The sequence below is a fragment of the Lasioglossum baleicum genome, chromosome 11, assembly GCF_051020765.1.
Source record: "Lasioglossum baleicum chromosome 11, iyLasBale1, whole genome shotgun sequence".
NCBI lineage: Eukaryota > Metazoa > Arthropoda > Insecta > Hymenoptera > Halictidae > Lasioglossum > Lasioglossum baleicum.
In genome coordinates, this window is record NC_134939.1 from 2,220,591 (window position 1) to 3,161,828 (window position 941,238).

General features: G+C 40.3%; 11 protein-coding genes across 28 annotated transcripts; 7 read left to right on the forward strand and 4 right to left on the reverse strand.

Annotated features, from left to right (window-relative positions):
* Positions 1–12,203: 12,203 nt before the first annotated feature.
* On the reverse strand, positions 12,204–22,000 carry LOC143213577 (catenin alpha-like). Of its 2 annotated transcripts, XM_076433572.1 has the most exons (8): positions 21,691–22,000; positions 20,821–21,163; positions 20,005–20,737; positions 19,623–19,649; positions 18,669–18,902; positions 16,858–17,460; positions 15,960–16,637; positions 12,204–15,668 (listed from the first exon to the last, which is right to left on the reverse strand). In XM_076433572.1, exons 2-8 carry the CDS (start codon positions 21,135–21,137, stop codon positions 15,504–15,506), a joined length of 2,757 nt encoding a protein of 918 aa, XP_076289687.1. In that variant the 5' UTR covers positions 21,138–21,163; positions 21,691–22,000; the 3' UTR covers positions 12,204–15,503. The 2 variants fall into 2 exon arrangements, with proteins under 2 accessions (XP_076289687.1, XP_076289688.1); XM_076433573.1 differs by lacking the exon at positions 19,623–19,649 and having other exon boundaries at positions 12,206–15,668; positions 21,691–21,995.
* Positions 22,001–22,555: 555 nt separating this feature from the next.
* Positions 22,556–23,992, forward strand: LOC143213582 (WD repeat domain-containing protein 83). 2 transcript variants are annotated; one of them, XM_076433581.1, is made up of 4 exons: positions 22,556–22,842; positions 22,909–23,163; positions 23,237–23,463; positions 23,541–23,992. In XM_076433581.1, the coding sequence occupies exons 2-4, from the start codon at positions 23,027–23,029 to the stop codon at positions 23,909–23,911; spliced, it is 735 nt and encodes a 244-aa protein (XP_076289696.1). In that variant the 5' UTR covers positions 22,556–22,842; positions 22,909–23,026; the 3' UTR covers positions 23,912–23,992. The 2 variants fall into 2 exon arrangements, with proteins under 2 accessions (XP_076289696.1, XP_076289695.1); XM_076433580.1 differs by having other exon boundaries at positions 22,920–23,163.
* A 698-nt stretch (positions 23,993–24,690) lies between these two features.
* On the forward strand, positions 24,691–156,700 carry LOC143213576 (low-density lipoprotein receptor). 10 transcript variants are annotated; one of them, XM_076433561.1, is made up of 14 exons: positions 24,692–25,502; positions 40,486–40,608; positions 100,521–100,643; positions 127,955–128,068; positions 131,774–131,896; positions 146,132–146,367; positions 148,949–149,153; positions 149,299–149,610; positions 149,690–149,990; positions 152,427–152,718; positions 152,805–153,285; positions 153,593–153,682; positions 154,225–154,493; positions 154,562–156,700. In XM_076433561.1, exons 1-14 carry the CDS (start codon positions 25,409–25,411, stop codon positions 154,604–154,606), a joined length of 2,808 nt encoding a protein of 935 aa, XP_076289676.1. In that variant the 5' UTR covers positions 24,692–25,408; the 3' UTR covers positions 154,607–156,700. The 10 variants fall into 10 exon arrangements, with proteins under 10 accessions (XP_076289678.1, XP_076289676.1, XP_076289680.1 ...); XM_076433563.1 differs by lacking the exon at positions 153,593–153,682 and having other exon boundaries at positions 24,691–25,502; XM_076433565.1 differs by lacking the exon at positions 131,774–131,896 and having other exon boundaries at positions 24,693–25,502.
* A 151-nt stretch (positions 156,701–156,851) lies between these two features.
* On the forward strand, positions 156,852–158,709 carry LOC143213583 (uncharacterized). The gene is made up of 6 exons (XM_076433582.1): positions 156,852–157,087; positions 157,181–157,331; positions 157,427–157,575; positions 157,653–157,875; positions 157,953–158,159; positions 158,218–158,709. The coding sequence occupies exons 1-6, from the start codon at positions 157,049–157,051 to the stop codon at positions 158,352–158,354; spliced, it is 906 nt and encodes a 301-aa protein (XP_076289697.1). The 5' UTR covers positions 156,852–157,048; the 3' UTR covers positions 158,355–158,709.
* LOC143213580 (uncharacterized) lies at positions 158,649–160,124 on the forward strand. Its single transcript, XM_076433577.1, has 4 exons — positions 158,649–158,787; positions 158,857–158,971; positions 159,057–159,423; positions 159,502–160,124. The coding sequence occupies exons 1-4, from the start codon at positions 158,698–158,700 to the stop codon at positions 160,007–160,009; spliced, it is 1,080 nt and encodes a 359-aa protein (XP_076289692.1). The 5' UTR covers positions 158,649–158,697; the 3' UTR covers positions 160,010–160,124.
* Positions 160,125–160,514: 390 nt separating this feature from the next.
* On the forward strand, positions 160,515–163,809 carry Non3 (Ribosome production factor 2-like protein Non3). Of its 2 annotated transcripts, none has more exons than XM_076433579.1 (5): positions 160,515–160,682; positions 160,855–160,987; positions 161,086–161,525; positions 161,602–161,991; positions 163,214–163,809. In XM_076433579.1, exons 1-4 carry the CDS (start codon positions 160,660–160,662, stop codon positions 161,966–161,968), a joined length of 963 nt encoding a protein of 320 aa, XP_076289694.1. In that variant the 5' UTR covers positions 160,515–160,659; the 3' UTR covers positions 161,969–161,991; positions 163,214–163,809. The 2 variants fall into 2 exon arrangements, with proteins under 2 accessions (XP_076289694.1, XP_076289693.1); XM_076433578.1 differs by lacking the exon at positions 163,214–163,809 and adding an exon at positions 162,064–162,369.
* Positions 161,991–164,366, reverse strand: Cysrs-m (cysteine--tRNA ligase-like protein, mitochondrial). 2 transcript variants are annotated; one of them, XM_076433574.1, is made up of 8 exons: positions 164,125–164,366; positions 163,729–164,024; positions 163,457–163,655; positions 163,096–163,358; positions 162,890–163,026; positions 162,601–162,723; positions 162,283–162,537; positions 161,991–162,098 (listed from the first exon to the last, which is right to left on the reverse strand). In XM_076433574.1, exons 1-8 carry the CDS (start codon positions 164,364–164,366, stop codon positions 162,057–162,059), a joined length of 1,557 nt encoding a protein of 518 aa, XP_076289689.1. In that variant the 3' UTR covers positions 161,991–162,056. The 2 variants fall into 2 exon arrangements, with proteins under 2 accessions (XP_076289689.1, XP_076289690.1); XM_076433575.1 differs by lacking the exon at positions 161,991–162,098 and having other exon boundaries at positions 162,379–162,520.
* Positions 164,367–194,437: 30,071 nt separating this feature from the next.
* LOC143213466 (uncharacterized) lies at positions 194,438–196,367 on the forward strand. The gene is made up of 2 exons (XM_076433360.1): positions 194,438–194,609; positions 194,783–196,367. The coding sequence occupies exon 2, from the start codon at positions 195,041–195,043 to the stop codon at positions 195,983–195,985; it is 945 nt and encodes a 314-aa protein (XP_076289475.1). The 5' UTR covers positions 194,438–194,609; positions 194,783–195,040; the 3' UTR covers positions 195,986–196,367.
* A 384-nt stretch (positions 196,368–196,751) lies between these two features.
* On the forward strand, positions 196,752–216,194 carry LOC143213465 (activity-regulated cytoskeleton associated protein 2-like). Of its 2 annotated transcripts, none has more exons than XM_076433358.1 (2): positions 196,752–197,008; positions 214,323–216,136. In XM_076433358.1, the coding sequence occupies exon 2, from the start codon at positions 215,050–215,052 to the stop codon at positions 216,127–216,129; it is 1,080 nt and encodes a 359-aa protein (XP_076289473.1). In that variant the 5' UTR covers positions 196,752–197,008; positions 214,323–215,049; the 3' UTR covers positions 216,130–216,136. The 2 variants fall into 2 exon arrangements, with proteins under 2 accessions (XP_076289473.1, XP_076289474.1); XM_076433359.1 differs by lacking the exon at positions 196,752–197,008 and having other exon boundaries at positions 213,755–215,983; positions 216,054–216,194.
* LOC143213467 (uncharacterized) lies at positions 207,972–209,609 on the reverse strand. The gene is made up of 2 exons (XM_076433362.1): positions 209,370–209,609; positions 207,972–209,286 (listed from the first exon to the last, which is right to left on the reverse strand). The coding sequence occupies exons 1-2, from the start codon at positions 209,492–209,494 to the stop codon at positions 208,935–208,937; spliced, it is 477 nt and encodes a 158-aa protein (XP_076289477.1). The 5' UTR covers positions 209,495–209,609; the 3' UTR covers positions 207,972–208,934.
* Positions 216,195–229,116: 12,922 nt separating the features above from the next.
* On the reverse strand, positions 229,117–791,014 carry LOC143213463 (nephrin). Of its 4 annotated transcripts, none has more exons than XM_076433355.1 (17): positions 789,784–791,014; positions 779,806–780,487; positions 367,799–367,931; positions 351,346–351,554; positions 344,337–344,453; positions 327,765–327,968; positions 327,290–327,441; positions 322,764–322,908; positions 315,113–315,243; positions 310,369–310,528; positions 279,406–279,699; positions 273,787–274,113; positions 260,861–261,202; positions 246,306–246,593; positions 239,430–239,524; positions 238,328–238,600; positions 229,117–234,788 (listed from the first exon to the last, which is right to left on the reverse strand). In XM_076433355.1, the coding sequence occupies exons 2-17, from the start codon at positions 779,906–779,908 to the stop codon at positions 234,711–234,713; spliced, it is 3,051 nt and encodes a 1,016-aa protein (XP_076289470.1). In that variant the 5' UTR covers positions 779,909–780,487; positions 789,784–791,014; the 3' UTR covers positions 229,117–234,710. The 4 variants fall into 4 exon arrangements, with proteins under 4 accessions (XP_076289470.1, XP_076289469.1, XP_076289471.1 ...); XM_076433354.1 differs by having other exon boundaries at positions 260,861–261,205; XM_076433356.1 differs by having other exon boundaries at positions 260,891–261,205; positions 789,784–791,013.
* Between the last annotated feature and the right edge of the window lie 150,224 nt (positions 791,015–941,238).

Sequence of the window (941,238 nt, forward strand, 5' to 3'; positions counted from 1 at the left end):
GACCAATCAGAGCGCAATCTAGACGCGAGTTGGCACAGTTGGCGCGCCGCACCAGGCCGTTCAGTATACACTCCGGAACGAAAAGAAATTTTGAAATTAATGTAATTTCTGTTTGTTGAACATAAAATTCTCTTACACAAAGTCTGCCCTTCTTTTTCCTCGGAAACTAGCTTCGCAAGAAAAAGGTTGTGCCTAGTTGTTTAGTTTTCTTTGTTTAGAATAAAATGAACGCCTTTTCGAAAATACCAGCAGTAACAAGACACCCTATGTATGTATGTATGCAGTGGATCATATTGTTGGGCGTTTCAATTTGATCCGCTATTAATCAAAAATTTGTCATGGTTCTTTGCTGTACGCATTCATTAATCTCTGATACACGCAAAAACTACATCGTATTATAGTGCCACACTCTGCTAAAAAAAAATCTCGCCTATCTAGTGCACAGTATACCGTGGAAATTAGTATTCAAAAGGACGATAATATCATGTTAACGGACTCTTTTCGTCTCAAGGAACTTACAGAGTATTGATTTTACTAAACCTTTAGGTAAACTGTACTGAGCACACAAGTCTCGTCTGATCGACGAATTAACGCCGATCAACTTTTCTGAACGACTCCCACCCCCACGTTTAGTATCATCAAACTCTATCCACTTCCTTCGCAGTTCAAACTAAAAGTATATGCGACCCTTTGAGCTAATGGAACGAAATACAAATAACTTCACCAAACTGTACAAGTTCTATTTCATCGTAATAACTGAACCGGCTATTTTAAACGCGTTTAAGCATTACAAAATGTATTCGCAGAAAAACTGATAAAACGACAAGACGGTTTCCGATGTTATAATTAGACTGCGGATCTTTATGCGTTTATGAAGATATTAGTCGGGTGAGATGTAAAACAGTGAAGGATTAGAAAAATTTAAGAATATTGTGATGTTGTTTTTAGCGTAACAAAGACAGTAACGGATAAAATCAATTTTTATTTTACTCCTGCTAAGAGCTCACAATCAATGCAGTACATTTTTATGTTGCATAAAGATCCGCAGTTTAGTTATAATAATGAGATCCTTAGGCATTTATGAAGAAATTGGTCGGGTGAGATGTAAAACAGGAAAGGATTAGAAAAATTTAAGAATATTGTGATGTTGTTTTTAGCGTAACAAAGATATGAAGGGAAAAAATCAAGTTTGATTTTACTCCTGCTATGCTCACAATCAATGCAGAACATTTTTATGTTGCATACAGATCCGCAGTTTAGTTATAATAATTAGATCCTTAGGCATCTATGAACAAATTGGTTGGGTGAGATATAAAATAGTAAAGGATTAGAAAAATTTAAGAATATTTTGATGTTTTCAGCGTAACAAAGACATTAAGGGATAAAATCTCCTTAATTAATGATTTTTCGATATTAATAGGTTAATACTTTTTTGTCGAGAATATGAAATTCATCTATTGGTGCAGGAATAACATATATACGATCCGTTAAAAAATACTGATTACCTTCATATCTCTTCTACGCGTCCGCCTACAAAAAAAACTCGCAACACCAAAGTATGCATCTTTCGAAACCATTCAACCTTACATAAACATTCTTCACTACGAATAATAATAGTGACGAAAATCGAGGTGGTAATATCTACCAATATCTGGTGAACCACTCTGTATATTACAAATGTATTGTACTAGTACTCAGCATTTGTTTGTAGGAAATAGATACTTGAATGCTTCGCATTAGTCGAAATATTTATCAAAGTGGATTCTCCACATTTTTGTAAAATATCTATAGTTTAGGCAGACGTAAACAAGAGGTAGAAATATGAAGAATAATATTTCGTTGATGCACATTGTCAAGTAAGAACACACACACACACACAGTAATTCATTATTTAGACTGTAACTAACTGGGTAACTAACCTGTGGGCGAAAAGCATTAGCGTATGAAGCTTGTAACACAAACGCGGGACAGAGAATGAAGGGACTAAGAGAGATGAAACGAAGCACGTTGTTGTAACTTTGCTTTCTAGCTCTCAGAAGCAATTCGCGTCCACCAGGTGGTTCATCAGACGACTCTGTGGCAAATGCGAGGTTACTTCTATCCTCTTCATCCCTTCGTTCATCTGTACTTTCTCTAGAGGTCATCAACTCTGTGTTTCCCTTCCTCAAATATAGAGGAACCCGCACTTTCTCTCTTCCTTCGCTCCCACTTCACTGGACAAGGCTGACCTTTACTCGTTTGACCAGAGAGGCCAGATCCGCTTACGTTGGTACGATTTGAGATTCCGTAAATCCACCAAAAGTTTGACCTACGTCACTGGCTTTCCACTTATCTGGCAAATATACAAGGTTCGTGGGAACTATTGCGTCTATACAGTGCCCGGTACGGTGAACTGCAATGGGAGTCGGGACGATGTACCGATGGTGTATGCACATGTATTCAATAATGTGGCGAAAGCACATAGCCATTGTGAGATGTAGAATAAAATTCAGACAATTTACATTTTATACAGACAAACTAACTAGGGTTAACTAGGGTAAACTGTACAATCATTGATGATATGATAAAAATCTAAAAACCTTTTTACTATCTTTTTTTGAAATGTTTAAACGAGCTTAACTTGATATTATTATAAGCTAATAGAGATTTTTCAGCAAAATCAAACAGTTTTACGAGTCATAAATCTTTTATTATAAAATATATTCAGTGAATAACAATCGCAAGACAAATAGTACAGACATTGGCACAGTAAGAAGTAAACGTTAAACAGGCTATTTGTTTTATAATTAAACATATACGCACTTATTACATCTATAGTATAGTCTGAAATTAAGTTAAAAAGCGATAAAGTATACTTACTCGTAACGAAAATTTTAATAAAACACTATTTACACTGCACTGTGGTCATTCTGTTATGAAAACTTACAACGTTGCTTTGAAATATAAATAAGAAGCAATATAAAATGATTTTCAACACCAGGAATTCTTAATATATGCCGTTTAAATCAAAAGTGCCAATAACTACTTTTCTCAATTTTCTTCTTTCTTCTCCGTCTCGAGATTAACAACAGTATTTTCAGTATTGTTGTTGGCATCTATCCTTTTTATATTTTTATTGCCTTTTTTAAACTTTTAAACCGCGTCCAGTGTCTTTAATGTATTCAATTTTTTTTTAACATGCTATCATTTCCCGTAGATTTTTTCACGCTGATTTCAAATCTGGTTTGGCAAAAATAACAATAAAGTAGTTTTGTTCACAAAAATCAATTTCTTGCAAAATCCTGAGGTCGTAGACAAATTTTGAATTCAAGGGGTACTCATTCGATCATTCGATCATTGAGTTCATGAGGTACTCAATCGAATCGGCAGAATCTCTGCTTCAATCTGACGTTCGGATCATGGCATTACGATCATTTCTCGCCGAGATATAGCGAGTTAAAAGAAAAATGGAAATTGTGCATTTTTTAAGCATATTTTCAGAAACACCTGGTATATCGAAATGTTAATGAAATTGAAAAAAGAAAAGGAGTGCCTTGAAGAGAAAGAAACGCTCTTTCTACTGCTTTTTTGCACAAGATTCTACGATAATTTTTTCGCTTTCTGGAGCCAGTTAAAGTTAAAAAGCCTATATTTACTTCAATGTTGAATAACACGAATAAAAAAAATCGCACAATATTGAACAACCACACAATTTACACAGGAAAGATAGCCCTTCCAAATTATATTAACGCGATTTATCAAAAAAATTTGTTGCTCCCCGTGTGATGTTCCAAAGTTGCACAAAATCTTTGTTAACCGTCAATGTTGTCTTCATCTCGCTATAACTTTGTAAAAAACCAACATAGCAACAATTTGAAGCAGAGCATCTGAAACTAGAAATTTCGGGCCTCCAAACCATTGTTTAACGATATCGGTACAACAATTTTTGACGGAGATATGATCACGTAAAGTGGTACCAATTTTTCGGGTTCGCACAAGTGATCCCTTAATTCTTTTGAGAAGTGTAGTTTTTTATTCAAATTTTCGTTACGAGTAAATATACTTTATCGCTTTTTAACTTAATTTCAGACTGTACTACAGATGTAATAATTATGATTATAATAACTAATAATAATTATTTATAATAACAGATGTTTAATTATAAAACAAATAGCCTGTTTAACGTTTACTTCTTACTGTGCCAATGACTGTACTATTTGTCTTACGATTGTTATTCACTGAATATATTTTATAATAAAAGATTTATGACTTGTAAAACTGTTTGATTTTGCTGAAAAATCTCTATTAGCTTATAATAATATCAAGTTAAGCTCGTTCAAACATTTCAAATAAAGATAAAAAGATTTTTACTACGATTTTGACTCAGGGTGCCAATCATTGTACAGTTTACCCCAATTGACACAGATCTACACACTGTATTGTTTAAATTTTCAATGCAGGCCTACATAAAAAAGTTGTAAAATTCAACGTTTATACAATTCCGACCAATTGCAATTATTGAAAAATTTTCTTTTCACAACATGTAGTAAACTAATTGCACTTACTTCACAAGAAAGTTCAAATCGTATAGACCAATATTTAAAAACGTATCGTTTTTTTTAGAACGTCCGAATACACTGTCCAACAGCCAAAAAGTATTTCGATTCCCACTATGCGATTCTTGTAGAGTTTTCCGCGCTGATTCCGAATCTGGTTTTAATTTTTTTCCTATACGTCCAGTTTTTGAGAAAATGGAGTTTAAAAAAAAGACATATTTTTCAACTTTAAACAAATATTGCGATGTTATTATAAAAGATATTGAATTGTTCTTTACAGCAAAAGATTCTGTAGACTTTCCCGAATACAGTGATATCCAATATTAATACATTACGATTGTTTAAACATGTTTAAACAATGATTAAAGACGGAGATGCACCACTTTTGCACCAATTTTTGCGGATATTTTTGAATTTATCTCAAAAAATAAGGGTCCAGCGAAAAATTGAACTATACCACGCGAAAGAGCAGACTTTTATCTTGAGAAACCCCCTGTGAAGTTTGCATGGTCAGCGTTTTTTTCGAACCAGAAAGCAAAATATCTTCGCGCGACATGAGTTTCCGCCAGTGGCGCTCGGGACGGGATACGGCGCAGCGACGGGATACGGAGCGGCGAACGACCGTTCTGGTGGTGAGCGCCACTGGTGACAACTCATGTCGGGCGAAGATATTTTGCTTTCTGGTTCGAAGAAAACGTCGACCATGCAAACTTCACAGGGGGGTATCTCAACATAAAAGTCTGCTCTTTCGCGTGGTATAGTTCAATTTTTCGCTGGATCCTTATTTTTTGAGATAAATTCGAAAATATCCGCAAAATTTGGTGCAAAAGTGGTGCATCTCCGTCTTTAATCATTGTTTAAACATGTTTAAACAATCATAATGTATTAATATTGGATATCACTGTATTCGGGAAAGTCTACAGAATCTTTTGCTGTAAAGAACAATTCAATATCTTTTACAATAACATCGCAATATTTGTTTAAAGTTGAAAAATATGTCTTTTTTTTAAACTACATTTTCTCAAAAACTGGACGTATAGGAAAAAAATTAAAACCAGATTCGGAATCAGCGCGGAAAACTGTATAAGAATTGCATAGTGGGAATCGAAATACTTTTAAAAAGTTGAAATTTGTTGGACAGTGATATTAATGCGAGTCACTGAATGTACCTGAAACCATTAAGTAATATCTCGTACAAAAATAAATCGGGAAAAGAGAAAGTGGTTTCATTAATACAGAGCATTGTTTTCAAGAAAGAAGTTTAAAATGCCTCGTATCTCCATTTTAGTATTTACGTTTATGATTGTCTGAACATACATATAGAAACGCATATGTACATTATTCAAAGAACACTTAAATTCATGTCCGGTTTTTGAGTATGAAGGAAACTTTAAAAAATATAAAAACGTATGGTAATAATATAAGTAGTGTCAGTGTAATATACAACTTTGACAAATCTAACGTTACAAAACTTTTGCAAACTGTTTTCACAAATTCAAGAAATTTTATTATTACCGTCAATTTTAAAGCTATTTTTACAATGAATAATATCAACAAAATTTGCAACTTTATAAAATAATTCTCTGTTGTTATCTCCTCGTTTCAATAAAAAGTTGTTTCATTTCAAGAAATAATGTTTCAAGATGAGAAAAGCTTCACCTAAATCGTGTCCGCAACTTCTTTTAATTTTAGAAACCCAGACAATATTAGGACTGTAATGATACTGCTAGATTATAATACCACGAACAGACTGACAACCAGACGTTTTATCGGGAATCTAATTATTGTCGAAAATAATGAAGTAGGAGCGGGTAACAGGATATAAAAGAAGGGAAAATGCACTATCTCATTGGCTTCTGTGCGCGATATAACAGTCGGTATACACTTGATTCAACAAAGCAAATCAGACTTCGACACGCGAAGTCGGTATGAAGCATCACGCGAGGTCGACCTCCCTCGGTCAATCTTTTCCCTGACTTTCTTAGCCTTGCCCATGCTTCCTCCTAAAATTAGTGTCAAGCTAATTCCGAAGCAAAATTTAGAAAAGTTTTCTTTGATCGTGTGTGTCTCAATGCTACCTACCCAACTCTCTACAATCAGTCCTCTACCCTCTCACTCCGCGTCCCCTTTTTCTTCTTGTACACTATTTCCATGAAACGACAATTGCTTTGTATTGTAAGGTGCATTACGAGTGTTCTTACCGAGCAATTTTTCGGCTACCTAACTTTTATGAGACTAAATATGCACGCAATTAAATGCTTTCGGTTTATATCGAAGATTATTAGAAACTTCGTATTTTCCTCCTTATTATCATCGTACACTAGTTATTCGAATTATAATTATTAATTAAGAAAACTTATGTTAAAATGCCATACGTATCGATAAAAAGTACTTTCCATGAATGGAAACGTACATGACTTATTAAAAGAATGCAATTATTCAAAAAATTCACACCTATGTTTTTATCCATTTTTATTTTATCGTACATATGTATGTATACATATTGGGCATATTGGGTATGGGAATAAGTTTCCGCCCTTTTGTTGTTCGTTGTACTTAAGTACCGATCACGTATTTGATGGAACGTAGTACATGTTTTTGAAAGGTATGTGTCTAAGCTTCGAAACGCAGTTAGTGGAGCGTGAACAGCAGTCAATTTTTAAGCAGCATTTGCGGGAAGTCATGTTGCATTATTTTGTTTTAAAGAAAGGTGCCGCGGAAACGTATCGTTTGCTCGTGGATATTTACGGGGACGATGCTCCATCAGACACAAGTTGTAAAAAATGGTTTCGGCGGTTTAAAAACCATGATTTCGACGTAAGAGACAAAGATTGCGATGGTGTGCCAAAATATTCGAACATACAGATTTGCCACCATTACTTGATGGAAATCCACGTCAAATACTTGCAGAACTGTCAATTGAATTAAACGTCGCGTTTTCACGCTATGGGAATTGTTTATACGCTTCTTTTCAACAAAAAAGGGCGGAAACTTAATCCCATACCCAATATTATTTAATGGTTTAGAAAATAAAACCCAATTTGTTAGATTGAAAGGACGGAATATACACCCACTGCATTCTGTGTATCTTAAACTACATTTCTACAACTTTTTCGTCATAATTAGACAGCGTATTTTATGCATTTATAACAGAAATGAGTAAAATACTAAAACGATGTTAAAAATACTGTTATACTATCTTCTACCTATCAAACATATTAAGTAAGAAAACAATTTTCTATTTCATTTCATTCCAGTTTGTTACAAATCAGGTAGAACATTATTACTTTGCACTTTGCATAGAGATCCGCTGTTTAATCATGATTAACCTTATACGTAAAGACCGAGTCTCGAGCCACTTGCAACATCACTGAAAAAAGATGAAAAAAATATATTTACAATTCCCGACTCTTTTATACCAATCGTGAAGTTAAAAGGGACAATAAATAATGTTTTAAAAATTTTATATTTTTTCGAGGTCATCGAGGTACGACTGACAGTTTTTTTATCTTTTAAACAAAGTGATTAAATAAAAGAAACCGTTAAAATCTGAGGGGAGGATCCTACTCAACAAGTTCGAAATCTGTTTTCTATAACAATACAAGAGTAACAGTAATTTTCAATAATGAAAAAACGGAAAATATTAACAATTGTTTAAATGCATTGAAGACAAAATTGGATAGTTTGGTTGAATTCGGTGAGCTTGAATACAATCAAATATTTGATCATATATTGTAAAGCATCGACAAAAATTGCATATATTACATATATTATATTACAGGCTTATTTATATGCTGAAAATTGTGAAAGAAATATGTACAAAACATGTGCAACACGTACCGATACTTCAGATTCAAAATTAACAAATTGCAATATGCCAGAAGCAACATTGGTAAATATCAGAAGCAGAGAAAAATTAAAAGATGCAAACATTTTATGTATAGTTTATTTCATAAAATTGAGAAATATTTTGAACAAGCAGTAGAATCAAAATTCTGTAATATCTATGGAAGAATAATTGAAAAGTTACTAGCGATTAAAAATAGTAATGGTTTTTAACAAAACATGGAAAAAAGATATTGGCAAAATTAGTATACACAGTGTATTTCACCTAACTTGACCACCTTGAATATCTTTGTTGTTTTTAAAGATACGTCAAATGTCTGAAGGACAAAGTTGAATGATAAAATGGGGCTCGTACGATACCAAAAAAATTTGGTTTTTATATAATTTTACTCGATATTATGTAATTTAGAGTTATTTAAATTGAAATATCTCCTGAACTACTAGCTTTTCGACATGCATAGGTTAGTAATTTTTTAGAACGAATGTCCAGCTGCATCGATTGATGTATTAAACAATACCTCATTCCATTTAAAAAAAATGAAGGTGATCTTCATATCTATATTTAGATATCTATATTCATATTACGTAAAAACAACCATTTTTTTGGTATCGTATGAGCCCCATTTTACCATTCAACTTTGTCCTTCAGACATATGACGTATCTTTAAAAACAACAAAGATATTCAAGGTGGTCAAGTTAGGTGAAATACCCTGTATACTTAATTTGTTTTTTGTAGTTTTTATAAATTTGATTCTTCACGTTCATTCATATATTTTATAAAACAAAATAAGAATCATCTTTTTATTTTATTTATCCGTCATTTAATTAAGCTTCACAGCAATAAATATGAGAAGCTAATTCTGTATGTACACATTTATTGTGTATGTATACGCAACTACGGGCAGACTTATATTGAAATGTAAATTTTTTCGTTGTACCTGCATAATGTTTATATAAACGAAATACCGATATGACGTCATACTACTCAAATTTTTTTGACATTTCGGTAGAAGTCTCTGGCTTTGTGGTAATAAACTTTACATTAAGTAATCATAGGAGTTATAAACAACAAACAGAACAAAACTTTCTTGTTGGTACTCGCACAGCGTGTTAGAAGCATATGTACATACATACCAACATGAACAATTATATTTCGAAATGGAAAAGAATGATTTTTTTGTTTTAATCATTTAAAATTTAAATGGTGGAGATTATAAAAAAATTCGGGAGATCGTAAAACTTTTGAAACTTCAGGTTGTTTCTTTTAACATGATAGAATAACAAACATTTTCATAATAATGCGGGACTTAATATGGTGTCCCAGCTAATTTGTTCACCCCGAGTAACTATCGAACGATAAATTTTATGAAAATTGTAAAACATGGAATTTAAATGTGTGAACTTTTTTGTGTGTGGAGGCTTTCAAAGATTTCAAGGTCGCCTTTATTTTTCTTAATGAAATGACCTAATTTTTGTCTGTTCATGACCAACTCATTCTACTTCTTAAAAACGCTAGGCACGCGCACTTGTCGGATTATTATTGAATTTTCTCGAAAACGACGCGTGAATTGAAAAAATTTATTGTATATTTTCGACTTATTTTCCTGTGTAAAATCATCCCCTCCACGTTTGTACCATTTTAAGACACCCTGTAGACATATAGAATAAAATTGTTGGCGAATCTTTAAAGTCGTTTTTCTAAAAAGCGGTTCAATTGAGACCTATAGTTCCTGTGAGACTTTTGTTCGTCGCGATGAGTACTATAGGATACAATAAAAAACATCTTTGACCTTGGGATTTAATGTTGAGGTCAATTTTGCGGTCCATTTTTCTAACAAATCTCCACCTATCTAGACTAATCTAGAGGTACAGAGGTCGCCACATATATAATTTTGGAATACCCTGTACAGTGACGCCCATTAATATTCGGACGCTCTAAAAAAAAACGATACGTTTTTAAATATTGGACTAAACGATTTGAACTTTCTTGAGAAGTTAGAGCAATTAGTTCACTACAGGATATGAAACGTGTTACGAGCCAGGGCCGCGAGCAGCCCGACTGGCCGTTTACCCTAGGAGTTCTTACCCTAGGAATATGGTATTTCTTACGAATCCAATGCGAAATTAGGGAGCCGCTAGGATTATAGACAGCGAGGACGAACATGACGCGAAGTCAGGGAGCTGCTAGGAGGGTGAAATTTCGTGAACGAACCCAATGCGAAATTGGGGAGCCGCTAGGCGGTTGGATACGAGCACAGATGAATCTGATGCGAACTCAGAGCGCTGCACAGTGGGCTGTATGCCCGATTTCAGCATCCACAGCTAGTTCAAAATTCGCTCAATATTGAAACTGCTGTAACTTTGCTAAAATTTATCCAAATTTGATGAAAAAACAACCATTTTAAAGCTTTGAGATTTCTACTTTTTGTACTGCATGCCGTTTTTGCTGAAACGAATGTTTTGAGTGCAAAATTTGTCCATAAAGAGGAGCGTATTAGGGTAATTATACAGAAAAGTACTTCCCACTCCGATTTTGATAAAATTTAAATTTGTTATAGATATTGACATTTTGAACAACTTTTTCCTTTTCCAATATAGGGGGGTCGCTTTTAGTTTTCGAGATATTTTCAAAAAACTATCGCTAATACTGTATTGAATTTTTCGTATTCTTGCACGCTCCGCGGTAACGTAAGCTTGTCCCGACGCGGCGTTTGTTTACATATTGCTTGTAAACACGCTGCGGAGAGAAAAAACAGGGTCTCACTCTGACCATATATACATATATAGGATGAGCTTTCAGTTTTGAAAAAGACTACTCCTACATTTTCGTATGCATGGTCGGGCCTGCCTAACGGCCGGCCCTCTCCGCCCCCCACTACCTAACCCTAACTAATTCTGATCGCATAATCTTTTCATTCTACATATGTATATAGCCGTCATACAGAATTAGAAACCAGTAATGGAAAAATCATGAGATCAGAATTAGTTAGGCGGAGAGCCCCCACGCACATACGGAAATCCAGAAGTATTCTTTTAAAATTGAAAGCTCACCCTATATACATATACATGACCAGAGTGAGACCTTGTTTTCTCTCTCACCTCCACGGCGTCAAAATGTAAACAAACGCCGCGCTGGGACAGGCTTACGTTGGCGCGAAGCGTGCAAGAATACGAAAAATTTAATACAGTATTCGCGATAGTTTTTTTCAAATATCTCGAAAACTAAAAGCGACCCCCCTATATTGGAAAAGGAAAAAGCTGTTCAGAATGTGTTGCTGCATAACATATTTAAATTTCATCAAGATCGGAGTGGGCAGTACTTTTCTGTATAATTACCCGTCTATTTTATGTACACTATCGAAAAGTGTAATCATTTACATTTAAAATATCTTTTTAAAATAGTTATTACAAAGAATAATCTCCGTTATTTATAATAGTATCGAAAAATGTTATGAACAAAATTTGCACCGTTCAGAGGGGGACATGTTGTGGCACAAACATTTTCTGCGTGGGTGGAGGCATAGAGGAGATTTCAAGGTCACCTTGATTTTTTTAAACAGAATGTCCTTTTTTATACCATAGATCAATAGAGTATCAAATTCTGAGTATAAAAGCGTTGACCTTCCTATGTCCTAAACCTAATAGTTAACGAGATATTATCAAAAGAAGAAAGAAAATTGTTTCGATAATATCTCGTTGACTATTAGATTTAAGACATATGGAGGTCAATACATTTTTACTCAGAATTCGATAGTCTATCGATTTATGATACAAAAAGTAGGTCTTTCGATTTAAAAAATCAAGGTGACCTTGAAATCTCCTCTATGCCTACACCCACGCAGAAAATGTTTGTGTCACAATATGCCCCTCTCTATACCGTGTAAGTTTTGTAGATAAGATTTTTTCATATTATTACAAATAACGGCAATATTCTAATGTGTTTAATATATAATAATGTGTTTTTATTTTCAATCAATTATTTACATGGTTGTGCAGTATATTCATAGTTTCAATTTTTACGTTGGAAGGTAAAAAATAAGTACGAAATTTAAAATACACAAAAAAAATTGAAGAATTTATCCAAACATATCATATCTCTTTGACGTCTCCACCTATAAAAAAATTAATTGCAACAGATTACGAGCGCCTCGATATCAAGTAAGTTTGGTCTGATGCATTTTTTTCTTTCTTCAAAAGCGAGCGAGTTATTCAGGTGACCTGTTTTAGGTGCTCCACCCTGTATATTGTACCATTGCCATTAAATACTTGCATTTGCGATTCTCATCTCGTATCATTACTTCTGTATCATTTAGTATGTAAATGAAGCATATGAAATACAGATCTGTGTATTATATATTTTTTTCAAAATTTCTCACATTATCCTCTCCCGTCTCTCTCCTGTCTTCTCTTTTATTATTTTATTGTTTATACGCGATCACGGCACTCAGTTGCAGCGATGACGATTAAACGAATGATAATAACGAGTGATATACAAAGGAAATATATTTGTTAAAAGCATCACCTTATATTTGGCAGCATATCAGTAACTACAATTTAATTTTATAATTATTTCTATATAAATTAGTGTTCGTCTTGCAAAAGTAAAAAATTGATACCAATATGTCGTGGTAAAACAACCTGCAAAATTTCACACTTTCTGCAAACGCTTTGACGTACTCCGATAGGCAAGACCTACTATAACAGCTACATTAATATAAATAAAATGATACACGTCATAATGTTGAGTTTAATTATATGTTACTGTTAAATACTCGTTGCATGTACAACATATATGTATATATTTTCATAGAGATGCAAATTTTACTGCAAAACACGTTGGTGCTATTAGTTTCGGTCGACATAACGTAAGAACGTTCAACGTAAAGCTAACAGCTAAAAAGAAAAGAAAGAAAAACAAAATCGTTAGTAAATGAATGATTATGCACGATTACACAGTGATTATTGAAAGTATGAAATTGGTATCAGTTTTTTTACAATAATTCTTCTTATCGGCTATGTGTGTTACAAAATCATTGTAAACAAGATTTTTCTCGAAAATGTGTGCTCATATTTACTTATATACAATTGTTAAATACTTTGTTCTGCAGTCTCTTTATTCCAATGCAATACTGTTTTACTTCTTATTGCTTTTCTGTAAGTCTTCTTGATAGAAACTATTTTTCCCTTGCAATTGAAATAATGTATTATTCCTTTCACAAAAGCACAACAATATTCGATAACGTCATAATTTTGCATTTAAATAATTTCTCGTATTTGTCGACACAAGAGAATATGTCGAACAAAGTGTATGCAAAATAAGTTGATATAGCTAGAGCTGTATAGTTTAGAACATGTTAAAAAAATAACGTTCTTTTTGCGTACAAGTAGATCCAATTAGACTTGCAAACGAATCGGTAGGAATTGTTAATATAATTTTAGTCTGGAAGATGTTAAGGCCTGTACCTTAGCTGACTTTTGTATAAAAGCATAACAAAGTATGCAGCAATATTATTGTCAAAGAATACATTACGATAAGAAACCGACATTAATGTAACATATTAGTAAACGTTCAAGGCCTATAATTATTCTTAAAATTACTTGAAGCAGCAACCTTTATATTCACAAAGGTTTAAAGACATTTAAATACTCCAAAAGATAGTCACTCTGTCGCTAAGAGGTGTTCGCCTCTCAAATATGTTTAATAAAGTGTATTAATGGTTAAATAGTCGAAAAAGACAACGCGAAAAAATCAAACTTGTTTTCAACATTTCCGTTCGCGTATGCATAAGTCTTCTTCAATATTGCAACATAAAAAAATACGAGGCCTTTGACAAGCTGTCGTGCACATATGCTTAAATATACATACACCACTCATCTCGCTCAATATTATTTAGTAAAAATCCAATCAAAATTGATGTACATAATAAAAAATTTATATTTGTATATCAATTGTAAACATGATAATGAAAAAATTGGCATCCCTTCGATACTTAATTGCTATTGTCGATTATTAATTAATATATTAGTCACATTTTGCATTGAAGTCTTCACTTGCAAAAAAATATATTCGTAATCATTATCGATTTACGACTAGTAAAACATTGTAAATGTCTTATTTAAGTAAGGTATAATTTACTTAAATACCCATACATACTTCATAGTGATTAAAACGCGTTCTAATCAATATGAATATTATCAAACGATGTATCATCAAATCATAAAACACTCTTACATCCTATGAAATATAGTTGACACTTATTAGTTTGTATGTATAGTAATTCAAATCTAAATTTCATACATGTATATTCTACAAAAAGAGATTAATTTTGTTGAGATCTAATTAAGTTCCATCTGAAAATTGACATGGTCATTATAGTGTTCTTGCTTTTCCAAACGTTCATCGATCAATAATTACAAAGAATATTAACATTTACTTTACGCAAGATATTTTATTTTCAAATAGTTCCATTATATTTCTGTTCGGAATATTTTTTCCATTTCTATCACAATTTCAAACGCGCGAAATCAATTCTTCTTTATATCTTATCATTTAAAATCTCTCTCAATCGCTCCTTTACTACCAGGTATTACAACTATATCAATACGCTATAATATGATTGTACACTGATGATATTTAAAATATGTTAGTAACACTTAATTCCGTCTTTTAACTTTCTACGAGATATCGTTTTGCAGAAAGAGTGTCTATATTTCATGATACACAAGAAATCGTTGATAAATGCTTCGAACGTAGTATTCAGTAGAAAATAAAACATCTTGCTCGAATCGCTCTCCAAAGGTGATGCTGTCTATAGATTGTATTTTCATTAAATTACTTACAGTCCTCGACAAAATCATAAGACACCTATCATATTTTTAAATTTCTTATATTTAAAGGTAGAAAATGTACACTCCGTTATACAGGGTGTTCAGCTACAGGTGGGAGAAAATTTAAGGGGTGGTTCTCGACAATAATATAAGACGAGAATGAAGAATAAAAAAATTGTTTATTCTTTATTTAAAATTTTTTTATTCTTCATTAACGTCTTATATTATTGTCGAGACCCACCCCTTAAATTTTCTCCCACCTGTAGCTAAGCACCCTGTATACACATGAGCGTTTAAACGCTTTCCGTAGGACTCTGAAATTCTGAGAGTGCATGTATCGGATTTTGCACTTTTTTCTGCGAACCCTTACGTACTTTGGCTCTAACTTCTTCTGGTCTCTCGGGTCGTACCAGCGGTTTCTTCTCCGGTGCTTTCATTTTCCACACAACGATCGGTGACTAAGCGAACAGAAAATCAATCAACGATTAGTGAAAAATGCAAACGATCGATGCTCAGCATATCTACAGAAATACTCACATACTGTGCAATCCAATTGTTAGTTAGTAAACAAGTTTGAGTATTAATGTTAGTTTTATGCGAAAATCTACCGTGTATATATTATTACAATGAAATTGATTACAATATCTGCAGTGAACGAGCCAAAGAGTATTTAACATTGACATTTTTATTATCAAAATTTGCCTTAGACTCTTTTGCCCACCCACTACAGATATATCAACGATACTCACAGTTACTGTAGATTGTCGAGGATACTTTGTTGACGCAACATACGAAGCCTTAACAGTAAGAACCACCGCGTTCATCAAGTTCTTTGCTGCCTGGATGAGAGAAGTAGCGCTATCCAATCCGGACACGATCAATTCCCCGCTAATGTTTTGTACATCCGCTTTAACTTTACTAGTTATATTCATTTGATGACAATACAATGCTATACGCTGCAAATACGCCAGGAGGTCCTTCTTGGTAGAACTCTCCGGGCATTGATCCGCAATTTGCCTAGTTAATTTATCTAATTTCGTTCCGGCTTCGGAAATCTTTTTGGCCGCGTTGATCACGTCCATAGTAGTTTTCAGTGGTCCACGACCTCTGGTGAAGTCAGTCATCTCCATCATGATCATGCACATGTGCTTCGCCAGAACGATGATATCATTTCCAGCATCGTCCCATTTAGCAACCTCTTTATCGAACTTCAACTTCTCGCTCTTAAAGAACTCCACCTGTTGCAAGATCTTCTGCTTATCTTCCTCCGGCATCTTGCGCATGGCTTCGCGCGCCGTTGTTATGCCACTGATTTCTGGATACTCGTCGACGCCGTGCTCGCCGGTTTGAGCACTCGATTTGCTACGGGTTTCTAATGTATAGTGTTCGTCGAGCTCGACATCCTCGGGATCTAAATCTTCGTCCGCCTAAAAGAAAAATTATGTCAGACCGACGCGACGAACGAGTCTCTGTTTAAAACTTAAGGCTAGGATTACACGGACAAGTGAAACTGCTGAACAGCTACCTATATATAAAAAGTTGTCTGTATAAGACTGTTCGAATATTATCGCGAGTGTAGCTGTTCTGCGATTTCACCCACAGGCGTGTTAGTTCCGAGCCTTGGTCTGAAACTTGAGGTGTTCTTACTCTATTCATCAATACAGCGCGTCTAATTTCACGGACTCCGTCGTAAACTAATCTTGAAGCGTCTATAAAGTCATTCTCATCCACCTCTTTAGCAGGATTACTACCCAAAGCATCTACCGCGACTTCTACTCGCTGTGCGAATTTCGGCATTACTTGTTCCCTCAGAACTTTCACAGCCTCTAAAACCCGTTTGGTATAGATACAGGGCTCGTAGTTGTCCATCTCGGCTTGGACAACGTTACAGACCCTAGCCGATCGGCCGCGGATCGCGCCCGCCGTTCTATCTAAGGTGTCTGCATCGCCTTCTTGCAATGCCAGCACGCATTTGTTCACGTCCTCTAGGATATGATTCTCGGATACGGCCAAGAAATCATCGATGGTGGTAATATCATCGACCGCTTCCGTTAATACTCTCACTTGATTTTCCCACGCCTGTCGGAACACTTCCATGTTGTCCAGAGCCACTTTGGATCTGTTACGAGCCGCCAATACCCTGGCCGCATTAATTACTTGAGGGCACAAGTTACCAATTTGTGCTGCGGCATAGCGAACCATCTTTACGCCGTCCTCGTTGCCGGACATACTGCACACCAGATTGGCGACCTGGTTGCACGAATGAAAAATTAATCGACTACATCAGAAGTTGATTATGCAGGTTCACTTAACCGTACCATCCAGATTTAGTCATAAATACAGGGTGACTGAAAAGTTCCCTGAATTTTTTAAAGCATTTCAGCAGCATAAAAATACTGCACAAACGAATGAATCCACACACTTGACCGAATAATAAGTTTTATTAATTCATTAACAATGAAATGAACCAAAAACATTTGCAACAAATGTTCGAAATTGCCTCCTTTTGATTCGATACATTTACGGACCCGCTTTCTAAAATTTCCGACGGTGGTCGCGCATTCTTCCACCGTAATCTCGTCCCAGGCACGCGTCAACGCCGCTTTCAGCTGCTCCACCGTGGCGTATCGTTTTCCTGAAATTTTTTGCTCCATGATGGACCATACTGAGTAATCCATCGGGTTAAGATCCGGCGAGTTCGGCGGCCAAACACCCTTTCCCCAAAAGCCGGGAAACAGCTCTTTGCAGACGACGATGAAGCGTGAATCCGCCCTGGCCGAAATGTCGCGTTGCCCCACGGCTTTAATTCCCTCCGGAGGACACATTACTGGTACTCGGCGGCGTTGATTTTTACGTTTCTTGGGATGAACACCAGTGGCGTCTTCCCGGTGGTGCAGATACCGGTCCAAGTCATGACCGAGGCTGGAAAATGGCTGCGGCCGATGGTTTTCGCGACCGAAGTCTTCTGCTGGCCCTTCTTGAGCACCTGGCGGTGATTTTGGCGGTTGTGTAGGGTTCGACCGTAAAAATTTTCTCATCCGTGAGAAGAACCTTCTTCAGGCGATCACCAACGACCATCGTCGGGAATTTTAGAAAGCGGGTCCGTAAATGTATCGAATCAAAAGGTGGCAATTTCGAACATTTGTTGTAAATGTTTTTGGTTCATTTCATTGTTGATGAATTAATAAAACTTATTATTCGGTCAAGTGTGTGGATTCATTCGTTTGTGCGGTATTTTTATGCTGCTGAAATGCTTTAAAAAATTCAGGGAACTTTTCAGCCGCCCTGTAGACTGTGGATTTGAAACAGTAAAACGATTAAAAGAATTGGAGAGTATCGGCACATTAATTTTGACCATCTAGAATTATTTAGAAAACAAAGAAATTCCTGAATGGCTCCAGTTTCTTGCAACAACTTTGGCCATACGCAAGAATATTGATAGCTGAGTAAACATTTACCTCTACTAATTTATTCGCATGTTCTGTGAAGACAAGCGCGTATTCCTCGACTTCTTTGTCACGACCGTTCCTCGCAGCTTCGATCAGAACCAGCAAGGGCACGCTTGTTTCCAAAAAGCTGTCCGATACGTGGTCTACCACGGCCTTTCTTAATTGTCTACGAAGATCCCGTGTTTTCCTGCACATGTGATCAATTGCCCTCTCCAAACCTTCGGATTGTTCTTTGACGCCCATCTGTTAAATTATATTTGAATTATAATTAACGATGCATAGAGATTAACGCAATGCGGGCATCCAAATAAAGTCTATGCTATTGTTTTACTAGTTGATTATTAGAGTGCAACATATGGAAATATTTTAATTAATATGATTATCAGAGATTACGTTGTTTAGTATGTTTAATCGAAAGTAGTTCTCAAGTAATTTGATATCAAATCATTAAGAAAAAAGCTATGTACACAAGCAAGTCTAAAAGAGGATGGGCGAAATCATAGAGTTGATGCAAACTCCCACATAATAAAATAATATCGTTATGTTAAAAAATAAGTAAATATGTGTTGGAATTTATGATCGACTTGAAATCAGTTCAAACTACATGTTTACTTCGATTGGAATGGCTAGCTACAGTCTGTCTAAGTTCAATAAGTCTCAAGTTACGTCTGCAATATGCACTATGCATCTACTCTATTATGTATACTTTCTCATTTCTATCAACTGGAAACTATATTATGTATCGTGGAAGTATGTCATATTTACAGTTGTGCAAATAAGAGTAAATTTGATAGACACTCCACTGTTAAGTACGATCAAATTAGTGCTTGTAGTAAGACATTGCAGGAGAGTAGGAGCATTATTATATGTGAGAGCTAGTACAGTGTTCAGCAATTAATATTTGCTTGATTTATAGATTGTATGCAAAGAGAGTGCCAGAACACAAGGCTTTTTCATATTTACCCGTTTCCCACCCCGAGCGAGCTGTAACTGCAGTCATCAAAATAAAGAATAAATGAGTAGAATAATAGAAACATATTAAAATACAGATAAATCATTTTAAGCAAGTTCGTAAATACAACTGCGAAATGTAGAGTATACAAGAATGTATCTGACGAATGACAAATCAAGACAAATCAAGACAAATCATAGAGAAATTAAAATAAACAACCAGTCTGTTTTCTATGTGTGGATAGCTTGTACACTTATGGTCAGCAGAGCTGTGCCAGAACCCGAAAACGTCGGATCTGATAATGAAGAAATTATATATTTTCGGGTTCTTACACACCCCTAACAATCATTTCATTTTTGTATGAATTATTAAAAGAATTCTCGGGATACTTACATTGTTCATATATTCACTGAGCAAATCTTGCAAGGCTTGCCTGACCGCGTTGCATTCGGCAACGATGCGTTCTCTACGTTCGTCTCTGGTACACGAGGAGTCTGCCATCAGTGCAGCGCCGCTGATAATGCTCTCTAGTCTTTCCTCGAGGCTGGGTCTTGTGCGCACTTCGTTGTACGCTAGCGGAGACATGACCATTCTCTCGTCAAAGTCATCTAACGCGGCAGCGAGTTCGCCGGGTCCTTCGTAAGGATGTTGACTATCGAGAGGAGTCTTTCCTTGTGCGACATCGTTGATGGTATTCACAGCTTCGCATACTTGCTTCAGAACGTAATCGCGATTCGCTTTTGCCGCGGCTAGCTCGGGATGTCGAACGTAAACTTTCGAAGCGGTGAGAAGCATAGTGGAGTGCTTTTTAAGCACGGCTCTGGCTGCAGCCAAGTCATCTCTCAACTGAGGATCTTTCAGCTCTTGCTGACGCTTCGCTGCTTGGTTCATTAGCTCCGATGCGTTTCTTCCGAATTGTTTGATGTTCTCTAACAGTTCTCCTTGCGAGGATGCATTCTTAAGCTTCTGTAAATCGTCTTCCACCACGTGCAACGACTTCAGCAACAAATGCACATCCACCATATCCGCTAGAATAAGTAAACGGGTCACTGCGGATAGAAGATTTCTCGCAGCACGGACCATGTTGCCTCTCTTCAACGAGGAGCAAGGATCTTCGGAGAATTCCCTGTTTGGATTTGCAACAATACGAATATATATTTAAAAACGTGTGCATGCTACACGAATGAGAAAAGAGAATGAAAACGATACCTAGCAGCAATGCTCATTGCTGCACCAGTCTTCTTGACTTCTTCAACAGCGCTTAACATCTCAGCAGTGATATCTGGATTCTCGTAAGCAATTTGTTCACCTTTCTCGATAAAATTATTAGTCGCCTTCTCTACAGTTCCTACGAGAGCACTAGCTCTCTTTGACTTTCCTTTCTTCTTCTTGCTGGGGCCCTTTGTGTTCACAAGCGTGGTAACTTGTAGAACCAAGGGCTCTAACGTTTTCTCCACAGACATTGTACGAATTTCCAAATTCTTGGGATCCCATTTTAAAGTGATTGGACCAAAATGATCTGACATCTTTGTTTGCTTTATACAAGTCAATTCTGAAAACGGAGCGAATCTATAGAATACGTACATGCTTTCAACAGTTGTAAAATTACCTGTGCCTTCGAATGTAGTACAGATAATTAAATTGAATTTTTCAATGCCTTTTTTATGTACGTCATTTCGTTAAAACCTATTTTTTACCGAGACATAGAATACGGATCAGAATTTCGTAATTTGAGGGCGGATTTATTCGTTTATAATGGACGTTCCGATATAATAAAAAATGCAATGGGGCTGGACAAGGCTGTTATCCAGTTCCAACTCTGATAAAAACCTCGGAGCGGCGAGCCCGTTTCTGTTCGATTGGTTTCCGCGCTTGCATAAATAGCCGCAGTCCGCTAATAACATTACGATGATTTATCCTTTATGGAATTAACAAAAAGGTGTGATCCCGATATCGTCCGTGGTGCATGCGTTCAGGGAACATAAAGTTTCGGGGAATGCTCCGTTGGGTTTCTCGAGTTTTGAACACTTGTATAAGTACGAGGAAACCTATCGGCAGGAGGAAACAACAAATTCTTACCTTCATAAGACCACGGCTTCGAACCTATAGATTCCCGATGAAAACCCACGCGCAGCTATCTCTATAATGCTTTTCCACGGAATCAGTCACATTGAAAAGCAAACACTTTAGCGTGTACACAATTCCGTATCATTTCGATGTATCATCCGTTTGTCATCGACACTTCATTCATGACGTCATGATTTCCGCCACAGTTGAAAAGGATAGTCAAGCGAAACCGGTCTACGCCCGAAACTCGGAACACGAATGCACGAATGTGAGGAGAGTTAGAGCGATGCTCGCGCTCGCGGAACGATTCCAGCGCCGTGTACCCGGGTCTATAAGTATATAAGGTCGATACAAGAATAACAGGATCAGGAGACACGATGACAGCGCTGCGACGAAAGGCGGAAAGCGCGATAGCGAAGCAGCCATGTTGACATACAAATTGTTCAATTTTATAACGATGTACCTACTCCCAATTCCTGAAGCGAAGAAGCAATATTTTTTGATGCTCTTTGTGTTGAAATATTCTCTGTATTATTGTGGGGTAGCGTACAAAGCCCTTTTATGGAAAAAGTGTACAGAAAAAAATTTCTTCTATAAAAATGTACACTATTATTGTTTATAAAGTTTCAAGAGCCAAATTGCAAAAAAGGGCTCTGTACGCTACCCCACAATAATACAGAGAATATTTCAACACAAAGAGAATAAAAAAATATTGCTTCTTTGCTTTAGGAATTGAGAGTAGGCTCATCGAAAAATCAAGGTGCTTCATAATCTCTGTCTTTGTCTCTCCTGCGAGTGACATATCTCCCTCTCTGTCTCAGCCCTGCAGGGGAGAGTGACAAGGATCTCTCTAATCTCTATCCTTGTCCAAGAGCTTTTTAATTTTGCCGCACGTGTCGCTGTAATCACTCAAAATGTTTACTGTCGCTTGTCGCTCCTGCAAAAATCCTTTATCTTATTGAATGATGTTTTGAATTTGTGTTCAGAAAAATGTGTGCTGCAACAATATTTTAGGAAAATTGCATTATTGGATGGGTTAGAGTTTCCACCATCCATGAAGCATTTGATTGGCGAATGACATTGCACTCGAGATGGATGTTCAATACAAATTCAACAGAGAAATCGATTGTAAACAAGGAGCTGTTCGAGCTGTTCGATTTAGCGGTACGTGCAGTTTATAGTAAATTTGTCATTTGTATTTAATAGATAATATGAATTTGAAAGGAATAGGTATATTTTAGTTGATGGCAGTTATTGTATAACATGCGGATCGGACAGAAAATTGAAGTTATGGAATCCGCACAGAGGGGTTGTTTTGAAAACATACGGTGGACACGGAGACGAAGTAATGGATGCTTGCGCATCTTGCGATAGTAGTCAAATTGTTTCTTGCGGATTGGATAAATCTGTTATCCTCTGGGATGTAGCTACCGGTACTCTGGTTCGTCGTTTGAGAGGACACGTGGGTCCTGTTAATACAGTAAAGTAAGTATAGATTTTACACATATATAGATATTTATCCCAACTGTAATAAAATAAAGCCTCATCCGTGTGTCAGATTCAACGAAGAGTCTACAATGGCTATTTCTGGATCGAGAGACAACTCTGTAATGTGTTGGGACGTGCGTTCCAAAGCTGTAGATCCTGTGCAATGTCTAGGCGAAGCTAAGGACTCTATTTCTAGTGTCAGAGTATCCGATCATGAAATTCTATCGGCTTCGTTTGATGGCAAGATACGTAGATACGATATTCGTGTTGGTGAAATGTACGCGGATTACGTGGGAGGTACTAAATAATATAACATTCTTATAAAGCCAAGATAGAAATATGAACTGCGGTTAAATATAAAAAATATATTGTAGATGCGGTAACATGCGCAAGCTTCACAAGAGATGGCCAGTGCATAGTAGTCAGTTGCGCGGATGCCGCGATCAGATTAATGGACAAAGACTCGGGAGAACTGCTCGGAGAGTTTACAGGGCACCTGGCAGACAATTTATGCTTAGAGTCGAGCGTCGACGTTCAAGACACACGAATCCTTTCTGGCTCAGCAGATGGAAAATTATGGATATGGGACTTGGTTTCCCAGAAAGTCGTCGCGAAGCTTTCTGGCTTTAAACCAACGAAACATCCTGTAGTGTCCTTGAGTGTTCATCCAAAAGTTAATTGCTTCTTGGCTAGTAACGGACCAAACATTTTGATGTGGAGCACTGCATCTTCGGAACAGGAATAGTAGTACTTGACGAAAAAACCTTGAATGTTATTTAGTTATAAAGTCAATCTTGTAATAAAGTTCATATTTCTTTACTTCGAACGGAGTGTGCTAATGGAGAAGAATGTGCTGGCTGGAAATTCGCTTTTCCTAAGGAGTAAGCGTTCTGTCAATATTTCATTTTTCTACCTGAAGTTCCTACTCGTCTTTTCTTTATTTATTGCGATCTATGATCTACGGAAGCTTTATCTTGGACCTAAATTGAAAAGATATGTAGTTGGAAATGTTCGGGCTTGGAATGGAAAAGCCTGATATTTGAAAGCTGTGTATTTTAGATCAGAGATTTCATAAGCTTACATCTGGGTAAAGAAAGGTTACCCGGCCACCTGGATTCTTGATTTGGAAACAGACATAGACCTTTGATATTCGATGAGGTACCTGGGTACTCGAGTACTTATCTCGGCGCAATGAGACAAATTCGTTTAGACAATTCCGGCATACATAGTATTTGTCTAGTAGCAGTGGCCTACCCTCGACGAGTACCGAGACTGGACACGTTGACGAGCCCCGTCTGCCGCGTATCAAAGAAAAATAGAATATGGGTTAGCCTAAGCTGGGTCGCGGCATACAGTTAAGAAGCAGGCTAGGAGTACGCGCGTAGCGTAACTTTAGCTGACTTTAGCGCACGAATGGGATCGCGAGTGGGTGACGGGAGAAGCGAGAGGGAGTGAGATTGGGTTTCTCGCCGTGGTCGGAGTCGGAGGGAGAGAGAGGGTATAGGTGCGTGCGCAGGTGGCGCGATATCGGTGCGTCAGAATCAGTGGTCGCCACCGTCTCGCCCGGGTGAGGGAAAGAAAAAGAGAGAAAGACGGAACGGTTCCCGTGCAGCGAAGAGAAATAGAATGGGCCGCGCGCAGGAGTAAGAAAGGACGACGGACTCCGACACGTCGAACGAAAAAGACGGACGGTATCAAAGAGGGAGCAAGACAGAGAAACAGCAGAGAGCGAGGCGAGAGACACACCGGAGGTGCTCGCACACGGGGCGGGCCTGCCAGTCTGAACCACTTCGTGGAGTACACTTTTTATTCTCTCTGTTATATTCGAGCACGCAGCCACTTCTGAATATTGTCGGCTGCTGGTTCGCACCTCTACACGCAACAACAATCGAGAGGAGCCCGTGCGACTCGCCCGATGCGGAAAGCCCCGTATGCCGTTCGACCGCGTGGTCTCTCTCACCAGACTCTGCTGGCAGCCAGTCTCGCCGTACCGTGAGCGAGGATTGTTGATGTTGTTGTTGTTGACGATCGATTCCTCCCGGCTCGCCGGCTGTCAAAGTCACCGGAAACATTGAGACGTTGCTCGCGGATCGAAGAAAACGAACGCGAGTTTTCTCCGAAATCTCTCGCCTCTCGCCTCTCGCCTCTCGGGTGTCAGTGACAAGTGGTGAAGAACAGAGAGTGCTGCTGGAGGAAGATACAAAGGAGACGACGGGTATAGTGCGACTGAAAGAGGGTTGTTATGGGGCGAAGCTGTCGGCTGCTGGTACTATCGCCGCTGTATTTGCTGACTATACTCGGCTTCCTAGCGGCGGCCGAGGCTTTCTCCGTCGACGGTAAGCAGCATTTATCTTTTCTTGTTCCCCTGTTCTACCCGTGCGTTGCGTACCGGACGGAGAAAGAAAGCGTGAACATTCGGGGGGAAAGACGGTGTTGCCGTTTCAGAGTCTATACGGATTGCGGATAGACGCACGGCCACCGTACAGCGTAAAGCGTAGAGGAACGTGTTGTCATCGAGCTACGGAATACGTGTACATTACGGGATGCGCCGCGCCGGTTTCTCGCTTACATAACCGACCTTTCGCGTGCATTTTCGACGAGGTGGTACGTCCCTTACGAATCCGTCGACGCGGCAAAGGACAGCCGACGATAGGGAAAGAATATCCAACCTACGGGCTCGATATCAACGCGATAAATGTGAGGGGGATGCTGCTGGCGGTGCGTTGGTCCTCTGTAAATGGGGGAACACCGCGGTAGATGGAAGCACGTGAACATCTTGCTACACTGGGCCATACAGCCTCATCTGCTGGTTCAGGGTGCTCTTGAAAACTTGGGGGAGATGTGGCTCGATTTTCTCTACGATTTATTCGCAGGAAATTATCGACGATACCGAACGAGCATATTATTTCCATATGCAAATTCCATATGCAGTGTCTAGTTCATGGCTCTATTCCACTTGTTCCAGTTGTACAAACAGTTCTACAAATACGTTTTCATCCACTTTACCACGGATTTTCATTCATCGATTTCTATGTTTTCCACAAATATGCTAAATATTCCTGCACTATTTCTTTACATATAATATTGTCGAAGAAATTGGGACTTTTATCCTCAAGCTTCTTATACATGTATGTACATACATACTGCTATTATGTTTTACTACATACATGTATACGTTTCAATGGGAATACATGGAGCAATAACAGTTCGATAAAGTCAGGAAATATTGATGCAAATTTCTCGAAATACGATGATTGAAACCACATTGTTATATACATAGATTGCCGATGTATGTATATCGTTCCATTTAAAAAATCACTGGAGAAAATCGTCTTACCACTACGCACATGCGTCTTTTGAAATGGTATAACTTTGTTCTGAATATTCAATAAATAACGAAGGTATTTAAGTCTTTCCATTTGAGTCGTCCAGTCGGTATAACAAACAATTGAAACTTGAGATCTCTAGCAATATCATCGCAATTCCCTCCATTTTTCATCAATCGATTTTCTATATTCCACGAACGTTGGAAATGTCTCTGTACGATTTGTTTGTACACTTTCAAAGACAATAACTCTCTAATTTTATACTTCTCGTACGCGCGCACTACAGCGCCATACCATTACGTTTCATAAGATCGTGCACGTTTCATTTTACAGTCTAATCACGTTTTTTCCATTGACCTTTAGTGTCACGTGCGAAGTAAAGCGCCTCGGTCGAGATCGATACTAGAGTGTATATTTAATATTCTTGACAATCGGGTAATATTGAGGCGGGAAAAAATTATTCTATAAACGGATAAAGCTGTATAAAGCAATTCGCGTTTCATTTATTCGCGGCGAAACGGAAATTCGAAATAAATTCCGCGTCACCCGGTGGCACTCGCACACGTTCGCGGTGTATACGTGCATTCTGTGCGTCACAGTCGCATAACTTTTGTAGTTGTCATTAAAATTTCAATTATAATCTGAAATGTCCCAGCCAAAGGATGTGTAAACTGTAACTCGAAGCCGAAATGTGTGTTGTTGCGCGTCGGATAAATTAATATTTTTGACGCATGACTGCCGCATGCCGGCGAGGCGGCCGTGTTGTGACAATCAGCCAATGGAAAAATCTGGATAAATTATGATAACGGTGCGATGTTACGTTCGAACGTAACGATCTACAATTTCCGCGATATTTATCATATTTGCCGCGGTATCGATATGGTATGCAAGCAGTAGAGGTTCACCGAATGCACCTTATCGCCGGCGAATTATTTTCGATCAAGTACCGAGACAAGCGGAACAAATTAATATATCAGCGTGTGCACTGTTACGCACGATCATCGAATCATAATAATTCCTAAAGCGGGATTAAATTGTCGTTCCTAGTTTCGTGGTGGCTCAAAGCTCCGAAATCACTTTAATTTCTCATTTATTACGTTCCCTTTGTATAAAGTTTGGTTCGAACGCGAGAACAGTGCTCGGCCCGATCTAACCAACGGATCGGCAATTTCATTATTTCCTTTGCCAGATTATGTTTGCCACTTGTTCGCTATAGCTATATGGTCGCTGTACGTATTTACTTTCACCGCTCTTCTTTACACGATTACCCGGAGAGTATCGTTCGTTTCGGGTCCGGAGTCCGGAGGGCATTAATCGAATCAAATATTCAATTTCACCGATTGATTTATAAGTGCCGAAGAACAGGATAATTGACCATCAATCCGGTCCGGCGATTAAATAATTAATTATCGACTCCGATCGATGATTGAATACTTACTTAATTAACCGCGGCTATATGTACATCAGGCGAACGAAAACTTTAACCGTTAATTGCGTCTGGTAATCAAGTGTTTCGATTGTAATCGCGGCTCGTTAATTGCACTCGATGTTTCGGGGGCGGTGATTTTCGAACGGTTACGAGCTCGAGTGCACTTCTATTTAAATATGATAAACGCCGTATATTTTACCTGTCCCGCGTGCACATCGGTATGCCAATATTGATCCTCTTATCTAGCATCTCTATTTTTGTCAGAGCAACGTCGAAACTGACGCGGAAAGCCACTCTACGATTCTCTTCTTTGCCATTTGACAAGTTGCTGGTTAAAGGGATGTGGAGTCAATAATGTCTTCGAACCGAATGGAACCAAATGGGTCGGAGTCGAGCAGCTTTCAATAGCTTATCTAGAAAATACGTTTTTGCGTGTAATTTCAACCCTTTAGCTTAATCAAGGAAGTAGTCAGATGTATTATGTACATAGTTGGTCCATTTTATTTCATTGATTCTGATATTGACAGGGAAAAAACAGAATTAAACGTGTCTGAATTGAACAGCAATTTGTACAGACATATTTTTAAATCGTTTCAACCAAAGAGAAACACAGACGAAAAATATTTTTCGAACATATAACGTGAACAGTTATCTGTCATTTAAAAAAAAACTCTCCAGCTTTGTTTCGTCTAACAGGATTTCCCGTTGAATTTTTATTTAAAGAAATGTTGCATCCCTTAGGAACTTGTGTGAAAAAACCTTTCACGGAACAGATATTTTAGCATCTGTATAATAAAAGTTCCATGGCAGAAGCAAGTTGTTTTCAAGCGTTTATTAAAAAAGCCCTTGGCTTCTGGTCATTTCAAAGAGAAACGCAAACAAGCGTTGAACTGCGAATTAAGTACTGTAGGTAAATATTGCAAATAAACAACGTAGGGTAAACTATACTATACATATGTATATTGCTGGCACGGCAGTAGTTATTGGCACTTTTGATTTAAACGGCAAATATTAAGAATTCCTGGTATAGAAAATCGTTTTTTACTGCTTCTTATTTATATATCAAAGCAACGTTGTAAATTTTCAAAACAGAGTTCCACATATGACTGTTAGCAACGCTGGTACATCCAGTAAGACCGACGGATGACCACAGTGCAGAGTAAATAGTGTTTTATTAAAATTTTCGTTACGAGTAAGTATATTCCATCGCTCTTTAACTTAATTTCGGACTATACTACAGATGTAATAAGTGCGTATATGTTTAGTTATAAAACAAATACATAGTCTGTTTAACGTTTACTTCTTACTGTGCCAATGACTGTACTATTTGTCTTGCGATTGTTATTCACTGAATATATTTTATAATAAAAGATTTATGACTCGTGAAACTGTTTGATTTTGCAGAAAAATCTCTATTAGCTTATAATAATAGAAAGTTAAGCCCGTTTAAACATTTCAAAAAAAGATAAAAAGATTTTTACTACGATTTTAGCTTAGGGTGCCAACCATTGTACAGTTTACCCTACTTGGGATTTTAATCTAACTGTGGAAAGTACTTAATATGTACACACTACTACAGTCCTCAAAAGAATTAAGTGGTTACTTGTGCGAACCCGAAAAATTGGTACCACTTTACGTGATCATAACTCCGTCAAAAATTGTTGTACCGATATCGTTAAACAATGGTTTGAAGGCCTGAAATTTCTAGTTTCAGATGCTCTGCTTCAAATTGTTGCTATGTTGGTTTTTTACAAAGTTATAGCGAGATGAAGACAACATTGACGGTTAACAAAGATTTTGTGCAACTTTGGAACATCACACGGGGAGCAACAAATTTTTTTGATAAATCGCGTTAATATAATTTGGAAGGGCTATCTTTCCTGTGTAAATTGTGTGGTTGTTCAATATTTTACGATTTTTTTTATTCGACATTGAAGTAAATATGGGCAAGAAATCGATTTTGCAAAATCCTGAGGTCGTAGACAAATTTTGAGACCAGATTTGAAATCAGCGTGAAAAAATCTACGGGAAATGATATATAGCATGTTAAAAAAACATTTTTCCCGCGCGTGGTACTGGAGAAACCACATTTTCTTGAAATTCTACATGTTTAACGAATTTTCTCAACATTAAAAAACGTTCGTACCATAATCTCCCTATTTTTCCCATATTCTGCAAAGTTTCAGCTTTAATTTAAAAAACATTTCATCGCTCTACCTCATTTCTATCGAAAGTTCTTTGATTTTGAATCGAGTTTGGTCCTTTTCCACTGCGGTACCGTACTCAGAGATGTCAGGCATCCGCTGTACGTGCGCGCTAATTTCTGCGAAGCATTAACTTCAAACACAGCTGCCATAGGTAAAAAATTGTCGCAGCGAGTTCATGGGGTACTGAATCAAATCGGCAGAATCTGTGCTTCCATCTGACGTTCGGATCATGGTATTACGATCATTTCTCGTCGAGATACAGCAAGTTAAAAAAATGGAAATTGTGCATTTTTTAAGCGTATTTTCAGAAACACCTGGTGTATCGAAATGTTAATGAAATTGAAAAAAGAAAAGGAGTCCCTTGAAGAGACAGAAACGCTCTTTCTATTGCTTTTTTGCACAAAATTCTACGATAATTTTTTCGCTTTCTGGAGCCAGTTAAACTTAAATAGCCCATATTTACTTCAATGTTGAATAACTCGAATAAAAAATATCGCACAATATTCAACAACCACACAATTTACACAGGAAAGATAGCCCTTCCAAATGATATTAACGTGATTTATCAAAAACATTTTTTGCTCCCCGTGTGATGTTCCAAAGTGGCACAAAATTTTTGTTAACCGTCAATGTTGTCCTCATCTCGCTATGACTTTGTAAAAAACCAACATAGCAACAATTTTGAAACAGAGCATCTGAAACTAGAGGTTTCAGGCTTTCAAACCATTGTTTAACTATATCGATACGGCATTTTTTGACGGAGTTATGATCACGTAAAGTGGGACCAATTTTTCGGGTTCGCACAAGTGATTCCTTAATTCTTTTGAGGAGTGTATTTATCGAACAGTATTCAGTATTTTTATTTTATTTCTTCTCATCTCGCGTAGCTTTACGAGAAATTTCCATAATTCTTTCGATTCCCTTTCGAAGTATTTTTAAACAGTAATAGAAGTAAAAATTGTTCACCGTGTAAATTATCCAATCGTTGTCATAATTCGTTTCAAGGACACTTTTGCTCTCCATTGAAATATTCGCAGAAGCCGGCACTTTATTCGAAAATTATTCGGCGCTAACGGTGTGATTAGATCACAGAATTCGCTTGATTAATGTATTCATTCTCTAAAAAGCTATGCTCGCGAGCTTCGCGGATGCTGAAGTATCGCCTCCTCTTCTGCATAATTTCAAAAGGCAAAAGAAAACGTGGAAATTAGCATATGCGGGGATATCTCTTTGAATGGTATTGCGAATTGCGACACAATTCGCGAGCACGAGAACGCATTAACGGTGCTAATTAAGATGCTCACGCAGATGGCACTACTGACGCGCGAACGTTGCACTCTTTTAGACTTAGGCGAAACAACTACTGAATTCTACAGTTTCCTAAAAATAGTACAAGTTTAGCGTCTGAAAAATTATGGTCCTACACGATTTATTTATCATGTACATCTCGTTCGTCTCTCTTGACACAACATTTTACAGAGAAGCACAATTTAAGTTTGATTCATTGCGCCGCATGTTACCCATTGTTCAAATAACGATTACACCGAGCGTAATGTGCACGGGGTTTAAGGCGGATTTCATGAGAGTACGTGCATCAAATTCGTAACGTGCGATTGATGTGCGGAATGTGATCGAATTTTTCAAAATCATCTGAAATTTCGTGTCTAGTTAGAAAAATCAGAGAGCTGGCCTACTTTTATTCAGTGGTGTCAGTGCACTGTGAATTTCATCGATATCTGCAATATAAAAGCTACAAATCTACAGGGTGACAAGAAATAACGGAGTTAATCATTTCTTATTATAATTCTGTCAAATTGACGAATTTTGAAAAACCAAATAATAACAACCATAACATGGTCCATCGGGTTGAGATTCGGTGAGTACGGCGGCCATTCCACAGATGTGATGAAACTTGGAAAATGGGCTTTGCACCACTCCGGAGTCGTTTTTGCTCTGTGGGCCGGCGCGGAATCCTGCTGTAACGTCCATTCCGGATCGCCGAGGTGCTGTTGGGCCCACAAAAGTACGACGGCTTCGAGAATGTCCCGTCGATACACTTCTTGGTTGATTTTGACCCCTTGATCCACGAAAACCGTAGCAAATCCCATTTTCCAGGTTTCATCACATCTGCGGAATGGCCGCCGTACTCACCGGATCTCAACTCTATGAACTCCAGCGTTTGGTCGATTTTGAAGGACAGGGCCTGTGCTCAGCCCCATAAAAGTTTCGAGTCGCTGAAAAAATCTCTGCGCCGGGTGTGGGACCGAATGACGCCAGAAGAGCTGCGGCCCATAGCCGAAAATTTCAAAACACGTTTAAGCCTCTGAATCGGCTCAAAGGGTGGCTACTTCGAAACTTCTTAAATATGTGAATACTATAGGTCTATGTTATAGTTGTTATCATTTGGTTTTTCAAAATTCGTCGATTTGACAGAATTATAATAAGAAATGTTTAACTCCGTTATTTCTTGTCATCCTGTAAATAAAAAACAATCGTGGATCCTATCAGAAAAAGATTTCATTCTACCGAAATTCATCAATTATGTTTTAGACTTGTGCAAACTTTAACGTTCTGTTGCTTTTAAAGATTCTCGTAACTCGAGGTTGTCTTCTTCAATATTTTTTCTATTTGCAATGTTCCAAGTGACGTCAACTCTGTCAATACGTATACCAAAGACAATGAAATAACCGGTTTCGATTTTGTATTTCACCGCAGCCGTATTTGTAAAGTTACGTTCATGCAAATTTGGTTCGAATCTTCGGTAGAGCATACAGTGAGCCACGAAAGTATTCGAACGCCCTCTAAAACAGAATAACTTTTTTATTATTTTACGAATAAACGACCTGATTTTTTATAATCAATTAGAAACATTGGTTTACGAAATGATATGAAAAAAAGATTTTCCAAAAATTATAATTTACAAGGTCACATGCAAAAATAAAAAAGGCATTTCTTAAAATTTTTTTGTTTGGACCCTTAATGAAAATTTGAAATATATGTTTTGTAGATCTACAGTAGTTACACACATGCTGAAAATTTCATCGAAATCGATTTTCATACCCAAGAGCTACAAGCAGTTAAAAATGGTGAAAATCGTAGTTTTACACGACTTTTGATCAGTGATCTTTCGATGCGTGTCATTTCGATGATTTCGATGAAATTTTCAGCATGTGTATACAGTCAGCGGCAATATTAAGTGGACACCCTTAAAGATCGCACAACTTGTTAAAAATTGGTCAAAAGGACTTGAATTTTTTAAAGATGTTAGACCGGCTAGTTCGCTAGAGAATAAGTAAACAAAAATGTATTAAGATTGCAATTGGTAGGAATCGTACAAAATTTAAAAAATGATGTTTTGTCAACTTTTTTATCTGAGCCTGTAACGATAATTTAAAAAATGCGTTTTATAGATTTCGGTAACTTATATACACATTGAAAATTTCATCGAAATCGGTTAACATTGCAATGAGCTACAAACGATTAAAGATGATCACGTAAGGGCGAAATTCCCTGGCAAGGCTGAAAATCTGCGTCCTTCACCCTTAAGCTTTCATCTTTAAACGTATGTAGCTCATTGCAATGTTGATCGATTTCGATGAAATTTGTATGCATATAAGTCACCGAAATCTATAAAACGCATTTTTTAAATTATCGTTACTGGCTCAGATAAAAAAGTTGACAAAACATAATTTTTAAAATTTTGTATGATTCCTACCAATAGCAATCTTAATAAATTTTTGTTTACTTATTCTCTACCGAACTAGCCGGTCTAACATCTTAAAAAAATTCAGGTCCATTGGACCAATTTTTAAGAAGTTATGCGATCTTTAAGGGTGTCCACTTATATTGCCGCTGACTGTAACTAACATAGATCTACAAAACATATATTAAAAATTTTCATTAAGAGCCGAAATAAAAAAGTTTTGGAAAATGCCTTTTTTATTTTCGCATGTCACCTTGCAAATTATAATTTTTGGAAAGTCTTTTTTGCATATCGTTTCATAAACCAATGCTTCTAATTGATTACAAAAAATCATCGTCGTTTGGTACAATTACAAAAAGCTTATTCTGTTTTAAAGGGCGCTCGAATACTTTCGTGACTCACTGTATATTATATATATACGAGGAATTTTAAATACCTACACGAACCAGATGTCCCCAATATGCCGAAATTTCTTCTGAAAGGGTTAACAGTGGTATGAATCGTCTGGAAAAGGCGATGTTCACCGAGGGGAGGTGTTCCGAATCCTCGACATCTTTCGAAGCGAAGTAACAGCGGGTCTTTCGCAAAAGTTCGAGACGGTGGGTAGTCGGTAGCGATGTCGGGAATCGCACGATGGAACAGTTAGTTATTCTATGCTCGTTTGTCACTCGGTAAAGATTGCCGGAGTAAGGAAGACGGATAAGTGGTTTTTCGCATGAGCTGAGGAGGCAACGCGCGACGCCTCGGAACTTTAAACGAATCGAGACAGAGTCGCTTCGTTACTTTCGACGAACAAACAAAATCCATTTTCAAGATAGAATAAAAGTTTATTCGGAGCGAGTTGTCCTTATTTCCTGTGTATTCCGGTTATTCTGGAAAATCAGGGGAGGAGACACCCCGCCCGCCCGGTCGCATCCGGTTAAACTTTTAGAACTGCGAATGAGAGAGAAGAGTTACGATAACTGTAGATAGCGTCGCAAACAGCCATATTCCTGAACGCGGTGGGGAGGGGAGGGTGTGGGTGTGTGAATCTATGGGGCCATTCATTTTTCTATTGAATTATGGCGCTCGCGGATTATCTTCGGAAGTGTATTCAGCGTGGGATTACCGTACACAATTATGTGCCGCGGAGGTTAGCATACCAGAGCATTACACGGCCGACTATCTCTTGCCGAACCATGTAGGGATATTGTGCTCGAAATGCGCAATAATTCTTGTCGTTTCACCATATGCTGCCCGGCTAATGCGGTAGAAATCATTGCAACCGCAATTGAATTTGTCAAGCCCCTATTATTAACACTTTACCTGCCTGTAATTACACGAATCACTTGCAATTTGCTGCGAAATGTCATATATGTATACAATACATATACAGGGTGTTAGAAAAGTCTGGAAACGGTCGAATATCTCAAAAATAAAGCATTTTAGAGAAAAATGGTTCAGACATGTATTTTATGGTTTCGCAAGGGCTATAAGATGGTGCCATTGGTTTGACCTTGAAGAGTCATTTGTAGGTCACGTGGAGGTTACCTCAATTTTTTTTAAATGGCACCCCCTATTTTTTTATTACATATTCTTGTAGCTGATCTCGAGAGCTTTCCAAAACACTATAATCAAATGTTTTTTCATGAATTAATTTTCGAGTTATAAGGCTTCAAAGGTACAATACCGCCGCGCCGGCATTAGCGTTAACCGAGATGTACCACGTGGAGGTTGCACGGTCGGATTTACATCTCTTGTGTGTGTGCGTGTGTAAACGGGTTTTTACTGAATTAAATGTTCGAATTGTCTTCCGTCTGCTGCGTGACAATGACCTAATCGTAGATAAAATTCATTTAAAACGTTTCGTCTCATTTCTGGTGAGATAAGATTTACTCGGTGCAGTATGCGTTCCCTAAGGTCTGCCAAATTAGCAGGTTTCGTTACGTATACATTGTTTTTAACATACCCCCGTAAAAAGTAGTCCAATGGAGAAAGATCTGGTGATCTAGAGGGCCACTCTATTTCTCCACGTCTTCCTATCCATCGGTTTAAGAAAGTATTAGTTAAATATTGACGCACTATTACTGCATAGTGTGGCGGTGCACCATCTAATTTTAATATTTTTATCTGGTGAATCCGATGTGCTAAAGATTTCGTTAAATAAATAAAAAAATCAAATTAAAAAACGCATACTGCACCAAGTAAATCTTATCTCACCAGAAATGAGACGAAATATTTTAAATGAATTTTATCTACGATTAGGTCATTGTCACGCAGCAGACGGAAGACAATTCGAACATTTAATTCAGTAAAAACCCGTTTACACACGCACACACACAAGAGATGTAAATCCGACCGTGCAACCTCCACGTGGTACATCTCGGTTAACGCTAATGCCGGCGCGGCGGTATTGTACCTTTGAAGCCTTATAACTCGAAAATTAATTCATGAAAAAACATTTGATTATAGTGTTTTGGAAAGCTCTCGAGATCAGCTACAAGAATATGTAATAAAAAAATAGGGGGTGCCATTTAAAAAAAATTGAGGTAACCTCCACGTGACCTACAAATGACTCTTCAAGGTCAAACCAATGGCACCATCTTATAGCCCTTGCGAAACCATAAAATACATGTCTGAACCATTTTTCTCTAAAATGCTTTATTTTTGAGATATTCGACCGTTTCCAGACTTTTCTAACACCCTGTATGTATATTGTTAAAATATACAAATATTAAATCGATCGTTCCTTGAATGAAACAATAGAATCATTTTGACATATTTCAACATGCCCCCTCAAAATTAAATCTATTATTTAATAAAGAAATGCCTTCTTTGTGCTCTGTTTGGGGCTATCTACATATGGTCCAACATTTGCTGCTTAGGATTAGGAAAACCTAGAAAAAACTAATCAGACCACTCAAACATTATAACACATCAAAATAATCAAACGAACAAGACCATATAAATAGATCATATAAATCATAAATCATTCTTCATTCTACACCCATTTCAATTCTCATCTTCATGAATTTCTGCCCTGTAAGTGGTTTAGTTAGCACATCCGCCACTTGTTCGCCTGTAGGAATATATTTCAATATTAACACTTTATTCCCGTTAGTTATTCGTTCGATGTATCGTTCAATGCTTTCTAGCCTGAATGATTCTCAATTGACGTGTGATATTTAAATCCAATAGACGTGTTTTCTGTGTGCTAATAGTTGTATTAATAAAACTCCATTAAGTTAATTTTGTTTGATTAAATACATAATCTAATATATATGTCGGAGATAGCCGAGACACTCCCGTAGGAATCCCAGAAGTTACGTCGCCCCCTGACGTATCCATCGGGACGGGGAACCCAGGCAATCAGTCACAAACACTTGAAGACAAAAGTCGCGAAAAACACGGCTCGTCGCCGCACAGTGGTCCGGATCGAAGAAGTTGATGTCATTTTGTTATAACTTTTGAACTATTAGAGATATCCCAATCAAATTTTCACCAAAAATATTTAGAAAACAGTAATTCTTACCTAGAGATAATTAAATATTTTTTGCATTTGTTAAACAATAATTTTTACTAACAGTTCATTGATATTTTTTATTAAAAAATGAATTGTTCAAATATAGTTTTTCAACCTTTTTTTACTTGTTGTGAACAATAATTTTTAGTGTTGGTCTTAATCTTTAACACATAAAAGAATGCTTTCCTGTGTAAAAAAAAAGAAATATTTTAAATACATATTGCGACTAAAATAGTACTAACATTATATTCAGTCAATATTACCATAAATAAAAAAGTACGCTAATAAAATAAACATATCATAATTTGTCTTTCGTGATGATCTATGATGATCGATTGCATTAGTTAATTAATAACTCTACTGTCTCAGGATTCACTATTTTAGGATTTCTTTTACATGTTCATCTTACAGTCAGCAGCAATATTAAGTGGACACTCTTAAAAATCGCATAAATTTTTAAAAATTGGTCAAAAGGACTTGAATTTTTTAAAGATGATAGACCGACTAGTTCGCTAGAGAATAAGTAAACAAAAATTTATTAAGATTGCAATTGGTAAGAATCATAAAAAATTTTAAAAATGATGTTTTGTCAACTTTTTTAGCTGGGCCTGTAACGTTAATTTAAAACATGCGTTTTATAGATTTCGGTAACTTATATGGTCAACATTGCAATGAGCTACATACGTTTAAAGATGATAGCTGAAGGGTGAAAGTCGCAGATTTTCAGGAATGCCAGGGCATTTCGCTATTACGTGATCATCTTTAAACGTTTGTAGCTCATTGCAATGTTGACCGATTTCGATGAAATTTTCAATATGCATATAAGTTACCGAAATCTATAAAACGCATTTTTTAAGTTATCGTTACAGGCTCACATAAAAAAGTTGACAAATCATCATTTTTTAAATTTTGTATGATTTCTACCAATTGCAATCTTAATACATTTTTGTTTCCTTATTCCCTAGAGAACTAGCCGGTCTAACATCTTTAAAAAATTCAAGTCCTTTTGACCAATTTTTAAAAAGGTATGCAATTTTTAAGAGTGTCCACTTAATATTGCCGCTGACTGTAAGATTAACATGTAAAAGAAATCCTAAAATACTGAATCCTGAGACAGTAGAGTTATTAATTAACTAATGCAATCGATCATCATAGATCATCACGAAAGACAAATTATGGTATGTTTATTTTATTAGCTTACTTTTTTATTTGTGGTAATATTTACTGAATATAATGGTAGTACTATTTTAGTCGCAATATGTATTTAAAATATTAATTTTTTTTACACAGTTTTTTTAATATTGCATTGTCATAGAGTTCTGAGCTATGTTTAAAGTTTCAAGTCTCCAGTTCATCGGGAAGTGGTTTAAAATTTGATTACAAGATTTGACGCATACAACAACAACTCGGCAAGCTAATGTAAGCGTGGTAAAAAGGGAAAGTAACTTATTTGCACACCTAATATACATATTGCATATGTATAAATGGTGTAGAAATGTGGCACCTACCTCGATTTTCTCCACAGAAAAATCGAACTACACTTTTATAAAATAATTTAAACTACGAGTTTAAGGAAGGTCGCGATCCTCATCGTTTTCGGATTCAACATTTTCTGGATTATGTAAATATCAGCACGTTTAAATTAAACTGAAAGACTCGATTGAATTTTAATCAGAAACTTCGGGCCACATTCTCCTCTACCCCTCGGGATCATTAATCTGCCTACCCCGAAGCTTTTCTCATAATTCTTTCAATCAAATTTCCTGCGGAACTATAAGAATTCTTAAAAAGTTCCTCCATTCAGGAATTTTTCCGACCCTGAAATTATTCCGATCCCCCGTCAAGAATCGGTTAACAAAGCCCACTTAATTATTCCGTCGGATCTTATAAATAGCACAGAAATGATGTCACTTGAACAGGGTCGTGGTCGAAATTAAATCGAACGTAATACGGTTCCGCGGAGGTCGTTGATCTAATTGTTTTTTTCCTCGACGAATTGTTCGCCGCCGGTGACCCGACAGGGACCGAATTAAAATGGCCGACGGATTATTGGTCATACTTGGTCATATTTTTTTCCGGGCGACACCGCGACCATGCTAAATTGATACGAGTTATCACGGCCGGGTCCGTGTCCGTGTCTGCGGATTTTCCGCGAAAAAGATTAACGTTTCCCCCGCGGACTAAACGAAATCGCGTTTAAATCATTGTTACTAAATAACGAAACGTGAATTACCGCGCGAGAAATTCTTTTTCAACGCTGGGAACACGGACATGTCGAGAACGTAAGTCAGCATTTGTTGGAAATGATTCTGTGCCAATATTATGTTACGAACAACAATCGATACAAAATGAAAGTTCTCGCGTGCAATGGCGAGAGTTGACCAGCGAACTTTGTTTCTGCAATTCGACTATGAGAGAGAGATGCGGTTGCATGGATGCAGTGGTAATATATGTATGTGACGCGATATTGCTGATCGTGTTTGTCCTGTCGCGCGCGGTTTTCTGAGTTAGGTGTTGCCGTACATCCGGCAGCTGGAAAAGTACGACCCTATTTTAGAATTTGTTCCATGTATATAATTACACGGTACGGCTCACGGATTAAATGGCCTCGCGTACAGCATATTTTTTGAGAAATGAATTTCTTCGATCCACAAGGATGAACGCAAATCCTCGGGAGGTAATTCTATTCTCCAGCTTCAGTTCCTTTTTGCTCAAGCAATCATCCCATGTCCGATTTCACCAGCAGTCTTCCCTCAGCCCGCGTACACAGCATTCGCAGCGAAAAAAGGCAGATATGTACCTCGGTTATTACTTTCGCGTCCATACAATGCGTACGTAACGAAGCAACGTTGAATGGCGTCCTCCCCGCGCAATCGGCGTTCAAATGTCTTTCTTTCTCTCCGGTTAATTTTCCATTTTCACCCTCTCTTTTTTTCTTCTCCGTCCCATCGCATCTCGTTTCGCTAATCATTCTGATTTTGCACGATTATGTTTTGTTACCACAGCACAGCATATACTGAAATCTGGTTAACCCTTTGCTTTTGCGACATTGATTTGCTTGAACCTGCTCGAACCTGCAACTGATTGTCCTACAGCGAAAGGGTTAACCCGAACACATGTCATTTCATTTCTGTTTTGTTATTTGGTTTTAGGCGAGCTTCGTATTTCGAAGCAATTCCAATGCGCGAATAATAAAAAAATACCGATCTCGTGGGTCTGCGACAAAGAAAACGACTGCGGAGACCATTCCGATGAAGCCGAGGAGGTATGCAAAGGTGAGCGATGAGACGGTTATTCAAATGTATCGTGTGCACTTTGTACGGGTTCGGAACGATGCCGAACCCCCGCTATAAAAGATCGAATAAAATACGCGAGCGTTCGTGTATCTCTCTTCCTGTTTTACCCCAATCAAAAGGGAGCAAAAACCGCGCGGTATGATCGATATTCGAGTTCCGAGGGAAAAGAAAAGCAAGAGAAAATCCCGGGGGAAAAACAGAAACCTCGGTGGGGCAATTATTGTGTAGAAAAATTAATTCGTAGCCTTACCTTCGAGAATTTCTTGATTATTTCCAAACAAAATACGTTCTACTCTCTCCATCGCTATACACTATACATATAATCTCCATCGCTTTTTATTATGCAGCTAGGTAACTAATTAATCAAATTAATGGGTGAATATTAAATTAATTTATAATTGATTCATTCTGACAGCTACGACTCTATACATGCAGGGTAAACTGTACACAATGATTGGCACCTTAAGCCAAAATCTTAGTAAAAATCTTTTTATCTTTTTTTGAAATATTTAAACGAGCTTAACTTGCTATTATTATAGCCAGGCCTGGTCAACAAGCGGCCCGCCACGTTAAATTGTGCGGCCCGCCAGGCGATTTCACATTTCTATTATATCTTTTGTTTCTCGTTGTATGTGTACAAAAAATATTAAATAAATGAAAATTTGCATGTGTCATTATTATAATGCGCAAGTGCGACTACGAACTCCAGTTCTATATTTGATATCTTTGATATAATTGAGTTACAGTGCAACAATGAAATGAAACAAATTTTTGTTTATATAATAGAATAATTATATGACCTTCTTTAAATAAAAATAACGATGACCTTGAAATTTCGAAATATGATTTCCATAAATTTTTATTTGGCCATTGTATTCATCTTATTGAACAGTGCAAATTTCTCCTCTGACATTGTTTCGTATAATCACAAGTAACAGAGATATGTAAATACCTACATTGAAATGTAGCATATTTTGGCTGATGCTAGGACATACAGTAAGGAGTATAACTGATTCCACACACTTTAAATCAGAACAACTTATTTATGAATGAACCAAACGACTTCAATTTCTCTGTAAGGCTAGAAGAATTAGTTTAGTAAATGATGTGTAATAAATAAGTTGAGAAAATGCATTTGGACGGAATTGTGAAAAACAATAGTAAAAATTGATTTTTAGAACTTTTTTAGCTGGGCCAATAACGAAAATTCAGAAGATGTGTCTGGTCAACTGATATAAATTATATACGCTCCCAAAATTTTATTGAAATTAGTTAATTCGTTTATAATTCGTAAACCAGTTAACCAATTTTAATGAAATTTCAGAGCGTGTATAATTCATACCAGTTGACAAAAGACATTTTTTAAATTTTCGTTATTGGGCCAGCTAAGAAAGTTGTAAAAATCAATTTTTAGTATTGTTTTTCACAATTCCGACCAAATGCATTTTCTCAACTTATTTATTACACGTCGTTTACTAAACTAATTCTTCTAGCCTTATAGAGAAATTGAAGTCGTTTGGTCCATTCATATAAAAGTTATTCTGATTTGTTGTTGTATGCATTTGTTCATTTCCGAAAATATGTTATAAAATAAATGAGATTCATAAGAATTTTCCTAGATTTAAATTTCTCGAGAAGCAACACTAATTGCCAGCAATAGTACAGTTTACCCTATTTGTACGTCCAATATTTTCCAACATTTTCGTGTATAATAAACGTTCGCGTCTCGCGAGAGGGAGGGCAGCAAGAGGAAATCCGGAAAAAAGAGGACCCGGAGCAATTATTTTCGTTTTATTGACCTAAATCATTTCATACGAAAGAAGCGACTACTATAGCGATGCGGGGAGAAGATCTTGGGCTCGGTCTTCATAAATATGGATCCCTGAATGCCTGCGGGTTCTACTCCCCCTTTTTTAAAGTGGCTATTGCTCCGGGAAAAATTCTGAAGCTCCTCAGGAACCGCGTTTGTATCCTCCGAGGATGCAAATACCTTTCAGAATCGAAGTAACGAACGTAATTGTACAGAATAAAATAAATAGAAACGGTTTTGTAATGTCGGAGGAGTCCGATTGAAAATTCTGTACAGCCTGTGACGCGAAAAAGTTGCTGCTAATTATAAAGCTAGCAAATAAAGCGACTCGTCTACGCAAATATCTCGATTCATAAAAGAGATCGCGAAGCTCCGCGGTCATCATACGAAGGTCAGCCTATAAATTACTATCATCCTGGTTTACAATGCTGCGCAGTTGCGCGAATCAAACGCTGATTTAGAAATTTACTATGATTCGTGCGATTGAGCGATCCGAGCGATGATAATCCCAGTGACCTCGGCGGGTCACCGATAAGATAATAACAAATTATGAATTGTTTTTTAACTGACTTCTGACTTTTAATTAAAAATAATAAAGGCGTTTTAGTGTCGGAGGATTAAACTTGGAGTTACGAAGCGCAGTCATTTAATATTAGTAGCTCGTATACAGTGGTCCTCGAAAGTCCTCGTGCACAGAGATATAACTCGTGCGATGCATTTTTATCGACTTTTCTGATAGTCGTGCTGCATTCAAGCAAAGTTCCCAGACAATCAAATTCGATAAATAACGCTCTGGAACTGTCGGAGATTTTGCGAGGATTAAAGACGTAAAAGTGTAGATTGATCCATGCGCGTGCACTCTGCAATCGAAGGCTCCATAAATGCACGTAATTTCTACGATCAACCCTTCGTGGACCAGAATTTCTTCCAAATATGAAAAATATTTTCCTCCGAAAACTAGATTCTCTATCGAAGTAATAACACCCTGTGAAATAGAAAAATATATATGCATCTTATGTTATTTTAATGATTAAATGCTCTGCGTAGAACTTTGGGAATTGAGCGCACGAGCCTGATGTCGTCGCTACATATTCCGCCTTCGTCTTCAATGGGTTAAATTAGCCCCTTTCCGAGGTAATTAACTTCTTTACGTCCTGCTCTTGATGAAGATCTCAAACAGAATCTACTAGACACGATTCCTTTCCTTTAGGATCAAGCAAAATGCTATTCTTTTATAATAAATCCAGTCCATCAGGCAGGCGGGGGGTTATTCTAATTTCGGTTAATGCTTTCAGCGTGAAGACTCCCACTTGAATAATTTTTTGCAAATTGTATGAACTTGATTCTATAGTTGGAGAGGATTTTTCTGGGTCAATGTGTACCGCGATCGAGCACCGGATAAACTTTTCTTCTCGATTGGCCGTCGATTCGGTTTAATTCGTGAAATATTAACAGTGGAGCCGCTCGAGAGGGGTGGATTCGCGAGATCGACGAAAGTTTCGCGCGAGGAGTGTTATTCCGTGGAAAATCGCGGAGAGTAGATATCGTATATATGTATATCGCGAAAAAAATTCGGGTGAATCCGTCCCGAGGAGTGGTAGGCGGAAGTATAGTCGAGAAGGTGCACTTAAACAGATTGTTCGAGCGCAACTTAGCCGGGCGTTTCTGGACTTGGAAGTTTTGAATATTTGAATCGTTGAATTGTTTAATGTTCCCGGGGAAACTATTCTCGGAATCCGGAGTGTCGGCCGCGCGGAGGCGTTCGCGTGTGTTGGGCAATATTATTCCGTCTGTTATTTATTATTAAAGTTATCCTCGAGACGATCACGTTGCCCCCGTGCCGCCCGTATACGTATATGTGTTTGTATATGTACGTATTGATCTTACGAAGCTCATAATCGCCTTCCGATTGGCGGCCAGCGCGTGGTGGAGATTCGATGCAACGCAATTATAGAACTTTCTCTCGGGCAGCGGCAACTTTATCACGGTAGTTACTCAATCTCCCAGATTCGTTTAACCGATCCCTGTGCATTTCGATCAATTTGTTCGAGCAGCTGCGAGAGAGATCCACAGTCCCTCTGAACGTTCGTGTCGTTAGCTGGCGTTTTCCTCGTCGATGGTAAACGCGCCGCGCCGACCAAATCGAGGAGGAAAACGCTCGACTCGCTTTTATCAGCTGTGCAACTGCCTGCGCAAATTCTTTGCGGTTGAAAATCCGGGACACGTCGCACACAGTCTTCCAAAACGCTCATAGCACCATTTTTCGAAGTAAAGAATTTTGATCGTGCGAGTGGTGATATGGGTAGTTAGTAGTTCAAACCAGGGCCGCACAGTGAGAACTTTTGACCAAACTCGATTCAAAATCAAAGAACTTTCGATAGAAATGAGGTAGAGCGATGAAATGTTTTTTAAATTAAAGCTGAAACTTTGCAGAATATGGGAAAAATAGGGAGATTATGGTACGAACGTTTTTTAATGTTGAGAAAATTCGTTAAACATGTAGAATTTCAAGAAAATGTGGTTTCTCCGTTACCACGCGCGGAAATTTTTTTTTAACATGCTATATATCATTTCCCGCAGATTTTTTCACGCTGATTTCGAATTTGGTCTCAAAATTTGTCTACGACCTCAGGATTTTGCAAGAAATCGATTTTTGTGAACAGAGCTAATGTAATCATGCTTTTGTTGAAATGATTTGATAACCCACTAGTTTGAAGGTATATTGTATTCTCATATATTAAACACAATAAAATTAAACATAATGAAGTATTTGAAGGTTTAAAAAAAAAGCGGAAAAGATCTTTCGCCGCTACAATTTGTAGTGGCAATACTTTAAAAATGCACAGTGCTGTGGCCACGTTAGGAATAAAATGTAGACTCAATTTCCGAGTCAATCATTGTCCTTAAATTAAGTTCCGCAGTAGATATATTTTCTTTATTTTCCAATAAATATATATATACGTGTTTAAAATGAAGGCATTCTCCAATAAAATTATTTTCTAGATCGTCCATATACGTTTGGCACAACTTCGCAGGATTCTTTCTAATTGTGTCTTCATTTAAATTTTTTAAATTGACCAGAAACCCAAATTTTTTCCAGTAAATGTCATCATAGGCACACTTTCTCTTTTGTACTTCTGCTAGAAGTTTATCTAATTACTAAACTAATAACAAGAAAATATAACACCAATAAAAATTGCCGCCCCCAAGAGGCTTGCGCCCCACAGTGGTCCGGATCGAAGAATTTAGGGACATATGTGTATAACTTTTGTACCGTTTGAGATATTGACATGAGGTTTGAACTACAAAATATTATAAACTAATCTCTTTCGAATAATACATGTTAGAGTATATTTTTTGTTCAATTTGTTAGTTAGTTATTTTTATAAATTTGTATGTAGTTGTTGAATCAGTTGCTTTCCTTATTAAAACCATTGTATAATAATTGGAAATTAAAATCTTATAGTTTTCTTATATATCACGTAACTATGTAATTAGAATTTTTGATAAAATGTACAGGTATCTAACGTTACAAATATATATTGCGAACAAAAGTAATATTAATATTTTATTTAATTGATAAAATAAGAAGTATACTAATTAATCTTACCATTTTGTTGTTGAAGAAGTAGGTACAAGCGGCTTTTGTTTTCTTTATTTTTTTAATAATTCTGCTGCCTCTGGACTTAATTGTTGAATTTTTTTCTTGTAAGATCTTATTCTCGTGGATGAAATATGTGGGTCCGATGTTAATAACAATTTGTGAAATGTATCTTCATTTGTCGCGATTCTACAAATTTTCCGAGTATTGTTGGTCCTAATTTTTTAAAAATCTTTGTATTGTTTCTTGAACCTCATCAGATAATTGGCCAATCGGAAGTAGTGCGTGCCTTATTATCTCCTTTCCATGAATTAATAATTTATGAATGGAGGCTGGTATATAGTACCACCCGTAGTGGTCAATATAATACATATTTTGCTGTGCTTTGTGCGTATTGTTCAAATTTATCCGTGTCTATTTCATAAGGCGAGGAAATTGTTTGAAAAGTATTACATGAAATTTTAGAATCTTTAAGAGTTTTCGACGAACGCGTGGCGTCCATACTCGCCGAAACATAGTCATCTTTAAACAACTATAAATTGTAAACTGACACGAAGTAGGAAATGATTCTTGTACGGTTATTTAAAGGAAGTTGTACCGAAAGTATTCCTCTTTGTTAGAGCCTGGGAAGTTTTGGGAAAAAAAAGATATCCTTTGACAAATATACAACATTTTTTAATCTGTCATGTATCATTCAGCATTATTTTCTAAATATATTCTTATCAGTTATTACTAAAAAAATATATGATTTCTTATTGGGAAGGGATGCTCTATATCATACAAAAAATAAGAGAAAATATGGGACGAAACGATGAGGACATCGCTAAGAACTTGAGCAATTTTGCCTGGTGAAATATGCTACTTTCTATACGTTCAAATTTAAATGATCATAGTAACTGAAATATTTATTCAATTTCAGTAATTTCGTCATTTTCAAAATGACTAATAGTCTAATAGTCTGATTGTTTGTTAGCCAAAACTTAAAAAAAGTCAGTTAAAACTTTTTGATTAGTTAGTCAAAAGTGTCATAACTATACATGGCACTTTTGCACCAATTTTTGAGGATACTTTTCAATTTATCTCAAAAAATTAGGGTCCAGCGGAAAATCGAACTATACCACGCGATAGAGCAGACTTTTATCTTGAGAAACCACCCTTTCAAGTTTGTAACGTCGACGTTTTTTTCGAACCAGAAAACAAAATATCTTCGCCCGACATGAGTTTCCGCCAGTGGCGCTCGGGACGGGATACAGAGCAGCGACGGGATACGGAGCGACGAACGACCGTTCTGGTGGTGAGCGCCACTGGTTCGATTTTCCGCTGGACCCTAATTTTTTGAGATAAATTGAAAAGTATCCTCAAAAATTGGTGCAAAAGTGGCGTCTCTCCGTCTTTAATCATTGTTTAAACATGTTTAAACAATCATAATGTATTAATATTGGATATCATTGTATTCGGGAAAGTCTACAGAATCTTTTGCTGTAAAGAACAATTCAATATCTTTTATAATAACATCACAATATTTTTTTAAAGTTGAAAAATATGTTTTTTTTCAAAGCCATGTTTTTCAAAAATTGTTGCGTATAGGAGAAAAATTAAGGACAGATTCGGAATCAGCGCAAAAAACTCTATAAGAAGGACCCAACAGTATATTGAAATCATTAAAAAAGTTGAAATTTGTTGGACAGTGTAATCGTTAGTTATTGCTTATTAGTTATGATTAATCATTAGTTAGTTTAAATGATCAGTCACCAATCTTTAGTCATCAGTCACTATTGTGCGATTAACATAGATTAATATGTATACTCAAATTATATCGGAATTAGCAGTGACTGAACGTGTCATATTCTGTATTTTATATGTTTATAAACTAATAGGCTATTTTTTTGTTATTATTATGTCTTATTTTAACTTATAACCATTTTTAGTCACTAGTCATAGTGAAATTCTGATTGCGTATTTAGTCATTAGTTATGCCATTATAGATGATTATAGATGCCATTATTCAATATTCATCCTTAATAAAAATTTAGTCATTATTCATTAGTCATTACTTATAGTCACGCTCAAGTATTTACTTAGTCATTAATTATTAGTCACTTCTATAGAGGTTATGAAGTTATTAGTCAATAATCGTAATTGTGACTAGCGTTTGCCCAGCTCTGCTCTGTGGTTAGGGTGGCCCTGGTACAAACTGCAAGGAACTATAAAAATTAGCTTGAGAAATTCATTTGAATTCAAAATTAAAACACTGTGAACTGTGTTATGGTCATTTCTTCATATTGCGTTAAATCTGTACATTTCAGAGAATAAAAACAAAAAACCGTTTTCATTTTGTAGTTTGCGAATAAATTCAAAAAAGAAGAAAAAGAAAAAAATAAGTATTGAATATAGCCGAGTTTATTATGATCTAATATTCTAATATTTCGAGCGCGTGGCGCAGCGTTTGAGCACAGACCATTTCGAGTGGGACATGTTATAGCAGACGTTGCACGCGGCGACCTCGCGTTATCAAGGGAAAAATTGCACTCGGTATCGCGACTGACCCATTATTGGCAGCGTGTATCTATTCGATTCGCTGGGATTGATCCCGGCTCATTAATTTGCGCGCGAGCGATCGTCTGCCGCGCCGAGCGCGTCGCCATTCATCGATTTTACAGAATCAACAGTAATTGGTCGGGTTTAAAGATCAAGAAACCATGCGCCGCGATAACGGCGCCTGCTTTCAACATTCACGTTCGTTTTCTTCGAAACCACCGGATCCGATCGATGAAAGAAATCGAGAGATAGTAATTACACAAGATAGTATGTAATTGTGATAATTACATAGGCGACCGATTATGGGTCTTGTCGACGGAATTCCGCGTGCGTGTATAACACGAACATACTCATGGTACCAGGAAAAACGTCTTTGTTGCTCGTGCGAATTTACCCGTTATGGAATATACGAGTCGGATACACGTAAGTAGGTTCTCTGCGATCTTGCGTCAGGCAGGTTCAATGATTTCCGATCAACTTTTTGCCCACTGTAGTCTAGTCAATGAATGCTCATAAGGGGGGGGGGGGAGGGCGTAGAGGGAAATGGAAGGAACACAATTTTTAACTCTGGGACTTTGTTTGGACTAGTTAGGAGGTAAACATACTAAAAAGTCCCTACTCCTAGGAGGTGAGGTCACCTTTTTCGGTTTTCAGCTTATATCTCGGAAACTATGTGTCCTAGCGATAATACCATTACATACAAAATTAAAGCTGACAGAATGTGCTATAAGATTGATTCCATTCAGTTTTACGCTATCTCGCATAGTTTCCGAGATATCCGAGCTCAAAGTTCACTAATTGCGAAAAAGAAATTTTTGCATTATTTGACTAGCTAACTCTTCAGCACAATTAGTGAACTTTGAGCGCGGATATCTCGGAAACAATGCGAGATAGCGAAAAACTGAATCGAATCAATCTTGTGGCACATTTCGTCAGCTTTAATTTTGTATAGAATGGTCTTATCGCTAGGACGCATAGTTTCCGAGATATAAACGGAAAACCGAAAAAGGGGATCTTCTACGTACCCCTGTAGCCCGCTCACCTCCTAGGAGTAGGGACTTTTAGTATGTTTACCTCCTAACTAGTCCAAACAAAGTCCCAAAGATAAAAATTGTGTTCCTTCCATTTCCTTCTACAACGTTTCGTTGACTGGACTATCGGTGATGGATACTCTATGATCGATCGCGTTGTTACAGATTTTTTAATTGTACCCTTATCGTAGCTACAGGTTAAACATCATCTTTATCGCGTATTTGGAGATTTATTGTCATTCAAATCAATGAATTGAACAAATTTGAGAAAATCGGTGAAGAGTTTACTCTACATCTACCGCCTAATTTTCGAATTATGAGATTGCAAATCACTGTTTCGTGCAAAGACGACTGGAACAAGAATTTTTTCAGCGGGTATCTTCGTTGAATCTAATAGCCGCGATTCCAACGTCTCTCGTCGCGGAACGTCGCGTCGTTGCGAGATCAGAAATAGGGTAATACGAAAACGTGCTTATATTTATCAAGTAACGCACTCGAGCGTCAGGATGCTGCCGCGACGCCGAGCGAGCGTCGCCCGAGGGCGAAGTCTGCGAAGACTATGCGAGTAAAAAGAGCAGCAAAGAGTAACGACGTTTAAGGAACCGGACGACAGCCGTGGAAGCGAAACACACTCTGTTCACTCTGTTCATTCTCTGTTCCGTTTCTTCTACGCCGCGCCGTCGATCATTTACACGGGCGGAAAACTCTCTGACCATACCGTTTCCACGGATTATTTCTCCGGCGCTCGTTTCGTCACACTGCGTCGTGTAATAGAATTTACATCTGTTACGTATTCATCAGCGTCTATGCTAGTTTTTATCCCGACGCGGCGCGCGACGATTTTTCTACCTCCCGAACTGCAAATTTTTATCGAGATTCATACCTTTAAAGGAGATTCTCGTCTTGGCACGAAGAATTATCGGATTATTGTTGATCGAGCATTTTACAATTTTGTATACATGTTTGAAGAAAAAAAGAGAAGACACTGCAGTTCTTGTGTAATTATTTGACTGCCGGTCTTTACGCAAAATCGAAATTGTCTGCGTTAATTGAAAGATATTTATTCTCGCTTTCTACTTTTCATTCGGTCATTTGTGTGTTTTACAACGACAATTTTTGTCTTAGCTAATGAGGCACAACGAAATTCGCGACACCGTAATCCGCAGAATAGGTTTCCCGGGCGAAATCCACCGGGCTTCCATCAGCGAAATGAGCTGCGAATATTCCTTCGGTTCCCTTTGATTCACTGCTGCAAATAAAGCCGCGACGCTACGTTTGACTCAAAATTAACCAATCCTACTTTATAAGCTGTCAGAGCCGCTTCTTGATCTCTTTACCACGTCAGACTCCTCTTTGTGGCTTCTCCTTCTCTGTTTCGTTCTTTTCGGTCTTCTCTCTTTCTTTTTTATCCTGTAATTCTTCAGCTCCCTTTCCCAACGTTTCGCGAGCACGGCAAAGTCGACTTGAACCATACACTTCGAAAAGCACCTCGATCGAGGCGAATTAAATGGGTATCGATTACACACAGCCGGGACTGCCTAAGATACATACTTTCCCTTCAATTTCTTCGTTGCCAAAGATTAACCGAACTTTTTACCCAAAGCGAGAGAAAGTTCTGCCCTGGTATTTATTAAATCGAGAGAGAGAAAAACTTCGGTTGTAAAACTTTGCTGACTGTTTTTTCAAGGAAGCTGGGAATATTTTCCTACTTAAAACGTAAAGTTCGTTCACGTGGTTTTTGTACAGCGTAAGAGGGCCATTACACTTTCATTGGAACAATTTTATACGTTGCCGAATAGAAAAGTTCTGCTCGAAAGCGGCTTTCGAAAAGGAAGCTGAAAATTCGTGGTATCTCCAAATTTTTGCTTGGGGTTCTGTATTATTCCAGCAAGCTTTTCTGTAAGGAAACTTTTGTATATATGTCTATAAAATACTGAACAAATTCATTTCATCAGATTTCTCAAATCGCTCAATTAACTATCAAAGATACACTCCTGAAAAGAATTAAGGGGATCACTTGTGCGAACCCGTAAAAATGGTCCCACTTTACGTGATCATAACTCCGTCAAAAATTGTTGTACCGATATCGTTAAACAATGGTTTGAAAGCCTGAAACCTCTAGTTTCAGATGCTCTGCTTCAAATTCTTGCTATGTTGGTTTTTTACAAAGTTATAGCGAGATGAAGACAACATTGACGGTTAACAAACATTTTGTGCAACTTTGGATCATCACACGGGGAGCAACAAATTCTTTTGATAAATCGTGTTAATGTCATTTGGAAGGGCTATCTTTCCTGTGTAAATTGCGTTGTTGTTGAACATTGTGCGATTTTTTTTATTCGAGTTATTCAACATTGAAGTAAATAGGGCAAGAAATCGATTTTGCAAAATCCTGAGGTCATAGACAAATTTTGAGAACAGATTTGAAATTAGCGTGAAAAAATCTACGGGAAATGATACATATAGCATATTAACACATTACCGACCGGTGATTATTGGATAATTTTGAAAAATCTACATATGGTACATGGCTAAACACTTTTTAATAGAACCTTCAATAGCAACAGCAATTTTCATTGTGAACTAACAAGTCGCAATGAAATAAAATTTCTATACTTTCTTTTAGTACAGCACAATTATTGGAAACCCTATTAATAGGATTCCGGTAGGTAAACTGTTAAAAAACAATTTTTTCCGCCCGTGGTACTGGAGAAACCACATTTTCTTGAAATTCTACATGTTTAACGAATTTTCTCAACGCTAAAAAACGTTCGTACCAAAACTCCCCTATTTTTCCCACATTCTGCCAAGTTTCAGCTTTAATTTAAAAAAAATTTCATCGCTCTACCTCATTTCTATCGAAAATTCTTTGATTTTGAATCTAGTTTGGTCCAAATTTTCCACTGTGGGCCATCGCGGCGGTAGCGTATTCAGAGATTTAATATAATTTCTGCGAAGCACTAACTTCAAACACAGCTGCCATACGTACAAAATTGTCGCAGCGAGTTCATGGGGTACTCAATCGAATCGGCAGAACCGCTGCTTCAATCTGACGTTCGGATCATGGTATTACGGTCATTTCTCGTCGAGATACAGCGAGTTAAATGAAAAATGGAAATTGTGCATTTTTTAAGCATATTTTCAGAAACCCCTGGTATATCGAAATGTTAATGAAATTGAAATAAGAAAATGAGTGCCTTGAAGAGAAAGAAACGCTCTTTCTATTGCTTTTTTGCACAAGATTCTACGATAATTTTCTCGCTTTCTGGAGCCAGTTAAACTTATCTCCATCTGCCTCCAGTGCCGAGTTATAAGCCTCTAAAAAACGGCTAAATTGTTTCGTGTAAAAGGAGGTAGTGCAAGAACTTGGCTGGTGCACTACCGTGCACCTAGATAGCCCATATTTACTTCAATGTTGAATAACTCGAATAAAAAATATCGCACAATATTCAACAACCACACAGTTTACACAGGAAAGATAGCCCTTCCAAAGGATATTAACGCGATTTATCAAAAAAATTTGTTGCTCCCCGTGTGATGTTCCAAAGTTGCACAAAATCTTTGTTAACCGTCAATGTTGTCTTCATCTCGCTATAACTTTGTAAAAAGACCAACATAGCAACAATTCGAAACAGTGCAACTGAAGCTAGATGTTTCAGACTTTCAAACCATTGTTTAACGATATCGATACGGCAATTTTTGACAGAGTTATGATCACGTAAAGTGGGACCATTTTTACGGGTTCGCACAAGTGATCCCTTAATTCCTTTCAGGAGTGTAGTAACAGGTATTTTGATTACACACAGAAAAAGCTTCACCGCTATTTTCGAAACTTTCCCGCAGAAACCCAGTACAGATAACTACAGGCGGTTCCATGTCAAAAAATATACGAATATAAAACGTATCCACTTTTTCGTGAAATCTGCGCGAACCAGTTCGCTATGGTTCAAGACTTGGAGGAAATTTCATCAGTTCCATAAAAATGGAGCTGTTTGGGTCGCAGTAAGGCTTCAAACGAGGAAGAGCCTGGTTGGCAGGGTTTAGGGGTCCCAAACTTGGTCGTCTACCCTGTCAGCCAGTTTTTCTTGCTCTTTTTTCTTCTCTTTTCTTTTCGCCTAGGGCGATTGCGATTTGTAGCGCAAGGCCTGCGCCAGTTGCATCAGAATCCGAGATCTGGAATCGATTCTGTGGTCTAAAGAGCTTATAAGAAGGGGAACCTGGTCTGCGCACCATATAATTATGGCAAAAGCCAGTCTCGCGGTCCGCGGTACGCGCGTGGCGATGGCTATGGGCTTTCAGAGTGGCGAAAATCGTCGAATCCAGACCAAAATTAGAGCTGTTAAAATAAATTATTATGTAATTTCGTTGTATGAATTTTGAATAGGTGATGTCGAACTCTAGGGACGCATAAAATAAAATGCCCATTCCGGATCAGGCTCTGGGAGAATTTCAGTTCTCTTTTTTTATCTTGACTTGTCATTAATGCTTTTGCCAATTTCCGCCAGCGTAGCCCGGTTCGATCGCGGCCGGCCATAGCCGCATTCGGAAGTGCAGCGACGTAAAAGTAAAAATGCAACTGGGAATATCGGCGGAGCTTCATTTTCGGCGGGGCCGCTACTTTAATTGCGGTCGGGCACGTGCGATATTGATTAGCACCTGACCAAAGTGTCGCCGCTGGACTGCGGAGCTTTACGCGTTCCCAGTTCAGTGCGAGAGAGGTGCACCACTCGCAAAAATTCATATAGCGCGAACTTTAATAAAATCCCTTCGCGGCTTTATTTACCCGGAGCCCATTCATAAAGGAAATTAAATTTTATTTAGCGACGCGTCGGTTTCTTTTAGCCGCTCTGTTAAAATTCGTATTTGCATAAACGGCGCTGCCGGTGTGGTTATTACACGTTGCTTTCGCTTGTACACTCCGTGCGAATGCACGCGCGTCGCACGAGTTCTCAAAGTCGATTGTTCGGGACCGGGGGAACGTTGTCTAACGTTTTGCAAATTATTTAACACGCTCGCGCGGGCTTTAATGCCCGAGACTTTTCGAACTGGGGCTCCGTTTTGCATCGACTGAATTTTTAATGCGGAATTCACGCTGTTCCGTGAATAAGGGATGCTGCGGATGAATTCTGCGGTTCGAATAGATCGTGCAATCTGTCGCTGGTTCGAAGGAGTTGCTGGCTTGCGAAATGATACGATTTCGCGGCTATTATCCTGAAGCTGCGCGGAGAAATGCTCGAGGACGGAGCTTAAAATAGTGGGTCGAAAGAATCGATAGCATAATCCCGCGGAAATATTCTCCGGAAGAAGTTTAATGAAAGTCGACAAGTTAACGCGGATTCGGCGACATTGTTCTTTAAAATGCAGAATCATTTTTTCAACGTTTCATTTCTCAAGTTTAAAGTATGTTGACGCTGTTGGCATACTCATAAATAGACTGCGGATCTTTATGCAGAAAAAAAATGTTTGCATTTATTGCCAGACACAGGAGCCATATAAAAATATCAGTCTTCTTTTAATTATCTTGTTAAGGTGAAACTAATACACTGGTGGCCTTAAATCTTTTGAATACCTCCACTGTTTTAAATGATACGTGTTCCTTTTTGTCATAAATGCATAAAATCCGCAGTCTACACATAAACTAAATATGAAGTTCGCCAATCTTCTGCAGTTTGCCCCTTCGGTTCGTTCCACCCCGTTTTCAATGTTCCGGCCGTAGAATAAAGCTCGACTGGATGCTCGCAGGAGCGAGGATGTTATCTCGCATTCGCGAATACAAAATAGAGGAGCCGCCGCCGCGTAATCACCAGCTCCGAATGACCCAGTTACCGATTTCCGCATAGCAGTGCACGTGGCGTCCGACGAGCGCCATCGAACCCCCGACCCACCCATAAACCTTCCCCTAAACGAAAGAAACAGAATATATCCGTCCGCGTTCGGCTAAAGTCTGCTTCCCCCGGATATACATATATACAGGTCATCGGCTTCTAAAAAGTCTCTAACCGAATGGAGTATAATCCCCATCCATTTGCTACTTCTGCGTCCGTGAGGATTTTAAGGAGCACACCAAGACACGCTCTCGCTGCTGCTGCGAAACGTCTGGGTCAACACCTACCTCATTCGGCGGATGAAATACAGCGACCTCGTTTAATTAGCCGAGGACTGGCAACGTTGATAAGACTCTCCATTTTCGTTCTAACTGATTTATTACCACTCTCCGAGCATAACGAATCTATAGCTGCTTAATAGAGCGTTCATGGTTTGGCCTACACCTTTGGATGAGGGATGATGGATCAGCTTTCGAGCGTGCTAGAGTGACTAGCGTCTGGAAAAAGAAGGCTTAAGGGGTTGGAGGGTAAGGATACTGCTTCCTTCAGGCTGAAGGATTCCACTCTCGAGCTGTTTGTTTTCCGATACGGATTACCGAATCCGTGAGATTAGGCGAGGTTTTGATATCTTTGGATTGGCCAGGGCGCGCGGCGAGCCATTTCGGCGGTTAAACGGAGATTCATCTTCGGAGGATAATGGCTTTTGGAACTATTTTTTTGTTTTTTACGCACTTGGCGCATATATTGCAACTAGTTTCCACTATCTAGCAATTTGGTTAGAACAATTCTTACTTAAATCTACTTAAGTCTACTTTAGTTTTGACTATTATAGTCCGTACTTGATAAATTTATGTAATAAGAACAAAAAGAGGTTTCACGTATGTTACTATGCAGTGTGTAGTTAACATAAACATAAGAGATATTTATTTACGATAAGTGATTAAATAAATAATAAAAGAAAAATGGTAAGTACGCTCATTTTCATGTCACGAAAATATTCGGACACTATCAAAACTAAGTTTATAACACTATTATATAAATCTTGTTTTTATAAATTAATATTTTGTTGGATATCCCATATATATGTTGGCGTATTACAAATTATTCTTTTTAAATAATCTTGTTGACAGAGGATTCGGGATAATAAATACTATACTTTATTATCACACAACTTGATTAAATATATTTAAGATATAATAAAATGTAGTATACATGCGTTTCACATGGCGGCGTAAAGGAGACTGCAAATCATCTCGACAAAAGAAACAAGCAACAAGCGCGCCACACACACACGCCAACAAATTACGCATAGATAGGTACATGTCGATAAAATAGAACACGTGCATAGCACGTATTGTCTAACATTTTCTTACACTTGTCCAATACGTAGCCATTCTTCTTGCAGACGTCTTTTTAGTTTTTCCTTTGTGTTTATGGGAGTTGTTCGAATTCGGCGATCTAATTCAACCCATAAATTTTCAATGGGATTCAAATCTGGCGATTGCGGTGGTGGGTGGAGGACATTCTTGCAAGTGTATAATATGAATATAATAAGAACAATATACGCGATTTGTGCTTTGGGTCGTTGTCCAGATAAAATTGTATCCCACTTTGAAGTCCCATATTATTAGCACTTTTTAAAAAATTGTTTTTCAAAATGTGCAGATACCTATTTTTATCGAGGATGTCGTCGATAAAAACTAATTCGCCTACTCCATGGGCCGAAATACAGCCCCTCACCATCACAGACCCACCACCGTGTTCCACAGTCGGCTGCAAATGTCTCGGATTTAATTCTTCTTTCGATTTCCGCCATACCCTAATTCTTCCATCGCTTCTATGTGTAAATATTAAATTTGGACTCGTCCGCGACAATTACGTCTTCCCACCACTGACTTTCCTCTGAAATATAGTTTTTTGCAAAATTCAGTCTCTTCACCCTGTTCTTCGCGTTTAATATACGACTTTTGACGAACTCTTCTTCCATTAAAGCCTTCTGATCGTAACACTCTTCTTATGTTTCCCGGATACACTAATATTCCACGGTAATTATTTAATTCAGCTGCTAACTTTGGAGCACTTACCCGAGGATCACATTTGACTCTCCTAATTATGGAGCGTTTATCACGAGTATTGAGGATCTGTTTGCGTCCGCTTTGAGGGATAGATTCAATTCTATTGGGTATGGGAATAAGTTTCCGCCCTCTTGAAAGAAGTGTCGCTAGTGATTACTATTTTTGTATTCGCTCAAGTACTATAATTGTGATTTGAAGGTGTATGTGTGAGGTCTCGATTGCAGTAGTTGACGTTTCAAGCGTAAACATAAGTTTTTATCTGGCGTCAACAATGTCAACATTCGTCCAGAAAAAGCAGCATTTACGGGAAGTTATGCTTCATTATTTCATTTCGAAGAAAAGTGCCGTTAAAACGTATCGTATATTAAGCAATATTTACGGTGATCACGCTCCGTCTAATACAACTTGTAAAGAGTGGTTTCGACGATTCCAAAATGGCGATTTTAACGTCAGTGATAAAGAACGCGAAGGGGCACCAAAAAAATTCGAAGTTGCACAACTGCAAAAAAAACCGTCCTTAAACCGTCCGAAACAATCACTGGCGATCGTCACCGACTGCAGCTAATACGTTTGAATCGAGCTTTGGAAGAAAAACGGCCGGAATGGGACAGTAGACATGATGAACTCATTTTGCTGCATGACAACGCTAGGCCACACGTTGCTCAACCTGTCAAAAAATATTTGGAAGGAGTGAATTGGGAAATCTTGCCCCACCCGCCGTATTCCACAGACATTGTACCTTCGGATTACCATCTATTCCGATTTATGCAGTCAGCCCTTACTGGAGAGCGTTTCACTTCTTACGAAAGTATTGAAAAATGGCTCAATGAATGGATCGAGTCAAAAGAACCTGATTTTTTTCTCCGAGGAATCCGTATTCTGCCCGAAAGATGGGGAAAAGTTGTCGCTTTCAATGGTGCATACTTCGCATAATATCATGTAATATTTCATTGTTTAAATAAATATTAACTTTGTTTGAAAAAGGGCGGAAACTTATTCCCATACCCAATATCTTCGTTCTTGTAACGTCGCACAATATCCCATACCGTGCTCCTACTAATATTTAATAAATCTGCAATTTTGCGAATCGATTTCTCCTTTTCCTGATGAAAAATTACTAATTGTCGCATATCAAACGACGCGTTCTTACTTTTCAGAACCATTTCGCACAAATTTTGAGCAAGACTGACAAATATTCGATCTCTGACATACTCTGTACATATAGTAGTATGAATGATACGTTTACAGACATTGTTTCAGTCAGTTCCTGGAACCTGGAAACTTGAGAAGTATAGCAAGTGTCTGAATATTTTCGTGACATGAAAATGAGCGTACTTTCCATTTTTCTTTTAATATTTACATATGTAATCATTTATCGTAAATAAATATCTCTTATGTTTATGTTAACTACACACTGCATAGTAATATACGCGAAACCTCTTTTTGTTCTTATTGCATAAATTTATGAAGTACGGACTATGTATAATAATAAAAACTATAGTGGTGTCCGAATATTTTCGTAACCGACTGTAAGTCTTCGCGGTTAATGGATGTACTCCCAATGGCGTGCTCCACATATGTTTTAAACACTTCTTAAACATGTTTTAAATGCCCTAAATTCACTTAGCTTAAGTTACACTAGTTCAAAAGGTTTTATCCTTTTTAATCTACGAATAAGTCCACTGTTGTCGAGTAACTGTAGCACTTCGACATTCTCGTGTTCATATAGTCTAGTTTCGTGTTTTTTCGCGACCCGTTTAATTGCCTCACTAGCCGTAGGCACTTTCAAGTCCTTGTGGATGTCGTCATTTCTGATGTACCATGGAGCGTTGACAATGCTTCGAAATACTTTGTTCTGGAAGGTTTGTATTTTGACATTGGATTTCTTTGTGTATCTCCACAGTTGCACCCCAGAGGTCCAAACTGGTTTTAGAATTTGTTTATACAACGATAGCTTGTTGTGCAGCGACAGCTCGGAACGACGCCCAAGCAACCACCACATTTTCCTGAATCTAATGCAAAGCTCATTTGCGTTTTTTCTTGACATGTTCTTTCCACTTGAGCTTGGCATCTAATGTCACGTCCAGGTATTTCGCTGTGTTAACATGAGGGATTATTTGGTGATTAACACATTACCGACCGGTGATTATTGCATAATTTTGAAAAATCTATGGTACATGGCTAAACACTTTTTATGGAACCTTCAATAGCAACAGCAATTTTCATTGTGAACTAACAAGTCACCCTCAATAACGTCATCAGATACTTTCATTGAAGATTGCAATATAAAAGAACATTTCTATGCTTTCTTTTGGTACAGCACAATTATTGAAAATCCTGTTAATAGGCTTCCGGCAGGTAAAGTGTTAATTATCACTGGCAAATAATCTATTCTTTTGTCAGTGAAGTTTATATGTGTAGACTTAGCTTCATTTAATTTAATTCGCCGTTTGCTAGTCCAATTGGCGACGTTGTTGACCGCTGCTTGTAGTTTGTTAGTGGCGGTTTCGATTTCCTTACTTGTTGCTAGCAATGCAGTGTCATCAGCAAATGTAGCTGTTATTACTCCATCACATTTAGGGATGTCGCTAGTCTATACTAGCCAGGTATAATATTGGTCCAAGGACGCTCCCTTGTGGTACACCTTATATTCTTCGCAGTATCTCACTCTGAATTGACGGGCGGAGATATATGATATAAGAATTTGACTAATCTTCCTAGGCAGATTCTTAGCTAGTTTGTATTCGAGGCCCTCGTGCCATACTTTATCAAAAGTTTGGGCCACGTCCAAAAATATGGCCGCACATATTTTTTTTTCTTCCAAAGTTCTTTCAATTACATCGGTGATGCGATGTACTTGATCGATGGTCGAGTGCTTATTTCGAAATCCAAATTGGTGAGTCGGGATAAGTTGCTTTTCCTCAATAATTGGTTTGAGGCGTTTTGAGAGCAGCTTTTCAAACAGTTTGGATATGATTGGTAGTAATAAGATTGGTCGATACGATGTTTTCTCGGTGGGCGCTTTACCCGGTTTGGGGATCGTAATAACTTCTGCAATCTTCCATTGCATCGGCACGTATTGTAATCGCAGCGCTGCATTGAATAGGTGTGTCAGTGTCATTATGCCTTTTTTGGCAGTTCTTTGAGCATTAGGCCACTTATTAGGTCATAGCCTGGTGCCTTTTTGGTACTGAGGTTCTTTTGAATCTCTTTGGCAATTTCACTCGGAGTCGTAGGATCTATAACCCTATCTTTCTTTGGAGCTGTTGGAAAACTTAATTTTATTAAATAAGATGACTTTATTTATTCAATGCAAATAAAGTTACAAAGTGGATTAAACAGTGATCGCAATGTGAATGGAAAAAGAGATAAACTGTATTGAGAGAGAGAGAGAGAAAATAAGGTAAAGCTAATGCTGTAGCGTAAATGATGCTGTGATGTGTTCTGTACTGTATTGGAACGACGACTAAGCTGGTTCGTCCCTGGAAAAATCTTTGGTCCCTTTTCTTAAGTGGGGGTGTCATAAACCACTTGGGCCAGGCAACGAAATCTCTGCTCCTTCGGTCGGAGTCGCACCATAGCCTGTCTCTGTATAATATTATCGTTGGATTCCAACAGGAACTATGTACAGTAAATAGTCGATCGAGGAAAACGGTGGAACTGTACGATCTAAGAAAAACTAATATCCCTTCGAAGGACCTGCCTCCAAGTAGTCGACGTACTGACGGTCGCATCGATTGCTGGCTCCTTCCCCGGCCAAGTCTCCTCTCGAGGGTGTTCTCTCCTCCTTTGTCAGCTACTTTCAGGCCGGCAGGCGGCGTATATCGCCGCTGTTTCAGCACGCTCCGCGAGCAAGAGGGTAACCCGGCCTTCGATTGATCCCAATTGAGTTAGAAATCGTTAACGGAGTCTGATTGGTCTGCATTTGACACAAAAGAACGGCCGAGCCTGTTTTGTCGTTAACTTTCCCACGACGCCGCGCCGCGCCGTACCGGAGGCTTCTCCACGAGCAGCGTCTTCTGATTTCGTCTAAGCCAGATGAGGGTCACGGGTGCCGGATATAGACGGTGGAAGAGAACGGAATGGCTCTTTTCGCGGGAAAGTTTGATATGGACGCTCTTCAGTGCCTCTAATTGTGTGCGCTACGGCTGGCAATTACCGAGACAACTTCTGCGCAGAGAGGAGCTAAGGAAATTCCTTATAAAATACTCCGGCTCACATATTCGTTCGTAGCGCTAAAACTTTTAATTACAGAATAAGACGGAAACTTGTAGGAAAATTAATTATGTAAATCGTACACAGTGCGACAATAATTTGCATATGACATACATTGTTAAAAAGGAGGGAAGATAGAGAAGTCTCGGTTAGGTCTCCTGTAATTCGTAACCTGGGGTTCACAGGAAAGCTGATATGAATTGCATAATGTGCTCCTCGGAACGAAAATATTTTTCCGCAAACAGTTTTCCGTTGTATCACTCACGGTCAACAATCTTTATCGGAGGAAGCGTTTTATCGTAGAAGCCAGCGAAAGTGATGCGACGACCCGGAAGGTTTGATTATTTCTATTATCGTATATATGTAAATGTTAAATGCTTTTGGCGCAACGGTTTGATCGTTTACTACTAATTATGAAGCAATTTTGCTAATTATCAAACAAAATCAACGTGTCGATCCTAGTTTGGATCCTTTTCAAGATTTATTTGAATCGCGTCTGTAAAGTAAATATGTTATAATAATTTCAAAAACTATTAAATGATTGAATATAAGGAATATTGTTCATAAAAACTCACTCGCTTGCTTTGGGGAAATTAAATTTATAATAATTGTGTGGCACGTGTGTTACGTGCGTCGGACATGCTTGTTGTCAAGACACTGATGTAAGAACGTATTGAAAACGATCTAGGTTATATCTGTCGATATAAGGCGGTAAATTTGAAAGGTCATAGTATGTTCTTAAATTCACTCTTCCGAATATACCTTGATGGTAAATCGTTGTTAACATTCAACTTTTATTGGGATCAGTTTCATACAGTTTATTGTATGGGACAATCAGCTAGTTCAAAATTTTTAGATAATGACAAGAGTAAGGTTAATTGGAAAAATTCATCATAAAACATTACTGGTTTAGTAATGTTGCGTAATATTCATGTATCTTAGGTGTCTCATACCTAAGATTTACGCTGCGATGTTTAATCATATGAATAGTTTCCAATAGTAGCCTTTGATGTTTTTCTTCTTTGTCAATAATTTTGGTGTTCTCAAAATCAAATCTATGATCCGTTTGAATGGTGTATGTTGTAGTGGAGGTAAGAAAATATTATGCTTATGTTCTGTGATACGGGTTTCCAAGTTTCTAGACGTTTGTCCAATATACATATACTTGACTACATTACATCCCAAGCAAGGTACTGAGTATACAACATAGCAACTTTCTAAACGTGGTAGTTTGTCTTTAACAGGTGGAAACAAGGTTTTAAGATAATGTGGTATCCTGAAAATTGTATGAGTTCCTCTCTTCGAAAGATCCTTTTTATGTCATTTGAGATGTTCTCAACATAAGGTATAACAACGGTATTTTTCCAATTGATTGGACCAGTTCTTTTAAATCTATCTTCCTTTCGTTTTTCACAACCAAAAGAGGATGATATAATTCAAAAATATGTTCCTTGACGATGTTCGACGTAAAATTTTCTGAGTAACCGTTGTGTTTGAATACATTTTTTATTAACAGCAAATTGTTGGGTCAAAATTCAGGATCAGAGAGTAAGATAGCTCTATCTATCAAACCTTTGATTAAGCCCACTTTATGTTGCAAAGGGTGAAACGAGTAGAAGTTTACATATCTACCCGACCAGCTATTTTTATGAAACCAATTCGTTTTTAACCTATTTTCTGTTCTAATGACACTCATGTCGAGAAAGCTTATTGTTAGACTTGAATTGCTTTCCATTTCATATGTGAATTGTAATCTTTCATGAAAGCTGTTAAATGTATCCAACAAAATTTTCAATCAGGTTTTACACATGTGATTATGTCATCAACATACCTTTTATACAGAACCAATTCAAAGAGCAGTTTTAAAATAGAATTCTCTTCTAATCTTTCTATTACAAGATTTGCAACAACTGGGGAAATTGGAGATCCCATGGCTGTTCCAAATACTTATTTGTAGTAAACACTATTAAAAATGAACACATTGGCTTCCAATACAAACTTAACAGCATGACGAAATTCGTCATGTATGTTAGCACATATGTTGTTTTATTTCGTCCCAACGACAGTCTAGTACCTGTAAAGCTAAATCAACTGGTACGTTTGTACTATAAAGATGTTACATCAAGGGATACTAACATTGATGAATCATCTGAAATTTCAATTGTTCTAATTTCTTTGACGAATTGCCAGCTATCTACTGTATGATAAGGGGATTTCCCTATTATTTTGGACAAAATGTTAGCGAGAAATTTGGACAGTTTATAAATGGGACCGCCGATGGAAGAGACAACAATTCTTCATGAAAAATTTTCTTTATGTGTCTTAGGTAGTGCATAAGCTCTGGGTATTACCCCATTGTATGTTTTTAATCTTTTACCTAGTGGTTCTTCTATTTGTTTTTTTCTTACCCAATTGGAAATGATAGAATTGGCCTCCTTTTCAAACGTGGCTGTGTATTGATATTTGCTGATTTTATAAGTATTTGTATCATTCAACATTTTTACCACTTCTGAGTTATATACTTCTTTATCAACTATAACTGTTGTATTACCTTTATCAGATTCAAGCAACAATAGATTACTGTTTTGTTTTAGAAATAGTTTCATTTCTTCCATTTCAGATTTAGATAAGAATGTTTTATTTGACTTCGTTGTATGTGTAATGTAATTCATAATTTTGTTAATCATTTTCATTCTGGTTGAAGTTTGTATATTATCGCAGTCAGTAACCTTGGTTAAACCAACCTCTATTGATGCAATGAATTTAGGGTGGAGTAATATATTTCTTATTGGGAACGTCAAGTGAATGCTTGGGTCCTAATTTCAAAACTTTTTCAATACACTTTGGAATCTCTATGTTTGTAAGGTTTTTTAGCCAGTAATTATTGTTCACATCCAAAAGATTGTCATTATCGTTGTTAACTGTGATGTCGCTTGTTTCTACTAATCTATTGAATTTATTTATGCCTTTTCTTTTTATATTCTTTGAACAGTTTGTTCAAAGTTTGTTCTATTATCGTATATCTGGAAATAGGAGCATCCAGTTTGATGGTCAATCAGTGGATGACATTCTCTGTTGCACGCGCAACCATACTGTAATAAAGACGTATTTTCGTTCGACTAGATTATTCCGCGCGTAGCTACTTACGTCTGCCATTGGAAAAGCAGCTTAGAAAAATAATAAAATCGCAATTCAGCACGCGGCGGTATTATTCCATGTCTGGAAAATCATCTGCGCCGTTCTGTTAATACGTAAACCGAGTTGAATCTTGTGATTTATTCGAAGTGCGACATTAAGAGAGCAAACAGTATGAAAAGGATATTCCTGTAGGGCAGAGATACATATTTCGAACGTCTCCGAGGTCGTCAAACATGCTAATCCACTTAACAAAGGGCTCTCGTCTGACCTGTATTAGGAGAACGTGCGGGAATGTTTTCGAAAACAATTTCTGTACATTTCGTTTGCATATTTGCACAGTTTTTTGTTGACCGATCGAAATAGAATACGAACAGATATTTTCCGCGGCGAAAGATATTCATTGTGCGATATAACAATAATATTTGTTCCGCTCTTCCGCGTTAAGGCTGTCCATCGGCATGCAACGCAGCCCGTATCCCCCTGAAAATGACAATTCGAAATGATGTTGGTTTTTTACGGGCGAGATCGAACGAACGGCCGGCTCTACTGTAAATACCATGGAATTGGAAAAAGTTGCGTCTGCGAAAAATGAAGCTTGTAATTGTTACCGAAAAATCCCGTATTGTACGGTGAAAACAATTGCACTGAAACATATAAAGCTTCCACGCAGCGTATACGTCCGCCGGGTCCCAAGTAAATCGAACAATTCCGAGCAATTTCAAGGAAACACTTTCGCGAACAACGCTTCAAGTTCAAAGCTTGAAACGCTGCCGTCAGCACGTTTGAAGTAGTATTTACTCTTGACCATAACTTTGTTAATTTTGCAAATATTTAAACGAAATTTCTGGGGAGCGTAGTTCGAGCGTATCTGCAGGTCATCTTCGAATCGATTTCTTTGCACGGGGCTCCGAAGGGCTTGACCTCTTACCATATAATCAGAAGTCCGATGAATATTTTAAACAGAATCTACTAAATATGAATGCGCCTTTATCTCAGGACGAAATAAAATCCCATTCTTCAGCGACCAATATTTTACTGTCGAAGTAACGATGACCTAAATCTAGGTACGCGTAAATATCAATTTTTTCTTTCCTCTTCTGTGAAATCGAGGGTAAAGAAAATCGTGTACGGGTTGATATTCCATCGCGACTAAATCGCGACGCGTTTCCGGTTCCGCGACTGTGCGATTGATTAATCGTGGAAGGAGGAGGAGGAGGAGGACGACGACGAGTTGCCACCGTTGTCGTCAACGTGTTTAACGACTCGGACGGACGTAACCCTTGTTACACGGGTTTTCGCGTATCTCGGATCGGTAAATTTCAAGCGGCAATCGTGCAGCGCCGGAAGGGGTCGGATATTACGCGGCCCGTTTTATAGCGAGTGTTTTACAAGTGCCTAGTGCCTACACGCGAACGCTATGAAAAAGTAGTTCGAGATCCTCGCGCGCCTTTCGTACGGTAGTAGCTTTAAAGGCGAGAGTCTCTTCGGGAGTCAAAGGAATCTTTAGAGGATTTCGTTCGTCGGTGTGAACAGGAGACGGAAGGTGAAAAAGAGAGAGAGAGAAGACTATGATTTTTGCGAAATTATGTAATTCGACGGTATCGCATTATCTATATCGACGCTGTTGCTGCTCGAATTGTCTGCCGTTCGAGAAACACGCGACGCAATTCTCTGTTTCCGACGATTCCGTACGACGAAGCTCGTCGAGGCTATATTGTGCAAAAGTCTCGGGATACACGCCGGCAAGATAATACCTCGTTAGCTCGTGAATGAAATAAGACCGTCGGATATTATCTTCCCTCGGTTATTAATCTCTGGAAATAGTAATAATGATATGGCCGGTTCGTCGGGAAATAAAAAGTCGCTCTGTTATTTCGTATTAACCTTCGCAAAGTAATGTGGGAGTCTCAGAGACCCCAGCTTCAGATTTTTGAAAAGCATTTTTATATGAATAAAGTTAAATCTGTTTGTTTACTTTTTATCCTGTATTATTCTTTATCTCAAATTGATTAAAAACGAGGCTATTTATGAAATTTATTTGTCGGGGTAAAAGAGACCCTACCTTATTATGTATTTATGTGTTATTAGTAGACTGCGGATCTTTATCTTCTATATAAATAAAAATGTAAATGTCCGTTTGTCCGTTTGTTTGTAATCGAACGTCTCCGTAACGGCTGAACGTAGAAAGCTGGGGTTTGAGCTATTAGACGCAGCGTTTCTTCGGGAAGGTTTTAGGACAATCAGTCCATTTGTTCAAGAGTTTTGACGACTTTTTCCACCGGTTACGACGCTAACTGCTTACTTCAAGTTATGTGAATGTGGCGCGTTTCGTTGCGAAAGACGACAACGAGAAACAGCAAATCAGCGTCAAAAACGACTCCGTGATCAGCAATCACGTGATTAAAATGTCACATCTCTCTGTGACAGGCAAAAACATGCTTTTAAAAAATACTGAGCCACAGTAACGCGTGGCGGGGGAAAGCTAGTGCAAAATAAAAATTGTCTGCATCGATTGCAAGGAATAGAAATGAAATCGAATGTTATTTCTTCCCTTAATGATTTGAATAGATGAGAAAGCATATATTGACATTTTCAATTAAAAAAATTTTTTAACAATTCCGAATTTCATCTACTCAATTTCGCTATAAACGCATAAAGATCCGCAGTCTAGTTATTAGACCTTACCTTGCGAGGGTTAACCTGCCGGCGATAAAACTGTTTCTTGAGCTACATAAGTGGCTTTAGAGAAATAATCGTTACCGCAGTCTCTACACACCTCGTCAATTTATCTGTCAATTATTTAAACAAATAGAATTGAATTGTCGCTTTTGTGCAGCCAAATGACCGCAATGCTACATTACAATTCGAAGTTGAGAAATAGCGTCTGCTGCTCGATAAGGTCTCGCAGCGCGCTCCCTTAACAAGGGAGAACTGTCAATAAAACTCGCAGCCTCTTTGTTGCAGCATCCGAGCAACCCAGTTACCGTATTTGTCACGTTAAAATTCGAAGTCCGTCTGAGCCAGAAAATTTACTGGCTTTTTATCTTCCATCCTCGACCCTGCCAAGAGTATTGAACGATCGATCGCGATTGCGAAGATAGGACGCGGCAAAGTATAGTCGTGCGTTGGCCTACAGTCCACACAGGAAACATATGAAGTCTCTCGACACACGGATCGCGAAGTCCTTTGTGCCGGTAGCCAAAGAAAGGAAACCGTCTTCGATTTGGAAGTTCGTCTAACAAAAGGCCGGCCCGTTATTTCGAGAAATCCTAGTGTATAATGATACTGGTAGAGATGCAGCGAGAAAAAACGCGCGCGTTTATAGCGGCCGGGGAACGCGTAACGAGAGTAAATTGCATCAGATCGTGGAACATCTTTGAAAGAGGACTCGCTAGCGAACTTGTTCCTTGGCCCCTGATCGCGGTTGCCACGGCATGGAAATAATAAGCAATAATAATACAGGGTGAGTCCGAAGAAACAGAACACTTAAATATCTCCGTTACCTTTCGTTGTACAAAAAAACTTCTTAGGACAAAATTACACTGTTTGAAGGGCCATATGTAACGGTGTAAGGGAAAAAATTTTCGAGGTCATTTTTATATGAGATTTCAAGGTCATCGATATTTTTTTTAATGGAATGAGGTATTTTTTAACACATCAATCGATACAACTGCACATTCGTTATAAAAAAGGACTAACCTAACTGTATGTCGAAAAGTTAGTAGTTCACGAGATATTTCAATTTAAATAACTTTAAAACACCATTACTATCGTGTACTAACAATAAGACGTTACACAAGTAAGTAAACGCTAACATCAATTTCAATTTCAACTACAATTTCAATATCAACACCTCAACTTCATTTTCAACTTGAACTTTTCAATTTCATTTCGTTAATATCAACTTCAATTTCAATATCAGCCCTTCAACTTCAATTGCAATATCAACTCTTCAATTTCAATATCAACCCTTCAACTTCAACTCTTCAATTTCAATTTTTCAATTTCAACGTCAATTTTTCAATTTCAACTTCAATTTTTCAATTTCAATTCGTTAATTTCAAATCTTCAATTTCATTTTCAACGTCAATTTTTCAATTTCAATTTCAACTCTTCAATTTACACTAGCAAGTAAACGCTAACGTCTTAGTACGACAGTAATGGTGTTTTAGAGTTATTTAAATTGAATATACACTTATATGCTTATATACTTTTCGATATACATGGGAAAGTACTTTTTTATAACGAATGTCCAACTGCATCGATTGATGTATTAAAAAATACCTCATTCCATTTTAAAAAAACATCGATGACCTTGAAATCTCATATAAAAATGACCTCGAAAATTTTTCCCTTACACCGTTATATGTGGCCCTTCAAACAGTGTAACTTTATCCTAAGAAGTTTTTTTGAACAACGAAAAGTAACGGAAATATTTAGGTGTTCTGTTTCTTCGGACTCATCCTGTACATATAAATAAAAATGTAAATGTCCGTTTGTCCGTTTGTTTGTAATCGAACATCTCCGTAACGGCTGAACGTAGAAAGCTGGGGTTTGAGCCATTAGACGCAGTGTTTCTTCGGGAAGGTTTTAGGACAATCAGTCCATTCGTTCAAGAGTTCTGACGACTTTTTCCACCGGTTACAACGCTAACTGCTTACTTCAAGTTATGTGAATGTGGCGCGTTTGCGAAAACATTGATGTAGAATAATCGATATGGTTTCGTGTTGATTCGCATTACCACCAATGCGTCACGACGAGAATCTTCTCAGTGGTATTCTGCTTCAAATTATATCGTGAAATATATGTATATAAATAGAAAGATTGACCTATTCGGAGTGATTTGTTCCGTAAGTTTCTCGTTGCATTGGAATTCAGCTGAGTAGATTGATCTGCGTTTGGATTGAAATGTTTGGTTAGCATTTTTAAATTATTAAGTTTTTTCTTTGTTTTTTAGTTTTCGTGTTTTTTCCTCATTTAATGTTTAGCCATTTTAGATGTTATCGATATAACTTTCTTTCTACTTTAGTACATAAAACGAATGACTCGCAGAAAAGCAAACTGACTCGCGGACTCGTCGTACTCGCGGAACGAAAGTAGTGTGGCGATTAAGATCAAATCAAATTGAGGAAGAACGGGCATCACAAAGAATGGTTCAAATACGTGCCAGACTTGAGGATGCATGGTTGCGAGCAGACTCCGTGATCAGCAATCACGTGATTAAAATGTTATATCTGTGACAGGTAAAAACATGCTTTTAAAAGATACTGAGCCACAGCAACGCGTGGCGGGGAAAGCTAGTACTATTATAAAGTTCGTAAGACAATAGCACGTTGAGAAGCGATAATTGACGATTTGAACGACGCGGCAGCCAACGAGGAATCAAAAGGACAAATAATTCATCGGTATTATCGGACGAAGGGATTCGCGCATTGTCCAACCAGATTTCACGGATTCGTTTAATCGGGAATTTCTGCTGCAGCCTTTTTCTTAGGCGTTTCCCTTTCAACGCGGTTTATCTTCCACCTGCCTGCCCCCGTTGCGCAATATTCCGCGAGGTGGCAATTTTCCGGGAAGATTTTCGCGGAACACAGATTCATCGCTGCGCGAAAATCATTAAATCTGATATTAAATCCGGGCGTCCCTTGCCGCGCGTTCGATCCGCGGACCGCCGCGCCGCGTGTGCCCGGGAACGGAATGCGTGTTGTTGCATAAAACGCAATAACGACTAATCTCCATTTAAAATGGAAATAAAAAAGGGGCAGCGCGAGAGGAATTGGACGTTTGTTACGGATACCTTTTTCCCGGGGACTGCGCGCATTGTGCTCCCCGATGTTGGCCATCGGTATTTAATTTCTCGCGTGCTTTCGCGCGACAGCACGCATCACGATAAGAGATTTCAGAAATATTTTTTTTATTAAAAACTGTCCCCGTCCGCCATTCAGCGGTCGTGTTCGTACGAACGTTAATTCCGTTTCGATTCGGTCGCGCTTCTAATTTTCAGCCCGAATGAAACCCGGGACTCTCGCTCGTTCTCTCTCTCTCTCTCTCTCTCTCTCTCTCTCTCTCTATCTCTCTCTCTCATTTCTCTCGAAATGTTATAACAATTAAATTCGGGTTATACGGCGCACAATGGATTTCCCGGTCGTGTTGCGTTGTCTCTGTCCCCTCCCTCAAGACGGATCTCTACGGGTCCACAAAAAATTCACTTCACTCTCCGGGGCGAATAGAAAAAAGAGGGAGAGAGAGAAAACGAATCACATTGTCCCCGTCATTTTTTATGTACCGGTTAACGAATGGATCTTTTTGCCTCGCTCGTTCCACCTCTTCCGGCGCCGCTTTCTATTTTCCGTACTTTAACAGAGCCTGGATTTTAAATAACGAAGCCGTGGATTATTATTTCTGCTTTTAATCAGTCCGCGGTAATAGTGTCGCGAATAACGAATGCATTAGTCGAGCCGCGACCAGATTAATGACACGACTGCCGCGAAAGCTGCACTCGAGCGATAATCTTTTCCTTTTCTGGTCGGTTTAGTCGATAAAAATATGAAGTAAGACGTTCTCGTGATTTATTTTTAGTCATTCTTCGTTAGCACATTTTTCTACAAAAAGTTCTTCAAAAAATTCTCCGACTTTCACCGGAAGGACAAAAATTATTTATATTTCTCGCGATAGGTGTAATTATTTGAATAAAAGAAAATTTTTAATGTACCGCGTTTTTAAAAGGGACTAAAAAGTATAAAATAATTGAATTGAAGAATAATCCTCTTACGTTAAGAGGGGGCACCTCGGATGACCTTGATCTTGAGATATGTTGTTGAGGACAACATTCTGAGAATTTTAGCCGGCGCTCGTTGTTTATTAAAAGGTTATAAACATGTTACGGATGACGAACTGGTGTTCAATATCATCTCTGGCAGGAACCGTCCTAGATAAACGAACAGAGCCACCCTCTACATAGCTGTTTAGTTTAGTGTAGGGCCCAAACATACGCACGACCAACTGATCGTTGACAAAATACGAATGTTCACTTGAAGGGTACTGACAAGTACCACCCGTCATTGCAGGGCTATATAAGCCCATGCATTTCTATACTCGGGGGCTAGTACTGTCGTAATCACGAATCGTGTCACGTCGTGCTGCATCTCGGAAGTCAACTACCAGTGAGATCGGGCTAAAGTTCCCCTCCGAATCAAAGTTAACCGTATAGATTCCGCGAGTTCGGAGTAAAATCTATTAGACAGTGATAAGGTTGCTCCGAAACCCCCGCATTGCCAGTGCGTCAACACCGTGCATCTTACAATTAGTTTAGGTAATATCTTCTTTCAACTCTTTCTATTCTAAATTCAATCCATTCACGACAATTACACAATTGTAATACGAATTCCTATAGTCAGAATATATTTGTGTTCTTTGATAATTAACGCAAATTCATTAAACCCATAATTATTGTCCAATATTGTACGGGATTGGACTCGATTAATGGTTCAATCGTAACCCCGCTGCGCTCGACGAAAAATTAATCTCGTGAGGGCTGGTTGAATGTTGTGGTTGATGATGATGTTGATAGTGAAATACAACACTTTGTAACGCGACGATGAACGAGACAACCCCAGGGGCGCCAATTCGCCTCGGCACTACCCTGAGATTAAGAAAAGAATCGCGCCGCGACCGAATGTTCTAGAAGGCCGCATGTTCGAAAAACTTCTAAAATCCCTAACAACGCCCAAACAAGGGTTAGCAACGACTAGTATAAATACCGGTAGACGATCGCGGAGAAATCACTTTTGCTGCGCCTGTGGGAGAGGACGAGGTAAGACCACGGCCGCCCATAGGTTAGGGAGAGTACGAAGCAATGCTATCGGACGCCCGGCAGCTCAGGAGAGGGCAGGGGTTGCACCTGGACGCCTCTCTGGATAAATGGGAGAGGACGGCCATGAAGGCCGGCCGCCCGCCGAGAGGAAAGAACAGGGCAGCTTCCTGGCCGCCTGAAAGTAGGTTCACCAGGTTACTCTGTACGTCTTGGAGAGGACGGCCATGAAGGCCGGCCGCCGAGCTTATAGAGGACACCGGGTGAATCCGAGTCGTCGTCGTTTTCCCAATAGGAGAGTACGGTTGAAATAAACCGAACGCCTGTTTGGGAAAACCTTTTATTAGTAAAATTATTTTAATCTTTCGTTGCTAACCTTCTTCAAAGATTTATTGTACATTTTACGAAAACTTTCGATGTATGAAACTAATTGGAAAATATATTCTTTGTTCAGAGAGAAATCCCAATTCCTATTCCTTGCGATACGAGAGAGAGAACCTGTTCCTACCATTATGTCGGATCCTACAACTTTAAATTACAGTTCACTTATCTAAGTAAAACTCTCCTTTAATAATCAACTACTATGTACAAGTTTGGTGTGACAACGTAAGATGATGTTCGTTCGGTGGTTGAGAAGAAGCTGATCTTTGAAACACGCTTTGCTGTTGACTAGATGTCTTTTTGGGGGTACAAGAAATGAGCGGTGGGAGACAGTGTTTAAGGAAAGGGAAAACTACAGAAGAGAGGGAAGGCTGGAAATTACAATAAAGAAAGAAAATGCAGGGACAAGGATGACCTGAGGATTGGTGAGTTGGAGAAAAACCAGATGTGCAGGATGTGAAGGACTAGGGCATTCGCTCGGAGTTATTTATGATGGAGAAAGTCCTTAAACTATGGGATGCGTGACAAATTGTAAAACTTGGGTTTAAGCACGGTTTAGAAGTTAAAGTGAAACGGAATTAAGAACTACTCGTGACGATGACGGTTGGTCGGGTGTGCTAGCAAACCGGACAAATATTTTAATCAAGTAATTGAACGTCCCCACACGATACAATCTTACCGCTCGATTGTATCAATTAAATTATACTAGTTACGAGGCTTACTAATTATCCTAGCGACTCCCTGATTTCGCATCAGGTTCATTCGCGACATTCCAATTGTCCAAACAGAGATTTATCCAACCCAATTTCGCATTGTGTTCGTCCGCATCCTAACAGCTCCCTGATTTCGCATCAGGGTCGTCTGTGCTCTTGTCCAACATCCCAGCGGCTCCCCAATTTCGCATTGGGTTCGTCCGCGTCGTTCTACAACCTCCTAGCAGCTCCCCCCTTTCGCACCGGTTTCTTCTGTGCGTCGGTCCATTCATAGAGGCTCCCTGACTTCGCGTCAGGTTCGTCCTCGCTGTCTATAATCCTAACGGCTCCCCAATTTCGCATTGGGTTCGTCCGCATACCCTAACTAACAAATTATACCATATTCCTAGGGTACCATATTCCTTCGCCGGCCACTCGTGCTGCTCGCGGCCGTGGCTCGTAACTAACAAAAGAAATTGTCAAAATATAGCAGTTATTTTAACACATTACCGACCGGTGATTATTGCTTAATTTTGAAAAATCTATGGTTCATGGCTAAACACATTTAATGGAACCATCAATAGTAACAGCAATTTTCATTATCAACTAACAAAACACCCTCAATAGCGTCATCTAATAGTTTCATGTAAGGCTGCAATGTAAAAGAAAATTTTTATGCTTTCTTTTGGCACAGTAAAATTATTGAAAATCCTATTAATTGGCTTCCGGTAGGTAAAGTGTTAAGTAACGAAGGCTAACTAAGGTTATCAAGGCCACCTTTCTAAGTAACCTCAAAGAGGTTTTAGCCGTCGCTCGTTTTTTATTAAAAAGTTCTAAACAAAAGAAGTTTTTGTAATTATTTAGAAAGAGGTACTTCTCTCCGATTTTAATGAAATTTAAATATGTTATAGATTTCGACATTTTGAACAAGTTTTTCCGTTTCACATATCGGGGGGTCGCTTTTAGTTTTCGAGATATTTGCAAAAAACTACTGCTGATACTGTATTGAATTTTTTGTATTCTTGCACGATCCATGCAAGGCAGTGATGCCATATGCGGGGAGTCACGGTGAAATGATGTACCCCTTCTTTGATGACGGGGAATGAATGGGACGAATGGGAGACACGTTGCACGTGCGCGATGGGGATCGTGGAGTGTGCGCCTGCGCACGGTGCTGGAATGGAATAGTGGAAGGGGTATGTAGGAGAGTACGGGAGCTCCGTTTGGAGCTCATTATGGCATCACTGGTGCAAGGCAACGTAAGGTCGTTCCGGAGCGGCGTATGTTTACTTTTATTTTGTAAACATGCTGTGGAGATGAGAGAGAAAACAGGATCTCACTCTGGTCATACATATATAAGGTGAGCTTTCCATTTTTTGAGACTACTCCTGGTTTTTCGTCCACATGGGCTCTCCGCCCCCTCCCACCACCTAACCACAACTCACTCTGTTCGCATAATCATTGTAGCTATCATTCAGAATTTGGACTAGTAATGGAAAAATCATGCGAACAGAGTGAGTTATGGTTAGGTGGTGGGAGGGTGCGACCACGCAGACGAAAATCCAGGAGTAGTCTCTCAAAATTGAAAGCTCATCTCATACAGGGTGAGTCCAAAGAAACAGAACACCTAAATATCTCCGTTACTTCTCGTTATGCAAAAAAACTTCTTAGAACAAAGTTACACTGTTTGGAGGGCCACATGTAACGGTGTAATTGAAAAAATTTCAAGCTCATTTTTCAATGAGATTTCAAGGTCATCGATGTTTTTTACATGGAATGATATATCTGCGTTAACGTAATGTAACTGACAAAATAACAAATTCATCCATGTAACACAATATGACCTACAAATGACCTTCAACCCAGACAAATGGAATAAATAAAATTCAACGTTCAGCAAAATGTTCAAAAATATCCCTTTGAGCTGCTATACATTCAAATGTATCGCAATACACAACATACTAACAGATTCGGTGTTGACAGGAAGACATTTATGATATACCTTCACCTATGCGTTTGTACAGAATCGTGTTTTGTCAACTACTAATTACTCTGAAGACCTTCTTGCTATCAGATTTCCACTGTTTCTAAAATTTCTAATCTATCAGTTTATCGATGAACGTTTCACAATGCGTTACTCGAAGGAAGATAAGATTGATATGATTTTCATTTATGGAGAAACTCAACAGTGTTTAAGAGAAGCAGTGCGGTTGTACAAGGACCGATTTCCTAATCGTAATTGTCCATCAGTTTCCGTTTACTCCAATTTGATAAATAAATTCCGTGAAACTGGTAATGTTGAAAATAAAAAATGTACGTAGGTGAGGACTGTAAGGAATGAAGCAAACACAATTAATGTTCTGGCAGCAGTGGATACAAACCCTCATGCTAGTACGAGGCAAATCTCACGAGAAAGTGGCATTAGTCAAAAATGTGTAGTGCAAATACTCCAAGAACAAATATTTCACCCCTTTCACCTATCAATTCACCAAGAACTTCATGGTAGAGTCCTTGTAAATCGTGTAAACTTTTGCCAGTGGGGATTGAGACAATTGATAAACGATAGAGCATTTTTTAATCAAGTATTATTTACCGATAAAGCTTCGTTTACGAATCACGGGCAGATAAATTAAAAAAACATGCATTATTGATCATCTGAAAATCCTCGGTGGTTACGGACAGTTGACAAACAAAGACCATGGTCCGTCAATGTTTGGTGCGGAATTTTAAACAACCAAATGATTGGACCTTACTTTATCACCGGAACATTAAATGCAGAAAAGTACATTGCATTTTTACGAGAATCGTTAACAATTCTCTTGGAAAATACAACCTTGGACATTCGTGAAGATATGTGGTATCAACATGATGGATGTCCAGCTCATTCTTCCCGTGTCGTAACACAATTCTTGAATAACAGGTTTCCAAATCGTAGGATTGTACGTAACGGACCCGTATTATATGGCCAGCTCGCTCACCAGATCTTACACCCCTTGATTTCTATCTATGGGGAAAACTGAAAGACGATGCTTACCATGAACTACCAACCACTGTAGACGATATGAAAGAAAGAATCGTCAGGGCTTGTGCGTCGATTCCCTCAGAAATGAATTACACAGCAGTATGTTCTGTAACTTCACGGCTAAATGAATGTATAGCAGCTCAAGGGAATATTTTTGAACATTTTGCGTAACAGAAATAAAGCAAATGGATCTTACACGTTGAATTTTATTCATTCAATTATATATAATTATTGCAATTATCTATTGCATGCGCCCCACGTTTTTCGTTTTAAATCTTACAAGTATTTTCATAGCTATTCAAAATTCACAATTACAAATTTTCAGTACTATCTGTATGGGGTTAGAAATCTGTACGTGCGCGCGCGGGGCTAGGTAAAATTATTATACTTTTTAGTTCGTTTTAAAAACGTGGTTTTACATTAAAAATCTTGTTTATTTAAATAATTATTTTCTGCTTTTTAGACTTGTGTGTATCAAATTTTTCAATCGATTTTAAGCATTTTGATGAGGTTATAACAGAGACATGTAGTAAATTTCAGGTTTATTTCAGTTTGGCATATCGAAAGCAAACGCGAGCGCTTGTGAGAACGAACTGCGGGCATTCAGACCGTTTACCTCAACGTACGAAAATTCAAACGAACTAAATAGATCTAGAACCAATCGAGGAAACGATAAATATTGTATTGTCATCCAATTCTGAGCTATGTTTAAAGTTTCGAGTCTCGAACTGATCGGGAAGTTAGTTTAAAATCAATTTCAAAATTTGTACCGAACAGACAAACAAACAAACAAACAGACATACAAGAAAGCGAGTTAATAAAAAAACGTGGTACATAAAATGCCAATATTAATTATTGGATATGGGAATAAGTTTCCGCCCTTTTGACAGATGTGTCGTTGTACTTAAGTACCGATCGCGTATTTGATGGAACGTAGTATTTTTTTGAAAGGTCTATGTCTAAGCTTCAAAACGCAGTTAGTGGCAATTGTTTCGAGCGTGAACAGCAGTCAATTTTTCGCATGAAAAATGTCGTCGTTTGTTCCAAGTAAGCAGCATTTGCGGAAGTCATATTGCATTATTTTGTTTTAAAGAAAGGTGTTATTTACTATATTATATTTATTATATATTTACGGGGACGATGCTCCATCAAATACAAGATTTCGACGTAGGGACAAAGATTGCGATGGCGTGCCAAACAATTCGAAGATACAGATTTGCCAGCATTACTTGATGGAAATCCACGTCAAACACTTGCAGAACTGTCAATTGAATTAAACGTCGATCGATCTACTGTTGGAAAACGTTTTCACGCTATGAGAATTGTTTATACGCTTCTTTTCAACAAAAAGAGGCGGAAACTTATTCCTAGACCCAATAATATTTTAAATTGTTCAAATGTTCGCAGTCTACCGACGACATCGTAAAATGAACGAACTGCAGCAGATTGATATAAGCTGGCAAAATGATGATTTACTGAGAAATTACAGTGTATTCTAGTTTCTGGGAAGCTGGTCGATGCAAGAACCAAGCTCCGGAGCGACAGCGCAAAATGCTGGTGCTCGCCGGAGCAGCTATGTATAGCAATCTTGCTCGACTCAGGCACCGTCGCGTCGAGGTGTGAACCGTGTCTGCCGGAAACATTACACCAACGTTTCGCAAACGTTGCAAAGCGACTCGGTTCGCCAGGGGGTTGAACGACTGGTCAGCTGACCAATTAAAACCTCCGGACCGGTTGCCATTGATCCGGAACGTGAACGGGTTACGGTTTAACAGCTAACCATCCCCCACGACACACAACAGGGATATCTCGACCTCACCGGCGCGGAAGCTAGCCAATTTTTGTGAAAGGACACTCGAAAACCCTCGACCGCTGGCAACATCGTGAGATCGAGTCAAAGATGAGGCCGCGAGTGAGCGCTTCGTAGTATACATAATACATACATATGTATACATCTCTACATCTTTGTCCAGCTCTTCCAGCTCCGTGTTATACCGGGCTCGAAAAAATCCAGAAATTACAAATTAACCCAGGGAAGATGAATTACAGCCGTCTGTGCAACTCTGTTGGCAAATAAAGTCGGCAAATTGTGTGCTTTAACATACGTGCAAACGAGATCGCGGCCGGAACGAGACCGCGTGCAACTTCTCAGAACGTTTCGTACAATTTGGATTTTCGCGTAAATATAAGCTTTACAAGTCTTGCAAATATTGCGTATGAATAAAAAATTCAGAGGGTCGCAGTTGTAAAGCCTGTTTAATGGAACTGCCTAAAGAAAATTCGTTGCAGCCGCTAAAGCGTGAAGCCAGTTGGCCGAAGCAAACGCTGCTGGCAAACCTGTAAACTAAAAACTAAATCAACCGAGTTGTTACGGTTTTAACGTTCGCTCGTGGGCGAACTTCACTATTTCGTCGTACAACAGAAAAATAGTCTGATTTCTTCTTCCAACAATTCTAATAGGTTAGAAATCATGTGCGAGTTAACCCTTTGCACTCAGACACGCCGCTAATAATTCTTATACCATTATTTAAAATATTTGTTGCATTATTAAATTTGTATTCAATAAATTAATAAACGTATTGAATATTTTAAGAAACTGCTGAAAGTATAGTACGAGGTATTATATCAGTTTCATATCGATCATATTAAGAAAATCATATACCTAAAATGAAAATATTTCAGGGCGGAAGAAAAATTCGGTTTTCGAGTGCAAAGGGTTAAATTCATTTAAAGTTCCTTCTACCGTGCCATAAACGCGTGCAATCCTCTAATGCGAATCAACGAAAAATTCCGAGTTTTATTACAGACGAAATTTTTCCGCGTCTCGGAAACAGTTAGTACACATTTCGATTAATTTCCGTGCAAGCAAACGCTCGGAGCTTCCGGGCCGCACCCTGTGTGCATTTCCCATAATGCCGCTTGGTGCAGCGGATTCTCCGGTGGAAAGATCGTGTGTTTCTTGAGAAACGGTGCTGCGCTTCCACTCGGAGTCCCATTCGGGCTAATATCGAGGCGACAGCAGGAACAACAATCCTCGACGCCACGGATCCCCGATTCGCGTAACACCTACCGTGAGCATGTGCAGTTGTCGTCGCATTCCTGCAGTTCGCGACACACATGCGCTCGCTTGTGTACCGGGGGAAGCTGAGGAGGCGACCTGTTAAAGGCGGGACACGCCGAGGCGAGTTTCTGTCCGCAGGAATCTCGTCCCGTCTACGATCGGGAACCGATAGAACCGTGTTACCTATCGTCACTGCCTTCCACTCGGTTGTCCGCATTCCCATTTCGCCGTTCCACCATTTTCCGCGAATCTCTCCGCCGCGCCACGCCGCACAGTGGGACGAATGTACGAAAACCCGCGACATTGACTAAAATTTGAAGTTTATTATAAGACTTTGGTGGCATATATAGTTGCTTTAGTGCATCTTGACGAGCGTCATCCACATATCAAGAGCAAATCTAAAAAAAATTTTTTTTATATGCTTTATAGTCTAAGAAAAAAAATTCTATATTTTTCTTACGTTTATATTACAATAACCGTGAATGGAAAGAAAAAAAAACTTTGACGAATTTTTTTGTTCTACATCTATGAAGCAATAAAAATTTTTTTTCGTTTTTTTCTTTGCAAATTTTTTTTATTTTTTGAAAATGGTCTTTTTTTTCATTTTTAAAGAGTCCGCCAGGATTTGCCAAAAAACGGGCTTCATGGTCTTTTTCCTTTGGTATTATGTGAGAGAAATTCGTTGAGATTACACCCGACCACACCCGACCGCGATCGGCATTTGGGTTTAAAAAGTGGCGGGAACCTCCAAATAAGCAATACTGCTTTTAATACTGGCTTAACTGACTCCGATCGGGTTTAAATTTGATACAGGTACTTATTGATAGACACTTAACACTTTACCGACCGGTAGCCTATTTATCAGCTTTTTATACCCCGACCACAGTGGGACGAATGTATCGAAATGCTGGACATCGCGTTTAGCATCCCTTTCAGTTTTTGTATCGCCTTGAGATTTTAAATAATCCATGTTTTCAGTAGCATAGAATACGAATCTGAAGTCAAAAAATTTTTTTTTCAAATTGTTTGAAATAAGGAAAAATGACTCATTTATTTAGAAAATTCGCTAAAAACAGGATGTATTTTTATATCCTATAATTTTTCGGACATGTTCTGTTGACAATTCATACTATTGAACCTCAGAAAATAATTTTTAGGTTAATATCATCAGATATCATTGATTCATTACATTTATAGAATTTAATTTTTGTCAGATAGGTTGTTGGTTTTAAAAAAATCATGATTTACTATAAGTACTTGGTACACCGCCCATTTTTCTTATTTCGTCAGAATCTTCAGGGTTGTTAAGAATTTTTTCTATTATTTTCGCCTTAAGTTTAGCCGCAAAAAGGAGTTCTTCGCTCGAAAAATTTCTTAATTCGTCCACTCGACGCATTTTGTGTCTCATTGAGCACTCGCCAAATGACTTGGGTGCTGTTTTACCTTCCGAACCACCAAAAAACTTATCAGGGTACGGAAACATTTGCGACAGCCATTTGTCATTCTTCTTCAAAAAGCGCTTTTTATTATTAAAGCTATTTGTCCATCTAAATTTTAAATGCCTGCAGAAAGTTGATAGTAGCTTATTTGTCGGGTTTTTGTTACCTAGTTTTTGTAGCCTAGAAATCGGCTTCGACAATCTAACAATATACCTTGCGGCATGGTACCCTAGGCAACGTTAACGCAATGACCGTTTCAGATGTTTTCGGAAATGAAAGCGGGTCTTGAAGACCACATATCAGTTGTCGCACGAATACGAGCAAATAAACATCGTTTGACATTTTACGCGTAATTTCTCTTACAACAATAATTTTCAACAAATTACAACAAGTAGTGTGCACTTGTTCAAACGCTGTAAGTGTGGGATGACCGTTAAATAAATTATATTATAAAAGAATTCGTATAATAATTTAATTTTACTTTTTTTGTAGTAACCTTTGTCCTCAACACATTAAAATGTTGAGAACAAACAGAGATTTTTTTGACGTTTTGATAAAACCTTTGGACCCAAACAATATCAAAATCCTAAAAGAGGTTATTTTGGAAAAAACGTCCGCTACCGAAACGCAACTCGAAATTCTGGATGAGAAATTATCAACTTTCTGCAGTCATTTAAAATTTAGATGGACAAATAGCTTTAATAATAAAAAGCTCTTTTTGAAGAAGAATGACAAATGGCTGACGCAAATGTTTCCGTACCCTGATAAGTTTTGTGGCGGTTCGGAAGGTAAAACAGCACCCAAGTCATTTGTGCGAGTGCTCAATGAGACACAAAATGCGTCGAGTGGACGAATTAAGAAATTTTTCGAGCGAAGAACTCCTTTTTGCGGCTAAACTCAATTTAAGGAACGAAGGCCAAACGCTTAAGGCGAAAATAATAGAAAAAATTCTTAACAACCCTGAAGATTCTGACGAAATAAGAAAAATGGGCGGTGTACAGCACCCAAGTGAGGTGGTGACATTTTCTAACGAGAAAACCCTTTCCTTAATTACAGCATTAAATTTCTCAAGATCGCAATATGTGACCTTGAGAGATGTTGTTATGAAGGAAGGGTTAAAGATTTTTCCATCTTACTACAATGTGAGCATTGCCAAGAAAGAATGCTATCCAGTAGATGTGGAAGTGACTGAAGAAGGAGCCATGGTTTCTCTTCAGGCTCTCCTAGACCAATAGTGGCCAGGATATTTCTAAATCTGCCTTCAGGAACCTTCAGGAATCAAAATCTTACATTAATTTCCAAATGGGGCTGTGATGGGTCATCAAGCCAAAGCGTCTATAAACAACCGCTTCCTTCGACTACGGACCAAAACTTTGAAGACTCTTCCATATATATGACTGCATTAGTCCCAATTAAATTGATCAACGCAAACGATTCTTCGGTTATTTGGGAAAACCCGAGACCTTCGTCCACCCATTTTTTCAGGCCTGTAAGGTTTAAATTTTGCAAAGAAACGAAAGATATAATAAAAGAAGAAAATAAACGTATGGAGTATGCAATTGCTTCACTCGTCCCAACACATATTGATGAGGTGCAAATAATGCACGAACTCCATATGACCATGATCGACGGAAAAACGATTAACATGGTGACTGATACTGTCTCTAGTATGCGCTGCTATATTTGCGGTGCAACGCCCACGATAATGAACAATTTAGAAGAAGTTGAAAAACGTTTGGTAAACGAAAATAATTATAAGTATGGAGTTTCACCGTTACATGCAAAAATTCACTTTTTTGAATTCGTGCTACATGTCGCCTACAATTTGAACTTCAAAAAATGGTCGGCATCCACTGAAGTATACAAAGAGCAACAGAGGAAGAGAAAGAACGAAATACAAAACAGATTCCGGGCAGAATTAGGTATTCACGTTGACCGTATAAGACAAGGAGCTGGTACATATGTATAATGATGGGAACACAGCAAGAAATTTTTTTAAAGATCCAGAATTAACTGCGAGAATTACAGGACTTCAGGAACAGGTCGTCAGGAAATTTGCTGTAATTTTACCAGCAATATCCTCAAGCCAGGAAGTATGCCCAAAAAAGTTTGGAATTTTTGCAAGAGAAACAGCTGAAACTTATTTGAAGTACTACTCATGGTACAGTCGGCAACCGTGCATAAAGTCCTGCTTCATGGAGAAAAAATCATGGAGAACTTCGGACACCCCATTGACAAATTTTCCGAAGAAGCTCAAGAAGCTCTTAACAAAGTGTTTCGGCAGGTCAGGGAATATAGATCAAGGAAAATGAGTAGAAAGGCGACAAATGAAAATATCGTCCACAACCTATTAATCAACTCCGATCCAAGAATATCAACATTGAGACCACGTCAAACTCAGAAATCTAGTATCCCTTAATTTCCGGAAACATTAAAAATCATTAAACATAATGTATCAGAAGCAACAGAAAAAGAATTTCATGGAGAAGGTGAAACAGGCGATGAAATGGAGATCGACGATCATTATTGAGTTGTTAGCGTCTTTCACTTAATTACTTAATTACCTAATTAATTTTATTTCATAACGAACATAATTTATTTAAATTTAATTATTAATATTATATTATATATTATATTTACATATTTATTTATTATTATTATATTCATTTATATATATACATATATATTTCTCTTTATTAATAAAATATTTATATATACAGGGTGAGTCACCAAACGTTACCACCTCAAATATCTTTGTTGTTTCTAAAGATACGTAAAATATGGTAAGGACAAAGTTGAATGGTACAATGGGGCTGACACGATGCAAAAAAAAAAATTTTGTTTTTATGTCATTTTTTCAGAGATATGAAGGTGACCTTCATTTTTTTAAATGGAATGAGGTATTTTTTAATACATCAATCGATGCAGCTGGACATTCGTTATAATAAAGTACTAACCTATGTATGTCGAAAAGTTATTAGTTCAGGAGATATTTCAATTTAAATAACTCTAAAATACCATTACTGTCGTACTACGACGTCAGTGTTTACTTACTTATGTAACGTCTTATCACGACAGTAATGGTGTTTTAGAGTTATTTAAATTGAAATATCTCCTGAACTAATAACTTTTCGACATACATAGGTTAGTACTTTATTATAACGAATGTCCAGCTGCATCGATTGATGTATTAAAAAATACCTCATTCCATTTAAAAAAATGAAGGTCACCTTCATATCTCTAGAAAAAATTACATAAAAACAAAATTTTTTTTTGCATCGTGTCAGCACCATTGTACCATTCAACTTTGTCCTTACCATATTTTACGTATCTTTAGAAACAACAAAGATATTTGAGGTGGTAACGTTTGGTGACTCACCCTGTATACATAATTAGTATTTATTAATGTATTTATTTATTTAAACTGTATAATATGTTATCATTACAATTATATTATCATGTTATTTATTATTATTATTATTATTATTAATAGAGTTATTAATGAATTCAAAAAACCAAGTACTTATAGTAAATCATGATTTTTTTAAAACCAACAACCTATCTGACAAAGATTAAATTCTATAAATGTAATGAATCAGTGATATCTGATGATATTAACTTAAAAATTATTTTCCGAGGTTCAATAGTATGAATTGTCAACAGAACATGTCCGAAAAATTATAGGATATAAAAATATATCCTGTTTTTAGCGAATTTTCTAAATAAATGAGTCATTTTTCCTTATTTCCAACAATTTCCAAAAAAAATTTTTTGGTTGGTCAAAAAATTTTTTGACTTCAGATTCGTATTCTATGCTACTGAAAACATGGATATTTAAAATCTCAAGGCGATACAAAAACTGAAAGGGATGCAAAACGCGATGTCCAGCATTTCGATACATTCGTCCCACTGTGCGCCGCGCCGAAACGAAACGAATCGAAATGATTTTTTCCGCATTTGCAACGCCAAGGAATTCGCGGGTCTCGCGATTTCACTTAGGGGGCATTGCACTCCACGCGAGGGTGCATCCAAATCGGCGATCGAGGCTCAGCTGTTCATCTTCTAATCTTCATTTGAATTTCATCGAACACATCTGCTAGAAATAAACTAGTAGGGCCTACAGTTATTAATGTTTTTGATTTGGTGTGTGACTCTCCAAGAGCCACACAAAGAACTTCCCGATTCGTTAGTTGCAGTATATTATTATCATTATTAAGTGTACGTTTTAAGAAGATTATACGTTTTCAGGGAAATTCAATAGTTTTCTACTTATCAAAATGTTTGCTACATGGCGTCACATTAAACCAACATCGTATGCTCGTTGGTCGCTTGGTTCCTTGTTATAGCAGAGTAATGTTGCAAAATAAATTGCAAATGCTCCACAATCAAACGCATTGTTTTGATATTGAACTCTGTGAAATATATATTTCTTATTATATTTATAAAGGACATTCAAATAATCTATTACATCATGGTTCAAGTGATAAGCATTAAAACTATCATAAATGTGTACATTGCCGTGACCATCAGATCTTGTGCAAATCCAATGTCCTACTACCTTTTCTTCAATTTCGCCAGTGTACAAGGTTTGTCCGGAAAGTAACGCGACCGAATTAAAAAAAAAATTTATTGAACATACGAGTGCAACCCATTAAAATTCTTCAAAATAGGACCCTTGGGCGTCGATACATTTTTTCCAGCGCGACTTCCATGCTTTGTATGCTTCTTGGAAGGCGTTTTCCGGAATCTCCCTTAGTACTCTCGTCACAGCTTCTTTGACGCGTTCCACGCTTTCAAAATGGCATCCGTTTAGCACAGTTTTTATTTTTGGGAACAAGAAGAAGTCGACGGTAGCCAAGTCGGGACTGTACGGGGGTTGAGGAAGTGTTGTTATATTATTTTTTGTTAAATATGCGCGGACTCGTAGGCAGGTGTGGCGGGTTACCCTGGGTTGGTCGATAATTCATTTGGCTGACACTGTTTTCATTGACGATTTGACCGTGTTAGTGTCGGCCAATCCGTGTCAATGAAGACATTTGTCGATGATTTGACCGTGTAGATGAAAACATAGTGTCGACGAAAGTTACTGTCGGTCCAATCGTCAATGAAAACAGTGTCGGCCAAATGAGTTGTCGACCAACCCAGGGTAACTCGGTGTGGCTGGGTGCGTTGTCGTGGCGAAGCACCTAGTTAGCGGCGATCTCTTTTCTGACGCGTTGGACCCTTCGTTTCAATCTTTTGAGCACTTCCAAGTAAAAAGCTATCATCCGAACACTTAATCGACGGTCCGAATTAAAAATTTTCCGCGCACACGGTCCACATTGCTCTCGGATCTGCTTGTTGACGGGCGCCCAGAGCGATGTTCATCTACCACCTCCTCCCGACCCTCCTTAAACATTTTGTGCCAACGCAAAACCTGAAATTTTGAGAGGCACTGATCCCCAAAGGCCTGTTGCAACATAGAAAATGCCTCAGTCCCAGATTTGCCAAGTCGCAGACAAAAAATTTGATCGCGTAACGTTGCTCAATAGAACTCTCCGTGTCAAGCTTGTACCGCGTACTGAAAACATGTCTCCGTTTGTTTATGATCCTGACCGAACGAGAGTTCGGAGACGCACGAGTTTTTTGATATTTACACTTGAGACCCTACCCACCGATTCCCCGAAGCGTGCGCGCCCAGCGGTCAATAGGAGAGCCAAAAAAATTTGGTCGCATTACTTTCCGGACAGACCCTGTATATTATCTGAATATTCGTCTCATGTTCTGGGCTCTCTTGTAAATTACTCAAAAAAGCTCGAACATAACCAGTATCTTGAGCAAAGTTGTATATTCCATGCTCGTTTAGATCTCTGTTCATAATTTTGTGAAATAAATTAATATGTTTATCTTGTAAACAACAATCAGGTTTTATGACCTCTTTACATTCGGCTGTTATTAAAGCACAGTTATAATCTATACATAACCATCATTGAGGAAACATTCTGCAGGCACTGCATATTCATGATCATTTTGTTCGATATGCTGGTCCGAAATCATTATACATTCATCAAAATTTGTGAAATTTTCAGGATTCATTTCTTGATTTGTGATTGTTACATCTGTTTTCTCATTCTCACATTCTCTTCCTTTTTATCTTTGACAACCCTCTTATCGAGGATTGCATAAATTAGCTTATGATAGCTGAAATATGTTTCATAAATCTATATCATCATCTATTTGCGTATTCAAATTGGTCGTTATACTTTTGGATGGTAATTTAGTTTTTAAATTGTGTGTACTTGTTCAAAAGGTTAATCAAATAATTATTACCATTATCCTTGCAATTTAATATATTGTAATTGAAATCACCTATCAAAATCTTTTCACTTTCAATTATAAATTTTATCCACCATATATTGCATACAGAGTGGGACAATAACTATGTCTACTTTAAATGTTGCCGTTATTTGTAAGAATATGAAAAAATGTTATATACGAAACTTATACGGTATAGAGGGGGGCATATCGTGACACAAACATTTTCTGCGTGGGTGGAGGCATAGAGGAGATTTCAAGGTTACCTTGATTTTTTTAAACCGAAAGACCTACTTTTTGTATCATGAATCGATAGACTATATCGAATTCTGAGTAAAAATGTATTGACCTCCATATGTCTTAAATCTAACAGTTAACGAGATATTATCGAAACAATTTTCTTTCTTCTTTTGATAATATCTCGTTAACTATTAGGTGTAGAACATACGAAGGTCAACACTTTTATACTCAGAATTTGATACTCTATCGAACTATGGTGTAAAAAATAGGACATTCCGTTTGAAAAAATTAAGTTGACCGTGCAATGACCTTGAAAACATGATGAATATTTAAAACGGATATGACTGTTGCATCAGCCCCTCTTTGATTTAAACTTTTTATTTGAAACATTTTTTTCTCCAAGATTTAGTTTTTGAGATATTCCAGATGGCCAGGATAAATGCCTTACCCTGTATACATATTTAGATATACAGGGTGTTCAGGCTATTACTAGGCAGCATTTTTTTTTGTAAATAGTAAATATCAGAAAAAAATGATAGAGGAAAAAGTAGTACTGTTTTTTATACGCAACAAATTGACATATGCATTTTTGTGGTATTTACATTATTTTGATAGAAACGAAGGTGACCTCCAATTTTTTAAATGGAATGTTATATATTTTTTTATGTCGTATAAAAGCGTGTGTCAAGACGAATTCATCCATCTACTACACAATGACCTCAAGGTCTTGCAAGGTCAGAAATGGAAGAAACAATTTGAATATTGCGTACTCTATCATTTTTTTTCTAATATTTACTATTTACAAAAAATGCTGGCTAGTAATAGCCTGAACACCCTGTATATGTATATACATTCTGTCAAGAAAGTACCGGAAATCGATCATTTAAAAAGCCCACTTAAAGGGATTGTTGAAATTCTTTTTGTCGCTAAGTTGGCACAACTGTCCTCTATACTCACGCGGAGTTTCAGCATCACTTGTCATTTAGTTTGTTTACAGTGCGCCATTTTGTCAGTTCATCTCAAGTGTGTTTTGCAATTTTTGCGAATTTTCTGCGAAAACTCAATCGCGTTAAGGTCGCTGAAGACATGTTAGAACGAGTCAATTCCGACCCCACATTCATAAAACGCATTGTAACTGGTGATGAGACATGGGTTTACGTGTTTCACATGCAAACCAGTCAACAAGCTTCGGAATAGCGCCTTCCAATTGAGCCGAAACCGAAATAAGCATGTCAAATTCGATCAAAAGTGAAGGTGATGTTGACAGTTTTTTTCGAATACCGCGGTGTTGTGCACTCGGAATTCTTGCCACAAGGTGAGACAGTAAATAAAGAATATTATCTGAGCGTTATGCGGCGTTTGAGAGAGCAAATTTGTCGAAAAAGACCAGATTTGTGGAAAGAAAACTCATGGATTTTTCACCACTATAACGCACCATCTCACAAGGCTATCATTGTGAACGAATTTCTGGCCAAAAACTGAACAAAACTTATCGAGCAGCCATCGTATTCGCCTGATATGCCTCCGACCGACTTTTTTCTTTTTCCAAAACTCAAATTATCACTTCGAGGCACCCGTTTTCAGTCGATAGATGATGTAAAAGAGAATTCGCGGCGAGTACTGAAGTTGATTCCAAAAAATGCGTTTAAAAAAGGTTTTGGTGATTGGGTTATTCGTTGGCATAAGTGTATTATTTCGAAAGGGGCCTACTTTGAAGGCGATATGTACAATCAATTTGGATGAATAATACATATTTTGTGTTTCATTGACTAATTCCCGGTACTTTTTTGACAGAATGTATATAATTTTTTATTAAAAATATATCTATATAATTACGTCTGTTTCTTCGGTGGAAAATTTCCGTACTCTCGTATAAATTGCATTGTTGAATCAACTTCTTTCGAAAAAACTAAAAAACTAGTGAACCAAATTGGACCATCTGGAAACCGATGGACTTGGATCTGGGACCAATTGGAAAATCTAATCAGGTCTAAGTTACAACGGGGCACATCGATTGCATCATTCATCATTCTGATCGCGTTGTTACTTTTTCAGGAAACGTTAACGAAACATTTGATATACTTACTTTCGAATTCAAATTCGATACGCACACACATACAAACATTTTGCTGAAAATAGTCCAAAATGACCCCAATGACCTTGAAATGTGAAGATCTGCTAAAAAATTCGATTTTCGGGATCATTGCAATATCTTCCCTATAAATCGGGAGGTTAATAGATAAAATCTGGAAAAGAGGAAGAATGTTTTTGTCGATTTCGGTGATTCGATAAGACGCCCGGTCGGTGAACCGGCACTGCGACACTATCCGGCCGGGTGTTTCGATTTTTCGATTTTTCTTCCTGGTTTTTTCCCCGCCCGTAGCGGAGTTGATTTAATTGGGAGAGCGAACGGCGCGGCGCGGCGAGGAAAGTTATTCGGCGCACGTTCACTCGCCGCGACGTGATTCCGGTGGAAGAAGATGATGATTCGTGTCCAGGATACGTCGAAGAGGAAGAATGAAGCTGCACCTGGATAGTAGATTCGTTGCTGTTCATCTTGATTTCCCGGGGAACATTGCGTCGCGGCCGTGGAACGAATTTGACAGGGTTTCCCCGTCCAGTCGGATTTGATAGATTCGCTTTTGACCCGTCGCGTCGCGGCGGAATGAACATGAACGGTGAAACGCGTTCATTTCTCTTCGTTCGCGGTGGTCTAGTAAAGTGTTCCGGCTCGTTTTTAATTAGGAAAAACCCAACAACCCATTGTTTCCACCGTTCTGTCTTCGCCAGGAAAGCCGGGGGCCTTCCGTTTTAAATGTCCGTCGTTTCGAAAATGAATGTTACGCCCCGTCCGTTGGCTCTTCAGCGCGAGTCTTGATTAGGGGAGATTTAAATACTAGCCGGAGATACAGCTTTTTTCCGAAAGTAATTAAATTAATTAATCGATGACCCAGCTTTCGTAGTCGCCGGACTCGGCTCGGCTTGAAAAACTACTCGGCTCCAGCTCGCCTTTCCACCTTCCGCTACTTTATTACTCTTTCGAGAGCAGTTTATTGAATCGACAGTTTTTCGAGCCGCTTTTTCAGTAATGGAAATTAGGCGGCAGCTTATACTCTCCGTCGAGCGTTTCATCTGATTACGAATCGGACGGAAAATTCATTCGGCGCCCCATTCAAGCCTGATTACGGTGTTTGCACGACGGAAACGCGAAAAATCGAACGATTGGTTACAGGTGTTCGTGCGAAAATCGAATCCTCCAGAAAAGTACAGCATTTGCGAATGGAAATTTATAACGTACTAAAAACTGTTAGCTTAAAAATCTACGGAATATTGCAAAACGAAAAAGCATTGGAGATAAACGCGTAGTCGCCGCGCAACAATTGCTCCACTTGATTATTGTTGGAAAACTGTGCGATCAAAGAGAAGAGTCAACACATTAGCACATTCACTGCCTACTTGGAGTTATCTTCCCGTAAGTAATCTCGCCAATGGCGCCAGCTACGAGTTAATTCCTAGACAACGGTTCTGCGTGTAAAGCCAGATACGAAAGCACTTGTAGGAAATAGATGCAATTTATGGTCCGCGTGCATCGTCCTCTCTTCGGAAACAGTTGCTAAAAGAACCGTATCTGCGATAATATTATAGTTCACTCGTGTTTGTTCACGCATTATGATTCCGCACTGCGTGGAATTAAAAATTGCAGTGAAAACGATTGAATTTTTACCCTGGGATTCAAACGATCTAAGCGCAATTTTTACTCGGACGGCGAACGGAAGAATGGAAAAAATTGTATGAATAATGCGGTATATGTAGTTAGGAACAAAGAAACAGCTAACAGTATTTCTCTCCGTGGACGATTAAAAAAGAGCGTGATCGTTCTCGATTGGTTTGGGATTCCCAGAGGCGTTTGCTTCGCGATTGCCACCCCCGATTCTCCTGGCGCGGTGTGAGACTCGATTAACGAAAATTTTCGTTCGAGAATCTTCAGCCGTCAGCCTGTTTCCGCTATCGGGTGAACTGCGAGGGTCACGTGGACCCCGATGCCAACACGATGCAACGCGATTTCCCGCGTGGTCAATTACGCCGTTACTTTTGCTCGAGCTCCTGGATTCCGGTTCGATCTGGACCAGCGCACCGATGCTGCTCGATTGTGCAACTCGATCGAGATCGTCTTCGCGCAAAACCGACGTCGTTATCCGGCCAGCTTAACACTTTACCCACCGGAAGCCTATTAATAGGATTTTCAATAATTGTGCTGTACCAAAAGAAAGCACAGGAAACTTTCTTTTACATTGCAATCTTAAATGAATCTATTAGATGACGTTAATGAGGGTGACTTGTTAGCTCACAATGAAAATTGCTGTTGTTATTGAAGACTCCATTAAAAAGTGTTTAGCCATGTACCATAGATTTTTCAAAACTATGCAATAATCACCGGTGGGTAATGTGTTAACTACACTCCTCAAAAGAATTAAGGGATCACTTGTGCGAACCCGAAAAATGGTCCCACTTTACGTGATCATAACTCCGTCAAAAATTGCCGTATCGATATCGTTAAACAATGGTTTGAAAGCCTGAAACCTCTAGTTTCAGATGCTCTGCTTCAAATTGTTGCTATGTTGGTTTTTTACAAATTATAGCGAGATGAAGACAACATTGACGGTTAACAAAGATTTTGTGCACCTTTGGAACATCACACGGGGAGCAACAAATTTTTTTGATAAATCGCGTTAATATCCTTTGGAAGGGCTATCTTTCCTGTGTAAATTGTGTGGTTGTTGAATGTTGTGCGATTTTTTTATTCGAGTTATTCAACATTGAAGTTAATGTGGGCAAGAAATCGATTTTGCAAAATCCTGAGCTCAAAATTTTGAGACCAGATTTGAAATCAACGTGAAAAAATCTACGGGAAATGATATATAGCATGTTAAAAAAAACATTTTTCCCGCGCGTGGTACTGGAGAAATCACATTTTCTTGAAATTCTACATGTTTAACGAATTTTCTCAACGTTAAAAAAACGTTCGTACCATAATCTCCCTATTTTTCCCATATTCTGCAAGTTGCAGCTTTAATTTTAAAAAAATTTCATCGCTCTACCTCATTTCTATCGAAAGTTCTTTGATTTTGAATCGTGTTTGGTTCAAATTTTCCACTGTGGGCCGGCGCGGCGCGGTGGTAGCGTATTCAGAGATGTCAGGCAGCCACTGTACGTGGCGCGCTAATTTCTGCAAAGCACTAACTTCAAACACAGCTGCCATACGTAAAATTTCAAAATTCCAATTTTTCTAGATACGAAGAAGCGATTTAATTTTCGAGTTAAAGTAGCTCCGACTGCAAAGGGTTAATATTAAAACGTGCGAAGATGCTCTCTGACCTCCTTCCAATCAACCTAGTACCACACTGATAAGCAGACTGCGGATTCTATGCATTTATAGCAAAAATAGATAGATCGATAGACTGCGGATTGTATCTATTTATAACGAAAATGAGCACGTACAATTTAAGTGGACATATTAACAAAAATGTTAGATAAATTGAATGACGATTGTATTATTAAAAAAGGAAGTGTATTTTCGCTTAACAGAGAAGTCGATTTAATTTTGACGAATTGCCCGATGCCATAGACACGTTATTCGGTGTTATGGAGATTTCGCGTTTTCGGTTGTCGGCAGAGATCGGATCACGGATTAATTCGAACGGGGTATTGCGCGTTTAAAATTCAATGAGTCGAAACGGGACGGAAGCAGGACGAAAGACGATTCTCCGAATGACTTCGTCCGCCCCCGTTTTCTCCAGGTTTCACGGAGGAAGTTTGCGCGAAACTCACCCGCACACGCTCGCTTCTCTCTTTCTCGTCCTCCTGGCCCCCGAGAGTTTAATATCGGCATTTCAATATTGGAATTTTGTCTTCCTCCCCTTTTTTCCACGGCTCTGCTTTGCTTGGCTCTCCTTTTTGTTTGGCCCGGTTACGTTCTCGCAGGAGAGAAACCCTGTTCGGTTCGAGGTCGCGTGCGCGCCGCTGCGCTGTGTGTTTGCCTTGCATCGTTGCATCCGGCTGCAACGGCGTGTCGGGTTAACCGAGAAGTTGGCTTAGGGTATCCGGGCTCGGTCTAAATAGGCAATTCAACCTCCCTACCGGCTCGAGTGTCGTGAGACTCGATGCCAAAGTTGTGTACGCGACACGGCGCATCCTAGGGAAATCGGTGGGACCAGATCAGATGGTTTTTCAAAAATTCCTATTCCTTCGGATCTTGGGAACAGTGGCTAAGGTGCATAGGGTGCATCGAAGAGAAATTCTACCGTCTTTCGATCTGAAAATTGTTGCTGCTCGACAACGGGGCGAATCTTTAGAAAATTGAGGATATACATACTTGGAAATGTGATTTACTTCGGAATATAATGAAATTCCTAGTAAATACGAACACATTCTATCGATAGATACTGTCAAAATCACAAAAGTCTATATTTTTGTGAAAACGCACCTCAATTCGTGGAAGGAGCTTTGGAGAACAAAATATTTTGTGCTTTCCATATTTTTGTACGTTCTTTTCGCGGTACGCACACTCTCTCTCTCTCTCTCAATCGTTTGGCTTGTTTAAGCTCTTTGTTTGTACAACATTTTCAACGGTGTATGCGATTTTGGGATTGTGGATTTTCCGCGCGGTTGCGCTATGCAAATCCGTGCAACGTAATGAAACGTAATTTTCCTGTAGAAAGCAATCGGTCGCGTTTTTGTTCAGGTTTATCTACAAATAAGTATTTGTACAGATTGATCGATGAAAACAAAGCCTGAAGCCTCGTTGAACGTTTTCGTTGGTTCCAGAAAAATATCATGGATTTCGTGTAATTCTTGCGCGCAGTTGCACAGCCGCATTCACCGGTATTCACTATAATAAATACGCATAGAAAAATCGCTCGGCCCGCGGGTAATCTCGCAGATATATTAACCGGAACGAGGAAGCATGTATATTAGCGGGAGGGAAAAGATTAGAACGGTATCAGGCTCCTGTCTCTAACTCTTTCTTTTTCGCTATTAATGCTTTTTATGCTTTGTAAAACGAATCGGAGAAGCACCGAGCAGAGTTTAATCTGGAATATCGAGCAGAGCCCGAGGAAAAATCCGGGAAAACTTTTGGCGCGACTTAATACAACAGCCGCGCCGCGCCGCCGCGAAAAAACGCGAAAATATTGGAAATGTTATTTAAAACAGAGATTGTCTGTCTTGCGTGTGTGTCGGTTATCGTAAATTCCCATTTTCGGTGCAGTTGCTTCGGCATCTGCGATCGATTCCACATGCGACCACCGCCGAGGCCAATAAATCTCTTCGTACCGGGGAAATGTCATACAAATTATTAATTACTAATTCAACCGGCGATCACGGAACGATCTTTACGAGCATGCACTGCCAAAATTAATGGCTTATCGAACCTTTTAAGTAGAGCGTAAACGTGTTACAAATTGGATAAAAGCAATTCCATTTTTGCGGGAATGATGAATGTGAATAGTTAATCGATTCCGCACGAACAATTCAATTCACATTGTTAGAATGCTTCCCCTCGCCGAAATTAAAGCTGGTTCGGATTTTTCAGTCTTTTCAACTCGGAGCTATTTTAATCGAACGCGTTTGCTTATATTACACATCAATTTTTAGCAAATTTACCAATATCATGATTTAGAGTCACTGGGAAATTCGACTGTGAACTGTGAACAGTTCAATATTGACTGGGCCGAAAAGGCCGCATTTCTCTTTTTACTAACGCAGAAAATAAATACAGCGGCCGAAATAGTTATAGGTTCACTTCAATTTGTTGACACAATGTTGCGTTTAATGCAGTATTTTTTATTTTAATTATTATTATTTATTCATTCTAGTAAAATTAACGAAATACACTGCTTGATTGAATAACACAATGTTAATGAATGTCAATTACAAATTTCCTATTACAACACTTGATTTTTAGTTGCGAAATAAGCATAGGTTCATTATGTATTTTTACATGAAAAATTTAAAAAAATAAAAATAATTCTGTACTTAGTTGAACCTCCTTTGTGTTTTATAACTTCGAATATTCTGCGTGGAATTAATTAAATTAATTTTTGTAATGTTTCTAATATAATTTCAGACCACGCCTCTCTAATACCATTTTTCATTTCTGAAACAGTGCTATACCGTTTTCCATTGTCATGTAGCTTTCGTGCTAATATTCCCCAAAGATTTTCAATCGGATTTAAGTCCGGACTGGACTTCTTGATGGCCAGGGTAAAACTTCAATTTTTACACTCTCAAAGTAGTTTTTAATTGTTTTTGCACAATGTATTGCTGCATTATCGTGTTGGAATATTAAATTAGGTCCACTAATCTTGTCGCCATATTCATCCATTACGTATTCCAATAGTTCCTGATATTTTTGACACATCCTCTTCCATGTACTCTTGTCATTTTTACACTTTTTCATCATGCAGATCGTGCCAGTAATATTAATATCCATCTGGGCCGTCCAAATTAAATTTTTTTTCATCAGACAAAATCACCGTCTTCCACTTTTCGGTCCATGACATATGATATTCTGCAAACTTTAATCTCTCCTCCTTGTGGAATTTAGATAGCGGAGGTTTTTACGCTTTTTTACAATATTTAAGTGTCCCACTCGATCTCACAACTTGCTGTACACGTCGAACACCAACTAGCAAGTCTAATTTCATTTTTATTTTAGAGGCGTTAAGCATACTTTGCTGTGCTTCTTGAAAACTTTTAATATATCTTTGTCCCTGTGTGTTAATTTTTTTGGACGACCTGTAGATTTTTTAGTGCCGTCTTTTTCTTTCAATTTTAAAAAATTGTTTATGACATTTAATGACCTCTTCAATCTTCTCGAAATTTCTCTGTTAGAGAGACTCATATTGTGGAAAGCAATAATTTGGCCATTTTCGTTATCATTTAACGATTTTCCCGTGTCATTGTGCTTTAATAATATTAAACGAACATAAATTATTCTTTATAATTCTTAAACTTCCTAAATCTGTGTACTTACCATACAAAACCGTTCAAAAAATTGCACTGTCAATATATTTCTTCGTGAACCGAAGATTATTTCGTAACTTGTACTCGATAATTTTCAAAGTATTTTTGAAACAAGTAGAGCTTTATAATAATTCTGTTGATAGTCGACTGTTTGCTTACACAATGTATAGAGCACATTCTTGCGAAGTAAAAACAAATGCCACAGTACACTTCCGAAAACGAAAATAAAAGTAGAAGCAGTAAACTAGCCGATGCGGCTAGTGAACCTATCATTATTTCGGGTTACCCTGGGTTGGTCGACAACTCATTTCAGCAACACTGTTTTCAATATTTTTAAAATGTATATCTGTTTACATGAATCTATCTTAAAAATACCATTTATTCATGAACATTCGCCAGAAAAAAAAACTGAACATCGATTGAAACAGGACATGTTCCATCCGTCATAATCCAACACGTCAATTTTTGTTGTATTATAACCTCAAGTACGCACATAAAGGGAAAACATTATACAACGTATGTATTGTAAAGCGAAAAATTGAATAATTTGCGATGGATCATTTAGTTCAAGGTGTGTACTAGTTATTTTGGCTCCCTAGCGGTTTTACAATTATTATTTATCGTATTTTATTGATTCAAAGTGATCCGTTTGTTAAAACGCGAAATCGAAAATTCTTATAACTTTAACTAAGCTTTTCGTATGGTCGTCGTGTCGTGTAATTTTTGTTAGAAAATATTCGTAGGACCGAATTTACCGAATTTACCTTTACCGAATTCTATAAAAATTTTCTGCCCGAGCTTGCCCCATTAATTTAAAAAAATATGTATTTAGGAAGACACCCAGAAACCACGTACGCACAGATTTTCGAGAAATGATTATTATTATCATCATTATTTATTATAAAATCGTACGAAAATAGACACGTTACTAAACAGTCGATTTTGACTTTTGACATTTGTTTCACTTGTAGTAATACATATAATCAATACCACTATAGACGGTACGCCAACTTTGGATGCTTATATCTTGACAACAGTTTATGCAACAATAATGTTTTTGTAGTCTTTTGGAAATGTCTTAGCCTCACTTATCTATATATATAAAAGCGAAGTCCTGACTCACCTATCAACGCCCAGGCTAAACCCTCGGACTTAGAAAGCTGAAATTTTGCACAGAGGTTTCCCTTATGATCTATACAAGGGATAAGAAAGGATATTTCGAAATTCAATCCCCAAGGGGGTGAAAAAGGGTTGCAACGTTTGTATGAGGAATATTTTGTTCGTGGTCGGATTTACTTCGTACTTGGTCTTAATGCTCTTTGATATAATTAATCAAACATCCATTCGGCATTTTAAAAAATTTAACCCCCGAGGGGGTGAAAAGTGGTTGCAACGTTTGTATCAGGAATATTTTGTTGTCGTGGTCGGATTTACTTCATACTTTGTCTTAATGCTCTTTGATATAATTAATCAAACACCTGTTTCGGCATTTAAAAAAATTGATCCCCTAAGGGGTAAAAAGGGGGTTTGAAATCTAAGATTTCGGCATAACATAAAATTAAAACTCTATAGGGGTGAATGGGGGGTTAAAAGGTTTTATGGAGAAACAATATCAATTTCCGAGGGCATTAAACGGTTTCCTATGCGAGCGAAGCCGCGGGCAAAAGCTAGTTAGAATATATAATCAAAAATGTACACATTACCGTATGAAATTTTAAAACTGACCTTCATAGAGCTTCTCAAGGCTACAACAATACCAAACAAATACAATCATCATATACTCTTCCTTATACCCTACAACTTTTATTTGAAACATTTTTTTATATGACTTATAGTTTTTAAGATATGGAATTTTGTCCAAAAAACGGGCATTCCGCCGCACTGTGCGACAGTAACTTTCGTCGACGCTATGTTTTCATCTACACGGTCAAATCGTCGACAAATGTCTTCAGCGACACGGTTTGGCCGACACTAACACGGTCGAATCGTCAATGAAAACGGTGTCGGTGAAATGAGTTGTCGACCAACCCAGGGTAACCCATTATTTCGGCCACTGTATTCAAATCACACAGACAGACTGGGTAATCATATCATGAAACGCGATTCTCAAAACAAAAATAGTGAATGTTATTCAAATCTATGAGCGATGGGGCTCGCGTGGGCACGGAACCTTTTCATTGCCAGTTATCATGGGACCTTGATCGTAACAAGCGGCGCTCGTATTTCCTGGATGAAAACGACGCACTATGGTCTGAATCATGCTTTCAACGGGAACGAAAATTATTCTCCATTCTCCGGCTGTTCTAATGCTCGAGTCGCGAAACGTATTTACACCGGACACTTCAATTCACCATTTGGTCCAATCGTCCTAGTTAAGCAGCAATTGGTTATGTTGAACCTTTGGAGAGCCGCCGGGATGGCTACCATAGTGGCCAGGGATAAACCTGGTTTTCCTGACAAAATTTTTCTGAATTATTTCAGTCTACATTATGCTACGTGACAATGTTCGAATCGCCGCTGCGCAGAAGCGCATAAAGCGATAAAGAAAAACAGTTTTCTCGTGGGCAAACGGGTTGGTGCGCCGCCGCCGCGCCGGCAGCTTTGATCGTGCAGCGATCGGAAACGCATGTGGCAGGGAGATTCTCGTTGCAATCTTGTCTGGGTTCCCTTTCCCCTCAGTTTGCACGCGTGGGACCCTTATAAAGGGGCCCCGGTGTCAGCTGGATCGGTCTGACAGCATCTTGCAGCGGGCGCGAGTGCATCGAAGATCGGTCGGTGTAACAGCGGGGCGAATCTCCTCCGGCAACGGAACCGTATTCGGTTTTCGCGTTCAGTATCGCTCGGCTCTCCGTTCGAAGCGGTGTCCTCCCCGGAGAAAGAAGGGTCTCCATATCTGGGGGAAAGCTGGTCCGCGACTCTCCAGTTTCGATCTCGAATCAATGATTTCACCTAGTCTAGACTCGGGGAGAGCCTGAGAGAGAGAAAGAGAAAGAGAGGAGGAGTGTCCCTGGCGTTTATCGGGGAATCTTTTGTTTGGCCGGGAGAGTGTTCCCGGTAATCTCGAGAAGGGAGCAATTGTGATCTGAAAGAGGTTGGAGAAGCAGGGAGAAAGAGAGGACAGAAGCGGGGTCGGTTTAGAGTGGATCGAGGATTTTATTCGGCGCGATACGAGACCCGATGAACCTCGAAGGATGCTCTGAATAGACACGCTATACTTCGGTGTTGTTTTCGGTGCTATCTGGTTCTCTCGAAGCCGTTGCAGTTCCGCGGTGCACGCTCGTTGCAGTTCCCGTAGCAACGACGAACCGATACCTTTGGAAGCTGCGGAACACGGTTCAAAGCCTGCCCGCTGCATAAGAAGCGCCCGGAGCGCAATTGGTGCACGACCAGGCAGCCCCTTGTGCAGCGCCTTGTGCACCGCCTTGTGCACCGCCTTGTGCAGCATCTGTGCACTGTCTTGTGCTATACGGCTTGCGAACCTGGTGCATCGTCCGGTGCATCGTTTATCGGTGTAAAGTAACACGAGTAGGCGGTGGGCGGTAGGGACACCTGACACACACTCGCCATGAGGCCACCGAATCCGGCCCGACACGTGTGCGCGCTGATGATGCAGCTCGCCTGTATCGCTTGCATCGCGTGCATCCCCGCGGTCGCGCAAATCTTCTTTGATCAACACTACGATGATCCGCTTGCAGATATACACACGTGCACCGAGACCGAGTTCAAGTGCACCAACGGCAGGTGCATACCCAAGACGTGGCAGTGCGACGGGGACAAGGACTGCACCGATGGCGCCGACGAGGATGAAGCGACTTGCAGTAAGCGCATCTTCCTTTTTATTACTGGTTTATTTATGTATATTTGCTGTTTGGTTCGTGACCTCGTGATTGGACGCGATTGGGGTCAGCGTGAAATCAAGTATCTTACTCCTCGCAAGGTTAAGGTCTAATAACCACAGGGACCAGAGATATATAACAGTTATTCTAAAATTTTCTACGATGAAAATCATTAATAAAAGGTTGATTATTATTGAAATTTAAGATTATCTACACAAAATATAAAGAAAATAATTCGGAGAACAAAATGATTAAAAAATGTCGATTTTTATACTTTTTGGTTACAAGTAATATTTATTAGTGTCCAAAAAATTGGATCCTCCTCGATAACTGTTATCGATGAAGAAAAACTGTTTCGATTGCTCAAAGCAGTTATCGATGAGAGAAATTTATTTCTATCGCTCTTAACAGTTACCGATGATCGAATTTCTTGTCACTTGTTCATAATAATTATTGATGAGAAAATTCATTTCGGTTGCTTATTTAATTATTGAGTTGTCTACTCTTTTTTGGATGGAGCAAGCCTCTGAAATTCATTGAGAAGGTTTTGTACAACAAAATGAATCAACAGACCATAAGAACAACACAAAACCTGTTTGTTGACTGTGTTTGTTCACGGACGACTCTGTTCCACTCGGGAAAAATCAGAAATATAGACTGCCGTATTTATCAAAACTAGCGTGCATAATCCACGCTGTTCCGGCAACTCAGGTTAGTGTTAAACGAGCTTTTTCTGCTCTAAAATTAACGCTAGATGATTTGCGATGTAATTTGTCAGGAAAAAATTAGGAAAAACTCATGTTTGTCACATTAAATTTTGATTGATTATGAAATATGAATTATGAAATAATTGATTGTTTACCATTTGAAAGTTGTACTATTTAATAATAACTATTACAAATTTTCTTCAGCAATGACTGTTATGAGCGATGGAAATGAACTTCTCTCATTGATAACTGTTATAAGCGATCAAAGAAATGTGTCTCATCGATAAGTGTTATAAGTGATCGAAATGAATTTCTCATTTGGTTACTTATAATCCTTATTTGTAACCAATACGATTTTAGTGGATGAAATACTTGTTATTCAATGGTTTTTTTCTTTTTGGTTATAACCCAGTTAGGGTCTCTGCTAATAACACATAAATAGTAAGGTGGGGTCTCTTAGACACCGACAAATGAATTTCATAAATAGCCTCGGTTTTAACAAATTTGGGATAAAGAATAACACAGGATAAAAAGTAAACAAACAGATTTAATTTTATTCATATAAAAATTCTTTTCAAACATCTGAAGCTGGGATCTTTGAGACTCCACAGTAATGTATGTAATACAGTAATTGTATTTAAATACAAATTTCGAATAACGAATAAAAGATACAAAATTTGTATTCGTTATACGAAGGTTCGAATACAAAAGTATCTTTTATTCGACTTTTATTTAAATAATCTTGTATTCATCGAATACATTCTCGGCGAATACAAAATTACTTAAATAAAAGTCGAATAACAAATAAAAGTTATGCATCTTTTATTCCAATCGGTATTTAAATAATTGTAATGGTTGGTTAATGGTTTATTCGTTACTCCCTATCGTAGTACAACAGTGATGGCGTTGTAGAGCCGAGGCGAAAAGTATTTAAATACTGCCCAACTCTGATTAATGTTAATATTTACCTATTCCGCCCGAAATTTTCTATTTCAAGTCACGCTGACCTCGCGCGCCTCATCAAGAATCAACGATTAGTCCTTTCAATGCTACGAATCGAGCGTTTTTCTAAATAACACAAAAATGTCCAACACAGCAAATCGACGCTTTCGAAGGGAGCTACGGAAATTCTTTTTCACCTGTCTCTTCTCGATTTCCTTTCGTGCATTAGAGATTCTTTTTTCGTTCCATTCTAAAATGAATTCTTACAAACGCTCGGCGTTGGCGATTGGAGTTGGTAAACACAACCCGCATCGACCTTAGTTGGTAAACGCAGCTTATGTAAACGGATTAGACAAATATTGCGAATTTGTTCTCTCCTCCATGCTCCACCGTTGTTATCTCTGTTTTCTTCGTAGCTGTTTAGTGAAGCGTTTATCGTTCTATTGATTTTATAGATTTTTATTCCAACTAACGCCGTTCGTAGCAAGAAATGGTTGGGACATCCTGCACACAAGTAGCTACAGAACTTTATTTTGTTATTGATATGATATGCCAGTTCTGGAAAAGTCGAACGTACGTCATTGCGAACATCAAGTCGCAATTCCAGGAAGATCTCGGACTTGTTTAAATTTCATTCTGTCCGCCGGACGCTCTGCCACGATTAGTTAGCAATGAAAGGATTAATGAAACTAAACTGCAAATTTGAGAGGGTTGAGAATGGAGTTCCAGCAAAAATCCTGAAGGCTAACGAGCATAGACTAGCGAGTCCGCAACGGAGTACGCGAATTTGTTTCGCTAATGGTCGCGCACGCGGAAACATTTTTGCGTATTTCGTATTTCCGATGCGCGTAGTTTACACGCGAGCTAGAATCAGAATGATTTCGGGAACCGAGGGCACTCGAACGGGACAGTTGACAGAGAAGAGCCCCGAATTTCCATATTTTCGTGCACGGGCGTCCGTGCAGATTTAATTTTCGATATCCCGGCGAAATAAAGGATACAAACGTGCGACCGTTCGAAGAGAGAGCCGCGCGGAACAATACGCTCGATTTTATTCTCTATAAAGCAGCCGTGAAAGTTATTCTCTCGCTCGCAGCGGGCCGGATAGAGAAAGAAAAACAGCCCGTAAACGGTTCGTTTGTTACGTTTAACAGCTAAATTATTTGCACGGGGACAAATCGAACCGGCAAACAAACCGAGTCCGTCCGGAAACGTGCGCGCGCACGCACCTACCGTCCGTTGAGCAATTCGCCGAAAAATTCGCCGATGAAAATTAAATTCCCGTTAGAATGCAAGAGCGTGAATTATATGTATATAAAACGACAGGAACGAGCACCGATTGATGTTTTATTTGAATCTATTTGATCCCTGACCAGGTTTTTATTTATTTTTTTATTAAGCAGTTTATACTGAAAAGTGTTCGCCGATGAAAATAAATTGGTGTTAGATTGCTGGAGTGTAAACTATACGATATTAAACAATATCAATTAATGTTAGGAGGCTGTGGAAGTGTGTTTGAAATTTTTGAAAGTGGAATTCGAACATTGTCCGTCTGCGGCTGACTGAATCTACTGACGCGTTCAAGTAGGCTTCACTAAATGCGCAGCCTTGTAAAAATAACCAAATTGAATTTATTTAAAAATTGTCCAACAAATTTCAACTTTTTTTTGGGATTTCGATTCTCACTATTCAATTCTCATAGAGTTTTTTGCGCTGATTCCGAATCTATCCTTAATTATTCTCCTAGACGCACAGTTATTGAGAAATTTGAGTTTGAAAAAATGACATTTTTCAACTTTGAACAAATATTGTGATGTTATTAAAAAAAATATTGAATTTATCTTCACAGCAAAAATTTCCTTCGACCTTCCCGAATACAGTGATATCCAATATTAATACTAGAACAGGCGTTCCACGGGATACGGCGCTCAATGGGTTGAAACGCGAAAAACGCGGACAAAAATCATTTCTGAAGCTATTTCTAAGTTTAAATTAATAAAAATGGTACAGTTTTACAGATTTTGAGGTGCTGAATTCAAATTAACAATCAGATTTTGTTTAATTCCAAACCCATAAAAGTTATATAAGGTTTTTTAGAAACGGTTTCCTCGAATTGGGACGTAAATATTATTAATTGTTTTATTATTAATAACGGTATATTTTTAAGTTATTATATACTAAATTCTGTATAATATTTACTTGATGTTAATCGCCGAACCATATCCCATAGTCATCCTCTTCACTGTCGTCTTCTTCACCGATGTGTAAATCATCTTCTGCTTTCAATAACTGTAGCACGTTTTCTGGCAATTCTGACACTGATTTCCGTGGTATTTGTTGGTGTGAAATTACTGGACCGGATGTTGTCAACAGTCTGTAGAATAAATCACGGTTGATATGGTACCTGGAAACGTTTCTGAGTATGTTCTCTTCTGAACTGTTTCACGTATATATTTCCAGCTTCCATAGATTCTTCGGAAAGTTGCCCCATTGGAATAATCATAGCTTTCACTATTTCTGCCCCGTGAACCAGCACTTTATGGACAGAAGATGGCATGTAGTACCAACTATAGTTTTCTATATATAACTTGGCCGTTTCCTGACAATATGTAACGAAAGCAATATCATTAATTTCGCGACTACTATTTAAAGCAGTTAATATGATGTGGAAGCGGATGACGCCAGTTATTTCCGAAAATAATTTTAAGTTTCCAAATGCGCGTCGTATTGGAAAAACCACAATTTTCTTGAAATTGTGCAAGTTTAACGAATTTTCTCAAGGTTAAAAAACGTTCGTACCACAAACTCTATAATTATCCCATATTCTGCAAAATTTCAGCTTTCATTTTAAAAAATTTCATAGTTCTATCTCATTTCTATCAAAAGTTCTTAGATTTTAAAACAGAATTCATCGGTTTGTCTCACTGTGCGGCGCGACCGCGCATTCTCTCGCGCGTCATCGTTTTTGTGAGACAGTATGCACGTCTGTAGCTATCTGCAGCTGAAACCTTTTTAGTTTTATTGTACACATGTCTACCGATAACGTGTATAAATTTTAATGCACCAATTGACACTGTTCGGTTTATAACTCTATGGGTGCGTTCCGTTTCACGCATAATGCGCATACACTGTATAGCGTAGTATAAGAGTCTCTATGCATACACTATACAGTGTATGCGCTTGAAGCGTGAAACGGAACGCACCCTATTTGAGTAGAAAAAAAGCTTGAAAATTACTCTTTGTTTCATTAATGTTTATAGGTGCTATATACAACAAAAGCAAATCAAATCCATGCTTATTATTTTCGTCCTGAAACACGCTTTCAGTTAGGTATATGCAAATATCCTTACTCATACGTGTATTAAGTTATAACGATATTCTAATATAAAATTCAGGAAAAGCTAAGCTTATGAATTTTTATTGAACTTCAGAAGTTCAGAAATGCAGAAAATGATGCCTCATTTATCCACTAACAAGTTAATAATATTATACAATTTTATATTTTTCGTTTAGTCAGAAAAATGACTTTTGTCCGCGTTTTTCGCGTTTCAACCCACTGTGCGGCGCGCCGCGCCGCAACTCATGCCTGGCGAAGATATTTTTCTTTCTGGTTCGAAAAAAACGTCGACCATGCAAACTTGAAATGGTGGTTTCTGAAGATAAAAATCTGCTCTATCGCGTGGTATAGTTCGATTTCCCGCTGGACCCTTATTTCTTGAGATAAATTGAAAAATATTCTTAAAAATTGGTGCAAAACTGGTGTCTCTCCGCCTTTAGCGATTGTTTAAACATGTTTGAACAATCATAATGTATTAATATTGGTTATTACTGTATTCGGGAAAGTCTAAGGAATGTTTTGCTATAAAGATCAATTCAATATCTTTTATAATAACATCACAATATTTGTTTAAAGTTGAAAAATATGTTTTTTTTTTTCAAAGCCATGTTCCTCAAAAACTGTGCGTCTAGGAGAACAATTAACGACAGATTCGGGATCAGCGCAAAAAACTCTATAAGAAGGACCCAACAGTAATTAGAGAACAAAAAAGTTGAAATTTGTTGGACAGTGTAGTTAAAAATGACTAATAGTCTGATTGATTGTTAGCCAAAACTTAAATAAAGTTAGAGTTAAAACTTTTTGATTAGTTAGTTAAACATGTTTGAACAATCATAACGTATTAATATTGGATATCACTGTATTCGGGAAAGTCTACAGAATCTTTTGCTGGAAAGATCGATTCAATATCTTTTATAATAACATCACAATATTTGTTCAAAGTTGAAAAATATGTCATCTTTTCAAACTCAAATTTCTCAGAAACTGAGAATCGAAATCCTTTTTGGCTGTTGGACAGTGTTATTATTTTATTCCAGAAATGCACCTTCGCAATTCACATAATAATATTGTACAATTACATCAGAGATTCAATATTAAAAGAAGCTTAATGATTTGTACTCAATATTGTATAATTGTAATAATTTATTTGTTATTTTTCCACTCTACTCGGAGTTATACCACGATTACGAAAACTGCCTCAATAAATGATCCGCTAAGCAGCCTCCAGCAGATTAAGCTCGATCCACTCGAAATGCGAAACGCACTTCGCTGCGAAATCGATAAGTTTTATGAAGCCCGGTTGCTCGAGGTCAGGATTGATCGAAATCTGCCAATTCGTATAATCCGATGGCCGAAAAGCGAATCGAGAGGGCTCGGTTTCCGAAACACGGGATAAACGATGCGCGATCGCCGGTGATTAGTGGCCGCGATATTATTCTTATCGCTCCTATCTATATTGTTATATTACCGTTGGTAAATTGTAAATGCGCGCGATACCCAGTTGTTATTAATAATATCATCCCGGGCTTGTCCCGAATTCGACAGAGCCTGGGTCCACGGATTAATATTCATGCGCGCGTATTTTCCACAGCACGCGCGCACACAACCACGATCGCCTCTCTCCCGTTCTCTCGTCTCTCGTAATTAATATTCAATCATAATGGGGGCTCGTTCGTATGTAGAAATACGCGGGACAGATCAGAACAGGCTGCGGCACACGCTGATTACTTTCGCGTTGTGCTAATTGTCCCGGCACCCGATCGTCGCTCTCTCGGCTAACGATTATTTACCGCGGATTACACGGCCGACAACTCGTTTTCGACGATACCTACCCGCTCGCTGACGGAAAGTTGGGAAATGGATCGTTCTTTCATGAACGCTGCAAATTATTTACCCTGCCGCGCCGGACGACGAGACTGCTACCATTATTCGACCCCGTTTTACTAAAGCGTGCGCGAGCACGCGCATCGCAAACACCAAGTAAAACATCCCGGCGAACTGTAATATCAACTGACAGAGCCTCGTTATTTAATTAATTAATCGGCCGACGCACCGACCGCGTTTTCTGCGAATTTCGGTCGCGCTCCAGTCCACCCCGGAAGCGTCTCGCGATCTATGGGCTGGAAATCATGAGATTCTCGGTCTGCTTTAATTTGTTCATTTCCGTAGAGATTTTGGCGAATTTTTCCATGTTTTCAGCCGATGGAAAAATTCTCTATTACTTGTTAACCTGTGACCGATGAGTCTCCCAGTTGGAATTTTTTAAATGAGTAATGGTTTCGTTGTTTTTATAGTAAAACAGACATTAATTAGTTTGTTTCGTTGTTGATGTGGTAGGATGCTCTCTTTTAAGAAAAATATATAAAGGCGTTTCTGGGTCTTGCTGAAATTTTTATACGAATTATTTTTATGTGTAGTTTCATTATTATTCCAGTGTACCAATTTCGATGCTTCATTTTCAAGTAAATATAAAAATGTTAGAATCCGGAAGATGTGCTCACCAGTTGGGGGTTGATTCGTTGATTAGCATTCATTGATTATTAATCGTTCCGAGCACAGAATCAGAAGTTTCTCTGAAAGAGTCGATTCTACGAGAAAAATAAATCGAAAATGTAAAACGAGACTCTTCCAGTTGGATCTTCGGACCGGAGAAAATTGAATTTCAAAATTCGTCGAGCACGTGCGCTCCTAAATGAGACTGGCTAGAACGTCTGACCATCGCTGACTGCTTCTACTTAGGCGAAAGGATCGCTGGCACGTCTTATTATCTGCTACCCATCGATCTTATTAATTTTCATCTCTCCGCTCCTGTGGAATTCACTGGGAAGACGAATAACAATTCGAAATCGTACTAAACAATCATCTGCGATTTTTAAACAAATTATGTTCGTACTTACGATGCGGTGTCATACATTGAACAGTAATCAGAATTTGTTACAGAGATTCAAGACTTCTTTTAATATTTTTGGTTCTACTCGAACCAACTTGTAACAACTTTTACTTTCGATAACGTTTCTTTGTCTCTTCTCACCGGAACGTGTAATATGTATCCGGGCATTTTTTAAAAACACTCCACACAGTTCGCGTTTCCAAAATACACCCTATTAATAATTCATATATAATTCTTTGATCCCCTGATAATAATGTATCACGGTCGATATTTGCACAAAATGGCGCAAGTAGAGGTAACCGTTAATGGTCAGACACTCGAAGCGAAGAGTACTCGGTTCTCCAAATATTATTTTTCCACAGAATGACTCGCAATAGAATAATTTTATCGTTAGGTTTCCCATTATCTTTTACACGCATCATTCATACATTCTGTCAAAAAAGTACCGGGAATTGGTCAATGAAACACAAAATATGTATTATTCATCCAAATTTATTGTATCGCCTTCAAAGTAGGCCCCTTTCGAAATACATAATACACTTATGCCAACGAATAACCCAATCATCAAAACATTTTTAAACGTATTTTTTGGAATCAACTTCAGTACTCGCCGCGAATTCTCTTTTATGTCATCTATCGACTGAAAACGGGTGCCTCGACGTGGTAATTTGAGTTTTCGAAAAAGAAAAAAGTCGGCCGGAGCCATATCAGGGGAATACGGTGGCTGCTCGATAAGATTTGTTGAGTTTTTGGCCAGAAATTCGTTCACAATGATAACCTTGTGAGATGGTGCGTTATAATGGTGCAAAATCCATGAGTTTTCTTTCCACAAATCTGGTCTTTTTCGACGAATTTGCTCTCTCAAACGCCGCATAACGCTCAGATAATATTCTTTATTTACTGTCTCACCTTGTGGAAAGAATTCCGAGTGCACAATACCGCGGTATTCGAAAAAAACTGTCAACATCACCTTCACTTTTGATCGAATTTGACATGCTTATTTCGGTTTCGGCTCAATTGGAAGGCGCCATTCCGAAGCTTGTTGACTGGTTTGCATGTGAAACACGTAAACCCATGTCTCATCACCAGTTACAATGCGTTTTATGAATGTGGGGTCGGAATTGACTCGTTCTAACGTGTCTTCAGCGACCTTAACGCAATTGAGTGTTTGCAAAAAATTCGCAAAAATTGCAAAACACACTTGAGATGAACTAACAAAATGGCGCACTGTAAACAAACTAAATGACAAGTGACGCTCAAACTCCGTGTGAGTATAGGGGACAGTTGTATCAACTTAGCGACAAAAAGAATTTCAATAATCCCTTTAAGGGGGCCGTCTCCTAGCAGATGACGGTCGCGCGTGAACACTCACACACCGCTAGAGTACACTCACACACCGCTAGACCACGTATACGTACGCGAGAATTGCTAGGATCAGGGAAATGCGTTCTGATTTCTCGATAATGCAAAGACGGGGGTTTTTATTAGTCAAAATCGCTAGATAAAAGATCAATCTAGTGCGCTGTTTGCTTCAAAAGTCGTTCTTTTACGTTTCCGAGCAATGATTTTGCAATATTCGGCTGCATGTTGCCCGTCGCATGTTGCCCGTTAGATGGCGCTGCAGTCACGCCGGCGTACTAGCCTCTCCGACGGGCAACATGCAGCCGAATATTGCAAAATCATTGCTCGGAAACGTAAAAGAACGACTTTTGAAGCAAACAGCGCACTAGATTGATCTTTTATCTAGCGATTTTGACTAATAAAAACCCCCGTCTTTGCATTATCGAGAGATCAGAACGCATTTCCCTGATCCTAGCAATTCTCGCGTACGTATACGTGGTCTAGCGGTGTGTGAGTGTACTCTAGCGGTGTGTGAGTGTTCACGCGCGACCGTCATCTGCTAGGAGACGGCCCCCTTAAGCAGGCTTTTTAAATGATCGATCCCCAGTACTTTCTTGACAGAAAATGTATATATTATATATTTACATTATTTATTCACGTACACGTTCGATATTGTTTCAAAGAATTACCCAGAATTCAATTTACAGTGCCCAATATTTATCGTTCTTTGTTTGCAGCAATTTTTTTATCAAATCTCCTTTGAATAACCAGAAAATAATTTTGTTTAAACCCAGGTCCGTTGACTTAATCTTCAACGAAGTCTGTATTTCTTTAAAAAATGAACAAACGAAGCCATATATTTGATTTGGTATCGCAACCGTATCATTGTCGAACGTCGAACGAGTTCGCGATCCCGCGGAAATTCTCCGTTTCCCAAGTTTTCCGACAAAACCGACGGAAAATTTCTTTTTTCGCGTTCCGGGAGGCAGGCGGGGAAGTCTGTAAACGATTTTCGGGGAAACGAGAGGATCGAGCAGAGCCATATATCCTCGATCGCTTTTGCTCCGAGCGATTCTCTCCGGTGCAGATGCTGGCTTGTGAAAGTGCAACTTTTCGGACCGGTTTCCGCGCAGGTGAGACGGATTGATGCATGCACGAAAGCTATCGATGCTAGGTATACCTATATAGTATATTATATATATACCATTGCCTTGAGCAACGTGTTCAGATCCGACCGAATTCAGATCCTCTGGTGGATTCGATGACCCTATTAAAAAATTTCACCGGCGATCCCCGGCGGGCGGCGTCTCCGTGAGAGCGAAATTAATCAAATGAATCAAATGAATGAAACGAATCGGACGAATTAAAAAGGCCACTCTCAAGTTGGATGCTAGACTCCATTACTATCCGGCCGGAAATAACTCCCGTCGCGGACGATGAGCATTCTATGAATCACTAATTATCAGCCTCGCGGAATTTACCTCGTTTACAGACGGACATAAATATTAAATCTTTCTTCAATTAATAACTTGTCGCCCGGAGCCGAGAGACTCCCTCTGTCTCTCTCTCAGAAGTAGACGGCGTAGACTTTATGCATTTATGCATTAAAGCTGGGGCTGAAGTTGCGAGATTTTTCTTTCGTTTGGACCTCGACGGAATTCTTGATAGAGGAAGCAATTTTTGATTTAATTAGAATCCCCGTCAGTTCATCTTTCATTGCTGCTATTAATCTTGTGTAACTCTTAATTGGTGGGGCGGTTTATGATGCGTTTGGAGAAGTTAAACGCTGCGCTCGGGCTCCGAGGACATTAAACTTTCTGTATCTAAGTTGGAACGGGACACGACGCACAGTGGGCCGGATTGGGGTAAAGTGTGACATTGCCTCGTAACTTTTGATTCGTAAAAGGTATGGATGCGAAACTTGGACTGGACAATGTAGTAATGAAACATTAATGATTAGTTAAGAAAAAATACATCAATGTTATTATTATTATTATTATTATTGCCATTAGTGTTACAATATTATAACATATAATATAATATATATATATATATATAAATATAATAATAATATATATATAAACACTTTTTTGTAACCATAAGTTAGGGAATAAAGGCCGAGTCCCTCCGTAAACCCTCTATTTATAATAATTCGTTACTATCCGCGAACATGAAATAAACAACGGTCGTTAAGCGCGATTCGTCTCTTCGCGCGCTCCTCTTACGTCGCTACCTCACGTCGCCGTCTACAAACTATGCTTCGCTCCGCTCCGACTCTGCTCGCTATTCGAACATTGATAGCTTTAAACAGTAATAATTCAAGAATAGGTTCGACTAGGGAATTAATTCTTTCACGGTTATTTAGAGGAAGGTCTACTAAAAATATTCCAATTTGTTAGACCCTGGGACATCCTGGGACTTTAAAGATCTCCCTTACCGAATATAAGGAATTTTTATAATTTTCTACTTTTACTTCAGCATTGACTTGTAATATATTATGCCGACTAATTAATAATGTAAGATACGATTTCTTATCGCAAAAATCTGCTCTTCAATTTAAAAAAAAAAAGCGAGAGAAAATATTAAATAGCAACGTCAGGGCATCGCATCAAAGAGAAGCAATTTTTCTCATGAAAAATACGCCTCTTAAAACGTCCAACTTTCAATGCTTATTACAACTATAATATTTATTAAATCGTACTATGTTCTTCATTTCCGAGGTCTATGGACATTTAGGATGCAATGTTCATATATTAGATATCGATACGAGAAAGTTCGTTTTAGGGGTAAATGTCACACTTTACCCGAATCCGGCCCACTGTCTGACGGACCGTATCAAGTTTGAATTATTTTTTGTTTTGTAATTTCTGTAATATCGGCGAATGTTTGATTCAGTTGAAACATTCTACACGCGGAAATTAGGTTTAGCTCTTCGTTTGCATTCTGTCAAGAAAGTACCGGGAATCGATCATTTAAAAAGCCCGCTTAAAGGAATTGTTGAAATTCTTTTTGTCGCTAAGTTGGCACAACTGTCCTCTATACTCACGCGGAGTTTGAGCGTCACTTGTCATTTAGTTTGTTTACAGTGCGCCATTTTGTCAGTTCATCTCAAGTGTGTTTTGCAATTTTTGCGAATTTTCTGCAAAAACTCAATCGCGTTAAGGTCGCTGAAGACATGTTAGAACGAGTCAATTCCGACCCCACATTCATAAAACGCATTGTAACTGGTGATGAGACATGGGTTTACGTGTTTCACATGCAAACCAGTCAACAAGCTTCGGAATAGCGCCTTCCAATTGAGCCGAAACCGAAATAAGCATGTCAAATTCGATCAAAAGTGAAGGTGATGTTGACAGTTTTTTTCGAATACCGCGGTGTTGTGCACTCGGAATTCTTGCCACAAGGTGAGACAGTAAATAAAGAATATTATCTGAGCGTTATGCGGCGTTTGAGATAGCAAATTCATCGAAAAAGACCAGATTTGTGGAAAGAAAACTCATGGATTTTTCACCACTATAACGCACCATCTCACAAGGTTATCATTGTGAACGAATTTCTGGCCAAAAACTCAACAAATCTTATCGAGCAGCCACCGTATTCCCCTGATATGGCACCGGCCGACTTTTTTCTTTTTCCAAAACTCAAATTACCACTTCGAGGCACCTGTTTACAGTCGATAGATGACATAAAAGAGAATTCGCGGCGAGTACTGAAGTTGATTCCAAAAAATGCGTTAAAAAAATGTTTTGATGATTGGGTTATCCGTTTGCATAAGTGTATTATTTCGAAAGGGTCCTACTTTGAAGGCGATACAATAAATTTCGATGAATAATACATATTTTGTGTTTCATTGACCAATTCCCGGTACTTTTTTGACAGAATGTACTAGCGGACGCGTCTCCTGTGTTTAGCTGGAAATTTTCAGGCTAACACCTGGTTGTGCAGTCGATATGTCTTTTGAAATAATGTGACAGCGGACGGTCGCGAATAATCCTAAAATTACACTGCTTAATTTGGATATATCTGTCTGTCCTTTAATCATCAAAAACTGCGGTGTTAAATATTCTCGAGCACGACAGTGATCGTCGAATCGAATAATAATCAGGGCGATCCAGCAGACAGACATGAAGTGTCAATCATCGCAGAGACAGGAGATTCATCCTGCGAGACAATTTTGGAGTATCTCGGGCTAAATAGACGTTCGCAAATCGAATGAATCCTGTTTTAACCGACAACGATTTCTCAAATTCTTTTATTTCTGCTTAATCGAGAGACTATGATTTTGCGAATGCATTTAACCAAAAAGAAATCAAAATTGGATATGACCTGACAGATTGGTGGAAAATCGGATTCGAGCGATTTCGGGGAAATCTCTCTAACCGTTAGAGGGCCAACAATAAGACCAGAATTAATTTGAAGGAACAAGGGTTTTCCATTAGATTTATTGGCTGGCGGCAAGATTAAAAGCATGAAAATGTAACCGGGGGTCGAAATGAAGTTGATCGACTCGCGGATCGTATCGTATCGTGCGCGAATGCAAGTTAAGCTGGCCGGGTAGACAACAATTCACGAACTGAAATTAAACGCCATTCCTTGTGTTTTCTGAAACGAAAAGGAACGAAACGTTCCGGTTCCGAACGTGTCGGGCCGTTGTCGTGCATTCGCGAATTCGAAAAATAATTACGCGACGATTTCGACACGGAACACAGCACTCTCAACTCTCGACGACCGTCTCTCTGTAATCAGGGATACTCGACACAGGAAATTCTAATCGCCGCAACACGCCTGACCCGCGCTTAAGCCGCTTTTATCAGTATAATTAAATAGCCCCGTTATTGACGTTGTCTCTCGTTATCGATATGTTCAGCAACGTGACCGAAACGCGCGAGTGTGCAAACCAATTTTCCGGATTCCTATTCGACGATCACCGGTGGACGCGTGTTACCGTTAATCGAGTAGATAGTTTCATAATAATGTTTCATTCTGGCCTGATCGTTTCTGATCGCTCTCATGGACGGTTTTCGGTTTTAACATAGTTCAATGGTAGCAGAGGTCGAGATTTGTTGATGATTCGGATGCAGGTGATAGTGGGACGTCTGCTGGAGGGTCTCTTCAAATTTGAAGTCTATCGGACAACTAGATCTCGAGATATCATGTCAGCCATATCAGAAAATGAGATTTCGAGAAACGCGCGTTTAAAGTTTCTCCTATCAGTTATATTCAGATATGCGCACTTACACTTCAAACATGCGTAACTTCGTTATTTTAATGAATTGACGTAACTTCTTTTGCATATACATAAGGTGGAGTGGGCTAAGTACGTCGACGGGGCAAGTGCGTTAATTGGTTATTTTTATTATAATAAGCCGTTCTCCCGTGATGTCGTTACCAACGAACAGCATTTGATTTTTATTATATAGATTAACGAAATTTCTCTCGCTTATATTTATTAATGTACAGTCCTGAAAAGAATTAAGGGATCACTTGTGCGAACCCGAAAAATGGTCCCACTTTACGTGATCATAACTCCGTCAAAAATTGCCGTATCGATATCGTTAAACAATGGTTTGAAAGCATGAAACCTCTAGTTTCAGATGCTCTGTTTCAAATTGTTGCAAAATCCTAAGGTCGTAGACAAATTTTCAGACCAGATTTGAAATCAGCGTGAAAAAATCAACGGGAAATGATATATAACATTTTTTCCGCGCATGGTATTGGAGAAACCACATTTTCTTGAAATTCTACATGTTTAACGATTTTTCTCAACGTTAAAAAACGTTCGTACTATAATCTCCCTATTTTTCCCATATTCTGCAAAGTTTCAGCTTTAATTTTAAAAAAATTTCATCGCTCTACCTCATTTCTATCGAAAGTTCTTTGATTTTGAATCGAGTTTGGTCCAAATAGCCGCTGTACGTGGCGCGCTAATTGCTGCGAAGCACTAACTTCAAACACAGCTGCCATAGGTAAAAAATTATTGCAGCGAGTTCATGGGGCACTCAATCGAATCGGCAGAATCTGTGCTTCAATCCGACGTTCGGATCATGGTATTACGATCATTTCTCGCCGAGATATAGCGAGTTAAAGGAAAAATGGAAATTATGCATTTTTTAAGCATATTTTCAGAAACACCTGGTATATCGAAATGTTAATGAAATTGAAAAAATAAAAGGAGTGCCTTGAAGAGAAAGAAACGGTCTTTCTATTGCTTTTTTGCACAAGATTCTACGATCATTTTTTCGCTTTCTAGAGCCAGTTAAAGCTAAAAAGCCCATGTTTACTTCAATGTTGAATAACTCGAATAAAAAAAGTCGCACAATATTCAACAACCGCATAATTTACACAGGAAAGATAGCCCTTCCAAAGGATATTAACGCGATTTATCAAAAAAATTTGTTACTCCCCGTGTGATGGTCCAAAGTTGCACGAAATTTTTGTTAACCGTCAATGTTGTCTTCATCTCGCTATAACTCTGTAAAAAACCAACATAGCAACAATTTGAAACAGAGCATCTGAAACTAGAGGTTTCATGCTTTCGAACCATTGTTTAACGATATCGATACGGCAATTTTTGACGGAGTTATGATCACGTAAAAGTGGGACCAAGTTTTCGGGTTCGCAAAAGTGATCCCTTAATTCTTTTGAGCAGTGTAGTATAAGTCAGTATGAACTATTCGACATAGATGCCGCCCAAGAATAAAGGTATTTCCCTCGCTTAAATCAACCAATGCTAAACAGTTACGTGCGAGGTACTTACACGTACAACTTTGAGGTTGTTATTTTAGGTAATTACAACGAATATTGATGTAGGTTTACATTAAATAAACCGTTTTTATTGTGTTTTTAAAATTTATTGAGAAAAACGCTAAGATGTCCTTGCCCCGTAATTAGTACTACACGGGGTAAGTGCGTACTATCACGATGGGGTAAGTGCATACTATATGGGTAACTATAAAACTAAACAATATATTTAATGCAATAAAAAGCATTTTGTAGCAGGCTTGTTAATCATTCTTTACATGCCCAGTAGCACTTGAAACAAGGTTCCAACGCATTTTTAACTCTCAGAGACGCTCTTGCTCCATTTTCGGAGCAAGTGCGTAGTAGTTGACACTTATAAAAGTAAAAGTATATGCATAAAAGTACATGTTTGTTTAAAAATGGATAACTATAAAACTAAACAGTATAATTTAATGCAATAAGAAGCATTTTATAGCAGACTTGTTAATTATTCTTTTCTTGGCCCGTAGCACTTGAAACAAGGTTTGAAAGCATTTTTAACTCTCAGAGACGCTCTCGCCCCATTTTCGGGGCAAGTGCGTAGTAGTTGACACTTTGTAGAATGTCCTATCAAAATTATAATTTTCAAGCAAAATTAGAATCCCGCATATTATACTAACTCATCAGTAATAACTGTGGCAAGAGTTTGATATCAAGAGCGTTAAGTTTTTACATACCAGACTGAAAAACATCAATTTACCCCACTCCACATTATATATATTAGGTGTAGAAATTAATTCGGTGCCTTTTTAAAACAAATTTAGTATTTATTTATAATGTAATCTTACATCTGTTATTTTTCAAAATGGCCTCCATTATTTTCGATGACTTTGGTCTATCTTTCAGGCAACTGTCGAATTCCTTAACGGAGAAAAGATGGCGGTTTTGATGTAATGAATTCGTCAATACTTTTTTGCGCCTCTTCCAATATTTGGAAATTTGTATCTGCTAAATGATGCTGGAGTGATCGGAATAAATAAAAATCCAATGGAGCCAGATCTCAGGAGAGTAATTCTAACTTATTCAGTCGATGGGGGGGGGGGGGAATTGCTTCTTGTGACAGCCCAAGTTGCACTGTTAGCTCATGTTGTGTTTGTGCGGAATTTTCAGAGAGCAGCTGCTCAAGTCCTACGTCTTCAAATTTTCTTGGCTGTCCGATACGTCCTCGACCAGAAAGATCAAAGTCGCCGCTTCGAAATCTTTGATTCCACTTTTTACAGGTTTTATGAGTTACTGCACCTTCACCCGAAGCAGAACAAATCGTTTCGGCGGCTTCGGAATCGTTTCTCTTTAATTGAAAGGCAAACGGTATACAGTGCTATATGTGAGTCTTGTCAGACGCCGCCATCTTGCTAACTACATAATAGTTTTTGTTTTGACTAGATCTCAGATGTTTCATAACTGAGTGTTGGTACTTAAACGTTACAAAATGGCGGGCGATTATTTGCGATCAAACCACAGTTATAAATAATTTGATACCAAGGCACCGAATTAGTTTCTGCACCTAATAATAAAATCGTGTCTGTCTGTCTGTGACGACATCAACTGAGAACGGCTGAACGTAGAAAGCTGGGGTTTGAACCATTAGACGCAGCGTTTCTTCGGGAAGGTTTAGGAGAAATCCGCATTCGAAAAAGTCCATTCGTTCATAAGTTGTGACGTACCGTAGTCCCGTTGAAAGCACCGGTTCTCGTTAGATCACCGAAGTTAAACAACGTGGAACGTGAACGGCACTAGGATGGGTGACCGTCTGGTCAAAAATCGGAAAGTGACCCACCCGGCGTGTTTTTCACGTGTTGTTGGCAAAAGGTGGTTCGGAACCCACCATAAACAGTAGGTCCCGCTGAAAAGGCGATGGTGAGAGTGGAAAGAGAAAGAGGATTGGTAAATGAATTTGAAACCCTGAGGGGACCAAATATCATAAGCCACTAAGCCATAAGTTGTGACGTCATTAGCGACCAAAGAAGACTTGTTTGCCCTCTTTTGGGTACGTTTCTGTTTATAACTTTTGGATTTGTTGTTGCACGTGGACAAAGTCGCGGGTACAGCTAGTTATTTTAAGAAATCCCGAATTTTATCGATCGATAGGCAAACAGATTTACGAGTGGTATTTAGAGAGAAATTCACTACATCATAGCGATGGAATTAATTGCACTGTTCAACGAACGCATCAAATTAAGATTAGATTCGGCCATTTAATATAGCCGGTCACAGTTGTACAGTTTACCATAGTTCTGTTGATGTATTTATGAATTATACGCTAGAAATTGTCCCAAGTTGAACGTGCTGGGACACCCTGTATATTTTTGTCGTAATGCGATGGATGATAAATAGACCGCAGGAATTATAGTAATGAAATTAATTCTGCTGTTCAATGAGCACACCGTTCGATTCTCTCATTTAACGGGGTCGGTCAACACTGGCTCGTTTACCATAGTTCCATCGATTCGCTTATTAATTAATAAACTGCCTCTATTCTGTATCCATTCGTCAGGAAATTGAACCTGCTAAATATAAAACTTGAACTATTTTAAAACGTTTTCATTATTGAAATGTTTACTTTCATTCGAATTTTCACTTCGACGTGGAACGACAAAGTTGCAATTTCGGCGAGGGGGACGAGAAAAGAAGAACCCGGGGAACTTTAAGGATTCGTTCCACCCCTTCAGCACGGAGTTTTATTGGATTCAAAATGTCGGGGCCGGGAGAGTGTTTCCTTGTTAGTATGCGAGTGTAGTTTTGAAATGAAAGGAAGACAATCCCCGGTTCCGATGAATCTGCTTCCGATTCCGTCATTTGCATTCAGCGCATTGTTAAGAGACTGCTTTACATCGCCAAACATTTCGAGCAAGAAATTACGCTCTCCGCGAGCGGAATTCGTTTCGACGAACGGCAATTTCTTTCGGGGCACTCTCGGCAAAGCATGTTCAAGACTCGAAGAGTCGCGTTGTAATCTCTTCATCGATCTATCGGTCGATCGACATTGGCCCGGAGCCGTTTACCCGCTGCGCAGCGCGCGCTTGATCATGCTATTCACTCATCCTTTTCGTTAGCCTCTGACACAGCGCGATTCATGGATCGGAGGCTATTGTTTTCGATTTTATACTGATTTGTCGTTTGGTTATATTTTCAGAGTACCGAACGGAAATTTATTTTTTAATGAAACGTTACAGTTACTTATTTAGATTTCCTGCAATCTTCCTTTACGGTAGGAGCTTGTTAGATATTAAAACAAAAGTGGCGCTCCATCAGTCTATTTTCTTCAGGAATATTTTATTTTACCTCCTGGATGAATATTTTTTATTAATCCCCTGTGACCCAATTTTGATCGTGTTTCGAAAAATATTGCGCGTCGCGAAATTAGAAAATATGAACTTTCCGGTTATAAACGAACAGTTAATTTACACTTTTTTATGGGTTTTATTATTATAAAAAGATAAGGGGATTACAACTTTCGAATTACAAACTGAACAACAGAATTTGTATACGGAAATTCGTGAAACAATTTACATTTCGAGTTGTCTTGAAATGTTGACAAATCAGAAATAAAAACCATAAATCTTACAAATGACAAATACATCGATGGATCGATAAGAATAAATGATAAAAGAATTTGGCAACTTTCCTCGGTATTGTTTCAAAGTCACGTGGCGCTATACTTGCGGGATACGTTCTAATGTTACGGATGACGGACAGGTGTTCAATATCATCAATGTTAGGAACCCTCCTGAAAAAACGAACAGAGCCACCCTAGATCAATCTACATAGCTGTTTAGTTTAGTTTAGGGCCCAAACATACGCACGACAAACTGGTCGTTAACAAAATACGAATGTTCAATTGAAGGGTACTGACAAGTGCCATCCGTCATTGCACGCTTATATGTATAAGCATTTCTACTCTCGTGGGCTAGTACTGTCGTAATCACGAATCGTGTCGCGTCGTGCTGCATCTCGGAAGTTAAGTACCAGTGAGATCGGGCTAAAGTTCCCTTCGAATCAAAGTTTAACCGTATAGATTCCGCGAGTTCGGTGTAAAATCTATTAGGCACTGATACGGTTGCTCCGAGACCCCTGCATTGCCAGTGCGTCAACACCGTGCATCTTAGTTTAGGTAATATCTTCTTTCAACTCTTTCTATTCTAAATTCAATCCATTCGCGACAATTACACAACTGTAATACGAATTCTTATAGTCAGAATATATTTGTGTTCTTTGATAATTAACGCAAATTCATTAAACCCATAATTATTGTCCAATGTCCTAATCAAGTAATTGAACGTCCTCACACGATACAATCTTACCGCTCGTATTGTATCAATTAAATTATACTAGTTACGAGGCTTACTAATTATCCTAGCGACTCCGTGATTTCGTATCAGGTTCGTTCGCGACATTCCAATTGTCCAAACAGAGATTTATCCAACCTTGTGGCTCCCCAATTTCGCATTGGGTTCGTCCGCATCCTAACAGCTCCCTGATTTCGCATCAGTTTCGTCTGTGCTCTTATCTAACCTCCCAGCGGCTCCCCAATTTCGCATTGGGTTCGTCCGCGTCGTTATACAACCTCCTAGCAGCTCCCCGGTTTCGCATCGGGTTCGTCTGTGCGTCGCTCCATTCCTAGAGGTTCCCTGACTTCGTGTCAGGTTCGTCCTCGCTGTCTATAATCCTAGCGGCTCCCCAATTTTGCATTGGGTTCGTCCGCATACCCTAACTAACAAATTATACCATATTCCTTCGCCGGCCACTCGTGCTGCTCGCGGCCGTGGCTCGTAACAAACAAAAGAAGTTTTCAAAATATAGCAGTTATTTTAACACATTACCGACCGGTGATTATTGCTTAATTTTGAAAAAGCTATGGTTCATGGCTAAACACATTTAATGGAACCATCAATAGTAACAGCAATTTTCATTATGAACTAACAAGACACCCTCAATAGCGTCATCTAATAGTTTCATGTAAGGCTGCTATGTAAAAGAAAATTTCTATGCTTTCTTTTGGCACAGTAAAATTATTGAAAATCCTATTAATAGGCTTCCGGTAGGTAAAGTGTTAAGTAACGAAGGCTAACTAAGGTTATCAAGGCCACCTTTCTAAGTAACCTCAAAGAGGTTTTAGCCGTCGCTCGTTTTTTATTAAAAAGTTCTAAACAAAAGAAGTTTTTGTAATTATTTAGAAAGAGGTACTTCTCTCCGATTTTAATGAAATTTAAATATGTTGTATATTTCGACATTTTGAACAAGTTTTTCCGTTTCACATATCGGGGGGTCGCTTTTAGTTTTCGAGATATTTGCAAAAAACTACTGCTGATACTGTATTGAATTTTCTGTATTCTTGCACGATCCGTGCAAGGCAACGTAAGGTCGCCGTTCCTAGTGACACCCCAATTTCGCATTGGGTTCGGTCACGAAGTTTCACCTTCCTAACAGCTCCCTGATTTCGCATCAGGTACGTCTGCGCTTGACTCCATTCCTAGAGGCTCCTTGACTTCGCGTCAGGTTCGTCCTCTCTGTTTATAATCTTAGCGACTCCCCAATTTCGCATTGGGTTCGTCCGCGTACCTTAACTAACAAATTGATACCATATTCCTAGGGTAACAACCCTTCGCCGGCCACTCGTGCTGCTCGCGACCCTGGCTCGTAACACTAAAAAGAAGCGGCGATCCTGGCGCATTCGCCGCCAGGAATAATATATTTTTTTACGTCCCAGTGAAATATTCGCGATTAAACAGCGAGCGAAACTGGACCAATCCATGTTCCAGATTTGTATTTATATTTTTGCATAACTGCGGCGTCGCGCCACCGATTCCGTCTTTTATTAAGCGCCCCCGCTTAGTCACGATATCGAATACCTTCGAGCTTTTCATTTTTTCTTATTTTTCCCATTTTTCTTTTTTCTTAAATCGGTCGAAAACATTCCGTGGAGGGACAAGGGATAGAGTAATTAATATTCAAAGCATGCTCGCGTACGTAATGGCCCGAGCTTGATCCTGCGTACTCGGATCGATCACCGTTCAAACAGAGCGAGGATCTATGCCGACGATCTATACGAGCGATGGTGGATCGGCGGAGACACCGCGCGACGAGGAGTTATGTAAATTGAACGGGGTCTTCGATATCGCTAAGGTAAATGCAATCGCGTTGACGGTACTGTTTGCAAATGCGATCGGTGAAGAGGTCGGGTAACAAGCTATGAAATATTACCGTCGTCGTCGTCCTTGTCCTCGTCCTCGTCGTTTCTCGAACGTCGCATCGTCGAACTCCACCGTGGCTCTCGATTAATGAAAAGAATCCTTTCGCCGGTACATTCTACTTAAGATCTCACGGAATTGGAAATTACTGTAGTTTTCTTTTTCCCTTTTGAAAGTGTAGCCCCGGACTCGCCCCGTTTCGAAATCGATTGCGCGCTACCGGTAGACGAATTCGAGTGGATTTTTTTTTATCGTGGAAAGAGATTGCTGCCACATTGTTGATCAGATTGTGTTTCTTTAGAAATTGCTCCCCTCTGTTTAGGTTTCTATTAAAAATACGGCGAATATACTGGCCCGTCGCGCCGGGATCGATAAAATTCGGGATTTCTTAAAATAACTAGCTGTACCCGCGACTTTGTCCACGTGCAATAACAAATCCAAAAGTTATAAGCAGAAACGTACCCAAAAGAGGGCAAACAAGTCGTCTTTGGTCATTAATGATACCACAACTTTTGAACGAATGGACTTTTTCGAATGCGGATTTCTCCTAAACCTTCCCGAAGAAACGTTGCGTCTAATGGTTCAAACCCTAGCTTTCTACGTTCAGCCGTTCTCAGTTGATGTCGTCACAAACAGACAGACAGACACGATTTTATTATTAGGTGCAGAAATTAATTCGGTGCCTTGGTATTAAATTATTTATAAATAACTGTGGTTTGATTATAAATAATCGCCCGTCACTTTGTGACGTTTAAGTACCAACACTCAGTTATGAAAAATCTGAGATCTAGTCAAAACAAAAACTATTATGTAGTTAGCAAGATGGCGGCGTCTGACAAGACTCACATACAGCACTGTATACTGTTTGCCTTTCAATTAAAGAGAAATGATTCCGAAGCCGCTGAAATGATTTGTTCTGCTTCGGGTGAAGTTGCAGTAACGCATAAAACCTGTAAAAAGTGGAATCAAAGATTTCGAAGCGGCGACTTTGATCTTTCTGGTCGAGGACGTATCGAACAGCCAAGAAAATTTGAAGACGAAGAACTTGAGCAGCTGCTCTCTGAAAATTCCGCACAAACACAACATGAGCTAACAGTGCAACTTGGGCTGTCACAAGAAGCAATCCCCCCCCCCCATCGACTGAATAAGTTAGAATTACTCTCCTGAGATCTGGCTCCATTGGATTTTTATTTATTCCGATCACTCCAGCATCATTTAGCAGATACAAATTTCCAAATATTGGAAGAGGCGCAAAAAAGTATTGACGAATTCATTACATCAAAACCGCCATCTTTTCTCCGTTAAGGAATTCGACAGTTGCCTGAAAGATAGACCAAAGTCATCGAAAATAATGGAGGCTATTTTGAAAAATAACAGATGTATGATTACATTATAAATTAATACTAAATTTGTTTTAAAAAGGCACCGAATTAATTTCTACACCTAATATTTATATAAGGTGGAGTGGGGTAAAGTGCGCCCTAGTTTTTGCAAAGTTGGAATTTAAACTGATGTATTTTTAGTCTGGTATGTAAAAACTTAACGCTCTTGGTATCAAACTCTTGCCACAGTTATTACTGATGAGTTAGTATATTATGCGGGATTCTAATTTTGCTTAAAAATTATCATTTTAATAGGATATTGTACAAAGTGTCAACTACTACGCACTTGCCCCGAAAATGGGGCAAGAGCGTCTCTGAGAGTTAAAAATGCTTTCGAACCTTCTTTCAAATGCTACAGGGCAAGAAAAGAATGATTAACAAGCCTGCTATAAAATGCTTCTTATTGCATTAAATTATATTGTTTAGTTTTATAGTTATCCATTTTTAATCAAACATGTATTTTTATGCTGAAATATGGAAGGGGATATTAAACAGTGATATGAAAGTTTAAAAATGCTTTCGAACCTTGTTTCATGTACTAACAAAAATGCTTTTTATTGCATTAAATATATTGTTTAGTTTTATAGTTACAGTCCATACAGTACACACATGCCCCACCGTGATAGTACGCACTTGCCCCGTGTAGTAATATTTGCGGGGCAAGTGCTTCTTAGTGTTTTTCTCAATAAATTTTAAAAAATACAATGAAAACGGTTTATTTAATGTAAACCTACATCAATATTCGTTGTTCTTACCTAAAATAACAACACAGAATATATTAATAACTTGTAAACTATTGCACCTCCAGGGTAACCTCAAAATTGTACGTGTACCTCGCACGTGACTGTTTGGCACTGGTTGATTTAATTAAGCGAGGAAAACACCTTTATTCTTGGACGATATCTATGGCGAATAGTTCATACTAACTTATACTACATTAATAAATACAACCTAGAGAAATTTCGTTCATATTATAATAAATATAACCAATTAACGCATTTGCACCGTTGACGCACTTACCCCACTCCACCTTATAGAGATTATCGTGCTTGTTCAGGTTCATTTTGTCTCTGTAAATGCAAAAAAAGTGAGGATGCTCAAACATACACGTGTGCTCGCTAAATCGAGGACTGAGAGCTACAGCGCCGAAAAATGTCAGTGCAAAAAGCTTCGCTAAAATATTCACTCTAAAGTTCCTTAGGGGATGACACCCGAAGTCGTGGAAACCTTGAAAAAGAAATACTCGGCCTGTTGAAATGAAATAATTCCGAAAATATTTTACATCTTGCTACGTGTTCGTAAATTCGAATTTCCAGCCGTGTTAAATAATTATCCGAAAATTTTCGATACAAAGAAACATTTGAAACTTTCTAGGAAAACATTCCGATCTGCTAACTAACAGGTTTGAATTTTGCACCCCAAAAGAAAATTGTACTTTTAACCTGACGGACTGTAAAACCAGGTAACCGGAAGTCCTCGAAGTTTAGTACGTCACGCATCCCAAAATACAGTCGAATCGACCGGCGAATTTGAATTTCAACCCTTAAATAACCATCGTGAAAAAGAAATTCGACAGCGAACGAAAGGTTGCACTTTCGACCTAGAAAAATCGGCGAGAATGAAAATCACGAGCTCGCTGGGTTAATCGAGGTATCGTTCGCAGCTTGTTACCGAAAAACCAAAAAATCCGCTGGCGGAGAGAACGGTCGGATCGCGTGCGTCTCAATTAATCCGCGGGTAACGAATCGCGCACGCTGTTAAATCGTTCATAACGTTCGCGGGCTCGCATTAGCGACGCATTAGCGCCGACAGGATTGCTGGCTCGATGGCCGCTGTGTTGGACATTATACAAATACGAATAATGAATAAGTAATTAGTCGTCATTCGGTTATTTATTGTCCGAGTTGTTCGTTATTCGTTTGGAAAACTTTTAAGCCATGTTCATTATTCGTTATCGATACAGATGAAGATGCTCGATATGATTACTCGGTATCGGTGGACTGCGGATTTTATGCATTTAAACAAATTCATGTAGATGTATTATTTCTAATATATCGAAGTGATTTGAGGGAGAATGTTATTTCACTTGGTTTCTATTTCTTGCAATTTGTGCAGAGAATTTTCATTTTGCATAAACATCCGCTGTCTACTAACGATAGTGTCCACGGATTCTTGCAAGACAAAAGACGATATCGGTGAAATATTGGCTAAATTAAAATTGAAGCTAAAATTGAGATATTTATTCATAGAGATTTATTCAATAACATATTTTCCATTCTCTTCTATTACTTCTGGCCATTTTCGAGGTAACTTCTCGTGTTATTAACCCTCATCCGTCCCTCGCATCAATTTGACACAGTTTTCCCGAAATAAGTTGTACTGTTTTGTTATTTGTAGGTAAAGTCCGTAACTTTGTGACTTTTATTTTTTTAATGCGAAACATATAACCGAGACATCTAAAATGTAAATGTTAACTAATCGATTTCAATAAAAAACCATCACAAAGTAACTATTTACCTTGTTATTTTATCAATTTTTTATCACTGTGTCAATTTGACACCGAGGGACAGATTCAGTTCGTGAAAATGAGATACGGATGAGGGTTAAATAAACACATGAATAAATACCTTAATTTTATCTTCGATTCTTAATTTGGAAACACTACGAACTTTCTTTCCAACCCAATAGTTATCAGTTCATTCCATGCCAAATCGATCACTTTTTGCAGGCACCATCGTCGATTTTGTTCTAAATGAAATATGTTGTAGTCCATGTGAAATTAGGGGGGCTTTAAGTCATCATTCTGCCGGTTTCAAATTTTTTTTAGAAATGGCAGACCTTCAAAGTTTTCAATTTTCGCCCATTTTGGCGGAAGCGAGCCTCGCTTACGAATTTTTATCTCGGGAACTTTTTGTCCGATTGAACTACATTTTTTTTTGTTTTATTCGGAAAGGATTGGGCTATTACAAAATAATGTTTTCAACCTCAAAAATCAACTTTATCATGTCGAAAAATTTAATCTCGTCTCTACCTGAAAGGGGGGTACACGGCGTCCTTTACCAGCTCATTGGGACGCTAATTTTTGTGGCTGCATCTTTTTCAAGGGCTCATTTTAAAGGGGAAACTTCAAGGAATATAACCATATTTTTTCAATATTTAAATCACTCTGGCCGCTCATCGAAAAAAAACGTAAAAAAAGAATTTGTTTAAATTTTTCGACATTATAAAGTTGATTTCCGAGGTCGGAAAAATTATTTTGTAATAGCCCAATCCTTTCCGAATAAAACAAAAAAAAATTATCTCAATCGGACAAACAGTTCTCGAGATAAAAATTCGTAAGCGAGGCCCGTTTCCGCCGAAATGGGCAAAAATTGAAAACTGAAGGTTTGCCATTTCTAAAAAAATTCGAAACCAGTAGAATGATAACTTAAACCCCGCCTAATTTCACATGGACTACAACATATTTCATTTAGAACAAAGTTGACGATGGTGCCTGCAAAAAGTGATCGATTTGGCATGGAATGACCCTATCGATGAAATGATTGTCGTTGATTTAATGGTAACCCGTTAGGGAAACGCAAAATCGTTGTTGGACAGTATCGTTGGATAGGGTTTCGCATGGGCGTGGGTGGCGTTGGTCGTTTTCGCGCGGCATTTTCGACCTAAGAGGTGGGGGGGGTCGGAAAAGAAAGAAGGGAATGATGACGGAACGATTGCGATGAAAAGGTCCGTGCAGCAGAATGCATTTCGAGTGCAGCCCGGGGAAGTGCATACCGAGGAGCTGGCTCTGCGACCATCAGCCCGACTGCGCGAATGGGCTGGACGAGATAAATTGCGGCAGTAAGTTATCGATAAGTCTGTAGGTCGATCGTTGGATGCACGGCTTCATGGGCCAGGAAGGGCCAAGGGCGAGGCGAGGCGAGGCGAGGCAAGACTGAGGCAGGACTGTGAGACGAAGGCACGGCGTGGCAAAGCCCTGAAAACTACGGAAACAGCCGACACAGACGGCGGATTATTAGGGGGGCGCTCGCCTCTTCGAATCGCAAATTGCATCCCCCTACCGGTGAACTCGTTTCCCATCGGTGCGGAATTGCGAGTCGGCCACCGGAAGAAAATAAATTACCGGAAAAGTAAATATCAGCCCTCGAAACCCCGCGACCGGCCTCCAAAACGTAGGAGGTTTGTCGTTCGAAACATTTCTTTTTCTCCTTCTCGTTTTCCAAGGAAAATTATCGAGTAATGTACACGCCTCGCGAACCGACGATTTCAAAACTGTTTGTTAGATCGATCACCGCGACCAGAACGTTTCGAGTTACTCGCCGATATTAATGTTCGCGGGATTTATGACTCTCCTTTCGAACTCTGCTGCAACCGTGGCGATGTGTACTGCTTCGCGACAACGAAATTGGAAGTCTTTTTAAGTGGAACTGCTCGTGGACTTCTCAATTTGTTCGGGGTTCGGCCAGTTCTCTTTTTAAATCCATAGTGCTCTTATTTAGTTGGAATTGACGGTTTTCTGGAGTCTACTCGATTTTTCAGTATTTCGACATACTTAATTCGTAAAATAATGTTCTCCGAGCTTTCAGGCCACGAGCTCCCAAAGCAGCAGTGCAATTTGCAACTAAAGTACGCAGGCTGTAAAGCAAACAGTCATAAAAAAGAAACGAGCCAATGAATAGAGGAAAGCAACCTAATTTGGACCGCTGCCTGGATTGGAGTTGATTTATAATTCACAATTAATTAATGCCAGCGACCACTCTACTGCTCTTTTTCAAGATAGCGATTCAATCTAGCTAATTGCTCTAACGGATTCGTATAACATTTCAAAATGCCGCTGGTTTCAAATATGATTTTCTACTTTGTCGAATGAGCTTTTATTACTGTTTAAAAAACGTGCGAGTGTTAAATTGCTTTGTTCCATCTTTTAATCTTTAATCACAGAGACGCGCGGTTTCAGACACCGCTGCGCGTTAGTGTTTTAACCAACACTGGTGTGAAATCTTCTTTCGCTCTGTTTGTAATCTTGCTGGGATGTGGAATTATCCGAATTATACTTTTGTAGAGGTTAAAACCAATGTACGTATGGGAGAAATCTACATTAATTAGTCTAATTACCATTCCCGCCGACGCACTGTGGTCTGAAAGTCAGTTCTAGCGCGAATAAATTAAAACTATCAACTAACACGTAAATCTATTAAAATTTATACTTGTATGATAGTTTGATATACATATACATATACTACAATAACAAAAGCAAAATTAGTAAATCACATCACCGTATTATTGTTGGAAAGACTTTCAACATTCCAGTAACCACATTTTGTTTTTCTGCGTTAGTCAATTGCTACAAATTATAACCTGAAAATAACGAGTTCTTTCTTGAAGTGTGCATAACTTGTGTTAGTATCTTGTTATACAGGGTGAGGCGCCAGAAACAGGCCACCTGAATAACTCGGCTGATATTGGTGTTAGGAAGAAATGCATCAGATGGAACTTGCTTGGTTTCGAGGAGGCATTAATCAGATGTTAGTTAGTTAGTCAACTTCATTTTTTTAAATGGAATGAGGTATTTTTTAATACATCAATCGATGCAGCTGGACATTCGTTAGAAAAAAGTACTAACCTATGTATACCGAAAAGTTAGTAATTCAGGAGATATTTCCATTTAAATAACTATAAAATACCATTACTGTCGTGTGCTAAGATGTTACACAAGTAAGTAAACACTAACGTCTTATTGTTAGCACGACAGTAATGGTATTTTAGAGTTATTTAAATTGAAATATCTCCTGAACTATACTAACTTTTCGGCATACATAGGTTAGTACTTTTTTCTAACGAATATCCAGCTGCATCGATTGATGTATTAAAAAATACCTCATTCCATTTAAAAAATGAAGTTGACCTTCATATGTCCTTTACGCGTCCATCTACAAAAAAGGTACTAACATCTGATTAATGCCCCCTCGAAACCAAGCAAGTTCCATGTGATGCATTTCTTCCTAACACCAATAGCAGCCGAGTTATTCAGGTGGCCTGTTTCTGGCGCCTCACCCTGTGTATGATATTATCAGTATGGATGTAACTGGAAATCAGAGTTGGGCAGTATTTAAATACAAAAGTATCTAAATCCGGATTCAACTAAAAGATACGTAACTATGATATTATTCGTGATCTTAAGGTTCGGATCCAAAAGTATCTTGTATTCGAAGTTTAATTAGATACTTTTGTATCCGAAGCAGAAGGATCCGAAGCTACGGATACATTTGTAACTAGTATCTGTATCTACTTCAAAGATCCTTTCGAATCCTTCAAGATCCTTTTGACCAACTCGAGGCTTGAATGAACACGTACCGAGGCCAGAGGGTCGGGCCCCGAGGCCTGAGCCCAGAACACGATAGTAGTACAATAAACACGGACGGGCAGCCAGGTATCTCGGCATGAAACCGCTAACAAATGAATTGCTAAACTCGTTTATTTTTCATAATTTCCTTACGGAAGTGACACGAGTCGAAAGTGACGATGGGCCTAGACCAGGCATGGGCAGACATAGCACGCGTGCTAGTGATTTCCAAGGAATACCCCCACTTCTCCCGGCCGCGCCGTCTCAATCCCCTTGGCGGCCGTAGTTGCTCCGAGCACTAGGGCCGCCACGGGGAGCGAGACACGCGGCCGGGAGAAGTGGGGGTATTCCACGGGTATTCCTTGAGATTCCCTAGCACGCGTGCTATTTCTGCCCATGCCTGGCCTAGACCACTGTGCGACGGTATCGTCAAAATTTTTACAGGTTTTAATGTATGATAACTTGACCGCAGACCCGTATGAATTTGTGGCATGCGAATGTTCCTGAGATACGAGAGCAACCGTTTACATTAACCGAAATCATCGGTGTGTAATTTTCTCACTGTATCGAGCCTTGGAAGTCGGTCGAAATTCGGCAACGGCATCGAAAATGAAACATCGTAAACTGGAAGAACACTAAAACAATTTCAGTAAGAATCGCATGAGAGGAAACGGTCACGCGAGAGGAAACGAGGGTTGAAAAGGTCCAGCTTCCTCGTTGCATCGAGTCCTGAAAGTCGGTCGAATTTCGACACCGTGTCCACGCCGCGCCCTAAGCTTCGCCGCGGCAGCTGCATTAAACGGCGCGGCGCGGCGTTTTATTCTAAAACGCGAAAAGTGTAACAGCACGTCGTCCGAGATTTTACGTTACACGATAATTATTCCCGGGGCGAGATGGGTAAGGTCGCGAGGTCGCGTTGAAAGCCGTCGGCGGCGGAATAAAAAATGCCTCGGAGTGCAATTGACCCTGGGGGATGCAATTCGCGGGTCTCGAGACGGCTCTCGACGGAAATAGACCGCGAACAATGTCGTCGGTACTGCACGGACGCGGGACGGAACATAGGCGCGCAGAGAATTCGCGAAACACGGGCCATGCACCCGGTTGTACTTGCTCTCTCGGTGTCATCGAGAGGAGGGATCCAGCCCTGCGCTGCGCGTGGATCAATTGTCATCTACCAGATTCGATTGTCATCTATCTTATAGGGGTGAAGAATTGCACGGCGGAAGAGTTCACCTGTCACTCGGGGAACGGCGAGTGCGTGACACTGTCATGGATGTGCGATGGCAGCCTGGACTGTTCGGATGGCTCAGACGAGGCTGAATGCAGTAAGCTTCCGCATGGGGCTCTTCGTACAACTCCATCGAGCTTCTCTTCTCTCCTCTCTTGCCTTGCCTTGCCTTGTGTTGTCTTGTCTTGTCTTGTCTTGCTTTATCTTGTCTTGTCTTGTCTTGTATTGCTTTGTCTTGCTTTGTATCCTCGAAGATGCTCAACGAGTCGACTCGACGCAGATAAATGAAATGTCACCGTGCGTTTCGCTTGAACGCATTGCGGATCATGCTTACCAGTGAAACTGTAAGTTTTCTGGAACATAACTGATACTTTCATTATTACCACAGTTAACACTTCACCTACCGGAAGCCTATTAATAGGATTTTCAATAATTGTGCTGTACCAAAAGAAAGCATAGAAATGTTCTTTTACATTGCAATCTTAAATGAAACTATTAGATGACGTTATTGAGGGTGACTTGTTAGTTCACAATGAAAATTGCTGTTGCTATTGAAGGTTCCATTAAAAAGTGTTTATAATCACCGGTCGGTAATGTATTAATCTGGAGTTGGACTGTCATGCGCCGAATCGCTACCGAGCACTTTAATCTCCAGCGAAAAGATACACAGTCTACTCGCACATTGGGCTTGTTTAATTAATTTTCAATTTTGTAACGTACACTTTTGAAAAAACGAAATAGAAAATTGTTTAGTTTGTTCAGAATTTTAATACGTTTAATAAAATCATTATATATTCATTATATAGAATTATTTTCTTTATAAAGAATTTTTCATGTCCATAATATAATGTAATAACAATTTTAATTAATTTCCTGATGAGATGCTGTTAATGCACGAACCTTCGCAGTCTAATAATTAATTACTGTACAGAAACATTGTTGCATTCGTTTTCGAAGCAAAATCAGAACGAAGGAACATTCGTAGTATCAAAAGTGAAATGTTAACTTCTGCGGAACGTTCTCCTGTACTTCAGTAATTTGCGCGACTATACATACCCCAACCATAATAACTACCCACACAACTAGGATGGCCTTAATATTATCAGTAGATTGCGGACGTTTATGAAAATTTTCACTTTTATAGGGAAGTTTCAAGAAATAGAGAGAGAAAATTTAGAAAGAGTAAAATTTTATTTCTCACAGTAATAAAAACTAAAATTGTATTATATGAAACGTTATTAAGCTTATTAAGACTATAAATCCATGAAGAGCTTTAGACTCGTTCGAGTGCATTTAATTCCGAACAGAAAGATTTTTCAATTCGAAACACATCAAATCCAGATTAGTTACGAATTAGTACGGATTAAAACGACGTTCGCGAAACTCACGACATCTCGTTATCCGTAATGCGTTCGCAGTCTGAAGAACGTGAATCGAACTCTGTCCCATTTAACTGGTCGTCACGTGCATTTGTTTTCAGCTACCGACTCGACTCGTTGAACGAACTATAGTTATAGCAGTTTCGCTTTCTGTCGCCATAATGCGTTGATTGCCAAGTAATCAGCTGATGCGAAGCTTGCTTTCAAAAGTTTCAGCAGCAACAAGAATGTAGCAGCTGGAATTTTTCCAGCACACACAAACAGAACTTGCAAAACCAACAATTACCCATCCCCATTGAAACTTCAATAGCTAACCTACGATTTATCTTCGTTTATCGTCTAGATTATCTACAGTGAGTGTGGAAAGTATTCGTACACTGATAAATTTCAAACAAAACTGTGAAATTGTTGTTTATTAACTATTTTTTCTGTAAACAATGAATATGTACATATTCTGAAAAGTCTATAGAATAGATACAATGCAAAAAAAATTAATCTCTTGATTAACTTGCGAATGTAATAAGGAAAAACAAAAAATCGACTGAAATACCCCAGCAAATAGTATATTCGTACACTCCTTAATTCGAACTGCGTAGGGAACAGTTCTTAACATGAACATACCATGTAAACATAACCAAATTGGGGTGTAAGTATGATTGATCTCCTCAGTATATTTAGAAACGTTGTTGGCATCAATAACATTTCAAAATTCCGAAATATTCAAAGTTATCGTTGAAAAATGGGACGGAAACGTACGGAAACAACGATAGAAAAAAGAAAAATTATTATTAACGTGCACAATCAGTGTAAAAGTTTGGCAGAAATTTCGCGTATTGTAAGTAGACGTCGATCTACTATACAAAGTTTAATTGACAGGTATGGGCTATGAAAAATACTACAAAATAAATCAGGAAGTGGACGTCCACGAAAAATCAATCAATACACTGGTAGAGTTATTATTAGAATGGTAAAGACAAATCCAAAAATAAGTGCAATAAAAATGGTTGAACACATTAAAAATAATTTAAACATTGACGCATCTGCTAGTACTATGCGCAGTTTTATACGAGATTCGGGATATCACGAACGGGTGGCCCGTAAAAAATTGTTCGTAAGTAAAACGAATAGAAAGAAAAGACTGGAATTCGCAAATAATGTAACTACACCAGTGGAGTACTGGAATAAAGTGATTTTCACAGACGAAAGTAAGTTCAACATTTTTGGGTTTGATGGACACTGTACCGTTTGGAGAAAAACAAAATACAGCATTGAAATCACAAAACTTAAAACCTACAGTCAAACACGGTGGAGGTTCAGTACTTGTTTGGGGCTGCATGAGTGCAGCTGGTGTGGCTCATTAGAATTTATTGATGGAATAATGAACCACAGGGTTTATATTGACATTTTGAAACGAAATCTTGATCCTAGTGCAGAGAAAATGAATATTAAAGATGATTTCGTTTTCATGCACGATAATGATCCGAAGCATACTGCGTATAATACCAGAATGTGGATACTACATAACACACCGGCGTATCTGAAAACTCCGCCACAATCTCCCGATATCAATGTTATAGAACACCTGTGGGATTATTTAGAACGACAGATCAGAAAACATGAAATATTTTCAAAAGAGAGCTGAAAAAATGCACTGAAGGCAGAGTGGAACCAGATCCCACAACACGTGACCTCAAATTTAGTAAATTCAATGCCGAGAAGAATTGCAGCGGTTATAAAGGCCAAAGGCTATCCAACCAAATATTAATTAATAATTTTTTAATGTCACTTTAATTTATATACATTACGTTTGTTTTCTCAAATTGTAAAAAGTTAGAAACTGTACGAATACTTTTTGTTGGTGTATTTCAGTCGATTTTTTGTTTTTCCTTTACATTCGCAAGTTAATCAAGAAATTAATTTTTTTTGCATTGTATCTATTCTATAGATTTTTCGGAATATGTACATATTCATTGTTTACAGAAAAAATAGTTAATAAACAACAATTCCACAGTTTTATTTGAAATTTATACGAATACTTTCTACACCCACTGTAGAACGAAAATTGGTAGAGCAGAGTTTTTAGTATTTTTACAATCGTCTTAAACAGCAAATATTTATTTCGGAACATCATTGTGACTCGACGATAAACATTTTTGAATTTCCCCGATCCTCGGAATATATTTTCGCGATCTCCGAATTTTTGAGTGGTTTTATTGTCGCCGACTCTGCCGCGTCACGTTCCAGAAGTGCTCATTAAAACTTGCTGTAATTTACGAAAACATTTGACTCGGCTTGAACTTTCAACTATTCGTTTTATGCGTTCGCGGGAGAGCGCGCGAGCTCGAAAGTTTGCGACGCCTTTTTCTGCTCGGAAATCGCGTACAATCGCATCGACGTTATCAATTATGCTCCGCCATCGATGGCGGCAGTGTATCAACTTTCTCTCTCTCCCTCTCCTAGCTCGGCTCGCGAAAACACCGTTAAACGATAAAAGGAACGGTCAAAATAAAGAGTTTGACGGTTCCAGAGCGTCGAGTTTTATGAATTATTTTAATACCGCAACCGAAACTCCGTCCAATCTATTCTCGGTATCGTTAAAACTCGGTGCCAGGCCCGTAAAAGAGTTGGATAGCTAGTAACAAGTGAAATTCTCCATTTATCGGCGCTTTATTCCACTTTGTTAATTATGTAACAAGGCCTTCGGGCTCCGTTAGTTAAGAGTTAATACACGATTGGTTTAATAATGGACACGCCAGTCGTTGATCAAAAAGCTTCGAGCACCTCTTCGTACCTTTCCGAAACATTTCGACCCGAAACGTGATTACAACTATTTAAAAAGCATGCATGCAACCTCGTTACTGTTTTAATTATAAAGTTCGACGTTATTATCGATCGCGCGGCGGTAAATTGTTCGCGAAACAACGCTTTTGTCGCCGAAAACGCGGAAAGGATGGCAATGCTTCTCGTCGAGGCTACGTTGACACCGAAACATGAAAAGAAAAACAAATTGAAATTTCGTTGAGTTTTTACGGCGTGAAAATATGAATTGTTCGACGACGGAACTTTGTGAAATTAATTAGATAATTAATTGGTTAAAGATGCAAGTTTCATGCAAATTTTCTGTTGGAGAAATAGAAGTCAGAATTTTTCGAACAAAAATATACGTGTATTAGAATGTCAGAAGGGAATAGTGTAAATTACAAATTACAAAGAAAACGTACAAACTGGAAAGTCGAAAGAAAGTAAATGTAAAGTAGAAAGTCGTGAAAACTAAAGTTAGTTAGGATGCTGAGAGAGGAAAATACAATTTTGTACTTTCAGAGGAAGAACAATTCTAATTAGAACGTTGAAAGAGAGAATGTACAAAATGGAACGTTAAAAGAAGAGAGGTGCAAATTAGAACGTTGAAAAAGGATATATAAAATTAGAAAATCCAAAAAATATACGAATGTCGGAAAGCTTAGGGAAACAAAGCACAAATTAGGACGACAAGAAGGGTTGGTCAAAATTAGAGGGGCCGAAAAAGAAGAATATAAATTAGAAACTAAAGAGTGTACGTACCGAAATTCTAAAAACGCTGAAAGAAGAAGAAATCAAACTGGAACGTTCAAAAAGAGGAATAAAGATCGCAAAGCCAAGAGAAACAGTACATAAATTAGAAATTAGTGTGCATAAAAAACGGAAACTGCACGTTAGAGAGCGAAAGAGGAAAAACGCAAACTACAAAGTTTTCAACGTAGAATAAAAGTCACAAGGCCAAGAGGAAGAGAACGTAAATTAGAAACTCAAAAGCGTACAAATCAAAACTTCGAAAAACGTGTGAACGTGAAACGTGAAAGAGCTATACATTAAACAGCGAGAGAAGAAATGTGCAAACTGGGGCGTCGAAAAGGAGCTAAAAGTCACAGGACTAAAAGAAAGAGAATATATAATAAATTAAAAGTGAACAAATCGAAAGTTTGGAAAACCGTGTGAATTAGAAGCGTCGAAAGAAAAAGAGCTAGAAATTCGAGCGAGAGCAGAAGAGCGCGAACTATTAGGTTGGCAAGAAAGTAATTTCGGTATTTTTAGGTAAAATAAAATCCAATTTTTTATCAAAGCAATGAACTTTGATCAATAAAATATTTTCCATTTTGTTCTATGATCTTTTGCCATCTTTCTGGTAGCTTCATAATTCCGCGCTCATAAAACTTCTGATCCTTGTCGGTGAAAAACTGATCCAAGTGCGATTTCAGATCATCATCATTAGTGAATGTTTTACCATTCAAAGAGTTTTATATATGGTGGATGTGACATGACTTCCCAACCAAGCTCCAATAACTTTTCACGTGTTACCAAATATGTGTGCGGCCTAACGTTATCATAGTGGAACACGATTCCTTTGCGATTTTCCAATTCTGGCCGTTTTTCTATGATTGCTATGTCCAGTTTTGTTAGTTGTCGACAATAAACATCTGAATTGATGGTTTGGTTCCTTGGGAGCAGCTCAAAATACGCAATACCTTTGTAATCCCAGCAAATTGACAACATGATCTTCTTTTGGTGCAATTCAGCTTTCGGTGTGGTTTGGGCTGATTCATCACGCTTGGACCATGATCGTTTTCGAGTTGTGTTATTGTAAACAACCCATTTCTCATCACCAGTGATGATTCGCTGCAGAGAAGGGTCGACTTCATTTCGTTTGAGATGCATATCCCATATGTTGATGCGTTGAGTTAAGTAAATTGCTTTCAATTCGTTTGGAACCCAAATATCGAGCTTCTTAACGATTCCGAGACTTTTTAAACGATATTCTATAGTTGTATGCGAGACATTTAACCTGTCTGCAATCTCTCGGACAGTTATATGACGATCCGATTCGATAATGGCTTTCATTTGGTCATCATCAACTTCAGATAGTCGACCAGAACGTTGGTCGTCTTCAAGTGAGAAATTTTCAGAACGGAATTTTTTAAACCAATTCTGGCACATACGTTCTGTTAAACAATCCACACCATAAACTTCACATATATCTTTGTGAGCCTCGGCAGCTTTTTTACCTTTACGGAAATAAAAAAGCAATATGTGCCTATAATGTTCGTTTTTGCACTCCATGTTCAAATTGACACAGAACTAACAATTTTAATCAAAATTACGTGTAATTTGCTTCAAAAGTAACCTAAAAGATGCAGTTATGAAATGTCAGAAAGAAAACAAACGCAACGTTAACAGAAGTCAATCAAACAAAACATGACGCCATCTATTAGCGAAAACCGAAATTACTTTGTTGCCAATCCAATAGAACGTCGAAAGGGAGTTAAAAATTGCCGGACCCTTGAGAATATGTATAACTAGCAAGGTGAAAGTCTCGGAGAATCAGAAATTCAAAAAATATATGGGACTATAACAAAATTCCGAAAAAGTCGGAAGCGGAAGAGTGTCCCCTGGACGGGGACTTGAAAAAGAAACGAAATTTCGTTGGATTCGAAACTCTGGGATTAATGAAAAGGTTGAATTTCCGAAGTAAAAGGAACAGGTTTCCGAATGTCGAGATTATTTGCTCCGCAAAGAATTGTTGAGGAGGAAAAGTTGGCATGATAAATTGGCGGTCGGCGAGTGTGGATCTCGCGACGGTCGAAAAGTTGCGATTTATTGGATTGCCGCGCGCGCCGCCGAGAGAATTATTAAACAAAAGGGGAGCTGATGGACTGTTAATATCGCGATGGGGGCTGGTGTCGGCGTCGGCTGCTTATTACGGTGGATATTAAAAGTTCGGCGTCGTCGTGGAGAGCCCGCGACGTAATATACAAGCAGAACCAGCTGAAAACGGCCGGTCCGCTTCGTATTTCAGGGATTAATCGGGAACACCGTGTGCTCTCCTGGCTGCAATCGTTGCACGCTGCACCGCCCGGCACGCTTCTAATTAATAATTGTTGCGCGTACGCCGCGCCGGTCCCGGGCGTCGCGCTGCGCGGACCCCCGTTGTCCTTTTTATTACGCTCCAGATGTAATTATTACGATTATCGTTGCCATCCCCCGTTCCTTAATTAGTCTCATCGCCGGAGACCGCGGCAGCCATAAGTAACATTCGCTTCTTCGCGATAATATCCACTCGACCTCCGTTTCCACGCACCCGACACCCTTTGTCGCCCGGTGCATCCTATTCAGTTGCATCTCCGCCACGCTTTTTAATGCCGATTTTAACATCGTCCCTAATCCCCAGAAACGCACTGTGCTTTCAAACGGACGCCTGAACGCGGAAAATTCTACGTTTCCGGTGCATATAGTTCACTCGAGTTTTTAAATCCCCAAAGGCCCTTCACCCTTCATCCTACAACCTTATTCTTACCGACATCGTCTGCATACTGGGTCGCCTAAGTTACTGCAAAATCTTTTTGCAAGTGCTTGCGGTTCAAAACGTACCATAACATTTTTCTATGCTCTTCCACGTTTGCGGAATAGCGTCCAATTATATATTCGTTGCCTCGTATTACTTCATATAATTTCCTTTAAACAAAATCAAATTTCAAGCGAAGTATGCAAAGAATGAAAGTTAATTTAAAAATTCTTACCTCCATGCAGCATATACACGAAGTAACGGAGTTGCGTTCGCGTGACTTCTTTTCGAGCGCAACTGTCTCCCTTTTCGAGATTATCTCGGGATGATTTTTGAACCGGAAGCATCGGGGCTTCTTAATACAACCCCGGGCAGAATGTTTCCGATCGGAGGCATTGATACGGATTTTAGAGAAAACATTCACAATTTAGAAGTATAAAATATTACTTTATGCAGTTGAAACTGATGGGAAATGAAAAGGGGCTTATTGAAGAATGAAAAACAACGAAATAACATAAGCTTCCATTTCTTATAACAAAGAAACGAGAAAATAAACAAAATGTTACTCGGAAAAAAGTTCCCGATTAATAGACCAGCTGGGAGAAAGTTTCCGATTCGATTTACACTGTCCAACATCGTTAAACAATTACTGTTGGATGATTCTTATAGAGTTTTTTGCGCTGATTCCGAATCTGAAAGGTAATACTAAAAGGTATCGGATTGTTCTTTACAGCAAAAGATTCTGTAGACTTTCCCGAATACAGTGATATCCAATATTAATACATTATAAATATTTAAACATATTTAAAGAATCGTTAAAGATGGAGAGACACCACTTTTGCACCAATTGTTGAGGATATTTTTCAGTTTATCTTAAAAAATAATGGTCCAGCGTAAAATCTAACTATATCACGCGATAGAGCAGACTTTTATCTTGAGAAACTACCCTTTAAAGTTTACAACGTCGACGTTTTTTCGAACCAAACAGCAAAATATCTTCGCCCGACATGATTTTCCGCCAGTGGCGCTCGCCATTAGTACGGCCGTTCGCCGCTCCGCATTCCGTCACTGGCGGCAACTCATGTCGGGAGAAGATATTTTGCTTTTTGGTTCGAAAAAACGTCGACGTTGCAAACTTTAAAGAGTGATTTCTCAAGATAAAAGTCTGCTCTATCGCGTAATACAGTTCTATTTTACGCTGGACCCTTATTTTTTAATATAAACTGAAAAATATCCTCAACAATTGAGGCGAAAGTGGTGTCTCTCTATCTTTAACGATTCTTTAAACATGTTTAAACATTCATAATGTATTAATATCGGATATCGCTGTATTCGGGAAAGTCTACAGAATCTTTTGCTGCACAGAACAATCCAATATTAGGAAAAAATTAATGGCAGATTCGGAATCAGTGCGAAAAACTCTATAATAATCATCTAACACTAATTGTCGAACAAATTTGGTGTTGAACAGTATAAATCGAATCGGAAATTTTCTTCCAGCTGTTCTATTACATAATCGGGAACTTTTTTCCGTGTAACATTTTGTTTATTTTCTCGTTTCTTTGTTATAAGAAATGGAAGCTTATGTTATTTTGTCGTTTTCCATCGTTTTTCAAAATTGTGAATGTTTTCTTTAAAATCCGTATCAATGCCTCCGATCGGAAACATTCTGCCAGGGGTTGTAGATGGGCTTCTTAATACTCGCGGTGTGCTCGCGTAATTGATATGTGCGTTGGAATTAAAAACGACCGGAGAAACAGTTTAAGCTGTAATTGCTTCGCACTGCGTAAAACACGTCGGTGTTCAACAATAGCTTCGGTGACGCATACTTGCTACGCGCTTCTTTTTAACATGTCTCTGGTGGAGGTAAAGTGTTAATAAATTCCGCGCATGAGCTTCTTGTTTCCGCAAACTGCCCCCCTCCTCCCCCATATATTGTTCCATTGTAAAGTTTAAGGCAATTCGCACCACGTCGATTTCTCGTTATTAAGTGACCAATGATTTGTTCGCCGCCGTGGCAATAAACGTGTTTTATGTCGATGCTGTTCCTGTAGTATTTCTCTGTTATTTTCGAAACTTCCTTATCCAGCTTGCAGCGACCCTTCGCCCTATGTTTATTACAGTCGATATGTTATACCTTTTAACTGGAAAACCTCGAACATACAATGTGTGTCTGCTGTTAATTAATACTTCTCCGAAAGGAAAATGATGTTTGAGAACATTTAAATGTTTCAGCTTGCAGTAAGGTTCGGATTAGCACGCTTCGTAATTCTGATTTCGAGTTCACCGGCCACGGTATAATTATTTCCTCGTAATTGTGGTTATATTGTATAATGAATTGTTCGATAATGGGATTAATCAGGAACAACACTCGTTATCGATACAATTCCATGAAAGTAGCTTAGTTTAATCAACTTCTGGATCATATTCGATTTCGCTTCCAGTTACCAGCAGATTTGAACCTTTTGAAAGTCTCCATTGGGGCGTGCTAATCCAAAGCTTGCAATTCTACGTTTCTATCGAATTCTAGTGTTCAATGTTACTCGAGTATTGCAAGGTAGCGGTTAGTTTGTGTTCGCTTGATCGTGATCGAAAACGGTGCACTGTACTTGGCTGTGGTTGGACCGCTTTTAAAATGTCAGTAAATCGACTGCTGTACGTTCTGCGAAATACAAATCGCCCGCGTCAATTGCAAGCGGCTGGAGTCACGCGTACGGAACGCACTCTTAACTCTTCATTTCCGTCTATCTATCTTTTTTCTTTAAATGGTCAAATCTTCGGAAATTGAGAATAACATTATCCTTAAAATCTTGTAATATATTCGCTGGGTCTAGCAGCTAATGGAAGACCGCTTTGTCACGCAGAAACGTACTCTGGTGCTCGTTGAAATTTTTAGTTCGCTTCTTACTAAACCTTTCGCCTCTTTAGCCTCTTTGTTTAATTGGACTTGAGCACGTTTTGCAAAACGGAGATGCAACCTGGTCCTCTTCCAAATTTTTAGTTAATTTCTTAAGCATATTCGAACTTTCTCAATTTTAGTCTAGCAGACTAAGATTGGTCCAGCGATCCCACCTACAATTTTTATTGATATTGTGTAGAAAACAATGGTTTTAGGTTGAAAGATAACTCCCTAAAATTTAAGTCGCTAATCCTTCGTATAAGGATGATATGAGGGTAAATACTCTTAACTGCATCATTTTTTTTCTCGGTTGTTAATTAAGATATTCAGATGAAGAAAAACGAAAATACTCAAACTTACCTTCTTCATATCATACATTTTTTTCACCATTGTGAGCAAATTATTAAGGGTAGAAAAAAATCATTTACTTTTTTAGGGGTGGGAATTGCAAGCAGCCCTTCGAGTGATGCTTCCAAAAAATTCAAGAACAATGTTCTCTTGCTTATCTAACATATAAAAAAGTTTCAAGGTGGTCGGATTGGTGGAACATAGTTAAATATTGAAAAACAAATGAGAGAAATTACGTCATTATAATGGTATAATGTACAGTACAGTGTTTCTCTTACGCATAGACATATAGAGATAGACTGCGCGGCCTGAACGAAGCGCTGAAGCCCACAATGGCGGCGTGCGAGAGAGAGAGAGCATTAGCCGGGGTCCATAGCGCTCTCTTTCTAATTGATGTGTCGACACATCATATAGAAAGAGAGCGCTATGGACCCCGGCTAATGCTCTCTCTCTCACTCTTTGTACCGCGCGCCGCCATTGTGGGCTTCAACTCGCCCATAAGACGGCGCAGTCTATCTCTATATGTCTATGCTCTTACGACATATTCAATGTATTATTGATAACATTTGCGATTAATATGCCTCGAGTGAACTTTCACCCTTATAATATTGTCAGATTCCTTTACATATTCAATATTTAAAATGTTATTATTCCTCATTAATTCCACGAGATAGCATACTGCCTGGGTTAATTGATAGGTACATGTAAATAATATTACATAAGTAGTATATAGTTTTATATGTGGTTATATTATACATGTACAGGGTGTCTCAGACCACCCTACCACCCATTTATAATCTAGAAAATATGTTATTTTCAAAAATTCAAAGTGTTTCTTTTATAAATCAGATGCGTTGTATCAAATGGTGATATTTTTCATTTCCGGTTTCGGCCGGAAATAGGTGATTGAGACCGGAAGTTACATTTTTCAAATGGAACATGGTATTTTTTACTACGGATTCGAATTTTATGCGAAAAAAAACAAGAAACTTTTGTCTGAAACATTTTTTCAAGAAATGTCATTTTATATCCTTTAAGGAACCTTCAAAATGGGTCTTGGCGAAATAATGTTTTCACTATCTGTGTAATAATTGATCAAGAAGGGACTTAATATCCTGATAAGAATTGTTAAATCTTTAAAGATTTCTTGAAAATGATCTAAAAGAAGATCGAAACGTTGAAATAGAGATTTTGTGAAAATTTGCAAATAGTGTTTATTTTATAATACTTGATCGAACCAGTGCGCCGAAATCACTAAAAGTATCGTTTTTAATTGTTAATTAGAGTCGTAAGAAACACTGCACTCTATACATTATAACTATATATTATAACCATTATAATGACGTAATTCCATTGTTTTTCAATATTTAACTATGTTTCACCAATCCGACCACCTTGAAACTTTTTTATATGTTAGATAAGCAAGAGAACATTGTTCTTGAATTATTTGGAAGCATCACTCGAAGGGCTGCTTGCAATTCCCACCCCTAAAAAAGTAAATGATTTTTTTCTACCCTTAATAATTTGCTCACAATGGTGAAAAAAATGTATGATATGAAGGAGGTAAGTTTGAGTATTTTCGTTTTTCTTCATCTGAATATCTTAATTAACAACCGAAAAAAAATGATGCAGTTAAGAGTATTTACCCTCATATCATCCTTATACAAAGGATCAGCGACTTAAAATTTTAGGGGTTATCTCTCAACCTAAAACCATTGTTTTCCACACAATACAGTAAAAATTGTGGGTGGGGCTGCTGGACCAATCTTAGTCTGCTAGACTAAAATTGAGAAAGTTCGAATATGCGTAAGAAAGTAAATAAAAATTTGGAAGAGGACCAGGTTGCATCTCCGTTTTGCAAAACGTGCTCAAGTCCAATTAAACAAAGAAGCAAAGAGGCGAAAGGTTGAGTAAGAAGCGAACTAAATATTTCAACGAGGAAGAGAGTACGTCTCTGTGTGACAAAGCGGTCTTTCATTAGCAAGAGAATGCGCAGAACGCGTAAAACGCGTGGTCTAATGGCAATATAACAAAATTAGAACGGAGTAAAGAGAATTTTCGGATCTCCTTGCGAACAGCCAGTACAGTGAACGCGTTTCCCGTGAGAACGATCCAGCCTGTTGTAGTTCCGTAGACGAGCAAGTAGCTTTTTACTGTGTATGGCAGAGTTAATGTCACGCCGCACCGTGTCGTCGTAACAGCGCACCAGACCGCGCTTGTCGTTGATCGAGCACCGGTTAATTGCCTCGCTTAATTACAGGACCGTGCTAAGGAACTTATTTCTTCCGGAGCGCGATATGGTCTCGCGAGGCCGCCAAACTATTCTTCCTATCGTTTAAACGCAGCTCTCGCGGAGATAGCGAACGAGCCTCTCGTTTAGATTCAATTCCGAGCAATTTCATATTTCTCCCTCAAAGTGGAAACTTCGATGAAGAATATCTGCTCGGATGATTCCATCGACGCATACGTTTCCATGCGCTTTAACGAGCTCGGCGTTTCACGCGAACGTCGCGTCGATCCGTATTTCCAAATGATTCTACACGGAAGAAATGAGTTGTCTTTAGGGTCGTACGGAAGAGGCACGATTGCTACACCTTTGCAACATACAGAAATTCAATTGTCAAGTTTAGGAAGTCTATGAAAAACAAAAATTGTATTCGTGTAGAAATCCGCAGTGATAATTGTTCGGAACCGATTCGTTGCAGAGCAGAATTCATTTATCAGTTACAGAAACAATATTTACGCGGTAACGGTGTTGTTGATTTATAAAAACACGCGATATTGGTTATTCGCTATTCGCGCACTATTCACTCCGGTTAATCCTACATCGTTCATGTGAAGCGCGTTGAACCCCAATGGATTTATTTCATCGAGTCGCTGATAAACGACGCCGATCGGTTGTGTGGCTTTAGCAAACTCTTCTTTTTTAGTAAGTAGTACAATCATTTCAACACAACAGACTTAGACGAATTTCCCCTATAAAATCAGGGTGAAACTGAACTAGCTTGGAATCGTGCTTCTTCCCAACGAATTCCTGTCGCTCGTGAAAGATTTCACGAGCGATAAGAATCGGATAGCGCATCTTCGTGTTTTAATTAGCAAATTACGCCTTTGAGTGCCGCATCGAATTATACGTGGTGTTCCTAATTAAATTCCTCGAACGTCGACCATTTCGTCCAAGTTGACGAAGCGAGGAAAGGTCGCGGAGATACGAGGGCAATGACGAACAGGTTGACGACAGGTTTCCCCGGTTCATCGATGCGTCGGGATGCAATTAGAGATCGTACACGGTTGATCGGGCACTCAAAGGGTTAATTAAAGCGTGATCGTGGGTATCGTTTCTAATGCCGTTTGATTCTTCTGTTCCTGAAACGCGCGTTTCTCTATTAGACGACACCTGTCGATCCGACGAGTTCACGTGCACCAACAAACAATGCATACCGCAACCCTGGGTCTGCGATAGCGACGACGACTGCGAGGATGGCAGCGACGAGGCCGACTGCAAGCTGGCCACCTGTAATCCGAAGACCGAATTCGCCTGCTCCGATCATCGTTGCATCACTTCCAAGTGGAGGTGCGACGGGGACGCTGATTGCCCGAATCGGGCCGACGAAATTGGATGCTTGGTTCGTAAACGATCATTACACTAGGGCTGACACACGGGGCAAGTTGATAGATTTTACAGTTTTCCATTTCTATGATTTTCCTTGAAAACTGATCACATGCTCTTTAAATCGGAATAACTTCTTTATGAATGGACCAAACGACTTCACTTTTTTCTGTAAGGCTAGAAGAATTACACTCCTCAAAAGAATTAAGGGATCACTTTTGCGAACCCGAAAAATTGGTCCCACTTTACGTGATCATAACTCCGTCAAATATTGCCGTATCGATATCGTTAAACAATGGTTAGGAAGCCTGAAACCACTCGCTCCAGATGCTCTGCTTCAAATTATTGCTATGTTGGTTTTTCACAGAGTTATAGCGAGATGAAGACAACATTGATGGTTATCAAAGATTTTGTGCAACTTTGGAACATCACACGGGGAGCAACAAATTTTTTTTATAAATCGCGTTAATATCATTTGGAAGGGCTATCTTTCCTGTGTAAATTGTGCGGTTATTGCATATTGTGCGACTTTTTTTATTCGAGTTATTCAACATTGAAGTAAACATGGGCTTTTTAACTTTAACTGGCTCTAGAAAGCGAAAAATGATTGTAGAATCTTGTGCAAAAAAGCAATAGAAAGAGCGTTTCTTTCTCTTCAAGGCACTCCTTTTGTTTTTTTTCAATTTCATTAACATTTCGATATACCAGGTGTTTCTGAAAATATGCTTAAAAAATGCACAATTTCCATTTTTCCTTTGACTCGCTGTATCTCGACGAGAAATGATCGTAATACCATGATCCGAACGTCAGATTGAAGCAGAGATTCTGCCGATTCGATTGAGTACCCCATGAACTCGCTGCAATAATTTTTTACCTATGGCAGCTGTGTTTGAAGTTAGTGCTTCGCAGCAATTAGCGCGCCACGTACAGCGGCTATTTGGACCAAACTCGATTCAAAATCAAAGAACTTTCGATAGAAATGAGATAGAGCGATGAAATTTTATTAATTAAAGCTGAAACTTTGCAGAATATGGGAAAAATAGGGAGATTATAGTACGAACGTTTTTTAACGTTGAGAAAAATCGTTAAACATGTAGAATTTCAAGAAAATGTGGTTTCTCTAGTACCACGCGTGGAAAAAATTTCTTTTTAACATGCTATGTATCATTTCCCATAGATTTTTTCACGCTGATTTCAAATCTGGTTTCAAAATTTGTCTACAACGTCAGGATTTTGCAAGAAATCGATTTTTGTTAACAAAACTACCTTATTGTTATTTTTTCCAAACCAGATTTCAAATCAGCGTGAAAAAATCTAATAATAAATAAGATAAAGAATGAGAATTAAAAAAATCGCACAATATTCAACAACCACACAATTTACACAGGAAAGATATCCTTTCCAAATGATATTAACGCGATTTATCAAAAAAATTTGTTACTCCCCGTGTAAGGTTCCAAAATTGCACAAAATTTTTGTTAACGGTCATGTTGTCTTCATCTCGCTATAACTTTGTAAAAAACCAACATAGCAACAATTTTAAACAGAGCTTCTGAGAAACTAGAGGTTTCGGGCTTTCAAACTATTGTTTAACGATATCGATATAGCAATTTTTGACGGAGTTATGATCACGTAAAGTGGGACCAATTTTTCGGGTTGTCACAAGTGATCTCTTAATTCTTTTGAGGAGTGTATAAATCTCTACCAGGAAAAATGATTTCTGTGTAATAAAAAATAAGGAGTATATTCTCTTTGTATATTCCATTTTTTAAAGACATGTGCTATCATTTTGTCCCACGATGTATACTATCTCCGGTATGCTTACGGTTATTATCGATATGTAGAATGTAGCTGACGTACTAAAATGTATGTTTTCTTCAGCTATTATATCAAAACATAAAGAAGCATATGGTTTTCTATCTTTTTGTCCCTGACTGTACATACATACACACATACTTTTCTATCTTTTTGTCCCTGACTGTACATACATACACACATACTTTTCTATTTTATATTGTATAACAGGGTGAGTCACCTAACGTTGCCACCTCAAATATCTTTGTTGTTTTTAAAGATAATGTTTAAAGATAATAAAGGACAAAGTTGAATGGGGGGGGGGTTCAGTGGGGTTCACATGATACCAAAAATATTTTTGTTTATTTAAATGGATGCACCCTTTTTTAAACACCTACAATGATAGTTCCTTCCATTAGGAATTCAGTGACTATAATTACCCATGCACGTATAAACTTTCTAAGTAGCTCCTAGTCCATATAACAGACACAGAATATTATTATTTTGCATTAACCATTAAAAATTTGCAGTCTACTCGTTAACCACTCATTTTCGAAGCCCCTTATTTTGTAGACTTCATACTTAGGCTTCGAAAACAACAAAGATATTTGTAGTGGCAACGTTAGGTGACTCACCCTGTATATATGTATACATAGATAGATATGTAGAAAGTTTCATCGCTGAGAATTGTTGCGTCGAATTCAAATTAAATCACGCAACATTAGTTGCGACTGGAAGGTTGACGATTCCATTTGAAAATTGAGTTTCTCTTGCTGATTCGAATATAATTTCGTGTCTTTCAGGACAACCCGAAAAGCCGCCGTGCCAGCCCCTGTGATGCAAACTTCATAGACTGCGGTGACGATTTCACATGCATACATCCAGAATGGTTATGCGACGGGGGAAAAGATTGTCCAAACGGTGCAGACGAATCACCGGAACGATGCCACAATAGCACTTGCAGGCCCGATCAGTTCCAATGCGAGGATCATCACACCTGTATCTCAGGTACCTGAACAACCTATTTACGGAGCAAATAAGTATGTGTGTGCCCCCCAATCGCTTAGTTACTATAGTCCACGGCGCAATAGAATTTTCTGCGTAGCATGATGAATTGCGATGTCTTCAAATCTAAATTATTGAAATATTGTAGGCCATCTGTACTGCAACGGGAACGTGGAGTGTCCGGACGGAAGCGACGAAAAGAATTGCACAAGCAAAACAGCCTCCTGCGATCCTCTGACCCAGTTTGAATGTAGCGAGGGTTCCTGTATACCTCTTCACAAGGTGTGCAATAAGAATCGGGATTGCATCGGCTGGGAAGACGAGAGCCACGAGCTTTGCGGTGTAAACGAATGTCAGACCAACAACGGCGGATGTTCTCAACTTTGCGTCGATCTGCCTATCGGTTTCCGATGTGCCTGCAACCCTGGCTACAGATTAATCGATAACCGAACATGCGACGGTAAGACATACACGATTGTTCTAACTTCTGCAAAAGAAAAAGCCAAGTTGCAACACTGCGTTTCATTTCTATTCTCTAGACATAAACGAGTGCCTAGAGCCAGGCAGCTGTTCCCAATTCTGCTTAAACCAGAAGGGCAGCTTCAAGTGCTACTGCTCTACCGGTTACCTCAGAGACCCGAGGAACCATAATCGTTGCAAAGCAGCAGAAGGCCACGCGAGCCTTCTCTTCACCAGGCGACACGACATCAGAAAGGTAGCATTGGATCGACAAGAGATGACCGAGATAGTAAACAACACAAAGATGGCAGCAGCCTTGGACTTTGTATTCCGCACGGGTATGATCTTCTGGAGCGACATGAGCGAGAAGAAGATCTACAAGTAAGCATCGATTCCTCTTCCAACCATCGATTCTGTCAATAAATGTTAAAAGCTTTCGGTGCAACGCACAGTGGTCCCAAATCCCGAAAACACGGCCAAAACCTCAAAAATGAACTTCCTCCTAGGAGTTTGTAATTCTAGGGTTGGGTAAAGTGATGTTATGACCACTGAATGTGCCACCAAGGAAAAAGGTGAAAAGTTTATGGTACGGATCTGCAGTCAGTTCAAAGTTAGCCTTCGTTTGATGAGCATTTGTCGCGCGCATTAGTAGGAAATTGACTCCCCCTTCTAAAGCGCATAACTTTCAAAATAGTGCATCAATTTCAATTCTGCAAAATCGATGCTGTTCCTTGAAATAAGTAGAATGTTTACCTGTTTTTGTATCTCAACAATTGTTGTTAGTCATTACGTTACACGATGGCAACATTCTTTGGAGAACGTAGAAGGTAAAACTTGATGCGCGTATTGTAGAAACGTAGACATAAGTTAAAAGTCCCACGTTTTCCCACCAAAATTCCTTCTCTGACATGTTGCTAATACATTTATCTTTCAAAATTTATAAAAACCAACCTCCAATAGTCTCCTGTTTGCTCATACGAGGGTAAACTTTGTTTCATTTCTATGGATTTTAAAATGCAATTTCACAACTTTTAGTAATGAAAAACGATTCGGATGATTAAATCTTATGTACATAATTTACAATTATACTAATTCTTGATATACAAAGTACAATTTTGTTTGTCATTTATACATTTTTACCTATCAACCTCTCAAAACACATTTAATGCGAATTATTGTCTAAATTTTAATCGGCCATTTTGTTTTTCAAATTTTCGAGTTCATATTTGTAATCAGTGACCCCAAATACCCTAAAGAGATCATTTCCCAAGCAGACCTAACCATTTTTTAATATATGTATATGTCCGCCATATTGGATCCGCCATTTTGTTTTTTGGAATTTAAACTTCATATTAGTAATCAACGACCCCGAAAACTCCAGAGTACGAATTTTTCGGTGCATTCAAATACATTTAGAGATTTTGGCTGGTTTTTTCGCGATTTGGGACCACTGTGCAACGGTTCGATCTTTAATACTGATTATGAAGCAATTTTGCTAATTATCAACAAAATCAACGTTTCGATCCTAGTCTGGATCCTTTTCAAGATTTATTTGAATCGCGTCTGTAAAGTAAATACAGTAGCGAACAAAAGTTTAAGACCGCTCTAAAGAAGACGATAACTTTTTTAATATTGTACTATACGATTTGAACTTTTTTGGGAAGCTAGAGCTAGAGCTAGAGCTAGTTTACTAAAGTATGTGAAAAGAAATTTTATCAAAAATTGAAATTGATCGGAATTGTCGAAAAAATACTAAAAGTTGAATTTTTCACTTTTTTATGTGGGCCTATATTGCAAATTTAAAAAATACGTTTCGTAGATCTGTGTCAACTAAATATATTCTGAAAATTTCGTCACAATCGGTCGACGTTGCAGAGATGATTATTGCCGAAAATCGTGAAAATCTGCAACTTTTGCCATCTTTAAACTTGTAGCTCATTGCAACGTCGACCGATTTTGACGAAATTTTCAGAATATGTTTAATTGACACGGATCTACAAAACGTATTTTTTAAATTTTCAATGTAGGCCCACATAAAAAAGATGAAAATTCAACTTTTAGTATTTTTTCGACAATTCCGATCAATTGCAATTTTTGAAAAATTTCTTTTCACATTCTTAAGTAAACTAATTGCTCTAGCTTCCCAAAAAAGTTCAAATCGTATAGTACAATATTAAAAAAGTTATCGTCTTCTTCAGAGCGGTCTTAAACTTTTGTTCGCCACTGTACGTCCTCCATTAATCCCTGCAACTTTTATTCCAAACATTTTTACCGAATATGCTTATCTAGGAAATTAACACCCCTGGACGGGTGGTCTTGGACACCCTGTATATTCCTCATATTCAATCATTCAACAGTTTTCGAAATTATTATAACATATTTACTTTACAGACGTGATTCAAAGAAATCTTGAAAAGGATCCAAACTAGGATCGAAACGTTGATTTTGTTTGATAATTAGCAAAATTGCCTCATAATTAGTAATAAATAGATTGCGGATCTTTCTGCAAAATAAAAAATGTTTGCATTGATTGCAGGACACAGGAGCCAAGTAAAAATTGTATTCTTCTTTTAATTATCTTATTAAGCTGAAATTAACACATTGATGTCCTTAAATATTTTTTACATGTCCCTTGTTTTAAATTGTACGTACCCATTTTTGTCATAAATGCATAAAATCCGCAGTCTAGTAATAAACGATCGAACCGTTGCGCCGAAAGCATTTAACATTTATTAATAGCAAATACGATCGACAGAAGAAACATATTTATCGATTCTGTCTTTGGAAAAATTCTTATGGATTCTTGCGACGTTACAGGGCTCCGATAGACGAAGGAAACGAGCGCACGGTCGTCATCGACGATGGCTTGACGACGTCCGACGGGCTGGCCGTCGACTGGATTTACAGTCACATTTATTGGACCGATTCCGAGAAGAATACCATAGAACTGGCCAACTTCGAGGGTAACATGAGGAAGACGCTTATACAGGATCGCATACAGGAGCCGAGGGCGATTGCTCTAAACCCCTTGGAAGGGTGGATGTTCTGGACCGACTGGAGCGACGAGGCTCGCATCGAGAAAGCTGGCATGGACGGCTCCCATCGAACGGTAACTTCATCGATCTCTCTTTTCACCCGAATGTTCGATCGAAAAATATTCGAAACGTTACCCACGCTGCGTGTATACTGTTGCAGGTGATAGTGGACAACGACGTGACCTGGCCGAACGGTCTGACCCTGGACCTGGTCGGCAAGAAGGTGTACTGGGTGGATGCGAAATTGTACATAATTGGATCGTGTAATTACGATGGTTCCGGTAAACGGACGGTCCTGTTTTCCCCTGATTCGTTGAGGCACCCGTTCAGCATCACCACGTTCGAAGACTACGTCTATTGGACCGACTGGGACAAGGAAACGATATTCAAAGCGAACAAGTTCACCGGCAAGGAAGTGGAAGCGGTGACGTCCCACCGAACCCTGCAGCACCCGATGGTGGTCCATGTGTACCATCCGTACAGGCAACCGGACGGGGTAAACCAGTGTCAAGCTGTGAATGGGCACTGCAGTCATTTGTGTCTGCCTGCCCCGAAGATCAACGCGAAATCGCCTCTTCTCAGCTGCGCCTGTCCAGACGGCCTAAAATTGCTGCCCGATGGTTTGATGTGCGTGGAGAAAGGTGAGTCGATCGCGGAACAGTAGCGTATCGTTTCTTCTAACCGAGCTGCGTGCATTCGTTTATAATATAATACATAGTATTATACATAGCACCGAATGAATAACGTAGAATGGTACGTCTTGCATGTCGTTAGAATACCTTAACGCTTATGGTATATACTTCGCGAGACTCTTTTCGAAAACGGCATGCATAAGATTACTCTACGAATCCATAGCAAACAGAAATTTATCGTTTACTCGATTATTATTTATTACTTTGTTACTTATGTTTTTTTGCATCGGTGTTGCATGAATATGGGATATTCCAGTAACCACAACCGTAGAGCCCACCACGCAGGAAAGTAGTAAGCCGTTCAAGAGGCTCGAACCGTTCAACGTTACCACCACCACCACCGTTCGTAAGTATAACTGCACGCCTACCGGTGTAGCTAAATATACGCGCGTTGTTTACGATCGTAGATGCTCGGCTTTAGCTTATTCTGTTCAGCATATAATTACCACGGTCGCGTTAGCGATGATAATAACTGACCTCTGCGGATCATTTAAGCAGACTCCCATTTTCATAGATCATTTTACTTTACTGTTTGATACAAACGTTGACCTGTCGTTTCGCGATTTGCAAACGCCACGAGTGCATGAAGATCTGCATAATTAGAACGTGGGATCTGTATTATATGCGTAGTTGATGCTTAACGACACTTTCAACTTTTTCATTGATTCCTGAAAGTAACCGATGAGAAGCTTTTCAATGGTACTATGCAATGCAAAATAAACATTTCTTCTTCGGATAATTTTAATCAACTGAAAACAATACAATATACAATTTTTAATTTTAAATGTTTTCAGAGTTTTCTATCTCGTCTAGTGATTCTCGTGGTAAATGCAAAAAATCTGCAGTCTAGTATTAAAGATACTGTAATAAATTGATGTTTGATTTTAGATCCGCCACAGACAACCGATGTAGATGGCAAGGGTAGCCTTGCAACTGAATCGACGGATGCTGGTTTGGTTGCTGGTATAGCGATAGGGGTTGCGTCGTTTGTGCTGTTGCTCCTCGCGTTGGTCGCAGTATTATGTTACAGGCATTATCTTCACCGTAACGTGACGAGTATGAATTTTGACAATCCTGTGTACAGGAAAACCACCGAAGATCAATTCAGTCTTGAGAAGAATAGGTTTCCACTCCCCACTGCTACTGTTGGAGAAGAGGTAATTAATTAGCGCGTCGTACACCGTTTCGTACAAGATGTCCTACTAATATTTTTCTTTCCACACAGGCTCAGGAGCCTTTAACGAGTCCTGGAACTAACGATTACGTTTAAGACTCACTCTGGCGATGAAACGGGCTTAGCAGGCTGTTGAAAACAATGTCGACCAAGTAACAGAAGTCGAGCGAGCCTGTCCAATAGTACGCCTGCGTTTGCCCGCCTGCCTGCCAACTCAGCTGTGATTATGTTTACTTTTTTGTTTTTGTACTGTGCCTATTTGTTTACAAATTTAAGCATCTCGTCATTCGAACTATATGGTATATGTGCGTGCGTGCGCAACATTGAGATTTGCTCCGAGGCATAAAGGGAGAAATGTCTAGGTGAAACTGTAATTGCTGCCAAATAGGCGTGTCGTACGAGCGCCCGTTTCCAAGTAGTTCAATAAGGATCAGGAATTCCTACTTTGTAAACGTTCTCTCCTCGGTTTTACAATGCGTAACGTGTAATATATAGCGCTATTTGTCACACACACGTGCACACATGAATGTGTGGGTCACACGTCGCATCTACGTTTAAATTTATATAAATATATATATAAAAATATATATATATACATTATAAATACATAGAATATTTTTATCTACGTCGTAAGATCTTTAACTTGTTATTGTTTCGTTATTTATTCTCTGTAAGAGTATATACGTTCTGAAGCATAAACCTTTCAGTTGGAATACATAGATAATACTGTTGCATTATGGAGAATCACATGTATATAACACACAAATTCGAAGTGTATCATAGAGATAATTTTAAAGATCATTAGTAACAATATTGAATTATATTGAGAACCTTTACCGTATAGTTCTTTGCGAGTTTGTTGAATTATTTATAATACGTTTTAACGTGTATATCGTAAAGTACTTCGTCGTGCCAAAAGAAGAAGAAAAGGAAAACGTCCCAAGAAATTCTCGAGTCTAAACGGTTATCGATACATAAATAGCGATCGGACATCTTTTCGTGAAATCAGTGTGTAAACTTCTTTCCGGTATCGTATAATAGGTCTTAAGGATAGCAATACTTGTATTCGAAAACCCAGTAATGTAGTTGAAGAGGATGGCGTTTTAGCATGCATAATCTGTATCTGATTTTTGTACATGAAGAAAAGAAAAAAAAGCAGATTTCTCCTTTTATGTCACTAAAACGAGACAAGAAAGAAAACCGGTGCTTCGAGCACGTTCGCGGAAACATTTTTTAACAACGACCTGTGTTTTACGTGGGTGGCTCATATCACGGTGACATCGGTTCTCTCACGAATATTCTGTTAACGTTTATGATTCTAACGGAATAGTTTCGACACAAATTAGATGTAATAAGATCAGCTCAATGACACTAAGTGGACTGTGTGTTAAAGTAAAACTGTTGTTTAGGTATTTCAACCCACTAAAAAGAAAAATCAGTGTATATGTATAGAATTATCGCCTCCGGCTTAAGAGTTTTACTTATTATATACTTTATGATTACTGTATTAAAACAATTAAATGTGAGACAGACGTTCTCCTAGATAAGATTACTAAAAAGTATAATAATATTAGGGCGAAACCAGGAGCTGTGTCCGTTAATCAGTAGCAAAATTATATTTTCCGATCGCCATAATAATATTCGCAAAACGATAGCCCCCGGTACAGTCCGTTTCAAGAAATTATACCTCGAAGACTGCGTCTCGAACATTTTCAACGAATTTTACAAAGATAATTTACTCGATCTAACTAAATTACTCGATCTAACCAACCGACGAAGTTGAAAACTAATGTTTGCTACTTTTTAATCGAGCATACGTTCTTGTCTGCGAGTGCAAGAAAGCAAAGTCCAAAATTAAAATAATAGAGGCTCGGTGGTGATTTTAATCAAAAGATAGCAAGAGTGTGGTGAGTATCGGTTGCAATTAATTGTGTGAGTCACAAGGCATAACTTAGCCGATCTATTCGCCAAAATCGTGTCAAACATTATTTCTATGCAATATATATTATCACTACACACGCATAATATAAATATATATTATATATATATATAATTTATTATAATGATTATTGTATAAATAAATATACAAAATAAATCACACTACCCTTATCATTATCATACCTATTAAGAAGTGTAAAATGTATAATTTGTAAAAATGTACTTTGAAAATATAGAATAGTAATTAATTTCTTTCCTGCGTTATGCATCGAATGTAGCGCATAAATTTAAACATTGCCGCTCAAAGGTATAGGATCACTTTTTAACCAAAGATAGTCGTTAGTCAATTTGCTAAATTCCAGGGATTCTATTCTTCGCAATGATTCCTTTAAAAAAGTAATCGCATCTCTATCATCCGAAACAATTTATAAAAGAAACCTTTCGGAGCATATAATTTGGAATGAACCTATCGATACATCGAAAATACACTCTCGTTAGAACGATATCTCGCATAATGGCGTTCATTTTGAAACCGGCTGATACAACGCAATACAACGGTTTTATCAGTGTTTACCAACAAAACTATTGAAAACTGATACTATGAGTAATGCGACTAATTATCCCTCTTGTATCAAAATTGTAAGTACTTGGCAAAAAGTAATTATTATTGTTCTACAAGAATCGTTGAACACGAATAATATTACAAATCCTGACGTAAATTAATGCTTCTAGCCGGCCACTAATTCAAAACAGAATAATACAATGGTTCCTCAGAAATCAGATTTAAACGAAACATTAGCACTTAACAGAGAATTAATAACTTTAGCTAATCGAGTGTTCGGAGAAGGAAAATGGAACCACAGCGTGACAAATCAAACTGTTGGTGCGTAACTTATTTTTATTAATTGTTACAAACTATTTGGAGTACATTGAAAACGTATTATTATTATTATTATTATTACTGTGCTACTGTTTTAGATTTTGTAGAGTCTTTCATGGGCAAATACATTTGCGGCTGTGTAACATTTGTTAAGATTCAATTGCACGATGGAACATTCCACGAGGATATGGCTTATTTTCATGCGGAAGGAGCTACGAAAGGTTTAGCAGTGCATTCTGCAAGAATTGTATGATATTATATTTGTACTTCGATGTTTCACATTTTTGCATGCGAGGAAAATTAACTTTTGGTTTTTGTATTCAGGTTTCTCTTACAGAGGCTTTCAAGAAGGTATTATCTTGTTTTAGTTATTTTATAGAGCACGATATAGAGAAGCTACTAACAAAACCTAATTCGCACAATAATAATAGTCAGAAAGAGAGTTTACAATGCTCCATACCTAGTTTTCATAGCGATATGGCCGAGGCTGATATACAATCGAGTCCATTTAAAAACCAAAAAACCAACAAGGAAGGGGACAGGCCAGGTTCGCACAAGATTTGTTATTGCCGAAGCTTTGGGAGAATAGTAGAATAGTTCTTATTGTTTGGTATTTTTTAAAAGCAATACCGTGCTCGAAAAGCCCATCGAGTCAGGAGGCACAGATATCTGTACCAAGAATAGACACAAAATCAAAAAGTCCAACAGAAAGTACAAGTAAACTTAATGGTGCAAAGAGTACAAACAATGTAAAATGTCAGTTGCAGTCCGATGATGTAAGTTCTATAAAGGAGCAAGGAATTAATCGAAAGGAACAGGAACAGAAAAAAGGTAGATTAATTAATGATTGATGTAAAATTGATATGAAATTACATGCAAATGATTGCAGAACTGAACGAGGAAGAACTTTTACGAATGGAGCGAAAACGAAAGCAAATGGAGAAGCAAGCCGAGTTTAAAAGATTAATGAAAGAAAAGGAACAGCAAAAGAGTATAGATAGCAAAAAACCTAATCCTAAATATTAATGGAAATATTTCTGTATATTACAAAGCGAAAAATATTCGAATGTAAATTTAGCTTAGATCGATTTGTAAGAGCGTGAATCATGTACATTCTTGTCAAATTTATTTTATTTATGCATCGAGAATGTAATCATGTGTAAAACTGCCATATGCATTATGTCGACCACGTGCTAATGCTATATAATGTATATCTGTTTATCGCATGTTAAGGTTAGGAATTCTAGGAAGAGTGTATTTACTGATAGATATTGTGCTGAGTGTTATTGAATATGTAATTTATCCAAAAAGAAAATATTTAATTTTTATAACTGTACGATTACTTTTTGTAAAATAATAAAATATATGTATGCACATACAATTTAGTAGATATATTTCCCAGTATATCATGGAAAGTGAAAGCATGGATCAGTATTTTAAGAGTTACGAAGAGCTTGATGTGTGTATACAAACATATATTATGCATTTCTGATTTCAAATGTGTTATCCTGTTTAATTCCATTTCCAGGTGCATCAATTAATGTTAAACGACAAGTCAAGGACTCTTACGTACAAGAATGCGATTACTAATTCTAAACAATTATTTGAGAATAAAATTGTTATGGATGTTGGTGCAGGAACAGGTACTATTTTATAATTTGTTTCGAAGAGCGGTATCAATTTTTTAAATGTAAAGAGCAGTATCAATGCATATTGATTTATTTCTAGGAATACTGTCAGCTTTTTGCGCGCAAGCGGGTGCACAGAAAGTTTATGCAGTTGAAGCGAGCGACTTAGCAAAACTTACCACAGAAGTTGTAAAGGAGAATAAACTGGACGATAAGATTACTGTGATCCATAGCAAAGCGGAGGACATCGATGTAAATTCAATTGAAAAAGTTGATATAATCGTATCAGAGTGGATGGGCTTTTATTTAGTACACGAAGGAATGTTGGACTCTGTTCTCTTCGCAAGAGACAATTTTCTGAAAGAAGATGGTATCCTCTTTCCGTCTGTTGCTAAACTATATGCATCGCCGTGTCAATTGCCATCCATGTACAATTTTTGGGATGACATTTATGGAGTCAGTATGAAGTAATAACAAATAGTTCGTTAACATAAGCGAATAGTTTTATTGTGTTATAGTATTTAATATTTTCATGCTTTTTGTAGATGCATTGGACAGAAGTACAGGGAAATGAAATCAATGAAACCAGAGGTATTATTTGTAGATGACAAAGACCTTTTGGCTGAAGGGAAGTTATTGGCATGGTTGGATCTACGGTGCATCGATATTAAAGAATTAGATCTGCTCGGAGGAGAGGATTATGTTTCTATTTGTAAGAAAGATGGGAAGTATCAGGGAATTTGCATTTGGTTCGATGCAGAGTTCCCAGGTGGTTTGGAATTATCCACGAGTCCTTCCAGCGAAGCTACTCACTGGAAACAAACTGCTATCGTTTTGCCTACGGACGTGGAAGTAACGAAAGGCGAGCCTATTGCGTTTAAATTAGAGCTGAGAAGAAACTCTATTAAACCTAGGCAGTATAACATGGAGTTAGAGTTGTTGGATGCAGCAGAGGTGGATCATGATGTTCCTTGTAATTGTTACATGACGAAATGTATAGTGATGAAAACTTATATAGAAGAGCAAGCAAATGATGGCGAAACGAATAAGTGATTCTACTATCCTTTCATCATGTACAATGTACAAGAAAGGTTTACATGAAATATTTTAATATTGTATGTAAAAGCAAGTTTTTATACAATATATGAACACTTGTTTCTATTAGAAATAAAAGAATTTTTATATACATGTCTCTAAATATTTATTTTATTTCCTTGAATCAACAATTTTAATTATCATCCATGAGAAATTATTTCACTTTCTTTCTTTGGGTAGGTTCTGTTCCATGCTAAATTTAGGTATACTCTGTCTATGTATACTGTATACTGAGCACTCTCGCATCTTCTCTCTCTCTCTGATGGTACAATGTGGTACAATGACTAAAGTCTGTCTCATATTAGAATAGACCTAGCAAATGACCAGTTTGCGTCGTTCGCTGCGCAGGTTCGCCCTGATTGGTAGAACTCCCAATGCACAACGAGCATGAGCCAATCAGTGGAGTTGGGAGGCTCGCAGCAAGGCGCTGCGATCAGTCGAGCTGCGCAAAACAAGTCTATTCTAATATGAGACAGACTATAAATATCTGTCATGCGAGGTTATTTCTTCGATACACGTGCGCTAAAGACGCTTTAGACATTGGATACCCACGGAATAAAATATTTCAAATAATTTAAGGATAAGGTAGACGCAATATTTAAGACAGAATGCCGGTAATAAGCAGAGTAGTGTGAGTATTTTCAGTTTACGTTTTTGGTTACGTTTTCACCTGTGTATGAGAGTTTGAAAAATTTCCTAAGAGGTAACAATTCTCGAAACGTGTAAATTCGTACAGAATTGTTTAAAAACGGAAGGTATCTGTTTATTTCGAGCCCTGATCAATATTCGAATTGTTATTGCAGAAAACCAACCACTCACAGGGGCAAAAGAGCTATCTTGAAAAAGGAGCCGAAATTGATAGAGGATGTCAAAGAGACTCTCTGCTTTAAAGGAAAAAACACTTCTCAGGTTGTTGTTGATTTTATGAAAGATCTGGTAAGTGGAACTCCAAAATTTCTAGTTAGGAAAGGCAGCAGATTTATCAATTTAGTAGTATAATTATTATAAAATTTTTCATTGTTTATTTCTTACAGTATGATCTTAAAAAGCCCAATGCACAGATGATGCAAAAGAAAAATGATGTCTTGCCGTTTGAAAATGTCACACCTATCGAAAAGTTTGTTACCAAGTATAATGCACCTCTTTTTATGTTTGCATCGCACAATAAAAAACGACCCCATAATATTGTGATGGGTAGAATGTACGAAAATACGTTGTTAGACATGGCAGAGTTCGGCGTAGAAAATTACAGGAGCTTGAAAGATTTTAAAGTACCAAAAATATCAGAGGGGTTGAAACCGATGTTGGTATTCAACGGAGAGCTTTTTGAAAACAATTACGAGCTTGATAGGATAAAGAATTTGTTTGTAGACATGTTCCACAGAGAAGTTGTTGAGAATATTAGACTACAGGGTATCGAACATGTTTTAAGTTTCACTGCTGTAGAAAATAAAATTCTCCTAAGGAGTTACAGGTAAATTTATTGTTTAATAACTTTGTTAAACAGTATTGCGTTATATACTTACCTTTTCAACGAACTCTTGTTCCAGAGTACTTCTGAAGAAGTCTAACGGCAGAACACCGAGGATAGAATTAGAAGAAATTGGCCCGAGAGCAGATTTAATATGCAGACGAACAAAACTTGCTTCCGCTGATCTCTTTAAGCAAGCATGCAAGAAACCGAAAGAATTAAAGGTCAAAAAGAAGAAGAATATTTCGAAAGACAATCTTGGAACAACCTTTGGCCGCGTACACGTTGGAGCACAGAATCTTAATAGTATTCAGACAAGAAAAATGAAGGGTTTGAAGAAAACGATAGCGGAGAAGAAGGCTGGTATGAAACGGAAAAGTCCAGATGCTGCTGCTGCCGATGATAGTCCAAAGAAATCGAAAAATCTCACAGATTCAGCCGATTGAAATAATTAAATACAACTCTCAATGTAAGTGTACAGTAACTTTTTTTATGAAGGCGCTATTTACAATAAGAAATTCTGGTATTTTCAATTCAATAGGACTTTATACTCCAAGTGGTGTCAGTCTTAGAATCCTGGAAGCAAGAAAGCAAAATTATGATTTTGAACACAGAATTACGTTGAGCTGCGATTGAGTATTGGTGAACACACGCGCCGAGCGCGTCTGATAATATAACCACGTTTCTCTTAATAAATTGTACTCTCCGCTGTGGAGCTAATGAAACACTATACAAAGTATGCAATCGTTAAAATAAGTACCTTCACGAGCACTCCACACTTCAAAAGATCTGCTCGTGCTTCGTCGCATGCAGTCAGCAAAACTTTATCCAGCATATCCTGTTCTTTGGTCCTGTTTCGGACAATTTTTCGAAACTTTACAAAGTACTCTATAAGATTATTCAGTTTGTATTCATCCGCCACTTCTGAACGACCGATTCCCAGTTTGGAGAACGTTGTAGATACATAATTCGAGACTGCGCTTACTGCAGGTATACTCCTGTTTACGGAAGGTTCCTTTCATAAAATAAAATAAAATTGTTTAAATGACATTAACATTAAATACAATTTTATACTTACAGAGGAATCGTTCAACATTTTATTTCCCATATTAACCAGGTTCAGTATCGTATGCGTTGCTTGTGCGGTGTTAAAATTATTTGCGAATGCTGCGTCAACATTATTCTTCGTTTCTTCCAAGCACTAAAATAAATTTGCATATTCGTTATTTTTGCAAATCAAGGGGGTAGACTCGTTTTAGGGTACTGTCGCACTCAAAAGTTATATTTTTACGTTTACGAGGTGTAATTTACAAAAACGAGGCTATGCCCTTAAAGACACGCGGTTCATCGGGAAAATAACAACTCACACGAAGCAGCGCAACTTCGTCCACATTGCCAGTGGTCCATTTTCCAACGACGTAATTGTCGCAAGTAGCAATGAAATGTTCGACTTTATTCATTATGCTTACTGCGTTATTCATTACCTCGCCGCAGAATTCGATATCTGAAAAATGATTTGGTAATTTAATCATCCGTATTTAACTTGAATATTTTGTATACGAATGAAATGTACCACTGTCGTAATTAGAAAGTAAGCAAAGCATTCTGAATTGATTTGCAGTGTATTTTTCAAGGAGTTTTCTTATGCTGATAGTGTTTTGAAGGCTTTTTGACATTTTAACATCTTTCAGGAGCAGATGTCCACAGTGCAACCAATAATTTACCCATTGGTCTACTTCGTGGTAAGAACACGATTGCGCCTCCTCATTTTCATGATGCGGAAAAACAAGGTCTATCGCGCCGCTGTGGATGTCTATGGAATTCCCGAAAACTGTGCTATTTCAAGTAGAAATATCAATTTATATAAAATAGACAAATTCTCTATACCTTCATAAAACTATTTACAACAATTCTATTTGCTGGGAAACAATTACCTAGCGATGGTGCTACACTCTATGTGCCACCCTGGCCTACCGTTACCCCATGGGGATTCCCAAAAGGGTTCTCCTTCTTTAGACGCCTTCCACAGAGTAAAATCTAATGCTGACTTTTTATTGGGATGACTACTGTCTTGAAACGGAGTCGACAACTTGCCATAAATGTTATGTTTGTTTACGTCAAAGTATACCGATCCTATAAATGGTAATCATTCATAAAAAATGATTAAAACTATTAAACATACAAATACAGTAATAAATGATTTTACCATCTTTTCCAACGTATGCTTCTTCCTTGTTAACAATGTTATTAATAAAATCAATAATTTGCGGGATGGAATCGGTAACTCTGCAATATAAATTAGGTTTCGATACATTTAACATTTGCATGTCTTCCATGAATTCTGTCTCGTAATGTTGCGATAGTTCCTCGAAGTTTCGATTAGTCGCCTTCGCGCGATTTATTATTTTGTCATCTATGTTTGTGACAGACATTGCCATTATAACGTTTATGTTAAAATGATCTGTCAATATTCTTCTGATGATATCTGTCCTGACGTAAGTGCTGTATAATATAAAGTGCGTTATATTTCATAAAAGTTTCTTTAATTGTTTTTTTTTTTAATGAATACTGGAACGAATGAATGAATCGAAATGTGTCTTACGCTGCGTGTCCGATGTGTGCGGAATCATAAACAGTTGGACCACAGACGTACCAGGTTAGATAATTTTTATTTTTTAAAATTAGCGGTACTGTACACTTTGTTGCAGTGTTATATACTTTAATGTTTGTTTCATAGCCGACCGGTTTCATCCACTGCGGCTTTTGTTTCTGTTTTGTGTCGTGCATAGAACGACGGCACATTGTAAGTAACTTCTGTTTCATATTTCGGCTGATTAAATGCATGCTGGTTATGTTGGACGTCTAATGTCAATGAATATTTATTTATTTCATGATTCTATATTTTAGATTCAATCAATTTTAGCGGCGCTAACTGACAGACGTAAAATAACCTCAAAAGACTGTTCTAAATATCTTCACGTTGTGTATCATTTAAGTTTAGGTTAGGTTGGGTTAGGTTTAAGTTTAGGAATGCATGCGCACTCGACGCGCGGGGTTTTGGGAGTGGAATTCGAATTTTTGAAAACCATTAAATGAAATGATGTTATAACTGTTACGAGAATATCGGTTCTGGCTTATATCGGTTACGGTTACGGTTACGGTTACAGTTACGGTTCTGGAGAACCGATATTATTTCGGTTCTGTAAGTGTTATTTTTCGGTTCTGGATTTCGGTTCTGGATTTCGGTTCCGGATTTCCGTTCTGTCATTCTGTATTCTGTATTGTGTTCGGTCAGTTCGGTCTTATATGTATATTTATTATGTAAGTAGTTATTTTTCGTTGTTTATAATTTAAACAATCTTTAAATAAACAAATTTTTATAGTTTTTTTCTATATTCGTTATTTGAATTGTTATTTCAATAATTTATTGCTAAAATAATTGTTTAAACAAATAAATTTTTATGATTTGTTTCTATATTCGTTATTTGAATTATTATTTCAATAATAATTTATTGTTAAAATAATTGTTTAAACAAATAAATTTTTATAATTTGTTTCTATAATCAATATGTGAATTATTATTTCAATAATAATTTATTGTTAAAATAATTGTAAGGAATATTGAAATTGCGAATGTCGAGAGCGGACAGCGAGCGGCTCGACAGCGCGACGCGTACCCTTCAGGTAAAAACCCAGTGCACATTTGGGGGTGCAGGTAGAAAACACGCTGGCAACAAGGTGTCCTTAAGACTAGAGTTTATCTGAGCGGTCACTCTTCCAGTGACGCTCGGAGTGTCAAGGACTGAGAATCGCTTAATAAATCGCACCTTTGCGGACGGCTTCACCGTCGATCAGCGTATCATTTACCGCCCACACTTTTTAAAATAGCGTATAGTCTAGTTAGTAGGCAATTATCTTACATAATTGTTTAAATCAGTGGTGAGCAACCCACGGCGTATTGTGGGCCAAAAGTGGAAACATAAGACTACGCGCGGGCCGCAACCGGCAACGAACGCAATATTAAATACTTTGTTGCGTCGTGCCTCGCCGGATTCCGGCGGGCCGCAGGCAGTTTGGCTTTGTTACGGTGAAATAGGAGACTTCGTGAAGATCGACGTATTTCACTTTCGCAAATTACTACTCAGACGTTTCAGGAACACAAAATGACTTTATTTAAAGATTGAATCGGCTTGACGTGCCGTAGCAGAGGTACAGTCGACTAAAGGTGAGCGCATACTAGATGGTCGCGGGAAGGCCGCGGGAAGGCCAAAGCCGCCGATGGACGCCCAAAGCCGCCGATGGACGTCCATGCGGCAAGGGAGCAGGGCTACCTGCTGTGCGTGGCAGAAAAAAAGGTCTCCGTGGGCTCCCCACCTCTTTTAGGGAAAGGGACCTTTCTTTCAGGGAGCCCTGCTCCCTGCTGTGGAGCCGTCGGCCCGCTAGAGATTTCTTCCCGCGTGGACGTCCATCGGCGGCTTTGGCCTTCCCGCGGCCTTCCCGCGACCATCTAGTATGCGCTCACCTTAACTCGATACAAGAATTTAGAGTGTCTTATATACTAATGTATAATCTTATGGATATAATGGATTGTCAGATACTGCATGCCTTTGCTAACTTATACCTGCTCTAGCAGTCTTCCTTACAATAAGGGCCACATGTACGACAGTAGTTTTCCAAACGCAGGTTTGTCCCCGATCATAAATCTCAACCATCCTCTCCAGTTCTTTCTCTCTCTTTCCGTCCTCCTATTACATACAACCGTATTCCTTGAGCCGTCCTTGACGTAGACGAAAACCAGACGTCCTGACCAGCGACCATCCCTTACTTGAACTCTCTACTTTCACTTTTCCTTTCCTACAACTCCCCTACAATTCCCCTACTCCAAAGACATCCTTCTTCCCTTTTTTCCAGCATCCTTACTTCAGAAGTTATCTGAGCTTGAAACCGTTGACATCGTAAAGAGTAAAATAAAGACCAGTAACATTCTTCCAAACCTGTTCTTATTCATTTCGGGATCACGACAGGATAATCTTTGAGGGTGCAAGATTTTGGGATTATTCTATGGTACAAAGTATTAGGCCGCTGAGTCACTGATGAACTAGGGCCGGGTGACGTGTTGCGAGGGTCGGCATCTTGGTCTTATCGGCCGTGACACGGTCCGCGGGTCTGCGGGTTGCTCATCACTGGTTTAAATCAGGGACTTAATACCGGTAAAATTTGTATACCGGTATTGCGACAGGGACTTAATACCGGTAAAAAGTTTTATACCGGTATTACGAATACCGGTAAAATTTTCATACCGGTATTACGCCGTGTGACGTAATACCGGTATAATCTTGGTAACGGTATTGAGCCAACAGAATATACCGATAACCGATATGAAATACCGGTATTTTTCGGTTTTTTGGGGAAGGGGAAATGGGGCAAGTGGGATATTCCGCACGCTTCGCCCGATCCCCACTTTTCGACTCGCGCGTAGCTCCTGCCGTTCATAGGAGTAGGAACAGATGTCGCTATGTACTACAATGTATTTCTACCAGTGTGCCCAGATTCCACGTTTTTTTTCGCGCATGCGCGACTTTTCAGCCTCAGTAAAGTACGCTTCGCGAGGAAATGTGGCACCTTGAGCGCCATGCCGAATGGAACTGATTATGAAAAACGAATGAATGACAAGTGTATTTGTATATATATTCGTATATACATATGAAATATTGAAATATAATATATATATATTCAGATAATAATATAATTCCGACTTATTCTATTGTATTTAGAGGATGGGGAAGAGGAAAGGAGTGCTAAAATAATTAAGCAAGATAAATAATAAACAACAAAATATTTTATTTGGCAAATTCAATACACGACTTCTTCAGCGGCAATATTAAGTGGACACGCTTAAAAATCGCATAACTTTTTAGAAATTGGTCCAAAGGACTTGAATTTTTTTAAGATGTTAGACCGACTAGTTCGCTAGAGAATAAGTAAACTAAAATTTATTACGATTGCAATTGGTAGGAATTATACAAAATTTTAAAATATGATGTTTTGCCAACTTTTTTATCTGAGCCTGTAACGATAATTTAAAAAATGTGTTTTATAGATTTCGGTAACTTATATGCATACTGAAAATTTCATCGAAATCGGTCAACATTGCAATGAGCTACATATGTTTAAAGATGAGAGCTTAAGAGTGAAAGTCGTAGATTTTCAGCCTTGCCAGGGCATTTCGCCCTAACGTGATCATCTTTAAACGTTTGTAGCTTATTGCAATGTTGACCGATTTCGATGAAATTTTCAGTATGCATATAAGTTACCGAAATCTATAAAACACATTTTTTAAATTATCGTTACAGGCCCAGATAAAAAAGTTGGTAAAACATTATATTTTAAAATTTTGTATAATTCCTACCAATTGCAATCGTAATAAATTTTAGTTTACTTATTCTCTAGCGAACTAGTCGGTCTAACATCTTAAAAAAATTCAAGTCCTTTGGACCAATTTCTAAAAAGTTATGCGATTTTTAAGCGTGTCCACTTATTATCGCCGCTGACTGTAGCTGCCTCAGGGCTTTGCTACATCATCGCATCGGCCGCAACATAGCTACGTTACTGGTTTGACGCGCATGCGCGAAAAAAAACGTGGAATCTGGGCACACTGATTTCTACGGCGACTACGCCAATGGATTCCCGTTCACCGTATCGCTCGCTCTGTCTCGCTTGGTTTTATATAATAATAAAATATATTTATCAAATGTAAGTTTTTTTACATGAATTTTATAATATGAATTTGGTAAAATTTGAGATAATGTTAACGAGATTTCCCGCTTACAGTCACGAAACAATTAAGAATTATATAGCTGACACTAGAAAACTACACATAAACCAATAAACTAGTAATATATTAATTATACATTTACCGGTAATTTTTTCGGTTCCGTATTTCATTATTTACAACTTTTTAGTATCTAATTTATACATTTCCAATTGTAAGATATTCTTATTTGCATTATCCAGTGCCGTAACGAGGGCGTGGCGAAAGAGGCGCCCGCCACGGGCGCAACTGGGTTTGAGGCGCAAAACAAAGAATACCGACCCGGTTGAGGGTCGCTTGGATGCTTTTCAAATCTTGCAAAACAATTACGAACTCTCATTACGAAACACGTATCCAAATCTAGACGTAGAATTAAGGATTTTCATAACAATGCCTGTAACAACAGTTTCCTGCAAACGTTCGTTTGGCAAATTAAAATTGTAAAATCGTACCTACGTTATCGTATATAGTTATATATAATTGATCGAACCTGGCGCCGAAATCATAAATTCTTCTACGTTATTCTATTGGACAAGAGCGATTAACAAACATGTCTATAATATCAATTGAAAAAGATGTTGCCAAAACATTAAATTTTGACGATATAATAGATGCGTTTGCAAATGAAAAAAACGAGAACAATTACTTTATACAATATGCTGAAGTGTTTTATGTTTTTATTATATTATTTTAACATATACCTACGTTTTGTATTTCCTTTATTTTGTCGTCATTGAATATCAATAAAAATTTGTTCTTATTCAGGTTATAGATTATTTATTCATACAAATACCTTGACAAATACATTATTGTATATACAGACAACTCATTTTGATGAGGTTAATAGTATTTAAAATATTGCATTTAGTAAAATTGAACTTGTTACATTAAAATTTTTTATTTTTTTGTCATTATTGGGTTACGGAGGGCGCAAGTTAGACACTTGCCACAGGCGCTTCATACCCTCGTTACGGCACTGGATAATGCAAATAAGAATATCTTACAATTGGAAATATAAATTATATACTAAAAAGTTGTAAATAATGAAATACGGAACCGAAAAAATTACCGGTAAATGTATAATTAATATATTACTAGTTTATTGGTTTATGTGTAGTTTTCCAGTGTCAGCTATATAATTCTTAATTGTTTCTTGACTGTAAGCGGGAAATCTCGTTAACATTATCTAAAATTTTACCAAATTCATATTATAAAATTCACATAAAAACTTACATTTGATAAATATATTTTATTATTATATAAAAACAAGCGAGACAGAGCGAACGATGCAGTGAACGGGAATCCATTGGCGTAGTCGCCGTAGAAATACATTGTAGTACATAGCGACATCTGTTCCTACTTCTATGAACGGCAGGAGCTACGCGCGAGTCGAAAAGTGGGGATCGGGCGAAGCGTGCGGAATATCCCACTTGCCCCATTTCCCCTTCCCCAACAAACCGAAAAATACCGGTATTTCATATCGGTTATCGGTATTTTACGTACTGGTATTGTATGTACCGGTACGAATCCCTGAATGCAACCATACCGGTATACGTCATACCGGTATTCTGATATTTCGGTTCTATAACGGTTAGGAAGAAATAACCGAAATATACCGGTATCATACCGGTATTTTACGTACCGGTATAAGTCCCTGGTTTAAATCAGGGATTCATACCGGTATAATACCGGTATAATACCGGTATTACCCCAATAACCTTTATAGAAACCGAAATACCGGTATGACACCATACCGGTAAATGGAAATACCGGTATATTTCAAGAACTTATACCGGTATTATACCGGTATTTTCGGTTGTACGTTGTACCGAAATACCGGTATGATACTATTTGAAAGTACCGATATATTTTCTCATATTTGCCGCCAATTTTTTTAATTTTCTTATTTTATTTAACAACAACAGACGTCTTGCGACAACGAACAAGCGATACCGTGACGACGCACGTAGACCGCCGCGCTGCGGAGCGCGGAAGGCGGAAATAATTGAATACGCGGCAAGGCCAAGGCACGTAAGTAGAGTATATAAGCCGGTTCTACGACATCAATCGTAGAACCGGCCTGCTATTAAGCGCCGTTTCTACGATCATAATTTTGAACCGGCAGCCGGTTCTACGTTCTTTGGGCAAGGGGGTATGTGGGAGGGGGGAAATTTGTGAGTCGGTTCTACATTAGATATTAGAATCGGCATAACATTAAGCGCCGTTTCCACCATAATTGGGAGGTGCGGGGCGGGGGAAATATGGACGCCGGTTCTACGATCAAAGGGGCTTTCCACCATTTATTTATTGTATAATGCGTTCAATCGACACACACACCTAACTTTCCAGCAATTTCAAAAATGTTCCCCAATCAATCAACCAATCAATCAACCAATCAACCAACCAACCAACCATCAATAGCACCCGAGAAGATAACTTCACAATCCTCTTACTTTGTAGCTATTCTACACAATTATAAAAATGTACTTTTATTCTAATAAGGATTGAGGTGAACAACAGCAACAACAACAACAACAACAACAACTCTGTACTGCAGTATTCAATTGTTTATTCAATTGTTTATGGGAACCTCAAATCTCATTCAATCGATACATTACCACAACTAATTCCATTAACAAATTTACATGTAATCGAATGTTTGACATGTTCGATCCATGGATCATCATCTTGTTTCCAATTATTTATTTGTACATTACACGTGAAACACTCCACCCAATCATCCAAGTCCATGCAGAAGAATCCTGCTGCTGCAAGTTTAGTAGGACAGACAATATGATGGTATTGCCAGTTGTTAAAACTCTCAAGTCTTTCATATTCAAATCGATAATCAGGTAGTGGTTGTTCTTGTAACAATCGCATATTGGGAATAAAGGCAAATGCCATTATGTAAAAGTTCCGTTTGTACTGCTGCAATATAGAAAAATAATATTATTATACTCACACTACACTAAGTAATGAACTGTTGAAATAGTATATTCTAAAATATTATACTCACTACTAACAATAAGTAATTAACTGTTGTTTTAAAAAAAGTGTAGGATGTACCTTTAATGTGTAACTCGTTTGCGTTATAACTTCATATGAACTCGCGGAGATCGGTTTTTATACCGACGAAGTGTTATCTTCTGTTTTCTTATCATTTCTTATTAATTGATCAATGCATCACCCTTTTGCAACAAAGTATTTTACCTCTTTGACTCTTGTATTACGCATTAATTCATACAGTCATGCTTGAGAGGTATTATCTTTTGTAGACAGCAGACTATTTGCTTTGCATACTAATTGGCTATCGATATGGTATGCACCGATCTCGACTGTCTGCAGAGTTCATTGAAACGAATATTTGTTAAAATTCCAAAGCTATCTACCGACTACAACCAATTACAAAGAGACATGAATGACGTGTAGCCAAGTGTCTGATTGGTTGGGTTGTAGGAGCATGCATTCTATTGGTCGAAGCGGTTACACACACACCTACTACTGCTACGCAGAACGATAGACTTTTCCTACTGTATTGGCTGAAGCGATCACATACACTACTACTACTACTGCTACGCAGAATGATAGACTCCTTCTGCTTCTATACCACCCTCTCTCCCCGGAGACTTTCCTGACCAAGAAGCATTATCTTTTATTGAATGCGTTGCATAGCTTAATACACAGCTATAAAGTATACCTGTGTGTGTCACTGATTTTTATGTATACAGTTGGACAAATATTGCGCATATGTCAAGCTATACAATATAGTCTGCCGACTGTACAAGTCAGTTACAGTTTAAGAAGTTTTCAGACAGCGGGAGACAAGGGTTTAATACACGGCTATAAAGTATTCCATCTTTTTGTCTGTTATCTGATGTTTATGTACACAGTTGGATAAATATTGCCCATATGTCGATACAGTGGGATAAAATATTGTGCGCATATCTGTTTAGCCATATACATATAGTCTATCGATTGTAGAAGTCAATTACAGTTTAAGAAGTTTGCAGACAGCTGTGACAAAGTACATATTTAAATCAGCTAAAAGAGAAAAAAGTGTGTTCTGGCAGAGTGTATCGAATCAACAATTTCAAACGTTTTTTTTGTCTACTGTTTTGGATATCAATTGCAATATTTTAGCAACTTTGAATCTTATTACATAAAATGAGAAAAACAATACAAAAATTGAAAAAGATTTTAAAATGTTTGATAGATATGTCAAATATGATTCGAAATATCGATGAGTATCAAGATTGGAAAACACCTCTAAAATATGGTAATTTTTTACATGCAATCATTAGATCAACGTCCGTCATAGGGTTTTTTTTTCTTTTTTCTTCTTTTCTTTTTTTTCCTTTTTTTCCCCTTTTCCGATAAACCTTTTCCACTCGTATACGGTCGTAAATATACTCCACGACCTTCCATAGCACCATTGTGTCGCTGCGCTTCCTCTAATTGTTTCTTCGCAGCTTTAGCATCGTTTATGGTTTTAATCACCCCTGCAGCACCACCAGTCAATGCTCCTATAGCCGACAAAGCAGGTAACTATAGTGGTAGAAAGCCACCACGCATCGGGAGAATTCGTTTAGTGTTTTTCCTACTCCTCTTCGTATTTTTCCTTTTTGCACCCATATTGTCTCTCTCTTAAGCAGATTTTTTCCATGCACGAATATGACTGACAACACTGATATGAATGATGTTAAAGCCTCCCCCCTATATAAATACCATTTCATTCTTAACTGGAAAACATAAAAGAGAAGAGCATGCGTTTCATAAAACAATCTAAGAATATTCATATTCCAACGCGTCGCGTGTTTGATGATCACTACAACTATACGATGCGAAAACATGGTGTGTTGTTACCAGACAATGTTCGATGCGTAATAAGCGGTCCTTCTGGATGTGGTAAAACGAATGTTATGATTAGTCTGTTGGAAAGCGTGAATGGACTACGATTTGCAAATGTTTACGTATATTCAAAATCATTGCATCAGCCTAAATATAAATACTTAAGCAAACTTTTCTCATCTGTGGGTGAGGATGTGGGTTACTTTGCTTTCACAGACAACACTGATGTAATTCCCCCCGCGGAGGCGCGCCCTGATTCAATATTTATCTTCGATGATGTTGCGTGCGATGATCAGGATGTAATGAGAGAGTATTTTTCAATGGGTAGACATTCGCACGTTGATTGTTTCTACCTGTGTCAATCGTATGCTAGAATACCTAAACATTTGATCCGTGACAATGCCAATCTGTTGATTCTATTCAAGCAAGATGCAACCAATCTGCGACACATTCATCATGATCATGTAAATACCGATATGTCGTTCGAAACGTTTAGCACACTTTGCGCTAATTGTTGGCGTAAGAAATATGGATTTCTTGTAATCGATAAAGACAGCTCTATGAATCGAGGGCGCTATATAGGCGTGGATTTAATGAGTTTGTCGTTATGTAAAGATCACAGTAGCTCTATAAGAGCCTTTGAATATACATCGTGTTGTCAGTTTTTTTATACGCTATGAAGAATAAAGTGTCATCTACAGCAGATACAAAGAAGCGACGATCTGCAATTGTGAATGAGATAGCAAAAACTAGTGACGCTATACGTAAAAAGTATTTATCTTTAAAAATGGGGAAAATGGCAACTGAAACACAGTTACAAGAAAATTTGCGACCTATCGTTGAACCGCTGAAACAGCTAGTTCAACATACTACTACTACTGCTGTGAACGAGAATAACAATACATTATCAAAGGAAATAGCAGCATCACCGCAATCTGTGAAAAAAAGAAGAATACAGAAGCGCAAAAATGATCAATTTGCATTGACACCGCTGCCTGAGAAACGTGTGAAAAAAACAGGTAACAACAACGAAGATGAGATTCAATTATCAATACCGCGGCGAGATATCTTTGAATCGCCTGCAACACCAACTTTGGAATCTTCTATGCGTGAAATTTATGAAAATCCTGAAACGCATGAAGAGGAAACTCAACAGCTATCCGAGAATCTAGGACCTCTGGCGCGTCAATATTTACAAAAGTTTTTTACCGGACCACCTAAACATTCTGACACAGTATATGGTGTATATGTTTCCGACAACGGTACATTGATGCTTGGGAACGCAACGTTCGATGTAACCGGCAACGATGATATCATTTTTAACGGTGAAAAGTATACGGGGACTCCAGGTCTTTACGAATTGATATTTAGTAAAATACCTGATGACAAGTTATTCACCGAGGCAGATAAGCAAACTTATAGAAACATTCTAATTGCTACACAAGCACATCGACGTGGAAATCAGATAATGGGGAACAAAGGTTACAAATATAAACATATTATAGGACCACTGTTTTTAATGCGGAGTGGGAAGGGACTTCCAACTTCTATGAAAGTCACCAACAATCCAATCGATTATATGCATTGGGATGATCCAAACGAACTAGTCGATCGTTTGAAATTATTAGTGTTTTCGAAGAATGGAGGTCACACTGGTCATAACAACCAAATACTATCCATAATCGAAGAACTTCGTGAGGCTAATTTAATAGTATAAAGAAATAGTACACACATTAATCTAATTAGTTGCTAATCGCTCTACTATCGAAGAATAACAACTATAAAAACAATGTTTATCAACAAATTCGGCACATTATTGAAAGCTAACGAACAAAAGTTGGAAACTCGTCAGACTTTCTATCCATCATTTAAAAATTATGTGCATGATACTGCAGTGTGTTTGAACGGTGATAATTTGTACGATGCGAAAGGGATTCGTATATGCTGCATAGGTGTACCTCTTGAGAATATTGATGCAGTTAACAAACTATATGTGGATACAGTTGAATCACAGTCCAAGGTTGAGAGTTTGGAAAAAGTGGATAGAGAATTGACTGCTAATATAGAAACGCTTAAGTCTGAGGTCACGGAGACGACGATCAGAAATATAAAAACAACAGTGGCCAAAGTTAATACTGAACTAGGTAAATATGTTGATGCAATGATGGTTGACGCGAAAACTGAGATCGAGGAGAAATTAGGCAAAGACCTGGATACGGTAGTTGCCGGTATGAAGATTGAGATCGAGGAAAAATTAGTTAAAGATCTGGATACGGTAGTAGCCTATGAAAAGGATCAGATCGAGGAGAAATTGAATAGAGATCTGAAAACTGTTAAAGAGACATTAAAATCGGAGCTCAGAGAAACACTCTCTGAAGAATTCAGCAAGAATATTTGAAACAATCTTTATTTATTTTGTATTACTTATTGTTATAAAATTACACAATAAAATGTATATAATATATTTGTTTATAGTGTTTTTTTCTCAATACAATGTCAACCATTCCAAGTTCGTTGTCTTCCGAACCATAATTTTACGATAATCGTGATAATGTTGATGCATACATACATCGTGGTATTTTTCACACGTAGGTATAGTTACAGTTTCATTGGATTTAATGTCATTATTTGAATCGATACTTCGTCGTCCTCTAGATGATGATGATGATGAGGAAGTGCGACACAATGGATTCATAATAAGAAAATATGGTCTCTCTTCTTCAGGTATATTATCCGGCATGTAGTCTAGCATCACATTGTTTAATTCCATATCTATCACGCACGATAGATTATGACGTATTTCCAACATCTTGTCGAGTATCTGACAATGAGTGTATGCTTCTTTCCTATCAAGCCATGGTAAATTCTGATTCATAACGTTGATTGGTTCAGAATCCATCGGAATCATATATGTTGTAAGACCGATAACTACAATTAGAGACTCTATTATCTGTAACACAATACATTTTTTAATATTAATCTAATATAACTCTCATATAATATTGTATTGAATGACATACCTTAATAAGCATCTTTCTGGATCAGTAACACACTCAATATGGCATAAACGACTTCGCGATGGTTGGTATAGCTAACAATGACGACTAGAGTGAACTGAAGCAGTGTACTTATGTATATACTTGTTATGACATGCATGGAAAATTCCATGTAAAATACCGTTGGTCCTCGGGACAATTCTACAAGGGTCTCGAGGAGGCCAGCACTTTCTTATTTTTTATGAGGGTTCGAGGCTCAAATTGCACACCCTTGGACTATCGTCTTCGGGACCATCATTAAGGGGCTAGTCTACCCTCGATTTGTAACTAGAAAATTACTAGAATCTTACTAGATTTTGGGTCGAAAATATGGGTTTGCGGCCAGACGTTGATTGACCTTATTAGAACAAATTGTGGGCTGTGTGAGGGCTCATTCGAAAGAGGAAGGTTAGACGCAGCGCGCTTTTCTCACGAGGTTAACGAGATTATGTTTATATCTAATAATATGATGGCCCAAAGTCGAGAAAAAATCTAGGAAAAAATCCCGCAGATTTCAATGCATTTTCTGTCTCTAATAGACTTTTTTGGCTTATGAGATGAGAAAGGCGCGCTGCGTTGAACCTTCCTCTTTCGAATGAGCCCTCACACAGCCCACAATTTGTTCTAATAGGGTCAATCAACGTCTGGGCGCAGATCCATGTTTCGACCCATTTTTCTAGTAAGATTCTAGTAAATAGCAAATATCTAGCAAATAACTAGAATCCTACTAGAAAAATGGGTCGAAACATGGATCTGCGCCCAGACGTTGATTGACCCTATTAGAACAAATTGTGGGCTGTGTGAGGGCTCATTCGAAAGAGAAAGGTTCAACGCAGCGCGCCTTTCTCATCTCATAAGCCAAAAAAGTCTATTAGAGACAGAAAATGCATTGAAATCTGCGGGATTTTTTCCTAGATTTTTTCTCGACTTTGGGCCATCATATTATTAGATATAAACATAATCTCGTTAACCTCGTGAGAAAAGCGCGCTGCGTCTAACCTTCCTCTTTCGAATGAACCCTCACACAGCCCACAATTTGTTCTAATAAGGTCAATCAACGTCTGGCCGCAAACCCATATTTTCGACCCAAAATCTAGTAAGATTCTAGTAATTTTCTAGTTACAAATCGAGGGTAGACTACCCCCTTAAGGGGCTAGTCTACCCTCGATTTGTAACTAGAAAATACCTAGAATCTTACTAGATTTTGGGTCGAAAATATGGGTTTGCTGGTTTTCAGTTAGTGTCCTTATTTGAGCAAATTTTGGGCTGGGTGAGGGCTCATTCGAAAGAGGAAGGTTCACCGCAGGGGGCTCTGGTCATGAGGTTAACGAGAATATGTTTATATCTAATAATATTAGTGTCCAAAGTAGAGTAAACATCTAGGAAAAAAAACCAGCAGATTTCAATGCATTTTTCTGTCTCCAAAAGTCTTTTTGGCTGATGGGATGACCAGAGCCCCCTGCGGTGAACCTTCCTCTTTCGAATGAGCCCTCACCCAGCCCAAAATTTGCTCAAATGAGGACACTAACTGAAAACCAGGAAACCCATGTTTTCGACCCAAAATCTAGTAAGATTCTAGTTATTTGCTAGATATTTGCTATTTACTAGGATCTTACTAGATTTTGGGTCGAAAACATGTGTTTCCTGGTTTTCAGTTAGTGTCCTCATTTGAGCAAATTTTGGGCTGGGTGAGGGCTCATTCGAAAGAGGAAGGTTCACCGCAGGGGGCTCTGGTCATCCCATCAGCCAAAAAGACTTTTGGAGACAGAAAAATGCATTGAAATCTGCTGGTTTTTTTTCCTAGATGTTTACTCTACTTTGGACACTAATATTATTAGATATAAACATATTCTCGTTAACCTCATGACCAGAGCCCCCTGCGGTGAACCTTCCTCTTTCGAATGAGCCCTCACCCAGCCCAAAATTTGCTCAAATGAGGACACTAACTGAAAACCAGCAAACCCATGTTTCGAGCCATTTTTCTAGTAAGATTCTAGTTCCTTTCTAGTTACAAATCGAGGGTATACTACCCCCTTAAGTGCAACTCCTTGAGAGTTTCGGATAAATAACTCTGTCTGCCGAGTCCTTGGAAAATACGTTTTTCAAAGAAGCATTGTTCCCGAAGTCGATGGTCGTCGTCCGCGTGAGACCAGGGGTCATAAATTAAACGCACGTGTTGGCCACTTGGGCCTTTCGTTGTTACGCGACTCTGGGTCCGTTGCTAGTACCGTCTTTGTTTGTACATATGCTTTCCGCGATTGGCTTGAGGTGGGGATGTCCTCCCCCGCCGATAGGGATGCATAGGAATGGCTCCTCCCTCGGGTCAGTCAACGTATGGGATGTTCTTTCCCCCAAAAAATGTACCATTTTCCCCACTTTTCAATCTCACCACCGAGGTGAGGAACGAGCTGACCCAGGGACAGCGACTCAGATACAATTTCTCTCTGAAGATATACAGTCTTCTGCAAAAGATTAACTCGATTCGAGACAGAACTTCCAGTTCAAACAATTGTAAGATATTGTAAATATAGTGAATAAATCCAGAGGTTCGTTAAGGCAAAATAGGTGTCGAGCTGTCGTTCATTGAAATTTACAACGCAGAACCTCTCAAATATGTATATTAAGGGAAGCTGCGAACATAACAATACTAATGTGTGTTTTATGAAATCTATTCTTAGCACAGTTCCCCTTACAACATATTTTACACGCAACAGCATTAGTCTGTTACAACATACTATACACAATTCTATGCATTCTTCACAATCTACATCATGTCTAATTTTACAACATGATTCAACTCAGCTGTGTCATTTCTATTTTTAGAAATGATTCACATTCCCCCTCCCTACCTACCTACCTACCAGTATTTTTAATAAAATTTGCAATAAGAGCCTAATTAGAAACAATCGTAAAAATATCGTCGTGCCAGACGCATCTCATATCAACAAGAAAAAAAAAAACGATGATGAAGAACTCCGATGAACAATTATCCGCCGAACTTATTCGAGACATTATGGCAAATCTTAATGCGGCTACTATGAAGGAGGATCATAAGAAAGATGCAACGGAATTGGCTGATGTTAGCAGCAGTGGCAACAACAACAACAACAACAAAGCAATTGCTTTCAATAAAATGTTATTAGAATTTATTATAAGTTCGTTAGACAAAACAGATGTAGAGTCTCGAACTATGGAAAATGTGAAAGCTCCTGTTGCATCGAAAGGTTACGTGAACGATAATCTTGGTAAGAAAGCAATAACTATCGATGGTGTGAAATACATACGTATGGAAAATATTGGAATAGATAATGATAATTCAACAATAAAACAGTATGTAGATTCATGCATCGATATTATAAAAACCACGCTCGCTGATGAACTCCGTAAGAACGTTGATAACAAGATTGAGAATCTACGTAGAAATGTGGCCAACAATGAGTTATTGTGTGAAGCTAAGCTGAATGATATTGATAAACATGTGAAACAACATCAACAAAAGTTGAATGAGTTTGAGAAAACGGAAATACCTGTAGATTATAGGGAATTTTTTCGTGATAAATTTTTCAAGCTAGAGGATGATTTGATGGAAGTAATGAAACGTGAACGGAAAACAGATCGTGAAAAATTAACCGCTTTTGCTAAAAATATTGATAAATTTAACGATAGACTTTTAACCGTTGAATTTGAAATCACTAAAACCATGGATAGAAAATTGGCGAACTTGAAGAATATGTTGATCGATAAAATCAATGATGCAAAGGAAACAGCGAATGCAAACAAATTGAATCAAGGAAAGTTGTTGCTTCTGGAACAAGCTGTGCAGGATATGCATCAAAAATTTGAAACTGGTGGCTATGAAACTGATGAGGAATTAAATGAACGATTCATCGCGTACAATGATAGCTTGCACAAAAAAATGATTGCATTGATTGAAGAACGGAATAAAGCTCATGAAGATTTTACGAAAACTTTGAATGAGAAATTTGATGAGATTTATACGCAAATACGACATAACAAAGAAGAGAAATTTGTGGACAAGAAATAAAAAACAAAAAAACATGAATGGAAGAGAATGTTACAACAACGCTACATAACAAGGAAGAGGAATTTTTTTTTAGACAAACAATAAACGTGAAAGAAAGAGGATGTCAAACATGAGTAAAGAAAAGGTGCAATTAGTTGATGAACTGCATGCTCCAGCAAGACGTTATTTCCCACGTAGACGAGTGATAGTGCGAGGATTCGATGATCTCTGGCAAGCTGATATCGTAGAAGTTCAACCATATGCGCGAGATAATCGAGGTCATCGATATATTCTTACGATAATTGATGTGTTCAGTAAATATGCATGGGCGGTTCCGTTGAAGAGTAAAAACGCTAACGATGTGTGTAAAGCTTCCGCTTTCGTGTTGAAGAAGGATGGCAGATCACCTAACAACTTGCACACTGATATGGGTAAAGAATTCTACAATGCGATGTTTCAAGAATATCTTAGAAAACACAACATTCATCATTATTCGACGTTTAGCACAATGAAGGCTTCAGTAGTTGAACGATTCAATCGTACGCTGAAGAACAGCATGTGGAAATTTTTCTCATTGAGTGGAAAATATCGTTGGATCGATGCGCTTCCATCGCTGATTGAAAACTATAATAATCAAAAACACAGTACCATTCGTATGCGACCTGATGTGAATCGTAAAAATGCAAAAACTCTTCTATCAACAGTTTACAGCAACGTGAAGATAATGGGTCCCGCTAATTAAGTTCAAAGTGAATGATCACGTGCGTGTTAGCAAATTTAAAACTCTATTCGACAAAGGATACACACAGAACTGGTCAACAGAAATATTTAAGATTATAGCGGTTAAACAAACGAATCCTGTTACATATATCCTGTCTGATTCAAAGGGTATACCTATTGCTGGTGGATTTTACGAACATGAGATATATGCGACTAAACATCCTGACGTATATTTAGTGGACAAAGTATCACGTAAAAAAGGAAATAAAATATATGTAAAATGGTTGGGATTGGACACATCGCATAATTCATGGATATCAAAAACTGCTATTCTTTAATTTTGTTTATTATTAATAACACATTATGTTATACATTGTACATACATGTTGTACATTGGTGTAATATAGTCCATATGTAAAGACTATTAACAAAACCCAATAAATGTTATATAATCCAATAAATGTATGTTAATTTTACATTGTGTTAATATGTAACGAATATACATGATTATTTTGTTGTTGCTACCTCTGATAACATGGTGGTGCAGCATAATGCTAATATTTCACAATCAAGTATTGAAGATGAATCGAAACAATCACTCTCTACGATTGCTTTCCAATAGTTTTTTGATCTATTCTTACGTATAACGTTCATAAAATTCTCATATGATGTGGTAATCGCTGGAATTAGTGATTGTAATCCATTATACATGCAATCAATGCATAATTCTAGTTTCAACATTTTGCTGAAAGTTCATTCAATGATGTATAAAGATGTAAAAGCATCAGATATTTTGAACATGTCAATATTATCATAATTAGCTAATTCAAGTGTTAAATCCCCGACACGTTTTTTATATGGTTCATGAGCAAGTTTACCTTTTACTATGTATGAAAGAAATTCTCTCATATTCAACAACTCTTGCCATGTGTTGATGTAAAATCGGATTTCTTTACCACATGTATCACCGATAGCCATTTCTACATTAATAGTTGATACGTCTACAATACGTATGCCTATTTCCAAATACTTAAAACTATTACCCGCTATAGAATATCTTCTAGCCATTATGCGAGCGACAGGTACACCTTGAGGTGTGTATATTAGACGTGATATGATGTGTGGTACAGCAGTTTCATGTTCTTGAGGTTGTTGCAACATCGTCTGCAGAGGTTGTATAGGCTGTTGCAATAGCTGCTGAAGCAGTGGTTGCTGTTGAGACTGCTGAGTAGGGTGGTCCTTAGCTATAGGAGCCAAAAATTTTTTTAAAGATTTTATTGGCCTTACTTCCCTAAAATATGACACTTGGTGAAAAAATGATATGTGCAAAATTTCAACTCGATCGGACAATGGGAACCCATGCCGCAGCGCGCTTGAAAATTGTTTATTTTTGAAACTTGATTTTCTCCATTATAGTACATCGTAAATATACATTTCTATATATCGTTGAATTTGTCTTTCCATGCTCTATAACCATGTGCAAATAACGTACAAGGTCATCGTAGAAAAAAGTTCCGCAACATTGAAATTTCGAAAATTGGATTTCAAAAAAAATTTTTTTTTTCAGCATTATATTTACTTTGTCTAACAATACAACTTTTGTTTCACACATTTTTTCATATATTTATTAATAACAAAAATGTTCAAATAACGTGTAATCACTACACGCAGTTAGGGTTGGCATAATCTATAATACCTTTTATTTACAATTATATACATTTATATTGTGACGCTCGAAATATTATTAAAACTTAACCTATACACGATATACCAAATTATTTGAAAAAACACTTAATGTAAATTAAAATAATATATAAAATTTGTTAATATACGTCGTCTGAAAAACTGGATTTATTTATATCCGGATACCGTTGTCGGTTAGCTGTCCACCATGCTAGATGGATAGCTAAAGCCATATATATACTAAAAATATATTTATTCCGCGACGAAGTATCAATAAGCAGCGAAAATATTGTAGGAATTAGAGACATATGTATATTTTTGGCGAATTTATACATAGAAGCATGGTTTAATGCTCCGATTCCAGCTATAGCACCACGTCAAGATTTAGAATTTTTAAAACAGCTTGACGACTACAAAAAAATTGATGTAAACGTAAGCCGAATAGGATTACATAAATTTGGGGGGCATTTGTGGTACTTAACACCAGAATGTGCAACATTATGTTTTTTTGACGCTGGTGTGTCATGTGACAAAAGGAAGCTTATGGTAGAAAATTTGGAGAACGATGAAGTAACATTTTCTTCGAAAAAAGTTTCTCTAAAAAATATACATAATCTTGCCAATATCGGCATAGAAAGTTTCATTTGTGCAGAAAGCCGAAAATTTTTTAATAGATTCAATATATCTACAGATTTTTTGCAGAAAGACCCGTCAGTCTGGGAAAACGAGGAAACGTATAAAACAGGTCTAAAAATAGTTAAAAATTTGAAAAGCGGTAACGATACTGCAGAGCGGGGTTAATATCGTAAAGTTAATATCGGAATATAATGCTTTATTAACAAGAGACGAAGAAAATAAACAAAATATTTTACAAATTTTAGAAGAGTACCGACAACGGGGTATCCGGATATAAATAAATCCAGCTTTTCAGACGACGTATACTAACAAATTTTATATATTATTTTAATTTACATTAAGTGTTTTTTCGAATAATTTGGTATATCGTGTATAAGTTAAGTTTTAATAATATTTCGAGCGTCACAATATAAATGTATATAATTGTAAATAAAAGGTATTATATGTAGATTATGGCAACCCTAACTGCGTGTAGTGACTACGTTATTTCAATATTTTTGTTATTAATGAATATATATAAAAATGTGTCAAACAAAAGTTGTATTGTTAGACGAAGTAAATATAATGCTGAAAAAAAAAATTCTTTTTGAAATCCAATTTTCGAAATTTCAAAGTTGCGGAACTTTTTTCTACGATGACCTTGTACGTTATTTGCACATGGTTATAGAGCATGGAAAGACAAATTTAACGATATATGGAAATGTATATTTACGATTTACTATAATGGAGAAAATCAAGTTTCAAAAATAAACAATTTTCAAGCGCGCTGCGGCATGGGTTCCCATTGTCCGATCGAGTTGAAATTTTGCACATATCATTTTTTCACCAAGTGTCATATTTTAGGGAAGTAAGGCCAAAAAAATTCGAAAGTTGAAAAATAAGGACCACCCTACTGCTGAGCCTGTTGCAATGCCTGCTGAGAATGTTGAGGTTGTTGAGACTGGTGAGGTTGCGGCGTATGTTGAAGCTGTAGCGCTGATGGAATATTTAAACATCTATTAATTCAAACAATAACTAATAAAATCTCTTAATGATTCTTCAAATCTTTTTTTACTTACAACTGAAATTTTCGTTTTTTGCAAGTGTTTGCCATACGTTGGTCATTCTCACGTTCCTCAACATCATTCTCGTCTGTGTCAATTAATTGATGTTTTTTCGAAATCTTCTCCTTGTTACGCAACATATTGCTTACAGTATTGAAATGTAGAGTACAAAATTGTATGTTCACAACTAAAGTGTTACAGAACTGCACTAAATTGCTCTTGTACTACAGTCTAGATATTCCGATCGATTCTGTCTTAATGCTGATCAGTTGACGAAGAGCGCATTTTATAGTATACACATTGCTACCCCTTCCATAATAACAAGCTAATCTTAATAGTGACTTCATTATTACAGGTAAATAACCTCTGAGTTCATCACCGCCAATAAATCATGTTTTTGTTTTAAACATAACGAAGAGTTGAGGATTGCTATCCCTACCACCATTCAGATTGCAACAAAAGAATCTTCACAATGACAGACAAATAATCCTTGGCCTGATCAAACATGTACATCGAGTGTAATAAGTCTTTTAGAATAAATTTTTTACCCAACCAGCATGTAAACAATCTTTAAAAACTATAATAATAATTTGTAGTAAGTTCAATTTATGCTGTAATGTCCCCAAGGAAAAGTATTAATTAAATCTGCACAAATATATCGCTTATCATCGTAAGGACTTAATGCCAATTTCATTTCCGATACTGAATACACCTGATGCTGTACTGATATTATATGTTTATGATTAATACTTTTTTCGATACATTTTTTAAGACAATTCATGTAATCTGTGAAACTTATACTCTTAACAGTAACATTAGTTCGGATACCTTTTATTTTTTTCGTTTCACAACATGTATCATTATCATCACGCACGCGAATAGCATACATATTTGAGCGAAAACCTACAAACTCTGTCATAATTTTACCACCGTTCTCATCCTTCATCAGTCCTAGTACTTTTTTGTTTGCTATAGGAACATCATACACATTGTTTACATTATAATTACTAGTGTTATATTTATGAATATCATGTTTCAACATCTTATACCCATCATCGCAAGTAATCTCATAAATTAAACTGTCCGTGTCTGTGTACAAAATCTTACAATTTTGTTGTAAATTGGGCAACATATAATCGTAATGAAAGCTGTACAAGTGTGTTTTTGATATATCAAGCACAGACATGCCTATATACATAGGCTTGTAAAATTTAACAACCATTTTTTTCATCTGAACAGCTACAAAATCCTCAGAAAAAACTGTGCAACTGTGGAAATTTCGTCTGGATATTAATCGTTCGACGCCGTATCGTCCGTTCCATCGAGACATTAATTGCACATTAACATGATTTCGAACATTTTCCATTGTTTTTCCAAATACCGCATTATTCATTAATTTAAATAAATTCTTTGAAAACTCATTGGTTGCGTTTGTGCGTAATGTAGTGTTCAAATCAATATAGCTGCGCAACCATGGTGACTGTTTAAACTCTAGAATTCTATGAATTTTTCGTAATTTCAGGTTATGCTTCAAACATTGTTGCAGATATCGATAGTGAACAACGTATCGCTCCTTATCGTGAAGCGTTGCCATCAATTTTTTCTGATTCGAACCAACCGTCGATGTATAGTGATTTGGGCAAAACGGAAGATCGGAATGAAGATCATGAATTTCGCGCGGATACTCTATATCCACTTCCACAATGTATCCTACGGGGCTGTCAATTGGAATTGATTGAATATCAAAATTATTTAACTGTTCATCATCATTGATCCATCGAAACTCTCTGTGCGGTAGAGGTTGTGACATAGCCCAACCATACAAATTGTTAACATCAAAATACATTAGATATGTGGATGGCTTATTAGGATCATATACATATAGGTAAATACTTATTATTCGCGATCGCATATCTGTGAAAACATTGACTCAATCCACCGCGTATTCCTCGTTCCACGAACAAAAGCATGTCTACATCAGTGAATAATTCCAATTCGACACCAGTCGTTTTTAACATTACGTCCCATGCGAAACCGGGGAGCGTGTAATAATGCGCCGGATCAAGTTTATTATTCTTGAGACATTCCTTGCGAAAATTTTCAAAAACATCAGCCGACAACAAAATATCCACTTTTAAGTACAAATCACTATACTGTCCTAAGGTTTTTATACTATACTGTGACCAAACTGTATTCGCATGATTATAATCAATGTCTGTAATCTCGCTGTCATTCAACTGATTGTAAAATGAATCGCGAGATGGTAAACATGTATCATTTAATTTATCATATGTTGATACATAATCATATGGAAACACACCTTTTCTGGTTAACAGGTTAAAATCAGTATCGGATAGATGTGTAAATTGACTTCGTAAAACATTTAATTTATTTTTATCTAAGTATGATGACAGCTTCTCAAGACTAGAATTCAAGAATTTGAGTGAATCGATAAAACGAAATTTTATAAACCGTACATTGATTGTCTTACCACCAATACTATTATCCGGTATTTCACAGTTTTTTGTAAACGAGATATACTTCTCTTTTGTCAACGGTAAAACATCTATCTTCCCTGGAAACAGATATAACAATAGCTGTTAATGTTTTTGCAAAATTTGATTGTGTGGAATTATATGTATAGACAAAAGCCTACTACTACAGTCCACACGTCTGTGTCGATGAGACAGAACATGATCGTGTGCGTGCCTTGAGTAAACGAAAGGGACATTCGTTGCTAGGCCCGACCAAGCAAAAAATGGAGGTGGTGAGGGATCTGAGAAAACGTATGTCGTTCGTGATGGCTAATGACAAAATGAAAGATTGCTTTATTAAAACAAAAATCCTACGTGCCTTAGGCCTTGCCGCGTATTCAATTATTTCCGCCTTCCGCGCTCCGCAGCGCGGCGGTCTCCGTGCGTCGTCACGGTATCGCTTGTTCGTTGTCGCAAGACGTCTGTTGTTGTTAAATAAAATAAGAAAATTAAAAAAATTAGCGGCAAATATGAGAAAATATATCGGTACTTTCAAATAGTATCATACCGGTATTTCGGTACAACGTACAACCGAAAATACCGGTATAAGTTCTTGAAATATACCGGTATTTCCATTTACCGGTATGGTGTCGTACCGGTATTTCGGTTTCTATAAAGGTTATTGGGGTAATACCGGTATAATACCGTTATTTTGTATACCGGTATTATACCGGTATTATACCGGTATGAATCCCTGATTTAAATATATGTACAAATTTTTACAATCTATGGAAATCTGTTTCGATATTTATTATTTAAATACGTGTACATTGTTGAAACAATTATTTAAATGAATACTGGCTGACATATAAGAAATACAAAAATTGTTTCAACAATGTACACGTATTTAAATAATAAATATCGAAACACATTTCCATAGAATGTAAAAATTTATTTATTTAAAAAATTATTTTATTATTACACGTGTGACCGAATACATAGACGCTAATGTAAATAAGGTTCGCGCGGTTCAATTCAAATCGCGCGGTCGAAAACGCGCGGATTCCGCCGTGTCAGTCTGGATGGACTTAATTTATCATTTGTTATGTGAAAAGCTGGCTATGTATATTCATTAATATTCAATAAGTGAAACACACGTTTCTGTTATGTACAAGTATTTTATGCAGTAAAAATAATTCGAATATTAATTATTGGCGGGAGTTGCCTTATTCGAGTATTATTTTGTAATTCATATTTGTATATTTCTAGGGAAAACACGGCACTAATTTGTTGTCGCATTTATTGTCTAGATCATCCCGTGGAATGTACATCAGTTATGATGCGGAATCACAAACGGAAAAATGAAGAAGCAGAGGAATCAAATACGCATAGAAATAAACGCATTAAACAGGATCTATTAAATGAATGCGTCAATTTAGTAACAGTTCATGGACGGCCATTTAGCCTTATAAACGATACTGCTTTCCAAAATATTCTGAAAATGATTCCGTCATGTCCTAATGTAAATATTTCTTCTCAAGAAGTCTGTAATGCGGTTATAAGGAAAGCGAATTTGTTCCGCAAAATGATTGGAGATAAATTCAGAGGCAAATTTTTGTCACTGAAGATTGATGCTGCAACATGTTTAGATCGATCTTTCATAGGTATTATTATTATTTATTTAATACTTTAAACCAAGTATGGTTTATGTAGCATAAACAATAATGAACATATTGACATATTACATATTAGTTCTCTTAACAATATATAACAGCACTTTTTAACTTCACTTAACTTACAACTAGTTTATATAGCTTCTACTTGGTTAATTTAATGAGATTAGATTTTAACTATGCGATTCTTATAGAGTTTTCCGCGCTGATTCCGAATCTGCCCTTAATTTTTAAAGAAAATTGAGTTTAGAAAGAAGACATTTTTCAACTTTGAACAAATATTTTGTTGTTATTATAAAAGATATTGAATTGTTCTTTACAGCAAAAGATTCTATAGACTCTTCCCGCATACAGTAATACCAAATATTAATACATTATGATCGTTTAAACAATGATTATGTATTAATATTGGATATCACTATATTCGGGAAAGTCTACAGAATCTTTTGCTGTAAAGAACAATTCAATATCTTTTATAATAACATCACAATACTTGTTCAAAGTTGAAAAATATGTCTTTTATTAAAACTCAATTTTCTCAAAACCTGTACGTCTAGGAAAAAAATGAAGGACAGATTCGGAATCAGTGCGAAAAACTCTATAAGAATCGCATAGTGGGAATCGAAATAATTTTTGGCTATTGGACAGTGTAATTGACAGGCCTTTAATATCTGGGCATCTTTCATAGGTATCAATGTTCAACATGTGGAAGAAGGAAAATTAGTTCTGTATACGCTAGCAGTGAAAGAAGTGTATGGTAGACACACTGCTGTACATATTAAGGAACTGTTAAAAGACATCCTTTTAACATACGGAATATCTGTGAGAAACATTTATTCGATCACGACCGATAACGGATCGAACATGGTTTGTTGATCTTGTAGGAAAAGATCAGCTAGAGCTAGAATATACACAACATCCGACTAACAACGAAGACGATAGTGATACAGACGATGAATGTACAACAAATAGTAACGACTGTAACGAAGAAATTGAATTTTCGTTATTAGGTAGCGAAGTCGCTGTAAACGATGCAAATGGGAACGCTGACAAACAGTACCAAATTCGATCTGTGCGTTGCGCAGCTCATATACTGCAGTTAGCTGTATCGGATGTTTTGAGGGATGATGCAACTACGAACATAATAAATAAAGCTAGGGGAGTTTGTAAGAAGTTAAGATCTCCAGGGGTAAAAAGTATTCTTAAAGCAATGCGAAAAAGAAAACCCATCATCGATTGCACAATAAGATGGCACTCAACCCTGAATGTGCTAGAACGGCTTGTAGACTTAAAAGACTGCTGTGATAACAGCAATAAAGATTTATATTTACCACCGCAGACGTGGATAGAAATAACAAATTTAGTGCGTTGCCTAACGCCAGCACCCATTGCCACAAAGCAATTACAAAATGAGCAACTGGTAATTGGGGATTTCTATCGTGTATGGACAAAATGTAAATTGGACACGGCTAAAATGAAAATACCATTGGCATCAAAGATTGTAGAAGCAATGACAGCTCGCGAGAAGAGTTTATTTAACAACGACGTGTTCTTGGCAGCGATGTTTCTCGACGTACGGTTTAAAATTATATTAACAGATGAGCAACTTTTAAAAGCCAACAATCATTTATTACGCACTTGGCGATACATGCAAGAATTGCAGGAGGATGTACAGAAGTCGCGTAACAGTAATACAATTGATTGTGCTCCAAGCACATCAAATAGCTCATTGTCAGGTACATCGTGTGAAAGTCAAAACAAATATGAAAATGAAACAGACGACATCGAAAAGATGTTAAGGCAATTAGAAAATAACAAAGATAATCGTAATACCTCTAGAGGTAGTTTCGTCGACATGGTCACATTATTAAGGAAATGTCTAAATTACCCTCGATTAGAGTCCAAAGAAAACATTTTACAATTTTGGACTAAAAAAAATCATACATCCGAGCTCTATTCCTTGGTGGAAGTAGCGCTTGCTGTGCCTCCCACGCAAGTAAACGTTGAGAGATTATTCTCCTCTTTAAAATATGTATTATCGCCGTTACGATATAATTTGTTAGATAGTATAATTGACGATATTTTAGTTTTAAGAGCAAATGGCGAGGATATGTAAGGCAATAAAGAACACAATCATTACCACCTGCTGTGTATTTTCATTTTCATGTGTCTTATATTTATACTTTTTCTAAACTCCTGTAGGAATTCCTGGATAATGCCAGTGCCGTAACGAGGATATGAAGCGCCTGTGGGAAGTATCTAACTTGAGGCCCCCTAAACCAATAATGACAAAAAAATTAAAAATTTTAATGTAACAAGTTCAATTTCACTAAATGCAATATATTAAATACTATCAATCTCATCAAAATGAGTTGCCTGTATATACAATAATGTATTTGTCAAGGTATTTGTATGAATAAATAATCTATAACCTGAATATAAGAACAAATTTTTATTCATATTCAACGATGACAAAATAAAGAAAATACAAAACGTAGGTATATGTTAAAATAATATAATAAAAACATAAAACAATTCAGCATATTTTATAAAGTAATTGTTCTTTTTTTTCATTTGCAAACGCATCTATTATATCGTCAAAATTTAATGTTTTGGCAATATTTTTTTCAATTGATATTATAGACATGTTTGTTAATCGCTCTTGTCCAATAGAATAACGTAGGTACGATTTTGCAATTTTTAATTTGCTAAACGAACGTTTGCAGGAAGCTGTTGTTACAGGTATTGTTATGAAGATCCTTAATTCTACGTCTAGATTTGGATACGTGTTTCGTAATTGTTTTGCAAGATTTGAAAAGCATCCAAGCGACCCTCAACCGGGTCGGTATTCTTTATTTTGCGCCCCAAATCCAGTTGCGTCCGTGGCGGGCGCCTCTTTCGCCACGCCCTCGTTACGGCACTGGATAATGCAAATAAGAATACCTTACAATTGGAAATATAAATTAGATACTAAAAAGTTGTAAATAATGAAATACGGAACCGAAAAAATTACCGGTAAATGTATAATTAGTATATTACTAGTTTATTGGTTTATGTGTAGTTTTCCAGTGTCAGCTATATAATTCTTAATTGTTTCTTGACTGTAAGCGGGAAATCTCGTTAACATTATCTAAAATTTTACCAAATTCATATTATAAAATTGACATAAAAACTTACATTTGATAAATATATTTTATTATTATATAAAAACAAGCGAGACAGAGCGAACGATGCAGTGAACGGGAATCCATTGGCGTAGTCACCGTAGAAATACATTGTAGTAGCGACATCTGCTCCTACTCCTATGAATCGGGCGAAGCGTGCGGAATATCCCTCTTGTCCCGTTTCCCCTTCCCAAAAAACCGAAAAATACCGGTATTTTATATCGGTTACCGGTATATTCTGTTGGCCCAATACCGTTACCAAGATTATACCGGTATTACGTCACACGGCGTAATACCGGTATGAAAATTTTACCGGTATTCGTAATACCGGTATACAAATTTTACCGGTATTAAGTTCCTGTCGTAATACTTGTATACAAATTTTACCTGTATTAAGTATTAAGTCCCTGATTTGAAGTACATGTGTGCTATTGCTCCCCAGACGTTGAAGCAAATAATTATGGACACGTGCGAGGCTATAATTGAGGCCTTGAAAAATAATATTCAGGTAAGCATTTGGCAAAGTTAAATAAAAAACAATGGGAAAAAATTTTAATGATAAAAAAAAATAATAGATAAAATTTAAAAAAGAAAAATGGTAAATATTTTTCCGAGTCGCCAAAAATCCTATTCCCGAACCTATTTGTTCGCGATTTTGTAATGTCGATTGTGTCGCCGTGATGGAAAACGATAATCTCGCCATGTATACATATGTATACGCGAGTCTAGCAAGCGATTCACGGTGGTCGCGATTGACAAGGGAGAGTTGTTGTGGAGACGGTTGCCAAAGAGTTTTTTTGAATAACAAGGATAGCTTGACAGATTCAGAGAATGTGCGAGTCGACTCGGGTTTTTTCTGCGATAATTCGTAATTGAAAATAGAGATTACTTTTTTGGTTTGAATGCTCACGCGAGTGATCCCGGGTAATAGGAGATTTGGTTTTGCACTCGGTGCGGCAATACTTGAATCCTCCCAGGCCGGCTCACAGATCCAAGGGTATTGGCAGCTTTGAAGCTCCTTTGCAGTGAATCCCGAAGCTGGGACGGATTGCAAGGCTAGCCGTAGTGCTGCCGGCAGAGGAGTGCCCTATGGGCCAGCCGGCAATTGTGCAGAGTTCCAGTGGAACTCTGCTGTGGATCACTGCTCGCAGAGACTTGATTATTAACGGTAAGAGAGCTCTCTTAGTTTTAGAGTAAAATGTCATGTAGCATATAAATTGCTTGAAACGTCGATTTTATAACCCCGTTAGCTATTTTTAAACACTATCAGATACTGGGCTTTCGTACGGCGAAATTCTTTAGTTACTTGATTGAATAAATTTATTGTATCTTGCTTCGGCTTTTCCTCGTAATCCGTCGAGGTTTTTATGCCGAAGCAAGAATTTGTTTAACCGGGAAATTGTGTATTTTATTGTAGTATAAGTTCGTACATTGTTTAATCTGAACTTCTATGAATCCTGTCTTTTTAAATGATTGAAAAACACTATTTCCAAAATTTCATCCAATTCTGAGCATGGACGTAATCGGAAACACAGCCAAGCATTTTGTAGTATTATTAAATTGTTATTATTAGTACAAAAGTAGGTATACACTCAAAACTCAAAATGAAGAAAATGTTGTTAAGTATTCTGCTGCAGTTGTCCCGTATTGTGGGTCAAGAATGATGGTCTTCACTTGAAATACGTGCTTTTGAGGTACTGGTACTAAAGTATCTCAGAGCAGTACTAGGTAGATGAGGTTGCAGTTGTACTGCATTAGGGCTGATCGTAGGCGAAATGGAAGGTGAAGGTGAGAACACAGGTCGTATGGGAGACGAAGATAGGAAATGCACTCCGTGTCTTGTTAAATTTCCCAGTTCTGCTTCAAACAAGGTGTCGTTTATTATTTTTTTCTGCAAATCTTCTTTGTTCTTGAGACAATCTGTTCAACTTTAAAGCCCATCCTGCAGCTATTACGTCTGATTCAGTTTCGGGCTTTTTGAAATAAGCTGTCGCTAAATCGACAAGTTATTCTGTCGAGTCCTTGCAAGAGTTGAGAGTAGATTTTTTTGTCTTTTTTTGGGGGAACAGTCTCGCTCGTCTGTAGACGATGCCTACGATGGTTCACTTGAATGACTCTGAAATAATAATTGGAAAAATTAATAAAAAAAATGGATAGTCTTCGCGAGGACGCAAGATATGAGAAGATTGAAAAACATTGTAGATACGTTCGGGTATCGTCAAATTACGGAACGCAAATAATTATTTATTATTTGAGCAAGTCTAAATGAATTATTATTTAATATAATAAAGTAATTTCTATTGACAAATAATAAATTAAATTGTATTTTTTTATAGACAGCTGGGCCCTCCGGACGGGCCCGACCACTGGCGTATACCTAAAAAGATTGCTATAAGGTGAAGTGCCCTAAGTCTGGACAGTCCAAAAGTGATACCTAAATCTGGACAATTAAATTTTCATAGTAAAATCAGTAATTAAGAGATTAAATAATTATATTATATATTCTGAGGCCTCTTAGCTACAAGTAGGTGTGAATATTATTTCATTATGACATCAATTGACATTTAAAAATAAATTCAAAGTTCATCTGAAAACAGTATACAAAATAGTCTATTTACATGCGAATCATGTGCATTTATAGTTCGAACTTTTGTTAGAAAAAAAGATATAATTTAAGCCCTCGGACAAAAAGTAATTATCACGCATAATAATATTGATATTTTAAAATAAATTGGCAATCAAACTTAACGTAAATAATAATTATTAATCCGAATATTAGATGTCCAAGATTAGAACTGTTTTCAAATATAAGTACTCCATTCTGGGACGCGATGACAGTAGCTGTCCCACTTTAAGGTTATACGCAGTTTGCTTACGCTTGAAGCCGGACACGCGTTTGTAAATAAAATCAACGCATTGTTTGCAAAATATTTAACTAAATATACGTATAACTAGTCTTCCATTAGCTTGAATAACGTATGTAGAAAATGTATTCCGGTTGTGATGTTAATAATACTTTATGTTTACATCATAAATCTATCCGTATTACTACCTAACCTTAAAAGTTGTATTATGACAAGTTTTCTTAAAACAGTAAATGAAAATTAATTATTCATGTCGGTATAATTCTTTAAAAAATGTTTTTTCAGATTGTAAACTTGCTTTAAAAATTAAAATGTCAGGATGACCATCACTAGAAGTAAAACTCTTGAACCTAGTCGAAACAGAATTAATAAGTATGATAGAGTACAAATTAAAAGTAACAGCAAGCCAAAAGTCTTCATAAGATCTAAGGATATTATTAAAAATGACGGATTAAAGGACAGTAGAAGATTTAATAAAAATAAAAATTTAAGAGAATTGAAGAATCTCATTCCGTTGAGTCCATCATACAAGCTCTCAATGCAATGGATGGTGGGTTATCGTTCAGGGAAGCTGCTAACCTGTATGAGATTCCAAAAAGAACATTGCATTCAAAAATGAAAAATTTAAGTTCTGTGGATGCTAAGAAAGGATCACCAACTGTACTGTCTAAGACAGAAGAAGATGACATAGAAAAATGGATTATTTACTGTGCCGAGCAGGGATTTCCAGTAACAAAAGATATTGTGTGTGATCAAGTTCAAAAATTTATCACTTCAGAGAACAGAAAAACACCTTTTAGAAATAACAGACCAGGCCACCGCTGGTTTAATGGATTTATGAAGAGACATACAAACCTAAGCAAGCAAATCGCACAAAATCTTACTGTAAAAAGAGCGTCAGTTTCTGAAAGTGATTTGAGGCTTTGGTTTCATGATATTGAAAGCAAAATGAAAGATAAAGGAATACCCTTAACAGATCCTAAAAGAATATTCAACTTGGACGAATCCTCTTTCATGCTTGTACCCAAAGAAAGTAGTGTTTTGGCAGAGAAAGGTGCACCAGTAAAAAGAATTGTTTCAAACAATGAGAAGGGCTGCTTAACAGTATTGTTTACAGCATCTGCTGAAGGGGTAATTCTACCTCCAATGATCATGTTTGATCTAAAAAATGTACCCAAAAAAGAAATCTTAGAAAAGATTCCAGAAAGCTGGGGAGTAGCCTATAGTGATAATGGCTGGATGACAGCAGAAACTTTTTTCCAGTTTATAGCAAATATTTTTGTACCTTGGCTGAAGAAAAATAATTATCAATTCCCTGTAATTTTGTTTGTAGATAACCATGCGTCACACGTTAACTTGCCTTTATGCAAGTTTTGTGTAGAAAACCAAGTGGAATTGGTCGCACTATATCCCAATTCTACTCACATAATAGCTGGTCTAAAGCAACTAATGATACAAAAAGAGATGAAATTAAAGAAGAAAAAGTAAAATTATGCACTCAATTAGACAATATGGAAAAAGAAGTATTGTCTCTTGAAGCGATTGCTTTACAACAAAAAATAAAAATTAGAGAATAGAATTTAATAGAATAATATTTTTGTATGTAATTTGTTAAAAATTTAATAAAGTTCGATGTTATAGACATAATTATATGTTGTGGGTTCGTAAATAACGAGAAGCACCTTCAATGGTTAACGATATAAACATATATTTGGTTAAATAATACAATACGCAAAGCATCTTTTATTCGTCATGCGCAACCAACCAACGTTTTAGGTTATGTTCGTTCGATCAACTCGTAAATTGAATTTGTCCCGGTATAGGATTTACTTCTGTCCAGGTACTAGCTTAGATTGGATTTAATATGTCCCACTATAGGTTTGAATTATTCTTGTTAATACAATTAAGATATTAACCTAAACAATGATTTTTTTATTTTAAATTACTTTACAAACTCTGAACTGTATGTTAAAAATCTAAAAAAATTATTTTTGTTTATTTAAAGTGATAAAATTTAAAATAGAAAAATATGCTGTCCAGACATAGGGCACTTCACCTTACTTCGTCGCGAACATCATGTGAACAGAAGCGACCCAAGCGACCGCTCGCACCTATATTTATAGATGTTCTCGACACAAGCGCGCGCCAATCACCGCCGAGACCAAGCGCGCGCCAATCGGAGAGCGCCGCGGCCGCTCGACCGAGAGCGGCACTCTCCATGGTCCGCGTTTCCGCGCGCTATATAAGTCGCGCCGGAATACCAAGCGAGCGGAGTCTGCCTGGAACCACTCTCGTGCAGATCGGATCGTACGAGCTCTTTTCAGAGCTAAACATCCGTCCAGAACGCAGGCTCGAAACACGAGTTCCAGGAGACGACTCTCCATCGTGTCCCCGGCTCCCGGAGATTGCCGTGCCATCGCCTTGGCTGGACCGGACCCGTCGTGTCGGTGTGGTGGGCACGAATACCCTTAGGAGCCTCTAAGGCGCGTGCATCTGTAACCCGTCAGTCAGGTGAGTAGAGTATATAAGCCTGATATTAAGGGGGCCGTCTCCTAGCAGATGACGGTCGCGCGTGAACACTCACACACCGCTAGAGTACACTCACACACCGCTAGACCACGTATACGTACGCGAGAATTGCTAGGATCAGGGAAATGCGTTCTGATTTCTCGATAATGCAAAGACGGGGGTTTTTATTAGTCAAAATCGCTAGATAAAAGATCAATCTAGCGCGCTGTTTGCTTCAAAAGTTGTTCTTTTACGTTTCCGAGCAATGATTTTGCAATATTCGGCTGCATGTTGCCCGTCGGAGAGGCTAGTACGCCGGCGTGATTGCAGCGCCATCTAACGGTCAACATGCGACGGGCAACATGCAGCCGAATATTGCAAAATCATTGCTCGGAAACGTAAAAGAACGACTTTTGAAGCAAACAGCGCGCTAGATTGATCTTTTATCTAGCGATTTTGACTAATAAAAACCCCCGTCTTTGCATTATCGAGAAATCAGAACGCATTTCCCTGATCCTAGCAATTCTCGCGTACGTATACGTGGTCTAGCGGTGTGTGAGTGTACTCTAGCGGTGTGTGAGTGTTCACGCGCGACCGTCATCTGCTAGGAGACGGCCCCCTTAAGCATGATATTAAGCGCCGTTTCTACGATCAACATTAGAACCGGCTGCCGGTTCTACGTTCTTTGGGCAAGGGGGGATGGGGGAGGGGGGAAACTTGGGTGCCGGTTCTACAATAGATATTAGAATCGGCATAACATTAAGCGCCGGTTCTACTATAATTGGGAGGTGGGGGGCGGGGGAAATATGGTATGCCGGTTCAACAATCAAAGGGTTTACCGACCCCTTACCGATCAACAACTCATCTTAATATCTTACCACTTATTTAGTTATTTATTGTATAATGCGTTCAATCGACACACACACACACACGCACGCACACACACAGCTACTCTACTTTACCGATTCCTAACTCTCCAGCAATTTCAAAAATGTTACCCTCCCCACCATCAATAGCTATGTACCCGAGAAGATTGTACGCATTACCGCAACTTTACAATCCCTACTTTACCGATAACGTAGCTATTCTACAATTATAAAAATGTACTTTTATTCTAATAAGGATTGAGGTGAGAAGAGTTAGTAGTATGTAGACGTTACAAAAAAAAAGTTGTTTTTATTTTTAACATGTAAAAATACATTAGAATCAACAACAACAACTCTTTACTGCATGATTCAATTGTTTATGGGAACCTCAAATCTCATTAAATCGATACATTACCACAACTAATTCCATTAACAAATTTACATGTAATCGAATGTCTCCGATGTTCGATCATTGGATCATCCTCCTGTTTCTAATTATTTATTTGTACATTACATAATCCTGCTGCTGCAAGATCAGTAGGATAGACAATATGATGGTATTGCCAGTTGTTAAAACTCTCAAGTCTTTCATATTCAAATCGATAATCAGGCAGCGGTTGTTCTTGTAACAACATATTGGGAATAAAGGCAAATGCCATTATGTAAAAGTTACGTTTGTACTGCAATATAGAAAAATAATAATATTATTATACTTAGTACAGTAATTAACTGTTGAAAAAGTATTAGATGTATATTCCAAAATATTATACTCACTACTAAGTAATTAACTGTTGTAAAAAAAGTGTAGGATGTACCTTCAATGTGTAACTCGTTTGCGTTATAACTTCATATGAACTCGCGGAGATCGGTTTTTATACCGACGAAGTGTTATCGTCTGTAGACTTATCATTTCTTATTAATTGATCAATGCATCACCGTTACAACAAATTATGTAACCTCTTTGACTCTTGTATTACGCATTAATTGATACAATCATGTTTGAGAGGTATGATCTGTTGTAGACGGCAGACTATTTGCTTTGCTTACTAATTGATAATATACTTACTTTGAAACGAATATTTGTAAATATTCCAAAGCTATATCTACCGACTACAACCAATTACCGCTGACAAAAGAGACATGAATGACGTAGCCAAGTGTCTGATTGGTTGGGTTGTAGGAGCATGCATTCTATTGGTCGAAGCGGTTACACACACTACTACTGCTACGCAGAACGATAGACTCCTCCTGCTTCTGTACCACCCCCTCTCCCCCCGGAGACTTTCCTGACCAAGAAGCATTATCTTAATGAATGCGTTGCGTAGCTTAATACACAGCTATAAAGTATACCTGTTTTTGTCAGTTATCTGATTTTTATGTATACAGTTGGACAAATATTGCGCATATGTCGAGCATTATCTTAATGAATGCATTGCATAGCTTAATACACAGCTATAAAGTATACCTGTTTTTGTCAGTTATCTGATTTGTATGTATACAGTTGGACAAATATTGCGCATATGTCGAGCTATATATATAGTCTATCGACGGTACAAGTCGATTACAGTTTAAGAAGTTTTCAGACAGCGGTGAGACAAAGTACGTATTGGTTTAATACACAGCTATAAATTATACCTGTTTTTGTCAATCTGTAAACATGACTATAAAGTATGCAATCTATTGAACTGCAGAATTCATTGAAACGAATATTTGTAAATATTCCAAAGCTATCTATCGACTACAACCAATTACCGCTGACAAAAGAGACATGAATGACGTAGCCAAGTGCCTGATTGGTTGGGTTGTAGGAGCATGCATTCTATTGGTCGAAGCGGTTACATACACACACTACTACTGCTACGCAGAACGATAAACTCCTCCTGCTTCTGTACCACCCCCTCTCCCCCCTCCCCCCGGAGACTTTCCTGACCAAGAAGCATTGTCTGTAGACTATTTTTTAGTCATCTTCAACGGTTCTTTAGACATTTTTTCATTAAAAAGTTGTTTTATTTAACCATGTATAAGATAGACACAACACATTATAATTTTAGTCATCTTCAACGGTTTTTTAGACATTTTTTCATTAAAAAGTTGTTTTATTTAACCATGTATAAGATAGACACAACACATTATAATCCACATTCATCTGTACCACGTGGTACGGTTGAATCGTATCAGGGTCCACTCCAATCGGTACATTGCCACAGCTTTTTCCATGAATAAATTGACATTTTCTCGACCATTTTTGATGTTCTATCACCGGATCATCCTCTTTTTCCCATTCATGCAGTTGTAAACCATACTCGAAACACTCCACCCAATCCTTCAAATCTATGTAGAAAAATCCTGCTGTGGCAAGATCTTTAGGATTCACAATATCATTATATTGCCAGTTATCAAAACTCTGAAGTCTCACATGTTCAATACGATAATCATGTGGTTGGTCTGGTAGGGATATTTTGCGAGCAAAGGGCATCATATAATAAATTCAGTCTGTAAGTCATATAATATTTTTATTGAGCCATTCACGAAATGTGAAAACCTCGTTCAAACAGCAATGATTACTCTTCGAGGAGTAACGATGAAGCTGACATATGTAATTTTTGTATACATGATATACCGGATCAGTTATTAATACATCGTATTTTGGACAACCAAATGTCCGATGTCGGGCGTTGGAAGGATTTAGGAACGATTGAACTTCGCGCTTTCGATTTCTCGCTCGCGACTCGCGGTGACGTGGGAGTGTACCACGCAGATCCCGGTCCGAGTGAAATTTCTTGGTATTTTGATATTCGATCTCGAGAGAGGTTTTGATTCGGGATTTAGGAGGGTGCCCGAACGGCTGGACCAAGTCCGCCTAATTCGGGTTGGATCGTTGGCTCGAACGGCTGGACCAAGTCCGTCTAATTCGAGGGAGAAAAGGATAGCGGGTTCTTGTAGGTACGCGATTTTCACTTCACTCGCACTTCGTTCCAGTCGCACGCGCACACGTCACTTTGATGAGTAGATCGTTGTAAAACCGTACGTGAATCGTAAGGAGAATTTGGTGAACGGAGGCGTTCTCTCAGATCGCGGGTGTTAACTATAAATACTTTATAGCGTCCCGATTTGTTCATCAATGAGAACTGGTTTATGGAATTCGGATCGTTGTAAACGTAGATTAGAAAAGCTACGTGAATATTGAATAGATATTCAGTGTTATGTTTGTGACTCTAGATTAAACAGTCTCGACCGACTGACTGACGATTTTGAAGTGCTCGAAATGATTTAATGAATTTGTGAATTTGTATCTGACACTCTAAGTAACAGAAAAGACGTAAGAGCGTAAGAGACTAAGACGTAAGAGCGTAAAACAGTAAGAGAGCGTCTGAACACTTTTATTAATGTCGAAATTCTAAGGTTCGTGATGAATCTAATAATCGTAACTGACACTGCCGAAATACTAGTGAGAGCTGTACTAGTTAAATAATTAATGAATTTGTGAATTTGTATCTCACACTCTGTAAGTGACGCTCTGCTCTCCGGTCCTGGCTTTTATAGGCCTGTTGCCAGGTGGGTTTGTGGTGGGGAGACAATAGAAAGAATTTCATGGTTGAGAGAGCAGGCAGTGGATCAGTGGGGGAAACAATAAGATCTTATGCCTGAGTGAGCAGGCCTTGAAATTGTTATTCCCAAAATCATTGAGGCTTGACGAGATCGCATTCCAAAGTGATGACGTCAGATGAAATCTTGTCAGACTTTAATATTAATTAATTATGCGTTTGTTTGTGACGCAAATATAAGGAGGGAGTCCGGTGACGGACGTTAGGACGTTACACTGACATATGTAATTTTTGTATACATGATATCCCGGATCAGTTATTAATACATCGTATTTTGGACAACCAAATGATTCTAAATTGATTGACGGTATTACCGCATGTGTTAGTATTTTTTGCTCAAAAGACCCCCCTTGTATGCAACTAAAGGCGATTCATAGTTACACACATAATTACGTAGTATATCATATATGTCAGCTTGATCGTATGTTTCATGACCAAAATCTTTGAATGGTATTCCGTGGATATTATGTGTACAATAACTAATGGTTCTCCGAGCAGCATATGGCAAATCATAAAAACGCATTCCAAGCTTAAAGTCGACTTTCTTGAACAACTCATCATTTGTGGTTACAATTGCTAAGTCGACTTGCTTGAATACTTTATCATCTGTAGCGACAATTGCTAACTCTTTGCAGAGAAATGTCTTCTCGACCATAAACCCATCCATATCCATAATATGAGTAATTTGATTCATCTACATAAAAAAAAAAATAAATAAAAATGTTTTTTTTAAAAATCTAAACAATGTGGAAAGTTTAGTATACTTACGGTGACAAGTAACTGATTGTAGTTGCTGCAACTTGCAATGTGCGTCTTAATGCGACAAATACGTGATGTACACTGTGACAATATTAACGGTAGACGCGTATAATGTTACAAGTAACTACTTCCGATGTAACGTGTAGTTATTGCGTTGAAGTTATAACTTCGTATGGACTTGCAAGATCATTTTATACCAACATTCCCTACCCCTATCTCTCTCTCAGTATTATTCAATAATTTTTTTACTGAAAGATTGCGAAATGTTAACAAAGTAAAAATGTTGCCAAAATGCAAATTACGCATCGGTCGTCACAGTTTTTTAATGTTTTTTAATGGTTGTTTGCAACAAGGGATATTCATACAATTCCCATGATCGAAAGCTCATACTGATCGGTGTATCATTACTCAAAATACGTAACATAGATAGCTTATGTATTTCGTCCAATGCGACGTGTGGCATTCGCCACTGAATTTTATATAGATCTAAAATAGGTTTTGTTTTGTCCGAAGAACTGTACAACGCGTTTGCATTAGTGTGAGAACGAATCAGAATTAATTCATGTCGCGCGTTTATTACAATGCGTTTATAGTCTTCGCAGAAGCCTAACAACATGCTCATGGGTATGCAGAAATTGAAATTTATCGGCGCCGTGGCTGTAGCGGTTTTTTGTCTAATCATCGACTCTTCATGAGTCCATCCAGCATTGGACAATGCATTGCTTCTCATCGTAGACAGACTAACATAATTCTTCATAGTTGTAGTGGTACCTGGATTTCTGTTCCGATCGATTTCAACCCCATTCAATTCATAGCGTATTTCATCAAACATGAATGGTATCGCATTGTTGTCTAAAGATGTTGTTTCGATAGATGAATCCCCCGTTGTTAATTCAAGTTTTCCCTCGATATATAGGAAGTTTCTGCACGGTAGCGTGTACAAGTCTTGTTGTTGAACGGGTATTCGTATCTCATCATTGTTTCCGAATGTTGTGTTGGCATATGGATTGTATGTATGTAATTCAATTTTCGTTATCCTATTGTCAAAGATTGGCACCTCTGAGATGCTCAAAATGTCATCGAACATGTTGAACTTTCACTTTTTAACAATAAGCCCCAACGATTGCAGATATTTCACGTTGTTCGTGGTCAATGATTTACTAATTGATGTATTGTTGGTTATCACATTGATTGTTGTATTATTATTATGAATTAGCATTGTGTGCTTCGTCGCGCGTGTAGTCGCACAGTGATTTCCTCACCTCGAAAATCAATTAAACGTCCCGTTTGATCCACGATATGAATCGTTAAATTGTCTATTGCTCGCGTGACGATTGGAAGATAAATGACTTGCGTAGGTGTTTCGGATATTTTATATCCTGGTGGCACCTTGGGGGCGAATTCGTGTAAAGTATGAACTAGTGCACCATTGTAGTATGATCCTGTTGTTACATTACATTCTACTCTAATTATATTCACATTGATGATATTAATAGGAGTGTTTGATGTGTGCCACATGTTTGGCTGTAAAACACGATCTGTTGAAAATCCTAAGATTGATCCAACATTGTGAGGTTTCGTAAAGTTTATACGATATTTGCTTTTAATTTCACTTTTCATTGTATTATTGTTTGCTCGTATGATTAATGGATATTCATTATCCATCGACTCTTGTGGATATCTATCGTTCAGTTCACGTGTTAAATACGCGTTTATTGCATCCAATTCATATGAACCATCAGGTATGATGATCTCATTGTCATCAAAGTAGAAACGATTGTTTCCAAGACTGGCACTGATGTTTGGTATCATATAATAAGTTTGCAAATCAACCAATCCAAGTTCGTACCCTCCATTGCTAAGATCTATAGGTGGAAAATACTTGGATGACAATGTACTGTTTCTACCAGACAGGGTGAATGTAAATGACATTATTATAAAAATTCTACAACAAAGTTTCACTGAGAAATTTCACACACAATTGCCCACACACGCTTTGAGTATATTTCTGAAAACGTTTGTGATTGTATATGATTGATGTAGTTGGTCCGAAATAGCGAATCAGCTCGACCGGCGGACGAAGATTTCCAAAACTATCAAAATATTTCACGTGTGAACCACGTTTTACATACGCGACCCAATGCGTCCCTGGCCCGTGACTGTCATCTAAATTCACTATTCCCCGCTCGTTTACCCATGCACGCCCTCGCAATTCATTACGCATAAAAACACCTCTAAAATATGGTAATTTTTTACATGCAATCATTAGATCAACGTCCGTCATAGGGTCTTTTTTTCTTTTTTCTTCTTTTCTTTTTTTTCCTTTTTTCCCCCTTTTCCGATAAACCTTTTCCACTCGTATACGGTTGTAAATATACTCCACGACCTTCCATAGCACGATTGTGTCGCTGCGCTTCCTCTAATTGTTTCTTCGCAGCTTTAGCATCGTTTATGGTTTTAATCACCCCTGCAGCACCACCAGTCAATGCTCCTATAGCGGACAAAGCAGGTAACAATAGTGGTAGAAAGCCGCCACGCTTGTCGATCGGGGGAATTCGTTTAGTGTTTTTCCTACTCCTGTTCGTATTTTTCTTTTTTGCACCCATATTGTCTCTCTCTTAAGCAGATTTTTTTCATGCACGAACATGATTGACAACACCGATATGAATGATGTTAAAGCCTCACCCCTATAAATACCATTTCATTCTCAACTGGAAAACATAAAAGAGAAGAGCATCCGTTTCATAAAACAATCTACGAATATTCATATTCCAACGCGTCGCGTGTTTGATGATCACTACAACTATACGATGCGAAAACATGGTGTGTTGTTACCAGACAATATTCGATGCGTAATAAGCGGTCCTTCTGGATGTGGTAAAACGAATGTTATGATTAATCCATAATTTTACGATAATCGTGATAATGTTGATGCATACATACATCGTGGTATTTTTCACACGTAGGTATAGTTACAGTTTCATTGGATTTAATGTCATTATTTGAATCGATACTTCGTCGTCCTCTAGATGATGATGATGATGAGGAAGTGCGACACAATGGATTCATAATAAGAAAATATGGTCTCTCTTCTTCAGGTATATTATCCGGCATGTAGTCTAGCATCACATTGTTTAATTCCATATCTATCACGCACGATAGATTATGACGTATTTCCAACATCTTGTCGAGTATCTGAGTGTATGCTTCTTTCTTATCAAGCCATGGTAAATTCTGATTCATAAGTTTGATTGGTTCAGAATCCATCGGAATCATATATGTTGTAAGACCGATAACTACAATTACAGACTCTATTATCTGTAACAATACATTTTAATATTAATTTAATATAACTCTTATATAATAAATATTGAATGACATACCTTAATAAGCATCTTTACGATCAGTAACACTCAATATGGCATAAACGACTTTGTGATGGTGGTATAGCTAACAATGACTAGAGTGAACGACTCGATGAAGCAGTACTTATATACTAATGTGTGTTTTATGAAATCTAGTTTTAGCACAGTTCCCCTTACAACATATTTTACGCGACAGCATTAGTCTGTTACAACATACTATACACAATTCTATGCATTCTTCACAATCTACATCGTGTCTAATTTTACAACATGATTCACCTCAGCTGTGTCATTTCTATTTTTAGAAATGATTCACATTCCCCCTCCCTACCTACCTACCTACCTACCAGTATTTTTAATAAAACTTGCAATAAGAGTCTAATTGGAAGCAATCGTAAAAATATCGTCGTGCCAGACGCATCTCATATCAACAAGAAACAAAAAAAACGATGATGAAGAACTCCGATGAACAATTATCCGCCCAACTTATTCGAGACATTATGGCAAATCTTAACGCGGCTACTATGAAGGAGGATCATAAGAAAGATGCAACAGGATTGGTCGATGTTAGCAGCGGTGGCAACAGCAACAACAACAACAACAAAGCAATTCCTTTCAATAAAATGTTATTAGAATTTATTATAAGTTCGTTAGACAAAACAGATGTAGAGACTCGAACTATAGAAAATGTAAAAGCTCCTGTTGCATCGAAAGGTTACGTGAATGATCATCTTGGTAAGAAAGCAATAACTATCGATGGTGTGAAATACATACGTATAGAAAATATTGGAATAGATAATGATAATTCAACAATAAAACAGTATGTAGATTCATGCATCGATATTATGAAAATCACGCTCGCTGATGAACTCCGTAAGAACGTTGATGACAAGATTGAGAATCTACGTAGAAATGTGGCCAACAATGAGTTATTGTGTGAAGCTAAGCTGAATGATATTGATAAACATGTGAAACAACATCAAGAAAAGTTGAATGAGTTTGAGAAAACGGAAATACCTGTAGATTATAGGGGATTTTTTCGTGATAAATTTTTCAAGCTAGAGGATGTCTTGATGGAAGTAATGAAGCCTGAACGGAAAACAGATCGTGAAAAATTAACCGCTTTTGCTAAAAATATTGATAAATTTAACGATAGACTTTTAACCGTTGAATTTGAAATCACTAAAACCATGGATAGAAAATTGGCGAACTTGAAGAATATGTTGATCGATAAAATCAATGATGCAAAGGAAACAGCGAATGCAAACAAATTGAATCAAGGAAAGTTGTTGCTTCTGGAACAAGCTGTGCAGGATATGCATCAAAAATTTGAAACTGGTGGCTATGAAACTGATGAGGAATTAAATGAACGATTCATCGCGTACAATGATAGCTTGCACAAAAAAGTGATTGCATTGATTGAAGAACGGAATAAAGCTCATGAAGATTTTACGAAAAATTTGAATGAGAAATTTGATGAGATTTATACGCAAATACGGCATAACAAGGAAGAGAAATTTGTGGACAAGAAATAAAAAAACAAAAAAAAAAACGTGAATGGAAGAGGATGTTACAACGCTACATAACAAGGAAGAGGAATTCTTTTTTTAGACAAAAAATAAACGTGAAAGAAAGAGGATGTCAAACATGAGTAAAGAAAAGGTGCAATTAGTTGAAGAACTGCATGCTCCAGCAAGACGTTATTTCCCATGTAGACGAGTGATAGTGCGAGGATTCGATGATCTCTGGCAAAGCTGATATCGTAGAAGTTCAACCATATGTGCGAGATAATGGAGGTCATCGATGTATTCTTACGATAATTGATGTGTTCAGTAAATATGCATGGGCGATTCCGTTGAAGAGTAAAAATGCTAACGATGTGCGTAAAGCTTTCGCTTTCGTGTTGAAGAAGGATGGTAGATCACCTAACAACTTGCACACTGATATGGGCAAAGAATTCTACAATGCGATTTTTCAAGAATATCTTAGAAAACACAACATTCATCATTATTCGACGTTTAGCATAATGAAGGCTTCAGTAGTTGAACGATTCAATCGTACGCTGAAGAACAGCATGTGGAAATTTTTCTCATTGAGTGGAAAATATCGTTGGATCGATGCGCTTCCATCGCTGATTGAAAACTATAATAATAAAAAACACAGTACCATTCGTATGCGACCTGTAGATGTGAATCGTAAAAATGCAAGAACTCTTCTATCAACAGTTTACAGCAACGTGAAGATAATGGGCCCCGCTAAGTTCAAAGTGAATGATTACGTGCGTGTTAGCAAATTCAAAATTCTATTTGACAAAGGATACACACCGAACTGGTCAACAGAAATATTTAAGATTATAGCGGTGAAACAAACGAATCCTGTTACATATATCCTGTCTGATTCAAAGGGCATACCTATTGCTGGTGGATTTTACGAACATGAGATACATGCGACTAAACATCCTGACGTATATTTAGTTGAAAAAATATTACGTAAAAAAGGAAATAAAATATATGTAAAATGGTTGGGATTGGGGGGACACATCGCATAATTCATGGATATCAAAAACTGCTATTCTTTAATATATTTTGTTTATTAATAACACATTATGTTATACATTTTACATACATGTTGTACATTGGTGTAATATATATATATATATGTATATATATATATATATATATATAATAGTTCATATGTAAAGACTATTAATAAACCCAATAAATGTGATATAATATGTATTACTAATCCAATAAATGTATGTTAAACACATTTTACATTGTGTTAATATATATAATAACATGTAACGAATATCCATAGTACAATGATTATTTTGTTGTTGCTACCTCTGGTATCATGGTGGTGCAGCATAATGCTAATATTTCACAATCAATTATTGAAGTTGAATCGAAAAACTCACTCTCTACGATTGCTTTCCAGTAGTTTTTTGATCTATTGTTACGTATAACGTTCATAAAATTCTTATATGATGTGGTAATCGCTGGAATTAGTGATTTTAATCCATTATACATACTATCAATGCATAATTCTAGTTTCAACATTCTGTTGAAAGTTCGTTCAATGATGTATAAAGATGTAAAAGCATCATATATTTTGAACATGTCAATATTATCATAATTAGCTAATTCAAGTGTTAAATCCCCAACACGTTTTTTATATGGTTCATGAGCAAGTTTACCTTTTACTATGTATGAAAGAAATTCTCTCATACTCAACAACTCTTGCCATGTGTTCATGCCAAATCTGATTTCTTTACCACATGTATCACCGATAGCCATTTCTACAATAATATTTGATACGTCTACAATACGTATGCCTATATTTCCAAAAATTTAAAACTATTACTCGCTATAGAATATCTTCTAGCCATTACGCGAGCGGCAGGTACTCCTTGAGGTGTGTATATTGGACGTGATATGATGTGGGGTGAAGCAGTTTCCTGATCTTGAGGTTGTTGCACAACATGCTGAAACAGCGCCGTCTGCTGAGGTTGTATAGGCTGTTGCAATAGCTGCTGAAGCAGTGGTTGCTGTTGAGACTGCTGAGCCTGTTGCAATGTCTGCTGAGAATGTTGAGGTTGTTGAGGTTGTTGAGACTGTTGAGGTTGCGACGACTGCCGCGGTTGCGGCGTATGTTGAAGCTGTAGCGCTGATGGAATATCTAAACATCTATTAATTCAAAAAATAAAAACATTTATTACATCAAAATTAATAAAATCTTTTAATGATTCTTCAATTCTTTTTTTACTTACAACTGAAATTTTCGTTTTTTCCAAGTGTTTGCCATACGTCGGTCAGTCTCGCGTTCCTCAACATCATTCTCGTCTGTGTCAATTGGTTGCTGTTTTTTCGGATTCTTCTGCTTGTTACGCAACATATTGCTTATATAAACTTCGTACAGTATTGAAATGTAGAGTACAAAATTGTATGTTCACAACTAAAGTGTTACAGAACTGCACTAAAATGCTTGTACTACAGTCTAGATATTCCGACTGATTCTGACTTAATGCTGGTCAGTTGACGAAGAGCGCATTTTATAGTATACACATTGCTACCCCTTCCATAATAACAAGCTAATCCCCATAGTGACTTCATTGTTACAGGTAGATAACCTCTGAGTTCATCACCACCCATAAATCATGTTTTTTTTCCCTTATTAGCGAAACACAAATACCAAGTGCCGATAACATAATGAAGAGTTGAGTATTGCTACCCCTACCATTCAGATTGCAACAAGAGAATCTTCACAATGACAGACAAATAATCCTTGGGCTCATCAGATGTACATCGAGTTTAATAAGTCTTTTAGAATAAATTTTTTTACCAATCAGCATGTAAACAATCTTTAAAAACTATAATAATTTATAGTAAGTTCAATTTATGCTGTAATGCCCCCAAGGAAAAGTATTAATTAAATTTGTACAAATATATCGCTTATCATCGTATGGACTTAATGCCAATTTCATTTCCGATACTGAATGTACACCTGATGCTGTACTGATATTATATGTTTATGATTAATACTTTTTTCGATACATTTTTTAAGACAATTCATGTAATCTGTGAAACTTATACTCTTAACAGTAACATTAGTTCGGACACCTTTTATTTTTTTCGTTTCACAATATGTATCATTATCATCACGCACGCGAATAGCATACATTTTTGAGCGAAGACCTACAAACTCTGTCATAATTTTACCACCGTTCTCATCCTTCATCAATCCTAGTACTTTTTTGTTTGCTATAGGAACATCGTACACATTGTTTACATTATAATTACTAGTGTCATATTTATGAATATCATGTTTCAACATCTCATACGCATCATCGCAAGTAATCTCATATATTAAACTGTCCGTGTCTGTGTATAAAATTTTGTTACAATTTTGTTGTAAATTGGGCAACATATAATCGTAATGAAAGCTGTACAAGTGTGTTTTTGATATATCAAGCACAGACATGCCTATATACATAGGCTTGTAAAATTTAATAATCATTTTTTTCATCTGAACAGCTACAAAATCCTCAGAAAAAACTGTTCAACTGTGGAAATTTGGTCTGGATATTAATCGTTCGACACCGTATCGTCCGTTCCATCGAGACATTAATTGCACATTAACATGATTTCGAACATTTTCCATTGTTTTTTCAAATACTGCATTATTCATTAATTTAAATAAATTCTTTAAAAACTTATTGGTTGCGTTTGTGCGTAATGTAGTGTTCAAATCAATATAGCTGCGCAACCATGGTGACTGTTTAAACTCTAGAATTCTATGAATTTTTCGTAATTTCAGGTTATGCTTCAAACATTGTTGTAGATATCGATAGTGAACAACGTATCGCTCCTTATCGTGAAGCGTTGCCATCAATTTTTTCTGATTCGAACCAACCACCGATGTATAGTGATTTGGACAAAATGGAAGATCGGAATGAAGATCATGAATTTCGCGCGGATACTCTATATCCACTTCCACAATGTATCCTACGGGGCTGTCAATTGGAATTGATTGAATATCATAATTATTTAACTGATCATCATCATTAATCCATCGAAACTCTCTGTGCGGTAGAGGCTGTGACATAGCCCAACCATACAAATTGTTAACATCAAAATACATTAGATATGTAGATGGCTTGTTAGAATCATATGTAGGTAAATACTTATTATTCGCGATCGCATATCTGTGAGAACATTGACTCAATCCACCGCGTATTCCTCGTTCCACGAACAAAAGCATGTCTACATCAGTGAATAATTCCAATTCGATACCAGTCGTTTTTAACATTACGTCCCATGCGAAACCGGGGAGCGTGTAATAATGCGCCGGATCATGTTTATAATTCTTGAGACATTCGTTGCGAAAATTTTCGAAAACATCAGCCAACAACAAAATATCCACTTTTAAGTACAAATCACTATACTGTCCTAATGTTTTTATACTAAACCGTGACCAAACCGTATTCACATGATGATAATCGATGTCTGTAATCTCGCTGTCGTTCAGCTGATTGTAAAATGAATCGCGAGATGGTAAACATGTATCATTTAATTTATCATATGTTGGTACATAGTCATATGGAAACACACCTTTTCTGGTTAACAGGTCAAAATCATTATCGGATAGATGTGTAAATTGACTTCGTACAACATTTAATTTATTTTTATCTAAGTATGATGACAGCTGCTCAAGACTAGAATTCAAGAATTTGAGTGAATCGATAAAACGGAATTTTATAAACCGTACATTGATTGTCTTACCATCAATAATATTATCCGATATTTCACAGTTTTTTGTAAACGAGATATACTTCTCTTTTGTCAACGGTAAAACATATATCTTCCCTGGAAACGCGTTTGCCAGTTCTTTGATTATAAAATGTGCATCACGATGCTTTATAGCCTAAATTACAAACTCTGTGCTGGACCACGATACATACCGGTAAAATGGCAATGATCACGTATTTTAGTCTCAGATCTAACAAATGGTTTCTCACATATGTGACAATGTGTAGCTGTCTTAAACATTAGATTTTGCATTTTTGTTAGATTGCTCATTGGTACTATATTATTAAATATTGGCAATAATTCGTTACTTATTTTATGTAACTCTGTAGCAAACCATGTGGAACAACCTTCTTTATCACGATAAGCGTCATATTTGCACAAAGAAGCATCGTAACTATGGTGTCTGTTCTTTATTCGTATAATTCTTAAATCGTAACCACTTGTCTTCTTCTGTAGAAGGAAGCTCCAAAGCGTCTAATCTCTGTTGCGTATTGAAATATTGTAAGCACCTGGAAGAATACTGATTTAGTTATTTACTAAAACATTAAAAAATTTGTTTTTTCTTCCGATGTTCCCGCTTACTGAGTTGTGCTGAAACCAATCGTGACAAATGTTTAATGCAAGCATAATGTGTATGCTTCAATTCACGATTTTGTAAAAGCAGTAAATTGACGTGCCTTTGTAGCTTCTTCTTGGTCATATGAAACGTTGTAACTTTATTGTTTTCACTCCATTCAAACACATTCACTGAAATACGATTTTTTCTTTCAAATTTTCTAATGTCTTTGAACGACATAGGTGTTTGAAAATCATCAATGTTTGAAAGCACATTTTTGTAGTGTGGATATGATGATGTGCGTGATGCATTATTTTGGTTTGGATATAGACCTGCTACTATAGCCCAAAAAAAAAACAGGCATTATCATTACTGATTACATTGGTAACAGCTCTTTTTGCCATTATTGTTCGAGGTATAACCGCATCGATGCAACCAGCTTGTAATGGTTGATATTTATTACAATTAACTATTAAATGTAGTATCGTAGTTAATGCCCATCCGTTGTCTCGTTCTTGAAACTCCTCCATCGATGCTAATATAATTGGTACAACATCTTTTATATACCACTTGCGTAGATTACATGTTTGAAACAGTGCAAAATTTCGAGTACCAAAACTTTTCACTGACACCTGGTTACGTAGCACAAATTCCGCCTCCAACATAATGTTTACTTTCGGCGATAAGTGAACGTTTAATAATTCACTAATCCGATTAATGACCATTTGTCTAGCATGTTGTAGAACTATGGAGGTTCAGAATCTGTATGGACTAATGTAGCAGAATAGCTATGATATCGGTAAAGTAGGGATTGTGGAGTTGCGGTAATGCGTACAATCTTCTCGGGTACATAGCTATTGATGGTGGGGAGGGTAACATTTTTGATATTGCTGGAGAGTTAGGAATCGGTAAAGAAGAGTAGCTCTGTGCGTGTGTGTGTGTATGTGTGTTTGATCGGTGGTAACACACAATTGTGGAATAGCCGCGCTATTGGCGGTCCGATTGAATGCATTATACAATAAATAAATACATAGGTGGTAAGATATTAAGATGAGTTGTTGATCGGTAAGGGGTCGGTAAAGTGGGGTTACTACATAGTAGAGTAATGGTCGGTAAAGTAGAACACAATTTACCGTCATTACCCCTCACCCCTCACTCAACCCCTCTTGCCTATGATTGGTAAACCTCCCACCCCCCATCACCCCTTGCCCTTTGATTGTTGAACCGGCACCCTCTTTCGCCCGCCCCTCACACCCCCTTGCCCATTGATTGTTGAACCGGCACCATCTTTTCCTCCCGCCCCCACTCCCCTTGCCCAAAAATCGTAGAACCGGCAGCCGGTTCTAATGTTGATCGTAGAAACGGCGCTTAATATCATGCCGGTTCTACGATCATTGATCGGCTTATATACTCTACTCAGGTGCTTCTGTGTGAGAGTTACGGCACCACTCGGCTCTCCGACCGTCCAGCACGGAGCGATTGGCCTCCGGCCCTGTCCGTGGGTTGAACCTTCTCGGTTCAAAGTCGCGATTTGGTGTGGCGACGGCGGGTACGAAACTCTCAGGTGCCTCTGAGATACGTACGAACCGTGGTTTGTCCTTCAGGTGCTTCTGAGGGAAAACCGCGGCGCCTACGCTGCGTCGGGCCGTGACCTCCGACCGTATCCTGTCACCTCCGACCTACCAGCGCAAATCCGAGGAGACTCCACGAAGTCTCCGATACCGCGTTCCGCACCGCCGAACTTCGGGAACCGTTTCCGCGAAAGCGCGCGCCGCGTACCGGTTAGTTGTTAGTTGTTCCCGACCGCCTGAACGCTTTTATAATTACCGTCGGATTATTTTTTTCTGTTCATTACTAGACCAGGGACGTCGAACCAGCTAGCGAGCAGTCGTAGGCTCCGTCCGCCGACATCGCGGTCATCATACTACATTTTGTTACGCGGCCGGATTCGCCGGCCTGTACGAAGGATCATTTATTTGTTTTATACGTTCTTTCTCTAATACTCGCAGTGCGAGAATAAAGTTCAGTTTTACCCGATTTCGCCTTCACTTCATTAATTTACCCGTCAGAACCCTGGTCGACTCCTGAGCTACGGGGCATCACGAAATCGGAACGTTACATGGCGCCCGAACAGGGACCTGTTTAAAGCGATCAGACGGTACGGTTCTAGGAATAGGTTTCGTCGGCAATCGCGTGCGAAGCCCGCGAAAGTCACAGGGGATAACCCCGGTTAGTGTTTGTTAGAATCCGTTCTTAATTATGTACGCGTGGTTATTTATTTATCTGTTTCGTTACTGTTTAGCGCATACGCGCCCGTAGTGCACGGACCAATTTGTTTAGTTACGTTCATATTTATGTAGGCGTAGTTATTTATTCACGCGCATACGCGTCTACAGTGCGCATCGATCACCAAAACATCCGTCGTTTCGGCGTAAGGGACTACTGCGAGTTCCCAGAAATTTTTTTTTATTTATTATTGAGCGCGATTGATTATTGATTGTCCGCGCACCGGCCTGGAATAACGCTCCCGATCAGACCAAACGTTCGATTAGTCCGCGTTCTCGCGTCCGCGTCAAGGAAGCACCATGGGTGTCTCATGGGTGTATCGTCTGAGGAAGGAACAGCTCATCCAAGAGCTGCACGCACATGGAATCGGCACCGAAGGGACTGTGGTTCAAATGCGCCAAAGATTGGTGGCTTATGTACGCCGCAACCTGGAAATCTTTTCGGAGAAACCGGAAGATGATCCTGACTACAAGGAGGAAGCCGACGTTACCAAAGATCTGCTCGACTTCCACGATGAACTAGCAGCCGGCCTATTCAATTCGAGCACCTCCACCCCGCTGCGCAATAATCAAACGGCGAGAAACGTGCCCGAACTGGCTGCGGCACCCCCAGCCGTAAACACTGTCATCGACCAGATGAGAAAATGGAACTGCCACTTCGATGGCCGTGATCCACACGGGATTCTCGAACGTGTGAACGAACTTCAACGGGCCTACCACCTGTCGGACCGGCACATACTGGAGGGTTTCCCCGAACTACTAAGGGGAGACGCCCAACTCTGGTATAGGTGTGTGGCCCCGTCCGTCACCTCGTGGATCGGGCTGCAGGAGCAACTACGAGAATACTACCTGCCGCCGGGAGAGCGACGCCACCTCGACCGACAGATCGCCGATCGACGACAGGGACCGAACGAAAAGATTCTGCCCTACGTCACGGCCATGACAACGCTTATCCGCCGGCGTGGGGGATACTCGCTGGAACAGGAACTAGACGCCGTCTACTACAATATGAGAGGCGAGTCCCAGCTCCGAATCCGCCGAGACGAGATAAAAGGGGTCGCCCAACTCATCCAACGAGTGGGAGAGATCGAAGAGATCCTCATGACCATGAAGAAAGAGGCCAACAGTTGGAGAACGGAAGGGGCACGATCATCGTACGCCAAACAAGAGGCAACCCACAGAACAGCCACGGCCGTTACAACACCATACTCCCGGACCACACACTGCTGGAAATGTAAGCAACCAGGTCACGACCGTTTTGAGTGTACAAACCGACAATTAAAATTCTGCTCTTTTTGCGGCAGCGACGGGGTCCTAACGCGCGATTGTGAGTGCCACCGCGGAATCCAGGGAAACGAATCACTGGCCGGGCCAAAATAACTTACAACCCGGCCATTGATCCTCCCGAGAACAGGATCTTCATAGGCTTTACCGTCAGCGACCACTACACCGAGGCGGTCCTCGACTCCGGCTCCGTCTGTTCCTACGTCAACAACGCCATGGCCAGAAAATGCGTTACCGCAGGATAGCAGATAGCCAAGGAAAACACACTGGCTGCCATGGCAGACGGAACGGAGACAGAATTAAAATGGAGCATACGAGGCCTCGGAACCATTAACGGGGTCCCGCTGAACATCGATACTTCGTGATGGGGCCAATGGAACACGAAGTGCTACTGGGTATGGACGCCCTGTCAAAACTAGGCCTGCAGATACGGATCGACAATCAGGATATATTCCCGGCCAAAAGACCGAGCCGAACGAACGCCTGCACCGCCACCACACAGAAAGGGTTGATCAATCTAACGGCAACAGAGAACCAACGCCTTCAGGAACTAATCCAGGAGGAACAGCAAAAATTCGAGAGAATACACGGGGCGACATCCCTAATAGAACACGAAATTCGATTGGAAGACCCAACCCCGATCAAACAGAGATACCGCCCGCGCAATCCAGCAATGCAGGCCATAATTAATACAGAGGTCGAGAAGATGCTGGACGAAGGGGTGATTCAACCATCGCATAGCCCCTGGAGCTCACCCATCGTGTTCGCCCGGAAGAAAGATGGAAAACACCGCTTCTGCGTCGACTTTCGACGACTGAACAAAGTGACGAAGAAGGACGCTTACCTGTTGCCTCACATTAACGCCACGCTGGACAAACTGCGCGGGGCACGGTACCTGTCAACGATCGATCTGAAAAACGGCTACTGGCAGGTACCACTGACACCGGCTAGCAGACCGCTCACCGCGTTCACCGTACCAGGGAAGGGATTGCTGGAGTTTAAGGTGATGCCGTTCGGGCTCCATTCGGCCCCGTCCACGTTCCAGCGATTACTCGACAGGGTAATATCACCAGACATGGCCCCTCATGCTTTTTCATACCTAGACGACATTGTCATCGCCAGCAAGATATTTAAGGAACATGAACGAATTCTACGAGAGGTCTTCCAGCGGCTCCGAGCAGCGAACCTGCGGCCGAACTGGGAGAAATGCCATTTCGCGCGCGAAAAATTAAAGTATCTGGGGCACGTCGTAGACCAGGAAGGACTACACACCGATCCAGAAAAAGTGGCGGCGGTGACACAACTGTCACTACCCACCGGAGTGAAGGAGCTACGACGGTTCTTGGGTCTCTTGCCGAACTGGGAACGACCATTCACGCTACAAACGGACGCCAGTCAAGAAGGACTGGGCGCCGTGCTCACGCAGGAAGGCGAGGGCGGAGAACGAGTGATCGCATACGCAAGCCGAACATTAAACCAGGCTGAGCGTAATTATTCAACAATGGAACTCGAGTGCCTCGCGGTGCGGTGGGGCATCTGGAAAATGCGCCATTACCGGGAAGGATACCACTTCGTGGTACTGACCGACCATGAGTCACTAAAATGGCTGGAAAAAATAGACAACCCGTCCGGGAGACTCGCACGCTGGGCAATGGAATTAAGCCAGTGGGACTTCGAGATACGATACCGACGAGGGCCGGAGAACACCGTGGCCGATGCACTATCCAGACAACCAGTACAAGTATGCGGTACGAAAGAAAGGAAAAAGTGTCCATGGTACCACCGCCAACTGAAATCAGTCCGAGAAAGACCGCTAGATCACCCGGAATACTGCATCAGGCAAGGGCGCCTGTACCGTCACATTTTACATACGCTCGACTTCGACGAACACCCAGCGACAGACAAGTGGAAATTGTGCGTAGCCACTCACGATCGACAACGAGTGCTCCGCGAGTGTCACGATGATCTGACAGCAGGCCACTTGAGCATCGCGAAAACGCTAACTCGCCTCTGTCGTCTGTACTACTGGCCCGCAATGCTACGTGAGGGTGCGCGCCACGTACGAACCTGCGACAGCTGCCAGAAATACAAAGCATCGCAGCAAGCACCAGCGGGCCGAATGCACGCAACACCGGTTGACCGACCATGGGAAATGGTATCCGCCGACCTAGTCGGACCGGCAGGCAGCACGCCGAGTCAGTACGGCGGCAACAGCCATGGCAGCAAGACAGGCAGTCTCCGAGCAAGAGCTCGATGAGTTCTTACAGCAGTTGGAAGAGGATTATAGGAGGCATGGGATTTAGGAACCCGAACCGGCAGGGCCACGGCGACCGACACAGCCGAGGCTAATAACGCCACCTGCAAGACCACCGCAGGGGCAAGGAGACGGACCACCAGCGATGAGACAGCCACGTGTCGGTCCGAGCTGCGTGGCGCCGAAAGGACCCAGGCTGCAAACCCCAAAACGCATACCGACCTTCAAGGTACCAATAGTATCTCCCCACCGAGAAGCGCCACGGCAAACACGGGCCCCCCGAGCCCCCAAGAAGGAAGACCAGCGACTCCTAGCCAAAAAAGCGGCAGACGAAGCAGCCGCCAGGGCGAGAAGGGAAGAGAAGCGATACCGAGCTTGGAACGGTGGAGATACGACCGGGGCCACAGCAAAAGCTAGGCCAAAAGGACGGACAAAGGCCCGCAGACGGCCCTTGCCGACGATTGTGGAGGAAAGGGAGGAGCTACCACCCCCACCACAGGAGGTCGCGCTGCAATACGTGCCCGCCAGAGAGCCATCGCCAATCCCTCTCCCTCGAGAGCTCAACCACAAGCCGCGAAGGAGAGAAACGTTACCGGACGGGACAGCGTTTTGGTCCCCGATCGGGGTAAAGCGGTACCGGCTGGTCATCGGGGACGTCCGTTGGCCGCTACGGTTGGACCCGGACACGGGAGCCGTCCGCCACGTGGGGGAACCGCGGCGTATTGTAAGCAAATTCAAATTTCCTTTCTTACAGAATTTCATTCTAGCTAATCTCGCCACGGTTCCCCGTGACGTCCGTACGTCCCGTTTCCGAAAAAAGGGGGGGATGCGACGAGGCGATACCTCGTCGCGAACATCATGTGAACAGAAGCGACCGCTCGCACCTATATTTATAGATGTTCTCGACACAAGCGCGCGCCAATCACCGCCGAGACCAAGCGCGCGCCAATCACCGCCGAGACCAAGCGCGCGCCAATCGGAGAGCGCCGCGGCCGCTCGACCGAGAGCGGCACTCTCCATGGTCCGCGCTTCCGCGCGCTATATAAGTCGCGCCGGAATACCAAGCGAGCGGAGTCCGCCTGGAACCACTCTCGTGCAGATCGGATCGTACGAGCTCTTTTCAGAGCTAAACATCCGTCCAGAACGCAGGCTGGAAACACGAGTTCCAGGAGGCGACTCTCCACCGTGTCCCCGGCTCCCGGAGATTGCCGTGCCATCGCCTTGGCTGGACCGGACCCGTCGTGTCGGTGTGGTGGGCACGAATACCCTTAGGAGCCTCTAAGGCGCGTGCATCTGTAACCCGTCACTCAGGTGCTTCTGCGTGAGAGTTACGGCACCACTCGGCTCTCCGACCGTCCAGCACGGAGCGATTGGCCTCCGGCCCTGTCCGTGGGTCGAACCTTCTCGGTTCAAAGTCGCGATTTGGTGTGGCGACGGCGGGTACGAAACTCTCAGGTGCCTCTGAGATACGTACGAACCGTGGTTTGCCCTTCAGGTGCTTCTGAGGGAAAACCGCGGCGCCTACGCTGCGTCGGGCCGTGACCTCCGACCGTATCCTGTCACCTCCCACCTTCCAGCGCAAATCCGAGGAGACTCCACGAAGTCTCCGATACCGCGTTCCGCACCGCCGAACATCGGGAACCGTTTCCGCGAAAGCGCGCGCCGCGTACCGGTTAGTTGTTAGTTGTTCCCGACCGCCTGATCGCTTTTATAATTACCGTCGGATTATTTTTTTCTGTTCATTACTAGACCAGGGACGCCGAACCAGCTAGCGAGCAGTCGTAGGCTCCGTCCGCCGACATCGCGGTCATCATACTACATTTTGTTACGCGGCCGGATTCGCCGGCCTGCACGAAGGATCATTTATTTGTTTTATACGTTCTTTCTCTAATACTCGCAGTGCGAGAATAAAGTTCAGTTTTACCCGATTTCGCCTTCACTGTATTAATTTACCCGTCAGAACCCTGGTCGACTCCTGAGCTACGGGGCATCGCGAAATCGGAACGTTACAATTGTGTATACAAAATACAAGTGTAAATAGGGACCGTGGAGGACCGTGTACCGAACCGAACCGAACGTAGCCGACCGAGGCCGAACCACGCCGTCACGCGTCGCCGACTCGCGCCCCGCACCGCGTCACGACACTCGTACCGATGGGAACCAGTTGCCGAATTTTCCGACACGCGTGAGAAACTCGTGAGTAGTAGTCGAGAAGTACCGCACCGCACCACCACCCGTCGCCGCCAGTCGAGGGACTATAAAGCTGCCACGCGAGCGACACGCAGCTTTTCTGATCTAAGACGTTACTCGGAGAACATCGAACCTGGAACTATCCTTTGTCAGTATTCCCGCCGGTGACGAACTACGTTCCGCCGAAGCAGAGCACGGCGTACCGCCCCTCTGAGAGTCAAGGTGTACCACCGACTACCTCGTGAAGACGTACCGTCCACGGGAACGATCGGCGAACACGATGTACCATCATTCGCCGACGTAGAACCGCCCGGGAGGATTTAGACGCACGGTGTATCACCACGTCGAACGTCCGGCCAACCCGACCCGGGCAGGGCGATCAAAGCGCAAGCCGAGAACGATTTCCTTCCTCCGCCAAAGTCCGTTTCTCCGTCCGCACACAACGCCGCGCCGCGTCCGACAATATTACGCAAACGTACCCGGGAACACCGTCACTGTGAATCCGCGACTGCCGAAACACCGTTCCGCGCAAATCCGGAATACCGTACCCGCGAGCCCGCCGGCAGCGAGCATCCAGTGAGAATATCTGTGTCGTTATTTTCGAACCCGCGCACCACGTCCAGATCCCGCATCGACAATTTCCCTTGTCAACATCGAACCCTGAATCGGCGAGCTAATCGACATCAAGGGGGACCGCCAGGACCAGGAGCAACGCAGGGAAAACGGACTATTACACAAGAAGTAAGAGAAGACCAAAAGCTATTTATTTGATTTCCATCTTAATCTAAATAATAAATAATCTTTTATTTGCAAATAAGAAATAAGAGTGTATTTAAATAAAAAGTTTAGGTATTATTTGCAATTAAAATCACACGTTTATTTATTATTTTAAAAAATCAGGGATCGTTCGGGCATCGTCGAATTACGGAACGCAAAAATTATAAACGCTATTTATCAATATTCATCCATTACACCGCTCAATGACACTCGCCGTCACGCTCCTCGTCGAACGAGCACCTAAGAACTGCCCCCACCTCACTACCCCAAGGTACAACTACCGTTACACATTTGTGTGACATTCTACGTCACGCTTTTAGCCGAACGAAACCTACAAGATTTTCAATCTTAAAAAAGAATTTGATGACTCTGAAAGAATAATTGAAAGAATGATTTTAAAAAATTGATATCTTTTGGTTTAGGTACCCAAAACTGAAGAGGGATGGAAAAAGCTAGCCGAGGAATTTTCAAGAACAATGGAATTTCCCCAACTGTGTGGGTAGTGTTGATGGCAAAAACCCATTAACTCTGGTTCTTACTACTACAACTATAAAGGAACTTTCAGTATTGTACTCATGGCTATTGTCAACGCGAGTATCAGACGGTGGAGTTATGAAGAACACGATATTTTGGCAAAAGTTGTCTGAGAACCAACTAAACCTTCCTAATCCAAGTGAATTACCAGCCACTGAAAAAAGTTCCCGTACGTGTTCATAGGAGATGAAGCTTTTCAACTACATGTTAATTTTATGAAGCCCTATAACCGAGCTAATCTCACGAATGAAAAACGAATTTTGAACTATAGACTGTCCCGAGCACAAAGAATTGTCGAAAACGCTTTTGGGATTTTGACATCTAGATTCAAAATATTCCAAAAATACATTAACTTTAGACCTCAAAATGCTCGAAAAATAGTGATGTGTTGCTGTCATTTCCACAATTACTTGTCAACAAGGAATAATGGATACTATGCAACGCGATGATGTTGACTACGAAAATACTACTACTAGCACTATCGAAAAAGGTTCGTGGAGACAGGGAACACAATCTAGTTTGCTACTTCAAAGGGGCAACTCAAGTGTGGAAGCAAAAAAAACAAGGGATGATTTCACAGAGTATTTCAACTCCTCTGCTGGGTCAGATTCGTGGCAAAATAGATGCTTAAAGTGGTCGAAATTTCCATAGTTCCATACTTATTTGTTGTCAATTTTGGTTCATTTATAAAAAAATAAATAGGCTCTAAGTATTGTCACGTCGCTTCTCTAATTTTTCGAAACGATATTGTCACAAATTTTAGCGACACCGAGATTTTATATGCGTGGTCCTCTCGGGACAAAACACGTTCACAGACTCGCGATTTTTTGATCGAATGTTACAGAATTTCGGGCGCCAGACACCCAAGGGTGTCACGCGAAATAATCTCGATCTACGACAAATTAACACGATCTAATTCGCGAGCCTGTGACGCAGCAAACCAAGCTTGGATAGCTAACACGAAAGGTACAGGGTTCTACGTCGGGAGGACACGAGACGTTTCCCACGGCGGGAAGTCTTTCACACAAGAAAAGTACAACGTTTCGGCTATTAATTCGTTTATTGAACGAAGGTGTTAGGCCGTCGCACAGTGTGACGAATGGCCTTTTTAGCTGGACAAAATTCTAAAAAAATCGCCTATTTTTCTATATTTATCAATTGATATGTTTACAGTTGTATAAAATATGAATAATTATTAACTTTTTACAACATTTAGTTGGTTTTTGTTAATTAAACAATATATTTTAAGTGATTTATAATTAAATATAACATACAACGAAGTTTGTATTCCCCGTAGCAGTATCACGTAGCATTCACCGTAATCATTAATCGCGCGCTTCTCATAACATCCATAGCGTTATGTCTAACGAGACATCCGGTAGAAAATAAGACACCTATGTATTCGACCTCACGATCCTAAAAAGAGTTCAGTCACTTCAGTTCAATTCGGACAGCCAGTCTGTCACGTTCGTTCAAGACTCCAGCGAGGCTCGCCGCCTCCTGGATGTCCCGGTCCGGACTCCGACGAGTCCTCGCTCTCATCCGCCTTTGGGCGGTCCTGCTATAACACGCGCTTCTAGTTCATTATAATTTCATTTCATACGTTACAAATATATTCCCAGTTATTAATTTAATAAGTGAGTCTCGCTTAGTTCTTCTCCCTACATCCTCGCGCTTGCAATACTCTCCTATTCAATTCCCGTTCGTCGCTATCAATTACGAAAGCTCGTGCGCGTCAACGAACGCGAGACGGAGGACAACAGCGGGGTATCTCCCGCCAACCGAGGATCACCGACGACGTGATCTTCCCAGGGCGAGTGAGGATCATCGTCCTTCCTACGACGATCCAGCCTGATTCGACTGCAGCCGTCAGCGAGCAACGGAAGCAGTTCGCATAAAGGAAGCCTGCCTGTCTTCACCGATCGCTATACTCAACTGTCCGATAAGTTGCTAGATATTTCCCTGCGAAGATTCGCGCCGTCTCAGTTATCTCTGTTCTCGTCCGCCGCTTTGGGGCGAATCTACTGTAAGCGTTAAGTAGAATACGCATGTTCGCGAAAGTCGTGGTTCCCAGTCAGACGTCGTACGTAACGTGCCGCGTGGACAAAAGGTTGTATCGCATTTGAGAGCGTCCAGTAAGGGGAATGGGTCGCGGAACGATAGTTTCGCGAAAGTCAGACTCCGGGACGTAACAATATAATTTACTAATTTACTTTTTGGAGATTCAGACATACGGGAAAGAATTATTCTTTGGTTTAGTATATACGGTTTCAATCTATAAATAATCTGCTGCATATTATTGTTTATTATGTTAATATAATAAAAAATTAAAAATATAATAACATAAAAATATAAATAAAACAACAGAAATAACACAGATCAAAATGAAAGTATTCAATAGGAGCGTTCGGTTGCTAGAAACTAATAACTTATAAACTAATAACTTATAAACAAATGTAAATTAATCTAAAAATTTGAAAAAAGGTATCACGTTTGATGTGATAACGTAACAAATAAAACACTAACAACAAACGCAGTAATAATAACAATATCAATAAAAAACAACAACAACAATAAAAATAACGAAACTGAAAGATATATGAAAAACGCAAGGGAGATGTAGACTGCACGCTGATCGCTCGAAACTGAAGAAACCAATTTTCATAAGAAGAAAGTTCGGAGGAAAACCTGACGATTGTATATTCATTACATTGTATATTCCTTAAATATACAATGAACGAAACCAATCCATAAGTTTCAACGAGTAGACTAAACAAACCGCTAAGTGACGACAGCATCGGCTGCGTTCGGGCCCGTCCCGGGCTGTGATTGTCACGAGCGTGAACGTAAAACGACGTAACTTCATTGTAAAAATTAGTATGCTATAGCAACGTATAGCAATTTTATTTTGGTACTACAATAAACTAGAGAATCTCTACTTTATAATAATGTAAAAATCATCGCGTGGGGCGACGTGGGGCATATACTAATTCATTGACGAAGAGGAGTAACATGGGCGTTTCTGTGGAAAAATAAGTACCCTCTTTAACACTTAATTTACAAAAATAGAGGAATGTTATCGATAATTTGGAATTACTAAAGTGAAAATACATGTTTCGCGATGCTATATCCATCATACATAGGAAATTTAAATACTCCTTCGTACATTTTAACATATTTCTAGCGCGTATGACAATGTGCCCATTCATTTATAGGTTAGGCGTCCGCCTTTTAGGTGAAGTTTACACGCTCTGTAAACATATAACAAAAGAATTTTAAGTTTTAATATTCAAGGGTTTTAATACATGGTTATTTTAGATAATATTGGCACAATTAGTTTTTGTTTATTTGAAAGTTAATTTTGTCCAGCTAAAAAGGCCATTCGTCACACTGTGCGTCGATGCGATCGGCAGCGATTACAAGAATAGCCGGCGCGTTACCGTAAATATCGCGACAGATGTAAATCGCACGCGCCGAGATTTCGGTTCTAATCGAATTTCTTCGCTTTGGATCCGGCAGCGATAAGATGATCGCGACGCCGAAGACCTTGAAGGTCACTTTCCGACCGACTCAGATGTAGGATGCGAATTTACTAGGACTGACGTTATTCGAACTGAATTTACGAATGCGAATCGAGCACGCGACGCCGTTTGATGCTTATAGATTATAGATTATAGATGATAGGCTCGCTGCGCCTCCACCATCTAGATCAGCTCAGAAGGCTGCGCAGAACGAGTCCGTTCTCTCGTGGGATAGAGTATCGGTCGTTGTTTACCACCATTGGATTATTTCCACTTTGTTCTTTGCTGCATTTTTAGCATATTATGCGATTGTGTCCACACACTTGTGTGGTGAAAGTTTCAAACAAACAAATATGAATAAGATGTACTTGAAATTTACTTACCTCTGAACAAAGAGGATTAGATAAATACGCTGCTCAAGTGTTCAGCGAGTCGATGTATACAGCCATGCTGTGCTACAAAGCAATCTATCCGGAGAAATTCTCAAATGAGTCTATCACTGCCGAGTTTATACTTGACATTGATAAATTATTTGATTCTGTCAATAGCAGTTTATTAAAAAGGGCTAGGTTGCCCAAATTGAATTACGCAATCAGCAAGGACAGTGACCATGTAGATTTTTTAAAAAATATGAAAGAAACTTTCAATTCAATTAAGTTTATAAACAAGAAAAATCCACCATGCATTAATGGGTGGATTTTATCTATCGAAAGCATCCTAAATTTATTCGACGACCTACACAAGAACTATAATATAGAAAAAATACAAACAAGAAGGTTAAACCAGGATTCTCTTGAGAATTTATTCGCGGTTGTTAGGCAACAGCATGGCTGCAACCCGAATCCGTCAGTGTGCAGTTTTGAAACAGGATTGAAACACATCTCAATCACACAATTATCAAAGTTATCTAATATAACTAATTGCGAACCGGATTTTAATTCCATTCTCGTCAAGTTAAGTGCAATTTCCGAAAAGTCGTACGGAAATATTAATGAAAACGAAAAAAATTCCGACCAAGACATAGATGTAGACATAGATGTTGATATGTTGATGTAACTCATGATGAGATTGAAGAAGTTCTGTCGATAGATAATTTCGGCGAAAAAAATGCCATATATTACATTGCAGGTTATATCTGTAACAAATTTCTAAAAAAAACAAATTGCGATAGTTGCAGAAATATATTTTTCGATGATAATATCCAAAATTTAGTTTGGAATGTTTGTACACAACATTAAGGAATAAAACAGAGACGAAGGGTTTATCCTTTGTCAAAACAGAAATTTTTTATACGATTTGTGTCTGGGAAAAAGCGTTTCATAATTGTATTGAGAAGTTGTTAGCTGCTGCTAACGTTTCGAAACATTTGCATGCTATTTTGAACACCTCTAAAGAATTAAATTTATGCAGTTCTTTGCATAGTAAAATGTTTTTACAAATGTTTATCACCATAAGGTGCTATTGGGAAGCACGCTTCCTAAGACAAAATGTACAAAAAGAAGAAAAATCCGACAAGTACAAAAAATTTTTGTAAACATGTATAAGTTTATATGTATATGTATGTCTTTTTAAAATAAATATGTAACTGTACTTTTCAATTGTATTTTATATAACTCCTTCCTGGCTATATAACATGTATGTATATTAATTAATGTTTTAACATTTTTAAAATTGTATAGTCAGAAAAAAATTTAGTCTTCGAGTATAGTTTAGAGCGAACCGTAAAATGAGGTATTATATGAGGGGACTGTTTTCGGGGTGCGGAGCAAGGGGTAGACGAATAGTTGGGTTTGCTGCGAAACGAGGTACACATTTTAACATAGGGCTCTTATGGGAGTGTCACCTCTATCTAATCCTCTTTGCCTCTGAACTTTCAGTTTCTGCTATTTCTAGTTGGTCTTTTAGAAAGAGCATATCGTCGAAATACCAGGTCTTCGATTTTGGGGTCTCGTCGGTTGATGCACCTGACCGTTTCGCGTTTTCAATTAACTTGAAATCTTTTTTGAAATTGGTGCGTAAAGTATTAATTTTTTTCTTCAATTTTTCGACGGTGTAATCCGGTTTGAATTGCATCAACGCGAGAACTGTTTTCTGCTGGGAAATTTCTTGCTGTGGTTAAAGTAATCTTTCGATTTAACTTTCCATAGCTCTGGGCAATCACGGTATAACGTAATAAGCATACATAGTAGTAAATTCTCGTTCCGCGTCGGAATCGTCTATAATCTGTGCGCTAGCCATTTTGCCTGTACCTGATGCGATATGATGCAAGCTTTCTCGCGTATGCGCGGCGTTTTTTTTTGCTTTATATATATTTAGTAGAGTAGATAAAATGGGGTACCTTGAGCACCCCGCAGAATTTTAAAAAATTGGTATGATTTGATTCCGGAAAATGAATGTATAACATGTGTCTTTCTGTGTATTTTGTAACTCGTAGGACATGTCCTCAAGTCTTTTTGTCCGGAACAGATTGTTTCGATACATTCCTGCGAATTTAATTGCCTCAGGGCTCTGCTACCTCATCATCGTAATTAGTCCAGTCAATGAATGCTCATAAGGGGGGTGTAGAGGGAAATGGAAGGAACACAATTTTTAACTTTGGGTCTTTGTTTGGACTAGTTAGGAGGTAAACATACTAAAAGTCACTACTCCTAGGAGGTGAGCGTGCTACAGGGGGGCACGTAGAAGTCACCTTTTTCGGTTTCCCGCTTATATCTCGGAAACTATGTGTCCTAGCGATAATACCATTCCATACAAACTTACTGCTGATAAAATGTGCTATAAGATTGATTCCATTCAGTTTTTCGCTATCTCGCATAGTTTCCGAGATATCCGCGCTCAAAGTTCACTAATTGTGAAAAAGAAATTTTTGCTTCACGTTTTTTGCCTTACTTGACCAGCGGAAACTATGCGAAGAATGAACTATGCGAACTATGCAAGAACTATGCGAAACAGCGAAAAACTGAATCGCATCAATTCTGTGGCACATTTTGTCAGCTTTAATTTTGTATGGAATGGTCTTATCGCTCGGACGCATAGTTTCCGAGATATAAGCGGAAAACTGAAAAAGGGGACCTTCTACGTGTCCCCCTGCACCCCGCTCACCTTCTAGGAGCGCAGACTTTTAAGATGGGCGCACACTAGACCGCACCGCGACTGCACGCCGACCACCCGCTTCCGCTGTTTTGACTTTCGTATATGTAGTTCATAGTTCTATCTTTTACATCACGCATGGGCAAATTTTTGCTCGATCGAAGGCATTTTCAAGGGATACAGCACTACGGCCGCCACGGGGAGCGTGGCGCTACGCCGGCGCATGCGCGAGAAATCTTGCACCATATCGCATCATTGTCTAGTGAGATTGACGAAATATTGACAATAAACCTCCTAAACGTCAATGCGCGAATCAATATGGCTCCCGTCACTGCGCTTCAATAAAAATTTCTATCAATATGCTTCAATATATCTATTGACCAATACGTTTGAACCCCTTCTGAACGATCAATATGCCCTTTCAATGCGCCTCGTCAATATTATTGAACGTCTAGGGGCCTCTTTAGAGTAATGGTAAGCGGTCACACATACTATGATGCACATTATCGTATTATCGCATGCAGTAGAAACAATACATAGAGCGCTATGCGAGCAAGAGATTACGTCTTGGGACATTATAGACACGTAACGTGCAATGTTAAATACTTTTATTACACATAATGCTTCGATTACTATATCATTATTTATAATGTATTTATAATAATCAGATAATATCATCTTACGTCTCTATACAAAAATAATTACAATAATTAATCGTTATTGGCATAGGCAAAATCGTTATTTATTGAAATTTATTGAGCACAATTATTTTTTTGTCTTATTTTACACAAGTAAACCTATATTAAAAGTCATTTAAAATTATAAGATCTTAATTATATCTCTTATTAACACACACGCACGTTTACAGATGCGCGTGCCTCTTCGTATATTGTGTATATTTATATTTAAATTCATTCTGTAATACCTACAACGCATACTAACAATATATCAAAGTCTTTTTTTTTATTTTATTACACTGGTAATACGAATTCTTGACAAAATACTGAATATTTCTTCTTCTTCTCTCCTCCTCCACCTTCCGTTCGTTCATCCCCGTTGTCATTTCCGTGTTCGCCATTGCTTTTTATACGGCAGTGTGTGTGTATGTGAATGTTTACAGCAGTCCTCATCTCGCGAAACCTCGCGAAACGAATTCGTCAAACTGCACCTTCTTCGAAAGTGTAAATTTTCGCATTTTATTTTAGTGTCACGCGTGCTTAGTCGAGAACCCTGATCAATTCGTGATTACTAGAGGAGAGTGTTCGGCATGGTAAACGGATCGTTTGCCATCTGTCAAAGGGTTGTATCTCCTCTCGGTGTCGATTTTTTCGTTGTCAACCCTCGACGTGACAAATCGTTCACTTTAAAATGACACTGTGATCGAGACAGAACATTCTGACCGTTCAAGATCGTTTCATTCATCGAACGGGCCCGGCTGAATAGACGCGTCTACCCGGGTGCCTATAGAAGGGTATCTTGCACCCTGACACTCGAAAATGTCGAAGAAATCTACAAAACGATAAATAGCGAATGTCATCTCACATAGTTAAACTCGAGAACGCCTCGAACGGTCAAATTCTCCTGTCTCTTATTCGAGAATGAAGACGGAGCCCCGCGGTTCTTCATAATGGCGGACGTCCATTAAACGCTGTTCCTCAACCGCGCTAATTATCGTCGCAGCTGTGGTTGTCGATTATAAAAACGGTATAAAATTCGTACTGTGTTAATCGAGCTTACGAGAAAAGTTCAGAATCGATTCGAACGCGAAGAAACGTTTAGTTTTGCTTTTTTTCGTAGGGGGAACGTGAGGGACGCGAAGCGTTAAGTTGCATGGCCAGTGGATGTGGTTAAGGGGTTAAAAGGGAGTGTGTTGGCAGCGGTGTCGTCGTAATCTAAAGTAATGGAAAATTGTACGTAGAACTACAATATTATCGTTAGCCGTTCGCGGGCGAACGCGAGCTTAAAAATATTCGAATTCGGCATGCATCCCCGTGGGACGTGGGTCGAACGACCGTGTCCCTCTTTCTCTTTCTTTCTAGCATCGTCGTTTCGGATCGCTGAGCTCGGGGGATGGAAAATACTTGTTCGCGATTCAGACGCGCAAACAATGGAATTCCATCGGTTTCCGTAGAATTCCGCGTTGCGAATCCTCTCGTGGGGAACGCGTCTGCGTCGACGAGTCGAAGTTTAACGACCTGTTAACGTTTCGCGGCTCGTTTAGCCTGATGCGTTCTCCGCGTTTCTCTTCGTCGAAACGACGACGCGAGAAAACGACTACGCTCCTCCCTTCCCTTCCCTTTCCTTTCCATTCCTTTCTTTCGACGAAAGAAACGCGCCGCAGCGATAGGTGAAACGAGCCGGAATAACGTCCGCGAAAGGTACCCTCTTGCGTTACACCCTCAAGGTGCGACAGACCCGATATTCGCCTCGGGCCGCACCGCTCTGCAGCGTTGCAATTTTATATGGCACGTGTTACGTACACCCGCCCGAAAAAAACAGCAGCGATGTTGCGAATTTCTTCGCCGCAAGCTGCAATCGAAACTTCATGGAAAATATTTACGCGAACAGCTACGAATCCTTGCCTTGGGATAGCTTTCGGGCCGATTGGGACGAGGGCGCTTATACTTTTGATAGACCATCTTAGGTGTCTTTTAGTCACCCTGGCAAATGTATCGGTATTTTTATTAGCGACTCTAATAGAGTTTCGTTGGTCGTCAAATAATCGATTTTAATTGAATTTATGAAGAATCTGTTAAGCGTAGCGCTTCGTTGGTCGTCAAACAATCGATTTTAATTGAATTTATAAAGAATCTGTTAAGCGTTTACCTCCTGCTAATTCGGATTCAGTATCCGAATGCTGATTATCAATTTCGGAACATCGCTGAATCTTTTCGGACCGGTACAACAGAAGTTTCTTACACCCTTCGCCCTACCCTTTTCCATTCCCTTCGCCCTCTCGCACTCTTCGAAACGCGACGAAGCGAGCCAAGACCTATGTCGCAAGCTTTGCGAAAGCTTTGTCGAAGCTTCGTCTCTCGACACGCTTCGTGGCTCCTTGCTCCGTGGATCTGCAATCTTGGTAACTCGTTAATAACGTAGGGTGATCATATCTCGCGCGCCTAACAAGTACTATAAATCATGTTGCTTAGTTTATGATACAACAAACGCACACGGCTCGCTCCAAGAGTCCTCGAATTTACATTAAAATAGCTAATTCTCTGTAGCTTATCGGCCATTTTATCTCGTTTTTTATTTAACGACGAACTCTGCGGAAACTTCTCCAATCTCGAAGAAGCATCGAAAATGTCTCGCGAGTATAATTGTAAACAATGTAAAAAAACGACAAGCTTGTGGATTATTGACGATGAAAAGCGCGCACGGAGGTTTTAATGTAAATTTTTTAGCTATTGGATAAACCTTGCATATTTGCGATAATAAATATAGGGTACAAACGAAATCTTATAAAATAGCTCGTCGAGAATCTTCATACAAAATCAAGTGTTAAATCGCAACTTAAAGTACGCGTTGATACAAAATTAATGTACAATGAGTTAGGAAAGATATCTCGGTCGTCGATTAAACTTACACACTCCGATAGAAACATTTTCTATAATCGGTTAAATAATTTCTCCCGTGAATGTACATATTTTAAAATTTCTAACAATATACTTCGCGTACAACCAACTATCAGAATTGCTTCGAGAATCTTTCCCAGCCCGACAAACGCTCTTTACAAAACTGCACTAAGGCTATCAATTATAATTAGCATAAAAACTGTAGATAATAGAAAAGATCACGCTTACAACGTCCTCGTCCACGACATAAACTCGTAAGCGGACGAAAAATGATACTTTGGCTGCGGGTGGAGCTTTCATAGAAGAAATCCTAACAATCGTACGGCTTTCGAGAAGGAGTCTATTGCTCCTCGTGACCTAATTCAACGATCATGCTCGCCGATATCGTCAATACGATCACCTTACAAATAACATTCTAACTTAAACGACCTAAGGGCTAAATAAAGATTTATTTTTCACGCAAACAGCGGGTAACTAGACGATTCAAGAATGAAAATAAACGAACCGTGTCTTCCCTCGGGGCGGTTAAAGCTTCGAAATGAGCAACATACATACAGAATGAGTCTAAGATAACCAACAGACGCGTATATGTGTGTATATTTATATATATATATATATATTTATATATTTATATCACTTCGAAAATCGTTAAAAAATCTTCTTCATTTTTTCCTCTTCTTATTCCTCTTCTTTAAAACTCTATCCACGGTTACGTAACATCGTTATAATAACACCGCATTTATCTAGACCCGTACTGTACACGGAAATTTTTTTTTCGCGTCGCCTACGTCCAACAATAAATAATCCAGCTGCAGAGAAACAACACGAGAAGTGTGCCTGTGTCTGTCCAGTTTTTCGACGCGCGCTTATTTATACAATAGAATATATACCTATCGTGATCACCGTCGTAGAACTATCGTCGCCCTCCCCCCCGTAACTATGATTACACACTGCGATACCCCGATACCGAACGAAACGATCGCGGACTCGTCGGCTTGATTGCGTCTCTGTTATTCATTCTGATTCGAGTAGAGGAAACAAAATATTATACCTGCGGATTAAAAGATTCGAGCCGCGAACAAACGAATAAAATCATAGTTAGAACGTATTCTGTCGGGGAGACCGAAAAATTCGCGTCGCGAACAAACGAATAAAGTCATAGTTAGAACGTATTCTGTCGGGGAGACCGAAAAACTCGCGTCGCAAATCAAAGGACCACTGGACCGCGGATTTCATTCGTTTATGACGAAAGTAAGAATTTAGAAAGACTCGTATGAATATGAAAAAGAGGATTGGGGATGTCTACGTAGTTTTTGCGACAAATTCGCTTGCTCGATAAGAGTTCGTGCTTGATATTTCGTGAAATAAATATCGCAGGATAATTTATTCCGTAGAATTCCTCTGGACCGTAGTTATCAGAATTGTTCTGGAAGTTCCTCTTCCCCAGTTAATAACAGCTTCCGGTTAAAAACTATAGAGATCCCGGGCGAATAAAAGCGAGAATCTCTGATAACGCTCCAGCCCACACGGCAAACTTAATAAAAATTCTTGAAGATCTTAGATGGGAGGTTCTCCGGCTGCCTCCTTGCTCGCACTGGACTATGCTTCGACGGATTACCACCTTTTTTCCTTCTTCTCGAAACGCCTCAAGCGGAATTTCCATGGCGGCGCGAAATTGATATCACCGAATATTGCCGATCAAAATTACATTTTTCTATACATATACAGGAAACCACAGAAACTTAGAAAACAGCCTTCATATTAAAGCGAAATTAATTTTGTTGTTAGCTCAGAGGTCGTGTTTTAGCGGCCTCGGAGTTGCTGCGAAAGAACGAGCCACGATTCTGAACGAATACATGGCTATAGCTGAATTTCCGACGAGCAATCAAGCCGGATTCGCGATCCATAATTTTCAATCCGCCGAATCGATGTGGAAAGGAAATTCTAGTCTCTCGAGACCTCTCGTATATCATCTTCGTTCTCCATCATTGTTTACGGACGGCTGAATAGGGCCCGCTATAATTTGACGTTGTTCGTTTTCATAGTGTTTAGAGCCATTACCGCCGATCGCCATCGGTCGCTTCACCTGCGACACCGCTCGGATTTACTTACTCGCGACAGGCGAGTTTCGAAGGCTACGCCCCCTCGCCCCGGTCGCGCGTCTCACTCCCCGTGGCGGCCCTAGTTCTCCTAGGCTCCACGAATAGCGAGCATGGAACGCAGTCGAGGGGGCGTAGCCTTCGAAACTCGGCAGTCGCGAGTAAGTAAATCCGAGCGCTGACCTGCGAGAACAGAAATACTCTACTCGGAAATCGTGATCCTCTGAAGGAGGCTGAAATCATTTCCTTCGCCACGATAACAACTCTATCACGAATCGTTCGGAAAGCATATATTATATATTTCATACTATAATTCGCGCAAGAAACATTTTCATCTGTTTTCTTTTTTTTTCTTCATGTTTTAAATTACTTTCATCGTTCGCCGTCCTCGTGAACCACCTCCGCAACGTTCCGTTACCGAGAATCCTAACGATACCGGGCGACGTTCCCCGTCGATAATAATTTAACGGGGAACGTCGTTCGCGTATATTATATGTATTTCTCTATGTTGTTCGGTTTAGCGTTAGTTCCCTCTTCCCTCCAGTATCCAGGAGCTTATTAATTTCTTAATAACCGGTGCGTCGAGAAACGTTTAAGAGCGAAGTGTTGCGTCGATCGAGATCGAGCTTGCTTAGAATCATGTGGTCGGCGTGTTCGAAGATGGCGGCGTGTCGGTGCGCCACAACGAGCTGCCCGATTGGCTGATCGTGGTGATCTGCGAACAAAAAGCGTTTGTATATCCCCTGTAAGATCATGGAAAGAAAATGGGTTTGCGATTTTTCACTTAATGTCCTTATACGAGCAAATTTTGGGCTGGCTGAGGGCTCATTCGAAAGAAGAAGGTTTACCGCAGGGGGCTCTGGTCATCTCATTAATAAAAAAAGGCTTTTAGAGAAAGAAAAATACATTGAAATCTGCGGGATTTTTTCTCGATTTTTTCCCTACTTTGGACACTCTTAGTATAATTATTAGATATAAACATAATCTCGTTAACCTTATGACCATGCGGTGAACCTTCCTCTTTCGAATGAGCCCTCACCCAAAATTTGCTCGTATAAGGATATTAAACGAAAAATCGCAAACCTATTTTTTCTAGTAAGATTCCAGTTCCTTTCTAGTTAAATTCTTTCTAGTTACTTTCTATCACTATTTCCGCTCGCCAATCGACGACAGAGAAGCAGATATGTTTCTCGCAGGAAAGACACTGACAGAGAATATGAAACAGCTTGATTTTTCGATCACGCGGGCGGGCTGCATTTAGCGAAGAAGCAATATTTTTTCATGCTCTTTGTGTTGAAATATTCTCTGCATTATTATTGCGGGGTCCTATACAGAGCCCTTCTTTGCAATTTGGCTCTTGGAACTTTATAAACAACAAAAGTGTACGTTTTTATAGAAGAAATTTTCTTCTGTACACTTTTTCCAAAAAAGGTCCCTGTACGCTAACCCGCAATAATACAGAGAGTGTTTCAACACAAAGAGCATTTGGAAAAAGTGTACAGAAAAAAATTTCTTTTATAAAAGCGTACACTTTTGTTGTTTATAAAGTTCCAAGAGCCAAATTGAAAAAAAGGCTCTGTACGGGACCCCGCAATAATGCAAGAACATTTCAACGCAACGAGCATAAAAAATATTGCTTCTTCGCTAAATGCAGCTGAACCGGGTGATCGAGAAATCAAGGTGTTTTCATATTCTTTGCAGTGTCTCTCCTGCGAGAAACATATCTACTTCTCTGTCTTCGTAGTTCACCTCGATTGGCGCTGTTAATGTCACTATTTCCGCTCCGGCGCACAGTGGTCCGGATCGAAGAAGTTGGTGTCATTTTGTTATAACTTTTGAGCTATTAAAATATTTAAAAAATAGTAATTCTTACCCAGACATAATTAAATATTTTTTGCATTTTGCGTTAAACAATAATTTTTACTAACTTTTCATTGATATTTTCTATTAAAAAATGAATTGTTCAAATATAGTTTTTCAACCTTTTTTACTTGTTGTGAACAATAATTTTCAGTGTTGGTCTTTAACACAATCTTTAACACATAAAAGAATGCTTTCCTGTGTAAAAAAAAGAAATATTTTAAATACATATTGTGACTAAAATAGTACTAAAATTATATTCAGTCAATATTACCACAAATAAAAAAGTAAGCTAATAAAATAAACATACCATAATTTGTCTTTCGTGATGATCTATGATGATCGATTGCATTAGTTAATTAATAACTCTACTGCCTCCGGATACAGTATTTTAGGATTTCTTTTACATGTTAATCTTACAGTCAGCGTCAATATTAAGTGGATACTCTTAAAAATCGCATAAATTTTTAAAAATTGGTCGAAAGGACTTGAATTTTTTAAAGATGTTAGACTGACTAGTTCGCTAGAGATTAAGATTGCAATTGGTAAGAATCATACAAAATTAAAAAAATGATGTTTTGTCAACTTTTTTATCTGGGCCTGTAACGATAATTTAAAAAATGCGTTTTATAGATTTCGGTAACTTGTATGGTCAACATTGCAATGAGCTACATACGTTTTGTCAAGGTAAAAGTTAGGCGTTTTAACGCACTTTGTAGAAAACCCCACATCCTTAGAATATTGGGAAATACCAAGTTCCCTTTCGTTTATAGCTTGCCGTCCTTTCTTCAGGTACGAAGGTACGTACCGCTGCCCTTGCGTTTGGGCAGGCGCCCGTCTTGTAGACACCTCCGACAACATCTTCCAATACTTTAATATATTTCTTCCACCGTTCACGTTTATAATTATTTACACAAAACCTCTCATCACGTTTAAAGATGAGAGCTTAAGGGTGAAAGTCGCAGATTTTCAGCCTTGCCAGGGCATTTCGCCCTTACGTGATCATCTTTAAACGTTTGTAGCTCATTGCAATATTGACCGATTTCGATGAAATTTTCAATATGTACATATAGAAGTTACCGAAATCTATAAAACACATTTTTTAAATTATCGACACAGGCTCGGATAAAACAGTTGACAAAACATCATTTTTTTAATTTTGTATGATTTCTACGAATTGCAATCTTAATAAATTTTTGTTTACTTATTCTCTAGCGAACTAGCCGGTCTAACATCTTAGAAAAATTCAAGTCCTTTGGACCAACTTTTTAAAAGTTATGCGATTTTTAAGGGTGTCCACTTAATATTGCCGCTGACTGTAATTGTGACATGTACGAGTCAGATGTTAACAATAATCTCAAGTAGTTTCCGAACGCTGCACAAGGTTCCAAAGATAGAAATAACTGCAGCGAGAACGCTAAGAAACTCTCATCATTCGTTTCGTTATATTTTTTTGAAAATAAAAGTGACTATCGAAGTTAATTTACATATATATCTTTACTCTATTTATCTCTTATAATGTTATTGCAAAAACGTTCGCATTTGTAAGACATTTGATCAGTCATACGAGCCTGTTTTACGCAAGCAAAACTCGTCGCGAAGTAACATTGGCAGCTTTGAACAATGATAAGTTGCAAAGTAGGACGAGGTATGACAATATTCTTGCATAATTATATACTTACGGGAAAGAATGCTGAAAATGATCCAGTTTGTTATAAAACAAGACTTTTCATGACCCTCTAGATATTCCTTGTCAAATGTAAAAAATTTGGCCAATTTTTTTATTTCTTTGAATATTAATTTTTAACATATTATGAACAATAACTTTTAGTGTCGATATTAATTTTGTAACACAAAAGAGTGCACTTCATCGTAAACAAAAAAAAAATAACTAATATTAAGTGGTGTGATTAGGGCACCTCGAAGAAGAGAAGCAATTTTCTTGGTGGAAAGTACTATCTCTAAATGTCTACCTTTAAGTATTCGTCCTAATTACAATTCTTGGTAAACTGCATTAATTTTTTCATTTTCAAGGTTGATTGACATTTAGGAAGCAATACAAATTTGTTAGAAATCGATATGAGAAAGTTGACTGTTCAGCTAAACGACACCAACTTCTTCTATCCGGACCACAGTGCGGCGCACCCTCACGTATTTTTTCTGCTATTTCAAAGAATGTAGGTAGAAAGGAATGGGTAAACGTTTGCGCGAAGTAATTTTCAGATATCAGAACTTGCAGAATGCTCGGCAAACGCGAACATGGTATTCGTGTTCTGCGGGAACCGAACAATTCGGATTCGAACGAGACTCTAAATCGCGAGAGTTACGGAACCAACGCGGATCGCGCGGAACGCTCGCTTGTTCGCGCCGCTACGGTCGTCAATTAATTGTCACCTTATTGTCGTGTCCGATTAATGGAGTTTCTGCCGTGGTTTCGTCGCTGGCGCGACTCATGTACGGATGCGGGGGTGGCACATAAATCGGCTTGGAATGACTGGCGACTTGCGCGTAAATCGTCGGTTCCTGGATTGGCTGCCTGCGCGTCAGGGTCGACATGGGTAGCAGTTGAGGTCGCTGAATATTGGACACCTGTACCGGCTGATAACAATTAGGCGGTATTCGTCGGTTGCCCCGGAGCGACAGCTCGGCGTACGTTAGCTCTGATCCCTGGAAAATCGGAGAATGTGCGATTTGTTACCGATTACGCGGCCGGACTAGCAACACCCGGAAATCTAATGCTCTGCCTGTGCTTGTGCCGGTGCTTGTCCCTGTCCCTGTGACTCTGTGTGCTTCCCTTTCCCTATAATTGCATCGGCCCCGCGTACCGGTAAGGTGATTATAGAGAACAGTGCACACGATTCCCGCGATCGGTTCATTTGCCATCGGATCACCTTTGTCCCGTCTGATATCGATTTTTCTGCACTAATTCGCGGAAACTGGAGATCAACGACGTGACGCTTCTCTGGCTCTGGCTACCACCGTCGATTCAAAAATCTCGCGAAACTCTACTCGATTCTCGATACTCGATTACGATCGAGCAAAGGGGTCGGCGAGAGCGACAGAGGTTACCGTTCTCCTTCGTTACTAAATTTACCGAGACTATAATAAATCGAACTCTCTGTGCAGAATGTCCTGCTTCGACGCTACCCCGCTACCGTAAAAATGACGCCGCGCATAAGCCGCCCGGAAATTTCCGTTTTTACAACTGTTAACTTCGGACGGAATTTCGCGGAAGTTCGGACAATCGTTCGATGTTAATATCGGGGAAACGGATACGCGAACTGGCAATTTCCGAGCGGCCAAGCATGCTTGACGGGGAAAGTCTTTAACGAGAAATGAAAAGGTGGGTCGGCGCGCGCTATTTTAAAAGTTACGAGAGCGACCACTCAAAGTTTTCGTGCTTTATCGGAGCCGTTTCCCTTTATTTTCGGCACGTGACACGTATGAAACGGCGACGGTGCCCCCCGGGAGTTCAATTAATGCAATTTCTACTCACGTTATTGACATTGGCGAAAGTGCTCGCGTCTGTTCGTGGCTGGTGCAGAACGTACCGGGGAGAAGTGCCCTTGCACAGCTCCGCGTAAGAATTTTCTGTGGAAAAACAGTTCAAGATGATTGTTAACTGTTTCACGGCTACCGGCGAGAACTTTTCGCCACTTTTCTCGTTCGAGCCCGACCAACTTCAAAAGAAAACTGCTTTTTCTTTTTAACCGTTCTCCGGCCGAGGCTCTTCCCCGAGTATAATTATGGGCGTCGTTTCTGTTTTTATTGCCGAAGCCTCGTTTCTAACGAATAACAAGTGGACTGCGCGGTTCGATGCTCGGCAACTTTCTGGCGTCGCGTCAGTCCTTTACAAAACCTTTCTAATTCTGTGTTTAAACAATAAATAATTTCTTTGTAAAGGCGAAGGTGGTTCCTGCAAAGTTTGGTCGAGCTATAAGTGTCACAGGATGAAGGAACTTTGAATCGAACTTCGTGAGCACGAATGTTGATTTACCGACGACAGCAGGATCGTTCGATTGGCTCCTAAAATTGCACAGAAAAATCATTGAATTGTCCGAATAGCATAATTTTCCTATTACAGTAATTCTACAATCGAAGTCCCAACAGTCCCAACACCCGTGTTTTGAACGGACGTCAGTGGTGTAGTAGACGCTATTTTTTTATGACTGCGTCTACCGCGCTGATCGCTCCGAGACTTCAATTGACAAGCCGAACATAGAGAAGGACAGAATGAAATAGGATCGCGTGGCCAAAGCGTGTCGCCGTCGCCGGCATAGTTTAAAGGCCCGTGCGTCATCACCAAAGTTGTATCTTCTTTATTTTCTATTATTTCTTAATGGAACTTTCACCAACATATTCGTGGCATTTTTCTAATGCAAAATGATACCAAACACGATATAATTTCAACTGTATTTAGTGGTTTAATCGACGATGAAAGTTGCGAACGCAACGAAGAAGAGCGTATAGGAAAGAAAGAGACGCGGACAGTAGACGTCGCCGGCACAGTTCAAAGGCCCGCGTTGTTGCTGTCCTTCCTTGCTCCCGAAACTTTCACCGCCGATTAAACCACTAAATACAGTTGAAATTATATCGTGTTTGGTGTCATTTTAATCAGAGAAATGCTAGGAATGAGCTAGTAAAAGTCCCATAAAAAAATAATAAAAATTAAGAAGTTTGAGAATTCGATTCACTCGAGTCAATGTTGCGGTGTTCACACCGATATACCCGAACCGAGATCAATCATCGCCGCCCTACGGCGCACAGTGAGCGAGAAACCGATCTTTTTGGACAAAAATCTGCCGACAACTCAGTTTTTCATCGATTCAATTGGAATTTTATTAAAAATGTTCGTGAAGGACTATATTTTGATGACGTGCTGCGCGAAAATCGTTAACTGTCACAAAAAATCAAGAATCCTTATCTACAAAACCCAATACATAACTCCTTTACTTCATCCGCCCATACTATAAAATTGCATGTCCTAGCTGAGTTGCCGACACTTCTTAACCCTAAACCCTAAACCGCAAAATTTTAAACTGTAAATCTGGTCCTGAGAATTACCAACCAAATAGAATTACATTCGGCACTTACGAGACTTACCATTAATTTATTGATCCAACAGCAGCGTTTTCGCTTTAAGAGGAAGAACTTCCTTGTGCTTGCCATCCTTTATTCTTACAATTAGAGAGCTTATAAGTGGATCGGATGATAATAACATATTCCGTATAATATCTATATTTGTCTTTTTGCGGCAACACATTCGGGAGTTTTCAGCTCGTGATTTCCTAAAGACTTTATTATTTGCCTCTTGTGGCTCTTCTGAATACAAACCAATTAGCAGTTCAAATGTAGCAAGTACTTCACTTCCATATTCTTCGAATTTTACAGAATCAGATTTCTTGTCGCATGTAATTACCTGAACAATGTGATAATAACCGCGTTTAATCCAGTCACTGCAGCAACTGATTCGGCTTTTCTAAAGAAAGTTCAGGCCACGTTCCCAGTATTTGGTGTACCAGCTCCCTGTTTGACAATATCAACTGTGATCGATAGCTCTTTTCAAAGAATTATGCACTTTTTTCTTCCTTGCCCCCTTTAATTCTTTTTCCTCTATGGCAGTGCTCCCCAACCTTTTTATCGCCGCGGACCGGTCAACGTTTGATAATTTTACCGCGGCCCGGTACTATTTGATCCACGGACCGGTACCGGTCCGCGGACCGGGGGTTGGGGACCCCACTGCTCTATGGTCCTCGCAGATCCTCTTTCGAAATCTAAGTTGTATTTCGAGCAGCACGTCATCAAAGTATAGTCCTTCAAGAACATTTAAAAAAAATTCCAATTGAATCGATGAAAAACTGAGTTGTCGGCAGATTTTTGTCCAAAAAGATCGGTTTCTGGCCCACTGTGCGGCGCAAAAAACTGACGAATTCTGTGTCAAAATCAAAGAACTTTCGATAGAAATGAGATAGAGCGATAAAATTTTTGTTAAATGAAAGCTGAAACTTTGTAGAATATGAAATAATTATGGAGAGTGTGTGGTATGAACGTTTGTTAACCTTGAGAAAATTCGTTAAACTTGCACAATTTCAAGAAAATGGTGGTTTTTCGAATACCACGCGCGGAAGAAATTTTTGTTTAACATGCGACACATCCCTTCCCGTAGATTTTTTCACGCTGATTTAAAATCTAGTCTCAAAATTTGTCTACGACCTCAGGATTTTGCAAGAAATCGATTTTTGTGAACACAACTTACGAAATCATTTTTTCGTTGAAATGACTTGGTAACCTACTAGTTTGAAGGAATATTGTACATTCTCATATATAAAACACAATAAAATTAAAGTATTTGAACGTTCATTTTTCCTTGTAGGCTATGTGTGACTGTAATGTAATTTAAATTAGATATCTATTTTCCATGATTATATTTTCATTTACACAGGAAGTAAGGTAAGTATTTCATCATTTTAACTTATTTCTCATCAACAAATTTTTTAACTACTGGTGATACCTTATTTTCTTATTTTTAGCAAAATCCTAAAGTCGTAGACAAATTTTGAGACCAGATTTAAAAAACAGCATGAAAAAATCTACGGGAAATAATGTGTCGCATGTTAAAAGAAAATTTCTTCCGGGCGTGGTATCGGAAAAACCACAATTTTCTTGAAATTGTGCAAGTTTAACGAATTTTCTCAAGGTTAAAAAACGTTCGTACCACAAAAAATCTCCATAATTATTTCATATTCTTCAAAGTTTCAGCTGTCATTTAAAAAAATTTCATCGCTCTATCTCATTTCTATCGAAAGTACTTTGTTTTTGACACAGAATTCATTGGTTTTACCGACTTTACCGACTTCGATTGAAGAATTACTGTATTTCAGAGACTTCTAATCATAAAATGTACTTCCAAACAGTGTTAAACAATTTCTATTCGCAAAGGTTTTAAGGAAACCGAACACAATTATACTTGGGAGATTCAGAGATTATTTTCCCACGATATAAAGATTGAAGCAGAAAGATTCTGGTAATACTGTTTTCTAGCCGTCTAATTGGGATTCGTAGAGCAGAGAGAACAAAGGAAACAACGATCGGAAACGTTTCATTATTTCCAGACGATTCCTCCTCCGCTCCCGGCTAGCTTCCAATAACCGTGGCACTGAATAAACTATTGACTTTGATAATAAAATTGATCGATAATTCACCGGTATCCCGCTCCAAAGTCGCCAGTAGAAGTTCCCGAAGCATCGGGGCAAGAAACCCAAAGGTGGAACGGAATTTTTTAGCAAGAACGTTATTCCCCGTAACGAGCTAATTGCTGCCATTTCTTTTTACCCGGGCTTCTGCCACGGTTCGTTGAGTTATCAGCTACCGTGGAAACGCGTTACGTTAATTCTTTCACTGCAGAATGTTCGAGGTGTCCCATTACTGGTGAACTTGTACGAGTTACTTTACTCTTCGTCGAGCACGTACGATGTTCAACAATCGTGCTTGCATCGCGCGCAAATAACGCCGAGAACGTTTGCACGACTCGCGAACAAAGAAATAATTAACAGCGCACATAATTGCTGCGCGAATACCTCTCGGCAATGAGATCTCCATGCGCACATTTCTCAAGAAAAATACTGACGGAACCTGATACTCCATTGCTTTTAAAAGACTTCTTTTCGCGTTGGACGCGGTATGAAGTAACTCGTCAGTTGTTAAACGTATTTAATACAGCTGTTTCTTTCATGTTTCTTCACCGGATAGCTTCACCGGAGATTACACTGTCCAACACCAAATTTGTTCCCTAATTACTGTTGGGTCCTTCTTCTAGAGTTTTTTGCGCTGATTCCGAATGTGTCCTTAATTTTTCTCCTATACGCACAGTTTTTAAGGAACATGGCTTTGAAAAAAAACATATTTTTCATCTTTAAACAAATATTGTGATGTCATTATAAAAGATATTGAATAGTTCTTTGCAGCAAAAGATTCTGTAGACTTTCCCGAATACAGTGATATCCAATGTTAATACATTATGATTGTTTAAACATGTTTAAAGATGGAGAGATACAACTTTTGCCTCAATTGTTGAAGATATTTTTCAGTTTACCTTAAAAAATAAGGGTCCGGCGTAAAATCTAACTGTATCACACGATAGAGCAGACATTTATCTTGAGAAACCACTCTTTAAAGTTTGCAACATTAACCTTTTTTCGAATCAAAAAGCAAAATATCTTCGCCCGACATGAGTTGCGGCGCAGCGCACAGTGGTCTAAAGTCTAAACGGGCCATTTAGCTGGACAAAATTATTCTAGCATTATTTTAAGACTTAAAGCCGTAGTTAAGTAGGTCATTGGATTCGTCTTGACATCAGCTACAACAATATGTAATAAAAAATACTTAGTGGCGTTTAAAAAATTAACATAATTATATTTTTTTATTAAAAAAAAATTTTTTTTAATGTTTTTATTGGGATTTATAGATGACTGAGTATCGATTAACTTTTGTTTGAAACATTTTCTTGCTAGATTATCCGAAATGTTCAAAACATCATGGTGAGAATTGGGCATTTCCACCGTATAACCAAGAACATGAGTGGTTGTTCTCGGATAGATGGTTGGCGAGTGCATGAAAGAAACGGTCCTCGCCAGCATCTCGAGAAGAGTAAGTTGGAAGTAGAGGGGCGGTTCATGAACCGTCCCGGGTGAGGTTAGGTTTTTAGTGGGTATGGGTACACCGAACATCCGCGGCCCGAGTCCCGCACTACCCCCTTCTGGGGTGTGCGTAAGGCATTTTCTCCCTCACTCTTTAAAAAAAAAAAAGGGCATTTCCACCGAAAAACTTCCGAACCGACCGTTTTATGTAAGTGCTTATGAATCACAAACGACAAAAGATAGCAAAAACTGATTCAAATAAAAGTTACATCGTATTTTTAGGCCGACAGATTTGTACAAAAATTTTCTAAAAAAAATCATTTTCAAAATTAAAAAAAATTTATAAATCTTCAAAATTGTTTGCATAAGTTTTAGGGGCCCAAAAATACGATATCACTTTTACTCCAACCACGTTTTGATATCTTTTTGTCGTTTGTGGCTTACGTAGAAGAGAATCATAGAGATGATTCGTATATCGACATTGCGCTAATAAAATTGATTTTTTTCGGACACTCTAGACTTCTATAAAGATGTTCCAACATGTTCCGTCGTAAAGCTTTTTAAAGCTTTTTTTGCGAGACTGTCAAAGTTTAAATGCTATATACGTTTGAAGTATGCTTTCATTTTTAAGCAAATAAACAATATATTTAAGTTTTATTTGAGTTTTGTCCTTTTGGTTCATGCTGGTATCCATCATAGAATGAAAAATTCCACAAATATTTCCACTGTTAGATGTTCACAACGAGATATACATACCAGGTATCGAACGACGATGAAGAAATACGAAGTTGAAAAATGAGTTGTTCGTGGGGGTATATTTTATTATGGGGTGATAAAAAGGGAAAAACCAACAGTGATTCTTCTGACCTGGTACCTTACCTCTCATTTACCGAAGCGAGAAATTTTCTGCGAGATTTCCATTTTTGGGTTTTGTCCAGCTGAATGGCCCGTGCGGCACGGCGAACGGTCGTACTAATGGCGAGCGCCACTGGCAGAAAATCATGTCGGGCGAAGAAATTTTGCTTTTTGGTTCGGAAAAACGTCGACGTTGCAAACTTTAAAGGGTGGTTTCTCAAGATAAAAGTCTGCTCTATTGCGTGATACAATTAGATTTTACGACGGGTCCTTATTTTTTAAGATAAACTGAAAAATATCCTCAACAATTGAGGCAAAAGTGGTGTCTCTCCATCTTTAACGATTGTTTAAACATGTTTAAACATTCATAATGTATTAATATTGGATATCACTGTATTCGGGAAAGTCTACAGAATCTTTTGCTGTAAAGAACAATTCAATATCTTTTATAATAACATCACAATATTTGTTTAAAGTTGAAAAATATGTTTTTTTTTCAAAGCCATGTTCCTTAAAAACTGTGCGTATAGGAGAAAAATTAAGGACAGATTCGGAATCAGCGCAAAATACTCTATAAGAAGGACCCAACAGTAAATAGGGAACATAAAAAAAGTTGAAATTTGTTGGACAATGTTATTTTGCTGGACAAGCAAGGATGACCCACAGCTCAGGACGCCATCAACATCTCCAGCACGCTATCGAATATTGGTTAGATAACCGGCGGCAAAGTGTCGCAAAACTAAAAGGTGGTATGTGTATGTGTGCGCTCGTGTGTGTGTGTGTGTGTGAGAGAGAGGGAGAGGAAGCTTGAAGGGGTTAGGTGGCCGATCGGCGTTGAACGATGGTCGCAACACCCGCCAGATGGTCGTTAAATTACCCACCATTAGCGTGAGGAATTATATCGGGGTCCTTCTCGAAGCTCTCGATGCTGTCGGAGTTGAGAGGCAAGGTGGACGATTTATCACGTGGAGAGGTGCTGCCGGTGCCGGACGCGGCCAGGTTCGCCATGCCCCCGTCGTCGTGAGAGTCCTTGTCCTCCTGCGGCCTTGGTCGATAGCGCAGCCTCACCGCCAGCACTATCACAAAGATCACCAACAGAAGGCCCGCCGTCGCGCCGACGACAGCGCCTAACAGCGGCCCGGACAACGACAGCATCACCGGCGTCAGCGCTGAAAATCGCAGGAAATACCACTTCTCAGTAACCAGGCGTTCATCCACCTACAACATACTTGCTCAGGAGAACCCTCCACCTCCATTGCAACGGCAACCCTCCCGACGCGAGATTGGGATTCGATCGTCGCAAAGGACCTCGCGCTGATCTCGCGAGGATTTCCTCTGGGAGGCTTGCACACTCGGCGAGGAGGGATCACCCGGGATAAAGGGGTCGCGAGGCTTGATTTCTTGTCTTTGCATTGTGTTTCGCCCGGGACTACAGGCTCTGGATTTCTAATTGCGGTTCTCAGTCGCAATTCGATGTCCGATACGCTATTGCGAGATTTGAATCGTAAGGCAAACTCCGTTTTGCCTAGCTCTTCGTTCGGGACATCCGATGGTTTCTCAGGGGCGAACTCGAGGTATTCTGGCGACTCTAATCGGTGTTTTAACGTTTATTATACGAGCCCAGACTATTAGAGAAAGGACCAATATTTACTGTGCGCCTAAAGTGATTTTCACTTCAAAAATATGGCGAATGATGCTATGGTATTGGGTATTGGAATAAGTTTCCGCCCCTTTTTGTTGAAAAGAAGCGTATAAACAATTCCCATAGCGTGAAAACGTTTTCCAACAGTAGATCCATCGACGTTTAATTCAATTGACAGTTCTGCAAGTGTTTGACGTGGATTTCCATCAAGTAATGCTGGAAAATCTGTATCTTCGAATTTTTTGGCACACCATCGCAATCTTTGCCCTTACGTCGAAATCTTGTATTTGATGGAGCATCGTCCCCGTAAATATATAATAAATACAATATAGTAAATATATAACACCTTTCTTTAAAACAAAATAATGCAACACGACTTCCCGCAAATGCTGCTTACTTGGAACAAAAGTCGACATTTTTCACGCGAAAAATTGACTGCTGTTCACGCTCGAAACAATTGCCACTAACTGCGTTTTGAAGCTTAGACACATAGACCTTTCAAAAACATGTACTACGTTCCATCAAATACGCGAAAAAGGGCGGAAACTTATTCGCATACCCAATATTATAAAGGATGTCTCCAAATTCACGCAAGATTTGAATTTTGCGCCATTTGTGCGGTAAAGTGTTGCCAACGGAAAAAACGACAGCGTGACAGTTGACAATTCAGGGTTATTAAAAATGGAGTGCTACACGAAAGAACAACGCGTTTTCATTGTTGAGCAATATTTTAAACATTATGAAATAATAAAATTAATTAATAATAAAATCGTGTAATTTCCCGCTTTGGTGAACAGAATTGGCCGCCCAGATCAGAGTTGGGCAAAATGTAATTTCAATTACAATTATAATTACTTACCAATTACTGTAATTAGAAATTGGTAGTTGCAATTACAACATTAATTAGATACCTACTCAATAGAAATGTCTAAAAAGAACAAATAAAAAGCATATGTAAGGAAATATTTATTATTCAGTATTTGATATTTGATACTTCACAGAAACGATTACCATTACTTTTCAAAATGACCCTCATTTCAAAGTTGGAGTTGGATAATCAGATTTGAAATCAACGTGAAAAAATCTACGGGAAATGATATATAGCATGTAGAAAAAAATTTTTCCGCGCGTGGTACTGGAGAAACATTTTCTTACAATTCTACATGTTTAACGAATTTTCTCAATATTAAAAAACGTTGGTACCATAATCTCCCTGTTTCCCATATTTTGAAAAGTTTCAGCTTTAATTTAACAAAAATTTCATCGCTCTACCTCATTTCTATCGAAAGTTCTTTGATTTTGAATCGAGTTTGATCCAAATTTTCCACTGTGCTCCGACGCGGCGCGGCGCGGCAGTAGCGTATTCAGAGGTTGGTGCACGCTAATTTCTGCGAAGCACCAATTTCAAACACAGCTGCCATAGGTAAAAAATTGTCGCAGCGAGTTCATGGGGTACACAATCGAATCGGCGGAATCTCTGCTTCAATCTGACGTTCGGATCATGGTATTACGATCATTTCTCGCCGAGATACAGCGAGTTAAAGGAAAAATGGAAATTGTGCATTTTTTAAGCATATTTTCAGAAACACCTGGTATATCGAAATGTTAATGAAATTGAAAAAACAAACGGAGTGCCTTGAAGAGAAAGAAACGCTCTTTCTATTGCTTTTTGGCACAAGATTCTACGATAACTGTTTCGCTTTCTGGAGCCAGTTAAACTTAAAAAGCCCATATTTACGTCAATGTTTAATAACTCGAATAAAAAAAATCGCACAATATTCAACATCCATACAATTTACACAGAAAAGATAGCCCATCCAAATGATATTAACGCGGTTTATCAAAAAAATTTGTTGCTCCCCGTGTGAATTTCCAAAGTTGCACAAATTTTTTGTTAACCGTCAATGTTCTCTTCATCTCGCTATAACTTTGTAAAAAACCAACATAGCAACAATTTGGAATAGAGCATCTGCAACTGGAGGTTTCAGGCTTTTAAACCATTGTTCAACGATATCGATATGGCAATTTTTGACGGAGTTATGATCACGTAAAGTGGGACCAATTTTTCGGGTTCGAACAAATCATCCCTTAATTCTTTTGAGGAGTGTATAACATATGCTTTTTGTTTGTTAGACATTTCCATTGAGTAGGTATCTTATTACTTTTTTTTAGTGCGATTTTGGCGTTAAGTAATTGCAACTGCCAATTACAATTACTTGTAATTGCATAAAAATTACTTGAAATTGCAGAAATAAAATTGCAATTATATGTAATTGTAATTGGTAATTGCAATTACTTTGGCTCAAACAGTAATTGTAATTGCGGACCAGAATTACAATTACAGTAATTGTGAAAGTAGTAATTGCAATTACTTAACACGATTACAGTAATTGTAATTGAGTCTAACAATTACTTCAGTGTAATTGTTCTTTTATGTTTTGGACCATTTAACCGTTTTCTTATTGTAATTATAGTCGACATTTGCACATGTAATTGAAGATGTAATTAAATTAGGTGTAATGAACATGTAATTAATTACTGCCCAACTCTGGCCCAGATCATGCGATTTAACGCCGTTGGACCTTTTTCTTTGGTGTTTTTTGAAGTCCAAGATTAATGCCAACAAGCCCACGACCACCCACGCCTTGAAGGAGGAAATTGAGCGCTGTATCAACGAAATTCAGCCACATTAATGCAAACGGTCACGGACAATTTCGACAAAAGAGTGCTTATTTGCCAGCAAAGCCATGGAGGCCATTTACCCCCATATGCTATTCCATACATAATCCTGTATACTTTATGAATCAATAAAAGATTCACAATTTTTAATTAAAAACCTGTCTTGTCTATCAAAATGACTTCCTGCGTGAATTTTGGGACACCCTTTACAACATTTATCCTAGGGAAACAAATCTGAAGGGTTAAGTTTTGTTCGAACAAGAAACGATACAGGTTGAAAATTAATTCGCAAAGGACATCGCGATCGCAGCCCGCTGACATGACGTAAGGAATTCAAACAACGTTCCGCGCGAGCATGATTTATTCGCGCGCGCGTAATTTCGACTGGCAACTTGATTTACGCTCACGGGCGCATTGTTGGTAATAATGGATTAATATCTCGATAATAAACGAGCGCTGGTTGATTAACTACAGTCCAGTGAGTTTCGTATTTAGCCGACGACAATTATGTAAATGAAATCACTGGTGATCGTCGTGTTCCCGCGACAGCGGGATTCATAGCGATTCCTCGCGAAGAAAATGAGAAGGGTGGGGGGGATAGCTACACGGGGGTGGAAAAGTTGAACTTTATCGCGTGTTATCGTATAAATAACGACGTAAGGACGTTTAACGGCCTGTTTAGGATGTATCGAGCGGCTTCCACGTGGGACATAAATTTTTCAATCGTGCACGTGGCTTCTGGTTTATATCTTGCGGCCCGGCACGAGCATAAAATTCCCGTTAACATTAAGTGATCTTTTAAACTTCCAGTACCTTGGTTTCCGTGTCGCGCCATTTAATTCCGCGGTAGTAAATCAATGTCGCGAACTTCTCGTCACGAAATCGATAAAAATCCTCGGCAAACATATTTCAAAACTTCACTGTAATATATCTTTCCCTTGTCTTTGAATTCTATCGGCCGAAACGGAATTTATACATTTTTCCTGCGAGAAATAACAAAGATTTTTGTTGTATTTTACACTAATTGAATCCTTCGGAAATTTATTATGAACGAGACTGAAGAGAGAGAGAGGCTCAAACGTTCTTTCAATGAATATTTCCGATGTTAAAAAATTGATGAATTGATGAATTGGTGTTAAAAAAGTACCGGTTTGTTGGTTGATAAATTTTGTTAGGGACTTTGGTACCTCGAGCAACGCTGGCCATCACGGCCGCGACAAAATGTCGTCAACGGTGACAGTGAAAAGAAGCTGTGCGTCATCTAGGCATATTCCACACTACGTTCGAGAATTACCGAAGCAAGACCATCATTCGCATGCAATGACAAGGTCTACAGAGAAACAGGTGAAACATTAAATCTACCATCAGAAGCGAGAAAGCGCGTCGTTGCAAGCAAAAGTATATATCGTGTCCAGTCACGCTTCCGGTTCGATCTGACACGCTCTACGCGGGCGAGTCACCGTGTACGCAGAATTACTCAATTATGGGACACGTCTGTTGAATAATGTGCACCTTTCCGCCCCAATATTTCACCAGTTAATCGCTACGAACATTTTCCGATTTTGTATCTTCATACGAAAATTCTATACTTGAAAAATTCAACTCCGCGTCTCTTTCCACATAAAATCAAAATATGTAAGATCCTTGCTGAGCTGTTTCCCCATTCAATCCCGAATCAGCACAAAATTCCGACGTTTAATTATAATAAAGGTGCGATCCGGGGGTGTAAAAGGTAAATTCGCGGATCAGATGGGCAGACAGACAGAAGCCGGAAAAAATGCAACAGAACACAATGTGTCGCCGTGAAAACGCTCTAGCCGTCGGCGGGCAAACAGTTTTCGTAGACAATGGGAATGGAGAGAACGAGAGTGAGAGAGAGAGAGAAAAAGATGAAAATGGACCGCCGTGTGCGGTGTACGCGGCCTCCGCCAAATGAGTGAATGAACGCGTCAAATAAATGATGACATTCTAAAAGCGTGCGGAGATTTCTACGTGGTTCTCTCTGTAGGGGCACGTCTCTTGAGGGGGGCAACGGGGGTTGAGTCGCTCGTAAAAAGCAGCTCGTAAAAATGTACGTTTCCGGGGACGCGATCGTAAAGGCAGTTCCGCTTCAATCCTTTCCTCGGCTGCCACTTTCTTCCTCCCCTTTGCGACTCCCTTTCTTTTATTATTCTTGTTTTCGAAACATAATATTTTGAACACGACGGGATAAAGCAGCCGGGATTATTTTGAAAATTGTGATCTAATCAAATTCTACGACTCTTAAAAATTCCAAAAACTATTCTGTCTGTGCCGAAAAATGTAGGGGAGATGAGACGGGTTTTTTTTTGGGCTGTAACTTTTTGCTGGATGAAGATATCAAAGAGTTTTATATACCGTTGGAAAGGTGAAGGAAATACGCAACTTTTATACGAAAAATATTTAGTGATTTGATCAACAAGTAAAATTTTATGGCCAATTTTCCGAGGACATGTTTTTTGACTTCGTAAAAAAAGTGGTTGGGTTGTGAGACACTCGAAAACATCAACTAAAAGTGGTAAAATATAAAGTAAAACCCATGCAACTTTAAGAAAAAATGAATGTTTATTTATTTTAAAGACGTTAAGTGGCCAAAGAAGTTAAAAAGAATGGCAAAAAATTGAAAAAAAGCAAAGAATGGCGAAGAAAACTAAAAAAAAAATATAATGAATGGAAGAATTCAGTCTTCCTCTTCGTCATCCAAGTCGCTGTCACAATGTTTGCATGCGAAAAACGAGATATGCGCAAAAATTCCATCAATTCTTCTCGCAAACTGTGGAAATATCGTCAAAATGGCTGTCAACTTTCTTCGCATAACGCTGTAACGTGCTCTTATAGACGCCATATTCTTTGGCAGCCTTTTTTCTCCAGCAAATGATCTTTAACGGCACTAAGCACGACATTAAAATTAATTTCTTTGTTTGCGGGCGATTTTCTTGGAGTTGACATGACTATAAATTCAAAAAGTAAACCAAAACAAACGTTAAATGACAAATAAACACTTAATTCTAACACAAACAACGATATTTGACAGTTCTAGTTCGTTTCTAGTACAAAAAACTAGTGTCTCACAACTCACAACCGAACCACTATGGTGTCTCATAACCTAACCATGATGCCATTCCGAATGTGACAGAAAAAAACTGTGTTTATCGTATATGCGCAAAACTCAATATTTCATCGTAAAATTTAAGGAAAACACTAAATGAAAATGCATCACACTCACCTTTTTCAATTGATTTACTTAACAAAATAATGTTTTTAAACAAATGTGTAAAAGTTTTGGAAATTGATTTTTACACACGATGTCCGTATATAATATAAGCAACACGTCTATACATATATGTACCTCGGTGCTAGCACAAAAACTAGCAGACGTCAAAACAAAAATTTGACAGCTGACAGATTGGAATTATCGCGATTGCGCGATGGATAAAAACAACTGTCTCACAACCCAACCCGTGTCACAACCCAACCACCTCCCTTATAATTAAGGGAAATATGAGTTTTATCTAGCTTTTCAGGATTTTGGCGAACCGTGCGACGCGCGACGCACAGTGGGCCAGATCGACGCGCTAGCTGTTCACGCCCATTTCACCATTATTTCAAAACATAAAGACCACGTTAAATAGGTCGTTGGATTCATCTTGGCGTCAGCTACAACATTATTGAATAAAAAATAATAGTTATAAATAAATAATCAAGGTGACCACAATTATTTATTAAAAAAAAAGAATTCTTGACATTTTTTGTATTGAGAGTTGTAGAAGACTGTGTACTGATTGCTTTTTGTAGGAAACATTGTTTTGTCACACCACCGGAAATGTCTGAAAAATCGTGTGAACAATGAAGAATAATTGAAAACTGGCTATTCAGGCATTCAAACAAGAGTAATCCATAATTATTGAATGAATGAAGTGTGTGAATGAATGGATGAATTAATGTGTTATTACTGTCTTATTTAAAGAATTACAAAAATTCAAACAAGATTGAGTATTATATTTTACAAAGTTACTGACTATATACAATCAATTGATCATACGGATTTTTTCCTTATGACTGTATTTATCTATTAATAAACAAAAATGTATACTACAATTCCTCTTAGCAAAGGTAAAATACAGGTCTTCAATATGGAAAAACTGCTGCAACTAAGCTAGCAAGAAGTTCGAATGTTCATCAATGGTCGTATAATCTAAAAAATTCATAAGATAGGTCTGGGTTAGGTCTTTACACTCTTAAGAGCTGCTGAGTGGTCGTCAATGCGTCTCGTGCAACGCGACTCGCCGCGGAATTGTGTGTCACGCGACGCTTCAAACCATCATAATTTCCAAGCTGGGGTGAGTTTGGGTGTGAAATTTGCAGGAACTTTTAGAGCAGACGTTGCTGAAAATGTTCCACTTTGTTAGAGCACGACACTACATGACCCTTTTAACTTATCTCTTGTCAAAGGTGAAAAACTGACGGTATTCCTTAGTTGACTAACTATTTTCTTTTATAACAAATTATGAACATTAATGTTTAAAAGGAATTTTATCGGTGATAAGTCGTATCTGAAGAAGTCTGATCTTTGAACGCTTATTGTAACGAGAGTAAATCGATATGAGGACTTTGATTTTTTAGCTGATCAACAGCTAGCGCGTCGATCTGGCCCGCTGTGCGACGTTCCGACCTATTTCAACCCTCCGAACCCATTCCCTAATTTCGTCTGTTTTCGACAGAGAGGGTTGACGGTGTCCGATCATGTTCCGACGCTGACTGTCTCGCGGATTAACCGAACCGGCTAATTTCGGATTAATCGATTCCATATCCTCGCGACTCGCCTGTAACGGCGCGTTTGCGCGCAAGGATTGATCCGTGTTAGCGGCAACTGACCGCCAATTAGCTGCACAGTTTGTTCGGGACGATCGCCGACAGAGAACACCTGGAACACTGGCCAGGTGGACTCTGTCGCTCGGAAACGGAAGCCAGCGAATTCCCCGGTGATTTGCGTACGCTACTTTCGCGGCTTTCCCCAACTAAATGATCCCAACATGATTTTCTTGTGATTTCGCCTAACACCTGATTGTTCCCGGAGCAACGCGGATCGTCGTTAGGCCGGCAATAAATCTGGGATTCAGATGCACCGTCGCGTCGCGTCGTCCAGAACTGTGTCGGCACTCGAGTTCGAGATTAATCAAAATCCACTTAAATTCGCGAACTCCTCTAAACGAGTAGACCTCTTATTCTGCTCCCGTGATTCTAAGTTGATATTAAACGCGGAAGGACGTCGTCGGATACAGGGACGCTCCACTCTTCCCGACAATTCCCCGGACGGCAGCGAGTTAATTCGAAAGCAATTTTATAATCCTCTCCTGACGTTCGTCTCCGCTCCGATGACGTTTCAGTTGTTTCATCATGGTAGAACAGTGTCTGACCAAAGTAAAAATTAAATGCCGTACTCGTTTGTCCCTTAGTCTCCCGATTTTATTAAATTTCATTCAATTCTTATCAAACAATATACAGGGCGAGTCACCTAAAAAAAGGCAGCCGAATATGTAACTTCTTCTAGCTAAGAATATAAGAACAGGAGCAAAGTGCAGCGGGTCTAAGCCATTAAATCGTCCGATATTCAAGAATGCATATTCAGCAAGGTCCGGCCGCCTAAATCAGAACATCATGAGCACGAACAATATCGATGACGTCGTCCGTCCGGTGACGGGGAATGCGCTAGCTACGGGGGTAGTTAGTTAACGGAGGACGTCTCGCGTCGAATCTGTTCTGCGCGGAGTGGGGACAGCCGTTTAATCGGATTCCAATCAGCGTATTCATTTATTTATAAGACTAATCAAGTCCAGGATTTACGGGGACCTCGTCGGGAAGGCTTGCAGACAATTCGAGCATCCGGTTCTGGGTGCGGGTGGAAGCCACGTTTATCGAACTTCTGTCCTCTCTCAGTTGACTACGAAGGAAGATCGGGTTCAGCCGCAGACCAATTTCGGCTGAACGTCCTCGAGCAGGTTTGCACGTGCAAGCGGTTGTCTTGGTGGTGTCCCTTGGAACCAGGACTTCTCTCTGTCGCCCTCTCTCTCTCTCGCTCTCTCTCTCTGTCTTCCTATCTTTATCTGTCTGCGCGTCTCCTGCTCAGTGTACCTAGTGTACCTAGCTACCGTTTATACGATGTATACGGGGGGACCTTTCACCACGAATTCACGGAGGGGCCGTCCATTTACATATTCGCGGCGGTTAGCTGAAAGACGTTTTGTAATCAGGTTCTGCGGCCCGTTTATGGTTCACTTTAACCGTTAACGCGGCAACGGACGTTTAATAACCGCCGACACGTTACACGAGCCGGGGTAATGTCCCTCTACAAATTTAATCAGCACGGGGGTCGTTCCGATGCCGAACCGAGCTGATCGTTTAATCCACGGGGATTACGTTCGACCGACTCGAAACGAGTCCGTTAGATGGACTGGGCTAAGTGTTTTCGGGGACGCGAGCCTGGGGCTAGAAGAATTCTTCCTGGCTAACGATGCCCGATCACTTCCCTCTGCTGATCGTGCTGGCACCGAGTCCACCGTTCTTCGTTCTTCGGGTTGGTTCGCGGATAACCAGGTGCAATTGGAAATTCGGATACGCGACGATGAAAGAAAGAATTGAACCCCACGGTTGAACTTCCACTCGGGGGACCAAAAATTATCGACATTTCTGTATGGGTTACACTGTCCAACAGCCAAAAATTTAAACATGTTTAACGTTAAACATGTTTAAACAATCATTAAAGACGGAGAGACACCACTTTTGCACCAATTTTTGCGGAAATTTTTCAATTTGTATAAAAAAATAAGGGTCCAGCGGTAAATCGAACTATACCACGCGATAGAGCAGACTTTTATCTTGAGGAACCACCCTTTCAAGTTTGCAACGTCGACGCTTTTTCGTACCAGAAAGCAAAATATCTTCGCCCGACATGAGTTACCGCCAGTGGCGCTTACCACTAGAACAGACGTTCTACGGGATACGGCGCACTATGGGCCAAACCGACGAAATCTGTGTCAAAATCAAAGAACTTTCGATAGAAATGAGATAGAGCGATGAAATTTTTTTTTAATGAAAGCTGAAACAATGCAGAATATGGGATAATTATGGAGATTGTGGCACGAACGTTTTTTAACCTTGAAAGAATTCGTTAAACTTGCACAATTTCAAGAAAATTGTGGTTTTTCCAAAACCACGCGCGGAAAAAATTATTTTTGAACATGCGACAAATCATTTCCCGTAGATTTTTTCACGCTGATTTTAAGTAAACGTTTAAATACTTCATTATGATTATTTTTAATGTGTTTTATATATGAGAACACAATATTCCTTCAAACTAGTGGGTTACCAAATCATTTCAACGAAAAAATGATTTCATAAGTTGTGTTCACAAAAATCGATTTCTTGCAAAATCCTGAAGTCGTAGACAAATTTTGAGACTAGATTTGAAATCAGCGTAAAAAAATCTACGGGAAGGATGTGTTGCATGTTAAAAAAAATTTTTTATTTTTAATTGTAAAAAACCACAATTTTCTTGAAATTCTGCAAGTTTAACGAATTTTCTCAAGGTTAAAAAATGTTTGTACCATAATCTCCCTATTTTTCCCACATTCTGCCAAGTTTCAGCTTTAATTTAAAAAAAATTTCGTCGCTATATCTCATTTCTATCGAAAGTTTTTTGATTTTGAATCGAATTTGGTCGAAAGTTCCCACTGTGCGGCGCGGCGAACGCCCGTACTAATGGCGAGCGCCACTGGCGGCAACTCATGTCGAGCGAAGTTATTTTGCTTTTTGATTCGAAAAACCGTTGATGTTGTAACCTTTAAAGAGTGGTTTCTCAACATAAAAGTCTGCTCTATCGCGTGATACAGTTGGATTTTATGCCGGACCTTTATTTTTTTAGATAAATTGAAAAATATCCGCAAAAATTGAGGCAAAAGTGGTGTCTCTCCGTCTTTAATGATTTTTTAAACACGTTTAAACACGTTTAAACAATCATAATGTTTTAATATTGGATATCACTGTATTCGGGAAAGCCTACAGAATCTTTCGCTGTAAAGAACAATTCAATATCTTTTATAATAGCATCACAATATTTGTTCATAGTTGAAAAATATGTCTTTTTAAAAATTCAATTATCTCAGAAACTGTACGTCTAAGAGAAAAATTAAAGACAGTTTCGGAATCAGCGCCAAAAACACTATAAGAATCGCATAGAGGGAATCGAAATACAAAAGAAAAGTTGAACTTTGTTGGACCGTGTTATTATACAACTCGTATTATATAGATTAGAATGTCTTTGTCGTTCGATCATCGAATTAAGAACCCCCAAAATATGTTCCCAGAAGCCTCGCGATCAAGGGGAGCCGCGTTCAATTCACAAAATACTCGGATCATGGTTCGCTAAAAACTTGGTACGTATATTGAATGGCAATTAAACCGATAATGAACAGTCACGGGCGTTGGAGCCAAAATCCAGGTTTCGGCCTCAAGGCAGAATAATCCAGCATCGATCAAGACACCGACGATCGCCCCGGTAGATTAAACGAGGATTGTGTCCCCGGATATGCTGATAGATAGATCCGATAAGGTGATCCGACGGTTTAGCGGGAAAATTGAATTCTATTCAGGCCGCTACTTGCTTTCGGATTAGTTTTAGATGCTGGTACACCGTGCGAGCTTCGGTAGAGACAGACAGAGAGAGACAAGGAGAGAGAGAGCGAGAGAGAGAGGGCTTTGACGAGCCTGACGAACCCCGATCATGCTGGCAGCGGCCCGTGATCATACGTCCAGTCCCGTGTTTACGCGGCTCCGAATTGGCCGCTGGTTAATTTCCGGCGCCGGGTGAACGTTAATTTTCGATCAGGTTTTCAGTCGGATTCACCGAGATGATCCAATGATTTAATGATTAAACCGTCGAGCCAATTGATCTCTACACGATCCTGGATTAAGTCTAGATTATGCCCGGCGATCGTGAATTCTGGATTCAGGTATCGCCGGCACGTTTGACAGTGTAATTTGACATCCCGATAGCGCACTGGCTAATTCAAGATCGGATCCCGATTTGCATAATGCCGCGGCGCGGCAGATTTCAACCGTGTCCACGGCAAAATTCCGAAGATTAAACCTTTTGCGGTGGAACGGGATCAAGCGGATCGATGGGTGGCATATATTGTACTTGACAGTATTCGTACCTGTCATTGATAAACTATTTTTTGGGAAACACGGAATAATCAATTTTTAAGAGAACGACTATCGAAATTAGAACATTGGAGTGGCTTATTTTTCTGTGCAAAGCAATCTGTTTGGTTGAATTGTGGTTTGTTAGTTGATTGTCGGTTTCGGACTGTGAAACGAGGATCGGGGCTCTAAATATCAGCTAATTGAAAAATGTCAGGCGATAGGGTAACCGAGCTCAAACCGGACGGCTAACTAGTTCGAACGCAATTCCGATCGGACTTCAATTTGCGATTAGTTCGGCCAGACTCGCCGGCTCGAAATCGAATAGTTAATTCCGTTGCGCAGTTTTGAACCAGATTTAATATCCCGTGAGCAAGCTGTGTCCATCGGGAATCTATCGCTTTAGAATTCCAGAGCCAGAATAACTCGAATACTCTATGACCGGTTCACTGGTGCACAAGATGGCGTTCGTACACGCAAATGGCTACCTTTCACAATATTCTGGGGACTGGTTTCTGTTGTTCGTTCGTATTCAAGATTGCTCCATTATTCGAATTTAAGGAAAGGGTCACGCGTCGATAAAATCGAACTCGGATCAAATTTTGTGGGTCTATCTTTGAGACGATTGCACGGAGCTTGTTTGCTCGCTACTCGATTGTGAAAAGTATAAAAAATTTTTCAGTCTCGTTGTTCTTCGATTTTATTGTTAAAAGTGTGTCAACTGTTTTATTAGAGATTTGAGGCTTTCACAGGCCACTACTTTGACTCTGCCAGCTACGAGCCGCGTCCTTTTGAGATAATTATCCGACGAGTATCGCTTTACACTGCAGAAATCTTTATCAAAGGGTCGATTGATACTAATACCCTTGTAGAGGTTCACTTTTAACCCTTTCGCGTTACTAAAGACGACTTCATTCATCCACTTCTGGCCGCTTCTTGACTGCCAAAGGGCGATTGCAATAATTAGATGAGATTTCATCTTACTTAAATACACTAATTCTGAAATGCGACGTCGTTACTATTCAAAATTATAATACCTGATGCGAAATTCAAGGAATCTACTTGTCCTGCTAAATTATTCTGATATTTCACAAAGGGATCGTATTTAATGAAATATTCCGGCCACGGAGACTGTTATCCAAATACAAGTGGCGCTGGTCGACGTGTTAATTTGAGATATCTCGAATAAAAAGCCCATAATTTGCATAATACGAAGCAGTGGCAGATGTTGCGCTCGGTTCGCTGCGAAGTGCAATCTCGCGTTCCAACTCTCCCTTAGAATTGCACAGTTTCTTGAAGCACCGAAGACGGTTCTTTCCAAAGGATATTACGATCGAAAGGCTCGATAATGAAGATTCTAATTTTAAAGATTAGCTACCTTTAATCCTTTGAATGTTCTCTCGCTCAACTACATAATCTATCTTTTAATGATTAACACATTACCGACCGGTGATTATTGCATAATTTTGAAAAATCTATGGTACATGGATACTTTTTAATGGAACCTTCAATAGCAACAGCAATTTTCATTGTGAACTAACAAATCACCCTCAATAACGTCATCTAATACTTTCATTTAAAATTGTAATGTAAAAGAGAATTTCTATGCTTTCTGTTCGCACAGCACAATTATTAAAAATCCTATTAATGGGCTTTTGGTGGGTAAAGTGTTAACTTACGGAGTCCCGAACATCTCGAACGCTTAGAATCCGAATGATCTGGAGGGCTAGCACGAGTAGCGAGCAAAGAGGGTCCACGATAATGAAACGAACAATAGAGAATATTATTTTTGGAGGCAGGTGATTCTGTGGGAGGTGCGGAGTGGGAGGGGTGTTGTTGTTAGTGGACGGTCCGCGATGGCGCACGATGACTCGAAATCGAACACTAGCTGGCCCCTACCTGGGTATCGTTGACGCTCCGGTGTCTTACCCTCCTGAACAAAGTGCGGGCTGTGTAGAACGGTGGCGTCGCTCATCGCGTGCTCCGTCATGATCCTCAGGGATAGCACCAGGCCCGAGTAACTCCTCTCCGCGGGCAGGTCGGTGATCTCGAGCATGCTAGGCGTCATGCTGGTCGTGGAGGCCAGCAGACGCCTGGTGTCCGCGTCGAAGACCTGCAGCACATAGGTGGCAGTGCGCGAGTCGATGTACTCGCTCTCGGCGCAGCTCACCCTGACCGTTGTCCGACTCTCTTCCCTGATCGTACAATTCTCCGGGGGCGGAGGTTGCGCCAGCCTCTCACCTGCTACCACATCGGCACAACACACCAGCCTCAGCCTTCTTCTACTGCTACTTTTCGGAGGGTACTTTTTTTTATGGGACGCGCGCGCTTTCGGTTTTCAAAGGGGTTGTTCGGTCTCTTTGGTTCTGGTTGGGGATCATAGTTCTCGGTTTGCGGAGCGGTGGACGTTTTCGCTGTTCCGTGGACGTTGGACAAGCTACAGAAGCTTAGGCTTCTCTCCTTACGTTTTTCTGTTTTGTCTGTCTTAGGCAGACTTGCGTTTTAGGGGGTTGGTGTCTTTTAGGTTCTGGTTGGTCAAATGACAGACTCGACTCGGTGTCGATGCGTCGGGGCGATTAGTAGGAGTAAATACGCAGAGTAGGACCCTACAGTCGCCTTACACCGAGCTGTAAGGTTGACAGGGTTTAAAGCAGAGTTGTGCTAATTCAATTATATTGTAATTCAATTACTAAGTATTTTAATCAGATGTGTAATTGAAATACAATATAATTGAAATACAATATAATTGAAATACAATGTATAATTGAAATACGATATAATTAAAATACAACTTTCCAAATTATAGCCCAGAACTTTGAAGAAGTGCGATATATTTTATGTTTTTCTTTCATATACCTGTTTAGTGTCTGTGCGGCATAGTTTCTATTCCTCGTCCTCGTTCATAATACGTAACACTATTTTATGTATTTTAATTATGAAGTATTTTATAATTGTACTCCATTGCAATTACGAATTACATTGTAATTTAATTGAATGAAGATCTGAATTACATTCCTCAAAAGAATTAAGGGATCACTTGTGCGAACTCGAAAAATTGGCCCCACTTTACGTGATCATAACTCCGTCAAAAATTGCCATATCGATATCGTTAAACAATGGTTTGAAAGCCTGAAACCTCCAGTTTCAGATGCTCTGTTTCAAATATATAGTTGCTATGTTGGTTTTTTACAAAGTTATAGCGAGATGAAGACAACATTGACGGTTAACAAAAAATTTGTGCAACTTTGGAAATTCACACGGGGAGCAACAAATTTTTTTGATAAATCGCGTTAATATCATTTGGAAGGGCTATCTTTTCTGTGTAAATTGTATGGATGTTGAATATTGTGCGATATTTTTTATTCGAGTTATTAAACATTGACGTAAATATGGGCTTTTTAAGTTTAACTGGCTCCAGAAAGCGAAACAATTATCGTAGAATCTTGTGCCAAAAAGCAATAGAAAGAGCGTTTCTTTCTCTTCAAGGCACTCCGTTTGTTTTTTCAATTTCATTAACATTTCGATATACCAGGTGTTTCTGAAAATATGCTTAAAAAATGCACAATTTCCATTTTTCCTTTAACTCGCTGTATCTCGACGAGAAATGATCGTAATACCATGATCCGAACGTCAGATTGAAGCAGAGATTCTGCCGATTCGATTGTGTGCCCCATGAACACGCTGCGATAATTTTTTACCTATGGCAGCTGTGTTTGAAGTTAGTGCTCCGCAGAAATTAGCGCGCCACGTACAGCGGCTGCCTGACATCTCTGAATACGCTACCGCAGTGGAAAATCTGGACCAAACTCGATTCGAAATCAAAGAACTGTCGATAGAAATGAGATAGAGCGATGAAATTTTTTAAAAATTAAAGCTGAAACTTTGCAGAATATGAGAAAAATAGGGAGATTGTGGTACGAACGTTTCTTAACGTTGACAAAATTCGTTAAACATGTAGAATTTCAAGAAAATGTGGTTTCTCCAGTACCACGCGGTGAAATTTTTTTTTAACATGCTATATATCATTTCCCGTAGATTTTTTCACGTTGATTCCAAGTCTGGTCTCAAAATTTGTCTACGACCTCAGGATTTTCAAAATCGATTTCTTGCTAGTGTATTCAGAGATGTCAGGCAGCCGCTGTGCCTGGCGCGCTAATTTCTGCGAAGCACCAATTTCAAACACAGCTGCCATAGGTAAAAAATTATCGCAGCGTGTTCATGGGGTACTCAATCGAATCGGCAGAATCTCTGCTTCAATCTGAAGTTCGGATCATGGTATTACGATCATTTCTCGCCGAGATACAGCGAGTTAAAGGAAAAATGGAAATTGTGCATTTTTTAAGCATATTTTCAGAAACACCTGGTATATCGAAATGTTAATGAAATTGAAAAAACAAACGGAGTGCCTTGAAGAGAAAGAAACGCTCTTTCTATTGCTTTTTGGCACAAGATTCTACGATAATTGTTTCGCTTTCTGGAGCCAGTTAAACTTAAATAGCCCATATTTACTTCAATGTTGAATAACTCGAATAAAAAATATCGCACAATATTCAACATCCATACAATTTACACAGAAAAGATAGCCCTTCCAAATGATATTAACGCGATTTATTAAAAAAATTTGTTGCTCCCCGTGTGAATTTCCAAAGTTGCACAAATTTTTTGTTAACCGTCAATGTTGTCTTCATCTCGCTATAACTTTGTAAAAAACCAACATATCAACAATTTGAAACAGAGCATCTGAAACTGGAGGTTTCGGGCTTTTAAACCATTGTTTAACGATATCGATATGGCAATTTTTGGCGGAGTTATGATCACGTAAAGTGGGGCCAATTTTTCGAGTTCGCACAAGTGATCCCTTAATTCTTTTGAGGAGTGTATAAATTACAATATAACTGAATTACAATGTAATTCAATTACTTTGTAATTATAATTCTGGAGTAATTCAATTGTAATTCTGCACAACTCTGGTTTAAAGCCCCATTGAGAGGTAGGTTTTTTTAGTGGATAGCAAGCGACATTACGTCATCTGAGTAAATGCGTTTTTTCCCATCTCTCACCCGAAAAAGACTTTCTGGGTGGTCAAGATCGAAGGAATTATAGTTCTGTATTTGCGGATCGATGGACGTACTTCTCCCTGGACCTTAAAAACGTCACAGGTTTTAATTTTGTTGTCTGATTGGTTTAAACGGCCTATGTTTATTTGCTGTCTTTTTCAGATACATACATACAGTGTGGCCAGTCCTGCTCTGGCCCAATTTTAGCAACGTAAAGTGTAGAGGATTGTGTGGTTCGAAGGATCGCTTTTGTGTTATGCTTTCGTTTGGGTGGAAAGAGAATTTCGTGTTTTGAAGTGATCGAGTTTTCCGTTTGAGTCGAATTAGTCGACAATTTTTGCGTCAGAGTCGCTCGCAATGGGGAACGTCGCGTCGCGCTGGGATTTTATGATCGGAAGTTTTACGAGCGAAAGTTTCTGTGTTCGCTAGAGTTTGTCCCGGGCTCGTGCGGGAATGCGGAATAAAAATAAATAGTGGACGATGCTTGAAGCTGTTTCGCTATCGGATAGTTTAAACTCGACAATTGTGAAAATGATTCTTTCGATGGAGGACAGAAATTCATAGATGCCAAATTAGAAATTTGTTTCCGGAGCGTTCGCGAACCCTGTGAATAGTTAGCGAGGAACATTAGAGCGAAAACAAATTGATCTGACCGGCATTGGAACCGCATGATGAATCGGTTGGTTCATCTCCCGGTGGTTTCGCTATGTGTCTCCGGTTGTTTGAGTCAGTATGCTCACGTTAATCCCTCGTCGGTGTCGAGCGACCAGTTCAATTTGCAATCGCTGAAAGGTTATGTCGAAGGTATCCAGTCGTATCGATGTGATTCCGAAAGGGCCGGCTTAAGGTATATCACCGCCCTCATGCACATATCGCCGTTTCTCATTATGTATGCACAGATGTTAAGCACCCTCATTCAATGGTTAGCAGTTTTGCTACCTCCAGCGGCTTATCGGATCATCGATTGGCAGCGACATTTATTCAAAATGTCAGAGAAACAATCTCCGAAAAAAAATTGAACACTTTACCATCCACCATCGAAAGGGTCGGAGACGAAGATTTTGCGAAAAGTCCGAGAGTGGACAGAGAATATATTTTAAAAAAGGGAGTGCCGTAAATTTCTTTCTCCCGACCCGTAAACCAGTTCGCGAGTGACAATAGATTTCTGCCGAAGCCCGGCAGTGCCTCGTTTCTCATCGAGCAGAGTCGCTCGAACATGTTTTAATATAAACGTCATGGCGCAATCGATATCTGCCATTGGCTGGACACGCTGTTGCCCGATAGGAGCAGACTGGTCGCCGATCGAGCAGCTCGATTTCGTCATTTGTACGTCGCATAACAAGCGTATCTGACTTTCGTTCGAAAACTAAGTCCGTGCCGGAAGTTCGCCGGAACGACCGCTTTATCGGCCGAAATATTCGGGAGCCTGACAGAAGAAGAATCACACGAGCGACTGAACACCAGTCAGGACAGCCGTCTTTTTTTCCGCGCTGATTCTTTTGCCGAGGTGGACTTGGACGGCTCGGACAGCGGCGCGAGTCAATAAACTCGCGGACAAGCGGATCAAGTGGCGGTGCTCAGTGATATCCACCGTTGCGAGCTATTTTCTTTCGCGGAGTATTGTTTCCGAACAGATTCTCAATCTCGAATAGTCTTCTCGGATTTTCGCAAGAATTTATTCCGCGCGAAATCGCCGAGAAGGAAGTTCAGTGGAGGCATTAAGTAGTATAGCTCAATGATAACCGTGTATAATGAATTATGCTTTACGGCAAAGCAAACTCGAGAGGTATAGTCCAGTCAACGAAAAGTTGCAGAGGTAAATGGAAGGAACACAATTTTTAACTTTGGAACTTTATTTGGACTAGTTAGGAGGTAAACATACTAAAGTCCCCACTCGTAGGAGGTGAGCGGGGTGCAGGGGGCACGTAGAAGGTCCCCTTTTTCAGTTTTCCGGTTATATCTCGGAAACTATGCGTCCTACCGATAAGACCATTCTATACAAAATTAAAGCTGACAAAATGTGCCACAAGATTCATTCGATTCAGTTTTCCGCTATCTCGCATAGTTTCCGAGATATCCGCGCTCAAACATGAATTGTGAAAAATAAAGTTTTGCCTTATTTGACTAGCTAACTCTATAGCACAATTAGTGAACTTTGAGCGCGGATATCTTGGGAACTATGCGAGATAGCGAAAAACTGAATCCAATCAATCTTGTGGCACATTTTGTCAGCTTTAATTTTGTATAGAATAGTCTTATCGCTAGGACGCATAGTTTTCGAGATATAACCGGAAAACCGAAAAAGGGGACCTTCTATGTGCCCCCCTCACCTCCTAAGAGTAGGGACTTTCAGTATGTTTACCTCCTAACTAGTCCAACCAAAGTCTCAAAGTTAAAAATTGTGTTCCTTCCCTTTCCCTCTACATCCCCCTTATGAGCATTCATTGACTGGACTAGTGTATACGTGTTCTAAACATTTGTATTGATTTTTCGATGCTCTTTACTTTGGAATTTACGGTGAATTTTTTCAGGGAGATTGTCGTACAGTAAGCTTTACAAACGCGAAATAAAGCGATGCTGGTCAAAGATACTGGCCAGCGATAATGTCAAAATGAATTTGTTATTTGGAACGCGTTGTTTTCCTTTCGGAAATGTCGCTTTAATGAAAGCGTTTAACGAATTACCGACGCAGCGAGCTGATCGCGAGAGGGTAGTATTACCAAACCAAGAGAAAATCTGGGGTTATTTACCCGAAAAAATATAGGATTGCACGTTTTATCGACCAGAGGGTAAATATCATTGATTCGTACTACTTGATACTCTGCCAGCCGGTTTATTGACACATACCACTGCGCGCGGGACCCACCCCTAGTCAGTATTCCGAAAACAAACAGAATTATCGGGTTTACAATCTCGCGTTACCTTTATCGAGCATTTCCACGTCATTTAAACGACATTTAATCCCATTTTTCTTCGATCCGTCGGAATATGTACAAACCGCTCTGACGGGGAACATTCGAATACCTGATTGGTGTTTCAAATTGTTAAGGACGCATCTTGAAAACCATTAAAATCATCGGAAACTCGTATAACGTGATTCTATAGACGAGATTGATAATAAACGCAATTTAATGCAAAGAGAAGCTCTAAAAATCATTTGAAAAAAATCGTTAACTATCGATAGGGTATTAGAACTCGCTCGCAGGAGAATAAGATCGAAGCGTAGCTAGCCTAATCGTCACCGCAGAACCTATCCCAGCCATTGGCGAGGAGCGATATCGAGTTCGGATCTAGAAATTGGTCCCCCTGCCCGCAGGAAATTCCGTTTTGCGACAGAGTTCCCGGCGTTGGCTGGTAATAAAAGACAGCCGGACAATTAGAGCGCGAGCCAACAGTCGCATGAAGCACACCGATCCCAGTTAGCCAACGGGCAGAATAGGCAGAGTCAACGATGAGGAGAACGGCCGCGAGAACCCACCCCCTCGCATCCCAATTAGCCACGCATTATTAACGCGTACTGTACACAGGCCGTTTACGGGGAAACCCGGTCCCCCCCGACGCGGCCCTGGCGTTCCAGAGTTAATTGTTAGCAATTAGCAGGAAGAATGAGCTCGCAATCTGGCAGAGTCGCTGGGACAAAATTATTTTGGCAGCCTGGAAGTGGAATCCCTTTCGAGGGAACCTCCGTACCGTTATCTCTCCGAGGGAAAAAAGGGGACGCGTCCGACTTTGCAACCCGTTTATTTCTATCCGATGGAATTCGTTCCGTCTTCGCACACGGGTCGCCAATTTAATCTTCAATTAACTGGTTGTATTGGGAGGTTGAATAATAAGTTCTCGTTGTTTTCCAACAGACAGCGTTACCAGAACTGCGCGCATGTAGTTTAAGATGGTAACGCATCTATAAAGAAGTACTACAATAAGCAAGTTTGAAATTCACTGTATGCCCATTCCGCCGAAGTCTAAACAACTATAATAAATTTTTTAATGCTTTCGGCGCAACGGTTCGATCGTTTATTACGAATTATAAAGAATTATAAATTTATTTTCCCCAAATCAAGTGAGTGTGTCTTTATGAACAACATTTCTTACATTTAATCATTCAATAGTTTTTTGAAAATATTATAACATATTTACTTTACAGACGCGATTCAAATAAATCTTGAAAAAGATCCAAACTAGGATCGAAACGTTGATTTTGGTTGACAATTAGCAAAATTGCTTTATAATTCGTCATACACGATCGAACCGTTGCGCCGAAAGCATTTAAAAATGTATTAACAGCAAATACGATCGATAGAAGAAACATATCTGAACAACTATCTTTTTCATAGTGTTCAACACGGCGAATTTCGTACCAAAAAAAAGAGTATTTGCGGGGAATTTTACTGTACTACTTTAATAAAAAAAAACTGCAGCTGAAGCACACAGAATTCTAGTGGACACTTACGGCGACCATGCGCTGTCGGAAACGACATGCAGAGATTGGATTAGGCCTTTAGGCGTTTCAAAAATGAGAATTATGATCTTGAAGATAAAGAACGCCCTGGCGCACAGTGGTCCGGATCGAAGAAGTTGGTGTCATTTAGCTAAAAAGTCAACTTTCTCATATCGATTTCTAACAAATTTGTATTGCTTCCTAAATGTCAATCACCCTCGAAAATTAAAAAAGTTAATGCTGTTTACCAAGAATTGTAATTAGGACGAATACTTAAAGGTAGACATTTAGAGATAGTACTTTCCACCAAGAAAATTGCTTCTCTTCTTCGAGGTGCCCTAATCACACCACTTAATATTAGTTATCTTTTTTTTGTTTACGATGAAGTGCACTCTTTTGTGTTGCAAAATTAATATCGACACTAAAAGTTATTGTTGACAATATGTTAAAAATTAATATTCAATGAAATAAAAAAATTGGCCAAATTTTTTACATTTGACAAGGAATATTTAGAGAACTATGAAAAGTCTTGTTTTGTAACAAACTGGATAATTTTCAGCATTCTTTCCCGTAAGTATATAATTATGCAAGAATATTGTCCTACCTCGTCCTACTTTGCAACTTATCATTGTTCAAAGCTGTCAATGTTACTTCGCGACGAGTTTCGCTTGCGTAAAACAGGCTCGTATGACTGATCAAATGTCTTCCAAATACGGACGTTTTTGCAATAATATTATAAGAGATAAATAGAGTAAAGATATATATGTAAATTAACTTCGATAGTCACTTTTATTTTCAAAAAAATATAACGAAACGAATGATGAGAGTTTCTTAGCGTTCTTACTGCATTTATTTCTATCTTTGGAACCTTGTGCAGCGTTCGAAAACTATTTGAGATTATTGTTAACATCTGACCCGTACATGTCACAATTACACTCAGCGGCAATATTAAGTGGACACCCTTAAAAATCGCATAACTTTTAAAAAATTGGTCCAAAGGACTTGAATTTTTCTAAGATGTTAGACCGGCCAGTACGCTAGAGAATAAGTAAACAAAAATTTATTAAGATTGCAAGTGGTAGAAATCATAGAAATTTAAAAAATGATGTTTTATCAACTTTTTTATCTGAGCCTGTAACGATATTTTAAAAAATGCGTTTTATAGATTTTGGTAACTTATATACATATTGAAAATTTAATTGAAAAACACGTTTAAAATGAAAATCTGCGACTTTCACCCTTAAGCTCTCATCTTTAAACGTATGTAGCTCATTGCAATGTTGACCATATAAGTTACCGAAATCTATAAAACGCATGTTTTAAATTAACGTTACAGGCCCAGATAAAAAAGTTGACAAAACATTATTTTTTAAATTTTGTATGATTCTTACCAATTGCAATCTTAATCTCTAGCGAACTAGTCAGTCTAACATCTTTAAAAAATTCAAGTCCTTTCGACCAATTTTTAAAAATTTATGCGATTTTTAAGAGTGTCCACTTAATATTGACGCTGACTGTAAGATTAACATGTAAAAGAAATCCTAAAATACTGAATCCGGAGGCAGTAGAGTTATTAATTAACTAATGCAATCGATCATCATAGATCATCACGAAAGACAAATTATGGTATGTTTATTTTATTAGCTTACTTTTTTATTTGTGGTAATATTGACTGAATATAATTTTAGTACTATTTCAGTCGCAATATGTATTTAAAATATTTCTTTTTTTTACACAGGAAAGCATTCTTTTATGTGTTAAAGATTAAGGCCAACACTAAAAATTATTGTTCACAACAAGTAAAAACAGGTTGAAAAACTATATTTGAATAATTCATTTTTTAATAGAAAATATCAATGAAAAGTTAGTAAAAATTATTGTTTAACAAATGCAAAAAATATTTAATTATGTCTAGGTAAGAATTACTATTTTTTAAATATTTTTGTGAAAATTTCATTGCGGTATCTCTAATAGTTCAAAAGTTATAACAAAATGATAGCAACTGCTTCGATCCGGACCACTGTGTGGCGCATCCCAGAAGTTGCAAGACGAAAAATTAGAGGCATTACTCGTCGAAAACTCGTGTCAGACGCTTGCTGAACTGGCAAAAACATTAGAAGTTGATGACACAACTGTTTCGAAACGTTTGAAAGCGTTAGGAATGATTAAAAAACAAGGACATTGGGTGCCCGTACGAGTTGAAACCGAGAGACGTCGAACGGCGTCTTTGCACGTGTGAGCAACTGCTTCAAGGGCAGAAAAGAAAAGGTTTTTTGCATCGCATCGTAACTGGCGATGAAAAATGGATACATCATGATAACCCTAAATGTAAAACATCATGGGGTAAGCCCGGTCATCCATCAACATCGTCGGCAAAGCCGAATATCCATTGTTCCAAAGTTCTGCTCTGCATTTGGTGGGATCAGCTGAGTGTAGTGTATTATGAGCTTCTCAAACCGGACGAAACCATCACGGGAGATCGCTATCGACTCCAATTGATGCGTTTGAGCTGAGAATTGAAGCAGAAACGGCCGCGATATGAGCAGAGACACGATAAAGTGATTTTGCAGCATGACAATGCTCGGCCACATGTTGCAAAACCGGTGAAAACATACTTGGAAACACTTAAATGGGAAGTCCTACCCCACCCGCCGTATACACCAGACATTGCCCCTTCCGACTATCATTTGTTCGGATCAATGACACATGGCCTGGCTGAGCAGCACTTTCATTCTTACGAAGATGCTAAAAAATGGGTCCACTCTTGGACAGCCTCAAAAGACGTGTCGTTTTTCTCAAGTGGAATTCGTATGCTACCAAAAATATGGGAAAAAGTAGTGGCTAGCGATGGACAATACTTTCAATGACATGTTTTCTACTAATTTCTTTAAAATAAAGAATTAAGTTGATGACAAAAACAGCGAGAACTTCTTCAACCTACTAATAGCACTAGTTCCTCTTAGATGTTACTAGATCCTCGCCGACCGACACCGAGCGAGAGTCGGTTCTACTTTATGTTAATCAACTTGACTGTAACTTGATAAGTAGTGCAAGTCAATGACAGGGGCTACAGGAGCGAATTTCCATTAGACAAAATGTATCCAAGGATAAAAAGTCTCGAAGCTTTGTATACTCGGAGTGAAACGTTCGATTTATATAGAAACTGTTCGACAACCGATGAAAGCGAGAAAGTTCACCGAGAAAAAGCCAGGTTCAAGTTGTTCGAACAAACAAAGGTTAAGAGGAACAGCCGCCTTCGAGGCTGAACATTTGTCCAGCGTTTCGCCGGGACTAATCCGAGCGAGAGCACCCCGGGACAGGACTCGCGGGAGAATTCATCGGAATCGGTTCTTAACGTGCCTTTTTTCCTCGGATGCGGACCCTCGTCCCCGGGATTTTCTAAGAACTTTCGAATAATACGACCCGCCGGCGATCCAATTTTCCTTCGGCTGAAAGGCGCAGTCATTTGGCCAAGATTTATTAAGGGTAATACCGCTCCCTAAATCTTCAATCACCGTCAACCGGAAGATGTACCATAGGTATGTACATATGTATATATAGACATAGTATATAGAAAATCCTTCTTCTTTTTCGAACCTACCTACCCGGTAATTCCATCAGAACCAATGACGATCGCGTTACGGTTCCCTTCGTTAATTTCGGAGCAAACGGCTCGAAAAACATTCGATTTATCCGCGGGTAGATCCCCAAATACCGTCGAAGAATCTCGATTTTCGGGGATGATGGTTCGCGGACCCGCGTTTCGATTAAATCTGATCCCGGGGAAGTCACGAAATTAATTGCCACAATCGGCGCTCGTTAATTAAACCCGACGTCATCGATCACCGGAATAAATCACGCGGCTAATTATGCCGATTAATTTTGACTTCGGTCGCTGGCATCGATTTCAACAGGAAAGAAACTCCATTGGCAACGAATCAGATTGTTGCGCCTGTTTTTCGGTGTCGAATTTTTCCACTTAAAATTGGAAAGTTCGGAGACGATCGTGGTCCCGCATGTACAGGCAAGTATTTCGCTTGCGCGCGGTGTGTCGGATGCTCGCGTGGATGCAGTTTTCGGCGCAGCTAACGATGCAGCACGGGTCGCGGAGCACGGAAACCGGTAATCGAGTTCGACGGGGACCTGGAACTCGTCGGGACACCTGCCGAGCTACCAGTATCAAGCGCCTAATCGCTGGTCTACGATACGAGCACGAGTAAACGCTGCAACATGACGTTCATGTCGCTCGGAGAGCTATCGGGGCGGCTGCTTCTGAAGCTTAAGGACCTGCGCGTCGCTACTTGCAAATATCACTTCAGATATTCCAATTTTCCAACGTCGGTTCTAGAATCTACGTTTCCAGGTTCGGGACTGGGTTCGAGGTTGATCGATCGAGTCCTAGAATGCTGAGCTCTAATTTTTCACCGGTGTAATTGGCTGCTGAAGGCTGGGAAATGGATTGGTTTGCTTCTGGATGATTAGTTTGACCGTGGAGTGGCGAAATGTATGTTTATCTTGTTGTAATTGGATTTTGGAGACTAGAGATTGGAGGATCGGTTGGATTCTAGAATGATGAAATGTAGAGCCGGTTCGCTTTAATTGTGAAGAAGAAATTGCGGAGCACTGGGTGATCAGTCGAGTCCGAACGATCCAGAAATTGCAGTACAAATGTCCAAGGATGGTTCTAAAAAGTCCACGTACCCGTCGCGAAGTCAAGCTAAGAAGACAAACGCCAGAAAAACCAGTTCTAAACGTAAGGCGAACACTTTCCCGTGCAATCGATCCGCTAACTGCACCGGCGACGTTCGTTTCAAATGATCGTTGATCCAGCAGTGTGGTTCTCAAGAAAAACTGCTGGATCCTTTTGCCGAAGTCCGTCCACGGAAGGCTGATCGATACGCGTATCGCAGCGTTCGCTCGTTCTCAACCCCCGTCGGATCGTAAATAAAGGGATAGGGTGGTTGTCTAAGAAGGACAAGGTTATCGCGCGCGCGCACTGAAGAGAGAGATAGAGAGAGAGAGAGTGAGAGAGAGAGAGAGGAAGGGGAGCCCTTCGAAGATCGAAGAGAGAAGGAATAGAGGGAGACAGAGGATCGAGGAGCAGTACTAAGAAGAAATATAGATAATCACGTGAGCTCTACGATGCAAGGCCGTGCAGCGTAGCAGACAGTGCTCAAAGGAAATCGCAAGAGAGTGTTGTGCATCGTCGGATTCGGAGCCATCGACGGATTCACCGACGGAGATCGTCATCGTCCGATCGATCGATCTCTGGCGTCCGATCTACACGGGTGTCCTGCGGCCTCGCTCTCTCAAAGGAGGGACTAACTCACCTATTCGTCTTTCGGGCAGGTTCAGGGTGGTGGCACGGAACCGGACCGTCTCGCTGCGACCCTTGCTGTTGCTCGCGTATATGTAGACGTCGTAGCTGGTCCCGGGCTCCAGGTTGCTCATCGAGAACGACGGAACTTTGCTCGTCTGGTTGTACACCGTCCTGCTGGGCTTCGCCGGGCCGTTGCTACCACCGCTACTCGCCTCCCGGTCCACCTGGATCGTGAAATTCTGCGGCAGGCCGCCGTCGAACCCCTCCGTGCACTCCACGTACAGAGAATCCGTTGTCTGGTTCTGAAGAGAGCAATTGTGCGGCGTGTCCGGGTGACCTGGAAAAGTAAATCATTTGTACGATCTCTGGGACCGGTGTGACTTTGCTTCCTTTCGTGGTCTCTCGTTGACTGGCCTTTTATGGGCGTGGGTTCGAGACTGGCGGTAACCATCGTTCGCTTTCCCTAGAAAAATTTTCCATGATATGGCAGCTGAAAAATTGAGACAATTGTTTCCTCTTTTAAAAAATTGCTGTGAATTTCCAGGTTCGAAATCTACTTGTTTAAATCAACAATTTCTGGAAGAGTACACTCTGCTTTATTTAGCTTTCTCGAAGGAATAATTAAGCCAATTGTTCTCGGGTGGTATTGTATTTGAAAATTAGATTAGCTACAGACGTTAGTACCCTTTTACCGAGGATCAAGCCACTGTGTTGGTATAACGGGCGTGGCTTCGAGACTGGCAATAACCATCGTTCGCTTTCCCTAAAAATTTTCCGTGATACAACAGCTGAAAAATTGAGACTCTCTTTTTAACTCGGAGAGACAATTATTTCCTCTTTTAAGACATTACCGACCGGTGGTTATTGCATAATTTTGAAATATCTATGGTATATGTGTGTGGCTAAACACTTTTTAATGGAACCTTCAATAGCAACAGAAATTTTAATTATGAACTAACAAGTCACCGTCAGTAACGTCATCTAATAGTTTCATTTGAGATTGCAATGTAAAAGAAAATTTCTATGCTTTCGTTTGGTACATCACAATGATTGAATAGCCTATTAATAGGCTACCGGCAGATAAAGTGTTAAACAATTGCTGTGAATTTCCAGGTTCGAAATCTACCTGTTTAAATCACGAATTTTTCGAAGAGTACACTCTGCATTATTTAGCTTTTTCGATGGAATAATTAAGCCAATTGTTCTCGAGTGGTATTGTATTTAAGAGTTAGATTAGCTACAGACGTTAGTACCCTTTTACCGAGGATCAAGCCCCAGTGATGGTATAACGGATCAAGGATTTGTGGGAAGATCGCACACTCTGCATTGTCTAGCCTTAAGCTAGTATTTGATTGGAAAGGGTGCAATCCCGCTAATGGGTTTCTCACAACCACACAGCCAAAATCTGCCCAAGAGACAACATCCCAGCGGTCAGAAGAGTCAAGCTACCTTCACCCTAGCTTTGCCGCATAAACCCCTTATGGCAACGATGCAATTCGCCGTCATCCTCTCAAAGACACGTATATACGCGATACATTTTACTACCTAAAACACGTACCTCCACAAAGCAGACTCAAATAATGTGTCGAAAAAACATGAATTTTTATTATTCCCTAAATCAAATAGCTGTAACTTTTTAAATAATTCAATTTTTCAAAATACGCTTCGATGAGGTTTTGCTTGGTTCGTGTAGTTTAACATTCCGAACAGATCCAAGTCTAAATAAGATAAGAAAACGTTTCAGTGGCGAGATGAACGTTCCCTTAGCGTCAGATTCGGGGTCGAAACCTCCCCTATTCAGGGGTTTTAGGACCGAGAACAGTCCGAGACGACGTTGGCCGTCCGCTATTTTGTTTTCGTCATCCGACGGCGGAGAGGGTTGGGTTTAACAATCAGCAGTTAAAGTCTCCGTAAAGATCCCCTGGTTTCCTCGGATAAACGAAACCGATTCGTATCCTCTCTTCGCGAAGAGATAGGTCAGCGTGATTGGCTAGCGTTGAAGGCGTCGAGGATGGTAGTAGCTTCGAGAAAACTGTCGCGACAAACGTTTAACAACTACGGGAACGGAATACAAAGATGACGGGATCGTCGGCGACGCACGTTCCCCGGCCAAAATGCTGCTCGCTATCTAAGAAACGGCAGCGTTTCGTCGTCTTTAATCAACCGGCACGAGCTAACGAGGTTTAGGTTTTGCGCTGGCGTTCCCCGGACCAGGGCTCCGCCCCCGTATCGAATCCAACTGAACTCAACTGGGTTTTATGCAACGCTCTCCTTAATGGCGGTTTTTATTGGCCCGTCCCGACGGTTTAGAGTCCTCGCCCGGCACTGAACCGCATTTCTGACGTATTGACGCGCCTTTATACGAGCTGACTCCCTTTTGTCGGCCGTTACGCGCTTCCTACTTGCAGCTCGTTCGCTCGTGTTTTTAGACCCTCTTAGGATTAAACCTGCCCGAAGTCAGCTGCAAACCAGAAATCACGAGGACATCCTGAGAACAGTGGAAGGATCTTCTGTTGCAACGCTTGCCCCGGTTTCTAGCAGCGTTTCCTGAGGCTGCAGCGATTCGATAAAGACTCCTGTTTGCTCTAGATAGATCCCTACAACGTTGCAACACTAAACCTACCACGACCGGTCAAACGACTGGTTCTAGATTTTTTATTTTGCCATTATTCAATGTAACAACAACCGCGCACAAGTCTAAATAAATTAAATCTTGTCATGTTTGTAAGGCAACATGTTGCTTTCATAGCTTGGTACGTTTAAGGGGGTAGTACAGGCTCGATTTGTAACTAGAAAATTACTAGAATCTTACTAGAAAAATGGCTCGAAACATGGGTTAGCGCGCTGTCGCTTTTTGTCCTTATTTTAGCAAATTTTGGGCTGAGTGAGGGCTCATTCTAAAGAGGAAGGTTAGACGCACCGCGCTCTGGTCACGAGGTTAACGAGATTATGTTTATAACTAATAATATGAGGGCTCAAAGTAGAGAAAAAATCTAGGAAAAAAACCCGCAGATTTCAATGCATTTTTCTGTCTCCAAAAGACTTTTTGACTGCTATGATGACCAGAGCGCAGTGCGTTGAACCTTCCTCTTTAGAATGAGCCCTCACCCAGCCCAAACTTTGCTCAAATAAGGACAAAAACCGACAGCGCGCAGACCCACTTTTTCGATCGAAAATCTAGTAAGATTCTATACTGAGAAAAAAATCCCGTCGAAACAAAAAAAATATATGTTGATTCAATAAGATGTACTATTGAATAGTGCCAATATCATATGAACTTATTTTAATATTCAATACTATTGAATTTCAATAGCAAAACTCATTTCCGGCAATCATATAAACGAATAGCTTGACATCAATGTTTTCAAAAAAATAAGATAACCAATTCCAGTATAAATCAATACATTTCTCAAATTTTTTTAACAAGATATCTGATTGAAGGAAAAAAAGAAATATTACGAATAATAATGTACGGTATTGAATCGAATAATATTTTCAATCATTCCATGATAGACAATTCAAATACATCACGATTTGCTTCTAAATTTCATACTATTGTAAACAATACATTGATATTCATCGAAGTAAAAAAATTACAATAACACGCGTGTTATTGAAGTAACTACTTTTTTTTCTCAGTGTAGTTATTTGCTAGATATTTGCTATTTACTAGTTCCTTTCTATAATAGTTACAAATCGAGCCTATACTAGCCCCTTAAGGTCGTCGCTCACTAGAATTCACCACACCAGCACCGCACCATCGTTTTCATTTTCGCGCAGCACGTCATCAAAGAATAGTCCTTCACGAACATTGAAAAAAAAATTCCAGTTGAATCGATGAAAAACTGAGTTGACGGCAGATTTTTGTCCAAAAAGATCGGTTTCTGGCCCACTGTGCGCCGTAACCTGTCGAACGACCTAACCCAGACCGTTCTAGTGGTGAGCGCACACTGTAAAAGCTGGTGCGGTGCTGGTGTGGTGCGTTCTAGTGAGCGACGACCTTTAGATTTAGAAATATATCATCTGGATAGAAAAGAGCGTGCACCTTGTATCCATGTTTTCTCATGAACACAGGAGGTGTTCAAATACTACCTATCAGAAATACGACAATTGTTACATGGCATGAAATTGCAGCCTTATCGATGAACGTACAACCGTAAGTGGCACAGAGTCGCCGTTCGAATGGCAAGAGTTAAAAGTCAGCAGCATTTCAGCAGCTGACCGAACGCAGGAAGTAAAGTTCTCGGATTTCCTCGGAATCCATTTTAGAGTCGAAGGCGAGGCGAGCGTATTTCCTATCATCAGGAATCGTCCGATGATCACAGATAACACCATAGAAGAACGGGTACCCGGTGGAAGCGCACGTGCGCCGCAAAGCGGGGAACGGCTAGTCCGAAGACTAAGGGTCGGAGGAAAAGCTCTATATCAGCGCATGACGCGCGCGTATAGGGGGATCTTATTTACTGGTGATCGTTCGACCGGGAGAAATGCTGCCTGTAATTCAGCCGTTTCGAATGGAACGAGCTCTTCCTCTTTCTCTCTCTCTCCCTCGCTCTATCTCTCTCTCTGCCATCGTCTCTTCGTCTGTCGGGTAACGTCTCGTTAAGGGGTCACAGAAGCGGGACGGCACCAAAAAGGAACAGCGTCGACGACGTCCAGCTGCCGAGGCAGCAACGGACGTCGTTGTTTCTAATCTGCATAATGAGGAAACTTTTTAAATCTAATTTACGTCTATCAAGCCTCCTTCTCCACTTCTCCCTCTCTCGAGAGAGAACTAGAAAGAGGAAGAGGAAAGAGAGAGAGAGACACTTCTACGCGGATTACTTTGCGCGCATCTTTCCGCCATAAATCCCGGCGATTTATATTTACTAAAATCTTAATTTCCACCGTTGCGCACGGACTGTTACATAATTAAAAAGCAAGTTTTTCCATAAAGTACCGGGGCCGCGGTAGATCTCCCGCGGACACAATTTCAACGCCGCATTATTTCTGCACCGCGAGAGAGAGATGTTTTCTCTCTCTATCTCTCTTCTGTAGTTTTTCTTCGGCTACATCGCCTGAAAGCCGAATGGACAACAGGATGCGTCGAGACAGAGAGAGGGAGAGAGAGGGGGGGGGGGGAAAGGAGAGAATCGGCGAAGAGCGAATTTTCCGGTGTCGAATTAACGTCGAAATAGTTTCCGCGTCTTTCTCCGGTAGAAAAGCATTCGAAATCGACGGGGATTCGCGCCGTTTCGCGTCGCATTTGAGAATGCTCGATGACGTTGCGTTGAACCGGAGAGCATAAAGCGTAGACGGGCCTGTGTAGATTTCCTCCGAGTCTACCAGCTTTATTTCATTTCTCTTTTATCGTAAAGTTCGTCTGTCGGGAGGAAGTGGTCTGTTCTCGTTCAGATTTCGACACGTTGATTCTGTGATCACTGAACCGGGAACGAGATTGAAAGGGTTAATAGTTAAATTATTAACCCTTTGCAGTCGGAGCTGTTTTAACGGGAAAATTAAACATCTCTCCCGATCTAGAATAATTCCATTCCGTATGATGTTTTCCCGCAGCCCAATGTTAAGAAAAAGAACGTGAATGAATTGTTGTAGACGAAGATAAAATAATGTTTAATTGATTGGCACTCACCGGCCGGAACGATGTGGTAAACGCAAGGCTCGAGTTGAGTTCCCTGATCATTCGTACCCCAACAAAGTAGAGTTCCGTAATCTAACTCCGTCATAGGTGTGTAAGACGCTGTTGAACGGGTCCGTTCGCTGGTAACATGTGCCTGGGGTATGTCCACAGCCTCCATTGTGTTATTAAACCTCCAGGTAAACGACACTTCCGGTGGATTCGCCACAAGCTCGCATGGTATCCGTGCGGTCTCCTGTCGGGCCACTCCGAAGACCTTCATCTGTCCATGGTGACAGACTGGGCTGACTGGAAAAGAAACGTAAGTGTCTCTGTCAGTGACTATCCTCCAATTATATATAACCCACACTTTTAACACTTTCCACTCGAACGTACCTAGCAATGTAAAAATTGTCTTAATACTAGATCTACCAAGGGGGTCAAAATGGCTTGCCCCTGATTTCTTCTTTAAAAAATATTAAAATTATTAATATGTTTCTCTGAAAAATTGTTTCAGCGAACTTTTCTATCGAAGTAAATACAACCCCTGGCAGAATGTTTCCGATCGGAGCCATTGATACGGATTTTAGAGAAAACATTCACAATTTAGAAGTATAGAATATTACTTTATGGAGTTAAATCGGATGGGAAATGAAAAGGGGCTAATTGAAGAATGAAAAACAACAAAATAACATAAGCTTCCATTTATAAAGAAACGAGAAAATAAACAAAATGTTACACAGAAAAAAGTTCCCGATTAATACCCTTATAGAGTTTCTTGCGCTGATTCCGAATCTGCCCTTAATTTTTCCCCTAGACGCACAGTTTTTGAGAAACTTGATTTTGAAAAGAAAACATATTTTTCAACTTTTAAACAAATATTGTGATGTTATTATAAAAGATATGGGATTGTTATTTGCAGCAAAAGATTCTGTAGACTTTCCCGAATACGGTGATATCCAATATTAATACATTATGAATGTTCAAACATGTTTAAACAATCGTTGAAGATGGAGAGACACCACTTATGCTTCAATTATTGAGGATATTTTTCAGTTTATCTTAAAAAATAAAGGTCCGGCGTAAAATCTAACTGTATCACGCGATAGAGCAGACTTTTATCTTGAGAAACAACCCTTTAAAGTTTGCAACGTCGACGTTTTTTCGTACCAAAAAGCAAAATACGTTGATGTTGCAAATTTTAAGGAGTGGTTTCTCAAGACAAAAGTCTGCTCTATCGCGTGATACAGTTAGATTTTACGCCGCGCCGGACTCTTATTTTTTAAGATAAACTGAAAAATATCCTCAACAATTGAGGCAAAAGTGGTGTCTCTCCATCTTTAACGATTGTTTAAATATGTTTAAACATTCGTAATGTATTAATATTAAATATCACTGTATTCGGGAAAGTCTACAGAATCTTGTTAATAAATTGTTGAACAAATTTGGTTATGTGCAGTGGTAATCGAATCGGAAACTTTCTTCCAGCTGATCTATCAATCGAGAACTTTTTTCCGTGTAACATTTTGTTTATTTTCTCGTTTCTTTGTTATAATAAATGGAAGCTTATGTTATTTTGTTGTTTTTCTCATTCTTCAATTAGCCCCTTTTCATTTCCCATCAGTTTTAACTCCATAAAGTAATATTTTATACTTCTAAATTGTGAATATTTTCTCTAAAATCCGCATCAATGCCTCCGATCGGAAACATTTTGCCAGGGGTTGTATTTGAACAATTTTGTCATTATCAGACGTTCTAGTGTTAATTAACAGGCAATTTTTAGTGGCGACTTAGTTTATCATCTGAATAATTAAAAATATGAGAACCCGTCATGTTGATGAATCCCGCAAATAAACCAGCAAGAGTTGAATCGATCTTTCAAAAAATTCTCATCGATCCGGTATCGTGTATAGAAATTTTCAGGAAAGATGAATCAGTGTGCTAGAGCGTTCCGAACATTCTGCACACTGTCGCTGCACTTTGTCTAGCCGACCTCATTAAGGTCCCAGCATGATCACAGATGCCAGCAAGCTTGTCTCATAATTCAATCATCCTTCCTAACAAAGTTTCCAAGCGATTCCTCGCGACAACATAAAGAATGCTCGCACACTAATCTCTGATATGTAATAATTTCTTAAATCCCGAATCATTCTTATTAATTATTCTGTGATTTCCCTGAGACTAGCCTAACCGAGGAAAGTTTGTCACCGGAATGCATCACCTCAGCTTCCCCATAAGTTCGAGCTTTTCGGGGCCGACTTTGACGATGAGTGATCGTCCGGGGTATCTAATATTCGTCCAGGACAAAGGTAACACGATTACGGTGCACTATCCGTGATTAAGCATTAATGATACAATCGATGTGCCTGCGTCATTCCCAAGTCCTTGTCAACCGCAGCATAGGCAGCGTCGGATTTCACGACGATATATAATACATGATAATATATGTGTGCACGCGAGCGAGCGCACACGCGTGTATGTATGTAGAATATACATAGAGTGAGGAGAGAGAGCATGTGCAGGAAGCTATCGCGCTATCATAGCTGTGCACCACCGAGAGGCTGCATCTTTATTACCGGTATGAACGGGGAATATTCGTGAAATTAACTTCGGAGGAGTTCTTCGTTACTGCCTTGGTGCCCGTGAAAAAGGATATCTTCTCGCGGAGCATGGAAAATTAACAGAAACCAAGAAACATTTTATGCGAGCGGCTATTAATCAGCAAAGAAATAAAACAAGCGAAATATCTGCGTTTCGTTCCCGGCCCTCAGAAATCGCAAGAGAACCCACAATTTCGCACTTGTTGGTTTCTCTCTCATGTTCAATAAACAATATAAGGAGCTTCCGCTCAGAAAATGTAAAAGTTACTCTGTATTAGAGATTACGCGTTTGAACGTGTAGTGAAAAAACACGTGTACACGTGAAACGAATACATATACATATACGTGTTTGTGTTCATGTAATGTTTAAAACACGTAAATTTTAGCGATCTCGATTTCACGTGTACCTAAAATATACGTGTACACGTGTAGTTAATGTATCCGTATACTTCTCAATACACGGGTACATGAATCATAATGTATATGTACTGAAGTTCACGGATACACGTATCGAAATGTATAGTTTCACGTGTATTAACCCTCTGTATTAACCTATACCCCATATTTTATTTCGTCTTTAAATATCAGAATATTTAGATAAGGTGGAGTGGGGTAAAAGTGCGTAAACGGGGCAAGTGCATTAACTGGTTCTTTTTATTATAATATGAACGAAGTTTCTCTAGCTTGTATTTATTAATGTAGTATAGGTTAGTATGAACTATTCGACATAGATGTCGCCCAAGAATAAAGGTGTTTTACTCGCTTAAATCAACCAATGCCAAACAATCACGTGCGAGGTACACGGACAATTTTGAGGTTACCCTGAATGTGCAATAGTTTACAAGTTATTAATATATTCTGTGTTGTTATTTTAGGTAAGTACAACGAATATTGATGTAGGTTTACATTAAATAAACCGTTTTCATTGTATTTTTTAAAATCTATTGAGAAAAACACTAAGATGCTCTTGCCCCGTAAATATTACTACACGGGGCAAGTGCGTACTCTGTATGGGTAACTATAAAACTAAACAATATATTTAATGCAATAAAAATCATTTTGTAACAGGCTTGATAATAATTCTTTTCTTGCCCCGTAGCACTTGAAACAAGGTTCGAAAGCATTTTTAAACTTTGTTTTAACGTTGTATCCCCTTTCATATTTCAGCATAAAAGTACGTTTGTTTAAAATTGGATAACTATAAAACTAAACAATATATTATAATTTAATGCAATAAAAAGCATTTTATAGCAGGCTTGTTAATTATTCTTTTCTTGCCCCGTAGCACTTGAAACAAGGTTTGAAAACATTTTTAACTCTCAGAGACGCTCTTGCCCCATTTTCGGGGCAAGTGCATAGTAGTTGACAGTTTGTACAATATCCTATCAAAATGATAATTTTCAAGCAAAATTAGAATCCTACATAATACTAATTCATCAGTAATAACTGTGACAAGAGTTTGATACCAAGACCGCTAAGTTTTTACATTACAGACTGAAAATACATCAGTTTAAAGTCCACCTTTGCAAGAACTAGGGCGCACTCACCTCACTCCACCTTATAACAGAATTAATCGATAAAAATTAATGTTCAATATTTTGTAGAACCTCCTTTACAGTTAACGACTTTAAACATTCGGTTTGGTAAATATTTATACAATTTTTTAATACTGTTTTGGCTAATATTTTCCCATTCGTCCAAAATGCTCTACTTTAAATCTGTCATTGCACCGTTTAAGAATTATAGCAAACTTAAATATTGCACATTTTAACACGTCTTCTTATGGAGAATTCATAAAATTCCACTTCAAACCCTATTTAAACCATGAAAAAAACGCAACTAGAAACTCCATTTTTTTTATATGTAGCAAAAATTATGTAATTAATTATGTTCAAAATTTATTAGGATTCACTAAACAGTTACAGAGCAAAAAATTATAAACGTCAAATTTATCGTGTTGTCCTTCTCACTAGCATCGAAACGCGATAACTGTGTAGACCACTGAATATAGCTACAGAGGGTACAAGTATTCGCAAAAGTTTAATGCAAAATATAGTCATGAATGGCTTTCATTGCCAATATATGTATTGATGGACCTCGAATTTCTTGTACTTTTGTCTCCCATTGTATCTCCAGAGCATCCTCAAACTTTGTGGACGCTCAGAACTCTTCTTTTTCCCGTAATTTTCAGGATTTTTTAACAAGCTCATAATAACTTTTCAGCATCTATTTACAATTTTATATATTTGTGTAATTCAATCTTGTTCTTCCTTTAACTTCAATATCGTATGTACTTCACATACACTTAATTTTCTTCCACGACCCATTCTTAACGCTTTAATATGTTGTTTTAGTGAATAGGCTCGAAAGAAGCTAGTACCCACTTTATCAATTACGTTTTGCAATGAATGTTTGCTCTTCAGTAACTTCTGCACAGCTGACAAATGTAAAACTGCTATTTATGCTATCATTTTGTCCCGCTTGTGGGCCCCAATATTTACATTTCCATTTCGAAAATTCTATTGAAGTAAATATGGCGGATGATATTCAGTACATTGTACGTACAGGCATGTCAGAATATGTTGACATATTAAGATATTCATTTTCTTCAGTTTAATGTACCAAATGATGAAAAATAGATAATGTGCTATCTTTTTGTCCCGGAGTGTACATGCATTAACAATAACTTCTATTTCATTAATAAAATCGAATAGTTTCTGCATCGATTAAAGTTTTAGTTGCTGTTGTATCGTAACGTTGCAAACTATGTACACAGAACACCTTGTTGTTCGTCCAGTGTATTAGTGCCTCCATGCATACAATTTCTGAAATAAGAACTGCAGATGCAGATACACGAACATGTTACTAATAATACATCATGTCCTATTATGACTGAAGCATGTAACGATAAACTAGTTTTGAGAAACTAGAACATGTTTAGATGATATTTGGGAGGGTTTGGCAAATTTCAAAAATTGCGAACGCCAGCGAACGGATCGATGGAACCGAACGATTAAAATTTCCGTCGGTCAGGATTCAATTTTACATCGCGAAATTCGAAGGAAATGTCGCGGGGTCCACGTGCCTTGGACGCGAGCAATTTGCGGTATGCGCCGCGCGTGTGATTTTGCGGGCACGACACGCGTCAGCGTTTTGCGAATTCCATTCACTGAGCCGGTGGTTTCCGTCCAGGATTACGAGAGCGGCGTCGTTCGAATAATTATGGACGGTTCACGGAGGTCTTGTTCTAAGTGACCGAGATCAAAATTCTGTTATCGCGACCAGAGTAATAATCATCGATAATAGGCTCTCTTCGATTTGCATTTTCCATGGGGCCTGAATAATTTTCGTGTGCACAAAGGCCGCGCTGGATTGTCCCTGGTACACCAATATGGAGATCGTAACTTTATTATGATCACTATATGAAACGAGCCGTGCCGGCGCTGTTATTATTGTCACAGAATTGCAACTTATTAATGAAATGTTGCCTGGCAATTAACCGTTGACGCTGCTGTAATCGCTGGGTCGCGGGTCGCATAATTCCCTGCCTGGTTCGACCCAAATTTACTAGCCATTTTATCAAAAGAATTATCATTTTTTATATTTTTCAAAATCAACATTGTTTGCATATATTGCAAGGCACAAGAAACTTCTTGCTGTTTTAAATTATCTTATTGAGCTGAAACTTAAATCTTTTAAATGAAATCCGCAGTCTAACAACTATAGCTTGACGTTATTTAAAAACATTTGGCACATGTCGCGATGGTAGAAGTATGTCCGAGTCTCTCGGAAAAGGAAAAGTTTCTGACGTCCCCGTAGCCCCAAGTGCCGGATATCGCATAGAATTTCCTGAGTGATCTAATCAATGAAAGGTTAGCCCCTGTTCTCCTCTGTTCCGCCTTCGTCTTCCTCGGTCTACTCTCTATGTACGTACACGTTCTCTTACTTTCCGCCACTATGTACAAAGTATTATTGAATTTCAAGGAAGAACCGTCCCGATAGAGACTTCCGTCCCGAGCGCAGGGTCGCATGGGATCTTCTGTCAGAATACACCTTATCCTACTTTCCCGTCCGCTGTCTTAGTTGAATAACAATCGTCGGAAACTGCTCGAAATAATGGGCAACTTCAACTCGCGAATCGCGACTCTATCGCTGGCCGATACTTTGCGAAAACTGAACTCCGTTGGGAATGTCGTTCTTTGTTTGATACTCCCATTAGTTTAGGATTTCCGTTGCGAATTGTTATTTAATGCGGACCTTGCGCAGTCTTAGTCTCGCGAAAAGTATTTTTTAATGATTTTACAAACGTTTGAATTTGCAGCATTATCGAGAGGAAACGTGCAACGAAAAATTATAAGTCTATCATATTAAGCAGTATTATTTAAACAGGACTAAAAATAGCTATAGTTGGCCGACAACGCCCTATCCATGAAACGGTGTGCACTTTCAAATCCTCTCTTGACGATCAACGTTAAAACGCCTCGGACAAGGAACACCTAAATTCTGTTTTTTTCAGGGAGCAAAAATAACAGTTATTCTAAAATTTTCTATGATAAAAATCATTAATATAAAGTTGATTATTATTTAAATTTAAGATGATCTACACAAAATATACAGAACAAAATTCGAAGAACAAAATTATTAAAAATATCGATTTTTATACTTTTTGGTTACGAGTAACAGTTATTACTAATAACTTTTGGCCGGTTGAGTACGTTTCCCAGTAACATCGAAAAACTGTTTCTAACATAACAAAATACAGTAGACTCCCATATATAAATATACATATGTATACAAGACAGTGGATTTTCCGAAAAATTTTTAAAGATTTTTCCGAAAACTTGGAAAATGCGCTCGGTAGGTTATATCCGATTTCGCCGAGCAAAGGAGATATAAATCGAGCTCGGATCGCAACGTGATGTTACAGGCGACAGACACAGGCTTCGACTCCTGCGTGGGTGTCGTTCAATATTTAAAAAACCGCTTCGAACCGAGAATCTGCCCCCGGGGGCTGTCAATAAGCGTCGCATCGGCGAGAATTGGCGAAAACGCTCGCAGCACGCATCTCAGGGGCGCGCGTCAAAATTAAATAGAACGGAACGATGGGCGAGAGACGCGATATTCGCGTCAATCGACCGTTCACGATGGCAAATAAAGGCGCAATAATCCCGAAGGCATCCTCGCCGGTTTACGAGAGAGTCGGTCCATAGCCGTTCGGGAAAAGGCTGCCCGCTGCCGGGGAACAAGCGTGACAAGGAGGATTTGCGTAGCGAGAGTAGAAATGGGCTGGTAAATGGTCAATTTTTATTGCAAATATCCCCGGAGGACGTGACGATTCCCCGATTTATCGTTCTCATAATACGGCGAATATATTCCTACCCAGCAGCGTGTGTAACGAGCTCAACTGCTAACGAAAAAACCCTAACTGTTATAACCAAAAAGAAAAAAGTCATGGAATAACAAGTATTTCATCGATTAAAATCGTATTGGTTATAATTAAATAAGGATTATCCCAACAAAAGCATCCTGTAAATAGGAGCCAAGTTCTTACGGCCGTAAAAAGTTGTGAGATCAAACAAAATACGGCCAAGTTCGTTAGCTTAGAAATACCTCTTACAATACTGAAAAAGGCGTTTGTAAACATTACTTTAAAAGAACGCTATTTAATTTTTAAAGAGTTACATGCAGGGCTAAATTATTCAAACTTGGCCGTTACTTTTTAAACCAACATAAACCAACACAAAAGGTGATAGGTAGCGGCCAAGTTTGAATAATTTGGCCCTCCATGTAACTCTTTAAAAATTAAATAGCGTTCCTTTAAACTCATTTTTACAAACGTTTTCTTCAGTATTGCAAGAGGTATTTCTAAGCTAACGAACTTGGCCGTATTTTGTTTGATCTCACAACTTTTCACGGCCATAGGAACTTGGCTCCTGTTTGCAGGATGTTTTTGTTGGGATTTCATCAATTTTTGTTGAAATTTCATCAATTATCAAGTAGGTATTACTCTTATCCCTGAGTCATTAAATCCTAAACAGTCCAAATGGCAAAGTAGGGGACAGGGAAAAAAATCTAAACACAACGCAGCGACGATCAAAGCAAAAAAATTCTTTTCTAATCTGCAAGACAAAATCCATATTCATTGTATCGAAGTTTAACACTCAGCCGGCGACGCTCGGATCCGTTTGCCTCCCTCCGCTATAGACGATGCTCGGTGCAGTTTCATTTGTTTACGTTAGAGCGTTCTTTTCATCAGTATTTGTTGCGACTTCGAGGCTAATAAAACGTATACTGACGTATATGTTACGCTGTTATGTTCTATCCTACGTTACCTATTTCGTAATGTTTTTTTTTCAATACAACCCCTTTAAAGTGTAAAATTTCAAACTTTTATAATTATTCCTTTGAGTGTTTGTTATGGTGGACCTATGTACCAAATCTCAAGCTTGTAGGTCAATGGGAAGTACCCAAAAGGTTTTGATGATCTGTTAGTCAGTCAGTGACAAATTTAGCGATTTTTGAGGTCCTAAATCTCGGAAGCTACTAATGTTGGAATATTAATGTTTTGTCAATATTGAGACATGATAGCATTTAACAAGTGTACGAAATTACATCTCTCTATCTGCCTCCAGTGCCGAGTTATAAGCCTCTAAAAAACGGCTAAGTTGTTTCGTGTAAAAGGAGGTAGTGCGAGAACTTGGCTGGTGCACCACCGTGCACCTAGATAAGTAACCGAAAATTTTTTCTCTTGTTGGTAAATGTTATCGTTGAGAGAAATTCATTTCGATCACCTATAACAATTATCAATGAGGGAAATTTATTTCGATAGCTCATAATAGTTAATGATACGAGAAATTTATTTCGATCGCTCATAAAATAAGAATTTCAGTGGTGCTTCGGGAAGACACTTTCTACGTACCATAAACGCGTAAACGCAGTCAGATAAAGATTATCGACAGTACAAGTTTTTCGAGCAGCAGAATTATATCTGTCTTTATTTTTCGGTGGTCTCCACTGGGAAAGTAGTTCCCCAGAGGTGTATCGAGATGATCGTTGAACATTCGATGTGATCGCACCAACTATGTATCTGTTTTTCTCCGAACGTCCTGCCTCGTCCGGACGTATCGCGTCGTTTCGAACGTCCGCGCGGGTGGCCTCGGAAGTTACTATCGATTGCTCCCTCCACTGACAATAACGAATTAATGTCTGTCCATTAAGCATTAATGACGCATCGCCTATGGCCCCGCTACGTGCCAAGTGTCTCTGCTAACTATCGGGAGCGATTTATGTTACCCGAATGCATAATTCAGTCGTCACTGGCACAATATTATTACAAAGGGAAGCTGTGCACGAAATGGCCGGCGGAATGCGTCCCGTCACCCTAAACAGTTTCTTCATGGGCGAATCTCGAGCGAACAACAACCATTGTGTACGTTGGAGTCGCCTAATTCAACGGTGAAATCAATTGCTGTACTCGTTTAATTATTATGTAGATTTTTCAAAGTAATTTTCGAAGGGATGTGGCTTGTTTAATTCGTTAAGTAAATCGTTAAGATTTTCTTGAAGATTTAAGTAATTGTATTTATACGCGTGAATTAATTTTGTTAGATTAAATACGTGCGGCGATTCAATGGTATAATTAAATGATGACATGAAAACTGGACAGTAAACGTTTGTTTCAATTAGGTATTTTAAACGATCAACCAAATCTTGACACCGGCGAAATCAAAATAAAATTGTAAAGTCGTGTTTGTTAAATAGTAGAAAAAAAATTTATGAAGAGCTCAAGATGAATATTTTTGTAAAATGCGTTAGCAACGTTTGCATTCCTGTGCAGCTCGTTCGAACGGCAAGTTTGAAACCTTCCGACTTTATCGAGGATGTCCCGTTAAATTATGTACTCGGTGGTCGGTAAAATAATCGTCGGGAAAGAAACGAGACGGGACGGGACAATTAACTTGCTCTGTATCCAAGAACAGGCCGGGGGAAACTTTTCCGATTCCGAAAGTTCTTCTCCGCGTTCGAATCGAGCCGCATGAATACCACGGCCGTTCAAGTAAGGCTAGCTTTATAATTCCCGTAGGAAAATGTGCGGCAAGAATATAGAGCAGCACATTACTATCAAACTTCTAACCACATCTGACAAAATGGTTCTGTGTATTGTGGATTAACTGAAATGAGAGACGCTATTCCAAAGTTTTATTGGCCCGGAGGATTATGTTTGATCATGCAACGGTTCCGCGAACGACGATTAAGCCGGATCTTTATGGTGTGCACGAATGTGCAGATCGCGGAATGTGCTACGGACCACTATAATCAAACTATTAATGGAAACGATGTCGTTTAATCAGCGCGCGATATCTACACTGCGGACTTTTATGCAACAATATTCATTCTACCGAATGTCATGAACTAATCTGTGAGAGTTGTCTAAAATGTTACTTGTAGCGTTGTTGCTACTGTATAAAAAAACCACGCGCGGCAGAAGTGAAACTTCTTGCAATCTAGTAATGTTTAGAAGTAAATTAAGATTGGAAATGGTAAATAATCCTAATCAAGCGACAACAAGATCAGGAACAACTCTCGATGCAGTATTTGCAAAACATTTAGACAAAATTGAATCACGAATATTTATATCGTATTTTAGCTATCACAAGCCAATTGTTTCAATGATAGAATCATAGAAAATCATAGAAAAAATAATGAACGATCAAAATTTGCGACACAAAGAAGGAGAGCGTATGGGAAATGCTATGAACTATGTCTCTTTCAGTCTCGTTCATTATTTTTTCTATGATTTTCTATGATTCTATCATTGAAACAATTGGCTTGTGATAGCTAAAATATGATATAAATATTCTTGATTCAATTTTGTCTAAATGTCTTGCAAATACTGCATCGAGAGTTGTTCCTGATCTTGTTGTCGCTTCATTAGGATTATTTACCATTTCCAATCTTAATTTACTTCTAAACATTACTAGACTGCAAGAAGTTTCACTTCTGCCGCGCGTGGTTTTTCACGCGTATGTTTTTTTACTTACCCGACACCTGTCAAAATTTTTCAGGTTAGTTTAGAACAAGGGTTTGGATAATTGTTTATAAATCTTTCAGTCGGAACAAAATCCGATGAGAAACTGCATGTGAAAGTAGCTGAAGGTTGATTCTATGCTATCCAATTGCAAATGTTCACAAATTAACTCTGGTTAGTTAGTTATTAACAATTGTTGCGCGGGCTGATTGTTTCGGAAGTTCCCATAATGCGCAAGACAAGGAGAATCGAACTGTGCGACAAGGACAGACATACATAACATACCACTTCTCCAAAATGTGTTAATAACTAACAATTTAAGTATCAAACCTGCATAAAACTGAAATGGCAATGTAGCCAAGGCTTCATGTTACATTCTACAATCTTAAAAGTTCACCGATGAAGTCTTTAAAGTTAGTAAATTAATTATGAAAATGTTACTTGTCAAACTATTCGAGGTTATTCGCAAAATTTCGTCACTTCCGTAACGCTCGACCGCGTCACTTCCGTAACGCTAGAAAATTGTAGCCCCCTCAGCAAAGAAGTTACACTTCAGTAAAGTGTTCTGGTCTGAGCAAGATAACAGTTGTCGATCAACCGTTTACTGAAAGTTTGCCAGGTCGGGTTGATTTATCGCTGGGACACAATAATTTACCAGTAAATTATGCATACGCAGATATCGAACGCATTACGGCTGTTTCTGACTTGAGATGATGCATGAACATTGATACACCGGCAGCTGCTAATCAGTTACATTAATTAATTATTAATGGCTGCCGCTCGACAAGCGTTTCGTCTGAGCTAAGATAACTTATTGATCGATTATTCTAACGAGCATCGGCTGCTCGCTTTCTTTGTTGATGTGGATGGAAACTCAAGATATTGGTTAACTTTCACAGAGAAATTAATCGAATGCATAAATCGGTAAAATACAAAATTGTGGACTCCGTCTGGATTAATTTTTTACCAAAATTGTGGAAAGGGTGTGGCACGGTGGAATAACTTTCCCGGCGCTATCCTAACGGAAATCTTTACTACTTACGCGATGACTAACGCAAGACTCAAGTAATACGATAGGATCAAACTGCCAGGGCACGGCGGGCAATTCCCAGCAATTAGCCCGAAGAAGAGCAAAGGTTCTATCGCGGAAGACATCTAGACTACCTGGAGATACAGCGAGAACCTAAGTGTAATTGTCGCGCAAAAGTATAAATGACGAATGCGCGAGTCACTTCATACAGCGAATAAGTTTGCGAGCTACACTCCGGGACAAAAGGATAGCACATTGTCTATTTTTCCTCATTTGGTACATTAAACTGAAGAAAATTAATATTTTAATATGTAAACATATTCTGACATGTCTGTACCTACAATGTACTTGATATCATCCACCATATTTACTTCAATAGAATTTTCGAAATGGAACTTAAATATTGGGGCACACAAGCGGGACAAAATGATAGCATAAATAGCAGTTTTACATTTGTCAGTTGTGCAGAAGTTACTGAAGAGCAAACATTCATTGCAAAACGTAATTGATAAAGTGGGCTTCTTTGGAGCCTATACAATAAAACAACATATTGAAGCGTTAAGAATGGGTCGTGGAAGAAAACTAAGTGTATGTGAAGTACATACGATATTGAAGTTAAAGGAAGAACAAGATTGAATTACACAAATATATAAAATTGTAAATAGATGCTGAAAAGTTATTATGAGCTTGTTAAAAAATCCTGAAAATTACGGGAAAAAGAAGAGTTCTGAGCGTCCACAAAGTTTGAGGATGCTCTGGAGATACAATGGGAGATAAAAGTACAAGAAATTCGAGATCCATCAATACATATATTGGCAATAAAAGCAATTCATGAGTATATTTTACATTAAACTTTTGCGAATACTTGTACCCTCTGTAGCTATATTCAGTGGTCTACGCTTGTCGCGTTTCCATGCTAGTGAGATGACAACACGATTTTGACGTTTTGTAACAGTTTATAATTTTTTGCTCTGTAACTGTTCAGTGAATCCTAATAAATTTTGAACATAATTAATTACATAATTTTTGGTACACATAAAAATAAACTGGAGTTTCCAGTTGCGTTTTTTTCAAGGTTTAAATAGGGTTTGAAGTGGAATTTTATGAATTCTCCATAAGAAGACGTGTTCAAATGTACAATATTTAAGCTTGCTATAATTCTTAAACGGTGCAGTGAATCGAACCCAAACAAATTTTGGTAATTGCATTAATTTAGTAAGAATTATATCTTGTCATATTTTCAAAAATTTTGTTGCGTTTTTATATACCTCCAGAACATCCTTAACTGCCCGTGAAAAACGTGCAACATTGAGAACAGCATCAAATTCGAGGACGACTGCGAGAAAAATCGCTGTAAATGTTGGCGTAAACACTAACGCAAAGAATGCACGTTGTGTTTTACAAAAATGCAAGCACTTAGTGCGAAGAGAATTGCAGAAAAAACCTTGGTCAAAGAAGGAGCATAAAGCGTTCCACTTACAATTTGCCGAAAAGCATATAAATATGAGGACAATGTGGCGAAGAGTCCTATTTACTGACGAAAATAGATTTAATTTGGATGGTCCAGACGACGTAGGCTATTACTATCATGATTTGAATGAAGAACATCAATTTTTAAGCCGTCGCCAAATGGGAGACAGCTGTGTGATAACTTGGGCCGATATTGGATATTGGGGTAAAACAGAAATCAAATTTATACGTATATAGAAGAATGAATAGTGAACGGTATATTGAAATGATAAATGAACAACTAAATACTTATGCTGTAAGAAATGCTGCAGATAAACACATTTTACAACAAGATAATGTCGCAACCCACGCGGCGAAAGCGGTCAAGAAATACTTCTCTTCAAAAATTATTCGAGTTTGGAGTGGCCAGCAAGTTCTCCAACCTCAACATTATTGAAAATTGTTGGGGACATATTGCCAGGGCTGTGTACCAAAATGGCAGACAATTCCAAAATATTAACGATTTAAAATAGTGCATTTTGGACGATGGGAGAATATTAGCCAAAACAGTATTATAAAATTGTATAAATATTTATCAAACCGAATGATTAAACTCGTTAGCTGTAAAGGAGGTCCTAAAAAATATTGAACATTGATTTTGATCAATTAATTCTGTTATATGTCAAGTTTTTCGTTAAGTGTGCTATCATTTTTTACCTTTATATTTCGTTAATAATTCTACTTCATTCAATAAAAATAGATAAGTTAATGAAGCTTCGTTTCATTTTATTCGTGTATGTTAAGAAAGACACACTAAAAGTATGTGTATGTATAAAGAAAATTGAATTTCTAATGTTTAATAAACAGAAATTACATTCAGAACACATGTTCAACGTTTCACGGTATGTTACAATCTGTATCCAAATGTTTAGACTGCGGATTTTATGCATTTATGACAAAAATAGATACGTACAATTTAAAACAGTAGAGGTATTAAAAAGATTTAAGGCCACCAGTGTATTAGTTTCACCGTAATAAGATAATTGAAAGAAAAATGACATTTTTATTTGACTCCTGTGTTTTGCAATCAATGCAAACATTTGTTATTTTGCATGAAGATCCGCAGTTTAATTAACATTTGAATGACAAACGAACGTCGGTCGTTAACAACAAATCGATCGTCGGCACGTAACGACGATCAATGAGACGTTCGCCAGATCGTCCCAGCTGATCGCCGACGATCGATTGGCACCAACACCAACTTATCTAAAATCTAATATCTACAAATGTTTAATAAAGGGAAATTACATTCATTTCAAAGTGTGCTATCTTTTCGTCCCGGAGTGTATACCTATTCCGAACATTCTGGACAAGGAATCAAGAAACTCAAAACACAAATTTTTCTGATAGGTAAGTTGTTTCCGAAAAATGTTAAGAAGCAGTACAACTCGGAAATCGAATACAGCCTCGCATCTCTGTGAAAGGTTCGGCAATTAGTTGAAAGAAGAGGAAAGGGTCTATTAGCGAGGACATCTAACCGTAACAGTCTGCAGATAGGAGGGGCTCTAAGTTTAATCGACGCACAAAAGGTACAAACTTCGCGGCAAGTACATACGTGCACGGAATTCGACAAAGAGAGAGAGAGAGAGAGAGAGAGAGAGAGAGAGAGAGAGAGAGAGAGAGAGAGAGAGAGAGAGAGAGAGAGAGAGAGAGAGAGAGAGAGAGAGAGAGAGAGAAAGAGAGAGAGAGAACGTTCTGAAAGAAAGAAAGACAACGGCACAGTTAAAGCGAGAAAGTCCGATGGTGCATAGGCAAACACGCGCACAAGAGAACGCGCGTGCAATGTGTGCATGTGTGCAACGCGAGAGCAACCGAGCCGAGGCCGAGGATCATTGAATTCAGCCGCGGCCGTATTTTCAGAGTGCCGACGATTACCATAATACATCCCATTTTCTCAGCGGAAATTCTTTTACCGGTCCCTCGGATCCCTGATTGCGCGAGAGAAATTTCAGACCGCGCATGCAATAGCAATCGGGCTGGTTAATGAGGCAGCCGCGATCATCGTCCGTGAAGAATCGAACCAATCGGCACACGCGTCGCTTCTCCGAGAATTCGTAAAGAACACCAATCGAGAATCACCTTCGACGAAAGAGGACAACATCTTCGAATAATGGTCGTCACGACGGGGAACTCTCAGAAAATTCCGCAGGGCTGAATGGTTCGCGAATTAGGTCGAAGCCACTTCGCGGCGAATCGATGCAAGCTTTTCTTTTTCGTGTCGCTCGCACAATTTGACAGCAGCCGTCTTTTAGGGTGGTTCGTCGCGATCTTGGGGAATTAAGTTTGCGTGTGTTTCGTGGTACACGATTCCTCGAATTTCCGCGTGTTTCCTACAATTCACGTTTCATGGAGAAATAATAATCGATACGACAGATGAAAAGCGTCAAAATTATATCGAGTTTTCATATAGCAGTTTTGTTTTTGAATATTTCCTCTTTTTTTGTGCATAGTGCCATTTTTCTAGCATCGATGCACCACGGTCGTTTAATCGTTTACTATTCCATTTTCGCATCGTTTAAAACACGTTCTTTATGATCGAACACGCTCTACCGATTCCGCCAAAAAACATTCACAATTTCGGTTCTGACATTATTATTTCTATAGTGAGTTCTCGTTGAAATTGAAAAATAGAATAAAAAAGAGAAGTGTTGGTTTTTACTGTATCGTTTAACACTAAACCTACCGGGCCTTAAAAGTAATTAGTACGTGTTCCCTTATAAAAATGACAAAATTGATTTTATTTAGACTTTGTGCAGCACCTATTGTAATATGTGCTCCACTAAAGATATCTATACAATCATTTCCTATGAAATTACTTTATTATATCATAATCGTAAAATAAAAAATCTGGAACCGGTCATATTGACCGGTGATGGTAGGTTTAGTGTTGAAAAAATATATTAAAAAAAAACTTTTTAAAAACCACGCTTATATTAAAATGCACTAAAAAGGAGAAAATAATTTTTTTAGACATTAGTGACTATAAATAAAAGCGTGGAGCGCTAAACTATATTGACGTAATCTTCGCGGGCGCTCCACGCTTTTATTTATAGTCACTAATGTCTAAAAAAATTATTTTCTCCTTTTTCAGTGCATTTTAATACATACAAGCGTGGTTTTTAAAAAGGTTTTTCTATACATATAATTTTTTATTTCCTACTTTTTAGTATTTCTTAAATGGAACGCAAGATATAGTAATACTGGTATGAAATAGTAAGATATACAGGGTGGTCTTTTTATCTGAAGACATTGAAACATCTCGAGAACTATGTATCGGATCAAAACAAGTGGGCAATGAAAGTTGTTCGTCGCGAAGGAGGACATCCAATGATACCAAACTGGACCCCCCACCGCCACCCCCTGGGGGTGGGGGTGGGAGAAGACAAAAAACTTAAATGGGAACCCCCATTTTTCATTGCAGATTTGGATTCTCGAGAAAAAAATACACAAATTTTACCTAGGAGTTTTTGCATTTTGGTTCGCAGATGGCGCTGTAATGGACAAAAATCAAAATGGAAAAAGTCGTTGAAAATTGAGCATATCTCGAGAAATACACATCAGATCAGAAAAATAAAAGTAGACGTATTTGATATTTTTAAGAATGCTATTCAATAACACCATAATTGACCCACTACCCCCACCTCCTGAGGATTGATAAACAAACCAATCAATTTTTCCAACTGCTTTCGTTTGCAGCGACATCTGTGAAAGAAATTACACCAATAATATCAAATCAATGGAGAATCAAGATCTGCTATAAAAAAGGGTTTCCCATTGAAGATTTTGAAATAGTTCCCTCTCCCTCCCTCAGGAAGTGGGGGTGGTGGGTCAATTATGGTGTTATTGAATAGCATTCTTAAAAATATCAAATACGTCTACTTTTATTTTTCTGATCTGATGTGTATTTCTCGAGATATGCCCAATTTTCAACGACTTTTCCATTTTGATTTTTGTCCATTACAGCGCCATCTGTGAACCAAAATGCAAAAACTCCTAGGTAAAATTTGTGTATTTTTTTCTCGAGATTCCAAATCTGCAATGAAAAATGGGGGTTCCCATTTAAGTTTTTTATCTTCTCCCACCGCCACCCTCAGGGGGTGGCGGTGGGGGGTCCAGTTTGGTATCATTGGATGTCCCCCTTCGCGACGAACAACTTTCATTGCCCACTTGTTTTGATCCGATACATAGTTCTCGAGATATTTCAATGTCTTCAGATAAAAAGACCACCCTGTATACATACACAAGAAACGCAAGATATGGAAATACGCGGGATAGAATGAGGGGATGACTACGAGAGACGACGTCTCTTAATGGAGTCCGAAATTGTCCGAAATGGAACTGAATGAATGGAACACCACACTGACTGAGCTCCTTCGGTGCGAAATGGGTCAGTGGAGTGGGGATGAGTCGGAGTGGGAACGCGTAGTACTACCGAGTGTCCTGCGACGATTTTCAAATTTGTTTTTTAATGTTGTATTGTTATTCAGTTCTGAGCTATGTTTAAAGTTTCAAGTCTCTCATCATCTAGCTCATCGGGAATTGGTTTAAAATTCGATTACAATATTTCACGCATACAACAACAACAACGACAACTCGGCAAGCTAATATAAGCGTGGTGAAATAGGCAGAGGAAATTTTCGGCGAGAAAGTAGGTTCGCTCGTAAATACGTCATCGCCGGCGGAATTTTTTGCCGACCTCAGGGTGGGGGTGGAGGAACGCGATTACAGGGAAATCGAACGACGGTTGAGTACACGATCTCTCTCGGCCCTTTCCCGATCCGCGGGCACAGACATCGATCCGGGGTCCTGGTGTCTAAAGGCGTTAGGGGACGTGATCGTGTTAGACATCGCGGCGCAATGCGGCTCCGTGAATTTTTAAGGGCCGTCACATTCCGCAGCTTGCGTGGCTCGACTCGGTTATTGACAGACCGCCATTGGTACGCGGGAAACCTTTCCCGATGATCGCAACACTGATTCCCTTTTCCCCTTTCTCCCTTTAGAACCCGTCGCCCCCGAGACTGACTTCGTTTCGCTTCGAAAGGGGATTGTGGTTTTGATGAGCGAACGCGAAAGGAGAGAGAATGCGAGCAGGCCGAGAAATTTTTATTGACTTTGCTGGGAGGTCTGATCGGGCGACGACCTATTCTACTTCCGACGGTAAGCACTTCGCTCTTCGGGAACCGTCTGAGACCTGTAGATAATAAAGCGGAACGCGTCGAGGGATTTCTGCAGAGGTGTTTTTAAGTCCGCGGAAGAGGCGAGATTTTGATTAGTTGCCTGGCTGGTTTTAATTTTGCTCTTCGGGCTTCGATTCAGATCTTTTTCAATCGAGATTTTATTCAATCAATATCGGAAATAATGTAAATGCTGATGAGAATAAACATTTCCCAGTCGTTTATCCTCGTACGAATTTTCCCAGAGGCCCGGCCATTTTTCAACTGGTTCTACTTCAAGGTTTAAGATCGAGGGCCTAATAGATTAAGTTTCGAGGATAATAAAGAAAAATGATCGTAGGGGTTGCTGGAGCGAGTGAAAATGCGAAAAATTTCGCAACAGGAAGTTCTCGATGGGCAAACATAGCGACGGTGCGAGGCAGTCTCACTATTCTTTGACCTCCTTCACTTGAATAGGCGAAGTTCCGCTCTTAGGGCTGCGAGAGGTCAAGTTTCGAAGCTGCGATCGAGTGGTGGGAAGTTTGCTTGATTAATGATTGCCAGGGAAACGTCGGAATTTAAACGATTTATATTTACGTTCAACTCGGATCGCTCGTCGAGCCGCTTCCCTTATCTTATCGGAGATCGTGTCCGACCGGTGACTGGCTTGTTCTACTTAATCGAAGAGGTAATTGGAAGGCTGTATTTTGTGTCTGGCTAGTTCTTCGCGCATCCTAACGGCGGAGATTCACGGGATCTATAGGTCCATTGAAAAATACGGGATCCGCGGAGTAATTTACTGGATTTTTAGCGAGGAAACGCAGACGTGTTCGACGCGGTTCTCGTTTTGGGTGCGCGCGAGAGAGCGTTTCAACCCTCCGACCGCAGGAATCGTGTTCCATTTAGTTTGTAAACTTCTGCGGGAACGCTGTTATTGCGGTCTACCTGTATAGTGCGCGAAGAACTTATTGCTTCGAGGTTTTTCGTTCGTTTTGCGGAGGTGTGCGATAGCGTGCCGTCTCGGCCAGCGCTCGCGAAATACTAATACTATTTTTCCACTTTTCTTAAACGTCCACTTCCATCTTGAATCGGCTAGCAGCAGAAAATTTTTGAAAATAGGCCCGCGGGAGACGGTGGGTTTTTCGAGCAGGTGAACAATCGGCATTATTCCAGCGCAACAAGCTGTTGACCGGGGTCTTTCTCGCCCGCGGGCCAAGACTGCGGCATTTAGCAGCGACGGAGGAACTTTTTCGTGGCCGGGGGTGGTGGCTGCTCGCGTAAATTAACGGCGCATTAACGCTCGTGGACTGGGCCGGGCCGCGCGAAATACTCCTGCCGGTCATCCGGCAATTATTTTCGTTTTAATAACCCGTTTTCGGGGCGCGGTAAACGGCCCCGGCGGCGGCTCCGGCTCCGGCTCCGCATTTAATCCGCGCGCGCGTTCTTTGTCCCGTCTGGCTCTCGTGGAAGGGGCGGTATTTCACAGTCTCGCTATTTTACAGGCAACTAAGCGGCTTAAGATCGCCGGCCCGAAGGAAACCGAGGCTCCTTGCCTACCCCACCTCCTCCTCCCACCGCCACCCCGGTGCATAATTACGTGTCCCGAAACTGAATTGAAATCTTAAGCCTCGTTACCGCTATAAATGGACCTCGAAAACTCCGCCCTCTTGCGTCCTCGTGTTCTTCCTCTTACCCCTTGCCTTCTTTCTACTCGTCGAGCTATAGACGGTATGCTCGCTTCATCCACCGACAATTCGCGTGTAAATTATTATCTGAAAAGTGTTAATTAAGAGCCGAAACTGAATTGAACTGTTCCGTCGTCCTGTTCTTCTTCTTACCCCCTGCTTTTCTCGTGGAACTATACTCGGTATACTCGCTTCAGCCGCCGAAAATTCGTATGTAAATTATTATCCGACGAAATACAGAGCGACGCGAGTGACCCCGCTCGGAAAGGGAACGCGAGCGAATCGCGGGGCTGCGCTAATTCCGCGAGCGAGCTCGTAGAATGACTTTGTTCCGAGGATTATGCCCGGCGTTGTTGCCGGCCCTGCGAAAATGATAGCTCGAGAGGTTTCGGTACTTTCACCGGCTAACTGCATAACTTCACAAATTTGAATGCTCGCGTGAGTACAATTAAGCGCGAACGGAAACGCAATTCCACCTGCTTTGCCGCGCAAGAAACGCGAGTACCGTGTAACTTGATAATTGTACGCCGCTGCGCGTAAACTCGCGACAACGGGAATATCTAAATTGAATTTGCTACCTTTTTGCCGGGCGGAACGAGGGCGGTGTCGAGGGAAGCAATAACTGCGGCGACAAAGGATTTTTGAGACAATGGTTAGTTTTCAGTTTGCGGGCCGCGGGCCACGCAACCGTTAATCGTTAATCTTTGTGAAATGTTTCCTTGACGGCACGGTTCTCGCGATTATACGCTGTCCGATATTGTTTCGAAAATATTAGCATTTAATATTGATAGAGCAAATATTTGATTCGCGTGACGTGATTAATGGCGCATATATTATTCGATGCTCCGATTCGCTTCGAACAATAATTGGACATAAACTATTCCAGAATTCCATTAATTTTTCAACCGGGTTTCGTGTTATTAAAAGCTCCGTCGCGTGATTTTTGACTACAAAAAATGGAACGGCTCATAAAAATTCGCAATCCACCGACGAATAAATAACAAATTTTATTCTCTCTCTCCCTCTCTCTCTCTCTCTCTCTCTGCCTGTGTCGGTGCCCGTGATTGCCGACTACGGAAATTGAATTTCAAAAATTGTAATTGTTATTCAGGAATATGGAATTAGTTTTTTCCCAACAGCTGATTGCGACAAGCTAATCCCCCCGTTATCCCGGAATCGGATGAGGGACACGGTTTAGCTCGATCCGTGCGAGCGTGAATTGTCGAAATCGCGAATGCCAGGCGAACACGCGGAAGGGTCGGTTTTTATTGGTTGATCCGTGGAATCGTCCGGGAGGTAATTGAATTGAGGGTTAATTGAGGAAACTTGGTTTGAATGATCGAGAGACTTTGTTGGATTTCTGGGATGGAACGATCGGACAGGATTCCCCGGTAGCCGCCGCGTGTCGGCGAAACGTCGGCCATGTGGAGACGACGCTCGGTTTCGTTTAATTAAACAAATTGGAGCCGTTGATTAAAGTAGACTAATTGCACGGAGCGGGAGGGTGCAATTTTTCCCGTGGCTGCTTCCGGGGACCGAACACTTCGGCAACTTTTCCCGAATCTCCCACCGAAATGTCTTGGATCAAGTCGGAGAAACAGCGGAACGCTGTTCGGGGAGCCGAGTTTCGCTTCGAAATTCGCTGTTTTTTTAAAGTTCATTTATAACAGGACACAGTGGCCGAGGAGTTAATGGATTTTCGGTGGACAAAGCGATAATTGAGAGCGAATTCCCTAATCAGGGGAACAATCGTTGGCGGTAAGACACGCGTGGGCGTCGCGTGGCTCGTCAGTTTCCTTCGGCGACATTAAGGGCCTCTCTAAATCATTACGGTCGGTTTTGGCGCTGCCGAATTTGCATAGGCGCCATATGCGCGGACGCGTGTGCACACGTATGTGCAGCGTGCACCGAATCGACCGGTTCTCTCGAGCGCGGCGTGCGTCCTCTATCTCTCTCGACAGAGAATCCGCACACGGAATTCCGAGCGGAATGATTTGTTTTTCGACGGTGCCACGGCCTGGATCTGGGCCATCCGGCAGAGAACTATGCACCCTTTCCCGCCGGCACGGTCCACCGTATCAATTTTGTTCGGTAATTGTTACATTGAATTACGACACGGTAACGAACCGCCGCGCCTCGCCGGTAACCGGCCGAGCACGGTCCTCGTTAATTGTTTCGAGAAGACGAGCGATCGGCCGGTCGTCCCCGCTAAATGATAGATTCCATTCACCGAGTCGCCCGTGGGACCAGCTCGAAACTTTATTAAGCCCCGTGTTTGCCGAGACGCTGGATAACTCCGTTTGTTGGAAATATTAAGCGAAAGCGGATTCGACGACGAATGCACGCTTGCTTTTGTTTTGCTAGACATTCGATAAACAATTCCAAAAGGACGACATCTCGAAGAATCGTGATGCCAGACCGCGAAATCTCCAATTATGAACAACGTGCAGATCGCAATGCTCGAAGCAGCCGAGCGATCAAACGAGCGCCTTGGACCGCGGTTCAGACGGCTATTTAACCCGACAAACATGGCCGATGGGTCGGGTACAAGGCACGGGTCGTTGCCTGTCGGCATTGAATTCCGGCATGTGTCAGAGGGTACCTACTGTACAGCGTGCCAGGCGCGCAAGGTCCAGCGGATTAGCCGCGGCAGTTTACGGCCGTTAAGACCATTACACACCGATCTACCGTGGCCGAGCATATGGACGCGCGAGGCGAGACCGACTGTCGGACCGATCGTAAGTTACACCGGGACTTGAGACACCGGATTACGCCTGTAACGCCTACAAACGCGATCCGCCGGCTCTAGGATCGGCGGTCCTCGTCGTTCGTTCATCGATCATGCTCCTTCGAGGGACCTCGCACCTCGGATGGCTCCCGAAGGCAGCCTGGTGCCTATGACAGGTTGTTTCTGCTACTTGTTTCTTTGTGGATACTAGCTGAAATCTAGCTATTAATAGACAAATCATTTTTAACAGTCGAACGGAGATTGAATTTTCTAGAAAACGTTTTATCACTCACTCACAGGAACTGTCGTCGCACATAAACTCAAATACTTCAATTACGACGACAAAAATAGAAATAAAAATATTCTGTAAACTAGTGACAAATTCCATTATAACATACTCCAAGAAACAGCCCACAATGCAGCGTGAGAATTTGTTTTGTTAACGCAACACACAGTAGTTGGTGCGCCTGTGCAAAGTGAAGTTATCTTTCCCCAGATAGCACAAAGACGTCTTTAAGACGTCTGATTGGGAGGACATTCGGGAGGACTTTAAGATGTCCCTAAGAAGACTTAAAGGTCCATAAATGTTATATAAATTAAAAGAGGGGAAGAGTAAAAATAGATTTCGACAAAAACGAGTTTAAAGTTAAACCTAGATTTATCAGAAGAACGCATGTGGAATTGACATAAAAAGTGTAATAAAATTAACGCTTGTAATTAAAATCACAATAAAATAATAGAAAATAAAATTACAATTACAATTAAAATCACAATCTCAATTGAAATTGGAATTGAAATTAGAATTGAAATTAGAATTGAAATTGGAATTGAGATTGGAATTGGAATTGAAATTGAAATTGGAATTGAAATTGGAATTGAAATTAAAATTGAGATTGGAATTGGAATTGAAATTGAAGCAAGAATAATACCAATGCTAATAGTTACTGCTAGATTATATAATATATAAAAACCATCCTGTTTATGGTCTTGAAGACGGTTTAAAAACGTCTTTTTAGGACGTAAGACATTCAGACTTAAAATAGACGTAAAATGGCCGTCTTTAAGACGTCGTTTGCTATCTGGATCGGACGGCCAATATGAGTTAGTTGCGCCAGTATTGTTGACGACGTACTTTCTGTCATTCTATTTTCTTCGATTTCATCTGCAATTATTGTTAATACACAACGGCAAGTTGTACATTCTGTTAATATACTATGTTCTATGGTATACTATTTTTGTTTAAAAAATATTGATATGCTTACTTTAACTAGAGTTATACAAAAAGCTCCGGATAGTACACCGATTTCTTTTTACTAGTTCGAAAAAATGTCCTATAACGAATACAAAAAATTAAAAAACAAGTCCCTATCTTTCCCCCCTCGATCAATAGAGCGGATTGTTTACAGGTAGTCGCGTCGACCGCGCTGTAAGGAAAATGAAGATTTTGAGAAAAGAACTATTTGATGCGTTAAGAAGTGAACAGTTTCTCAAGGTTTTGTCATTTAAGTGTAATGAACTATTGTTAAAGTATATATTCAACAAGTTTGGTGTTGGTGAACATCCTGAACATCATACAGGGTGTTTCGTTTATCTGATAACGGAAATATCTTGCACTGAAATATCTTGCGCTGAAGTTACGAAAAAAATTAGTTTACAAAAATTGTTCGGTACAATCATATAGTCTAATTTTTTTGAGGACTAGAATGGTGGGGAGGGGGACTTGAAAGTCAAATTAAGTTTTTTAAAGTAATGTCCTATTTTGTATACCATAGATGGATAGAGTATCAAATTTTGAGTATAATAGTGTCGACCTTCATATGTCCTAAACCTAATAGTTAACGAGATATTATCCAGAAAAGAAAGAAAATTGTTTCAATAATATCTCGGTAACTATTAGATTTAGGATGTATGAAGGTCAACACTTTTATACTCAGAATTTTATATTCTATCGATCTATGGTATAAAAAATAGGACATTCCATTCAAAAAACTTAAGTTGACTTTGAAATCCCCCCTCCTTACCATTGTAATCCTCAAAAGAATTAGACTATATGATTGCACCCTTCATACCGAACAATTTCTGTAAACAAATTTTTTTCGTAACTCCAATGCGTCACGAAATATTTCCATTATCAGATAAACGGAACACCCTGTATAATGCAAATAAAACGTGTGGTTAGTGTTTGTTTCGAAAATTTAGATGAAATGGCCTGGTTGTAAATACATGTACAACCGTTTTAACAGCAACCACATGAAATGGCGTCACGAAGACTTGAATCTTCCACAAATACAGCCAACTTCAAAGCAAAAGATGCGAGGCAGAAATGATAACGAAAGCAACGATGATCAGGATGATGATGCTGATGATGATGATAACAATGAGGATGTAGAATAGTATTCTTATTGCATATTACATCTCACTGGTCAAAGTACAGAAATAATTTAGTGTGAAATTGCTTTTTCTTAATTAGAATACTATGGACTCTTGACCCCAATTAACCCTAAGTAGCTACTTTTCCGAAGATAATTATTAAGCAATCTTCTCATAAGCATTTATAACCAAAATATCAAATAAAATCGTATTTTATTTTTTTGTCGTCGTAAATTGTTAATTTGGCCTTATGTGCGTCGATAAGAACCTAACAAAATGGAAATGCAAAAGAAGTGGAAATCCTCGGAGGTACGGAGGTCGATGTAACACGACACGCAAAATGAATACGGAGATCTTTACACTCCGCGAACACGTCGTCCCGGCAAGTGGTTAATTCGAAGTTCCCGAGATTCCCGAACGTAGACGCCATAAAATCAGAGGCAACGCGAGGAAAATTTCGGCGAGCGTCTTGGAATTCGTTCTTGTACGGACTGGTCCACGGAATCCGAGACGCGTTCTCGCGGGCTCGGAGAAATTCGGGATTGGAGTGCTGTAAATTGAAAGCGAAATCGACGGTGGACCGAAGAACGCGCTACTATTTGGTCTTCGAGTGGATTTGATAAAATCTGAGTCAGCACGGATAACGTTCCCGGGAACGTTACTCGCGACCTCGCCGATCGAAGTTTCGTAGACGCGCTGATTTCTCAGCTATTCGTTATCGATCGACTGCGAAATGCGGTGACACGAATCTTTCCGCGCGTTTTAACAATCTTCGCGCTTTGTTGTAAACGTGCGGAAAATGAACGTCTGCATAAAGATAGACTTGTAGCCGTTGGTACATTTGTTGAACTGCTAAAAATATGAATGAAAATACCTTTGGAAAATAAAACAATGGACATTCATCAGCCGATTAATTCATCATTCGAAAGTTGACTAATAAAACTCCATCTGAGTAAAATTTCAGCCCTCTATAGCTTGTCCGTGAGGGTAGTTATAGGGTAAATTACATTTCGCGCTTTTCCGCTCATTTTCCGCTCTCGGATGTTTTCTAAAATTCTGAAAAAAATGTGGCATGTGTCGGATCTTAAGACACATTTTATAGAATTTTTTCAAATTTTGTGGTTGCAGACTATGGTCGTACTCAGGTACCCCCACGGTAAAACCTGCAAGTCCAGCTTTCGTTCTAGCAGCAAGAACGTCGAAGCAGTTTGGTTTTTATTCTTTTTGACAATGATCTCCCACAACAAAAAATCTGAAAAAAATCGAGGACACTGCTTTTGATGGTAGCTTATTAGGGCACTAAACAGTAAAATAGCATGTTTTCATATTTTTGAGAAATCTTCATTTTTCCGACGTTTTGAGTGTTTTTCATTTTTCACGACCGTAGTTCGCAACCAAAAAATCTGAAAAAATTCTATAAAATGTGTCTTAAGACCCGACACGTGCCACATCTTTTCAGAATTTTAGAAAACATCCGAGAGCGGAAAATGAGCGGAAAAGCGCGAAAGCTAATTTTCCCTATAACTACCCTCACGGGCAAGCTAGAGGGGTGAAAATTTACTCAGATGGGTTTTTATTGGTCAGCTTTTGAATGGTTCAAGAGCCATTGAAAAACCTCTAAGGGCAGTTTTGACCATCTTAATCGGCTAGGACTTGCATTGTTGTTTTTATTGCACTAATGGTTTCTTTCGAGGAGTATATCGGAATTTGTCAATGAGCAAATTACGTGTGAACGCCAGTCATCGGTAAATCGAATATTCTCGCGAAATCCTGGGCCCGAATTCCGGAAAATGATTCGAATCATCGCAGTTTGCGAAATCACGACGACCGGAGGCCTCTAATTTAATTTTTCGCGGAATCGTTGGCCATGCTCGTCCGTGGAAAGTCAAACGAATCGACGTCAGTTTATTTTCACACACCGGGACTGAAATTACTGTACTGGACAAAATTTTTCCGGCGTGAAAGCGATATTATCACGGTGCTGACAGTACAGCATGGCCTTTCCATGCCCTGAAAAATGAAAGTAATCGGGGCTCGAGGGGTTTCGGGAAAATCACATTTTTCGAACGACATCGCGTTGCAGAACCGATGACAGACTTCAGGGTTCGTGTTTCATTAGTAAGTCGAGTCTGTTTGCTAGAGGGTAGTGGTTAGGAATACACCTTCTGGTTGTCTCTGTCCTGCCTTTCTACCCCACCTGGACAGTTACGGGTGCCTCGAACCTCTGAAGATTGTAACAATATCTCTTGCTGACAGAATTTCATTTCTTGAACAGAACCGAGTGGAACTGACAGCTCTACAACTATTTCGATGCAAAATGCGGTCCCTAAATTCCATGCAATTGTATTCTGTTCGCTCGTAAAGGTCGTCGTACAGGAAAGAAACGACAAAGAAAGTTGCGAAAGTCAGCGCTGAAAAGCAGGGACCCTAACTGTTACAACCAAAAAGAAAAAAATATGTTTCTTCTATCGATCGTATTTGCTGTTAATAAATTTTTAAATGCTTTCGGCGCAACGGTTCGATCGTTTATTACGAATTATAAAGCAATTTTGGATCTTCAAAAAGATCCAAACTAGGATCGAAACGTTGATTTTGTTTGACAATCAGCAAAATTGCTTCATAATTCGTAATAAACGATCGAACCGTTGCGCCGAAAGCATTTAAAAATTTAAAAAGAAAAAAGTCATGGAATAGAAGTATTTCAACGACTAAAATCGTATTGCTTACAAATGAGGATTATCAGTAACCGAAAATGTTTTCTCTTGTTGGTAAATGTTATCGTCGAGAGAAATTCATTTCGATCACTTATAACTAGACTGCGGATCTCTACGCAAAATAAAAATTTCTTACCAGAATTGCAACAAACTGGAGTGAAATAGAAATTTATTTTCTTCCCGACTATATTTAGTAGATTGAAAATAGTATAACAGCATATTTAAATTTCTCAAATATTTCTGCTATTTTAAATTACACCAACTCATTATTGTCATAAATGCGTAAAATCCGCAGTCTAGTTATAACAGTTATCAATGAGAGAAGTTCATTTCGATCGCTCATAACAGTTATTGATGAAGGAAATTTGTAATGTTATTATTAAATAGAACAACTTTTAAATGGTAGACAATCAATTATTTCATAAATTTTTTATTCACAGAATTAATTGCTACAATCAAAATTTAATGTGACAAACATGAGATTTTCCAAATACTGTCCTCACAAATTACACCTAGTCCAGTCAATGAATGCTCATAAGGGGGGTGTAGAGGGAAATGGAAAGAACACAATTTTTAACTTTGGGACTTTGTTTGGACTAGTTAGGTGGTAAATATACTAAAACCCTGCGGGGTGCAGGGGGGCACCTTCTACGAAGGTCTCCTTTTTCGGTTTTCCGCTTATATCTCAGAAACTATGTGTCCTAGGGATAAGATCATTCTATACAAAATTAAAGCTGACAAAATGTGCCACAAGATTGATTTGATTCAGTTTTTCGCTATCTCGCATAGTTTCCGAGATATCCGCGCTCAAAGTTCACTAATTGTGATAAAGAAATTTTTGCCTTATTTTACTAGCTAACTTTTCAGCACAATTAGTGAACTTTGAGCGCGGATATCTCGGAAACTATGCGAAATAGCGATAAACTGAATCCAATCAATCTCGTGGCACATTTTGTCAGCTTTAATTTCGTATTGAATGGTCTTATCGCTAGGATGCATAGTTTCCGAGATATAAGCGGAAAACCGAAAAAGGGGACCTTCGTAGAAGGTGCCTCCCTGCATCCCGCTCACCTCCTAGCAGTGGGGACTTTTAGTATGTTTACCTCCTAACTAGTCCAAACAAAGACCCGAAGTTAAAAATTGTGTTCCTTCCATTTCCCTCTACAACTTTTCGTTGACTGGACCAACCGCAAATCTCTAGCCTTAATTTTAGAGCAGTAAAGGTTCGTTCAGTAATCTACATATAATATTTTCGTCTATATCGATACGTTTTTCCAGAATGGAACAGAGTCGTTCGTGAACAAAGACAGTCAACAAACTGATTTTGTGTTGTTCTTATGGTCTGTTGATTTGTCTTGTTGTACGAAACCATCTCAATGAATTTCACAGGCTTGCTCCATCCGAAAAAGAGTAGACAACTCAATAATTACATAAGCAACCGAAATGAATTTTCTCATCAATAATTATTATGAACAAGTGAAGAGAAATTCGATTATCGATAAATGTTATGGCGGATCGAAATAAATTTCTCTCATCGATAACTGCTTTGAGCAATCGAAACAGTTTTTCTTCATCGATAACAGTTATCCAGGAAAATCCAATTTTTTGGACACTATCCGACATTTCTTGATCATTTTGTTCTCCGAATTTTTTTCTTTATATTTTGTGTAGATTATCTTAGATTTCAATAATAATCAACTTTTTATTCATGATTTTTTTTATCGTAGAAAATTTTAGGATAACTGTTATTTTTGGTCCCTGCAGTAAACAGTAAACAGTAACAGTAAACAGAAACCAGGTCACATAAAGGGAAACAATCAAAATAGTAAGTCATTGGTTACCGAATTAAGGTAAAAAAAATAGTGAAAACGATTTCGAACCTGTGACAACAGTTTAAAAATCGTTGATAGGTTCGTCGAAACGAGATGGCGTTTTTATAACCGGATCGTCGCTCGTGCAAATATCATCTCGTTGGAAAACGTACAACGTCGGGACTTAAACCGAGTAAATAAATATAATCCTTGTATCCGTATTTCGCAACGGTGAATACGAATCGATTTCGAAACAAACATATACACACAGAGAGAGCGAGAGAGAGAGAGAGAGAGAGAGAGAGAGAGAGAGAGAGAGAGAGAGAGAGGCGAAACACCGGGGTACTCACATTTGATGTCCAGAATCAGAGGATTGCTCTCTCCGTCGCCTTCCTGATTGCTGCCAATGCAGGTGTAGATACCGGCTCTGCTGCGAGTCACGCTTTGCAACACCAGGCTTTGGTTGCTGATTATCGTGCCGGTCGCTGGATTATGATACAATGGATTTCCCTGTGAAACGGAACGTCAAAATATATCTCTTCGTTCGCTAACAAACATCATAAGCTCCGCCCAGACGACGCCGGATGGGAACGTTCTTCTTTTTATACGAAACAAAACGTTCCCTTTTTTCGACGGAACAAAACGCTTTTACTGTGCGCGTTGTTCGAGCCGTGTATCCGCCCGTCGAAGTTTTAAATGCTATCGTCTTTTTGTTCATTATAGCACTGTGGACTTTTATGAAAAATAAAAATTCTCGGAATTAATTGCAAGGCAGAAGAGCTACATACACATTTGTGTTTCTTTTATTAATAATTCTAACAAAGTTGCAAGCAAAACACAAGGCTATTTCTAAATTCTTGAAATGTTATCGCTGCACTGCAGATCTCTATGCATTTATGGTTTATAAAAATTTTCAAAAAATGCTTTAGTATCAAACCCGACAGAATTGCGCAAAAAATTAATATTATTGTGCCGCTTGCATTTTCAAAATAAATATAAAAGCAAAACTGTCAAGAAAGATACTCTGTAGAGACTCGGGAATTTTTGCAAGGTCCAAGACATTCGACTCGGTGTGCGTCTTCCGACGAATGCAAAATATTCGCAAAATTGCAAACTTTTGCTAGCAAGGGCGAAATTTACGAGACAGGCGGACGCAGGCGTGCGTTGCAAATGGCAGCGAACAACGTGTTGATATTGCAGATTTGCGACATCCGAGAAGACACTCGCACGCGCGCGGGCGCGCGAATGTTTCCTCGCGAAACAAACGGAAGGCGTGGGAAAAAACGCGCGGAAGAAAAGAGAGACAGAAAAAAAGGGGGATGAAAGGTCGCCGACAGTTTTTCAATTTCTCAACGGTGCGCCGTGGCGCGACAATGTCCTCCGTTTTCTTCTTTTTCGAGTGTCGGAAAGCTCCTTTGAATTTCCGCGAAATACACTGGGACTAGGAATGGGACGGGAAATCCTCAGCCCCGCCCTTCTCCCTTCGCTTCGACCCGCTAAAACTCACCACCGGCCGTGTCCCTTCCGAATCACACGAAGAATCGACAAAGACTCGTGTCTCGGACGTTTCCCCGAGTACAATGACATTATGATCCGTGGCGCGGGGAGGTAAATATTTATGGAACTCGAGTAATATACCGGCACAAAGGGCCCCGGCGCGGCACGGCGTCTGCATTCGTTTAAAATAAATCCCCCCTCCCTGCGAACTATGACAGGGGGGATCGTAATCGTTCCGCGTGAAATTATATTCCTTTGAAATCCTGGATAAGAAATAACTTTGGAATCGTTGGAATTTTATATTTCAATATTCTGTTCAGTGAATGAAGGACAATTCTATTTACTTTCAACTAAAAAGAGATCAACTAAAAAATATTGTACATTCTGTCAAAAAAGTACCGGGAATTGGTCAATGAAACACAAAATTTGTATTATTCATCCAAATTTATTGTATCGCCTTTAAAGTAGGCCCCTTTCGAAATAATACACTTATGCCAACGAATAACCCAATCATCAAAACATTTTTTGAACGCATTTTTTGGAATCAACTTTAGTACTCGCCGCGAATTCTCTTTTATGTCATCTATCGACAGAAAACGGGTGCCTCGAAGTGATAATTTGAGTTTTGGAGAAAGAAAAAAGTCGGCCGGAGCCATATGAGGGGAATACAGTGGCTGCTCGATAAGATTTGTTGAGTTTTTGGCCAGAGAAATTCGTTCGCAATGATAGCCTTGCGAGATGGTGCGTTATTGTGGTGCAAAATCCATGAGTTTTCTTTCCACAAATCTGGTCTTTTTCGACAAATTTGCTCTCTCAAACGCCGCATAACACTCAGATAATATTCTTTATTTACTGTCTCACCTTGTGGCAAGAATTCCGAGTGCGCAACACCGCGGTAATCGAAAAAAACTGTCAACATCACCTTCACTTTTGATCGAATTTGACGTGCTTATTTCGGTTTCGGCTCAATTGGAAGGCGCCATTCCGAAGCTTGTTGACTGGTTTGCATGTGAAACACGTAAACCCATGTCTCATCACCAGTTACAATGCGTTTTATGAATGTGGGGTCGGAATTGACTCGTTCTAACATGTCTTCAGCGACCTTAACGCGATTGAGTTTTCGCAGAAAATTCGCAAAAATTGCAAAACACACTTGAGATGAACTGACGTAATGGCGCACTGTAAACAAACTAAATGACAAGTGACGCTCAAACTCTGCGTGAGTATAGAGGACAGTTGTTCCAACTTAGCGACAAAAAGAATTTCAACAATCCCTATAAGCGGGCTTTTTAAATGATCGATTCCCGGTACTTTCTTGACAGAATGTATATTTGATCTAGCGGCAATTAGTGCAGACAATTTTTGTAAAATTAGCAGTTTACCGATTCAAGGGTCGATAGCAGAAAATTGTGTCTAATTTGGGATCGTAAAATCCGAGGAGAGGGAGTAATTTGTATAAACAAACTCTGGACAGAGGACAAACGGGTTAGTGGCGTCAATATTTGTCGCGGATCGACTCGCGTCGGCTCATAAACATCAAACAGATTAATATTGAACGGCGCGGCCCCTGATCGATGCAACTAATCATTAAACAAATCCGGTGGCGGCGAGCTTGTGTCAGAGCTGGTAACCGAGTCGATTGGTGGATCTCATTAACCGCGGATACACATTTCCCCGTGGCTCTAATCGTGCTTTGCCAGCTTCCTTATAATCGTATTACCACCCCCGCGTCTTGAGGCTCAGCCAGACAACAACGCCTCGAAGCCAGCCTGGTTGACGATCAATCGGTTGTCGAATTTCCTCTCTAGAATCGCGCCGTATGCCGCTACGCTATAGCGGGGAACGTCTGTAATTAACTTCTTGTGTAGATAGAGTTCTCGTTACGACTGGCACACTTCTTCAATTGCTTTTGTCGAGAAATTAGAATTGTGTTTGGCAAAATCTAGAGATCCGAGTCGTGTCTAATCAATTACGTCAAATGATCGATTTCGAATCTGTTGATTCGAAAATTGTTCCAGACACGAAAATGTTTCTTTGCTCGAGCGGGTCGACTTTGATACCGCAGATAATCAGGTGCTCGGTCCGCCTCCCGTGTAAGTTTAAACGCGCGCTAGGGCCGCGCTTAGGGATACGTCAACAGTTTCGAAATTCGCCGATAAATTTCTTATCGACGGTAACCGGCAGCTATTAGTTCAAAGAACGCTTACGCGCCAGTTCCCGGTCGGCCGGTATCAGCATGTAAATTTTAAACGGAAAGTTCGCGTCACAGGTGCGCAGCCCGTCTCCCCTTATCTCGTCTCCCGATTAAGCTTCAAGCCCGGCCCGGCCCGAACTCGATCCGGGTCGGCTCTAATTTATCGATTCCGGAACTGCGTCGCAGATTCGTTAGCCCGGCCCGTGGCGAACGTTTCCATCCTCTACCGTGTTCTCCCTTTTCTCGATACACTCTCTCACCCCCTTTCCCGACAACCCTACCGAAGGGGGTGGCGACGTAAAACGACGCGAGTCACGTTTTCAAAAAGTTTGCCGTTTTGCCAAAGGACTCCCGGAAATCTTCGAGTTCATGCGCCGAGAGGATACCGTGTTATTTTCGCTGTCAATTTTCTGCGCGTTTTTCCAGCTCGGAAGAGAATTTTTAAGGTAGGGCTGAACGAGGATTGTAGATTTTGTACCGTGGTGTGGGGCCGTGTGTTCTTTGAGTCTTTTTTTAGCCATCTTTGGGTGATTTTGATCTTTTTTAAGCGGATACAATTTTATATCTTTTTCTATCGGCGATATTCAAATATCTCTTTTCAACAGAGTTTACATTCTGTCAAGAAAGTGCCGGGAATCGATCATTTAAAAAGCCCGCTTAAAGGGATTGTTGAAATTCTTTTTGTCGCTAAGTTGGCACAACTGTCCTCTATACTCACGCGGAGTTTGAGCGTCACTTGTCATTTAGTTTGTTTACAGTGCGCCATTATGTCAGTTCATCTCAAGTGTGTTCTGCGATTTTTACAATGGATAAAAATATCGAACAAAGAATCTGCCTTAAATTTTGCATTGCAAATGGAGTTTCGTGTGCCGAAGCGCTGAAAATGTTACATAAGGTTTGCGGCAAATCGACTTTATCAAAAACACGTGCGTATGAGTGGTACAGTGCATTTAAAAGCGGTCGAGATGTGGTGGAAGATTTGCCTCGCTCTGGTGGGCCATCAACGTCTTCAACTATGATTGTGAACGAATTTCTGGCCAAACACTCAACAAATCTTATCGAGCAGCCACCGTATTCCCCTGATACGGCTCCGGCCGACTTTTTTCTTTTTCCATAACTCAAATTACCACTTCGAGGCACCTGTTTTCTGTCGATAGATGACATAAAAGAGAATTCGCGGCGAGTACTGAAGTTGATTCCAAAAAAATGCGTTTAAAAAATGTTTTGATGATTGGGTTATTCGTCGGCATAAGTGTATTATTTCGAAAGGGGCCTACTTTGAAGGCGATACAATAAATTTGGATGAATAGTATTATACATATTTTGTGTTTCATTGACCAATTCCCGGTACTTTTTTGACAGAATGTACATGCTACCGTATATACAAGCGTGTTTGGACTCACGTTATGTCGCCAGGAGACCTTGTAAACCCACGGATTGGATTTGATGTTGCACTCGAAGTAGACGTCGATACCCTCGCGGATTGCGCTCAGGTTCAAATTGCTGCCAAGCTCCAGCGTAACCACTGGTTGGTCTGAAAGTTCAACGGTTAGGTTCATGTAAGAAATGGTTTCGATGTTTTGCTGGCTAGCCAGTGAAGCAAGTACAGGAGGCGACGGCGACGACGACGACGACGACGTTCCGCGTTTTCGACGTGGCGCGCCAACGAGCCGCAAGAAAGCGGAGAGTTATCGCGCGTAGGATGCCGGGCAACCGGTCGTATGGAAATGATTTGTGTGCCAGGCGGAATTTCGGTGGGGTTTATAGGATACGTGTTTAGGGCGATTTTGCGCATTTCGGAAGCTGCTCGCGCGAATTTGGGACTGCAGCGGGGTGGCCAACCCTGAAACTACCCCTTCCTGAATACTAGCTTAGCCTATGCTCGCATTGAGAACCTGTTTTGGCTCCAATTCCAGTTTTATTTTATACGATCTAGTATATTTTCGTTGCGTAAGACCTTTACCTTTACATGTGTGATGATATCGGCGCACAGGTTCGATCAATAATAAAACACAAGCAATTTCGCAAATTAATTAAACACTCAACGTTTCGATCCTGATGTGGATCGAATCCTGATGTGGCAAAATTCTACTCTTGAAAATGATGCACATCAGGATCGAAACGTTGAGTGTTTAATTAATTTGCAAAATTGCTCGTCTTTTATTATCGATCGAACATGTGCGCCGATATCATCACACTTTCTTTACCTTTACGTTTGCGTAATCACCGAAATCTCCCAGCAGACACCGAGAACAACACAGATTTTCTTACCGAGGTGTAAATAATGTTCGGCAATCGCCCATCTAGTGCCCCGTTTCGCGAACGTAGCAATAAGGGCCCGGTCAGCGGTGTGCACAGGATGAATCCCGGCGATTATGTGTCTATAGAATAAGCATCGTTGATGCAGCAAACAATCCGTGTTCCTATCCAGCGTTTTCAGCACAAACAAATTAAATTCCCACTTCCGCCCGATACAATACTGCGCCGGCCACCGCGCCGGCCCGGCAACAACAAAATCAATTTTCCCCGGTTAATCCTCCTTGGTCGGTGCCCTGGGGCAGCCTGCCGGAGATCAGAAAGCCAAACCAAAACCGGACCAACGTTTCCTGCTTAATCGCACGGGCGCATCCTCCGCCGACAACGGTCGGAGGAGTGTTCCCGTTTTGGTGCAAGAATCGAATGCCTCGATGCCACGGAGCCGATGGGACATGAATAATTTTGTTATCAACTACTCCACCTACTCCGTTCTATTCGGGAAACTTTGCTTTCCCTGCCTTGCTTTGAGACCTGCCAAGCCGTATCGGATCATCCGCGTATCGCAGACAAACAAGTTATAATCAGTAGTCGAGAGGAAATATTGTTTGGCCGATGTTTCAGGGCTCGGAACGTTTACTGTCGTATCAGTTCATTTTTTCGAGACAGTTTCTATCGACTCAGAACTCGAAATTAAGCGATCGAGAATGAGTTCCCTCGCGAAAACAGCATCGTACGCGGCAAGTAGAATGGAAAATTAATATTGGTACATTAAAGATCATTCGTGGAGCTGGAAAACTGTATTTCAAAGGCAGAGAGAAAATATCCGTACGTCCGATAGACCATTTTTCTTACGTCCACGCGCGGAATATACCCATAAATCCCGTGACACCCAGCCCATACAGAAGCCGTATAACGAACCCGGTGTTATGCAGACCGCCCATTCCCGCCACGCTCGCTGGAGATTAACGCCGTGATTTCACTGTCCAATATAAAAGTTTTTCCCCGGGCCAGAGCACACAGGCTAAAGGGACGTAGAACGAAAGGAAGAAAGCCACGCCACGCGGAGAACGAACGCGATCGACAAAGAGAGAAACAGAGAGAGAGAGAGAGAGAGAGAGAGAGAGAGAGAGAGAGAGAGAGAGAGAGAGAGAGAGAGAGAGAGAGAGAGGCAGAAGCGACCAGCAGAGGAGATCAGCTCGGCTCCACTGAAATTAATGGTACATGCCGATCCGCGGCTAAAGATTCCCTCGTTTTCTCGATTTTCTTCTTTCCATTCGTCCGAACCTGCCCTCTCACCCTCCACCTTTGCCTCTGTTGACCCTTCCATGGACGTTCTGCTCCCTCACCCTCTCGTTCTGCTTTCGGTTCTTTCTCTCTACATCCGCTTTTCGATCTCGCGTTTGATCGCTCCGCTCTGCTTCCTTCTATCTCTCGGGATTCTATATATGTATACTTTATTCTCTCTCTTTCTTTAGACCCTCTGGTTGGACATACTCTTTCTCTATTTCTCTCTTTTGCTCTCTTGATTTCCTCCTTCCTCCGCATACTTTTTCGATCGCTCACTTTTTACCACTTCTCTCTGTATCGTTCTATTTCCAGGGATTCTTTTCCCCTACATTTCACTCGCTCCCTCTCTTTCTCAATTTCTCTCTTTCTCGAAATTCCCTCATTCTTTCCTTCTCTAGAACAGACGACCGCATTGTTTGCACGTGCTCGTATTAAACAATACTAAACTTTTGAGACAACCTAATACATCAATTTTCCCCTATTCTCACTTATCTTCTCTCACCACATCTCACACACTTCGTTCTCCACGATCCTAATCGTTCTCCCCCTCCCTCTTCCCAGTGACTTTACAAGCTCGATTCTCTCCCTGCTCTTTGTCTCCCATTCAGTCTCTCTCAAACCCAGTGCACCGCGGTGCTCCTCGTTTTTTTTCCATTAGCCACGTCGAGCGGTAATTTCAGATAGAAAGGGACGAAAGAAGAAAGGAGAGGCTGCGGTTACGAGTCTAGCTCGTCCCAGAGAGAAAGAGAAAGAGAATGGGGAGACGGAGAGAAAGAAGGCGACGGTGGGAAATAGGGAAAAATTTACTCGTTATTGCAGGCACGAATCTTGCGGCGGAATTATCGGATTTGTTCGGCGGACTCGTATTACCAGGAGCGTTCCGAGGGCGAGAGAAATCATAAGCAAGACCCGGCCGGTGAACGTCGTGAATCGATATTGCGGCTGCTCTTTCGCGGCTCCTCTCTCTCCTCTCTCTCTCTTTCCCTCTTTTTTCCCCGCTTCTTTCCCTTTCTTTTTCTCCTCTCTTCCGTCGTTTTTCTTCTGTGTCCCGCTGCTGCTCACCCCTCGGCCTCGTCTAGCCGTTCGGTTTTCAGCGGGCGAAGCGATATCGAACGGCCATCCCGGGGAGAGAGAGGATTTCTTGCTAATAGCGAGACCGGAGATCGAGCTTGAAGCCGATACGAGCGGTCCTGGCCTGACGGAATACGACCGGAAAAAATTCCCAACCCCCATCGCACCCCGCAACGATCCGCACCCCGGAAACTTCAGGAAGCTAAAGATCCGCGGCGATTTTTCGGTTGAACTAGACCTTTGCCCTTTGTAGTCCTTAAGGTTCCCTCTATTTTGTTTCAGAACTCTCTCTCTCTCTCTCTCTCTCTCTCTTTCTCTCTCTTGCTACAATATCATAACTACAGTGGGTGTAGAAAGTATCCGTACACTGATAAATTTCAAACAAATTCTTAGAATTCTAGAAGTCTATAGAATAGATACAAAATGCAAAGAAAATTAATTTCTTGATTAACTTGCGAATGTAATAAGGAAAAACAAAAAATCGACTAAAATACACCAACAAAAAGTATTCGTACAGTTTTTAACTTTTTACAATTTGAGAAAAAAAACGGAATATAAATTAATGTGACATTAAAAAATTATTAATTAATATTTGGTTGGATAACCTTTGGCCTTTATAACCGCTGCAATGCTTCTCGGTATTGAATTTACTAAATTTGAGGTCACGTGTTGTGGGATCTTGTTCCACTCTTCCTTCAGTGCATTTTTTAAGCTCTCTTTTGAAGAAATTTCATGTTTTCTGATCTGTCGTTATAAATAATCTCACAGGTGTTCTATAACATTGATATCGGGAGATTGTGGCGGAGTTTTCAGATACGCCGGTGTGTTATGTAGTATCCACATTCTGGTATTATACGCAGTATGCTTCGGATCATTATCGTGCATGAAAACGACATCATCTTTAATATTCATTTTCTCTGCACTAGGATCAGATTTCGTTTCAAAATGTCAATATAAACCCTGTGGTTCATTATTCCATCAATAAATTCTAATGAGCCACACCAGCTGCACTCATGCAGCCCCAAACAAGTACTGAACCTCCACCGTGTTTGACTGTAGGTTTTAAGTTTTGTGATTTCAATTCTGCATTTTTTTTTTCTCCAAACGGTACAGTGTCCATCAGACCCAAAACTGTTGAACTTACTTTCATCTGTAAAGGTCACTTTATTCCAGTACTCCACTGGTGTAGTTACATTATTATTTGCGAATTCCAGTCTCTTCTTTCTATTCCTTTCACTTACGAACAATTTTTTACGGGCCACCCGTCCGTGATATCCTGAATTTCGTATAAAACTGCGCACGGTACTAGCAGATACGTCAATGTTTAAATTATTTTTAATATGTTCAACTATTTTTATTGCACTTATTCTTGGATTTGTCTTTACCATTCTAATAATAACTCTACCAGTGTATTGATTGATTTTTCGTGGACGTCCACTTCTTGATTTATTTTGCAGTCTGTTTCGTAGCCCATACGTGTCAATTAAACTTTGTATAGTAGATCGAGGTCTACTTACAATACGTGAAATTTCTGCTAAACTTTTACACTCATTGTGCAAGTTAATAATAATTTTTCTTTTTTCTATCGTTGTTTCCGTACGTTTCCGTCCCATTTTTCAACGATAACTTTGAATATCTCGGAATTTTGAAATGTTATTGATGCCAACAAGGTTTCTAAATATACTGAGGAAATCAATCATACTTACACCGTAATTTGTTTATGCTTACATGGTATGTTTTCGTTAAGAACTGTTCCCTACGCAGTTCGAATTAAGGAGTGTGCGAATACTATTTGCTGGTGTATTTTAGTCGATTTTTTGTTTTTCCTTATTACATTCGCAAGTTAATCAAGAAACTAATTTGTTTTTGCAATGTATCTATTCTATAGACTTCTCAGTATATGTACATATTCATTGTTTACAGAAAAAATAGTTAATAAACAACAATTTCACAGTTTCCCAAGTCCCACATTCTTGCAATCCTATCCGCAAATCATGTTCCGATCTACACCGCGGTAGATCTCTCAATCAAAATCGCGGCGAATTAATTGGTCGCACGAACACGCTAAGGACAAATTTCCGGCGGATTTCGTGGGTCGTTTATTAAGTAAGCGAACAAATTAATTGACTTAATAACCGGTCGGCCACAAAAGCACGTTCGCCGCGGCGCGACGCGGCGTAGCGTCCAGTAATCGTAAACCAAGGCATCTGATATCCGTCATTATAACGAGTTTGATAGTTCTAGTGTGAAGTTCAAATTCCAAACTAATTTCAAAGTTCCGGTCAGCGGGGGTGTGTGTACGTGGATAGGTACGAGAAGATTACGGGATCCGGTCGATTTTGCAAAAGCCCGTTCGGGGAATCGGGGTCGATCGGTTTCCGGGAACGTGGAAGCGGAATTTTCGGGAACCGCGTTGTCCGGCCCCAGGTTTTTGCGAGCGGATCCGTCCGCCCGAAAAACCCGCCCGCCTTCCCGCCGCTGTCCAATAAAAATGAAATATGGCTGATGACCGATTTATTACACCGCGGCACGGCACGTAATTTAATTCGCGTAATCGATAGGAACGCGCCCTATCTCGCTCTCTCGCGGGCCGATTAGTTTCGCAATAGTATATTTGTGCTGATAATTATGAAAGTGGTCTAAGTGAAAATTCAAAAATAATAGAGTTTATCAGTTATTTCTCATCGGTAGACTGCGAATGTTTATGTGAATACATGTTTCGATATGCAAATATTATTTTGCATATTGCATATGTTTTCTACTAGGTGCATATGCACATACATATACAAGGTATTTCACCTAACTTGACCGCCTTGAATATCTTTGTTGTTTTTAAAGATACGTCAAATGTCTGAAGAATAAAGTTGAATAGTAAAATGGGGCTCACACGATACCAAAAAAATTACATAAAAACAAAAATTTTTTTGGTGTCGTATGAGCCCCATTTTACTATGCAACTTTGTCGTTTAGACATTTGACGCATCTTTAAAAACAACAAAGATATTTAAGGTGGTCAAGGTAGGTTAAATACCCGGTATAACATATTTCTTTTATATAATTTTACTATATGTTGCTGCGATTTGTTTGATATAGTTGCAATTCCAACAGCTCAGAATGTGTTGCAACAGACACAAGTTGCACAAAATTTTACACGTTTACAACAGTATTATACATTTACAAACTCTTCCAGCCACACTAAAGAGACTGGAAACTGTCGGTTTACCTTTAACAAATTCGATGAAAATATTCATGGATTGTATCGAACATTTAAGAGGTGTAAATCTTCCTTACTGTCGATCGTATATTTGTTGATACAAAATGTATTGATGCTCTCGGCGCACTGGTTCGATGAATTTTTACTTAAAACCAATTTTGCAATTTATCAAATTCAAATGTCGACGTTTAGATCTATGTTTAGATCATTTTCGAGAAATTAATAATTGCGTCTGTAAATTATTAAACAAAAGAATATCGTATTGAATACTGACATCAGTTAATTAAACATTGAATATCTAATTATGAAATCTATTACTCGCTTGCTTTATGAAAATATTTTAAATACTTTGGAACGACAAAACACGTGCTGTTATCATGCCGCTACACAAACTACTGATGTGAGACAACGTGAAACTCTTGAAACGGACGAATCAGATCATCGATCGACATGTGAGCCAGTCAATATTTGGCGGTTCTTTCAAACCGTGAAAAGTCATAACCAACATTTTTAACTGCTTGTATACCAAGTTATCATGGTAATGTTAAATTAACATTCAAATTTCTTTTGACCAAATTGCAAACATTTCTGTTTGTGAATGACTACATTTAAGTGTTAATTCACGTGATGAAACCACAACAATATTAAAACTGTTTGGAAAATTGAAGAAGTGTTCTGGCGAATGTGGTGATCAAATTCGTGTTAAAATAGATGCAGTGGTAAAAAAGAAACCTGGAGCAAATATAAATATGTGCCCATTACATCCTGTGACGTAGAACGTACTTTTTCAGCATATGAACAAAGTATTACAAACATGGAAAAATGACTAGCAACTTATTGTAACGCATATTATGGTGTTTTCGTATAAATAAATTGTTAATTAAAACACAACTGATAAATATTTCTTTGTATTAGTTCTGATCATATTTTTAGTGAATATTTGCATATTTTTTGTGCATAAAGATCCGCAGTCTACTCATCAGTGAGTCACCACTCGACGAAAATTGATCGAGTATTCAGGATTCGGTAGTTTCCGTGGACCAAGCAGATTTCAGTTTGCCGAAGAAGCCGATTACGATCTCGCGAAATCGCGCTTCCAGGGAAGTATGGCCACGTGTGTTCATTTTATTTAGTTCCCCGGAGGATCTCGGCCACGTGTCATGCGGCGACATGCCCGTGTCGCAGCTTTCCATTTATATGAAACTTCCTGTGGGAAGAACACTTACGGTGTATGTCGAGCTTCCATCCGTCCTCCATCTCGGAATCCGGGATATCCGGCACGCTGCCGTGGCAGGAGAGGAACTTCCCGGCGTCCTCGATACTCGGCACGAAGGTGAGAATACTGGTGGTGACGTTGTTGTCGGGGCTCATCTACGATATAGCTTTCATGAATTTCAAACAGTTTACCGAACGGTTCGGTAATCTGACCGGGGGAAACCACAGAAAAAACAATGCCGGTCTCCCGTGGACCTCTGCTAGCCCTCTACTAGCCTTTGCTACTTTGCTAGCCGCTCTACAGGAGGAGATCGATTTCCGAGATTCAGCTCGATCTCGCACAGATATTCGAAAATGAAAACGTGGCGAATAACCACGGCCTTCCGGAAGCTCTTGCTAGATTTCGAATTAACACTAAACCACCGATCAAAACGACACACAGTGGGCTGTATGCTCGATTTCAGCGGCCACAGCTAGTCCAAAATTCGCTCAATACTCAAACTGCTGTAACTTTGCTAAAATTTATCCAAATTTGATGAAAAAACAACCATTTTAAAGCTTGAGATTTCTACTTTTTGTAGGGGAGGTGGTTGGGTTGTGAGACGGGTTGGGTTGTGAGACAGTCGTTTTTATCCATCGCGCAATCGCGATAATTCCAATCTGTCAGCTGTCAAATTTTTGTTTTGACGTCTGTTAGTTTCTGTGCTAGCACCGAGGTGTATAGACGTGTTGCTTATATTAGATACGGTGTGTAAAAATCAATTTCCAAAACTTTTACTCATTTGGCGGCGGTTTAGTATAGTGACAACGCCTGCGGTGGTGGGTGTTAGGCGCGTATGGTGAGGGGGGAGGAGGGTAATACGAAATCGAAAGAATTATTTTGCGGAAATGAATGGTTACCGAGATATTCGCAAAAAACTATAATTATTTAAAGAGGTAATCCTTTCCGATTTTTATGAAATTTAAATATGTTACATGGTTACACATTTTAAACAACTTTTTCCTTTGCAAAAATGTCGCCCGCGGCTTTGTTTAGGAGTTGTTAACGAAAAATACGGATCAATCAGTGACGCCAAGCTAAGCGGGACTTGTCACTCGATTCCGTTCGCTGTAGCCGCGCTGATTAGACCGTGTTTCTTCGTTAGTAACTTCTTAACCTAACCCTAACCCTAACCTAACGCCATTTTTGCAAAGGAAAATGTCGCTTCAAATGATCTCAGGAACCTCCCATTTTCGGATTTTGAAGGAACTTTAAGACACTTTTTTCTGTGAGACTATTCCTGGATTTTCGTATGCGTGGTCGGGCTGGCCTGACGGCCCCCCCCCCCACCTAACCCTAACTAATTCTGATCGCATAATCTTCCCATTGCAGATGTCATCCAGAATTTTCAAATAACCTAACCCCTAACCTATTTTTATTTTTATTTTTATTTTCCGACCCATGCGCTGCCAGGAACGTGCAGGCATACGTTAGATCCCGATGCAGTAACAGTAGCAGTTTTTTGAAAATATCACGCAAACCGTTCATTTCCGCAAAATAATTCTTTTGGTTTCGTATTACCCTCCTCCCCCCTCACCATATACGCTTAACACTACCGCAGGCGTTGTCACTATACTAAACTTCTGCCGTGTTTTCCTTACATTTTACGATGAAATATTGAGTTTTGCGCATATACGACAAACACAGTTTTTTCTGTCACATTCGGAATGGCATCATGGTTAGGTTATGAGACACCATAGTGGTTCGGTTGTGAGTTGTGAGACACTAGTTTTTTGTACTAGAAACGAACTAGAACTGTTAAATATCGTTGTTTGTGTTAGAATTAAGTGTTTATTTGTCATTTAACGTTTGTTTTGGTTTACTTTTTGAATTTATAGTCATGTCAACTCCAAGAAAATCGCCCGCAAACAAAGAAATTAATTTTAATGCCGTGCTTAGTGCCGTTAAAGATCATTTGCTGGAAAAGAAAGGCACAAGAAAGGCTGCCAAAGAATATGGCGATGATAAGAGCACGTTACAGCGTTATGCGAAGAAAGTTGACAGCCATTTTGACGATATTTCCACAGTTTGCGATGAAGAATTGATGGAATTTTTGCGCATATCTCGTTTTTCGCATGCAAACATAGTGACAGCGACTTGGATGACGAAGAGGAAGATCATTATTGAATCCTTCCATTCATTATATTTTTTTTTACTTTTCTTCGCCATTCTTTGCTTTTTTCAATTTTTTGCCATTCTTTTTAACTTCTTTGGGGCCACTTAATGTCTTTAAAATAAATAAAAATTCATTTTTGCTTAAAGTTACATGGGTTTTACTTTATATTTTACCACTTTTAGTTGATTTTTTTCGAGTGTCTCACAACCCAACCACTTTTTTCAGGAAGCCAAAAAACATGTCCTCGGAAAAATGGCCATAAAATTTTACTTGTTATTCGTCTATTTTATGTACACTATCGAAAAGTGTAATCATTTACAATTAAAATATCTTTTCAAAATAGTTATTACAAAGAATAATCTCCGTTATTTATAATAGTATGGAAAAATGTTATGAACAAAATTTGCACAGTTCAGAGGGGGGGCATGTTGTGGCACAAACATTTTCTGCGTGGGTGGAGGCATAGAGGAGATTTTAAGGTCACCTTGATTTTTTTAAAATGAATGTCCTTTTTTTATACCATTTTATACCTTCGTATGTCCTAAACCTAATAGTTAACGAGATATTATCGAAAGAAGAAAGAACATTATTTCGATAATATATCGTTAACTATTAGATTTAAGACATATGGACGTCAATACATTTTTACTCGGAATTCGATAGTCTATCGATTCATGATATAAAAAGTAGGTCTTTCGATTTAAAAAAATCAAGGTGACCTTGAAATCTCCTCTATGCCTCCACCCATGCAGAAAATGTTCATGTCACAATATGTCCCCCTCTATACCGTGAAAATTTTGTCGATAACATTTCTTCATATTATCTATATATATAAAAATGTAGTGCTGACTCACTCACTCACCTATCAACGCCCAGGCTAAACCCTTGGACTTAGAAAGCTGAAATTTTGCACAGAGGTTTCCTTCATGTGATCTGTACAAGAGATAAGAAAGGATATTTCGAAATTCAACCCCTAAGGGGGTGAAAAGGGGTTGAAACGTTTGTATGAGGAATATATTGTTCGTGGTCGGATTTGCTTGATACTTGATCTGAATGCTCTTTGATACAAATAATCAAACACCTATTTCGACATTTTGAAAAATTCAACCCCTAAGGGGGTGAAAAGGGGGTTTGAAACTTTATAGGGGTGAATGGGAGGTTAAAAGGTTTTATGGAGAAACAATATCAATTTCCGAGGGCATTAAACACTTTCCTATGCGAGCGAAGCCGCGGGCAAAAGCTAGTTACAAATAAAGGCAATAATCATAGCTGACATAGTTATTGCCTCACCCTGTATATTATTTAGATTTCATGTGTATACTGTTTTCTTATTTTAGTGTATATTGTGTGTTTATTATTATTATTTAGTATTTATTTAAATTAATACAAAGATATAGCGAGTGCGAACATGTAGGATGTGAGAAATGCTGCGATTTTCGCGCGCGCGCGATGGCCATTTTTTCGTAGATCAACTATAAAACACGGAGTAGCGCGTAGTAGCAGCCGTTTTTCTTGCATACTAATCAGAAAACTTCAAAGAACACAATGGCACAGAAATGAACACCCGGTCGCACCCGGAGGTATAACAAAGTCATTACCAAAGTCTTAGAATCATAAATAAAGTGACTGAATCGTTGGCTATCTTTAAATATTAATAACTAAAAAAATGTATATAGTACAAGAGTGAATTTCTCTTAAAAGCATACCTTATACTCGGCTAAAAAAACTTCCATAAAACAAAAATCTGTTAGTGTATGTAAATAAGGTAACAAGAATTTCAAACTTTCGACAAATTTCGATGCTTTATGGATACATGAATGGGAAAACGAATGATGGGGGATTGTTCCTCAGATGTTCAACTAACTCAAGCCACAAAAATTTTACAATTTATGTAAAGTTTTAAAAATTGAATTCTGACCGCTGAAATCGGGCATACAGCCCACTGTGCGACATGTCGTTTTTCTCACGTGGAATTCGTATGCTGCCAAAAAGATGGGAAAAAGTAGTGGTTAGCGATGGACAATACTTTCAATGACATGTTTTCTACTAATTTTATAAAATAAAAAATTAAGTTAATGAAAAAAACAGCGAGAACTTCTTCAACCTCCTAATAGCACTAGTTCCTCCTAGTTTTTACTAGTTCCACGCCGACCGACACCGAGCGAGAGTCGCTTCTACTTTATGTTAATCAATTTGACTGCAACTTGATAAGTAGTGCAAGTCAATGACACGGGTGACAGGAGCGAATTTCCATTAGAAAAAATATATCCAAGGATAAAATGTCTCGAAACTCTGACGAAATTTTAACCGCTGAAATCGGCCATACAGCCCACTGTGCGAAGGTCTCCCCGGTATGTAATGACAATTTAACAAAGATTCACCGTCTGCCGTGCGTTCTTCAGCGTCGTACTCCCCTTCGACCAGATAATTTTTGGCGTTGGTCTGGCCCCCACAACTTCGCAACCTATTTCGTACGTGGTGCCAGCGCTAAGTGGACGGTTCTCTCCTTGCATGCGGACCCACAATGGCTTCACTAAAACACGCGTACCATCCATTAGTCTCTCTCTCTTCCTCGTTGCTATAGCCGCCGCTGTTAGCTACGCGAGAAGAAGCACGATGCGGCGGAGAAGATTCTCCGCCGGGAATAACTGTTTGCATAATTATTCCTACATTGTATTCTGCATGAAGGTTCTATATTCCTCACTGTGGATCTTAAAATTTACAAAAAACTATGATCGATAATTGTCTCTGCATCGATAGCAAGAGTTAGTTGGAAAAGTTAGATTAAGTTGGGAATAATGCATTGATATTATTTAATTCATGGATTACATAAGAATATTTGATGGTGATACTCACGGTTCATGTTGAGACTGACAGAGCTGGAAATAGGTGTCACCATATTGTTGTTGGAGGCCTGACAGGTGAGAATCGCGTTCAGGTGTTCGCGGCCAAGTTTGTCCAGGCGCAGGACATTGCGCACGCTTTTTGGGCTGACGGTTTCGTAGGTGTCGTCCAGAAGTGCATTCTCCTGCCACCATGTGACCCTTGGTTGCGGCCGACCTGCGGAAACCGATCAAAAAGACGGAAGTCAGTTAGAGCGATCCTCTCGTTTCCGGCTGCGATTCTTACGGTCGACCCCTTTTCAACGTTAAAAGAAATTCAATAAAAGACCGACCTGTCCTCCTATCTTTATTTCCTCTGCTTCTCTCGATACATGCGCATCCACGTCTTATACCCAGACTTTCTCCTACAGCCATTTCTCGTTGGTCTGTACCATCCGATTTGTATCGATCGTTGTTACGAACGTTTTTAATTGTTATTAAAAACGTCCTCGAACTCTTTGGCTATTTCAATCAGAGTTGTGCAGGATTACAATTGCAATACTCCAAGAATTATAATCACAAAGAAATTGAATTACATTGTAATTCGGTCATATTGTAATTTATAATTCACATCTTCATTTAATTATATTACAACGTAATTCGTAATTGCAATTGGAGTACAATTATAAAATACATTGTAATCAAGTTACAATGTAATTCGTAATTGCAATTGGAGTACAATTATAAAATACTTTGCAATTAAATTACATTAATTACGAGTTACGATGTAATTAAATTAAAAATAAAAATTAAAGAATAATAAAGTAATAGGTAAGAAGAGGTTGAAAAATCCATGTGAAGGTTGCAAACGGAAGGAATTTATTATTTATAAATTTATAATATCCGAACAGAAATAACTTCTGCGTTACACATTTTTCAAATTTCAAACATAAACATGAAATAGTGTTACGTATTATGAACGAGGACGAAGAATAGAAATTACGCCGCACAGACAGCAAACAAGTATATGAAAGAAAAATATACATATAGCACTTCTTCAAAGTTCTGGGTTATAATTTGGAGAGCTGTATTTTAATTATATTGTATTTCAATTACATTGTATTTCAATTACACATCTGATTAAAATACTTAGTAATTGAATTAATGGAAATGATTGAATTATGTAATTCAGTTACGACGTACACTCAGTAAAATAAGTGTCCGTACACGGCCTGTTGACGACCTGTCTGAGCAGTACTTCACATCATATAAAGATACCAAAAATTGGGTCGATTCATGAATAGCGTCAAAAGATTCTTCAAAACGTTCTTCCGATGCGGTATCCGGATGCTGCCAGAAAGATGGGAAAAAGTAATGGCCAGCGATGGACAATACTTTGAATAAAACATAAGGTACTGTCTTTTGCAATAAATTCCCAATTTAAGATGAAAAACGGCGGAGACTTATTTGCACTCCCAATAATTGAAATACAATGTAATTCAATTGCGTAATTGAATTAGCACAACTCTGATTTCAATACATTGTCCGGAGTGAAAAATTAATTTTCATGGAACTGTATCCATTGAGTGAAATTTGTTCACTTTCTCAAAGCTGCAGAAATTTAGAAAATTAATTCACAGTTTCCGATTTGCTTCAGCGTCGGATGTTAACTATTTTAATAAGCCAGGGCAATTCTGAAGATTGGATGGTCGAAATGGGAAGAAGTAATAAGAGCGGGGTTCTTCTGACGAGTGGGAAGAATTCCAGCGGTTATCAGGAACCGAGTAAGGTCCAGTAAGTACCGAAACTCCAATATCCGTTGCCCAGGTGATCGATTGCAATACTGCTCAGGTGGAAACACGCATTTGCCCTACTGCAACTTCCTTCGCAAGACGCGCTCTGGTTATCGCCCAGCGAAACGTGTTGTAATTCAGAACACAGAGATTGGAAGGAAACATAACTCGCGAGGAAATCACCTAAATTTCGAACTCATGAATTTTCTACATACATATTCAGCTGTTTCAAACCTCGAAATACTGAGAAGAATTTAGTCAGCAGACAAACAAACTTGCATGTTGTCTATCGAATGAAAAGTTCGATGGAGGGGTTGGCCTTTCGGCGGATCCCCATGAAATCATTCTGAAACGTCAGAGTAGTCGGCGAATCACAGTGAAAAACCGTCGACACGTCGCTCGCTCTCATAAAATAGGTGTCCATCGCCGCCGATACCACACCATAAAAACATTTTTAAACGTTCCAGCTCGCGCGAAACGATCCTCGCAGGATCAACGGTATCGCCATTATTTCCCGTTGCGAATCGCTGCCGGCGCAAACCAACGTCGATCGCGGTTTCGCTCGTGACTGCACGGTTTTTTTGGGTTGATGAACATCGCGAAAGAGGGGGCGTGCACGGTCATACAAATATTTAAATAGGGGAATGAGCGTCGCACGGAAATACGAATTTTAAATGTCCATTTCGATATTTTTGCGCTCTCCCCTCGCCGCGTCTGATTTGTCTCTATTTTCTTTTATTTTTTCGCCTACTAGGCGAGCTGCCCGATCAACGGATAGTTATGGTGCCCCAGAATGATAATAATTTTAAATATTTTTAACCGATGTGTTTGCGAGACATTCTGTTCATTTTGTATGAACGGTCAAAGAATTGTTTCGGCACTCGCGTTCGTGCCATTTTCTGCCAGAGGTAGCATTAATCGACGGATTATGCGTTCTCCCGTGTTTCAGAAAGAAAATTGGTCAGCGGGGGGTGAGACAGGACGCGAATAAAATGGTGAATAATTCATTGATACATCTAATTGGATTCCCGTATTTCCGGGGAACCGCGCGGCTTTATGCCGGATCCAATTCCTCGGCGAAACGGGAAAATATTTTGCCAGGGGCGAGAGAACCCGCGAGCGCAATAACGTCTTCTGCCGCGGAAAGAGCACGAGACATTTCAGATTATGGCACGTAAGCCGTCCGCCTGCAATTCCCTATAAATAAATACACCCTCGCAAATAATAAACGGTGGAAATTCTCCGTGAGCCGCGGTGCGGTTTGCGGCACGCTTTAACGCCGCCGAGGTGTGAACGCGCCAGCCAGTATACGGGGTCGAGTGATGAACGTTTCTGCATACCTGGTGTGCCGTTAAAATGCATCGTGAAATACCTAATTTTTCTCCGAAAAAACTTCGCAAAATCGAGTCAATTTTCTGCGAGTTTACGGTTGGGTTTCATCGATTTTTCGATACGGTACCAAATTTTGTTTTCAAACCTAATTACACCTATCGGAAAGTACATTCCTCCACCTTGAATTTAAGCCATCAAACGTACAGAAATTCCTCCGTGAAAGCATTTTAATGTTGCCCCAAAGGTGCCCCTTAAAATCCATTCATTCTTCTCCGAGGTCCCAGTCGAGATTTATCGATTTCTCCAGATAATTTTGAATTTTCCCGCAATCGTGAGTGGATCTTTTTTTGCAATATCGAGATGTTGGATAAATGCAACGGCATGCCTACTAAAATCGTTAATTACTGTAATAAAGTGCGCGGCGAGACTAACAAGAAAATTTAAAATTGTCTTTCGAGAGAGAAGTAAAATATGAAATCTCTGTCGTTCTAATAATTATGGGTGGCACACTGTACACAGGTTGCTCCGTGCAGCTGGCGACCCGTAAAAATGTATGTGCAGGGGAGAATTGCGGAGTGAGATAGTACATTAATGTCTAGAGTAAGGCGGTACATTAAGCGAAATGGCCTTGAGGCGGATAAGGTTTATAGGCTATCCTCTGTACTGTAATAGAACTGAATAGCGTTAAAATGCAGTATATCCTGCATCGGTCCGTACATTGGCTGCATTTTCCCAATGGATGCGTTATTCGATCCCAATAGAAGTGCAAACATAATTCGCCATCAATTTCTACATTGAACAAATTTTTAACTTTGAACTCTACAAAATCAGCAGAAATTAATACAGCGTGAATTCTTTCTGACAATAGTTTAGAACTGCATAATCAAATAATTTGTTTATAAATTGATAAAATAATGTGTGCACAGAACATTGAATTCAGGTCATGGAATTAAAAAATAGGACGAATTCATTGTTCTGTCTCGAACAAGTACGTTAAGACATTTTCTATTTACTCTAGGCTATGAAAACAGTAATGAGTACAGAGTTGAGCTAATTCAATTACATAATTGAATTACATTGTATTTCAATTATATAGTAATTTAACTAGGTTATAACGGAGTTACATAATTCAAACCTTTTAATTAATTCAATTACTAAGTATTTTAATCAGATGTGTAATTGAAATACAATATAATTGAAATACAGCTCTTCAAATCATAGCCCAGTACTTTGAGGAAGTGCAATATATTTTTTTGTTTTTCATTCATATATGCACTTGTTCGCTGTCTTCGCGGCGTAGTTTCTATTCCTTGTCCTCGTTCATAATACGTAACCAGAGCAGGGGAAAATAGTATTTTAAATAGTAAATAATAAATAATCCTATTTATTTTAAAGTATGCGTACAACTTTGAAAGTGAAATATTTTATTCGATGTAGTAATTTTTGAAAATCAAATAGTTTATTTGAGAGAGGCAGTCATTTTTGAAAATAGTCTTTTATTTGAAGAATATATTGCAAATTGTATTTTGTCTTTATTTTTAATTTTAATTTTAAATATTTTTGCAGAAAATAATATTTAAAGTTCGGATTCAGTATATTTATGAGTGTAAATCGTTTCTTAACCATAAGATAGACATAAACCGCATATGTTTATGCGGTTTTCAGAGTATTATAACAATGCAAAAAGTAAAATATTTTAATTTGTGTTTCAGATTGTTCAAATAGAAATATTTTATTTTCTGGATCACAGTGTTGAAATAGAAATATTTTATTTTTTGTTTCAGATTGTTAAAATAGCAATATTTCATTTTAGAAATTGTATTTCTTATTTAAAATACTATTTTCTTTAAGCAAAATAAAATCTAAAATATTAAATAGTATTTGAAATATTTGTTGCGATTACGAATTACATTGTAATTTAATTGAATGAAGATCTGAATTATAAATTACAATATAACTGAATTCAATTACTTTGTAATTATAATTCCTGGAGTAATTCAATTGTAATTCCGCACAACTCTGAATGAGTATAATGTAAAACCATCTTCCTTTAGTGCGCGACTCCATAAAACCGAAATGACGAAAGTTCGCGAGTTTTGTGCTTTATTCTGCTAAAAAATTTGCCTCCCGGCTCGTAAATATTTTTACGGTGTACAATAAGATCGTAGCAGACACGAAACGCATTCGGGCAAAGTAGAGTGGAAATGGCCGACTGTGATCAGACATTACTGCAACACCTCCTCGCATAGCACTTGAAACTTGAAACCCTCAATATTATTACTCAAACGATTTTTCCCGACTATATGTAATTCGCAAAATATTTTCTATATTATTGTAGCAACCGCAGGATTTAGAATCGAAGACTTTTAGCGACAAACATCGTGTTTTAGCTGTTTCCTTTATCTCGATCGACAATTTGTTAATAAAGTGTATTGATGTTTTCAGCGCACTGGTTCGATCTGATCAACTGTCGACAGTTGGCAATTTGTGAAAGAAATTAGAAATATTGGGATTCCAGACGAGTCATTTATGTTGGTTTCTCTGGACGTAATTGCTTTATTTACCAATGTTCCAATTGATTTGGCTTTGCAAGTTCTTGACAAACGTTGGAATGAAATAAGTGAACATATTCAACGTAATAAGTTTCTTTTGTCAGTCAAAATACTTGAGGCCAATATTTTCAGTTTCAATGGCACTTTTTACAAACAGGTGTTTGGAATAGCTATGGGGTCTCCTATTTCCCCTGTGATTGCAAATTTGGTGATGGAAGAATTAGAGAAGGTTTCTATTTCTAAATTACCCTTTGAGTTAATTTTCTACAAAAGGTACGTTGATGATATTATCACTTGTATAAAACCTGAACACTTGCAAATTGTATTGCACAGCTTTAATAGCTTTCACGAAAGACTTCAGTTTACTCATGAAATTGAAGTCGATTCAAAGTTGAATTTTCTTGACATTAGTGTAATTAAAGCAGGAAATAAATTTAAAACCAATTGGTTCCATAAATCTAGCTGGTCAGGTAGATACGTTAACTTCAGAATTTAAACTGAAATCATCTTTAACAATTTCTTAAGGGTTTCCGATTCAAGATTTTGAAATAATTCCCTCCCCCAACCTCAGGAGGTGGTGATGGGGGCAAATTATGGTGTTATTGAATAGCATTTTAAAAAATATCAAATACGTCTACTTTCATTTTTCTGATCTGATGTGTATTTCTCGAGATATCCCCAATTTTCAACGATTTTTTACTCATTTTGATTTTTGTCCATTACAGCGCCATCTGTGAACCAAAATGCAAAAACTCCTAGGTGAAATTTGTGTATTTTTTTCTGGAGAATACAAATCTGCAATGAAAAATTGGGGTTCCCATGTAAGTTTTTTATCTTCCCACACCCCCGCCCCCAGGGGGTGGCGGTGGGGGGTCGAGTTTGGTATCATTGAATGTCCCCCTTCGTGACGAACAACTTTCATTACCCACTTGTTTTGATCCGATGCATAGTTCTCGAGATATTTCAATGTCTTCAGATAAAATGACCACCCTGTATAAAAATTTTTCTTGAAAATGGTCTAAAAATTGACCGAAACGTTGAAAATTTTGTGGTAATTTGCAAAATTGCTTAATTAGTAACATCAGATCGAACCAGTGCGCTGAAAACATCGATATACTTTATTGTGTTTCAGCGTTAATTATTAGAATGCGTTATTCGCAATGAATAACGTATACGGATAGACTCGATCGCGTTTCATTCGAAAAGTTTGCACGCGGTATAACGCGAGCTCAACGGCAAAAGATAGTTTTCGAGAACAATGGAATTACTTGGGTGCTCGGAGACCCAGTGTTTCCACTGGTGTAGGACCCCTTTAAGTAGTACGTCTCGGTACGTAGTCAGACAACTCACGGTAATCAGACTAGCTACCAATCTACCTCGATATTTCCTTCGCTATTTTCCACAGCTTTAGAGCCAGCTACCAATTAACAGAGCTTGTTACTTACGAAACGAAACGAGAACATTTATTTCCACCCTCTTGGAATCATTCGTCAAGTCGGCCTCCAGAGTACCGACATCCTTTTCTCTATTTAATTTATAATTGAAAAATGTAGTCTGGCAGACTTTGCTGTTTCTAAGCTCCAGTTCCGATTCATTGAATTTCTACCGAGAACAGCGGTAGTTGTTGAAGCTCACACTTTCGATGTTGACGAACCAAGAGCGCAAGATTTCGCTAAACTGCACAGTTACCTGCTGCGTGTTTTAGAAGTGCACTACGCTTTTCGGCGAACCGGATTGTTTCGAAACAGTTGCGTCCAATGGCTCGGCTAAACAAATATTTGCGTCGAAATCCCCGTCGATGTCCCATTTTTCCCGTTTATGGCAGCGAATTGAATGGTAAATATTCTAGCATGAAAAATCGATAGCTCCGCTAAAATGCTATTTAATCCTCGCAAAATTTAGGGAAAGAGAAACAAAAAACGCGCGAAATGTACGCGTTGCGCGAGGAAAAATAAAACCGGCTCATCTTAATTCCGTATTACAAAAATGTATTCTCGGCGTGCAGTGGGGATCCGTAATCAAGAACGCAATTTGCAAGCAGATTCGCTGAACCGCCATCCGGCTAGAAGTATCTTTTGTGAAATTTATCGCGGACTTTCGTTTTAATTTAGTAGAACAAAAAAAGAATCGGCCGGATTCTTTTGTGTTCGACGGCTGGGATTAACACAAGGTCGTGTAATTACGCCGAGCGCGGAACGTTAACAAGTATCACTCTCATCCGGACGTTACATAAAAACGAATTACAAACTTCCTTTAATTAGCGTGCGCGTAAAAACGGAATTATCAACCGGAGAGACATGTTTGGATTTTATCCAGCAGCTGGAAAAATTAGAATAAAGGCGAGTCGCGTTGCGCAATAGCCGAACAAGAGGATGGACTTCTTCGTCGATGCGTAAATTCAAATAAGAATAGCGGAGTGTTTGAACAATAGCAATTTGGTGCAATAGATTAATCACGACGATGGTCGTGCAAATATTTTTATTCGCGATCGTGCATCTTTCTCTCGCAGAAATTTGTTAGCGACTTTTTTCCGCGAACAAACGATTTTCGCACGGACAAATGAAGATCGCTCGCGGTCGCGAACTGCGAAATATACGAGGTCTCGCGAGTTCTCTTTTTTTTATTAGATTAATCAATTTAGAGGCTCCCGCCCGTGAATTCTACTTTGAGAGAGATACTGGCGCTCGTAATCTCGCGGCAGCTCCTTAAAAAAGAGGGAAGCGGACGCGGGAAGCTTTTTCGCATGCAAATCCGAAGAGATATAAGGTTACCGCCTTAAAACGCGCGGCTAATAAACTCGCCGACATGGCGGCCTCGAAGCTGAAGGAGAAGAAGAAGGAGGAGAAGAGGATGATGATGCCGAAGAAACGAAAATTCGAGGCGCCTCGCGACAGAACAAGAGAGAGGGAGAGGAGAACGCTGCGAGCGAATGCACCGGGGACCTTTGTGCACTGAATCTTTACTTCGGAAGAGCAAACTGCCAATCTCGTCTCGCCGGGTGTCGCGTGTCAAAGAGCCTAACTTCATGAGAACGGGGACGATCGCGACGCCGGAGATACGGGGCAGAAATTCGACGTAGAAGCACCGGATTTGAAATATCTCAATTGTTCTTTAACAAAGGGAGCTTTTGTTTTGCAGTCTAGTCGTACATACATGAAATTCGCAATCTATATAAATAAAAATGTAAATGTCTGTTTGTTTGTAATCGAACATCTCCGTAACGGCTGAACGTAGAAAGCTGGGGTATGAGCCATTAGACGCAGCGATTCTTCGGGAAGGTTTTAGGACAATCCGCATTCCAAAAAGTCCATTCATTCAAGAGTTTTGACGACTTTTTCCACCGGCTACAACGCTAACTGCTTACTTCAGGTTATGTGAATGCGGCGCGTTTGCGAAAACATTGATGTAGAATAATCGATATGGTTTCGTGTTGATTCGCGTTATAACCAACGCGTCACGACGAGAATCTTCTCAGCATAATACAAAAACAAACATTGAAAAAAAACATGCTACCAGGTGGAAGAACTGCTCATTCCGCTTTGAAATTGCCATTGAACATGCAAATAATTGAAAATCCAACGTGCAACATTTCCAAGGCATCCGGCATGAGAAAAGTTTTGAAGAAATGCAAACTTATTGTTTGGGATGAATACACAATGACGCACAAAAAATCGCTCGAGGCACTTGATCGATCATTGCAAGATTTGCGTGGAAACATTAAACCATTTGGGAACGCATTAATATTGCTTACAGGAGATTTCAGACAAATATTACCTGTAATTCCTCGATCAACACCAGCGGATGAAATTAATGCTTGCCTGAAATACTCTATTTTGTGAAGACACGTAAAGACGTTGAAATTAACTACAAATATGCGTGTCCAGCTGCAAAACGATCGATCAATTGCTGGAAATTGGGAACGGAAAGGTGCCGGTTGATCTGACCTCAGGACGAATTTCATTGCCTGATAACATCTGCAATTTAGTGACGTCAAAAGAAGATTTGGTTGAAAAAGTATTATACTTCCCAATATTCAAACCAATTATAAGAATCACGATTGGCCCAGTGAACGAGCTATTCTTGCGGCCAAGAACGAAGACGTAAACGAACTTGACAATATTATTCAGTATAACATTCAAATAGAGTCAAATATAACATTCAAATACAAGTCCATGGACACTGTTGTGGAAGCAGAAGAAGCAGTTAATTATCCAACAGAAGTTTTGAATTCACTCGATCTTCCAGGGATGCCGCTGCACGTACTGCAATTGAAAATCGGCGTGCTAATTATCATGTTGCGAAATATCAACCAGCCAAAGCTTTGCAACGGCACGCGGCTTGCAGTAAAAAAATTAATGAGCAACGTCGTAGAAGCAACAATTGCCAGGACGCTTCAAATGTGAAGATGTTCTCATTCCTCGCATTCCTATGATTCCAACGGATATGCCATTTCAATTTAAGAGAATGCAATTCCCAATTCGATTGGCGTTTGCAATAACAATTAACAAAGCTCAAGGGCAATCTTTAGAATTGTGCGGATTAGATTTACAAACGAATTGCTTCTCACACGGACAATTATATATTGCATGTTCTAGAGTCGGCAAACCAGACAATCTATATGTATATGTATACATATGTAAGCTTTGTGTATAGGCCGGTATCCCATAAGATGATAGGTCTATCCTTATATCTCGTCGGTGATAAAAGTAAACAGAGATTCAGATAGAGAGTGAGATATAGAGAGATTCAATCGATTCATTTAATAATTAATTACCGCGATAATTCGTGAGGAACGAGTTGATGAAATATCAGAAATCTACAAGTGCAGGTTTCTATAAAGAACATTGTATGTGGAGAGAATATAGGGAAGCACAAACATTTAATTGTTGATTCTCTATATTTTTAGGTTAGTGTGACACGTGGGAAGTATGTACATACTATTTATTGTGTAATTAATAATAAATCTCTATATTTTTAGATGAATCAACCTTGTGTTTTTGCTTAAGGAGGAATCCGAATAATATTATACATATGTACACAGAGAATGGAACAACAAAAAATATTGTATACCCACAAGCATTATTGTAAAATAAAACATATAAATGTCACATTTGTGACAGGTAAAAACATGCTTTTAAAAAATACTGAGTAGTCCAGTCAACGAAAACTTGTACAGGGAAATGGAAGGAACACAATTTTTAACTTTGGGTCTGTGCTTGGACTAGTTAGGAGGTAAACGTACTAAAAGTCCCCACTCCTAGGAGGTGAGCGGGGTGCAGAGGGGCACGTAGAAGGACCCTTTTTCGGTTTTCCGCTTATATCTCGGAAACTATGCGTCCTAGCGATAAGACCATTCTATACAAAATTAAAGCTGATAAAATGTGCCACAAGATTGAATGGATTCAGTTTTTCGCTATCTCGCATAGTTTCCGAGATATCCGCGCTCAAAGTCATTAATTATGAAAAAGAAAATAGGCGGGTGAAATTCGCTCCCGGCGGGATTTTAATCGAGCTTGAATCATTCGATAGCCTACCCAAAAAGACCCCTCTCTGACAAGTTTCAGCCCCATATCTCATCTGTAAGGGTACCTATTGAGAAAAATCGAAATGCCAGGTTTTGGCCCATTTTCCCTATTTATTGACAATTAAAACTTCGGAGAAAAATCTGCCACATTTCGGATACCAAGCCACATATTATGTATCATTTCCAGATTTTTCCGCTGCAAACTATGGTTGTAAAAAATGAAAAACACGAAAAAAATCGAGAAAATGCAGATTTCATATAAAAGTAGGTCTTGTACCACTTCGGAATTAATTAAGCAATGAAATATTATCAAATGTTGAAAAAAATAAAAACCACTTTTTTCGGCGTTTTTCCTAAGTTACACTTATTATTTTCTTTTTTATAATTAGTGAACTTTGAGCGCGGATATCTCGGAAACTATGCGAGATAGCGAAAAACTGAAACCAATAAATCTTGTGGCACATTTTATCAGCTTTAATTTTGTATAGAATGGTCTTATCGCTAGGACGCATAGTTTCCGAGATATAAGCGGAAAACTCCCTGCACCCCGCTCACCTCCTAGGAGTGGGGACTTTTAGTATTGTAGGGAGATGTCATCTCTGAGCGGCGAGAATTCCGTCGAATGTCACGACGTTAGTAACTGTAACGACGCGACGATTCGATATCTGTTATTATGCTTATCGATTTCGTTATTCATATTTGTAATATGCGATTTCTTTGTCATTGTGGTTCGACGTACGAAAACGAAAGGACGTGTTTGATCTCAGGCGGAGATTTAGACGGGATAATTTAATTAATTGTATTTGTTATATTTCAAATTACGTATTAAAATATTTCGTGTTTACGATCGTATTATTCAATTGACGACTTAAATCCTATAGTATGTTTACCTCATAACTAGTCCAAACACAGACCCAAAGTTAAAAATTGTGTTCCTTCCATTTCCCTCTACATCACCCTTATGAACATTCACTGACTGGACTAGAACCACAGCAATGCGTGGCGGGGGAAAGCTAGTCAATTCATAACAATTTCGAAATTGAGAGAAAGAAAACGAAGGACGACAAAAAGCTAATCTTGATAGAATTTCCATTCGAGCGCGCGTCGAATCCGCACGCTCCGCAAAATCCGCGGGGAAAAAGTGGGGATCCCAGCGTCAGCGAAGATATTCAAGAAAAATTGAAATTTCCACGGGTGCTTTCGCGGCGTCTGGTTATTTATATTCAACTGATAAATTTTCGAGGAACGGACGACATGTAGCGCGGGCTGCCGACGAAGATCGCGATCACTCGCGCGCGGGTATACGCGTGCCCGCCAGGAATTTCCCATCAGCGAAACAACCCCGGAAGTTGGTATCGCTTCGGGTGCGCGAAGTATGATTAAAATGAAAATTTAATAGTGCCGGATACGGTAAAGAAGATGAAGCACGAGGCGCCCCGTGTATCGCCGCCGCCCGCATTCCCAGCCGCTGCGAGCTCGCGTTTATCTTGCGACGTCTCCTGCGTTCGCATCTTTTGCCCCCACTTTTGATGCAACAGCCCCATACTGATTTATAAACAAACGCGAGATCATAACTGACACGGCTAAATAAATCTGCATTCAGAGTCGAACGCGAAAATGCTTCGCGTTGTTCCTCGAGAAGCAGTGTTCGCCGAGGATGTTCGCGAGTAAATATTTTTTAAAGAAGAAATTATCCTGTAACTTCCATACACCGAACAAGCAAAAACTAGAAACATTTCTATTTGATTTCATCTTCGGGAAAACGTTTCTAAAAATTCTCGACAATATTTTGACCGAGCACTTTTTCGAGCGATTTCATTTTCGTTTGACGGTGTTTTTATTTGCTATCTCCGTGATTGGATTTTTTTTATGCCATCGATAACGTTGAAACGTTTCCAAACGTTTGTACACCGGTTTTCCAAAGTGTTTAAATAGTCAAGAAAATAGTATCCAACTCGCGACCGCACTTTCTCGAAGCTCGTAATTTCCAAGTTTCGCGCACTTCGGTCTCGGAAACATTTTTGCTTGAGATCCCTCGGAGCCAATTTTTGTAGTTTATCGTACACGCAAGAGTCTCGGCAGGCCGATTACCTCTCGAGAAAGCGTGAACCCATAAGAACACTTCCGTTATGGAGGTCGCCCTTAAGGGTGCATAAATAGAAAGCGTTATTGAAAGAAAGAAAGATGTGGGTTCGATCTCTCGAGGTTGTTTCAAGAATTATTCCGAGACGATGGAAATAAATGTTCTCGATCTTTCATATTAGAATTCGTAGCATTCGAAAGCTATTGAAAGAGGGAGGTCGAGATTGATTCTGAAATCCCTTTTTTAACTAGGCCATTGAGGACGGAAGTTGTTTCATTTACATTTTTGACTTCCAACAATTCTAAACTTACAGATGACTACTTTACCAGAAATTTCTCTCACGCATAGTAAAAATTGGAAGAGTTGCTACTGGAGGATAAAAGGAACAAGATCTCCCAGCGAAAATACACTTTTTAATCCTTATAGTCCAGTCAATGAATGCTCATAAGAGGGGCGTAGAGGGAAATGTATGGAACACAATTTTTAACTTTGGGACTTTGTTTGGACTAGTTAGGAGGTAAACATACTAAAAGTCCCTACTCGTAGGAGGTGAGCGGCCTACAGGGGGGGGGGGGCACGCGTAGAAGTCACCTTTTTCGGTTTTCCGCTTATATCTCGGAATTCCATACAAAATTAAAGCTGACAAAATGTGCCACAAGATTGATTCGATTCAGTTTTTCGCTATCTCGCATAGTTTCCGAGATATCCGAGCTCAAAGTTCACTAATTGTGCTGAAGAGTTAGCTAGTCAAATAAGGCAAAAATTTCTTTTTCACAATTAGTGAACTTTGAGCGCGAATATCTCGGTAACTATGCGAGATACCGAAAAACTGAATCCAATCTATCTGGTGGCACATTTTGTCAGCTTTAATTTTGTATGGAATGGTCTTATCGATAGGACGCATAGTTTCCGAGATATACGCGAAAAACCGAAAAAGGGGACCTTCTACGTGCCCCCCTGCTCACCTTCTAGGAGTGGGGACTTTTAGTATGTTTACCTCCTCACTAGTCCAAACAAAGACCCAAAGTTAAAAATTCTGTTCCTTCCATTTTCCTCTACAACTTTTCGTTGACTGGATTATTACTTTCTCCCTTAATTTGTAAATTGTAAAATACATTTTTTAATCTCCATTTCCCCTTACTTTTACAATGGGTTACAGTGCCAGACATGAACGAATCACAACTGAAAGGTAAATACAATGAAATCTCTCAGCGAAAAATATATTTTCGAATCTCCAATTTCCCTCTTTACTTGATTAATTGAAAAATTTATGTTTTAATATTCGTTCCCCTATATTTTCTTAATTAAACGTACTCTTTGTCAAAAATCTATAACTTGCAACAAGATTGACAGAGTATTAAAATGATACTATCAACATAATTAGAAAATCATGTTCTTTGTGTCACATACAGGAAATTTTAAATTAGAGTACAAATTAGTTTTATTATAGAATTTAAAAGAAGGATTTAAAATTGTGTATAGTGGACTAAAATGATTCTGGTTGCACTTTAAAATATTTCGTTTCTCGAGAATATAATAATATATCGTATTATTTGTGACATAACCTGATGCAATTAGGGTCAATGGATGTATAATGGATTTAATCAGCTTGTTCCGAGTTATGCTGTTCTCGGGCATTGTTTGCAGAGCGTTGATAGGGGATGTAAAATTGTTGCGGAACATATTCCGGCGATCGATATTACGCGAGATGTAACAAGATAAAATTTTCGACTACAATTTGAATGTAAATTACTGTTTACGCTTAAATTGCTCCGAACACGGCGCGCCGCTGCATAAACATCCGCAGTATATTTATAATTTAATGAACTGAAGCTTTGCAGCGCGTAATATTTTCTGCATAATGGCGCAGTGTCTTCGAGAGCAGAAATAAAGTTTCGTTCAAGTACTGTTTGCGAATTTTTCCTGAGAAATTTAATTTTCCAACGGGAACGAAAATTTTAATACGAAAATTTCACCACTCCGTGTTCAGAAATTTCAGCGGGTAAAATAATCATTGTGTGTTCTAAACAATTCAAAAACTGTACGAACTGATGATAGATGTATTTCTACAGGGTGTCCCAAAATTCCTTCAACAGCCGGAAATGAGAGGTTCCTGAGATCATTTGAAGCAATATTTTCCGTTGCAAAAATGTTATCCGCGGCTTTGTTTAGGAGTTATTAACGAAAAACACGGACCAATCAGAGCGCGACCTACACGCGAGTTGGCATTGTAGTCATGGCGCGCCAACTGTCTATTGGCCGACTGTGCCAACTCGCGTCTAGGTCGCGCTCTGATTGGTCCGTGTTTTTCGTTAATAACTCCTAAACAAAGCCGCGGATAATATTTTTGCAAAGGAAAATATCGCTTCAAATGATCTCAGGAACCTCCCATTGCCGGCTGTTGAAGGAATTTTGGGACACCCTGTATTGTTAACAGAGAATTGTAGAGAAAACAATTCATGACTAAAGTGTTTCGGTTAGGTTAGAGAAAAATACGTGAGAAATTGAGTTGAATTCGTTTCATCGATTGCCAAACTTTCCGAGGTGCAACAAAAGGAGCCCGAAAGAAAAGCATCGGAGAACAATAGAGCGGAGAGTGTGAAAAATCCAGTGGTTCGAAACGATGGGACTCAAAAGGATTATGATGAAAGGAGAAAGAATATACGAAAATACAGGGAGGAATGGAAATCGTGGCTAAATATTGGGTCGTCCAAAGAATTCGTGCCGTTTCCTGCGCAGTGTCTTTATTATCCTTTCATCCTAAGAAATAAAATCTCCTTCGGGAGCTTGCAATCTTTCGAAAACGTTCCACGTGCTATACTCCGCTTAGCTATCATTTTTATAATCTTTCGATGGACGGAAATGAAAGTGCACGGGAAATCCAATTTCCAAAATCGTTACTTAGTCGACAAACAAAATTACGTACCTGCTGAAATTATTTATAAATCAACCTAACCCTTAAGTGCATCGTGTTGCCGTTTGGCAACAATGCATTTTCTGGCTCTACATTCACTGCAAGAACGTTTGGATGCTTTTTATACGCATTGTAGCCACAAGGCAACAAACCGCTCACATGTATTTGTATACGGTGCGCGCCATTCATGCGTCGTAGATTTTCTAACCTCAAATATGGCAACATATTATATGATAATTTTGTGATAAAAAATATTTTCACAAAGATGTGATTTTTTCCCTTATTTTTCCCTTAATATACACTCTTTTTTTTAGTAATGTTTGATAAATAGAAACTGTAAACAAAAAATCGTGCACTTAAGGGCTAACGTAAGAGACAAAGATGAACAAGATAAAGGATAGTGCTCACCTCCAGCAGCGACACAGGTAATATTAAGCGAAGCCCCCTCACTGTACGGGCCCAGGACGTAGTAAGGAATATTCGACTTCTCGTCCTCGTCCAATATGCTGAGCCGGTCCGGCGGTACTGAAATCAATTCACAACAATAAGACAGTCTTCTTTTTCAAGCGAAAACTACTTTAGGAGCACCGCGTGCACGCTGCGTCATTCGCCAGACACTTTGGCTGGTATTCTTATCTAGCTGGCCGTTACCGCCATCCCCCTAACTCCCTTTTCTCACCCCTTGCGAGCCATCCCCGCAGCACACTTAAGAACCCACCGCTGCTTATGATATGCAAATTGTTTTCGAGCTAGACAAGCGGAATTGAAATGGACGACGGTGTTCTCCTCCTCGGCCTTCCGGGCCGATTAAATCCTTCGTGAGTGGAATTGATTGCGTCGACAGGGGACACGGTGATCCTTCCAACGATCCAACCGCGATTTCGAGAGGATCTCCGATCTCTACGTTTTTTTTTTGCTGAGGGGAATTCGGGGATCCTGCACCGGGGCATTTTAAGCAATTGACCTTTCACCTGTGGCTGTCCCTCTTGGGTCGCAGCCACGTGTCTCTTGGCTTTCGTGAAATCGAGGAGGTGTAGACATAAAATCCCAAAAAACATCCTGTAAACAGGAGCCAATAAGTTCCTATGGCCGTAAAGAGTTGCGAGATCAAACAAAATACGGCCAAGTTCGTTAGTTTAGAAATACCTCTTGCAATACTGAAAAGAGCGTTTGTAAAAATTAGTTTAAAAGAACGCTATTGAATTTTTAATGAATTACATGGAGTGCTAAATTATTTACACTTGGTCCTTACTTGTTAAACGAATGGCCACAAAAGGTGTTATGTAGCGGCCAAGTTTGAATAATTTAGCCCACCATGTAATTCATTAAAAATTAAATAGCGTTCTTTTAAACTAATTTTTACAAACGCTTTTTTCAGTACTGCAAGAGGTATTTCTAAACTAACGAACTTGGTCGTATTTTGTTTGATCTCACAACCTTTTACGGCCATAGGAACTTGGCTCCTGTTTACAGGATGTTTTTGTTGGGATTTCATCAATTTTTGTTGAAATTTCATCAATTATCAAATAGGTATCAAAGATTAACACTCGGCCGGGGAATTAGAACCCAACTTTAACTAGATTTTTTTGTTATAATTTTAGTGTTATTTTTTACCTTATCGTAATCTAACAGTTTGAGCTTTTTGCCACTACCTCGAATGGCGCTGTACGGACGTTTGAAGAGAGCAGATGATTCTTTCCGGAATTTACACGGTTCCTCATGGGATAAGCGGCATATTTCATTTTCCCAATACATAACCTATTTCGTAATGTTTTTTTTTTAATACAACCTCTTTAAGGTGTAAAATTTCAAACTTTGATAATTATTCCTTTGAGTGTTTGTTATGGTGAACCTATGTACCAAATTTCAAGATTGTAGGTCAATGGGAAGTACCCAAAAGGTTTTGATGATCTGTCAGTCAGTCAGTCAGTCAGTCAGTGACAAATTTAACGATTTTTGAGGTCCTATATCTCGGAACCTACTAATGTTGGAAGATTAATGTTTTGTCAATATTGAGACATGATAGCATTTAACAAGTGTACGAAATTACATCTTAGTCCAGTTAACGAAAAGTTGTAGAGGGAAATGGAAGGAACACAATTTTTAACTTTGGGTCTGTGTTTGGACTAGTTATGAGGTAAACATACTATAGGATTTAAGTCGTCAATTGAATAATACGATCGTAAACACGAAATATTTGAATACGTAATTTGAAATATAACAAATACAATTAATTAAATTATCCCGTCTAAATCTCCGCCTGAGATCAAACACGTCTTTTCGTTTCCGTACGTCGAACCCCAGAATGACAAAGAAATCGCATATTACAAATATAAATAACGAAATCGATAAGCATAATAACAGATATCGAATCGTCGCGTCGTTTCAGTTACTAATGTCGTGACATTCGACGGAATTCTCGCCGCTCAGAGATGGCATCTCCCTACAATACTAAAAGTCCCCACTCCTAGGAGGTGAGCGGGGTGCAAGGAGGCACGCAGAAGGTCCCCTTTTTCGGTTTTCCGCTTATATCTCGGAAACTATGTGTCCTAGCGATAAGACCATTCTATACAAAATTAAAGCTGACAAAATGTGCCACAAGATTGATTGGATTCAGTTTTTCGCTATCTCGCATAGTTTCCAAGATATCCGCGCTCAAAGTTCACTAATTATGAAAAAGAAAATAATAAGTGTAACTTCGGAAAAACGCCGAAAAAAGTGGTTTTTATTTTTTTCAACATTGTTGCACCACTCACAAAAATCTGGAAAAAATTGAGCATAATACTTTTGATAATAGCTCATTGCTAAATTAATTCTGAAGTAGTACGAGACCTTTTTATATGAAATCTGCATTTTTACGATTTTTTTCGTGTTTTTCATTTTTTACAACCATAGTTAGCAACGGAAAAATCTGGAGATGACACCTAATAGGTGTGCTTGGTATCCGAAATGTGTCAGATTTTTCTCAGAATTTTTAATTGTCAATAAATAGGGAAAATGGGCCAAAAACTGGCATTTCGAATTTTCTCAGATGAGATATGGGGCTGAAACTTGTCAGAGAGGGGTCTTTTTGGGTAGGCTATTGAATGATTCAAGGTCGATTAAAATCCCGCCGGGAGCGAATTTCACCCGGCTATTTTCTTTTTCATTTTTAATGAACTTTGAGCGCGGATATCTCGGAAACTATGCGAGATAGCGAAAAACTGAATCGAATCAATCCTGTGGCACATTTTGTCAGCTTTAATTTTGTATGGAATGGTCTTATCGCTAGGACGCATAGTTTTCGAGATATAAGCGGAAAACCGAAAAAGGGGACCTTCTACGTGCCCCTCTGCACCCCGCTCACCTCCTAGGAGTAGGGACTTTTAGTATGTTTACCTCCTAACTAGTCCAAACATAATCCCAAAGTTAAAAATTGTGTTCCTTCCATTTCCCTCTACATCCCTCTTATGAGCATTCATTGACTGGACTAATCTCTCCATCTGCCTCCAGTGCCGAGTGATAAGCCTCTAAAAAACGACTACGTTGTTTCGTGTAAAAGGAGGTCGTGCGAGGAACGTGGCTGATGCACTACCGTGCACCTAATAAATCGTGAGAAATACAGTGACTTTAGCAGGAATCGACTATGTGATTAACCGCTATGAATTTATTCGGTATTTCCCCGTGAAAGCCTCCGCGATTTCGTCGGTGATGGACCCAAAGGTCCAACACTACGGTGACTCTAACTTCAGAAGTTCCGGTAACTGGGAAAATCAAATTCGGTTCGTTCCATTTCGACAGTTCCAGTTTTATATTCGTTCGGATCCAGCCGGAACAGAAGGTACCGAAATGATCGGGGACGATGCCGCGACCGGATCCCGCAGACCAGAATTTCCTTATCGATATCGCTTGTGGATTGGCGACGTCGATCGCGTCGAGATTGCCATGCCGTATGCCGGTCGGAGTTTCGTGTTTCCCGTGATCCTCCGACGACTTTCCAGATAAAACTGCCTTAATCGTCGCTCGGCGAACCGTGGATCCGGGTCAAGAAGGCTAGAGATCCCCGTTTGTTCAGGCTAATCGCGGAAAGCCTCGATCAACTCTGAGAAAATCAAAGGGTGCCGGATATCGAGAGGTAGACGAGGAAAAACCAACAAGGAAGCGAGAGAGAGAAGTGGAAAATGGCGAATAGAGCAGAGACGTCGAAGGAATTAGAAGGGGAAAAAATTAGCGAGAGGAAAGTGTCGGGAACAAGAGGGGACAAAATGGAGCGAGTGCCCGGAGGAAACACGAAAAAGAATCGCGGAGGCATACAGTCGGGGACAAAAGTTCCAGACGAAAACGAGCAAAGCGATAAATTCCTCAACAACGAGAAGAAGAACACCGACTGCCGACCGAGTTATTTTTTGTTCTTCTAATTAGAACGATGTTTGCCCCGCGAAATATTTGCGGACGTAGTCGCGACGGCTAATCCGCGCGCAAAACTCCGCTCGGCCACGAGTTTATAGGTATTACTGTATCTCCCGGCGACGAATAAATGGGAGAATGTAGTCCGAATTTAAAAGCGTAATTTGCAGAGGATTTTTTCCTTCGGACAGCTGGGAAAATGTGTAATCGCCGAAAGCCGAAAGAGAGGACACGGGAGAAATGGAAAACGCGAGAGGAAGCGCGACGGTTCCATCGGCGCGATGGCGTAGAACAGGATGGACAAGAATAAGAATCGGTGGTTTCCGCGTTTCTGTTTTCTCGAATGTGTAGAACCTTTCGGAGGTTCTCTTGTGTTTGCATAAAGAAACGGAGGAATAACGGAGAACGCGATCCGAGAGAAACGAGAACACGAGCTGGGGTTCGATGGTTCGATGGTGGAAGAGGGATAAAGACGAGGCAGCTTCACATTCGATATGCGTTTCGTCTATTATTGTTAGATGATTCTGCGAACTGTATTTCTTATGCTCCTTGCTTTATTTTTGGAGAGCCACACGAATTCTGCAATTTTTAGAGATATTTCCTATATCTGATGTATCCTTTTTTCGAAAACATCCATTTAGAGTTATGCTACTTATTCATTCTATATTTCCAGCATCAGATAGAATTTTATAAAAGCGCCAAAGGTCCTGCAGCATCTTGCGACATTTTTCTTAAGCGCGAAAAGATACATTAGTACGATACTATCCATTTATTCCATATCTCCAGCATCAGATATGATTTCTTTGTAAAAGTGTCAAAGACCGTGCAGCATTCATTTTTTAGAGTATCAGGAGGGAAAAAAGATTTATTTGTTTGGACTCGGACTATCTGATCGGGAAACCAGCGGATCCTCCGGTGCCATTAATAAGATAAATAAGAAATAAGCATATTTATCTTCGGGGAAAGATAAGAAACGGGGAACGCGGCTAGACTCGATGAAATGGAACGACGGTAGAACTCGGCAGGGAAGGAGGCTAGAGTAGTGGAGAAAGGAGCAGTAAATTACTAAGTAAAGGCAAATTTAAAAATATTGCATTATCACGTCAAGGGAAAGTAATGGACGCAGAAGGTTCAAAGGATAGGAAACGGGAGGACGAAAAGATTAATGGAGAATGAAACAGACGGACACAAGGGACGAATGGAGTGGCACATTGAGTCGAGGATACAAGAAAAAAAGGAAAGGATCAAAGGCAGTCCTGGTAAGAGGTCGAAAGAACTGTCTGGGAGGAACACGGCCTGCTTCTCCTCGGTGAATAATTACTGCAGTCTTCGTGATAATAACGTATACAAATTCATGAGTGTGCTTTAAACGTATGTAAATAAGTCCGCAAACTTTCATTCGGACACGTCGCAAAGTTTGCTTGGAAAAAATTGCTGAATTGCTCCAAGATGCACTGCAAATTATACGTTATGCCCTCTTATCAACATTTCGAAACGAAGAAAATTTTTGGATTGGATGAAATTTTGAGACTAAGTTCCTTTTTGACTAAAATGATGATTATCAGAAGGATTTTTGGCAACTCGAAAAAATCTTTTACCATTTTAATGTCACTCTCTACCTTACCGACAAATTTTTTTGTAGGGTTAGGCTACGTTAGGTCTGGGTTAGGTATACATATATTGACAAGAACAGGAGTGGATTCAGATACGAAGCAGTGAGCAGAGTTAGGCAAAATGTAACTTCAATTACAATTACAATTACTTGCCAATTACTGCAATTTCCAAGTAATTTTAATGCAATTACAAGTAATTGTAATGGGTAGTTGTAATTACTTAACGCTTGAATGGCACTAAAAAAAAGGTAATTAGATACCTACTTAATGGAAATGTCTAAAAAGAACAAACAAAAAGCATATGTTAGGAAATATTTATTATTTATTCAATTACAACTCTTAAGAAATATATAGCTTCACTAGGAAATATTTATTATTTATTATGCTTTTTAGATGGCGGAGATAACGCACCAGTGCAATATTTGAATCTTTTTGAATTCGCGGATTACGGAGGCAGAGCCAATGCTGAATGTGAAAAAGAAACGAAAGCTCAGTTACAAATTAGTAATTATTTTTCGCATAAATCGATTTCTTATTCCATGCTTGAAGTCTACCTCGCTATAAAGCAAAAGATTTTTTCGAACTAATACTGCTCTACAATCCTCAGCTCCAGTTGTAAGACTTTTATCGTTTGCTTCCATGACAAACACTCCGAAAGCAAATCGATTATCCGACTCCATCTTTGAAATGAGGGTCATTTTGAAAAGTAATGGTAATCGTTTTTGTGAAATATCAAATATAATTAGCTACAATAAAAAAATATTTAATAAATATTTCCCAATATATAATGTATTTAATAAATAATAAATATTTGTTAGTGAAAACTACGTTGTCAATGTAAGTGACAAGTGAAGCTATTTCTTAAGAGTTGTAATTTAATAAATAATAAATAACTCTTTCCTAACATATGCTTTTTGTTTGTTCTTTTTAGACATTTCCATTGAGTAGGTATCTAATTACCTTTTTTTAGTGCCATTTTAGCGTTAAGTAATTGCAACTACCCATTACAATTACTTGTAATTGCAACTACCAATTACAATCACTTGTAACTGCATTAAAATTACAATTACATGTAATGAATTGAATTAGTTATAGAGGTATGAAACCATGTGGGCCGCCTACGACTTTGTCGGTAAGGTAGAAGTGACATTAAAATGGTAAAAAAATTTTTCGAATTCATTTTCGTCAAAAAGGCACATTTTCTCAAAATTTTATTCTATTCTGAGCATGGACGTCTTCGGAAGTGTAGCCAAAATTTGTTTGAACGTATAAAGTGTATAGTATAAAGATCCACCGTCTAATTAGGGATTGATTTAATCGAACGCGATCTGCGGGAATGGCTTTCGAGCAGAATGGAAAATCGCGAGGGGGAAAAGAGGGCCAATGAGAGATCGATGGAAAATCAGATGGATGCTTACCGATCACTGTGAGATTGACTTTGCTGTTCCTGGTCGGCGACTGCTTGAAATCGACTCTGCATCTGTAAACGGCGGCGTCGCTCTCAGAGACGTTCTCGAGGGTGAGTTTCGCCGGTTGGTCGGTGTATCTGAAGAAGGCACGTTTGCCGAGGCTGATATTCTGCCAGTGTTTTCCTTGTTCCACGTTGGTTTGTCCTCTCGAGTCGAAACTGCAAACATTTGGGCGGTCGTGTATAGGCAGCGGCGACACAGAGTTCGAGGAACAAGATGCAAACGCTTTTCGTTAGCCACGCCGGAATAACTAATGCCGGCCCGGTTTGCTCGCGAGCAAATTGTTTCCCCGCTTTTCACTAGGACCCCGTACAACCTCATAAACCAGCACAAGAAACGCAACACGAATTCGTCACCGATTTATACCGATCTCGAACCCATCGTTACTAAATTTATCATCGTCTGAACTTCACAATTACTTGCGTTATGTGGACATTATTATATAATAATACCGACGTGAATATAAATGATCTTTACAGTGTTACAATTAATTTTTCCCAACGTTAATAAGTAACGTCTGTCAAGGTTTATTCGAGGCAGTTTCGAAAGATTTTAAACAGTGCACGGCAACATTGTGCCGCCGAATAAAGGAGAAAAGGAAAGAAATTCGTTCCGTCGTACATTTCACCGAGCCAAACCAGTTGCAGGGCTTTCTCCCGGTATTCTTCTGTAACACGAAGTACGAAGGTTTCATATTTAAGAATACCTCGACCGAGACCCGGCGGATTCACTCTATGTAACATTGCAAGAGCAAAGAAAGATTTCAGCGTAATTATACGACGTTCGTCACCGCCGTATTATCTTTAGAAACGCGAAGAAAGCTCTTCAGCAAATAATTTCGTGAGCCTGAATCGTTTTAATTGCGACTTTTCAGTTTTGTGTGCTTTGCCTTTCGGATGTTCAGCGTATTCAAAACATGCTCGACGACGGTCCAACGCTATTATCATTTCACTAACTTGTAGCTTTGTTCCCATAGAGTTGCGTTTATTTCGATAATGGCGGGATAAAAACAGAAAGAAGTTTTAATAATGCAGGACAATTTGCGTTAAATTCACTGGAAACCGCTGTTCAGCTTTCTTTCGTTTATTAGTATTTTATAATTTGTCTACTAAATGTGCATCGTATAGGATGAGAACGTTTAAGAATAAAAAGGATGGTATTTATAGGGTAATAAAATGGTAAATATTGTGTTGGCAAGAAAGTAATTTCGGTATTTTAAGGTGAAATAAAACCGGATTTCTTTATTCAAACGATGAATTTTAATTTTCTTATTTATTCTTTTTGGCAAAAGATCATCGAACAAAAGGGAAAACATCTTATTTATTAAAGTTCATTACTTGAATACAAAAATTGGGCTCTATTTCACCTTAAAATACCGAAATTACTTTCTCGCCAACCCAATACGATTAATCTTGGACACGGTGTTTCAGATTGTACAGGCCTCGGGGGTGAACGTAATATTTAATTAGAGTTTCTCGAAATCGATCTATAAATCTGCATGTTTTCACGAATGCCGGTCGTTTACTCGTAATTCCTCTGGTAAGTGCATGTTGCTCTGATTTATTCGTGACCAGGCACACTTAGTCATCGACGGCAGCTAAGCTGGCGATCGTGATACATCATAAATCATTGCGAGATTAATAGACCGATTAACTGGTCGTAACGTCAAAGTAAATGACTAATAAAAGAGCGGATAAGGAAACTCGGTATGTACCTTGTTCGAATTAATACTGCATTAAACACGTTTGATCGTACACGGTGTAATTTATGCAGCCCCGTGGGAGCAACAAAATTCGTTCGCTTTCTTGTGCCGATATCGATGACGAGAAACAGGTGAAATTACACCGCTTTTATTTACCATTAAAACGATAGTCGATCTGTACCGACACACGAGAAACGCTTTGACAGATTTCATATGCTTATATACACATTATAAAATAGAAATTTGGTTTTTGTTCGAAATTATTTCCAAATTCGTCTAATCTTTATTCTATTTTGAATTATTCACCCACTCATTTTTCTCATAATTGCATAAATTCCGCAGTCTATCGATTACCTATTTTACTAGGTCTCGAAGGCTATAAGGTAAAATAGGTCATAACTTTCTTGATGTCAGTATTATTAGAGTGGGTAAAGAACTAAAAACAAATTGGTTTCACAAAACTAGCTGGTCTGGCAGATACGTAAATTTTTATTCTTTCCATCCGTTACAACATAAGATAGGTCTTGTCAAAGGTCTTATTGATCGTGCCATCCTTTTAGCAAATCCTGAATTCAGATCAAACAATCTGTCACTCATTATGAATGTACTTAAACATAATGAATACCCTGAAAATTTCGTTTGGAAAGAAGAAAAGTTTATTGCAAAATTGCTAGATTTACTAAGTGATCGAAACGGTAGCGCCGAAAGCATCATTAAATTAAATACATAGCTATAAGGTAAAATTCGAAAAATATAAATCGAGTTCTAGCACTTGTGGAATTTATTTGAGAAGCTCGCTGGAGGGCGAATAAAATGTCTAGTGCTTTAGATCTCAATTATTATCCAATTAGACGGCGCGATTTCGTAGGAAAGACATAACGCGCTGACAATTCCGTTAAGAAGATTACCAATCTCGAAGCGAGGGTTTCGGAATTTCGAGGAAATCATGCAGAAAGGCTGGCATATTCGCGCAGATACGCGGAAGTGCACGTCGAAGTGTCTTTTCGGAATCAGAACGAGGCGTGGGCGGAGGAAATACAAGCGAAACTTTCATATTGCCTCCGCTAAACTCATGCGGAACGATCAATCGGGGAAAACACGTCCGGTTATCAAGGAAAAGCGGAGAGACCGAGCAAGAAAACGAGGGAGTGAGAGAGAGAGAGAGAGAGAGAGAGAGAGAGAGAGAGAGAGAGAGAGGGAGAGGGAGAGATAAAGAGACATAGAGGGATGAAGAGAAAGAGAGTCACGCGAGATTCCCGAGCCACTTTACCGTCTAATATCTGGCTTTTACGCGACGGTACTTTTATTACCGGGGCCCGTTGGTTATGCCGGCAACAGGATCTAACTAAATTTATGGCGTATCGATGGCGCGAGAGCTTTCTTAAAGGGATCAAAGCGCCATCTACCTCTGAAGAAATTTTCTCCCAACGAGTTATTTACATTTTCTTGCTCTATCCTGCCTCCAGCCCTTCGCCTTCCTACCAGAGACGCTATAAATACAGCGATCGAATCTTCCACGGGACGATGGCTCCCTTTTACGAGCGATTATCGATCACGCTACCGCCAATGTTTATGCGAATTCACTGTTCACCGTAATGCATGCGGTGTTTATCTCTAGCTCTGGGCAAGCTCTACCGTTTATTCCCAGCTTTCGCGGAAGAATAACAAACTTTTTGCTCTTTAACTCTGATATTCGATCTTCGTGCTAATTCCCGTCGTATTCAATCTCGTATTTAATCTTGCGGAACCTGCAACAAATTCTTCTTGACGGGAAGATTGTTTGTTGTTCAAGCTGAAGTCAAACGATCGCAATATCCGCTGTAAGTTCGCGTGTTGGCTGTTATTGACGACGACGTAACCCGGCGAGAGAGAAATTCTGCAACTCCTAATAATTAACCGCAACCGTTTTTCTTATCTCTCGCATACGGTTGTCTCGCGAGGCGCGACATTTCCCGCGAGCATTCCGAGCGCCGAGCTGCGCAATCAACGTGCTACCACATTCTGTCAGCGTTATTATGCCCGGCTATTTGTTACCGGGCCGGTTATCACGGGATTTTTTTCAAAATGTTTACGAGCGCTAACGCGTCTCCGTGTGTTACGCGCTCGTTCCGTGGAATGCGCTGCCATTTTCCCTTTATTCGCCTCATTGCGAATCCCTTTCATGCCATTCAGTTTTTGTAAACGGGGCCAAACGATGCCACGCTAACCACCTGCCATTTCTAAAATGAAAATATTCCTCTAACGTCGCTGATGTGCCCGTCGACTGAGATTAAACGCTCGTTCTCGAGTACTCGAGCAATAAATCTGGCTAGTTTTGCGTTCACGTGAATGTGCGATGTGCGAACAAAAATATCTAGTAATAATTCGTGGCTCGTCTAATCGATTGCAATTGCATTGAGAGTGTGCGGCGAGAGGATTGAAAGACTTCGCGGAAGGCATTTTCGAGGAACTGCCCCGAAGTGGTTTAATCAACAAACAGCGGGTCTCTGCGATTAAACTCGACTCAGGATAAACATTCGCGCCCGTTAATCCCATCGAATCGCCGTTCATAATGAAGTTACACCGTTTGCCTGGGAAACCCGCAGGATTATCAATCCGGTAAAATGAACCGTGGGGTCGGGGCCGGGGCTCGAACTCGATTTTTTCGGGGGTTGGCCGCGCGGCCACATCGTTTCGCCCCGAGAGTTCGATCCACGGCCTGATTTCGTCGTGCAAACCAATTATTCCGCTGTTACGCGTTAAAGTTCACGGTTAATTAGATTTCGGCCAGCAAACGGCCGCTTTGAACAGCCAAAATCACGCGCACGGCAAAGGGGTGTCCCGGCCGGAAGTCGACTGCGCAACCGTTCAACGTTCGCCATTTCTTTGTCGTTCCTGTTGAACGGAATTCAACTAACAAAAATACAAGGCATGCTAGGTATTTCCTCAAATTAGCTTCTCGATTTTTATCTCGTTAAATATTAGGTGTAAAAATGAATTTGTGGCCCTCGCGATCGATCAGTAATTTTATTTCAGATCCATAATTTTCAAATCGATGATTCAGTAGTCATTTATAAGATGGGGTAAATATGGTAAAATGGGGTGAATATATGGAAACTTGTACATCTAATTTTGATTTCAAGGGGTGAAGATTAATTTATGGAGATTCGAAAGCAACAATTTTTGTTCCCGGTACTTTTCACAGCGATGAGGAATCGAGAGTCGTAAATTCGCGAATGTAATACTGCAGCCAAGTTACTTATGCGCCCGCGAGAAATACTACCGTGTCCATAATTTCACCGTGGGATACCTTTAAGCTCGGCGCAATTCATATATCAGCTTGCGGGACAGAGAAACTGCCTGTGGCGGCGGTACAAGGGAAGAAAACGGCCCAATTGGAGCTATACAATTAGACCAAGGAGTGCGCGTTCATTTTTCTTAAGTAGCATTCCAGCATGCGCATCAGGAAGTAGTTTGTCCCCCTCGGTGTGCTTAATATATTTTCCCCAGAAGCAGATAAAAATTCGTGTTACACACATTTCTACGATGTAAATGGTACAGAAGGCAATATTCTTTTCTCTGGCCACCGGCTGTTAGTAATGTACTTAACAAATTGATCAACGCTTCCAGTATACAGGGTGTCCCGAATTTAAATGGCAAAACTTCAGGAGCGTGTAGGGGACCGAAAAACTAAGACAAAAAGTCTTTTAGAGATTTGCTCGTTTTTGCTTCGTTTTGGAGAAAATCGCAAAACAAGAAACAAAACAAGTTTTCATTTTTGTACTTATTTTTTTATCAACATTTTGAACAATATCTACATTAAATAGATGATAACGTAAATAAAATGTAAATAAATAAGTACAAAAATGAAAACTTGTTTTGTTTCTTTTTTGCGATTTTCTTCAAAACGCAGCAAAAACGAGCAAATCTCTAAAAGACTTTTTGTCTTAGCTTTTCGGTCCCCTACACGCTCCTGAAGTTATGCCACTTAAATTCGGGACACCCTGTACAAGGTGTTTCGTTTAAAACAGGACACCTAAATATCTCCTCTATCTCTGAAAATACAAAAAATCTTTCTAACGTAATCTAAATGGTTTCAAAAGACGAATCAGATGGAAGAATCGTTTTTTATAAATTGTAATTTTTTAATCGTTTTTTCAAGGTCATTCGTGTTTCTTTACATATATACATACATTTTGTTGTTATTGTATGTTATTGCAAACATTATTGTGCATTTATCCATGTTTAATAGCACAACCTTCAAATGACCGTGAACTCTAAAATTTGCTAATTAATGTAGAACTTACTTTCAGCGGCATTTCAGATTTCAACGGTAACAGAAATTCGACCATGGACTTGAACTTGTAAATAATCACATTTATTACTGCAATAAATGTTCGAAATGATGTCCTTCCGTTGTGATACATTTCGTGAGGCGAAACACGACAGATTGTACAGCTCTTTCGATGATTTCAGGTTTCATATCAGCACATGCAGTAATTATGTTCCTTCATATTTTCTGGCGTCGTGGGCTGCTCTTGATAAACCGTACCCTTCAATATCGCCCATAAGAAATAATCAAGTGGGGTGAGATCGGGTGATCGAGCCGGCCATGATGCAGGTCTATTGCGTCCAATCCAACGATTTGGGAATTTTTCGTTTAGGACACGTGTTGCAATATGGGAAAAGTGTGCTGGACACCCATCGTGTTGATACCATAATACTAGACGGTCCCTAAATGGTACATCTTCTAATAAACCTGGTAGAATATGTTCTAAAAATTCAGCATACTTCTGCCCAGTTTGCGTACCGTTGATAAAATACGGCCCAATTATCCCATTATTTAGAATACCACAAGACACATTTATGGTCCATGGTCTCTCCTTATCGAGTTGTCTAAACCATCGTGGATTTTCAACCGACCAATAATGCATGTTCTCGAGGTTCACTAGACCATGATTTGTAAAGGATGCTTCATCCGTAAACAATACTGTTTGGAAAAACATTTCATCACTTTCATATTTCCGTATACCCCACTGAGAAAAGTGTACGCGGTTTTCAAAGTCTGTTCCATGGAGCTCTTGGTGAAGAGATAAATGGAAAGGATGAAATTTTTGTGAATGAAGAATCCGGAATATGCTTGTCACACTAATACCGGTTTCACGTCCAAGTTGCCTTATGCTAACAGGCGAGTTTTGATTAACTTTAGCAATGATATTGTTCACATTTGCTTCATGAGTAACAGTCTTACGTCTCACACGAATGTTTCTGTTGACACTACCAGTCTCACAAAATGTTTTAACAATACTTGAGTATGCAGAACGTGATGGACAAGAACGTTCTGGAAATCTGTCTTTGTAAATTCGTATTGCTTCTCTTAGACACTCTCGAACTTCACCGTAAATTAAAACCATTTGAATTTTCTCCTGTTCTGAATAACGCATTATGGATCGCTTGTCGATACACTGAGTAATCTAGCAGTGAGCAAACTCTTAAATACATATCTCTCTTACTCTCTATGTACACAGAGGAATGATACAATGTGTTTATTTACAAGTTCAAGTTCATGGTCGAATTTCTGTTACCGTTGAAATCTGAAATGTCGCTGAAAGTAAGTTCTGCATTAATTAGCAAATTTTAGAGTTCACGGTCATTTGAAGGTCGTGCTATTAAACATGGATAAATGCACAATAATGTTTGCAATAACATACAATAACAACAAAATGTATGTATATATGTAAAGAAACACGAGTGACCTTGAAAAAACGATTAAAAAATTACAATTTATAAAAAACGATTCTTCCATCTCATTTTTTGTATTTTCAGAGATAGAGGAGATATTTAGGTGTCCTGTTTTAGACGAAACACCCTGTATACTAAAACTGAAAAGCACAATTGAGGGACACCGATGAAGCTGTTCGATGCTCGATAAAAAGAATGCGCTTTAAAAGAGCACTCTGTTCCTCACCGATGGCACAAGATCGCGATCTCACCGCTCGAAACAGTATCACAGGCCCCTAACCACCGAAAGGCAGCTGTAAACCACGAAGAGGCGTATGAAGAGATCAGTAAAATGCTTAAGACACCCCGTGCCCCGTTCTAAACAACTCCGAAACGATCTGGGATTGTAACTGGCATCCCTTTGCGCATCGGCCTAGCTTTCATCCCCATGGTTTCTCCGCGGAGAAAGAGGAATAAAAACGCGGGGAGAAGATATAACACGTCTCTTTATTCTTTTCGTACACAAGCAGGGGTGAGGTGCTGCAGGGGGTGGCATAAGAACACCGTCTGCGGGCTCGAAGGAAAATAAACTCGATCCCGGAAACCTCGAGTTCGCGGTTTTAATAAAACACCGGATTGTAAGTCCTGCCGCGTCGTGACAGACGTATTACTTACATGAACGCGCGGCGATACCGCCACCATAATTTCATGGCTCTCGCGATTCGATGTTGAAGGGGTTGGAACGGGGGAGAGAAGATCCATTCTATGGATTATTACTCGGGAATTTTTCAAGATATCGTTACGAAAAAATGACTACATGCTGTTCGATGTATGCACTTTTATAGAGACTGGGTTCCGAGCATAATACATTCGAAATGAAAAGCTCGCGAAAGCAACTCCAGCGAAAGCGGCTCCAGAACTCGAAATCCGGCAGGATTCACGGTCGTTCAGCTCCGCGCCGTCGAATTTACACGATCCAGACCCCCGGCTCACTTATAAATCTTCCCCGAGACCCGATGCCCCGTAATTCCCGTTCTAATTTATATTTCTATATATCTCAATACAAAAAGAACCGGCCGCATTACTCTCACTTTGCCATTTCAACGCGGAACAAACTGACTGCGCCGCGTCCTCTGTATTACACATTGTCCGCGGCGACACTGAATCATATTGTCCCGTAGATTGTACAACGTCACGTGTATCCGCGAGTTGGTTTACTGTTACTAATAAATCCATTCATTTGACAACTGCGTTGCCGTTGTCCTGCTCCCTTTATGCGATACGATTCGCATACGTCCCGATCGTTCTTAAATGAACGTTGCATTCATTTCGGCCTTGGTTCGATTCTCATGACAAAACTGCGGATTTTATGCATTTATGGCGAAACCGAGTAGCCGCGATTTAACGCAGCGAGAAGATTAAACACAAACTTTAAGAATATCGATATATTGTAATTATTAGACTGCGGATTTCATGCATTAATGACAGAAAGTGGTACGTACAACTTAAAACAGTGGCCTTATTAAAAAGATTGAAGGCCACTAGTGTATTAGTTTCACCTTAATAAGATAATTAAAAGAAGAATGAAATTTTGATTTGACTCCTACTCCAGTCAATGAATGCTCATAAGGGGGGCGTAGACTTTGTGTGGACTAGTTAGGAGGTAAACATACTAAAAGTCCCTATTACTAGGTGAGCGGGCTACAGGGGGGCACGTAGAAGTCACCTTTTTCGGGTTTCCGCTTATATCTCGGAAACTATGTGTCCTAGCGATAATACCATTCCATATAAAATTAAAGCTGACAAAATGTGCTATAAGATTGATTCCATTCAGTTTTTCGCTATCTCGCATAGTTTCTGAGATATCCGAGCTCTAAGTTCACTAATTGTGAAAAACAAATTTTTGCCTCACGTTTTTTGCCTTACTTGACTAGCTAACTTTTCACCACAATTAGTGAACTTTGAGCGCGGATATCTCAGAAACTATGCGAGATAGCGAAAAAGTGAATCGAATTGATCCTGTGGCACGTTTTGTCAGCTTTAATTTTGTATAGAATGATCTTATCACTAGGACGCATAGTTTCTGAAATATTCGCGCTCAAAGTTCACGAATTGTGAAAAATAAATTTTTGCCTTATTTGACTAGCTAACTCTTCAGCAGAATTCGTGAACTTTGAACGCGAATATCTCGGAAACTATGCGTCCTAGCGATAAGACCATTCTATACAAAATTAAAGCTGACAAAATGTGCCACCAGATAGATTGGATTCAGTTTTTCGGTATCTCGCATAGTTACCGAGATATTCGCGCTCAAAGTTCACTAATTGTGAAAAAGAAATTTTTGCCTTATTTGACTAGCTAACTCTTCAGCACAATTAGTGAACTTTGAGCGCGGATATCTCGGTAACTATGCGAGATAGCGAAAAACTTAACCGTATCAATCCTGTGGCACATTCTGTCAGCTTTAATTTTGTATGGAATGGTCTTATCTCTAGGACGCACAGTTTCCGAGATATACGCGGAAAAAACGAAGAAGGGGACCTCCTACGTGCCTCCTGCACCCCGCTCACCTTCTAGGAGTGGGGACTTTTAGTATGTTCACCTCCTCACTAGTCGAAACAAAGACCCAAAGTTAAAAATTGTGTTCCTTCTATTTCCCTCTACAACTTTTCGTTGACTGGACTATCCTGTGTCTTGCAATCAATGCAAACATTTCTTATTTTGCATAAAGATCCGCAGTCTAGTAATTATTAATGAGGAAAGAAATGTTTATTTATCTCGACACGTCTATACAAGATTGAAATCAGATGTAACGCTTCCTGTCCACGCTGCAATTGTTTCGTACGCTAGCCACGCGTCTGTTCTGTACGTTCCCAAATGAAGGTTTTATTTTTTTTAGGCTCCGCTCGACCCCGTATAACCAAAATCTCGTATTTACTTGGTGGTATTATTACAACGAAATCGATCGGGTGCTCTCTATCCGCAGGGCTCAAAGCGGTTAATATCAATCCGGGTGAACCGACGCGGCGGCCGCCGCGCGCCGCGATAAAACTCTCCGCGCAAATATTTACCGATCCCGAGTGATCGAAAAACTAGCTCGCCCCGAAATCCCCGGTCAAACTTTGGGGAAATCTCGGCTACAGCGAGGTGGAGAGAGGGCATGGATCGAAGCGATCTATGGGCGATTGGATCGCGCGATTCACGATTATACGCCGCGTCTGGGCAGGTGTTCCACGCCTTTTTCTCTTTGCACGGTAGCGGAGGACGCCGCGGGCGCCAAGAGGCTTGCGGCGAACCGAGAACCGGTCTTCGAGGACATCCCTGTGCTTATGCGTCGTGTCGACTTGACGATTTCACTCCTGACAATTTCAATGATTAGCTATTATGTCCAGTTTCCATGCTGGCGACTGGCTATTATCGTACAGTAGGACTGTACTGACAATAGTCTCGGTAAAATCGAACTAGCGAGGACACGAGACGATGTTGTCTAAAATTGTTTCTCACGTGTAGAAGCGGTATAATTTTCAAGAGCTACGTCGTGTGGACACGTAGCATAACGCCGTGGATCGTTCGAGATCGTCAGAGGTTCTGACACCGTGTGAACGGGTTTCCTTCGTTCTACTTTCTTTGGAATTTTCCCGACTGAGTGGATTTGCGACGCGAATCGACCACGTTTTAACGCGTTACCAGCGAAAACGTGCTGCAATGGTTTTCTTTTCTATACGACCACCTTCCAGACTACAAATTTCACGTAAAACTTTGCATAAAAAATAAGTGATAATCATTCGAATATTCTGAATGTCTTAGATTTAGTTTTAATAAAATACGGATCCACGTTTCTTACTTAAAATCATGGAAATTCTTTGCGGAAACGGGTAAAACCGAAGATTAGCCATGTTTTCATAAAATATTCCCAAAGAAGTAAATTTTGTTGAATAATTCCTCTTGATAATATACAAGGTTTATAAACAGTAATGGTCATCCATTCTAGGGATGAATCTATACTTCTGGATCGGTGGACATTTGTAAGAGAAACTTGCCGCAAAATTGTTTATAACAAAGAAAATTGTTGGTAAAGTTGTTTTTTTACATTAACACGTTCCACTCATCGAGAAAAGAAAAAGTTTGAAAGAAGTCGCATGTCGCAAACAAATAGTTATTGACATATAAGCTGTTAATGTTTTTGCAAAATTTGATTGTGTGGAGTTATACGTACAGACAAAATCCTACTACTACAGTCCACCCGACCGTGTCGATGAGACAGAACATAATCGTGTGCGTGCCTCGACAAACGAAATTTAAAGGGTCAATCGTCGGTAGGCCCGTAGACATCATCGTCTCCCTGCCCATTCGGATCATAAATTGGAAGTTGCAATATTTGAAAGAATACCTTATATCCACTGTGATAAGAATATTAACACTAATCCTACCGACCATAAAAAGTGACTGATGTGTACAGTATTATAAAAATAACAAGATTAAATTTAGTTATGTTTTGTGCGATTTTTACTATAAAAGATATATATTCAATAAATTCCATCAAAACACCTTCACAATTTCAATAATTGTTAAATAAAAAATCTAAATAGGTCATTTGACCCCTCGTGGTAGGTTTAACGGGCTTAATCACGATCAAGCATTTTGCGCAACAATGCCTATTGCGCAACATGATTGATCCTGAATGATAGTGATTGACTAATTGCGCAACCTGTTGCGTAAAATCAGAATTTCCTCATATTTTGTGCACAACAAACGGGTTGCGTTTGTACTGTGTTGTACTGTGAATTGCAGTCAGGGCCGTCCTAAGATATTCGGCGCCCGTGGGCTACTAAAAATAATGCGCTCCTCTTCATAAGAAAATACACGGGATGGCTAGCGGTAGCGGGGTGACCGGCAAAGTTATACAAAAGTGTCAGAACTAGAAAAAGTCAATTTATTACCATTACACTAAACAAAAACATAAAAATCCTGTATGAACAAAAACAAACTTTATAGTATACAAGAAACGAAAGTAACTTACATATTTATTTTCCTAGGTTGTTCTTTTGCAAATTGATTAATAATATCACACGTGTTTAAGTTATTCAATAAGTCACTCTCTATGGCTAAAATACTCAAATAATTTAATTTGCTCTGTCCCAAAGAAGACCTTAAATAATTTTTTATCCTTTTCAGTGCTGAGAAAAAGATCATTCGCCGCTGCAATTTGTAGTGGCAATACTTAAAAAAATGCGCAGTGCTGTGGCCACGTCAGGAAACGTAGACTCAATTTTCAAGTCAATTATTGTTCTCAAACTAAGTTCCGCAGTAGATATATTTTCTTTATTCTTTCTAATAAATGTGTGTGTTTAAATAAGTGTTTAAAATGAAGGCATTCTTCAATAAAATTATTTTCTGAATTGTCCATATACGTTTCGCACAACTTTGCAGCATTCTTTCTCTCTAATTGTGTCTATATTTAAATTATTTAAATTGACCAGAAACCCAAATTTTGAGTAAATGTCATCATAGGCACACTTTTTCTTTTGTACTTCTGCTAGAAGTTTATCAATAATAGCACAATAAATACAATGTATTTATGCGGAATTCACCATGGCTATATATTTAAAGAAATAGCGTTCTTTGTAATAATTATTTTAAAATGATATTTTAAATGTAAATGATTATACTTTTCGATAGTGTACATAAAATAGACGAATAACGTTCAAACATGTATTATAATCCACAGTACTTGATTGAAAAATAACTACGAACTTTACAATCTGATACGCTCCTCTTTATGGACAAATTTTGCACTCAGAACATCTATTTCAGTAAAAACGGTACACAGTACGAAAAATAGAAATGTGTGTCAAGCTTTAAAATGGATGTTTTTTCATCAAATTTGGATAAAGTTTAGTAAAGTTACAGCATTTTCAATATTGAGCGAATTTTGAACTAGCTATGGCCGCTGAAATCAGGCAAATATCCCACTGTGCGACGCTGCTGACCCTGCAGTAGTATGACTAGCACTTGATAGAAAACTGGCGTGAACCTAACCAAAACCGAACGTATTTCATTGATACACTATACTATGTAGTATAAGTGACCGGTCAAATTCTAACAACGCACATATTTATTACCAAACTCCAAAACAAAGATATGCGTACATATATTATTTTCTATTGCACTTAGAACAGGTTATTTCGTTATTTTTGTCGTAAAAAGATCTCGAATAAAAATAACTAATAACTAAATACATAAGTACTAATAACAAAAAAAATATAACACCAATAAAAATTGCCGCCCCCAAAGGCTTGCGCTCCGGGACTTAGCCAATTTAGCCCTGTGGTTAGGGTGGCCCTGATGTCAGTGTTGCACAAATATTGTCAGACGAGACTCATCACTACGGAGTGAAAAACTGAACGATTGCTCAAATTATGTGTCAACGTGAATACAATTTGGATTTGCGTAACATCATGCTGCACAATAATTGTTGCACAACATGCTTGATCGTGAATAGGCCCCTTTAGTGTTAATCCTGTATTATAAAATATTACTGTACCTCACCGTTCCTCCAGCGGATTAGGCGATATACCTGTAAAGGACGTTATAGCAAGCAAAAAACGCTTGCGAATCTTCAACCCCGACAGATGGACAACACGTGCGGCGCACCCATCGAAGCGACGAGCCTTATACCCGTATAAATCGCGTTATTGACAACCGAAGACAATTCCAAGAGGAATTGGACACAGCCCCGTCCAATTAACAAACCAGGTTACTGGTATTCCAGTAGATTTGTATCCGTGGAGGCTGCAGATCGAAGTTTCGATCCTATAGGATCAATGGTTCAGGAGTTATGCTTGCTTAAAGTTGTGCACTTTTCAGTGTTTTTGACAGGTGAAGGCGCCGCCATATTGATTTGTAGTGACGATCGTGCGCCGCTTACCGAGCACAACCGCTAGATGGCAGCACGGGCACGCGTTAATGCTGATAATTAGACTGCGGATTTTATGCATTTATTGCAAAAATAAGTGGGTGCCGTTTAAAACAGTGAAAAAGTTAGAATGATCTAATAAATCCAATCTAATAATTTCAGCTTGTTAAGATTATTAAAATAAGAATTAAACGTCTATCTGACTCTAGTCTTTTGCAAATAATGCAGACAATTTTTATTTTGCATAAAAATCCGCAGTCTACTAATAATATAGAGCGGGTATTGGGATTGTTGATTGAATTTTGGATGACATGGCCACGAGTTGCGTTTCAACTGATCTAGGTTAGGTCTGGGTTAGGTTTTTGTTTATATTTGCCACGATATTTCTTCTCCAACATTTTCTGAGATATTTTCGTCTATGTTAGCGATATTACTGTGCCCGTGCTGCCATCTAGCGGTTCTGCTCCGTAAGCGGCTCGCGATCGTCATTACAAACCAATATGGCGGCGCCCTTATCTGTCAAAAACACTGCAGATTGCTCAACTTTAAGCAAGCATAACTCCTAAACCATTGATCCTACAGGATCGAAACTTTGATCTGCAGCCGCCCCAGGTACAAATCTACTGCATTACATACCAAATACATCATAATTTATAGAAGAATGGCACAAATTTTGAGTCCGGTAAAGTAAAGTTTACCCATTTTCTTTGTTATAAACATTTTTGCGGCAAGTTTCTGTTACAAATGTGCAGAGGTGTAGATTCACCCCTAAAACGGATGGTCATTACTTTTTATACATCCTGTACACTGCTATATATATCCTCAAATATTTTATAATCTTCGTCTACTAATTTTCGCCACGAATGCATAAAATGCGCAGCCTGCTCATTAACAAGCACGCGTACGGTAGTCCGGACGTTTTGATTCTTTTTCCATCGAATTCAACAGCGTTTCTGAAAGAAGGAAAAGACCGAATCCGCCAATTAGTTATTGAAAACGCTGGTGAACGGAGCACTGTGAAGCGTGGTAGAACTCGAGCAGGCTCGAACGTTAACTTTTATTCCGTTGTTAAGCCGATCGCAGGGAGCATCGGCGGGAGAAAACACGTTTCCGTTTAATCTTCGTTCAGCCCGCGAGAAACGTGCGGGTTTCCATTAAAATTCGTAGTCTACTTACAACACACGTTCGACAGTGTAATTAGCGAAATATAGTAAGACCGTAGAGCGTGGATAATGAAATACAAACAGAGAGAACGGAGCAACACCAGAACAGAGAAATAGAGGAGGAGAGGGGAGAACGAACTGGCAACATTTCAGACGTAAAATTCGCTCGGCGGAAATGAATTTATGGGAAGAATGCCGCGAGAAAGTGGATTGCCCGCAATGCAGCATTTATCCGGGGAATTTCAAAGTGGCTCCCTTAACGCGATGAAAGGCCGAAAACTATTCCAATTGCTCCCGGAACCGATGAAAGATCGCGGGATTCACCGTTGTAGTCCAGGGTCGCCGAGCTGTCTTTTATTTTTGAGGCACACCGGGCTTCTCCCGGTTTCACTTTCTCAAAATGTTTGCCCACGGTAAATATCATTCGCCACGCCTTAGGTATATCCCGGAAAACTGGAGCATCACGGTTACCATGTACCCCTCAAACTTTCAAAGTATTCCACCGGATACATCTCTCTGCGGTCGCGCCCCAAAACAACGCGGTTCTCCTTCTTTGTTCCAGATGCCGGTCTGGATTGTGGTCTGCATTTTTTCAATGCCTCGTTTCAATCCTTGTAGCATTCGGAACATTCTTGTCGAACGATTGAACAATTTTTGAACAATTTTTGAATAGTTTTTCTACAAATACATGCATAAATATAGCCTACGAACGTTAACGCAAATTCCCATTTATTAAATGTAATCGTTGCAACCATTGTTCTTAAGTTTTGTTCAGCATCTTATCCGGCTAAACCGTTTTGCTTCGGATGTAAGAAAACAAATGGAAATTCGGTGGGAGTTTTTCGCAGCGCTCGGCCAGCGAGATGCGAATTTGCGTAAACGTTCGTAGTCTGGATGGAAGTGGCGCAAGTATAAATTTACCTGTATATCGGTGTGTCTGCGTCCCCCTTGTACCAAATAACTAGATGTAGCTTGTCTCCGGAGACCGGCGGTTCCACGTCGCACGGTAACTGAGCAATTTCACCTGCCACTGCCTCCGCATCTATCATTGTCACTGTAATGACAAAGACAAGCCGTGAGTCAAGGTATATCATATAATAAGAAAACGACGGTGGCTGGAATTTGTATCAGGCATTCCGGCTTAAACGGTTTCGCGGAATGCTATTCGCACGTTTTCATGCGACAGGATGCATCTACCCCGCTTTCCTAGGACGTTGTCGATGTTGCCGTGAAATTATCTAGTTCTCAGTTACACGGTGCACTGTAATCATTTCGCTCCGTCAAAGTTTGCAACTGCTTCTTGCACGATAATCATTTCCTTCGGCCAGCGAAACGAGCGTTGAAACTGCAAACTGTACCGATTTTGCATAATTCGAACCGTCAAGCTACTATATTCGATCGTTTCATCTCCTTTCTTTATGAAAATGCAGCTCTACTGTTCGTAAACACATAAGATGGAGTGGGGCAAGTTCGTTAATTGGTTATTTTTATTATAATATGAACGACATTTCTCTAGCTTGTATTTATTAATGTAGTATAAGTTAGAATGAACTATTCGATATAGATGTCGTCCAAGAATAAAGACGTTTTCCTCGTTTAAATCAACCAATGCCAAATAGTCACGTGCGAGGTACTCGTACAACTTTGAGGTTACCCTGAACGTGCAATAGTTTACAAGTTATTAATACACTCCTCAAACGAATAAGGGATCACTTGTGCGAACCCGACAAATTGCTCCCACTTTACGTGATCATAACTCGGTCAAAAATTGCCGTATTGATATCGTTAAACAATGGTTTGAAAGCCTGAAACATCTAGTTTCAGATGCTCTGTTTCAGATCGTTGCTATGTTGGTTACTTACAAAGTTATAGCGACATGAAGACAACATTGACGGTTAACAAAAATTTTGTGCAACTTTGAAACATCACACGGGGAGCAACAAATTTTTTTGATAAATCGCGTTAATATCATTTGGAAGGGCTATCTTTCCTCTGTAAATTGTGTGGTTGTTGAATATTGTGCGATTTTTTTTATTCGAGTAATTCAACATTGAAGTAAATATGGGCTTTTTAACTTTAACTAGCTCCGGAAAGCGAAAAAATGATCGTAGAATCTTGTGCAAAAATGCAATAGAAAGAGCGTTTCTTTCTCTTCAAGGCATTCCTTTTGTTTTTCCAATTTCATTAACATTTCGATATGCCAGATGTTTCATAAAATATGCTTAAAAAATGCACAATTTCCCCTTTCATATTTCAGCATAAAAGTACGTGTTTGTTTAAAAATGTATAACTATAAAATTAAACAATATATTTTAATGCAACAAAAAGGATTTTATAGCAGACTTGTTAATCAGTCTTTTCTTTCCCCGTAGCACTTGAAACAAGGTTCGAAAGCATTGTTAACTCTCAGAGACGGACTTGTCCCATTTTCGGGGCAAGTGCGTCCTAGTTGACACTTTGTACAATATCCTATCAAAATGATAATTTTCAAGCAAAATTAGAATCTTACATAATACAAATTCATCAGTAATAACTGTGGCAAGAGTTTGATACCAAGAACGTTAAGTCTTTACATACCAGACTGAAAATACAACAGTTTAAAGTCGAACTTTGCAAAAACTAGGGCGGACTTACCCCATTCCACCTTAAGTACATTGTGTAGCGTAAAGAATTTCGATTTAGCCTTAACACTAAACCTACCGAGCCTTAAAAGTAACTGTGTACACACATGGTCGCTTATAAAAATGACAAGATTGATTTTATTTAGACTTTGTGCAGCACCTATTATAATACGTGCTCTACTAAAGATATTTATACAATCAATTCTTATAAAAGCATTGTTTATTATTTGAATAATTGTAAAATAATAAATCTGGAACCAGTCAATTTGACCGATGGTGGTAGGTTTAGTGTTAATTGCATTGTTAATAAACTTCAAATTGTATAGAGTTTGCAGCTGCTCAATCAGAATCGTGACACTGGAATTTCATGTTTCTCCTCGTTTTCTTGAATCAATGATACTGCAGGTAAGTACGTGTTTCAATTAATTAACTTCGGCTGAGCCGGTTTTCACCGGAAAATTGCATTAGTTACGAGTAGCATTTTGCGTACACTGCTAATTAAGTCGGAATGTATTACGCAAACGCGTGAAACTTCGTTAATTAAGTGTGGTAATTTCGGCTTTTACTTTCGCCATTTAAATTGAGATTGGCTGTAAGTAATAGCGCGGAGCGTTATTAATTGCTAGTGACGACTGCTTGTCTTGATAAAGCGATCGAAATAAGCGGATAATTTTAAACGTTGAGATACAGTGTGCTGTCTAAACACCCGTGTATATTTCAATTATTATCTAATAATTACGTTAGAATGCACCAATGTGTGTCTTCCCGAGTGCTGCTCTCATAGGGTATATTGCGAAAACAATGTCGCGCGATTCGAGCGATTCGCTCTCTTGTCTCCGGGATCTCATCATCGATCGCGTATCACCTCGCATCGAATATTCAAGTCGTGTTAAATAAATACATTCTGTCAAGAAAGTACCGGGAATCGATCATTTAAAAAGCCCGCTTAAAAGGATTGTTGAAATTCTTTTTGTCGCTAAGTTGGCACAACTGTCCTCTATACTCACGCGGAGTTTGAGCATCACTTGTCATTTAGTTTGTTTACAGTGCGCCATTTTGTCAGTTCATCTCAAGTGTGTTTTGCGACTTTTGCGAATTTTCTCCAAAGACTCAATCGCGTTAAGGTCGCTGAAGACATGTTAGAACGAGTCAATTCTGACCGCACATTTATAAAACGCATTGTAACTGGTGATGAGACATGGGCTTACGGGTTTCACATGCAAACCAGTCAACAAGCTTCGGAATGGCGCCTTCCAATTGAGCCGAAACCGAAAAAAGCACGTCAAACTCGATGTTGACAGTCTTTTCGATTACCGCGGTGTTGTGCACTCGGAATTCTTGGCACAAGGTGAGACAGTAAATAAAGAATATTATCTGAGCGTTATGCGGCGTTTGAGAGAGCAAATTCGTCGAAAAAGACCAGATTTGTGGAAAGAAAACTCATGGAGTTTGCACCACGATAACGCACCATCTCACAAGGCTATCGTTGTGAACGAATTTCTCTGGCCAAAAACTCAACAAATCTTATCGAGCAGCCATCGTATTCCCCTGATATGGCTCCGGCCGACTTTTTTCTTTTTCCAAAACTCAAATTATCGCTTCGAGGCACCCGTTTTCTGTCGATAGATGACATAAAAGAGAATTCGCGGCGAGTACTGAAGTTGATTCCAAAAAATGCGTTTAAAAAATGTTTTGATGATTGGGTTATTCGTTGGCACAAGTGTATTATTTCGAAAGGGGCCTACTTTGAAGGCAATACAATAAATTTGGATGAATAATACATATTTTGTGTTTCATTGACCAATTTCATTGACCTGGTACTTTTTTGACAGAATGTATATATTTCTGTATATTAACCTACATACGGTTGTGTTTCGCTAAACCTGCTGGCGAGAATAATCCCTGACAAATTAAAACACTTTTGTGGAGCATCTGTGTCGCACCGCACTATGTGTTAAGTAGCGAGACAATTAATTTCGGACTGTGCCAGTGTATTTTATTGATTAATATCGAGTGCAGTAATCAAATTCGCTCGTAATCGAATAGCAATTACTTTGGTGTCCCGTTCAGGGTGCACTGTGTGCAACATTCTAATTATGACGTCATTAAATATTTAAATGACTCGATAACAGTCAACTAGTGAAAATAAATTGCATAGTTTAATGAAGCTGCGGCAGGAAGTCTGCGTCAAAAAACAGAAAAAAATTAAAAACATATGGAAATTGTAAATTCGCACGGCGAAAGTTTCTCGTTAAGCTGGGACCGCGTTAAATAAATTCCGTTGATTGCTCGGTTATGTCAAATATTAATTTTCATTGCATATATCAGTCGTAACCACGGTGATTCACTGGCAGCGATACCCAGGGCTCGTTACGCGATGAAAAAAGAAAGTGTAATTAGAGGCATTAATCAAATCTAATTGTGGCAATTAACCGGACCGGCCTGGAGTAACTCACTCTCTTCTCCCCCTCCCTCTCTAGGTTACTCCCTTGGCCGCTCGGTGAATACATAATTTTCGTTAATAATTAAACTACGGACAAATAGACGCTAAGCGTAACGTTACACCGACGAAGATGCTCCGTTAATGACAATTAGACGGTTCATATATTCGCCGTAGTAGTTGGTTCCGTCTGCAAACGGTTGCCAAGAATGTCTAGTTAGCAAAGAAAGTGCGCCTACTATGCTGTCTCATTGCTCGTTTTAATTAGTCGCGATAGTAACTGTCTCGCGAAAACGCCTCATTTGCACGTTCATCGCAAGACACCGGTTATAATCAAGTTAATCCGGAAGTTGATTTTTTATTTTATTTACTGTTTACCCTGATCGATTGATCTTAGATACATAGTCATTAAAATAGTCTCCGAGACGTTGAAAGCCTTATAGCAGAGTCGTAGAATCAAGGTTCCGAAGGTTCCTGTTTATCTAGTATTTGGGTTTAGTCCAGTCAATGAATGCTCATAAGGGGGGTGTAGAGGGACATGAAAGGAACACAATTTTTAACTTTGGGACTTTGTTTGGACTAGTTAGGAGGTAAACATACTAAAAGTCCCTACTTCTAGGAGGTGAGCGGAGTGCAGGGAGGCACGTAGAGAGTCCCCTTTTGCGGTTTTCCGCTTATATCTCGGAAACTATGCGTCCTAGCGATAAGACTATTTTATACAAAATTAAAGCAGACACATTGTGCCATAAGATTGATTCCATTCAGTTTTTCGCAACCACGCATAGTTTCCGAGATATCCGCGCTCAAAGTTCACTAATTGACTAGCTGTTCGGCACAAACTCATGTTGCGCGAAGATATTTTGCTTTCTGGTTCGAAAAAAACGTCGACCATGCAAACTTCACAGGGGGGTTTCTCAAGATAAAAGTCTGCTCTTTCGCGTGGTATAGTTCAATTTTTCGCTGGACCCTTATTTTTTGAGATAAATTCGAAAATATCCGCAAAAATTGGTGCAAAAGTGGTGCATCTCCGTCTTTAATCATTGTTTAAACATGTTTAAACAATCGTAATGTATTAATATTGGATATCACTGTATTCGGGAAAGTCTACAGAATCTTTTACTGTAAAGAACAATTCAATATCTTTTATAATAACATCGCAATATTTGTTTAAAGTTGAAAAATATGTCTTTTTTTTAAACTCCATTTTCTCAAAAACTGGACGTATAGGAAAAAAATTAAAACCAGATTCGGAATCAGCGCGGAAAACTCTACAAGAATCGCATAGTGGGAATCGAAATACTTTTTGGCTGTTGGACAGTGTTATTGCTTATTAGTTATGATTAATCATTAGTTAGTTTAAATGATCAGTCATCAGTCACTATTGTGCGATTAACATACATTAATATGTATACTTAAACCATATCGGAATTTGCAGTCACCAAACATGTCATAATCTGTATTTTATATGTTCATAAATTAATAGGATATTTTTTTGTTATTGTTATGTCTTACTTTAACTTATAACCATTTTTAGTCATTAGTCATAGAGAAATTTTGATTGCGTATTTAGTCATTAGTTATGCCATTATAGTCAATATTCAATATTCATCCTTAATAAAAATTTAGTCATTATTCATTAGTCATTACGCTCAAATACTTATGTAGTCATTACTCATTGTCACGCTCAAGTATTTACTTGTTGTTAGTCATTAATTATTATTAGTCACTTTTGTAGTGTATGAAGTTATTAGTCAATAATCATAATTGTGACTAGCGTTTGCCCAACTCTGGTATCTACATACATAGAGCTATTTTATTGTGTTTTTTATCTAATAAAAACATATACGTATTATTGTAATTTATGTATTTGCAAGCTTTTACTTGTGGTGTGACACGGAATTGTCGAAAAAACTTTGGTGTGCCGTGGAAGATAAAAGGTTGCGGAGCACTGAATTAAACTTCAATGGATGACAGTATACTGTAGTAATGCCAACTTCCCTCAACAACGTCGCCTGTCTTCAAGCACGGATACTTATTGATCCACCCTCGTATATCTCTCGAACTTCTGAAGAATGAAAGATAGAAACGAAGCGGTAAAATCGTGAGGATCACTGGAGAGTTCGTCAATCTGATGGCAGGTTTCGCATCTGTAAATCCGAGATTATTCAATCACGCCGCGATTAGCATCTCTCCGCGTGTCACGCTAACAGGGACTCGATCTCCAGATGATTGCTTAATAAAAGGACACGCCGGTGATCAAGTTATTAATCCATTAACTAAATCCCGCGTCCCGTGGGACCCGATGTGTTTCCCGTACTATCGCGAGCCACGCGGACAAATAACCCACGCATTAAAACCCGTTTGCATATTCATAAGAGAAGGAACGCATTTAAGCGAGTTAACGACTCAACGAGCGCTGAATATTCTTGACAGCCACGCGAGCCGGCATCGTTTTACGTTTTAATCGGTGATGCAAATCATTGTTGACGTCGCGGCGGTCTACTGGTCGAGTAATTGGTCCGTAGCATCATCGAAAAATTGTTTCCGTTTAATTAACAGGCTGTCGCGCCGGTTGAGGCGACTCCAGCCTTGGAAATCGAGTTAGCGAGCGTGTTGCTGCAGGTTGACAGTGATTCCAGTTATCTGGCTGTCGTTTGACTAACAGTGCAACATTTCGCGATGAATAAAAATTCATTATCATCCCTGAAAATTTTCCACGGCCAAAATAACGTTCATACGGAGGTACAGATAATAAGTCGTCGAGAATGGCCTCAATTATCGCATCCATAATAATCATCGACTTTCCCGCCGCGTGTCCAGCACAAAATCTGCGGCGGCGATTAATTAAAAATCGCGAGCAGCTTGTTTCGCGCACCGCGTGAGAAAGAAAACAAACACAAAAAGAAAAACGTGTGCGACGCTGAGAGAGGGAACACGGAGCGAGAAATTATCGAATAAAGGCCGTGGAACCGCGATTTCGAAATTAATCTCGCTCGCCGCGCCGCGCGCCGGTTGGAAACCGGTTAAAAAAGGTCTGAGTTGAGAGTGAAAAAGGGAGCGCGAAACACGTCGAATCGTTGCGACGAAATCATGTACGGTATTTTTTTGTTGTCCCGCCGTCGAAAACGATCGAAACGCGAAAGAGAGAGAGGAAGAGAGAGAGAGAGGGAGGGAGAACGATGGAGCGACGCTGTTTTAGAATGATTCGAGGGCGAATTTGTCGTTGACGGGGCGAAACGGAGGAGCAATTAATTGACGGTGCGTTAATTATCGCGTGCCACACGGCCGAATATTCGGAATATTGTAAATGGCAGCGGGACGACTTACGACCCATTTAACATTTCGATGAAAACGCCGGACGTTCTAGCGCCATGCCAGCACCGCGCAATCAAAGGGGACAAATGTTTTCGGGCGCCATCGTTTCCGCCCACACCCAGAGAAATCGAAGAACAACGGTTGACGAGGGGGTGAAGAGGGGGGTTTGGTGAGTTGGCGAAGGGGTGGGGGGAGGGGTACCGAGGGGGCAGGTTTTATGCGGCACTGATTTTAATTTACCCGTCCCGGGGTGTGAAAAATCGTTTCGGGGGCAGCATTACGTTCCGCAGACGGAACAAAGGGAACAATGAGCGTTTGTTACGGACCAGTGTCATCAATGGCCGCTCGGAACAATCCTGTTCTGCACCGACGCTCTCTCTCGCTGATAACCTAATATCGTTAGGGTTTGCCTCTCTAGTACAATGCGCGTTTAACACTTTGACGGTCCCGCTTTCCGCGGGAAAACATTCTTCCGCTGTCGAACAGCGCGTGCCGCACCCGCGCGCTCTCTTTTCTGCGAGTTTCGATTGTAAGGCGGGATACAATTTATTTTATGCATTTTTATCGCGGATTTATTTCACTGCAATTAAATAAGGTGAAGTGGGGTAAGTGCGCACTTGTTTTTGTAAAGTTGGACTTAAAACCGATGTATTTTCAGTCTGGTATGTAAAAACTTAACGCTCTTGGTATCAAACTCTTGTCACAGTTATTACTTATGAATTCGTATTATGTAGGACTCTAATTTTGCTTGAAAATTACCATTTTGATCGGATATTCTACAAAGTGTCAACTACTATGCACTTGCCCCGAAAATGGGGCAAGAGCGTTTCTAAGAGTTAAAAATGCTTTCAAACCTTGTTCCAAGTGCTACGGGTCGAAAAAAGAATGATTAACAAGCCTGCTATAAAATGCTTCTTATTGCATTAAATTATATTGTTTAGTTTTATAGTTATCCATTTTTAAACAAACAAGTACTTTTATGCTGAAACATGAAAGGGGACACATGTGTCGATGAAAACATAGTGTCGGTCAAATCATGTCAATAAAGACATTTGTAGATGATTTAACCATGTCGATGGAAACATAGTGTCGACTAAAGTTAATTAATTAAAGGGTATCCTCAAAGCAGAGCTGGGAAAAATGGCATTTTAAATAGTAAATATAAATAAAAAATCCTATTTATTTTAAAGAATGTGTACAACTTTGAAAATAAAATATTTTATTTGATGCAGTAATTTTTGAAAATAGTATTTTATTTGAAGTATATTGAAAATATTTATATTTTGTCTTTATTTTCAATTTCAATTTTAAATATTTTCGCTGAAAATAATGGTTCGAATTCGATACATTTATAAGTGTAAATTGTTTCTTAACGATAAGATAGACTGTATGTTTATGCGAGTTGTCAGAGTATTATAACAATGCAAAAAGTAAAATATTTTATTTCGTGTTTCTGTTTGTTAAAACAAAAATATATTTTTTTGAGGTTCAGATTGTTAAAATAGAAATATTTTATTTTCGAAATTGTATATCTTCTTTAAAAAACTTCTTTAAGCAAAATAAAATCTAAAATATTAAATGGTATTTGAAATATTTGTTTCGCCAAATGATGCCTACCCTCTGCCTCAAAGTTGTACGTGTACCTCGCACGTGACTGTTCGGCATTGGTTGATTTAAACGAGGAAAACACCTTTATTATTGAGCGACATCTACGTAGAATAGTTCATACTAACTTATACTACATTAATAAATACAAGCTGGAGAAGTTTCGTTCATATTATAATAAAAATAACCAGTTAATGCACTTGTGCAAATCGTGCATTCCGATGAATTCCGGTCAATGTGTTTCTCCGATCACGAGCAAATCAATCGAAAGCAAGTTTTCACCACGATCGTGATCGCAAGCAAAGTTATACTCTCTCGACGCGTCGCACAGTGCGGACAAACGTGGCATATCTCACTACACGTGTATATCACGATGTACGATAAATTCCTTTGGCAAAACGTTTTATTAGGTGGTAATTGATATTATTAATCATATAACAATAATTTTTATGCATAAATATTGTTAATTTTTTTTTTTAATTTATTAATTTTATTGTTACATTTTTTTTTTGTGAATAATTACTATTGCATTGACATTAGTAACCAAATTTAGATTTTTATAAAAAATTTTACCATGTGTCGCACTCTCTAGAGTCCAAAAAATCAAATAATATTACATTAATTGTAAATCAGTGTTGCAATAATAATTCTGTACAATGGAAAATGCTCACCAAGGTATATGCATTCTTTTTACATTTAATAAAGTAGATTTATTTTTTGTATAAATTTTCAACGGTGGTTTTATTTATTACTTGCATATAAAACTTCAAATTAACATATCTCGAGAAAGGCAAAAAATATCCTGAGATTTTGACATATTCGGATATATCACTTGTTGTAGTTTAAGAATTTCATAGTTTAGCCTGCAACTAACTGCTACTCTTAATTTTATAAACTTTTTAATAAGTGCCCGTACCTTGCCTTTATGTTGTATTGTGGAAAATTCGTTAATTTCTTTTTAAATTTATTAGTTATATCGTTAAATTTCATTTTCTGCGAATAATTACCACAATACATATACATTCGTAAACAAATTTGGATTTTTGTACAAAATTTTGCCATTTGTCCGCCACAGAAAAATTGAATATTCGTGTATATCACGATATGAAATACATTTCTTTAGCAAAAAATGCGTATTAGGGTGGAAATTGTTATTAATAATCATATAATAATCATTTTTATGCATAATACAATTTTGCAATAATTATACAGGGTGGACGATTTATCTGAAGAGATTGAAATATCTCGAGAAACGACAACAAAAAGCAAATCTTGCGATTTTACTGAAATTCATCAATATTTAATCAGAAATGTGCAAGATTACGGGATTGAATGATTCATTTTGGATCACATTCAAAGTACCGAGGATGACTCGGATAGCGAATAGCGTTTTGTTAAGTTTGTTAGTTTTGTTTATACTATTATAATTTGTCTAAGTTTATTATTATTAATATTAAATATGGTTCATTTATTATTAATTTCGTTTTAAATATGTTAGTTTTTAAAAATATATTTTTGTTTAAATAAAAATTGTTAATTTCTTAATAAATTTATTAATTATATTGGTAAATATCATTTTCTGTAAAAAAATTACCTATATATACATTAATAACCAAATTTAGAGAAGTGCCGAATATTAGGCCATTTGTCCGCACTGTGCGTCGCTCGGTAACCACAGTTCCCACAAAGTCACGGCTCCGGTCTTCGACACAGTGCCACGAAATAAACTGAAAATATATTCGCGCGATCTCGTAAAGTTCCCGAAAATTCGCCGCGTTTCACCAAAGTTATCATTGACGCGAGCATTACGCTCGAAGTCCGCGGTCTAATGATAAATCGAACGAAACTTTTTGACCGACAGCATACGCGCGAAAACAATTCTCGAACGCGAAGTGTCCGTTCAACCGTGGAATTCTGTCCGTGCGGAAAAAGAGTATAAAACGAGCAAAGCAAAAGGCTGAAATTTCTCTCGCGGCCTCTCTGTTCGCTTTTAAAAAAGTTGAATCCGAATTTTCGAGCAGGGTAGACGTGCTGCTGAATAAAAAATGGCTAACGTGCCGTTTCACGACGCACCCGTTTTCTATTTGCTATGAGCACGCGCGTGTGTGCGCGCGTACGTGTGTATATGCGTTGGACGGGTCTTCAGAGTCGATTTTCTTCAAGACGGAGAACTGCGGGGCGAAATTTCATTCGAAACTTTTCACTTACGGAATTTCGCCGCGAAACTGAAAATTCCGTGGATATCCCGTCACCGTATAGGTCACAATCTTGCCGTTTATTTCAAATTTCTTATTAGCGGGAGACAATCTTCTATTTTCTTAAAATACTTTTCGGATCCACTGTGCATTATGGTGTCCATCGCGTTAATGAAACGCCTGTTTCGATTGATAATTTATTATTTACGCGACGATCGAGCGAACGGGGCTTTCGTCGGTGGGAAAATACAGCGGACTATTGTGCGAAACAGGCGAAAGCTTTTGTTCCCGGTCTATCGTTCGGAATCGCGTGGAACTTTCGCGGGTCGCAAGAATAACAGATTGCCTGATTTCAATAACCCGCGTGTCGGATTTCGGACAAGGGTTTTTCCCGGGTGAAGTTGGTTTCCCGGGGGGGGGGGGGGTGTCGAGAATGGTCTCTCGCGATCGAGGGTAGAAACAAAAAGCGTTGGTCCTCGGGAAATCGCGGCACCGTGATACCTTTATCTAGCCACCTGCCCCGTCTCCTCTGACCCCCGGACGAAAGCCTGTTTTAAATGCTCCCTAGCATTGTTTGCGGCAACTTTCAGGCGCTTTTACTACCGCAAACAGCCATTTTCATTTAGTTTTCTTTTCATCCGCTCGATGCGCTAAGTGAATTTCACTGGCCACTTCCATTCCGTTCCCCGTTTCATTCCGCACGCATACCCGAGCCTGTTTGGTAAATCTAATCCTTGCTTTTCATAAAAATCTCCTAGCCCCGCTCGCTTGTTCTCATGTTCTGTTGTTCGTTTTTCGTTTCTCGTCCCCTCCATTTTATCCGCATCGATTTTCCTTCAACGCATTTCATCTTTCCGATCCTCTTTCCTTAACGGCCTATTATTTTTGCTCTTTCCTTTCCATCGCTTTTCTCGGCTGCTTCCGGGTCCCTTTTATCGTCTCGTTTCTCCTTGTCTTGTATTTTGTAGCGAGTCACGCGTGTTTTCTGCTGGTCAACTGCCAGCTTATAATATTCTGTTCTTCTCTTTGAATACAAGATATTCGATCGTAAAGGGAGATCGTGCTCGGATAACCTTGTTACATTACTGGGTAATATATGTAGAAATGGCAACGAATCTAGGTATGGACACTCTGAGCGCATTTTTGGATGTACAGGCCGCGTTTGATAATGTTGATTGCAAGCTGCTACTTCAGAAATTAGCAGATGCAGGATGTTCCCTTAACGTTATAAAGTTTACTAGCTTTCGCCCGCGGCTTCGCTCGCACAGGAAACCGTTTAATGCCCTCGGAAATTGATATTGTTTCTCCATATAAAACCTTTTAACCCCCCATTCACCCCTATAGAGTTTTAATTTTATGTCATGTCGCTATCTTAGATTTCAAAACCCCTTTTCACCCCCTTGGGGGATCAATTTTTTAAAATGCCGAAATAGGTGTTTGATTAATTATATCAAAGAGCATTAAGACCAAGTTTCAAGCAAATCCGATCACAAATAAAATATTTCTCATACAAACGGTGTAACCACTTTTCACCCCCTCGGGGGTTGAATTTTTTAAAATGCCGAAATAGGTGGTTGATTAATTATATCAAAGAGCATTAAGACCAAGTTTCAAGCAAATCCGACCACAAATAAAATATTCTTCATGCGAACGTTGCATCCCCTTTTCAACCCCTTAGGGGTTCAATTTTTTAAAATGCCGAAATAGGTGTTTGATTAATTATATCAAAGAGCATTAAGACCAAGTTTCAAGCAAATCCGATCACAAATAAAATATTTCTCATACAAACGTTGCAACCCCTTTTCACCCCCTTAGACAAAAGTTTAACACCATTGAAGAATATCTCTCAAAAAATACTAAAAGTGACAGCCTGCGTTCGTAACTGCTCCTGTCTTTCAAATCAGAAAAAAACCCGAACGAACGTTCGCTTCGTGTTTCGATCAAAAATATTTTTCCGAGGAAGAGGCAGGTTTTGAAAATTTCCGAAGATTAACCAAGGGTGAAAAATCCTCTTTTTTTTTGTCGCCGGCTCAATGTCACACGAGGGACGTCCGAATTAATAAAATCGATGTCGCTCGTGCGGGACGGGTTACACGTCACGGATATTGTTGGCGGAAAACGTTCTAAATGGAATTTCTATTTTTTTTTGTGCCAGCCGTGTCCGTCGATCCGTCGATACCGCGAGACTCGGACTCTGCATTTGAATATATGATTGGCAAATTTTTTTCCCCCCCGGTTCGTTCGTTACCCTCGCTATCGAGCCCCTCTATCCACCGTTCCATATTTTGTATCTCGTCCCGGTGCTTCCGTTGCGCGCGTAGCTCTATTAACTTCTTTAAAAATAAACCGAAAAGTAACCATTTTTTTTTATTGCTGACGCGGGAGAGTCGATACTGGAATACCGGGGAATTTCTTGCAATCCTTCCGGCTTCCTGGCAAAATAGCAGGCTTTGAAAACGCGATATAAAGCGAAGCTTGTATTAAAATTTTTGGTCATTTTTATTCCGCTCTTAGACTGCTCCATGAAATTTTCGACAATTCTTTCGGTCCACCCGGTGGATCCCGGGCACTGGTAACTTCATCTCGTCGAATTCCTGAGCATCGGTGGTCAGGCGTCGCTGCGGTTCCCGCTAAATTTCAAACCGAGCAGCTGCGCGCGATGCAAATATTTGCGCTGTCGTAAGCCGCATCTTAATTCACTCGGATGTTGCTCGACGTAGACTAATTACGAGTATGTTTGTTTCCGAAAGGGGACAGAGCAGAACCAGAGAACGATCCAGAGAGAGAGAGAGAGAGACAGAGAGGGAGGAAGGGGAAAATGATCCAGGGTCGGCGTCCGCGTCCATTAACGGTCTAAAATTGAAATCACGCGCGGCCGTGTGTATTTATGGCGGCATAACTAATACTTGAGCGACGCGCCGGTGCCCCGTGCGATCGTTCATCCACTTTGCATTAATCGATGTCGATCGATCGATCTATCGCGGGCCGCACGGTGTAACCGTTCTAAGTGCCGCCGCGGAAATTTTATGCAAACGCCCGGGCTCCGAGAGCTTAATGCCTTCATTTGCCGCCGGCGAGGTCGTAAAGTGCCGCTTCTTACTAATTTGCAGAGTCAATAAGCGTTCCCACTGCGTCGTGGATAGGCGAGGGGGTGCAAGGAACATCCGGGGATAGGTGCATTTGTGATCGGTTACCGATTTCTTCAAGATTTACGGGGACACGAGCGGAAAAATAACGAGGCTCTCTCTCGCGGAATTTGCCCGGATTGTTCTCCCCGATCTCGTTTCCCGTGACCTATGGGGGTCTACCGCTACCCGTTGATCGAGCACCTCCTTTATAAATCGGGAATTTTATTTCGAATGTTTTATAATGGATTTTATTCGCTTTATACGGGGACGGAGATTTGTGGAGGCGAGGCCAGTGGAAGAGGAGCTCTCCCTTCATTTATTTTCAGCTTATGCGTTCTTGGCGGGCACTTGTTGTTACATCGACAGTGTTATTCTTAACGTATCTTTGTTCCGAGTAACTAGACTTATAAGATCTTATAATAAGCGTAAATACTGTCCATTAACAAAAGCAGCGCACTTATTTCTTCCGCTCCCCAGAGCGAATAGCGGGACAGAGCCCGGCAAGTGGCCTCATTCCGCGGAATTAATCTCCGCGCTTTTAATTGTCACGGGCTCATCGCAGCGTAATGTTTCATTTTGAAAAAATCCATGTTTCCATTTAAATATTCCGCTTTTCACCGGCGGGAAGAAGAGACTCCTGGAAACGACACTAAACATCCAGCCACGCATTTAAACAGCCATGGATTTTTCCCGCTTCCGTCCAGAGGCCGAGTTCTTCGGGAACGTGTTTCAAAGGGAGGGGTAGAAAAGAGTAGTAGCGGAAGGTTCGAGGGAAAGAGAGTGAGAGAGAGAGAGAAAGGAGAAAAGCGACGAGAAGCTGCTTTTCATCCGTCTGTACCGCCCGGGAACCGCAGCAGTAACCAAACACCGCGAGTAAAAACCGCGGCATAATTATATCAAGCAGCGAAAGAAAGATGGCGGCGCCCCCGACGATGGCGAGAAGGGGGAGCGGGACGGCGCGACGAGCGGAACGGGAGAAAACAGGATCGACAAAGTGGAGCGTGGACTGAGAAAAGTAGCAACAAGTTCGCCACTATTTCAACCGCTCGCCACTTGAAACGAAACAGTGGCGAGGGGTTTTTCAGCGACTTGTCTGTTTTGATGAACTTAGTTCGCTGTTATACCGCGAGTTGCTGCGAGCATGGCCCCGTTACTATGACCCGAATAATTATTCCGGCGCTGTAAAACACGTTTAAGAGGAACACGGCCTCCGCCGAGAATCCCGAAATTTTTCTTTTCGGATGACAGGCTTGGTTGCACGAGAAAGTCTCGAAATTTTTCGCGCGTTCTCATTGATCTGATCGTTTGCGCGAGATTAGGTTCTCGAGGAATTGGAACGCGCGCGACACGGCGCCGTTGGTCCAGAAACGAGTACATAAATACATGTTCGAACGGTGCTCAGACATAGCCCGCGAGAGGATCGAGGCTCGCAGCGGCAAGTCGTAAGCAAATCGCAGCGAATTTCGCGGCTCTGGGACCGGGGACGTCGTTTTTCAACCCCTGGCTGCTAGGAACGTCGTGCTCACCCCTCGGGACTCGTCTCGCCGAGCGCGAATACAGTTCCCCGGAATCGAAGACCACCCCTTTCTACGGTGCTCGGAGTCTGTCTGCTCGTCTGGCCGGTTAGGAACAGGGCGCAGGGAAATTTTTCGCGTTTCTAAATGGGGCGAGACAACGGCTCCGCTTCCTCTCCGACTGATTCCGCTCCTCCCCGCCTCGACCCGCTTGAAATCTCGATGCCAGACTGTCGCCGGGCCTCCCCGGGGAATATTCTCTTGGCACAACCAGCACGCAACTTACTTACAAGTGCTCATACATATGTATCCCATCAACATGCATATAACATCCGAGTAATTAATGTATGGCTGTCTCATTCCCCTACCCTCGACCACCCCTCGACTCTACCGCCCTCTCGTCTCATCCTTGTCCTCGTCCTGTTGTCTCCTGTTCTCTCTCCCCCCTCTCTCTCTCTCTCTCTCTCTCTCTATGTGCTCGGCTCGAGGCTCTTTCCCTCGCTACAGGCTTTCGAGGCATCCCCGTGGAAGCACTTCTCCAGCCCCTGTTTCTCACCCTCGTTTTTCAACGGTTTCGCGGCCGCTCCTTCTTTTAGGAGCCACCCTTTTTGCTCTCTGCACGCCACCCCCGCGATTCCCTGTCGCGAGCAAATTTTTCACGATGGGTTTGCTGCATTTTCGGCCGATTGGAACGCGTTGTAGGCTGTTGGAAGACAGGGAGCTCAGAAAATGCGAGTTCGATCGAATAGATCGGTCTCCATTTTATCGATAAGATTTAACATTGTTGTAAAGGGTTCTGAAGTTCGCAAAGAAATGGTTAGAATAAAATTGTCAAGATTCTGCGCACGAAACGACATCGTACGCTTGCGCCCCGTCACCGTGCAAGTATTAAAATACCATAAGCTGTGAAAAATACCTCCTCGACATCCCCTAAAGCGATCCTTTTCAAATATCCTCTAAGCCTCCACGCGTATTCACCATATGGCCGAAGACACGTGTATTGTTAGAAACCTCGTCTCTCCGTTTATGACTACCGAGTGAATAGATTCATGACTTTATCGTAAACTGCTGGAACGTGTTCCGCGAAGCATTCTCACGTCATCGAAAAAATATTATGCTCGAGCAGCCCCTTGAACATGAATCTACATACATGTAGAACATAGATGTAGAAATGTTGCCGCTGGAAATCTCCATTCTCCCTTTTATGCTTTCTTGTCGACATAAATTTCAATCGTTTCATGGGAGATCTTAAACCTTCGGGGAGTTCTAGAAACCTACTTTCAGAAAAAAAATTGAACCAAATATAAATTTCCAAACGATCTTCCAGAAGTACAGAACAAAACGTTACAATTTTATTCAAAAATTTAAACGTTGCGATACACTATCAAAAGTGATACACAGAAAATTTATACACACGCTCGTACAAGACCTCAGAGTGCCGCACAATGGGCCAAACCGACGAAATCTGTGTCAAAATCAAAGAACTTTCAATAGAAATGAGATAGAGCGATGAAATTTTTTTAAATTAAAGCTGAAACTTTGCAGAATATGGGATAATTTTGGAGATTGTGGTACGAACGTCTTTTAACCTCGAAAGAATTTGTTAAACTTGCACAACTTCAAGAACATTGTGGTTTTTCCAAAACCACGCGCGGAAGAAATTTTTTTTAAACATACGACACATCATTTCCCGTAGATTTTTTCACGCTGATTTCAAATCTGGTCTCAAAATTTGTCTACGACCTCAGGATGCACCACCCTGTATATATTTTATAGCGCTTCTTCGCATGTAAAAACGAAATACGAAGCAGATTAAAGGCCACACGCTATAAATTCGTGGTAACGAATTAATTCTTCTGTGCACACCCTGTAGAGGCGCGTCCTCGCACCCCTCCTCGACCCCCAGTTTCGGTTCATAAACCCCGGAGTCGTTAACAGGAGGAACACAAAACAGAAACACAGAAACTTATGATCCGCGATCCACGAAACCGGTCCGATATCAAATTTAATAAGCAGGCGCGCGTGTGGTCGGATTCAAGGTGAGGGTCGAATGGGTCGAATGGGTGGGGATGACGGGTGAAAACAAAAGAAGAAGCGCACCAAACCGGAGAAAAACGAGGGTGAGAAATAGGGGTTGGTGAAGCACTTCCGCGGAGATGACTCGAAAGCGAAGCTTGGGAGACGCGAACTCGAAGAGAAGGGGTCAGACAGGCATACATTAATTACTCAGACCTTCAACATCCATATGAAAATTCTAAAAATTCAAAATTCGCGATTTATTGGTTTGGCGACAAAGTTTCTTCGTATTTTAATGCAGAAATTAATCAAATTTTTTCCATATTTTCAATGAAGTTTATTAAATCAAGTATGTGCCGTTTTGACCGACCACCTTCTGCCATTTTTGAGGTGAAACCATAATCCCGTCACTGTAGAACTTCTGTGATTTCTGGCCGGAAAACTGCGACACGTGATTTTTACAGATCTCTTTTGGTGCAATATCAGAATTATACGGCGAATGCATCAAAACTTCCCAGCCAAGCTCTCTTAATTTTTGACGGATCGCCAAAGATGTCGATCCATTAAACTTTTCAATGTTAACTCATGAAGCACCCTAACATTGGGGTGGTTTTTTGTATCCAACCTTCTTTAAACGGTTTAGACCTGTTTCGTGGTCGATGTTTAGTTCCTTACCGATGTCAGGACTGCTAATGTGCCGGTCTTGCTCAACTGTTTGCATGATTTCATCGACTTTTTCAATGACAGGTCGACCAGAACGAGGTGTATCTTTGACATAAAAATTTCCAGATTCAAAACGCTTGAACCAACTTGGTCCCATACGTACTGATACTGTATCACGTCCATAAACATCACAAATTTTTTAAGCAGCTTGAGTCGCATTCTTTCCTTTTTTGTAATAAAATTTCAAAATGTATCGAATTTCTTCTTCATTTTCACTAATTTTCAAGACGTAATAACTTTTGATTAAATAAACAAATATCACAATTTCTTGTTTGTAATTACTAGACTGCGGATCTTTATGCATTTATAGCAAAATTGAGTAGATGAAATTCAAACCTGTTGAACAATTTTTGAAATTCATGATGTCAATATATGATTTCTCCTCTATTAAAGTCATTAAGGGAAGAAATAACATTCAATTTGGCTTCTATTCCTTGCAATCGATGCAGACAATTTTTATTTTGCATAAAGATCCGAAAAATTATTCTATGATATATCACCTTTCGTGGTAAGACCATCTATCGCACAGTGGTCTAGAAGTCAGTTCTAGTGCAAATTAATTATTGTGCGAGGAAAAAATTGACATTTTGTGTAAAAAGTACTTTTAAATATTTGAGTAAAGTAAATAAAACATAATTTACAATACTGACTACTTGTTTATTAATATAATAATTATTAATCTAATACTGCATTCATTAAAATTTTTTAATGACCTTCCAACTCTTGCGGGTTCAAGTTCGTGAATGTTAATCTCATTAGAGGGGAATACTATGGTCGATTCTAACAAAGTCTTATTTTTTGACAGAAATCTATCTTTATAATTATTGCCTATTTCCAACGCGTTTCTCAATATTTTTGATAAAGTTCTCTAAAATTCCTTCGATATTGTGTCCGCTTACATTCCTTCCGGTAAAAATAGCCTCTAGTAATCCACTAACGCAATCCTTTCGTTTCAAATTCTTCAATTTGAACCATTCTTCGAACCACTCTAAGCAGGTGATCGTAGATACGTTTACTAAAATATTAAAATAAAATGATAATGGGATTGCGGGGGACCGCGTTTTCTCTTTGCCGTTTATCGAGTTGAAGTAAGCTTTCAAATTAAATACTTCGCAACGCGTGCAAATGCGTGCAAATTTTGTAAAACTTACGACATTCTAATAATTTTTCTTAAAAAGTATCAGTTCATAAAATATATCATAAAGTGTGTGAAGGAAACGTAAACCTACTATTTCCAGTTACAGCCATACTGATAATATCATATACAAACAATATACTAATACAATTTGTGCACACTTCAAGAAAGAACTCGATATTTTGAGGTTATAATTTGTAGCAATTGACTAACGCAGAAAAACAAAATGTGGTGACTGGAATGTTGACAGTCTTGCCAACAATAATACGGTGATGTGATTTACTAATTTTGCTTTTGTTTATGTAGTATACATATCAAACTATCATACAAGTATAAATTTCAACAGATTTACGTTAGTTGGTATTTTTAATTTATTCGCGCAAGAACTGACTTTTAGAAGAAACTTTTTCCCCAACCCAGTATTACACTGGCAGAATGTTAATGTTACTACGCTTATGGACGGTCACGGGCACATTCGTTGCTCCTTTCAGAATCGGAATAACCAAATCGAAACTCGTTGTTCCCTTCGCCATCGATTCTCCGCCGGTCGGACGCAACCTGTAATCGCATATGCGACATTTTAGTTAATCGGCCTGTTCGGTTAATATCGTGTAAAAGCGATCCCGTGTTTTGCGTATACCAGTTGATTTATGGGATCGCGTTGAGGTGATCGTGCGAGAACAACGAGTTCCCGGGGCGGCGGCCATCGCGGGAATAAAAATCATTATAGCGCTGCTTCCTCAATGAACGTGGTGCCGCGCCGCCCAAGACTCATCTGGACAACAGCAAAAACTCGTTGATCAGGATGCCGGCCGCTGTTCATTCAAATTCCACCGGTACCCTCGGCGTGGTTATTATTTTATTATTTTTAACCAGATAGCCGCGCAATTATCGCGGCGTGGCGCTTAGAAAAACTGGTCGTACAATTCCACCTCGTCATTACGAGGCTGTGCTACGAAGTTAATGACTCTAATCTCTGCCTCTATTAGACGGGGAAAAGAAAATTTTAAGCGGAGGACTGCTTATTCTCTGGAGCAATCTGCCAGCGATCAATCTGTTGATAATTGCTTTTAGATTCGTTTTCTCGTCCGTGGATGAAGCTATCTAGTTTATACATTTTTATCCGGAACTTCTCAATGGCGTTTTAATTTGAAATTCTTCAAAATCTTCTGTCGAAACTACACGCACTCAACATCTAAAAACATCGATTAAATACATTTATGCTGTACGATCATTCGGTTAAAAAACTAGTAATGTTTAGAAGTAAATTAAGATTGGAAATGGTAAATAATCCTAATGAAGCGACAACAAGATCATCAGGAACAACTCTCGATGCAGTATTTGCAAGATATTTAGACAAAATTGAATCAAGAATATTTATATCATATTTTAGCTATCATAAGCCAATTGTTTCAATGATAGAATCATAGAACATAGAAAAAAGTAATGAACGATTAAAATTTGCGACGCAAAGAAGGTCAGCATATGGGAAAGAAAGAGCATTTGAAGTGAAACTTCTTTGCTGAGGGGGCTACAATCTTCTAGCTTTACGGAAGTGACGAAATTTCGCGAATAACCTCGAATAGTTTTCGCCAATGAAGTATTAATTATGAAACTTGTTACTTGTCAAACTATTCGAGGTTATTCGCGAAATTTCGTCACTTCCGTAACACTAGAAAATTGTAGTCCCCTCAGCAAAGAAGTTTCACTTCAAAAAATAAATTAAGGTTTGTTGCTTCTCGTCAACGATTCTGCGTCGTCGACAGGATTCGAATTCGCGACGCGACTTTAAAATATTCCGCGACCCACTAAAACCGAATGATGACGGGAATGATCGTCGGATTCTCGCGGCGGAGTTCACGAGGCAGGATCTAGCTCGCGGCGAATTTCTAATACGGCGTACGAACGTTGAGAGGAGACCGAGAAATGTTCCAGCACGCAACTACTTATCCGCGAAACGATACGCGAAACAGGAAGACCACTGACGTCCCGCTGAAATATTATCGTCGTAAAAGTGACGGGGAGAGCTGCGCTGTCATTCCCGGTAATCCACGAATGTCTTATGCGTCGTCGCCAACTACAGCCACCGTGGAACGATACACAAAGGACGGGCCCGAGTGTCGGTTTCATTTTTCCTCGTCGTCGCCGCCGCGCCGTCATAGTCGTCGCTTTTTTTTCCTTCGCTCTGGATACACAGTGGTTGATTTCATAAATACTGGCTGGGGGGAGGATGCGTCCGACCAAACCCAACTCATTTTATATTCCGACGGTGTGATGACTGAGAGCAACTTTTATCGTCCGTGTAAACGGTAATGAATAACGTTCTGTTTCATCGCGCTGTTTTCTGCTTCTGGATCTTTATTGTCTCCGATTCGAATGCACGACTTACGGTCGCTGTACGTCGCGGCATTAATTCGTTCGATTTATGAGTTCGGTAATCGGCATTCTAACACTACCACCAATGCGGGATCGCTTCAAACACTCCATACGCTCAACATAAAAATTCATCTTCGACCGAAACCAACACCACCTATACGTCCCGAATTTAAATGGCAAAACTTCAGGAGCATGTAGGGGACCGAAAATCTAAGACAAAAAGTCTTTTAGAGATTTGCTCGTTTTTGCTTCGTTTTGGAGAAAATCGCAAAAAAGGAAACAAAACAAGTTTTCAATTTTGTACTTATTTATTTACATTTTATTTACGTTATCATCTATTTAATGTAGATATTGCTCAAAATGTTGCCCTCTTGCAGCAATGCAAGCATTACATCTAGCACTGACTTGATAAATTGCAGCTAAACGTTGTTCTGGTGAAATTTGGTGCATTGCATCTATGATTCGGTCTCTTAATTGCTGTCTTGAATTGATTGGCACCGAATAAACTTTCATACATAGATGCAGTGCACCAAATATCACCAGAACAATGTTCAGCTGCAATTTATCAAGTCAGTGCTAGATGTAATGCTTGCATTGCTGCAAGAGGTCAACATTTTGAACACTAAACTAATAAAAAATGCACAATTTCCATTTTTCCTTCAACTCGCTGTATCTCGGCGAGAAATGATGGTAATACCATGATCCGAACGTCAGATCGAAGCAGAGATTCTGCCGATTCGATTGAGTACCCCATGAACTCGCTGCGACAATTTTTTACCTATGGCAGCTGTGTTTGAAGTTAGTGCTTCGCAGAAATTAGTGCGCCACGTACAGCAGCTGCCTGACATCTCTGAAAAGGACCAATCTTGATTCAAAATCAAAGAACTTTCGATAGAAATGAGGTAGGGCGATGAAATTTTTTTAAAATTAAAGCTGAAACTCTGCAGAATTTGGGAAAATAGGGAGATTATGGTACGAACGTTTTTTAACGTTGAGAAAATTCTTTAAACATGTAGAATTTCAAGAAAATGTGGTTGGTCCAGTACCACGCGCGGAAAAAATCTACGGGAAATGATATAGAGCATGTTAAAAAAAAATCTTTCACAGCGAAGCTGTTTGGCTTTGTTCTATAGGTGGTGATGCTAAAACTCGCAAAAATTTCGTTCCTCCGTTGAGACAGCCTGTGCCGGCACGCGTCGTCAAAGTCGCGCCGGATGACAATTCGCTAGGAATCGCAAAGGCGACGAAACTCGACAGAAGAAGTAAAACGCACTCTTTTCCACGAGTGCGTCATTGACGTAATGCGATCGCACAGTGCCAAGAGCCTCGATCTCACGCCGGATTAATCTGCGGATGATGTGTCTCCGGCTTGTTCTCGTTGCGCACTTTGTTCCGATGGATGAAAACCCGTCCTTAGTCACCGCGGAAAGGGTGGAAAGGTAGTCACCTCGTTCCCATTAGTCGCGCCTAACCCTTCCTCCACCCCCGCCCAGGGGGGAAGCGACAGAGAGGAGGATTGGAACAGTGAATTTGTTGGAAGTTCAGCCGAGATAGCTTATCGTCGGTTGCTTTCAACCGCTGCAGGAGTGTAATGATTAGAAAATAAAATGATCCTAGGTCTGATTAACGAGTGTGTTTGACCAATCAATCGCAAGGAGTTTCGGAAACAGCGCGTGCATCGCGAGCCAGGTGAATCACCGCGGCGGAAAACGTTGATAGTTTGTTTTAATCAGTTTAAGTACTCTTCCGCGGCGGTACATGTAATCCTCTTGTCGGCGCTCTTGAATGCGCCGCTCAACTTATCCGTGCCTAACCGTATCGTGAGATGTAGCGTTTCATTAAACGAGTTTAGGGAACGCGGCGATAGTTTCGCCGAATGGGACTCCGTGATGAATGTAACGATCCACCAATTTGTTGTTTCCGTGTCGCGTTGTCATGCACGAGTGCTCCGTTACCTGCGTTAACCGCTTGCTTTATCATTCAGCTCTTGACTGGATTCCCAGACTTACCTCCTCGCGGGGCAAAAACTGCACAGACTCGTTTTTCCAATTAGACCTTACATCTATATCGTATAATACGCTTTTCCTTTTTTAAATAAAACAAGAATCGATACAATCGGGTACAAAATAGTTCTCGACAATGATGAAAACAAAACGAACAATTTGAATGAAAACAAACTGGAGGCACTCCCCTTCAAGAAGAATATGTTCCTACGCGAAATTCGTGACGAGAGACAATGGCGATTCCGCGATTCAGGCTCGCGGAATTCAGGGAACAGAAGATCGGCGCGCTTTCGCAGATTCGCGTTGCAGCGCGTTGTGTGCACCGGGAACAATTCGCTATTGCATCGGCGCGCGCGACACACCTGGGGTGATGCCGATGAATGGATCAAATTAATGGCATATGGCATGCAATATCGCGTAGAAAAATGTCTCGCAGAATAAACAGGCCGTGCGCGCTTGCCGCGTCACCGGTGTTGGGGCCCAGACACCATATGCGTGTTCGGGCATGGGAGGATGCGTTGTCGCGTGCCCCGGCACGGTGTTTCACCGGACGCGAGAAAACAAGGGGAGAAAACTGGAAAGGGAAGAAGAAAGGAGAGAAGGGCGGAGAAACGAAACAGAGAGAAAGAGAGAGAATCGGGAGTGCAGGCCGCGAACAATCGGACGTACCAGACAATGAGACTACTTTGCCCCGACTTTGTCGCAGCGAGGGTGACTATCGGCAGTTAACGCTACGCCTTTCACCGTGCACGCGAGGGCGGCATTTTACTCGACGGTTATGATTGCCAGGCTGCGGATGTTTGCGCTTTCATTGCATATTTCGAAATATCTTCGTTCCAACTATCCAGTCTTATTGAAAGACCAACATTTGTCTGGGAAATTGAAAGTCTGCTTCTTCGGATGTTTTTGCGACAACACGCAGGGTCGCAAGATGCGCCGTCGCGTCCGCAGCATTTCCGGATTTAATGAGCGCATTCTGCGTGTAAGTAAGGAGACGGTAAATTGATTTCGGCCGGCGAGTTGAAAGCAAACATTTAATAGTATCAAGAGACTTAAGAGAGACGATGATGGCGCGTGGGGATCAAGACCGAAGTTAAGTCTTGGCGTGCCTCTTGTACGCGATTCGTGCGCTTTCCCAGGATTCCGGGCGACTGCAGAGGATCGTCAGTAGGAATTCCGGCAAGTTTAAGTACGTTAATATGGAGTTCTGGGAACTTCTACTTCATCTCGATCTTAATACTGTGCTCTTGACTTTTCGAGTAAACTAATTTACCCCCTACCATAATGTTCTTAAACTGTTGCGAACACGAACTCGCCGCGTCGACGCTTGGAATCGCGATGGCTAGCTCGCTACGAAATCACTGGCTACGAAATCACCGACTACGTGGCCATTCGCCTTGTCGGTATTCATTGCTAGATACAGAGGTTACCTAGATGCTCGTTTCTTTTCTTAAAACCAAGATGATGTAGGAGGGTTTGTCAGGATTTATTTAACGAGTATTCTCCTCTGCTGCTCGAAGCTAAATGCCGAACGCGGTGCTCTGCCGCGCCGGTTTCCTCAAATCGCGGTAACAACGGAGCCACGATCAGGTCGCTCGGCATTTGTTGTTTGCTCGGCAGTCGCGGTGATGCTCAACGGTCACTCTGCGACTACATTGTAGCCAGGGGCGGTCGCTCGTCGCCTACAATGAAAATTAATAAACATCGTGTTCAAGACGTATCCTCACAGAAGACGCGAACACTATTTGTTGCTGCATGCACTCAGACTGAAGTTCTAGGTTTCCACGCATCTCCTTGGGAAATTCTGCCGTTGTTTCGCGCGCATCAGCGTGGAATCCGTATCTCTGGGCAACTGCTGGCCCGTCGCGTTAGGGCTAGCCTTATTCCTCGGCCTAATTTGCGCCGTAAAACGAGAGAGCCCTGTGAAATTGGTCCAACACAGCATCAGGGTGTCCCGGCTCCGGTTACCTACGGAGTAACGCCGCTCTCGAATATGGCGTCAGGCTGTAACCTCGCGATATCTCGTGTCGCAAACTCGCCTTAAAGCTCCGCATATGCATGCAGCTTCCGTAAATATGAATTCATTTCGCCCTCCACATCCGGCGACCTTACCGTATCGTTGCATATCTCTCTGCCAGCTCCACCTACACCGAGGCTCTCCTGTCCCCGGCTCCTTTGGTATTTCAGTCGCCCCCTTTTGTCTCAGTTTTCGCGCCACCCTCCGTCAGCTATCCGGCTATTCTTCGTTTCTCCCTCTTTCTCTCTCTCTCTATCTCTCTATCTCCCTCTCTCTCTCTCTACAGTTTTCGGTGCATAGAGTCCGTGCTAACGTCACAGAATCTGCCAGGCTTCCTCCGCGTTTCAGGTTAACATTCCCGAACTGATGACGGGCCGCTGGCTCCTTTCAGGATCACGCTCGGATGGTGCCACTGTCTAACTCCGCGGACGGGGACAGAACGTGTTTGATCGTAGAATTGTTGGAAAGTAGGAGGCGAAGGCGGCGCTGTGTAGAAGTCAGTTTTCGTTTCGAGTTTCATTTCCGAGGTCTGCGATTAGATATATTAGGTCAATCGGGAAGTTCCGTCCGTTTAGCGTCGAGTAGTTGTAGCTCGAACTGTCGTTAACTATAACGTCTAAAGTAAGGTTAACTCTTTAGTTTGGACATCTTTCAATAAAATTCAATACATAACAATATACGCTTGCATCAATAACATCGTTTTTTTCTGCATTGAAAATGTCGGAATTTGAGCCGAATAAGCATCATTTGCGCGAAGTGTTAATCTTCTGCTTCAATTGGAAGAAAACTGCAGCTGAAGCTCATCGAATGATTGTAGACGTTTATGGCGATAATGCTGTTTCCGATAAAACATGTAGAGAATGGTTTCGACGCTTTAGAAATGGTGATTTTACTGTGGAGGACAGAGAGCGTTCTGGACAGCCACGAGTATTCGAAGACGAAGAATTGCAGGCATTGGTGGATAAAGATCCATGTCAAATGCAAAAACAAATTACAGAAGCGTTAAATTCTGCTCAATATGTCATCTCCGATCGTTTAAAAACCTTGAGGAAAGTCTACGAGGAAGGAAAGTAGGTTCCATATGAACTCAAGCCAAGAGACATTGAAAAGGGAAAAACCATCTGCGAAATTCTGCTTGTGAAACGTCACAAAAGTTGTCAAAGAAACTTTAAAAGCACTTCGCTGGGAAGTGCTACCCCATGCGGCTTATTAGCCAGACTGTGCCCCTTCTGGCTATCACTTGTTTCGGTCGATGGCACACGCACTTGCTGAGGAACGATTTAATTCTTACGAAGATGTCGAACAATGGATCTCTGACTAGATAACCTCCAAAGATGACTCATTCTTTCATCGCGGAATTCGCTTGCTGCTCGAAAGATGGGGAGAAGTCATCGCTAACGATGGACAATATTTTGATTAATGTACTCTTTTATTTTGTTTCTTAAATAAAGCTCTACCTTTTGTAAAAAAACGGACGGATTACGTGGCTACGAGAAATCGACACACACGAATATTTCAAGATTATACATATAGATCCAGGAGCGTAGTGATATACACGGAGAATTTCGCGGTCTCCCAAAATCTTTGTAGTACACGGCACAAGTGCGAATCTGATGTAGTTAGCCGATCCGAAGACCGAGAAAACCGCACAACTCGGGAATATTGAATCCCCGATGCGAAAAGTCGTCGCAGAAACCGCGACGGAAGCCTAAATGCGTGGCAGACATAAATCACAATTACCCGGATAACGTGTACCCGGGGCCAGGAATCACGGGAGCGTGCCGCAAACGGTGACGGAGAACCGCTGATCCCGAGATCTACAATTCTGAACGTGACAAACCCCGGCTCCCGGTATTCGTGTGCACTCCTTCGTACATCCGTTATTCACGGGGCCTGCGTGTTGATTATTGTACCACCTATGTACTCGCTCTCGCTCTCTACCCCTGGTCCATGCATGCGTGCTCCTCCCACTCTTCCTCCTCCAACCCTCGCTGTTTCATCCCCCTTGGTTACGCGAGAAAATCAAGACGAACCAAGAGAGAGAGAGAGAGAGAGAAAGAGAGAGAGACGGGGATGAGGACCAGAGAGACGAGAACTGAACTGTGAAAGTAGAGAGGAGACCGGAGAGAGAATCGGTCCTGGAATATCTCAACGAAAACAGATGGAAACAAGGGTAAACGGAACGAAAAGCTGTGGAGTGTAACGAAATGCAGTAGAGCAGCCCGTATCCAAATACCCTAATATCGGAATAGTGTGCGTCTCCTAGCAACAGATGCCTTAATTAACGCGACAGGTACCTTCGTCTGCTGCGACTACACTGCGCCCATGTTACTCGGATTATTTATGTCGTTGTTGCCGTTTTTAATGGTACGCGCACGCGTTTGGGGTTTGACAGCCGTTTTAATCCTGCGACATCATTATTCTTTGTGTATTTATTATTTCCGGTCGTCCTATGATCAACAAGATGGAACTGATCGAAATCCAACAGCCGCACAGTGGGCGAAAACTGGACAAAAATCGATTTTTAACTTTTGTTTAAATGACCGTAATCAATTATTTCACGTCTTTAACACTTTACCTACCGGAAGCCTATTAATAGGATTTTCAATAATTGTGCTGTACCAAAAGAAAGCATAGAAATTTTCTTTTACATTGCAATCTTAAATGAAACTATTAGGTGATGTTATTGAGGGTGACTTGTTAGTTCACATTGAAAATTGCTGTTGCCATTGAAGGTTCCATTAAAAAGTGTTCAGCCTTGTACCATAGATTTTTCAAAATTATGCAATAATCAACGGTCGGTAATGTGTTAACAAATAAATATATTTAAAAATAAATATACCGGTTGATGAGCGAAATATATTGTTGGACTATCTCGCACCAGCATTTCACGCCATTAACGAGCACATTATAATTTGGATCGAAACGTTGATGATTTTTGAATAAATTAGCAAAAGTGCTTTGATTGTTATAAAGGATCGAACCGTAGCGCCGAAAACATTTAAAGATTTACCAATAAATACGATCGATAGACAAAAACATATTTACATTATAATGTGCTCGTTTTTACATTCGAACTTTAGATTGTGTCCACTAGATGGAATAAAGGATAACCTTAAAATTCGCAAATGAATCTTTAGATATTGAAAAAAGATTACTTTGAATATATTGAAGAACATATACATATAATATTCCTATTTAGATAGAAGCAGAATAAAATTGTGTTCACTACATAAAACATAAAATTAAATATTCCCGCATTAATATAAATAAAAAGAAAAGATAAAAATTTAAAACAAAAAAATTAAAAAACCAAAAACCTTTTCTTAGACTGGTACCTTGTCGCGGTGAAAGGCTTATAATTGCATACATTTTCAAATATAAATAAAATAGCAATTAAACCAAATCCAGTCACTATTTAATCTGAAGATAATGTTCAACATACATATATATATATTTGAATTAATATATAATTTAGTGTTTTTAATGCACAAACCAAGTTATTATTATTATTTTGAGAGATAATTTTTACCTATGTATATTGTCTTCATGAAATGTCTTCCATACTAGATTCACCATTGTTAATTTTACAATTTTAATTTGATATTCGAAATAAGCAACCCCAAAAACACACATTGGACTAGCAATATTCAAATAATTTCATTCAGTATTCAATGAATTATCGATTTTTGTACACATTTTCCGGATTCCGCCAGGTTGCATCAGCGATTTTGAATTTCATAATTTCGAATACAAATTCAAAATCAGCATCCCCAATAACAATTTTCAAAAAAATCCATTCAGTTTTGATTTTTCGGTCCGCCATATGGAATAGACCATTTTGAATTTGATCATTTTAATTAAAACTTTGAAATCTACGTCCAAAACAACCTAGAGATACCAATTTTCGAAAAATTTACAGCAGAATTCACTGAGTTATCGAATTGAGTCTATTTCATCCGGTTTTCGCCCACTGTGAGCCGATAGGAACGATCGAATAAAAAAAATCGGCACGGCTTCGATCAAACGCGAAATTAATAATGCAGTCCGATTGTAATTTCATAATACGTCAATAACGTTAATACGCCTTCCGCCGTAATTACAGTCGCTTTCATAAATTTCAACGATATTTTACATCGGAAGCGACGCCACTACAAATATTGTAGAGCCGCGTGTAGCATCGCATTAATAATAAAATTCAGCCCGATCTCGCGCCGAACGTTCAACATAATTCATACACCCTTCGGCTCGGCACGGCACGGCACAGCGCGCAACGAATAACCGTGGATTAGTTTAATTTTATTTCACTCGGATCCGTGTTCGTCCCTCGAAATTCACTGATTAAAATATCTTTGCCTTTCTGCTATTATATTTCCCGTGCCCGGGAATCCCGTATATTCATTACTTAAAAATTTCATCCGCGTTTTGCTTGTAAATAATATATTCCGCTTTGTTATTTTTATTATCGCAGCGCCGTTTATTCCGAGTCGGATTCTTGAATGAAAGATAAAATGAATGGGAAACAATCCAGTTATTAAATTTCTTTATAACATTGCTGATAAATATCAATGTTTAAATGAACATTTCCAAATAATGTACACACACATTTAAGAACTTCCAAGGGTTTTATTACAGCGTTATTTTATTTATATGAAAAAGTAACTAAACTTCAACGTTTTATCAGCAAAGACCATCTCTGGTATGATGTCTGCGTTTACCCAATAATAATTATTGATTTTCTATGGGTTTCGGCTTCGATGCAGTGTAACAAAGGATACCGGTAACTAGTGTAACTAAACTGTTGGAAACTTGTGCGGATATCTTCGCGAAAATCGAGCCAGCAGTCGCGCGGAGCGTCCGACAACTGCAACCGTCGTACGGGGCATCAAAGTATCCTTAACCAGGGACGCTGCTTTATAGATTATCGAATTTAATCAGTACCGGTTAGCTAGCAGACACGAACTGTACAGATAATACGCACCGGTGCGCATTAATCCTTCGAAGCGTGATTTCTAATCATGGCTGTCGGCGTGCGATCTTGTTAAGCTAATCCGATTAGAGGATAATGAGCACCGGGAGCCAGACACGGAACATGGTCTGACCAATGGGAGGAACAATACATTAATATTCTTACGTTGTAAAATCATCCTCCAAAGTATCCACAAACAAGAGACAAGGTTAGGATCGTCGTGCAAGCATGATGACTCTCTCCGACTATGTTATAAACAAATTCCAATCTTCAGCAATTGTTTCCTAATTTAATATATTTTCCGATGGCTCTGTGGACGGAGCCTGATCGAAAATGGCAGCCTCGAAATTAACACAGCGGCTGTAAGAAGGCCAGATACGAGCTCCATTGTATCGATTCGCTCGCTCGAAACAATTCTCCTTAAGAACCCATTCGCTCGTGCATCGAGCCTCTTCGGGCTCTCTTTTGTGCGACACCGCAAATTGATTTCTCGCGGGACCTTATAGAACACCAGAAATGGCAAATTGTCGGTCACCCGTCGCCGGTACAATGAAAATCTCGATTCGTTTCCGGTCCCGCTGCGAGTATCCCCTTCCCTCTTCTTCGGGGTCCGTTAATAAAGACCATAGAAGCCGACTTCGCCGTGAAAGGGGTTCATCAGGGTGCGTGTCGCGACACTTACGCACTATAAAACTTGTTGAAGCGTCGACTTTTATTCCCGTCACTTTTTACTGCGCGAAAATCACGTTGGAAATCCTCGTATAAATCCGACGTCTCCGCCGCGGCGACTTTTATGAAGAAAATGAGCATTTACGTTGATGAAACATCTTTTTATTGGTTTGCGGGAGTGTTATTTACTGGCTGATGGCCTGGGGTTGCTGAAATGTTCTCTACTGGTTTGTGCGGGAATTATTTACGAGTCTCAGTCTGGTTAAATGGAAAAGAAAGAAAGGAGAAAGCGCAACACAGACATACTTTTGTACTTTATATTATATTAGATTCACCTATCTCTCTCCCTCCCTCTCTTTCCCTCTCTCTCTCCCCCTCTCTCTCTCCCCCTCTCTCTTCCTCTCTCTCCCTTTCTCTTCCTCTCCCAATGAGTACCTCAAATTGAATATAGGTGCTACCAGTCAAAAGTTATAAGCAGAAACGTGCCCAAAAGAGGGCGAAAAAGTCGTCTTTAGTCACTAATGACGTCGCAACTTTTGAACTTTGGACTTTTTCGAATGCGGTTTGCTCTAAAACCTTCCCGATGAAGCGCTGCGTCTGATGGCTCAAACCCCAGCTTTCTACGTTCAGCCGTTTCGGAGATCTACGATTTTGAACCAACGAACATTTACATTTTTATTTATATAGATTGGCAGTCATAGATCTTCTTTTAATAGCTGCGCAGTGTGCCTGGATCGTGCGTGTTATTAATATCCAGCTGAAACCGGCATTAAATATAGAGCAGGGGTTAATATACACTCCGATAAAGATCCTAATCTAGTCATTACTCGTACTAATTGGAGCCTGCTGCATAGACTAGAGTCTAGTACAGCGTATTAGTCTATATTATAGATTCGAGTCCAGCAGTGTGCTATCATATATAAGCTAGGATTGCATTACAATGGCTAATTAGGAACTTCTTTATCACTGTTGCCAGCGTCGCTAACTTTATCTCTAACCCCTTAATAAATTCTCATCCCCTTAATTCTATGCATCTCTCGATTTCAACAATTTCTCCATGCTCTGAATCGTGACAATTCCTATTACTATTTATTCCACGCTATAAAAAGTTCTTTACAATTAACACTTTACCTACCGGAAGCCTATTAATAGGATTTTCAATAATTGTGCTGTACCAAAAGAAAGGAGAGAAATTTTCTTTTACATTGAAATCTTAACTGAAACTACTAGATGACGTTATTGAGGGTGACTTGTTAGTTCACAATGAAAATTGCTGTTGCTATTGAAGGTTCCATTAAAAACTGTTTAGCCATGTATCATAGATTTTTCAAAATTATACAATAATCACCGGTCGGTAATGAGTTAATTAGAATCTGAATTTTGCATTGTTTTGTGATACCGTTGAATTCGGAGGGTGCATCGCGCATCCACGTCTTCAGTTAGTCAATCGACTCACGTCGTGTCCCGGAATCCCTCCTCCTTCCTCTGTTACCCATCCCGATCGGTATCGGTCCGCATGGTTATTAATCGATCTATTGGTTCATCTACTCGAGATCAGTCAACCGATGCGACGTTGATACCGTGACTGGTGATCCGGCCGTCTGTATGTTCGTCGCGTTTGATTTGAATCATCTCTTGATGAAGTTTCGACGCAACCGAATGGCCACGGGAATGATTGAACGTCCGTCGCTGTTCCGCCAATAACCATCGGTAAGGCCAACATCTTCCTCCTTGCACAATCTTGATCACGTTACTGCCTCCAAAAACTATTATATTAACTTCTATTCGTCTCGTTTTTAGCAAGTAAAATTCAAACCTATGTAGTAGTTTATAGTTGATGGTTGTTACCAAGGTAATTGGGGTAACACATTTAGACATAAAACAGCATTACTTCTCTGAATGTCAATTGATCAACATCTGTAAATCGAATAGAAAATAATAAATTGCTTTTATAAAAGCCCTACACCTATACATAAACAATACACAATAATCTGTCCATCTCCAAGTGCTCGAACTCACTCGAGACCTCCACCAAGCAAGAATATTCCAAGCTTTCCTTTTCTTTCGTCTCCTTTCAGACCAAGGATAATCCAAAGGTATTCAACGACTCGAAATCAGCGTCACAACATCTCGGCGAGCGTTCAAGGCGACTATCTAACGCGACGATCGCTTAGATCCGTAGTTCCTTCGTAAAGCCTCGACCTCGAGGAACCGCCCCCTTTTCGAACAGTCGTCTCATCCACGTCGGGGCATATCTACTTGCTTTAATTGGGATCAACTTGCCAGCTACTCGGCACGAGACAAATGAAAGAGAGCGGGCGAGAGGGTTGGGAGACCGGGCGCGGCGCGGCGGCTGACAGGGTTCTGAGTGCTCGCAGAGGAAACGCGACTCGTTCCGGATCCTCGTCGACGCTTTATTTCGTCGCACCGTTTGCATTCTCTAACCCCTGGCGACGATCGCCCTGTAAAATCCCTCTCTTTCGACGACACCCCGCGACCCGTCACCCTCGACGAGTCTCCTTTTTCAAAACGCATCTTCGTTAACGCTGCGACACGGAGCCGACTGCACTTCACGCGTACAACTCGGTTCCTGTTCGTGGGGTGTCGTCGCGTAACGCGCGATTCGTGCTTCTCTCTCGGTTGGTTCGCGATTTTTTGGCGATGTGTCGGGCTGTCGCGCTTATACAGGGTGTACCGGTTTAATTTTCACGCAGGAGTCCTTGCTGATTCAGTAGAATCTCGTGCAATGAATCTCGCGAATTTTATTATTAGGTCAATCGGAAAGTTCCGCCCGTTTAGCGTCGAGTAGCTGTAGCTCGAACTGTCGTTAACTATAACGTCTAAAGTAAGGTTAACTCTTTAGTTTGGACATCTTTCAATAAAATTCAATACATAACAATATACGCTTGCATCAATAACATCGTTTTTTTCTGCATTGAAAATGTCGGAATTTGAGCCGAATAAGCGTCATTTGCGCGAAGTGTTAATCTTCTGCTTCAATTGGCAGAAAACTGCAGCTGAAGCTCATCGAATGATTGTAGACGTTTATGGAGATAGTGCTGGTCCGATGAAACATGTAGAGAATGGTTTCGACGCTTGAAAAATGGTGATTTTACTGTGGAGGACAAAGTGCGTTCTGGACAGCCACGAGTATTCGAAGACGAAGAATTGCAGGCATTGGTGGATGAAGATCCATGTCGAATGCAAAAACAAATTCCAGAAGCGTTAAATTCTGCTCAATATGTCATTTCCGATCGTTTAAAAACCTTAGGGAAGGTCTACGAGGAAGGAAAGTAGGTTCCATATGAACTCAAGCCAAGAGACATTGAAAAGCGAAAAACCATCTGCGAAATTCTGCTTGCGAAACGTCACGAAACTTGTCAAAGAAACTTTAGAAGCACTTCGCTGGGAAATGCTACCCTATGCGGCTTATTAGCCAGACTGTGCCCCTTCTGACTATCACTTGTTTTGGTCGATGGTACGCGCATTCGCTGAGGAACGATTTAATTCTTACGAAGATGTCGAACAATGGATCTCTGACTAGATAACCTCCAAAGATGACTCATTCTTTCATCGAGAAATTCGTTTGTTGCCCGAAAGATGGGGAGAAGTCGTCGCTAACGATGGACAATATTTTGATTAATGTACTTTTTCATTTTGTTTCTTAAATAAAGCTCTACTTTTTGTAAAAAAACGGGCGGAACTTTCCGATTGACCTACTATAATAAATTTCATAATGGTTTTAACACTTTTAACTGGTCAAAGATTTACAAGATAGAACGACCAACCAGCGGATGGCGGGTCCGATAAAATTCGCACAGAAGATAGCGTGCTCGGGGAAAATATTTGACAAGTGTATTTTTTTACCGGACATCGTGACGTCGAGGGGATGCAGGACACAGCCCTCAAAGTTCGAGGATTGAGATATATTTTTTTAACTATCTCCGGGAACTACGAAAAATATATATGTATTTATACCATACATACAGAATATCTAGGGAAACTTCAAACAAAATATATTTTGACCCCCTACCTTTGAGAGCTGTTTTCACCCTGTCAACATGAACGATGGCCGACAGAAAAAAACATGTGTCAAATGTATTTTCCCCCGAGAACTATCTCCCATGTAAATTTCACCAATATCAACCCCTCGTGGGTCAGGTGCGATCTCTTTTTGTTGTACCCAGGGCGACGAAGTCGTGTTAGCGACATTTTATTAAACCAATATATTTTCTGATTTAATAGTAAAAATCTCGTAAAAATTGTAATGTTAATTCTGACATTACCTTGAGAAATAGAAAGTTCAGGGGAGCGAATCTCGTGCTACAGGATTCTGTCTTTTGCAGGAGAATGTGAACGATAACATCTCTGCGGAAACATTTCTTCAAGTATATTTTTAATTAATTTCTCTGCCAAGAACGATGGAAGCGTATTTAACGATCTAAAGAAGTGTCTTTTATTAACATAGTTTTAACGAACAAGACTCGAAATACCTCTCTGGAAGAGAGTTATGTACATCTAGAGGCCATTTTCTGCTAACTCCGGTTTTAATTAATAATCTGTCTACAAAAAAATGTTTCTCTTGAGAATTTCTTAAACCAGAATCATATTTTTATTAATTTTGTGGTGCGGGAAGAGGACGACGATTTGGGTTTTTAGCTAATAGGCGGCGGCCCCCGAAAGCGAGACAAAAATCAGCAGCACAGTGCTTAATGAAGTACCGCTGACTCTGTCTCAGTCGGTCGTCCTTCCTTCGCCATATTTGCATAGCTCGTGATTCAGGGAGGAGTGGTGGCGTGGTGGTTCAACTATAACGCGGATCTCTGGACGCAGCTGTCTCGTAAACTTTGTTTATTACGCGAAGAAATTAGAGCCGGCCAAAATCTTTCGTTGGTCGTCGAGAGATAAACGTCCGGGGCCCGAGTGGATTAACGCTAGAATCTCCGTCTCGCCTCGAATCTCTCTTCCATTGACTTAACAACGCCGCGAGATCCCGGCAATTCTTTTTTCCAACGAAATCCCTTCCCCCCGGTTCCATTCGGAGCTTCGTTTTCAAACTTCGGCAAAAGCGAACTTCAATTAAAATGGAAACATCAGTTTCCCGAGGCTGTGTTTCGCTTCGTTTACCCGAAGTCTCGCGAGCCCTCATCCCCGTTTCCTCCACAGGAAATAATGTATAATCTCGGAAGAAACCGCGCAACAAATTCTTTAGAAGAAAACGTCGTCTGGCTGTCCTACCGGTGAACTTTTTTAAAAAGACAAAGAATCCTTCTCCTCCGGCCTGAATTTTTCATTCAACGCGCCACGCCGCGCCGGGTCACAGCAGATCGGTCTGGTCGAGCATCTTTCTTTCGGAAGACGCATATTGTTCCTTTGCCTCGCGTAAACGTTGGATTTCTCGCGGCATTTGTTCCTCGGAGCACGATGAACGCAATATTTGAACTTCCGTCTTGTTCATTTTGATTCTGGCAATTTTTTCGACTGATTTTTGGGCTCGAAGAAGCTGTAACAGTCCGGACCGCACATATTTTCCGGCCAAATGGAGCCCGTGACATTTCGGTTTAAACGTGGCATAGGTTTCTGAATAATTGTGCAAAGTTCGGTCATTAGGTCTCGCAATTAGTTCGCTCGGCTCAAGAACGGATTAATTCGAATCGTTATACGGGCCATCTCTGTTACAGGACCCCCGTCTCGCCTGGATGTCGACTTTCAAAATTCGAATGTGCGGCGGATCGCAAAAAATGGTTTAGCTAGGTATACAGGGGAATATGGGAGAAACGCGAATTTGGTGAAACATTTATTAAGCTTTCGCAATTGTTCCAAGTTTTTCCGAGATGCGGCGTCGGAGACGGAGGAAGCGGAAGCTCGCTGAAGAAAACAAAATGGCGGAATGGCCGGACTCCTACAACTTTTATGAAAGACCGAGAAACTTCGGGAAAGTAAAATTCTCTGTTCTCTGTTCCCTGAAAGTAATTCTTTGTACAGAATTGTGATAAATGCTTTTGACACGAAAATCTACGAATGAGATGCGGAAAAGATTGAGCAATCGGTCGACAACATTTTTTATAATTTTTTAGAACTGGAATGTTAAATAGAATTGTTGGAGAATTAATTAGCTGAAGGATTTGGTACGTCTTCCTTCGGAAGGAAAAACGAATGGTTCAGAACAAAATGGTGGAGGACTTGACCCATTTTAATAAGCAAGTTTCTTAAGACGACCGTGGGCGAGGTGAAAAACGGGGAAATGTCAAAGAAAACCCTGTCTATCCGCAATTCCAAGAATTTCCCTTCCGTTTCTGTAGGTGGTAGCTTCATTTGTTCAGAAGCAATATCTCCGTTCTCAGACACAAATATTTCATAACGGATTACTTGCAAAGAAGAACGTTCATGAACACAATTTCTTTTTCTCAAGATAAGGACACCGAAGAAGACAGATAAATGATTTCATAACGCTCGCTCGACGTTTTACCGCAGCGCAGATTACAAATGCACTTTCCGGTATTCAATAAGACTGTGTCCTGTATACACACAATCGTTATGACGCAAGAAAATCAAATTCTAGCCAGATGTGAGAACATTTCTACGAAAGCCTCCATATTTCGATAAAGACAAAAGTAATACTAAGACAATTTGGAAGCTTCCACCCTCGTTCGTAGATAGAAAAATCTCGAGATGCCGAAGTTCTTGAAGAAATTAACTCGCTCGTTGATATCGAAGATCCTGGCGGAGCACAAAGGTACAGGGTAGCTTCCGTTTCTTTTATACCGTTGATTTCCGTCCCCGCTTTGTCTGTAGCTGTTCGTTCGAGGAAACGTGGCGACTCGGTGAACCCGGGGCAACTCTCTCTCGGATCGTTGAATAAGAACCGTGCAAAGTTTCCTCGCGGGGGTTTAACAATCACTCAACGCAGCCCCCGTGAGGGGTGACGAATCAGTACGGAGTTCCGCGTTGTAATTAAGACTTCATGATTCACGAGACGTCCGCCCTTGTAATAAGGAAATCTTCAGTCGGATCCTAAGTCTTCGCTCGAGTGAAACTTAACAACTATCTCGGCACTCGCAATCTCTCTTCGAAGAAAATCCCACACTTTCTCTGCTTGCGCGACAAACGATTCCATATACTTTCACTTCGACAAGGCAAAAATTCATTTTGGACATTTTAAATAACGCTTTGCGATCGAGCCTTATATTATTCTCGATTCTCGGATAATATTCGACAGGCTTCTCTACAATTCTACATTGATTCGAAACTGCAGAGATTTCTAAAATAATTCGGACACAATGACCCGGGACGAGCAGCAGTGGCGGCGTTGGTTTAAGGTCGTTGCCCACTAAACGCCTCCTCTGCCTACCTGCACCATCGCTGCGTCCGAAAATTGACGCTGCGCTGGTAGTTTTTCCGCCTACTAGACGACTCCAGCACCGCGCCAGCACCGCGCCAGAACAGTGGCGCTCACCACTAGCGCGGTCGTTCGCCGCGCCGTAACCCGTCGAACGAGCTAATCCAGACCGTTCTAGTGGTGAACACCACTGCGCTGGCGGCAACTCGTGTCGAGCGAAGATATTTTGCCAAGACACCTCTGTAGGTTCGACGGTAGGGCACCAGTTCACTATACGCAGGTAGACGGTCCGGGTCCGAGTCCGACAATAGTAATAATGTTGGGGCGTACGGTCGAGTTTTTATTGCTTTATGACTCGGTGACATCGTGGACTTTTTCGGAGTTTTCTGGCGATAGTTAATGTATTCTAAAGACACGCTGAAGTGATTTGGTTATTGCGGATTACCGGGGTTTGGGCGCAGTTACTTTCGAGTGGCGAACATTAGCACTTAGCACTGCCTACACAATCGCTTCTTATTTTACTGTAACGACTACGATTTCATTAGAGGGACGAAAAGAAAATTTTCGAAGCTCGCGCGAGTCCTTTCTTTTGTTTTCCACATCAACGTGCTATTTCGGATATATCCACAAACATGATTTTGACTTGGATCTATTCTGACTCTCGCATAATTAGTAGCCCAATAAAATTTCTGTCCTCGACAATGGTTACTACTACTAATAGCCAAAAATTATTTCCATCATCGATAACGGTTCCTTATGACCAAAAAGAATTGTTGTCATTTATAATGGTCGTTTACCAGTCAAAGATAATGTCTATCATCGATAATGATTATTCGTAACTATTGGGTTGTGTAATAAATTCCCGCGTTTTTCGTATCTTATTTTGTTCCCGCAATTTTCCATCAACAGAAGGGACATTCTCGGGGAGAATGTTTTGCCGGTTGCTGGATGTGCTGTTCGTACGGTATGCGAGAGACGATCTTAACGATTCGTAAAAACGACTAAAATGAAGATCGCAAACACTAGAATTGGTTCGTCGATTTCGTATATTTGTCAGTCAATGACGATTTTAGTTATACTAATTTTCAAATTTTAAATACTTATAAAAGAAATTGTATTCACATAACTTAAAATATACTGCCAATTTTGCGATAATTGTTATCCAGACACCATAAACAATAGTTATTTTTAATTTAATAAAAAAAAATCATTTGTAAAAAGTTCATATTATTATATCGCAAGGAAGGCAGTAATCGTTGATTTTCACAGAAATTATTCGGAAAATCCAGTTGTTTTAAAATATTAATTTGCATATGTTCTACTTACAAATAATTATTATCGATGATAGACTATCTTTGACTGATAAATATCCATTATAAACGACAACAATTCTTTGTGGTCATAAGGAACCGTTATCGATGATGGAAATAATTTTTGGCTATTAGTATTAGTAATCGCATTGTCGAGGACAGAAATTTATTTGTGCTACTAATCATGCGAGAGTCAGATTAGGTCTAAGTCAAATTATCATCGACAAGGTCCAAGTCAGATTATCATCGATAATGATTATTTGTAACAAGAACATATGCAAATTAATATTTTTAATGAACTAGATTTCCCGAATAATTTCTATGAAAGTCAACGATTACTGCATTCCTTGTGATAAAATATAAACTTTTTACAAATGATATTCTTTATTAAATTAAAAAGAGACTATTGTTTATGGTGTCTGCAAAAATGTTTCCAACAAAAGTTGATCAGTATTCACTTTTGTACAAATCTCGATATCAAAAATTAATAGTAAATTTTTTTTTATAAAAAACTGAAGGTTACCTCAATTTTTTAAATATTAACATATATTTTTTATTTCATAGTATTCTAACTGGTATCGAGACGAATCCAACAACCTATAACAATATAACATTATAAACCTTGAAATAACGGTGCTGGCGAGCAAAACATTCTCGCCGAGAATGTTCCTTCTGTCGAGGCGCGCTATTGCTGCGCTATTGCTGCGCCATTGCAGGTACAGTAGGCGCAGTCCCACTGAAATACACAGAAGAAACCCAAAACGGCGAGGTGCGGCAGAGCGGTCAATCCGCGCTGCAGTCTGGTGGGTGCACTTTTTCCGGGGCGACGGGTAGGCCCGCTGGGGCTGCGCTATTGCTGCGCCATGGCAGGTATAGTAGGAACAGTCCCAATGAAATAGACAGAAGAAACCCGAAACGGGGACGGAGCGATGGTGCAGGTAGGCAGAGGAGGCGTCTAGTGGGCAACGACCTTTATTCGCCGAAAAACATTCAACAGCACTACAGCACCGACGGAAAAAATTAGCGACCGGTTTATAAAACAAACCGGACGAGATTTCTCGCATTTCTCGCGCACATAGAATTCGCGGGTAAAAAATTCCGATATCCTGTAAACACCGCCCGAACGGAGCAATCGAGTTAAAAAATTAGAGCTCCTCAGCTGCACTTCAGAAACCATGCATTTCCGGAACTCGATTTCCGCTACTTATCCGGCGGAATCTCTGATTTCTTTTTTTCTTTGCGGCGAACGGACGCGTTAACCCAATTACTACACTTCTGCCGTTGCCGGTACTATACGATATACGTACATTCGGGAGAATTCGAATGCTGGACTCTCGCGTTGCGAAGGATCGAAAGCGAACCGGTAATCAGCGGGACGTATTTCATCCCGGACGTCTCCGAACGAGTGAAAGATTTACTTCCGGCCGGCTAAGTAAAAAGAAATGTTTAATTCATGGTGACGGTAATTTAGCGACTGTTGGACCAGCTCGTCCGGCATTTCCATAGTTATTTTCTGCGAGACTATAAATCGATTACGGCCGATAGAATGTAAATCTCCCGGGACTGCGGATATTTCGAACCTTTTACGTTGCTAACCAGTCGATAGTTTTCCTCTCTCTCTCGCCACGTTTCCATCGCGTTGTCTACCATTCCTAGATTATGGCAAACTGTTCCTAAAATGATGAATCAGTTATTCATGCGCAACACCACATTCTCAACGCAAAATAGTCGAGCCAGAAATCTGGATAGAAAAATTCTTTCTTTCGTCATTTTGATAAGTTGGGGATAATATGATTTTCTATATTTTTGGGTGTAAGGGAAAGCAAAAAATTTCAGTTTGTGCATTGATTGAGCTTTAGCGATATAGTCAAGTCAATGAATGCTCATGAGGGGGGTGTAGAGGGAAATGGAAGGAACACAATTTTTAACTTTGGGACTTTGTTTGGACTAGTTACGAGGTAAACATATTAAAAGTCCCTACTCCTAGGAGGTGAGCGGAGTGTAGGGGGGCACGTAGAAGGTCCCCTTTTTCGGTTTTCCGCTTATATCTCGGAAACTATGTGTCCTAGCGATAAGACCATTCCATACAAAATTAAAGCTGACAAAATGTACCACGGGATTGATTTCATTCAGTTTTTCGCTATCTCGCATAGTTTCCGAGATATCCGCGCTCAAAGTTCACTAACTCTTCAGCACAATTAGTGAACTTTGAGCGCCGATATCTCGGAAATTATGCGAGACAGCAAAAAACTGAATTGAATCAATCTTATGGCACATTTTGTCAGCTTTAATTTTGTATGGAATGGTCTTATCGCTAGGACGCATAGTTTCCGAGATATAAGCGGAAAACCGAAAGAGGGGAACTTCTACATGCACCCCTGCACCCCGCTTACCTCCTAGGAGTAGGGACTTTTAGTATACATATGTATTTACCTCCTAACTAGTCCAAACAAAGACCCAAATTTAAAAATTGTGTTCCTTCCATTTCCCTCTATAACTTTTCGTTGACTGGACTAATATCTCGAAAGTGAAAGGATCGTGCGCGGATTACTATTTTTGTGCCAATAACAATTACTTATCGCCATGGTACCGTGATCAACTCCGCGTTGATCGGCGTGCGGAAACGCGACTTGGACGATCGTTTTCGGTGAAAATCGGAAGATCGGCAGGTTCGATTCGGCCGTAAATAATGTCGTCGGGGTCCCGATGACGGACAGGCGACGTGACGGGCCATCAACGCCCGTTTAGGGGGAAGAATTCGCAAATCGCGCGGCACCGTCGGAACCACTGCGCGTCGCGTGTCGTGTCGATGAAAAATTCGGATCCCGTTACCTTCGATGCGACAATAAATTGCGTCCCTTTCGGCCCGGCCAATTTCGCCGGTTTCGAAACAACAACGGGAGCAAGAGAGCGAGATCCAGTGGAAAAAAGGCTGCGGGTGTTGTCGAGAGGATTAAAAAAAAGCGGAACACGCAAGAAAAACGCGTGGAACGAAATTGGAGCGGGGGCGGCGGCGGCGGTCGACGCTACGCTAATAAATCCCACGCTGTTTATCTTTCTGATGGAGCAATAAATTCTGATCGCCGGATATAATTCGGATATTAAAATTCATTAAGCCCCGCGGAACCCACGAGAGCAATCTCTCGACGCGGAATCGATCCAGAGAAGACGACCAAGAGATGTATCATCTCACGAGCCAGTGTTTTTACTTTTTTTCACCGACCACGTTAATTTCGCGACGCGTTTAAACCCGCCCCGCCGTTAATGGAAGAACAACAAACGCCGACGATAATCGCCCCGTCGCGTCGTCCTAACCGATCCCCGTGCCTCGCTTACAAATTTTCAGAGCCGGGAATTAAATAACCAAGATCGGCCGTGTGTTAATGGGGAAATTTTAAGCCGGTCCGAACGCGATTATCTCCGTCCGCGCGAGAACCAGCGCCTGTTTCAGCCGCTGCGCTGCGCTGAGGCGATGCTGCTATTCTAAAACGGCTGACAGTCGTTGCTAGGACTTCAGCTGCGCATACCGTGTCGAGTATTTAGGCATTCGCCTCCTGACGATTGTTTAATAATGCTCGGAGCATCGATTTTATCTTGCTGGCCGGCCGATTTTTTCATTCCATGCGCGGGCTTTTCATCGTCGTCGAGCCAGACGAGATTGCATCGTTTAATTTCTTAACCGTCTTCGAATCATCTCCAGAGCGCCGATAAATTCCCGATAAAGGGACTCGAACATTTCGAGTACGTCGGAAACTCTATTGTCTGAAAGTCATGGCGGCCAGCCGTATTTCCCCTCGAAGAAATCCGAAGGACGAGAAGAATTACTTCTATCCTCGAGAGAGAGAGGAGCTCGAGGACTCCGCGGCATCATCGAAAGGACAGCGTTGTTAACATCTATCTCGTGGAAATCTCGGGGCAACGAACAAAGAAACACCTTAAGGAAGTCCTCGAAATCCTTCTTAGAAACTTTCCCTCCGTTGTTTCCCGATTAGGCGCCTAAGAATCTACAAAGACGTGGTCGGTAGCCTGAATTTTTTATCGACCACGCGACGCTCGGGACGTTCATTGTCCTACAAACCGGTTTTAATGAATTGATCGGTCTCGCTTGGCTATTATCCAATCATCGACAGGTCCGAGGCTCCCTTCTCGAAATATATCGGCCGCCGCGCCGCGCCGGTGTATCGAGTTATGGACGCTCCGATTCGGTAATTACCAATTAACGCGGATACATTTTCGCGAAATTCCCGTCTCGCGTTATCGTAGATCTTGATCGACTTGAAAGCCGTGCCGATATTTTATACACTGGATTACGCAGCCCATAGCGTTCACCACTAGTCAATTAGTCTCCACGAATTTCTCCAGAATTTTTCGATTGAGAATCCGCTATTGCAAAGCAAAATGTTGCTTGTTTCGATGTTCATTTTCATTTCTCTCTCGATCGTGCAATTTTCGAGGATATTTTTAATATGCTTCCTTCTCTTGTTTGTGCTTTAGTTCGCTTTGACAGAGTTTGACAGAACGTCCAGAATTTTTTAATAATTCATAATTTCGAGATCATGTTGGTAATGAACATATTAATGTCAATTTAATACTTCTTCTGAAATTTTGCAATCATTTACTATATTTTCAATATGTATGTTCTTTTGATTGTGTTTGTATGAGAATGTATAAAAGTCTGCATGCTGGAAACAATTTTTTAATATAGAACTAATTTTCAATGAAGAAATTCTCCAATATCAATTTCATTTCTTCGAAATTAATTTATCATACTACTACATATTTTCGGGTACCTGGAAATGGAAAAATATCTGCTGAATTTCCGAGCAGTATCGAACATGAAAATAATTTCGATAGGCAAATTTTCAACTTTAATATAATTTTGGCTGTGCCGTACGATTTTTGATACGTACGATGCGTATCTGTCCGACGCGAAATGTAGCTTTCCAAAATCAATAGCGTGCGATGTTTGCTTTAGTGTTCGCCGGATCGTTTAATTGGAAATTATTTTGCAATTCGAGCCGAAATAACATATGTATGTACAGTGGCGTGCAAAAGTTCCCGGCCAGATGGTTTTTGCGACTTTTCTTCCATAAGAAAAGCGTTAAGAAATTTTTTATTAGTATCATTTATTAGGGCATATTACGTGAACTGATACTACAAAAAACATCAACGCTATTTCTTTTTCTCGTGTGTGTATTTGCAGAATATGTAAATTAACGTGTTCAAATGTTCACGGCCAATTTCGATTATTGCGACAAATTCCGCTTGCTGATAATACACTCGGAAGAAGAATCAATGATATATCTGAAGATATTTACGATCAATTAGTTTCTCGGCTGCGTACTTCGAAATTCTCCATTCAAGTAGATGAGGCAACTGATATATATATAAAGATGCCCATTTAATTGCATACGTTCGATATGTTGCGGAAAATAATATATTAGAAGATATATTATTTTGCAAACCCATTCCTGGAAAGACCACATTCATTGAGATGTTTAATATAATAGACAGTTTTTTTTACGAAAACGACATATGTAACGTGGAATAATTGCATTGGGCTGTGCACCGACGCGACGGAGCTCACTCAATGTCCGGACACAAAGTAGGTCTTCAAGCATTGGTCAAAAAAAAAGCACCACATGCTATCTAGACGCACTGTATGCTTCACAGAGCAGCTATAGTGTCAAAACATATGAGCGAGGAACTGAACAACATTTTTACGGAAGCTATAAAAATGATAAATTACATTAAGAATAGTCCTTTGAGAGCTAGGCTGTTTGCAAAGCTGTGTGTTGATATGGGAGCTAATTATACCTCACTTCTGTATTATTGCGAAATTCGCTGGCTATCTCGTGCAAAAGTGTGTGTGATTCAAAGGGTGTTTCAGCCCAAAGAAGAAATAGCAACCTTTCTCGAAGAAAACCACCATGAAGAGGCACATTTGTGGACGAACGATAATTTTATTGTTAAACTTGCCTATTCGGTTGAAATTTTTGAAAAATTGAGCGATTTAAATAAATCAATGCAGGGATCACAAATGCATCCCCTTGTTCAAAAAGACAAAGTAAAAGCTTTCATTAAAAAGCTGGAGTTATGGAAATCAAATTTACAATAGAATGAGTTGGATATGTTTTCACTTTCAAAAGATTTCTGGGACACAGCCAATATTGAAGCGAGCAAAAATCTTTTTATCGAACACTTGGATGGTTCAGTGCTGCATTTTTCAAATTACTTCAAAGACCTTGATTTCTCAAAGGTTTTGTGGATACAGAATCCATTTATCGACAATCAAGAAGACGAATTTGAGCTGACAACCATCGAAAAGGAAAAATTGATAGAATTATCATGCGACAGCTCACTGAAACAAAAGTTTCAAAATGAAACCATAATTTAATTTTGGGTGCATCTTAGTGGAGAATATGAATCTTTGTATTGCAAAGCAATGCATGTGCTTCTACCGTTTGTATCGTCTTATTTATGTCAAACGAGCTTGTCGGCACTGGCTGCAATGAAAACCAAATATCGAACCAGGTTAATAGTCGAAAAAGAGTTACGAGTGGCACTCTTCACATTGCCCCCAAGATTTGATAAACTTTGTGCCAATAAACAACAACACTCGCATTAAATTTTGATGCATTAGATGTAGTTTAATTAGTAATTTAATATAAAAATAAATATGCATGTTCGTATTGTTATAGCAAAACCGTATTTTTCTGTAATAAAGTTATTATTATACAAAACGTGTCTGGAAAAAAAATTTTTTTTAGGGAGGCATAGTAGCATAAAGGTTGGATACCGCTGCATTAAGGGGAATGTAGTCTCGTGAAATTTCTTCAACATTGTCTATCGGGAAAAACACAATCAACGTGTGAAAGATCGCCCGCGAAGTGGAAGGCTCCGAAAGACCACTAAAAGAATTGATAGAATTATGAAAGCACAACTACAACAGGAAAACGTTGCTAACGTTAGTCGATGTACGATATCAAGAAGATTACACGATGTAGGACTATTTGGCAGAGTTAGTGTTAAAAAAAACGATAATCAATAAGAAAAATAAAGTAGTCCGATTAAAATTTGCCAAAAAATATTGTGATTCGACTGTTGAAAATTGGAAAGCTGTTCGTTTTTTCGTACGAATCTAAATTTAATCTGTTCGGCAGCGATGTAAGACAATATGTACGACGTCCAGTTGGCACAACAAATGATGTCAGGTACCAAACAGCAACTGTTAAGGGTGTGGGTCCGGCTTGAGCGAGAGTGTGGTGGCACCCTAACACACCGCTAGACACTGTATATGTACACGAGGATTGCAAGGGTTTCGTACTTTACAAAGTACGTCTCGCTAATGCACATTTGGAGCCTCTACGTAGTCACAATCGATAGATAAAAGACCCACCAATTGCCGTTGCTGTCTAAAATGGCCTACTTTTGCGTTTTCGAGGCGTAATTTTCATTATTCGGCAGCATGTAGCGGAGTTCGACAAAAATTGGGCGGCGCGACAGTGCTGCCACTGTCGAGACACATACATTTTCTTAAATATCGAGAAATTTAGGGTTCTTATAGAAAAATCAAACAGCAACAGAAGTTTTGAGGTCACATACAATGCCAATGCAACGTTTATTATGTTAAACCATACGTGTTTAAACACACACTTTGTAAAGTACGGAAACATACCCCTAAACGGAGGTTTAGGATCCAAGTATAGGTCCGGCATTTTTCGCTACGGGGCGCTAACATCTGATTCTGCTGTATCGGTAAAACAGTGGACGAGAAAAAGCATGTTCCTGGTAAGTTGGGCTTCATACGTAAACGTGACGTCACTATACGGCTCACGATGATGCAGCGTCAGTGTGTAACTGACAAACCATTTCTCTATTATACACATTTGGAACCACTACGTAGTCTCAATCGCTAGATAAAAGATCAATCTAATGCGTATGGTGTCTAAGATGGCCAACTTTTGCGTTTCCGAGGCATAATTTTAATTATTCGGCATCAAGATGTCTGTACCGCGCGGCGCACTCACACACTCGTCACTCGGGCAGCGTGTACGTGTGCCTAGGCGGATCGCAAGGGTCCGGTTCTAGTAAAAGTACGTCTCGCTAATGCACATTTGGAGCCCCTACGTAGTCTCAATCGCTAGATAAAAGATCAATCTATTGCACATGGTGTCTAAGTTGGACTAATTTTGCGTTTTCGAAGCGTAATTTTCAATCTTCGGCAGCAAGATGTCTGTACCGCGCGGCGCACTTACACACTCGCCGCTCGGGCAGCGTGTACGTGTGCCTAGCCGGATCGCAAGGGTTCGGTAACTGACAAACCATTTCTCTATTATACACATTTGGAACCACTACGTAGTCTCAATCGCTAGATAAAAGATCAATCTATTGCGCACGGTGTCTAAGATGGTCTACTTTTGCGTTTTCGAGGCATAATTTTAATTATTCGGCAGCAAGATGTCTGTTCGGGAGGCTCTGCAAGCAGGCTTGACTTTGACCAGCCATACCGCGCGGCGCACTCACACAGTAACCGCTCGGGCAGCGTGTACGTGTGTCTAGGCGGATCGCCAGGTTTCGGGAAGCTTCAAATCATTTTTCGTTCTTCGCCGCCTCCTGCACTAGGTATACTATATCTATATCTATGCCATGTAATACCTTCCTATACCTGGTATATCATAGAGCACTATAAGGGTCGTTACGGGGAGCGAGACGCGCGGGAAGCACGAACACTGGTTGAACAATGCTGGCGTTGCCGACAACTGCTGCAAACCATTTCTCGTCCTCCGCTGCATCCTCCGCCGTATCTTCCGCCGCATTATAAATTGTTATTATTATTCTATACATTATAAAAATTCAAGCAATTATTTTAACAATTAATTATTAGATTGGAACGAAAGTTCGTAGCGTTTTTAAATAAAAATTCAAAGATGAAATTAAGATATTTATGTATTCATAAGATCATTGAATAACAAATACATTATAAAAATTGATTTATTTATTAATAGTATATTTAAATATATATATATGGTTTGTACGCGCGCCGGTGAATCTCCGGGGAATGCAAAGTGCACATTTTATAATTTATAATTTATTATAATTTATTGTAAAAGTAAAAATTATACGGGCCGCCTCTTCGGCCTCCGTCGCGCCGCGCGCTGCCCCGCGTCCTATCAACCCTTTGAAGACTTCCTTCAGTGCCTGTCTCCTTAGTATTTTCTGCAACATATAATAAAAATTAATGATAATGAAAATAACATAGGATACCTAGTTGGGACCTGGGATTGAACACTGTTATGATATCGGTTCCGGTTCTCGAAACAGTTATGAAGAATCTAAATGGTGTTGTAACTGTTACGAGTATATCGGTTCTGGCTTACATATGTAAATATCGATTACGGTAATGGTTTTGGAGAACCGATATTATTTCGGTTTTATAATTGTTAAATTTCGGTTCTGGATGTCGGTTCCTGGTTTCCGGTCTGTATTATGTATTGTGTTCGGCCTTATATATTCATTATTCAAGTAGTTCTTTATTGTTATTCATAATTTAAACAATTTTTAAATGAATAAATTTTTATAATTTGTCTCTACATGCATTAATTGAATTATTATTCCAATAATAATTTGTTGTTAAAACAATTGTTTAAATAAACATTATTATGTAAATGGTAATTTAAACAATGAATATAGAAACAAACTATACATTATGAAAATTGATTTCTTTAAACTATTGTTTCAACAATAAATTGTTATTCAGATGATAATTCAAATAATGCATGTAGAGACAAATTATAAAAATTTACTAATTTAAAAATTATTAAATTATGAATAACAATAAAGAACTACTTGAATAATGAATATACATATGTATAAGGCCGAACACAATACAGAATACAGAACCGAAATCGGGAATCGACATCCAGAACCGAAAATTAACAATTATAAAACCGAAATAATATCGGTTCTCCAAAACCGTTACCTTATCCGATTTTTACATATGTAAGCCAGAACCGATATTCTCGTGGTGTAACAGTTACAACACCATTTCGATTCTTCATAACTGTTTCGAGAATCGGAACCGATATCATAACAGTTTTCAATCCCTGGTCCCAACTAGGCCTCTTATGTTATTTTTAGTATCATTAATTTTCTTTTAAATGTTGCAGTAAATACTAAGGGTGCGCCTACAGTGCATCCTACGACCGACAGACATGGTGACGTCAGAGCCGTCTGGCAGACATTTCAAATGTGTGGGTAGGCCCAGGTAGGCCCGTCTGTGAGAGGCCCTTCTAGTTTCGTCCTGCATCAACCGACAGGACGGCCCTTGCACCATACAATATTTCGGTGCAGCGTTCACTTCAAATAATTTTCATGTCGCCAATTTTGAAGTATCCGTATTTTTAAAAACGGGGCCGTAAAGAGGACACTTGGGGCTATATTATCATTATTTTTATTTTTTTTATTTTCTGGTGCTTTCATAGCAATGCACCTGTTTAAAACAATTGCAAAATAAACTATGAAAACAAATATTTTCTGAACTGAAATAATTTTTATTAAATACTCTGATGGTTTCACTATGAGTAACCAAAACTAAGTTTCATCAATTTGCTAGTTTAGCCGTTATAATTTAATGAAAAACTTGTGACACACAACTCATATTACATGTCCGTAAAACCAACAGTTTTCAAGATTTCAAAGAATTCTTCGAGATACGTCTATATTTTGCTAAAGACTGCAACATATTCAAATTTGAACAAAATTCGAAACAGTAGTCTTATCTCGCATGGAAAGATTCATGTGCACTAATTGTATATGTATATGTAGATTAACTCTCATGGAAGTATGGATACTCGAAAATAATTAAAAATTAAAACAATTAGAAGAAACTGCGATTTACATAGATCAATCGTAAACAAAAAAATTCAAATTGCAATTTTTGAGAGAAAACCTCTCTTAAATCCATTTACTTCGTTATTACTTTATTGTCGGAGCCACGAAGAAAAACTCGGACATCTCCCTATACCTCAATAGCAATTATGTGCTATAAACCTTGCAGACCTCCACGGTCAGTTATGGGCTGCAGCTAATCATCTTGGGGTTTCCCGTCAAACCCGCACACCATGTGCAGTGACTCTTTTATCTGTCTTCCACTTGGAAGACACTTTTGGCCAAGTAGAGATGGGACACCTTTCATGTAGTGAAAAAACATTTTCAATTTGTTTATGTCCAACAAGTAGTCCAATACAATGCCCAAATTACTATATAATTGAAATACAATGTAATTCAATTCTGTAATTGAATTAGCAAAACTCTGAGTGGGTTAAGATATTACACCGTTACCGCCCACTACTACGCGATTGTCGGGGTGGCAAGGCGCCATCTCGTATGGGTCCGAACTGGTGACATTGTATTGATGCGAGCGTGAGAAGAAGCGTCCCAGGCAGGACTACGGTGACGTGTCTCTAGGAACGAATGAGCGGCCGATTGGATCAGAGCGGAGGAGGCAGACCTCGTTTCACACGCATTTTCGGCTGTCGACGAAATATTGGCTACAGCGGCCACACATACCATGTAGCGTGCAGCGTCGAAGTCAAAACATTGGGACTACGGGCGCGGCTGTGGTGGCAGATAGGCAGACCTAGCAATGATAGGCTCGATTTGTTTATGTGCCGTTCCCGAGGCTGTTCTCTATGGAGAGGTTTATGACAGGTCATTACTATTGAGCTGGAAGTCGACACTTTATCGGACATGACGTGTTGACTTGTTTTAAATTAAAAAGTACTTTACAGTAAAACATTATGAGTAGGACGCGTTAAAAACAGCTTTCTGGAAAATAGCTTCGCTGTCGATCGCCCAATAATGACCCGACCATTTGCATGCCCAATGTTTTACAGCCGCTACGCTATCGTACGTCGTACAGTGGTGCAAAATCCCCAAAACATGGCAATAATTCGTTTATTATGTCATTTTTAAAAATCTATGTGTATTGAAATACATTACAGTATTAATGCATCGATCATAGATTGTAATAGAACCTAACCCAAACACTGACATTGGAAAGAACTGTGACATACATTTGAAGGAAAAAATTTTGTCTCATTTCTTTGTTGTTTTTGCGTATATGCACTCCTTGATTTTCGAAAGTTTCATAGTGTAGATATTACTCAGTGCGGTGAGTACATTACTTTAAATTATAAAAAATGCAAAGCTAATCATTAATTTTTTTTGTATACATATTATTAAGACCCTATGGTGCCACCGATTTTTATTTGGTTATAATCCAAAAATTTGCGACTTTATGTTACTTTTCCACAAATAAGGTCACAATGGTTTTAGAAAGTGCGAGATAAACGATTATTTCGAATCCACATTTATTAATATTAAGATTTTTAAAACTAAGAAAATATGAAAAAACTATCCGAATACCCAAAGTCACAAGTTTTTCATTAAATTATATCATAGTGTAACCATAAGAGTATTTAATAAAAATGATTTCAGTTGAAAAAATATTTGTTTTCATAGTTTATTTTGCAATTGTTTTTTAAACAGGCGCATTGCTATCATACCGCCAGAAAATTGAAAAAAAAAATTATGATAATATAGCCCCAAGTGTCCTCTTTACGGCCCCGTTTTTAAAAATACGGATACTTCAAAATTGGCGACATGACAATTATTTGAAGTGAACGCTGTTTCGTCCTACGCCGGACGAAAATTGAAATTATTTGATTTTCCTCCTACGTCGTCAGACGGCGAGGCCCCATGATACCCCAAGATACGGCGGAGGATGCAGCGGAGGACGAGAAATGGTTTGCAGTAGTTGTCGGCAATGCCAGCATTGTTCCCCATAGCTCCCCGTAACGACCCTAGTGCTCTATGCTATACCAGGTATAGGAAGGTATTGCATGGTATAGATATAGATATAGTATAGGTACCTAGTGCAGGAGGCGGCGAAGGACGAAAAATGATTTGAAGCTTCCCGAAACCTTGCGATCCGCCTAGACACACGTACACGCTGCCCGAGCGGTTACTGTGTGAGTGCGCCGCGCGGTACGGCTGGTCAAAGTCAAGCCTGCTTGCAGAGCCTCCCGAATAGACATATTGCTGCCGAATAATGAAAACTACGCTTCGAAAACGCAAAAGTAGACCATCTTAGACACCGTGCGCAATAGATTGATCTTTTATCTAGCGATTGAGACTACGTAGTGGTTCCAAATGTGTATAAAGGAGAAATGGTTTGTCAGTTACCGAACCCTTGCGATCCGGCTAGGCACACGTACACGCTGCCCGAGCGGCGAGTGTGTAAGTGCGCCGCGCGGTACAGACATCTTGCTGCCGAAGATTGAAAATTACGCTTCGAAAACGCAAAATTAGGCCAACTTAGACACCATGTGCAATAGATTGATCTTTTATCTAGCGATTGAGACTACGTAGGGGCTCCAAATGTGCATTAGCGAGACGTACTTTTACTAGAACCGGACCCTTGCGATCCGCCTAGGCACACGTACACGCTGCCCGAGCGGTGAGTGTGTAAGTGCGCCGCGCGGTACAGACATCTTGCTGCCGAATAATTAAAATTATGCCTCGAAAACGCAAAAGTTGGCCATCTTAGACACCATACGCATTAGATTGATCTTTTATCTAGCGATTGAGACTACGTAGTGGTTCCAAATATATACAGGGTGTCCCAAAATTCGTGAAAATCCCGAAAGGGGGTGGTTCCTGAGACCATTCTAAGAGACATTTTCCTTTGCACCAATGTCAACTGCGGCTTTGTTTAGGAGTTATTAACGAAAAACACGGACCAATCAGAGCGCGCCCTGGCCCGGCGCGGCACGCCGCGCCGGCAAGCGAGTGTCGGTGGTACGCCGCGACATCGCAACGAACAAGAGTTTCTCGATAATGTGAACCCTCTCCGATTTCGATGCGCTTTGGATACGTTGTCAAGACCATGATTCTGAACAACATTTCTCTTTAGACTTTTTGGCAATCGGCTTTAGTTTACGAGATAATCGTAAAAAAAGAGAAGAAGCAGAAACTGATTGAATTAAAAACTCACGTATTCAGCCGTAAATCCATTTGCTGCTTCGAAATGTGTGTCACTGGGTCACTCGGTGACGAACTGCACAGATGTCTTCAGGTACACGGCAGTACCGAAAGCCAAGGGACGTACGGCCAGGTCGATGAGCTCAACAGCCGGTGGTAGAAGGCCCAAGGGATGCGCGGTCAAGTCGACGATCCAGAATTTAACTTTCACTTTCGAATCGATAAATAATTCGTATGTTTATTTTACACAGATGCCTTGAAATTTTTCCACACTCACATTCACTGTTCACATTTGTCAACACATAGTTATGCACTAATAATAATTGCCATATCCCTTGTACTGCTGCACAAATCACAACAATCAGGTAATGCAATCACTAGACTGCGGATTTCATGCATTTGTAGCAAACATGAGTAGGTGCATTTTAATACAGTAGAGAGATTGAAATAATTTCAAAACACCAATGTATTATTTTCAAATTCTTAAAATGATCACAGTAAGAATCAAATATCTGTCTGGCTCCTGTCCCTTGTAATAGCGGCAGCCAACATTCATTTTGCATAAAGATTCGCAGTCTAGTGATTAGTTTAAATATCACAGTCAAAAAAACAGCTAATACATAGCAACCGTTAGCTTTGAATTTACAAGTCTTTGGAGATGTTCTCTCTACCGCGGCTCGAACGACACTGATTTTCCGCAAGATTTTTCTAAAGAATTTAGGAAGGGCATTTAGAGTGTCGAAATTCGAAATGCACGCTGTAGCACGAGAACGACGGGACGGTTGGACGAAAAACAGGATACGAGAAGGACCGCTTTAAGACTTATGGCAATCACATGTTTAGGTTTTCCTGTAGATTGGTACGCAGAGTCGATGGGTAACCGTTCGAAAACGTCGTCTGTCCTTCTTTTAGAAAGTTTCTTAAGGAAGGTATAGGACAATAGGGATGCTACGCTGACCTGACATTTTTACCCCTTGCTGGGTAAAAGGACGGATGACGTTTTCGAACAGTTACCCATCGACTCTACGTACCAACCTGCAGGAAAAACTAAACATGTGTTTGCCACAAAGCTTACAGCGGTCCTTCTCGCATTCTGTTTTTCGTCTAACCGTCCCGTCGTTCTCGTGCTACAGCGTGCATTTCGAATTTCGACACTCTAAATGCCCTTCCTAAATTCTTTAGAAAAATCTTGCGGAAAATCAGTGTCGTTCGAGCCGCGGTAGAGAGAACATCTCCAAAGACTTGTAAATTCAAAGCTAACGGTTGCTATGTATTAGCTGTTTTTTTGACTGTGATATTTAAACTAATCACTAGACTGCGAATCTTTATGCAAAATGAATGTTGGCTGCCGCTATTACAAGGGACAGGAGCCAGACAGATATTTGATTCTTACTGTGATCATTTTAAGAATTTGAAAATAATACATTGGTGTTTTGAAATTATTTCAATCTCTCTACTGTATTAAAATGCACCTACTCATGTTTGCTACAAATGCATGAAATCCGCAGTCTAGTGATTGCATTACCTGATTGTTGTGATTTGTGCAGCAGTACAAGGGATATGGCAATTATTATTAGTGCATAACTATGTGTTGACAAATGTGAACAGTGAATGTGAGTGTGGAAAAATTTCAAGGCATCTGTGTAAAATAAACATACGAATTATTTATCGATTCGAAAGTGAAAGTTAAATTCTGGATCGTCGACTTGACCGCGCATCCCTTGGGCCTTCTACCACCGGCTGTTGAGCTCATCGACCTGGCCGTACGTCCCTTGGCTTTCGGTACTGCCGTGTACCTGAAGACATCTGTGCAGTTCGTCACCGAGTGACCCAGTGACACACATTTCGAAGCAGCAAATGGATTTACGGCTGAATACGTGAGTTTTTAATTCAATCAGTTTCTGCTCCTTCTCTTTTTTTACGATTATCTCGTAAACTAAAGCCGATCGCCAAAAAGTCTAAAGAGAAATGTTGTTCAGAATCATGGTCTGGACAACGTATCCAAAGCTCATCGAAATCGGAGAGGATTCACATTATCGAGAAACTCTTGTTCGTTGCGATGTCACGGCGTACCACCGACACTCGCTTGCCGGCGCGGCGCGGCGCGGCGGGCCAGGACGCGCTCTGATTGGTCCGTGTTTTTCGTTAATAACTCCTAAACAAAGCCGCAGTTGACATTGGTGCAAAGGAAAATGTCTCTTAGAATGGTCTCAGGGACCACCTCCTTTCGGGATTTTCACGAATTTTGGGACACCCTGTATAATAGAGAAATGGTTTGTCAGCTACCGAACCCTTGCGATCCGTACTACTCTTATACTACACTATACAGTGTATGCGCTTGAAGCGTGAAACGGAACGCACCCTCACTGATGCAGTGACGGCAGACAATGTACCCAGCTCCCCTACTGGACGAAAATGTTATTACTTAGGTTCTACTAGCGGCCGCTCTTTCGTTTTTGGCGTGACCATCGAAAAGTCGTCAAGGTCAACTGGGGATCCACACCCTTAAACATGGTGGAGGAAGCATTATGGTATGGGGAGCTTTCCCCGTTCAAATAGTTGGTCCTCTTATAAAAATTGAGAGTATCATGAATGGTGTCATGTATAGAGAAATTTTAGATACTCGTATGCTACCATACGCTGAATGAAAAATGCCAGAAAATTGGTTCTTTCAACATGATAACGACCCCAAATATGCATCGAAAATAGTAAAAGCGTGGTTGTCTACAAATAAAGTACAGGTTTTAGACTGGCCTTCTCAATCTGCGGACTTAAACCCTATCGAGCATCTGTGGGGAGAGATGAAACGTCGAATGAAAAATCATAGCAGTTCTAATACGACAGAATTTTATCAGAATTTAATAGAAGAATGTAATAAAATAGCACACGATTACATTACTCGGTTAATTGAATCCATGCCTCGTCGCTGTGCTGCTGTTATTGCTGCAAAGGGCATGGCTACAAAATATTAATTAGAATATGTTAAATAATGTACCGCAAAATTGTTATACAACCAGAAACAAACATAATTGTTTTGTTAAACATACTGGCCGGGAACTTTGGGGAACACATTAATTTACTTATTCTGCAAATAGATACGCAAGAAAAATAAATAGCATTGATTCTTTTTGTAGTATCCTTTCACGTAATATGCCCTCATATATGATACTAATCAAAATTTCTTGAAGCTTTTCTTTTGGAAGAGAAATCGCAAAAACCATCTGGCCGGGAACTTTTGCACGCCACTGTATGTATATCGGCGAGCGGACGGAATTATATCGTAAAAAGAGCGATTCGAAAGCGCGGTGAAGCTCATCTGACGTTCAATTTAAACAAATTAAAGAGCCGGATCGGATGAAGTGGAATACGAGGTATATGCGCGATTCAGCCCGGTTAAGATTGAAACTGAGCGGCGCGAAATAAAAGGGCGGTGACGCGTGAAATGAAGTAAATGAGACACGCGATGTATGGACGGAGGAGCATTCTGAAAAGCCAAGGAGACACGGTAAACAGGACAAATGGAAGTTTCATTTTATTCTGAATGCCCCACGTTATTCTTTCTAACGAATCGGAGTTCGCGAGCTCTATTTACCGGGAAATTCGAGCTATAATCGAAATTCTGCTCTGCTACCAGCACTACGAAATTGCAACCTCGTACAATCATACAATTACATTGTCAATTAAATATTTACAACACCATTGTGAATCCAGTTTAAATTTTATTCGGGCCTGTTCGGTGAAAATGCTCGATGTTGAACAATGCTTGCAAATATTGTTAAAGCACTTCTTGCTTCATAATGTATTTGGCAATTGTAGTTTTGGTGTATTTAGACAGCGGATGTTTATGCAAATGCATATTTTTATAGAAAGTTATGGGATCTGGACAGAAATTTGCGTTGCTGTAGAGGATTTTGAAAATATAGTAATATTTTGCTCATTTTGCATATTGCGTATTTTTCCCATATATTACTTATTTTTTACATATTTTGCAGTTAATTGTACATACATACATGAGTACGTGTGTATACAGGGTGTCTCAGCTGAATGAGAGTACCTAAATATCTCCTTTATTTTTAATGGCACACAAAATATTTAGGGCATAATTTAAACGGTATCGAAGGAAGAGTATCACAGAAGAACAATTTCTTTTGTCCGGTTATTTTTTCATAGTTTCTTCAAGGTCATCCTTATTTTTTTATCGGGAAAACTTTTTTTTTATTCCATCTTATAGCGGCTGGAAAAATACACCTGAATATGCTTAAGTCATTAACAAGATGGAATAAAAAAAATAAGTTTTCCCGATAAAAAATAACGATGGCCTTGAAAAACTATGAAAAAATAACCGGAAAAAAAAAATTGTTCTTCTACGACATTCCTCCTTCAATACCATTTAAATTATGCCAAAAATATTTATTTTGTGCCATTAAAAATAAAGGAGATACACTCCTGAAAAGAATTAAGGGATCACTTGTGCGAACCCGAAAAATTGGCCCCACTTTACGTGATCATAACTCCGTCAAAAATTGCCGTATAGATTTCGTTAAACAATGGTTTGAAAGCCTGAAACCTCTAGTTTCAGATTCTCTGTTTCAATATTGGTTTTTTACAAAGTTATAGCAAGATGAAGACAAGATTGACGGTTAACAAAAATTTGGTGCAACTTTGGAACATCACACGGGCAGAAACAAATTTTTTTGATAAATCGCGTTAATATCATTTGGAAGGGCTATCTTTCCTGTGTAAAATGTGTGGTTGTTGATTATTGTGCGATTTTTTTAATTCGAGTTATTCAACATTGAAGTAAATGTTGGCTTTTTAACTTCAACTGGGTTCAGAAAGCGAAAAAATTATCGTAGAATCTTGTGCAAAAAAGCAATAGAAAGAGCGTTTCTTTCTCTTCAAGGCACTCCTTTTGTTTTTCCAATTTCATTAACAATTTCCATTTTTCCTTTAACTCGCTGTATCTCGGCGAGAAATGATCGTAATACCATGATCCGAATGTCAGATTGAAGCAGAGATTCTGCCGATTCGATTGAGTACCCCATGAATTCGCTGCGACAATTTTTTAGCTATGGCAGCTGTGTTGGGATTAGTGCTTCGCTGAAATTACCGCGCCACGTATAGCGGCTGCCTGACATCTCTGGAAGGACCAATCTCGATTCAAAATCAAAGAACTTTCGATAGAAATGAGGTAGAGCGATGAAATTTTTTAAAATTAAAGCTGAAACTTTGCGGAATATGGAAAAAATAGGTATATTATGGTACGAACGTTTTTTAACGTTGAGAAAATTCGTTAAACGTGTAGAATCTCTGGAAAATGTGGTTCCTCCAGTACCACGCGCGAAAAAATTTTGTTTTAACATGCTATGTATGCATTGTACATTCACGCTGATTTCAAATCTGGTCGCAAAATGAGTCTACGACCTTAGGAGTTTGCAAAATCGATTTCTCTACGAGACAGCAGTAATTGGCCTTGGCCTTAAGATGTGGAAAGACCGTCTCATACATATTGCAGGAATCAGTAAAATTAGTTACTGATATTACTGAAGAGCTGGAACGGGTAACTGTTGCTTGTGGAGATAATTCGAAATAAATGGAACAAAATCTCGAAAAGAAAATCCAGGATTTAATCTTTTGTTAAAACTTAACAAAACTCTATATGCATCCACTACTGAAGGACCAGACGAAATTGATGAAAGATATTGGAGAAAATACACATATGCACCAAGTACGTCCTGTGATGTTGAAAGGACATTTTCAGTGTACGAATTAATCTTCAGGAAGAAAAGACATCAACTTACCGTTGACAATATGGAAAAAATCATTGTTACATATTGTAATGCAAATTACAGCGAACAATAAATTAAAAATATTGTTTTGTTTTATCGGCGTTATCAAGCTTCTAATGTTCATTTTTATCAAATTGTTGAATTTTTTTATGCCTTGTTTCTTGTATTCATTAAATAATTTTGTATGTTTTCTGTTTTCAAGTTTATAGAATCGTTCAAAAATGTGTTGAGGAATCAAGAATTTAATTTCTTCATTTCATTCAGATATTCTGATGAGTAAACTTCTATGTAAATTATGTGTATCCTTAATGGCTATATTCAATCATTTTCTCATATTAACATAGAAGTGGTGATCAATTTGCAATTTTTGTTATTCGTTTTTGTTATTTGTTATTATTTTGTTATTAAATTATGTTATTCGTTCTGCATTTTAAAAGAAATAATTGTCTGTTACTTATCTTAGCAATTGAATTTTTTGTGTTAGACCAGTTTTTGAGAATCCGCATTGTATCAATCCCAAACATTCTTGACATTGACGCAAAGAAACTTTCATTATGTGTGTAATTTTCGCCATCCATGATAAATATTCCGTTTTGTCGATCCTAACGAATTAATAGAAATTATGTATGCATTGTATAACAGGTTTCACTATTTTGTATATATTTTGCATATGTTTTTGCAGATGTCGTGCATATATTTCGCATATTTTTGCATATTTGGCATATTAATTGTGCATAAAGATCCGCTATCTTGATGTATTCATAAGAAAAATGAGTAAGTGCAATTAAAACAATGAAGTAAGTGTGATTAAAACATTCGATAAATATCGACGAAAGGGGACCCACACACACACACAGCTCAGCTAGAGTGTACATTTGGTTCTACAATTAGTGGAGGCAATTTATACTTTGTGATAAAAGAATCATTAACAACTTTGTGAATATTGCAAGAATAGAATACACGATTGAATCGACAGTCACTTTGAAATCGATGATGCGCAGGTATATGTGCATTCACGAATGCGTTAACGAGTCTTCGAATAAGGATAATATCGTATAGACCAGGGGATCCTGGGATCAGATTTCTGGTCGCTCAGGGAAAGCTGGAAATGATCGGTTTGATCGGTTTTGATCTGTGAAGGAGAAGGAAATATTTACTCGAGACTCGTAACCCTATTATGCTAGCTTATGGTGCTTTGTCAGTTATCGGTCTTTGTCCGTGGGTTCTGATCGCATCCACAAAGGATCAAGGTAGGGAAGGGAAGTTGCCTCTATGGCTTGGAAATATTTCAAGAACCTATTGATAAAGGCTCGGCTTCTCTAACTATAGCTGATATTCGCTCGGAAAATTCGTGGCGGCGATATATAAACTCCAATTAATCGATTATTGTACACCAAACCAAAACCAACGCATATTTACAAATTAATACAGCATCAGAACATTTTCACGTTTCAAAGAAGAGGCACGATCGATAAATGTAGGGGAGACCGGGGCTAGTTGACTAACTTTTAACATATTTAAGTTTTACCAATGAACCATTAGTATTTTGCTGACTTGTACACCAAAAGTTTGCACATTGATTTGAGTATACAGATTTAATTTTAAAAATTGCTTTGATTGAATCTGGTGTGGCAGTTTTAATCAAAAGTTGACAAATTTGTGGGGTTAGTTCACGTGACAGTTACTTTTAAGTGTTTATGAAAAAATAATAGTATATATTAACAACACTTAAATTTTTATTTGTTCGTACATGTCTACTGGAGCGAATCAGATGATGATGTGTAGGCAAAATTAAGCCAAACGAGGCTTACAAATCATCATCCGAGTCAAACACACATCTGATGCATATTTCGTGATCCCATTTTACTTTTCTTCGCCATTCTTTGCTTTTCTTCAATTTTTTGCCATTCTTTTTAACTTCTTTGGCCACTTAATGTCTTTAAAATAAATAAAAATTCAATTTTGCTTAAAGTTACATGGGTTTTACTTTATATTTTACCACTTTTAGTTGATTTTTTCGAGTGTCTCACAACCCAACCACTTTTTTCAGGAAGCCAAAAAACATGTCCTCGGAAAATTGGCCATAAAATTTTACTTGCTGATCAAATCACTAATCATTTTTCGTATAAAAGATGCGTATTTCCTTCACCTTTCCAACGGTATATAAAACTCTGATATCTTCATCAAGCAAAAAGTTACAGCCCAAAAACAAAACCCGTCTCACACAACCCAACCATCTCCCTTATTACAGTTAGAATAGATTAGTCGACTACGCTCATCAGTTAACTAGCCCCGATCCTCCCCTATCGTTAACTAAATATCGGTGAGTATTATGTCATCAACTGGAAGTTCCACGATGATCGATAATAATAATCATCAATTTAATCGCGGGGGTTCACGATACTTTTCCAGCGGTCTCGTATTTTTGCCGTCTTTCGATCTTTTGCACGAAGTTTCCCCGGGGAACTTCGTTACGAAGTCTCGCAAGAAACTTTTCCCTGTCGCTGAGAACGTGTTAGTCTTGGGGAGAGGAGGCCCGAGTGCTTCCCATCCGGGGACGCGTTCGCGGCAGATCGCAAATCTTTTAATTAGTGAGTCTCCCGAGGGGGGAGAGGGGGAACGCTGTTTGATGCGTCGTAATAAGATGTCGCGGCGAACAGGACCGGAAGACGTCTGCTCGCCGGAAAACGGCAACGGAATTTTGTTAAGCGCCTTTCGATATTCTTGGCCCCGGACGGAAGAGGGAAATTAACGAGCGTTCGGGGAAAGACGCGAGCTGCCGCTAATTAGGCGTGCAGCCGCTTATAAAATGTATCGGTGCAACGAACGAGGCGCTCCGCTGGGACGCGCGAAAACGATCCCATGCCCCGTGCCTTGCAATACCGATTTTATGCTCTCGTGAATTTTCATAGACTATCGTCCGTTATGTATTGGAAACCTGTGCGTATTTTTATTTTCTGCGTCTTTGAGAATGTTCAAAATTGATAACGTTAAGGTACTAGTATTTGACCAGTTAAGAGAAGTTTTCCACGCGAACAATAGTAACCACTTGCTCTGTCACCAAATAGCGAGAGTCGATGCCTGAAGACACTCTTTAAGTCTTCTATATTATGTACCAATGTTTTTAAAAAAGTTTACTTATACAAATTTAAGAAACATATTTAAAAATTCAGTAATTGTTTCAGAAGTTGACCACTCTTGAAATGAAAAATTTAGTAATTGACCTTCTGTTTGTTAGAAGTTGACCACTTATACTAGAAAGAGGGTTAAAGCAATAATGTTGGGAATCATTTTACTATCATTTAGTTTCAACACTTACCAGCACAAATTACAATTAAAGAATAAAATAAGAAATAAAACAAATCAATTCCATGAAACGTTCAATTCAGGAACAGAGTAGAGTTGCGAGTTCTGCTCGATTTCGTAGGCTCATTGACATGAGAAAGTACAGGTTTATACATCAGGCTTCTCTGGTCACTTCCATAATCGCCCATACATTTCCATGGATGAAATAGTCGCTTTAGTTTTAGTTCACGAAGAATTTTTCCAGGAAAATGTTTTCCTTCATATAAAAATATTACGTGTTCGTTCACAACGTTTTCAACAGGCAACCAGGGAGGCAGGCCATTTATTGTTATTCAACAGTTCCTTTTCTTCGTTTTCCTCTTGAAGCCGATGGCTGTCAGCCGGTAAAGTGTTAAAAAAGTGGACACTGGTCAATACTTGACCGTGAATGCAATCAATAGTTGACCATGTGGTCATCCTCTAAAACACAGCATGCTACAAAATTTAGAATTATATTTTGTACTCCTAACAATCGTAGATGTAAAATGGATACATTATAAATCGTAAACAAATTTAAATGAGTCACGTCAGTAATTGACCACGCCTGTCAACTTCTGAAAATTGTTCAAAAACAATATTCAGTATTTGACCACCTAATATACTATTGTTTTTCAAGTTAGGATAACAAAAACAATGCATTTATCACTTACAAAACTCTGTGAGAATTTAAAAAGCAAATAATTCAGTCGCGAAAAGTTCAAAACGTATGGATTTTTTACCTGAACCGTACAGCTGTTCTTAACAGAAACGTTAAGGAAATAGAAATACATGAATTCAGACGTCCGTTGTTACTACGCATACTTCACTTCGCATGTAATTGTTTTGAAATTTAACCAACAGATGGTATGGCATCCGAGGTTCACTTTCATCAAAAGTGTACAGCTTATAACAATTTTATTTTTTATGTTTTTCTATAAAATGGTCAACTACTGGTACCTTTACCTTACTTGGTTAACAAGATAAAAATCAAACTCAACGATGATTGTCGCAGTTTATGCATCGAGGGTTATGTTCTTTAGAAATTAATGGACGCATATTAGCGTGCAAGTGACTTACAAACTGCAAAGGGAACCAGTTAAACACGATACGGTCGAGGAGAGTGTGATTTTTGCTCCCCAGAATTTCTGTACAAAGCGAGATTCATGTTGCACGTGGTCGGTACGAATGAAAGAGGGGCCCACATGATCATTGTACCCCGTGGCGTACCTTGTGGGGCCCATTCAGAACACACCACCTTGGAGATGCGTTCTCTAGTATACTTATGTGGGTCCACTAATTTCTTTAGCCTTTGTCAGCCTGACGTAAGATGTTCAACATCCTCGCAAATACCTCTGAGAAACTCCGTCGGTTCGAGTTCTTGGTAAAATGCTTCTTAACGCTCGCATTACCACTGGAAAAATCCTATAATCGTTTCAACCCGGGAACCAAAATATTTAAAAGCCCCACGAGTAAATTTTCATTCTTTATAAATTGTCACGTCCGATGGTTCAGCCATCGCTAATAACACTGTCCAACACCAAATTTGTTCCCTAATTACTGTTGGGTCCTTCTTATAGAGTTTTTTGCGCTGATTCCGAAACTGTCCTTAATTTTTCTGCTATACGCACAGGTTTTGAGGAACATGGCTTTGAAAAAAAACATATTTTTCATCTATAAACAAATATTGTGATGTTATTATAAAAGACATTGAATTGTTCTTTGCAGCAAAAGATTCTATAGACTTTCCCGAATACAGTGATATCCAATATTAATACATTATGATTGTTTAAACATGTTTAAATAATGATTAAAGACGGAGAGACACCACTTTTGCACCAATTTTTGAGGATATTTTTCAATTCATCTAAAAAAATAAGGGTCCAGCAAAAATCGAACTATACCGCGTGATAGAGCAGACTTTTTATCATCTAAATTAATATTGCTATTAATATTTGAACATTACCAATCATTCTGTAAGTTTTTTTTCGATTTCAAAACGACAGTCGCGACTTTCGACGCTCATTTCTACTTAAATTAGTTATAACTCTCCAATTCAGAACGATCCGGAACCAATTCTGTTTGGACTATGATCGTAACCTTTATCGAATGTAATGGTACAAGAAAGAGTGCGGAATACAGCGGAATGGTTTACCGAAATCGTCAATAAAGTTTTGAAATCGAAGAAAAACTTACAGAATGATTGGTAATGTTGGAATATTAATAACAATACTAGTTTAGATGATAACAGAATGAAATCTGTGAAGAGTTTGTACACCTATCTCAACTCAGTACATCGTAATCGAAGCATCCAATGATCACTACTTGATATATCAAGTTGAACAGTATTTAGACATGTACAAAATTGTATATTTAAAATTTCGACAAAAAATAAGAATTATTTTGATTTTTTAAATGTTAAAGTACAATTTTTATTTCATAATCTTATAGCTGGAGTCAAGACGAATACAACGAACTACTTATTTATGATCCTGAGCCCATAAATACCGCTACAACATTTTATTCCCGTTTTACAGCGAAATACCCCACTGTGGGACGTAACAAAATAATTTCTATTCGTCAACCCTTATCAGCTACAGATTAAAAAACAAAAGTTCACCGTTAATACTGTGCTCCAGCTGCAACATAGACTGCATAATATTTTTCAGAACATTCGCCCAGAAATATTTTAGCGGTTCACAGCGAGAGAAACATATTTTCCTGTTTTGCCAATGTTCCAGCGTTTCCCATATACCACAGAGAGATTTACCGTGTCGTATATCATCTGTTCTTTGCCTGCACACGATATAGGATCTTCAAGCCAACTGCCACGCTATTTTAAACGTTTCTGCAACATCAAGTCACAGTCACTGTAACCACCAAATAAATTGTAGGGGTTAATTTTCATTTAATCAAATCAAATCCCTTCCTCGGTTTTCGCCTGACATAATCGCTCGGGGTACATTGATTTTCAACGCGGCGGATAAGTGCCGGAATGCTCGGGAATATTAATGAATTCCAAAGACTTTGCGGAGTTCGAAAGTGCCAGGACAGCCGATAGATTGATCCTAGGGCTAATAGATTCGATAGAAAGTCCGAAATTAGAAGCCTCTCGTCTCTCGGAGGCTTAAAAACCGATCGAAATATCGAGATTGTATTAAAATTACTTTGCCGCGTGAATTAAAACTTTCGTCGGCTGTACAAGAATTAACGTGGCCTCTGTCGCCGCTGAAGACTCTAACTTCCTTAATGAGTTCCGGGGCTCCTAAGATTCTCTCGTACGACGCCGAAGCTACTGAACATTTTTCGAGCAGTTTTAAACGTGTTCCGAAACTTTCGCCGCCCCGCTTTTCAGATCTAACGTTGTTATCTAAACTGGGCCGTTTTTAATCTGCGAGAATTTTTAGATATAACAACCGGGCTTCTAGACGGCTCGAACTTGCGCTACAGTTTTTTCGTTACATTCAAACAGCATATTTTATATTTTTTAAATTTCGGAACAACCAAATATTGTATAATTGATTGTAATTGATTATAATTGATTTTTCTTTCTCCAGCACAACACACTGCCTTAACTAAGCATTCAATGGAATTTGACCACAGGTTTGATTTTGATAACGTGAAGATTATTGACAGGGAATCTAACTTACAACGTAGATTATTATTGCAAACTATTCATATGATTAAACAACAAAGCGTTAATCTTAGGTACGAACACCTAAGATTCATGACTATTACGCGACATTACTAAACCAGTGATGTTTATTTATGATGATAATTCCAATATAATTTAGATTCTACCTAAGGTTTTCTTTTTCTTTTTTATCCTTCACTTGCTGTATATTAATCTTGATTTTTGCTTATAAAAATGTGGTACAAACACCATGAATGCAAATGTTGTTTCTTTTGCTTTCAAAATTCGGTTGGTCTTTTCACAATTCTTTACAGTGTGATTGCATTTATGTCTTTTAACAAAGGCTGTTCCTTTGCAAGCAATATGATTACGAATCACCATCGATCAATATCGATCAACCAATCATTGAACTGGTCGTCCTATAGGACATATTCTTTCTTGCGTTTGTCCAACACATGGTTCAGTTACACATCTGCCACCATGGAACAAAGTCCGGTTAATTGTAACTTGTTAATACTCGTTTAAATTATGTCACAGCAAGTATGTGTTTTTATATTTTTCTTTTTTCCGTTGGATTTACACGGCTGTGTTACAATATTTGTTCAAAATATATTATATATATATTATTTTTCAGACGCAAAAACTGTCTCTTTGAGAATGATCCATATAAGGATCGAAACGTCGAGAAGCATGTTTAATTAATTGCACATTTCCTGGTTATCTATAAATGATCGAACCCTGCGCCGAAATCATAAAATTTATTATATAATTGATTGTGCCTTTATCGTAAATTTATAATCGGTATCAAGTGTTTTCAGAAAATGTCTTGTTCTCGTTCAATGTGCTAAGAAATCATTTTTTCCTTCATCAATGACCATTTCCTTAAAGAACATCTTATTCCAATTGATAGAAGAGACTACAGTTAATTGCTATTTAGTAATCCGCCGCGTCTTAATTAAGAAAGTATAATTGTCCGAAGTTGTCCCGAATCAGAATTCCAATCGCATTTGTCGTGTACAATCCTTCGGTAGCGGAATCGACGAAGAATTGATCTCTTTATTCCTTTATTCGGAAAGTTTCCGAGGGGTTAATAATTCTCGTTCGAATTGAATCTCAATGTTCCTCGATTTAATTGCGAGTGATTACGAAATAAAAAAGACGAGAGAAACTGGGCACGGAACTTCGGAGATTGTCGTATTTGCATCGAATTTCGATCGCCGCCGGCTCCGGAACAATATTAATCCACTCGATTATTGAAAGCTAAATGGATATTACGATCGTCGAGGATGTTCGAATGATTCTTCTCTCTCGCGAGTGTTAATTAATTAATTCAGCCTTTTCGATTGTATATGGGCAACGGTATAGAAATAACAGGCGGATCATTTCGAACAATCGTTTAATCGTACGAAATGGCCGACAGCGGGGCGAATCAACTGCGTTGGTAAATATTTCAATAATCGTATCCATTAATGTAATTAGGACCAGTCTAATTATCACAAATAATTTCAGACTCGAATTCCTGGAAGAAAAAGTGTCAGCGGAGTGTTACGAATTGATTCAGCGACTCGCACAAATTTCTCCAGGCTACTAAACCCACATAAATTCGCAAACCAGCTACGAAAGCCTCAAGAATGATCCTCGGAGCAAGTGGGTAGCAGTTTTATCTCTCGAGGGCTAGCGTAATCCGCGAATTCTGATCGCGACGATTCCACGGTGTGCGAAAAGGTAGGAAAAGCTTGACACTCGACCAGAGGGGAATTAATTATGCATTCTATTGAACGAAGCGAGAAGGCCGGCGAGAAGTCGGGCGAACGTCTAAAAAGAGAGCCCGGCGGGAAAGGGACCTGGCTGCGGTGCCAAGACTTCCGGTTGCGAAAAGAATGGCGTCGCTCGAGGCGGTGCGGTGGTGTGTCGCTTGAATCGCCGGGATGGACCGTGTCTTAATTACTTCAATTAAATTAGGCGGTTGTTACGGCTGGTTGCTACGGAGGCCGCGAGTGTTTATGTTGCTGTTTCAACTTTCCTGCCGGGACATGCGTTTACGGAATAATCCCGGCTCGCGTTTTGGAACGACCCCAGGTTACTCCACGAGGAAAACCGACTTCCTGTTAATAGACGAGAGTGCCGCATTATATCCTGATGGAAAACGACGCTGCTGTTTTGCTTCCATTCGGGACGATCAAACAGAGCCGGATCATTCGAAATTAATTCCCTCACCGAACTCGCCGAGGACTGTTTGCGCTTTGAACGGGACAACAAGGTCCACAAACGAGAAATTCTTAACTTCTGAGAGTTTCAATTTTTAGGACAATTGGATTAACGGCACCCCAACCCAAACTTCGCAATCTATATAAATAAAAATGTAAATGTCCGTTTGTCCGTTTGTTTGTATTAGAAATAAATTCTATATTTCAAATTCACCGCGTCCACTAAACAGTCTGCGCGCCCTCTTTCTATTCTTTTGAACACTCTATTGCTTTTCTTACTATTCACTTACTTCTTCTCCTCTATCTTGAACGACCGGACCATACGTGTATATAATAAAGTGTGCAATATTATTTAACAAGTCTGTATTTATTTAAAGTAAGACTAACAGTTTGTAATCGAACATCTCCGTAACGGCTGAACGTAGAACGCTGGGGTTTGAGCCATTAGACGCAGCGTTTCTTCGGAAAGGTTTTAGGACAATCCGCATTCGAAAAAGTCCATTCGTTCAAGAGTATTGCGACTTTTTCCACCAGCTACAACGCGAACTGCAAGTTATGTGAATGTGTCGATGTTGATTGTGTTGATCTTGATTTCGTGTTGATTCGCATTATCACCAATGCGTCACGACGAGAATCTTCTCAGTGATATTCTGCTTCAAATTATATCGTGAAATATATACAATAAATAGAAAGATTGACCTATTCGGAGTGATTTGTTCTGTAAGTTTCTCATTGCATTAGAACTCAGCTGAGTACATTGATCTGCGTTTGAATTGAAATGTTTGGTTAGCATTTTTAAATTATTAAGTTTTTTCTTTGTTTTTTAGTTCGTGTTTTTTCCTTATTTAATGTTTAACAATTTTAGATGTTATCGATATAACTTTCTTTGTACTTTAGTACATAAAAAGAATGACTCGCAGAAAAGCAAATTTAGGTCGTCGTACTCGCGGAACGGAAGCAGTGTGACGATTAAGATCAAATCAAATTGAGGAAGAACGGGCATCACAAAGAATCGTTCAAATACGTGTCAGACTTGAGCTGCAGCTTCAGATCTGCGTCAAACTCAACAGCACGAACGCGACAGTTTGAAAGTGGCTGAAAGACGACAACGAGAAACGGCAGATCAGCGTCAAACACGACTCCGTGATCAGCAATCACTTGATTAAAATGTCATATCTCTCTGTGACAGGTAAAAACATGCTTTTAAAAAATACTGAGCCACAGCAACGCGTGGCGGGGGAAAGCTAGTATAAAATAAAAATTGATCTCTTTTAATAAATCTCGTAGAAACACACGACGACAATGCGACGTTGAAGAAGAAACGAGGAAGAAGTAAAGAGGTTCGGTATAATCGACGCAAACGATCGATTCACCCTCAACAGACAGATTCTAGGGGTTTTGCAGGGAGTCAGGGAGTGGCAGGAAGAACGTTCAAGGAATTAATTATGCATTCGATGTAGAACACACGCAGGAGAAAAGTAAGATTCGGCGAGAAGAATCGACAGGGTGAAGAATGCCAGACGATGGGGGGGAGGGTGCGAGAGTAAGGAGGTGGGGAAGAAAAAAGAATGGAGAAATCGAGGTCGGGCAACGAAGGAGAGCCAGAAGGATCCTCGAGTAGTCTGTTGATCCGCGGATCCAAGGAGCAGGGTGGCGTTTGCTCTTCCCCCATCCCCCGCGTTCTTTGTGTGCGCAACGGTGTGCACGGCCACGTCGATTCAATGAAGAGATGTCGGAGGAACCGGAAGCGCCGGTGAATGAAGTTCGTGAACGTAAACAAGAGCTCATCAATCATCCGAGTGCAAGAAACGGGATGAGAGGCCATTGTGGTCGACGGTACAGAGGGCGGCTGAGTTTTGGATCCACGGCTGAGTTCCGCGCGCGATCGCCGCCTAGATCTAGACATTTTCTGTGTAACCCGTGTGGTTTTCTGTCTCGACACCCCTTATGCTCGACCCGAGGGTCAGATCCCTGTCCGCTCGTGCATAAATCTCTTGTTCGAGACACTCGATCCTCGGCAAATATACCAGCCCCTCGGCTATAAGATGCACGAGTCCTGTGATACATCGCGCTCAGATTGAATGGGGACACTTAAACCCCGGGAGGAGATATTGGACGTTCAAGGTCGATGCTTGTGGCCGTGAATCATGAGAAATCTGCTCCACGATTTTCTGGATTAGATGGATCGCCTGATTCTCGGCGGGAGGATTACCATATTTTTTTAGCAGATGTTTATTTTTGGAAGAAGGCACACTCATTCTCCGAGAAGAAAGTTCGCGGATAAAAATCGCGCGCCGGAAGTCGCAAGCAGGACAATGGAGCAAACGCTAATGGCTTGTTGGTCCCCGGGAGCCGGGGCCGAATAAGCGCCGAGTAAGTCGAATTATCGGGCTACACGCGTGCATAATCAGTTTCGCGAAACCGATAATTGGCCTAGCGGGGGCAAAAGCGAATTATCGCAGTGGCCCCGGCCCCGCTTGATAACGCCAGGCGAAACGGGAACTGCAGACGTTTCGTTTATTATCATCGATACCGTAGGGTAAGGGCAGATTCGGGAGGTGGCAGTTGTGAGTTTTCCCCTGGTTCGGTGGTGGATTGCTAGAGTGAGAGATTGTGTGAGAGAGAGGGGGAAGGGAGGGGTGGCAGGAAGCCCGGGGGACGCAACGATTTAATTTCTTCCCCTTTGTGACGTGTCAGGTTTAATTGGATCGCGTATCCCGCCTCTATCTTTGTGCCAATTACCCACTCCAAACGAGCGCATCGAGGATAGATTTTAATCGCCTTTCGCGCGGTAACGCGCGTTCAACGTGATCACGCCCGCGTAATTAGCCGGCCGACTGGTGACTCCCGAGCAAAACATACCCGCGGATTTTCCAGCTGCGGATCTATTCGCAGTTTTATAACCCGGCCGCGAAAATAAAGAGCGCGATTGATAAATTGTTCGGCCGCCGCTGCGCGAATTTTAATGATGTGCGTTCAAACACGCGGTTCTTTTTGCGTGTATTCGGTTTGCGTTTGTTCCGCTGAAAAGTTTCAATGCTGAAATTTTTACTTCACCGTTTTATCATTATGTCGAAGCACTCCGTTAAATTGTTCTTGGTTGGTAATTAACGCTGGATGAATTTAGTAACTCCTTTTGGAATTATTGTGTAAATATTAAAGTCGTTCGGACCAGTTTTAAGAAATCGATACATTTTGATTATATATAGATAATTACGGCAAGTTCGTTCGATCGAACACATTTTACCATTAGTGAAAAGGGTCGCATGGAAATCGCCGACACAGATTTCTCCGACACGGTTTCCGCCGACAACATTTCACCGACTCCAGATTTGACCGACAATAGCTTTGGCCGACAACGCCTTTAACCGACAACGCTTTTGACCGACATCGAATTTGACCGACAACGTATTTGACCGACAACAACTTGACACGACCACACTAATAACCAACAGTAACATTGTTTGACAACAACGTTTGCCAACTGCGTATTTCTCCTACAAACATTACCTCAGTTAGCGTATTGTTAATTTCCGAGTCGCATCGAACGTATTCGTTGGAACTACAATTTTTATTGTGAAATAATTACATTTTTACATAAAAGTGTTATTGCATTGAATAGTTAAAGAAGAAAATGTCAGCATCATCTGTAGAAGGTACAATTTCTGCAAAAAGTAATAACTCTGTTATTGCAGAAATTATATTATCAAGTAAACGAAAGGTAAAGATTTGTATAGACGGTTTTATATTCAACAAAAGTAGGAACAGAAATGATTTATACTATTGGACGTGTGAAAGAAGAGGAAGAAATGGCAATGGTTGTGATTAGCTACAGCCAATACAGTATATTCTAAATAATAATGAACACAATGTGTTCATAATGAACAAGTATAAATCATTTCTGTTCCTACTTTTGTTGAATATAAACCCGTCTATACAAATCTTTACCTTTCGTTTACTTGATAATATAATTTCTGCAATAACAGAGTTATTACTTCTTGCAGAATTTGTACCTTCTACAGATGATGCTGACATTTTCTTCTTTAACTATTCAGTGCACTAACACTTTTACCTTTATGTAAAAATATACAGTAAGGAGCATAACTGATTCAACACACTTTAAATCAGAATAAGTTTTTTATGGATGGACCAAACTACTTCAATTTCTCTGTGAGGCTAGAAGAATTAGTTTACTAAATTATGTCTAAAAATATGTTGGAAAAGTGCATTTGGTCGGAATTGTGAGGAACAATAGTAAAAATTGATTTTTACTACTTTTTTAGCTGAGCCAATAACGAGAATTGAAAAGATGTGTTTTGTCAACTAGAAAATTTCATTGAAATTGGTTAATTGGTTCACGAGCTATGAACGATCAAAAGTGGTAAAAATTGCAATTTTTCTAAATTTCCCGCTTTTTACCACTTTTGATCGTTCATAACTCATAAATCAATTAACCAATTTCAATGAAATTTGCAGAGCGTGTATCATTTATACGAGTTGACCAAACACATCTTTTAAATTTATATTATTGGCCCAGCTAAACAAGTAGTAAAAATCAATTTTTACTACTTTTTTCGCAATTCCGACCAAATGCAATTTCTCAAAATATTTCTTAGACGTCATTTACTAAACTAATTCTTCTAACCTTACAGAGAAATTGAAGTCGTTTGGTCCATTCATAAAAAAGTTATTCTGATTTAAAGTGTGTTGAATCAGTTATGCTCCTTACTGTAATTATTTCACAATAAGAATTGTAGTTCTAACGAATACGTACGATGCGACTCGGATCTCAACAATACACTAACTGAGGTAATGTTTGTAGGAGAAATACGCAGTCGGCTAACGTTGTTGTCAAACAATGTTACTGTTGGTTATTACTGTGGTCGTCTCAAGTTGTTGTCGGTCAAATACGTTGTCGGTAAAATTCGATGTATTGTCGGTCAAATCTGGAGTCGATGAAATGTAGTCGGCGAAAACCGTGTCGGAGAAATCTGTGTCGGTGATTTCCATGGGACCCTTCTGAAAACTGGTACCCAGAGGGATTCGATTGTGAACGACGAGGCAGCGTGGAGCGGTTCGATCGCGGGCAGCCGGCAATCAATAAAAATCGGCGAAACTAATAATCTACGGTAAAATCGCAATCTACTGATCAAAGCGGACGTCGCAGGAATGCGAGGTCCCGTTACTCCGTTTCAATCGAAGATCTCCGGCGCGCGGGTCCAAAGGAACGACGGAACCAATTCTTCCAGAATAAATTCGTCCGCCTTTGGCGAACCCGATCACCGTCCCCGTTACAGGAAAAGAAGAAGAAGAAGGGGGTAGTTTCGGGGGGTTGGGAAATCCGTGGAAAAGTCGTAAACGATTCCCCGTCGAACGCCGGCGGTCAGTGACACCAGGGGGTGGAGGACGTCCGGGGGACCGGCATTCGAAACGTTTACTCGGATATTGTAGTTCGAGAAGCTACGAAGAAGCCGCCCCCGTCTTCGGGGGGACCTGGACAAAGCAACCATGTCTTTGGCGAGTTCAGTGCCGGGCACTAAATAAAATTCCTTCGCGCAGTCCTAACAATCCAGCCCCACGGGGCGATGCGATCCGCGAGAGATGAGGATCTTGCGTTCCTGCTGGGAAATAGGCAAATTTCATTCTTCGGACACGTAACCGATTCGCGCAACACGCATTTTCGCTATTCCATAGTTGGCCAAGAATTTAGCGACCGAGCCAATCCTCTCGGATAACGACAAGTGTCCCAAGCAGAATCTTAATTTTACAGGGATAGATTCTCTTGCGCATGGCTACCTAACTTAATGATATCTGTCGACCGGGGAATTTCGATCTCGATAGCCTCCCTCCCGCGGATCCATAGCATAATGATATCCATCGACTCGAGAATTTTTGCTCTGCCCATGCGGGGACTCGCTGCATAATGATTTCCATCGACTCGAGAATTTTCCTCGTCGCAGGTACCATCCCGTGTGACTTGTGGACCTAGAAGTTGATAGAAATCCTAGGACTCTGGTTCCCGGAACTAGCTGTACTTGTTTAATTGCTAATTAAACGAATACGAACATTCCTAGAATTATTGTTTCGAAAATGCCTTCGGGAATCCTCGAATACAAACACCACATAATGATTCACAGACTCACAAATAGGTTTGGATGTAGGACTATTTCCTCGGAAGCTAGTCGGCGACATAGAGAAGCCATACTCGGCTAATTGTCGGCTAAATGAGTACGAACGTCGGCCCAATCATCCTATCTAATCCACGAGCAGCGCCAGTCTCTGCTCTGTAATCCCAGTCTTCATTGTACTTCATCATCGACTGTGAGCTTCTCCTATGCAAATCCCTGGTAGCACTCTGCGCGACTTATCGACCTGTCCCGGAGCCGGAGCATTCAGTGAAAAAGAGAACTTATTTATTTCGAACTCGAAATCGACTTTCCAGGTACCGCGTACCGCAGGGAGAACGAAGAACTTTGAATATTTCCCGAAGATACCTTGCCAGTCGCACGACTATCTGCAACGTGGGACGTGCCAAGCGAAAACGATAGACACTTGGGGCTGTCATAAATTAGATCTCTCCCGGATAGATATGGAATTCGTTTATTCGTTGCTTGATGAATTTTACTAGCTTCATTTTGATCTCAATCTTTAGCAGAGGGGGCGTTCTTGTGCGATTAATCTGTGATCCGATGCGATGACGATAGATTTTCATTTATCTGTAAATTAGCGAAGCCATTAGACTTGTGGGAGCAAAGAAAGCTCTGTCGAGTCTACTTCCACCTAATCCCAAGATCGAAGAACCCTATTAAGCCGTAATTTGATTGATCGATGCAAACTCGAATCTTTATTGAAACGTTCAACAACAGCTGATAAGAAAATTGATTATCCCTTGTGGTTTTTTAAAAAATCGATCAATCGTCGCGTAACAAGCTCGTTCATCACTCTTGTTACCAGCCGGGGGTTTATCTGTTCGCAGTTTGGACAGCAACCGCCGCAAGTTGATTCAACACGGGGCTCTCCGTACAGCACCGAAATTCGAAAAATTATCACGCAACTTTTTCGCAGGGGAGGGAGAGGAACTTTTGATCAGAAGTTTCCCCGAGTCAGAAGCTAACAAGATTCCCCGTCCTGTAAACATCGGGCAGACAGTTTGAAAGAAAGCCAGGCGGGAAAGATAGTCCGCAGCTAAACTCGCTATGTTTTCTGCTTCACGGTAAACATCTCCCGACAGCCGTTAAACGAATTCAGACACCGTGGGGGCTGAAATCCGCACCCTCCGACTGACTAGTTTAATTGCTCTTCCCGGTGCCGGCGTGTTCTCTTAACTCGCTTGAACGGAGTTATCAGAAAACAGCGGGACGCCGCGCCGCCGACCGGTCACGAACCAGTCCGAGGAGATACGGACTTTGCTCGAGCGCTGTTTTTAACGCGAGATCCTTCTTCATCCTCGAACGCGGTGGATTTCGTTCTACGAGCTTCTTCGGTGTATAAATAAATATTAGGTGCGCAAATAAATTCCTTCCCCCTCTTTTTTTACGATCATAACTTCCGACTGAATTCGAATTACTTCCCTAGTGTGGCGCCATCTGAAAGAGCGTTCTTTTAGACTTAAGGCGGTAGGATACCCTCAGATTATAACTAGCAAATAACTAGAATCTTACTAGATTTTGGGTCGAAACATGGGTTTGCGATTTTTCACTTAATGTCCTTATACGAGCAAACTTTGGGCTCGGTGAGAGCTCATTCGAAAGAGAAAGGTTCACCGCAGGAGGCTCTGGTCATAACGTAACGAGATTATGTTTGTATCTAATAATATGAGTGTCCAAAGTAGGGAAAAAATCGAGAAAAAATCCCGCAAATTTCAATGTACACTCCTCAAAAGCATTAAGTGATCACTTGTGCGAACCCGAAAAATTGGTCCCACTTTACGTGATCATAACTCCGTCAAAAATTGCCGTATCGACAGTGTTAACAATGGTTTGAAAGCCTGAAACCTCTAGTTTCAGATTCTCCGTTTCCAATTATCTGTTTCAATATTGGTTTTTTACAAAGTTATAGCAAGATGAAGACAACATTGACGGTTAACAAAAACTTTGTGCAATTTTGGAACATCACACGGGGAGCAACAAATTTTTTTGATAAATCGCGTTAATATCATTTGGAAGGGCTATCTTTCCTGTGTAAATTGTGTGGTTGTTGAATATTGTGCGATTTTTTTTAATCGAGTTATTCAATATTGAAGTAAATATGCGCTTTTTAACTTTAACTGGCTCCAGAAAGCGAAAAAATTATCGTAGGATCTTGTGCAAAAAAGCAATAGAAAGAGCGTTTCTTTCTCTTCAAGGCACTCCTTTTGTTTTTCCAATTTCATTAACATTTCGATATGCCACGTGTTTCTGAAAATATGTTTAAAAAATGCACAATTTCCATTTTTCCTTCAATTCGCTGTATCTCGGCGAGAAATGATCGTAATACCATGATCCGAACGTCAGATCGAAGCAGAGATTCTGCCGATTCGATTGAGTACCCCATGAATTCGCTGCGACAATTTTTTAGCTATGGCAGCTGTGTTGGAATTAGTGCTTCGCTGAAATTACCGCGCCACGTATAGCGGTTGCCTGACATCTCTGGAAGGACCAATCTTGATTCAAAATTAAAGAACTTTCAATAGAAATGAGGTAGAGCGATGAAATTTTTTTAAATTAAAGTTGAAACTGTGCAGAATATGGGAAAAATAGAGAGATTATGGTACGAACGTTTTTTAACATTGAGAAAATTCGTTAAACATGTAGACTTTCAAGAAAATGTGGTTTCTCCAGTACCACGCGCGGAAAATTTTTTTTTTAACATGCTATATATTATTTCCAGTAGATTTTTCCACGCTGATTTCAAATCTGGTCTCAAAATTTGTCTACGACCTCAGGATTTTACAAAATCGATTTATACTTGTTCCTGTAACTACTTCATCGTTCTAAAAGTACCGCCTTCCGAAACACGATGAGAATGCTTTGGAACGAACGAACCGACGAACCACGAAAAAATGGTTCCACTGCGGTGTTAATGGGTCGTCAGTTCCTGGGTCGTGTTCCGCGGGAAACTGCGGGCGAACAACGTACGAGTCTTGCGCCGGGTTAATTTGTTATTGTGAGATGCGCGGCAAAAGTATCAGAAGCGGGACTTTGGAAGCAAAGTTAACGGAGTTAGGTGAATTTCCGGGTCCCCGAGAGAAGTTGATATTCAGAGCCGCCACCCCCCGTGCAACCCCCCACCCTGTTTCTTGGTAATTCTGTTAACCGTAGTTGAAGGCGCAGCCGAGCGCTTTAATTAAAAATTGCGCACTTGCAAAGACGTAACGCTTCGGAGAGCTTATTCCCGTGAACGTTCCAAACCAAAACCCCTCCGCACGATTATAGTTAACTAAGGACTAGAAATATTTTTCTCTTCGATATCCAATATTCTATCAAATTCGTCGTTGGTTGAGAAAATGACGCATTTTAGAAATTCTTCAAACACAAATTTTCAAAAGACCACGTTGTATTAGGTGTACAAATAAGTTCTTTCCCTTTTCTTCCATATTTAAGATTTTATTAAATAAATCAGGTACAAGATTATGTCTCAAAGTAATCACCGTCGTTCTCTATAACCTTTTTCCACCTGGTGGGTAAATTATAAATTCCATCCTTGAAGAATGACGGCTGCTTGCTACTTTTGAAATCTTCGATACATTTTCGGATATCTTCTCCTGAGCTGAAGTGTTTCCTCAACAAGTGGTGTTGCAGATTCCGAAAAAGATGATAGTCTGTCGGGGCCAGGTCGAGAGAGTATGCCGCATGTGACAGGACTTCCCATTCCAATGCATGAATTGTGTTCCACGTTAGAAAGCCCATATTTACTTCAATGTTGAATAACTCGAATAAAAAAAATCGCACAATATTCAACAACCACACAATTTACACAGGAAAGATAGCCCTTCCAAATGATATTAACGCAATTTATCAAAAAAATTTGTTGCTCCCCGTGTGATGTTCCAAAGTTGCACAAAATTTTTGTTAACCGTCAACGTTGTCTTCATCTCGCTATAACTTTGTAAAAAACCAACATAGCAACAATTTGAAACAGAGCATCTGAAAGTAGAGGTTGAGGCTTTCAAACCATTGTATAACGATATCGATACGGCAATTTTTCGAGTTCGCACAAATGATCCCTTAATTCTTTTGAGCAGTGTATAATGTCGCTACTAGTGGAATAAAAGGTAGAAACGTGTCGTGGCGTACACGAATGATGAATTCGTCGATAAAACATCGGAGTTATCAGCAATTCAGTGTTATACTGATCGAGATACCAGCTCTCGCTTTAATAACCAGGATAATGGCAACAGCGGCGACGAAACCGACGCGACGGGGGGAAAAAAACTGCCGGACTGCACAGCTTAATATCTTTCAAGATTAAATCCGGTCCATCCTGGTGCTTTTTAATAACACGTTTCAAACTGCATGACAGACGTTACAATAACTGACGCGGCCATATACACGCGGCCGTTATGAATATATAGTGGCGCGATGTAGGATTCCGCGACAAAATAAAAAGCTGGGGGAAACAGAAAACGGGGGAAAAAAGGAAGAACGTGGAAGAAAAATAAATCCAGGCAAAAAGCGGTCGTCTCTCTCTCTCTCTGTTTGCCTCTCCCGGTGACCATACCGTGGGCTGACAAGTGACAAGATCTCGCGGCAGAGGAGAATTGAAAGATCGTGATTTATTTAAAGCCTCTCTTTGCGCGTGAGCATTTCGAGAGGAATCTCCCAGCGAAAGTCGCCGGATTCCCACCGATAAATTCTTGTCTGTTGACAATGCTGGGACAAACGGGTCGATTCTACGTTCGTCGGTCCCGTCTCGATGACTCGACTGATTTTATGCATTCGTAAGAAAAATAGATCCGCAGTCTAAACATCAGCGAAATCGGAGAATATAGTTGTTTTTATTTGCTGCTTCGCGCAATCGATGCGCAGGCTATCGGTGACGTTTCGCGAACGAGCCCCACCATTAATGCGCACCGTGCCCCCGTGTTAATTATTTAGCCTCCAACGACGCGTGCCTGCAATAAGCTTTAATTTAATGATCGCCGGCCCCGCGTCGCCCATTAGCCGTTGACCTGGACAATCGCGATGCACTTACAAGTCTTTCGATATTCAATTCCTTTTTCTCTTTTTGCAGTTCAATTACGCCGAGCTGGTGCGCGTACCGTTGCAACGGGATGTTGCAATTGACCCTTAGCCAATTGTTCTTTCCACGGATTCTTTGGCCTTGATGATTTCCCGATGGTAAAACAGGATTTATATTTATTATTGGCATGTCGATATTTGCTTTAATGGAATTGTATGATTCGTGACGCGTTGAGATTGTAAAGATGCGTCCATGCGAAATTATTCGAGCAATTTTGTTTCTATGTGGACGATTAAGGTTGACGCTAAATTGTACAGAGTGGCAGGAACTGTCTACAAAATAGTCCGTGTGAAATAGATAGATTTTGGGGCCGGTGGACTATGACGAGAGCTATACAGTCACAGACGATCGACTGTAACACGGTACGCGAGCGCTCGGCTCACCCCCTCGCTAGGAGTTGATAGAACCGTGGCTCTTGCGGTTCGTTGACTTTTGGAGTTCGGAGAATTAATTGGGTTTGTGAATGAAATTATGGGGTTTTGTGGTAGTTAAATGATTTTTTCAAAGCTGCACGCCCACCGATAAACCGCGAATGGTTACGGTCCGAAAAATTCAGTGAAACAATACTCTATTTGCAATTTAATACAATTTTACACCGAACTGTTGTTTCCATACAGCGAACAGAATATGCATACAATACATTTGCTAATATTTCTTCATAGTCATTCTTTCCCGATTGAAAATACTTCTGTCGACGGTCAAATGAAAAAGTAACAATATTTCAAGTAGAACCGATGGGAAGTAATACATTTCTGCATCTTATTGATTGCTATAGGCTACAAGGGTGTCGTTTCGTCGTAAATGCAGAACGTAAAATGTTAAAATGAACCTGAACGGCTTTAAAGAACTCCCTCTCCGATCTACACGTAGAATTTATCGCGCATTCTTTATGCGACTCTCGAGTAGTTTGAATGCACGCCGAACCATTGCATTTTATATTGCGAGTGGAGATCATATTGCATTTATCGCCGGAACGGTTACTCTTCCCATTTTACCTTCGGAAAAATGCAACGACAGTGCAGGTAACGTCCCCTATCTGTATTATAATATTTCACCGACTGTTATATTTTTCTTCGCTTACCGAAGATTTTCCTCCGGCACTTTCCAACTTTAAAACTTCAAATTAAATTACGATATCTCAATTAAAAAATGCAACTTTCACATAAATTCTGCGTTTAGCCCAGCTTCTGCGCAACTACTTCAAAATGCAAGACCTCAATTTATGCTGAAATCGTCTTCATCTATCTACCTATATCTATCTATACAATACATATATCTATCTACCTATATTTATCTAGCTATACATATGTATATGTATACAGTTACTCGAATTAATATTCGGACGATCTAGAAAAGACGATAACTTTTTAAATATTGTACTACACGATTTGAACCATTTAGGGAAGCTAGAGCAATTAGTTTATTACAGGGTGTGAAAAGAAACTGTTCCAAAAATTGCAATTGGTCGGAATTGTAGAAAAAATACTAAAAGTTGAATTATACAACTTTTTTATGTGGGCCTATATAGAAAATTTAAAAAGTATGTTTTGTAGGTCTGTGTTAATTATATGCACTGAGAAAGTTTAATCAAAATCGGTTAATGCAGGAAAAAACGACAGGCCTTGAAAGATGTAAGAATTCTTAGATATAGGCCGAAAATCGTGAAAATCTGTGATTTTTACCATCTTTAAACGTTTGTAGCTCAATGCAACGTCGACCGATTTTGACGAAATTTTCAGAATATGTTTAATTAACACAGACCTCCAAAACGTATTCTTTAAATTTTCAATATAGGCCTACATAAAAAAGTTGTCAAAAGCAACTTTTAGTATTTTTTTTACAATTCCGATCAATTGTAATTTTTGAAAAAATTTCTTTTCACATCATGTAGTAAACTAGGTAATTGTTCTAGCTTCCCGAAAAAGTTCAAATCGTATAGTACAATATTAAACAAACATACGCGTGGAAAACCACGCGCGGCAGAAGTGAAACTTCTTGCAGTCTAGTAATGTTTAGAAGTAAATTAAGATTGGAAATGGTAATTAATCCTAATGAAGCGACAACAAGATCGGAAACAACTCTCGATGCAGTATTTGCAAGACATTTAGACAAAATTGAATCAAGAATATTTATATCACATTTTAGCTATCACAAGCCAATTGTTTCAATGATAGAATCATAGAAAATCATAGAAAATCATAGAAAAAAGAATGCACGATCAATTTGCGATGCAAAGAAAGAGAGCGTATGGGAAATGCTATGAACTATGTCAGTTTCTTTGCCATACGCTCTCCTTCTTTGCGTCGCAAATTTTGATAGATCATTATTTTTTCTATGATTTTCTATGATTCTATCATTGAAACAATTGGCTTGTGATAGCTAAAATATGATATAAATATTCTTGATTCAATTTTGTCTAAATGTCTTGCAAATACTGCATCGAGAGTTGTTCCTGATCTTGTTGTGCTTCATTAGGAGTATTTACCATTTTCAATCTTAATTTACTTCTAAACATTACTAGACTGCAAGAAGTTTCACTTCTGCCGCGCGTGGTTTTCCACGCGTATGTTTTTTTACTTACCTGACACATGTCAAAATTTTTCAGGTTAGTTTAGAACAAGGGTTTGGATAATTGTTTATAAATCTTTTAGTCGGAACAAAATCCGATGAGAAACTGCATGTGAAAGTAGCTAGAGGTTGATTCTATGTTAACCAATTGCGAATGTTCACAAATTAACTCTGGTTAATTAGTTATTAACCATTGTTGCGCGGGCTGATTGTTTCGGAAGTTCCCATAATGCGTAAGACAAGGAGGGTCGAACTGTGCGACAAGGACAGACATACATAACATACCACTTCTTCAAAATTTGTTAATAACTAACAATTTAAGCATGAAACCTGCATAAAACTGAAATGGGAATGTAGCCAAGGCTTCATTTTACATTCTACAATCTTAAAAGTTCACCAATGAAGTCTTTAAAGTCAGTAAATTAATTATGAAAATGTTACTCGTCAAACTATTCTAGGCTATTCGCGAAATTTCGTCACTTCCGTAACGCTAGAAAATTGTAGCTCCCTCAACAAAGAAGTTTCACTTCAAAAAATATAGTGACCTTGAAAAACTGTTAAAATGACCTTCAAAAGATTTTTTTTATTACCATCTGATGCGCGTCTTAAAACTACATGTACATCCTATTTAGTTATTTTTTCTTACTTTTAATAGTAGCGGAAATAATTTAGTTGTTCAAGATAAAATAAACACCCAATATAAAATAGAAAAGTATGTATGTATGTATGTATGATCCCATCGATCCGATTCGGTGGGTTTGTCGCACGCGTTATCCATCTGTCGGGTTTAAAGCTATCGGAGCGCGGTGGTTGTTAATAATCGGCCGGTTCGGAGCTGATCCGTGCGCGTTTTTTGTTTGGTATTAACAACCTTTCCAGGTATATCGCCAGCGGGCGAAACCCGGCCGACCACTACGCGAGCAGCTAGCAGTAGAATAAAAGTGCAGAAGCTCTCCGAGGAATGTCGCGCAGAGATCCGGCAAATAAAACTCGTCCTCAAACAATTCGTTTCGGTAGCGTCTCAGGTGAAACGGGGCCGGTGAAAATTTTCTGGATGCCTTGGGTGGATGCTCGCCGTTATTAGGAATTTCCTTGTCTCATTACGGACGCGTGCTTAAACGCCTCTCGGTTTCCTCGGCACAATTTCGGCGAAATCAAGGCGTATCTTGTCCTCCCCTTGCGAGGAGGAGGCTGGGTGTGGGGTAGGATGCGGGTGTCGTCTGCGCCACCCCTCTAGCAGAGGCAGAACCCACCCCTCGATGTCTCATGGCCTCGTAACTTACCTTGTACCTGCACTTAGAATCTCAACACCGCCTGCAATTCCCGGAATTAGGAAACTCTTGGCCCGTAACTCGATTGGAGTGCATTCGAATTCGCGCATTCCGCACCCTCTAACCGACGCCCCTTCCGGCCCGGTGCGCGGTTCATCCCTCCCTCCCTTCCTTCCTTCCTTGCGCTAGCACTCCTCGTTGCACGCGTGCATGCACGCCGATGGGATGCGATGCGTTGCACCGATGAGACGCGACACTGTGCAGCAACGCTTGTTGCACCGACACAACCGGAAAGATTAGCACGCGCGTCGAGAACAGTCACACTTTCCAGCTAATTCCCGTCTACCAGGCTCTCCCCAAAGTTTGCGTCTTCCGGCTCGTCCCGCTCGCTTGTTAGACGCTGATCGCTTCGAGGAACGGCGCTAACGACGAGTTCATCGAGCACGAACGCTCCCTCTCGCTCGGGATCCACCTGAATTCGCGAGAACGATTCAGAAATTTTGCTAAATTCGCTCGAGAACACCGCTAGTCGTACCATTTCGTCTGTGGACAGCTCCGTGAAATATCGCTAAATTATCGCTAACTTTCGTAGGTTCAAAGAATTTTTCTTAACCCTTTGGTTACCCTGGACGAGATAAACGCTTGGTTTATAACCAGTGGTTTGACATTATAGACGAAATATTTTTTGTTTTGTTCGATCATTTTACCCGAGATAAAGATTTCATTCATTTCTTCCTTTTACAAATCAGAATATAGTTACATATAAAATATATTTGTCTGTAATGTCAAAATATTGGTGCTAGGTGGCGAGATATCTCGTCAAAAGCGTTTATCGGGGCGCGAGATATCTCGTCCGGGGTAACCAAAGGGTTAAGTAATCCTTTATTTCCTGTAGATAGTAATAGTTTCGATAAATAAGAAGCGTACCTGGTCGAATGTTACCGACCCCTATGTTTTACTGTGTTTTCAACAGTTTTACGAGCTATAAATGCTCGACGATCCGCAGAGTGCGCTAGTCCCTGTAACGACGTGTTTATTAAACCTTATATCTCGTGAAAAGTGCGTCTCTTGGCAATGCAATATCCCCCGAGTTATACCCGGCGGACTATAAATCATGATACGAGAGAACAACGAAGATATTGTGGTGAGAAGTGTTTCGAAAAATAACGCAGCATCTTCTCGACGTACCAAACTTCATTTTCTACAGCATGCATGTAGAATGGTAACCGTTTGCAGTCGGAGTTTGTTTTAACTCGAATGTTAAACATTTCTTTCGACCTAGAATAATTCAGAACCCGACCTAGAATTAATTGAAGAATAAATGAATGTACCACCTGATACGTCAAGGGTTGAATTTCCCCATAAATATAAAATTCGCAGAACCGCTTGCAGCTCAATTAGCCCAGCCGTCAAAGTCGAGGAATCCGGCGTCCGGATGACCGGCCACGTGGCGAAGGGGTGCGTTAGGGTAGCATTGACGTTTATGTCAACAATCCGTGGACCACACGTCGAAAGGGTCTCGGTGCGGGGGGTGTCGTGGGGCGCGAGAAAGAGAGGGCAAACCTCCTAGGGGATGAATGGGGTTCCGCGTGTTTCGATTTTACAATTGTCGAGCGGCATTGTCGGTCCTCCGAGCAACACCTGGCTGGTTCCGGAAAGCCGAGGGCTTTTCAATTTCCGCGATAGTTGGCGCGACCAGGTTAGAGCCCGTGAGTTAGGCCACCCCGCGTCGTTTGATAAAGAAAGAAACGAGTGAATGTGTCGCGGAGGGGGTGTAAAGGCTCGATGAATGGATGAAAACGAGGGAGCGAGAGAGAGAGAGAGAGAGAGTGAGAGAGAAAGGGTGAAAGAGGGAGACGAAACAAGCGGAAAGAGAAAGAGCCGGCAAATGTATGTAGCGCGGCGGCCATATACTTGACGGATCTGGTGGTGCTCGCTCATTTCGCCTTTATGCACGTGCAAAAGGGGTGGCCCTCCCGCCACACACAGGAAGGGCTGAAGTGTTCGCCAAAAGTGCCAATTTCGTGCCGTGCCGGCGACAACCCGCGTCTTATTACACCGCTCGACGGTCAGCCATCAACCGGAAGCGGCTGCGAAAACCGGGACACGAGGCATTAGCGTGTTTCTATGCCCGAGGTCTCCCGATACGGACTCGAATAGTAATTGATAATTAATTCAGCTGAATATTTCGAAAGATGCGTGTTGCACGTATAAAATCATTTCCGAGTAAACAGTATAAGTTGGCGTATTTTAAAACGACGCTAAAACCGTCACAGAAGATTTTCCTTTTAATAGCGACGCCATAATTATAGAGAACAGTGGACACATTCCTGGAATAATTTAATTAGCTAATGACTCGCCTTTGTCACGTCCCTTGTCATTCGTGCGCCATTAAACTGCGTGTGTTTGCGCAAATTTACATTGTCGGAGTGGATTTTACAAAAAGCAAAATTACAGGACGTATAATACATCTGTCAACGGAGGTCTTCAATTAAAAATAAAACGCGACAGCGCGCCCTCCTTTCTGGCGAAATCTGCGACCTGTTTATTCCTACGTCTTTCCATTTCAGTTTATTCTTCTCCCTCTACTTTCTTTAGCGAGACAACAAATTTCTCTCTCGCTCTCGTATTCTTTACTTTATTTTGTCCATCGTTTTCTTCATCCTCCCTCATCATACAAAATAACACAAAAGCAAAATGATGCAATATTGACAAGATTACAAGAAGGCTGCAGGGATAACCTTATGGAGAGGCAACAAATTTGTCCTCTGCTTTCTCTCTATTTTTCTTTGCCTATCATTTCCTTCATCCTCCTCCCTCGTCGTTCAAAATTGTACAAAAGCGAAACGACGCCGTACTAAGGCGATTACGGCAGGGTCCCGCAGGCAAGCTGATTTAGAGGCAAATGAGAACTGCGCGTAAATCGTGTAAGCATCTCAATCGTGGGGTTAATCGGCCAGGAAACGACGACGACGACTGCGAGAAGCCAGCGCTGCTCAAAAACATCGAAACTATTCCGGCCCTGTAGCACGTTGGTCCTGCTGATTGAACGAACGAGCGAACGAGCGAGCGAACGAGCGAACGAACGAACGAGCCAACGAACGGGGGATCGTTGTTCGTTGATTTATTGGCCGCTTTGCGGGAGAACGTGGAAGCGATTACGTGGGCTATTCCAGGTGGTAGAAGGGAGGAAAAGAAAGGCGGAGGTGAGAACCGATTGAAAAAGATGGAGAAAGGATGGCGATAGAGTCGGGACGAGCGAAGAGGGTGGTTAGGGGATTGCTGGACGATCGATGGAATCGTTTGAGAGGCGAATTATTTGCCCAGTGCATCGCGCTCCCGAGGCTGACGGTCCTTTGACCGGAGCAAAGTGAGCTCCGGAGACTATCGACGTCGCGGTATAAAGTGGCCTTATCTCGATATTTGGATAGTAGTTAGACCTGAAAATTTCATCACCCACAAGAATCCTCCCCGGCTGCCAGGCGACCCCTCGATCCACCCACAAATCCGCGGATGTCCAAATTAGTAGTTCCGCAGGATTCCAATACATTCGACTTTTCATCATTTTCCTGTTCGAGGAAAAAATCTAAACTGTAGACATCGTTCTACAAAAAAAATATATAAAAAAGACTTTTTAAAAATATTAAAATGCACTATAAATAAAAAAGTGGAGTGCTAAACTATATTGACGTAATCTTCGTGGGCGCTCCACGCTTTTATTTATAGCCACTGACGCCTAAAAAGATTATTTTCTCCTTTTTAGTGCATTTTAATATAAGCGTGGTTTTTAAAAAGTTTTCTTATATATTTTTGTATTTTCTACTTTTTAGTCTTTTTTAACACATTACCGGCCGGTGATTATTGCAGAATTTTGAAAAATCTATGGTTCGTGGCTAAACACTTTTTAATGGAACCTTCAACAGTGACGGCAGTTTTCATTGTGAACTAACTTGTCACCCCCAATAACGTCATCTAATACTTTCATTTAAGAGTGTAGTGTAAAAGAAAATTTCTATGCTTTCTTTTGGTACAGCACAATTATTGATAATCCTGTTAATAGGCTTTCGGTAGGTAAAGTGTTAAATGGAACGCAAGAGATAGTACTACTGGTATGAAATAATAAGATACAGAAATAACGCAAGATAGAATGAGGGGATGACTCCCAGGGACGACGCGTCTCTTGATGGAGTTCGAAATTGTCCGAAATGGAACTGAATGAACGGATCACCACACTGACTGAGCTCCTTCGGTGCGAAATGGGTCAGTGGAGTGGAGATGAGTCGGAGTGGGAACGCGTAGTGGAGTAGGGAGCGCTGGCGCGCGGAGTGGGGATCGCTGAACGTGATGACGTACTATTCTATTTTTTTTTTCTCCTAGACGCACAGTTTTTTTAAAATTTGTTTTTTATATTGCATTGTCATCCAGTTCTGAGCTATTTTTAATGTTTCAAGTTTCTAGCTCTTCGGGAAGTGACTTAAAATTCGATTACAAGATTTGACGCATACAACGACAACATCGACAACTCGCAAGCTAATATAAGCGTGGTAAAAATTGAAGCAAGTTTGTATTCGAAGTTTACGAGGAGAGTAGGTGTTTTTAGGGTAATTAGGATGAACCATAAGCGGTAGACCATCAGGGCAGGGTGTCAACAGTCTGTTTTATCGTCGGTCGGCGTTACGGTCGGTGAAACGGCCGCGATTATGCGTAATTACACAGATAAGGGGGTCATCGGAGACGACGCGGGCCATAAACTTCGATCTTACATGATTAATTAAGCGTCGGTCGAGCGTGATCGAACAAGTGCTCGAGGTCACGGGAGAAGGAGCATTATGGAGCCCGCTACAGCTCCCGGCGTGGCCAACAATGGGTCCGCTTGAGCAGGGGGCGAGATGAAATTATTTGGTCGATGCGCAATTATTGAGAGCTGCTTTGTAACGCATGCTTGTAACCCGCAGGCGTTGCGCCGAAGTGCGACGAACATCGGACAGGAGTATTGTACCGGGTAAATTGCTCCGCGTTCCGTCGAAATTTCACTGACGCAACACCGAGTGGATCAGCCTCTCTATCGCCCTTCGTTATTTTCGTATCGCTTGCCATCGGTCCTCATATTTTTCTCAGCAGACAAAAATCGGCAGCTTCGAATAATCAATCCCCCTCGATTGAAGTTCTCGTTTCGAAACTTCAGATCCGATTTTTCTATTGAAAATATTCCTGGAAAATAGCGGTTCGAATTCTTATTTTCAAGTCTTTGACACGTGCCTGACTCGATGGAGCAAAGGGAAGAATGCGCAGAGCAGCATCCATTGTTGAATGATTCACAGAAGAATTAAGAGATCGAGAGATGGCAGAGAGAGAGAGAGAGAGAGAGAGAGCAGTGTTTCCGGTGTTAGCCAGCCACGCATCGGGATTTCCTATTCATCGGATTATTTGGTGACGGGAAGGAGATGGAACGACGATAGGTCGAAACGCGTTTATAATTTAATAATAGTCGAAGGGGAATCGGAGGGTGTCCGCGCGGCGGGTAGTTTCCGACGAATTCTTCTCAGCGGTGCCGTGAATGCGTGTCACCTTTATGCGTAATAACGTATGATGACAGGGGACCCGGGGACCATTGTCACGCCTGTTTAGAGGCTGACGTGAACCGGCCGAGGCTCGTTCATCATTTGTACTCACTTTCGAGCACCACAATCGAGGCCGGGGCTACGGAACACGCGCGAAAAACGGAACCCCGATCGAGCAGCCCATCGACCACCGCTTCTGCCAATGATCTTTCATCGGATCTCTGATTTTCGCTCTTGAAATATTTTATACTTTATATTTATAGCTTATTACTGCCACAACTAGATACCAGCAAAAAAATTAACCTACATAGACAAGCGTCCGCCCCCCTAATCTTCCCATTGTAGATATTCAATTAATTGGTTTAACAAATGGAATTTTGGAAACATTTTATATTAATTTCCAGAATATATAATACATATTTAATATCTTCAATTAATTGCAAAAATGGATCATCACCAGCTTTGTTGACCTCATAGCGCCATAAAAATTCACACATGTGATCTATGATTGAATCATCCCTAATGCCACCTCTACTTAGTCTATAGATTGACATTAAGATAGTAAAAAAATTTGTCACTAGCGACTGACATTGAAATGGTAAAAAATTCTTTTTTGAGTCGCCAAAAATCCTTCTGACAATCATCATTTTAGTCAAAAAAAACCTGTTTGAAAAATTTCATCAAATTCTGACGATGGACGTAAACGGAAACACAGCCGCCTACCGTTTATAGTTTATACTAAGTCCACTTTACAACAATACATATTACGTTATAGACTTCCCTATTTTTTTGTAAAGTGTTATAGTAATGTATGCTATATAAACCAAACTAGGATTATAATAGGATTAGGATATTTATATCTAGGATTATTATATTTATAATCATTTCTGATTCCTAAAATTCGTCCACTGTACAACAGGATCGCAGTAGCGATTCGCATGAAATTGTACAAATAAAAAGCCCACGAATTCCAGAAGATCCACAGCCCGTTGAAGAACGCTGAAAAGAGTTCCGAACGTGAGCCTCCGCTGACATTATCGCGAAAACCAGCCTGCCCGATCGCGAAACAATGCGAACCGGAGTTCATAGAATTTATAGAACTCGGGCTTACGCCGCGAAAATTGAACAGTAATTTCCATGCGGCCGTGGAGAACCTGGCAGAACGAAAATTACAAAAAACTAACAAAACTAGCTAATTACTCCGCTTTGCATAAACATCGCCGATCCGCGAACAACGCGTCCAATTACAAACGATGGAAAAAGAACAGCCCCGGTGCACGGCGGCGCAATCCGGCACAAATACAGAGTTTTCCTTTGAAACGTTTAAAACGAAAAGTCTCTGTCTCTCTCGTTCGAAAAGCGAGGATCGCGCGGCTTTGTTGGCTGCATCTTCCGTAGCCGAATGCAAGATGCATGCTTGCATTATCCGCCGATTCCATTATCCGGCAGACGGAACATCATCCGGGTCTCTTGGAATAACGAATCTCAGGCCCGATTACCGGCATCTGTGCGGCATAAAACACAGAAAATAGCATCGCCGGAGGGGTATCGCAATTGATACCGGTAGCGGAGGGTTCAACAACCGATGCGCGCCAGGTTCGAGACGCATTCATAATTCAAACGCAACCGAGCGACCGAGTCCACGGGAAAACGGGGAAAATTCGTTGGGAAAGACAAAACTCGCGCGAGACAATGCGATACCATCCGACACGACGACGCGTTCCCCGGGACCGTTCTTAAATCGGACGTTTAACGATAATATCGCGGTTTCGTTTCGATCCGATAGGGACGCAACATTGTGCTCAGATTTTCAATGTCTGACAAATTTTACTCAAGTACTATAAAATACGTAAATCGTAGGACAGATAAAAGCATATCTTTTTAACCGGCATAGAAAATCCAGTGTATCATGACGCAACGGCGGCGGTAGTATGCTTGGAAATTCGCGAATCCTATTGCCACCCTCTCGGCGCGACGGCCATCGTCGTATCTGGCTAAATACAAGGGGCGGAGGGGTGTGGGGGCGCACGTTCCATTGTGTCTCGACAATGGCTGGGGGGAGTGTTTCGTGGTTTCTTTTCTGTTTCTGTGCGGCGAATAGTAAACGTTGGAATTCATTTTGCTTCGATACAGATACATATAGTCTTATCGTCGAGAAGCGGTAGGGGGTGAGTTCGCGAACTGGCGTAGATAATGCGCGCACGCTCCAACACACGGGAAAGTTCGGGAACCACTTATTCGGGAGCCGAGCGAAGTTCATTGTTCCATTCACCTATTTGTTTGTTTACTGTAAACTGTAAACCGCGCGCGTGCACCGCGCCCACGATTCCCCTAATTTAGAAGTCGTAGAAAATTGTATATCACAAAAGTGAATTATAATGAGAGTGTACAAGCGATACCTACTCGATCTCGTGTATAATTTTGCCCTCGACGTTTGTTAACTCTTCGTAGGATCGGAGAACCGGTGCTTTCAGCGAATTGCGGTGAACTTTATCCAGCGGGAAAAAAATCAAGCAGGGTTTAAAGTTGTAATTGGTCCCGTTGATTTTATGCCATCGGCGAGATGCAAATCAACGGGTGAGAAAGAGCGAGTAAATTCCAGCGAATTCGAAACTCGATTTTGATCGATCGATGATGAATAAAATATCCAGCCGAATGAAATCGAGTCGATAGCCGCTTAACTCCCATTTCTGCAAATTGATCCCAGAACCGATGAAAATGTATGAACATCTGTAATCGGCCCGTAATACCCCGATGATGCGGAAATGCTGACTGATTGGCACCGGCGACCAATTTTTTCCTGTCATTACGCGCTAAGCAGTGCTAATTATGTGTGCACACTCCGCTAATGACTATTGACGTTCTACTTTATCGGTGCATCAACGCAAAATTCCGTAAACCCGCGCCGCTATAGAAGTTATGGCCGTTAGCGAATTTATTAGCTTAATTTCATTAAATCTAAAATTTGTAGAACACAAGAAAAATGTTTTAGCGTCACCAAACGGCCCGGTATACCGATTCCGTTGATTTTCCGCGAACGTTTCGCGCGTCTCGAACGAATTTCCGCAGATACAGACGTTGGATAATTGAATTGAAAAGGGAATGTGTTTACTTCATCTTCGCGCAGGCTATTTTCTCCGAGAAAACTTCGTTTCCCGTCTTTATGCGTCCGACATACTGCGTCTGTGTTATTACCAGCGCGGGTGCCAAGACTCCTTTCCAATTTATAGAAAAAGACCGAACGTTGCATGCATTCATGGAATCCCGGAAAAGTTCCCGGGTGCGCGTTCGACAAATCTAGCGCAGGAAGTTTCAGAAATTCATTGGAGTTCTTGCTGGTCATTTGAACGCGCAGTTTGCGAAGTATCACGGAAGAATACACCCGGACAATTTTCCGGGAGGAGGGGGGGAGGAAAAAAAAATACACGGGACACTAACCCGGTGAAATAGTGTTCTGTTTCGTCTGTCAATGGACCGAGTCTTCCGAAATAGCTTTAATCCGGTCTGGTGCAGTTCGTAAAAATTTTATTTCAATTTTTACGATTATTCGGAAAGATGGTCGAGGAGATATTCGCATTTGCTTTCGCGAATTGAGAGATCCTTCGAATTTTTGCGAGCCCTTCGGATAGGTGTCCTTTAATTCTACATTATCCGTTCGAAGCGATCGGATTATAGGGTGCTACGTTCAAACGCGAATTTAACCGGAATGGCGCCATCACGCGACTTTTACGCGTTGATCGTTATAAGCTTCTATTATGTATAATTATACCGAGCGTGCCACAATATTTTCGCGTCGTTAGTCCTAATGTTCTTTTAAGCGCTAAAATATTTAGCGTTCGAGGAGATCAGCAAATATTTTTAGCTGTTCAGATTTTCGTAGATAAAATGTGGAATAACGGAGGCTGATGATTTTACTACATAATGTTATTGCTCGGTAATAGCAGCTATTATCTACATACAGTCCAATCAATGAATGCTCATAAGGGGGGCGTAGAGGGAAATGGAAGGAACACAATTTTTAACTTTGGGACTTTGATTGGACTAGTTAGGAGGTAAACATACTAAAAGTCCCCACTCCTAGGAGGTGAGCGGAGTGCAGGGTGGCACGTAGAAGTTCCCTTCTTTGGTTTTCCGCTTATATCTCGGAACTATGCGCCCTAGCGATAAGACGATTCTATACAAAATTAAAGCTGACAAAATGTGCCACAAGAATGATTCGATTCAGTTTTTCGCTATCTCGCATAGTTTCCGAGATATCCCCGCTCAAAGTTCACTAATTGTGAAAAAGAAATTTTTGCCTCACGTTTTTGCCTTATTTGACTATCTAACTCTTCAGCACAATTAGTGAACTTTGACCGTGGACATTTCGGAAACTATGCGAGATAGCGAAGAACTCTATGCAGTCTATCTTATGGCACATTTTGTCACCTTTAATTTTGTATAGAATGGTTTTATCGCTAGGACGCATAATTTCTGAGATATAAGCGGAAAACTTGAAATTGAAAAATTGATGTTGAAATTGAGAAACTGACGTTGAAACTCAAAAATTGGAGATGAAATTGAAAAATTGATATTGACAATGAAAAATTGGAGTAGAAAGTGAAGTTGAAATTGAAAAATTAAAGTTGAAATTGAAATTGAAGATAAAATCGAAAAATTGATGTTGAAATTGAAAAATTGAAGTTAAAATTGAGAAATTGATGTTGAAACTCAAAAATTGAAGTGGAAATTGAAAACTTAAAGTTGAAATTGAAAAATTGATATTGACAATGAAAAATTGGAGTTGAAAGTGAAGTTGAAATTGAAAAATTAAAGTTGAAATTGAAATTGAAGATAAAATCGAAAAATTGATGTTGAAATTGAAAAATTGATGTTGAAATTGAAAAATTGAAGTTGAAATTGAGAAATTGAAGTTGAAAGTGAAGTGGAATTTGAAAAATTGATGTTGATACTGAAAAATGGGAGTAGAAACTGAAAAAGTGAAGTTGAAATTGAAGTTGAAGTTGAAATTGGAGTGTTGAAATTGAAGTGTTGAAATTGAAATTGAAGCAAAAACACTAACTCGAACAAATAATGCCATTTGGTCAGCTTTAATTTTGTATACAGGGTGTCCCAAAATTCCTTCAACAGCCGGAAATGGGAGGTTCCTGAGATCATTTGAAGCAACATTTTCCTTTGCAAAACTGTTATCCGCGGCTTTGTTTAGGAGTTATTAACGAAAAACACGGACCAATCAGAGCGCAACTTAGACGCGAGTTGGCACAGTCGGCCCGGCGCGCCAACTGTCTATTGGCCGACTGTGCCAACTCGCGTCTAAGTTGCACTCTGATTGGTCCGTGTTTTTCGTTAATAACTCCTAAACAAAGCCGCGGATAACATTTTTGCAAAGGAAAATGTTGCTTCAAATGATCTCAGGAACCTCCCATTTCCGGCTGTTGAAGGAATTTAATATTTAATTTGAATATTTAAACGGTCGATTCAGGGACTGCAAAAGTTGCAGAAAATTCATTCAACGAGGCAAGCACTAAAACGTAAGGTGTAACGAATGGCTCCATGTTCCAGAGTTGTGAGTGGCGTAATCGAATTCGGTGTTCCGAGGTACGTCACCAGGAAAATTAATTTCGAAATCCGGACAAACGTTGCGCGAGTGAACGGCGTTAATGGAGGCCATGTGAATAAGTAAGAACCCGGCGGTTAGGTCTCGGGGTTAGATAGACGCGAATCTAAACCAAACGCAATTAACGCATTAACTCCTATGAGAGGGCAACGGCGGAATCGCGTTTGTTTGTGTTCGCCGGTCTTTGAAGCGGACGACGGTAAAGCACCGCTGGGTGTCCACTTCAAGAGGAACGTCTATTTAACCGACCGGCCCCAGACACTAAATGCATTTTCAACGCGTATGATTAACTGTACACATTTATTCGCAAGAAGTAATTGAGCTTTTGACGGAGGGAAAATTGTGTCAATTAAGATACTGGCACCCCCACCGACCGGATGCGTGAATCGGCGCAGCGGCGCGCGGCGGATAAAAAGAACGCTCTCGACTTTTACGGCTCGGAAACTCCGGCTCTGTGTTCATTCAGACTTTCATGCTCTTTTGTGCCCGCGGCTAAGTAAATATTTATTTTTATGTCCGCGGGAAAAGATTTAATTAACTGACGTTCGTTTATTGTCCTGTCTCTGGAACGACTGTCTATGAAAACATCTACAAGGAAAAATAGATTAGATTCTGAAGAGGTAATAATAAAATACTGCTGGATCATGCTTATGAAGGTTTATTAAAATGTTTTCAAATGATTAAAATGAATATCTGAACCGACGAACCTGCTCAAAAATCCACAGTAATAAAGTACCAAATAAAAGCGTTAAATCGATAGAATATTAATGCGTCAGTGTTGATATATGACGTCATTTATACTGATCCGAGAACTATTGTTACATATACATTCGAGGAACCATATCTGCGGGTGTCGATATATGACGTCATGATACAGAAATGAATACTGTTCCGAGAACTATTCTTTTAAACATTCCAGGGACCATATCTGCCCCGGTCCTGTTATATTAAACATCTCGATATCTTAGGTTTATAAACAAAGATGGAGCGGCGGCCCTTTGAGTCCGCATGCCGACATGACTCACGTTTTTGGTATAAAATGTACCGGCGAGCTCTGGACCATTGTCAGTCTAGGCCTAGCTTGTAAAGAGAGAGCATCCACATAAATATCGTTCAAAAGATATCTGCCTGTTTCTTTATTACAAAATTACCTTGCTTCCCAAAAAACCAACAGTCAGGAAATTAGTAGAGTCGCATACAGAGCATTCTGGAAGAGTGCGAGCAAAAGAAGACAGCGGCACGAAGTTCTTTGTTGCGGATAATCGGCGAAACGGGGCGATTACCCTTGCCCTTGTCCGCAAACACTGATTCAACTTTGTCCGATTGTATTCCCAGCTGATTGTGCCTCGTCTTCGCTAACCAGTATGTGGCCGGCCTAATGCGAAAGCACACACAGAGATACAGAGAGACATGCACGTCCACACTTACGCAGAAATACGTTGAACAGGGGGGGTTGAAAGCGCCTCAACTTCCGGCAAGCGCATGCGTCCGGCTTCTGCACTGCAGGCACGTGCGGTTTTAACAAGGGATGAAGCTCGCGCGACGTGCCACTGGAACTCTGTGTTCTGTCCCCCTTCTCGCCCCCTTTACACCCTGCCCCCTTCAGCCTCCGTGGCAATCGAGAACGCAAAGCGGCGAGACAATTTTTCGGCGTCGAGGAAAGTGAATTTTCCACCGATCTGTCTCCTCGTAGCAGACGAGGAAATTCTTTGAGCAGTTTCCCTGATGAACGGACTGAAGTCCTAAGCACCGAGATCCGAAGTCGAGACACGTATCCATTAAAATTTGATAAATTTCGGTCATTTCGAAATTGGCTAACGCGAAGACAGTCTCTCGCAGTTTATAATAATCGACAGTCACACAGAACGAGATACGCTGACTCAATTTAACGTAGACTCACAACAGGCAAGGAAAATTTGACGATCACGGGGATTATCAAGGGATATTGGTTAAACGAAGTCGGCAGACATTTCTCCAAAGGCATCGTAGATCGCAGACAATCAAATTTTCGCCAGGTCGGGTTAGTAATTTCCTCCGACCGGAATTGGGTAGACCCGTGCAATTCTACGCGTTTATTAACATCCCACCTCTCTCTCTCTCTCCCCCTTGGTTATTCGGCCCCTCTCCGACCCGCAAGATAGCAATAATTCTTGGGCAGATACGGCTTTCAAATGAACCCGTTGGCGGCTCCCGAAAGATACGAAGATCGTTAACGGCGTCGAGCGAACACGGCTATGTTTCGAGTAACGACGCGATTTCGTGGAACGTGAGTGGAATTGCTTTGAGTAGCAGTCGGTTATCTTTCCGATGGAATTATGTATGAATTTTCGACGCTTTCAGAGCACCGGACTGAAGGGGAAGCAGTAAGTGTACTAATTAATTCGGAGCCCTCGCTATTACCGCGCAATCGTTGCTCTTGATTTCCCACTTACGTCTAAACTGGTTCGCGGAATCATCCCTTAACATACATTTGACCTGGTAATGTTTTTTGCTTGCCGATTGAAAATATTTGACGCTCGCAGTCGAACGCTTTCTAGAAATCGACAGAGATCATTCTCGGCGCTGGAACGCATTTCGATGGCGCGTAAATAAACAATAAAATGAAGAGAGGGCCCCAGAACGCGCCGTCACATCGATTAAACGAGCGAAAGCGAAGGACAGAGAGACAGAGGTAGACGTAACGGCGTAGATTGGCTGTATTTTACGTAGACGTGGAACTCCATACGAGGCCGATTCGACGTCAAAGCGCGTAGTAACTTACGAAATACGACTTCGCGCGTGTGTACATATTTTTTTCGTCGTTTTACCGACCCTCGTAAATTCACCGGGTGCCCGTCCGCCGTCGGGAAAAATTCGAATTTCGAGAAAAAAAAAGGCAAAACGTCAACGTGACGGGGCCGACAGTGTACACACGCATTGCGTCGTTTTTCAAAGGGTCGGTAATTCAACTGGGAATCGAACCGGACGTCGTCCGGTCCGGGAAATAATTAACTAATTGAGCTGAAATGTTATCCTGGCCTCGGTCCAATTGTATCGAGTTTTTCGCGAGCCGAAGGGTGAACGATAATATTTTTCTTGTTTTTTCTCTATTCGCGCGATTTTCCTCTGCACCCTTCCCCTACCTCCCCCCCTCTCTATCTCTCTCATTCTAGCAGAAAAGCGAACGCGAATTACACGATAAATTCCCCCACTCCCGGAGGCTCCGGGAAACATCAACGCGAAGAATTTATATTCCCGCGGAAATCATAAAAACTCGTGTAATTAAAACCAGGATGGTATTTCCGGGCGACGGAGAAATTTAAATTACAAAAATCGTTAGCGCCGTCCCGCAGTGTCGCCTAAGTTTTGGATTTCCCCCCCGGATATGCATTTTCGAGGAAATTGTGCTTCGTTTGTTTCGATTTGGAGACAGGTTTTCGAAGAAATCGTTGTGTAAATAAGTAAAGTCATACGATGTAGTATTTCAAAATACACAATTTATTCTACTGTATTTCATAACGTTTTTACCGTGTTTCGTTCCCGATATTTTCCGCTGTTTGTTTGTCGCTGTTCGGAACAGATGACAGAAAGCAGATTCGAACAATTTCACTGAATTTCGCCGAGAATGCGACATTAAACAATGAAAACGGGTCGATTCAGTTCAAGTCACAAATTTTGGTGTCACAATCGAGATAGGCGTTTGAAAAACCGTTCTGCACGATCAAGCGGGCCGAAACGTTGTTCTACGTTCCAGCCAAGGGATTTTGGGTGACCATTTAGATACCGGTCGATTATCTACCCTTTGTTTGCGACGCCAATGACACGCACTCTCGAAATTCTACGTGTAGAGGGGTGTGGCGCGCACGCGATATATCATCGGCGTCGTTATCAAAACGCCAGTCGAACGGACTATCGATATTTTTCTCTCTCTCCGCCTTTCCCCAACGGATGGAATCCGAAATGATGAATCACGGATAATTAGCCCGCAGCCGTTTATCGATAATTGGCCGAGATTAATACGAAGTGGCCCGCTTCCTCACGCTCTCCGAGATCCGATTCCCGGCTCGTGCCTTCAATATTGCAGGCCCAATCAATCAACCGGTCCAGAACAGAGAGGAATAGATCGTCGCCATCGCTGATATTCACCACCCATCCCATGGATCCATGTCGTTTCTCCTATTTTCTTTTTTTCTACCGTCTCCTCTGTTTTTCCCCAGTGTTTTTCATACGCGCCACCCCCTCGTCATGGCATTCTCGTTCCATTGACTTGTCTGCCGAGGAAATTCATGCTGCATATTCCTATGCGTTTATTATGTTTTCTCTTCTTTATTATTTTTCATATTTACCCCTTTCTGCATTTTTCCACTCGTTTCCCAGTTTGTTTCTCCACCCAGAGATTTATTTCGCAGATTCGTGTATTTATTTTCATACTCCGTCCCTCTGCATTCTACTTTTCACAGACCCTTTGTACTGAATCATTTTAATATTTTTTTCTGAATTTTTTTTTCTAGATGTTACTGCTTCTGTGCAGTGTTGATTGTATCACTCCGATTTGACCCGTTGAATTATTTTCAACGCGCGCGCTCATTTTTTGAATAGTATTTTCCTGCACGTTGGTTGGTTGTTTTCGGGGGTGGATGCGCGTTAGGTTTTCTGGCTTTTTGTGTTCCTGGCCCGTCCACAGGAGCCGTAAACGACACCAGCATAAATCCAGGACGACAGAATTCATCGGTAGCCTCGGGCAGCGCCCTTCGGTAATTTGTTAAGGGCTGCTCGCCGCCCTAGAACGCTGGGCATCCATTCGCACGGCCTGTCCTACGGGCCAGCGAATATTTTCTCGCGTATAAATACGTCTCTCGGTGTGTGCCTGTCCCCCATAAATTCTATTCCCTTCATTTTCCACCGACATTCCCTTTCTCGACAACAAATTCTTCAAACCCAGAAAAACAGCGAACTTTCACACATTCCAACCGAATTTTACACACGTGCATTTTAGATTCTTCAAACTTTTGTAGAGAATACGGGGTGAGTCACCTAACGTTGCCAACTCAAATATCTTTTGTTTTTAAAGATACGTCAAATGTCTGAAAAACAAAGTTTAATGGTAAAATGAGGCTCATACGATAGCAAAAAATTTTTGTTTTTATGTAATTTTTTTTAGAGATATGAAGGTCACTTTCATTTTTTTAAATGGAACGAGGTATTTTTTAATACGTCAAACGATGCTGCTTGACATTCGTTATAAAAAAGTACTAACCTATGTATGTCGAAAAGTTAGAGAAAAATTACGAGATATTTCAATTTAAATAACTCTAAAACACCATTACTGTCGTACTAAGACGTTACACAAGTAAGTAAACGCTAACATCAATGTCAATTTTTCAATTTCAATATCAACTCTTCAACTTCATTTTCAACTTCAATTTTTCAATTTCAACTTTAATTTTAACTTCAATTTAAACTCTTCCATTTCAACTACAATTTCTATTCTTCCATTTCAATTTCAATTTCTACTCTTCCATTTCAACTTCAATTTTTCAATTTCATTTCGTTAATATCAACTTCAATTTCAATATCAACCCTTCAACTTGAATTTCAATTTTTCAATTTCAATTCGTTAATTTCAACTCTTCAATTTCAATTTCAACATCAATGTTTCCATTTCAACTTCAATTTCAATATCAACTCTTCAAATACATTTTCAATTTCAACTGTAATTTCAACTCTTCCATTTTAACTTCAATTTCTACTCTTCCATTTCAACTTCAATTTTTCAATTTCATTTCGTTAATATCAACTTCAATTTCAATATCAACCCTTCAACTTCAATTTCAATTTCAATTTCAATATGAACCCTACAACTTCAATTTCAACTCTTCAATTTCAATTTTTCAATTTCAACGTCAATTTTTCCATTTCAACTTCAATTTTTCAATTTCAATTCGTTAATTTCAACTCTTCAATTTCAAGTTTTGATTTTGGCTGATTTTTGATTTTGTCTAGTTGTTTCGGAAGTTTCCATAATGCGTAAGACAAGGAGGGTCGAGCTGTGCGACAGGGACAGACATACATAACATACTACTTCTCCAAAATTTGTTAATAACTAACAATTTAAGCATCAAACCTGCATAAAACTGAAATGGGAATGTAGCCAAGGCTTCATTTGACATTCAACAATCTTAAAAGTTCACCAATCAAGTCTTTAAAGTTCGTAAATTAATTATGAAAATGTTACTTGTCAAATTATTCGAGGTTACTCGCGAAATTTCGTCACTTCCGTAACGCTAGAAAATTGTAGCCCCCTCAGCAAAGAAGTTTCACTTCAAAAAATGAAAGTGACCTTCATATCTTTAAAAAAATTACATATAAACAAAAATTTTTTTGGTATCGTATGAGCCCCATTTTATCATTCAACTTTGTCCTTCAAACATTTGACGTATCTTTAAAAACAACAAAGATATTTCAGGTGGCAACGTTAGGTGACACCCTGTATACGTATGGATTGAATATTATAAATTGTCTTGAGAATCCGTTAATCTACAGTCTAGCTAGATTCTAACCGATCCACAAATTTTCATTAAACCAAAACGCATTCTGCACGAAATATTTTCAATTTAAAGAAGATTGATTCGAACCCCGCGATTGATTTCCGGGTTAATTTACAAAACCGGGCATGTTTTGCGCCGACATTTGATGACAAATCATTAAGCAGTAAACTACGCTTCTGCAATAATTCTGTGTGCCCATCAAACTTGATGGTATTTATTCTGTGTGCTCTTTCGAATGAGTGCTGGTATAAACACAGTGCTAATGATGGTAATAATACTGCTTTTAGGTGTTGGTTCACGAAATTCGAGCAAGGATTGAATTACACATCCAGAGTGAGTGAAAGATGGAGAGCGTAAAACATCGTTTAAAGAGGATCATTTAAAAATGAAATTGCGTAGACTCTCTTTTGATAACGTGTATGATTTAAACCGGGCCCGGAGCATCGTTCCACCCGAGCTACCAAAATCGTCGAATGAAAATAAATTATAGAACGAGCATAATTACGCCTGGCCGGAGAAGTCGCGGCGGAGTTAAATTGAATCCCTTAACCTCGCCGAAGCTAATTAAGAATTCAACCTCATCTGTCGAAAGCTCCACATCGTGTCGCATCTCATCTCGAGTTCCGTACGCATCGCGTTCCACGATCGCACACACGGATCGAAAGAGAGAGAGAGAGAGAGAGAGAGAGAGAGAGAGAGACAGAGAGAGATAGAAAAATAGAAAGAGAGAGAGGGAGAATAACGTGAATCGCGATCGTTTAACAAACCCTAAAATACCCGAACGACGGCGGAACGCCGAAACGAACCTGTTCAATCCAGCCGATCGAATAGAGGGGCAGAAAAAAAGAAAGTTCGTCGAAAAAATCGAGTTTAATTATCGGTACCGGGACCGAACGAACAATATCGAGAGCATTCAATTTACCTGGGTAAAGGGAGGCGGGCCGGGGAAGAGGGGCTGTGGGGATTTTCACAATTTCCCGAAACTTTAGATTATGTGGACCATCGGATACAGGCTTCCCGTAGGGTAGCGGAATCACGCGAAAGGGTAACTATGAAAATTCAAACTACGTCAGCGTAATAGACGACAGAGAGTTTGCACCGGCGGATTACATTCGCTGCGCTGCTGGTAGGAGGCCATGGGAGAGAACTAGATAGATAGATAGAGATAGAGAGATAGATAGCGATGATTAGCGGAGATTGGTGAATAGTGAATACGGTGGAATAAATAGATAAATACAGATGAGCGAGCTCACGTTGATGTAGATTGCCGCACTGATTAAAGTTCGATAGGTGTGAAGGAAGGGTTCCATGGAGATCACCAACAAAAATTTCCCCGACACGGTTTTAACCGACAACATTTCAGCGACTACAAATTTGACCGACAACGCCTTTAACCGACAACGAATTTGATCCACAACGACTTGAGACACAGTATGATAATAGTGTATGATAATACATACTGTGGTCGTCTTAAGTTGTTGTGGATCAAATTCATTGTCGGTCAAAATCGTTGTCGGTCAAATTCGTTGTCGGCCAAAGCTATTGTCGGTCAAATCTGGAGTCGGTGAAATGTCGTCGGGGAAGTTTGTGTCAGTGATTTCCATGGGACCCGTGAAGAAGTGGGTAGATTAAAGTAGACGGTTGAATGGGTGTTTACGAGATATGTAGATGGGCGTGAACAAATAGATTTATAGATAGAGAGAGATATAGAGGGGGAAACAGATAGAAAAAGATGCACGGCGACAGATAAATGGTCAGATTAGCAGAGACCAAAGCGAAACAGCGCATCTATCGAGCATCCAGCGAAAGGGAAGGGGATCGCGCAAACAGGAACATAGACGGACGATGGTAACGGCGCGGCGCGGCGACCTTCTAACCCCCTTCGTCTTTTTCAGTCAGCGGGAATCCTCGATACTGGTGTTCGCGTGTATGACAATGGCCGTATGCTAGCCGGGCGACATAAAGATACACAGAGCACTTGCGGTTTAATACCGAGCGTTTTCGCGTTTCGCCCGCGCGACGAAACAGAAGACCGGTGAGTGGCGTGCCGCTTTTTCCGCCGCTGAATTGTTCCAGGCCCGCCGGCAAACAATACGGTTCGCAGCTCGATCGCGTGCTTCGGCTCCACGATATTTCCCCCGCTTTTCCACCACCCATTTTCCCTCTGCCCCACCTGTGTTATTTTCCATCCTCTTTTTTCGCAACGCGTGTTTGCTACCCTTTTTTACTCTGTCTCTCTCTCTTTTCGAGCACGAGGAATTCTTTTCGCCCCGGCGCGGCGCGGCGTATCTCTTTTGCTACGGAATGTTTGTTTATTCGTAATTTCGACAGCATCCGCGGATACCCCGAGAACATTCCACGGAACCACCCCCGCCTTTGTGGCGTCTGTGAACTGTATTATTCTTTGGACGGCGGTGCAGAGAAATTGCTCGAAGTGCTCGGTTAATTACGCGGTTTCGGTGAATTTCTGTCGAAAAATACTCGGGAGCTGGTATCGACCAACGGATTCAATTTCTGATGATCGTTGCTGTGATGTGGCCGCTTTTAACTCTCGCGCGCCACTCGCAGAAATTCGAGGCGTGTGCTCTTATTTGTAATTTCTCGAAAAATATACGAAATTGTTTCTAGACATCGTTTGCTATTTGAAACATTTCCCAGACAACATTTGCTCGCTTGGGATCCGATGATCCCGAATCGGGCGCATCAGAACGACTTCATCGTGACACCATCGAACGGCTGACCGGAGGCCAGACTCCGAGGCGATTTTTCTCCGCATCCCTTCAATTACTTTTAGCGGGGGCTGCGCCACCGACGCAACATCCCATAAATCGTTCGAAGCGCAACACGCGAGGAAGAAGCAGCAACCTCCGCAGTATCCGGCGACCTAATTCCTCCTCGAGTCCCTTCGGTTTATTACATCTCGCGACGAGCGTCCCCGCAGCGAGAAACAGCGGATACGTGCGCAGAAACGAAGCGTGCGCGGGCAATAACGACATCGCCGAGGCCCTCGTAAAAGGAAACTAATTACTCGCTGCTCTCGCTGCAACCCCCGCTCGTTCCCACCAACCCCCTCGTCGCCCAGCATCGGTACGTCGCGTCGGCTCGACGGAGGAAAGAGGAAAGGAAAGACGCTGATATTTCGGTCCGATCGTCGCGCGTCGTAAACGACGGCCGACTTTTACGAGGCTGTTCACGCAGTTTCAGAATCGCGTTCAGATAAACGCGCTGCTTCCGGTTTTCCGAGGATCCGTAAAAGATCCGCTGACGGTTTTCCGAGGAGCTGCAAAATATCCACTTCCGGTTTGCCGAGCACCTTCGATGGCCGAGGACGATCCCGGTGGGACCGTGAAGGTTACTTATTCTTCGTCAATTAAATCGGCTTAATGTTTTTGTGGATGAACACAATCATTTAACGTGTCGTTTGAGAAGGACAATATATTTGAGAAGATAAAATATGTAATTGAAATGATAGCACAATATAAATGTATAATTGAACTCGTATCTCACACGTGCTCTCACTTCTCGCAAATTTCACTGTGTCTCTATCTCTCTCACTCACCATTTTTTAGGCATTTCCGGTAGTGTAATTAAAGAATGTTTTATACAAAAGTTTCTCAGTACTTGGTGAGCTACATGTTCGCATATTCTTAAATTTGAAAAAATGCTTTTTACGTAAAAAAGAAAAGGTCACCTTGACTTTTTTAAATGGCACCACATGTTTTGGACATCATGGGATTGTTTCTGACGTCGCGTCGAGACGAATTTAACAGTGTATTACACAATGACCTTAAAATGACCTGAAACTCGGAAATTTTGTGCAAACGTAATTTTAATGAAAAATTATTTCTTACGATATAAATCAAGTTACGTTAGATGTTCGAACTGCGATCCATCATCTACGATAGAGCTCCGCTCTTTTTGTTGTCGCCATAATTAGGGCGTCTCGGTTTATGTTATTACATGCAGTTATTATGCGATTTCGAAGTTCTTGAACATTATTGATTGCTGTATCGTATACAACGGATTGCAGATATCCTCAAAGATAAAAATCCAACGGACACAGATCTGGAGAACGCGGTGGCCAACGAATTTTTGCGCCTAAAACCACATCCACAGTTTTCTCTGTTTTAAACTACATCCACCCATTTTTCTGATAAATACATAAAATACGCGGTCTAGTAACGGATACACCGTCGCAGAAATTGACTTTGAAATCGATCGAAATAATTTCGTGTCGCATTTCTATGGAGCGCGGCACTCAAAGGGTTAGAGGACTAACAGAAATGTTTATTGGTGCCGGTTTCAATGGTGGCCATTCTTATGGTACTCGTTCTACAGCTATAACGTATTATTCACCGTTGAAATTCCATCTGGTGGTGCCGGCGTCGGCATCGAAAATCCGGTTTGCCGGCCTTTAAATTCATTATCCGGTATTGAATGGAAATCGCATGGCGCGGAATCGACGGGACGGGACAAGGTGTAATCGGCCGTTACAACGTCGCTGGAACGTAACGCGAGATAATGATGGGATTTAGCGGCGCGACCGAGCTTCCGGTTGTACCCGGTCTCTCTCTCTCTCTCTCTCTCTCACCTCCCTTTCTCTCTCTCTTTCACTCTTGCTGCCTCTCGGAAAATTGACCGTAAGTTTGAGGAGACCCGTGCCACCTATCGATCCCCCTTTTTCTCTTTCCCGTAGATTTAATCGGAGATTGAGCCGGGACCGATCAACCCACGGATCACTGTCCAATCAATTTTCCAATGAAAACCCTCGCCGAATTGATTCCTCCCTAATGATAATTGACGGGAAAATAGGCGAGGATGCGACCCAGGAGGAATTAACGGAACGAGACTCCCCTGAGCCTTTGGCGATCTGTTTCTTTGCGTGGTCGTTCGGAGCTACGATCCGAAAGACTGTAATTTTTCAGAATTTTTCGGACAAAATCAGCGGATGTATTTTTGAAATCTTGAAAAACGACTCTTTCTATCTGAGAACTTGGTTTTCTCGCGCTTCTTGTGAATTAAAAATGATTGAGCTGCTAATCGAAAGAAAGTTCGTTGTTCCATGATAATTGCTTATTGAAGAGAGGAATTATAGTAACTTCGAGGAAGCATTTAATTATTCGCGCGTTACCGCCCTTCCGGCGAAGATTGTTCTCGTTCGACGAAAGCGGATTTCGAATTGATTAAAACCGTGGCTTTAACGAAAGTAGACTTAAACTTACATCGGTTGCAGGTTCCCTCCTAATAAAATCTCCTCACAGAAAAATTATATTTCAATCTCCACAAAATTCGGAACAGCTAATATACTTAAAGACAAACTCAAACGTTAGCGTTATTTCCGATAATATTAAATCAATATTGCTTGTAATCGATCGAGATGAATTTTTCTCGAAGGTCACCGAATCTCGCAGCGAGTCTCGCCTAGGAATCTCGTTCCCAGGGAAATCAGGGCGAAAAAAATCGCCGGTAAATTTAACCCGGTTTCCCGGGAAAATATGACTTGAATCCTTCCACCTTGACCTCCCGCGGTTTATCTAACCCCTCCGGTTCTCTATCTCACCTCGGCCTCGTCAGTATTCAACGCAGAAGGAGCATAAATTACGAATTTTTTCCGGGACCACTTGTGGTGCACAAGTTTAATGTGCAAATTCAGCTGGCTGCCGTTTGGAAAAAGATGATTTCACGGAACAATCGGTTATTCCTCGATCCAATGCTACATCGAGGGGTGAACAAATTTAATAAAATATATACTTGTTTGTGAACGGTAAGAATTTCGAGAAACTAGCAAGGACAATAGATATGTACTTTGGAAAATGGTCGATCGCCGGTGTATTAGCATTCTCGGCGACGCGTCCCTAAATTGGTCCATTAAAAATGTTCTCCCTCGAATTCTCGGCGTGCAACAAAGGACGCCGGCACGGGGGTGAGTCGGCCGGGGGTTGTGCAAAAGTTACGAGCGCCGAGTTAACTTTACACACAGCTTCCGCGGCCGGTACGCGATTCTCCTAATAAAATGAGAAATCGTCGGCTGGCGGACCGTACGTCCGCATAAGAAATTCGGAATTTATGCCGGCGTCGTGTTGAACGCCGGACGGGAATAAGAAACGGGACAAGGAAGAGAGAGACAAGCGGCGAAGAAAGCCAACGAGCCCCCGGTGAAAAAGTGGTTTACACGAGGCCGAGCGAGAAACTCGCGCGAGCTGCGACGATCGAGACGTTTATTCGACGCATAATTGATCGGCGAGGGCTCTTAAAAAACTCCTGCCTCTGGCAATATAAAAAAGATCGATCTTTCCAGGTTGTATAGTTTTTTAGTACAGTCCTTCTGGAATACTCTTGCGAAAATTGAAATTGTGTATTTTCAAGAGGATTTTTCATTCGTACATTTTCTCGACCACTCCGAGATACGTCTCGACCAAACACTGGCTCGCCATTACAGTGGTTTCTCCGGAGTAGAATGTTTATGCAAATCCACGCCTTTACGACGTAAAGCAAGAATTAAATGCTAATTTATTTCGTCCGGTTTCCACGGTTTAAATATCTACTAAAAATATTTCGCAAACTGTGTCGAACGTTAACGAAGCATTTTTATTACATCCTGCCCCGGCGACGCATGCTGTAAACGCATAAAATTCACGGGCACGCTCGTAATTCGATTACGAGAACTTTATTATGATTTCCATGCAGCGAGACCCATTTTAAAATTTCTGAGAATCATTTTCGCGCGGAGGGACGAAAGTTTCTTTTTTCATAGGGCACAGGGCTGCAAAATTTTTGTACGGTTAATCAGTTATTCCTGTGGATCCGTTTTCACTGTCCTCTCGGCAGAGAGGCGCTGTCTATTTAGCATGCGAGCTGACAATTAAAAATGAAAAAGAGTATTATAACTTTATCTCGTGCGAGATTCACTACTGGAACGACGAAAAAATAACCCCGACATTCATTTTTAATCCGCCATTTTTAACCGCGTCCAGCAATGGGAATGTCATTCGACCACTCTTCTTGCTCCTTTTACATTTCGTGCGGTTTTTTATTCCATGGTACTTGCTTGAATAATTAATGAAAGTGGTACTGCAATTTATGATAATAAACGTTTCTTTGTGTAAATAAATTAATGTGTAAGTCGGAAGGCAAACATTTTTTAATGGAAATGAAGGTTTATCATTCCTGGAAGCTGAAGAAATGTTCACAGGCTTCGCCAAACTCGAAAACCATCCAACTTTATTTTCTACAGAATGTTTGCCACCTCGAGTAAAACTAAGTAACCAGAACAGTGTAAATAAATAAAAACTGTAAGATTCCAGTTGAAATAATGATTTCTATTATTAAGGCGCCGCGCCGCGCCGGAGGGTAGCAGAAAACTCACTCGGGAATGGCTGGAACGAAACAAAAGCAGAGGAATTCCTGGCAGTCGCACGGAATTTCAGGGGGTTGGGGTAGAGATGAGGTTGGATGGTTCGTCGATCGTTTTCTTTCCGGCGGGTGGTGTTTCGGTGTTCCGTCGAGCTCGACGTGCTCATTTGCATGTTCCGCGGCCGGGGGAGGATCGATGAATTGACCGATCGAATCGAATCAGTCAATTTGCATGTCTACGACTTAATTTTGGGACTGTTTTGAGGGGCGATAGGGGCGACGGTTAAGGCAGAACACGGACGACGGGGAATGGAGAACCACCGATGGATGAAAATCGTGGCGGATACCGGGGGCGGAAGAGGGAGACAAAGAGAAAGAGGGGGGACAGCGGAAGGAAGAGAAGCGCACGAAAACAGGGCAATGAAAAAGAAATAAAACGGAGGACGGACGAATAAGTGGCTGGAAGAATGAGATGTTTTATGGAACAAGGGAATGATGGATTCGATGGTGATCGATGTTCGGTAGGTGAACGTATAAAATCATGATGGTGGAGACTCGTCGAAAGGGGAAGAGGAAAATAGCAGAAATAAGTGTTATGTTAGGAATGCAAATGACGTAGCTACGGGTACGATTAGGAAGTAATGCAACATTGAGGAACAGACAGTCGCATTGTTTGTACATGCTGTTGTTTCATTGTTATAAGGGAACAAGTACAGTTACTTTTAAGGCTCTGTAGATTTGGCGTTAAGAAGTACTGTACACATAATATTAACCCTTTGCGGTCTGCGCGGCATTCGCAATTTCGTACCAGCCGGTCCGCACAGATTTCGCCCCAGTCGCTTATTCACTTGGTACCGTTTACTTTGAAAAGCATTTATAATTATAATATAAGACGAAAATGAAGAATAAAAAAAAAAAAATTTTCCGTGTCGAGTGACACTCGACATAGGACGCGCCAGAACGAAAACCGATGTCGAGTCACACTCGACATAGGACGTGCCAGAACGAAATGCGATGTCGAGTCACACTCGATATAGGACCGCAAAGGGTTAAATAGATTCTCCAGGGTATCAATAAGAAAAGAGGTAATTTTTTCGGTGGCAAATAGGATTCATAAAATGTTGATTTTTAAATGCTTGTTCTAATTAGAATTTTTAATAAATCTCATCAACTTCATCGTTTTCGAATGTCATGGACATTTAGGAAGCAATAAACATCGATTTAGGCAAGTTGTTTTTTTACCAAATGAACAGCTAGATCGAACGCGTGGACCAAATGTGTCGTATAAATACAAATGAAAATAGAACGTGGTATCCGGGAGACTGTAAAGGGTGATAAAAAGACGCAGGAGGGGAACAATAACGATAGGAAAATACTAGAGAAGGATAAGACAGTCGAAACAGGTGCTCGTATACGGATTTCAGAGTCTACGTTGATCCGGGGATTGAGTTCCAGGGGTTCCAGCGTTCGAAGTAGAAGGTAGACTGTCTAGAAAATAACTTTAATCTGATCCTAATGTTCCATTCGCTTTTGTGTCTGTTTTATAGCGTTTTATTCCCCCTTTTACTCTCTTGCGATTTGAATAAACATTCGCCGGGCTAAATCACGGCGGAGAAAAAGAAATCGGGCAGAGAGCATAAGGAGCACGAACTTCGTTAACGATTTTAGCGATCGCGGAGAGAAAATCCTTTTCTTGAGAAAAATCCTACTCACGGTCCGTCGGCGGTCTCGTTATTCAACCCTGCGGACTGCGATAAATTATTGGACGTACCTGCGAACAGAGATAAGAATTGTGTAAAAATCACGGAACCCAGTTTTCTCGCCTTGTCGGACAAATTATGGGCGAATTAATTATTTCCTGGGTGAACTCGTTTATTCGACCGCTCTGGCCCAAGGGGATTTATTTTGTTGCAACTTATACGTATCTACAGAAAAATGCAGGATGAACTTTGAACGAACTTTGAAAAATAAAAGGATATTTCGGGGATACTTGAAGAATAAGACAAGATAGCCGCGACCGTTCGTTAGTCGGGAATACAACAAACGTTTTACCTCGATGTCCAGGTTGCATCGTCCCTGCACTTTTCTTCGTATTACCTAACTCCCGGGTAGAGAACGCAGTAGTCGAGGATCCTCGGTCGGTACTTGCAGCTTAGTTACGATATCGCGAGCATCATTTCGTAACGCGAGTTACTTCAGAGGCAGCCTCGCGAAGAAGTCTTAGAGAGAGATTCCGCCTCTCGTGCCCTCGGGCTTTCTCTTCGCTTCTCTTTCCACGGCAGGAGAGAAGCGTTAAGCATGCACCGTGATGTAAAGCGGGGGCTGTTCATAATCTAGGTGAAAGCCGTAACGCGAAAAAATGGACGTCGCACTCGAATGAAACAGGTGGCCACCCGTTTATCGTTGTCCCGCGACCCCGTCTCCTGCAGTGTACACTGCATTCGCGAGTGCATTCGTCGACTGCAATCTTACACACGCGCGACCCATTCTCTTTCCCGAGACTGTAATTAATAGACTGCGGATTTTCTACGTTTACGCAAAACTGACCGGGTGAAAAGAACGGCGAGGATACTAAAAGAATTCAACAATACTACCAATCTTTTTCTTATTGTGTATAACCAACAAAAGATGAATTATATTTCATTCACCTCGTTCTCGAGATTAAAGATGTAGTCCCCCTTTCGCCCCCAGGATTAACAGTGCCTTTAGAGTGAAAACAAAAAACCCCGGTCGCTCGCTGCATTTTCATTGCATACGGCCATCGTTCCTCATTCTTTTTCGCTGTTCGCTAGGAGCAACACGTCATTAGAGTGAGCTTTAAATAATAGTAATTAAGGGAAAAATAACAAAAAGGAAAGTCGAGGGTATCAAAGAACTGATAGAGCAATTTAAGAAGCTTAAAGCAACATTAGAATTAATAATATTATAAATACGAATAACGGGTTACAAATCAAAATTCCAGACAGGATAAAAACGTCTGGTCCGGGACGTTATCAATTACTGTTCATACCTAGAAACGCACAAGATGCCAGTCGACAGGCTGTTTCGTTTCTCTGATAACGGAAATATCTTTTGACGCACTGAAGTTACGAAAAAAAATTTGTTTACGAAGATTGTTCGGTCTATCGATTCATGATACAGAAAGTAGGTGTTTCCATTTATAAAAATCAAGGTGACCTTGAAATCTCCTCTATGCCTTCACCCACCAGTGATGCCAGAATGAGCTCCAAACGGAGCTTATGTACTTTCCTCCTTACCCCTTCCACTATTCCATTTCAGCACCGTGCGCAGGCGCACACTCCACGGTCCCCATCGCGCACGTGCAACGTGTCTCCCATTCGCTTCACTCATTCCCGTCATTAGAGAGGGGGTACATCATTTCACCGTGACTCCCCTCATCTGGCATCACTGCCACCCACGCGGAAAATATTTATGTCACAATATGCCCTCTTCTATACCGTGTAAGTTTTGTATACAGGGTGCAGCAATAACTATGTCCACCTTGAATATATCCGTTATTTGTGCTTCATCCGAGTTCAATCAAAAATATTAGGCATTTTATTTAATAAACTGAAGGTGACCTCTATATCTTGATAAAAAATCGAAGTAACAAAAATCTGATTGCAGCACTGTATATCCCCCTAGGTACCATGCAACATTTGTTTGAACATTTTTTTGTACAACAAATAACTTACAAGATATTTGAGATCGTCACGTTACGAGACTCACCCTGTATATACAATATAAAACAATATACACAACTACAAATATACACAACTATACTCTAAGAAATATATGCCGTATGCAATGAAAATGCAGCGAGCGGCCGGGGTTTTTCGTTTTCACTCTAAAGGCGCTGTTAATCCTGGGGGAGGAAGAGGGACTACATCCATAATCTCTTCGAACGAGGCTATTCACATAATTACGATCGAACTTCACGTACAGGTAAGCAAGTTTGATCGTTTAATTTGTATGTGATTCTTGTCTGATTTGTAAGAACATTGAGGGAAATAGGACGAGAATGGAAAGGAGCGTTTACAGAGGAAAATGAAGCGATGTAGCAAACAATTAGGGGAGGTCTGATATTTTTTGGTGTTTGGTAGCAGGCTAATGAACGTCCAAAAATTTTTCAAGCTTTGTTCCAGCGGGCCAAACACGCCGGATAAGTACGAAGTACTGCTCGTTTGCAGTTTTACATTCCGGTCCCCGGTCCGTTTGCATAAAATCTCAGCCTCGCTAAATATTTATTCTGCTTAAAATTCGCGCGGCAATTTATTCGCGTAGTGTTTACGCTTTAGTGACGAGTTATGAAAAATTGAATCGTCCGTTCGCATTACCATGAATCCTACCATCGAATTGCAAATTTTCAAGTCTGCGCGCGCGGATCCTGAAAATTTTCCACTGTGCGAAAACTCGGAGGCTTTTACGTTCCACACGATAATCGAAACGAAATTAACGCGGCGCTTGATTTTTACGCGTCGATTACATTCCGCTTTAATTATTTATCGTGCCATAATTGTTCGGATTTTCTAACTTTTTTCGGAACTGTGGAGCAATTGCAATTGATTAATTCTTTTACGATGTTTTACAAATCTTTGTTTCGCGTGTGTAGGATTGTACAAACAAATGTTCAAGTCTAACAGAATGTCCCAGATGAAACTTTCCATTTCAAAGGAGTCATCCTTTATTGGACGTATAAACTTCGTGCTCTGGACGAAACTAAAACTGTAAGTCAAACTCCAAATTAAACTTTCGGAAAGTTCATTTCAGCTTCTGCTAAATGCTACACTTTCAGAAAGAATCGTTCAGCAGGGCTGCTGGAATTGTCACTGAAACGTTAGTTCCAAGTGTTTAGAACAACGATACAATCGTACGTACATTAATGTTTTCAGCGCACTGGTTCGATCTGATGCTACTACTTAAGCAACTTTGCAAATTACCAGAAAATTTTCAACGTTTCGGTCAACTATTTAGACCATTTTCAAGAAAAATTTTCATATAATTGCGTCTGTACAAATTATTAAATTGATATAAAGTGTAATTTATGTTGCGATCCGCACAAAAAACCAAATGTTCTAAGAAAAAACAAATCTACTTGCTAAGTGAGCGAATTATTAAAAACTCTTTACAACTTTATAACACATGCTGATTCCATGCCTGTGATATACGAACTGAGAACAAACGTTAGAATTTGAAGAGGCAAAAGGAAAAATCCAAGGAACAAGTTTCCACTATTTGTATACCATACGAAGTTGTGGTAATTTATCAATTCTCTGGACGTAACAGCTTTATTTACCAACGTTCCAATTGATTTGGCTTTGCAGGTTCTTGAAAATCGTTGGAATGAAATAAGTGAACATACTATTAATACACTATTCAACGTAATGGGTTTCTTTTGGCAGTAAAATTTATACTTGAAGCCAATGTTTTCAGTTTTAATAGCACTTTTTATAAACAGGTGTTTGGAACAGCTATGGGGTTTCCTATTTCCCCTGTGATTGCAAATTTGGTGATGGAAGAGTTAGAGAAAGTTTCGATTTCTAAATTACCTTTTGAGTTAATTTTCTACAAAAGGTACGTTGATGATATTATCACATGTATAAAACCTGAACAATTGCAAATTGTATTGGACAGCTTTAATAGCTTTCTTGAAAGACTTCAATTTACTCATGAAATTGAAGTTAACTCAAAGTTGAATTTTTTTGACATTAGTGTAATTAAAGCAGGAAACAAATTTAAAACCAATTGGTTCCATAAATATAGTTGGTCAGGTAGATACGTTAACTTCTACTCCTTCTACCCTATACAACACAAAGTGGGTTTAATCAAAGGTCTGATTGATCGTGCAATCCTACCTATCTAATCCAGAATTTAGATCTGATAATTTGTTATTGATTAGAGATGTTTTGAAACGTAATGGTTATCCTGACTTGCTTACATCCGAGATTATCAAGGAACGGGTTTTTGAGATTTACCACCCTTGGTTTATCGAAAAACAAAAAGAAAAAAGATGTTTGAGGACAGGACCAATAAATTGGAAAAATATCGTCGTTATTCCTCTTACGTTCAAATTCAAAATATTCATAACGATATTAAGAGAGTATTCAGAAAGAGGTAGGAATTCACACAATTTTCACAATACCACATTATTTAAGGGAATTTTTCCCCGCGATCAAAGATAAAGTACCATTGGTAAAAAACTGCAATTTAGTTTATTGAATACCTTGTAAGGGCTGTAACCAACTATACATAGGACAAACGTCGAGACTTTTGGAAACTCGGATCAGAGAACACAGGCATAACATATTTTTACTTCCAGCACAACACGCTGCATTGACGAGACATTCAATAGAGTTTGACCATGCTTTTGATTTCGAAAATGTCAAAATAGTAGAAAAAGAAGCCAATTTACACCAAAGGATTTTATTAGAAACAATTCACATGATTAAACATCAGAGAGTAAATCTTAGGTATGTAGTAAATGATTTAATAAAAATGTTAGTAAATGTTTTATGATGAATCTTTCTAACAAATAAAATCTGTTAAATGTTTAAAATACATCAAAAGTAGATTGAATGTCAATTAATAAATTACCACAACTTCGTATGGTATGCAAACATTGGAAACTTGTTGCTTGGATTTTTCACGGTTCATATTTACCGCCAAATGTTGATTGGTCAATGGGTCGATCGATGTTTTCTGATTTATTGCCTCTTCAAATTCTAACGTTTGTCCTCGGTTCGTATATCACAGGCATGGAATCAACATGTGTTATAAAGTTGTAAAGAATTTAAAATAATTCGTTCACATAGCAAGTAGGTTTGTTTTTTCTTAGAACATTTGGTTTTTTGTGCGGAACGCAACATAAATTACACTTGATATTAATTTACTCATTTTTACAGACGCAATTATATGAAAATTTTTCTTGAAAATGGTCTAAATAGTTGACCGAAACGTTGAAAATTTTGTGGTAATTTGCAAAATTGCTTAAGTAGTAGCATCAGATCGAACCAGTGCGCTGAAAACATTAATGGAATTAATGGAAAACATATCAAGGAAACAGATACAATCGTACGTTTAGTTTTCAAAAAACAATCGTCTCGAAATAATTTATTCTCCTTAAAAAAAATTCGAACAAAATTCTATTCTCACTGTACAGAGACAGATAACCAAGAAAATTCAATCCCACAAAATTCCTGCGATAGTAAACTTGAAAAATAAAATTTCTATTTTCCTCGACGAAATAATGTTCGAAACAGATCATTGACATCGCAGGAATAATACTTAGAACAAAATCGTCTTTTTAGAGCGCTGTTTGTCTGGAAGTAAAACCGGGCGAGCATGATCTTCGGGAACGGTACTTAGGATCGGGGGGGTGTGTGCACGTCACTGTGTCGTATTCACGGCGACAGGGTGTATCTAAAAGCTCCGCGGGAGCTGTTCAAACGACCGTGTCGCGGGTTGGGGAATCGAGGATTCGAAGTGGCGAACGAGGCCGTAAATCAGGGGTCGATTCCGGGTCGCGGGGTTGGACAATGCGTCGCCGGCCAACCCGCCGGGGTGGCGCGGGGGTGTCTGGACTTTCTCGTCCAGGGGGCCATCTCCGAGAAAGAGTCTCGCCCTGGCGAAATCTGAAATTTATGTTTCCGTCACGTTGGCCTCGCTTTCTGAAGAGGACCGTGGACGAGGGGCTGTGCTTCTCACCTCGGCGAACAAGGGCTGGAAGACTCCAAAAAACGTTTACCTCTTATCCTCGGGTCTTTTCTCTCTCCCACTGACACTCGAGTTGAAGGGCCTGGCCAAAGGGGAAGGGCAAGGGCGCGGAACGACGCCGGTTCGTTTTATCGGAACACCCCCTTTCGCCACCGGTGGTGAAATTGTGTCACGATCTTTCCAACGACCGCCTCCAATTTGGAGGGGACGAAATTCGAATCATTCAATATGTGTTTTTTCTTTTTTATTGAAGCTCTTTAGACACTTAAAAGGGTCCATATCACCTTACAATGTGGTACTACAATTTTACAGGTGGTATTACAATGTTACAAGATGTAATTATGATTTCAATAGATACTTTACAGTCTTTGAAATACGACTGAATATAACTGCAAGCCTTAATGTTAGGTTCCGCTATGAACATGTCAATATTTAGGGGTAATCGGTAGCCCATTTTACCTAAACATTCTAAAAGTTTGTGCCTTGGACGTCATATTTTTCGCACTGCCATATGACGTGGTTTAAAGTTTCGTCACTTTGATCACAACTACACATACCGTTAGAAATTATGCTTACGCGCGCCAACGAAGCAGCTAAGTGATAATCATCCGGCCGCATCCTATTGACCGTACTAGTAAAACACCACTTAAGTTTTTTGTGGGAGTACCAGGGTAGGGAACTGACGCGGGGAAAAAGTTTCAGAAATAATTTTTGCCCTTGAATAGCCCTTGCCTCTTGATTATTTCAGTAGATTTCTCTTTGGCCTGTTTCTTATATGTTTCATATAAATCTGTGAACGGAACTTTCGGAAAATTGAGGGAGGTCGAGGAAGTAGCCAACTTGTCTGCCTTGTCCGCGTCCTCATTACCCTGAATACCAGAGTGCGATGGGGCCCAGAATAATTTGACGTGGCTGCTATGTCATTTCTAATAAAAAGGTTATACATATTTCCTTTTTATTTCAAAAATGTGTGAACTGGTCTTAATGCCAACTATGGGGGATTGCAAAGCCATCGGACAACTAAGAGAACCCGAAAAGATATGGAGATTGTGATTTTCGTGTTCTACTACAATATCGATGGCGTCACTTAGAGCTAAACATTCGGCAGTGTAGATAGATGCGTGAGGATTTATAGAACGCGTTATTGTCAAGTCAAGCTCCGGACATATGCAGGCTGAACCAACACAAGTGGCTGCAGTCATTTTACTGCCATCGGTATATATTGTGTAGCAGTTTGTGTTTTCGCATACCTCGTTGAAAATGACCAACGAGTTATTCGTATCTTTAGCTATAAGACCCAGTGAACTATCAAAGGGTATGGAAGTTGTACAGGTCGTAAAGTCATAGCTGTAAATATTCAGGCTATCCTGTGAATCTATCACATCGGTTTTTACAACAGAAATAAGGCAATTGCAAATGATCCTATGATTATTGGAGACTTTTTTCCTTTTGAATAGGTAGTAATAATCTCTAATGCACTTAAAGGTGAGAGAGTTGCGGTGAACTAGAGTCTTAGACAGAAAACAACATCCTAGATAAACAGCGCGTTCCTTAATCAACGTAAATTTGGACTCCCCGATTAGGATGTTGGTCGGAGTGGTCACCCGATAGCCTAGTGCAAGTCTTATTGCACTGTATTGTAATCTCTCCAGTTTTTCGGAATGGGAGCTACTCGAGGGGAAGAAGATAAATGATCCATAATCAATAACAGAGCGAATGAAACTCTTGTAAAGCGTGATCCGGGTTTCTGGGTCCGACCCCGCCAAGTGCCGCGAAGATATTTAACCCTTTGACCTATTTTAACTGGAAAATTAAACATTTCTTTCGACCTAGACTAATTCCATTCTGTATTAATTCTTTTCTTTGTATGAACATGCAATGATATAATACCTCACATAGTACTTGAGTGTTTAGTAATTGATTAGATACTAACATATTTAGTAATGTAAGCAATATTTTGAATAATGGTGCAGCAATTTTTAATGGCGCCTCAGAGTCGCCGCTCGAGTGCTAAGGGTTAATAATGTTCAGAGCTCTGGAACATTTATTTATGACAAAGTCAGTATATTCAATATGTTAACGCGACTGAAAATAAAACAGGAATTGCTACTGACGCCTCGAATCATCCCTGTAGAGTCAGTGTTTCGAGACAGGGGTCAGAGGGTGGTTCGTCATCAATCTTTTTACCGGGACGGACAAGGATCGCATTGTCGGAGGAAAATCGTGTCACAAAGACGTGGAAAAAGTTCATAATGTATGTAAACGACTAGGCGGTCGGGATTGTCCGAGTTTCGTTCGTTGAATCGCCCGCTAAATCTCAATCGACGCTCCGGCGGCGCCGCTGAAAGAGCGCAATTAACTCTCGTTGTTTGTCCAAAGGGAAAAAAAGAACTGTGGAAGGATTTTTGTGGGAGACCGGGAGTGTCTCTTTGGGATTCGCGGCGCGACGACGATGATGTTTGTCGTAATTCATTATGAACGGAGCCCGTGTGGCGTCCGCACGGGAAACGCGTGGCCAAGGATGCGGGATGTATGCAAACGAGCCGGCGGAGTTCGTTCAGCGAGAAGAATAGGCGAATCCGTGGAAACGGAAACAATGGAGTCGATGGATACGTACGGACATGAATGAAACCTAGAGATTGGGTGATCTTCGTCGACCTCGTCCAGTGTCGAGGCGAATGTGTTTCTAATCGTCTTCCAGGCGTTGATACAATAATATAATAAAACCAGTTAACCTGTTAACTCCAAGAAGCTAGTAATAAAGCTCACGGAGAAAAGTAATGGAAACCTTAACAAACTTTGCCTAGCACTCTCTCCACATAAAACTAAGTTGATACGATTTAACAACGAAATCATATTTCAAGATTGTTGTATAGAATCTTGTGAATCCGCTCGTTTTTTGAGAATCATTTAACTCGTTTAAAGGACATACTGACTTTGTCATAAATAAATGTTCCAGAGCACTGAACATTATTAAATCTTCGCGGCACTTGGTGGGAATCGGACCCAGAAACGTTGAAACGAAAAGTATCATTCGCTCTGTTATTGATTATGGATCGTTTATCTTCTTCCCCTCGAGTAGCTCCCATTCCGAAAAACTGGAGAGATTACAATACAGTGCAATAAGACTTGCACTAGGCTATCGGGTGACCACTCCGACCAACATCCTAATCGGGGAGTCCAAATTTACGTTGATTAAGGAACGCGCTGTTTATCTAGGATGTTGTTTTCTGTCTAAGACTCTAGTTCACCGCAACTCTCTCACCTTTAAGTGCATTAGAGATTATTACTACCTATTCAAAAGGAAAAAAGTCTCCAATAATCATAGGATCATTTGCAATTGCCTTATTTCTGTTCTAAAAACCGATGTGATAGATTCACAGGATAGCCTGAATATTTACAGCTATGACTTTACGACCTGTACAACTTCCATACCCTTTGATAGTTCACTGGGTCTTATAGCTAAAGATACGAATAACTCGTTGGTCATTTTCAACGAGGTATGCGAAAACACAAACTGCTACACAATATATACCGATGGCAGTAAAATTACTGCAGCCAATTGTGTTGGTTCAGCCTGCATATGTCCGGAGCTTGACTTGACAATAACGCGTTCTATAAATCCTCTCGCATCTATCTACACTGCCGAATGTTTAGCTCTAAGTGACGCCATCGATATTGTAGTAGAACACGAAAATCACAATCTCCATATCTTTTCGGGTTTTCTTAGTTGTCCGATGGCTTTGCAATCCCCCATAGTTAACATTAAGACCAGTTCACACATTTTTGAAATAAAAAGGAAATATGTATAACCTTTTTATTAGAAATGACATAGCAGCCACGTCAAATTATTCTGGGCCCCATCGCACTCTGGTATTCAGGGTAATGAGGACGCGGACAAGGCAGACAAGTTGGCTACTTCCTCGACCTCCCTCAATTTTCCGAAAGTTCCGTTCACAGATTTATATGAAACATATAAGAAACAGGCCAAAGAGAAATCTACTGAAATAATCAAGAGGCAAGGACTATTCAAGGGCAAAAATTATTTCTGAAACTTTTTCCCCGCGTCAGTTCCCTACCCTGGTACTCCCACAAAAAACTTAAGTGGTGTTTTACTAGTACGGTCAATAGGATGCGGACGGATAATTATCACTTAGCCGCTTCGTTGGCGCGCGTAAGCATAATTTCTAACGGTATGTGTAGTTGTGATCAAAGTGACGAAACTTTAAACCACGTCATATGGCAGTGCGAAAAATATGACGTCCAAAGGCACAAACTTTTAGAATGTTTAGGTAAAATGGGCTACCGATTACCCCTAAAGATTGACATGTTCATAGCGGAACCTAATATTAAGGCTTGCAGTTATATATTCAGTCGTATTTCAAAGATTGTAAATTATCTATTTAAATCATAATTACATCTTGTAACATTGTAATACCAACCTGTAAAATTATAATACCACATTGTAAAGTGAAATGGACCCATTTAAGGGTCTAAAGAGCTTCAATAAAAAAAAAATGATTAAAAGTGGCCTGACTGTCCTCTGATCAGAGAAAGAACTTCCCCCTAAAAAGACTCGGTAACGGGGGAAAAAATGCGCGTCTCATTCCCTCGACTAATCATTCCAGCCTCGAACTCGATCATCCGCAGACGGATGTCCTCTCTCTCTCTGTCTCGTGATGCTGCCTCGAAATCGTATCGCGTTTCCATTCCGCGTGCCCGTAGGAGGTTCTCGTGGTTACAGCCACGCGGAATTAATTCCGACGAATGGAGGATACGCGTAGCCAACGGAGGCGCATACAATTTCCGCGACACGCGCGCGTTCTCCCGCCGATATTACGGCTTCTAACGATCGTCGGCCAGCCAAGGAGCCCCATAAATAAAGTTCCATGGCCGGTCGGGGTCGGTCGGGTTGGTCGGTCTCTCTCTCTCTCTCTCTCTCTCTCTCTCTCTCGGTCGTCGGCGGGAAACGAACCGGTTCAGACGTTAATTACGAGTCACGGACTAATTTCCACGTAGATTGTACAGCGGCGAAACACCCGGCGGCGATTTGATCGATCCGCGCGTCGCGCCGCTCTCGGGATCCTCTCCCGAGAGCCGATTCGCTCCGAAGAAGCGACCCGCTGCGAAACCATGAAATTCCGCGTTGCGATTAATTCTCGACGATCGCGTGTCGGCCACCGGAATGATGCACGAGGCCCTCGAAATTATGACGCACACCACCACGGACATTAGCACTTCGCGAGTGTGCTACAGTTTGATCAAGCGATCGCTTATTCCACTTCTGCACGGTTTCAATTAAGCCACCGCTACGCTCTACACGGTCATTTTCTACATGCTACCCTTCGCGATGTTTTTTCGAGGGCTCCGGGCATTATTATCGCGTATTGATATTTCGCACATATATTCGCCGATACTTCGAGCACATGTCACGGTTTTTTCCAGGCCAAAATACTCGAAATTGCGCGAGCTGCAGTTACTTGAACAAAAATGTCTCGTTCCACGACACGATCCTGGACGTTCTGATAATTTGAAACTGAAAAATGTCGTACATCGATTTTTCAAAGTTCCAAGGCAGAACGTTGGCGTGAAACGATGGAGACTGCTCGGAGCGTTGGTCAAAGTTGACTTTCGGTACGTGTGTGTATCCATGCCTCGAATTGTGTCCACTTCGCAGGAGCATACCGCCATTGTTACTTTTCGGGGTAAAAGCAACAACCGCTCGAGAGCAGTCCGAGAGAGCAGCTCTCTCCTGGTCCGTGTCCATTATAGTAGTAATTCCAGCGAGAGAAACTTTGAAGTGACGCCCTTAATAAGCCGTTGTTCGAGCCAAGCTGATTAGGAACGTTTTCGCCGCTGTCCGTCGTTGGTCTCAGGTAATTAATAACTTGTAGCTCTGTTCAAACGGCCTGGCCGGCCAAAGTTTTGGCTGGAATTTTGTTTTACGGCTAAACGGTTGATACGCTCCGCCGTTTGATGTTCTTTTAAAATATTCATTGTTGACACTTCGGACGGGGGTTAAATGATTCATGCCGGCGCGGCGGGGCGGTGTGGCCGACATTCCGAATGCACGCGATACTAACAGCTGCTGCGGTAACTTGAGGTAATTTCCACGTTGTTTCTTCATTAACCTTTGCAAGGTAAGGTCTAATAACACATCAATTTTTTAAAAATACCACGTTTCTTAAACGGACTAAAAAGTATAAAATAATTTTTCCTAGCCCCATACAGGTTCCTAATTCCACATACAGATTCCTAACCCCATACAGATAGTCCTGAAAATTTGTGGTTGTGAATTTTTAATAGCTATGAAAATACTTGTAAGGTTTAAAACGAAAAACGTGGGGCGCAAGATAATAGTAAGGAGTGTACACAGTAGCTGCCGTTGAGAAAACTCACACAATAGTTCAAATCATTTGCAGTGCAATTGTTAGTGACTTAGTCACGTACTACCGAGCGTCGCACGGGGAGCTGTAACGGTTAAATTTAATAGTTTATATCTCCTAAACGTATATGCTTTTTAAACAAATTTTTGAAATATTGCATTGTCATCCAGTTCTGAGCTATGTTTAAAATTTCAAATCTCTAGCTCATCGAGAAGTTAGTTTAAAATCAATTTCAAAATTTGTACCGAACAGACAAAGAGACAGACAAGAAAGCGAACTAATAAAACGTGGTAATAAATAGCCACGTTTTTAATAAATTTGGGATAAAGAATAACGTAGGATAAAAAGTAAACAAACAGATTTAATTTTATTCATATCAAAAATCTGAAGCTGGGCTCTCTGCGACCCCACATTAGCTAGCGAAGGTTACCTATTCGACTGGAGTACGCGTTGATACTCCCCCGATATTTACGAGCTCGGGGCATTTTTTCTGTAATTATAAATAGAATCGTCACAGATTCTGCGAAGTAATTGATTGAGTCTTGTATAGAAGGCGAAAACAATTAAATAAATGGATAGTTGATTTGCAAGTTAATCTTATTTCCGTCTCTATCCAATGGAACAGTTCAAAGATGACAAGATCTCCATCGAATGACAGCTTTATAGAACTATTCCACGAAGCTGTAAATTTCAACAGACACTTCAGGTCTAGATTACAAATGTTAGTGGAGTTTAGTGGAGGAATTTCATGGCGCAGAGATAATCTAATCGAGCTCATTGTGTGTTTTGTTCGATTTTAGTACGCGTTGTAAACTAACTATTTTACGACTCGAATTTATTGGTTCTAACAGTAAAATATACAGTAGTACTCACTTCGGAGGAAGTTAAGGCCGTTTCGGCTTTACTTTCTCCCATTAAAATATAGTAGAGTACAGAAAGTATATAGACCACGGAGAAAAGAAACTTGGCAGACGAAGGGAACGAATGATCCTGCTCATTGTTTTTTGAGAGAACCATCCGCAGCCATTCAAACAAATAATAAGTATACCTGTTTCGCATAAGGGAGCAGTCGCGGTAGTTGTTCGACGAAGCTAAACGAATCTCCCGGCAGAATAAACCGTCTGGATACACAGCCTTGAGATACGGTTTTCCGAATCCGCCCCGCGTGTCCCCCCAGGGTATTTTATAATAATGTTTGTATTGAATCGTAAGTATCTCGGGGTAAGCATGATTTAAACACAGCTTTGAATATTCAAGCCGTGGCTTGGCGGTTGGCTACTTTCAGCTCGCCATCTCCTAGGAAAAGTTCGCCACCCTTCGGGACGGGGGTTGCTTGCATTATTTATCGCAAGCGTCGCGTCGGGACACCAGCACGAGGTAATTTACGTCCCGCGGAATTTTTGTTTCTGGCCCACTTAATTACTTCTTCCCGGACAATCTCGCGGAATTTATTTGACTTGGCGAATCCTTCTCACGCCGTTCTAGTCCGACTTTTACTCGACTTTGTCCCTTGTTCTATTACTCTGCAATATTTAACACGGCTAATCGCACTGCGAATATTTCTTCCGTGCAATTTACATACTCGTGTAAGTAGTAATATTGGCTGTTAACGTTTCATCGTTCTTCAAGCTTCCGTTTATTTGATCGCACCATTCGACTACTTATGCAATAAATAATCTATAATCTCGTTGTTAATAAATGTTAAATGCTTTCGGCGCAACGCACAGTGGTCCCAAATCCCGAAAAACACGGCCGAAACCTTAAAAATGAACTTCCTCCTAGGAGTTTGTAATTCTAGGGTTGGGTAAAGTGATGTTATGACCGCTGAATGCCACCAAGGAAAAAGGTAAAAAGTTTATGGTACGATTCTGGAGTCAGTTCAAAGTTAGCCTTCGTTTGATGAGCATTTGTCGCGCGCATTAGTAGGAAATTGAACGCCCCCTTCTAAAGTGCATAACTTTCAAAATAGTGCATTAATTTCAATTCTGCAAAATGGATACTGTTCCTGGAAGTACATAAGTAGAATATTTATCTGTTTTTGTATATATATCTCAAAAATTGTAGAAGGTAAAACTTGATGCGCGCATTGTAGAAACGTAGACAAAAAAAAGTCCCACGTTGTCCCACCAAAATTCCTTTTCTGACGTGTGGCTAGTACATTTATCTTTCAAAATGTTTAAAAACCAACCTCCAATAGTCTCCTGTTTGCTCATACGAGGGTAAACTTTGTTTCATTTCTATGGATTTTTAAATGCGATTTTATAACTTTTAGTAATGAAAAACGATTCGGATGATTAAATCTTATGTACATAATTTACAATTATACTAATTCATGATGTACAAAGTGCAATTTTGTTTGTTATTTCTACATTTTTACCTGTCAACCTGTCAAAACACATTTAATGCGAATTGTTGTCTAAATTTTAATCGGCCATTTTATTTTTCAAATATTCGAGTTCATATTCGTAATCAGTGACCCCAAAGACCCCAAAAAGATGATTTTCCAAGCAGACCTAACCATTTTATAATGTATATGTCCGCCATTTTGTTTTTTGGAATTTAAACTTCATATTCATAATCAGCGACCCCGAACACCCCCGAGTACGAATTTTTGGGTGCATTCAAGTACGTTTAGAGGTTTTGGCCGGTTTTTCGCGATTTGGGACCACTGTGCGTTGCGCCGAAAGCATTTAACATTTATTAACAGCAAATACGATCGATAGAAGAAACATATTTAATAATCTCGTTGGTCGAAAACGAAACAAACTTTCGGAACAATAAATGCCTTCAAATTAATTCGCGAATTCCGCTGTGCAGAAAACGAAATTGCGAGTGAAGCACGGTCGAATGGCAGATTGAAATGGGTGAAATATCGCCGGGGGAATTTTTGGTGTCGCAATTTTTCGGTTTAACGAGCGCGCCCAGTGTTTGCCGCGCAAAACAGGGGATCCCTAAAAATTCGCGTTCATTAAAATTATATTAAACGAGCGGGGCCCGGGGATTATGGTCTTACTAAACGGCCGAAAGCCCCGGCCGTAAGCTTGTAACCCCATTCCTCGGGGGACTTTTGAATAGCATTAGCCAGCCAGAGCGGAAGTTCCATTTTTCGGAGTAATTTGGTCGACTGGCGATTTTGGTCAGCGATTTTGCGAAATATTCAATCCTGTCCCCGCTTTTTCCATACTGTTTTCGATTCATTCATCCGTGCGCCAAGTGGATAACGCAGATTGGAATTTAAAACTCCGGTTCTCGCCGATGAAAATTATCAACGGCGATCGCTATTTTTCTGTTAAACTCGATCGCGCGTTATTATACAAGAGCACACGCGCGTACCCGCACACCAATTCGTCGTTCTGTTTATAAGTTGTCAATGAAATACATTGGACGTTCTTCAAACGAACACAAGTAACTCGAGATATACACAGGTGACGCCGTTCCAATTTCATTTGTAATAAACTGTCGGAATTTTATGCATATTTACAAAAACATTCAAAGGAACGCCGCGTCGAGTGACATTTTATTTTATTCGTTTCAGCTAGTAAATAAAATGTATCTGCCCCGCGCTCGACGTTGCGCATTACACGTTTTTAATGATTTTTATGCACTGTGTAAATGCATTAAAACCTCTTAATGCAGCCTAGCCGTTTAGCTCGTCCTTTATGTTGCAAAATGTAGATATATCATTTTTCCGCGACTCTCGAGCTGGGAATCAATTCAGTCGATTCTTTCGAATCGGTGGTCATTTGAAAAAGTATGTCAAATTGTCCGGTCCCTGATTATTTATTTTTAAATACTTTTCGGCCTTTAGCACGATAAAAATATCAGAAAAAAATATGACGAATAATTCTCCATGTTATATTAATAAATTATACGCGGAGCCGACACGCATAGCGTTTGCGAGCGGTTAGGCGGTAAACCGGGACGCGGAAAAATCAACAGTCCGAGATTGCAGGGCGGCGTGTCGGAAACGATAGAAGCCTGATCGATCGAACGAACCTCCTTTTATTTTTCCCGGGGTTCTCCGGCCCTCCGCGACAATCGGCGTCGACGTTCTGTATCAGAGGAATATTCGCGTATCAGTAGAAAAAGGGGCGAGTAAGAGGATCGGCAACCGATGCAAGAGAAAGAAGTGGTACGCGCGCGCGGAGCTTTAACGGCGGCCGAGTTATCGGAACCCTTTGATGCAGAAAAGCTCTGGTAAATCAATCAGAAGCTCGGCACAGAAGGCGGCCGTTTCCGTTTCTGCAGTCTGCAAAACCTAGCCGAGCAGAACTTAAACGTCGCGTCGCCGCGCCGCGCGCGATGGCGAAGAGCGTCTCTTTGTTTCGCTAGTCATCCACCAGTCATCGTCGTTCGAGGACTAACCACGGAAATCGCGAAACCTACCCCCTCTTTTTAATTAAATTCCACGGCCTCGGCATACCTCCTTTATTTATTACAAGGCTCTCTACTACAAGGCTACATTTCAATCTTCCAACCCCTTTAAAAATTTCTGCTCGCTGTTTCGTCGATCCACCCCGACTTTCACTTTCATTCTTCTCTCCGCCTAGAAGAATTTCCACGAAAAAGTCGGCTTAAAATTTGCAAGAATTTATTCCTCAATCTCTTCGGCTCTTCTTCACTTTCGCTCTCGGCCTCTCCACCCTCCTCCTATTTTTCCTTGCGTCCCACCCCCTCCCGCCACCGCTAATTCACTTATCCGTCCGGTGTTCGTCCGTCTCTGTCTCCCGTGCTCGTACATATGCATCGGTGTTTCCTGTAACCCAAGATCGTGGGCGTAGCAGAGAGCGTGGAGGGGGCCTCGAGGAAAGGGGGGCCCAGGGAAATATTATTCAAAGCAAGATTTACATTTTTACGACGCCACCCGTTTTCCACCGAAGGCACCGACGAGAATAGGAATTAGCCTGATTTCCATATATACGCGCACGCGCCGCATCGCGCGTAAACGAGATTAATGCCTTGATTAGTTCGTTTTCCACGACTTATCGCCGAGCCCCATTCCCCCGATCCACCCCTCTCGAGCTTCTGCCCTTCATTACCAATGAGCGCGACGGCTCGATTTTTTTTCGGTTCTTCCTCCTAAAACTCTTCCCCGCGTTCGATTTCCGCTCGAGACAATTTACTAAACCGTGACGTATTAGGCTTCCACCTCTCCTCCCGTCTGCACAGTTTCATCCCTTACGGTCGCCATAGCGAATGATCGATCACTCTCGACGAGTGTCGCTCTGCCTTTTACCGCCTGCAAAGTAATGACTTTCTTTTTAATTAATCAATGCGATTCCCCCGACCTAGAAAGAACGCTGTTGATCAGCGCAGGCTCTGGTTTTCAGTAATTAATGGAGCCTCGGTCGCGGCTCTTGCACGTGTCGATGCGTGGCTTTCGGAGTCTCTTTGCCTCGATTTTGAAAAATTAATTTCTATCAAGCTTCCTAGATTCTTTTAGATCCTTTTCTCTGAACCCGGCGTTAGTTAGGTGGGGTCTCACAGACCCCAGAGATTTTAGATTGATTGTAACGTTGTAAAGATGTTTCATTCGTTAAGTATTTTTGAATAATAAAAATTTAATTTCGCGGATCTGCGTTTTTACTCTGATAAATTGCAAACCTCTTAAGCAATACCTAATCTTATAATTATGAAAAAGGTATTTATTTCTATAATACAATATATTATTTCGGTGGGTCTGTGATACCCCACCTTACCACTTACGATACATTTTCCCACCTTACCAACGCCGGGTTAAAGTTTGTTTAGTCTATAAAAATTCATCCTGCGAATTAAATTGATTTGTCGCTAAATATATGTACGTTATATTCGCTAAGAATTCCAGGGGGTGAAACGCGTCGAATAAATTAGCTGAAAATGCAACCGAGTTATTTTCAACCGTTTTCCCAGCAAACAATCCCTTCGGAAAGCTCAGCGGGTGTCTCAGTCTTTCTCCTAACCACCTTTTGATACTCTTCCCGATTCAGTGAACCATTCGGCCCCCTCAGCATCGTTCTCCGGGACGCCATTGTACGTAATACTTAATGTAGCCGAGGTTTCACGAGAAGATGGTACATTATGCGAAACAGCGCCGTATTCTCCGGCGTAACCTGTCCCTTTACGATGTCTACTTTTGTCCACGCCTCTCCTTGCCCTCGTTCCGGCTAGCTTTTCTCGACTCCCGTTTCATTTCCATCTCTTTCGTCACCTCGTTGCCACCGGAGCTTTCCCGACCGTTTGATTTTCCTTTCTCTCCACACACTCTCATCTTCGCCCCCTTCTCAACCCTCTTTCACGGACATCTCGTTCCCTGTGTCGCTTTTCAACGCTCTGTCTCGCGCGCGGCCGTTCAAATTGATACAAACCGGCTCCTTTAGCATTCACCGGGCCTGTGTTCGATGCTGCCACCCATCAATCGGATACCCTCAGTTTTCTTATGGACCTAGCGAATTCAGAATGCTGCTATTCGCATATAACAAGGTGCAGCGTTCCAAATTAGAATCTGTTAGGGTGCTCCTTCGAGGACACAGAATCAGTCCAGCAAAGCTAAAAAGTCTCTCAACTGGGGCAAAGGACGGAATAGCTATGTTGTATTTTTAAAATAATATTTTCATGTATTTGTACTTTGCAATAATTTCAATTCGTGTATCACTATCGCTGAAATATTGAAATAATTCTAATTCTGCATTGTTTGCATGACTGATATCATTTGATTCTTTTTCCATAAAGGAAAAAAGTCATCTACTTCTTGGTTTTGTGAAAGTAATTGAGGTCGTGACTCTGAATCTGGATTTGCTATTTGTTTCAAAGCATTTAATACGGTTTCTTTGAAAGAAGTACGTTTTTCTTCATTTAAGTCTTTCGGAATCCATCGTAATTTCCATTTTGTATGGCTAACAGTAGCAATTATATAGTCGCTTGCATGTTCAGAAAAATCGAATAAATCACGAAATCGAAATTTTAAACTCGATAGTAAATGAAGTTGCCAAGGTTCGCAATATCTACTGAATGCGAACCATTATTTTGAGCAATAATATTTAAAATTGAAATTGAAAATAAAGACAAAGTCCAAATATTTTCAATATTCTTAAAATAAAATACTATTTTCAAATACTATTTTAAAAAATTACTGCATCAAATAAACTATTTTATTTTCAAAAATTACTGCAACAAATAAAATATTTTATTTTCAAAGTTGTACAGACACTGTAAAAAAAATAAATGGGATTATTTACTATTTACTATTTCAAATACTATTTTCCCCAGCTCTGCCAAATACATCATAATTCGTAGGAGAAAGGCACAAATTTTGAGTCCGGTAAAGTAAAGAACTGCCCAAGTTTTTAACCCAGACATTTCTTATATATCGAATTTCATTCGTGGTCCGACTTATGTCGGTTTAAACGTAAAAATCTATGCAAGAGATGTTAAATATTGAAGTTGTATGAGATGTAGGAGGTTCATGGTTAAATTCGCGAACTATTTGACTGAATGAGGTAAATGTCTTCATTGTAGTACACGGGACGTAAAGTTAATTCCTGTCGTGGAACAGCACGCTCCGCCCGTATTTCGCGCACGTTTCACAGCCAGGCCCGACTTACTCTCTCTCTCTCCCTCTCTCTGTGTATTTTTTCTCCTTTTTTTCCTTTGCTCTTTACCATTGTGCTCGCGAGGGACGCCCTAATGACAGAACACTTTACGGAACAACGCCGAGGCTTGAGAGATACATTTTTTAGAGGGTAATGAATTGTGTGCTTAACACGCTTTAAGTTGCTGGTGTCGCCGCGCCGGGGCAAGCTTGAATCCTCTGCGGGCCCACGGTGGTCACTATGGAGATTAGGTCAACGTAATATCAAACACTTGATTTCTAATTACGCTCGGTGATCGATCATCCCTGTCGTCGCACGCCAAAACCATTTGCATTTTCATATTTTACACCGCGTCACGATTTTTCCTTTCTTCCCCCTGGGTCGAAATCATGTTCACTTTGAATAATTATAATCCTGTATAGCGTCTCTATTTTTGTGTGTTGAAATTCTTTCTGTATTCTGCACAGATTGCTTGATATTACCGCAGAGTTTGAAATTGAGATGCTGGATGGTTTTTTTTAAAGGAAATTTAAAGGAAATATTTTTAGAAACTGTTAAACACTCGGTATTAAAAGCAGTGAGATAAAAATCGACTTGAAACATCCAATTATATATTGGGTTGTCCGGAAAGTTCGTGCAGTTTCTGAAGGAAAATTGAAACGCTGCACATTTAAATTTTTGTATACATTTATTATATTACATTATATAAGTGCCATTCTGTTCCACAACTTTTCTCCATCTTTCAGGTAACTTGAAAGTTCTGCCCTTCCAGAACCTCTCAGGTTTTTCGGGGATAAAGTTTTATATATGATTTTTTATCTCGACCAAAGAGTTCAAGTTTTTTCCATTAAGGGAATTTTGTAATGATCGAAATAGGTGTAAATCTGAGTGCGCGAGGTCTGGTGAATATAGTGGATGGAATCCCAGCCGAGGTCCAACAACTTTTGTCGAGTTGTCAAATACACATGAGACTACGATTCATTAGATTTTTCTCCGTTAAATCGTGAGGAACACATACATCAAAACGGTTTGTGTAGCCAAGCTTCACAAAAGGCTCGTGGATGGTGGACTTCGATATTTTTAACATATCTGCTAATTCACGGGTCGTATAGCGTGGGTTATTCTCGATCAGTGTGGTGGTAGGCCTACCCGGGCGTTCTAAATTTTCAAGGTTGATCTACCAGCTCTAAACCTAGCAAACCACTTCCGTTCTTTCAGCTACAGCACCTTCGCCATAAACAGCGCATATCTTGTTTGGCGCTTGTGTGGTATTTTTGCCTTTCCGGTAAAGGAAAAGCATTAAATGACTATAATGCACTTTGGCGTATAAAATTGACAAAAATAAACGTATCGTAATCAAATTTTTTTTCCAAATATTTCTGAAGTACCGCCTTTTAGAATATGTACGCGTCTCATTTGTTTTCAATCATTCTGATATATTCAGACCTGCCCTTATACTTATACCACCTACCGAAACTCGGCACGTACTTTCCGTACAACCCAATAGAACATATTATACAGTCTATTAAAAAATCAGTTAATTGCTAACATTATTATGCATTTACAGGTGCATGAAATTCAATGAATATTTCGCTATCTGAAAATCGATATTAACGTATAAAAATTTGATAAATGAATGAGACTTGAATGAGAACGTGGTGAAACCATTAATAAAAATTGCAAAAAATTTAGTACAGGTTTCGTGAAGTGATATTGATTCTTTACCATTGTGTCGATTTGACAATACAGAGGAGAGTGAAATTGCAAAAATTCGAAACAGATAAGGATTATAAATTAATTATTAATTCTGTGAGTAGACGAACCATGGTTCATCACTGCAGTGATGAATATGTTTCTTCTATCGATCGTATTTGCTGTTAATAAATGTGAAATTCTTTCGGCGCAACGGTTCGATCGTTTACTACTAATTATGAAGCAATTTTGCTAATAACCAAACAAAATCAACGTTTCGATCCTAGTTTGGATCCTTTTCAAGATTTATTTGATTCGCGTCTGTAAAGTAAACATGTTATAATAATTTAAAAACTATTAAATGATTGAATATAAGGAATATTGTTCATAAAAACTCACTCACTTGCTTTGGGGAGCATAAATTTATAATAATTGTGTGGCACGTGTGTTACGTGCGTCGGACATGTTTGTTGTCAAGACACTGATGTAAGAACGTATTGAAAACGATCTAGGTTATATCTATCGATATAAGGCGGTAAATTTGAAAGGTCATAGTATGTTCTGAAAACCACTCTTACGAATATACCCTGATGGTAAATCGTTATTAACGTTCAACTTTTATTGGAATCAGTTTCATACAGTTAATTGCATGTGAGAAACAGCTAGTTCAAAATTTTTAGATAATGACAAAAGTAAGGTTTATTGGGAAAATTCATCATAGAACATTACTGGTTTAGTAATGTTGCGTAATATTCATGTATCTTAGGTGTCTCATACCTAAGATTTACGCTGCGATGTTTAATCGTATGAATAGTTTCCAATAGTAGCCTTTGATGTAAATTTTCTTCTTTGTCAATAATTTTGGCGCTCTCAAGATCAAATCTACGATCCATTTCAAGTGAATGTTTCGTTAATGCAGTATGTTTTAGTGGAGGTAAGAAAATATTATGCTTATGTTCTGTGATACGGGTTTTCAAGTTTCTGGACGTTTGTCCAATATATACTTGACTACATCCCAAGCATTTGCAACGAAGTATACAATATTGCAATTTTCTAAACATGGTAGCTTGTCTTTAACAGGTGGAAACAAGGTTTTAAGATAATGTGGTATCCTGAAAATTGTATGAATTCCTACTCTTCGAAAGATCCTTTTTATGTCATTTGAGATGTTCTCAACATTAGGCATAACAACGGTATTTTTCCAATTGATTGAACCAGTTCTTTTAAATCTATCTTTCTTTCGTTTTTCAACCAAAAGGGGATGATATAAATCAAAAATACGTTGCTTGACGATGTTTGACGTAAAATTTTCTGAGTAACCGTCGTATTTTAATACATTTTTTATTAATAGCAAATTGTTGGGTCGAAATTCAGGATCAGAGAGTAAAATAGCTGTATCTATCAAACCTTTGTTTAAGCCCACTTTATGTTGCAAAGGGTGAAACGAATAGAAGTTTACATATCTACCCGACCAGCTAGTTTTATGAAACCAATTCGTTTTTAAGCTATTTTCTGTTCTAATGACACTCGCGTCGAGAAAGCTTAGATTTGAATTGCTTTCCATTTCATATGTGAATTGTAATCTTTCATGAAAGCTGTTAAATGTATCCAACAAAACTTTCAATTGTTCAGGTTTTATACATGTGATTATATCAACAACATACCTTTTATACAGAACCAATTCAAAGGGCAGTTTTAAAATAGAATTCTCTTCTAATCTTTCCATTACAAGAGATTAGAAGTGCATTACTGCAGTGATGATTTGAAATCGACATTTTCGAACGTGTACTAGTCCGCGTGCTTTTTAAATAACTCTGCGTTTCAGAGGATACTCTGAAGGTTTTAATGTTGGTTGCAGGCGATTGCCATTTTGTTAAATGCCCATCGGTTTCGATGTTAACGGGCCCTCATCTGCTGCAGTGCATTACTGCCTTTTAAATAGTTAACCCAGGAAAATCTATTTCGCGTGAACAAATGAAACGAATCGAGTTAAACCCTGTCACGATCAATTATCGAAAATGTTTATCACGGCCAAAATCGCTCTCGAATTATTCCACGGGGGAAAAAAACGTTAAAAAGTAGTTCATCGAATAATTTTTTCCTCGAGCTTTGATATTTTCACCCTCTAAATTTTTAAACGTGACTTCCGGCCTATAGCGCGACATCCTTAGAGTAATTAATAAGTCCATCAGCAAGTAGGGCGTTACGGCGAGTCATAAAGCGAATCGGCAACCCGGGCCGAGGCTAAATTAATCGGCGAATAAAATCACTGAAAGAATTAATTACCGGGAGCACAGGGAATCGGTAATAAGTGCATTAAAGCCTGAATAAAAAGATAGAGGCAATAAAACGTGAGAGCGCCGGATGAATGATTCATGAACGAATGAATAAAAAATCGATCGGAGTTATCGGGCGATTTACTTAGCGCAAAAGAATTTCGAGCCGAGTTGCGAGACTCGTGACGAATAATCGGACTGATAGAGACGGGACTCGTTAACGACAAATGGAGAAGCTAGTCGAGGTCAAAAATTACACGCGCGATTAAGCGATGGAGCCGGCGAATAAATTCGCGGACCGGGGACCACGGCTTGCGCGAAACGAGAAATGATCGAATCGAGAAAATACGAGAAACCAGGGAAACAGCCGTTGGAAATGGTGCGAACAAGAAAATACGATCGCGTGGCACCGAGAGAGAAAAAGAAAATGGAGACGCCGCTTTGCAGCATGTTCGAGCGAAAGAACAATTTCTATTTTTCTTGTGAAATTTTTGCCAGTACATTTTTGGGATTTTTCCGATTGAAACAGCCTAGGCTCGTTAATGATAATTTGACGGAACGAGTTTGTGAAACGAGGGGCTTTAAGAGGCCGATGGTCGAGTCGAGCAACGGCCAGGGAAACGCGACAGCCGTTGAAAACGACGCGAACAAGAAAATACGATCACGTGGGACCGTCGCGCGTCGTACTGGAAAAAAAAAGGATAGTCGACGCCGGGAAAGAGACTTTACGCGCCGTGTTCGAGCGAAAGAAACGCTCCCAATAGAGAGACTACGCCGCGATACGACAGGACAAACACGTTCGAGAGCGTCGCACACGGGAAAGAACTTCAACCGGGGAGAGAGTTACGGCGCGGCGAGGCGGCTCGTAAACTGCCAGTAAAACACAATAAGGGGAAAAAAGGGCGAAAGGAACACGGGCACGGGAACACACGGAGCAGAGAAAAAAGGAAGATCGACGAACAATAATTCGGCGCCGAACGAGCCAGCCACGCCGGAACAGTAGTGTACACACGCGGAACTCCTGGGATGTACACAAACCTTCCGGCAGAAATGATAAGAAAACGAACATTTTTGCAGGCTCGCTGGTTGAAGTGATTTTTCAGTGGCGTTTTGCGAAATTGGCCGAGTTCGGCGCTGTTTGATAGCGTTCCTTTCTGTTTGTTCGTTAGTTTGTTCGACGGATTGCGTTTCTCTTTAAAAGGTTATTATTAGGTAAAACTAGAGGATTTTGTAATTTATCCTGACTGGTTTAAATATAAAGAAAACATTATTGGTGGAATACAAATATAGAACATCATCTGTAGAATGGAAGAAAAATTTCAACCAGCGACCAAATATTACAGTTGTTCTAAATTTTTACGATAAAAATCATTATTAAAGAGTTGATCATGAGAGACACCACTTTAGCACCAATTTTTGAGGATATTTTAAATAATCTAAGGGTCCAGCAAAATAAAATAAGGGTCTAGCGGAAAATCGAACTATACCACGCGATAGAGCAGACTTTCATCTTGAGAAACCACCATTTAAAGTTTGCATGATCGACATTTTTTTCGAACCAGAAAGCAAAATATCTTCGCCCGACAAGAGTTGCCGCCAGTGGCGCTTACCGCTAGAACAGGCGTTCCACGGGATATTCTGCTTTCTGGTTCGAAAAAACGTCGACGATCCAAACTTGACAGGGTGGCTTCTCAAGATAAAAGTCTGCTCTATCGAGTGGTATAGTTCGATTTTCCGCTGGACCCTTATTTTTTATATAAATTGAAAAATATCCGCAAAAATTGGTGCAAAAGTGGTGTCTTTCCGTCTTTAATGATTGTTTAAACATGTTTAAATAATCATACTGTATTAATATTGGTAATTCGGTAAAATCTACAGAATCTTTTGTTGCAAAGAACAGTTCAATATCGTTTATAATAACATCACAATATTTGTTTAAAGTTGAAAAGTATGTTTTTTTTCAAAGCCATGTTCCTCAAAAACTGTGCGTGTAGGAAAAAATTAAGAACAGATTCGGAATCAGCGCAAAAAATTCTATAAGAAGGACCCAACAGTAATTGGGGAACATAAAAAAAGTTGAAATTTGTTGGACAGTGTAATTGGTATGAGCGATCGAAATAAATTTCTCGTATCGATAACTGTTTGTTATGAGCGATTGAAATAAATTTCTCTTATTGATAATTGTTATAAGTGATCGAAATGAATTTCTCTCAACAATAACATTTACCAACTTTTCGGTTACTCATAATCCTTATTTGTAACCAATACGATTTTAGTTTAATAGGTCGACAATATAGTGTAATAGTATTTCTAAATTCTTCTAATATTTTTACTGTTTTAAATTACACCTACTCATTTTTCTCATAAATGCATAAAATCCGCTGTCTAGTTATTAGTGTCCAAAAAATTGGATCCTCCTCGATAACTGTTATCGATGAAGAATAACGATGAAGAATTATAATCCTTACTTGTAACACCAATACGATTTTAGTCGATGAAATACTTGCTATTCCATGATTTTTTTTCTATTTGGTTAAACAGTTAGTGTCCCTGATTCCAACAGCTGCCCCTCTACAAAAATTGTCCCAATCACACTAAAATCCTGAACGCAGCGAACGAAGCTAATGCAAACCCTCCTTCCCGTCAGAGCCGCTACACCATGCGAACATGCGCAGTCTAATTACGCTACTTCGCTGTTCCGGACACGGGATCGGGCAGCAGTCAGCGTGCTACTGAATCCAGAAAATAAAAGCCGGCGAATAAATCCCGGAATCAGAAACAGACGCATCCGTACGCGAAAGGAGGGTTCGTAAAAGTGTATAAGGTCGAGGATGAGAGTCGCGTCGTTGAATAAAAGAGATGAGGACCGCGGGGTTGGTCGCACGTAGAGAAAGAGAGAGAGAAAAAAAGGCGAACGGGCGGAAAAACGAAAATGGTCCGCCGTGAAAAAGAACGAGCGAAGTGGTTGGAAAACCGGGTAAAATAAAGGCAAAAGAGCGCGGGGAGGGGTATGTTTCAGTGCTTGCGTTACACCGTATAGGTGGATAGTTAGGTATGTATAAAGCGGTGTCTCCCTAGGGCGTCTCAACCACATTAAACGCTACCCATGCAGCTCATACGGATCCTTCGGCGGCGCCGTATTTACAGGCACCATCGGAATGACATAACTCGGTTCTGGTGTGCGCGCGTATGCTCGCTTAGATGCTCGCTTTTGGGACTCGTGCAAAATGAAATCGAGACTTGGCTAATAGCGGCAACAGGGGTCGCATTTCAGGGATGGCTTTTAACCCGCGCTCCTCAAACACATTTGCATTCTTGCACGAAAGATATGTAGGTTAATATTCGTTTGTTCTGGTTGTACGCATTTGCGGTTTGTTCGTACAGGTTCAAAAATCTTCGCAGAGATTCTCTCACGGTTCCCGACGTCGGGATCGTAAATTAACAATAACCTCTTTAATCATGTTCGCACACTGTGCCGAACGTAGCGCGACGAACACAGCCTAAAGCGAGAAAATAGTTGAGCAACCGCGGTCTCCTCGAAGAGGGATGGCTTCCTTACGGCACTCGAACGTGTAATCAATGTGACTTTTGAAAAAAGCGTGCGGATTTACGATCGAGAGCCAGATAGACGCTTCTGCACGCATAGCGCGGGTCCGGGACGGCAAATAGGATGAAAGGAGAGCAGGAGCAGCAGGAAAGAGTTGGCAAAAAAATGGGGAGAGAGTCGGTTCTCCAAACAGAAAGAGACCAGTACCGGGTGGGCGGTACAAAAACGAAGATTGATCGAAGAAATAAAAAGATACACATGGAGAGAGAGAGCAGATAGAGGGAGAGAGAGAGTCGAGTGGTTGGAACGAGCGAGGGTGGATTCGCGAGCAAAAGGCTGGGATACGCGAGAGCGATTTATACGCCGGCGACGAAAAACAAAACGGCCACGGGGTTTTCTGGAAACACGGACACCCATGGGACTCGCTAAAAGAAAACGGGATGGGCCGCGAGGAGCTGGTAAACAAGCTCTGTAAATTGCTGGCGTTACAATGGATACGGTGGCTCTGTTCATTGTGTAATTTGTGTAATCCGAGAATTACCTCCTTCAGACTCTGTTAGTATACGGTGCCTCATTCTTTGGAATTGACTTTCGCGAGCTAGACAGTAAATAAATTTTTTCAAATCCTAGGGTAATGCTCTGCTCTGAAAATTGCTTGGTTTAGCATTTACGAAATTATCAGTTCGCACGAGAGCATCCTTAACACATTACCGACCGGTGATTATTGCATAATTTTGAAAAATCTATGATACATGGCTAAACACTTTTTAATGGAACCTTTTGTAGCAACACCAATTTTCATTATAAACTGACAAGTCACCCACAATAACGTCATCTAATAGTTTCATTTAAGATTGCAATGTAAAAGAAAATTTCTATGCTTTCTTTTGGTGCAGCAAAATTGTTGAAAATTCTATTAAATAGGCTTCCGGTAGGTAAAGTGTTAATATCCATATAATCTGGTCAGAATGTTTATTCTGTGACATCGACATGTTTATTTATTTAATCGTGCCCCTCTTTGTTTCATTCAAATGTCCCTCGTCGACTCGATGGAACTGGAACTGTGTATTGCAGCTTCTTTCGAAAGTAAGGGAAATCTTCTATGAGAAGAATTTAATAGTTTTATAGGGAACTCGTTTCCATATGGTACAACTTCTCCGAATATAACAAGACGGAAATGCAGTACACGGTACGGAAAATCGAGGATCGCGTATGTGGCTTTTCTGGTGCATCCGAATGCATCAGAATGCATATTCTGCGATGCGGAAAATCGATCTGCCTTTATTTATTCAAATACATAATTACGCTTAAAAGTACTGGACGAAAAAATATTACTTCCTCTCGATCTCTTCTTTTATTATTGTTCTCTATAATTCTTCTACTATTTAGTCTATAGTTGATACACTATTAGACCATTGAATTTCCTCTAAAAATTTAATCGTTTTATTTGTTTCAGTTCGCTTAGATGTTTATTGGGGCGCGTCACGACCGGAGAAAAGTCAGTTTTTCCGTGCCGGTAGTTCAGCATTGTGTTCCGAAATGCGGTTCAGTGAAATTCGTTACTTTATTCAGCTTACAGGCAGATCAGCGAGTCATTCCATATCCAGGCATCCTCCTTACTATTCGAAGAATCGAATATTTCGTATATTCACCGGCGTGTTCCCATTGTGCTTCGGCCTTCTCCCATATTATTCCTCCCTCATATTTCCAGCATTATCTTCAGTTCCATTCTTTCCCATTCACCTCGATATACCACATATATATACATATATACGACATATATCATTTTTTTACGGCCCTAAATTACTTTGGCCCGCGTCATCCTCCCTGCTTTATGCCCGTTTTAATTCGCTTCCGTTCCTTCGGGCTAGTCGACGCTTTGTTGCTTCCCGCGGCGTTGTATCTGTTCGCTTATCGTTCCCTCTCACCCTTTGCTATCTTCTATTTTTCTCTCGTTTTATCATCTCTCGCTCATGTTTTATAATTCGATTCGTGCGATTTTTTCTCTCCCGCCGCTTGTGGGAACATTTCTCAAGCGCGAAAGCAACAACAGCTGCCTTCCGGCGTGAGCAAACATCCATTATGCACTACCGTGACGGAATCGGCGAAATTCTGCCATTTTGTACACCCACTTGACTTTTTTCTCGAGTTCTCTTTCAGCTTCTTTCGAATTCTCTTTTTTCTTGTGCAAGCACTTTTCTCCGTGCCAAGCATCATTGTCATCGTTTCTCCAAGTACTTTTTAGTCAGACCGCGTTATCGCAAACATTATAGCCACCACCAGCATATCCCATTCTCGTGACGTAGCGTATCCAGCTCGCGTTGCTAATATTATATCTATAAGGCTAAAAAGTGGAGAAGACCCGGGATTGCGTGACGCAGCCTGGAAAGTACTCGACGAAAAAAGGGGTTGCTCGAGGGCGACGTGAGGGGTTGTGCGGGTCCGGGGCGTAAAAATGTCGAGGAAAATCGTGCGAGCGAGGATGGGGAGCGAAACGCGATAGACGCGACAATAAAGAGAGCCCGGGACCTGAATAGACGACGCCGCGTCGCGTCGCGTCTCGTCTCGTCGGGAAACTGGAGCAAGACGCGTGAAGTGACCAGGAAAGGAAATTAAAATGGACTCGCGTGCGAGCGTCACGACTCCGAGGAGCGAGCCTGCTCTGCTAAAGATTTCTCGAGCTGTTTTTTTCTTCGACGAAGAAAGGCGAAACGGAGTCACGAGCTGCAACCCCTCAGATGACTCCCACCTCCGCAAATAAACAGGGGCCGGGCACCGATGCGCATCGCGTCCTGTTGTGCGCTGGGTGCATTTTCGGGCCGAACTTTTTCACCTTTTGGACGAATTATTCAGGGTGGTCATTTTATCTGAAGACATTGAAATATCTCGAGAACTATGCATCGGATCAAAACAAGTGGGTAATGAAAGTTGTTCGTCGCGAAGGGGGACATCCAATGATACCAAACTCGACCCCAAGGACGATTTTTTACCCATTTTGATTTTTGTCCATTATAGCGCCACCTGTAAACCAAAATGCAAAAACTCCCAGGTCAAATTTGTGTATTTTTTTCTAGAAAATCGAAATCTGCAATGAAAAATGGGGGTTCCCATTTAAGTTTTTTATCTTCCCCCACCCCCACCCCCAGGGGGGGAGGTCGAGTTTCGTATCATTGGATCTCCCCCTTCGCGACGAACAACTTTCATTACCCACCTGTTTTGATCCGATGCATAGTTCTCGAGATATTTCAATGTCTTCAGATAAAATGACCACCCTGTATAAATAAATGCTTTCTGTCGATTTTGTACAGTTTGCGACGTGTTTGAAATCGTCGCAGAAAACATTTCGAAAATCCAATGAAAGTTTTTGCATTCTTTATAGCACGAGAAACCCTCTGCTAGTGCAGGGGTGGGAACCAGGGTGGAATAGAGGGGTGCGGGGACGAGAGACAGGTTGGTCCGTGTGCACGCATTGTCGCCAGTACTTAATGTGACCGAGGCGTTCCGTGGAGACGCCGCTTTATACATACCTAACTACCCTGCGGTGTAACCTGTCTCTCCGCGCTGGTTATCTTTATCTCTCGGACCTTCCACCCCGTTTCCTCTTCGTTTTCTTTTTTTACCAAGGACCTTCTCTCTCTCTCCCCTAGCATATCCTTGGCTTGTTCCCATCCACCCCAACTCTCTGACCCCTAACCTCCACCGGGCTCTCTGTCGCGTTAGCTTGTTTCCAAGGATTTTTTGTTTGCCACCCATCCCCTGCCAACCTCAATCCTTTCCTTTATCCGCCGGTACAGAAGCGACGCGCGGCTTCTTGTCTACGATTATTGTCTTTATCTCGAGACCCACGGCGCACGTTCCCCTTTGTGCCGTCCTCCACGCTCGGAATGTCTTTTACCCTTCATTTTTTTAATTACGCTCGTTCCAAAGTGTTCTCCGCCGCTGTACTCTACGGAATGTCGCTTATTAAGGGGAATTTTTTATTTTCAACAAACACTATTCCCCGCCTTAAGAGCATCGTCATCGATTCCGCTCGCCGCACAAAAAACTATTCGTATCATCGTACGAACGCGAGTCAACCAACATTAATGCCTTCCCACAGCCTGAAAGTTCTCGCTGCGTAAAGCTGCGGGCAGATTGCTAGCGGCCTACACCACGGCCAAGTTTTCCCCGGATTAGTCGAGGAGATGAAGTTTGCCTTTGCCCGACTGCCTGCCGCGAAATGGAAGATTATCCGACGCGAGGGCGTCCCTGTTACTTTTGTCCTTCTTTCACCGTTTTTTTTTCGCAAAGCCGGTCAGGAAGAGTGTTCGTCGTTCGAAAAACCGTGCCGAACGAACGTGGGGAACGTATTTTTTTTTATTCTCTGTTGGGATTCGGCGGTGAGAGCCCCGGCGTGTTTAAACGTGCGGAAAAAATTGCACCAGCTTGTACGGTTCTCCTGCGGTTTTTCTCCGAGAGCTTAGTTCCAACACCGGTGTAATTAACATTTATCAAAGTGACTAAAATAATGCGCGTTTAAGCTACTCTCGTCTTTGGAAAAAATGGACATTACTTTCTTCCGAGTGTCCCTTTAAGAAAGAAACATTGTTTTCGTTTAAGTTTCTTCCGGGGAAAGGGATGTCGCTTCTACTGTATGCTTTTTCGGTAAGGAACAGATGTTGTTCGTTGCGAAGACAAATGTTCTTTACAGCATTTAGAACGCCGGCTTACAGGGAATTGAATTTTATGCGAGGAGAGAATCGTTCTGTTCAGTCCTCCGAATTATCTCCTTAAAATAGAGGTTACTACAAGTGGACCATGACTTTTGTAGCGCTCTGTACAGCCAGAGTCAATTTCAACCGTCCAACCCTCGCCGGACCACCGTACAGAACAATAATCCTCGAGTTAGTTTGATAATGGAACGGCAGTTCCCTATATTTCCAAGATTTTCCTGTCCACTGGAGTAGAATGTGCCTCGTTCCTCGAGTTCCCACGTGCTCGGGGCTACATTCGATTAAGAAAACGGTCCAGGTGGAAGGACAACGGTTTCGACGGTCCCCGGAAGAAGCGTTATTACAATTCTTAGCGCGAGCTCACAGGGAATCGCATCTTCCGCCGTGTAACTCGCATTGACCGCTTTCTTTTCTCTCTCTCTCTCTCTCTCTCTCTCTCTCTCTCTCTCTCTCTCTCTCTCTCTCTCTCTCTCCCATCCGATAGCTGGGGACGAGCTGAAATTGGATCGAGCAGGAAAAGAGAGGACAAGAGACGGAACGAGAGAGAAAGAGAGAGAGAACGAAGAGTAGCTTCGATGGAATCGATACACGTGGATCGAAAACGCGACAGAAGGGCCTATCGGGAGCCCTTTAGACCTAGTTTACTCGATGCTCGTTCGCTGCCGGATGGTTAGAGGGTGTAACCAACAAAAACTAACCGGTCTTCAAAGCTCGAGTGCTCTGTGCCCGGTGCTTTATTTAAAACGCGGGGCCAATCCAATGCCGGCGCATCAAACAATGCGCTTTTTGGCTCGCAGCGTTTCGTTCTTGACCCCTCGACCCCAGCAGCCCGCTAATTCGCCATTTCCAGTTATGCTACTCCATCCTCTCTCGACTTTTCACCCTCTCAATTCCTCTCGGCACAGTTGTCAATTATTTCCGGTATTTTAAACGTTACTTCGCGCATTGTCGAATGTCCTGGATTTTCTTCGTGCTCTAATAGATTTCTTGATCCGCTTCTATTCCAATATAATTCTATTCTAATATAATACACTCTCTCTCCAAAGCATTAAGGAATCACTTGTGCGAACCCGAAAAATTGGTCCCACTTTACGTGTTCCGTATCGATATCGTTAACAATAGTTTGAAAGCCTGAAACCTCTAGTTTCAGATTCTCTGTTTCAAATTGTTGCTAGGTTGGTTTTTTACAAGGTTATAGCGAGATGAAGATAACATTGACGGTTAACAAAAATTTTGTGCAACTTTGGAACATCACACGGGGAGCAACAAATTTTTTTGATAAATCGCGTTAATATCATTTGGAAGGGCTACCTTTCCTGTGTAAATTGTGTGGATGTTGAATATTGTGCGATTTTTTTTATTCGAGTTATTCAACATTGAAGTAAATATGCGCTTTTTAACTTTAACTGGCTCCAGAAAGCGAAAAAATTATCGTAGAATCTTGTGCAAAAAAGCAATGGAAAGAGCATTTCTTTCTCTTCAAGGCACTTTGTTTCGTTTTTTCAATTTCATTAACATTTCGATATGCCAGGTGTTTCTGAAAATATGCTTAAAAAATGAACAATTTCCATTTTTCTTTTAACTCGCTATATCTCGGCGAGAAATGTTCGATTTCTTGCAAAATCCTGAGGTCGTAGACAAATTTTGAGACTAGATTTGATATCAGCGTGAAAAAATCTACGGGAAATGATCTATAGCATGTTAATAAAAAAATTTCCGAGCGTGTTACTGGAGAAACCACATTTTCTTGAAATTCTACATGTTTAACGAATTTTCTCAACGTTAAAAAACGTTCTTACCATAATCGCCCTATTTTTCCCATATTCTGCAAAGTTTCAGCTTTAATATTAAAAAAATTTCATCGCTCTACCTCATTTCTATCGAAAGTTCTTTGATTTTGAATCGGGTTTGGTCCAAATTTTCCACTGTGGGCCGGTGCGGCGGGAGCGTATTCAGAATGTCAGGCACTGCTGTACGTGGCGCGCTAATTTCTGCGGAGCACTAACTTCAAACACATTTGCCATAGGTAAAAAATTGTCGCAGCAAGTTCACGGGGTACTCAATCGAATCGTCTGAATCTCTGCTTCAATCTGACGTTCGGATCATGGTATTACGATCATTTCTCACCGAGATATAGCGAGTTAAAGGAAAAATGGAAATTGTGCATTTTTTAAGAATATTTTCAGAAACACACCTGGTATATCGAAATGTTAATAAAATTGAAAAAACGAAAGGAGTACCTTGAAGAGAAAGAAACGCTCTTTCTACTGCTTTTTTACACAAGATTCTACGATAATTTTTTCGCCTTCTGGAGCCAGTTACAGTTAAAAAGCCCATATTTACTTCAATGTTGAATAACTCGAATAAAAAAAATCGCACAATATTCAACATCCACACAATTTACACAGGAAAGATAGTCCTTCCAAATGATATTAACACGAATGATATTAAATTTCTTTTGAGGAGTGTATAAGCTTTAATTACGAAATCATGCTCGAGAGAGTTCAGCATAAATTTCTCAGATTTTGTTCATATAAGCTAAATAATCCAATGTCATTCTTTGATCATGATTACTCCACAATATTAACCAGAATGAACCTGGAAACATTGTCTGCTCGAAGGAGAGTATCCGAACAGAGCTTTATTTTTAATTTAATTAATAATTATATTGATTGTCCCTCTCTACTTGCGCAAATCAATTTCTATGTACTATGTATCTATTCTATGTATTGAGAACTGGAGCAGGATTTCAAACCCTTAAAGCCAGATCTACCTATGGATTAATTAATCCAATAAATCGCATTATTGCAGACTCTAGCACTCTCTATAATCGTATTAATTTTGTCATTGAGTCTTTGCACATGTTTAAAGAACAATTGCGCAGAATTATAGGATAATACCATATAGCTTGTACCATTAGTTTTTGTGCATGTCCCTTCTATGTTATTATCGAGTAGCCTTTTATTGTTTTCTATTGTACACATTTATATAAGAGGCCTTCGGTCCGTTTATAATAAATAATAATATCTAGATCCACATTTCTAGATCTAATACATTTCTAGATCCACAGATTATATTCGGAATTTTAGATAGCGCCCCTTCATGTAATCAGCCAGGCTATTAAGCAATCATGCTTTGGGGCCCTGTTGCGCGACCATGAAGAGGAAAGTCTCCGATCATTATAGTGCATCAGCCCTGGAGAGCCCATAAGCGGCGCTAGGATCGGAAAGGTAGGGATCGGCGCGATCGTCGAACAATGTTGGTCATTAGTCGCCAGTAGGGCAGGGATACAGGTTTCGATTCTTTCCGAATAATGCTGCGGGTGAATGGCGGCCGGTCAGCAGCGTATGATATCCTCGCGGAATGGAACGAAGCCTTCGAATCCATTCAGACACGGCGTATCTCATTCGGCGGAATTATGCAGTCTATTGTTGGAGCCGGAGCAACGAAGCGTCTCGCGCTGTCCAATCAAGCATGAATAATCCGGTTTCAGTTTCCTCCCGCGTCTATTACCCAACGCTTGTCAGCCGACTAATTTGCCGGTTAGTTCATTCGCCGCAATTATGATCGACCGGCTCCCGGCCAAGATCGATGTCGTCCTCGATGCCGTTGGACCGTTCCGAATCTCGGTGCCACGAATATTTATCTCCTCCAAAATTCATTTGTTTCATTCTCTCGCGAATTCTTTAAATATTCTTCAAACAGATAACTTTTTTTTCCTTATTACGCGCGACTATATTCTTTATTAAAGAACGTACGAATAGTTACTATGCTGAGTTATCGCTATCTCCTCTCTAATAAAATGCCAAATATTATGGCGCGACGGAAGCGCAATATTGCGAATTCCACAATATTAATTCAGAGCCCCATCCTACATTTAATTTTGCTCCCTTTGAGCTTCATTAATTCCGTGTATTTAAAATTACATGATTACTACCCGACATTTTCTGCAGCCCCTGTCGTCAGTATTTTATTATGCACAGCCGGCTGGTAAAACTCGTCTTCCGCCGAAAGCTCCGCAATTAATTAATATCCTTCCATTCGAGCTCGTACGAATCACAAATTTCAACGGATGGAATCGTAATCGGAAATTTTATTACTAAAAGTGTCGGCGAATCATAACATAATCGTAAAAATTGGAGCGTATTTACACTTCCAACCGAACGACAATAGCGATCGAATAAATCTGAGAAATAGAATAAATCTCGAAATGTCATATATTTAAATAAGAGTGATTCAATTACTATTTCCAATAGGCACTTCCAAACTATATCCAGCCGTGCAGGTTTCGCTGGGAGGAAACGAGAGCCCCGAATGGCCGTTTCAATTTGCCAATCAAAGGGACTGCCTTTCAATTTTTTCCGGGCGACCGTCTAATAAAATGAACTTGTTACGCGCGAACGGCCCGGTTAATTATCGACGGTGCAACGCGGAAGAAGAGGCCCGCCCACGCTTTCGGCGATGGTGCCGAGCCGCGAATTTTCCTGCTGTCCAATTAGCCGGCGAATCATTCGATTTCGCTATATCGCCGCCTATTATCCGGCGATTGTAGCCGGGGCCGCTAATTCGGCTCGGTTAATTCATTCCGCGGCAATTATAGCCGATTCAGCGCCGCGGATTTTCGCGGTTCGGCCAAAACTTGAAATCCTCCGCGGGCTGAACTTCGCTTCCGCGTGATCTCGAATTAACTTCGTTTTCCAGTTTCACTTCCTTGTCGTTAAACTTTTATTTTTTGGTGCTTTGTTTCGCGTTCCGAAAATCCGGGCTCCTTCGGAAAGAAAGTTCCTTCCATGTGCTGGGTCGTTTCACCTTGCGCAAGTATCGGGCCATCAGTTTTGCTACTTTCTGCTTGGTCGAAAGTTTCCTTCGAGAAGTTAATCTGTCGGCTTAATCAGTGTGGGATTTTCTTTTTGGCGGTGGGGAATTATAAGGAGCGAGTTTTAATGATTCAATATTGGTGCTCGGTGAACCGGAGGATCTTGAATCTTCTGGATTTTCGGGACCTGAGATTTTAGGGATCAAACTCCGAATTCAGCCACTTTATTCCCTATACATCATCTTCCTCGTTTCCGAATTTCTGCAACTCGAATCCAACGGTTGAGAACCTATTTCAGCCATCCTGGTCTAGATTAGCTACACGTGACCAGATTTCCGGGTTTATTCCGTCCCGTACCTTTGAGTCCTTGATAGATCTACTGTACAAAGCCGGCCAGCTGTCTTAAGGACGGACGCGGAGGCAAAGGGAGCATTTATCTTCGTTATTTGTGTTTAGAAAACGCTTCTGTGCGGCGCGGCGAGGAACGTAAACAGGAGCATGAAGAATAAGCGAGGCAGAGTTACCGCGGCTACTGCGCTCGGGCTACTGCCGGCTAGAGACCGATGACAAATGAAATCGTTTGCCGTTGCTCTATTTCCCGTTGCTCTCTCGAGAGAGCACCGCTGCTACTCGCTCTTTCGATGCGTCCTCCTCGTCGCGCAATGTTAACAAATTTGATTCGTGGACACCGGCAGCACTGGCTGACACTGGAAATACGTCTCGCCTTGCCCTCGCGGACCAAGGTGAGCACGCTGCCATCAAACAGCGATGCACTCTCTGCTAACTCTAGAAATCGCCGCTGAAGAATTCTTTGAACATTAACTGACAAACTATCTCTTGTGTCTCGTCTCTTGTTCGCTTTTGTCCCTTGGTTATTTTTCTCTGCTGTCCGTTTTTGTCTCTCGTGTTTTATCTCTAAAAATAGTATAAAGATTGCAAGAATTCAACACTCCGACACCGCCCCGTTGAGTAATTTTTTTCAGGGTTAAGCGCAAACGAATAAAAGGAATACCGGGAAGAGGTTATCAAAGCGAAACCTTTCGAGGGTTCGCCAATGGCCCCGAAAAGATGTTACAATTGTCCCCCCGTGAAAAGTTCGAAGACACTTGTCCCGGTCTCTTCCTGCGTCGCGGGCAAAAGTCCCGTGAAACTCGAATCCTCCAGGATTCTTCGGATATTAATTCTTTTAATGTAACTTTTAAATTCCTCCGTCGAGTAACAACGTTCATGGCTCGCCTCTAGTTTTATCGCTTCCTAGAGAGCTCTCGGAGGAGCGTTCGAACTTTCCCAGGGCAGACGAGCACGCTAATTGAACCGGGAAACGAATGCGATTCCAAGAGGCTGGACATTACTCTCCACAGTTTTTAAATAAATTAATCTTTCATCCATCTCCTCAGGAAATTTATTCGACGCCGGATCCACAAACTTTGAGTCCGGAGCAACGAGCTTCGTACTGCTAAAAATGATTTTAATTCAAGAATCGAAAAAAATATCTCCCCGGTGGAATAATAAACTGAAAAATGTCAGAATCGAGAGTAGGACAAAGCCGGAGAAGCCACTCGGCGCGAGTGTATTTTCAATTAACGGCGCATTCTTTAACGACAGATCAATCCGATCGGAATCGTGCAATCACGCGGCGTAATTTCGCGCGAGTGCTCCGCTCGAAATGCGAATTCGAACTCGACGTGTTCGCTCGTGAAAACTTCGGATCTTGCTCTCGTGCCCGAGGTAGAACGGTCGGGGATATCGAGAAACTTCCGGGAATGATCATTCTTGAAAATTCGAACTGGTCCTTTGTTGCGTCGCTCTTTGTGAAACCAGCCTTTATCCACTGACCCGCCGCCGTCTAGAACAAAATCGACACTTCGAACAAGTTCCGGCGGTCTTCTTTCTTCCCCTTTTGTCGTGCTGTTCCGTTTAAAGTGGACCAATCCGGAAGCATTTCCATGGAACACTGTTTACTCATTCTAAATACTGATTATATTTCCACAGTGCCGATTCAACACGATTTTACATGCTGATTCAAAATTGTTCTGAACGATGATTGTATAATATTTTCACGATGCTGATTTCAAATCATTCTGCATATTCATTATTAGACTGCGGATTTTATGCATTTATGACAAAAATGCACACGTACAATATGAAGCAGTGGACCTGATAAAATTATTTTCAAGGACATCAAGGTATTAGTTTCTGTTTAATAGGATAATTAAAAGAAGAAAATAATTTTTATCTGGCTCTAGTGTTCTGCAATCAATGCGAACATTTTTTATTTTGCATGAAGATCCGCAGTCTATTCATTATATTCTGACGATGCTGATTACTGGACTGCGAATTTTATGCATTTATGACAAAAATGGGCCTGATTTCTCTTCCAGCAAATCCAATACCGTGGACCAGACGACGCAACGCACAGTGTGCAATATCGTCCGAAACGCGGACAAAATGAAAGCGAATGCTATTTTTCAAAGTAACAGATATTGTTTATATGAGTTGTAATATCGTTAGTTAATAGTTCAAAGTATAAGAAATCATAAAAGTTAATGAAAAACCCCGATTACAACATTATGGAATCATAGTTGTATGTCGATTTTTATTAGTTCAAATGATTTGAAAGGTAATGAGAACATATTGTACCTGTCTCGAATATGTACGCTTTAATGATTTTGCGATTTTGCGTAGAAAAGTCACATTGACCAACTCTTAGTTTCATTTAATAAGTGAGAAACACGAGATAACACGGCGGTTTTGCATGGAAATTATTACTGAATATGTCTATAATAATATGCAAACAGAAAATTTTTCTGAAGTTTGCACAAACAAAAGATACTCGTGTTTTAAGTGTGAGAGACTTGTCCTGGATTTATTACATTAACGTTTGTATATGGCATAGATGCAATAAATCCAGTCAGTAAGTATACTTAAAATATTATTTAAAAATTTCCACTAACAAGAGAGTAGTCTTAATCCGATCAGCAATGAAATGTATATATATTTATGCTATTATGTAATTAATAAATTATTCATGTTTGTAATGTAAACGTAGTGTTATTAGATGCACCCTGTTACTGATTTCTGTTGCCGTTCGAGAATCCAAAGTTTTAAACTTCGATTTATAAATAACGTTTGTATAAGCAATAGAAACCTATGTTTGTCTAACGATAAGATCGGTAGATATCGTGTGACACGGGTCCTAATTGCCTTTTTCAGTCCAGAGCAGATCATAGTCGTGAGTCGCGGGTCGCAGTCGCTAGTCGATCGTAGATTCGTGTATCGTGCGTTACTTTAGACAGAATTTTGCTATGTTCTAATTATATGATGTATTTTATATATGTTATGTACTGTATTTTTGTAAAAGATATTTATACACATAAAGGTGTTTCTTCGATATCCCTTATATCAAATGATATTAATTCTACATAGTTCTGCTTCAAACGAATAAACTATGAATATTACTGTTTGAATTTATTAATATCCTATCACTTGTTCTTCAATTGTCTTGTATTACATATGTGATAATATGTTAAAATTTTAATACAGAATCCAAAACTTCATTATTGTATTCATGAAAATTAATAAACGGTCAAGTTAAACATTAATCTGGTATTAGATTCTTAATCAGCAGCACAAAAATCCTTCGTATGCCAAGCTTCGTGAAAATCAAACAACAATTTCATATTTTGTCCGCGTTTCGGGCGATATTGCACACTGTGCGACGCGACGCCGCGCCGCACAGTGGGCCAGAATGGCTCGGTAGCTGTTCACGCCTATTTCACCATTATTTCAAAACTTAAAGACCACATTAAATAGGTCGTTGAATTCGTCTTGGCGTCAGCTATAACATTATTTAATAAAAAATATATAGTTATAAATAAATATTCAAGGTGCACACCATTTTTGATTAAAAAACAAAAATTATTGAAATTTTTTGTATTGAAATTTGTAGAAGACTGACTACTGATTACTTTTTGTACGAAACATTTTTTTGTCACACCACCGGAAATGTCTGAAAAATCGTGTGAATAATGAATAATATTTGAAAACTGGGTGTTCACGCCTATTTCACCATTATTTCAATACATAAAGACCACATTAAATAGGTCGTTGGATTCGTCTTGCCGTCAGCTATAACATTATTGAATAAAAAATATATAGTTATAAATAAATAATGAAGGTGACCACAATTTTTTATTGAAAAAAAATTTTTTTTTGAAATTTTTTGTATTGATATTTGTAAAAGACTGTGTACTGATTACTTTTTGTAGGAAACATTTTTTTGTCACACCACCGGAAATGTCTGAAAACTCGTGTGAATAATGAATAATTTGGCCGCGATTTCGATCGAACTCACCACTGTGCGCGTGTCACGCGACGCTTTAAACTATCATAATTTTCACGGTGGTCTGAGGGAGGACGCGAATTTTGCAGGATCTTTTAGAGGAGATGTTGCTGAAAATGTTCCACGTTGTTAGAGCCATCATTTTTGATCATTTTTTAACTTATTCCTTGTCAAAGGTGAAAAACTTTGACGATTTTCCTTAGTTGACTCAGTATTTTTTTTTATAACAAATTATGAACAATAATGTTTAGTTCCTGGTGCGTCCTCAACAAAAATATACATTCTTCGTATAAAAAAAAATTGGGCACTTAATCTTCAGTAGGTTTTCCAGGACACCGTTATGAAGAAAAGGAATTTTTTCGGTGATAAATCATATCTGAAAAAGTTTGATCTTTGAACGCTTATTGTGACGAGAGTTTTTAATAACTTTAATTAATATTATTGTTTTCGAATGTAATGGACATTTAAGAATCACTGTGCATTGGTTAAAAATCGATATGAGGACTTTCATTTTTTAGCTCATGAACAGCTACCGAGCCATTCTGGCCCACTGTGCGCCGCGCCGCAACGGCAGCTAATTCGTAAGATTCCTGCGCTGTCAGACATCGTAAAAAATCGGCGCGATTTTTCGCGGATCGAGGGGCAAAGCTGCCGGTAGCAGATTCCAGAGAATCAGGCAAATTTTGTCGACGCGGTTCGCGGCTCGTGGGATAGGTATCGGAACGCTGAATGGCCGAGAGGTTCTTTAAGAAGCCTGGTTCAATCAACTTCCCCAGCCGGTTATTCCCACTGTGTTCGAGAGAGGGAACGTGCTGTCTTCGCAGTCGCGAAATCCCAGGTGGCGGAACTGTAAAGTAAGGTGTCTTCGTAATCCTGAGCCCTTTCTTCTACGAATTCTCCGCGTCTCGGCTTCCCGACGCCCTTTCCCCCCACCCCTCTTTCTTTTGCTTTCTCTTTCTATATCTGTCTTCGGCTTTAGTCGCGTCTATAAATTCTATGAAAGTTTTCCGCGCCGACCGCCAGGAGAGACGTTCCCCGATCAAGAAGGCTGATGCACCCTGCGTCCGAAGACGTCCTCCAGGACGTCCAATATCGCGGACGCTGCCGCCTCGAGTTTACGGGGCCATTGTGCCGGCTGCGGAATGCTTGAGCAACGATGAAAAATTCACGGCCGCCGAGATATGAAATGACAATATCGATCCCCCGAGGTGCGACTGGATTACTCCTGTAATCATGGTAGTGCGGCCTTTGATGACTGTCATATGCTCCGTGGATTCCTGAGGACTCTCGCTATAACCTGTCCGTAATATGCACAAGTCGCTCGACTTTGAAATATTCATGTTGTGGATGACAGGTTACGATTTTTATAGCATACTTCCGTTTATTTTATTGCCAGAGTTGGCTGATAATAGACAACAGAAGCACATAATTTTAACAATTGTGAAAAATTCAATTTTCTTTTTCTTGTACTTTTTGCGCGACGGTCTGCAGCTAATTTCAGTCCGAAAGATCAAAGTGTAATGTTAGGGTATAATTTGCGAAATTATCGGCGACACCAGTAGCTGAAAACGGATCGAACGCGTTTAAAAATCGTTCGAGACACGCGATTCCGTCTCGTTATGCTCGCATACGAGGGACCGCGGCCGACACGAATACCTCATTATGCAAATCCGCCTTAAATCGCGACCAGAACAGCGTTCACGGAATCACCGAACCACGGTTAACCGCAGGCATTTGTCTATCCGCTCGATCGATCGCCGTGTAGATAGATTTCATCGAGGCTTTTGCAGATCAATAACCCAGCCGCCGCGCCGCGCCGCACCGTCGAAAAACAGTGAATATATCTACATAACAATTATTATATACACATATAAACTCTATCCCACCGCTAAACATACATAAACATTTCTCTTAATATATCAAACATTAAATGTAAACTTGTATAGGAAGTTTAGACTTGCGTGTCAAAACATTTCCCATCCGATTGCTGTGTTATCGCATGTATAGGAGGTTTATTTAAATGGATGTTTATTTTTTAACGGTTCGTTACATTCTGACGCTCGTTACCGACTGTTATTCACAAAACGAACATAGTTTGTTAATAAACAAATCGATCGTCGGCTCGTAATTACAACCAGCTAGACGAGCAGACGATCGTCGCCAACACATCTAACCAGGGACCAAAAATATAGTAATTCTAAAATTTTCTATGATAAAAATCATTAATAAGAAGTTGATTGTTACGTCCTGGAGTCTGACTTGCGCGAAATTATCGTTCCGCGACCCATTCCCCTTACTGGACGCTCAAATGCGATACAACCTTTTGTCCACGCGACATGTACGTCCGACGTCTGACTGGGAACCACGACTTTCGCGAACATGCGTATAGGTACTACTTAACGCTTACAGGTAGTAGATTCGCCCGAAGCGGCGGACGAGAACAGAGATGACTGAGACGGCGCGAATCTTCGCAGGGAAATGTTTAGCGACTTATCGGACAGTTGAGTATGGCGATCGGTGAATACAGGCAGATTCCTTCATGCGAACTGCTTTCGTTGCTCGTTGACGGCTGCAGTCGAATCAGGTTGGGTCGTCCTAGGGAGAACGATGATCCTCACTCGTCCTGGGAAGATCACGTCGTTGGTGATCCTCGGTCGACGGGGGATACCCAGTATCTGTTGTCCTCCGTTTCGCGTTCGTTGACGCGCACGAGCTTTCGTAATTGATAGCGACGAACGCGAATTGAATAGGAGAGTATTGCAAGCGCGAGGATGTAGGGACAAGAACTAAGCGAGACTCACTTATTAAATTAATAACTGGGAATATATTTGTAACGTATGAAATGGAATTATAATGAATTAGAAGCGCGTGATATAGCAGAACCGCCCAAAGGCGGATGAGAGCGAGGACTCGTCGGAGTCCGGACCGGGACATCTAGGAGGCGACGAGCCTCGCTGGAGTCTTGAACGAACGTGACAGACTGGCTGTCCGAATTGAACTGAATTAACTGAACTCTTTTTAGGATCGTGAGGTCGAATACATAGATGTCTTATCTTCCACGCGATGTGTCGTTAGACGTAACAAGTTTCTTACTTTAACGCTACGGATGTTATGAGATGTGCGATTAATGATTACGGGGAATGCTACGTGATACTGCTACGGGAATACATTAAGATATGATTATTATACACGGGTTTGGAATGCGGGTTTCGATCGCTCATAACAGTTATCAATGAAAGAAATCATAATAGTTATCGATGGTCGAATTTCTTTTCACTTGTTCATAATAATTATTCATGAGAAAATTCATTTCGGTTGCTTATTTAATTATTGAATTGTCTACTCTTTTTCGGATGGAGCATGCCTGTGAAATTCATTGAGAAGGTTTCGTACAACAAGACGAATCAACAGACTATAAGACTTTCGATAGAAATGAGATAGAGCGATGATTTTTTTACATTGAAGCTGAAACATTGCAGAATGTAGGAAAAATAGAGAGTTTATGGTACCAACGTTTTTTAACCTTGAAAAAACCGTTAAACTTGCCCAGTTTCAAGAAAATTTTTGTTTACCAATATCACGCGCCAAAAAATTTTTTTTTTACATGCTATACATTATTTCCATGGAAAGCTCCACGTTGTTCTGAAAGGGGTAAAGAGGGGTTGCAAGGTCTGCTCTGACCGAAGTATGCCTGGCGGTAGACGTGAAACCTCAAATTATTGTGATACGTGCTCCGACAAACCGAGGATGCATCTTGGAGATTGTTTTCATTATTCACATTAGAACGGTATGCCGATGTTTCTTGTACGATGTACTTTATACTAACACTCCTCCAAGTTTCTTGGGGATAATTCGGAGGATCGTGTAAACAAATAGAAAGTATCTGTATGTTCAACAAATTCCAGATCGAAAAATCAAAGCCCACAGTTTTATGTTCACGCTAACTCGCCCGAAAGGTACAAATTACGTCCGGAACCTTTATCGACGAGCAACCGGTCTGAACAATCGCTTGAAATTAATCACGAGTTGTCGCCGACGACCCCGATACTTAAGAATCAAGGAAGCAAACATCCCCGGCCATAATCACAGGTTGCGAGTCCAGTCCGGAGCCTCCAGTTTGACGCAAAGTGCACGTTTCCGCTCGCGATTCCCACACACGTGAGAGATCGCGGATTCGGCGAGTGTCATGGACAGACGATGATCCGCAAGGGTTCAACTCGTTGTAATTTCAATTCCTGCTGGGAGCAGAGAACACCGATTCCACTCGCCGGTAAATGCAATCACGGCGTCAAAGAAGACGCGGCTCTCCTTCGTTAAAAAAAAAAGGGAAAAAGTGCGAGAGCTGGGAAAAGAAGAAGAAATGAAAAAAGTCTTCCGACAGGAAATAAAAGAGGAGCCGGCTCGGAAGTTTGACGCTGTCCCGATCCTTGGTCCCGGACTTTCATTAGGCGAATCAGAGAGCCCGGTTTCCTTCGCGCCGCCACGCCACGCCGCCGTCTGCGCGCAAAACTTTCGCGAATTTTGATGGAGGCCGGCTGGCTGAAAAGTGCTAGCACAATGAGAACGAAAATTTAATCGGACCGGGCTCGGGGGGGGGGGCCGGGAGAATCTTGATTTAGATGAGAAGAACCCGATCCTCTGCCGAGCTGTTTGGGGAGAAAGTTTTTTCATGTTTGAGCACGTTGATCTACGTATCAACGCGCCGACGCGACGTTCGATCGACCAGCATAAAGAAATCTGCAGCTCGAAACCCGGTGACGAGCTGATCGCACGATTGCCAGTGAGCCTGATCATGGTCGGCGCGGCGTCCTCCGATCTGTTTGATGGATGAATGCTGAATTTATTCCAGTCATTTTCGAGAAAATCATTGAATACAAACGACGGTAATATTGAACACGCTTCTGCCTTTAATTTACAATTTAATATAATAATTGAAAGGGGATATACAATCCTATTCAACTTCGGATCTTTTGGATAAATAATTAGCAAACTGCTAAAAGCGTTAATAATATTCAACGCGGTTTCACACTGTATCGCTTTGTATTGTAGAATCCGCTATTATCGCTCACCAGAGAAATAGAATTATAGTTTACTTTGTACAGAAATATTTTTTGCGCACATCACACTTACTTTGACGCCAACAATTTAATAAAAAGGAATTTCGTGGTTATTGTAAATGTAAGTTGTTTTGATGTCACCAAGCGTTGCCGCATGTTTCGTACACAAATATAATTGTAATTACTATTCTGTTTCGCTTTGACTGGTTTTGTCAGTCTGTTGTCAACCATTCAGACTACGGGCGCTTCCACCTTAGGATCGCGAAGTCAAAGAAAGACAATAAAGACAATTGCGTGAGTTCCAAGCGATCCAGAACTTTGAATCTGTCGTCAAAGGGAAAGAAACTTCGTGAAACATTTCACGATTGCATTGATCCATTTCCTGGTGCACGGTGTTGCAGAGTGATACCGGAGTACGCTTTGGTTGTAGCCATTCTTCGTTTTGTGCCATCGATTTCAACAAATTTTTAACGATTCTTACATAATTGAAGACATTGAAGTTGCTAGTTCGACGAGATTGCTTTTAACTTGCAATTTCAATGTCTTCAATTATGAACAGCAATTGTTCATTTCATAATATCATGGTCCATGAACGTCCGGAAATTCGCAGAGTTTATCTGCTGCCGTTCTACCGAAAAATTCGTTACGCACGCAGTTAATTTCCGTTTGTAAATCAAACTGTGGTCTTTGTGTCTAGGTGGCACGCGTGCCCAGTTTCGCATTCCAGCTAATAATTTCGTTTGGGGTGATTCGGATCTGTTGGATCGCGCCGCGTCGGCCACAAAGAGCAGATATTTGTAAAAACCGTCGCGTGACTGCGGTGACCTGATAAAAATTCGAAAAATCCACGGGATCCGGATACTTAATCCGCGAGCCTGTCGATTGATAAACCGTAATATACGATATACGCGGCCGGGAAAAATGTTGGTCGGCAGTGTGCGCGAGTGAGAAAGTACTAGAATATCGGACAACAGAGGGACGACAACGCGAACGCGGCGTCACCGATGAAAATTCACGGTACACAAGCCTCCCTCTCGTGTTAACAGATTTCAACATGTAAAACTCAATTTTCAGCCATCGAGTTCTCTCCCTCACCCCCCTTTTCATCTCGCTCTCTCTCTCTTCCTCTCTTTCTCTCTTCTCCCACCGGTTGTCCCGTCTGGAATTTCATTTGGCCGCGCCAGGGCAATTAAAAGGCTGAATAACGAAACGCATTAAACCGATAACGCGGGGATTGTAACGAATCTGTGTAAGCGGTTTTCGTCGCTTGTAGCACGGACCGACTGTAAGCCAGGATTTTCATCCCCCTTTCCCGTCTTCGAAATGGCCCCGGTGACGCGTGCTCGTCCTGCGCCATTATTGCTGCGCCAATCTTTGTGCAATCGCCGCGATTTTCCTGTTTTTAGTTACCGGAAACAACGACGGAAATGTTTTTAATCTGTTCCACCGTTTCATCGGGTTTTACCGAGGGGGATCCGTGTTTTTTGCAATATTTGCTCGGAGCGACTGGGAACGTTTACTGTGTTTGCATAAAAATTTAACATTAAAAATGTTTATATCGGTCTTTTTCTAACGCGAACAGTGGAACACGAAAACCTTCTGAGAAAATATTAGGTCATCCCATATGTTCGTGCCGTTTATCGAGCGGTTGCACATGTTCATTTTGTGAACATGCCTTTAAGTTTATTTTAGGTATTTTCAGAACATCTGACTCAACTGATAAATTTCGTGATTTCTGTACAAGGTCTCGAATTTTATCTTCGTATGTCTGAGGAGGACGCCCGGAACGTCCCTCGTCCTCTAAACAAAAATTCCCACCTTTAGAACGTTGAAACCACTTCCTAAGAGTACGAGATGAACGCGCACTTTCTCCGTAAACAGCACATATGTTGTACGTGGCAATTGTTACTGAACTTCCTTTCCGAAATTCATATAACATGAGATGTCGGAAATGGATACGCATTTCTCTCATGATTTTTCGCTGCTAGGAATGACTGTGTTCACTATTTCACGATCTTATACCCACGAAAACCTTCTCTAGACTGGTCCCGAACAGCTACGCTTACACTCCGAGACAAAAAGATAGCACATCATCTATTTTTCCTCATTTGGTACATTAAACTGAAGAAAATGAATATTTTAATATGTCAACATATTCTGACATACACTCCGCGACAAAACGGTAACACACCTCTAGATTTCTAATGTTTCGCAATACCAATCATGTGTACAAAGATTTCGTATATAACTTTAAACCATGTCATATGGCAGTGCGAAAAATATGACGCCCAAAGGCACAAACTTTTGGAAACTTTAGGTAAAATGGGCTACCGATTACCCCTAAATATCGACATGTTCATAGCGGAACCTAATATTATAAGGCTTGCAGTTATATTCAGTCGTATTTCAAAGATTGTTAATTATCTATGTATTTAAATCATAATTACATCTTGTAACATTGTAATACCAACCTGTAAAATTGTAATACCACATTGTAAAGTGAAATGGACCCGTTTAAGGGTCTAAAGAGCTTCAATAAAAAAAAAAAGATTTTGTATATAGATCTGTACAGAGTATCCTCTGTTTAGTAACATACGAAGTAACTGCTACTATTTACATTGTGTCTTGGGAGTTATATCAGTGTACATGAAAAACCGGTGCGTCAAAATGATAAGACATGGTGAAGAAGAATAGTTTTGTTCCGCAATTACTGTTGGGTGGGTCTTATAGAGTTTTTTGCGCTAATTCCTAATCTGCCCTTAATTTTTCTCCTAGACGCACAGTTTTTGAGAAACATGTCTTAAAAATAAGTAATTTTCAACTTTAAACAAATATTGTGATGTTATTATAAAAGATTCTGTTGACTTTCCCGAATATAGTGATATCCAATATTAATACATTATAAGTGTTTAAACATGTTTAAATAATCATTAAAGACGGACAAAACACCACTTTGCACCAATTCTTGAGGATATTTTTGAATTTATCTCAAAAAATAAGGGTCCAGCGGAAAATTGAACTATATCACCCGATAGAGCAGACTTTTATGTTGAGAAATCACTCTTTTGCAATTATGTTTGCAATTATGACTTTTCTTTCGAACCACAAAACAAAATATTTTAATATTTTAAAATATTAAACACTAACGGAAAGAATGTAGTTGTGTTTTACAAAAATGCAAGCACTTAGCGTGAAGATAATTGCAGAATAAACCTTGGTTAAAGAAGGAACATAAAGCGTCCCGCTTACAATTTTCCGAAAAGCATATAAATATGAGGACAATGTGACGAAGAGTCATATTTACTGACGAAAAACAATTTAATTTGGATGGTTCAGAGGACGTAGGCTATTACTATCATAATTTGAATGAAGAACATCAATTCTTAAGCCGTCGCCAAATGGGAGGCGGCTGTGTGATAATTTGGGCCGATATTGGATATTGGGGTAAAACAGAAATCAAATTTATAAAAGGACGAACAAATACTGAACGGTATATTGAAATGATAAATGATCAACTAAATACTTATGCTGTAAGAATTGCTGCAAATCAACACATTTTACTATAAGATAATGTCGCAGTCCACGCGACAAAAGCGGTCCAGAAATACTTCTCTTCAAAAAGCAAGATCTCCAACCTCAACATTATTGAAAATTGTTGGGGACATCTTGTCAGAGCTGTGTACCACAATGGCAGACAATTCCAAAATATTAACGATTTAAAGCATTTTGGACGAAAGGGAGAATATTAGCCAAAACAGTATTAAAAGATTGTATAAATATTTACCAAACCGAATGATTAAAGTCGTTAGCCTAGGAGGTCCTACAAAATATTGAGCATTGATTTTCATCGATTAATTCTTTTATATTTCAAGTATTTCGTTAAGTATGCTATCATTTTGTACCTCTATATTTCGTTAATAATTCTACTTCATTCAATAAAAATAGATAAGTTAATGAAGCTTCGTTTCATTTAATTCATATATGTTAAGAAAGACCCACTAAAAATATGTGTATAAAAGAAACTTGAATTTCTAATGTTTAATAAACAGAAATTACATTAATTTCAAATTGTGCTATCTTTTCGTCCTGGAGTGTAAGTGCATTGGTCCCTTATCGCCGTTATGTTTATAAATCGACGTATGAAATCAATACTTATTATCGAATTGTAAAAAAGAGGACGGTGAAGAAGAAAAAGAGAAAACAGGAAACGAAGAAATGACTGGACTCGTGTGTCGAGGGGAAAACTACGAACGGTTTTCTTTCGTCGTTATGAAATCAATACACAAATGTCGGCACGAACTCGTGGGATGACCTAATATTTCCAAATTATTGTATTTTGATCCTGCTAAAATTGGAGAAGGAAGAATTTTCTGTTAGTTGCGCGACTCGAAGAAACATTGAATATTACAAGAGCCTAGTTATTACAGAGAAACATATTTTACCGTGGCATCTGGCAGCCGCCGCGCCGCGCGCCAGTCGGAACGGAAAGTGACACCGCGAAATTTCGGAAAAGTGTGAGGCGCGTGCGACAATTCTACGGGAAAGTCGTCGTCGCATGGTATAAGCCACTTTGTCGTCGGTGACGCAGCTCGTGCACGGTTTAATAAAGATGAGCTTATGAAAATTTATGGCGGAGGCCGCGTGCGCGTCCCACGATCCTATTGGCTCGGCAATTTGAACGTGATGATTTGTTTTATTCATGAGCGATCCATTTCAGACGGCAGCGCGCGGCGCGGCGTTCCCGTTCGCCCCGGTTAAAGAAGAAACAGGAGAACGCATCGAGGTGCAGGCTAAACAGCAATACACCTTCCAGAAGATCATCCTAAAACCGACGCATACTTTAATTATTTTAATTCAGTTAGTTTATGTATTCCAGTATTGTGAAATACTGAAATATTAAATGGCGTTTCTTAATTGATCAAAATATTATAAACACCGAAGCAAAATTCGAAAATTTTAATACGATCGCGAGGATTACGGAAATAACTAGAGGGTTATTGTTGCTCGCTCGCTTCGCTCGCTCGCGAGTAGGGTTGTTTTTGCTCGCTCGCTTCGCGAGCTCGCGGATAGGACTGCTCTTCCGAAAGGGTTAGTGGTACGCATGGCTAGTACCTATAGCTATTAATGTTTTTTTGATTTGGTGTGTGACTCTCCACGAGCCACACAAAGAACTTCCCGATTCGTTAGTTGCAGTATATTATTATCATTATTTTTAGTACGTTTTAAGAAGATTATACGTTTTCAGGGAAATTCAATAGTTTTCTACTTATCAAGATGTTTGCTATATGGCGTCGCCTTAAACGAACATCGTAGACTCGTTGCTCGCTTGGTTCCTTGTTATAGCGTACTGATGTTGCAAAATAAATTGTTTTAATTAGTTTTTCGCAAACGATACAACTTCTCATTATTCGGGTTTGTAGTATTGATCTTGGATTTCTTCGATCCTGTTAATTTAAATTGTCCCATAATATATAAACTGCTCAATTTTGAAACTCTGCTCAGTGCTACATACAACATGTGTAAAGTTCGTTTTTCTGATGTTTTAAAATTCAAACATACTTTTCTCGTATGTTTGTCCCTGACTTTTATGAATCGTAATCGCTTCAGCAGGAACCACTGGAAATTGACTACGTGTGATTTGATATTTTTCCTCACTCGACATATTTACTTGATTCGATATTTTTATTATTGGTGGCAAATTTTGATGAATATTTGCATTTTTCATATAATCACGATAACGAGTTCTTACTTTCACTCCTACTCTGGCCAATTGAAAATCTAACCACAATATAGACGGAATTTTAGTATTTTCTTGAAAAGTAATAAATTTTAATATTCCGCATGTGTGCTCCATTAACCAATCCGTTTTCAACATTAATGTTATTAATAATTATCATATTGTTTATATTAATTTTCAATTTAATCTCAGTTAATAATTCGTTTTGAACTGATTGTTTTTTTAAAGATTGTAATATAAATTTTTTTTGTACTTTCATCGATATTCTTTGAAAATGTATTCTCGGGAGTAGAGATGATTAACTCACTCTTTCATTGGGATAATTTTCGATTATTGTAAGCGGAAACATTAGCGTAAGGTACAAAAAAAAAATTTTTTTTTAAATTAAAAAAATTTTTTTTAATTTAAGAAAAATGAAAAAAAAATTTTTTTGTGTAATTACGTTTGTTTCTTCGGTGGAAACTTTCCATTCTCTCGTATAAATTGCATTGTAGAATCAACTCCTTTCGAAAAAAACTAAAAATCTAAAAAACTACTTGACCAATATGGACCAAAATCTAATCAGCTCTAAGTTACGACGGGGCACATCGATTGCATCATTCATCATTCTGATCGCGTTGTTACTTTTTCAGAAAACGTTAACGAAAAATTTGATACCATAGAAACAGACATACGCGCGCGCGCGCACACACACACACACACACACACACACACACACACACACACACATACGAACATTTTGCTTAAAATAGTCTAGAATGACTGCAATGACCATGAAACGTGAAGATCTGCTAAAAAATCGATTTTCGATTTTCGGGGTCATTACAATAACTTCCCTATAAAATCGGGAAGTTAATTAATTGAGAGCGGACATAGTCGCGCTTTGTTTTTCAAAATGCATTCGTTAACAGTGTAAAATTTTGAATTTGTCGAATGTTTTATTCATTACGGCAAAATAAATTTCGCAAAATCATGATCGTTCAAATTTCCCCTTATATTCATTATTTTATTAATTCCCCTTTGTTTCGGATTTAATGCTATTTCGTAAATATATGCGCTGCCATGTAATAACAGGAAAAAGTGTTTCTTTGACACGCTCGTTATTAAAATTCAACAAGCCCCGCAGAGATTAAATGTCAATCCCAGAGAAGAGAGCAGATTACAGATTTTACAAAATAAATGCAACGAGTAAAAATACAGAATAATTATAATCGAATGCATTTCTAAATAATAGAATAATTCTTTGTTAGATTCGGAATGATTTTAGTACATTCGAGGAGGGGTTATAGTGCAAATAGATCGATCAGCTTCAAATATTTAGTAATTGAGTAATTGAATTTGAACTGTTCTCGAGAAACTGAAACTGTCTGCGAAGATCGAATCCAATTCGAGAAGCTGTTTCACGTCGAAGACAAGTTACGAGTGCTAACTTCTGGTTGCCTATCGGGCGACGCGACGTAGAAATCGCTTACATATGATTAAAGGAAATTATATAGCAGCAGCCTGAAAAGAGAAACTAGTCCTAAGGAACTCAAACAGACGGTCGAGTGCGGAAAATTGAATTATGGTCGCGGTTAGGTTCGGGCAACCGGGCTTCAAACTTTGAACAAGTGCGTTTGACCATTCCCTGCTTCCTCCACTCCCTAAACTCGCATTTCAAACAATTTTCAGTGAACGCTGAAACCTCCTTCAAAAAACGATTAATATTTTAACCTCCATCATTACTTTTTCATAGAAAATTGTGTATGAAATTCTTTGAACAATATTCCAATATTTCTGGGTCGAGTTTAAGACGGCTAGTAAATTAGCATTATTTGTAAAGGATTTCCAAAGAAACGCGAAATACAATCGGTGAAAGTAATTTTTAATTTGAATAACGTCGCGAGAAGCTAATTTAAAAAGTTCCTTCCGTAGATTAATGTGTCGAAGCTGATGAGGGTTGCAATTGTCGTGCACCACGGGTCTCTGCACATTCAAGGAACTTGTATTCAATATTCCAAGTGCTTTCAATTCCATAATTAACTTTCTAAAAATATATCGTCACAATCTACCGCATCGAAAAGAGAACAATATAATAAAAATAACTTTCGCAAACAATGTCCAAGCGACGTGAACCGGGGGAAATCGAAGATTACAAATTACCCGGGAACCTCCGCGAGTTCTGAAACCATGCGGCTCCCTAGTCGAACCTTCGGAATTTATCGTCGTCGTTCGGTTCAAGAATTCCGCCGGCTGCTACGAAAATCGAAGTCGTAATTTATGCGCGCGGCAGATCGGCAACGATCATTTTCGTTCAACCCTGAAACTTTAATGGCACCCCTCGTACCGACGCGTAATTCTCGCGTTTCGACGACTCGATTGATCCACCACCAGCCGCTAAATAATTATCACCTGACAACTATCGCTCGGATATTCTCCCTTCAGCATCCTCTTCATTTGTAACGGATTTGATAGCTACATCATTTTTTCAGCGAGGATACTTCATAAAAATAATGAGACTGATCTGTTTATTAAAAATAACGGGGCTTGCGTAAGACAAGATTAATCATTGGTCAAGAAATATGTCTTTATTTAATATAGTAGTATTTTACCGAGCCCCGTCAGGCAGTTCGCATGGGCTCGATTTAAGAAGCACGCGACATTTTTGAACAACTCTTAAACCATTGAAGATATTGCAATGAAATTTGAACTGAATATATTTCACATTTGTTTAACCGTTTTTATTCATCTAAAACAGTTTTATAAATTATTTATTCTATAATGTATTTAATATTTTCGCTATTCAATGCAAATAGATAAAATGTTTAAGTTTTACATTATTGAGAAAAATTTTCTAAGGCCGAAAATCTTGAAAAATTGCAATTTTTACCACTTTTGATCGTTTATAATTCGTAAACCAATTAACCAATTTCAATGAAATTTTCAGAGCATATATAATTTATACCAGTTGACAAAACACATTTTTTAAATTTTCGTTATTGGGCCAGCTAAAAAAGTTGTAAAAATCAATTTTTAGTATTGTTTTTCACAATTCCGACCAAATGCATTTTTCCAATTTATTTATTACAGCCTTAGCCTTACAGAGAAATTGAAGTCGTTTGGTCCATTCATATAAAAGTTATTCTGATTTAAAGTATGTGATGAATAAAGTTCTAAAAATAAAATATAATTGATATATATTAACTTACTTGATGTATTGTATTAAATAATATGAACAGAAAACGTATAAAACTGAAAATAATTTCGGAATCACAGTACTGCACAGGCTGACAGTTCTGCTCTGACTGACAATAATTCTGTTTCAATCCACAATTTGCGTCGACAAAACAAAACATAAAGATTTGAAGATCGATGAGCGTAAACAATTACAATGTAACTTATGTACTGTCGAAAAGAATTCGTCAAACTCAACGCAGTCAAAATATCAGAGATGAAAGACTGACTTATTTACCGCAAAATATAAATTAATATTAAATAAAAATATAATATAAATTTAAATATTCAACGCAGTTCTGTCAGACTTTCAGAGGCTGCGTAGTTGACGAATTCAGTGCGTAGCTTGCGTCCGAGCGCGGACAAGATAACGCGACACGGATGTCTTCAGACAATAATATCTTGAAAAAGGACTCGAACAAGGAATTAATTTTTGTCATATTACATAGAGGAAGGTTCACTCAAAAGATCCTAACTTGTGAAAAAGTGAGCCCTCCTGGGACCTGAAAGATAGCGCTTGTCAAAGATACAAATTTTTAACGATTATTTTCATTTTACTCAGTATTTTTTAAAAATATGTTATATATCATAATTGTCAATGAAAAGTATGATTTCTTATCAATAAAGTGTGCATTTTGATGTAGAAAAAAATTCAGGGCAAGAAGTAGATCACAGTTATCAGGACACTTTAAGAATGAACAGCCGAATTATGTAGGGAAACTCGATATTCCTAAACTGACTAACTTCATGCATGTATCACAACTAGAACTGCTATTGTATTTGATTAATTTTATCATTTTCGTCGTCGGTGGACATTTAGAAATCGATATCAATTGAAAAAATATCAAAATTAGAAAGTTGATTTTTTCGCAAAATGTCGCGTGCTTCTTCAATCGAGCCCACTATGTGCCGTCACAATGGACTTTCGAAGGGGGCATGTCTCGGCATAGTTGAAGGCGCAAGGATTCGCTAAGTGGTGGCAGCGCACGCGATTGTAATTAGCCTCGTCATGTCCACGGCACGCTCCTCTGACCGAGGACTTCTCTGTCCTTCGAAAATCGTGTACTCGATTTAATAAACCGTTCAGTATGATTTTCCGGCGGTGAATATGGGAACGGCTCGCCTAGAAACGCGGCGACAAAAGGGCCGCGGACACGTCTGACGCGAAAACTTTTGCGATTCGGTCGCCGAGTGCACACGCGGAACCAGCTGAGCGAAACTTTAGTGGCAACTAGTATCGAGAGCGACCGGGAACGACGCGAAAACCGAGTCGTGTTACAACTTCGCCGAGGAGGAGAGCACGACGGGGCCAATCCCCTGTAAACTGCGAGGGAATTGTTAATTCGACGACGGGGATTGGCTCGGTTATTCCGGGATTATGTAACGGATACGCTCCATTGTTCTTTCGCCGAGGTGAAAGCTTTCGGGTTTGTTATATGTTCGTCAAAATTCGTGCACCGATAATAAAGGGTTGACTCGACTTGCGACTGACCGAAACGATATCGGATAACGATCTGCCTCGGCTCATTTAACACGCTGAAAACTCCACTTTTGTCTCTCGAGGTTGCTTTTTGGGGAGACACTTTTTTTTATTCAGAGAGGGCGAGAAGTTCCATAGGAGTGAACTTGTTAGAATTGTTCTTTCGTCGAGATTTTTATGAATTCAGATATCTGTACCGGGCTGTATTTCCGTGGATTTGACGATTGAAAATGTTCAAGAAAAATGTCAGGCCATAACTGTTATAACCAAAAAGAAAAAAGTCATAGAATAACAAGTATTTCATCGGCTAAAATAATAAATAGTAAATGTTATCGTTGAGAGAAATTCATTTCGATCACTAATAACTAGACTGCGGATTTTATGCATTTACGACAAAAATGGACACGTACAATTTAAAGCAGTGGACATGTTAAAAATATTTATAGACATCAACGTATTAGTTTTAGCTTAATAGGATGATTAAGAGAAGAATACAATTTTTATTTTGCCCCTGTGTTCTGCAATCAATGCAAACATTTCTTATTTTGCATAAAGATCCAAAGTCTACTCATAACAGTTGTTGATGAAGGAAAGTTGTAATAGTTATTATTAAATAGTACAGCTTTCTAATGGTAGACAATCAATTATTTCATAACTTTTTTAATCGTAAAACTAATTGCTACAATCGAAATTTAATGTGACAAACGCAGTGTTTCTTCATCGATAACAGTTATCGAGGAGGATCCAATTTTTTGAACACTAATAACTGTTATGCGTAATCAAAAAGTATACAAATTTTTTAATCATTTTGTTCTTCGAATTTTTTTCTTTATATGTTATGTACATTATCTTAAATTTCAATAATAATCAACTTTCTATTAATGATTTTTATGGTAGAAAATTGTAGAATAACTTTTATTTTTGGTCCCTGAAAAATATTCCCGTCGAAAGCGTCTACGAAGGAATTCCCAAAAAAGCCTGCAGATCCTCCGCTTTCCCTCGGACCCGGAGCAAGACGCTAAACGACCTCCTATTTTCCGAGTATTTCCCCGCGATCTTTCTCCCGTTCCGCGTAAATAACTTGCAGTCTACGGGAAGGGGTGTGCAGCAACATTTCCATGCATTTCTCGCAGCGACTGCTCCGAAATCCATCCGGAAACGGGCTAAGCGAAGCCTGGCCGCTCCTTTTGGCTTGGCGCAGGCCGGACGACCGCTGAAATACGTGTTCGTGGGATTTCCACGGGCATTGATACGTGCCGACAAAACCGCGGGGGTTGCCGGCGTTCACGCCAAACACGGAGAATGTTTTTGTTACGTTCCCGGGGCTGACCGGGCCGCGTAGATCAAGGCTGCTGTGTCCGACAGGCTAGTCGCGCGCTTTGGTTTCTATCGCGACAATGTCGTTAAACCGACCAACCCTCGACCCGACGAAACGCTATCGAGTTGCCCGCGAGTCCATCCTGCGGTGCCATGCTCGCGCCAACTATACAAGCATCTATGTATACTTTTCGAATGGGTCACTGGAAACCCTTGAAACGCGTTCTATCCGCTTCAAGATCCCTCTTCCGCCGATTTTCTGGGCATTTCCTTGAAAAAGTCCAATTTTAACACGTTCGCATTCACTGCAACTAACGATCGTTAGTTTTTTACATGTTTTTACCCTCCGCGCGGTCCTTGAATAATTTATCGAACAATTCGCAATATAAGCAGCGCGGAGATCCCAACAATCGTAAATTAAAAAATTTGGAACGCGTCGGGACGGCGTAGTTCTAGTGTTAACGAATTCCGAGCATTATTCGGCGAGCAAGGCGCGCTTCCAATAAAAAGCTCGCGTTTCCCGGAGGCCGAATATCAAAGCGGCAAGAAGCTGCTGCAAAAAGCCTAATTATCGTTCGCTCCAACGCTTCGGTCGCCTCCCCGAATTTTTCCAGGCTGAATTATTCGGTGGAGAACTGCTCGTTTCGCTGCGTCACAACGCGACATCGGTCCACTCGAGAATTAAGGAAACGAAGGCGATTTTTTCCAGCGCGTTTTCAGAGGTCGACCTGCTTACCGAACGATTTCCGCGAGCTTTTCCATCGACGCAACCACTTCGATACACCGGGTGGTCCTTCTAAAATTCACCACAAAAATATTTTCTTCGGTGGCGACGTATCGAAAACATTTTATATGCAGCTCCTTAACAATTGGTGTCTCATACTCGATTTTAAGTTTTGTTGTCAGAAGTTGATCGAAGCATTTGTGCTACAAAATATATATTGGGTTGGCAAGAAAGTAATTTCGGTATTTTAGGGTGAAATAAAACCGAATTTCTTTATGTAAGCGATGAACTTTAATCAATAAAATATTTTCTTATTTATTCTTTTTGGCAAAAGATCATCGAACACGAGAGAAAATATGTTATTCATTAAAGTTCATTGCTTGAATAGAAACAATTGGGCTCTATTTCATCTTAAAATACCGAAATTACTTTCTTGCTAACCCAATGCATATTGTATCACACACTTTTTGGATAAAGATGTTAAAAACGTATTCGAGCGTCGATGTAATTCGAGCTGTATAACAAATATTTTTGTGCGATTACGAATGTAGGAAATGTTTAGGCGGGGATACGTTTAGATGGGTCACCCCGTATATACCAGGGACCAAGCGGTTCCCAGGCCTCATTGAAATTCTATCGCGAGAAGATCGTGCGCGAATCGCGAAATCGCTCTGTATATTCAACGATCAACGGGGAATCCTCCGCGCTCTTTGGTTTCTTACGAAATAGACAGTCCTCTCTGTCGATACAATACCGCGCGTGGCTCCGCGCTGCTTTTCCCTCTATTATTGAATCTGACTGCGAGCGGATTTTTTTTCGGAATTCGATTCCCGCGACCCGGAGAGACGAAACGGCGCGCTTCCCGTTGTTCGCAATGCGCACCGAGAACTTCGTTATCCTGGCCAGATGACTGTGGCTGGCTCGCCGGATTCAAAAGATACAGTTCCATCGAGTTCTTTCGAGATTTTATCCATTTTTCTATTTGGCTTTCCTATTTGCGCCCGACCTTTTATTAATCGAAAATATTAAAAATGTTTCGGTGAAAGACCTAAATTGTACGTCAAAAGCCAAACCAATTGGGGAAAACGAAACAGATACGTTATACAGTCAGCGGCAATAATAAGTGGACACGATTAAAAATCGCATAACTTTTTAGAAATTGGTCCAAAGGACTTGAATTTTTTAAAGATGTTAGACCGGCTAGGTCGCTAGAGAATAAGTAAACAAAAATTTATTACGATTGCAATTGGTAGGAATTATACAAAATTTTAAAAAATGATGTTTTGTCAACTTTTTTATCTGGGCCTGTAACGATAATTTAAAAAATGCGTTTTACAGATTTCGATAACTTATATGCATACTGAAAATTTCATCGAAATCGGTCAACATTGCAATGAGCTACAAACGTTTAAAATTATTACCTTTATAAAAAGCCTAACCTTTATTAAAATTCTGAGAAGAAATGTGACATATTTTGGATCCTAAGGCGCAATTCAGAGAATTTTTTTGAGATGTTTTTGTTCGGCTAGGCCCTTTCTATTTCGCACATAAATAGCTGTGACCTGAACGGTTTTTTACAAGTTCAATATTTGAGCAGAAGGCGAAGATCGTGGCAGTTCGAATTAAGATATACGCGTGCGGCTCTAATTTTTGTACTCTTCAATTTGGAAGATGAATGGGAGATTGAAAAGTTGCATTAAGAATGCAGACGAACTATAGGAATTTGAATAAATCTCCTAATGGGACGTAGTTCCGGCACAAACGGAGAGCGAACTTTTTCGAGCGAAAACTGCGAGATTCCCTTTGAGTTGTAAATACGCTCCGTTCGTTTTTTTCCAAATAAATTAACACAGTTTTTACGCGTCGGACGAGCGTGCGAAGCTTGACACAGCGAAGCTCCAGTCGGTTCGCAGTACAATCTGCAAAAAGAATTTTAATTGCGTGGCTTCTCTACAGCTTCTGATTTTCTAAAAGCTGTAGCTGATACGCGGGTGCCGTCCGAGCACAATAGAGGCGAAACAAGAATTCTTCCAGCTATACAACCGTTACAAAAACTATATAATCAGTGCTAGAATCTCCAACAATAATGCAGAAAAATTATGCGAACGCTCGCAAACCTTCCGAAAAGAAACAATTTCGCTCCCCTAGCCTGTTTCCGAATTTCGTCCACGTTTTAATTCCACGGGCAAGGGGCGCACCCCGATAGACCCTAAACGAAGTGCGACACGGAATAAAGATTGCTGGTAATGATATCATAAACGCCGCCTATAAAGGGCCGGTAGCTTGTAATTTCCCTGAACACGACCCAGGGCTGTATTAAAACCTCTTTTTCATTTCTTTCGCCGACTAAAGTTCGCCACGGTCCTCCCAATTTGTCGACGGTCCTACAATTCTCTTAACAATATTAACGGCGATTCCGCGGAAAATATGCCGGGGCATTAAGGGCGAATTTAAATGCGGCAAAAACCAGACATCGGGGAAAACAGATATCGCCCGTAAACACGGTCTCGTTTTAATCTCGCAGACGTTGCGAATGCGACGAAACCAAACAGAAAAAGAGAGAAGAGAGGGCGCTCTATACAGAGAGACATACATAGAGAGAAAGAGAGGAAAATATACGTATCGTAGATCGTAGTCGCACGAAATTCTTATTCGGCCGCAGGTCCCCCCCTTGAAATACGTTCGAGTACGGAACGAAATAGAAACTGCGCTTCAAGGCGGGTCCGCGCGATTTATATTTTTTAATCCGCCCTGCCCGGAACCTTACAACTATCCTGCTCCTGTGAATTACGGGTCGCGATAGTATTTTACGCCGTGCACCGGTTGCGTGACCGGCATCGTGGATCACCCCGGGATTAAGCCGTGTTCGAGAGATTTCGATGATCCCACCGGCGATACGGTTACCGAGCTGATGGATTCGAATGCGTCCACACGATATTTTATGCACTCTGGCCCCTCCCTTTCGCGAGTCATTCGCCTCTTCGTTCCACCAGAGGATATTCTCTGTCCTGCTCTTTTTTAACCGTGCGATCCAATGTATTTCTCTTTTCGTTGGCCGATTTTTCGCGAACGTGATCTGCATACTCTTTCGCGGCATCTACTTCATTTACATAAAATATTTAGAGGGAACACTAATGATTAAACTGTGAAATAAAGTCGTTTTCGGTGTTGGACAGCGGGGATTTTTTACAAACGATCCAATTTCAGCGTCCGGCTATCGATGACCGTTAACGGTCACGACGAAAACCCATATAACCGGACAACCGAGCCGCTCTGTAATTCATAAGCTAGGTAGCACACGTTCTCGCTAAACGTTTCTCTCTCCCTTCCCTGGCTCCTCTGCCAACCCGCCGTCGAATTCCCAGGTGTAATTCAGAAATCGCCGTCTAGTTCTGTGTAATTGCCGGCCGAGCATCCTGCCAGGTATCCGCTTTATGAGCCTAATTTACGCGACGCATTGTTCCTTATTACGCAATTAGACGAGGGGAATCGGTCCGCGTCACCGTCGCTAAATCGAATTTACAATGGCAGCGTGCCTCCGAAGACCGTGGAATTGAATATTGAGAACGGCCGGGGACAATGGGGGCGCGATTATATAGACAGAAAGCGAGAGAGTCGCGATACGCCATACGCGTAGGTAATTCGCCTCAAGAGATTCTGTGAAATATTCTTAGTTCGAGTTTCCCGACTGCATGGTTTTCTCCGCTAGCTTTTTACGTAAATTCCAGAGATTGATTTATATCTGTTTCGGGTCTGAACAGATTTGAAATTCATTGCTTGATATTCGAATCGATGCCTGTTCTGCTAATTGACATCTCTTCCCATCTAATCAGCGGGCTCGCCGAGGCCATCATCGTGCTCATTTACCGCTTCCTAATTAACATCCCCTGGAATTATCAAAATCCTCGGATATCCCTGTTTCCTTCGCAGCTCGTCATTTTACATTGCGTCGCGGCGTAATAAATATATAGCGGCGGTCTCTATCAGTGTCCGCGCTCGACGATCCGCATAAACTGCAATTATCCGTCCAAAGCTGCTATTTCCCAATATTAGCCATGCCGGGAGAGAGAGAGAGAGAAAAGCAGTCGAGCCGGTATATCGGATCGAATAAATCAATCCGCGAAGAAAATTACCTGACAAACGAACCTGCTGCGAATTTCGCTCGCGGATCGTTCTCGCTCTCGATCCTCTATTTTGCTAATCATCGAGCAATCGGACCGCGGGAACACGGAAGAAATGCTCCACGGCGAGTGTATGCGGCGAAATAAGGTGAACAAAAAGTAAAAGGAAAATTGGAGGGGGGAGAAAAGCGCGGGAGAAAATCCATCGGTGGAGAAACCTCGTTATTCGCACCTGAGAACCGGTAACTGGCGCCAGGGGGACACGCGCGACGCCATTTGGAGCTGTCGGACGCCATCAGCCTGTCGATTACAGGATCGACGGGAAAACAAGGAAAAAGGGAGAACCGATCTACTCTGGAGTAGCGATACGGACTCTCACGAGAAGTGAAACGCTACCGCTGAACTCCTAACGAGCCGGAACACCGATCGACCATTATGCCTCATAAGTACAGGCTGTTTCATCTCCATCGGTCATCATCGATACATTATTGGCAATAGAAAAGACTATCGCAGAAATATGTAATCGATTTTCAAGGGAAAAATGATGTGACGGATGGTAATCAAGTTCACACCATTCAAAACTAGGATGTTGGAGATGATGGAGATAAGTGAAACACCCGGTACACGCAGAAGGTTGTTGATTGGCAGCGATGATGTTAATGTATCGACCTGTTGTCCAAGAAACCGATACCCGTGTAGAATGATCGGCTCAACTGTAACATTAGCGTCGGTCCCACTTGTGTCACCTGTTCAAACGAGTTTGGATGCCTCCCAAGGCTGCAAAGTAAAAGGACGTGGATCTTTCTGGATGCGACGACAGATTCGATCGCCTCTAATTGACCCGACTCGACGAGCACATTGCTGGCTAATCGGACACCAGCTTCTGGTTGCGGAGTGATCAATCTAATCAGCTTTCACGCGCTGACAGTGCTCCGTGATGTTTAAACTACTGTACAACTGACCGGAGAATTCGTTGTACTCTCAATTTACTTTTAATGTGCTCTCTAGATTTTAGTTTTTCACTTTCCGATTTCTAGAGGATACAGAAATGCACTTTAATTTCCGGACAGAATTGCCACGTAAAAGTAAAACGAGATCGAACTAGTTTAAATTTTCTCTTACCAGGAATCTGTCGATCCGCCATTTTGTCGCCGCTCCTCGAGGTAGGAAAGCGAGATTGGCGAAGGGTTAAGAGAGAAAATTGCAGTTACGAGAATCTCGCGTGACAGCGGGGAATACGGTGTTCCTCGAAGGCTGTCATAACTTGCAAACAATTTTATCCTGCCCCCCTATTTCTTTACTTACCACTTTTGCGATCTGAATATCCACCCAGCTATCAATGTCTCCGCATCTTTCTCAGTTCCTCCTTTCCCTCCGGTTTCTCCATTTATCCTTCTCCATCTGACTGTTCTCCATATATTCATGCGTTTGTTCGTTCGGCGAGGAACGCGAGAGGCAGTCAGGTGGCGGAAACGAAATTGCCAACAACTTACGACAACTTATGACAACTCCCTGGAATACTACACCTGTCCGTCGCGATAAAACGCTGCGACGAATGCAGAGCAGATGCTGAATTTTATAGGAGCCCCTCCTACTCGTAGACATAGCGCATTCATGGCACAGTTCTCGGATCGAAGTTTCCGTGCTGCTCGATGGAACTGCGAGGCCACTGACTGCGATTAATGAACCGTGACATCCGAAAGAAGTCGATCCGATCCGATGGTCAAACTGAAACGCAACTAGACCATGTCCTAAAATACTCGACGCGACGGCCAGCTGGAATTTACTCGGCGAGCTGCATCAATATTTCGAAATCTTAGCAATTTCTTCGTTCGAAATTCAATAAAACATACGTTTTAAGTGATCCTCCTGAAAAATTGCAATTTCAACACTGCCGACAGCTTCGAAGTCCTACGGTGAAACAACAATCGCAAAGGAGTTGAGGACGTTCATAAATATTTACCAGTGCGAGTATGGTTGTTCGCAGGCACATTCGATTGGGTAGACCGCGTGTCGGGCATTAAAGTCTCCGGAAGTCGCGGATCGATCCCCGTAATGCATTCAGAAGCGGAATCATCCGGCGGATTAGCGTGCTTGTTCAGTTTTCACGAGACCGAGAGAGCCGCGGGATCTAGCCGGACTTCATGCTAATCCCAGAATCAACTTTGTGATCTTAACTAACGGAAAACCGGGGCCGGGATCCACCGGGGGAATAATGCTTCTTCTCTCCTCTCTGGCTCCCCCTTCCCCGCCGTTCCTCACCCCGTCGAGGAAGCCTTGTTCCACGCGCGCGAATCCTCGGTTGCGAAACGCTCTTTCTCTCGTCTGGACTCTCTTTTTGCAAAGCGAGAGACCTCGCCGAGGATCACGGACGAGATTAACCGTTCGCAAGCAACGGAACAAACCAAGCTCCCGGTCGGATCCGTAGAGCCGGCCCCATGGGCGGGCACCGGCTATTTGTCGCCTATCAAAGAACCTGCTGTTAATTGAAATCGCGATAAAACGCGAGAACCGGTTTATTACGAAGGTGCCGTTTGACTGCTGTCGATACGAGACCCGAGACTGGAGAACAGATTCGTACTGTTATGCCGTGAAGAAGGAAAGGATGGGGTTCCCTCGAGAAATAATCCTTTTTCTTCTTTATAACTTGAAATTTATTGAGTAGGCCACACCAACATTTGTTTGATTGTTCACAAGAAATCGCGCTTGTCCTTACAAAATAACTGACGGCTCGGGAGTGAATCCCACTTGATGAGAGGGTTCCTTATACAGGGTGAGTCCGAAGAAACAGAACACTTAAATATCTCCGTTACTTTTCGTTGTACAAAAACACTTCTTAGGACAAAGTTACACTGTTTGAAGGGCCACATGTAACGGTGTAAGGGAAAAATTGTCGAGGTCATTTCTTTATGAGATTTCAAGGTCATCGATATTTTTTCAAATGGAATGAGGTATATTTTAATACATCAATCGATGCAACTGGACATTCGTTATAAAAAAGTGCTAACCTATTTACGTCGAAAAGTTAGTAGTTCTAGAGATATTTCAATTTAAATAACTCTAAAACACCATTACTGTCGTACTAAGACGTTACACAAGTAAGTAAACGCTAATATCAATTTCAATTTCAATGTCAATTTTTCAATTTCAACTTCAATTTCAATATCAACTCTTCTACTTCATTTTCAACTTCAATTTTTCAATTTCAATTCGTTAATTTCAACTCTTCAACTTTAATTCCAACTTAAATTTTAACTCTCCCGTTGCAACTTCAATTTCAACTCTTCCATTTCAACTTCAATTTCTTCTCTTCCATTTCAACTTCAATTTTTCAATTTCAACGTCAATTTCAATATCATCCCTTCATTTTCAACGTCAATTTTTCAATTTCAACTTCAATTCGTTAATTTCATTTTCAACGTCAATTTTTCAGTTTCAATTTCAACTCTTCAATTTACACTAGCATGTATGAGCTAACGTCTTATTGTTAGTACGACAGTAATGGTGTTTTAGAGTTATTTAAATTGAAATATCTCCTGAACTACTAACTTTTCGACATACATGGGTCAGTACTTTTTTATAACAAATGTCCAGCTGCATCGATTGATGTATTAAAATATACCTCATTCCATTTAAAAAAATATCAATGACCTTGAAATCTTGTAAAAACATGACCTTGAAAATTTTTTCCCTCACACTGTTACATGTGGCCCTTCAAACAGTGTAACTTTGTCCGAAGAAGTTTTTTTGTACAACGAAAATTAACGGAGATATTTAGGTGTTCTGTTTCTTCGGACTCACCCTGTATAGATTCTTTACAAGAACCTTTGATCTACTCTAAAATGTGTCACCGGATATGTAACTCTGCCGTTCCTAGTCCAGCCAAACATTTGATTCAGCTTTGGCCAAAAGAGCGAAGATAAGGTTGGTTTGGAATCTTATTGGGAAGGGTGATGCGGCATAACAGTACGCAAATGTGCGAGAGAGGAGACGGAGGAAGGTTTCGGCAGCGTTTCGTCCTAGGCCAGCTAGAGGGCTCTCTCGTTGGTAAGTGAAATTAATTATACACAAGCTATATATAATAATTTTAAAAGCGTAAATAATGCGGCCAGTAGAATATCCAGTAACTGGCCAGACACGGCTGAAACGATCGAAAATTTGATAGAACAGCGTCGAAAGTAACCGAAATATATTTGCTCTTGAAATGAATAACTCTCTTACCAGGGAACAATCAATTGAACGTAAACATTTGAAATGAATATTCCGCTATTATTAATATTTATGTATGAATGTAGAAGCGATTCACGGAAGCTACATTAATATTGGTGGCACGAGTAATACAAATGAGCGTATCGATACGTAACAAACGTAAACAATTGTTAATCTCGATTTGCCCCGCTGAAAGAGGCGCGGATAAATGCCTCGCGACCGCTCTGCTTTACAATGAAATCAATCATCGGGACCGGGGATTCCTAAAATGGTTGATTTAATGATAAAACGAGATCATAATTTTCGGCCACTCCTTTTGGACACGACAACGACCACGTTGTGTTCGGGTTTAATTAAATGTATAACGTTGCAGGGCCCGCCTCCTCTCTACCGAACGGTTTCGAATATTGTGCCTTTATTGTTTATCGTTCATACACACAGGCCGACCGAATTATATTGTCTTCGGTAATTACCGGAATGAAATGAAAATCATTTGAATCATTTACGGCCGTTCCTGCTCTAATGACGAATGAAAATAACATGGCGGTCACTTGGGAACGAAAAGATACATTGGAGAAGACCTTTATGTACAATAAACGATTCATTTGACGACTGATTTCAGATTTTTTATTTTAATATCTAAATAAATCCAGTCGTGTTAATTTTATAAGGCAATGCCAGCCAGTGTTATTGCTCGGTAGATTTAGTGTCAATGAAACGCTCGTTCACAGATCCCCCGAACAAATTGTGCGCGCGGCTCGCGAAAAATGCGCAATCTAATTACCAGTCCGTGAAAATAGGAATCGAGCGTTTGTAGATTTAATCGTGACCGATCGGCGAGCGCGAACGAGCGAAATTCGCAGCAGCACTCGTTCGAACGGCTCCGGAACAGCGTGTATCTAAATTTTTAACGGGCGAGAAACGATCGGGGGAGCTGATTGTTCGGTGGGATCGGCGATCGCGGGAATTGTGGGGAAAATTAAATACAGAAACGGGGTGGGACGTGGATCGCCGTTCGGGATCGAGATTCATCGTTGATAACCGATGGGAAATGGCTCGGTGAAAAAAAAAGCGGCGGAGGGAGAGGGCTGATCAAACGAATATTTACGCGATCCCCGTCGTTTACGATTCGGCGCGGCGGCGCCGACATTCCGGGCTTTTGTTCGACGTCGGGCGTGACGGCCGACGGAATCGTCGGCTTTTTTAAGTGCATCCGGCATCGCGCCTCATCAACGCGTTTTAATCCCGGCCGCTCGAGCCGATAAAATTGGCTGGCTTTTAGGATCCACGGAATTTCCATTCCTTCCATCGTGTGCCCCCCTCCGTGTCGCAGTCGATGCGTTTCAAACGAGTTCTCGGGTGCGAATCGCTGCTTTTTCCACGGGGATCGCGGGAAAATGGGAACTGCTAAACGATCCTCGTGTCGGCCCGTCGCGATACAACGCGCCTGCTCTGCGACAAAATCGGGAAAAATACCAGCGGCGCTGCGCGTTTCCGGCTCGACGACCGTTTTGATGGAAACTCGTTTTTCGATGAGGCCACTTCGGACACGCCGATCGGTGTCTCCTGTTTGGACGATTGCCGCTCGACGCTCGGCCTGCGAACGGAAATATTTCCAACACCCTCGTCCGCATTCCAGGTGCAACCCCTGCCACCCCACTTCGCACGGGTCACCCCTGACCCGTTTCTCTCTGTCGCAAATCAACCGATCGAATAAGCCCGGAAAAAAATGCGCAAATCCTGTCCCGAAAGTTTATTGCATACGCGAACGCGATATTTTGTGCGAGCGCGTGCAGAGAATCAAACGCGGAAAATTTTCCGCCGCTGCGCACTCGAAATATGAAAATTCTTAATTATTAGCAGGGACCCTAACTGTTATGACCAAAAAGAAAAATGTCATGGAATTAATTATAATCGTATTGGTTCCAAATAAGGATTATAATTCTTCATCGTTATGCTTCATCGATAACAGTTATCGAGGAGGATCCAATTTTTTGAACACTAATAACTAGACAGCGGATTTTATGCATTTATGAGAAAAATGAGTGTAATTTAAAACAGTAAAAATATTAGAAGTATTTAGAAATACTATTACACTATTGTCAACCTATTAAACATATTAAGAAAGATAATCAATTTCTATTTCACTCTAGTTTGTTGCAATTCGGGAAGAAAATTTTTATTTTGCATAAAGATCCGCTGTCTACTAATAACTGTTACTTGTAACGAAAAAGTATAAAAATCGATATTTTTTAATCATTTTGTTCTTCAAATTTTTTTCTTTATATGTTGTGAACATTATTTTAAATTTCAATAATAATCAACTATATATTAATGATTTTTATCGTAGAAAATTTTAGAATAACTGTTATTTTTGGTCCATGATTACACAGTCCAACATTTTTTTTTTTGTATTTCGATTCCCACTATGTGATTCTTACAGTGTTTCTCGCGTTGATTCCGAATCTGTCCTCAATTTTTCTCCTAGACGTACAGTTTTTTAGAAAATTGAGTTTTAAAAAAAGACGTATTTTTCAACTTTGAACAAATATTGCGATGTTATTATAAAAAATATTGAATTGTTCTTTACAGCAAAAGATTCTGTAGACTTTCCCGAATACAGTGATATCCAATATTAATACACTGTGATTGTTTAAACGTGTTTAAACTTTAAACAACCGCGCCGCGTCGTATCCCGTGGAACGCATGTTCTAGTGGTAAGCGCCACTGACGGCAACTCATGTCCGGTGAAGATATTTTGCTTTGTGGTTCGAAAAAAACGTCGACCATGCAAACTTGAAAGGGTGGTTTCTCAAGATAAAAGTCTACCTATCGCGTGGTATAGTTCGATTTTCCGCTGGACCCTTATTTTTTTATATACATTGAAACATATCCGCAAAAATTGGCGCAAAAGTGGTGTCTCTCCGTCTTTAACATGTTTAAACATGTTTAAACAATCATAATGTGTTAATATTGGATATCACTGTATTCGGGAAAGTCTATAGAATCTTTTGCTGTAAAGAACAATTTAATATCTTTTATAATAACATCACAATATTTGTTCGAAGTTGATAAGTGTGTCTTTTTTACCACGCTTTTATTAGCTCGCTTTCTTGTCCGTCTGTCCGTTTGTCTGTCTGTTTGTTCGGTACAAATTTTGCGATTGATTTTAAACTAACTTCCCGATGAGCTAGAGACTTGAAATTCTAAACATAGCTCAAAACTGGATAACAATGCAATATTAAAAAAATTTTTTTTAAAAAAAGCCTATGCGTTTTTAAATCTCAATTTTCTCAAAAACTGTACGTCTAGGAGAAAAATTAAGGACAGATTTGAAATCAGCGCGAAAAATCCTATAAGAATCGTATAGTGGGAATCGAAATACTTTTTGGCTATTGGACAGTGTTATTAGTATTGGTTAATTTCCATGCGGCAGTACTTTATTTCCTGTCCGACGATTCGAGTATCGGTCTAATCGTTCGTTAAGAATTGATTTTTCTTCGAATGCAATTGCTCGAAGCGGTGGGTATAAATAGTTAGTCGATTCGAAGGGGACCGCGGTCGATTTCCGGCAGTGTCTCGGATAAGACTGCGATCGTAGTATGCGGAGTTCGATCTATTTTTGACGGTAGACTGACTGTTCCGGGCAAATTGACAGTTTCGGCCGCGGTAGCCGCCAGTTCGGAATAGTTCTCCGTCGCAAAACCGCAGAACGAATACCGGGCACGGGTTACGATCGCTGCATCAGTTCCCCAGAAATGTACTTCCGGCACGTCCTTCCGGTTAATCGGACAGTTTCGGAATTCGTCCCAAATAGTTGTCGAAGAGTTTCGCGGGTCACGACGCCGCGCCGGGCGAACCCACCACGGATTTTCGAAAATCGAGCCCGGGGTACCAAGACGACCACCGAAAATCGAACCCGGGGACAAACGGGCTACTACATACTAAGTTTTCCCATGAGAATCCGGCGAACCGGATACACCGCGATACTCCCAACAGCATGAGAAAATATGAAAATGCCCCACCGTTGATTCGGCAAAATGATCGAGTTCTTCGTACACGCGATTTTCCTTGAGCGCCTGAAACTTTTCAAACTTCTTTCCCTGATATTCTAGGTAAAGTTATATTCGTTCGTCGCTCTTCCAGCTTCTGCTTCGCGTAGAGCGATTTGAGAGGTTCTTTTGCAATTAGTCGATTTTTAAAAATCATGTATTCTTGTTTCGAGATATTCAAAGAAAAATTTTTAGAAGTGTGTTTCATGGCAGTTTCTTCAACAGCAATTTGAATTGTGAGCCCGAAACTGTTCGAATACCGGTTCCCAGCGGAAACACAAAGGGAAGACGAAACGAATCAAAGGCGTCTGGGAGTAAGTAGAAGGAAAAGCAAAAATGCGGTGAGACAATGGCACCGCTGACAAGGGGATGCTACGAAAAAAGGCGTTTCTCGCGTTCTGACGCGTCACTTCGTGAATCCGGCGGGTTTTCCCACGGTGGAAGTAAGATTAACCTACGCCATCGGAGAAAATTCTGGCATGGTGAAAGCTTTTCCGTGGTTTCTGCGGTGAGAGATGGCCGATTCTACTTAGTGCGTGAGACGCGAGAAATTTCGATTCGCCCGGAGAGACGGTTCTCTCGGTGCCAGACAACATCAATCTGGACGTTGATCCCCCACTGTTGTCCTCGATTGGACGCCGTTTGTGTATTCTCCGAATCACCCAATCAACTCTCCCGTTTCAATCATTTCGCTAACAATATTTCAACGGTAAAAATGTCTCGGTATTTTCATTTCTAAGCTGAGAAACCGAAGAAACATGGTAAATCACAGCGGACAGTGACATCAGATTTTTCGCGGTTCAACATCGTGACAAAAAAAAGAATTGCAATTGGTTTCTATCCAGTCCCGGATTATACCGATGCAATTTTCAGGGAATGACGGGTCGCGGAATGTCGCAGCAGAAAATGTCCTCCGCGGAAAATCGACCAGAGGTTTTTCCCGGGCGAAGACAATAACCGAGCTTCGTTTCACACGATAATTTTCCTATCTGGGAGAGGGCCGCTTGACAGAAGTGTGTTAGCGGCGAGGAATGGAATTGTCTGAGTCAGTTCCAGCCGGAGAAAGAATCTGTAACCGGTGGCAGTTTTCCTTTTCTCTTTCTTCTTTTTTTTTCGTTTTCACGGGTTACACGAGGGAAAGCTTGTCACGGCGAGAGTGAAAGAGAGTAACGACGGCGAAAACAAAGCGCGGGATGAATGGTGCTTTTCGCGCGGCGCTCGCGAAAAACGTTTGTCCTCCTTCTGCGTCCCCGATGCTCTTAAAAGTCGCGGGCAAAAACGGACCGGATCCCTTAGCCATTTTCAGCTGGATTTCCACTCTTTGATCATTTAATTAGCAAATAACTCGATTCGCGTCGTTGTTGTGCCTCCGTGTCCGCGAGCTTGATGCTTTTCCTGAAAATTCGCATTTCCATAAAGTAGCATATAAACGACAAGAGTGGCAGGAGGAACGTTCATTTCTTGCGCTGAAGATTTTAGCTGATTGCGGCAGACAATTAGCGAATGCGAATTTACGGTGGTTTGCTGATTTAGACTGCGCTTCGTAATTTATTATGCACCTGTGATGGATCATTTCATTTCTCAGAGCAAGGGCGATGTAAAGAACTTTGATTTCCTCGATTGACCTTCTGCTGCGCCGATTAAATCGAACACTAGTCAAAATATTTTCAACCGAGGATTATAATCACGTTTCCCGGAAACAACGTGTTAAACAGAACCTGGGCAGTCGGCCGCCGATCCGTGATAAAATTTTTGTGATCAAACGTCGGTGGCCAGCGCGTTAATTAATCCTTTGAGCCCGGATGACGCGGGAGCATCGCGTACAGGTAGCGCCGCGAATTTCATTTTGGATACGCGTTTGAAAAAAATTCCTTCTCCAAAGTAAAACCTCGGCTCTCGACGGTGCACACACACGCGCACCAGGGTCCCTCGTGTCATTATTCGTTCTCCGTTGAAACACGACTGAAACAGTTCCGCGGCTGTTAATTATAACCGAGTTTCGCCGCCTTCGCGCGCCTGTCCCTTTAATTAATTAAATAGCGTTTAATTAAAAGAATGCGCGCCGGGGCGACGTGTTGCTACGCGGTCGCGTACATCGCGTACAACTTGAGCGACGCGTCAATTCGGCGTTTTGCGAGACCAATCGCGACAAACTATTACGCGGAACGTTCGATTTTACGAGGCTCGTGCACGCTCGGGAAATCGTAAATTTCTACAGGCCGTTCGACAAATAATTGCACGGTATAACACGCGAAACACTCCGTACATACCAACGAAAAAATGGTTTAGTCGAATCTCTTTGTTGCGCGAAGAAATCATCTATTATGCTAATACATACATTGATGCAGAAGCGACCTGGCAAAATTGCCGCTAACGACATTGTTTGATAAACAAACAGACCCGGGGAGAATCGAATGAATGCAATTCGACAGTTATCGTTACTCCGACAAGTATCGTTACATCGCTAGTAAATCTCAATGAACAGTAAAATGTTATTTCAATTAGCAAATAGCGAGCGGTTTGCTTTAACTCATGTTGGAATTATTATTTTCGAGCGCGCGTTTCGAACAATCAAATACTTTACTCTTCCCCAGTGATCGTCGACGCGATATTCTATCCGATTGTATCGTTAAACCGCGTTATTTAATCTGTACTAATATCTTTCGACATTGAACTTCGTAAAGGTCATTTTTTCCGAAAGCCAGAAATTCATTTGAATTTATTTTTGTGAAGATGTGAGAGTTAAAAATATGGCTCCGAGTCGTGTATATTCAGAAAGGATGAAAATAAACATGTTTGCAGTACAATTGAACTCGTTACATCAAATTACACTCGTCACGACGATGGATTTTACGTTTATTCCGCTGGAAATATAAACAAACCGTAAGGTTTACCTATTCCGCAGTCGGGAAAAATATATTCATATTCCTACAGATATTAATATACGTTGTAGCGATTACTATCTTCATTGGAATAACAAATATCATTCATTTTAATGCATACCGGACTGAGTCCATGAATTTTCATGTTTTCCGAGTGGTGTTTGTATCAACTTTTTGTTCAAGAACACCATTCTTCAGGCGCTGTTTAAATTCAACTAAAAAAATTCGAGAACGCGGAGGTCTCATAGAATTTTTGTTTGAAATGTTCAACATTTTACGGGAAGCTGTCGATTTTTGCAACAGAGTGTACTGCACTTTCCAGGATCGATATCAAGCGATTCCCTAAATATCAGCCGATTGCCCGGGCATTATTCAGATCGGAGTTATTACCATTCCCCGCGGGGCCGAGTAAAATAAACATTTCTGTATGCGCTCGCGCGTTGCATCGCGTTGCATCTCTCGCGACACGGTCACGCGCGCCGATCCGCTCGAGCGAGAAGAGCGCGCGATTTATTCTGTCCGCGGCTTTCTGAATGTTTGTTTAGCAGATTCGCGGCCGAGAAATTCGCGCGAATCCCGTTGTCGGCTCGCGGGAGCGTGAAAGAAACGATCTCTCTCTCTCTCTCTCTTCCGTACACACAACCGAAACCGGAAACGGAATTAAACTGCTCGATATACCTAAGCGCGGCCAGCTTTCCCGACGACCAGTTTTTAAGCGGGTTTCCAATCGGTCGAACGCGTGCCTACCGAGCTGCTTTTTTTTGGTTTCCACGATTTTTCTTTGTCACACCGCACGCGCGATGATCGTAAAACGATAGCGTTTTTGATCGCGCGCGACCCCCGTTTTACCGAAAATTACGCGCAGGAATATCCAGTTGCATCGAGGAGCAAGGTGGACCATTCGACGAGCAGGTGCTCGTGGAAATCTTTTTTTCTTGACAATTCTTTATTGGAATTCGAGTTGCCGAGACGCTTCTCTGGTTTGACGACACTTTCACGAAATAATTGCGAGTACGCAGCTTCCTTAATATTTTTGAATTAGTGGGGTTAAAGCAGAGTAGAGCAATAATCAACTAATAATTAAAAATTATTTATTGTCTTTTTGAATGTTAGTCATAGCAAAATAGTCATTAGTCAAAACTTTTTGACTAGTTAGTGATAACTAGACTGAGAATCTGTACGCAAAATAAAATTTTTATATATCAATTGCAACCTATATGATCTAAGTAGAAGTTCATATTTCCCATTAATGATTTTTGTATGTTAAAAATAGTATGTCGGCATTTTTAAACTCTTTTGATCTTTTTCCTGTTTTGAATTACACCTACCCATTTTTGTCATAAATGCATAAAATCCGCAGTCTAGTGATAACTAATTAATAATATGGGTAAACTTTACTTTACCGGACTCTAAATTAGTACCTTTCTCCTACAAATTATGATGTATTTGCTATGTAATCCAGCAGATTTGTATCCGGCGCGGATGCAGATCGAAGTTTCGATCCTCTAGGATCAATAGTTGAGGAGCTATCGTCGCTTAAAGTTGAGCATTTTTTACAGGTAAGGGCGCCGCCATATTGGTTTGCAATACCGACCGCGAGCCGCTTACCTTGCCCCCCCCTCGACCTAATCCTAACCAACTCAGTAAGCGGCGTGCGACCGTCACTACAAACCAATATGGTTGCGCCTTTACCTGTCAAGAAACTAGAAATATGCTCAACTTTAAGCGACCATAGCTCCTCAACTATTGAACCTAGAGATTCGAAACTTCGATCTGCATCCGCGCCAGGTACAAATCTACTGAATTACATACCAAATACATCATAATTCGTAGGAGAAAAGCACAAATTTTGAGTTCGGTAAAGCAAAGAGCAGCCAATAATATTAATAAACATCGACTACTAATTAACTAATAAGCAGTAGCTAACGATTACCTAGAGCTGTAACTAACTATTTGCCATTTAGTTATCACTGCTACGGATGACGAACGGGTGTTCAATATCATCTCTGGCAGGAACCGTCCTAGATAAACGAACAGAGCTACCCTAGATAAATCTACATAGCTGTTTAGTTTAGTTTAGGGCGTTGACAAAATACGAATGTTCACTTGAAAGGTACTGACAAGTACCACCCGTCATTGCAGGGGTATATAAGCCCTTGCATTTCTACTCTCGTGGGCTAGTACTGTCGTAATCACGAATCGTGTTGCATCTCGGAAGTCAACTGCCAGTGAGATCGGGCTAAAGTTCCCTTCGAATCAAAGTTTAACCGTATAGATTCCGCGAGTTCGGTGTAAAATCTATTAGGCAGTGATAAGGTTGCTCCGAGACCCCGGCATTGCCAGTGCGTCAACACCGTGCATCTTAGTTTAGGTACTATCTTCTTTCAATTCTTTCTATTCTAAATTCAATCCATTCGCGACAATTACACAATTGTAATACGAATCCTTATAGTAAGAATATATTTGTGTTCTTTGATAATTAACGCAAATTCATTAAACCCATAATTATTGTCCAATATCTTAATCAAGTAATTGTACATCCCCACACGATACAATCTTACCGCTCGGATTGTATCAATTAAATTATACTAGTTACGAGGCTTACTAATTATCCTAGCGACTCCCTGATTTCACATCAGGTTCGTTCGCGACATTCCAATTGTCCAAACAGAGATTTATCCAACCTAGTGGCTCCCCAATGTCGCATTGGGTTCGTCCACGAAAACTATACTATCCTAGCGGCTCCCCAATTTCGCATTGGGTTCGTCTGTGTTTGACTCCATTCCTAGAGGCTCCCTGACTTCGCGTCAAGTTCGTCCTCCCCGTCTATAATCCTAGCGGCTCCCCAATTTCGCATTGGGTTCGTCCGCGTACCTTAACTAACAAATTGATACCATATTCCTACGGTAACAACCCTTCGCCGGCCACTCGTGCTGCTCGCGGCCCTGGCTCGTAACAATGTACATATTAAGACAGCCCAAGAGAAATTGTAAAAAATGAAGATCTTATTGACGATGTACCATTTATTGAAGCTAATTTTTCTACTTTGCCAGTTACAATAACGAAATTAGGATCGAATACGTTAGCATTGAAAGATTCTATTAAATTAGTTACAGATTTTGCTCAAAATCTAGATAATGTACCTATCGGATGTGGAGAAAAAGTGAGAGCAAAATATAAATGTTTTTCAGAAAAATCTAGGATTTGAAATATTGTCTAAACTTAATAATAGTTTAAATGATTCAAATATCGACGGTACGAAGGAAATAAAATCACGATACTGGAAAAAGTATAAATATGCCCCCATCACATCTTGTGATATTGGACGTACATTTTCAGCATATAAATTAATTTTATCTGATAACGGGAGCCAATTGACTGTTGAAAATATAGAAAAAATTATCATGAAATATCGTAATGCCAATTACAAGCAGTAATAAATATTATACAACTACTCTACATATATCATATTACATATACTATAATCGACTATTTCATTCGTTACTGTAATACAATTATTCAGGGCGACCACTTTACATATTTTTTGCATATATTTTATATAAATTATGCATTAAATTTGCACATATTTTGCATATTTTGACATATACGTTATCACTAACTAATCAAAAAGTTTTGACTAATGACTATTTTGTTATGATTAACATTCAAAAAGACTATTAGTCATTCCTAATTATTAGTTGATTAATGCCCTACTCTGGGTTAAAGAAGGTGTTCGAAACTATTCCTGTGAATTTTTTAGAATTTTTCGAGTACTCTATGTGGACGAAAACAGAAAGGTGCGGTAGAAAGTAGGAAACAGTGATAAACATGAACAGTAATAAAATATTTAGTTCGATATTTACAAGATTTACAGTCCGCCTCTGTGCATGTCAAATATGTCAAAATACGCTAAAATACATTTTTAAATGATTCAAATGGTTATTAAGGAGATTTCCATTTTCAAAGGCTTCAATCTGAATTAAATAAATATTATTATGATTCCTCACGTCAATTAAAAGTAAATATTATTTGGTGTTCATGAATATTGAACTTTCAGAATAAGCATATATATTATTTACGTGAAATATATAAATCCCTGCTTTAAAATGATTCACGATAATGCTACCTCTACTAGCTTAGTCACGAAATAAATCATAAAATACGGTCTTAACAGAGAGAAGTTCGAACACGTTGCTTCATTTTTGATTGTACAGAGTGCCTTGTAACGAGTTTCGACAAACTCTAAGCCTCTTTCACATTGTACAATATTCACCGATATTCCAAAATCATTTCCGCACCGTTCCAGTTTCATTTATAATCTACACAAAAATGTACAATTACTACCAAAACTCCTCGTTAAATAATCATCGAGAATGGCGAACTTGTAAAAAGGAGCACAATACGGTATGTCAAAGAAAATTCACTGTAGTAGATCGATAGAAATTTTCCGAGGCGTCGGGGCGCGATTAGGGGTAGAGCGATGGGTGGTCGGAACTTTTGATCAGGATTGCAACGTTAGTATGTCGGGTCCAGGGCGAGGGAAATTGAGAGGCCGGGAAGATGGGAAAGTTGGTAAGGAAGATAGATGAGTGGTAGAAAAACAATGCAGGGCCGCGAGTGAATAGACAGAAATCGGAGACCGAGGGCGAAAGAAAATCCGTAGAAACGAGAAGGAGGATAGGGGTAGCAAGCCACTATGGGGTGGGAGAGGATGGGGGAAAAAGGTCGATAGAGTTTTCCGCGTGTACAGGTTGGAAAAAGCGATCGTACGTCGCCTATAGTCTCGCTTAATGACCGGAACACACTCACCCTCCACTGAAATTAAACCGTGTTTTCTAGTTACTTAGGAAAAGGTCTTTCGATTCTAGCAGAACGGTTTTTCTAGAGTGAAAGTTGGTGGAGGGGATGCAGTAGTCGTTGGAACGTGCGCGATGATACTACTTTCCCCTTTCCTCGGTGTCAAGAGCGAGGTTGCCGGGTTTATTTACCATGAATTATGTCACTCGATGTCACCGGGAAATATATAGAGACTGACGGAGGTCGGAAACCGGAGACACGATGCTCCATGACCTGAATGACCCCCTCGAACTGTCCACAAACGCCTGGAAAGTAACGGCCACGAGCAAGTCTGAGGCTAGTTGGCATGAGCTGCTCGCGTGAGCACTGAGAATACACTGGACTGACTGCACGGTCGTTCAAGTAGGGAGGTTTCCACCCTACGAGTGGTTCATAAATTATTCTATAATAGAGTGGAAATGAGAAACATTAAGAATAGGTTCGTTAAGATAAATTCAGGTACAAAAGAATATTTTTTACATTTAATGTATGAATAGTTTTGTAGAAGAATTTTTGTTTACAGTTAACGTATGAACATAGCTTCGATGTTTCTCGTTTCGCGAACGTAAATCGTGCCTCCATGAATAAGATACATAGAAGATGGCGCTGCAGAATGTATCCTGCTTATTTTTACGTTTGACTGATATTTATTATTCCACGCTACATCCCCAGGTTTGATGTACCCTCTTTTATGTTTCTCTTGCATTTGATTTGAAATAAAGTTTTTATTTCCCTTTGACACAAGTACGATATCGACTTTCGAACAAATTGCTATTCCATGCACAAGTTCCGCGAAGTTCAAACGTTATAGCACTTTCCAGCTGAAAAATATGAAATGTAAAGACGCGTTTATAAAAGGAAGACGATTGTGTTGCTACGTGTGTATATCTATACGTGCAAAAGAAACACATCGAATTCGTATAAAGCATTTTATAATGGCTGGTGTAAACAAATGTATAATTGTTCTCACGACTAGCGCTTTAAATTACGTAGTACAAGAAGAACAGCGAACCTTCTGGAATAATAAAGAATAACCTCCTCTTGGAAACTATGAAGTTTTTTATTCAATAAGGAACAAAGAGAGAACTTCGTCGGACCTCATTAAACTTATTCATTGCTGGACGATGGATTTCTGTGCAAATTAAAATTCTACACCTTTTCCCCCAGATAGTGGAAAATAGATTTTAATTGGAAATACATTTTCCCAATCGGGAAAATATATTAGACCTTCGTTATTAATTGGAGACTATTTTATTTCTTCAATGAGCTTTATAATTTTTAGCACCTTTATCATTTCAATATTAGTAAAATAACAGATCGATCGTCGGATCGGCGATGGAAAAGGCAGTGTTAACCCTCGCAAGGTAAGGTCTCTCTAACAACACATACAGTCGGTCACAAAAATATTGGGAGAAAATTGCAATAGATCGGAATTGTAGAAAAAATACTAAAGGTTGCATTTCACAACTTTTTTATGTGGGGATATATTGAAAATTTAAAAAATACGTTTTGTAGATCTGTGTCAATTAAACATATTCTGAAAATTTCGTCAAAATCGGTCGACGTTGCAATGAGCTACAAACGTTCAAAGATGATGAAAATTGCAATTTTTCACGATTATCGGCCTCTAACTGCAATAAATCTAAGAATTCTTACATCTTTCGATGCCTGTCGTTTTTTCCCGCAACAACCGATTTCGATGAAACTTTCACAGTGCATATAATTTACACAGATCTACAAAATATACTTTTTAAATATTCAATATAGGACCACACAAAAAAGTTGAAAATGCAACTTTTAGTATTTGTTCTACAATTCCGAACCGTTGCAATTTTGGAAAAGACTTCTTTTCACATCCTGTGGTAAACTAATTACTCTTGCTTTCCAAAAAAGTTCAAATCGCATGGTCCAATACGAAAAAAGTTATCGTCTTTTTAAGAGTGTCCCAATATTTTTGAAAAATTGGTCCCACTTTACGTGATCATAACTCCGTCAAAAATTGCCGTATCGATACCGTTAAACAATGGTTTGAAAGCCTGAAACCTCTAGTTTCAGATGCTCTGTTTCAAATTGTTGCTATGTTGGTATTTTACAAAGTTATAGCGAGATGAAGACGACATTGACGGTTAACAAAAATTTTGCGCAACTTTGGAACATCACACGGGGAGCAAAAAATTTTTTGATAAATCCCGTTAATATAAATTGGAAGGGCTATCTTTCCTGTGTAAATTGTGTGGTTGTTGAATATTGTGCGATTTTTTTTATTCGAGTTATTAACATTGAAGTAAATATGGGCTTTTTAACTTTAACTGGCACCACAGAAAGCGAAAAAATTATAAAAATCGATTTTGCAAGAAATCCTGAGGTCGTACACAAATATTGAGTCCAGATTTGGAATCAGCATGAAAAAATCTACGGGAAATAATATATAACATGTTAAAAAAAAAATTTTCCGCGCGTGGTACTGGAGAAACCACATTTTCTTGAAATTCTTCACATTTAACGAATTTTCTCAATGTTAAAAAACGTTCGTACCATAATCTCCCTATGTTCCCATATTCTGCGAAATTTCAACTTTAATTTAAAAAAAATTTCATCGCTCTACCTCATTTTTATCGAAAGTTCTTTGATTTTGAATCGAGTATGGTCCAAATTTTCCTCAGAGATGTCAGACAGCCGCTGTACGTGGCGCGCTAATTTCTGCGAAGCACTAACTTCAAACACAACTGCCATAGGTAAAAAATTGTCGCAGCGAGTTCACGGGGTACTCAATCGAATCGGCAGAATCTCTGCTTCAATCGGACGTTCGTATCATGGTATTACGACCATTTCTCGCCGAGATATAGCGAGTTAAAGGAAAAATGTAAATTGTGCATTTTCTAAGAATATTTTCAGAAACACACCTGGTATATCGAAATGTTAATGAAATTGAAAAAACGAAACAAAGTGCCTTGAAGAGAAAGCTTTTTTGCATAAGATTCTACGATAATTTTTTCGCTTTCTTGAGCCAGTTAAAGTTAAAAAGCCCATATTTACTTCAATGTTGAATAACTCGAATAAAAAAAAATCGCACAATATTCAACAACAACACAATTTACACAGGAAAGATAGCCCTTCCAAATGATATTAACGCGATTTATCAAACAAATTTGTTTTTCCCCGTGTGATGTTCCAAAGTTGCACAAAATTTTTGTCAACCGTCAATGTTGTCTTCATCTCTCTATAACTTTATAAAAAACCAACATAGCAACAATTTGAAACAGAGCATCTGAAACTAGAGGTTTCAGGCTTTCACACCATTGTTTAACGATACTGATACGGTAATTTTTGACAGAGTTATGGTCACGTAAAGTGGGACCAATTTTTCGGGTTCGCACAAGTGATCCCTTAATTCTTTTGAGGAGTGTAGTAAGGTGGGGTTTTTCTTAGACCCCGACAAATGAATTTCATAAGTAGCCTCGTTTGTAATAAATTTGTGATAAAGAATAACACAGGATAAGAGGTAAACAAACAGATTTAATTTTATTCATATAAAAATTCTTTTAAAAAATTTGAAGCTGGAGCCACATTTCCTTGCGAAGGTTAAAATAAAGATAACATACGGAAAATTTGTATTTTCCAGAAAGATCTACGTACGCGCGCGGTCCACCGGAAAACAAAAATTGAAGAATAATTCCGCAGCATTGAACGGGGCATCAGTTTCACGGGGCAGAAAGACGAGAGACACGGTTGAAATCACGGAAATAAAACGGAAAACGGAAGTCGATGGACGGTCACGGTGTCACGGTGCGGCGCGGTGCGGTGCGGGGTGGAAAAACTCGCGCTAACGAATCGTAAAACTCGATATCCAGGACAGGCTCTCGCTCTCGCTGTGAACGGGGAATTAACCCGCGTTTCTGACCGGCCGGAAAAGAAGCCGAGAGGGTAGCTTTCACCCTTGCGAGAAGGGTTGGCACAGCGGACAAGGATAAGGATCGCGGAAAGTTCGTTTTATTTACGTCCAGACGACGGCGGGAGCCCCGACGAGGAAAAACAGCCCGACGGCCACCTGGAACAACTCACCTGCCGTAAAAACGTTCGGCTAGGAGAAACGTACGGAACCGAACACGAACACGGACGCGTCGCTTTTATTTCCCATTGGATTCTCTCCTCTCTCGTTTTGTCCCTCGTAATCTCGCAGATTTGCGAATTATGCTAAACTCCGACGAATTTCTAACCAACGGCCGAGCCGGTATTCGAAATTGTTTAACCCATTATGTTTAAAAGGTCATACGAAGGTCATAGTGTACCACATAACAAAGAATTCCCTCGACCGACGTACCCCATCCCCAAAAGCATAAGAAGGGAGGGAGAAAACCGATCGAAGAACGGGTGCAGACCGTGCACAAGAACCTGGGACAAATTTGCCGCTCATAAATCCCGTTGTCCTGTAAAAAATTGCCGGTTCCATCGACGTTCGTCGACTGGCGTGCCTGGCATAGCGTGGGAGTAAAATTAATGCGTGCCTCTTACCGGGGAAAAAGTCGGTTTCATACTCCTGAGAGGTTTTTTGCCGGAGCCGCGAAACAAAGCGTGCCGGACGAAAGTCAGCAGGAAAAAAGGGCCGGAGGGAAGAAATCCTCACCCTCAGCCCCGTCTCGATCGCCTAAGCGAGAGAGTAGGAGAGCTCGAATTATCCTTGAGACACCCTTGCATCTCCCGCAGGACGGGAAACCGCGAAAACTAAATCCTGGACGGGCGCGGAGGAAAATTAATGCATGGGCCTGGCGCCCGCAACATTGAAAAAACCGAGTCCCATAATCTTGAGAGGTTTCTTACGACGGGAAATCTTTCTTATGGGGGAGGAGGATGCTGGATGTGGAAAGGGGATGAAAGGAGTCAATGGACCTAGCCGAAAAACTTCTGTTCTTTGCGGATCGACCCTCATTGATACTAAACCATCAATTACCCCTGGCAACTGGCGCTTCAAGCTAGCATCCCCCCATAAACTTGCCGTGCCTACCGACACCCATGCTCCGCACCTCACACCACGTACTGCATACCCTTCGAACAACCAGTCGCTAGTCGAGTGTGTTCTACTCTGTTCGATCTCTTTCCGAACTTCTTGCGCACACTCTTCGCTTTCTTGCTTGACTTTCTTTCTCTCTTTGCCATCTGGAACGATCCGAGGGGATAGTTGTGTGTATTGAAGAGATTCTAAGGGTTGCGACAGTTGTAGAAGGCGAGGAAGAGGTAGATAAAAATTTTGGCAGTAGCAGTTTCGGCTCTTCTCTTTCGGTCTTGTTTGACTTTGTTTCTTCGTCGTCTGGCTGGATCTTTCGGTTATGCAAAAGTTAAAGAAGATGTTGTGTGTGTGTGCGGGCACTGAGAAGAATGGAATGTAAAATTTTTAAAAAATTTAAGAGATAGTTCATTGACCTTAGGACCGGAGGTAGTCTACCAAAAACAGACAGACAAGAAAGCGAGCTAATAAAAACGTGGTAATGATCTGAGGTGAAATATTTTTTGAAAAATTCCTAGTAGCGAATTCGAGATCCCAGAGTAAAATGGAGGGTGCTAGGGCAGTTTCGCGAATAATTGGACGAGAAGATCGTCGTGCAAGGTCCGTCCTCCTCGCCCCTAACCGGTTGGGCAGACTTTAATCATAAAAGCGGTCGGGCCGACAGACTTCGGACAAATCTCTGTTAGCCATCGACAGGGGAGCGAACGACAGGCGTAAAAGCTCCGCCTTGATCCGGACATAATCGGCTCGTAAAAAGGGGCGAACGAACAACCGGTTTGTCGTCCGATATCAATGATTATTTTACGAGCCCGGGGACCGGTCCAGGCTTTTCCTTATTGCCGGCTATTTTTATTTGATACCCGAGATCAGTGCTGTCCCACGTGTACGAGCCACCCTTGCTGAAACTTTAGAGCAACCACCCTTCTTACAAACCGACGAAATGTCCGTCCGAAAAGCGTACATTGTTAGAGCAATTTTTAAGAGCGCATTCATTAAATCACAAAATTGTATACATTTCAAATAGTCGCTTTTCCAGATTCGATATATTTTGCTGCGATTTGGATCGTTAAAATCCTCGTCGACGAGATGACGCGCGACGCGGAGGAATAAATTTTCCCGGGAAGCGACTCGCGTCGTAAACGACGTAATGTTCCGCCGTTCTCGAATATTCAACGTCAAACATCGGGATTTTTTGTTATTTAATGGCGTGCGCGGCACTGTTTTATGAATTACCGAAAGCGAGAAGTTTTTCACGGTTTTGTTTTTGCGCTCTCGGCCGCGCTCTTTTATTGCTTCGGTCGCGGGACCGATGCGGATGATGCTTTTACAAGCGTGTATGCTCGTTTTGACGCGCGCACGAGTATCTTGTACTCTGACAAAACAAAAAAAACAACACGGTTGTTTTGTGCTCGGTGACGTTTGAAACAGCGCGACTGGAAACTGTGGTGTAATGACGCCAAAAACAACACATTGTTTCGAAAAATTCTTATTCGCTGTTGTAGTTCGATAGAATCATTTTCAAGACGATTCTTGTCGTTTGCGTAAAGAGTGAAGCTGCGATTTCGAATTCTTACGATTTCTTCTCGGTTTGGAGAAAAACAAGGAGAATAATGAGAAATCTGAGCCGGACCGTAATTGAAGCATCGGTTACGTTACCGGGGATGAAAGCAGATCATCGCTGGACTGCAGACTTACCTGGAACAAAAAGAAACATATTGTTATAGAAAATATTATTATTAATAAAAGAAAACACTACAATGTTAAGAAGGGGTCGTGGAAAGAAACTAAGTGAATGTGAAATACATACGTTATTGAAGTTAAAGGAAGAACAATATTAAAGTACACAAATATCAAAAGTTCTAAATAGAAGCCGGAATGTTATTATGAGCATGTTAAAAAATCTTGAAAATTACGGGAAAAGAAGTGTTCTGGGCGCCCACACAGTTTAACTGCCCGTGAAAAACGTGCAATATTGAGAACAGCATCAAATTCAAGGATGACTGCGAGACATATTGCTGAAAGCGTTGGCGTAAACACTAACGGAAAGAATGTACGTTGTGTTTTATGAAAATGCAAGCATAAATATCAGAACAAAGCGGCGAAGAGTCAATATTTACTGACGAAAAAAGTATAGTATTCCATTCTTAAAAAATATTATTATTATTATTATTAAATAACAAAACATAACAGAACATTGTTCTTGAATTTTTTGGAAGTGGTCACTCGAAGGATTGCTTGCAATTCCCACCCCCAAAAAATAAAATTATTTTTTCTACCCTTAATAATTTGATCACAATTGTGAAATAAATATATGATATGAAGGAGGGAAGTTCTAGTATTCTCGTTTTTTTTCGTCTGAATATCTTAATTAACAACCGAGAAAAAAAAATGATACAGTTAAGGGTATTTATATCATCCTTATATGAAGGGTTAGCGACTTAAAATTTTAGCGGATTATCTTTCAACTTAAAACCATTGTTTTCCACACAATTATCAATAAAAATTGTGGCCGGGGCCGCTGGACCATTCTTATCCCGCTAGACAGATTATGGTTAAGTAACATAGACCTACAAAACGTGTTTTTTAAATTTTCTTTAAGGGCCCTAATAAAAAAGTTAAAAAAATGCCTTTTTTATTTTTGCGTGTAACCTTGTAAATTATAATTTTTCGAAAAATCTTTTTTACATACCATTTCATAAACCAATTCTTTTAATTGATTAGAAAAAATCAGGTCGTTTGGTACAATTATAAAAAAGTTATTCCGTTTTAAAGGGCGTTCGAATACTTTCGTTATCCACTGTATGTCGACAAGTTAGTAGTCCAGGAGAGTACTAATTGTAAGACGTTACACGAGTAAGTAAACGCTAACGCTCTCAAACGTAATGGTGTATCAGAGTTATTGAAATTGAAATATCTCCTGAACTATTAACTTTTCGACATACATAGGTTAGTACTTTTTTATAACGAATGTTTAGCTGCATCGATTGTTGTATTAAAAAATACCTCATTCCATTTAAAAAAATGAAGTTGACCTTCATATGTCATTTACGCGTCCACCTACAAAAAAGCTACTAACATCAGATTAATGCCCCCTCGAAACCAAGCAATTTCCATCTGATGCATGTGTTCCTAACACCAATAGCAGCCGAGTTATTCAGGTGACTTGTTTATAGTGCCCCACCCTGTATATTACGAGGAAATCAGTTCGCAGCTGTTACTACGATAATTATAGCGTGTGGTAAACATTTGTGGATAATCCGCTGTCTTCGGCAGTAGAATGCAGGAGATAACGACGCCTCGAGTGTTGGTTGATTAAAATGGCGGCAGTCTATGAGATATTATAATAGTTGGAGTACCGGGTGAATATAAGGGTAAATAATTATGGGAAAGTAATAGGATCCCGGCGGGCGTCTTCTCGCAGTTTATTAACAGGCTGTATCTGCTTCGTCAACGCTTCATCAGCTTATTTTGCAACAGGCGCCCGCGCCCTCCGCTCAATTTTCTAAAACAAACCGCGTCCCAAGCAACCGATTCATTACTCCATCGCTTATCCATTATCCCCGATGCTTCAAACTTTCCACGAACTTTCATTCATCCGGCCGACATCGACCTTCGCGAACCTAACGCGGCCCCTTACAACGAAGAAACATCCCCCCTGTTGAACCGCATTCATAAATCATCCCGCTACTTCCATTAACGTAACAAAAAGTATAAACATCCTACGATAGCTACCGACACGTTTATCCATTCTTAACCGGCGGGACCTGTTACGTGGATCGGTTGCAAACTTGTTATTTTATCTGTTTAAAAAGATGAGCTACGAAATGTGAAAGTTGCGGCAATAGATTATGCGATACATTTTGAGACTACTGTGTTGCTTTTATTTTTTGAACTTATTTCTAGTTTCATCGGGCGAGCCGAATGGAAACGCTACCTCTCGATGTTTCGCAACAAGAGGATTCTACAAGTGCATACAAGGATTGGAACAGTCCTCGAATGCCAAGCGCACTTGACAATAAATTCTGGAAATGCGGTGTCAAGGAGATAAAAAATTGCTACTGAAAATTCCTCCTAGCATGCTAGTAATTTTGCGCGATTAATATTGACCGACGTACAATTCGATCTTTCCCTTTTTCCGTAGCAAGAATTTGCCACAGATAATTTGTTCAGTGGTCGATCAATTTTACAACGAAAACCACCGTCAGCCATTCTCATCCATCGGGAAACGGTACGCCTAGACTCTTCGTATTAAAGAGGCGGATGTCAAATATTTACGCAGCGAAAAGCTCGCGTTACACATATATAATTAAGGTCGGCGGAGAGTGCGGTTTAATTGCAACCAGTTTAATTGCGGAGTGCTAGGCCGTGTGGATACGATGGATTAAACAAAGTGAAGAGACGGAAGAATCAAAGGGTTAAAAATGTGGTGAAGTAAAAAGCACCGGTGTTGCACGGCGAAGACGAGAGGGAAAAGCGGATGATTGTTGTAAAGGGATAGTTGGAAGCCTGTGGCTAACAAAAAACAAGAGCAGGAGGTGAGAGGGAGAGGGAGAGGGAGGGGGAGAAGTCAGTGGCGTAGAGTGCAGAGAAAGTAAAGCCGGTGAAGTCACAAAGAAGAGGAAGTACATAGTAGCCATCGCAAAGCGGGCCAAAGGGTTATACTAGAAACTGAAAGGAGCCGGGAAAAGGGGATCAAAGAATTCGGAAAAATGATTAAATGGAATGTAATGATCGCGGGAGATGTAATCAGGTGATTAATAGTTACACTTTTCTGCGATCCGTTTCAGCGAGCAATTTTGTCAAAGATTTTGATACGGCCTTTGATAGACTTCATCCTAATTTATTTCTACGGTGAAGAAGAATTTCTGGGAAAAGGAAGAGGAGGTATCTCTGGAAGTTCTAGAGTCGAGACAGATTTCGATCGTTTTTCTAATCACCGATCCTGACCGCAATCCTGGCGAAACCACGTGTTTCACGAAACACATTCCTCGGCCGTCGGAATCCTCTTCCCCGTGGAAATCGGGTCCGAGGTTCCTTGGTTGGGGGCGGTTTTTCTTCCCTGGAATCGAACTATTCTCATCCCGCGGAGGATTTGTTCGGCACTCGAGAACCACCCCTCGGCTCTCTCGCCCCTCACCCTTAGCCTAGGCGAGTGACCAATGTCAACCGGACGAAAACGGCAGCAGAGGAAACTTCCGGGCACGAGGAGCCGAGGAATTCGGGGGATACGTAGCGCCTCGAGTGGAGCCAGCACGTGTGATAACTTTTCCAGTTATCACCAGATGTTGGTCGCAATTTATTTTCCTCTTTGCGCGGCACCCACACCCGTACGCCCGCCCCTGACCCTCTATATGCGACGACGACGACCATAGTTTCTCTGTCGCAGAACTCTCCGCAGCTCCACGTCCATTTTTCGTTTCGAGCCGGTCCTCTACAGCTGCGCGACCGTTCCTCGTCATTAGGTATTTTAACAATTTTAGTGTCGACCCTCTTCTAGTAGAATTTCAACAAATTATTCTCTGCTGCGTTTTGAATCAGTCGTTCTGCGGAATTAATGTCCCTGGGAGTTTCAATTCATTTTGATGCTGGGCCGAGGAGCTTGGGTCTCCTACAGTAATTTATTTTGTACAAGTGGGTCGGTAGATTTTGTGCTAAACAATTTATTACAATCTTGTTGCTTTCATAAACTAATATTCTGTGAAACCATCGCTGTTACTACCCTAGAATTCCAAAATCTGATTTCTCAGGTTCTCCAGGATTCTCCCCCTCCTCCCTTTAACTTCCCCTACCTCTGTTATGTTTGTACGTTTCAGATCCTCCGTATCTTACTTTCAGTTTCACCAGTTTTCTCTGCCGAACCCCTTTGACTCCCACCCTCCCTCGCATTTTTCTACCCCTTCGTCCGACCGTTTTTCCCTCTCCATCCCCATCCTCTTCAACCCCCGGAGTTGCACCCTCAAACTCGCCTACACCAACCACCGACCCCCAACCCCCTCTTCCTTATATTTTTCGTGTTTCCCGGTTCATCCCCGCCCATCCCTCTCGAGTTTTTCCGTCTCTCAGCCGAGTTTCTGGATGCCAGAGTCTCTCTCGAGCTCTCTGAACCCAGTTTTTCGCTTTCGCCAGAAGAAACTCTCCTCGACTCTGTGTCTACGAGTCTACCCTCCCCCTCTCTCTTACGTTATAGATATGTATTAAGAACGATGTAAGCGACGAGCTGCTGCTGTGCTGCTTGCTTGCTTGCTTCTTCTTCTTCTCCTTCTTTATGCCCGGGGTTTACGTCCCTTATGGAAGACGGGGTGAACCTGGGAGGCTGAACGTTTACCAGGAAGCGCGAAACGGATTTTTCTTGCCTCGAGGACCCCTCTGAAATAATTCGCGAGTACGAACGCTACGCGGATACCTGTTTCCTGCTTTGTGCCTGGGACCACGATAAATTGTCCCCCTGTGTTGTTGCGCTTACTGTTTTCAGCGGACAATGTCCTAATCCAGACTTTATGATCTTTTCTCTTTTATTTCTCAAGCAGATTCAATCTTTGACGAGACTCGGGGAGAGTACGATTTCCGTGGCCCCTCGTTTTGAGGTTATATTTGTGTACTTTAGGGGTTATTTCAAGAAAAAAATGTACAGTGACTCTCATTAATATTCGGACGCTCTAAAAAACGCGATAATCTTTTTAATATTGTACTATACGATTCAAACTTTTTTCGGAAACTGGAGCACTTAGTTCATTACAGGATGTAAAAAGAAATTTTTTCGAAAATTGCAATTGGTCGGAATTGTAGAGAAAATACTAAAAGATCCATTTTACAACTTTTTTATGTAGGCCTATATTGAAAATTTAAAAAATACGTTTCGTAGATCTGTTTCAATTAAACATATCCTGAAAATTTCGTCAAAATCGGTCGACGTTGCAATGAGCTATAAGCATTTAATGATGATAAAAATTGCAGATTTTCACGATTTTCGGCCTATAACAGCAGTAAATCTAAGAATTCTTACATCTTTCAATGACTGTCATTTTTCCCCGCATCAACCGATTTCGATGAAACTTTCACAATGCCTATAACCCACACAGATCTACAAAACATATTTTTCAAAATTTCAATATAGGCCCGCATAAAAAAGTTGTCAAATGCAATTTTTGAAAAAATTTCTTTTCACATCCTGTAGTAAATTAATTGCTCTAGCTTTCCAAAAAAGTTCAAATCGCATAGTCCAATATTCAAAAAGTTACGGTGTTTCTAAGAGTGTCCGAATATTAGTGAAGTCACTGTATATACATGGTGTCAAATCGGCCTGGTTTAGCCGGTAAAGTGATATTTCTTTTTTTTATAAATTTGCAAATATCTCGGTAACTATGCGAAATATGGCAAAATATCAAAAGACCTTTTTTGTAGAAAATGGAATTTTCAACAATTTATGTCCCATGATATTTTTTTATCAGCTGCGCAGTTTCCGGGTATATTTATATTTCGGTGAAGTTGCAGAACAACTGCCTCCGGTATAAATATAGCTATGAGGGGACCCAACTCGGATGACCTTCATCTTGACGTATGTTGTCAAGGACAACATTCTGAACACAACTTTTGTCAATACATCTATCCGTCGCTCGGACTTAGTTTCCGAGATAATTACGAAAAAGCTATGTTAAATTTTGGTTGCAACTACAGTAAACTTTACGTTTAGGGAGGCAGCTCCCCACACAGACAATACCACACCCACACACCCACCCAGTGCTTAACACGCACCCCGTGTTTCTTTATAGAAAATTCAATTTCCTACAGAAAAGGTCTCTTGGTATTTTGCCAAATATTGCGCATAGTTTGCGAGATATTTGCAGGTTTATAAAAAACAGGAATTTTACTTTACCGGCTAAACCAGGCCGATTTGACACTATGTTATATATACATTTTTTTCTTGAAATAACCCCAAGAACGCAAATATAACCTCAAAACGAGGGGCCACGGAAATCGTACTCGTGCCCGAGACTCGTTTCAAACAGAAGTTGATTATTGTTGCTTGATGCATGTGATTTCGAGCATGTCTGTAAATTGTCCGGTGCACGAGAGGTAATAGTTGGTAAATTGTCTGAGCGTTCGAGTATATATATGAGAAGATAAGCTCTGCAGACAAATTAAAACGTGGTCTTCGTCGCATCGGGGATCGGAACCGAGGTAATGTCGAGCTTCAAAGGTCGCAGTTTATTGAATGTTTAATTCAGCGGTGACGCTATGGTTCCAGTTTCCTGGCCGCGTTTCATGGGGCCGCGGTTATTTCAGCGATTTAGCATTCGTTCGCCGGCAACATTGCGCGCAACCGAATTTCGCTAAACTTCCGGAACAACGCGTTTCGCTGCCATCGTCAAAGATGGAACATGAAAGGGAACAGGCTGGCCAGCCCGAAGCGTAAGTAATTTTAACCGGCGCTCTATGCCGCAAGAACGACGGAACACTTCCTTCCGTTGTATTTACTAGCGGGCATATTTCTAGCTTCTGGGTTGCCTATACATTGTCTCATTATGGGATTTCGTCGGAAAACATCAACGCCCTTCAAATTCGGTGATATTCATTATCAACGCTTCGAGCAACGCGAAGAACTGAGATCATTAAGATAGAAATTAATCCAGTCACCTACGGTGTACTTTTCATAAAATGAAAGCAGCTATTTGAACGCACAGTAAACATTCATTTACACACCCGAGGCCATTATTCACAAGTTTAAACAAGGAGCCTGAAGTTTTAAAATCGTATCGACTTCCTGCGAGTAATTAAAGTTTAACAACTAGACCGCGAGCTGAAGTATTTAATTTCTTGTTAAGCCACCCGCAAGCTCCGCATCTCCAATAAAAGTTCAAATAATGATGCTTAAATTTGTGCAAGAATCTAAGTATCAGAAAATTAAGTTCAATTAAAAGACGATTGAGGAGTTCCAGACCATAGTAATTTTAGTGATGAAGACACGAGAGAGAAGGGGATGGTTAAATTATTATTCGAGATAACGCACACATTTCCCTCGTTAGCTCGAGCAAGCGAATCTCTCTATTATATCATATAATTATTGTTGTTATAATTGCTCCAATTACACGAACGGAGAAGCGGTCTCTCGAAAATTCAGTGAATTCGCTCGGCTAATGTCGGCCGCGCTAGACCGCCGAAAAAGTAGGCTATCATTTTCCTTAAAAATATCCTTAGCGCCGGTGATGGGATTTTAATAGCGTATCGTCGCCTTAACGACGCTCCCCGGTAACTTCGTTAGCTTCGTTATTATCCTGATATCTTCTACGTCGCGTCGGCCAACTTTTCTTATTTTCCGTTCAACGTCCGACGTTATTGCGTTTTGTTCCCGCCATTAACACGGTTATTGTTACTTTCCTGTTTCCTATTCCCATCCGGTTTTTCCCGACGACCGTAAATCCCCCTCCTCCCTCCGCCCCTCGTTCGTCTTCATAGATAACACCACTTTCGCAGCCAATAACTTTGCAGTTTTTAACCCCTAATCCCCGGTGATCGTATAATTTATATCCCGAGCTCATACAGCGATCTCAATTCCAAATGGTTCAATCCTCCGGAAGAAAGTGACTTTCAGGAATTTTTTATGGAAAAACTAGAGGGATCGTTTTCACAACAATTGGCTGGTTTAGAAGTGCATATATTCTGCAACTTGTGGTAATTTAATTTTATGTTGAATAACTATTATTGATAACGATTATGAATAATAGCCTTTTAAACACAACGCACAGTGCGGCGTTAGTATGGTCGGAGTGGACAAAAGTCCGTTCTTGACGGATTCTTATAGGAAATTCACGCTGATCACGAATATATCATATTAAGGACCCCTGCATCGAGTTTAACAGTTATTTCTGAAAAAACCGTTTTTTCGACGATTTTTGAGTGTTTTTGCGTGAAAAAGTGGTTAACTTCCAATCAAGAAATTGATTTCTTGCAAAATCCTGAGATCGTAGACAAATTTTGAAACCAGATTTGGAATCAGCGTGAAAAAATCTACGGGAAATAACATATAGCATGTTAAAAAAAAAATTTTCCGCGCGTGCTACTAGAGAAACCACATTTTTTTGAAATTCTACATGTTTCACGAATTTTTTCAACGTTAGAAAACGTTCGTACCATAATCTCCCTATGTTCCCATATTCTGCGAAATTTCAACTTTAATTTAAGATAAATTAAAGTAAGTTCTCCGACCACCTCTCCGCGCGCGAGCGATGAGCTCTCTGCACTTATTCAAACATGATTCCTGCCTTTTGTTGTGATAATAGATTAGATTTATTGAAAGAAGATTTTAGGCACAGATGTTGTGATAATATTAGATTCCCAACACCTGTTCCATACACTAGAGACACCTCTGAAGGGATTACTGAAGCCAATCAAGGTGCGGAGTATAGTTGCAGTTTCGACTTTTTTTCCATAAACGGCCGCACTGTCCGACATCTTAAAGCACAGCCATTGGATCTGCTGTATTAAAGTCGGGTTCCCGAAGGATTTGCGAAATTTATCTGGCGGATTCCATGGCCCAATCGACAGCCGGGTCGTCGATTTTTCTCGATTTTCCTCGATTTTTCAAGGCACCCTGGCTGTCGGTCATAAATTATACCACGGCAAATTGCGCAATAATGCAACAGCTTGGTTTCGAAAATGCCGCGCTATAAATCCGTGGCTTCGCGATCGATACGCGAAATTTCGAGGGGGTTGTTGGCAGCGGGGAGAAGTGGATGCAAGAGGGTTCGGTCCCGGGAATGCATTTTGTAAATCATCCCCGGTGTGGTACGTTCGCCGTTTAATTCGTCCCGCGGAATCCGGAAACGCCGGTGCCCGATAAAGCTTCCGGCGAAGGAACCCGTGAAATTTGATTTTCGGGATGCCCGGGGATTATGGCAGCGAAACATTCTTGGCCGGATCCTGTAGGACTGTTGCGTTGCCATACGTAGCGATCGAGAGATGCATCGAGTTCCCGAGCAGTACAGAATCCTCTGCAATGTGCAGTAATTAAATTAAAAACCTTTTTTCGGAATGCGTCTGGATTTTGGAGAATTGCGGAATGGTACCGAAATGCATTTTATAGGATACTGAATACCTTGTTCATAGGTGGAGGACATTCGCAATTCTATGGAACGTTGTACAGTGGACGAAATAATGATTCACTAGCTGCGTCGGCTGGTTTACTGCTTCTACTTTTATTTTCATTTTGGGAAGTGTAACTGTGGCATTTGTTTTTATTTCGCAAGAATGTATTCTACACATTGTGTAAGCAGTCAGTCGACTATCAACAGTATTAGTGTAAAGATGTACCTGTTTCAAAAATACTTTGAAAATTATCAGTACAAGAGGAGAAATTCACGGAGGAATATTTAAAAATTACTATTGATAGTGCAATTTTTTGAACGTTTTTGATTGGTAAGTGCACACATTTATGAAGTTCAAAAATTATATAAAATATTTCATATTCGTTTAATATTATTAAAGCACAATGACACAGGGAAATCGTTAAATGATAATAAGAAGGGCCAGGTTATTGCTTTCCACAATATGAGTCTTTCTAACAGAGAAATTGCAAGAAGATTGATATGGTCATTAAATGTCATAAACGATTTTTTTAAATTAAAAGGAAAATACGGCAGTAAATAATCTACAGGTCATCCAAAACAATTAACACATAGGAACAAAGATAGAATTTTTCGGCAAAATATGCTTAATGCCTCTAAAATAAAAATGAAATTAGATTTGCCAGTTGGTGTTCGACGTGTACAGCAAGTTGTGAAATCGAGTGGGACACTCAAATGTTCTAAAAAAGCGAAAAAACCTCCGCTAACTAAATTCCACAAGGAGGAGAGTTTAAAGTTTGCAGAATATCATATGTCATGAACCGAAAAGTGGAAGACGGTGATTTTTTTTTTTGTGAAAAAAAATTTAATTTGGACAGCCCAGATGGGTTTTAATATTATTGGCACGATCTGCGTGATGAAAACGTGTAAAAATGACAAGAGTACACGGAGGAGGATGTATAATGGTTTGGGGTGCATTCGGCTGGAACGGTAAGACTCCGATAATGTGGTTACCTCCAAAAACCAATGCAGAAAAATATCGGGAACTATTGGAAGACGTACTGGATGAATATGGCGAAAAGATTGGTGGACCTAATTTAATATTCCAACACGATAATGCAGCAATACATCGTGCAAAAATAATTAAAAACTACTTTGAGAGGGTAAAAGTTGAAATTTTACCCTGGCCATCAAGGAATCCGGACTTAAATCCGATTGAAAATCTTTGGGGAATATTAGCACGAAAGATCTACCACAACGGAAAACAGTATTGCACTGTTTCAGAATTGAAAAATGGGTTTAGAGAGGCGTGGTTTGAAATGAAATTAGAAACATTACAAAACTTAATTTATTCAATTCCACGCAAAATATTTGAAGTTGTAAAACACCAAGGAGGTTCAACTAAGTACTAAATCATTTTTATTTTATGTGAAAATACATAATGAACCTATGTTTATTTCGCAACTAAAATTCAAGTGTCGTAACAGAAAATTTGTAATTGACATTAATTAACATTGTGTTATTCAATTGAGCTGTGTATTTTGTTAATTATATTAGAATGAATAAATAAGTAAAATCAAAAATACTGCATTAAACACAGCATTATGTCAACAAATTAAAGTGAACCAATCATTATTTCGGCCACTGTATATATATAATGATTATTCAATTGTGACACGGTCTAATAAACGAAAATTAATGACTGTGGTACACGTCACCTCACGAGGATTCAATGAAGCCAATCACCTAAAAATCAACATTATAGAAATGATTTATGGCATCAAATTAAAATAACAGCCTGCTGTTAAACCTCAAATATGATAGCATTTAATTAACGATGCGTAATTGTATAATGTATTGTATTTAAATGTGGAAGTGAACAATGGAGCCGTATTAATATTAATTTGTAGAATTAGTAGTTGTACAACCTTTCGTTTCGTAATACTATTAATTTGGGGGTATTTGTCAATTGCACTAGGATTTTCGATATATAACTACAATCATTTTCTAAACATTCTAATGGAATTATGGGAAATTACATGAGACAGCGTTAAAATCGATTAAAATCGGAATTGAACGATTTTTCTGGGTGTCTCGGGGCCATGCGAAGAGAATCATTGTAGAACGAAGTGAGACGCGTTGAAAACGATTCGTCGGGAAGGAATAAATCGGCTCGAAAAGGACGACGGGAATAGAGAGGTGCATAAAAGTCGTCCTGCAGCCAGGCTGAATTATATGACACGCGAACACACTTCTCGTAAACGGTCCGCGACGCGTGTGCCGGCGCGGCGCGGCACGGCGTGACGTACGATCCGAAAGCAATTTAATAAATTTCACGCGCTTGTCCGATGACAAGGTGTCACTGGCAAACGCGGACGATCGTTTAAAACCCTCGCGATCCACCAAGATCGCGGACGATCGAGTGCTCAATTTTGTCGTTAATCGTTTCAACGCGATTCTATCTCGATGGATGGATTCTATCTCGACCTTCTTTATCGGAACCTGTTCTGCTCGGAAAATCATGATTTACTTCTTCCCTTTGTTCACCATATACATACTTTCCACATGTTAACTACTTTTCAATTCGTGTCTGAACAATTTGTTCTGTCGACGAGAGGAGGGTGAAAATAATTCTATTTCTTCGTCTGTGAATAGATTGAAAATTTTTAAGAATTCCTATGACGCGATTAACGCGTGCATAATTCAACTTCTAAAAGTACGAATATCGAGTCCACGTATGTCTAATACAGCATTTCATTGGAATTTTGAAAATGCTCCATTTTATTGAAATTGTAACGGAGCTGGATTTTAGTGAATCTACCCTTTTCTGAATTATTCGTGTGTACAGAAAGTTACCGGACTGTGAAATTCATATACTTATAACAGTTTTGATGTACCAGGAATCTGAATTTTATTAAAACTTTTCGAATGTAAATTTATGTTGTGCCTGTATTTATATTGTTCATTTAACTGAACTTTGTCTGTGAATGGGAATATTCTCTATTAATTATTAGACAGCGAGTTTTACGTACATGCAAAATGTCTATATTGTTATTTTTCATTTAAATTACATTTTAAATGAAAATCAAGCCCGGTGTGCCCATCGAGTTTCGATCGATTCATCCACATGCTGCATTTGCCATAAAAATGCAGTTTACATTTCGAATGGGAATTTTTCGGTCTCAGGTGAATTCCATTTAAATTTCCCAACAGCTAGTGGCTGTTTCGATACGGAATCGTTCAACGAGGGTTGAGGTGTATCAGGGGAAAAATTCCGTTGTCGCGCCACGTAAAGGGTGAAATCTCCAAAGTGAAATGAGAAAGCGGCTAAGAAGGGTATAGCAGAGGTGGGCAGCCGTGGAAAATGGACCGGTCAGAGTCGCGACGCGTTGGAAATCGGCTGCGAAGTGCTCCTAGATTTTCCGTGTGACGGCGCGCGGCTCGGCGGTTCACACAATGGGCTAGAACGCGACGCGCAACCCAATTTCCCGGTCGAACCCGAACCCGGAACCCAAACCCGAACCCGAGAGCCCCGTTGTCTGCCTTTTGTTCGCCGTGCGAGCCCGTCCATCACTTAACGCGGCAAGTAAATAAACCGACATTAACGAAGTTATGAAAAGCGCGTGCTAACGAACCTGAATACGTCGGAAAAACGGGTCGCTGCGGACCCGACGTCTGTCCTGGCCATAATGAGGCTAACGAGCCGCAAAACCATCGAAAAATCAGCCCTCTTGTTCCACCCGCGTTTGCTCAATTTTTATTTTTATTCGCCATTGAAGATTTACTTGATATTTCTGTGTGTAATTGCTCCTCTTGTCCAATAATTGCTCATTATCGCATCAAAACCGTGTCAGTCGCCATACTTACACTCCGGGAAAAAAGATAGCACATCATCTATTTTTCCTCATTTGGTACATTCAACTGAGGAAAAGGAATATTTTAATATCGGTCAACATATTCTGACATGGCTGTATGTACAATGTACTGAATGTCATCCACAATATTTACCGCAATGGAATTTTGGAAATGAAAATGTAAATACTGGGGCCCACATTTATCAGTTGTGCAGAAGTTACTGAAGAGCAAACATTCATTGCAAAACGTAATTGATAAAGTGGGTACTAGCTTCTTTCGTGCTTATTTAACACTTTACCTACCGGAAGCCTATTAATAGGATTTTCAATAATTATGCTGTACCAAAAGAAAGCATAGAAATTTTCTTTTATATTGCAATCTTAAAAGAAACTATTAGATGATGTTATTAAGGATGACTTGTTAGTTCATAATGAAAATTGCTGTTACTATTGAAGGTTCCATTAAAAAGTGTTTAGCAATGTACAATAGATTCTTCAAAATTATGCGATAATCACCGGTCGGTAATGTGTTACTAAAACAACGTACTAAAGTGTTAAGAAGTGTTAAGAATTACATACGATATTGACGTTAAAGGAAGAACAAGATTGAATTACACAAATATCAAAAATCATATAGATGCCGATAAGTTATTACGAGCTTGTTAAAAAATCCTGAAAATTAGGGGAAAAAGAAGAGTTCTGGGCGTCCACAAAGTTTAACTGTTCGTGAAAAACGTGCAACATTGAGAACAGCATCAAATTCGAGGATGACTGTGAGAACAAATCGCTGAAAGTGTTGGCGTAAACACTAACGGAAAGAATATACAACCCCTGGCAGAATGTTTCCGATCGGAGGCATTGATACGGATTTTAGAGAAAACATTCACAATTTAGAAGTATAAAATATTACTTTATGCAATTAAAACTGATGGGAAATGAAAAGGGGCTTATCGATAGAATGAAAAAACAACAAAATAACATAAGCTTCCATTTATTATAACAAAGAAACGAGAAATCTAACTGTATCACGCGATAGAGCAGACTTTTATCTTGAGAAATCACCCTTTAAAGTTTGCAACGTCGACGTTTTTTCGAACCAAAAAGCAAAATATCTTCGCCCGACATGAGTTGCGGCGCGGCGAGCGGCCGTACTAATGGCGAGCGCCACTAGCGGCAACTCATGTCGGGCGAAGATAGTTTGCTTTTTGAATCGAAAAAACGTTGATGTTGCAAACTTTAAAGGGTGGTTTCTCAAGATAAAAGTCTGCTCTATCGCGTGATACAGTTAGATTTTACGCCGGACCCTTATTTTATAGATAAACTGAAAAATATCCACAACAATTGAGGCAAAAGTGGTGTCTCTCCATCTTTAACGATTGTTTAAAAATGTTTAAACATTCATAATGTATTAATATTCGATATCACTGTATTCGGGAAAGTCTACAGAAGTTGAAAAATATGTTTTTTTTCAAAATAAAGTTTCTCAAAAACTGTGCGTCTAGGGGAAAAATTAAGGGCAGATTCGGAATCAGCGCAAAAAACTCTATAAGAATCATCTTAAGAAAGACACACTAAGAATATGTGTATAAAAAACTTGAATTTCTAATGTTTAATAAACAGGAATTACATTAATTTCAAATTGTGCTATCTTTTCGTCCCGGAGTGTATTTATAAAAATTGTATGAATCTTTTAAAGCTCTTGCTCGCGATAAACGAATACATTCCTTCGATCTAATTATGAGTTACGTCACAATTGAAATTCTACGATTTAGAAACATCTGATGCACATTTCCACTTCCCCGAGGTAGTAGCATTGCACAAAGAAAGTTAAGAAATATTACAAACTTCAACTTTTAAAAAGCAATTTAAAGAAATAGAAGTTAAATGAGATTTCCTTTCCAAGAGCAATGTCCTCTCGGTAAATTTAAATTGAAGAGAAATTGCTTCTAACTTTCGCAGATCGTTTAGAAATTGTATTATGAATCTTTCAACATTCTCTTTTAACCTTTCGAAGCACGAATATAACCGAAAAATTAAGATCCATAAAATACGGACGGACGAATTTATCATAGAAATTGAAATTCATAGAACACCGTCGATCTTCTCTTCGTAGCATAAAAACAGAAACGCGTCCGCAGTCCGTGTACGAGTAACTTTGCAAATAAAATGGAACAATTGTAAATTTCCACTTTCTCGAGGAAATAAAAAAATGATCGCGAGGTAAAGAGAGGTAAAGACGTAATTGCTGAAGGTGGTACACAGGTGATGTTTATTAAAGAGCTGTTTTCTACGCGATTGAATTGTGAATTCGCCATCGGCTTGCCACTCGGTTACCACGAATATTGATTCGCCTCTGAGCAGAGAGCTCGATCCGGAATTGCACTCGCGGGGACTGTGTCGGTCGTTGGTGTTCCGCAACGTGCTCGTTTCGAGTATAATTTTGCTTATTTACCGGTGGAGTGGCCCCGCGCGCAATTAAAAATCCACGAAAGCGTTTCTCGTTGCGATTCCGCGGGCCGGAAGTCTCGAGTGTTTCCGAGACAAACACACTTATCGCGAATTACTCGATTGTAATTCACGCTGCGGCAAATTCACCGTGAAATATTGTTGCCGCTGGTTCGAGGGCTCCGCAAACACCGCGGGCAAAAATTTCGATCATTGCTAATTAGAATCTCCCATTGGAAACTCGCGATCATTGTTCGCAACAAAAACCTGACCGCACGATTTCCGCTTGCGGATGAATTGCTGGCTTTTGTTCCTCCTCGAATCGCATAAATTGTATAAATAACCTCTGATCTTCGGTAGTAAGCGAGTTTGTTCCTTGAGGCACACCTTCGTGGATAAATATTACACCTTTTAATTGGGAATGATGTTCCAGCGAGGGGAAAATTTTTCAACGTCCCCGGATCGAATGAACACGTCAATTATGTTTCTCCCTGTCCTCGGAGCCATTCCTCCTCGTTCAGTTTTTATCTCGGTCGTTACTCCGATTTCTCACCGTCACGTCGTCATCCGAGGTCCAGTCATTCGCTTACCGACTCTGCTCCATCGCCTCCGGTTCATTCACTCGCTTACTCATTCTCTCATTCAAGCCACTATACAGCCACTCTACTCTCCTCGGCTTCGGGCCGCTTCGAACTGACTCTGGCCAGCGCGGCATATCTCTGATGCAACATGCAAAGCAGATTAGTTTCGGATGCAAGATACCTGCACCTGTACAGGTGCAGAAACAGAGGCCTGCAATTAGCTCCACGGCCGGCGTTCCCCATCAGCCTCTCGCCCTTGCGGTCCGCCCGCGTAATTAGAAAAGTTTATTCGTCATAACTTAATTGATATTCCTGTTACACGCTCCTTGGCGTGCCGCGACAGCCAAGATTGCGTCGAACCACCCGCAAGTTTCTTTTCGCAATTTCAGCCGGTGTGATTTAGCGAATTCTCCGGTGCCTGTATTCTCAACGCGACCCATTTGTTATTTAGTTGACGCGGTTGGAATTATGACGACAGGTTCTCTCGAAACTATTCACATCCAAAGAGTTCATATACCGGGTATTTCACCTAACTTGACCACCTTGAATATCTTTGTTGTTTTTAAAGATACGTCAAATGTCTGAAGGACATAGTTGAATGGCAAAATGAGGCTCACACATACAATACCAAAAAGTTTTTGTTTTTATGTAATTTTTTTAGAGATGTGGAGGTCACAATAAATTTTCTAATTTATATTACAATTCAAAATCCCCTCAATTTTAAATTTTATATAAAAAAAATTTACTTTATATTCAAATTTCTTTTTTATTTTGAGTTATATAATAAATTTATTCATCTACGCTCATAGTTAACTCTTATAAATTTAATAATAAATTCTCTAATTTATATTACACTTTAAAGTTTACACAATTTTAAATTTTATATAAAAATTTACTTTATATTCAAATTTCTTCTATTTTAAATTATATAATAAATTTATTAATTTAGACTCATAGTTAACTCTTATAAATTTAATAATAAATTCTCTAATTTATATTACACTTTAAAAGTTCCTCAATTTTAAATTTACATAACTTTTAATTATATAAATCTTATTTATAATTCATATAAATAAGCTAAATTAAGCGTTTAGGTTCATACCTTAACTATAGAAAATATCTTTTATATAAGTAAAATGCCTGAATAAAGGATTATTTTGATGTAATAAATATGTGTAATTAACCCACTTTTACTATAAATTATATTTTTTAATTCATTTAAACCCTTAAAATTCAAAATCTTATACGTATATTTATATTTATATTTAACGACTTACAATTAGTACGAGAGTAGTGGTGTTTTAGAACTACTAACTTTTCGACATACGTAGGTTAGTACCTTTTTTATAACGAATGTCCAGCTGCATCGATTGATGTATTAAAAAAATGAAGGTGACCTTCATATCTCTAAAAACAATCACATAAGAACAAAAATAAGCCCCATTTTACCATTCAACTTTGTCCTTCAGACATTTAACGTATCTTTAAAACAACAAAGATATTTAAGGTGGTCGAGTTAGGTGAAACACCCGGGATACGTAACAGGGTAACTGTACCGATTATACCTAATTCGACCTAGCATACCTAGCATAAAATCTGCAGCTCGGTTTTATCAACGTACGAAACGAGAGTCGAATAAATGTAGAAAAAAAAATTTAATTTGATCTGTGTGCAGCAATTGTTTAAATCGTAATATGTACGGTACTTAGAGGTACATTAGTTTCGCCTCATCTTCTGCTCACGCAGGTTAATTATGCCATCAATGCCCGCCAGCCATTGCTCCGATGCGGATTTGGTTCATGGGTGTATAATACGGCTGGCGAAAAGTTCTATGGCTTGCAAATTGGAACGATGCGAAGGCCGAATTTCCTGGAATTTCGACTCGAGATTCATAATTGCGGGACCCCCTGCTTCATCGCGCACATTGCGTTAATTACGTGATTCGGAAACTCGCGCAATTTCGTATTACAGACAATTTCGTGATAAGTCTGATACTGTTAATTAAAACAGGTGGTCGAGTGACCAATCGGTGTCGGCGATTTCGATGCCGAAAGACGACAGTGGTCGACGATTTATCTGTGATTTCTGGTCGAATGTGAATGAGAAAAATGAAGGAGTTCATCGAAATTTAATTAAGAATTTCACTCGGGCCTGGAACATGAATTTTGCTATCGAATTGACTAAATTCAACCTTGTATTAATCAAGTTTGATTAATCAATTATTTGGTGTGTCACGTATCTGAAATTCTTTGACACAAATTATTTTTTATCTGGTTGACTAGATTCAATGTTTAATATTTTATTAATTAACTGTTTCATTTTAGGGCATAACGATTCTGTTCCTTAATTTGTCCAGAGCTGGCTTGCATTTACTTTTCAACGATCCCTGATTGGATGTCGACAACGAGAAGAATTTCGAACAATTAGAGAGTGCATGTAGATTAAACATTCAATTTAGCATGATTAACTACGCTATAGTTGCGGTAATTATCGAGCACGTATTTTAGATTGAAACCGCTCGAAGTGGATACATATATATTCTATGTATTTGATTTGTATTACACGATGGTGATTTAATGATGATTAGAACATGTTATTTGAATTATTAGTACTGTTAATAATGAGGCTTAGATACATGCAACACAACATTGATTATCGGATCCTGCCGCGCGAATCGATTGTCGTTAATAATAGTATTAACAGAGGGAATTGTATAGTTTAATAGAGGTGTAACAGCGGTAATGGAAATTTTGTTAAAAGTAATTGTTTTACTCAATCTCGTTATTCGTCTCCTCTAATTGGAAAATTGACGCAATGTTGAAATAGTTCATTAAAACACAATTCATTAAAATATATCGTATCAAGATAATGGACTCTTTGTTCCTGTCAATACATATAAATTATAAATGACTGAAGTTATTTTCACAATTCCTTTGGTTTCACGGTTTAATTGTCGACGACTTCGCCGGAAGATACGCGCATCGATGCAATTAACGGTAGCTAATTTAGTGGTAGAGAAATTCGGTGTATCCGCGTGTTGGACCACAGCAGCAGCGTCGGGTTTCGCAGCGATTCGCTAGAACCCGCTCACAGTGCACGGTCGAACGATCCGCGGCTGGATTATGCATATCAACCGTATCAAAAGCGTTTCACATGATATTCCATGGGATACCGATTTTACTTTCAAAGTGGCTCGTTACGATCAACAATTTCAAAGATGAAGCATTCTCGAGCGTGTTCCGTCTGGCCGTGTTTAATTTTCAAGTTAAAACAGCTCCGAGTGCAAAGGGACCGTCGACCATCCGGATAAGAAAGCTGAGGGGACATCGAAGACAGGACAATTGAGAAAAGGATTCCCCGGGAATCGTTTCCACAGGAGCCTATTGAAACAGCCTTCCGTGTATTTAGCCTTCGTTTAGTCTAGCCTCGAGTGGGTCTAATAACTGTAGGACTAGCTGAAGTGGTGTCGGCGTAGGCTTATTATTCAACTATCACGGTTCCCGGAGTGGCACAGTGGCGCACAAAGTGGCCGAACCACTCGAGCCCAGGTGGTTCCGATGTAAATGTCGCCGTTGCTTGTTTACAGCTCAATTAGAAGGCGGCTGATATACGGCGCGGCGGCGCGGCGGACGAAAGTATTCGTGTAAACGCGGGAGGAAGCGGCCCGAGTTCCGAATATTTTCAGCTGTTCGAGTGGCATCAAAACATCCCGGCCCGAACAGTCTAGGTCGGCCCCGAATGCAGATTAAGATCGGCTCCCAGACGATCTCGCAAACAGACGACTCCGGGATATCTGCGTTCTCGCTCGAGTGGCTCGCAGAACCTCGGCTCTCGCGAATGAATCGTTTTCAATTATTCATCGACGAACTCCCGGCCCGCCATGCCATGCCTGTTGATCATTATTCGTTCATGGTCGTTAGCGCGGTAATATTCTGAAAATATATTTATTTATTTGTTATTGCTTTAAACCAAGTGGTTTATATAGCAAGTACAATATTATTACATTTGAACATTGTTTGAGAAAATTTTTAATTATTTTCAGACCTTCTATATCAGGTTTACATAAGAAGGAACTAATACAAAGAGGGAAACAGTACTTGCATTTGAGCAGCTTTGTTTCTAATGTATGGAATCAGTTCGCTTTTAATCATTTCCAATTGTATTTCTTCTGATATAGCAAGTATGGAAAAGTGGTTTATTTAGTATTTTCATATTATTTGGTATTTTCATATTATTTTTACTGTTAACATATATTATATGTATTATATAATATATATATTATATTCACACACATTATTTTTCGGACGCAAAATTTACTCTTGAGAATGATCCACATCGGGATGGAAACGTTCAGTTTTTGAATTAATTTGCAAAATTGCTTGTGTTTATATCACTGATCGAACCTGTGCGCCGATACCATCACACATTTATTATCAAAATTACGATCGAAAAACATGTTGAATTTATCTAATCTATTACGTTCGTTTTCATAGTCTGGGCATTGCCATATAACATGATTTAGGTCCTGGAATTCTGCTCCGCATTGGCATGCACTGTTAGCCCTTGCCAATGATCCGTTCAAACCGTTCAAAAAAAGAAAAAAAATGTTTAATTTCTAATACTTTGATAATATGCACGTAAAAAGCAAAGACTATTTATTGTTGAATCTTCTAGTTTGCTCCTCAAGTCATTGCACAGATATCCTGCAGCGGAAATAGCTCGTTCAGCCTCTACACTTGTCGGTCGAATAATTCATAAATATTCGTAAACGATACATAAATATTTCCCCCTTTTGCCGTAGCTTTCAAAGGATGTCATCTCTTTCTTTACAGTTTTGACGATATCTTCGACTTCTTAAAAATCGCAAAATTTTCATTATACGCATAGTCCTGTAAAATTTGCGGGATCCCGCATCACCTATTTAAGAAATGCGGGACCAAGAAATGACGCGGGATCCCGCGGGATTGCAATCTCTAAGCGGGACCTGTCGCCGAGTCGGACTCCATTCGCTGTAGCCGCGCTCTGATTGGTCCGTGGTTTTCCGTTAATAACTCCTTAACAAAGCCGCAAAGGAAAATGTCGCTTCAAATGATCTAAGGAACTTCCCATTCCCGGATGTTAAATGAATTTTGAGACACCCTATATTGCGACACCTACTGATTCGGAGTTTTCGGAGTCTGCCATCGGTATAGATTGCAACCGTATTCGGAGGGTCGGATTCAATAAGATCTCGTAACGGAACATTAGGATCGGAAGAATCTTGTAATGCTTGACCTAAATAAACATCACTAGGTGGAATTTTAAATACTTTGCTGTATTCTGTGGAAAAATAGGATGTTTTTCAGCAATCACTAGGTCAAGTCGTGTTTCCAACAAATTAAGGAGATTCTCAGCTAACAGAGAGTGTTCGTTCGTCTATTGGGAGAGGTAGCATTCAGGTCTGTATTGTTTTTAAACAATATTTTGTTTGGAGTTAATGCTGTATAAGAGTAACATTTGAATAAATATTTATTAGCTAGAAAATTGGCTCCATCCCGAAAGGAAATGACTTTTGCTTCGTTTAACGAAGGGCGTGCTTATTCTGTATCCCAATCCCAGTCGAATTGCAGCAAACTGAATTGGATATAATTTAAGCATTAGGTTTTTCTTTTTCGGATAATACAGGGTGGTACGTTTAAGTAAGGTCACCTAAATATCTCTTCAGGTTATTGTGATGCAAAGAATATTTGTTACGTAATGTGCATTGTGTCAATGGACCAAATATCTGGCAAGAATATTAAGTAACATGACTTTGAAATGACCATGATCATCGAAAATTAAAGTTTTACCTTCAGATCAAAGTCAATGTCATGTTATTATACATATCTGAATGTATTTTCCGATCGGTGACACGATGCAATAAATAGAATGTAGTTATGTATCAAGAAAAATCGATGACCTTAATAACTCCGAAAAAAATGACCTTCGGAAAAAATATTCTTGCCAGATATTTGGTGCATTGACACCATGCACATTACGTAACAAACATTTCTTGCATCACAATAACCTGAAGAGATATGTAAGTGGCCTTACTTAAACGGACCACCCTGTATATGAAGTATTCTGTAAATATCGGGGATTGCGAGCTCATGCGATTTTCTAGACTTTTTCAGATTTTTAATATGCTGAAACATCTCGGAGAGTAATCGAGGAAAACATTTGTATACTTCGGGGTTGTTACCTTAGTATTATACTGAGGAAAAAGTGCAGAAATCTGAAACTTCTTCAAAGAGATGCTCCATCCAAAGAGCATTATTTATCAACCCTGCTGAACTCATACTTAGGTATATTACACTCCTACTTACTTAAAAATTAAACTGTAATTACGCGAGTTTTTAGTCTCTTTGTGAATCGTTTAGCAGAAAACTGTGCGCGATTCCATGAAAACGCATGTTATACAGAAAATCTCGATCAATTCTTTAACTTTGATAGAATTTGTAATTCTTTCATCTTCGCAAGCGAAAAGTTTGATGAACGGTTTTCTTGGATGTGGAATATAATGTTTGTTTCGAGGGAAGAATTCATTGAATTGTTATTTAAAATAAATTGCGGATTGTGCTAGTTTTTACCACGACCAGAGTAATTTTTGTTAAGACACTTTTGTTATCAGCGACGGGAAGCCAGATCGCAGCGAGGTTGCTTTAAGACGCTGGAACTTTTCCTAAATTACAAGAGCGAAGAAAATCTTCGTCTTAATTTCAAAGTTTTTGCTGTATCTAACATCGATATACCATTAAAAAGTTAGATAAGATTTTCCGTGAGATTAAAATCACCGGTCAGACCGAGAATGGAGGTGGCGGGTAGAAGTAGAATCCGTGGACGGAATTCCATAATACTTTTGCAAGGCTGTACGCTTTTCTTGTTCCCACAGTCTTAAACAATACTGCAATGTTTATCAATTTAGTAACACAGACTCGACAACACGAATTCTCAAACTGGTAAAAGCAATTTTATAATTTGATATCTCCTCGATGTTTTAAACAAGTTTTAAATCGATGATGTAGAAGAGTATAAAATGGAAATTTTATACAGGGTGAGTCTTGAGGACGCAGTTGAATAGTTTCGAAATCGATTTTGCAAAATCCTGAGGTCGTATCCTGAATTCTTTTGAGGAGTGTATTTTATCTTGAAAGATTCTTCAGAAAATATACGATGAATATTTCACTATTTATCTTCGAATATTATTTCGTATGGACAGTGTGCAGTGAATTTATTCTTTTGAAGCAAGTAGACTTTTAAACAGTTAATTAGCGAGTTGAAAAGTCTGCGTACCTCGCGTGTTTCTTTAAAATTCTCAACGAGAATGGCAACGTAACAAATATGGGATTCAAGTGGTGTTGAACGTTTCCACATGTATATATATATATTTTTAAAATTCTTCTTACAAGCCACAAGAGTTTTGCACATTCCTCCTTCTCTAACAGAGTACTGGCACTCCTCCTGCTGCATTTAAGTGCACAGTGCTTCGAGGATGCTTGCTGTTCAAGCCACATACTGCTCGACTTTGAGCAACACGAATCACAAGGGCACTGTGTGTGGATTTTCTATATTTTTTTCTTTCCAGTTCTTGGATGCATAAAATGCACAGGGTTATCAAAAAGTACCTTTAGGATGTTGAATGAGAATATGTGGCAAACGCCATGTTTGTTTCTTGTCACTTTCTTGTATTTCTAACCTACAATGATAGACAATTTTAACAATGGAGTCGTATACGATTGAAGAGCGTGTTAAAGTTATTCAAATTTATTTAAAAAATCAGTGTTCAGTAAAAAATAATTTCCGAGTCCATATACTAGCTCATAAATATTAAAACATTAATTGCTCAGTTTCTAAGAAATTTTTCAAGAAAAACGCTGCTATATTCCGTAATTAATGGCAACAATAACAAAGTTAACAGCACGAACTGCGTATCCTTGAATGATTCAATCTCAATTGCAAATGTGTATCGGGGCAGCATAATGGCACTTAAAGAATGAAGCTCGGAATTGTATCGGACGAAGGCGATCCATTTCTGCCGGTGATAAACAAATTATTAAGACTCAAGGCAATCGGAAGTGTATCATCCGAGTTAATTCGTTCTCAGATAAGAGAGTTGCAGTGGTTTAATTGCATTCATTTCACATGCGATCAGCCTGTGACCGAAGAAGCGCTCGCCTTCGCGGGGGTGGACGTGGCTGATTGCAGCGACGGATAATTTTAATGGATTGCAGGGGGAGTGAAATTGCGGCGGACGGGGCCCGTGATCGATATAATTATCATTGACTGACTATCGGGGCTTCTGTCATTTACAGTGAATTTACATTTCGCATTGATAGAGACAATCCCGATGGGTGGGTCGCGATGGCCGACGCTCTGCGACCGACACTGTCCGATTTGATGTTGCGATTGCACTCGAGTGCATTTAGCGGTGCAAGTGAAAGTGATCCGTTTGATTGGTTCCGGTTTTCTGACGCTAATCGAGCCTATTCATATTTGCATATATCTGTCCCGTGCAAGCCTCTTCTTAACAATCGTGTCACTAATTGTTCCGTAAACATTTCCTAAATCTCAAAAACCCATCTGGTATGCACCGGCTAACGATTTTAACCATTGATTTCAAATTTTCACTCCAAATATTGTTTTCTATGCGTACTGTATTTTGTAAATGGTTGACAAAGTTACAAATTACAAATTACACAGTTGGTAATATCGATTTTCAAGCATTTTCAGTAAAATCGTTGTCGTTTTTAATACCAGTGTTTGGTTATTGTTCAGTACTTTTCGCCAATACTTTTTTATCATTCAATTTAATCCTCGCGAGAGAAAGCGGTCTATTCAATTTATTTCATTTCCCAGCTCTTGAAAACCAAATCAGAGTTGCTGTGTTCAATAATATGATAGTTCTCGATGTTATTTTACATATGTATTAAGAAACGTATCCGTTGTATATTTTTTGTAATTTCTATGCGAAGGCCGGGGGAATGAGTTGAACGAATATACCTGGTGAAAACGTTTGAAATATTTTTATTCACGTGGATGAAAAAGTTTATTTTCTGGAACGGGTTTTGGAATGTTCAGAGAGGATAATAGAAAAGGTCGACGACCCTAGGAAAGACCGGCCCGTTTAATTATACCTTCATTATTACGTCACTAACGAAGAAAATTTGCTTCCACCGTAAAATGCGTTGGTTATTGTTTCCTGTACATAATTGTTTAATTATTTCCTTACGTAATTTTTTCATTTGTTCCAATTTTATTTCACGGCTGTTTAATTAGTTTAATGAACGATAATTATTTCATGAGAAAATGCGACCACTGTCCAAAGTCGTTGAAGGTTTAACACACGCAAATAATTACCGAACAAAATGGCTGTGTAATAACTCGCACAAAATTATTGTGTCACAAAATAAATATTATATTATTATTCGCGTACAGAGGTAGCTTTTGAAAACTCGAGGAACCAACATCATCAACGTCGTTAATGGATCGATTAAGAATATTGTGCGCTCGATCATGTTCTATGCTAGGTTGGCAAGAAAGTAATTTCGGTATTTTTAGGTGAAATAAAATCCAATTTTTTTATCAAAGCAATGAAATATTTTCCATTTTGTTCTATGATCTTTTGCCATCTTTCTGGTAGCTTCATAATTTCGCGCTCATAAAACTGCTGATCCTTTTCGGTGAAAAACTGATCCAAGTGCGATTTCAGATCATCATCATTAGTGAATGTTTTACCATTCAAAGAGTTTTGTAAACTTCGGAATAAATGATAATCTGATGGTGCAATGTCAGGGCTATATGGTGGATGTGACATCACTTCCCAACCAAGCTCCAATAACTTTTCACGTGTTACCAAAGATGTGTGTGGCCTAGCGTTATCATGGTGGAACACGATTCCTTTGCGATTTGCCAATTCTAGCCGTTTTTCTTTGATTGCTTTGTCCAGTTTTGTTAGTTGTCGACAATAAACATCTGAATTGATGGTTTGGTTCCCTGGAAGCAGCTCAAAATACACAATACCTTTGTAATCCCACCAAATTGACAACATGATCTTCTTTTGGTGCAATTCAGCTTTCGGTGTGGTTTGGGCTGATTCATTAGGCTTGGACCATGATCGTTTTCGAGTTGTGTTATTGTAAACAACCCATTTCTCATCACCAGTGATGATTCCCTTCAGAAAAGGGTCGATTTCATTTCGTTTGAGATGCATATCGCATATGTTGATGCGTTGCGTTAAGTGAATTTCTTTCAATTCTTATGGAACCCAAATATCAAGCTTCTTAACGATTCCGAGAATTTTTAAACGATATTCTGTAGTTGTATGCGAGACATTTAACCTGTCTGCAATCTCTCGGACAGTTATATGACGATCCGATTCAATAATGGCTTTCATTTGGTCATCATCAACTTCAGATGGTCGACCAGAACGTTGGTCGTCTTCAAGTGAGAAATTTCCAGAACGGAATTTTTTAAACCAATTCTGGCACGTGCGTTCTGTTAAGCAATCCACACTATAAACTTCGCATATATCTTTGTGAGCCTCGGCAGCTTTTTTACCTCTACGGAAATAAAACAGCAATATCTATTGTATACATATATAAAAGCGAAGTCCTGACTCACCTATCAACGTCCAGGCTAAACCCTCGGACTTAGAAAGCTGAAATTTTGCACAGAGGTTTCCCTTATGATCTATACAAGGGATAAGAAAGGATATTTCGAAATTCAATCCCCAAGGGGGTGAAAAGGGGTTGCAACGTTTGTATGAGGAATATTTTGTTCGTGGTCGGATTTACTTCGTACTTGGTCTTAATGCTCTTTGATATAATTAACCAAACACCTATTTCGGCATTTTAAAAAATTCAACCCCTAAGGGGGTGAAAAGGGGTTGCAACGTGTTTGTATGAGGAATATTTTGTTCGTGGTCGGATTTACTTCATACTTGGTCTTAATGCTCTTTGATATAATTAATCAAACACCTGTTTCGGCATTTTAAAAAATTGAACCCCCAAGGGGGTGAAAAGGGGTTGCAACGTTTGTATGAGGAATATTTTGTTCGTGGTCGGATTTACTTCATACTTGGTCTTAATGCTCTTTGATATAATTAATCAAACACCTATTTCGGCATTGTAAAAAATTGAACCCCCAAGGGGGTGAAAAGGGGTTTTGAAATCTAAGATTGCGGCATGACATAAAATTAAAACTCTATAGGGGTGAATGGGGGGTTAAAAGGTTTTATATGGAGAAACAATATCAATTTCCGAGGGCATTAAACGGTTTTCTGTGCGAGCGAAGCCGCGGGCAAAAGCTAGTGTGCCTATAATGTTCGTTTTTGCACTCCATGTTCAAATTGACACAGAACTAACAATTTTAATCAAAATTACGTGTAATCTGCTTCAGAAGTAACCTAAAAGATGCAGTTATGAAATGTCAGAAAGAAAACAAACGCAACGTTAACAGAAGTCAATCAAACAAAACATAACGCCATCTATTAGTGAAAACCGAAATTACTTTCTTGCCATAGTATCCGGAGATTATTACGATTTTTCCAAGACTATCGATCAATTTTGCGACTTCGCCGTAACATCACTCTCAAGGATATTAATGTACTTCCTTATCGAAACGACACGAGACAAATGACCCTCATTTTTGAAAGTCAATTTTACCAGAAGACTGCACTGATAAACCTTGGCTACAGTATAGATGCGTATAAAGTATTAGAGGCGGGGCAATCAGTCGGAAATCTGCTCATTTTTGGCACGAGAAAAATTCCCTTTCTTCCCTCGCCCTTATTCCATCCACCATTTTTTATTCGCGCCTGTCAACCAGTCAACAGAGCGTTACTGACGCCATAAATAAAAATATTTATAGAATTCGGCTCCTACTACTTGTACATTACTTTACTAAGTTAACACATTACCGACCTGTGATTATTGCATAATTTTAAGAAATCTATGGAACATGGCTAAACACTTTTTAATGGAACCTTCAATGGAAACAGCAATTTTCATTGAGAACTAACAAGTCACCCACAATATCGTCATCTAATAGTTTCATTTAGGATTGCAATGTAAAAGAAAAATGCTTTCTTTTGGTACAACACAATGATTGAAAATCCTATTATGTAATAGGCTTCCGGTAGGTAAAGTGTTAATAATCATTCTCTCAATTTTATATATTTGCACTGTGCCTTATAATCCCATCGATTTTTAAATATTATACACACTACTTTCAAGCAGCAATAATCATTCGTAAAACTCACAGTGTCCCCATTTCCGCAAACACGACCCAACCATAACTCGAAACAGCATCCGTCACGGGCCTCGCATTATTCTCCACGGGTGCCCATACATTTCCTCGACCTTTAACCCGTGGAGCCCATCGCCGACGAGTCCCCAGACCCGTAAAAACGAATCGTCCTTCAAATTACCATCTAATAAATCCTCAAACTCCTCTCTATCAATCTACCGGCGACTAACGATGTCCCTCGGTCCCATTGTCCCGCGACAATACCTCAAATCCGCACGAAACGCCGCTTGTCCGGCGTGCTCCGTCGAGCGAGAAAGATTCGGGTGGGGGGAGTCGCGCGCGCAGAAAAATCCACATAAAAAGAGCCCACTGACAAAATCAATCCCCCACTGTTCCCAAATCATCCGGAACCGCGGCGCGATTTTCTTTTCCAATCAGCCGCTGAACCGGGTCACGATCAGGACATTCCGCGAGGCCGCCGCAAGCGGAATACAAAACCGGATCGACTCGAACGATCTAACTTTCTCGAAGAAACGAGCTGCCGAGGGTGGACTGCGAACAAATACACTGTTTGCCGAAAAATTTGTATTTTTCATAAAGATCCGATGTCTATTTATCAGTGTCTCAAACAATATCTAGGTGCACGGTAGTGCACCAGCCAAGTTCTCGCACTACATACCTCCTTTTACACGAAACAAGTTTCGTTTCTGTTTCGTTCTACCCCCTCTCTTCTCGTCCTTCCTTTCATCAATCTCTACTACAATTGCGTCAACAATAAGCGTGGTAAAAATATACAGAGTGACGTTTGAAACGTGCTTTCTCGTCGTACATACAACACAAAATTGTGAACAAATTTTTTAGAGTTCAAGTTTGTTTTTTGACCGTTTCGGTGATTCTCCTCGATGCAACAATGCGTGAATCGCTATCGAACTATGCGCTTTAAAATTCATCAGGTAAAGTAAAACCTCAACTTCTCACACCTCACGATATCTGAACGACTTTTTGGGATATAATCAAGGTGCACAGTAGTGGGGTCCCATGGAAATCATCGACACAGATTTCTCCGACACGGTTTTCACAGACAACATTTCATTAATTTTTTATTTATTAATTAATTAATTCAGGAACACTCGGTTTCATATTTCGTTTTTCCACTGATTTTCATTCAATCCACATTCATTCATTAATTAATAAATAAAAAATTAATGAAATGTTATCGGTGAAAACCGTGTCGGAGAAATCTGTGTAAGTGATTTCCATGGGACCCCGGTAGTGCACCTCCCAGTTCTCGCACTACATACCTCGTTTTACACGAAACAACTTAGCCGTTTTTTAGAGGCTTACAACTCGGCACTGGAGGCAGACGGAGAGATATAATTTCGTATACTTGTTAAATACTATCATGTCTCAATATTGACAAAACATTAATCTTTCAACATTAGTAGGTTCCTAGATATAGGACCTCAAAAATCACTAAATTTGTCACTGACTGACAGATCATCAAAACCTTTTGGGTACTTCCCATTGACCTACAAGCTTGAAATTTGGTACATAGGTCCACCATAACAAACACTCAAAGGAATAATTATCAAAGTTTGAAATTTTACACCTTAAAGGGGTTGTATTGAAGAAAAAAACATTACGAAATAGATACGTAGGATAGAACATAGCAGCATAACATACATACATAAGTATACGTTTTATTAGTTTCGAAGTCGCGACAAATACTGATGAAAAAAACGATCGCTCTAACGTAAACAAAAAAAACTGCACCGAGCATCGTCTATAGTGGCGTGGGGCAAACGGATCTGAGCGTCGCGTCGCCGGCAGAGTGTTAATCATGTAAAGTTTCAAGTAGGTATAAACAGGTAGTAAAAAAAAAACGAACATGCATTTATTAATTTACTTAATATCCACCTTAACCTTTAACTACCCGCGTCCTGAATTTTCACGTAACTATCCGCGCGGTGTATTTAGTACACGAAATGTATCACTGTGTGACTGAGTATTGTGCGGAGCACGAGAGAAAACTAGCGGGCAAGGAACGGGGAAAGAAGATTGTCTTTGCGTTCCTTTTGCCCCGTTCCCCTCCCGCTAGTTTTCTCTCGTGCTCTGGACAGTACATATATTATATTGTATATATATTGTATATATTATATATTATATTGTATTGGTGTACTTTTTACACCAGCGCGGGTAGTTAAAGGTTAAAGATAAAAAATGTTTAGGATTTAATGAATGAGGGATAAGAGTAATACCTACTTGATGATTGATGAAATTTCAACAAAAATTGATGAAATCCCAACAAAAACATCCTGTGAACAGAAGCCAAGTTCCTATGGCCGTAAAAAAGTTGTGAGATCAAACAAAATACGGCCTAGTTCGTTAGCTTAGAAATACCTTTTGCAATACTAAAAAAAGCGTTTGTAAAAATTAGTTTAAAAGAACGCTATTTAATTTTTAAAGAGTTACATGGAGGGCTAAATTATTCAAACTTGGCCGCTACCTAACATCTTTTATGACCATTGGTTTAGAAAGTAACGGCCAAGTTTGAATAATTTAGCCCTCCATGTAACTCTTTAAAAATTAAATAGGGTTCTTTTAAACTAATTTTTACAAACGCTTTTTTCAGTATTGCAAAAGGTATTTCTTGTTTGATCTCACAACTTTCCACGGCCATAGGAACTTGGCTCCTGTTTACAGGATGTTTTTGTTGGGTAAAAATCACAGCATCAAGAAGAAAGATTTAATTTCGATCATGATAGGAGCCAAGTTCCATCAAGTTTTGCGAGGGTAAAAATTGTGATAAATGCGGTTGATGGAACAGTTCTGTGGGTAGAAGAGCAACGTAAAGGTTTGCTCATTATGCGGGTAGTATGAAGGATCGGCAACGCAGTCTTTCTGAATGATTACCCCTTCAGGATCGGACGCAGCCTCGATTTTATCTGGTTGACACATGACAACGTGGAAGCCTCGATTACAAATGCGCGGAACGTGGGTACAATATCGGCGGAAAAATTGGACCCGCCCCGGAATTCGATAGACGCGTCAAAAAGAAGGGCGTATAAATAGCGGGTTCACGAGAAACACGTAGAACCCCGTGAAAAATCGACCCTCCGACAAGGTATCGCGATTACTCGGGAGGGAAAGAGACAGAGGGGTAGGGTCGCTCTCGGAAAAATCGTAAAAAATGACCGATCGTTTCCTGAAGAATTCGAACTACATGTAGACACTCTCGTTATGTCGTTGCTGTTACCAATGGCACTGGAAATCGATCTTCGCGCGAGAAGGGCGAATCTGTGGTCTGTCATGCTTGTCCTATTTCAATAAATTGCCCCGCTGCCTACATAAATATTAGGTCGGAAAGAAAGTTCTTACGGCTTTTGTTATTTTGATTTTATAATAAAAACCGCAAGAACTTTCTCTCCACGAATACGTAAATACTTTTTGTGAAATCTCACTGTATAATTCTGTGAAAAATTAGTCCTTATAAAATGTCCTAAATTAGGCATTTTTTTCTTATTTTTATAAATGCCAAGATTGATTTTATTTAAACCTTGTGCGGCTTCTACTTTGATATACGTGCTCCACTAAAGATATCTACGGTATACAATAATTTCCTATGAAATATTTGGAGCTAAAATAATTTTTCAAAACACGAGCCACCCACATAGATTCCATCGGAGATTCATCCCCAACATTTCAGCACGATGAGCGCAACAGAAAATCGTTTTGGTGCTCCATAAACGCAACTGCGAGCGTCGATACATGATAATAGCTCCACAAGAAACGAATTAAAGAGATCGTTTGAAGAGGGTCGGAAATCCGTGCATCGATGATCGATCACACGATCGAGCGAACACACCAGGGTGCATGATTCGCTGTCGATGGTCGACGAGGTTGGATTATTCTGTTGATTCAACGAAACGTTTCGCAACCTGGGCTCTCGAATACGTGTTTGGCCGCCGTCATTTTCGCGGGTTCGCGCGTCAGCGCTATTTGATCGACGTGATCCACCTTTTTCCCCCCCGGCGAGGCGGAGAGAGAGATGGAGAGAGAAAGAGAGAGAGAGAGGGCACGTTGAAACGATTAAGTCCTGTGGCCACATTCAACGTCACACGTATCTAAACGCCATCGGGGAAAATGTGAATATTATTAAACTCCGACGAGCCGAGCCCGATCCGAACCCACGGCCGTTACTGTTTCCATTAAAAATCGTATTATACGTCGCATCGACGTTGACACTCGCGTGTACACTCCTCCCATTGTTCCGTCGCCTTTCGTCGCGAATTTTTGCGCTTTCCGTTACAGCTGTCCGCGGATTAATACACGCTTTTCGCGCCGGATTAATGGCCGCTGAACGCCTACCCTCGTTTTATTTGATATTGATCGTCTTTTCACGGCCGGTGTTGTGCTCGGCAAGTGTTGCATAAGTTCGTGCCCGATTTTCATACACAGTGGCGTGCGGAAGTTCCCGGCCAGATGGTTTTTGCGATTTTTCTTCCAGAAGAAAAGCGTTATGAAATTTTGATCAGTATCATATATGAGGCCATATTACGTGAAAGGATACTACAAAAAGAATCAATGCTATTTATTTTTCTTATGTATTTATTCGCAGAATAAGTAAATTAACGTGTTCAATAGTTCCCGCCCAGTATGGTTAACAAAACAATTATGTTTGTTTTTGATTGTGCGACAATTTTGCGGTACATTATTTAACATATTATAATTAATATTTAAGGTTGCCAGAAATGTTTTATCAAAAATATAGGAGTTCAAGTAAAAGAGGTACACAGCACATTTTAAACTTTTATATTCAAACGAAGATGATTTTTTATTCAAATATGATATAGGAGATCAAGTTCAAATATAGAAGACTCGTATCAAATACAGAAGATCTGGCAACCCTATTAATATCCGTGTTTAATTTAATTTAATTTAATTTAATTTAATACCCATTAATAGCCATGTCCTTTGCATCAATAACAGCAGCACAGCGACGAGGAATGGATTCTATTTACCGAGTAATGTAGTCGTGTGGTATTTTATTCCATTCTCCTATTAAATTTTGAAAAAATTCTGTCTTATTAGATCTGCAATGATTTTTCATTCCACGTTTCATCTCTCCCCACAGATGCTCGATTCGATTTAAATCCGCAGATTGAGAAGGCCAGTCTAAAACCTGTACTTTATTTGTACACAACCACGTTTTTACTATTTTCGATGCATATTTCGGGTCGTTATCATGCTGAAAGAACCAATTTTCTGGCATTTTCCTTTCAGCGTATGGTTGCATACGAGTTTCTAAAATTTCTCTATACATGACACCATTCATGATGCCCTCAGTTTTTATAAGAGGATCATCTCCTTGAACGGAGAAAGTTCCCCATAGCATAATGCTTCCTCCACCATGCTTAACAATTGGTGTTTGGTACCTGATATCATTACTTGTGCCAACTGGACGTCTTACTCATTGTCTTACATCGCTGATTAAATCGCTGATTAAAAAACAGATTAAATTTAGATTCGTCCGAAAAAAGAACAGCTTTCCAATTTTCAACAGTCCAATCACAATATTTTTTGGCAAACTTTAATCTGGCTACTTTAGTCCTACATCATGTAATCTTCTTGATACCGTACATCGACTAACGTTAGCAACGTTTTCCTGTTGTATTAGGTTGGCAAATAAGTTCGTTCGGTTTTTTACATTGGAATAAATCATAAAAACCGAACGAACTTAGTTGCCAACCCAATAGTTCTGCTACAATATGGCTAGCTCTCTTCTTTGGGTCCGCAATTGATTTCCATTTTATAATTCTATCAAATCTCAGTGTTTACGGCGCGGCGGCTGTGTTTGCAAGGTGTTTAAAATTGCCCATTTAGACTCGTTACACTTAATTGAAGGGTCAAACAGGATTAGCGGATTAAATTTGATTAACTCCATAGATCCATGAAACCCCGAAACAAGGTACAGAGAGCTCGTAAAATCTTTTTCAGAGACCGCAAGAAACTTTTTCGCACGTGTCGGTCCGGACCTGCTCGCGCAAAATTTAAAACAGAAAATGTCCCTGTAGCAAGAACCCGCAACCATAAGAACTGTCTCATTTCGAATTCGGTTGCCATTAGTTTTAATTTAAAAATCAGTGCTCTTAAAATGAAATACCGAGCTCGTTCATCCGCGATATGGTCGCTGCTCTCGAAATGAATTTTATCTCGGCTATATCTTGCTTTGTACTTTTAATTACTTAATTTAGTTTAACGCGAAAGGATCACGATACCTCGTAGCAATGATTTATTTAGCATTATAACTATACTGTGGATCTTTATGCATTTATAGAAAAATTAAGCAGATGAAATTCAAAAATGTTGAAAAATTTAAAAAATTGACAATGTCAATATATGATTTCTACTCTATTAAAATCGTTAGGGGAAGAAGTAACATTCAATTTTGTTTCTATTTCTTGCAATCGATGCGGACAATTTTTATTTTGCATGAAGATCCGCAGTCTAATTATAACTTTTAGATTTTTAATTCACAGGGGGAAAGATCAGTATTCAGGTGAATGTTTAATTCCGTATAATATTGACAAGAAATCGATTTTGCCAAATCCTGAGGTCGTAGACAAATTTTAAGACCAGATTTGAAATCAGCGTGAAAAAATCTACGGGAAATGATATACATGTTAGAAAAAAATTGTTTCTGCGCGTGGTACTGGAGAAACCACATTTTCTTGAAATTCTACATGTTTAACGAATTTTCTCAACGTTAGAAAACGTTCGTACCATAATCTGCCTATTTTTCCCATATTCTGCAAAGTGTCAGCTTTAATTTAAAAGAAATTTCATCGCTCTACCTCGTTTCTATCGGAAGTTCTTTGATTTTTAATCGAGTTTGGTCCAAATTTTCCACTGACTTTCCACTAACTTCAAACACAGCTGCCATAGGTAAAAAATTGTCGCAGCGAGTTCATGGGGTACTCAACCGAGTCGACAGAATCTCTGCTTCAATCTGACGTTCGGATCATTGTATTACGATCATTTCTCGCCGAGATATAGCAAGTCAAAGGAAAAATGGAAATTGTGCTATTTTCAAGCATATTTTCAGAAACACCTGGTATATCGAAATGTTAATGAAATTGAAAAACAAAAGGAGTGTCTTGAAGAGAAAGAAACGCTCTTTCTATTGCTTTTTTGCACGAGATTCTACGATAATTTTTTCGCTTTCTGGAGCCAGTTGAAGTTAAAAAGCCAACATTTACTTCAATGTTGAATAACTCTAATAAAAAAAATCGCACAATAATGAACAACCACACATTTTACACAGGAAAGATAGCCCTTCCAAATGATATTAACGCAATTTATCAAAAAAATTTGTTTCTCCCCGTGTGATGTTCCAAAGTTGCACAAAATTTTTGTTAACCGTCAATGTTGTCTTTATCTCGCTATAACTTTGTAAAAAACCAACATAACAACACTTTGAAACAGAGCATCTGAAACTAGATGTTTCAGGTTTTCAAACCATTGTTTAACGATATCGATACGGCAATTTTTGACGGAATTATGATCATGTAAAGTGGGACCAATTTTTCGGGTTCGCACAAGTGATCCCTTAATTCTTTTGAGGAGTGTATCCAAAGGCTTCTGGACAAAGTATTAAACGCATAAAAATATGAAATGTTTATTTGCAAATGAATTGTGGTGGAAAACTGATTACACGAAATCAATTTGTATTATTCAAAATATTATTAATATAATCATTGTCTAAATTTTTTGGATAGCTGCAGTATTGTATTTAATACTGTGCATTGGGTTGGTAAATATGTTCGTTCGGTTTTTTCGAGTGGAATAAAACACAAAAGCCGAACGAACTTATTTACCAACCCAATATTTTGTTTTTTTTTTATTCTATATGCAAACATTAAGTAAAAATACATTTTTGTAAAAATATCGTTTGTTGTGTTCACTTTTGCTCCTCACTCTGTATAGCAATCATTTCTCCAAGGATTAAGAAATCACCAGGACAAAAGAAATTTCTCTAGAATCCAAACCGGAAGTCGGTCGAGATACAGACGGTGGTTCTTAAATGGCAGCGATTGTTGCAAACAAAATCGCGACCTTTCTACGGAGCGTCACCTGTTCCCACTTCGCGGATTAAGTGTGTCCCGTTTATAAATAATGCAGTTTGCAGTCGCAGTTACACCTTCCCACTGCGAAGTTTACATCCGGCGGAATTTCAATGGGCCATCATGAATATTCCGTAAATAAGAGGGCCGGGAGGGGGTGAAGAGCCGTGGGGTGGGAAGCCCGGGAAAATTTGAACTATTTAAATTCCGTGCCGCTGTTCACCCAATGCCCACCCCCCTGTCCTCTGCACCCCATCATTCTTGGGGCAGGAAGGATTCCGTGACAAGGCGCTGTTATCGTAATTAAAATCTACTCGGCCCCGGCGAAATTGACTGTGAATAATTAGACTCGAATTAGGAAAATAGAAATTTGCATGATCTCCTCCTACCGGCAGGGCAAACGAGTTTGAGGGAAATATTAAGAAGCACGGTGTAGACATTGATAACGAAAGCAGATTATACACCGTGGATAACGTACACGTGGAATGGAACGGCAGGGATCAACCTGCTATGCAACGCGTCGAGAATTGTTACGCGTGCTCTCATTAGCGCGAATGTGAAGCTGCAGCCGCTTAAATAGAATCCGCGAACGGTTTCGTTTAATTAATTGACCGGCGCTCCTCTCGCTCGATCGCGGAGCGCGTTCGGTTTAGGTTTAACCCTGGTAACACTGGCGAGCTTGTGAATAGCTATGATGGGCCTGCGCGGGCCCAGAATACTCTCATCCTTGATTGTGTGGTCATTTTGCACGGGGCTTACGGGCTTGGGTATCGGTTATTCAATTTGTGCGCAATCTTTGCGTGCCTGTATGCATTTTTCTAAACTTGTTTTTACTCGACACATTGCTCAAAATTCAAGTATACCGAATCCGTGAACAAAACTGGGGTCGATTAGAAAAAAATGAAATAAATCATTCAGAACGTAAATATTCCAGATCGGAAAAGCTGCCTGGATTTCGACGTGAAACTAGCTCCGAGTGCAAACGGTTAATTACACTGGAAAATAAAAGAAACACGACCGGTTTCAGTGTACCCAAAACCCGTCAGTCTCTGTGAAAAAAAAGGCGACGGTTAAAAGCACCGGCGCGAAGTCCGAATGAAAATGTAGGTAGCTCAAGCGGGACGGGCAGCAGCCATAGAAAAATAAATCGAATCTATTTCCCGGCGAAACGTTACACCGATCGCGGCCCGTGGCCGTCGAAAGAAAATCGAGAAAAATTCAATCGCTTTTCCCATCGCTAATGAAACACGCGTTTGTCGACGATGAGGGGGATGCGAAAAAGCGGCCGCAAGATGATGCACGCTCGTTATCCCGCGCAGGTGCATCGGGCGTTTTAAATATTCGGGGCAAATAAAGCACACCGTGCAGAATACCTCGCGACCGGTTAATGGCGGCTGAACCCGAGATAAAAGCCCCGGGCCGCGCCGCGCCGCGCTGCCTCCTCGTTGACGCGATCGTCGAATTTATTCCGGGGCAACGGAAGAGAACAAAGACATATTTCACGGGCCATCTGAGTCGGGGCGAAGCTCGAAAGGAAAAAGAAAAATATGGAGGAGCAGAGATAGATAAGAAAGTGAAAAAATCGAAATAGAAGCGGTGCGACCGGCCGCGGAGGAGGAAGATAAAGAAAAAAGGAATTATGCAGCTCGCTGCACTCCGATTGCCTGATTCTACCCGGAGCCGAAACTAACTGCGCGTGTACACGATATTAATGGTGTCTCGCCCCCGGGACGTCCTGCCAACCTGGAATTCATCTTCTGCGAAGGATCACGATCCACTCGATGATCGATCTGCACCAAGCGGTACTCGCGGAACTGACGCTTTACTGCGATATTTATGCAACTGTGCATTTTCCTATGCTTCCATTTCTCAAGGATTAAAAGCAATGTTTTATGGTTCATTGACCCTCGCCGGAGCCTTCGATTCGATGTAATGCAGTTCAAATCACGCATTTAATCGGATCAAACGATTAATATCATTTCTGGGGTCTGCAAAGTCGATAACAATCTCGTTAAAATTAACACATTTGTTGTTTTATACCGAATACAGCGATGTGTCTCGACGGGAATCGAAATATTTGATATTCCATAAAAAAGAAACGTTTGATAATTAATGCACGCGTATCTTGGAATTAACACAATTTTTATTTTGCGTACAAATCCCCACCGCATAGGATAACACATGCTACTTTTACTACCCATAGAGAGAATTGTTTATTTTTCATATTAATAGAGTTTCTTGAATTTACGATATTGCCCTGACTACAGGTTTCACCGAATCTGCATTTTTCATTGGAAACATGCAATTGCACTCGCCGCACTCGCTGCCCGCGGACAGCAAGATATCAGTGACACGGTTGAGGCATCCAAAATATCCGAGCGTATTATGTTTCCGTGCAATTAAGCCGACCAGATGAAACTGTACACCCTCCGCTCTTTTTTTTGCGAGGTCACCACGACAAAATCGCATACGGCAGAAAAGCAAAACGGGAAAACCGGGTTAGACTGTTTTATCTTTGCAAATCAATTTAACGACGTCGGCGATCCTGTAATGGGCTGTTATCTTCCATTAACTCACCCCTCATGCGTTTTTGTTGTAATGACCGTCGATGCGCGATTTCCATGAGATTTTACGATCGACTCCTCTAAACGATCGTCCTGACCAATTTTACGGCGTGCTTCTTGTGTCGCGTGGCACCCGGGGTCAATGGACCGTGGTACGTTACCACATTGATTTAAGGAATTTATGTTCCACCCAGCGAAAACCTGCAGCTTAATCGTCGGCCACAAAAATCTGCGAGTTATACGCAGACTCCCAAAGAAAAAGATAGTACACGCGTGCTATCTTTACTTTCTCGTGTTAAGATTATGCTAGCGTGGAAACTCTGTGTAGTGTGTAAAACACACCTTCTGCGAATATGTAAACAGAACATAGATTGACTTTAGTTTAATGAGTTCTCTTAATTGGAAGGGAAACACATAATCCGACACAAACAAAATGATAGCACACTGAAACTATATTTACATATTCTTCAGTGTTTCGTGAGCTTCCACGGAGTTACAATATTCAATTTGTGTTTAGAGGAGCTTTGTCGTATTGCTAATCTCATAATGGGTCGTGGCAAAGAGCTCAGTGAAAGCGAAATTAGCACTATTTTAGCTCTGAGAAAACAAAAGTTGTCTATTACTCAAATTGCAAAACAAGTTAGACGCAGTCGAAAAGTTATATATAATTTGCTGAAAGATACAAGTGCATATGGAAAAAAGAAAAGTACAGGAAGGCCAGCGGCATTATCTGAACGCGATACACGAGCAATAATACGTTCTGCTTCCAATGTTTGTGCTACTGCAAGGGAGATTGCTAAGAAATCTGGAGTCGAAACGCATATTCAACACGTTTGTTATTCGCAACAGAACATGTACGTTGGAAAAAGACTTGGAGAAAAGTAATTTTTACGGATGAGAAGAGGTTCAACCTTGACGGACCAGACGGATGTACACATTATTATCGTGATATTCGTAAGCAACCAGTAACAAAAATTCGACAGCAAGTGCATGGAGGTGGAGTAATGGTCTGGGCTGGTATCGGATATAAAGGAAAGACAGAAATAAAGTTTATTCACGGGGCAATAAATAGCGTTCGGTATCTCCAATTAATAAAAAATCAAAATACGTATGCAGAACGCATTACTGAAACACCATATATATTCCAACAAGATAATGCTGCAGTACATACTGCTAAAATTGTTAAGGAATATTTTTTAAATGAAAATAGCTCCACTCTTCAATGGCCGGCGTGCTCACCCGACCTTAATATCATTGAAAATGCTTTCGCAAGCAGTGTATGAAGTAAAAACTTGCATTACAACTGAATGGGAAAATTTAATTTAGACAAAAATGAAAGAACTATATAATTCTTTACCTAAAAGGATGGTGGAAATCATAGAAAACAAAGGAGGTTCCACATATTATTAGAAAAACATAGTTTGATGTATATTTTGTTATAAGAAATATGTATACTTTTGTTCCATGAAACATATAGTTGTGTTGTATAAAATATATAACTTTATTTTTCAAGTGTGCTATCTTTTTCTTTGGGAGTGTACATGCAGTAGTAGCATGGCTGACCGCATACAGGCCTATTCTACTGCAGCACTGCGCAACAGATCTCAATGGAGAAATTTCATTTTTACTAAGAGACACTTAATTTATTTTTCATCTGCTTGCTTGAACCCTTCGTTTATCAGACGTGATCTTATCAGTTCGGCATACTTGTTAAACGCGAAACAACACGATGCAGAAGATTGTTGAACACAGATTACTTTACCGATGATTAATGATCTCCGAGCTTCCCCGACTAAATTAAAAATCGAAGAAACTTTTACTCGAGTTTCGACAGATCGATCATTCGTAATTAGATTCGCCTGGCTCCGGCTAATTGTGAGTGACTAAAAGGTTGTCTAAAAGCGTCTAGACTCGACACTCATTAATTATTAGACTAATTATCGGGTCTTCCTGCGGGACCAGAATTTTCTAAGTGTAATTCACATTGAACTTCGAGCTTGTTTTCTCTGCCAGAACTGCATTCCAAATTCTATTATGCTTCTCACATTCATAATTGACATAAACGTACAAAATTACATCGTCTACTAATTATAGAACTTCAATTAATAATGCGAACGAACTAATCAAATTCGATTGCAATGAATAAAATATGTCAATTAGCAAATTCTTCATTGCCAAATAAAGCAAGTTTTCATCGTTTCGCCACTCATTCCAATTTTGCAGGATTCATTCAAATTGAAGGATATACATGGGAAGATAATATATAGCCAATTAGAACAACACACGTCCAATTACCAAGGTTTCCTCAATATATCCCGTTGAGCGGTGGATCGAATCTCTATTAATATTTCGCCGAGTTTCTAGCTTGCCTAATTAGATTCCATGCTGACGGGATTGCGGCAATCTAAAAACGTTGAGCGATTCAATCGAAGAGGCGCGTCACACGGAAATCAATTCCGGATCGCGTGTATATTAGAACAAAAAAAGGAATCTGTTTGCGGAAGGTTAATGTCGTTAATACGATGTATTTACGTTGGCGGATCGGTATCGATGTCGCTTCGCCCGACAGAAATGTCGCGTGAATGATTTCGCGAGTTTGCCGCGCCGCGGCACGAGGAACTCTGGTTCATAATTGAAATGCGGTCGTCCGAGCGAAAGAGACGCTCCCCAGACTAACAAAAACTGACGATGGGGAAAAGGCTGTGACGAGGGAGAGACGTGCCGAGCGAGGGTGGCGTTGACGAGACACTAAAAGGAGTCCTCGAGAGGAATGACCGGCTGGGCAATGGCAAATCGAGAGGAATCGAGAGAAACCGAACAAACAGACCCGAAAAAAAGACTTACCCTCTCTGACCCAGCCGGCAGCTGATTTATATATTTCCTTAATTCGTTCGTAATTAACCGGAAACCCACGCTAAACCGTTCTTTCATTTTCTGCGTGATTTCATGGAACTTCTTGTTCCGCATTCTGATTTTTCAAAAATCAGCTGCAAAGTTGGAAATTTACAAAAGCCACTAAGAAACAGAAACAAAATCATTCCTTTTTCTTCCCGGAAATAATTACACATTGAATAAAATTGGACAGGACCAGCAATACGTAATCGATCAAGGTATTAAAAATTGCATAAACAACGCCCCGCATCTCTTTCGGAGTTCCACTCGATAGAAATTAGATAGGGAAAGTAGTGTTTAAATTCTGGCGGTGCTAAAGTTCTGCGAACAATATCAGCATCCTCTCTAAAGTTTTCGACGGCTCGGGAGAGTTCCACTTTTCAGGGTACAATAAAGAACGGAAAAAAGGGGAACGGGGTTTTCGGTATCAGGCGGGGTCGCAAGAATGTCGAGGGGCAGGGGGAGGGGGTTCGTTTCCGAAAGTTCGATTTCCTAGGCGATCGAAGAGCCCCGTTAATTTTCGCTCGCGCATAAACAGCCCCCCCCCCCCCGACCGCGCTGTTCGCCGGCGATAGCGGGAAATTTAAAAGTAGCGTTGCGAGACGCGCGGGCGCGCGTTTAATCCCATCTGCTTGCGAAAAATATCGGCGCGTTGCATGCGGATGCAACGGATGCAGCAGGCGCGTTACCCTCGCGATATTATGTAACACGGACGTCGATCGCGAGAGTTATCGCGTTACCTATCGACCATATATCCGAGAGAGAGAGAGCGAGAGAGCGAGAGAGAGAGGGAGGGAGGAGAGAGGCACTCCGTAACTCTCGATAATAGAAAGGGCGGCGTGCAGCACACGCTCTCTCGATATTACTCCTGACAGAAAAATCAATTGAGCAGTGTTCCCTCTCATCTGGCCCTCTCCCCGTCTCTCCGGCTTCTCCCTTTTCACTCATCCCTATTTCTTTTTATTACCACCCACCTCTCGCGTTTTCGTTTTCGATTGCGTTTTATACGCCCTCTTTACCGTCTCCTCGAAATTCCTTCCCCTACGTCTCTTTTTTACCCTTCCCTCCCTTGTTTTAGATGCTTCTACGGAGAAACGCCACCTTCTGATCTCCCACGCAAGCTGTTTATTCGATTTCGCTGTTCTACGACCAGACTGTCTCCTCCTGATTTCGTTCCGAGCTGGCCACCAGCTTTCTAATGGAAAGAAAGACTCCTTGTCGGAATTCTGGGTGCCTTGTGCACTCGAATATTGCCGCCCTTATCTAATTTTATTTAATTTTTCGAGCACAGATATTATTTGTACAATTTTTGAGGCGTTGCGTAGCTAAATATTGCTACAGCCATTTAGTTTTATCTAGTTTTCGTGCCATAGAATTTTTAAAAAAGTACAAATACCATGTGTAGAATTTCGTTTTATTTAATTTTCCAGGTAGAGAATATTAAATGGGGTGTGTATGTTGTATGTAGAATTTTGGGTGAATTGTGTGAATTTAAATATTGAAGCCATCAAATAAGTTTCATCCGATTGCATTGAATTTTTAACAATGAACGAATACGATATTTGTAGAATTTTCGAGCCTTGTGAATTATGGACGTTACCATTTGATTCATAGTGATGATTCGTATTGTTGAAGCAGAAAATTTTACAGTAAAGAATTATTCTGAATATAGATATTTTTTTTCAGCAAGCAATTTCGAGTTGCTTAACAAAATGATACCGGAAACCCATCGGAAATAATTACTCGCTATCGTAAAATCGATTATTCCCCGAACCCCCTATATTTGATTCGTTTTGTCGTGCACACGTACAATTCACATTTTCTCCCATTATAACAAGTTCATTCGCCGCTAGTTTGTTGCCACAAATGATTGTCTACCTCTCGAAGAATGTAAATGAGAGAGAGTGACAGAGAGAGAGAGAGAGAGAGAGAGAGAGAGAGAGAGAGAGAGAGAGAGAAAGAAAGAGAGTGGGAGACACACACACACATAACGCGTTCGCTACCGTTCTTCTATGATACCTTTCAGAAACTCGCTTCTTTTCTTCTCGTTCTTACATTTCTTTAATGGCTTTTGCCTTATTATAATATAATATAGTCGTTATTATTACTCTGCTTTTATACTTTCGCCTTTGCTCGTTATGTTTTTCCTTTTCGTTCATTATATTCTCCATTCCCTTTCGGCGGGCACACAATGGCGCAGTTTAAAGAATGTTCGCTTGCTAACCCGTAATTTGCGTGGAACGGTGAAATTGTATTTATTTTTTGCCAGTGACGTATTCCATTCAAATGTTATCGCATATCGTCGATACAAATACAGTACAGAAAAAATATTTCCAATATTGATACCAATTATTTACCGTGAAAATACCGATACTACCTATTATACCCTTCCAATTGCGAGCCTGTTGATAAAATAGCGAGAGAGCGTAATACGCGTATTTATTCACTCTTTTCCACGTATCTTTACTGTTTAATCAGTGTGCAATATTGGAGCAGAAGATGACGCCACACAGTTTCATCTGACAAATTATCTATTGGTTTCATATCTTCATTCACAACCACAACATCGCTCTCGCACAATCTGTAACCAGGAACCCTAACTGTTATAACCAAAAAGAAAAAAAGTCATGGAATGACAAGTATTTCATCGACTAAGATCGTATTGGTTACAAATAAGGATTATAAGTAACCGAAGATTTTTTCTCTTGTTGGTAAATGTTATCGTTCAGAGAAATTCATTTCGGTCACTTATAACTAGACTGCGGATTTTATGCATTTATGACGAAAATGGACACGTACAATTTAAAGTAGTGAACGGATTAAGAAGATTTAAAGACATCAGTGTATTAATTTCAGCTTAATAAGTCAATTAAAAGAAGAAAGGAATTTCTATTTGGCTTCTGTGTCTTGCAATCAATGCAAACATTTTTTATTTTGCATAAAGATCCGCAGTCTACTTATAACATAACACAGTTGTCGATAGGAGAAGTTTATTTCGGTCGCTCTTAACAGTCGTCGACGAGAGGAATTTATTTCTATCGTTCATAACATTTATCGATACGAAAAATATATTTCGATCGCTGAACTTTACTTTACCGGACTCAAAATTAGTACCTTTCTCCTACGAATTATGATGTATTTGGTATGTAATCCAGTAGATTTGTACTCGGCGCGGATGCAGTTCGAAGTTTCGATCCATTAGGATCAATAGTTGAGGAGTTATGGTCGCTTAAAGTTGAGCATTTTTGACAGGTAAGGGCGCCGCCCTTACCTGTCGAGAAACTGGAAATATTTTCAACTTTAAGCGACTATAGCTCCTCAACTATCGATCCTAGAGGTCCGAAACTTCGATCTGCATCCGCGCCGGGTACAAATCTACTGGATTACATACCAAATACATCATAATTTGTATAATAGGAGAAAGGCACAAATTTTGAGTCCGGTAAGTAAAGAGCAACCGAGAAATTTATTTCGACCGCTCATAACAATTATCGATGAGAGAAATTTATTTTGATCGCTTATGGGCCATTCCATGCCAAATCGATCACTTTTTGCAGGCACCATCGTCGATTTTGTTCTAAATGAAATATGTTCTAGTCCATGTGAAATTAGAGGGGTTTAAGTCATCGTTTTGCCGGTTTCGAATTTTTTTAAAAATGGCAGTCCTTCAAAGTTTTCAATTTTTGCCCACTTCGGCGAAAACGTGCCCCACTTACGAATTTTTATCACTGGAACTATTTGTCCGATTGAGCTACATTTTTTTTTGTTTTATTCGGAAAGGATTGGGCTACTACAAAATAATTTTTTCAACCCCGACAATCACCTTTACAATGTCGAAAAATTTAAACAAATTCTGTTTTTACGTTTTTTTCTATGATAGGGCTCGGTGCTTTTAAATTTTCAAAAAATATGGTAATATTCCTTGAATTAGAAAGGTTGTTGTTGGCCAAGAGTGGTTACTAATATTGTTCTCCAGGTATAAATAGAGTTATTTAGTCGTATACACTCGGCTGGTACCATATTTTTAAAAAAATTTAAATCACTTAGCCCCATCAACGAAAAAAAAGTAAAAAAAATTTGTTTAAATTTTTCGATATTAGAAAGTTCATTGTCGGAGTTGAAAAAATTATTTTGTAATAGCCCAATCCTTTCCGAATAAAACAAAAAAAAATGTAGCTCAATCGAACAAATAGTTCCCGAGATAAAAATTCGTAAGTGGGGCACGTTTTCGCCGAAGTGGGCAAAAATTGAAAACTTTGAAGGCCTGACATTTCTAAAAAAATTCGAAACCGGCGGAACGATGTGACTTAAACCCCCCCTAATTTCACATGGACTACAACATATTTCATTTAGAACAAAATCGACGAAGGTGCCTGCAAAAAGTGATCGATTTGGCAAGGAATGATCCGCACGCTAGTTTTGATAAATACGGGAGTTTATATTTCTGATTTTCCCAGTAACCTATAATATTTTCGTCTATATCGATACGTTTTTCCCGAGTGGAACAGAGTCGCCCGAAACAAATACAGTCACAAACTTCATTGTTCTTAGGGTCTGTTGATTCGTCTTGTTGTACGAAATCTTCTCAATGAATTTCGCAGGCTTGCTCCATTCGAGAAAGAGTAGCCAACTCAATAATTAAATAAACAACCTAAATGAAGTTTCTCATCAATAATTGTTATGACCAAGTGAAAAGAAATTCGATCATCGATAATTGTTATGAGCGATCGAAATAAACTCTCACGATAATTATTATGAGCCATCGAAATAAATTTCTCTCATCGATAACTGCTTTGAGCAATCGAAACAGTTTTTCTTCATCGATAACAGTTATCGAGGAGGATCCAATTTTTTGGACACTAATAACTGTTACTTGTAACCAAACAGTATGAAGATCAAAATTTCTTAATCATTTTGTTCTCCGAATATTTTGTGTAGATTATCTTAAATTTCAATAATAATCAACTTCTTTATTAATGATTTTAATCGTAGAAAATTTTAGAATAACTGTTATTTTTGGTCCCTGTTTGTAATTGCTGTCAAATAACGCGTAACACTGGTCAACAGCGTTAGCCAGTGGAAATCGATACCAGAAAAAAATTTGTTAACAAATTGCTCACGGTGGTAGGAGGAAGTATTTCAGCGACTCGTTAGTGGTTCGATGGGAAATAAATCTGAAGCCGAGGCAAACCAGAGCAAACCGAAACGGCAGATGCACGGTCGCTTGCCGCAATATTAGAAAACGTCGATGGATCGGTAGGGGGGGGGGGCGAGAGAGAGGGCACTGTAATCTGGACTAATAAAAGACTTTCGAGGGTGCGCGCTGGTTGATTGTTCAAACTCCGTCCAACCAACCGAAATCAACCTGCCTCGGCCGGGCTGTCGCTTTGTCCGATCCGCTATACCAAAAACTGACTGACCGCCAAATAGAAACGGCACCCGGCAAAGTCCCGGAATATCGGCGAATTAAGCCAGATCAAACAAAAACGAGCCGCAAACACCATCGCACCCTTTGTCCGGACATAACGCGAAAACCCTGACCATTGATTACTACGGTCAAACAGCAATTTTCTCGAACACAAAAGGAGAAATATCGGCGAATTCGAGCGCACGGGGGCAGAAGTCGATTATCGAAATTGCCGAAGAGGCTTCCAGAAAACAAAAAAAAAAAATAGGAAAAGGAGAGGGGGCAAACAGGTCGGCCGCGAAATTTCACGCTGTCATCGTAACGCACACGCGCGTTCTGGCTTGCCATACATAAAATATGAGCGGGTGTTCTATATCTCTCTCTTTCTCTCTCGCTCGCTCTTGCTGATACGCAGGTAAAATATAAATACGCGGCCGGGACGTTTCGTCGAGTGCGCTTGATGCATGTTTAAGTGTTATTCTGCTGCCATCTACGCGCGCCGCGGAATTTACGCGGTGTCACGAACCGAACTTGTTACAATCCCAGCTTTTTTGACTGCCCTCTTTTTGGTTCGCGATTTTTGCGAGCTGCTCGGCTGTGGATGCAACCGATTCAGCGATGTATCCGGTATAATATCAGCGATATTCCCTAATGTTTTATAATAGAAATTCCGAGGGTAAATTCTACCCCTACAATAGAGTGATCATGCAAATATAAACGTAACTCTCAATGCATCCGTTTCACAATGAAATTCCTTCTTTGCGATTTGTGCAACTTCCAGCTGAAAAGTCAGACTCGAGCGTTTGTTCGCGAAGCTCTTTTTCACCCCTAACTCAAAACAACCTGTGAAGATCCATTAGCACCAGCAGGGAAATTGGTTTTCCTATTTTCGCTCGATGCGCGTAGAACGCAATCTGTGAATCCATCGGAGTTCGACGACAGACTACAAAGAAACTGAAGGGGTGAGTAATAAAGAAAAAAGGATCAATCGAACCGAAGAACAGAGGTGCAAGGTCATTTCAAAGTGATACACTTACAGCTGAATTCTTTCGATTCGAACAGCCTGTAGATGATACCGAAAGGATTGGAAGCGTGAAAAGCCTTCGGTATATGTAAAGGAAATCCTAGCGCAGAGTGATCGGTGTGATCAGAGTCGTCCGATCGTCGTGGAATGGCACCTGAGAGCCATTTTTCACCGGCGCTCTCGCAGACGGGGGACTCGCTCGTTAAAAAATTAACCGTCCTGACAACGTTGAAAGCCGGGCCGCGTGTCCGGCCGTCGCCCCCCGAATCTATATTTCATCTGGTTTGCTCTGGAAAACACGTCTGCCATCGGTGCCCGAACCGATTCTATTATATATCATCGGAGATTTCAACGGGACACACGAACCGCGCCGGCGCGGCGGTGTCGCGAGCAGAGCCGAGCGCTTTGGAAAAACGTAAGCGAGGGTAGGAAAATGTAATCAAACCGATGGAACGGAACTGGCCAGGACCCCAACATAGAAAACCAAAGCCTCGAGGAAAGTGTACATAACGGTTTTTGGTTTTCTGTCGCCGCTCCCAGTCTGTTTTCCATCGACTCCAACGGGATACTGTGTTTCTAGCCCCGGCGCATCCGCCTACGTTCAATCGCCGTTAATATTTGATGCGATGCGATAGATTGCGTTCCGACCAACACCACGCTGATTTTTTCTCCTGCCGATAACGCGCCCCGAACAACAGGTTATCTCTTATCGGCTGTGTACCGGAATATTAGATGCAGCCAGCCATTTTTCTATTGCGCAATCTTTGTTGGAGGTTGAAGTGGTATTACTATCAGTGAAAAGAAATCGGATAATCATGTACTTAGGCTGGTTTTAAAGCTTGAAGATTGTACTTTTAGAATGTCTGTTTAAAATTGTTTAGTAGGCGAATTGTCGCCGCGCCGAATCAAGTTTTATATGACTTAATCGCCAAAGGATAGCCGTTCTATGTACACTCCTCAAAAGAATTAACCCTTTGCACTCGGACCTATTTCAACTGGAAAATTAAACATTTCTTTCGACCTATAATAATTCCGTTCCATATTAATTCTTTTCTTTGTATGAATATGAAATTGATATAATACCTCACGCAATACTTAAATGTTTAGTAATAGAATAGACACTAACATATTTAGTAGTGTGAACAATATTTTCAATAATGGTACAGCAATTTTTAGTGGCGCCTCAGAGTCGCCACTCACTAACTTTTTAACTCCGTCAAAAATTGCTGTTTCAAATTGTTGCTATGTTGGTTTTTTACAAAGTTATAGCGAGATGAAGACAACATTGACGGTTAACAAAAATTTTGTGCAACTTTGGAACATCACATGGGGAGCAACAAATTTTTTTTATAAGTCGCGTTAATATCATTTGGAAGGGCTATCTTTCCTGTGTAAGTTGTGTGATTGTTGAAGATTGAGCGATTCTTTTTATTCGAGTTATTCAACATTGAAGTAAATATGGGCTTTTTAACTTTCACTGGCTCCAGAAAGCGAAAATATTATCGTAGAATCTTGTGCTAAAAAGCAATAGAAAGAGCGTTTCTTTCTCTTCATATGGTTAAAAAATGTACAATTTCTATTTTCCCTTCAACTCGCTATATCTCGGCGAGAAATGATCGTAATACCATGATCCGAAAGTCAGATTGAAGCAGAGATTCTGCCGATTCGATTGAGTACCCCATGAACTCGCTGCGACAATTTTTTACCTATGGCAGCTGTGTTTGAAGTTAGTGCTCCGCAGAAATTAACACGCCTCGTACAGCGCAGCGGCTGCCTGACATCTCTGAATACTAGTGAATACGCTACCGCCACGCTGCCCCACAGTGGAAAATTTGGACCAAACTCGATTCAGAATCAAAGAACTTTCGATAGAAATGAGGTAGAGCGATGTCATTTTTTAAAAATTAAAGCTGAAACTTTGCAGAATATGGGAAAAATAGGAAGATTATGGTACGAACGTTTTTTAACGTTGAGAAAATTCGTTAAACATGTAGAATTTCAAGAAAATGTGGTTTCTCCAGTAACACGCTCGGAAAAAATTGTTTATTAACATGCTATATATAATTTCCCGTAGATTTTTTCACGCTGATTTCAAATCTGGTCTCAAAATTTGTCTACGACCTCAGGATTTGGCAAGAAATAGATTTTTGTAAACAAAACTAATGTAATCATTTTTTCGTTGAAGCATATTTTTTTTAAGCATATTTTCAGAAACACGTGGTATATCGAAATGTTAATGAAATTAAAAAAACAAAAAATGTGCCTTGAAGAGAAAAAAACGCTCTTTCTATTGTTTTTTTGCACGAGATTCTACGATAATTTTTTCGCTTTCTGGAGCCAGTTGAAGTTAAAAAGCCAACATTTACTTCAATGTTGAATAACTCGAATAAAAAAAATCGCACAATAATCAAGAACCACACATTTTACACAGGAAAGATAGCCCTTCCAAATGATATTAACGTGATTCATCAAAAAGATTTGTTTCTCGCCGTGTGATGTTCCAAAGTTGCACAAAATTTTTGTTAACCGTCAATGTTGTCTTCATCTTGCTATAACTTTGTAAAAAACCAACATAGCAACCATTTGAAACAGAGCATCTGAAACTAGATGTTTCAGGTTTTCAAACCATTGTTTAACGATATCGATACGGCAATTTTTGACGGAATTATGATCACGTAAAGTGGGAGCAATTTTTCGGATTCGCACAAGTGATCCCTTAATTCTTTTGAGGAGTGTATATTGAAAAAGGGCCGGAGTGAATGGGTGCCAAAAGATGGTCGTTTCCTTCGGTTGTAGGGCAGAACTCCACTTTATTTGACCGCTCGCGTCACGATCCATGAACTTTTACAGTACTTTACAGTAGACCACGGGCTGAACTTTGTAAAGGTTCGTTGCACAGTGGTCTAGAAGTCAGTTCTAGTGCCAATTAATTATTGTGCTAGGAAAAAATTGACATTTTTTGCAAAAATTACTCTTTAAATATTTGAGTAAAGTAAATAAAACATAATTTACAATACTAACTACTTGTTTATTAATATTATAATTATTAATCTAATACTACATTCATTACAATTGTTTAATGGCCTTTCTAGTCTTGCGGGTTCAAGTTGGTGAATGTCAATCTCGTTAAAGGGGAATACTATGGTCGATTCTAACCAAGTCTTATGTTTGACAGAAATCTATCTTTGTAATTATTGCCTATTTTCCAACGTTTCTCAATATTTTTGATAAAGTTCTCTAAAATTCCTTCAATATTGTGTCCGTTCACATTCCTTCCGGTAAAAATAGCCTCTAGTAATCCACTAACGCAATCCTTTCGTTTCAAATTCTTCAATTTGGACCATTCTTCGAACAACTCTAAGCGGGTGATTGTAGATACTTTTACTAAAATATTAAAATAAAATGATAATGGGATTGCGGGGGACCGCGGTTTCTCTTTGCCGTTTATGGAGATGAAGTAAGCTTTCAAATTAAATACTTCGCAACGCGTGCAAATTTTGTAAAACTTACGACATTCTAATAATTTTTCTTAAAAAGCATCAGTTCATAAAATATATCATAAAGTGTGTCAAGGAAACGTAAACCTACCATTTCCAGTTACAGCCATACTGATAATATCATATATAACAAGATTTAAGATTTAAGATTTAAGATTTAAGATTAACCTAACACAATTTATGCACCGTTCAAGAAAGAACTCGATATTTTGAGGTTATAATTTGTAGCAATTGACTAACGCAGAAAAACAAAATGTGGTTACTGAAATGTTGACAGTTTTGCCAACAATAATACGGTGATGTGATTTACTAATTTTGCTTTTATTATTGTAGTATATTGTAGTATAAATTTTAACAGATTTACATTAGTTGGTATTTTTAATTTATCCGTGCGAGAACTGACTTTTAGACCATAATGCGTTGGTTCAAAGAGCGATGAAAACGTTACGGTGATGGAGCTGATTTTTGAAATTGTGGACGAATGGCTAAAGGTGCTCTGTCGACTTTGGTTTTATTGTCTCAGGTTATCGATTTGATGATCGATAGATCATTCGTTGTTGACTGGAGCGACGCATGCGTGACTTGGCAGCGTGTCGCCATTGGCCGAATCGTATGAAGCAGAACACGCGCCCGGGTACTTTGAATCCGAAACAAAAATTTTTTCTACGATGTTTGCGCATTAGATGGTTGAGGAAATATTGAGGAGAAGCAGGAGGAGGTTGGGAAAATTTTTATCAAGGACAAAATCAAGGTAATAATCCTGGTTCTTGGCGAGTCGCATGATGGAAACAATTTCGCCTCGATCGCCGGCATCTGCCGAGTATTTTCGGTCTCGCTCGAAATTAAATGGACTCGCTTAAGGTGAGAACGTACCCGCGCCAGTGCACGGCTTTATTGATATTGCCAATTCCATTTTCTTCATAAAACCGTGCACCGCCATCGAACGACACCTTGCAGCGTAACTGCGATCTCTACTCGATCCGTAGTCGATTTCGAGATCGCCCGACGATCTTGCGATTTCCGGAAGTGAAGAATCGTCAGGGTGACCAGTACCTTTCGATTCTCGGTACTCCTTTATTGCCCCGCGGGAACCGATGATAAAATAACTTTTTAACGATTTTTTAGCGATGGGACCGTGTTGCTCTTGCTGGCCGCCAGCCGCCGGTGATAAAGCAGCGCAAAGTCCGATGGAACGGTGTCGTGTAATGTCGCTTTTACGGCCGCGTAATGTAATAAAATAAATGGCCGCCACCGGTATAGGGTGTCGGCGAACTGTTCGCGAGAATCGATAAGCGATTTTGAAGAAGATCCGGAAAGTAGAACGACGACGGATTTTTCCCTGCGCGGCGAGAGATCCTCTTTCTATCGTTCCCGCTTCTACAGTTTGTTCGCGGATTATTTATTTGTCCCCGGGTGTCTTCGAGTTCATGCCGGATAAAATTAACTCTCGCGTGGGGCAGGTACTCGGAAGTGGCTTTTCAAACGATCCTGGAAACGCGCTTCGTTTAACGAACTGGAGATCAGTGATTTATTTATATTTTTTACCGTTAATGCTTTTCGAAAACACATCAATGACACAAATTAATAAAGAGCACACCAATTAACAATTTCTATACTCAGAAAAAGATATTTGTACTCTCGAAAGCTCCGCTTTAATAATTCAATAGGATTTAACGAAATTCGGTAGAATTTAATGCAATTTCGATCCATTCTGGGTCCGTAAAAGCTATTATCATTGATAACAAGATTCTATTACATTCTACTACATTTAAAATTGTTCTGCGAAAATGGAAAATTGCGTGATCAGAGAGAAATGTCAGCTTTTCGACTGTATGGAAATAGAAAGCGGTTAATTCTCACCCTCGGCACTTTCAAGGATTAACAATAGGGTTTTCTACTATTACGTATTATACATTGTCGTAAACTTTGTACCCGAGAAGATTGATTAAGTTTGAAGTTCTAATTACTCTACACGCGACTTTAAACCGATTAATAGTCGAAGGTACAAACTGTTAATTGCAAGTAGAAGCGGCAAATAATTAAATAGTGATCACACGCGGTAAGTTCATTGTGTAACGCGCGAATGTATGAATGGATAAATTGAATTTTCATTGTACAGTCGCCGCGGAATGTATGTTGACAAGTTTCACAAGAGTGTATTCCTGATGAAAGACCAATCGTTTACATTTTCTCCAGGCTCTGATCTTATGTATCGCTTGTGGTTTACTTCTACTACTTGTTTTCTCAATGTTGCACAATATCCTACATATAACATCACGTTAAATTATAAAAATTGCTTTATAGTGCCGAAAACTAGAGAACTCACACCTGCTGAAGGGTCACAAATATTTAATAGAAGAATAAGAGGCGATTCTTTAAGAAAAATTGTTCTTGATTTAACATTTCTGCGGAAGGCGTAAGGAAAATAGTTCATAGATTAGAACAGAATGGGACTGCATGAAATCAACCAAAGTCTGGACTTCCGGGGGAGACAACTCGCAAACAGGATCGGGTGATTGTACGAGAAGTGAAGAAAAACCCCTTTGTTTCGACCGAACAGTTGAAATCTGAGTTAAATCTACCAATTCAAGAAACACAAATTCGTGCACGCATAAAAGAAACAGTATTCGCAGGACGAATATCAAGAAAACGATCATTCATCTAAAATTAATGCTAGAAAACATTTGGCGTTCGCGAAACAGTTTAAAAACAAATCATCAGATTTCTGGAAGAAGGTTATATTTAGCGACGAGTCAAAATTTTAACTTTGATGTTGTACTGTAGAAGAAAATATGTATGGAGAAAGCAAGGTGAATGCTTTAAATCAACGGTGATAACGCCTACTGCAAAGCATGGTGGAGGATTAGTATGCGTTTGGGATTGTTTTTCTGTAAATGGTGTTGGCAATTCACATTTTATAGACGGGATATTAACAGCAGGGTATGTAAATATTTTGCAACAGAATTTACAAGATTCTAACCAGCGACAAAATATTTCAGTGAAAATGATATTCAATTGTTACCATGGCCCCCTCAAAGTCGAGTTATTTCTGAATTTAATGAAAATTCTTGGATTTTAGTAATGTAATTGTAATCCGCGAAATACCGATCGGAAATCATTTCGCGATACACACACTGTTTTCGTCGAGTTTCCCGGGAAATGAATGTTTGGCTCCCAAAACGACGACACGTCGCGCCGGTTTTATGCCCATGTGTAGTTTAATACGCGATCGCCTAATAGCCTGTACTGGCGAAAGGTTTAATAAAGTTTAAGGAGGCCTTCATCGGCAGAACTTGTAGAATAAAGATATTTCCGACGGATTCCAATTTCCGCAAACTGATCCATAAAAATTTATACCCGCTGCGCGCTGATTTCAATACAATCGGGGCGGCCACCAACATTTCAGCTACGTTTCTTGCCAATGAAACTTGTTATCTGCACTGGTCTTTTCAAATTTCAATAGCCTATATATCGTGTTCTATTTTATCGTGCAATTTTCTGTACGGGGATTTTTCAAGTTTAGTGAACTGAAACAGACATATTTATTTTATCGTGTGACTTCTTGTATTAAAAATTGCAAATATTGTAATATAATATTTTAATTGACATTTTTAATAAGATTCTCTTATGTGGAATACTTGGCTGGAATCGAAGTTCCAATGAATTTTAAGGAAGGAGCAGTAATATTCAGAGAAAGAAGTCTCATAAATTTCTTTCTTCTGGTGCCATTCTACTTGAACTGCAAGAAGGGGCGCCATATTGACTTTATGGACAGGAGGGTTTCATCAATTTCTAATCTGCTTGACGTTTCGCTTGAAATCAAGGAGCGGGATGCTTGGAAAATATCATCGTAATATAACTCCGAATGTATAAAATTTGGTAAAAATGTTCGACATTGAACTATAACTGCACACCTCGAATAAATTAAATTATGTATGTGAAATAATATTTCAAAGCTGCCATTTGACCGAAACAGGTTGCGCTCCATTGATTTTAAAAACTCCGGATAAAATTCGTGCGACCAGAAACAGGAAAACTGAACAAAGAAGAGCTGGAAGAAAAAGACAGTGGCAATCTCCTTCGATTTCTCGTCGGAGCGCAAGATTTTTTGCTGGGGAAGATGGTCCGGCATAGCTTCCTGTTCGACCAGAAATTCTAATTTTCCGTGTAAAAGGCGCGACGGCTAAACTAGTCGGAAAATACCCTGGGCGATCGCAGTTTCCATCCCCGGCGGACCGGAATGAGCGGACAGTCGGAAAGCCGGCGCATTCTGCAGCTCGTTTCTTACTTTGCTCGACGGAAAGCGTTCCCGTTCGATATCCTAGCGAGAACGAGCTGCCTCAATTTTGTCATCCGGGGACCCCATTATTTTTTATATTACCGTGGACGAGGTTTGCGAGAGAGGAGAAAGACGAGAGAAGCATCTTGCGCGGCTTCGCGAGCTTCTAAGGGTGCGTTTATGTTCGGGCTGCGATAAACGATCAGGCGACAGCGCGATAACGGGTCCACAAAAACATTCATTTCTTGCGGTTGTTCTGCGGATAGTTAAAATGATCGTATTTTATTAAAAATGTTCTCAAGACAGTTGCCCATTAAAATCTCTTTTCTAAATACATGTTGAATTTTTAAATTTTACTTTGAACTTCCATTTAGCTTAAACGCACCCAGGACGCCGTTCGTCGGCGATATAATCTTCCACGGTGAAATAAGGTGCAAACCGAACGGGTGCACGCAATACGAACACCGAGAAGATTGATGCGGACGCGTCACCTGGGACACGATCGCGAATCTTCTTTGCGAAGATCGGCACCCTGCGACATCCGCTTTCTGGATCATTTTCTACCCTCCAGTGCACGCAGAGTACAACGCGAAGAGATTGAGAGGAAAATTCGCCGCGAAATAGCTGCAACGCGATTAAAATGTTTGACTGCGAAAAAGAATCAGCGAAAATGTGGGAACTGTGAATATATTAGGTCAATCGGAAAGTTCGTTCCGTTTAGCGTCGAGTAGCTGTAGCTCGAATTGTCGTTAACTATAACGTTTAAAGTAATGTTAACTTTTTAGTTTGGACATCTTTCAATAAAATTCAATACATAACAATATACGCTTGCATCAATAACATCGTTTTTTTCTGCATTGAAAATGTCGGAATTTGAGCCGAATAAGCGTCATTTGCGCGAAGTGTTAATCTTCTGCTTCAATTGGGAGAAAACTGCAGCTGAAGCTCATCGAATGATTGTAGACGTTTATGGCGATAGTGCTGTTTCCGATAAAACATGTAGAGAATGGTTTCGACGCTTTAAAAATGGTGATTTTACTGTGGAGGACAGAGAGCGTTCTGGACAGCCACGAGTATTCGAAGACGAAGAAATGCAGGCATTGGTGGATGAAGATCCATGTCAAATGCAAAAACAAATTACAGAAGCGTTAAATTCTGCTCAATCTGTCATTTCCGATCGTTTAAAAACCTTGGGGAAGGTCTACGAGAAAGGAAAGTGGGTTCCATATGAACTCAAGCCAAGATCCATTGAAAAGCGAAAAACCATCTGCGAAATTCTGCTTGCGACACGTCACAAAAGTTGTCAAAGAAACGTTAGAAGCACTTCGCTGGGAAGTGCTACCTCATGCGGCTTATTAGCCAGACTGTGCCCCTTCTTACTATCACTTGTTTTGGTCGATGGGACGCACACTTGCTGAGGAACGATTTAATTCTTACGAAGATGTCGAACAATGGATCTCTGACTGGATAACCTCCAGAGATGACTCATTCTTTCATCGAGGAATTCGCTTGCTGCCCGAAAGATGGGGAGATGTCATCGCTAACGATGGACAATATTTTGATTGATGTACTTTTTCATTTTGTTTCTTAAATGAAGCTTTACTTTTTGTAAAAAACGGACGGAACTTTCCGATTGACCTAATACATATGTTGCTAACTGTACTGCACGGCGGAGTTCCTTTGTTTTTGCGAGGCTATGTATATCTACCGAATAGCTGGCAGTGTCACGTGACAAATCAGCGTGAGACATTGTTCAGATAAGTCGATTTGTGCGTGAGAGAAATTTTACAAGATGGAGAATGAGAAGGTACATTTGCGGCATGTAATGCTGTACGAATTTCGGAAAGGCGAGACTATTGGGACTGCTCATAAAAACATTCAGAGCGTTTATTTGGATCGTGCTCTTGCATTCCGGACGTTTAAAAAATGGTTTGTCAGATTTCGAAATGGTGATTTTAACTTGGAAGATCGTCCTTGTTCTGAACTGCCTTCCGGCATTGATTATACGACATTATGAGCGCCTTGGTGGAGCAAAACCCAAGTATTTCAACTGAAGAGATTGCTGAGAGGATGAACATGGATTATTAGACCGCATTTCGCCATTTAAAGAAGGCTTGGATTCATTTCCAAGCTCGATACATGGGTGCTGCATTCTTTGACAGGTCTTTGAATGGTAACAGGCGATGAAAAGTGGATTCTATGCAACAATGTACAGCGGAAAAGGACCTGGAAAATGCACATGACAGGGTAGAACCCATTGCAAAATCTGGCCTGCACCCAATGAAGGTGTTGCTGTATGTTTGGTGGGATTGCAGGGGAATTATTCACTTCGAGCTTCTCCGACGCGGCGAAACAATCACGGCGGACATGTACTGTCAACAACTTACTAGACTCGATGCGGCTATTCGAGAAAATCGTCCGGTTTTGGCCAATCGAAAAGGCATCATCTTCCACCACGACAATGCTAGGCCACACGTCACACAACAGATGCCAAGAAAACAGCAGGAATTTCAATGGGAAGTTCTGCAGCACCCAGCATATTCTCAAGACATTGCCCTTTCAGATTTTTATCTGTTCCGATCATTACAGAATAATTTTAGTGGAATAAAACTTAATTCCAAGGACGCTTTGAAAAAACTGTATTTTAAAGAATATACCAGTGTGTTTAAAATTGTTGAGGTTGAAGGGTAGATCGAGATGGGGTGGTTCTGTGAATGAAAAATTGTGACGCTAATTGCTGAAATAGTTTCTTCCTACCACAGTTTCCTGAATAGACACTAATTATTACTGAATTTAGTGCCGCTTGTAATTTGAATGTTAACATTAATTAATGTCTGATTATATACGGTTGTAAAAGTTCATTTCGTTCGATTATGATTCGCTTTTCGAATGCGATAAAAATTATATTTCTCATGGATCGGAATGTCGAACAAAATGAAAGTACAAAAGAGCTGTAAACGTTTGTAATTGCACTCTGGAGTCGCGCCTCGTTTTAAAAATATTCGCTGGACTGCGGAAGATTAATACTTTTCGGACAGCGAGATCCGAGGCTACTAAGAACATGAATAAATACATGTATTTACGAGTTAGAAAAACAACAGGAAGAACGCAGAGGGGAGGGTGGGGAGGGGGGCGCGACGATATACGCGTCGAAGTCCCTAGAACGTCGGAATGATCGATAGCCATTCGATTTCGCCGCCGATTTAAAAACGTCATCATGAATTTGAACGAAATATGCATTCGGATCGGTCCGGCCGTCGCTCCGATGCATTTTTCCTTCGATTGACAACGGCAACGGTGATAATAGCGTGCAAAGCCGACAGAGTGAACACGGTGGAAGCGACGTCGAAGTTTCCGCGGATACAGTATCAGAGAATTGTGTCTCTCGGTTGAATTCGAGTCCGCGAATATCGAGTGGAGAGAATCGAGGGGAACGCAAAAAGACGAGCCACCGCCGCCTCCGACAAAGAAAACAACTGGAAAAGACCGACTGTAAAAAACTTTCTAGCCGCCGCCGCCCCACGCCGTCGCATGTGTATCGCGTTCGAGTCCCGGGAATAAAAGTCGCCGTTTCGTTTTAATTATTTCTCCGCGCTTAAAAAGAGTTCCCGTTCAATTCCTACGGAATTTTAAAGGCGCCTACTTCGCCCTTTGCTTTTTATTCTTGATCAATTTTCAGGTAATCTTGTACCACTGCTGATTCAATTAGCTCTTAAAAGAATACGATTCAGTTGCTTCGAAAGTTTAACGAAAAATTAGGTTTGCTCCATTTCTCCGGTGCTCGGGACGCAAGAGATAAAACGTCGCGGGGAAGTAAAAATCGAGCGGCGCAGAAATTAATAAAGCAATGATGGTAGCGCGAGGATGCGATGGGATGGGGGTGGAAGAGAGGATCATCGTTGGTCCCTCGGCGGGACGATGGCGGCGTCAAGAGGCCAGGAATCCGGTATCTCGGTTAGATAAATCGCGGCATCGATCGATCCACTTCGAACGCATGAATCTTCCAGTGGCATCTCGGGGAAACGATTTCCGGGAAACGGGCAGGAAACGGACGCCGATACCGATGGGAGAAAAGAGAGCAAGAGAGAGAATGCGAGAGGGGGGGGGAGGCTACAGAGGAGAGGTAGCAGAACGAGCAAGAGAGGGGAGATAGAAAGAATAAGGAGAGCACGGTGGATGATCCCGAGGAGTTTTGTCGCCGGTGATACGATCACGTCGCGTCTCTGTCCTGGGAATTGCGCGCGATGCATCAAGTTAAATTGCAAATATCGAGCCGGGCCCGGTGTACGAGTGAAAAATAAATCAACCGGTCCGAGCGGATCCGCTTCGAACTCGCGCGAGCGCGTCCGTCATCGCGTAAATGGCTTCTCATAAACGGGCGAGCAACCCTTGAGCCGCCCACGCGTCCACGCGACCGGTATTCATCGATCCGACCGCGGGACTCGAAGCAGCCCCTCGCGATATTCGCGGTATTTGCGATATTTTCTCCGATGAAATTCGTTCGATCGGGAAACGACCGGCGAGAACGGTAACGAGACTGGTTTTCGCTCGGCGAAACCATTTATTCGAGCGGATGCCGGAAATCGACCGAGCCTCTTCCAAATCACGAGAGACTTTGTTCGAAACGTTCCTCTCGTCCCGAATCTTCTAATTGGACGTATCGTTCACTTGGAAATCGATTTCTCATATTTCGACATTTTTATCAGACATTATGATAAATTCCAGCGATCTTACAAACAAGAGGACCCGTCAAAAGCGTACGATATTTCGCGCGAGGAAAAATGGCTTCGAGCATCACCTTCGTTACAGCAGTGTCGAAAAAAAACAGAATGACAAACGCGCAGCGTGACGGGGGTGGGAGCAGGGAATGCTGGCTAAAACCGGATAAACCGACTTGTAATTTTTCCGCGTCTCGAAACTGTTCCTGTGTCGCGCGGGCAATGTGCGCAACGAGCGAAAAAAATTCTCTCAACTGCCACACCGAAATAAAATAAAAAACTAACAAAAAAATAGTACAGAGTGAGGGAGCAAGAGAGAGAGAGAGTAAAAACAAAATGAGTAGAAAGGAGGGGAAAAGCGAGGGGGGTGATGCGCGTCGTGCTTTTCCGTTCGCCGCGGAAACGTACTATTTTCCGAATTAAATTACGAACAACGGGTAGCAGCAGCGTGTGTGTTTTGTCCGGAGCGAAACAGGCAGCCGGTGCTGCGCGCATTGATCATATCGACGAATCGACAGAGTAGAAGAGCGCTGACTGCCAGGGCTTTCGTTATATTCGTCGACGAACTGGCAACGCGCGGCCAGACCTGCGAGAGACCGCCTGAAAATAATCCTACCGTGGAAATTTCATTCCGAAAACGCGCCGCTTCGGTGACGGCCGGGTCCCGACGATGAAGACTCGCGGGAAAAAGTAATTCCGTCGTTATTGGCTTAATTCTTTGCACCTGCGCACCTTTGCCTGAACAAAATAACTCGATCATGGCCACGGTATAATGGGAAAAATTGCCGGCTGTCTCCGATTTAGGTGAATATTTTTCAATAACTCGGAGCGATGCGCTTCGAATTGGACATTGGACGCGCGAACATCGGCCAGCTTCATGGATAATTTCTAGATATTTTATTTCTCAAGACAATAATAATTAACGACAAACAGTAGACGAAGAAATCAATTCGAGGGAGGTTTGTGAAAAACGTAAGGAAAAGTTTAGCAGTTGTTTAACGGGGAAACAATTGAAAGGGACACCGGAGTTGGTTCGCTCGATTTCCCAAATCTCTGGTCGAGCCGGATTCTGTCGTGAACCGGGCATCGGTCTCCGAGAAAACTTTGCGCAGTTACCAGAGACCAACGGGAGACCAAGCCAAGAACCGTAACCTATTTATCCCCGGGGCTGTTCTCTAATTTTTAATTTATCTTTTACAGAAGGAAACAGCATCGCAGCCGGAACGAGCCTCTTTCCAGCAAGTGTTGAGAACTTATCAGATCCTCTTCGGACCATTGACTCACCGGGCTCTGCTCGCGTAAATCACCAACTTTCTGTCTTGGCTATAGATTCGCTATAGTCTGCGGCGAATAGACCTCGCGAATGCGCCGGCGAACACAACAGTTACCAAGTTTCGATCACTGAAAAATTTGCGAGAAAGTCGAGGCCGAGTATCCAACGAAGGACGAGGTATCGATCGATCGAATCGATTTCCCACGCATAACCAACAGTTAGCCTTGTAAATATTGTGGAATCAATGCTATTGATAGTTTGAATAGCGATTGCAAGCTGAGGAATGGGGATGCAGAGATAAGTGGGTAAGTTTGGCCAGCAAATAAGCATGACAATGCGCAGGGACTTAGTAGCAGCGATTGTGCAGCTCCCCGAAGCTATAGGAAACGCGAATGGATTCTGCAATCCACCATGAAAGAGCCAATTTTGAGGATTTTCGATTCGCAGAATCGAACGAGCAGCGAACCGGAGAATGTTCCACGCGAAAACTGGGAATTAGGCGGTTGTTTTCCTGTTTGGCCCGGCTAACGAGACACGCTTAGTTTCGACGTACAGGCTGCCGAACCGAGCACCGCCACAAAGGCGCATAGGTGTCATTACCGAAAGTGCAAACATAGTTATGTTAGGTCTGCCGGAAAGTTCCGACCGATTTCAAGTGTAGACGAACGGCAGAACTTCATGCGAATTCACGCCTCGGCGCTCGTATTTCTGGATAGGCGCCGAGAGTTGCCGACATTCTGCTTGTTTGATTAATGATTTTAGATGAAACATTAATGATTTTAATTGAGGAGAGTCTGCCCGGGTGATTGATGGCGATGGAGCTTGTAGACGAGCATTTTTTCGAGCCGTTTCGCTGCGGGGAATGCGCGGAACTACTGCACCGATCTCCGGGAATTCGAAGGTTTTGCTGGGCGAACTTTTCTGCTACTACTTTCGTCGTTTTCTTCAACTCTCTAGGATCGTTCTCACTATTTTTTTTTTCAGAGAATTTTTTCAACTCTTTTCTACCGCTTCGCGATTTCTCCAATTTTTCTCTCGAGTTGCACAATTTTCGCAGTTCTTCCAACCTTACTCTCCACACTCCTGCAGTTTTCTGAGACATTTCGAAATTTTCTGGATCTTCTCGGTTTTATTTTCGCAACCCCCCAAAATGGCTTCTTCATTCTCACAATTTGAAGAGGCTTCAAAAGCTCGTCCGGAAGAAAGAAAACCCGCGGCGTTCGACGAGCAGAGGGGTTGTCGAAGCTGTGGAGACGGGGGTGGCGATGCGATGTTTGCTCGAAGAGAGAAAAGACGCTCTGTATGCCCGGGGGTTGACTGCGGCTGGATCGCGTATGTACGAATCCACCCCCGCACAGAAACAAATACATGAACCAATACATATCTCTGTGTACACAGAGGGTCGTACTTTGCTGCACAAAAATGTGCGTGTTGTCTATTGCTTAGAAATGTAATTAAAAATCTGATATTAAAGAGCTGCGATTGAATAAATGCCTGGAAGAAAGACGCACGTTAATAATTTTTTGGAATGTTTTTGACAGTGAAGTCGCGTTCACTGTCCAACAGCCGTGTTCTGCACGGAGAGTGATCGCATATCGACATTATTTCTTTATGACCATCTACCGCGCCGACCACGCCAAGGGTTCAAACGACAGCCGAACGTAGAGAACGTAGTGTTAACGCCACTACATTGACACCATGAATCGAATGTACAAAACCTCTTTATTTTCCTTATTTTTTATGGGACAGATTTTATGGGATAGATAATAAGTATTTAATCTTTTTAACTTACTTCTCATCAACGAATTCTTTCACTTCTGGTGACACCTTATTCTTATTTTTATCACCAGAAGTGAAAGAATTCGTTGATGAGAAGTAAGTTAAAAAGATTAAATACTTACCTTACTTCCTGTGTAAATGAAAATATAATCGTGGAAAATATAATAGATATCTAATTTAAATTACATTACAGTCACACATAGCCTACAAGGAGTGCCAGCGACAATCGCAGCGATACGTCAAGCGATATACGTCAAATAAACGTTCAAATACTTCATTATGTTTAATTTTATTGTGTTTTACATATGAGAATACAATATACCTTCAAACTAGTGGGTTATCAAATCATTTCAACGAAAAAATGATTACATTAGTTTTGTTCACAAAAATCGATTTCTTTCTAAATGTTGAGGTCGTAGACAAATTTTGAGACCAGATTTGAAATCCGCGTGAAAAAATCTACGGGAAATGATGTATAGCATGTATTCAAAAAATTTTTTCCACGCGTGCTATTGAAAAACCACAATTTTCTTGAAATTGTACATGTTTAACGAATTTTATCAAGGTTACAAAAAGGTTGGTACCGTAATCTCTCTATTTTTCCCATATTCTACAAAGTTTCAGCTTCAATTTGAAAAAAATTTCATCGCTCCATCTCATTTCTATCGAAAGTTCTTTGATTTTGTCGCCGATTTCGTCCGAATTGCCCACTATGCGGCGTTGGCCGGCAGTGGACAGTGAACGCGACTTTACTGTATTACAATTAACTGTTCCATAAAATGATCACAAAACCGTGTCAGTTAAATTCCTGGAAGCAGTTTTGAACGGTAGTGTGGCATTCCAGGATGATAACGGGATGACCATGCACAGTAGGATCGCAGTCGGGAAGCTAGTAGAAGATCGGGAGAGGCAATCGAGAGCAGAAGAAGAGAAACGGGGTGAAAGATTCGCGATAGATGGATCGAGGGGGGTGAACGGAGGAAATATCAGCGCGATAGGTACAAATACGACGCTATATATGACAGTTTGATGTATAGTTGAATTTTTATGCCGGCGAGAGATGTTATTGCCGCGTCACAGGATGAATCTCTGATACGAGACGGCGAATGGGGTGGCAGGGGGCGGCAGAGCGAGGAAAGTTGGCAGCGGAATCGATATCGCATGATTTATGCCTAGATTGAGTTTTTCCGTCCTTTCTCTATATCCCGGGACCCCTTTTTTCCCCGATGCCCGACGCGACCATTCCCCGAAACGTCTGTTACAACTGTCCGTCTACAGTTCCTTTCCATCGCATCCCCCCTGAGCGTCACCTTTTCCTCTTTGTCGGCGTAGACGTCATCGATTCTACGACGGGAACTTAATTTCAACGGGGATTGCGATTCGGAATCGACGCAGTCGATTGGCCGGCTTGTTTCTCTGTGCACAGTCCGCGCCACGATTCTCGTCGTGTCCCAATCAAATTCTCTCGTGAACATCATTCGACACGTCTCTGTCTGTTTCTCCTTTTTCGGAGTCTGTTTCTCCTTTTTGCGATACCCACGCGAAATTAGTGTAGGATCGAGCCCCCATTCGATTCGCCCTGCAATTTTTCCCGGGATGATTTCCCGTACACGACAGAGTCTTCGAGAAACTGGCAATTTTTAGGAAAAATTCGCAGACGGTAATTTATCATGAACTACCGCGTATAATTCTCCAGTTTACGGAATGGATCTGAGATCCATGAATCGAATTTATGCTGTTTGAGTTTTCTTTAGATTATCTTAAAATTCCTTAATGAATGGCATATCTTTACGTAGGAAAAACTGCGAGTTTTTAATAGACGGGTAAACGAAAAATTGGATACTGGAGGATTAATGAGTATAACGAAAGCCTCGTTTGCACTTAAAGTTACACCATTACTTCAGTCGCAGGGTGCGCAGCACACTTCCGAAAGTGATCGTTCGGAAAGTCCTATTTACTTTTACAGGTATCTGGAATGACTTCTGTAAAGAACATTTTTTCGATACTTTTTTAAGGTCGAACTTTCAGATCGCAAGGGGGGCAGAGAGAGCGACTCAAGACTCTCCGAAAGCGCATACATTTCTTTTTATCGAGTATACCGTAGCACCTTACGACCCGCGGCCAAGTTAAACATAAATTCCCTTTTATGGAATTGGCACGGCGCGAGGGTTTCCTGTTCGCGTTGCTTCTCGGCGAAGTTATGCATAACTCCGACGCATTTCTAGATCGAAACGAGACTCGGCAAAGGAGTTATTAAAACAAACCCATTATCCGGAAATCGGTAACGATTCGTAAAATCGTATTCATGACCCGGGACATTCGTCTTCGGAATTGTCAACTTCTTCAGAACGATACTGAGAAACAGCCCTTCAGCCGTTGTATCGACGAGAAAAATTTTGTTACGAAACAGATAAACTAAGAATGAAATTTGAAAAAGTGTACTCGTTATAGTAAATAAAATCATTACATTGTAGTGGGGACATCTACCTTATCCCCAGTGTCCATAAAAAGAGAAAGAAATCCCCGAACCGTTCGCCTATTATATTTCCGTCCCGATTCGAGCGGGAAGCTTAATCTTTTCCCGACGATTGTAAATATCGTTTCCGGGGGTTTCTCGGCGGTGGAACCGGTGCAGGATGGTCGTACTTAGTCGGGTCGTAACTCGTCAGAAAAGAACGAGAGGAGGGTACGAGAAGAGGCTACGAGAGGCGAAGAGCGTATCGGCGTGTCCCGGTTTCCGTTTCTCTCGCGTCCCCCGGAACGGTCAACTTCCGTGGAACCAGGATTCTCTTTCCACCGCGTTCCGTCTCCTTCCGACAATAAGTTCGCACGTAGCCGTCGCCGGGACGCGTCTGGACTTAGGCCAACTGCTTTTATGGGTTTCGTGCCAGCGACAGCGTGCTCGCGCCATCGCATCGGCCAGGGGGATAGACCACCACCTACCTAGCTGTCCCTATCGACAACATGATTTGTCCGCTTTCCCATTCGACAAAAGCCGCTTCTCGAGTGTAACCCGCGGAGACGTACCGACGTAATTTACGGGTCGGCCATCAATTTTTCCGGGGCGACGACACACACGCTGGATCAACCACCTTTGTCTGCGAAAACCACCCTTCTCTCTCTCCTTTCTCTTTCTTCCTGTCTGGTTCTCCTGCTTTCGGTCTCTTTCTACGAACTTCTCCCTTTTGCTACCCTGGAAGCCGCAATCCCACCCACCGTGTATTCGAAGCACGTGTAAGACGATGTACAACAGGTGACGAAGGTAAACACGTGGAATTGATTGCGAAGCGGTTCGGAAACACCGCGACACCGGTTTTTCGACGGTACACGTAGCGCTGGGAATTGAGACGCTTCGAGCTCTCCCTCTCGCCGAGATATCGCTCGCAGACAGGTGGTTTCCGCTGGCAGCAAGAGTTTTAACGTGATCTAGGAAACACCGGATCGCTTTGAAGCCTTTATTTCGCATGCGAGCCCGGGAACTGCGGAACGAAAGGCGCTCGGAGTTGTGGTTCAGCTTGGAGGTACCTTGAACATGTGTTGTGCTTTTTTACCACGTTTTTATTAGCTCGCTTTCTTGTCTGTCTGTCTGTTTGTCTGTCTATCCGTTTGTTCGGTAGAAATTTTGCAACTGATTTTATTTATCTTCAAAACGACAGTTGGGGATGAGGAAGTTGTGGTGGAAATTGGGTCTAAGAAAGTTTGGAGCGATACAAATTACTTGAAAAAATTTTGAGAATCCGTAGAATCTGTATCTGATCATTGCGAACGCATAACTAAATCATTTATCGAGCTAAATCCGCACAACCAGAGGGAATAATCAGCGAGGAAGGTCAACCGCAACATTATTCTGGCTTTCGCAGCCTAAAAAATAATTCGCACCTCACTTTTGGGCGAAAACAATAAAAAAATATGGCGATAAAAATTTTAATTAAAACCCGGAAGAGGATCTCAGGCTCGGCGTCCACGGAACACACCCCTGGACCTCTTCGAAACAATTTCAACCACCCCTATTAATTCCCCTACCGCCCCAGCCGCGGACTCTATCTTTCATAATCGGGGGTGCGGAATGCTTAATAAACCTATGAAAAAAATTGAAAACAACAACAATCCGAAAGCCTATTATCCGCGCGAGGTCGTTTTTTCAATTAATTTTTAAAACCCTTCCCACCTAATCCAAACGCCTCGCGGCATTGTCCCCTTTTCTCTCTCTCTGTCTCTCTATCTTTCTCGCTCTCTTCTGCAATCCGACGAAAAATGCATTCGGTCGGGGGTTCCAGCTTCTCTCACGTTAATTGCTCATCGCGCAAATGCACACCGCTGACGCGTTCAGTTCTGCTAACAGTCAGCGGCTAGAGATCAGTGATAGCAGAGAGGGAGAGAGATCAGAACCAGCATATACGCGGAGTGAATGGTAAATCGTCGTCTGCAAACCGGAAAACAAATGAATTTTCATGTAGAAACCGAAGAACAAAATTGTCCGGAGATATTTACTCGTATGGGGAAGCTTCGTTTACTGGAAAATCGAATTTTAAAATTCATCGCTGCGAGAGCTACCGCTGCGCTGCGGCGACTTTCAAACATTTTTATCCATATTTACTCTAATTCTTATTTTATTAACCCTTTAACTATGGCTTTCGTCAATAGACGACGGTACGAAACTTTCGTGAGATACGGCCGTCGTCAATAAGCGATTTGATGAATTATGCCGGGAACGGGGGTCGCTTATTGACTTTTATTTATCTTATAAATAAGACAACAAGCTTAGGAGGACTAATTTTCTTAGCGAACGTATTTTTTATATACAGTGGGTAACGAAAGTATTCGAACGACCTTTAAAACAGAATAACTTTTTTGTAATTGTACCAAACGACCTGATTTTTTATAATCAATTAGAAGCATTGGTTTATGAATTGATATGAAAAAAAGATTTTGCAAAAAATTATAATTTACAAGGATACATGCAAAAATAGAAAAGGCATTTTTTTAACATTTTTGTTAGAGCCCTTAAAGAAAATTTAAAATATCTGTTTTGTAGATCTATGTTAGTTATACACATGCTGAAAATTTCATCTAAATCGGTTGACGCAGGAAAAAACGTACGACAAATGTACGATTTTGTGGATTTTAAACAGAAACTGATCAAAAGTCGTGTAAAACTACGATTTTCAACATTTTAATCGCTTGTAGCTCGTGTGTATGTCAATCGACTTTGATGAAATTTTCAGCATGTGTATAACAGAGATCTACAAAACATATATTTTAAATTTTCTTTAAGGGCCCTAATAAAAAAGTTAAAAAATGCCTTTTTCATTTTTGCATGTAACCTTGTAAATTATAATTTTTTGGAAAATCTTTTTTGCATATCATTTCATAAACTAATGCTTCTAATTGATTATAAAAAATTAGGTCGTTTGGTACAATTATAAAAAAGTTATTCTATTTTAAAGGACGTTCGAATACTTTCGTTACTCACTGCAATATTTAAGTGTAATTATATTAAAGAGGGGTGTAATTACCCCGTTTACCCCTCTAATTTTGCCATTCTTATGTACATAAATCATTACTAGACTGCGGTTCTTTATGCAGAATAAAATTTTTATACATCAATTGCAATCTACAGGAGCTAAGTAAATATTTTTTTTTCATTAATAATTTTGATATGGTCAGAATAGTATTTCGACACTGTTAAAGTCTTTTAATCCTTTTAATGTTTTGAATTACACCTACTCATTTTTGTCATAAATGCATAAAATCCGCAATCTAATCATTACATATATAGATAAGAAATTAATGTATCAAGTTTTCTTTTTTGTTTTGTTTTGTTTTGCGTTTAGACAGACACATTTGTGAATATAAACCAGTAGCTAAAGGGTTGAATACGTTCACTCGACTGCACATTGATTGTAAGGACAAACTCTGCCAGAACCTGATCTCGCGAGGGACACGATGTTTTCACGAGTGTCGATCGAGCTCAACGACACGAGTCTCAGATATTGACCCGATTAACATTGGTGAGTGTATAGAGTGCGTAAAAAGTAATGGTCCATCCATCGTAGAGGTAAGAGAAACTTATAGCAAAATTGTTTGCAAAAAAGATAATTGTTGTTAAAGTTTGTTTTCACATCAATATACGTTCTACTCATCGAGAAGACAGAACGTATCATCTCCGCTTTCTGTCTCTCTCTCCCTCCTTATTACAATTTATGGATAGACCGTATGGCAATTAACTTCATCAATCGATTGAATCAATCGCCGATCTTTCGATGATTTCTTCTTTTAATCAACGATTGACGATGAACTTCATCAATCGATTGAATCAATCGCCGATCTTTCGATGATTTCTTCTTTTAATCAACGATTGACGATTAACTTCATCAATCGATAGAATCAATCGCCGATTTTTCAATGTTTACTTTTTTACTCGTACACATTAATCAATCAATCTTGATTAAAATTGTAATGGATTAATGCCCAACTCTGCCACACGACCGTGTCGATGAGACAGACCATGATTGTGTGCGTGCCTCAAGCCACAAACAAAATTTAAAGGGACATTCGTCTCTAGTCCCGGACCAAGTGATCGTCTCCCTGTCCATTCAGATAATAAATTTGGAGTAGCAAAATACATAAAAGAATACCTTGTATCCATTTTTATACATAATAGTATTAATCCTGGGCTATAAAATACTAATGTCAAGTATAGGTACTTACAAATTTTTCAGAATCTTCTATTCCTCCGTTAGATGAACAGGACACTGTTTTTGTGCGAATACGTCTGAATATCTGTGAAGCACAAAACACCACACTTTCCGAAATCGTGACAGCGAACGGGAAGAAATTACTCCGACCACGGCCAAAATTGTTCTCCGGTCGTCACCTCAGTTTTTTCGTGAATGGCTAAGAGTAGATTTAGGTGGGGAAATTTTGCGTTTGTTAATTGGACGGGGGTAGGTCCAATTAATAAGGGTAGTGCGCTCGTCGCTTCTATGTGTCCGTTGCATGTGTTGTTCATCTGTCGGGGTTGAAGATTCGCATGCGTTTTTTGCTTGCTATAACGTCCTTTACAAGTATATCGCCTAATCTGCTGGAGGAACGGTGATGTACGGTAACATTTTATAATACAGGAATAACACTAAACTGACCACGAGGGGTCAAATGATCAATTTAGATTTTTTATTTGACAATTATTGAAATTGTAAAGGTGTTTTCATGGGAATTTATTGAATATATTTTTTGATTCCAGTATATATTATTAGGTTGGCAACTAAGTTCGCAGCCTCCACATTTTTCAAGCAGTCATTTATAATATATGTATTTTTTAAGCACGAGTATTTCATATCAAAACTTAGCTGCATCGATTGGTGTATTAAAAAATACCTCAGTCCATTAAAAAAAGTGAAGTTGACCTTGGAATCACCTTGAAAACATGATGAAAATTTAAAATGGATATGACTGCAGCATCAGTCCCTCCATGACAAACTTTTTATTTGAAATATTTTTTTCTCTGGAATTCAGTTTCCGAGATATTCCAGGTGGCCAGGATAAATGCCCCACCCTGTATAGTAAAAATCGCACAAAGCATAAGTAATCTTGTTATTTTTATAATAGCACATTATCGACCGGTGATTATTGCTTAATTTTGAAAAATCTATGGTTCCTGGCTAAACACTTTTTAATGGAACCTTCAATAGTAACAGCAATTTTCATTATGAATTAACAAGACACCCTCAATAGCGTCATCTAATAGTTTCATTTAAGATTGCAATGTAAAAGAAAATTTCTATGCTTTCTTTTGGTACAGCAAAATTATTGAAAATCCTTTTAATAGGCTTCCGGTAGGTAAAGTGTTAATATACATATCAGTCACTGTTGATGAACGGTATGATTAGTGTCAATATTCGTATAACAATGGATATAAGGTATTCTTTCATATTTTGCAACTTCTTATGATCCGAACGGGCAGGGAGACGATGACGTCGTACGGGCCTAGCAACGAATGTCCCTTTAAATTTCGTTTGTCGAAGCACGCACACGATCATGTATTTCATTGACATTGACTTCTTTCAAACTTGTTCTTTTCTGAATGAGTGCAAGGTGTTGATGTAAAAAACAACTTTACAAATTTCAAGTTTCTTTTACAAATGTCCACCGATCCAGAGGTGCAGATTCACCCCTAGAACGGATGTAACCATTACTTTTTATACACCGTATACAACGATCCGGATCCCGCCGTTGGTCCTCCTCGCCTTTCGCGTAATATCACCGTGAAGAGGGCTGTTTTGGTAGCCTGACGGTCATCACGGTACATTGATCCGTGGGATCTCTCTCCCTCTCTCTCCCTATTTTTTTTTCCTCTACACCAGTCGACCCGTATCGCGTTGCATGCAGCATTGAGCCGGCATCGAGTCGAACCGTGTCGTATTAACGCGTCAACCGTGAACAAATTTATCTTGCCCCAACCAGACGTTGTCTTTTCATCGACATCGTCGCATTACCGAACAGGAACCCGAGACTGTTCGACAGTACCACCCCTGATCAATTTATGAGGTCGCCAGGCCGCGACCCTCCACCGTCTTGACAGCTAATCGACAGTCGCTTCGTAATAACTTCTTACGACCTCTCGTCCTCTGTTTTTGCCTACAGGACAGCCCTCTTATCCATCTCATACTCATTTCAATTTCTCATAATCTTTTTAGGGTTCTCGGAAAGGTTGGCCCGCTTCATATCTTAATCAAGTTGTAGGGGTAGTTTCGTTTCCCATTTTATTATTTTCAGCAACGTAAAACTGTTTAGAAAATTAATCATAAAAAAGGACTGTTTTCTGATTAGTTGGAGAATTAAAAATTCCCTTTGCAACAAAGTTTCCGAAGATTTTTCGGAGTGTACCCGGGGCAGAGATACCTCGGGAATTTCCGCGAGAGAATCGTTTCCTCTTTTCGGCCGGGGGAATTACTCGGAATCAGAGAGAGGCCGCGGGATTAATTGCATTAGATAATTTAACCGGCGCGGAAAAATCGCGGCCGCATAAAATGTGGGCGAAAATGTGATTTCGCTAATAGTTCCTTCCGCTGGCAAATTTCATGAAAATTTCAGCCGCGTCGACCGTTCGGCTGCGTTCAACGCGGCGTTTCAACCCTTTTGCCACGGTTCGCGTAACTACCCCTAAGAGAAAATCTCTCTCTCTCTCTCTCTCTCTCGCTCGCTCTTGCTCTCGTTTTACGCGAGCTACCATCATCGTCGGATACCCTGGCGACGTTTATTTACTTGGTAACATGTCGTTCGATGGATCTGGTAATTATCAGGGAGCCGTGGAACGTGTTGTTTCCCAAATTGTTTGCTCAAATAACTAACTAGCCGAATTAATCCGCAAATCAGTTTAGCGCCACTGGTGCCTCAGCGTCGACAGCATGCCGCGTCATCCCCTTAAAACATCCGGTTTAATTAGAAATCGCGTGTCCCTGATTTACAAATCTACAAACTTGCCTGTAACAGTTAGCACCAATAATATAATGGAGTGTACGTAGTAAATAATTCCCCTTTGGGTCTCATTATTTTCAAGATTTTTAATGTTGCACCGATAAAGCATACGTGTAGAGCAGAGTTGGGCAAAAATTTAATCAACGATTGACGACTAAATTTCTACTTCAATCGTTAATCGCAATTAACGATTAATCCTCGTTTAGTCGTTAATTGTGGTTAACGATTAAATACTTATGAATCGTTAATTGCGGTTAACGATTAAATACTTATTAATCGTTAATTGTGGGTAACGATTAAATTTCTACTTTAGTCGTTAATTGCGATTAGCGATTATTAATCGTCAATCGGATAATTGATTAATGATTAACACTGCTGAAATTTCGAAATGAAATACGTAATCAGAACTGTATGAATACTGAAAAAAATGTAAACTGAGTTTAGGTGTATTGTCATTTGGACTATAATACAAACTCTGTTTACGTGCTTTTTTGTTGAAACATGTTTTTGTTCAAATATATTATTATTTCTGTCATTTCTCCATCCGCTCTCTGCTCCCTCTCTCTGTCTCCCGCTCTCCATCCTTATTACAATTTATGGATAGACCGTGAGGCGATTAACTTCAACAATATTGATTAAATCATCCGATTTTTCGACGATTCCTTTTTTTAATCAACGGTTGACGATTAAATCAATCGCCGATATTTCGACGATTTCTTCATTTGATTTCTTCACTTGACGATTAACTTCATCAATCGATTGAATCAATTGCCGACTTTTCGACGATTTCTTTTTATAATCGTACATATTAATCAATCAACCATGATTAAAATTTTAATCGATTAATGCCCAACTCTGATAGATAGACCGTGAGGCGATTAACTTCAACAATTGATTAAATCATCCGATTTTTCGATGATTTCCTGTTTTAATCAACGATTGACGATTAACTTCATCAATCGATTGAATGAATCGTCGATCTTTCGACGATTTCTTTTTTCAAATCGTATACATTAATCGATCAATCATGATTAAAATTTTAATCGATTAATGCCCAACTCTGGTGTAGGGACATGTTAAAACCTTTGGTTCGGCACCCATCTTATAAAAAACTGTAGGTCCCGTCGCGAAATAACCACAGCAGTTAAAAAAGCGACGTAAAATAAATAAAAAGAAAGAAGGAATGTTAAGAATGAATTCGCGACAAGTGTCGCCCCGCGTTAATATTATGCTCGAGAATTAATGGATTCGTTACGTGAGAGGGAATTGAAGAAATCCGACGGAGATATCCCCGCGCAAGAATTCCCAAGATTCTTTCGACGTCAGGTCAGAAGTGGGTAATTGATGCGTTCAACAGAATGTGCTTAATTAATTCTCTGGTCTGTGATTTTAAGCAGTCTCTGTCGTCGGTAGAACGAAGAGAGCGAACCTCGCGAACGAAAATTCCTGAATTATCTTGTCCGAGTATGAAACGTTTTCCGGGTGGAGGGGGAAGCCTTAGATTGCACGGAGCAAAATATTAATTGAGTATGCTCGTCTCTTGCGGAGATAATAAAAGGTAACTTTGTACTCACGGCGTGATGTCGGGGTGAAAGTGGATGCCTCTTTGACTTACCTGGAACAAGAGTTATTAAGACGTTATTAGCAGAGTTATTAAAGTGTAATATATAATATTAATTTTAATAGCTAACAGAGGGGCTCCGGTGAATTCTAGGTTTACGAAGATGCAATTGCGAAATGGACAAGTCAAAATTGAACTGGCAATTAGGGATGGAATGAAGTACTTCGCAAACAGGTTCGAACCTTGATTGATGGAATTCGAACTCTCTATAAGTACTTCGAAAAAAAAATAGTACTCCCAAGTATACTCGAACTTTTGCCAGACAGTTTCGAACCCTTTACAAGTACTGTGGTAAACGTAAATAATACTTGCAAGCATACTCGAATCTTGATCGAACAGTTTCGAAACTTTCGATATTTTTATGAATATCGTTACGAATTTCCGTATTCTTGCACACTCCGTGGCAACGTAAGGCTGTTCCGGCACGGCGTCTGTTTACTTCTTTTTTGTAAACACGCTGTGGAGATGAGAGAGAAAACGGGTCTCATAATTTTACATGCTTCTACCGATGATTGTCGTTTGGAATGTACTTTGCGATAAAAACTCTCTCTCTCTCTCTCTCTCTCTCTGATATATTACATCGAACATTATCTAGGTGATGTCGAGAACAATCATTTGTATATGGTAACTGGATTATTGGATCCACGATTCAAAACATTAGCTTTTTCTAAAGATGAATCTATCCCTCGAGCATGGGATGCCTTGACTGATATAGCCACTAATTATATTAATAATGATAATTCATCTACAACATGTGATAGTTCATAGACGCAGATGTCCGAAAATCGGCACAATAGCGAATTATCAATTTGGTCATCCTTTGACAATGAAATAGTAATTGCAAATAATACGATACCTATCTCATCGTCTTCTGTGTTAGCAGTAGAAAATTATCTAAAATCACAATTATTTAGAACGCAAAGAAGTCCCGTTATTATTTTGGCGTGAAAATCCAATCAAGTACCCCATTTTATCAAAAATTGTACGTGACTATCTTTGTATAATGGCCACTTCTGTACCTTCAGAAAGAGTTTTTTCAGAAGCAGGAAATATCATGGATAAAAAAAGAAATAGGATAAAACCAAGTATTGTAAATGAAATATTACTCTTAAATAGTTACGAATTTAATAAAGAAAGTCTACTATGCAGTTTTGATTTCTAAGATTCGAGTACTACTTGTGAAAGCTTCGATTACTTTCAACATCGAAGTACTTTATAAGTATCTTTTCGAAACTTGTAAGTACTCATTCCGATGTTCGATAACTACTTGTATACAATAAATACTTTCCAAGTATAATCATTGAAACTTTTATTGCTTTTAAGTAGTAATCGAAACCCATGAAATGAAACTTGGTTATTGAACGTGACTCGGATTCGTGAGTACATATTGAACTTGATCCCATCCCTACTGGCAATCATAGAGGAGCGAAAAATAAACTTTCATTCATAATTTTTGTTGGAAACCTCAGGTACGACAAGAAAATTCCATACACTGTGAGAATTTTAATGGGAAACATTTTTAGGCAGTTTATCACTGCTGTACTCCGATGTAAAAAATGTTCAATCTGTATTTTACATTCTTTGATTGACGGCTTTAGATAAAAAAATTGAAATCTGTGTGGAACGTCACTAACTCACAAAATCCATAGATGGTACAAGGTGAATTCTCTCTGTACCTCCAGAACCAAAAATCAGTTGGAACCCTCCAATCAAGGAGGAAGCAAAAATCAGAAAGACTTCCGTGGCAATAACAATCATCATCCTGTAAGTCTATTGATCGGTATAAAGCGACTTCCCCAAAGACGGCGATTACAATCGGAAGTCGGTGAAAAACCTCCAATCAACGTCAAAGCAAGACTCTCGAAAAAGAAAAACGGTTGAAATGGAAAATGCAAATCCTGAAAAGTAAAATTAAGAAAGGCAATTCTAAAAACACCAGCAATTTTTTAATGGACTCGATAGATCCATTGAGCGGTGCAGGACGATTTTGCAAAGTGCTGTCGGCGCACACTGTGAGACCAAAATGTCAGTTTAAAACTCCCGATCAGTGACAAAGGAAAGTTGTATCAACAATACAGAAATACAAGTAAAACGACTCTTTCAGCAACTACCGTTTTTCCCAGTAGATTCGTGTAAAACGATTTGCAAAATACCAACGGTATTCGCTCTCAAAATAAGGTACCGGTTTAAAAAAAAAACTGTCAAGGAAAAAGCGAAATTCCCAAAAAATAAAAAAACACCGGTAAAATCACTCTCGCAAGCATCGTTTTTCAGTGGATTGGTGTGAAACTATTTCCCGAAACATCGTCGACGCGTACTCTCGAAATAATAAAAAAAAAATAATAGAAAAACTCAATCTAGGAAATCGTAAAAAAATTCCCGAAAAAGAAGATCAACTTTTCAAATCACCATCGGCCGTGAAGCTATTTCTGAAAACATTGTCAGAGAGTATTCACTCTCGAAATATAAAAAATTCAATGAAACAGCCCCGACCAACAAATTCCCAAGAATTCCGAGATAAAAGAACAACAATCCCAAAATTAAAAAAATAAAGTAAAACCACCTCTCCAGTCAGAATTTTCCAGCAGATCCGTCGATCTGCGAGACGTTTTCCCGAAGTACCCCAGCAGCCCCTCTAGAAATTAGACCGATCTAATTAACCTTTTGACGTTTCGCGGTGGGGAGAGCCGTAACCTTGGCAAGGGGTGGTCTGATACGGACATGGTCGAAGAATGGGGCTGTAGGGAGGGAAAGGCGAAAGGTAACGGCCAGGAGAAGGGGCGAGCTTTAGCAGGACGAAAGAGGAGGGAGGACCTGGTTCGCGGCGAGGAAGACGGTTCCTACGAATTAAATTGCAGCTGGCGGGCTTGCGCTCGATAACTTATTCCGGCCGTGTCACTCGTAACTCTAATCCGGATTAAACGATCGATCGCGGTAGATTAGTGCGTAAAAAGCGGCGGCGCGTGTCGCGGCACAGTGCACCGGAACCGAATGCACCTCTGCTGCATTGTCCAGGATTCCACCCAGGTCGAGAAGTTGCTTAACCAGGGCGAAACTGCTTCAATAAATTTATTTATCTAAGCACATTTTAGATAGTTGAACCTCACTACTATAGGAGGTAGATGTTAGATGCGTTGGTGTTGGTGACGATCGATCGTCGGCGATCAGCTGGGACGATCTGGTGATCGTCTGCTCGTCTCGCTGGTTGCCGTTACGAGCCGAGATCGATTTGTTAACAACAACCGATGTTCGTCTTGTAAATAACACTGTCCAACAAATTTCTCTTTCTTTATGTTCCCTAATTACTGTTGGGTCCTTCTTATAGAGTTTTTTGCACTGATTCCGAATCTGTTTTTAATTTTTTTTCCTATATGCACAGTTTTTGAGGAACATGGCTTTGAAAAAAGCACATTTTTAAACTTTAAACAAATATTGTGATGTTATTATATAAGATATTGAATTGTTCTTTGCAGCAAATGATTCTGTAGACTATCCCGGATACGGTGATATATCCAATATTAATACATTATGATTGTTTAGACAATCATTAAAGACGGAGATACACCACTTTTGCACCAATTTTTGCGGATATTTTTGAATTTATCTCAAAAAATAAGGGTCCAGCGGAAAATCGAACTATACCACTAAATAGAGCAGACTTTCATCTTGAGAAGCCACCATTTCAAGTGTGCATGATCGACATTTTTTTCGAACCAGAAAGCATCCGTCTGCTCTATCGCGTGGTATAGTTCGATGTTCCGCTGGACCCTTATTTTTTGAGATAAATTGAAAAATATTCTCAAAAATTGGTGCAAAAGTGGTGTCTCTCCGCCTTTAGTAATTGTTTAAACCTGTTTAGACAATCATAATGTATTAATATTGGATATCACTGTATTCAGGGAGGTCTACAGAATCTTTCACTGCAAAGAACAATTCAATATCTTTTATAATAACGTCACAATATTTGTTTAAAGTTGAAAAATATGTTATTTTTTCAAAGTCATGTTTCTCAAAAACTGTGCGTATAGGAGAAAAATTAAGGACATATTCGGAATGAGCGAGAAGAACTCTGTAAGAACCACCCAACAGTAGTTGTGGAACAAATTTGGTGTTGGACAATGTAACATTCGGTAGCGAACGTCAGAATGTAACTAACCGTTAAAGAACAAACATCTATTTACGTAAACCTCCTATACTACCTTCTATTCTCATAAACGTGTAATCATCACGATAGAAAAGATGTGACTGTAACTCGAGTCTTCAGAACGAGAAAGGGCCACACAAGACTACAAATCCTCCATAAAAGACAACTACAACAATAATACTCGAACCAGCAGGTCAGAACGACTTCCTGCTCCCTCGCTGCCCGGCTGCACAAAATTCACAATCCGCAGATAAGAAAAACACTTCGAGCCGTTCCCGTTGATTCAGAAAAGGGCAAGAAAAACACGCCGACCAATCCAGTGTTATCGTGACAGCCCGACGACTCGGTAAACAGAAAACCCTCCCGAAAATCGTGATTACAAAAGGCAGCGTTCGCGTCCGAAGGGTGCGCTCTTTGATTTGAATAAATATCGCACGCCGCCATCGTTTTTCCTCGGTCCCCATAAGCGTATCAAAAGAGTGTACAAATCCCCGGGAAAAATTTACAAGCATCCGTGCAGGACCAGGAAACAGGACAAAAAGGGAAAATAAAAAACAGGGGTGGACCAGATATATTCGGGTTAGACGAGAAACAAGGAGAGACAGAGCTTCTATATCTCGCTGAGCCATTCGTGAAAAGCCTCCGAAAAATTTTTCCACCCCTCTCCACGTTTATTCGGACCATTTCATCCCCGGGTCTTCGTCGATATTACGCGCTGTCGCGTATTAATAAATTTATGGTCGCGCGACAGCCGATTGGACGCCGCTTCGCCAATTGAAGGGCGCGCGATAAGAATACGAATCCAGTTTTTGCAGATACATATTTTGCTAAACACTGAATTTCGAATTTTGGAAAAACTGTCAAAATGTTCATTTTGTACGAAGAATCGTAGTGTAAATATAATATGGTGCCAAGTATGCGGAAAGCATTTTTCAACGACGTGTCGCGTCGTCCAGACGAATAAATTCGAGCGTCGCATAGTTTATTGATTAAAACGTCGCAGCCACTATCGGCGACGGGTTTAATTGAGATGATAAACCCGGCGAACTTAATGATATCTCGGATAAGATAAATCGCAGACCCGACGCGACGGTTTCCTGTCGAATTATTTTCTGCCGGTACGGAAACGGCGTTTATCTCGAGAACGATGTAAATTGGGGGAAATTGAGCGTATGAACGCGATATCCGTAATTTCACCCTTCGTTCGCCGCCTTTTAATTTCACTCGTTAATTTTCTAATGTCGGCGATACCGCTCCCGATCCATAGACGTACTTATTTATCCATTTATTAGTTCTGAAACACAATTCTCTAATAGAATTCAATGAAGTATTTTATTTCAAATTTTTTTGTTACGCGATTCAACTACTGTACACTTTCCCACAAGAATGTAAATTTGCACCATTTTCCGCAGTGAAGCTATTTTGTCTTTTTGTACTGGTAGTACTGAAATTCAAGTGTAAAAAAGAGTTCATTTTTCATTTTATAGAGATTAAATATTTTTATGTAATCTTTCGATTCTTCTCTTCTATTCATACATTTGTTGGAATACGATCTTATACCAGGGACCAAAAATAACAGTTATTCTAAAATTTTCTACGATAAAAATCATTATTAAAATTTAAGACAATCTACACAAAATGTAAAGAAAAAAATTCGAAGAACAAAATGATTAAAAAATATCGATTTTTATACTTTTTGGTTACGCGAATAACAGTTATTTTCATCGAACGATTCTATGACGTCTTTTATTCCTTCTAAATGCGTTGCATAAAAAAACGCTGCTTCCAACCAGGTTCCCCATTTTGTTATTACAGGTTCTGGTGGCAATGGCATATTTTGTACTTTATTTTTATAAATTTCGACGCGTAGTGAAGCTCTTAAAAAAAATACTTTTTTAACAGTAGATATTAATTTATTAACAGAAGGGAATTGCAGTTGCACTTCCACAGCAATTCGGTTTAGTCCATGTACCAAACAAGTTATGTGCAACAAATTTGGATAAAATATTTTCAAATGCTTGTAAGAGTAAAACTCAAAGAGCAATAGTACTTTATCTTCGCATCCACTTGGCCATAATACTCTCATTGCTGAATTCACAAATCGAGCAATAGTTGCATAATTTGTTTCTGTTAATTGTGGATCGTAGCTGCTCAATCTTTTAGGCACATCTATCTTATTTATTCTGGCGTAGCATTAAATAGTCAAATATTTATGCAAAATGTATGCATTTATAATTTATGCAAGACATATGCACTTATGCAAAACATATGTAATATGCAAAATAAAAATTATATTCTTAAAATCCTCTAATGACAAAACAAATTTCTGTTTAGGTCCCAGTTTTTTATCTATTTTCGATAAAAATATGCATTTGCATAAACATCCGCAGTCTAGTTATAACAGTTATGGTCCCTGTCTTATACGACTGTTCACGGTTGGATAACACGGCAAGTAACGTTTGTGCTAGAAATAGGGGTCGAGAAGGGTCGTCGATTCAACAGGATCAGGGGTTACGAGGTTACGAAGCACCGGTGTAACGAAATCAAGAAGGAATTAAGTGAACTCAAGAAGACCAAGCAGTTCGAATGTTTGAAAGTTCTCGTCGATCCCCCAGAGGAGACCTATTTTCTTCATGTACAAAGTTTATACTTGTTCTAACGTCAGCTCTGGCTCGTATTCTCTAGAGCTACACCGTGCTCGCTCATTTGCTAGTCTGCTGAGGATTGCAGATGTACGAGGAGTTTCGTATAGTTGATAAATTCCATTTTTGAAATGTGCATATACGTATGTTGAATACGATTGTCTTGAACTTCGTGCTCCGGTATGAATATGAAGTTCCTGGATGTAGGAATAAAAGGGAAACGGTATTAATCGTTGTTGTAAAAGCACAACCCAGCAGCCGGAGCTGCAGAAAAATGTGGAAACGACCGGGCACACAGCGAAGAGATTGGTAGCATTAAAAAAAAAAGAAAACAGAGGGATCAATCTAATTACTCATTGGCGGATCTAACAGTAAATCCCCTGGTTCGCAGGGAGGATTCGCCAGTGACCGTCCTTAGCGCCGGCTGAATAACGATCCACAAAGAGCCAGCGTAGGAGGTCGTTAACCCGGTTAATTAACAACTAGCTATTCGTTTGCATCGACGTTAACGTTCGCCGCGAATACACCGGGGCGGGACGGTTGGTATGAATCAAAGAAGCCTGGAGAGCTTTCCTATCGACGTGTACACCAGCCTGCAATCCTCTTCTCCGCCATTCCACGCGCGTCCTCTATCCTCTCTCCTCTCCTCTCTCGCTCTTTCTCTCTCTCTCTCTCTCATCCTCTCTCAGTCTCATTACAATCTCACTTCTTCGGTTGGATGGTTGCCGAGTTGAATTCCGGCCAATGTGGTCGCCTGCTGTTTTTGGAATTCGACGGCGGGCTGTTGTTCGTACTTGACGAATGGCTCGCATGATTACTTTGTTTAGCATGAGAATACAAGCCCCCGCTCTCGATCTTGGCCGACGCGAGATCAGGATGCACGCAGTCGCCGCGATTTATGAAGTATCTGATAGGAGAGAGCGACGGCGCAACCGACGCGAAACTTTCGATTGAAATGCCCCCCGAACCTAACTCGGACGGATCCAACAGAGATTTATGGCTGTCTGCCGACCAACCGGCCGCTACTTAATTGCTCGATCATCCCGCCACGATCGAGCTTCAAGGTGCCAGAGATCCGACGCCGATAAGCAGGTGATATGATTTGCATGGGCGAGCGTGATCCCGTTCATGCCGATTTAATGGTCCTTTAAACATTCTCGTTTTGCTGCTGATGAGCTCCGACTGCCTTTCGGCTAATTGGCCGATGCGTGTAACGGGTGACGTGCAAATCGAGATCGTTCCGATGCTGGATTATCTTTTGTGGAATTTCGATAGATTTGATGGACGTTAAGGATCGCACAATATTTTCGACAATATTGCACAGAAATAAAAATGAGTAGATGAGATGTAAAACAGACTGCTAAAATTATGTAGCCTCGGCGACGGTAATATATGCATATTAACGCATTTATACCGCGATTCCAGAAACGACGTCCAAGTTAGCACCAACTTAAAATGACCGAGCTCGTTCGCCGTTTTTTCGTTTTACAGTTCCCGTCCACTTTCTGGCAGCAGAGTAAGAAGTTATAGCATAGGTTTGTTTAAAACTTCGCGGGGGATTCCGTTCTAAAATGAAATTTAGCTCTTTCGCGCGCAAACTTGATGCAACTTATTAAGTGGTTTACAGCGTTGCAACAGTCGACGAGCACGGAATTTCCTGGGGGCTAAGGAATGCTGGAATATCATCGTTGCAATCAGTCGGAATCAGAAAGTCCTACATTAACGCTAGATCAACACTGGACAATTCTTTTTAAATGTCCAAATTAATAAATTCATTTAATGTTGTACATTCTGAATTATTGTATGATGTCTCGCTGATAACCACGACATGACCTGGACGTGGAAAAGGGGCGTGTCTATTACCGGAAAAAGTAAGAACCGATGATTAGAGCATCGAAGAAAAGGCGAATACGCTTTACCTGCTTACTTACCAGTTGTCAAGGAGGATTTCCCGTAGACGCCAGTAGGTTGGTACGTGCTGGCAGGATTGCACGGCTTAAAATTCAGACGGCGCACCAACCGGAGGGACGAAAATTCCCGCGGGTGCTATATTGCTCGACTTACGACGGTCTCCTCCCTTTTCAGCCCTCGCGCGATACGAGAGCTTCGATAATCGACGTATATCCCGGGAACAAATCATTTTCTCTGTCTATGAAGTTCGGCGAAGCTAGACCCGGCCGATATAACACGGATTCAATAAAACGATCCTAGCGACAAAGGTCAACCCTTGATAATAGAGACGGGGGTGAATCCTGACAGTGACGGGGCGTATGTGTGTCAACGGGCGCGCCAGGGTCTCTAAGTTATTTTTCCTGTCCCGTGTCGACCGATCCATATTAATCCCGGACTCGTGTACAGGCGAGTCGCGTTCGAATCCATCGGGGAAACCCCCTTGAACCCCTCGCCTAACCCAGACCATAATCCCCATCCCTCGTGGAACTTCTGCGGTGGAGTACCTTGATCAAACGTGCCCAGCTTTCCCCGGAAACGTACGACACGTAGGAATCAATCAGGAACTCTCACGGAACGACGATAAGTTGCCTTCATACATCAACCAACTCACCACCGGCGTTTCATTCCCCTGGGATTTCCCGTAATACACCCCTCCATTATCCCATGAAAATATTATTGCCCCTATCACTGGACGAGTCTACGGGAACTACAATTTTCTCGGCGATCTTTCTCGAAAGGGTCATTGATAACCTTGGGGCCGTCATCTAGCGAGTCCTGATCTAGCCACGCCCCCTTTCAACAGCCCTAGCATAAAATGCTGTCCAACTCGGACAAACGGTAAGCAATGTGACGATGTCTTCATTTCCTTTTTAATCTCTCAATAACGCGTCGCTAATTTCCAAACTACCGTCGTCCTCGAAATTGGCCACGCCCCTTTTCAACGCCGCTCATCCGTCACGCCTCCCCAGGACGAAAGGGTTAATCCATCAGTTTTTAATCACCGAATCGTTAATCTCCCACATTTTCCCCATACTCATCCAGCCCTCGGTCCCCATCCCGCTTAAGTATTCAGTTGCTCCCTTCGTCCTTGATATATTGCCCAGCGCCGATCGACTTCCCCCATAGTTCCCCTCCCCACGCTCCCGATTCCCCTCCTTTCCAATATTCCGTCACCTCGAACAACCTGTCTCCTTCTTAAACTCGTCTTCCTCCAACCCGTGTTCCTATTCCGCAAACTTCGGTTCACAACTTCCTCGGCTCCTCCGCGATCTCTCGATCTCTCGCTTCATCTTCTCCCCTCTGGTCCCACTCTTCCTCCTGACCAGTCACTCTCTCCCCTTTTCTTCCTATCCTCCTACCCGCATCCTTTCCTCGGTGTCCTGAACAAAATTCTTCACCAACCGGTAGAAAGAAAAGGGAAAAAGGAGCGGAGAGAACGCGTGAGAGCGAATACGTCGCAGTATTTTCGGCGACTCGGCCCGGGTCTGAAGAGAAGAGTCTTGTTTCGCCGTTGATCGATTCATCGGCACCCCTTTGTACCTCTCTGATCTGTTCTGCTGATTGCCAGCTCATTCTTTTGTAACTGACTGGCACTGTAAAGCGAAACAATCGAATCGATCGTCTTCGGCCGGCGGAAAAATTATTCTTTGGCACCTTTGTAGAGGCACTTGAATATTTTGGACACCGGTGTGCATTAGGTAGGACATTTTCAAAAATTCTTTCTCACACCAGACTCTGATAAATTACCAAAATATACGGGACAGAATAGTGCGATATAATTGGTAGATAACGTCAAAGAATTGATGTTTACGAGCAGCTATCACTGAACAAAGACAACTTGAAAACTAGGCTAATCAAATTTGTAGCTGAACTTTACAGGCCATCAGATTCCATATTGAGAAATTCATTTTGTGTAGTGCGACAATTTGATAGAGAGGGCAGTTTAATAGCCCTTAATTACCCTGTATCACGATATATACCATAATGAATAGATATCGCATAATATCACTCTAATGAATATCGACGGAGATAAAATGACCCGACACATTAAACGTCGAAGGGTTATTATTGGGTGATTATTAAAACGTATAGTGGGGATGTATTGGCGTGGCGGATTGATAGGAAAATTTTTGGAGAGGAAAATCGAACGAACGCATCTCGGCCGGGCATTTGCAGATTTACGGTTCGACTGGAACGTCTGCGGTTCGACAATGAATATTCATACGTCTTTGGCCGAGCCATATATCCATCCTCTGAGATATCCGAGCTGGTAGCAGCGAGCATTTGAATTAGGGTATAACCGAACGTCTCGAAGGGTCAATCTGACCCTCGTCGCTGATCTAGATGATGTAAGTGGGCTGCTGATCTTTGTGCGAATACTCGTTCTATATCATTCCGCAAATATCGAAATGAGCAAAACATTTCATGACAATCTCTATTTTATTTTTGTGCTGCTAACCTGGAGCTGGTTACTTCATTTCAGGGACTACTTCATATTCTTATCTGTAGCGTTACCACGGTGCATAGTGGGCTCTCTTTGCCCGATTTGAGCGATCAAAATTCAATTTTTAACCCTTTGCACTCGAATGGCGACTCTGAGGCGCCAGTAAAAATTGCCATACTATTATTCAAAACAGCTTTACTATCATTGAATTCGTCTGTATTCTATTAATTGTAAAAAGCTCAACTGTTGTATGAGAAATCAGGTCCAATTCAATGTGCACAATGTAAAATAGATTACATAGAATAAAAATGATCTGGGTTGAAAGAAATGTCTTGACTTTTTAATTAAAATTGCATCGAGTCCAAAGGGTTAAAACTTTACATAAATTTTAAAATTTTAGTGGATTGAGTTAGTTGAATATCTGAGGAACAATCTCCCATCATTCGTTTTCCCATTCATGTATCCATAAAGCACTGAAATTTGTCGGCAATTTGAAATTCTGTTAACACGCTTTCATTTTTTAACGAATTTCACCTATTACTAATTGTTACCTTATTTACATACACTAACAGATTTTTGTTTTATATAAGTTCTTTTAGCTAGGTATAAGGTATACTTTTAAGAGAAATTGACTTTTGTACTATATACATTTTTTTAGTTATTAATATTTAAAGATAACCAACGATTCAGTCACTTTCTTTATAATTCTAAGACTTTGGTAATGACTTTGTTATACCTCCGGGTGCAATCGGGTGTTCATTTCTATACCATTGTGTTCTTTGAAGTTTTCTGATTAAAATGCAAGAAAAAAAGGCTGCTACTACGCGCTACTCCGTGTTTTATAGTTGATCTACGAAAAAATGGCCATCGCGCGCGCGCGAAAATCGCAGCATTTCTCACATCCTGCATGTTCGCATTCGCTATATCTTCGTATTATCTTAAACAAATACTAAATAATAATAATAAACACACAGTATACGCTAAAATAAGAAAACAGTATACACAAAATTTAAATAATATGTATACAGGGTGTGGCAATAACTATGTCCACTTTGAATATTGTCTTTATTTGTAATAATATGAAAAAATGTTGTCGACAAAATTTGCACGGTATAGAAGGGGACATGTTGTGACATAAACGTTTTCTGCGTGGGTGGAGGCATAGAGGAGATTTCAAGGTCACCTTGATTTTTTTAAATCGAAAGACCTACTTTTTATATCATGAATCGATAGACTATCGAATTCCGAGTAAAAATGTATTGACCTCCATATGTCTTAAATCTAATAGTTAACGAGATATTATCCAAAGAAGAAAGAAAATTATTTCGAAAATTATATCTCGTTAACTATTAGATTTAGGACATATAAAGGTCAACACTTTTATACTCAGAATTTGATACTCTATCGATCTGTGGTATAAAAAAGGACATTCTGTTTAAAAAAATCAAGGTGACCTTGAAATCTCCTCTATGCCTCCACCCACGCAGAAAATGTTTGCGCCACAATATGCTCCCCTCTGAACCGTGCAAATTTTGTTGATAACATTTTACCATACTATTATAAATAACGGAGATTATTCTTTGTAATAACTATTTTAAAAAGATATTTTAATTGTAAATGATTACACTTTTCGATAGTGTACATAAAATAGACGAATAACGTTAAAATATTGATTATAATCCGCAGTACTTGATTGAAAAATAGCTACAAACTTTACAATCTAATACGCTCCTCTTTATGGACAAATTTTGCAAAACATCCATTTTACTAAAAACGGTATATAGCACAAAAAGTAGAAATCTCAAGCTTTAAAATGGTTGTTTTTTCATCAAATTTGGATAAATTTTAGCAAAGTTACAGCAGTTTCAATATTGAGCGAATTTTGAACTAGCTGTAGCCGCTGAAATCGGGCATACAGCCCTCTGTGCGGTGTTAAAAATAAAATAGATACGAACATCACGGTAACACACTACAGGTAGGAAAAGGACGTAGTCTCTACAATGAAGTAACCAGCTCTACCATTCCTAAACAATAACACCCAAACCCGGCAGATTCAGCCGAAAAAGGTGAATCCAGGGACCAATCCATCTGAAAGAATCAGAATCCGGGAGACAGCGAGACTTGGTATGGAGGATTGCAGCGTTCCACTATTTCGCTCGGCCATTCACGGTCGTCAGACGACAGTAAAGAGAGAGAGAGAAAGGGGAGACAGGGGGTTCGCGAGATATTGCCGGATCCCCGCGAGCCCGTGCATCATCCTGTGGGACACGGGGGATAGCAGCTCCCCCCGGTACACCTGTGCCAACTCGCCACTTGGCAGGCCGTGTCGGTTGGCGAAAAAGGAAGACTGTTGTCCCCCCTTTGCGTCCCCCGTTCCAGCTCCATTCACCGAATGAATGGGCGCATTGTTACCTGGACAGAGGGACCAGGGAAGTGGCCTGCGTCGCCCGAGAATTCGAAGACGCGGTATTTATGAGCGGGCACGGTTCCATTCTTCCCGCTTTTCTACACCCCGCTCTCCCCTTCGCGACCCCTCATGTCGGTTTCCAGCGGGAAAGGCGGGGGCGGGTCGGTTTAATGAAACCAACGACGATTGTGTAGCCGGGTCCGATTGTAATACAGTCACCGGCGGTTTCTTTTGCCCTTAAGCCCCAATTAAGACGCTGCCTAGCTGCGGATTAAGCGTGCCGCTTGGAAAAGCGGATCTCTTTTCTACCGTGAAGTCACCCGGTCTCTTGCTACCCTTCTCAATCCCTCTACGAAGTCGCGTCGCGTCGTCTTGCTCACGACTTCGACTAACCTCCGGGTTCTTTTTCAACTTTGATTTTATCCCGGCCACAAGCCGGCCGAAGTTTTTGCTGCAGTTCTTCCTGCACGCCTTTAGCGCGCTGCACCTGCGTCCGGACCTCACCGCAGACTCCTCCTCGAGGACTTTGAAGATCTCGTCTCTCATCCTTGTCGTCCTCCGGTCGACATTATCTTATTTGACCTGGACGATCATCGGCTGAACCTCTGATTCGGAAGCTTGCAATTTTTCAAAAATTATGTAACATACATTTATCGTGGCGATTGGGAGACGATAGTCGAAGGGAAGTTCCGCTAAAGATCACACAGATGAATAATTCCACCCTGTTCCTATTTTTCTTGGGCTTTTAGTTCCTGCCCGCTCTTCTCCAGTTTCCAGGCACTTTTTCTCTGTCCCAGTGCGCTTTGACCGTCCGGGAAGCCGCGAGCAAAGACCGGAACTTGTTTCCGGAAAGACACTGTTAATTAAACGACTTCTTGGAGGCCCGCTCGGCGAAGCTCGATGACCGGATAAATGTTTATGGCTGATGCTGTTACACTTTGTCGGAATTGTCTCCGGGCCCGGCGGAATTTAACGGTACAGAGTGCCGACAGCAATTTCGAGCAGTTGTCCTCGAGAATTTTCTGTGTGGGACCGAAGAACAAGAGCTTATAGTAATCTTGTAACGGCTAAAAAGTGATTATAGATATACGAAGTACTTTAATGAGAGTCAGAGGCGATGGCATAATCAATTTTCTCAAGCCTGAGCAGGCTTGTCTTCTCAAAGGCTCATACACGCGTGTCGGAACTATGTTAACATAGTAGTTTACAACCCACCAGCGGATTTAGACAGGTTTGATCAGAACTTTGTAAGCCAAACAGGGACCATTACGACTTTGTTTAGGAAGTCCATTACTACCGTTTGGGTCATTAGACTTGACTCTGAAGTTTTGGAACGTAGCCGGCGCCCCGACACTTTTGTGACCCGGGTGTCTATAATAACTGTCACCTGTTTCCCAATTTTGTCGCAGGCTCTGCGCAGTATACTCCTCCGCAAACAATCGTACAACTGCCACCAACAATCTTAACACCTGTATTCATTTATTAAACGTAAAACTATGGAGCAGCTCTTCTACATTGTTCTTGGAAAATCTGCATTTTCATCAAATAATGTAAGTGTCTTAAAATTTTTTAAATGTTTCTGTCATTTTATGAGATGTTAAAAGAAAATGGAAGTTGAAGAGAGAAGAGGTAGTTTATTTATTTCTTGATGACTGTTGCCAGAAACGCGCAAAATACATAAGTTATGCAAAGTCCACCAAACCGTTTGACACTGCAGCTAAAACAATTTGAGAAATCCAGCCGATAATTTCATGCGCGATAGTGATTTAATCGAAGCATGTTTGTATCGGTATTTCGTGAAGGAATCGTTTTAATTGCCGAGCTAAGGTCCTCGATGCTTCAGGTGCTCGAGTAACTCGCGGATGCGCCCGGAATATTCATTGGACTCTGCTCGGCCCGGCCGGGCCGGGAGATATCGGGCTCGGGCTCGGTCTCGCTGCCGCCGTGAATTTTCCGGCTGCGAAAATCGTCTGCGAATTTTCCGCGAGCACGCTTGAGTGATGAGCCCGGGGAACGAGTCCTTTAACGTTCAGCGATCCTCGCGTACGCTTGGGAAATGAGCGAAGGTAATATTTCGTACGATGCGCGGCGATTAGCAGCACGTTGTTCCCGTTCGCGCATCGCGGATTGTTTGGAAACGGTTTTTTCCCTTGCACGGGAAATGAAGGGCTCGACGAAATTTCCGTTCGATTTTAATTTCGACGCTGGAGCGATCACAGCCAGGCTGCCTCCCTGGGAAAATTGCTGGCCACTTTTATCGCGATCTCGACTCCCCTTCGTTTTCATTTTTTACAAGCACAGTTTGCGACAAAAAATCTGATAAAATTCTGTAAAGTGCGCACTGCATCCAAAACATGTCACGTTTCTGTTCAGAATTTTAGAACGCATCGGAGACCGGAAACGCGCGAAATCTAATTAACCCTGTAACTTCTTTCGCGGGCAGACTAGAGAGCTGAAATTTTATTCGGAGGGGGTTTTCTTGGTCAGCTTTCGAATGGTTCGATAGCCATTGAAAAGCCTCTAAGGGCAGTTTTGACCATCTTAATCGGCCAGGCCGATTCTTATCGTACTCTAGCTTTCCCCCGCCACGCGTTGTTGTGGCTCAGTATTTTTTAAAAGCATGTTTTTACTTGTCACAGAGATGTGACATTTTAATCACGTGATTGCTGATCGCGGAGTTGTGTTTGACGCTGATCTGCTGTTTCTCATTGTCGTCTTTCAGCCACTCTCAACCTGTCGCGTTCTTTCTGTTGAGTTTGATGCAGATCTGAATCTGCAGAACCTGATCTCCGTGCTCGCAACCGTGCATCCTCAAGCCTGGCACGTATTTGAACCATTCTTTGTGATGCCCATTCTTCCTCAATTTGATTTGATCTTAATCGTCGTACTGCTTCCGTTCCGCGAGTCCGACGACCTAAGTTTGTTCTTCTGCGAGTCATTCTTTTTATGTACTAAAGTAGAGAAAGAAAGTTATATCAATAACATATATACTAACCTATAATACTAGCCAAATATTTCAATTCAAACGCAGATCAATCTACTCAGCTGAATTCCAATCCAGTGAGAAACTTACGGAACAAATCACTCCGAATAGGTCAATCTTTCTATTTATATAGATATTTCACGATATAATTTGAAGCAGAATACCACTGAGAAGATTCTCGCCGTGACGCATTGGTTATAACGCGAATCAACACGAAACCATATCTATTATTCTACATCAATGATTTCGCAAACGCGCCACGTTCACATAACTCAAAGTAAGCAGTTAGCGTTGTAGCTGGTGGAAAAAGTCGTAAAAACTCTTGAACGAATGGACTTTTTCGAATGCGCATTGTCCTAAAACCTTCCCGAAGAAACGCTGCGTCTAATGGCTCAAACCCCAGCTTTCTACGTTCAGCCGTTGCGGAGATGTTCGATTACAAACAAACGGACATTGCATTTTTATTTATATAGATTATTGTATACAGTCCGCAACAATACTATAAGACATCACTTGAAACGAAATAATTATGTATTATTTGAAAGAATTTCATCGTCTTTCATGCAGAGTGTTATTAGTTACTTCTGGAGACGTCGTTTAACGCAGTGTTCTCGTTAGTATTTCTATGAACTTGAAAGCTACACAAGCTTGACTTCTTGTTAGGCGCGACAAATCTATAAGACAGTTGCTCGCAAACAGTGAAAGCGAAAAAATCATCAATGAAATATTCTTCTAAAGTGTCAGTAATTGAAGTAAATAATTTAAGTAGAACCTGAAAAATATTTATCAACTTGCAATATTTGTGTTTATACAAAATGCCACGAGGAAAAAATTTAAATGAAACAGAGATTAAAATGATCAATAATTTGCGAAATGAAAATCATTCGGTGGCAAAAATTTCTGACATTCTTGGAAGAAGCCGTTGTGTAGTTTATGATTATTTAAAAAAATAGTGAAAACTATAGTAAAAAGAATCCAGCAGGCCGTACAAAGTTGACAACTGCACAAGACAGACGGAATATTTTACGACGTGCATCGAACTCTACGTTAACGGCACGACAAATTGCGACAGAAACTGGCGTAAAAACAAGTGTCAGGACAGTGCAACGAATAAATAAAGGCTTCAAATAATTTAAAAAGGCGTAAAATTTTGGAAAAGACCGCCCCTAATTAACCGTCATAAAGAAGCCAGATTAGAGTTTTCAGAACAACGCATAAATTGGCGTAAGAAATGGAGAAAAGTAATCTTTTCTGACGAGAAACGGTTTACCTTTTAGATGGCCCTGATAATCTAAATTATTATTTTCACGATTTAAGAAAAGAGGAATGGCCACTGCAAAGGCGACAAATGGGTTGAGGAGGAATAATGATTTGAGCGGCTATAGGATATCATGGAAGAACTGAAATTGAATTTATTTCCACAAAATTAAACAGCAAGAAATACATAGATCTTATTGATAAGCACTTGCCAAAACATGCTCAGTCCATAGCCAACCAAAAATACATTTTCCAACAAGACAATGCAGCTGCTCATTCGGCAAAGATAGTACAGGCCTACTGTAAAAATAAGGAAATGGACGTTTTACCATGGCCAGCGAGATCTCCCGACTTAAATATCATTGAAAACCTTTGGGGAATTCTAGCCAGGGAGGTTTATTTTAAAGGAAACCAGTTTAGTACTGTGGAACAATTGAAAAACTGCGTTAAAATTGTATGGAAGAAAATTAAGCAAAAAACGATTAAAAACTTGTATAAATCTATTCCAAAAAGAATGTTACATGTCATAAAAAGTAAAGTTGGCAACACAAAATATTAATAACCGATAAAAATAAGCTGTACGTGTTAATTTTTTACAGAAACATTACCTGTCTTATAGTTTTGTCGCAGTTAGTAAAAGGTAAATTGGTGTTACTTTCAAATTCTTAGAAATACTAACGAAAACACTGCGTTAAACGACGTCTCCAGGAGTAACTAATAACATTCTGTATGAAAGACGATGAAGTCCTTTCATATAACACATAATTATTTCGTTTTAAGTGATGTCTTATAGTATTGTCGCGGACTGTATGTATTGTATTGGGTATGGGAATAAGATTCCGCCCCTTTTTGATGAAAAGCAGAATATAAACAATTCCCATAGCGTGAAAACGTTTTCCAACAGTAGATCGATCGACGTTTAATTCAATTGACAGTTCTGCAAGTGTTTGACGTGGATTTCCATCAAGTAATGCTGGCAAATCTGTATCTTCAAATTTTTTGGCACACCATCGCAATCTTTGCCCTTACGTCGAAATCATGGTTTTAAAGGAGCATCGTCCCCGTAAATATATAATAAATATAATATAGTAAATATATAACACCTTCCTTTAAAACAAAATAATGCAACATGACTTCCCGCAAATGCTGCTTACTTGGAACAAAAGTCGACATTTTTCACGCGAAAAATTGACCGCAGCAAACAATTGCCACTAACTGCGTTTTGAAGCTTAGACATAGATCTTTCAAAAACATGTACTACGTTCCATCAAATACGCGATCGGTACTTAAATACAACATCTGTCAAAACGGCGGAAACTTTTTCCCCTACCCAATATATTATTATTCGTATTCTTATTGTTATATATTTTTGACGTTTTTCTTGTACATGAGCGAAATATTTGATAGAACGTTTAAAGTATCAGCGTTGACATAATTGGCCAATTGCGTCCGCGCCGAAACCAACGTCGTATTAAAAAGCGATTTTTCTTGGCGGCTTATAGATTAATAGCATGCAAATGGCCAGCGAAGGGCCAAGTGGTCCCAATTGGAATAAAGACGCGGGGATTCGATCACGGGACGACAACAGCGAATCGATGTAGCCGGTGCAACCTGTCCTTAATCTCAATTTCAGATCAGCCATTGGAATTGCAACGCGCCCGTTCGCTCAGCCGGCTGGTCACGATTCAAGGAAGTCTTAACGCTATTTAAGCCTAAGCGGCGACAACAGCTCAAAGTGGCGTGCTCGTTAGCCGCGAGAACTTAATCACTTACAATTAGCCGAAATTACGAAATAACGGGCTCTCACCTACCGGGACCCAATGGGAGCTTCGAGAAAAACGCTGCGATAAAGAGGACTGCTCTGAGACCTTGTACGTTCAAATGTTTAATTGCGGTGGTCCGATATATATATATATATATATATATATATATATATATATATATATATATATAATTGAACGCTGTTAAGCGTCCCATTATTCTCTATTTACTTTTCTGTTCAGTTACATTGTCTGTTTAGTTAATTTATATGTGAACTCACCGGCGAAGGAAGTTCGCGAGCCAATTCGGCCGGCAATTCCATGAGTTTCGCGGGTGTTAAAGGGAACGGCCGAGCGTTAGTGTCCAGGATACTACCTTAAACGCGCACTAGCCGGGAACGTGAAAATAACAGCAGCAGGCGCCATTTTTGCGGCACGATTGAGCCTTCCATTCTCGTTAAACGGAAAAATTACCTTTCGCCGAGTTGTCTTTTGAGCCACAGCGATCCTTCTTCACCCCTACAGTCGTTTCACCCCCTGTTCCACCACCGAGCCCACTTTTGCCTCGTCTCCGTTGTCAAACAATCGGGAAACTTTACTGGTTCCTCGTATTGCATCGAATTTAGACTTCATGAATATAAATTCTGTCGAACAGAGAGGGGGCGCTGCTGGGGGTTTGAAAAAGGGTGGGAGTGGGGGGTTGAAAAGCTCGTTTGTATCGAGAGACGCGGGGTACATCGTTCCTCGTTTCGCGCTATGAGTTTCCATTTTAATTGAGCGCCTGGCCCGACGCAGATAAAAGAGATCAACGAGCAAAGGAAATGTTATTTGCATGAACGACGCCCTTTATCGAGGCTCGTCGTCGCGGCAAAGGAACCAGGGACCTGGTGCCATTGTGAGCGAAAGATTCTGGGCTAATTGAACGATCCTTTGCGCTCTTCGATCGCTCTTTGAACCGATCGTTGTGTAGATCGATTGTTAAATAGGAAACTCGGGCGGCATCGTTGCGACGGGTTCCGGGTTCAACCTGTTCCTTCCGAGAACGCTTTGAAACGATCCACGGCCAAGGATCAAGGTATTCGTGCCGGATTTATGGAGAAATGAAATGACAGTGGCCGAGAAACGCGATCTTACCTCGCTTTTGACTGGCCGGGGTTCGTGAGCCGGGGAAAAGCCGTTTACCGGGTAAGCATCTGCGAAAAGCCACCCCCGGAATCCTTGGAAAACTTGAATGGAAATCAGTGAAAGCTATAAAAAAAATTGTGAAGGACGTATTCTTAATTTGTTTTGTTAGATTGCCTTTCTAGGGTTATAGTAAATTGGCATATTCTTCCTTAACTGAGAGAGAATCAATATGAAATATTCGGAAGTTAAAATTAAAAATTGATATATTTATTGAAACAATCTGAATAATTTCAATAATTGCAAAATAGAAAATCTGGGATCGGTCGTTTGAACGGAGCCGGTAGGTTCGGTGTAAAACGGAATCGGAGCGCGAAGGTTGCATCGATATTCCAAGTGACGAGCTTCTCTCTTCGTAGGCGGCTCTCGGCGAGTTTAGCAGGTTCTGAGAGACAAAGAAACGGGAAGGACGAGTGGATGGCGCGATGGCAACACGGTTTTTGATCCTCGAACGGGATCCGCGGCAATTAGAAGAAGTTGGCCGTTCGTCTAAACCGGGGAACGAGGACGCCGAAACGGTAGCTTTAAACGGGCTTCATTGAAATCTGGGTTAACCCTACGCGAATCCTTTCTGCCCCGGTGTTCGCCGTTAATTTTCCGACCGGCTCAGCGTGTCGGGAGTGAGGGAGAGAGAGGTCGGGGTTCTGTCGTTCCAGCTCATAACTCGGCCGGGAAAGCGGGGAGGGCAATGCTTTTCTTTCCTTTTTCCTGTCTTTCCCTTTTTCCTCTCTCTCTCTTTCTCTCTCGCGCTCTCCGTCTCTATTCCCCCGTTGAATATTTCACCCGACAGCCGGCGTGGTTCATTTAACCTCGTCGCTGGGTGACGCGCTTGTAATTGGAGCGTTTGTAAGGTGGAGAGCGAGGCAAAACGTTTGAACAAGCGCGCGAAGATTAGAGGAACGCCGTTGGATACAGATCTGCCGCGTGGTTTTGCTACGCGCCGACACACGGCCATTGTGCAGCCAGTGAAAAGGAAGCGAAACACGCTGCGACCGGATTTATTTATGCCCCCGGGGCCAGCTGGTTGCCCCGCGCGAAATTAGGATGCGAACCATTCGATCCGCTAGTTTCTGCTTGCTAGGCCACTGTCGGTGTGAGTCTTCTTCTACGATTTTCATGCTGTCTGAATTAAGAATTTGTCTATTCGTACGAGATAATTATCTGAAATGACATTCTTATCGAAGATTGCAGTCGTGGTTGATCATGTTCAAGAAATACCTCGTCGTTAGCGCAACAAGATCATCCTAAATCAACCGAGCATCGTCGCCGGGTTAAGTATAACTCCGCGAAGGACAAAAGCTCGATCTTCTTTGTCCCCCTTATTAAGCAATTAACGTCTCCGTCCGGGAGACGAAATTTCTTGGTTCGTGGAACTTTGCACGAGAAACTTCACGGCGCGGCGGTGTTCGGTTTTTTACCTTCGCTCCTTAATGTGCCCTAATTATGGCTCGTTATAATTGTATATCCAGACGGCAGTCGTAAAAACAATGCGATGGATCTTTATTCGTCGTGGCGAACGAAGAATCCGCTTTTTTGATCAACGTAATATTCAAGATAAAAAATTCCGAATTAAATTCTATTGGAATATGGGTATACAATGAATCATTCACGATTAAATATGAAATAGAATTTATTCTATGTATATCATATACAATATGAAGGCACGTTGTGAGGCACGTCTTTACTATTTGACAAACACGACAGAAGTGATGATCGCTCCAGAAAATAACAGACGTCGATCTAAGGAACAGATAAGAGTTGAGGGTTCCATGACGCAGACAGCATTGATGCAATGTTCATTTGTATAGGTGTTCGAGAGTCAAACAAACTGAATTTGCCTACTAAATAACAGTAGATTATTTTTGTAAATTTATAAATTCCAACAAGTTCCCTATCTATGCCTACTAATTTCAGATTTGCAATACCGGACCAAAAAAACAATACCGGTATTCGGTAGGTTTTTAAACGTTGTACCGGAATACCGGTATTAGGAATTTTCAAAAAGGTACAAAAACACAGCTCTTTCTTTGCCATATTTATTAGTTTTATACAAAAAATAATAAACTATAAAAATGTAAACAATTTTGTTACGTACAAATACGAAACAAAGGCACAAATGTTATAATCAAATATTATTAATAAGAGCAGTAAAATAATAATTTTTAACATTATTAACAAAAAATATAATATAAAAAATAAATCATTAAAGTATTATAATACAATAAAGGAACAAAACATATAGCACATTATTATTAAGAAGATACTAATAACTAGACTGCGGACCTTTATGCAAAATAAAAAATGTTTACTTTGATTGCAGGACACAGGAGCCAAATAAAAATTGTATTCTTCTTTTAATTGTCCTATTAAGCTGAAACTAATACGTTGATGCCCTTAAATATTTTTAACATGTCCACTGCTTTAAATTGTACGTGTCCATTTTCGTAATAAATGCATAAAATCCGCAGTCTACTAATAACTAAGAGTAAAGAGATAGTATAGATGCTAAGAGTAAATGTCACACAAAAATCTTGTTGTGTAGTCTATTATATAATATCTATTAATAGATAAAAACATTAACTAATTTATTAGCTGCATATTTTTGAAATGTAATTTTTTAAACAGCACACACACATCGTCAGCCGCGAACCCTTACAAATGTGAGATCAGGTTTCAGCAAATGAGAAGACAGAAAATGATTGATATTGGTACTACTGTAAATACATATTTCAAATAAGAGTAGATGCCCGAAAAAAATATTTATTATTTATAGCAAATACCGAAAATATATCGGTATTTTACCTTAGCAAATACCTTTTTCACGAAATTGCAAAATAGCACGAAATACCGGTATTGGAATCCCTAATGTCGACTACCGATTCTACCAATTCCAAATCACAGTGTCGACATCCTAAAAATTGCAACGCAGGAAAATAAGGAGCTATTTGATCGATCCTTGAACCGTGTTTAACCGTGTGCGATAATTTCGCTCGGGTCGATACGTTTCGCCACTTGCTGTGGTAATTGCGGCAACGCGAAATTCGTCCCCCGCGGCGCGCGGCGACCAGCCTTAAGTGAACGTCACTTGAAATAATTCTTAATCCGTTCGGACGAGACGACGACCAACGGTCTCGTGTGAATGAAAGCGACGGCCGTTCCACCGCGCCGCGTTCGTGTCCGACCGTATTATAGGCTTAATTACGCTTAATCAGCCGAAACGACGAGCTAACAAGTTCATTCAAGCCGCGCGGCCGACGCCGGAGGACGTGTGCCGGTGACTTCTTCTTCTTCTCTTCCCTTTTCTTCTTTTCTTCGCCTCCTTCTTTCTTTCCTCTTTCCCCCACGACCCCTTTTTTCCTTCTCAGTTTCTCGTTTCTCCTCCGACAACGCGAAGGCGATCTAATTCCGGGCAATTACCAGACTGCCACCCCGCCCTTTTTTTCCTCGAACACCGAGAACTGTTTCAAGTGAGATTTACCGAAGGTGTCTCGCTGAAAAGTATTGTCCCGCGATTGCGATCCATGATACTATCCGGGAAATCGTTTTTGTTTTCTTTTTCTTTTTTGTTTTTGTAGCCAGCTTATCAAACCTCGATCGAAGTTTATTATAGCTACATCTGTTGTGCGATACACAGTGAAAGATAGCTGGTTCCAGTTGCTTAAAAATTGATTTCTCAATTTAACACGTCGAGCGCTCGATCATTTTTGCAACATTCTCACGTCTTGTACATCTTACTTTTCAGACCAATTATTTGAACTGTGGACGATCCAAGTACATTTTCGCGGAATTTATCAGAATACTCCGATCTTGAGGGAAACTTCAGCTGCATTCCATTTTCCAATGGATTTGCTCCTCTTTCTTTTCTTCCCAGCCGCTGATGCTCCAGCTCTCATTCTTCACGTTCGCAGATTATGCAATTAAGATTGCACGCATCGAGTGGCCCAGTTTCCCCGACGACGATTGTCTCGCGGAAGAATTGCTTCTCTCTCGCGATAGAATTGCGTTTTTACGAGTCCGGGGGAATGTCGGGAGAGCTCGACATGAATGCAGAATATTGAGTAGCGTGGAACTTCGGCGTCTTGAGTAAATAGCGCGCGTTGCGGGAGATAAGATAAACGAAAATCCTCGGGACAACGAAACTTGATATTACGGAAGCGTTCTGTGGCTCGTTGCACTGCGGAGAGATCTATTACTGACACTTTACTCGCTTCCGGCTCCTTATTAGTATTCCATTTATTGTTAAGAATGTTCCATCCACATTTTTACGGCTTCGTCAGTAGGCGAATCACATCAAAACTTATTTTCAGTAGCATTTGTAGATCGGCAATAAATAAAAATTGTACTAAATTCCGTCGAATTTTATATTCTAGCATTTCTCGAAATTTTTCAGAAGCTATTGTTCTTCTTTTGATACCGATGTAAATAATACGGATGTCCCTAAACAAACAACAACGAACTGCAACAAAGAGGACAGCGTGTAAACTGTTTCGTTTAGCGTTCAAACCAACACGAAATATTATTTTCTAGCTTGTTCCAGCCACGAGCGATTCACCCGCCATTGGTTCGCCGGGCGTCGCGCTAAATGGAACGAAACATCAATTGATTCCAGAAGCCCCCGACAACAGCGACAAACTAAAAAACAATTTCGCCGCAATAAATGAAAACCACGGAATTCTGCGATAATAGTGCTAACAAAAACACAAAAAATCAATTCTTCCTAACTGAAAAAGGAAAAAACCGAAACAGGAAGAAGAATAAATCGAGCACGTATTGCCCAGTATTTCCTGGCGGGCCAGAGTAAATCTGATCAAGGCAAATGGGGGGAAACTTAACAAATACGTCCCGTTCGAATTAAAGACCGAACGTTTCCGGGTTTCTGCAATTTCCCGGCTGCTATCGCAACAACGGGTGCAGAAAAAAACCAAGAGGAAGAGATAGAGGGGACGGGAGAAGAATAGAGAAAAAGAGAAAGAGAGAGAGAGAGAGATCAGGCAGAAAGAAGAGTAGAAGCTGCACGGAAGAGCTCTCTCCTAGACGGAATAACAATCTCGGCTGACAAAGAGGATTGCCAGGTTTAATATCCGTCCGCTTTCGTTTCCAATTAAAAGGCCGAAAGTCCGGCTGACGTAAATACACGGTTCCTGAGGGGAGAGGGTTCTGGAGGAGAGAAAGGGGCAGAGTGGAGGGAGGCAGGACGTTTTACTTTCGCCGAAGGCAGGGAACGAGCCACCTGCAATCGGATTAACGTCGTTAGACAATCCGTGAGACGTACTTGTTCTCCGGTTCGGCCGGTGATCCGACGTTCCAGTTGAATAACAGGCCATCCCACTGCTCTCTCTCTCTCTCGCGATTCCCTGAAGGACTGCGAATCGCTTCGTTCTCGCTAACGAGAGCGGGTTGCGAGCGGGTTGCGAGACCGTTGCTCCGAGTTTTTAATGAGCCTTTCGCTGATATCGCGCGCTCACTGCGTCAAAGTGACCGCTGCTAGTTAGGGGTCCACGGATTTACCAGGTGACCAAGCTTTTCAACGGATGCTGTATCCGATACTGGTGGCTTCAAACCGGATGTCAGCAGTTGAAAATTATAGTCAACCATTTTATAAATTTCTTTGGACTCGAAACACTGAATTATTATACATTGGTGGCTTTGCGTAGACGCAACTCAAAATGTACTTCTAAAAAAAGTATCTAAACAACGACAAATTATTTTACATGTCCAAATTAAAAATAAATAAAAAAATATTTTAAAAACCACGCTTATATTAAAATGCACTAAAAAGGAGAAAATAATTTTTTTAGACATTAGTGACTATAAATAAAAGCGTGGAGCGCTAAACAATATTGACGTGATCTTCGTGGGCGCTCCACGCTTTTATTGTAATGTCTAAAAAAATTATTTTCTCCCTTTTAGTGCATTTTAATATAAGCGTGGTAATAAAAAGTTTTTTAAAAATATTTTTTTATTTTCTACTTTTTAGTCTTTTTGAAATGGAACGCAAGATAAACAGTCAGCGGCAATATTAAATGGACACCCGTAAAAATCGCATAACTTTTTAAAAATTGGTCCAAAGGACTTGAATTTTCTTAAGATGTTAGACCGGCTAGTTCGCTCTAGAGAATAAGTAAACAAAAATTTATTACGATTGCAATTGGTAGGAATTATACAAAATTTTAAAAAATGATATTTTGTCTACTTTTTTATGTGGGCCTGTAACGATAATTTAAAAAATGCGTTTTATAGATTTCGGTAACTTATATACATATTGAAAATTTTATCGAAATCGGTCAACATTGGAATGAGCTACAAACGTTTAAAGATGATCACGTAAGGGCGAAATGCCCTGGCAAGGCTGAAAATCTGCGACTTTCACCCTTAAGCTCTCATCTTTAAACGTATGTAGCTCATTGCAATGTTGACCGATTTCGAAGAAATTTTCAGTATGCATATAAGTTACCGAAATCTATAAAACGCATTTTTTAAATTATCGTTACAGGCTCACATAAAAAAGTTGACAAAACATCATTTTTAAAATTTTGTATGATTCCTACCAAGTGCAATCTTAATAAATTTTTGTTTACTAGCGAACTAGTCGGTCTGACATCTTTAAAAAATTCAAGTCCTTTGGACCAACTTTTAGAAAGTTATGCGATTTTTAAAATGTTCACTTAATATTACCGCTGACTGTAGTAATACTGGTATGAAATAGTAAGATATATATAGAAACGCAAGATACGAAAATACGCGAAATAGAATGAGGGGATGACTCCGAGAGACGACGTCTCTTGATGAAGTCCGAAATTGTACGAAATAGAACTGAATCAACGGAACACCACACTGACTGAGCTCCTTCGGTGCGAAGTGGGCCAGTGGAGTGGGAATGAGTCAGAGTAAGTACGCGTAGTGGAGTAGGGAGCGCTGGCGCGCGGAGTGGGGATCGATGAACGCGATCACGTACTACCGAGCGTCGCGCGGCGAGGTGTAACGGTAAATATTAAAATTATTCTTTCTTCTAGACGCACAGTTTGTTTTTTAATATTGCATTGTCATCCAGTTCTGAGCTATGTTTAAAGTTTCAAGTCTCTACCTCATCGGGAAGTGGTTTAAAATTCGATTACAAGATTTGACGCATACAAAAACAACAACAACAACGACAACTCGGCAAGCTAATATAAGCGTGGTAAGAAAATGACCTAAGAAAGGATAGAAATGAGCGGTGAAACGTTCGAAGGAATTGAAACCCGTGGCGAAAATAACCGTCTGTGGCAGGAACGACGCCTCATTCATTGTAAATATCTTCTAAATTATTAGCCATTGGCGAGAAGGGGGCACCGGCTCGTACTCGGGTTGACGAGTACCACAATCTTTCAAAGGCTCATTAAAAAGTCAGCGTAACACTTGGGGAGCACTCCTCGTAAGACTCCGGGGCGGCTTAATTACGCGGCAATTTAACCTGAAAAACGCTCGGCAAACTGAACGGGGGGCGACGAGTGCCACGGTTTTTCATTTGACGACGAGCGGCGTCGCGACGCGACGAGCACGCAGCCGTCGTCGTTCCTCCTGTTAGCGATGGCGCCAACCATAACATACACCTATCGTCAATCAATTCGGTACACACGGTTCATTGGCTTCTAAACATTAATTTCTTAACGTAACATTTACCGAAGCACTCGTATCCCTCTCCAGACCTCCTAATTTCTCGTACGATCTTCGAGGAAAAATATTTGCCGCCGAAAGAATATTCTAAAATGTTTCATTTTTCTTCCAGTTATGATTTTATACAAAAATGAATGGAGTAATGTCAATACACGGACTATCCAATACAATTTTTCAGAAACGATTGGAGGCTGGTCGTATTTATTTGAGGTTCGTGAAAGTTTGTCAGGGGTGGTGCATTTCGTTGGAAAAATTGCAAGTCATTAATATGAAACATCGGTTAATATACGGATTATCCGATACAATTTTTCAGAAACGATTGAAGCTGTTCGTCTTCATTTCTCGAATTGAAACGAGTTCTTTGAGGTTTGTAAAAATTTGTTGAAGGTGGTACATCTGGTGCCATCGCTGGCAATTTCGTCCCTCCGTTCTCGATCCGCGTAATTAGAAGAAACGCGACCCATCCGATTAAGAAACCGTTCCCGTTGAATGGGGTGAAAGTTGTTTTAAGACGAGCTTCATTGAAATCTAGGTTACTCCTCGAGTGCTGGGTTCTATTGGTCCGAGAAAGGGGATTCAACGGAGCTATCATCTCCAACGAGTCGACTATACTGCCGTTGCCTGCGACGTCGACGTCGACGACAACGACAACGACGACGTCGACGACGACGACGACGACGACGACGACGTTGAATTTGAAGAGAATAAAAGCCCTCGGAGGCTTGGCAAATGCCCACGATCCCCTCGAGTACCGTAATTACCGATGTTGGCAATTAAAGAGCGCACTTTGCGTTTCGCGCCTCCGTCGTCAATTAAGTCTACCGTCGCCAATCATTGGGAACCGTTCGAACCGTCACGCGGCAAAACTGGCTTCTCACTGAGTGAGTTTTTCCCCTTGGATCGGTGGCTGCAAATCAGTAAATCAGTTTACTCACTGTCCTCTGCGTCTCGCTTAACACCTTTTGCACCAGAGGGTTTTGTAAAATATTAAAATATTAAAAATATTCGGAGAACTATTGGGTTGGCAAGAAAGTAATTTCGGTTTTCACTAATAGATGGCGTTATGTTTTGTTTGATTGACTTCTGTTAACGTTGCGTATGTTTTCTTTCTGATTCATAACATTTCATAACTGCATCTTTTAGGTTACTTTTGAAGCAAATTACACGTAATTTTGATTAAAATTGTTAGTTCCGTGTCAAGTTGAACATGGAGTGCAGAAACGAACATTATAGGCACATATTGCTTTTTTATTTCCGTAGAGGTAAAAAAGCTGCCGAGGCTCACAAAGATATATGTGAAGTTTATGGTGTGGATTGTTTAACAGAACGCACGTGCCAGAATTGGTTTAAAAAATTCCGTTCTGGAAATTTCTCACTTGAAGACGACCAACGTTCTGGTCGACCATCTGAAGTTGATGATGACCAAATGAAAGCCATTATTGAATCGGATCGTCATACAACTGTCCGAGAGATTGCAGACAGGTTAAATGTCTCGCATACAACTACAGAATATCGTTTAAAAATTCTCGGAATCGTTAAGAAGCTTGATATTTGGGTTCCACAAGAATTGAAAGAAATTCACTTAACGCAACGCATCAACACATGCGATATGTATCTCAAACGAAATGAAATCGACCCTTTTCTGAAGGGAATCATCACTGGTGATGAGAAATGGGTTGTTTACAATAACACAACTCGAAAACGATCATGGTCCAAGCGTCCAATCAGCCCAAACCACACCGAAAGCTGAATTGCACCAATCATCATGTTGTCAATTTGGTGGGATTACAAAGGTATTGTGTATTTTGAGCTGCTCCCAAGGAACCAAACCATCCATTCAGATGTTTATTGTCGACAACTAACAAAACTGGACATAGCAATCAAAGAAAAACGGTCAGAATTGGCAAATCGCAAAGGAATCGTGTTCCACCATGATAACGCTAGGCCACACACACATTTGGTAACACGTGATAAGTTATTGGAGCTTGATTGGAAAGTGATGTCACATCCACCATATAGCCCTGACATTGCACCATCAGATTATCATTTATTCCGAAGTTTACAAAACTCTTTGAATGGTAAAACATGCACTAATGATGATGATCTGAAATCGCACTTGGATCAGTTTTTCACCGAAAAGGATCAGAAGTTTTGTGAGCGCGAAATTATGAAGCTACCAGAAAGATGGCAAAAGATCATAGAACAAAATGGAAAATAATTTATTCATTAAAGTTTATTGTTTTCATTAAAAAAAATTGGATTTTATTTCACCTAAAAATACAGAAATTACTTCTAATTTAAGTGGTTCAAGATAACGAGGAATAACACTGTCCAAAACCAAAATTGTTTCCTCTATACTGTTGGGTGGATCTTATGGAGTTTTTCGCGCTGATTCCGAATCTGCCCTTAATTTTTCTCCTACACGCACAGTTTTTGAGACACATGATTTTGAAAAAAATGTATTTTATAAACATGTTTAAACAAGCATTAAAGACGAAGAAACACCACTTTTGCACCAATTATTTAGGATATTTTCCAATTTATCTCAAAACATAAGGGTCCAGCGGAAAATCGGACTAAACCACGCGAAACCACTTCTGGTTCGAAAAAAACGTCGATGTTCCAAACTTGAAAGGGTGGTTTCTCAAGTTAAAACTCTGCTCTTTCGCGTGGTATAGTTCGATTTTCCGCTGGACCCTTATCTTTTGAGAGAAATTGAAAAATATCCTCAAAAATTGGTGCAAAAGTGGTGTCTCTCCGTCTTTAATGCTTGTTTAAACATGTTTAAACAATCATAATGTATTAGTATTGAATATCACTGGATTCGGGAAAGTCTGCAGAATCTTTTGCTGTAAAGAACAATTCAATATCTTTTATAATAACATCGCAATATTTGTTTAAAGTTGAAAAATACGTTTCTTTTTCAATGTTATGTTTCTCAAAAACTGTGCGTGTAGGGGAAAAATTAAGGGCAGATTCGGAATCAGCGCAACAAAGTCTATAAGATCCACCCAACAGTATATCGGAAACATAAAAAAAGTCGAAATTTGTTGGACAGAGTAATTAGTGAATTTTAAATAGAATGTTTTAGATTTTTTCTGTGTTGTGCTTTTTCTTCAAGAAATGGATGTTGATTGGATTATGATCTTTAGGTCGATCGAGATATTCTGAAAGCGGCACGAAGCGGCCGTGATTTCGATCCGATTATCGAACGCCTTTGTAAATAAGTTGCCGGGTAACAAGGCTCTAGACCTACTTGGATATTCGCGGTGGGGAACTTCGAAAATTTGATCAGAGAGCTGTTTTAAATTCTATCAGAAGTTTAAGCCGCGCTGCGCCGGACTTGTTTCGCGGCTAACGACGCGCGATTCAATTAAAATAATTAGATCGACTTCGTTATTCGATGGCGCGCCCGCGATGCTTGATCGTCTTTCGGAATCTTCAGACACTGAATCAGCCCGTGTCCAAACTAAAACGACTTTACCAAACACAATCCTTCCTCGATCTAATAAACGACGTACATTGAAATACCAACTCTCTGAACAATGAAAATTCCAATTTATTCAGGTTATGAAAATGTACGTCCACTTCGTTTTCAATTTTCCAGTTCGCTTACAGTCAAATTCTTCAGGAGAAATTCTCTATCCCTTGTTCATGTCCCAGTTTTCAAAATTGTTCATAAAATGGCGCCCACAACCCTCTGCAGTTAGATCACCAATGGGGCGTCCTGTTCCCCAATTTTTCAAAGTAAATAATCGTTTTCATTTACCCAGCGTTCTTCTCTAATCGCATAAATCCAGCTCCCATCGGTGTACCAGCAAATGAGTAACCAACCGGCGATAAACAATCTTAAAAAACGACGCACAGGAAAATCGTGTTGCGAATTAGACAGAGTCGAGTGGTAGATCCCGTAGACCCCTGATGATTTATCCCCCGATTCCCAGGGCGGCTCGATCCAAACGACCGGTCATTATTTTGCACGCTACTTTGCACGTTTTCGCGCACCGGTATCGGAATCGGCCCCGCTAAATGGCGAACTCGCCCCGGGACAGGATATTAAGCGCGTCCCTGCAAATTCGCTGGATGTGGGCGGCATTACCTCTCTCTCTCTCCTCTCCTCTCCACCCGCCCTGGCCTCGGTGCCACAGTGTTTCGTTCTCTTTTTTCATCGAGCAAACCAGTCGGGACCGGGAACCGGTCGATCGATCCCAGCCACTCGAAATGGAATTCGAGAAACCGCCATTATTGAGTCCTTGTAACCCATTTGGCACTCTATTAAACTCTTCGCGGGCCGCGTTTTGTCTCGTAAATCAACCGGCTCGAGGATCCTCCGCGTTTTGCGCCGCGAATTGCCCGCGTACCAACGAAAAAACTTTTTCATCTCGATTTCCCCGTTTCATTTACGTCCCCAGAGAATATCATTTCAACCGGCTAATTGCAAATGTCCTGGCCTAACAGTCCACTTTGAATATTCGACTCGAAATGTTTTATTTGGAACCCTGAATTGGAATTTTTATTTGGTATATCTGAAACATTTTGTTTCACGAGTTCCCGTTGAAGTATTATTTTAGACATTCCACATTTGAACCCCACTAAGGGGCCTTGAATAATCTTGGAAGACAAAAGTCTTAAAAACATACAACAGACTATAGACTGAGAGACCAAAGGTGCCACCACGATTAAAATCGAGTCTCGAGAAGCAGACACCGCGATTCCGGTTATAAAGTAAGCGAAACACCGTCGGGAAAATCAATGCGGCCGCAAGCAGAGGCAGGAGGTGTCAATGACTCAACTTGGCGAACCTCTCGATTTATTAAGTCAAAAGCCATCTCATCTACTTAGATCAAAGTTTTCGTGGTTGCCGTCGCGTCGGAGCAGGGGGACAGAAAGTTGGGAGTTTCGCGCGAAACACTTCGCTCTATCGGCAGAGCCGTGGGTTCATCAATTCAAGTTATCGGGCCATCGCGGTGGAAGTAACCGCGCATAGTTTAAATAACCCCTCCGTTGGAAAAAGTTCGATCGAAGGTCCAACGGGCCGTGGACGAGGTACCCTCGATCGACAGTCCGTCCCCGGGAAAACCTTTAAGACTTTAAGCCTCGATTGGCCCCGCGAAACTTTCCCACGAAAACCCCAACAATACGGCCGGCCGATCGCAGGCACGGGTCCAGTTCATCAGCCCAGAAGAGTCGATTAATTCAATTAATTCAATCTGGTAATTGGTTCCCATCGATCCTGTCCCATCGACAGGGCCCTCTCCTTCGCCCCGTTCTATCTGTATATCGTACGTGCTCCCTTCTCGACGGCCTCTTATCTTCCGCGTCCACTTTGACCCGAGATACCGGCCTCCCTCTCTACATTTTCCTCCACGAAACCCCGGTATTCCGCCGATAGGATAAAACTGGTTGCACGGATATTTTTTTACTGGATGGAAAAATTCTGGTCGGTGCGTCAGAATTTTTTCAAAATTTTCAAAGAATTGTTTTATGGTACATGTACGAAATTGCGCAAACAAAATCCACAACGCAGTTACGAGCCACGTAATTTAATGTTAAAAAGATATATAAAAAAAAACTTTTTAAAAACCACGCTTATATTAAAATGCAGTAAAAAGGGGGAAATAATTTTTTTAGGCATTATACTGACTATAAATAAAAGCGTGGAGCGCTAAACTATATTGACGTAATCTTCAAGGACGCTCCACGCTTTTAGTTATAGTCACTAATGTCTAAAAAAATTATTTTCTCCTTTTTAGTGCATTTTAATATAAGCGTGGTTTTTAATCATTAAATGCATTGTGTTGCCGTTTGGCAACAATGCATTTTCTGGCTCCACATTCACTGCAGGAACGTTTGGATGCTTTGTACGCATTGTAGCCACAAGGCTACACACCGCTCAATGTATTTGTATACGGTACGCGCCATTCATGCGTCGTAGATTTTATAACCTCAAATGTGGCAACATATGATTATTTTTGTAATAAAAAATATTTTCACAAAGATGTGATTTTTTCCCTTATTTTTCCCTTTGATATACACTCTTTTTTAGTAATGTTTGATAAATAGAAACTGTAAACAAAATATCGTGCATTTAAGGGTTAAAAAGATCTTTTTTATACCGGGTATTTCACCTAATTTGACCACCTTAAATCTGTGGTTGTCAGGAAGAACGTCGCATGTCACATAATTTCACTTTCGAGATATTGCCGTTTAAGGTTTTGGTCACTACTGCTTTGCCATAGGATATCGGTCCAACTGCATTATGCTTTTAAGCCTTTCCAATTTATTTTCATGGCTTTTTTCTGACAAAGACGTAAATCCTTTACTATAAATTTCAATTAATGCATAAAGTGAAATTTTTTGAAATTGTGACATGTGGCGTTTTTCATTGCAACCACAGAAATATCTTTATTGTTTTTAAAGATACGTCAAATGTCTGAAGGACAAAGTTGAATGGTAAATGGGGCACATATGATACCAAAAAAATTTTCGTTTTTATGTAATTTTTTTCAAAGATTTGAAGGTCACCTTCATTTTTTTAAATGGAATGAGGTATTTTTTAATACATCAATCGATGCAGCTGGACATTCGTTAGAAAAAAGTACTAACCCATGTATGTCGAAAAGTTAGGAATTCAGGAGATATTTCAATTTAAATAACTCTAAAACACCATTACTGTTGTAAGACGTTAGTGAGACTATTTTAAAAAATGTAGGTGACCTTCATATCTCCAAAAAAATTACATAAAAAACAAAAATTTTTTTGGTATCGTATGAGCCCCATTTTACCATTCAATTTTGTCCTTCAGACATGTGACGTTTCTTTAAATACAACAAAGATATTTATGGTGGTCAAGTTAGGTGAAATACCCGGTATATTTTTGTATTTTCGACTTTTTTAGTCTTTTTTAAATGGAACGCAAAATTTAGTAATACTGGTATGGAATAGTAAGATATAGAAACGCAAGATATATATATATATATATATATATATATATATATATATATATACATATATAGAATGAGGGGGTGACTCCGAGGGATGACTCCGAGAGACGACGTCTCTTAATGAAGTCCGAAATTGTACGAAATGAAACTGGATGAACGAAACAACACACTGACTGAGCTCCTTCGGTGCGAAATGGGTCAGTGGAGTGGAGATCAGTCGGAGTGGGAACGCGTAGTGGAGTAGGGAGCGCTGGCGCGCGGAGTGGGGATCGCTGAACGTGATGATGACGTGGTGACGGTTAATATTAGAATTTTTTTTTCTCCTGATCGCACAGTTTATTTTTAAATTTGTTTTTTAATAATGCATTGTCATCCAGTTCTGAGCTATGTTTAAAATTTCAAGCCTCTAGCTCATCGGGAAGTGGTTTAAAATTCGATTACAAGATTTGACGCATACAACAACAACAATGACAACTCGGCAAGCTAATATAAGCGTGCTAATAATAAAGGGAACAGATGGTTCATTCGTACTAATCACAAGGGTCGAATGATCCAAAAATACAAATTCTACGCAATGTTTTACACCATCCGACCACCCCTCGTTTTTTCCAATCTGTCGCGTTCGAAGCTCGTTAAATTTGCAGCGGGCAAATATTTGAGAAGCGATTTACGGGATATTATTTTGTAATGCGTTCTGTAAACGTGCAGGGGACAAAAGCGGTAATTTTCAACTCGGATATTCCACACTCGTTAAACATGGAAACAATTTCCCGGCCTCGTCCGTTCTCCGTTCAAGATGAAAAGATTTCTCTATTCTCGACAACATTGTGGCGATAAATTAAACAGATCGATGGGACGCGACGGTAGAAGGAGGTTAGCCCCACGTGTTTCCAAAGGGAAGCGAAACGTGAAATGAAACGCGACTGACAGCTTCATGGTTTTTCTATGGCGCTACGCCGGAAGTCCATCCATTTCCTGGACAAAAGCCGTACTTGCGACCACCGAGAGATGTTGATATAATTAACTGCTCGCAACATCGAGTTCTTCTGTACCCAACAACTCCGCGCGCGTCCCGGCGATTAATTATTCGCGAACATTTGTTTCCGAGGGGAAAAAATGATTGGGTATGTGGAATCGGGAAATTGAGAGCTTTCGATTTAACGTTTGATGGTTCGGAAACGAAAGCACAATGAACTCCCTTCGATTGCTCTTCAGATACTGAAACGCGGCTTCATCGGATTAAAAAATGATTTCCGATGTACTGCTAATTAATTGAACTTGTTCGAGAAATATTAATCGTTTGAAAAGTAAGGTGCTCTTTTTGTTTGCGTATTTTTACGTAATTGCGATTGCTTGGAGGGTTTCGGGAATGCAGATCATTAAAAGTATTGTAAATTGTTTACATGGAAGGCGCAATAATTAACTTTTATCGTAGTACGGACGGAAGAATAGCATTCTCTATGGTACACGTCGTTATTATTGCTTCCTTGATGGTTTCTCTTAATTAGCAATTAGCCGGGGAAGAACTGTTTGGACGTAAAACACGGAAAAAATGAGACTGTTATTCTTTTAATTATTACTGGAAAATCTTGACCGAATATGCTACATTCGATGTTTTTCTAGGAAGCTGCAGGCTCCAATGTTGCGAGAAAAACGATATCGTTCCTTGAAATGTAATTCCGTCTCCGTTCAGAATATTTTTAATTAAGACAAACGTTTATGATGCTTTAAAACTGGAGGCATAAAAACAGAAATATTTTCGTTTCGACGAATGTATCGGTTGTCGCGAGTTAATCGAAAAGAACAAAATTCTGCAGCCGATAAATTCCGGGCGTTGCAGTTTAGGAGGGAGATTTAGCAGACTGTCCGCGCAAAATTCAACAGGATAATGTCGCGTCGGGTACACCTGCTCGTGCAGTTAAATTAGTGTTCCCGGTAAGGAATCTGGTCGTTGTAAAACGGAACAAAATGGTGGAGAGAGAGAGAGAGAGAGAGAGAGAGAGAGAGAGAGAGAGAGAGAGAGAGAGAGAGAGAGAGAGTGAGAGCTAGGCAGAGGGACGACGACGCGACGGGTGAAATCACGGGGCGCGAGCTCGGTGTATCGGCGAATATTTGCGAAAGAGTCGTGTTCCGCGGGCCGTAAGTGAATTATGCAAATTAAATGCGCGGCAACAGAGCGGCCAGTGTCCGCGGCCTGAAAATGTTCGCGCGAAATAAGCGATTATTCACGAATTACCCTGTAATTTATTAGCGAGCGACGAATGAACATCCGGCCATCGGAATGGCCGATGGGCCGTTTAGCAGTTCTCTCGCAACGAAAATGACCCCCATGATTCCGAGCTGTTGAAAATATACTCGGTTCCGCGGGTATTTTCGACCCTGTTCTCTTTCTCTCTCGACTCTCGCTCGGCAGTTCTTGCACCCGCTTTCTGCCTCCTATTATGCATACGAGGGCCGCGGAAATTGTTTTAACGGAAACAGAAACGCGCCCCGCCGGGGCCGAGCGGATGAAGAAAACAACCGAGGCGCGCGCACACACCCAGTGCAACCAACCGGCTCTCGAATTTGTACCTCGACAAATTGGATCTGCTAACGTAATGTCGCAACGTAAATTCGCGAATTAAATGCGCCCGCGTGCGCGAGAGAGAGAGAGAGTTACGGATTATTCCTTCTACAAAGAGCGCCGTAATTTTAACTGCTAATATCGCCGCTCTAAAGACAACGAACAACTTCCAGCGACACGGTTTGAAAAATCCGCCATTGTTCCTCTGTGATCCTTGTTCGATCATTTAAACATTTCGGGAGCGGTATGTTCAATATTGCGAATTGTGGATTTTTAGCTACGGCCATGTGGTTCGAAAAATTCGCCATTGTTCTTGCAGGGTACTCGTTTATTATTCGTCCGATCAGCTGTTTTGTTGAATTACGCTCGGAACGTATTTTTGGTGAATTATTTTTTGGTGAGCTTTTCACCGCTTCGTGAATATTGTAGATTTCGTTTCTTCTGCTTCATTACCTACAGCTGTGTATTGTTTTCTGTACCATTAAAAGCGAATGCAGTGCAAAATGAACATATAATTTGTTCATTTATATGATGTTCGAATTGTTTTAGCACAAATAAATATATTGGAGGAGCCACGAGATACAGTTAAAATTGAATGCAATATGAACTTAATTTGGGACAAAAAAAACCACTGTCTCCACTCCATTTTAGTTTCTTTAAATGTTGCGTGCTTTCGCTGCGTGCAAAAATAATTCTTCTTTCATTGGGGCAATGTGAATTTCAAACTCCATATCCATAAAACAAATTTTACAACGTCTATATTGATACAAGAACGGTTCCCATTGCAGTAAAACAAAATATACAGCTAATTGATCGTAAATTTACCTCCACAGTGTAAATATTCCGCCAATTCATAACAATTTTCAAAACCATCGTCCACAGAAGACAGCTTCTATCTACTACAGAGCCATCTACACGAATTCTATTTTCAATAAAAACAGCAATTCGGCAATTTCATAGGTTTCGCTGGGAACAAATTGCCAAACGCATCGCGGTGAAACACGATCTGCAACTAACGAAATATGCAATCGAGAAGGAAACCGTTTCTACGTTGAAAAAACCGACTTTTATACGGTTGTCATTAGCTCGGCAACAAGATCAAGCGTCGTGTAACATGGGAATATCACTGGCACCGAATTATGAATCGGCAATTTCGATTCGGTTTGCCAGTTTATTAGCATAATCCGCGCGATGTCGGGAGGAGCGTTCGAGCGGAAAGTGTCACAGCCGCGGCCGGTGCGACAGTTACAAATGAAAAGCCTATGAAGGCGGACGACAATAATTCATAACGAATGAAGCGATTGCCTGGAGAAACACAAACCCCTCTCGCCTCTCTTTTTCCCTCGTCCGACGTCTTCGTGGCCGACGTTGCTTCCGTGACAACGTAATCCCCTGAAATCCGGTTTCCCCCGGCGAGGAGGAACGATTTCCATAAACCTTTTAGCGAAAACGGGGAAACAGAATCGCACGAGTTTCCATGGGGTCGAGGAGGGACCTTATCGAGGCAGAAAGGTATCAATTGTCTTCCCGACTTCCGATTTTGCATTCTGACTCGGCTGTCGGCCGACAGACTGCCTCTGTCTTACGATTTGTCTCGCGGAGAAGCCATTTTGCTCTCCAAAACAGAATAACAAAAAGTTGTTTAGCCTTCAGAGAAACAATTCCATGATTCTCAAACCCTACCTCCTTGTTCTACAATTTATGTCGTAGTTAGAATTATTCAAAGTTTTTGAAGTAGAAATTTGCTGGGCAGTGAATGAATCGTTAACAGTTTCATACAAGAAAAGTACAGTTAGTAATGTAGTAAATGAAATTGAATACCAGCGATATGGTAGAATAAACAGAATTGAATTTAATTGCAATTTCAAATGCACTTTTACGTTTTCTTTCGCGATCGTATTTTATATAAATATATAAATGTTCGTAGCCACCGGAAACTGCAGCCTCCGTTTATATTTCATTAGCCGACTCCATTCGTAAAGAAAATACGATTTTATTCCTAGTTTTGCTTTCTTAAATTTGTCTGGAAAAATACGGGTTTGTATAAATTATCGCAGCCTGATAAACAATATGCACAGTCCAGGCAATATCTTTTCAACTCATTGGCACACTGTGTATTTTTAAGCGCAATTTTGTATTTGTGTTACAAATATACTTTCCATTTATAAAGCTATAAACCTACCATAAAATTTTCACTTGCGTGTTTACATATGATTTTTGCCTCGGAGGTTTTACATACGATTTTTATTTAAACGTGTTTTTTTCACACAACTTTTATTGACGTACCTTCATCGCGTACGATTTTTATTTGAACATTTTCGTACATGCTTCTCGTTTTCGGACTTTTAAATATGATTTCCATCTACGAATTCTCGCATCCGACGTTTATTCGAGAAGATCGCTCGGTATGATTTTTATTTGAGAACTTTTTGCAACATCCTCTTGCAATTAGACGGTCTGTTCGGGTTATTCTTCAATTGTACATCAGAGTGTTAAACAAAGGACAGAGAGAGCGAACGCGGTAAAATACAAGCTGATCTGTTACTTTAATAATTGACTGATTTGTTCGCAATTTTCGGAATTAGTTGGACGAGCCTGACGTCATCAATACGCGGATAATTGCGTTTAGAGGATCGTGGTATTTCGCGACAGAGAAATTTTGGGGATGGATTCCGATTTTATGGAAATGGCGCATGTCGAGGGGAGCCAGCGAATTCATCAACGTCAACGGATCTTTGTTCGATCCGTGACTCGCCGCGATCCATCTATCTCGCGACTCGGCTTTTGTTCTTGAAACGCAGCCCCCACCCTTGCACCGTGGAACGGCCAAACAATACTTATTAACGTGCAGCTCCATCGCGAAATCATATCCGATCCCCGGCGACCGTATCCCCGGCGTACAAAGACCGAAGAAAAATCGAGCCAACTTTCCTTTCTTCGCCGGGTATCGCGAGATTGTTTTCTGCCCGCGAAACGACGTCAAAACTGTAATGGACAGCGATGGCGCGGGAAACTGGGGCGCCCGTTCTCCACCCTCGCATCTTTCTTTCTTTTTCGGTATATCTCGCTCTCCCTCTTTCTCTCTCTCCCTTGCTTGCGAGATGGAAAAATTCGCGGAAGACGTTACACGGTTTAACGAGGATTACCTTCTTATCGCGTAATTTCTTTCAGAAATCTTGTTAGCGCTTCTCTTACTTCGTTCGACGGACGGGGAACAGCGACCGTGCTCGCGATGGGAATTTACTGAATTAGATGGGATTCGCGTTAGCACGGAAATTCGGTGACAGGATGTGGCCAGTACATTCTGAAAGCAATGATTTTTCAGACGTGGGTAATGTCCCTTGTTAGTTCGGAACTTGTTAAACTTCTTACAAGAAGAGGTCGCAGAGGTTTTCTGGTGAGTCTGGAGCAAAAATAAGCTGAATAATGTAATAAAATAAGCCGAAATAATTAACATTTAATTGTATGATATCCAGAAAATTCATGGAAATACAGTGTTCCCGCGATTGATGTGAGAACTTCGGGGGTATCGAGTCTCAGGAAACGAAATGGTACTACTTACGTTCATTAACGTGTGCCGAACATAGAGAAGGACAGCGCGTAAACGACAAAGAAGGACTGAACGTCGAGGCAGCCGGCACAGTTCAAAAGGCTGCGTAGCGATTACAATGTCAATGCAAATTGGAAAGTTCTTATTTTTCATTCTTTTTTTCCGAAACTTTTACCAATGTATTTCTGAGATTTCTCTAATTAAAATCTGTCTAAGCACGGCATAATTCGGACCATATTTACTGATTTAAAGCGTGATATCGGTAAATATGATTGAAACTTTGTCGAGTCTGGTCTTTTTTAAACAGGGAAATCTCACAAATCTATTGATGAAAGTTTCGTACAAGTGGAACTAGAAATGAATGAAACTAACAATGTCTTGTTCAGTGATTTGAACTTGTTCTTTGAACTGTTATGTTTACATAGCTGAACCTCCGAGCACCAAAAAGCGAATTCGGGTTTTTAAATCTCAACATGCAAGACTTCGAAGCGAAAAGGAGTTAAAAGTTCTGTAAAGTTTTTGTATTTGCGTTACCATCGCAATCGATAAGTAGGCCTTTGATTTATGCCGAACGCTGCTACTCTGCGAGCTCGGGGGACCCCCTAGCAGTGGAGATAAAAAAGTCACATCATCCGCATACCCGAAAGTCACATCAATCGCGGGAACACTGTACTCCATTTCTAAATAATTCTAATAATTATAAAATAGAGAGAGAGAAAGTCAGTCGCTAGACCGTCGTAGATTCACCGTTACGGATAATTAACAGAGACCCGAATTTGGTGGAGGTTTTTGCGTCGCGAGTCGGCGGTGTTCGGCGTAAGTAATTAATTCAACGTCTCGGTAAACGAGCATTCAGTGCACTCGGATCGAATCTCGATAATAATTAATATATAAATGTAACGCGGCGACGGCGACGGTCGAAACAGCAACGGACCGACACCGCGCTAAATTACAACCGGGTTTGCCCAGAGTAAATGTCGTCGAATTACAATCGCGAAAATGGAACTATCATTCCGGGCTCGCGGAGACTAACAACTCCCGTCAAATTGCATTTTGATTGCAATTAATACCACGTTACACACCGGCTGCAATTATCATTCATTTACGATGCGGCTATTATTAACGTTACTACTCGTTCCCCGCTCCTGCGTCGATCGGTTCCGACCGGCGAATTAAAATGCAAGTCGGATTAGCCATGGGACACTTTCCACTTGCCAGACGACCGAAATTGATGATCGATTGTTTAGGATAGTGCTTCATTCGGCAGAGAGATTAGATAATAAATGGGGATATTTGAGATGCAGAAATTAGGTGGACCGTAATGAACATATAACAAAACACACAAGATCGCGTAAGATCAATAAACTATACAGACTGCAATTTCCTATTGAATCGAAGATCATTCTAATGAATTTCTTATCTCCTAATTAGTCGATATGATCAGCGTCTGGTTTGGACAGTAGGAAATTCGTCCTCCAACAACGTGCAACCAATCCGATTTTCCAAAGCGCCGAGGTCCGTGTCTAACAAGCGTCATAACTTCGCCAGCTAAACCGAATAGGTTCGCACGTGCTCGATGTCAAGTATAATTATTCCCGATGTAGTTAGACGGAAAATACCGGGTCGACCGGCGGCGAGGGTAAAAAAATGGTATAATTAATAGAACCAAGCCAGTCCTCTAATCGAGGCGAAAGCCAATTTCCCGACCGGTATAATTAATAACGCAGGCCCCGACGGCGAATTTCTCGTGTTTCGCCGCGGAAAATGTTCGGAAGTTCGTGTTCCTACGGATAATGAAACGAAATGAGGCTGTTCGACGACGAGACACGTGTTTGCGCTCGTGTAATCGCGATTTTCCCTCCGAAACGCGCTTCGTCATCGTGTTCGGCGAGCGAAGATCGATTTTTGACACACGGAAACGTCGATCTTCCCGCGAGACCGTTGATTCGCGGCAATTTCGAGACGCGACTTCGGTGGCGATAAAGAATTGCAATCGGAGCTAGTTTAATTCAAGACATTTCTTCCGACCTAGAATAATTCCATTGTACATGACTTTTTTCATTTTATGGATATGAAATTTTAATAATACCTCGCACAATACTTAAATATATAGTAGTTGATTAGATACCAACATATTCAATAATGTGTACAATATTTTTGAAAAATCAATTAGGGTAGACTGTATTATTGCTGGCACTGCAGTAGTTATTGGCACTTTTGATTTGAACGGCAAATATTAAGAATTCCTGGTATAGAAAATCATTTTTTATTGCTTCTTATTTATATTTCAAAGCAACGTTGTGAGCTTTCATAAGCAAATGTGCCAATGACTGTACTGTTTGTCTTACGATTGTTATCAACACCACCTATATAATAAAGCCAAACAGCTCCGAAAAAATCAGCCTGAACGTCATACACAAGAGGCCTAGCATCAGCAGTCAGCACCACCTGGTGGTGTCCAGCTTCGTGCTGTCACTTTTGATTTGTTATACGTATACATATTTTACGGATATTTGCGTATTACGTGTGGTTTGAACGACATTTTGCGATATTTATAGTCGTTTCAATTGAAAATAGTTATTATTAGTGAAAAATGGTTAATAAGTGTTGTGTATCTAAGTGTAATGGAAAATTATCCGCTGGTGATAATTCAAAATTGCAAGTTTCCAAATTTCCGCGCGACGAAAAGGTTAAACAGAAGTGGGTAAACGCCATTCATCGAAGCTATTCAGTGATGACGTCACAGCGAAGCTGTTTGGCTTTGTTCTATAGGTGGTGTTGTTGTTATTCGCTGAATATATTTTATAGTAAAAGATTTATGACTTGTACAACTGTTTGATTTTGCTGAAAAATCTCAATTACCTTATAATAATAGAAAGTTAAGCTCGTTTAAACATTTCAAAAAAGGTAAAAAGATTTCTACTACAATTTTGGCTCAGGTTGCCAATCATTGTACAGTTTACGCTATGAATGTCTAGGATCTGTTAATGATTTTAATTTGAATGTGTATGCAAATTCCCAATTTTAAAAGTTGAAAAGTTTCAAATAGCTGCACTATTATTAAAATATTGTGGTATATGATACAACGACAGCAATGCTCTTGTAAAATGAGCTCTTGAGAGTTCAGTATTAATTTCGACCCAGAATTTCTCAGGTGAAAAATTGCGTCAGACCGCAAAACAGTTGATACAGACTGCTGTGTGACAAATGAGCAGCAATGGACCCTAATAGTCATAGCTGCTGCTATTGCGGATAGATGGTACACGGAATTTCGGAAATAATAGCCGGTTTCATATTACGGTTCCGTATTACCTCTCGTGGTAATGAATTAGCTTCTACCGCTCTGATTGCAATATTAATTTGTCCACGCTCGAAAACATTGCTCGGCCACGCTTTTCACAAAAATATGTTGTAATTTAATCCCGACGTTCTCATAAGGCAGTGCATGCCGGGAAAATTGTATCGAAGCTGAAAAGTGGTCGGAATGCTCTGGACAAAAACTTTTAATCAACAATGGTTGTGGTCGTAATTTATATTAAACTTCAGGGAGCTATACAGGTCGTCCTAAAAATGTTGCACTTCTTTGAAGTTCAAAGAAGGAATCACCTAGTTCAAAGTTTCAACTAGGTGATTCCTGAGAAATAGTTACTTCAAGTGACCCACAGCGATTACAGCGGCCACAGCTAGTTCAAAATTCGTTCAATATTGAAACTGCTGTAACTTTGCTAAAATTTATCCAAATTTGATGAAAAAATAACCATTTTAAAGCTTGAGAGATTTCTACTTTTTGTGCTATATACCGTTTTTACTAAAATGGATGTTTTGAGTGCAAAATCTGTCCATAAAGAGGAGCGTATCAGATTGTAAAGTTTGTAGCTATTTTTCAATCAGGTACTGCGGGGGGGGGGGATTATAATCAATATTTTAACGTTATTCGTCTATTTTATGTACACTATCGAAAAGTGTAATCATTTACAATTAAAATATCTTTTTAAAATAGTTATTACAAAGAATAATCTCCGTTATTTGTAAAAATATGAAAAAGTGTTATGAACAAAATTATCGCAGTACAGAGGGGGACATGTTGTGGCACAAACATTTTCTGCGTGGGTGAAGGCATAGAGAAAATTTCAAGGTGACCTTGATTTTCTTTTTAACAGAATGTCCTTTTTTATATAATAGATCGATAGAGTATCAAATTCTGAGTATAAAAGTGTTGACCTTTATATGTCCTAAATCTAATAGTTAACGAGATATTATCCAAAGAAAAAAGAAAATTATTTCGATAGTTATAATATCTCGTTAACTATTCGATTTAAGACATATGGAGGTCAATACATTTTTACTCGGAATTCGATAGTCTATCGATTCATGATATAAAAAGTAGGTCTTTCGATTTAAAAAAATCAAGGTGACCTTGAAATCTCCTCTATGCCTACACCCACGCAGAAAATGTTTATGTCACAACATGTCCTCGTATGTCCTCGTTTATACCGTGCAAATTTTGTCAATAACATTTTTTCATATTGTTACAAATAAAGGCAATATTCAAAGTGGACATAGTTATTGCCCCACCCTGTATATTATTTAAATTTCATGTGTATACCTTTTTCCTATTTTAGTATATATTGTGTGTTTATTATTATTATTTAGTATTTATTTAAGTTAATACGAAGATATAGCGAATGCGAACATACAGGATGTGAGAAATGCTGCGATTTTCGCGCGCGCGCGATGGCCATTTTTTCGTAGATCAACTATAAAACACGGAGTTGCGCGTAGTAACAGCCTTTTTCCCTTGCATCTTAATCAGAAAACTTCAAAGAACACAATGCCACAGAAATGAACACCCGATCGCACCCGGAGGTATAACAAAGTCATTACCAAAGACTTAGAATCATATAGAATATAGAAAGTGACTGAATCGTTGGTTATCTTTAAATATTATTATAATAACTAAAAAAATGTATGTAGTACAAAAGTGAATTTCTCTTTAAAAAAGCATACCTTATACTTAGCTAGAAAAACTTCTATAAAACAAAAATCTGTTGAATGAATGTAAATAAGGTAACAATTACTAATAGGTGAATTCGTTGAGAAATGAAAGCGTGTTAACAAAATTTTAGAAATTGGATTTTGACCGCTGAAATCGGGCAAACAGCCCACTGTGCGACCTCTGGAATCACCCACTTGAAGGAAGTACAACATTTTTGGGAAATCCTGTATAACTAAAGAATATTTTCAACGCTGGCTGAAAATGTACCCGAGACAACCGAGAACAATCGAGGGTATTTATGTTACGAGCCAACAAATTGAATTTATTCACAGCGTTAGCCGTCACGTTAAATAGCCATTGTCCATCAGCGTGTCGCAGAGGAGGTTCGCGCCTTTCTGGCGTTTGCGGGTCAGCCGATTCGGTCCAGGTAACGAACCACAAATCGAGAGCGGGCGCGTTGGGCGGCATTAGCCGTGTCGATTTCGGTGAAAAAAATCGCCTGACGCGGGTTTCGGAACCGCGGGAATTTATCGGGACGTGGCGATCGAGCAATCAGTCGATAAGAACGCCTCTGATCAGGTTGTTCTGCCCAGTCAGAGATAACGCATCGCATCAGTGCCAGTGCCGGCGGTGCCGGGCACCAAGCTGGCTGGATGTGTTTGCTCTAACCGAATTATGCAGATTGCTGGCTGCCTGAAATTAGCGTGCGCGTCCGCCACGATAATGTTAGCGTGTCGCGTGTTGTCGGCTTAACGGCCCGTCCAAGATCGGTCCCCGAGTCCCTGCACACCCCCGCTCGTCTCTGTATAACGAGATGATTTTCATATTTTACAGCCAATTCGCCCCGGCTAATGTCCTTAGCTCGAATTAGCGGAACGACGACCGACCGGTGTAATTCCGCAAGCGCGCGCGTGTCTGTTTGCCCGGCAGCGACTCGCAGAATCGCAGTCAGGTTGCTGGACGATCGATCGGCAGCTTTCGTTCGCCGGAGGATCGATGGTTGGTCTCGGTTTGTTCGATGATGGAACCCGTCGACCGGATAACCGATTGTTTCCCACCCGACCGAGAGGACGGAGACCGATTCGCTGGGGATCCTCTATTTCCAACGGGATTCCTTTTTTTCACATCGCGAGCCTCATCATTATTTTATCCTGATACAGTCTGGTCTTCTTTCTCGACCTTTCATCTTGGAGATTGGAGCCACAGCTCTTCTTGCGTAGTAAATGTGTAGTAATTGATTAGATACCAACATATTTAATAATGGCGACTGTGAGTCACCGCTCGACTGCTGAGGGTCGATAACCCAGCTCGCGGGCCTAATTTAATGGAAATAAAAGCGTGAAATCACTGAAATTTCCCGGAAGATGCCGTGCGTATGACGTCCCGTAAAAGCGAGCGATCAGTTCCAGGGACTTTGTTGCAGAGAAAGTTTCGCGGAGGCAAGACGCAAGAATAACAGAGAGGAAACAAGTCGGGACAGCGCGCCGAGTCCTGCGGGATGACAGATACACACGACAGGATGGTAATCATGGGAAAATACGGGGCCCGGCCCGTCGGCCGATGCAAATCAACGAAAAGTTTCCACGGCGAATCAATGAGCGACCCTTCTCTCTCTCTCTCTCTTCCCACCCACCCCTCATTCCCGAGGGTTTCTCGACTCTTGGCGAAGACGTCGTCGGCCTTCTAATAGCCGAACACGAACAATACCCATTATCCGGGCGACATAAAACGGCGAATCCGTTCCTCTGTCAACTGCATTAAAGTTTCTCTTGATCGGCAACCCGTACTGGTATTGTTCCCACGCTCCTGGGATATTCAGTGTCCGCCGGCATTGTTACACAAATTGCAACCCCGCAGCTAGTTTTTAGCGAACTAACGATGTAAAGCGATGCTGCGAATGATACCGTAGCATCTGCGGTCATGCAAATCATTTGCAAATTTTTCTTTCGAGATGCGCGACCATCTGGGACGAGTCGTTTGTTTTTTCTGAAATTTTTAACACGTTCACCGTCTCGAGAGTCTTCGTTCCGCACATCGATGTGTTCGATTTTTACTAAAACGAGTGGATGAAAAAAGAAAAAACTTTTTATGTGGCTTCCGCGGTTAGATGCAGACAATTTTTATTTTTGCATAAAGATGCCGAACTGGTAAATGCTGACCTGGACCGACTACATAGACTGCGCGTCGCGGCGGTAAATAAAGCATCGTTTCTGTTACACCCTCCCGACTTGCGACTTTTTCCCTTTCTCCCTCTCTCTCTCTCTCTCTTTTCTTTTTCCGAATGGCCACCGCTATCGGCAGGGAAGCAGGGTTTTAAAAGAAATTATGACCTTTCGGCCCGGATCGCCTCACCGCCACGATCCATCCGATTTACCACGAGCGGCGGCCGCGCGATCCAGCTGAATACGCGCGCGGTTCCAACCCCCTGTTACACACCCCCGTTTCCCATCAGCCCCCTGGACTCGTCCTCTGTCCGGCGATCTTCTCTCCACCCATCCCTCCTCCCCCGTTCAGCCCTGATAAATCGATACCCGTGAAAATTCGAATAACAGCCGCGCCGGTAAATTCCACCCGAGAGGATTCCCCTCGATCCGTTTAACTCTTCGCTGGTTTACTGCGGCAAGATTCGGATCTTTAATACCGGCCGACTCGCTCTGTACCAACCCCTCCCGCCCCCACCGCTACTCTGCCACCCCCTCTTCCGGTTTTCACGGCGAGTAACCCCCGTTTCACGGCGGACCGTGTTTTCGATGGTGGCACGCATCCGGAGCGGCAGCGTACCCGCGAGCGAGTCGTTTCGCGAAGATTTTCAAACCGAAAACTTCCATGACCGACCGAATTAACCATCCATATCGAAAGTACAGGTTTTAAAAAATATCCTCCCAAAATTTTTCATCGTATCTTGGATATTGACGGAATTACAGATCATTTTGTTTAACGAAGGCTGCTCATTTAGTGCTTTTTGAGAGGATTGTCATGTTGTCGGAACAAGTAGGATAAACTGTACTATTGCTGGCATTGCACTGGGCTCATTTTAAAGGGGAAACTTCAAGGAATATAACCATATTTTTTCAAAATTTAAATCATTCTGGTCCCTCATCGAAAAAAAATTTTAAAAAAGAATTTGTTAAATTTTTCGACATTATAAAGTTGATTTTCGAGGTTGAAAAAATTATTTTGCAATAGCCCAATCCTTTCCGAATAAAACAAAAAAAATGTAGCTCAATCGGTCAAACAGTTCCTGAGATAAAAATTTGTAAGTGAGGCCCGTTTTCGCCAAAATGGGCAAAAATTAAAAACTGAAGGCCTGCCATTTCTAAAAAAATTCGAAACCGGCAAAATGATGACTTAAACCTCCCCTAATTCCACATGGACTATAACAAATTTCATTTAGAACAAAATCGACGATGGTGCCTGCAAAAAGTCATCGATTTGGCATGGAATGACCCAATAGCAAGTTAAGCTCGTTTAAACATTACAAAAAGAGATAAAAAGATTTTTACTAAGATTTTCGCTTAAGGTGCCAATGTACAGTCTACCCTTTGTACCGTGATAATCTAGGAACTTATTTCTTTCTAATTTTTAACGCTACATCAATACAGTGTTCCCGGGATTGTTGTGAGAAACGAAATAGTACTACGTTTTTTTTTTACGTGTGCCGAACATAGATTTCTTGGATAACTTTTCCAAGTGTACACGACGATCCTGCATAAACAACGGTGCTAAGCGGAAAATTGTTGTGTTGTACTAATGCTATTCCATACCTGAGAATGATACATCGAGTATCATAAAACCTCAATTTAAACACCCTAATACCTTAATTTCTTTGTAGCGCGATCGGCCGCCCGAGGGGAACCCCCTAGCAGTGGGGATAAAAAAGTCACATTATCCGCATACCCGAAAGTTACATCAATCGCGGGAATACTGTATTTGCAAAGCAGCTTAGGAAGATTTGCGGGTGATTTTATCGGTGCAGATGTTGAAATCGGCAAACGTCACGAGTAGTGCGTCACTCGGTTCATAGAAAAATGGAACGGACATGTTATTACAGTGAAACGAGTGTTTCTTTTGCCCGTGTTGGTTTCCGATGTTTCCCGTATCCCGCACTTTTCGTGTTATTGTTGTATTTCAATGGGTCTGTCCCCGCGCAGAAATAAATCAATAAACAAACAGTTACGTCGGAACAAACTGGAGGACGATCGTGAGGTTGAAAATATAAAAACGCGACTGGGTCAGAAAACATACGCCTGCCGTTCAAAGGTAAACTTCGCGTGGAATACGTTTAGCGTGTGCTCCATTGTTCTCGCACAAGAAACAGCGCGAGTTGACATCATGAATCTTATTAATTCGGATATTATTTCGTAGATGGAATAAGAGTGTATTACTGCGAGAAACGTCGAGTGCTGCGCTCAACAATGAAGAGAAACACGGGGTTTATGGCAACGATTCTTTTCTGGCGACCATGGCCCCCCGATCGGATAAGTCCCCACGGAAATGAGATGGGAACGATGAAAGCGCAGCGAACGTTCGATTCCCGAGCGCGTGTCGCCAAGAGGGACCGGAAACAAAAAGAGAAACCGACGCGGCCTCTTTCCACGAGCGATACTTTGCGATCTTTTGTGAACTGCTTCCCGGAGCTAACGCGGCCAATTTCTCTGCTTTTGAGGCTGATCGACGCCAGGAACAACCTGCGCAAGGTTCCAGCCACTCTGATAAACAGCCGCGATTTTTCTCGTCGCGAATCGCCCGTGAGATGTGGATCTTGCTCGTTAAGTGGGACTGATAAGACTTTCAATGGGATCCAGTTAATCAGAGCTGCGAGCTTTCTTCGATTTTTGTAGGATTTGGATTTCATTTTCTGTGATCGTTTGGGAAATACTGGGTGAGTCCGAAGAAACAGAACTCAAAAATAACAAAAAACTTCTTAGGACAAAGTTACACTGTTCGAAGGGCCACATGTAGCGGTGAAAGGGAAAAAATTTTCAAGGTCATTTTTGTATGAGATTTTAAGGTGATCGATGTTATTTTAAATGGAATGATATATCTTCGTTAACGTAATGTTGCAGCTGACAAAATAACAAATTCATCCATGTAACACAATATAACCTACAAATGACCTTCAACCCAGAAAAATGGAATAAATAAAATTCAACGTGTAAAATTCATTTGCTTTATTTCTGTACACGCAAAATGTTCAAAAATATTCCCTTGAGCTGCTATACATTCAAATGTATCGCAATACACAACATAATACCAGATTCGGTGTTGACGGGAAGACATTTATGATATACCTTCACCTATGCGTTCATGCAGAATCGTGTTTATCAACTACTAATTACTCTGATGACCTTCTTGCTATCAGATTTCCACTGTTTCTAAGATTTCTAATCTATCAGTTTATCGATGAACGTTTCACAATGCGTTACTCGAAGGAAGATAAGATTGATATGATTTTCATTTATGGAGAAAGTCGACAGTGTTTAAGAGAAGCAGTGCGGTTGTACAAGGACCGATTTCCTAATCGTAATTGTCTATCAGTTTCCGTTTACTCCAATTTGATGAATAAATTCCGTGAAACTAGTAGCGTTGAAAATAAAAAATGTACGAAGGTGAGGACTGTAAGGAATGAAGCAAACACAATTAATGTTCTGGCAGCAGTGGATACAAACCCTCATGCTAGTACGAGGCAAATCGCACAAGAAAGTGGCATTAGTCAAACATGTGTAGTGCAAATACTCCAAGAACAAAAATTTCACCCCTTTCACCTATCAATGGACCAAGAACTTCATGGCAGAGACTTTGTAAATCGTGTAAACTTTTTCCAGTGGGGATTGAGACAATTGATAAACGATAGAGCATTGTTTAGTAAAGCATTATTTACCGATGAAGCTTCGTTTACGAATCACGGGCAGATAAATTTAAAAACCATGCACTATTGGTCATCTGTAAATCCGCGGTGGTTACGGACAGTCGACAAACAAAGACCATGGTCCGTCAATGTTTGGTGCGAAATTTTAAACAACCAAATAATTGGGCCTCACTTTATCACCGGAACATTAAATGCAGAAAAGTACATTGCATTTTTACGAGAATCGTTACCAATTCTCCTGGAAAATACACCCTTGGACATTCGTCAAGATATGTGGTATCAACATGACGGATATCCAGCCCATTCTTCTCGTGTCGTAACACAATTCTTGAATAACAAGTTTCCAAATCGTTGGATTGGACGTATCGGACCCGTATTATGGCCAGCTCGCTCACCAGATCTTACACCCCTCGATTTCTATCTATGGGGAAAACTGAAAGACGATGTTTATCATGAACCACCAACCACTGTAGACGACATGGAAGAAAGAATCGTCAGGGCTTGTGCGCCGATTCCCTCAGAAATGAATTACACAGCAGTGTGTTCTGTAACTTCACGGCTAAATGAATGTATAGCAGCTCAAGGGAATATTTTTGAACATTTTTCGTAACAGAAATAAAGCAAATGAATCTTACACGTTGAATTTTATTTATTCCATTTTTCTGGGTTGAAGGTCATTTGTAGGTCATATTGTGTTACATGGATGAATTCGTTATTTTGTCAGCTACAACATTACGTTAACGAAGATATATCATTCCATTTAAAAAAACATCGATCACCTTGAAATCTCATACAAAAATGACCTTGAAAATTTTTTCCCTTACACCGTTACATGTGGCCCTTCAAACAGTGTAACTTTGTCCTAAGAAGTTTTTTTGTACAACGAAAAGTAACGAAGATATTTAGGTGTTCTGTTTCTTCGGACTCACCCTGTATCTTTATTTATTCTGTTTGCTTCTTTCTGAAAAAGTCTCTCTGTAAAATCGCAAAGAGTAAAACAATGAACCTAACGACGCGCAAGGATTGCGGTTCAAGCTTGATTTGATTTTAATTAGATGAATATCGATTTTGCATAGCCAGTGGGTCGAGAGAACAGCTGTTTACAGTAGTGTTTTATGCAGTAGCAAACGAAATTATTATTTGATCGAGTAAATGAGTTTTCTGTGGAGATTTAATGTGATTTTGGTTAGCTTTGTGATGTGTGAGAATGCGTCGAGGGGATTGAAATACAAATTGCTCGGATTGAAGTATGAATTTTAGGATATTAAATTGATTATAGCGTTGGGAATAGGGTTATGATGAATTATTGCTGGGTTAGAGAAAGGGCCAGTGGAACGTACCTGTCACTGGTCAGACATTCGAGCTGAAAGTAATAATGAATCAAATAACGGGGCGAATGACGTTATGTGGATTTAATGATGGATCAAATAACTGATTTTGTGGAAAATTGAAATGGAAATGATCGAGTTCAATCGCATACATTATAAATTAATGTGTTAGATGTGCAATAACGTTTTGAAAAGGTCTTCTGGCAATTGTTGTTCGCATAATCAAGCTGCATCTTCATCGGTCAAGTAGAATTGAATTTGGCTCCAGCAAGCAAGTGCATTCCGTGCATTTCTGGCAAACTTAATGGTGTTCGTAACCTGATTACGTTGCGATATGGTATTGCCATTGATGGCGTTATTATTGCAGGCATGCTTGATTCAATTCTACGTTGAAGTAAACATCCACAATTTATAAACAATAAATACACACAGAGATGATCAAGCTTGAGCCACCTTGAATCCTTCCTGATCTACGCCCGAACCATTTTCTCTGAAGAAGACAATGTTCGTATTTCACCGCATCGAGTTCTAAGTAGAACAGGTCCGCGCTTGATCAGACAAGTGCAACGTCCCCGATAAAACGTTCCCCGAGCACCATTCTACGTTCTCGAGTGCCATAAATCTCAAGCACAAATAGCCCTGAAAAAAGGATCTACAACAAGCCTCGTAACAATCCAATTAAAACAAAACTAGCAATCCATAAAACAACTTTCTAAATAATTAAAAATCGATCTCGTCTCGTTGCTCGAGTCTGGATGCGGTTTAGGTACGTTCGTTTCTTGTTATTAATACCCGATATCCACCTGAAAATTGCATTGTTTTACGACTCGAGCAGTCAGTAAAGTTTTATCGGTTACTTTTTCCTCTCTACCCTTTCTCTCTCCCTCTTCTTTCTTCTTTTTTTTTATATAGTGGATTCCGGTATATACAGAATCGGATGAAGTACTCTCCGTGCCTCGAGATACGGTTGTGTATGTCTCGAATGGGTTATCGGATTTCTCTAGGGTTTCCCCGCGGACTCGGTTTATGGGCATCTTGAGATTATCGGTTGCTGGTCGGAGAGCAACGCTTAAAAAGCGGTTGGCGGCTGTTGTTTCCCCGACCATGTCCTAAATGATGGAATATGGCCGCCGCTGTTTTTCCATCGACCGTTTCAGTTTACCGGTGTCCTGTATGAAACGATTCTTCCTTCCCTCTCCCATCTGCTCGCCGCAAAAATCTCGTTCTTCGTTTCATAAAAAGCTTCGCCGTATTCCGGTGCTTTCTTATGCTCCAGCTTTCGTCCTCCGGTTTTGAGTTTATAAAGCCTAGCCGTTTCCGCACCGTGCACTTTTATGGCGGAACTCCCTCCAGCTCTTATTATGGATCGGCTTGATTATACTAATTCTACGATTATAGACATCGTAATCAAACCGATGCTGGAGTTTCTGGTGGGTTAAAAAGGATGCTTATACACATTCCCTGGCCAGTAGCTCAAAAAAACCAACGATATAATACACTCCTCAAAAGAATTAAGGGATCACTTGTGCGAACCCGAAAAATTGGTCCAACTTTACGTGATCATAACTCCTTCAAAAATTGCCGTATCGATATCGTTAAACAATGGTTTGAAAGCCTGGAACCTCCGGCTTCAGATGCTCTGTTTCAAATTGTTGCTATGAAATGAGGTAGAGCGACGAAATTTGTTTGAAGTTAAAGCTGAAACTTTGCAGAATACGGGAAAAATAGGGAGATTATGGTACCAACGTTTTTTAACGTGGAGAAAATTCGTTAAACATGTAGAATTTCAAGAAAATGTGGTTTCTCCAGTACCACGCGCGGAAAAAAATTTTTTTTAACATGCTATATATATATCATTTCCCGTAGATTTTTTCACGCTGATTTCAAATATTGAGACCAGATTTGAAAACAGCGTGAAAAAATCTACGAGAAATGATATATAATATGTTTAAAAAAAATTGTTTCCGGGCGTGGTACTAGAGAAACCACATTTTCTTGAAATTCTACATGTTTAACGAATTTTTTTAACGTTAAAAAACGTTCGTACCATAATCTCCCTATTTTTTCCCATATTCTGCAAAGTTTCAGCTAAATAACTTTTATATGAATGGACCAAACAACTTCAATTTCTCTGTAAGGCTAGAAGAATTAGTTTAGTAAATGACGTCTAATAAATCAGTTGAAAAAATGCATTTGGTCGGAATTGTGAAAAAGAATAATAAAAATTGATTTTTCCAACTTTTTTAGCTAGATCAATAACGAAAATTTAAAAAATGTGTTTTGTCAACTGGTATAAATTATATACGTTCTGAAATAATTTAATTTTTTTATTTTTATTTGTCCCTTATGAGGTGCACGAAATTACCGTTTTCATATTTGTTAGATCGACGGTAAACGTGGGAAGGGATTTTTGCGGTTTCAATGTAGAATCCGCTTGTTAACAAGAAGCTGATGAAATTTGCGAACAGAGACACGCCAGCAGCGAGACAAAGTGCCGGTGGAATCGTACGAAACGTAACAGCGTCCAATAATCTGGAAGACATAATGGCTCGACGACTGCCGGCTTACTGTAGATGACAGTCTCCTCGGGAGACCTCGCCCTAATATATCAGCGTCGTCCTTTAACCTCAAATAATTGTACGACTCTCAGCGGCATACCTAGCGCCGTTCAAACCGCTGTAGTTGCCTTCAAAATACCAACCGAGTATCGTCCGATGTAACAATAATTCATTCGCGGATACGTGGCATTCGACGCCACTCGCATTCTCAAGAAAATACATCGGGGCCATTGTCTCCGGAGAATTCCTGGCTATCGACTTTTCACCGATCCTCGCTAACTGGCACATTGCGTTGATCAAACGCGCTATAATATTTTACGAGCTTCACCGAACCCGTAACAATTTCATGAAACCTTCCGATTCTAATTTGCTTGCAATTTTATTACGCGAAAGGGATTACCAATTTTGTTAGTCGAGTTTGCTGAATTTCCAACGGTCTACAAATTGCAATCGTTAATAACTCCTAAACAAAGCCACGGATAACATTTTTGCAATCACACACATACGACACCAAAAAATTTTTGTTTCTATGTAATTTTTTTTAGAGATATCAAGGTTACCTTCATTTTTTAAATGGAAACCACCCTTTTTTAAACATCTACAATGAGAGTCCCTTCCATTACGAATTCAGTGACTATAATTAGTCGAGGTCATTCAAGGTCACGGACAAAAAAAAATGTGTAAAACTAATATATGGAAGCAGAATACGTTTCTCACCAGTGAGACTTGTAGTAAACGTACTAAGGTGTTTCGATGCTATGGAATATTTTCAAATATCATCTAGTCCAGTGAGATGAGCAACCGTCTGTAGTGGGCCAAAAGTGGAAACCCAATACTACGCGCGATCTCCAACGAACGCAATATTAAATATTTTGTTGTGTCGCCAGCTCCAATATCAGTCTATGTTTATGCTACGGTCTCTTAGTGCCTTCTCAACAAATATTATTGCTTTAATATTTTTGGTTTGGTGGCTTTAAATTTAAATTCGCTTGTAGTTGATCCGCCGTCCTTGCGTAACTGTCATTGCAAATTATTAAATTTTAAAGAATGTTCACTTTCATAATGGTCTCTCTCATTATTAATATTTTAATGTTTAATGTTATTTAACCCTTTCGGTCACGAAGTATTTATTTCTGGAACAAAATCGTGACTGCTGAGCAGTTCTTTGAATTACATAATGATTTTTTTTATGTCCTTATATGAGGACGCCATGACCGAAAGGGTTAATGTTCTTAATATTATTTAAAGTTAATATTTCTTCAACACAGATATTTTACACTGCATATCAAACAAACAACACTTTCATTTATATAACTAAAAATATATTAGTATATCCAACTATCGATAAACTGCCGATGTTCATTTATAATTTTGCGTTTTTGAGAATCCGAGCTCATGGCAGAATACGAAACTACTCGATCGTTATATGTACGAGGAATGTGTTTCATGGCGCAGTTCAGCAAAAACTGTCGAATACTAGAAAAAACAGCCGGCAGGTAACAACAATGTATCGAAAATTGTGGACAAAGGCCTGCGGACGCCGCGCTGCCGCGCCACACCGGATCTCGGCGGGCCGCAGAAATTATGCTGCTGTACCAAATGCAGCTCGCGGGCCGCGAGTTGCTCATCACTGCTCTAATCGATTATGCTGCGATATATTTACTAACAGTATGTTTCCAAACGCGATTCCGTTGTCTTACTCAATGATTGGGAGATGTGACATGATAACGGTTTACTGTGAATGTAGACAGAATGCATTGCAGGCCTGATTGCTTTATGAAGAAAGGTGCCCTGAGCGAAACACTCCTTCTAGAATGCCTTATTGAAATTGTCCTAGAAGCAAGCATGAATCAAAGTAATTCCTACATCAGGAATTACACGGAAGCGATTTTCAAAATCGAGTTAATTTTTGTCAATGGGGTCTGCATCAAAATCGTTCATTTTTTTCGAATGTCTTGTTTACAGACGAATCAACATTCACTAATCATGCTTCAATTAATCTACGGAATGCTAATTATAGGTCCGTGATAATCCACGTTGACTTCGAGAAATTGACACCGAAGACAATGGAGTGTAAACATATGGTGTGGTATTTTGAAAGAATAAGTAATCGGTCCGATGACACGAGAAAAAAAACATACGCGTGGAAAACCACGCACGGCGGAAGTGAAACTTCTTGCAGTCTAGTAATGTTTAGAAGTAAATTAAGATTGGAAATGGTAAATAATCCTAATGAAGCGGCAACAGGATCAGAGGAACAACTCTCGATGCAGTATTTGCAAGAAATTCAGACAAAATTGAATGAAGAATATTTATATCATATTTTAGCTATCACAAGCCAATTGTTTCAATGATAGAATCATAGATAATCATAGAAAAAATAATGAACGATCAAAATTTGCGACGCAAAGAAGGAGAGCATATGAGAAATGCTATGAACTAAGTATGTCTCTTTCTTTCCCATACGCTCTCCTTCTTTGCGTCGCAAATTTTGATCGTTCATTATTTTTTCTATGATTTTCTATGATTCTATCATTGAAACAATTGGCTTGTGATAGCTAAAATATGATATAAATATTCTTGATTCAATTTTGTCTAAATGTCTTGCAAATACTGCATCGAGAGTTGTTCCTGATCTTATTGTCGCTTCATTAGGATTATTTACCATTTTCAATCTTAATTTACTTCTAAACATTACTAGACTGCAAGAAGTTTCACTTCTGCCGCGCGTGGTTTTCCACGCGTATGTTCTTTTACTTACCTGACACCTGTCAAAATTTTTCAGGTTAGTTTAGAACAAGGGTTTGGATAATTGTTTATAAATATTTCAGTCGGAACAAAATCCGATGAGAAACTGCATGTGAAAGTAGATGGAGGTTGATTCTATGTTATCCAATTGCAAATGTTCACAAATTAACTCTGGTTAATTAGTTATTAACAATTGTTGCGCGTGCTGATTGTTTCGGAAGTTCCCATAATGCGTAAGACAAGGAGGGTCGAACTGTGTGACAAGGACAGACATACATAACATACCACTTCTCCAAAATTTGTTAATAACTAACAATTTAAGCATCAAATCTGCATAAAACTGAAATGGGAACGTAGCCAAGGCTTCATTTTACATTCTACAATCTTAAAAGTTCACCAATGACGTCTTTAAAGTTAGTAAATTAGTTATGAAAATGTTACTTGTCAAACTATTCGAGGGTATTCGCGAAATTTCGTCACTTCCGTTACACTAGAAAATTGTAGCCCCCTCAGCAATGAAGCTTCACTTCAATATGCTCAATTTTTGCAAGAAGATCTGCCAATTTTGTTGGAGGATGTCCCTTTGGAAAACCGCTGTGGTATGTGGTACCAACATGACGACTGTTCTGCTCATTATGCACGAGTAGCAAGAGAAATGTTGGATTCTAGGTTTCCATACCGATGGATTGGACGAGGTGGGACTGTTTCATGGCCAGCACGTTCGCCTGATTTAAATCCACTGGATTTCTTTTTGTGGGGTCTGCTAAAAGAGACTGTGTACAAGAATGCTCCAACAGCATTTGAAGATATGCGTCTGCGTATCATCACATCATGTGCGAATATCACGGATGTACTTGTCAGATTCCAACATTCCCTCAGAGTTTACAGGGGCATGTATCAACGGCCATCATTTCGAACATTTATGAAATACAGGTATTCTGCTTCCATATTTTAGATTTATACGTTTTTTCTGTTTCCCTTTTGAAAAATGAAGGTAACCTTGATATCTTTAAAACAAATGACGTGAAAACAAAAATTCTTTTGGTATCGTGTGAGCCCCATTTTACCATTCAACTTTGTCCTGAAGTCATTTAATGTATCTTTGAAAACAACAAAGATATTTCAGGCGATAACGTGTTTTCGACTTCGTAATATTTTGTAGCTGATGTCAAAACGAATCGAACCACCTACGTTGTCACACCCTTAAATTTCTAAATAGTGTTAAAATCCTTTATTCCTTTTTTTCGAGTCATTTTTACTATGGGTGGAATCACCCCGATGGTACTGCGGATTGCCGCCATACCTTGTATACGCAGAAAGCAGAGCTTCGACACGCGATCACAATCTATCGAGCACTCTGTCTGCCAGTATTTAACCTCTCCTCCGTTGAAAGGGAATCGGGCAGACCTTTATGCATTGGATCCGTTGGCCCCGGGCATTGTCGGCACAGCGTAAAAGTGCTAATTTTCCGTTTAATTCCCGGTTGTCGCATCGAGCGCGCGTTATTGAAATGCAATACATATTATTCCGTACACGTAGCCGATACACCGGCTCCGGCTGATTATGGAATCGTTTACTGAAAAAGGGCTGAATAGGAATCCGATATCCAATTTGGCTCGCATACAAAAGCAAAAGGGGATCGTGTGCGTGTGAGCGCGCGCGCGCATGGCACGGGGCTGGTTACCGGTGAATAGTTCATTTGCCGTTAAATATGCTTCGGTGAAAGTAGTCGCGAGGAGGGAAAAAACTGATCGAGCAACGGTTTCCGGAGGTGTTCGATTGTGGAACGATCTCGCACGCAGTTTTACGCGCGAACGGAGATCGGCAGGAGAAAATCCGCCCGATGAAATACGGTTTACGCAATTCACGAACGCACACCCTCTCTCTCTCTCTCTCTCTCTCTCTCTCTCTCCCTCTGGAGTCCAACCACTTGATGTATACGCTCTCGCGTCCCGTTCCGCGACACACGATTTTGTACGAACAATGTCCGTGGCAATAATGCTGCTCCACCAGAAAGCCTTTGCGTCGGAAGCATTAGTAATTTAATATTGACAATAAATACGATCGATATAAGGATATAACTAGAGGGTTATTGTTGCTCGCTCGCTTCGCGAGCTCGCGGATAGGACTGCTCTTGCGAAAGGGTTAGTGGTACGCATGGCTAGTAGTACCTATAGCTATTAATGTTTTTTTGATTTGGTGTGTGACTCTCCACGAGCCACACAAAGAACTTCCCGATTCGTTAGTTGCAATATATTATTATCATTATTAAGTGTACGTTTTAAGAAGATTATATGTTTTCAGGGAAATGCAATAGTTTTCTACTTATCAAAAGGTTTGCTATATGGCGTCGCATTAAACGAACATCGCAGGCTTGTTGCTCGCTTGGTTCCTTGTTATAGCATACTAATGTTGCAAAATAAATTGTCTTAATTAGTTTTTCGTAAACGATACAACTCCTCATTATCCGGGTTTGCAGTATTGATCTTGGTTTTCTTCGATACTGTTAATTTAAATTGTCCCAAAATATATAAACCGCGCTCAATTTTGAAACTCTGCTCAGTGCTACATACAACATTTGTAAAGTTCGCCTTTCTGATTTTTTAAAATCCAAACATACTTTCTCGTATGTTTGTCTCTGACTTTTATGAATCGTAATCGCTTCAGCAGGAACCACTGGAAATTGACTACGTGTGATTTGATATTTTTCCTCACTCGACATATTTACTTGATTCGATATTTTTATTATTGGTGTTAAATTTTGATGAATATTTGCATTTTTCATATAATCACGATAACGAGTTCTTACTTTCACTCCTACTCTGGCCAATTGAAAATCTAACCACAATATAGACGGAATTTTAGTATTTTCTTGAAAAGTAATAAATTTTAATATTCCGCATGTGTGTGCTCCATTAACCAATCCGTTTTCAACATCAATGTTATTAATAATTATCATATAGTTTATATTAATTTTCAATTTAATCTCAGTTAATAATTCGTTTTGAACTGATTGTTTTTTTAAAGATTGTAATATAAATTTTTTTTTGTACTTTCATCGATATTCTTTGAAAATGTATTCTCGGGAGTAGAGATGATTAACTCACTCTTGCATTGGGATAATTTTCGATTATTGTAAGCGGAAACATCATGATAAGGTACAAAAAAAAATTTTTTTTAAATTGAAAAAAAAATGTTTTGTGTAATTACGTTTGTTTCTTCGGTGGAAACTGTCCGTTCTCTCGTATAAATTGCATTGTTGAATGAACTTCTTTCGAAAAAAACTAACAAAACTAAAAAACTACTTGACCAAAATGGACCAAAATCTAATCAGCTCTAAGTTACAGCGGGGCACATCGATTGCATCATTCATCATCCTGATCGCGTTGTTACTTTTTCTGAAAACGTTAACGAAAAATTTGATTACATACAAACGGACATACGCACACACACACACACATACGAACATTTTGCTGAAAATAGTCTAAAATGACTGCAATGAGAGACCATGAAACGTGAAGATCTGCTAAAAAATCGATTTTCGATTTTCGGGGTCATTACAATAACTTCCCTATAAAATCGGGAAGTTAATTAGAACGAAATTATATGTTTGAGATTGTGCTGATTCACTACAACCGCGCTCAATTCGCTCAATTCGCTACAATTCGCGGCGGCAATTAAAATTCGCCACGGATGTTTGAACTATAATTATAGAGAAACGGATTGAATTTTCTCCCTAATGTCAGTCACACGCGTCTCGCTGGAAATAATGGACGATTTCGCGATTTCCGACTCGAGCAGACGGCAGCGTCTCTAATGTACGGAGTTCAGCGACCGAATCTCTCTATAAATAATCGGGGGGAGTTGGTGTTATCAAGGAAATTAGTGTCGCGTTTACGGTGTATCGTTCAGGGAATTTAATTGCGCGCAAGGTTACGAAGATAGCTGGCCGATCGATCATAAGCCGCCGCGAAGCGTGCTGGTAAATTATGCGACGGCACTGTTATCGATAATCAAATCTAACGAGCCCCTTTGCTCGATTTAGAACCTCTGACGTCTTCCTGTTACAAGAACTCGGGAAGAATTCGCCGGTGGTTTTTCCCTTGTACTTCATTCTTCCTCCCCCGGCACCCTTTGCAAACGTCTCGAAGATGCCGATGGATAATGGCGTGCGATATACGGGGTGGCCTGACCGAAAAGATACTTGGAGAACTGGAAAATATACATGAATTTTTCTTTCATATTTGTGGAGAATGTGCGCAAAGTATCTTTTGCACGTTTTAAATAATCGACGAGCATGTCAATCGTGAACACGATCTCGTCGCTAAAAGTGCGGGCTGGCTCAAAATAATTAAAACAGTGATCAATGTTTAATTTTCCATGAAACGTGTAACGCTTTTTCGATATCAGCGATGTCTTTTGTTGTCGGATTATTCTTACGGTTCAAGATGAAGGAGGCGCTCGAGAGCAACTCATCCGGGACACCCTGTGTACGCGTCACAAAGAATTCCCGTCAGAGCAGCTCGCGTGTGTACGTGAAGCAACGTGTAATGGGGAAAATGCAAATTTAATGGATGAATTTGAGAAGGTGCGCCGAGACCGCGGGGACCCGCCACCGGAAGCGATACCTAAGATTCATTTATGCGTTGCCCCTCGGTGCACGTTGCCTCCGAGAGAGCGTACACTCGACTCAACAGCGGTGAAACGAATGATTGGCCAACTTTTTTCCAACGATTTTATCGCTTCCGCGCATCCGAATGACAAATCTCTGGAAAACTGCATCTAGCCTCGCGGTTCAAGGTGCGGGGAATGGTAGTGACTGCTCTTGTGTGTGTGGAAGACGTATAACATTCGTACGGGGCTGCAAATAAGTCGGATTCTTTCCCAGCCGGTGAACTAAGCGGAGCTGAACTTTTACAGAACGTTTTATTTCTGACAAAGATCAGAATTTCTTTTAACCGATCCTTCAATTTAAAAACGTTCATATTCATTTTAGATGATTTTTTTCTTCCATCAGACATTTTACAATTTCCGTTAAAAAGGAATAGCAATTTTCCCCGGCCTGGCTTTTAAAAAATAATTTATGAAAATGAGGGTTTACACAAAGATCGAGAGTCTGGTTGGGAATTTTCTTTAGCACGAAAGCAATTTTGTAAAATTGTTTGCCAACAATTCCTTCGGTCGATACAATTTTCTTCCTCGTTCTAGCCTTCGCGAAACAATCTGTCAGAATGAAAATTTCCATTCACGAATGACCCACCTCGCCAACAATGTAACAGTTAAGCGAAAATCGCGTGGTACAGTTTATTTGCGAGGAACAGCGGCCGAGTCTTAACGACCCTAAGCGAAACGGTTCGCGGTCTGTGTGGGGTGGGTCGGTGCTTTGGAAAAACGCGGTAAACTCGAACAATTTATTTATTATTCGCGGTGTGGGCCGGCACTTTGTGCGGTCGGTACACTTTGCCGAGGGTGCACACGCCGAGAGGGAAACTTCGAATCGAGTTTCGGGGGTGGCCGGCGCCGATTCACCGGCACACAGGCCCTTTTCATCCCCCGGCGTGGCGAGAAGTTACACGGACGCTTAATGGCGTGCCTTTTAGCATTCCCTGCCTGCGGATTATCACCTGCCTTTGAGGCCGTACATAATTCACCGGGGCTCTGCCTCGTGCGAGCTTCGGCTTCTCAGCTATTAGCGGCCGCGACGCGACGACGGAATCAACGCGATGACGAACCGCCTTGTTATTCGAAACAGGTGTCCGATCCCCAGACACTGGAGTAGTCGGCATTTGTCACGTTACTTCCCCACCACGTTTCCCATACGTGAAATTCTATGCAAATACGACGATCACTAGACTGCGGATTTACACAGGCTGATTCCATTGTTGATCTCAAATGTCAAGCATTATTCTTGTAAATTATTTGGTGAAAGCCAGAACGAGGAATGAAAGGAACCTTACAATGAAAATGCTGTAAGGAAACGAACAATCTCATTAAATCCAACTTTAATCCTTATATAATTATTTTGTAGGAAGCAGAATGAACGAGAAAATTATTTCTGCAGCTAAGAGGTTCTTTATGGTAAAACTGCTGAGGGATAAAGCAAATGTTATTCAATTCTAAAATCATTTTTCCGATCCCGTTGAAAGGAGACATTTCTAATTAGGGCAGCTTAAAGGTCGAGTTCTCTGGCTAGGAGTCCGGAAGTATTTGGAAGATGTACGGAACGGATGTCTTTCCACTCGTTTACGCCCTCGAAATATTTGCCAGCCGATGTGCAGGCTTGCTGCCGGCCGAACGGCTTTCGAAAGTTTGCGGCCAGGCTGCGGAGGGTGTGCAGGGGGTGGTTGGAGATCCAGAGATCCAGCGACAGGAAGCGGGGGGCAGCGGATGTGCGCGAAAGTTGCCGGTGTTGACGGGTCTCGCCGTGAAAAACAGAGAAAAACAGGCCGGGCTGCGAAAAATCTGGACGGGCCATGATGGAAAGGGTAAAGTTGGAGCCTCGAGGATCCCGGAGGCAGCCTGATGAGAGATAACAAACTTCATCTTTCTTCACAATGCAGCAGCCACCGAAAACCGCGCGCCCGGTGCCACTATGTCAGTGCCGGATAGCTGTCTATATATCTTCGGCGAGCCGTTCGACGACGATCATTTTTACTTTGAATTTAATTCGCGCATTCGACCCCCAGTAAAACGAGGGAATTTTTTCTACGGGCGATAGCCGTCCCGAAAAATGTCCGATCATTTGCTATTTACCACCGCCGGGTAGGCAAACGCCGACGGGAAAAAATTTGATAAAAATTGTCCACCTGAATTGCAACAAACTTGAATGCAATATAAATTGATTTTCTAATGTTTTTACTGTTCTAAAAAATCACAATTAATATTTTTCCATTCAAACGTGTTGAGCTAGCCGTAATAAGGCTGGGAAGCGATTAAGCACGGTTTTACGGTGGATTTTCGCTAGAGCCTATTAAAAGCGCGATAATAAGGCAGCGAAACGGCTACGCGCGGTTTTATGGCTGGTTTTCAGTGTATTCCAATTTTGGTACACTGTATCAATGCGATGGCTGATTACTTTTATGACGAGGCGGCACACGTAACGTACGATCAGCGTAAAAAAGCCACTTTACTCGCAATAACGTTACCATAACTCCTTTACACCGTCGTCACGACTACAGAGCACTCGGGCCACATTTATTCGCCGGTAATACCAAATTACGGGCAACTTAGCTCACGTAAAGGGCCCCCAGCAACCCGTTATTATACATTATCATTACGACTATCAATGTTATCCGACGACTGGGAGGCCAATCGATGGGAAATAGGCTAGGAAATTAAGTGGGGCCGGCTGCTGAGAATTTTAAACAGCCTTGGCTGGGCAGATTCGCAGGACTATGACTCCCCGGGGCCATTCTTGGCCCTGGAAAAATTAAATCTGCTTTGTATAGCGGTCCAGAACATTTACTTTCTAATAAATAAAAGAATACAATGTCGATTGTTAAATTTAATCGCATCGCTCGTGCACCAAGGACCAGCTTTTTAATTTTAATTTGCAACATATCCTTCCTACAATGTGAATAATATTATTCACGATGTTAAAGATTCTCCCAGTACTTTTATATTGTACTAAATTTCAAACAAACATTTATCCTTCTCAATCAGCATTCTTTGCAATAATAAGAAATGAACTTTCTCGACGAATAATATTTGCGTCCCGGTAATGGATACTTTCATTAAAAACGTTTCGCCATTCAGATCGAATTTAATTGTCATTTATAACAACTGGAGAAAAAAAAAACGTTGGAGATATTAAACGAATCCTCCGCCTTTGCACGGGGCGTTCTACAAGAGACGTGTACATATTTCTTCGAATAAATTACTTACAGTTAATCAGCTTAAACGAGTGCGCTGCCATCGACTTACCTGGAACAAGAGAAAAATTTTCAATTAATACAATTATGTCCTCGAAGTATTCGCTCCTCTTATCGTTCGCGACGTACACCAGCGCAACAAAGGATCTTTATTTTGCGCGAATACTGTTGCCAATAAAAACCTGGAGGAGAAGCAGCTCGTTTATTATTCTCGTCCGATTCCATTCATCCTCGAGCTCCTTCCACAATATTCGTCCGCTTTTCCATATTGAACCGATCCGCTCGATCCAATTAAACGAGACGAATTTAACGAAGAACGCGGCCAAGTATAATATGCTGCCGATGAGAATTAAATGATACCCGTGATTCCATCGGCACCCATCAATGAAAAGCATTGCGATAACGAAGAACCCGGCGAAAATTCATTTCTGACAGATTAAATTCATTTCACGGGGAAATAAACGTCCGAGGAGCGAGGAACGGGCTCGAGCGATTCGCCAAGATGTTTTATTAATTTGTACTTGCAACAATGTTTTAACGTTTCTAACTCTACAACGAATTTTTTAATAATTTAATACAGAATTCTGATTGTCCCTCCAGGAATCAAAATGTGTGAATAAAAAATAGGAGGAGAAAGTGTACGCGAATGAACTTTTCGAGTGAAGTAACAGCGGCCAGAAAAATTATAGCAGCAGTAAAATAATTTTTGCGATCTGTAAGAGAGACAAGGCCGATTTTAATTAAAGGAACGGAGCTTCAGGAAACAGGGAAATGGTCCCGGAGGTTCGTGTTTTTCAAACAACGGAAGAAAATTGCATAACGAGCACGATCCCCCGACGCGAAGCACTCGCGGCGGAGGACGAGGGCGTGGAGGACCCGAAGAAACGGAGATTTAATCTCAAGATGGTCGGCTTAATTGCCAGAAAAGAAAATTACCCATAAATAAAAAGGGTAATTAAAACGTTTTGCGGATGTCCCGCGTGAACGCGTCTTTTCTCGCGGACCTTGCGAAAAAGAGCAACTCCCCGAAACCAACGCGAAAGGAACCAAATCCCCTTCTGTTTCCGAATAGTTCTCGCAAGACTGCAGGCTTCTTGCCCGTCTGCCCTGCGGAACTTGTGAATTCCTCAAAGCGTTCTCGCGAAAATTGATTTCCATTCGGGAACTGTGGTGGGTCTATTGCTGGCGCACTTTCTCCTCAAACGACACCGCGAAATGCGCATCCAGCGACTAGTCCAGTCAACGAAAAGTTGTAGAGAGAAATGGAAGGGACACAATTTTTAACTTTGGGACTTTGTTTGGACTAGTTAGAATGTAAACATACTAAAAGTCCCCAGCAGTCCTAGAAGGTGAGCGGGGTGCAGAAGGTGTTCGGTTTTCCGCGTATATCTCGGAAACTATGCGTCCTGGCGATAAGCCATACAAAATTAAAGCTGACAAAATGTGCCACAAGATTGATTCAATTCAGTTTTTCGCTATCTCGCATAGTTGCCGAGATATCCGAGCTCAAAGTTCACTAATTGTGAAAAAGAAATTTTTGCCTTATTTGACTAGCTAACTCTTCAGCACAATTAGTGAAATTTGAGTGCGGATATCTTGGAAACTATGCGAGATAGCGAAAAACTGAATCGAATCAATCTTGTGACACATTTTGTCAGCTTTAATATTGTATGGAATGGTCTTATCGCTAGGACGCATAGTTTCTGAGATATCCGCGCTCAAAGTTCCATTTCCCTCTGGACTAGACGGATCCTGGAGTCCTTGCAGATCCTTGTGAGCTGCAAAGAGTTCACTGACGTTGCTTTCCGGTAAAAAATTCGCTGTGGTCATTAATAAGCGCTGCTTGCGATCTTTAATTAATTTTCCAAGGGTTGCTTTGGTCCTGGCTTACGATGACCGCAGGTTCATAAAGTGAGATCATAAAATTGTAAGGGTCTTTTTGGTGATGCTTGATTCATCAATGATTACTATAAGTAATTCGAAAATGTGTATGTTTCCTCAATAAAACGAAAAAGAGCGGCAAGACTCATCCCCAAAAATCCAGCGGAGGTCTGCCGATCTCGGGGAGCCAGTAGACCAGGGAACACCGTTTAAACATCGAAAAACAACAGCGTCGTGGATCTGGTGGGCGGGAAACAGAGGCCAGGGGTGATCTGGGAAAATAGCGGGCGCGGATACGTACGTGTGTGTTCACGTGAAGACTACTTTTAGGATCGTCGAGTACCTTTGGGAAATTGGTTCCGCGCCTCTCCCGGGCCGTCTTCTAACTTTTATTCTCTCCGAGGGACCGACGACAAGAAAATAGCGCAAACTGAGAGCCCTCAGTCTTTCTTATCTCGGTACACTTGCTTCGCCCGGTTCTCTGTCTCCTTTTCCCCGGGCTTTTTTTGTTCTTCTTCTCCTCTCTGAACCCGGGGCGGTCGTCTCTTTCCGCCATCGACGACCTGTTCTCCACTTTTTCCACCCACGCACCCCTTCTTCCCCATCCTCTAGAAACCTGTCTACCTTTCCGCGATGCTCCTCCGTTCGACCTTTTACCTTCTCATCGACGGATCCCGCGTAAATCCGCCGGCAGTCTGGTTAGGTGCCGGTCGAAGCTACTCGAAAAGATTTCATCGGTTCGATCGGCGGCAAGGCCGGCAAGGCAAGTGTTCCCGCCCTGGCCGTCCGAGGCTCTCCTCTGAAATCACTTCGGAACTTCTGCTTTCAGAGGAAATTCCCTGATTACTACGGAAATGCGATGCACCCGTCCCTGTTCCGCCGGCCTTTTCACGCTTTTTTCATCCTTGTCGTTCAGCGCTCGTTGCAAGATTCGGCTTCGATCGAGAAACGCTCACGACAGACACAGTCGTTCTGCGGCTACTCCTTTCCGAAGCTTCCCTCTACGAGTGCCTGCTCGGACCTCGGTAATCTTTGCCTCGTCGTCCGCTTTGTGTACACTGCACCCCGACCTTAGACGCCGGAACAAATTGAATTGTTCTGTCAATTCGTCCTGTCTCCTCCTCCTCCGCGCGGCCCCTGATCTACACGTTGCTGCTGGGAAACCTGCGGCTGAGACTCCTTCCGCAGATGAGCTTTCAACCTGCTGGTCATGCTGGCTGCTGGTCGATAATGTACACCAGCTAATGCGGGGACAATCATTTTCGAGAGACTCAGGGAAAGTTCGATTCCGAGCTCCCTTTGTCATGGCTGCCTACAGCTGCGGGTTTCCGCAAACATTCGAATTTTTCCTCGGGGTAGAATGTCAGTCGAAGCTGTCAGTAGGGTAATATAGTTGGTAAAACACTGCACTTCATCTTTCAGATTTGACGTCGGTGTAAACCAGGCCTGGCCAACCCAAATGGTTTCACGGGCCACTTTGATGACGCGTAACATTACAGCCGCACTTTAGATAAATGTGATTTTAGAAAATGTAATACAAATACAAAATGAATAAAACTTTATTGTTATACTATGATTCGATATAATTAACACTCGAGTCTTAATTAATGAGATATTTGTTTATCCTTCCTTTCACTTAATTTTTATAAATCTATATTTATGTTCGACGTTGCACATCTTTTGTTAGCAGGTTTTCTAAATTGGCATCAGTTAACGAAGCACGTGATGAACTCTTTGTAAATATCATCTTCGAAAAAAGGTTTCACGAACATATGTGGATTCAAAAGCACTTACAACTCGTTGTACAAAACATCTTAAGTTGGAATATCTCTCGGATGTAATATAAGTATTGTAAAATTTAATTTTTGATGTGGACGCAAAAATTAGTTTCATTTCTTTGTTGCACTGTAACTCAATTATATCAAAGATATCAAATATAGAACTGGAGTTCGTAGTCACTTGTGTATTATAACAATGACACTTCATTTATTTCATATTTTTTGTATACATACAACGAGAAACATGTTTCAATAGAAATATAAAATCGCCCAGCGCACAGTGGGCTCGATTGAAGAAGCACGCGACATTTTTTAATAACTCTTAAACCACTGAAGATATTGCAATGAAATTTGAACTGAACATATAAAAAAATTCCTTCTCAATGATTTTTAACTTAATATATTTCACATTTGTTTAACCGGTTTTATTAATTTAAAACAGTTTTATAAATTATTTGTTCTATAATGTATTTAATATTTTCGCTATTTAATGCAAATAGATAAAATATTTAAATTTTACATTATTGAGAAAAATTTGTTAAGGCCAAAAATCTTGAAAAATTGCAATTTTTACCACTTTTGATCGTTTATAATTCGTAAACCAATTAACCAATTTCAATGAAATTTTCAGAACGTATATAATTTATACCAGTTGGCAAAACACATTTTTTAAATTTTCGTTATTGATCTAGCTAAAAAAGTTGGAAAAATCAAGTTTTAGTATTCTTTTTCACAATTCCGACCAAATGCATTTTTTCAACTGATTTATTAGACGTCATTTACTAAACTAAATTGAAGTCGTTTGGTCCATTCATATAAAAGTTATTCTAATTTAAAGTGTGTGGAATCAGTTATGCTCCTTACTGTATATGAAGTTCTATAAATAAAATATAATTGGTATATATTAACTTACTTGATGTATAATACACTCCTCAAAAGAATTAAGGGATCACTTGTGCGAACACGAAAAATTGGTCCCACTTTACGTGATCATAACTCCGTCAAAAATTGTCGTATCGATATCGCTAAACAATGGTTTGAAAGCCTGAAACTTCTAGTTTCAGATGTTCTGTTTCAAATTGTTGCTATGTTGGTATTTTACAAAGTTATAACGAGATGAAGACATCATTGACGGCTAACAAAAATTTTGTGCAACTTTGGAACATCACACGGGGAGCAACCATTTTTTTGATAAATCGCGTTAATATCATTTGGAAGGGCTATCTTTCCTGTGTAAATTGTGTGATTGTTGAATATTGTGCGACTTTTTTTATTCGAGTTGTTCAACATTGAAGTAAATATGGGCTTTTCAACTTTAACTGGCTCCACAAAGCGAAAAAATTATCGTAGAATCTTGTGCAGAAAAGCAATAGAAAGAGCGTTTCTTTCTATTCAAGGCACTCCTTTTGTTCTTCCAATTTCATGAACATGTCGGTATACCGATTTAAAATCAAAGAACTTTCGATAGAAATGAGGTAGAGCGATGAAATTTTTTTAAAATTAAAGCTGAGGAGATTATGGTACGAACGTTTTTTAACGTTGAGAAAATTCGTTAAACATGTAGAATTTCAAGAAAATGTGGTTTCTCCTGTACCACGTGCGGAAAAATTTTTTTTAACATGCTATATATCGTTTTCCGTACGTTTTTTCACGTTGATTTCAAATCTGGTCTCAAAATTTGTCTACGAGACCTCAGAATTTTGCAAAATTCCGCGCGTGGTACTGGAGAAACCACATTTTCTTGAAATTCTACATGTTTAACGAATTTTCTCAAGATAACGCGACGCGGATGTCTTCAGACAATAATGTCGTGAAAAAGGACTCGAACAAGGAAATAATTTTTGTCGCATTACATAGAGGAAGGTGTAGATGTAGAAAAAAATTCAGGGCAAGAAAATCGATATTCCTAAACTGTCTAACTTCACGCGTGTATCACAACTAGAACTGCTATTGTATTTGATTAATTTTATCATTTTCGTGGTCGGTGGACATTTGGAAATCGATATCAATTGAAAAAATATCAAAATTAGAAAGTTGATTTTTTCGCAAAATGTCGCATGCTTCTTCAATCGAGTCCACTGTGCGGCGCGGCGGGCCGCGTGTTGGCCAGGCCTGGTGTAAACCATAAGAAACAACTTCCAGCAGAAACTTACCAGAATTCCGACACGCGGGATCTAGTATTTGTACTTGTAATGTTTTATTAAAATGACCGCGGAAAATTTCGGCAGCAATTCGAGAGCAGCGTCTTGAGTTTAGGAATCGAGTCTTTCGAGATTTCATCCGGATTTCGCGAGAGCGATTGGTGCCCTCTCATTGCCGCAGTACACCGTGCCATCAATTTTCCCGGAACTTTCTCTCGCGCTGGAAAAAGTCCGCGAATTTTCGTGAAAAGCGTTTTCGACGTGCGCGCACCCTCCTTTTTCTCTGTTTTCTACGAGGTCCGGGATTTTGCGTCTAAGGTACGTTGGAAGCGGTGCACGAGAAAACTTCCGAATTTATCCCGATAATATTTCGTTTAAATATAGAACTTTAATTGCTGGAGATCGTGGACTAAACTAATCCGTTTCGTGCTTTCCACCGGAGCTTCCTTTGAGACGATTTAATCCGGCATCCATCAAATTACTTTTCGATCTGTGAGTGCATCTTCGCTGTGTCCAATATTTTGCAAAGTGAGAGAAAATATTAATGCAATTGTTCGAGCCAGATGAGGTTAAATTTTATTTGCACACAAATATCGCGGGACGAGCATATCAGAGCCCCTTTTATATTCACATATCGTATTGAAATTATTCAATTGAATTCACGTACAAAAAGTTACATTTTATATAATCTAGGTTTATAATTTTATTCGTGAGTTTCATTATTAAATAATATTTTCCACACAGTATTTTTTAATCAAGCTTCTGTGCTCCTCGGACGATTATGAGCGGTCAAGTATCCTCTACATGAAAGTTTACCGGGCAAACGCATGCGTTTAACTCTAGGCGGCCAGCGATAAAGAACGAAAAGAATCACTCGACATATTTCTGCTGCATCAGAAAATTGAATCACACTCATAATTTCACTCGGAACAGAAAAGAACCGGCGCGCAGACATTTCTCCACGCGAGACAATAAAAAGCACGAGGTATTTCGACGCGGCACGCGAAGCGAACCTTTTTTAACGCGATTTGCCACGGAGAGAAAATTATCCGCGGAAAGCTCGGCCCAATTCGGACGCGATCGCAGCCGGCACTCGAACGTCCGCGAGGTTTATTTAACGGTTAAGTAAATTTCAATTAATCGTTGATTAATCCCCTTGTATACTAATCTCCGCGGCCCGCGGCTATAAGCTGCGTTCGCTTATCTATCAATCAATTCCGGTCTCGTCATTATACTCATAATCTTTCCTATTAACTTTTGACTAGACTGCACATCTTTATGCAAAATAAAAAAACTAAATTAAATGTCATTTCTTTCTTTAAATTGTTTCAACAACTACGTGTTCCATCTACTCGATTCTGCAGTAAACGCAAAACGCTCGAAACAAATTTATCGATCCATTTAATTTTCTCCTCCAGCCGAAATGAATCTCGCAGTCCTCCATCGTTGGCGAACGCTATGAAATATGTTGGAGGGGCAACCATACTCCCCTCGCGCCCCTCATGGGAGCGAAGTGTGCAACGTTCGCATGGAGACACACGAGCCGAGATCTCGTCGATGGAACTCCGGTGACGATGGCAATCGGCGATTTACGACGAGTTGTTAGCGGCCGGTGTACGTGCAGCTGTGCAGCGAGCGTCTCCCGCTGCACTCCTGCAGTTTCCCTTGATTGTTTACAATTAATTTGACCCGACAGCGCCATAGTTACTCGCCCCCGTTGTTTCGCTCATCTTCCCCGATCTCGGAGCCGGTCTCGGAAACGTTTCTCTTTCGCTGTCGAAAGCCCGAGAAAACTTTAACAGCGACTTCTTTGCTTTCCCTTAAAAATAGCTTAACTTTCTTCATCTCCGATCGCGAGCGAGACCGTCGTTCTTTTATTTCTCGCAAAAGAAACTGTCTTTCCACGAGAAACGCTCTTTTCTTGTTCAGTAGAAAGGCCACTCTGTCTCAGCCCCCTTGTGCTATAATATCGAGTCGGTATACAATAATTTCCAGAACACACAAAGACATCGATCTAACTTCAATTCCAATTTTAACCTAATAAACCCGCTCCCGATTTACGAAACATAAACTGATCATCGGATTCGTGTTCGAAGGAGGTCCAGCAAATCGATATAGTCCCAAGATGTTATTTCCCTTCAAAGACGAGTGCTTTATTTAATATTCCCTTTGCCCAATCAAGAGAACGAGATAAAGCAAACCAGCTGCGCCCAGCGCGACGACGCACAGTGCACCAGAAACCGATCTTTTTGGACAAAAATCTGTCGACAACTCAGTTTTTCATCGATTCAATTGGAATTTTTTTTAAAATGTTCGTGAAGGAATATACTTTGCTGACGTGCTGCGCGAAAATCGTTAACTGTCACAATCAAGAATCCTTATCTACAAAGCCCGATAACTAAAAAGTAATATATGCTCAGTCGGGCCCAAGTTAGTTAGTGATTTGGAACACGTTAACAGTCTGCCATGTAATGAAGAATATTATAAATACGGGCTCTCGACCTTACTCTGTTGGATCCGTTTCATGGAATACCTTCTACATGTTTCATGCAACTTAGATTTCAAAAAAGGATCTGCGAGAACCACAGAGGAAAAAAAGTTAAAGGCAGCAAGGAAGAAAAAAGTGCAAAATTTTTTGAAAGAGCTATCAATCACAGTTGATGTTGTCAAACAGGGAGCTGGTTCACCAAATACTGGGAACGTGGCCCGAACTTTCTTTAGGAAAGCCGAATCAGTTGCTGCAGTTACTGGATTAAACGCGGTTATTATCACAAAATTGCATAATATTCTTCAGGTATTAGGTCAATCGGAAAGTTCCGTCCGTTTAGCGTCGAGTAGCTGTAGCTCGAACTGTCGTTAACTACGTTAACGTCTAAAGTAATGTTAACTTTTTAGTTTGGACATCTTTCAATAAAATTCAATACATAACAATATACGCTTGCATCAATAACATCGTTTTTTTCTACATTGAAAATGTCGGAATTTGAGCCGAATAAGCGTCATTTGCGCGAAATGTTAATCTTCTGCTTCAATTGGAAGAAAACTGCAGCTGAAGCTCATCGAATGATTGTAGACGTTTATGGCGATAATGCTGTTTCCGATAAAACATGTAGAGAATGGTTTCGACGCTTTAAAAATGGTGATTTTACTGTGGAGAACAAAAAGCGCTCTGGACACCCACGAGTATTCGAAGACGAAGAATTGCAGGCATTGGTGGATGAAGATCCATATCAAACGCAAAAACAAGTTGCAGAATGGTTAAATTGTGCTCAATCTGTCATTTCCGATCGTTTAAAAACCTTGGGGAAGGTCTACGAGGAAGGAAAGTGGGTTCCATATGAACTCAAGCCAAGAGACATTGAAAAGCGAAAAACCATCTGCGAAATTCTACTTGTGAAACGTCGCAAAAGTTGTCAAAGAAACCTTAAAAGCACTTCGCTGGGAAGTGCTACCCCATGCGGTTCATTAGCCAGACTGTGCCTCTTCTGACTATCACTTGTTTTGGTCAATAGCACACGCACTTGCTGAGGAACGATGTAATTCTTTCGAAGATGTCGAACACAATGGATCTCTGACTGGATAACCTCCAAAGATGACTTATTCTTTCATCGCGGAATTCGCTTGCTGCCCAAAAGATGGGGAGAAGTCATCGCTAACAATGGACAATATTTTGATTAATGTACTTTTTCATTTTGTTTCTTAAAGAAAGCTCTACTTTTTGTAAAAAGACGGACGGAACTTTCCAATTGACCTAATAATTACATGTGACAAGAAAGCTGATTCTGTGAAATTTAAAGGATATTGTTCGGAGACGGCTAAATTGTGCATTAAAATTTATTCATGGTATAAACTACCTTCATCAGTTCATAAGGTAGTGCAACATGGAAGTGAAGTGCTTGCTACATTTGTACTGCCAATTGGTTTGTATTCAGAAGAGCCACAAGAGCCAAATAATTAAGTCTTCAGGAAATCACGAGCTGAAGACTCCCGAATGTGTTGCCGCAAAAACACAAATATAGATATTATACGGCATATGTTATTATCATCCGATCCACCTATAAGCTCTCTAAGAATAAAGGACGGCAAGCACAAGGAAGTTCTTCCTCTTAAAGCGAAAACGCTGCTGTTGGATTAATAAATTAATGGTAAGTCTCATAAGTGCCGAATGTAATTCTGTTCAATTGGTAATTCTCAGGGCCAGATGCACAGTTTAAAATTTTGCGGTTTAGGGTTTAGGGTTAAGAAGTGTCGTCAACTCAGCAACATGCAATGGTATGGGCGGATGAAGTATCGGAGTTATTGGGCTTTGTAGATAAGGATTCTTGATTGTGACAGTTAACGATTTTCGCGCAGCACGTCATCAAAGTATAGTCCTTCACGAACATTTAAAAAAAATTCCAATTGAATCGATGAAAAACTGAGTTGTCGGCAGATTTTTGTCCAAAAAGATCGGTTTCTGGCCCAGCGCGACGATGCAACGCGAACAATCGCGCGATAAGATTCGAGAAATGACCCGAATGACGGAAATATTTCAAATGCTGTCAAGAAACGTCCCGCTAATACCCGAGGGCCCGTCGTAAACGCGAGCTTAAGCCCAGTTATACATCGCGCGTAAATCTAACGCGATGTGTACGCATCGCACACACGTAGGCGTTTTACAAATAAACCGTGTGCAGGGACCGTGTCTTGCAACGGGAACGATAAAGGCCCTCGTAAAGCTCAAGAAGCATTTCGAGAGTGCCTTGACCCGTTGAAGTTCATCCTGTCATGGTAACGAGCCTATCCCGGCTTTAACGCGTGCGGAAATCGTGATTTGCGCTGGAAAATCATTTTTACCGCTTTGTGATCAAACAGACTAAGAAATGAAAATCATTCGCTGACAGCTATTGTACTAAGTGTTTAAATTTGAAGTTGATGACCGCGTTAGCAGATAAGAAGATACAAGAGAATTATTGTATTTTCCATCGGCGGTCCCACTTATAAACTGTCCAAATTTCTCGCTAACATTTTGTCCAAAATAATAGGGAAATCCCCTTATCACAAAGTAGATAGCTGGCAATTTGTCAAAGAAATTAGAACAATTGAAATTCCAGATGATTCATCAATGTTAGTATCCCTTGATGTAACATTTTTATTTACAAACGTACCAATTGAGCTAGCTTTACAGGTATTAGACTGTCGATGGGACGAAATAAAACAACATACTAACATACAACATGACGAATCTCGTCATGCAGTTAAGTTTGTATTGGAAACCAATGTGTCCATTTTTAATGGTGTTTATTACAAATAAGTATTTGGAACAGCCATGGGATCTCCAATTTCCCCAGTTGTTGCAAATCTTGTAATGGAAAGATTAGAAGAGAATTGTATTTTAAAACTGCCCTCTGAATTGGTTCTGTATAAAAGGTATGTTGACGACATAATCACATGTATAAAACCTGAACAATTTAAAATGAAACGGAAAGCAATTCAAGTCCAAGCTTTCTCGACGTGAGTGTCATTAGAACAGAAAATAGGTTAAAAACGAATTGGTTTCATAAAACTAGCTGGTTGGGTAGATATGTAAACTTCTACTCGTCTCACCCTTTGCAACATAAAGTGGGCTTAATCAAAGGTTTGGTAGATAGAGCTATCTTACTCTCTGATCCTGAATTTCGACCCAACAATTTGCTGTTAATAAAAAATGTATTAAAATACAACGGTTACTCAGAAAATTTTACGTCAAATATCGTCAAGGAACGTAGTTTTGAATTATATCATCCTCTTTTGGTTGTGAAAAACGAAAGGAAGATAGATTTAAAAGAACTGGTCCAATCAATTGGAAAAATACCGTTGTTATACCTTATGTTGAGAAGATCTTTCGAAGAGTAGAAATTCATACAATTTTCAGGATACCACATTATCTTAAAATCTTGTTTCCACCTGTTAAAGACAAGCTACCACGTTTAGAAAGTTGCAATATTGTATACTCAATACCTTGCTTGGGATGTAGTCAAATATACAATATTGAACAAACGTCCAGAAACTTGTAAACCCGTATCACAGAACATAAGCATAATATTTTCTTACCTCCACTACAACATACTGCATTGACGAAACATTCACTTGAAATGGATCATAGATTTGATTTTGAGAACGTCAAAATTATTGACAAAGAAGAAAATTTACATCAAAGGCTACTATTGGAAACGATTCATACGATTAAACATCGCAGCGTAAATCTTAAGTATGAGACACCTAAGATACATGAATATTACGCAACATTACTAAACCAGTAATGTTCTATGATGAATTTTTCCAATAAACCTTACTTTTCTCATTATCTATAAATTTTGAACTAACTGTTTCTCACATACAATTGACTGTATGAAACTGATTCCAATAAAAGTTGAACTTTAATAACGATTTACCATCAAGGTATATTCGTAAAAGTGGATTTAAGGACATACTATGACCTTTCAAATTTACCGCCTTATATCGATAGATATTACCTAGATCGTTTTCAATACGTTCTTACATCAGTGTCTTGACAACAAGCATGACCACAATTATTATAAATTCATTTTCCCCAAAGCAAGCGAGTGAGTTTTTCTGAAAATATTCCTTATATTCAATCGTTTAATAGTTTTTGAAATTAATATAACATATTTACTTTACAGACGCGATTCAAATAAATCTTGAAAAGGATCCAAACTAGGATCAAAACGTTGATTTTGTTTGATAATTAGCAAAATTGCTTCATAATTAGTAGTAAACGATCGAACCGTTGCGCCGAAAGCATTTAAAATTTATTAAGAAGATACAAAGTTCGTGGTGTCAGTAGCGGCCATGTTGCAATCGAGGGACATCCGAGAAGCCGAGGATCTTGAAAATTAACAATTTGCTAGCACGGTGACGAACAGCGGTTCCTCGCGTTATTTTTCGGTAAGATTTGCGGGGCGACTGGAACTTTTCCAATTGCAACTTGTCCGGCCCCGTCTAACGCAATTTCACACGGAACCTGGCAACTCCAGAGGATCTTGTTCTCGGCGCACGCCTGTCCTGGACACTTAGTTTGCCTCTAATTTTTTTCATAATTCTCGGACTTTTTGTACGACGTGGGCGGATGTTATACGTGAGCGGCGACTACCCTGGACTACGGAATTTTTGCCGGCTCTTTTCTAGTGAGACTGCTGCGCTGCACTCCCGGGTTGCTCGGGTAATCTCTAACGAGTAAAAAATAATTTAATCTAATTTAGCGGAACGGGAAATAGAAACGAAAGTTCATTATCCTCGGCGAGCGTTTTATTCTGCTTGAAATAGAAACTTCGCCAACTCTTTGTATTTTATATTAGGTCTAATAGAAGATCTAAGGGACGATATAGTGCAGAATCCAATTTAGAATTCGATTTGGAATCAGGGAAAAATTCTAGTTGGGATCTGAAGCGAAGCACAGCTCAGAATACTTAAAAAACGTGAGAGAAGAATTAGAATAAGTAGAAAATAAAAGCAGAGAATTATTCTAAATATTACTCTGATGCAGATGCTATGTTTCATGGAGAATGAAACATCCTGTGACGATCTTTGCGTAGAAGACGATAAATTTCGCAACCCTTTGGAGGATCTTGCGGGGGAACGTCACCCAGTCGATTAAACGCTGCAGTCGTTTACACGGATTCACTTTCTCGCGGTTCAATAGGGAAAGGTAAAGATCCAATTAAACTGGAATCGCGTAATAAAATGCAAACGACCAGCGGACAGGGGCAATTAAAAGGGATGAAGCTCGTGATAAAAGCCCTGCCTCGGGCTCAAGTGACGGAAACGGAAACGATGCGTCGGTGGAGACTGCCATGGCGGTTAATGCTTCGAATCTGAATTCCTCTTTTTAATTCAAACAGCGTCCGAGTTGAAGTTGTTCATCGTGTGGACGGTGAAATAGGAGGAAAATGTCGTACACTTTGACTTCAGAGTATCGCTAGACATTTTCCTCCTTTGAATTTGTGAGACACTCCTCTACCATATTTATTAACATTTGGGTTCCCTGTTGTACTTGCAAGTCCTTTGGGAACATTGCTAAATAATTTTTGAGAATTCCGGCAGCCCTTTTTATTCCCAACGAAACTCGTGGGAGTCGCTCGACCCCCAAAAACCCTTTATTAGAAGATCCATTGACCGAATGGAAGAACCAGAACTAATTAAATTTGGTAAACTAATTTCGGAGAAAAATCCGAGCATCCCAGCGGAAACCGCGACGTCGCTTGCTTAACCTGAGAATACCATGTAACTAGCTACATCCTGAACCGCCCACGGACTGCCACAACTACATTACGATAACTTTTGGTATACCTACAACAACTTCAGCCTGAAGATCTTACTTGGTGGCTGGCTGCGGCACGTGCACAAGAAGCTTCATCATCGAGTAACCAGCATGTTTAATACCGGGCCGAAAATAAATTCTAGAAAATTTACGAAGCAAAAAAACCGGACCAGGCTAGGAGATAGAGCCGAGACACGACTCTCGAGAAGAATGAAACCAGGACAGGTGAATTAAGTTTTTCTGTGGCCTAAGTAGTTCCAAGAGAACTCGTCCCTTTGCCAAGAACGCAGAAGACAGTTATCCCCTTCCGTCTATTTCCTGTCTTTCTCTCTCTCTCTCTTTCAGTCTCTGTCTACTCCTTCTCCTTAGGTTTATGAAACCTCTCGTGGGTCAATAATGAACCATGAGATGGAATTTTCGAGGGTGATTTCCGCGTTCGCGGTGAGCAGACATCGTCTTCTGCCTAGCGCGGCTTCTTGGTGCTCGTAACCATAGCGCGGATAGCGATTTAGCACGGCCGATGGGAGAAAGTGTCTAAAATTAGAATCCAGCTAGGCGACGTGTACAGGTGAGCAAGAAATCAGCGCGCGGAGGGTCGAAAGGGCAGCAACTGGGACGGAAAATGAATCATTAAATTATCTTGCTCGACGGAAGCTGACGGAACCGATGATAAAACCTCCGCACAAAATCTGCACCTCGACCGCAACGCGTGCATCCAATGAGGATTTCAATTTTTTGAAATTCTCGACACAATCTTCAGGATTCGCATGTTTCACGAGGAATCATCCGAAGCCACGAAGAGCGACCAAGAGGAGGGTAAATTGGGGATGGCAAACGACGCGGTTTTTTCCAGGCTTGATGTCGTCAGCCCTTCCTAGTTTTTTTCCGAGAGGGCCATTATACGTGATTTTTCGAAAGAGCACAAAATACCAGGCTGATAAATCGTGGAAATGCGGGAGGAACGTCACGTGCAGGTTTCGCGAGCTGCTGGCGTAATGGCAGCGATATTCCCCGGGGGTTTATTCGAGACACAGAAACCGAGCGGCGATCAGACACGTCCATACAGACACGCTATTGCCAGCGTTGGAAAACGGCGGACCCCGCACTCTACTTCGACGCCGAATAATCAAATGGCAGGTGTTCCCAGCAATAAACCCGTTCCACCCCTTTACTACCCCCTTTTCAACCCCCTCACCGCTTCACCTCTTCGCCGAATTTCTCTACGCGGCCCCGGGAATATCTATTAATCACCCGGGCGCTTTGCAACTTAGATGAATGGCCGGTTCCCATGGATTTTGGACTTACGGTACGCGAATTTCGAACAATCGATTTCGTTCCATTAATAATATTTACTCTAACGTTCGACTCCTGACACCTACCTCATGCTACGAGCCACCCCGTGCAGCCTCGCATTATGCGAAACTGCCGCGAGGACTTAGGCTCACCCGCAGCATGAATCCTGACAACCGTTGACGACTGCTCGTTAGCGCTCTTAAATATTAATAGTCACCTGAGACCGTTCGAGGGGCGAGCAGACCTACCCTGCGGATGAAATAAAGCGGCGGATGGCTTCCTTCGAAATTACTGTGGTTATAGTGATCGTGTTATAGCTGGTTTTTATGGGGGACTCTGTCGACCAGCGACGCTCTCGTTTTTATTCGATTAAATGCTACTCGTTTGCCTTTTTTGATGGATCGGTTTTATAGAACTTCCACAGTGCTCGAATTAGTCGCTATTCCGTGTAACTAAATTCTGAGAAGAATATAACAAAAATCAAGAAGTTGAGAAATTGGTACCAGTGTTCTTGAAATAATTACGAATGGTATCGGATAGACGATTAGTGGCGGAAGGAATTTGTTTCAATGGCTCCCGTCCCAGGACGTGGGTGGAAAAATTTCAAGCATCGTGAACTTTAACGGGGGACGTAATTAAAGTGACGTCGTGGGAATCTTCGACCCTCGAACATCGTAAAGCACAAGTTAAGCCATTGTAACGTATTAAAGGATTAAGATTCTCTTACGATTCTTTCCCCCGAGACAGAAACTTCGCGTATTCTTTAACCTCTCCTATTCGTCCCAAGAAAATCCAGATTAATTCAGAGGAAATGTTTCCCCGTTGAACTCGCTCCGTCGCGGCCAACTTCCGACGTACACGGTCCGTATCGCTGAAAAAAATTCCACGAAAACCTCCGAACAACTATTCTCCTCAATCTAAACACTCTTGCTTCTTTTTCCGACTTATTATTGCTCGGTGCGCAATTCTTTCTCGCACAAAGAAAGTAAAATAACATTTCCTGCGGTGATGAAAGATCGGAAACGGCTTCGGCGCGCCCACCGAACACCGAACAGACCAACAATGCGCTTTGAAAAATCCGAGAAAAAATGTCGGGCGGCTAAGAAGGACCGATTTTTCACAGAAAACGATCCTCAGCAACGGCGTATCCCCTAATCGAATTACCTGGGGCGCAAAGCCAGGCAAGCCCAGGACGTCGGTGCCGGGGAAAAAGGTGAAATCGCGGGACGTGACGGTGAAAAAGGCGCGGACCGCGTTTTCTTTCGAGACTTTCGATCGTTAAGCCCGGAGCCGGCACTAATGTCGGTTTCGCCGGGCCACCAAGAGAAACTGCGTCCGTGCGCCGCGCCGTGCTTAATTCTCGGTTTTTTTCGCGCCGCGCGAACGCCTTTCGTCTTCTTTATGGCGACTCGTGAACTTAGGCCGCCGGAAGACTTAATCCTCTTCTTCCGCGTGCCGCCTTTCCGTCTTTCGCGCCCAAGCCCGATGACTTCTCCTCGCCTCTTCCGCCTAATTTCGCGACCGACTCGCTTTATCAGGGATTACGCGTATGTCCCACCCTCGACTGCACAGTTCTCTCAACTCTCGTCTCCGCACCTTTAATTATCTCCGCGCTGCGCTGTGTAGCTTTGTGTGGCCCGAGACGCGTTTTGCTCCGCTAAACCGTCGATGGAAATTGACAATCTTCCGAGCGGTATAACTTTACGAAAAAAAAGTCCTAGGCTAACCTGCTAGGGCACGTTTTAAAGCTTGAAGACTCAGCTTTCGATATCTGAGGTTGTTTTTGAACGAGTGAATTATGCGGAGGTATTTATAGTCTTTGAAAATTACGAACTTGGAAAGTTAAACCAGTCTGTGGGAATCAAAAAATTTTTCTCGGGATTGATATCACCGGTATATCGCAGATTAAAGTTTCTTCTTTGTAATGAGCTGTTAAAAATTCATGTGCGATTTTTTTCCGGAGGTTTATAGCGCTCTGAAGGGAAATAGAGCCGGCGTATAAGCGATGGTAGACCGCATGAAGGTTGCGGTGCTAAATTTGTAATTTGTGATTAGCGTATGAGCTTAGTGTGCGTGTAGTGTATGCTCGATACAGTTTTAGTTTAATATGTATTGCTTTACTGCTGCAGGAGGGGCGTTGTTCTCAAGTAGAAACAGCGAGTAATGATCGGACAAAGCCTCTCATCGGCTTTCCTCCATTTGTTTCCCTAATTAATTACACAACGATATCTGTGTTTACGTCGACACGCATTGTATTCACGTTTCTCGCGATACGAATTCGATGAAAACGTTTTCATTTGCCTTTGAGCCTGCGCTACATAACGAAGTCGCGCCATCCTCGCGTCGGCAGTATCGAATTAAATTTAATAAACATCAATATCCAGTAATTGATATCAATTCCATAGAAATTCTATTTTGCGGTTGCGCGCCCATTATAACATCGAACAAATAATCATTTTCTCCTGATGAAACTAATCGATGATAAAATAAGGAGATCGTTCTCGTTCTCGAATTTATGCGTATGTAGTGTCGTGGCTCTCTGGCTCGCACACACACACAGGTTTTTACAATTCGTATCATTCATTCGCAACATGTGGCCCCTACGGATTGAAAACATACAAAAAAAAAGAGAGGTGAACGTTTCCAATCGACGAGCAAAGCACTCAGCAACGTGCGCTACGATTAGACATCCATTACGGGCTCGACGCGGCCAATCGAGGCCGTTGTTACAACGTTGTATCGCCGTTTACAACGACCCCGATATCGTCGCTACAACGTCAACTGATTCTCCTCGATATCGCTCCCAATCCACTGTTGCGATAGCGAATCAGTTTACAAGGCGTTCGACGTTTTTACCTCCACTCGAAATTGAATTTTATGCAAATCCCGTGGAGCGCAACATTCAACGAAAATATCCAGACGCCGGCAATCTCGTCGAAAATAGTTCTGCCGTGAAAAAATCGTGGGCCAAGCTCGTCGGAATAAAAATGTCCGGGACGTTTTATTTTCCGGCGAGTTGTTTAGAAAAATTTGGTCAGCAGTCGGTCGATCGTAGGAATTATTTGCAGCGTTTCGAAAAAAAACAACGATTCAGCGCGAACGAGAGCAAAAAAAACAGGTCGCCAATAACCGCGCGTGTCGAACGCGTTCGCTTTGAAATGTATCGACAGTTCAACGCGATTTTGCGAATTACCGAAGGAAACCTAGGCGCGATTAGGACAGATTCCGCTCTGACTGCGAGATGCGGCAACGAGTATGGACGAATTATGAGCGTTTAATGTAACTCCGAAGAGAGCGGTGCTCATAATGGATAATCTTCGCAGGCGCATTTAGCTAAAATTACCGGGAACTGTCCCGCGAAGAGTTTGCATTATCTCTGTTTCATTCGCAACGCTGAATGCTTTGAAATTAACCAGAAAATTAGTGCAGTGCGCAAGCGATGTTTCTGGGGTGCATCAAGTATTTCGTTCGCAGAAAAGAGATAAACGACGATGTGCTATAACCTAACCTTGATCCATTCGAGATGTATTCGAGCTACTTCGGACACAATTGAACCGATCAATCGAGATCCAATTGTGGCGTGCTCAATTGCGAGATCAGGAGATCTGCGCTGTGAAAGGTTGGCGGCAAACAGATTCATCGGAAAGATTATGACTGGACAGCGGATTTTATACATTGACACTCCCAGACAAAAAGATAGCACGCGTGTGCTATCTACAGTTTCTCGTGTTAAAATCATGCTAGCGTAGAAACAATGTGTAGTATGTAAAACATATCTTCTGCGAATATGAAAACAGAATTTTATTATTGACTTTAGTTCAATGAGTTCTCATAGTTGCACACTTGATTAATAAAGATATATATTTCATACAACGCAAGTGGATGTTTCATGAAACAAAAATACAAATATTTCTTATAATAATATATACACCAAACTATATTTTTCTAATAATGTGTGGAACCTTCTTTGTTTCCTATGACTTCCACCATTCTCTCTTTTAGGTAAAAATTATATAATTCTTTATTTTTCGTTTGAAATAAATACTGTGGAACCTCGGTATACGTCTGCATCGGAGTACGTTCAATTTGGAATACGTCCTGTTTGGACGTGACAAATTTTGCTCGGATCCGACATCAAATTTTTTTAAGTGTTTAAATTATTTGACAACCCCATTAATGTAGGTATAATATCAATAGGATTTTTTTTACATGAGAACGGATTAATCATTTTTACATTACTTCTTATGGGAAAGATTGTTTTGGTATACGTCCTATTCGGTCTAAGTCCAAACATCGGGAACGGATTAAGGTTCCGCTGTATTCCCATTCAGTTGTAATGACAGTTTTCAATTCATTCATATTTGAAAATTGTCAGCAAATTGAGTCTAAGAGGATAACCATGGTCCAGCGGCTCCACTCACAATTTTTATTGATATTGTGTGGAAAACAATGGTTTTAGGTTGAAAGATAACCCCCTACAATTTTAAGTCGCTAACCCTTCATATAAGGATGATATGAGGGCAAATACCCTTAACTGTATCATTTTCTTTTTCGGTTGTTAATTAAGATATTCAGATTAAAAAAAGTGAAAATACTCGAACTTACCTCCTTCTACCCTAAATGATTAAGGGTAGAAAATAATCATTTAATTTTTTAGGGGTGGGAATTGCAAGCAACCCTTCTGAGTGACCACTTTCATAAAATCCAAAAACAATGTTCTGTTACCTATCTAATATATACAAAAATTTCAAGATGATCGGATTGGTGTAACATAATAATAATAATAATAATAATAATAATAATTTTTTTTTTTAATGGAATACTATATTTTTTTCTTCAGTAAAAATGCATGATATTATTCATGAGTTGATTAAAGGTAAATCGTTAGCTTACGTTCTGCATCGGCCGACTAATCGTAAGCTAACGATTTACCTTTAATCAACTCAGAATAATATCATGTAGCACCTCTTGGATATGTCTCAGTACCTGCTATTATTTTTCTGCGTGCTATCTTTTTGTCTGGGAGTGTTTAACAAAAATGAGTAAAAGTGAAAACATTAGAAAACAGTTTTTACTTCACTCCAGTTTGTTGTTACCCCTTCCTTCGGAGTCCTCTTCAGGATCGTCTTGGGGAAGAAACGCGGAGATTCCGTCGCGCGAGTTGCCCGACTAATTTCGGTCCGGTCGACGGAATGTTTCTGCGCAAAATGGCAACAATCCCCGCAACAGATAGTTACAGTTTCTCGGGGAATAGTTACAGCTTAGGGGCCGCCGGTCACCTCTCGGTATCGAGCGGCAGCCGCGATTGTTTCATAGGTATAGTATAAGCTGGTGGTTGGTATAGCGATGTAGTCGCAAAGACTGGAGTCACGAGCATTCATTGACTTCGGAATCAGTTAAATTCGGGCGCGAGCTAACTGCGAAGGAACTCGTTACCCTGAAGTCGCGGTTACGCTTCCGATACTGTAACGGGAGCCAGTGGGTTCCGCTGACTTACGACAAACTTCACCTGAACTACGAACGACAGTGGAGATCCCGTGACCAAAATCACGTGACACGTACAATTTTCGCCAATCCCCGATTGCCAGCGACGAACCCACGAAAGCGTCTAGCAGGACGAAGATAATTTTTTTATTGACATCGTGGGGAAATTCGAGATCCCATGGCTGTCCCACATACTTGTTTGTAGTAAACACCATTAAAAATGAGCACATTCGCTTCCAATACAAACTTAACAGCATGACGAAACTGGTCATGTTGTATGTTAGTATGTTGTTTTATTTTGAACGGAAAGGAAGATAGATTCAAAAGAACTGGTCCAATCAATTGGAAAAATACCGTTGTCATGCCTTATGTTGAGAACATTTCGAATGACATAAAAAGGATCTTTCGAAGAGTAGGAATTCATACAATTTTCAGGATACCACATTATCTTAAAACCTTGTTTCCACCTGTTAAAGACAAGCTACCACGTTTAGAAAGTTGCAATATTGTATACTCAATACCTTGCTTGGGATGTAGTCAAGTATACAATATTGAACAAACGTCCAGAAACTTGTAAACCCGTATCACAGAACATAAGCATAACATTTTCTTACCTCCAATAAAAAATACTGCATTGGCGAAACATTCACTTGAAATGGATCATAGATTTGATTTTGAGAACGTCAAAATTATTGACAAAGAAGAAAATTTACATCAAAGGCTACTATTGGAAACTATTCATACGATTAAACATCGCAGCGTAAATCTTAGGTATGAGACACCTAAGATACATGAATATTACGCAACATTACGAAACCAGTAATGTTCTATGATGAATTTTCCCAATAAACCTTACTTTTGTCATTATCTAAAAATTTTGAACTAGCTGTTTCTCACATACAATTAACAGTATGAGACTGATTCCAATAAAAGTTGAACTTTAATAACGATTTATCATCAAGGTATATTCGTAAAAGTGGATTTAAGGACATACTATGACCTTTCAAATTTACCGCCTTATATCGATAGGTATAACCTAGATCGTTTTCAATACGTTCCTACATCAGTGTCTTGACAACAAGCATGTCCGACGCACGTAACTCACGCGTGCCACACAATTATTATAAATTTATTTTCCCCAAAGCAAGTGTGAGTGAGTTTTTATGAACAATATTCCTTATATTCAATCATTTAATAGTTTTCGAAATTATTATAACATATTTGCTTTACAGACGCGATTCAAATAAATCTTGGAAAGGATCCAAACTAGGATCGAAACGTTGATTTTGTTTGATAATTAGCAAAATTGCGCCGAAATCATTTAACATTTATTAACAGCAAATACGATCGATAGAAAAAACATATAAATCAATAGAAATTCGATATGACTAAAAATTGTCGTGGGAGCCCCTGGACCATGCTTATCTGCTGTTCCCTTTCTAAATCATCCGAGAACACCGTGGAATCGTTGCTGAACCAAATTTCGCGGATATTTAATTTCCGTAAAAACTATCGTCGTGGCATGGACCGCAAATATATTAAACGAAGTATACGTATGAACTCGTTCGTTCCGGATTCCGGTTAATTCTATCCACTAATTTCCGCCGCGTGATAATCTCGAACATATTCCAAATTAATTCGAATTCAATATTCGATATTTGCCCAGGCGGAACGGCCTTTAATTTCGCGTGTTTGATAAATGAAATTGCACACGGGTTCTCGCCACGGCGACGGCGGTGATTTTGCGCAGAAAAATTCGTGGATCGCGAATCATCCGGACCATCTTGTCAGCGTCCCTCGACGGTGCCATATTTTTCGCGTGTTTCCCATCGAACGATGGCAAACAGCCTGTTCCCAGAGAGTAACTCGAGTGTCACCGCATTTAGGAATGGAATATCCGGGTTCCACGGGACTTCTATTCCGTCCTTCGATTTTCGAAACACTCTTCCAATAACAACGGTCCTATCGGTCATAAACCCTTTTTCGATGTTCGCGATCGCGACAGGATTCCGATCGATTTTCACTGTCACGACGACACTTTCCGCCGTATCTCGTGCGCATTGTGTCCTCCGGAGTGGACCCAGCCCGACAATATTTCACCAATTCTTCGCGAAACCATCGGCGAATCGGTTCAATCCACGAATTATGAGACGAGCGACGCCTAAAGACCTGCGGCTCTTTCCCGGATTGCGGAAAACGCTTTACGGGATTCGTAAAATCTGTTCAGAGGCAGGACAGTGGTAGTGGAATCGACAAAAACCACATTACGAATGAAAATAAATTTCTATTTGACTCCAGTTTGTTGCAATTCAGGAAGAAAATTTTGTCTGTCTATTGATCAAGTAAAAATATAAGAATATTTTCGTGACGAAAACGAATTCCGTGAGGGAATGTAAAGAATACACGGAGGATATTTTTATAATTTATAAAAGTAAAGGATTGTTGTCAGATAATCGCGAATGAAATCAAAGATCGATTCAATCTATGAAAATGATAAAATAACAGAAAATGTTTCTCCACCAAGTTCGCAAGGCTTTTTACTTTTCTCTACTAAATCGTTTAAGGGCATCATCAATAAGCTTTATTTAAATCATTTTTCTTATTCTTGCTCGATCTCGCCTCCTCCTACCTTCCCGAACTTAATTGAAATGATAAAAGCGATGCACTTAGGGTTCGACAGATAAGATAAATCGATCCCGTGATCCCCACAGCTCCCAGTAAAGAAAAATTCAATTTTCATTCCGATGCTTTTAATTCGCTCTCGCTGGATTAAATTCGGTAAAAAGATTTTCAATTTCTAAAGACCACTTCAATTTCGAATCTTGTTACTTCGAATAATGAAACTGCATTTCATCCACGTCCACGAATTTTTATTCTGGCTGCAGTCTTGAGAAATTCGACGGTTGTACATCTTCCGAGTCGACAGTGTACAATCTTACATTTTTAGGCGTCTCAAGAAATGTGTTAGGCTGTTTAGAAAATACTGCAGAGAGATGTTTTGTTCGAATTCGAAACAGAAACGTAAAACGGGAAGGGACGGTTTAAGAATTTCAGGCTTCCACGCCTGTTCGTTGTATCGTCACAAATGTTGTGACACGGTTTTGTCTTCTCGCCACTCGAAACGTTCCAGCGGCCGTGATACACTTCAAAAATATTTCGCGGTCGGTTTGCTTGTTGTCACCCTGCCAACTCGATTGTTTCAATGCTCGCCACGTGTGCTCGATGTACTTACTCGTAGCCTGCTGGTCGAAACGGCGAAAGTTCGTGGAAACGATTATTCCTTTGATGAGAGCAATCAATAAGCAAAACGCAACGCCGCGCCGCGCCGTCGAGCAACGAAAATCGAATGTTTTCGTGAATAGTGGAATGAATTTAACCCCTCGCCCTACGATATCGTGTCAGACGGAGATTTTGAACAGAGTCTAACAAATATATATGTATGTTATCAATTTCCTTTAAACCGTAATAAAATTCCTTTTTGACAGGGAGCAAAAATAACAATTCTTATAAAATTTTCTACGATAAAAATCATTAATAAAAAGTTGATTATTATTGAAATTTAAGATAATCTACACAAAATATAAAGAAAATAATTCGAAGAACAAAATGATTAAAAAATATCGATTTTTATACTCTTCGGTTACAAGTAACAATTATTAGTGCCTAAAAAATTTGGATCTTCCTCGATAACTGTTATCGACGAAGACAAACTGTTTCGATTGCTCAAAACAGTTATCGATGAGAGAAATTGATTTCGATCGCTCATAACAGTTATCAATGAGAGAAATTAATTTCGATCGCGCTCATAACAGTTATCGATGATCGAATTTCTATTCACTTGTTCATAATAATTATTGACGAGAAAATTCATTTCGGTTGCTTATTTAATTATTGAGTTGCCTACTCTTTCTCGGATGGAGCAAGCCTGTGAAATTCATTGAGAAGGTTTCGTACAACAAGACGAATCAACAGAGCCTAAGAACAACACAAAATCTGTTTGTCGACTGCCTTTGTTCTTGTTCACGGACGACTCTGTTCCACTCGGGAAAAACGTATCATCAGAAATATAGACTCCCGTATTTATCAAAACTAACGTTTATAGTTCACGCTGTGTCCGCATCTCAGGTTAGCCTTGAACGAGCCTTTTCTGCTCTAAAGTTAACGCTAGATGTTTTGCGGTATAATTTGTCAGGAGAAAATTTGGAAAAACTCATGTTTGTCACATTAAATGTTGATTGTAGAAATTAATTTTATGAATAAAAAATTTATGAAATAATTGATTGTCTACCATTTGAAAGTTGTACTATTTAATAATAACTATTACAAATTTCCTTCATCAATAACTGTTATGAGCGATTGGAATGAACTTCTCTCACTGATAACTGTTATGAGCGATCAAAATAAATTTTTCTCATCGATAATTGTTATGAGCGATCGATATAAATTTTTCGCATAGATAACTGTTATGAGCGACTGCAATAAATTTCTCCCATCGATGATCGAAATTTTCTCTCATTGATAACTGTTATAAGTGATCGAAATGAATTTCTCTCAACGATAACATTTACCAACAAGAGAAAAAATGTCCTGTTACTTATAATTCTTATTTGTAACCAATACCATTTTAGTCGATGAAATACTTGTTATTCCATGACTTTTTTTCTTTTTGGTTATAACTAGACTGCGGATCTTTATGGGGAATATAAAATGTTTGGCTTGATTGCAAGGCCAAGGAGCCAAATAGAAATATCTTTCTTCTTTTAATTGTATTATTAAGCTGAAATTAATACACTGATGTCTTTAAATCTTCTTAATCCGTCCACTTTTTGGTTTTGTTAATATACAGATCTACAAAAAAGTTCTAGTCACTGAAACCGTAAAATAAATCGTAGGGCAAGGGGTTAATCATAGCAGGAGATGAATTTAATCATAGCAGGCCGCACTATTTGTATAATACTTGTGTAATTATAAAAGGTAAATGACACATAAAAGCAACACTGCCATTGTTGTCATAAAAGCATAAAATCCGCTGTCTACTTGTCAGACTTCCGATTAGACTGTCCGCTGACAGGCAGACCGTGGTGCATCATCCAGTATTATCGAAATGATAGCGACAATTCGACCTTGATTCTGTATCGGACAATGCGTTGTCCCCCTTGGGGAGTAGTCTCTAAAGACTGCAGATACATACACGCAGTGCGACCATAATTCCGCGAACTATATCGGAGAACAGACGTAATCCGCGGCGAGTGCTGATTAGGAACGCGACACACGGTCCGATATACCGATATAGAGATTATAATTCAGAGTAGCGGAAGAGGAGAGCTATAGAGAGAGAGAGAGAGAGACAGAGAGTTGCGTAGTATCGGGCGCATTGTTTTCGAAGCCTAAACGGTGCGCGGAATTACCGGCGCGGCGGAATGCGATCGGTGGAGCAATGCGGCCTCATTACCGCATTAGCGTAATTAGACGTCTGTTACAGATCGCGGGGGACCGGTAAACGCGCGGCCGCGCTTATAGTTAATGTCGCATTACACGACCGGCGAGCATCTTCGCGTTGATAATTGAGATGCGACCGATACCGTCGGGGGAATTATGTTTCAACTCGAATTGAACGGCGTGCAGCTGCAATTGAATGCGCGTGCACCGCGATACGGCTGCCGCGCTGGCACTCGCGTAATGTGCACGTCGACGGGTCCCGGTAAACTCGTGCACACAGAGAGATGCACAAGTGCATGTACCGTTCCGGAAGTATTCGCGCGTTCATCGCCGGGCTGCGGATCCTTGTGTGAAATAAAAATTTTTGGCGTATCGGAACCAAATATTCCGCGGTATATTGAATTCATGTAAGAGTCTTTTACACAATTAATTCCTCTTTTTGGGAACATTTATTGGGTTGGCGAATAAGTTCGTTCGGTTTTTGTGATTTATTCCAGCCTAAAAAACCGAACGAACTTATTTGCCAACCCAATATAAATAAGTAAACTGAATTGTTTCTCTGTAAATCAAAGAAGCAACATTCAATGTTTATCATTCACTCTGTTCTTCCGTTCTTACAATTACAATTTCTTATGATCACAGTCTCTTTTGTTATCATTCGTACACTCATTTCTGCCACGTGTTTATCATCATTAGACTGCGTATCTTTATGCAAAATAAAAAATATCTGCATCGATTCCAAGACACAGGAGCTGAATACAAATTTCTTACTTCTTTTAATTATTTTACTAAACTGGAATTTTAATTAATATGTTGATGTTCTTAAATTTTTTAGATATGTCCACTGCTTTAAATTGTACATGACAGTTTTTGTTATAAATGCATAAAATCCACAGTCTAATCATCATCTTCACCTTATTATCTTTGTTGTACCTATGGATGTCTGGCTTACCGATCATCGTTATTACGCGGGATGATTCAAATAATATTAGGGAGAAGTGCCATGTACTTTCCTTACATTCATTTAACACATTATCTACCGCGAGTTATTTTAGTGCATTGTTAACAAGATATTTGCTGGCGATTATTCTGATGCATTATTTTGGTGCATCGAAAGCTGAAGGAAGTTCCAGAATTTATGTCTCTCTTCACGCTTCTTTGTTCGATGCAAATATCGCCGGATGGGACACTGTATCAAAAAGAAAGTTTGCGAAGGTACCTGGAGAAGTGTCTCGGAGAACGACGCCGCCTTAATCGGCGGACAATTACAAGATAACCCGCGTTAACAGTGCAAACGAACATCCCCCCCCGCAGCAACGGGTTCATATTACTGTCGGAGAAGAACTTTTATTTTCGTAGGAATGAACGTCGGCTTGGGATATCTTTCCGCGCCGGTTCCGCTCGGAAAACAATGTAATTCAAACAGCAATTAAGATTCCGGTTGTGTTTTGTGAGCAAGCCGAGAGAGCCAGGCCGGTGTCGATACTACTTTCGGAAAGTTCGTTGCCGATCGTTCCGCGATAAAACGACAGCGAACGTGGGAGAGAATCGAGTCGAACCGGTAGCTATTTCCATCGGGAGCATTCTATTCCACTGAATGAATCAAACGAAACATTATTCATCAATTCTTACGGAAATGTCTCCAATTACTCAACGAAAACTTTCTCTGTCAGGCTCGCAAAGCCGCGTTACATATTGCAGGAATCCGAGCAACGTTGTGCACAGCGCAGAGTTTTTATTTAAAGGGTGTAATGCATGCCACGGGCGTAAATAGATTAAATGCAGGTAACAAAACAAGCAGGTCGAGAGCGTTACATAAACGGCGACGAGCAGACGTCGTCGTTCCGCGACTCCATAAAACTGAGCACGATCCCCTAAATGACGAGTACCCGAGCCAAACGACACCACCGACCCGTTACACAGATATGAAGAGACTCTGCGAGGGTCGTAGGATCCTCCTGCGAACATCTGCTCGATAGGTTTTAACCTTACTCGGCCTAAGAACCATTAAAAACGTCTTCTCCGTGACCGGAACCCGATATTTCGACTCTAACGCGAATTACCCAATGTCTCTTGCACTATGATTTTCCTAGATGTGCATAATAACAATTAGAAAATTTTACCTTAAAAAAGCAGGAGGGAAGAAAAATATAATAAATAAGACGAACTCCTCTGTACGTAAAAGAAAAGTGCCCTCTACCTCGAAGATGTTCAGGATTCGTGTGGACCAGAATAATCCATTAAAAAATCACAAGAGCCATAGCGGGAGTGTGTAATAAAACGTTCCCGGAATGTCTCTGTCAGGAACGGTTCGGTTTTCTTGGCTTCGGCCGTTGCCATAAGCGTTTCCGGGAGCCAGATCTCGAAACTAAGCGATAGATCGTCGTTCACCGCGAAGGACACAGCCCCCGGTTGGCCGTCATTTCTCAAAACGCCTGTGTTTCCCCTCCGGCGTAAGACCTTTTACCCACTTACCGCCACTTTGCGCTAATTGATTTCAAGTGTAACGAATTGTTTCGGGCGTGTCGCGACGAACGGGGCCAACCCGCGCCCACCAGCCAGACAAATGGCAAGCGTTGTCACCCCAACAGTGTCGCCAGTTCCGCAACCCCCACGCCTCGAATAGGACGATGTTTGCGGCGAAGAATTCGCGATGACGCGACACACGAGACCCTGCCCGGGACACCGAGCTCTTAATTCACCGGCAAATTATTAATGCACCTGGGAATTCTCGCCGGCAGTTGTCTCGCCGGCGACAATTACGCAGGCCTGAGTATCGTGCTGCTAAATTCTTTTGTCGCGACCTGCTGGCGAAGAAGCTCCGCAGACGATGGCTTGTCTAAAATTGGTAGACAGCCGAGACGTCTCTGGAAACTTGACTAATTGCGTAGCCTCTTTTGGGAATCGGTTAAGGGTTGACAGCGAGTAAGCTGATATTCGTTGATTCGAAAGATGATTGACGTAATTCCAGTGGGATTCATTTCGTTTCATACAATTGCCTGTACTGTTATTGAAAGTGTGAACATTTTGTTTGTGAATTGATTATCGAATAAAAAGATTCTTTCAGAAAAAGACTGTGTGTTTCTTATTGATATACAGGGTGTTCGACTACAGGTGGGAGAAAATTTTAGGGGTGGTTGTGAAAATGAAGAATAAAAAAAATTGGTCCTTTGAAAACAAATTTTGCATTTTTTCATTCATTGCGGTTTTTATTGCAAATAATCAATAAGACCGAAAAACCATCCTACAGTGTTCTACAAATTCTGCTCGTTTCACTAAAAAGTGTGACATAAAAAAATTAAAAAAAGAAATTAAACCGACTTCGAAAAAACTCACTGAAAAAATGCACTAAAAAGTATGGAATAATTTCCATTTAATTTATGTGAATACACACGAACTTAAATACAATACAATCTTCCCGGAGGCGCCGCAAAATTGAAAATTTTATTTTATTTTAATTTTATTTTAATCAGCAACATCTGTCATTTGGAAAATTTTAATGTCGTTCCTGCGTCTAACAATCAATGCAAAACATTTTTATTTCGCATAAAGATCCGCAGTCTATTAATAACTAAATAATGAAGTCGAAATCGCAATTTTTTTATTCTTCATTTTCGTCTTATATACATTATCATGGAGAACCACCCCTTAAATTTTCTCCCACCTGTAGTCGAACACCCTGTGTGTTCATATTTTCTATTCAATGTGGTTCCGAATGAAATAAACTGCGTGATGAGTTCGCAGAAGGAATAGCCAGTACATTTTCAGCGAGACCGTGATTCTCTTTTTTACGTGGGCGAGCGAGAGTTTACCGGGTGTCCTGGAAATTTCATAAATTACCGTGTGCGTGGTATATTCCGCAGGACGGATCCTGCAGCCATTTTCGACCCGTGTCCTGTTTTGGCTCCCCGGGAATGTCTCCCGGTCGCATTATTATGCAAACGCATGTATGAAGGCGGCCGGTAAGGTAACAGTAAACAGTCAAATTAGGAGCGTGACAGGCCCGCTGACACTGGCATATTAGGTTGTCAGACTTCTTTCGCCTCGGGAACCAGCAAAAATCCTTCTCGTCCCGCGACCTCGAATAATGATGCAATACGCGTCAGGCGTAATGATAAAAACGTACAATAAAAGCCGCACGGAGATTTTTGCAAAACTACCGACACTCTCAGCGAAGTTTCCAATTTTACTCGCTTGACGCAAAATATTGCAAGTGGTCCAGTTATTTCGACATTCTTAATTGCAAAATGTCACTGCATTGGTCATTTTTGCGAAGATTTTTCTTTCAGAGAGAACAATCGAGTCGAAACGAAATTTTGCTGGAAGAACTTCCGAATCGTTTCCAATAAGAGTTTAAGCAAGCAGCGCAAACCGCGCCATAACGTTGTAGATTGTATCTTGTCTCGGTCAGGATTTTTTCTACGGCATTGTCTTGCCGGTTCTTTATTCCAGCGGCAACGTCCTATTGTTTTTTCCTCGACACTAAAAAGTCCGCGGTCCGGCAATAAAAAGTTCGCCGGGACAAAAGTTAATGACACCGGGCTGCCTCGTAATGTACGATCGCGCAGTATATAATCTATGAAATGCGCGAACACTTTTGTTTCCTCTCTTTCGTTCTCTTTCTCTCTCACGTTGCCGTATATTTTACGTTTAACCGACCGCGAACGTGGAACGGAAACGCGATATGTGTGTTGCACACGCGAAAATCGCGCCCTCGGAACGTCGTGCTAATTGATGGATTCTTGTCAGATATCACGTTGCGAGATTCGTCGCGGATTCTTTCGAGGAAATATTCCGAGGAAATCGTGACACGCAACTCTGAGGGATTTTTATTGAAATATGTGCATACCGCAACCGTGATATGCGAGGGAATTGTGTATCTCTCGATCGTGGAACCCCGTGCCTGCTCGTGTGTCGCAGTCGATCGGAAATCTTCTGTGATATGAAATAGGTTGTCGCGGAACTTTCGTAATATGCACGTTTAATATCGCTATGTACAAACTACTTGATCGTGTTCGATGTTTTATTGTTTCCCAAGTTATCTCATACTTGACCACGCTGCTCGCTTTGTTAAAAGTAAAATGACGTGATCGTTTTTAAAATGCTTAGAAAGAATTTTTCAATGTACGGCCGCAATAACCATTATACATTGCAATTTATAAATGTTGTTTGAAATATCGATCGCAAGGTTATAAATTGTATAATATGCTGATGTTCTCGGCGCAACAGTTCGATCAGTTATTTAGGAAAAAAGCAAAATTTGTACGTTAGTTAAACTTTCAACGTTTCGATCCTAATTTGGATCCTTTTCAAGAAAGAAGAAAAACTGCGTCTGAAGAATATATTTTCTAATGTAAAAACCAGAAACTTTAGAATATCTGTGAAATCACAGAATGTAACTATGTATCAAGATACTGTATTGAATTACTTACTTTCTTTATGAAAATTTTTAGGGAATTGGAAATTTCTTAACACATGCTGTTCTCATGTCGTCGAACAAGATACTGGATCATAGACAAACAAAGCCATTGGAAACAGAAACCAACGGGTCGATCGATCAAAACTTGCAATTTATCTTTCAGATCGGTTCGAAAGTTCAAACACGATACATCCGACAAGTGTAAGAGCCAGCGAATTCGCGTTCCGTTTTAATTCCCTCCTCAAAGAAAGAATGGAACTCGTCTAACAAGACCCCGCACACATCACTCATCAAAGAAACTTGCAGATAAGAAGCTAGCGTGTGCGACAGGCAACGATTTCTCGTCGGATTAGGGTTACAATTAGCAGTGTACGCGGTAGGAACTTTGAAATCGATACTCATTGGACTCCGTCGATCTCTGGGGATCGTTGACCAGTCACACACGCGACACTATGCGCCTTCTAGCTGATGCAGTTGCAAGCAAAATGCAGCTCGTTCAACCATCGAATACGGAAACCACTCTTCCTTGACGATGCCACTTGAATTCGATAGGTCAAGGAGCTTAACCCTCTCAAGCCTTGTTGTACTTCACCGATGAATAAGATCTTGCATAACTCTAACTGGAGGTTTTGACTTTAACAATGGAGCTAGGGCTCCGATGCGATGAACGTCAATTGATGTTAGGGTTATTGATTCCAGTAGTCAGGAAGTAGCTAAGATAGTCTAGGGGTTGGAGTTTACCGAGCAAAAGTTGTTTATTGGCTACGGGTTCGGTAATTTGGGCGAGAAACCTCGATAATGTCTTCGATCCTCGAGCATCTTCAAGATTCTACCGAGGATAGCGCAATAATGTTTGGTGCTGTTCGATGGCTGTTAGGATCTTCTGATTATAGTCTTGCAACTACTCGTCAGTAAGGTATTCTACACTTCGGGTAGTTCCAGATGTTTCCTAGTATCGAATATTGCGCAGTGTTCATTGTCTGTTCTGGATGTAAACATTTTATGCTAATAGTGTTAAAATTTACTTTGGTAAATTTAAACCTTCCCGGAATGATGTACTTAGTCTTAACTGTGCAATCTCTGCACAGTTCGCAATCTTTTCATCAGACTTTTCTATCTTTTAATATTCGGCGAGCCAGCGGGGGATTTTCGGGGATTACAAGTTGGTCGAAAACTTGCCGGAATTTTGAGTGAAACGCGTCCTTCGACACCGTGCTGTCGAAGCAACAGACACGGCCGCGGGGCGAATAGTTTTGAGCGACGGGGCACGTCCGTCCGCAACGTGATCGACGTAATCGGTCGGCTAATTGAAAAAAGTAGTCGACGATCAACCGCCGCGTCTATTTTTCTCCGTGTCCGTCGACTTTTTCCACCGACGGGGACGATGATCGTTGACGCGGTATCAAGATCGATGAGCGAGCGATAAAGCTGCTCAACTGGTCCCGTTTGGCAACCTCTCCGCATTTTTTACCCGCGCATGATCCCTCCGAGACGCGTACGAGATTCTCGAACCCGTCACATATTTCGAACTTTGTCTCGTGATCGCTAATTGGAGAAGCCGTATAACGATGTGCATATATTAGCTGTATATTTTCAAGGAAAAACAACAGCTCGGAACATCTTCCCCTAAAAAGTTCTGGAACTGTTTTGCTAATTGCCTGACAGTTGGTTGCGAAAGCACGAAAGGACCCGACTGCTCCCGTAGAAATTTCGGAAAATTTTTCAAAGTTCCGCGAAAATAGAAAATTAGATGTTCCCGCCAGGGAAGAACTAGTTTTCAAATTAACAGTAACACGTTCTTGGTTTTCCTCAGTATTCGAAGTTGCTTTCGCCTAAACTCCCTCGCATTTGCGCGGATAAAAGGCAATTGAGGGCACGGCGCGGCGCGGCGTCGTGTACACGCGAAAGGAAAAACCCACCGCACGGTGGTTAATAAGAAAGTTTAATAATTGTTTGAATTGTGGGGATTCTTCTTAGCCGAAAAGTTTCTTTGGGAAGCTTGCATTAATTAAGAGCTGGCTCTGAGGGATTATTTTGGAACGTCGAAAAATTCCATCGATGCAGTCTTCGAGGAAACATCGTTAAAATCACAATTTAATTTTTCTTCCGGACGGGATTAACGGAATAAAAATCTAGCGAGAGTCTAATGACATTTTTATTTCGCTCGCGTAGCTCCAGTCTTGCAAATCATGGCGCAAGATGAAAGGATTTTAATCGTTACCGGCTCTACAGTGATTCGCGGCCATCCGTCATCCTGCTGACAGATTCCGTTCTTTGTTAATTGCAAAGAGCGAAATAATAAGAGCTGATGCAGTCCAACTTCTGTAACGAGTTATAAAATTTTCGGACGATTCTCGAAGTGAAGCACGAACTTCTCGCGCGTGCACAAAATTTTGTATTAATGTCAGAGGACCATCGAAATTCCTATTTCCCGCGTTCGGCAACAGAAATTTGCATCTGCAGAAATATGCGAGGTATGAAGTGAACTGAATCACACACACACAGGTAGAGAATTCTTTTAACAAGGTTTCTTGCGATCCGCAGCGCGGGAATCTGCATTCTATTAACGTGAAAGTATATTTTTCTGTTTCCCCCGTTACGCGTCTCGTTTTCTGCGAAAATAGAGACATATTCTCGAGTGATATCGAGTAACATATTTTCTTTCCGCGACGGTGCCGGGCGACGGCGGCGGCGTACGTGTGCGCATTTCAGCGGCTTCGTGACACACGGTAAAGAACCGACGAGCCACGTCGAAATTAGATTTGTCCAGCTGATTCCGTTCTTCTTGGATCTGATTCCTTTTTGCTCGCGGCCGCGTTTCTTCCCATTTCGCCGGATACGCCTGACGCTCTTCCGATGGCTTCCAACTTGATTCGATTCCCGGACAACACCGGAAACAATTATGTCAGCACGCGACGTAACTGACAATCTATCTGCGGGGAACGCTCCCCGAACAGCTCCCTCGGATAAAAAACGATCATTGCACCGGGCTCCGATAAAAATCTCGAAAATGAAACATCAACCTTCATTTATCGATCAGCGCGCCGCTATCGCCGCGATATATCGCGGTTTGCCAGGAGGGTGGATAAGCATTTAGCTGAAACGTGAAATCGCATTATTCCTGGTGGCAATTTTGTGTAAATAGCTGCTTCAAATTGATGGAAAAATTCCACAAATTTTTACGGAATTTTAGGTGAGAGGATACATTTTTGTTAAATTGTGCGTCTTCTCAGTTTTCAAACGTTGGATATAAAAAATGTAAACAGACCACGGACCGAGGACAGCGATTGGCGAGCGAGTACGAGGACAAACTGTTTCGTTCTCGCGAAAACAAATCCCTCCGATGAGTCTGCATGTGTGTGTGCGGCCGCAGGTGTTCGGTCGAGGCGCCCTAGACGCCACACAGTGGTCTAGAAGTCAGTTCTAGTGCGAATTAATTATTGTGCGAGGAAGAAATTGACATTTTGTGTAAAAAGTACATTTAAATATTTGAGTAAAGTAAATAAAACATAATTTACAATACCAACTACTTGTTTATTAATATAATAATTATTAATCTAATACTACATTCATTAAAATTTTTTAATGGCCTTCAAACTCTTGCAGGTTCAAGTTTTCAAAGTCTTATTTTTTGACAGGAATCTATCTTTATAATTATTGCCTATTTTCCAACGTTTCTCAATATTTTTGATAAAGTTCTCTAAAATTCCTTCAATATTGTGTCCGCCCACATTCCTTTCGGTAAAAATAGCCTCGCAATCCACTAACCCAATCTTTTCGTTTCAAATTCTTCAATTTGAACCATTCTTCGAACAACTCTAAGCGGGTGATCGTAGATACGTTTACCAAAATATTAAAATAGCATGATAATGGGATTGCGGGGGATCGCGTTTTCTCTTTGCCGTTTATGGAGATGAAGTAAGCTTTCAAATTAAATACTTCGCAACGCGTGCAAATGCGTGCAAATTTTGTAAAACTTACGACATTCTAATGATTTTTCTTAAAAAGTATCAGTTCATAAAATGTATCATAAAGTGTGTGAAGAAAACGTAAATCTACCATTTCCAGTTACAGCCATACTGATAATATCAGTATAACAAGATACTAACACAATTTATGCATACTTCAAGAATGAACTCGATATTTTCAGGTTATAATTGGTAGCAACTGACTAACGCAGAAAAACAAAATGTGGTTACTGGAATGTTGACAGTCTTGCCAACAATAATACGGTGATGTGATTTACCAATTTTGCTTTTGTTATTGTAGTATACATATCAAACTATCATACAAGTATAAATGTTAACAGATTTACGTTAGTTGGTATTTTTAATTTATTCGCGCTAGAACTGACTTTTAGACCACAGTGCGCCAGTTAGTCGCTGGCCAAATTCGGCAACGGTACGTTTTTAGACAGCTCCTCAATAAAGAGTGTACAATTCTCATGCATTCGTAATCACGTTTATTTAGTAATCCAGCCCATTTTTGGTTCTAATTGAACACATTTCTATAATTGGGGGTGCGAAGGGTTAATATTAGGTCATCCCATAAGTTCGAGCCGACATTTGTGTATACATTTCATGCGTCGATTTGTAAACTTTACGGCGATAAGGGACCAATGCACTTAAGCGTAGCTGTTCGGGAACAGTCCAGAGAAGGTTTTCGCGTGTATAACATTTCATGTTATATGAATTTCGGAAAGGAAGTTCAGTAACAATCGCCACGAACAACATGTGTGCTGTTTACGGAGAAAGTGCACTTTCATCTCGTACCTGTGGTACCTGTGGTACCTGTGGTTTCAACGTTTTGAAGGTGGGAATTTTTATTTAGAAGACAAGGAACGCGTTCCGGGCGTCCTCCTCAGATAGACGAAGATAAAATTCGAGACGTTGTACAGAAATTACGAAATTTATCAGTTGAGATGTCAGATATTCTGAAAATCCCTAAAACAAACTTAAAGGTATGTTAAAAAATTAACATATGCAACCGCTCGGAAAACGGCACGAACTTATGGGATGACCTAATATTGGGTTGGCAAGAAAGTAATTTCGGTATTTTAATGTGAAATAGAACCTAATTTTTCTATTCAAGCAATGAACTTTAATAAATAAGATATTTTCCCTTTTGTCCGATGATTTTTTGAAAAGAAGAATAAATAAGAAAATATTTTATTGATTAAAGTTCATCGTTTGAATAAAGAAATTCGGTTTAATCTCACCTTAAAATACCGAAATTACTTTCTTGCCAACCCAATAGATTGTCAAATTAAATTGGAAAGCAGTTTTGCGTAAATACCTTTCATTTAAATTGGTTCAAATTGGTAGGACGCTGAAACTTTTAAAAACTTCGCAGCCCTGCCCCTGTACAAGCTCGCCCACGGTCCCTGCCAGCGATCAACTATGGAGGCAGTGGAATTTCCGCAAAGCTGCCATTCATCGTCACCGATCTCCGATCGGGAAACCTCTCGGCGTGTCGCAATAAATCAGAATTCAAATCTAATCCAATCAAAAACGGTTTCCCGGTGGCTGGGACCGGTTATTTTTCACGGGGCAATGGGATCGTGTCAGCCGAGCCGTAGCAGCCGGGGAATTGAAATTCGACATTTTCAACCAAGTTTCCGCGCCAGGACCGAGTTAAACACACCTCGACGTTGGTTTACTGGCGCGAGCATTGTAACCGAGGAGTGCGCGATACGCGGTGCCAAGGAGCCCTGTGAACCACCCCTTATGCCACCTGCACGACCCCCACCTATTATGTATCGCGACGATAGTATGCGTGCGTGTAACTCCGCGGAAGTTTCCGCCTAAAGATTTCCAGTGGGAGGCCTCGAGCAAACTTTATCTTTCGAGTGGCTTGCCGGCAACTGAAACCCGGCCGGTGTGTTAAACCAGCACCCCGACACCACCCCCGCACGCTTCTTCTCTTCTATTCTGCCTGCACACCTCTTCCGTTACTTTCTTCTTCTTCCACTTCTTCTTCTTCTTCTTCTTCTGCATCTTCGTCCTCCTTTCCGTAGCCAAGCCCTGGGAAAGCTAGCTGCTAACTGCTCGCGGACACATAAGTCTCGCGAACACGAGGAATCGCGCTCTATGCGACTGGAACAATTGCACGCAATTCCACAAAGACATTTCAACCTCCCAAGTGAATTTAACAAAATTGCACTCATTCATTCCTCTGCTAAATGCATAAAATAACGTTACATAAGTGTAAAATATGAAATATTTTCGTGCCCTCGTGGTATCTCTCAGTCTCAGTATTTTCGAGGGTTTCTATTTCGCGTGGTCCAGCATCTACATTAACATCTCCGCGTCGAAACGTGTTCGAGCAGCACGATATTCACGATAGAGCCCCGCCGGAACTGATTCCCTTGGAAAATATAAATCAAAGCGGGCCAGGAGGGTTTTCGTTTTCGCGAGAATTCATTTTGACGATACGTGGAGGGAGCTTCGCGCCTCCACGGACGTGACCAAAACTCGAGCCAATGCATTTTCTTCGTCCTACGATAGTTTCCCAGTTGGCGGGGTGTAGTTCCGAGACCTCAATCTCATACGGAGTCGTTTAGTAGAATCTTGGATAGGGAAATTTATGTTTGCTCCCTCCGGCGACGACGAGAGGGATCAGCAGGAGATGAGAGATGAAGTTTAACATTCATATTTCCGGTTATGGACGGCGCTCAAACTACGGTCCGGTCTATTAACCCTAAAGTGACGTTACGAGGCACTCGCGTTAGCTCTACTTCATTCAGAGTACCTTGAAAGTTTCTTTAGAACCTTCTTTAACGGAAGTAATGCCTTTAAAGGGAGCGCCCGACACGAGTGACCAAGGTCTGACGGCACAATAAGGGCCGCAGAAAACTTTCCGCAGTTTCTCCTACCCTCCGCGCGAGCATTGTTATGCCAGCATCGTGAATCTTATGCACCTACTCGCCTACCCTCCGGGGACCTCGCCAAAGTGACGATCACTGCAGCTACTTCTTCAGCTTTCACGGATGTTGATGGCGCGGGTCTATTCGCGGATCGAATTTCTCGAAAATTCAGACGTATATGGCGAAGCTTTAGCTTGTTTTTCAAATTTCAAAACCAGACAGCGATGTATTAATGTACAAATAAGTTCGGTGCCTTTTGAGCGTGCTTTTGATGTTTGTTTATAAAATAAAGGAATACACGTTATGTTTCGAAGTAATCACCATTACTTTCTATACACTTCTCCCACCTTTCGGGTAACTGGAGAATAATCCCGCTTTTATAAAAAGATGGTGGTTTTGATTGAATAAAGTCATTGTTGCGGATCGCGCGAACTACGCGGCGGCACGCGACTTAGTATAGAACAAGGGAGAGAGAGGTGACGGGGTTGACAAAACCATAACAATGATTCTCTACCATAGAGGCTCCTCTTCACCTGTCCCCCCACCGTTCTGACTCTTCGGGCACAGCTGATTACCCGAAGAGTCGGTTGCTTTCAAACTCCCGCTTCGCTTGAGCGGTTAGCATTTTCCGAATAAAACTACAGCTTTGCTTGAGCTGTTAAAATAGTTATTTTTATACTCCCGCTTTGCTTGAGCGGTTTAATAATTATTGCTTAACGATAGAGCTTTGCTTGAGCTAAAACGTGGCTCCTCACAAATAAAAGAAAGGGTCTTGCGCTTCTCGGTCTTGTTTCTGTTCTTTTCTTAGTTTGAATTCTTTAATTCTCTTGTTTCATTAGCTTTCTTTTATAGTTAAGTGGTGTCGGGTTCTTTAGTTCAATAAGTTAGATTCTTAAGTTTCCTTTTAATAAAGTGGACGTATTGACTTGTGCTTTAGACACTAAACTAACAGTGCTAGTGCCGTTAATTTTCACATCCTTTCACGACCCTGCTATTCCTTTACAGTCATTAATGCTTGTGTGGACCTCTTCGAGAGATTTGCACTTAGAATCAACCAAGTGAGGTTGCAGCGATCGAAAAAGGTGATAATCCGAGGGGGCCATATCGGGGGAATATGCCGCATGCGGGAGACTCTCCCAGCCCAGAGAAGAAATGACTTCCAGTGTAATCTTCGCCGCATGTGGTCGTGCGTTGTCATGCTACAGAATCACTTGCCTAGTTCCACTGCCGGTAAACGGCCTTTTTTGCTCAATTGCGTCGCTTAAATTAATCATTTCTTGTTGATACTGTTCAGCAGTAATAATTTCCCCAGGTTTCAACAACTCATAATGAATGACACCTTCGAAATCCCACCAAATACTCAGTAACGCTTTTTTAACGTGAATGTTCGCTTTAGCAGTAGATGTTGCTGGTTCACCCGGATGAACCCATGACTTTTGTACCTTAGGATTGTCGTACAATACCCATTTTTCATCCCCAGTTACAATTTTGTGAAGAAAGTCCTTTTTTTTAATCGTGACAGAAGGGACATTGCCGTGTCACAGCGACTCAGTTTGTTTTCGAGGCTGAGTACATGAGGAACACACCGGCCTCCATTCTGTATTCTCTCAAGCTTCTTCAAACGAACAGAAATTGCTCGTTGTGTTTGACAAGGATTGTCATTCAACAATTGCTCTAATTCTTCGTTCTGCACTTTTTTCGGCATTCCATTGCGTTCTCCATCACTGAGATCCAAATTTCCACTACGGAACCTTTGGAACCGCTTCTTGCATGTTTCATAAGTAAGAGCATTTTGACCTAACGCTGAACAAATTATTTTCGTAGCCTCAGCAGCATTTTTTTCAACTCAAATGCAAACAGCATACAGTGTCGAATGTGCTGGTTTTTGAACGCCATAGTGCAAAGTATTGTTTTTTGAGGTTATGTATCAATTAGCGTTAAGGGCCTAGCAGACTAAGATTGGTCCAGCGGCCCCACCCACAATTTTTATTGATATTATATGGAAAACAATGGTTTTAGGTTAGTTTTAGGTTGAAAGAGAACCCCCTAAAATTTTAAGTCGCTAACCCTTCGTATAAGGATGATATGTGGGTAAATACCCTTAACTGTATCGTTTTTTTTCTTGGTTGTTGATTAAGATATTCGGATAAAAAAAACGAAAATACTCGAACTTACCTCCTTCATATCATACATTTTTTTTCACCATCGTGATCAAATTATTAAGGGTAGAAAAAAATCATCTAATTTTTTAGGGGTGGGAATTGCAAGCAACCCTTCGAGTGACCACTTCCAAAAAATTCAAGAACAATGTTCTGTTGTTTATCTAACGTATAAAAAAGTTACAAGATGGTCGGATTGGTGGAACATAGTTAAATATTGAAAAACAAATAAAATTGCGTCATTATAATGGTATAATGTACAGTGCAGTGTTTCTCTTATTAGGATATATTAAATCCCTTCTTGATCAATTATTTCTTTTTAAACGTGACGCATAACATTACATAAGTAGTATATAGTTTTATATGCGGTTATATTATACATATACAGGGTGTCTCAGACCACCCCTACCACCCATTTATAATCTAGACAATAGGTTATTTTCAAAAATTCGAAGTGTTTCTTTTATAAATCAGATGCGCTGTATCAAATGGTGATATTTTTAACTTCCGGTTTCGGCCGGAAATAGGTGATTGAGACCGGCTTCCCGACTTAAATATCATTGAAAACCTTTGGGGAATTCTAGCCAGGGAGGTTCATTCTAAAGGAAACCAGTTTAGTAGTGTAGAACAATTGAAAAACTGCGTTGAAATGGTATGGAAGAAAATTAAGCAAAAAACGATTAAAAACTTGTATAAATCTATTCCAAAAAGAATGTTGCATGTCATAAGAAATAAAGTTGGCAACACAAAATATTAAGAACCGATAAAAATAAGCTGTACGTGTTAATTTTTTACAAAAACATTACCTGTCTTATAGTTTTGTCGCAGTAAATAAAAGGTAAGTTGGTGTTACTTTCAAATTCTTAGAAATACTAACGAAAACACTGCGTTAAACGACGTCTCCAGAAGTAACTAATAACACTCTGCATGAAAGACGATGAAGTTCTTTCACATAATTATTTCGTTTTAAGTGATGTCTTATAGTATCGTCGTGGACTGTATCACCAAAACCAGTCTCCTTTGATAATGCAACGTTGTGGCCGAAGAACGCCTCTTTGTGCACGTTCCAACCAACATTCGTGCTAATACATCGCAAAACCAATTATTTCAAAGCAAGGGTTCAAAAGCGAGAGGAAATCCACCGACAGGAACCGAGTTGCATTTAAACGAATTCCAGCGTTTCAGCAACAAAAACGGGAGCATATAAGAAGCGGCCGGCTCGCATGTAGGTCGGATTGGGCCAAAGGTAAGCGAGTACATTGCAGGGGGCCCTCCCATGAAACGCGAAGCCGCCGACAATCCGCGTGTACCGTTGCGAAAATTGTTTTTCCCTTCGGAGCCGTGCGAGCGTGTCTGCACATTTCATATTACTTTGGAGCGGCTCGGTGTAAGCGGGTGATGAAGAGGCTCGTAAACAGTGTAAAGGGATCAACGGGGTCTATGGGTGTCGTTCTCCAAGATTAAAGGGACCATCCTGTAGATCAGGAGTCGGAGACGCTCGAGAAGGGTGCACTTTGCACCGGCGCGGCGGCGGCGGCAAGGGGGTTGAAAACGCAGCGAGCTGAATATGCGGACGCGCAAACAGCCGGGTCGAGTAAATAGTGTTTATTGCCTTTCAGAAACGCCCGCTACTTTATGCCGGGACGCCGGCACTAGCAAAAACTCCGCGAGGGAGAGAAGAGGAAACGAAGAGTGGCAGTTGGTTAAATTTAAATTATATGCTGCGCGCGCGCGCCCGAAACTTGCGCTCCCGATTTTAATTAGCCCGCGAGTCCATACGCTTCGGAATCCAGCGTAACTGTCCCGGGGATCTGCCAACAATTATCGCGACGATTCGATCGAACTGCGCGAAAAGATTCGGCGTCGAGTCTGCGAGATTTTTTTCTTGAAAAGATGAATCGAGCCAAATCGCTTTGGGGCAACTCTTGCTGTCGATCAGTTAACGCTTAATTAAACCTCGCCGAGGGGGTAGTTTCTGTGTCGGCGATGCGACGTCAGAAAACAATTTCCTTCGGCGACGCTCGTTTTTCTCGACGGTGCCCCATCCACGGGGGATGATGGTGTTGATAAACAAGCGGGGGCGTTTCGCCGATTATACGGGGCCCGAAACGGATCTTCCCCGCGAGGAAGCTCGGTCAGAAAATTGCCTGGCGCGATTAAGTGTTAATCTCGGCACGGCGAAACCCTCAGATGCGGCGGATAATGCGGTTATACACGGCCAGGCCGCGGCGCGGTGCCTTGCCGGGGAAAACAGGGCGAAAAACTTGCCGGCGACAAAAGTTACGAGGGTTGGAGGCGAATCAACCCCTGGCCACGCTAACGACCACCATAATTAGCCTCGCTCTCGAAGTTTCGACCCTCTTCTACCTGACTTTTCAATTTCTTCGGGGATTCCGCGCCGAATTCCGCGCCGATGGATAAACCGCCCGTAGTTCACGTCTTAAAAATTTCTTCGTTCCTTCTTCCGCCCCGACGGAATTTTTCTGCCAGTTATTCGCGTAATCCGCAATTATCGATGTGGGTCAAGAATCGTTTAAGATCGCTCGTTCGTCGTTCCTTCGGGATTTTAACGGGCTGTGTGTTAAACTTTTGTTCGGCCGATTTTCTCAAATCGATGAGAGCCATTATGTTGCTTAGCGACCGAATAATTTGTTTGTCTAATTATAAATGTACGGACCGACAATCAAAGAAATTCTTCCGTTTCAAATAGGTATGGTTGTGTCGCTGTACCTGTTTCTTTTCCCGATATATTTGGTGGACATTTAATACATCGTCCCGAATTCAATACGTCATGCGACGATTGTTTAACTGTCTCCCAGCTAAAAAATTGCGGACAAAGCGATTTCCAATGACACGTGAATCGCCGAGGGCCCGAAGACAATAGCTCCGCACGAAAGATGGAAAAATGATTCGTTGTTTCCGCGTTGTTTCCCTGTGAAATACGAGCGTCATAAACGTCAACGGAATTAGCGCACGAATAAATTCTCCCCCACCTTTCTCTCTCTCTCTCTTTCGATTCACAGAAGAATGATTAGTTCATTCAAGTGGGAATGAATTTCGGTGTGTATCTATTATCGGGAACTGTAAATCCGTTTCCGGTATGAAATTTAATCCCGCGATAATTCGATTTCAATTTCGTTTAACAAACACAGTGCCGTTCGTGCTCGATACGGGGAAACCCCGCTGACAAATAATAAAAATTTAGCGATGCCCTCGTTTAATCGCTGCTATATCCACCTATATGTTTTTTCCAAAAATATTTTCTATAGCAACCCTGTTTAATCGTCTTCATCGTTGTTGAATCTACCTGAATCGCGTTTCTGCAAATTCAATTTATTCAATTAAGGAATTTGATTACGGTATAACAAATTTGATTAAGAGTTATTTGAAATTGTGTTTCGCCTGTTAATAATCGATGAAATCAGGAAGAAATGATTAAAATCAAATGATTAAACGGGGGGAAATGCAATAAATTTTATATAATTCCTGCAGCTCTCGGAATCGGCTCGTAGACTGTTCATTTCGCAGAAAAATCCTCATTCTACTTACGGGGAAGCCCGTGCTGGGTGTGGTTTGCCCCTTGCAACGTGGTGCTTGCGACGCGCGAGCAATCGGCCTGTCGCCGGAACGGAAATTAATTCCGATTCACAGTTAATACCGCGGCAAATGCGTTTCCACGTAATTCGATGTATGCGTCGCCACGTATTAACACGACGCGAATTTAACTGGTTGCTCCTATTTAAAAGTCGAAACTAATTTCGCCGTGGCACCCGTGAACGTTGTATATGTATTTCTCTCTCGCTCTCTTCGTCGCTCACCTTTTGGTTCACGGTTTTCTCTTCACGAGCGACGCAACTTTTAGACACCTCGGATACACAGAGTGGCGCGTTTAACGCATCACCATCCCCCGAAACTGCTGGCCGAAACTTTTCCGCCAAACTCCCGCCGAATTTTCTAATTTTATTTCTGATACGACCTTTCGGAATTACCAATTATGTTTCAACCGAATTCACTGCATCTGATTTTATTTATTCAATGTTCAGCATTCGTCATTCTTGACCTGCTGGAATTTTAGTAATTTTTTCAGCAGCATTTACACGAAATTTGCATCGCAACAAAAATTCCCACGGACAGATAAACGTCACCGGGATATGTTTGCCGAAAAATATCCACGTCAGCTGCAAGATGGTGGTTCCTCTCCCTCTCTCTCTCTATTCCCGATTTCATCCACGAAAAATCAACTCTCCAGCAAATTCCGGGAGGTGTCGCAAGGTTCCGAGGACCTTTTCGCTTGCGTTGACACGTGGTCATTTCAATCACGACGTTTTAGTACTTTCGAACGAGCAATTCCCTGGAAATTCCGCACACAGCATGGCGTACAAGATTTTACGAACCGGCGCGGCGCGGTGGCAGGCTTTTATTACTCTGCGTCCTCCGAAAATGCAGACTCAAAATCCAGCAATTGTAAGTCTAAAAAAATACAAATTTGTGAAATCAATTCGGTAGAATACAAATTCGTACAACACCGACGACGCGAATTTATGGAAACCGGCTTTAAACGCAATAAAGCGACTTATGAATCGTTCGCGCGATTCTTTTTCATTCGTGCAATCTGCGCGGAGTAGGATATCGTTGACAAATAAACTGTTTATCCGTTCGCCGGGCGAATAGGTTTGATTTAATGAATTGGATGGTTCGTTTTATCGGCAGATTCAGTTTCTCGGCGAGCCGTCCGCGGAGATGAGAATTATCGGTCGAACAAAAGCCGAAAAAACCGGTCCCGCCAATACGTCGCAATCAACTGGCTTAAAGTCGAGAGGATCGAGAAGGAAAATCCTCGCTCGATCCCTCGCATTTCTCGACACAATACGCCGATTATAATTTACTTCGACCCGCGACCTCTCTCTTTCTCTCTCCCTCTCTCTCTCTGCGAAGTTTCCGGATCAGTGGGAAAAACTCAGCTTCAATCTACCAGATTTTCTTCAATTAACTCGCGTCTTTGAGGCCGCGGAGCTTTCGCGACAATGATTCAATTAAGAATTTGGTACGATTACGGCCGCCGTTGGTTCCCAAAGAATTCTACTCTGAGTGAGACCCTCTTTTGTCCGAGGAGAACATCATAATTAAAGTGCACATTCGGGAAATCTAGTTCACTGTATTGTACCGTGGAAGGAGAAGATTAAACTGTGTATTAATGCATCGGAAACAGCAGGAAATAAAAGTCTTTTTTTCCGAACGAATGCATGCACCGAAGCAATAAATTGTCCCAATAGTGTTTGTTTTTATAAATTGGCCCATAAAACGTTGGATTCGCGAAACAATTCATGTTTTGGCACGGCAAGTGATTCTACACTCAATAGAGAATAAAGAATAAAAATATATGTGTATGTATATAGAACGGCGTTTGTCCGAGCGAATCATTGTTTCGCAAATCTGATTCTTGCATCGATCACGCTCTGTTTAATGTGTCTGGCTTGTGTTTGCTGTTTCTACTTACAGCGAACTCGTGCACTGTAGCAATTATCTGCGAATTTACTGTTCAAATACACAGGACTTTTTTCAAGTCACTCAATATAAATGAATAAATACAGCAATTAACAATATTGTTAATTTACGGAATTACTTTGACAGCAATCAATGAAATGTTCGACGTAGAATGGTCGGTTAAAATGTTTTCGAAAATGCAATAAATGTAAAATCGAGTCAGGAGAAATATATTCAGTCGTCAATTCACCACAGAGTTGACAGAGTGGAAATATAGTGCAATAAAAGCGCTTTAAAGTGTTTAATATTCGTTTAATTGACACGAAAACGTAGTACAGTAATCGCGCGTTTACTGTCAAACAGCCGTGTTCTGCACTGACAGTGATCGTTCAGAGACACTATTTTTTTATGACTGCGTCTACCGCGCCGACCGCGCCGAGACTTCAATCGAAAAGCCGAACATAGAGAACGACAGAATGAAATACGGATCGCGTGGCCGAAGCGTGTCGCCGTCGCCGGCACAGTTTAAAGGCCCGCGTATTCCCACACTGTAATGCCAGTTAAAAATACTTTATTTTTCATTACATATTTTTTCATGGGACTTTCACTAACTTAATTCTGGCATTTTTCTGATTAAAATGACACGAAACACGATATAATTTCAACTGTATTTAGTGGTTTAATCGACGATGAAAGTTTCGAACGCAACGAAGAACAGCGTATGGGAAAGAAAGAGACGCGGACAGTCACTGTCCTTCCTTGCGCCCGAAACTTTCACCGTCGATTAAACCACTAAATACAATTGAAATTATATTGTGCTTGATGTCATTTTAATCAGAAAAATGCCAGAAATAGGTTAGTGAAAGTTCTATAAAAAAATAATTAAAAATAAAGAAGATTAAATATTGGTGTTACATTGTGATGACGCACCGGCATTTGAACTGTGCCGTCGATGGCGTCGATTACTATGTTGGGGGAGATGTTCTTGGTCGCATCTATCGTATAGAAATTCATTGCGTCTATAGAGGATTTACTGTAAACAAAAAATAGGATAATATTAGGTTGGGGAAAAGTTTCTTCGTATTCTCCCGATAGATGGAGTTACCATGTCATAACTCTGGTAATATTAATCGGATCTGGCATTACTCGAGTGCTTCTGAAAGGTGACATATCAGAGAGTAATTACAAACAAGAAATTGTGATATTCGTCTATTTAGTCAAAAGTTATTACGTTTTGAAAATGAGCGGAAACAAAGAAGAATACATCGATACATTTTGAAATTTTATTACAAAAAAGGAAAGAATGCGACCCAAGCTGCTAAAAAAATGTGTGATGTTTATGGACGTGATACAGTATAGGTACGTGTGATACAAAGTTGGGTCAAGCGTTTTGAATCTAGAAATTTTGATGTCAAAGACACACCTCGTTCTGGTCTACCCGTCACTGAAAAAGTCGATGAAATCATGCAAACAGTTGAGCAAAACCGGCACATTAGCAGTCTTGACATCGGTAAGGAACTAAACATCGACCACAAAACAGTTCTAAACCGTTTAAAGAAGGCTGGATACAAACAACAGCTCGATGTTTGGGTGCCTCACGAGTTAAGTTTGAAAAATGTAATGGATCTATTTTCAATTTGTGAGTTGTTGCTAACACGAAACAAAATCGAACCTTTTTTGAAACGGCTCACTACAGGCGATGAAAAATGGATCACGTACGACAATTATGTACGAAAAAGATCTTGGTCGAAACGAGGCGAAGCTCCGCAAACCGTGGCAAAGCCAGGATTGACACCAAGAAAGGTGATGCTGTGCGTTTGCTGGGATCATAAAGGATTCATTCACTACGAACTGCTGCCATCCGGTCAAACGATTGATTCTAACCTCTACAGTCAACAGCTGGAAAGATTACGTCGAGCAATCGAGAGAAAGCGACCAGAATTGATAAAAAGGAAAGGCGTCGTCTTCCACCACGATAATGCCAGACCCCACATATCTTTGGCGACACGTCAAACATTAAGAGAGCTTGGCTGAGAAGTTTTGATGCACCCACCGTATAGTCTTGACATTGCTCCAACAGACTACCATTTGTCTCGGTCCCTACACAACTCTCTTAATGGTGTGAAGATGACTTCAAAAGAGGCCAGAGTCGTCCAGAAATCACAGAAGTTCTACAGTGACGGAATTATGGTTTTACCTGAAAAATGGCAAAAGGTGGTCGATCAAAATGGCACATGCTTGATTTAATAAACTTCATTTAAAATACGGAAAAAGCTTGATTCATTTCTGCATTAAAATGCGATGAAACATTTTCCCCAACGTAAAATGAAAGAAGGATACAGTAAGAATATTCTAAAGAATTTACAAAATAAACAGAAGAACGATGTATAAAAGAAAACAATTTGGCAGCCGCATAAAATTCGCTTGTTGTAAACCAAATTTCCCGGTCACGAAACACGCATAAACGAAGCCACATATAAATCAGTGTTCCATTATTTCAGCGTGAAGGAATACGGTAACAAGCTTGATTTTTGGGAGCATCTCGTTACCATGCAGGAACGCGACAGTGTCGGGAGAGGGTTCGCTCCACAACCGAATTACGCAATTATTATACTTGCATGAGGAGCCCGTGTCCTGAATGGAAAGTCACGCGAGGGACTCAAACAAAGATTCATAGAGCGGGCCGAGAGAGTTTCGCGTAACGAATCGTCGCGCACGGTTCCGTTCATCTCTGTCAGACGGCAAACTCGCGTCTCCATAGTTATTCCGAGAGAACAGGGGATGCTCGAGCGCGTCCCCGGCTCGGAATTACCGGATATCGTTGATCGCGATTTTCCATTGAAAACGATCGTCGATAACTGCCGCAAACCGGCGCCGATTCAGCCGCAAACGCGATAGAAAACATTTTCTGCCCGGAGTTAATATCCGCTTGACAATATCATAACTTTTCGGAAAGCGAACCGGACGACGTGGAAATTTTCTGAGGATTCAGAAGGGCCAGAAGAGAAAAGATTTTTATCTGAATTTTAAAATTACCACTTCGGTTCTCTTCTCGATTTTAAAATAAAACAAGAGACTTTGGAAAAAACGAGTTCGGGGGTATGAAAGTAGAAAGTTCACCCTTTAAAATAAGCGCGGGTAGAACATTGTAAGATTTCTTTGCACGAAGTTACAGTGGTTGGAAGATGTACAATCGTTCGGTTAAAATTCAGTGTTCCCATTTGAAGTAAATAATTCGGAAGCTCTCCTCTCTATCTCTCTCTGTTGTTTGCGGCAATACAGGAACGATAGTGAAAATGCTACTGCAGTATTCAATGTCCCGTGCAAACCAAATCTCCGCGACTACACCATAAACGAACCGTACACTCGCACGAATATCATTTCCACGCGAGGCCGAATCTATTAGAATTAATTAATAAGTTATTTAAACGGCAATAGGGCCGCTCTGCCGAACCAATTAACTGCTGCTCGCGGGGTAATTAGTGAGCGGCAGTCAGCGATTCCAGGGGATATTAAAGCCCCGGTGAAAAATTAATTTTTTGTATCGCTACCAGTGCCGATACGCGATCGTTTTTATACTTCAAGTTATATACTTCGTTCATGGTCGGGCCGAAACTCCGGCTATATTTAATTTACAGATATTCCCGAGAGAAAATGGATATGATGCTTATCTGTTTTCTATCCTCCTTATATCGGCTTTAATAGGATTTTAAATTCAGATCTTTTACGTTACATTTTTTTTGAGAATCGAAATTACGAAATGCGTGAAGAATACATATATGTACATATTTAGATATGGTCCGATCGCGTGTTTAATTAATTCGGTTTCTTTGTAGTTATGGGAGTGTGTGTACAATACTATTAGAGAACGCGCATTAATTCAGATCGTTGCCGATAAGCTGCAGAATGACAGGAATAATGTACACGATTTATGGTTATGCTGGTTTTTTAATGTCATAATGCAAATGTTTATGGTCGGTTCAGAACAGATCAGCATAAATAGGAATCGGTTTGTTGAAATTAAATCATGTACTTTATTGGGTTTTATATTCATAAATCTCGACACAATTCGTTCAGAACAAAATTCATTTTTGCGGATCAAAACGTGGCTCTTCCGAAAATCGAACTAATGCCTAGATAACAACCTATACAGATCAAAGAGAATCGTTCTCGCGACCCCACGAACTAACAAATCCACGCAAGACCTCTCGACTCACTGAATCTCCGAGCTTCAAAGGAGAACAGCGAAGATCCACGAAAGCCATCGCGATTCCGAGGACTCTGCGGAAAACCATCGCCCCGTTTAAACAAAAAATCCTCTAGCATAGGCTTATCGGGAGGTTTCTTGCGAGGATCGAGTCCCCGGAGCTTATCCGAATCTCCTCTCTCGCGGAAGGGAACGGCTCTCGCAAACCGTCTTCGCCTCGAGCAGTCTTCGAGGAGGAGAGAGAGATCCCGGGTTGGCGCGGGTTGTTGCGTTTAATTTCTGGAAAATTCTTGCTGGCGTTAATTTAACCGTATCTGCGGGGGTAACGTACCGCGAGACCCCTTTCAGATTATTACATCGTAACCGGGGCTGCTCAGGTCGAACGGCGGAACGACAATCGCGGTTTCAAACAAGGACTCTCTCTCTCTCTCTCTCTCTCTCGCTCTTTCTCTTGCTAGCTCGTTCTCTTCAGCCAGCTAGGAGAAGTGGCTCTCGCACTAGCTTCGCGCATCCAACTCGCATTCGTAAGATACCGGTGCTATCGTGGCTCCACCATATACCCTCCTACGTCCTCCATTGGATATCAGCGTATTTACAAGCACATGCACGCACACCTACAGTCCCCGTCCCGTAGCTCGGTTAAGTATATCTCACGAGTGCAGCGACATCTAATTTGGCCGTGAAACTTGCGTTTTCAGCTGAAATTATGCCACCGGCTCTGATAACGCGAGACCCGAACTGCATTTCTCACTGCCGCGGTGTATGCCGAAAAAGCAGACGCGATAGAATATGTCATCGACACCAGCGAGTTTATGAATGGGTCTAGCAGGATAAGCATGATCAATTTTGATTGATATCGTGCGCAAAACAATGCTTGACCCTTGAATTCGAAAGAATTAATTTCCACGCGTAATACATTCCGTCAAGAAAGTACCAGGAATCGATCATTTAAAAAGCCCGCTTGATGGGTTTGCTGAAAGTCTTTTTGTCGCTAAGTTGGCACAACTGTCCTCTATACTCACGCGGAGTTTCAGCGTCACTTGTTTCAGTTTGTCTACAATGCGCCATTTTGTCAGTTCATCTCAAGTGTGTTTTGCGGTTTTTGCGAATTTTCTGCAAAAACTGAATCGCGTTAAGGTCGCTGAAGACATGTTAGAACGAGTCAATTCCAACCGCACATTCATAAAACGCATCTTAACTGGTGATGAGACATGGGTTTACGAGTTTCACATGCAAATCAGTTAACAAGCTTCGGAATGGCGCCTTCCAATTGAGCCGAAACCGAAAAAAGCACGTCAAAGTTGATCAAAAGTGAAGGTGATGTCGACAGTTTTTTTCGAATACCGCGGTGTTGTTACTCGGAATTTTTGTCACAAGGTGAGACGGTAAATAAAGAATATTATCTGAACGTTATGCGGCGTTTGAGAGAGCAAATTCGTCGAGAAAGACCAGATTTGTGGAAAGAAAACTCATGGATTTTGCACCACGATAACGCACCATCTCACAAGGCTATCATTGTGAACGAATTTCTGGCCAAAAACTCAACAAATCTTATCGAGCAGCCACCGTATTCCCCTGATACGGCTCCGGCCGACTTTTTTTCTTTTTCCATAACTCAAATTACCACTTCGAGGCACCCGTTTTCAGTCGATAGATGACATAAAAGAGAATCCGCGGCGAGTACTGAAGTTGATTCCAAAAAATGTGTTGATGATTGGGTTATTCGGACGAAAGGGGCCTACTTCGAAGGCGATACAATCAATTTGGATGAATAATACATATTTTGTGTTTCATTGATCAATTCCCGGTACTTTTTTGACAGAATGTATAACGCTTGAAAGCTCGACGAAGCTGCAGAGCTTTGACCAGCATTTTCAACCACGGAGCACAGTCGAGTCGACTAGAAAAGGCCCGGCGAAAGAAGGAAGAAAGAATCAAGAGAAACAGAGCAGAAAGAAGGGAGGGAAAGCTCGGATCGAGGAATAACGAGGCTGGGGGATCACCCGGAAAGGAGGAGCGAGGGGGTTAAAAAAGGAAACGCGACATTTTTACCGCGCCAATATATAAAATGGGTTACGATCAATTGAACTCGGCGATATTGAGAGGTACCGGGCGTAGGAATGCGGTATATATCGGTGGTACAAGGCGTACGGAGGGGAACCCGATGCTCGTCGAACCTTAAAATACGTCCTTATCATATTGGCCTGGGTGCTGCGATGTCTAGGTCGAGTCCTGGAAAGGGAAGGGGGACTTGTACCCGAACCTACCCGACCAATCCGCGTTCGTTTCTTCCACGGTCGACGCGTTTTCGCGAACAATTCGCGGGAACGAGACAAAAGAATGCAATTCGAACGGGCGCGCCGCGCCGCGCCGCTGCTGTTCCAGGTTTTCGCGTTCACTCAGCCGACCCGGACCACCCCCTAACCATCCTCTATCCACCCTTGGAACCGTCGCAGCACCAGCATCGCCGGTTTCGCGAAAACGCGCGATGCCAAGAACCCGCGGGTTGTGCTCCTGAAATATTTCCAGACAGGTCCCGCGCCGTCTGAACAAACTCCTGCAGACAAAGGGGGTGGTTTAAGGGTGGGAGGGGTGCAACGGGTGGAGGATGAAGGGAACTCTAACAAATTGTCATTTGCAGAGCGCAATACTCGTTCCGTCCGCGCAATAATCCAGTGAGCTGCAACGCCAGCGACGATGCAAATCCTCGCGAGAGGAAACCGAGGGGAAGTCGCGATGGTGCGGTTATGCAAAAGGCTATTTTTCATAGGTGACGGACGCGCGATTACAGCCGATCGATTGTTGGACTTCGTACGTTCTTTAGATACGCACAGCGGTTTGTAGATCTTTTCGAATTGTTCACCGAGGAATCTAATAAATGTGATTATTGTACGAAGCATTTGGCTAATTACGGACAGAATCGGCATCTTTGACGGAGTTGCGGGACGGTCGTGTTCTCCTAAATGCGAGATTACGTTGCCACCCATGCTCCCGAGTTTCAAGGCATGTTTTAAAGCAGACTCGTTTGATGTGTCCACCGAGCAACGTGTGCGACGTCTTAACGTCTCCGGTGAACTGCCGGATGCGGTCACCGCCATTTTGCCACGATTGAGAGTCGCAAACGACGCATAATTAGGCTTGTTGCGCGCGGTGATTTGAACTGTTGATAATTAGCGACCGCAGGGGAATGGTATTTTCTTGGTCCCGCTGTTTGATGCCGGTGTAATGGTGTATGGCTTTCACCCTTTGCACACTCCACGGTATTAGAGTTATTCAATTTGTTCACTGGTCGATGAATTCTCGGGGTGAACGGTGCGGCATTTTAGTTAATTGCATTTCGGTAACTTCTGAAATTATTTTTTAAAGACGTAGTGCGTAAAATTGTGTTTGAGAGCAGAAACAGCAAACAATTTTCTGAAGATTTTTAGCAAGATATAACAAATCATCGGAAAAAGTGGATCGAGTCGTCTCGAGGTTGGGACTAAGTGGCCCAGCGAAATGACTGTGGCTCTAACAAGCCCGTCGACGGAATCCATAAAAATTTGCGGCGAATAAAACAAGAATTCCATCACTCACTATCGGATTAAATACGTAGGGTCGGCTCCGTAAATTCGATCGTGGCCCCATTACTCCAGGCCACAAAAGAGTCTTATCGATACCATTATTCGTTCTATACTCTCGTTTCGTTGATATCCTGTTCAAAGCATCGTGCTCCGGCCGCTCTAAAAAGTTCCCGGAGCCAGGAGTGCATTCCATTAATCGGGCCTGGCCGAGTAAGATGGTCAAAACTGTACTTAGAGGTTTTCCAATGACTATCGCACCATTCGAAACCTGACCAAGAAAACCCCTCCGAATAAAATTTCCGCGCATTTTCCGGTCTCCGATGCGTTCTAAAATTCTGAAAAAAGTGACATATTTTGGATCCTAATTTAGAGAATTTTTCAGATTTTTAGTTGCAGGAGATCATTGTGACAACCAATAAAAACCGAATTCTTTTTACGTTTCTGCTGTGAGGAGAAAAGTTACGCTTGTTGGTTTTTCATTTTCTACGAGCACAGTTTGCAACAAAAAAATCTGAAAAAATTCTGTAAAATGCGCTGTGGTATCCAAAATATGTTACATTTTCTTCAGAATTTTAGAACGCATCGGAGACCGGAAAATACGCGGAAATTTTACTCGGAGGGGTTTTTCTTGGTCAGCTTTCGAACGGTTCGATGGCCATTGGAAAACCTCTAAGGACAGTTTTGACCATCCTAATCGGCTAGTCTACATATAGAACGAAGAACAGGGGAGGCAGAAGAAGGGACAAAGAGGGGGGAGTTTAAATAAAAAGATCTCGACAGATACCTTTTCTTTGAGATCATTGAAGCATCGCTTCGTCTAAGAACGGAATCCACCGTGAAAACGCGATTGCGGATGGGCGGGTATGGGATGATTGCAGCGAAAGGAATCCAATAAACGCACTCTCCGTCTCGTTGCTGCAACCCTGAGCTAATTACAAGAGAACAGAGTGCACGGAACACGGAGGGGCTGAAGGATTGATCGGATTTTGTCGAAGTGCAACGATCAGTGGAGCTTTCCAGTTGCCTCAGCCGGCAGATGCCAATCCAGCTTCGACGCTGATGCTCATTGTTGCTTCCTGCTCTACTCTAACCTTCATACTATGGCCAATGAAGCTTCCACCTTGGTCTGGACGTGCATCTCGGACCGATCGCGGTCGGAATTCCCCGTGATTCCAACGAATTTTACTCCGGAACACCCGAGGGAACTCCCGCTCCTATTGCTCCACTGGAATCATCTTTGACGAAAGATCGTTCTGCGCTATCCCCTTTAAATCTATTTGCTAATTGTTTATTTGCCATCGTTGCGGCTGAGATTTCAGTGAATTTCGTGGTAAGATGGAGTGGGGTAAGTGCGTCAATGGGGCAAGTGCGTTACTTGGTTATTTTTATTATAATATGAACAAAATTTCTCTAACTTGTATTTATTAATGTAGTATAAGTTAGTATGAACTATTCGACATAGATGTCTCCCAAGAATAAAGGTGTTTTGCTCGCTTAAATTAACCAATGCCAAACAGTCCCGTACGAGGTAGACGTACAACTTTGAGGTTATCCTGAACGTGCAATAGTTCTTAAGTTATTGACACATTACCGACCAGTGATTATTGCATAATTTTGAAAAATCTACAGTACATGTGGCTAAACACTTTTTAATGGAATCTTCAATAGCAACAGCAATTTTCATTGTGAACTAACAAGTCACCCTCAACAACGTCATCTAATAGTTTCATTTAAAATTGCAATGTGAAAGAAAATTTCTATGCTTTCTTTTGGTACAGCACAATTATTGAAAATCCTATTTATTAATAGGCTTCCGGTAGGTAAAGTGTTAATATATTTTGTGTTGTTAGTTTAGGTAAGTACAACAAATATTTATGTAGGTTTACATTAAATAAGCCGTTTTTATTGTATTTTTTAAAATTTCTTGAGCTGAACACTAAGATGCTCTTGCCCCGTAAATATTACTACACGGGGCAAGTGCGTACTATCACGTTGGGGTAAGTGCGTAAATAGGCAGTTCATGTTCACTATGTCAGTCTATTTTTTACACTATAATTCTTAATGAAGGGTAAGTAGATAATTTGTTTCTTTTTCCTTTTTTTAACCATAACATGGTTCGCAACTACGTAAGAAAAAACTGAAACTTCGGTTTATATCACTGTATCCGCTTTCATATTTCAGCATAAAAGTCCATGTTTGTTTAAAAATGGATAACTATAAAACTGAACAATATAATTTAATGCAATAAGAAGCATTTTATAGCAGGCTTGTTAATCATTCTTTTCTTGCCCCGCAGCACTTGAAACAAGGTTTGAAAGCATTTTTAAACTTTGTTTCAATATCAGTGTATCCCCTTTCATATTTCAGCTAAAAAGTACATGTTTGTTTAAAAATGGATAACTATAAAACTGAACAATGTAATTTAATGCAATAAGAAGCATTTTATAGCAGGCTTGTTAATCATTCTTTTCTTGCCCCGTAGCACTTGAAACCTGCCCCGTTTTCGGGGCAAGTGCGTAGTAGTTAACACTTTGTACAATACTACATAATACTAATTCGTCAGTAATAACTAGACAGCGGATCTTTATAAAAATATTGTACCTGAATTGCAACAAACTGAAGCGAAGTGGAAGTTTATTTTCTTTCTTAATATGTTTAGTGGATTGAAAATAATGTAATAGTGTATTGAAATTTTTCTAATGGTTTTACGTTTTTAAATTACACCTACTCATTTTCGTAATAAATGCATAGAATCCGCTGTCTAGTAATAACTGTGGCAAGAGTTTGATACCAAGAGCGTTAAGTTTTTACATACCAGACTGAAAATACATCAGTTTAAAGTCTAACTTTGCAAAAACTAGTGCGCACTTACCCCACATTCCCCCTTATAACAAATCGCAACAAGAAACTTGTACTCGTGTCATTTTACAAACGAATATAACCGCAATTCCATCGCCCATGTAATTTCGAAGTAAAATAAAGCGTAATCGAGAAATATGAAAAACTAGCTTTTACGAGCAGAATCGCTAATCGATATGGAGCTTGTCAGATTCTGTTTGCGATTTGTGCCGTGTTTACATGAACAGGATTGTATACTTCGTTCCGCATTGTCGTCTATTCACTGTACAGTTCCAATTATCCGATAATCGATTATCAGAGGGAACTTTCCTATCATATGTACTTGCGTCCTTGATAACGCGAATTTTCGATTGTGCCCAAATTGTTGAAAAGGTAGAAAATTTTTCGATAAAACATCGTACCGTCGCGTCGCCCGTCGTCGTCGAGCGCAAACTTTCCTCTCTAATTAACAATCCCAGACCAGGGTACGACAGCCACCGCTATATTTGCAGTTATCGCTGATTCAACAAACTAATTTCAGACTCATCAAACTAGTTTTGCAGCTTGTCACATTATTCCACCATTGTCTCGTATAGCCGGAAATTATTATTTGCGCTGCGATTGCAGGACAAATCTTAGTCAATTTAAAATGAAATTTCACCTGAAATTTTATCGGATGGTTATATCTGAGATTTAATCTTCGGTTTAATTGGGTTCGTTTAATTTGGAATGCGGAGGTCGCGAAAAGCGGACTCCCTTAATGATCTGATACCGATCTTTAACCCTTGCGTCGGAGAGTACAATTCTCGAGGATGTTAAAAAATTCAACTATGATTTTTGCGAAGCAATTTAACATTTTACAAGAACATCAAACTTATTTGGTGAGAAGCAACATTTTCTGCGATGATCAAAAATTCGTAGTTTCAAGATGTAAATTTTAGTAACTGACTGGAAACAAATACCCGGGCGCCCACAGTGACGCGAATTAATATTCGGACGCTCTAAAAAAAAAGATAACTTTTTTAATATCGTACAATACGATCTGAACTTTTTTGGGAAGCTGGAGCAATTAGTGTACTACAGGATGTGAAACGAAATTTTTTCGAAAAATGCAATAGATCGGAATTGTAGAAAAAATGATAAAAGTTGCAGATCACAACTTTTTTTATGTGGGTCTATACTGAAAATTTTAAAACTACGTTTTGTAGATCTGTGTCAATTGAACATATTCGGTAAATTTCATAAAAATTGGTCGACGTTGCAATGAGCTACAAACGTTTAGAGATGGTAAAAATTACGGATTTCTACGATTTTCGGCCTCTAACTGCAATAAATCTAAGGATTCTTACAATTTTCAATGCCTGTCGTTTTTTCCCGCATCAACTGATTTCGACAAAACTTTCACAGTGCATGTCAAACCTATTTTTGTGCGGTCTTTTTTTATGCGATTTGTTTTGTGCGATTTGTTTTTGTGCAATTTTTTTATACGGTATATGAATGTCAGATCAGATCATTATCAAAAAAGTGTTTCTACAAAAGTTGTTTGGTATGACGGGCTATATAACGTGGTATTAATTGTCGTCTTGTAGGTGAAGTGGTAGAGGACATTCCAAGGTCACCTTGATTTTTTAAAATGGAATGTCCTATTTTTTATACTATAGATCGATAGAGTATCAAATTCTGAGTATAAAAGTATTGACCTTCATGTGTCCTAAACCTAATAGTTAACGAGATATTATCCAAAGAAGAAAGAAGATTGTTTCGATAATATCTCGTTAACTATTAGGTTTAGGACATATGAAGGTTAACACTTTTATACTCAGAATTTGATACTCTATCGATCTATGGTATAAAAAGTAGAACATTCCATTTAAAAAAATCAAGGTGACCTTGGAATGTCCTCTACCACTTCACCTACAAGACAACAATTAATACTACCTAATGTAGTCCGTCATACCAAACATCTTTTGTAGGAACACTTTTTTAATAACGACAACGTCTTCCGAGATATCCTGCTGATCTCATTTCAGCAGGACACCCTTGAATTATGTACATTTTGAAATTTTCTCCACGTTTAAAATGAGAAATTAAAATTTTTTAAAATGTTTCCATGTGTAATTTAATTATTTATTTTGTTTGGAAAGCACTTTGGCGTTATTTCGTAAAGATTTGACATATTTTCTAAGTGAGACTTTTTTTATGCGGTCCCTCTCCTCCGCATAAAAAAATTTTTCTTTAATATGTTGTGAAAAATTATTTGTTGTAGCTATTTATGAAGTTTGTGAATTTTTTTCTGCGGCCACTATCTACACGCAAAAACAGATTTGAGTGTAATTGACACAGATCTACAAAACGTACTTGTTGAATTTTCAATATAGGCCCGCATAAAGAAATTGTAAAATACAACTTTTAGTATTTTTCCTACAATTCTGAACAATTGCATTTTTCGAAAAAATTTCTTTTCACATCCTGTAGCAAATTATTATAATTGCCTCAGCTTCCAAAACAGTTCAAATCGTATAGTACAATATTAAAAAAGTTACCGTCTTTTTTAGAGCGTCCGAATATTAATTCGGGTCACTGTACGTATCGACGCAAGGGTTAGCTAGCCCAGGTTTAGGAAGAAAAAAATATGAAAAATTGCATTTGAAAGCTGGGGAGAGGGATTTATATGAATTTGGCTATTCGTCGACGAGAGCGTCCTGCAAAGTTTAGGAACCATTTTGGAAACAGGTATCCGGGCACCTAGATATTGACGCAGGAATTAATTAGCCCGCGGAAATGATGAAGGGAAAAATGCAAAAAATTACGTTCGCAATTCGGAACCCGTGGTTTTCGATAACAGACGAATTTTCCTTAGGCAAATATCCATTTCGCCGATGCGATAGAGCAAACGGACAGTGTTAACTGCAGCGGGGTCGCTTTTGAGAACGAGGAAGCGCTCGGCTGTGTCGTTTCGACGACGCGGAAGCTCGCTCATGCTGTTTCCGGGCATTCGACACGGATCGTATCGTTAAACTCGCGGCAGAAAACGAGGAAAAGAAGTCGGGGGTGGACGAGAGAGCGTGGGTTGGAGGGTCGATTGAAAAAGTTTCCCGCTCGATAAGTTCAACGGGCAACCGTTTTTAGCGGGGACTGGATCTCAATCACGATCGTTACGTGTCTCCGTTACGTACCCGCCACGCCGACTGTTTCGGTGTTTATTCCGCCGCTTGTACTCGAGCACACGATCCCACCGAAACCGTTTCTCGGAAGATTAACGAGTTAATTCGACGACACTACGGAAACAGAGCCGCTGAGAGCTGCCGGGGAAGAACCGGTGATTGATAGCGAGCCGATCATGCTCGCCCGGCGCTCGATATTGCGACGGAACCGGCGAAAAAATTCCCCTGGCCTCGGTTTTATTCTCTGCCTCGAGGCAAAATTAGCTGGTCTCGAAATCGAAGTCTATTTGCCGCGGAATTTATTTCTATTCCAGTGAGAGAGAGACTGTGCAAGCCAGCACGAATCTATTTATTTATTTAGTATTGCTTTCAACCGAGTGCGAGTGGTTTATTTAGCAAGTATAATATAATATATATCTATATGTAGAATACTTTAATATTTCAACGTCAAGAAACCCTATTTCAACATTCCATATGCTTCGGTAAAAATATTCGATAAAATACCGATTTCTTTTTAAAGGGATTTTTGTGGAGTCATGCCCTCAGGTAACATATGGGTCAGGTAATGTCAACATTACAACAGCGATTTTGATTCATTCATTTTATTTTTCCACCCCAGTCTACGAGCTCCCAGGCTCTTCGAAAATGAAGAGTGCGCCGAGTAGAATTTTTGTGAAATCACGGACCTGGATTTTCTGCGCACACCAGCTTCCCTCCCAACGGATGTAGATTTGTTTCCGGTCACCGCTTTTTACTCTCGATTGATGCAGATATTTAATTACAGAACTATGCGTAATTGAAAGCGATCGAGCATAGAAATAGAAATAGAATTCGAGAAATTCTACGATCGGCTGGCACGCTGTCGACATTTTGATTCGCGAAATAGCTTGACGTTGCATTGCTGCCGACACTGATATTTTCCGACAATGTCGATCGAGAGCTTTTGTTTCACTGGAATGTACCTCCTGTGCCAGAATTAAGGAAATTGGAATCAAATACATTAATTACAAATAAATGCGGTGACTTCCAGTTGCCCTTCGAATGCAAAGGGTTAAAATAGAGGAAACAACCGAGTTCGAACAACAGAAATTAATTCATGACACGTGTGCAATTGCATGTGCCCGATCCAATCCCAGAAGCAAAACAAGGCCCCGCTGTTTTAGTATGGTCCACCACGGAATTGTTCATTGTATTTCACGTTCGGTTGTACGCAGACGTAATACCCGACGCGATTTCCTGTCGACGAAGTTATTTCCTTTTCGGTAAATCAGAGTGGAACACGTCGGGAACGTCCGTCGCTGCAATATTATATATGTAATATAAAATCTTTCGAACGGCACACGCGGAATGCAACGCGGCATCGCGTGTACATGCAGAATTTATTGCAAGCGCGAGACGCATCGCGATGCGTAGCATCGCTCACACGCTTTCCCAGAATCCGGAAGAAGGAGCTTAAATATTTTCGGAAGCACGAACCAATCCTCCGACGAACTCGATCATTACTGAGTTTGTTGAAAAGTCGAACGAATTTCGTAATGCGAATTTATAGAACGAAAAACTTTCTAGAGCTTTTAACAAAGTTATCAGTTGTTTGCGAGCATTGTGAAATATACTTCTATTTCGTAAATTAGTTGTACTGAACAGGGACCCTAACTGTTTTAACCGAAAAGAAAAAATGTCATGAAATAACAAGTATTTCGTCGGCTAAAATCGTATTGGTTATAAATAAGGATTACAAGTAACCGAAAATTTTTTCTGTTGTTGGTAAACGTTATCGTTGAGAGAAATTCATTTCGATCACAGACTGCGGATCTTTATGCAAAATAAAAAATGTTTGCATTGATTGCAAGACACAGGAGCGAAATAAAAATTTCTTTCTTCTTTTAATTGTCTGATTAAGCTGAAGCCGATACGCTGATGTCTTTATATCTGTTTGATATGTCCACTGCTTTAAATTGTGCTTACCCATTTTTGTCATAAATGCATAAAATCCACAGTCTACTTATAACAGTTATCAATGAGAGAAATTTATTTCGGTCGCTCATAACAGTTGTCGGCGAGAGGAATTTATTTCTATCGTTCATAACAGTTACCGTTACAAGAAATTTATTTCGATAAAAGTCTGCTCTTTCGCGTGGTGTAGTTCGATTTTCCGCTGAACCCATATTTTTTTAGATAAATTGAAAAATATCCGCAAAAATTGGTGCAAAAGTGGTGTGTCTCTCCGTCTTTAATGTTTAAACAATCATAATGTATTAATATTAGATATCACTGTATTCGGGAAAGGCTACAGAATCTTTTGCTGTAAAGAACAATTCAATATTTTTTATAATAACATCACAATATTTGTTCAAAGTCGAAAAATATTCCTTTATTTAAAACTCAATTTTCTCAAAAACTGTACGTCAAGAAGAAAAATTAATCAATGCGAAAAACTCTATAAGGATCGTATGGTGGGAATCGAAATACTTTTTGGCTGTTGGACAGTGTAATCAACTGTTTATTAATGATTATTATCGTAGAAAATTTTAGAATAACTGTTATTTTCGGTCCCTGATACCGAATGGGATAAATGCTTAGGGTGAAACTGAAAATTTGTCGAAAAATTTAATGTCTGAGAAATAAAAATGTATGAGGAACGCGTCTACTGGATATTGAAACGCAAAATTGGTGTCGGACAGTGTCATTAACCGTCTCGAATCTGCTCGATAAAACATCGAATGAAGTTTGTCGGGACGTTTAATTGCGCCGTTCGTCGACAGCCGGGAAATAATAACTTTAATGAAGCAGCGAGAAGCACGGGTAGGCAGGCGTTCGATCATTTTCCATTCCTCCTGGTGTCTGTCGCGGCGTCGCAGTTATTGCGATGGTCGCTTCGTATTTTGCCATTCATATATCGAAAAATGTTAGCAGGTTCCGGTCGATTTATATTCCGCTGCGATTCGAGCTCTATTGCTTCGTGCTCGGAGAAGGATTCCTTGCCCCGAATCGAAAGGAAAACTTTCATATTGCTGTTGTCGCCGGTCTAGTGTTCCTCTACTCTCGCATTTTGACTCTGTCGACGAAGAAATATCCATTTGCCGAACGAAACACCGTGGGAAAATTCGCCGACCAGGAAATACGGATCCTCCGTGACGATAAACCACGGCTAAATACCGCGTGCATATTTCACGGGAACGTAACGCAAAATTGAATAACACGCAAATTTACCGAGCGAATATTTCTGCGATTGTTGCGCACGCCTTTTCCATTTATTTAAACATTCCGCGGGAATTATCGATGATCCTGAAACGGACAGCCTAGTTGGGGTTCCGGCTAATTAAATATATGTTTGCCAATTCCACCTGGAGATAACCGAAGGTAAAATCCGGACATAAATTATGATACTTCGGTGGTTAATGGGGCCGAGCTTCTGAAATGTTTGGGTTAAACGCTCGTTGCGCTGTGGTCGGCGAAACTGGTATTGTTCGACGCTGATTGGAATCGAATCTTTCGTATCTTCTTTAGAAGCAGACAGCAGTGTTAAAATTCGATGAGGGGTTGAACGCTGATACAAGTTCGACGCTAAACGAAAAATGGTTTAAAATAGTTAGCAATAGGTGGTCTGCAAGGAATCGGGTTATTTCCTTGAGGTTCACCGATCCCGTGACGACTTTTCACCGAAGGAGGATCCGCGTTCTGTTGGAATCAACGAACCGTGGCCACGAGAGCACGACTACTTGCGCCATTCGACCGGGCTCTCAACCCCTCGACTGTAACTCTAGTCGGCCGACAATGACTTATACATCCAGCTGTATCCGATTGTGGTCAACGGGAAGAAGACCGGGGCTGGCCGTTCACTCGGCCGAAAAATTTTACGATACGGAATTACACTTGGAAAACAGGCTGCCGGGAGGTCGCAAGGGTGAGGTCCGAGAGGAAGACGTAGAAACGTCGTCGCAGACGGAGGAGCCGCGAAAGGGGCTGCGTTTTATGGCCCCGACGTTATACCCCGTTCAATTGCCCATTAATAGCGGCGCAAGTGAACGCGGCCTGTGATTGCGAACGCGATAAAAATTCTCCCTCTGAACTCAGGGTGGGTTTTATGGGCCAAGTTCGGGGGTCGAACGGCCCCGTCGAGATCGACGCGTTCCCTTTCCGCGAAACTTAACCCTCCGCGCAATTTTTCACTAAGAAACCTTCTCGGTTCAAATCTCTCCACCTCCCTTCATATATTCCTTATTTATGCATATCGTGTTTCATATAATAATTGTAAGCAAAACTGTTAAATTACGTTTACTGCCTTCATCCCCTAGACACTCCAGGTTCCGCAAAACCGAGGAAACATCGAGGGTGGTCCAGTTCGACGTGCAGGGGCGTAGCATCGTTGGAAACTGGACGATTAATCACCGTGGTACGAAGCGACGCAGAAACGGGGGTTTGTTTACTCGGGCGACTGCGGCAGCTTTTTGCGGGTTCTCGGGGGTGTGCGCGGGACGGGGGTGGTCGAGGATGGTGTCAGAAGGAGGGTGGCAGAAGAAGGAAGTTTCGTACACGGCGAACGAAGTGTTTCGTCGAGGGAAAATAAGTGCATCGCGACACGCCGCGCCGCGCCGGGTCGTCGAGGTGGGTGCCAAGGGGTTGCGCGCCGGTTGCCAAACGACTCAAGTTGCATGGGAATAACGAGTTTTTGCCCTGGGCCCCAGGGGGCAACCGTGGCCCCTACCATTCGACTGCGAGGAGCTCCGCGGACAGAGGAATTAATTGGATTAGGTTCCGCGCGACTCGCTTTCGCCGTTCTGTTGAAATCCGCAAACGCGGATCGTCTTCGAGATCGGGACGGGGATAGCGACGTCTTCACGACGCAGTCACGGTTTCTATTAGAGCGACAAGAGTGGGATATTAGAGCGGGATATTCGCGGACGTCGTTCCCGCCTCTCTCTTCTTTTTTCTTTTTATCGCTTCTTCTTCTTCTTCTTCTGCTTCCTCTTCGTCGTCGTTGGCGTGTTCGTTTGCTCTTTCTCTCTCTTCTTTTTTTCTCTCGGCCAACCTCCGGGCTGTTACCACTGCCGGATTAAAAGCACGTGGCTCTCTCTCTCTCTCTCTTCCTCCCTCTTTTGGCGTAATTAAAAGATTACGATCAAAAAGCTTCGCCCGTCTGACCCCGATGATCCCCAAGCCGACGTGCCCCCCACCCCTAACTGCGATGACACTGTGCCCGTGGCACGTCGCGTTGAAGTAATTTGCAAGTTGGTCCACCGAATGACCCACGTGGAGAGAGAACATTTTAGCGGAGAGTTGGGTTTCCAGAAGAAGCTGCGGGGAATTAATTCTTTTACGGGTCTGGCTGTCTTTCGTGGCTTTCTGCCGCGGGTGGATGATTTTGTGACCGCGGATCTTCGTTCGTTTTTATGTGTTTGGGATTGGCTGCGAGTGTCGTAAGATCGTGACGCACGATCCACCACGCAGCCCAGTGATTGGCTGCTCCGCTCGTCGTCACGAGATCGAGGATCGATCAGCAGCGCACCGCGCTATAGGCTGTCGCCGTCGGATCGATTATCGACTTGGCTGAGTGGACTCCATTGGTCGAGATGTTCGATACGCAAGTCATCGTTCCGACGGAGAGAGAAATCCGCTCTTCTGATCGATCGTCGAATCAATCGCTGATTAGCTTCGTTACGAAAGTCGCGCGTCGTCAGACCAGTCTTTTTCGGTTAACAGCATTCGTTCTAACTACGTTCTCAGCAACGCTGCTGTGAACAATCACGTTCTTTCGGAACTACTTTATTCAATTCTTTATTGCTTCAGTCAACGATACAATTGTGCTGAACGTTGTACATATTTTGTATAAAGTTTTTGTTGAGACTACCGCCAGACGGGAATAAAGTGTGCTCGTCCAAATTCGGTGAAGTTTTTTGTCCCGTCTGATCTCAAACATTATGTATTCTTGGCTTCTACAAATTTTCAAATATGCTAGAATACAAGATTTACAATTTCAATTCTTTTTTGTGAATATTCGATGAACTTTTCATGTACGTTTTCATTAGTCCGGGGTGCGTTCGCACCCCTATACGCAGAGCGAAGGTTAATCTCTCTCTCGCATCGAATTTCTTGTCCGAAACTTTCAAAACAGTCGCTTATCGACTGAGAGCCTCAGAATTCCGACTCGGGCTGCAGTAAATGAACAAAGGGGTCTCGAGGCGGGTAGTTTCTGTCGCGGACAAGGGTGCATGGTCGTTGACATAATAATTCTCGCGGTCGATGCGATTAAGCAACGGGGACTGGCTAAATACGTGGGGCCGAAGTCGATTCGACGCGTTATGCACGCTCGAGCGAACGATTAAGCGTCGCCTCTCCGCTTGGTGCCGCTGCTGCGAGCCTAGCCGAGTCGCGGAGTGTTTTATTTAATGTTGAAGGTGAAACGGAAGTAATTACGGTTCCTCGAAGCGTAAAGGAAGGTCCCGTTCGGGCGCGGAGCGGGGCGGGTCGAGAGGGTGCGGTTACGAGGTTCAGCCCCCGAGAAACCGAGGGAGTCGAACAGCGGTACAGAGAAGGGAAACTGGTGCTTGATTGAGCAGGTGGTTAGACAACTTGACCGCGCGAACACAAACCGAAAGCATTTCGGTAATTAAAGGGTCGATTAAAATCGCATCAACCGACCTACTCCCCTCTACTTCCCGGCCCTTTCCAACGTTAATAATTAAGGAGCCGACGACGGTAGTCGTCGCGGTCGGGAAACGCAACACGCCTCGACGGCGCTCGATTTCACGCGACGATTAATCGCGTCGGCTCGAATATCACGATCCACTGAACGCTGACACGATCTTTCTCTTTTCCTGCTCTTGCCCTCCCGTCTCTCAGCGAGTCTTCCGGAATCCCGGGGAAAATGCTGGGAAAGTGCTTGCGCGAAAGAAAATGCGGCTTTGCTTCGGAACCGAGCAGATCTCTGACCGAGGTGCTCAACTTTCTTTTTTAAAGCGCCGAGAAATTGTTCAAGTACGAGGAACATGTCTCTCGGAAAGCTGCAGAACAATCTCGGATGAGAAATAAAAGAGATTTCCGTAGAACAGAAACAATCAAGGGAAATAAAAGTAGGAAGCTCGCTCGTTCAAACGGGCCTAGGTAGAACGCTGTCAGATTATTTTTCACCGAGTTGCAGTAACTGGCATTTTTCTAGTAACGCGCAGCTGCTTTCGGATTTGTCAAATTAAAAGAAAACTTTACTCGCCGCGCGTGTTTCCCAGCGCGAAAGTGTCCTTAAAGAAGGCAACTTAAGAGAGTTGAAAGAAGTAGAAGCTTCGTTCTTCGCGGAGAGCCTAAGTAGATCGTGCGATCCTTTTTTTGGCGAAGTTACTTTTAAATCCGTCAATTAAACGAAATAGCAGCATTTACTTTGGTACGCTCCTCCGCTCGTGTGCTTTTGAAAAAGCACCCGGATGGATCTATAAAAATAATCTTCACTCTCCGCAACGATCCTATCGAGACCCTCGTCCGACGATTCCCCGCGAAGTTAGACGAACCTAACCGCGTCGCCCCTATCCAACCGAAGGAGCATTACTTCAAACATCCTAACCCATTCGAAGACCACTAAAATCAACGATGTCCCCGGGACCTAATCACCGATTTTATTAGCCACGGCTCTAATCCCATATCTCTCACCTGGCAAACTGAACGTGGGTCACCGTACACGGGCACTTGAGCGAGCGATCATCGTTAAATAGGCCGCGATCAGCGCAATTATTTATATTTGCACTGCGCGCGTGTGTGCCGAGGAAATTTGTAGGTCTATTACCGCGGACGCAATCGATGCCACGGGCTCTGGCGTGTTCGTGCGCGTGTGTGCAAATTCTCGGGAAGAGAGGAGAGCATCGTTGCTCCCTTGTTGCGTGGATCCGCGCGCAAACGTTGGATTCGCAATCACGACTGATCGGCGCCGCAGGTTTATTAACGAGCGCGTTTCACGCGGTCTTAAGGGTCGCAGAGCGGATTGAATCGACTCGCGGTCATTTGCGGCTTGCGAATTTCCCGGATCAAAGGCGGTTTTGCGTGTCCCATTGGGGATGAGGCTTCGATTCGTGGCTATAACATCATTTGCCAAACAATCGTCTCCCCTCCCCCGCCGCTGTTCCCTACCGTTCCACGGCCTCTTTCTCGTTGCCGGCCACCGGTGACCGGCACACACCCCGATTCCATGGGAAACAGAACGCCCACCGGCCTCGTTAGAACCGCAATGGGTAAACGAGTTAAAAACCCCCGGCATTTTCGCTCGCGAGCAACGAAATTACGCGGTCGGTATACTGTGCGGCTTTTGCCGCTAGGCGATTCAATTTGTGCATTAGCTGCGACGCGACGCAATGGATCGTTCCCTTGCAAATAAACCGGAACAAAAAGAAATTAGAGCCGACGGACACGACGACACGAGCTGCCGCCCACCCGCGAGACCATCGATTCAGCGAAGTACTATTCTAGATGACTACGCTGTCGCAGAACTGGATTCATCTGGGATTGGTGGTTGTCGATGTTTTTTTAACCACCTCTGCAATTTCTTAGTACCAATGCAATTTACTTAATGAAATTTTTTACATTTATACTGATACACGTATACTGATGAAAGTATTTTACACTTTTTACAGAAATGTTCAAGTCGATAAAAAACGTAGCTAGTGGAAATTGTAGGTTAGGAACGCAACGTGCCGCATAATATGCAGATCCAGTTAAAAGGATCCACTGTTTGGATATTCCGAATAGAAATACTTTCTTAAAATGAGTTCATTGAGGGAGCCGTGCAGTGTTCGGATCGGGAGATTTTTTGGCAACGAGCTGAAGAGCCCTGTGCTCCATTTGCATAGAATCGGGGTCGTATATTGTGTAGACTTTAAATGAAAGTTTTCGTAGATTGTTAGTCTAGGCCAGGGTGATCCAGAAAATTATCGAGTGCGAACGAAATAGAGCCTCGACGTTCTACTATCCCCTAAATTGCTTCTGAAATAGTTATGCTCCTTTCGTCGGTCACAATGCACTGTATTATCCCGCATTATGGAATTCGTTTACAAAAAAACCGATAAAACGCTTTCTAATTAACTTCCTCGAGAATATCTTCAAAGAAACTGAGTTTCCAAAGTGGATCGAAAACTTTCGCGAATCCTAAAAAACAGACTTCTTCGATTCAGGAATAAAGACGCAGGATCCTTTGCTGGAACGTTCCGATCCTGAGAACAGGTATTCATTAGCATCCTTTGGCAGAGCGAAGCGAGCCGTTGGATAAAAAACTGTGGCAAAAAGTACTAAATAATTTGAATTAAATGTAAAAATGGTCTGTACAAAAGCTGAAGAAATATTTGTCGTAGTATATCGAACAAAAAAGCCGATGGGCAAATGTTTGCAAAAAATGTTCACGAAAAATTAGAATTCTCTGTTCGGGCAACGATCGACGGACAATAATTCCGGGAGCGTTCCGCGCGTTTAAATAAAATTGGCGGGCGAAATTGGAAATCGGTGTCAACCTGTGGCTCGGCGTGTTCCACCCTTCGCCGCTGCGCAGGGTTCGAACAATTTCGTCGAACAAATAATCCGTTGCCGAAAAATCAATTTCGCGAGCCGTCGCCGTATCGGTTAATGCGCGCGGATCACGTGAAATCTAATTAATTATCGCGTGACGCGCGCCGTCCGTCCGCAATCATCGTTTCTCCTCCGGCGTTTCCGCGCGCAATGCGTGCAATTATGCCGACTGGAACGGACGGCGTCACAAAACGGCAGAAAATTCGAGCGCGTCCCCGCAGAACTGCAAATTAACCAGCCTCTGCGAAATTCTTTCTGATCCGATTCCACCCCCTCGTCGTTCACCCTCGGCCAAGATACTTCCATCGATTACGCCGCTTTGTGCGGACAAATAAATTACATCTTCAACATTTCCATAAGAACTATTTCTTGTTTCTCTTTCCCGAAAGACGAAATGAATGAGCGAAGTACGAGAACCTGCGTGCAAATATACGAAGCCAAGGTCGCCCGGGAATATTTCAAATTTCGAGTCGCTCCGCAGCATGGAATGAGCACGTTAGAGGTGCAAACTTCCTGCAAATAAACAGCGGAGTTAAGCATCTTGGGTTTCCAGGTCTGTTTAACTAACTTCCGCTAGCCGGCAACCGTGGATCGTTTGAATGCGCGTTTCATAAATGTCGCCTGGTTTCGAGCTTACATGCTAATAAAAACGTGTAAACGCACGATTTCATTTCGAGGCGCGTACGACACCGGCAGCAGCGCAGGTTATCTTCCGAAAAATGTTTCGCTCTCCGTCGAATTCGAGGCAGATATAATTGGAAAGCAACGTCGCAGCATTTATCATTTCGAAATAACACGTATACGAAAACATTCCGCGCGCATAATTCAAAGCAGCGCGTCGCTCCCGGCGTAATTCGTAACGATAAGCAACGATTACGTGTAAATTATGAACGGAACGGCTCCGAGTAACATTAAAGGTGCTGTAATCGTGCTGATAATTTCACTCGAAGCGAGCTGGCAAAGCAGCGGGCGATTTACATTCTCTTGTAACTCCATCGATCTCGAGACGTATCGTGGACCTAACGCGACACGTTCACGCGAAATCCTTGTTCATCTCGCTCGGATACGTAGGAGGAACATAATTCAGAAAATTCGCGGCGCACGCTCGGCGTACGCTGTTCCTCCGGGATCGTAAATATAGTCGCGTGATTTTCATTTAAAAAGTTTCAACAGCCGAAGTTACTTGTAATCGTTGAGCTACGTAGGAACTTAGATTTTTAATAGCTGTGTAAAACATTCCGCCGTGTACGACTGCATGAAGGATTACGTGTAATTTGTGAAAGAAAACTGAGATTGCGAAAATTGTCGAGTAGCTGCCTTTGAATTATATTGGTACGCTGCGTCTGACCCTGGCGGACTGATTCTACTTGTGGTAGATACACTCGCGTCGGCATTTAAGGATGTTCTGGAGGTACAATGGGAGACAAAAGTACAAGAAATTCGAAATCCATCAATATATTCGCAATGAAGGCCATTCATGAGTATATTTTGCATTTAAAAAATAGATTAATTTAAAAAGCTTTCGTTTAATTAGTGAATTTCATGTTATATTTATTTTTTAATCAAATTGTCTTCATATTATAAAAAATTGTAAGTGACTTGCGAATAATTGTACCCTCTGATTTCCATGCTAGTGAGAAGGGCAACACGATAAATTTGACGTTTTGTAACAGTTTGTAATTTATAACTGATTCAACACGCTTTAAATCAGAATAACTTTTTTATGAATGGACCAAACGACTTCAATTTATCTGTAAGGCTAGAAGAATTAGTTTAGTAAATGACGTCTAAAAAATATTTTGAAAAACTGCATTTGGTCGGAATTGTGAAAAACAATAGTAAAAATTGATTTTTACTATTTTTTTAGCTGGACCAATAACGAAAATTAAAAACATGTGTTTGGTCTACTCGTATAAATGATATAGGCTCTGAAAATTTCATTGAAATTGGTTTACGAGCTATAAACGATCAAAAGTGGTAAACATTGCAATTTTTTAAGATTTTCGTCCTTTCTGAGATTACTGCTGAAGCATTAGAAAAATTGATACACTGTATGCCCAATCGCTTATTAGAAGTAATAAAAGCGAAGGGTTATCAAACCTCGTATTAATTACTTCATTATTTATTATTCTTATATAGTTAAACATAATATTATTAACATTATATTTAGCGTCAATTTCTGACATCAGCAAAAATATAAAAAATTTTTAATTTATTATTGTTTTGATATAAAATAAAATTAATGTTTTTGTTGAATTTATGATGACTAAATGAATATATTTCTGTCACAAATTCGTATGTCTCTCTCTCTCTCTCTCTTCTCTCTCTCTCTCATCTCATTTACTTTTATTACACGCTTTTATCTGCAATTTTCTAAAAATATATGTGTCAATTTAAGTACCAACGCGAGTGTGTATGAGTCAATGTCGCCAGATCGAGGAAATCGAGGGGAATACAGTTTAGCCCCTCTCTGATAACCAGATTAATCATGCTCATGGAGCTGGAATGGGATAGTGGAAGGGGAAAAGGAGGAGAGGAAAAATCGACCAATTTTGATCGATTCTGGCGACACTGATATGAGTAGAGTACAGCCGTAATTGGTGATTCTATTTTCTAGGCGATTATGATGAGGATTTAATTATTTTTTCGAATGGTGAAGCAGAACAGTGATCAGATTTCGAACGAGATTTCATATATGCAAAACCTTCAATTCCAATTATTTGTATACACGGAATTAAACGTTCGATACAAACAAATTTCATCTCCCAGCGGGATAAATCATTTTTCCATGAATTTATATCGACCAATTACTTCAACAGGAAAATCGGGACCGATAACACCGGTCCACATACGATCGCGTATTTTTTCGAAAATTAAATTACACGAAAGCATACGCTAGAACGGAAATAAAGCCGTTTCTTCCCGAGATGTGTACATAGTGTAACCACTATGCTGCAGTTAATGAAGAACAAGCAACAAAGCAGCACGTAACGTATCATCAACTCGACGTCAACCTCGTGTGCTTTTGGAATTACTAAGTGTCGGCTCGAGACACCGACAAAGAATCGCGTGTAACCAACAGTTCACGCGATGCCGGCGATTCCGTGTAATATGTTCAAGGAGGAGAAGAGGATTTATGTTCAACGAGCGGTCGGGTATCCCCTACCAATTTCCTGGGTGTAGACTACCGGACCTACGCCAACCCCAGACGTCTTCATTCCTCCGCAATATACATGTTCACGTAATTAGCTCTTCGCACTGTCGTGCGCGACCGTAACATTTCATTATTCCTTGAAGAAGCTATACAACAAACACAACACAGGTAGGATCTACGAAAAATTTCAATCGAGACCACAGAGGACCTCTGCACCTTTGATCTCGGTTGATCCAAGATCCACCTACATTCTAGATCAGTGTGCAGCTCGAAAAGGGAGTCCCACGGTATCCGGACAAATTCGGAATCGTCGAAGAAAGAGTGAATTCGGTTCACTCACCTATTTCCTGGTTGGTGATCCTGGCTCTGCACCTGGATACAGCAAGGACGAGGATCAGCGACAGGAGCGCGCGAACCGAGGCAGACAGCTCATCCCGCGACATCTCGACGGCCGGATGTCACGTCACGTCACGTCACGTCACTGGTAGTCACGTCAGCGAGTAGTCCTGACGCAAGATCGTCGGGTCCCTTAGGGTGTCCTTTTCTGTTTCGACGAGGGTGGCTGGGACCCTCTTTCTGCCGGAGCTCTTCTTTCTCCAGCGCAGACAGAGAAAAGTGGAGTAGCCTTTCCTCTTCTAGCAGGCTCAGGGCTTCTGATGCTCTCCTCCGGCTCTTTTCACCGAGCTAACTCGCACCGGCACGCTTCCTCTTTCTCTCTTCCTCTCTCTTCCTCTCTTTCGCACCGCCTGGTCCGTTCTCGCTCGCTCGAAACCACTTTCTGCGACTCGAACTCTCATCTGTCGATTGCCGGGGCTTTTCGCTCTCCCTCTAGCTAGGTGCCAACCTGTCAACGGTCGTCGACGCTCACTCCTCTGTCTCTCTCTCTCTACTCCGTAGTTCCTCTTCTGCTTGCTCCTTCTCGTTCCAAGGCCCGGGGCTCCAGCAACCCCCTGGGTTTCTCGCGCGAGCCGCAGGGATGCAACCCTTCGCTTGTTTTCTCGTGCTCCTTCACGCCGCACCACCTTCGAACAGAAAATCGGCTCGGTCAGAGGACTGTGCACTCTGAATGCCACCCGGGCAGCTTTTTCAGGGACCTTGGGGAAAATATCAAGTAGCCTGTAGACGATTCTCAAATTCGACAATTTAGAAAGATTGAGGATCGTATTAGACCTAGAATAATTTTTACATTTCATGGGTATGAAATTGATGTAACACAGGCCTGGCCAACACGCGGCCCGCAACTTTAAATTGTGCGCCCCCTCAGGCGATTCTATATTTCTATTGAAACTTTTGTTTCTCGTTGTATGTATACAAAAATATTAAGTAAATGAAAATTTGCATGTGTCATCGTTATAATGCGACGTATAACAATAAAGTTTTATTCATTTTTTATTTGTATCACATTTTTTAATAGCATGTTTACCTGAAGTGCGGCCCGCTGTAACGTTACGCGTCATCAAAGTGGCCCGTGAAACCATTTGGGTTGGCCAGGCCTGATATAACACCTCATATAATACAATACTTAAATGTGTAGTGATCGATTAGATACCGACATATTTAACACGCGTAACATTCTTTCCACGCGGAAAGAGCGGAAACGCAAGATCCAAAAATTGCCAGACAGCTCCACGAATCCCGGGGTAGCGCATAAAATAGAAAATCGGTATTCTCGATATACAAAGGCACCCTTGTACATCGAGAGCCCGTTATCGCGAGCATGTAGCGATCCCCGCATCGCGTTCTTCTGCGGAATATGTAGGCGGCGTGGCACCGTCTGCGAGCGTTAACACATGAATTTCAGTCGATTGCGCCCACCATTCATGTTTCCCACTCTCTGTGGTCTTTCGTCGTCGTCGTCATGTCGTTTCGCGCCCATCCCCCTGCTACGCTCTCGTTCCAACCCCCGACGGGCCCAAACACTACTCTCTCCTCTCTCTCTCTCTCTCTTATCCTCTCCTTCTCTCTTGTACCCTATTCTGCTGAATCCCATTGCTCTCGCGCGCGATGCCTCGTATTCACTCCCAACACCGGTTCCCCACGCCCATTGCTGCCGCTGGAAACTCTCTGGAAAGCTCGAAACCACCCCCTCGAAGCCCCTCAGACCTCTAAAACCCCCCGAACCCCGGATCGTGCCCTGCTGACGTTATGCGATCGTTGTAATCGCGTGCCTAGTTTTTCTATCCACACTTCGCGCGCCGAGTTTTTTCGAAAGCGACGCTTCCATTTTTTCTATTTTTGCTTTTTTTAGACCCGAGATTGCCATGTTTCGGGGGCGAGAAACTTGGCGATCGACGAGGACTTCTGTGCCGGGTGTTCCCGAATAATTCTGTAATGCTACTTCTGAAGATTGAATTTTGTACGCGGTGAATGCATTTACACTCGGAATGATCTCGACAGCGTCGTCTGCCAGGTCGCGGCAGATCAACGAAACAGATAAAACAATGACGCCGTCGTCACGAACAGGAATCCCGAACAAAATGCCGGGGATTCTTCAGGGGGTGATCCGCCGTATCCGGAATCTCCGTAGGAGACGGCATAATGCTGGGAATGTAATCGACCAGGTAACCCGAGATTTCCATGTAAATGCAACGGGGGTGCACTCGCGTGCAGCAATTCCGTACCGGTCAGCTCCCAGCTCCCGAGGATCGTGGGGGCCTAACGATCTTCTCTTCGCCGATCGCTATACCAACCATAAACGCGACCCGCTCGCAATAAGAGCACCGCTCGACAATGGAGAAAGGTTCGCGGATGGTGCGAGAGAACTTTGGCGGGCCGATCGCGAGCAGATATGCACTTTATGCACTCGAAATGCAGCGTCAGTAGTCTTTCATCCGTGGCAGGAAAAGCCCCGAGCCATCGTAAGCAGAACCCCTTTCGGAGGCGCTTTATGAATATTCTTGGAATTTTAATGCGCTTTTTGACGATCCGCATTCACGCGGATCCTGGAGGGACGCCTCCCCGGCGTCGTTTCATGGACGCCGGGCGTCGGTACGCTCCTTGGCACGCTACCACGCACGCAGGACGTGCCTCAAATTCGCCGGCACGTTCGCCGAATACAGATTAAAACGAATACAAATGACTGTCGGAACCAACGCCCGCACCAAACCTCGATTCCTGAAACCCTCAACGGATTGTCCACCCACGCACACGCGATCGTGTTTGTGGAATATCTCGCCGGAGGGTGGGTGAAAGTTCATTCGAGTCAAAAGTTGTTTAGCTTGTAGTATGGCGGTGGACGATTTTAATTATTGCGTGTGGTGTAGAAAAGGTAGAGGCAAGGGTAAAAGACGGGAATTCAGATTGTCGCATTCCGACGCAGATGGCAGCAGACAGCGTCATACCTAGCATCATGGTTCCCTTGACAACCGATGCAGGGTTGAAGCAGCTCGATTTAGTCGCGAGGAAAGTTTGGACAGCGAGGAATTACTTCGCAAATAATTCGTCACTCGACAACGCGTGTCGATTCCCGAACCGACTTCGACGGTGAAATAAATTATCGTGAGACAAGAAGCGTTTCTATCGTCGAACAAGGCCGTTGGCATTCGCGTAAATTTTACAAGCGGACTTCTCCGTCCAGAATACCAAAAATTCCGAAGAAGTCGATTGAAAAACCACAAATCTTCCCGCAAAGGTGCAACAACGGGCGTCGATTAATAAACGCAAATAATCGTGGGAATGGGAGACCCATTTACCAATTTCACGACTGAAAAAAAGGGAAAAGTAAATCCGAAAATAACCGGTGATTTGACTGGTCCAGGTATACCTATACGATCGCCGACAAACGAATCGGTGTCCTTCGGAAGAGAGCGCGGTTCGACGAGCGTCGAAATTGTTTTCTCGGCCGCGGGGCCTCTTTCGAGAAAATGACCGGTTAACGAGTGACAAGTGTCTAATTTAGCTCCCCGGAGAGCGTGACTGCGACGGTTCTTGGTATCGTGGCGGTCAAGTCGCGTCTAGTCGGGCGAATCCACTATCGAGCTGGACAATCTACGCGAATTGACCAACGTATAAATATACGATGCTGTTCAAAACGCGTCGCAGATATAGAGCCAGTCAATTTAGGAGATTGTCCTCGAAACTTGCCTCTTCCCCCATCAACTTCAATATACGAGATTCCACGAGTTTCGATTAATATCCGATACTCAAAATGAATAAGATTTCGGCGAGTGTACTTGCAACGTAATCGAAGTTTAGGTGCTTGCAGATTTCAAGATGTGCTCGTGAGAAACTTCTCCCTAAGCATCCTCCCTTCGGTATGGAAAATAAATGACAGTTTCTATTTCAGAATTATGGAGATTTCAGATATGACGAGTCCGGATAATGAAGGTGCTGTTTCACTCAGGAAATGTTCGAACATAACCAGCGAAAGAATTCCTTCGAGTTCGTTTCTTTTTTTCCTTTTAATTCATTCTACGTCGCTTTTTTTAAACTGCTGTAGTTATTTCGGGACGGGACCTTGGTGTATAGGTGTATAGACGTGTTGCTTATATTAGATACGGACATCCTGTGTAAAAATCAATTCCCAAAACTTCTACTCATTTTTTTAAAAACATTATTTTGTTGAGTGAATCAATTGGAAAAGGTGAGTGTGATGCATTTTCATTTAGTGTTTTCCTTACATTTTACGATGAAATATTGAGTTTTGGGCATATACGACATAGTTTTTTTCTGTCACATTCGAAATGGCATTATGGTGAGGTTATGAGGCACCGTAGTGGATGGGTTGTGAGACACTAGTTTTTTGTACTAGAAACGAACTAGAACTGACAAATATCATTGTTTGTGTTAGAATTAAGTGTTTATTTGTCATTTAACGTTTGTTTTACTTTATTTTTTGAATTTATAGCCATGTCAACTCCAAGAAAATCGCCCGCAAATAAAGAAATTAATTTTAATGCCGTGCTTAGTGCCGTTAAAGATCATTTGCTGGAGGGAAAAGGCATAAGACAGGCTGCCAAAGAATATAGCGTTGATAAGAGCACGTTACAGCGTTATGCGAAGAAAGTTGACAGCCATTTTGACGATATTTCCACAGTTTGCGATGAAGAATTGATGGAATTTTTGTGCATATCTCATATGCACATACCATCGAACATGGTATGTTTTTTTTATTATTTTTGTTATTTTTTTTTGTTTTTTTCTGTTTTCGGTTTGTACTGATGATAAATTGCATTTTCCATGCTTCGTTTAGGTTTTTTACAATTTTTTGCCATTCTTTTTAGCTTCTTTGGCCACTTAATGTCTTTAAAATAAATCAAAATTCATTTTTGCTTAAAGTTACATGGGTTTTACTTTATATTTTACCACTTTTAGTTGATTTTTTCGAGTGTCTCATAAACCAACCACTTTATTCAGGAAGCCAAAAAACATGTTCTCGGAAAATTGGCCATAAAATTTTACTTGTTGATCAAATCACTAAACATTTTGCGTATAAAAGTTGCGTATTTCCTTCACCTTTCCAACGGTATATAAAACTCTTTGATATCTTCATCAAGCAAAAAGTTACAGCCCAAAAACATAACCCGTCTCACAACCCAACCACCTCCTTTACATAATTGCAGTTTTCACTACTTCTTCTATATTTGGATAAAACATTTCTGGCAACCCTAGTTCCGAACCACCTTGGGCACCACAGTTTAAAATGGCAAACAGAATATTTCCAGAGGTGCCTTTTCTATTTTTTATTGGTCCTGACGCGGCCGGGTTATTGAATATTCGGCGCAGCGTGCTTGTCGTTCGTTCATTAATTGGACCCGTATTTAAAAGCGGCCAAATTATTTGTATGATTCCCCGCCTTGTTTGAACAGCGACCCGCCTATTTGGACACGATCTCACTCGCCGACTGCTCCGCGGGTTTATTTCGTTACGCGTAAACGCCACGCACTATAAAACTTTCGATCGTTCCCTACGATCGCTAATTTCGCGAACTACCGACAGCCGGATTTATGCGAGGAAAAATCTATCGTCCGATGGATCTCGCAGTATCCGCGCAATTTGCGACGACAGACGGGAAAGTTCGATGTATTTTATAACGAGATTCCTTCGCGCCAGGTTTGTTTAATTTCAATTTTGCGCGACTTTCTCTCCTTTGGGAAAATTGGAATCTCCGACGCGAAATTTCTAAATGGATCCGAGTGACGAGATAGTATTTCATAAACGAATCGGAAACTGATCGGTTCGAAAGGCGCCGCTGTGTAAAGAGATAATCGTTTTGATTTCGAAATAAATTTGATCCTGAAAGTTACTTGATCGATCTTCCACTTGCAACCATGTTAATTGCCAATTCACCGTGCAATGTCCGATAAAATGAAACCAGTTACATCGTAGTGGCACAGTATTAGACAGATCAGGACAATGGAGTATCAATATCGTCATCGTTTCAACGAGGCTGGCGGTGTTCGCCTAACGCGACGCCCGGAAAACTTTAATTACGGAATTATTCGTGGCGGGGGGCCAGAAACACCTGCCTGAAACGAGGGGGGCTTTTCTCGATTAGGGTGTCGTTAATGGAGTAAGGCTGGCGTGGCGGCTCGCTCGCACAATAAGGTGTCGATCAATCGGAAACAATCAGCGCGAATAATAACAGCGCGCGCGCCCGCGCGAGTGCGAAGAGCGTGTTCCATTCAGCGGCGCCCGACGAATTGAATAAGGGAGAGAATGGCTGTAATTCACGTCGGTCTTTCTGACGTCGCTTCCGCGTTTCTGTCGCGCTTATTCATTTTTACAGCAGTTGCGTCCGATACCCGGGCGCAAAGATGTTCACGACCCAGTTTAAAAGAGTCGAGCGACGTCTCGATGTAATTATGATTTAGTCTCTTTCCGTTTCCACCCCCCCCCCCCCTCTTTCTTTCGACACTAGTTTTCCTTCGTCACTTTCATCCCCCCACCAACCCTCTCATTTTTCTACCTTTGTTTTCCTCTCGCGGTCCTCCTTTTTTTCTTCTCGCGCTTTCGTCAACGAGAGACACACCGAGAATGGAAAAATGCCTCACGTCGAGCACGACCAACCCGCCGCGCCGTGGAACACCTCGTTGTTGCTCGCACACGACACCGGAGCGCGTCGTATCGTTTATTATTCCGATGGTATTCTTTCGGTACATTATTATAAAAATGTGATTCGCGAGTTCTGAAGTTCGCTTATTTTAATATTCCTGTTTCCCCGGGGAGCTGCATCGCGCTTTTCTTCCGAAACGGAGAGAAAGAGAGAGAGAGACACCGAGGTCATCCACCTTGCACCAGCAGCGATGCGACACGAGCGTTTTTTTCGCGAAAACTCCGGCGAACATCGGGAAAATGATCCGACCGAACGAACAACGTTTTCGTGAAATGCGGTCCCCGAATACCGAGGATTTTTTCGAGCGAATGCTCCTTAAATTGTCCGAGCTATTTCGGATTTTTGAACGACGGAACGTTTTCGTTGAATTATGAAGCTGCTGGAAAATTAGGTGGAATATTAATGCAATATGATAATATGCCTCTCGAATTTTTCACCAAGCCCGAATATCCACAGCAAAATTATTCACTAGATCCGTTGCAAGCAAATTCAATTAATCTGAAATTAATTTCTCAAAGAAAAATATATTCCATCTTTTAACAACTTCGGCGTACCACATCCAATTGCCGAAAATAATAAGCACGATTACCAGTACGCACTGTTTCGCTTGATTTGTATATTCACGTTCGTCGCGCGTCCATAAATAATTGATCGCGTGTATTGGTGAGCGTTGAATAAATTCGAATCGATCGTAGAAAATAAATTACGCCGATAATGAAATAAACAAACGTTTATTCATTCTACCTGTCGCATCGCAAAATATAAATCGAGTGGCTTTCAGATCTTCCGCGTCTCTTCTGTTCGAGTGTTTATTCCGTTTAAACGTGACTGTTCATAATTTATGCTTCTCTGCATTGCGAATAATCATTTCAATTGTTTACGATGGGGACGAGCTGTTTCGTCTCTTATTTCATTAGAACAATTCGCGTTCGACTGGAGAGATTGGCCGTGATTATTGGAATTTACGATTAATGAGAAGAACTATTTCGGTCTTGCTGTTTGGGTTACGAAGCTAGTAAAGTCAAGAACACTGCGAGTCTGAATCTGTACGTCGAGCTTTAACACCATTCACGGCCAAGTTGTGCTGAATGGTTGGACTGAAACTATTAGTACCATCTGGGTAACAAAATCAGTTGGTACGTCTGGTGTTGCCATTGAGATATGCGTGAGCATGAAAGGTGGAACCATTAAGGTCCAATGCGAGCCTCTTGAATGCTAACCGCTGCTGATTGCAACCTGGTTCGCGAATATTCTTCGCTTTTCACCATTTAATAAATTAAAACTTTTCAAAAGTTATAGTAAAATGATGATTGTAGATTTGTGTACTCTAGAGCATACCCTAAGACTATCAATAAGAGATTATTATATATTGCCAGAGAGATTATTCTTGCAAACAAAAGGGTTTAGTAATGTATTCTTATTTCCTCCAGTCGAGGATTCGTGAAATCGCCGAAACAGGATAAGCGGGTTTCATGGAAAAGGATCCTCCGAGCATTGTTCATATCAGTATTCAGCATTTCACTCCGCGCAATATCCTGTCGCTGACAATAGCGCGGTGCATACGCATTTTCTTGAATTAGCGTGCGCCGCGAGATCAAATGCACAGAATGATTCACCCGGCTTGATGACTTCAAATTACTCGTACGCCATTCTCTGCTCGAGAGTCCTCCAAACAGGAGTTCATCGATTTCAACGTCTTCGCAAAAAAACTGTATGATAAAAACGTAACCGATGAATCTATGTTTATGTAATAAGTGTTGTGGGATGTAGATATGAAACTGCACCATGAAAATTTACGCACACGATCCCGGAGGATCCTATTCATATCGGAGCTAGTCACCTGTCCAATCCCTAAGCTAATCCGAGCCAAATGACAATAGCAGAACAAGCATTATCCTCATGATAAAGCCATTGGCAGCGTCAGATGCGGTCATCGATACCTATTCGCCTAATCTCGTTGCATCACAGGTAGGATCGAAGATTCCACACGCTGCGATCATCTAGCCTAAGGACCCACTGACGTCCCTGGCACACCTAGCTGCCACTTACTGCCATACTCGACTCTATACGACCCCGTACACTATGCTCGGATCTATTATACCGTTTTCGGCTTCTCTTCGACACGGTTGATCACGTCTACTCGTCGCTGAACTGCAGATTTAATGCTTTCATGATAAAAATTAGTAGGTGGATCACGAAACAAAAGAATCGCAAAAAAATTAACACATTACCGACCGGTGATTATTGAATAATTTTGAAAAATCTATGGTACATGGCTAAACACTTTTTAATGGAACCTTCAATAGCAACAGCAGTTTTCATTGTGAACAAGCAAGTCACCCTCAATAACGTCATCTAATAGTTTCATTTAAGATTGCAATGTAAAAGAAAATTTCCATATACTTTCCTTTGGCACAGCACAATTATTAAAAATCCTACTAATAGGCTTCCGGTAGGTAAAGTGTTAAAATAAAAATTATTCAGCGAAGAAACCAATTTCGATGTAACTCGCTTTTCTTGTAATTGATGCAGACAACGGTTGTTTAGCATAAAGATTCGCAGTCTACTCATCGCGCGCACAGCATTTCCACTCGTCGAAGCAGCCAACTCCACAACTAAAGCGACAGCATAACTTAGCGGATTGTTCCATCTGCGCTTTCTGCTCGACGGAGCTTCTAACTACCCCCGGTCTCGTCATCGATACCCGTCCAAGTCGGGGCACGTCCTCTCGCAAAGCAAACGGATCCGCTGGTATCCGAAGCGGACCTGCGACCCGACCCAGCCATTAAATTCTGTCGCCGTGGAAAGAGAAAGTCACCTTATCGATCCCCGCAACGATATGATGAATCTACCACGTCGCGCCTCCCTCTCTCTCTCTCTCTCTCTTTCAACTGAAAGAATATAACACCCTAAAACCACCCTCTCGTCAACGTAAAAACCGACGGCCCCGCGGCTCGAGCAAAGATTAACGATGCCGGAGATGAAAGCCGTCTTTGCGATCACCGGACTAAAACCAAATGATATGCGAAACGTAACAAGAGCAATAAAGCAATTCCACATGACCCGAACCACTTCCACCATTCAAGGTTCTCGACATTCCCCCGATCGTCATAGGAATCGCGTGACGATCAACTCGCGACAGACCCAACGCATTATCTCGTCGTAAAAACCTGGTCGCTTTTCCTGCGTTTACCCAGTAAAAAGTCCAATCAGTCAGGAAGGGATCATCCAGCAGAGGGTTCTCCAGGTAAACAAAACGCTCACCTGTTCTCCCTTAGGCCCAAGTCACCAGGTCGACGATCCCCTCGAGTTATCGGAGCAGGTCTCCTCAAGGTTCTGCAGAGGGCGGCGACGGTATCCGTGGGTATCAGGGGGTGTTCTCCGGGCCAATTAGCGGGCCGTTAATCACAGCGTAGCACCCAGGGCGGATAGTCACCCGCCTATACTCACTGGGGAAACGGATCACACTGCGGTTGTAACCCGGGTGTCACCGATCCCGATTCGTCCGATTCGGCTTAGGCACGGTTTAGCACACACGCGACCACACAGCAGACACACGCGCGATCATTCGACCCGGGCGGGGGTGAGACCGTGTAGCCGGTTAGAGGGTGGGTTCCTCCAACTTGTTGAGAAGTCCTGACGAACGGCTCCGCGTGTTCCGCATAGTCCGTCGACAGACGGGGATGAGAGACGAGAGACGAGACGTCAAGCACCCTGGCCAGGCGCTATTGTCCGTCGACCCTCGCCACGCGAGCAATCCATTATCCCCTGGGCAGAAGGGGACGGCACCTAGGCGACGGGACACCTCGAGGAACCGAGAATCTTCCCTCTCCTGTCAACCAAACCGAACTTGCCCCCCGAGGGTTGCAAAGATGGAGCAAAGGCGTTGCTATTTCGGATCCAGATCCTTGAGCTTCTCAGCTGAACGTATCCCCCTTTGATAAGGGGTGCAAAGATGTTGGGGCAATGCCCTGACTTTGACGAGTCCGACAGGTGTTGCTGCCTTGGAACTAGGTCTTCGAGCCTTTCCGATCAACTGGATCAAACCTACCCCAGTCACCAGGGGCTGCGAAGATGTTGATCGACAAGTCCGACAGATGTTGCTGTTTAGGAACCAAACGAATCAAACTTACCCCCTTCACCAGGGGGTGCACAGTTCTGCTGAAAGATGTTGCCCAGATTTGGGAAGTCCGACTAATGTTGCTAGTTTACATAAAAAAAGGTAACTTGAAAATAAAACGATGCTGAAGACGATGAATAGAAGACGCTGACGAATACGAAGAGGACGTCGAAGACGCGAAACACTGCACGCGGCGGAGGATTCGCTTAGGACGAAGCGTATTCGCGCGGGCCGGGCTTCCCACAGTCGTAGATCGTGCAGGAGCGTGTGTCGCGCGCGCGCGCCGCTCAGCTTCCTACGGGAGACAGGACAGGAAGCCAGAGGTCGTGTCCCAAGGACTGCACGGTAATCACTGAGAGCCTCGTTCCGCGAGACACGAGGCGCGCGCCGCTCTCCCGATGGAGCACGCCCGGAGAACGCCGAGGATGCACGAGCGGCCACGAGCCAGCCGCGAGAGCGCAGCTCGTCAGAGAGCCCGAGCCCGAGAGCTGTATTCGAGAGACCGATGGGCCACCGGCCAGACCGACCGCCTCCAGCCACGAGATTTCCTTGTCGCGGCTTTCGAGGATGCATGTACTCGTACTCTCTCCACCGGCGCGGCGTGCAGCCACCGACGCAGCGCCGCGCTGAGCGGTGCATCGGATGCATTCTGATCTATCGGCGATGCGCTCTCTTCGACGCCCACTACGCGAGACCGGGAAATCATGCGACCCGGTGATCCGAACCCCCTTCGATGCGAGCGGTTCGATTTTTGGGGGTTGAAGGTTCCTAGAGGATTTCTGACAAGTTTCGATAAGGCATCTTTGTTGTGGTTGAACTTAGTCTGGTATGATTAGAATGCGGATCTTCATGCGAAATAAAAATTAGTGCTTCCAATATGAAAAATATTTCTAATTTATGATTAAGAAATTCTGCCTTTAAACTTCTGTTGTATCTTCCCCGCAGATATATTCTCCAGGTTTTTTAGAAGACTGTATTTGTATGCGTCAATGTCGAGACAGTTTAGAATTGAAACTGTAAGGATTCTCAAGGACTGGTCCAACACAAAATTATCAATAGCTAAGATAAGTAATAGAAAGTTATTTTTATTAAAAAATGTAGATCAAACAATATAATTTCGAACTTCATTAGAAATAGTATCACCAACAAATTCAACGCTTTTACCACTTCTACTTCCACGTATAGCAAATTGACAAATTTACAGAATAGATACATGAAAAAATGATTAAACATTACCATCAAAGATACACATTTCTTACAAGCTTCACTGCGCAATAGAATCTCTGAATTAAATGATGAAATCCTTTTCATACTTCCTCAAAATTTGTCTGAAAGGTTTTTCACTTTAGAAAATAGAAAATTTAACAAACTGTTCAAAGAATATTAAAAAAAGGCATAAATAAATTCAATAGATTAGTAGAAACAAGCAACATCACATTTAACAACGATAATGACAATCTATTGGATGTAAATAATAATTACAGGCTAAAAAACCTTACGAACATAGAGATTCCATAGTGTATTGAAAAAGTTATGAAATTAGGACCCAAGCATGCACTTCACATTCCTAATAAGAAATATATCACTTCACCTAAACTCATTGCATCAATAAGGGGTATCTATACCCTCGGATTGTAACTAGAAAGGAACTAGAATCTTACTAGATTTTGGGTCGAAACATGGGTTTGCGCGCCTCGACTTTTTGTCCTTATTTGAGCATATTTTGGGCTGGGTGAGGACTTATTCTGTAGAGGAAGGTTAAATAGGATAGATTATGTTAAATCATGAGAAAAGCGCGCTGTATTTAACCTTCCTCTACAGAATGAGTCCTCACCCAGCCCTAAATATGCTCAAATAAGGACAAAAAGTCGAGGCGCGCAAACCCATGTTTCGACCCAAAATCTAGTAAGATTCTAGTTCCTTTCTAGTTACAATCCGAGGGTATAGATACCTGTTGGAACAAGCGTATGTATAACAAAACATGCGAACGCGAGCGAACACGAGCGAACCCGAATAGACGAGAGAAGACGCGCTTTGTCTAAATCCCGAACTACCGTATTTACTGTTGACATGCGTTCAGTTCAAATGTTGTCCTCGCAAGAGTCAGACGCGTCATATTAAAGCAATACGTTTGATAAAGCCGTTAATACAGAGTACACTGTGATTTCATTCTTTCATATCCACCTGTCCACTGATCACAAGTTTCAACAATACCCCTTAACCAAGGTTACTGATTGCGATAATATACAAACTTCAACCAGAATGAAATTGATTAACAAAATTATGAATTACGTTACACATACACCGAAGTCAAATAATAAATTCTTATCTACATCTGAAATGAAAGAAATTAAACAATTTCTAAAACAAAATAGTAATCTATTGTTGATTAAATCTGATATAATAAGAATAAGTATATGTATAACTCAGAAGTATTACAAGTGTTGAATGATACAACTACTTATAAAATCAGCAAATACCAATACACAGCCACGTTTGAAAAGGAGGCAAATTCTATCATTTGCAATCGGGTAAAATAAAAGCAAATAGAAGAACCATTAGGTAAATGATTAAAAACATACAATGGGGTAATACCCAGAGCCTATGCACTACCTAAGACACATAAAGAAAATTTATCATGGAGAATTATTGTCTCTTCCACCGGCGGGCCCACTTATAAACTGTCCAAATTTCTAGCTAACATTTTGTCCAAAATAATAGGGAAATGCCCTTATCATACAGTAGATAGCTGACAATTCGTCAAAGAAATTAGAACAATTGAAATTCCAGATGATTCATCAATGTTAGTATCCCTTGATGTAACATCTTTATTTACAAACGTACCAATTGAGCTAGCTTTACAGGTATTAGACTGTCGATGGGACGAAATAAAACAACATACTAACATGCAACATAACGAATTTCGTCATATATTCAATTATATTCAATATTTATTATATTCATTGTATTCAATCATTTAATGGTTTTTGAAATTAGTATAACATATTTACTTTACAGACGCGATTCAAATAAATCTTGAAAAGGATCCAAACTAGGATCGAAACGTTGATTTTGTTTGATAATTAGCAAAATTGCTTCATAGTTAGTAGTAAACGATCGAACCGTTGCGCCGAAAGCATTTGACATTTATTAACTGTATTTTCTATCGGTCGAAAGGGGTAGTTTTTCCATTCTGATCGAAAAGAGTGGTGTTTGTTGCCTCGCGCGCCAGGGCCGCGTGTCCAGTTGATTTTCAATGGGGTTGCCGATCAATATTTTCGTTTTTCGAAGCCTCGCCACGAGTAACTTGTTTGTGGTTATTTAAAATACTGGTGTTTTATATTTTTGATTTATTAACGGAGTGACGTATGGCGATATTTTCACTGTTCTTGACTGAATGTGTTTTCCCAGCACGTCCGCCGGGCCGGTCCGGGCCGGGCCAGGCGTCACATATTTGTGACGAGCACAGTTTCGTGTTTTGCGTAAAGAAAGCTAAACGAATTTTACGTGCGGTGTTATTTAAAGCCGTAACACGCATAGTGTAACATACGGGAAGTTAATGAGATTCCCCTGTCATGTTTTTTAATATTTCGTACACAGAGTATACTGCGTTGCATTGTTAAAAGTTAAAACATTGTAACTATGAAAAGTGTTACGAAAACAAAGGGTAGTAACGAACGGGATGCTGTACCATTGTCAACCGCCTTTATCTCTATATTGTTTTTTTTTAATGCTAGTATTGTGGACGGAGCCGTGTACTTCCGAACGACAATATAAATTCCTAATTTCGTTGGTATTGTTCTAAACAAACATCTGCGGAACAAAACATTGACATAGTTTCTATACTATTGAGAACAAGTTAAATTTCAATTTGCCAAGATTGTGTGCTATTTTTATTACGTTAAATTAGCATCTCTAAAATTTCTTAAATTTCGAAATAATAAGCATTCAGTATTGCATTCATTTTATCGCGCGCACCGTTTTATCAGAGTGCGTAATGCATTAAGTTACAGAAACTGTTGAGACGCACTGGCGAATGCAGAATGCATTAACTGGGTGGTGGAAAATATAATCTCATTCGCTTGGATATTACAATTGAGTGAAATAACCTATCTAAGCCCTGAATAAGCTGAATTAGCCGCAACGGAGTTGGGACGACCAAGTAAAATACCCTTGGTGGCGAACGTGTTAACCCCTGAAGCACGACGGACCATGCACACCGCCATAGAAACCTTTGTGTGCAATCGACGTTCGTGGTAATAGCATAATTTTTGGACGTGAAGACTGTCGATCGTTATACGAAGCACAGCTCAAACAAATTCTCTGCACTGATCCGGAAAAAATAAAAAATTCTGTAAATGAGACTTTCGCAAACCGAAAGAGATTAGACAGACAGACAGACAGATTCCTAGTTTAATTTATTTTTGGCGACGCGTTCTTCGAGGCGGAGCACGTAGCTCGCCGCAATCGTTCAGAGGACGCATGATCGATAAAGGGTCTTGTCGGGGGCGTCGATTTCCCGTCGCGCGGTTTAGAAATCATTTGTAAAGCCTCGCTGGATCATCGATCGCCGCGTTTAGATACGCGCGGCGTGCCGGTTCGATATTTCACGTGGAATAAAAATTTCGCGTGGTTCGACGCCGGTAATATATCGACGGGTCGGTTATGTATGTTTTTCGGCGAGGCTGTGTACGTCGAAAATGGCGGCGCTAATGCAGAACATGTGTTCGATTTACGCGGATGTATTTCCACGATGGCGCCAGCCCGTACCGTATACGTACATGTACGTGTGTGCACCTAATACGCGTACACGTTCACGGACGTTTTGTTGTTTTTTTTGCTCCTCTCTTCTTTCCCTCTTTTTTAGTGGACGCATCAGCGAGCCGGACGTCCCATAAAATGTTTTATTTTATCATTCGCGGCGAGCCGGCACGCGAAAACCAAAAACGGCCGGCCGTAATGCGACCAGAGCGAATTGTAACGTGGCCGCCATTTGCGTCGCAGCGCGGAATCGGCGATAAAAGACCCTCCCAGGGAAATTATTACAGCCCCAACGAACTGCTGAGGCCTGCCAGACGATCGCGAATGCTCTCGATCGCCGATTGATTCGCTTTATTGACCGGTGTATTTTTATTTACCCCTCGGACGCTCGGTTTCCTGCGTCGCGAACGGGAAACCCGAGTCTCCCGCCATATTCTATTGAATTTATCAATTTAACCTTTCATTGAAACATTTAGCTCTACACAGAATTCACGGTGCAATAGACTGGGCAAACTCGCGATCCCGTTTAACGGATGTTTTCACCCCGAGAAACAGAACTGCAGGTTAAAAAAGGATTGGATACTCCGATCGAGGCGATCTCCCGCAACCCTGCGGAGTACAGAAGTAATCGGAACTTTTAGATTATCGAAGTTCAATTGCCAGGGTGACTTCGATATTTGAAGTCCGCCTATCTACGTTTACTGCGCGGAGATCTCACTTCGATTTTGCGCGATGGGGCATTTTGTATGACTGCGTCCGTGAATATGGAAGTTTATTCCAGCTGCTGCTACGGATTTCGAGAGTTCTTGCCCAAATAATGGCAAACTGGTCGCTTAAATAATGAAACAAAACTTAAGGAATAAAAACGTCATTTTTCTAAAAGCATTTGGAATTCAGGTTTAGTGATGAATTTTTAAACGGTGTTTGATAAACTACACATTTCTTTTTCGATTATAACTGGAGTCTCGGCGCATAAAATCGGCATCAACATAAACATCCGTCTATCCCGTGACAACTTCACGACGACAAGCCGTGAAAGCGTCAAATTTCCGTGCGAAGACCGCAATGAATAAATTTCACACCCCTATAATGCGCCGAGGCACGCCTAACAGCGACAACCTACCGCAAAACGATTTAAAAGAACGCTTTAATTCGCAGCCTGTCCGTCGCGTAAATTATACTGTCCATAAAACTTTTACCTTTTGTTGCGTTTCGATAACTACTGACAGAGTTGTGCAGAATTAGAATTGAATTACTCCAGGCATTATAATTACGAGGTAATTGAATTACATTTTAATTCAGTCATATTGTAATTTATAATTCAGATCTTCATTCAATTAAATTACAATGTAATTCGTAATTGCAGTTGGAGTACAATTATAAAATTCTTTGTAATTAAATTACATTGATTACGAATTACGATGTAATTAAATTAAAATTAGAAATTACAATCAAGAATAATAAAGTAATAGGTAAGAAGAGGTTGAAAAATCCATGTGAAGGTTTCGAACAGAAGGAAGTTATTATTTATAAATTTATAATATCTGAACAGAAATAACTCTGCGTTACACATTTTTTAAATTTCAATTTTAAACATGGAAAGCAGAAAAAGGAAACATGTCCCTACTTTACCTAGCTTACGATATATATATATATATATATATATATATATATATATATATATATATATATATATATATATATATTAAGGAAAAAATAACGACAATCATCTAATGAGACTCAATAAACAAACATTAATATTATTAGAAATCAGTTTATATTATCGGCGCACAGGTTCGATCCAAAATCAAAACAAAGCAATTTTGCAATTTAAAAGATTTTTCTCAACGTTTCGATCCAAGTATGGATCATCTTCAAGAGAATTTTGCGTCCGACCTTTCATTATGTGTGTAATTTTCACCATCCATGATAAATATCCCGTTTTGTCGATCGTAACGAATTAATAGAAATTAGTTTATGTTATCGGCGCACAGGTTCGATCCAAAATCAAAACAAAGCAATTTTGCAATTTAAAAGATTAATATTATTGTATGTAAGTAAAATGAAATACATTATCTAATAACAAAAAACTGATAAAAGAAACTACGACGCACAGACAGCAAACGCACTTCTTTAAAGTTCTGGGCTATAATTTGGAGAGCTGTATTTTAATTATATTGTATTACAATTATATTGTATTTTTCAGGTACACATCTGATTAAAATACTTAGTAATTGAATTAATTGAATTGTTTGAATTATGTAATTCGGTTACGACGTAGTTGAATTACTATATAATTGAAATATAATACAATGTCATTCAATTGTGTAATTAGATTACAATGTAATTAAATTAGCACAACTCTGGCTACTAACAGATTCTGCATTAGCTCCTTCGTTTCCGAAACAAATAAAAAGATATCCAAGGGTCATTCCACGCCAAATCGATCACTTTTTGCAGACACCATCGTCAATTTTGTTCTAAATTAAATATGTTGTGGTCCATGTGAAATTAGGGGGGTTTAAGTCATCATTTTGCCAGTTTCGAATTTTTCTAGAAATGGCAGGTCTTCAAAGTTTTCAATTTTTGCCTATTTCGACGAAAACGTGCCTCACTTACGAATTTTTATCTCAAGAACTATTTGTCCAATTGAACTACACTTTTTTTTAATTCGGAAAGGAGTAGGCTATTACAAAATAATTTTTTCAACCCCGACAATCAACTTTATATGTCGAAAAATTTAAACAAATTCTTTTTTCACGTTTTCTTCGTTGATGGGGCTCAGTGAATTAAATTTTGAAAAAAATATGGTAGTATTCCTTGAAGTTTCCCCTTTAAAACGAGCCCTTGAAAAAGATGGTGTCGTTAAAATTAGCGTCACAATGAGCTGGTAAAGTACGCCGTGTACCTCCGTTTCAGGTGGGTCCCATGAAAATCACCAACACAGATTTCTCCGACACGGTTTTCACCGACGACATTTCATTAATTTTTTATCAGTGGAAAATCAGTGGAAAAACGAAATATGAAACCGAGTGTTCTTGAATTAATTAATTAATAAATAAAAAATTAATGAAATGTTGTCGGTGAAAACCGTGTCGGAGAAATCTGTGTCGATGATTTCCATGGGACCCGTTTCAGGTAGGGGCGAGTCGAGCGCACGCTCTTATGGTCTGGAGAACAATATTAGTAACCACTTTTGGCCACCAACACCTTTTTAATCATGACTTCATTTATAGATATTAGTTTTTATAGGAATCATATATGTTCTACAAAAAAAGGTGTCGTTGCTCAATGGAAATCACGAGAAGGTGGTGGGTTTCTTCCATCGGGGAAGGATAAGGAGGGTTTATGGCTTATGGTAAGAAGTATGGATAGGATCATTGTGTGAGGTGGACTTAAGGATTATCGAAAAAATATAAGAAAAACTATTCCATTACTTGCAATTCGCACTAGCATACAAAGACCATTAGATAATCAAATTCTTACCCCTAAAAATTTATTTGAATGGGCAGAAACATCTTTTTCAAATATTGGGTTGGCAAATAAGTTCGTTCGGTTTTTTACATTGGAATAAATCACAAAAACCGAACGAACTTATTTGCCAACCGAATATAACATTTAATTGCATCACCCAAGATGAACATAACAAACATGCTGATTGTTTACAAGCTCGCTTTGCAACAGCATTACCAATCATAGGCACTAGAAGCTTTCATAGCTTTACGCCATTATCAAATAAAGAACTGCTATGCAAAACTTGCTCGTGCGATAATGATGGCTCTGTTTTTAGTCTAATGAAATAGTTTTTCTTATATTTTGCAATGATATAAAAAAATATACCGGTGTATTCAATATATTCAAAATCAAAAATCATTCTCATAGAACTTGCGATTGGAGCAGGATACATTCTCAAAGTTGATTTACGGATTTTAGTTCGATGTACATACTAACATTTCTGAAGAGAGCGTTGGACCGTGTCACCGAAGGCAGCGGGCGTCACCGGCAGATTGTTAAAAACGAGTGTCAGAGCGAAACGTCAAGCCCGGAACCCCTAAGTACTATCACGTCAGAGGAGTTGCTCTGATTCCGCGACACGCGTCCAAGTGTCTCCTTTTTATTCATGGCCTGGCAGATTCATATGGGCGTGAAAGGAAGGAAGCGCGGCGTGCGAGTCGCCGAACCAAGTAGGTATACGTATAAATAAATCGTCGTTCGGATTACACGTGTCAGAGTCACGAAATATCATGATCAGTGGCCGTGACGGCTCGCGACTTCTCTCGAGATCCCAGGCACGTACGAAGGGACGACGAAGTCGCACCCGTCGCGACGGATACGCCCGTGATTCGGTTGTCGCGGCTTATGAGAATGCATGCGATCCAACCCCCATGGCGCCCACCGATGCACCCCTCTGCATCGACGAAGCGAGTCGCGCTTTACGCGAATCGTTGCAACTTGAACGATTCATTCTGGACATTCTTCTTTTCACACTTGGAAATCAATTTTTGGAGGATCAGTAGTATGGTTGGATCTGCTTTGGGCGTCTCGACGCAGCGTTTTGTTATTCCAGCGCGTTTTATGCTCCATTCGTCATACTTCATCAGAACTGGGTCTAGGCGTGAGCCACTGCGTCTAGACGCGTGCGTCTACGCCAAGAAACATTGCCGCACTATCCTTTCAGAGAATATTCTAGAATGTTCCTCGGTAATGTTTTGTCAATCGTGGCCTCCCAAATGTTGCAATTTACCGATTGGCCGATTAACGAATTTACATGCGTATCCGCGTTCAAGCAAGCGTGTACCGGGTGACGCAAACCCCTTATAATAGACTCATTCCACGCGAAAACAAACACTTTTCAAGTAAAATTTCGGATTTTGTTGAAATTTAAATATGTTGTAGTCTTTAGTAACCTACAAACGTATCTCAAAGGATTTTTCAAAATCTTAAAAATTGTTGGTTTCACAGACGTGTAATAAAATAAAGCGTCAACATTTTTTCCATTAAATTATAATAGCAGAACTAGCAAACCGAGAAAAATGAGTTTTTATGAGCTTGTAGTGAAAACACAAGAGTATCCACTCAAAATGTTGTTATTTGAAAAAATGTGGAAATTTCAGCCCGATTTCAAGAGTTACAGTAAAATGTCACGATCCAGCCCACTGTGTTCTTCGGCCGTCCGAGATTGTATATCGCGGTACAGCGTTCACTTCAAATAGTTTTAACTTCGTCAATTTTCAAACGTCCATTTTTTAAAAAAGAGATACGTTAAGGGGACACTTGGGGCTATATCCCAATTTTTTCCAATTTTTTAAAAATTGGCTCGCTGTGAAAACACGGCATTTGTTTAAAACAATTGCAAAGTAAATGGTAAAAATATATTTTTTTCAAATAACAACATTTTGAGTGGATACTCTTATGTTTTCACTACAAGCTACTAAAAACTAATTTTTCTCGGTGTGCTAGTTCTGCTGTTATAATAACTCCTCAAAAGAATTAAGGGATCACTTGTGCCTTGTGCGAACCCAGGACCCACCTTGTGCACACAAGATCAGGAGTTTTTTAAAATCGATTTCTTGCAAAATCCTGAGGTCGTAGACAAATTTTGAAACCAGGTTTGATATCAGCGTGAAAAAATCTACGGAAAATGATATATAGCATGTTAAAAAAAAAATTTTTCCGCGCGTGGTACTGGAAAAACCACATTTTCTTGAAATGCTACATGTATAACGAATTTTCTCAACGTTGAAAAACGTTCGTACCATAATCATCCTATTTTTCCCATATTCTGCAAAGTTTCAGCTTCAATTTAAAAAAAATTTCATCGCTCTACCTCATTTCTATCGAAAGTTCTTTGATTTTGAATCGAGTTTGGCCCAAATTTTCCACTGTGGGCTGTAGCGAATTCAGAGATGTCAGGCAGCCGCTGTACGTGACACGCTGATTTCTGCGGAGCACTAACTTCAAACACAGCTGCCATAGGTAAAAAATTGTCGCAGCGAGTTCATGGGGTACTCAATCGAATCGGCAGAACCTCTGCTTCAATCTGACGTTCGTATCATAGTATTACGGTCATTTCTCGCCGAGATACAGCGAGTTAAAGGAAAACTAGAAATTGTGCATTTTTTAAGCATATTTTTAGAAACACCTAGTATATTGAAATGTTAATGAAATTGAAAAAACAAAAGAAGTGACTTGAAGAGAAAGAAACGCACTTTCTATTGCTTTTTTGCACAAGATTCTACGATAATTTTTTCGCTTTCTTGAGTCGGTTAAAGTTAAAAAGCTTATATTTACTTCAATGTTGAATAACTCGAATAAAAAAATCGCAGAATATTCAACAACCGCACAATTTATAGAGGAAAGATAGCCCTTCCAAATGATATTAACGCGATTTATCAAGAAAATTTGTTGCTCCCCGTGTAATGTTCCAAAGCTACACAAAATTTTTGTTAACCGTCAATGTTGTCTTCATCTCGCTATAACTTTGTAAAAGACAAACAGAGCATCTGAAACTAGTGGTTTCAGGCTTTCAAACCATTGTTTAACGATATCGATACGGCAATTTTTGACGGAGTTATGATAACGTAAAGTGGGACAAATTTTTCGGGTTCGTACGAGTAATCCCTTAATTTTTTTGAGGAGTGTAATATTCTGAAGCAGTGGATCGAAAAACGCTTGCGTTTGGGTCTGGCGCAACATTCAGAAGTCTCGAAGCGAAAATACAAACGCAAACGTGTGCGTCGAACACATATCGTAAATCGATCGACGCACTAGTTTGAGTTTGGGCGATGCTCTTTCGCTTTTCTTCGCAAGTGAAATACAAGGAAAGACATACCAAAGCGCATCATAGGAATGTAAATTGTGCGTCCAGAGGCTCAGCAGAGTCCTACGACGAATGGAGTATGGATAACAAAACCCTGCGTCCAGACGCAGATCTCCTTTGGAGATCCCACCTTTAGGTAGAAAATTGATTATGAACGGCTCTTTTAAACATATTTTACAGTGTAAACAATATCGTGAATAATGGTACAGACTGAATTAATTTCGATCTCGTGCGGTCTATTTCTAGATCAACGCACGAGCGCTCGGCGTGCAGGAAAATGATGACTTCCATGCTAATTTAATAAAGTTTTTATTCGATCGGACGATTCACAAAGAAACTAGCAAGAAAACGTGTTTCCCCATCCAATTATAACTTCCGTAAACCAGTCGATCCGAATACGAACGTCCGCGTTCTATTCTAATTATAATTCCTCCCCTAATTTCACTTACTCTCTACGTTTATCCGGGTTATCGAAGCGAACCCACATTTAACCGTGATTACATGTTACTTGAACGTCTCCGACGATAATTATAGCAGGTTCTAGAGATATTTTCAAGTTAGTACTGGAGGGCTGTGATTAACCGAAAACCAACATAAAAAGCACAATCGCGAAACCGAAAGCAATTAGCCGGCTGTCGTTCCTGATTAACAGTTTTAATAATTGTCACCGTGTTCTCGACCGCAAATGAGGGTAATGGCGCGCAACGGCGAGTCAATGATGTCTCGTTTATTTCTGAAATTATAGGGACCACCGGCGCGACGCGAGGCGGCGCGGTGTTTCCATTATCGCGGGGGCGTTTTTCAAATATGCATGACACTGTGTTCCGAATTTTAAACGATGTTGAAACGGCGATAATGATATGTTGAAACGCGCCGGTGCGAGCGTTATTTTGTTGCTTGACGAGAGAGAAGAGAAACGACCGGACCGGGCCGGCCCGGACTGCTGCCTGCTGTCGTTTACATGCGGTCTGAATTTCTGCGATGTAATGGTAATAACCGGACTGCAGATTTTATGCATTTGTAACGGGGATGCTGTGCCGCTGCACAGCACCCTTTCGTACAATAAAAGCTTGAATAAAATACATGTAACGAACTGGTTATCTCGCTGCTAATGCGGCCAGCCTGTCTACGAGAGAAATAATATTTTCAGTTCATTTTCAACTAGCTACGCTCGCGATTTTACATGGCCGACCGCTGTCAAACGCGAGTCTCTTTCGCAGTGTAAACAGCCACATAATAATTCACAGGGACGCACGTACTAAATTATTGCACGTTATTCTTTGCTCTACATCCTCGCGCAATTTCTGTCGATCTTCAATCCTTTTGTTATAATTATATGAGGGGTTACCGTACCAGGTTGTCGAAAGCTAACAACTTTCCGTTGTGAAAATAATCTCATTTCTCTCCGTTCTTCTCAATAACCAGCGAGAAACGGGAGGAAGCACATAAAAAGTAACTAAAATAGTAGCGAGTTAGACTGCCGCTATTAAAGTTTCGAAATTCACCTGCCGGATTTAAGTTCACTAAATTCGCCGAGGGTTTTACAACCTTCGAGAGAGGGACTTCTTTCTTCCTCTCTTTCTTTCCTCTTGTTCGCCAGGCGGCCGGCGAAAAGAAAACTACTGCGAGAGGCAGTTGGCGACCAGTGTTTTTTCTCCTATGAATAAAGGCGAACACAAGTCGCCGCAAGTAGCACAGGGGTCTACGAAGATTATGGGGGCTGGGATCTAGACGATAGAGGATCGAGAAGCTGTTCCTGGGATCCCGGAGTGTCAACGCAGCAGGTGCTCCGTGAGATTTCCTTGTAGGGCTCTTATGACCCCGTGCCTACTTTCTCTCTCTCTCTCTCTCTCTTCTCTCTCTTCCCCGAAGAGATATCGATATTATGAGTATTGATATTCTATGGGCCGCCGTTCGCAATAAAGAATAAAGCGGAAGCACATCGGTCGACTACGTTCGAGATAAATCGAAAATCCATCCCCGTAACCTCGATCTTCCGTGGATTCTACAATTTTTAATAAATTCCTGATGTATTCTCGATATTTTCTAGTAATTTTTGGGATACGGGCCTGCATCTTTTGCAGATAGGTGTATAAATTAAGAATTGGCTCCCTTTCTTGATAAATGATCCAGCTCTTCTCGATATTTCGTAATAATTTCGAGATACGGGGCAGCATTTTCTTTTAGACAGCAATGCTGCTGTGTAAACCGTGGATTTTTATGCATTTGTGGACCGGGCGAATTCTTCAACGAAAAGTTTGCTTGGTAAAAATATGGGTTTTAGTAAAATAAATATAGAATTTTTCTTGAAAATTGCAGTTCACCTATTTTCTTGCGCTATAGACATTTTTTCTGTATTTTCTTCTCACTTTTTGTATCACTACCCTTTTCGTTCTTTATTCGAGCAAACATTTCTCACGTCTATTACAACAAAATTGTAATAACAAGATAATTTAGTCGGCCCACGTACTCGTGTCGGTGCTTCAAACATGGATTTTTACGGGCCCTTATGATGAGAAATTAATTAGTCTACAGATTAGAGCAGCCGCCGCTTAATGTGAAGTGTATTTAGGGCTGTTCTCCTTATCCATATGTATGCTCTCGCTGTGTTTACTTTAATCTTCTAACCGCGGCATAAGATGCCGCGTTATCTACCATTAATTCATGTAAACAAAACCTATCATGCTAAGTAGGGAGAGCACGGCATGGGAAAAGTCGATTTCCAAAAGTTCTATAAACTCAAAGCACAAATATTCATTTAAAAAAAAAATGTAGTAATTGGTATTCTCCGAAAATAATTAGAAATTCAATTTCAACGTTTCGCAAAGAGTCGAGCACAGATATGAACAACTAAAAAATCGGATTTCCCAGGAAAAGGACGAAACAGCGCTCTTAATGCGGAATAAATTACAGAAATGCATAAATCATGAGTGAAATAAATAAGAAGCGGTGGAACCGAGTGAAACGTGAAGTCGATTACTACCGGTGAGTTAAGTCGTCCACGCAGGTTAGCCAGTTAATTAATCTTTCGGGAAGGAGCCGGCCAGCATCCCCACCAGCGATTCATCATCGAAGGAACGGACGTTGTTTCTTCGAGCATGCACGGACACGCACGCGCACACACTCGCATCCACGAATCTTATTCCCCCATTCCTATGGACCGTTTCTACGCGCAGGTGAATAAATAAATTCAGCACGGAATTACACGGGCACCGGCCACGTCCTGTCATTTATGCGAGCACGAGAGCGAGAAGGAGAGAGAGAGGTACGTTCGTCCGGTTAATCCGCGTGTAGCCGGGGTGGCCAATTATTCAAATATAATTGAATACATACATAAAGAATCACGGGAAGCCGGATGATCCGAGGCCGGCCCCGGCCACGATGATATATATTCGCGAAGTCGGCTTTCTTGTCCCTATAGCACCGAGAAACCTGCGGATTCTACTCTCTTACTGGCCTGCCTGAAAAAGATCCGCTCGAAATCGTTCCCGGTAAAAGACTATCGCAGCGTATCAAGGAAAACTGGACCACCGTTGGAGCGTTCGCGTTTTTCTATTTTATGACGTAATTAAATCATCCTAAGTCCCTCCGGGAATTCCAGCGTCCTCGGCAAACTGATACCGCCATTTTAATAGCGCTAGGATTCATTGTTTCACCCATTGGCACGCTCCGATGCACTCCTCTGAATGAGAACGCCTAAACGAGCCGGAGGGATGATCGAAGACTGCGAATCGTTGGCAGAGGAAATTCGGGACTCTCGTGGACGCGTTTTAGAGAATCTGAGGAGTACAGTAAATTTTTCGGGCGAGTTGCGACGCACAGTGATCTAGATCTACACTCCGGGACGAAAAGATAGCACACTTTGAAATTAATGGATTCCCTGTTTATTAAACATTAGAAATTCAATTTTTTTGTACACATATTTTTAGTGAATCTTAACATATATGAATGAAATGGAACGAAGCTTCATTAACTTATCTATTTTTATTGAATGAAGTAGAATTATTAACGAAATATAGAGGTACAAAATGATAGTACACTTAACGAAAAACTTGAAATATCATCAGTTAATCATTCGGTTTGGTAAATATTTATACAATTTTTTAATACTGTTTTCGCTAATTTTCTCCCATTCGTCCAAAATGCGCTATTTTAAATCATTAATATTTTGGAATTGTCTGCTATTTTGGTACACAGCTATGGCAAGATGTCCCCAACAATTTTCAATAATGTTGAGGTTGGAGATCTTGCTAGCCACTCCAAAACACGAATAATTTTTTAAGAAAAGTATTTCTTGACCGCTTTCGCCGGGTGGACTGCGACATTAACTTGTTGTAAAATGTGTTTATTTGCAGCAATTCTTACGGCACAAGTGTTTAGTTGATCATTTATCATTTCAATATACCGTTCACTATTCATTCGTCCTTTTATAAATTTGATTTCTCTTTTACCCCAATATCCAATATCGGCCCAAATTATCACACAGCCGCCTCCCATTTGACGACGGCTTAAAAATTGCTATTCTTCATTCAAATCATGATATGCCTACGCCTTCTGGACTATCCAAATTAAATCTTTTTTCGTCAGTTGTCCTCATATTTATATGCTTTTCGGCAAATTGTAAACGGAACGCGTTATGCTTCTTCTTTAACCAAGGTTTTTTCTGCAATTCTCTTCGCGCTAAGTGCTAGAATTTTTGTAAAACACACCGTACATTCTTTCCGTTAGTGTTTACGCCAACACTTTCAGCAATTTTTCTCGCGGTCATCCTCGAATTTGATGCTGTTCTAAATGTTGCACGTTTTTCACGGGCAGTTAAACTTTGTGTCTTCTTCCCGTAATTTTCAGGGTTTCTTAACAAGCTCATAATAACTTTTCGGCATCTATTTACAATTTTTGATATTCGTGTAATCCTACCTTGTTCTTCCTTTAACTTCAATATCGTATGTAATTTACATACACTTAGTTTTTTTTCACGACCCATTCTTAACGCTTTAGTATGTTGTTTTATTCAATAAGCACGAAAGAAGCTAGTACTCATTTTATCAATTACGTTTTGTAATGAATGTTTGCTCTTCGGTCATTTCTGCACGACTAACAAATGTAAAACTGCTATTTGTCCTATCATTTTGTCCCGCTTGTGGGCCCCATTACTTACGTTTTCATTTCGAAAATTCTATTGAAGTAAATATGGTGTATGATATTCAGTACATCGTACGTACAGGTATGTCAGAATATTTTGACATATTAAAATACTCATTTTCTTCAGTTTAATGTACCAAATGAGGAAAAATAGACGATGTGCTATCTTTTTGTCCCGGAGTGTAGCAGTTCCGATGATATTAATGAAATTTAACAAAAATGATAAAATGATGATCAAATTTAATAAAAAGAAATAATTTTCTCATGCTTGCAACATACTTTCTAATATGATTAAACCGACTTCGAAAAAATGCACTAAAAAGTATGAAATAATAATTTCCATTTAATTTATGTAAATACACACGAACTTAAATACCATATAATCTGTTCGGAGGGTCGCAAAATTGAAAATTTTCCAAATGACAGATGTTGCTGATTATGATTTCATTGGAATATGATGAACTTGCAAATCAGTAGGTGGGAAGAGAAGATACATTAATATGTGAAAGCATGTAGAAGAATTTAAGGATCTTCGTAATTTCCAGTGTCAAAAATCTTTAATTTTGCGCTGCCTCCGAAAAGATTGTATTGTATTTAAGTTCGTGTGTATTCACATAAATTTTATGGAAATTATTTTATACTTTTTAGTGCGTTTTTTCGTAGTCGGTTTAATTTTTTTCATAAAATTTTTTATTTCACACTTTTTAGTGGAACGAGCAGAATTTGTAGAACACCGTAGGATGGTTTTTCGGTCTTATTGGTTACTTGCAATCAAAATCGCAAAGAATGAAAAAATGCAAAATTTGGTTTCAAGGGACCAATCGGGATACATATCCTACAAAATGCAGAAGGTTTCGTCCTGATTGGCCCATCCATCTCGGAATAATCGGTGAACATACATGAAATAATTCATTTTACGCAAATATAATCGTAAGGAATAAAAAAAAATTTTATAAGAAAAAATTAAACCGACTTCGAAAAAATGCACTAAAAAGTATAAAATAATTTCCATTGAATTTATGTGAATACATACGAACTTAAATACAATACAATCTTTTCGGAGGCGGCGCAAAATTGAAAATTTTCGACACTGGAAATTACGAAATCAGCAACATCTGTCATTTGGAAAATGTTTAATTTTTGCGCCGCTTCCGAAAAGATTGTATTGTATTTAAGTTCGTGTGTATCCACAAAAATCAAATGGAAATTATTTTATACTTTTTAGTGCGTTTTTTCAAAGTCGACGTAATTTTTTTTTATAAAATTTTTTTTATTTCACACTTTTTTCACACTTTTTATCTCTGTCAGCCGTCACATTCCAAATCGTAATTTATAAATATCTGAAAGCCGCAATCGATAACGGTAACAACATCGCGTCGTTACTGTTCCTAATATCTAACATTCAGCGGAGTTCACGACGGTATCACCACCCTACATTTTCGCAAATAAAATCGTAATTAATAAAAAAATGTTAAATTTTTTTGCACGGGACCATCCCGGGAACATATTCTACAAGATGCAAAAGATGTCGTTCCGATTGGTCCATCCATCTCTGCGTAATCGGTGAACATACATAGAAAAAAAAAGTGAAAATAAGGCACATACAGATCGAATTGAGTACCCTCCTCCTTTTTCGAAATCGGTTAAAAATAGTATGTCCATATATACGAATCTCATTGTAACAAGTCCCCGTATAAAGAATTTTCTGCAGTCTCCGCCATATCGGCGACATTGTCGAGCCAGCCCGAGCGCAGTTAACCGGTCAGGGATCAAGGGGAAGGATGATTTTGAGCGTCGATCGATTAAGAATTCCGGTCGGCGGTGGTCCCGAGCAGATCGCGGAAAGATTTGCCGACCTGTAACGCGGACAATCGCGGAAAAGTCGTGGTCGGGGGCCCGTGCTCTTTTGTCGGCGGCTGAGCACGGAAAAAAGAGAGCTCGATCGTTCCGGAATAAGTCGAGAAATTCTTTTCTTCCGGTTTCCAGGAATACGGTTTCGGCAGTGGGAGTCGGTGCGCCGCTTCGGGATATCCTGCAGCCTCGTCGGTTCGGAGTTTATGAGAATGCATGTCATTGTCCCTATTGTGCCAGTTCGTGCAGGCACCGCACCACACCGGTGGTGTGCGCTGCAACCCTGCTGCAGCACGGTTTGCCAACCCTGCTTCCCTGGAAGTGTCCCGTAAGAAGCCCATGGACATTCTCCACGCATGATCTCCCATTATTGTAGACACGCTTAACTGTGTAGGTACGCGTAACACGGTCTCCTACTGATTACCCACGTTCGACCACGTTCTACGCGGTCGAACTTCAGTCTCATCGTCGACCGAACGTAATCACCGCAAGAAAAATTCCGTAAGACTAAAATGGCCCCTAGACGATCAATAATGTTGTCAATATTCGCTTCAATATTGACGGAGGACTATATTGGTGGAAATATTGACCGTCTATGAGCGTATTGAAGAATCGTATCAATATTGACTGATATTGATAAAAAATTACATTTTCTGTTTGAACGTCTAGGACAGGGATGAGCAACCTTTTTTTACAACGGGCCAGCTACAAATTTAAACATGTTGTGCGGGCCGCATGTAAGAAACTTATGATAATATAAACACTGAATAAACCTAGTAAACATAGTAAAATATTACGATCCAGCCCACTGTGTTCTTCGCCGTCCGAGACTGTATATCGCGGTGCAGCGTTCACTTCAATTAACGTCCATTTTTTTAGAAAGAGGTCCGTAAAGGGGACACTTGGGACTATATCCCCATTTTCATAAATTTTTTAAAAAGGGGCCCGCTGTGGAAACGCGGCATTTGTTTTAAACAATTGCAAAATAAATGGTGAAAAAACATGTTTTTTCAAATAACATTTTGAGTGGATACTCTTATGTTGTCATTATAAGCTCCTAAAAACACATTTTCCTCGGTTTACTAGTTCACCTATTATAATTTAATGGAAAAAATTTTGACGCTTTATTTTATTAAACATCTGTAAAACCAACAATTTTTAAGATTTTGAAAAATCCTTTGAGATACGTTCATAGGTCACTAAAGACTACAACATATTTAAATTTGAACAAAATCCGAAATTTTACTTGAAAAAGTGTCCGTTTTCGCGTGGAATGACCCTATTATAAGGGGTTTGCACCACCCGGTACACGCTTGCTTGAACGAGGATACGCATATGTGTCGGTAAATTGCAACATTTGAGAGGCCACGATTGACAAAACACTACCGTGGAACATTCTAGAACAGGGATGAACAACCTTTTTTTAGAACGGGCCAGCTACAAATTTAAAAATGTTGTGCGGGCCGCGTGTAAGAAACTTATGATAATACAAACACTGAATCATGAAATCAAATTATCTCTTTATTGACACAATAAACCTAGTATAAAAAATGACAGAAATAAAACACTCATTAATAGAAATACTATTAAATAAACGGCGAAAGATATAAGCGGAAAAAGATTATTTAATGAGGAATTTGGCATTGCTTCTTTGCCATCAATTGGTCTATACTTACAGATATAGACGACACAGCAACTCGCACGCAGCTTTCTAACCGTACATCATTTAATCTCGATCGGTGATCGCTTTTAATTATTTTCATTGCGGAAAATAATTGTTCGCAAACATAGGTGATTCCAAAAAGTGTCATTATTTGCTTTGCATGTGCGCCTAATCGTGGGAATTTTTCTAAATTCATGTAATTTTGAATTATGTATGTCAACATTTTGAAATTTATTTTCTAAATCCGTGTCGCGCTTTGTAAATCTATTCATTCCATTTGTAACTCATCCGGAACTGTTTCCATGTCTATATTAAATGGTGAAGAAAAAATGTTAAAACTGAGAACGGTTTCTTCTGACCTAAATATTTTAAATCGCTATTCAAATTCCGTTTAATTTTTGTAAATGCTGGGCATATTTTCGGGTTTCTAAAGGAGTTTCTTTTCTTAGGTGTGCAAAATGTGACGTGTTGTTTGACAACAGATGTTTGTTCCAAATTTTGAGTTTGCTTTCGAAAGCATTAATTTTATCAAACGTTTTATGAATAAACTGGCTTTTTTCCCTTGAAGTTCCAAGTTTAAGTCATTCAAATGCTAAGTTATATCGACGAGAAAGGCAAAATCACACATCCATTCTTTATCTTCGAATTGGGGAAACGGATGCTCTTTTATTTCCACAAACAATTGAATAACATTTTTTAAGTTATATATTCTTTTTAACATGGCACCTCCAAGTGAGTTTGTAAAAAGACGACCGGCCGAGGTTTCGCAGGTAACGCCATACGAAGAGCTCGCAGTCTTTTGTAGAACAGCGGGATACTGTAGGAATTTTTAAAAGTCAAAATGTAAAATCTTTGAAGGGCCGCACGAGAAAGTGTGGCGAGCAGCGGGTTGCTCATCCCTGGTGTAAGAGGTTTATTCTTAATATTTCCTTCATTATTAGTTGTTTGTGAGACCACGAAGTGAGAACATTGCTGACCCAACGAGCTCCCCTTTTAGTGATCTATGTTATAAATGCTATGAACTATGTCTCTTTCTTTCTCATACGCTCTCCTTCTTTGCGTCGCAAATTTTGATCGTTCATTATGTTCTCTATGATTTTCTATGATTCTATCATTGAAACAATTGGCTTGCGATAGCTAAAATATGATATAAATATTCTTGATTCAATTTTGTCTAAATGTCTTGCAAATACTGCATCGAGAGTTGTTCCTGATCTTGTTGTCGCTTCATTAGGATTATTTACCATTTCCAATCTTAATTTACTTCTAAACATTACTAGACTGCAAGAAGATTCACTTCTGCCGCGCGTGGTTTTCCACGCGTGTTTTTTTAATTACCTGACACCTGTCAAAATTTTTCAGGTTAGTTTAAAACAATGGCTTGGATAATTGTTTATAAATCTTTCAGCCGGAACAAAATCCGATGAGAAACTGCATGTGAAAGTAGCTGGAGGTTGATTCTATGTTATCCAATTGCAAATGTTCACAAATTAGCTCTGGTTAATTAGTTATTAACAATTGTTGCGCGGGCTGATTGTTTCGGAAGTTCCCATAATACGTAAGACAAGGAGGGTCGAACTGTGCGACATGGACAGACATACATAACATACCACTTCTCCAAAATTTGTTAATAACTAACAATTTAAGCATCAAACCTGCATAAAACTGAAATGGGAATGTAGCCAAGGCTTCATTTTACATTCTACAATCTTAAAAGTTCACCAGTGAAGTCTTTAAAGTTAGTCAACTAATTATGAAAATGTTACTTGTCAAACTATTCGAGGTTATTCGCGAAATTTCGTCACTTCCGTAACGCTAGAAAATTGTGGCCCCCTCAGCAAAGAAGTTTCACTTCAAAATTGTTGATGCATTGAAACAATGTAAACCAGACTGTATGGTTGAACAATTAAAAAAAAAGAATGAAACAGCCCCGACCACGCAGCACGAATATTTTTGCAAGAATGAGTATTGGTGAGAATATTGATGCGTTTATTTCAAGCGAATATTGACAATATCATTAATCGTCTAGGGGCCTTAATAACGACGACGGTTCAATATTTTGTCGAGCATAGAGTAACTGAGAAATAATAAGGAACGTAATAATTGTAACCGGACGTTGCTTTTATTACTGGTAGATCGTCGGAGGATTAATTCTCGAAGTATGATTGCTCCGGGACAGTGACGACCCAATGAACCAGTAAACAGTTTCACCTTACTCGAATCTCTCTCCGCCTGGGCGGTGCAGCGTCGTGCTAGACGTTCCGCTCGAGTATTAAACCGTAGAAGGGTTAATTAGCAGCAAGAACATCTCAATTCGCCGGTATGGAACGCCGGATGACGTTTGGCTCGAGATCCGACGCGATGCGACGCGTCGGGTGACACGAAACGTAAATCGTCGATCAAACGTCTTCCGCGCACGGCAATCGAAGCGAACTAGTGCGTGTCGCTTGGATTCCGATCGTAGCACCGTTCCTTCAAGAGGTAATACCTCTGTCTACATAGTCGGGATCAGTCTAAGCGCATTAGGCGCACCGTGGGACCTATAGAAGAGTTATCCGGGTCAATCAGCCGATCGGATCACACCTATCCCGGCGGTTACCAAACTATCAACGCCGTATTTTCGCCCCGGATCTTGGAATTAATCTGTTTTGATCCGTGGGGCGGGTTCACATTCATGGACAACCGATTGACCGACAGGATCATTAACCGTTTACGATGAGTCAGAATTTATGGCCCGTCGTTGGACCCCAAAGATCAGGCACAATAGGGAACGGTTCATCTTTCGGATCGTTGTTTATTTTTGTTTTGACAGGCAGGAGTACATCAAAGTTTATTCAGATGTACCAGGTGGCATAACCCGATATCATTCAGAAAGGTTAGTACTTTTTTCGCAGGAGTTTTCCGCTTGTATTACAATGTTCCGCATTGTACCTTGGACGGGTAACCAAGATATGCTCTTCGTATTTCCTCGTTTGCCTCGTGTCTTGAAAATTCTCCGGACGCAGGCCAGCGTCATTTTTTTTTGAGGATTCTCGTTTGTTATATGTATTCATCGAGTTCCGAGGTTGTTTGGAGGGACGGGGATCGAGATCTAGGATCTTATTCGCGGGGTACACTCAACTGTTTAGTGGTCTGCCGAGGAACGCGAGAAAGAAAATTGCTCGGCTTAATTAACGGTTACAACTCGCCTCGAAAGAAATTTAAGTACCGCGAGGGCGAGGGAAGACCGCTAGAAACTTGAAACTTATTTCATAATACGAGCAGTCCCGGCTAGCGGGCGGAATCTGTGCATCGGGATGTGGGTCAAGTGTCTCGCGTTTTTATTTGTTAGGTGCGTCCGTCCGACAGCTTTTTATTTAGTAAGCCGCGAGTGTACACTTCTACCAAACAAACTACCACTTTTATTCCAAAGAATTTAATATATAGAAAATGCTGTATTCACGGGAACGTCTCCAATATAGTTTCAATCTGTTCCAAACGGAAAATGTCACACTGAACATTGCTGTGTTTCTATTCAACTTTTCTCTGAAACATGAAACCGGTTTTTCTAAAAATCAGAAATCATTTTCCAGACACCCATCCAGATAATTGGGTTGGCAAATAAGTTCGTTCGGTTTTTGTGATTTATTTCACTCGAAAAAACCGAACGAACTTTTTTGCCAACCCAATAGCATCTGAAATATCGAAATTAAAATTATGTTTGATATTAGAGTGAGATCTTCGGATCGTTTGTGTGCGGAGCGGCGCGGATTGCCCGCGCGATAGGCGGTCGTGAGTGAGATTTTTCTTCGCCGCGTTGTTGATCTTCTGGATCGAGAGCGGCCAACACGAGAGCTAATTAACCGTTACGCCTGCTTAACCTCACGAGATATAGACACCCCGGAGGGTGCTTACGACTCCCGTTCTCCGCTTGCGCCACGTAGCGCCGCGGTGAACTTATATCCAGGCGAAAAAGAAATTCTCTTCGAAAGTTCCGGACCTCCACTGCCGCTCCGGTAAATATTTGATCGCCGCCGGTTGCCCGGCTTATTGTGAATAAAACGCCATTATCGCCGCCGATACTAAATAATCGAACGCGAACTTTGTTTTCGGTCGTAATTAATGGCAGATCAGCCTTCAAACTTTTCGCTTGGTACAACCTCTTCGGAGTCATTACACCTTGTTCATCAAACGCTAACTACACCTTCTAACATCCTTTAACATTCCTAGGGTGCCTAACAAATCCCGACCCTTCTTCCCTGCGCGACCCTTTAGGACGATGGTCCTCTGCGTTCTTTCTAAACCTTGGGAGTGGTCGCCCTTTGCATTCCTAAGGTAACTGTGTGTCCCTTCGAAGGACCTTTGGAGTACTGACCCCTTTTTACCACGTTTTTATTAGCTCGCTTTCCTGTTTGTTTGTTTGTTCGGTGGCAAATTGTTCATTCTTTGTTATCTGCGCATAACATTCATACAGGTATCCCCAAGCTTTTATTACATGAATCTACATTTCCAACGTATCCTTAACTGAAACTAGTTTATGTTATCGGCGGACAGAGTCGATCCAAAATCAAGACAAAGCAATTTTGCAATTTAAAAGATTTTTCTCAACGTTTCGATCGAAAAATACTGAATATTATACTGAGTGTTTCACAAGATCAATAATAACCACAACATAATTTTCCACCGTACCTGCTATGTGTAAATTGTTTATAAGTGTATAAATTTGCAACATAATCTCGTTAAAATCATGACCAGAGCGCACTGCACCTAACCTTCCTCTTTAGAATGAGCCCTCACCCAGCCCAAAATCTGCTCAAATAAGGTCAAACAACCGAAGCGCGCAAACCCATATTTCGACCCATTTTTTCTAGTAAGATTCTAGTTATTTGCTAGTTACAATCAAAGGGTATACTACCACCTTAACTCCCATTACGAGAACTGTACTAGACCAACGATATTTCCATATCCTAACTAAACAAATATCAAAGCTCACACACATCCTCGACGAGCCGAATCGCCAAATACGTTTCGTGGACATGGTCTATCGCAAACAATCGTGGCCAGCCGGCCGGCTCCCTACCATTCATCTTACCGCATCACGATAGCAACCGAGTATCTAATCCCAGCGTGTCCCACCGAGATTCTATTCCCAGCAAAAAGAACCGAGGGCCAAAGGAGAATCCCCGGAATCCTCGCGAATACGTATCCTTCTTCCGGTGTCCCGGTTACGAATAAATCCGGTTAAGAGCCTAGCCTCCTTGATTCGGTGTATAACACATCTAGGCAAGCCGAGCCGAGCCGAGCCTCCCCGAAACGGAGAGCCTGTGCGAAGCCGAATCGCGAGTATCGTTAAACAATCTTCGCGAATATCGTCGGTGCAAATATCAGCCGGCGGGTCTCTGGTTGGGATTGAGATTCCGTTTCAGCGACGTGAGTTTCCTTCGGCTCCGGATGGAAGGAAATACGAGGGCGACTGTTATTGGAGATCTCCGCTCCCCCCTCTCTCTCTCTCTCTTTCTCCCTTTCTCTCTCTCCCAACCATCCCCAGCTTCACGCTTCTAGTCTGCCCATCGTTTTCTCTCTGGCTCGACATTCCTCCGTCCTCATCCCCCGACGACGTTCCTCGATCACGCTTACAGATTCCCCGTTCCTCCGTCTTTGTCTTGCCAGGAACTCTCTCTTCTTCTTCTTCTCTCCGTCCTGCTCCGTCGTCTCCCCTTGTCTGTCTCTCTTTCACCGCAATTCAACGGAATCGGTGGCTCAGTCACTGTTCCACTCGAGGGATTAAGTGTATATCAGATGGTACGAGATTCCGCGGGACGTTCAATGTGCCAATGGCGGTTGACGGATTATTGACGAAGAATCGGCTCCCTTTTCCTCGGACCCTGCGCGTTTCTGCGCCCCGGGCTACCACGATGGACGTCGAGCAGCCGATTGAATCGCTTCGATCACGGCGAAGATGATTGTACGCATAGAAGATGCTGTTGAATTTTATCTGTTGTAATAACAGTATTACTTTTACTGGGTATGAGCAGAGTAGGAATATATGTATAGACTGGTTTTAATATAACACTTTAATCTGATACTTGTATATAAGACCTTCTGGTTGTGCGGTCGTACAGAGACTGTATTAGATACATTGTTCAGAGTATACACAACACGCAGTAGTACACAACAGGTGTCACTACAACTATCTGTTCAGATGATAATTGTTTGCACCTACTTTATCGACAGACTTGCCGTTATTACAATCAACACTTCCTCTTAACGGTAAGTTTGTCTAAGAGATTTATTAATTTTTTATTTCTATAATTACAACATAGATTGAATATTATTTCTTTTAGAAACCAAAAAATATTACTGAATTGTCTTGTCTATAGCTTTTAACATATGTAGTCACAAGAACAATAAACCAAACTGAGTAATACACATCATTGATTCATGAGCGCTGTTAATTAATGCTTGTTTCTACATAGTATATTGTAAACTATTCTTAAATTCTTTAAATTTTACATTGCTTAAGGGTTTAGTTAGTAGATCAGCTAACTGTTTTTCAGATGGACAGTATTCTATGTCAATAGTCCCTTCATTATATTTTTCGCTGATAAATTGAAATCGTACATCAATATGCTTGCTTCTTTTATGAATTATTCCGTTTTTAATTAGGCTCAAAGCGCTCTGATTGTCTATTAATAGTGTAGCCTTTACCTTTGAATTAGTTAAAGTTTCTAACACAGTTTTTAGGTATGTAAGTTCTCTACAACATTCTGCAGCAGCGATGTATTCGGATTCGGTGGTTGACAGTGCAACTATGGATTGTTTGTGGGAGCACCAGCTGATAGGTCCATTTCCATAAAATATGACAAAGCCAGTAGTACTCTTTCTTGTGGATACGTCACCAGCAAAGTCCGAATCGCTGTAGCCAATTAATTCATTTTCTCGTTGAGCGTTTTGTTTTGAAAACTGAATACCAATGTTTTTAGTTCCCTGTAAATATCTGAGAATGCGTTTTATATTACTTATATCTAGGTTTGTTGGTTTGTCTACGAATCTGCTTACGTAATTGACAGCGAACGCGATGTCCGGTCGAGTTTTCGACGTTAGATATTGTAAATTACCAACTAATTCTCTATAAGGAAAACGAGTATCTGATGTTTCATCATTTAAATTAGTATTCGTATGAATACTTACTATAGGAGTGGAAACAGCCTTTGAATTTTCCATTCCATATTCTGTTAATACTTTTTCAACAAATTTACTTTGATCTAATATTAACGAAGTATTATTTCTAGTTATATTAACACCTAAGAAATTTTCAAAAGAGCCAAAAAATTTTACCTCAAATTCTTTTGACAGTTTTTCTTTAATTTGATTCAAATATTTAGTATTTTTACTTAGTATTATTCCGTCGTCTACGTATATTGCCAATATCAAATGACCTCCCTTTGATTTGAAAATACATTGGTCTGAAGGAATCGGATCTAGCCCGTTTTGTTTTACAAATGATTTGAAACGTTGATTCCAATTTATTGGAGCTTGTTTCAGTCCGTACAAAGCTTTTTGCAACTTACAGAATTTGTTTGTGTTTCCGAATCCTTCTGGTAACTTTATATAGACTTCCTCATCTAAGTGTCCATACAGGAACGCAGTTTTTATATCAAATTTCAGAATTTTGTAATTTCCTAAAACAGATAAGGCCATTAACAGTCTGAAAAGATTTGCATGTAGCACAGGACTATAGGTTTCGTTGAAGTCAACTCCTTTTTGTTGTTCACATCCTCTGACTACTAAACGTGCCCTGTGTCTTCCATCATCCTTTATTTTGAATATCCATCTTGCACTCAAAATCTTTTTGTCTGATATGTGATTAGGATCTACCTCAATCCATGTTTTATTTTTTTTTTTAAGGATGTCTTTTCCTCTTCGATTGCAGCTTTCCATTTTTCTGCATCTTCTCCATAGATTGCTTCCTTGTACGTTAGATGTACATAGTACTCTCCAAGTCTTTCTGGTAGATTTCTTTGTCTTTCACTTCTTCTTGGCATTTCTTGTCGATCTTGATCAGTATTTTGTATATCTTCATCCTCATTTACAGATGTTTCGTTTTCTTCCGAGTTTTCTAATCTGCCTGTCTCTTCAGAGTTTTCTGATCTGTCTGTCTCTTCCGAGTTTTCTTCTTCTTGATTTTCTTCTGTATTCTCTGTTTGATGTTCGTCTGTTTTACTGTCTTCTATTCTAATCATTACCTTTGATATTTTACTTTCATTGTTTTCTTGTTCTTCTTTATTCTCATTGTTAAAGATTACATCTCGTGCTAGTGTTATTTTTCTATTTTGTTCATCCCATAAGCGATATCCGCAAGTGGAGTAGCCAACCATAACATATTTAGTACTCCTTTCATCTAATTTTTTTAGTCGTCCAAGCTTTTTTGCATAGGCGTTACATCCGAAGATTTGTAAATTATCCAGGTTAGGAATTGTTCCATGCCAATTTTCCGCTGGCGTTTTATCACTCGTGGTGGTAGGACTTCTGTTTAACAAATAAACTGCTGTTCTTACAGCTTCTCCCCACATCTCTTTGTTTAATCCGGAATCCAGCAAAAGAGCTCTTGCTTTTTCCATAATTGTCCGGTTCAACCTTTCGGCTTTGCCGTTTAGCTGTGGAGAATAAGGTATCGTAAAATCTAATACGGTTCCATTGTTTTTACACCATTGTTCTAGATCTTTATTTGCAAATTCTCTACCATTGTCACACCGCAGCTTTGTTACTTGTTTTCCCCATTTAGTTTTACATTGATTTAAATAGTATTTAATTGTTTCTGTTACCTCATATTTTCCTTTGATGGGAAATACAGCTGTGAAATGCGTGAAGTCATCGAGAATTGTTACAAAATATCTCATCCCGTCCCAGGTAGGTGGTTCTATCGGTCCACACACGTCGGAATGTATGATTTCCAATGGTTTTGAGGCTCTGTTTCTCTCCGTATTAAACGGTTTTCGCGTTTGTTTCGCTCTCATGCATATGTCACATGTTTCTAGGTTATTAGTAGATATAGACATTGAGTTCATACCTTTACTTAATTTTTCCAATTTCTTCATGTTTGCTCCGCTCAAATGCCCAAGTTTTCGGTGCCATAGTAAGGTCTCGTTTTGCAATGTTAGCAAACTTGTAGTTTTGTTTGTTTTATTGAAATCGATTGCATATAGTCCATTCTGTCCTCGAGATCCTTCAAGTACCGTTGTATTATTTTTTGAAATCTCTACTTTGTCCTTGGTGAATACAACCTTTCCATTGTTTTGAGTGATTGCATTTACAGACAATAAATTTTTCGTGAGTTCTGGAATCAGTATTACATTGTTTAGTGTGCAATTTTCAGTTATTACTTGCCCTGTTGCTTTGGCCTTCATAGTTACCGACTTTTTTGCAGTAGATATTTCGGACTCTACAGTTTTTACATCACTTAGAAGATTAATGTTGTTAATCATGTGGTTCGATGCACCTGAGTCAACTACCCATTTATTTTCACAGTCATTGTTTTTATTAACGTAGAAACATACCTTGTCTTGAGTACGTCTAGCAGTTGATACATTTTTATTCTTTCTAAAGTAACAGTCTCTCTCTAAGTGGTTAGATTTCTTACAGATTCCGCATCTTTGTGATGATTGGTCACTCGCCGATTCGAAAGATTTCTCCTTATATCCTCTTTCGTTGCGATTACGTTCTGTTGACCTGCAATACTTAGCCAAATGGTTAAAACCATTGCATTTGAAACACCTTCTAACAGAAGCTTTAAAGGCAACATTGTCGGGCGAATCGTCCTTTTGTTTGTTTCTGTTTTCTTCTAGCTGTAACCTTGTTATTAAATTCGTCAAGGTCCTTTCGGCCAATGGCGTCGAATCCCACGCGCTTGCGAAATGTTTGAACTGAACAGGAAGAGTAGCTAATATTTTTGTTATTAACATTGTATCGTCTATTGTTTGATCCAATGAATTTAATCGATGAGCTAAGTTTTCAAGAGTACTCACGTGAGTCGATATATCGCTTCCTTTTTCGAAAGTACAGTTAAAGAATTCTTGCAGCAATGTACATTTCATTTGTTCCGTATCTTTTCCGTATATGGCCGTTAATTTCTTGAACATTTCCATTGAGGTTTTACAATGCAGGAGATGCATTTGCGGTTTTTTCTCACTTGAAAGTATGATAACTTTTTGCGCTTTTGCATCCTTAAGTTCCCAGTCTAGCTTCTTTTGCTCGTTCCAATCGTTTGCTGGCACAATTTTCCCAGTCGCTACATCGAGTATGTTTTGCGACTTAAACAGAATCGTCACTTGGAATTTCCAGAACTGAAAGTTGGTTTCGTCCTTCAGTTTTTCTATATGATCTGCTTCATTATAACCGTTTCTGGCAGCCATTTTCACTTTTGTTTCACGACCACGTGTATTTGAATTTCGAACAGAACACTTATGGTTTAACTTGTTAGCCTTATTAATTTTTTCACTTTCCTACAGTTTTACTTATTACTGCTCTTTATTATTTTTTTACTTGATTTTAATTTTGCTTAGACTTTTCGACAGCTCTTAGTATTAGGTTAGTTTTTAGTTTTTACCTTTTTTACTTTTCTTTGGACCTGGGCCCATAACCTGTTGAATTTTATCTGTTGTAATAACAGTATTACTTTTACTGGGTATGAGCAGAGTAGGAATATATGTATAGACTGGTTTTAATATAACACTTTAATCTGATACTTGTATATAAGACCTTCTGGTTGTGCGGTCGTACAGAGACTGTATTAGATACATTGTTCAGAGTATACACAACACGCAGTAGTACACAACAGGTGTCACTACAACTATCTGTTCAGATGATAATTGTTTGCACCTACTTTATCGACAGACTTGCCGTTATTACAATCAACAGATGCGAATCTGTTGATGGAAAATGTTCTTTTTGTTTCAGCTTGTTCGAACAGGGTAACTAAATACAAGTCTCGATATTACCATAAAGCTTCTAATTCCGTCTTAAATCTTATAATTATGTCGTAGTAATGAGAAGCTGATGCACGATAGCATTTTAGGATTAATAAAAAAAACCATTTATCGACCACCTGGGCGACGCTGGCTCGAGAAGGAGAGAAACATCAACATGTGTTTTTCGAGCCAGCGTCGCCCAGGTTTGATTTACATGATTACATTTATAGGTATATTATTTATTTACAGAAAAACGTGGTTATATAGTTTAACAAAAAACGAACTGCGAAATTTCCATAAAGCCGCACGTTTTTTAAGTAGATAACATCAAGATTATGGAACATTTCTTCTTAATCCTAAAATATCGTGCATCAGCTTCTCATTACTATGACATAATTATAAGGTTTCACCAAAAAATCAGGTGGCTTTATGGTAATTTCGGGCAGTGTATAATGTTTGGCACATTCAATACACCCTTTGCTCGTTACTTCTTTTCATTTTAATTTAGCCAAACAGCTATTCCCAAAATAAAAAACAGACCGATACTAATTCTATTTGAAGAGACACTTCGTGGAGTGGATGTACGGTCGCGAATAGTTAGTGCGCGAATATTCCGGGAGGAATGATAGCAGGATGGTTTCTCCGACAGTAAAGGAGTGCAAACGTCGAACCTAATGATTCGTTCGTCGAGCGGATTCGGTCCAGATGTGTTCCGCACGAGAGGAAAGAATTGTTTACGCGTTTCGAATTTTCACCGGGATACAGAAGGGACTGTAACCGGCGGGGTGCGGCGCGGCGCGGCGGTGGTAAGGATGCAGTCGCATGTGCATCGGCGATATGGCTCACATCCCACCAGGCAGATAGCGAGATCACGGAAGCGAAACCAGAAGAATGGAGTTCGAAAATAGTGTCGCGGATCTGTTTTCGTGCGAAACTAGCTGGCTCGGCAGATGCGTTTCCACCGCTCGGAACACACTCGTACACACACACACACACACACACACAGCCGAACGGTGAATATGGTCGCGTGATAAGAAACGTGCTTCGATTTAATACCGGAAAGATTCTGCGATTTCCGCAGAAATCAGCGAAGTGGCCGATTCCGATATGACGCTTCGCTCCACCACCACCGGGGCCACTATACTAACTCACCGAGTCGAACGCGAGTACTACCGCGAAAAACACCGTGTCCCGAACGATCGTGCCATCAATTTTTAATATATTCTCATCGGCGATAAATTTTACCGCGCGCCTTTCTTCTGCAGCACCAGCTACGCCGATTAAGTGGAATCGAAATCTTTTGATGGACCGAAATACGATACTGTTTCAAAGGACCATACACCTCTGCTGAAATATAAACAATTATTATACTATTGGGTTGGTAAGAAAGTAATTTCGGTATTTTAAGGTGAAATGAAACCCAATTATTTTATTCAAGCAACGAACTTTAATCGATAAAATATTTTCCATTCTGTCCGATCGACTTTGGCCATCTTTCTGGTAGCTTCATAATTCCGCGCTCATGATTCATTACATTATTGATTAAAGTTCTCATTGCTTGAATTAAAATATTCAGGTTTATGTCACCTCGAAATACCGAAACTACTTTCTTGCCAACGCAATATAAATTGAATGGCTTCTATGCTTTACAAATCACTACGAACGCACTGCAAATGTCTGTACAGATTTTAAAAAATTCTCTTCACGCATTCATAAAATAAAGCCGTGCTTATTATCACGGATCTCCGTATTTCACAATTTTATGGAAGCTTTTATGCGTTATAAACGTGGAAAGTTTTACAATTTACTTTTATAATATTCCCCTCGTTACACGCGATAGTTAGCCATGTTTAATTCGAGTTACAAAGTTCAGGAAATTATAGCACAGTCTCGTGCAGCTTACAGATTATTTCTACGCTGTTTTAAAATAAATAGTTCTTCGAAAAGTTTCCTGATCGGTGTCAGAAGTTTTTCGACCGTCAACGAATAAAAAAGCTGAATAATAATACCAACACCGAAGTACTGTTCAAAATGAAATATTTGACTATCTCAATTCCGTACGGAAAAAATGTTAATCCCTTTAAAAAAAATACGTATCCGATTCTACACTAGAAATTCCGAGTTCTCAAATATTTGCTGACCTCCCGATACTTTTTGCCAATACCGTCGACCCTTCTATTGAATTTCGGATATTCGATACGATGTTCCCTGCCGTAAAAAAAAACATGCAAATAATTGTCTCCCATTAAAAATTCTTTATACCAACATCGCGAGCCTGCTGCACGTGCCGCGGGCCATCTAACTCCCAGAAACCAGCCTACCGATTACCACACCTCTCGAAAATTCCCGAAAATCTCATTCTTCATCCCCAATTCGCTAATTCCGTTCCGATGGCAAAGTGATTAAAACCCGTGGCAACCAATAATTTCGAACACGTCGACCCATATAATTACCGAAGCTCGATAAATCATTCCGCTCGCGTCAGCGCCATTTCACTCGTTAAACACACAAACCATGCCCCTTAAAAAAAGGATTCGAACATCTCTGAAACGGATTCGCTGGCAATAATCTTACGGGTCAGACGAAACCATAGCACCAGCACGGTGTTCAGCCTGAACAATTCAGGGGCCCGAGAGTTAGGCCCGTGTGTTTTTTCGGCGAATGGCCCGCGGAGGACTTTTCGGGGCGAGAGAGCTATTGTCGTCTATTGGCAGTGGCCACTCTCTAACACGCGATCGCACGTTAATCTCGGCTCGTCTGGAAACCGGTCTAACGACCGCGTGTAAACATAATTGTCCGATGATTGCCGGCCGGCACGAGGTGTTCCAGGGTTAGCTCGTTTATGATTCAGACGTGTTCCGCCCCCTGGTAACGTAAGTTGTACTCATGTATATCTTTATGCGGCCCCGTCGTCTACGTAAGTATATCTACGAGCTGAAGGGGGGAATAAAATTTCTGCCACGCCGAAAATATGCACGCCCACATCTTCTTCGTCTTCTTCAACCCCTTCTCGCACACCCGGCCTCGGCAACCCCTCGATTCGCTAACCCTCCCGGCGCGTTCGATCCCCAGTCATCGATAAAATAACAGAATAATCCTGGATCCTCCGATCCCATGCTCTCCCCGTGCACCGTTCAATCCCGAGGAATTCGATGCATGCTTCATCCCTTTAGTGCATAGCTTTATTATTTCTTCTAGCTTGCAGCCCTGCATTTTTGCGGGCTGTTGTTTAGAGCTCGCTTTGGGGATGTTATAATGGACGATGCAGCAATTTAAACATTTGCTATTTAATTATTTAACGGAGCTATTTTCACACGAAAATAAAACATTTCTCCCTAGCTAGAATAATTCCGTTCTATATGATCTTTTCATTTTATGGATATGAAATTGTTATACTTGAATGTTTCGTAATCGATTACGTAAAATCGTAGCTCCAAGCTACCGAGGGAGAAATATGATTCAAATGACCTTCGTGGTAATGGAAAAGCTGATGAATTAGCCAATACTGCGAGGAAGTGTGACTTTTTATCGGTAATCGATAATAATCTATTGTTAAGATAACTGTTTCAATTTTTATAGTACATAGAATAATAATAATAATTTATAATACGGTGCCGCGTAGATACGGCGGAGGACGATAATAAAAATTGAAATAGTTATTTTGCAATGAATTATTAGGTTGGAACGAAAGTTCTCGTCCTTTGTTATACCGATTACAGTAACCGACGACTCGCGGTGACTGAATGTGAGAAACAGACATCAGCGCTCGAACCGGAAGTGTATCGTCACAGAACCCTCGCTTTTATATTTCTGTATCTGACAAACTGTGTGTTTAAAAAATACGTATGGTTTAACACAGGCCTGGCCAACACGTGGCCCGACACATTAAATTGTGCGGCCCGCCGAGCGATTTTATATTTCTATTAAAACTTTCGTTTCTCGTTGTATGTACTTGTACAAAAAATCTATATAAATAAAAATGTAAATGTTCGTTTGTTCAGAACCTTGAATCTCTGAAAGTTCTTCACCGATTTATTTGAAATTTTGACACAACGTTGCATTCGAATACGCGCGTGTTTTTATATACCTAACAACAAAAGATATTGTATACCCACAAGGATTATGAAATTAAACATATTTGAAACGTGCGCATAGCAACGCGTGGCCGAGTACAGCTAGTATTAAATAAATGAAGTGTCATTGTTATAATGTGCAAGTGCGACTACGAACTCCAATTATATATTTGATATCTTTGATATAATTGAGTTACAGTGCAACAATGAAATGAAACAATTTTTTGCGTCCACATCAAAAATTAATTTTTACAAGACTCATATTACATCCGAGAGATATTCCAACTTAAAATATTTTGCACAACGAGTTGTAAGTGCTTTTGGGTCCACATATGTTTGTGAAACATTTTTTCGAAGATGAAATTTACAGAGTTCGTCGCGTGCTTCATTAACTGATGCCAATTTAGAAAACCAGCTAACAAAAGGTGTGCAACGTCAAACATAAATATCGATTTACAAAAATTAAGTGGAAGAAAGAATAGGTAAATATCTCATTAATTGAAACTCGAGAGTTAATTATATTGAATCATAGTATATCAATGAAGTTTTATTAATTTTGTATTTGTGTTACATTTTTTAAAAGCATGTTTACCTAAAGTGCGGCCCGCTGTAACGTTACGCGTCATCAAAGTGGCCCGTGAAACCATTTGGGTTGGCCAGGCCTGGTTTAACACAATAAATGTTGCATTGACATTGTATGTGTCCCTGCCAGCGGGGTTGCCTCCAACTTTTTCTATAAGAACCCTGCATCTCTCGATATTTAAGAAAATATATGTCTCTTGACAGTAGCAGCACTGTCGCGCCGCCCAATGCTTCTCGCGGCTCCGCTACATTCTGCCATTCTTGGTACATTCTTACCAAAAGTAAGCCAAATAGGGATATACCCCCGCTAGATTGATCTTTTATCTTTATCTAGCGATTGTGACTACGTAGGGGCCCCAAATGTGCATTAGCGAGATGTGGTTTGTCAGATGCCGAACCCTTGCAATTCTGTGTACGTATATGTGTCTAGCGGTGTGTGAGTGTGCCACCACATTAATTGTAATATTATGTATGTAATACAGACTGCAGAATAACCTCTTATAGGAGGTTACAACTGTACAGGGTGTATGAAAATTATATGTCACGACCACCATAGCGTGATTCTACACCTCATGATCGGTACAATAAAAACAAAAAATTCAAATGATCGAGTCTTTGAGGGTTTCTCGGTGATCGATCGGCGATTCTTTTTCATGTGCAGAAAATAGCAAATGGCTCGGCGAAATTGAAGCGTACACGGATTACATAAACACGGCTCGCGGTATTTTCGCGACGCGGAGAATGAGGAATAACAGAGAAATATGAAAGCCACTGACGCGCGGCACAATACACTCAAACGTATTTTTTCGCTTGTCCTTTTGCATACTATTATTCCGGGAGTTTTTATGAACATTCTCGCCGGAGCAAACATTATTTTAACGCTTGCATATAAACGATCCGCTCCTGTTTTATCAGTATTCCCGCGGAGCAGACGAGGAACGCTTTTTTTTTATTTTCTGCGGGAGCATGCTTTCACGCTGTGGACTCTAGGACCGATGACTTTTTATTTGTTCTCTTGTGACGTTACATCTTCGAATAGTATAATACCGCGAGAGCAAAATACCACCGCACAATCGAGATGTTGTGAAATTCGAGGGATGGAGAGTTTAAATAACGGACCTCGTACACTCGGTAAAACCTCCGTACACCTTTTAAAACAGAATAACTTTTTTATAATTATACCTAGTGACCTGATGTTTTGTAAGCAATTAGAAGCATTGGTTTACTGAATGATGTGCAAAACATATTTTCTAGAAATTACAATTGATCAGGTTACATGCAGAAATAGAAAAGGCATTTTTTAAAACTTCTTTATTTGGGTCCCTAATGAAAATTTGAAACATTTGTTTTGTAGATCTATGTTAGTTATACACATGCTGAAAATTTCATCGAAATTGGTTGACGCAGGAAAAAACGACACGCATCGAAAGATGAAACTGATCAAAAATCGTGTAACACTACAATTTTCACCTATTTTAACCGCTTGTAGCTCGTGTGTCTGTCAATCGATTCCGATGAAATTTTCAGCAGGTGTGTAACTACTATAGATCTATAAAACATATATTTTAAATTTTCATTAGGGACCCAAATAAAAAAGTTTTAAGAAATGCTTTTTCTATTTTTGCTTGTAACCTGATCAATTGTAATTTTTACAAAATATTTTTTGCATATCATTCAGTAAACCAATGCTTCTAATTGCTTCCAAATAATCAGATCGCGTTTGGTACAATTATAAAAAAGTTATTTTAGCTGTTTTAAAGGGTGTACGGAGACTTATTTTACTGAATGTACATAAATATTCATAAGTCCCGTGTTCCCATCTAGTTTGCACGATATATTAGGAGTCGTTTTTAAGCTTGTTCCCGGTTCCATCTTCCTGTTACGCGCGATAGCTATCGACGACCAACGTCAAAGTTACATTTTTTAATAATTTCGAATTCGCCGTTTCGAAAGTTCCCCGCGAACGCCGCGGGCTTTGATGAAAACGCTTTTATGAGTTCTGTAACTCGCTGGAATCGCATACCCGATTTTTTCGAAGCTGCATACACGGGAATTAAATGGCGAAACATCTTACTGGAAAATATATAACCACACCAAAATTAGTACTTAATTTACACTGAATGGAATTGAAAGGGTTGGTGTGCTTCTCCTATTATCAAGTTTCCTAGCCTGACAAGTCGAAGAATTCTTCGGACATCCACGTCGAAGGGTAGTTCAACGTTTTATAGGCGACATTAACCCTTAAACTTACTCACCGGTCTCCTTCTCGACCATTCTCGTTCCGTTTTACCACCCCATTAAAACAAACAGTTCCTATAAAAATATAATAAAAGAAAAACTAGCAGACCATCAAATATTTCCGCCACAACAGGAATCAGCAACAAAACACGTACACGCATGTGCAAACACGTAGAGACACACGTACGCTACATTTTCCTTATCAAACCGTACCATTTCGTCCGCAAGATTTGCCCCGGGCCCCAGAAGCCGAAGACTCTGAGGGATGATACAGGACTTTTCAGTCTATACGTCACGTATCGAGGATTAACGAAACCTCGGATCGTGGCTGTCAGTGGGACACGAGCGGCCAGGATCCGTAACAAGTGACCGGGTCTTCTTTTTATCGGGACGCGGCCCTTCCCAAGTCCGGATGAACTTTTCGGCTCATTAGACGAGAAGACGCCCTCGGATACTCTGTCCACCTTGTTCGGATCGTTTCCCTGATTTTCCATCCACTACTCCTCGATTTCCTTCGTCCAACAACCTTGGGGAACCCGGTTTTGCTTTTTCTTATACGCACAGTGCTGGTCTGTCTTTTTTTAATGATAATTAATTTGTAGTCAGGGACAAAAAGATAGGACACCCATGCTTCTTTATGTTTTGATATAATAGCTGAAGAAAATATATGTACATTTTAGTACGTCAGCTACATTCTACGTATCGATAACCGTAAACATACCGAAGATCGTATACAGTAGCCGTTTCTAAGAAATGTTATGAAGGGAAACGTAAACAAAATGATAGGACATGTCTTTAAAAAATGGAATATACAAAGAGAACTTACCAGTTTTATTAAATATTCAATACTTTGTGGAGCCTCTTTTATTTTTTATTGCAGGAATCATTCTTCTTGGTAGAGATTTATATAATCTTCGTCAATAGTTTGAAATTGTCGGCTGTTGGCATAATCCGCTCTCGCAAGGTCGCTCCAGACATATTAGATGATATTAAGGCGGTAGTCTAACTTCGGATTGTAACTAGAAAATAACTATAATCTTACTAGATTTTGGGTCGATACATGGGTTTGCGCGCTTCGGTTGTTTGACCTTATTTGAGCAGATTTTGGGCTGGGTGAGGTGCTGTGCGCTCTGGTCATGATTTTAACGAGATTATGTTTATATCTAATAATATGAGGGCCCAAAGTAGAGAAAAAATCTAGAAAAAAACCCGCAGATTTCAATACATTTTTCTGTCTCTAAAAGACTTTTTTGACTTATATGATGACCAGAGCGCACTGTGATGAACCTTCCTCTTTAGAATGAGCCCTCACCAAGCCCAAAATCTGCTCAAATAAGGACAAACAACCGAAGCGTGTCCTATATTTTTGTCCCTGACGTATCAGTGACAGTAGCAGGAGTAATAGGGTACAATGTACATGAATAAAATTATTACAGTGAAGCGTACATTAATGTACGTAAAATTAAATTAAGTGTATATTATTATGTGTACATTTTCACCAAACTTAATAAACGTCTATGGATCGATTAATCACTTCGTGCATATATGAGAACCGTATGTTCATTTCAATATAATTACGTTCGTCAAACATTGACAAACCAACTACCTAAACAGAAAGGATTAACTGAAATTATTGCCGGGATTTACTCTAATAAAGATAATCACGTATAAGAGAACCCAATGATTCGAACACTCACGCAATTTTCATTTATATAGATAAACCTTGACTCGTCTGTACTAGAGTTGGGCATTAATCGATTAAAATTTTAATTAAGATTGATTGATTAATGTGTACGTTTAAAAAAGGTAATCATAGAAGAATCGACGATTGATTCAATCGATTGATGAAGTTAATCGTCAATCGTTGATTAAATGAAGAAATTGTCGAAAAATCGGCGATTGATTCAAACGAGAAATGAAGTTAATCGTCAATCGTTGACTAAAAGAAGAAATCATCAAAAGATCAGCGATTGATTCAATCAATTTATGAAGTTAATCGTCAATCGTTGATTAAAACAAGAAATCATCGAAAAAAAAAGAAAAGCACGTAAACAGAGTTTGTATTATAGACCAAATGACAATTCACCTAAACTCAGTTTACATTTTTTTCAGTATTCATACAGTTCTGATTACGTATTTCATTTCGAAATTTCTGCAGTTAATCATTAATCAATTATCCGATTGACGATTACAATTGAAAGGATGTAATCGTTAATCGCAATTAACGACTAAAGTGGAAATTGAACCGTTATTCCCAATTAACGATTAATAAGTATTTAATCCTTAACCACAATTTTTTAACGATTAATTAGTATGTAATCGTTAACCGCAATTAACGACTAAACTAGGAGATTAATTGTTAATTGCGATTAACGATTGAAGTAGAAAATTCGTCAATCGTTGATTCCATTTTGTCCAACTCTGTACCACCAATTTACCACCCCTTTGTCGCACCGTGACACGATAAAAAACACCGTGCAGAACTCGCTTTATTATTTCTGTGAACAATGCGAAGGATTTTACGCCTGGAAGCACAGAAATTTCATCTTCCTGTTTTTGAAAATGGGAGACGCGTATAACGGTTAATATACATATATAAAACTGGAGATGAAATAAAAGTTCGTGTATTGGCTGCGGAATTTGATAAAGGTGTGATCAAAATTTGTGAGTTCGTGTGGTAATTCCGGATGAAAAAAAAAGACCGGATGAAAGTCGGGACCGGCGAAAAGGAGCTCATTGTCAGATGTGAAAATCGCGTCAGATTCGTGAAAAACACGGGATTCGAATCAAGCCATAGCAGCGTCGCATCCGGCCCTGGGGCGACAATAAAGGAAGTTATGGTACAGTGTCGATTCTCTAAAGTGTCAATTAAAATATGCGATGAAAAATGTCGAAACAATGAATCTGCCAGTTAGCGTGGCCGTATATCTGGCCCGGTGACCGCGGCGCGGCGGCGGCTATTGACCAAAACACGGTAGGTAAACCGAATTCCTTTTTTCCATTTTTCCCTTCCGAACCGTCTGTCTGTTTCTTCCTCCAACTCTCATTCCCCCTCACCTCTCTCTCTCTCTTTTCTATTTCTCACTATTGTTTCGGGACAGAGCAAAGTGAAAATCCGTGGCGTGCTAACTGCATTTTCACCGGTGCACGTTTTCGATTTCGAATCGCACCCGGACAGCAGCGGCGAGAATAAAATCGCCGACGATATTCGCATTACCGTGACAATTGGCCTAAACCGTGAACCATGTAACGCAATCGACAAGAGTTAATCGCCTCGCCGATAATTCAACACGGCTGCGTGCTCGGTCAGGCTAAAAAGGAATTAATTTCACATAATTAACGGGGAACGACCCGAGAAATACTTCGTGTCGATGCACGCCCGCACCCTCACCTCCTACCCCTCGCTTTATTAATCCGTTTTTGCCTGTTACACCGACACAACGAACGGATAAATCGAGGTACAGGACCATTCAACGAAAATAGAATAGCGAGTGTCTGCTTAATTCTATACTCTCATGACTCATTTTTTAATATACAGGGTGTCCCGAATTTAAATGGCAAAACTTCAGGAGCGTGTAGGGGACCGAAAAACTAAGACAGAAAGTCTTTTAGCCGATACCAAATATCACCAGAACAATGTTTAGCTGCAATTTATCAAGTCAGTGCTAGATGTAATGCTTGCATTGCTGCAAGAGGGCAACATTTTGAGCAATATCTACATTAAATAGATGATAACGTAAATAAATAAGTACAAAAATGAAAACTTGTTTTGTTTCTTGTTTTGCGATTTTCTCCAAAACGAAGCAAAAACGAGCAAATCTCTACAAGACTTTTTGTCTTAGTTTTTCGGTCCCCTACACGCTCCTGAAGTTTTGCCATGCCATTTACATTCGGGCTGTATAATCAACAATTAGTGAAAATTGATCTGCAATCACGAGCATGGTCATAGAATTTAGCGATTAAAGACCACCCTTGGTGTAAACTCTCTGCTCGTTTCTCAGAGATCGACCCTGTCGGAAAGGTTGCGGTGATTTCATGGATCGAGGACTGGATCCACTCGAACGACGAGTCTCTCAGTTGCGGATCGCAGACATCTCAGTAATTTCGAGATCCCGCGGAATGGAGTTGGGTACCCGGCCCTAATTGCCGGGAATACGGCCAATAAATTACACGTGTACCGCGTAGGGCAGCCGCGATCCGAAAGTGATCACGGGAAACGGACATAATTCCCCATCAGGCTGTTCCAGCAGAAGGTCGTGGATCTGATCCGTTTGTAAGCCAAGTCCCCAAACGTCAGCCTATCACTCGGATCGAGTACCGAGCGATACTCTTAAGATTCCTTAATTAAACGATCTGACAGCTACATCACTAAGATCCCGGCTATCTAGGGTCCGATCAGTCGAGAGAGGTAGAAAGGCTCGGGCCCCCTTTGGACCATTCGAATGGCCTTTTGCTCCCTCTTCTTTTTCTTCTTCTTCTTGTTTTCTTCCTCCAGTGAATCGACTGCGCGGTGAGCAAGCGATTTCTACCGCGAGAACATCCTCGTCCTCGCTACTTCAAATCCTTTACTGACGGTCCTGGGACTGTCGGACCCTTTGATGGGCTTCTTTACATCCCATTCGACTATACGTTCGTAAAGAGACTATTAGGAACGGCTCCCAGTTGCACGCAACGTCGCGGTCTTCTATGGGCTGCTCAAAGCTATCTTAGAAATCGAATTTTTAAGAAATCCGAAAATTGGAATCAATTCAATCGTGGACTATATGGTACTTTTCAGTATTCCAAATTAAAATTTATTTTTATTTGCTTCTTCAGATCATCTTCGTTAGAGCAGGTAATTCCTAGTAGCACAAAATATTGTACACGTTCATATAATATTAAAAAGAGGTTCAATCTGTTTTTAATATTCAAATATACATACAATATTTATTTTACATTAACCCTTCTAGTGCCAGGCGAAAAAGAGGTGCCTATGCGAGAATAACCGGCCGAATTTCATGGTTTTACTAGGGTTTGGGAAAATGCTCATAAAAACCAAACAAGAAACAATATTTACATGATTCAAAAAGCAGTATATTAAGGACCAAATATATCGGCTCTGACATTTCTCGCCAGTGGAGCAAGAGCCGATATATCGGCCTCCGGCACTAAAAGGGTTAAGTAGCAAAATTTTTTTTTAAATATGCAGGAAACATCTATTTCATGTTACGAAAAAAATATTTTTTTCTAAATATAAAATGAATCTTTATTTCATATTAGAAATAGAATATTTTTTCCTAATATATGGACAATATTTATTTCATATTGTGAAAACAATATTTTTTCTCGTTATAAAATGAATCTTTATGTAATATTAGAAATGGAATATTTTTTCCTAATATACAGATAATATTTATTTCATATTACGAAAAAATATTTTTGATATATAGTATGATATATAGTTTCTAATTTTTGTCATAACTTTTTCTTAAATTTGAAGATTTAATTGAATGTTATTTAAATATTGGTTTCACATTTTTTAAATATTTACTTTATATTTTTTAAATATCTAATTTATATTCTCTGAATGTTTAGCTTATATTTTCTAAACATTCAATTTACATTTCTTGTATATGTATACAATATTAAGATCCAATATTTTTCTCATATGAAAAAGTGTGGCTTAAAAAATATTTTTCCAATATTTGAAAAAAATATTTATCCAATATTTTTGTGCTACTAGGGATACTTGGACCGCCTGCTGCTTGTAGATAAACTAGTCTGGTCTGCTTTTATTTGCACGTAAAAAAGCACAGGCGATTTCCCTACCGGTTGTTCAATAGGTCTTTTCAAATTTAATAATTAATAGCTAAGAGTTTCTTATAAAATTGTAACAGCAACTTCCATCGGTGATGAACCATTACATCGTCCTTCTTCTTGATATAATGGAGTCATTAAGAAACACGTTAATGGACTTCCTTTAACATGTTCCTTTGCGTCCTCCTTGCCAATGATACTGAGACCACTTGCTGTTCTCTAATTGCGCGTAAGATTAACTTCCATAAAGTGAAAACAACTTTCCTGTTGGTTATTGAACAACCTCCTAAAAATCCTTCGGGGCTGAGAATTATAATCTTTCCGTTTCAAGGATTCCTAAAATTGCAGCAACAATTTCAATCGCCAAAAATAGTCAAGTTCCTTTTCCATATAACATAGAATTCCTGTGATAGATTTATTCACGCTCTCTTCAACAGCTTCTAATTACTTGTCCGCACTGCCGCTGGTAGAACTTGTTCATTAATCATTTAAAAATCAGTGATTAACAGCCGAGGATCTCCTAAGAAACTGTCCAACCGTCTCTCACAAAATCCAGAATGGCATGTAACAAAATCCTGGAACAGAGGAATAATTCAAACCCATCATCGTCATTAATTCAAATTCCTACACGGAACGAAATCTACAAAAGGTAAACTCAATGTTTCTGGATAGGCGTTCTCGGGGCGACAAGGCCGGTTTTCGCGAGGGAAAAATCACGGATAATGATCGTCGTAACGAAAATCTTAACGCCATTAGGCCTCATCGCTTGTTCTATCTACGAAATTATCTAAATCGAGGCAGGGATATTTTTCAGTGGGTTCAGGAACCGGTCCATTGGGGGGTGGGGGAGAAAAAAATAAGGCGAACACGAAGCGCAAGCTTTCCTGGGGCGCCTTTCTTCCACGCGGCCGAATCGTTAGCGTACAAGTTCCTTATCTGTTTATCAGTTCGGACCGCGATAGCCTGTAAACAGGTTTAGACGGCAGTCTGATTAGCATATTACCACCTGTCTCGGATGGGTCCCGAAGGATCGAACCGTTTTCTTCGGCGCTGTAACTTTCCGAGAATACGCGGGAATGCCGGCGTGAGCTGTTATCTCGCTCGATAAAGACCGCGATCGTTTATTTCATTCCGCGGGCCTCGCGCGGAACTTATTGGAGTCACGTTGCGCCGTGACAACGGACCACTTTATAACCCAGAAGAAGTGCTTCGTCGCGGCGAGCTAATAAACGAACGAGAAACTCGCCTTTTCCTTCAGCCGCGTCGCAACATGTGCAGCTTCAGATTACGGGAACCGGGGAGGATTCAGCATTGAAACAATCGCGCCACTGTCTTATTCATTGACACAAGAATCTAGTGCCTAGTAAGTGGCGCTTTTATTGGGTATTCTGATTTTTTGGGACAAGTATTCAGGAGATAAGTAAAGCTTGTTCCAGACGCCTCAAAGTCGACCTACATCCCGTCCAAAGACGCGACAAAGCAGAGCAAGTTCTGGCAAAGCGCCGCACTGTGGGGTATTTGATCAATCTAGCTAACTAGCTAACACTATAGCAAGGAAAAAACTTCTTGTTCGTTTTTCTAATAATATTTAATGCCTGCCAAACATACTTAATGCCTGCAATGGCGTTAATTTGCGATCTTTTTGACCATTATTTGCGAATGCTGTTTTATATTTAATTGCTCGCTTCGGAGAACGAGTCACTTCTCTCAATATGGTGAAGGCATCTCGCATCCCCTCAGCTCGCAATTTCATTTTTGTGACAAAAATTAAACGTTCTGTGCCTTCTTTGCTTCCTAAATTTTCACTCTTTCTTCTTTTGCTTCTTTCGCTCAATTGATCGAACGACTGCTTCGATGGCCGACCCGGTCTCACTGCAACGCGTGGCAGTTCAAAAGTTTTGTCAAGCCTACTGCGATTTTTTTTTAAATACCTCTTCTTTCCGAGATGCTGCCGTCCATTTATGCTTTATTTCCAACTTCATATGGCAAAATTTGCTTCCAATTTCTTCTTTTTCTTCATTGGATTACTCCTCCTGACCACACAAGTAGTTCTCAGCATACGTCAACTTTGCATTTACATTGGCATTTTGCAGTTGCAGCATAATGCACCATATTTGCCTCAGCCAAAATGCTTTTAAATCGGGTAAAATATTTTAACGATAACTTGTGAATCCGCACATTTCCGCAATTGTTTTTTATACGAAAATAAAGCTGTAACCTTCCACTTTATAGTAGTTATACAAACATTTCCGGGACGGACCCGGAAGTACAACTAATTCCTTCCTAATTCCTTTTGAAATTAAACCTGCCTTCAAATTGACTATTTTCACTTGCTGTTAATTTATTTAAATGACCACATATCTGATTAAAATTGTGTGAAATGCATACACTTACCTGCTACAACACTATCCATCATCGGTTTTCTTAAAATAACTTTCGTGATTAAAAACATTTCACTTGAAACGTTGCTAATGCACTGTACTGAATGACTAAACTTGAAGTGATCATACCTCCGCACGGAAATGCCAGATGGGGAAAAAACCGACGGTTTATTGACCCCCAAAGTTCAACTTTTCCAGGTAACAACTCATTTTTACCTGGGATGAGTTTGACGAAATCAACTTTTGGCCAGCTAGATCGGCCAAAAATACCCCACAGTGCGCCGATCAATTTGACCACTGTCTTTCCGAAATTCCATCGACTGCTGCAGCTCGCAGGATGAGCGCTCCATCTCACAGGACGTCTGCGTCGAAAGTAATCTCGCAGGCATAAGTCTTGCTCGACGTTCGTGAAAGAGGTCATTAGTCTCGAGGCATCAGCCCACTTTCCTCCGAGTTATCAATCATATCCGCGCCACCAACAAATATTCTAATGGGCCCGACGATGCGTTTCTCAACAGTTCTCCGCAGCTTTCAGTGTTGTCCCCAGGATTGTTGCCTGTTTGTCTTTTTTCCAGCATCCACGGTAATGTCGATTATAATCGACGATTAAGTGGATCTGCGAGGAGGAACTAGATGGGAACACTGGATGGTACTAAGTGCGGTTAGCTAGTTGCCAAATTCTCCGAGGTTCCATCAAAGTAACCAAGTCGGAAGACTCCGACCTCGGGGCCACAGATGTATCGTGCCCGGTTAGCAAAGGCCCGGTGTAATCGCATCAATGATTCCGCTGGATAACCCATAATTCATGCTTTGACTGTTCCAGCCTGGCAGCTATTATCCTTTGTAATGACTTCAGTGTAAGCGGTTTAGCAGTTTACGTACCATCGACCATCGATTCGAACGGAAGAGCGAGAGACAAACGACTCGATCTTGAGTTCCATTTGTTACTGTCGATCTTTGATCCTTTTTTAACTGGAAAATGCCCCTCGATACCCTAGCCGCTCATTTTTCTAATGATTCTTGCTCTCGAAGTCTCGATCATCTAAAGCGAAACTAAATGCACAGCTCCACGATGATCGCCAAATGCTTTAAACAATAATTCAACGGAGGAACATCAGGAGATCCGGATTTTCAACACCACGGCCGATCGAATGACGATATCAGGGAAGATATATTGCTCTCCATCAACAACAATGACAACAATAATTGCATTAATGCATCCCAAAATCGTCCATAAACGAGATGAAACAGTTCAGCCAGAATTACACGCATTACCATACGTTTACGATAATGTCAATTGCGCGGCGAATGCTAAGGCACGGCAATTAGTATATAATTTTGTACGACAATTTAATTCTGTGATTATCAGCGTGGCCATCGGTTAGTCAGCCTATTAGCGGTATAACCCGAGGAACGATTTAATTAAAGAATCTTAACCGGCTCGTTCGAGATCCATAAAAAGTGATGTAGAGGAGAGATCGACGTCGATTTCTAGTCATCGTCATAGATAAGGGAACTATTCCGTGTTTCCTATGGCGTCGGTCCCTTTGACGGATTGTTATTGGCTACTTTACAGTCTATACTGTATACGTGGTTCGTTATTAGGCTAAACTGAAAGGAGGAGCGATTTGCCCCGACGATTTTCCTGATTTATGGGAGACAGCCGGCTCGGAATCGAATTGCTATGGATCCGTGGAATCCGGCGCGGAGTTAATATTCATCATTTCATCGAATCCTCGGCTTCGAACGAACCTGATGGCTCATTAGAGAGGAGAATCTATGGGGAAACAGGTACCTCTCGAAGCTACTGAAACGAATTGCCTCATTCTTGAATGGCTCTTCATGTACCAGCCTTCCCCGCCTCAATTTTTCAGATTTCACATTTTATAATATTGTAAAACACGTTTTACGTTAATATTTGGTCGTAACATAAATATTGTAACTAACAGCTTGTTGAACTTTTATTTAATAAGAAGTAGATGTAGCTTTTTGTACGTTAACAAAATGTAATCCAGTACCTTGTAACTGATGCATAACATTTTTGTAGCAATAATCGAATCCTTAAAATTACAACCAGGGACCAAAAATAACAGTTATTCTAAAATTTTCTACGATAAAAATCATTAATGAAAAATTTATTATTATTGAAATTTAACATTGCATTTACATTGCATCTTTTAACGTCCTCTTGGCTGGATCATATAACTCTGCGCATCTCATAGATCGCGAAACAATCCATCGCTCATCGATTCTTCTGAAAAATCTTCAGTCTTCAGTGATGAACAAGCTTCAACGAATATTCGCTCACAATTTATATTTGAAAATGACTCAATCATTAATAAAATAAATTTCGCTACATTTTTAATTCGTTCAATGAAGTATTAAATTCAAAATGAGTTTTCTTAAGTCTATCGCACGCAATGTGGTATAATATGCGATAGTTCGACATTAATTATCAATTATAATATTTGATATTTCATTTCTCGTACAACATTATTAGAGCAAGTATTCAATTCAGAAAATATATGTAATACACGATTGATTTCATCAATTATTAATATTGGCTGAACCACCGGACGTGACACGTTGAACGAACCTTTTCTGCTCTAAAATTAACGCTAGATGATTTGCGGTGTAATTTGTCAGGAGAAAATTTGGAAAATCTCATGTTTTTCACATTAAATTTTGATTGTAGCAATTAATTTTATGAGTAAAAGATTTATGAAATAATTGATTGTCTACCATTTGAAAGTTGTACTATTTAACAATAACTATTACAAATTTCCTTCATCAATAACTGTTATGAGCGATCGAAATAAGCTTCTCTCATCGATAACTGATATGAGCGATAGAAATAAATTTCTCTCATTGATAACTGTTGATCGAAATGAATTTCTCTCGACGATAACATTTACCAACAAAAGAAAAAATTTTCGGTTACTTATAATCCTTATTTGTAACCAATACGATTTTAGTCGATGAGATACTTGTTATTCCATGACTTTTATCTTTTTGGATATAACAGTTAGGGTCCCTGATTACAACGTTTCGATGCTCCCGACCAGACATGTTTACGTTACAACCTAATATATTAAAAAATCACGTGGACATCCGTCACTCGATTTTTATAAACATTTTTGCCAGAATTATTAATGTCGTTGATACCGGCACAGCACATTCAGTTTAAATAAATAACTTCCCAAAAGAGGTCGACGACAAATGGAAATTTACTTTTTTATATGTAAAAAAAGCATGGATATGTTCGAAGTAATAAAAACATTTTTTTTAAATTTGTTTCACGCAGTTAAACATACTACGAGTGCGTGAACATCGGCGATCTGGTTATTACATTCTGCCAGTTACGAATTGCACAGCATATTTTCGATGTTAAACAATAAAATGATTATTTTCAGTAATCCACTTCGCTGGAAGGATTTAGTACAGTAATTCTTCAATCGAATTCCTGGGTCGCCTGTGCAATGGTAGTCCAGTGCCTACTCGCTCCACTGCCGGCCAACGCGCGCCGCGCCGCGCCGTAGGGTGGCGATGATTGATCTCGGCTCGGGTATATCAGTGTGAACACCACACATTGACTCGAGTGAATCGAATTTTCAAACTTCTTAATTTTCATTATTTTTTTATGGGACTTTCACTAACTTATTTCTGGCATTTCTCGGATTAAAATGACACTAAACACGATATAATTTCAACAGTATTTAGTGGTTTAATCGACGTTGAAAGTTTCTAAGGCAACAGTGATGCCATATGCGGGGAGTCACGGTGAAATGATGTACCCCTTCTTTGATGACGGGGAATGAGTGCGACGAATGGGAGACACGTTGCACGTGCGCGATGGGGACCCTGGAGTGTGCGCCTGCGCACAGTGCTGGAATGGAATAGTGGAAGGGGTATGTAGGAGAGTACGGAAGCTCCGTTTGGAGCTCATTATGGCATCACTGGAAGGCAACGAAGAACAGCGACAACGCGGGCCTTTGAAGTGTGCCGACGACGCCAACTGTCCGCGTCTCTTGCTTTCCAATGCGCTCTTTTTTTTATTGGTTATTTTACGTCGCTCTTAACTGCCAGGGTTTTTTCGCGACGGGACCTACAGTTTTTATAAGGTGGGTTCCGAACAACCTTGGGCACCACACTTTAAATGGCACATGGAATATTTCCAGAGGTGCCGGCAATACGCTCTTCTTCGTTGCGTTCGAAACTTTCATCGTCGATTAAACCACTAAATACAGTTGAAATTATATCGTGTTTGGTATCATTTTGCATTAGAAAAATGCCACGAATATGTTGTTGAAAGTTCCATTAAAAAATAATGAAAAATAAAGAAGATTAAATATTGGTGTTACATTGTGATGACGCACGGGCCTTTAAACTGTGCCGGCGACGGCGACACGTTTCGGCCATGCGAACCTATTTCATTCTGTCCTTCTCTATGTTCGGCTCGTCGATTGAAGTCTCGGCGCGGTCGGCGCGGTAGACGCAGACATAAAAAAATAGCATCTACTACACCACTGACGTCCGTTCAAAACACGGCTGTTGGACATCGATTGCAGAATTACTGTATACATACTGTAAAAGAATCGAAATGTCTTAGTCATTTTACTAAATTCCAATTCCGATAGATTTGATATTCGAAACAATTCGACAACTCTTTCGAATTCCGAATTTATCTAATTTCTGTGGTTACTGGGACAACTATGGGCGTGTTAAAATAAAACTAGAGAATACACGTGACCAGGATATCAACAAGAGATTGGATATCGCAGAAAATTTCAATAAATCCAGCTTTCACGACCATCAAAGGCTTCTACATGCAACTAAAAATATCCCGGAGATAATATTTACTCCTTACTGTCTCGACGACATAAAAAGCGTAGCCAAGAGCAAACAAGAAACCGACGAACGTTCTATTCTGCGCGTATAAAAGTTCGTACGCTCCAGAGTATATTATACATTCCAATTGCGTTCTTGAATAAATAAACGTTGGATTCAAATGTTACGGGGTAATAAACTACAAAATACGCTGCCGCCTGACCGTCTGTTTCTACTGCGTGCGTATAGAAAACGGTAAGGAATATGTAAGTACAGTGAGCTGAATCTTTCGTAACGAGCTACCAGCCGATCGAACGGTTTACGTTTCCCGGGGAACGTAACTGTTTTCATAATGAAGAAATAATTATGGAAATTAATCGATTCGCTTATTCGAATGCGATGAATTTTCCCGTACTATCCTCTCTATCTCTCTCTCTCCCTCTCTCCGAAATCACGAGCGTTATTTAATTTGATTAAATGGAACGTAGATCATCGTGATATGTAGCTTTGCAGGGAAACGCGCGTAGACCGGTGTCGCGTCCCCGATAAAATCTGTATAAGCGTGTCCATGTTAATTACTGCGAAAATACTCCGGCGTAGGTATCGGCCGCAAAAATCTCTGGAACGACAGGCATGATCAATGATAAACAGCGCGCGTTATTTTGTTCGACTGATACGCGTTACGATTTAATAAGCAGCGTTTCACACTCTTTTACAAATTGTACTCTTGTCGTTACATTCTTGAAATATGCAGTTTCTGTAATTTTCGTTCTATCTAGATCTACAGAAATCGGATCGACAAAAATGTATATGGAATGACCAACCTGCGTTGGACGTGATTTCAATCAAGTAACGCGCGCTACGTTTTAATAACCAACATTCTGCGTTCTTTAGTAAATTATAGGTACAGGGTGTCCCACATAACAGTTTTCACGATTTTTCAAGTATTTGCGATAACATTGTCCGACAGTCAAAAACTATTTCGATTCCCACTATACGATTCTTATACAGTTTTTCACGCTGTTTCCAAATGTGTCCTTAATTTTTCTCCTAGACGTACAGTTTTTGAAAAAATTGTCTTTTAAAAAAAGACACATTTTTCAACTTTGAACAAATATTGTGATGTTATTATAAAAGATATTGAACTGTTCTTTACAGCAAAAGATTCTGTAGACATTTCCGAATATAGTGATATCCAATATTAATACATTATGATTGTGTAAACATGTTTAATTAATCATTAATTATTAAAGACGTAGAGACACCACTTTTGCACCAATTTTTGCAGATATTTTTGAATTTATCTAAAAAAATAAGGGTCCAGCGGAAAATCAAACTACACCACGCGAAAGAGCAGACTTTTATCTTGAGAAACCTCCCTTTCAAGTTTGGATGGTCGACGTTTTTTTCGAACCAGAAAGCAAAATATCTTCGCCCGACATGAGTTGCCGCCAGTGGCGCTCACCACTAGAACGGGCGTCCGTCGCGCCGTATCCCGTTTAAACATGTTTAAACAATCATAATGTATTAATATTGGATATCACTATATTCGGGAATGTCTACAGAATCTTTTGCTGTAAAGAACAGTTCAATATCTTTTATAATAACATCACAATATTTGTTCAAAGTTGAAAAATGTGTCTTTTTTTAAAACTCAATTTTCTCAAAAACTGTACGTCTAGGAGAAAAATTAAGGACACATTTGGAAACAGCGTGAAAAACACTATGAGAATCGCATAGTGGGAGTCGAAATACAAAAAAAAAGTTGAAATTTGTTGGACCGTGTAATCTGACAAAAATAGTTTCAACAAAAGTTGATCAGTCTTCGATTGGCTATACATTGCAATAAAAGAAAGTTAGAAATTTTTCTTCTTTTTTAGTATTGTCAAGGCCGCCTTCATTTTTTTAAATGGAATGAGGTATTTTTTAATACATCAATCGATGCAGCTGGACATTCGTTATAAAAAAGTACTAACCTATGTATGTCGAAAAGTAATAGTCCAGGAAGTTAGTAGTTTCAATTTAAATAACTCTAAAACACCATTACTGTCGTACTAGACGTTACACAAGTAAGTAAACACTAACGTCTTACAATTAGTACGACAGTAATGGTGTTTTAGAGTTATTTAAATTGAAATATCTCCTGAACTACTAACTTTTCGACATACATACATAGATTAGTACTCTTCTATAACGAATGTCCAGCTGCATCAATTAATGTATGAAAAAATACCTCATTCCATTTAAAAAAATAAAGGTGGCCTCGACAATACTAAAAAAAAAGAAATATTTCTAACTTTCTTTTGTTGTAATGTATAGCCAATCGAAGACTGATCAACAATTGTTTAAAATATTTTTTTGTCAGATTATTGCAAGTTCAAAGGTTCAAAAGGGAACCGAAACGTTAGGAAAGAAGTAAATTTTTTGCAAAATTGCTATATTATATTAAATGATCGAAACTGTAGCGCCGAAAGCATCTTCAAATTTAATATTCAACATTTACGATCGATAATTGGGATTATTTTATCATTGCAAGTACTTGAAAAATCGTGAAAACTGTTATGTGGGACACCCTGTATGTACACCCTTCGTTGCGTTTCAAGAGCCTGCAGCTTTTTTAATTTTTGCTCTTATTCCACAACGCCGTTCGCCTGTTTTTAAAAACACGAGGGAAAAGATGGAGTTTAATTCCGGTTGCAAGAGTTTCCCCTGTTTGTTTCTCTGTTTAATGTTTTAACCTACCTCTTTCTCTGTGGGGAATATATTTTTTTTCCTGTTCAGAATTTGTTCGAAATCCAATGTACCAATTACCGATGCACTGTTCACTGTGAAATTTCGTATTCGTTCGTTTGGAAATCCGAGTACGTCAATTTCACGGAAATTTTTGTAGCTGGATTCAGAGAACGTTATATTCGTTGCTAATTCGGTAAATGGTAATTAGTATTTACAAAATGTTTGACTAATTTTCTTGCTGTATAATACAACCCGCGGCATAATGTTTCCGATCGGAGGCATTGATATGGATTTTAGAGAAAACATTCACAAGTAGAAGTATACAATATTACTTTATGGAGTTAAAACTGATGGGAAATGAAAACGGGCTTATTGAAGAATGAAAAACGACAAAATAACATAAGCTTACATTTATTAGAACAAAGAAACGAGAAAATAAATAAAATGTTACACAGAAAAATGTTCCCGATTAACAGAACAGCTGGGAGAAAGTTACCGATTCGATTTACGAAGTCATTTCAACGAAAAAATGATTTCATAAGTTGCGTGTTCACAACAATCCATTTCTTGCAAAATCCTAAAGTCGTAGACAAATTTTGAAACCAGATTTGAAATCAGCGTGAAAAAATCTACAGGAAATGATGTGTCGCATGTTTAAAAAAACTTTTTTCCGCGCGTGGTATTGGAGAAACCACAATTTTCTTTAAATTGTGCAAGTTTAATGAATTTTTTCAAGGTTAAAAAACGTTCGTACCACAATCTCCATAATTATTTCATATTCTGCAAAGTTTCAGTTTTCAATAAAAAAAATTTCATCGCTCTATCTCATTTCTATCGAAAGTTCTTTGATTTTGACACAGAATTCATCGGTTTTACCCACTGTGCGCCGTATCCCGTATTTTGCTTTTTGGTTCGAAAGAAGTTGTCGATGTTGCGAACTTTAAAGGGTGCTTTCTCAAGATAAAAGTCTGCTCTATCGCGTGATACAGTTCGATTTTACGCTGGACCCGTATTTTTTAAGATAAACTGAAAAATATCCTCAACAATTGTTGCAAAAGTGGAGTCTCTCGATGTTTAACGATTGTTTAAACATGTTTAAACATTCATAATGTATTAATATTGGATGTCGCGGTATTCGGGAAAGTCTGCAGAATCTTTTGCTGCAAAGAACAATCCAATATCTTTTATAATAACATCACAATATTTGTTTAAAGTTGAAAAATATGTTGTTTTTCAAAATCAAGTTCCTCAAAATCTGTGCGTCTAGAGTCTAGAGGAAAAATTAAGGGCAGATTCGGAATCAGCGCAAAAAACTCTGTAAGAATCATCCAACAGTAATTGTTAAACGGTGTTGGACAGTGTAAATCGAATCGGACACTTTTTTCGTGTAACATTTTGTTTATTTTCTCGCTTCTTTGTTATAATAAATGGAAGCTTATGTTATTTTGTTGTTTCCCATTCTTCAATAAGCCCCTATTCATTTTCCATCAGTTTTAACTCCATAAAGTAATATTTTATACTTATAAATTGCGAATGTTTTCTCTAAAATCCGTATCAATGCCTCCGATCGGAAACATTATGCCACATGTATTCATAAAAATGTGAATCATTATAATTTGAGCGACGAGGAAATAGAAGGAGACTTCCACCGTGAAACTATACTATAAATTCATCAAAGTAATAGTGTACTGGCATTCGGTGGAGGTAATAGGTAACGGACTCGTCCATCCTCTAGCTGGATATGTATTTTACAGTCCCGTTACTGAGAGGAGGAGTACAGCGTGTGCCATGGATCACGAAACAAATGAAATCATGTCCTATGGCTGATTTATCCGGAACGATCTCCTTTAACGTCGCAATAACCAAGCACGGTGCAACGCGACGCGACGTATTTATGAAAACTAATATATCACAACGAATCGTACCGATTCGAGGCATACGGCACCGGGGGCGCCACCTCTATTATATTATCAATGGGACAATGCCCCGGCAATTATGCGCCATAATTAGTCGACATTATTGTCATTATTTAAATCACGCGGCAACGTATAATGTGTCACCGGTCACCGGATATTACGTGTCCAACAGCCGGGGCGCGAAGCGGTTTCGTAACCGTTTCGAACCTCGGGCACGACGCGGAGGCGCCGCGCCACGAGTATTAATCACCGGTCGATCGTAAATCGGTCTTCGATCAGCGTCACGCTCGCGACCCCCGTTTATCCTGATAACGATCCGCCGTCGCTTATTGCTCGAACACCAAAGAAAACCAACTGGAGAAACCTAGCTACCAAGTGGACAGATGGTAGATGAACGGATCTCGTTTTTCCGATTTTATTATTTCACGTTTTCAGCTCGATTTTTATGGAGAGCAGATGTATTCCGAGGTAGAGGGTAGAAGTACGGTTAGACGAAGCACGCTTAAAAACCCCGGACTTTTCAGTTTGAAACCCGGATGCTTTCAAGGGGTGTTCTCGTTTCCAACGATCCAAAAATCAATTTTATTTCATTTCCTCAATTTCAAAGTGTCTATGAAAACATTTCATTCGTTTAAAAAAATGTTTAGAAGTAAATTAAGATTGGAAATGGAGAAATGCAGTATTTGCAAGACACTTAGACAAAATTGAATCAAGAATATTTATATCATATTTTAGCTATCACAAGCCAATTCTTTCAATGATAGAATCATAGAAAATCAATGAGAAAGTAATGAACGATCAAAATTTGCGACGCAAAGAAGGAGAGCGTATGGGAAAGAAAGAGACATAGTTCATAGCGATTCCCATACGCTCCCCTCCTTTGCGTCGCAAATTTTGATCGTTCATTATTTTTTCTATGACTCTATCATTGAAACAATTGGCTTGCGATAGAAAAATATGATATAAATATTCTTGATTCAATTTCGTCTAAATGTCTTGCAAATACTGCATCGAGAGTTGTTCCTGATCTTGTTGTCGCTTCATTAGGATTATTTACCATTTCCAATCTTAATTTACTTCTAAACATTACTAGACTGTAAGAAGTTTCACTTCTGCCGCGCGTGGTTTCCCACGCGCATGTTTTTTTACTTACCTGACACCTGTCAAAATTTTTCGGGTCAGTTTAGAACAAGGGTTTGGATAATGGTTTATAAATCTTTCAGCCGGAACAAAATCCGATGAGAAACTGCATGTGAAAGTAGCTGGAGGTTGATTCTATGTTATCCAATTGCAAATGTACACAAATTAACTCTGGTTAATTAATTATTAACAATTGTTGCGCGGGCTGATTGTTTCGGAAGTTCCCATAATGCGTAAGACAAGGAGGGTCGAACTGTGCGACAAGGACAGACATACATAACATACCACTTCTCCAAAATTTGTTAATAAATAACAATTTAAGCATCAAACCTGCATAAAACTGAAATGGGAATGTAGTCAAGGCTTCAATTTTACATTCTACAATCTTAAAAGTTCACCAATGAAGTTGTCACGTGCGTAACAGACCTGGCAACCCGAGAAGTCAGACAAAGTCTCAAACCTGGCCGGACCTTGGTCAACCGTCATAAAACGGTAAACCCAAAAAACTTTATAACACCCAAAAAATAATAAACTTCCAACATCCCATACAGACCACACCTACAGCCACATCTACGCCAATCAGGAAAACATACACTCAGCCCCACAAGCGCAAACACAAGCAATAGAAATGTAACCCAAAAAAGATAGTAACCGAGTTTAAACCGTCACCTCACTTGTAATCCGGATCCCGAACCATCAGCACGACTTCAGAACCGCAAACACGATTTTGTATTATACAACGCCTATTTAATAAACAGTTTTAAGTGTTAACCCAGTTCACTGTCCACTACCCAAGTCCCGATCCCGGGTAAATTCCTTAAGTGGTTTGACCGAAAACAAAGGACAATAATATTTCGCGACGCGATCGGTCCGTAAATCGGTGTATAGGCGCGAACGTAACAAAGTCGTTAAAGTTAGTAAACTAATAATGGAAATGTTACTTGTCAAACTATTCGAGGTTATTCGCGAAATTCGTCACTTCCATAACGATCCGACCGCGTCACTTCCGTTACACTAGAAAATTGTAGCCCCCTTAGCAAAGAAGTTTCACTTCAAAATGAGAACATTTTCAATCGATACTCTGATGTTTCCACTATAATAAAAGCCCGTTCAGACACGACGGAAACCGCGCGGACCTTATTTACATTGGCGTAAATGGATGCGTTCACACGTGACCGCGCGGTCTAAAGATCCGAGCGGCTGCCGCCTCTGAACCGCAGGAAATCAAAAATCCGCGCTGTTTCCGCGCGATTTCAATCTTTGTACTGAGCTAAAACTTTGCCCCTCTCCTGTATGTCCGCGCGGTTACCGCCTCATCCTTTCCCATCCCCGTACGTTTTTGACCGCGAGATTTTTGTTTTTGATTGTTCGACCACGCGGTTGCGTGTGAACGAATACATAAACGCTAATGTAAATAAGGTCCGCGCGGTCGAAAACGCGCGGATTCCGCCGTGTCTGAAAGGGCCCATAGACTGAATGAAAAGAAGCACGGCTGAATCGGATAGTTTTGGATGAAAGAAGCGACTATCAGTGGCGCGTTTGCCCGCGAAATCGCGTCTCCGTTATTTGCCGACGCGTTGATTGTAGATTGGCCCGGATCGGCCAGAGCTACACAAGAGATGGTACTAGTAATTATGACTGAGTTCGGTGAAACTGGTCGTGGAGTGTCAGTTCGGTGGATGATTCCCCGGACAAAGTGGACCGAACCGGGTAAAAAGAGGACCGATTGGTAGGTGGTTCTCGGGGTGTCGATGGTGCGAGACCATGCTGTCACATCGCGTGGCGTTGCGTAACGTGGCATCGCGTAGCATCGCGTAGCATCGGGGAGCATCACACACGCGAGAGGGAAAACGTCAACAAGAGAGGAGGGGGGCCAGCACATTGTGTCGTTGATGCTGTTGCTGGTGGCATTGATGCCGACGTCATTTGCGTTCCAGGTGGCCGGGGGTGTGTGCAGCGGCGCGAGGATGGGTCTACAAAATATCGGGAACTGTTTGATCTGCTCCCCCATTTACTCAAATGGCGTGAAATTCAACAAAGCTGTTGAGTGGCATTGGCTACCGCCGATCTCGAATATCCGTGGCCAAGCGGCTGGCCAGTGTTCGAAACTCCGGCATGGGCTGGCTCTCTTCTCGCGCCGCAAAGCGCGTTCCCTCTTCTCCTCGTCGTTCAACCCCGGCCTCGTTTCAACTGGCTCCTCTCTCTCTCTCTCTCTTATTCTCGTTTCCTCGCCCCCTCCGAGCGCAAGCGGCCTTTTAAAGCGCCACTAAATTCCATTCTGCCGTGGGCACCAGCTGATTAAATGCTTCTGCCGGAGATGTAAATTCAGGCGATGAAAAAAATGAAACGCTGACGCGATATCTGTTCTCCACCCCCTTTCTAGCTGCACGAGATACCTGTATTTACCGGGCGAGCATACTCGTCCCGCAGGCTTCTTCGTACGCAGTCTCTTTAGAACGGGAAATTCTTTTTTTTTTGACAGTGTTACAGAACGAACACTATCCTCCACACTCTCTCCAGCGTGTGTACGACGAGCGAGCAACAATCGGCCGCTCGTTAGCACTCGCGCTCCAACAATCCTCTCCATTCGCCCCCCCCCCCCCCCACCCTTGTCGAATACTGTGTAATACAGCGAATTTCTATGTAGCCCGCCGCGTGATGTTTTCGTTCCCGCGGATCCGCCGGAATTGGAACAATTTGCAACTTGATGGTAAATTTAAATTGGGGGGGAGAGAGTGTGAAATTGTAATCGGATCCTTAGCGCTGCGAATGAACTGGCTGCGAGCGAGCTGCCTCCGCTCCGATGATATTCTAACTATTAGGCGATGAAGAGGGAGCGGGTGTAATGTCGTTTGTTCGAACGGAATGACGCGCTCGATGATTTCTGCGAACGTCTGGTTGCCGGAACTGCTGGAAACCGGTTCGAACTTTACTGGAAATTATTGTTCGAATAAACGAGAGGATATTCGAGAAAGTGGACTTCAACTTCGATGTTTAGTTAATACCGAACAGTCTACCACTTAATTTTAGTGCTTGATCGGTTCGTTGATTCGCGAATCAATCTGCTTTCGTATGTTTCGCAGAGGAATCGACGTAGAATTTCATTGTAGCACGTACGATGAGATCGACCCTTTGACGAGAACCACCAAAGAGAAAGTTGGTTTCGCTGGATAGAAGTCCGTGAAGTTGGCTCGGGCGACCGCCACCTACTAATGAGCGGCCACTAAGAAATTTCACCGTTGAAATCCGTCGAACGAGCAACTCGACGATAATATCATGGCCGCGGGGGCTGGGTTCTAATGGAATTTCGGGTACGGTGGATTATCGTGGTGGATCGCGCCTTCGCGGCCACCGCTGCTGATACTCGCTAATTGCCGGATCGTTTACGTGTCACGCGGTCAGATCTGTTCCGTTTGATAGGCTAAATGGCCGCAACGGACGGAACGAGAGCGTATCTCTTCGAGCTCGAAGGAAACGCTGCCCGTGAATGAAAGGTTGTCAGACATCGGCGGATATCCCTTCGAACTGAACTGATCCTCCCTCTCTCTCTCTCCCTCTCTTTACCCGTTGATGGCCGTCATCGATCCAGAGCTGACTACTTCTTGGTATCTGGCGTGTAATTTCGACCGTGGCCGACGACCGTTCGATTACATCGGGTCCCTGCTTTTGACAGCCTACTCGCGGCGCTAGATGATTGCACGTTCGCGCCGGGCCAGCCTGTTTTTGTCGCTATCCTGTTGCCGGCTCCTTAATCCCCGTCAACGAGGATACCTAATTATTCCGCAGAGAAACAGAATCACAATTCCCGTGAAACGTAGCTCCATTTAACCAAAACTTTTAAGAAACGTAAACGATAAATAACTGCTCGCTCGGAGAACCGGTGGAAATGTTATATTAGACGCGTTTGTATCCAAAGGATTCGAATAATGGCGCACGCTGCCGTGCAGCACGGTCGCCTCTGCCAGTTGACAGAGGTATCCGCGCGCCAAAGGAAAATTTATTTGACACCGGGCGCGTCCTGTGCATTTGGCCAGTCTATTAGTTTAACACCTCGATGGTGATTCATTGTCCCCGTCCGAATTTAACCTGACTTTCATAACGCGTTAGATTCCGGGCTGATAATTTTCTGGCCGATCCAACCCTCTCTCCCTCAGCCCTCCCCTTTCCGTCGCCGTTTCCCCTCCGGCTTTTCGCAGCGTGCACACCCCCGCCACTGTTCTTTGTTTCCCACGGTTTTGTTTCGCCAACGCAATCAGTTTCAGCTTCGCGCCTCGCCGCTTCTCGTCGAACTTCCGTCAGCGATAAATACGGGCACCGATCTCGGAATAATAAAGTGGCGAAAAGAAGGCGCAGATACAGGCTGTACCGTCACCCCCCGTAGCGTAGCTTCGTGGATCCAGCAAAGCGGGTCAATAAAAAAGAAGAAGAAGAAGATCCCCTGGAAAAAACCGGTCCATTCTATGCTCTCGCAGTTTACGACTTTGCGGAAAATGCTTCCCCCGGTGTCTCTCTTTCTCTCTCGTCGTCTCGCTTTCTTCGGGGCTTATTCTATTCGCGTCCTTCTCCGCCCGTTTACGGCCGAGCATATCTGTTGCATCGATACGATCGCGAATGATTCGCGCGATGAACGCAATGCTTTCACACCGCGCGTATAATTACGAGCCGCTACGGGGAGAAATGAATTTTTGCGATTTATCGAAGTGGCTCCGCGGAACTTGGACGTTCCAGCCGCTTGTCCCGTGATTTCTCTCTTTATTCGTAGACTGCGGATCTTTATGCGATATAAAACTTTGCTTCGTTAATTACAAGACACAGAAACCATACATCAATTAAACATTTTCACAGAAATTGAATACTGTAAGTGAAACACGTACTAAATGAACTCCCTACGGAATTCATCTCTTCGTAACATTCGCGCAAACATCAGAAATCCAACAACCATTATTAACGCATAGCTCATTAGAGAGTCGCCTGGGTAGATTCTCGGCCAAACAGGCCACTCCCCAATTAGCCGAAGGAATTACGTTTAATTAATTCGACAACAGGATAATAGGCAAATAGTATAGTCGGCTGACAATGCGGCGCTATGCGAGGAAGCTAGGGCTGAGCAGCGCGGCGTCGACCTTTCAAAATCCACACGCATACACACCGATCCGCATTCTTGTTCCCCCTGCTGGTCGTCGACGAGGGATAACTGTCAGGGATAACAGCTCGTTCCGTATATTTTATAACCCGTGCGCGTGTCGATGCCGGTGCTTGTTGTTATGCGTCCGCCGCGCTTCTCCTTTTCAAACCTGTAATCATCACCTACCATCTATTCCCGCGGCGCCGGGTCTGCGCAAGTGTTATACCTGCAGCGACGAATCCTTTCGATGCGCGATGGTGGAATGGGACACAGTTACCATACAGCATCCCGACGATAAATACAGCCGCTTCTGCAATCTCTCTCTTCCTCTCTCGCGCTCTCTTTCAACTTGCTCGCGCTATTCTGCTCGCTTTATCCGACCGATCATTACCTCTGCTCGCTTATCCGAGGACCCGAGATGCGCCTATTATTTAGCTGACTATCCTCTTCTGGGTGAGGGAAATTACCGAATTCGATTTATCCGATTTACCTCCTTTTTGGAATTTCTACGTATATACAGGGTAGATAGAGTTACAAGTAGACTGCAAATCTTTATCTCTATCCCTATACATAGAGTCTCTATCTCTTCTCTATACAGGGTGTCCCAAAATTCCTTAAGCAGACGGAACTGGGAGGTTCCTCACGTCACTTGAAGCGACGTTTTCCTTAAGAAAGATAGCCGCCGCGGCTTTGTTTAGGAGTTATTAACAAAATACACGGACCAATCAGAGCGCGACCTAGACACGAGTTGGTACAGTTGGCCCGGAGCAGTGTGACGAATGGCCTTTATAGCTGGACAAAATTCTAAAAAAAAATCGCCTATTTTTCTATATTTATCAATTAGTATGTTTACAGTTGCATAAAATATGAATAATTGTTAACTTTTTACAACATTTAGTTGGTTTTTGTTAATTAAACAATACATTTTAAGTGATTTATAATTAAATATAAAATACAACAAAGTTAGTAACGGATCTATGTAACACAGAATGATTTAATAAGTAGTAGATATTGTCAAAGAAGACGTCATTTTTAATTATGGACAAAAAGAATGTAAATATAATTTACTAATTTACTTTTTGAAGATTCAAACATATTCTAACGGGAAAGTATTATTCTTTGGTTTATTATAAGGTTTCAATTTATAAATAACAAGTCTGCTTCATATTATTGTTTATTATTTTAATAAAAATATAATAACATAAAAATATAAATAAAACAAAAGAAATAACAGAAATAAAAATCAAAGTATTAAATAGAAACGTTCGATTGCATATATGAAAATTTTCCAATTATAAGAATTTGTTTATGACTTATTAGTAATATACAATGTCTGTGGTAAAAAGAAGCCACTTCTGGTCAATTTAAATGCAACACTATGATTTCACTGTTTTATAAAACTAATAACTTGTAGAAAATGTAAATAGAATATATCTAAACGTATTTGTGTTACGACCTAATATTTTACTTTGGGTTTACAGCAAAACAAAAATAAAAAACAAAATTAATAGGGGTGTGCGAGATTCCCGAAAATGTTCGAGATTCCCGTAAAATTCCCGTATTTTGTTATAACGTTTTCGCGTATAAAGTGATAACGTAACAAATAAAACACTAACAACAATCACAGTAATAATAACAATAACAAATAAAAACAACAAAAATAACGAAACTGAAAGATATACGAAAAAACGCAAGGGAGATGTACACTGTACTCTGATTGCTCTGAGACTGAAGAAACGAATTTTCATACGAAGAAAGTTCAGAGGAAAACTCAGAGATCTTATCATTGTTTATTCCTTCAACATACAATGAATGAGACCAATCCAAAGGTTTAAACTAGTAGACTAAACCTTTATATGACCTTTACGCGTCCATTCACGAGAAAACTAATAACATCAGAATATGCTCCACTCGATACCATTCAAGCCTCCGCTGAAACACTTTTTGCTACGAGTAACAATAGCGAGAAAATCAAGGTGTCAAAATCGGGCGGGACACCCTGTATAATAAATATCTGTCTGTCTGTTTGTGACGACATTAACCGAGAACGGCTGAACGTAGAAAGCTGGGGTTTGAGGCATTAGACGCAGCGTTTCTGCGGGAAGGTTTAGGAGAAATCCGCATTCGAAAAAGTCCATTTGTTCAAAAGTTGTGACGTCATTAGTGACCAAAGACTTTTCGCCCTCTTTTGGGAACGTTTCAGCTTATAACTTTTGGATTTGTTATTGTTATTGCACGTGGACAAAGTCGCGGGTACAGCTAGAGTGCATAATAAAAATGTTTTGGATTGATTGTACGAAGCAAGAATAACATAAAATTTGATTTCATCGCTCAACGACTTTGTTACATTAAAAGCAACATTACAACATTCTTGAATTTTAAAAATCTTTTACTGTTTTATATTTCGCCCAACCAATTTCTTCATATGTATGAAGAATTCAAATATTCTTCATATTTATGCATTTGCATAAAGAGCCGCAGTCTAGTTATAAGATAGTTGTTCACTTTATCTAAAGGTTTTTAAAATAGCATTGATTACCGTGACGTTTAAGTGTTGCACAGTATTACCACTCATTTCGCAGTACTGTTGTTTATCCGGCAATATTCATCGGCAACGCGCGGTAAATAAAACTAACCGGTGCGCCGCGGCTGGCCGCGTTTCGAATATAAATCTCGCGGATTCATATTGTATCCGAAAATAGTTGCCGGCCACCGTGGAAAGGGAGATTTAATCACCGCGTCGCGGAACTTCCGCCACAGAACACCGACTCGGTATACGCGCTTGTACACATACATATATGTATATATCGGTAATTGATGTTTGCCAGAGTCATTGACGCACGGACGAGAATCAATCACTGCATGGTGCTTGCCTCGCGAATAGAACCCCGTGCGAACCGTTTAATTCGTAAAAGTTTCGGACGACGTGGATCCATGTATAATGGAACCAGCTACGAACTGATACCTTAGAAGCCTCCGGGGCGCGTTCACATGCGCAAAACTCGCAACATAGTTCTGGCACCGTTGCCACCCGAATGCAAAGTCCTATCTATAATACGAGTGTCATGCAACTTTGCGAGTGTTGCGCGTTAGTCGAATCGAATTTTAGTCGAGCGAGAATAACGAAGAAATAATTACACGGAAGCCAACTAACCTCCTGAAAATCACGGCAGATCTTGTGAAATGTGCCCATAATTATGAAAGTGGTCCAAGTCAAAATTTAACAAAAATGAGTTTATCAGTTATTTCGCATCACGAAATGACATCAGAGTTTACGAATTATTTTCTACGAAACTATGAATGTGACAATTATTTCATTATGATATATGGTTAGGGCATGCATTAAAGGTTATACTGTGAAAATTTCATTAAAAAATATTTAAGAAATGGCCGAGTTATCCGCTGTCTTGCAAAGCTCCTCCGTCAAAACACGCGCAGACGGTGTCACGGATTGTGATGCCCAGGGTTATCTGAAATTTAAAAACTCATAATTTTCTTGTTCCTTGATAAATTATCTATCGTGTAGCATAGGTATTTTAAGAAAAAACCATTTTTGTACAAATGCGAGGAAAATGAAAGAGAAACATTCAATTTTCACCCAAAAAATCAATATTTAAACGACTGTCATAAACAATTAGGATATCGTATAACAAAAATCCTATGCTACGTGATAGAAGATGTTATTAAAATTATGTGTATCAAATTTGAAGTAAATCGGACGTATAGTTTCCACATAGTTTAGACGTAGAGATATTTGCTATACCAGTCGCAAAAATGTAGTTTCGAGATAAACGCAAAAGAAGGAAAAGTGCACGAACTTCTATGCAATGTAACTTCGCCATTTTTGGGAGCTATTGCAGGCTTAAATTATTCCCTGAACTCTAAATTAAAGGAAAATTTAAAAAAATCGATTTTTTTAAATCTCAGGGTGGCGTAATCCAAAACGTAATTAATTCAACGTACAGGGTGTAAAGAGCATCCTCTACATCCTCGATTTGGTAGAAATTGAACTAAGGAAGGTGCCGCAAAATTGACCTTGACCTTGAATGTTAAGGTCAAAAGGTCAACAATTTTTTCTAAAGTGCAAAAAGAGTCATGGGTCGCAACTCAACCGCGACGAGTAAAATACTGTGCAATTAAAAAGAGATAGTTGACCTTTTGACCTTAAAATTCAAGATGAAAGTCAAGTTTTCGGCACCTTCCTTAGTTCAATTTAAACCAAATTGAAGGTGTAGAATCATCCTAAGGTAGCCGCGACATATAATTTCTTTACACCCTGAACACAGTGTTCCAAAATTATGCATCGTCATTCTGGACTTCAGGATCGGTGGAGATGCGTTAAAAGAAATGGGCGTTGAACTCGCAGAAACTTTGAAAGTTTCAGGTTCGCGAACGAGCAAAATACCGGAAGAACAATTTATCACCGCACCGGAACAAAATAATATTTGAATGGAGCAAAACGTTTGCCGGCGGAGATGATTGTTCAAAGAAAAGCCCAGACGGTTGCTTCCGCGATTCTCCAAGGAAATATGTCTCGTTTCGACGGAGGCCGGGATCCCCTTTCCCCGGGAACATTCAGAAAGATAAACAGTCTAATCGCGGAATAGAATCCCGGTGAATGCAGGCTCAATTTCAAGATTTCCTATCGCTAAAAATGACTATCCCTCCCCGGGCCTGTATTTCTATAACGTTTCAGACGGAGGAGGAAGCCGGTCCCCCCATTGCCGTGTGCTCATCTTCGAATGTATCAATGGATCGTCGAAGAAACCTTTGACATTCAGTTACCGGTTGAACATACGCGGGGACTTGCCTCTCTACGTCCTCGTGCTCATCCGGCTCCGCTTTGACGTCTATTTATCTAGTATCGAGTACTTTCATTACTCGAATTGGAAATCCTCTTACCTCTGAGCTATCTCGTCTTATGTTAATCTCGCCGGATCTATTCTTTCACTGGGATCGTCGCTCGGATCGCAGTTAACACTGGGAAACGTTCGAGAATTATTCGTCATTTTGCAATTTCACATTTTACGGCGGATTATTCGAAACAATTTTTCTTTCTCAGCTAAATTTTCAAGCTGAATGCATTTCAATGTCACAACATTACTCTTCAACCTCTACAGCTGATAATTGTGTCACTTGTGCAGTCGTTGAATGCCGAATGTTCCCCGAAAACGGGAGACAACAGTTTGCATCGATCTCGGGATGGAAACTGTTCGGCTCCGTTGGATCCGGCAAGGCTTCACAATAGCGTTCCTCGGCAGACACTTGCCAGGAAGTTCCCTTTAAAATTGACTCGCTTTTTCATGGAGATCCGGCCCCTTTCAGGTGAAACCAGCCCATATTTCCGCGCGAGATTACGAGTGGCTCGAAGCGCGGCTACTGAGCAGCAATGAACCATCGCAATAAGTAAATCGCATTCGCCGGGGTGAAATGTAAATGCTTATCTGCTCGTAAACATTGTCGGAGGGTAGCTGGAGGGAAATAAAAGAGGGAGAGAACAGGGGGACAGAAGGTTTCACTTTTATCTGCACGACTATGGCCGGTCTCCTTGCCAGAGCTGACGCTGTTCTCTACTTTTCCAAGGGGATGAATATAACCTCCCTTAACTCGCAGCCAGTGGCTTCGATGCGATTCACGTGCTGCATCCCGTGCGACGATCTTTCAATTTGTTTCCAGACAAGTCCCTCCTTCTTCGCTATTATTATATTACTGGATATCATTAATATTGAAAGGAAAGCCTGGGACACTCTGGGTCAACAATAGGTTGAAACATTTAACATTCGTGCAATATTGAAACACGATAGCAACTATGTGCACACGTGCCGAGTCCCACACGGGCATTCCAAACAGACTGCATCTTAATATTATATTACATTAAACCGAGCCAGCTAGGATCGGCGTCGGCCATGTTGGATAGGATGAATAATTTATTGCGTGCGATAGTTTCGAGCGTCGGAAGTCGATGAATGCTAGTATAGCATGAATTCCGGAAGTGAATAATAATATCGCGGAGATAAATAGGCGGGCGCGAGCATAAATGCGCGGAAATCTTGGAATAATATTATAACGAATAACACGGGAGCCTCGAACAACGTCGAACGCTATAATGGCGGATCCGCGTGCACCTCTATTCGTTACACGCTGATTAAAAACTTCTGCGACTTGTTTCCTCATATTTCTTTCCGGCTTTCTGAATCGGAACTTTACCCCGTCTAATTAATGGCCTCCGTAAGCTGAATGTGAATTAAAAGTTGTATTAAACTTCCGGGAGCTTGTGCTCCTTTATGGATGCGCGGAATTAACGGCGCAATCATGACGGGAGAGGGACGACACAATATCGAACGAAAAATAACAAACACTGCCAAACGGCTGACGTAGATCCCACGCCATTTTGAAATCGCGCGTTCATCCGCGTAAGTTATACTCACTTAAGATTACGTACTTAATTCCCTCGAGCCTCTGTAGTTCGGGGAGCGCGTGAAGCAACGCACGGCCTCCGGTTTTATGGCCGGAGGATCGAGAGAATCGACGTAATCGCTCGATCGCCGCGATCCAGCCGATAAATACTTCGTTAAAATACCCCGCGTTCCCCTGCGACTCGATTTACCACGCCATTCGAGCCTCCGCTCTTTTACCTCGCAATTGTCGACCGGAAAAGGCGGCGTTCAGCCTGTGACCGATATTATAGTCCTACGTCTTCGATCCAGGACTCAGATAGCATAAATTAACACTGTATGGTCGCTACCGAGTCGCGTATCTGCTAAATTCAATTTCACCTCGTGCAATCCTCGTTGCTTAATTTTCCAGACAATTTCGTGTGCTCCGGTTTTATGGAAATGATGTTTATCAGACGGGAAAGAGGTCCATTTTCATCGCTGACCAGAAGACGTCATTTATAGTTTTTATCGGACGTTTGCGTGCAGTCCGTTTTTATCGCCAAGCAGAAAGACGAATTAATTCGTCGTTCTTTATTAGTCACTTGTATTTCTTCGCAATTTCTCCGCCGGCTTATATTGTATATATTTTCGCGAAAGCGTGTTCATCGCAGTGAATAAATTACGCAACTGTTTTATTCCGTTTTCTGGGCTGCGCGGCTACTCTGTCTCTGGCAGAATACAAATTTCGTTTTTAATCACCGCGGGGGAGAGTAACATTAAGAACTTTAATCACAGCGCACGCTATTAGTTCGGAAACGCTTTTGACCATCGTCATAGAAATAACAGTTTTTGCGACAGAGAGGGAAAGAGAGAGAGAGAGAGGGATCCTTTAGGATGGTTTATCGGTATGGAAAACGTCATCCCCTTTGTACATCTATTTTCGAGTTACGATATTTCGTCTGTGACACCGAAAACGGATAGAGATTTGCTGGACGGGCTTCCCGGAATGAAATTCAAAGGAGCACAACGATTGTAATGCTGCGGATGGTTAAAGGATTTCGGTGAATTCGTTTAATTCGTCACGAACACACAGGCTTCTAGGATTTCTTCGGGGGGAGCAGCGTTTATGCGAGCCTGTGTCTCGATCCCCGTTTGCGTCGGAAATTGGAAACGATCGTCCATCCGCGGGAGTTTCGTGCTCTTTATCGTGACATACATTCCAGTTTCGAATGACCGGGGAAAACGGTGCAGGCATAGCACGGAATTAAACTGGAAAATACCCAATTTGCTTGTCGTTCGCAGCGATATCGATCGCTCGGCTCCTTTGCTGCGAGAGTCAAACAGAAAAGGTCTTAAACATGGTCCAGTCTTAATCCACTGTAACATCTAAAAAATCTTGAAAAATAATTGGTGTGTCCTATTGTGAGAAATGCTCGCATTAAAAAATTTGAGCTTGGGCCTTTTTATTAACAGGGAAGATGGTCGCGAGCTTTTCGAGAAATCCCACTGCGTACACAGAAAAATTTCAAAAGCAAGCTCGCACAGAAGCATAATTATGATACTCCTATACGGAAGTAGCAGAAAGATATGTTTACCCAGTGTTTGTTACTTGACACATTAGCGCACGGTCTACGGGGTGCGCTAACGAAGAAGGAAAATGTTATTCAGGAAAAGTTTAACGAAAAACCCGTGCACCACAATGGCACACAAAAATATCTCGTATAACCGCCGACTGAAAAACTTTTGTTACATGGTCGAGGAAATAATACGATTCTCTCTTGTTAACTTTGAACTCTACTTTTATAAGATTGCGAACTAGTCCTTTGCACATTTCGTGAAACCAACAGGGTCTATTTTGTGACACTGTTAATCTTATAAATATAATACTATACAATCGTTGTTTGCGCGAAGAATTTGTAAGACTCTCGGCGATTTAAACAGTTCATTTACTTTAGCGAGGAAGTTGTAAGTTTCTTCACTACTTTGCAAACACGAAAATGTACAGGCTGTTGATTAGGCGTTGAGCTCTCTTTTGGTATTAGACGACACTTGTTCTCTTGTAGACGCATTATGCGAGACTATTGGAGAGTTCGACTGAACAAAATCGCGGCAAGTGTCGCGGACACGAAATTGAACAATGTAAGATTTAAAACGAATAAAAAAATATATAAAAAAACTTTTTAAAAACCACGCTTATATTAAAGTGCACTAAAAAGGAGAAAATAATTTTTTTAGACATCAGCGACAATAAATAAAAACGTGGAGCGCTAAACTATATTGACGCAATCTTCGTGGGATACAATGTGTAGACACATTGTGTAAGCAATCAGTCGACTATCAACAGTATTAGTGTAAATAGTCCAGTCAATGAATGCTCATAAGGGGGGTGTAGAGGGAAATGGAAGGAACACAATTTTTAACTTTGGGTCTTTGTTTGGACTAGTTAGGAGGTAAACATACTAAAAGTCCCCACTTCTAGGAGGAGAGCGAGGTGCAGGGGGGCACGTAAAAGGTCCCCTTTTTCAGTTTTCCGCTTATATCTCGGAAACTATGTATCCTAGCAAGAAGACCATTCCATACAAAATTAAAGCTGACAAAATGTGCCATAAGATTGATACCATTCAATTTTTCGCTATTACGTATAGTTTCCGAGATATCCGCGCTCAAAGTTCACGGACACATAGTTTCCGAGATAGAAGCGGAAAACTGAAAAATGGGACCTTCTACGTGCGTCCCTGCACTCCGCTCACCTCCTAGAAGGAGGGACTTTTAATATGTTTACCTCCTAACTAGGCCAAACAAAGTCCCAAAGTTAAAAATTGTGTTCCTTCCATTTCCCTCTACACCCCCTTATGAGCATTCATTGACTGGACTATATGTATTATCTCGCGCTCCACGTTTTTCGTTTTAAATCTTCCAAGTATTTTCATAGCTATTAAAAATTCACAATCACAAATTTTTAGGACTATCTGTACAGGGTTAGGAATCTGTATGGAGCTAGGAAAAATTATTTTAAACTTTTTAGTTAGTCTGTTTTATTTATTATTATTTAGCTTGTAACAGGCGCGGACAAAGGCTTCGCGGTCTCCCGCAACGGTAAACACGACACTAAATACGATAGAAAAACCATAGCGAACGTCGCTCGACGGTTAGCGTTACAGCCGGCAAATTCCACGATTCTAATCCCCAACAATCGTCTTTAAATTCCACTCGTTATCCTCTTCTGTTAGGTCAGCCACGTTTCTAAAAACAAAATTAAAAATAATTCAGACATGAATTAAGACGCGTAGATCCCATTAAAGAATCGGAGTAAGGTGAAAAAGCAGGATTCAAAAAGGGCGAATTGCAAAATAGATGATTTAGTTGAACATGTCGAACATTTCCATTGAAAATGAATTTCCCATGGATCGATCCATGGTCTGCGAAATCCGCTGACCCAGTGCGAAGTCAAGCCACGAAGACACGGTGGAAATTGTGGAGACTGGCGGTAAAAACTGTCGAAAAGAAATAGAAACAAAGAACTCCATCGGAATCGATACCGGCGCGCGATCAACCGCTGAAACGGCTCGAATTCTTGCGCGGCGGTTTGCGGGAGGTGGTTTGACGGGGATGGGGATCGTCATAGAGAAAACGTGGAACGAGATGCGCCGTTTCGTTCAGCGTGCAAGGAATCCGATAAGACGTCTCTAAGAATCCGGCTACGTAGACCGTGTGTACAAGCGGCAGCGAAGAAAACGGTCTTTCCCGCGGCCGTGAACGGGCGAAAAGGCTTGGGGGTTGAACAGGGTAGAGGGGTGCTGGGGATCAGGGGTGGTTTCGGTGAGAATTTCCAGCGGATTCGACGGTCTACAGCAGGGGAAATTCGGCGACAGGAAGAAACGATAGAAAGAACAAGACAAGACGAAAAAGGAAGCTGAAGAAGAACCCGACGAGTTCCGAGGGGGTTGGGGTACACGTACAGCGACCTTTCTGCACGCGTGTGCGTATATTAAACGTACCGCTATCTCGCCATCTACACGTACCTCTCTCCAGCTCCCCAGGATCCTTTAAAGTCAACATTCTTCTCTTTAGAAGTCCCCCGGTCTCCTCGTGCCCCCGATGAAAATGGTTCCCTTTCGACGACGACCACTCGCGAATCTCTCAAACCCCCGGCGCACGTTTTCGCCATCCCGGGACAGCGTAACGCGACAATTATACAATGACCGAGGTGAAATTGTTCGGATACTTGCGTAACGCGTCTGCAGTTCTCCCATAAACGGTGCGTAAGTGATTGCACGAAGCGGCTGGTTCTTCTAGGTCCGCGAGATCTATTTATAAATTAAATAAAAATCAACTGCTGCGTTGTAAAAGCAGTCTGCGATCCAATAATTCGAAAAATGAACGAACTAAGGGGGGAAGGAATTTCGAGGAAGATTCCCGTGCAAAACGAACGTTTCCGATAATTCCAGGGGTTCTTCGCGGCAAACTTCGTAAAACATTCATAAGCAAATATTCGCCGGGGTTAACTCTCCCTGGCGTAACTCCGGGGGCCGAGAAACAAAATCCTCTTACGCAGGGGTTGAATTGCGCCCTAAACGAGACCCGGGGGATTAAAGAAATTATAATACCGCGCCGCACGACATCCATTCACAGAATTATCGAGCCACTTCCCACCGCGTAGACAATTCTACGCGCGCGCGCAACAGAGAGAGAGAGCTGCAGCCGGTTTCCAGGGCACAAAGCCGGCCGCGATCCTAGAAGTTGAAACGACTCGGTCCAGAATGCCCCGCTAATTACGATATTACGAGGTGAGGCGGCATTAGTGCTTCAAGCGACCGATGTCGGATCGAAATCGTTGCTGGACAGACCCAGAGAGGGAAAACCGCCAGATATACGGACGAGCACAGTTGCTATGGATAACTACTTTCGACGAAATATGTCACATTTCTGAAACAATTCATCATTTCATACTACACTCCTCAAAAGAATTGAGGGATCACTTGTGCGAACCCGAAAAGTTGGTCCCACTTTACGTGATCATAACTCCGACAAAAATTGCCGTATTAAACAATGGTTTGCAAACCTGAAACCTCTAGTTTTAGATTCTCTGTCTCAAATTGTTGCTATGTTAGTTTTTTACAAAGTTATAGCGAGATGAAGACAACATTGACGGTTAACAAAAATTTTGTGCAACTTTGGAACATCACACGGGGAGCAACGAATTTTTTTGATAAATCGCGTTAATATTATTTGGAAGGGCTATCTTTCTTGTGTAAATTGTGTGGTTGTTGAATATTGTGCGATTTTTTTTATTCGAATTATTCAACATTGAAGTAAATATGGGCTTTTTAATTTTAACTGGCTCCAGAAAGCGAAAAAATTATCGTAGAATCTTGTGCAAGAAAAGCAATAGGAAGAGCGTTTCTTTCTCTCCAAGGCACTTCTTTTGTTTTTTCAATTTCATTAACATTTCGATATACCAGGTGTTTATGAAGATATGCTTAAAAAATGTGCAATTTCCATTTTTCCATTTTAACTCGCTGTATCTCGGCGAGAAATGACCGTAATACCATGATCCGAAAGTCAGATTGAAGCAGAGATTCTGCCGATTCGATTGAGTACCTCATGAACTCGCTGCGACAATTTTTTACCTATGGCAGCTGTGTTTGAAGTTAGTGCTCCGCAGAAATCAGCGTGTCACGTACAGCGGCTGCCTGACATCTCTGAATTCGCTACAGCCCACAGTGGAAAATTTGGACCAAACTCGATTCAAAATCAAAGAACTTCCGATAGAAATGAGGTAGAGAGATGAAATTTTTTTTAATTAAAGCCGAAACTTTGCAGAATATGGGAAAAATAGGGAGATTATGGTACGAACGTTTTTTAACGTTGAGAAAATTCGTTAAACATGTAGAATTTCAAGAAAATGTGGTTTCTCCAGTGCCACGTGTGGAAAAAAATTTTTTTTAACATGCTATATATCATTTCCTGAATTAGATTTTTTCTGAGGTCGTAGACAAATTTTTAGACCAGATTTGATATCAGCGTGAAAAAATCTACGGGAAACGATATATAGCATGGTAAAAAAAAATTTTCCGCGCGTGGTACTGGAGAAACCACATTTTCTTGAAATTCTACATGTTTAACGAATTTTCTCGGTTAAAAAACGTTCGTACCATAATCTCCCTATTTTTCCCATATTCTGCAAAGTTTCAGCTTTAATTTTAAAAAATTTCATCGCTCTACCTCATTTCTATCAAAAGTTCTTTGATTTTGAATCGACTTTGGTCCAAATAGCCGCTCTACGTGGCGCCCTAATTTCTGCGAAGCACTAACTTCAAAGACAGCTGCATCTTCATAAACACCTGGTATATCGAAATGTTAATGAAATTGAAAAATCAAAAAAAGTGCCTTGAAGAGAAAGAAAAGCTCTTTCTATTGCTTTTCTTGCACAACATTCTACGATAATTTTTTCACTTTCTGGAGCCAGTTAAAGTTAAAAAGCCCATATTTACTTCAATGAATAATTCGAATAAAAAAAATCGCACAATATTCAACAACCACACAATTTACACAAGAAAGATAGCCCTTCCAAATGATATTAATGCGATTTATCAAAAAAATTCGTTGCTCCCCGTGTGATGTTCCAAAGTTGCACAAAATTTTTGTTAACCGTCAATGTCGTCTTCATCTCGCTATAACTTTGTAAAAAACTAACATAGCAATAATTTGAGACAGAGCATCTGAAACTAGAGGTTTCAGGCTTGCAAACCATTGTTTAATACGGCAATTTTTGACGGAGTTATGATCACGTAAAGTGGGACCAACTTTTCGGGTTCGCACAAGTGATCCCTCAATTCTTTTGAGGAGTGTATTGGGTTGGAAAGAAATTTCTTGCGGTTTTTATTACAAAATCAAAATAACAAAAACCGTAAGAACTTTCTTTCCGACCTAATATACATATTAGAATTTTCACGAGGGTCCCTGGGTACGTGACCATACACAGCTGACTGAATTGGTATGGATTTATAGTGGTGGAGTGAGGTGAGCTGTGCGGTGAAAAAAAAAGAAAAACAAAGAAAATACATATGTACTTTTTCATTAGTATGTATCGAAATGATGTCACGAATGTTGGTTTCTTTTCACCGCGCCGCTATCATCGATGCTCGCAGCTCCACTATAAATGCACCCTTAGGCCCTCAACTTAACGTCGTTCTTTTATATTTAACTCTCGGCCTCTTTCGAGTTTACCCGAATAACGTTTCACCTCGGACGACCTTATGATTTCGGTAAAATGAAAAATCTGAAACCGGTCGTTCGAGCATAGGTGTACCTTTCACGAAATATGCGACAGAGGTCGTCCGGTAACCCTATTCGCCCGTCCCTTTTATTCTTCGCACTGGTTCCGTTGTTTTCGGTCGCATTTTTTCACCGGCTCTCCGTTGTCAGTGGCAGAACGATGCCGGCCGGATGGTTCGTTCGTTCGTTCGTTCGTTCACCGTTTGATGCAACGCAAACGCACACACGTTGCCCACGTGTACCTAATTTTACTGCCGCTGTCAGGTAATTAGAGGTACGTCCATTCGAACGTGATTTAAATGGAAACTGTCAAACTGCCCGAATAAATCGAAGAGCCCCATTAAAGAATTGTCTCCGGGATGCGTGAAACGCTCCAGGATATTATACGGGCCCGTTTCCGCACAATTTGAGTTCGCCTGCGTGCATAGGTACCTCTACCCCGCCTATTCTTATTTAACACACCGTTCGAACAGGCGCAACGAATGTTTGCCACTTCACTGTTTCTGACTTCGTTCCGTTTGTTTCGAGCTGTTGTTCCCGGCCATTTCAGATGCTTCCTTTCAGTTTCATTTGTCGGGGGCATTTTTGTTAGAAGGAATTGGTTAAATAAAAATAATAAGCTTCAGATTTACAATGTCTCCTGTAACCTCTCCAAAATTGTGTTTACCTAACCCATTTCCGTCTACCATTAACAACCAAATTTTCCTTTTTTACACGCCTCGGGCCCGTCCCCCTCGCGGGCTTTTACCGATGCAGCGAGCAATAACAAGCAATTCCAAGCGAATATAAGGAGGGATGAATCCACCGTTCGCAATCTACCAGCCTGGGGAAGTTTCATTGGAGCGTCGGAGGAGGTGTTGAAATTATTTCGAAAGTTGCGGCCACATTTTACAGTTTACTCTGTAGATTAAAACGTATCCGCGCGGCGGTATGGCGTATCGCGTGCCGCTTTTCAACATAATTTATCGTAGACCAAGCCCCTGGCATCATCCACCCCCCGCGAAATAAATAACGATCCGTGCTCGCCGGCTGGACACGGATGAAATTAAAAGCTGGAGGCGAACGCATCGAGTCGCGTCGCGTTCGGAGTTATCGCGAACGGATCAGTCATCGGGTTATTTATGGGATACATTAAATGAACGGGGCGGGCGTCTTGTCCGTGGCCGACGCTGCCTTTATCGAGAAAATGAGTTCCCGTCCAATGAGCGTCCTGTTCAGATCGAGATAAGGATAGTTCATATGCATATACGGGCTTCCGTTCTGCTCAGACAACGATGAGACCCGAGCCCCCGAGGCCCCATCCCGGGCAACGTGAAAATTCTCCAAAACGAGACCGGAGAAATTGATCGAAGATCGTCAGTCGAACGAGCTTCGTTGTTAATGGACCCGCTTTGTAACTCTGACGTTCGGGATAATACCATTTTGTTATTTGAACTGGTCTCCCATGAAAATGATGAAAATATTGTGGTGTATCCGCAACCTTTTATCTTCCACGGCCAGTGTTGGGCAATAATAAGTTTATTTAAATAAATAATTATTCAAATAAAAATTTGACCCTTTGCACTTGGAGCTATTTTAACTCGAAAATTAAACATTTCTTCCGACCTAAAATATTTACATTCTCTACGATATTTTAACTTTGGTGGATATGAAATTGATATAATACCTCATACAATACCTAAACGTTTAGTAATTGAATAGATATCAACATATCTAATAACGTAATCAATATTTTAAATAATGGCACAGCAATTTTTAGTGGCGCTTCAGAGTCGCCACTCGAGTGCTAAGGGTTAAATAACAAGTTATTTATTATTTGGACATTCAAATAAAACGCAGAAATATAATTAGAATGTGATACAAGCATAAAAAAATTTGAGCTTGAATTTCAAGGTCAAAGTCAATTTTGCGGTAATTTCTTTTAACAAATCTCCACCGATCCGAAGGTGTACAACCATCTGCCAAAACCATGACACTAAATTTTGTTACACCCTGTACTAGGGCTGTGCGAACATCTGCAGAATGCGAGCCGAACTAAGTTCGACTGAGTCGAGCCGAGTCGAGTCGAGTTCTCGCACGAAGCGAACGGTTCGCACGGGACGGATAGTTCGCATCGATGCGAAGTACTCGCATCGATACGAACTACTCGCACCGATGCGAACTATCCGACCCGTGCGAACCGTTCGCTTCGTGCGAGAACTCGCCTAGGTTCGCTCAATCCAATCGAACTTTTCTGGGCTCGCACCGAGCATGCGGTTCGTACGAAAAGAACGCGAACGGCTTGTATCTTACACGAAGGAAACGAATCGAAATGAATTCATATTCAAGCGTAATATAACATGGTGCGAGTTATACATAGCGGGAAGAGCGGTACATCGATATTTTCATAATTTTAATATATTGATGATGCTAAATATTTAGGATATTTTATTATATATTTTGATAGTAAAATGGCCATAATGTTGATTAATGTAAATTCAGAATTTCTATAACCCTCTTATTGAAAACAGTTATGCAAAAACAACTATTTTCTAGATTTATGTGAATAAGTAGACATGATTGATTTTCATCTCGAAGTCTTTTCTGAATTTGCAAATGTTGAAGTGGGTATGTAAATTCTGTGCAAAATTGACACGATGAACGATATTATACTATCAAAATATATAATAAAATATCCTAAATATTTAGCATCATCAATATATTAAAATTATGAAAATATCGATGTACCGCTCTTCCCGCTATGTATAACTCGCACCATGTTATATTACGCTTGAATATGAATTCATTTCGATTCGTTTCCTTCGTGTAAGATACAAGCCGTTCGCGTTCTTTTCGTACGAACCGCATGCTCGGTGCGAGCCCAGAAAAGTTCGATTGGATTGAGCGAACCTAGGCGAGTTCTCGCACGAAGCGAACGGTTCGCACGGGTCGGATAGTTCGCATCGGTGCGAGTAGTTCGTATCGATGCGAGTACTTCGCATCGATGCGAACTATCCGTCCCGTGCGAACCGTTCGCTTCGTGCGAGAACTCGACTCGACTCGCACAAGCGAGTCTCGACTCGACTCGACTCGAACTCGGCTCGCATTTTGTGAGCCCGCTTGCAGCTCTACCCTGTACAGTCAGCGGCAATAATAAGTGGACACACTTAAAAATCGCATAACGTTTTAGAAATTGGACCAAAGGACTTGAATTTTTTAAGATGTTAGATCGGCTAGTTCGCTAGAGAGAATAAGTATACAAAAATTTATTACGATTGCAGTTGGTAGGAGAGAATTATACAAAATTTTTAAAAATGATGTTTTGTCAACTTTTTTTATCTGGGCCTGTAACGATAATTTAAAAAATGCCTTTTATAGATTTCGGTAACTTATATGCATACTGAAAATTTCATCGAAATCGGTCAACATTGCAATGAGCTATACATATGTTTAAAGATGATCACGTAAGGGCGAAATGTCCTGGCAAGGCTGAAAATCTGCGACTTTCACCCTTAATAAATTCAAACAGTAATATTCATAGTTTATTCGTTTGAAGCAGAACTATGTAGAATTAATATCATTTGATATAAGGGATATCGAAGAAACACTTTTATGTGTATAAATATCTTTTACAAAAATACAGTACATAACATACAGTCACTGACAATTTAAAGTGGACACCCTTAAAAATCGCATAACTTTTTAGAAATTGGTCCAAAGGACTTGAATTTTTTAAGATGTTAGACCGGCTAGTTCGCTAGAGAATAAGTATACAAAAATTTATTACGATTGCAGTTAGTAGGAAGGAGAGAATTATACAAAATTTTTAAAAATGATGTTTTGTCAACTTTTTTATCTGGGCCTGTAACGATAATTTATAAAATGCGTTTTATAGATTTCGGTAACTTATATGCATACTGAAAATTTCATCGAAATCGGTCAACATTGCAATGAGCTATACATATGTTTAAAGATGAGAGCTTAAGGGTGAAAGTCGCAGATTTTCAGCCTTGCCAGGCATTTCGCCCTTACGTGATCATCTTTAAACGTTTGTAGCTCATTGCAATGTTGACCGATTTCGATGAAATTTCCAGTATGCATATAAGTTACCGAAATCTATAAAACGCATTTTTTAAATTATCGTTACAGGCCCACATAAAAAAGTAGACAAAATATCATTTTTTAAAATTTTGTATAATTCCTACCAATTGCAATCGTAATAAATTTTTGTTTACTTATTCTCTAGCGAACTAGCTGGTCTAACATCTTAATACATTGCCGAACAGTGATTATTGCATAATTTTGAAAAATCTATGGTACATACCTGAACACTTTTTACTGGAACGTTCAATAGCAACAGCAATTTTCATTTTGAACTAACAAGTCACCCTCAATAAAGTCATTTAATAGTTTCATTCAAGATTGCAATGTAGAAGAAAATTTCTATGCTTTCTTTTGGTATAGCACAATTATTGAAAATCCTATTAATATACCGTAATAGGTAAAGTGTTAAAAAAATTCAAGTCCTTTGGACCAATTTCTAAAAAGTTATGCGATTTTTAAGGGTGTCCACTTATTATTGCCGCTGACTGTATATCTGACCACTCTCGTAGCACACATCGATCACTGCACAGGTAACGAGAAAAGTACATACAAGGAAACTCGAAAAAATCTTCGGAAGCAAACGGTAGTGTTGACATCGGACGTCCGTAAACAAAGGTTGCGGGGACGAATGTAGGTAGCCTCCTGCGAATATCCGTCTATTTGGCCAAGTCACCGTTGAAGTCGCGATAACGAGCCCCGTGGCGGCGTTATCGTCGCGCTAGCATAGTACACGCGTGTCACCCTGTTCTACATACCTGGCTCGAATTCACGGTAAATTGTTCGTTATATTAATCCGTTGGAAGTCCGTCGGTTCTGCCCCTCCCCCCTATACACACTCTATCGCCACCGGATTGCCGAACCGTGTTGCTCGGTCCTGTTCCCGTTGTTTGTCAGCTTGTGTTTCGGCTACTGTTCTTCTCCCTTCTCGTCCCCAACGCCACGCGGACACGCCAACCCCTCTCGCGGCCCACCCCTCAGGCATTACACAGTTACACGGCAAGGTAATACGTTTAATCTCGATATGCTACCTCATTATAATCCCGGGGCTGGCCAATAACGATACCCCGTTAAATGACCGACGATTTCATGGCTGCGGACCACGGCTCTCCGCGACGCATTATCACGTCACACGCGATGGCCCGCTCGGGGATTAGGATGTTTCTCTGGGATCGATGTCTGTGATGCCGTTTGATCATCACGGCCGTGGCCACCGGATTCTATGAATGCGAACAATTATGACAATTTTCAAGTGAAAACTTCTTTACGAGTCTGGCCCGTCACATACAGGGTGAGTCACCTAACATTATCACCTCAAATATCTTCGTTGTTTTCAAAGATACATTAAATATCTTGAGGACAAAGTTGAATGGTAAAATGGGGCACATACGATACCAAATAGGGGTTACCCTGGATTGGTCGACAACTCATTTCACCGACACTGTTTTCATTGACGATTTGACCGTGTTAGTATCGGCCAAACCGTGTCGATGAAGACATTTGTCGACGATTTGACAGTGTAGATGAAAACATAGTGTCGACGAAAGTTACTGTCGGTCCAATTGTCAATGAAAACAGTGTCCGTGAAATGAGTTGTTGGCCAACCCAGGGTAACCCACCAAAAAGATGTTTGTTATTATTGTAAGAGAAAATTAAGAGGAAATCAAACGATGTGTATTTTCTCGTAGTCGTGTGACATCTCGTGTATGTTCTTCAAGACCCGCTCGAGCAGTCGTCGCGGCAACGTGCACCGATCAACAACGTGCCCCGATCGGCAACTACTCACACACACCTCACACACACTCACACATATGTACTACCAGCGGCAACCTCTTACATTATGTAATTTTTTTAGAGATATCAATCACCTTCATTTTTTTTTAATGGAACCACCCTTTTTTAAACATCTACATAAAATGATAGTCCCTTCCATTACGAACTTAGTGACTATAATTACTCAAGGTCATTCAACGTCACGGACAGAAAAAACCTATAAAACTAAAATATACAAGCAGAATACCTGTATTTCATAAATGTTAGAAATGATGGCCGTCTAGTTGATACATGCCTGTAAACGGGCTCTGAGGGAATGTTGAACTCTGATGAGTACATCCGAGGTGATATTCGCACATGCTGTGATGATACGCAGATGCATATCTTCAAATGCTGTTGGAGCATTCTTGTACACAGTCTCTTCTAGCAGACCCCACAAAAAGAAATCCAGTGGATTTAAATCAGGCGAACGTGCTGGCCATGAAACAGTCCCACCTCGTCCAATCCATCGGTTTGGAAACCTAGAATCCAACATTTCTCTTGGTACTCGTGCATAATGAGCAGGACAGCCGTCATGTTGGTACCACATATCATAGCGGTTTTACAAAGGGACATCTTCCAACAAAAAATTGGCAGATCTTCTTGTAAAAATTGAGCATATTTTTGTGCTGTCATCGTTTCGGTAATGAAGTATGGTCCGATTACTTTTTCATTCAAAATACCACATCATACGTTTACTCTCCATTATCTTTGGTGGTCAATTTCTCGAAGCCAATGTAGATTATCACGGACCAATAATGAGCATTTCGTAGATTAATTGAAGCATGATTAGTAGACTGCGGATCTTTATGCAAGATAAAAGTTGTCTGCATCGTTTGCAAGAAATAGAAACTAAATTTAATGTTGTTTCATCCCTTAATGATCTTAATAGAGGAGAAATCATATATTGACATCTTGAATTTTGAAAATGTTTCAACAATTTCGAATTTCGTGTATTCAATTTTCCTATAAATACATAAAGATCCGCAGTCTAATGATTAGTGAATATTGATTCGTCCGTAAACAAGACATTAGAAAAAAATGAACGATTTCGATGCAGTCCCCATTGACAAAAATTAACTCGATTTTTAAAATCGCTTCCGTGTAATTCCGTGTAGCGATACGTGAAACGGATGAAATTTATATCAGGCCAGAACTCGGATTACGCTACTTTGAGTCGTGCTGGCTTCTCAGGCAATTTCATAAAGGCATCCTAGAAGGAGTGTTTCGCTCAGGGTACCTTTCTTCATAAAGCAATCTGGCCTGCAATGCATTTTGTTTATATTCACAGTAAACCGTTATCATGTCACATCTCCCAATCATTGAGTAAGACAACGGAATCGCGTTTGGAAACATACTGTTAGTAAATATATCGCAGCGTAATCGATTAGAGCAGTGATGAGCAACTCGCGGCCCGCGAGCTGCATTTGGTACAGCAGCATAATTTCTGCGGCCCGTCGAGATCCGGTGTGGCGCGGCCCGCAGGCCTTTCGCCACAATTTTCGATACATTATTGTTACCTGCCGGCTATTTTTTCTAGTATTCGACAGTTTTCGCTGTACTGTACCAGAAAACACATTCCTCGTATAACGATCGAGTATTTTCGTATTTTGTCATGAGCTCGGATTCTCAAAAACACAATATTGAAGATGAACATCGGTAGTTTATCGATAGTTGGACATACGAATATTTTTTTAGTTGTATAAATGAAAGTGTTGTTAGTTTGATATGCAGTGAAAAATATCTGTGTTGAAGAAATATTAACATTAAATAACATTAAAAACATTAACCCTTTCGGTCATGGCGTCGTTATACAAGGAGATAAAAAAATCATAATGTAATTCAAAGAACTGCTTAGCAAAGCCATGATTTTTGTTCCAGGAATAAATAATTGGTGACCGAAAGGGTTAAATAACATTAAACATTAAAATATTAATAATAAGAGAGACATCATGAAAATGAACATTCTAACTAAAATTTAATAATTTGCAATGACAGTTACGCAAAGATGTGGCGTATCAACTACAAGCGAATTTAAATTGAAAGCCACCAAACCGAAAATCCGCTGACATTTTGCAGACGTACCTGGATCTTAAAGCAATAATATTTGTTGAAAAGGCACTGAGAGATCGTGGCATAAACACAGACTGGAATTGGAGCTGGCGGCACAACAAAATATTTAATATTACGTTCCGTGCGGCCCACGCGTAGTATGTATTAGGTTTCCACTTTTTGGCCCGCTACAGTCCGCGGGTTGCTCATTACTGGACTAGAGGATGTTTGAAAACATTCCATAACAGATAGCATTGAAAGACCTTAGCATGTTTACTACAAGTCTCACTGGTGATGAGCGTATTCTGCTTCCACATTATAGTTTTACACGGTTTTTTTGTCCGTGACCTTGAATGACCTTGAATAATTATAGTCACTGAATTCGTAATGAAAAGGACTACCATTGTAGATGTTTAAAAAGGGTCCCATGGATGTCACCGACACAAATTTCTTCGACACGGTTTTCACCGACAACATTTCACGGACAATAGCTTTGGCCGACAACGCCTTTAACCGACAACGAATTTGATCCACAACGACTTGAGACACAGTATGATACTACATACTATGGTCGTCTTAAGTTGTTGTGGATCAAACTCGTTGTCGATCAAATTCGTTGTCGGCCAAAGCTATTGTCGGTCAAATCTGGAATCGGTGAAATGTTGTTGGTGAAAACCGTGTCGGGGTCTAGCGGACTAAGATTGGTCCAGCGGTCCCACCAACAATTTTTATTGATATTGTGTGGAAAACAATGGTTTTAGGTTGAAAGATAACCCCCTAAAATTTTAAGTCGCTAACCCTTCGTATAAGGATGAAATGAGGGTAAACACCCTTAACTGTATCATTTTTTTTCTCGGTTGTTAATTAAGATATTCAGATTTTTAAAAAACGAAAATACTCGAACATACCTCCTTCATATCATACATTTTTTTCACCATTGTGATCAAATTATTAAGGGTAGAAAAAATCATTTAATTTTTTAGGGGTGGAAATTGCAAGTAACCCTTCGAGTAACCACTTCCAAAAAATTCAAGAACACTGTTCTGTTGCTTATCTAACATATAAAAAAGTTTCAAGATGGTCGGATTGGTGGAACATAGTTAAATATTGAAAAACAAATGAAATGTCGGTGATTTCCAGGGGACCCGTTTAAAAAAGGGTGGTTCCATTTAAAGAATGAAGGTGACCTTGATATCTTAAAAACAATTAAATAAAAAAAATTGTTTGGTATCGTGTCGTTTTACCATTCAACTTTGTCCTCAAGACATTTAATGTATCTTTGAAAACAACAAAGATATTTGAGGTGATAACGTTAGGTGACTCACCCTGTATATCTATTTCCGAACATGACATTTTTCTAGCTGGTTATTTTTATTTGTCATAGTTGCTTACCTGTGTTGGCTGTTTCTCGAGATTCAATAGCGCGATTGCGATTACCCATTTAAACGGTTCCTAGCCAAGCTAAGACAGTGCCAGGTCTGGTACTTTATTATTAAGCGGACAAATGGATCCGAGAAGCACGTAGGACGCCATGGGGCCGCACTTAATTGCGCGACAGTTCCGCTTTGTTGGGTTGCGGTGTCTTCGGGACAAGATTGCTCCGGCACCCCACGTTTAGAGGCGGGGAACGGGACTGACGGGGGTTCTGTTTACCCTGTTGAACTTGTTGGAAGAAACGAGGAGGTCCGATTTCGGGCACTAATTAAATTATAGGACCGAGAAATTGAACTTGGCTGGAGCTGGCTGGGTTCAAATCGGGATTAACCCTTTGTCCGACGATGGCCGGGTCTGCGGTGACCCTCGCTCGTACTATACGTGTATTGTTTCTTCGTTCATTAACACTAGACAGTAGATTTTATGCATTCATCACACAAATGAGTAGGTCTAATTAAAAATGTACAGTCTTCGCGAGGACGCAAGAGATGAGAAGATTGAAAATCATTGATGATACGTTCGGTCATCGTCGAATTACGGAACGCAAATAATTATTTATTATTTGAGCAAGTCTAAATGAATTATTATTTCAAATAATAAAGTTATTTCTATTGACAAATAATAAATTAAATTGTATTTTTTTATAGACAGCTGGGCCCTCCGGAGGGGCCTGACCACTGGCGTATACCTGAAAAGGTTGCTATACCAGACAAAAAACGCGTACGTGTTCATTGTGTATACAAAATACAATAAATAAGAGAAGAGCAAGAACTATTTATTTGATATTTCTACCTCGATCTAAATAATAAATAATCTTTTCTTTGCAAAGAAGAAATAAAATTGTATTTACATAGAAAGTTTAGTTATTATTTGCAATTAAAATCACACGTTTATTTATTATTTCATTATGTATTATTTAAACAAGAAATAAGAAAAGACCAAAAGCTATTTATTTGATTTCCACCACAATCCAAATAATAAATAATCTTTTCTTTGCAAAGAAGAAATAAAATTGTATTTAAATAAAAAGTTTAGTTATTATTTGCAATTAAAATCTCACATTTATTTATTATTTTAAAAAATCAGGGATGATACGTTCGGACATCGTCGAATTACGAAACGCAAAAATAATAAACGCTATTTATCAATATTCATCCGTTACACCGTTCGGTAACACTCGCCGTCACGCTCTTCGCCGAACGAGCCGGAGTTGGGTATTAATCGATTAAAATTTTAATTATGATTGATTGATTAATGTATACGATTAAAAAAAGAAATCGTCGAAAAATCGACGATTGATTCAATCGATTGATGAAGTTCGGCGATTGATTAAATCGGCAATCGTTGATTAAATTTTTTCCCAACTCTGGAACAAGCACCTAAGAACTGCCCCCACTCCAGTACCCCAAGATACAACTTCCGTTACACATTTGTGTGACACCAAACCGTGACGCTTTTAGCCTAACGAAACCTACAAGATTTTCAATCTTAAAACAGTAATACCATTAGAAAAATTTCTACTTCACTCCAGTTTGTTGTAAATCGGATACGAAATTTTCATTTTGTATATATTTTGCATACATAAAGATCCGCTGCTAATTAACACATACGAGATCTTCTGACCAGCTTAACATGTTGTACAAATGAAGTTGTTGCCCTCTTAAAATTCAATCTCAAGCTCCGCCTATACATCAGCGGAAAAGAAACTGTTTAAATCAGTCGGACACTTTCCGTTCGGAATGGAGACTGAACCGTGACCAAGCCTAATGGCGACCTCGCTGTCGAGAATATTAGACTTACAGTCTCTGCCGGCCAACAGCGGCGGAAGAAGCACAAAACGCAAAAAGTGAAGTCGCAATACATCACTGGAGCGGGATCTTCGGCCCGTCCGGTGCAACGTGTAATTTCAAGAATGTTTCCCGAGCACCGGACAAAGTATAATGCTCATCGTTCCCGGTAAAAAAGTAAACAGAAGGATGTTCATTAGTTGTGTCGAGCGGTTCAGCGTCGGGGTGGGGTGAGGATTGAGAAAGTAGCGGATACAGCGAGACAGAGAAAGAAGAAGCAGCGAAACGAAGAGAAAGAGAAAGAGAGATAGAGGGAGGGGAGGATGAAAAAATATCAAGGGCGGATTGGTTATTCCATTATGCGCGGCTCATTAGGGACGTGGATATAATTCACGGCAGAACGAAAATTACGGTCCACGGGACGAGACGCGTATCGAGGATGAAAAGTCGAGGCGGTTCCTCAGATTCCGCGACGGTAATGAATATTTCATACATTCGGAAGTTCAAGACGAAGAACTTCTTTTTTTTATCGCCAGGCAGTTTGACGGCGTCCGACCCCCGAAATTAAGGTGTCCCTCTGTCACGTTATTTACACGTCGGTGAATATTAATCGGCCCGGCCCCCGATCGGTCCCGCCAGAACTTCATTTCATGGTAGATAAATTATTGAATATGCGTGGAAGGCTGCCGTGCTCATTAATCGCAGCTGTTGCCACTGTTTAGGGCCCTTAATGCTACCAGGATTCATCCTGATTCACAGCCTCGCGCCCGGAATCGTTTGCGCTGTTCAAGATCCGTGCTGCCAAATAATTAGTCTTTGACGATCGAACGTGTAGTCATTGTACCACAGTCTATTTGTAACAGGCAGACGGAATAATTAGCGATCCGCGGTTGTGCCAACCAATTGCGAATTTTAGCTAGGTGAACGCTGCTGGTGCCAACGCGCCGGAATGTTTGTCTATTGCTAAAGTTAGGCACGATCGAAGCTTTTCGTTTTCTATGATAAAGTGAACCATTAGCACCGGATAACATTTTGAACAGCCAATGTAAGGTGAATCAAGTTCCCGAGCAGAAGAAGCGGACATCGTACATTGATTAAACGGAACAATAGAGCGAATTGATTTACTGTCAAAACTTCGAAGCTGCCAATACTTCCCTGGCAGCCAACGAGAACGGAGTAGCAGCAGCTATCTCGCGAAGAGACTCGTTTGACTCTGAGTAACCAGTGTTCCTGCGAGTATAGCTTTTCAAGAGGCACCGGAGCGCAGCGCTGATTTATTATGTCGTTTCGAATCATTGGCGGCGAGGAGTATCATCTTTCTTCCGGTTCGCGTCTGACCTACAAGGAACACCAGCCAAGCGTCCATCAGCATTATGATGAAACTTTGCGCATTCGTTTACCCATAGACATCCGGAACCACCAAGCTCCCGAACATTCTCGATGATTCGGTAAAAATGTTTGACAATACATTTTTAACCGACTTTGGAAAAGAAGGAGCTTACTCAATTCGATCTGTATGTGCCTTTTTTTCTATGTATGTTCACCGATTACGCCGAGATGGATGGACCAATCAGGACGAAATCTTCTGCATTTTGTAGAGTATGCCCCCGGTATGGTCCCGTAAAAAGAATGTTGCACTTTTTTATTCCTTACGATTTTATTTGCGAAAAATGAATTATTTCATGTATGTTCACCGATTACTCCGAGATGGATGGATCAATCAGGACGAAATCTTCTGCACTTTGTAGGGTGTCTCCCGATTGGTCCCTTGAAAACAAATTTTGCATGTTCTCATTCTTTGCGGTTTTTATTGCGAATAATTATAAAATTCTGCTCGTTCAACTAAAAAGTGTGAAATAAAAAAATTTTATAAAAAGAAATTCAGAGTTGGGCAGTAATTAATTACATGAGTATTTAATTACATCTTCAATTACATGTGCAAAAGTGGACTATAATTACAATAAGAAAACGGTTAAGCGGTCCAAAAGATAAAAATTAGTGGTTTAAAAGAACAATTACACTGAAGTAATTGTTAGACTCAATTACAATTACTGTAATCGTGTTAAGTAATTGCAATCACTTCTTTCATAATTACTGGTTGAGCCAAAGTAATTACAATTACCAATTACAATTACATGTAATTGTAATTTTATTTCTGCAATTTCAAGTAATTGTAATTGACAGTTGCAATTACTTAACGCCAAAATGGCACTAAAAAAAAGTAATTAGATACCTACTCAATGGAAATGTCTAAAAAGAACAAACAAAAATCATATGTTATATATTATCCGACTCCAACTTTGAAATGAGGGTCATTTTGAAAAGTAATGGTAGTCGTTTTTTTGAAATATCAAATAATTAGCTACAAATAAATATTTAATGATAATAAATATTTCCTAACGTATGCTTTTTGTTCGTTTTTTTTAGACATTTCCATCGAGTAGGTATCTAATTACTTTTCGCTTAATATCCACAGCAGTTGAAATAATTAATAAAACAGTAAAACAATAAATAAAAAAAGGTATCTGTTTACTTTTTTAGAGCCATTTTGGCTTTAAGTAATTGCAATTACCAATTAAAATTACTTTGAATTGCAGTAATTGGTAAGTAACTGTCATTGTAATTGTAATTACATTTCGCCCAACGCTGAAGAAATTAAACCGACTTCGAAAAAATGCATTAAAAAGTATGAAATAATTTATGTGAATACACACGAACTTAAATACAATACAATCTTTTCGAATGCTGCGCAAAATTGAATGTTTTCGACACTGGAAATTATTGAAAATCCTTAAATTCTTCTACATGCTTTCACACATATTAATGTATCTTCTCTTCCCACCTACTGATTTCCAAGTCCACCATATTCCAATGAAATCATAATCAGCAACATCTGTCATTTGGAAAATTTATGTGTGTATTCACATAAACTAAATGGAAATTATTTCATACCTTTTAGTGCATTTTTTTAGTGCGTTTATTCGAAGTCGGTTTAATTTCTTTTAGCAACGGTAGTCTCTTGGATTGAATTATAAATTTCGAAATTTCTCGTCAATGATTTGAGTTGGTGGATTTGGGATGAAGAAGCCAGTTGCTCGGAATGGAGCGGATATTTCGACGGGAAGGAACATTAAAAACTCTTGTAATCCTGATGAATGCGAGGGCGGTTACATCAACCGCGATACAAACCCTTAGCCACCCCCGGGCCACCCTTAGGATATTCCCGCAGCTGGTATTCATAACGGTCATAAGTTTCTTTTCCTTTCTGCTCCCTCGCGGCAGAAAATCCGGCGGGATTTTAAAAAACCGTGGAAGGAAGATACTCTCTCTCTCTCTCGCTCTCTCGCTCTTTCGGAGAGGGGGGTGAAGAAGCGGGGCCCTATATCAAACTCATTATCTATTGTAATAAAAGGGGTGAGCGTTGGGTTCATTGTTGCGATAATACAGCCCGTCGGTCTTCGCCCATTCGCGTGTATTGTGCGCGGAATCCGACGGGGTCACGTCGCGAGCGTATAAAAACTCCCGATGAATGCGATTAATTATAGGGCGACGCGAACGGCGAACGACGATGCGACGCCCATTCAATTGGAAATTGCGAACGTGCCCGGTGGAAACCGGACCGACGCAAAAGCCTGCCGAAAAAAACACGCCTGATTGGTGTATCGATCGCGGTATCATTTTATACCGGCGATTCTTATCGTTCGCGAAAAAAAACCTCCCCGGCAAGAACGAAACACGCCCTCGTCTAGCCCGCTTTTTCCCGTCTGTAACACTCGATATTCTTTATTTCACTGTTTATTCCGAACCTTTTGGGCATTGGCGAACTGCATACACAAAATTCCAAGATTTAGTATTCACGATTTTTTACCGATACTTTTGGTTTTGAATCGGAAATCGACAGGACCGCGTCCTGAAAGATAGAAACGTTGGTGGAAAAAATATTCGACGCTTTGGGGCCTTTCGTTCGAGTTCCTTTCAAGCATACGTTATTGTCTGGATTGTATAAAATTCTCTTTTCTTTTTGGAATTGTAAATTATCCATGTAACTGTGCTCTGAAAGAAAGAAAAATTGTTGAAAGTATTTCTTCGTGTCCTGAATATAAATCGTTATGCATCAAAGCTATCTGATGAATGGTAACAGGTTATTCGATAAATAGGATTGATATACTTAAATAAAATCGTGTTATCCATAAATAAAATTGATGTACTGCAGCGAAAATTATTTCGGATTCGGTTTAATATACCGCTCTCTGGGAAAAAATGGTCGAAACTCGTTTTGTATGTAGAGAGCAAACAGACACTAGCAAGGCACACGTTCCAATATAAAATTTGAAAGGTTTCAATTTTGATCACGAGAATAAATATAAATAGACGACGACCAGTTATTGGCGCTCGCGAACCGATAGTGTTTCTATTAGAAACTGGAAGAGGTATCGTGTGCACGAATATTTTGCTGAAGCTTCTCTACTGTTTTCAAACTACGGTATATCGTAAGCTCTCTTTCTACATAAACCTCGAGTCTTACGAAAACTAGGAAAAAAATTATCTTGACCTGTGTCTATTGGCGTTTCTTCCAATACGCTCCATGTTTTCTACTTTACGGTAGCCAACAACCGAGAAGTTAGCCAATATTTAAGGCTTGTGTCAATAACCGGATACCTCTATCCACTTCCAACCTGCGCTTAAAATGTTGTTTGTATTTCTGTTGAAAAATTGCAACACCGCTTTGGTGCTCATTCAAATAACCCAGTGGCAATGTTTTATATTTCCAACGTGAAAACTTTTGCTGGAAATTTTTAGTAGAACGAATATGTATTTCGAGTTTATTGAACGAGCGAAAATGCTCGTGCTTGTAACAGACAGTGTTGGGCAATAAATAAATTCATTTATAATATTAAATAAATAAATTATTTAAAGAAAAATTTAAATAACAAGTTATTTGATATTTGGATATTCAAATAAAAAGCAAAAATAATTATTTATTATTTAACCAATTCTCTCTAAATGAATTATTTAAAATAATAAAGTTAATTGTTATTTACAAATACAATTTCAATTATTATTTGTATTGACAAATAACAAAGCAGACAAAAAACGCACACATGTTCATTGTATGTATAAAATACAAGAAATAAGAGAAGACCAAAAACTATTTATTTGATTTCCTCCTCAATCCAAATAATAAATAATCTTTTATTTGCAAATAAGAAATAATAAATAAATCGCTTTTGGAATTATTTAAATTACTTTTATTTAAATAAAAAATTTAGTTATTATTTGCATTTAAAATCATACGTTTATTTATTATTTACAACACTGTTAACAGAAATGGAAAATACTGGCATTGTCATGCTTCAATTACAAAATTACCAAATTCATTAATAATTGCAAACTCACTAGTTCCCCATTGATTTCTATTTTGATCGTTAAACAAAAAATTCTGACGAACCTCTTCAAAACCCAATTCCGTGGACGTTTGCGCGCAGGAAAAGTGCCCGCGAAAAGTATCGAACCCGTCAAATTTCTGGCGGGTAGAGAATTTCGGTTATCGACAGACGGGTAAAATAAGGAATCTCTCTCTCTCTCTCTCTCTCTCTCTCTCTGGGCGTCGTGTCGGAGCTACGAAAATTCCCGATTAATGGCAAAATGGACGGCGCATCGACAGCGGAGCCATCAGCGAGTAATCAAACGTCCGTTCGGAATAAGCGATTAAAATCGGCTGTTGCGCGCGCTTTAAATATAAATGGCATCCGGTAAATTGAAACGCGGGTTGGTTCGAGCTCGAGACGTATCGGGGGCGGCAGGGGGGGTAGTAGGGCGAGACGTTGCGAAAGAGGAAGAAGTAGTAGGCGAGCGAAGGATTTCTGGTGCTGCTGGAAAGAGCAGAACTCGATAGACGGGCAGTTTTCGCGAAATACGTTGTCGACGCCGGTATTTCCCCTTCTGTATTTCGCAGTGGGAATGAAAAGTGTGGGTGGGGGATGGTAATGGCCCGATTTCCGCGGGGCCGGCGCCATCGCCGCGAGAAAATCAACTAATTTGACGGGGTGGATTGGTCGGGGTTTACCGCGCGAGAAAAAAGGCTCGTGAGCAAACAAGCGGGGAAGAAGTCAGGGGAAGTTGAGAGAGACAGAGAGACAGGCGAGCGTCAAGTGGAAGGGAGAGACAGGTGGGGAAAAAAGCGACCACCGAAGAATCTCGAATGAGAGCGTGCAGTCGACTGAGCGTTGCATTCAGAAGAAGCGTTCCGAACCGCCTCGGGACTCTTCTTCCTCCTTCTCTGTGCTCTTCCCCCCTTATCGTCCCGCCCCTCCCCCGATCTCACCGTTCCTCCTCCATCTATCTCGACCGTCCCGCGACGTCAGCCTGAAATCAAGACCCAGCTACCAGTTCTCCTATTTCTTTCCTTTTTCCCTCGATCATTATAACACTACGCGGCGGGTACCGGTTCCGGCCTGGTTAAGTCCAATTATTTACAGCTCCCATCCCTGCCCAGGACCTTCCTGGACCCGTACGGTCCCCTCGCAGCATCGTTCCGCAACTATTACGCGACGTCGAACAGGTTCGATTATCTCGGCTCGCTCTTACCGGAGATAATGAAAAGGTAAGCGACTGTTTTCGAATGGACATCCTGCCTCTCTCTTTCTCCTGCTTCTGATTGGCTCCTACCCTCTTCGACCGCCCTAATTATTACCGGCCCGATGAAATCCAATTATTCTCGCCGATCGACGTTTTTCACGATCCGATCGGAGTAGCGTCGTATCGATGACTTTGAAGGTTATCGACTCTTGGTGAAGAGTCCAAATTTTATTCTACATTTTCAACGTCAGAGAAAAAAGAAGTCCGGGAACGCATCTCGATCGATCATTAAGGAGATCCACATTCGGAAAAGAGCGAGAAATAGTCGGGACGAGCGATAGCGGGCGTTCCCGAGAGGTTTTCGAGAGCAGCAGGCGAGTTTAGAGAGTTGGAGAGTTTAGGCGAAGAGTCGGGAGAGTGTATCGGCTACGGGGGCGTGCAGGGATGGTTGTACAGCGAGTTTTAAAGGAAGTTACCCGGTTACATATTTAATACATTCCGCGGAAAAGCTCTCGGGTCCCCTTTTATCAGTGATTAATGAAGTGCCTCGACGCGACGGCGAGCTGAGGATCTTAAAGCCACCGGGATCCGATTTCGCGAGCGCGCATCGTTTCGAAACTCGCGTCGCGTCGGTTTTGCGAGCGAGTTCGCGCACGCGGCTTTTTCCCTTCCGAGAAGATCGCGATCATCGAGAAACTTACCGTCTCGGAGGAAGAGGCGTGAAATGAATGGATTAAAGTCCCGGGATCGGCCCGGCAATCCTCGCGGTGGCCCGACAACCCGAACGACCAGCCGATCCTCAGTTCATAAAGCGAGTTTACGAGGTGGGAGGAGGCGAGTTCGAAAAACTCGTCTAATAAAATCGAAAGAAAGGAAAAAGAACGGGAACACACCGGCCTTGCCGGAGCACCCTATGGGGCTTCTCGCGTGGAGCGGAAACGAAGGTTGCTTCGCCTAATCCCCACTGGATAATGTCAATACCTCGCGATACATGGGATTAAGCGAATCGAGATTTCAATTATCAGCATTTCTGCTTCTAATCACGCGATCTACAGCTAAGAGGATCTTCTGGTTCTCGTCACCGCTTTTGCATGGAACTTTAGAAATTTTTTCTGGGAGAACTGTCAAGACTTTTACATTGGGATTTTTCACACGTATTCATTAGAGGTGTTCCCGAAAATGTTCGGGCTTCTCGAATATATTCGGGTTTCCCGCGAATTTTTTCGGGATTTCTTAAAATGCTAGGATTCGAAAACGTGTCTTGTTTTGACCATAGTGTTTGATTTATGCAAATAAAACATCAAGTTTTATTTTACTTGATAATTTATAACTAGACAGCGGATGTTTATGCAAATGCATAGTTTTATAGAAACTAGGTAAAGTTATGGGACCTGGACAGAAATTTACGTTGTCTGTAGAGGATTTTGAAAATATAGTTTTATTTTGCACATTTGCATATTGCATATATTTTATAGATTGCATACTTTGCACATATATTACATACTTTTCACATATTTTGCATTTAGTTGTACATACATATTTAAATACGTGTGTATATATGTATTTGTAAAGAACAATATTTGTGTAAAGACATTTATCGAAACAATTTTCTTTCTTCTTTGGATAATATCTCGTTAATTAGTTTTAGGACATATGAAGGTCAACACTTTTATACTGAGAATTTGATACTCTATCGATCTATGGTATAAAAGATAGGACATTCCATTTAAAAAAATCAAGGTGACCTTGAAATGTCCACCACTCCACCCACAAGAAAACCATTAATAGTACGTAATGTAGCCCGTGATATCAAACAACTTTTGTAGGAACACTTTTTTGATAACGACCGAAGTCTTCCGAGATATCCTGCTGATCTCATTTCAGCAAGACACCCTGTATATGTATTGAATCATGTATATTTTGAAAATTTGTCCATGTTTAAAATGAGAAATTAAAATTTTTAAAAATGTTTCCATGTGTAATTTAATTATAACTGTTTCCTTGATCTCGATCGACAATTTGTTAATAACGTATATTAATGTTTTCAGAGCGCACTGGTTCTGATGCAACTGCTTAAGCAATTTTGAAAATTACCACAAAATTCTCAACGTTTCGGTCAACTATTTAGACCATTTTCAAGAACAAATTTTCATAAATTAGGTCAATCGGAAAGTTCCGTCCGTTTTTTTTACAAAAAGTAGAGCTTTATTTAAGAAACAAAATGAAAAAGTACATTAAGCAAAATATTGTCCATCGTTAGCGATGACTTCTCCCCATCTTTCGGGCAGCAAGTGAATTCCGCGATGAAAGAATGAGTCATCTTTGGAGGTTATCCAGTCAGAGATCCATTGTTCGACATCTTCGTAAGAATTAAATCGTTCCTCAGCAAGTGCGTGTGCCATCGACCAAAACAAGTGATAGTCAGAAGGGGCACCGTCTGGATAATAAGCCGCATGGGGTAGCACATCCCAGCGAAGTGCTTCTAACGTTTCTTTGACAACTTTTGTGACGTTTCGCAAGCAGAATTTCGCAGATGGTTTTTCGCTTTTCAATGTCTCTTGGCTTGAGTTCATATGGAACCCACTTTCCTTTCTTGTAGACCTTCCCCAAGGCTTTTAAACGGTCGGAAATGACAGATTGAGCACAATTTAACGCTTCTGCAATTTGTTTTTGCGTTTGACATGGATCTTCATCCACCAATGCCTGCAATTCTTCGTCTTCGAATACTCGTGGCCGTCCAGAACGCTCTCTGTCCTCCACAGTAAAATCACCATTTTTAAAGCGTCGAAATCATTCTCTACATGTTTTATCGGAAACAGCATTATCGCCATAAACGTCTACAATCATTCGATGAGCTTCAGCTGTAGTTTTCTTCCAATTGAAGCAAAAGATTAACACTTCGCTCAAGTGACGCTTATTCGGCTCAAATTCCGACATTTTCAATGTAGAAAAAAACGATGTTATTGATGCAAGCGTATATTGTTATGTATTGAATTTTATTGAAAGATGTCCAAACTAAAAAGTTAACATTACTTTAGACGTTATAGTTAACGACAGTTCGAGCTACAGCTACTCGACGCTAAACGGACGGAACTTTCCGATTGACCTAATAATTGCGTCTGTAAAAATTATTAAATTAATATAAAGTGTAATTTTTATGTTGCGTTCCGCACAAAAAAAACCAAATGTTCTAAGAAAAAACAAACCTACTTGCTAAGTACAATGGCGTTTGTAATAAATAACCATTAACATTATGTTTACTGTTTTCGCTATGGCAACTGTACAAGTGACTTCTCTTTACACGATATTTTATACAGGGTGTCCCAAAATTCGTGAAAATCCCGGAAGGGGGTGGTTCCTGAGACCATTCTAAGAGACATTTTCCTTTGCTCCAAAGTCAACTGCGGCTTTGTTTAGGAGTTATTAACGAAAAACACGGACCAATCAGAGCGCGCCCTAGGCCGCCGCGCCGTCACGATGCGATGTCACGGCGTACCGCGACACTCGCTTGCCGGCGCGGCTTGGCGCTCTGATTGGTCCGTGTTTTTCGTTAATAACTCCTAAACAAAGCCGCAGTTGACATTGGTGCAAAGGAAAATGTCTCTTAGAATGGTCTCAGGAACCACCCCCTTTCGGGATTTTCACGAATTTTGGGACACAGAAGACTCTTGTAGCACGGATAAAGACTAAAAAACAATATTAAAAGATTCCGTACAGTATCAGAAAATCCGAACATTTTCGGGAATCCCGCCCCGGTCCCGCACACTTCTAGTATTCATTGGTATTTGAAAATCACATGAGTTACATATACATATATTCTTTTAAAAGTAGTGGACCGGACGCTGCCGTCTTGTATTTCCTGCAAACAATAAATTGTCAAGTAAGGAAAAGCTCGCCAACTGCTCAGAGTGGAGAAGGCTCAGGTTGAGGAACTTCCTTGTCCCCGGAAAAGGGTAAATCGATTCTTCGATGGCTCTTCATTTGCAAAATAGCGAAACAACTATACCGACGCTCGCAATTGAAGGTGCACGACTCCTTAAACTAGAGCCTGAACGTTCGGGAACTCTTTCGTCCCTGTTTTTCTCGCCCCGCTCGTTATTGGGTCTGCTCTTCCATCGCCCTTCAATCAGTTCGGAATTGAAGAGTTTGACATCAAGAACAGAGCAACTTCGCCCGGTCGTGTTTTACGGTGAATTAAAAGGACCTTTAAATCCTCTCGAATCGTCGGCCGGGAAAGCTCCTCCCTTAATCCCACCATTTTTAGGTGTCCAATCTCACCTCCGTTGTCTCGGCGAAAGGTGAACCACTGGACGGTCCTTTTTTTCAACATCTTAGAAAGATTTCTAAAGGAATGTCGGAAAAAACTTGAGATCAATGAGTTCGGAAACTCTGAAATGCAGGAGACTCGATCAAGAAGAGTTTTTGCGGGCCGCGACGATCCGATTCCGCCGTATTTCGCGGTCCTTAGGTAAAACGTTCGAAAACCGATTAGTTCGTTGCGCGGGGAGCACCGGGTACGATCCTGATCGACCTAGTAGAATAGCCGTTGGCAGCAAAACCTCCTGCCGCCCTACCAATCACGCTAGGAGAGCACTGATTGCAAAGATAATCCAATTATTTCGAGGAGTGGGTTCCGCGGCTCGGTTTTTGGTCGACTTCAGGGTCCGGTCGCGTCCTTTTTTACCTGTCGGTTGCAGGCAGCGTAGTCAGGTGGCCTTAGTTACTGGTCCGAGCTGCCAGTAGTACTTAGGAACAAGGGGACGAGGATGCTCGGCTACGATTTCACCGGTGATCAACGCCCCGTTCGCGTGTCCTCTTATTCTGATCGTAATCGAGACCGCTGCTCGACGATTCCGTCGGGGGTTCTGTCTGTATCATCCCCTGTCTTTTCGCTTCTTTTTATTCCCGTTGGCCACCTGTCGACGGGACCGGGACCCACGGACAATCCGAAAGCTTGTACATAAATGCTCGATCGTTTGTAGAGCCGTGACGACCACAGCGATAAAAGGCGAAACAAAAATGGAGTCCTGCTCGTCTTACAAGACACTATTACTGATCCTACGCGGCTTAAAGTCTCGTCACGACGAAATCCGCTTATTCCCGCTTCCTTCTTCGGGATCGCGTTTTAAAACCGCGGCTCAGAATCCGCCAGATCACCAGGGATATTCCTTACACGCGGAGATCAAGACCGTGGTTCCTCGGAAATCCTTGGCGAGCGGCGCCGTTAATTGTCAGTTCGTTCCGTCATCGATCTATACAAAAATTCCTGGCAGTCTTAATTCCGAGCCCACCGATCAAATCGCTTCCAGATTTGTTAGTGTCGGGAATTCCCCAGCGCGGTTCCAGACGCGTGGAACACAAGCATATTGAGCGGTCGGCGTGAGTTATTATCCTCGCGAGCGGAAACTGCTGCGACTTTTATTGATTGCCGCTGTCTCGGACCGGTAACAGGTTCTGCGTGCGTGCGGCGCTAGACCGGAGCATGATCGCGCTCGTCTTATAGGAGACCTGTTATATAGGAACTGTTTCAGAATTGTACACATCTAATTGCACTCTGAGGGAGTTGTCGCACAATGATCGCATTAACGTTGCGCGACAACGCAGGAAGGAACTAGTCGACAAAACGTACAAGTTGTGTGTGTGTGTGTGTGTGTGTCGAATTAACGAGACGTGAAAAATGTATCAAACACGTCGAGTCTCGTTGAAGCTGCAGCCGCAAGCTCTGCGAAGGAGCAGCTGCTCCAGTTTCGTTGGAAATTAACAGAGGCGCGCAGCTTGTTGCTATAATCAGGCTGCTTCGCCAGTTTCTTTCAGCCCCCCCCCCCCGCCCCGGAGGCATTAGGGACATTCTCGGACGTTCTGCATAACGTTCAGTCGTTTTCTAGCCCCTCGAACTCATCGGTAATGAGTCCGTTGCCGTGGCGCGCACGAGACGGATACCTTCGGGAACTCACCGGGCGAAGAGTAATCGAGTTTGCCGTAAACGCGGGGTCGTTTGTCGTCGTCGAGAGATCCTCAATCGTTTCTGCTCCTTCGATCGGTGGACGGGGCGCTTTTAAAAAAGGCAGTTCGCGGCAGTTGGACGCCGGAAGAGTGAACCGTCCGGGAAATAATTGGATTCCGTTGAAAGGACTCGCCGAGTATAGTGTTATAACGACCGTAAACCGGGAGACGAACGAGGGAGGTGGATGCGGCTGACTTCGGGCCGACAATTCGAACATTTCGTTCATGCCCGGCGACCCTGTTCACGGCACGTCCGCACATTTTCCCTTTCCACCAATCGATCTTTTTGGTCGGGGTCTGAAAATTTCAACCCTTATGCAAATACATGAAATTTTCTATATCATATTATGCACACCTTTCATCGGACGAGCATCCAGATTGTCGGGGTGTGGAGGCAGCGGATGGCCATTTAATCAAACAGCGATCGAAGGCCGAGCATCGGGCCATTGTTCGCGGCCGTCTCGGCTGTCGGTCCTCGCGCGCGACCGTTTCAAACTTTTCCGACTGTGATAAACACTTGGCCGTAGTTCGGGGGGTTGAAGAGCGGCGCGCGGAGGGTGAGAAAAGCGAGCAGGAGTCGAGGCGGTGGAGGGACGCGTGCAGAATTTTCGTAGCGCTTGTCGAATGAACGCTTCATTTTCCGTGTTTGCCTTTCAAACAAAAAGCCACGAAGGCATTCGGTCGGGGTGCAACGGGGGGGGCCGGGTTGCATGGCTATTCTGCACGGCTACCTCCGATAAATTCGTCGCCTGTTCGCAAGTGGAAGAGAAAGCCGACGTTCGAGCCGATAACGCGAAGATAAGAGAGGAAAGGGAGGGATCGTGCGGGCCAGAAAGGGGACAAAGAGGGACAACGAGCGAACGTGGACGATGTACAGGTCGCACGGCTATTAATTGGAGTGTCCTCCTCCGCCTCCTATCACCCCTGTGTCCAGCTCCTCGGGACACACCTCTCGCCTCTCCTCTCGATCGTCAGAAACGGCCGGCCAGCCGCGTCGATGTGATTATTTTCCTGACGTTTCGATTCAAATCAAACGCATTGTTAAACCGTGCCTCATTGTTCGGCCCGCTTCAATTTGCAGCTATATTTTACTCGACGGCTACCAGCAGCCGACGCCTCTGCCAATATGCAGCACGCGTGACTCCAAACAATTCCGTGACATCTAGGAAATGGCCCTGGGCTGCCCGACCAGGTTCGCTGCCGCTTTTTTTTCCCACCGTTGCACACCCACGGTCCCATTCAACGCTCTCCCTGCTCCTCTTCTCCTCCTGCATCGCCCGCCATTTTTTATCGCACCTACACCTTTAACAACCCAAACTGGGACAACCCGGCTGCACCTTGGTTTCGCCATGAAATCTACAAACAAGTTTGTAGATCATCCGCACAGAGAAATCTAATGAAAATTAACCCTTTCTCGTCCTTCTCAGCACCTGTCCAGCCCCCTCCCGCCATAAACGAGCATTCCCCGAAGCAAATAAACTGCACCGCTAATCCTCCTATCGCAAAGAAACCACACTTCCTCGAAACGATTCGCAGAAAAATCTTCGGCAGTCACAGAATCGTAAAAATGATTGCCAACAAGTATTCCAACCGGACGCTCCGAGTTCGTCGATACTCATCGATACAAGCTCGCTCTGCATGACTACACAGGCACCAGGGAGCCAAGCAGAACAGGTGAGATTCACAACCATAACCGGTTAACAAGGCCGGCCGTTGTTCCCGAGATGCTGTACCCTGCCACCGCTTTGCACAGTTAACAAGCAAAAACATCGTCCGGCGACAAACGAGTTCAAAGTCTGGTTGCTTTTCTTACCGGCAACTATTTCGCGGGGATACGTTAATTATTTCATCGCGACTGTTCCTAGCATCCCACGATCTTTCGGCTTTCTCGTGGTTCTTCGTGATTTCTCTCGTCTACCTTCGCGATTCTGTTCGCGCGTTCGCGTTTATTCATACTCGTTGCCATTCGATTCGCACCGGGATCGGACTATTCATCCGATGTTCTATCTCCGCTAGAACATGCTCGGAAATTCTAAACGTCGCGTCTACCGTTGCCGCTGTTGCTCGCGAAAGTTTCGCATCGATCAACGAACGCGAAAGTTCCCGAGATTTCGCGAATAACCACGCTTCTCTTTTTCAAAGTGAAATAACCCATGAATTTTCGGAAATTTTTACGCTCCCGAACATTTTTGTTTCCTAGCAGAATTCCGCGGTACAGCGGCGAGTATAACAGGATAGAATAAATAAAAGATTTGGCAGTGGTAACTGTAGTTCGAGAAACGAAACCACCCTCTAAATTTCAACCCCCAAAGCGCTGACTCGGAAACAGTTGGAAAAGAAATACTCCAACTAAAGTTGAATGTTTTCCCGCATACTAAAACAAACTATAATCATTAAGTTCGTCAATAACGAAAGCAAACTATCCTTTTTCTAATGTTATTTCAACTCTACCGCCGACTATGATAATATTCTATTCCAAACTTGCAGGCTAACGAAATTACACCTCCTTTGGTTTATCGTAATAATATGACCGCAGATCTTTGAGCAATATTTTCCTGGTGTAGAAAGAGCAATCACAGCGAAGCCTGTGTTTCCTCTGTTTGTGAATTTAGTATGTTAATGTTGGAGCTAAAAGTACGTACAATATTTAATTTATTTAATGCACGCGAAGCAATGAATTTAAACGTGACACCGAAAATGTTTAATTCATTTCATTTATGCAGTCTCCGATTTTTAGTGAATTCGAATGAAATTTTTATGAAGCAACCACTGCGAATGTGATACGTGAAATATGTAATTCGTTTAATGTACTGTATGCGCTTTTTGTTTTTAGTGAGTCTAAATAAAAATTTAATAAAGCGACGAATATAAATTTGATATCGAAAACATTTTATTGTTCGCCTGCCTCTAGCTAACCGAAGAATTGTCTTGTTGCAATTTCGCAATTTGTTCGATGCCAATTACGTCCCACATCTTTCAACCCCTCTTCAAGCAATGCATTTCGTCCAGACTCGGCGAAAATTGGGTTAGAGAGGGCGAGAAAGAATTTTAATGTCTCCCCGAAGAATGCAAAATTGCATATTATGTTCCGCGGCGGTAGGAATGCCATAAATGCATAAGAATTCCGTCCAATCGTCACGGTTGTCGGCGAAATCGCGGTAAAAAGGCGTCGCGAATCCCACGGTGATTTCAGCGATCGTTTAATTGGATGTGAAAACGGCCGGAAGCGTGTTGTACTTAGGGGAACTCGGGTGGCTGACAGATGCGCGGCTCTTTTTATTCACGGTGTCGCGGAAGTTGTAGAGTAATGCGATTAAGGGGCGGAATTACGGGGAATATTAATGAAAAATTGGCAAGGTCCGCGAGAGATCTGCAGGAACGAATTCCATCGCGGCAGGACCGTCGGAATCGGCCCGCTGACTATCAATGAAGTGCGAGCGAAACAGAAAGACAGAATAGCAGAGAACAGTAGTTACGAACGGGTTGGTAGCATAACGCGCGAAAGAGCCGCGTGTATACGTTTCCCGCGAATTTCTAAGTAAGCCAATTTGGCTTTCTGCACCGCGGTGCCACACGATCGACGCTGTTGCGTCCAAATGGCACTTTGCATTTGTAACAAGCTCGCGGAAATATGCTCGCCCCGTCGTATTTTTTGGTCGGAATGAAACGAAACGGTGGGAATAAAGCGGTTCACCGAACACGGTGCCGCCTATTTTCCCGCGAATTTATCGGCAACCTTAATTAAACGTCATTACCGTTCAATAAACGCGCGAATAAAGTTCAAAGTTGAAAACGAATCCGCCCGCGCCAGAAAAAAAACCGCGTAATTAGAGGACGAACGAGCGCTCGCGGACGGAATACAGCGGTGCACGGTTAAATTTACAGCAGTTGGATCCTCGCGAGCGGGACATCTTTTTTCCAAGAACTCGCTCGAGCACAGCTCGCCAAAGCGAGAGAATCGATGTATCGCGCGGAAGCGAGACAAACGTGGTTCGCAATCAATGATACTTTATTTTCAGTAATTGAAATAAAGTCTAAACACCATCCATTGATGCTACAATTGTGAAAATACAATACTGTAGTCGCTCGCATTATTTCGTTGTAGCGAAATAAGGGACGTGCAAATAATCGAGCCGGATGCATAAATTAACGCCGTCGGAGTTTGACGGTCCTAAGGAGATTAGGACTCCGAGGGGATTAAAAGGATTAAACGCTCGGTGTCAGACGATATTTCGAAACGGCGCGAGACCATTCTTAACGCTAAATGCAATTTCAGCCGTATTAAACATCGGCCCGAGCGGAATGAAGCTCGGCGTCGCGACGCCGCCAGCGTCCAGACACGGCGAATCGTTAAATTAGAAATGACCGCTCCGAGTTATTGCCCGTGTAGTGTTAACTATATCCCGCCATTATCATCCGGGAACGATGTCGTTGCAGGATTGTACAGCGAAATTAAGGCTGACGATTGCATAAGGTTAAACAAACTATCCAAGTTTAATTTGTTTATTTATAAATTCATCTGCTGTGTTCAAATATAGAAGATCCGGATTATTATATCTCGCTTCTTTGCAGTACGGACGTAATTCCTCGCGGTCATTCGATCCGCCATTTTCTCTTGCGCTCAAAGTGAGGTACACTGGTAGACAAAATGATAAAGCACCGTTGTACACACACAAAATTTCATTATAGGGTGCGGCACAAATTAGTCCCCACGATTTTTCAGCCCCTTCGGATGGTCGGACAGAAAAGTGTTTCTTACCAAAGTTAATCAGTATTAATCGACAAGAAATTGCAATTTTTTTAATTTAAAAAAAATCGATTTTCAACAAAATATCAAGGTCGCTGTCATATCTTTAAATGGAACTGAGTAGTTTTAACTTCATAATATTGTAGGTGACGTCGAAACGAATTCAACGACCTGCTATACGATGACTTTCAGATGATCTGAAAAGAAAATATCGCCATTAGAATTTTGCTGTTTAGGGTTTATAGGGTTAAGAAGTGTCGGCAACTCAACTGGGACATGCAAATTTATGGTATGGGCGGATGAAGTATCGGAGTTATTGGGTTTTGTAGATAAGGATTCTTGATTTCTTGTGACAGTTAACGATTTTCGCGCAGCACGTTATCAAAGTATAGTCCTTCACGAACATTTTAAAAAATTCCTATTGAATCGATGAAAAACTGAGTTGTCGGCAGATTTTTGTCCAAAAAGATCAACGCGTCTAAGTCATGTTCTGATTGGTCCGTGTTTTTCATTGATAACTCCTTAACAAAGCCGCGAACGTAATTTTTGTAAAGAAAAATGTTGCTCCATATGATTCCAGAAACTTCTCATTTCAGGATGTTGAAGGAATTTTGAGGCACCCTGTATAGAAGTTTACCAAGAAGAATGATTGAAGTGGTACAACGTAAAGGGCAGTCCATTCATTACTAAAACTGCCAAAAATTGTGTAATTTTGTTGAAATCTAATACTTTTCTTATTTTATTATATTAAAAGTGCCTTATCATTTTGCCCACGCTAAAAGTCAATTTTTGTAGAAATAATAAATGGTTTGAACAAGTTATTTAATTTTTAGTATATTATATAAAAGTTAGAACGTTATTTTGTTGTATATTCATTTTCTACGTGTATATGTATATGTGCAAATGAATATTTATTGCTAAAAACCTTGAGTATGTCCATCCCCAGTAGAATTCTCCGCATTATCATTTATATGTTAATTACTTCTCTCTTTGATATCAGATTGATAAAGATTCGCAGGCCGCATTTTCCTGAGTGCACCGTCGAAACTCGATTCGCGTCGACTATATGTGGGCCCGCCATTTTATCTTTCGCGGAAATCGCGAGCGTAATAAGTGGTAATAACGCTAATAATTATTAATCGCGGGATGATTTATCGCAATGCGTTCGACCGGGCTTGTTGTATCAACTGCGTGTATCGGTGGAATTAAAAGTAATAGTCGGTCATTTTCGCATACGAGGAAAAATGGTCTCAGGTAACGAGGATTTATGGCGGTTTCTTCGACGAAGGGCGTCGATGATTAAATTAACGAGGTGTTCGTGCGTAAAGCGTGTGGGCATTGTTAAGACATTTTTGAAAAATCAATTTTTTCCTGGACCGGAGGACCGGCAAACTCGAGAAATTCGCACTGGCGCTCGGGCTTCGACACGCGAACGAGTGCACTTAACCAGAATGCGTAAGAATATTTGGCGGCGTTGGGACACCGTCATGAAGTAAATTAGCGGGGCCTGGCAAAGAGCTAAATGTACCCCATTGGCGTAATTTTAAATTCATGGCGGGGCGCCAATAAAAATGGACCGAACCCGCGAGAGTGAGGCAACCGGTACACCCGCGAGCTGAAATAAGACCGGGCCACTGAAAAACTTTTTTCCCCCTCCCCGCCTGTCACTTTTTTATCCTGTTTCGTCTTTTTCGTATGCAAGTAGCTCCCGCGCCTTTGTGTACACAATTGTCGCCTAATTACAATTGGCAACGGTCCCTCTCTATCACCGCCGCGCGCTCTAACCCGACAGAATAAATGCCCTTTGTTCCCCGGGGCACCGTTGCTATATTATTAATGACGCTATCCACGGTGATTTAAGAACACTTATGCCACCGGAACGATTCTCGACTTTGGCTGTGCAGGCGCGCCGGTTCCGCAATCGTCGCTCGCGGTCAACTTGTTGGATTGCACCACTCGAACTGGCTTCCAAACTGGATGTAAATCATTGTTGTTCGAATGCCTGAAAGGGTAACGACAGTACCAAATTATTATACATTGCAGAATTCACGGTGTTCCGAAAAAATTCCTGAAAGTCACATTTCCTTCCTAAATGATGGTTGGTTGTGCATGGAAGTTTTCTTCGTGAAATTTCAGTTTATTCGGTGGATTCTGGTACTCGATAGTGAAGCCAGACACGGTATAATACATCAATTAGCAGCATCGGAAACACGGATCCTCGTCATTTTCTGGCCGGCGCAACAAAGCGCTCGATCTTAGCCCGTCGGTCGGGTAACTCTTATTGAAAGCGGAACAAATGAACGTCAAAATTGACGAGCAAGAATGCCGGCGGAATTCAAAAGAATTCCATTAATCAATCACTGCCATGTTCCCCGCGGAGCCCCGGTTTGATGCGCGCATTATTACGGCGAACGATCTTCTCCCATCGTGCGCTCCCGCCCCCGCGCACCCCATTCGTCCCCCCTTCACCCGTTCGGGTGCATCGTCGATACGTTTCTTACTATTCAAATATTCGGGAATAATTTTACCATAAATTTTTGAACTTGGCGTCGAATGGCCATCGGGCGAATTGGCTCTGGTTGCTCGGCAAACATTGAACTATTTGATATAAAATACTTATGCTGGCTCTGCCATGCAATTTTCGAAGAGTGCTGGAAAACACTGGACCGCCCCGTCTCCGTTTCCTTTATTTCCCTGCGTCCCAGCACGGTCCCACTCCTTTTTCCGCATCGACGAGTTCTCGGCTGAGGCACTGTCGCGTTTCGCTACCGGAACCGATCCCAACACACACGCACACACGATCCTCTGTTCCCTCTGTGCACAGTTACGCGCGCGCCCACACAACCGAACGTCTTCTACCCCTTACTCCCGATGAAATTTAAGGCGCGCCGCAATTCGCCGCGCGGATTTTTTGGTCCGATTGCAACAGCGCGAAACGAACTCGCCTGAAATACGCCGCTCATAGCTCTGATTGCAATCGCCGCCGCATGAGGAACAAGCTACCCCCTGTTTATGGAAACCCACCCCACCCCCTCATCCTCCGAAACCCTGTAAACCTGCCATCGCAAACCGATCGCGTTCTGCCACGTGTTCCGCAAAAATTATTTTACCCCCCCCCCCCCGACTCCTAACAACCCGCTAATCGAATGGAAGTGAATTTCTCGCCAGAACCTCCATCGACGGAGGTATAGTGTTCGCATGAACTCGCACAATACCGTTTATTGACGATAATTAGTAACATTTTTAAGTGAATGGCTCAATTTTGTAATTAAATTATGCTATTATGATCAGACGAAACTTTCAAAATCCAATTTGTGGATGTTTGAATTACAAATCTTTTAGTGAAATTTGTCTTTTAAAAAAATAATTGTTCTAAAAAATTGTATTATATTTTCTTTTGGAATTTAAAGTTTTATCATTTTATTCGTCTAATTGTATGATATTAATTACCGGCATGAATTCAACACGTGTCACACCTTTCCAACGAATTTAAAAATTCTTTTTCACAAAGCAAACGCAATTATTTCTTGAAAATGATCTAAATTCAGATCGAAACGTTGAGGTTAATGCGGTAATTTGCAAAATTGCTTTGATATAACAATGATCGAACCAGTGCACAGTGGTCCAAATGGCCGATTTAGGAGTGCCAAAGTCAAAAAACATGAAGTAGGCATTTAATACTGTTTCTTACATCAACACACATGTCTGTAGAAGCTAAAATCGACAATTTTACTTCTCAAATCAATTATTGTTAAGTGTGGCATAGGTTGAAAGTAGCAGTATGAAAAGTATACATCGATTATTATTTATTGTTTAGAACGTTAATATTTATTCTAATTATAATAGCCGTGTTCAGAAGCATTAGGAAGATATGAAAAAAAATGAAACAATTTTTCGGAAATGTTTAAATAATGTTTCCCAAGGAAGTATTAAGAAATTTATTTTTTAAGATTGTTGTAGGAAATATTAATGATATTCGCCCATATTCGCGTTAATTTTTGCATGAATATTAGGAATGGAATATGTATGTAGTTTATAGTTTATGGTTTCATCAAATTTATTTGCAGAAAATTGCAGATTGGCAAGTTATTTTATTTTTTTCTGGTACAGTTCGATGACGAGTACGCGTGGGATGTACAATGTACATATATTATATAATAGACGTATTATTACCCACATATACATATATATGTAGACGATTAATAGACGTATTAGGCAATAATGGGCACAGAATGCCTGGTGTTGTGGCATTGTTGGAGCACCGATAGGCAGTTATTTTCGCGAGTCGTAGAGAGCGTAAACAAAAAGAGATTGATTTTCTATTGTTATGGGCCACCCACATGAATGTTTCCCATTTTTATTTCATTTTTGAAAATTATACTTTTGCAAAAACAGAAGAATTGTGTGTGTACAAGTTTCGCTTTTCTGTCACTGTAAATTAAAACTGGCATTATAAATTGAAATACGTTGCTTCCCTTGCTATATATTAAGAGAAAAAAATATTTCAGTAAACTTACGGAACTCTTTAACCTTCTTTATACTTACCTAATGTGCATAGAATACATGTAACACAGAATTATTGATTATTAGAAGCGTTTAGACTTTTGCACTCCTAAATCGGCCGTTTGGAGCACTGTGCAGTGCGCCGGTAGCATCAACATTATTTGTTAACAACATTACGATCGATATGAGGAAATAGATATTAATTACGTTCAGAAAAGTCGAAAATTTTCGGTCCCCTGAGTGAAAGTTTAGCCTGAACTCGCATAATCCACGGAGGCTAATCTCGGCAGAGACCTCTTGAACTGGTAATGCAACGTTTACCAGTCTCCCACCAATCATAAACCCATTACACACAAATCAAACGGCGACAAGCCGTCCAACACTCCATGGAAGTTCTAAACAGCGGCGGTTAAACTTCCGAAACCAGCGAACCGCCCGCACTTGGTGAAATCTTACTAAAGCCATATAGTAGGTCGGCCGAGCGCTTCCGTACCGTGTCATAATAATGCCGCATTTAAAGTCTCGCGGGACGCGTAAAAACAACGGGCTCGTCCAAGAATCCCGCAAGCCCCGGCCAAATCTCCAGGCGTCCTCTTCCGCGAGAACAGCTCTCCGGTAGTTTCATTTCCTTCGCTGACGTCCCGACCCTCTGTTATTAGCCTAAGCGACCCGAAGTGGCGGCCAGACACCCGTCCAAGTTGACCCTTCCTGGGAAACGCGTCAAAGGGACACCGCCGTTTTCCAAAATTACCTCACTCGTCTACTACAACTTGAGGAGCCACAGAAATAACCCTATCGCCAGCTTCCAAAATCTATTCCGAATCCTCTAATCCTCTTTTCTGTTCGTTTAACTCGTCGTAGTTGGAATTTCGGTAGAACTCGGCTTCCAGGTTCGTTTGCTATTCTTCTTTGGTTAGATCTGTCGAGAGGTTTCATGTGAAATAATTATTTATAATTATAATTATTAGACCGGTAAAAGATGCTTAAGAAAGACGCAGAAGAAAGATGCTTATCTTCATCTATTAGGTTGTTGTATATGAAATTTCCGATTTTAAAATGCAAATGTTGCAATGCGGTTTGATAAATGAAAAACTTCTATATATGTATATAAATAATAATCCTAATGAAGCCACAACAAGATCAGGAACAACTCTCGATGCAGTATTTGCAAGACATTTAGACAAAATTGAATCAAGAATATTTATATCATATTTTAGCTATCACAAGCCAATTGTTTCAATGATAGAATCATAGAAAAATTAATGAACGATCAAAATTTGCGATGCAAAGAAAGCAGAGCATATGGGAAAGAAAGAGACATAGTTCATAGCATTTCCCATACGCTCTCCTTCTTTGCGTCGCAAATTTCGATCGTTCATTATTTTTTCTATGATTTTCTATGATTCTATCATTGAAACAATTGGCTTGTGATAGCTAAAATATAATATAAATATCCTTGATTCAATTTTGTCTAAATATCTTGCAAATACTGCATCGAGAGTTGTTCCTGATCTTGTCGTCGCTTCATTAGGATTATTTACCATTTCCAATCTTAATTTACTTCTAAACATTACTAGACTGCAAGAAGTTTCACTTCTGCCGCGTGTGGTTTTCCACGCGTATGTTTTTTTACTTACCTGACACGTGTCAAAATTTTTCAAGTTAGGTTAGAACATGGGTTTGGATAATTTTTTATAAATCTTTCAGTCGGAACAAAATCCGATGAGAAACTGCATGTGAAAGTAGCTGGAGGTTGATTCTATGTTATCCAATTGCAAATGTTCACAAATTAACTCTGGTTAATTAGTTATTAACAATTGTTGCGCGGGCTGATTGTTTCGAAAGTTCCCATAATGCGTAAGACAAGGAGGGTCGAACTGTGCGACAAGGACAGACATACATAACATACCACTTCTCCAAAATTTGTTAATAACTAACAATTTAAGCATCAAACCTGCATAAAACTGAAATGGGAATGTAGCCAAGGCTTCATTTTGCATTCTACAATCTTAAAAGTTCACCAATGAAGTCTTTAAAGTTAGTGAATTAATTATGAAAATGTTATTTGTCAAATTATTCGAGGTTATTCGCGAAATTTCGTCACTTCCGTAACGCTAGAAAATTGTAGCCCCCTCAGCAAAGAATTTTCACTTCAAAAATACTATTACGTCACTTTGAAGTACAAAGCTAACGACCCTACCTTCAATTTTAATTTACACATATAAATTTCTTTTGAAATATTAGGTTGTTGCATATAAAATGTCCGATTGTAGAATGTGATTCTTATAAAACGATTCAATCAAGAAATGCTATTACAGTCTATGTATAGGTTTATCATACGTATAACACTTTGAGGTACAAGGCTAATCCTTAACACTACCGGTTCTAGATTTATTTATTTCACAATTAATAAAATTATAAAGATGCCTTCATAAGAAATGATTCAATAAATACCTTTAATTAGAGCACATATTATAATGGAACCACGCAGTCTAAATAAATTAATTCTTGTCATTTTGATCGGCAACCACGTGCCTGTTACTTTTATAGCTCGGTACGTTTAATGTTAATATCCTATATGTTCAATTTTAACTTAGATGTATAATTTTACTTTTAAATCAAGTTTATTTCAACGTCAACCAACGAACTAACGCGACTGTTGTATATTCCTTTTATATGTCTGGAAAAATAACTTATTAACGATAGCATTAGGTGATTTTTGATGAAAATGTGGTAATTACTAGTCGTTCCTTACTAGTTATTAATGGTAAAAAAGAACTACAAAATCAAGATAATAATCTTGTAAACGAAAAACGTGAATGACCATAATATTTTACTTTTACCATAACACATTTAAGAAACGTGAAATTTGTAGTTAGAATGCGTTGGGTACAAAATTGCGTTTGTTGAATGTCACTGCTAAAAATCAGACATTTCATATGCAACAACCTAACAGATGCCCTGACTAACCTGTTTAATAGTTTTTCTCTGCTCTTCTTCTAAAATGAAGAGCATTCCTTTACGATAAGAATTTACACCGGCAATTAAAATTACTACGTAAATCATAAACATCAGAATCGAAGGAGTACATTGCTTTCATGTAGCTGTACATGGCGACAAAGAATTCGCGAAATTGCGGGAGGGAAAGTTCCGCTCGTTTGTAATAAATAGAACGAAATTTCAGCCTTTACGACTTTCGCGACAGTCCGTCGTTAATAACCCCGGCCGAACTGTAATGAGAAATGGATGTGTTTCGGAATATTTTCGGAAAAGTTTCCCCGTTACTCTCCGGAATACAAAATATCGCGTGCGCACCGTTGCACCGTTGCATCGGCCTTTATCGCTGACCACCGGTCATTTTCGCGAACGTGCTCCCACCGGAAGTGAAACTCTGATTAACCGAGCATCCCTGTTCGGCCGTCGAACGTTCCGTCAAATAAAACTGCGAAGAATGCACAACGCACGATGCTTCGTTTCATTGAATATCGGTGCACCAATTTTTCCCACTAATTAGAAGTCCGCGCGGAAATGTTCCGCTCCTTTAAAAGTGCTGCGAATCGATTCTCTGGATGCATCGATTTTTCCGAAGCGGAGCTGTTTATTCAAAGTTGATGGGGTGAAAGAAAATTCTATTATTTTCGACATATTAGAACGAGAAGTTTGTCCACTAATTAATAGTGGTAATTGTTTTCTTCTGGCGCAACATTAAACCTTTGCCGTATTTTAACGAGCCAGACTCGTAACGAAAATATTACCAAGGTCTAACAAATGTGAACGTTACGCGTTCCTTTTTAGATGAAATAAAATTTGATTTGAAATAAATGTAGCCATACGAAAAGATATAAATTTTAGGCAAAAATTGCAATTACGCATGAAATATGTTTTTCAGCTATGCGAAACATGTTCCAAATGATCGCGACTCAAGGAGACATTTAAGTTGTCGATTCGCGGAGAGAGCGTGCCTTGCGCAATTTCTCGCTGCATCCGCGTTTAAAGCGAACTTCTGCGGAATAGTAAATACTCGGGCGCATATTTACAGGTTTATTTAATAACGCGTACTATATATAATATCGCGCGCCGCATATTTATTTAGTTCCGGGGGCCCGGTCGGGGCGTTTTCGCATTATGCTCGGCGGTTCTTTATTACGACGGTCCGCATAAAAGCATCATTACGTGATTTTTCAAAATGATAAATTGTTTGCCGCCGCTTGAAAACACATCCTCTCCTCTGCAACCCTCCGTCGGTGCCCTCTCTTTTGACCCCGTTCCAAAACGACCCTCTCCACCCCCTCGAAGTGAGTAATATCGGAGATATAAAAATTCATTACGTACTTTCCGCGAATACACAGCCCCCGCATTGTTGCGAAACAATGGGACCGGCCGGCTCGAGACAATGGTCGGATATAAGGGAAAGAAAAGGTGGAAGAACCGCCGCGGCAGGCGTGGATATAGTTCAAATATAATAATAATAATCATAATAATCATAATAATAATCCTCGTGGACGGATAATGCTACATCGTAACAATTTACCGCCCTCCGAAGGTATGAAATTATTTCGACGGCGGCGTGCTAAAGAGAATTGGTCACAATGGTCCGGCGAAACCATTGTACCCACCTGCACGCTCGTATCGTAAATATGAATCCCGAAGGAACTACTATGATAATAGATGGAAGCGTGAATTACGCTGTTTCAAACATTATCGGCGGGAGAGCGCAACCCCTTTGCTGGCCGACGACGATCTAACTTTCTCCGGTCGCTGGCCTTTTTCTCGGGGAGAATTGTGGGCGGAAGGACACTCTGATAACCCCTTTGTTCGTCCCTTATTTTCCTGTCTCAATTTGTATCTTAGAAATGACACTGTGCCGTGATAAAGAGAGGCTCGAACTTCGAAGAATCATTTCCAATCTTAATTTACTTCTAAACATTACTAGACTGCAAGAAGTTTCACTTCTGCCGCGCTGACACCTGTCAAAATTTTTCAGTTTAGTTTAGAACAAGGGTTTGGATAATTGTTTATAAATCTTTCAGTCGGAACAAAATCCGATGAGAAACTGCATGTGAAAGTAGCTGGAGGTTGATTCTATGTTATCCAATTGCAAATGTTCACAAATTAACTCTGGTTAATTAGTTATTAACAATTGTTGCGCGGGCTGATTGTTTCCCATAATGCGTAAGACAAGGAGGGTCGAACTGTGCGATAAGGACAGACATACATAACATACCACTTCTCCAAAATTTATTAATAACTAACAATTTAACCATCAAACCTGCATAAAACTGAAATGGGAATGTAGACAAGGCTTCATTTTACATTCTACAATTTTAAAAGTTCGCCAATGAAGTCTTTAAATTTAGTAAATTAATTATGAAAATGTTACTTGTCAAAATATTCGAGGGCATTCGCGAAATTTCGTCACTTCCGTAACGCTAGAAAATTGTAGCCCCCTCAGCAAAGAAGTTTCACTTCAATAGTGAAAACAAGCCGTATTTCCAACTTGAAAAATCCACATTACAAAGGCGATCAGAAATTGGACCTCTCGCAGCTTGTTACCCCTTCTGGCGCTGAACTATCAATGATCCGGTGATTCTATCATGGCGAAAGAGCATCCGTGGAACCGTCGAATCCAGCCACCCTCGAAACGGAGCACAATCACGCGAAGCACCTTCGTTTCCCGGGTGTTTTTACCCCGTTCTTTCTCTTTCTCCCTTTCTCTCTCTCTCTCTCTCTCTCTCTCTCTTGGGGTGCGGGGTTGAATAACACCGTTTTTCCAGAGGTTCGCGCGGCAGTCAATACTTTTTCACCGACGGCGACTATGTGTAGAAAACGTGCCTCCATACGTGTCAATGGTAGGAACGGACGTCTCATCCTGTATTAACCCAGTTTCGGTAGATTTTTTTTCTTCCGCTCACCCCCTCGCCGCTGTTTCTTTCGTGTTCGTTTCTTTTTGCGAAACTCGACGCTGGCGCTTCGAACGCGCCTGCATGGCATGGCATCGCGTGGCAGAGAACGGTGTAGCCGGTACAGTAACGCTTGCTGCCGGATTGCCAGAGTGGTGGATGTAAGGATGATATATCGACGGTATACATTAAGGCTGTGTTTGTGTTTTCTATTAGGCTAATCAGGACCGTGACTGGGAATACGCCGACGGTAGATGGTGTGCCCGGCTAAGGAACACACGCGCGTGTGTGTGTGCATTCGGTGTGTGCACGCGTACAGAGACAGAACGAGATAGCTGCGCGCGAGCATGTAGGGTACATAAAGGGAGGAATCGAGGGTGAAATGTATATATGTGTACAGGGTGTCCCGTAGCTTCGGGGAACCGATTCGGCCGGGGATTTTCCACGTGGAAATCCGCGAATGATCGCGCAAAAGTGAACCCCGCTGAAACTCGCCGTCGAATCATGAAAATTCTTAACGAATGGATGTCTGGAAGAAGGGCTTATATCCGGTATTTTAAATTTTATAGAAGCTCAATTAGGAACTTATTTCGCTTTGACATTAAATACAGCCAGCCCTCGACTTACGCGGTTAATTCGTTCCAGCGAAAGCCACGGCTGTGAAATTGGCATGGTCATCTTTGTGTTAAACTGAATGAATTATCATTAAACTCAATGATTAAACTGAATTTGCCTGAAACGACTATAAACTGAAATGGGCCCTTTGAAGTTACGGGACACCCTGTACGTGCGGAGGACAGTAATACAAACGGAAACGAGCCGACGCGGAAGCTAACGACTAGCCCGGCGAGACTGTAAACTATATAAATTGAAGCTTTAAGGAAATAGCGCGACTGCCCCGTGGAAAGATTCAGACGAAACGCCCGGCGCGGCGTCCGGATGCTTGATCTTCCGGGAAGACTTTACTACCGGATGAAGATTGTCCCGTTGCGATTGCGACACCTTCGCAACCCTATCCCTTATTTCCGCGAGCTTTGATATGGGCGATTTGCATCGAGAATGGACTGACGCGTAGCTAATAGATCTCGACTGTTCAACTTCTCGCTGAATTACTGTCAGAATAATGAGATTGACATTGACAACGTTGAAATTTTACTGCGATCAACACGAATATGTAGTTTAGATTGTACAGGGTGAACATTATAAAGCGTTACAGACGAATATCTCCGAAAATATTGATTATATACGCAAGAATGATTGAGATGAAAGTTGTTCAGTACCGAGGGGGACATCACACAGTGCGGTACTTTGGTAGGAATTTGGAACAAAAATAAAAAGATACGTTTGGCGTAATAATAACTTATATTTCTTTGTTCAGAATTGTGAGGTTTTGGAATACTATTGTAGAATTTTCCATTCTTTTAAACTAAACAAATTTCAAAGAAGCAATAAGAGCCATATTTTATGTATAACATAAAAATGAAATATAAACATATAGTACATATTGTATTACGTGTAGAAAACAGATAAACAAATATCCATAAAAACAAGTTAACGAAACATTTGAATAATACACATTAATCACTGTTCGTATGAGAATCGTCGTTCCCTAACTCCGAATCAGAAAAATCTAATTCTTCCGGAACAGCTTCCGTTGTGTACTGAATATATCAATATACATATTGTGTTATGTCCGCAAGATCTCTTTTCTGTTTTGAAGAAGTTTTCCTACAGCTTGATATAAAGGGGTCCGATGAGAGTAGAAGTCGTTTCATCAAATCTTCATTATTAAATTTCCTACTCGTTTTGCGAGTATAATTTAATCGGGCTTTCCTAATCTCTTTATGAGTAGTTTCTAAAGCATCTTCCGAGAGAAGGCCTATCGGTAAATCGAAACTTTCAATTATGTCACACCCATGAATTTAATTGGATAATTAAATTAGACACATGGTGCCGGATGTCGCATTCACCGAGGGTGAACGTTAAATAACTTTGAGTGTAGCAGTTTGTAGCAGGAAAAACTTGTGGGAAATTGAAGTACAATGTCTACTAATTACGAAAAAAACAAAAAGTACAGGATGTTTTGAACCCTTCTTGAAATATCTCTATCTAAAGGTGAGGAAACCCATTTCCACTGTATTATTTACTACTATAATGCATATAAGAGACTTACAAATAGGACATATTTCATCCAATTCTTTTTCCTGATATGTACCATGAAAGTAAGTTACGTTTTGATCAATGAACTACTTCATACAGCATTTTCTTAAGAAAAAAACGCTTGTAACTGAACCCCTACTGAATTATTTGAATTTTCTATTGCTAAACATGATAATTTAGATGTCAAGACATAGATTCAACATAGAATCCAGTGGATATTAGACAATGAATTTTTAGATTTTTGTTCACAGGGTACCGTACTGTGTGAATCGGATCACCTTTACATCGAATACATAATGGACTCAGCAACAAATATGCCACGTAGATCTCTACTAGACCCGACAAAATGGAAGCTCACAGAAAAAAACAAGGTGAAATTACACGCTGAGCTTATAAAGAGACTAAGCCAAATCAAGACGCTAGATCACTATTACAACAAAAACGACCTAACAAGAATTTATAGTAAAATAGAACAGGAAATCACAGTTTTTCAAACAGCAATAAACGAAACCTGTAGCAAAACTCTAGTCCGATCAAAGATGTTCCAGAATAAAAAGGAAAACCACTGGTGGTGCGAAGATATAAAAAGACTAAGAAGCCTCACAAATAACACCAGAAGGAAATACTTAAAAATTCTAAAGAAAAGAAGAAATAAAGAGCACCCGGAAGTGGCAACAGCCAGGGTAAAGTACTGCAAGAACAGACTGACTCTTCAAAATAAAATCAAGAAAGCCAAGGCACAGTCCTGGGAAAAATTCATCTGCAGCTTGAAGAACAACCCATGGGGCAAACCCTATCAGATAATCAGAAACTTGATCAAAGAGAAGAAACAGGCACCAATCATCACCAAAGATGCCGCTTCAGCAACACTAGACGCACTCTTCCCTGAAGACAAGCCAGAGCTATGTCTACAAAGAAGAAATAAAGATATCATGGACCCAGAAAATCCTGATACTTCCATCGGTGTTCCAATAACATACATAACACAGCCAAACGGCGATACATACGACATGCACACACAGAAGCTAGTCGCATTCAGACCTGTCACAGTAGAGGAAATCACGAAAATAACAAACGACCTTAACAACAAAAAGGCACCCGGCAGAGACAATATGAGCGCGCCTATATGTAAATCTATAGTACACGCGAACCCACAGCTGATCACAAAAATCATGAACTCGTGCCTAAGAACAGGATACTTCCCCAATCAATGGAAGGTACAAAAAGTGATCCTAATCAAGAAGCCGAACAAACCGGACGGCGTACCAAGCAGCTACAGACCACTTGCCTTACTAAGCACCTGGGCAAAGATACTGGAGAGACTAATCAAAAACAGAATGGAAGAACACTTGGAGACTAATCCGCTGCACAAAAACCAATTTGGCTTCCGTAAGAACAGAGGCACGATTCATGCCATCACTGCAGCAACAAACTTCCGTGACGCTGCCACAAAGAAAGCACACTACACAGCGATCGTAACATTGGACGTCAGGAATGCGTTCAACTCGGTGACATGGAAGGCCATTAGAGATGCAATAACAACGAGAGGTTTCCCTGCAAACCTACAGAAAATCTTATTCAATTATCTGTCAAATAGATCGCTGATTTACGAACCACAAAACAAATCTTACACGATTAAAAGAGAGATTCACCGCGGAGTGCCTCAGGGAGCTATAATAGCACCGCCGATGTGGAACATCGCATACGACGACATATACAAACTGGAAATACCCAAAACCGTCAACATCATCACCTACGCAGACGACGCAGCACTATTGGTTTCCAGTAGAAATCTAGAAAAAATGAAAAACGATATCAAAACGACAATAGATACAATAGAAAGATGGATGGGCACCAAAGGACTAGTGCTAGCAAAGGAAAAGACGGAGATGACCCTACTAAATAGAAAGAGAATAGACTCACCGTTTGAAATCAAACTCAGAGAGGACGTAATCATTACACCAGCAGAGAGTATCAGATACCTTGGAATCTACCTCGAAAAAAATAATAGGTACTTCACGCAAGTTGAGAAGAGCACGGCTAAGGCAACAAACGCTGCAAACTACCTAGCACGTCTGACACCGAACATAGGAGGTCCAGGAGCACCGGCTCGACACTTGTACTATTACGTGTTCGAATCCATAGTAATGTACTCCGCAACTACATGGGCCAAGGCCATTGAGGTTAGAAGGAACTGCAGACTCCTACAACAATCGCAAAAACTGGCTTTAGTAAGAGTGGTGCGAGCGTATAGGACCACCCCTCTAATATACCTGAATATACTTACTGGAATCCCGAACATAATAGAGACAATCAAAGAGAGACACAAGCTCGCAACATGGGAACTTCAATTCCTAGAGGGATCAGAACCGCCGAACACCCACCTTCAGTCAAGAATACCAGGTCCAGCTCTGAGAACTCGAAGAAACATCAGAAGGAGGATAGTAGAACACCAAATTGTTTCAAACAACGAACGCAACAATCAACCAAACACACCACGGACAACCAACGAGGGAACACCGCAAAGAAATACAACACCGACAACAGTAATCTTACAAGACCGCCAGGATCAATTAAAAGGAGAAAGGAAAAGACAGAGAGAAAGAGAAAGATTAAATACTCTCAGAAACCTACAGGAGAAATGGGATAAAGAATTCTCATCTAAGCTCCTCTATGAGTGGATTCCGGACATGGGAAAATGGCTCTCCGTCCAGCGTCAAAATATCAACCACTACACGATACAACTCCTCACAGGACATGGAATCTTTGCAAGCTACCTGCATAAAATAAACCGATGCGCTACGGACAAATGCTGGTTCGAATGCGACGCACAGGATACACCAAGACACACACTAACAGAATGTCCCAGATGGAAAGCGGAAAGAGAGGAATTCTGCAAAAAGCATGATATTACCCACCCGTACGACATCAAAAAATTCTCTGATGTTATCCACAAATCCGACGAAGCCTGGAAGGAATTCCAAAACCTATGCAGCTACATTATGAAGGATAAACAACAAACAGAAAATGACAGACAGAGAGAAGAACGCAGGAAAAGATTCGAGGAACTAAACAGCAGACACAGTAACCACACTAGCAATAACACTGCAACAGGACCGACAGGAACCAACAAAACCGGAACTCCTCGCCAAATACGAAACGCTGACCAACAATCTCAGAACACACAAACAGGCAAACAAATTGCAACAACCAAAACACGTGCGAACAGACGTCAAAGAAGTACAAGATGACGCCCTTACCAACATAAACGACAACATGGTAGCCGTAAAACCGCAAACCAATCAAAACGAAGTAAACATAGATCTTACAGACACCAGAGGGCAAAACGCTAATGCAAAATAGAAACGTCAATATTAAAAGTAAACAGAAGATAGTAGAAGGATAACCAACTACAACGAACACATCGCACACGGAATAAGCACTGAAAATATAGATGATAGATATCCAATTCGGAAGGAAAACCGAAACGGCTATAGAACGCCAGATAACACAGACTAAATGGACTACAGAAAGGATACAAGAAGGGGAAACCGGTGGTACACGTAATACAAAACACAATAAAGATAATAGTCACTAACCACGCAACAAACACACGGAAACGAACGCAACAACCAAATAGGACCACAGGATACGAAGAAAGAAGAGATAGGATACGAAGAAAGAAGAGATAGCGACGCATAAGAAGAAGAAGACGACGTAGAGTCGACCCATAAGAAGTTAAAGATGACGTAGAGTCACCACAGAAGAAGAAGAAGACACAGAATCGGACAACAACAACGGAGGAACCCCAGGTCAGGCTGAAGTAAAATCTTCGGATAGTTCCGGTCGGACCTTCCCAATGGTAAGTGGAGGATCTCCAGTGTAGGGTGAGTGTTAGTGGGTATACCCCGTGACACTGTGTATCGCACTACCCCGCACAGCGTCACCCAGGGCATTGCACGTGCTCCTTGACATTTTCAAGGTCACAGCTGAGGGAGCCCCACACACCCCGGGGTTGCGATGATCCCGGGGCATGTACATAAAGTATTAAACACCCTATACTATAAACAATAAAAAAAAAAAAAAAAAAAAAAAGGGTACCGTACTGTGCATCATGTGGTGGGATTTTTCTTTTTCCCGATGGACACTCCAAGGTGAGGAGGTCACCTTGATTTTACCACGTTTTTATTAGCTCGCTTCCTTTTTTAAATGGAGAGACCTACTTTCTGTATCATGAATCGATAGACTATCGAATTCTTAGTAAAAATGTATTGTACTCCATATGTCCTAAATCTACCAGGTCTGTAAATATGAAACCGGAATTTGCCCATACCTTGCCCTAGCTATCAATGTAGTTACCGTCAAACCGCGTCATTGACGCCACTTTCTTGTTTTGACATTTAAACAAACCCCACTCGGAGACCTGCAGAGGAACAAACTCCACCCCCGCTTTTTCTTCGGAAAAGGCGTTACGTTTTCCGAAGAAGAACATAAATACCAAGACAAGCGAGGTGAGAGTTACTCTTTCTAGTCACCACAGTCCGAGTCTCTGTTGCGTACTTTTATACTTTATCTGTAGAAGCAGTGAATAAATAGTAAAAATCCATACGAACATTTATCATTCTTTCGGTAATCCTATAAAAGTTACAGATTTGTATCCAGGGCGGCTGCAGATCGAAGTTTCGATCCTGTAGGATCAATGGTTCAGGAGTTATGGTTGCTTAAAGTTGAGCAATCTGCAGTGTTTTCGACAGGTAAGGGCGCCGCCATATTGGTTTGTAGTGACGGTCGCGCGCCGCTTACCGAGCAGAGTAATTAATTAGTTAGGCCCGGCGCGGCGGTTCTGCTCGGTAAGCGGCTCGCGGTCGTCACTACAAACCAATATGGCGGCGTCCTTACCTGTCAAAAACACTACAGCTTGCTCAACTTTAAGCAACCATAACTCCTGAACCATTGATCCTACAGGATCGAAACTTCGATATAAATTTACTGGATTACATACCAAATACATGATAATTTATAGGAGAAAGGCAGAAATTTCCGGTTGTTAAATTATCCGGTAAAGTAAAGTTTACCCTTAAATTCTCTTAATTATTTAAGGGAAATTTGTTTTTCGGTTCCTACAGGAGAGTTCTTGGGATTTCGTAATTCCGGGTGGTTTACGTTCATTTTTTAAGTAGCGAAAACTCGCTGCTCCGTTTTCGACGGCGATATTACGCTCATTAGTCGCCATTGCGCGAGTTGAATCCAGTAAATTACAATTTTATAACTTTAATCACTTACTGACCGAGCGAGCGCTGCTCCTGCGACGCTGCAAATGGCGCGCGCGTTTAATGCTCATTCGTGTTCGCAACTGCGGAGTTCGCAATGGAAACGATTGTCGCAGAATGTCTTCATTGCTTTTTCGACAAAAAATAAAGTTGCTCATTGATCTTGCAAGCAAAAAGTACACCATACCGTAATTCCATTCTTCTCGATTTTCCACGTGACTTTCGAATCCTTGTGTCACTTTCAAAGCTGCCCTGAACTTATCGGCGCGCGGCGAGTTGCAGATAACGACATGAAGTATTCAAGAGCGGAGCGTGGCGCACCGGCTCAATTGTAAATTCTATTAAGCAACATTCTTTGCGGCGACGTCTCGCGATCGTGGTGGCGATCGGCCATCAAAAATTCAGGCTTCGATTCCGTCGAAGATGTCGTTACCCTCCGCGTGTTGTGTTGCCAACGCAAACGGCATGCCACACCGAATGCGTAGCCGAGCAACGGCTAAATGAAAACACGGCGTAATGAGAGGCGTTATCGATTCGCCGGTAATTTATAATTTACGAAAACGGTCTCGCCGGCCGAGATTTAAGCAGATCCGTTCGAACGAACGAGAACCGGTTCGTGGCGGGCCGAGATTCGCACGCGATAACGAATTTGCATGCATAATTGGATAACGCATAATCATTTTTACGAACAAAACGAAGCAGGTGGCGAGAGCAGTCGCGTTCTCGCCACTTCTTTGCAACGAGTCAACGAATTTCTGTATGTACGTCGCACAGTGGGCCAGAAACCGATCTTTTTGGACAAAAATCTGCCGACAACTCAGTTTTTCATCGATTCAATTGGAATTTTTTTTTAAATGTTCGTGGAGGACTATACTTTGATGACGTGATGCGCGAAAATCGTTAAGTTAAAGTGCAAAATTCTTTGAAAGAGCTATCAATCACAGTTGATGTTGTCAAACAGGGAGCTGGTACATCAAATACTGGGAACGTGGCCCGAACTTTCTTTAGAAATGCCGAATCAGTTGCTGAAGTGACTGGATTAAACGCGGTTATTATCACAAGATTGCATAACATTCTTCAGGTAATTACATGTGACAAGAAAGCTGATTCTGTGAAATTCAAAGAATATTGTTCGGCGACGGCTAAATTGTGCATTAAAATTTATCCATGGTATGAACTACCTCCATTAGTACATAAGGTACTGCAACATGGAAGTGAAGTACTTGCTACATTTGAACTGCCAATTGGTTTGTATTCGGAAGAGCCACAAGAGGCAAATAATAAAGTCTTCAGGAAATCACGAGCTGAAAACTCTCGAATGTGTTGCCACAAAAAGACAAATATAGATATTATACAGTATATGTTATTATCATCCGATCCACTTGTAAGCTATCTAAGAATAAAGGATGACAAGCACAAGGAAGTTCTTTCTCAAGAAGCGAAAACGCTGCTGTTGGATCAATAAATTAATGGTAAGTCTCACAAGTGCCGAATGTAATTCTATTCAACTGGTAATTCTCAGGGCCATATTTACAGTTTAAAATTTTGCGGTTTAGGGTTTAGGGTTAAGAAGTGTCGTCAACTCAGCAACATGCAATGGTATGGGCGGATGAAGTATCGGAGTTATTCGGCTTTGTAGATAAGGATTTTTGATTTTTTGTGACACTTAACGATTTTCGCGCAGCACGTCATCAAAGTATAGTCCTTCACGAACATTTTTTTAAAAATTCCAATTGAATCGATGAAAAACTGAGTTGTCGGCAGATTTTTGTCCAAAAAGACCGGTTTCTGGCGCACTGTGTGTCGTCGCGCTGCGTTCGTCACCGTGATTATTCGATAGCGTGTTTCAACGAGTTGCTAATTAACGAATTAGCCCGTCGACCGACGCTGGGGAGATCACTTTGTCACAGGCCGCGATATCAGAGCTCACTTAAGTCTCCGGCTTTTAATCCGATTTGAATCCGCGGTCTAATTTGAATAGATGGCCGCGATTGCATCTACGCGCTTGTCTAAACGCGACGTTCCGATACCACCGCGCCGCGCCGTATGCTAAATCGTGCAAATCAAGCCTGTGGGATCCGGAATTGAAACGCGAATCGAGGCTCACGAGTCACCGCGATAAATGTGTGCTAATACAAATCTTTAACAAATTTTGCTGGGACGTACACGTGGAAAGGAGCATAAATTCGAATCGGTGTGGAAAGAATTGCTGTTTCAGCGAACGAGCTAAAATTTCAGTTGACGCGTCACGGTGGACCGTGCCGCTCGCAAAGCGCGAAGATTCGTCACGGGGCTTTTCTTGTCGGCAGTTAGGCGAGTTCGTGGCTGGTTCGAAAAGCACCGTGTGTTACGGGGCATTACGAGTTTCGGATTCCATGGAAATTTCACGGGAACGTCTACGACGAAAGAGGGAGAGAAAGAGGTGATGGAGAGGAGAGGGGAAGAGAGAGAAAGATATTTCTCTTGGGAGCCACGGTGTAACGAGCCGAGCTGTAAGAGGAAGCACTTCGGGGTCGATCGTGTTTCTAAGTTTACCCGCCTTCAATTATGTTGCCGCGGTCACCGCGTTTATCGGATTTGCGAATTCCGCGATGAGATTATACGGGGGTCGATAACTCGCGATTGTACGGGAATGTTGCACCATTGACTCTCCCTCGAAGCAAGTTGCGTTTACAATGCCGTTAAATGGTAACTTCAGACATTATCGCGTGCTCGTTGGATCCTCGACTGTTTTAGTGTAGCAGTTAACGTTCGCGAAAAACACAGATAGTCTATTGGCAACGATTAAGATACGAGAAACATTTTATCTCGTGCACAGCGAACTCGCGAAATCGCGGTGACCTAACGTAATTTATTTCGAACGCGACTTTAAACAAACGTGTAATCGTGGAAATGTTTGGATTAATTTCAGCTGTTTTGTTTTCTCGAGCTACGTGGGTGGGAAAATGGGCCGTTGGATATTGTGGGAACGCGAGGGTATTCTTTTTATCGCTTATCGTCTGCTCGCCCCGTATGAAAAGAAGGATTAACGCATTCGCAGCCCGTGAGGTAATATTACCGGGTTTTTCTAGCCCGCGGCTGATTGTTGCTGACGCGATATTGTAGCGAGCATCTTTTTGTAGGCCGGCTGTCCTCGTTTCATGTCCTTTGCGACTCCGACGCCCGGAGATCATGTCAAATGTCTGCGCTGTCTCTGGAATCCATGATCGCGGCTTGTCCGAACAGAAATGGCGCTGTTCGAGTTAATGTGAATGTAAAAAAGTGTGCTGTTACAATCGTCTCCTTCAAATTAATTCGCAAACGTCACCGTCCACGTAAGAATACTCAGGCGTATGAGGTATCGGCTCGTGAAAAATGAATTAGTTGAAAGAATTCGGTCTTACGTCTCGGTACGTCGTTTCCCAGGGGTGCTGAGGGTTTGGACGAAGAGCACAGGCATTCCCTTCGACTGGTGCGCCACCGAAGGGAATTTGTAACTTTATAACTCGGGCCGGTCGTCGAGCGGTGCGCGAAAGTATTAAGTACGGTGATATATATCGGTAATACACTTTCCGGCGATGTCTGCCGGGATTTTAGGACCGACGATCGAATCAACGCCGGTCTCAAAGGGAAGGTTGCCGCCCTACTTACAGCCCCTGCTCGTCACCCCCCGCGCACCCGCAAGGGGTTGAATCCCGACGGCACGCCGTATGCCCGAAACTCAATATCATCCCGGGAAAGTAAAGTCGCGGCAGTTTGTAAACTCGATTATTCGAGCGCTTGGACATAATCGCGTCAAAATACACGATCCCTGACCTCGGACCTGGGAACAGACCTTTATCCGTTCCTTCGACACTGCCCTCGGAACTTCCGCGGCTTGTTACATACCCGCGAAACTGTTTTGCTCGAAACCGCACGCCCCGAAAATCTGAACAAAATTCGAAATTCTCTTAATACGAGTATGTGTATTTATTTAATCGTATTTACCACCGGAAGTATCTTCATAATTTCAAACACTGCAAAATCAAAAATCTAGAACCGGTCGTTTGACAGACACTTTCCACCGACTTTCGAACACACGATTTTTTCGATCGCATTCCCAGCCACGCCTCGAAGGTCTCCATTTCTTCACCGTGGCTTGAAATATGGACTGCCGTACTTTAGTTGCCAGCAGATTCATTTTTCTCGAGCAACCGACCCGATTCCTTCTAGGATTTTACGAGCCGAACCTTTCGGTGGTAGCGGCTCGTTTCTGACCTTGCTCGTAAAGAGTCGCGAGCTGTACGAGGTGGCGAGAACTCTCTGGTATATTTGTCGGTAGAATATCGGGGCTGTGGGACAGTTTTTCTTGAGCTTGATGTCCGGCCATATCGAGAAATTGGGGATGGACTCTTGGGGATTCGGGAGATTCTACGCAAACGGCATTGCAATTCTGCTCTGCTCTGGGTGGGCAGTAGTTGACACTTGTTGGTGTCACAATACGAGGTGTGGCAATTAACCACTTCGTTCTCAGTGACGCGTTATGTCGCGACGTCGATACCGTTCGTTTATACGAAGCAATTTTATTCTTCTCCTATTCATTTCCAGCCGGAAACACTGCTTTCAGGGTAACATTTTTTCGAAAAAGCCCATGTAATAATGAAGCACGCGAGATATGTCGTCTGTAGCACCGCACGAACGGAATTGCATCGCGGGATAACAGCGACATTGTGTCGCGTGATAACACGTCTCTGATCTGTACAAAGAGTATCGGCGTCGCGTCATAACTCGCCTGTGAGCCTATACGAACGGTATCGATATCGCGACATAACACATCCGGGAGAACGATGTGGTTAAGAACAACTCGACCACGCGAGTAAGTTCTTTGTTTTACGGATGCGGGGGAAAATGCAAATACGCACACCCCAGAAGGGGTAGTGTGGGGCTCGGGCCTCAACCTCACTCGGGACGGTCAATGGACCGCCCTTCTACTAAACTTGTCCCAATTTTTAAAAGACATACGCGGCTCTGTTATCCACAATTCTCACGGATCTCATAAATTGAGTCGAAAGCACAACATGTTCTTAGCCAATCACGCGAGTTAGTGCTGGAATTCACTTAAGAACAACTTCACCACGCGAGTACGTTCTGGAACTGACAAACGGTTCCAGAGAGGCAATATTTAGATTTGACAAAAAATTCGCGTTGGGGCGAGTTTTAGATCGTCAACACGCATTGAAAGGCTTAAAAGCATCGTTCATTCGGCATTTGGACTAGGGTTAGGAAATCGATGAAACGTTTCTTGATTTCAAGAAATTTTAAGTGCCCCCGGAATGGCGATACCGATGCGGTTTCGTTGCACTAATTCGATCCCGTTCCACCGAAATGGAGCCACCAGAATGGTCGTCATGTGCATTTGCTAACAGGTACTGTTTCGATTCGCTGAACCTATTACAGATAACTACGCTACAGCGCACCCTTGCACGTATGCTCCTAATTAACCCTTTCGTGACCAAATTATTTCCTTTGAAGCCCCGCTTTTTATCTGCTAATCATCTCGTTAGTTCAAGTACTCGAGCGGACTCATTGTATTCGTTACACCGTTAATCTTTTAACACCGTGCAGAAACTGTTCATTCAATGAACCGTTCACTTTGCAGACAGGCTGAACATTATAAAGCGTTACAGACGAATATCTCCAAAAATATTGATTATACGCGAAATGTTTCCGATGAAACTTTTGTTTAGTACCGAGGGGGACATCATACGGTGGGACTTTTATTTTTACCGGTGAACACTCCAAGGTGAGATGAAGGTCAACTTCCTTTTTTTAAATGAATTGTCCTATTTTTTATACCATAAATCGATAGAGTATCAAATTCTGAGTATAAAAGTGTTGACATTCATATGACCTAAACCTAATAGTTAACGAGATATTATCCAAAGAAGAAAGAAAATTGTTTCGATAATATCTCATTAACTATTACCAGGTATGTAAATATGAAATCGGAATTTTTGTATAGAAAATACACGTTTATTGTATGAAAATTATACAAAATATTTTATTCGAGGTATATTTCCATCGGTAGCTATCCATTTTTCCCACCTTTCTAACAATTTGTGGATGCCACGACAAAAAAACTGTTCGTCTTTTGTGGCAAACCAGTCATCGAGCCATTTTTGTACATTTTCGTAAGATGTGAAGCGCTGCTCAGCAAGCGCGTGTCTAAGCTAAACGTCTGAATTGTTTCCTTGAGCTGTTTTGCTGTGTGTGATGGTGCATTACCAAGGAAAATCACTTCGTGATTCATATGGAACCCATTTTCCCATCTTCTGGATGTTTCCCATGGCTTTCAAACGTATGGAGACGGCTTCTCGTGTCACATTTAATTGATCCGCGAGTTGTCGTTGGCGTTTGAGCGTCATCCTCATCCAACAATGCTGTCTTCAAACTTTTTCGGTGGTCATTCACGTTCTTCGTTTCTCACGTCGAAATCGCCATTTTTGAATTTTTTAAACCACTCAAAGCACTGTGATTTACCAAAAGCATGCGCACCGTAAGCTTCGACAAGCATTCGATGCGATTCTGCAGCAGTTTTCTTCAAATGGTAACAGAAAATCAATGCTGTCCGCAAATCGTAGTTTCCAGGCACAAAATTCGACATGTTCAACGCTATTAAAAACTATGTTGTTGTATGAAACTTGTATGGTTGTGAGTTGCAGATCTTTATCAGATTTATCTCGACAACAAGTCTCTGTTTGGCATAGGTAGGGGATTCCCGTAGCTGCTGGGAAGTTCCGTAACGATTCATGGATGGCGATGCTTCTGGCGACCAGGTTTGTTACACGCTTTAAAACGATTAAATAATAAACTGATTTTTTGGGCCTTGCGGATGCCGGGAAAGGTTTTATGGTCTTATTACGGTCGCAAACCATGTGCCGCTACAAATCTACTGGATTACATACCAAATACATCATAATTTATAGGAGAAAGACACAAATTTTGAGTCCGGTAAAATAAAGAGCAGCCGAAACTAGAAATGTCGGTGTGTATTATTTGCAGCTTAATAAAATGATTAACGAAGGAAAACATTTTTTACTCAGCTCCTACAGTGTATTCATTGCATTTCCTGCAGCGTGCCTGTAAATTGCGGGGCCGTTATTTTTTATTTATAACCGATGTAAATTACGACTAGCCACCCGTGGATGGCTTAATTCGCCGATAGAGACGAGCTCATACCGTTTCGCGTTTAATTATTCGCTAAATGGCGAAATTATTAGCTCGCGGCCGTGTATTATAGTATTACAAGAAAACAGCACGCACGCCAATGGAGGTTCGTTAGGTTAGATCACTATTTAAATTTTCGAACGAGCGTGTTTCGCCTCGAAAGAGCGACTCGATGTCTTCATTCAACGGAAACCCCGCCGATTCGGACCGCGAGACACCGTTATAATAAGAACACGGTGACAGTAATTAAACGGGGCTGTAAATTCTTTACGAATACGCTATACTAACGAGCGACACGACCCCGAGATCAGCCCGGTCCCATTGTAAACCGTTGTAAACCTGAAAAACAGCCGGCGTCTCATTAAACCCTTCTCGAAGGCGTGCTATTCCCACGAGTCGCTATTAATGAACGACCCTGTACGACGAAATATCTCCATTGAACGGATGTTATTCAAACGACGATATCGATCTCGACCGACGTCAAATTGTTACTGGTTAACGCTGGGCGCAATTGAATCGCCTGGGAATTCGTTAACAAATTGTTGGAAACCGAGCCGTCGGATGTTTGATTCAAACGAGGTTGATTTTTAATACGCGAATGGAAGTAATTTGGGAATTCAGATGTGTGCAGGTGTATCACTGATCAAATGGAAAATTTATGGATTTTTATAAAAAATTGAAGCTGAGCTGCTTTCACTTCAGTAGTTCCAGCATAGGATAATGTAGTGGGTGTTCCCTGTAGAATTATCGTTCAGAAAAGTGCGTGCACCAACTTCCACAATTAGTACAGATAATCTGTACGAGTTTAAGGTTGATCTCCGCTAAATGCTTCGTACTTTCGGCATATTATCCTGATTCCAATACGTTCATTGTTTAGTCCAAAGGATCGGAGTTTAATCTGTGGTATTTCTGAAAAATTTTGTTATTAATCGAACAACCAATATATGACCTAGACCACTTTCATAATTATGAGTGGACTGCGGATCATTATGCAAAATAAAAAATGTTTGCATTGATTGCAAGACATAGGAGTGAAATAAAAATTTCTGTCTTCTTTTAATTATCTGATTAAGCTGGAACCAATACGCTGATGTCTTTAAATCTTTTTAATATGTCCACTGCTTTAACTTGTGCTTACCCATTTTTGTCATAAATGCATACAACCCGCAGTCTCTAATTATGGGCATATATTATTATTATTATATTTAGAGTATAAAAAAGCTCCCTAAGCAAAGATCAAACCAGCGCAAGGTGAAAGAACTAAACTTCCGCGGTTTTTCGCAGACAGCTTTTCATTAGCAAATAGAAGTTAACGCGGCCATTGGTCCGGGTGAATCCGAAGCCATTAACAGCTGTCCACGCGTGTAGAGCATCACGTCTCTCTTTTCACGCCGTCTTGAATCCGAAATGAGCCTTGACGGTCTCAACGTGGCGGCGCGGCGTGATTCGCGTTGAATGGAATGTTAACGACACGAGAAACGAACGAACGAACGAACGCGACGTCGTTGCTCGCGTTTAGCCGGCTGAATGAAATTAATGTTTTCCCCCTTAGCTCTTCGGCCATCTTGCGTCCCCTCATTTTTTAGTGGCGCAGCTGCATCGAAATGCGCGCGGCTGACGCGCGAGATTCGCCGATCGACGGAGAAATTTATTCGGCCAATAAATAACCGTGATTAATTCTGATCACGTAAGCCGACCTCCGATGCCCCCAACCCCTAAACTCACCGACACACCCCCGGTTTCTCTCTCCTCAGTTTCTCAGTTTATCCCAAAGACCGTAGATATCCTTACCACCGTCCCGTAATCATCCCCCATTCTCTCCCGGTTTTGTTTACAGTCGTATCATTTTTTAACGCCGGCCAAATATTTTGTTACCATCGATTTTCTGCTCACCGTTTAATCCTCTCGCTGTTTTCTTGCCCTACGGGTTCTTGCAGCTAATTATTGTTGGATGGATCCGGTGTTTGCCCGAAACGATACAGCAAAAACTGTTTGGTCGTGCAAACAAGCGTGTCCGCCGCGAGAATCATTCGCATGAAAAATGTTTTTCAACCGCCGCTGAAGAAGTAGATTGAAGTGGTCTCGTGCTTATTTGCGCACCACCGCACTGGTCGACCGTGTTATTATCATTGTTTGTGAAATGCCGCCGCGCGAAATTAAAATGCAACGCGATCGATCATCGCTGCCAGTTCAAGCGAGCCTCGACACATTTTTGTTAGCGTATATGTATACATATCTACGGAACAGTTCAGGACCTGCGTTTACCTTTTCTATCGTCTGTATTATTATTAGTAGACAATTTAATTTGAAACAGTAAAAACGTCAGAAGTATTTGAAAATACTGCGTTATATTGTTAGGTATAAAATTTAGAAAAAGACAAATTACACTCCGGGACGAAAAGATAGCACACTTTGAAATTAATGTCAATTCTGTTTATTAAACATTAAAAATTCAAGTTTTTTTAGTGTGTCTTTCTTAACATATATGAATGAAATGATTCGAAGCTTCATTAACTTATCTATTTTTATTGAATGAAGTAGAATTATTAACGAAATATAAAGGTACAAAATGATAGCACACTTAACAAAAAACTTGAAATATAACAGAATTAATCGATAAAATTCAATGCTCAATATTTTGTAGGACCTCCTTTACAGCTGACGACTTTAATCATTCGGTTTGATAAATATTTATACAATTTTTTAATACTGTTTTGGCTAATATTCTCCCATTCTTCCAAAATGCTCTACTTCAAATCGTTAATATTTTAGAATTGTCTGCCATTTTGGTACACAGCTCTGGCAAGATGTCCCCAACAATTTCCAATAATGTTACAAGTTATTAATATATTCTGTGTTATCTTACAAAGGAACATATTCAGATGCGAAAATCCGATTTTGATGAAACTTATGGGAGCTTATAGTTCTTGGAAAAATATTTGACGCGTGTTTTTTTTATCGGCAACCATCCACTTTGAAGGGGTGAAAACAGTTCTCAAAGTTGGGGGTCTAAACCATATTTTTTGAGATATCTCGGAAACCAGAGGTCGAAAAAATTTGAATTTTTTTTTAAATTGTGTGTTTTTCAATGGGAAATATAGTCGCGCAAGAAAATTTTAACAAAAGTTTTTTGTTTAAACAATATATTAAAAATTTGATTTTTTTTTGCAGTTTCTCTTATTTATTGTTAGTTCATTTTAATGTAAACTCGGGTGTGTGATCTTTGATCCAAAATAGGGGATGCATGTTTCAGGATTTTCTTTTTTTTTGCCATTTAACAATAATTATGCATAATGGAAGATAGTCTTGCACCTGGCGTGTGGAGGAATTCTGGCTTGTTTTATCGAAATATGAGCATTTAGTATAAAACTAAACAATATCATTTAATGCAATAAAAAGCATTTTATAGCAGGCTTGTTAATCATTCTTTTCTTGCCCCGTGGCACTTGAAACAAGGTTTGAAAGCATTTTTAACTCTCAGAGACGCTCTTGCCCGATTTTCGGGGCAAGTGCATAGTAGTTGACACTTTGTACAAAATTAGAATCCTGCATAATATACTAATTCATCAGCATTAAGAGCGTTAAGTTTTTACATACCAGACTGAAAATACATCAGTTTAAAATCCAACTTTGCAAAAACTAGCGCGGACTTACCCCACCCCACCTTATCCCGAATAGCTAGCATATAACAGTATCAACAATTCCCCGTCGAATCTGTAGTTATTATACAATCCACTTAGCGTGTTATTCGGATCGCACGATCGTGCGGGAAATAATTGACAAGGCTAAAGAGTTAAAGAGTCGTGAAGAATGCGAAAGAGAGAAATAGCTGATAGGAAATAATAGGAGGAAACGAAATGCGTTCGCGTGAATACGAAGTTTCAGGTGGTTCGCGAATCAATTTCGGCTCGCGCACGGTTATACATCTATATGTATACGTATGACGCAGTACTTTTCCAGTTTCCCATCGTTACTATCATGCTCTCCATTAGCATGCATCAGCATTATTACTTTAGCGGGCATTATCCACGGCGGCGTTACCAGCGCAACGGGCATACAGACAGAAATACGTAAAGCAGCGAACGAAGGAACAGAGACTGGATCATGGGTAAATGGAAGCGGAGCGATGCGAGGCTTTTGATGAATAACGCGGACCCGAAAGGGCGGCAACCCACGGGTCAACGATACGAAGCGAGAAGAGGGTGGAATCCCTCATACCCGCCTCCACGAACCCGGGCTCGCTTCTCTACGCTCATCGTTAACCGCTTTTCACGGCGATTAAGTAAATTGTCCTAATCATGGCTCGCGATCCGCCGCGCCACGCCGCGCCGGCTGTCTAATGATCGAGCACGCTTCCCTTCCCGATACTTCGGCCGTCTGTCTGTCGATTAAAATACTTTACCTTGACCGCATTGTGACTGTCAATGCGAATCGAAAACTTCTTTACCGCGCGAATCTACAAAGGGATACGCAACCTTAACTGTGCTAACTTCGTTGTCCCCAGGCCACTGTGTAACGGGGAAGTTTTCACGCCACTTAACTGTTGCGAGAGGAGGATACTTCTCATGATTTTCTAATGACCGCGGATAGATCCAGACTCTTCTTTCACTCCCAACGTTTTTACAGATTTTTGAAGTGGAAACACCTTTAATTAACTAGCTGTACCCGCAACTTCGTCCACGTGCAATAACAAATCCAAAAGTTATAAACAGAAACGTGCCCGACAGAGGGCGAAAAAGTCGTCTTTGGTCACTAATGACGTCACAACTTTTGAACGAATGGACTTTTTCGAATGCGGATTTCTCCTAAAACTTCTCGAAGAAACGCTGCGCCTAATGGCACAAACCCCAGCTTTCTACGTTCAACCGTTCTCAGTTGATGCCGTCACAAACAGACAGACAGACACGATTTTATTATACAGGGTGTCTCAGCTGCAGGAGGCCACCTAAATATCTCCTTTATATTATATTTAATGGCACAAAAAAAATATTTATGGCATAATTTAAATGGTATCGAAGGAGGAATATCATTGAAGAACAATTTCTGTTGTCCGGTTATTTTTTCATAGTTTTTTCAAGGTCATCGTTATTTTTTAATCGGGAAACTTTTTTTTTTATTCCATCTTATAGCGGCTGAAAAAATACATTTGAATATGCTCAAGTCATTAACAAGATGGAATAAAAAAAAGTAAGATTTCCCGATAAAAAATAACGATAACCTTGAAAAAACTATGAAAAAATGACCGGACATAAGAAATTGTTCTTCTATGATATTCCTCTTTCGATACCGTTTAAATTGTGCCATTAAAAATAAAGGAGATATCTAGGTGGTCTCCTTCAGCTGAGACACCCTGTATACTAGCTGGAGATGGAGATAATGTTTCCACGCGATAAAAATGCGCACGGTTTATTTGGGATATAATCGAACAAGGGTGGTTCTACAAAGAAAAATGTGAAGTGGCATTTTTTTGCAGCGGGTTCAAACGAGTTTGAAAAAACACGGAAGGTACCTACGCGGACGCTGTCGAGTGGGTAGTGGCTAGCGCGTCTGCTTATGGCGTACATTTTCTACTTATTGTGTGTACTAATGCAGGTGTGCTTTGCGAATCTTCAAACTCGATATTCTCGACGCAGGGTCTCGTATGAGAACATTTTATTCTATGTTTTTATGCTCTCGTCTTACCATGGTTTTCCATTTTCGAGAATAAAAAGTTGCAAATTTAATTACGCCTCTTTTTATGATGTTGACTTTGTCATCGTTACGACGGAACGAGTGTTAAATAACAAACGATACATTAGAGACACCGGAGTCAATTAAAAGCAGATTCGAGTCTCGCAGGATCTATTTTATTCGTTATAATTAAACCGAGCTGATTCAACCAGAAAAAGATCAGCGAAAAAATTTTTCGTGGTAAAATGCGAAAGGCAAGCTTTCTACTTTTTGTGTCCGTAGAATAATGCATGCGTGCTTTGCGATTTTCAAATTCGATTTTCTTGAAAGCTTGAAAAAATTGTGTAACTATACTTACGCGGTTCACTTTTTCGTGGAGGACCAACCCCTATTAATTCTATTTTAATTTAATAATGGAATAATCTGTATTTTAGATTAACTGCAATTTTTATGCCACATCAATTGTTTAACTAGCACGTAATTAAGATTAACCAAAAACCCAGCGAAACTTTCCTAAAACAGCGTTCAATTTCTCATCGTGGTCGCAACAAAACGCAACAGAAGAAGTCCATTTTTATCCGGAGTTTGCAAACCGGGGTGTACAGAAAATTCCCATGTTCTTCCGGCATAAACGGCGCGAAGCGATCAAATAGTTTTATGCGCGGTGCATTTAGCGTTGTACAACTGTTCCGGTTTTTATCAGGGCAGCGTTTCGTTCGCAGCAGGACGAGACGGAAAGGGGGGAAAATATTCTGTCGCAATGGATAACGCAGATGGGAGCGTAAGTAAGCTCGCGATTATGGAAGTAGTAACAGATTACACATGCCAGACTACTCGTGCTGGTCGGACGACGGGGAACGATAAGATCGCCGCGCGATTCTCGGCGAACTCGGCGACTTGTAGCAAAAACACTTTCGCGGGGATCTCTGTGCTCGGTGCCGGGCCACCTGAAGTTTAAATCTTCTCGAGATGAAATTCAACGAATCCGCCGATATAAGTAGAATTTATGTTCGCCGGTGTCTGACACGGCAAACGAGACCGGAGAATGAGCGTTCCGCATAACTTGGAACTTGTATAAGACATGCAATGTGCATACATTACCAATGAAAACGGGATAAACTTTGAATGTTCCATGAATAACGAGAGAGGGCCACTTTCCACTTTTTGCGAATAAATTATATCATTTCACTGACCAGACAACTACGATAGACTCGAACATGTTTTATTTTGCATAAGGTGAAGTGGGGTAAGTACGCAATAGTTTTTGTAAAGTTGGACTTTAAACTGATGTATTTTCAGTCTGGTATGTAAAAAGGTTAACGCTCTTGGTATCAACCTATTGCCACAGTTATTACTAGACTGCGGATCTTTATGCAAAATAAGAAATATTTCCATTGATTGTAACACACAGGAGCCAAACAGAAATTTCTTTCTTCTTTTAATTGTCTTATTGAGCTGAAATGAATAAACTGATGTCCTTAAATCTTCGTAATTCGTCCACTGCTTTAAACTGGACATGTCGATTTTTGTCATAAATGCATAAAATCCACAGTCTAGTTATTACTGATGAATTAGTATTATGTAGGATTCTAATTTTGCTTGAAAATTATCATTTTGATAGGATATTGTACAAAATGTCAACTACTATGCACTTACCCCGAAAATGGGGCAAGAGCGTCTCTGAGAGTTAAAAATGCTTTCAAACCTTGTTTCAAGTGCCACAGGGCAAGAAAAGAAGGATCAACAAGCCTGCTATAAAATGCTTTTTATTGCATTAAATTATATTGTTTAGTATTATAGTTACCCATACAGTACGCACTTACCCCCCCCCCCCCCGTAATAGTACGCACTTGCCCCGTGTAGTAAATATTTACGGGGTAAGTGCATCTTAGTGTTTTCTCAATAAATTTTAAAAAATACAATAGAAACGGTTTATTTAATGTAAACCTACATCAATATTTGTTGTACTTACCGAAAATAACAACACAGAATATATTAATAACTTGTAAACTATTGCACGTTCAGTTGTACGTGTAACCTCGCACGTGACTGTTTCAGCGAGGAAAATACCTTTATTCTTGGGATACATCTATGTAGAATAGTTCATACTAACATATACTACATTAATAAATACAAGCTAGAGAAATTTCGTTCATATTATAATAAAAGTAACCAATTAACACTCCACCTTACGGAGTAATTGTTATGCGAATTAATTAAAGTATATCCCACAAGAGAGTAACCCTGTTTTTCGCGCAGCTTAGAAGATGGGGGCGCGGCGAGCCTATCATATCTCACTCCACTACCCACTCCCCACTTTCTTGAACCAATTATGGCGAAGATGCGCAAAGACGAACGAAAACTGGTCTTTCCGCGGGGTTGCTCTCTCGTGGGATATACTTTATCAGCGTATTCAAGGTTTTCTTTATCGTCAGGAAAAAATTGAAAACGTCTAGTTCTCTCTTATCCGTTCCAGAATGGTTTCCCTTAGCCAAAAATCTCGCAGGAAAGTGAAAGAGTCTCGCAGAGCGTGTTGTCAGACGATCCACGAGATGAGACGAGAAATCCGGAGCAGATTGCAATAAATTTGGCCGCATCATCGAGAAAGTTGCGAGAGGAGAAGGGTCGAGGGTGTCAAGCGGATCCGAGTTTACGAACAACCTTCGAGCAATCCCGGGCGTATACTGCTCGCGTGGACATGGTATAGTGAACTCGTAAAATTTTTTTGCGACCGTGGAGACCTCTTTCACACCTGGGTACGACCTTCTTCACAAATATTTGATTCGAGAAGGTCCCGGTACCTCGGCAGAGAGAGAGAGAGAGAGAGAGAGAGAGAGCTTCGGCTGAAATTTCGGTTTTATTAGTTTCACTATGAAAACCAGTGTCCCTAGAACGGGATGTCGTGTACGGAACGGGACCGTGAGTCTTTTGCGGACGTAGTGCGAGTCCCTGTTCCATTTCACCCCCCTCGTGCTTTTCAGCATAAATAACCACAAGGTTCTCCCAGGAGAAGCCATGATCCTCGAAAACCTTTATCCCTTTTATTTCCGTTCCGGTATTCGTCAACATTTCGGGAGAAAAAGTCTCGCGCGTGACATAAAAGATTTTTATAGCATTTTGTGCTCGCCGGCCGGTGTCAGTTCCAGCTTCGAAATTTCAAAACGATTTTTCCCATTGGCCGGGGGAAACAATCGCTCGGGCCAGTCACCGGTTTTTCGGAAAAGCTAGAACGTATGTGTCCCAGCGGTGCGATTTGCGCGGTCAATTTTTTTTCCCGGACGCATCGATTAATTTGACAGGTAAATCTCACGACGCCACGCTGGCTTATCGAACCACCTGTAATTATCCAAGGTGACGCGCGATGGAGCCAGGTAGATAAGACACGATGAAACTTCCATTTTATTCTTTTCCAGGCGAACAACTGCGAGAGCTGCACTCTCGAGACACCGAGGATAAAATTGATTGCTTCTCGACGCGATTCCATGTATTTACGAGATGAGATACCTCCCAGAGACGATTGCACAGGTGGCGTAACGTGATTCGCGACAGTTTCGCCAGCGGCCCCACGTGCTCCGGAAATCTTTGTCATCCTGATGCGCAGGTGAATCGCAAAATTAATCTCTCGCCTCCGTCTTGCTCCCGGTTGTGCTCACCTGACAAATCGCTTTTTCATTGCCGGATTATTATCTAATTTTTAACCCTTTGCAGTCGGAGCTATTTTCACTCGAAAATTAAGCATTTCTTCTGCGGACGTTTATGCAATTTGCAAAATGAAAGTGGAATCAAATAAAATATTGTTTTCAGTAGTAGTGGCCTTTGTAGATCTGAAACAAATAAAAATCGTACTGAACTCTGTCGAATCTTACATTCTAGCATTTTTCGAAAATTTTCAGGAGCCATAAATGCATAAAGATCCGCAGTCGAGTGGTAAAAATTTCGGTAATTATTTACTTTCAGGGCTTCCTCACCGATTTTGATGCAATTTAAATATGTTGTCAAACTCATCATTCTGAACAACTTTTTCCGATACATGTTAGCGCCGCTCGATTTTAGTTTTCGAGATATTTGCGAAAAACTATTTCTAATACTGTATTGAATTTTCCGTATTCCTGCACGCTCTGCGGCAACGTAAGCCTGTCCCGGCCCACCATTTGTTTACATTTTGCTTGTAAACACGCTGCGGAGATGAGAGAAAAACAGGATCTCACTCTGACCATACATATACAGGGTGAGCTTTCAGTTTTGAAAGACTACTCCTACATTTTCGTATGCGTGGTCGCGTCCCCACCACCTAACCCTAACTAATTCTGATCGCTTAATCTTTTCATTCTATATAGCCGTCATACAGAATTTGAACTAGTAATGGAAAAATCATGAGATCAGATCACGCATATGAAAATGTAGTAGTCTTTCAAAACTGAAAGTTCACCCTATATATGTATGGTCAGAGTGAGACCCTGTTTTTTCTCTCATATCCGCAGCGTGTTTACAAGCAAAATGTAAACAAATGGTGGGCCGGGACAGGCTTACGTTGCCGTAGAGCGTGCAGGAATACAGAAAATTCAATAGATTATTGGCGATAGTTTTTCGCGAATATCTCGAAAACTAAAATCGAGCGGCGCTAACATGTATAGGAAAAAGTTGTTCACAATGTAGAAATCTATAACATATTTAAATTTCATCGAAATCGATGAGGTGCCCTGAAAGTAAATAATTACCAAAATTTCTTAAACCCGAAAAATGTCGCAGTGGAGAAAAGAAAATTGATATGTTTTGTATGGCTGTCCCGGAAATGGTTGAGGTATTTATTATAACGCGATTCAGAGGAGTTAAGCAATTTTTGCAAGATTAAACGCAAAAGACGTGTCCGCGAAAGTATGTTTTTTCACGTGACAAAGCGGAACAAAAGAAATTCATTAAAGTTAAAGGGAACAATCGTAGAGGAATGGGAAAGGAAACATTAAGTTCAGGTTTCCGTCGTTTTCTCATTAAAAGCGCGCGGGAACACATTAACGTCGTTCAAGGAGCTAAAGTTCGCGACAACAGAACGACCATTCGTGGGGCCGCGGGCTGTCGTGGACACGTTGCGTCGACTGTCAGAAGTATTCGCCAACCATAACTTTCCGCATAGCGCGACGTCCGGCAGCCGACGGTGTCGCCTGTCCGACTTTCGTTCGTTTTCGATTATTAACGGAGCCGCTAATGATAATTGATTAGCGAGCTCAAAAAATGCTGTTGCGAAGTACACTCCGGGACAAAAAGATAGCACATCATCTATTTTTCCTCATTTGATACATTAAACTGAAGAAAATGAATATTTTAATATGTCAACATATTCTGGCATGCCTTACGTACAATGTACTGAATATCATCCACCATATTTACTTCAATAGAATTTTCGAAATGAAAACGTAAATATTGGGGCACACAAGCGGGACAAAATGATAGCACAAATAGCAGTTTTACATTTGTCAGTTGTGCAGAAGTGTTGGAAATCGCCCATATAGATGTGCGATCGTGTTCGATGCATCGAGCAGGCCCAACGCCACCTGTGTGTTTTGGGGCAGACGGCCGGTAGAGGGTGGTGCTGTAACGCGATAATGCATGGATGGATGGATGATGAGGCAGTCTGTGTGTAACACTTCCGGGAGACAATCGACTCTGTATCGTCTCTGTATCTTTGCGATCCACCTCACTTTGTATTTATATTATTTATAATAAATTCAATAAGAAGTTACTGAAGAGCAAACATTCATTGCAAATCGTAATTGATAAAGTGCGTACTAGCTTCTTTCGTGCTTATTTAATAAAACAACATACTAAAGTATTAAGAATGGGTCGTGGAAAAAACTAAGTGAAGTTAAAGGAAGAACAAGATTGAATTATACAACTATCAAAAATTGTATAAATGTCGAAAAGTTATTATGAGCTTGTTAAAAAATCCTGAAAATTACGGGAAAAAGAAGAGTTCTGGGCGGCCACAAAGTTTAACTGCCCGTGAAACATGTGCAACATAGAGAACAGCACCAAATTCGAAGATGAGTGCGAGACAAATCGCTGAAAGTGTTGGCGTAAACACTAACGGAAAGAATGTACGTTGTGTTTTACAAAAATGCAAGCACTTAGCGCGAAGAGAATTGCAGAAAAACCTTTGTTAAAGAAGGAGCGTTCCGCTTACAATTTGCCGAAAAGCATATATATATGTGGGATTGATTAAATCGAGGTTGACGGAAATGAAGTATGCTGTTGGTTTAAACTTAAACGATAACTAATAAAATTTAATAATTGAAATAATTACAAACGACTTTGTTTGACGACGCGACGTGACGACGTGTTCCTTTCGACCGATACAACGTAACTCTCTCGATTGTCACGCCACGCGTCGCGCCATGCAAAACAGAAACCAATATAAAAGGACGAATGAATAGTGAACGGTATATTGAAATGATAAATGAACAACTAAACACTTTTGCTGTAAGAATTGCTGCGAATAAACACATTTTACAACAAGATAATGCCGCATTTCTTCAAAAATGATTCGAGTTTTGGAGTGGCCTGCAAGATCTCCAACCTCAACATTATTGAAAATTGTTGGGGACAGCTTGCCAGAGCTGTGTACCAAAATGGCAGACAATTCCAAAATATTAACGAATGGGAGAATATTAGCCAAAACAGTATTAAAAAATTGTATAAATATTTACGAAACCGAATGATTAAAGTTGTTAGCTGTAAAGGAGGTCCTACAAAATATTGAGCATTGATTTTTATCGATTAATTCTGTTATATTTCAAGATTTTCGTTAAGTGTGCTATCATTTTGTACCTTTATATTTCGTTAATAATTCTACTTCATTCAATAAAAATAGATAAGTCAATGAAGCTTCGATTCATTTCATTCATACATGTTAAGAAAGACATACTAAAAATAAGTGTATAAAATAACTTTGAATTTTTCTAGTGTTTAATAAACAGAAATTACATTAATTTGAAAGTGTGCTATCTTTTCATCCCGGAGTGTATCCCGCAATTCAGAGTACCGCCGAAAAAACCAGGGAAAATTAGTTGAGAATGGGAGACAAATTTTTGAAAACTTTTTAGCCATCGATTAGACATGGACACTTTTATCTTTGAAATGAGACGATGGAATGGTGGTGAACAGCAGGAGAACTGAAAAGTAACATTGTCAGGTGATTTGCGAAAGTCAGGGGTGTAGTTTAGAGAATATCGAATCGCACAATACGATTTCCCGTCCGCGTTTTTCCATTTATTTTACATTCTACATTCTCCTCCACTCGCGGGATTGTCATCCCTTTCTTCAACGATGGTAGAACGCCGCCGGCTGAAATCGCGGCAAAATTTATATCCGTTATAAATATCGATGATTAATCGTGACCATGAATGCACCCTGCGGATTCGAGTGGCGTGGCCGTCTGACCTATCTCGCTGCAACCGAAAGAACAGAGAAAGGGATTACGAACGTGCAATCGGTGCTGCGAATCCGTGCGACGAATTTTATTATTTTTTCCTCGAAAATAAACACGTTGTTTTCAAACGAATCCATTAAAAATAATCGAAATCCATTCGATACTTACTTGGAAGAGAATTTAACGCGATAATGTCGGTACGATGCCTGATGAATTCATAAACGAATCTTTTTTATTGTCTAAAAAAATTGAGGCGACGAAATCTCCATTTATTTTAAGAATCGATACAGATTTATTTCTTCTTTGAATCGTGTTAATAAGTCAACAGAAATCTGACAGTGTTTGCCAGTGGTTCTCGTGCTCTGTGTGTTATAAATACATTAAATCCACAGTTTATTAACGACATCCATATTCAGCAGACTGTGCTTAAAATCTCAATCGCGAGGTCACAGGTTTTAAACATTAAATCACTGTGTCCCGTTCCTTCTCACGCGTTAAGCAAACTTCGCGAGATAGAATCGACGGTAAACGAAATAAATCCTTAAATCTCGAGCTTATCCATTTTAAAATCAGATTAAAAATACCAGAGCTCGTTCTGCCTCCATTGCATAATTAGCTCAACCCGAAAATAGAATTCTTCGAGAGCAACTATTTAAATTCAGAGAGAGATAAATTTCAAGAACCGAGCAATTTTTGGCCAAGACATTTACGCGGATAACGAGCATCGTTATTAATCCTTGTGCATAAAGAATCGGCCGTAAATTCGCGGCGGCCGCGCGACGCTCACGCAACGATCTAATGCATAAATAATTGAATATTCAAAAATCGCGTTGCGTTATAAAACTGACGCGTTGTTTTCGCCCGGACAGCACGACGTACGAAGGGATTAGCCGTTGCAAGATTTATATCGACGCATTAACAATTTAATATGTAGGAATTTCGGGGGAAAAACCTAGAGCCGTAGCAATCGATACATTCTCCCGTCGCTAATTTATTCCCCGGGCGAATATAAAACTCGACGCGCGTTTTATAACGTGTAAATTGTTTTACGATCGGCAAGGCTGTATTTCAACCCGGTGAAGGGAGGGGGTAATTCGGCCCCGATACGGCGATGAAGGCCTTTGTTAATGAAACCGACATCTTGATTAGTTATTTCGGCCTATCCGCTGATCGGACGCGTTCGCCCCGCGGAATTTATTGGCCCCCGGGCCGGCAGATAAATCACGTTCAGGCGTTCTCTGAAAATCGTGGCGCCCCATTACGTTACAGAATTTATCTTGCATCGGTATTTACATTTAATAAGGGAATTTAGTGCCGCCTCCTACGCCCGGTACGGGATTTAATGAAATATCGCGACCGATCGAGCGCTACTGCGTCTCGCCGAATTAATGCCACCCGTTTCTCAAATCCGCGTCCCATTCTTTTTTCTCCCCCGATGCTCTCCATCTTCCGTCGATCACACCAATTACAACTTTTCAACGGAACTTTGAATTTTTCGGTCCGATTCGCGGCGTTAGTCTGGTATTAATGGATTCGTTATTTTTATGCGACAGCAATTAAGAAAGTGTTCGCATACTTTCGAGCGACAGTGTACGTACCAGCTGTATACATATAGTTTCTGTTTTTCACCTACACACCTTTTTCCCTCTTCCAACCCCTGTCTCTCAATCTCTCCCTCTCTTTCGTATACATCGCCGTGTCTCTCTACAGGTTTCTCTCCCTTGGTTCTTTTCTCCTCTTCTCGCGCGTTGGATCTCTCGTTTTTCCACGTTTTGTTCCCACCGACTCTCTTTTTACTTGTTTCCTTCTCTCCTCTCTATTCGTGTTCCTCTCCGTCCCTTTCTCTCCCTCTCTTTACACCAGCGATCTGGCCACTTTCTGAAATACGATCCTCTACGGCTGTATTATACTTGTACTTATTGCGAACGTGGAAACGTTACTTGTTTCAGATTGCTTCACTTGAACTTTTAGTGGCCGCCGCGTCGATTTATAATCGCGAACGTGATATAGCGACCGAGCTATAGAACCCATCCGGGGGTGTGATGTAACGGGTGAGTTGGAATCGAGGACCCAGAATTTGTTGGGGTAGCGGTCCAAGGCTAATTTATGGGGATGCTTCGATGAATCTGAATCGCGGAACGATCTCCTCGAGGCGCAGTAGTTTTTCGGTGAGCTATCGGGTCCCTCTCTGTTTCTACATCAAGTGGAGATCGTAGACATTATTTATTTGCGATGAAACTGCAGATATACATATTTATATTTGCGTTTCTTGTTTGTTTTTTGATTACTAATAACACTGTCCAACAAATTTCAACTTTTTTTATGTTCCACAATTACTGTTGGGTGGTTCTTATAGAGTTTTTTGGGCTGATTCCGAATCTGTCCTTGATTTTTCTCCTATACGCACAGTTTTTGAGAAACATGGCTGAAGAAAAACATATTTTTCAACTTTGAAAAAATATTGTGATGTTACTATAAAAGATATTGAATTGTTCTTTAAAGCAACAGATTCTGTAGACTTTCCCGAATACAGTGATATCAAATATTAATACATTATGATTGTTTAAACATGTTTAAACATGTTTAAACAATCATTAAAGACGGAGAGACACCACTTTTGACCAATTTTTGAGGATATTTTTCAATTTCTCTAAAAAAATAAGGGTCCAGCAGAAAATTGAACTATACCACGCGATAGAGCAGACTTTTGTCTTGAGAAACCACCCTTTTAAATTCAGAACGTCGACGTTTTTTTCGTACCAGAAAGCAAAATATCTTCGCCCGACATGAGTCGCCACCAGTGGCGCTCGGGACGGGATGCGGTGCATGGGCCAAACCGACGAAATCTGTGTCAAAATCAAAGAACTTTCGATAGAAATGAAATAAAGCGATGCAATTTTTTTAAAATTAAAGCTGAACCTTCGCAGAATATGAGATAATTATGGAGATTGTGGTACGAACGTTTTTTAACGTTGAGAAAATTCGATAAACATGTAGAATTTCAAGAAAATGTGATTTCGGATTTTGCAAAATCCGAATTTTAAAAAAAAAATTTTCCGCGCGAGGTATTCGAGGAACCACAATTTAGTCAGTTATGATCATGTAAAGTGGGAGCAATTGTTCGGGTTCGCAGAAGTGATCCCTTAATTCTTTTGAGGAGTGTATATGAAGAACTAGGCTGGAGTGCTAAGGGTTAAGATGTCCAATCATCGGTTGTAATAATATTTCGATTTGTAGTAAACACCGTTTACTAGACGCTGATTTTGATCGCAGACTTGCCCCAACTTTAACTTCGGGTACCCCAATATTGCAAACTTTCGAGACCCCGACAACGGGTACCCGCACACCCCTAAAAATTTGTATCCTACATTAACACACGCAGTCTACTAATGATAGAAAAATAACAACAGTCCGCGTACTTTTGGGCGGGTGTGTATAACCAAGGACTCGACTCGACGCCGATAAGCGCGCGCGGCGGTACTCGGCCGTGTTCCGCTCGGCACGAGAGAGCATTAATTTCGTTTCAACTCGTTGAACGCTCAGAATCCCTAACGAACGACGCGCTTTTTTCGAGGACCGCGGACGCGTGGTCTTTCACATACCACTTGCCGCGAAAAGCTTCATCGTCGTCGTCGCCGTCGTGCTCGCTCCTAATGCTGTGTGTCCGTGTCTTCGCTGCGACACGGAACAAAAAGCCGCAGGAGAGCTTCTCCCTCTCCCTCTTTCTCTCTCTCTCTCTGTTTCTACCAGGTTCTGACACAAGTGCATACGCACCTGTACGTGTACAGCCGACGAAGACGCGTCCCGGGACAAGTGGGAATAAAAAGATCGCAATTAACGAGCACGAGTCTGCGGCTTCGAAGCCGACATTCGTGAGCCAGCCTGAAATCTATAGCGCGTACGGGTTCCATTGAATGCCAGACACGGATAAAACGGTTCGCGGAGCTCGTTCGCGCGACACCGAGGAACAACCTCGAACATGGGGGACGCACCCGTGAAGCAGCTATACCTGTTATAACGCCGTTACTACGCCCACGCTAATGCGCCAGTCGAGGGCCCGACGCGTTTCAAACTCTCGCGACGCGGTTTTCATCCCCTAAGAGAGAACGCGTATTCGCGATCGGAGGATAGTCTGCGTACACGCAGGATAGTCTACTCGGCGTCACCCTAAGGGCGCAATTTATTATACCAGAGATGAAGCTGTGGTGCCTTTAACCCCTGCGAGTCGATCCCCTGCGATTTTCGGGGTGGTTTCTGGAGTTGCGTCGAGGTGCTTGCTTTATGGTTTGTTTATGGAGGAGTGCTAATACTCGAGAAGAGCTGAGGGATGGATCGAGGGTGATTTCGTGGGTCTGAGTATGTATTTTTATTTAGACGTGATTGGACTTGAAGTCAGCTCCTTTCATGTGCCTCCGAATAATTTTTTCAAAATGTAACACGAGCAAATAGATTCATGAATTTGGTTGATTCGTAGTGACGGCACTGTTCGGAAACTGAACAGACCAGGAAATACCGGATCGCCAGCCGGATGCAAATCTGATCGGCATTCGTTGGTGACAAGACAAACGAGCTCCCGCCGAAATCGGTCGGAGTCCTCTCATCGCGGTAAAAGAATTTTCTTGTCGTCGCGGCCGGCCCTGTGTTTTAGGATCGCTCTGAAAAAGTTTTATCGGTCGGGACGGCACCGTTGGGGCCCGGTGTGCGCAGTCGAATGGCAACAGCGTTCATACCGGCGGATACTAAATTACAGTGTACACGGGACGCGTGTACAGAGCGTGCGCGCGAGTGCTCATCGAGTAACATTTTCCCGGGAGTGCATTTACAACGGATATTACATCGAACCGGCAGAAAAACGGCCGCGGCTACAACGCGAGATTAAAAGCTATCGCTCGTCAGTGTCGATGAACTCATTTTTCCAGACGTGCTCCGCAACGCCTCCACCCCCGAATAAATATTTGAATCGCGTGGCCCTGTGCATCCACCGCGCTCCAACTGCGACCACACGCAAATGCAACGCAACACGTTCCAACTATTCCATTTGTCCGACCGATGGTCGATCCCTTCGACCGGAATCGGACTTTTCGTAGATCGCGGTGCGTGCACTTCTCTTTTCTTTTAACTACTTATTTATACAATTATTCATTGCGCACTACAGAAATATAATATTTCCGTTTTTGTCAGCCTACGGTGCATTTTCACCCCATACACGGAGAGAAGCAACGAAAGAGAAACAAAGTTCGATCTATTCGAGCGGAACCAGAACGATTTTTCGTCCCTGTAGATCACGGTGCACGTTGTTCTTCTTTTTGTTTATTGTTACGTCCCCGAGCTCCGATAATTCATAGCACGTTGCGTCGAATCTTTTTTCGTTTATCCGCGTTCGCTCTCGGCCGGTGCGCCAAGCAATACCGCGAGGCTCGATCGATTTCGTTACGTGTTCCCGATTCCGCCCCTTTTGTAAAACATGTTTTTAATTTCGACTCGGTCCGGCTACTTTTTGAATGGGCTCAGTACTTCCAGGACCCCCGGATTCCTATTACACAACGCGTTTCGGGAAATACCGACGCCGCTGCACACCACGGTCTAATGAAACACAGCGTGCAACGAAGCCGTGTTGCGCGAGATTGACATTAAAAATCAAATAGTTGGCAGCCGAATAAATAAAACCGCCAGCCGTATAATTTTAGCGAAGCCGGTTTTTCCGTGGGAAATCGAACGCTGTATGCGCTGTTTCGATTTTTACCGACCTCCCTGTGCTGGGAATTTTGTAGGAGTTTATATTTATTGTATATTATTTATACTATTATATTGTGTACTATTTACACGGACTCTTTTCAGTTTGGTTTGATACTGTGTTACTTGCACCCTGAACTAGGGGTTGGAAATTCTCGAAATTATTTCAGAGAAATCGTCGAAGTTCTGTCTCTTTGCGGTTGTCTTGAAAAATTTATTCTAAAATTTTCTTCTCTTTATCCGCGACTTTCACATAATTTCTCCAGCAAATACAAGATGGAAGACTTTCGTGCTGGAGGATCTGCGAGTAAATCGAGATCACCGAGTTAAGTAAAAGGAGCGTTTGCATACCTTTAATTCTTGAACCACGCCAATTATCTTAAAAAGTGTAACGGAGCCTTGAAGGCGTACCAAAGCACTAAGAAGCCCAAAGACCTTCTCTCCCTTCCGACTGAATAATATAACAGAGGGAACTGCATTGATATTCTCCTTGTCGGACAAACAACGATGCTCCCTCAATTAAACATTAAGCTCGCTGTTTAGTTGCTGCTAAGCGTGCATTGACGAGGTTCCGTAATAACGAGGAGATTCGCAAACAAACGGAATAACATCTAGAATCAGGGATAATCGGGGTTGGTGATCGTCTTAATAAAAGAGTATCGCGAGCATTATCATCCGGGTTGGCAGGGGATAAACGATTTCTTCGAGGACAAACGGAGGGGAATAATGGCGGGCGGAAGTGGCCGTAATTGGGTAGCTGGTGCAAGGGAGGGCTTCGAAGGTTTAGCGCGAGGATGGCTTTTTAATAGAAGGAACCCGGTGGCATTCGTTTCAGGAGGGCTCGTGTTTCCCGGCATCGTCCAAGAAAACAGGAAAGTTATTTCTTCGGACGCAGCACTATGCCGGGAAGGCAGCAGCGGTGACGGTGAAACTTCAAACGAACGAAACCCGGAAAATGGAGTTCGGGAATTCGATAAACGTATTCCTCCGGTTATATAGATCCAGTGAAAATATTGTTCTTTAAGCACCGCCGACACGTTCGCCACCAGGAAGGAAGCCAGGAAGCGGAGATCAGAAAAAATCGGCTCTCCGGCGAACGGCGTGTTTTGCTTTCATCGATCTTCGCTCACGGACCCTCGATATCGAGAGGAATCTCGTTCGCATGCTTCCTAAATTATCGCCTATTCTAGTATATATATTCGAGTATAATCTACTATATTCAAGTACATTCTGGTATATCGTGGTATATTCTGATATATTCTTGTATATTCAATGATAGAAGAATTCTATCAGTTCAACCTAGGAGTTTGGTTAGAATGCAAGTCTCCACAACACAACTTGTACCTTCTAAGTACCTTTGTGCCTTGCTCGTAAACCCGCTGATTCTTGTATATTCAAGTATATTTTAACTCGAAAATTGAACGTTTCTTCCGACCTAGAATATTTTCGTTCCCCATGATTTTTGAAATTTTATGGACATGAAATTATAGTATAACACCTCGTACAATACCTAAATGTAGTGATGGTCGTGATACCAGTTTTTCTCACACACACATGAGTCTTAAGCAATTTGATACTCAAGTAATACATAGTTTGGAAGGTTTGATGCGTTTCACAAGCCTTGCTATTGACATTTGATACGAGTATTGCTAAAATGAACACTGGCTGGTATTGGTATCACAATAAATACATATTGTAGGTATCGAGAAGTATCGTGAACCGTCTATTTACAAACATTCATGTACAGGGTGTCCTGTTTAAGTGAGGACAGCAGGATATCTCGGAAGGCTTTGTTTTTATCAAAAAAGTGTTCCTGCAAAAGTTGTTTGGTATGACGGGCTACATTAAGTAGTATTAATTGTTTTCTTGTGGATGAAATAGTGGAGATCAGAAGATCAATCTACTTTTCTCAAATGTAATACTATACATATTTTCTGCTTCAGAAAATAACAGAGGTACTATATGACATTATTCTGATTTTGATAAAGGTAAATTGTTAGCTTATGTTTACATCCTGCATCGGTCGACGGTCAACACCCAGCAGCCGCGAATTATAAAATACTTTTATTCCTATAGTAACATATAAGTATCATGATTATACATTTTAAAGTGTCTTTGATAGCATAAACAATACTCATAAAACATTTCGTAGTAGCATCGAATCGGCTAAATGAATGTCACAAAAGTATTCGTACTATGAAATTGTGACAAAACAATTCTTGAATGTGACAAACTGTAAATATTGGATTTCTCAGTTGGCATTATACACTTTCCGCGTTCAGTGCTGCGAGTATTAATAAGATAGTAAAAGTTATATTAATAATGTACACAAAAAAATCAGAAACAAGTATCACTGATAGGAAATTGATAATTAAGTGGCATAATGAAGGCAAAAACTATGGTGAAATAGCTCAATTATTAGGGAGAAGTAAATCTACCGTTTATTACATAGTGAAAAAGTTGAAAACCACTGGAATCCTTCAGAATAAAGTCCGTTCTGGTCGGCCCAAGAAATTAACGAAGATGGAAGAAAATACAATTGTGCGTGAAATAAAAAAAGACGCTACAATTTCTGGTCCAAAACTTGCAACACCAGTCGCCAATAGCTTTAA

What these genes read in the sequence shown, in the direction of transcription:
- LOC143213577 (XM_076433572.1), bottom strand. Translation starts at nt 21,137, where the DNA reads ATGTCAGATCATTTTGGTCCAATCACTTTAAAATGGGATCCCAAGAAT. An exon ending in ATGCGAATAAATTAGTAGAG is followed by an intron (nt 17,461 to 18,668) that starts GTAAATGTTTAC and finishes TCGTGCAACCAG; the next exon opens with GTCGCCAATCTGGTGTGCAG. An exon ending in GCGCTGTATTGATGAATAGA is followed by an intron (nt 16,638 to 16,857) that starts GTAAGAACACCT and finishes TTTTTCTTTTAG; the next exon opens with GCGGACGAAGATTTAGATCC.
- LOC143213582 (XM_076433580.1), top strand. Translation starts at nt 22,770, where the DNA reads ATGGATGTTCAATACAAATTCAACAGAGAAATCGATTGTAAACAAGGA. An exon ending in TCGAGCTGTTCGATTTAGCG is followed by an intron (nt 22,843 to 22,919) that starts GTACGTGCAGTT and finishes GGTATATTTTAG; the next exon opens with TTGATGGCAGTTATTGTATA. An exon ending in GGTCCTGTTAATACAGTAAA is followed by an intron (nt 23,164 to 23,236) that starts GTAAGTATAGAT and finishes TCCGTGTGTCAG; the next exon opens with ATTCAACGAAGAGTCTACAA.
- LOC143213576 (XM_076433561.1), top strand. Translation starts at nt 25,409, where the DNA reads ATGGGGCGAAGCTGTCGGCTGCTGGTACTATCGCCGCTGTATTTGCTG. An exon ending in CGAGGCTTTCTCCGTCGACG is followed by an intron (nt 25,503 to 40,485) that starts GTAAGCAGCATT and finishes ATTTGGTTTTAG; the next exon opens with GCGAGCTTCGTATTTCGAAG. An exon ending in GGACGAGATAAATTGCGGCA is followed by an intron (nt 128,069 to 131,773) that starts GTAAGTTATCGA and finishes TCTATCTTATAG; the next exon opens with GGGTGAAGAATTGCACGGCG.
- LOC143213583 (XM_076433582.1), top strand. Translation starts at nt 157,049, where the DNA reads ATGAGTAATGCGACTAATTATCCCTCTTGTATCAAAATT. An exon ending in ATCCCTCTTGTATCAAAATT is followed by an intron (nt 157,088 to 157,180) that starts GTAAGTACTTGG and finishes TAATGCTTCTAG; the next exon opens with CCGGCCACTAATTCAAAACA. An exon ending in CGTGACAAATCAAACTGTTG is followed by an intron (nt 157,332 to 157,426) that starts GTGCGTAACTTA and finishes CTACTGTTTTAG; the next exon opens with ATTTTGTAGAGTCTTTCATG.
- LOC143213580 (XM_076433577.1), top strand. Translation starts at nt 158,698, where the DNA reads ATGCACATACAATTTAGTAGATATATTTCCCAGTATATCATGGAAAGT. An exon ending in AGAGTTACGAAGAGCTTGAT is followed by an intron (nt 158,788 to 158,856) that starts GTGTGTATACAA and finishes TTCCATTTCCAG; the next exon opens with GTGCATCAATTAATGTTAAA. An exon ending in ATTTATGGAGTCAGTATGAA is followed by an intron (nt 159,424 to 159,501) that starts GTAATAACAAAT and finishes TGCTTTTTGTAG; the next exon opens with ATGCATTGGACAGAAGTACA.
- Non3 (XM_076433579.1), top strand. Translation starts at nt 160,660, where the DNA reads ATGCCGGTAATAAGCAGAGTAGT. An exon ending in CCGGTAATAAGCAGAGTAGT is followed by an intron (nt 160,683 to 160,854) that starts GTGAGTATTTTC and finishes TTGTTATTGCAG; the next exon opens with AAAACCAACCACTCACAGGG. An exon ending in ATTCTCCTAAGGAGTTACAG is followed by an intron (nt 161,526 to 161,601) that starts GTAAATTTATTG and finishes CTCTTGTTCCAG; the next exon opens with AGTACTTCTGAAGAAGTCTA.
- Cysrs-m (XM_076433574.1), bottom strand. Translation starts at nt 164,366, where the DNA reads ATGCATTTAATCAGCCGAAATATGAAACAGAAGTTACTTACAATGTGC. An exon ending in GAGTGTAGCACCATCGCTAG is followed by an intron (nt 163,359 to 163,456) that starts GTAATTGTTTCC and finishes TACTTGAAATAG; the next exon opens with CACAGTTTTCGGGAATTCCA. An exon ending in AAATGTTGAACGATTCCTCT is followed by an intron (nt 162,538 to 162,600) that starts GTAAGTATAAAA and finishes ATTTTATGAAAG; the next exon opens with GAACCTTCCGTAAACAGGAG.
- LOC143213466 (XM_076433360.1), top strand. Translation starts at nt 195,041, where the DNA reads ATGGATGGTGGGTTATCGTTCAGGGAAGCTGCTAACCTGTATGAGATT.
- LOC143213467 (XM_076433362.1), bottom strand. Translation starts at nt 209,494, where the DNA reads ATGTTGCGTAACAAGCAGAAGAATCCGAAAAAACAGCAACCAATTGAC. An exon ending in AAAAAACGAAAATTTCAGTT is followed by an intron (nt 209,287 to 209,369) that starts GTAAGTAAAAAA and finishes TTGAATTAATAG; the next exon opens with ATGTTTAGATATTCCATCAG.
- LOC143213465 (XM_076433358.1), top strand. Translation starts at nt 215,050, where the DNA reads ATGGGTGTCTCATGGGTGTATCGTCTGAGGAAGGAACAGCTCATCCAA.
- LOC143213463 (XM_076433354.1), bottom strand. Translation starts at nt 779,908, where the DNA reads ATGTCGCGGGATGAGCTGTCTGCCTCGGTTCGCGCGCTCCTGTCGCTG. An exon ending in TGAAGAACGCACGGCAGACG is followed by an intron (nt 322,909 to 327,289) that starts GTGAATCTTTGT and finishes GCTATATCGTAG; the next exon opens with ATGAGCCCCGACAACAACGT. An exon ending in TTACCACATCGTTCCGGCCG is followed by an intron (nt 274,114 to 279,405) that starts GTGAGTGCCAAT and finishes TTACTTTTCCAG; the next exon opens with GTCACCCGGACACGCCGCAC.